General features: G+C 34.3%; 5 protein-coding genes, 2 long non-coding RNA genes, 1 other non-coding gene and 1 pseudogene across 14 annotated transcripts; 3 read left to right on the top strand and 6 right to left on the bottom strand.

The window, feature by feature from the left end:
• Positions 1-19,285: 19,285 nt before the first annotated feature.
• On the bottom strand, positions 19,286-20,105 carry LOC100915372 (annotated as a pseudogene).
• Positions 20,106-62,737: 42,632 nt separating this feature from the next.
• Positions 62,738-546,397, bottom strand: GPM6A (glycoprotein M6A). 2 transcript variants are annotated; one of them, XM_031943153.1, is made up of 7 exons: positions 286,345-287,265; positions 151,368-151,560; positions 117,470-117,626; positions 77,480-77,633; positions 70,237-70,313; positions 69,408-69,473; positions 62,738-64,891 (listed from the first exon to the last, which is right to left on the bottom strand). In XM_031943153.1, exons 1-7 carry the CDS (start codon positions 286,379-286,381, stop codon positions 64,739-64,741), a joined length of 837 nt encoding a protein of 278 aa, XP_031799013.1. In that variant the 5' UTR covers positions 286,382-287,265; the 3' UTR covers positions 62,738-64,738. The 2 variants fall into 2 exon arrangements, with proteins under 2 accessions (XP_031799013.1, XP_012407551.2); XM_012552097.3 differs by lacking the exon at positions 286,345-287,265 and adding an exon at positions 546,235-546,397 and having other exon boundaries at positions 64,277-64,891.
• On the bottom strand, positions 385,495-405,764 carry LOC116420008. 2 transcript variants are annotated; one of them, XR_004230340.1, is made up of 4 exons: positions 405,537-405,764; positions 388,362-388,469; positions 387,754-387,829; positions 385,497-386,578 (listed from the first exon to the last, which is right to left on the bottom strand). It is a non-coding gene; the product is annotated as an uncharacterized LOC116420008 (long non-coding RNA). The 2 variants fall into 2 exon arrangements; XR_004230339.1 differs by having other exon boundaries at positions 385,495-387,829.
• On the top strand, positions 497,109-498,605 carry LOC116420009. Its single transcript, XR_004230341.1, has 2 exons — positions 497,109-497,174; positions 497,613-498,605. It is a non-coding gene; the product is annotated as an uncharacterized LOC116420009 (long non-coding RNA).
• Positions 546,398-586,327: 39,930 nt separating the features above from the next.
• Positions 586,328-586,455, bottom strand: LOC111721323. The gene has a single exon (XR_002770583.1). It is a non-coding gene; the product is annotated as a U6atac minor spliceosomal RNA (small nuclear RNA).
• Positions 586,456-614,343: 27,888 nt separating this feature from the next.
• On the top strand, positions 614,344-732,176 carry WDR17 (WD repeat domain 17). 2 transcript variants are annotated; one of them, XR_004230404.1, is made up of 29 exons: positions 614,344-614,496; positions 645,973-646,101; positions 649,430-649,613; positions 657,982-658,212; positions 660,639-660,890; positions 663,810-663,932; positions 667,441-667,625; positions 673,768-673,936; positions 677,431-677,522; positions 680,257-680,339; positions 683,964-684,050; positions 687,311-687,475; positions 689,207-689,409; positions 690,634-690,783; positions 690,865-690,995; positions 691,350-691,475; positions 692,908-693,063; positions 694,970-695,034; positions 699,904-700,036; positions 701,313-701,404; positions 706,797-706,896; positions 707,557-707,696; positions 712,265-712,376; positions 720,240-720,381; positions 720,760-720,862; positions 721,957-722,058; positions 723,440-723,491; positions 727,922-728,020; positions 728,348-728,452. XR_004230404.1 is itself a non-coding variant. In XM_003773053.2 (29 exons), the coding sequence occupies exons 1-29, from the start codon at positions 614,416-614,418 to the stop codon at positions 731,121-731,123; spliced, it is 3,939 nt and encodes a 1,312-aa protein (XP_003773101.2). In that variant the 5' UTR covers positions 614,346-614,415; the 3' UTR covers positions 731,124-732,176. The 2 variants fall into 2 exon arrangements, 1 of the variants encoding a protein (XP_003773101.2); XM_003773053.2 differs by lacking the exon at positions 723,440-723,491 and adding an exon at positions 731,004-732,176 and having other exon boundaries at positions 614,346-614,496; positions 728,348-728,531.
• Positions 732,177-739,767: 7,591 nt separating this feature from the next.
• On the bottom strand, positions 739,768-773,636 carry SPATA4 (spermatogenesis associated 4). The gene is given in 7 exon segments (XM_003773052.4): positions 739,768-739,881; positions 739,883-739,983; positions 745,557-745,667; positions 769,381-769,601; positions 769,722-769,840; positions 770,737-770,866; positions 773,316-773,636. Coding segments are annotated over 7 exon segments (933 nt in total). The 5' UTR covers positions 773,510-773,636; the 3' UTR covers positions 739,768-739,824.
• Positions 773,637-796,588: 22,952 nt separating this feature from the next.
• ASB5 (ankyrin repeat and SOCS box containing 5) lies at positions 796,589-880,204 on the bottom strand. Of its 4 annotated transcripts, XM_003773051.4 has the most exons (8): positions 879,986-880,204; positions 863,651-863,931; positions 812,244-812,323; positions 808,910-809,017; positions 806,881-807,031; positions 806,588-806,722; positions 801,455-801,646; positions 796,589-796,731 (listed from the first exon to the last, which is right to left on the bottom strand). In XM_003773051.4, exons 2-8 carry the CDS (start codon positions 863,844-863,846, stop codon positions 796,604-796,606), a joined length of 990 nt encoding a protein of 329 aa, XP_003773099.1. In that variant the 5' UTR covers positions 863,847-863,931; positions 879,986-880,204; the 3' UTR covers positions 796,589-796,603. The 4 variants fall into 4 exon arrangements, with proteins under 4 accessions (XP_003773099.1, XP_023361611.1, XP_031797181.1 ...); XM_023505843.2 differs by lacking the exons at positions 863,651-863,931; positions 879,986-880,204 and adding an exon at positions 834,870-835,037; XM_031941321.1 differs by lacking the exons at positions 863,651-863,931; positions 879,986-880,204 and adding an exon at positions 826,692-826,950.
• Positions 880,205-905,404: 25,200 nt separating this feature from the next.
• SPCS3 (signal peptidase complex subunit 3) lies at positions 905,405-918,757 on the top strand. The gene is made up of 5 exons (XM_031943931.1): positions 905,405-905,688; positions 907,332-907,405; positions 910,773-910,849; positions 913,978-914,093; positions 915,170-918,757. Exons 1-5 carry the CDS (start codon positions 905,546-905,548, stop codon positions 915,300-915,302), a joined length of 543 nt encoding a protein of 180 aa, XP_031799791.1. The 5' UTR covers positions 905,405-905,545; the 3' UTR covers positions 915,303-918,757.
• The last annotated feature ends 234,676 nt before the right edge of the window (positions 918,758-1,153,433 follow it).

Here is a 1,153,433-nt window from a genome sequence, read left to right on the forward strand (position 1 = left end):
AGCCTAAAGGAAAATGGAACTACTAGAGTGGAAGAAAAGGTATGGATGAAAAAGATATTGCTGAGGTATAAATTACATTAGGTGACCTAATGGCTATGTAAAGTGAGTGAGAAAGAAGTTAAAGAGGAACCATTGTACAGGGGTGACTAGAAAGATGGTAGTGTCCTCAGTAATAAGAAGGAGATTTGGAAGAGGAATAAGTTTTGTGGGGAAAGATAGTACATTTCATCTGCAATGAAAATCCCAACCATCATGTTTATACCTCATATGCAAGCCATTCTACCTCACTTAAAATGAAAAGGTGGCATAATGTTGGGACTTTTGCTCATTGTCCACTGCAGTGGAATTTATCGTTGAAGTCACAAAATGATGAGTAGGAAGTAGAGAGTAAGATGGGGAGCAGGTGTTTATGATGAGAATTGTAAAATTTTTCCATTAATAACTGTATACTGTCTATATTAAATGCCCATATAAGTGGGGTGTCCTGGGTACACAGGGCATCATGAAGGCACCCAGATGAATAAATGGATGAGCGTTGGAAATAAATTTGATCTACAAAAATTTTGCCCTAGATAGTAGAATAAAGTATGAATGATAATCTGATATAACAGCTGCTAAGGCTGGCTGCTGGTACTATTATCCCAGTGATAATAGTACCTCTTTGATGGCCAATAGATCTTCAGAAATAACTTCAGAGAATAGTTTTAATGGGGTTGACAATAGTGATCTTGGAACATAATATGCAGTTAGTTAATATTAATATCCATCTCCACATAGTCCCAAAGTCCCATCTTAAGAATAAGAGGGGTTAAAAGAGACAATTGGACATTGATATAGTTCCATAGAACAGTCATTTACATATTAATAGAAATAATAATAAAAATCACTTATATAATAGCTAAAATTTATATAGTGATTTAAGGTTTTGAAATATATTCACCCACTTGGTCAAAGGCTTTGAAATACATTAAGCCACTTGGTACCCACAATTACCTAATAGGGTATCATAGATATCCCCATTTTATAGATGACTTGCCCATCATACAAGGTAAATAATAGATGCCAGATTCCAACCTGGGTTTCTTCCGATTTCAAGACTCTTTCCACTATACTCAGCTCTGTCCCAGAATCTAAAATATATTTTCTAAAATGCTTGTCTTGGAACAGAAAGGAGAGTGTGAACTCTCCATGCTGAGCTGGGTCACTGGGAAGAGAGCCAAGACTATAAAAGTGAAGATAATTGCTTCTTTAGGTTAACTTAAAGGACATCAAGAATTTTCTCTCACAGAAAATACCTTCTCCTTTCAATTTAAAATTATTTACATTGTTAAACTACATGTAATTCAATCAATTAGAAATTCACTTAGATTAATGCACAGCACTTTTAAAATGCAAAATTTCCTATAAAGGTTAAAGAAAGTGATCAGTCTCTCATATTTTATTATGAGTTATATTAATATATTTCTTTCCAAGAGTTTCCTTGACTAAATGATGGTTTTATGAAGGGATTACAGGATGTATTGATGCGATACTGTGACCTGGCTAGGATGTTCTTGTGGGGAGCTGAATTGTAAGAAGGCATCATGAAGGATAAGGTTCTTTGAGAGTTGGGATTTAAGGAGCTCCAAATAGAATAAGGGCAGCAGCAAAAACAACAATAACAAAAAGCAACAACAATGATAATTTTACCTATTTCCTCATTTCATCTAAGGACAGCCTTGGAAGTAATAGATTTCATTTCAATGTACATCTGAAAATAGAAATTGGATGAACACTCATCAGCAGCATTATAAAAGTGATTCTTATTCATACATGAGTTGTTTTAGCTGTTATGTGAGATTCTTCCAATGCCGAGAGCATATGCTTCTGTTTAGGCACCATGACTGAGAGTGATGACACAAATGACATGAGAATGCCATAATGAGATTATGAGAGATGCAGCAGAGTAGGATGGAGATGGGGGCAAGAGGAATAAAGTTTTAAAGTTTTTCATAAATGCTCTTAGAAAGCAAACATGCTATATTATAAGGATGAAATGTATTTTGGGAGATTATAAAAAGGGGCATAATACCTATGATACCTTATTAGGTAATTGTGGGTACCAATTGGGCTAATATATTTCAAACACTTTGCTAACCTTAAAGGACTATATAAAAATTTGTTATTATTAATTAAGTGGTTTTATTATTTCTATTAATGTATAAATTATAAAAAGATAAGGCAACTAGGTGATACAATGATAGAATGCCAGGCTTGGATGAAGGAAGACCTGAGTTTTCAGCCTCAGTCATTTGACTGTTTTTCTCAGTTTCCTCATCTGTAAAATGGACTGGAAGAGGAAATGGCAAACTACTTCAATTTCTTTGCCAAGAAAACCCTAAATGGGGTCACAAAATCAGACAGACCTGAAACAACTGAACAATAATAAATAAATTATGTAATCTGTCAATTTATAGAATACCGGGAAAATAGCAAACCTCTTGTGTAGACTGAGGCATTTGAAGCCCTATGTTGGGGTTGATGCTAGAGTTAGAAAATCCATGCTTAAGTATCTCCTCTAACATTTTGATATGATTCAACATTTACAAAACCCCTACTAACCACTTTCTTAGATGTGCAAAACCAAAAATTACATTTTCTTGAAAGTCTGGGGACTCAGGGTCACATAAGATAAATATCTGAAGACATATTTGAATTGAGGTTTTCTTGACTACACCCAAGTTCACTATAGAATTCACTGAAACACTTAGCTGCCTCCCAGTTCTTCACCTAGTTATTTATATTCTTCAGTTTAATTCAATACTAATATTTGTTCATTTCATCTCTTTCTTACTTTCCTAGTCCACTCCCCTAATCAATTTTCCTATTTGTTTGTTTTCTTGCTGAACCAGTGCAAAAAAATTTTGATTACTATTTTAATACGTACTCCAAGTTTCTCATGCTACTTTAAGAATAAGAGTTGTAGAATAATTGCTAGACTACATTTAACAAGATATTTTAAGAGATATTTTCCATTTAAAAAAGTGTAGGAGAGAGTGGGAGAAAGGTAGACAATCACTTTGGTATGATTTTAATTTTATTTCTGTTGAAAATTTATTTTCTTCTTTTTCTACATTTGGTTAGGTAATAGTTTATCAGGCATATAGCTCTTTGTTTTCTTCGTTCTTTAGTCTTTTTACTCTAAATTTTCCTTATTTCTTTAATTTTTATTATCCTACAATAACAAATTTGTCTTATTTTTAAAAAATATTTTAAATTATATGTTCAATTAATTGACCTTTCCATTTTCTATTTTCTTTATATGTTTTTAAATATAGAAAATTTTCTGAGGACTGTTTTAGTCATATTCCAAGTATTTTGGTATGTTGTCTCATTTTTACTATGCTTATCTTTAAGATAATTATTTCTATGATTCACTAACAAACTCATTGTTCAAGATATTTAAATCTATATAGTTTGCTCATTTTCTTTAGTAGTTTATATTTTTACATCTATAAAACATGTGTTTATTATTTCTGTCTTTTCACTTTTTTATGATTCCTTCATGACCTAGAATGCTCATTATATTTTCCTCAAAAATCCAATACTTTTTTCTATTTCTGTCAAGGATATTATATTACCATCCTTCTGTCACTCAGGCTTACACCTAAGGTTATCTTCAATTTTTCTCTCTCCCTCATCCCACATATCCAATCAACTGACAAATCTTGTCAACAACAAATCTACCTCAATAACATGTCTCAAATCCATACCTTTCTCTTTAAACATGTGTCTATTTGTTATCCCATTTAGATCCTCATCATTTTTCCCCAAGTGCCTTCCAACAGTCTCTTAATTTTTCTTCTTGCTTTATGTCTCTTCCCAGTCAAATATATCCATAACATAACTGTTAAAATAATTTTCCTAAAGTGTAACTATGACCATATTCTTTTCTTATTTAATAAACTTCAGAACATCCTTATAACCTTTAGGATCAATCACAAACTCCTTTCTGGGCTTAGAATGACTTTCCCAGCCTTGTGCTAGCTACTTTTTCAATTTGTTACTCATGATTACCCCCACAAACTTTTCTTTTTAATCAGGATTAAGTGACTTGCCCAGTCACACAAATAGGGTAAGGTGTTTAAGACTGAATTTGAACTCAAGTTCTCCTAACTCTAGGACCAGTACTCTATCCACTGTACTACCATCTTTCACTTTGTAGTCACTTTGTAGTAGAATGCTCTTCTTGCAGTTCCTCATGCATGACATCCCGTCCTCTAGTAGCTTTTCTATCAGTTGTCCCCCATTGCCAAAATGATCTCTTCTGTCTCTACTATTTGGAATCTCATTTTCATTCTGAACATTCTGAACAGCTGAAGTATCACCTTCTACAAGAAGCATTTTTTGACTACCTAGTTGTTAGTTCCCTTCTTTTGCTTTATATTTATTGTATCCATAGATGTATTTGTGTGTATATATACACCATATGTATGTACGTCTGTACATACAAATATACACACTCATATTGTCTCCTTAAATAGAATATATCCCTCTTGAAAGCAAGGACTATTTTATCTTTGTTTTTGAGACCCAAGAGTCTAACACAGTAACCATCATTACATAATTAACTACTTAATAAATGCTTCTTTACTAATCAGAGTAGAATAATTTATAAAGGAACCATTTTATGTATATGTATGTATATATATACAAATGTATGCATATGTATATTCTTTGTAATTCCAATGTAGAAGTTACATCAGTCAATCAATTATTTTTTTCTAACAAATGGTTCTGTATTTCACAATTCTATAGTTTTCTTCCTGTTTGTCCTTCTATTGGGTTATTATATCTCTAAGAGAAGAAGAATATTAGATTTTTTTCTGCTATTATTATATTACTGTCAAAGTAGTTTTGCATATTAAGAATTTAAACCCTATTTCATTTGGTGCATATAATTAATTTTACTTTGTCACTATCCCACCTGCTCCTAATTATAATGTAGTTTTCCCATTTGTCCCTCACTATTCAATTTTTATTTTTTCCTTATTTGAAATCACAATTGCAACTTTAGCTTTTTTAGATATACCTGATATATAATAAAATTAATTCAGTGCTCTCATTTTCGCTCTGTATGTAAGAATGTATTTATGTATGTTAAATATATTTCTTTTAAGCAGCAAATTGTTTGACTATTATTTTATCTATTCTTCCACTCCCATCCTTTCTAATGGAGGGAACTTAATTCATTCATAGTTAGTTTATAATTCTTAAAACTTAATTTTCTTTCACTAAATATATAAATTTGGACTAGACCTGTATTCATTATAAGATGTTGCCTTTCACAAGCATATAGACATACATATGTGGAGATATATGTGTGTGTATGTGTGTTTGACTCTCTGATCAATGCTGCCTGAGATTCCAACCAAAAACAAACATTCCAACAAAAAACAAAAATTTTCCTCCTAAAATATTAATTTCAAATAAATATTAAGTGTAAATATTCAGGATCTTGAATGAACAGAGAAAACTAGATATCGATTATTCAGAACCTAATCCCTGAAGTGCATTGGAAAGGAAGCAACAACATGCATTTCTTTAAAGTAGCAAATCTGCGTTATTTAAATCTTTACAGTTGATTACAGCAGAGTACAGTAGTACTCTCTGTATACTCCACTTCAGAGATATTACTTTTCTAGGCTTACAAAATATACCTCTTCTCCTGGCAATACTTAATGCTTATGCCTCCCTCTGTGATCTTCCTCCAAAATTCTATCCTTACATTTCCTCTCAGGACATAGAAGAAAGTAAAAGCATTTCATTCATCCATTTTTTCTCCTGAGTCTTGATTAGAATTTTTCTGGATAGTTTAGTCTTACCTTTTCATGAAAAATTATACCATTAAAAATATTGCTCTAATAAAATAATAGAATTTTCCCCTTAAAATTTAATTGATTTCCTCCCGCTGCTCCATTTTTTCTGTTATATTCTGTTCTATATTTTAGATTGAAACACTTGCTTTCTCAAGATTTCTCAGTTTTTTGTTTTTGTTTTTGTGTTTAAGAAAAAAAAAACTCCTCTGTGCCCCACAATCACAGCATAATTACATATAAGCACACATTTCACTCACTCTTCTGTTGTCATCTGAAAGGGCTCAACATACAAATTGATCCAAAAGAATGAAGTTAATTTTCTTACTTTTTTGGTACCCAGGCTGACATCTTGGACCTAGTCATAAACATGTAGACAAGTGTTTCTTTGAGACACTACTGAGGGAAAACTTTGGAAGTCATTATAATTGTCTCCTGGGTCCCCATTTTCACCTGTACAGTATTAAGCAGTTATAATGAACAAAGTAGTCTTTGGTTTTCTCCTAACTCCATACACATCTCTCTTCCATATTTACCAATTTACCCAGAAATTTTTGTCAAGTAGTGAGTTACCCCTGAAGCCAGTCTTTGATTTTTATCAAACAGTTGATCACTGTAGTCATTGACTATTGTTTTCTGTAGTCATTGACTATTGTTTTCTGTTTATAGTCTGACTTTGTTGTATATGCTCGATTTTATTTGTTTAAAAAAATTATCCTTAACATGGTAGGAGACTTGATCCCAAGGAGGAGGAGGAGGATGTGGGAGAGAGAAGAAAGAGGAGAAGGAGGAAGGAAAAAGAGGAAGAGGAAGAAATAAGAAGAAGAAAGAAAGAAAGAAGAAGAAAAAAAAAGAAGATAGAAAAGAAGAATAAGAACAAGAAGAAAGAAAAACAGAGAAGAAAGAAAGAAAGAAGGAAGAAGTAGAAGAAGGAAAGAAAGAAAGAGAAAGAAAGAAAGAAAGAAAGAAAGAAAGAAAGAAAGAAAGAAAGAAAGAAAGAAAGAAAGAAAGAAAGAAAGAAAAAGAAAGAAAGAAAGAAGAGGAAGAAGAATTGATTTTTATTGTGGCCTAATGTATAACCATCATTTCATAAGCTATTTGGTGACTTCATATTATAATACTATGAGTAAGTATTTGCAAAGACTTGTAAACAACAATTTGCTCTCTATATAGATCGTAAAAGATAAAGAAAAAATTCACTAAACTCAAAAAGATCCTTCAAATCAAGTCAACATATCTTTTCTCAGAGACTACTCTCAAAGATGGGAATAGGAGAATATAGTGTGAAATTGAAGCCTCAAACTTACATATTTTAAATCCATTTATGTGTGTGCTGAGGCAGTGAGGTTAAGTGATTTGCCCAGGGTCACACAGCTAGGAAGTATTAAGTTTTGAACTTAATTTTAAATTAAGATTTGAACTCAGGTACTCTTGACTTCAGAACTGGTGCTCTATCCACTGTGCCACCTAGCTGCCCCTTAAATTCTTTATTTGAGAAACGACACTGGGCTCTGAAAATAGCAAATTATAAAATGTATTTTTAAAATGAAGTTGATTATATTTCAGTGGGTAGGAATTAGCATTACTTATGATGGAGTCATGATCAAAATTAACACAGCCAGGAAAATCAAAGCAAAAAAAAATCATGGAATTAAAGTAATTTGATCCTGAGACATTTTAAATTATTTTATAATGAAAACTGAGCCATGGATATAAAAGCTACAGTTATTTCATAAAGAATTTAATTAATATAAATCAATAATCATAATGAAATCAAAAAGAAAAGATTAAAAATATTTCTTATTCAGCGAACACATAACTTACTTGCCAGGAGAAGTGATAATCAAAGGCAACACTAAGAACATAAACTAATTTAAAGAATTTTATGGCAAAGGATGATAGAAGGTTATGAGTAGTGTCACCTTTTAATACAGAGAAAATCAGTGGAGGGTAAAACCATTTTAATGAAAACTTGTTGAGACATTCAACTAAATAAAGTCATCCGGAGGACATTTAATGATATAAATGGAAAGAGGATAACAAAGAGAAGAAAAATGAAAAAATATGATTCTTGGTAGCTTTAATGATGTGCCAAAAAGCCACTTTCTACATTAAACTTTACTTGAATCTGTGCAATTGCTAATGCTTTCCTTTAGCAATTACATTGTTGGAATTTTTTACAACAATTCTGTATAATTCTATAATAAACCCACATATATATGGGTTGTGTGTACACTTGTATACTCACATATCAGAGTCATGGCTATTTGGCATATGATGCAAAGATATATGCATATGTTAGATATGCAATACAAGTATACATCATCTGCATGCCTTTATGTATGTATATACACGAAACACAGCAACACATGTTGGTACCTCACTGTTAGAATGTAAGCTATTTAAGCCATAGACTATTTCACCTTTGTCTTTGTATTCCCAGGGCTCAGCATCTGCCTGGCACATGTTAAGTATTTAATAAATGTTTATTCATTGATTTCAGTGTTTTCATCAAAGAAAGCAGAAACCATCATACATCATTTTTCCCTTTGACATCATAGGTACAAATTTCAATAAGGTGAAAATGACCCTAAAAAGATAAAGATAGAAAAATTAGCTCAATTTGATCAAATTCAGAGAGAGAAAAATCTATGCTGGAAGCAATGTCATTTTTAGGGAAGTTGAGGGATTAATTCACAAAGAATCTGGAGGAAGAATTTGAGGAAGAATGAAAACAATGACTAAACCTACTTATCATCTCTATAAGGTTCTAATAATAATAATGTATTCATGTATCAGCATCCTAGATAAGGGTATTAGCAAGAAACATCTTACCACAGACAACATTTTTAACATTGCCTAATTGCCTGAAAGATAGAGAAAACACAGACTATCACAGTGTTTACTGTTGGTTGACTACAAAATTGTTTTTGATACAGAAGAACAAAACACTGCTTTAAAAAACTCTCTTCAAAGTGACTATTCTTTTGTAATGTGTAATATCACTTATTATATGTAAGATGCCTTGAAAGATATAATAGAAAAAATCTTTTAAGATAACTCCTTTGATCATTAATAACAGGTGAGTCATAAAAAAGGGAGATGGATGTTCACTCCGGTTAGGGGACCAAACACTTATTAAGCACCTACAGTCTTACAGGTAAATGTGCTAAGTGCTTTAGTAATATTATATCATTTAATCCAATAATAATTCTGGACACAGGTACTATTATTATCCCCGTTTTATGGTTGAGGAAACCGAGGCAGACAAAGGTTTGTCAGACAGCTACTGCATCTGAGACTGGATTTGAAATCAGATCTTTTAGAGTCTAAGCTCAGCACTATATCCTATGGGCCACCTAACTAGCAGGGGAGCTCCAGTGCAGGTTCCAATTGGAAGAGGGATTCCTTATTGATAGTAAAGTACTAGCAATACTTCCATTTATAGATTACATCAAGCTAATTGCATTAAGTTCTGAAACCCTGCAGAGTTTTCTAGGAGAGATTAATATCCATTTAAAAGATTCAGGGCTAATAACATTTATATGCCAAGCACTGTGCTAAAGCACTTTACAATTATCATCTCATTTTGTCTTCACAACAGCCCTAGGAGGTAGGTTCTATTATTATCCCCATTTCATAGATGAGGAACCTGAAGTAAACAAAAGTTAAGTGATTTGTTCAGAGTCACATAGCTGTTAGTGTATGAGTCCACATTTGAATACATCTTCTTAAATGCTTCCTATAGTTTCTGTACAACATATAATATACTTGAACTAACATCTATTTTTTTAAATTACAGCTTTTTATTTTCAAAACATATGCAAGGATAATTTTTCAACATTGACCTCTGCAAAACCTTGTGTTCCAAATCTTCCCTACCTTCCTCCCACACTCTCCCCTAGATAGCAAGTAATCCATGTTAAACATGTTAAAATATATGTTAAATCCAATATGAGTTTACATTTTTATACATTTATCTTGCTGCACAAAAAAAATCAGATCAAAATGGAAAAAAAAAAATGAGACAGAAAACAAAATGCAAACAAATACCAAAAAGAGAAAATGCTATGTTGTGGTCCATACTCAGTTCCCACTGTCCTCTCTCTGAATGCAAATGGTTCTCTTCATCACAAGACCATTGGAACTGGCCTGAATCATCTCATTGTTGAAGAGGGCTACATCTATCAAAGTTGATCATCATATAATCCTGTTGTTGTCTTATACGATGATCTCCTGGTTCTGCTTACTTCACTTAGCATCAATGTAGGTCTCTCCAGGCCTCTCTGAAATCATGCTTCTAGCTTCCATTTTGATCAGTCAAGGAGTCCTCAGATCTTGAGACAAAGGATCCCATAGACTGAGGGATGAGGACAGATGACCAGGACAGAAGTAGGAAGAAATACATAGTAGCTTCTTAATTTCAAGTCATTTTTCCCCCCCTGGGAATTAGCTGTTTATAGTTCCTGAAGGAGGATAAATGCTATCTATACCTTCTACATTTCAGCACTCTGGGACAAAACCCTGATACCCTACCCTAGTTATATCCATGAAATTATATATGCATAGATTAGAGTAATTCTCCTAAATATATCCAGGTCTTTTAAATTTCAAATGAGGTAGAATTTGCTACAGAAAATATAGTAGTGTTAAATTGCATTTATGACAATAGCAAAAAACAATAAGGCAGATGTTTAAGATATATAAAAGAAAGAAGGGAAAATTCACAAAAGTAAAAGAACATTTACTTTTGATATAACTGTATTCAGCAAATCAATGTTTGTGATTTATATTTCACAGTGCCTAAGATAGCTATAATGAAGTGCATGAATTTTAATGATCCTACAACAGAGAAACAGTGACACCTTGTGGCCAAAGACTTATGTCTTTTAGATTTGAAAATTTTCAGTAATAAATAGTGACCAACATTCTTAAAATTACTGATCCCATTAAAAGTAGATTTAATAATCTTCATACTCCATCCATCACAGCATGGAAGTGGCTCTAAAGTCTAACAATCTATGCAAGAAGGGCAGGAATATTTCAGAATCTATGTTTTAATAGAGAGTGTTTTTAGATTAAAATATACTCCAGAACACCAGACTTCCATTATTTGCTTGCTTCATATGCCGGCCAAATGGTACTTGCTTTAAAACAAAAAGATCTTAGAATACTAGAGGCACTCTCACTTTATACATCAAAAGGGGATTCCCTCTCTAATTCCATTCAATGGAATAGTCTCATTATAACTTGCCCCTCTCTTCCCCCTTCAAATCAGTACTTCCATTGGGTTTGGAGTATCAGGAAGATCTTGTTGAGCATTCCATTTTCATTGGGATCATGTGTTTATCCTCTTCATTTCTCAAGGGCATCTGGGTAGAATTTTTTTTTATTTTGATTTTTTTATTTAAGTTTTTTATTTTCAAAACATATGCAAGGATAATTTTTCAACATTGATTTTTGAAAAACCTTTTGCTCCAATTTTCCTTCCCCTTTCCCCACACCCTCCCCTAGATGGCAAGTAATCTAATATATGTTAAACATGATGAAAATATATATAAATACAATATAATTTCCTGTTTCTTGCCACTACAAAAAGCTCTGTCACAAACATTTTTCCACATGTAGGTCCCTTTCCCTCCTTTAAGATCTATTTGGGATATAAGCCCAATAGAAACACTGCCGGGTCAAAGGTTATGCACAGTTTGATAATTTTTGGGCATAGTTCCAAATTACTCTCCAGAATGGTTGAATTCATTCACAATTCTACCAATACTATATTTTTGTCCCAGTTTTCCCATATTCTCTCCAACATTCATCATTGGCTTTTCCTGTCATCGTAGCCAATCTGAATCTCAGATGTCTTAATTTGCATTTCTCTGATCAATATTGATTTTGGGATCTTTTCATATGACTAGAAATGGTTTCAATTTCTATAGCTTGAGTTCTTATAAATTTGAGTTAATTCTCTATATATTTTAGAAATGAGGCCTTTATTAGAACCCCTAAATGTAAAAAATGTTTTCCTAGTTTATTGCTTCCCTTCTAATTTTGTCCACATTAGTTTTGTTTGTACAAACATTTTTAACTTAATATAATCAAAATTATCTACTTTGTATTCAATAATGATCTCCAGTTCTTCTTTGATCACAAATTCCTTCCTTCTCCACAGATTTGAAAGGTAAACAATCCTGTGGAATTCTAACTTGCTTATAATTATATTACTCTTAATGTCTAAATCATGAACCCATTTTGACCTTATCTTGGTATAAGGTGTTAGTTGAGGGTCAATGTTTAGCATCTGTCATACCAGTTTCCAATTTTCCAGTAGTTTTTAATCAAATAGTGAGTTCTTATCCCAAAAGCTGGGATTTGTCAAAATCTGGGTAAAATTTAAATTTTCTAATAAGTAGTTTCTAGAAAGTGAAATCATCTAGAGAAATGAAAGGAAATCAGTCAATCAATTGGTATTTAAATGCCAACTTTAAGCATTAAATATTTTCTACTCTGGTAAACCCTAGGGAATACAAGAAAAAATATCTAGTTATCTTATGCTGTCTCGTATTCTCAAAGGAAAATTAAATTCAATTTTAATTCTCTTTAATTTGACGATCATGCCCACCTGCATTTTTTATTTCCTTCACAGGCTAATTGTACAATATTTCAGAGTCTGATTCTTTTTGTACAGCAAAATAACGGTTTGGTCATGTATACTTATTGTGTATCTAATTTATATTTTAATATATTTAACATCTACTGGTCATCTTGCCATCTGGGGGAGGGAGTGGGGGAAAGAGGGGAAAAATTGGAACAAGAGGTTTGGCAATTGTCAATGCTGTAAAGTTACCCATACATGTAACCTGTAAATAAAAGGCTATTAAATAATAATAATAATAAATTTGACAATCAAAGATAATCCATTCAAAACCATGGAAGACTCAGTAAAAAGGTGGCATTAAAAAATAGTGAGTTAATCACAGAGCCAAAAAGAAGTTTTAAAAGAAAAATGTCAAGCTAGAGTTTTAAATTCTGGTATAACAGAATGCCAAGTTTAGGACTCTAAAATACTTGGATTAAATGCTTTAAAGCAGCCTGGGGAAAAAAAAAGTAAAGCTTTTGTGGAATTTCCATAGCAAAAGAGATTTTTGTAATACTGTGTTCCTTTAGGACACACAACTTATATAAATTTCTTTGAAAACTCTGAAATAGGGAAAATGGATCTTCTCTTTAATCAGAAATAAGAGAACGATTCTTCATAAAATCAATAGAATTAAAGCTGCTAAAGAAACCACTGGGGTTCTAAAGATCCTGAGTTGCTAAGGGAAAAGAAGAGAATGGCATGGAGAGCAATCTAGTCTTATTTTTTTTTCTCTCAAATGCTCTCCTTGCTGTTATTTATTCTCATCTGATTCTTTGTGGTCCTATTTGGGATTTTCTTGGCAAATATGGTGGAGTAGTTTGCCAATTCCTTCTCTAGCTCCTTTTACAGATAAGGAACTGAGGCAAACAGAGTTAAGTGAGTTGTCCAGGGTAAGGTCCTCTTGACTCCAGACTTAGAACTCTTTCCATTGAATGACCTAGCTTCCCTCCTACTAAGAGTACAAGATAGTTAAGTAAATCTTCAATTGTACTGCTGGGACAAAATATTAGTATTTTTGTTGATTTTTATCTCAATATTTCTTAGGGTTTGTTTTAGTTTTTTTCAAATAAGAATTTTTCTTTAAATTAATCTATCCCTCAAATTAAGCAAATAACTAAACTCTGAAAAAAAGCTTCAGTTTGAGAGCTTCAGCTTGTTCATTTCTAAAGTGAAAGAACTGGATCAGATAATGTCATGATCCAAGTTTATTCAATGTGGCTGATTCAAAAATGAAATAATATCTGAGGTGAGAGAGATGATCATCCTACTGTATTATTTTTTGATCTGACATTTTGTTTGAGACACTATAATTAAAGAATGACATTAACAAATTAGCATATAAAGGAGTGATATCAAATGCAAATAAAAACTGAAGATCTCATATTGACTTAGAAAACTTCAAACTAGCATTATCTATGTTGTATTGTATTTTTGTTAAACAATTCCCAATTATACTTTAATCTCCTCTGATCTAAAAAACCATATCTAGGAGACCAATGGGCCATATATGAACCATCTAAAGGAAGTGGAAAAATTTGGGAAGAGAGAAGTTTAAGGGGTTAATAATAATAATCTTTAAATATCTGATGGGTTCTTACATGGAAATGAGATAATAATTATTCTTTTTTGTCCAGAAAGCAGACCTAGGAATGATGACTGGAAGGGCAGGAGTGGGAGGAGCAGAACAAAACAAACAAACAAAAAACCCTTCTAATAATTAGGGTTGTCCAACAGAGAAATTAACCATTCAGGATTTTCAGAGTTCCCCCAATATCTTCAGTTGTGTTGAAGTGAAGACTGAACACTTGAGTGGGTTTTATATATAAAATCACTCTTAAGCTATTGACTGTAACAGACTAAGAGTCATTCCAACATGGAAATCTTGTTAATTATTCTGATTCCAAAATCTCCATCTCATGATTTATGAGACTTTTCCCAGAGTCATGCAGGAAGTGGCAAAACTGAAATCAAACCCAAATCTTCTAAAGCCAAGTCCAGTGGTCTCTCTACTGGGCCTTTAATCCAGGACAAACTATATTATATGCTAATGGAATGAAATTTCTGGCCTTTTAGTGATGACAATCTGCTACTAATGACAAATGTAATTAAAATAGAAGAAAATGAGATCTTTCACAGTTATGACTAGGAGAAGAATTCTTATAAGAGCTACATATATCATTTTTTTCACAGAATGATAGAATGGAAGGGAGCTTAGAGATAATCTATTCAAATTTTCTCATTGTACTGTAGATGTGATTTTACAGTTTACAAAGTTCTTTCCTCACAACAATCATGAATCAAATAACACATCATCTCCATTTTGACAAAGAGTAAACTGAAGCTCATTAATAGTGTGTAATTTAACCAAGGTCATATGGCTAATAAATAAGGGAAAAACAATTTAAAAACATGTCTTTTCTTTCTGAATCAAATGTTCTTTTTTTCATTTACTATGTTGTTTTTCTTTTCTTTTTATGGTAAGTTTATTTTTAATACACATTGTTTTATGAATCATGTTGGGAGAGAAAAGGGGAAAAACCATGGAAAAGATTAAAAAAAAAAAAAAACAGAAAAAAGAAGTGAACATAGCATGTGGTGATTTACATTGTCTCCTTAATTATTTTTCTGGATGCAGATAGTATTTTCTGTCCAAAGTCTACTGGGATTTATTTGGATCACTGAACCACTGAGAAGAACCAAATCTTCATAGTTGAATCATCACACATTCTTGATGTTATTGTGTACAATGTATTCCTGGTTCTGCTTGTTTCACTCAACATCAGTTCACATAAATCTTTCCAGGCCTTTCTGTAACCAGCTGCTTCATCATTTACATAGAACAATAATATTCTATTACCTTCATGTACTACAATTTTTTCAGTCATTCCCCACTTGATGGGCATCCACCCATTTTCTAATTCTTTGCTACCACAAAAAAGACGGCTACAAACATGTTTGCACATATGGGTCCTTTTCCCTCCTTTATGATTTCTTTGGCATAATAACCAGTAATGACACTAATGAGTCAAAGTCTTATAGCCCTTTGGGCATAGTCCCAGATTGTTCTCCAGAATGGTTGGATCATTTCACAACTCCACCAACAATGCATCAGTGTCCCAGTTTTCCCACAAATCCTTCAACATTTATCATTATCTTTTCCTATCATCTTAAGCTACACATATTCTTGCTGCTGCTACTGCTGCTGCTACTGCTGCTGCTGCTACTGCTACTATTACTTACACTGTCAATATGTTGGTTAGTTTGCTAAAATGCTTTTTTTTCTTGTTTCATTTTTTGTTCTATATGATAGTTTACTAGTCAGGTGACAGGAAAAGATATATTTGGAAATAAAACAAAATATCAATACAATAAAGTTTCAAAAATAATTAATGAACAAATTTAAGGAGTCATTTTGGGGCAGTCTTTTCATGGGCTTTAACATCTGCCATGCACATAGCTACAAGGACCCAATGGAGGCTTCCTGTTAGCATCATATAATAAAAAAAAATGTTTAAAATTATGTCATCAAACTAAAGTTCAAAATACAGTTTATGCAAAGATACCACTACTGACTGAGTTCTGAAGTAGGACAATGTCTTATCTAAATTTTGAACCTCTCCTAGAACCTACACTAATGTACAACTTAAGAGCAAACAAACAAAAAACATACTGTTGTAATAGAAAAATCTCTGATGAAGATCAAAAATCTAGGATTTGATTTGTAATTGCAATTACTTACTTAGTTACTCTGAACTTACTAAGTTACTCTGAACAAATTAACTTTGTTGAGCCTAAGTTTCTATAACTGTTAGTGGAAATAATCATACTATTTACCTTTCAAAGTTATAAAGGGGATGAAATAAATTATACAACAGGATATAAAACCTTATATACAAGCAAGCTATTAGAGACAGTTTATTTATACCCTTTCATCCTCTTTTATCTAGTCACTGATTAAAATTAGAAGGGATGTTGGGAATCATCTACCTTTTGTTTAATATATATGAAAAAAAAAGAAGCAGTGACCATAGAAGAAGTGAAAGAGGAAAAGGAAGAAGAGGAGAAAGAATAAAAAGCAAGAATAAGAGCAAGAGGAAGAAAAGAACAAGAAGAATGGGAAGACAAAAAGGAGAAGGAGGAACAGGAGGAAAAGATGAAGAAGAGAAAGAAAACAAAAGAAGTAGGAGGAGAAGAAAGAAGAAAAGAAAGTGAAAGAGGAGAAGGAAAAGGAGGAGGAGAATAAAGAGAAGAAATAGGAGGAAAAGGAAGAAGAGGAGGAGAAACAAGAGGAGGAGGAGGAAGAAGAAAAGCTCAGAGAATATGCGCATATACTCTGAGCTTTTCTTCTTCTTGTCAAAACTTGTTCTAGTACCAAAACTAGATCTCCTTTTCTGGCCTCTTAACCTCCATTTTCTTTCCATTTGAACAAGCTACAGTCATTTGTAAGTCTGGTGAAATTTAGGAATGCATAATTCTTGGTCAAACAAAAAGCAGCTAATTAACTCATGGAGTGAAGATGCCTAAAACTTTTAACATTATAGAATAATGATTTAATATAATGAAACTGTCAAATATGTGTCAAGTCTGAATAAAGTTTAAGGTCAGAATTCAACATTCTCATTGATCAGAATTGTTGAAATCTGATCCTGTTTCCACCAAACCTTACACAGTTTAGGTACCTAATATTCTAAACCCAGGTCAATTTCCTGGAATCCTTGTTTCCTAGAACCTGCTCCATAATATTATACCTTACTCTTCTTCCCAAACCCATTAGATTTCAATCTTATAGTTCAATTGCATCAAAGCCACTTGTCAATAACCCATGAAGAAGTGTTTCTTATTCTTTAAGAACAAATCCCAGTTGTTCATTTTGTTGTCAACTAGTCACAAGGTTTCTGAATCTTAAATTCCCACATATCTGTTATCACACAACAGACATGCCCCAATTACAGAGTTATTTGTGACCCAGATGTTTTATGATTTGTTTTTAGGAGACCAAATGGAACTGAAACTCCTTACAAAAGCATTAATTTAGGGTAAGCAAATTCCAGATGATTTTGAATATATGGACCATGAGTAATCTAGTTAAGGATAAACATAAAAGTTGGCAAAATGTCTTTGGTATTAAGGAGTTGCACTTAGTTGACTCAGCTGAATTTATCTTTATTTCCAATTATTCCAATAATTTCAATTATTATCTTCCAATTATTGATCAGGCTATCTTGACCTCTAACCTAACCTGACTGCATCAATGTACTATTCCACACTTCAAAACAATTTGGCAACTTTATTGCTCTTATATTTAGGTTAAACTTTCTAGCTCCAGGAATTTGATCTTGCTCTATCTGCCATCCATCCCTGGTCTAGTTTTCTCATGCCTTCAGCTCCAGATCTACTCTGACCCCAGTTCTAAGACAAGCTTTCAAAAACCCACTTAACTATAGAACAATCTTCACATTTCATTCCTGGTATTTTGAAGCCAATTCATCAAGTATCCTTCTGATTCTCTTTAATATTAGAGCTTCTTGGTTTAATTGCTCTAGAAGTAGTGTAATTGGCAGAGATAAAAATTAAAGACAAGTGTATTTTGGTATATTATCTTTCACCAAGTTTATCTGGAGTCTCATTTACAATGTTCTCCTTACCAAGTGGCATCCTTCCCCTATTAAAAGTACCATAATGTCTATCCATCTAACCAAACCCTGCTAAAGAGTAGTACTTTGGTTTTGATTTTACTATTTTAAATAGTCTCATTTTCACAGTAACTTTATTTCCTCCTTCCCCTTGAATTATTTAATAATATATGTAGCAATATCATTAGACCAGAACAAACTTGCATGCCCTCTTTCATGACATTTTCGTCTGGTTGTAAGTTTACATTTAATTATGGAAGCCATGATTCCTGCACAACTATATATTTGATGCTTTTCATCTTATTAAGAAGAGGTAAGAATGGGTCATTAATTTCCAAAAGTTTGTAATTATATTATGTTATATTCCTGCTTGTTGCAAACTGACAAGCTTATATTCTCCTGGTATATAATAGGTGCTGGTGGAAATGATTAATACCATAAACACCAAGAAATAATGAGACAGGTAGAAAGAGAAACCTAGACAGGATTCAAGACTGTAATTATAAAATTTTATTATGATTATGTCTTTCCACAGAGACTCTTAATCTTGATTATTCTGATATTTATGTGCAGGTTCTTAATTAAGGTGATTTTTCCCCTAGGATAGTGATATTTAAGGCTAAATTCTGCAAAAAGACATCCACACATATATCATTTGAGTGTTACTGATGAAAATACATGAGTCATTCAGGTCAAAAAGTGATTAAAAAGCAAATACACAATACAGTTATAATATATGCCACATAACTATAAAAATGTGAGGCAGAGTAAAATAGAATATAGAGAGCCAGCTTTGCAGACAGCAGTTAATCAACAAGTAGTTAATGAGAAGTTGCTAATATACTAAATACTAGGAGTTTACTAAAAAAAGAAAAAAATATATATCACTTTGCTAAAGAAATTCACAGGATTACAGGTTCAATCTCTGAAGTGGCCTTATGATTTTAGACAAGCCTTTTAATCTCAGAGTGAACTCAAGCAATTCTAAGAATGAAAGGTGCAAAGGTGACCAAATGTGCATTGGAGGGATTTCCTCATGGGAACCAAATTCACCTGTGCCATTGCTGTGCCACAGTTTCCTTTTATTTTCCTGCCTCAGTTTCCCTAAATTGTCCTCAGTGCCTTGAATTGTTCTGCCTCAATCCCTCAGGTTATACTTAGAGAACTTTCTTCCTTTCATCATACAGAACAAGCCATGCCTTTAAGAACAGTAGACCAGTCATCCTTAAAGAAAGGTTTGCCAGCCTCATCTCTAGCAATCATGCAGTTGTCCCAGTGTCCTGATATCAGCTCCTTTGTATCCAGACTGCATCATCATTCCTGTATCAGGGGAATAGGAGACCACACCTGCCACAGCAGTCACTGTTTGTGCAGTCATGTAAATTATCACAATATGAGTGTTTTAGGGACCTGGGGGCATACTTTCTGCTGTATCACAGATCCCAAAATAGGCTGTTCTGTAGATAATGTTACCCTGCACTGATACAAGCCACAAATTCCATCAGACTTGGTGATTTTCACAAAGCAGTTTCCCAGGCCTTTTTCTTTCTCAGTGCCAGATTTTCCAACATCACCTGACAACTAGGTTCTCGCAAAATCAAAAGGGGTAGACAAGCAGAGAGCAATGGCTCCAGCAGCACTACCAAAGGCAAGATCGCCAGCAAAATACCTCCAGAATTGTGTGCTTGTCTACTCCTCCCAAAAACATTTACTTATACTTATCCTTAAAGGCAAAATTAAAGGCCTGGGTTGGGAAATATTGATGACATTTGCTAAATTACCTTGCCAGAAGGAAAGCATTCCTAATCTTTGGGAATTTGGACTATACATCCATTATGCCCTTGTACTGCTCATCAGCAGCAATTCATTTACTTACATGCTGCACCTGTAGATCAGGGCCACCATAGTCTTGGAGATAGCAGCAGTGATGCAACCAGCCAAGAAGTCCTTTGTGAAGGAGATGGCCTTTTTCATCATGATTACAGAGAAGGAAAGTGGTGGAGTTGGAACAAGAAAGCTGTTAAGAGAGAACCAAAAGCTGGGGAACTCATTGCAGTCTGCACAGCCCTTTGCTACAGCTCCAACTGAAAGCTGAAGCTCAAATTTTTGAGAAACTTAATTTAAGTTCCCTCTCCTAAAATGTCATTTATTCCCTTGCAAATATTGCCCTGTTCCTCATTTTTATGTTTTATCTCACTCTTAGAAATATCAGTTTCTCCAGGTTATAGAGAAGATATTATTACTTCACTATAAGAATCTTTCTATGTCTCTGATTTTACAACTCATTACTGAGCTTTTCCCTCCCTTTGGTCAATTTTTCCCTCTTATTTATTTCAAAGTTTCTTCCTAGGTCCATGCCTTTCCATTCATTTGAGTATTAAATGCTTTTCCAGAGCTCTGGTTATCTTTTCCTGGAAGCAAGATGAATGGTCTCTCTCTCAGCCTTGAATTCCTACAGATAATATCCATTCTAAATTCCTTATCTTCCTTAACAGAATATCTCTCTTCATCCATAGGTTCATTCATTAGTGATACCTTTCCCACCACTGAAAAAAGATTTCTCCCTTATCCCCTCTTTTTTAGTTGCTATCTTTGACTATTCTTCTCTAATTTGTCTTCTTCCCAAGATGCTTCTGGAGATATTTTCGATTTGTTGTTAAACTTTGCCTTGAGTTGGCTATATCACATATTCTTCTCTTTTCTTCTTCATCTTCTCCCTTTTTATGTTCTCTCCCATTCTGTAATTTAATCCTCTCTCCCCATGAAAAAAAAATTACCATTGGGTCACCTATCAGAGAAGTATTAAGAGGTTTTATTTTTGACATTTCAATCCTGTTTCTGTACTTTTCCTTCTATTTAACGTCTAGTTTCATCTTTGTCTACCTTTGTATTTTTAGAAATTAATAGTCTCTCCATTGCTTTTTTGTTGCTATTTGCCCTTGTGTGCTGTATTTCTTATTCTTTCCTGTATGTCCATTTTATAGAGTCTTTGAGAAGCATATAATATTTTCTGGGGTAGTTATCTTCCTATGAATGTCTTAAATGGTTTTTTAATGGAAAACTTATTTTACTATTATTAGTTAGGCCAGATATACAGGATTATGCCATCTTAGGTTGCATTTTGAGTTTTGTTGCTTTTGAGTATTTTGAGTATTTTGTTCTTTCCTTCTTTTTATTATGAGTGCAGAATAGTTTTGTTGTATTTAAATCTTCTTTCCTTTATTTATGAATATTTTTCTCCTGATGACAGCAAAATTTTTCACTGGAATTGTTATAGCATAGGGTTGATAGAAGTGATCTATGGATTGTTTTGATTGGCACTTTGTTTTTTGTGTTCAGTTTGGATATTTTAGTGCATTCTAGTGTTCAGAGTTGTGTTTTATTTTGTTTTGTTTTGTTTGACTTGTAGTTGTCTTCTGAAAAAGCTATATTCCTTAATTTATTTCTTTGCATTCTGCCTTAGAGAGCACTATGTTTTTCTTGTGTGGAAAACGTGCTTTCTCTTTTTGCTTCTCTTCTTGCAGATTGTTTTTTATATCTGTATATTTACATTTTCACTCATCTTCTCTTTTTGTTTCTTTGGTGAAAAAAAAAAAGTGGTGGTCACTATTAGATTTAGTTTTTTGTCCTGCCCATTTGTTTCTGTTGTAAAGACTATAAATTCTTCTTTCACAATTTTTAATTCTTTTTTTGAAACATTCAGAAACAGATTTGATATTCAGAATTTACTGGGTGCTCTCCTTTATCATGCTGATTCATTTTCCTTTTTCTTACAATAGTTATCTATAAATGTATGAAGTCTTTTCCTTTATCTGGAGGCCACGTTTCATTGTGCTGTTAGTATTTTTCCCTGTCAGTTCACCTACTTATGCTCAAGGTTTTTGGATTTTTCTTCCTTTTGAGATCTTTGGTAATTTCAATCTTTTTTCCTCTTCCTTTCTGCTATTGCTCCTGCCTTTGTGCAAAGTAAGTCATTGGAGGAGAGTTAATCTGAATTAACCTATGTTTTACTTTGCCTGACCTTTAGCTATGTGAGTAGCCAGTCTGCGGAAGGAAGAAGTTAGCATTTGTACTAATCCAAATTTTTTATTTGGGGGAGGAGTTGAGGCAGCACTAATTCCATTTCCTCATCAAAATTTGTACCAATCAAATTGTCTTAGTCTTATGTTCTTGTTGTTCAGTTGATTCTGTCATGTCTTATTCTTTATGAATCCATTCGGAGTTTTCATGGCAAAAATACTGGAGTGATTTACCTTGTCCTTCTCCAGCTGATCTTACAAACAAGAAAATTGAGGCAAAACAGAGTTATTTGCCCAGAGTCGCATAGCTAGGAAGCTAGGAAGCTATGGCAAGATTTCAAATCAGTTCTTCCTGACTCTAGGCCTGGTACTTTATCCACTGAAACTACTTGCCCCCAAGTAATAATAGGTGATATTAAATAGTGCCTACAATGTACCAGCATTTTTACATCATATGAAGCATAATAGATTCTCTTTGAGCCCCACCTGCCCATTTGCAGATTCTGGATATGTCTTTGTTCAAGTGTCTCTTATAAACAACTTATTGTTGGATTCTAATTTCTAATCCATTCTGCTAATTATTTCCATTTTGTAAGTCAGTTTATCCCAATCACATTTATAGTTATGATTACTAACTGTACTTCCATTTCCCTTCATTCTATTTTCTATATTTTCATCCTTCTCTCCCTCATGATTGTAATCTTAGCTCATTTGCCTTTTGGAATATTATTTTTTTATTAAAGCTTTTTAATTACAAAATATATGCTTGGGTAATTTTTCAACATTGACCCTTACAAAACCTTCTGATTCAAAGTTTCCTCTCCTTCCCTCCACCCCCTCCCTTAAATGGTAGGTAGTCCAATACATGCTAAATATGTTAAAATATATATATAAATACACATATTTTTATTACATAAAATATATTTAAATATACATATTTATACAGTTATCTTGCTGCACAAGAAAAATCAGATCAAGAAGGAAAAAAAATTCTGAGAAAGAAAACAAAATGCAAGCAAACAACAACAGAAAGTGAAAATGTTATGTTATGATCCACACTCAATTTCCACAGTCCTCTCTCTGGATGTAGATGACTCTCTTCATCACTGAACAACTGGAACTGGTTTGAATCATCTCATTGTTGAAGAGACCCACGTCCATCAGAATTGATCATCTTATAGTCTTGTTGTTGCCGTGTATGATGATCTCCTAGTTCTGCTCATTTCACTTATTATCAGTTCATGTAAGTCTCTCCAGGCCTCTCTGAAATCATCCTGTTGGTCATTTCTTACAGAATAATAATATTCCATATTATGGATTACTATTTTCAAAGCCCTTTACTCCTTTAACATACAAGCTACCAGGGGGTGCAAAGATGACCAGAGAGTAGATAGATCTTTGAGCTCTTCCTGACTTCCCTCAGATCAGCACTCGATCAAGCCTCTTGGAGTGACAGAACCTACAAAAATATCAGGAGTGTAATAAATTTCCAGCAGAAGATATTTTGGAAGAACTTTAGAAAAGGTCTATTCCAATGGGGTGAAGGAGCAGAGGTAAATCCAGCCCAGCACAGGGAGAACCAGGGCAGCCAAAGGACAACAGTGTTGGCTACTCTTTCCTGGTTCAGAAGTCAGTGTATCAGCAGAATAGCTGTGTAACTTCCAATGCAACTTCAAAAGAAATATAGGGAGCTCCTGGACCCCAGCTTAACATGGGACTTGGCCACACCCACTCAGCACAGGACAGAAACCAGCAGAAATGGCTTCAGGGCAGTGTAAAGTTACTGTCACCTGCAGAGGAAACTTGAGACAACCTCCTCTTTTCCCTAAGAGCAAAACTAAACTTTTAAAAATTACCAAAAAAAGGGAGGGCAGAGCCAAGGTGATGGAGAGAATACACATTTCTATCTGACTTTGCCTCATGTCCCTCAAACTAATTAGCAAATCTAGCCTCTGAATTAATTCTGGACTGGCAGAGCCCATGAATATTGGGAGTGTAACAAATTGCCAGCATAAGATAATTGCAAAGATTTCCAAAACAGATCTGTTTCAAAGGCATGGAGGGAGGCAGGCAAAGTGAAAGCAGGCCAAGCACAGACTCCGAGTGCAGGCATTGCAGATCTGGGGAGGTGGGGGCTCCATGTGCCAGAGAATCTATGTCAAGGAATCTACAACAGTGTTGGTTACTCTGCCCTGGTTACAAGCCAGTCGATCAGCAGAGAAGTTATAAAACATCCAACACAAACACAAAAGATAAAGAGTGAACCCCAAAATGCTAGCACCTCACCGGACCTAGCCACATCCACCCAGCACTGGGAATGAATCCGCACTAACAGTGTAGCACTGACACTTATAAAGGAAGCTTGGACAACCTCCCTTCTCCTAAAAGCAGATCTCAACTTTTTTTTAAAAAAATGAGTAAAAAAGCAAAAAGAACTCTGATTATAGTTTTTATAATGAAAGAGAAAAACAATTTCAAACCTTGAGGTTTGAAGAAGACCGTCTCCAGATGAAGTCCCAAAGGATGATATAAATTGGTCCCCATCACACAAGGCTCTCTTAGAATAAATTTAAAAGTATCTTAAAAGAGAGCTAGAAGAAAAATGGAGAAAGGAAATGAAAACTTTGCAAGAGAGTTTGGAAAGGGCAACATAGAAACTATCTGAAGAAAATTCACTACAAAATAGACGGTAAAAATAGACTTAATGAAATAAAAAAAATTATGCTCATTAAAAGATAGATTTGGGATAATTTTAATTATTAATTTAAAAATATCATAATTAAAAAAGATCATAAATAGCTTTTATGTAAACTGAGAAGAACATACCTCAAACCCTGAATATACTAAAGGCAAATTGTCTCCAGATGAAGCTCCAAAGGATGATATGAATTGGTCTCTATCTCAAAAAAGTTCTCTTGGAAGAATTCACAAAGGATCTTAAAAGAGAGTTAAAATAAAAATGAAGAAAGGAAATGAGGAGAATTTAGAAGAAAACATATAGAACTTATCTGAAGAAAACTCCTTAAAAATTAAATTTCGAGAAATGGAAAAAACATACAAGTCCTTACAAAATAGATTTGACAAAATGCAGAGAAAAAACAACTCACTGAAAAATAGAATTTGTGAACAGGAAAAAAAACCCAATGAGCAAAACAATTCATTTACAAGTTCCAAAGGCAAAAGGAGGTTAAAAAAAAAGCTAACTGAAGAAAATAATTCACTGAAAAATAGAATTTAATAAATGGAAGCAAGTGACTCAATCAAACAAAACCCAAAAATGAAAAGAATAGAAAAAATGTAAAATACCTCATCCAAAAACCAACTGACCTGGAAAATAGATCCAGGAGAGACAATGTAAGAATTACTGGACTACCTGAAAACCATGATGCAAAAGATCCCAGGAACAAGGAAAACTTCTCTGATGTCCTAGAATCAAAGGGTTTTTAAACATGCATTGGAAGAATTCACTAATCATATCCTGTAAGAGACACCAAAATGACTCTAAGAAACATTGTAGCTAAATTTTAGAATTATCAGATCAAGGAGAAAGTGGCAAGCAGCCAGAAAGAAACAATTTAAATATGGAGGAGCCACAAACAGAATTACCCAGGACTTAGTAGCTTCCAATTTAAAGGATTAAAGGGCTTGGAATATGATATTACAAAAGGCAAAGGAACTTGGACTATGGACTGCAGCCAAGAATCAACTATCCAGCAAAATTAAACATTATCTTTTGGGGGAAGATGGACATTTAATGAAATGGGTGAATTTCATTAATTTTTGATGAAAAAAGATTAGAACTAAACAGAAAATGTGATCATCAAATATAAAACTCAAGAGAAGCATAAAAATATAAAAAAAAAGAAAGGAAAAATATGTTTTTATAAGATTAAAAAGTTTACATCCATATATTGAAACATGATATATTTAATTCTTGAGAATTGAACCTTTGTTAGAGTTATACTTAGAAGGTGTAGATATAATTTGACTTTATTGTGATTATATTAAAAACAGAAACTAGGGATGGAAAAGGGATTGTATTAGAAGAAGAAGAGGGAAGGGGAGGGAAAATTAACTAAATTGTACTACATGAAGAGCCAAAAAAAACCCTATTACATTTGAGGCAAACGAGGGAGGGACATGAACATAAATTTAATCTCATTAGATTTGGTTCAAAGAGAATATCAGACATAGTTAGTTTCATAGTGAAACATGTCTCACCCCATAGGGAAGTAGGAAGGGAAAGGAAAAGAAAAAGGGGAGGGGCCACAAATACGAAGGGCTGTTTGAGGGATATGGTAGTTAAAAGCAAAATACTGGAAAGGAGGGAAAGTGGTAAAAGAAAAAGAAAAGTATAACTTAGGAAAAAATAAGATGATGAGAAATAGAGAATTAGTCATTTTAACTGTGAATGTGAATGGGATGAATTCTCCCATAAAACAGAAGTGGATAGCAGACTGGCTTAAAAGCCAGAATTCTACAATATATTGTTTACAAGAAACACATTTAAAATAGAGGGATACATATGGAGTAAAGATTAGAAAAAAAAAAAAAGTTGGAGCAGAATCTATTATGCTTTAACTGAAGTTAAAAAAAAAAAAAAAGCAGGGGTAGAGATCCTGCTCTCAGATCAAGCAAAAGCAAAGATAGATCTGATTAAAAGAGATAAGGAAGGAAAATACATTTTGCTAAAGGGCACCATAGATAACGAAGTAAAATTCAAAACTAAACATGTGTACAAAGTTGTATAATATCCAAATTCCTAAAAGTTAAGAGAATTTTCAAGAAGTAGACAGCAAAACTGTACTAGTGAGGGATCTCAACATTACCGCATCAGAACTAGATAAATTAAACCACAAAATAAAAAGCAAGAAGTTAAGGAGAGAAATAGAATTTTAGAAAAATTAAATATCATAGATTTTGGAGGAAATTGAATGGGGACAGAAAGTAATATATGTTTTTCTTGTCAATACATAAATCCTACCCCAAAACTGACCATGTGTTAGGGGATAAAACCCTCAATATCAAATACAGAAAGGCAGAAATAGTATATGTATCTTTCTCAGATCATGATGCAATAAAAATTACAATAAAGGGCGTAGGAAAAATAGAACAAAAATTAATTGAAATCTAAATAACATAATCTAAAGAATGAGTGGGTAAACAAATCATAGAAACATTTGATAATTTCATCCAAGGGAATGGCAATAATTAGACAATATACCAAAATTCATGGTATGTAGCCAAAGCAGTGCTTAGGGGAAATTTTTATATCTCTAAATAGCTATATGAATAAAATAAAGAAGCTGAAGATCAATGAATTGGGCATGCAACTAAAAATCTAGAAAAAGAACAAATTAAACTGACCAATTAAATAACAGTTTTGAAATTCTGAATATAAAAGGGGAGATTAATAAAATTGAAACTAGGAAAGCTATTGCACTAATAAAACTAAGAGTTGGTTTGATAAAAAAACCAACAAAATAGTTAAACCTTTAGTTAATTTGATTAGAAAAAGGAAAGAAGAAAATCAAATTGTATCAAAGATGAAAAAGGTGAACTTTTCACCATTGAAGAGGAAATTAGAGCAAGAATTGGGAGCTATTTGCCTAACTATATGCCAATAAATCTGATAATCTAAGTGAAATGTATGAATATTTGCAAAAATATGGATTGCCCACATTAACAAAGGAAATAAATTACTTAAATAGTCCTCTTTTGTAAAAATAAATTGAACCAGCTATTAATCAACTCCCTAAGAAAAAATCTCCAGGACTAGGTGGAATTGCAAGTGAATTCTACCAAACATTTAAAGACAAAATAATTCCAAAAACTTGCAAACTATTAGGAAAAATTGGGAAAGAAGGTGTCCTACCAAATTACTTTTATGACTCAGATATAGTGCTGATATCTACAACATGTAGAGTCAAAACAGAAAAAGAAAGTTATATACCAATTTCTCCAATGAATATTGGTGCAAAAAATCTTAAATAAAATATTAGCAAAGCAATTACAGCAAGTCATCCCCAAGATAATACACCATAATCAAGTAGAATTTATATTAGGAATGCAGGGCTGGTTCAATATTAGGAAAACTATCAGCATAATTGACTATATTAGTAATTAAATAACAGAAATCATATGATTATCTCAATAGATGGAGAAAAAGGATTTGACAAATTCTAACACCCATTGTTACTAAAAACAATAGAGAGTATAGGACTAAATGGATTGTTCCTTAAGATGATCAGTACTATCTATTTAAAACCATCAGCCAGCATCATATGTAATGGGGATAAATTAGAACCAATACCAATAAGATAAGGAGAGAAACAAGGTTGCTCACTATCACTATTAGTATTCAATATTGTGTTAGAAATGTTAGTTTTAGCAATAAGAGAAGAAAAAAATTAGAATAGGTAATGAGGAAACTAAATTATCACTCTTTGCAGATGATAGGATGGTATACTTAGAGAATTCTAGAGAATCAACTAAAAAACTATTCAAAATAATTGACAACTTCAGCAAAGTTGCAGAATACAAAATAAATCCACTTAAATCACCAGTATTTCTATATGTAACCAACGAAGTCCAGCAGTAAGAGATGCAAAGTGAAATTCCATTTAAAACAGCTATAGACGATATAAAATGTTTGGGAGTCTACCTGCCAAGACAAAGTCAGAAACTATATGAAGACAATTCCAAAACAGTTTCTACACAAAGTCAGATGAAATCAATAGGAAAAATTTCAAGTACTCATGGGTAGGCTAAGCTAATATAATAAAAATGACAATCTATCTAAATTCATTATTATTCATTGCCTTACCAAACTACCAAGAAATTATTCTACAAAGCTAGAAAAAATAACAAAATTAATCTGGAAAAATAAAAGATAAAATGAAGGTGACCTAGCTATATCAGACCTAAAACTATAATATAAAGCAGTGGCCATCAAAACCATTTGATATTTTCTAAGAAATAGACTTATTGATTAGTAGAATAGATTAGGTTTACAAGACACAATAGTCAATGCATATAATAATCTACTGTTTAATAAACCCAAAGAGCTCAGCTTCTAGCATAAGAATTCACTATTTGACAAAAATTGCAGGGAAAATAAGAAATAAGTATGGCAGAAACTAGGTATTGACCAACACCTAAAATCTTATACCAAGATAAGATCAAAATAGCTTCATGATTTAGACATAAAGAGTGATGCTATGAGCAAATTAGAAGTACGAAGGATAGTCTACCCCTCAGATATATAGAGAAGGAAAGAATTTGTGGCCAAAGAAGAACCAGGATACATTATAGAATGCAAAATAGATAATATTGATTATATTATGTTAAGAATGTTTTTAACAAAATGAATATAGCGAAGAATAGAAGGGAAGCAGTAAACTGGGAAAAAAATTTTTGCATCCAAGGGTTCTGATGAAGGCCTCCTATTTAGAGGAATGAATGACTCATTTATAAGAATATAAACATTCTCCAGTTTGTAAATGATCAAAAGATATGAACAATTTCCAGATGGAGAAATTAAAAACCATTTCTAGTCATTTAAAAGTGCTCTAAATCACTGTTAATTAGAGAAATGCAAATTAAGACAACTCTGAGGTAACACTACACTATACCAACTCTCATAGTTAAGATGAAAGGAAAAGATAATGACAAATCTTAGAGGAGATGTGTGAAAACTGAGACACGATGCGTTTTTGGTGGAGTTGTGAATTGATCCAACCATTCTGAAGAGCAATTTGGAACTATGCCCAAAAGGCTATCAAAATGTACATACACTTTAATCTAGTGTTTCTGCTGGATTTATATGCCTAAGAGATCTTAAAGGAGGAAAAGGGATCCATGTGTGCAAAAATGTTTGTGGTAGTCATTTTTGTGGTAGCAAGAAACTGGAAACTGAGTGGATGCTCAAGAGTTGGAGAATGGCTGAATAAGTTATGGTTATTAATGTTATAGAATATTATTTTTCTGTAAAAATGATCAACAGGATGATTTCAGAGAGGCCTGGAGAGATTTATATGAGCTGATGCTAAGTGAAATGATCAGGACCAGGAGATCATTGTACACAGCAATAAGAAGATTATACAATTATCTGTTCTGATAGATAATAGCTCTTTTCAACAATTGAGATGATTCAGGCCAGTTCCAATGATCTTGTGGTGAAGAGAGCCATCTATACTCAAGAGAGAGGACTATGAGAACTGAGTGTGGGTCACAACATAACATTTTCACTCTTTTTGTTGTTGTTTGCTTGCACTTTATTTTTTCTCATTTTTTTTTCCTTTTTGATTTTATTTTTCTTGCACAGCAAAATTATTCTATAAATATATATGCATATTATACCAAGATATTGTATTAGATTTATTACTTACCATCTAGGGAATGGGGTGGGAGGAAGGAGGGGAATTGGAACACAAGATGTTGCAAAGGCTAATGTTGAAAAAATATCCATGCATATGCATACATTTTGGTATATATCCTAGTCCTTACCCAGGAAGGCCCTGTTCCTCTGCAGCTGTCAGTGCCATTACTCCTCTTAGCCCTAGGACTGTTACCAAATCCCCGATCTCCTGCCACAGCAAGTGCTAGTACCCCTGTCTACCTTGAGACTGCAAACATGGATTTGCTCCCTTGTGACTAGCCACCAATGTTCTCCACCCCAGAACTACCACACAGAACTGCTTATGCTTATTTAGCACTACTGCACAAAGTGCCCCTAAAGGATTCCCTATATTCCTTTTATGACATCCTTATCCTCACTGGACTGAGAGTTCCTGAACTGTTCAGCTTCTATTGCTTCTGCCTCCAAGATCCACCACTGGTGCTGTACACAGGTGTGTTTCAATTTTAACTCCCATCAATCTTCTAAATTGTCTTAGACTGGAAAAGTGTCTCACCTTGACCCTTTGTTGGATCTACTACTCCAAGATTACATTTGAGGCCTTATTTTAAAGTTCTTTGGAGAGGAATGTTAGGAGAGTTGAGCTGGATTGCTGCCCATCCTCCATTATCTTGGTTCCATCCCTCCCTTTGATTATTTAAATTATATATCAACATAGCATTTGGTCACTATTATTGGCCACTTTTGTTGTGTGGCTGGCCCATTCCTGTTTCCTCTGAGTTTTCAGGATTCAACCAATTAATTCTACAGAAAAATATAAACACCTACTATGTGTGAAATTTGTGCTAAGCACTGTGAATAAATACAAAGGCATACTTTCTGCCCTCAGGGAATTGTCACTGTTGGTAATATGTGTCTGCCTGCTCATACATACTTCATGTCTTTCTATTGCTTTTGGGATAATTTTAGATATTTCTGAAATGATGTTGTTCCTTGAATCACCTTCATATATAATTACAAAACATTTTTAAAAAGTTGAACCCTTTTAGAAGCAAGTAGCAGGAAGGGTAAGGATGAAACTAAACAATTTAGATTAAATTATTGCTTAGAGTCGCTTAATAGTAGATATCCTCCAAATCCCAGGAGGGAGAAACCTTCTCAAATTGAAGCCACAGCCATAAATGAATAGATATTATTCATATGTGGGAAGTGTGGCAATGACTAGAGATGACCCAGTCATATTTGCATTCATATTTGTCTTTGTAGCAAAACAATGACAATATTTATAAAATGTAAACAACCTTCATTTTGAGATGGAGATGCAGGTACCACTCATAAGGAATGAGCTAGCTGGTACAGAATGAGTTGTTTTGAGTTTTGAATTCCACTAGGTGTCAGCTTGTTACAATTTTCTGAAGTGAACCTATATTTATGCTTCATTGTTTTGCTCTGCAGCAGACTTTTCAGCCATTTTATACACCACAGTAAATGCAGCAAGAAACCTCATGATATTTGTTGAGATTTTTAAAAATGTGAGAGTTTATATAGCCTGTTGCTCAATACTTTGTAACTATATATTGTTTTTCTTCACTTTAGCCTATATTTTGTGAAACTCAGCTGTTGTCATGATAAAAGTAAGTAGCTTATTTTAAGACTATTTTATAAAAAATATTGCCATAGTTTCTGAATTATAATATAGGGGCAATTGCAATAAAGGAGATGTCAAAGATCAAAGTAAGTAATGAAAGGCAGACATGTGGCTTATAGAAAACAAACTAGAGAAAAATGTAAAAAACAAAAACAAAAAACTTTCCTGTAAACCTTGTTGAGTCACTAAGCTTACTTTCAACTTACTTCGATTCTGTTAACTACAGAATGAAGAACTCCCTCTTTCCTTTTCCCATTGTGTCTGCATTTCTCCCATTACCAAAGCCCTGTTGAAAGTCTTCATTTTTTTGCCTTATAAATAGAGGTAATATCCAATCTCCCAATGGAATGCAAGTGCCAAAGAAGAAAGGGACTTTGAAATTAAAGAACATTCATGATTAACCTGCCCAGTGATTTCCTTTTACACTCTTGATTTATCCTTCTTATCATTAAGGTGGTAATGGTATTCATTCTTTTCAGTCATATCTGATTCTTTATGGCCCCATTTGAGGTTTTCTTGGCAAAGATTCTGAGGTAGTAAACACTTCCTTCTCCAGCTCATTTTATAGATTAAGGAATTAAGACAAATAGGGTTAAAGGACTTTCCCAGGATCACACAACTATTGTCTAAGGTTGGATTTGAACTCAGGAAGATGAGTCTTTCTGACTCCAGGGCCTGCACTCTATCTACTATACCACATTTCTGACCCATTAAAGTGATACTTATTCTTTTTCCCATTTTCTAAAATTGTTTCTCTTCTTTCTACTGGGAAAGTGGAGATACAGGCAGATAAGTTTTTAATAAATTGGATTTCAAACTCTACTCAAAGTTCAAAATACTGTCTCTCAGTATCTGGAATTTATTTAGAAATTTTAGTTTGAGTAAATGAAAACATTTGAACGAAAATGAAAACAAGGAACCTTACAGTTTCTTTCCTTACATCTTGATAAAGTGAATCTTTCTTGAGGAGGAAAGAAATGAAATAAAAAAGTTATATATTGGGGAGCTAGGTGGAACAGTGGATAGAGCACCAGCCCTGAATTCAGGAGGACCTGAGTTCAAATTTGATCTCAGACACTTAACACTTCCTCACTGTGTGACCCTGAGCAAATCACTTAACTCCAATTGCCTCAGCAAAAAAAAAAAAAAAAAAAAAAAAAAAGGTATATGTTTAAAGCAACAGTTAAGCCACTTGCTTTTAAGTCTTATGTAACTCGAAAACCTCCCCCAACAATTATTGAATGCTTCTGAAAAGAACTGGAGAAAATAATGAAACTCACTACAAATCAATTTAACATAATTTCAGCTAGACCTTTGCTGCTATAGAGTAATCCATTTATACTACTGTAATTGATTCTCTGTTTTACTACAGCAGCATTTCCAAATCTGTCCATCCCTTAATGGAAAAGGCCCTGATATTGGGAAAAACCAAAGGTAAAAGGAAAAGAGGAAGGCAGTGAATGAGATGGATAGATAGTGCCATGGAAGAACTAAAGTACTTATTCAGTAACCTGCATGTTGATCTCCTTGACCCAAGTCTCCTCCAACTCCAGTCCATCTTTCATCTTTCTGTCAAAATGATCTTCCTAAACATTGGTTTGACCCTGTCACCCCCGACTTAGTGAATTTCTTGCCCTTCCTATCACTCTCAAGATCATATATAAAATCAAGTTTGGTGTTCAGATCCCTTTAAAACCTTGCTTTCCTTTTTTTTTTTTTTTTTTAACAAGTTTTATACCTTATAAACTGTAATGTACTATACAATTCATTAACACTAGCCTCCTGACCTCAATGCCTGGTAGATTTTTCCTTTCTCCTCATCTCTCTCTCCTGGATTTTCTGATTTTTTAAAAGTTCCAGCTAAAATCCTACCTTCTAGAAGAAGCATCTCTTGACTCCCCCTTAATTCTGTGCCTTCCCCAACACATGGTTGTTTGTATTTTGTATCCCCCATTAGAGCATGAGTTTAAGAATAGGGATTCTGTCTTGCCTTTCTTCATATTTCCAGTTCTTGGCACGGTGTCTGGAGCCTAGGGGTCACTTAATAAATGCTTGCCAACTAACTATCCTACCTGATGATTTCAACAACCTGCAAATGTTGAATTATCTCTCTGCAGATCAGTCAATCAATAAATATTTATTAAAGCAGGCCTACTCCTGACAAACTCCATGATAATTAGTGAAGATATAAAAAGAGGCAAAAGATCGTCCATATCCTAAAGAAGCGTACAACTTAATGGGGGATAATTTGCAAACATATACAGAGCAGTATATATACAAAGATAAATTAGAAATAACCAATAGATGGCACTGGAAATGAGAGAACTAGGGAAGACTTTCTGTAGGAGGCATCTAAATCATTTATTGATTTTTATCTTATCATTGAGTACAATGTGAAAGGCTGTTATCTATGCCTAGTTTCTGGCAAACTACTTTCCTGTTTTCCCAGCAATTTTTGGCAAGTGTTAAGTTCTTATTCCAGAAGCTTGGCTTTTGGGGTTGGTCAAGCACTTGATTGCTATGGTCATTTTCTATTGTGTATTGTGTATCTAATTTTATTTCACTGATACATCACACCATGTCTTAGGCAGTACCAGAGAATTTTAATGGTTACTACTTTGTAAAATAGTTGGAAATCTAATGCTGCTAGCCTTCCTTCCTTCACATTTTCCCTATAAATTCCTTTGATATTCTTTTTTGTTGATCGAGATAAATTTTAGTTTTTTTTTCTAGCTCTATAAAGTAATTCTTTAGTATTTTGATTGACATGACACTGAAATAAACAAATTAGCTTAAGTAGAATTGGCATTTTTATTGTATTGGTTCAGCTGACCCATGAGAAATTCATATTTTTCCAATTATTTAGATCTATCTTTATTCACATAAAAAGTATTTTGTAGGGTTTTATATTGTCTGCAGTTATTTTAAATGGAATTTCTCTTTATGTGTCTTCCTGCTGAGTTTTGTTGGTATTGTATAGAAATATTGGTGACTTTTGGGGGTTAATTTTATATTCTGCAACTTTACCAGAATTGTTAATTTTTTAGACTAGTTTTTTGTTTGATTCTCTTAAATAGATAATTTTATCATCTGCAAAATATAATAGCTTTGTTTCCTTATTGCCTATTTTTAGTCTTTCAATTTCTTTTTTTGTTGCAATGCTATACCTAGCATTCCTAGTATAATATTAAATAATAGTGGTGATAATAAACATCCTTGTCTCACTCCTAATCTTATTGGGAAGGCTTTACATTTATCTCCAGGACAGCTAATACTTGTTGTTGGATTTGATAGATGCTACTTATCTTTTCAAGAAAAGTTCCATTGGTTTTTGTGCTGTTTCTTCTTATCTTTAATAGAAACGGGTGTACAACATTATTTTGTCAAAGGCTTTTTCTGTAGCTATTAACATAATAATGGGTCTTTATTGATATGGTCAGTTATGCTGATCTAATATTGAACCAATCATATATTCCTAGTAGAAATTTCACCTAGTCAGCATATGATATTTGTGATTTATTGCTATAATCTTCTTGTTAACATTTTATCTAAATTTTGCATTAATATTCATTAAGGAAATTGGTCTTCAATTTTCTTTCTCTGTTTTTGCTCTCTTTTGTTTATATATCAAAACTATAAAAATCATTTTTAAAAGTTCATGGGATTCCCTTCTTAACTATAGTTTATTTAGTGTTTGGATTAATTGTTTCTTAAATGTTTAATAAAATTTACTTGTAAATCCAGCTGGTCCTGAGGATTTTTTTCTTAGGGAGTTTTTTGATGGCTTACTCAATTTCTTTTTCTAAATATGGTAAAATATTTTCTCCTGAAGTCTATCTAAGTTCATGTTTGTGGCTTCCATGACACTATATATCCATCTTGTCTTCAATTGTACTTTTCTCCTTTTGAATTTATTCCTTTCCAACATCAGGATCTTATTCATTTGTCCTGTCTTCTCATTATATGGCCAAAGTTTTTAAGCTTCAGCTTTAGTATTTAACCTTTCTGTGAGTAGCCTGAATTAATTTCTATTAAGTATTGACTGATTTGATCTTCTTGCTATCGAAAGGACTTTCAAAAATTTTCTTCCAAAACATAGTGTGAAAAAGTTGATTCTGCAGAACATAGCTTTTTTTTTTTTAATAGGCTAATTCTCACATGCATACATTGGTACTGGAAAAATCAGATCTTTAAATATATAAACCTTTGTTAGCATGGCAATATCTCTGGTTTTTATTGTTATCCAAATTAGTCATAACTTTCCTCCCTTCTTTTAATTTAATGAATGCTATCATGGCCTTCAGTGATCTTTGAGCTCAAGAATATAAAATTTGACACTACTTCCATTTCTTCTTCTATTTGCCAGGAGTGATGGGACCATTGTGATGAATAAAAAGATTCAAGGGACAGTTTCTGGGCAATTTTGTCATTTTATTAATAAGGCCAACATGTCATTAAGAGAAGGATGGTCATTTAACTATCTCTCTTAGACTAAGACAGTCATTCCTTGCCTTACCAAACTCCATGGCTTTGCCCCAAGGATTTCCCTGGCATGTTATATAATAAACACAGACCTTTCCCTCCTTAGGTATAACCCTTCTTTAAGATATAATGATTCAAGATAAAATGAATTAGCTATTTTGTTATAAATGACCCCTAGTGAACTGCAGATCAGCTAACACAGCCAATGTCTTTCATTATCTTTTTTTCATCTCTTATTGGTATAAAAAGTCTGACTTCATGAAAGTGAAGATAACAGAGTCCCAAAAGAGTTTTTTGTTTGTTTGTTTTCCCTCTCTGGGCTAACCAACAGGTTTTTTTATTTAGTCATACTTAAACGATTAACTCCTTATCTGTCTCCTGTAAACTAATAATACATATTTTCCTTTGACAATTATTTTGCTGCCTTAAATAAACATACCTTTATCTATACATGTACACACACACACACATATATACATTCATACACACACACACACATATATTATATATATAAATTCATACACACACACACACACACAACTTTTGCCAGGCTCGTTTTAGATGCTATCCATTTTCGTATCTATTCTGGCTTTCTAGAATAACTACCTTCTTCCCTTTTAATCAACTACTTGCTGCTATCATCTGACCTCATCCTTAGGAACCCAGTTTGATGAGTACTAACCCCTTATGGTACCCCAAGTTTCACTTTATTGCCATGAAAAGGTATAGATGGATGGGTTGTCATCTCCAGGGGAGAGAAGCCCACATTGATAAAAAAAAAGTACTGACTTGTTGAAGTATTCCATAGAAAATCACTCATACTATTCCTTATACTTCTTGGAATAAAAGAGTTATAAGACTTTATCAAATTTAGATTTTAACCAGTTGATATTTTGTGAATATATATATATATGTATGTATATATGTACGTGGTCATTAGTGAGGCATTATACAGTTTAAATAGAGAAAAGAAAAAGACACAGTATATGTATACCTACAAATTATCTTCCTATTGCTAGTGATTTGGCTGCTGTGAGGGACTGATCTGTCATTCACAGAAGGGAACAGATGGACTGAGAAAATTTCCATGTTCAGACAGCATTAAGGAAGAATGCAGAGAACGATCTCAGCTACCATTTAGTTCTCAATCTGCTTTCTGTTTATATTTGTGAATTTATTAAAATTTCTGGTTTCATTTTTGGACCCCAAAATTAATAACCCTAACAGTAACCCTAATGTAACCTTTATCTTTTCTTCTTAAAGGTTATTCCATGTCAAACAATTCTCATAGGGTAACAAACTATTTTCCTTTCTCTATTTTACTTAAACCATTTTTTGCCTTCTTTTAGATATTTCAAGTACTTTGAACTAACATTTTGGTGTGATATTTGTGAAAACCCATATTTTCATTATTACAGATAATGTAAGGAATAAATTAAAACAGATTTGCTTAGAATCAACCCAGTTTTCTGGTACTAGACTAATTGATCTCAAAAATACATTCTGTGTTCTCCTCCAGTTATTCTTTAAGCAAATATTTATTGTAGTTCCTATGCTAAATGTTATGTTATTGAACAATACATAATTGTTTGAGGGATCATAAAAAAGTAGATCAATGACTCAGGCTATGTTTATGTGGATGAAAGGACACCTATTATGTACAAAGAGCCATGATGTGAAATGTTGGTAAAAACATATAAAGACAAAACAGTCTTGCTCTCAAGGAGCTCACATTTTAATGGGGGATACAAACCATATGTGATCCATAGGTTAAATAGCAATTCAAATAACAGTTCATGTTTAATATCATTTCTACTGAAAAAATTGTCAAGTTCTGATGTTATCTTATGTTGACAAAGACTTTGGGGGACAAGAAGTATTTGTGTGTGCATGTGTGCGTGTGTGTTTCTTCAGTGCATTTGCAGTATTCACAAAAGCAATTCCAAGGCCACATTTCCACATGGGTTGTTTGCTATGATAATACCTGGGAACACTTGACTGGAAGCAGAACTGGTATTTGAAGGAGTATTCTGAAAAGTCACTGATGTATTTCAAGTCTTCTTCATGGTAGTGAGGAATTGTACTTGGAGTTAGATTATTTTGATCCATATATCATGGTAAAATTTCTTCTAATAGGATAAACCTTAGAAATAGAATATTACTTAATTTGGAGGGAATTGCAACAAATGAAAAGAAAAATGTTTTCATTAGAAATTATTCTGCCTTAATATACTAAGAGAACAAGAATTTGAATGAAATAAAAAGGAATTTCTAAAAATATAAAATATCTGAATTAGCAGAGCAAGAAATAGAGAATTTTAATGACAATTTCACAGGAAACAATTGAACAAAGCATAAATGAACTTCTAAAGAAAGAAGAATACAAGGTGAGATGAATTTACAACTGAATTCTGACAGGCCTTCAAAGAAAATTAATTCTAATCTCATATAAGTTATTTGCAAAAAAGTAATAAACAATCACACCAAATTCCTTCAAGATATTCTCTTGATACATAAGCCAGGGAGGATCAAGACAGAAATAAAACTATCTATCTATCTATCTATCTATCTATCTATTAGTAGATACAAATATTTTAAGTAAAATATTAGCAAAAAAGATAAAACAACACAATATAAATAATATATGCTACAATTAATACTAGGAATGGAAATATTCCAAATTCTTCAATATTTCAAAAAATGTAAATTTAACCCTATTAATGACAAAATAAAATCATGATTATATAAATAGATATAAAAGGGCTTTTGAAAAATATATTTATTTTGTATAAAATTCTAGAAAAACAGGAATAAATGGGCTTTTTCTTTTAAATGATAAGTAGTACATATCTACAACTAAGAGCTACTTGTTCCAGAAAAGTTGCCAACAAATTCAATTGTGAAACAAGAATTTCTGTTATCAATTGAATTTGGCATAATAGTAGCAATGCTGGCTATAGTAACAAGTGAAGAAAAATAAATTGAGGTAATAACCAAAAAGCAGAAACAAAATTATAGTTATTTACATGTGAGATGATGGTATTCTTTAGAAACCCTAGAGTTAACTAAAAATTTAATCGAAAAAGTATGTAATGAGCTATCACAAATTAAAATAAATCAACACAAATCATGGATATTTCTACATAATATCAACAAAACCCAGTAGAAAGAGATAAAATGAGAAATGTTCTTTAACATAACTATAGAATATATACAATTTTTCAAAGTCTGCTTAGGAAGAGAGGCACAAGAACTATTTATATAATAGTTTTTTAAAAATTACAAGCAATTGTTTACAGAAATAGACCTAAGTAATTTCAAAATATTAATTGCTTTTTTAGTAGGATAAACCAATGTAATAAAAATAACACTACTGAAATTAATTTACTTAATTCCACGCCAATTAAGCTACCAAAAGACTATTTTATAGAATCAGAAAAAATAAAATCCATGTCAGGAAAAAAAATATCAAGAATATCAAAGGAAGTATAATAAAAAGAAAGGGGAATGAAGAAGCCATAGTAGTGCCAAATCTCAAACAGTAAACTGTATTACAAAACAGTAATTATTAATTATTATAAACAATTTGGTACTTGTTTTAAAAAATTGATTAGTAGAGCATGTTATATACATAAAATACAGATGCAAATTTAATTAATACTATTACTTAATACTATTAATTAATACTATTGGAGAAACAAACAAACAAAAAAATAGCTCCTGGGGTAATCTTCCCAGAAGACAAAAACTTCTGGGAAAATTGGACAACAGTACGGAAGAAATTAGATTTAGACTAATGCTTCACACTTTATACCAAGTTAAACTCCAAAGGGATGCATGACCTAGATAGAAAATGTTTTATTATAAACAAGTTATCATAAACCAAGGACAAAACTGTCTTCATGTTAAGGTACACATGAGAGTTCATCACTAACCATGTGGGGATAGATCCACCTAGGAAAAAAATAGATAATTGTTTACATAAAATTAAGAAGTTTTTGCAATACAAAAACAATAAAACAAAATAAGAGGGAAATATCTGTGAAAAAAAATCTTTGCAACTAGTTTTTTTGATAAAGTTCTCATTTCCAAATATATAAGGAATTGATTTAAATTCATATGTATTAGAGCTCTTCAATCCCAGGTGGTAAATAATGTTAGTCTATGAAAGGATAGTTCTCAAGGAAAGGAAACATGCACTATCTATAGTCATTAAAAAATATAGTCCAAATCACCTATTATCTATTGTATTGGTCAGTATGACAGAAAAGCAAAATATTAAATCTTAGAAGAACCCTGGAAAAACAGACACTTTGATGTGTTATTGGTGAACTTGTGAATAATGGGTATAACCATTCTGTCTGCAATTTGAAATTATGCACAAAATGTTACTATGCAGCTTATACTCTTTGACCCAGATAAATTATTGCTAGGAATATACCCAGACATGATCAAAGAAAGCGGAGAAGGCTCTATATGTTCAAATACTTATTTGAACTTTTCTGTGTGTATAGTGGGAATTAAAGGGATGTTACCAATGGAGGAATGGATGAATAAGTTGGGGTATATGAATTGATAGACTATTATGTGTTAAAAGCAATAAGAATATAGATGTTTTCAAAAAGACAGGAAATATTTCTTTGAACCAATATAGAGAAAAGTAAGCAGAACTAGGAAACCAATATAAAAGTGAATAATTTTGAGGACTTTTATAAATTGATGAAGAATAAAATGAACAGAATCAATAAACAATTATACAATAACAACACTATAAAGCTCAACTATAGAAACTGTAAGACCTACAATTAATATAATAACCATGCATTATTCAAGTGGATGGATGAGAAGGCATTTTTATCTATGACAGAATTGATAAATTTGGGGTGCACAATGAAACATAAGTTTATTTTTTGTAAACAGTAAATGAGGGAATTTATTTTACTTAAATATGCATATTTGTTACAAGAAATTGTTTTTCATCTTTTTTTTCAATTTAGGACAAAAATTCCTTTTTAAAAGATTTGAATGGTGACACACTTGCAAAATATTATGTGTACTTTCAGATAAAACTCTGCTGTTAGTTTAACTCAATTGTTTGACTTTGTTACAAGAGACTTCTCACGAAGTTGGAATGATCTGCAAATTTTTGCAGTGTTTAAAAAAAGGCAATAAAATTTCTTTTAAAAAGAAGTAAAGGTTTTCTCTGATCTATACAAGAGAATGACAAATATATATTAAGAACACAACCCATTTTGGAGTTGGGAACATGAGGATATATTCAAAAAGAAGCATGAGTGCAAGGCTGCTTATGCTTCACTACAAATAAGTTCAGACATTGCTCCATACTGAAGTCTTAAGGGAAGTATTCATGTAGGGAGCAGAACTTGTGATATGGTTAAAAAATGGATATAATTTAGAAAAGTCAAGAAGAGGTTTGACACATTGCAGGAGAAAAGGCAAAGAGAAAAGAATACACATGTGTGTAGGAGCAGTGAGTAGTTGCCTGGAGGGGCAGTACTCATCTAGATGAGTAACACAAGGTCATTTGTTTCATATTCTGAAGGGCCTTGCATGCAACTCTAAGGAATTTGTATCTTCTTCTGTAGGAATTAAAGAAGTCTTGGAAATTCTTGAAGAAAAAAAAAACATGCTGTCTTGGTGTGCATGCATAATGGGTTACAAAGATAAGATTAAAAGCAAAGATATCTTGGTTTTCCAAATCTGACATTTGCATTGACAGAGTGCAAATATTCATATTGCATTGATCATGTGACCACATTGCTAATAAGACTACAGGAGGAAAAGGTATAAAGTAGAGAATGAGAATTATGCATATGAATCTGGCCATCATTTGTGAATCAAGTTTGGGCTCTCCAGCTCCTTGAAAAAAATCTATCCATAAATTACTTCTGTTTCTCTTCTTGTGTCTTCTTTAGAAACTGGCTAAACTTGCGCTTCCTACCTTAACATTTTTAAACTGATATTTCTAAAGTTACTCAATGATCTTTTTATTTCCAAATTTAATGACCTTTTCTTTAACCTCAAACTCATAGCCAGTAATTCCAAAGTGAAATAGAAATGGGGCTACTAAACTGTACCTCAGGATCCCTGCAGGCCATATATTGACTTAGATTTAACATGTTAAATTATTAATGTTTTGTTGAATTTTACTTATTTTGTTAAGCATTTCCCAGAAATATTTTAATTTATTTTAATAATACTCAGAAATGTTTTGAACTTCTTTGCTTTAGACCTCTCTTTAACCTATAAAACTGTTAACTACCTTCTCCTAGATCCTTTCTACACTCTGGGTTTTTGAGACATTGTTCTGCTTGTCTGATTGATCTTTCCTCAGTCTTTGATTATTATCATTAACATGGTCATTAATTGGTTGTAATACAAAGTCGTATCCTGGGTTTTTTTCTGTTTTTTCTCCATTTTTTATCTCATTCAGTAATCTTATTGAATATTCTATATTTAAGTACACATCTCTATGCAGACATCTTTGAGATCTTTTTATCCATCCCTAGCTTCTTTTCTGAACTGGAGTTCATTGACTATTTGATATTCCCATTTGAAGATTCTATAGCACTTCAAATTCATCCTGTCTAAAACAGAACTTGTTATCTTTCTCCCAACTTGTCCTTCTTCTCAATCTCCCTGTTTCTGTTTAGGATACCACCATCCTTTCAGTTATATGGGTTTACAATTACAAAGTCTTTCTTATCTCCTCACTCTAGTTCCATATATCCAGTCAATTGTTTTATTTCTAACTCCAAATCATCCCAGTTTTGAGTCAATCTACTTCAAACCATTCTCTACAAAGCTGTCAAACTGACTTTCTTAAAGTGAAATACCAATGATATTCCTCCCTACTTAATCAACTCCAGTGACTCTCCATTTCTTCTAAGATCCACTAACAATTCTTCTGGCATTTAAAGCTTTTCATAGCCTGGCCCCACTTAACTTTTCGGCCTTCTGATATTTATTATTCCCTTCTGCATAATCTGGGGTACAACCATATTGATGTACTTGTGGTTCTTTCCATATGGCTCTCACTCTGGCTGGTCCTTGGGCTTGGAATATATTGCATCCTCATTTTGCAATACTCAGTTTTCTTTCAAATGTAGTTCAATTGCCACATATTCTATGAGACATTTCTTGGCTGTAACAGCTACTGTTGTCTTTTCCTTCCAGACTGTTTTGGATATTCATGAAGGTACATATTATCTTTCCTATTTCCTATTTCCATAAATTCCTTGAGGTAAAGACCATTTCATTTTTTGTTTTGTGTCACTATTGCCTAGCACAGTACATGGACTATGGTATTAGTTAATAAATTAATAAAGTCTTGCTTGATTGCTTAAATTGTCTGTAGAACATTTTGGGAATATGTCAAGTAACTAGCTAGAAGAAATAAGAACAATTCTGTAAAGGGTACAGTTAATCTTAAAGCACATGTGAAAAAAGGAAAATGGAATACAACTCTGGAAAGACGAGATTTATTTTGGGCCATATGACAATGAATAAAGCTACTTTTAAAGAAAAATTGAAATTAGAAGCCATTAAAAAAAGATTAACTTATTTGGGAATTAAGAGATAAACTAGAAAAAATGCCTTGAGATAGGAATCACTAACTAACATTTTCAGGAAGTTCTTGTCAGGTTGGAAATAAAGTACAATAGAGAGCATTTTAGTATATTGCTCTTGAATTTTAAAAGTACTTCACAAGTATAATGCCAGTTCACTATTCCTCAGACTGTTGGAGGGCCGGACTATAATAAAAACAAAAACTTTGTTTTATGGGCCTTTAAATAAAGAAACTTCATAGCCCTGGGTGAGGGGGATAAACGTCCTAAACTGCCTCATCTGGCCCGGCCAGCCCATAGTTTGAGGACTCCTGATGAGATTCAGTGGATTATAATGCAATTAGTTAGCTGTGTGATATGGTAGCTAAATAAATTAACATAATCTTAGCTACATTTAAAGAGGAATGATGAAAGTGTAAGATGCTTATTCCAGTATACTTTGCTTTGGTTAGCTCACATCTGCAACATTTTGTTCTTGGGAAGGCTACAAATAATAACATCTAAGGGGAAGCAACCAGGATGAGTAATCTCCTCAACATCCTGTCTTTAGAGGATCTGGGGAAATTAGCCTGGAGGAAAGAAGATTGAGGGGATCTCAATTGTTGTCTTTCAGTATTTTAAAATACAGAAACCTGTAAATTTAGGTCGCAAAGCAATATATTTAGGCTCAATCTAAAGGAAAACATTATTAACAATTAGAATTACCCTGAAATTGAATGAGATGTCTTGAGAGAGGGTTTGTGATCTTCATTTTGTAGTACTTTACAAGGCTAGATAACCACTGATTGGGGTAATTATAGAAGGGATTTTTGGTCAAGCACTGATTAAACTAATTGATTTCTATAGACCCTTCTAGTATTTATGTTCTGTAGGTTGGAAAATATCAAGATTTAGAATATATAATTACAGTGTGTAATGAAACCAATTTGGTATACTTAATTGCTAAGTTTTATCTAATCATTTTTTTCCATGTTAATGTTGTTGGTTTTAAGTTGTAATGGAATGCAAAATATAGTCCACAGATTCTGGAATATATTCTGGAATATCTCTAGCATGTGCTAGGCCATGGTTAAGAAAGCAATCGTATATATGCATGTTTCAGTTCTTTGCAAGACAAAAAAACAGCCAGCAGGTCAATAGGTAAGTTCTGTGAACACCTATCCTCACCAGGTCTATAACAACTTCTCTTAAGTGGCTCTTTTCCCTGGGTGTATCTTTTATTTTTTTTTCCATTCACTTCATGCTATTCCTGTTGCCCACTTCCTGCTGTCACCCTTCTACTGCAGCTACGCTCCAGTCCCAATACTGCCATTTAGTTTACTTCATGATTGGTTATAAGGTTGTTCAGTCAGAAAGAGACAAGTACTGAACTTGAATTCTCCATTCATTAATTCCATCATTAATTCTATGAACCATTCAGCCTTATACAAATTTTTAATGCTGAACTTTTATTATATTATTAGATTCCAGATTATATTATTATAATCTAATGTACTGAACATTATGTTACCTTGGAGCTTTTTCACCATTTAAAAAGTAATACAGGTAGACATACATAAAAGTAGAGTAAATATTATATTCCCAAATAGACAGTTTCAATAACTGAGGTTATTGGGATGCCTTAGCAAAATGATGGTTTCAGTCTACAACTTGACTCCACCCCAGCAATGCTCTTCTACTTGGACCTTGCCAGAAATCCCTCATAGTAAGAAACATCTGTCATGCAATTAGAGGGTCTTTGAAGATAGTTATGATTTTTATTTCTTTTACCCAATCTTATGTGATTTTGATTTCTATATCTGTATATTATACCTTATTATATATAAAAGAACTTTGGTGTTCTATCAAATCAAATACTCTCAAGAAACAATAAACTTAAAAGCCTAATGGAATCTATTTTCTTTGTCTTATTCCATTGGGTGATAGTAGAGATGTATTACCCCCAAACCCATACTCTTCTACTGAGTCAAAATGACGTTTCTTTTTTCCTCACATCTGTATTCGATCTCTTCTCCTTTTGCTTAGAATGCATACCCTCCTCCCCTGTGCTTCAAGGAGCCTTTTAAGAGAGTTCAAACATCATTTTGTACATGAAACTTTTCCTGATCCCTTTTCTCCCAAATGTCCCCTTTTCTAAGCCCCTACTATTATTTGGTATTTGTTCTGTTCATATTTATGTATTTGTCTTCCCCATCGCCATCCTTTCCCCCTCTCCCCCACAAAATGTAACCTTTATGATGATGAGTTGTTTGATTCTGTCTGTCAGTCTAGGACCTAGCATAGTGCCTGCTACTGAATAAACTCTTCATGCTTATTGACTGATGGATTAGTTTGATCATTCTATAATTTCTGGGTAGTAGTGAGACACTGGAAGGTAGCAGAATGGATCTGCTGCCATTCCAGGAATAGGCCATTTATCCTGCATAAAGGTAAATTCCAACAACCCTATTACTGAACATGATGAATGCGGTGATCTGGGACATAGAGAAGGCTAGTACTCTAAAGGACCTTGAAATGACAATAGTGGGGAGAGATCAGATGAGGAAATACTCTCTTCTAAGACAGTGTACTCTGGAATTTTTTGTGTTAGTTCAGGGAGAGACTCTTTAATTCAGGGCAGTGTTTTTATGTGCAAAACTGTATTTCAATATAATTGGTTCCTTTTGTAACCTTATCTATTTTACTTTATACATTGGGAAACATTTTAAGAGCTCTGAAGAGTTTGCCAGACTGCCATATAACAGACTTCTAAAAGGATCAGTGTCACCACTGCCTCACACAATTCCTGGCACATCATAGGTGTCTAATAAATACTAGTCGATTGACTGTCACAAAGAAAAGTTAAGAATCCCTGCCTTAGCTTTTTAAGGTATTAAACACTTGTGTAACACGCCAGAATATGTTAGAGGCAGGCCTTGAATCCAACTTTCTTTTTTACTGTGAAAATAGCTATCTAAGATTTTAGAGATAGGCTCATCTCATTCATTCTTCCCTTTACAGGATGCTATCAGGTTCTCAGAAGATATGCCTTTGAATCATAAGCACTAGCTGCTCCTTTTAACCTGGAAAGTTGTTCAATAGTCACTTAATGACATATTATAGTTCTTGTCCAAGGGAAAGCCTAGTGAAGTCCTTAGGCTAACTAGTAATTTTTTGGCTATGGTGATACTTATGATTTCTACCAGATTTTTTGTTTTAAAATCTTCAAGTAGATTAGGGTTCCTTAGGGGTTAGGAGGACAGGAGAGGAAAGGATGTATCTGTATCTACTTTTCAGAAGGCAGCTATGCTTAACTGGGAGCAGGGTATATGGGAGAGAAAGAACATGTCTGAGAGTTTCTAGGTCCAAAGCTCATAGACCCAGTCTTTAATAGATAGTCTTGTAATTTCTATGGGGATTCTTCATTGGTCTGAGTAATGGAAGTTAAAGTGACTACATGTGACATTGCAACAAGATTTGATATGGTAAGACCACAAAGGTGAGCATTCCAAAGACATCAGATAATTCTGCAAGCTTTAATATGTATCTAATATCAGGATACCAGGAGATACCCTGTTTTCAGAGCTAAGGCCCAGCAAGCAGGCCAGGCCCTAAGATTGGTGTAATACAACCATTCTTTGTCCTCTGGATAATCTCAGCCACAACAAAATCCCAGATTGTTTCACACCAGCATCAGGTGGTCTCTGAGCTTGGACAAGCACTTGTGGTACCCATGTTCCAGTCATTAAGCTCTTTTATAAATCAAATTTGTCTCACTGTTGCTGTTATCTCTTATTGTCAAGAATGACAATATGTCACAACATAGCCATAGACATAACTATTGAGCTCATGCTGTCTCATGCCCTTTCCCACTAGATTCAGGGCTCCTTGCTTGCAAACCATTTTCCTCATTTTGAAATTAAACTTCTATGATTCCTGACTCTTCTGTCTTTAATCTGCTTTGTACAACTCAGGTCAGCTACAGATTAATGGTTGGTTCCTGTCCAATGGATGCTAAGTCTAGATCGAAATATATCCAATTTTCTGGATGGAGGAAGGGACATTTTTCTGAGCAATATGACCTGAAATCTAACTTTCTAGTGAAAAAGAGAGGCTTTCTTGGGGATAGTGCTAACTTGAGATGTTTTTTGTCTAATATCTCCATGTTTAAGAGTGAGCCTTATATTTGGCTTCTTTTTAAATATTCATTGGCCTTTTTTTCTGGTAATCATATCCTTTCTTGTAGCTGCACCTCTTTATGGTATTTGATTTGGCAGATGTATATTCACTCTTCCTCTTTCTTCTGTATTTTTGTTTCACAAGCCTCTTGATCTTAGTATGAAACTTCAGATATGTGTAATTTTATCAATATTCATTGGGTGAACTCAATGGGCCACAAGCTCATCAATCCTATTTTGAGGTTTGGTCCAAAAATTCATATCCATTTTAAAAGATTCCTTTCTTTATAACCTAGTAACTTCCCAATTTAGTCTTTCTCTGTGAAGCCTTCTATCTTCAAGTAATTGGTAGTAATTATGAAGACATCATCTGTGACCCTCTTAGTTCTTCATGTCTTTCCAAGTATTTCATAATCTTATAGTGATGCTGAACCCCCACTTTAATTATGAGAAGTGAGTAGAAGACAACAGTTTTACATTGTTTCTCCATAGGAATGCAGAACATTTGGTTACTACTATATGCAATATTCCAATGAGATTTGATGTCATGAGATCACTAAATAAACAAAGGATAGAAGTCTGAAGACATCACACTCCTCTGAAGTTTGTGGGATATATTTAAATTTGGGATTAAATACAAAGGAATTTTACTGTACAAAAAAAAAAGATTTATCTAGAAACAGCCCCACAATTGTTTACAAATTCTTTCGCAGAAAGTTTAGTTCCAAAAGGCAGATTTGAAAGAAAAAAACATCTGCCTAAGGCAGAACATTGAAAATGTCTTAAAAGGCAAAAATATTTCTGCTTTTTTAGGAGAATTAACCTTGAATATCATTACTAAGTAACTTTTCAGCCAAACAGTGAATTTACAGAAAGACTTAGAACAATTGTCTTTCTCTATAATTTTGGTAATATTTAGTGTCCATCTTTTCTTTTATGAATAAACTGTGAAAATGGCATATTACTAATATTTGCATTTGCCCCAATATCTACAAAAAGTGTTGTGATACAAAGCAGACTTTCATCATTGTAAATGTGTTTTGTTTGGTAAATATTTTGCAGGTCCTCCTTGCTAGATATTTATGTTTCAAGATTAAGGCCAAAGTATCTAAAGAAATGTTAAGTTGCAGAACTAGAAAGAACTTTGAAAGTTTGTTTGCTTGTTTTTGTTTTTGCTGAGTCAATAGGGGTTAAATGACTTGTCCCAGGTCACACAGTCAGGAAGTATTAAGTGACTGAGGTCAGATTTGAACTCTGGTCCTTCTGACTTCAGGGCTGATGCTCTATCCACTACACCAACTAGCTGCTCCACTTTGGTTAATACTTTTTTTCATTATTATTATTATAGCTTTTTATATACAAAACATGCATAGGTAATTTTTCAACATTGACCCTTGCAAAAACTTCTGTTTCAACTTTTCCCCTCCTTCCCTCCACCCCCTCCCTAGATGGCAGGTGCTCCCATACATGTTAAATATGTTAAAATATATGTAAAATACAATAAATGTATATATATTTATACAGTTATCTTGCTGTACAAGAAAGAACAGATTTAGAAAGAAGGTAAAAATACCTGAGAAGAAAAAACAAAAATGCAAGCACATAATAACAGAAAGAGTAGAAATCCTATGTTGTGCTTCATGCTCATTTCCCATAGTTCTTTTCTCTGGGTGTAGCTGGTTCTGTTCATTACAGATCAATTGGAACCGATTTGGATCCTCTCATTGTTGAAGAGAGCCAGGTCCATCAGAATTGAAAATCATTGTATTTTTGTTGAAGTATATAATGATCTCCTGGTTCTGCTCATTTCACTTAGCATCAATTCATGTAAATCTCTCCAAGCCTCTCTGTATTCATCCTGCTGATCATTTCTTATAGAACAATAATATTCCAGAACATTCATATACTGTAATTTATTAAGCCATTTTCCAATTGATGGGCATCCATTGAATTTCTAGTTTTTAGTCACTACGAAAAGGGTTGCCACAGACATTTTTGCACTTACACGTCCCTTTCCATTCTTTAAGATCTCTTTGGGATATAAGCCCAGTAGTAACACTGCTGGATCAAACGGTATGCACAGTTTGATAAATTTTTGAGCATAGTTCCAAATTGCTCTCCAGACTGGCTGGATTCATTCACAGCTCCACCAACAGTGTCCCAGTTTTCCCACATCCCCTCCTACATTCATCATCTTTTCCTGTCATCTTAATCAATCTCAGGGTGTGTAGTACTAGTTGACTTAATTTGCATTTCTCTGATCAATAATGATTTGGAACACCTTATCATATGACTAGAAATAATTTCAACTTCTTCATCTGAAAATTGTTCATATCCTTTGATCATTTATCAATTGGAGAAGGCCTGATTTCTTATAAATTAGAGTCAATTTTCAAAATATTCTGAAGATGAGGCCTTTATCAGAAACTTTAGCTGTAAAATTTTTTCCTAGTTTATTGCTTCCCTTCTAATCCTGTCCACATTAGTTTTGTTTGTATAAAAGCTTTTTAATTTAATATGATCAAAATTTTCTATTTTATGAACAATAATGATCTCTAGTTCTTCTTTGGTCACACCTTCCTTCCTCCTCCACAGGTCTGAGAGGTAAACTATCCTATATTCTTCTCATTTATTTGTAATCTCATTCTTTATGCCTAGATCATGAACCCATTTTGATCTTATCTTGGTGTATGGTGTTAAGTGTGGGTCAGTATCTAGTTTCTGCCATACTAATTTATGATTTTCCCAGCAGTTTTTATCAAATAATGAATTCTTACCCCAAAAGCTGGGATCTTTGGGTTTGTCAAACACTAGATTGCTATATTTATTGCTATATTTATTAACTATTTTGTCCTGTGAACCTAACCTATTCCACTGATCAACTAGTCTATTTCTTAGCCAATACCAAATGGTTTTGGTGACCTCTGCTTTGTAATATAGGTTTAGATCAAGTACAGCTAGGCCACCCTCATTTGATTTTTTTTTTTTTTCATTAGTTCCCTTGAAATACTTGACCTCTTATTCTTCCAGATTAATTTTGTTGTTATTTTTTCTAGGTCCTTAAAATAGTTTTTTGGGGAGTCTAATTGGTATAGCACTCAATAATAGATTTGTTTAGGTAGTATTGTCATCTTTATAATATTCACTCAACCTATCCAAGAACACTTAATATTTTTTTCCAATTATTTAAGTCTGACTTTATTTGTGTGGAAAGTTTTTTGTAGTTTTGCTCATATAATCACTGACTTTCCCTTGGCAGAGAGATTCCCAAATATTTTATACTATTGACAGTTATTTTAAATGGAATTTCTCTTTGTATCTCTCGCTATTGGATTTTGTTAGTAACGTATAAAAATGCTGATGATTTATGTGGATTTTTTTTTGCTAAAGTTTGCTAAACTTTGCTAAAGTTGTAGATTATTTCTAATAGTTTTTTAGTAGGATCTCTGGTGTTCTGTAGATATACCATCATATCATCTGCAAGGAGTGATAATTTGGTTTTCTCATTTCTTACGCCAATTCCTTTAATGTCTTTTCCATCTCTTATGGCCAAATCTAGCAATGAGATTATTTATTTCCCAATAACGTTTTGGTCTATTTTCCCCTGGCTTTTTACTGAATATAATTTTTATTCCAACGTGATCTGAAAAGGATACATTTACTATTTCTGCCTGTCTGCATTTGAATTTGAGGTCTTTATGTCCTAATATATGGTCAGTTTTTATATAAGTTCCATGAACTGCTGAGGAGAAAGTATACTTCCTTCTGTCTCCATTCAGTTTTCTCCAAAGATCTATCATACCTAACTTTTCTAGTATTCTATTTACCTTTTTAACTTCTTTCTTATTTATTTTGTGGTTGGATTTATTTAGTTCTGAGAGTGCAAGGTTGAGATCTCCCATTATTATAGTTTTACTGTCTATTTCTTCTTGAAGCTCTCTTAATTTCTCTTTTAAGAATTTAGGTGCTATACCACTTGGTGCATATATGTTTAAAATTGATATTGCTTCATTATCTATGCTCCCCTTTAGCAAGATATAGTGCCCTTTCTTGTCTCTTTTAATTAGATCGATTTTTGCTTTTGCTTGATCTGAGATCAGGATGGCTACCCCTGCTTTTTTGACTTCACATGAAACATAATAGATTCTGCTCCAGCCTTTACTTTTACTCTGTACTTTTATCCCCTCCCCAGTATTAAACTTATGAGCACCACTTGCCTCATGCAGCCCTCCTTCTTTAGAATCTCTCCATCCCCCTTAAGATGCCTCCCCTTTTCTTAAACCTTTCCCTTACTATTTCTGTATTCCCTTCTATTTAGCCTACTCCTTCCTTTTCACTTTTCCCCTCCCATTTTTCAATGAGATCTGAGAAGTTTCTATATAAACCAAATATGTCTAATTTTTTCTCTTTGATCCAAATCTGATGAGAGTAAGATTCCCCCTTCCCCCTCCCTTCAGTCCCTCAGATATAATAGGTTTCCTTTGCCTCTTCATGAGATGTCAAAACTAATTCCGAGGCTGAATTTCGTTAAAATAGATTGAGGGTAAAGGAGAGTTTAGGAACATGCATGTGTCCTCTCTGCCATCTTAGCTCCACCCAACTTTTATTTTTAATGGGATTTAAAACTGGAAGGGATTTTGAGAGCATTTGATCAAATCCTCTCACAGGGGAGACTAAAGTCTGTAAAAGTTAAGCATGTACTGAGGTTTATACAGGCATTAAGAAATAATTCCTCTGATTCTACAACGAGTGTTTGCTATTCTTAACCTTTTCTGCCTTTATACAGAATTAGAAATTAGAAGAAATGGTTCTGCCAACATGTTGTTCTGAGAACCTGGACAAATTATTGCTCTTCCATCAGTTTCCCTTTTTTTCATTTTATCAACTGAGGAGCGTTTAGAGTAGATGATCACTGGGTCCCCTTTGAATTCTTTAATTTTCTGATGAGATTTTTATTTATCTATTGTCTTTTAAATCTTAAGCCAGATGAGAATCTTTCCTGTTTCTGGAGATCTTTAAGAAACAAAATCCTACAGTTTTCATAAAAAATGCATTAAGTGTGTGACTGTATAGTCAACTCAATCCACCATTTGAATTAAATAGTCTTAAGTTACCATAGTTTAATAAATATTTGGAACACAGTGGGAGAAAACATGTGTGATCTTTGTGGCTAGATTTGAGATCATCTGGACTGTTTTTCTCTGTACAGCACATAAATCACTCCAAATAGGTTTATTTTTAGTTAGTTTATTATACTTGATGGAAATTAAATTAATCAGTAAGCTTCTTAACTTCAAACTGTTCCTAGCATCAGTGGTATCTGTCTAAAATTCAATTAACAACTCAAGATTTTGGGTAAAATCTGATCATTTAAGACCAAATCAGGGGAAAAAAAATTCATTATTACATCAAAAGATGTAGAGGGCTGGAATTCTGGAGAAGTATACTTGAAACAAGGATACTTACAACAAGATGTTACCTTAGTGGAATTGATGAGATGATGGTTCTTTAGTGTGTATATGTATACATAAACACACACACACACACACACACACACACTATATATATATATGCTATATATGTGCTGATGTAATGTTTTTCTAGTTCACACATACATAGTGTGCTGTAATGTTGTAATCATACCAAGGTATTTAAGGGCTGAGAAGGACTAGAAATGAGACATTCCATTTTTGACCATCCTCCTGATAGTTCTCCTTCCTCTTGCACTCCTCCACTAAGATCAAGACTGGTCCCAAGATCCTCCAGAAAGCTAACCCAAACATTACAAAGAGATCTGTAATTTCATTAGTGCAGTCATTCCAATAGAGATCATGATTTTCTTAGTAGATACTGTTATAAGTTGCTGTGGGGGCAAAAGTTATTACCATTATGCTAATCATTTAGTGATGAACTATGAATTTTAGGTAATCTTGTATTCAGATACCAGAAATACTCTGGACACATAGTCCAGAACAGCATATATTTGAATCTTTTCAGTATGGTATGACTTCTGGGTAAGAATCTGGGGTCGCTATTTCACAGTGAGTTACATAAGTAAGGCTTACGTGAAAGTCTTCATCAGTAATCCTAGAAATAGAAGCTTTCTAAATGCATCCAATGGAGCAAAGCACATGTGAATCCAATATTTGCAAGCTCTATGTATAAATACAGTGTATTGCTGTGCCCTTCAACATTGAATATTGTCATTTTTACCAATTTGCAGGTTTTGAAGGGAAACTTTAGGTTTGTTTTGATTCAATTTTCTCTTATTATTAGTGATTTGAACCATTCTTTCATGTGGTTGTAAATATTTTGAAATTCTTATAAGAACTGTTTGTTTTTTTTCCCTTTGACCACTTATCTGAAAGCTATTGACATATATTTAGTAATTATTGGTATATCTTGGATACTAAATTCTTATCAGAGAAATTTGATACAAAGATTTTTTTCATCCTTCAACCACTTTTTTTGGATTGTTAATTTTGTCTTTATAGCAGCTTTTCAGTTTTAAATAATCAAAATTATTTTATTTTCTCTTTTGTAATACTTTTATCTCTTGTTGAGTTAAAAATGCATTTTTTTCCTTCCTGAGTTATGATCCTTTTCCTCTTGCCCATGTTCTTTATTTCTGCTTTCTAGGAGTTTGGGCTTCACTAAACCCTGGTGGACAGAGTTTTCCACAGTTCCAATTATATATATCCAGTTATATAAATCATCCAAAAATAGCTTTCCTTCTACTTCTTAGCAGTTTGATACTTTTCTAAGTAAGTTATATCAACAAGAAAGAATAGTTTTATCTTCACTCTACTGATCCTTATGCCTTTAATTTCTTTTTCTTGCCTTGTTGCTGTTGTTAGCATTTGTCAAACTATTTATTTACTAACGATAATAAGAATAATGGGCATCCCTACTTTACTCCATTTCTTACTGAAAAAGGATATAGTGTACTTCCTCTGCATATGATATTTTCTTTTGGTTTTAGATAAATGCTTTTTTGTGATACTAAATTTTTGTGATATCAAAAAAGATATCTCCATATCAATGTTTTTAGCATATGAGAGAATGTTGCAGTTTGTTAAAGACCTTTTCTGAATTGATTGAGATGATCACATGGTTCTGAATGTTCTAATATTTAACATGATTAATTATGTTGATGATTGTTTTCCAAATGTTTAGCCAACCTCATATCCTTGGTATAAATTCAACTTGCTGATAATGATTTCTTGGATAAATCATGTAGTCTGCTTGACAGTATGTTGTTTAAAAAATATCAGTCAATGTTCAGTAATGATATTGGTCTTTAGTTTTTTTTCTCTGTTTTATCTTTCCCTGGTTTGGGTTTTGGGACTATATTGTCTCATAAAAGGATTATAGGAGGAGGGGCTTTCTCATTGTTTAAGAATAATTTGTGAATATGAGTAATAAAATTTAATAACATTTTTATCTCAATCTATTTGACCATGGGGGTTTTGTGTTTGGTAGTTCCTTTATAAACATATCTATTTTCTTTTCTAAGATTTGGTCTTCTGTCTCCTCCTTTGTGCTTATTTTAGGTTTGTTTATTTATTGGATTTCTAATCTTTTAAATTAGTTCATTAGTTATAAAGTCCAAGCTAGCTCCCTAGAGGCCTCAGGATCAGCTAGAGTCAGGATGAGCAAAAGTCCTTGGTCTTCAGGGGGGAGAAGTGAAGGAGATGGACAAAGCTGCCAAGAGTTTTGCCAAGGATCCCTCCTTGATTCTAGAGTCCATTATCTCCACACTTTTCTCCTCCTTGTCCTGCAGCCAAGTGCAGTTCTCTCCCTGACTCACTCCACCCCCTAATCCTTCCTACAATTATCTGCATACACCAAACATCTAGCCAGCACAGAATAATGAGAAGGGCCATTTTTTCCAAACATATTTTCGGTTGTCTGATCCAAGCACACCTTTTAACAATTTCAGTTCTTTACAATTAGTCTTCTTTTTTTCCTATTTTTGTTAAAATATATTTTGTAAGTATATGATTTTTCCTTTGAGGAATCACCCTAGAAATTTTGTAATGTTTCATCATTATCATTTTCTTTTGCATAGTAATCAATTGTTTCTACTATTTGCTCTTTGGCCCATCCATATTTTAGGAGTTCATTTTTTAAGTCTCCCTCTCAGTTTGTAGGGGTTTTTTTTTGCATTCCCTCAACCAGTTATTATATTTATTATATTATAGTCTATGATGAATCCTTTTCACATTTTTTCAATATCTTTGTGCTCTCCTTGCACATGGTCAGTTTTTTAAAATTCCTATGAGGTATAGAGAAATACATATATATATGTTCTTTTGCTGTTCCATTTAGAAGATGCTGAAAGTCTTTTCACTCTAATTTCTCCAGAAATTCGTTCAGTTCCATATTCTCCCTTTTGTTTATCTTTTATTTTTATATTATCTTTATCTGTATATTAGATCTATCCAAAACTGACAAATATTGAAGTCTCCTGTCACTATTATATTATTTTCTATATCTTTTTGAAGCTCAGTTATTTCCTTTGTGAATTTGGATGGCAAAATATATTGAATATTACAGTTAATTTCTGATACTGATTTACTATTTATGGTTCCTCTTAGCAAAATATAGTTTCTTTGTTCATCCCTTTTTATTTTTTGGATTTTTTTTATAGTCATGTGATATGATTGTAAGTCCTGATTTTTTGCATTCATTTGATGCATAGATTTTTTTTTTTCATCTCCCACCCACACACTAGTTTTATTTTATCTGGGTCTTTGGTTTTTTTAATGTGTTTCTTATAAACACCAAATTTTAGGGTTTTGTTTTCTAATCAATTCTGTTACTTTTTGTGTTTTATTGGATTGTTTGATAGTTGCATTTAAATTTATGAAAGTTAGGTTTATATTCTCTCTGCCTCTATTATTGGAAAGTTTTTTTCATATTATGATTTTTTTCTACTGTAACACTATTATGTTTCTTCATTTACTTTATTATAATATTTTTAAGTAGCTGTTTCCACTGACTTTCTTAGCCCACTTCTGATTCCTTCTTTTCACTTGTAACTCCTTTCCCTTAGAAATATGCCTTATTAGTTAATTCCTTTTTTTCTCTCCTGATTTTATGTAGTTAAATAGTTATTTCTCTTTTCCCCTTCTCAAGTCACAATTCTCCTTTTATTCTTCCCTTTCAACTAATCCCCTTCACTAATTTTAAATTTTTCATTCTTGTGTTCCTTTTAAAAGGGGAGTTTTCTCATTCTCTCCATTATACTCTTTTCTGCCTTCTCCACACTCTCAGTCTCTGATTTATGACCATTATATTTATCTGGATTCTTTTTTCTCTGTATTCTCTATGCAATGTTTGGTGGGAGAGGGAAAATTTCCAAGATAAATAGCTTTTCTCCTCTCTCTTTTTACTTTTTGTCACTTACTTATAGAGTTAACCCCAGGGATTCCTCTTTTCCATTGTGTCTCACTCCTAGAACAATAATTATTTCAGGAGTCAGAAAGGACACTGCCCCATGGTAGGACCTTGTCTGGTTACCATTCATTTCCCATTTGCCCCTAAATTTTCTCCTTTGGTCCATGCTTCTCCACTCCCCAGGTTCCAGGTCCAATTCCATTTCTCCTGATGTTAGATGAGGAGATTTTTCAAGGACCAAATTCCCCATACTGTGCCCAGTTCAAGGTCTCCATCTCCCTTAATAGACCATCTCTCTTTATTCAATAGGAGCATTCATCAGTGGAATCCCATTCAACTACCAAAAGGAGACCTCCTTTTATCTCCACTTCCCTTTCAATCTGTGTTCCTCTTCTTCACCCACTCTCCTTTAGACTTTTCTCTTTGTGAGAAGACACAGTTGCTAGTCCTCAAGTTGCTAGTTCAAACCCGAGTACGTCACACATTCTCTTTTTCCCTACTCTTCTGCCCCCTGTTTTATGCATTCTCCAATGCATGAATATGCATGGCACCCACCCACCTCCCCCCCAAAAAGAAAAAAGACAAAGAAAAACATTGATTCATCTGTAGACAAGTGTTTCGAGGTTCTATCCTATCCCTAGCTCTACCAGACTTTCATCTTAACCTCCATTTCTTTGTGTATATTAGAAAGACATTTCTTACTTTCAGCTATCACTGTCATTGTTGCTGTTGCTGGCCTTGCCTATTGCTTTTATTCTTTACCTTGCATTTTATTGTTTGGGGTATTTGAAAAGCAAATGATCTCTTCAATTCTGGTTTTCTTTCTAAAAGAAAGAAATGTTTCAAATATCTTGATATTATTGAATATTGAATATATATATATATATATATAGTTAAGAACAGATTTGCAGGTGGGTTACTCTGAACTACATTCTAAACTCCATTGCTTTCCAGAACACATATTTCATTCCCTCTTATGTTTTCTGGTGGATGCAGAATTGTCTTGTATTGTTCATATTTCCTTTCCTTTGTATTTGAAGATCGTTCTCTTAATAACTTACATAGATTGTTGTTTTTTAATTGAATTTTTACATTTTCTATTTTACATCACATAGGAACTGCTTATTTTGGTTCTGTGTTCTCAAATATCACAGGATACTGTTTCAAGTGTTGTATCATTTTCATTAATTTTGTAGTATTCATTGATGCCTGAATTTACTTACTGGATCTGGAGGTCATATCTCCTATTGTTAATGTATTTCTCTGTTTGTGTTCAAGGTCTTTGAGTTTTCTGTTTCCTGAGATCATTTGTAATTTCATTACTTCCATACACACTTTGATTTCCCCCTTATTTACTTTCTAACTCTGGTCTCTTTGACAGTGTTTTCATTAGGGGCTGGGTACCAAAGCATCACATCTGCTTCCAATCATAGTTCACTGGGCTAAATCTCTGGCCCAAGTAATTGTTGGGTGATCAGAATTAGTCTCAGCTAGATTCTGTGCTCTTTTCCATCAGGCTTAGTGGAGTTTTGTACCCTCTCACCCTCAAGTGTCCTGTCCCCTTAAGGACAATCACTTTAGCAGCAGTATGGATGGAATGGAGTGACTAGAGTCTTCAGGCATGGAGAAAAATTAGGAAGTTATTGCAATAATCTTGGCAAAAGGTGAAGAAGGCTTGAATTAAAGTGGTGTCTCAGAAGAGATTGAATGTGATAAATATTGAGGGTAGTGGGAAGTCCAGGATGATGATAAAGTTATGAATCTAAGAGAATGGAGACATGGGGCTGTCATCCACAAAAAGTCTAGAACAGGTAAGTTTGGGAACCAAGAAAAATAATTGTTATGAAGTTGTCTTCCTTGGCACCTGCAGTTCTGGTGCTATACAGTTATGGCTCCAGAAGCCTTTTTCTCCTAAAGGGCTTCTAGACTTCTGCAGTCTGTGGTGGGAGTGTCCACAGTACTGGACAGAGGGAGGGAGATTGCAGTGTGGGAGTAGGTTTTATTGGGGGCCTATATTCTGTTCTCGGATCTGCCGTCTTGCCCTGATAGCATGGAATGTAAAGGAAGGGTGCTGAAGGACCTCAGGGTCAGTGAATTCATGGGTTGTTTCAGGGTTTATTGCCCTTCATGGGATTCTGGCTTATCTTATCTTTGGCTCATATTTTTTTGTGAGGGTGGAGAAGGGGAGTATAGGGAAAGAACTTTGAGAGGTAGTGAGATTCAAAGAAAATGTCTCAATTTTCCATCTTGTTACACATACAATGCAGACAGAAGTCCACCAGTAAGTCCACCAGTAATATATTAAAAACTGAGTATTATGGTTTTTTCTTAGTTTTCATTCTTGATCTCTGTGCTACATTTTGATAATTGACCACTATCTTTTTCTGGACACTTCATGGGTTTTTGTGACATAATTCTCTCCTGATTCTCTTCCTACCTGACAACCAGTTTTTTAGTTTCTTTTGCTATCTCATTATTCATGTCACTGGAGATATTCCCCAAGACTGTGCCTTTTTTCTATGCTCATCCTCCATTATTTCCCATGTTGTTCTCATAAGTTCCCATGGTTTAATTATTTCAGTATTCTTTGATCTCCATGGGTTACCCACAAAGTCCTAATGTGGTTTTAAGCTTTTCCACATTACTGACAACTATAGGTTCGATAGTTCAAACCCAGGTCTAAAAGAGAACTTTTTAATTTTGGTCCCCAAACCTACTCTTCTAGACTTTTTGTTGGAGACACGGCTCTATTCTCTTAGATTCATAACCTCATCATTACCCTGGACTCCTCACTCTCCCTCAATATTTATCACATCTTTTCTCTTTTCTCACAGATATACATGACAGCTTCTCTACTCCCAATAATTGTTAGTTCCTGCCTATCCCTATTTTGTATTTATTATCTTTACCTTCAAGTAAATAAAATAAAAATTTAAGGACATCGAAGATATGATACCTTATGAGGACAGAGAAGGAAGGATAGGAAGGGAAGGAGGGAGGGAGACGAAGAAGAAAGAAAGGAAAAAATCATTGTCATGAATAATCAGAATGTTAATATATGAGAAAAATTTTCTAAGCCTGAGTTAGGCATTTTGGAAATCTGAATGATTATTTTAAAAGAGGCAGTCACTTTGTAAGTAAGTGTCTCATTACAAAATAACATTCCTTATTATTGTTAATATCCCTTCATTAAGAATATAAAACAGGGAATTGTTTTTATTCTAGGAGAATTAAATCCTTCTTGCTTGTGAATAGGAGAATAGAATGGATTTGAAAGTCTATATCATAATAAGTAATAGGTAAATTGCTTCACTTCCCCATTATCAATTTCAGGTAGGGATGCCTAGCATTTGCATATCTTTTGCTTACCAAGTCTTTTCTCCTTTTTTTCTTTTCCTATTCAAGACTTTCCTAGTGGTTTGGAAAACTCAATCAGTACATTTGGCAAAAGCCAAATTCCCCTATTCTCAGTCTTAGGTCTTTGTCCATAAAATGTTATATGATATATAATATATAATCGGATAGTAGAAGACAGATATCCAAATAATTAGATGCCATAATCTGAACATGAGGATATATAATATTGTAGGAATAGAGTCGATTATAACTTTATGCTTAAGTTTACAAAAGATATCTGAATGATTTAGAGAAAATATTTTGTTTTCATGAAATGATAGATGATATTATTTTAGAATTTTTAAAAGCCTTCTATAATAATCAAACCTACTTGTATTCTTTAATGCACCCATGATGAGTGTGGGTACCCCTAAAGCTGACCGCCACTTCTTTATGTGTGATACTTCTCATTGCCTGATACTTATCTGTGATTATTCCATTAATCTTCTCTCCTTGATATATCTCTTGTGCCTGAAACTTGCCTTTTATCCTTTAAATGTCCTCGATAAATTGCTGTACCATGTAGGCTTTCCATCATTTGTCTTAACTTCACTGATTGAGGCAATGATTATTCTGTCCTTCTGAAAGAACTTGCTTAAAATAACTGCTATGGATTTTCCTGAACCTAGTTTTTTGGCATCTTTGTCCTAAATAGGAATTACATTAAAATCCAATAGCAAAAAAAAAATGTGAAAACAAAACAAAACAAAAACTATTCAATCTTAGCCTCAAGTTTATGAATATTGTGGATTTTTTAAACTATAGTTAAGGTATATTGATAAGAGACATGCATACCTGTTGATAAAGATGCACGTACACATTTATAACTATTTCTTTCCCATATTTCTCTTCTTGGTCTAGGTAGTTAATGGGGATGGAATGGAAATACTTTTGAATTGGAGTTGAAAACCGTGATTGATCTATCTAGGCTACTTAGTAGCTGTGTTACATGTGTCAGATCACTTTGTTTTAATTTTCTTTGTCTTTGAAAGGAATGAGTTGAACTAAAAGTTCTGAGGTTCTTTATGACAATATATTTTATGATCATATTATTTCTGCTTTCAATCATGTGAAACTCTCAGGATAGTGCTGAATCACATAAAGGAAACTGAGGAACAATCTGAATCCTTATTCCTTATATCTTATGAAAATTGGGTTTTCCAGGAGACTAGCTGGTTATTTTGAAAATTTTAGGAAATGTGCTATGCCTTCCCAGGAATAGATGAACAGTATCTGAAAAGGAAGAAGAATTCATTTTTCCTTCTGAATTAAATTTTATGGTGCTAAATAAAAACAGAAAAAAATAGATAAGGAAAATATAGTAAATAGAATAATTCTGCTTTTCTGGCCTAAATTATCCAACCATATCACATCATTCTTTCTCTTTCTTGGCTTTTTTGTGTCATAGATACACTTACATACTTAGCATTGAGTTTCAGAGCATTGGTTCAGTCCTTCAGGAGTAAGGACCAAGTGCATATTGACCTCATTCCTTCTATAAAAAAAAATCGCACACTTGGAAAAGAGCAAAAACAAAAAACAGCAAGGACTAACAAATAAATACACAAAGTACACAAGTGTGTTTATTACGTTTTGCAAGCACTTTGTTCTACATTTCAAAAACGCCACCATCAAGCTGTTGGCACATTTATGTACAAAACAGATTAATTGTAATGCCTGCTACAAAGCATTCTTTGTGAAAATACAAACTAATACCAGAGAAAAGCCAAAAGCATCAACATCATTACATGAGTTTAAAAGACAGTTTTAAAAATTATCACAAACTGTTTAAGACACAGAACTGAAACACTACAACAGAGAATCAGAAGGAGGTTCATAATACTTTTTTTGTTGTTGTTGAAGAACTGTAATACTGCACATATCAGAAAATTGTTGATCCGGTAAGACAGCCTAAGTGTAAATAAAAAAATACCCCAAACCCAAATCCAAAACCAACCCCAAATCAATCAACTAATACTACGAAATGCAGGACCATGCCACAAATAACTAGAGTAATAGTCCCCCCACCCCCACCTATTATGAGATTTTAAAATTCACTGGTGATGCATGATTAGTTATTGTACAAAGATGTTTAGTCATGAACCTTTATTAGAAATGCACTTATACTGAGAGAATTTCACAATGGTTCAAGAAGTGCACAAAACTATCTAGGATTTTTGACACTGACAAAAATGTCAGGCTACATCAATTTAAAAGACACTTTACAGCATTCTTGTAGCATTAGAAATAGGCAAAATAAAAAATGAAAATGAACACCAAATTTGGTCCAGTAATACTGAGTGCTTTTTTTTTTCTTTTTTTCCAATCTTGATTACAGGTACTTCTTTGAAATGAATATGACTGATCTTTCGGTTGAAATTGATTTAAAATAAAACTCCAAATGTATTATATGTTTCCAAACAATTAGTTCCATAGTGACTTCTGACCTCACTTTAAACATACTACAGGTAAATTGATAGATGTCAGAAAACTGCAAGCAAAGCTATTACATTTATGGAAGCCTTTACAATATATCATATACAGTTTTACGTAACGTTCATAGAGGTGCAATCTATTAAAATTTTTAAAGCAGGTAAAAAGACTTCTGAGGGGTAAAAGTGCTGTATAGTTTTGATATATCACTCTTATAATGGTAGTTAAATCCTAACATAACACATTAATCACCCTTAATTCAGCTTAGCCATTGTTCAGATCACAAAAATTGTTATTTGGCAGCAAGCTATTTCCATTAACAATTGTCTACATACGCTGTCTTTAAAAGGTAATCATGGTGTCACATCCTTGAAAAAGGCAAGTGGCCATGCATTAGCATCATTGTCTACATGCTCACAACAGAAACAAGAAAAATCACCAATAAAACTTTGAGAGAAATATCCTTTAAATACATCAAGAAAAATACAATGTTAACAAAGATAAGAAGCACTTTTTTACCTACTGTTATAAATTTAGAAATTGCACCTTTAGTTGTTGAAAACATTATCGAGGGCCTGCAGTCAAGATGGTGATTGATCCATCTGGCAAGAGCTTCAGATTTCAAGGAAAGTCATCATTTTGTCATCTCTGTAATATTGTACGTATTGTACAACAATGGTCCCTTTGAAGTATACCTGTAGTTACTGAAATCAAAACTAAAAAGTATAAAAAAGCTATTTTTTTCTTTTCAAAAACATAGGAAACAATGCAAAAGGTGTTATGCATAACACATACAAAATGATTAAAAAAATCAAACAAATCTTCAAATTTGACAATATTAGTATATTTGATCTGACAGAACTAATTAGTTGGAGAGGATTCAGGAAAGGCTGGATAGGAGCTTTGTAGGAGAGAATACAATCACATAAAATTAACTAATTAGGAAAAGAAGTGCTTAACAAGAAAGACTTGGATGATTCACTAGTCACCCCACCTATCTTATTTTTGAGAAGCACTTTTGTTTTGTTGTTTTGCTTAGAAATGGTTTGGATGGCCTTTAGTTAAACAAGAAAGCATTCAAATGTTAGAAAGGAGGGAGATGGTGTGTTTTGTTTTGTTTTGTTTTTATGTGTAGGCATTAAGTCGTTCTTTAGAGCGGGTAGAGTGAATGTCATGAAGCTCTTGCTCCTCCTTTGATTTGATGTCCTCATACTTTTGCATTCGGCAGGCATCCTTCACGTAGGCCCAGTTGGCAGACAGAACCATAAGGTAGTGAACCTATCAAAGATAAAAATGATGTATTACCAAAAAAAATCCATCCAAGACATTGGATGAAAGTCAATCCAGACAAATAACATGATGCTGGGTAAAAGGAATTGATGCTCTACTGCTTCCACTGATGGGGAATCTTCATGGAAAAAAATGTTTTGTTTTGTTTTTTTGTCTGAGGCAATTGAGGTTAAGTGACTTGCCCAGGGTCATACAGCTAGGAAGTGTTAAGTGTCTATAGGGCAGATTTGAACTCAGGTCCTCCTGACTTCAGGGCTGGTGCTCTATCCACTTCACCACCTAGCTACCCCTAAAAAAAATTTTTCAACACTATGTTCTGTAATCCTTTTGTTCAATTTAGTTTAACAAACATTTACTAAGTGCAGATTATGTGCAAGGCATGCATATATATTCACATATACAAAACAGTTTAAATTTCAAGTTTCTTTAGGTTAAGAACAACAGAGCAACAGAGGAGAAGGGAGGGAATCAGTGAGAAGAAAACAAAATATAGTAAAAGAATAAAAATCATCTATTAAAAATGAGTAACCTTCTTGTTTTCCTAGCAAACATATCTCACCCTTCAGTCTTTTATCCTTAACCCCTTTTTCTTCTTTAAATCTAAAATGATCAAGATTTCCTGCCATAACAACCAGTTCAAAACTTGTAACTCCCTATTATTCACCTTTATAAGATTTATAAAGTAAATAAACTTTTATTCTTTGATTACATATTTTTATTCATATAACCATGTTTTAAATTTCTTCCATAAGGTACAGAATCTAGCACAGCATTAGACATTTAAGAAAGAGTTAATTCTACATATAGAATATATTATTCTATTCTATTCTATTAAAAATTTCTACCTTTATTGGTAAAGGCTATTTGTTTTTAACAGCTGGTATCTTGTAAGATAGTTTACCTCATTATGTGGCTTCTAATTACACTGAGGAATACAATACTTGGATATGGCTGCTAAGAATCAAAAAAAAAAAAAAAAAGCCAAAACATTAACAGACTTTTGTAGGAATATTATTTGGAGTTGGAAAATATCCCAACTTTCTAAAATAAGTAATACAATTGATGCTCATTCTTGTCACCTTTAATCCCACTAGCTAATATGTAAATTAGCATAGCTTCAAAGATACAGGGTCTGAAAGCCATTGGCAACTCTGAAAAGGAAAATATGATACAAAAAGCAATAATGTTTTTCAGCAAATCACATGAGGATGCTCATTGCTACCAGATGTACTGCCTTTGGGAAATGCGGTTAGAACTAATGAATAATTTTTTTGAACATTAAGTTTGGTGTTTGCCTTATTGGGGTTTTTTTTTTTTAACCAATCTGAAGGATTAATGGGAAGGAGAAGATTAATTTTAAATAAAAATTTTTACGCTATTTTCAAAAATTGGAGATGACAATTTTTATTTCAAGGAAGGAGAAAGAGTAAAAATAAGTAAAGTAATACTTAAATAATATAACTTTTTAATAGGATAAGATACTGAATTGGCAAAAGATGAAAACCACTAATTTCAATTTTGGTTTATTGATTTTTTGTACCCATAGTTTGTGACACTTACATTGAAATTATTCCAGAAAGTTACAGTGGCATTGATTTGATAAATGATTATCTTTCAGGGTCTTACAACTCTCTGCATATAGCAAGCTGCTAAAAAAGAACTGCTCTTTACTGAAAAAGTTGTTAGAGGAAATCTTGATATTGTCTACCATTTTATTTCTTTGCTTAAATAATGTCTATAGCTCAGTTCTAGATTTTGTTGGCTTTCCCTTTCATAGTGAAAGATTTTTTATTTAAGCAACTTAAATATTTTTAAATGGACTTTTGATTGTACAAAATGTGAAACAAAAAGTTCAAATTGGTCAGGTTCAGAAGTATTAATTTCCATTTTAATATCAATGACTTAGGATAGCTAGATGGCATAGTGACAATATTCTAGGTCTAGAGTCAAGATAACTCATCTTCTTGAGTTCAAACCTACTTTGCAGAGATAGAGGACCAGGCCCAGAATCAGGAAGCTCTGACTTCAAATCTACCTTTGCATGCATACTAGCTCTATAACCATGGGTAAGTCACTTACCCCACTTAAATGAATGCCTTCATTTCCTCATCTGTAAAATAGTTGGAGAAGGAAATAGCAAACTATTGCAAGACTTTGCTGAGAAAACCCCCAAAAGGGGTCACAAAGAGTCAGGCACAACAGAAACAACTAAACAAAAATATCACATTATTATTTTGAATTTGTTAGAATTTTCTAGTTTTAGCAGCTACCATAAGTGGCTTAAACACTTTCTATGCATTTTCATGGTCTTTGCTGCAGAATATTTCTTGGTGCATGGTGCATCAGATATAATTCAAGTTCTCAAGTCCCACTATGGCATTCCCTTCCCTTGTGTTTTTCATTCTCTGCTTTCTCTATTTAATTAGGATGCAATTTTTAAATGTCTTAGATTATTTACCTTCTCATTCCTTTCATTTATTTACTTTTTCCTCTGACTTCTCTTCAACAAATCTACTCAATCCATTTTTAAAGAAGGCTTTCTCTTTCCAATTTGTTTGCATGCCCTCACTGCCCAAAATACTGAATAGAAGAATATGTCCATGCATATGACCATGCTTGATACGCAGCAATTGTTATGTATTTTGTTTTGTATTATATGTGTATTTTAGAAAGCTACCATGTTGCTTTAAATTCATTTTCTTTTCAAGCATTTGACAGAATAGAAAAAAATCTGACTGCACCTTTGATATAGAATAAACTTCTATTTTGCCATCTGCTGCTTTGACTGGTTCCAACTCCAGGGAACAAAATGCCTCTCCCAGAATAAATTCATCATTTCTAATCTCACCACCAGGCTGCTAACTCAAACCTAGATTGAATCCACTTCCTCTCTCCCTTCTGATTGGAGACCTGGAACGTGAAATACCAAACTCCTTCCAGTGCCTTCCTTTATATAGGGCAGAAACTGGACTTTGCAATTGTTACTCGGCCTGCAAGGCCCCTAGTGCCTCCCACCCCTATCCATCCCCAGCTTTCCTGTATTATTTCCTTTCATTGGATTGTAAACTTCTTGAAACAGGCTTTCTTTTTATGAATTGTATCCCCAGTGCTTAGCACAGTGCCTGGCATATAATATGCACTTAATAAATGTTTATTGGATTAGATTGGATTGGAAATCAGGAAGGATGATTACAAACCATATGGAGAGAAAGACTAGAAAACATCTTGATCCTTCAGATGAAAGAGACAGTACTAAATATCAACTTTTCTTCCCCTCTTCTCCCTCCCATTCTTAAACAGCTTTCAAAACTCTCATATCACTTCCCTTTCATCACCAAACTGTCATGAAGTACTGAAATCTGTTGCCTTATTCTCCATACTCCCTCACTTCTCAACTCCATTCAACTTACCACCACCATTCTCTCAAAGATACTGATGATTATTAAATGTCCTTTTCTCAACGTTGATCCTTTTTGACTTCTCCACAATTTTGAAACCTTTGGCCACTTACTAGCTCTATGTACTTCCTTCTCCATTAGCCTTCATTCTTTCATGACTCTCCTACTATTTGAATTCTTATTTGCAGTTGACCTGCTGGCTTCTCATTCATTTCTCAGCTTCTAAGTGTGATTCTGTTATGACCTAGTTGTCTTCTCAACTGCTCCATGGAGTCCATTATCATCTTTATAGCAGTGATTCCTCAATTTATATTAGTTCTGCAGAAGCATCAGTTGAAAAATAGCTTTTCTTGGGTGTCGCAGGCACATTTTTAATGCTACATTTTGAAAAAAATGAACTCCTACTCCCTCTTCCCGGACTATGTAGCCACACATAGTGCTCTTTCAGTGTATTGTTTCCTTTGAGGGTATTACTATATCGCCCCCCGCACCCCCCCATCTTCCCCTTGCTTTGACTTCTAATAGCTTTCTACTTGATCTGCCTGTTTCCATTTTCTCCCTTACCCATTTCATCTTTCACATACCTGACCAAGTAATTTAAGGTACAGAAGATCTAACTATGTCATTTCTGCACTTAAAAATATTAAGCAAAATATATATATATATATATGTATACACACACACACACACACACACACACACACATACACACATATATATAAAATCCAAACATATTGCTCATCTCATGACATAGAGATAATGGTCAGTAAGATTTTTTTTCTTTTTCTTTTCTTTTTTATTTGAATAGGGAGGAGGGAAGAGGAAAAGAAGGCACATACTTTTGAAACACTTAAAAACTTATAGTTCATTGCTTTAATTATCTTGAAAATCTTTTTCCATGAAAAATAATATTTCAATCAATTATTAAATGCATTTTTATTTTAGTGTAGAAACTGACCATTTTATTGTTGTGATCAAGAAAAAAAAAAGAATTCCTCTCGTCTTCTTTGTTCAAAAGAACATGGTCACCTTTATGAATAAACTGAATCAGGAACTGACAAACAGTTTGAACCATGAATAATCATTCAAGAAGAATAAGGACTTACCATAGCAATGACTGCTGCTCCTGCTCCGGCAAGGGCCACGATAAACAAGTGGAATGTCATGTTCAGCTGCAAAGAGGTCCAAAGAAACATGAAACAAACAGCAGTAACATCAGAATTAGGAGAGCTCAACATAGCTGACAACTTTATTCATGAAGAATTTCACTTGGTGCTTCTCTGACTATACAAATGACCTAATGATACAGCCATCTGTATCACTTATTTTACTCTAAAAAGGCTATTATCTATTCTGGATACTTTAAATCCTCATAACTGTTTAACATTAGTTTACTAGCATTATAAAGATTAAGATAAGGGAATTAGTGATATTTATTATCATCATGGACTGCAATATTTTTTTACTGGTGATTTTATAGACTTGCTTTTTTACTCTTCTGTAACCATGGGTTTTTGCAAATTCACAAATAAATAGGGGAGGAGGAAGTATTGTTTTCCATGAGAAGAGCTATTTTCTCTTTCCTTCAAAATATCAATCTCAGCTACAAAAATACATCCTTTTATACCTCTTTTCAAGATATTACAGACCATGTACTGAAAATTTGAACCAAAATATCATGCATACTCAAGTTTGAAGGACTTTTGAACTCTCAACAAAACAGTAATAGTAGTCCAAAAAAAAAAAAAAAATGAAGATGAATCTCACATTCACCTATTGATAAAAAGGTAATTAACTTAAAATGCAGAAAGAGGCATTCTCAGAATGGGAGAGGATAATTATTACAATATTTTTAAAGCAACCAATACAATGAGTGTTAAAAAAACTTGACAAATCTTCAGCAAATAGCCTATTTTTAAAAATCTCTCCACATACCTCAGTAGATTCACACATCCTCAGGAAATTTTCAGACATGGTACAGATTTTCTTCTCCTCTCCAACTGTCACAATTCCTACAACACATGAAAAATGTGAGAAATACAATATGAAAATGCTAGTAGAAGAATAAAAGACTGTATTAACTTAGCTCAATCAGTAGTGACCCTAATTTTACAGATGCAATTTTTCCCCAAAATGTTATTTAGGTTATCAGAGTACAAGTTTTCATAGTGGATAAGTTTTGAATGGAAGATACAGGATCATTGGACCCTCAGGCAGTATTTTGTTTTTTTTTTTTTTTTTAAGTTCACCTGGGATTTGATTGAATCTAGGTATCAGGCTATTTGTATATTGGAAAGTAACTTGAGGCCATTGCAAGCACTTGGTTTATTAACATGATTACAAATTTATCATAATAGTTTCTGTCCCTGGGCTGCAGAAGTCAAGCTTCAGATTTGCTTGTCTGGTACAAAGCTTTTGCTAGAAAGTGTATAAGTCTGTTGCCTTAAGGAGCACTTAATCAGCATGTTGATAAGGAAAGCATTTGCTGCCTGGAAGGACAAGAAGATGGTTTTACTTCATTCAGCTTTGATAGTATCTCCTCTTTAAATCATTTCAGAAACCTGGTGAAAAAACATTATAGAATAGGCAGAGGTAGGGGTGACTTCTGACAATAAAGGACTCTAGTCCTGAATAGTTATAAAAATCCACATATGCATCAACCTTAACCTCTGGTCAAAATACTAAGTGATATTAGTTATCACTCAACTCAACCTGAATTCATGAGTCTCCTAACGTGTGCAAGGAAGGCACAAGACCTAGGCTTGAATATGCTTTTAATAGTTACCATTTAGTTCTTTACATGTTTGGATCCTTTTCCGAACTTACCTATTCTTGCCTGATACCTAGAATTTGTCTCCTTTACCCCTATCTCTTGGGTTCCTTAAATTCCTTCAAATCAAAGTCCATCTTACTCCTCATGATTCTACTAAGAGATGATCTCCAAGCTCTTATGTATTTGTTTGTGCATAGCTATTTCTATATTGTCTCTCTCACTAAAGTAGGAGCTTTCTGAGGAAAGAGACTGTGTTTTGGTGGCTTTTGCTTTTCTTTTTACCCCAGTGCTTAGCCTAGTGCCTGTCGCTATATGTTTTAAATAATTGATTTTTGGTAGGACTTGACTTGCCCTATTATCACACAGTTCTGTCAGACTGGTGTGCAGCAGCTCATGTTTGGGGAGTGAGTTAAAGTCTACTAAGTTCCTTCCTCTGAAGAGCAACATATATAATGCAGGAAGCTGTATTTGTTTTATGGTTGAAGAAAAAGAGGCTCCAAGGGTGACATGATTTGACCTTGGCCACAGAACTATGATTACTACGACCACTGCTTTCACTGCTGCCACTATGACTGCTACCACCATCACTGTATACTTAAACAGTGTTTTAAGAGCACCAAATCACTTTACATATGTTGTCTCATTTGAACATCACAACAATGCTGTGAAGTAAGTGCTGGTATTATTCCCACTTTACAGATAAGGAAACTGAGACTAAGAGGAGTTGAGTGACTTATTCCAGGGTCACACATCTAGTAACTTTCTCACTAACATTTTCATGTATATACAAAGCTCCAGACTTGCAATGCAGTCTTCCTTGATAAAAGCTACCTTTCTCTAATTCCTTAAAGAGCAGAATTGCCAAACTTATCAGCAGGCCATATGGAGAGAACCAGATTAAATTGTAATCAGGAAATGTTTAACAAAAAATAAAAATACAGCACAACATAAATAATGTTAATTTGAGGTTTTTTATATTAACATGCAGCCAGCTGGAATTTCTTTATATTTAAGCTTGATACTCCAACTCTATAGCATATATTGAAATAAATATCGTATCTTGACATACCACATACACTTACATATAACACCCAGAGTTAACACTCAATTTCTAAATTGGATAGAAAAATAATGAGAAAAAATAATGGCACAAATAATTTAAAACAGTATATAATGTAAATCTAACTCATCTTTGGCTTTGGAATGAATAATTTATTTTTTAACAGCAAACTTACCTTCCTAATTATGCTTTCATTATGTTGAATTAAAATAAATTTGTATTTTCTTCAGCACATATCAACTGGATAGTGAAGAAGGGAATGGTAAGGAGTGGAAGACATTTTAAAAAACATGCTGAGCAGCAGAGGGAATTCAAGCTGGAATTAAGAGTTTATTCCCCCAAAATGTATAGACCTTATGTGAAACATAAACAACTAAAATGGATATGGATAGAAAAATCTTCATGCATTTATATAGGGTTTTAAAGTGTATAAGTGCTTTCCTCAACATAGTCCTGTGAAATAAATATCAAAATTGCTAATGTTATATAATTGCACTGTGCTTTTTAAGCCCACTTTTCTCTGAAAAGACCCCATTTTTAAATATCAGGATTCTTTAAGGCAGTGAAGGTAACATAATGAATAGAGCACCTGGTGTGGACTCAACAAAGCCAGAATTCAAATCCATCCTTAAACACTTCCTGGTTGTGTGACTGACCCTAGGCAAAGCATTTAAACTCTTTCTGCTCTGTTTCCTCAACTATAAAATGGCAGTGATGATAGTACCTATTATGTTGTGAGAATAAAATGAGATATTTTAAGTGCCTGGCACATAGTAGGTACTATACAAATGTTTGCTGGTTGACTGATAACATATATGATCTTAGATAAGTCATATAACTAACTCCGGGAGCCTCACTATAAAATTAAAGAAGTCTATGATCTGTTCTTGGATGAGAAAGCCTGACGGGCTGCAGCCTCCATAGTTGGAGGAAATACAGAAGTGAAAGACCTAGAACTGACAGGGACCTTAGACATTTTCTAATCTAGTTTCTCATTTTACAGATAAGAAAATTAAGGCTTAGAATCTTTAAATGACTTGACAGAGGTCCCACAACATGTGGGTAGCAATACAAGGACATTAAAACATACTTTCTGAATCCAGGGTGTACGAATGTGTGGTGATACCCCCACACCTTCCCATTCACAGTCTGATTGGCTATTATATGTATATAGAACATAGAAGTAAACAGTGAATCTATAATAATTGAAAGTATCTTTATATCACCTCAAAGTTTCCAAAGCCCTATGTCTGACTCTACAGTAATCCTGTGAAGTGGATTTTCTCCTTCTTATTTTACATACAGTCAATCCTCAACATCTGACCTAAAGCATTTATTTGATTTTATTAGTAATCTCACTTTTATGTTCAGAACTACAAACATTTGTAGTGCACACGCTGTGCAAAAGCGAAAAAATGGGAGGTACAATGAGTGCAAGTTTAGGTGCTTCATTGGTCTTCTTCATCCTGTCATTGTAAAAAACTCCCAGTTAAATCATTTTAAATATTCTTATTGTTTGCCTTTAAAACTCAAGTTTTGCATTGTAATTATCTAAAATGTCTAAATACTTTTTTATTAAAAAGTCTAAATATGCAGCCAGTGATGTAATTTAGTGACAAAATAAAGTCATTTAATAAACTTTGTGCCACTATTGGCTATCAGCTGCAAGTTTGATGTTGATGAATTGAAAATTCATTACCTCTGCAAAAAAGGAAGAAAGTACAATGCATTCACATTGCCATTCAATACAGTGGGAAATGTTTTTATTTTTAGGGCTTTTATTTGCTATGTAATAATGATGGTACTGAGTTGTGAAAAGTGATGGTCTTTTTTAAAATTGAGTTTAGCACAAAAGGTTGTATAACCTAGGAAATTATTAGTGAGAAAAATGTTTTGCATGTGAGAAATTTTATTTGTATATTGTATTTAAGGTTATTTCATTTTTTACTGTGTTAGGAAATAGTGCATGCTATCAGAATTAATGTTTGGCAATAAAGAATTGTATGTAAAAAAAAGCTTTATCAATCTAGTGAAAGATTACAATTTTTGGTGGTTGTGGAAAGCTAATTCCTCTTTGCCATAGGTTTAATATATCAGCATTTACTTTTTTTTTTAAACTTTTGCACTGTTTTCTAAGGAAGTTATCCCCACAAAAGTTTAGAATTAACCGTATAAGAAAACTAAAGCTTGAGAAAAGTTAAAGTCAGTATCATGTAATTAGTAAGTAGTATTTACTTTAATTCTGACATTACTAGTATAACTACTTATTAAAGTAAGTCAGAAACAAAGTACGTACAGTAGTATCTCAGTTCTTGGCATTAATTGGTTCCAGAAAGCAGCCTAACTATCCCTCCTCCATCCAACTCCCCAAAGGAGTAAGTGGGGTATCTAGCTGCAGAGAAAAAAAGCCAGCTCAACCCAACCAGGTGCCTCTCTTCTCGACTTTCTAAAAGCCACCATGCTCCTTTATACTCTTCTCCCCACCTCATGCCATCCAAACTTTTCTGAGGTGGTCGACACCTGGATATAGAGGCTGAAGCTATGTTCCCACCCCCTCCACTGCCCAGGGCTCAAGGCTGCCAGGAGTGCTGGGTCCTCCATGGCTATAACTGACTATTTCCTTCACCTGAGCCCTGCTTCTGCTGTTTCTCCTCCTGCAAAGCACTACTAGCTGCTCCATCAAAAAAGTTTTTTCATCATAATGCAATGAATACTAAATTTGACAAGTTTCAAAGCATAAAGAAGTGCCAAGAAAACCACTATACCAGTTTAACAATTAAAATCCAGTTCTGCTTGTAACTTCAATTCCAAAGCTTTTCCTTCTACATCATACTGCATATCACACACTAAAGAATAAAGCACTGGAGAGTCAGGTTTAAGACCCAACTCAGCTATGTGACATGGGGCAAATCATTTCCTCTATGTAGACATCAAATTCCTTGTCACTCCATTCTGTATGTTTCTCTTTTCCTTCAGAAAGTGATTGACAATATTTAAGAATATAGAGTATGTTCTAAGGACTGAAATGTAGAAAGCTACTATTTATTTTGTTGTAAAAAAAGCTCTCACCCTCTTCCTTTTCCTCCTTCCTGCTCTCTCTTCCTTTCTATTTATCTTCATCCCTTCCTCTTCCCTCATTGAATGATTTCTTCCAAAACTTATTTCTAACAAGACCACCCAGAGCAGTTTTGTGTCATTCCCCTGCAGGTTACACTCTGGACTTCTACCACAGACCTCACCCCTATTGACCTCCCCCCAGACTCTCTTAACACTTTTCTTCGTGGATTGTCTTCCCCTATTAGAATTTAAGTTCCTTGAGAGCAGGGCCTCTATATTTATACTTGTATTTCCAGTGGTAAGCACAGTGCTTGGCACATAATAAGAGCTTAATAAATGATAGTCAACTGACTTTTGATTCAGAAGAATAAAATAGCTCTTTAGTAACAGGGAAAGTTCTACATTAAGATTGTACAGTATTTCTTGATAACTGGAACCACAAAGATAACTATTCATTGAACTTCTAATCATTATTAAATATCAAATGGCACATAAAGTAGAGAGCTATTTTCCATAAGTATCACTGAGGAAACTTTATGTGAGGTCCAGATAGAGGAGATGATCCAGATAATTCTAATTTGTGAATGATAATTCTTTTTGTATCAAATCCCAGAACATTATAGGGACCATTCAATTAGAACCATGACTAACTGAGAGAAATTACTTTTAACAGTTCATACAGGAAAAACCAGGTGAATAAAATAGTGACCACTGTCATATACTTGAAAAGCCAGTACAGTGAAGTATTATATATCACTAGATATACTTGGGAAAGGCACAGAAGACAGATGATGGCTTGGGCCCAGAACTGAATAGGAGCAAGAATAAGCTAGATTGCATTTTGGAAATTGTGTGGTAATTTTAATGACTCAAACTGCAATTTGGTGCAAATGCTTTTTCTGCACAGATGTTTTCCTAGTGATGAAGTAAGATTCAAGATCTTGGAACATCACAATCTTTTTAAGATACTTATAGCTGGAATTATCTTGTCTGATCCCTCATTTTATAAATAACAAAATGGAAGGCCCAAGTAGTTAAAGACTTTGCCCAAAATAAAACATTTTAGTAATAGGACTGGAATGAAAACCAAAAAAAGTATTCTTTTCATTATACTGCAGTTATTCTTCAAATATTTTAAATACGACTACTCATTTAATTTTGGACTCCTTCAGGTACCTTCTAAATGACTTGTGCTCTGGGAATCAGCTTAGCACATAAAGAACACTGGGGAGAATACTAGACTTGTTGTCAAGAGAACTGAGTTCTATTGGGTTCTAATCCTGCCTTCAATATATACTAATTGAATGATTATAAGTATACTTCTTAAACTTTCAGAACCTGTTTCTTTATCTTTAATATGAACATAATAACTTGTGTACCACCTTTCTCAAAGGGTTGTGAGTACAGGACTTGGAAAGCTTCAAGTACTATCCAAATGTGAGTTATTGGGTATTTCTTCACAGCTCAAAGATTTTATAAATTTTTGTAAAACTCTGGTAGGGGGTTTTCCTGAACTTGGGTAGACTTCTGTTGTCACGACAGGTTTGCATTTGCTTTGCCAGAATAGAGGAGAGCAAGCATTCCAGGGACATTAACTTCAAGAACCTAACACCATCATTATATGATGAAGCAATGGAAAATGATTTCATTTGGAGGGAGTCATTTTTTTAATAGGACACTTAAGCATATTCATTTTTCACTTTTAAAAGTGAAAAATGGGATGACAGAGAGAGAATAGAGGTAAGTGAAAAAGGAACATAAGAAAGGAAAGACTTAAAACTTGTACATCAAGATTCTTGACTTAGTAATTTGTTACTGTGAGATTAGAATCTATAGCTTCTTTTAAGGTTCAGCTCAAGTACCACTTCCTACAAGAACTGACCTTCCTCATTGGTAGCACTTTCTTACTCCCTAAGTTGTATTTACTTATAAATGTAGTATTTCTACTCCTGGGTTCTCCATCCTACCCCAAATGTAAATTCTTTGAGGCCAGGGTCTTTTTTGTTTTTATATCCTTAGCACCTAGCAGCTTCTGGCAAAGTTTTGTTGAATGTATGGAAACTGGCCCAAGTTTTATAGTATAAGACTCAAACTCATTCTAGCCAACTTTGAGTTCAGTTGCTCCATCAGTTTTAAAGGAGATGTAATGAAAGTTAAACTTAATGAATTTATCTGAGATAATCAAAGTACTAATAGTTTATAAGTGCTATTCTTTAAGTATTCCATACCACATTTTCTGACAACCCTTCAGACTGTCGCCAATCAATAGGAATCTACCATTTACTTACCAAACTGACGAAGGTCCAAGCAAAGATTTGTTCCTTCCATTAATGTGGTGTTTCGGCAGATGGTCCACATGTTAAAGTACATGTAAACAGGCAGAGAGGTAAACGCTGTGACTCCAAGCCAGGCCAACATGAAAACATATGTCAGCATAATGAACTGCAACACAAAATAAAAAGAAACCATAAATCCTAGAACTTAATTCAGTTATAAGAGCAACCTCCAAATGTTTCAACTCAAGTTTTTCTAAAGAACACATTTTCTCCAATGGGACTATTTGAACAAAGTATAAGAGGCTACCAGAAGGCAGACATAATAGAGGTCATAGGAATAAAGTTCTGGAATATTTGTGCCATCATTGGTTCTGACATTTAGGAAATGAGTAACTCCTCACTGGCGCCTCATTTAAACTCATGCCCCATTAACTTATTTGATAAATACTACCATCTATTTTCTGTCCCTTAACAAGTCATATTATGTTCAAGATCCTGAAAAATGGAAAGGCATAAAAAACTCAATAAATAAAAACTTTTGTCATTAAATTATGAGAAAATTATACTCAGTTAATTATGTAATATTTTATAGTATTTTAAAATGGGCTTTACACCACTTTAGTTTTTATGCTTTATTTCATTTTCCCCTCAAGACAGTCCTGTGAAATATGCATTACTGAATGATTATCCCCATTTTATAAATGAGCAAACCAACTCATAGAGATCCAGTAACTACCTAACCACAAGGGAAATCTCATCTGAAGAATGAAATAGTGAATCCTTGAGACTTAAATGGAATGTATATTCCTAAATCCACAGTGAGCCATAAGAAAAAAAATTTTAAGAATACTCATGAGAGCAGTTCGGTAGTCCAGTGAACAGAACTCTGCCCTGTAGTCAAGGGGATCTGAGTTTAAATTCTGGCCTCAGACATTTGAGGCATTGTATACACACACACACACACACACACACACACACACACACAAACACATAGATCTCTGTATTACTCTATGTTTCTATATCTATACATCCCGACTACATTTGTCTATGACAATGATTTGGCAACAGGGACCTTGCAGAAAGAGGGGTAATGTGACAATACCCATGCACAAGCCCATATACTGTCAGAATCCCACTATCTTGGATTTAGATCATAGAATGAACCTTTATGATCATCTAGTCCAAGTATCTCATTTCACAGATGAGGAAAATTAAAAGCAGACAAATTAAATGACTTGCCCAAAATCACATTATAAACCTAGAACTTCTGATTGCTTATCAGGGCAGATGATAATGCCGTAGATAAAGTGCTGGGCATGGAGTCTAGAGTACTTGTCCTCCTGAATTCAAATTCAGCTTCAAACACTTAGTAATTATGTGATTATTAATCCTATTTGCAGTATCTCCTCTATAAAATGAATGGAGAAGGAAATGGCAATCCACTCCAGTATCTTTGCCAAGAAAACCCCAAATGGGGTCATGAAGAGGCAGATATGTCTCAAATGACTGAACAAATTCTGATTCAAAATCTATTGCTCTTTCTGATTTGAGTTGATTCAGTGGAAATACATTGCCTTTTTTTTGCATATCTGGGTTTTATAAAACCTAATTTTGCCTATAATTTTACAATTTTCCCCTGCAAATAAAGAAACTAGAACTTAAAATAATACCTCAGAAATTTTGATATACATGAGTGATTTTCATAAAGTCTGGATCATCTACTTCTCTTTATCAGGTGATACTGATTGCCTGGTGAGACATGACATGACTAGAGATTACAAGTATTTTTTGATTAAAAATACATATTTTGAGAGTAAAAGTTTTTGCAAAATAAATTTTAAAACAATAACTGTAAGTTATGAAATTATAAGCAATCGTAAGATTTTCATGTATAATCTTGGAAGTCCAAACTGGGAATGGCTTTTAGTAAGAAGATACTTCTCTACTTCTAGGCAAAAAAAAAATATATCAAATTTATTTGGGGAACTATTCTGCAAATGGATTTTAACTGTATGGGAAAAAAATATTCCCTAAGTATGTTAGTGGCTTCAAAAATGCTGCCTTTCAAGTATAACAAATAGTATCAAAATGACATTAGAGAATGGCTGTGACGAAAATGGTAGTGAAAGTGACTAAGACAAAAAAAAATAAAGATATAAATGAAATGTAATTGCTTGAACTAAAGGAAATTTAATAAAATATATCCTAGGTAAAATGACCATCTTTGTACTTAATTACTTTTAAGAATATGCCCATACCTTTTGTTTTTTTTTTCTTTTCAAGGAATTTGGTAATTTGCTCTCTTATAGGTAACCTATGACTAGAAAGGACCTCAGATATTCTAGGACCCAATATTCTTGTTTTATATATGAGAAAACTGAAAAGGAGATAGGGGGAGAACTTAAGGTAGTTTTGCATTGTAACTATGAACAGATGCTCAAGTTATAAATTTTATGTTACGTATAAAAAAGTTAATATTTTAAAAAAATAAAAACTATTTTCCTGTTAATCATATGACTTTACTACCAACAATGACTCCATGTTTTAAAAGTGTAAAATAATGTGTAAGAGCTTCCTTAGCAACTAAGAAATAATGTTTTATTATTTACTAGGTCATTGTAAAAAGTAATGATTGTCTAATCTGCTACTTCAGTGTTACTACCTTTCTTTTAAGTTCAATTTTCAAGCTTATAATTTTTGAGGAAGCTATAAAATTTTGAACAGAATAAACATAATTTAGCACAAATTATGTCTTAATAACATAAGTCTTACATGTGTTTTTTTTTTCCCTACTGGATTTAGAATTTAGGATTGTAGACTTTTAAAGACAATAATGACCATATTTCAAAACCCTTCTTTTACAAATGAGTAAACTGAAAACTTTTTTCTAATCAAGGTAAAGTGACTTGTCAAAGATCATGCAGGGAATTGGTAAGAGATCCTGAATTAAAATTGAAGTCTTCTCTTCCTGTAGTCAATTTTTCTTAGGGTATGTATGGCAGGTGTGTGTGTGAATATATGTGTGTGTGTGTGTGTGTGTGTGTGTGTATGTAAGTATGTATGTATATTTATATACACTGGTATACAGTGAATAGAATTATGTGTCTTTATGATTACAGAAACTGACTGAATTTATGCAGCCATCTGGGATATGCCTTTATATGAAAGAACATTAGTGTGACAGAAAGTGTAGGTGTCTGCAGCTCATGCCTGGGTTAAGCAAAGCAGAACAGTGCTCCAGTTCTTTTTATGTGTAGACTGAACTAGAAACTTTCTTCTCCCTCATCCTGATTGTTCTTCATTCTTATTCTTGGAGTTCTTGCTGAAACTAGGAAATATGTGGGATAGAGATAAGAAAAATCAGAGCAAATATATTCCTAAGGAAAAGAATCATTCTAATTCTTACTTTAAGTTTTTAATGTCTACTTTCCCTTATACATTTATTATGATGAAGCTAATGTTTTCTGATAAGCTTTCTAAATTATAAAATACTCAAATACATTTGGTTTAGAAGTCCATTTTTACTTATACTTTTACTTTTACTAAACCATACCATTTAACAAAGGTATGAGAATTGTTAGTTAAGCTTTTCATATACATCTTATAGCAATATAAATAGGCTTCAAAATATGAAACATTTCCCCCAGAACATAAGTGTAATCTTTCTATAAATACCAGGCATTTTCTAAGAGATTTTGTGGAATACCTTAGTATAACTGAACAAACCATATGCCTATATTTCTTGAGCCTCCACATTTCTATGAAAAATATGCCAGGTTAAATCGCCAATATTCTCAATAAAATGGTTTCCTGTATTTTTAGAAATAACACTTATAAATTCCCTCTGATTCACTTTTTAAAAATCATTTTTCCTCATTGTAAAAATCCTTAGAGAGTATATTTGCCCCAAATAATCTTTTTGAAAAAATTTTCCCTTTTAATAATCTCGCTTGAGGGATTTAAAAGAGCAATTAAAAATGTTTTTGGCTCTATCTTGACAGGAATACTACACAAGGTTTGATATGTGCCTAAATCTTTAGAATAATAGTTATTAGAGTCCAGAGAAGAAAATCTGGCTTAGCTCAGTAGTGATGTCAGAGTTCTTAATGAAATTTTAGGGAAGTACAAAACTGGGAAAAAATCTTTACAGCCAGTGTTTCTGATAAAGGTCTCACTTCTAAAATATATATAAAGAATTGTGTCAAACTGATAAGAATACAAGTCATTCCCCAATTGATAAATGGTCAAAAGAATATGAACATACAGTTTTCAGATAATGAAATAAAAATGCTCTAAATCATTATTGATTGGACAAATGCAAATTAAAGCCATTCTGAGGTACCACCTCACATCTCTCAGATTGGCTAAGAAGACAGGAAAAGATAATGATAAATGTTGGAGGGGACGTGGGAAAACTGTGACACTAATGCATTGCTAATGGAATTGGGAAATGATCCAATCATTCTGGAGAGCTATCTGAAATTATACCCCAAAAGCTTTCAGACTGTACATACCCTTTGACCCAGCAGTGCCACTACTAGGTTTGTATCTTAGAAAATCATAAAGGAGAAAAAAAAAAAACCCATATTTGCAAAAATGTTTGTAGCAGCTCTTTTTGTGGTAGCAAAGAACTGGAAAATGAGTAGATGCTCATCAATCATGAAATGGCTAAATAAGTTGTGGAATATGAAGATAATGGAATATTATTTTTCTATAAAAATGATGAACAAGCTGATTTTAGAAAGGTTAACAAGAACTGATGTCAAGTGAAACAAGCAGAACCAAAATAGGAAAATAGCAAAAATGTGTGAAAGACTTGGTTCTTCTAAGTGGTTTCGTGATTCAAGGCAATTCCAATACACTTTGGACAGAAAAGCCATCAGCATACATTAAAAAGAACTATGGAGACTGAATATAAATCAACACATGCTGTGTTCACTTCTTTTTTCTGTGTTTATTCTCTCTCATGGTTTTTTCCTTCTCTTCTGATTTTTCTCTCCCAATATGATTCATAAAGCATATGGATATTTAACACATAATATGTGTTAAAATAAATTATTTTTTTAAAAACAATGAAATTTTAATGACGTAGCCACTATTGAGTCTAAAATATATGAAAAGAAATGAGTGTCTTAACTGATGTGATTAACTATTGAGTTCACTGAACAACATATGTTTTTAAAAAGAACTCCAAGTCATTTTTTCCATTTATTTTTGCTTTGCCTAATAAACTCTGTGGCTACACTGTTGATTGATGAATTCTTGGAAGCCATATTGTAAATAGGTAAATTGCCCAGTTTCAACTTAGTAGGTATTGAGAACAGAAGGAGAAGGGATTTAAAAAGCAATTCACTGCAGTTACTTACCAGCCACAAAGTAGTTAGTGAAAGGAGAAACAAATGGTCAGCTTAAACCTGAAAAGAAACTTCCTTCTCTTCCCAACATTGACTAAGATAATCACTCCAAAGGTGGCTCTAACTACTTACTGCCAGTACATCCCTGGGCTAGTCACTGAACTGTTGGCTTCCATTTCATATCTGTAAAACTGAGAGATAAGAATAGATGATCTCTAATGTTCCTTCTGTCTCCAAATTCCTTCACCTCTATAAGCTCAGCACAGCTAAAATAATCCACTCATTGCCAGATATTAACTAATGCTTCTCAGCAAAGCATTTGGGAAAATCTGTGCATATGGGATAAAGAGCTTGCTAATAATCTATTCTCCCATCCTGGGGTCACACAATGTGACTAATATAGCTTTTCAATGCCAATATTTCATCTTTGCTGTTACCACTGGTATGTACAATTAATTGACTCTAGGGGCATAGTTCCAAACGGCTTTCAACAGTAGTTGGCCCAATTTATATCTAGTTCTAAGCAAACCATTACTGTAGCTTCTTTCTACAACTTCTTCAACAACTGTCATTTTCCATTTTCATAATCTTGGCCAAATTGATGAATGTGATTTAGAAGCTCAGAGGTTTTTGTTTGTTTGTTTGTTTTTCTGATTATTAGTGATTTACAACAAGTGTTCTCATGTAGTTATAAATAGCTTACTTTACTTTTGAGAAGTGTCAGTTGATGAGTATGGATCACAACATAGCATTTTCACTCTTTTTGTTGTTTGCTTGCATTTTATTTCCTTTCTCAATTTGTTTCCCTTTTTGATTTGATTTCTCTTGTGCAGCAAGATAATTGTATAAATATGTATGCAAATATTGGATTTAACATATATTTTATCCTGTTTAATGTATATTGGATTACTTGTCATCTGGGGGAGATGGTGGGGGAGAAGGAGGGGAAAATTGGAACGCAAGATTCAAGGGTTAATGTTGAAAAATTATCCATACATATGTTTTGAAAATAAAAATCTTTAATTAAAAAAAAAGAAGTGTCAGTTGATATCTTTGACTATTTTTCTTATTGAGGAATATCTTGTTCTTTTCTATCAGTTTCCTATATATCTTGGACATCAGATCTTTATCAGAGAAATGGGTGAAATTATTTGTTTCCTTTATATTTTAACATCATTTACTGTATTTGTGGAAAAGCTGTTTAATCTTACATCATCAAAATTGTCCTTTTTGTCTCCTATGATCTTTTCTGTCCCATTCCTATTCTTCTAATTAGTTTGTGATTTTTTTATATTTAAGTTCATTTGGAGCTTTTTGTGAAGTGTGGATGGAGTGAAATGTTGGTCTGAACTCAGATTCTGCCAGTTTGATTTCCAAATTTCCTAGAAGTTTTTATTAAATAATTAGCCCTTTGCCCAATAGTGGGGATTTTGGGGTTTATGAAATACTGTGCTATTATGTCCATTTGCTTCTGGACCTCATGTTACTAATCTTTTCCAATGATCAATATTCTGCTGATAAAAATCAGTAACGAATAGTTTTAATGATTACTTCTTTGTAGTATAATTGACATCTAATACTAGGCTCTTTACCTTCCCATTTTAAAATTTAATTCACTGGGAGATACACTAAAGAATATATTCTATATAAGCAATTACATATTAGAATGTAGTTTGGTTTTGATTGGAGTCAGGAAGAACAAGTTCAAATCCTCCTGCCTCAAGCACTTATCAACTTTATGATTCTAAACAAGTCACATTATCTCTTTCCCATGGTTATAGAGAATAAAGTGAGTTAATATTTATAAATCATTTTGCAAGCCTTAACTTTGGCCATAATTTTCAAAGATTCTGATTTTTAAATTATATCTCCTTGTCCTATTTTCTAGGTCAGTTCTTTTATTTAATAATCTTTTTGATTTTGATATAATATTTGATGTTGTTTAGTCATGTTTGACTCTTCATGACATCATTTGAGGTTTTATGGCAAATATACTAGAGTAGTTTGGTATTTCCTTTTTCCAGTTCAATTTGCAAATAAGGTAGCTGAGGAGAACAGAGTTAAGTTACTTGTCAAGTATGTGAAGTCAGATTTGAACGTGGGGAAATGGGTTTTCCTGACTTCAGAAAGGTTTCTGTGTCCATTGTGCCACCTAACTTTTCCCTATTATATTTATTATTGTCTAATAGATGCATTAAATTCTTTTTTTCTATTCTACTTTTCGGGGACTACTTAAGTAAGTACTTATTCGGATATGATTTTTATCTTTTTGTTCTACACCCCTTCTAACACCTTCCTCCAGAGCCCTTATTTAATTTAAAGTTTCATTGTTATCACTTACTTTTCCCCGTCCCAGGTATTCTTATAGTCCTAGTTGCCAAGCCACTTTTCCCCCTGAGACTCAGCCATGGTTGTTGTTATTCTTTTCTTCCACATTTATTTCTTGGGGTCTTAACTCATAATTTTTCTTGACTCAAAATATTTCTTCATAGTAGAAAAATAATCATGTAGACACTTTAGGGATATCAGGCAGTAATTGACTATCTTAGTTATATATCTGACTTGATTGAAAATTAAAGAACCCTTGTATGATTTTTTTTTTCTAGGAAAAGAAATGGGACAAATTCTAGGAGAATGAGGTTGCTCAAGGCCTCTAGTCACTACTAAATTCTTTTGTTTCTACTTGATTTAGCTTATATTCCTTTGAGTGAAGTATACCCTATGTAAAGAAAAAAAATCTGCCCTTTATATAAAATTATTCTGTAATCATATTGGGTCTTGCACCTGATATATTTGCTTTTAGGCCAAATGTGATTTTATTTGGGTAAAATCAAGGGTTTCCAGTGAAGATCATAAATTTGTCAATTCAGAGCAGCATTCTGTATTGTAAAATATACTGTAATATATTATGAAACAATAATAATAATGTAATAAAAATTTTAAATATATTGTAAAACAATAAATCAATATGTAATTGCCTGTTATGTGTCAAGCATCATTTAGCAAGCTATTTACTGGAGATAAAAAGACAAACATAGGAACAATTCATGTCCTCAATTAGCTAACATTGGTGCAGAAAAAGTATTACAAAGATCAGATGTGGAAAATTAACTCTAACAGATGTGGTCATAATGGGAAGACAGTGCTCTAGTTCTGCCTCAGCCACTAACTGCCTAAGCAAGTCATGCTCCACACTTGACCTCAATTTCTTCCTCAATAAAATTTGGAGATTGGATCTCAAGGTCTCTAAAGGCTCTTCTAGTTTCTGAAACCTACAATTCTATGATTTGTATCATTCATTTCAACATTTGGGATTTAACATGAATTGTAATGACTTCTCAATATAAGGTCAAGTTAAAATCTCCTGTTTTTCATCTTCTACCCTTAACACTTCTTAACACCTCCTTTTAACCTTATGCAAACCCAAGAAAACTCCTCTTCCAGATGGTGCATAGATGTAAAGGACATGTATATGTCAAATAAATAAAGACTGCTATAAAGCCATACCTCTTCTTCAAGCTTAATGTCCTCATTTCTTTCAGCTGATTCTAGGCCTTCTGTCCTGGTCCCCCCACAAATTAATATTTAACAGCTTCTCAGCAGACTTTGTATGCCCAGAACTGAATCTCAAATTCCAGATGTGGTTCTGATCAGGCCAGAATATAGAAGAAATATCTTTTCCCCAATCTTGAAATTGCTAACTCTCAATGTAGTCGGTTGATCCCCCCACACACTTTTTTTGACTTCTACATAACAGTATAGGTGTGTGTGTGTTTGTGTGTGTGTGTATGTGTGTATTCTCATATGGTTTCTCTCTCTTTCACCCTCTCCCATTTTTCTCCCTCCCTCTCTTTTTCTCTTTTCTCCTTTCCTTTTTTCTATATAGTGACTACTTCCTTTTCTGTTCATACATGTCTTCTTATATTATTTAGTATTTCCATCCTTGGTTCAATATATATTTGTGTATACACATTTTAATAATTTAAAAAATGATTATTTCTTTGTCTCAAGTCCAACTTAATGGCCCAAACGCTCACAAAATAAAATGAATGTCAGAAGAACACTGAAAGAAAATATTCTTGAGCTTTTAAAAATATTAATCAATATGCTACTTGCAACATTCCATTTCTTAATTATTTGCTTTTTCCATAAGAGATGGTTTTCAAACACTTTATTTTTTCAAGGTACTGCTCCTTGAAGAATAAAATTTATCATTCAATTAACTGAAATTCAAAGTGAATTAAGGATAGGTTTTTGGAGTATCTTACCACTGCTTTTTGACAAGTCCAGGAAAAAGATGACTTGTGAAATTGAGCACTGCCTCTTTGAGTGGCCCCACATCTCTCTTCCTCCAATAGCTTTGCTACTCAAGTTAATTAATAGAACAGAATAATATATGACATGGTATGGCTATAAGAGAAAATTTTTTTAGCCATTTGTATTATGTTAAGATGAGATTGTTAGCCAAGGAAGGTACAAAAGCCTTTTTTATGAGATCTTGAGGCTAGTAACAATTAAGATTGTGACCATGAATTCCAGTTCTTATTTTTTTAAACAGGGTGAAAAAGCCCAGACTCAGAGTTTATGTTGATTGAGTGTTTTATTCCACACACACACAGTCTTTGCTACATGCAGTTTTTGTTGTTGTTGTTGTTTTGTTTGGGGGTTTTTTTGGATAGGATTAAGGAAACAAAGCCCCATATTGGGGACTTAATCAGTATAGGAAATTCCTGGAACAGGAACTGTATCTATCAATGTAGATCAGCAGCTCTCCTATAATTTCTAATCTTAGAATGCTGTTTGAGGAAACTGGAAAGGGAAGAATCTTGCTAATAATATCCAGAAAGGATGTGTCACAGGCAGTACATAAACCTAAGAGACTTCCAGAGATAGAGCCAAGATAGTGGAAAAGAACAAGTATTCAGCCAAGCTCTCCCAATACTCCCTTCCAAACAACACTAAAATAATACTTCAATGAAAAAGCAGAACCAGGAGAACATTGTACACGGTAACAGCAAGTTCATGTGATGAACAACTATGATAGACTTACTTCTTTTCAACAATGTGGTGATGTAAGACAATCTGGGATAAAAAATGCCATCTCTATCCAAAGGGAGAATGATGGAGACTGAATTAAAATTGAAGTATACGATTTTTAATTGCTTTTTTCCCTCTGGTTTTTCCCTTTTATTCTGATTTTTCTTTCACAACATGACTAATATGGAAATAAGTTTAAGATTTACCTGTAAAAGTTATTTCAGATTGTTTGCTGTCTTGGAGAGGGAAGGGGTAAGGGGGAAGGTAATTTGGAACTCAGTATTTTATAAAAATGATGTTGAAAACTCTTTTTACGTGTAATTGGAAAAATAAAATAATATTGAAATTTTTTAAAAATTAAGTAAAAATTAAGAAAAATTGGAACTAAATATCTTTTAAAAAATGAAGGGTGAAAACCATCTTTACTTTTAATTGGAAAAATAATATATCCTTAAAATAAAATTTAAAAAAAAATGACCTCAACTTGAACTCTGGAGTGTCAAAGTGAACAAAAAGTCAGGGTAAGAAATTCTTTTAGCTTAAAAAAGCTTAGGAGGTTGGAAGGAGAGCTCTGTGACATGGGGGTGGAAGCTGGCCTGGAATAACATGGATGAAATAGCAATTGTAGTATTAGATGGTTGCAACAGAACCAATAGCTACAGGAACTCTCAATCCAGAGATTATAAGAATACATCTGATCAGAAAGAGATTACAGGGGGGACCTCTGTGCTAGCACTGGATGTAGGATTGGACAGGTTTGCAACTCTATTACTTACATCCACTTCTGGGTCACCACATAAGGGCAGAGAGGATCATGCATGTACATGTGGAGGAGGATCAAGTGAGGGAGGTCCTTGTGGTGCATGTGTACCATATAATCATACATATGTAATAACTGTATAAATGTTTTTCAAAATGTTTTGACTCATGTATGTTGTGATAACAATCTGATCTGAGGAGAGCTTTCCAAGACAGGCTATGATTTTTGCCTTTGGGGGTACCAGGAAGAGAACCTTGACTAGATGCTTGTTTCTTCCCTGCTTCAAAGAAGGGGTATTTGGCTAGGTTTATATCCATTCTTCAATTTCTTGGAGGACATACTCAGAGAAAGGCAGAGAGGACAAAGATAAACTTTTGGATGGCTATCATAGAACTTTACATTCTGATGAAGGAAGACAGCACATGAAGGTGAATTAGAAGGAAGAAGGGCTTTGTAAATGTAATGGCTTGGCTAAAAATGTCTTAGAAGTGCTATTAAGACCTGGAATGAGCAAAACAAGGGCCAAACTGACCCATAAAAACCCATGGTAGCTCCAGAGAGAAGGCTTTTTGGTTAAGAGAGAGCAGAAACCCTGAGGACATTATTAAGCATAAGGAATTAGGGAAAGAGAATAAAACAGAAAAGCAATGATAATGCCTCTTCCCAGATTATAATGATTTTAGAAGCACTGAAAACTTCCCAAACTCCAGAAGTTACTCTGAAAAATAGCAGAAAAGCCTGAATCTTAGGAAAGAATATTTCCTACCATACTATGGGAACAGAGCTTAACTTTAACATAAAGTTTAAAATTAAGAAATAGGATTTAAAATGAGCAAAAGAACAACAAAACAGGAATCTGGCCATAAAAAGCTACTATGTTTACCATAGAGAAGATCAATCCACAAATTTAGAAGATGGTGATATCAAAGCAGCTACATGCAAAGGCTCAAAGAAAAAAAAAAAGGAAACCCAATGAAAACTCAACAAGAATTCCTGGAAAAGCTAAAAAAATAATTTTCAAAATTAAATAAGAGCAGTATAGTAAAAAAAAAATCAGGAAAAAGAAATGAGGGCAATGCAAAAAGATTTTGAAAAGGCTGCTGAAGAAAATAACATCTGAAAAAAACAGAATTGGCAAGATGGGGGCTGGGAGTACAAAAATTCACTGATAAAAATAACTCCTTAAAAACCAAAAGTGGCCAAATGGAAAAGGAGATACAAATGTTCACTAATGAAATTAATTCCTTAAAAAATAGAATTGGGCATTTGGAAGCAAATGACTTTATGAGATATCAAGAAAAATAAAACCATTTTTTAAAAATAAAAAAATAGAAGAAAATATAAAATCTCTTATTGGGGAAAAAATTGCTGTATGAAAAATAGATCAGAAACGACAATTTAAAAAGTATTGGATTATCTGAAAGACATGATCAAAGAAAGAACAAATGATCAAGAAATCATCAATAAAACTGAACCAATATCCAATAAGAAAGCAAAATAGAAATTGAAAGAATTCATCAATCACTTCCTTAAAGAGATTTTAAAATGAAATCCCATAAGGAATATGATAGCCAAATTCCAAAGTTCCCATAGTTTAAGGGAAAAAATAACTGCAGGTAGCTAAAAAGAAACAATTCAGATATCAGGGAGCTACACTCAAGATCATACAAGATTTAGCAGCTTCTACTTTAAAGTACTAAAGGGTTTGGAATATGATATTCAATAAATTAAAAGAACTAATATTGCAACCAAGAGTAACCAACCCAACAAAGCTAATTCACAATCCTTTAAGGGAAAAAAATCAATACTTAATGAAGTAAAGAACTTTCAAGTATTTAAGATGAAAAGACCAGAATTGAATAAAAAATTTAATTTTCATAAATGTGACTCAAAAGAAGCATAAAAAGATAAACATAAAAGAGAAGTCTTAGGGCACTGAATAATGTTAACCTATGTACATTTCTGTATGGGCAAATGATAGTTTTAAGTCCTAAGAAACTTATCATTCATAGGACAGAAGAATTTGAGAGAAATGCACAATTAGCAATAACTATTAATGTAAATAGGACAAACACATATAAATGGAAGCAGACAACAGAATGGATTAAAATCAGAATCCAACACTGTGTTTTTTACATGAAACATACTTCAAACAAAGAAGTACTCTAAGTTAAAATAAGGGGCTAAAGCAGAATCTATTAAACTTCAACTGCAGTAAAAAGGACTGGAGTCACAAATATAGTCTCAGAACAAAAACAATAATAAACCTAATTAAAAGAAAGAAGCTGGGAAACTATATCTTGTTACAAGGCATCTTAATCAGTGAAGTAATTCTGACAATAAATATATGCACCAAATGGTATAACAACCAAATTCTTAAAAGAAAATTTAAATAAGTTACATGAGGAAAGAGTAAATATCATACCAGGAGGGATTTTCCCTCCTAGAATTAGAGAAATCTAATTATAATTAGAAATAAGAACATTTAAGGAAATAAACACTATTTTAGAAAATTTAGATATGATAGACCTCTGGAAAATTTAATAGGAACAGAAATGAGTATATCTTTTTCCCAATGGCACCTTCACAGAAACTTATTAGGGTATTAAAAACTTCACAACCACATGCAGAAAAGCAAAATATTAAATATATATTTTTCAGTCCATAATAGAACAAAAATCATATTCGATGAGGAGAGTGGAAGCACTGACTAAAAATGTATCAGGAAATAATTGTAATTTTAATTAACAAGCAGATCAAGAAATAAGTTATAGAAACAAATAATAACTTCATTAAAAGGAATGGCAATCCTCAGCTCCTTCACCTGTAAAATGAGCTGGAGGAAATGGCAAACCACTCCAGTATCTTTGACAAGAAAACCCCAAATGGGGAGAGTTGGACATGTCTGAAAAATAACAACAGGCACTTAATAAATGCTAATTAATTGACTTCCCTTTAAATTCCTAGTCCCACAGGCACGAAATAAATTAAAACAAGCAAAGCCAACTGAAAACAAAGTGCATCTGATAATGTATACTACATTCTACCTCTTGTCATTTTCATCTCTGAGAATAAGTGATATTTCCTTATCAGTTCCCCAGGATTGAGATTCTTCATTATGCTATATGATAGTTAGATTATGTTTTATGGTCATGATCAATTATGTCTTTCTATTCCATTCAACAAAAGATTTTTATTAAGAATATATAATTTGCTAGGCACTATGCTATTTCTTGGGGAATTCAAAGACAAAAAAGATATTTATTATCCTTTCCCTCAAGTACCTTAAATTCCATCTGTGAGATATATAAACAGGTAAATACAAAAAATATATATTTATTTGTTTTTTGTGGTAGGGTGGTGGGGAGAGTCTGTATTTATTTCATTGGTTGAAGCTCTCCCTCTCATAGATAGGCATCTTTACACATTTTCTGGGATGCTCAGAGATTAAGAGATTTAGCTAGAATCTCAATGCCAGTATCTGTCAAAGGTTGTACTTGAATACAAATTCTCCTGGCTAGAAGTCAATACTGACCATGTCATAATGATTTTCAAGATACATGCAAAATAAATATGATATTATTTGAACTAGAAAAAGAAGAATAGCAACAAAGAGATAACATACTAAAATTTGTGGGATGCAGAAAAATCAGCACTTAAGGGAATATGTGTAACTCTAAATGTTTATATCAATTTTAGAAAAAAGAAATTACAGGTCAATGCATTGGGCTTACAACTAAACTAGAAAAAAAGAATAAAATCTCCCCAATTAAACATCAAAATAGAAATCTGAAAATCAGAGGAGAAGTTAATAAAGCTGAAAGTTTAAAAGCCATTGAATAATAAAATTAGGAGCTACTATTCAATCAAATCAAGACTATTAATAGGCATATAAAAATGCTCTAAATCATTATTCACTAGACTTACAAAAATGAAAATAACTGAGATACTACCTCATGTCTATCAGATTGACTAATACAAAGAAAATGATAAATGATGGAGGGGATATGGAAAAATTAAGTTGTGAACTGGTACATCCATTTTGTAGAATTGTACCCAAATTGCTATAAAACTGTGTATGTATGCTGATTTTAGAAAGATTTACAAGAACTGATGCTGAGCAAAACAAGCAGAATCAGGAATACATTGTATAAAGTAATAGCAAGATTATGCTATGATCAACTATGAAAGATTTAGTTCTCAGTAGTTGAATGATCCAAGGCATTCCTAATAAACTTTGGATAGAAAATGCCATCTGCATCTAGAAAGAATATAAATCAGCACATGCTATATATTCACTTTTTTCTGTTATTTTTTCTGTTGTGGTTTTTCTCTTTTTTGACTTTTCTCTCCCAACATGATTCATAAAAAAATGTACATTCAAAAAGTTAATATGCATGTAAAAAATAAAATACATATGTGGGGGAAAAAAAAGAAAAGCTTTATACTTACTAAGTTTATTTGGTTCCTCATTCTATACCAGTTCTACTACTAGCTACTACTAAGGAAGCTTCTGATAAATGCAGATTTTTCCCCCTATTAAAATGGGGAGGGTCTTTTCAAGGATGGTTCTATGGGAGGTAATATACACAAAAGATATAAAAAATATTTTTTCATAAACGAAACACCCAAAAGCTTCTCAAATGGCTAAAAAGTTTTTTCTCACAATTACTTCATATACTATCCTACTCTATTAACTAACTTGAGTGACACAGCTTGCAGAGAAAGGATGATAGGGGTTTACTTGAAAGGGTAAATGCTCAAATTTCACAAGTCCTCCCATTCTTGTATTTGATAAGTAGTTGTCAAGATCCTGGACAATTCACTTCATCTCTCTCATCTGTAAAATGAAGATAATAATAGCACCTACTTCCCATCAATGTTATGAAGAACAACTAAGAAACTATTTATAAAGCACTTTGCAGACCTCAAAGCACTATGTAAATATTAGCTGTTATTTTTGTCATTGTCATCGTCGCTGTCATCATCATCATCATCATCATCATCATCATCATCATCCCTTCAGAGAAAACTCTCCATTAAAAAAAAACACTGAGACAGCTAGAAAGCAGCTTGACAAAAATTATATTTGGACCATCATATACAATTTATTACAACAAGCTCAAAATTCAACCTAATATAAAGGAGTTACATAAAAAATGAGACAGAAAGAGAACAAAGTAAAATCTGATATTTAGTTGTGGCTAGAAGGAAAATTTTTATAAGAATGATTAATTATTGAAATTATACAAAAGCATGCTAAATTTCTGACTGTAAAAATCTGAATTCAGATTTTACTTCATGTTCGGCATATTGGTTAAGATAATATAAGATAAAAAAAATTAATGCTGGAGGTGCTATAGAAAGACAGATGTACTAATAAAATGTGAATAGACCTGTGAATTGGTCCAATCATTTTGTTAAACTGTTCGGAATTTTACTAAAAACATGATTAAAATCTGTCCTTTTGATAAATAGTTCCTACTTATAAAGTTTATAAGGAGACTATGAAAACAGAAAGGCCCATGTACACATGTATGTGTGATTGTATGTGTATTATAGCGCTTTTTGTGATAGCTGACAACTGAAAACAAAACCAGTGCCAAAGGTGATTAAGAGATGATTCAAAATTGTGATAAAAGAAGGTAACAAAATATTATTGTACTGAAAGAAGTAACAGATATTAAGAATTCAAAGGATAATGGGAAGATTAGATGAAGTCTTAGAGGGTAAAGTAAGCAAAGCCAGAAAAACTTACATATAAAGACTTTAGCAATATAAATGTAAAGAAAAATAACCAAATATTAAACTGTACATTGTAATCATAATAAACGAGGTTGGTTCTAGATAAAAGTTTTGAAAATTTACTTCTTCCCCTTATTTGAAAAAGATATGCCCTATATATGAGAAAATTTGTATATGATATTAGACATAACAGTTGATTAGTTTTGCTACATTATATTTCCATCACCATCCCTTTCTTTTTGTTTTAAATCACAAGAGATGATTCAGTGGGTCAAAAACAGAAGAAGAGGGCTTGAAAAGAAAGGTGATATAAATCAAAATATAGCAATAAAATGAAATTTTAGAATAAAAAGATTATCTAAATGTTTATTTAAAGTTAAGAAAAGTCAGGGACTCTTTAGTATATTTGTGTTCAATAGATTATGCACCTATTCTGTGCCTGGTAATGTGGTAGGTGCAGGATATAAAGATAAAATCAAACAGGTTCTTCCCTTAAGAGGTAGTACTTCATATGAGAGAGTTTGAAAATAATAAATTCAAGAAACTATTTTATAAGTACATTGATGATCTGAATGAAAGACAAATTTTCCATATCATGGGGTCCATAAAGGTAAAGTTACAGACCTGGAAGAAAATTAAATTAGGCTTGTAAAATTCAACAACTAAAATTAAGACAAAGTCCAATTGACTTCTTTGAATTCCTTGTTTTCTTGTCTATAAGTGGGCTGCATAAAGGCATACATACCAGTCATGGAAGTTCAAAATGTCAGAGTCCTCTTTCATTTTTTTCCATTTCCTTTATAGTTAAATGTAATTAGGGGAAAGGAATTCAAATTCATTAAGTGCCTACTATGGACCAGACATGCATTTAAGTCATTATCTCATATAATCTCACAGCAACTCTGTAAAACAGTATTTAACATTTATGGAAATTGAGGTAGGCAGCAACTAACTGGCTTGTCCAGGGTCACAGATTTAGTTATTATCTAAGAGAAGTTTAGTTGTCAATTTTCCCTTTGAAATATTGTTTACCTATGCCCAAAAGGCTTTCAAAATGTGCATACTCTTTGATCCAGCAGTGTTTCTATTGGGCCTATATCCCAAAGAGATCTTAAAGGAAGGAAAAGGACCCACATGTGCAAAAATGTTTGTGGTAGCCCTTTTTGAAGTGGCAAGAAACTGGAAACTGAATGGATGCCTGTCAGTTGGAGAATGGCTGTATAAGTTATGGTACATGAATATTATGGAATATTATTGTTCTATAAGAAATGATCAGCAGGATGATTTCAGAGAGGCCTGGAGAGACTTACATGTACTGATGCTAAGTGAAATGAGAAGAATCAGGAGATTATTATACATGACAACAAGATTATATGATGATCAATTCTGATAAACATGAATGAGACGATTCATATCAGTTCCAAAGATCTTATGATGAAGAGAGCCATCCCAGAGAGATGGACCCATCCTTCCAGAAGGAGTGGAAACTGTGTGGATCACAACACAGCATTTTTACTCTTTTTGTTGCTGTTTGTTTACATTTTATTTTCTATTTCATTTTTTCCTTTTTGATATGATTTTTCTTGTGCAACAAGGTATAAATATGTATGCATATATTAGCTGTAACATATATTTTTATCATGTTTAGCATATATTAGATTACTTGCCATCTAGGAGAGGAGGTAGAGGGTAGGGGGAGAAAAATTGGAAAGCAAGGTTTTGCAAGGGTTAATGTTGAAAAATTATCCATACATATGTCTTGAAAATAAAAACCTTTAAATTAGAAGAACATAGGATAGTTTACCTCTCAGATCTGTAAAAAGGAAGGAATTTGTGACTAAAGAACTAAAACTCATAACTGAACACCAAATAGATAATTTTAATTATATTAAGCTAAAAAGTTTGTGTATAAAAAAAACTAATGAAGACAAGATTAGAATGGGAGCAATAAATTGGGAAAACATTTTTACATTTACATGGGTTCTGATAAAGACTTTATTTCTAAAGCAGAGAATTGACTCAAATTTATAAAAATTAGCGCCATTCTCCAATTGACAAATGGTCAAAGGATATGAACGACAATTTTCAGATGAAGAAATTAAAACCATTTCTAGTCATATGAAAAGATACTCTAAAATCACTATTGATTGGAGAAATGCAAATTAAGACAACTCTGAAATACATTACCCACCTCTCAGATTGGCTAAGATAACAGGAAAATATAATGATGAATGTTGGAGAGGATGTAGGAAAACTGGGACACTCATATATTGCTGGTAGAATTGTGACTGGATCCAGCCATTCTGGAGAGCAATTTGGAACTATGCTCAAAAAGTTATCAAACTGCCAGTACCCTTTGATCCAGCAGTGTTTCTATTGGACCAATATCCCAAAGAGATCTTAAAGGAAGGAAAGGGACCCATATGTGCAAAATGTTTGTGGCAACTCTTTTTTGTAGTGGCAAGGAACTGGAAATCGGAGTAGATGCCCATGAGCTAGAGAATGGCTGAATAAATTATGGTATATGAATGATATGGAATATTATTGTTCTATAAGAAATAATCAATAGGAGGATTTCAGAGAGGCCTGGAGAGACTTACATGAATTGACACAAAGTGAAATGAGAAGAACCAGATCATTTTACAAGGCAACAAAAAGATTATACAATGATCAATTCTGATGGACATGGCTCTTTTCAACAATGAGAAGATTGAGACCAGTTTCAATGATCTTGTGATGAAGAGAGATATCTACAACCAGAGAGAACCAGAACTACGTGCATCTCAACATCACATTCTCATTATTTTGTTGTTATTCACTTGCATTTTGTGTTCTTATTCATTTTCTTTCCTTTTTGATCTGATTTTTGTTGTGCAGAAAGATAATTGTATAAATATGTTTACATATACAGAATTTAACATATTTTAACAAGTATAACATCTATGTTTATTGGATTGCTTGCTACCTAGGGGAGAAGGTGGGGGAAAAGGGGAAAATTTGGAACACAAGGATAAATAAGGGTCAATGTTGAAAAATTATCCTTGTATATGTTTTGAAAATAAAAAGCTTTAATAAAAAAATAAAATAAAGTATTAAAGTTAAACAAAAATTTTAAAAAGAAAAAGCTTTAATTTAAAAAATGAAACATTGTTCACATCCATCCTTTCCTTTTCAGTCCCACAATTAATTCAATAATTCCAACCCTCATTTTCTTCTGCATAGACTATGGCAAAAAACCTCCTCATTGGCCACTTCTGCCGTCAGCCTCCTCTTTTTATTCAGATTTTATGTTGCTGCCAAGGTAATCTTAGTAATTACTTCAGATATGAAGTCACCAAACAAATAACATCAGGAAAATACACCATAAATTCAAAGATAATCTTTTTATAACAGCCAGAAAAGCAGAAAAACATGATGTGTAAAATGTGGGCCAAGTCTAATGAAAGAAAATGCCAAGCCTAAAAGAGAAGCAGAGAAAGGCCTGGAATTGACTTATGTGAAGATCACAAATCAGCAAATGCAAAGCAGAAAAGCAATAAGACTGCTAAATACACCACTAAATACAATGGCTTAAATGGAGCATAGAAAAATAATCCAACTAATAAAGCACTAAAAAATTCTCAAGAATAATGATTTATATACATATATTATACACACACACAATTGGCAAGACTTGTGAGTCAGCTTAAAGAAATAAATGAAAAATTTGAAAAAAAATTTTATATGAATGTTCAAAAATATGAAATAGTTGGTCATCATCTTCCTTCTACACAATTTTCCATCTTTATCCCAGGCTCCCAGGCTTCAGATGTCATTGTTATTCTTGATTTTTCACATTCATTTACCACATCCAATCAGTTGATAACTCTTGTCAGTTCTATTTCCTACTCATATACCTACTCTACCTCCCACTATGCTAATTCAATCTATCACTATTATATAGTGATATAATGGCTTTCTAAATGATCTCTGGTACTTCCATCATCCTATTTTTCAATATATCCTTTATATCAAGCCAAAGTAGTCTTACTTATGTATACATTTGATTACTTATATTATGATATGCCTCTTCATATACTTCATCATCCAACTAAAACAGCCAGTTTACTTTTTCTCCAATCTTAGTGTTTTTTAAAAAGACTGGAAGACCTGTTTTCAAGTTCTATTCTAACTCATAATGGCAAGTCATTTAACTTTGCATAGTTCTAGGAAATTCTCTGAGACTATAAATTGCAGAGAAGGTTCAAACCTGCATTACTAGAGTTTTCTCAGGCAAGAGCTACCTACACCAATGAAATTATAGTTGTATCTCCTATCCTATCCTAATCTCTTTTACGTAAAAGACTTTAACTATGTTTATGAATCTCTTCCTCTTTCAAACTCACCTCAGGTACCTTCCAAAACCACCTCTTCTTTGAAATCTTCCATATCTTCCTAGGTACAAATGATCCCTTTTCCTTAAAGCCTCTAACACCAAATTGCATGATGACCTTTCCTGTGTACTTAATCATTTTCTAATGTTTTGGTTTTAGGAGTTTGTGTACATTTTTATCTCCCCACTAGACTATAAATCTATTTAGAGGCTAGATTATTTTTAACTTTTTATTCCCAGTGTCCAGCTCACAATAGGAATTTAAATATTTGTTGATTTTAATTGAAAGTATCTCATGCAGTGTCATGAATCCAAGGAATATAATTGCATTCTATTTTCTGAAACGTTTACCAAATCCTATTTTCTAAAACTTTGCCATGTTTTGAAATGTTTAGAAACAAGAACATATTGCCTATTCCTGCGCCTTTTATTATTCTATGAACAGCAATATACTTTAAAGGGAGACATTGAGTCTACAAGATTTTTCACTCACACACCTTTGAAATGAGCCCTGGAATTGGAATCAAAGGCATGAATTCAGACTTCCCTTTTCCTTCTTATTAAACATTTGTCCTTAAACAACTCATTTAACCCATGAGCTTCAATTTTCTCATGAGTAAAATGAGGATATGGTTCTAGATGACTTCTCTTATAATTTGAATATTATATAATTCTTTTGACTTATCCATTGCTAATTGATTGTACTTTAATCTGGAAAAAGCTCAAACCTTTTTGAGGAAAAAAAAGGGAAGGTGACTATTGGAAAAAGATTGCTTATAGCAATCTATTATTCATTGCTAGAAATATTTTCCTCTCTTAAAGCAATTACTTAAAAACATTCTCTTTTTTGTAAAAACCAAGTGAATGAGAAGGAAAAAGGAATACTAAAAACTGGTACTTCTGCTTGGTACATGCCAGCAAGTTTTTTTTTTTTAACTTGAGAGGAAAAAAAATTATTTTCCTGATAAGCAATTACATTGAGAGTTTGCATAGTCTTACAATGTTATAAAAGATAGTCTCCATTTATATTTATTTCTCAGGATATTAGATGCCACAAAGCATCCACTCAAGCTGCTGAAAGTAATTATTAATATAAGAGGAAAGCAACCATTATTTCTGCTCAATGAAACATTAATTTAGGTAAAATGCTACAACCCTACCATTATTAGATATTAGGGATTTCTTGGCATGTTTTTTTTTTCATCAAAATGAAGTTTGAATGAATAATAAAAGATAGTGCATAAAATTACAGGTAAGATTGATGACATTTTCACTGAAATATAAATCAATGGTAGCTTTTAAATATTAGCATTCTTTATGAGGCCATCAGCATACATTTACCACTACCTTCTGTGATTATGAATCTTTTCAAAGAACCAGAATACACATACATTTGAATCGGTAAGGCCACATATTTAATTGTCAAATACCATACTTTCAAAGTTATATTTTGATAGCTCTATGATTCTCTTGATTAAAATATTCCCATTGTATCTTTTCAGATCCAATTCACTTGTAATTCAAGATATCATCCTCATGATGTTACTGGTCTAAAAAATGAAGGCTTACTATCATCAACAACAACAATCTTTTTAAAATCTTATTTAATATTTTATTTTTCCCTCTTGTGTGTAAAAAATTTTTTTAATTCTTTTTTTTTCAAATTTTGAATTCTGAATTCTCTCCCCCGTGAATTCACCTATTGAGGAGGCAAATCATTTGACATCTGCTATACATGTGTAGTAATGCAAAACATTTCCACATAAGTCATTATGTAAAAGAAAACACACAAATACAAATAAAGGAAAGGAAAAAGTATCTTTGATCTATATTCCATTACTCCTTGGAGATGGACAGCACCTTTCATCATAAGACCTATGGTATTTGTCTTGGCTCATTGCATTGCTAATAGCTAATTTATTCACAGCAAATCTTCATATAGTATTGCTGTTGTTGTGTACAGTGTTCTACTGGTTCTGCTCATTTCATTTGCTAAAGTTCATGTAAGCCTTTTCATGTTTCTCAAAGAGCATTCTGTTCATCATTTCTTAAAGCACAATAGTATTTTATCATAATCATATGCAACAATTTGTTCAGCCAACTGTTCCCCAATTGATGTACATCTCCTCAATTTCCATTTCTTTGCCACCACTAAAAGAGCTGCTCTTGTACACATAGATCTTTTACTTTTTTTTTTTTTTTTTAATCTTTGGGATATTGATCTTGTAATGGTATTGCTTGATCAAAGAGTATATATACATATATAGTTCTAAATTGTTTTCAAAATGGCTTAATCAATACAATTCCACCAAAAGTATTCCAATTAGTATTCCAGTTTTTCTCATATCCCCTCAAACATCTGTCATTTTCCTTTTCTGTCATATTAGCCAATCTGACAACTACGAGGTAGTAACTGAGAGTTTTAATTCACATTCCTTTCAAGAGTAGTGATTTAGAGCTTTTTTTTTTTTTTTTTTTTTTTTTTTTTTACATGACCATAGATAGCTTTGATTACTTTGTCTGAAAACTCCCTGTTCATGTCCTTTGGCTAGCTATGAAATGAAGAATGGCTTTTATTTCTCTAAATTTGATTCCATCTTTATATTTTCAAGAAGTAAAATTTTTATCAGAGAAACTCATTGTAAAAAAAAAAAATACCAGAAAATTACCAACTATTTCTTTCCTTTCATCCTATTTTCCCCCTTTATCCTACTCTCTCTCCTTTTATCCTGTCCATTCTCAAAAGCGTTTTGCTTCTGATTTAAACTTACTCTTGCAAACTGTCCTCTCTTCTATCAGCTCTCCCCCACCCTTTCATTTATATGTTTCCTTCAGTAATTTCCTTTATGATAAGATAGATTTCTGCACCCGAGTACGTATATGATTCTGTCTTTGAGCCAATTCCTATAAAAGTAAGATTCATATGCTTCCCTCCCTACTGTCTCCATTTTCCCCTTCACTATAAAATATTTCACAACTCTTTCTCTTGGATTGTGCCTTTCCCTTTCCCCTTTTCCTAGTACATTTTTCTTTCTCATCCCTTAATTTTAAGATAATCATACAATTACATTCAATTCACACTTCTGCTTTCTATGAAAAATCATTTTAATTGCTTTAATTATAATAAGGTTTTTAGGAGTTATAAATATCATTTTTCCCATGTAGGAATATAGTTTTTTCATCAGGAATGCTTGAAAGTCCTCTAATTAAGTGAATATTCATTTTTGCCCTAAAAGATTACCCTCAGTTTTGTTAGGAAGGTGATTCTTATTTGCAATCTTAGCTTATTTGCTCTCCAGAATATCATATTCCTCTGATCTGAGTATTGTAGGTTTTGACTATAATATTTCTGGGAGTTTTCATTTTTGGAAATCTTTTAGGAGAGGTTCTGTGGATTCTTTGAAGATATATTTTACTCTCTACTTCCAGAGTATTAGGACAGTTTTTCTTCATAATTTCTTGAAAAACAATGTAGGCTCTTTTTGTGATGATGACTTTCAGGTAATCCAATAATTCTTAAGTTATCTCTCCTGGATCTGTTTTCCAGGTCAATGTTTTTCCAATGAGATATTTCACATTTTCCTCTATTTTTTTCATTCTTTTGATTTTGTTTGTTTGTTTCTTAATGTCTCATAGTCATTAGTTTCTACTTGTTCTATTCTAACTTTTAAGGAATTTTCTTCAGTGAACTTTTGTATCTCCTTTTTCATTTGTTCAATTCTACATTTTTAAGGAGTTCCTCTCTTCTTTTTTTCTCTTTGACCAATTCTGCTTTTCACTATTCATTGAATTCTTCTATTCATTGGATTTCTGTGCCTCTTTTACCATTTGGCCTATTCTGTTTCAAAAGGTGTTATTTTCTTCATTATCTTTTGGTGCCTCCTTTACCAAGCTATTGACTCTTTTTTCATGATTTTCTTGTATCACTCTCATTTATCTTCCCAATTTTTTCCTCTACCTTTCTTATTTGATTTTTAAAATCCTTTTTGAGAACTTCCAAGGCCTGAGAACAATTTCTTTTTCTTTTGAGACTTAGGATGCAGGAATTTTGATTTTATTGCCTTCTGAGTGTATGTTTTTATCTTCCTTTTCAGCTTATTCCTTGACTTTTAAATTTATACTAATATAGATATCTGCTTCCCAAGTGGAGAGAACACAAGCTTCAGGCTTTGTGTATAATTCTTTTCTCAGGTAATTCTGGGAGTTGTAAGTTTTTGGATTTTCTAAGGTGGTATGATTTTGGAGAGGTATTTTTATTACTCTTTTGTACTGCGCACCAGTCTGTGAGCAACCACAAGTACTCCTTTCTACTCTGGGACTGTGACCAGGGTCCCCAAAGCACTGTGGTCATAAGCTGTGCTGTACCAGTGCTCCTACTTGCATCCTGGGACTGCAACCCAGATCTACATATGAGGAAACCAACAGAGTTCTGTTCCTGATGCCACATAAATTTATTTCTGACTCGTTATCCAATTCCCTTATTGTCTTTGAGCTGAGAAATCTGGAAAGTGCCATTGCTGTCACTAGTTTAGTCTTAGCTGGTATGACCTGTGTTCCCTTTTCAATCTGGTACAACATACCTTTCCTGCTGATCTTCTAAGTTGTCTTGAGCTGGAAAATTGTTTTACTCTGTGTTTTTGTGGATTCTGCTGCTCTAGCATTTTAGAGTCATTATTTAAAGGTATTTGGAGGGGTTTGGGAGAGAGCTCAGGCAAGTCTCTATCTTTAATCTGCCATCTTGGCTCTGACTCCAATAATAACAATCTTAGGTTAATCTTCTTTATGGCTTTCCAGAAGACCTCCCTAAAAGATTAACCCACCATAGGGTTGATTAGGAAGCTTTCTTCCAGGTGTTAAAATATTTCCTTGTTACTAATATTGTATTCAGACTGTTGCTATATTATCCCTCACCTTCTTTAACCTTGATAATAAATGAACCTTACAATACTGAATCAAAAAGGAAGAACAATGTTAAAAATTAAGGAAATAACTAGATATCACTAGTAGTGTAATGTACTTTTAAAAAAAAATTAAACCAACAGACTCAAATTTTTTTAATTAATAGAAAAAAGGATAAGAAATCAAAGAGATGGCAAATGGCTGAAAATTATATTGTCATAGATAAGTTAATTTCAGTGTTAAAAAATAGAAACATATATAACATCTGAATTTTACATAAAATTTAAAATATATAATTCAAATCTTCATATTTCTATAAAAATAAATAGATGTTCCAGTCTTCTAATTTTAATTGCCTCAGTGAGACATCAGTAGGTTACTGGCAGGAGAATATTCACCAGTCATTTGACTCTGAGTTGGAGGCCATTTTCTGAGTTTGTTCATTACAAAAAGAAGTGAAATAGATGCAGACGTAAAGCAGAAGGAGGAAATGTCAAACACTTCCTACTTGAAAATGTAGGTTTAGCACTGTTTTATCCCAAGTGCGATTTACTGACATTAGTTTGTCAAGCCTCAAAAAGATATGGATTTTGTTGTTATTAATGTTGAAAGGTAAAAAAGAAAAAAATCAGTACAGACATGTTAGATGCAAATGTTCAAAAAAAATACACTCGCTTATTTGAAGTACTTTTAAGTGTCATGAAAAACAGTCAAAATTAGCAAGATGGATTTCTAAAACCTGTGTTTAGGTTTTTAAAAAAAAACAGTGCCCAAAGTGCCTGGAAAAAAATTAAAAAGTTTATTTTTCATTATATTATTCTAATTCTTTTCCTCACAAAAGAATCAGATTATTCTAATATGAAAGGAAGCATAAACAACAGAAGAATCATATAATATGTCATATTCTATAGATGGTAAGAAAATCAAATAGAATTTAAATTTAGATTTAAGTGAATTGAAATAATAGAAAGCACACACACACATCACTGCTTGTTTATATGGTAAAAATAAAACTAAGTGAATGTTATCTAGGGAACCAGTATACCATAAAATAATTTGTTAATATGATTCAAAAGTCAAATATGACTTTAAAACATTTGAGAAACTACCTCTTCCCTGAAAATAAGACTAAAATTATAAATAAAATATTCTACTACCTCTAAATATAGAAAGAATTCTAAAAAATTCTGAAAGTGTACTTATAAGCAACACATACTTGTGTATATGTGTACATACACATATAGATAGTAGATGTCATGATACAGTGAAAATGTCATATTTGGAGCTACAGGACCTACATTCAAATTCCATATCTAATTATTTACTCTACTGTCTGACTAAAGGTAAGTTATTTTTATTTCTCTGGGATTCAATTTTTTTCATCTATAAAACAAAATCATCTAGATGAACTCTAAAATTCTTCCCACCTCCAAATAATATGATCCAATATCACATTTTCATGATGGAAAATTTCTACCAGTTTAATATTTATAATTTTGCTTACTTCTTCCAAAGATAATAATTCTGAAGCATAACAGAATGGGAAAATCTTCTGTCATGCCTATATGGCAAAATGATATTAGAAAAAGTCCTTGATTCATGAATTAGAATTCTAATTCTGACACCGAGTATGTGACCATATTACTAAGTCATTTCATTTTTTTGACATCAATTTCCTCATCCACAGAACTTGTATGGTCCCAATAATATGTACCTTACTAGATGTTGGTAAACTTCTAAATACTATTTATATAAAACTTAGCTATTATTATTATTAAGAACAAGAGCAGGTTCTTCATGGTCATCCCCAAAACACAATGTTCATTCCCTTGGTATTATTTTTCATGACACTTCTCCAGCCTGGAATACTATACATTCAATCCTACCTCCCTCCTCCACCCCCAACCTTTTTTTGCCTATATATATACCATCCTGATAGCAAGAAATTGTGCTGGAACAAAACAGACCTTGGCAGCAGCCAATTTGCATTTTTCAAGGAAGTTTGATAAATGCACCTAGATAAATAGAAAACTGGGAATGAAGGAGGCAAAGGAAAGTCAGTGATAATGCTCTTAGTAAATTTAAGGAGGCAGTGAGGATTATCAACTAGAAAAATCTGGAAACTGAGCCCTGATGCAATCTCTGAGAACAATTAGCTTTTCGACAGCCATATCCTTTATGAACCATTTTAAGCTAGTAGTCATTGTTATTCTCTGACTTTATTATTTGAAATATAGTTAAGTCAGATTCTTACAATCCCATATTTGTACAACTGATTTTTTAAAAAACCCTAAACACAGGTTTTAGAAATCCATCTTGCTAATTTGATTGTTTTCTAATCTAAATTGATTTTTTTTCTCAAGTCCTGATTCTATCATCTTTATGTAAAAGTTCTCATTCCCAACTGTATCAAGTAATCTGGATACATTTCACAAAGTATATCTCGATACAAGTTACTGATAAAAATTGTGACCCCTGTTGGGCCAATACTGCACTGACTTGTGGTATGTCATTGTAAATGTTTCCTCTAGAATTTCCTTTTATCAACAACCTTCTTTCTGTTCAACCAACAATAGTTGATAAGAAAACAAGGGCATTTCTTAGCCGAGCAAATCATGATAGGGATAAATCCATGGAGAACTCACCTAAAGGACATCATAGATGTCTAATTGATTTGCACAAACCCAGAGGCCAGAATGAGAAGATGTAGAATGTTAAATTTTATACTCAAAATAAAAAAAGTCTTCTTAACAACTGGAGCCACCCAGAAAAAGAAGAAATTGCTTCATGACTAAGTTTTCTCATCACTAGGGATCTCCAGGTGGGATTTGGGTGACTACTGATGCAGCATCATAGAATACTTTTGTTGGAGTACAGGTTGGATTAAGATGATCCCTGGGGTTCTTCCCAAATTTGAGTCCTTGGAATTGTGATTCTCAAAGTACTGAAGCAATCTTGTTAAAACACAGGAGCTCAGATACTTAGTGCTAGCCTAGGGGCGGCCTGTGACATTAGAGGAAAATGCTAGAGTTCAAAAGACCTGGATTTAAATTCTACCGCAGAAGACATTTTTTTTAGTTTTATGATTTTTGACTATTTACCTTCTCTGAGCCTCCATTTCTCCATCTATCCATAGGAAAAACAACATTACTTATCTCACAGGGTTTCCATGAGCATCAAAAATGAGATGTTTCAGACTTTAAAGTATTATATAAATGTTAGATATTATTTTACTCTTGAAACAAGTTGTTTATATTCAAATAAATGTCATATTGTTAGTATTTTGTTTAGTATAAATAGACAAATAGCTTTTAGACCTGGAAGAGGTTTTAAGATCATTTAACCCAATCTTTTCATTTTTTTGCTAAAGAAAAAATTAAATGATTTAGAGGAGCAGGGAGAGTGAACCAGATCCTCCATCCCTGGACTTTGTATTCATTTTTATTTATTCTCTTTACTTTTATTCTGTATATGGATTTTACCCTCTTCCAGCATTCCCTCTTTTTTCCCCTTATTTTTGTAATGACTTGCAAAAAGCAAAACTTTATACTAGAAGAAATCCAACACTGCAGCTGCAGAGTTCAAGGCTGACACTAGGAATTCTGAGTTAGAAACATGAAGCAAATTATAATACAGATGCATTAGCTCCTATATTTGAAGATGGTACCTTAGAGATCATCTAGTCAAATCCCCTTAAAGTGATGCAGGAAACTGAGGCCCAGAGCAATGAATGATTTAACTTACCCAGAGTCACCCAGGTAAAAAAGAGAAAGTACGAGGTCTTAAATTTAGATCTCTGGCTTCATGTCCAGCTTTCCAGCATACTGCACTGCAACACTGAGAGTTTGGGGGAACTAATGATAGACAGTAAATACTATATGCTTAGATCACTTTTCTAATTCATGGTCAGCAAACTTTATACTTTTTCCCTGAATTCTTCCAAGGTGTTGGGAATGAATTTTGTGGCTAAAACCTATTTAGGTTTTGTTTGTTTTTGTTCTCATTTCAGTATTTGTACCAACTTGGTCTCACTGAGAACATGAGTATTGTGGGCAAGGGATCAAGTTGAAATCTGCTTTCGTACATTCTAAAAACCAGGATCCCATCGAAGATTGCTTGATGTAACTCAAGGCAAAGGCCTGCTGCTTTTCTTCATATAAGTGTGCAATTGAATTAATTGGGCTGTGTTAAGAGAAACAAGGATGAAAATAATAGTATGATTTTTTTTTAAAGATTGTTATTTTAGGGACAGCTGGGTAGCACAGCAGATAGAGTACCAGCCCTGAAGTCAGGAGGACCTGAGTTCAAATCTAATGTTAGATACTTAACACTTCCTAGTTGTGTGACCCTGGGCAAGTCACTTAACCCCAATTGTCTTAGCAAAAAAAAAAAAATTGTTATTTTACCAAGATGTTCAAAACTCAAAAATTGTTAATTCCTTTAGACCTAAGAAAATTAGCAGATCATAAGCAGTGATATTTTCACTGAGAAAACACATTTTCAAGCTACCATAAGTTTGTTTAGGAGCTACTGTTTATTTTTGTTTATTTGTTGTTGTTGCTTAAAACGGAAAAAGTCCTTTCTATGCTGCCTTCAGTCCTCAGCATTGAAAGATAAGCAAATTCATGTTTGTAGGAGGAAACAGAGGTTACAACTTAGACATTGTATTCCTAATGAGATGTGTACCTTTGGTATTAAAAAAGATGATTGAGTGACTATATAATGTGTTTAATACAATGTTATTCAGATATTTTGTGGTTCAACCTTGAACCCATCTAAAATGGAAAATCTTTGTGAATTACAGGTATGTATAGTAATTGGCTCTATGGAATCAGAGAATTGTGGAATGTTTTAAAGCCAGAAGGGACAGAGAGCTATCTAATGTAGTAAAATGACCATTTTATAGATGAGGAAATTGACCAAAGATGTGACTTGCTCAGTCAGTCTCCTCCAGTTCAATAATAGAAATGAATAAGTTCAAGGAAAAACTTGGAAACTATCTTTAAAAAATGACGGTTATCTTTTTTTTTGAAATTCTAGAAATTGTCACAGATCTCAAATCAGAAGTATTGTCAAGAAGAGTATTAAAAATAAACAGAAAGTATAATCATCTCTCCCTGTATACTCATAAATACTTATGCCTACAATAATCCTGCAGTTTGATAAATATACCCAAAATTGTGTCCCTATTCACCTAAAAAAGGGGAAGAAATAAAAGTTTCAGGCGGGACCCTGATCTGTATGACATTTTCTTCATCAGGGATTCTCTCATCAAGTTTTGGGGACAACAGAATACAACTCCCTTCTACCCCATGAGTAAATCCCTAACACCAAAGAAGTCCCTTCGCCTGAGCTTCTCCTTACAGTTGTTCTTTGCTCCCCTTCCCTCTTAAACCTCCCCTTCCCTCTTAGGGATGGGGATGGAAGGTGATGGAAAAGGACCATTTAACTTTATAGATTGGACTGAATGACTTTAAAAAATATCTTCTATATGTCCTTCTGAATGAGATAAGGGAAGCTTTCCCAAGAAGTCTATGAGACTAGGCCTAAGTCATGTGATCCCTAGTCCCAGAAATCTGCAGAGCAGGAAGATCAGGTCTTGGGCCCAGGTTGCAGGAAGTCCCATGATCTCTAGGCCTAGGGGTCTTTAAATGCTAAGACTCTGGGTCAGTGAGAGGAAATGAGGTGACCCACAGAAAGCAGACAGCATTGGTGACCCTTGGTCAGTGATGGTGACTTCCTTTCAGTCTATCCAATGAAAGGCTTGGGTCTTTTGCTATTTAACCAGCTATACTGCTTCCAGCTTGTCAGATCAATGAGCACATGTAGGGAGCTCAGATGTCTCCCAGGTGTGCTTGGGCCTCTCCCTGCAGGGACTAAATAAATGCTTTCTCTTTGTACTTGAAGGTGTCTCTGAATAGACATCAGATATTTGGGGAAGTGGCTTTAGCACAGGCCCACACATCCCTAAGCAAAAAATTGACTAACTTTCCTACTCAACTGAATTTTTCTTAATTTTAAGTTTAGTTTTCTCAAAAGGAACTGCAGAACCAATTTGAGAGCAAATAGTACAAAACTGTTTGCCCTAGATGATGAGGTCATGAACAGTGAGTGTCATTGATTGGCAGAGACAAATTGGAGCATTGATGAAATTATTCTTTGTGGCAGGCAGGGAGAAGGCTCTGATAGAGATCACTTCAGTCCATCAGCCCACCCTCTGGGGAGATCTTCCAGTTAGAAATCTTAGTTATATTAGGCATCTGAGGCCAACTTCCTGTGGGGGTCTTGGGCAGCCTCACCTTGCTATGTCCTGTCAGAAATCCCAGTCATGTCTCTGAGGCTCAGTTTTCCCTATAAATATATTAATGGCCCATGCCATGTTGGCTGCCTTCCTTGGGTTAGTCCACCAGCACATTCTCTCTTATGGTGTCTTTCTCCTTATCCCTCCCCCATGCCACGTGGTATCTCTCCTTACCCCACTAAGCTTTACAGCATCTCTCCTCTCAGATCTCACTTCTCTTTTAGGGTACTAAGTCCCTTTTACGATTTAGCCTACCAGCTAAGGGCATTCCCCAACCGTATGGTTGTTCCCTTTTTACTAGGCAATTGAGAATTCCACTAAGGAACTCATCTTTCCATTACTAATTATTAAAATCTCTTTTTATGCTCTCCCAACTCTATTTCATATTTACCATTCCTGGTGTCTATTATATGCCCTAATTTTGTTCATAACTTCTTATGCTAAATTTTACCAAAGAGAATGACCATTTTGTAATTCACATGGTCAACTCCAACATTTGGTGTTTCTCCTAAAGCATACCACCTGGTGCTATATCAGGCACAAAATTACTAACTATAATTCTGACACTAAAGACATGAATGTTTCAAGAAATGGTCAAGACAAAGTAACTGTGAAAAATAGAATAGTTGCAGATAATGAAGTATAAAGATTAAAGGAAGCTAGAATTCAGAGAAGACCAGGGGATAAGCATTTACTGAAGAACCTACTGTATGTCAGGCACCGAGTTAAGTACTTTTTAAAAATATTTCATTTGGTCCTCACAACAACCCAGAGAGAGCAGTGCTACTGGTGAGGTCTCCGTGTGTTGGACCAAGAGAAACTAAAGAATTGATCACTGAGGCAGGCAGGCAGAAGGCTCTGATAGAAACCATCCTTGGGGGAGGTGATCCAGTCTGAAATTCATATTAACATCAAACCCCTGAGACCCACCCTCACAGAGTCTGGAGCAGCCTCAGCTTGCCATGTCCTTTCCTCTGACACAATTGTGTTCCCAAGGTTAAATTTTTCCTATAAAATATACTTATGGGCCATCCCATGCCTGCTGCCTTCCTTTGGGTCACTCCACCACACCATGGCACTCTGCCTCAGGGTATCTTTCTCCTTACCTCTGCCCCCCCTCCATGGTACATGGTATCTCTCCTAACTCCACTATGTTACTCAACCCCATTTCTTTTTTTTTTTTAATTAGTTAAGTGTAATGCTTTTCTTTCTTTCTTTTTTTTAAATAGCCTTTTATTTACAGGTTATACGTATGGGTAACTTTACAGCATTAACAATTGCCAAACCTCTTGTTCCAATTTTTCACCTCTTACACCCCACCCCCTCCCCTAGATGGCAGGATGACCAGTAGATGTTAAATATATTAAAATATAAATTAGATACACAATAAGTATACATGACCAAACCATTATTTTGCTGTACAAAAAGAATCAGACTCTGAAATATTGTACAATTAGCTTGTGAAGGAAATCAAAAATGCAGCTCAACCCCATTTCTTTTCCTTACAGCTAATAACTCTTTTAGGGTTCAGAATTTAGCTTTCCAGCTAAGGATATGTCCCAATCTCATGGAGAATTCCCTTTCTACTGGGATAATTGTGAGCTCCACTGAGGAATTTGTCTTTCATATGCTCTCCCAACTCTATTTCATATTTACCATTCCCAGTGTCTATCCCTTCATTTTGTCTGTTAATCTAAATAAATCTACCTTAAGCCAAAAAGAATGGCCATTATGGATGCTTCACATGACTGAATCCCAACTTTTGTTGGCTACCATCCTCTGGTGTCTATATCACTCACATATATCACTCACATCATTACAATTATTCCCATTTTATAACTGAGGCAGACAGGTTAAATGCCTGGTGTTTGAAGTCAAAATTGAATTCAGGTCTTTTCAATAGCAGGCCCTATGTATGGAATATAATATTAATTTAAAACACTAAATATCTGACACTTTAAGGTAATATATTTGAAGGGGAAAAATAGATTTAAGGACAGTTTACTCCTGCTTCTTCCACCAATCCCCTGAATTCTCTAATCATGACTAGCTAGGAAAGAAAACCCTTTGTATCTCAGCAACCATAGTTTTAAATATCTAATTTTAATGCTAACCCCTTAGCACTGTTCTAGGAGAGTATTCTCAGGCTATTTTGAGTCCTTAGGTTTAAGAGGGAAGGGGAGGTTTAAAGAAAAATTAAAAGCCCAGAAGTAGACTGTAGAAGAAGATGGCCCAGAAGAGTAACAATGATTGCAATTATTTAATATTATGCTGGAGGAAATAGGTAACCAGCTGGAAGGAACAGGGAAGAGACCAAATTAGAAAGACTCCCTGAAATTTTTCTTTACAAAATGCCTGATCTCAGTTACAGAAAGGATAATGGAGCCCAGAAGTGGGCAGAAAGAAAAAAAAATAGCTGATGAACAATGCCTATTTTCTACACTATAACATGCAGAGGACAACTTATAGAACTTTCATACATATATCTTTCAAATGAACAACAATTTGAATTTAAAATTTAAAAGAAGGAAGGGACTGAATTCCCTATGGGAAACTGTAAAGATTCTTTATTGACAAGCAAATATTTTCCCCAAATAGGATCCTACTTTTAAAAAACAATATTCTACCAGTATTTTTGTATGATTATAAGTAACTGGGCACTACAGATTATGAAATTTTTAAACAAATACCAATCAATGAAGAAATGAAAAAACACATGGCAGATATGCTCAGGCTTCTACATATAATAAATAAAGAACTATAAAAACAAACCAAAGTAAAGGATATGATGTCATCTGATATCAGATATGATCAAAAAGGAATATGTGACAATTGTGTGGCAAGAGTAATGAAATAAGTAACTTGTCCTCTTCTCTGCTTATATCTTTGATGTGTCAAGAATAAGTAAAGAAAGTTATTAGCATATGAAGTGGATCTCCAGTAGAAAATTTATAAAAAGATATGTCTGAGTATATTTCAGGATAAGCAGTCAATGGCATAGGCAAGTTGTGCTCCATATTATTGGAAGGTACATCAACATTTTTGAAAATATGAATACATTTGAATATCTGAGTATTGAGTACATTTGTAGCAACCATGACATTTCATAAAATTAAAATATGTGGTTCTCACTTTTGGATCAAAATTCTCACCAAGACATAAGTCACAAGCCTCAACCTTTACTTTTCATTTACTTTTATTAATCAGCCACAGAAGATAATCCCAAAACAAAAATATTTCATGGCACATCAATGAAAAAATTAACAACTAAAATATTAACAGCATGTTTGCATTCTCTACTCTACACCTAAATAGTAAGAGTAGTTAAACTTCAGGATCACAAAGAGGGCATTCTATCATCTGGAAAATTTGCCTTCTGATGACTTCTTTGCCCAAGAAGTTTTGGGCACAAAACTCCCACAGAAGTTTTCCCTAAAGGAGCTTTTCCCATAGTCTTTTTATCACCATCTATTTGCATAGAGAAGAAGTATTAAAGTGATGGGAGTCAGGAAAAAAGAACAAGGATTTCCTATTGGAATATGTATTTTAAAAAATTAGAAAGAGGTGACTTTGGACCTTAAAACAGGCTAACAAAAGAATGATAAAAGAAGAGGGGGAAACTCAGAGAAAAGTAAATTATTTGTGAAGAGAAAAGAAAATATCCAGAAGGAAGACGCTGTTAATATTTCCAAAAGGTAGAGAGAAGACAAGAAAAATTAGCTCAGACAAAGAAAGCAAGAAAGGGATTGGGGGCAGTGAATTTGATTCTCTTTTAAAAAGAAGTTTTTCTAAGATATTGTATTCAAAGACAAATTATGAGACTTAAGGATACAAATCATAAAGTTACAAGAGTGATTTTGAAATCAATAGATAATAGCAGGGAGAATGTAATACATGAGGAATAATAAAAAATAATGAAGATTTCAAGATTAAGAAGTATTAAGTAGGAATAGAAGCAAAGGAATGGAATGTTAGTGATAGTGGGGATAATGCCAAACTCTCCTTTTTGTTCTGGTGGTATCAAAAGGAGAACGATCCTCTATAAGGAGGATGACCAGGGATATCATCATCTTTTGTTTGTATAAGCCAGGTTTTTAAAGCAAGAGAGTAAAATGAATAATCATTTACCCTCTTCAGCATGTAAAAGAATTTGCTCAGAAGAGAGCAAGAGTCCAAACAGCAGTGGAATAGGCAAAGAAAAAAGCAGTTTTCAGGACTGATATAAACTTTAACCAGTTCACTCAGGTTTACATGGTCAAGAATGCTGTGCAACTTTAATAGAGTCCATCCAATTTCCATAATCTAAAATAGGCCAATTCCTGAGAGTAATCTTGCTATCTGGTTCTAGAGTTTGTCTTCTACTAGGACACAACCTAACTCCCTAAATCCCACCCTTACTTCTCCTTGATGTAATATCTCCTGTCCTCTCTCCTAGAGGAGACAGCAATAATTTTAACGTCCCCTCACCTTACGGCCCTTCTGTTCTAACAATAAGTCAGTGATTCTAAGTCCTCTGGTTTGGAATTTGACCCTGGGACCTCCCACACCCAACCTAAGAATACTATTATTCTAATAACTATCTGATTCTAAAGTCTTCTGGCCTCAGGATAGTCCCACAAATCAAACTCCTGAGAAAATAGGGGGTAGACCACTCCTCAGTTCATTGCTGATTGTCAGATGGATGAACTGTTAATCAATGATAACCAACTTCCAGAGACCACTCCTTGGATCTACCTCTGGGCCATAAAGTTAGCAGATCTATAACATGAAAAACTAGATAAATGTGTCTCTTTGCTTATTTTTCTTTGCTGAAGTCTTTTGGAATTCAGACCGCTTCAATTGGCATTACAATTACAATAAACTTTGCCCCTTGACTAAAAAATGGGTTCAAATCTGAAAATTCTTTTAAGACACCTCACGATACCGGTTTGAGGGTCCTTTCTCAGTCTCAATCCTCTGGCCTTTAAAAACATCCCTTTCCTCATAGCCAAAATCATTTTTTATTTTGCTTGTAAGCCTTCTCAAGCCAATAAAGAGCTCTTGTGACTATAATACACCTGTTGTGAATACTCCACATTTAGAACCACTTTCCCACAATCTGTTACTTCTTCAATGGACCTACAGAAGAAGAGAACTGATCTGTATAAGGGGTGAAAATTTAGAAGATGGCAACGGGAGTATATGTCTTATATTTAAAATGAGTGAGATTCTCTCCCTGGAATTGAGAGACAAATGTCACAGGAGACAAAATGAACTGAAGAATTTGGGTCCACTTGAATGAAGAAAATAGAGGAAAAAAATGTTTATAAGTATTGAAATTGTAACATTGCCCTCAAATCTCCCTTTCTTCCTAATTGTATAAATATTTGCTTTGTTGACAGAAACCTTCAAATGACAAATTATATTGCTTAAGCAAGCATTTTCTAATTTTAAATTCTTCCAGCTCTTTACATCTTCTTATCTGGTTTCTTTTGGATGAAGAAGATCAAAATGTCCTGCACTTTTGGTTTCTGAATAGAATAATGGAAGGAAAAACAAAAGACTTGCCAAACACCTGAGAATGTTTAAATTTCTCTTGTAGGTGTCCACTTGAACTCCTATTTAAGATGCTAGTGGGAAGTAATGTTAGTAGGAAATAAGCAGTGATCAGATACTCACCATTCCAGTGCTTGAGCTCCCAGAATTGTAGCAAAGGTCCTAGAACAGTTGCCATATAATCTACCTCTGGCTTCATAGTCAAAGCCTTTCTAGATTGTTAAGTCTTATCATGGCTTTCAAGAAAATAGGGATGACTCCATAATAAGGCCTCAAAGTAGGATATTCCATGTTTATAGCAATATAAACCAATGTCTCATGACTCATGGATCTGTCTTAGCCTGTCCCCTACCATAATCCTTAAGGGAGTTCAAAATTTATTGTATGCAAGAACACACTTTGTTCCAAAATGTAACTGAGAAAAGATTTTTATAATCTTTTACTGTATGTGAAAATGCAGAATGTCAAGAGTTTCGCCAGCTTTGGGGGAATTGAAATACTATATTCATTTTACTCAAACTGACCCAGATTTAGACCTTTTGTATATTTGCCTTACATACTACAAAGGGAAACTTCTTGAATATATTTTTAAATATTCAGAGACTTTGGAAAATGTATTGCCTACTCTTTTAGCAAAATATCCTTAGGGTAAGAATATGGATGGCCTACTTTTTTATGCCAAGCACAATTTGCCCAAACTCTTACATCAGTTGAAATATTGTTCCTTCTCCTAGAGAGGACAAAAAAAAATTATTTAATTTTCTCTTGATTTTTAAAGAAAGAAAAATAATAGTATGATTTTTATTCCTTTAGTCATCGAATTTAATGATTTTTTTTACTTGCTAAGTAAGATTAGAAATGTGCCTGACTCTGAATTTTTTTCTAATAATATTGAAGATGTTACAGAAACAGTTTGCCACTAGTAAGTTGAGCAAACAGGCAGCTAAAAAGGCTTTAAATTTTAGTGGTAATATCAAATTAAGAAATAACTACTTAGAGTCAAACACATGCACATATATGGCAATGTGCCACATATATACAAAAAATAGATACTACTACTAATGCTGGGAGAATACTATAAAATTGTTGGATTCCAAATCTGTGACTTCTTAGAATGAAGAAAGAAAATGAAAACAATTTGGACAATCTCTTGTAACTAGTTTAGAATTACAGATCTCTTTTCAAAATAAAATATCTCATGAAACATAATGACACTGCTTGGTAGCAAATATTGAAGATAACTTTAATACTAATCTTTCATTCATCCCTCATACTCAGTTTCTAAAGGCACTTTATAATTTGCCCCTTAGGGATAAAAGATTGAACTTAAGAACAAAGCCAGAGATTGAATTTAGGGAAGAGCCTGTGGTGCTAGAAAGGGTCTGCATATTATAGTCAGATTTCCATGATCTCAAGGAGATGGAAAGGTTATGTGAGAGAAAAGGTTTAATATGAAGAGCAGTTTGTTTACAATGTAATAGTGGTTCTTGAGGGATAGAACCTATATAAGTAAGACTACAATAGATAATGATAGGAGGTAGTTGATTTTTTTGTTTATTTGTTTTAGTTTTTTGCTCACAACCTTCAATTCCATGACTTGAAAAGAAAAGGGAGCTTATTATTCACTTATTACTCAATAGGTTTTTATTAAGTATTAAGTAAACAAAAATAGGTCGGCTTCATATCCCTGCTCTAGTAATACTCACTGTATTACCACTACACTGGTGGGGTGGGGAGGAGACTGAATAGTTAGTTTGAGGTGGTTACTAGAATAGCATTTGGGTCATTGATGGTTATGGGGAGATGTCTCCAAATGATTCTTTCTAACCAGAATCCTATCTCCAGTAATGGCTGGATTATCACAGCAACTCATCCCTTCCTCACCCCTCTCACATTGGAAAGGAAGGACAAAAATAAATCTTTTAATACTTTGGTAAACACATTCAAACATTTGTGCATTTTAAAAGGGAATTATTTAAAAGTTTATGCAATTACATACCCAAGCACTCACACATCTGCCACAAGTGGTGATTTTGAAATCTCCATAGAGATCTTTGATGGCACCAGTTGTAAAAAATCCTTCCACCATCAGCAAAATTCCATACACAAAGAAGGCAGCTGCTACACCGTAGATCACATATTTGAAAATATCAATCCTATAAAGAAAAAAATCAGAAATATTTATCTTAATAACTCTTTAAATAAAAAGCTAAAAATCCAAAATTCTAATTTTTTGAGGATTCATTGTAATGAAAACCAATGAGATGCTTATGTTCTGAATTAGAAGACAGAAACAGGTCTAGATCATTTCAACCAATATTACTACATCCAGCTTGGTGTGAAACTTATATATTTTTTTTTAATAAGAAATTTAAGCCATATAGGAGAATGGGGACTTGAAAGACCCAAGAAGAGAGCAATTTTTACATTTTAGCAAAATTAGCTAATTTAGCCAGATTGGAATAATGAATCATTATATTCCATAATACCCATGTATATTGCAGAAAAACATTTAATTAACAGAAATACTATTTTATATGTAAATGATGATAGTTTCTAATAATATGCATCTGAATTTTGAATGGTTAATTGCATGTATAATGTTTTCTGTTATAATTTTGTATAGACATAAATATACATGTGTCTGTATGTGTATTTTGCACACTCACTATAGATCTATTAGAATAGTACTAAATATTCATAAAAATACTTTTGGTAATAAATGTAAATTGAATTCATGTATATGTAACATATAAGTAAATTTATGAATATCTTTTTTTTTCTACTTCAACACAAGCCAACTAGATTAGTCACTCGTCTTTATCTTTATACTAATATAAATCTACAAAATATAAGTATGTAAAATTCCTAGATGTGTGCATTAAATGAGGTAATAGATTACAGATAAAGATCCAGAGCTAGAAGTGACCTTAGAGATCACCATATTCAACCAACTCATTTTACAAATAAATAAACTGAGGCCCAAAGATGTTGTGACTTGTCTAGGATCATGAAGGGAACATTACAAGACATGTTCAAATTCAGACACTCTGATGTCTGGCCTAGTGCTTTTTCCACTGTACAATGCCATCTCCACCATCTAGCTTACTTGATTTAAAAAAAAAAAATTAATAGCTATTCAGTCCTTTAAAATGGAAGGTATTTTTTTTTTCCAGGCTCCATTTTCTTATATGGATTCCTACACAACATCTAAGCTAAACTTTGCTATAACATAACAATTTAGATCCATCTATCAGATACCAGTGATTCAGTCTACAAAGTTATAATTCATTCTCTTTCTTTCTGTCTCTAGACTATACACACACATATACATACATACACATGTGTATATATATATACCACACACAAATATATATTTGCAAATTCATATGTATACACAAAAAATAATATATACATTATGTACAGTACACATACATATAATGGAACTTGAACAATGCAACATACAACATCATATGAGCAACACTGCTTTCTTTAATTATGTGATCAATCTTTATTTCATTTGACAATCAAATAGCCTAAGACTAATTATGTTAAAATGGATGGATGAATTACAGGGTAAAGAGTTAGTGTCTGAAGTCTCATCAAGGAAGAAGTCAGGTTGAAGAAGTGATTCTACTATTAACAAATCAGGGTGAGGTGTCAAAAATGCTTAGCTCGGGGAGCCCAAAGAAACATTCCTCTTAAGGTGATCTGGCAGGATTCAGTCACCCAGGAAATAGTCAAAACTATAAATTGCAATGAATCAAGAATCATAGAAGCCAAAAACGGTTAAGACAGCTAAACAAAGAATAGACTCAATAATGTTGACAATCCTGGCTAGGTCTCATTCTTAAATAAGAAAGTCTGATCCAAGATTGAGTCTCACATACTAACACCCATAGAATTATATTGACACAATCATAAAGCAGTTATTGTCTGTCTACAACAGGGAAGAAAAATAGTAAATGCATGAATTACTGTTTTTATGCACCCTACAAAGCTTATTTTTAAAAATGTGACACTTCTCCATTAGGTCTTTGTTTCCATTCCATGTTATATATTTTAAAGCTGTTAGTATATTCACTATTAAGAACTAAGTGATTTGACCTGGAGCTAAATCACACTCAATTATCCCGTGTTCAGTGTTGATTACACCTCTTTTATATTGATTGCTGTTACTTTGCACTTTTATTTTCAAAATATTCATAAGTTTAAAAAATACTAGCAGAATGAAAAAAGTTCTGGAGGAGACTAGCATAATACTTCATTTCATCAGAGATCCAATAAATAAGTAACCTTTACAATAGTGTATATTTGTAATGTCCTATATTTAATTTCATAATACATAACTAAGCAGATAGCTTTAAAGTAATTAGGCAAGATTTTTAATTATTTTGTAAAAAGTTTTTTTATTTTCAAAATATATGCAAAGGTAATTTTCAACATTCATTGTTTTTTTTATTATAGCTTTTTTTTTTTACAAGATATATGCATAGGTATTTTTCAGCATTGACCCTTGCAAAACCTTCTGTTCCCAACTTTTCCCCTCTTTACCCCCACCTCCTCCCCTAAATGGCAGGTAGACCAATACATGTTAAATATGTTAAAGTATATGTTAAATACAATATATGTATACATATGCATACAGTTATTTTGCTGCATAAGAAAAATTGGACTTAGAAATAAGGTAAAAATAACCTGAGAAAGAAATCAAAAATGCAAAAGGACAAAAACAGAAGAAGTAGAAATGTTATGTTGTGGTTCATATTCATTTCCCATAGTTCTTTCCCTGGGTGTAGCTGGTTCTCTTCCTTATTGAATAAATGAAACTGATTTGGTTCATCTCATTGTTGAAGAGAGCCATGTCTATCAGAATTGATCATCATATAATATTGTTGTTGAAGTATATAATTATCTCCTGGTCCTGCCCATTTCACTCAGCATCAGTTCACGTAAGTCTCTCCAGGACTTTCTGAAATCATCCCGCTGGTCATTTCTTACAGAACAATAATATTCCATAACATTCATATACCACAACTTATTCAGCCATTCTCCAATTGATGGGCATCCATTCAATTCCCAGTTTCTAGCCACTACAAAGAAGGCTGCCACAAACATTCTTGCACATGTGGGTTCCTTTCCCTTCTTTAAGATCTTTTTGGGGTATAAGCCCAGTAGTAACACAGCTGCATCAAAGAGTATGTAAAGTTTGATAACTTTTTGAGCATAGTTCCAAATTGCTCTCCAGAATGGTTGGATTCATTCACAATCCCAACAACAAGGCATCAGTGTCCCAGTTTTCCCACATCCCTTCCAACATTCAGCATTATTTTTTCCTGTCATCCTAACCAATCTGAGAGTTGTCTTAATTTGCATTTCTCTGATTAATAATGACTTAGAGCATCTTTTCATATGGCTAGAAATAATTTCTATTTCTTCAACTGAAAATTGTCTTTCCTTATCCTTTGACCATTCATCAATTGGGGATTGGCTTGATTTCTTATAAATTAGAGTCACTTCTCTATATATTTTGGAACTGAGGCCTTTATCAGAACCTTTGACTGTAAAAATGTTTTCCCAGTTTATTGCTTCCCTTCTAATCTTGTCTAAATTAGTTTTGTTTGTACAAAAGCTTTTTAATTTGATATAATCAAAATTTTCTATTTTGTGATCAATAACGATTTCTAGTTCTTTGGTCACAAATTCCTTCCTCCTCCACAGGTCTGAGAGGTAAACTCCTATGTTCTTTTTAATTTATTTATAATCTCATTCTTTATGCCTAGAACCCATTTTGACCTTATCATGGTGTACAGTGTTTTGTGTGGGTCAATACCTAGTTTCTGCCATACTAATTTCCAATTTTCCCAGCAATTTTTGTCAAACAGTGAATTCTTATCCCAAAAGCTGCAGTCTTTGCGTCAAACACTAGATTATTAAAGTTATTGAATATTTTGTCCTGTGAATCTAACCTTTTCCACTGATCAACTAGGCTATTTCTTAGCCAATACCAAATGGTTTTGGTGACTGCTGCTTTATATTATAGTTTTAGATCTGGTATAGGTAGGCCACATTCATTTGATTTTTTTTCATTAGTTCCCTTGAAAGTCTTGACCTTTTGTTCTTCCAGATGAATTTTGTTGTTACTTTTTCTAGGTTATTAAAATAGTTTTTTGGGAGTCTGATTGGTATAGCACTAAATAAATAAATTGTCATCTTTCTTATATTCACACTACCTATCCAAGAGCACTTGATAGTTTTCCAACTCGTTAGATCAACATTTGTTCTTGCAAACTATTGTGTTTCAAAAATTTTTCACTCCTTTCTCCTCCCCACCCCCCACGCTTCCCTAGATGGCAAGTAATCCAATATGTGTTAATCGTGAAATTCTTCTGTACATATTTCCACAATTTTCCTGCTGCACAAGAAAAAACAAATCAAAAAGAACGATTGAAAGAAAAAAAATGCAAGCAAAAACAATAAAAAAGTGAAAATACTATATTGTGATCCATACTCAGTTCCTACAGTCTTCTCTCTGGGTGCAAATGGCTCTCTTCATCATAAGACCATTGGAACTAGAATGAATCACCCCGTAGTTAAAAAGATCATATAATCTTGATGTTGCTGTGTACAATAATCTCCTGGTTCTACTCACTTCACTTAGCATCGATTTATATAAGTCTCTCCAGGCTTCTCTGAATCTCATCCTGTTAATTATTTTTATAGAACAAGAATAGTCCATAACATTCATATACCATAACTTAATTAGTCATTCTCCAATTGATGGGCATGCACTCAGCTTCCAGTTCCATAGGCAAGATATTTTAAACTCAGCTGAAGATGGTTATGAATTCAAAAACAAGTTCTAATTCTTTCACTTAATATGTAAACTTTAACAAGTTTTATAAAAAACAGGAATACTTAGACTACCTACTTCATAAAGTTGTTGTGAATCAATAACTTTGTAAATCAAATGTGAGCTACGTTCCATCCCCTTCCTCCTAAGAGTAATCTTAGTTGGTCCCCCTTCCCCCAAAAAAGCACATATTTTGATCCAAGTGTACATCTTATCCTTGAAAAACAGACCCTTCACTTAAACTGGAGAAATCTTTAGGGTTAAAGTCACCAGAGTTGATCGTAGTAATTGGGAATGGAGTATTAACAGACCATTTTAAGCCTTAGAGAAACAAGAACAATCAACAATGTCATGTATATAAAATAAAATCATCTTAGACATTATAATTTAGACATTATAAGATATATTTTTATCTTTCCAATATGAAGATGATACAATGAGAAAAAATATATTTATATCTATATATCTATTTATCTCAGAAGTCAAAGGATATGTGTTCAAATTCTGCTTCTGACATATACTGCCTCTGTGACTTTGGGCAAATTACTTAGCCTCTGGGCCTCAGTTTTCTCATCTGTAAAATAAGGGGATGAGATAAGATGTTTTTAGAGGTTTCTTCCAGTTCTAGGTATGTATTCCTATGATATCTTAGATCATTCTTATCAGAGTCATCTTTCTATTTGTTGTAATGGATCTGCAAACCTTAATTCACATTCCACAGCTCAGTTTCCTAATGTGCAAAGATAAATTTGTGAGGCAGCTGAATGGGGAAAAATGTGAACTCTATGGCTATAGCAAAATACAGCTAACAAACCTAAAGACAGGTAAGCTAATGAACCAATAACAATCCTTTGGTAAATATAACCTATATGACAGTCCTGGACCATGAATTCAAGAGCCTGGAGAATCACACTGTCTCCCAAATCAACAGACTTTTCTTTAGGTCAGCACCCATAGACATCATCAAGGGGAGATATCATTGTGGAGATGCCTACTTGACCAATTGGCACCAACAAGATAAACACAAGAACCCTGTGAACAACAGCAGAGCAACAGCAACTTCCTCCCCAGAACACCAGTTCCGCTTTTGCCTAACCCTTGCTAAGAAGCAGCTGCTGTGGAGAAAAGATCAGCCATTCCCACCAACTGTTACCCCCAGGGAAGGCAAGCCAACCTAACTGAAGCATCCAAGTGTCCCAAAGGAAAGACAGGTAGCAGTATGTTCCAGACAGGTCAAACCACCACCATCACCAGCTTGAACACCATCTCCCCTTCATCTCTCACAGAGATGACCTAGGAATTAACCCAAGAATCTTAAGAAGAGCAATGCTTCCAAACCCTGTGGAGATGAATCCTGGCAACTGCTCCTGCAGGTTACTCTACTCAAGACTCCCCCAAACAAAGTTCTTATCACCAAAGTTCCTTCAACATCAGAAACTAGCATGATTTTATCAAGGGAAATAACATTAAAGAAGAATTCCTATCTGTTTTGCCTCTATACCCTAAGGACTATGTCACTTTTCCATCTAACTTGCCTCTCAAACTTTTCATGTGATATGTCCTCCTGTGGCATATAAACTCTTTGAAAGCAGGGAATCTTTTCATTTTTTTTTTGTTTGTATCATTAGCACTTAGAACAGTGTTTTGCATATAGCAAGTGTTTAATAAATGTTTTATTCATTCATTTACAGCTATATACATATGAAAGGGATGATGCTGTGGCAAATGGAGTACATTTTTTAGTGTGAACAATGTGAAAAGTAATTTGTTTTCTATGAATCTCTTAACAACTGATAGAATTTACAAAGTCTGTGGTCCTTCATTTCCAGGTTTTAGAATATCTAAAAAAATTGTTCCAAGTACAGTTAAACCTATTTGAGCTATTTTTAAATGGCTTTTTCTCCTTATTAAAATTGGTCGCAAATTTCTCTTACAATTACAATCTAATTTGCAAAATGTTTCATTTCCACTTACAAAGCTATTTTCTATTTCTCATAATTGATTATTCTGAATTGAATGGTTTCATAAATCAGAAGTATGTTTGTATGTATCCAAAGAGATGATACAAAACTAACTCTAATAATATATTTTATTTTTATTTTTGGCAGAGGCCACCAGTACCTTGAAACTCAAACATGCTGTGTTCTTGGCTGAGCAAAGAAGATTGTGATGGCAACAGCTATGTGAATTTCACTTGGAAGGAAAACTTGGTACATGACCTAGAATTTCCTTTTCACATAGATTATAGCTATTCTGCCCACATCACACATATTTTTGGTTGGAGGTGTGAGAAGAGAAAGAAAATAGATAAAAAAAATTTTTAAGTTTATATTTCTCATTCACCAGGAACCAAGCTGATGGGGATCATCAGTTAATCAATTATGATAATACTTGGGCTTTATGTGACTTTGACTTTTTTCTGTATGCATTCCAAGGCAGCAAACATATTATCTATGCTCAAACCACTTTGCTAGGCATTGGAGGACATATAAAGTTTAAATGAAATGTAATCCCAGCTTTCATGAAGTTTTTAATCTATGAACACAGAAAAATACAAGTCAGAATCAACATAGTAAGGAATGACTGAAAGGGTGAAGGGAAGAATAAAGGAAAACTTCATGAAGAAGGGGAAACAGGACCATAGATTTTGAACTGGAAGCAATCTTAGAGAGCATATAGCTTTTCTTCCTTTTTTTTTTTTTTAACAGATGAGGAACTGATGGTCAAAAAATTAACTGATGGTTAATTGACCTTTGAGGGTGGATGGCAGATTATGGAATGAATAGGAATTCAACAGACAGGAAGAGGGAAGGAGAAAATAACTGGTAAAGACAGGAAGGATAAAGCAAAGGGCATATTCAGAAAGTAGAGAATAGTTGAGTTTTACTCAAGTTTTGAGTATAAGGAAGGGAGAAGATATGAGGATAAAAATGGAATGAGAAAGAGCAGGGGAGACATCAAAAATATTTCAACAATCAAAATAGTAGAAAAAAGAATAGTCCCCTAATTTGGGGCAATGGTTTGTATTTTTATTCTTGCTATCTCATTCAAAATCAATATTATTCTGGCAATGGGATCATGGATTACCAATGAAGAGAATGGAGGAGGGAAGAACTCTCTTGGGAAGATATTACAATAGTCAGGCGGTGAAAGCCTATGTCTAAAACTCAGATGTTATTGTTTATACTACTTTCTTGAAAAAGATCACAACATGAGAGAGGTGATGTCATGAAATGTAAGTGAATTGGATATAAGTGAAAGAGAGCTGGACAACACCACCTGCCTTACTTTCCTCTTCTGAGCCATTTGGGTCCAGTGGTAACATATAGATCAGGATGACTGGAGATGGCTCTGCATGCAGTGGGAGACCTTGTCCTTGCAAGTCTAAAACTCAGGACTAGAAGCATAGATTAGGGATACATTTACAAAGCTGTGTGAGTTGAATTTGCAAATGAAATAGAAAAGGAAGAGAAAGTAAAAGCAGAGGTATAAAGGGCAGGAACTCTGTATGATTGATTTAATCCTACAACAAGGTGTTAACTCTGTGGAACTGATAAGACAATGGTTATCTAGTTTAGCATGTGAGTTCTCTATGATTAATTTAATCTTACAATAAATAATGTTTCCCTAGTGATGTAATGATATATAATGATATAATTTAGAGCAAGAGAAAGAGGCAGAAATGACTGAGGAAGAAGACGGGGGAAAATCTAGAATCTTTTGAGAACATATCCATGTTAAAATATTAATAAAACACTTGATATCCTAAAAGATGACGCTGTATATAAGGAGAAAAGAGGAGAGAATCTGGTTTTATCTTAATGTACTGGAGAGATTTATTTTGACTGTTTAAACCTAAATCCTGCCATCCTTTATTTGCCAAGAGCAATGGGACACAGTGTGAACCAGCAAGTTATTCATGCCAGTTAACATGTCTGAGTTGTTTAAACTAGCAAAGCCTATTTACCACGTCAAACATTTAGGGCAATGTGGTAGAATGACAATAAACTTTATAGTGTAGCAATTTACATAACATTTGTAACTGAAAAATGTATTGCTCTAAGAGAAGAACCAGATTGAAACAAAATATTGTCATAAAAAAAGATAATTCAATTGTCAAGAGGAAAAAAACCGTCTTTTGTTGTTCAGTTGTAAATTAAAAATTCCTCTAAGAAATCAGGGTTCTTTCCAGCTCCATTCAACCTGGGTAAGTTGGAGGCAGAGTTGGATGTTTCGCTGCAAGAGCAGAGGTTACTCATCCCCTCAGATAAGTTAAAAAAGAGGTGGTTGACATAAATGATCAATGTCCCTTCCATCTCCGAAATCAACAGTACTAGGAAGCACTAGGTTTCCACATTGTTGTTTCCTTTTTCCTAGAAAGTTCCATCTTTCTTCAGAACTTCAAATATTAAATGACTACCCTACAGACTCTAAACCATATCTTTCTTCAGTGTGAATCTCCTGGGACTACTGTACTGTTATATGGCCTGCTGTTTAGTATGAATTGTTCAGTCATTTCAGTTATATCCTATTCTTTGTGACATCATTTGGGGTTTTCTTGTCAAAGATATTGGAATGGTTTGTCATTTCCTTCTGTGACTCATTTTCTAAATGAGGAGACAAACAGGGATAAGTGACTTGCCAGGGCCACACATCTAGTAAGTGTCTGAGATCAGATCTGAACTCCACATGAGTCTTTCTGGCTCCATACCCAGCATTCCATACACTGAGCCATCTAGCAGTCTAGTATAAATATCTTCTCATATTTTCCATAATTCTTTAATGAAATAAGAAACAATTGCATTAACACATATACATAAATCACACACACACACAAACTACCCATTTAAGAAGAAAAAAGTTTAATAAAGTAAGTCATTTACTCAATCAACAAAGATTTATCAAGACTTCATCAAGTACTTAGCACTATAAATTCACTCTAAATGAACAATTTTGTGAATAGGTACCAAAAGTCTCTCCTGTTCCAGGCACTATTTATGCATCATTTATAGACAGTATGGGAGGATGTCTGGGGAAGAGGATGTGCTGAAGCTATTTCATTAAATTTTCTGTGTGAGCATTTATATGTCATTCGGCAAATGCTACAGGGCTTGATTTATGTTTTCTTGAGTTTGTTAAGAAAGTGATAGAAAAAATGATAATAATGCAGAATAAACTTACAAATGTGTCCTACAATACTTCTTCTTCCCCCCTCAATGTTAAACATTTACCAGTACTTGATTTGGGGGAAGGTAGAAGGGTGTAGGCATATAGATGGATTACTTTAATCACATAGCTAGGCCCCAGGTTAGAAGGGAAAAGAATAGTAAGTAAATTCTACCTGAAAAGGCGGGGGAAATGATCAAGGTGACATATGGCTGGTGGTAGAGAAGAGGGAGAAGGACAAAGGAGATAAACCATTTAGTGCAAAACTGCGATAATGAAGGTAGAAATGGATATGTGGGTATATTGGAAGAGAAGCATCCCAGAGAAATGAAATGGCTTCCTCTATTTATATACTTACTAGTCATTCATCCATCTATCTGTTCAACAAGTATTTATTTCAGGCAAGTTGCTTAGGTGCTTTTGGAAAAGTAGTCCAGCTCTCCGGACAATTAAGTTGCAAAAATAACTATAATATATATTATGATGTAATAATTCCCAAAGAAAAGTGTGACCAAAGTGTCGTGGGGGACTTGGGAAGTAAGATCACTTTTGCCAGGGAGGATGAGGGCACATTGATACTGAATATAGAAAATTGTTGAATTCAAATATAAACTGAAAAGAATAGCCACCTTATGTTTCTTCTACCCTAAAGTTTATTTCATTACAAATATGTATATATCTATATAAAAGGTATATACATGTATTTGTAAAATGGATACATACACACAAAATGAGATTTTATCAGTGTTTAAAAGTGCAAACATTTCTTCTTCTTTCAACCAGTAAATTTATCTTTCTCATTTCAGACTACTTTGGGAGCTGTCATGAATGAATGTCATGTAAAACCAGCCTACATGACATTCTGTTCATTTTTCCTGAAGATAAAACTGGAACCAACAATAATTAGATGCCTTGCTGAGAACCACATTAGGAAGCTGGTTCCAGAGCTGGTGTTTGAATTCTGCTAAACTCCTTGAAGAGAATAAAAATTTTAAAAATAATAGATGATGTAATTTAAAGGGGTAAAACCATAACCAGAAAGGCCATGGAATGACACTGTTTAGTGATTTCTCATTTTATATTTCAAACATGACAATTGAGCTAATACCTATCTAAGGTGAAGATATATCCATTAGTTACCATCCAATGAGCATCATTTATGTATATCATCGCACAAAGCATATTTGAGAATTAAAAATGGCAACTGTAGGTCCTCATTTACTTTTGCTTGGACTGCTTTACTGGCCTCCTGAAGATACTCTCTATTCCCAGGCTGTTCTCTCTCTAATCCATTCCTGCAAGCTGTTCTCCCTACCTGGAATATATATTTCTATCATGCACTGTCTCAGAATTTTTGTCTTTCCTGAAGTCTCAACTCAGTGAGGGAATTTTTCTGCTGTGATATGCCCCAAAGCTTCTGTATTCCTAAAAAGCTCCAATGTATTTTTCCATCCCGAGTACTAAAAAATGATAATACTAAGTTCTAACATAGCAAATTGGAGCATACAACAAAGTTTCTTTATGATGCTTGGGCCTGCTCATGAGCATTCTTACAATTCTAAAGGAAGTGATTTTTATCCAATTATCATACCTGGCTTTCAGTGAAGTACTTCTTCAAACACAGCACCTCTTTTTAATGTAGAAATGGCTGTGCTTGTTCACTGACTATTTCAAAGGAACTGCTGGAAAGTCTGCTGTAGCCTCTGAGGAGTGGACTTTATAAAAGCCTGCTGTCTAAGGACCAGTTTGGCCAATTTGAGAGAGCTCTTTACCATATGGCTGCAGGTTAAGAAGTCATTAGGCCACAGCCATTTTTACATGTCATCTACTAAATCTGCATGGGCACAGAAATCACAGATTGATGTATAATACAGGTATATTTGTTTCAAATTTTTAATTATGATTAAACAAAAACCATATGTCCTCTACTGCCTACAGCATCAGCACATTAAGCAACTGTTATTAATTATATGTCCAGACTGAAGTCAGAAGTGAGATTAAAGAGCAGCAAATCTAACTCATCCTGGATGCCCTACAGTTAGGTTATTCTAGTAAGGGGAATATAGTTCTTCAAGGGCCAATGAATTTGCCAATTATTATTCTTTGAGCTTGTTCGTCCATTCTTCCTGCTAATGGCCTATCACCTTGACCCAGTCTTGAGTTGGGATCAGGCCCCCCTAGCTTGTGACTAATCTCACTATCTCCCTGAACAGACACTTTAGGTGTGTGTTCTGGCTTGGTCTGGTGGAATGGCAAGGCTCTTAGAGTCAATGACTGTCTGGTACTACTCCCTCTCTATATTCCACTCTCTTGTACCAAGAACTTCTCAGGGAGGGAAATATTAAGTCCTTATCTAGCAGGCTCTACCTCCAGAGTGAGAGGTAAAGGTCATCATAATCACTACAGTTTTTATCTTCCAAATGATTATGATGGGCTTTTCAGGATTTTTTTTTGTTTGAATCTTTTACAAATGAGGAAATTGAGTCTCAGAAAAATTAAATGATTAGCTCACAGTCATCTATCATAACTAAGCATGCATGCACATACAAAAGTTAGAAATCAACTTTAAACATGTCTTTTGATTTTATTACAATGGCTCCCTCATTTTCAAGTACATTTTTCTTACTGTACTTCTCACAGTTAATAAAATCCTAAATGATAGTCTCTGAGTATAAAAGATAGTCTCCTAATACCAATAAGAAGAAAAGTCATGATAACTTTAGATGAGTTAGATTATCTCTTTAAAAATTATTATTACTAATTTTAAAATGACCTATTTCTCTTGGGGATCCTTGGCAAAGCAAATCATTGAAAGTACTCCAGGCAAGAATTACAGAATTCTTGAGTTCACAGATTTACACCTAGATAAGGTCTTTGGTATTTTAGATTGCTTTGTTTTGTTTTATTTTTTAAGAAATCTTGAGAGCAGGTAAAGAATTATAAAACATTTCTCTGTTATGTCTGTACTTCTGCTTTCTAACATCTGAGATCTAAGTGGGGATAGTAGCAATATTTTATGTTATTATAAAACTTTTTTTATTTTCTAGAGATATTTTTATGTGATACTATTTTGTATGCTATTAATCTTGGCCATGACTTTTCTTTTTTCTTAATTCTGGTGGTACCTTTGAGATTCTGTGATCATGATAATGCAAACTGTGAGCTATATCTCTGCATAAATCCCTGACAATTTTGTGGGAAATCTGGAAATGTCTGGAAAACAAAATACAATTTTTAAGAAATCAAAAGAAGTCAGCAAGATATCTGTACTGTAGAAAAAAGGTGAAATGATACAAGCACTCCCTGCTCTTTTTTACCTGTTTCAGATACAGTCCACTCTTGCGTCAGATATGATACCTAATTAGGAAGAGTGAAGTAAGTACTGGGTGATTCCTTGTTGAGCCTTAGTTTTTTCATCTGTAAAATGCTAATAATGACTCTTATAATAGCCAACATTTAATATAGAGATTTTCAGTTTGCCAAGTGTTTTACATAAATCATGACATCAGTAGCCCTCACAACAAGCCTGTGAGGCAGGGATGCTATCATTATCCCCATTTTACAATTGAGGAAAGTAAGGTTGAGAAAAGTCAAGGGAGTTTTTTAGGATCACACAATACATGCCTGACTTAAGTTTCAAATTCAGATATTACTGACTTCAAATTCAATACCTAGCAACTTCATTAATTTACCAGGTTCAGCAAGAGAAGCACGATGACATAAGAATAAATTTGCAGTGAATAAAATGTAGTCTCAAACATGTGGACAAGTCATGGAACTTCCCCAAATCTCAGTTTCCTCACCACTAGCAGAGTTTGGATTCAGAAAACCAGGATATAAATTTCTGCTTTGCTTCTTGTTACCTCTGTCATCTTGGCCAGATGTCTTTGCCACTCTGGGGCTGTCTGTCTAATGAGAGGTTAGGCTAGCTGAGCTCTTACCTTTACTTTCAGTTTTAAATGATAAAAAAATTAATGAAGACTGTTTGAAAAGAAGTGTTCTACAAATGCCAACTAATAAATACATTTTCTTTATTAAAATGTTTTACTAAAGACACATCAAAATATGCCTTAGGGCATAGTCACAAAAACAAACATAAGATTTAAATGGAAACCTACTGGCAAAATGAAAATTCCACCAACAGAAGACATCTTATGGGTAATCTTGGAAAGGAAATGTCAAAACAACTAGATTTTATTGATAGTAATATATATATATGTGTATGTACATATATATATATACACACACACACATACATAGTCACATACATATATGTGAAAAGGACATTTTTAGTTAGCTAATTCTATTCTATTTTAGCACAGCAAGATGGTTCTCATATTTTTTAAGCTGAGAATAATTCTTTGAAAATTCCCAATCTTTGTTTCCTTGAAGTTCACATATGAATAGACTCATCCTTAGGATGCCAGAAATTAAAGCAATAACTCAAGGCAAGTTGCTTTGGAGAAGACAGACCCTTTGTGTTAGGAGCTGAGTAGTAAGGGATAGGGAGGTGGAGGCAACCATTTAAGGAGAAGGAGGAATGGAAGGTGGTTTGAAATCTATTTCTCAAAAAGGCTAGAAGCTTTTAAATGTATATACATGCACACTCATTCATGTTCATGTTTTCTGTCTGTCTCTTTCTCTCTCTGACTTTCTCCCCTGTGTATATATGTATATGTTCTTAACATAGTGTCTGGTACACAGTAGACACTTAATGAGTGATTACTGATATTGTAAAATATGTATGCATGTATATACATATGTATATAGAAAAAATATGTGTGTGTATGTTTGTAAACATATATTTTGGTTTGAACAACTAATTGGCACAATGGATGCTGGGCCTGGAGTCAGGAATATGGATCTTCAGGAAGACAAGTCAAGGTCTTGAGGACTTCAACCAAGTCACATAATCCTGTTTGCTTCAGTTCCTCATTTGTAAAATGGCCTGGAAAAAGAAATGGCAATCTTTGCCTAGAAAACCCCAACTGGGATCCTGAAGAGTTGGACACGACTGAAAAATGACTCAACAACAAAATATTCATATATACAAATGGCCCTTAAAGCCATTCTCCTCTACTCTTAATCAGTCACCATTTTATCATAAATGAAAGACTGGCCCACTTAACTCCATCCTCCAAGCACATACACACACATCTCTCTACTTCCATACATACACACTTCTCAAGTTGCCATTTTGTCTATGCCCACATTTAAACCCCAGTGAAGACTGTAAGTTCCTATCTACTTCATGTTAGGAAATGTAAGCTGGTTTTCCTAGATAATTATTTAATATTAAAGAATTGGCTGGTAAAGAGCTGCCACATTATTGTTAATTTATCCTTTTTTTCCCATAAAATTGGAAGTAAAAAGCATGAATGAAAGATAATATCTCACATTTCTACAGTATTTCAGTTTGGAAATAATTTTCTCATAATAAACCATAAAGTAGTAGTATTCCTATTCTGCAGATGGTAAAACCCAACCTTTGAGAAATGTCAAGTGACTTGTTCTAGGTCATATATGTAATTAGTGACAGAACTCTACAATTAAGCTGACATTTATATAGCATTTTTTTCAGTGCATAGTTAGTCAGATAGTAAAATAGTATTTTATATTTTACAACTAAGCAAAGTAAAGCTAAGTTGGTTTCATAAAATGTTTCATGATTGGGAAAAAGCCCAGACCCAAATCCAAGTCTTTTGACTTGCTCCCTTGAGCTTTTTTCTACCTGATGAAAGAGAATTTTTGAAGGGGTTGGCAGATAAGCTAAAAATGCCCAGATAACGATATAACAGATTCATTTATGGTTGAAAATGTCATGGAAAAACTAGGTTGACTTTAAGAGTTAATATGATTATTTGGTACTCAATGGAGAGATGATTGAGATTTCATATTGGTCCATTACTTTTAGTAGTATAATGATATTTGATTTTAAAAGGGTAGGGAAAAGACAAAGGCTAGGATTTAGGTAAAGATTTTCTGGTAGAAGTTCTCTTTGCACTATGACTGTTAAAGATTTTCTAAGATGTTCTATTCCTTGCAAGATATTAGTAAGTTCTAGAATTTCTTCTTTTCTTTGACTATTGTCTTCTTGCTTTAAGTGCAATTAATCTTTGATTTATTTGAACTATTATGTTTAGAGTGTGTAATAATCACAGGGATATTTTCCCTTTCCCCTTCTCTGTCTATTTTGGCTAACTTGGGTATAAAACAAAACATGTCCTTCTTCTTCTCCCCTCCCATCAAAGTATATATATATATATATATTATATGTAATAAGAAATAATCATTTGGTTGTTGGCGTAATATTTCTCAAGTTTTAGAACCATTTTCAAATGATAATCTTTGTCTCAAAAGCCTTATGAAGTTTTCACATGTGTTGCTGCTTCACTCCAGGGCTGGAAATAATTTTTTATTTCATATTATGTAACTTGACTGTTAAAAAGATGGTGATGACTTGAAACTTTGCTATTTTCTCTCTCGCTGGCTTTTAAGTCACATCCTATGTTAACTTTTGAAACTTTCAGAAGTAAAACAGTTGCTAAGCAATGAAAATCCTTTTTAAATTCAAATTTTCCAAGAAAAGTAAGTTAGTAAATTTATTTGTATTACATAAGTCTCTAAGTAATATAGAACTTTAGGCATAGACTACTACTTCTGATTTTTTAAATTGAGAACTTTTACTGAAAATATTAGTACCAAAAATAATACCCCCAAAATTGGTATTTTGAAGCATGTTCAAAACATCCTTTAATTAAATGCTACTCAATATAGGTTCTATTTCCTCCATTATCTATATCTACAATAATGGAAAAATTAAGATACTTCCTTTCCTTTCATTATTATAGGAGTGAGACTGGGTTCTCTAAGGCCAGTGGAACATAGGTTGTGGTGAATTCTGCACAAGAAGGAAAGACTTGGATATGACTCATAAACCATCTAGATGATGGATCCCCAAGATCACAGATGCTTACCATCAAGGACATCTTTTAGGGGTCATATCAATTCATGATAACTGTTGACTATAGCATGGAAAAATGATATGGATTGATAGAACATCCATAAATGAAATCATAGATATCTGAACTACTGAATTATTATAGTAAGTAGCTCAGGAGTATGATTCATTATTGATAATAACAAAAGAAAAAATGAACTAAAGTTTCAAGAAAGGCTATTACTCAGGAAATTTTCATAAATATTAATTGAAGAAGAAAAAATGTGATGAATGTTTTGACATTAGCAGATTCCTTCCACTGAAAAAGTTTTTTCATAAAATTTTAAATCAACTCTAAAACAATAACTAAACCAGCTAGATGTCCCTGTATGGAAAATTCTGATCACATTCTAGTGAATTAAATATGTTAATAGTACAAATAAATATTTTTTTCTGAAATAAAAAGGTGGAGGAAGGGGGAGGCAAGAAACAGAATCAATCAGAGAAAATGCAGTGCATGTTATAGAAAACTCACTGGAAAGGGGATGTTGAGACATTGGAAGAACAGAAAGACATATATAAAATTTATCAATCTACCTTTCTTTTAAATTGAGTCGATAATAAATATTTGGAAAAATCATTTGAATTAACCCAACAAGTTCTCAAAAAAAAAAAAAAGATTGGATAAAAGTAGCTCAGGCAAAGTTTAGAGTCATCTGATAGACAAGGAATTCTGCAAGTGGCACAAATATTATATTACCCTGAACTCTGGCAATGTAGAATCCAAGAATATTGACTGTCAATTATCATATAAAAATTTAAATGTTAGTATCTTGTAATAAATATGAGGAAATTGAGGTCTAGGCACATGAAAGCACATGATTAAAGAAAGAACTTGGTGGAGAAAACCTCTTGCTTTCTTCCAAAATGTAAAGGGTATTCCCAAATTAAAAGGAAGATATGGAATGGAGAAAAATTAAAGGGGAAATGAAGTATAGGTACTTTAAAATAAATAACACTGAAGCATGAAACATGCAATGTGGTATGCATGAAAAACTAATAGATTTAGATTCAGAGGATTTGGATTAAAATCCAAGTAGCCAGTTTAGGATTAATGTGACTGTGAAAACCATAAGACACTTTCTGACTCAGTGTCCTCATCTGTAAAATCATATCTACAGATAGGTTCTAAAACCCCTGAACCTATTAAGAAGCTATTTTTAAAAATAAAAATACTGACAACCTGTTTTAACAAAGAATGTAAAAACTGATTGATTACTTTCTGAATAGTTGACAGTGTTCTAGCTATAATCACATATAACTGCAAGGAAAAAAGGAAAACTATTAAGGCCTTCAGGAAATAAGTCAGATAAATTAATTAGGGCAGAATTAATAGGCTTATTCAAAAATTTGTAAGAACTAAGTCTTAGAAATCTTATAAAGTTCCTAAGAATTATAAGAGTTAAAACACACACACATGCATACATACATACACTTTTAAGAAACAGCTTTTTGGTAGGAATTAAAGCCGGCATTGATTTAATTATTTTGTAGATATAAATAAAAGTGCAGGAAGAACTAGGATATTACAAGGTATAGATTTATAAAATTCCAGTGTAGACATAGGCATCTGTGGCTGCTGATTAAAAGCTTTCATTATGGACTGATCCAAAGAGTAGGAGCTGGAAAACACAAGAGGAACAATGTCCAGACACATTTTTGTACACAAAAATCACTATGGATAATGCTGAAAAACTCCGATGACAATGTTCTCTTTCACTACAAACAAATCTAATTGCAGAGCATTTGACTAAGGCACCTTTTGCACATAAGAGAAAATAAATGATGTTTACTATAAACTAACATCAGTGTATTTGTATAACCCATACCCCAAAGTCTATTGGTATAGGACTCTCTTCATTGGTAAGGATAAATATCCTGCCCTGCATGAAGAGAGGGTCAGAGTTGGCAAAACCAACAAAGAGCTTCAGTCTCTTCCAACTTCATATCTCTTCAGATCCCTTCTGTTTTAAGTGCTTCAGTTCCTTCTGATTTCCAATTGTGAGAGAGAATATGGAGGTCAACTTTATTCAGGTGGCTGAAAGAAAAGACTAGGAAGATAAGTGAGGAGCCAGCAGTCTCCATTATTTCCCTACCTCTAGCATGCTACTATAGGGACCTCAGAGAGTTTCCCTTTGAGTGAAATGTAGAAATCTTTCTTGGTAGATTAGAATTATCCCACTCCTAATGGGATAGCTCATTTATTCTGTATTGTATACTACAATTTCTCAATGCATACTTCCTAGATTTATGTTTTGTTATTACATTGCATAAATGAGTTTCTTTGCTATTTGTTATGTGTTCACATAATAAATATTTAGTGAGAAAGAGACCAGACTTTGGATATGGATCTTGGGTCCTGCTTCCATCACTTATAAATTAGAAGTTAGTTTGAACTTGAAACCTGCATCTCCTCAATTAATAATATTTAAGAGAAGAAATAGATACATCTGCCTGGTACTCCATTTCTCTTAGTAAAACAGAATGACCATCTCTAGCCTCAAATTTTTGTTTCTGTTGCTGGCAGAAATGAAAGTCTTCATTGGAGAAAGATAGGGGAAAACAAGGCTAGAGGTATATATTCTACCTTCCTTCAAACTATATCACAACCTGACACTATATGTGGGTGGTAACAGTTGCGACTCCCATGTGTTACAACACATTTGTTTCTTTGTTTTGTCCAGATCTGTGATTTTATTGGTAGTTTCAATAGTATTTATTTTAAACTACTTTCATTTATATGGAACTCCCTTAATTAATGAAGACCAGAAACCTTTAGGTATTGATCATTATTAGAAAACTGACTTACAGGATAAAGGCTAAGCTTGGGAAAATTCATATTTTCCTCTTTTATTCTCCATGCCATAGCTGACTCCTAAAGAAGAGAGGAGTTTTCAAATGGATATTATTTGTGGCTTAATTAAATGATTGGCTTTTTAATATGTAATACTTCAAGAATCATAGGAGGTAACACTAAAAGGAAGCTTAGAAGTCATCCATTTATTATAAAGAAACTGAAGCAAATGCCTCAATTCAGATAGCTAGGAACTATCTATCTAATAAAACTATAATTTAAACCAGTTCTTCTGCTTTCAGATTCAATGCTTTCCTGAAAATGGATTCATTATTTCATCAATGTGATGATTTCTTCCACAAATTAATTCAGAGTGCAATCCCTATATACCTGACAATATCGTCTCAATAAGTTATTACTGTTGATTACCCTCTAACCACTTCATACACAGTAGGAAAATGTCTTCCAAAGAATCTCTAAATTTAGGTGAGCCTTAGGTATTTAATGTAGTTTTTAAAAATAAATTGTTTTATACCTGTTTTCTCCTAATATAGATATAAGGAAAAGTTCTCTAAAACATGTTGGGGTAAAAGGGAAATGACATATGAATGTTTGGGTTAATGAGTAATCATGTTAAAGAGGAATTCATTAGCTAGTAAAAATGGGGAATAGCTGAAAAGAAATCTTAACAATTAGAACTGACCCCGATACATTGTTGGGGAACTATGAATACATCTAGCCATTCTAGAGAATGATTTGGAACTGTGCTCAAAAAGTTATTAAACTGTGCATACCCTTTGATCCAGCGGTGTTACTACTGGGCTTATAAACCAAAGAGATTTTAAAAAAGGAAAAGGGACCTGTATGTGCAAGAATGTTTGTGGCAGCCCTCTTTGTAGTGGCCAGAAACTGGAAACTGAGTGGATGCCCATCAATTGGAGAATGGCTGAATAAATTGTGATATATGAATATTATGGAATATCATTGTTCAATAAGAGATGACCAGCAGGATGATTTCAGAAAGGCCTGGAGAGACTTACATGAACTGATGCTGAGTGAAATGAACAGGACCAGGAGATCATTATATCCTTCAACAACGATACTGTATGATGATCAATTCTGATGGATGTGGCCATCTTCAACAATGAGATGAAACAAATCAGTTCCAATAGAGCAGTAATGAACTGAACCAGCTACACCCAGCGAAAGAACTCTGGGAGATGACTATGAACCACTACATAGAATTCCCAATCCCTCTATTTTTGTCCGCTGCATTTTTGATTTCCTTCACAGGCTAATTGTACACTATTTCAAAGTCTGATTCTTTTTGTACAGCAAAATAACTGTATGGACATGTATACACATATTGTATTTAACTTCTACTTTAACATATTTAACATGTATTGGTCAATCTGCCATCTAGGGGGAAGGGGTAGTAAGGAAGGAGGGGAAAAATTGGAACAAAAGGTTTTGCAATTATCAAGGCTGAAAAATTACCCATGCATATATCTTGTAAATAAAAAGCTATAATAAAAACAATTAGAATTGCCCCAAAGTAGAATGGACTATCTCAGGACACAGTGGTTTCCTCTTTAAATTTATGTCTTCAAATGAGCATTGAATGAATATTTATTTAGCCTCTGTAGAAAATACACTATGATGAGGGAGAGACTAGATTAGATGGCCTCTGACATCAATTCCAAGTTTGAAATTTTGTGATTCTCTAATAGACTATCATGTATCATCATTACAAATAACATTTTTTTACAAACCTTTAAGGTTTGCAAAGTCCATATGTATACACATGTATATATGTAAACATTACCAAAATCTAGGTAATACAGTGGCTAAAGTGTGGGAAAATTAGAGCCAGAAAGATCTTATTTGAAATCCTTCTTCACTTACTAGTCATATAAGCACAAATAAGTTACTTAACCTTTTTTGTGTCTGTTTCCTCACTTTAAAATTGGGATAGCAACTATATCACAGGGTTGTTGATGGAATGAGTTAATACAATGTAAAGTACTTTGTAAAGTCTTATATAAATGCTAGCTTTGTTGGAAAAACTAAAAGGAAAAAGGGACCACAGGATGAGATGGAGATATAATGACATGGAAATAATGAACATGTACTTGAACAGACTATGAGAGATAATGAAGAATAGAAGGATCTGGAATCCTATGGTTCATAGGGCCATGAAGAGTCAGACATAACTGAATAACAAATTATTGTTACCATTGTTACTGTTTTTATCATGATCCTAACAGTCCTGTAAAACAGGTACTATACATATTGTTATTCCCAGAGTTGTGAAGACAAATGAAATAGTTGTAAAGCACATAATATAGTGTCTGGTAGCAGTATGTAGGTATATACTAGTTTTTTGTTTGTTTGTTTATTTGTTTGTTTGAATTTCTTCACCTGAAAATTGACTTTTTTTATTGTAACTTTTTATTGAAAGAACATATGCCCTTCTGTTCCAACTTTTCTCCTCCCTCTCTTCACCCCCTCCCCCAGATGGCAAGCAGTCCTATACATGTTGAATATGTTTGTAAGTATATACTTAGCACATGCTTGTTTCTTTTCTCTTTTCCATTTGACAACTGAAGGCAAGATTTTGTGATTCTCAAGATCATACAAATAGTAGTGTTGGGTTTGAGATTTGAACTGGAAGTTCTCTAAGATTTTAAGTGTACTCCACAGACCTGCCGCACCCCGTTTATTAAAATATGAATATATCCCATTCCTCTGAAGTATGTATAAAATGCCTTTTAATACTGGATATTCCCAACTGTCCTATTTCAGACCAACTACTGCCTAATATAAATTATGGTAATGGAAATTGTGAGTTTCATTGTCAGAAATTTTTGTAAATAAAGACACAAAGCAGAATATACTGTGATCAATTAATTGGCCATCAAACTTTTAGTAACACCAAATATGTGGAAAGCCCTGTGTTAGGCCCAAAGGAGACAAAATAAAAAATTTCTTGCCCTCAAGGAACTCATATTGTATTCTATCAAGGGACAACATAAGTACCTATAAGTATAATTTAAAAAAGAAAAAAAAAATACATGCACAATAAATTAAAGATGATTGAGAAGGTTGTCCAGTAATGGGAGGGATTAGGAAAGAACTCCTGTGGGAAGTGGTGCTTCATCTCAGTTGTGAGGAATGCAGAGATTTATGAGAGATAAAGGGGAGGAGGGAGTCCCTTCCAGGAACTAGAGAGAGCTTTTTCAGAGGAAAAGGTCAGAATATGGAAGTTCCTTCTCTGATGAACATCAGCATATTCAATCTGACTACTCTGAGGAGTGAAAAAAAAAAAAAAGCAAGTTATCACGAGGCAGGAAAAGTGGGAATGCTGACATATAATTTTTGGTCAAAAGGAGGGGGGGGGGTGTTGCTAAACTTTTGTTTAGCATGTTTAGCATGAAAAATGAAGTGGAAAGGAATAGCCATTGGAATTTTAAAGATAAAATTCTTTTGAATTTGAAACTTCTAAACAAGCATTTCTGTTTCTTTTTCTATTGCAATGTATTAGTTGGTATGAAAGAGGTCAAAAGTTATCCTGACCCTTGAGTCCCTAAAGGCACTTTTTAAAAAGAATAGCCCATCCATTTTAAAATAAATTGTTATGCTGAACATTGGTGGCTCTGAAAACAGCTCATCTTTCCCAAGTGACCTGGAGCTGAAGAGACAACAAGAAAAAAAATTGAATTTCATCTTTGAAGTAAGAGTGATGATACAGTGTTGTTGATTACAATTCAGGCCTACTGCCTTATTCCTCCAGGTCAGACTAACGGTTCTAAATGGGATAGTTTCCGGTATGGTGTGCTCAAACAACTTACAAGAGTCCATTAAGCTGAGAAATTTATCAAGTAAATAAGGCCACAAATCATCAAAGATTAATCTTTTTACTTGGTGGAAAATCTAACCAAGAAACATTTATTTTTGTATTTCTAAGATGCAAGAAGCATTTAGAATGCTATCTAGTTTATCTCAGAAATAGCAGCCTTTTAACACATTTTAGTATAATCTGACTTCTCAATGTAATGGCCTCTTCACTCTCCACAAAGAAAAAAACTGGATTAGCACAATGGAATGAACATCTTTCTTTGCTAAGGCAAAATATTCAGAACCAGAAATTCAGAATAAACTGAAATAATCTGTGTGGATTTATTTATGTCTGACTGAGTACACAGCAGAGTGTTTCTTACTTGACCCAGATCTCAAGGTTCAATTCTCAGCTCTTCTCTCTATGTACTCTATTCCTTAGAGATCTCCTCGAGGAAAAGCATACAGTGACTTCTGTAACCAGATATGAGCATTGCTATGACTCTTGCTCTCTTGTGACTGCCTCAGGGATGTGGTTGGCTAAGCGAGTCTGTTAAAGTCTGTTAAAACATACTGTTAAGAAGTTGTTTGAGTGGTTTGATCCTTCAGTAGATGGGTAAACTTCACATCACTCTATGACCACAAGATACATACTTAATTTCATATTGATCAACCCATTCTCTAAGCTAAAATTCGATTTGTTTTCTTCTAAGGATTTAATATTCTGCAATATAATACACAACAACAAAGTCACAGAATTTGAGATAGCAAGGATCTTCAGGAGTCATTTAGTTCACTTGCTTGTCTCCCATTGTTTTGTACTTCTTACAACATGGGGGAATTCAATGATCAAGTGAAATAATATATATGAAGCACTTTGCCAGCCCTAAAGTAATATGTGTGCCTATGTGCATATGTATGTTTATACATATATATAGGGCAGCTAGATGTCACAGTAGATAGAGCACCAGCTCTGTAGTCAGGAAGATCTGAGTTCAAATCCAAACTTTTCCTATCTGTGTGATCCTGGCCAAATCACTTAATCCTGTTTGCCTCAGTTTCCTCATCTGTAAAATGAGCAAGAGAAGGAAACAGCAAACTACCCCAGTATCTTTGCTGAGAATATATTACAAATGAAGTTTTAAAGAGTCAGATAGGACTAAAATGACTGAACAATGGAAATACATTATATATATATATATATATATATATATATATATATATATATATTTGTCCTCAACTCTTCTCTCCCTCCCCACCCCAAACTGTTGACTTTTCATCATATATATTTTAAAGAGATAGTCACACACACCCTTCTCTCCTCTAAGACTGCTCCTCCAGATTATTCTCTCTTGCACAAGTCATTTTCCACTTCAGTCCAGTCAGCTGCCAAGTAACCTTTGTAAAAAAGAGTCCTCACCTCATGACCATGTGGTGAATAAATCCCTTCCCCCAAACACACAGTCAAACCACTCCAGTGCCTCCCTTTTAACTCCAAGAACATAACATCTTCTATTTGGAGTCTGTTGTCCTCCTTTTGTCCAGTCTTCTTCCACCACATAGGTACATTCTCTGTGATTCAGGGACATAGGCTTCCTTGCTGTTTCTTGAACAAGACCCTACTTCTCTCATCTCTGAGCATTTTCCCTATCATTCTCTCCTACCTGGAATTGTCTCTTTCCTCATTTTTCCCCTTCCTTGGCTTCCTTCAAATCCACTCTAAAATCTTACCTTTACAGGAAGCCTTTCTTATTGTTGAAACAATCAATCATGTCTAATTCTTCATGTTCCCATTTTTTTTTTTGGCAAAGATAATGGAGTAATTTACAATAGAAACTTTGACCCCAAAGGGCTATCAAACTGTGCATACTCTTTGATCCAGCAGTGCCAGTACTGTGTCTGTATGCCAAAGAGATCATAAAATAGGAAAATAGACCCACATGTGCAAAAATGTTCATGGCAGCCCTTTTTGTAATGGCAAGGAACTGGAAACTGAATGGATGCCCATCAGTTGGAGAATGGCTGAACAAATCGTGGTATATGAATATAAGGGAATATTATTGTTTTATAAGAAATCATGAAAAGGCTGATTTCATAAAAGCCCAGAAAGATTAAGATGAACTGACACTGAGTAAACTTAGCAGGACTAGGATAACTTTGTGCACAGTAATAGCAAGGTTGTGTGATGATCAACCATGATAGACTTACCTTTTCTCAGCAATACAGTGATCCAAGACGATTCCAATAGAAATGAGATGGAAAATGCCATCCACATCCACAGATAGAACTCTGGAAACTGAATGCTGATGAAAGCATTCTATTTTCACCTGTTTTGTTGTTGTTTATTCTTTCTCATGGTTATTCCCTTTGGTTTTGATTTTTCTTTCACAATAGCATACGGAAATATGTTAAAAATGATTGTACATATATAACCTATATCAGATTGTTTGATGTCTTGGGAAGGAGGGAAGAAAAGGGGGGAGAAAAAATCAACTCAAAATCTTACAAAAGAGAATGTTTAAAACTATCTATACAGGTAATTGGGAAAAAATAAAATATTATTATCAGAAAAAAAAGGCTCAGATCTAACTCACCCTATCTGCTCAATAAAGATATCTTTTAAAATATTTATGATTGATGAAATCAGCTAAGCAATGGGTCCAAGATAAAGGACATAGAGGAATTAAGAAGAATTTCTTATTTTAAAAAGTAGTAATTCAAAGAGCATATACCACTGATAATGGCCATCTCATTTTCTTTAAAAATTGTAAAACACCTATATAAATATATTTAAATAGATAGATAACATATCTCCTACTGTATTAAGAAGATTCTGGACATTCAGAAAGGGAATCTACCCTCCTGGAAGACTAAAAATGTTACCATAGCTTCCTTCACCCACACTTTCTTCTTTCCCTTCTCAGAGGAAAAGATGTCCTTAATTTTCATTTCCAAATATCAAAGCAACCCTAGGGATCATCTAGTCCATTTTATACACAAAAAGGAATTCTCATATTGAACCTAAATTTGATGAATTTTTAACTACCTACTGTCTTCTCAGGTAATTATCTTCCTATAATAAAATCTAAGTCTTTTCCAATGATGATTTAAATAAGGAAAAGGTAATATGTATAAAGTTTTTTTAAATGAAATTTTCTTTGTTTTTTATTTATGCCACATACTTTTCTTTCTTTTAACATGACTTTTCCAACTCAAATATAAAAAAATCACCCCCATAAGGATGTTTCAGAAATTAAAATTGATTTTAAAATCTGTTTTGTTTCTTGTTTACTCACAGGAATCACATATAAGTGATTTAATTATCAGCCAAGAGCAAATATATGAAATATTTCTATTTCCTGGTCCATTTGGACCACAAATGAACATGCTGAGTCAGGTTTTATGAATGTTATGACATCCATTTTAGAGATGATGAAATTGTCTCAGTGGTTTAGTTGTTCATGGTCACACAGCTAGTCACATGACTTATAAGCCTTATAAAATATACATGTGAATTATTATTAGGGATATCTCTCTTAAATCTCAAACTTCACTCTGATGTGTTTTGCAAAATTTCAAATCAAATAAATGGCTAAAACTTACTCTGTATTATCTCAAATGCAAATAATTTATTTTAATTTTTTATACAGACATGACAATGACAGATTGTACTCACCTTTCATAAAATGGAAAAACGATAGTCAAATATTTTAAAGTATTTTAGTATATATGATGCATAATGGAGGGTGATAAAAAGAAATGAGCCAGACCCAGTAGTTGTACTGCTGGAGTAAGGGGTAATGAAAAGAATACCAGATAGAGTTAGATTCCCTTGAATGATCCCAGTTTCTTTGTGACAACTGGGCAATTAATTTCACTTCTTGAGACTTGTTTTCCTCATTTGTACAATGATGGAGGACCTGACCTAAATAATCTCAAAAGTCCTTTTGGTCTAGAAAAGTGCTATTATTCCTGAATGAAAATCCCCAAGGAGGAAAAAGTATTGGCAAATTCATTATCCCACTGTTTTTACTTCTATTCATAAAACTGATTCCTTTCCATTAATTAGGTTATTTGGAGAAGGAGAAGGAAGATAAAGAGGAGGCAGCATTTATATAGTGTTATAAGTTTGCAAAATGCTTTCAATATATCATTTCATTATTTTGTTGGATTGTGTTTTGTTTTGTTATTACTAAAATAACATCAGGTGGGTATTAACTATGCCCATTTTCTAGAAGAGGGAACTGATTCTGATAAAGTTTAACACCCTTTCTCATTGCCACATCCCTAAGTGCTGGGGCAGGATGAAAACCATCTTCTCCCTGATTCAAAGTCTGATATTTTCTCCACTATGCTAACATAGACACTCATCAAGTAGAAAGGTCCATGTACCAAAAGTCTCAGTGCACTTTTCTTCCACTCATTTATGAAGATCTACTTCCTCTCTTTTAATAGTTTCCCTCTCCTCTGAAGTCCTATAGAAGCAAGAATTTGTAGAGTTAGCAAAGAAAAAAACTTCAATGCCTAGTTCTACTACTTAGTAATTTAACTACTCTAGGCTTCGGGTTCATGTATAAAATGGATATTATAATACTGGTCCCACTGAAAAAACTTTTTCTGAGCTTTAAAGGTATACATAAATATCTCTAGTACTATATAATAATTAAATATTATGACTAAATTTTCTTATATATAATTAAGAAATTTTAAATGTGTGTTTAAAATTAAAAATCAAACAAAATAGTCAACAGAAATCACTGAATAGTGCATTAAAGTGATTCACTGTAAATAAGCAAAATGATTCATAGTAAATAAGACATTTGGCTTCAATGCAACCAATAGATATACAGCAATTCAGAAATATTTTGATGCTTTCATGGTATTCAAGGAATGATACAGTTTATAATTTTAATATTCTGAGTTTAATTGTAAAAGAGACTGCAATTTAAATTTCAATTTATTTATGGAAATAGAGTGGACTCCATTCACCTTCATTTCATACATTCACAATTACAATTGATGACTTCTTTTCAAGGAATGAAGGGAAGGCCTCCAGCAAGTTAAAAAAAAAAAAATTCTATAGAGCAGGAATTCTTAACCTAGAATTCACAAAATTGATTTTTTCTCTTTTTAGAAAATATTTTGAAACTGTATTTCATTATTATGGGTTACTTTTGTTATTGTATGTATGTATTTTATGCATTTGATAACATTATTCAGAAAAGGGATCCATATTTTTCACCAGATTGCCAAAAAGGTTTAAAAACAAAAATGTTAAAAACTCCTGTTATTGAGGATTTGTGGTTGGGCACAATTAAGAATCACAAAGGACAAGAAGGCACAGAGGGATTTTGATCTGTATCTGTAAAGAAGGTGCCCATATTATGCACTCCCAAATATATCAAAGAGTTCTGGGACCTAAAAGGATCAACTTCTGCATTATTCATAAGGTTATAGCCCAAGGGCTGTAGGGTTCTTTAGGAAGCTCTTATTTAACTCCTCTCTTTTTATTTATTTTTAATTTATGGAATAAAACAAGCATTTCTAGGAAAAATACAGTAAAAAGATGATTGTACATAAAACTGCAAATCTGCTATGAATAACTTTCTATTTCTTTCAAATATATAACAAAATTATCATGTAAAATTTAAAATTTTTCTTTCCTTACCCTAGAGATGACTTACATATACAAAATATATAAAAATACACATATGCATATGTAAAATGTAAAATTATTATATTCTGTTTTTCATTTCTCTGGTTGCAGATAGGATAGTCAAAATAATTTATTTGTTCAAAATCTTTCTTAAAAAACATTGCTGTTACTAAATGAGACTGAATCCTATTATCAATTAGTCATTTTAAAGACTTTGGGTTGCTCAGTTGATAGAGCACCAGCCCTGAAGTCAAGAGGACCTGAATTCAAATTTGACCTCAGACACAGCATCTCTAGCTGGGTGACCCTGGGCAAGTCATTTGACCCCAATTGCCTCAGCAAATAAAAGAAAAAAAATAGACTGTGGGTAAGGAGGTCTGAAAGAAATGGGAAGTTCAAAACTTTTGAATAAAGAAATTAGTCATGATTATTTTATCATTCCTATCATAACATTAACATGCTCATCATCATATTTTGTAATTGTTTCCAAAGGGCATTGAAATCAAGGTAACAAGTGTATATTATGTTTCAGGCACTATGCTAAGGGCACATTTTTTGTTTATATAACATTATTTGTTTTAAGTGATTTGCTCAGGATCATACAGCTAAGAGGTGTTAAGAGTCTGAAACCAGATTTGAACACGGATCCTCCTGACTTCAGGGCTGGTGCTCTATCCTCTGCACCACCTAGATGTCCCTGTTTATATACATTTTTAAAAATAAATATAATATGTGACAAGCACTGTGCTAAGCAGTAAGTGATACAAATATAATAACAATAACAGCTAACATTTATATAGCATTTTAAGGCTCACAAAGTGCTTTACAAATATTATATCATTTTATTCCCACAATCACCATGGGAGGTTAGTATTATTATGCGCATTTTACACATGAAGAAACTCATATTGATAAATTTTAAATCACTTTCCCATGGTCCCAAAAAATATAAGCAGAAAGAAGGTCAGTTCCTGTCCTCAAGTTGCTTATAATCTAATGAAAGAAGACAAAAGAAAACTGAAATGGGGGAAGGCACACATCACCTGTAGTCTGCAGCTTTTGTATTACCTGTTAAATTAGCAGGCACTCATACAAGTGATGTTTATACTCATACTTGTAAAACATCACAATGAGACAACTGAGGAGGAACTGAGATGAAATGGCCCATTCCCTTTTCTTAATATGGATCTATCCCATTCCAAAAGTTATCAATAAAACTTGGCTCTGTCTTGATACCCTTGCTGATCTGCAGTGTGTTGCTGCTTTGACATATATTTAATCAATTTCTTTTGATTGTCTTTGTCCTGAGTTTTGCCTCATTAATCAGGGAAAATATCCAAACAATTTTCCTTTTAACAGTATATTACATCAGTCATTGCCCTAGGCAACATTTCTGCTTGTAAAAGGGAGAACACAGAACAAAAAAATTGTTTTGTAACATTTTTATCTAGTATAAGGGAGAGAGAACACAGAGGGGAAAAGAAAACAGGGGGGGGAAGATAGCAGGGAAAGAAGCAAAGTACAGGGAAAAGGGGACAGGAGGCAGGGGAGGAAAGTAAAAAAGGAAAAAAAATGGATGGGTAGGCTCATATTCAACATTTTAAAAAATACTTAGATATTTATCAAGTACTTACTAAGCAAAGCCTAGGTGTTGAAATGTAGCTATTAAAACTTATGAAAACATTCACTTGAGGTACATGTGAATATTTTAATGAATAACTGAAACTATAAAAACACCCATTTCCCAATTAAAATGAATACTACCAGTACAGAAGTTTTCACATTTATGTTTCTAAATTATTGTCTTACCAAATCACTGAAAGTCCCTGGAAAATAAATTTTAAAGGCAGACTATAATATTGTTTTAAAAACTGGTACATGTTTTCAAAAGAAATGAAGAAAATTGCACCAGCCAAACTCCATTGAGAATGATCCAATGTGTCCATCTACAGATGGCAATCTGATCTGTTTTCATTGTTTTCTCCTTCAAGATTTAATCCTTGAGGATTGCAACTAGGTGGCACAATGGATAGAGCACCAGCCCTGAAGTCAGGAGGACTTGAGTTCAACTCTGGTCTCAGACTCAATACTTCCTAGCTATGTGACCCTGGGCAAGTCACTTAACCCCAATTGCCTCAAGGGGGAAAAAAAGATTTTATCCTTAACTCTTCTCATCCTACCCCAGCTGGAACCCAAGCTCAATAGCAGGGCTCATAGGACCACAAATACTACATATATAAATTTCAAAAAAGGCCAGGGTCCAACCTTATACTTAAAAGTGCAAGGAAAATTTAGTTTTAGATTCAACAACACCTTTGATAGGTTTCCATTGGCTTTTCATCTTTCCATTTATGGCTTTTGTTTCAGGTTTGCACCAAGGAGGAACTAGATCAAGCAAACTTAAAAACCAAGAATATTGATTTAAGAGCAGTGGACATCAATAAGTTCCCAGAGACTAATAAAATAAATTGGAGCCTAATAAAATGATGGATTTTTCTTACTGTGATGACAAAAGTCTTGGCTGTGTAGTCAAGCTGGAAACATTATTCTAAACACTACAGCCTTGAATGACATCCATGACCACGTGTACAGAGCTCTGAGAAATGCTCGATTGAACACATTAACCTGGCTGTCATACTTCAGTGGCAGCAAAAATCATTCAAAGTAGCCTCACTCTTTCAGCCTATCTAAAGACCAATGCCTCTTTGACTCAACTAGTTATAATCACTAAATGCTTCAGCTAACTGCTTAAATTTGTTTTATTTTGTTTTTAATTATTCTTTGCCTTCATCCCCAAAAGGCCAAATCTTGAAAAGCAGACACTTTGGAATAATAACTTCACTAATATTAGTAAGCTCACTTTCACTAAGGAGACAAGATTCTCCCAAAAATCTGCATTTGATTTCTAATTCTTAGGAATCTTTATTACAAAGAGTTCAGGATTCTTACCAAAAAGTGCTAACTTTTGCAATCCTACTGCTGTAGTGGCATAGGAAAGCAAGTAGACTCATTCCTTTACAGATAGAAAGATATACCTTTTTAGGATTCTAATACATTTCACCTTTACTCTACAATCCAGACAGACTTATCTCCCATCTCTGTGCACCCTTTTCCACCATAACTGAAATACTCCCTCCTCTTGCTTGCCTCTTGGAATTTTCTTTAAAGCTCAATTCATTCACTTTTTCCTGATCCTCCCACATATCATGGCTGCCATTGTCCCCACCACCAAATTATTTTGTATAAATTTGGTATATGCTTGTTTATGTATATGTAATCATTTTTTGGCTGGGATGAAAACTTCAGTCTTATGTAGACCACTAGGTTTGTAATTAAGATTCAGCATTTAATTTTGACTTGACTTTGCTGCAGAGTTACCATATGACTGGCTAAATTCCTTAGCTGTTTAAGTATCTAAGTTTTTAGTGGCTATTTGATATACTGGAAACAATGTTGAACTTGGGAGTTAGGAAGTCTAATTTAAAAATTTAAGTTACTTTGGAAAAAAAGGGCTCCCTTAGTTTTGTCTCTTTCTCATCAGCATCTAACAATGTACCTAGCTATCATAGGAGATACTTAATAGGTAAATGTTTGTTAGTTGACAATGATAATTCCAGAAGAACATAAACTCCTTGAAGGCAAGAATCCCCTTCTGTTTTTGTATCCCTAGGCTAGTGTAGTGCCTTGGACATAATAGGAACTTAATATATACTTATTACATTGAATTCTTTCCATATAACTCACATTTATATTAAAGATTTGCAGAATTTCAGAGACCAGTTAGTCTACGCCATACCTAAAAAACAATTCTCTTTCATAACATCCCCCACAAAGGGTTACCCAGCCTTTGCTTAAATATCAATAGTAATGAAACATTCATCTAGAAGGAGTACATTCCATTTCTGTGTACCCTGTTAAGATTTTTTTCCTCCTACTAAACTAAAATCTGCTTCTCTGGATTTTGTGCTTTAGTTCTTTCCCTATAATTGTCCTGTGCTTTAGATAATGCAATCATTATTTATCCCCATTTTACAGACCAGTAAATAGGTTCAGAGAGTTTAAGTGACTCCTAGTGAGAGACAGAGTCAAGAGTTACATGAGAACTCCTGGCTCTTAAATCCCAAATCTGGCTCCTAAAAACTTAGGCACAAATCATTTAAGGGGTTTATTTAGAGTTACATGGCAACTCAGCAATAGAGCCACACTAAACTGTGACTACCAACCTAATATTTTACCATGAAACTCTGAAGTTCCCACATCAGTCAAAAGAATGAAAAAACCTAAGAAGTGAAGTCAGAAGAACACTAACTTTGAGATGAAGTGGAACTTTGGGTACAATTCATCAAGGAGGTCAAAACATAAGCTAATATGGGATGTGGTTCTTAGAAAACTTGATCCTTGTTGATTGAGGATAAAAATCAATCATTTCCTAGGGGATTAGCTACACAAATATAATATTTTCCTCTAATAATTTGATGTCATCACTTTAAACACAGAATTGTTATACATAACAGATTCTTCATACACTTAAACATTAGAGTAAACAATGATTGAAAAACAACACAACAGCAATAACAACAAAGTCACTTACATAGTAAAGACATCAATGGTATCCCCAGCAGATCTTCCCATCTCAAAATAGGTTTGCAGGATGTTGACAGTTCCCGAGAGGGCTTCATGGCCACAGCCACAGAAGAGGGCAACACCAGCATACAGCAAGATGGTAGCAATCAAGGAGGCATAGGGAATACCCCCCAAGCACTTAATGCAGCACTCAAAACACCCTGTAGAGAACCAAAGAGAAGGGAGAATTAGTCATCTAATTTAAGAATCAAATTGTAAATAGCTTCTTAGTAGGGAGGAAACATGGCATTTTCATTCATGTTCTCCAAGAAGTCTTCCCTGATTCCCTCAGCCCTAAATCAACAATGGAGTTGTTTTTTTTTTTAAACTTGGTATTTGCAGAATCCTCATGGTGTAAAGCAAATATTTTTGGTCGCTACACCCTTTGATTTTCAATAAATCTTGCTATATCCCTATTCATTATTAAGAGAAATACATTCCAGTATTCATCATGTATCTGAACATAAGAAATAAAATGTTAATTTCAATATAATAACATAATTATTTGCCAAATATCCTTTTGTACTCCCTTGACAAGTTTCTCTTATTTCTCAGAGGTATATTTACCCCATAATGAAGCCCCTGTTCTAGATGATGAGGTTTCAAAGTTGTTTCTTATTTTTAAACATGATCTGTTTACCCAAGTTGTAGATAAATTTAGCACAGTGACCAAATCTTCTCTTTCTTTCTGTATCCTCTATAATGAAGACCATTGGAATACATAATAGATGTTTAATAAATATTAATGACATTAGCTCTTGAAGCTGAATGTATTATCAGAGAAATGGAATGTATCATTAATTGCATTTTTTAAAATGAGATCTTCAAAGAAAGTATTAAAAAAGATCTTAGCTCTTTTTAAAAATTTCTTTCTGTTGATGTAAGTTACAGTCCATTTATACCTGTCCATTCTGTATGATTCTTAACTATATTCTCCAACAATCCACGACAAAGGCTCCCCCACAATGCTGAGGTTCCCTTAACTTTCTCTGAAAATTATGAGGATAGTAGTTGGGCAATCTTACTCTCTAACTTTTATCCTTCCCCCTTTCTCCACATGAGTACCTTCCTTCCTTCCTACCTGAACAAATTACCTAAGAATTGTGAATTTAAATTCTATTTTCCTAGTAAATATACGTTCATTCATAAATCTGAATACCTCTTTATCAAGCATATATTTTTATCTATGAAAAAATATCACTGAATCAGACAAAAGATGATTTCTTCAACTGTGGAAATCACACTACAAAATTCCTATAGCAAAATTATCTATTCCTACCTCCCATCTCCCCTTGTAAATCACAAATATGTAAAATGCTAATTGTAGAAAGGTTAAACAGTTGTATATCAGTTTCTATTATCTCACTTTATAGGCAGAGTAATGAAGAGATTTTCCAAGGCTACCCAGTCATTAAAGGTCATATTTAGGACCTGAAAACAAGTCTTCGGACTCTCAAGCTAGCTCTCTTTTCATTCCTTCATGCTACCTTTTTTTTTTTTTTTTGTCATATTCGACATTATTCCTAGATAGATACTAGTGAGCATTAGTGAGGTACGCTAATCAATACTTAGATTGTCAAATCTATAGCCCAAAGAACAATAGCAATAACAACAACAACAACAACAAAACAATAACTCTAGTTAAGAATATTTTTTTGTGGTATAGAATATTCAAAAACCAATAAAATTTGAATAGTAGGCAAAAACTCAGGGTTATTTCAAGTGTGAGTGGAAAATTTCTATTTGGGATATGGATCTTCAGATTTAATTAGAACTGCAACAAAGAGCTATTAAGTTCCTTAGTATTGTTTCATTTAAGTATGGGTATCCCAATTCTTCTGTTGTTGAATATTTTGAAATTTACCCAGATTTATCCTTGGACAACTAACATAAAACCAATCGCCAATTCCATATGTCATTGCTGTCTTTTGGGTCTAGAATATGCCCAATAAAACTTTTGATGTACACCAATTTTCTGATCTTAACTAAGTATAGAAAAAGAAAAGAAAGTTGAAACATTCATTTCAAACTTATTTCTAGCCTTTTGGTGTTGTGCACTAAATCATAATCATCCCAAGTTTGCTCTTTGATTGAGGAAGGTGTTAACAACACTCCCATCTGAGAAAGCTCTCTTCATATCTGTAATATTCCTGACAGGAGGACACAGAATTGTTGGCAGGCAGAGGAGCTGTCTACCATCCAAAAGTAAAGATCCGCCCTCCTAGAAGAGTAGCATCACCATAGCAACACAGCCCTTTTAAGCTTAGACCAGACCAAGAGCCCTTAAGGGACAAGACTTCAAGAGCTACACACATCCTCAGCTTAACCACCTCCATTCATGAGATAAAGATTTATCTAGGAATAGTATAATTTCAGATGAGAGAAAGCACAATCTGAGAAGTAACATGACAATCTATTTATAAATGAAATTTGCCTCAAAGATTTAAGCATAAGAACTCTGAATATTGGCATTCAAGGGAATCATATAGGACACTGAATAGGAGAAGAAAAAAAAAAAACAATGTGCAATATATACGAGAATTTTTCAAATAAGAATGTGACTTTGACAAGTACTGAATTCCAATGCTTTTAAATGTGATATATTCATCCTTATTTCTAGATTATAAGACAAATCTTAGAATTTAAAATTAAAATATTTGTGGCTTCTCATTTAACAAGCAATTTAATTCTACATAGAACTTATAACTATAAGCATTATTATTTCTGAAACATGCAAATTTATCAATCCGGTACCAACTGAAAACACTGTGTAAAGGACCTTTAGAGACTCAAAAACATGGGTTATTAATCTCTTTAAAAATTTTGCAGGAATTTAATTGGCAGTCTGTTGAAGCCTATGTACTCCTCGCATAATATTTTTAAACTCAGAAAATATAATGTATAGGGTTACAAACTAATTATACTGAAATACAGTTTTCTATCTATCTATCTATCTATACTTATCTATTCATTTTTAAAACCACAACCTGAACCAAGATTAAAAATGCTGGTTAAAATAATCACTAACCCTAACATATAAGTACCATTTAAATCAAATAATCATAATAGAGACAGTACTTAATCAAGATTCATTATGGACCTGATTTGATTTTTTTAATTCATTCTATTTTTGATTGAAAAAAATGCTAAGATATCTAAAATATTTTGGAAATTATATTGGTTAATCCTCAGTACTAGTATTTTATCCTAGAGATAGCTGCCTGAGTAATGCAAAGCAAAATGACATTGTAGATGACCCAAATAATATCTCAAAAGCCTCATCTTCCCTGAAGTATGGAATAATTTTCACAGTTTCCTGGCTATAGTCTTTTAAGTTTCCAATCAAAAGAAAATAACAAAGGGGAAAAAATAAAAAAATCTCTAATGAAAAGAAAATAAAAGAGACATGAAAGACATTCAAATTCTCTTTCCAGCAAGCTAAACTATTATACAAAAACTATGGGAGTTATGGATAGTTTGTAACACTAAATATTATCTATAAACACAAATGTTTCTGCAAGTCTATGGATTTAGCTGTGGATACACCTACCTAACACTAGTATAAATAAACTAAAGGGAATTTTCAAAGTCTACTGACCAAAATGTATGACTCAATAAGGACCCCAAAATCAACAGATTTCTATATTTCATTTTCATATACAATGAAGTAGGTGGACAACGAAATAAACAAAAGAATCACTATACACTTCAGCAATATAACCTATGAAATGAAAGAGTAAATTACAACACTAATCTAATCTAAGTCTTTGTCCAAAGGGTAAAAGAACACATGAACAAAGGGAACAGAGGAATTTAATTATTTAAACTTTCAAATGATTTTAAAAGATTTTTACCGTTTTCTTCCAAAGGCTATTTAAAAATTTAAGTCACCATAGGGAAGTAGAAAGAAGAGAGGTGGGGATTTTGTTGTAGTGGGGGTTTGAAGAGGGAACTGCCTTAAAAAAAAAACTGATTATTAAAAAAAAACCAAACAAACAAACAAACAAAAAAAACTTACAGCTCTGGATACAGAAATGAAAATAGGAAATTCCTGGCTTGACAATCAGTTCTAAGATTAGTTGGGTCGAAGCATCCTTCTAGGATACCATATGCAGGGAGTGTAGTGAGAAACACTTTGTCAAATTAAGTTTTTAAATTGTACATTTTTTCTCAATGCAAAATAAGGAAAACCTCTCTTCATGGTATCCAGTTTTGTTTTAAGTTTATGATATATAACAATAAAGGCTCAAAATCTCCAATAGTCAGTAACAAACAAAGAACAAATTTCCAAACTTTACCTAAAGCATCTGAATGCATTTTTTTTTAATATCTGACAAGCTATTCTTAAATTTATTTACACACACGTGTGTGTGTATAAGATATACTTATGAATCATGTACTTGCCATTAGTGGCAACTGAATTTAAATGTAGGTAAGTATAAAGTAATGTATTAATATTTAAAATAATGCAGACCATACTGTAAAATCATGGGCACTAAGAGGAAAACAAGGATCCAGGAAAGATATCTAGAAATTATTGTGAATTGTTCTCTTGAGTCATTGGCCCTCTGCAATCTGGGAGTGACAGCAGCCAACAAAATGCCTTTTTTATGAAGAGTACAAACAAATCTGAAATGATTGTTCTATTCCCACTTTTCATGAGGTCTATTAATAATCTATAAGGCAATCTTGTTACACACAAAGAAATGCTACACGCTGTCAAGTCACATGCTTTGGTGCTATTTCCTTCTCTGGGTTAACAATGGCAACCAACAGTTTTTTAAAATGTCATTTATGAGTGGTCTATGCGTCCACTGATTACTATATTGTAATAGTAATGTCATTTATTCATGTTTTCATATTTGAGGATAAAGATAGCTCAAGCTCTGCCAGATACTTACTAAGTGAGTAAAAATCATCTCTTTGGGCCTCTGGGACTCAACTCACCTCTACCTCGGCAACTTAACTTCTTGTCTCAGATTCCTTATTTATAAAATGGAGCTAGTAGTAGCATCTCTCTCACAGTGACAGAAAGTGTTTTTGCAACCCTCAAAGTACTACAAAAACTTTATGCATATAAATTATGTTACATATGTATATATATATTTACATAAATCACAGATGAATTATTATCTTTGTGTATTTCTATTCCAATCAAAGACCTTAAGCTCATTAGGAGCTAAATATAAGTGTTTCATTCATCTTTACATATTCTCCAGGATATGTCATCTTTCACCTTTGATTAATTCTATTGTTTAGATTATTCGTGAAAAAAAATTATCAAATTTTAATAAAATTGTACAAAACTTACTTCTTCAAAAACTCATTTTAGTGAAAAAATTATTCTATTTGGATATTATATTTGAAGATATAAACAAGTAGCTATGCTCTTAAAGGTTCTTTCTGCTTTCTACTTGCCCCAAAATATTTTATAACACAGAAAAAAGGGAAACATTTTTAAAATTACATGCAGGCTTATATGCCATTTTCTGCATGCCACAAATTACCCTCTGGCTTGACTGTCTGAACCTGTGCTTTTATAGGTATAAGGAATTTGGGTGAGAAAACCTTTTCCACCAGAGTAGAATGTTTTCCAGCTTGGAGAATTTCAGGAGTGGCCTGGAAGTTAATTGATTTATATCAGATTACACAGCCAGTATGTCAGAAGGTAGAATCTTGACTCATTTCTTATTGAATCTATAAACTAAAAGTGTTTTAAGATTTATATTCTATATTATACAGAATTTATATCCTAATATTCTACATTTTAATAATTAATAGTAATATTTTAATAATAATAGCAGATTTCAAGTTTATGTCTTAGCAGTAAAATTATAATTAGAACTAGAAAAAGATAATTTTTGTTTAAGAAAAGTCTATTTAAAATAAACAAACTGTAAAAGCCAAAAAAGATGTGTGATTCAACACTATAAATCTACAAGCATCTTCATTTTCTACAGGGCTGACTGACTGCCCTCCAAAATAATCTGGCATTTATAAGAGAATTTTGTCTTCAATTTCAATGGCAAACAGAAATGAAGGGAAGAAAAGCAAATGTAGTTTAACCACAAAAATACTGAAGGCAATTATTGAAACTTGCTGAAAAATGGATAATGGATAAAAATGGGTAATTCAAAGCAATATTCTGAAATATCACATCAGCAAAAATAAACAGGAACAAAATTCATTCATTCACTGCCTATATGGAAAGTTCATTTCAAAAGAAAACAGGAAAGGAAGGCAAGCCCATGTTCATTCTTCCAGTATTCCCACTGTGCCTTTCTTATTAGAGTGGACAAATAATAGGTGAGAAATATATATATAACAATACTTTTGTTACAGTTGATTGGGGGAGGCGATGACTGCAAATCCCTTTCAGTGCTATTGCAGTACTGTTAAGAAGCTTTAAGCTTTGATTAATGTTGATATAGATTCCCTTGGAACCTGGAAGACACTTTAAAATGGCAGCATTTCAAAGGAAAAAGGGGCTTCACATCTGTAAGCATTTATTTAATTTATAACTGAAGCCTTTGAGAATGCGAAAAAATATCTCTTTAACACATAGACAACAGAATTCTGTTTTTCTATAACCCCTCACCATGCTGTGCAGACAACAAAAGGCTAACCTCCCTCTTCCTCGGCCAACTTACTGGGTCAGCTACCAAAAGAGCAGAACTGCCGAGGGAGTTCAAAGCGTTTCTTGGATCCCTGTCAACTGGGAAAGGGAAATGTGGATCTCATTGTAGCAAAACATCAGTTTGCTCCTTAACTGCGTGTAGGTACCAGAGTCCTTAATTATTCATCGACTGGTGCCTAGTTATTCACAGTGATGCTGTTGTAGCCATGCCTGTGAAATGAAGATCCAGCTGCTTTTAAAAGCAGCCACCTTCATTAAGACTAATCTTTTCCAATCCCAGCATCCCCCAGGTCTTTCTGATAAGGTTCTTCCCAGTAGGGAAGAAGAAAAAAAGAGAGACAGAGAGATTGTAAGCACTTTCAAGCCAGTTCAGACTAAGCCTGAGCATCCACTATTCCAACGCCATCTTATTTCATATTCTTATCTTCCAATATATTTGAAAACACAGCTCTCACTATTGGTGTTCATTCCCTGTTTGTAATTCAAATACCTTAAGATATAAGGTATTTGTCTCATTACACAATTCGAGGGTCTTTGTAGATTTGATTAAGTGATGAATGTAATAGGAAGAAAAAATACAGGAGGAGAAAGAGTAAGGCAGGAGAAGTGAGGACAGAACTATCTCATATCTCTCTGTCCATAACTAGAAACATCTCTACACATACACAGGTGATATTATTCCATGATCAGAGAGCTGGCTTCCAAGTTATTCTTCTGACATTTTCTGGCTTGGACTACAGACCAAATAAAATAACACAGAGGTATAATCTCCATAGAGATAGCATATGTATGGCCCATGACCTCCTCATCTGAAATGTTTGATTATAGTCAAACATGAGAGGTATATAAGGGTAGGCCTCAGACTTAAATTTTATCAGGTGGATATGGAAATGTTTGGTTATTATGACACTTCCTTAGTATTTGCATTTTTTAGATCCATATGATGTAATTCTCCTGGCTGCCAACTCTCAAAGGCCCTGCTTAATATCTAATGCTGTTAGTTAGGATGAAAACATTGAAGACTGTGTTTTGTAGTACCACAGAAAAGTCATTGTTGTTTCATGAATCTCTCAGAGAAACGATATCAAAAGCTTTGTACATTTGGGGGAATTATTTTTAGCCAACACATCTGACAAAGAGAATGATGACTTCTCTGTTCGGCCTGTCATTTTCAAAACCAACTCCTACTTTATATGAGACTTGGACATCTAAGTGGAGGCTAAGAGCTTTGCAAATGTTTTAAATTAGTGGTAGAGGCCAGTTCTGTTTTCAAGTAGAAAAATAAAGAAAACAGTCTTTCCTGCCATTTTTTTTGGAAAAGTTCCTCAAATGATTAATCTCTTGGTATAAAAGTGTTAAGATAACATATATTCACAAACAAATTTCCAAGAGGTGGCAGACTGGCTTTTTGTTAGCAGTAAAATCAAAACTGGCTTGGAAAATCTGTGCCTTGTAATAAGGCATAATTGTTGGCAGGGAGGGTAGAAACAATGGTATGTTTAATTAGTATCTTGTGGTTTCAAAAATACTTTCCCACCAAACCACCCATTGAAGCAAATGAGTATAAGTATTTATTATACAATGAGGGGAATGAAACTTTGAAGTAGTAGTAACTTAGCCAGGACCATATAAAGAGTATATATTACCTGAGTAATATGAACAAAAATCATCTCACTCCAAAACTACAGCTCTTACCATTATAACACTCTGCCAGGTTAGGTCTATGGCAATTCTCTTTGGGACATGGCATAGTGTAAAATGCAAGATTTGAAATTAAGAGGATCTCAGTTCACATCCCAAGATTATGTGAGTTCTCAGAGAGGGAAAGGTACAGAATGTCTCTAAGTCTCAGTGCCCTTCTCTAAAAAGTAGCTATAATACTTGTTTTTATCTCCCAAAGTTACTGTTTCTATTCCCTAAGTGAAAATTGTTGGCTATGTGATAAACCAAAAAGGTTCCTGTGAACCTTCAAAAATTACACTTTCTTATTTGTGTAAAAGAATTCTAGCTATATTACACCTCAATTACCTGCATCAGCTAAATTACCTACCACAATAGAATGCAAAGGAAATGAAAGTACACGCAGTGTTCCATAGGAGACATAACAGAAATAGCCACTGCTTTTTAGAAGCTAAGACCTTCTAAAACATAAGGTCAAACTTTCAAAGGAAAGAATACAATATGGTAATCCACGTGATAATTTCCAAGAGAAAATAAATTGGGAGAAACCTAAGCAAAGGGAAGATCAACTAGTAGGAGACCTAGAAGAAATCACAAAGAGGATCAGGATCACAGATAAAAAAAAAAAAAAAATCATTTTATAGTTGAGGAGATACATGCAAGGAAATGGTAACGGATTTGCCCAAGATCCCACTGGCATTACCCAGCAGATACTAAAACATAGTATTCAAAACTTAGATCTCATGGCTCTGAATCCAGTAATCTCTGCATTACATCCTATGGTCTTTCCCCACAACTCTCGGGTCTTTGAAAGCTTGAGCCAAAGGTTAAAATTCTATTTCTTCTCCTCTCTCCCATCTTAACTCTCTCCTCACTGTTTCAAACCCATCCCAAAAGAATCTTTTGATTTTTGTCCTAAAACTAATGGAACTGGAATCAAACAAACTAGATTTGAATCCCTGCCACTTAACTTCTCTGAGCTTGAGGGTATCCATCTTCAAAATGGGTATGATATTTATACTTCCTGACTCAAAGGATTGCTGTCAGGAAAGCACAGTGCAAACTAAAAAAACAAAAAACAAAAAATAAATTATAAAACTGTGCTTTCCAAACTAGAATTAACGCTGGTTCTAAAGAAACACATTTAAAAAAAATGTATTTCCTCTAAAACATAGGGGAAAACGCCTACAATTCCAAGTCTTTCCTCGCACTTATTTGTGGTTCCCATATAAAACTTTCTCCTTACAACAATTCTCTGGAGTAGATAATACACACAGTACTTATGGGCTTAGAGAAAGAGCATTCCTGGAGTTGGTAGGCTGAATGTGTAAATCTCTTTTTCTCTAAGATCTATCTGATTCATCCTTCAGAGTGGCACCAATGGAAATTACCTCTTTTTTGGCAATAAAAACAAATAAGACTTCTGGACACCATAGGAAACTCCATACTTGTGGGCAATGCTTTAAGGAAAAACCAGACAGTGAAACATGTAAATAAAATTGACAGAGATCAATTAAGTCATCAGGCATGAAACACACAGGGAACCTTCCAATCAAGTATAAGTCAGGGCAATTGCTTTCAGTTTTTCTAAGTTATAAACTAGGTTTAGTTACTAAAATTTAATCTTGAACCAGTACAAAATTGTTATGAGTTCTCTGAAATGAAAGATCTATGTTTATTGTGTATGAGTTAAACTGCTGATTAAGAAACAGGTGCTGACTTTATGGGAACATGTTTTACAGTTGTATAATCTAAGAAGATAAATATCTGAGAACACTATACTCCACCTGCAAAGTAAAACTTCGAAGTTTACAAAGTATTTTCTTCATAATAACCCTAGAAGGCAGAAACTGAACATATGAAGAAAACATTAAGTCTTAGAGAAGTGAAGTTCTTCTCCCTATTCCACATGGCTCATAAATTAGACACTAGTTAATGTTCAACAATTGTACAGCATTCACTATCAGGCTGGAGGGATATCTAATATTCAATGTAATTGAATATTATTCAGAATATTGTTAAACATTGAAATTAAAGATTACCTGGTCTTGACCTTTTCATTGCCGAAATCAAAGGAAGCCTTGAACATGTATTCCATGGCATGTTGACATTTTCCACATACTTTGTTGATCACTGAACTAAGATGAGAACTCTTGGCTAGTAACTCTCAGACTACCAGTGCTAGTCCTCTAACTTTTTTACCTATTGAAAATGTCTATTTGCAGAAATGCTGACTTTTTTGTGATTGCTGTCATTATTGGCTTGAAATTTCAGTAAGGGAATCCTGTCAGGTTTTTTCCACTTACATGGCATACCTAATTTCATCCCAGAGAAAGCTGATGTCATACATTAGTTTATTTTTGTACATTAGATCAACATACACAATATACTTTGTGAAGTGTTAATTCCCCATAGAGGAACTGAGGCCAGATTACCCAAGTGAATCAATCTCCTTTCCCTTATAACATAAGCATTTTTATTTTATTATTATTATTTATAGCTTTTTATTCACAAAACATATACATGGGTAATTTTTCAACACTGACCCTTGCAAAAACTTTCTCCTCCTTCCTACCACCCTCTCCCCTAGATGTCAGGTACCATACATGTTAAATATAACATAAGCATCAAAGCTACAAAGTCAATTGCTATTCCATTAAGTTCATGTTTTAATGTATAAGTTTCTCAAGATATCAGAACAATTGATGAAAATGTTATAGATATGATTATTCCTAGATTTTTATCATTTTTAAAAGAAAATTTCATGTTATTCTTTAGAAAAGATGGAAGGATATGGATTAGATGGTAATTGACAATCAGATGGATTCAGATTTATATAGATGGGCAGACTCAAGGAGTATTTTTAAAGGCTCAATTTCACTGTGGTAGGAAGCCTGTTATATTGTTATCCTGAGCATTTGTGCTTTAACAGCTTCATTACTGAATTGGATATATACATAGATTTTATATTCATCAAATGTCTACAAGACCAGCCCTCTTTGTAGTGGCCAGAAACTGGAAACTGAGTGGATGTCCATCAATTGGAGAATGGCTGAATAAGTTGTAGTATATGAATGTTATGGAATATTATTATTCTATAAGAAATGACAGCAGGATGATTTCAGTGATACTGAGGGAAATGAGCAGGACCAGGAAATCATTATATACTTCAACACCAATATTATATGATGATCAATTCTGATGGACGTGGCCCTCTTCAGCAATGAGATGAACCCAAATCAGTTCCAATAGAGCAGTAATGAATTGAACCAGCTACACCCAGCAAAAGAACTCTAGGAAATGACTATGAACCACTACATAGAATTCCCAATCCCTCTATTTTTGTCCACCTGAATTTTTTATTTCCTTCATAGGCTAATTGTACACTATTTCAAAGTCCAATTCTTTTTGTACAGCAAAATAACTGTTTGGACATGTATACTTATATTGTATTTAATTTATATGTTAACATATTTTACATATATTGGTCAACCTGCCATTTGGAGGAGGGAGTAAGGGGAAGGAGAGGAAAAATTGGAACAAAAGGTTTTGCAATTGTCAATGCTGTAAAATCACTCATGCATATATACTGTAAATAAAAAGCTATCATAAAACAAACAAACAAAAACAAAAAACAAATGTCCACAAGACACAAAAGTTGAGAGAAATAGTTAACACATTGGATCACAAAGGAGTCAAAAGCATCTTGATAGCATAGGACAATAGTGTCAAAATCAAATAGATAACAAAGAGAGAGAGAAACAATCATACTTTGGAATCTTTCTAACAATTTGAACCTTCTAAAAGCATATTATGCATATATATATAATATGCATAATATACTTTTAGAAGATGACTGATCTTCTTCTCATAAGGATCTTCTAGAAGAAACTAGATGGCCCTCTGTTTGATGGGAAGTCCTTTCTTGTATGGGTTGGATTAGCAAGCCACTTGGATTTCTTCCTACTTCTCAAAAATCTGTGTCTCAATGAAGTAAAGCCAGTTTAAAGATACCTGATTGGTCTGCAATAGACTCAATAAATATTAATGAAGTAAGTATCAGTACTAAATCTGATCATGATTATTAACTATAGAAATGATGCTATAAACTCAAAATAGATTAAGACTTCCTGTTGATAAGGCTAACAATAGCAAAGAAGGATCTCAAAGAATATGGGGGTTCATTTTTATTGATCTAAATAAAAAAGGATGAAGCAGTGAAAAGGGGTGTGGACTAGTAAATCATTAGATTTGAGTTTATATATAGCTCTGCCCCTTAGTAGCTGTGTGATCTTAGTCAGGCACTGTTCATCTCACAGAATTCTTCCTGGATAGTGTTTGTAATTTTTGGAAGATTATATAATGTGAATCACTGTTATCATCTTTATCCCTTTAAAATTCTCTAGATTTAATAGCAACAGTCTTATTCATCCTTTAGTAATTCTAATGGTTTATCTTAGCATAGAAGCATTCATGAGTCTTCAAAAATTATATTGACCAAAGAGACACTGGCTAACATCTGCTAAGCTGGAAATACTTTGAATCCAAGCTTGGAAAATGTGCTTGCGTCAGCCTTTGTTCAAGGGCTAGTCTAGCTAAGTTCCAAAAGGCTCATTACTAGCAAGCTAGTTGCCGGATGATGAATTTTTTTGACCAAAGCAAATCATAAAGACCATTTTGTTGTTATTCAGTCATTTCAGTTGTGTTCAACATTTTGTGCCCCTATTTGAGATTTTCTTGGCAAAGAGACTAGAGCAGTTTCCCATTTCCTTCTCCAACTCTTTATACACTTGAGGAACCTGAGGTCAGGATTAAGTGACTTGCCCAGGGTCACAGAGCTAGTAAGTGTCTGAGGCTAGATTTGAATTCAGATTTTCTTGTTTCTAGGTTCAGCACTTTACTTACTATGCAATTTAGCTGCCTAAAGACTATTCAACAAGGATAGCACAGATCCTTTGAAAGACTAAAAAAATTCATATTTATCCCAATATTCAGAATTATTTAATCTTACTCAAAATCAATACATATTCTGACAGATGAGCTATTCTAAAAGCTCCAGAGATCTCAACCCAAATGGCCATTCACCTGCCCCTCCAATAAAGGAAAAAAAATTAGGCAGAATACTAAGGCTCTAATCATAATTGTAAACTGTCTAGAAGAGCTCTTGCAAAATATAAAAAGGCTGTATTCAAACAGCAAATATGAAGATTAGGGGATATGATCTATATGCACATATGTTTTCTACCAATTACTCCAGCTCCTAAGCCTGATAAACAGAGCAGGAATTACAAGAGGAAACTAGCTCAAAATTTGCAGATGACTGAGTCTTAGCCTGTGGGACCCTTCCCTGCAAAGCTGAAATGACATCCTTTGAGTGAATATTAATAATTATAATTTTTGTTGAGTGGTATGTATGCAACAGAAAACAAAAATGTTAGCCATTATACAACTCATTAAGTTGCACACATTAATAGCTAATTAAATAAAATGCAAACAAAGGTCATTAAGAGTGCATGCATTCTGAAAATCTTTTCTAAAAGTTCAGTAGAAAGCAGTTTCCTTTTTCAAAGTCCCAAAGTAATAGGCTCTCTTGGGCATAAAGGGATCAGAGGTCTCTTTCCTTTCTACTGTAATTTCTAATTTAGCTACCACCTGCTACCATATAGCAATGATGAATCAAATATTTAGAGCTTCACTTGCAGCCATGTTGGGAATATTGTCCAACCCACAAGTCTCCTCCCTTCATTTTAACCTATTACTTCTATAACCCAATGCATTTTGTTGGTAGAAGGTTCTAAGAGGAAATTCCTTCAGCCAATACAGACTGGTACTTGCTCTGCAGTCTAATATCTTAGATGTTAGTCACTTTAACCTAGAGTACTGAAAAAATTGCCTAGGATTATTATCAGGATGTATCAAATGTACCTCTTATTGGACATACTAAAATGAAAATTGACCCTGACACAATGTCTATCTTGTAGGGAAGATGAGATATATCTTTTTGTCTTTCTCTATCAATATTAATAGATAAGTACACACACACACACACACACACACATAAAAACAAGAAAAAAATAGAAATTGATTAAATGTATATAGTAGATGAAGGAAGCTAAGGATTTGAAAGAACTAGAGATGAGAAATACAATCATTCCAAAGATGTGGATAGGCTTGTACATAGACATGATGGAAGAATATCAATTCTGGGAACAAGAAGGTGAATTAAGTGAAATAAATTTGGAAAAAGCCTAAAGCTTGATCATGAAGAATTTTAGATATCAAGCTGAGAGAAATTATAATAGGGAGCCACTGAAGATTTTTGAGGAGAATGATACTATTACATTGATAACTTTGTAAGATTACTTTGGCAACTGCATGATGATTAGATTGCAAGAGAGCCTTAGGACAAAAGAATTAAAATTATTTTTAATAGCCAAAAAAATATCCCCTTGTGCTTTATAATTTTCAGAGCATAAGAAGCAATTCCTTTCAGAATATCAATCTATACTGTAATTATTGTATATTAGTTATATGATTTCCTTCTAGAGTGGCATTTAATGGAAAGTTACTTGTATTTTTTTTAAAAATGGCCAAACAGATTTGCAAAAGGACCATATTTACTTTCATATTTCTTACCACCCTCTTTTGATTTAAAAAAAAAAAAAGAAATAGCACCTTATCTTTTCCTATAAGAACCCATCTACAGCTTGAAACCTAGTTTCAAGATGGATACTCTAATGATATAAAAGTCATCCAGAATCCAAAAGAGGATTAAAAACATCAAAAGCTACTGACAAATCCCTGCATCTCCTGCTGGCCTCTTCACCTACTATCCTGCCTCTAACTCCCCAGCTTAACTCTCACTATTTCATTCTTTATCTCACACTTTGACTCCAACACAACTAAGACCAATATTTTAATTTTTAAAATCCTGAAAAACTAGTCAGTTTAAATAGTCTTAGACTCAAGGAATGACAGAGTTAGTAGGCACCTTAGAAAGCATGCAGTCTAACTCCAACACTTTACAAATGGTGAAAATACAGGAGAGAAATAAAGGGATTTGTCCAAAATCACCCTTGGACTAACCAGTGACAATGTCAGGACTTGAACCTATTTTTCTTGACTCTTAGCACAACAAAAGCAATCCTTTTTCCAACTATGCTAAATGGTAGCCATTTTTCCTTTCATCTTGACAAAGCACACCTACTCTCTAAATTGTTCTTATCCATGATATCTATATGAGTATAAGCTCTATGTGAATTAGGATAAATTTGGACTAATGATGGAATTCACTGTATAATAATTGAGTATATAAATGATTAATAAAGTATGGGACTGGAAAAAACCCTGTTTCACTTATGGCTATTTCTAAAGTTGATTTTGATTAGATATTTCCATTCTTTATATGAAACAGTCAGCAAGAACTTTTCTCAGAGAGGACCAGGCTACTTTGAGAATCTATTCTTTAATATAACAATTAAGTACCTGAAGGCTTTCATGGCTAATTCCTATGGGATTATTTACTCCTTAAAGATGGTAACTATGTCTTAATCATCTTTATATTACTCAACACCTGGTACAAAGAATCTTGATTGCAATAGTTTAGTGAATTCATTTATTTGTATACTTCTTGTGTACAAGAAGGCATATAACAAGGCAGCAAAATGAATTAAAAGCCAGACTTGGAATTAGGAAAACCAAAATTAAAAATCCATCTCTGATACTTAGGAGCTATGTGACACAAGGCAAGTCATTTACTCTCTGAGGGCATCTAACAACTCCCTGTTATTAATCTACTAAATTATAACTATATTGGGATTCACTTTGTTAGAAGAAATTAGAGGAAATCATAGTGGATTCACTTCACATACTTATGTTCTATGTTTGGTCCTCTAGGAATACAATAATAACTTTTTTTTTTTGGTACTTTCCTCAAAACAACCCTAATACATGTATATTGTATTGAAAGATTATTCCCATTTTGAATATAGGAATCAGAGAGGTTAAATCATCCATGATAAATCACAGAGTTGGCATTTAGGTTTCTTGACCCCATCTGCTGATCTTTTCATTACATGAAGCTACCTCTAAAAAGAACTCAAAGAAAAAAAATACAGCCTGTTACCAGCTAACAAGGAACTTGCAATCTAGTACCAATTAGCAATAAAAAGTCAAATGGATACACACACACACACACACACACACACACACACACTTTTTTTTTTTTTTTTTTTTTTTGTAAAGATTGGCCATCCACAAGAGGAGAATTTTTCCGATGATCATTTTGGGTCAGAAGACTACAGAAAGATGACAGCAGACAGCTTATTTCATTTCCATTTCTATTAAGAAGTACCACCAAGAAAGATATAAAATGACTCTTAGTAGAAATGGCACAACGCAGTATTAATGACTCAATGAGATAAAATAGCACTCAAAAAGAGTGGGGAATTATGGTAGTGCAAGAAGAAAGAATTTAGTCAACAGTCAAACAGTGTTTGAGTCCTGCCTGTTATACTTACTAACTAGGTGATTATGAACAACTCATTCAGCAATCTGAGCCTCAGTTTCCTTTTTGGTAAAAACAGGGTAATAATGCCTGTGGGACTACATTACAGGGTTGGGATAAGGATCAAAAAAGATCAGGAAACAGTGAGATGTTGCATTGAGTAGAATACTAGACCAGGAGTTAGGAAGAACGTAATGGCAAAGCCAGCCTTAGACACTTATTAGCTATGTGAACCTAGGCAAGTCACTTAACCTCTTGTCTCAATTTCCTCATGTATAAAATGGAAATAATAATACAATGTACTTCCTAGGATTGTTAAAATGATTAAATGAGATAATGCCTGTATAATGGTTTGCTAATTTTAGAGAACTATATAAACACTATTTTTATGATATATTCAAGCTTCTTAGCAAACTCTAAAGTGCTATATAAATGATATTATTAAAGCAGATTTTTAGTCAGGAAAAAATTAGTCCAGATGTCCTCTAAAGAATTTTCCAGTTCTGATATTGTTTGATCTATTATTAAAGCAAATCCTGTTCTGCTACATATTTCTATGAGAACATGGAAAAGTCACTACCGGGCTTCAGTGTCCTCAATTATAATAAATGAAATATATAATAAATAAAATTAGATGATTTTTAAATTTCCTTCGAACTCCAGATCCCATGACTCCATATGCTCCAATATATCCTAAAATATTATGGCTGTCTTATTCTCTAGCAGTTGTAACATTTCTTAAGAGTTTATTTTTATTTCATTATTCTATCTCCAATGCTTGCATTTTGCCCTGAAAATAGTTGCCTTATTTTCTAATAGCTGCCAGGTTGCTCTGGTAATCAAGAATTCAGGGATCATATCACTGACTTCTTTCCATTCTGAGCTATAATCCAACTTACTAAAGAGCATTTTCTGCTCTTTCTTAATGCTAGTACCTTCCCTCTGAGGTTATTTCAAATTTATACTATAGACAGACAGACAGACACAAAGATAAATAAACAAATATAAAGAGATATTGATATATTTATATCAATTTATCTATCTTGTATATACATAACTATTTGCATGTTGTATCTTTCACAAGAATGTAAGCTCTTTGAGGGAAGGAATAGTTTTTGTCTTCCTTTGTTTCCCTAGTACTTATCACAGTTCCTGTCACATAGTAAACTCAGGGAATAAGCTGGAGGAAGATTTGCAAATCTTGAAGAGAACATACAGATGGCTTGTCACTACTTGGCAAATGTTGATTTAGAAAATAAAGGCTGGACAATATCAAAAATGTTAATTTTAAGTTATATATTTAGGATTTTCCAGAGTTTAGCTTTCCATGTAAACAATCCCAATATCTGATTGTCTTTTAAAACAAGGTCTTCACTTATGGTTATGAAAATGCAGAGGAGATTGTTTTGTGATTATATTTGTTGCTTTCACATTTACAACACTAACTTTATTGCAATTTAAATGACCCAGATCATAATCTGAAAGGTAATAAAAACAAACTATATTCAGGAATCTCAGTAAGCAGGTAAATCTGTCAGCTGTCATGTTATAAATTCCATTGACCTAAGTCAGCCTTCTAAATAAATGTTGGGCCATTTGTTATCTTCAAAATCCTATTAAAATAGATGCTTCCCAGTTTACTAAAACATACATTATGTTCAAATTGCCTAATTCACTTTATCAACATGAAGAGCATAATTCAACCCAGTTAACAAAATGAATAATAGAGCAAGATACTATCTACTTTTTTGTTCATTTGTCAACTGCCCTGATTTTATTTCCACCGTTCTAGAGAAACAGTAGATATTTATGTGGGTACTAGAGCTCGGTGATGTACTGGTAATTATGGCATTCCTCAAAATAGAATGCTACTTAAAAGATCCAATATTCTAGTCACCAGAATGACTTCCTTTCTCTCTCTCTGAATCTCCTATTATAAGGCATACTCTGGAAAAAAATATTATTTATAATTTTAATATATCAAATGACATAGGGAAAAGCAGTATAAAATGAGGGAATAATAAAGTCAGGAAAACCTTAAGTCAAATCAAATGACCTAGTTGTGCCACCTACAAAAATTCTATATATTTTCATTAATATTTGATGTTATGTAATGAATTCTCATTGGTCTAAAATAAAGAACTTCAGTGGTATGTACTTTTAGAGCACTGTTGTGACTAGTTCTAAACCCAAAGCATTTGATAAGCTTTAGAATGATATATAATACTAATTAAAATTATCATTATTCTATAGAGAAACATATGAAAAGCATTGTTACAAATAATGTGGTTGTGCTTACCTTTATTAACATATTATTTTGTAATTAAAAATGAAAACAAACCCAAAGTTTAAAATAGTATAGGGGGATTGTTACATAAGTTTACAATATTCCTCGGTCTACCAATCAAGGAATCTGTCAAAAAAAAAAGTAAATGAGGTTAACCTGGTATAGATTATTCATACTGAACCCAAAATGGTACATAGTAATTTTTTTTTCTATGTGTTCATCAACTGTCCGAATATCTGCCTTATCCTGTTTTCCATGATTTTTGTAAATAACCAATGTGGTTTGGCACATATATTTCTGAATGTTTGATACCCAAAAATGTAGTTCAACTAAGCCAGGTAACAAACTTTTTCTAAAGGTAACTTTTCTAATAGGCTGCTCTATTAATATTTTCCCTCATATCCTGGTCTTCTAGTCCTTATTAACTTTATTTTATTATGTTCTATCCTTTCCAATAGAAGATGGATCTTTCAGTCATAATGATGAATGATAAATACAAATATTACTCACAAGTCATTGCTTGAAATCCAGAAAAGACATATATACTCAGAGTTTACAAAACTGGAAACAAAGCTAGATTTCATGGAAAGATTGGAATATACAGAAGTAACGTGCTATCGACGCTCTTATCGCCAATAGGGAAAGAAATCCATCTCAAGAAATAAACAGCTAATGATCTTTTCCTAATCTTATGTAAAGGAGAATTTCATTAATTTCTATTGGAGACACGGACCCAATTGTGGGGGAGTGAAGGGAAGTTATCCTTTTCAAATATCTGCTATATTAAGGGCTTTTACCATGGATTTCTGAAAAAAGGTCAGAGCATGTGGCAAATACTGAACTTTATTAGATGTCATTAGAAGGAAAACCTTTGTATGAGTGAAACCTAGTGTCTCAGAAGCGATTGACTCCTACTCCAAAGGTTTTATGTGATGACTCTTACAGATAAAGAGGAGTCCTTGATTTCTCTCTCAGAAGCTCTGCCAGCAGATAACAAGCTATGTTAGACACAACCAGCCTGGAAAAATTTCAAATATGGGCCCATGGAAGGATTGTGATTTTGTCATTGGAAGAACAGTGTTTTTATAGAGAATGAGATAAAACAAACAAAACAATGTAGCACTTTAGAGAATGTAGCAACTCATGAAACCACATCCCTATTAATCCTGACACTAGTAAAATTAAGTTCATTGACTAGGAAAGCAACAAGATAATTTACATGTAGCTTATTACCCATACTTGATGTATACCTCAATATATTCAGAATGCTCTCTTTATTGCACCACACACATATTTTTATTCCTACCACCATTTCTTTGCTCATAATCTCGCATTTCCCATTAATCTGTGTGTTCTAACACCATGATCAGTAAAAGAATCAACCCAAATTCTACAACTCCATAAAGATTTCTGATTACTGATTACATTTCTGATTACTCCAGTAGGAAGGTATCAGAGCCAGCTGTTACCATTGAACTGCTTGCCAGTTGTGTCTGAAAAATCACAGAAGAAAAGATGAGCAAACAATACCTTTATTTTATTTTTTGAAAGGTGGGAAAGAGATAGAGACTTCAAACCATAAGATAGTGAGCTTGCTTTCAAGTCTTTGCATAACTCTAAAATGTATTATTTTTTAAAATAGTTTCAGAACATTTTGAGAGAAAAGTGGTAACTAAAAGGCCATATAAGTGCCAATAAAATAGTTTTAATTATTCTCATTTCTTTTTTAATGACTATTGGATTGGTACATCAAGAGAATGATGAAGATATGTTATACGGGCATTTTAGCAAGGTACACAAAATTACCTCGTGGACAAGATGGAAAAATGAATGCCAAGTGACAGTACAAGTTAGTAACTTCAGAACTGGTGAAATGATCAGGTCCAAAGACTAGCATTCAGTGTTGAGAAGAAAGTATGTGCATCTTGAGATCTTTGACTTTTTTATTTTAATATGTTGAACAATGATTTGGATGAAAGCACAGGTGCAAGGCTTATCCAATTTGGAGATTGAAGGAGTGATTAACATTTTATATATATATATATATATATATATATATATATATATATATATATATATATATATATATGTAAAATCAAGATTAAATTGGATCCCCCAAAGATAGAATAAGCTGAATCTAATATGAAATTTAACAGAATCTAGAACTCTAAATATCAACTTTATTTTTTCAAAATTCCTATTTAAAAAAAAAAGAATCAAGTGTGGATAGTAATTGTGGATTGTAATTGCAGCTACCAGGAAGACTGAATCTGGAGCTTCCTTGAGATCAGAAATTCTGAGCAGTGGTGAATAGAATAGATGATGTTAAGAAATATAGTAATTTGATGGTAGGGTATTTTTTTAATCTTATAAACATAATTTAAAAGATAATTTAAAATAAATTAAGAAATAAGTAAAGTTTTTAATGTTTTATTGGGGCTATTAGTCATTTCTAGAAATATCACCCCTTTCACCCAATGAGACATTCCTGAATAGAAAGAAGGGTTAAGTAAAATCTACGAAATGGACTGACCACACCTATCAATATCTGCAACATTCTAAAGCTATAGTTTCTCATTGTTCTGTGGCAAGAAGGAAAGTATTTCCTTAGAAAATTGGCATTTTTCAGAGAAAAAAAGAAGATAGTATCCAGGTTTAAAATGCTAAAAATGGCAAAAATATGGAAAACAAGTTTTTAAGCTCATCATCATGCTCAATGAAGGGTAAATCCTGGCCAAAAAAAAACCCAAAAACAAAAAAAAACCAGTGAGGGCCAAAATTGAACAGTGAGGGCCAAAGAAGAATTTATCAAGATTAGTGGTTTAAGAGGTGACCTGCAATAGAATTGTGTTGTCAGCATGCCTTTTTAAGGGATATACTATTTGTCAATAAAACAAAAAAGCAAGTGAACAAAGTTAGATATCTATTTTTCCTAATTCTCAAAAAACGTACAATAAATTCAAAATAGGAAGTAAATTCATGTATTATTTAAAATAAAATGCTAAAATTATATCCCTTTGATGTGAAATGTCATTGACAGAATCCACTCATAGAGAAACATAATACTTAACTTTAAATTTTAATATTTTGATTAACCCTGTTCATTCTGTTTTTTTACCCAATCTTAATAAATAACCCTTCAGGGATGGATTAAGACTTTATATAAGAGTTTTAAAGTTAAACTTACAAGCTTTCCTAATCAGAGTCAAAATCTATTCCTAGAATCTATATTGTATTTACAGCACTAAAATGGTAAACATCTTAAAGGACTAAATTGTATTCTGTTTTGCTCTAGCAAAGAGCTATTACTGACAGATATATGAAGTCAGCCAACAACCAATTTTTAAATTTTATGCTCCCATGAATGCATTGAATATAAAAGGAGCAATGATTTTGTTGATTGAATTAGCAGGTGTTCTAGAAAAGCTGATGTGACCTAAAATCTCATCATCCCTGGCCACATGATGAACTTCTTTCAAGTAGCTGGACTAGATCCCTTATGACAAGCATATCATCATTGTTCATGTATCTAAACTTTACCATCTTTGTAGGCCTAGACAGAACAGGTAGTGTACTGGCATAGCTTCCAAAAATCAAAGGCAAAAGACTCATGATAATGAAACTCCAGAATAAGACTTTAGGGGAGCTGAGGGAAGTAGGGATAAATCATTGGCATAAGTCCTGGCTTCAGTGCCCAAATTTATAACCATAGACCAAAGATAAGGGCAATAGGAATTCATAAGCAAAAGATCCCAGTGGCATGTAGAATATTCACTTTAGAAATAAAAATTTTGTTATAGAATTGGGGGCAAGAGGATAGTGATTTCAACAGCCAGAATAAAATGAATAATAAAAAAAAAACAAATAAAAATAAAGAAAATACCAAAACTAATTATGAAGTTTTCGTGGAATAAATAGAAGTACATATAAGAATGATTATATATATATATATATATATATATCAGGAAATGACAAAATATTTACTTATGCTATAGTCTAGCTCCTGTTTGGAATGCTTTGAGTAAAATAAGGTAATAATTTGGATCCTTTCCAAGCTTGGGTTCCAAAGATAATAAAAAGGGATTTAGTATGTGTGTGACAGCTTGGGATAAATACAGCAAACTCGTCCATCTATTGTTGAATTTGTCCTACAAAGCACAGCTGGCTTTTTATTGAGCACCAAGGACATTCTACAAAGATATTCCAAAAAACAAGTAAAACAAATGAATTGAAGAGTCAGCTGAGACCAGTCAAGTTATTTTGAGCCTTTTGTAGGGCTAACAAGACAGAGCACCTGTGATCTCATAACCCAAAGAAATAAGGCCATGAAATCTAGGTAGCCTATTTTGCTGAAGTTATCCATGGATAGCTGGACCATTGATATGTGCTTATTTTATCTTTAGTACTGAAATACATGGGAAGCACACACTGCTTTTAGTAGCATCTCTTCTACTAACCATCTGGTCTTTTATTAATAATAAGCTTTACCTCACACTATCTTTACATTTCCCAGAGAGATTATGGCCACATACCAGGTGTTGACTTCCTCTACATAATCACTGGCAGGATTTTGGTCCAGCTTTTTCACACTGGTCTGAGAAATGCAGTTTTACCAGTGCAAGTATTCTGTTAATTTTCAATTTGATTCCACACAATTAATGCATTCCTGTTATGTGCAGAGCTCTATAGTAGGGAAAGTTGTGCTTAGAAAAAAGATAAATATACAACTGCTTATGTATGGTCATAACTTGAATGTAGGATCTAAAAAGAGTTGCTGAAAGTTGGTGAAATATCTTCAGATATCAAATATAAACACTTTCATTTTAAAGCTTTTTATTTTCAAAACATATGCATAGATAGTTTTCAGCATTCACCTTTGTAAAACCTTGTATTCCAAATCTTTTTCTCCCTTCTTTAACTCATCCTTCCCACATGGCAAGTAATCCAATATATGTTAAAACATGTGCAGTTCTTCTATACATATTTCCATAATTACTATGCTGCACAAGAAAAATCAGATCAAAAAGGGGGAAAATGAGAAAGAAAACAAAATGAAAGCAAACAAAAACAAAAAAGTGAAAAATACTATGTTGTAATCCATACTCAGTCCCCAGAGTCCACTCTCTGAGTGCATATGGCTCTCTCCATCACTAGACCATAGGAACTGATCAGAATCAGCTCACTGCTGAAAAGAGCCACGTCCATCAGAATTGGTCATCATATAATCTTGTTGCTGCTGTGTACAATGTTCTCTTGGTTGTACTGACTTCATTTAGCAGACTAAAATGTAACTGAGAAATGTTTAAAAAATAAATTAAAAAATACAATACACCATAGATAATTGTTAATTCATATATTTTAACATGTTTACTATATATTACATGCCATCTAGGAGAGGGGTTGGGGAAAGAGGGGAAAAATTTGGTCAATGTTGAAAAATTATCCATGTATATGTTTTAAAAAGAAAAAAGCTTTAATAAAAAAAGATAATTGTTAATTTATGTTTTAAGTCAATATGTTACCTTCAGGGATTCTATTTGAGTCTAACTATGTTACTCCTTGAGCTGGGAAAAAAATTGCAAACTATTTTAGGATCTCTACCAAGAAAACCCTAGATGGTGTCGCCATGAGTTGGACATGACAAAAATGATTCAACAATAAAAACAGTACTCTTTACCAAGTTTCTACTCTTACCTTTCTTTCACAGATATAAAATGAAAGTGAATAATCAAACATCTAAGTTTCGCATTAATCTTTTTTAAAAAAATAAATAAGAACATTGAGCCCAGAAACATTATGTGTAAGGTCACATGGCTGGTTAGACAATGGTAGAAATCAGACCAGGACTCCATATCTGTTGTCCTCCCCACCATTTCATGATTTATTTTCCTGTTTCTCTTGATGAATGTGATGATGCTGGCAAGAAAACAGACTGTTGAGTAAAAATGTTAGAAATAGATATCCCAATTATAAAAGGAAGCAACTACAAAATGAGATATTTAAATAATCTATTTAGCTAACAAATGAGTTCAATTATCTTTTTTTCTTATTTATCATATGGATTCAATATATATAAATTGAATGTTAATTTATTCATTAGAAAAAGCAATATAAGAACACTCTCAAGGTCTCTCCTAAGAACTTCAGAATTGATTGCTATGACATAGGAGACATTGGCAATAGTACCACTTAGTGTGACATGCCTTCATTGGAGAAGGTACCATGCTCTATGAGCAAAGAAGAATTAAATTAGTTTATAAGAAACATGAGACATGCAAAATTAGGAAGCCCACTCCAAATGTTCATAGGGATTATTTGTGCCCAACCTGTGGCAGAGCATTCCGAGCTCATATTGCTCTGATCAGACACAATAAACTTGACTCTAATAGTGATGTCATTTTGATTTTCTTTGAGAATAAAGAGCATTCCCCATCTAACTAATCATATTCCAATATGTAATAATATAGGTATCATGCTATAAATATATTCTTTTATTATATAAATATGGTGGTTGTCCTTCCTTCTCGAAGAGGACCAAAATGGCATGACTTTGTTAGAGTCAAGTTACAGTATGTCCAACAGTGGCTGTTCAGACCATAAAGCCCTGTTTCTCTAGTCTCCTGAGTAAAACAAATACTTTCCTTAAGTCACCCATCTTGACACCTATAAAATCTGTCTCTGTGAGACAATAAAAACCACAGTGCTCAAATATTAACACAATGTCTGATGTGTATAGTAGGTACTTGTTATAAGGTATCCTTAAAGTCTTTAAGCTATTAAGGCTATTACAGCTTTTTTTTTTTTTTTTTTTTTTTTGCTGAACTGATCAATGAGTGAATGAATGAAAAGTAAAGGTTTCAAACTAAGAACATGTATTACTTTTGTTAAGAAGCAAAACTCAATGAACTTCAATATCTCCCTTATATAAAACTGGATCAGAGTCAAAAACCCTGCCACTTCCTAGGTGTGTAGCTTTGAGCAAGATTCTGTTTGCTCATCTACAGAATGAAAAGTTTGAACCAAATGACTTCCAAGATGTTTTTGAACTCTAAACATAACCTTTTATGCCCAACACTAAATTTCAATAGTTCTTGATTATAAGAAGAGTTCTTTTCATTTTTCAATGTTTCTTAAAACTTTTCCTTCTTTAGCAAATAAATTCTTTCTAGAGCATACTTATATAATATTCCCTAATGTAACATGTTTAAAATCTATTATCAATATAAAATGGAAACAAGGGGAGAAAGAGTTTATTATAAATTTAAATAAATTTATATTTGCTGAACACCCATTCTGTGAATAGCATTAGCCTATGGTAAAACAGGATTTATATAATGCAAGCAAGAAGTGTCATACTATCTTTATGTGATTCACAGTATAATTACAAGGGGGAAAAAGACATGATCATAATCACACAGAAAAAGTGAGAAAACCAATTATGGTTATACATCAGTATTATTGTATAATTGGGGAATCTAGAGAACTGGCCATTCTAATTGTTATTATTAAATAGTTCTCTAGAGGTCCTTAAGATGGAGAAATGAATCAAAGCAACTGAATGAAAGCAGTTTGCCACATAGGAGAAAAAAAATAACATCATCTAGATGTGGAATATAAATGACAAACTTATTATCTAAAAGTTTCCTCTACAGTTATACCATAGTGGTTCTTTGCAGTTTAGAACTGATTTTGAATATTGCCAATAGATTATAAGCTCAATTAACCGTACTGATCTGGAATATTTTCAAGTGTCAAGATGCTCAGTGTCATGGCCAACTTAGCTAGATTTATAAAAATTCAAAACTATGGCAAGCAGTTATAACCATCAGATGATGGTCACTTGTGGGTGAAAAGGGAAACATCATCTCCTAAAATGAGAAAGTGTCAGGGGTCTATTCTGCAAGAAAGGAGAAGGGCAACCACACTAATACTTAATGAATTTAATTATTTAAATATAATCTATTGTTAGCAGAATGTAGCAAGTTAAAAATTCATAAGAGAAATTAACTTTTTTTTTTTCATTTTTAGCTGACAGAAAAAAAATCTGGGAAATCCTTGCCTCATAATATTTAAAAATCTAAATTTGTAAACAAGATAGGAACATGGAAAGAATTATCATGTTCTATATTACTTTAAACTTCTATAGGAAATGATGATGATCAGCCATTACAGTTTTCTTTTCATTCCCAATTTTCACTGCCAACTGCTTGTTTGAATAGGTCAAGTTTAAATTACTTTAATTGTTTTCATTGTTTTCTCATCTTTTCTCTTGTTTGGAGATGATTTTGGTCTTTTCCATAAGCAATTGATAGTAAGATCGAATACATATGGTTGATTGAAAAAGGGATCCTGTTTAAGTGAAATCCTATTCTCATTAACTTGTTTTAAAAGTAGATGCAATATATCCTGAACCCACAGGTCTACTCAATTCCCTACTTTGATGTTTTAGGGAGATTATATCAGATCAAAGGTTATTCATATAATTATAGTCACTCTGAGCCCCCAGTTAGAAAAATTCTTCAACATTTAGACAGAGGTTTGGCTCTCTGCTATACGTTTACATTTATATCTATCTCGAATTAATCTCTGGCCTCTTTGTAATTCAAGCAAAAGTTAATTAGAGATTACTAGAAACATTTGGGTAAAGAAGCAGCATAATATGTCATAGTATCTGTCAATAGGCACTGAAAGATGAAGCTTAATAAAGCAAACTTTTTCTTCCAACTTCAAAACTTGAGGAATTAAGTAAAACAGATAGTGTAACCCTAGTTTTCTGCTCTGAGACACTAAGGGGGCAAATGGCTTTCCTCAGTTCTACTTCCTCTTTCCCTTTTCATTGGCTCGCTGGTAATTTCCATTTAAACCAGGTATTCCCATTTTCTCTGGTTCCAGACACTAGAAGTCTCATATCAAACATTCTAAAAACTTTTATTCTGACCTCATCATCTGTTTTAGAAGAGACTCCCAGGGAGTGATCAAGTTTTTTCATACAGTCTGAACACTCTGACTTGTCAACATTACTCTAGGCCATCTAAAGACTTTTTATACCTAAACTAAAATGTTTGATTGTTTGAAGCTTATTTTCACTTGATATGCGGCACTTGATATGATATCTTATTACTTAAAGTAGGAAGTAGAGCAATCAATGGACTCCTTACACACAAAGCTCATCCTAACATTAAGTATCTTATACTTTTCTGACTACTTGGGGTAATCAATTTCACCATTTTAAAAATTATTATGATGATGATCTTGTTTAGTGCTCACCATGTCAGCTTCAGCAATAGAGATAGCACTTGATTAGGTACTATAATTCCTGGATCTCAGCTCTGCTACTTCCTATATATGTGAACTACTTTTCCTTTCAGAGTCTCATTTTCCTTATATCTAAAAACAAAGCCTTTGGACAAAATGATCTCTCATGTCAGATTGATGATTCTATGATCTTGATTATGCATCTTTGATCTTTCTACTAGGGGAGAGTTTTTGTTATATGTGGGCTAGAAGCCCTTAACCACATTCTTTTCTTAATTTTAAATGTTATTCTCTAAAAGCTTTTTCATGATCCATTCCTATGGCCAGATTTGCATTCAAGTAATGGAGTATCTACTGTAAATCAATGCTTATCTATCTTGACAAGTTCTTAATAAAATCAATTTTTTCATTTTCAATAATAAATGATGGCATCAATATTTTCCTGATAGTCTTTTCTTTTGCTTATCTTGAATTTAGGAAGACAAGATAAAGAATGCCCCATGATATAATGTAACTTTTTGTTTTGAGGAATATAATGAACTTAACTGGGAGGATCTCTTTATTTGCCTCTCTAAAGAGAACCTAAGGAGAAGCCTTTTATTTGGCTGCAACCTCATTCTGTTTTCTGATTTTATTTATAATGTTTGTATTGTAACAACTCCGTTCCATAAGTTCCACAAGTAGATCGATTCAATGATCACTGGACCTATATCAGATATTTGGAGAATCAATAATTAATATTTATGGAATAAAAACCCTATAAGATTTAGTGTTCTTTAGAGAACTCCTTTTTGCAATACTCTGAAAGCTCTGAAAGCCTCATTACAGAAGCAAAAATCACAGGAATATATTGAGGGAAATATACTTTTCTTTGTTTTATGGGTTTTTACAACCCAAAAAATGTATTACTAAGTCTATATATTGGTGAGAAATGTCTCCTTTTATAGTAAGTCTAGTTCTTGGACAATAAAAATCAGGGCCATACTTGAAGTCCTTCTTGCTTACTTAGGTAATCACTTCTAGAAAGCCTTAGGGGAGGGAGATCTTAGAGGCATCTGGACACTATGATAAGTCCTTGGAAAAGGATTTTGCAAAGGATTATTCTGTTTACATGCACAAATCTAATGTTCATCAAAATACTTGCTGTTAATTAAATGACAATAAAATGAATTAAGTATGGCTTATGAAATATGCATACAATTCATTTTTTAAAAACCCACAAATGTATCTGATACACTGCATTCCCCTACCAAAGAAATAAAGATAAATATGACATATAACTTATCTTTGTTCTTGTCTTTACCTGCACCTAAAAGAAGCCTATCTTTCAACCAGTTTTAAGTATTTAAAGGATCTGTGACTTAATAAAATGAAGCTAAAAAATCCTTGGGAGTGGAGACTTTCCTTTGGATTAACAGGATCACAGAGATTAAGGCAGAAATGACCTTAATGGTTAGAAGTCCAACCCTTTCATATTACAGATGAGGAAATTAAGTCGCAGATAAGGTGAGTATACTGCCCAGGGTCTCACAGTGTGTCTGCTGTTAGGATTTACCTATCCACTATACCAGTAAGGTCAAATTCAATTAGAAATGAAGATCACTAAGCCATACATAAGGATCCCAATGGACTGCATGTTACCTTATTTTAAACATATAATAACATCTGTTTTATTCTTTTTATTTATTTTTATATATTTTATATATTTTTCTAATTGCACTTTAATCTATTTGGAACACACCTGAGAAATGTTACAACATTCTATTGACCCCTCTACAAAGGATGCTTCCCTCCACCAATACAGAGTATAATTTCTCTATGAGTTAGTAAATGGTCCTCAAGAATTTTTGTGATTTTAAAAAATGGAAATGAAGATCACCAACTTTTCTGCAAGAAAGTCTCAGAGAAAGCTACTTGAGGTCACCCAAGAAGACAAATGATTTGTCAGGATGACAGATTAAATTAGAGTCAAAGGCAGGGCTTGAGTCCAGGTATTCTTGACATGATCAATGGCCTCTCTCCACAATGCCATTATGCATCGCATAAAAATTAAAAATGTGAACCTATATTAAGGGAATAATGTGCAAATTACATAGTTGATTATGGAGAAAATGTTTTGGAAAATTTAATTTCTACATTATAAAGGCTCGTCTTTTTTGTCACTATATTTGTATTATGCTATGCAGAAAGAGCTAAATCTTAAATGGTAACCCATTGAAATACAGTTAAATTTACCAGGTCAAAACTTTTCATCAAGTTAACTTCTCTAAATTATAGCCAATGGGCTTACTGAAATTTCTTTTCCCGTTATGCTACAGTTAAAAAAATGCATTTTAAAATGAGTTTTTACTTATTATTTAGTAGAAAATGAAACCACAATAAATATATAAACTATAATAACTATTTCCATAATAAAATGCACATTACTTTTATTGTAGTGGAGTTGTGATTCTCATTCAACCTACAGTCCTGAAAAAAAAAAAAAAAGAAACCCACTACTAACATTTTCCCAACAAAAGCTATTCCAACTATTAAAAAAAAAAAAAAAAAAAACTGTTTCCAAGTAGATTTATTTTTTGTACAGAAAGCCCATATTGCTATCCTTAATCAAATTGAAAGTTTTTGATGAATAACTATAATAAAATTGGTATAACAGAATGCTTTTTAATAGTGAAAATATATGTATATGTATATATATATATATAAATAGTATATATATTTCTCCTATTGAGGAGTTATTTTTCCTCTTAGTTCCTTTACTAATCTAATATTAATAAAAACATTTTCACTATTTTATGATATAGTTTGTGATAGGAAATATTGAACAATTTATTATTTGTAGGAGCTTTTCTAAGTCCTGAATTACAAGTAAATTAATTACAAAATAGAAAAAGGCATAAGATTTAGGAGAGAAAATTTAGCCAATAGTCAAAATCAAATTAAAAGCTAAATAATAAAGTCCAATAGAAGCTAATGTTGATTAGTATATTTAATGTAGTAGAGCTGAAGGGGACCAACATACATTCATTTTCATAGCAATGAACTCTATCAACATATTAAGGCCCATTCTTCACTATCATTTTTTCCCAAGACACTACTTATTTCCTGGTCAACAGAGAAATGAACATAATGTAAGAGGCACAAATTGATCAGACTGGTTAACAAAGCTTCTCTGAAAAGTCTGTGGTGGTCCTCTGTCAGGCTGAACTGGGACCCCAACCATCTTCCTCTACCTATTTAACGTGATCTTTGGATAGTCACAGGAAATTGTCCACTAAAGCAGGGATTCTTAAATATGTGTTTATTTAAAAAAAATTTTTTTTGATACTGCATTCCAATATAGTTTTTATTACAATCCTACGTATTTTATTTTAAGAATTTAAAAACATTATTTTGAGAAGAAGTCCATGGTTTTCACCATTACACAAAAAAAGTAGAAAAATCCTTGGACTAGAGCTTAGCAGAGCTGATAAAGCAGAAAGAGCATTGGATCAGGGGTCAGATGACCTGCCTATTTTCTACGTGCATGATCTTGGACAAGTCACTTGAGTTTTACAAGGTATCATTTTACACTGCAAAATGAAGAGTTTGGACACTCTCAGGTAATTATTAGCTCTAAATTCTGTGATCTAGATATAAATTAATATCAACTTAGTGTCTTGTTTGTGACCCAAATTTTTGTTTTTTTTTTCAGGACTGTGCAAAATTTTGCTAACAATTAAGGGTGGTAGTAGCAGCATTAAATACAAAGGAAAGATAGTATGGAATGACCATGTTTTTAAATCCAGAAAAGAGAAAGTATCATTATTATCCCTATTTTATAACTGAGGAAACTGAGGCAGACAGATAAGTGACTTGCTGAGATTCACATAGCTAATAAGAGTCTGAACTTAGATTTGAACTCAGGTTTTCCTGATTCCAGGCCCAGATCCATTTGCCATGCCATCTAGTTACCTAGAATGGCAAGTCACTCACTGCTACCCGAATAAAAGATAGCACACTATATTAAAGCAAGTTTCTCAAATTATATATCAATGCAAGAAAAGTCAGCAAATGCTAAGCACAATCACCTTTCACACCTATGATTGATGTGATCTTACTGCTAAGATTACCAAAAATAGTCATGAATCATCCTTTCTCGTTTCCTAGTAACTAATTTCATTTTCTGATCTCTTTTTTTCACTATTTTCTTTAAAGCAGGATTATGAAACCCATGCGTGGTTCAGTCACTATCCCACTCATTTTAAGCACCACAATTTAAAAGTTTTCTTTAATAGATGCTCAGGCCAACAACAACAATAACCAAAAACAAAAACAAAAACAAACAAACAAAAAACATGTACCTTAATAGTTTCATGACAGCTCTCATAAATTTTAGTAAATTAGTGTATGGAGACATTTGAATTATGTAATAGAAATGGCATCTGTGAAATGTTTAAGGGGGCCAAGCCTATAGACAATACAAGAAAGGCATTCATGAAAATTCTTTTTGTTTTCGCTTAATAAAATATTAGTTAGAAATTAAAATCACAACCAAACCTTAGAAGTTGTTTGCACTGGGGAAAAGCTTATGCTGATCCTTCAGAGCCAGTCAAAGCAATGAGTTTATTTTTATGATTACTTATGGCACTGAACTTGGATGAAAACATGACTTACACTCATTGGGACTATTTGTTTGCCCAGGGTCAGTTTCACCTTTCTGCAACCTATTCAACCTGTATATAGTAATCTTCCTAAGGCACAGTAATAGCTATATCACTGCTTTCTGCTCAGAAATCTTCAATAGCTCTCCAATGAATATGGAATAAATATAAATTCATTAATAATCTGACATTCAAAGATTTCCATTTCTACCTCTAGAATACCTCTTCTATTTTATTCTACATTATCCTTTTAAATATGCCTTATGTTTCAGACAAATTGCATCATCCTCTTCCCAAAACATATCTTTCAGCTGGGTATGGTTGCTCATATCTATAAGCCTTACTATCAAGGAAGCCAAACTGGGAAATTTTTTTAACTCAGGAGGTTTGAGTTGCAGTGATCTAAACTGTAAGAGTATCTACCCAAAGTCTGGAACCAATACAATTAGCTCCTGAGAAAGAATCTATCAGGCTGTCTGAGGAAGGTGATGGACTAGCCCACATCAGAAATGGAGCAGCTCAAAACTTTTGCACTGATCATAAGTGAGTGGCAACTAGACTGCCAGACTAGAGAAGAGAGGGAAACAGTTCTCAAAGCAAATTAAGAAGAAGGGGGGGGAAGCAATCATATTTTATGCATTCCTACTTCTGCTGATCTTTCTTCTCTGAGTGCCTTCCTCTACTTCTACTAATCCTCCATATCCAGTCATATCCTATTTGGTTTGGGTCAAATTCCACCCTCTTCCTGAAGCTTTTCCTACTTAACTAGAAGTATATTTTGTTCATAGTTAGACACTTGTACTCTGACTTATAATTATTTGGGTCCTTGCTAGTTCCTCTAAAAGCTCCTTGAGAGCAGAAAACTTATGAGATAGGATCTTATATCAGACTTTAAATTTAGTAGAAGCTCAATAAATATTTGTTGAATCAATGATCCATGTAAACTAGTAATGACTAGAAAACATACTGGGTTTACCATGGCTTGAACCTATCCTAGTGGAGAACCTTCTTTTTACAAAAATCAGTAGAGCATTAAACAATAATCTAATTGCTTTTTCTTTCTCATTGTAGGTTAGACAGTGTATATGGAGTAGAGAGGCACAGGGAGATATACAGTAGAAGCAAAGTACAGGAAATCCGTAATCAAAGTTTTAATAAAAACCTTTAGATGGGATTATCTGAAGTCTTTCACATTTTTTTTTTCTCTTTTGTAGGAGCCTGTAAATTAGGGACAGATATAGCGCGTGTACTTGTCATGAATTTCAGTAGTGTGGACATCTCTCAGATAAGGAGGTTCTGCCAGAGCAGATCAGCACTTTCTTTGAAGCCCATATGCTCAAAAACTTGCCTAGGATATCAAAAGATTAATTGTTCTGCACAGTGTCATACAGCCAATGAGTGTCAGAGTTAGGATTTGAATTTGGGTCTTTCTAGGTCCAGGGCTCACTTTCACTACTTGTCCATTCTAGGGAATATGTAACCTTCATGTACATGATAGCTTTGGGAACTGTTGTCATCTAAAATTCTGATATTACCTACGTTGGCAGGAGCTCTCCTCCAAGGAAGAGAGTATAAAGTTGGGAAAGAAAAAACTGAAACCATATCCTCTAAAGGGGGAGATGAAGGAACGGGGGATGTTTACCTAATAGGAGAGATCTTGGTGAGAGAGCTGGGTATGACAGCTGTCTTTTAATATTTAGAAGACTCTCTTGTGAAAAAAAAAAGATTAGACTTAATTTACTTGGCCAGAGAAGGAAGAATTAGGAAAGATGTGGGGGTGTTAAGAGAGGCGAATGCCAGTTTCATGTAACAGCACTCTATGAGTCAGACAAAGTAGGTAGTGTTGGAAAAGTAGCTTCCAACACATGAAAATAAATTTTAAAAGGGACATAGCCTAAAACTGATGATATCATAGCACAGCAGGTAGGATATTAAACTTAGGGCAATGAAGTTCTGGATTCATATACCACTTCAGACATGTACTGGGTATGTTATTGCCTAAATAATTGAATCACTCTGTGCCTCCATTTTCTCATTTATAATTGTGGAAATTAGACCTGATAACCTCAAAGATCCTTTTCAATTCTAAATCTATGACTTTATGGTTATGAAAAGTCAATTAACTTGATAAATTTATTTCAGACCTTAGCAGAAAGGGTTACTTTTCATCAAATCTGTGTTGATAAAATAAATTGAGGAATGAGTGTGAGCTTTCAGATGCAACCACTCCCTCCAACACTGTAGGATGCTACTGGTCCATGGTTTCTCAACCCATGTCTCTTGTCCATTTCTTTACACAATTTTTCTACTAAGTATCTAGCTAGACTATTGGGTGTGACAAAATTTCCTTTAAGCTGTTAAATAGCATTATCTTTTCATAGATACAAAAATTTTAAATAGAAATAGGTACATTTAAAGAGTCGTGGACTGATACCCTGTGCCCTCTTAACTTCTCTTAGAATCACAAGTTGAAATGAGCACCTGTTTTGTTTTGTTAACAAACACTGCCCCATAAAATGAATCATATCTGAACATAGCTCACAAGATGAAACACAACAGTAGTATACCATTTTTAATGAACAGCTAAAGAGATCCCCAATGTCCCTTATTAATCCATTCCATCCCTCGCTGCCAAAACATGTTCTTCCTTTAGCAATTTCAGTTCATTCTCTCCCGGGATGCAGGTTTCAGAACAGTTAATCACTTTGGTTTGTGTTATAATTCAGCATTCACTTGAGGACTATTATTACAATATTTTTCCATATAAGATAAACATTCTTCAGTCTTTTATCCTTTTTATAGCCTTAAGTTTTCAGTCCTTTAATTGGTTTTAGTGCTCATCTATAGAAAAAAATAAGTCATACCTAAATTCATAAACAATGTCTCAGAAATCTTAGTGTACTCTTGAACTTTAATAAAATGTATAAAACTTTGTTTTAGTAGCTCAAAACTGCTAAAACTTTCTGGGCACCCCAAATGGGGCACTATATATAGGTATATATGTATATACATAAACATGTATGTGTGTTTATAAATATATATATATATATACACCCACACATATATACAATTTTTATAATTGTATGCATACATACAAATATATGCATATAAGCACATGCCTGCAACCACACTTGCCCGAGTACATGATATACACATTTGTGGATTCCTGTATATAGATGTGTGTCTACATGCACATATAAATGCAAATATGCAGGCATAAATATGATGTATATGCTTTTATATATAAGATCATGATTATGATATATGTATCATAATGAAGATTATGTATAAGATCAAGATGAAAATTAAGTGAGTTAACTTATTCTTATGTATATAATATGCAAAATATCTTATTCTTCTGAGTTCTTCTTTCACAGAAGCCTCTGAATACCAGACTATACCAAGGACTCAATTTTTAGAATCTTTTTTCTTTAAAGTATGTCTTTTAAGGTAGGGAAAAAATATCTGTACCATTTCAGGTATTTACTGATTTTGCAATATCTAGTGTACTCCTCTTATCCAATCTGATCTCATCACATTTAATATTAACATAAAGGAGTTAGATATCCTAGAATTTTAGAGTATACAAACTAATGGAAGAACAGAAACTAAATTAGGCTTTACAAATTATGTGAATGCAATGCATCCATACTGAGTTTTTTAACATGCCCCTTTCAGACACCTTATGTTATCAGCACAAAATAAAGACATGTAAATTCAAGGCATACTGGAATAAGAATTAGATTGCTCAGAACATCAAGAAATATTCTCAATGACTCACTTCTGTCTCCCAGAAAGGAGGGGTGGGGAATAATCTAGCTTAAGGTGATTTTTTTTAAAGGAAAAGAAATCCAAGTAAAGTGAATAATATCAAAAAGATTGTGAAAATATATTTCTCAGGGATTATTTTTTAATAGGAAATATATGGTATTCATTTTTAAGTCCAGTAGTCTTGATGTCATTGAGGAAATCAATTATGAACACATTGTGAAAGATTAATGCAATCAAAAACACACATACACACATCCCTCTTTACACAAATACTCATGAAACAGACAAGGTAATACAATGAATAAAGGCAGGACTTTGAGGCAAGATTCAAATTCTGCCTCAAATACTATCCCTGTGATCCTGGACAAGTCACTTAACCTTATCTGTAAAATGTGAAGAGAAATAGTACTGACCTCCAGAGTTGTTGTGAACATCAATTGAATTAATATATGGAGCACTTTGCAAAACGTAAAACCCTATACAAAATACTTGCTGTTTTGTTATGTTGAAATTATTTTTTTAATCAGTCTAAGAGATGATGATACTTGTTTATCCTTATTACACAGCACAAAACAGAATAAAGCTAAAATAACTCAATATAGGGAAACTGAAAGACTTGCTCTCTTTTACTGAATGAGACCTTTTTAGTGTGATTTGATTTAAATTATCCTTAATTCTCCAAATGTCATATAAGCAAAGAATTGCAAAATTAATATTACAATTCTTTCCAAAATGTCAATAATTGGGGATTTTTTGTGCCTACCATAGAGGGTTGTTGAAAGCAAAATTCATTATAAAGAGGAAAGGAGCACATAAAGGCAAGTAGTACTTGCACCACTGATTTGGGGTTTTAAGAATCTCATTGAAGTTTATGTTTGAAAAAAACTATCTAAGAGATTTCATCATAGACAATCTTAGGCAAACAATATAATGACATTTAGCTGAATTTGACTTAGGAGTTTGTTTGTCCAGCCAATGATCGACGTCAGTCATAATTGACAACTATCTTTTTTTTCCCAGCCTCTTTCTCTTTTCACTAAATTTTGGCCAACAATACAACCACAGACTTTTCTTAAACAATATTGCTTGGCAGGATGAATACAGAGAGGCTTGGAGAGACTTACATGAACTGATGATAAGTGAAATGAGCAGAACCATGAGATCATTATATACCTCAACAATGATACTGTATGAGTATGTATTCTGATGGAAGTGGATTTCTTCAACAAAGAGACCTAATTCAGTTTCAATTGATCAATGATGTGCGACAGAAGCAGCTACACCCAAAGAAAGAACACTGGAAACTGAATGTAAACTGCTTTCATTTTTGTTTTTCTTCCTGGGTTATTTATACCTTTTGAATCCAATTCTCCCTGTGCAACAAGAGAAGTGTTCGGTTCTGCACACATATATTGTATCTAAGATATACTGTAACCTATTTAACATGTATAAAACTGCTTGCCATCTGGGGGAGGGGGTAGAGGGAGGGAGGGGAAAAACTGGAACAGAAGTGAGTGCAAGGGATAATGTAAAAAATTACCCTGGCATGGGTTCTGTCAATAAAAAGTTATTAAAAAAATTAAAAAAAGTTATATCAAAAATAAATAAATAAATAAATAAAACAATATTGCTTGGCGTTACAGATGATTAGGAAAAGGGAAGGAAGAAGAAGGAAATGGAATACTAGCTGATCCACTATCTTTCAAACTACAAATGCATTATTAGAACCACGTGATAACAGAAAGCTCTATCTTGCTTCATCCCATTGTACTCCGCAACCCTAACGCACAAGTATGTTCTTAAGTATATTTAATAGAAATAAACATAGTATCTTTACAAAAAAAAATTCTCAGATCTTGGGAAGGTAGTTATCATAGAAGCTGTCAAAATCCAATATCCAACATAACTTGTTGAGGGGGTCATGTTTTTTCAAAGAAAGTAGAGAATATCTGAAGTCAATTTGAAGTAAGAATTAAGGAAAACTACTTCTGTAAGCTAACAAGGTATTGAATAACAATTTTGTGTGTGTGCTTTTATCAGTTCTCTTGAGGGCCCAGGTATTCAGATGGGAACTTTTGAGTGTGAATCAAATTTTCCTTTTGCAGATACTTTTATGTCAAAGACTGCCTTCAGATCTTAAAAACTGTTATTCTAAATTATATAGTCTCTTCGCACAAGAAATGTTCTATTTTTAAAGTTGTCAACAACTTTTTTTCTTTTTTTGCCATCCAAACATTCCAGCTCTTATCTTCACTCGTCTGATCCTATTTCATAATACAAGATAACAAAACAGTGTTTAAACACTAAGGACTATAGCAATTATCAATCTATAATGCCCCAACCCTCTAGCTACCAAAATAGATAAATACAAGAAAGGGCTTCTTGAATCAATGATATATTCACATGCTCCATAATCCCAAACTAACAAATGTGTTGGTTTATTTCCTTTCCATGTTGCTAAGGAAAGGTTTTCAGGTTGTCAGCAGAACACTTGGAAAAGTATTATGAGCCAAATGAACTGTCCATGGAATAAAGCAAGCTGGCAACCACTCTGTGTTTTAATCATATGCTTGTCCAATAACTCATTTTCTTCAAAAGATAAATTTGTCAATGCCAGCTTGATACTTGAGATAATTTCATTTTTGCAATCTGTGTTTCCCCATCATTGGCTCTCATCTTAAACACCATTATGCCTCTGGCTACAAGTAATTTGATGATTCTTGGGTCATAATATTAAGCATGGCGTTTCTCTATTTTTAAAGCGTGGCTGATTTTAGAAAATGTATTAGTGATCATTGCAATATTAGTTTATTCACCGGCAGCTTCCATGCTGACAATTCAAGGCGAGAATGAGAATAAGCATGATTACATTAAAATTCATGCAGGGAGGATTACAAACAAACTTCCCTTTTCACAGTATTTTTATAAAGATAGTTCCAAAAACATTTTAAAAACAAACCTGAGTATTAAAATAAATACCATCATAGTCCATTTGTCCTGAATTTGACCTTTTTAAAGGTCAAAAAACAAATAACAAAACAAAAACCAAAAATCTCTAAAATAAGATGTAAGAAAATTTTAAATGATTTAACATGTTGACAATTTAACTAAGACAAAACAAACCTTGAATCCTAATCTCAAACATACTTTTATTCTTTCCTCCCCACACACCATCTGCTCTTGGTTTCAGAAATACAAAATTACAGGTGGAGTGGTTATCAGTTTTGCTTGTAAATACATTCATTTAAAAAATGCTTGTAGTCCATTTCTGGAGGTTTGTGGCCTGATCTTCTAGTGAGCCTTCAAAGCAAAGATGCAAAAATAAAATTATATTTTAGATTAAAATTGTGGATGATGAAATGTTTGAAGTGCACATATACTATACACATTTATTATACATAAATCTAAATAGGATAATATGAAGTTTGTCTAGGACGGTGACTACTTTTTTGCCTTTCTTTGTATCCATAGGGATTAATTTAGTAAGCTTTGTTCTCATAAAACATATACTTTTTTATACATATAACTGATTAAAATATAAGCATATTAATAGACTAGCTAATTAATAATTTAATTAACATGTCTGTTTTCTTCAGAATTAATAATCAAGCTCTCAGTAATGAACTGAATGGCAGTTCTTATTTATAATTTTGTCCAAAATATGTAAAAAAAAAAAAGAAAAATAATAATTATTTTAAAAAGTAACACATTGCTTTATGTGAAACAAACTAGAAACAATCTGTATGACCAATAATTGCAGAATAGCTAACTAATAAAATGCATAAAAATATTGAACTATTAGGATACCATGAAAAAATGGCAAATTAAAGATTACAAGACATGGAAAGAATTATATGAAACAAAGAGGAATCAGAACAAGCAGAACAATAGAATATAAATTACTATAATTAAGTAAAACAAGTCACTTCAAAGAATTTGCCCTAACTATCCCCAAGAGAAAAATCAAGTGGATGAAGAATGCCTATTGTCATAGGAACAGTTATAATAATGATATTAATAAATCTGTCTGAGGAAGATTGAAGCAAACCTTCCAATACATCTCCAGGTAGTAAAAAGATGCATTCAGAATCAGTCACTAAGATTACACTGGCCTCAAAAGTATCATAAAAAAGGGTTGTATCCATTTTGCAACAATGATGGCAGCAATGAAATTTCTCTCAGCGAGAACAATTTTTAAGGAAGCAAACTGATATTCTTCCCTTTTATCCCTCTAAACTGTGTTCACTTTCTGATCAAAGATAGACCATCAGAAACGATAAATAATGAAACTTGAATAATACTCTAGTATTCAGCTAGTAACTGGATGTGAGACCAGACCAAGAAGCAGAGTATCTTTAGAGCTGAAAAGGATTGAACAGGACATCTCATCAAATACCTTGATTTGGTAGATGAAGAAACTAAGATGTGGGGAGATGAAGTGATTTTCTCAAGGCCACAAAGTTATACGTGACAGGGCTAGGCTTCTGTGTTGGTCATTTCTTTCCTCCAAATCAATTCATTAGAAAGTACATAAATAAGTACCAGGTATTTAGCAATCCCAGGATTTATCCCTCCTCTTCCCCCCCCAAAAAAAGGCTTTTAAAAATTCCACCCAATTAGTCATAGAAGAACAGGATAGTAGCCTGGCTACATAGGACTTGTATTTATTCTGTATTTATTTGTATTTGTTCTTTATTGTATTTATTCTGTATTGGGACACTGGCCAGAGAATAAAGAGGAGTGAGGTATGTATATAAATTAATAAGGCTAAGCAAGGAAATGTGTAGATCAAGTGATTACATTTATTTTGCCTTAAAACTCAAATTTAAAGGAAGACTGGATTCAGGAATTTGCAAAAATCTAATAAATTAAATTCAGGTATTTCAAAGAACTTTTTAAGTGTGTTTATTGATTGACCCTTCAATTATTTAGCACACTGATCTCTTAACCATTTATCTTCCATGAAATCCTTGGTCACTCAAGAAATCAGTTTAATTATTTTCACAATAAAAAAACAAATGGATAAAGAGTATATAGGCCAAATGACCTACAATTGGGTTAGACAGTTGATTTGAGTTAATCCATCCATGAATATTGAACATATTTCTCCTTGAACTACTACTTCATATTTCCCAGATTCAAGCTTTTTACTTCCAAAATGATGGCATTTCTCAAACTGAATATTTCAAATAAAAGTAATCTCAATGATTCTTGTCTTTATAGAAAAAGAAGATGTATGCATAAATGGAAACAAATCTACAAATAAAATGTAGGGCATAAGTAGAGCTTTTTCTTCCTATCAAAAAGAATAAAAAACAAAATTCCTTTGGTAGTTTGATTTGGAAGAAAGAAATGACCAACACAGAAGCCCAGCCCTGTCACATATTACTTTGTGGCCTTGAGAAAATCACTTCACCTCCCCATATCTTAGTTTCTTCATCTACTAAATCAAGGTATTTGATGAGATGTCCTTTTCAATCCTTTTTGCCTCTAAAGATACTCTGCTCTTTGGTCTGGTCTCACATCCAGTTACTAGATGAATTCAGAGGCTTATCACCAGGAGTTTGGCCTCCAAATGATGAATTTATTTCTGCACATTTATTCACAATCTACTAAATTGTGAATGAGGAGCAATCTACATCAGGGAAGGGAACACTCACATTTATGAAATAATCCAATCTAAAAAAAGTGACAACATGAAAAGTATGTGAAAACTAATTTGTCGGCAATGGCATCATATTTTAAGTTGATATACTAAAAAGACACTGAATTTTGATAACTTTAGCACAAAATATGATCAAATATTAATTTATCCAATCAGAGACATCTTATTTTGATGGTTTTGTGGTCATTTCTGTGATCATTATGGCTTAAAAATTTTGAAATAGTAAAATTTAAAGGAGTTAGTTGTTTTCTCTATGTTACCAAACTTAGAAAAATGTCTGAAGGCCAAAAAGGGAGAAGGGGTATAAATAGCATTTAAATTAATTGTCCATTAATTTAATTGTGTTATCCATGGTTTCTGTAAAAATGTATCTATAGGCCTACTTCTTAATATATTTTTCTATCATCAATAAACTAAAGCATACTTCCTAAATAGGTTTTTAAAATATTAAAGTTCTAAAGATTCCATATTGAGATTGTTAAAAATCATGTCTATGTTCTTACATTTCAGTCAGAAATAGTATTTTTAAAATTCAGAGAGAATGCTATTCAATCTTTTAAAATACATTTTTTACTCATCTTGTTGCTTTCAAAAACTGTCAAAATGTAAAGGTCTTCCAAAAATAAGGTGAAAGGGGAATGCTATAAAGATGCTATGGAAAATGAATGTAACTCATTTTCTTACAGTTTGTTTAAAGGTTGCCAATAATTATATTCTAGAAAAAAAAACCTGTCAGAAGCTTAATGGGCCATCTTTGCTGGTTACTGGGGTATGAGTCTTCAGCAACCAGTAAGTTAATGAATTTTCCTGATTAATATGATCATGTTATAGAGACACACACTTACCATGTAAGAATTTTTCTCCCCAAATTCAATATACTATAACAAGTTATTAAAAATAGTAAAGCATTATTATTTTTCTTAGGGATGTGAATAAGAAGAAAAAATAGAGGAGGGGGAAGGGAGAGGGAAGAAGGGGAAGGGAGGGAAGAATGGAGGAATGGAGGAAGAGGGAGGAGGAAAAGGAGAAAGAGAGAGAGAGGGAAAAGGAGAAGAAGGAGAGGGAGGGAGGAAGGGAAGAAAGAAGAGTGAGAGAGAGGGGAGGAGGGAGGGAGAGAGAGAGAGAGAAAGAGAAAGAGAGAGACTATGAAGGGTATATATGTATATGTTTATTTATATATCTTTTTTTACATACACATGTATAATCTGTTCTTCTAAATCCATGAAATGATTAATTTTTTTATGGATGTGAAAAATGGATTAGTATTAGCCTATTATTTTTAAGGCAGGAATCATATTGTGATCGATCTGTAGTATGTTGCAAGGCCCCTCAAATAGGCTTTTTCAAACTTGGTAGGATCTTCCAAAACTAGCATCCTGCTTGGATAGCCTTTGTTCTTACCATGATGAGCCATTGGAATAAGAACTAATCTATAAGATGACAAAAAACAAAACTGACACCTTTCTTTATTGTAGGAGCTTATAAAGTGTTTACAACATAAGACCTGAATGAATTGCTGATCTTTTTGTGCTTTATTTGTTCTTTTGTTACTCGATAATTATATGGATATAGATCTATTCTTCAATCCAGGTTGAAACAGACACTGGAGAAAAAATCAGGGGCATTTACACCTGTAATTAAAATGAAAAATATAGTGATTTAAATTCTTCTTTAAAATGTATGTGATATTTAGGACAGGATCAATCTTCTGAATGCTGGAGATCCAATTTTTATAATCCCATATATATTTTAAGTTTCTATTCTAGATCTAATTTCATTAAATTTCTTAGTATTTAATATTGTTAAAGCTTATCTTCACCCTCTCTTCCCTTCTGTTCTCCTTCCTTTTCATATTTACTTAGCTATTTTGCAAGCCAAATTTTCGCTTTAAACTAAAATATTAAAACTGAAAAAAATACCAAATTAAAGGTATTGCTTTTACTTAAAGTAATTTTTACTTAAATTACTTTAAGGCAGTATAGGTTTGATGATTGCCTCTAACAATTTCAAAAGAGGGTGCTGAAGAAACAATTCATTTGTCTTTGGACAATTTAGGATCTGGGGGTAATTCATTGTAAACCTATTTAACTCATTATAGATAAAATACTATCAATTTATTTTAAAAAATGTATATAGCAAGGCAACAACAAATCTAGTTCCCTACTAGTTGAATAAACTGAATATGACTTTTATATTTACATTGAACTCTGATGCTTCAAAAATGAATGCAAAAAAGAGGACAAAAAAGAAGACAGTTAATAATGTAAATCAGTGGCACTTTCAAGGATTGTGGAGTTAATAGTCGTGATTTTTTAAAAATCTCTTTAGGACATGATAAAGAATCTCATTTTAGGACTTTTAGCTTGCATTTTTGTTGGCACAAGTGCTTCCATTAAAATAATACAATTATATTTTCTCAGAGACAGAAAATTTCTGTAGTTCTTACCTTTAGTTCAGTTAAAACCTTCCATAGCATCTCTGGCATATGTATTCAAGTATCAGAATACCAGCCTTGACAAAGCACTACTTTCTTTCAAAGTATACAAGGATCTCTCATTGTTTTATAAGTTTTCTTCATCTTGACCCAATAACCTACATCCCTGCAATTTCCCCAACTTGGTCCTATTAGTACCAAACAAATCTTAGTACTTTATTGTCCAACAGTTTTTCAGCTAATCAGAAATTGCTCCCATATTTATATTGTTCTATAAGATTTATTATCTGTAGGCTAAATTTTAATCTTTCTATGGCATGGTTTCCAGATTTTTCAATGTTCTTTAACACCTCTTGGATATATTCCAGTCCATCCTTGTCTCTTAAGACATGGTACACACTCATGAAATAATGTAAAGTGAAATGAGCAGAACCAAAAAAATACTGGATATGGTAATAACAATATTGTTAGAAAAATAACTGTGAATGACTAAGCTATTTTGAGCATTATAAATATTCAAATTAACTACAAAGGACCTATGAAAGAAGGTGCTATCCATCTCCAGAGAAAGAACTGATAAATAGAATTATGCATGGTATGGTTTTTCACACATACACACACACACACAAAATGTAAAGGAAGATAGCTTAAAACTTAAAATGTGACAAAAAATTCATTTTAAAAAGATATGGCACCAAGAAGGAATTCAATAATCCAATTTTGGTCTAATCTCTATAGAGTATTATGGGCCTGGTTCTTTCCTTGATCTGGATGTTATTGTTTTATTGCATTAATCTTTTTTAGTAAAAAATATCACAGCATTGGTACATGTTGAACTTGTCAACTGAAACATTGAGGTTTTTGTTGGCACAATGCATATTTGCACCATTGATATTTTTAGCTCAAGTACAAGACTTTATTCAGTAGAATAAAAGCTCCTTGAGAGTTTTTGTCTTGGTATAATCACTACTTTATGTATGGCCTTACACATAATATCAGGTGCTTAATAAAGATAGGATGGAACCAAATCTCTATTAAATTTTATCTTGTTACTTTGGAGGTCATCATTCAATGTCTTTGAAAATTTATTGAATTGAAATAGATGTATGCTTGTATCAACTAGCACTGTGCCATCTGCTAATCTGACAAGAATGTATAATTCTTTGGTTAAAATACTGAACAGGCTATTGTCAAGAACAGAGTACCATTACATGCCATCAACAAACTTCCTCCAGGTTAAAAGCAACCCATTAATCAGCTTTTAGAGAATATGGTAATTCATCTATCCTTGAATTTAACTCCATTGAACTTATGTTCAACCTGTTATTTGCACTGCTTATAACTTAGATAATTATACATCTTTTTTAATTGTATTTCTCCTTTACCACTCTCTTTCAACAACTGAACAATCATTTCATAAAATATCCCTTTCATTCTGAGTCTGTTGGGTCTAACATCCCTCAGAGTTCAAAAGGAGCCTGGAAGATAGCCAGCAAGATATCTCAAATGTCTTATACACTATTAACCTAGTAATCTCCATTTCAGCAACTTGACAAAGTTACGTGGGATATTCATTGAGACATGATGACTAAATATAGGCAGAATGTAGTATGGGAGAAGAGAAAGGGGAGAAATACTAGGAAAGACATGTATCCTTTTTCCTCCAGTAGGTAACCCACCTAATTTAAGACAGATCAATAGGGGGAAACAAAAATTTTCAAGAGTGGATAGTGATTCAATTCAACATGTATTTATGAATTTTCTATATTTAAATTGCTATATTAGGAGGAAGGGAAGATAAAAAAATATGTAAGTAAACTTGATGCCTACCTTCATAAACTTTAAAACTAGTAAAAGTGGTCATTTATATGAATATTTGAAAATGAGAGTATTTGTAACTAAGGGAATATATGTACTATGTATTCCCCCAACGCTTGATTCCAAGACTTTCTTTCTCTGAAATACAATGTCCTGGGGCAGCTAGGTGGTGTAGTAGATAGATCACCACCCCTGAAGTCAGGAGGACCTGAGTTTAAATCTGACCTCAGACATTTAACACTTCTTAGCTATGTGACCCTGGAGGCAAGTCACTTAATCCCAATTGCCTCAGAAAAAAGAAAAAGGGAAAAAAAGAAAGAAAGACAGTGTCCCTTCTCATATAAATATGTTGTTTTTGTCCCTAGCAATCTTCATGTTACTGATACTCAAAAATAATGAAGATAGGATTAGGATTTGGACCTGTAATTCACTTGATAAAGGGAACCTTCCAAATGAAGAAAATCCCTTTATATAAGTGCAGTTCAATACCTTTGTTTCAACTTGTAGTCTCTGAAAGCAATGTTTTCCCTGGGATGAACATTTTTTTAAAATGCTAGCTAGTGTTTATACAGCACTTTGTGGTTTACAAAGCATTTTATATGTTCTCTTACTTGATCTTTTGATAACTGTATTATAGTAAAATTTAACTAGTTTTCTTTGCAATCTTATATTTTTATTCATTTTAAGAAATCTGAGAAAGGGTCCATGGGCTTCACCAGGTTACCAAACATGAACATGTACACACTCGTACATACATGTTAAGAACCCTTGCCTTAGTTACTTGTTAGAGTCCAGGGCTTCTTAAACTTTTTCCCTTTGTGGTCCCAGTTAGCCCAAGAAATTTTTATGCAACTTCAGTTATATAAAAATATAAAACAGGTAATCAAATCAAACATTTATTGATAACAAATTATATTCATGACTTCTGAATTTAAGTTGAGAACTACAGTTTGTTAAGAACTTATCCCCAGTCACATCCTCAGGCTCTCAGAACCAAAACTCAGAGGGTTTCCACAACTTCAAGGCCGTCTCTCTCTTTATTCACTATAACATTGTCTTAAAATAGTTCATTATCTATACAATGCCTTAGAAGTTACAAAACAGTGCCCTCATAACAACCCTGTGAGATGGGTAATCCCAAGATTTCCAGATGAAGACTTTTCTTGAGTCATATAGTATTAGACCTAGTATTAATGCCTTTAGGTAGTAAAATGAATAGTTTTCAACTTGGAGTAAAGAAGACAAGTTCAAATCTTGCTTTAGCTACAACAACAATGAATCTAAGTTAGTTACTTAAATTCTTATAGTCTCAGTTTCCTCATGTATAAAATAGGACTATTAATAATGCCTACTTCACAAGGTTGTGGTAAGATATCAAATGAGATATCTGTAAAGTGCTTTCTTTGGGAACCTTAAAGCACTATGGCTATCATTATCATTTTCATCATTAACATCATCAACATATTCCTATTTACATCTCAACAATTAAACAATCTAATCAATTGCACACATTTAAGCTACATCAGATTGCTTGCTGTCTTGGGGAGGAGGGAGGTGAAGGAGAGAGGGAGAAAAATTTGGAACACAAAAGTTTTACAAAAATGAATGCTGAAAACTATATATTTATTTGGAAAAACAATGCTATTGAGAAAAAATAAATATGTCTAAATGCTGATTGAAGCAAAATGAATCTATCCAAGACTTTTGATATTACTTATGTATTAAAAAATAACTTTTAAATGAAATTATAGTTAGATTCTCTTCTTTTTCTCAGAGGAGCTAAAAATGAAGCCCTAATAGAAAACCATTTATTAAGCCTACTCCAAATTCTTAGGAGTTTTGAAGGCCTTTAGATATGTAAATAAAGTTGCAAGGGGAAAGCAGTTTTTTCACCATATCCTCCATGTTTCCCATCAACAGAATTCCATTTAATTGACTTGGACATAGCTGCTGTCACTACACACAAGAATAGCATACTCAGCAGTAAGTAATCATCAGGTAAGAGATTTGAGAGCAGTAGTTCCCTGAAAAGTAGAAATCATCTCCAGTTGCCCTGCTTTGTTTTTCTCTGGATCATACCATGAAAAACCAAAGTGTAACTGTCACCACGTTCTTTTATCATGATCTTACCTTGATTGGCTACAGAGAAATGCAAGAATAAGAAATTTCCATTTCTTGATTTATCAGATCTCAAGAAATGCTAGAGACAGGTATGACAAATTCTGACCTTAGCAAGCTATTTAACAAAGTTGTGTTCATAATACCCATGTGGACAGGATCTAGTAAGACAAAAATTTAAAGTCAAACCCATTATACTTCAATCCTCATCACAGATCAGACAAATCCATGTGTATTAGTAGACTGAATGGGTATAGTAGGAAGAAAAAACCATTGTTTGGTAGCCAAGCTTGTGATGATAAGATTTTCCATATTGAACTAGGTTGGTAATTATATGTACCAGAACTAAAAGCTGTTGTTATTTGAAAACTTTCCATCTGACGTGGTTATCTTCGACAAAGAGAAGATCTAATTCAGTTCCAGTTGATCAATGATGGATAGAATCAGCTACATCCAGAGAAGGAACACTGGGAAATGTTCTGTTTGCATTTTTTTTCTCCCCAGGTTATTTTTACCTTCCGAATCCAATTCTTCCTGTGTAACAAGAGAACTATACAGTTCTGCACACATATATTGTATCTAGGATATACTATCACATATTTAACATGTATAAGACTGCCTGCTATGTAGGGGAGGGGGTAGAGAGAGGGAAGGGAAAAATCAGAACAGAAGTGAGTGAAAGGGATAATGTTGTAAAAAATTACCCTGGCATGGGTTCTGTCAATAAAAAGTTATAATAAAAATAAAATTAAAAAAAGAAAACTTTCCATATTGATACAGCCAACTTCAACTCTGTCACTCAAGACCCCATGATAACTTTAAGTTCACTATGACATTACAAGAGAATTTTATTAAAGGACAATCTCTTAGATATTTTTAAATGTTTAGAGGGAGTGTCAACCTTTTTACATGATCCCCAAGGAATTCTTGTGCTAATTCTACTACAATGACACATCCTATTGGCAATGCTATAGAAGAGGAAGTTTGGAATATTAAGAGAATAGAGAAAGTGACAGGGAGTCTGGAAATCTTGGATGAAAATCTCTCTTCTGACTGTTATTAGCTATATTAGTTTGGGGCAACTACTTGATTTCTCCAGGTCTCAGTTTCCTTATATATAGAATAAAGTGTTAGACCAGATGACCCTTGAGGTTCTTTTCAGCTTTAAATCTTTGATTCCGTAATTCGTTTTTGAAACTCCTTTTTCTCCCTCTAGAAATTAAAATCTTCTAGCAATAGAATATTATCAGTACAGAAATTAGACACTCTCTAATTTCAAGAGTTAATTTTATAATCTAAGGCCTACTGAAGATTTAACTTGGTCTCTGGAGGGCAGTTTCTTTGATATATATATATATATATATATATATATATATATATATATATATATATATATATATTTGGTTTATAATTTGAATATCTTGGTGATCAAATACTGTTAGTCTTTCAACTTTTACAAATAAGCCATAAGCTGTGCCTATAGGACATCAAGAAAGCCAGTTAAGAAGAAAAGGAAAAAAGTAATGAATCAATCTGGTTGTTTATTCTGACAGATAAATTATTTAAACAATATTTTCCAACTGAATAAACTAGATTGTATCAAATAAACATAATACTAAACAATACCTCTGGGCTATGAATTCAACAAAGAGACAAATAAGTATACCTCCTCCCAAAACAGACCAGAAAGGCTTGTGTACCCATTTCTAATACCCACAAAAATATAAATTCTAAGACACCATATAAGATAAAAGAAACAATCAAACCAACCTCATACTGGTGGACATAAAAAAGAAGATAGACCAGTGTATTCTGGGTTGTCTCAGAAGAAATAGGATTCATTTATCATTTTTATAGCATGAATTGTTATTTCATATTGTGTCTACTTGACCACAGTTCATTCAATCTACTCTGTACAATGAAAGAAATTGATTATTTAATGCATAGATATTCAAACCTGAACATTAGGAAGATTACTCTGGCTGTCCTGTGAGGAATAGATTAAAAAAGAAGACGGCAGAGGCTCCAGTTATGAAGTTAAGTCTTCTAATAGTACAGATAACATATAACTAAGATTTAGACCTGAAAAGTTGAACAGGGTGTAGAAATAGTTACAATAGCATTAGAAAGGTAGGTAGGATCTAGGGTAGGTCTGAATCGTGGATTAAAGCATCACAAAATGTGCCCAGCCAGATAAGGGTTAATAGGTGAGGAATTAACAAAGTGACTTTGAGTAGGAGGACATAGGGGCAAAGATACTGAGACACTAGGAGGTCAGTTCAGTGGAATGCAGCAGAAGATAAACCAGAGAAAAACAGTCCTGGGGACGAAACATATCATCCAAAATAACAATTCTTTGGACTTAATTTTGGTTCTACCTGCACTGATGCACTACTGTCCTTTTATTCTTCCCTAATTTAATTGACTATCAATACTAAATAAACTGTCCTTCACCTTTTCTCAAATCCTCAATGCTTTGGCCAAATCAAGGCAAGTAGGTGGAATAGGGATAGAATCATGGAGTGGGACATGGAGTTACTAGTTGTGTGGCTCTAAGCAAGTCAGTTAAACTCTTTCTTAGTTTCCTCAACTATAAAATAGGGATGAAGAATCTAATTAACAGGCTTATTGGGAGGATCAAGTGAGGAAATATTTGTAAAGTGTTTAGCACATTGTCTGGAACACAGCAGTCACTCAACAAATGCTCATTTCCTTTCCCTTTCTCTTCCTTTAAATCGGAGTGGGGAATATCTGACCAGCAAAATTATTTTCTAAGGCAATCACAGGCAATGATGAACTATAAGCTAGATACAACAAAACATCCCCCCTTCTTGAGTTCTAGAAGTTGATATATTTGTTTGACTTGCAAATGATGTTATAAAAATCTAAATGGCCCTTGGCAGAAAGAAGGTTCCCCACCTTTGCTAAACCATCTCTGGGAAACACTACCAGGCCATGCATCATAAGCTTTCATATCTCTTCTATTCCATACCTTAAATCTCCCCTACATTATCACCTGTTTTGCTGAAGCCTTTGAGAAAGAAGTGATCCTTCTCTTTGGCCAGGTGAATTTTCCTCCTTGGATTCTTGTTCCTGTTTCTTTGATCTCCTCCCCAAGCTTGTTCTATGAATCAATGCTTTTCATTCTCATGTCTACTGGCTCCTTTCAAGTAAGACCTCCACCATCCTCAAAAACTCTCCTCTTTATCTTTCCATCTCCTCAAGGTTTTGACCCGTATTTCTTTTTCCTCTCACCATTAAGCTCCTTGAAAGAGTCTTCTGTTTTCAAGACTTTTTCTACACTTTCCACTGACTTCTCAACCTTTTACAATCACTGTTCTGACTTCATTACTCACAGATTATTCATAATGTTTTACCCCATAAATTGATAGACATTTACAAAATCCTCATCTTTTGTAACCATTCTGAGTATCTGACACTAATGATGACACCCTCTTTGTTGATAACCTCTCCTCCTTTGCCTTTCATTACACTTCATTCTCAAAGTACTTAGATACTCAGGGCCAGTTTTGGGAATGCCAGAAATTAACACAATCCCCAATGGAGATTTTTTCATTTTTGTGAAAAATCTACTGTTAATGTTGATATCAGTGAAACACATGCTTACACTGCAAAGTTATGAAAGTATATATAATTAAAATAGAAATATAGATGTTTTAAGCTAGGAAACTAATAAAAAATGTAAGTTAAATGAACTGAAAAATAAGTATTTTTCAAATGGGAAATTTGACTAGCAGGTAATTATGCTGATACCCAAATTAATAAACACTTAAAATATGTTTCTACTCACAAAATTTCTCACTCACTTCTTCATGGGGATGGGGATACACCATTGTCAAATATCATTACTTTTCCATGCCTCAGTCAATGGTCTTCATGAGTTATTGTGCTATCAAATCTGTCCCTAGATAATGAAGTCTGTTCAGACTTCTGCCAACTTTGTTCTACTGGTCCTCTCTGATGGCAGACAAACTACATTGTTGGGTCTATACTCAATGGCTTTTTTATCTGATAGAACTTGTCAAATCTGGCAGTCCAGTTTAACTTTAGAGTCATATGCAATTAAACTCTGATATTGGGGATATTAGAGTAAAACTTTAGTGAGGGATAATTATTTAACATACATACAAACACACACATGCATATACACATGTATACATATAAATATCATTTTATTTTATTCTGAATGCTTTTCAGAATAATAAACCTTTGTATCTCAGAAAAATATATCAACAAGTAGATAACATTTTCTTATTATGCTTTATATAAGATGGAAGCATAAGACCAAATTGAAATGTTCATTTTTCATAATACTGTGTTGACCTGGATATTAAACACTATCAAATACTTCATAAACATTAACAAGTGGTAACTAGTAACTATAGGGAAAAGTACAATAATTATACTGTGAAAAAATATGAAACAGGGTTTCATTTTGAATGGTAATACAACTGCTTTTTTCCCTCTGAAATTTCATAGAAACCACATAATTAAAGTCTCCTTAATGTACAACTCACAATTAACAGTATTAGGTGTAATTTATGGCTCTTTATGGCTCAAGAGGCAATATCAAATAAAATTTTAAAAATTCACTGTTATGGAGTTCTCAGGAAATGTTTCAGAATCAAGATCCAACTCCCAAAGAGTGGAGATTGTTACAGAAGAGACCTCTTTGTTAGATAAGACAACTGTAATGCATTTGGGAGTTACTACAATATCTGTTACATACTAGGTATTTAATACTTATTAGTTTATTAATTGACTACCCATATATTGAAAAGTTTCATTTGACAGGGAATAATCAATAAACTTGCATAGAAAAATGTTTGTAACAAATATTTATAAAGTAAATTAATTTAATATTCAGAAAGTAATCTAGGGCCTCCCTCACAAAAATGGAAAGACTAGACAGATCCCTGGACTCAGAGCTGAAGGAACCAAATCTTAGGTCTGTCACTTACCACTCTCATGACCTTACCAAGTCTCTGAGCCTTTGTTTCCTGGTATGTATAAAGAGGTCGGACTAAATGATGTCTAAGTTATGCTACAGATCCAAATGTAAAAAGCTATGGTCTTCATTTAGTCAGAATAGGAATCAACAGCTAGACAACACACAAAAAACATTAACAGGACTACTAAAGGATCAAGAAGAAACAATCATAGAGTACTGAGTAGGTCCTCTACTGAGAATGTATGACAAGTCATAAACAAGAATAAGAAAGAACAGGAAGGCACAAAAGATTTTGATTTACAAAAGTAAGAGGAGTACACAGGACAAAAATCATAGAATGGTACTTACAGGCAGAGTCATTTTAAAAATGTCTATACAAAAGTGACAAGAGGAAATTTGGCACATAGAGACAGTCTTAGCCTTAGGAAGAGGTGAGTTGAAGATCTCTTTCTTGACACAAATTATCTATGTCATCAAAATCAAGTCAATTAACTTTTTCATTGACTCAGGAAGCTCCAAAAGACTAAGTTGTAAAGCTGATGTGCCACTGGAATAGGAATATTCCTTACCAAGAAAATTTATAGCAAGAAGTCAAACGTTCAGATCTCATATACCTACACCCTTCTCCTATACACACACAAAAAGAAAGTAAGAAACTAGCCTGTATATTGTTTAGGGAAGTATGATTAGTGAAAAAAAGGAGGAAAAAAACATTTAAAATACACCAAAATGATAGAAAAATAGCCAGAAAATTTCTGAACAAAGAATTATCTGTACATAGAACAAGTGGCAATGTCATAAAGAATAATAACTAATTTGAACTAGTTCCTCAAAGGGTACAAAGAAAAAGCAAAATCTACTTAGGAAAAAATGGTAGTAAAGCTGAAAAAAAAGATGTCTTTTTAATAAGGCAAAACCATCATTGATTACAATCTGAAACAAAATAGGAAGAAATGTGAAGTCTTGTTATTTTATTGCAAGGGGTGGAAAAATTAATTAATTCTGTATTGTCTTTAATTTCTTAGCAAAATGAATAGTTAAAAATGATAAAAGAAAAAGAATATTACATTTTAGAAACCAAAACAGAGTAGTCTTCCCTTGAAGAATGAATGTTCAAATGCCTAGAAAGATTCAAATTTGTGGCCTCATCTACATCAGTTCTAGATAATTATGCCATTTTTTTCCCTAGACGTTTTGGTAATCTGGTGGGTTATTTTCTTTCTGATAATTTGTAATTGGACTGTTGCATAAAGTAGAGTATTACAATAAGTGATCCTTTGAGGCTCCTTCCAAAGGCATGTTTTCTAATATGATACATACAAAACATTATGAATGATAAGCTTAATTTTACATATATGAACATTATTTAAAAGATGTTTTGAAAACTGTAAATAAAGAGTATCTGTAAATCCAAAGATAGAGAAAATCATTCCAATACCATATAAAAAATACCTGGAGATGACCTGCCAAGGCTTAGCATTCCATCTAAAAATGTTTAGGAATGATAAAACCTCTTTTCGAAAAGTGCTTTCTTTAGATTGAAAATTGCAATAACCAAGAGTGTTTTTATTGTTATTCCCTGCATTAGTGTGCTACAAACATCCTGGCCCATCTCGATAAATATATGATGACTAATACCCTCTGCCAGACTCCAACAGGCCACAGCAGGGGCTGAAAAAAATCTTCAGCAAGCCCAGCCAGGTTGTTTAGTTTCTGTTCACATGATGCAGGCTGCTTCAGAATTAGAATTTTTTCTACAATACATTGAACTCTTGATCTGAGCAACTGAGACTTAAGCTAGGCAGGTATGTCTTTAAAGAAGAGCAAATAAAGGTCTCAGAGCTTCCTTTTTGTCTTTTGTATACTAAGGGATATCATGAAGTAAAGTATTCCTGACTCCCTTTGACAATGCATATTGGTCTGACAATGGAGGAAGGCATTATGTGAAAGAGAGACAGTAGTAATGCTGGTTAATTGAAAAAAAATAAATAAAAGTTTCATTTAAAAATTCACAGACTGAAAAATAATGAGGTACATCAAACAAAAATATTTTTCCCTAAAAAACTGTCTTAAAACACTGATAGCCCAGAAGAACTTGTGAATCAATAAAAACAAATTAAATTATTTTCATTGTGTTTTGGCATGATTTATTCTATTTTATCCTGTAGAAAATATTGTATTTTAAATTGAATAACATATGATATATATCAGTAGATTATATTAGATCAGTAGAATATTAAATTGAAGAATTGATTGTTGTTTAGTCATGTCCAACTTTTTTGGAGATTTATATTTGGAATTTTCTTGGCAAAGACATTTCCTTCTCTAGTTCCATACAGATGAGAAACTAAGACAAACAGAATTATTGCTTGGCTAGTTCTCACAGACAGGAATTGTCTGAGGCCAGATTTGAACTCAGGAAGAGATGAGGAACTATGATAAACAGAATTGTTACTTGGCTAGTTCTCACAGACAGGAATTGTCCGAGGCCAGATTTGAACTCAGGAAAACAAGTCTTCCTGATTTCAGCACTTTATCTACTACTTCATGTAGCTGTACTGAAAAATGCATCCATTATTTAGGAAAAAGTGAAGCCTTCTGACTTCTGATTCTGATAGAATTCTGTACATATATTTTATGCTTATAATATTAGGATGGAAGATAGTATATTTGATTCTGATGAGGATGAAATTGAGATATTGAGGAGGGTTAAAAATAACCCACTGAAATGGCTTTAATTTCAAGGGAAGTTTTATATATGCTTAGTGTCCATTTTCTCTACACTCAAAAGGCAATCAATTACTCTCCTTCATGGAGAAACTTTACGGAGAGACTGAGATTAAGTTGAAAACCAACTAATTTCAATATATATATTAGTAATGGTAATTTGAGATGGTTCACTCTAGATTTTGCTGGAATGTGATTATTGAATATTTAAATAATTTTGCCTAGAGGCCTTTCAGTAATGTTCAGTTCATGAAGTATGTCTAGAAAGTCCCAAAAGACTGGAGGAGGGATAAGGAGTATAAATGTAATTCTTGAGTCCAAAGATCTTATATAGTTTAGTTGGGAAATCAAAATAAGTAAATCTTTCCATGAGAAAATATAGAACAATTGTATTTTTAAAAATAAGTTTGCTCAATTCCAGAGAATCCAGAAGATCCAGAGATCCAGAGATCACAACAATCTGGAGTAGTTGAGATATTAACAAAGAAACAATAATATTCAGCTGAGTCTTGGTAAGGATCAGAAAGGAAAAGGAAAGGCAACCCAAGTAGAAGAAACATCATGAATAAAGCCCTGGGAGTGGGAATGGATCAAAGTATATTAATGAGGCAATGAATATAGCTTCACTGTACAAGAGGGATCAGAATGCACCTGCCTTACAGATTGTAAGCATAATCTGAAAAGAATATGTAAAAGGCTTTGTTAACCTTAAAGTTCTAAAAATATTTTTAAAAGGATTTGGAATTCTATTGGTTCCAAAAGATGAAGGTCTCTTTAACCAGCTGAAATGTGTAAGACTGAAATTTTTGAAAAATCTATGATAAAAAGAAAGGCATATAGCTAAGGTAGAAATACAAAAAAGGACGTTAAAAATTATATTTGTTTGACAGAGAAGCAAATAATTCTTTCCTCTCTTAAGTTCTCTTTTCTCTGAGAGCTCCATTTCTACTTCATCTTTCAAATCCTAAGATCTAGAACTAAAAGAGACTTTAGGATCATTTAATATGACATTTTACAGACTTTTCAAATGAAGAAACCAAGAGCCAGAGTCATTATATCAAATGGCTGAAGCAGATTCTACTTGACCTGTTCAATAAAAACTGAATAGACTAAAAGGAAAAGTCTAGATGTCTTGCTTTTTTAAAAAGCAGGCCAAAAAGCTAAGAAATTTAACTTTGAGAAATTTAACTATAAGATTTCACTATTTTCAATATGTCAGATGACTGAATTCAATTTCAAGGTGCTTTTATATAAAGTATCTCATTTGATCCCTTATGTACTCCATACTCCACCCAAAGGATGTGACCTCAAAGGCCATTTGTTTAATACCCTCATTTTACAAATGAGGAAGTCCAAGGAACTGCTGACTCTGAAGCTCAATTTCTCTCTGCTGTGCCATGACGACAATCACCTATTTTTTACCTGACAAAAATAGCTGCTCTTCATCTCAAATGCATGTATCACTGCATTTTAAAAAGAAATTAATAGCAGAAATAGAACAATAATTATCATCTTACTGAAAATCAACACCTAAAAAGTATGTAGTTCTTTGAGGTCTGCTGGAGCATCCTGCTCTTCATACCTCTTTGAAATAGGCATTATCTCCATTTTATAGATAAGGAAACTTGAACCTATGGGTAGCTTTGTGTTAGGAGTAGTGTAAACTGGACCTGGAGTCAGAGGAAATGAATTTGAATCCTGGGATGTTATCTGTGTTATACTGGACATCTTACTTGCCTTACTTCTGGACAAAATAGCCATTAAGATGGCCTTCATTTCTATATTTAAAATTATAATATTATGACCTGCTTAGGATCACAAATCTAATGGATGTAAATGCTTGAGGCAGAATTCAAATCCAGGTCATCTGGCTACAAGCCCGGCATTCTCCACCGTGCCAAGCGGCCCCAGAAGGCTTCATGGCATAGGATTTGATCACTTATCAAAAGTGACAAAATGAAAATGCTATTTCCCAATTCTCAACCAAGTACTTGGAAACATTCCTTAACAGATCTGTTTCTTAAAATTCAGATCACTCATCTAAAAATGCACAAGGCATTCTTGTAGGGGTATTTTTTTATATGGATATGGCAGCTAAAGTAATTTACATTAGGATAAAAGCCTTCCAAATTCAAGACACTAAGGGGCCTATGAAAACAGAGAAAGACAGGGAAGGACTAAAACAAGCAACTGCACAATTTACCAGAGACATGCTTCTAAAGTGACATCAAGGTATGCCTGTATTTTTTTTTTTTTTAATGCTGCCTTCCAATAAGATAACATAGCAATCAAGGAGGCAGTTCCTAGGTTGAGTTGGCCTTTATTAAGGTTAACAGAATAAACAGGGAAACTCACAGATAAATTGCAAATGCAAAATGAATATTGCCAAAAATTTCTTTGAGCTTCCATTTAATTTCCAGACTTATTACAAATCCATCTTAAAGTTTTCTTTTTCTCTGAAATAATGGAATCTTCTTAAAGCCATTGACCTCTTGAGCTCTGAAATGATGAATCCAGTGAAAAAGTGGTTTCTGTCCCTAGATTTTTGTTTTTTCATAAAAGATATGATGCTTTAAATAACAGCAATTTTAACAGCTAAATTCTATATCACCCCAAAATTTGATTTTTCAGATAATCAGCTCATTCAGATAACCAAAAGTTATTTACTTTTTTCATTAATGGCTTGTCAAATTCTATAGCAGATTCTGCATGGCTTGATTAAATTTAGTTTATCTAGGACATAAAATGTAATGATGTAGAATAATCCATAAATGCTTAATTGCCTGCTCCCTAGCAAGTAATGTGTAAATTGTCCACCCAATGTGTCCATCTGATCAAATCCTAAAAAGTCAATTCATAAAAATATAATCTTTTACAGAAATATGGAAGCTTCACTGGAAAAAGATATGGTTTCTTTTGCCTTCCACTTTAGCAAGGAATATTAATTCTCCTAAATTTAGCATACTTGCAAAAATAATAGGTGCTTTTCTCCAATTCTGACTTTTTAATTATAACTTTATTCTATGATCAATGTTATATTCAATGTATGCACATGTCTGCTTGCATCACACCTTCCCTTGATTCATAAATGTGTATATTTAGGTACACACACATTATATACATATATACACTTAGATATATGTCTACATATACAAACACAGATATGCAAACATGATTTGGCATTCTAGAAATATGATCTATATTTAGAATAACCTAAATCTGGACTGATATAGCACATATGTAACCTAAACCCCAAAACTAATTGATATGGAACTCTCTTTTCATTGATGGGGATCACTCTTCTATAGCTGTGTGAGGGGCCAAGTTAGAGAGAGCAGGAACGAGAAGAATTACATGTTCTTGAATCTCTGCAGCTATTAGGAGGCTTCTGGCCTCTAGTATCTCTTCAAAACCATGATTATTGTTATTCTACAAAGGGTATGTGACAGAAAGAAAACTGAGAAAGTCCATTGAAATGATATTGATAACTTAGAAGGAAGCAGCATCAATATTTCTGATTAAATACAAATACGCCTTGACAATTTAGACAATGGACAGATTATTTCCAGCTGAAAGTATCTGACAAGACTTCATAAAGAAAATAACCTCTGAGTTGATCCTTAAAGATTCACACACAGCCAAAGGGGGAGAGGAAGGAGTAGAAGCAAGCAGGCTTGGAACAGTTGTCCTCCAAAACACAATATCAAGTTTTAGGTTCCCAACATTTCCTTAGAGTACAGAACATTAAGCACACCCTCATTTTTTTTAATCCTACACTGACTTGGAAGGAAATCTTCTCCTAGTCCCAAGATTTAATTATGGTTAAGTTGTGAAAGTCCAAAACAATGAGAAATTTTCCAGTAAAACTTAACAATATCAACTTGCTTTGATTTAATAATGTTCAAAAAAATTCAGTCCTAAGAGGAAAAATAATTGATTCTATAGAGATAAAAAAAATTCATCTAACCTGTATTTAAGGGTTTCAGCAAATTGTATATGTATCTATCACTTCTGCCTTTGAACTAAAAAAGGAGTATAGGTAATTTAAGAGTATTTTGCAGGTTCTAAAATTGTCAATTTGACATTAGAAAGTGTTGGCTATAAGAACCTTAAGATGAAGAAGCAGTGACTGCATCAAGCATGAAGCCTACCTTACTTTTTATAGCTGTATGTAAAATGAAATGGTTGCCAAGGCAACCATTTCTGAAGATGAGTTTGTCAAAATTTGGTAGAAAAAATAGTGCTCAGTAGAAGCCTCAGGCTAAGGGAAGAATATTTGATATATGCAAATTTTAACCATGCTATTTTAATTAAAACAATCTCAATTTATACTAATCAGCAATGTTGGTCACTGCTCTCAACCTGAAATGGCCTTTATTTAAATTCAGTTTCTCTTGATCATAATCAATATGTCAGCAAAATGAATAGTTTCATCTCACTTTATTTTCCATTATTACTAAAGCATTTTATATCCATATAACTTCTTATATGTGTGATTCAACCAGTTTTCATTCACTCTTCACCCCAGTTTTAATCCTGAAATCTCTCTTTTCTTCTTAGCTCAGAAAAATAGATCTGACTTATCCTTATTCTATTCCCTTTAATGCTATCCCTCTTCCAAGCATCTACTCACCTAACTCAAGGGCTTCAGGATAGAAAATGGTTTGAAAGGTCAATACTTTCATGTTTCATAAAGAATGAAAACATATCACCAATTGTCATTCAGTGAACCTCAGCCTATTAAATACTCCAAATCAGTTTTCCTATAGTCACCTTTTTTTCCTCTTTGTCCACATAGCCAAACTGGTGCATTTGTGATCATCCTGTTCGTCTCATGATCTACCAATTCTGCATTATCCCTACTAACAGTAATATACTTATTGTCTTTTTTGTCCCTTTTTGGATTTTCCAATGTCTCAGTTCTACCTAATTACTTTGAATAAAATCAATCTTATCTTCTCTATATACTCAACAAATAAACTACTTTCCTGAAGATTTCTGTGATTTTAAAAAATTTTATGAAAATTAGAGAATTTATGAAAAAATCAAGAGCTGCAGATGGAACAGCTTTTGTTAAAACTCAGATTCAAAAGCTCCTTTTTATTTTTTGGCAGATGAAAACTGCACATGTTGTGTGGAGGTGACTCTCCGGTGGGGGACAGGAAAATGATTTCTCTATAAATGAGCACCACTTGTAACTTAGCCAAAAAAAATGTGTGCATGCACCATGAACTGATTACTTGTGCCAAAACTGGATACGCCTGACTACAGTTCAACAATAGAAACAATGACAAAAATCCCTCTACAAATTTACTGTCAAGACCTTTGAGCCAGAAATTAAACGTTTCAAAAATATATATGCTCCCATGGGAAACATACTTCATACTTCAACATTTATCTTTAAGGAAAAAAAACCAATAACTTGATTTTCTTTAAAAACATGTACACATATACTAGGCAGTGCCAAATTGAATATGCCCTATTGCATTCAATCTGAATGAGCTATAATCCACTCCTACTCAATAATAGAAAATTCAAAAGGAAGGCATACATTTCATATAATATAGTTTGTTATATAATGTACTAATGCATTACAGTCTATCATTTCATGTATTTATGTACATTTCATGTTACAAAGGTAAAAAAGGAAATTCTCAATTCATTCAATTAAAGAGATTCCCTGAAAACCACTCGAGGGGCCTGGAGCTCTAAATTCTAATCCTAATTGAGAGTGGTGTGTTTGCTGGAAGCCTTTCATATCCCTGGATATTCTGTTCAGCAGCAATGATGTCCCTTGCCATTTCACAAGGATAATACAAAATGAGATCCAAACGATTTATCAGTGGACTAAACTGAACTCTCAGCCTTACAATTGAATTTTAAAACCACAACTAAATTGAGAAAGTCAGAAAATCTGATAATGTTGTGCACATCTAGAAGAGCAGAGTATCTGCACTACTTGTATGTCCCAATTTTGAATTGCTTTTTGAATATCTTTTGTCCATTTTTCAGTGTAATGAGTTATGTAGCATTAGGTTCTCTCTTTGTAGCTCTACTGAATTCCTATAACAATTGTGTCATGTGTTTTGGTGGCCTTCCTTATATTCTGATTTTTTTAAAGCTATTTTTGTGCTCCAGAAAGTCTCCTGAACATAATGATAGCTCCTTGAGGTCAAGGATAATTCTTTATTTTTTTTTTCTATTCCCCATAGTGTTTCATGCATAGTAAGAAATTTAATAAATGCAATTTTGAATGGGCCTAGCTCTTGGCAGAGAAAAAAAATTCTTTCCCAATTTAAGACTGGTTTTTAGCGAAATAGAACAATGGTTAGAGCATCAGGACTAGAGTTAACAACACTTGAATGCAAATTCAGACTCATAGAGTCACTAGCTCTGTGACTCTGAGCACTTAACTAACCTCTTTCTGACTTGAGAAGGAAGTGACAAATCACTCCAGTCCCTTTGCCAGGAAGACCCCAAATAGAGTGAGGAAAGGTCAGACATAACTGAAACAAACAAGACTGAACAACAGCAATACAGCACAAAAAACACTGAGTCTGGAATACTGAAGACCTTCATTCAAATTCTAATTCCGACACTAATATCTGTGTGACTCTGGGCAAGTTATTTAACCTCTTTCTGACTTAGTTTCTTCAGCTGGAAAGTGGAGAAGATAATGTCATCTACCTAGCAGGATTGTTGGAAGAATAAAATAAATGAAGTACTTTGAAACCTTAAAGTGCTAGCTGCTATCATTATCATCTTCATTATCTTAATATTACACTAGCTCCTTTTAGGAAGGAAATGGCTTCCATGATGATATGTTGTGAGCAAGGAAGAAGGGCTGACTTCCTCTTTTCCATCTAAAGGAGAACATGGAAGACTTTGTTTTGATTTTCAGTAGTCCTGAATCATGAATTCAAATTAGATGCTGAATTCAAGGACAACTTAGAGGTTTCATGGGAAAGAAAAGCAGCAAGGTAAAAAGTATTTTACCTAAACATATTTATGCCCCAAGTAGATTATTTTTTTAATATCACATCCAATGAACAAATAAATCCTTTCCCCTTTTTTTTTCAGATTATCCCTAGATTATCTAGAACTAACCTGGTGTTAGATTGAGCAAACATTTAATAACCTGCTGAACTAAAGGCACTGTGTGCGACACTTGATGATTCAAGGATAAGAAAACATTTTAGTGAGTTTGTAAGACACATATACCAATAATTATAAAAATCCTTGGACTTGGAATGGACATTGATGATTAAAGGCATGAGAAAGGTAAAAAAGACTTCCATGAATGTATAAGTGACTTTCCTAAATGAAGAATATGATAGAAATTAAATAGACGTAGCTTTGCTTAATATTTAAAATCCTAAAGATCTAGGATCACAACCTGCCTATCTAAATTTGGGGACTATGATCAAATTACTCAATCTCACAATGTCTCAAGTCAGCCTCTTAAAAAGTCTTAAGTAGCAAATCAATTGTGAATTGGAATTAATGGACTGACCAAGTTTCAGTATTGGGAATTTCCAACAACATTCTGACTCAAAAATATTTTTAATACTAATTGAAATGAGCAGAACCAGAATATCATTGTACATGGAAACAGCAATATTATACAATGATCAATTCTGATGGATTTGGCTATTTCCAACAATGAGATGATTGAGGTCAGTTCCAATGATCTTGTGATGAAGAAAACCAGAGAGAGGCCTGCGGGAACTGAGTATGGATCACAACATAGCATTTTCACTCTTTTTGTTTTTGTTTGCTAGCATTTTGTTTTCTTTCTCATTTTTTTTTCCTTTTTTGATGATTTTTCTTGTGCAGTAAGATAATTGTATAAATATGTATACATATATTGGATTTAACATATATTTTAACATGTTTAACATATATTGGATTGCTTGTCACTAGGGGAGGGGGTGGGGAGAGAGAGGGGAAGATTTGGAGCACAAGGTTTTGCAGGGGTCAATGTTGAAAAATTATTCATGCATATGTTTTTGAAAATAAAAAGCTTTAATAAAAATATTTTTAAACTAGTAGACATGCCCTGAATTGGAAATATAAGTAAAAAAAATTTTTCTCTCTTAATTTCTTCCTCCATGGAACTTTCCATTTTTTCCAGGTATCTTCTATTTAACTTGTTATATTATTATCACTTTCTGGATAATCATAGATAAAATGAATAACCAGAATATGAAGTACTTCAAAGGGTTGTGTGTGTGTGTGTGTATGTGTGTGTGTGTGTTCCCAGTCAGAGTTTTAATGTCTTAAGCTCCAACTAGGAATCTTCTTCCTTATTTACTTCCTTCTTCAAACCTGTACCACCCTCAAAAAATATAATTCACAATAAGTGTTCATCCCAAGGTGGTGGCCATTGCCATTAAGATATAGTTCCTGAAACTCTCTCTTGGCTTATGTCACAAATATCACTTAAGAAAGCTCGATGTGGTCCTAATGTTTAGAGCTTAGAGAGACCTTTCCTAGATGGTATCAAATTTACATCTTAATTATGTTAGGGATACAGTAAGGATTTTATATGATTTTTTTTCTTCTCTCTGAAATTGGTACTGTACATAAAACTTGGGATTATTATCTGTAAATGGTAAATTTTATAAGGTACAAGGCCTCTTCAGAAGGTTTTAATATGAAACTCCATTGTATGCTAGTGTGGGGCTTTCAATTTAAATTTGTAAGAAGAAAAAGAAAATCTGAATGAAGTTAAAGAAAAATATCATGATGAATCCTCGGGGTGGGGGGAGGTCCTTTATCACAGGGAGAGCCAGGTTAAAAGAAGTCACCAAACAGCATTTTTCATAAATCATTCAAGGACACATTGGCTTACATTATACCTTGTAAAGGGGACTATTTCCACCAAGATTCTCCTGGGTATAAAAGAAAAAAAAATACATCCTGTGACTAGCTTCTATTTATTTTTATTCTTTATTTATTGAGAGATAGATAAAGCCTATGTTTAATTCACCTTTGACATCTTCAATCTTTCCAATGGGCTTTTTTTTATCTTCTTCCAAAGAATGATGATTTGTCCTTTCTTTCATGACTCTACAGATCATAAATTTTCTGGGTCCCTTACCTCTAGTTAATCTTTTTTACCTAGATCAGGAGTTCTTAATCTGAAGTCTGTGATCTTATCTATTACATACATTCTTCCTGATGGATCTACTACTCAGTTATAAGCTAAAAAGACATTTGGTCAAAGATAGTAAAAAGCTCTAGCAACTTAAAAAAAATGAAATTTATGTTTTATTTTAGAGATATTCAAGAGAGAATCATTATAATTGAGTAGGGGAACAATACGATCAGTCTGCTCTAAAGAAAAATTGCTTTGACAACAGTGTAGTATGGATGAGAGCAAGGAGAACATTAGGCACAGAGACCAATTGGGAGGTTGTTGGAATAATCTGGTCGATAAAATTGAATTAGGATAATAACTGCATGATGAGAAAGAAAAGGTAAGGTGAGATGAAAATGTCAAGATTTGGCAACTGTTAAGATATGTATAGCTAGGAAGACTGAGAAGTCACATAATGGTAAATAATGTCTTAATTTAAAAAATATATACTTTGTGTTGAATAATTGTCCATGTATATGTTTTGAAAAATAAAAAAGCTTTAATAAAGAAAAAAATTAAATTAAAAAAATTAATTATATACTTTGACCCAGCAGTGCCACTATTGGATCTGTATCTCAAGGAAATCATAAAGGAAGGAAAAGGACCCACAAGTGCAAAAATATTTGTAATAGCTCTTTTTGTGATAGCAAAGAATTGGAAAATGAGTAGATGCCCATCAACTGGAGAATGGCTAAACAAGTTGTGCTATATGAAGATAATGGAATATTATTGGTGTATAAAAAATGATGAACAAAATGATTTTTAAAAGTCTTGGAAAGATTTATACAAACTGATGCTGAGCAAAAGAAGCAGAACCAGGAATGCATGATTTTGTGATCCAAAGTAAGCCCAATAGTCTTTGGGGAAAAGTCTAGAAAAAGAACTATGGAGACTGAATGTATGCTATGCTCACTTCTTTTTGTCTCCCATGGATTTTCCATTTTGATCAGATTTTTCTCTCTCAATGATTCATAAAGCAATGTTTGTTAAAAATAAATGTTTATAAAAGAATATATATATGTGTGTATATGTAGTACCTTCACACATATAATGATGATGATTTCAGTAAAAATAGGGAAAGTTAAAAGAGGGGAAGGCTCAAAAGAGAATAAATTATTTAGATTTTCTTAAAAGTGGTAATACCAAATGTTACAATTTTTTCAAAATTCTCCCTTCTAAGATACCTTAAAAAAGGAGCTCTAAAGTCCTCAGAATTGTGTTGACCTATATAGGCTAATTTAAACCTAGAATTTCCATTCAAGGAAATCAGGTTTTCAATGGAAAAACTATGGGGATATTAGTGAATAAAACAGGTTGCTGAGGGAAAATGGTTCTGTGTAGAATGGGAAATATAGCAGTTTCAGACTGAAGATAACTCTGGGCTAAAAGTTGATTTTAACAGAAATAGAATGTGTTCAATCTAACTGCCAAGTTAAATTACTGTATATTTAACTAGGTTGAAAAGAGTGTTGGGGGCATGACCGGCACTCTAGAAGTGCCACTCAAAATCCTATACTTAATATGATTAATACTTGGAATATATGATTTATACAATGAACATAGGAGCCTAATACCAATGATGGCTACATCTCAGAAGTAAGGTAGAAGAAAATCAAGGCCATTGACAATTACTTAGAGCATGACTCAATAAACAGAAAATAAAACATAAGTCACATAACAATGGGGTCAAATTTCATTCTGTCTTTGTATATTTAATGCTTAGCATAGTGCCTTAACATAAATAGGAACAAAAAGGTATTATCTTAGGAAGATTCTGAAGATCACCTGGCAGGATAAGATACGGGACACTGAGGTCCTCAATGATAGACCTATTGCTGGCCGAGGACAAAAATTACCCAGAGTAAGATCTCACAGATGGAACAGCAAGTGCTCACCTTGGAAGTAGTCATCTTGAGGAATCATGAATCCAACTGAACATATCATTTCATCATATTTTATTACTGCCTTTTTTTTTGTCATTCTTCATGTATAGAAACAGAAATTTAATTTAAAACAAAGTAATTAAGATTAAAAATGATCTTCCACTTCTCTAAGTCTTCCTTCTTGAACTGGTTTAAATGCTACCTTCTGTCTCTCTTGCTGCTAAAGCCTTTTTCTTTACATAACCTTACACAAACTCTGTACCTATCTTACAAGTACTTATTCTTGAACTGATTAGAATGTAAACTTTTTTTAGGGCCAGGAGTTGCTTTAAATCTTTCTTTGAATCCCCAGTGTTTAGCACAATGCCTGATACATAGTAAATATTTAATAAATGATTGATTAATTGATTAATCCATTCTCAAAACACAAACTAGTATTCAAAAAAGAGAAGACATACTATAATGTAAAGAATCAGGAGTCCTGGGTATTCATTTGAGTAGCCATTCTAGCATTTTACAAGCTATGTACCATTGGCAAATGAGTGTCAATTACTTCATCAGTAAGACAGGGATGAGAATATTTGTGCTGCCTACCTTTCAGAATTGTGAGGAAAAAGTTGTAAATTTTAAAGTGCTAGAAAAAAATGTAAGTTTGTGTTATCCAGTGAGACAGGCCCTAATTATCTACCCCTTTGAATAGGTTGGAGAGATATAATGATTTTACTACTTTTTATCTAGCAGGGAAAAATATTGTCTTTCCATTTTTCTTTGAAATCAGCTTCCAAACAGCTTATCTATAATGAGATACAAAAATAAAATGAAAATTTCACCTACTGTTTATCATATAATAATTTATTATTTATCTGTGAAAGCTCATGCTGGGTAATCATTCTCAAAATAAACTTAGAAATTCACTAGGAAAAAAAATGACATTATAAAGTACCATATAGAGAGGGTACAACACATCACTGAGCTTCCTCCATCTGGTTCCTGATTGCTGCTGAGCAGAAGAAATAAGGCTATCTTGTAAGAAAGACCATGTAATTGTGAAGCTTTAGAACAACTCCTAACCTCATCTCTAGGATATTTTCAGTAGCCTTTGGAAAGTGAGATGCAAAAACCTTAAGTTCTAGGTCTATCAGAAATAAGCAAAATACCTCATTAAAAAAAAAAAAAAAATTATCCCCAAAGCTACCAGCTACTTTTGGAGAGCACAGCCCTTTCAAATAGATAGCTTGCTGAAGTGATTACCTTTGTGAAAGTTAGTTCCAACAACAAATTAATGATTGACTTTAATGACATCATATTTAATCTGCTCATGCTTCCATTTCCTTTACAGTTAAATCTAACCATCTTGGATTTCACCATTTCAAAGCAAAACTCTTAAGATTAGTGGAGCTTTAGCACATTTTTTTAATGTGCTTTAAATCATAGAGGGTAGTTTAAAGAGATGAAGTATTGGAAAACCATGACCAACAAATGCATTTGCATATGCACCCTCCTCTTAATTACTGATTAAGTGAAAAATAAGAGATGTTTTTAATTTGCAGCATCAAATACTATATTTTCATTCTTCAGGCAGAAAAAAAATAATTTAATAGCCGAAATATTTAAGATTAAAAGTGCTTTCCCACCTCACCTCTAAATCTTAAAGCCCTAGTTTCCTTCTTCAGCTGTTTCCAAAACTACCTTTGGTCCCTCTTGCTGCTAAAGTCTTCTCTATGGCACCTTCCACAAACTCTATATACATCTTACAAGGAAAGGCAAAATATAAAGGTTTTACTTTTCAGGTACACTTGCTTAATTCTTTCAATGCAACATGAATATCAATCAACACAGGATAATTCTAGCAATAAACAAATGACAACATTTTGACTGTCAGAACAATATTCCTTCATTTATTCAACAATGATGCATGAAGTACTTCCTTTGTGTAAAATACCATGTTGCATACTGGAAGACACAAAATGTAGCTAAGGCAGTAGAACTGTCTTTGTATGCATGATTGTAGGGTTTAATCTTTCAGGGACAAAAGGGTTTGTCTTCCAAAATGCTATAAAAAGTAGCCACTCCACCAATATGCTTGTTTTATGGATGGTAGCACTAGGCAAAAGACAGTGAGTGACACATTGTGAAAGATGACTGCTGGAGCAAACAAATATAGTATATTTTTGACTTGGAGAGACTTGCTAGAAGAAGTAGAGGTTGTCAGAAATTAGGACAAAAATTATAGCTAAGTCTATAAATGAAGATAATTGGCATAAAATGCATGACAATATTCAAAATATTGTTGGGACTGCAGCTCAGAAAAAAACATTTCTAGGAGACACCTGGAGAAATGAAAAAAAAAAAAAGAAGAAGAAGAAAAGATCATGATGAAAACTTCCGAATAAGAGATTTGTATTCAGTATAGAAAAGAAATCAAGGGCTTATTTTTTCAATGATTAATTCTGAATATGCAATGTTAACATTTTGTACTTAAATATTCACATATATATACATACAGTTGTAGTTGTTGTTAAGTTGCTTATCAGTTATATTTAAGTCTCCATGACCTTATTTGGGGTTTTCGTAGCAAGATTACTGTAGTGATTTCCCATTTCCTACTCCAGCTCCTTTTACAGATGAGAAAACTGAGGTAGAGAGACATTAGTGATTTGCCTAGAGTCACAAAGCTGGGAAATATCTGAGATCAGATTTGAATTTATGAAGTTGAGTCTTCCTCCTTCCAGGGACACTGCTCTATAACTGTTCCTCATATACAAAGAAAAAGATAATTCATTCACAAGATAGAAATTCATATTGGACTGCACAGTTCATTAAAAAAGCATTATTCTGCATGTTCTTTATTCTTTGAAGGGTACTTATACATTTCACTTTCCACGTTCTTTTAGTACTCAGATAAAATGAAGTCTTTGGTAAAAGTCTGTTTCTTAAGGATCCAAGATCTCTTCAATGTAGATACTATGTCTACTTGTACCATTTTCTTAACTTTTAATACCCAAACCTGTTTGCCAATTTTCTCATAATGTACCTTAAGAAAGACCAAGATCCAGCTTTTCTACTTTGACCCCAATATTTGCCTCTGGGCAAATCAAATCACCTCTCAGTGTGGGAGACAACTCTCTAAAACTATGTAGTGCAAAGAAAGAGAATTACCAGAATACATTTGTAATGTAAATATTCTCATATGGGAGTTCCCAATACTAAAGAAGGCACATGATTAGCTTTCTATCTTTTTATCCCTACATGTAAACTGAGGACTATGCATGAGAAGAAAAAGATAGCAATTATTACATGATTTTTAATCTTAATTTTTAAAATTAGATATACAAGAATCTATAGACAAAGGCAAATGAAGACAAGAGAGCAGAAGTGCAAAGAAGCATTTTTGAATTACTGGGGGCATTTAAATATTTTTTTTCTTTTGATAATTAAGGATTTACATTTTATTCATTCAATAAATATTTGCTAATTGTCTATCTAATTATCTATCTTGTGCAGAATGTTATCCCAGGAATCAGGGAAGATACAAATAAATAAAAGAAGCAGCACGGATATGGTCTTAGAACCTGAGTTTTATCCTGCAGCTGACATTTACTAGCAATGTGACCCTGGGGAAATTATTTAAATTTCACTTTCCTCATTTGTATAAGAAGGTTTGACAACATGGCCTCTAAAATCTCTTCTAATTCTAAATCTATCACTCTCTGATGAATAGGATCTCTGTCTTTGTGCAGGTTAGAATCTAAGAGGAGTAACTCAGGTAAACATTTGGCTATAAAATCAACAAATGATTATGCAATGGATACTTCAATTGGGCATCAGAAATTTTATTTGCATCTGTCCTCATCCAATATGACCATATGTAAAATATTGGGCCAGTAGTCCTGATCCCAGTTTATGCAGCTTAACTTACTGATTTCAAAACACCTTCAAGTTACAGCCCTTATTACAACACTATCAAATAATGGAAGCAACATAAACCATTCTCTCTGAAACAGCGGTAAGAGAAAAATTAACCCAAAGGCTCGATAAATAATTTATATTTTGAGCACAAAAAGCACTATTAGAATCATTCTCAGACATTTGTATCAAATATGGGGAATAGAGAAACATTTCTTTAAATCAAGTTGCATATTTGATTAAAAAGAGAATTGAACAACAATAGCATTCACTGTTGACAAAACATCTTTAACCAAAATGCAAAAAAATAGAGGGGTAGTGGAAATCTTATTCCTCAAGAAAATAATGATATACTATGGACACACTCTCATCATTAAAGAGCAATAAATACGCTACTAACATGATACAACATGGGATTAATTTTGAGGGCAAAGTAAGTGCAATTTTATGCCATGAGAGAATAAATGCAACTATAATTATTAGGTAGGAAACTTGATGTGGGGAGAAACTCTGATTGGATGATTCTCATTATTGTTAGCCCAGACTATTGTGGATGTAGAAGCAGTCTTCAGTTTCCATAGCAACCTGGGTACAGCTGGAATGGTTGCTGTAGCTATCAGCTGACAAAAAGGCTTCAGCATACAAAAACCCAAAGAACAAGGACTTTATCTTAAAGACAAATATGTTGCACTTTGAATCTGGTAAAATATATTAAACAACTTTATTAATCCCTTAAAGTAATGAATTTCAAAGCTCCTTTTTTGGATATGACAGAAAATCTAGCTCATTATTTTTTAATAATATGTCATATTAATAAGGACAAGAGAAAAATTTTCCTTCAATATGTGGGGAATCTAATGAAAGAATGAATCGTTAAGTGAGCTGAAATTCATTGTCTGGGCAAAATTATCCCAATAACTTGGCAATATTCACTAGTGATCATCAAAAAAAAAAGCTTGTGATGATATTAATTTCTTTATGCTCAAAAGACTTCTTTACTTCCAAATGGAAAATACCCTCCTTAGAGACAATAGCCCATTCAAGGAACATTTAGAAGTTTTTTGTTTGTTTGTTTGTTTGTTTTGTTATGTGCTTATGTTTCTTTTCTTCTGTGACTACCACTGTTAGTAACCACTAATAATGGATTACATATCAGATTTAGATCTGGAAGAAACCTTAGAATAATCTATTCAAATCCATTCTTTTTATGTATGAGGAAATTAAGACTCTGAGAAGTGAAATCACTTGCCTATGGTCACACAGGTGCTAAGGGACAAGAGTAGGATTTAAATCCAGGTTCTCAGATTATAAATCAGTGCTTCTCGTCCCCATACTGCATTTTGTTGAGAACAAAATGAACACTCTTCTATATCCCACTTTGTCTTTGTGGGCAAGGGTGAGGAAAGTTTATAATAAACATTATAAGCCTAAGAAGGGACCTAAAAGATTATTTAGTCAGAATCTCTTATATTATAGATAGGCCCAGAGAGACACTATCTAAAGATTTATCATTTGAAAAACCCTAATTTTGAGATGAAGAATTGGCTTTGCCTTTGGAACTGGTTGTCTTTAAGGTAGCTGCCAGCCCTTTCTCTGAACCCCTGCACTCTCTTGCCATTGAACCTAATCCCTCCAAAAAGTGTCATTTTAATACACATACAATTTCCAATGGGAAAGGAAAAGAAAAGCCTCATCCCCTTTCATTAATTTTCCCAGAATAAGTTCAAATATAAAGAAGTATCTTGTTCACTTCTTTTGCAAAAACAATTTAAAAAAGGGAAATGTCTTCAACTTTTTGAGTCTTCAACTTTTTGAGACTTTAAATCTTTTCACTTTTTTTTCACACTGGACAGAGCACTGGGTCTAAAGAAGAGCTGAATTGAAATTCAGCTTTAGATACTTATTAACTGTGCAACTCTGGACAAATCACTTAGCTTCTTTCTGAGTCAATTCCTCAACTCTAAAATGGGGATAAGAAAAGCTTTCTCCAGGGTATTATGAAGATCAAATGAAATATTTGTAAAATATTTAGTGTAGATACTAGTACACAGAGGGCATATTTAATACTAGCTATTATTATTATTTGGGGGGGGGGGCAAGGTGGTACACTAGGAGAGAGTTCTAGGCCTGGAGTAAGGAAGACTTAAGTTCAAATTTAATATCAGGTATTTACATGCTGTGTGATGCTGGACAAGTAACTTAAAACTGTTTGTCTCAGTTTCTTCCTCTGTAAAATGAGCTCTCTCTTTGCCAAGAAAACCATAAAACAAAGGGTCTCAAAAGATTGGATGTGACTGGAAAAAAAAGATTATTTTTACTATTAAAACTGAATTTCTAAATCTCATAAGCTATGAATTTCTTTTGGCAAAGTAAGCATTCTGTATGGTTCTTATCCAGAAAATTTTGGACAATTCACTATCCAACTAAGAAGAGTAAAACAAAGGGATTTGAATCATGAGTAAATGACATAACTATTCTAATCCCATTAAAGGACTTCTATATATAAGGGTAAAAACCCTATAATAGATTGGCAGTGAATGTTGGGAGTTTATCTTCAGGGAAATAGAGAATAAAAACGATGGTAATTACACTATATACATGACCAAAAGAAAAGGTTACACTATGATTATGACTTGCAAATAAGGTTGCTAAAGGGAAATGTCTCAGAGACTATCAGAGAAGTATTAATAAGGAGCACGTTATTTTAACTCAGTTAAAGTTCTTAACATTGAATGATTTTAATCCATAAAAGCACATGTTTTTAAAACTCCACTCCACATTGGGGAGGAGGGGAAGCAAACAAACACAAAAAAATCTTTCTATCACCAAGACAAGTCTTTCCAGCTTAGATTATCAGAGTATTATAGGTTTAGAGCTATAAGGGACCTTAGATCTCATAAAGTTTTTCACTTTGCAGAAAAAAAACTGAGATCCAGGAATATTAAGTGATTTGCCCAAAATCACAAAGGGAGTAAGTGGCAGAGCATCTATTTAAATTTGGATTTAACATGTACCACTCTATACCTCTTCTTCTCCACACCTCAAGAAACTTCAAAATAATGTACTCTAAAAACTCCCAATAAAAATAATTAAGTATGTAAATATGGATAATAGATTTATAGTTGAGGATGACCACAGAAATCATCTCATCCATTTCCATTTTACAAATGAGGTAACTGAGGCTCAGAAAAGTGACCCACACTATAAGCACCAAAGTTGGTATTTGAATTTGATTCTGTGACTTCAAATTCAGTGCTCTTTCCACTGTACCACACTTCCTGGAAGAATCTGCTAGCATTTTTTCTCCCATTAAAGTATTATTGACACCCTAATACCTCCAAAAAATGAAAAAAGCATTTTAACACAAGAGCATGGCAACATGAGCATTAACAACAGCAGAGGGTTCCAACTTTCAGAACAGGCTTCTGCCTCTCTTAATACATTTGGTATTCCTATAGGTTTCAAATGCTAATGTTTTATCGAATTGAAGAGAGTTTATCCCTCTGTCAGTTTTCCTGACAAGACTGAATGCTCTAATTTCATAGGTGTTTGACAGGGAGGGATCATATACAATCATAATGAAAACACTTTGACAATAAAAAAGCTGACGCTTCTCAGTCTGGTTTCTAATGGAGAGAAGGCTTATAAAACTCACTTGGGAGTGTCTTTGTGTCATTTCTAAATTGACTCCTGAGCCCCTGTAATATTTCAGTGGAGTTGGGGATCGTTTCTCAATTCAGGTAAAGCTGAAGTATTCACATCTCTAGTGGACCCTGGACAATATGTAGCAATTAGATATAAAAAGGGAGGTTTTGCTTTCCCTGCCCTCAGATCCTCCTCTAATTAACAAAGGAAAACAGCCTCTTCCAGCAGTGAGTGCCCATAAATATTTGTAGGATTGCATTAAAGAGACTATTTATTAACACAGGAATCATTCTCAGGCCAGTGGAATTATTTTTTAATTAGAGTTGAGCAATAAACTAAAATATGGCAAAAATCTTATGGAGGCGTTCTAAAGGAACAAGCTGTGTAAGTCTATTTCCATTATTTATTTTTGAAATGAGGCACTGTGAGACCCTTATAGGATATAAGGAATAGAATTCTTTATAGAATTGTAACATCTAAAATTCAAAGAGACTTCAGAAACCATAGAGACCAATTCATCCCAGAGGATAAATCCCCTTCTACAACATCCCTTGCAAGTGTCACCCATTTGCCTTCTACTACTGTCTGTTACAGACTTGGAGTCACTCCAGTCTCCTCAGAAACTAAAATGGTAGAAGCTTAGGTAAGGAGAGAGATGAAGCAGTGGTTTCCCAAGCAAAGGTTTCTTCAAAGTAGATAATAGAAACAGTATGACTGAGGGGAGGTCTCCACTGGAGGCACTTGAAAAGACCAGTCACTAACTGTGGATAGCACCCACTGCCCATGGCTATATTTAGGGAACAGAAGAAGTGAATACTTTCAGTATTAGAGAATATTTAGATTTAGACTTTAAATTCCTTGGAAGCAAGTGAGTGTCAAAGTAGATAGAGCCCTGAGTCTGGAGTTAAAAAGACACATCTTCCTACATTCAAATCTGGTCTCAGACACTATCTAGTGTGACCCTGAGAAAGTTTCTTATCCCTGTTTGCCTCAGTTTCCTCATCTGTAAAATGAGCCAGAGAAGGAAGCAAGCCATTCCAATATCTTTGCCAAGAAAACTCTAATGGGGTTACAGAGTCAGACATGACTGAAACAAATGAACAATAACAACAAAGGGATGGGTTTTTGATTTTACTTGAATCGCCTAGTACCTCCTAAGTACTTAATAAATACTTCTTCAGTGACTCAAAACATCAGGATATAGTGAAAAATATACCGGATTTGGAGTAATAAAACTTGGGCATAAATCATAATTTTTCCACTTAATAGACATATGATCTCAGGGGAGCCATTTTTACCTCTATGGGTCCCAGTGACTTCATCTGTAACACGAATGGATTGGACTAGATGGTTTCTAAAATCCTTTCCAGATCTAGATCTATTATCTTATGATGAATTAGAGAAGGCTTCATGGAGGAGGTGTTCCTTGAGCAGTCTTCTAACATTTCAAAAAGAAACAGAGGCAAGGAAAGTGTGCAGACCAGTTGTAAGAGTTGATTAACCATCACAAAGCACATTTCCAGGTTTCAGAGAGCCAGTTTGAAACTCTGGTACACATGTCTAACTAATTCTAGTTACTCAATTCATTTCAACAAAACCTGATTGAGTGTATACAAAGCATTATTCTGGGCACTAAGGTTACAAAGATAAGGGCAAGAAGCAAGACAATCCCTATCCTCAAGACCCTTATAATTTGCTAGAAGGATAAAATTTGAACACAAGTACAACATGAAGTAATTAAGTGATAAAGTGCAAAGGAAGGTCACTAGCATGTAAGATGTAAGGAAAAATCTTAGTTAAGGAAATTATGAAATTTGGGAGTTAGGAGGGAATTCAATGGCAAAAACCCATTATTTACTTTTAAAATCATAATGAATGGGGAAAAAATCCTGATAGGGACTTTGAGGTACTAAAAATATTTAATCTTATTTTGGGTGTGCTGAAATTTATTTCTTTGGATTTAAGTAGTTAAAAAGTAAGTTTGGTTTTGATGACATACAATGTTTCTAATAAAACAATTTAAAATGAAGTTACATAATGAAAATAGGTTTAAAGCAATGGAAATATTTTTAAAATTATTGTCTTTTGAGGCAATAAGAAGTTATTAGATATCACCACAGTATAGTCCAGGGGAATGAAACCAAGAACAGCAAAAGCAAGAGAAGATCAATGTAATTTTTAGTAGAGCAAATGAATTAGAAATCTTGAGGTAAATATAGAAATACTCAAAGCAATAATCTTATAACATTAAATTAAAGGGATACTTAAAAGGGTAAAAAGTAAATTATATAACATATTTATTATGGTGAAATATTAACACAAAACAACATAATGAAATTTAATAATTAAAAAAAACAGACAAAAGAGATTACATTTTTAAAAGTTTTGTTTTTTTTTGCAAAGATATTTGTTATCAGCCTACAGAAATCTTCCTTATATGAAATGGAGATTCAAGATGATCCAGAAAACAGTTCTGACTGTCCTCTTCTACAATAACTTGATCCCTGTGTTCAGTCAATTTATATGTAAATTTTATGGAAAATTGAAGTAATGTGCCTTTCTCATGTAAAAGGAAATTTATCATGTAACTTGGCTCCCAAACAGTGACTTAGCCAACCTTGATTAGAGGGAGAGGTCCAGATGGGGTAAAAGGAACTCTGACTTTGAAAGAGTGAGCTGTGCTGATTCATGAAGGCAAAATTGAAAACCATCCAGAAAAGTCAGGTGTAGACAGAATTTCTTAGCATCTGTAACTTATTCAACCTATAACCCATTCAATCTTTGACCTTGGATTCATGACAAGGGTCAGCATTTCATAAGAAGGAACTGTTTTAAAATAATTTATTCTGTGTTACTTGAAACGAGGTTTTGCTTCCTTCCAAGACATGAATTTCATCTTGTCATTCTTTTTTTCTTAACACATCTTTATATTCACCAATGAAAAATTCTATTCAATTTCCAACATGTCATTTTATTGAAATTCAAACAACATTTTTGCCTCATAGCTTTGGACCAAGTTACTTTATTTTCCCCTTAGTCATGTAGATTTCCTGCTTCTAGAATTTTTCTAAATTTTCAGGACAAAAAGGCTATGATAGAGGTCTTAACCTCTTAAGCTCAATGTTTCTTCTTCCCTATATTTTTTCCTCATAATTTATAAGTATTATCTATGTATTTACTACTGTTTCTCATGTTAAGGATTTTCATTTGATTAAGTAACTTTATTATTATTTTCAATTATTTATGTAATTTTCTCCTTTGAAAAGTTTTTGCATAAATTTCTATCTCTGTTAGCTAGAAAGATTAAAGGATTTTTTTTCTCGCATGGAATTGTAACAAGCAAAGTTATAATGGCTGTAACTTTCCTTTGGGGAACTTATGTGATTCAGGATTATCAACATGGAATGCTTGTGAAATGGAAGACACCAGAAAGTCTGTTTCTTCCTCATAGACTATTCCATTTGTGATGAGAGAATATTTTGTCTAATATGGAATCCACTTAAAAACCTTTCTTCTAGGGGATAGAAGCTAATCAGCTGTTAGAAGCTTATGATTTCCTGTTTTTGTTTCAAAAATTACTTTCTAAAGAGTCTACACACAACAGCTTATTAAGTGTTTCCTACACTACAAATGAATCAAAAAGACAGAGATTTCCTTGTTTATAAAAAGCATGTCCATAAACCAATAATCAGGAATATATTTGGTCCAACATTTTTTGTGCTTGTTGAAATAAACGGATTTGAAAATGCCAGTCTATAACTTGCAACAAAGCCTAGAATACATTAATATTAATAGAATTTTAAAAGATTTCTAAGCTTACATAAGTTTTACTAAAAAATTATCCAAGGTTTTTATAAGTCTACCATCAAAAATATCCACTTTCAAATCTGTCATCATGAAAGCATGGTTATATATACTTTTCCTAATGACAATTATTCAAATCTACAGGTTTTCCAGTGACTTATAAGAGAATCCAAACCAGATTCCAAAAGGAGTAGCACTATAATAATATAAAAAGTATTTGATTAAATAATCTAGTCTTCAAGATAACATTGTTTTGGGAAGTTGCATACTTCAGAGCAAAGAACACTGCTTCCTTCCAAACACTTTATACCTCAGTAAGACCTACCTAGAAAAAGGCAACCTTGTTTTGATAGTTAAACCCATTTCATTACTTGTTCATCTTTGGAAACTAATTACTTACTAAACCTTAATAGCAAGATCATAAAAGAAACCTCGACAATAGGTTGCATTTAGGGGGACAATTTCTCAAAGCTTGGTGAGTTCCAAACTTTAAAAAAATGCCATCTGGATGAGCAGGAGGAAGAGAGGCTCACGACTGAATGACAGAGCTGCTTCAAGGCAGCAAAGGCAGAAAGCTAAGTACTATGGCCTAATAGCCTAATGGCTGGTATTTTTATATTTTTCCCCCAGGGTCCCTTCCCACCCCTCACAATAAACAATAGTGAGGAAAGGGAGGAAGTTGAGATAGTTGAAATAGTAGGTGCTGAATAAATGCTTCTTGAATAACTGATCTGAAGTCAGTTGATGGAAACTTGACTCCCAACTCTACAAACTACTTACTTTGAAATTATGGACAAACCACTTCTCTGAAGGTAGCAGCTGGCTTATTTATAGAATGAGAATCAGACTGTAATATCTCTCAAGGTTCTTTGCAGCTGTAACATTCTGTAAGTATGTGACTACAAGGCTGCTCTCCACAACAAGAATATTGAAAACAAGAAATATAATAACAAGAACATACAGGAAAATCAAGAGGGGCCCAGTTGTGTCCAAGTGAAAGAGTTCACAGAGAAATGTTTAATGATATAATCAAGGTCAAGAAATCCTGAATATATCCACAAAAAATCAAATCCAAAAAAAAAAAATCCAGTTTCAATAGAACACCAACAAAAACATAACACTATTATATATCTCTTACCCATTTTATGCTAATATTTTTTCTCTTTATTCCTGATTATGGTCTAAAATACTAACTATCCAGTTTCACTCTTTTTTGACTTTTCAGAATTTATTTCCACTTTTATATCAATCATGACTAAAAGATGAATATAGCTGGTCATATAATAAAATCAAGGAAAAACAGATTAGAAAATCCATGTGTTGCACTGAGACTCACAAAATCTGTATTTTAACAAAGGGTCCATGAACTTAAAAAAAAACTATTTTGATAACTGTATGCCAATATATTTGGTTTTCTTTATAACACTATGTATTTTACTTTATGTATTTAGAAACATTCTGAAGACTCCACAAAATTCACTACTAAAAAAAAAAAAAAAAAAAAAAATGGTCAAAGAATCCTAACCTAGAAAGAGATTCCCATACTGGCTGAGTCACTATGGATTATAAGAAGGGCATGAACAAGGTATTGATTGGTGGGTTGCAGCTTCCTAGAACCTTTCCCTCTATGAACACTGGCCACCTACTTTATAAAGTATTTCACTGTGCCTAGTTATTAACATGTAATCTATTACAAATGGAGTCACCTTAAGGATTGGGATTTTCTTTGTCCTCCTTTGAATCCATAGGATTTAGTACAAAGTGAGAGGCACATAGTTAAAGTACTCAGTAAACTAATTCTGATTAATACAAATAATGAATCTCCCCAAAGTGGTTGCATCCATTCTAATTCTCATTATCTGAAGTTTTGATTACATAAAATAGGGTCACTGGTTCCAGCCCACTGGAAATATTCACTATGAATTCTAATACTGTGACTACCTCTCATTGAGATCTAGACAAAAAGCATTACTAATTGTCTCCTACAGGGAGTAACCACACTGATGAGATCATGGAGCCATTGAAATATAAAAGTTTCTTCTGGATCATTTCTTCATATTTTGCCATTTTTACTTGGAAATGACATTACAGGTCATCTAGTCCAATCACCTCTTTGTAAATGAAAAATATGGAAATTGAGACACAAAAAGATAAATTAATTGATAGAATAAGTTAAATGTCAAAACTGAGACACAAAAAGATAAATTAATTGATAGAATAAGTTAAATGTCAGAGACAGAACTGGATGCCAGACCTTGTGATTACAAGTTTTGTGTTCCTTCTATCACAGCAGTTGTCTGAACATTTTAGAAAATTTCTTCTTACCTTCAAGTTTAGGCTGTAAAATTGTACCCAGTTCTAGGTTTACCAATAGAAGAATATAAAGATATTTTAAGGTAATGCTATAAAATAATAGCTCTAAAAATAAGATCCACAATGAAAGAAATCAAGAAGATTGAGGCTGGAAAACAGTAATTTAGTAATAGCTAGTAAGTACATAGTAACAGTTTCTTATACATAGGACTAAGTGTTTGGAATATGTTATGGACATGGAGAAAGAATGCAAAAATAAAATTGAAGCTATATGAAGTAGAATTCCTTGTAAAATGAATGGGTTACAGGAGTAAAGATTCCAGAATCTCCTTAAAGGAATACGTTTCCAGTAAACTGTGTCCATATCCATATAAAACCATTCATTATTGAAGAATATATGAATAGTTTGGAATATCATTTATTTTAGGCAATCATTGTTTCCCAACATCCATCCTTATTGATAATAAGGAAAAATACTTTTTTAAAAATTAGAACTCAAGGGGCAGCTAGATAACACAGTGAATAGAGAAGCCCTGAAGTCAGGAGGATCTGAGTTCAAATCTAAGCTCAGACACTCAACCCTTCCTAGCTGTGTGACCCTGGGCAAGTCACTTAACCCCAAGTGCCTCAGCATATATATATATATATAAACTAAATTTGAGAGATGGAAAGGAATCCAGAAGCCATCTAACCCAATGCCTATATAGATTTAATCCCTACTATAATACAAACAACATGCTGTTATTTGGCCTCTTCACAAAGACTTCCAAGGGATTGAACTGAAAGCTATCATAAAACAACATGACTAAAGCCTCTTCTCTATTTTAATTTCATCAGAATAGGTCTCTTGCAATTATACACTAAACCCTGAGTGTATGTGTACCTAGATAATACTTGATATTAAACATTTCAATTCACATTTTAGTTAATTTAGCATTTCAAAATTTTGAGTCATTATTACCATTTCCAAACAATGATTCACCTCTGGGTTTTTCTTAAATGGTTTTGATAAAAGATTTAATTCACAAGAGTGCTTCCTGAGAACCTCCTTTAGCACAGTTTTGTGCTATTAGGATGGATCCAAAGGAAATTTGCAACTTGATTGTTATAACCTATTGACAATAGGCTTACAACATGATGAGAAAGATAGGAACACATGAAAATTAGACATGAAATCCAGTGATTCTAATGCTAACCATTTTTGTATTTTAAACATCATGAGCTGCTGGAGGATATAGCAGAGGACTACTACAGAAAATATTGCTAATAAAAGAATATATTTAAATTGCTCTTTACAATTTGTAAAGCACATAAAGGCATGCACATGTGTGCACAAAATACATGGCACACATGCCTATATACACATAGTGAACCAAAATCTTAAATGCTATTTTATGCTAGTAAAACTTTTTTTTTTTTTTTCTGAGACAATTAGAATTAAGTGACTTGCCCAGAGTCACACAGCTAGGAAGTGTTAAGTGTCTGAGGTCAGATTTGAACTTATGTTCTCCTGACTTCAGGGCTAGGGCTCTATCCACTGCGCCACCTAGTTGCCCCATATTAAAACTTAATAGCTTAAATAATTTATTTTAAATACTTAAAAACTTAAAAGCTTAAATAGCTTAAAATGATGAATAGCTTAAAAACTATACTAAGACTTCTGGATATTTTGTCCCAAATATATTCTATATTCTTTATATAGAGATATAAATATACAGACAATATGCTTTGCTTCTTACAACAACATGATGACATAATATAGGTGTTATCCTAATTCTACTGTTGAGGGAACAAAGCCAGAAAAGTTAAGTAACTTGCTTATGATCATATAGTTAGAATAGAAAGATTCCAACTCAGTTCTCTAGTAACTCAGCTTTTTTTAAACTTTACCACACTTCAGTCAGAAGAATAACTCATTCAATAAGAAAGGCTAGTTACCAGTAGGCTGACCTAGTAGCAAAGTATTAGACCAAAGTAAAACTTGTTCACAGAATTTATAATACTACTGTAAATCAAGAATTGAAAAGTATAATAACATTTATGAAAGCGTCTTCCCTTGGGCAAAAATGATGATTTAAATGCAGGGACCAGTGATTCATCATGGAAAGAAAAACCCCACCATCTCATCATTTTAAGTGACAAAAGGGACAATGTATAGTGAGTGTTAAGAATAAGGAAGCTACAATATGCCATCAGCAATGACCAATACATAATGATTAAAAGGCATAAAAGACTACCAAACTGAAGAGCCAAATTATGCAAGGTTATATAGACCACTGGGCTTACAGTCTAGAAGAACTGAATTCAAATCTTCCTTTAGACCCTTACTTTTATATGAACTTAGAAAGTTACTTAAACACTGCATGCCTCAATTTCCCCATCTAAAAAATGGGGATAATAATTGCCTCTCTCACAAGGTTGTCATGAGGTTCAAATGAGATAACACAGTAAAGTGCTTTAAAACTTTTAGTCCTATATAAATTCTGGTTATGTTTATTATTATTATTATTAAAAACTTGAGAGTGCTACACCCGGAATAGTGTAAAGCTTCCAGGATCTTACATAAGTTCTCTACTGCATTTACTGAAATATATAAAGGAGAATCAAGGAGAAGTTCTCGCATTAACGTGAACACAAATTCATTCAAGTATCACAACATCTGAATCTGTAGAACAAGATAATGGCCATGCACATATAAAATGATACAAAACAATAACAGACATGGGTATCAAGATAATTTTGTTCAATTATCTGTTCAATATTGAAAAGTGAAGTATAAAACAAGAAACTATAAGTCCAAACAAAAATACTTCTTATTGATGGCTTGTTGAAATAACAACATAGATGGTATGTTAACTGCATGGAGACTAAAATTTTAGAAATTTTTTCATTCCTAATAGCAACTTATAAAGGAGAGCCTAACCATCTTTATGGGAAAAACAAAGTTAATGAAAAAAATATATATTGTCCAAGCTAAAGTACATAGTTGAATATTGGTTTAATCCATCTAGTACAGAGCTTTAGAGTTCTCATCTTGTAATCACTAAATAAGTGTACCCTGACAAATAAACCTACTACTTATATGACTTTGGCAAGACACCAAGGTCTTGAGGCCTCAGTTTCCTGTAAAATGAAGCAGTTCTCCTAAATGGCTTCAAAATTTCTTAGCTCTAGACTTATAATACTGTTATATTTCTTTAATGTATTAAGAGGTAGTGGGAAAAGCAGATATACTCACACAATTTAGATGAGCCCTAGAAACAATGAGTTAAGTTCAGAATTAAATAGAATCCTATTAGGATAATTATTTCATGTTTTTGATGATTCTACATGTTTCATTTCTATAAAATTCGATCTCTCTAACATATTTTCTTGGTGATTCCAAGTTTTTACAAACTATGATGTTGGATGAATCAAAATTGTTAATTTCAAAGGCCAATGAAAGGACATGTGATAGATCGAAATAGGAAAAAAAAGATGTCTTACTTATAAAAAGTATCATTTAAAGACACTTTAATGGATGTGTATGATGGGGGAAAAAAGTAGGCCATATAATCAATCAACAAGCATTAATTAAGCACTTCATGTATCAAGTGCTGTGCTAAGCAATAATATAGAGAAGAAAAAACCTGGAGAATAGTGAGAAAAACAACAAACAGGTGGATACCTTAATGGGAAGGAAAATAAAAGAGAATTTATGAAAAGATTTATGATCATAATTGGTACAAAGAAATTGTTATTATCTGAATCAGCAGAGGGAGTACCTACCACCTAGAAAATAAAAATCCAATAAAATAAATTTTAAGCATTAAAAGTAATTGGAATGACTCAAGGGAGGAGGAAAAAAACTACATACAGAAAAGTGGCAGACAAATTGGGAAATAAGAAGTACACAAATGAGGCATATTAATTATTTCATATTTTGGTTTATTATAGATGTCTTTATTACCTAAAAATTTTAAAATATGAGCTTTTAAAAATTATTTTTTTCTTTGCAAGACAATTGGGGTTACATGACTTGCCCGGGGCCACACAACTAGTAAGTGTTAACTATCAGAGACTGAGTTTGAACTCAGGTACTTCTGAGTCCAGGGCCAGTGTTCTATCCACTATTCCTTTTAGCTGCCCTGAAATTATCTTTTTATTTGCTTCCATTTTAATTATGTCTATATAGCTACTCTAACTTATTGTCTAACAGAGTAAATATATAGGAAAGGTCCATTCAAAGCCAACAGCAGTTCTAACTTGAAACTTGCTTGGGGATAGAGCTATGGGGGTATCGGAATAGAAGGGATGATTGTGGCTTCCCTATCTCTGTTGCACAGCTGGGGCTTAGTGAGGAGAGACGAAACAGGAACAACCTTCTATCATTATACATTTAGAGATCAATTTCTTCATCCTTAGAGTCAGAACGAGAACTGATTAAAATTCTTATTAGATAAGTAATTATTCCTAATTTTTTCTCATTAAGAAATATCAAGTTTTATTTCCATGAAGCTTAGCAACTGAAACAAAGGGCTCACAAGATAATTCAGCACCTTGAAGCTTGTATGACAATTTTTTTGGTGATCATTTTCTTTGTATTGCTTTCATAGAAGAATATAGTCTTCCTTTTTATAGTTTTTATGTATTCATTTAGTAAAAGTAAAAACATATACACCTAGGTATATATACCACATTATTATTTCTAAATTCAGTTTTTATAATGATAATCACCTGATTTAAGACTATCACCATCTTCTTCTTCCGAATTTGACAAAATTTACATATCTCAGCAGTAATTTTTTTTTCCTAAGCAATATTCAAACAAGAAATATTTGTTGACTACCCACTTTATGTGATACAGTACATTGGGAATTAAGATGCATAAGATCTAGTACCTTCCTTTAAGAAACTTACTTTCTAAGTCTAGGAAGACTAAGACTTTCTAGACTTTCTAAGACTAAGTCTAAGAAAGGAGGTAATTTTTATAATCACATAGCAATAATACTAAGAATGTGGTAAGAACATGAACAAGTAAACTCTGACATCTACAACTGCCTACTGGACTTATCATGGATCATCATTGCTTGGACTCCATCAGAAAGACTGAACATTATTTTCGAAGACCTAAGTTTTTCCATCTTCACAGCCAATGAAGAGGCTGCTCTCACCCAAATGGTAGGGTATTGTAGAATGTCTCCTTACAGAAAGCAGGTCCTGGGTATTTCCCATGCAGGTACCTCCACATTAGGTGATCTGTATGACGTTCAAAGTTCTTTACAACTCGGATCTGTCCTCACTTTATCTTTCTCTCAAACTTTATAAATACCTTCCATCTATCCCATAATCCAAGGATACTGGACCAATGGTCTCCCTTTGTCTCCTCATACAAAACATTGTCTCTTGAGACATTTTCATGGGCTATCACTCATACATAGAATTCTCTTCTTCCTCATCTCTATCTTCTGGCTTCCCTGGTTTTCTTCAGGTCCAAGCTAAAAGCTAAAATTCTACCTTTTAGAAAAAGCTTTTCCACATCCTACTTATTACTAGATTACCTCCAGTTTATATTGTTTCTATCTTATTTATAAATATTTATATATAGTTGTTTGCAAGACATCTCCTTTTTAGATTATGAACTTCTTAAGAGCAACGACTGCCTTTTTGTTTTCCTTTCTTTTCACCTTTCTTTGCATCCTCACTACTTAGCACTGTATCACTCAATAGGATCACAGATTGTCTCTTTGGTGGTTTTTTATACCTTCAGACTCTCTCCTTTCCCATCCATTCTTTTCAAAACTAAAAATTAGCTTCTTAATACACAAATCTGACTTTATGATTCTCTTTCTCAAAAACCTTCAAAACTATCCACTAACTTTTAGAATGTAAAATTTTTTTAGATTGCTATGTAAGATCATCCAAAATCTTCTTCCAACTTCTTTTCCCATTTCTACTGTACATTATTCCTTTTCCATATTCTAATGCTTCACCATCACTTGATCTCTTCCCCAATCTCAATCTAGTCCTTTTCTAAACATTTGCTCAGGGCATCCCTTCATACTTAGAATTTATGCCCTTTATATAGCCATTTAATGAAATCTCCATCCACTCTTAAGTTTGGATGTCTTCTCACTAAGCAATGCCCAAGGGATCTATCCATTCTCAAAATTTGAATAGTACATTCTTTGGATTGCCATTATCTTTATCTATCCTATATCATATTTATCTCTCTGATCCCCTACTAGACTCTAACCTCCTCAAAAGCAAGATGTACTTTATATTTGTAATCCCAATATAGGTGCTTTACACACACACACACACACACAGAGAGATGCTTAATAAATGTTTGTCAATGAATTAGAAGGGATAGAAAGTAAAATATACATATTAGCAGCAAGCACATCTCTCCATCATTTGGAAATGCTAAGGATGTCCCAGAAATGAAGGGATGAACTTCAGGCATGGAAGACCAGAGGATCCTTTGTTTATAAAGAAATAAGTAGACTATTTTATTCCTTTATATTTGGATAGTATTTTGAAGCCAGCAATAAACGTGTGGAAAGATTATCCAAACATAAGAATTTTCAACACTGGCTTACATGTCAACTTGTATCTGGAAAAGATCTTTTTTACTCTAAAAGTTCAAATAAATTAGAGTTAAAAATAATTTTTAGAAGGTAAAAGAAAAATGTAAAAGAATGTTTTTAGACTATTTGCTGGCTTAAGCTAATGATCTCTTGGTGGCAAACACCTGCAAACAAAGCTATTCCTCAGTGCTGAAATTATTCACTTCAAGACCACTAAGGTTTTCTACAATATTATCAGCTGAAAGTAATTTGTTTCTCTTTCCTCTAAATTTTCAAATCCTTTATTATCTAGCCAGAAATGCTGAAAAATGTCCTCTACAAAATCATTGGTCATAAACCAGTTCTCAGATCTGATGATTTTTATTTTTAATTTTTATTTCCCTTCCTTGTCTTTGATGAAATGCTTGCTACCCTTTTTCCTCCATATCATCTCTTCTTTTGGCTTTCCTAAGAGAATACTACCATGGTTTTCCTTTTTCTCTCTCACTGTTTTCCCTATTTCTAAGGGTAGCTCCCCTTTCTGTTCTATAAATTGATAATTTCCATAGTTCTATTAAAGTTTTTATATATTCATAATGCTTCAACTATCACTTTTGTAAAAATGGTGAATAACTAAAACTTATTTTCTCCTAATTTCTGTCCAGGGCCATGCTTTCATGTACCTCTCCATCTACCAATTATACATTTCCACCTGGAATCTCAAATTAAACATTGTTTAAAAGGGTGGCAAGATTACTTTGGAATGACCAGATCTGAATTCACATTCTGGCTCTTCGCTGGACTATATTAAAAATTCCCAGGGTTTTGATTTTCTCATTTGTAAAATTGGGGTATTGAGCTAGATGAATACTTTTGTTCCATTTAGCCAAATCCTAAGTCTTATATTAAGTTCATCTTTCCCACAAAAGCAGATCTCTCCAGTCATCCAGGCTCAAAAGTTCAATCACCTTTGACTTGTATTTATCCTCAATATCCAAGGAGTTTTTCAATCTGGAAAGTCCTTCCTCTGTAATGTCTCTAACTTGGTGACTTCTACAGCCTCTTCTGTACTGTGTGTCTTATTATCTTACCTTTCTAACATCGCTGTAACCCCCACTAGTTTTAGTCTTCTTGGACCATTTCCACTTCCTCCTATTCATTTGAATTTCAAACCTCCCTCCTTCAATTACTATATGTATCACTGCCAGATTAATATTCCCCAAACACTCATCTAATCACAGTCTTCTCTTGATCAAAAACATTCAATAATTCTCCTGCTCTCCCAACTCCCATATGAAGACCAACTTCATATAAGGCTAACTATAATAAGGCTATAACTTCATATATAAGGCTACACATAATCTAACCCAAAGTACTGTCAGAATCCCAACTCTCATTAATCTCCTGTATATCACCATCTCTTCAGTCAAATTAGGAGTCTTCAAAACTGCTCCATAACCTTGACTTATTCACAGTTGCTCTTTGTTGGTTTTTTATTTTTGTTTTTTTTTTTTCTTTAAGGATTTCCCTTCTTATATTCAAGAGATGCTTGCTTCTAAAAATCTTACCCCTCTGTCAATTACAAGTTCAAATGCAACTTCCAATAGAAAGTCTTTCCTAAGTAGAAGTAGCTCTGCCTTCTCTGACTCCTATAACATTTTATTTGTATGAATATTTGTAATATTTATTTGTATTTATTGTGTTATTTGTAAATACATTGTATTGTATTATACAAATATTTCTATTTATTTGTATTGTTTTATTTGTATAACATTGTATTTGTATAACAATTTATTTGTATAGTCCTGCTTTGTATATCACACACTCTGCACCAAGTAAAGCCATGTCTCATTCCACTTATACTATTCTGGTGACATTTATCGCATATTACTTTGAATTCTAATTGATTTTGTCCAATTATTATATTCCCTCTACTAGGTAGTGCCTTTTTTACTAGTACTGACCATATTTTACATTAAAAAAACTACAATGGTACTTTACTCATAGTAGTAAATGAAATGTATTATACCAGACACCCCATACATGCCCTGAAAAGGCACAGCACTTGATCTTTACCACAAGGAGAAGCTGGATAATGTCAATGATGCATTTCAGGACTGTGAATTTATACATAACTGCAATGCAGTGCAGGCATCTTAATTAGCACTTTCCTTAAGAAGAATCCAAGGATAACTATTCATAAAGCTAAGTTAAACAATGAAAAGCCTGTAACATTTTTATATATTCACAATTTTTTCTAAAAATCATATAATTTGGCAAGTCTAGATTGGGAATTCAATGTCTTAAATCAAGACATCAATAGCCAGGAAAGATAAGGGAGAAAGAAGTGCTATTAATATAAAATGTTATTATCTAAATTGATAACTTGGAAAAATCAATGAAAAACAAACAGGAGGTTTTTACTTTTGTTATATATGTCCCAAAGCATTATCATAAGGTAGTGTAGGATATTTGAAAAAAATGAGCTAAAGAAAAAATCTGTGCATCTAATTTGAGCTATTATCCGGTATATTCTAACAAACAAACACACACACACACACACATACATATACAGCATTTATGACTAGGGGCACAGCCAAGATGGCGGAGTACAGACAGGTCTTTGACCTCTTCCTATCTTCCCCCAGAATCAACACAAGATCAAACATCTGAATGAGTTTTGGAATGGCAAAACCTATAAATATTTAGAGTGTAACAAATTTCCAGCAGAAGATATTTTGGAAGAACGTCAAGAAAGGTCTATCTCAATCAGGCAGGGATGGGGTAGACCTAGTGATTCCTTTTAATCAAAATAAAGCAGTATTGGCTACTCTGTCCTGGTTCAGAAGCCAGTGGATTAGCAGACTAACTATGAGATCTCCAGTGCCACTATAAAAGGCAAATAGTGAGTCCCTAACCCTAGTATAATAGGCAGGATTTGGCCATGCTCACCCAGCATAGGAAGGAAGCCAGAAACATGTCCCCAGGACAGAGTAAAGCCACTGCTGCCTGTAGAGGAAGCTTGGAACAATCTCCTCTTTGTCCTAAGAGCAGACCTCAGTCTTTAAAACTAAACAAAAAAGCAAAAAGATCCCTAATCATATATAGCTATTATGGAGACAGGGAAGGACAGGCCTCAAACCTTGAGAACACTAAAGGCAAAATGTCTCCAGATGAAGCTTCAAAGAATGGTATCAGTTGGTCTTCAACTCAAAAGGCTCTCTTGGAAGAATTCAAAAAAGGATCTTAAAGGACAGTTAGAAGGAAAATGAGGAAAGGACTTGAGAGCTTTGGAAAAGCAAACACAGAAATTTTCTAAAGAAAACCACTCCTTAAAAAAATAGATTTTGCAAAATAGAAAAAGAAAACAATTCCTTGAAAAACAGAATTGGCGAAATGGAGAACAACTCCCTAAAAAACAAAATTGATAAAATGGGAAAAAAAATCATACAAAACAATTCATTTAAAAGTTCAATTGGCCAAATGCAAAAAGAAGATACAAAAGTTAACTTAAGAACTAAGAAAATAATTCACTACAAGTTAGAATTGAACAAGTGGAAGTCAATGACTCAATGAGACATCAAGAATCAGTCAAACAAAATAAAAAAAAAAGAAAAAAGAAAAGAAAATGCTAAGTACCTCATCAGAAAAACAACTGACTCTCAAAATAGATCCAGAAGACACAATTTAAGAATTACTGGACTACCTGAAAACCACAATGAAAAAAGGAGCCTAGACATTTTTCAAAAAATCACCGAGGAAACTGTCATGATGTCCAAGAACTAGAGGGTAAAATATCCACCAACCACCTCTTGAAAGAGACCTCAAAATGAAAACTTCAAAGAATATTTTAGCTAAATTCCAGAATTATCAGATCAAGGAGAAAATAATGCAAGCATCCAGAAAGAAACAATTCAAATATTGAAGAGCCACAATCAGGATTACTAGGTCCTAGCAGCTTTAACTTTAAAGGATCAAAGGGCTTGCAGCCAAGAATCAACTCTCCTGAAAAATTAAATATTATCATTCAGGGAGAAAGATGGACATTCAATGAAATAGAGGATTTTCATTTATTTTTGACAAAAAGACCAGACCTGAACAGAAAATTTGATCCTGAAATACAGAACTCAAGAGGAGGAAAAAAGGAAAAGGGGAGAAAAAAACTATATTTTTAAAGGTTAAAATATTTATAACCCTATATGAGAAGATATGTTTAATTCTTGAAAACTGTATCTTTGTTAGGGTTATACTTAAAAGATGTAGATATAACTTGACTTTATTGTGATGATATAAAAAAGAAATTAGGGGTAGAAAAGGGATTTTTGTCAGAAAAAGAAAAGGAAAGGGGGGATAAAATGGGGTAAATTATACTATATGAAGAGGCAAAATGACCTATTACAAGTGAAGGAAAGAAGGGAGGAACATGAGTATTGTGTGAATCTTAATCTCATCAGATCTGACTCAAGAACAGAATATCAAATATATTTAGTTTCACAGAGAAACATGTTTCATTCTATAGGGAAGTAGGAGAGAGAAAGGGAAAAAGGGGGAAGCTAATATAAGGGAGAAAAGAAGTAGAAGGGGAAAGGGATAAGAAAGGGGTAAGGGACTATAAAAGGGGAGGGCAGATTGAGGGAGGTTATGATCAGAAGCTGGTGAGGAAGGAAAGGGGGAAAGGATAAAGAAAAGTAAAACTTGGAGAAAATAAGAAGGTTGGAAATAGAGTAGTAATTTTAACTATGAATGTGAATGGGATGATGAATTCTCCCATAAAACAGAAGTAGATAGCAGAATTCTACAATATGTTGTTTGTAAGAAACACATTTAAAGCAGAGTGATACATGCAGAGTAAAGGTGAAAGGCTGGAGCAGAATCTATTATGCGTCAACTGGGAAAACAAAAACAAAAACAAAAACAAAAAAAAAAAAGGAGGGGTAGGGTACCTGATCTCAGATCAAGCAAAAGCAAAAATCTAATTAAAAGAGATAAGGCAAAAAGATACATTTTGATAAAGGTTATCATTGATACTGAAGTAGTTTAGCATCCAAATTCCTAGCACTGGTGCAAGAAGAAATAGCAAAACTATACTAGTGGGGGAATCTCAGCCTTGATCTCTTAGAACCAGATAAATGAATCAAAAAAATAAACAAGAAAGAAGTTATGACAGTAAATAGAATTTTAGAAAAGTTAGGTATGCCCAAAGAGATTTTAAAGAAGGGAAAAAGACCTGTATATGCAAGAATGTTTGTGGCAGCCCTCTTTGTAGTGGCCAGAAACTGGAAATTGAGTGGATGCCCATCAATTGGAGAATGGCTGAATAAATTGTGGTACATGAATGTTATGGAATATTATTGTTCTCTAAGAAATGACCAGTAGGATGATTTCAGAAAGGCCTGGAGAGACCTACATGAACCGATGATGAGTGAAATGAGCAGGACCAGGAGATCATTATATACTTCAACAACAATACTATATGATGATCAATTCTGATGGACATGGCCCTCTTCAACAATGAGATGAACCAAATCAGTTCCAATAGGGCAGTAATGAATTGAACCAGCTACATCCAGCGAAAGAACTCTGGGAGATGACTATGAACCACTACATAGAATTCCCAATCCCTATATTTTTGGAGGAAATTTGATTTCCTTCACAGGCTAATTGTACACTATTTCAAAGTCCGAATCTTTTTGTACAGCAAAATAACTGTTTGGACATTTATACATATATTGTATTTAATTTATACTTTAACATATTTAACATCTATTGGTCAACCTGCCATCTGGGGGAAGGAGTGGGGGGAAAGAAGGGAAAAGTTGGGACAAAAGGTTTTGCAATTGTCAATTCTGAAAAATTATCCATGCATATATCTTGTAAATAAAAAGCTATAATAAAAAAAAAAAAAAAGAAAAGTTAGGTATGATAGACCTTTGGAGAAAATTAAATGGAGACAAAAAGGAATATACATTTTTCTCAGTGGTACATGGAACCAACACAAAAACTGACCATGTATTTGGTTATAAAGACATCAACATCAAATGCAGAAAGGCAGAGATAGTAAATGAATCTTTTTTTTAATCATGTGCAATAAAAATTTCATGTAATAAAGGGCCAGGGAAAAATAGACCAAAAATAATTGAACACTAAATAATCCAATCCTAAAGAATGAATGGTGAAACAACAAATCATAGACACAATTGATAATTTCATCCAAGAGAATGACAATAATGAGACAACATACCAAAATTTATGGGATGCAACCAAACAAGTTTTTAGGGGAGATTTTATAACTCTTGATGCTTACTTGAAAGAGAGAGAGAGAGAGAGAGAGAGAGAGAGAGAGAGAGAGAAAAGATCAATGAATTAGGCATGCAACTAAAAAAGCTAGAAAAAGAACAAACTAAAAACCCCAATTAAATACAAAATTTGAAATTCTGAGATTAATAAAATTTAAAGCAAGGAGATTATTAAACTAATAGATAAGAATTTTAATGAAAAAAACAATAAAATAAATAAATCTTTAGTTACTTTTATTAGAAAAAGGAAAGAAGAAAATAAAATTGTTAATATCAAAAATGAAAACGGTGAACTTTCCACCAATTAAGAGGAAATTAGAGCAATAATTAGGAGCTACTTTGCCCAACTGTATGCCAATAAATCTGATAATCTAAGTGAAATGGATTAAAAGGATATAGATTATAAAGGATAACAGAAGAGGAAATAAATTATTTAAATAGTCCCATTTTAGAAAATGAAATTGAACAAGCAAAATTTCTAGGGCCAGATGGATGTATAAGGAATTCTACCAAACATTTAAAGAACAATTAATTCCAATACAATGCAAAATTATTTGGAAATAAAAGGAAAGAATGAATCCTACCAAATTCCTTCAATGACACAGATATGATTCATAACTAAACTAGATAGCATCAAAACAGAGAAAGAAAATTATAGAACATTTTTCTTAATGAATATGGATGCAAAAATCTTAAATAAAATATTAGGAAAGAGATTACAGCAAGTTAACACCAGGATAATATACTATGACCAAGTAGGATTTATACCAGGAATACAGGGCTGGTTCAATATTAGAAAAACTATTAGCATAATTAACCATATCAATAAGCAAACTAACAGAAATCATAGGATTATCTCAATAGATGTAGAACACATGACTTCTGTTCCCTGTTGACTTTAGATAAAAGGGTTCATTCACTAGTCATACAATAATATCTAAGTAAATGCTATTTGGTGTGAAGGAAGTTAAGTTTTCTGAGATAATTGAGCACTGTTACATTAGGATAGAATCAGGTAATTGGTTAAAAGCTAACATAATTACTTTGAGACAAAAACTATTTAGGTAAGTTAAAAATATAATTCATTTCAGATACTCCCTCTCTGAGGAAAGCAGAGTGGCAGCCCTCACGACCCCAATCTGCTTCTTACCTGGAAGGAATCAAGGTTTCCATTGAAGAAAGATAAGCAGAGGACTCTAAAAATGCTTACTCTGAGCTACAGCTAAACAGAACCATACAGATATAACATAAATTAAAAGTATAATACGCAGGAAGTTAAGTGTATGGGAGATAGAAGGTTAAATTATAGGTGATATCACTAGCAACTAGGTGAACCCAGAAACACCTCTGAGAAACACTTAATAAATTGACCTTTAGGCTGTCTCTATTCCAAAAACTACATTACCATTCTATTGTAAGGAGGTTAAGAATTGAAAAACATGATTAAGCAAACAGAAAAATAATTACCTGTTTTGGATTTTCTTCATTGGCATTCCTTGTTCTGAACAATGTGAGATCATTAAAGGATTTTCTCTGTTTGCCCTAAAGAAAATGGTTTGTTGAACAAACACCTTAAAATAGTCATTCATGTGTATGTTCTTGTGATCAAGTAAGTTGAATAAAAACCAAATGCACCTGGAAATGATAGTATTTCTGATATACATTTGAGAAGGGTACTGAGATCATTTCACAAAAATAATGAGTAAACAAGTATTACTTCATAAACATTCCTCACTTGAAAATAATCCATTTAATTTGTTTAAACTTTTGCTTTAGTTAAAAGATGAGTAACATTTAATTAAGTGTGACAGTTTCCATAAATGGTCATCATTTGTAATTTCTTCACTTCAGTGATAATACTTGTTGCATGCTGTAGAAACATCATCAAATAATACTATTATCCTCTCTTGAGCCCAAACTCATTTTTTTTTAAAAAGATCCCTTGTAAACTGTGAGGACCATAGATTTAAAAATGGAACTGAGCTAAAAGACAACTGAGTCACTTTACAGATAAGGATACAGGCTGAAAGAAATGACTTGATCAGAGCCACATTCAGACCTTCCGGAGTCCAGGCCCATCACTCTATCCACTATTCCATCCTACCTCTCTTCTCTTTGAAAATAAAATTCCATCTAGGCCAGTATATATCCTTATTTGTTGTTAGAAGCATTTCAGTCAGAAGGATAGAAGAAGGAAGGAAAAATTCACTGGACAGACAGAATAGGATGATAGATTCAGGACTTGAGGAGAGATGCTTAAATTAATTTTGAATGATTCATATTTAATTTCAATATCTTTCTATTTATTAACTAGATCATGAATCATGAAAAACACAGAAAGTCTTCACTTCTTCTGACCACTCTAAGATCAGGTAAAGGGTTTAAAAATTTATAGCTCTGGGAATGCTGCTTCAAGGACTCATGATGTCTTAGTCAGCTTCATACAACAAAATAGAGTAGAGAACTAGACAGCATCTGGGAAATTTAAAGTTTGTACCTGATCAAATTGGTCAATTCAGGATGAAAACTAGAATTGAATGGAACCACTAAGCAACCTATGAAAACAAACTGCTACATCAAAGCTCCAAAATGATTAATGTTAAATTATATACTTTGATAAATTTCCATGGAAGGAATAACATTTTTGCATAATTCATTAAAGGTAAAAGCAATGGGGAGGCATTTGGTGATACAATGGCTAGAGTGCTGAAGCTGGAGTCATGAGTTCAAATGTGACCTCAGATACTTACTAGCTATCTGCCTCTGGGAAAGTTACTTAACCTTGTTTACCTCTGTTTCCTCATCTGAAAAAAAGAGCAAGAGAAGGATATTGCAAATCACTACAGTATTTTTACCAAGAAAACCCCAAATTGGGTCACAGAGTCAGGTACAATAGAAATATATGAACAAAAAACCACTAGATGGAAAACAATGTGATTTTGTAAACTTTTTGACTGAAAATGCTTTTTTATAATAAGAACAAATCAACAAAACTGATACTTTTTTCCTAAATTATTCCTTAAAATAAAGTTATGAAAAGGCATACAAATATCAACTGATGATGGAAAAACAAGTTTCATTATATTCTTAACCATGGTGGGATGAACTTCTACTCAACTCTTATGAGACCTACCTAGAAATCTTCTCTCATTTAATTCTCTTCATCAATACTGTTGGGGAGGAGGAAGGAAAAGAAGGGGCTATGTAATAACTAGGCACATAGGTTCATGGAATTTAAAGCTAGAAGGGACAACATTAGAGATCTAGCACAACCCTTTCATTTTATACTTAAGGAAATTGAGATTCAGGCAGAAGAAATTATTTGCCCAACTTTAGATACTGAGTTTCAGGGTCAATATTTGAACTCAAATCTTCTGATTCCAATATAATTTATTCTAACACAATTTAGTGTTTGAAACGAGGGCCTATGAGTGATCACTGGTTCTCATTTTTTATTACCTCACCCAGTTTGAATAAAGTAAACAATTCACCCATCATTTTCTCTTTTTCATATTTTCTACCCTATCACATTCTCTCTTCTTTCTATCTTTAGCTTCCATCTGATAGTAAAATAGGCCCATCTCACATTTCAATCTTCTCTTTGCTCCCTCTCTCCATCTCTCAGGATTCTTGTCCATTTTGTCAATACTAACTATCATTTCAAAATCTTTACAATCAGCATGGTCTCTCCTTTCTAGCTCTAATTCATGTTTCCAGATACCTGTTGGATATTTCCATTTTGATGTCCCTATAATGATGAAAGTTATATATTTTAAGACACTCCCTTTACATTATGTTCAAGACCATCACCATTCTGACTCCCTTATTTTTGTCTTCTACATCAGTCATTCTTCAAGGTTTTCCAAAGTTAAGACTCCTGAGTTATTTGATTTTTAGTTCCTTACTTCCCAAAATTCACTCAGTCAACAAATATTAATCATTTTTCTTCATTAATGATTTCCATGTCAATCCCTTTTCTTCTCAATTTTCACAATCAACTGTTCTGGTCAGCTCATTCCTAGAGTCCTACACCAGTCTTTAAACTTTTTATGACTTGTAAAGGGACTCTAAATCACTATTGATCAGAGACAAATTATGAGAAGTCTGAGATACTGTTATGCACTTCACAGATTGGCTAAGATGACAGGAAAAGATAATGACGAATATTGGAGGGAATGTGGGAAAACTGGGACACTTATACAGTGCTGGTGGAATTGTGAATGGATCCAGCCATTCTGGAGAGCAATTTGAAAATATGCTCAAAAAATTATCAAATTGTGCATATCTCTTGATGCAGCAGTGTTTCTACTGGGCTTATATTCCAAAGAGATCTTAAAGAAGGAAAAGGGACCCACATATGCAAAAATATTTGTGGCAGCCCTCTTTGTAGTGGCAAGAAATTGGAAACTGAGTGAATGCCCATCAGGTAGAGAATGGCTGAATAAATGATAATATATGAGTGTTATGAAATATTATTGTAATGTAAGAAACGACCAGCAGGATGATTTCAGAAAAGCCTGGAGAGACTTATATGAACTGACATTAAGTTCATTCAGGAGATCATTGTACATGGCAACAACAATATTATATGATGATCAATTCTGATGGACGTGAGTCTTTCCAACAAAGAGATGACTGAGGCCAGTTTCCATCATCTTATGATGAAGAGAGGCATTTACACCCAAAGAAAGAACTGAGCGTGGATCACAACATAACATTCTCATTCTTTTTGTTGTTTGCTTGCACTTTGTGTTCTTAATCATATTCTTTTCTTTATGATCTGATTTTTCTTGTGCAGCAAGATAATTGTATAACTATGTTTACATATATCGGATTCAACATATATTTTAACATGTATAACATATATTGGATTGCTTATCATCTAGGCAAGGGGTAGAGGGAAGGAGGGGAAAATTTGGAACACAAGGCTATGCAAAGGTCAATTTTGAAAAATTATCCATGCATATGTTTTGAAAATAAAAAGCTTTAATAAAAACAAACTAATTAATTTTTTCAAAATAAAAAATAAACTTTTTGTGACTAATTTCTCTTACTCCAGCTTCTCTTCTTCTATTTCATCATGTGCACAACCATTGATTTAATCTTTTTTGTAAAATCTTTAGCAAGTTAATTTCTTTTATTCTTCAGGACCTACAATATGAAGTCAAAATTGTCTAACCCAGCATATAAGGACTCACTCAATCAGTCTCAACCTGTGGATATGTTTAATATATAATGTATGTATAAACATATAAGATGTGATTTTTTTATGTAAAGCACCTACAATATATAAAATATCATATGAAATAAATACATGCCATACATAAATATATTCATTTTATATATACTAAATATATATGTATATATGTATGTGTTTAACCTACTGTCTTCCAGATATTCACAAACAGATCTACTGATGTCCAAAAATTATTTGAGAATCGTCCTCTTTGTTCGCAAGCTTGTTATTTCACTTACCAAGAATGCTCCTTTTACATCTGAAATTAAAGCATTAAAATCCCGATTTTGCTAAAACTAAGACCTTCTAAATTCACTTTTCTTAACTTCATTTTCTGCATCTGCAAAATGGGATAATAACACTAGAGTATTACTATGAAGGCCTCAAGCTTGCTAAACTCTAAAGAACTCTACAATTATAAGCAATTAATATTAGCTGAATTCTATTCATTCTTTAAAACCCAGCTTAAGTTCCACATCTCAAAAGAAGCTTTCCCCCAACCATAATTGTTCACCTTAATATATGTTCCTTCTTTGCTCTCATATAGCATTAATACCCTATGGTACATTTTTGGTCATTTAACATATACGGCTTTGCATTTTTCTCATTATTTATATCTATGTTTTATGCTCTATCTACAGCTTAAACTCTTTGAGGACAGGTTTGAAGCTTCATTAATTTGTGCTCCTGACAATATTTTGCTTCATTTCTTCTTCCACATAGGAAACAAATAATAATACCACAACCTTTAAATTGAATTTACTAAAAACATTTAGTGTCAGCTCTTCTGATCATTCTTTAAAAGTTCATGTATAAATCATACTCTTATTGATTACTTCATAGAATTAGCAAAATGTTAAGCTATGTTCCCAGGTTTTGGCTAATCAAGCATGAGCAAGAATGTTTGATACAAGATCAGAATCTGGGCATGACCAGCTACTCTTGGTCCCTTCACAAGCCCATAAGCTGCTCATTTTTCAACTTTCTTTCCCCCCAAAATCAGAATCAAATATTGCAGCATCTCTACAGATTCTCTGTAGCATTACTTACTCTATGAATCTCTATGGAACAAACCTTTTTAGAATTAATTGTGTCTGATTTGTCAAAAAGCTAGGCATGCATGTAGACATTTTAGTTTGTTAGATGACAGCTTTCAGAATGGAATTAGCCACTGTTCTATGATTCTGGGAGGGGGATGGTCTTCATATTATATATCTGAGCATTTCAGCTTTAGCAAGAAAACCTGAAAGTGACTCCCAAATAGTTGTTTGTGCCCATAAATGGACAATAGAAAAACAGGAAGAAGGAAGGAAGGAAGGAAGGAAGGAAGGAAGGAAGGAAGGAAGGAAGGAAGGAAGGAAGGAAGGAAGGAAGGAAGGAAGGGGAACGAAGGAAGGAAGGAACGAAGGAAGGAAGGAAGGAAGGAAGAAGGGAGAAAGGGAGGGGAAAAGGAAAGAAGGGAGGGAAGAAGGGAGGGAGACGGAGAGGAAGGGAGGAGGAAGGAAAAGAAAGAAGGGAGGGAGGGAAGGAGGGAGGAAGGGAGGGAGCTTGTTCAATCATTCCAATCAGCTTGTCCAATAAAAATGAGCTTGAATATCACTAGTGCCCAGCATCTACTTGTCTCTCAGGGACAATGTTGGTTCCCCCATCCTTCCTATGTTTGAATATCCATTTCCCAGTCATGATCTCCATCCAGTGCATCCTGGTTAAGCCTACTGAATCATAAGAACAAAATTATTTGTTTTAATTAAGAATGACCTTGGCTTTTAGACAAAGCTCCAGAATTCATGATTTCTATGAGATCATCTCATTGTATGATAGCTCTGTTCAGTCAATAAAAACAAGATCACCACTTGACATTACTAAAATACTTCAGAATTGATAGAGCATTATTCCATTTTATCCCACTTTAGACAATCAGAAATCATAACCTGGAAACTACTAAACATCAGTCAACACATTTTATTTCATGTTTAAGGATCAAGTCAAAGGAGAATACCCTTTCCAGAGGGAGAAAAGAAAAAAAAAAAATAAACAACTTTAGAACTCATTATTTAAATCATGAAATCTAAGCAGAAACATTTAGGTGTTACATAATGTGTTCATTTAAATTAATTGCTTTTCATAACATATTAAAGTTAACATTGTTCCCTTCCAACCTTTCTTCTTTCCCTTTTATTATGGGTCCCTAGGTTCCTTTCTCATTCTTAATTGTTTCCCTGTTATTTCCTTTTCCTCCACACCTTCCATATCATACTCACATACTCTTTTTCTCTCTCTTTATTTCTCTGTCTTTCTCTCTCTTCCACCCCCTTTCCCCTTTTTCTCCTCCCACTTCCCACCTTCCACTCCCCGCCCCCCAACTCCTCCAGTTTATCTTCAATCTCTTCTCTTCCTCCTCCCACTCTGTCCCCAGGCTCCTTTTGTTCTTTTGAAGATGTTCATTAACATGTGTTATGCATTAATGGGGGAAGGGAGGGAAGTCTAGGGAACAGACAACATAACTAGAAATGGAGATGTCTGAACTGATAAGGTAGAAAAGACTAGCAGAGGGAAGAGAGAGGGACAGCTCCTTCCCCTCTCCCCCCATGGTTAACACAGTCAAGGGGAGGGGGAGAGAAGAGAAATATATATTCAAAAAATTTCTTGACTTTGGTGAAGTCATCTCATTCTTAGTTAAAGAGACCAAAGTCCAAGGACAGAACTTGAGATGATAAAGCCTTCTTCTGGGTTTATGTCCCCATTTGTTACTTGTCCCCCATTGCCCAGTAATGCAAGTCCATTTTTTCCCCTTGCAAACATTTATTAAGCACCAGATTAGTGATAAGAATACAAACAAAGGATAAAATAAGATACCAGTAATTGTAAACATATAAAACACCTCCCCTTTCCAAATATTTCATAGCCAAATTAAAAGGAAGGTAAAAGCCAAGATAAAATCCGAGTTTAAAGAAGCAAATTGCTGCAAGCCTACTAAGCACATTAGACTAATGTCAAATTTGGCATCTAATCAATGTATCTAATCAATGTGATTTTCTTACAGCTCTACTCCTCTGATAACCACTTGAAAATGTCTTGATTTCCCCAAGTCATTTTGTGTAGGGGAAAGATACCAGGAGAAGAATAGAAGTTGGGGAGGAAGAATGGAAAAGAGAGAGAGTGAAAAAGAACAGAGAGGAGGCAGAAAATAAGAGAGGAGAGGAAAGGGAAAAGGGTAGGAAAGGGAAAAAAAGGGAAGAAAATTAGGAAAGGAAAGAAATGGGGGGGGAAAGGATGAAGGGTAAGAGAGAAAAAGAAGGACAAGAAAGAAGAAATGAAGAGAAAGAGAGGAAGAAAAAAATAGATGACAATAAATAGGGAAAAGGAGGGTGGTGATGGTTTTTACCATAACATACAGAATTACAATAGAGAATTAATGTACTTCTAAATAGATGTTTTCCTAGCATTTTCACAGCAAATAAATGTCATGATCACTCCTAATGGACCAAGGTTTTCTTCTCTTTCCAACAAAATTTAGGAATAGCAGCCTTTTATTTAGCAATTTTGCAAAAAAAAAAAAAAAAAAAAAAATCATTCTGCCAATCAGACTGCAAACATTATTTTACTCAAGTGTGAAGATCTAGTATAAACTATATAAATTACAAGCACAGTCTCATTATTCAATTCAACTTGAAAGTTTAAGATATTTATCAGTTTATTTAAATTCTTTCCTTTCTCTCACCAGGACCTATAGATTATTCAATCTGAATGGGATCAGGTGGAGACTTCTCAAAAAATCTATGAGGTCAGCTCCTAGGCTCTACAGGGCAGATGGTCAGGTCCTAGGTGTAAGCTTCAGGAAGTGACGTGATCCCCAGGAAGCAGACAACATTACTGACTATTGGTCCATAATGATTACTTCCTTTTCAGTCCATCCAATGAAAAGACTTGGATCTTTTGCTATTTAACCAGATTCACTATTTCCAGCTTGCTAGACCAGGCACGCACTGGGAGATGGGAGTTGAGAGGCTCTGGGTCTGCTCAGCTGTGCTTGGGCTTTGCAAGGACTGAATAAATACTTCCTCTTTGTATCTGAAGATGTCTCTGAGAAGTCAGTTTGGGTAAGGGGGTCTAGCACCCATCCCATACAAATCTATATATACTATATCTTTACATATATATATATATATATATAAAGATATACATCTTTTGAATTACATCATTATACAATTTCATGTCCTAATTTTTCCTCAAACATCCATAAGTGACATGTGAACTAAGATGTGAGCTATACAAAATTTACAATAACAACCTCTCTCTAGGAAAAGGCACCTGTGAATCACAGTTGCTAAAAAACAAAACAAAACAAAACAAAACACTGTCTATAAGAATGAGAAGCTGATCAGCAGCAAATCTTAAAATAAATCTATAATAATATCTGCCTCAGTTTTCTCATTTGCAAAATGGGGAAATAATAGTACCTACTTCTTAGGGTTGTTTTTAGAATATGAGGAGATGAATTTATATAGCTCTTAGTTCATTTCCAAGGACTATGTAAATATTGTTGTCATTATTATTTGATAATAGCCACCTTCCGTATCATGTTAACAGCAGTGGACCAACAAGGTTTCTTCATAGATACTGGAATATGGTATTTTCAAATAATGTGTTGTATTTTATTTTGTTTTGTTTTAGCAAAAAGAAGAATGTCTCCAAAAAATTTAAAAGGTCCACTTTCTGATGATTATGTTAAGTAAACTGAAAACAAAAAGAAGCAATATCCAAAGTTGTACAAATCTAGGCTCAATTCATAAGCAAAGATAAATGTAGTTGGATACAAATATATAGCTTTCATTTCCTTTTGGCAGTTGTTTTCTCTGATGGCAGTGGTAGTACCTTCTGTTCCTGAATAATTCTTGTCTCTTGGGTTGGTTTCCATGGCCTTAAAATTCATCACCCTGGTGGATAAATTTGTGTTGATGAGCTTCTCTACATCCAGCTAGCTTGGTTCTTGGATAATAGACAAACTCTGTTTGTCAAACCCTATTCAAAGACTTTATATTTGTAGAACCAATTAAAACCTACACTTTAGTGGTATCATCTTTAATGATCATGTCCAAGTCATGATAAAACATCAGAGTAAGAGAGAGGGAGTTAAAGAGACTGATTCCCATCCTTGCCGTCCAACATAAGGAAGAAAATAGAATATGTACATCTTATTTTTCATATTTTTGCCCATCCTATGTGATGAGCTGCCCCTTGATATAATAAAGAAAAAAATAGCCATTTAAATAAAAACAATCAACATAACAATCCAGTCTAACAGTATTTAATATTACACACTGAGAGTCAATCACTTCTTCAAAGAATGGAAGGAGGTGCATTTTCTCAACTGTTTTCTACATTCAAGTTCCTGATCGCTATAATAACATAGGGATCAGTTTCAAGGTTTTTGTTGTTTTTGTCCTGGATAATTACTTATTTGCTGTCAATTTTCCCATGCCTCACTGAATCCTTTACATTTGTTGTTCCTTACAAGGCAGTAATATCCCACTACATTCATACAGCAAACTTGTTTAGTTATTACCCAATCAATGGGCATTTATTTTCTTTACAATTCCTTGCTGTCACAAAAAGTACTGCTATAAATATTTGCATATACAAGGGATGTTTCTTACTATGGCCTCCTTGAGGTACTTTTTGCATTACAGTAAAATCTCTGGATAAAATTATATAGACAATTGAATCAAATTGTGTAGCATGATTCTGAGAATAGATTCATCTGTTTCTAAAAGTTTTAATTGTTGCTAGAATTGGGTGTGAAACATGGAGAGAAATTTTATGGGTTGCATTGGGAATAAGCCAAGAAACATTAAGTATTTCTTATAATATGTACATAAAGAAATGTCTCCTTCATTTGAAAAATCTACCTGGTAAAAAAAAAGTTATCAATATTTTCTGTACATAGTATTCATTTTAAAATGTTTATTAATACTTTGCTTGTCAATATTAAATATGATTGACTTTCCAGACCTCCAATCTCGACTATTTTGCCTATTTGATGAATGTGAGAAAGCTCTTTAGAAATATTTTAATTCATATCTCCCCCATAGGTATTAGATTTTAAGGGTCTCTCAGGTCTAGATCAATGATCCTATTATATGGATTATGATATGGGATGGGATGGAATATGTTCTTCATATGTTATCGATAGCTTGTTTCATAAGTTGCCCCCAAAAAAGTAATAACAATTTGGCCCATAATTGAACATGCAAAGGAGACCATTCTAGATTGCCTTCAAAAACTAGCAAACTCCTTTAATATCCAATGTATCCAATGAAAGCAAAGGCCCATCTTTTTGATACTAATATTCTGCAAATTCTGCAAATGTTTCTATTACCAAAAAAAATGAACTATTACAGCCTTTGAAGAATAAAAAAATGACTATCACTCAGAGGGCAGGAAAAAGACTTATAGTGGGTGTGAACGTGTAATATAAGATAAGAAGATGAACTTATGCCAATATGTGGTGAGAAATGAGAGGTTGACAGTCACACTAATGGAAAATTCACAAAGTTAAGAGAAAAAGAAGAAAGTCTTTGGCATACCTAATGGACCCTCTTCAGTGAACTTATGGAAGAACAGACATGACTGACAAAGGATAGGTAGACATAAATGGATTCTGTCTATAATTTTGAAAAATTTTTGAATTGATAAGATCAAAGATTCACTTGAGTATTCAGCTATAAATAGTTTGCATTTCATCTTCTAGAAAGTATTTCTTCCTATATTGTGTCTCTTTGCCTATTAAGGAATGGCTTTTTCCCAATACATCTAATAGAAGTTCATTTCTTTGTAAACTTTATGGATAAGATATATAGCAAATACCAGCACATTAGATGACATCCCTAAAGCTTGAGAGAAGTAATTTTAGATGGATAAAAGAAAGCAAAATACTGTCACATAAAAGAAACTGCCATAAATTTGTATTTGTTTAATTCATCACCATGAGAAGAACAGACTGAACATATGCTTAACTTCCTGGAAGATCAGGCTACAAAAGAAAAACTAGTAGAGTTTGGAGCATCTCCTTAACTCATGATGTTGGTTAGACCCTTCCAAACCACACATCCCTTAGGACATCTGTCAGAAACAGAAGAATAGCTTTCAGTGGACCACAAGTCTAACCAAGCAATTCCAGTGTTTATCTTTAAATAATCCTTGCCTTCATGGAATTCATAATTTAGTATAAAGAAATGCATCAATAGAGAAATCTTTTGTTTCTCTTTTTACAACAATTTCTTCTTTCTACTACTTCTCAAGACCCCTGATTTGGCTCTTGAACTGCTGTCTGTGCAAAAGCACAAAAGCAGATGCCAACATGTCTGCATGTACCATCTGTATATGTCACTTACCATTTGCTTCACAAAATGGCTCAGAAAGGGAAACATCTAAATAAAAATAAAGATTTATATAGCAACTGAAGTGACATTCTTTAGTAACCTTTGAATTCCTATCTCAGGATACCAAATTAATTATTGTTTCTATTGTCAACATCTAACATGGAATCCTGATCTTAATAGGAGCATACTGAAATGTACACATTTCAATTGGGTAGATTTTCTTGTTTACTACATTTGATCAGCTGATTAGAAACACATTAAAAACCTATGAGAAGAAAAAAACAGAATGCAAGTCTTGGAAATCTCTGTAAATTCTGCCATTAGCAATAGGAATTTTCTATTCACTCCTCTAGTTAACAGCTTTTGAGAACTACAGGTTTTCTATCCCTCTGTGCACATGTTTAATCAACCACTATGGTTGTCATGCCAACCAGTAAAGAGAATTCTGAGCTTATACTGGGCATTTCAATGCAGTGACCCAATTACTGTCTGTCAACATATTCACTGGGACAATAGAGAGTGTAACACGCTGCTGAGATTTAATCCAAGAGACTGAACTATAGAGATGTTTGAAATGAAATCTTAGTTAATTTTAAATGGCCAGAATGGTTTAGTTAGTTTCAACAGGATGCTCAAAAAAGCATTGGATTTATGATGTTAATTTTTATTAAAAGTAACAACAGGATGGAGAGATTAAAAAGCATTTTGTATTGTTACTTTTAATAAAAATTAACATCATAAATCCAATGTTTATTGGATTCCCTTAATTCAATAGTTTATTTAATTTTTTAAAAGCAAATGCAATGAGATAAACAAATGGTAAGGATGCTAAATGTTTTTGGAACCTGTGAAGATTTTCCTTGTTAAATGGAAATATATTCAGGAAAAGGGTTAAGTAGTACACTGGTAATCACAGGTGAAAATTAGATGCCACAAACCTTCACTATAAAAAATATGAGAAAATAGAAGTATGACCAAAATATTACAAATTAAAATTAATTCAAATTTGTGCCTCCCCAAAAGCATTTCCTATGCTCCATCCTGAAAAAAAATTCTTTCAAGTTTTTCAGAAACAAATGAGAAAATGACAGCACAAATATTTTCCCTTACCTGTTTATTCAGCCTTTTCATTTTTCACAGTGAAAATTGCCAGCAATTCCAGTGGCATTTGGTTTTTCAAAAATAATTTCATGCTTTTAGTCTTACAAAAGTGACAGAGATGAACATTTCCATATCTACATGGCAAAGAGAATCTAAGGTAAAGAGTGACATATAATGCATGAACACAAATAATGTTTTGTATATACCATAATATAATTACTATTGCTATAAGCAGTTCCATCTTCCAGATCAAAAATTATAGCTAGGTCTCTATAAAAGTATACTGCTTGTATATGGACATGTTGAATCAAAATATCCTCCACCTATTGCTAAAAAGTACTTTTAAGACTGACCACATAGTAGTCTAATGCCTCTATTCTATCTATGAGTAAACTGATAACCAGAGAAATAAATAAGGTCTGTAGCACAATGAGAAGGATTTTTGCAGTAGATATATATAGGGGAGAAAAGACAAAATTTGTCATTTCAGTTCAATTCAATAAATATTTTGTTAAGCAGCCACTGTGCTAGATGTATAGCTACAAGGAAAGAAAGAAAATCCTGCTCACAAAAAATTCTCTTCAAGAAATTCACTAGGATAAGCAACTGTTGTGGGTTACAAAATGATAAGGTATGAAGGAGTTATGATCTGAATTAGTAGAAATACCCAAAAGACAGATGTCAAGAGTAACATACTAGAGAGGATATCTTCAGAGATAATGGACCCCCTCTGCCTTAAGCTGTGGCAAAACTTATATTTCAAAGCTCAGTATCCATTATTTTTCCTTCTTTATTTTTAATTATTTTCCTTCTTTAACTTGAATACAAATTAATTTGAAGTCAAGCAATCAGTTGAAGATTGGCAAAGAAAGATATTTACCTTTTGCTTTTTATCCCATGAATAAACAGGGATTTGTGGTAAAGGATAAATCTGTTGTACAACCCAACAGTTTAAGTTTCTTCATGTTGGGGTAAAATATTCCAGTTTACATATTTAAATGTATACTTTTAATTTATAACTAGACCCATATGGTAGCTGAAGTCATTTTATAAATATACTAAGGTCATTATCAATTAATGTCCATTCAATGATGTTTTGTACAATATATGGGACTATATATACTATATATGCATTTATGTATATACACACATACACACACACCCTATGTCATATACTATATATTTGGGACTATGATATCATAAAAGAGATGTATAATTCCCTTTCTCTACTGCCTTGACATCTCAAAAAAGTCTCTAGTTTGATAGTATTCCATTATCTTCCTTCTTCACACTAGCCTCCATTTCCTTAATAACTATTACTTCCTACATTTTTGTCTAAAATCTGACTTCTTCATTTCCTAACCATACTACTAGAATTCTTGAAGGTGTGATGACTGCCAAATCGAATAGCTGTTGTTTTTTTCCTTATTATCTTTCATTTCTGTAATGTATTTGGCACCAGTTATAACTCGTTTTTTCATTCCCTTTATAACTCCAAAGTTTGCTGTGATCATTCCTTTATCTAATCTACTCTTCTCTTCTCATTCCTTTATTATGGATGCTCCCAAATATTTAGGCCTCAACTCCCTCACATTTTGTCTCACAGCTTAAAGATGACCTATGAGTACCTCTGACTCCTTACCTTTTCTCTGTTTCCAGATTTCCAACTTCCTGTCTGTAAGACACCCTTCTTTAAAAGTCCTTTTAGAAATTTAACTTGTCTAAGACTCAGTCTTAAGAAGACTGAGAAGAAGCATCATTTACTGGAAAGGCTTTCAGTTTTGAAGTCAAATTTGAATTCCAGTCCTATCATTTATTACTAGTATAATCATGGACAAATCACAGAAACTCTTTTGGTTTGTTTCTACATTTGACCTGAGGAATCTTTTCAGTTCTATTCTATGATCTTATGAATCTTTCCTCTTTCAAATCAAAACCCTCTAACACTTTTATTTCCATTATCACTTACAAGGCTCAGAATCACAGAAATCTCCTTGCAGTTAGACACTTTCATTTCTTCCACTGAAATGTCTCTCAGGTTTATCCTCTCTTCATTCCCAACTATTATCATCTCCTTCCAATATTCACCACACTTGTGATAGAACTAAAAATCAGTTATGTTGACTAATATCAAACTGTGGCATTATCACAGCTATCTAACCAGTAGGCACCATGGATAGGTGAGAAGAACACTAGCCTGGAGGATATCCAGCTTTTATAATCTCAGTTCTGATCCTATGATTGCATCAGTTATATGATCAATGACAGATCACTAGACAAAGCCAGGACTAGGCACTGATCAATTAGCCAGCACCCTAAAACATGACATGTTTGAGAGCACAATGAGGGATATATATATTAATTTTCCCCAAAATTCTCCTTTATTATAAACATAGCAAATATTACCATTAATTTTTCTATATAAAAGAGGATTACATATAAAACTGGAAAAGTCTATTATATAACAACATTGCCAGTTTGTCTTTACTCTCATCTGAAATCCTTCAACTTTGTTTTGAAAATTTCAATGATACTCTCTATTTATTTTTCCCTAAAGGATAGTTTCATCAAATGACTTTTTATTAACAACATAAATTATCTTCTCTATGATACCTGAATATATATTTCAGGAAAAGTCAAGTTGTGTGTACTATAGAGAAGTTCAACACCCCTGGTGGTTAAGAACCCACAAGCCATGGTTTTCCATCAGTGGGGAAAGAGTTTTCCACACTGACCTGGGCCACACAATTTTCCCCAGTTCCTTTCTAGGATCTGGAAGCAGTTTCTCAGTGTATAAGGTCTAAGTTTTGCTCTAGAGTCTTTAAAAATTATTTACTGAAGGACTAAGAATACCTAAACAGACAAATTGTAAGTACTTTCTAAGGGAATATGATTGTGATACTTTCTACCAAAAATACCTGTGAGATTAATGCTACCTCAGAGGGGTACCATATCAATGTCCATTAGCATGAATTAAAATTGTAGATACTTTGGTATAGTAGGCATGAAATTTTTTAGGATTATGAATGCCATCAGTTAAAAAAAGAACCAGGGATATCCTGAAAAATATGGATATCTGGTTCTACAAGTTAAAAGACTAATACCAGAGAGCTTAAGTGATAAGTTATAAAAGGCAAACTTTGCTAATATACATACATAAATACATATACATATATAAATATATATATATATATATAAATAATCAAGGATTAGTTTACAGTTTTCCAACTAAGATTCAATTCTGTAGATGGAAAATACAGAACAGAACTTTTATTCTAATATCCTTCAAATCAGTTTTTAAAATCTGTTCATTCAGTAGAAACAAATGTGTATCAGATAATAAAGTCCATTTTAAGAATGTGATGATTAGGGTCCAGGAAGGAAATGCCGATGGGAGCCTGTTTTATGTTTGGCATTTAGGGCAAAAATACACCTTGAAACAATATAACCCCAAAGTACAGGCCTACAGACAGCACTAACCAGGCACTGATCCTGAAAGTCTACTTTTGACATTTATAGCTAAAAATCTCTGCCAAATCAAGATGTGCCCTATGAAAATACAATAATTATTTTTGTGATGACACAAAAGAATCTAGCAGATCTCTAGTATGTAGGCAACCAATAACCCTGCTGTTTCAGGAACCTGTTGTGGCTATGTGGGATGTAAATGAAGAACTAAATCAAATCAAAAAGTCCCTGATAGCAAGAGCCCACAGTCTATTGAGAAAGTCTATATGCTAATAATTACATATTACCAAGGATAAATTGGGTAAATTAGAGATAGACAAAAGAAGAAAGGCACTAATATTAAGAGAAATCAGGAAAGACTTTTAACAGTGGAAATTTAGCTAGACCTTGAAAGAAGCCAAAATTTGGAGTTCAGATGAGATAACTCTAGACATTGGGGACAGGCTTTGAAAATGTCCCAAGTCAGGATAGAGAGCATATGGTGCAAAGAATCTCAAAGAAGCCACTTTCACTGGATCATAGAGTAAATGAAGGAGAATAAAGTGCAAGAAGACAGAAAGCAGATTATAAAGGGCTCTAAATCCTAAATGGAGGGTTTTAATATTGTATCCTGAATATAAAAGGGAGCCACTACAACTTATTGAATGGGGTAGGAAGGGCATGGTCAGACTTTTTTAGAGTGGATTTTTTGAACGTGGAATTGTTTTTTCTTAAAAGGGATAATGTTAGATTGGTAATCAGAGTCCAAGTCTAGTATATAAGAAATTTTAGTACTGTGGAACATATAGCAATATTAATGGAGCTATAGAATCTTATATAAAAATGCTTCTTCTGGGCCTGCTAGAAACATGTTTCTCCCCACCCAAATTAGTGAGATTAAAGTTTCCTTTTCCCCTTAATTGCCCCTACTGGACAATAAAAACAGGTACTTTCCTGATCTCAAATCACAAGTGGTAGCCTCTACATTTTAGAGCATAGGTTCCCACAAGACACATTGCAGACTGGGATAGGAAGGATGGGGATTAAATAGAACTATGGATACTTAAATGATACAATCATAAAACTTTAGAAATGGAAAAGATTTTCTAGAGACTGTCTATTCCAATCCCCTCATTCTACAAATGAAGAAACTGAGGCACAGAGAGGTTCTGAGACACCCCAAACCACCTGACAGGTAGAATTTGACAATCAGGATTTGACAATATCATCCAATCAGCAAATATTTCTTAAGTACCTACTAGGTGTCAGTCAACTCGGCTAGGTTTTGTAGTCACAAGTATAAGGAATGAAGTAATCTGTATCATATCCCCATTAAATTCATCATTGGGAAATCTCATTATCTTTAAAGATCTGATTAGCATAGTTATTCATAAATAATCAGTATCTTCTGTTCTCTTATTTGGAGAGTGGAGCCCTAAACTCTTTCTTTTAAGGAGGGACACAGGATTGACATTAACCCAGATATCCCACATTAAATTCAACTGTCCTTATGTTGTATTTCTTTGCCTTCTCCACCTTCTCTTGGACTGAGCACAGTGCCTGGCACATATATTTATTGACACAAGGCACACCAGTCTCAGAGGCTCCACAGGATGAGGAAGAATTTCCATCACCATGTTACCCAAAGCCATGATTAAGTAAAGTAGCCAAACACCAGTCTCAGTAAAAATGAATTAAAGAAAACAGCTGATACTTTGCATTAACTACATTATAATTTAATTGAGCTGCAAACTGCTAAGAACTTTTCTGTGTTCTTCTCCAGGATTGAGTAACTATAAAATTATGTACAATGTTTTGGTCTGGATATTCTTCTTAGAATTATGGAGAAGAAAAAGCATTAATCTTAAGAGTCCAAAAACATGAGCTAAAGTACCAGCCCCAAAATTTAATGACTGAGGGATCATGGAAACTCATTTAACTTCTTTCTATAAGCCTTGTTTTCCTCACCTATAAAATAGGGATAATGATGATAACCTCAGTGCTTGCACTTGGTTTTAATAATGAAAATTTATTGTAAACTGTAAAGCAATATCAAAAGGTAAGTTGCTATTTCATTTTCATCTATATATTCAATGGGTCTCAGAAATGGTCATCATTATCCTGTTTAGATATATAGCTCTACAGAGATAGAAATTATATAGATATATGTATGTGTTATACATGCACAGAACAATTGCCAAAGTAAATAAACATCTATTTTCAAAATTGAAAATTTGCAGAAAAGCTGCAACTTCATTAAAATTATCTTCAAAAAATTTCAGTAACACATAGAATGGTATGGATGATATGTACTTCTTTCTCCTTTCATCTGGTTTTGCATTATTAGGGTCATAAAATATAGTATCATAGATTAGGAGTTAGATGGGAGCTTAGAGACTATCATCTTATCCATCCTATGCATATTTTTTTTATTTATTTAATAGCCTTTTATTTACAGGTTATATGCATGGATAACTTTACAGCATTAACAATTGCCAAACCTCTTGTTCCAATTTTTCACCTCTTACCCCCCCACCCCCTCCCCTAGATGGCAGGATGACCAGTAGATGTTAAATACATTAAAATATAAATTAGATACACAATAAGTATACATGACCAAAACATTATCTTGCTATATAAAAAGAATCAGACTTTGAAATATTGTACAATTAGCTTGTGAAGGAAATCAAAAATGCAGGTGGGCATAAATACAGGGATTGGGAATTCAATGTAATGGTTTTTAGTTATCTCCCAAAGTTCTTTCTCTGGGCATAGTTGATTCAGTTCATTACTGCTCCATTGGAAATGATTTGGTTGATCTCGTTGCTGAGGATGGCCTGGTCCATCAGAATTGGTCATCACATAGTATTGTTGAAGTATATAATGATCTCCTGGTCCTGCTCATTTCACTCAGCATCAGTTCGTGTAAGTCTCTCTAGGCCTTTCTGAAATCATCCTGTTGGTCATTTCTTACAGAACAGTAATATTCCATAATATTCATATACCACAGTTTATTCAGCCATTCTCCAATTGATGGACATCCATTCAGTTTCCAGTTTCTAGCCACTACAAAAAGGGCTGCCACAAACATTCGTGCACATAGAGGTCCCTTTCCCTTCTTTAAAATCTCTTTGCATCCTATGCATATTACAAATAAAGATTGTTATTACCACTAAGGAACACGGATAAATTATAGATTTGCTTTTCTTCTCAAATAATTCCTTCTTTTTCCACTTAATCCAATCTAAATGAATTCTTTTACAAAGCAAAGAAGATAAATCTGTTTTGTACATGAAGGATTTTCCTTTGTGGTCTTATGTCCTCTGGAATATTCCTATGAATTGTTGAGATAATTTACTAGGGAAATTTAACAATAAAACCCTGAATCATGTCAAATATAAGTGTATATTTATATATAGTGTATATGTAGTGTGTGTGTGTGTGTGTGTGTGTATGTGAAGACAGATAAAGAATCCAATTGTTGCCTGGCTAACTCCCAGTGGCAATCTATATTTAAAATGGTGAAAGACAGGTGGAAATCCTTAGCAGACACTAGTTCTATACAAAGAGCGTCAGGGTTGCAAAGACCTGCTCTGTAATGAGTAAAATTGACAATCTTTTCAACCTTCTTATACTTTATCTGCTGGTGATTTCTTGGTGGCTGGATAAAATCCATTCACATCTTTTAGTCTGTGACAGCAAATCATAATTATCTCTGGACCCTTGCACTAACGACCCCAGCCAAAAAGACAACATTGTTCTGGCAGATGGTTCTTATTGTTCCCATCTCACACAGGGAATAATTGGCAGCCTCCAGGATAGTAAGTGTCAATCAATCCTAAAAACCAGCCCTTGAAGCTGAGCTCAAAGGAATAGTGAATTAGGGCAGTAGGGCATATGTGTTTAAGACCCACAAACCAAACAAGTGGAAATTTATATTTCTGGGGATGCTTCCAAGTTAACCTCACTTATAATCCTAGAAATAGAAGTGCAAACCTCCAAAGAGAAACTGTAATTAACCTAAAAGTCAGAGTTTATAACCAGAGCTCTTGAAAATGAAAGGTCTCATGATTTCTTCTAATAGAATAGAAACTCCTTAAGGGTAAGGTCTGTTTTGTTTTTGTCTTTCAATCTCCAGTGCCCAGTAAAAATGACTTGCACATTATAAATGCTTAATGAATGCTTCAAAAAATAAATAGAAAGAAGACTAGATTTGGTATCAGAATATCTAGACTCCCTTAGCAATAGATTAGTTCTGGGATCTGTAAAATGGAAATGCCTGAAAGTGATTTATAATTGATAATTTCTATATAAATATGAACTAGCATATCAATGTAATACACTTCTCTACTATCTTTTTTAGAGGAGCTACAATTAATTAATAATCACCATAAGCATTTAATTTTCTCATTTCCTTGTGATTATATATAAAGGTAATAAATTTTAAAGCTCAGTGTCAAAAGATTTCTAGTAACAGGGATTTCTTTTAATAAGGGTGATTCTGAGATTTTCCACCATTAGGAATATATGATCCAAAGAATGAGTAGCAAAGACAAATATTTATAGGCTTAACAGACTTTATACAAGGGCTTTATACTTGAGGTCTGTGAACGCAATTTAGGGAAATCCAATTTGGATGGAGGGAAAAATTAGTTTCATTTGCACTAAACTCCAGCCAAATTTTATTATTATTATAAGTTTTGCTGTACTGTCAAAGTGATCCATCACACAAAAATAATATTAAGAAGCCCTATTGTATTTCAATCCTCTTATTTTTACAAATGGACAAAGAGTTAAGTCACCTATCCAAGGTCACAGAACTAACAAGTGGTCACACTGGCATTCATACTCCTCTGGTTCTAAATGCATTTCTTCTCTTTCTATAACACCATCTTGCCTTTATTTCACAGGAATACACTGAACCACAATGAAAAGCATGTTACTGATTTGAAAATCATCACACTACTTGATTATCTGGGCAAAGCTGATAAAATGACAAAACATAAGTCTAAGTTCTCCAGGTAATACCATAGGCAGAAAAAGTACTCATTTGAAATTCAGGGGAAAAGTTCCATAGATGGGTAAAATATATAATCAGCCAACATTTCCCATGATGAAAATATCTGGCTCAGTGGTAAGATTCCTAAAATTGTCTAAGAGATAACTCCTAATTTTTCTACAGCATCTTCAATATTAATTAATTTTAAAATATTAATTATTTCCTCTATGCAAGGCATGATGTTGCATTGAATCCCTTTCCCCAAACAAAACACTAAAATAAAAATGGAATTACACAGATATATATCAGAAAGAGTCACAGTCCTATGTTTCATTTTTAACCTAACTAAAATCCATGTTGTACCGGTTTCCTCCCATTTCTACAAGGAAGATACTGAAATAACAGAATTTGTACGAGAAAAAATTTTGAGTGTCGTTTGAGAGACTGTTATAGTTGAAGCATTCATTTTCCGATTTCATACAATATGTGTGTATGTGTGTATAAATACATGAACCTTTAAAAAGCAGCAAGAAAGTCACCAATAATTCAGTAAAATGATCTGCTGCTCAACTGGTATGTTAATTCATTGTCCCTCAAGGACTACAAAAATACCAATAAAATTATCCCGATGCCCATAAAGCATAGCAATCTCATGCTAGACCAATAACCCAAGGCCAAGTTGGACAATGACAAATAATCTAGTCACCTTGGCTATATGACAGTTTTAGGATTGTTACTCAACCCCCCTCAAAAATAAAGCAGCTTTTTAGGCCCAATTAATCATTGAGTTGGCAGAAACTAGGCTTCTGTGACAGTGGGAATGTCGTTAGCAAGTTCCCAAAATGCAGAACTCTTCCAAACTCAAAAAGAAGGGAGATTACATATATATACACATATACACACACATACACACACACACACACACACACACACACACACACACTGAATAATGACACTTCAAAAGACCTCCTTCAATACCTCAAACATCAGTTTTATCATCATTTTGAGTACCTTCTCCACTGAGAGAAATCAAAAGCCCTTCACAACCTTCCTTGTGAAATAAGTCTCTATTCTTAATAAGGTCAGCTCTTGGAAACACAAACCCATACTTTCTTTTTTCCAGCTTGATAGCACCTGACAGAGTTTGTACTATAATCCCAAAGCCTTTAGAACCCTGAGAATTGTTGTATTAAATGCTGGGCTCATGATTTCATTGGTACAGAAGATTCCCAATGTAAAAATTCCTTCTGTTAAGGGCATACAGCAACTAATCTATAATTCATCCCTAAATCCATCCAGGGTTAGTGACTCCTCCATGATTTATTGTCTTAGAGAATTGCTTAGTACATGGAGAAGTTACATGTCACAGAGCCAGTAGGTATCTGAGGCAGAGCATTAAATATTATAGACCAATATTTCAAATACAGCTCCAATAAATAGTTTTCAAAATAACTTTCCAATATCCAAAAATTTATATTTCCTTCTTTGTGAAACAGGCATACCACTGTAATAAACGGAGGCCTCCAAAGAACTGTCAATGAGCATCCCACAGAGAGCAAGAGAAGGACACATAGTAGGTATAACATGTAACTGAAGAGGAATTCTGGAAAACAGTAGTAATAAAAAAATACCAAGGAATTGAATAATCTGAAGATAAGGTGCTATAGTCAAGTGTCAGAAAATTGGGATGGTACATGGTTAGGCAGAGTGCTCCAGTAGTACCTCACAATGTCAGGAGGAAGTAAAGAGGTCCTCAGCCTGGAGGCTGGTCCTTACATAGGGGAACTATTAGGAGAATATCAATGAGCAATGCACAGGATTGGCAGGCATGAATAGACTGGCAGACAGTCTTCCCAATCTATGAGAAACATTTCATCATTTTAGCGTGTTATGATTTAAAAGAGGAATCTGAGCTTCTCTATGCCTTGATATTCAGTAAACTAGCTTCAGGCCTAAAAATAAATAGAAAGATTGAATAAACAAACAAATAAATGTAATTTTAAAAACTAACAAATGTACTGAAACCTAAATTAAAAACTAGAAGGAAAGGTAGATTTAAAGATTGTTACACATGAGAAAACTTTTCTCATTGTCTCATATTCTCATAAACTCATTCTGAACCACACAAAAATAGCTAGTCTCTTTGTACTAGCCTTGCCTTCTATTGTTTTTCTGGGCTATTTCAAACTATTACATTCAAAAGTAGACAAGCAACAAGCTTTTCTTAAGCACTTGCTATTGGTCTGGTAAAATAACAAAAGAAATAATTCTTTTGGCTTCAGCTTATTATTGTCCAGAGCACACCTAGAGTCAGCAAGTTTCCACTATAAATTTAAACTATTTGTTTACTTGCAACATTAATGTCAGCATCCTATAAAACAGTTGTAAGAAATATTTTACCAATGTTATGGGAATTTATGATTCTTTTTATTATTTGGGATGCTAACATTTCTTCCACAAATTTTGGTAAACTAAAAGTCTTCATTCTGGTAATATTAATATCACTTAAACCAAAAATGTTACATGGAATGTTAAAATGTATATGAATCCTTAAACATTCCCTAAAACTGTAGGAAGAATCTCAACTGTCCCAGAAGCCTTGGCAACATATAAATCCTCTTCTTCAATCAGCCTATTTGTGAAACTACTAAAAGTAGTTTAATCTGTAACATGATTTAGTTCACCTATATATGTTATTTGATTAGATTTGTTTCCTTAAAGATATTTGAGATTCTTGAATCTATTTAACCAAATTCATTCAACTTTTCTGACATTGAAGAAAGCATGGGATTGTGGTTCTATCTTTTTACTTTTTATGGGTTAAGAAAAATTACAAGATTGCAATATATATTATGTATTATAACTTTTTATTTACAAAACATATGCATGGGTAATTTTTCAACACAGACCTTGCAAAACATTCTATTCCAAATTTTCCCTTCCTTATCCCTCTCCCTTAGCTGGCAAGTATTCCAATACATGTTAAAATATATGTTAAAGCCAATATATGTATACATATCCATACAGTTATCTTGCTGCACAAGAAAAATCAGTTCTAGAAAGAAAAAAAACCTGAGAAGGTAAACAAAAATGCAAACAAACATCAACAGAAAGCGTGAAAATGCTATATTATGTTCCATACTCAGTTCCCACAGTCTCTCCTGGGTGTAGTTGGCTCTCTTCATTACTAAAAAATTGGAACTGGTCTGAATTAATTCATTGTTAAAGAGAGCCACGTCCATCAGAATTGATCATCTTATAGTCTTGTTGTTGCCTTGTATAATGATCTCCTGGTTCTGCTCATTTCACTTAGCATCAGTTCATGTAAGTCTCTCCAAGCCTCTCTGAAATCACCCTGATGGTCATTTCTTATAGAACAATAATATTTCATAACATTCATATTCTGTTATGGGCCAGAACTCTGAACCTGAGACAAGGGCTTACAAGGTACTAAGTGGAATTGAGGAGACAATGGTTAAATCTAGTTTAGCATTGATTTAATCCTACAACAAATAATGGTTTCCTAGCGATATAATGATTGGTGTATACTCAGTGTGGGAAGCATATAAGCTAGGAGCCTTAACCAGGATTGACATTAGGAAAGAAGGCAAAGGACTGGTGACAGGAGCTGAAGCTCTCTGAATCAAGGGGAGAAATTCTATTCGATCTTCAATCTTCCTGGTGGCTGGCCTGGCCTCCTGCACTTCCCCCACTAAGACCAAGGCCAGACTGGAGAGCTGCCCAGAAAACTGCCCAGCCCCAGGAAGGCGATAATAAAGGATCTGGACTATAAGAAAGCTAACTGGGCCCCAGGAAAGGAGACAAGACTTTGAAAGAGATAATAAAGGATTTGGACTTTAACTGTACTGACTGTACTTGTGGTGATTACTGAACTGAAACGAAGGCTCCTTCCAAAGACCCCAAGGAAACCGAACAAAAGAACATTATATTTTGGAGAGAACATTACAATATACCATAATTTATTCAGCCATCTCCAACTGATGGGCATCCACTTGCTTTCCAGTTTCTAGCCACTACGAAAAGGGCTGCCACAAATATTTTTGCACATACAGGTCCCTTTCCCTTCTTTAAGATCTCTTTGGGATATAAGCCCAGTAGTAACACTGCTGGATCAAAGGATGCACAGTTTGATAACTTTTTGAGCATAGTTCCAAATTACTCTCCAGAATGGTTGGATCTGTTCACAGTTCCACCAACAATGCATCAGTGTCCCAGTTTTCCCGCATCTCCTCCAACATTCGTCTCTATCTTTTCCTGTCATCTTAGCCAATCTGAGAGGTGTGTAGTGGTATCTCAGAGTTGTCTTAACTTGCATTTCGCTGATCAATAATGATTTGGAGCATCTTTTCATATGACTACAAATAGTTTCAATTTCTTCATCTGAAAATTGTTCATATTCTTTGACCATTTTTCAATTGAAGAATGGCTTGATTTCTTATAAATTTGAGTCAATTCTTTATATATTTTGGAAATGAGACCTTTATCAGAACCTTTGAATGTAAAAATGTTTTCCCTGTTTATTGCTTCCCTTCTAATCTTGTCTGCATTAGTTTTGTTTGCTCAAAAACTTTTTAACTTAATATAATCACAATTATCTATTTTGTGATCAATAATGATCTCTAGTTCTTCTTTGGTCACAAATTCCTTCCTCCTCCACAGGTCTGAGAGTAAACTATCTTCTAATTTATTTATAATCTCATTCTTTATGTCTACATCATGAACTCATTTTGACCTTATCTTGGTGTATGGTGTTAAGTGTGGGCCAATACCTAGTTTCTGCCATACTAGTTTCCAATTTTCCCAGCAATTTTTGTCAAATAGTGTATTCTTATCCCAAAAGCCGGAGTCTTTGCGTTTCTCCAATACTAGATTGCTATAGTTATTGACTATTTTATCCTGTGAACTTAACCTATTCCACTGATCAACTAGTCTATTTCTTAGTTAATACCAAATGGTTTTGATGACCGCTGCTTTATAATATAATTTTAGAAGATAGCAATACATAAATGGATTCTTTTTCTGTCATTTTGTCATATTTTATTAGATAAACAAGTAAATGTAATTTCAAAAGCTAAAGAGGGTTTATGAATCTCCTAAAATGGCTTTAGGTTTTCTCTGAGGCTTGAACTTATGCTTGAGCATAATAATAAAACGTAGGCTTTTACTTCTATAATTTTTGCATTGTTAAATATGCATTTGGCAGCAGCTACTCACTACATGAACTCAGAGAGGAGATATTTCTCCCATAAGAATAAATCTACTAGTCAGCTTAACACCAAAGTTCAAGTCATTTCATTTATTTACCAGAATTATAATGGTAAAAACATGGTTTTATTCCACCAATAAATCAGGTGGAAGGGTAATGGGTTAAGGTGGCAGGAAAATATACTCATTTCAAGATTGCTGCTACTGAACCACTCAATTCAATTTTGAGTGAAAGAGTAAAATAAAACACTACAAAGCAGAGGCAGACTAACAGAAATCATTGTAAGCAAAAAAAAAAAAAAAAAAAAAAAATGAAGTCAGCCTGTATTGACTCCTGTACAGCTTAGTTTTATCCATACTCTTTTTTCCCACCATAATATTTTGTATTTCCATGTGAAACATGGAAAGACAGTTTTCAACATTCATTTTTTTAAGACTTTGTGGTCCAAATTCTTTCCCCTCCTTCCTTTACCTCTCCCCTCCCCAAAGTAGCAAGCAATCCGATAAAAGTTAAATATGTACAATCCTTTTAAACATATTTTCCTATTACCCATTTCTTTTTTACAGAATTCTCCTCACTAAGTTCTTAGAGCAAGTGAATATTAAATGCTTAGTTCTTTTTGTATCTCCAAGAGTGATTAGATTATCAAATATTTATTGATCAATAGAGAAGAATGCTTGAAGTAGGCTGGAAAACAAAGAATATTAGACATAATCCCCATCTTCATGGAGTTATGGATTATATAGGAAAGGTAGGCTATAAAATGTCTCAAAAATATTGGTGAAGCTTTGTTGCTAATAAACCTTAAAACTATAGTAAGACTTGCAGAGACCCAGCATATACGTAAAAAGATAAATACCAAAGAAATGTTAGTTAAATGACAAATTAGGGATATAAATATTTTACATCATCATCATCATCATCATCATCATCATCATCACCACCACCACCATTGCTTTTCAGTAATTAGTTCTGACGTTCAGAAGACAAAGAACAGAGGCCCAAAAGGTGTAAGGTAACCAGTGTTTTTGGACCAAGGTCACCAAAGTTAGAAGGTGCTAAAAAGGGAAGAAAAACAACTTAGCTCAGTACCTACTTGGTAAGAATAATTAAGTGATAAGACAACTATTCATCTCTAATCCCTGGCTACTTTCATTGCAACAGTCATCTGATAAATTAATGAAAATTATTTTAAAAATTTTAATTTACAATTATTGTATTCAAGAACAATAGGGGGAAAGTTCATAATGAAAACTTTCTACTCATAAGTGATTCTTTCTATAAAAGGCTGTTTTTAGAACATGTTTTTTTATGCTTTCATGCACAAACACATCTAGAGTAACTTGCCCACAGTGTCAAAAGTGGTAATTACCATCTCTGGAAATATGAATTGGATTACTAATTGTCTTCATTCTGTATCATGATTGTTGCTTTGTCTGTTATTTTTTAAAGAAGCAAACAATCTTCAATTCCTTTAAAAGCCACATTACAATACTACTTGATTATATTGGCTTAAAAAAAGAATACTAACAATCCACAGGTCAATAGAACAGCATACCAACTTCATCACTAGTCGACTGGCTGCAAATGGTATCATGTTTTAACACTAGAAGGATACTTTAAACTTTAGAAGTTATGAAATGAAAAGTTATTCTTCTAACACTTTTGCAATGAAAGAAATGGCTGTATAATAAACTCAACTGATAAGAATTAATGCTGAGTGTCACCATTCACAAATAGGGCTGAATGAATAAAGTAATCCAGACAGTTCTTTATCTCTGAGTGACTTCATCAAGTCTGCTCCATGCAGGATAAATCCATGATTGGCAAATTATTGCCTTCACTGATGTGGAAAATGAGACAAAGGAGAAAGGGCCAGATCTTTAATGAAAATCAGCTGGCTAGGGAGTCACAAATGAATTCAAATTTGAAAATTCAAATATGTAGGAGGTGCCTGCTGTGTCCAAAACATCATCCTAAGCACTGAGAAGGATAGAAGGTAAGATACAATCTTCATTCTTTGGGAATTGAATACAGTAATCTCAATTGTTCCCTTGTCTGTTTGAGAGCAAAATGGATCAAAAAAAGCACGAAAAAAGAAATCTCATTTTACCAAGGTATTTTAGAATGCAGAACAGAAACATGGTCTGACTGAATCAATATTTCTCCCCTTTCTCCCACACAAATATTGATCATGTTTCAAAAATATATTTGCTGTATTGATATTTTTTGGCAAATCATGGAAAAATGTTAAAATGTTAAAGCATGGGTAGATTTCTGAGTTACAGAAAAAAAAAAAAAAGATTGTTGAAACAATGGGATACTGAGTGATTGTGTTCCCAAGTGTTTAGGAAGGTACATTTGATAAAGACACCTATTCCTAATCAAAATTTACTAAACATGACCTGTATTCAACAGGCAAGCCCATATTATCCAAAACATGTCTTGATTTCATAGGTCTAAAATTAGGTAAATTTCAATTTCAAAATTTCTATCAAAGGTAAACTAGTTGCTTAGAAACTTATTAAAGTTCCAGATACACATATACATACAAAAATGCATTTTAAACCAAATCCCAAAGGATTCTTTCTATCCCTATTTATATTTAGTCATTTATTCTCGAATATAATTATTTTAAATAAACATTTTAAATAATTTTCCATAATCCTTCCATAGTCCTATTGACAATTAAACAGTTTGATTCCTTATTAACAACTCCGTCAGATTTCCACCTACTCTCAGGTCAATTCATCCTCACACTCCAAAAGTTTAAAAGGGAGAGGGGACAATGATAGGATAATTATCTCAAGTATCATGGATACATCAAAGAAAACAAATAATTCTCTAGTTTTAGAGACAAATGGTGGCACAAAATAGTGCTGAGCTCAAATCAGAAAGATTTGAATTCACAAATTCACATCCAGCTTCAGACATCTGGGCATCAGGGTATAATCCTAGGCAAGCCATTTTTCCTCTGCCTTAATTTCCCCAACTGCAAAGCGCATAAATAGCACCTACTTCTCAGGATGGTTGTGAAGATCAAGAGATAGTACCTGCAAAGAGCTTTACATAGTAGCTGGTATGTAGTAGGTGCTTAAGAAAGGCTTTGTTTTCTTCCATTCTTCTCCATATGGAAACAAAATGTATAGAATTATCAACTTTTTTTTTTAATAAGTAACCTTTTGCCTTAAACACTGATGAACCATAAAGTATATATCATAAAGAAAATATACCTTACTAGGCTTAAGTTTTAGCTTCATATAGTACAAACTTTATTGAACTCTTAATATGCAAATGTAAATTAATTTTCTAAAACTGACTTCCTTTCTGTAATCCCATATTGTAGTACACAATATATTACAGACTCTGTAGCTATTCTTTTCCATCAACTATGTATATGATTTATACTTTAATTCCCAAGAGTGTTTTGTGGCAACAGTTTAATTAGGTTTGTCCCACTTTATAATAATTGACCTTATAAAGCACTTTACAGCTTACAAATTGATGTCTCATCCTATCAGATTTAAAGGACATGCAGACTTAATAAATACCCCATTACACTTGCACCAGGCCTGGACAAAAGAAGCAATACAGACAATTCTTTTGTGTTACAAATATCAGAAACAGTGATTTTAGCATTCCTAAAATTGTTACCTGCAAGGAATTTTCTTTCCTAATGTAATTAGTTGTTGCTTTTATTTTTCTACAGAATAATTACAATCATATAAATTTATAATTTATGATTTTATAAGCCAATTGACCTAAAATTTTTGAGACCATCACCACCAACAAATGCAAATTAAGTCAGATATATGTGTAATCATAAACAAAAATCTAATCTCTTTGAGTTTAAAAATTCAAACTCTATAGGATTCCATTCATAGGACAGCAACATATGTAATTATGATGCTCCACTGTACTGTCATTGAGCAGCTGAAAGCTAGGACCTTTCATCTCTTGATGTCCACAACCTTTCTTTTTTTTATATATGTTAAAACATATGTTAAATCTAATATGTGGAAACATATTTATACAATTCTCTTGTTGCAAAAGAAAAATCAGATCAAAAAGCAAAGAAAATGAGTAAGAAAACAAAATGCGAGCAAACAACATAAAAAAGAATAAGAATATTATGTTGTGATCCACATTCAGTTCCCATAGTCCTCTCTCTGGATGCCAGAAAAGAGGATGTAGATGGCTCTCTTCATCACAAGATCATTGGAACTGGCATCAATCATCTCATTATTGAAAAGAGTCACATTCATCAGAATTGCTCATCGTATAATTTTCTTGTTGCTGTGTACAATGATCTCCTAATTCTGCTCTTTTCACTTTGCATCAGTTCATATCTTTCTAGACCTCTCTGAAATCATCCTGTTGATCATTTCTTATAGAACAATAATATTCCATAACATTCAGCCATACCATACCATACCATACTTATTCAGCCATTCTCCAACTGATGGGCATCCACTCAGTTTCCAGTTTCTTGCCACTATGTAAAGGGCTGCCACAAACAGGTTTTGCACAAGATCCACAACCTTTCCTACCAGAAAATGGGCGATTCAGGCCACTATGGAGGTTAACTAGCAATTTTCTAAGAGTTATTATCAGGCTACTTTTTTTAGGACTTCCTTAACCTTCATCCCATGAAAGTAATATGGAAAACTGGATTTTGAAAAGACATTAATCTATTATATTCTGTCATTTATGAAACATAAAAAACTTATGTCTGATTCCTTCTGCATGAAAGTTAAACAGAAGGGCAAGTCAACATGTGATTTTTCATACTTTTACTAGGGGCAAAATAATGTTTTCAAGAACTAATTTTTAAAAAATCCAGCATCAAGCAAAAAACATTAAGGGACCAACTAAGTTCTAAACATTATGTCAAGTTCTGATGACACAAAGAGAAAAGCCAAAGAGTAGGGAGGAGTGGGGCCTTGCTATTCAGTGAGAATGTTGAGGTAAAAGGAGTGGAGAGAACAAAGAAATGCATTCAAAACAGGTACTAAGTAGTTTCCTGGGGCTGAGGACACCAGTAGAAACATCAAGAAAGGTGAGAGAAGGTACTTGACCTTAACTTTTAAGGAAGTTCAGATTCTAGGAGGCAGAAATGAGGAAGGAGTGATACTTTTCCAGACATAGGCACACTGTAAGAAAACACAGTAATTGGACATAAAAAGATTAGATGACCAGTCTGAATGGAACAAGCAGGAAAGCAATGTACAATAAGCCTTGAAAATCTGACTAGACCCAAAATGTAAAGGACTTTAAATGCTACAGAAATTGAGGTTTTTATTTAAGAGAGAGTTAGTGAAGGTTCTTGAGTAGAGGTATGCTGTTAAACCTCTGCTTTAGGAATGCCATTGTCTTTACAAATGAATTGATTGCTACTTTCAGAATTTACTCTATGAAGAATTACCAATTTTTGTTCTTTGATAGACATGTGATCCAATTATCTCAAGATGAATAAGTTATAATGCAAAATAAAACCACAATATATGACAGATATAGGAAAATACTTATTTTGCAAACTTCGCTTTTAAGGAAGGGCAGATGGATTTTTATTATAGTATGTGTTCAACCACTTCCATTGTTATAATGTTGTACCAGTTTCCTTTGATTATTCTGCCTCAGTTTCCCTAACTTGTTCTGCCTCATTTCCCCTGGTTGTAAATCCCCCTTCTTGACTATTAGGACTGATATAACTTAGGACTGACTACTCTAACTATAAATGTTTAATTTCAGATAAGGGTGAGTTCAGACATCCCATCTCCTAAGTCCTCCTAAGTTATCTGAATTTATGGTCTTATGTCCTGTCAGAATCAAATTGATGGTCTCTGCCTGGAAATTCCCATGCACCATACTCTGCCTGGAAATTCCCATGCTCTGCCTTCAGACTATCTCTCTCTCTCAGAAACCCAAATAAAATATTAAAAACTCCCTAATCTCTATCTTGCCTCAGTTTCTCCAACATTACAATAAGAAAAATCAACTATAAAACCAGTTGCTAAATTCTGGTACTTTATTTAATACTTGTTAAAGAATTTTTTTAATTGATCAAGTAGTATGCCTCTCCTAGTAAGAATCAATACCATTTTTAAAGGGAAAAATGTTCACCTTTTTATTATTGCTAAAAAAAAATGGCTAAACCTGACAAAAAATTTGAACAATCAAGATTGACAGTGGAAATTCTAGAGAGGAATGATTAGAAGTCAATAAAAAAAATTTATCTCATTCTTCATGGCATCTGAGTATAGAGAAATATTGGACAGGAAGAGGAGAAGGAATCTATTTTTCCCCTTTATAACTCTCCAGATTTCTAAGCAATAAGAAGAGTTCCTTATCACCTTTCCCTTGAAAGCTCAAAATGTTTTATGAACTTCATCTTAATTACTCAACTTCGTTGGGTCACATGAACTCAAAATATCATTATTTCCTTTCTGATGTTTGAGGAAACTAGTTTCCAGGGAGGCTAAGTATCTTACACTCAATATCATTGGTGTGGAATTTCTTCTCTTTCCTAGGGTTTGACTCATTAAAGCAGTGTTAGCACAAGCAGGTACCTAAAAAGACCAATATACCCCCCCCCAAGCTTAGAAAACATGTATTACCTGAAAACCTAGAAACAGCTTCCTTACCTTCTATCCCACCCAGTTTTATTCTTCTAGAATTCTGTCCAGTGAAACCTAGATGTGCATTTTGGCCTAGGACAAAAACCTAATTTCCTCCTTAAAACCCAAGACAAAAAAGTCTTGTCCAATATTCCTCCTCTTTATTTTTTCTCAACCGGCAAGGAATGGGGCTTTGTTTCAGATTAGGTATTTAAGACAATGTTCACAACATGAATAGTGACCATAAGGGGGAAATCTGAATTGGGGTATTTTTCTGTTTGTTTTTCTTATAACAAGAACTAATCCACAGCTGGGCCACCTGTTATTATGGATGCTTTCCAATTGGATTTCTCAAGATAAGCCAAGTAGTCTGAGTCTATATTTGTCAGTATTAAAAGCAGCATAAGGACTAAAGATTTCATCAGTTCCAGGATGGATGGGATCTTGAAGATAATCTAGTCCAATCCTCTCATTTTACAGATGAGAAAACCGAGGGTCAGAGAGAAAGTCACATAGCTGGTATGTGGCAAAACCAAGATTCAAACTAAGGTCCCAAAAATTTAAGACTTGTGTTTTTTTTTTTTTGTTTTTTTTGTTTTTTTTTTTTTTTAACCATATCAGGATTTTGAGTTCAATTATATGGATTGAATTCAGATAGAAGTGATAGTTTACATGGAAGGTTCATGGATTTTTCCCATTGTCTTGCCTTCTTCTTCAAAAAAAAAAATCATCAATCATAGCTTTCTTCTTTCTAGAGACTAATATATTACTAGTTAAGGCCTTCTATTTTGAAGGTCCTCTGAAATGTTTACTCGAGTTACTAAACCACAATCTAGTGAATGCTTTTTCTAAGTTATTATTCTTTCAATGAGGTATTTAGAGAAAGCTTCAATTAACTTGGGTTAATGAAGAGTCTATTAACATGTTTTCAAAAGAAAGGATTTGAAGTGGTACAGAAGAGCAAAGGATGTGTAGCTAGAGCAAACAAGGTGAAATACAGATGCTGTTATTTATTCTCTATGGAGAAGTTTTTCTACCTCTCTGAGTCGCGGTTTCCTTATTTTGACATTTTAAAAGTTTGCCAGACACAGTTTGTGGGTAATTAATCATTTTAGAATATTATTCATAAAATGGCCAGTGATACTCTATCGAAAATCCCCTCAACGAACTCACTCAATTCGTGTATGCCCTTGAAAGGGTGATGTTCCAAAGGGTGGCAATTGATTCTGATTGGTTAACAAGTAATGAGAAAGAATGAATATTATAATGAATAGAGGATCTACTCTAATTAGGAGCTAGGGAAATGTGACTTTGATTAAATCTTTTACTTCCAAATCACCCTCAATCTTGGGGAAAATCTAGACAAAGGATCTATATCCCCCACTCAAGCCTGAATAGAACACAGTGGGTTAGGAGTTTCACCTAAATAAATCCCTTGTAAGATTGGGTGAGGTAGCAATACCTAGATTGAGAAAAATGTTATTGCTATCCATTATCATCAGTCCTGTGCTTCAGAAGCTGTCTTGAAATGGGGATTTTAGAAAAAGGGGAGAAAGTCTGCATCTTCCCCCCAAGATAATTGGTTATTGATAATCATTGCTCTTGTATCTTAGAAAATAAGAAAATAGACAGACAAGATAACACCTAAGATCTCTTACTGCTCTACATCTATGATTCTGAGTATTTCAATTTCAGTAAGACAATTACTCCTACATCCTGTTTAACTAAACAATTCTAGCTACAATAGTTTAAGAAGAATAGTGACAAAATGCACAAACAAAAATGGAAGAGACTTGAAGTTATTTAGTTAAAATTAATCTGAAGGACCTACAGGTTGTTGTTGGGTTGTTTTTTTTTTTTTTTTTTTTTTTTTTTATCCTAAATAAAAGATGATTTGTGGAAGGGATGGGACTTCCTTCAAATATATAAGGGGCTATCCTGTAGGATAGGGACTTAATTTATTCTATTTGTCTCCAGAGGTCAAAATAAACACCTGTACCAGCTAAAAAGCAGACTTTGGTTCAATCAATGTAAGTATAACTTTAGAAATAATCAAGTCCGTCCAAAAGCAAAATGGGCTACACTTTGGTTGGTAGTGAGTTCTTCATCATTTCAGATTAATAAGCAGCATGTAAATGACCATTTGTCAGAGATGCTGTAGGTGTAATCTTTGTTCAGGTATAAATTGGATTGGCTGAAGTCTTTCTCAATTCTACTATTCTATAATTTTATTAAGATATTATCTTCTGTTGACTATTATGGAATTCTAAGGTGAATGAAATTACAGATTTTTAAAAAGTTTTAAAACAGGTGCTATGAAAATATAAATGACAGGACTAAAAAATCACAGAAATTATGATAACTAGAATATAGAAAGTTGTGGGTAATAGCTTGCTCAATTTTTTTTTTAGAAAATTTACCTTATCGCCCCCACTAACAGGTGTCACGCAACTACATAGGATCAAAATAAGAAACTAAATTAATTTATTAAACTCTTAGAGACAATTGGACATTAAGTAATTTTAAATGCTGGTCACCAAAAAAAAGTCATAGAGGTCAGTATACTCTATACAGGTTTCTGTGAATCTAATAGAGCCCTAGACTCTTATCTATTCCAGACCTAAAACACTACTGCTAAAATACCCAATGAAGAAATCAGTGTTGACAGCATTTATCCAGGTAAAATTTGTCCACTTGGAACAAAACTGATATTCTCAGTTCCCTTTACATAGGTCACCAAGCTAGAAATTCGATGTAACCACCTGAGGCCATATTTGAACTAAGGTATTAACCAAGAAGTAAAAGGTTCCTAATCTCATTAACACTTCACCTTTAGTTGTGGTTTCAGGTAACATTTCCCCTGTAGGCCACTCATATCAGCACTTCCTTCTTTCAGAAGTTAAGCTAGGTAGATAATAGCTAACATTATCCAAATAGTAAATCCACATTCATTTTTCTATTGCTCTTTCTTTTACTTTCTATTACTCCAAAATTACTCAAGGAGATAGGCTATCAAAATGTGCCTAGAGAAAAGGTTGGGGGGTAGCAGCAAACATCTTGGATTATAGTTATTGGTAAATATTTACAAAGATCACAAAGTGAAAGTCAATAAATAATACATTAACAATTCTTTAAGGGTAATGACTGTTCAGGTAATCGGGTAATTTGGCATTCAACAGGTTAAACTAAACCTTGGTGGTTTCACAGTCAAGGATGATAAAATTTTCCAGGCAATAATTATGAAAGTACCTAGTTATTGCTTAGAGGCACCTCAAATATGAATAGAAAGATAAGCTGCATAATAATAAGCTCTGGAGAGATAAAGTATAAGGAAATTTCACTTGAGCCTGAAAATGAAAGACTCTAAATTCAGGTTCTTAGGGAATCCAAATAAAGTAATTATAATAACTGAAACAATTTTTTTTTTACGAAAGGAAAAAAAAAAAACTAATATAGCATTTGGGGGTCAAGAAATACATTTTTAGCTATTTTCTCAAATGCCTCCTCATCTATGAAGTCTTATTGGACTTCTCCACCAGTATTTCTCTTGTTCGTTGAATCTCAGTACACTTTACTTGATAAATTCTAATTAATTTATCTTATATATCATATTGACTTATGACCTATGTTTGTATCTCATCCTAAATGACTAAGCTTCATAAGAGCAAAATCCATACCTTGGCTTGAAGAATGAAAGCTCCCTGAAGACAGGGAATATCAAGGTAAACTCCTATGCTAAGCATAGAGCCTGAGACATAGTAGCTACTTCAATAAATGCCTATGAACTGGCTACATTTAATCATACCCCCAGTGCCTAGTACAGTGCTTTGTACCCAATGGACAATTAATAAATGTTTATTGACTTGAACAGCCATGAAATCTGTAGTTTGGAAGCAGATGACCATCATCATGTGTCATCTCTTTGTAAAAATGCCTTTCCTCTTTATTAATTATCAACTTCATATATTGAAAAAATACAACAGAAAAAATAGTTTCTCAGGATCCTAAAGGAAAATCTGAAATAAAAAAAAAGACATTTAAAATTATTTATTTTAAGGATAAGGGCTGAAAGTACAGGCTTCTATCATGGCTGCTAGCACATTGTACAGCTGCAAATATATGGTGAGGTAAACAGCAAGAAACACTTTTTTTTTCAATGCTTCCTGAGATTTTTAGGAATTAAAGAAATCGATACGCATTTAAAAGGGTCCTTTGGACCAGAGAATTCTAGAGATTCTCACAGTCATATTCAAAGACTGTGACAAAATGACAAGCTAAGAAGGTAAAAATCTGCATCTGTTTAGGGATATCATCATTGTAGCCATAGTCCCAGCTATCACCGTTGCTGCCATCATCATCATCATCATCATCATCATCATCATCACCATCGCATTTTTATAATGCTTTCAGATTTACAAAGCATTTTCAACACCTTACTTTAAAGCAGCATGCCCATCTAAAAGCAAGAAGCTTTTACCTTTACAATGTCTTAGACTTCTTTGTCAGTCTGGTGAAACCTATGGATTCCTTATTAAATTTATGTAACATACTACATAGAATTACAAGGAAACCAATTTTTTGGCATATACAATTATCAAAATATTACCAACAAAAGTCGAAAACCCTATATCAATAACCTTTTTATTTACCTAAGCGACTCAGAAATCTTACAAGATTACAACAGATTTTCAGAAACCCCTTCCAAGCTGAAGAATCATCAGGTTTCTAATTATCAACCTGCAACCCTCTCATGTGTATGTCTATCTCATACCTAAGATGCAGTAACCCTCTTTAGCAATCAACTCATGTAGGAAATTTGACACAGGTAGAGAAGAAATACACAGAAATGAGAAAGCTGAGAACAAATCTGTTTTTTTTTTTTTTTAAAACAATCCATAAATCTTGCCATTTTAATTGAACATACTTTTCAATTAAAGCAAACCTTTTTTTCAGGTTTAGCATATGTTTCTGATGGCAACTGTGCATTAAAAGGGGAAAAATGAAGATCCTAACACAGCATCTCCAACTGAAGAAAATCATACATGTTTTCCCGCATTCCCTGGGATAATGACAATGATTAATTACATCATCTGTCTTGTTTATTGGCCCTTCCCCATACTTACTCAGCTTTGCATAGCATACACTGGAAACCAACCTGTTCACTTTTTTTACTTGATACTTGTTGGAAATGTTTTCATAATTAAAAAGAAAAAAAGAAAACTAATATCTTAAAGCAAGCTGACTATCCAAACAACATCAACAGCAAGATAAAATCTCTTTGGCTCAGCTATCACATTCTCAATTTCTAAGGCAAATACCTCATCTTGAAAAATGTTTTCACTACAATCAACATAAAATCATAATATCTGATTCATTTTTAAAACACTAGAACACCACAGATGCTTGCCAGTTAAGATTGTCTAAGCTATGTGCTCTGACTTGTAAATTTAAAGCCCACTGATGTGGGTTAGTTAGTAGAATCTTGCAGTGGAAAAAATGTAATGGAGCCATATAACACCACATAATGTTCATGACTGTGTTGCTATCAATATGAGTGAAGTACCAGTACAGCCGACTATGAATAAAATGGGGAGAAGAACACATCCATCATTATGTTGTGTATATATATCTGAGACAGGTGATAGCAATGTTCTCTGGCTCTGACCTGTCTGAATCTATTTGACACAGCTAAAATCAAGTCCAGATAAGAAAGTCCAGAAAAGTGAAATGTGTTAGTAATAATGAGAAAGCATACATGCTGAGGATTTGCAAACAAGCAGAGATTTATGCTAAATCACCTGCTGCACTATCTCCAATATTATAACAACCTAGAATGGGTGAGGGGGAGGGAAAGATTTACATGCAATTTATATCCACTTTGATTACTAATCCTTAATTCCTTTTTCATTGCTGCCTTTCGATCCTGATTCTTTCCAGTGTCACCTGGGTTATTTGGTTCACAAGAATATTTTCTAAATCGTTACATAAGCCTGGTCGCAAGGAAAGACAGCACTGGAGGCGAAAGCTAGGGTTCCTTCCAGTCAAGCCACTTCACTCATAAAAAGATTCAAGGGTGGGTTATTTAAAATGAAAACTAGGTGTTATGTCTACAAAAGTATTACTTAGTAAAACATTATTTAAGAAAAGAAAGAAAACACGTCAATAGTTTGATCTCCCTTTTATAGAAGTTATATTTGTTAGGTTTTGCAGAAAAAAGCAGACATCACTTGGAAATTTACAACCCTTCATTCAATGGATGCCAAAGACAGAAAAGCTTCCACAGACAGAGAAGGGGGATTTAAAAAAAAAAAAAAAAGAAAAAGAAATAAAGAAAAGGAACAGGGAGAGAAGACAACCAACACAGGCGCAAGCATACATACACACACATATACACATCATACACACCAATACTCTAAATATACTATCAGTCTTTGTTCCACAGTCCTTCCTTTTCAAAAGATTAAAATAATGGTTACATTGTCAAGGTTCTAGTTGGGACTCGCAACAAATATTGAGAGAGGGGCTCCATCCTAGGTCACACCAGGGCTCACTTGACCCAGCTAGACAAGCGTGAAAAAACGAAATAAATGAAGGTTAACAAAGCTGGTCCAAAAACACATCTAATGCCCCTTAAATGCTGATCAGAATTCTTCCTAAACCAGGATTCTGCGCCTTTGCATACCTCTTATCCTAAATATTCACATATAATAATGACATTTGTACCAGGCATTAATACAAGTGGCGAGAAAGAAGAAAAAAAAAAATCTAGGAAGAACATCTGCCTTCGGAGAGATCATCATTAGCGTTACTGGCATGCCCCAAAAAGCAAACAAGGAAACTGCAAAATAGCCGCGTAGTAGCAAATAAACTGTTTTCAGCCCACTACCTTTTTGTGTCTGTCCTTCTTCCATATTCTCTTCCATGACTGCCTTTCTTCAGTATACTGTAGTGCAGGGATTTTAATCAGAAGCTTCAATTAGATGTTGGAGGAACTGTGGCTGTCCCCCTTTCGTTCCTCCTCTTTTCCTGGGAAGCTCCAAAAAGCAGTGGGTAAGGCAAGTCCTCAGAGCTTAGCTGAGGCTCCCTCACTCCCCTTGTTTGCTGGGAGACAGGCTGTCAAGTGTAATTTCATTCAAATTACTCTTCCGTGAAGATTATCAATTTTTCCTCTCAAAGCTGCCCCATTGTGCAGCACTGTAAGCAGGTATTCAAACAAATAGCCGCGGAATTTGGGGGGGGTATTGTGGGGGGAGGGAGGGGGCAGTATTTGGTGTCAGTCTCAGAAGCAGAGGCACTGGGATTCATAAGCCTCGCTTTGCATATAAAATGGGGGAAAGAAATTGAGGTTTGTATTGAAATCTGGGCTTTAAATTGGAACCAGGCTGCACTGAGAACAGATGGAGGGGTGTCCTAACATGAAGCAGACCACCAACCCATAATTCCCCCTCTTTGCTACCAAAATGGGAAAGCCCAAATGCCTGTGGTATTTTTATGCTGCAGTAGTTGTTTCTCACTCAGATACGTTACAAAAATGCTTTTTCATTTTCCTCTTCTCTAAGTATCTACTTAATTTGATTTAAAAGCTCCTGGAAAGGATGCAGTTACACTTATCTGAGGTCTGATCTTAAAAGGCTATTATTGAAAGGGTATTTGTAAACTCACACCTTGGCAGATTTAAAAATAAGCTGGGGCAAAATGTTTGAAGGAGATGACCATGTATCTTTAAGCTTCAAAGGGACAATGTTTAAAGCAATTATTTCACCGCAGTGGCAAGGGATTCCTAAATGTAAGGGGATAGGGAAACGCTGGAAACAAATCTTTTGGTGTCTTTTGGATTTCAGACTAGCTCGCTGGAATTACTTACTTCAAAAAGGAGTCTTTGGGAATTTTGGTTGTTGTTGTTGTTAAGGTGGTGGGGAAAGACAGGGCTGGAAAAATTCTGGCTAAGGCATAGGAGGGACAGCCACTTGTTCTAGGAATTCTGCAGTCTGATTTAGAATGCAAATCACAATGCTGCAGTCTGGCAATAAATTAGCATTTTTGAACCTCAGCCTGCTCAGAGGCAAAAGTTGCAATACTTCCCAAATGGTGCAGTAGGAAAATAGTAAAGCTTTTGATTATCTTAAGCTTTTCAGGGCAGCAACAAGAAAGAATCCCTTGACTGAAGACAACATACGTGCACACACGGACTAAAGCACCAAAATACCATGCATGAAATTTGTTTTTCTGGTTAAAATTGCCTTTTAAACAATGTGCTTCTAGAAAGATGCTTCCAGCATCCACTGATCTATATTACAGTATGTCTTTACATGCCTTACTTTCAAAAGGAGCCAGTCTACATGCTTCCCCCACCTTAAAAAAGAAAAAGACCCAGTTTAGAAACAAGTGGATGACATCATTGTCTCACCGAACAGTGGCTCAGCCATTATATGTGTGTTCACCTGTTTTCTCTTCTGCTTTGAAAATTTAACAAAAGGAATGATATCCAAAATCACATACACACACACACACACACACACACACACACCCCTTAGAAAATTCCTAGATTGGATTTGAGTTCTAGTTTAAAAACTCAAGAGGAAGGCTAAGTTTATTCAGGCCACAGATTTCTAAAGGTTCTTAAGTGCCCACACACAGGGGAGAGGGGTGGGGATCAAGAGAGGGAGAGAGGGAGGGGGTTATAGTTCAGGCAGTATAGATAACATATTATCACTTGTTTCCTGCTTCGTTTTCCATTCCCACTGCCACCATTTTCATCCATCCACTTTATCTATTGCTTGGACTAATAAAATAACCTCCAAGAGAGCTCTTTGATTTTAAAGTGCAGAGGACCTTAATGTTTTCTGTGTCATGGACTCCACTGGATAATATGGTAAAGCCTATGGACCCCTTCTCATAATAATGTTGGTATATGCCTAAGAGAAAATACAGAAACTTATAAAAAAAATCATTTATATTGAAATGCAGTTACCAAAAACAATTTTTAAAAAAGAATTTCATGGACTCAGCCTCTATGTCCCTCTCAAATGTTTAGACAATTAACTAATCTTGTGATGTACAGACTTGAACATAAAATATAGAAGTTTATTTCACTACTCAAAAACTCTTATCTTGTGTAACAAGTCTAAACTCCAAAGCCATTGTCAAGGACACTAAACACTCTGGTTCCAACCTATCTATCCAGATCTAATTATTTCCATTCTTTTCCACATACCAATTAATGTTTGCCACAAAATGAACCAACATATTCCCCACTTTCCTATCTTTGTGAATTTTTCCTCTTTCAATTAAATTTTATTTTTAATTATGAATTCAATTGACTTGCAGTGGTAGATGAAGTTCAGTCTCTACTTTTATCTACCAAGGACAAACACCAGCCTCTGTGAGTAAAGCTGGTCTGGAACTGATCAGTTAGAAGACTTCTTTATTCTTTTCTTCCTTCCATCTTTTCTTCTTTCCTTTCCTGCCTTCATCTTTCCTTTCTTCTTTCCTTTGTTTCTTCCATCCTTCCTCCCTTCCTCTTTTAAAAGCATTTTTTTTCTAAACCCTTCCCGAGAGGTTTACTGACTAGATCTTTTTTAAGGTTCGCACCTTAATCCAAAATCAATCTTATTCTAATTGGCCACCAAGAGATTCTAGGCCAAGCCCTAAGTGATCATTGTTTGAGGCCTGGTTGACTCAGATTTAATGTAAATAGCAGTGCCAGAAACCCTGAGCATCTTCCCCTCCCAGATTACTTATGAGTCCTCTTTATCTTATCTGCTCTACTGATACAACTTTTCTTGAACCATAGCAAATAGTGTTGAGGAATATTGCTTTGTTGGATAATTGAAAATCTGATACTGCTAGGTTCTACTTTTTTGATTCCAATGCTGAGGCTTCAAACATACATTAGGAATCAGAATGGCTTCAGACCACCTTGAGGTTATTGAAGCACTGTATGTCTGGATACCTCTGCCCCATCTCCCCTTGATGAATTCCATAGTGCAAACATATCAGAGCTCACATTAAGCCCCAGACCAGGATTCTAGCCATTATCTTATACAATTCTGGATGACACAGAGGAGCTTACTTGGAATTTTTCTTTGATTTTATTGATCCCTGCCTGCTTCACCTGCCACCCTTTTCCATCTTTACTGTGGATTGTTCTTAATGGAGCTGGGCTCAGCTGTATCTTTGTTGGAAGTCCTCTGTGCTTTTCTTATGATTCTCTTTATGCCTGGAATGGCTTCCAACCATATGGCCTTCTGAAACTTAACTGTTATGAACTACAAATTCCTTGGGGATAGATATCCAGCCTTATTTAGCATTGTGCCAATCTTCATTTGGCACCTACCAGAGTACCTTATTTGTAAAATGTACTTACCAGATAGTTGTTCAATTAAAAGGAACAAGAAAAATATGAGGAACTTAGCAACACTAAACAAGATGTATATGAAATGCATCTATTTATAGAAGTAGAGTCCAAAGATTTTTTTTCAGAAAAACTGTGACAGTGGTTGAAAAGGGGCAGAATTATGAATCAATGCAGAACTTTTAAATATTCAGAGATCTCACTAAGTGAACAAATGCAAAATGGTTTTGGAGGAACTTTCAAATACATACACAGAGAGACAGAGAGACAGAGAGAAAGAAGGCACTCATTCTCCCTTTCTCTAGCTTCTATTAAAGGGTAATTCCCAAAGGTATTTCCATACAACTACTAACCTACAATTCAACGCCTATGACTTCCTGTTACCCCTATGATCCCATATAGATCTGAGCCCAATGCCCCTTTATGGTCTTATTACACATTATTCTACATGCTTTACAATCTAGACAATATTATATTTTAATTATAATTATAGTTACAATAAACAATAATAGGATCTAGTATTTATATATTTCTTTAAGGTTTGCAAAATGATTTCCCTTTGTTTTCTTATTTGGTCCTTATAACTATTCTATTACCCTCATTTTATAGATCAAGAATTGCATGATTTATCCAAGATCTCACAGCTATTAAAAGTTGAGGTTAGTATTCAAACTCAGGTCTCCTTGACTCCAAGCAGAACACTACTTATCATACCACCAAAATGGTCTCCACATTATTCATCACAAGTACCAAGTCCTCTGGCATTTATGGATTTTCACTAATTATTCCCTCCATGTCTCAATACTTGTTCCTCATGTGACTCTTAGAACCTCAGTATTTTCTTCAAGACTCATCTCAAACACAACATGGTCAACCAACTGCTAATGTCTTCTCCATGATGGACACTTGAATCAGTTTATACTGGCTCCAAAGAGCTTATGGTTAAAATTTCAGAGTGAGAATTTCATCTTAGAAATTGGCAAACAGTACAAATCAGGACTCGATTTCTTATTTTGTTGATTATCTACCCTTAAACCTGCTAGAAAAAGTGATCCTTAGTGAAATTTAATTTTAATTTCAAGCATTGACACACATATATACAATAAAGGAGAGAGGAGAGAAAGCATGCATATATGTACATATATACTTGTATACATCTATATGTTTTTATTTGTATGTGGTTATATATACATATGTGTGTATGCTTAATTCTTCGAGAGTATAAGCTCCTCGAGGTCAAGGAATGTTTTAATTTTGTCTTTGTATTTCCACTGTCTAGCAAAGTGGCACATAATCAGGACTTAAGAAATGCTTGATGATTGATTAATCATCAGGAATCATGATTTGCTTAGTCCAATTTTCTCATCTATAAAAGGAAGAGGTGAGACTAAATATCCTTTAAGAACTCTTCAAGCTTTAAATGCTAGAATATAATAAACGTTTCCTTTTCAAAGGAATGACATGAAAAATACTGTCCAAAATATATAAGGTACTCCTTAAGAGACAGGACTAAAAATGTATCTGTGACCCTTGTGGTTATTAACAGGTATCTAAATCACTAACCTATTATCAATGAAACAAATCCTCAGTCTAGTACTCACTTTAGCCCTATGAACTTAAATCTTAAGAAATGGTGATAGATTTGTTGCCATCTAATGCATGAAAACATTTATTTGGAGCATTGTATTTAACTAAATCAACAACTACTTAGATTGTGCATATAAATAAAATGGAATATTGTTGTGTTGTAAAGTATGATGACCATGAGGAATTTAGAAACATTCAGAGAATGTTTATTTGAACTGATTTGGACAATATAAGCAGAAACTCAAAAATGAATACAACATGACTGTTGTCATACAAATGAAAAGAATGCTAAAAGACAGTTGGGAAATGAATTGCAGTGATTAGTTATGAGTAGCATGATAAAACATCTCCATCTTGGTGGAAGAAATACTGAATGATACATACAAAAAAAAATCATTTTGTAAACCAGTTTTGCTTAATTGTAAGTTTTCCTGTTATAAGGGAGATTTCAGTGTAAACAAGAGTAGTATACTGGGACAGTCTTTGGGGTAAATTACAGCATCTATATATCAATTTATATCTATGTGTAATACAAATATATATATATATATACATATGTGTATATATTATGGGAATATAAATGTTTCTATATATGTGCATATATACACTATAAAATAGCAAGTTGTCTTCTAAGACAATTCCAAGAATATAGATGGACTTGGTCAATTCCCAACCTCAGCTATAAAATGGGAATAATAATATCCCCATCTTGCAGTCATTGTGATACAAATGACATAATATATGTAAAGTACTTTATACATCTTTCTGTGCTCTCTAAATATGAGCTATCACCATCAAACAATAGGGTCATCCTAATGATAATCATAGTTCATATGCATACTTTACAAAGTTCTTCTTTCACAATAAAACAGAAAGAGTTACAATTCTTATACCCTTTTTAGAGATAGGAAAACTGATGCCCACTAAGGTCAAGTGACTTGCCTCGAATTGCATGGCATGAACTCAGGTGTTTTGGTTTCAATCCTTGCATCTTTTTTCTACTTTATCACCTGCCTCTACTACAATAAAATATGGATTCAACCAGGGGTGTGCTTATATATGTTTACCAACCAGTTTTCTAAAAAAGGAATACAAGAAACACTTTTAAATTTAATCTGCATCAGAGACATTTCTCCATCACTTTTAAAAGCCTAGTCAAACAACAAAATAACAAATGAAGCCTCGGTTTGCCAGTTTTCAAGATAAAAATGTTCAGATTAAAAATTTATCTGTTCCTCTAGCTGATTCAATCACATCCCCAAACATCCCTGGATTTAGTTTAATTAAGGACAAACTAAGCAGAAATTACTTCCTTTAAATGCCACTTAAATTTCTAAAGCTAAGGTCACTTAGATTAAAAAGAAAATACAGCCTTAAAATACACAATTTGTCAAAACTTTAGAAATTCCTTCATTCAAAATTATTTTAAAAGAAATATGTTTTCCTTGTAAGCCAAACTACAATTTTCCTGCTTTATAAGAGTTGACCTAACACTTCCATAAGGTATTTTTTCATATATTTTAATTAGTCTCTTCCATAGTAAGTAACGGGGCCAATTTTCCACATCTCTGCCCTATAATTATAATTTAGGAAAACATTTTTTGAGAACTCAGACATTTCTACAAATGTCAACATGATAATATTCAATCAACTGCATGGTACAATCTTCAAGGGTCTGATGATGTAGTTTGAGTAACATTTCCAAATATAACAACAAAAACAAAATGAAAAAGGCACTTATATTTCTTCTAGGTATAATCTCCCTCAAATCGGGAAATGTATCAACTATAGTGGGTGTTCCTGATAAGTCATGGCAGGCTTGTGACACCATTTGGGGGTTTTCTTGACAAAAATACTGGAGTAATTTGCCACTTCCTTCTCCTGCTCATTTTACAGTTAAGAAACTGAGACAAACAGGATTAAATGATTTGGCTAGGATCATACAACTAATTTAAAGCAGCATTTGAACTCAGGTCTTTTTTGTAAAAAAAAAAAATAGCTTTTTATTTTCAAAGTACATGCAGATATTTTTCAGCATCCACCCTTGCAAAACCTTTTGTTTCAAAATTTTCTCCCTCCTTTCTCCCCATCCTCTTCTCCTTGACAGCAAATAATCAAATATAGATTAAACATGTACAATTCTTCTAAATATATTCTACATTTATCATATTGCACAAGAAAGATCAGACCAAAAAGGAAAAAAATGAGAAAGAAAAAAAAAAACAAGCAAACAACAAAAAGGTAAAAATACTATGTTGTGATCCATATTTAGTTCCCACAGTCCTCTTTCTGCTTGCAAATAACTCTCTCTATCACCAGTTTATTGGAGTTGGTCTAAATCACCTCATTGTTGAAAAGAGTTGATTAGTACATTAGAGTTGATTGTCATATAATCTCGCTGTTGTGTACGATATTCTCTTGGTTCTACTTACTTTACTTAGCATCAGTTCCTGGAAGTCTCTCCAGGCCTTTCTGAAATCATCCTGCTGACCATTTCTTATAGAAAAATAATATTCCATAACATTCATATACCATAACTTACTCAGTCATTCCCCAACTAATGGGCACCCATGAAGTTTCTATGAACTTAAGTCTTCTTAACTCCAAGCCTGGCATTCTATCCACCAAACCATTTAACTGATCTCAATCAACCACGGGACACATAACTAAACAAGGTGGTCATAACAAATACTACTGACTATTATATAGGGCTGGAAACTCTAATATTGGAAATTTTACATTTTTTAATGATAAAAATAAATAGAAATGTGGGCAGTTTTCAAGGATTCTAGAACAATACAGAACTAAAAATAAACATTTTTTTTAATTGTCTAGGTACCTAGACTGGCTACCCCAAATAGACATGTAGAATTATAAATTAGAAGAAATAAAATGAGCCTCAGAGATTAACTAATCTAATTCACATTTGAGTAGGAATCCCTTTCATAACATGTCAAGAATTCAACTAAATTGAGCCCCAGTCCACTTAATAGGTATATTGCTGAAAGGGATTTGGGTGCAAAAATTGTAATAACTTGGCTATAGTCTAGGATTTTGTTGGCCAGTGAAATTCATCACCTTTCTTCTAGGACAATACCAACATCACTGCTTTCAAAGCATCCTGAGTTCCAAATTGGAACAGGAACTAAATTATTGGGAAGAGGGGGGGAACTACCTTAATTAGCTACGTGAACTTCGTGTCAGTCACTATGCTAAGTTCTGAAGCATTTTGCTAAGCTTTACTCCCTTAGGAACCTTTGAGTTAAATGCCTGTAACATCACTGATGAATTGCTCAAGGTTTTTTATGACTATTCTTTTGTTGGATGGAGGGCCAGATAAAAAGGAATATATTTTGTTTTGACAAGTCCTCCCAAACATATATAACATACCCACATAATTCATTCTTTTGGATCAGTTAAGCAACGCCCCCAATAGCAAGATTGCAACTCCTCAATGGCTGGTATGAGAAGGCACTTCACAAATGTTTACCACCTGACTGATAAGCCTCCATCTTTGAACTTCAAATTTGATAAAATAATCCCAATACTGTCTTTATATTTGAGCCAACTATGGTAAGGTCTCAGTGATAACGTTAGTTACATCATGATGCATATGGTCTTTTTGACTAACTTCTATCCAGACAAATCTTCCCAGGTAGAGAATATAGGAAAAGGGCAAAGAAGTCACGGAAAAGATCTAAGGGAGAGGGAGCCAATAGTAGGTGAAGAAAAATTTCATTTGGTTAGTCAGGTTTATAGGAGACACCTTCATTGAAGGATGGGAGAGATTTCAACAGAGAGAAATAGTCCCAATGAAAGAGATATATTGTCAAAGGATATGAACAGACAATGGTCAAAATATATGAATAGATAATTTTCAGATGATGAAATTTAAGCCATCTATAGTTATATGAAAAAATGCTCTAAATCACTATTGATTAGAAAAATGCAAATTAAAACAACTCTGAAGTACCACTTCACACTTATCATATTGGTTAAGATGACAAGAAAATATAATGATAAATGTTGGATGGATATGGGAAAACTGGGACACTAATGCATTGTTGGTAGAATTGTGAAATGATTCAACCATTCTAGAATCCAGAATTCTATCCAGAATCTGGAACTATGCCCAAAGGGTTATAGAATTGTGCATATCCTTTGACCCAGTAGTGCCATTTTTGGGTCTATCTCCCAAGGAAATCCTAAAGGAGGATCTTTTTGTGGTAACAAACAATTGGAAAATGAGTAGATGCCCATCAATTGGTGAATGTCTGAAGAAGCTGTGTTATATGAAGATAATGGATTATTACTGTTCTATAAAAAATGAACAAACTGATTTTAGAAAGGTCTGGAGAGACTTATGTGAACTGATATTGAATGAAACAAGGAGGACCAAGAATACATTGTACATAATAACAGCAAGAATATGCAATGATCAACTTTGAAAGACTTGGTTCTTCTCAGTGGTTCAGTGATCCAAAGAAATCCCAATAGACTTTGGACAGAAAATGCCATCTGCATCCAGAAAAAGAACTAAGGAGACTAATGCAAATCAACACATGCTACGATTACTTCTTTTTTCTATTTTTTAAATCTCTCCCATGGTTTTTCCCTTTTGTTCTGATTTTTCTCTCCCAATATTTCATTCAATACATTTAGTAGAAAAAATTAAAATTAATATAAATTAAAATAAAATAATTTTATAAAAAAGAGATAGTTTATTTCAGATGGAAGGGGTTCATAGACAAGAGAAGGAAAGATGAGAAAAGGATGAAGAGGAATCTTATTTGGCTAGAATGTGAAGTTCATAAATGGTAATACTATGATATATGGCTGGAAAGGGGGATTGGAATCGGATTATGCAAAGTATTGAGCACCAAGATTTTATTCAGCATAGATGAATATAATATTGTCCTCTCCACCTTTCCTCCAATTTTAGATATTTCCAAGAAAAGCCCCCAATGTGTGGATGAATAGTCCATGGACTATTTCTTGGGAAACATCAATAGGTATCACCCAGGATGGAAAGTCACGAAGAAGTTGTCCTTTGCATCACAGATTGGATTATTCGGGAAAATAACAGGGTAGTAAGGACTTACCAGCCCAATAACTCTTGAGGCATCATGGAGAACCCTATCATAAGTTAAGATTTTTATAGTACACTCTAATGTTCAAAATTAATGAGAGGCTGCTCAACTCTGAAACATGCTATAGAACAGATGGTTGGCGGGGTGGGGTGAAAAAAGCTACCCATACTGGAATTTAATAAAACACAGCTATTGTATGGGTACCTCTTCTCTGAACCCATCAGCTGCTCTGATTCCAGAGGACAGGCAGATCCTCTGATTAGTTAATCTTTATTTCAATAATTCAAGCAATCAGCAACGAGTTATTAAATACCTACTTTCTTCCAAACCCTAGGTGCTAGTGACACTAACTAATACAAAGCAGTTTGCATGATGCTAGAAGGACAAAGCATATTCACAAGTAGTACACATAGGCTCTATGCATAATACACAGTAATGGCAAGTGGGGGAAGGAAGAAGGAGATACTAACTGGAGAAATCAGCAAAGACCTCTAGAAAGTAAAACACTTGACCTGAGCCTTGAAGGGATTGAGAGCTCCAAAAGGAGAGTGAAGAGGGAAAGCTTCTTAGGCATGGGGCACTATCTGGTGAAAGGTCTAGAACCTGGAGATGGAATATCATGTATAGGACACAGCCCCAAAAGCCATTTTGCTGGAACATAAAATACCAGAGTCAGTGAATAAATAAGCATTACTATTAAGAGTTTACTTCATATCAGGCACCATAGTAAGCACTGGAGATGTAAAAAAAAAAAAAAAAAAAAAAAAGGGTAAAAACAATACTTGCAGGTAAGGAGCTTACATTATAATGGAGAGAAATAATGTAGAATTAATTAGGGGTAAATACAAGTATGTGTATAGTAAAGGGAAAGCAAGCTCCAAGAGGAAGACACTGGCAAATGGGGAGACCAATAATGATTTGCTATAGAAGACACGATTGAGAGACTCAGGAGTAGAAGGGAAAGGGGGTAGGTAGAGCATTTCATGCATGAGGGGCTGCCAATACAAAGTCATGGCATCAGGCAATGGGACAAGGAGCCCAAGGTCCAAGGCAATGTGCAGGATGCACCAAGTAAACCAAATGGAGCCAGTAATATCTGGTCAGTGAAACTGTATGTAGAAGGGAGTCTTATGTAAGAAGTCTGCAAAAGTAGAAAGGAAACAAATTAGAAAGAGTTTAAAATACCAAATGCAGGAAATTACATGTGTTTCTGGAATCTCTGGCACTCATCAAGCAGGGATGGGACATAATCGATATGTTCTTTAGAAAAATCAACTTGTTCATAACCTATATCAGATTGTTTGTTTCTTGGGAGGAGTGAGAAAAGAGGAGGGAGAAAATTTGGAGCTCAAAATCTTACAGATGAATGTTGAAAACTATTTTTACATGTAATTGGAAGTAATTAAATACTATTAAATTTTTTAAAAAAGAAAAGGAAAGGAAAATCATTTTGTCAGTTAAATGAAAGACAGATTAGAGTTGAGGGAGTCTTGAGGTAGGAGGTCAGATGTAATATTACTGTAATAGTTTAAACCATAAGTGATGAAGGCCTGAACTAGACAGTGGTTGTGAGTAAAAAGAATACAACTATTAGAGATGTCATATAGGAAGAAGATTTGGTCTTGGAATATATGGAGTAAATGATAATGAGCAGCAGAAGGGCATTTAGTTTTGCAAGCCTGGATGGCAAAAAGGAAAGCTAGGTCTTTGACAAATAAAGGGAAGTTGCAAAGAAGGGGTGAATTGTTTGAGGGGAGGAAGAAGAAAGTTACAAGTTCTGTTTTGGACATGTTTGGTTTGGGATGCATAAAGAACATCCTGTACAAGATGTTGAAATAGGGAGTTGGAGATATATGATTGTAACCCAAGTGAATGACTAAAGTAAGACAAACATCTGGGGATATAAATTTAAATCTGGGAATCATCAGCATAAGGATAATAATTGAACTCTTGGGAGTTGGTTGAGTCAACAAGTGAGAGTTTACAATGAAAAGAGAAGAGGGCCCAGGAGAGTCTAAGGGGGTAGGAAGAGTTAATGGGCATGACTAATGAAGATCCAGCAAAGAAAATTGAGAAACAACAGCCTGACAGGAGAGTCAAGACAGAATAATGTTACAAAAACCCTAGACATTAAGGGGTATTCGAAAAAAAGTGCTCAGTAATATCAAGTATTTCAGAGAGATTAAGAAGAATGAGGTGAGAGAAAAGGCCATTTAATTTGGTAATTAATAAATCAATTATAACTGAAGGGAGAAGATTCAGTTGAATAATAAGTTTGAAAACTAAACTATAGAGGAATGAAAAGAGAGATAGGGCACCACATATAGATGGATAAGGGAAGATAATATGTAATCCACTTGAATAGAAATTGGAGCCAGACTATGAAGAACTTTCTTTCCTTTTGTATTTTGTTCTTTTTAATAGTATTTTATTTTTCCAAATACTTGTAAAGATGAGTTTCAACATTTAGTTTTGTAAAATTTTGTGTTCTAAACTTTTCTCCCTTATTTCCTTACCTCCCCTAGGAAAAGAACACAGCAAGCAATATGATTAAGTTAAATACTGCAATCCTTTTAAACATATTTCCATATTTGTTATGTTGTGCAAGAAAAGTCCGACTAAAAGGGAAAAATTGGATGAGAAAGAAAACAAACATATTCTTTCTCTGGATGTGATTGTCATTTTCCATCCCAAGCCTTGGAAGTTCCTTAAATCACCGCACTGTTGAAAAGAGCCAAGTCCATTACAGTTGATCACCACGTAATCCATTCCCAACTGATGGGCATCCACTCCATTTGCAATACTTTGTCACCATAAAACGCCACTGCAAATATTTTTGCACATATGGTTCCTTTTCTCTTTTTTACTATTTCTTTGGGAGACAGAACCAGTAATGAGACTGCTAGATCAAAGGATATACAGCTTTATACCTCTTGAGATGTAGTTATGAAGGGCTTTCAATACCAATAAGAGGAGATTGTATTTTGTCTTAGAGGCAAACTTTTCCAACAGGAGAATAACATGACCTGTATTTTAGCAATGTCAATTTAGTTGCTTTGTGGAGCTGGACTGAAAAGATTGAAGGCAGAAAAACCAATTTGGAGGCTACTACAAAAGTCCAGGTGAAAAGGTCCTTGACTAGCAAGGTTGTAATACAGTTGTGGGAGATGTTGAGAAAAATGGGATCAACAGGACTTGGCAAGTGACTGGCTATAAGAGATAAAGAAATGAGTTGAAGATGGGAGCCAGAATAATGGCTTGGTAAAAACAAGGAAAATAGGGAGAAAATTAGATCTAGAGGAAATGTGGTAAGTTACATTTTGGGTATATTGGAGATACATTGTGTGAAAGCAAACGCTGCATTCATTACTTCAATTTATTGATTAAATATTTATTAAGAAACTAATGGGTGCAAAGCACAGTAAAATGGGCTAGAGAACATAGAATTAATGACAATCCCCATCTTTCAGATGCTTGCTCTTTGGTGGGGAATATTCAATATTTATACAAATTCCTCACTCAGTATCTCTTATTCTTTCTAGTCAGGTCTTATTTCCAAACTTTAATCTGATACTTTCCTTGTTTGCTCTGTTCCCTGAGGCCCAAGGAAGGAACAAAATATTGGTGACTGTCATACAGTGGCAAGCTTCCATAGATCAACTTGAATTTTTTCCTTCATTCAAAAAACCATATATTAAGTTTCTCTTCTGTCCTCAGCCTTAATGGCAAGGAGCAAGAAGAAAGGAGAGAGTTTAAAGAAAAAACAATTGGAGAAAAAGATAAAAAAGAGAGGGAATAAGACCCATCTCTAACAAGGATAACTGAAAACAAGGTGAATATCTACGAAGATGACAGGATCAAAGAATCATAGAATTTTCAATCTGGAAAAGAGTTATATGGCAATAAAGAAACAAAAGTAAAATCATGTAATACAGGAATCAGGAGACCTGGACATTAACCCCAGCTCTAGCATTAACATGTGTGACCTGGGGTAAGGCACTGAAGTTTCAGAGCTTTGCTTCTCATCTATAAAATAAGAAAGCTAGATTAAGCTATCACTAAAGTGCCCTTCAGCTTTTATAATTTAATTTAGAATATTTTATATTCTATAATTTATAATTTAGAATTTATATAATTTAGAATATAATATATAGTTTAGAATTTAGAATATAATTATAGATATAATTTAGAATTTAGAATATATTCTATTAGAATATCTATAATTTAGAATACTGGAGAGTATTCTATAGTAGGGTAATGTAGGATAGAGAAGCAACGTTATAGAGTGTGGTAGAAGGAATATTGGATTTAAGTTCAAATCCTGGGTCTGGTTTTACTAATCTCAGCAAGCCATTTCTTCAGGATACATAGGTACTACAGTGGATAGAGGGTCAGACCTGGAGCCAGGAAGACCTGAGTTCAAATCTGAACAGCACTGGATCCTGTGTCAGATCCTGTGCAAGTTGTTTAAACTAGTTGCCTTGATTTCCCTTTCTATAAAAGGGGGACAATAAAAGCACCTACCTCTCAGGGTTATTGTGAGGATTAAATGAGATAATTAAATGAGATAATAATCATAAAGTGTTTAGCTGGTTATTGGGCTTCATTCTCAAGGAAGACCAAAATGACATCATGATGTTAGAGTTCAGTTATAGTGTGTCCAACTGGGGTTGGTCTGACCAACACAAGCTCAGAATGCCCTACCCAGTTGGACACAAATCATCCCTGGGAACATTTGGGTGGACTCTCTAATTTAGCGCACCTCACATTTCTTTTGGGCTAATCCAATTCTATTTTGCTCGGAGAATACGGCATCTTCTCTGGTAAGGACACGCCAAGCTGGGTGGTCCTATACCAGTGTCTCCCAGGTGATACAATCAATCCTAACGTTCTTAAGAGAGAACTTGAGAGTGTCCTTGCACCCGTGAGCTCTTGCCCTCTGTGAGTTCTCCATAAAATAGTCTTTTTGGCAATTATTAATCTGGCATTCAGACAATGTGGCCAGCCCAATGGAGTTGTGCACTCTGCAGTAGAGTTGGAATGCTTGGCAGTTTAGTTCAAAAAAGGACTTTGGTGTCTGGTACCTTATCCTGCCAGGGGTGCTTCAGAATCTTCCTGAGACAATCAAATGTAATCAATTCAGTTTGCTGGCATGGCACTGGTAAGCTGTTCAGTTTTCACAGGCATGTAACAATAGGGTCAGCACAATGGCTCTGTAGTCAGTCTAATACCCCTGCTCTCCCACACTTTCCTTTAGAACCTCCCAAATAGTGATCTGCTTCTGGCAATGGTGGCCTGGTACATAGCAAATGTTTGATATCATCATCATTCTACTACTACTAACTAGTACCATTAGTACTACTATTACTACTACTAATACCACTACTACTACCCCCACTAGTACTACTATTATTGCCCCCCACTAATACTTATCACCACTAGTACTACTACTACTATTAGTACCACTACTACTACTATTACTAGTACCACTACTACTACCCCCGCTAGTACTATTATTACCCCCCACTAGTACCACTATTATTACCACCACTAGTACTACTACCACTACTAGTACCATTATCACCACCCCCACCACCACTACCACCACTCCTCTAAGCTTCCATGTCATCATCTGTAAAATGGGGATAATAATGTTTGCACTAAAATGCAGTCAACAGAGGGAAATGGGTTTAATTCCCTCCTCTGACAAATACCGACTATGCAATCCCAGGTAAATCACTTAAATTCTCAGCAATCCAGCGATTGGAAATTGGATTATAAATTTCATCCTGGTTTTTTTTTTTTTATCTCATTGGCAGAAGGGATTCCTTCTTAACTGGCCAAACTCCAGAGATTGAAGAAATCCTAGGTCAGGTCTAGATTTTCCCATTACTCCTCAAAATTTAATATAAATGTTGACATTACCTACTTTCTGTAACTTTTCAGAAATGCTTTAAAACTTTATACAAATGTAAATAATTGTTCTGTGTACATGAGAAGAAAATCAGAAAGGAGAGAAATAGTAAAAGGCATAAATATGGGAAGTCTATTTCTTTTTTATGATATTATGGGGGGAAGTTGAATTTTTTAAAATACACAAAAAAACATTGAAGTAGTTTTGGAAAGTTTCCTGAAGCTGCTTAGCAATGACAAGTGACATTTATGTACTACCTTATGATTACCTCATACATTCTATAATTTGATTTTTATAACCCTAACCCTGTAAAGTTAGGCAGATATGGGATTATTCCAATTGTAAAAAAAAAAAAAGTTGAAGCTCAGGAGAAAGCAGTTGCCACAGGATACTCAAATATTGGATGACCAAAACAAACAAACAAACAAACAAAGTAGTGGCTGTTGTTTAGTAGGTACTTAAGCAATCTTTATTGATTGATTATTAATTTGTTTTTGGCTCCAAGTTCAGCTCTTCTACAAAATACAATATTGTCTCTAAAGGTAAAAATTTGATTTTAGCCACCAAGTAGCCCTACCTTTTCATTCAGTCAGTCACAAATATAACTTCAAGAACAGGGAAGAAGTTGGAACAGGTTGTCAAGAATGAAACTGTGGCTCCCTAGTAATAGAGCTATTTCGTAATTCTTCAGGATTATCTGTGCTTAAGAACTCAGGAAGTTTGCACTACAAACTGATACAGAAAACTTTGCTAGTAACACACAAAACAGGAACATAAACAGTAAAATGAATGTCTCTAAGGGAAAGCTAAAAAATGAATAAAATGTAGGGTTACTAGGATCTGAACCCCAAATGAAGGATAAGCATGAAGTGTACATACTGATCCTGATCCCATTTTCTAACCCATGCAACAAGGGACACATGACTAACCAAAAAAAGCTACCCTGGTAATCATACCCTTCAGGGGAAGTTTTATACATGACAAGACTTAGCAACTGGTTGATATTGTGGATAGGATGCTAGACTTACAATCAGAAAATTCAAATCCCCCTTCAGATACACAGTAACTGTGTGATCCTGTGAAAATCACTTAATCTTAAATGAGTCTCAGTTTCCCCATCGATAAAATGGAAATAATAGCACCTATCATAAAAGGTTGTCATGTGAATAAAACTATTAATGTGATGACTTTTAATCAGGAGGTATTGTAACAAAACTCATGAACTCTTTTATGAAGGCATCTCACCTACTTATTTTCTCTCTCCCTTCTGTCAAAGAACTTTTGAACCTAAAGGATACAGATTATTTTAAAAATAGCAACCAGGTTGTCTGGAGTCTCCCTCCTTTTATCTATTGGTTTCTGGCAGCCTCAGAGGGAGAGAGGATAGTATCATCTTAGGTCAGTTCTTTGTAGCTGCTATTCTATCTGATACTACAAAACAATCATACCTCTAATCCATATGGTAATATCTTGAGAGGATATGGACATCTTTTTAAAAAATCTTTTTTTTTCAAAATTTCAATCATTGATAACATTCATATTTTTAAATTTTACAGATTTAAAATTACTTGCACATATAAGTCTCAAGGCAAGGTAATACAGAAGTGAGACTATATTTCAATGTCTCTTTGTGAAGCTAAATTTTCAATCTTCTGTTGAATTAATGACATTGGTTGGGAAGAATATTAAATCTTAGCCACACATTTTGTTCAGCACCTTTCAAATAAATTTTTAGTGAATTAGAGCTCTCAACTGAGTTTTCACTTGAGAAAGAAGAAGAGAGAGGAGATGAAGGAAGGAAGGTGAAGGAAGGAAGAGGAGAGGCAGAAGAAGCCGAAGCAGCAGCAGCAGCAGCAAATATTTTATTCCATGCCAAAGTAAAGGTTAACTTTTAAAATCTGCAATGTTGGATTAAATTCTGAACCTTGGTCATTTCTTCAGGTGAACAGAAAAGGAAACATTCACCAAAAAAAAGTCAATTATGACACATGGAGTTTTTTTGAGGAAATAAATCGATGAAGATAAATCAAACAGAAGCATAGTTCTAGGCTCTTCTGCTTTTACAAGATCAGCTGTCAGATCCCAAGACGCTTCATGTAGATTAAATTTTAACATTTTATTAAATTTAAATTTATTTTAAAATTTTACTTAATTATTAAATTAGTGTTTTAATATTTTAACTTTTCAGAGATAGAGATCCTAAAACCACCTTTACAATTTCTAAAAGCTATTTTAGAAAGTGTGGGTTTCAAGTCACAAGACCTAGATTCAAATCCTAATTCTACTTCTTACTACTCATGTGACCATGGGGGAATCACAGTTATTCTGGGTCTCAGTTTCCCCATTTGTGAAATGTGAAGGTTGAACTAGATGTATGTCTTAAGGTCTTTTTTTGCTTCAAATTCTATGAACTTTTGACAAACTGTGTTCTCTCCCAACCATCACTGCCTAAATTCATCTAAGGCAGTTGATAGCACAAAGTATAGAGTCAAAAGACTTGAATTCAAATCCAATCTCAAACACTTACTAGATGTGGGGCCCTGGGTAAGTCATTTAATTTCTGTTTGCCTCAATTTTTTCAACTGTGTAAAATAGTAGCATATAGTATATGTATATGTGTGCATTTCTATATTACTATTTATAGAGAGAAATTGATATAAATATATCTATCCTCCAGGGTTTTTATATGGATCAAATGAGATAATGTTTGTAAATAGGTCTTAGATTAGTGTTTGGTACATAGTAAGTACTATATAAATGCGTATTCCCTTCCCTACTCATCATTCACAAACATCTATAAATGCATGTTTCTAAAGCAATGAGACTAACCATTGCAATATGGGCTCTTGAAGCTTTTAGCCAATCTAGAACCAAATATTATCAATACACATAAGAGAAAACTAAAGCTCACAGACTTTCCCTGATCTCATCCTCCTGAGTCCTAGTCCAAAGCTGTAAGACAGCCTACATTTTCCTGACATTAGCTCTGTTTTGAAATAAAGAAATTTATCTCAAAAGGAAACCAAAATGTCTTGATATCATGAAACAATTATCTTTTCTTAGGGATGAATAATTTTTTTTCCTCAAGATTCCATTGTTATTCCTTGATAGGTTTCAAGTTAAAAATAACATACTTTTGTTGATAAGTGCCCTCTTACAAAGACATCTTACATCACAGTATATAAAAGTAGCATGTATACATAATATTGTATGTATAGTTAGACATCATATGTATGAACACTGGCCAACTTCCCCCCCCCCAAGCATTTGCTAAAAATCCTTGTATATAATATACTTCAGACAAATCATATACTTTTGAACCACTAGAATATACGTGAGATCAACATATTTGTAGGAAATCAATTCTGTCAATATTATAGCTATAGTCAGAAAGAGTCAATGGAATCATATTTGGTGTTAAAAGGAATGAAAGAGATCATCCAAGCTGATTCCTTTTCTCATTTTTCAGATAAGAAAACTGATGCTCAAAGTGGACTACATCCTCAATTAATGTTGGTTCCATCAATTTCTACTTCCTTCAAGGGAATGGTTTTACGAGCCCCTTTTCTTGAACAAGTTGTTCAGTTCATGCCTGGGTTTTTCGTTTGTATGTTTTGTTTTACTAGATTGGGCATATAGTTATATCCCAAACTGGGCTTATCATAGCTAGATTTGGAATACTTTACCTTCAATAGCTGCACTCATGGAAAGATAGCACATATAAGTAAAATATTTGCTTTACTGATAATTTGCATTCAAAAGTTTGTTTTCTTGACATTGATAAACATTTATTAAACATTTGCCATATGTCAGGCTACTGGGGTTACTAAAAAAAACCCAATAACCTGGTGATAAAGGAGTTCCCAATATTATCCCAAGAAAATATGCACAAAATTACATATGAAGATATATACAGAATAAACTAGAGATAATGTCATTATGAGGAATAAGGAATGGAAAGTTTTTTGTAGAAGCTGAGAATTTAGCTGAAACTTTAAAGCAGCCAGGGAAGCTATAAAGTTTAAATAAAGAAGGAGAAAATTATAGATACAAGGAAATTCTTATGGTTAGGAGATAGTATTTTGTGCAAGGAAAGCCTAGAGTCTGGTGTCATTGGATCAGAAAGTACAGAGAGGGAAATAAGGTATAAGAAGATTAAAAAGGCAGAATAAGGTCAGGTTATAAAGGGGTTTTAAAGGCTACACCGAGGATTTTATATCTGATCCTGGATATAATAAGCAATCATGGGAGTTTATTAAAATGCAGGTGAGATGGTCAGACTTAAACTTAAAGATTATTTCAAAAACTGAATGGAAAAAGGACTGAAGTATAGAGACTTAGGGCAAGGAGAACAAACAGAAAGTTATCTCAAAATTCCAAGGAAAAAGTGTAGAAGGGCCTGAAATAGAGTGGTTTAAGAATGAGTACAAGAGATAATTTGAAGGCAACAGATTAGATATGGTGAAAGAATGAGGGTTGAAAATGGTACTGAGGTTGCCTTGGTGAGTAGGATGGTGGTACTCTCCTTATTAAGAGAGAGCATAAGAAGCAGGGTGAGTTGTGGGTAAAGATAATGGATTCAGTTTTGGAGAGGTTGAGTTTAAATTGTCTATGATACATCCATTTAGAGATTTCTAAAAGGCAGTTGGAGATGTGGTTACTGGAAGTCCAAAGAGAATTAGGACTATATATATAAAGAGATCCAGAAAATTCTCAGTATCAAACTGATAACTGGATTTATGATAAATGATGAGGTTACCATGTCAAATTGATAATGGAAGGAAACTGGATGAAGATTCAGTGAAGAATGAGAAGGACCAGAAAGGTAAGAGAAGAACTACAGAACAAAAACAGTATGTCCTTTCAGTCCCAGAAGAATAGAGAATCAGCAAATTATCAAATTCCCTACTTTGTCTAGGCATTGATCACACAGCCACATAGCCTAAAAATGTTTCTCTGGGATCTCCATATTTATAGAACACTCCTAAGTATCCCACTACTTCTATCCAGAATGCAACAGTAACAAAAATCTATTTGGGGCTAAATTTTAATATTCCATATTCAGTGAGATAAAAGCACAATCTTTCTCCTCTGAACTCCCTTAAGACTCTTTCAGTCATTTACTACTCAGTTCAATTTAATCCAATAAATATATATTAATCACCTATGATGGACAACATATTGTTTTAAGTTTTGATGTTATATAAAGATGGAAAAATAACACAGTTACTGCCCTTAAGGAGTTAACAGTCTAGTAAATATATCATGCTAATAGTGTGCTATTTTCTGTTTTATCTCCCCAAGTAGAGGGAGGACCAGGGAACCATATATCTTCAATCTTATAATTTTATTGCTCTCTATTGCTAAGCTCAATACCTTTTATATAGTAGGTCAAGATTTGAAAAAAAAAGATTGTGGGTAGGTAGATCACTGGGGTAAATATAAGAAGTTAAATTCTAATAGGGATAAGTTTTTAAAACAGCTTTATAAGGACAAGATATAGGAGTTGTGGCTTACTAGTATTTCATCTAGAAGAAATCAGGTCTTTTAGTGAATTCAGCTAGCTATGTTATGGCCATCTTAGGAAGCTTTCAGGGAGGCACAGTGTCCTGGACTAGGGAGAAAATAGTTCTACTATATTGTCCTCAAGGCAGGCCAATTCTGGGGAACTGTGTTCAGGTACTATATTTTAGGAAGGAATATGATAAGCTAGAGAAGTTCCAGAAGAGGCTAACAAAGATAATGAAAGATCTAAAGTTCATGCCATAAAAGGAAATGAGAATTTTTAATTTAAAAGAACAATATATTTCAAGGGGAGAACATGATAACAGTCATCAAGATGTGAAAGATTTATCAATTAAAGAGAATTCTGCTTGGCCCAAGAGTGCAGAAGTAAGAACAATGGTTGGAAGTTGAACAAAAGTTAATGTCTAGTCAAGCTCCAACTATGTTCCAGGTATTATACTACAAGTACTTCATCTGAAGTATTTTGGAAGAAAATTGGAAGAAATTTGGAAGAAATTGGAAGAAACTTGTGAGAAATTCTTGTCCAGATACAGGTAGGAGTAAATTTTCTCTGAGATCCTTTTCAACTCAAGATTTTGTGTTCAACTTCGAAAGGTATCATGTAATATAAGTACAAATATTGAGTAATTTCATGCATTGTATAAATGTTGGAGCTAAATAATGATGGAATGGAATATTTGGTGTTAAGTACCATCTTAGACAATGTTATTACATTCCAGATTCTAATTATTCTCTAACAAAAATGTATTTTATCCAATAAGAATACCTTACATTTATGAAGTTTTAGCTTTTGTGAAATACTTTACATAAAATCCTTACATCAGAGGTTTTCAAATGTTATGAAAGATCCTAATAGATTTGTAGAAATTTCTCTCTTTTTCAGATTCACCATATCATCTAGAATTCGGGGGTCCTCAAAATTTTTAAATAGGGGGCCAGTTCACTGTCCCTCAGATTGTTGGAGGACCAGTAAAAACAAAAACTTTGTTTTGTGGGCCTTTAAATAAAGAAACTTCATAGCCCTGGGTGAGGGGGATAAACGTCCTCAGCTGCCGCATCTGGCCCGCGGACCATAGTTTGAGGACCCCTGAATTCTAGATGATTTATTATTTCAATACATTTAATTAGCTCTTGCTATTAAGCAACATGATAGATGTTGTGGATAGGGGTGGGAAGAAAAAAAAATTCCTGAACTCAAGAAACTTAAATTCTTTAACAGAAAAGTAGATAGAACAGAAATACAAAGTACCTTTTGGGGAAGAGATTACTCCAATTGGTGGCATCTGGACAAGCCTCCAGAAGAAGGATGCAACTGAGATAAAGACAGTATCAGAACTTTACTATCTGACACGACCCAATATGTTATCACCAGTTTCTCTTACAAGACATGGTTCACTATTTTAAAAAGAATATTCAAAGCTATATACAGGTCAAACAAATACTTTTTGTTTAATGTGGACAGGAAAAAGCAATGCACAATTATAAGCAAGCAAGGAGAGTCCAACAACTGAGTAGAAAGAATATTGAATTTGTAGGCTAAAAACCTGAATTCAAACATTGGCTTACTTACTAGATGTATGGTCTTGGATAAATCACAAAACTTTTCTCTATTTTAACTTCCTCAATTGTAAAATGAAGATGTTGTATTAAATGACCTTGAAAATCCCTTCTATCTCAACATCCAAGATGCTAGTCATGAGTAGTCTCCCAGGTGGTGCTTCTACAATAGATACACACTAGTATCAGGAGAATACATTTCTCTGGGGTTGCTCTTCATCAGTATTCCACTCCACAATTCATCTGCCTGAATGTGCCTTCTTCGTCAATCTGCCTGCAGTTCTTAGCAAGTCCCAGCAGATGGGGAAATCATCACTCCCCATCACTAGTTCTTGTCACAATTCCTCAGCTCTGTTGAACAATATCACTCAGCCTACACTTCTTCAGCAGATGGTATCAGTTCTGTTCTTTCATTTGGCATGGAGATCCATCCTCCATGTTTTTGGTGGGTTTTCTTTTCTTTTCTTTTCTTTTTTAACCTGAAATTCTGCTCAGCTACCAGTAGATGGCATTGATATATCCTTTTCCCTTGGGATAGATTTCTAAGGCAAACAATCCCATTGTGGGACAACAAAAATCGTTAGGGAGATTTTCCCTTATAGTAAGCTCCAATCTTCCTTTTTTGATAAATTTATTGTCCTGCTTCTGCCATTGAGGACCACACATAATTATCTTAATCTCTTTTCAAGATTTCTTCAAATACTTGAAGATAACTATAATGTCTTATCCTCTACTCAAAAGTCTTCTCATCTCTAGAGAAAACACTTAAGATTCTTCAACTGATTCACATATAAAATGATTTCAAGATTGTATATACCCTTAGAATACCCTCAGACACAGAGAGAGACAGAGACAGAGACAGACAAAACTCTGGAATGGTGCCTTTCTACTTAGAAAACTCAAAAAGCTTATTTCTGGGAGAATTTTATCTGCATGAGGGAAGTTCTTTGAAAATACAAATTGTGAAACATGTGAAGGCATTCTGGTTCCAATTAGCTATTGGTATACTGTACAGGAAACTGACCACAGAAGCATTCCAAAAAAATTTGGGCCCTTACTCAGAGTTCACTCTGCTATTGTAAATAGCAATTGTTGCTGTTTTGACCAGAAACCCTGAGGGGTTTTCTTTCACAGAATTTTTAACCTTTCTGATTATTTACTTGAAAAAAAGAAGCCATTTTTGGCCTCAGTTCTTTTTTTTTTTTTTACGTTAAACAATTTTTTTTTATTTAATAGCCTTTTATTTACAGGATATATGCATGGGTAACTTTACAGCATTAACAATTGCCAAACCTCTTGTTCCAATTTTTCACCTCTTACCCCCCCCACCCCCTCCCCTAAATGGCAGGATGACCAGTAGATGTTAAATATATTAAAATATAACTTAGATACACAATAAGTATACATGACCAAAACATTATTTTGCTGTACAAAAAGAATCAGACTCTGAATTATTGTACAATTAGCTTGTGAAGGAAATCAAAAATGCAGGTGTGCATAAATATAGGGATTGGGAATTCAATGTAATGGTTTTTAGTCATCTCCCAGAGTTCTTTTTCTGGGCATAGCTAGTTCAGTTCATTACTGCTCCATTAGAAATGATTTGGTTGATCTCGTTGCTGAGGATGGCCTGATCCATCAGAACTGGTCATCATCTAGTATTGTTGTTGAAGTATATAATGATCTCCTGGTCCTGCTCATTTCACTCAGCATCAGTTCGTGTAAGTCTCTCCAGGCCTTTCTGAAATCATCCTGTTGGTCATTTCTTACAGAACAGTAATATTCCATAATTTTCATATACCACAATTTATTCAGCCATTCTCCAACTGATGGACATCCATTCAGTTTCCAGTTTCTAGCCACTACAAAAAGGGCTGCCACAAACATTCGTGCACATACAGGTCCCTTTCCCTTCTTTATAATCTCTTTGGGATATAATCCCAGTAGTAACACTGCTGGATCAAAGGGTATGCACAGTTTGATAACTTTTTGAGCATAGTTCCAAACTACTCTCCAAAATGGTTGGATTCGTTCACAACTCCACCAACAATGCATCAATGTCCCAGTTTTCCCGCATCCCCTCCAACAATCATCATTATTTTTTCCTGTCATCTTAGCCAATCTGACAGGTGTGTAGTGGTATCTTAGAGTTGTCTTAATTTGCATTTCTCTGATTAATAATGACTTGGAGCATCTTTTCATATGACTAGAAATAGTTTCAATTTCTTCATCTGAGAATTGTCTGTTCATATCCTTTGACCATTTTTCAATTGGAGAATGGCTTGATTTTTTATAAATTAGAGTTAATTCTCTATATATTTTGGAAATGAGTTGGCCTCAGTTCTTACCTAGCTTTAATCATTGAGTAGACATTGCTACAATCAAACTGATACTTTTTAAAGACTTTAGTTTAAAAAGGTCAAGATCTACATGAACTAATGCAAAGTGAAATGAGCAGAACCAGGTGATACATTGTACATTGTACAACAAGATTATATGATGATTAATTCTTATGGGATGTGGCTCTTTTCAACAATGAGATGATACAGAAAAGTTCCAATGATCTTGTGATGATGAGAACCACGTACACCCTGAGAGTTGACTCTGGGAACTGTGTGTGGATCACAACATAGCATTTTCACTGTTTTTGTTGTTGTTTGCATTTTGTTTTCTTTCTCATTTTTTCCTGTTTGATTTGATTTTTCTTGTGCAGCAAGATAATTGTATAAATATGTATGCTTATATTGGATTTACATATATTTTACCGTATTTAACATATATTGGATTACTTGCCATCTAAGGGAGTGGTGGAGGAAGGGGAGGGAAAATTGGAACACAAAGTTTTGCAAAAGTTAATGTTGAAAAATTTTACATGCATATGTTTTGAAAATAAGAAACTTAAATTAAAAAATAAAAATAAATAAAAAAGTCAAGATCTTCCACTGCATTCTAATTGTCTTGTTCTATATCTTGCCACTAGATCCAGATGGCTCTGGAGGAAAACCGAACCCTGGTGTACAGCCCACCTTCACTTAAATCCTACTCACTTGCATGTCATGACATGACCTCCCTGATGTTTTGGTCCTCTTTCAGAATGAAGGACAAACAACAACACAATCTTCTTTACTGTAACATTATGATAGGGAATAAGCAATCCTGGACCTATGATCCCAAGGGTAAATGGAACTCCCAAGTGAAGAAACTTTCTCTACAAATGCAGATCTGCAAATTGTCAGAAATTTATAATTAAAGAGTATTTGCTTAGAACACTAAGATGTTAAGAAATTTAATTCAGAATCACCCAGTTAGCATGTCAGAAGAATACAAATGATGTGGGCAAGGAGACTAGATCTTTCACTCCCCTAAACTCCACTGCTCTTAGTCAAAAACTGACTATTTACAATTAAACTTAAGCTTTCTTTCACAAAAAAGATGATAAGGGTTCAAATAAACAAAATCATATAAACCTTGTACACTAAAGCAAAATAATCTGACTTCTTTATTTCTTGGTGCCAAAATTTTCTTATATTAGGAGCAGTATATCAGTTTTCCTTTTTCAAGGAAGTTTGATAAAATCTGTTTTTACATGACATTCTTTTCAGAAATGAGCTTTCCCCTTTTTGTTTTGTTTATAAGTATATTCTTTGAAAAGAAAAACATTTCAGCAAAACTAACATATTTGTTGTCACCTGAGTCTCCAACAAGACGAGAGAGATGAATCTTCTGGTTTCAAATGCAGGCTCAAGCTTGCTCATGAACATTATATAACATCGTACATTTTCATTTTATTGCTTTTTTTTGTTTGTTTTTGGATTGTTGTCACTGCTCATGGGCTTTTTTTTTTCATATGATCAAAGGAGACTGTGTATCAGAGAGGATACTGAATTAAACATCAAAGGATATTCATTACTTCCTAGATACACCATTAAATAATCTTAGCAAGTCACCTATATTTCTATTTACCTACCTATAAAACAGAACTGATAATTGCTACTCTTATAACTCCTCTCAGATTATACATGAGGATATAGACACTAAAGAATTTGAAAGTATAAGATGATAAACCAATACAATGTTGTCATTATTGCTACTACTAACATTATTGAGTAGGAAGTGGTGCTGATATAGCTCTTCTCTACTGCAACTCAAATTTATGAGCATGGTTCAAGGAAGGGGTAGTTGACCCATAGCAGTTGTCCTATAGTACAGAACTGATTTAAAAGGGCATTAAATTTGATCAATTGATGTAAAAAAGCTCTCTTCAAGTTCTTTCTCTCACCTCTCATGCAATCTCAATCTTAGTTTCTTCAAAATAAGAAAGTTGAACTATATTCTCTAATGTCATTTACAGACCTAATAATCTATGAAACTAAATATACTAAAACGAATCTGTATTTTTTGATTAATCAGTATCAGAACAATAAACAGATATTAAATGCTACAAAATATATCTGAGTCAAGCTGTATGAAAGACTAGGATAAGGAACTGGGCTTATTAACCATGTTATTTTTTTCCCCCATTTTTATAGAGAAGTCTCTTTACCAATACAGGTTAAGACCTGCTCTGCAATTTATAGTCTTAGAATGACTAGAGCACTGGGAGAAATGATTTTACATGGGTCATTCACTCCATATAAGCTGGAATTTCAATTTAAACATATGTCATACTGGCTCCTAAGTCAGTTTTCTATAAACTATGCCATATTATCTCAAATAAATTTTTATAAAGACAAATTAAGCTGAGTGGTAGTAAAGATGGGGGAAGGCATCAAAAGTAACAAAAGTCCCTGCCCTCCCCCCCCTAACGACCACTGCTAGAGAAACTGCCACTAGGTTCACACTTCTTTGGGAAGGGGAAAAAGAAAGGAAAAAAAGCCATCTGGGAGCTTCTTCCTTTAATTTTTCTTCCTAACTAGGGATTCAGCTTAATTGTCTCTACATGCTGAAAGAATTCAAATGTCAGACTCTTCTCAATTTTGGTGTCCAGGTTCTCCTATAGTAGTAATGGTCCTGGACTAGATCAACACCTCATTAAAAAAAAAAAATTAAACAACAAAAATGTGCACTTTCTTCAGGAATGCAAACTCTTACATGATCAAAATGGCTGTAGGGAATTTATTCCTTCGTATATCATTCAGAAATAACGATTGATTGTAAAATAAAAAAGATCTTGATACTTGAATCTTGAACTTAAGGTAAATGTTTATTGTCAGACATCAAAATAAAATCATTTTATGTAAATAATGTGTGGAGTATCTTTATGATGAGGCTTTTATTTTTACATTCTACTAAAATACAGTAGTGTTTAGAGGGAACCTACATATCAGATTTGATTGACAGGGGAACTAATCTGCTTTTAGCAATTCTTGCTTCAATCCAATATACATACATCTTTAACCTGGTTTAGCAACTCTGATCTCAGAACAGAAATGGCTTATGGCTATTATTTGGTATGGTGGATACCATGCTTCATAAAGTTAGCTAATCAAGACCATACTGAAATTTTCAAGTGCTTGTCAATTTTGAATGCAATGACTTTCATCCCAGGCTTCAAAGATAAAGCCTACTGTTATACTACTGGGTTCTTGAAATCCGGAGACATCAATGAACCCATTTGGGAACTTTTTATTTTCACAATCATTGAAATCAGGAAAGCATGGAAGGTTTTGGTCCTCAAATAAAAGTGATGGTATACTAGCTTGCTTTGGTGATTCAGCCTAATGTTTTTTCTTTCTCTGCAGAGTACTTTTGTTATTGAAAAACCAATCTAGAAGTCCATTTGTGGATTTTATTTTTGTTCATTAGGACTATTCTCTAATCGCACTGGGCTAAAAGGGTCTAATTAAAGTTGGTCAAATGAAGCTTCCTTAATTACTTTTTGAATAATACAGTTTTGGTACTCACATTTCCATAACCAAATCTGTTTATGGTCTAACTTGATTCATTTTTAATCTTTGAAAATCACTAAATCAAAAGTGAGTGTGTGTGTGTGATTTTACTGATGTCAATTCCCATAAATATCTTCTCTCTACCAAAGCAGATCAACAACAAAGCAATTTCATCTTCAATCACAGATTTGTAGTCTGGAGTACATTAATTTTTTAAATTAATAATTGTATTTCAGTGCTACTGATTTTCTATTTATTTTAATTTTTGCATTTAAAAATATTGTTTCAAGGCTGGGGCCATAAATTTCATAAGATTACCAAAATTTAGTTAGTGATACATAAAATGGTTAAGAACCCCTATCTTGGAGGATTGAGAGGTGGAGATTCAGAACTTAATTGAATTATCTATGATCTTATAGTCAAGTTATGTCAGAGGCAGGACTTAATCACTCTACCCACTTCATGATACTGCCTCTCAAATAAAGAATACAGACTAGAAAAGGGATGACAGACTGGGGAGAGCAACCATGCCTGAATGTTCTTATTTGTGAAGCAGAGGCAGAGAAACAACTTGGAACAGATGCACAAGGTGATTTTATTTGTTGCTTTTAGTTGTCCTGGGGAATAATTGTTACATTTTCACCATGAGCAAATATTATACCTCAGATTACAGCAAACACTACAGATTCAGGCTTGTTTTATTTTGTTGTTGATCATGTAGACTTTAAAAAGTGATGGAGAAAAAAATTAATAATGCAGACTAAATATAAAAGTATATCCCACCTAATGTTCCCCCTGGAGAATCAACCAAACATTTTAGCACACCCCTACAAGGTGTATTCCAGCAGTGGTTTCAGATTCAAATGAGAACAAGGTCACTAAGTGGAACATAAGGCCTCTTTGGGTCTCGTATTGATGTAGAAAATCTTATCTTAGCATTACCTAAGTTTTATTCTATTTTTATTTATTTTGTTAAATGTTTCACAATTGCATTTTTATCTTTTGAGCCACACCAGAGAATGTTTTAGGTCCTTTTCCAGTGTGTTTCAAGCCTATGAACTACACCATCCCCCCAGCACTGCCATGAGGATCAGCTAAGTTATCAAATGCTTCACAATCTTCCTTGTGTAATGGAAAGAAGAAGGACTGGGATGAGAAGTGAGATTCAGTTCTGGTTCTTGTCCTGATTGACTATGTGACCTTGGGCACATCACTAGAGGCTCAGTTTAATAATACTGTAAACTGGGGTGATTAGACTACTCTATGAGACATATAGATATTTATAATGAATAAGAAATCGCAATTTCAGTTTCTGGATTCCTTTAAAATTTTTTCTTCTGTGTTTACTTGTTCTATTAGTTGAGTCATTTCAGTTTTGTCCAACTATTCATGACCCTATTACAGGATTAAGTGACTCACCCAAGGTCACTCAGTAAATATCTGAGACCTGATATGAATTCAGGTCTTTCTGGCTCCAGGCTCAGTGATCTATCTAATAAGCCACCAACTTACCTCTAGCTTTGTTCAATACTTGATCAGAAACTCAGTTATACTTGCAATCTTAGACTTTAATTTTTCATTAAGTGTATCTTCACACTACATATTTGGATTTGTTAGAATTACAGCCATATCACAAATTCCATGATGTGTTATTTTCAGTATTTAGTTCTGTTGCTTTAAATTAAACATTTATTTCAACAAGTTAAATTCCTCCCTAAAGCCACATTTGAATAAGATGTGGCTAATGTAGATTTAACATGATAACTCAGTGGAAGTATACCTGCATATTAATGAGAAAAGGGAAATTACAAGGAGTGGAAATGCCATTTAATAATGGCCTTTCAGCTGAAAGCTCAATTTTACTAATTGTAGTTGAAGAAAATGTTTGGGGAAAATTGAGGTAGGCAACATTAACTCAAGCAGGAATTCACACATGGCTAATGCACTTTTTTTTTTTTTTAACTATGATGATTAATTTGCAATTGAATGATTTAAGTAAGTCCTTAATTTAAGGGAACTACACAATCTTCCTTGTATTTGCAAAAGACAAGAAATAAATGGCCTTCTCAGAAATATCCTGAAATGACACCAGAATCAGTGGTTTTTAATTTTAGTAAACATCAGAGAAAGCTGAAGTTCTCCCGACCTCTCAATGCCCCAGGAAATGCTTTAAGACTTAAAAGCTTCTCAACAGTTGCTCATTTTTATTGATTGAGGAGTTCCTCAGCAGGAGTTCCCTATGCCAATGAAATCATAAGTCTGACCACAAAGAAAAATCAATATAGGAAATATCATCCATTTATAAAGTAAGCAGATTAATAATGTACTCAATACTTCAAAGCCTCAGGACTGTATGATCAGATCATAAAAGCAATTCATGACTTCTCCTCCTATCCCCACATCACTGCTATCCCTAAGTCTCCAGTGCCTTGCTGAATGACCTTTAAAGAGGTTGGATAGTGATATCCCTAAAAAAAAAATCATCCGCCTAGAATGAATATCTATCTTTACACATTAGATTAGATTGGCTCTCAGGCCCTGGACAAACAATTCATTGCCAAGACTACATGCCTAGGCCAAATTTCAGAAGACTGAAAGAGTTTGCAATCTCCTGTGTTTAAGAATTTACAATTCCTTTCATGTTACAATGAGGTACTGGGATTGGACTTCATTTTAAATATAACCTTATCTCTTTATAAAATACAAATAAATGAATTCTATTTAATGAATAATAATAATAGCTAGGATCTAAATAATGTTTTAAGTTTGTAAAACAACTTGCAAATATTATGTCATTTATCTCATAATAACTACAGGAGATAGGTGCTGTTGTTATTCCTGTTTTGCAAAGGAGAAAACTGAAGCAGGTAGAGCTTATAGGATTCACCCAGGATCAATCAGTTAGTGTCTGAATTCAGGTCTTATTAACTTTAGGAATAACACTCTATTGATCCAGATGTAGGCCATCTCCCAACAACAGACAATATGTCTAAAATGAGATCTTCTATGAAAGGAAAAGACATATACATATAGACTGAAAAGAAACAAGAATTCTAAGTCATACTCCCCATTTATACAAGAGAAATATGAGAAATGTGTCCTATATCAGATTAATATACAGTAATAGTTTAGTTGTGTTCATATGTTTTTACTTATCAAATATGTTTCCTTGCTTTAAAATGCAATTGTCCTTAGTATGGTGGAAAAAACATTGCTTATGGACTCACAGACTGTTTTTTTTTCTTTTTGTTTTCCAAACTCTATTTCTAAGTCTATCTTCATGACCTTGGGCAAGACACATCTGCTACCTCCATTTTTTAATTCATAAAATGAAAAAGATGGGCTACATAGATTCTGAAACCCTGTTCAGGTTTCATCAAATTTTATATCTAGAATCTGAAGAGATCTTAGAAGGTACATAGTGCAACCATCTCATTAGCAATGAGGATAGTAGGTGCCACTGACCAGGAGGTTTTCAGAATATGAGAGGTTAAGGAAGATTAGGATTCACAAAATAATTAATTGATCAATAGAAACCTTGAGCAAACAAGGAATTGAGGGGCTAGGAAGGCACAGGTGGATTCAGCCAATCAGAAAGAATCTTGTGGTTTTAAGAAAAAACACAAACTTAAGATAATAGCCCATCCAGCCCAAACTAGTTGGGATCAATGACAGGATTTGACCAAATCACTACTGTGCCTGCTTAATAGGCTAATTGAATATTAAATAACACATCCCAGAGGAGGAGTTTTCCACCATTTTTGAACATGGGATGTATGACAAGCATGTTTTATACATATTAAGGGAAATATGTAGTCAACATATCAGAAAGATTGTAACCCTGTAAACAGACCAATCTGTTCTCTGAAGGGAGGGGCTACACCACACTAGCAAGTATAAAAGTTGCCCCACTTCTGTACTCAGAGCTCCCTCTTCCCAAAGAGGAGTGGGGCTACTTCTGGCCAGAAATTAAGAGGATTCCTTAAGATTGTTCTTTAATAAATTTTCCTCACTCTCTGATTTTCAGTGTCAAATGTGTCATTTCTAACAGAAGAAAAGTAGGGAAGAAAAAAAAGGAGGGAGGGAGGAAAGGAAGGAGGAAGAGAGAAACAGAGAGAAAAAGACTCTTGAATGGGAAAGAAAAGCAGTAAGATGATAGCACTCAAACACTTATTAGGTACCCACTATGTGCTGTTTACAGAGACAAAGTTAAGAAAATTAGATTTAAAGAAGCAAGCATTCTGTTGCAAGTACAGAGATAAATAACCACAAGGAAATCTGAGCTGGGAAATCTGAGTAGGGATCTAACAACTAGGAGATGAGAAGAAACTTATTCTATAAGTGGTACCTGAGCAAAGTAGCAAAGCAAGTTAAGGAATCAGAGAAGTAGAACTGGGAAGAAGATGCATTCTAGATAAGGAGGATCCACTGTGCAAAAGCACCAAAATAGGAAGCAGAAATAAAAATTCAGCAGCTTGTTCTCTACTCATTATTTTTTTTATCAAATGTTCTTATATTTAAGAGCATAATTTGATGAGGAATTCTAGCAGCCCATTTATTAACAACTATTAATTAAATCTCAGGTTTTTATCAAAACATGAGTGTAATTAAAAGGAATGGCCATTCTTTAATTACTAGTGATCTCTATAGAATTGCCCTATGCATGGATTAATTCACAGGAGATCAAGACAGCAACAGAGCAGTAAATGAACCTTACAAACCTCTAGGTTATATAAGAAGGCAGTAAGAGGCTCAGAACCAAATTTTAAGAAAAATATTGTTGAATGATCAGTTAAAATTTGGTTACAACTTTGGCTGGATAATCTTTACTTATTTTTAACTTGAATTCTTTAAGACTTTTTAAAAATAAAAATGTAAAGGACCTTCAAAATATTGTGCTCACAATTCTGTTTGGTTTATTTGTTTGTTTTACGTACCTCAAATTAAAACAAAACAAAGAGTTTAAGATGAAGAATTTAAAGAGAATAATAGAGATTAAATATTCATAACCATTCCGGAATTTTGTAGCAGGTGACTTATTTTTCAACTCAGCCCTGACTACTATAAGACTTAATCCCATTATTGAGCAATTGCTCAATAATGGAACTCCAGAGTAGGGAACACATAAAATTTAACTTCTAACACAAAGTTATGTTTCATTACACAGCTCCACAGCTTTTCATCAAAGCCAGTCAAATTGGTGACAACTTCTTAGTTCATTTACATTAGCAAAGCTTTGAGATTATCTGGATGGGCCATTGAGTTAGAGAATCATGAGGGGGCAGAGCCAAAATGGCAGAGAGGACATACATTTCTTTCTAACTCTTTCCCATGACCCTCAGACTAATTAGTAAATCCAACCTCTGAATTAGTTCTGAACTGGCAGAACCCACAGATATCGGGAGTGTAACAAATTACCAGCAGAAGATAATTTGAAGATCACCAGAAAAGGTCTGTTTCAACTGGGGATGGAGGGAGATGGGCCAAGTGCAATCAGACCAAGCACAATCAGCACAGACCTGGGGTGGTGGGGGCTCCACACATCAGAGAATCTATAGGGAGGAATCTACAACAGTTTGGCTACTCTGCCCTGGATGAAATCCAGTAGATCAGCAAAGAAGTTATAAAACATCTCCAAGACACCACAATCTGACAGGACCTGGCCACACCCACCCAGCATCAAAAGTAAGTTAGTACTGTTGCTTGTAGAGAAAGCCATTGTCACTTGTAGAAGAAGCTTGGATAACATCTCGTCTTAAAAGCAGATCTCAACTTTTTTTAAAAAACCGAGTAAAAGAAGCAAAAAGAACCCTGACCATAGATGGTTTTTATGGTGAAAGAGAAGAATAGATTTCAAATCCTAAAGGAACTAAAAGCAGATAGTCTCCAGATGAAGCTCCAAAGGGTGATACAAGTTGGTCCCCATCACACAAGGCTCTCTTAGAAGAAATTATAAAAAATCTTAAAAGAGAGTTAGAAATAAAATGGGGAAATGAGAATTTTGCAAGAGGGTTTAGAAAAGGAAATACAAATTATCTGAAGAAAATTCATTACAAAATAGACTTAGTGAAATGGGAAAAGCATATATCTCCTTAAAAAAACAGATTTGACAAAATGGAAATAGAAAACAACTCCCTGAAAAACAGAATTTGTGAAATGGAAAAAATAAAACAACCCCCTGAAAAACAGAATTAGTGAAACAGAAAAAAAAAACTCCATAAAAAACAGAATTTGTGACATGGAAAAAGAAAATAACTCCTTAAAAAAATGGAATTTGTGAAATGGACAAAAAAATCCATAGAACAAAATAACTCATTTAAAAATTTTGTATTTGTATACAAAAAGAAGTAAAAAAAAGTAAATGAAAATAATTCACTAAAAATCAGAACTGAAGAAATGGAAATGAATGACTTGATGAGTCATCAAGAATCAGTCAAACAAAACCAAAAAAATAGAAAAAAAAAAAAAAAAGTAAAATACCTACTGGGGAAAACAACCGGGCTGGAAAATAGATCTAGAAGAGACAATATAAGGATTACTGGACTTCCTGAAAACCATGATGAAAAAAAGAGGCTAGATATTATTTTTCAGGGAATTATCAAAGAGAACTGCCCTGATATCATAGAATAAGAAGGTAAAATAGCAATTGAAAGAATTCACCAAACACCTCCTGAAAGAGACCCCAAAATTGAAACTTAAGTAATATCGTGGCTAATTGCAGAACTATTGGACCGATAAAAAAATACTGCAAGAAGTCAGAAAAAAAACTATTAAAATGCTAAGGAGCTACAATAAGGATTACACAGGACCTAGTAGTTTCTACCTTATAGGATCCAAGGGCTGGAATCTGATATTTCAAAAGACAAAGGAATTTGGAATACAGCCAGGAATAACCTACCCCACTAAACTGAACATTTTCTTTTAGGGAAGAAGATGGACATTCAACAAAACAGTGAATTCCATTTATTTCTAATGAAAAGACCAGAGCTGAACAAAAAATTTGACCTCCAAATATATAACTCAAGAGAAGCATAAAAAGGTAAAAAGAAAAGAACTCTTGAAAACTGTATCTCTGTAATGGGTATACATAACTAGTTCATGTATAATTTGATTTTACTGTTATAACATAAAAAAGAATATAGAGATGGAAAGGGGATTATACCAGAAAAAGGGGGAAATAGAAATAAAATGAGGGAAATTACATCTCACAAAGAGGCAAAGAAAATCTATTATAATTGACAGAAAGAAGGGAAGGAGGTGAACATTGTGTGAATCTCACTCTCATCAGATTTGGCTTGAAAAGAGAATATTAAACAAATTTAGTTTCTCTGAGAAACTTCTCTCACCTTATAGGAAAGTGGGAAGGAAAAGGGGAAAAGGGAATGGATAGGCTAATAGAAGGGAAAATAGAAATAGTAGGAGAAAAGTATAAGAAAGAGGGAGGGACTTTAAAGGGGAGGGCTGCTTGAGGCAAGTGGTGCTCATAAGTAAAATACTGGGAAGGAGGGAAAGGGGAAAAGGAAAGAGAAAAGTATAATTTGGGGTAAATAAGATAGTAGGAAATACAGGATTAATAGTTATAACTGTGAATGTGAATGGGGTGAACTCTCCCATAAAAAGTGGAAATGGATAGTAGACTGGATTGAAAGCCAGAACCCTACAATATGTTGTTTACAAGAAATGCATTTAAAGCAGAGTTATATAAACAGAGTAAAGGTAAAAGGTGGAGCAGAATCTATTATGCTTCAGGTGAAGTAAAAAAAGCAGGGGTAACCATCCTGATCTCAAATTAGGCAAAAGCAAACACTGATCTAATTAAAAGAGATAAGGAAGGAAACTTTATTTTGCTAAAGGATATCATATATAATGAAGCAATATCAATACTAAACGTATAGGCACCAAATGGTATCTAAATTCCTAAATCAGAAGTTAAGAGAGCTGCAAAAAGAAATAAACAGACAAACTACAACAGTGGGAGATCTTAAACTTGCTCTCTCAGAACTAGATATATTGAACCACAAAATAAATAAGACATTAAGGAGGTAAATAAAATACTAGAAAAGTTAGGTATGATAGATCTTTGGAGAAAATTGAATGGAGACAGAAAGGAGTACACTTTCTTCTCAGCAGTTCATGGAACCCATACAAAAATTACCATATATTAGGACATAAAGACCTCAAAATCAAATTCAGAAAGACAGAAATAATAAATGCATTTTTTTCAGATCATGATGCAATATAAATTATAGTCAGTAAAAGGGCAGGGGAAAATAGACCAAAAAGCAATTGGAAACTAAATAATCTCATCCTGAAGAATGAATGCGTGAAACAACAAATCATAGACACAATTAATAATTTCATGGGCAACATACCAAAATTTGTGGAATTCAGCCAAAGTGGTAATAAGGGAAATTTTATATCTCTAGATGCTTACTTGCATAAAATAGAGAAAGAGAAGATCAATGAATTGGGCTTGCAACTAAAAAAGCTAGAAAAAGAACGAATTAAAGACCCCCAATGAAATACCACACTTGAAATTCTAAAAATAAAAGGAAAGATTAATAAATTTGAAAGTAAAGAAACTATTGAATTAATAAATAAAACTAAGAGATGGTTTTGTGGGAAAAAAACCCAACAAAATAGATAAACCTTTAATTGGATTAGAAAAAGGAGAGAAATCAAATTATTAGTCAGAATTAATTAGTCAAAAAGCAGAACTTTCCACCAATGAAAAGGAAATTAGAGCAATAATTAGGATTTATTTTGTCCAACTTTATGCCAATAAATATGATAACCTAAGAGAAATAGAGGAATACTTACAAAAATATACATTTCCCAGATTAACAGAAGAGGAAATAAATTACTTAAAAATCCCATTTTAGAAAAAGAAATAGAACAAGCTATTAATCAAATCCCTAAGATAAAATCCCCAGGGCCAGATGGATTTACATGTGAATTCTACCAAATATTTAAAGAACAATTAACTCCAATACTAAGTAAATTATTTGAAAAAATAGGTAAAAAAGGACTCCTACCAAACTCCCTTTATGACAAAGACATGGTAATGATACCTAAACCAAGTAGGATGAAAACAGAGCAAGAAAATTATAGACCGATTTCCCTAATGTATATTGATGCAAAAATCTTAAATAAAATATTAGCAAAGAAATTACAGAATATCATCCCCAAGATAATACACCATGACCAAGTAGGATTTATACCATGAATGCAGAGCTAGTTCAATATTAGAAAAACTATTAGCATAATTGACTATATTAATAACCATATTAATGAAAAACATATGATTATCTCAATAGATGCAGAAAAAGCATTTGATAAATCCAACATCCATTTCTATTAAAAACACTAGAGAATATAGGAATAAATGGACTTTTCCTTAAAATAGCCAGTATCATCTATTTAAAACCATCAGCAGGCATCATATGTAATGGGGATAAATTGGAACTATTCCCAGTTATATGAGAGGTGAAACAAGGCTGCCAACTATCACAATTACCATTTAATATTGTATTAGAAATGCTAGCTTTGTAAATAAAAGAAGAAAAAGAGATTAAAGGAATTAGAGTAAGTAATGAGGAAACCAAATTATCACTCTTTACAGATGATACGATGGTATACTTAAAGAACCTTAGAAAATCGACTAAAAAATTATTAGAAATAATTCAGAATTTTAGCAAAGTTGCAGGATACAAAATAAATCCACATAAATCATCAGCATTTTTATACATCACCACTAAAAATCCAACAGCAAGAGATACAAAGAGAAATTCCATTTAAAATAACTGTTGATAGGATAAAATATTTGGGAATCTATCTGCCAAGGGAAAGTCAGGAACTATATGAGCAAAACTACAAAACACTCTACACACAAATAGTCAGATCTAAACAACTAGAAAAATATTATGTGCTCTTGGATAGGTCAAGCATTAATATAATATAATATATTATAGTGGTGTAATAATAAAGATGGTGATACTATCTAAACTAATCTATTTATTTAGTGCTGTACTAATCACACTCCCAAGAAACTATTTTACTGATCTAGAAAAAATAACAACAAAATTCATCTGGAAGAACAAAAGGCCAAGAATTTCAAGGGAATTAATGAAAAAAAATGCAAATGTATTGACATGCTGTTTCAGTCTGTGATAAATATGTACACACACATATACACACACATATACATACACACATATAAACACACACATCTTTAAAAAAAAAAGAAAAGAAAAGTAGTTTAAACAGTGAAAAGTATCAAAGTGATTGGTTTTTATTTTTGGCCTTTCAACCAGTTGTTTTGCAGTATGGTAAACATGGCCACATTGTTGTAAATTTTGTTATTCACAGTACATAACTGAGAAGATCTTTTGGGTAGAAGATGAAACTACTGAATACAGAGTATTAAAACCAAACCATAAGGTTTCAAGTGTCCGGGGTATGTTGGCCTCGAGATGTAAAAGAGTTGCTTAAGACTGATATCCTAGGGAAAAATAAAACAAAGTAAAAAACTAAGGGGTCAGGAGATGAGTACCTACCAAGGCAATAGCAACATCAAGAGAGCACAAGGTGGTGGTGGTCTCAGTGTGTCTCTGTCACTGTGTCTCTGTGTATCACTGTCTTTCTCTTTCTCTCTCTCTCTCTGTCTCTTTCTGTGTCTCTGTCTGTTTCTCTCTGTCTCTGGGGGAGGGAGGGGAGTGTATCTTTCATGTCTATCTGACCCTGTTTCTGACATTCTATCATGGAACCTTGGCATAAAGTTACTATTATGTATTAAGATATTATAATGGAAAGAAGAAAGCTGGGCATACTTGGGCATTCTTTGGAATTTTTTGGAAATTTGGAGATTTCAGAATTTAGAGAAAACATAGCTTGAATTCAATATCCTAAAAACCTAGAGGTAAATTACATAATCCCAGGAGGTACACAACACTCTTAAAAATAAAATGCTTGAGTGAAAAATAGATTCCATTTCAATGAGAAGGAAAGGGGGCACTTTAAAGGCCATAGGGATGCATAGGGAGTTCATTAATCAGCTTAGATTTTAAGGAGATATAGAGAAGATGGAAGAAATTACAAGTAATAAGGAATATAAAAATGTGGCAAAGTTTCATAAATATAATATCAGGAATATTAAGTTCTGCAATGATTTCATGGTGGCTAAGGGACACCATCGAAAACAGAAAGAGATATAAGAGGGAAAGAGGATAAGCAGACACAGAGAAAACACAGCTCCATATGGATAAAATGGTTACAGCTGATGGAGCAAAGTCAGTATTGCTCAACATACATTCAACATACAAAGGTATAGTAACATTAGAAAGCTACAAATGTTGCATTGATTGAAAAAAATAGACTAGAATACAATTGAAGTATGTCAATACTTCAGTGAAGTTGACCTCAATTTCTGGCAAAAATCATATTAAAGAGACTGTGAAAAACTAGAAAAGGATCACAGAGTCAGCATGTCTTCATCAAGGGTGGATAATCCAGGCTAAGTATATTTTTATTTTTGGACAGTATTACTAGAGTGCTTGATCAGTGAAATGCTATTATCATATGGTTTACTAGCTTAATAAATATCTGACAAAACCTCTGATGCTATCCTTATGGACAAGAATATGAAGTGCTATCATAGTGAAGTAGATTAATATATGATTAAATAACTAAACCCCCCAAAAAAATCATTAATGACTGTCATTTTGGAAGGAATTATCCAATGGAGTATGCCAAAGACTCATCTATGTTTGGCAATAGGCTATTTACCATTTTTATCAATAGCTTGGTTGGAAGTATAGATAGATGACTGCTTATTAAATTTGCAATGACACAAAGAAAGGAAAAATAGCTAACTACTATAAAGCAAAGTGAGGATTAACAAAATTATGACCAAAGTTTTAATTCATCAAACCTAATAAATGAAATTTAACTGCAATTTGTTAAAAATAAGTGTAAAATCTTACACACAGATTCAAAGAATCAATGCCATAAGATTTGGAGTGGGGGGGAGAAATGACTGGAAAGTAATTCACCTGAAAAAAGATCTGGAGTTCACAGTGAACAAGGAAGCTGCCTTGAGGCACTGGAAGAGTTGTGATGTAGAAAAGACATTTGATTTTTGTTCTTTCTCCACAAAACAGAAACAGTGAGTGGAAGTTTAGAGAGACAGATTTCATTTTGATGCAGGAAAAAACTGTCATGTAAAAGTCAAATTAACTACTTTAGATGAAGTAGTTGCCCATAAATTAAAAGGCTGGATGACAAATTGTTAAAACTACTGTTGATGAGAGTTCCAGTCACATATGAATTTTAAAATGAATGGCTTCTAATTAAAATATAAAGAATAATAAAGTTGTTTTTTTTATATAAAATAGCACTTTAAGGTTCACAAACTTTTCATATGAATTCTATGTCTCCTTTAATCATCACAACAAACCTATGAGAAAAGTTCTGGTAGTATTATACTCTGCATCTACAAATCAGATGGGGAAAATGAGTTTCTTGGAAGTTAAGTGACTTACCTAAGATCATAGAGATAATTAGTTGAAAAGATAAAACTTGAACCCAGGTCTTTTGATTTCAAGTTCACAGCTTTTTCTACCTTATTACATCACCTAAAATTACCCCATTGATAAAATTATTCACCAGCACTAACAGACAACTCAAGGTAACAAATTTGACAGACCACTATTATTCAAGCATTTTATATATTTGAGTAGGTTGGCTTATGCCATATGAAGAATATACCTGCCTTAGACTAACAAGTTTCAAAAAACAGTATATAAGTACTTGTATGGAGAATTGTACAGATAGCCAAAAAGTACACTCTCTTCTTTGCTTGCCTGTGCACCTGTGCACACATGTGTACATATATACACTCAATATACTAATATAAAAACCAATTTTTTTTTCAAATTTAACTGCTCTGATCTATGTTTATAGAGTTTTGCTTAATTTTAAAAGACTAGTCTCTCTCTAGTTTGGAATTTAATGTCATCTTTCTATCATTCTAGCCTTCCACAAAATGTATAGAAAGAAATTCATATAGCCCCTCTAGCTGAAGACCATCAGGGATTTCAGGAATGAGATTAACTTCTGGAAATGTAGTTTTGCTCTAAGGTGTTTACCTTTATAAAATCTCAAAGCAGCTGCACAATAGATCTTCCTAAACGTAGGTCTAACCATGTCACATACCCCTTCCCAACAAATCCAATCACATAGAAAATTTCATTTGTTTTTTTTTAAAGTCATTTAGGACTTAGTGCCATTCCTATATACTTAATTTTACTCCTCCCTGCTATCTAGAAACATTGTTTTATTGTAGTTCCTCCCACATGACCATTCATTTCCCAACTCAGTGATTTTTCACTAGATGTTCTCTATACCTGGAATGCTTCCCACTTTGTTCCTCTTACTTTTCCTAGTTTCCTTCAAAAATCAGCTCAAATTTTACCTTCTTCTAAAACCCTTTCTTGGTCCTTTCTTATGCTCTCCTCTATTCCCTTCTCCCAAATAGGAGATTACTTCAAATTTGCACTGAATGAAGCTACTTTGAGTCCAGCAGGACTCAGTAATAGTTAATAGTTCTTAAGAAGATAATAGTTATGCTAAAGTCTGTAGAAAAACAACAATTAACTGGTAGAATACATATCCTTCCTGAGGACAAGATGAGTGTGTATACACACACACACACACACACACACACACACACACACACACCCTTCTTTAAGTCCCTCCAAGCATTTAGTGTCCTGCACACAGTTGATGAGTAATATCTTTTTGTGGAATGAGCTCAGACTGAAAATACTAAAAATTCCAAGTGTAAAAAAATAAATACTGGCCTTCCCTCAACTATGTACTGTTGTTCTTTTTTTAAAGTGCAAGTTGAGCTATACATAAGCTTATCTTGAAAAGACTTTAAAGCACTTCTCTAAGTCCTTAAAGTCCCCTCTTCATCTATCTATGCCTTCAGAAATCTACTGCCAAATTAAACAAGTATCCTAAAATTTAGTTACTCCACTTATCCCCTTCCTTATCACTCATTTGTGTTCAGAGCTTCCTGGCCATTAGCAGCCTGTTAAGTGACATATTACTATAGTTTCTCTATGTTGGTAGTTTTGAATATAATTCCTTCATTACTGTCAAAGGAGGTTGCTATCCTTGGTGCTAGAATATTTCATATTTATTATCACTCACTTTTTTCACTATTTACTCAAGAACAATCACAAATATATTACATATTTTATATCAATGCCAGAGATTCTTTGTTTGTCATAGTCTCTCATGAGACATATTTGATTTTAATGGACAAAACATAATGCATTGGACTAGAAAGAAACCCAATTACATTTAAATATAGATACTAATATAGTTGTAAAAAATAAGTTCATAAACCCTGTATTCAGAACCCCTGTTTTAGAACATGAACTAAAAATTATCTAAGACATTCCTAGCTCTTCCTATCCTACCTATTCCAATTATTCTCCTATTCCTAATTAAATTATAACTTCTTTATATGTGCCTGCTTCTGTAGTCTCCATTTTCCCAGATTTTCACTTTATAGTGTCAAGCATTCTCAGTTAAACTTGTCTGTGTAGGACTTAGAGTTGTACAGAAAAAGTCTAATGAATAAATAAAACTCGTGTGTTAGCCTATTATTGTGTAATGTACCTATTTATATTACTTTGATGACTTAGACTTATCTGAAAAAGCACATTAATTTTTGGTAATGTTACTGGCAATAAACTGTTTTAAAGTCTGACTTTGATAAGCTCTTGTAAAGTCTGATTGTGATATATCAATTACACAAAGACAGATGTCTACCATGAACAACAATTTAAACTATGTGCATTCAAATTACTGAGTAAAAATGAAAAATAGTATAGTGCAATATTTAGGTGATATCTACACTGAGAAACTAAAGTGGGAAATTATATCAATTAATCAGAAAGCATTCAAAAATTAACCATCAAATACATTGGACTTCATTAGTTGGATATGCCAGATGATTGCAGTATATTGGCCTGAATTAGCTATTGAATTATTTTGGTTCTTCATGTGACTTTGTTGATATAAACCCAGTCTTACTACTGACTTCTGAAAAACAATTCTAAATACTTGTTGATTTATTGAGTAACTCAGCTATCCATAGAAGAATGTCAAGATTTGAAATCAGATTTTCCTTAATAAAAATTTCAAACTCTTAAACAGATGTTTGGATGGCTCTTTAATTTAGTAATAAACACACACACATACACATATATACACACATTTAAAACTAACATGTACAAATTCTGGATTCTTTGCTATCCTTTACTAATCTCTTTTCTTTTTTTCAAAATTTATCTTATTTTCAATTCACAGACCAAAAGAAACATTTCTATGACTTCATCTCTTTCTAAAACTAGGGAGAAGGAAATAAAAATGTTTATAAAAATTATTATTTATCAGTCATGACTTAAGGATCTAATCATTATTTTTACTAATATTTAGCAATAGGCATATAAATATTTGGATTAAAATCCTCTATTATTTTATAGGAAAACATATTTTGCAATTGAGAGATATAACACAATTTTTATTTAAAGATTTTACAGGCTTCCGCACAAAGAAGCATTAACTACCATTTCCTATAGGGCAATTATTATTATCTAACTTCAAATATCATGAGCATTTCAGTGTAAAGTTGGGGAAAATGGGGAGATCCAGGATCTGTGATTTCATTGGCTTAATTCCTTTATCATAAGGAAATTCCCTTAATGGAAATCTGCAAATGTCCTGTAAGTCAAAGCCTTAAAGAATTGACTAATGCTTTGGGAATTTAGGTGGTTTGCTCAGGATCACACTGATTGTTTTGTCAGAAATAGAATTTATGTCTAAGTCTTTCTGATGCTAAGACTAATTCTCTACACAGCATATAATACATGCTTTCAAATATTTCTGTGCACAAATGAAAGGGAATCTGTAATTTTATTACTTTTGGCTTAAGTCAACAAACACAAATAAAATTGTATTGCAAAGCATTATATAGTATACAAAGCATGCATTGGTTTAAAGCATTGCAAAGCATTACGTAGCAAGCATTACATCATGAAATCATTATAAGACTTGTTAACTACTTGCTAGCTATGTTGTCAGTGTGAAATGGGTTTTCTTAAAAGTGCCATCCAACTCATATTTGGTGGAAATGTAACATTGATCTTATACCCAATGTTACAAGTATATGACTCAAATACATATATGTAAAATGCTTATCTACCCAATGTTGAACTTATAAATCAAAATTACCTTTATCTTACCATAATGAACATGTCTCTAGAAATAGTCTTCCATGACAACAAAATGTTCCGTATATAAAATAGTGTGATATACTGGATAGAGAGCTGGATATAGTATTAGAATAATTTCAGGTCAAATCCTTTTCTGTTAGTATTACCAGAGGAAATTACTATAACCTCCCAATGCCCAAAGAAATTCTCTACAACTATATACTGCAGAATAGTAGCTGATGTTATCTAGATACCACACTGGGAGTTTCCCACACTAAAGATCTAGGATATTAAAAACAACAACAACAACAACAACAACAACCTCAAAACAGCAAAATCTCCCAATAAGCAGGTGATTTGAAAGGCACCATTCTCTAAAAAGGGGAAATTTTGTGTACTCTTCAGATTTGCATTTCTGAAATTGTAGCTAGTTAGTATCTCCTATTTCACCTGATCCCTTAATTCTTCATTATCATTTTGTTCTTTAGTCACTTGAGCCCTGAGCATTACAAAGTTCTTCAACAAGAAGGAAATTTTGCTCCCAAAGTACTGTGTGAACTCACTTCTATTTGTTATTGTTGACACAGTCAAGTGGAGTATTGGAGACAGAGTCTTTGAGGAGTCTCAAAATGACAAATTAGTAGAAAAATTAGTGATATGTACATCACTCCCTATCTTATCCTTGTGGAAATTTAGTCTTTCTACCTGAGGTGATAATGAAGAGAGGGGATATTTCATAAATATATGGATGATGTATGATGGACAAGGCTATCAAAATTTCCTTCTTTTTTCTGCTACTACCCTTATCTTCATCCTACTCATTCTTTTTTAGGGACCTTTTCTAAAAGATTGTGGTTACCACTTATATGGCTATGTTTGTTCACTTTGGATTCCTGTCTTAGATTAGGTAATGATGAACGTGAGCCTGAGATCTGGTCCCCAATATTATCTCTTAGACCAGTTCTTCCCTGCATGAATAGCTTTTATTAAAATATCTAACAATTTTATAAGCTATTTTTTATAAGCTAATTTTTATAAGCTATTTTTATAAGCTGTTTACGATCCCCCATTACTTCCCTGTGACAATGCCTGATTACTGGTTCTTTGAACACCAAATCCAGAGACTTTTTTCCCCTTAATACATAAGCTAACTTGAAGCATCTAGCCTGATATCTACCTAATTAAATTATGCACAGATATTACATATTATCTTTCTCAGGTTACCATAACCTCCTTCTCTTTGCCCTTGGCCAATCCAAATGCCAGTTGGAAATATAAAAAGGGAAGTTTAGGGCAACAAAGGGCTACGTTATAATTATGCTGAAGCACACAGCTTGAGGAGACTGGAACACAGCTGAAAAGCAGGACACTGGTGATTTTTTTTCTAAAAATAGAGAGTCTTGCTACTAGATATGAGCCTATTATTATGCATGGGCCTGACACACTAATACAATCTCAAAGAATTTCACAAGAAAACATTCCCACTGTTATTATAGCGAGAAATTCATATATATATATATATATGCTAAAAGTGGGGGAAAGAGGAATACTGACTTCCCCCTAATTTCTATGAAGCACATTAATGATATGAGGGAAGAGAGAAGGATTCTTTCTCTTCCCAATTCCTTACAAGTGCTATCTACATTGATTTTTAAAATAGAATAATAATGGAACATTACTTCAACTTAGTTAAAAAAAAATAAACCAGGCTATTTTTCACACAGTTTTCCTTAGATTTTTTAATATATTAATATATAGTTGTAGTTTATCCAAAGTACTCCAAAAGTACTCCAATAGTCCCTTCCCCCTCAATTAGGTGATCACTTCCTCTTTATTTAAAAAAAATGCTGGGAGGGTAGATTGTCAAATTATTTATGGTTTTCCAGTTAGGATACATTTTTTAAAAATTAGAAGTTAAAATCCTAGATCAATGGAAAGTTGCTTTAGTTGATGACAAAAGGTGAGTTTAGGTCATGTAGGATATTACCTCCCAAATAGTCCAATATTAGAGGTGACAGTTGATTGGAAAGTCTCTATCTAAGCAGATAGAGCATCAAAACCACATGGAAAAGTCCATAGAGTGGTTAACAATTGCCATTTCAGAAGTTGGTAGAATAAGAGCTTTTGTTTAACTCAAAAAAGTTTGGTTCACATTAAAAATTAGAAGAAAAGAAAGAAAAAAGAAAATGTGAAGTCAAAGTTTATGAATGACAGCTTCAGAAACAGTTGCCTTAATACAAAAAAAGAGCTATAGTACCCAGTTGTAATTAGATACTAATTATAGCCTTTTCAACTTCTAAAGTGGAACACTCCCATGTTTCAATCTAACCAAACACCCATAAAGATTCTCAATAAAATCATAAAATAAGGCTACATTGTAGTAATAATTTAAATGTAAGATTTAATGAACTCAATTTTCACAAAGAATTATCACTGGGGTCTTGCTGAGGATCATTTCAAGACAATGTTAGTTCTTTTGGATCACAAAGGTTTGCTAAGTTAAAATTTTAAAGCCACTGAGTTCGACTAACTTGTCCAAAAAATTTGTTCTGGATCATTCTCCTTGTCATTCATTAGTAAACATTTAGGGGTATTCAAATACTAACATAAATTTTCCATCATTAGATGAGCTCATGGGTTTCACTCCATAGATTTTGAACAGTCTACCTTTTGAATAATGGATCTCAGAATCAAAATAAGTAAAAACCATGTCTATACAAACCTATATGACATACATTCAACATCCACATTGGAAAAATTTGTGACAAAAACAAAACAAAACATACAAACTTGTTTCCTGATACCTGATTAGGAGAAAACTGCAAATCCTTACATCTTGCCAAATCTGGGTCCTTCTAGTGAATTTTACTGAATCAACAACATATGAAAAGAATAAACTATGTAAATAAGGAGGTCTTATTCTCTCAATTTGTAACTCAATTTCTTAGATTTAAAAAATGGCAAAAATGAAATTTAAAGAAGAATATATTACAAAACAGGCCACATAATTTTGGGAAGCAGTCTCAGGAAATATCTCTTTCTCTAATAGTGTATACTTACAAACTTTTGAGCCAATCTTCAAATCTTTAAAAGAAAGTTTGAGAAAAAGAAGAAAAATGTCATGTTTCTAAGTAACTTTTTTCTATAAGGATATATGATAGCATGTACATTTTTTCACTCAGATAAAATGGAACCAAACTGAGAGGTTTCAATAGAAGCTGAAAATAATTGGAAACTCTCACTATTTTCTCAAAGGCCATATTGCCCTTAGCTTTAAGTCACATTCTAAAGCAGTTTATCTTTTCCTTCAGGACTAAATCAGGTTGGAAAGTATACCAAGACAAATGTTTTGATAGAAAAAATAGCCAGGCTTAAAAAGTGTTTTAATATAAAACTCAAAACACTACAAAGCTTTTTAAAAAAAAAACTGTGCTATTATAATTTCAAAAGGATTTCATTATTCCTTCTCTTACTTTTAAAATAAGTACCAAATATTATGAGGATCTAGAAGATTTATAAACTATTCTAACTGACATTTTGCAATAAGACTAAAGATATACTGCCTTCTATTAAAAAAGCAAGAATGCAATTACTAATGAAGGAAACAGTCTAATTTTCTTAAATGTGATTCAACAAGATAGCTCACAAATTCTGGATCACACTTATACAATCTACGATCTCATCAACTTGATCTTCATTCCCACAATGAAATTGAAACTCATTCCTGTCTATTATCTGAAGCAGCCATTGTTCATGGTAAGTTCATCAACCACCCAATGTGTTTAAGGCTTTAACTGCTTTCTCCTGATATTATAAGGATAACAATGGGGCTATCTGTTTATGTATTTATCTTTTGCCCTGATCATGGGACCAGCACATTTTTCTATCACACATTTCCCTCATGACATGTTTTACTTCTATTCTTTGAAGTTTATTATTTGCTACATATTTATTATTTGCTACATCGTTTGAAGTTTGTTTTTTGCTACACCCACCATATGCCTTTCTTTAGCCCTCTGTGTGAAATTCATTCGCAGTTCTTCAAAGACTGATGGATTTTCTGTCCTACAGTCATACGACATCATTAGTAGGATAATGGTAATAAAAGAGGGGGTCTCTGTTTCTGGGAGAAGTTTGGGGTCATTAAAGCAACTTGCAGATCTTACAGATAATTCAATCTGCTCTCCCACTTAATCCTGGGTCTCACTCATTATTTCATTTATATTATCAAATGGATGATTATGTAGATAGACAAATGTGCACATGCACAACTCTCTATGAATTATCACCTAATGTCAGGATTACTAGATAGACCCAGCTCTGGCAAAATATAAAAATTTACATCTTCCTCTAAATCAAGTACCATGAAGAAAGTTGTATGTTTTATTTTTGCCACAAACTTTTATGATGTGAGTGTCGAGTGTATATGGTATAGATTTGTATAGATCTGGTTTTTACTTATTTTGATTCTGTTTCTAAGCTATAGGTTATTCATTCAATGACATGTTAATCCAGGCAATCAACGTTCCTTATCTGACTGGTCTTTCCTAAGTAGTAGGTCAAGACCAAGACTCAAATAGTTAAGTATCTCTTCCAAAGATCTCTTCAGTAATGTTTTGGAATTTTATGCAATCATCAAATATTATCTACAATCATAGACATCTGGAGGAACTCCTCTTCCACAGAGAATCCCTCAAATAAAGTAGCAGTTATCATTAAGAATATTCCCCCTTTGTATTGTTCATCCAATGTTTATGATCAGACAATAGTTGGATTGAATTTATCTCTTATTATATCTTTAAAGAAGAATGATTTTAACGCATGGATGATAGACATCTTCTTAGGACATTATTAGGATGCTATGGAGCTACTGCTAGTAAAGAAGAGAGAAAGGAGGAGAAAGTATAAGCAAAACAAGTCACCTGGTATCCTTCTGTTTTAATTCATTCTTCTTGATAACTAAGGTCCAAGCAATTATTTCTCCTGCTGGAAAAACTTGGCACTCTGGATCTGAGTTCAAAGCAGGCTGTCTTAGTGACAGTTTTTCACATAATGGCTTAAATTCTTACTTAGTCATCAGCTCAAGGGGAAAGAATGGCTCTGTCAGTATACAGAGAAAACCAGATTTGTTCATCAGTCATCATGTAGCAGAAATGTTTAATTTGAAATCAAAAGACAGGGACTCCAACCCTAGCTCTGGCACATACTACCTCCATGACTGTTGGATTTTTCCTATCTGTATCTCAGTTTCCTTGTATGTAAAATAGAGGAATTACTAAATGATTCAAGATCCCTTTTAGCTATGGATTTATGATTGCAAATCTGACTAGACAGGAGAACACAAATAAAACCCTATCTTATTCTAGAAAAGCAAAGATCCCTCATAAAACATGACAAACCAGTCTCCAGTGAATCAGCTGCAACATGATATAGCAATTTAAGTTTTATAATAACACATTTTATTTAATAATACATATTTTTTAAAAATTTCTCCACAACAATGCTATAATATAATACAAATATTTTTTATCAATGTTTTTCCCACAAAAGGAAACTGAGGCCCCAAAACATACGTATTTATATACACACATATATGTATGTATATATATAATGGATACACAATGAATACTGCCAAAGGATAGAGACCTAAGGAATGTCTAAGTTGGGGTTTGAAATTAGGTCTTCTTCCTCCATATCTAATGCTTTCCCAGTATAATACCCTGCAAATGTCTTCAATTTCTGACAATAGATAATATACTTAACTCTATTATTCATTTCTCATATATTGGAGAATATAACTCCTTTAGAAATATAGGAGTCATTTAGATCCTCTGGAAATTTGCCTAATTGATTATTCTTTCTTCAATGCTTTGTATATGAGAATATTTGAATATTTTTCTAATTTTTAAGTTCTCTCTTTCAGTTAATACAATTCTATTTAGAAATTTACATATTTCAAGGAAAAGGAATTGATAGTGATATATTTTTTAAATCTGGGTATTTGAAGCTTGAATTCCCTTTCCCTTAACGTTTCCTTAAAATATGACTTGTGAGTGTGTGTGTATGTGTGTGTGTGTGTGTGTGTATGCGCGCAGAAGCTAAGAATTATTAAACAGAAATATCTAAAAGAAAAATATCTAAAAAGAAATATCTAAAAATGCATAGACTTCCTACTACTCCCTCCTAGTTTTTTAAGGAATTTGATATCAATCCCAACAAGAACATTAAACAAAAAGATAATAACATAAAGATTGCTATTCTAAAATGGATAAAGATGGCTATCCAAAACCAACTTAAAATTATAGGGAGCCTATAAAAAGCAAAGCCCAGAAGATAAACCTACTTGAAAATCTTATTTCCATGACAACAGAAGTACAGCATTAAAGGGCCAGTAGAGTACTGCAGAGCTTCAACAACATACATCAAGAGACTAATCCAAAATTCCCAAGAAAAGGAATTACCTTTCCTGAGCTTTAAATTCAAATTGCAGATGGCCAGAAGGAACCTTATAGGAACAGGCATTTAAGAAAGGCTTGTACATGTGAACAGTGTCCCCTCTAGGAACAGAAAAACCAAACCAAACACAAAAATGATAAATAAGGAATAAATCAGTACAGTGAATTGATATGTATAAATCAGCTTTAGCTTCTGCTATACATTTTATTTTTAAAATAACATACAATATTTATCACATTTTAATATATGTGGATAATATATAGATATAGATATAAATATATAGATATAGTAGATAGATAGGTGGATAGATGGATGGATGGACGGATGGATTTAAGAAAGAAAGGGAAATATCAACAGATCATTGCTAGCTGGGAAAAACAAACAAACAAACAAACATTGACCAAACCAGGCACATAAGTTATTATTAAGACATGTAAGGGCTCTATTACACAGAGTATTTCAGCACACACACACACATACATACACACATATATTCTCTCTCTCTCTCTCTCTCTCTCTCTCTCTCTCTCTCTCAGCAAATCTCAGAAGAAAGAGAACATCTCTTTTGTAGTGCTGCAATAAAAATGTGCTGCAAAAAAATTCTGGCAAATCTTAACTTAGTCTCTAAGGCAATAGCACCAAATTTAAATAATTCAAATAGAAAAGGGGGTCATTAATCTACACAGAAAGATTATCCATATTGACTTCTTAGTTTTAAGACCTAATGTTATCTTTATTTTATCGCATTTTTATTGATTTTGTTCAACATTTCCCAATTACATTTTAATTTAGTACTATTAGAAAGGGGCAGGCCATCTGTTTGACACCCCTGATCTAAGAAAGGACTAGCAATTGGTTCTGACAGTCTTTGAGAGGCAGCTTGATTTCTTCATTACCCATAAATATACCTTGGTCATCAATGTTCATCTAAACGCATTAATTTTAATTATGGGCAGAGAAAAGTAGAGTTGGAAATGAAAAAATCCTTTGGAGCTGACTTCTTAATTAGTGACTTGTATGTCTTTGAATAGAGGTGTGAATTCACAATGCTTACAACAAAATAATGAGATTGTTCATTTCAGGAGAAGTCATTTATCTTTGCAAATATATTCCCCAAGTAAACGATTTCTAAATAGTAACACGAACTAGAGACCCTACTGGAGATCAAATTCAAACTTTAGTGAAAATAAAACTATTTCCATGGCCAGTTATATAATCCCTTTAGGCTTCAAGCCAAGGGGTCTCAACATGGCTCAATTGTTGTAGTTTCTATTTTGATACTGTTATTAATTTTATGCATTTAAAAACAGTATCCTGAGGAATCTATAGGCTTCTCCAGACTGACAGATTGACAGACAAAAATAATTAAGAACCCCTATTTAACATAAGCTAAATTTCAAATCTAAAAATTTCTGCAAAGCTATCTATATCCATACCAGACAGGTATTCCTGTCTGAAGAAAAACAATAACAGCTAGCATTTATGTCATGCTTTAAGATTTGCAAAGATTTTTGCATATGTTATTTCATGTGATCTTCGCAAAAACCCTAAGATACAGGTACTATTATAATCACCATCCCTATTTTACAAAGGTAAATAAGTCACTCTCTGAAATACCTAGTTAGTGTTTAAGGCAAGATTTGAACTTGCATTTTCCTGATTCCAGTTCAAACTCCCTATCTCCTAGGATACCAATTTTCCTATTCATTAAGGGTTATGTGCAACAAATTAGAGAAAGATTTTCTAGGTAACTGTTATTTACTACAATCCAAGAGTATAGCAACAATAAACAGTTTTTTCTCTTGTTTGTCCAGAGGAGGAAAACCAGCAAAAAATCGAAAAACTGATCAACAAAAAAGTAATCAAAAAAGCAAGAAATAATTTTAGAAGAGTAATTTTGGTTTCTCCTACATGAACCGTCCCTGATTTAACATTATTTTTAAATGCTCATTGGTACTGTTATGTCTTTAAAATCAAATTCACTTCCCTATAACTTCTCTCCCTATGGAAAACTCTAGTAATATATCTAGGAAATTGGTTAAAACTAAATGGCACAGTAGCTTTATCTGATACCACATGCATCATCTCATACTTCTAATCTATCACCTATTTACCAAGAGAAAAAGAACCAAGTTAACATCTTCTGTCCTTTGGAATCAAAATCAATCATTGCATTTAATATGATTTCTGATATCTTCTTCTTCATTTTTATTTATCAAGACATTTTAGCAATATGTTGGCATGGAATATCTGCTAAATCTTAATAGCAGATTTAAATGTGTTTCATTTTATAAGACTACTAACCTCTCCAGCATAGGTCAACACCTCTCCTGAAAAGATTGTATGTTCAATTAGCATGGACTATTGATATCCTTCACAGATCCCAAGGATCCCCTTATTATAATGGAGATTTGGACCCAAATATAACCAGACACCTAAATCAATATCATTGGGAAAATGATAAGAGAATGGGAAAACTTCAATTTTCCATTTTATATGGAATCTTTAAGTACATTTTTTCTTGGAGTCTCTTCCAATATAAATCTTACAAAACAAAATGACCTCTTATTTCAGTGTTTTCTTACCAAACTGGTGGCAGTTTGTGAACACATTGAAATTTTTCCATGTTCTTGATTCTCAATACTTAATGATATTTAAATATAATCCTTTCAGTATAAGGTACAGTGAAGATATTTACCTTCTGTGTTCTAAATTCGAAACTTTTGTTGATTAGTGTGTGTGTGTGTTGTGTGTGTATATATATTTCTTCTTGCCTTTTCCCTCAATCTAGAGTGTTCTTGTATTTCTAAGATGAGAATTTATTTTATTCTTGCTAATTCCATTTATCACAATCAAGTGTCAATGTCTTTTTCATAATTAATATCACCATTGTCATTGTCAGACTTGTGATTTCATCAGTTGAAGCAACTTATCTGTGTAGAAATATAGGTTCATTGATTTTGTTGTTGTTGTTTAGTTAAATGTAACTCCTCACAACCTTGTGGACTATACATACCATGTATGGAATTTCTTGGCAAAAATACTGGAGTGTTTTACTATTTCATTCTCTAATGGATTAAGTACATAACAGTGGTTAAGTGACTTGCTCAGAGTCACACAGCTAATAAGTGTCAAGACTGAATTTGAACATTTCCTGACTCCAGGCCCAGCACTATATCCAATGAGCCATCTAACAGCCTTCTTGGCTCATTGACAGATCTAAGCAATACAAGGAGGTAGCATTGTATGCAATATATCCTCAACAAATAGATCTTAATTACATGAAGTAAGCATAATTCCCAACTGTAGATGACCCTGTCCTATATATTGTTCATGTATTTTATTTAAAAGGTTAATATTTTTAGCATTTTAATCAATGTTACCAACAAATAATTTGTTTATGAATAATCAAAGAATCATAAATAATTGAGAAGATGACTAGAACAGTGTTCTCCATGGTTGGTCCAATACAATATTCCTATGGATTCAAAAAAATTATTTTTGATTACCAAAAGTTTCTCACTAAGGCATATTGTGTGTGTATGTGATATGTATATATGGCAATTGGGGTGAGATGACTTGCCCGGGGTCATATAAATAGTGAATGTTTCAAGCCAGATTTGTACTTCCGTCTTCCTGATTCCAGAACTGGTGATTTATCACTGGGTTATCTAGCTGTCCAAAGCCTCTATATATTTTAATGTGACTTATTCTCCCCAAGTTCTGTTCCTGGTGTAGATAGCAGGTGTTAATTCTACCTATCACCTTAGAAATGTTAGATGATTATCTATAAAATAGAAATCTAATCTCTGAAGTCTTTTCCAGCTTTAGGTCAGTGAATCTAATATCTGCAATGTAGCTACTATACCATTCTGCCTATACACAGCAGACTTGAATAAAGGAATTGAATAAGTGAATTAATGAGCAATCCTTGTGACTTTCATGCTTAGTATTCATACAAATATCTATACTGATATATTGTTCATAAAATATTTTGAGAATGAATCTAAATATAACTCACTTGATCACCTCAAAATGACAGTAAAAGATAGAAATAAACATGCTAATTTATGTTAGGCTCCATTTGAAAATTATCAGTATCTGGGGAAATAAATTCATTTTTTAATGTTTCATTTTAATATATTCTTTGTGAAACAGAAATAAGCTCTTCCCACCCATTCCTCCAAAAGCACATGGCTATTGAGTAATATGTAAAGATGAGGAGGAAAAAACCCTGAAATCTTTGAATAAAATTCATCATGTGACTATAGCATTTTCTTTTTATCAGCACATGTTGAGTTAATATCACCACATTTGGAATAGAAGAAACCAAAAAGCAGAAGAATTAAAGCATTCCATATCAGATTTTCTAGTTCTATTTTAACTATTCTGCCAATTTATATGATTATTTTTCAATCTATTTGATTAAGGTCTAGACTATAAATGCAAATAGCCATTTGCATTTTAGATTTTGAAAATACCTACCTATGAAGGAACACCTTCATAGATTCAAACTAGAAAACAAATGTAAAACTTATTTTTTATAATCTCTATTCTAAGCTACAACTTCCTTGACTGGGCATTTTCCAATTTCTACCTAAAAATTGCCAATGATTGGGAATTTGTTTTCTACTGTTTTTTAAAAAATTTCTCATTCCATTTTTGGATAGTTGAAATAGTTAGCAATTTTTCTTTCAGTGAACCAAAATCTACTTCTTTGAAAATCAAATTTATTTTGGTCCTGGTTCAACTCTCTTTGGCCCTTTAATTCCCCGAAGAAAGATATTTGCTTCGTCCTTCATCACAAACTATTCTCTACACGAAATATGTCCAAGTCCTTCATTCTTCTAATTGAAGAATCATTCTGTCTGTCTTCCTTGAAATGCATTCCAGTTTATCAACAATGCTCTTAAAATATGGTACCAGGAACCTAACACAATTCTACAAGTGTAATCTAACCAAATTAGGAAAACCATTATCCCTCTTTTTCCAAATATTAAATTTAGTTTATTTTATTATTTCATCTATTTGAATTGTAACTCCATCTATTCACATTACATGACAGTTCCACCTTAGTAGATCATTTTTGTAAGATAGCTGAAAAAAAATCATTTGATGGCCAACCTTTTGACAATCAACTGTCTGCATACTTAATGAGGCTAGTCTTCCGAAAACCTTGTTACTTATTACACATTATTTTTTGTGTGTATATCATTGTTACCAGAATTTTAAAACAATCTTCAGCTCATTTTGGACCTAGGCTTTTTGATCCTTTTTATATTTCCATAGCAGTCTTTTATATACATATGTGTGGGTGTCCCACTCTCTCATTATTTCTGAATGTATTATTTTAAAATGTGAGCTCACTGAAGAACTCCCTGTCCAGACACTGGTATCATTAGGTGCCTCCCTTTTTTTCCCTTATCAGGATAATGTTAAACTTACTCAAATGTCTTAACAAAAGAACAAATCTCACTTAGCCATTAATTCATTCAACAATATACATTAAGTACCTATGATGTGCCAAACACTATGCTACGCTTTAAGTTTAGAAACACAAATACAATTGCTCATGCCCCAAGAAATCTATATTCTATTAGTCATTTGATAACATGATCCTATGCCCTTTCTTCCATGATTATGACAATTAAAATAAATTTATGAAGACTCTTTATTTCTTATCATTTCTATGTACTCTTGTACTATCTGATTATATTGTAAAAAAAAATACACAAATGCATAAGTAAGGGATGGCACTCTATGTTTCCTCAATTCAACAAGCATTTATAAGGTGACTATTGTGTGCAAGTTCAAATATTCTTGGTCATATATCAAAGAGATTAAGGCCAAAAAGAAGGTCAATCCATCATATATCTTAAATGAAGGTTCAACCAATGATAGACAGTCCAATCATGTCAATGAAATGTTAAGTGATCTAGAGAAAAGCAACCAAAACACCGGGTAGATTTCCTCTGGAAAGCCAGGGGAAGACAAAGACAAAAATCACACTTCATGAAGAACAGATTTGTTGTAGCACACCATCAAAAGAAGTATTTATGTTAATGAGATCACAGATAGGTCAAAGTGGCAGAAACACCTACAAGTCACTATACAATATTCACATAAACACAAATAAAACACTTTCTTCATTAAGGATCCTATAATCTAGTTGCAGAGGTAAAACTGGTTCAAAAACGAGTATGATATAAATAGAAGTTTCTAAATATACAAGAAAGGTGGCAAACCATTGTGAGAGATCTCTCAAAGGAAAGATTACAGAAAGCGTCATGGAGAAAGTATCATCTTCACCATGAAAGTACTTGAACATATAAAGGGCAAAAAAATGATATAATTATAGTTTTAAAAATAGGAGGCCAATGTAGAAAAAAGGAAGACATTGTGTGGAGTGGAGAAAATAGGCATGAAGTCTAAAGGATTTGGGTTCAAATATTCACCCAGATATTTACTCTTTGATTCTGGGAAAGACATTTAACTTTCCAATTTTGTTTCCACATAAGTAAAATGAAGAATGTGGTAGAAATACTCCTAAGGTGCTGCCCATGAACCAAACTAGCCTTTCGTGGAGTCTTAGTCCACAGAAAATTAAGCCTGCCTCTGTCTGTCTCTCTGTGACTATATGTTTGTCTGACTTTCTCTTCTTCCCTTTTATGTCTGTTTCTTGCCACTGTGCTTCCAACCCCTAGTTCAATTCCAATTGCTGGCTGGCATAAAGCCTATAGCTCAGTTTCCTGAATAGTTGTCAAAACACCAAGGGTATAATCTAGTGGTTTTAAAGAGCCTAGTGGGGAAAAAAGTGTTTTCTTGAGCAATTGTAGCACTATATAATTTTTAGTGACAGCTTGTTTTGCTGCTGTCTGGCCTTCTTGATGTCAAAAATAACTATCCCTAATGAAATGACTTTTCCAACATAAGCAATTTCCCATTAGTCTCTGAGGACCCTCTACTTAAAATTTGTATCTTCAGGCACTCATGAAATCTGAATTATTATGTCACATAGTCTCTAAATTACCTTTTGCCATTTGGTTTAAGCAAGACCTAAAACCAGTCAATTCTTCACAGTCAAGGATTTTTCCCCCAGTTTAACAATTTGAAATAAAAGACAGCAGTAAACAAATAAATACCTATTAAGCAATTACTGAGTTCAAGGAGTCTCCTAATGTTTTATTAAAAACTTCTCTGACAAGGAAATAAACATTCTACAGTGATGGGTTTGAGAACTTCCTCATATGGATATTGATTATGAAAATATTCAAGTAGTAGAGAGATGCTCCTAAAAAACTATTATCTTCACAGGTATAAAAAATAAAGACACAAGCATCTGGGCGGTGCAGTGGATAGAGCACTAGCCCTGAAGTCAGGAGGACCTGAGTTCATATCTGACCTCAGACACTTAACACTTCCTCACTATGTGACCCAGTCAAGTCACTTAACCCCAATTGCCTCAGCAAATAAATAAACAAATAAAGGTATCTGGTAAGTCACTACAACAGCAAAACTACTGAAAACTGGTTTTAGGAAGCTCACTAGGTTTAGGAGGTTCTTTTAATACTATGTAGCTATATGTAGGAATAATCTCTCTGGTGTTAGCTCACATGGGTTTATCCCAGAAAAGATGTGTCCTCTTTGTGTGTACATATTCACATGTATGTGTTATGTATGTGTTTGTGTGTACTTTCTTAGAAGAATGAAAAATCCTGGTAGAGTGCTCTTTTGGTCTGTGTTTGAGTGTCAGTACCCAGGAACAAAGGATAGAGCCTGAATAGATCAGACCACTAAATTATGTCAGATGAAGATGAATTAAGACTCAGACTAAATTAGATTACTTAAGTTAGTATATAAAAAGGCACCTCCTGCCATCATTTCCAAGGGACTATAGCAGCATAAAAGAAGCATATACTTACAAGCCAATTTATGAGGCTTTACAGTATAAAATTCTACCCCAAATCTGTATATATGTATGTGCATATGTATGTATAAATAGTTATATTAAATTAAATAATTAAGTGCTTGATTTTTAAGCAATTACTCTTTGACCAAATCTAATAGTTGGTAAGGATTATTAAAGTATTGGACATATAAAATATAATCATTTTAGTTTGTTTTATTCTCAATAAAGTGTTTCACTTTTAAAATCAGACAACCTCAAAAGTAGTAGATATGAAGAATTAGGCATTTTGAACAAAGTATCCCCTTGTAGGTATATTCAATCCCTGAATTCTTCTTGTCTTTCACTTCAATTAAATAATTGTATATTTGGTGCTCTACTATATGTAAGTCATTACTGGGTCCCAGGGACAAAAAACAAAACAAAGCAAACAAAAAACAAAACTGTCTCTAAAGAGCTTGCTTTCTACTTAGACATTCAATGAATAAATAAATAAATACAAGATAATTTAAGAGGGGCAGAGGACTACTTAGGTAGAAAAATATTTGTGTAAAGGTCTCCTCCATAGTGTCATCTGCAGATTCAATAAGCATGATTTCTATATCTTCCTCTAAGATAGATCATAATTAAATTTGTGAGGCACAACTAAAAGAAGTCACACTTCAGCAGATCCTTGAGTGAAGTTAAAGATGCTGAGAGGAAACATAGGGATTGTGTTCCAGGCTCTGGAGGTCAATGTTAGTGAAGCCCCACGATGCGAAGTGGAATACCAAGTTTGGGGAACACTCAATAGAGATTAGCATGAAAAAGATTATCATTTTAGATCCAGAGACCATTTAGTCCCAAATTCCTCATTTTGCAATGAAGATACTGAGACCTGGAGATGTTAAATGATTTTGTTAACAAAATCATTCAGCCAGTAAGCATAGAAGGGAGAATTTGAGAGAGAATCCTCAGTTCCAGAATCACTATTCTTTCCCCTGGATCATAAGATAGAACTTGAAAGTATTATCTCCCTAACAATGCATAGGTTAGGAAAAGATTCAAAAGTGTGGTCATTCACCATAATAGAAAATTGGAGGAACTATGAAGTATTCCTTTATCATCACATTATGTCTTAATCTTTTGCTTTTTACCTTACTCATATCCTGAAATTATTTGTAATTCTACCTTGAAAACCCCAAATATATTTAAAATTACTACTATTAAAAAAAAAAACCTTGATGTCCTAAAATATGACTTCAGAATATTAACTGAACAACTCTGCCCAATCTCCTTTTTCCCCAGTGACGATTCTGCTCTGCCTGCATAATTTGTAAGAAAATTCCATGTTCTTGTCTTCCAGGAAATATGAAAGAAATTTTGTTGTTTTTGTTCAGTTGTGTTCAACTCTTTGTGGCCATATTTTTTCTCAAACTCATTTTATAGAGAAGGAAACTGAGGCTTATAAGATTAAGTAACTTTCTCAGAGTCACACAGCTAGTTAAGTGGCTAAGGTTGAATTGGAACTCAGAAAGATGAGTCTTCATGATTCCAAGCCTATCGCTCCATCAACTGTACCACCTCACTGCCTCATGAAAGAGAAATAAAAAATGCTCAAACCTCAATGAAAATAAAGCATCTATAAGAAAATACACTAAATCTATATTTCACACTTTAGCTCCTTCTCAAAAGTAGATGAGACAGTTTAGGGTTTTTTTAGACAAATTTACCTAGAAATGTCATTCACAGAAAGATTCTGAGAGGATTGTAGAATGTTTGAGATGGAAGATATATTAAAAAATAATAGTGAATCAGATTGAGATAGCTTTATACAGCTTTACAAAATGCTTTTCTCATAAGTGCCTTACAAAGTGGATAGTGCAGATATAATTATTTTCACTTTACAAATAAGGGATTTAGATTGTGAGACATGATGGATCATAGATTTAAAACTAGAAGGGATTTTAGAGGCCCACAAGGCCAAACACCTCATTTTATAGATGATGAAACTCAGGACTAGAGGAGGTTAAAGGATTTGCCTAGTCAGACAGCAAGTAAGTCCGAGGCAGTTCAAATCCCAGATCCTCCTAGATCCAGATCTAATACTGTAGCTACACTACACTACCTCTGAGATGAAGTCAGTTGTTCAAGTTCACACATATAGTTAAGAGTCAGGATACAAATTCAAGTGTTTTAAATTAATGATTTTTTCCTCCCTTCTTTCTCTTCTCCCACCATGATATTGTTTAATGGGTAGAGCATTGGTCTTAAATTCAGGATAAAGTAGGTGAAAGCAGCTACCTCCTTTTTCTGTGATTGAACAATAATCTTTATTGTCTCATCTGTAAAATAGGGGAATTGAACTAGCACTTTTGAGGTGCCATCTCATGACCTCCTGTCTCTTTTCTAAATGACAATGTTTCCAATACCCATAAATTCTAGGTATTGGACCTTTACAGATGGATCATTCCATTCAGCCTTCTCTGTGTTTCTCTTTCCCCACCTAACCCTCGATTCTTTTTTAATTTTTGTAATCTATAGGAAAATGGCTTTTCCTCTTAATTTCATAGAAGAATAAAATACATGACAACCTATAACCCATTGCTTGCATTCAATCTGAGTCAATCAGGTCCCAAACAATGACCAAATGGGGCTTGACTTAGGACCTACCTATGAATCAAACTGATTTTGGTTTAAGGCCTGATCCTTTAGAAAGATATCTAGCCAGTAAACTCCAAGATATCTTGGGAGGGTTCGGAGGTGCAAAAAAGAAAAAAAAATGCTTTAAAGAGCATCTAGGTCAGCGCATGAGGGCCTTTCCCTCCCAGATTCATTTAATTAGATTTGGGAGAGACTAGGTGAAAGAGGAGATTATTTACCTAAATCACTGAATGGGTGTGGTCTCAATCACACTGAAACCTGTTGAAGATCTTGGCTTTAAAAGACCAAGGTCTCCCAATTCATCCAGGACCGTCTCTAGTCCTCTTGACTGACCACTGGACCTAGATGGCTCTGGAGGGGAAAGTGAGGAAGGTGACCTTACACAGTCCTCCCTCACTTAAGTTCAGTTTACTTGAATGTCATAGCATCACTTCTCTGATGTCATGGTCCTCTTTGAGAACAAAGATAAAACAACATTTTTGATGTCTGATAAAAGTTTTCAGTTATTTCATCTGATTCCCACATATTGTCCGTTGTTGTTATTATCTAGTCATTTACTCACGTGCAAGACTTTGCAACCTCATGTACCATATGATGTCCATGGAGTTTTCTTGGCAAAGATGTTTGGGTTAAGTGATTTGCCATTTCCTTCTCCATTGGATCACCTGCTGTCAGAACTTTCCACTTCTACATCTTGGGTAACTGTATAGTATAGCTCATAGTTTCATTGAACTACATAAACTTCTCCACCGCAACAAGGCAGTGATTCAGGAGGGGCATATATTTTCTAGTGAAGGTCATTTTTCACTAAATTGAAATGAATCTTTTGCCAAAACCGTGGAACCAAACATGCCAGATTTGCTGAACACAAGCAGCTTTTTTCTTAACCCTTCTTACCTGCTCCCCACTAAAGCAAGTCTAAGAAATAAATGAATAAGAAAGTAAAAACAAATTTAAAAATAATAAACAGGATTTTTCAGATCCTGGCACCAAAAAAGAAAGCAAATAAGATACTCACCCTTGCCAAATAGAGACAATAAAGTGAAGAAAATAAATCAGGAAATCCTTTTTACTCTTGACAAAGAATTAGTAATATTATAAGTGTACTATTATTGTCATTTTCCATTACAGGATAGAACCTGAGGAACTTTTTAATTGAAAAGGACAATACTTTAGGGACAAGAATTCTGCCAACTCTGGAAACTTACCTTTCAGGGGGTTTATTTTTATGTGATACTTACCTACCTACCATTGTACTATGGGGCATTACTTTAGTAATGTGATGCCAGTAGCAAAACAAAAAAGATTTAAGCAACATGATAACGCTAGTTTTTTTTTAATCTTCAAAAGACTGTAGATTTGAATATCATTATCATAACATGTTCATTAACATTTTGCTGTATTGTTGGGATGCATGAATTTGAAATCTTATAGTTCAGTCATTTCAGTCTTGTCTGACTCTTAGTGATCTCATTTGGGGTTTTCCTACAAAGATAATAGAGTGGCCATTTCCTTCTCCAGTTCATTTTACAAATGAGAAAAAAATGAGATAAAATAGAGTTAAAGTGATTTGCCCAGGTTCACATATCTAGTAAATGTCTCTGAAGTCAAGTTTGAACTTCGGAAGATAAGTCTTCCTGACTCCAGCCCAATACTCTATCCACTGTGCCACCTTGCTGCCCCAATTTGAAATGTAAACATTTGATTTCTTGTGAAGCATGCATACATTTATAAAAATCATTGCATTAAAGATATCCAAGGGATCTCAAACCTCTGATCAAATTCCAATAAAATGTAAATTCCTGTAGGAAAGTGACTTTCATTTTAAAATTTTATTTTATCTTCAGCACCAAGGTCAGTGCCTAGTATAAAATAGGAATTTAATAGATGCTTATAGAACAAATAAATGTACATCTGGAACAAATATCTTTTCTACAACATCTCCAACAAGGGGTCATTCAACTTCTTTAACAAACAAGCAATTTTTTACATCCCAAATCAATTCATTCCATGTTGGGACAGCAATAATTGTTAAGAATAGTTTAGATTTGTTTTAGTTCCCTCTTGTCTTGACATAAAGGCAAAAACAAATCACAGTCTATAATTTCCACTCATTAGCCTTAGTTTTCTGCCTCCTGGGGCCAAAGTACATCTGATTCATTTCCAAGATAATAGCTAAAGAGGATAAGTTCATAGCTGTGCAAAGGAGAAATAAGAATTCATTAAGTGATGATGAATGAGGGTGGAGGTGAGGAACTTCTAGATCCTCCTGTAAACACTAAACAGATGAAGGAGCAGCTCAGCAAGACAAATTTGGCTGGACAGGAGACAAGTCATCAAGAGGCAGAGCAGAGCATTTTGTTGAAGCAATTTCACCAGACTACAGCCAGAGTTCAAGTGCACTTGAGGTACTGATAAGTGTTATAACTAAATCAGGGCAAATGGTACCTTATTGTCAAGTACAGACCTCAACATTGGTTCTTCCCCAAAGAGTCCATGCGCCCTTGTCCAACCTAGGATTTCTTCCAGGAGTGTGTAACATAACCATTCCAAGCCTTGCTCTTACCCTGGCTGTTTTTTTTTTCTCCAATCTTAAAGGGAGTGAAGGTCTGACTGGTAAAAGCTTCCTTTTCTCCTGGCACAACTATATCATCTACAGCAACCACTTCATTCCTACAATCCCTATTTGCTCCAAAGTGTAATCTTACTTAATGACTTTTGCCTGGTTGAAATTCAACTATTCCTCAGAGACCATATATAATATTATAGTTTGTTCTTTATGGCATTAAACTAGTATAATGTTCCATACTGTTTTGAATAAAACCTTTCATTTGTTACATGCTGCCCAGAGTGTCTAGAAGTTAGTATTAATCTATTGGACTGTCCAGTTAAGTAGTTTTTTCCCAGTATTTCTAGGATGAAGCATGTGACCATTTGCCTAAGTTTGCTGTTTTAAGAGAAATGTTCTCCTGTTCTAGGACTAATGATCACTTTATCGATATAGAAAAGACTTTAAAGTACCAATCTACTCACTGTTTTCTCATAGATGGGGCAACTGAGGCCCAGACAGGTTACATGACTACCTGATCAAGTTCATACAGGCACCAAGCTGCAGCGATGGGCTTTGAACCTAGGCCTTCTGACACCAGATTCCGTACTACATTACATTGCTCTTCCACTAGTGATAGTGGACATTTTACCAAGTTTACCAATTGACTCATTATCCCCTTAATTTTCTAAATCAAAACATTCTTCCCTGATTGATGTTTACCTATAGATGTTGTTTCACCCTGTTAGAATATAAGCTTATATGAACAGATTGTAGTGCAAAGTAAGGATATACAGAAGAGAAAATGATTCCATAATATCAATATTGTAAAAATGAACAATTGTGAAAGACTCAAGAACTATGATTACCAAGTTCTATCATGTCTGCCTTCATCAAATTTCTCACAGATTTCTTCTTTGCTCTAATTGCCACTAACTGATGTCAGCTCTCATCACTTCACTCCTGAACTATTGTAACAGCCTTGGGGTTTGTCTCTTGCTGCAAGTCTTTCCCCGCTCTAGTTCATCTTCAAGACAGGGAGCAAATCAATGTTCTTAACTTCCAAATCTGATCACGTGGTCCCTCTATTAAACTAGACTTAGATGACTTAGGAAGAGACAATAAGGCTGACAACTTTGTGCAATTCTCCAATTCATGTTGCAATTCAAGATATCCCCAGTGAGATCATTGGTCCTCTTTGAAAATGAGGGATAAACAATAACAAATTAGTAGCTCCTTATTTAATCCAGGATTAAATTCAAAATTCTCTGCTGTCACCTGGTCTTTTCTAAATCTTCCAGTCTTCTTACTCCTCTTTTTCTAAAAATTAGGTGACAATAGACTACACACTTTTCTTCACACAAGACAAAACATATCCCAATTCTGGGCATTTTCATTAGCTATAAGTGAGCCTGGAGCTCTCTCAGCTCCACTTCATGGATCTGCTAAAATCTCCCCTTCAGCAAGGGGAGTTCTCCTTATCTTTGGGCCAGATGATCTTTAACTTACCTTGTACCTAACTTGTTTGTACCTAGTTGGGTTCATGCTCTCTCCTATTCAACCGTGAGTTTTTCAAAGATAAATCCTGCCTTTTGCCTTTCTTTGTAAACTCAGGGCTCAGCACAGTGCCAAACTTACAGTAATAGTCATAGTAATTAAATATAAGTACTTGTTGACTTGAACCAAATAACCAATCATTTCAGAGATAAAAAGAATGCTGCCGACCTCATGACAGGGAGATGATATACAGAACAATATACTTTTAAATGTGACCTACATGGGAATTCATTTTCCTTGACCATGATTAAGAAGAATTATTCATTCTTCTTCTCCCTCCATCTTTCCAGTGAGTTGAAGAGAGAAAAAAATGTGTGAAAATTGAAAAAATGTGTATGTTTTAAAAGTACCTAAAATCTTTGAAGACAGGGAATTCCTTTCCCTTTTAATTTATATCTCTAGCACTTAGCATAATTAATAAATGCCTTTCAATTCATTCATTCATATCAAAATAAGCACTAGAAAAAACCCATTGAGGAAATTCTTCTGTTTATGAGATTTTTGAGGGAGTATCATATCAATAGGAATAGGATAATCCTGAAGTAACAATCCTATTTGTGCTATTTATTAAGATGGGGAGTCAAAATGTCACTATATGTTCCTCCACCCCAATGAATGAAATATTAAATGAGACATAGGAATAAGCTTTAATACATATCAAGAGAAGGAAATGATAACATCAATGAAATCAATTAAATTTCAGAACCAATTGAATATCCACGAGGCCATATGGAGCTCACATTCTACAACTGAAGAGCTGGAAATACAAAATGAAGCAGTTGGTGCTCAGAATTCACTCAAAATTTTGGAAACTGTGAATGAAGGCAAAGGGATCTCCATTTATCATTTCTAAATTTCTGGCGTTTTTAGACAGCATATTCAATTTCTAATGTGTCCCTTATTTTAGTTTTCAGTGATTAAAGCACAGTCTACTTTAAAGTAGTGACATTAAATAATTCTAATGCATAGTTTTCTAAAATGTCAGTGTTTTATATAAAGCAAATTATACAACCCTCATCTTATGAGAAAGGTTTCTGAATATAAATTATGTTCTATGTTGTGAAAGTACAGCCATGAAGATGTCTGCTTTAAAAAACAATACTAGCACTATAAAATAAAAACAAGTAGCAAAAGGCACCATAATGCTAAAGGTTTAATAAATTTTACATTGGGGTATACACATACACATATTTGTTATACACATACACATATTTGTTTGTTTGTTTATTTATTATTGAACCAAAATTCATCTGAAATTTCCTTAGATTCTGAAAATAGGAAAAATAAATTCAATGAAAATTTTTTTGTTTAAAAAAATAAAGAAATCTCCTACCAAAAAAATACCCTTTAATTATTCAAACACTGAATTCCTTGTGGGATGATAAACAGTTGTTAGAAGAGAAACCCAATTTGATCCATTGGACCCAATTGGTCATTGTACACAAAATGCTAATTTTATATTTTGAACAGGATGAGGGTTATTGGCAAAAAAAAATATTTAAATAGCATATATTTATGTGGGAGTAAATTACAAAAATATTTTTAAATGACAAATTTGGGATTGAGTTGGACCTCAGCATATATCATAACATATGTTGCTACTATAAATAGAAACCCAAAGTAGATTAAATTAACAGGAGAAAGAGCACTTAGGGACAGTGATAAACCTATTCACAAAACCATCATTTACTTCTTTACCCTTTTACCATAAAATATCTATAGGAAAAAAGGGTTCTAGCCTTCCTTTCCATTAAAATAAAAACAGAAACAAAAACAAAAACAAAAACACTTGAGCCTGTAGCTGATGCCAAGGGGAATGTTGATTAAAAAATAAATAAGAAATATATATATATATATATATACACATGTGTACATGTGTGCATATATGTGTATACAATACATGTGTTGCACATATTTATATATGCATATTTTATATGTATATTCTATTCTATTTATATCATATTTATATGCATATATAGATATTACATACACGTATATAAACACACATAAGCAATAGTAGTGTATAAACTGTAATTTTTTTTTTGCTCTACTTATATTTATCTTATTCTCTTATTTATTTCACAATTTTGACCTAAGAGGATGCCCATAGCATGGAGACTCTAAACCTAGGCTCCTTCCATTAAGCACGAATGCAGAAAAATAGCAATATTTTTTCCCCAATTTGCTAAGGAAAAGCTAACATGTTTGATCCAAGATTTTCCAGATGGTATCTGAGAAAATGCAGTTGAGGCTCTGGGTGGTCTCCATAGAAATTTTCAGAGTATCCAAATTACATAGACAAGCCGCCACCCTCAGAAGGCTCTACAGTGGCATTAATCATGAGAATTTTTGCTGGGGCCACCCACATCTCCTAGGGCAGAGCAAGTACTTAAGTAGATTCAGCTCTGTACTGCCTTCAGTCCTATTGTCTCTGCTCAGATAGATCCATCCTTCTTACCAGTTATGGAGCAATGTATGAGAGAGGGCAACGAGGGCAGGCTAAGTCTCCAATAAGAATAGATGGTAAATCTGAGGTTTTTGTTGTTATTGAACTTAAAGTTGAATATATGGATCCAGGAACCTGAAAAACACCGTGAAGTCCAAAATCATTTCCAATAATACTTGGGGGAAGGAAATATAGTATCCAAGAGTTCTATGGATTTGTCCTCTGAGTCAATGTTCTATTGAATTCTATATAAACTAAAATTGGAATTTAAAATGAGAAATCTCCTTATTATATCTGATATGGCCTTTATGTGACTAGTCAAGATTCTTAACATGTAGTCAGTGAACTTTCCAGATAGATAGATAGACAGAATAGATAAATTATAGTTATAAAATACAGTAAAATATAATAAACAGATAGATATAAAAATAGATAATGATAATTATTTCAATAGTTGATTTTTTGTAACACTATATTATTTTATATATTGAAAAATATTTTTCTGAGAAGAGTTGCATAGACTTCATCAGACGGCCAAATGGGTCCAGACTTCACCCCTACCAGGAAAAAATGAAAGGTTAAGAATATCTGGACTAGATCTTTAACTTTTATTATTTTCAAGAGTAATTACTTTTAGCAGAGACAAAACCTATCTTCCAAAATGCTAAGGTCCCACAGAAGCTGGTTCTAAACTGTTTTCCCATTTGAAGCTCACAATACTTCACTCAACTCTACAATTTGCATATAATAGATTAGCTATTCATTGTTCTCATCAGTCCTTTTTAACCACAAAGAATTACTATAGACAATCTCCCTTGATCTCCCTCCCATCTCCTTCTCTTTCTCCCTCTGTCCCCTCCTCTTCTTTCCTCCCTCACAGCTTAGGTACGGTTGTCTCTATGAAATCAACCTTGATTGTTCCTGCTTAAAAGGGACATCTCCCTCTTCTAGTTTTCTCAAGGGTTTTGGTTCTTTTGCCATTCTTATATCCCTACTTTGTATGGCATTCACCTATAAATGCTATATTCTTTCTTCTCCAGGGGAAAGCCTATACTTTTCTTCAACTTTCTAATTTTAGTGCTTTGAACATAGTAGGCACTTATGAAAAATCTGTTCAATGGGAAAATGAATGCTAAATAACCTAGTATATATACTTCTCAGGAAAAGTTATAAATTTGTCTTTGAAGCTTCGGATATTATGTAGCTTAGTTCTGGCCTAGGGACCTAATCTTAAAGAAATACACTGGAGCCAGATGCCATTTTTCAGTAGAAAAAGCATATTAAGACCAACTGAAAATATAACCCCTCAAACTGAACCTGATTTGTATTATCTTGACCTACTGTTGTTCAGTGACATCAAGTGTATCATTCAAGGATTCAATAAATAGTTTTGAGCTCCTGAATCTATGACATTTAACTTCGGGCCAATATGATTTTTTTTTAATTTAAGAAATATTTTTTGCAGCCCTGAAGCTTTTTTTTTAACCTGTCTGTAAAGTTGAGATAAACAACCATCTGTCTGGAAGAGTTTAGGTGTAATATTGGCTGAACACAGGGGGTTAGACTGTGACCATCTGTCAAACTCATTTCCAGGCCTCTGATTCCCTATGTCATTTTTTACTCTCCTCTAATGCACAAGATGCTCTACAGAATATTAAGAGAACAGGGTTCCTACACTCAAGGAACTGGAGATAATGTGTCACTCTAAGAACCTCTGAGATTCTATATTACCAAATGCAAACAAGGAGAGAAATACCTTAGGCTGCTTCTCAGAAATTGTCATTTATTAGCACTGTGGCAATCACAGATTAAAGACTCCTTACCAGGGTTCTGCAGTGTTTCATTTTTGAGACTACAGACTCAGACCTTAATTGCCTATTGGTAAAAGACTAGCATTTGTAGAAAGAAACTACTCATAGTGGTTTCCCCTTTTCAATTTTGAAGCATTTTCCAAAATAAGGAGAAACCAAAAGAAGAAGCAATAATGCTCAATTTTAATGCATAAAAACTATGTGGGACATTTGAATTTTTCCTTTATTTGACTGAAAGAGAAATTTGTCCAGGGAAATGGGAAAAATAAATCTCTCATCAGCTGTGCAAATAAGATTGGAATATAGCAAAAAGTTAATTTGCTAGTGTGGACAGAGTTACCTCTATTTGCTGTCATTTAAACCATATCAATTCTGGTCTTCTTTGTCTTTGATTTTTAATGGACTTTATTTTTACCCCCGTGAAAAGTCCCTATTGCTATGTATAGATGCAGATAATCCACTCACTGACAAGGCTGAAGAAATTACTTTATTCTTACAGGAAACTCAGGAGAATGGAAAGAAAAATAGGGCAAGGTGGCCTGTCATAGGTTAGATTAATTTGATTACTATCTTGATATTTTGCTACAAAATAGCCTCTGCTTGTTGCAGGGAAGTGAGAGAACTACAAAAAAAAGTATTCCATCTGACAGCCTTGGTTTTTCCAACCTTACCTGGTTATTTTTACATAGCCAAAAAGTTGGATAAGTTCCAGAAAAATGTTAAGTAAATGTCTATTCATATTAGCCAAGTGTCAAAGAATCTAGGGACAATAAACAAGAATTATCAACTCTTAGGTTGGAAGAAACCTTAGAGGCTCCCTTGCAGAACCCCTACATAGGAATTCCCTATATAATATCTCTGGCATATGGTCATCCAAACTCCAAAGGGCTTAATTAGTACAATTCCACTTAAAGCAGAGGATGATGTGATTTTATACCTGCTCACACATAGATTTTTAAACCTTTTCAAAAATGTCTACCCCGTACTAAGTCAATACGAAATTTAATCTGTGTAAAAAATATACATGAGGTAAAAAAGGTTGAGAAATCATGTGTGATTGGGCTAAAACATGGAAATCTTTAAGTTTTCTTGTCAAGATTTTTCTCTAGTCAAGAAATGACTAGAAAGGTATACAATAGCACATGAAAGCAGCATCCTATCCTAGATCAAACCAAAACTTACACAGTATTCTCTTTTAGCACATATTTAAAAACAAACTAAAATTAAATGTCTATAGATTTGTCTGTAGTTTTATGTAACTCAAGCCAAAAGTGCTTTTTTTGTTACATGCAATTATGTAAATTATACAATATTGAATGATTTTTCCCACACACCACGTGTTAGATCCCATGCCTGAAAATTCAATTCCTCCCAAAGATAATTATTTAATTTTGGTTTTTTTTTTCTTTGAAGACTCCTCTATTTCAAATATACATAATAAGAGTTGTGGCTCCAGGTACTTACTCACAGGTAACTTCAAAACCCTGTGAGGCATTCAGCTTCTAATACCACTCTAATTTCTTGCTTCCCAACACTGCTCACCACAAAATCAGAAACATTTTAATTGTGAACCCAGAGAAGCACAGTGTGCTAATGAATAGAAAGTCAGTACATGAACTGATATTAAGTGAAATGTGCAGAACCAGGAGATCATTATACAGGGTAACAACAAGATTGTACAATGATCAGTTCTGATGGATGTGACTTTTTCCAACAATGAGATGACTGAGGACAATTCTAATGATCTTATGATGAAAAGAACCATCTACGCCCAGAGTGTGGGCCACTGAGTGTGGACCACAACATAGCATTTTCACTCTTTTTGTTGTTGTTTGCTTGCATTGCGCTTTCTTTCTCATTTTTCCCCTTTTGATCTGATTTTTCTTGTGCAGCAAGATAATTGTATAAATATATGTAAATATATCAGATTTAACATATTTTAACATGTTTAATATATATAGGATTACTTGCTCTCTAGGGGAGCAGGCGAGAGGAAGGAGGAGAAATTTTGGAACACAAGATTCTGTAAGGGTCAATGTTGAAAAATTATCAATGCATATGTTTTGAAAATAAAAAGCTTTAATAAAAAATTAGAATTTAGGATATCTCATGAACTAAAAAAAAAAATGGATAGAAAATCAGGAAGATTTGAGCTCTAATCCTATCACCAATTTATCCTGACAGCATGTGGCAATCTCTATGCTCTTCAAATATTTATAGACTACTTATTAATGTACACATACATATATATATAAACATGTGTGTATATATATATATATGTGTGTGTGTATACATACACACACACACACACACACATATATATATATATATATATTCCATTCACTGAAAAGTTACCCAATAACTACCATGGCCAAGAAGTTATAACAGTAGAAGGCTGGGGACTAGATCTTTTATTGCACTGGCATAGGGAAGTCCCAGATGAGGAGATTCCCTCTACCAAAGGAGATTGAAACTCTGAAAATATTTTTTGGAGAATTGTGAAAAATTAATTTTTTCCTACTAACATAACTTTATTCTACTCTTCTAGAAATTTTTGGTAAACGGTACAGAATTAAGACTTCTTCCAAGGAAGCTATTTGTTCAATGCTAAATCTACAAATGGGATGAAAAATGGAAATTTGGCATTATAAGAGGGATCTATATTAATATTTCTGATTTGACTAGGAAGGTACCTTGCATTAGTGAAGTCTCTTAGATCACAAATTCCTTTATACCAATATGGAAAGATTTTGAATATGGTCCTAGTGACAAATGGTTAGTCCAGCTAACTACTTTTAGCATATTGGCAAATAACTGGTGAATTTTTTAGCCATGAATAAATTTTAAAAATGTAAATGACCTTCCATTTTGTGAGTGTGCAGTGACAGAACATCAAAAGAGTGAGCAGAAATAGCTACACATCAGACATTAACTCATCTATAAACATTAACAGAACTATCAGTATGCCAAATACAAAATCCTTGTCCAATGTCAAATGAGTTGATATATTAATAGATAAGATGAATCATAATAATATCGACATCTCATCTAAAAAGGCACCAGAAAAATATAAGAAAATTGAAGCAAAAAAGAAATATGATTCACACGTTTTCTTTGGAGAGGTAAATAAAAGAATTAGTAAAGTTTGTTTCAAAGTGCACTGTAAGAGCAAATCAATACTAATAATAATAATAATAATAATAATAATAATAATGTCAGAATACTTAAGCCATCAAATCTTGAAGAACATATAATAAGCAGTATGAAATGATAATCATAATTATTGAAGCTAATGAGCCAACTTTCACTGCAGGGGAAGATATAGAAATTCTATGAAGGACTTAAGACCCTCCAAATCAAAATCAACATAAACTTTAACATTTGGGAATTTCAGCATAAAGACAGGAAAAGGGCTTCACATTCTAAAACATTGTTTTTGAAAATATGACAGACTTAAGAATTGAAGAACTCTAAATCCTTGAAAATGATAGACATAAACAGTCATAAAGAGCTAGACATAAAGAGATATAAAGAATCCATATGCCATAAATACAATGGAAATACTGGGAATAGAAAGCATTGGATATCACAAAAAAATTAAATTGGTTATACTGTAAGCAGGAAATTGTTGATTGCTACTTATTATTGATATACATTTCAGAATCAGTTAGAACTGTGCAGGGAAACCATCAAATTAATAAAGAAAAAATCAAAATCAATGCCAAAGTAGAATAGAAAAATGCTAAAACATAGTGGGTAGTTTATAAATGTTTTTTGATTGATGGACTGAAAACTATTCTAACCCAATACAAGCTATTGATTTTTGGGAAAAAGAAACTATGAAGATAGACTGCCCCATTTCCTTTGGAAGTTTAATCAATGTAAGGCATTTAACAGTGGGAAAGGCCTAAAGAGCCTAGAAACCACTTCCTCTACAAACTCTTTGTCAGTAAGAGACATAGAGCAGCTAAGGGCTCTGTGGGATGGATTAATTTGTGAAATCCTACAGTGGAAGATGGTGTCAATCAATCATCTGATTGTGAATAACATTAGCTCATAAAATTGCAAGTATGAGAAGAAAAAAATTTGTAGAAAGTTTCACATGAGTACAAATTAAGTATCATTATGAAAATTATTTGCTAGAGTCTGATTCTTTTTGTACAGCAAAATAACGGTTTGGACATGTATACTTATTTTGTATTTAATTTATACTTTAATATATTTAACATGTATTGGTCATCCTGCCATGTAGGGGAGGGAATGGGGGGAAGAAGAGGAAAAATTGGAACAAAAGGTTTGGCAATTGTCAATGCTGTAAAATTACCCATGCATATAACTTATAAATAAAAAAAGCTATTAAAATTTTTTTAAAAAAGAAAATTATTTGCTACTTGTTAAAAATAAAAAGAAACAAAGTTGAATAGTCTAATTAAGCAGTACCCAAAAGCTAATAAAAATAGTAGTGCAATATTTGAATTAAAAAAAAACTACTAAAGTTAAGAACTCCTGTATTCAACAACAATAAAAGGAAAACTATCTGGCAGAAATTAGGTTTAGGCTATCATCTCATACTGTCTATAGCAATAAGCTTCAAATGGATACATATGACCTAAAAATAAAAGTCACATTATTAAGTATCTTTCAGAACTATAATTATGAGATGAATTCTTAATAAAACAAGGGGTAGAAGTGGACAATTTTAAATATATAAAATTTAAAACTTTTTTTTCTCTGAATGCTACTAGAATTAAAAGAAAAACAGTACATTAGAAATAACCACATTTGTTATAAAGTACAAGATATAAGAGGAAATTGTAATAATAGCTAGCATTTATATATTGTTTTAACATTTGCAAAGTTTTACAAATATTACCTCATTTGATCCTTATTGATATGATTTGAAAAATTTCAGATAGTTTAAACAACTTGCCCAGCTTAGCACAATTAGTAGGGACTGAGGCAGTATTGAAACTCAAGTTTTTCCTAATAACAGATGCAACAGAAACCGTTCCTCAAGAGAATGATTTCAATCACTAATAGGAAAAATGTAAATCAAAACTGATATTTTCAGCATGCACAGACAAAGTAAAGATGACTAAAAAGGGAATTAATTAAATGTTTGAGAGGAGGTAGGAGAATAGGTGCACTAATGCATTCTAAGAGGAAGCATGTAATAATAATTTCAAATTATACTTCCAAATTCATTAAAATGGATATTCTCTAATGTAGCAATACCATTACTAAGTATGTATGCCAAAGAGATTTTTTAAAACATAGAGAACAGATACATAGGTACAAAAGATCCATAGCAGCATTTTTTCAGGGAGTGGGGGGTATCACCAAAGAGATGAAAAGCTTTTTGATAATGAATACCCATTACCTGGGAAATAGTTATACAAATTGTAGTATATGAATGTAAAAAAAAGGTACATAAAAAATGACAAATGAAGACATCAAAGAAATAAAGGAAAAGTTATATGAGCTGACTTAGGGCAAAATAAACAGAAACAAAATAAAATTTACCCAGTGACTAATGCAATCATGTGAAGGAAAGTCTTTGAAAGACTTCAGCATTTATCCGTCCAGTAATCAATTATGACTTGAAAATACTGATGATAAAATTGACCTCCCACATTTTGGCAGAGAGAAGATGGATGATAGGTGACAAATGAGACATATATTTTCCAACATAGTCTATATGTTAGATTTGTTTTTGCTTTAATTATCAATCAATAAAGGCCAAAAAAAGTAAAAATAAAATATGTACAGCATGTCCAAAAGTCTTAGTCCAGTAAAGGTTAGTCTACTTAGTGGTAAAATATTAAAATTGCACTAATACTTTTGAGAGATTTCATATAACAGAAGTCCATCATTTCATAGGTAATCCATACTTATGCTGTTCTCTCTGTGTTTGAATGTTCGGCAGTTAAGTTCATCATTAAAAAATTGAATGAACTAGATAGTACTAAATAAAGCAGCTATTATTGTTACTAAAAAGCATTCAAATAGAAATTTCAACATCAAGGTTCAAGACGGAGTATTGGGGGTAAAACAAGGAGAATTATTATTATATTATTACCATGCCTAGGGCAAGACAAATATTTAGATATCTGGATGACCCTACCATAAGTCAATATTGGTTTAAAAGAATATTTTTCTTTTTAAAATATGCTTTTCTGATTTCATTTGTCACCAAATTAAAAGGCAACTGGAAGATAATTCACCTGCAAAAAGGTTTCTTATTCTACAAGTCAGGTACATGATGGACTACAAACTGCCATTTCAATGTAGGATTACTTCAAGGACTAAATTTGTCTAAATTTTCTTTTTTATATCAAATTAAAATTAAGTTATTTTAATTGGCTTGCTAAATGTGGAAAGCAATATAGACCATATGAAGCTTATCTCAGTATTTATGGAGGAATCAGAGCTATCATCTTGGAACTTCCTTAAAAAGAGTCCATCTCTTTCTACAAATATCACACTGTGCATTCCTTCAGGCCAGGAATTTCCCAATGAAACCAATTAGGGAGGCAGTAGAAAAGTAGGGTTCACTTTTTAATCTTAGGCTTTGGTTCACAGTTCAGTACTGATGCTCTGGCCCAAAGGACAATCACAAAGAAGAAAGCTCTAAAGATATTTCTGTTTCTCTAAGTTCATTTGCATTATCGAAAGCACAATCAACAATGTTTTGCCAATAGGAAAATTCTCCGTATTGATCAATAAATTATATATCATTACATAAACACAACATAAATTATACAAATTTTGAAAATCAGCTATTATACCCAAGGCTATACTGTCAATATATATATTTGGATTTTTAAGACTAGCGCCTCCTCCCCCCCCCCCCCCCCCCCAGGACTGACTTAATTTTCCTCAAGTATAACACCTACAATCCTGGTAACAACTAGGTAATAGCTTTATAGTCTAAACATTTGGGCTTTTTAAAGGTTTGATTAGGAACATCAATCTGTACCCTTTAATATTTCTATTATGTTTTTTCCTATCAAAAAATAAATTCTTAAGCAAATGTATAAAAATGTAGAATGAATTATATAGCAGATTAGGAAATCAAAATCCAAGTTCAGAATTTATGTTTTTTTAACTAGCTTCACGATCTTTAGAAAATCTCTTTAGCAGGGAGGGGTTGTCTAACACATTTTCTTTTTTTTTTTTTAAGAAAAGAAAACAGAAAAGGAATACAAAACAAAATAAAAAGAACACCGTTGTGTGCCCAGTAGAACATCAGGGAGGATTCAAAATACATAACAACAAATTACCCTTTCAAGAAAGTATAAATACTATAAGAAATTATATTCATGAGTGTCCATCTTTTCTTTATTTCCTTGTAAATTGTTCTTTTATTCTCTTCTGTGCACCTTTTTTACTTTATTTCCCTCCTTTCATCCCCTCACCTCCTTTTAGCAGGTTGTTATAATTAAGAAAGGATATATTTATGTATATATATGTAGATATATATAGATACATCTTTCTAACTCTTTGCTTTGATTCTGCTCCTTAACTTACCTTATTATTTAATCTCCCCCCACCCATGAATCCCTCCCTTGTCTTCTTCCCATACCCTTTGTTTCCCCGTCCATTTATCCTTCTCCCCTTTATTTCTTTATAGATTTTAGAGAGTTCTATACCCGTCATGATATATATGTAGTGTTGCCCATTTAACCCATTCTTGATGTAAGTTTTTAGAACTATGAGCCCTTCTCCTCTGTGTCTATTCTTTCTCTGCACCTCATTTGTATAATATAATTATTATTTTTATCTTCTTTCTTTTAAGACCATTTTTCTTTTAAGCAACTTTATTGCTGACATCAGTCTTAAATATATGATATACATTTCCCATGTATATATGTATAAAAAACAATTGGTCCATGTGAAGTTCCTTGAAATTGATTTTTGATATTGGCTCTTACATGTTAAATTTTCTATTAAGTTTGTGTTTGGTTGGTAGAAATTCCTGAAAATCTGCAAGTTCATTGAATGTCCATTTTTTTCTCATTCAATATTATGGATAATTTTGCTAGATGTGATATTTTTGATCACAGGTCTAGTTCTTTTGATTGTCGGTAGATATGATTCCAGGACCTGTGATCTTTTATTGTGACTGCTAAGTCCTGTACAATTTTAATTGTTGCTCCAGTATTTTTGAATTGTGTTTTTCTTGTTTCTTGCAAATTTTTCTCTTTGATTTGGGAATTTCAAAATTTGACAGTAATATTCCTATGTGTTTTCCACAAATAATCTCATTGAATGGTGATCAGTGGAACTTTTTCTATTTCTACTTTGCTATCATGTTCTATCATTCCAGGACAATTTTCTTGGATTATTTTTTGCATTATTGTGTCAAGGTTCTTTTTTGGGTCACAACTTTCAGGTGGTCCAATTATTCTTATATTTCCTCTTCTTGATCTGTTCTCTATATCTGTTGTTTTCGTTATAAGATGTTTCACATTCTATTTTTTCATTCTTCATATTCTATTTTGTTATTTCTTGGTCTCTCATATTTTCACTGACTTCCCCTTACCCAATTCTAATTTTCAAAGAGTTATATTCGTCTTTGAGACTATGTCTCCTTTTCTAATTGGTTAACTTTTTTCATAATCTTCTTGCCTTTCTTGGATTGTTTTTACTTTTATTTTTAGTTCTTTTTTGAGTTCTTCTATAAATTATTTCTGAGTATGGAACTATTTAACATTACTCTTGGGAGTAGAAGTACTTTTGTTTTGTTTTTACTTCAGTATCCTTCTCTGAAGATGAATCCCAAACTTCCCTGTTCTTATGGTAAGTTCAACTATTGTTGAATTATTGAAAAGTTAACAGTTAATCTACTAATTAACTTTACAAAGAACAATGATTATTAGTATCACTTACTCATAGGCCATAGCCCAAGCAAAAAACAGATAGTGTATTATATCAATAAGGTAAATAATAAGTAGAAATTTCAGAATCCATTGATTGCTTCTTCCTCATCCTCATTTCCTTTTATTTATTCCAGTGTCTTTACAGTGATTTCTTTCCCTTCTTTTCCTTCCACAGACAATATTCTTTAATTGAAAGTTACCTTCTTTCTAGTCACTCAGTTATACCAACCTTTCCAACTGGTTTCCCTGCCTCAACTCTCTCCCCCTTCTCCAATCCAACTTATAAAGATGCTAAAGTCATTTTCCTAAAGCATAAATCTGACTATCAAGACAAGTCATTCCATTACTCAAATTCCAAAAGCCCCCTATTATCTCTAGTGGTTATTTAGTTAATAGTTTTTTTTCAGTCATGTCCTGTTTTTCATGCCCCATTGAGGGAGAGGAGTGAGGAATGGAAGAGAGGATGGGGAAGGTTCTTGGCAATGATACTGTAGTGATTTATCATTTCCTTCTCTTGCTTATTTTACATATGAGGAAACTGAGGCAAACAGGGTTAAGTGACTTGCCCAAGGTCACACAGGTAGTGTGAATGAATTTGAGCTCAGGTCTAGCTGACTCCAGACCTGAAGTACACATACACTGTGCTATCAAGCTGCCCATTACTTCTATAGCTAAATATAACCCTTTACAACTTGGCTCCAGTTTACTTTCCCAGGATTATGAAATATTACTATCTTTATGGTCTTGTCAAAGTGGTTCAATTCTTTTTTTTCAGTTTTATTTTATTTTATTTTCTTAACTTTTTATTGACAGAACATATGCCTGGGTGATTTTTTACAACATTATCTCTTGCACTCACTTCTATTCCGACTTTTCCCTTTCCTCCCTCCACTCCCTCCCCTAGATGCCAAGCAGTCTTATACATGTTAAATCTGTTATATTTATCCTAGATACAATATATGTGTGCAGAACTGAACAGTTCTCTTATTGCACAGGAAGAACTGGATTCAGAAGGTAAAAATAACCTGGGAAGAAAAACAAAAATGCAAACAGTTTACACTCATTTCCCAGTGTTCCTTCCCTGGGTGTAGCTGCTTCTGTCCATCATTGATCAATTAGAACTGAGTTAGATCTTCTCTTTGTCAAATACCAGAATACATCCCCATACAGTATCATTGTTGAAGTATATAATAATCTCCTGGTTCTGCTTATTTCATTTAGCATCAGTTCATGTAAGTCTCTCCAAGACTCTCTGAATTCACCCTGCTGGTCATTTCTTATAGAACAATAATATTCCAGAACATTCATATACCACAATTTACCCAATCATTCTCCAATTGATGGGCATTCATTCATTTTCCAGTTTGTAGCCACTACAAAAAGAGCTACCACAAACATTTTGGCACATACCGGTCCCTTTCCCTTCTTTAGTATCTCTTTGGGATATAAGCCCAGTAGTAGCACTGCTGGATCAAAGGATATGCATTTTTGGGGCATAATTCCAAACTGCTCTCCAGAATGGTTGGATTCGTTCACAACTCCACCAACAATGCATCAGTGTCCCAGTTTTCCCTCATCCCCTCCAAGAGTCATCATTATTTTTTCCTGTCATCTTAGCCAATCTGACAGGTGTCTTATTTGACATTTCTCTGATCAATAGTGATTTGGAGCACCCTTTCATATGAGTGGAAATGTTTGAATTTCATCATCTGAAAATTGCCTGTTCATATCCTTTGATCATTTATCAATTGGACAATGGTTTGATTTCTTATAAATTAAGAGTCAATTCTCTATATATTTTAGAAATGACGCCTATATCAGAACCTTTAACTGTAAAAATGTTTTCCCAGTTTGTTGCTTTCCTTCTAATTTTGTTTGCATTAGTTTTGTTTGTACAAAGGCTTTTTAATTTGATGTAATCAAATTTTCTATTTTGTGATCAATAATGATCTCTAGTTCTTCTTTGGTCACAAATTCCTTCCTCCTCCACAAGTCTGAGAGGTAAATTATCCTATGTTCCTCTAATTTATTTATAATCTCATTCTTTATGCCTAAATCATGGACCCATTTTGATCTTATCTTGGTATATGGTGTTAAGTGTGGGTCCATGCCTAATTTCTGCCATACTAATTTCCAGTTTACCCAGCAGTTTTTGTGAAATAATGAATTCTTATCCCCAAAGTTGGGATCTTTGGGTTTGTCAAACACTAGATTGCCATAGTTATTCACTATTTTGTGTTGTGAACCTAACCTGATCAACTAAACTATTTCTTAGCCAATACCAAATGGTTTTGGTGACTGCTGATTTATAATATAATTTTAGATCAGGTACAGCTAGGCCACCTTCATTTGATTTTTTTTCATTAGCTCCCTTGAAATTCTTGACTTTTTGTTCTTCCATATGAATTTTGTTGTTATTTTTTTCTAGGTCATTAAAATAGTTTCTTGAGAATCTGATTGGTAGAGCACTAAATAACTAGATTAGTTTAGGATGTATTATCATCTTTATTATATTCGCTCAGCCTATCCAAGAGCACTTAATATTTTTCCAATTGTTTAGATCTGACTTTGTGTGTAAAATATTTTGTAGTTTTGCTCATATAATTCTTGACTTTCCTTTGGTAGATAGATTCCCAAATATTTTATTCTATCGACAGTTATTTTGAATGGAATTTATCTTTGTATCTCTTGCTGTTGGATTTTGTTGGTGATGTATAAAAATGCTGAGGATTTGTGTGGATCCTTCAACTTTGCTAAAAGTGGTTCAATTCTTACTGTTCCTCACATAAGACACTCCACCTCCCTATCTACATATCTTTGCATGAGCTATGTTTAATACATGGAATGCACTCCCTCTCTCCACAGCTGTGTCTCTTAGAATCCTTACTTACCTTCAAATTTCAGTTAAAGCATCAACTTGCACCTGAGGCCATTTTTTTATCCTTCCATCAGCTAATGACTTTCTTTCCTATATTATTTTTGAACTTATGTTTTCATTTGATATATTCTTATTTATGTATAAGATGTTTTCCTGTTGGAATGCATGCTTTCTACAAGGAGGAAAATGTTTCATTCGGTCTTTGCATCCCAATTCCAGCAAAGTGCCTGGGAAATTAAATGTTTGTTGATTGAATATTGCAGGAAATGGGAGATAAGATTTATATTTTCCTATATTTATTAAAGATTTATTAAAGTATAGAGCTATTAAATTAAGTGTTTATAATTATATAGTAGGTGAGCCGAATTAAATTATTACTTAGATGTGACCTTCAATTTTATTTTTTGTCTTTGGTTCGGCAAAGACTCCTTTTCCTAAGGAGCCTCTTCCCATGTAATCATATATTTCCTTATACCTATAGCACTGTCAGCAAATATGTGATGAGTACATTTTTTAAGAACTTGTTGATGGTCTTAGAAAGTACCTTCCAATTATGGGAGGCATTCTATCAAGGGAATAGAATGCTTTTTCATGGTCTAATCTGCCAGTGACTTTTGGCCAGTCAAAACCCACTGGCCCAAAGTTTTAATGAAGTCTTAACTCTCAATCGCTTTAAAGACACCCTGCATAAGCATCTTTTTAGCTCCTGTCCTTTCCTGTGAAAAGTTCATCTCTAAATTGCTTGTTGCTGTCCAGTCATTTTCAATTATATCCAATTTTTCTTCATGACTCAATTTGAGGTTTTTTTTGGCAGAGACACTTGAGTAGTTTATCATTTTCTCCTCAAGCTCATTTTCCAAATGAGGAAGCTGAGGCAAACAGCATCAAAGGACGGGGTTAAGGTCACTGAAGCTAGATTTGACTCCAAAAAATGAGTCTTCCCAACTCCAACACTTTATCCATGTAACACCTAGATGTCTCTTATTTACTTAAATGTGGTAAAATTAAACTTTGTTCAGTTAATATACTTGCATATTTCTATTTATTCATTAGACTATGAGATCCTTGAGAATAGGGAATTTTTTTTGCTTTTCTTTGTATCCTCAGCACTTACCACAATGCCTAGTACATAGTAGACATTTAACAAATGTTAGTTAAATTAGAACCCTCCACATTAACCACCACATTATGACATTTAACAGCACAGAAAGGATCTTAGGTCCTTAGACTGCAAAGTATACCAATCCTATTAAATCAGTTCAGGTTTGGTGACAATCTTTAGGAGGGGTTCTTAATCTTTTTTTATGTGTCAAAGGCTCATTTAGTAGTCTAGTGTAACCTATAGAGCCCTTACGCATGAAATAAAAAATAAGATTAAAAGGAAACTAATTATACTGGAATATAGTTATCAAAATAAATATTTTTAAGATTCCATAGAATATTAAATATATATATATATACATATATATATGTATATATGTGTGTATATATATATATATATATATATATATATATATATATATCTGTCATCTCAAGAACAGCCTAAGTTCCTGAGTTTGATATTTTTTTTAGGCTATAACAATTCATGGAAATCACATTATGACCCAGAGGAGGTTTGATCTACAAAACTCAACAATGTACCCATATCAGTGAAATCAGACCTGCATCAGAGCAAGTCAATAATAATTTATTAAGCATGCGCTATGCACCAGACACTGTGTTGAGCACTGGTATGCTCTTAAGTTTGGAGTAAAGAAAGCTTGATCTAAGCCAATCACCTCCCTTATTTAAAAAAAAAAAAAAAAAAAAAAAAAAGGAAGTTGGCTCTAAGATCCCTTTTAATTCTAGTCAGCTGTGTGATTTTGAGCCACTCATTTTTATGTCTGTTTCCTCATCCATTTAATGAAGCCTCAGATAAAATTCAGTGATCCAAGGGAAAAAAAAAAGAAAGAAAATGGAGTGACATGAGATAAAAATAGAGCAGAGAAAAACAGTGAACATAGCAAAGAGAGTTCTTCTAAAGACTAACAGACATAAATGTCAATGATAGTGGGTGTCTCCAATGATTTCATTTCATCCTTGCATGAATAACCAAAGTAAATTACATCTGATAAGCATTTATCAAATGCCTTCAAATGTAATGGGCATTGGTGCTAAGCTCTGGGCAATACAAAGAAAGCTGGGGGGAAGGAAGAAGACAATAGTGCTCTCAAGGAGCTTTCAGTCTAATAGAGGAAACAACATATAATTATGCACAAACAGGATTATATACAAATTATGGTTAAATTGGAGATGATCAAATGCAGTAAGAGTTATGAGGACTTAGCTGATGCTGGAACTCCTGCTCCACAGGCTCATAACATCCATATTTGCTATCTATAGAGAATTATAGCCATAGATTTAGAAGGAAGCTCAAATGCCCAGTAATCCCGTCATTTTACAAAACATACAAGTTCCATTTTTATCCTCCAATCCAAATTTTGACTCTCTTCCCTTTCTGATCAATATATCTCTTCATGTATCAGATTTTCCACCTGCATCTTGAAACAAGTGCAAACCCCCAGTTTCCTGTTTCAGTGATGGAGTGTCCTCCATTTCTCCTCTTTTTGATAATAGAGTGGATATGATGCCAAATGATCTATTCCCAACAAGGAAAGGATTAGGAGATGTCCTCAGTTCCAGGATCTCTTATGACGTCCAAGTGAACAGATAACACTTTCTGTCTTTTTGAATGGGGACAAAAGAGATGAGGACAGAAAAAAAATTTCTCTTTCACCCACTTTCTCACCTAGCTCCTGTCAATTTAGGAAAGTTATCCAATAGGTCAGTGATTGGGGGAATAGCTTACCTTATAGGGCAGAATGATCTTGAGTCAATACTATAAACCACCAAGGAAAAAGATGGATATTTACTTATTTTTGCTGAAAGACCTTTCAACATAGACAAAGATTATATTCAATATATGAGTCTCTATAGAGGCTAGAGCTGAGAAGGATCATTTGATTAAATATTAGACCTAACTTGCACAGGTTACAGTTGTTAACTTCGGGTCCATCAACTTATTTTTTTTATATTGTGATAACTTTATTTTAATAGATTTGGTGTCCTTTGCAATCTGTGTGCATTTAAATCATTATTTTGAGGATGTATTTGTAGGCTTCGGATTGCCAAAAAGCTCCATGGCATAAAAAAGGTTAAGAACTCTTGGCTTAGAAATGACAATCAAGGTTCCTGGCGTTTTAGCCCTTGACCTCCCTTCTGTTGCTTTTCTAAGAGAAAGACTATATTGCCTCTCTATCTACTTCTACTCCCAAGCCTTGCCTCTGGAAAAGGCCCAAAAGCCTGACAACTTTGATACCTTTGTTCTCTTACTTGAGTGCTGTGAAGGGAGCAAGAGACTAGAGGTTCTGCTCACACCTTCTTCCCTCTCCATCTGGAGGCCTATGAAAACTCTAGGCCTCCTTCCTGGCTTTGCTTGCTGACCTGTAACTGAGCCAAGTAGCAGAAGGCTGGGTTGCCCTCTCTCTCACAACCGTTCCTTCTCCCTATGTTAGGGAGTTGAGAAGCCTGGTTTGAGTCCTGGCAGGGTGCAAAGAGAGGTTCTTCAGTGCCATCCTCTTCTAAGAAATAATTGTATGCCTTCTTTGTTTGGCATTGTTCTTAAGAATTGTATTTTTATTAAACAGAACTCATTATTAATAAATTTAATTTGTCATTTAGTTAAGAATTCCTCTATTGGTCCATTAACCATTTTCTGAATAATTCAATTTATACCCGATTAGCATGCTCCTCACTGAGCTAAAAATTTCCCTATAGCCTTACATTCTGGTAAGTGTCATTAAATATTTCTTTCTCTAAAGTAAAACTGGTGTCGTTTTATGAATTTTGCTTCATTGGCATGCTAAAAACAAAAGCTAAAAGGTCTCAGGAGTCCTGGTACCTCCACAAATTTAATAGATTCAACAGCTGGAACCTGAAGGAAATTCCTCCCATCAATTCAGCAGATTCCTCAAGGACTCAAACCCTTCAAAGGACTAAGTTATGTATTGATGGAGGGAAATACTTCAAGTCTTTCAAACTAGACAACAGCTCCATTCCTATCTGCTTCAAGCAAAACCTAACACACTTTCACATTTTGATCCATGAACTATTTCACAGATCAAATTTCCAACTTCATCATCAAACAATTATGTATCCAAGCTTTCCTACTCCCTATTTCAATTTCTCTTGCCAACAAGTTTTGATAAAGGATGATAATAAACACTATTATTTTAAGGTTTTCAAAGAGTTTCAGTTAGTCAATAAGCATTCATAAAGTACCTACTACATGCCTACTCTTCTGGGGATACAAAAAAAAAAAAAAGGTAGAGTCCCGGATCTTAAAGAGCTTCACATATGGCATCACATTTGACCCTCACAGCAATCTAATTGTATTATTCCAGTTTTATGAAGAAGACCCTGAGACCCAAGTGAGGCAGCCTATCCACTCTACCACCAACTTATCCCACTTCTCTATATAGAATCCCAATAGGGAAAATTCCTACATATCTTCTTTCCCTCAAAATATATGTTTTTTTCCCCTCAAAATCTCTCTTGTACCAATACTTTTCAATGACATTTCATCATGTTCCCTGACAATTCCATATTATTAAAATATCCCAATATTTCAATGCACTGTACTTTCTATTCTTTCAACTTTGTTCACCTATGTTTCCCTCAAGAGATGGGTACAGTCTCTTAAGGCTAAACTTTGTACTGTTAAAGGAGCCTTTGGTCAGATACATAATCTTCCTCTCTCCTTCAGGCTGGTAGCATCATTTTGCTACAGACTAACCCCTCTCATGCCATCCTCTACTTCACTTCTTTTTTTGTTTTTGCATCATGACTTGGAGGTCCTTCTGGTAATCTTCCTCTTGTTTGTCCTTCCTTTTTTCTCAAGGCCTTTAAATGAGACAGTTTCAGACATTGCCCTTTAGCGATTAGATTTCACAGAGTGCTTCACCCATAAAGCTTTTCTTCTCCAACTTCAGGTGCATTATTACTGATAGAAATACTTGTCCTTCTTGGTATCTCACTGTTCTTCTCAGTGCTTTTTTTGGTGTTTATTCTATTAGTGTTATAAATGCCTCCTTTATTATCCTCTTCCAGATAGTAGCACCATCTCCATCCCTTTGATTTTCATTTTACTCTTGCTTCTCTTAGGACAGCATTTCACACACACAATTGTGTGTCTGTAGGCTCACAGCATAGTCTCTTAAATTAGTGGCTCTTTTTCTAATGGCCATCTCACATGTAACAAATCTATCTCTAGGTTGTACAAAATCATTACTCCAAAACCCAACCAGTGGATTTTCTAGTGTCCCCTCCCCCCTTCTTTCCAAACACTTCTCAAATAAACAACAGGTTGTCTCATTATTAAGCTTTAATTAACATTCTTTCATGCCTGACACCTGCATCACTAAAAATACCTGACTAATCTCCAAGGATTTTGTAATTGCAGTTCCTACAATCCAATTCTTATTTGAAGTCTTGTTGACTTTTCCTTTGCAAAAGCTATTAACCATGAAAGATCCTTTAGTTCTATTTTCCTTCTTCTCAAAGAAGCTTTGCACCAGCATTGATTTACCTCATCTCACCTTCCTTTCCTCCCTCCTTAAGAGAATTAAGAGTTGCACAAATCAGTAATAGCAACCAATCTTCCCGCCTATGCTCTAAAGATTTTATATTTTTCCCTCTTCATGAGTTGCTCTAATCCCAGCTCTTTCACACCTTCCCTTCTCCCACATCTTCCAAGAGTGTGTGACTGGTACTCACCAAGGTGCTGACTATTAGCAGATAACAGTTCAGTGTTCTGCACTTTCTCAGGGTCCTGCTCTGTGCCTCGTTGCTGTTTTTCCATGTCCAGGCTGCTCTCAAGTTCCTCCATCACCTTACTCCATTCCATAACTTCACCCCCTCCTCTGTCTCCTCTTTTTCCCAATCTGTGATTTCTGGAAGAAGACCTTTAGCTCACAGCTCTTACTCGTATGCAGCAGCCATTTTGACTTTTTTACTCAGGAGTCCTCACAACATCCCTAAACCATAAGTCAAGGCCAGTATTCTTCTCGTTTGGGAGAAGTAATACTAAGGCACTGAAAGGTTAAGGTCACAGTTTCTCAGCAGTGGGAATAGAATTCCAGCTCATTCCACTGTAAAAACTGTCTTTGCTATTAAGAGCACTATACATTTCCTTCTGGATTTGTGTTATCACAGTGAATTTTAATTAATATCCTTGTCCTTAATACAAACTGTTTTGGCTCCCTAGGGTAAAGACTCTACCATGCTATTTAGGGGAACAAAGGGGTTAATGTAGAAACAATACTATAATTTATGTGACAAGTAAAAGGTGCAAAGGAGTTAACAACTGAAGCAGTGAATTAGCATGCAGACAGATGGTATAACCTTCCTGTGAAAATAAGATTCTAAAATTTACACTTCTGTGAAACAGGAATGTGATTAGCATCCTGCCCTCCAACATAACTTGTGAGGGCTGATTTCATTTTTTCCCTCTCTCTAGTTTTTGGAATATGTTTTATAATCAACCTGCATAGAAAAAGACAACTGATGATAAATGGCAGTATTCATTCATTTGACAGTTAGTCATATGATTTCTTTTGGATGGAAGAGGTATTTTTAGGAAGTAGTAAGAGGATATAAGGCAGCATTTTTCAGTTTTTAGCTTTTTATTTTGGAGTTGGGTTGTGGTTTTTTTTTTTGCTGGTGTTGATTTATTATACATATATTACATATATATAGATAGATAGATAGATCTGTGTGTATACATACATAGATATATATACACACAGAGAGAAAAAGAGAGAGAGTTTCACTTTATTCCTTATTATTAAGACAAGTAAATAAGCATGTATTTATGAGCTTGATAGGTAAGAAACAATCCTGTCTCTCAAAGAGATTGACTTTAGGTACAAACTAAAGCATGACATCACCATCTTCATGATGGCATTTTATTCTCCAATTGATTACTTGCTCAACAAGTCTCTTATCAATCAGAAAGACTTTTAAAAGAGAGAATGCAAAGCTACCAATATATAATATTTTGCTCTCAGATTTTTTAATGGATATTATGGACTATATCATTATTTCTGCCATACTTGAGAGCAAGTTAACACTGAGGTTTAATAAAGGCTACTTGATATCTTTTTAATAAGCTGTAATGATTACCTCAAGTAATTGGTTTTAAAAGATCTTAGAAAATAGACTCAGCACAGTGCCTTAAACAAAGTAGGCACTTAAAAAATATGTGCAGGTTGAATTGTATTTTTAAATTGTGGCCTTCTTGGGGAAGGGGTAAAAGAAAGGGTGGAAAGGTATAAAGTAAAAAGCACCACAGAGAACAAAAGAAAACCTACAAGGAAGCAAAGATGGACAGCTCTGACTACAATGTGTAGTATTTATTATATAAGCTTTCTTGAAATGGAAATCTGTTGCTTTACATTTTGAATCCCTTCTTACATTCTTCTGTGTATTTGGCAAGGTTTTTATTTTTATTTTTTTATTTAATTATTAAATAAATAATTTTTATTTAATTAAATTATTTAATTTATTAAGTTAAATTAAATAAATTATTAAATTAACTAAATTTAAATTTTAAAATAAGTTATAAGATAAGTGATATGTAGAAGATTTGAAGGATCATCTATTTTAACCAGTGGATATGACAACCTGTTTTCCAAATAGAATTTTAATGTCTGTTAAAATTTTGACCTTATTACAATGCTCATAGAATTGATTTTCTTAGAATGAATTACTATGTTTTGAAGAAAAAGAATGTCCCTGAGGGAACATGGTACAGTGTAAAGACTTTAAGGATTGACCTGAGTTCAAATACTGTCCTCAACATTTAACAGTGATGAACCCATGGACTAAGTCATTAATATCTATGAGCCTTAAGGTTTTGATTTGTAATATAAGGACAATATAATACCTGAGGTACCTTATGAGACCATTGTGAGAATTAATTCAAATATGTGAAAAGTGTTTTTTTAAATAAATAACAGCTATTACTATTTTTATCTATTTTGTCATATAGCAGGATATATGAAAATCATACCAGAAATTTTGTGTTAACAAAAATATGAATAAGCCATACTGAACAGTCATTTATTGGATTATTAGTTATTTAATAATTAACCAATCTTGTTTGAATTTTTTTCACTGACTCATTGCTGAACACATACTACATGCTAGGTGTTCCATTGACATAAGAATGAATAAGTCATCTAGTGTATCATTTGATAAATGGAGAAGTCATAAATGAAAAGTCATAAATATCTCATCTAATAGAAGAGGAAATCAAAGATCCCTGCTCTCTGAGAATTTGCAATCTAATAGGAGGAGGAGAAAAGCATGTAAATGACTTTACCACGTGGTAACCTGTGATAAGTGCTATAATAGAAGACCAAAATGGTTTGGGAGTTCACTTTCAGTCAGCCCTCTTTCTTTCAAAAAGAAAACAAGAGGAAGACATTTCAGCTGCTCTCTATCAAGAAACCTGTACTAAAAAGAATCTTAGCTTTTACTCTTGCTCATTACCCATTGGTATACAAAGTTTGGCTAATCATCATCAAGCCTCATTCCTGACCCACTCACAGTCACTATTTTTATTCTCTTTCAAATTCACAAGCCAAGAGTTCCCTTTAGCCCCTAATTTTACTAATACTGTCTATTGGACATCTCACTGTAAGGACTCTCACTCTGGATTTCCTGGCTACTCACTCCCTAATCTTTCAGGAACAAATAACTGGAAGAGCCCTCACAGCAGCTACCACTTTTCCTATCGGGTCACTTCAAGCATCCTGACTACCTTCCAAAATATACCAAGGACTTGTAACAGTCAAGAAAGTATTTCCTAAAATGCTCTGCAGAATTTCTTTTTGAGTCTATTGATAGCTTGGATTTCATCCCTTCAAAACTGTCTCTTCATATGCATGCAGAATTTCAATCTCTTGCTTCTCTTGACTGCCCCTCCTCCCCATACCATTCTGCTACAAGTGCAAAGTGAATAAGAAAAAAAAAAAAACAAAACAAAAAAAAAAAAAAACCCTGGGTCTCTCCCTAACTGTAGCATCCTAACACAAAGAATGCTTGGTTTAGGCAGTACCATTTTAGTTTGTCCTTGAAGGATAGACAGGATTAAGACTAAGAGGTAGGAGGGAAGAACACTCCAAGTAAAGGCCATTAATTCATAAGTAATGGGTGTTTTAGATGAAGCATTTTAACCTTGATAACTTCTACCTACACAAAAAACAATAATAGTAAATATTTTCCAGTGGATTATTTTAACCTCTAAGCCACCAAAAAAATAGAGAGAAGAAGCATGGTACAGGAGAGAATGCAAAAGAATCTGGGTTCAAGTCCTACATTTGATACTAGCCATGTAAGCTGAGGCAAATCATTTCACTTTCCTGGAATTCAATTTCTTTGTTAATTTGTCTTGATAAAATAAGATAATAATTGTAAAGTACATAACAATGTCTGGCACATAGAAAGTGCTACATAAATAAATGTCAATATGATAATGATTATGATTGTTATTAATTTTTTCCTCCAAGTTATCCTAAAGAATACTTTAAATCAATATGCTAAAATATCAGTTCTGATTACCTCCCCTGCCTTACAAATCCACATTGGCTCTCTATTTTTTCCTTCATAAAACATTAACTTCTAAAGAACTTGATAAGTTAATTAGGTGACACTATGGATAAAGTGTTGAACTTGGAGTCAAGAAGACCTGAATTCAAATTATGTCTTAGATATTTACTACTTGCATGACTCCGAGTCAGTTATTTAACCTCCATCTACTTCAGTTTCCTCATCTATAAAAAAAAAAAAAGGGCTTAATTCCAAGGTTATTGTGAAGATTGAATGAGATAATATATTTAAAACACTAGATAAATCATAGCTATAATGATGATGATGATGATGAATGCATACAAACCCAGTCTATAGAAAGTATTGCTTTAGTTTCCTAATATCTAATCCTTTCTCATTTTCTTAGTTAATGAATTTCAGGGTCAACATCTTTCCTGCTGAAGTCATTTATTATTATTTTGGGTTAGGCTTGTGATTTCCTCAGTGTAGAAAATTTCTAAAGAAGAAATTTCCTCTAGCAATGTAGATCTGCAATTTATAGCCTCGGAGAATAGCTTCAGGCATTAAAAGTGTAAGTGATTTGTCTAAGGTCAAACATCCCAAGATGCAGGCTTCCTTCTTCAAACAAATGATTCCACCTCCAGACTAGGCATTTTTATTTCTCCCCTACTGGCAATGCTCTTCCTTTCCTTCTTCACTTCCTGTATTCTTTGATTTTTTTCAAGTCCCAGTTAAAATCCCACCTTCCACAGAAGTGTTTTTTATGATCTCCCCCTCAATGTTAGTTCCTCTCTCAGATATTATTTCCAATGCGTTTAGTTTATAACTTGTTTGTGCAATGGTCATTTGCCTGTTGTCTCCTCCATGAGTATCTTGACAGCATAAATAATTTTTACTCTTTTTTTGTATTTCCAGTACTTAACACAATGCCTGGCACATAGTAGACATTTAATAAATTCTTTTTGACTAATAATAATCCTTCCTTTAATGTTTGCAAAAATATTTATATATACTATTCCATTTAGGTTTCATAGCCTGTAGTTGTTATTATCACATCCATTTTCCAGATGAAGAAACTCATCAATCTCCATTTCTTACTCTGCTATTCTCCAAAGAACTTTGAAGATATCAAGAAGGGAGATTGAATCTCTTCTCTGCCAAGTCTTGTCATTCCTCTTCATCAATTTCTTGCTTTTTTCCATAAAGCCCTTCCATGTATGACTTTTTCAATGCAAATCAGGCACAAGAAGAAATAGGTATGGGCTGGTACATCATAGTAGCTGCCAAAGTAGCTAACAAAAATGCAAAACATCTAAAAGCTTCAAAAATCATAGAAAAGTCATATTCACTATTTAAATTAAATATCATTTACATTCTTAATCACAGGAGACATGTTCTGCTCAACCACCTTCTATCAGTTTTCCATTTTCACCTTTTTTCCACACACACAAAAAAAATCATTCATATGATTCTGAATGCTATCTTTTCAGCACCATGGCAACCACATGCTCCCAGTCAAGCCTGCTATGTAATTTGAGAGATTTAACATTTCCACCTAAGACACACAGCTAAAAAAAGCTGAATAGTTATGTTCAAAAGCAAAAGTGAGAAAATGGAGGCAAAAAATGTGGATCAGAAATTTGTTATGCTTACTCCTGCTCCAAATAATACCACACTACATTCATTTTTCAGGCTTCATATTTTATGCTTCTCCAGACATACAAAGCTCATGTGTATTTCTCTACTACTACAATTCATCACATGCATATTTCTATGACTATTTTAATGTCTATAATAACTGAGTTGCTGCTTTCCTAATACATGAAAAGAAAAGTTTTATGCTATGATTTATTAATAGTCCTCTCTTTGGCATCAAGGGAGAATCAAGTGGGGCTCATGGGTAGGACAATTAAGTAATGAAGAGAGGGCAAGGAAGGAAGGAAGGAAAGGACGGAGGAAGGGTGGGAGATGAGGGAGGGAGGGAGGAAGGAAGGAAGGAAGGAAAGAAGGAAGGAAGGAAGGAAGGAAGGAAGGAAGGAAGGAAGGAAGGAAGGAAGGAAGGAAGGAAGGAAGGAAGGAGAAGAAGAGAGGAGGGGAGGAAATGGAGGGGAGGAAGAGAGGAGGGGAGGAAGAGAGGAAGGGAGGAAGGAAGGAAAGAAGGAAAGAAATAAGGAAAGAAGGAAGGAGAGAAAGGAAGGAAAGAAGGGAGGGAGGGAAGCTGGGGAAAAAAGAATAAGGAGAAGAGAAGAAATAAAAGAAAATATTTATTAAGTACCAACTATGTGCCAGGCACTGTGCTAAGTGGTTTATGAATATCTCATTTGATGAGAAGAGAGATTAAACTTATGATTTCTGCAGTGCAAGGAATTTCCAGATGAGGAATCATCCTTTATCAAAGCAAGTCAGTGCCTTCTCCACAATTGCGAGGCCAAGAATTGCCTAGAACAATGGAAGCTTAAATGTCTTTCCTACAGTCACCCAACTAGTAGTGTGAGAAGCTAGACTTGACTTCTACATATTCCTGGTTCTGAAATCCCTAGAATATACTACTTGTTTTGTGTTCACAAAGTAATCATTCACAATTATCAATAGTTAATTTTTTACCAATCGAGTTAGAAAATTCTATTGACTATTTGCTCCTTAGATTAAATACTATATAGGACACACCTCTAGAGTCATTATTGTACCTTGCACTGATGGTGACAAGAGGCTATTTTATTAATAATAATTATTATTTGCTGGGTTTTTCATTCAACACTATTCACTTAAATTATCCCTACCTCTTAGTTTTTATAATATTTAAAATTTAGTAACACCTCATAATTTAATAAACCAGTGAGGATAAAATTTAATTTACACTTTTGGAGTGTTAATAATTTTGTTGGTAAAGATGCACAAGGGGATAGGTATCACTATTACTGATGATAATGATGAGAACAATAAAAAATATCTTGAATTTACAAGATGCTAAATTTCAAATCAAATCAACAAAGTATTAATGCCAACTGGGTGTGTGGATCTGGATGCTTCAGTTTTTTTCTTGTTATTACATTTATTCTCACATTTTATTATAAAATGCATTTACATATTCAAAATGTATACCAGATTTTTCAGGCTATAAATTCCAAAAAAAAGATTTAGAACAAATATTACATATTTACAATTCTTCATTCACCACCAAGGCTAACAATGTCTCCCAGACATTGCATTAAACTTCTACAAACAGTGCTTTGTTAAAATTTTTCATTGGTTTCCCTTCACCTGTTTTCCCTTCCTCTTTTCTGCTTCTGCATGTGCTTTGCTAATATGTATGCACAGCATAAAGAGGACTAGATTTGAAGTCAGAAGACAAGGTCTCTGAATATATTGCTTGAACTTGGGGAAATTATTTCATCTCGGATGTTATAAGTTTTCTCATCTATACAATGAGGGTGTAGTCCAGTGATTCTTAATTTTTTTTCTGTTGTGGCTCCTTTTGGCAGGCTGATGAAGCCTATGGAACCTTTCTCAGAAAAATGTTTTTAAAGAAATAAAATAAAACACATAGAATTACAAAGGAGATCAAAGATCAGTGAAAAGGATGTAATTTTTTCCTCATCCAAGTTCACAGATCTCCTAAAATCTGTCCATAGATATCCTGTTCTCACATGACCTATCTCACCTAATTCTAAAATCCAAGACCTTTCTGGCCTAGTTTTTCCTGATTTTTTTTTTTTTATATCTTTAAGAGCTTTTACAATTCTAGCATTTCCACACATTTCTTACATTTCTACAAACTGAGGATTTCTTTCTACTGTTTCTACCCTTTCTCTGGGTGACATACTAACTGTGATCCTGAGCAAATCAACTGTTTGCCTCAGTTTCTTCAATTCTAAAAAGAGGATAATAATAATAGTACCTGTTGTGAAAATTGAATGAGATACTATTTGTTGTAAAACTCAAATGAGATGATATTTATATTGTTTTACAGGATCCCTGGCATGTAGTAGGTGCTTTATAAATGCTAATTCTTCTCCCTACTTTATTGTTGGGTAATTGGATTTTAAAGTCCTATTCTCTACAGAATTCATAAATATTATTATGTTGCTGTATCAGCTCCATGCCCTTATACAGGACAAGTACTATTTCTCTTCCCTATAATTTCAGGTTTGTTTTAGTTAACAGTTTATTAATAAGATACATTCATTCCCGGATTTATTCTGGTTCTTTCATTTCCTTTAGCTCTTTAAGGAGCTATAAATGCCCTTCCCCACCCTCGGGTTCATCATATTTTCCATAAATTATATTTACCACATAATACTGTTTTAGAAATCAATTAGGCTCACATAATAAATATACGACAAGTGAGCATCAGCAAATCACAATATATGAACAAAAGTGGTTTTTTTCTTACTGTAAATTATTTGTGAAACATGTAGTTTTCTCTTGACAAACAGTTGTCTATATTTTTTAGTTGAAAAGTAATGCCTTTGTCAATATTAAAGCAGCAAGAAAACCATGATTCACCATTTTTTATGACCCAGATCTGTGATTTCATCAGAATAGAGAAATCTAAGAGCAGAGACTTCCTACTCCCTCTAGCAAAGAAAATTAGCAGCTTTTATTTTAGGAAGTTACCCGGGTCACTGAGAGGTTAAATGACTTAACCCTTGTCATATAACTAGTATGTTGGAAGCAGGATTTGAATCAATTCTGAATCAACTCCTAGGCTGCTCTTCTAAAACTACTCTCATATAACTGTTACTAGTCACTTCTTCTATATGAAAAATCAAAATGTTAGGGAAAGAATTTCTATTTCTTACTAGGGTTGATGGGGGAAATGAATTAAAAAGTAGATGGATTTAAACCGTCTAATTGCATTTATTACGCAGCTACCATATACTAAGAATTGTACTGGATTCTGGGGATAGAAATACAAAGAATTAAATAATAGTCTTACTCAAGGAGATTGTATTGTGTCTTAATAGACAACATATGCATAAATATATACTGAATGAATGAACTTAACAGATGAAAAAATATAGATGTATAAGTACCTTTGTCAAATCAGTAAAAAGTAGTTAAATAAACAACAAAGAAAGCAGTAGAAAGTGGATCAACAAAGACTTCATGTAAAAATCAGTGCTGGAGTTACATTTTGAGGGAAGAGAGGACCTTGATGAGGAAGAAGTAAAGAAGGATTACATTTCGCACAAGGGAGATAATCAGTGCAAATGCATGAAAATAGGAGAAGTAGAGAGAGAAGGCCAGTTTGTCTGGGGCCAATTTGTGAAGGGCTTGAAAACCCTAAGAGGATAGTTTATATTTTACCCTTGAATCAATAGGAAGCTAACAGAATTGATTAAATATGGGGTCATATGGTAAGATCTGCACTTAAGAAATATGATTTTGGCAGCTAGATCCATAAAATGGCAGTTATACAGTAATCATTTATAATTACTGGTAATTAATATTTTATCATTTACTTGATTAAGCAAATGATTAAACTAGAGAACTACCTATTATATTATCGTTTATATTCAATGTTGTTTAGAACCCATACTATATTTGAGATGCTTCATGGTGCAAGGGTGGTGATGACAATGACAATATTAGGAGAATACAATCTTAGACTAGCATTGAGAAATTAAAAAGATTTTGAATATGAGATTGCTGATGTACTATATGGTTCTCATCCAAAAACTGGCTTAGCCAAGTTCAGAAGAGCCCATCCCTAGAGTAGCTGCAAGGCAATAAAATTTTCAACCAACTTTCAAAGACCCTCAATTAAGTCATACTCAAATAAAGATCTAAATATGAACAAGCAGAGAAAGCATCTCATGCCCACAAAATCATAGAGCTTTGAAGGATTCAAGTATATTTAAGCCTTCTTTGATATTTCTTTGAATTTTTTTTTCATTTTTAAACTTTTGGCATTTATTTCACATGATGATTCCTTTTTCATCATATTATTTTCACAATTCCCCCTTTTCCATTAAGGAAAATCCATTCTCTCCAAGAAGGCAACACTTTCCTATGAGTATTTCAACATAAACTTTTAGAATTTGAAGTTTAAGTGCCAATTTTGTTCATATTTTATTTTCTTAAAGTTGAAGCAAAAGAAAAAAGTCCATAAAATAAGTATGTTAATCATATCTAACACTTAAATCATGTGGGGCAAATATAAATGTGACCCTGGGCAAGTCATTTAACTCTACCTCAGTTTCCTCACTGGTCAAATAATAATAATAGCATGTACCTCTCAAGGTTGTTGTAAAGATAAAATGAGGTGATCTTTGTAAGGTGATTTGGAGACTTTAGAGTTCCATATAAATATTAGCTATTACTACTATTATGGTTATGACTATCACTATTATTCCTACTATAAAAACAGCTTACTAACTAATTAGGTTAATTAGTTCCTATCTAAAGATTAACTCCGAATGACAAGACCTTCAAATACATGAGTGCAAACCACACATAATAAATGTACAAAATAAGTTCCTATAGATATTACTTGTAGGAATTAAAATAGCATTCAGATAATGAATCAGATCTTCCTATAACTCCAAGAAAATATAGAAAAATTTCTACAATAATTTTTACAAAACCCCTATGAATTAATTACTACTACTACTAGCTAGCATGTTTACATACCTTTAGGTTTGCAAAGTACTTTACAAACATCACCTCAATTTTTCCTCAAACCACTCTGTGAAGTAGGTGAAATTATCCAAATTTACAATTGAAAAAACTGAGGTAGATGGAAGTTAAATGACTTGCTAGGTTCACACAGCTAGGAAGTATCTGAGATTGGAATTGAACTCAATTCTTCCTGACCCTGGTATACCACTGTACCACCAACTGCCACTACTATGAAGCACAGTAGAGAAAATTATTGTTTACTGTACAAAATAAATAGTTCTGAGTGGATGTAAGAAAAAAACTTAGTGAACCAATTTCTGTCAATAAGACTTTCAGGCATAAAACTTTGCCTGAGCGGGAAACAGAGCCTGCTATTACCTTCCTCCCCTCATTTGGGGAAAAAAGTGAGCTCTAACATCCAGTGTAGGGAGATTAAAAAAAAAAACAAGAGAGGGAGTAGAAAAGAGGTGGGGGGAGGAAAAAAACCATCAGGGAAAACAACAAAGTGGACACAAGTGAGTTGAGTTCATTTATCTGGCTCCTGCCAACTTCTTCAGTGAACAAGAGAACCACACAAGAAGAAAAGAGAATGTGCCTACTTTAAACTTAAGTCAACAGTTTCAATTTAGACTTAGGTTCATAGAATAATAGGGATAGGAACAAGCCTGCAACTTCCAATCAATAAAAACAATTCATTTCGATCAAAATAAGTACATAAGTAAATGAAAAATGAGGCTAGCATTTTTCCTGATTGTAGCTGACACTGAGTCACACAATTGGGAGCCAAGGGAACAATGCTGAGCAAAAAGCTTGAAAGAGTCTTTGAACCAATAGAAATACATTTGGTCATAGGTTATCTTTACATTTGGGGAGAAATCAAAGAGATTGTTGAACAGTATGGTAGAACCTTTGCTGAGTCCACAAGGAGCTTTGGCCATGTGTCTCGGACCCTTTCCTGTTCCTCAGTGAGCAAATTAAACTTGTGACCATGGTTCAGTCCAGAATGATCTGCATAATAAGAACAGTTAAGCTCTGTTTCAGCTTTCTCTCCATCCCCACAATGGGATCTTGAAAAATATTCTACCTAGGGCTCCTATCTGGGGTTCTTTTGAGAAGTTTAAAGAATAAAAAAGAAGGTATTTATTATATAATATGAATCTAGTATGGGGTAAATAGTTTATTCCTCTACACAAAGGAAATGCTAAACAGAAAAAGAAATCTCACAAATACACATTAACAGAATGAGATTCAATACCTGGTATAATTATAACTTCTAGGAAGATCATAGTTATCATCACAACATAACACAATCTGTGAAGTTGGTCATTAGGCATTCTGCATTTTATGTCAGCTTGGCACTGTAGGTTTGCTTCAAACTTAATCCTCTTCCAAACTTGACTGTCTTCTCTGGCTACATCTGTGCCAACAGCCATTTGTGCTGCTGGATTCAGGGCTTTCAAACCTCCCGATTCACAAAATCCTCAACATTTCCACCTCAAAAGTCATCTTCAGTCACCTACTCAGGAAAGAAAATATCAAGCAGAAAAGACAGCCAGGAACCCAGGAAGAAACACACCAAGTTGAGTTCATCTTGGTTGGTATCCAGAGTGGGGAATAAATATGCTACCCATTCTCTCATCTCCCTTTATGGGTTTCTAGAGTATCCTACCTGTGATACAGAAGAGTCACAGTTAGAAGAGAGATGAGAGGAAAGTGACTCCCTTTTGTACCTCCCCTTAGAAATCAGCACATCTATCACTGAACCCAATAAGAGGTTGTCCTTCTCAGTTTTGAGTTACACATAGTTGCAATTAAGCTTCAAAAATCCCACATGGTCCACTAGAAATGGGAGTGGCAACTTTGAGGATGGCCCTCAGTCATAGATCTCTACAAACAAGAAATTGATGTGCTATTTTATTATTTCTATTTATTGACTGATTTATGTAAATTATGAACTTTTATTTTATCAATAAGATATTAAATTGCTTTAAAGGTGTTATAGTCTTTAATTCCCCCATCATCTAGCCTTATCACTAGAAAGAAGCATGCTGTTAAGTCTTTAATAAAAAGAGATATTTCTTATCTAGTGGCAATTCAAATCAGATCTTAGAGTTGGAAGAATATCAAAAGTCATCTTGTCCAACCTATATCTGAAATAAAATTCCTGTGTAATAATAATAATCACCCAGAATTCAGGATAGGACAGTAAGACATTTTCTCTTCTATCAAGTCCAAGTCTGTCGCTTTGTAACTTCTCCTCTTGTTTCTTATTGGACCATAAGAAAAATCTAATCTTTTTTCTATAATATAGCCCTTTAAAGTTTTTTACCATGGATATCCAATCTGACCCATCCACTAACCCAAGCTGTTTTTTTTTTTCCCAAGCATCCTCTCAGACAGTTCTCAGATATGTTTTCCAGGAATATGATCCTTATATAGTATTCCAAAAAGCCAAATCTTTAAGATCTCACATAAAGATATGTTAAGAGGGTCTTAATGAGACCATTGGGCCCTAAAAGTTTAAAGGACCATCCTCCTCCTAATCTCCATCCCCCCCAAAATTTGAGAGGGTCATTAAGGGACATAGATTTTATCTCAAACCTCCTTTGGCAACAAAGAAACCAAACGAATTACCTACAAGCAAAGACAATTTCCCCCTCAGTCTCTTCTGGAGATTTACCAAAGTTTTACCTTTTTTGACTTCTGTTATCCTCTATGAGAGATGCAATATTTGTTCCCTATATCCATCATTAGTTGCCTAAAAAGACTGAAGACAATACTTTATGACTAAGGGGGGAGGAGAGAAATAGCATACTGCCTTATATTCAATAATATAATTCAACAAATATGAAAATTAATGTTTCCATGCCCCCAGTTCTTAACAAGGAAACCAAGGCAGATAATGACTGATTGTATGTTCTTCCCAAATTTGGAAACTGAAACTCAAATCATAATTCAGGAATCTCTAGAAATGAGTTAAAATGAAAATTCAGGGGTCCTCAAACTTTTAAAATAGGGGGCCAGTTCACTGTCCCTCAGACTGTTGGAGGGTCGGACTATAGTAAAAACAAAAACTTTGCTTTGTGGGCCTTTAAATAAAAAAACTTCATAGCCCTGGGTGAGGGGGATAATCGTCATCAGCTGCCGCATCTGGCCCACGGGCCGTAGTTTGAGGACCCCTAATATAGCCCATTAGATCATAGTTCTGGAATAGATCTCAGAGGACACCAATTCTGCAAAATCAGGAATTTCACTTTTCATATCAGGAGGAGAGGCCCAAGGACTCATTAGTAACTTACTCAAAGTCATCTTGGAAGCATCACATTTGCTTTTCCTTATTCTTTTTTAATTAGAAGTACTGTTAATAGGATGGAGACACTGAAAATTTTCATCTCTTACATCCCTCTCTGGAAAAAAAAAAGAATCATCAGTTATTTTTAAGTCTATTCGCGTTTTAAGCATTACCCAAGTGACAAAGACAAACAGACAAACTGACAGTCAGAGATAGAAGGGAAAAAAGGGAGATGAAGGAGAGAAGAGAAAAGAAAAAGAAAAAGGAGGAGGAGGGAGGGAGAGATTATTTCTGGGATGGTATGACCTGCCATGATATGCTATTACCAATTGTTAAAATCATTTGGTTTCCACAATGAGTTCTACCAGACAAACTTTGGAAACAACCCTATTTAAAATTCTAGTAGAAAACTCAGAAGTCCATGGAAGGGCATGAGTTGCCTCAGTAATATACTTTTGAAATTAAAAGCTCAAACAATTTGTTCAAAATCAGACTTCTTTTGAAAACATTCCTGTGAGGGAACTAAGATGTAGTTGTCGAAAATAAAGAAACAGCTGCTTTCCTTGAGTTTAAGAGTCACCAGAAGAAATAAGAATAAGCCCATATTTACTAGAGCATAACATATGAGGTTTCTTCATAGATTATGTAAGGGTATGAAAAGAAGTCAGAGATAGGGGTCTAAAGCATTGAGTCTGGAGGTTCTTGTATGGAAATGGTATAGAAAACCATGAATAAGAATCACCCAGACACTGATAAAATGGGATCTGATCCAAAGAAGGAGGTAATTGATCACATTGATGAGATCATGGATTCATGAAACCACTCAAGGTTAGAATAAAGTGAAGTAATGAAAGGTAGTTATACTTCACCAAGTTTTGAATGTTTCTTGTTTGGAATAGCAGAATTGATCAGGCATGTGGTCAATTTAGTTATAATGACTTTTTTTTCTATTACATTTCATTGCATAATGCCCTAAGGGAACTGGAACACTAAATTAAGTTTTCAGTGAAGTAGCACATAGAGAGTAAAAACCTACATCAATCAATCTGAGGAGTCAGAGGATTATGTTTTCAAAGATAAGAATCTTTGTTTTACAAAGACGAGAGTCCTGGCATTGCAAAGACTGGCTTTATCATGCTTTTTTTTTTTCAATTCTGATTTATAGTTTAACAGGTTTCTTTAAGAAGAAGTAAAGGACATATGGCCATTATTTGTTCAATATAATGGATTGATCATTCAAAATCTTATTTAATTTTCCTCTCTTTAGACCAAATTCATGTTGATTCTAATATATTTTAAATGAAAGATATAGTGCCTCTGGCTGTATTACACAAATTTGATGAGTAAGTCTAGGATGAAAATACATTATATGATGTTAATTTGGTGTGCTGATGCATGTGAAATATATAATGTTTTATAATTTTTATAAACAAAAATATCAGTAAAATCTACCTTTAAATGTTATCCAAATTCATGGGAAGAACATTATTTCTGAAGATTCTTTTTGCTATCACAATGCTTACAATCATAGCATGCCCCGTTATGTCTTCTTACTCTGATACCTATGGCCATAAAGACCATCCTTTCTCCTTATAGGAATGTCCCCCTTTTTCCCAAAATAGTCTTTAGTTTTCTCTAAAAGGCAACAAAGCAGTTTCTAGGTCTGTGCCTCCCTAAGGGCACAAAAAGTTTCACCTATATGGTCTCAGGTCTCTTCTAACTTGTTGGAATTTTGAAGAACACATGCTGACCAGATGTAATGGACATTGGGCATATACTAGGAGACTGATAAATGTTTGCTATTACCGGTCTCTGCATCCTAATTGTATATCCTTGCTACGTTTCAGTAAAGTAAATCTCATTTTGCAACTAAAATTCAGTAAATCACAAGTGACTTATTTCATCTCAACATTCAACTTGAACTAAAGAGAAGACTAGACTCATGTTCACTCCAACCCTTCCCCTTGCATATTAAAAGTGGTACCACAGCTAAACATTTTGTATCAGTATCTTCTGGAAGCCGCAGCTCATAAAAACTCAAGTAAATAACAAGTAAATTCTTCCCATACACAGAAAGGTTTGCTTTCCCACAGATTCCCACATCACCAGTGGAAGAAGGCACTCTATCAATATTTAAGTCCTACTATGTGCCAGGCACTGCCTGTACTAAATGCTGAGGATACAAAAAGAGGCAAAAGGGACCTTCTAGAGAGACAACATGTAAATAAGTAAATATTATATACACACACAAAGCAAGCTATATACAGTATAAATGTAATTAAAAGAACAGATGACACTGGAATTAAGAGGAGTTGGAGAAGGCTTTCTGTAGAAGGAGAGATTTTTAGCTAGAATTTTTAGAGATTTTTCTTTTAGTGGAGGGAGAGCTAAGTTTTCTAGTCCTACTTGAAAGTTCCTTCCACCCCTTCTTCCCCCACTTCCCCCACCCCCAACACTAATGACTGCTTCTTCAGCTGAATTGCTGATGTCTTTTACTTGACTGTCTCCTCCATCAGCTTTGCTGATGTTACCTGCTGGGCTTTTCCATTTTACTGCCATCTAATGGTTATTTGTTGAATTACGGCTGTTTTATTACTTTTCCCCACCGCTGGTTGGCTCAGCAAAGGAGGATCCCTTCCTAGGTCTGCTGTTATTTATTTTAGCATTAGAAAATTAACTTAACTATCCATCAAGCCCCTGGAAACTAGCACTGAGCCATTCAAATTACATGGTCTTTTATTCAAATCAGACCACAGAAGCAGAATGGAGCCAGTGACCTAAATTGATGTTCTCCATATAATTACATGATACCCTTTTTAATGTTCCAGTCCTTCTTCCATGAATCTGTGAACTTTAATTGACTTTCATGCAGATTTCTTCAATTATCTTCTAATTAGGAATATAACACATGCTACTTGTAAAACTTTGAAAATAACAGATTTGATCCAAAATGTTCTAAAGTCAAATTCTATATTCATTCCAGAAAGGATCACAAAAGGAACAGCCTTGGTCTAGGGCCAAGAACTTTGTTCAGAAGACCTAGCTTCAACTCCTAATTCTGATATCTCTTATCTGGTGACCTTGAACAAATCAATCACCTACTTTAGAATTCAATTTCTTCATCTATAAAATGATGAGTTTGAACTGTGATGTCTACAATTTTTTTTAATTGATAAATGCTAAGAGTAGTAAACATTAACTTTACATTGTCCTCTTCTCCTGAATCCCTAGTTTCCTTATGATTTCACCAATTAAACCCTCCCAAGTCTCAGCTTTGAATCTCTCCCACTAATCACCATCTTTGTTCTTATCTGTTATGGGCCAGAACTCTGAACTTGAAACAAAGGATTCTTATAAGGTACTAAGTCAGTGGAATTGATAGAGACAATAGTTATCTAATTTAGCATGGTTCAGTATGATTGATTTACTCCTACAAGGAGATGCTATGCGTCAGAACTTGAAACAAGGTACTAAGTGGAATTGAGGAGACAATGGTTAAATCTAGTTTAGCATTGATTTAATCCTACAACAAATAATAGTTTCCTAATGATATAATGATTGGTGTATACTCAGTGTGAAGCTTATAAGCAAGAAGCCTCAGCCAGGGAGATTCAGAGACAAGCAGACAAAAGGCTGGAGCACAAACTTTTGGACTCAGATAGATTCACAATTCTGCCTTTCCTACCTCAATCTCTCTTCTGGTCTCCTCAAATTGGAAATCCAGTGGATGTTTTAAATTAAACATACTCATATCTTTCCCCAAACCACAATACAATTCTCTCTATCCCTTAGTAGTCATTTTTGACTACTCATTATATCTCACCCTCCTACAGACAAGCTGGTATCAGGGACTGCTGATTATTTCACTTTTGCAACATGTCGAAACATGCCCCCTTCTCTTCTCTGATACTACCCCTACTGTGGGCTCTTATCATAGTACTATTGCAACACTCTGTTGGTGGGTCCATTGCCTCAAGTCTCTCTCCACTCCACACCATCCTTCATTCAGCCACCAAAGTGATTCTCTTAAAACTCAAGCCTGAATGTGTCACCTACTAGTTGATAAATTCCAGTAGCTCCCTATGGCCTCCAGGAGGAGCAATAAATGCTCTATCTGGCATTCAAAGCCCTTCATAACTTAGATCCCCTTCTACTTTGCTAGTCTCCTTCTCCCTGCCATATACTCGTTGACCCAGAGACACTGACCTCCTTTTCCATAAACAAGACATTCCACCTCTCATTTCCAGGGATTTTCTCTAGTTATCCTCCATGTTGGGAATGTTCTCCCTCCTCTGATCTGACTACTGACCTGCCTGGCTTTCTTTAAATCCCAACTAAAATTTAAACTTTTACAAGAAGCCTTCCCCAATACCTAGGAATTCCATTGATTTCCCTCTGTTAATTATTTCCTATTTATCTTGCTTACAACTTGTTTGTATATATTTCTTTGCATGGTTAAAGACTCCTGGCCAGGCACTTGATAAAAATTTATTGATTGATTGATTAAACATTTACAGAAAGGATTCTCCCCCAGAAACTTTTAGGAAAAAAAATCATTCAGAAAGAAATTTTCAGTATGTAATATGTACTGGTCTGAACTCATATTTTGGATAAAACTTATCAATTGCTAATAAACTTCTCTGATCAATAATACTTTTTTGTGCAACAGCATATCAGGTAGTCAATTATTTTTTAAATTACAAAATACTGATAGTTTCATAGGCATAAAATTGTCTTGACTTATGAAATATTTCAGAGAAAGACAAGCTCCTTACTTATGTCTACATAAGTACCCAGAATTCCTACTGAGTTTCCTGTTTTAAATTTCCCCATGGAAATTCTGTTGCATGAGTTACCTGCATATCTTAGCATAACTGAAGCCAAACAAATTTCAGAACTGCAGCATCAGGTCTTCTCTGCTAAAAGTCATTGAAAAATGGTAGTACTTCAATTAGAATTGCCTTTCTTTTGGCTAAAGGAAGTGATGACTGTATATTTTACCAGAACTGGAAAGTAATGCACTGCTACTTCATCACCTCATGAAGTCAAGTGATTATAATCAGTATGGGCAGAATTAATGATCCCAAGCCAAAATTATGCCAATTCTTTTAATCAGCTCTGGTATTTCAACATGTAGGAAGCTCCTTGTTTAAAACTATTACCAATCAATCAATATCTTCTGATATTGTAGATCAGTATCTTCTGTAAAGCCCTAAACTGTACAATCTACAATAAAAGAAACTGAGGCAGAACCCAAGCCAATAGCACTTCCCAAGCCAATAGTTAGCTTCCTATGGTTAAGCAAATACTAGATTAACGCTGTATTTATAAACAAATATAAAAGTAATAATCACTACCCCTATAGAATCAAACTCAACTAAATAATACTAATTGAAATAAAATAGGTCTAAATAAGACAGAAACCTCAGTCATTTTCCATACTTCTCTACAATTTAGAATCTTAGGGACATCTTGGACATGCTGAAAAATTAAAGGACTTTTCTAGAGTCACATAACCACTATGTGTCAGAGGAAGGGCTTAGATAGAGCTCTAGACAGGAAAAGCTGGAATCTGACTGGCTCTTACCAGTTCTGTGAATCTGAGCAAATCAATTTGCCTCAGTTTCCACATCTATAAAATGGAAATAATAAACCACCTAATAAATCAGGATTATGGTGAGGATGAAATGAGATGTTATAAAGCACTTCGAAAACCTTAAAGAGCTATATAAATACTAGCTATCTTTATTGTTGTTATTCTTGGTTTTTGAAGCTAGCTCTCTATTCATTATGGCACACTGTATTCCTCACCTATTTACCTTTTATTACCTTATTATTTACATCCAACAATGTGTATTTGAATCTGTATCTGGAAGTCTCAACCACCACCTCATACTTACCAGATGTTTGATGCTCTGATCAGGAAGTTCTGTAATACAAGAATGCCCTCTTATAAAAACTAGCATCTTCATCATAGAACCATAAAGTTATGAGAGATCCTAATGTTCATATATTCTAACTTCATTATTTGACAGATGAAGAAACTCAAGCCTATAGAAATCAACTGACTTCTTCAAAGTGATTCAGAAAGTAAATGGTAAACTCAAGATTCACACTGAGTTTTCTTGACTCCTCAATCTACATTTTTCCCTACCATACCAAGTTTACTGCTCCAGTCCTACTGCTCCTTTACTGCTCTCTAGCAATAAAGCTACTATTTGTTCAAAAGTTCAGGTTTTCTCCAATCTCTTTAGAGAAAGGAAACAAAATTCTTCTTCTTTTTTTTTTTAATGGATCAGCTCTTCTTTAGCTGAGACAGACCACAGAGAAAAGATCATTTAGAAAATGATTGTCAAATCTGCTCTTCATTTGGGGCCTCAAAGGTATGTTTTACATTTCTTTTCTATTTCCTTCTATTCTTTTGCCAATTCCTTTTGCTCCATCCAAGAAAATCTCTTTTTATTCTTCTTCATCCACTTTCCCTTATTCCCATCTGTATTTTTTGCTTGGTATCATCTGCCAAAATACCTCAAACTTCATCTCAGTACCTCTACTTTGCATAAACTTTCCTTGATTAATTGGAAATTGTGAATCTATACGGGAAGCTGTCCCTTGTCAACCTGGCAAAGTCTATGGATCCCTTCTCAAAATATTGTTTAAAATGCATAAAACAAAATGTATAGGATTGCAAAGGAATTAAACATACTAAGCACTGGGAATACAAAGAATGGTAAAGATCTACAAAAACATATATATATAGATAGATAGATAGATATATAGATATATCATACACACACACACACACACACACATATGAATACCTGTATGAACACATATGTAATATGAAGTGGAACATGAAGTGATATTAAAGGTATCTGAAGTGTTAATATGAAAAAAATAAATTAAAAAGCATAACATATTTTGTTTGTGGCATAAAGAAATTATGTTGGAGATATCCTTCACAGATAACAGAGATTTGCTATTTATTACATGAATAACACAGGGCTTCAAACAAATACAATTAGACAAAGCAGAGTCATACATGAATGAGCAATTTGCTTTAGGGAACACAACTTTTTAAAGGAGTGGAGGCAGGAAACTGGGATTGAAAAACATCAGGTGGGATCAAGAAAGGGCCAGGTATGGCTGACCAGGTCCCAAAATTGCCTAAAGATGTGCTAATCAAGCCAGTCTCAAAGAGGATGATCAGATTAAGGCCTCCGGTCATTGAAAGAAGGGAGGATGAATGACCAGAAGAGTTTCAGCTTCACATCATACACACATACATACATACATACATACATACACACAAATACTTTCTACCTTCAATGAACTCATATTTTAATAGGGAGACAATATACAACCATGTACATGGAAGATACATACAGGAAAAATTGGAAGAAATCTCAGAGGGCACTTATCTCAAAGAATTCTTGTGAGAATCAAAAAAGATAATGGGTATAAAGTATTTTGTAAATCTTAAAGCACTATGTAGCCATGATTATGGGATTCTATAATAAGCTATTATAGCCACGGCAAAATGACTATATAGTAAGGAACTATATGAACACAATTACAAAACACCTTCAACACAAATAAAGTCAGAGCTAAATAATTGGAAAAATATCAAGTGCTCATGGGTAGGCCGAGCTAATATAATAAAATGACAATTCCACCTAAATTGATTCACTTATTCAGTGTTGAAACAAACTGCCAAGAAATTATTTTACAGAGCTAGAAAAAATAATAATAAAGTTCATCTGGAAGAATAAAAGATCAAGAATTTCAAGGGAATTGATGGGGGGGAAATGCAAATAAAGGTAGCCTCGCTGTATCAGATCTAAAACTGTATTATAAAGCAGCAGTCATCAAAACCATTTGGCACTAAGAAATGGTGCAGTTGATCACTAGAATAGATTAGGTTCACACAAGACACAATAGTCAATGACTGTAGTAATCTAGTGTTTGATAAACTCAAAGATGCCAGCTTCTGGAATAAGAACTCACTATTTGACAAAAATTTCTGGGAAAATTGGAAAATAGCATGGCAGAAACTAGGCATTGACCAACATCTTAAATCCTATATCAAGATAAGATTGAAATGGGTTCATGACTTAGACATAAAGAGTAATACTATAAGCAAATTAGAAGAACAAAGGATAGTCTATTTCTCAGATCTACAGAAAAGAATGGAATTTATGGCCAAAGAAGAACTAGAGTACATTATGAAATGCAAAATGGATAATTTTGATTGTATTAAGTTAAAAAGGTTTTGTACAAACAAAACCAAGGCAAACAATATTAGAAGGGAAGCAAGAAGCTGGGGAAAATGCTTTTACATTCAAAGATTCTGACAAAGGCCTCATTTCTTTCTTTTTTTCCCCTGAGACAATTAAGGTTAAGTGACTTGCCCAGGGTCACACAGTTAGGAAGTGTTAAGTGTCTGAGGCTAGACTTGAACTTAGATCTTCCTGACTTCAGGGATGGTGCTCTATCCACTGCACCCACCTAGCTGCCCCAAAAGTCTCATTTCTAAAATATATAAAGAATTGACTCAAATTTATAAGAAAACAAGCCATTTTCCAATTGATAAATGGTCAAAGGATATGAACAATTTTCAGATGAAGAAATTAAAACTATTTCTAATCATATGAAAAAATGCATTAATTCACTATTGATCAGAGAAATGCAAATTAAGACATCTCTGAGGTACCACTACACACCTTTCAGATTGGATAAGATGTCAAGAAAAGATAATGATAAATGTTGGAAGGGATGTGGGAAAACTGGGGCACTAATAAATTGTTCAAGTTGTGAACTTCTCCAACTATTGTGGAGAGGAATTTGGAACTATAGCCTAAGGGCTGTCAAACTGTGCACACCCTTTGATCCAGCCGTGTTTCTATTGGAAACCTCTATCCCAAGGAGATCATAAAAAAGGACCTTCAGTGCAAAAAAGTTTGCAGCATCCCGTTTTGTAGTGGGAAAGAACTGGAAACTGAATGGATGCCCATCAGATGGAGAATGACTGAATAAGTTATGGTATATGAATGTTATGGAATATTACTGTTCTATAAGAAATGACCAGCAAGATGATTTCATAAAAGTCTGGAGAGACTTGCATGAACTGATGTTAAGTGAAATGAGTAGAACCAAGACAACATTGTACATAGCAACAACAATATTATGTAATGATCAATTCTGATGGACATGACTTTTCAACAATGAGGTGATTCAGACCAATTCCAATAGACATGATAGAGAGAGCCATCTATATTCAGAAAAAATAAAAAAAAACCATGGGGACTGATTGTAGATCACAACATAGTATTTTTACCTCTTTTGTTGTTGTTTACTTACTTTTTGTTTTCTTTTTCATTTTTTTTTCTTTTTTCATCTGATTATTCTTGTGCAGCATGATAATTGTGGAAATTATCCACATGTTTAACATATATTGGATTACTTGCCATCTAGGGAAGAGGGTGAAAGGAAAGGGGTAGAAAAAATTTGCAACACAAGATTTTGGAAGGGTAAATGTTAAAAATTATCTTCACATATATTTTTGGAAAAAAAAGCTATTTTAATTTTTTTTAATCAGGCATACAGATCTTTAATTTTTATATGGTAATAAAAGCTTGCTCTTCTCTCTTTTTGGAATTAGAAAAGATACTCAAGTTCTGAGGGTGGAATCATACATGGGAAACTGAAGAAGGAGGTTCCTGGTCTCTCCCCACTAACTCCAACAAACCATTTATAATTAGACAAGATACAAACAAGAGAGACTTTGTGAATGTAATATTATGTGAATTCTAAAACAGACAAAAATGTAATTTGAGCATGGGTTGATTCCTAAAAGCAAATAAGGACAATGTTCTACAATGTTCAGCCTTTTCTGGCAGCGTAAGTACTGCCAGTATCTCTGCCAATGTCTTTAATAGTATCATTCACTGGCTCAGATCATGACATCTTCGATGTAGGAGGGACCCTAGAGTTCCCTAGTCCAGGGCATACTTGAAGCTGGAATCCATCCCACAACACCCTCAGTGAGTAGGCATTCATTTTTCCCTTCATCAATTGCCAGCATGGGGAACAATCATTATAACAACTAACATATATGTAGTAGTATTTTGAAGTTTCCAAAACAGATGACAGATTTGAAACCCCTTTCTTCCAGGGAATTCATATGCATGTATATAACCCATGGAAGATGTAGGATAATCCCATGTAAACTGAAATAGACATTATCATAGTACAATTCTACAAATAACTTGGTGAAAACATTGTCATCTAGCTTAGAATAGCAAAAGATCAGTATTCAAATATTAATTATATTAATTAAAATTAGTTTATTAAAAGAATATTTGAGCCCATCAAAATTAATGTTTACCTGAATAATAAACATGACTGGGTTTGGATGCAACAAGTTCAAAAGTTGCCTCAGATATCTGCTGGCTATAAGACAACCTTTAAGAGCCTCAGTTTCCTCCTCTGGAAAATGGCAGAATTGATTTGCTGGTCTCTAAGTTTCTTTTAAGTTTTAATTCTATTTCAGGTGCCTATTTTAACTCAATTGTGACTACCCCATCTTATGCAATTCTTTTTTATGTTTATGTCCTCTAAATAATTTAGCACAGGGAATCAATGTAGGCAAAATACAGATTGTCTTTCTTGCTTTCTTGGTGCTAGAAGTATATATGTGGGTCAGACCAGTGGTTATAATATACCTACAATGTGATCAATCTATCTCTTTTTTTTTGTCATAAATTTTTAAGTTCCTTATATTATTATTTGTTCTGTGTTACAACCTGTTCACCACTGGGCTACAATACAAAAAAAAAACCTTCCTCAAAGTGCTTCTCTAATGCCTTGTCATGGGATGGAGTTCTCCACAGTCATATCAGCTGAGGATCAGTCTTGACAGGTTCTATAATGTTGATATGGCCCAGGAAACATAGTGGTCCTGTTTGTCAAGGACCAGCCTTTCTAAGTAGAGAAAGGATCGTTCCTCTTAATTAGGCTGGCCACTTAGTGATGAATTCTATAAAATAAAACATCAACAGCCCTACTCCCACATCCCTCAAAATGGCACTTGGTCTTGTGAAAAACCTTTTTGTTTTTTTAGTCACATGTCTGAAAGGTGGAAAAAGACCTAAGGGCGCTAAGAATCCCACCAAAGACTCCATAGGCTAAAAAGTTGATTTTAAGATTAATGCTTTGGTCAAAGGCTCTGTGCCTATTGTGAACACATAATGATTTACATAGTTTTGTGGCATAAAAATAACCATAGGGAAATCCTCTTGGTGAACCCTCTTCAAGGGGAAACAGATGCGCTGAAAAATGTTGGTATGCTCTTTGTGCTGGCCCTTGGGATTGAGTTTCAAGCTTTGTAAAGTAGAAATAAAAGTCTCATTGAAAATGAAAAGAAGCTGTTCCCCATTGTTACAGTTTTCCTATGAGGTTACTTTATATAGCCTTGTGTGCAGCTTTTACATCAAAGATCTTTATGGTTTCAAAGGCCAGGAAGTGGTCATGTTTTCTTTCAAAGTAAATCTTTTTCACTATCTTGTCAGGGAGAAGGGGGTAGGGGAGAGAAGGGGGATAGAGAGTAAGTTGTTTCCTTCTTCAACATTTCAGCTATTAAAAAAAAATAATCATATACAAAGATCTCAATCAGAAATCTTAACATTGTAACAAACACAAACTCTTTCCTTAAGTGATCCAAGAGAAATTTCCTGGGTCTATGACTTCTGAGTATTTTAATAATAATCACTTATACCTTTAGCATGTCAGGAAATTTCAGGTAATCAAGCTAGAAAAAAATATTAAGAAATAAAAAAGGGAATCTCATTCAAAATGTCTGCATCAAGCTGAAAAGATTCTTCTTTCTCAAACTTAGAAAAACAAAAGTGATTTAATTTTCAAATAAAATTTAAAATATGCTGCTTTTGAAAAAATACATGTAAAACTAGCTTTCTTTTTAAGGCAGTGAATGACATATACCCAGGATGGAAAAAAAAAGGAAACTTAAACATATGCCAGTGTTGTTCAAGAAGTTCCCCTTCACTGAGAATAAGACAAGCTCAGACAAAAGTTTTGATCGATCTGTCCCCTAACCCTAGAATGCCTTCCCTCATCATCTCCCCCGTTGAAATTTTTTACATCCTTCAAAGCTCCAGATGTTACCTTCCCCAGCAAGCCAGGAGTGATCTCTCACTCCTTAACTATCATAGTATCTTATTCATTTAATTTTATGATTTTCTTCATACATATTACTTCCCCTACTAAACTGTAAACTCTATGAAGAGCTTTTTCTTTTCCTCAGTTCCCAGGGAACTATCTAGACAGCTCATCTCTAGATAGCTCAAAGGAACTGAAATCTCACAAATATGGGTATCCCTTCCTGTGGTACAGATGCCAAATGATCTGCTTCCTTTCATCCTGTGTATTTCTTGTTCAGATTCTCCCATAGAGTCTCTAATGAAAACCTGCTCCACTTAGTCTAGGTCTTGTTCCAGGGGTGTGGAGAAGATCAAATGAGACAATGGATATAAAGTATTTTGCAACCCTTAAAATGTTTTATAAATTCCAGTTACCAGTCACCCGGCATGTGGTCCAGTGATATCTTCAGTCTCTGAGCCTTCTACTGCACCCTGGTAAGCTAAAGCAATGTTTCTGTAACAAGACAGGGATCTGCTAGTAAATGTTTAACAATCGGGCTCTCTAGGGGAAAATGTATGCACACATACACTTGGAATTTTAATCTGCATCATTAACACTTTCTTAAATTAGACAATCCATAAAATAAATTAAACCCTGATTTGTATCTATTGAGGATTTCTAAAGTATAAATGCTTCCACTGAAACTTTAACTGCTGAGGTGACTACTGATCCTAGATGCCCTGTCTTTTTAATTTTCTGAAGTCCAATGCAGCACAGAGCATAAACAGCCTTAGTTTGTATTACATAATTGGCCCATTTCAGGTCATACATTTCCTCAATATTGCCCCTTATTCTACTGCATACTCTTACTTACTACTATTCTTCAAGTCACAGAACTGAGGTATCCAAAGATCTATCTCCCTAGCAACAAACAGGAAGAACTTCTGTCTTTAAAAAAGTGGGCCTTTGATTTGTGCAAAAATGTTTATAGTATTTTGTGTGTGTGTGTGGTGGCAAAGAATTGGAAAATGAGTAGATGCTCAACAATTGGGGAATGGCTGAATAAGTTGTGGTATATGAAAGTAATGGAATATTATTGTTCTATTAAAAATGATGAACAAGATGATTTTAGAAAAGCCTGGAAAGATATACACAAACTGATGCTGAATGAAATAAGCAGAACCAGGAAAATATATTGTACAGAGTAACTTCAAGATTGTGCAGTGATCAACTTGGTTTTTCTCAGTAGTTCAGTGATCGAAGGAAATCCCAATAAACTTTGGATAGAAAATGCCATATGCCTCCAAAAAAGAACTATGGGGATTGAATATAAATCAACACCTGCTATGTTCACTTTTTTTGGTTTTTTTTCCCTCTCATCTTTTTTTCTCCCTTCTTTTCTAAGTTTTTTCTCCCAAAATGGGTCATAAAAATGTGCACTTAAAAAGTTAATATATATATATATATATGTATAATCAGAAAAAAAGAAAACAATCAATAAAAAGGGGGGAAAAGAAGGGACTCTGTATAAGGAATGTTCATAGGAATTACTAAAAACATATTTGTAGAATGAAGGAAGAGTGAGTGTTCAAACTACATTAAGAAATGAAGTGTCTTTGTACATTCAAACAGTGGTCACTCTTTAAACTATTTAGTAGCTAGTAGTCACTATGAAAGGCATCAAGGTGGCACAATAGATACAGCCCTGGGCTTGGAATCAGAAAGATTCATCTTCATGAATTCAAAGCCAGCCTTAGACACTTACTAGCATTGTGACCTGGGCAAATTGTCTCAGTTTCCTCTTCTGGAATTGTGAACTGGGGGGAAAATGGCAAACCACACCAGTATCCTTAACAAGAAAACCAAAAAAAAAAAAAGAGAGAGAGAGAGATCATGAAGAGTTGAACAGAACTGAAAAATAACAAGTCACTCTGAAATAGAGGGCATTAGAAGACACCTAGATGGCACAGTGGATAGAGCACTGGCCCTCGAGTCGTAAGGAAGGAAGGAAGGAAGGAAGGAAGGAAGGAAGGAAGGAAGGAAGGAAGGAAGGAAGGAAGGAAGGAAGGAGGGAAAAAGGGAAGGAGGGAGGAAGGAGGGAGGGAAAAAAGGAGGGAAAGGGTGAGAGAAGGAAGGCAAGAAGGAAAAGGCATTATATCTGGTTTTAACTTAGTACATTTGGAGAATAAGGACTCATCACAGTCACCTTTGAGCATTAGAATTATAGGGTTCATTTTAAGGAGAGAATCACAAAACCTGGAAGGAATTTATTTAACTTTGAATTCATCCTGTGCATAAACAGAAATTACTTTAAGTTCTCTGCAGTCAGAAGTCATTTGGCTTCCAACCCAAGAATGCAGTAGCCACTATGTATTGAAGTAGTTCCAATGGTTACAGCCCTAATCATTAGGCAGTGAATTCTTTCAACAAGTCCAATTCCAATCCATTGAAGTTTTACCCTAATTCTGCCTTTGTGAGCTAAATAGAACAAATTTTGTATTATAGATCTAGGGTAGGAAATGATCTCGAGGCCTTCTACTAGATAATAGAAGGTTCTGGTTTCAAATTCCAACTCTGCTACTAATTATATGTGTAATCTTGAGCGGGTCAATTTATTTATCTGGAACTCAATTTCCTAATCTAAAAAAAAAAAAAAAAAAAAAAAAGAATAGGACTAGATAAATTCAAAGGTCTCTCAGATATATGATAACCTTTCAAAATACACAGACAAGCATCATGGCTGTCTGATGACTTTTCTATGATAAAATGAATGTCTTTCAACTAGGCCTCATGTGACAAAGTGTACAATCCTTTCACCATTTGGTCAGCCTTCTCTGGACAACTCTAGCTTGTTCATGTCCTCTCTAACATGTGATGCCCAGAATGGAGCACAATACTCTAGATGTGGTCAGCCCAGGACAATGAGGTCTAGTGAACAGAGAGTTGATTGTGGAGTCAGGAAGACTTGGATCTGAGGTCTGAGCCCTGTGTCTGATGCATTTTTTCTGTGTCAACCCTCAATCAGTCATTTAAGCTCTCACAGGCTCCAAATAATTATAAAATTGTAAAATTAAAAAAAAAATAGTAATCTACACTGATGAAATTACAAGTCTACCCTTCTGCTTCTCCCTCCCCCAAAATAAACAAAAAAAACAAAAACACAAACCAAAAACAATGGATCAGCAAGCTACTTGGAAGGGAACATTTTTACATCTCTACTTTAGAAATGAATTTTTTTGGCTCCCCCCCACCCCTACCACTTTTAAGCAGACAGCCAGCAGCTGTCAAAAAATTGCTGAAACTGCTCCTGTTAGGAAGCACTTAGAAAATAACCAAGAAAATTGGCTTACTCATCTTAAAACCTATATAAGAACTAAGTCATGCATTTCCACATTGGTCTTTAAAAAACTGTTCTCCAAACTGTTTTGATTGCATATCCATATCAATGATAAATTTTTAAACATATATCTCCCCATATATGTACATTTGCTAATTTATAAATTATACATGTAACAACAACAATAATAATAGTAAGCATTTATATTGTGCTTTAAGGTTTGCAAAACGGTTTTCAAATATTATCTCATTTTGTCCTCACAACAACCCTGGAAGTTAAGTGTTATCATTATTCCCATTATATAGATATCTACATGTATTATTACTGTACCAAAGTTAAGAACAATATAAAATCTGAATAAAAATAAAAATTTTTAAAAGAAGTGAACGATGAAATAATATTTGATCCTAGAGTCAACAGGAGTTTATTGGGTAGTGGAAGGACATAGTCAGCCTGTGCTTTAGAAAATATCTTTTTGGCAACTCTATGGAAAATGGAGGAGGAAGGAGAAAAGTTTAAGACAGGCAGCCTAACGAGGAGCCTATTGTAACAGTCCAGGCAAGAATCGATGGTGGCAATGTGAAGAAAGAGACAGTTGTAAAAGATGTGGAGAGGGGAATTTGAGTGGGAGAGAATAAGCAGTTGAGCAGAAGCATGACACTCCTGTACTCAATAATCTCAAGTTGCTTCCTATCACTTCCAATATCAAATATAATTCTCTAGTGTTCAAAGCCCTTCATAACCTGTGAGCCTCCCCCACTGATCCCACCTCCTACACCTTTCCAGCTTTCTTATTCCTTACATTACCACCACCTCCATGTACTCACTGGCCCAATGACTCAATCCTCCTTACTGTTCCCCCAAAAGATGCTCTGTCCCCCATCTTTGAAATGTTGTTTCTCCTCCTCTCCTCTTCCTGGCTTCCCTGACTTCCTTCAAGTCCAACTAAAATTTCACCTTCTCTGGGAAGCCTTTCGAATTCCCCCTTAATTCTAGTGTCCTTCCTCTGATGATTATTTCCAATTTATCCAAAGAAGGGAACGAAAGAGCATTTATATAGCACCTACTATTTGCCAAGCACTTTACTGATTTCAAAAATATTCTCTCATTTGGTCTTCACAACAAACAGTGTGGTATCCCCATTGGATGACTGATAAACTGAGACAAAGATTAAATGACTTGCTGAGGGTCATACAGTTAATTAGTATCTGAACACATTTGAACTCAAGTTTTCCTAATTCCAGAGTCCATGTTTCATCTATTGTACTATCTAGTTAGTACTAGAAGGTGAGCATCCTTGAGGATGGAGACTACACTTTGGCCTTTCTCTGTATCCCCAGCACTTAAACTAGGTCTCAGCATACAGTAAGTGATTAATGAATGCTTATTGACTTCCTGACTAATGCATACTTTTTTCATTCATTCATTCATTCATTCCACAGACTCACTGGTGTTGAGAACATGTCTAGCATGAGATTTATATTAGGTGGTGGAAAAGAGATGAAAGCTATCTTTACATCCCCAAGGGGAGAAGAAGACTGACTGTTATTCCTTTCTCAGAAAAACAGTTAATGTGGGCTTTGATGTCGGGTAATTTAACTTGCCACTCTCCCTTCCCCCCACCTTCCCCATCCCGAGACTGAGAAACCAGTTGATAAAGAGGAAGAATAAGACTTCAGCAGTGACCTCTCTGAGTGATGAAAACGCAGAACAGCTTCAATAACTGTAAACATTTTCTAGCCCCATTAAGTCATCTTTCTCATTGTGCTTAACTGCATCACATTCAAAGCCTGAATCCGTGGCCGCAGCTGGACGCAGGCAACGTTCAAATTCAGGCAAAACTGCGCCTCTGTTGTGGACGACAAGCTCCGCCGGGGTGGGCGCGGAATGGCTGCTCGGGCTGATTGCTGATTGTGTAACGCTAGCCCTGATTCAATGGGAGAACCCGAAGGTCTGTTTGGGAACCGTTAGCAAAGAGCCCGACAAGGAAGATTACTCATCTCCATTGGGCTGACAGTTAAGCCAGTTCAGACCAAAGGATCTTACCTTGTCTATCATTCAAGTAGGTGGCAGCCTATCTTAGAAGAGATTTTTCACACCCAAATCTGCTTCCTCTTCTCCCATTATTTTTACAGCCGGTAACCATGGAGCTATCCTTGACTAAGCTGTCCTCCTCCTTACACAGCTCCTGTGTCTGCATGTCTGTGTACCAACGCCTCCACAATAGAGACTGTTCCCAGGCTCTCTGGAAAATTGGATTTTTGCCTTCCCTTCTTGCTTTTCACCTTAACTAACACCCTCTATAGGGATTTCTCTAAACCTCTAGGTCTCTGGACTCAAACCCAATTTAAATATTACCCATTTTGAAATTTGCAAACCAAAAGAAGGGAAAGGAACAAGCATTAATTTATGGATCTATTATATACTCTGCTTAGTGCTTTACAAATATTATGTTACTCCATCAAAAGGAAAAAAAAAAGTCTGAGAGGTAGGTGTTATTAGTATCCCCATTTTACAGCTGAAGAAACTGAGGCAAACAGAAGTTCAGTGACTTGCCTAGACTCCAAACATCTAGGGTACAAGACCCTATCTGAATGCAGATTTCCCTGACTCTAGATCCAGGACTCTGCACCTAGTTGCCTGTAGACAGAAATTGAAAGAGAAAATTTTTTTTTTTTTACATTTATTTTTTTAATAGCCTTTTATTTACAGGATATATGCATGGGTAACTTTACAGTATTAACAATTGCCAAACCTCTTGTTCCAATTTTTCACCTCTTACCCCCCCACCCTCCCCTATATGGCAGTATGACCAGTAGATGTTAAATATATTAAAATATAAATTAGATACAAATAAGTATAATGACAAAAGTTATTTTGTTTACAAAAAGAATCAGATTCGAAATATTGTAAATTAGCTTTGTGAAGGAAATCAAAATGCATAAAATATAGCGATTGGGAATTCAATGTAATGGTTTTAGTCATCTCCGGGAGTTCTTTTTCATAGCTGGTTCAGTTCATTACTGCTCCATTGGAAATGATTTGGTTGATCTGTTTGAGGATGGCCTGGTCCATCAGAACTGGTCATCATATAGTATTGTTGTTGAAGTATAATGATCTCCTGGTCCTGCTATTTCACTCAGCATCAGTTGTTAAGTCTCCCGGCCTTTCTGAAATCTCCTGTTGGTCTTTTACAGAACAAAATATTCCATGATATTCATATACCACAATTTATTCAGCCATTCTCCAACTGATGGACATCCAGTTTCCAGTTTTAACTACAAAAAGGGCTGCCACAAACATTTAATACCCTTTCCTTCTTTTATAACTTTTTGGGATATAATCCCAGTAAACCTGAATCAAAGGGTATGCACAGTTTGATAACTTTTTGAGCATGTTCCAAACTACTTCCAAAATGGTTGGATTGTTCACAACTCCACCAACAATGCATCAATGTCCCGTTTTCCCACATCCTCCAACAATCATCATTATTTTTTCCGTCATCTTAGCCAATCTGACAGGTGTGTAGTGGTATCTTAGAGTTGTCTTAATTTGCATTTCTTGATTAATAATGACTGGGAGCATCTTTTCATATGACTAGAAATAGTTTCAATTTCTTCATCTGAGAATTCTGTTCATATCCTTTGACCATTTTTCAATTGGAGAATGGCTTGATTTTTTATAAATTAGAGTTAATTTATATATTTTGGAAATGAGGCCTTTATCAGAACCTTTGACTGTAAAAAATATTTTCCCATTTATTGCTTCCTAATCTTGTCCATTGTTTTGTTTTAAAAACTTTTCAGTTTGGTATAATCGAAATTTTCATTTTGTGATCAGTAATGATCTCCTAGTTCTTCTTGGTCATAAAGACCTTCCCCTTCCACAGGTCTGAAAGAGGTAAACATCCGTGTTCCTCTAATTTATTAATAATTTCATTCTTTGCCTAGGTCTGAACCCATTTTGCCTTATCTTGGTGTTTGTTGTATGGATCAATGCCTGTTTCTGCCATATTAGTTTCCAATTTTCCCCAATTTTTATCAAACAAAAGTTCATCCCAAAAGCTGGGACTTTGGGTTTTCAAAGACTAGGTTGCTATATTTGTGACTGTTTATCCCTTGAACCAACCCATTCCACTGATCAACTAATCATTCCTTAGCCAATACCAAATAGTTTTGGTAACTGCTGCTCTATAATATAATTTTAGACGGCAGCTAAGCTACCTTCTTTATTTTTTTTTTAATTCCCTTAAATTTTGACCTTTTTTTCCAATAACGGTTTTTTCGGGCAAAAATAGTTTTTGGGACTCTGATTGGTAGGCAAAAAATAGATTAGTTTAGGTAATATTGTCATCTTTATTATTTTGCTCGCCCTATCCAAGAGCATTTAATATTTTTCCAGTTGGTTAGAAGACTTAATTTGTGTGAAAAGGGCTGTAATTTTGTCATAAAGTTTCTGATTTTTTGGCAGATAGATTCCAAATATTTTATAACAAGTTACTTTAAATGGAATTTCTTGTAACCTGATAAATTTTGTTAGTGAATATAAGAATGCTGATGACTTATTGGGTTTTTTTATAACCAGCAACTTTCAAAGTTGGGATTTTTCAATAACTTTAGTAGAATCTCTGGGGTTCTCTAAGTATACCATCATGTCATCGGCAAAGAGTGATAATTTGGTTTCCTCATTGCCTATTCTTATTCCTTTAATCTGAAAGAGAAAATTCAATACACACTCACAAGGATTGCTTTCTGCTGCAAAACATCTATTAATTTTGCAGTTACCTTGGGAGTAAGCAAAAGCTTAAGATGAAAGAGCTGTTAAGAGTAAAAGGAACAACATGGCTGTCTAGACTTAGAATCAGGAAGGTTTAGATTCATTTCTCATCTTCGAAGCTGAAAATGTGGTATGCTTGTGGGCAAGTTACAGACTCTGACCCTTCATTTTCTGATCTGTAGAATGGGGAGCTACACCTTTGGTTTCTACTCAGGTTGTTGCGACTCCCAAGGCTGGGAATGGACATAGGGTAGCTTGCAAAGTTTTAAAAGCACTGTGTACACATCAGTAATTATTATTATTATTATTGTCATCAGTATCATTATCATTGTCATTATTATTTTGGTAAGGCATCTGGAATTAAGTGACTTGTCCGGGATCATACAGCTAAAAAGTGTGAAGTGTTTGAGGCCACATTTGAACTCAAGTCCTTCTGACTCCTATCCACTAACTTCTGATTACTATCCACTGAGCCATCCAGCTGCCCCAATGTCATTGATGTCAGTGATTATTTAATATAGAAAATGTAAAGGATTTGGAAGATCTAAGCTACTGAGATCTGATCACAGATTTAGAAGTAGTGAGGCCTTCAAAAGCCATCTAATCCAATCTCCTCCTTTTTTATGGTAGAGGAAACAAAATAAATTAACAAAAGTTAAGTGATTAGTCCAATGTATGATGTGGATTTATTTTCAATTTGATTAGCTTCATCCTGGGAATCCTAAGGGAAAATTAGATATACATAGTGAATGAACTTCAGACCATTTTTTAAATTACATTTTCTTTTTTTGTGCTGAGGCCAAATTTTTGGCCTAAAACAATAAGAATCAGTGGGAAAATATGATGATACCAAGTTCACATATTTACTTTAAACATGGAAAACATTAAATAGTTTATTTTTAGCCCATTTAAATAGGAAGACCCTGTTTAAAACCAAAATATGTAATCCAAGGCAAAGTGCAGCAATTCTCAAAATGTGGTCTAGGACAGACCCTTTTAGGAGTCCATAAGGTCAAAACTCTTTTCAAATAATATTAAGACATTTTAACTTCTAAAATAGTAAATATCAATAAATATAACATGAAAGTTCTCTCTAATTATTTTATAAAATATATAAAGTGATCCTGAGATCAAAATGGTTGAAGAACCACTGGCATAATAAACAGGGTATGGGATGTGTTTAATCCCTGACTCCCACATTTATAGTTGTATGTACTTGGACAATTCATTTCACTTTTCTCAACTGCAGGAAAGAGGAAGGGGAAAAGAATTTATTAGGTACCTACTATGTGCCAGGCCCTCTGCTCTACAAATATTAACTCATTTGAACTTCAACTATAAAGTGAAGGTGTTGGGCTTCATGGCTCTATCTAAGATTAAATTCTATTAGTCTATATTTTAAACTGTATTACTGTTTGATTCATTTTACTGTTAATATTTATTAACATATATATATATATATATATAAATACATCAAAATATCTATTAAGAAACAACTAATGCAAGAAGCTAACAGGAATGCAGTAATGATTTTCCATGAATTTCCATGAATTTTGTCAATTGCAATAGGATTCATATCTTTTTGAAAAACAGTAATTTTTTGCATATCTTCTTGTATCTAAAGATAAGCATAATGCCATTATGTAATGCATAATCCATAAATAGCGCATTTTATAGGAGCTAAATTAAACTCAAAATGACAAACCTTGGTATGCATATAAATTCATTCACATCTAACTTTCCAGCATCCCCCCTAGCCATCCCCCACAAGTTAAAACCACTGATCTAATGTATAAAAGCAAGAAATAGCTTCTTCAAAGAAATAAGCTTTTGCATCTTGGGCAACTTGGTTTCCAATGGAAACAAAATGTCGAGTTCTGACTAAGTAAATGTATTAGTTCCTGGTTTCTGAGTCACAGGTTGGGACCTAATGGCAATGCACCTGAACTCTGGCTTATTAAATCTTTCCTTTATCTAGAAATCCGGAATTCGAGGAGTTGGTGTCATTCTGCCTTGAACAGAGTAAAGAAATGATAGAACTGTAGTGTTAACAACGAGGCAATAATCTGGTTCCATCACTTCTCCTTAAAAGACTTAGTCTAAGTATACTTTTTAAAAATGATAGTTGACTCATAGCTATCAATCCCAATTGCCAGGAGAATTGGTTATTCCCTTGGGAACAGTCAGTTGCATAATCCACAGAAAAAGCAGTGATTTGGACTGAGTATCTGAGTTCAAATTCTGATAGGATTTTTTGCTTGGGGGATGCTGGATGGATGACCACACTTTTCTCAACTATCAAATGAAGCAGCTGAACTACAGAAATTTGAAGTTCTCTCCTATCTTTAAATTGATGTTCCCATTGTGATTTTAGCATCTATACACATTTAGAAGAGGTTTGTGGTTAAAACCCATAATTATCTTAAAAAATCTACATTTTCTTTAGATCACTTTAAGATAGGTGTTCTTTACCTTTTTGGGGGGGGTCATAAATTCACTTGGCCATCTAGGGAAGCTTGTGGCCCCTTTCTCAAAATAATTATTTAAAATGCACAGCACTGAATACACGGTGCAGCTAGATTGAACAGTGGACAGTGTCAGGCTTGAAGTCAAAAAAGAGTTCAAATTCTGGCCTCAGACATTTATTAGCTATATGACTATGGACAAGTCACTTAATGCTATTTACCTTATTTCTTCATCCATAAAATGAGCTAGAGAACCATTCCAGTATCTTTGCCAAGAAACCGCTCCAGTACCTTTGCCAAGGAAACTCCAAATATGGTCATGGGGAGTCAAACACAACTAAACAACAATACGTGAGATTACAAAAGAAAATAATATATTTTGTACTATAGTCATCAAAAAAAATTTTTTTTTAGTTCACACAGCCAAAATTAATGAAGATTTCATTAGTCCCAACTTCCCCCCAATTTTTCTCTGATTCCCTGAGTTGGACTTGTTTGGGGAAGTGAGGGAGGCTAGAGTCAGATCCCTTTATAACTGGCACAGACCCAGTTTGAAGTTCCAGGGAGAAATGAAAGCTGAACAAAGAAGAGAAGAAAGCTAGTTGGAGAAGAGCATACCTACAGATAGGAGGAATGCTGCCTCCAGACACAGACAGATATGGTTATTGTGTTGATAAGTTCTAAAAAGAGAAGGATAGAAAGAAAGAGAGAGGAGGAAGAGGGGAAGGGGAGGAAGATGGAGAAGGAGAGAAAGATAGAGAGGAAGGAAAGAAAGATAGAGAGGAAGGAAAGAAAGATGGAGAGAAAAGGGAAAGAGAAGAGAAATGGGGAAGAAAGCAGAATTTCCTTTCTGACCTTTCTCAACTAAAGGTTCAGCCAAGTGGCTTCCTATAACCAGCCCTGTCTTTTTCTACTCCTATGCACTATTTCTTTTCTACCTTTCCTTACTCTTTTTTTTTAATCTAGCAGCATCTTATCTTCTTCTTTTTCTTCTCCTTCTCTTCTTCCTCCTCCTCCTCCTTCTCCTCCAAGGCCTTCTCCATAATAGCCATTGATTCATTAAATATTAGAACTTGAAAGAATCTTAATCCAATCTCTCAGGAAACAGAGGCCTAGAAGTCAAGCTCTCTTTTCTTCTAAATTTGAAGATTCAAAATCAGCATTGCATTATAAGGTTTATAATGTCCTTTTCTTCTGAAGGTTTATTCATTTTTTCCTCTTCCAACCCAAAGATTCCTCAGAGGGAGAAATCAGACACAAGGAGCTGAAGAAAAATCAGATGAACAAGATCTATGGTATGAACCTGGTTTGATTGACTAATTATAGTACATGTGGTGCTTATTGTGGTTGAATCTTCTCCGTGACCATTTTGTGATTTTCTTGGCAACTACATTGGAGTGAACTCAGGTCTTACTGACTCCAAGTTAGGCCCTCTATTCACTACACCACCTAGCTTCCCCTAATTACAGTACATGAACATACTCATGGGAATCACTGCTCTATTAAATAGACATCATTACTTTCTTCAATTTTTGGCTAGTGTCCTGACAGCAATAATTCTACAAAAAAGAATACGGGAAAATTGATTCTCTTCCACATCTTCCACAGTTTACGGCAGTAATATTATAAAGGAACTTTTTGGATGAGCCTATTCCTTCAGGATGCCCTATTCTGTGGAAGTAAGCATAAATATTATTTTATCTGCTGTCAATTTGATTACCCTTTCTTCAGATGGGACTTCCCAGCTTTTAGGTACATATATCAACTAGATGGCTAGGGAGGAAAGATGAGGATGGACTCTGAGCAAAAAGCTCAATGATATTAAGAATTCCTCGGGCAAGGTAATATAACAATAATATTTTGTGTACAGGGTACTCAATATAAAATTACCTGTCATACCCCAGAATTGCAGGGATCTCATATTAATATGTAATAACCAATAACAAAGAAGTAGAATTTCAAGGAATTATTAGTTTCTATTAGCAGCATTGCTATTTTCCCTTTTGAACCTCTATCCTCAATACTTTATTGGCTACTTCCATGTTTCAAAATTTTTAATTTTGGTCGTGAATTAGAGGTGGTATGAAGCAATCAATAGAACAAGAAATTTGGAAATCAAAAAGACTTGAGTTCATATTATGAATTCATCAGTTCATCCATATAGTTGTAATCATAGAACATTACCATCTCAAAAAAACAGGTTAATATTAACATTATCATGAGAGAAATAGAAATATGTAAAATAGGTATGTTTATCAATGATGACCTGGATTTGAGAAGCAGCATATCAAAAATACATTTGAGAAGAAGTGGGCCAATCTTGTACCGAGGACAGTGAAGGGATAAATAGACAACATGGGTGAGGGCCATATTCATATTGGAGATAGATGAAGAAGACGAGGGTTTCCATTGCTGGGTAGAAACTCAGAAGGGTTAAGGGGAAAACATGGATTGGAACAGTAGCACAGGATTATAAAAGTGATGGAGGGCTTGGCTCCACATCAGTAGGAGAACCAACACTCATTAAATTAAAGAGCTATCATAGTATTAAAATTCCTTTTTGAAAAAATGTAAACTACGGATAGATCCTAGTCTTTTCCACTAGATACTCCTAGAAATTATACTACAAAATGGACCATATTGGCTTAAAGGGAAGAGACTACAACTGGGCATAGTGTCACTGACAAAGGGCTTAGCATCAAACAAGTATGATCAAAAACAATGTAAAAGCAGACAGAGAATTATTCTTCTTTTCTATAATCACTTTAAATAGCAGAGTGATTACCTAAGGTCATAAACATTAATTGCATAAGAAACCTTAATGTAATTAGTAAAATGTGCAAAAAAAATCAATTATTTATTCTTATATATACTATTAAATGTCACTGAAAGAAGTCACAATCACCCACAGCTGTGCTGACAATAAACATAACAAATTTAGGCTATCTAATCTCAGCTAAATTCTTACTGCCACATGGCAATCTTTTTATTACTCCCTGATTGACTCTAGTGCATTCCCATAGTGGATATTCCAAACCTCTTCTTTCTCCTCAATAGCCTTTCATTTCTCCCTCTCAGCAAAATACCTTTTCTACTGTCTTTACTAAGGAAATTGACACCATCTGTCTTGAACTCCCTCTTTTCCTAGTTTGTTCTTTTTTATTGGTAGTTCTTAACCTTTTCTGTATTATTTGACAGTCAGAGGAAACCTAGAGATGCCTACTCAGAATAATGTTTTTAAGTGCCTACGTTTAAATACATTGATTTACAAAGGAAACTAATCATGTTGAAATACAATTGAAACTAATTATACTGAAATACAGTTATCAAAATATTTTTTATTACGAATACAAGATTGACAACCCTTGCTTATTATCATCCCCTATTCTTTCTAATCCCCAATTCTTTCCGAAGGAAAGAATAGCTCTTTTGTCTTTTGAAGACAAACACAAAGGGGTATGCTGGTAAATATTTAACAACTGGCTCTCCAAAAATATGTTCCTAAATAGAGTTCAATTGGCATTGGCAAAATTTTCTCTATCACTTTCTTAAATCTAGAGCATGAATAAAACAATAAATCAATCATTTATTTGTAACATTTGCCACTTTCAGAGATGTTAATGCTCACAATGGAAATGTAACCATCAGACTCCAGTTCATGGTAGTCATGTACAACCTCCAATGTGAATTTGACCTTATCCCCTTCTGTGTCCTTCAGGAGCTTGACCCTTCAAACATTCTCTCTTTTTCTCACTTGCAATACCTCTTTATTTATTGGCCTTTTTTTTTTTTTTGCTGCCAACAAACACATTCAAATTTCTCCCTTTCCCTCTCCCTGGTTCCACAATAAAACCATCACTTAATCTTTGTACCTCCTCAAGCTATCATTCTATTTCCCCCTCCTTTTTTTTACAACATTCCTTAAAAAGTTAACGATACTCATTTTTTCCACACCTTCACTCACATTTCAAACCCTTTCAGTATGATTTCTGACTTTCATATCAATGGCCACAATTGTAAAATACAACATTCTTCCATTTCGGCTTCCTTGATCTTTCCACAATTTTTGACTATAGCTATTAAGCATCCCTTTTGGGACACTTTCTCCTTCATTGGCTTTCTTTCCTGCCTAATCATTTCTTTCTTTTTTTTTTCTGAGACAATTGGGGTTAAATGACTTGCCCAGGGTCACACAGTTAGGAAGTGTTAAGTGTCTGAAGCCAAATTTGAAGCCAGGAGGACCTGACTGCTCTATCCACTGTGTCACCTAGCTGCCTCTGTCTAACCATTTTTGAGCTCCTTTGTGGGATTATCTTTCGATCCTCAACCTATAAATTTGTCCCCAAAAGCTCTGTACTGGATTATCCTTCCTTCTTTCAATAGACTCTCTATGGGTGACCTCACCAGCTCATCTAAATACACATGATTCCCAGATTTCTACATCTGTCCCTAAACTCTCTATTGACTGTCAAAAACTCAGCATAGACCTACCTATATGTCACACCTCATATGCAAATAAGGTCAAAATGGATACATGATTTGGGTGGAAAGGATACCATAAACAAATTAAAAGAACAAGAGATAATTTACCGATCAGATCTTTGGAGAAGAAAGGAATTTATAACCAAAGAAGCATTAGAGAACATTATGAAAGGTAAAATGGACATCTTTGATTACATTAAACTAAAAAGATTTTGCACAAACAAAACAAACAGAAACAAGATTAAAAGAGAAGTACAAAGCTGTAGAAAAAATCTTTACAGCCAGTATTTTTATAAAGGTCTCATTTCTAAAATATATAAAAAAACTATGTTGAATTTATAAGAATACAAGTTATTCCCCAATTGATAAATGGTCAAAGAACAGGAACAGATAATTTTCAGATGATGAAATTAAAGCCATCTATAGTCATATGAAAAAAATGCTCTAAATATAAATCTAAATATTGATTAGTGATATCTCACACCTCTCAGATTGGCTAAGATGACAGGAAATTATAATGATAAATATTGGAGGGGATATGGGAAAACTGGGTCACTAATGTATTGTTGATGGAGTTGTGAATTGATCCAACCATTCTGGAGAGCAATTTGTAACTATGCCCAAACGACTATAAAACTGTGCATACCTTTTGACCCAGCAGTGCCATTACTGGGTCTGTATCTCAAGGAAATCATAAAAGAGGGGAAAGGACTCACATGTGCAACAATGTTTGTTAGCAAAGAATTGGAAAATGAGTATATGCTCATCAATTGGGGAATGGATGAATAGTTATGGTATATAAAGGTAATGGAATATTATTGTTCTATAAAAAAAGATGAACAGGCTGATTTTAGAAAGGCCTGGAAAGATTTACATAAATTGAGACTGAATGAAAAAAGCAGAACTAGGAATACATTGTACACAATAACAGCAAGAATGTATGATGATCAACTGTGAAAGACCTGATTCTTCTCAGTGGTTCAGTGATTCAGAGCAATCCCAATAGACTTTGGACAGAAAATGCCATCAGCATCCAAAAAAAGAACTAAGGAGTCTGAATGTAAATCAACACATGCTATGTTCACTTCTTTTTTTCTGTTTTTTTAATCTCTCCCATGGTTTTTCCCTTTTGCTCTGATTTTTCTCTCCCAACATGATTTCAGAAATCACCTCTCTATTGAATTCTGCTGTTACAATAGGAAACCTTTCATGAAGCCTTTAGTCATCAATGCACTCCCTTTCCTCTAATTGTATTTACTCTTCTGTTTGCATCTTTTATTCTCTTTTCCCCCAACAGAATTAAGGCTTCCTTGGTTTTCATTTTGTCTTTGTAGTCCCAGTATCACATAGTTAGTGCTTAATAAACACTTTTGTTAAATTGAATTGATCTAGCTTAAATTAAATTTAGCAGTGATTAATACTAATTAAATGCAGAATGGAGCATTATTTTCCTTAAAATAATAACTTTTCCAATCAATATTTTTTGTATCAAGTATACATATTCAAAATCACTGCACTGTCCCGAGTTTTGTGCTCAATTTGAGATTTTAAAAATCCACTTTAATATTTAAATATGTGAAATTCTCATTAAGGTTTTTTCCTAATAGTTTGAAGAGTGGGAGTTTCTTGAATTTTGCTTGTGCTATTTCCTCTATTTTTTTCTCATTCTAAGCATCATCAAGGGTCTAATCCTCACAAAGAATAGATTAAGACTGGTATATCTAATAGTGAATTAAAGGATAATAATGTTCCTTTGTCTTGATGAAAGTAGTGGGGGTGAGAGGAATGGGGTTGCAATATTTCTGGATGAATTATATTACTATAAGCTATAAGTCATTACAAAATGAAAAAACAAACCCTCCAGCTGGCAGAGAAAAGAGTACTGGATTTAGATATGCAGGACCTGGGTCCAGCTCACAGTTCTGCTTTCTCTCTGTCTGACCTGGAAAAAGTCATGACTTCCATAAAATTAGGATTGCACCAGAAGTCCTTAACCTTTTTTATGTGTCATGTTCCCCTTTGGCAGTATGATGAAGTCAATAGATTTCTCCTCAGAATAATGTTTTAAAGCATGAAATACATAGGATTACCAAGGAAACAAAATATATTCCAAGTATAAGAACCCATGGACTAGATTATCTAGACTAAAGATCCAAGGTCTAGACTAGACTTAGAGGTCAAAGGCTTATATATAAAGATCCATCTTCCTTTTGGCATCTCTTTGAGTCGCTACTCAGTATTAGCTTTTTCTCACTCCTCATTCATTTTGACTTCTGTGCAGTTTTTGCCACTGTTGATCACTCTCTTCTCCATGACACTGTCTCCTCTCTAGCTTTTCATTATGCTGATTTTTCCCTGGCTTTCCTCTTTCCTATCTAACAACTCCTCAGTCTCCTTTGCGGGGTATTCATTTAAGCCATACCTGCTAATCACAGGTGGTGTCCTCCAAGGCTCTCTCCTGAGCTCTCTTTTCTTCTTCATCTATACTATTTCAATCAATAATATCATATACTCCCTTAGATTCAATTATCATATCTATACAAATTATTCTCAGATCTATTTAGCTAGCTCTAATTTCTCTCCTCACCTTCAGTTTCATTTCCAATTACCAACTGGACATCTCAAACTGGATGTCATATAGGTATCTTTAATTCAACATATCCAAAATTAAATTTAGTCTGTCCCCTCAAACTATCCCTTCTTTCTAATTTTCCTATTACTATTGAGTCTACCATCTTCCTCCCTCAACAGATTTTCAAATTAGGTGTCATTCTGGATTCCCCACTATCACTCACTCTCCATATCCAATCAGTTAGCAAGGTTTTTCATTTCTAAATTCACATATATACTTTAATCTTCCCTCTGATACTGATACTACCCTGATTCAGGCTATAATAACTTCACACATGGACTACTGTATTTAATTGTAATAGCATGTCAGCTGATCTCCCTCCTTCAAATTACTCCTTACACCAGGTTGTTCAACTATATCATTCCCTTATTAAATAAACTCCATTGCCTCCAAGATCATATAAAATCCTCTGCCTTTTAAAATCATTCTAAACTTAGCCCCTTTCTACATTTTCTATTCTTGGCACTAGACACTTCATCTCCAACTCTTGGCATTTATCTTGGTTCTCCTTCCCTTTTGCCTGGAATTTTCTCCCTCCTCTTTTTCACATCCTGGCTTCCCTAGTTTCCTTCTAGACTCAACTAAAATACCACCTTCAAGAAAAAAAAAGTCTTTCCCAGCGCTATTTAATAGTACCTTCCCTCTGAGATGATCTCTAATTTATCTTTCTATCTAATGTTTATACATAGTTCTCTGCATTTTTTCTCCCCAGTTGATTTTGAACTCCTTGAGAGACTGTTTTTGCTTTTTTTTTGAATGTCCAGTGAACAGTGCCCAGCACATACTAGCTTCCTAATAAATGATTTATTTATGGGGTCTTTTTGAAGGTCTCTTTTATAGATGCGATAAGTTCATGTTTCAATGGATCCAAGATCCCAAAAAGTCAGGTTCAAACCCAAGTATCGTTATTTTAAATATAATGTGGCTTGGAAACAGGAAATGAAATAAATATATATTTATCAAACAACATTAAATGAGCAGAGAAACAAAAAAGGTGTAAAAATGGAGCCTTGCTATGCATCAAAAATAAGAACATAGGATACCTTTTAATGAGGATTAGTGAAAATACAATGCAATTAATAAGACTTGATTTCTGTCCACACACATTATCCTAGTAAAGAAAGAAGCAATTAAAATCTTCTAGATAAAAAGATTGATTTTCATTCATTGCCTTAGAAAATAAATATAAAAAAGGATTTTAAAAAATCAAAAGATAACCCCAAATTTAAGGATAGGATTGTTGAAAGAGATCTGTTATGTAGGAGGAGTAGGTGGGTAAGAGGAGGGGGAGAAAACACTTTGAAAGAAGAAAAAAATAGGCAGCAAAGAATATCAAATAGCATAGAGAATTTCAACACAAAGAACATAAAAGCTTCCGAAGAAGAATACTATAGAGAGAGAAAGTAAAGCATGGTCGCTTTATAAATACCAAAGGGGGTATCTGTGACATATGCAAATTCTGTACTGAAATCTTGAACAATTAGACTGTGTTTTCACTAAGGAAATGGAAATGTAAACCTAAAGCAATCTGATGGACATTTAACTACTGCAGAAATGGTTATATCAGGCTTGAATATTAGGTAAAAGTCTCTCTTATCTTACACTGGAACAACAGGTTAAAATACCATATTACTCCCAATAAACTGCCCATAGTTTTCACAATATGACTTTAAAAAAAAATCAAATGTGACTCTTAATATGATCAGTGTGATTTTTAAGTGAAATTGTGGAGTCAGCCTTGGTATGACAGAATAAGCAATTACAAATACAATACTTGCTTCACAGGCTTGCTCTGAAGGTCAAATGAAATGATGTCTTTGAAGCTTTAAAATACTATATAAATTTCATTATGATTGTTGTTACATATCTCTATAGCTTTCATTTTCAAAAGGATTTGATTTTAAGGACAAAGCTATTGCAGATGGATATCCAATAGCTATACAGGAATGAATGCATAAATAAAGAAGTATTTTTTAAACATTTACTATGTGTCAAGCACTGTGCTAAAAACTGGGAATAAAAAAAAAAGCCCAAACATAATAAATGCAAATACTAAAAAAACTGACATTCTATTGAGAAGTTTGAATGGCAGAAAGGGAACCCCTATTCTGGGGAGATACAGGGAATGTGAATTATTCAATTGATATACTCCTTCCTTAAGCAATTTGATTTGATAAGTGTGCCCAGAACAAGAGGTGGTTGAAGTAGTCTGATTGGATGACTAGTTGGGATATGAAGGGGAAGCATAGTTTCAGCTGAGGGCTAGCTAAGTATAGTAGAATAGTTTAAATTCACTCAGTCTCACATTAAGAAGGCTGGGCCTCAGCACGGGAGTTCTAAATATTCTGAAGATGAGTGAACTAACTCTAGGGAAAAAGTAATATCTTTGAGTGAATTACTCTTATTTTCTTACCAGCATATTGACACTGAAAGCATTAAGGGAATTAGTATTTTTGTATTCCAGACAAAATAACAGTTGAAGGATAACAACATTCATGAACAAAAAAGGCAAGATTTAAACATCCTGCATATCCACTAATATCTTAATATCTTACCTTTACATAATGTTTTACAGAGACAATTCAGCTCAGGGCCAAGATTTCGAGTCTCATCTCGAACATATGTTGGCCATGAGAATACTGAAAATTCCCTTTACTTCTTTGTGCTTATTAGTATCAAATCCCAATAGAAATGGAGCCATTAATCTTACATAAGATTCCTATTGGCTTAATCAAAAATGTAATATTATCTGTTTTACTTAATTTCATTTATTTTGTTATACATTTCCCAATTACATTTTCAGTGGATTAGGTCCCACTTGGGAATGTTGTGAGACTATGGTTCAAGCATTTGACACCTCTTCTCGAGGCAATTCTCAAAGACTAAAAGTCACAGAGAAAAATGGTGACCTAAAAAGACAAAGGGAGGCTCATCATTAGGGAGTTCCCTATACCAATGAAACCACAGGCCCAGTGTCTATCCCTATTGTACTGATGTATCAAATGCCTCAGGTGAACAAAGTCTATTATGCCTTATCAGATCCACTTCATTTTACAATTATAGGAAAAATAGCACATTAAGTTTTGCAAAGGATTTCACATATATTAACTCATCTGACTCTCATAAGCAACCCTGGTACTTAGGAGCTATAATTATCCCTTTTTTATAAATGAGGAAACTAAAACTGAGATAAATTGGGTCAGACCAGTGTCTTTCAGCACTCAAACTCAAGTTTTCCTGATTCCATGTACTGACTCTGTGTCCACTAAGCATGTTCTTTTTATTTTTTTATTATAGCTTTTTATTGACAAAACATATACATGGGTAATTTTTCAACATTATCCCTTGCACTCACTTCTCTTCCAACTTTTCCCTTCCTTCCCTCCACCCCCTCCCCTAGATGGTAGGCAGTCTCATACATGTTAAACATGTTAAAGTATATCTTAAATACAATACATACATATATATATATATATATATATACATATCTGTATAGTTCTCTTGTTGAACAAGAAAAATCAGATTCAGAAAGGTAAAAATAACAGGAAGAAAAACAAAAATGCAAGTAATCCACATTCATTTCCCTGTGTTCCTTCTCTGGGTGTAGCTGCTTCTGTCTATCATTGAACAATTGGAATTGAATTGGATCTTCTTATTGTTGAAGAAATCCACTTCCATCAGAATACATCCTCATACAGCATTGTTGTTGAGGTATATAATGATCTCTTGGTTCTGCTCATTTCACTCAGCATCAGTTCATGTAGGTCTCGCCAATCCTCTCTGTATTCATTCTGCTGATCATTTCTTACAGAACAATAATATTCCATAACATTCATATACCACAATTTACCCAACCATTCTCCAACTGAGGGGCATCCATTCAATTTCCAGTTTCTAAACACTACAAACAGGGCTGCCACAAACATTCTGGCACATACAGGTCCCTTTCCCTTCTTTAGTATCTCCTTGGGATATAAGCCCAGAGTAACACTGCTGGACCAAAGGGTATGCACAGTTTGATAACTCTGTGAGCATAGTTCCAAATTGCTCTCCAGAATGATAAGATCCTATCACAACTCCACCAACATCCCCTCTAACATTCATCATTATCTTTTCCTGTCATCTTAGTCAATCTGACGGGTGTATAGTGGTATCTCAGAGTTGTCTTAATTTGTATTTCTCTGATCAATAATGATTTGGAGCACCTTTCATATGAGTAGAAATAGTTTCAATTTTATTATTTGAAAATTGTCTGTTCATATCCTTTGACCATTTATCAATTGGAGAATGCACTGAGCATGTTCTTAATAAGACTTGTTTCATTTGAATTTATCTGTCAAATCCATTCTCAAATAAATGAGAAAGAAATGTCATTGCCACCCTCTGATACAGTGCTGCATCACTCCTTAATTTCTCTTTTACTTGAAATCATATTTTTATGTATTTTGTTTGGTTAAATCAAAGTTCACCTGTGAAAGTAACATTGTATATTTCCCTTCTTTAAACAGCTTTTTAGGGGATGCAATCTGTCACTTCTGTCAACCAGCATGATATTTTAAACAAAAATGAATGCTATTCATCTGGAAGCCTAACTTCTCTATGTATTGATTCTTCAAAACTTCTATTTTTCTTTTTAGAACACTGAATTAGAGAGCTAAAAGGGTCTTTAGTTCATCCCTATGTCCCCAGAAGAAACTCATCTAAATCATCTCAGAAACTTGGGTTTTCATTCCATTCTTAAATACTCCCAGAAGGGGAAGAAACTCCACTACTTTCTGAAAATTACTAACATAAATTGTACTTGCTGCCATTTGGGTGACAGCCTCCTTTATTCTGAATTTAGATCAATCAGTCAGTAAGTCTATTATGTGCCAAACAATATATTAAGTTTGGGGGATTTAAACAAAAGCAAAAGACTGAGCTTACAATCTAATGGGAGAGATGACAAGTAATCAACTATGTACAAACAAGCTGTATATAGATTAAATTGGAATCACTCTCCAGGGGAAGATATTAGTTTAAGGGGGAATGGGAAAGGCTTCTTGCAGAAAGTAGAATTTTTAGGTGAAACTTGAAAGAATCCAGTTGGCAGAGATGAGGAGGAGGCATATTCCAGGCATAAAGAAAATGGTTAGGAGATAGAATGTCTGAATTGAGGAACAAGAAGGACACTGATGTCATTGGATTATAGAGTACTTCAGTGGTAGAGTGTAAGGTATCAGAATGCTGGAAAGATAGGAGGGAAAGTTTTTGAAATGCTTTGATCCTGGAGATGATAAGGAGCCTGGACTCATGATTTCAATGGTACAAGGAACTCCCAAGAAGATCCTTGGACAGAGACTCTGAACCTTAAAAGAAGTTATCTTCTGGGCCATGGCCATGGTCCCTGCTGGCAGCCTGGTAAAAACTATGGATTTATCCTTAGAATATGGGAAATATTTTTAAATTAATAGAATAAAACAAAGAATTTTCCTATGAAAAACAAGATATTAAACATCTGACCGGACAAATAATTAGTGCAATTTCCTAAAGTTGAACATAACAGTACAATAATACCTATACTCACTCAAGAGAATTGGTCATTGACATATCCTTCATAGATTGTATAGCACAGACATATGCACATGTATGTATATATCTGTGCATATACATAAAAGTGTTATATATGCTTATATACATGCTTATAGCCTAGTGATATTAAGAATTATTATGATATGGTGGAAAGAGTGCTAACTCTGGAGTCATTGGACCTGGGCTCAACTTCTTTACTATCCATGTGACAATCAAGGCAAATCACTTTCTCTCCCAGCAAGTCACTTTCCTCAACTATGCAATGAAGAGGTTGGATTAGATGGCCTTTTAGTCCCATTCTACTCTAAATCTAGAACACCCTGATACCACAAGGTCTTGCACAGTGAGCTACTTCTGACCAGTAGACTACCATACCAATTTCAGGAAGATCCAATTCACATTAGGGATCCAAAGTTTTTAAATGACAAAAATTTTTTCCTCAAGGCAATTATATTCTACTGGGATTGAAGATAAGGAGAAAAAAATAACCAGAGATATAGTATATACATGGAAAACAGAAAATAGAAAATAATGAATTGAGTGAATACTGATTTAGTGCTTCAGAAAAACTTAAGAAAAGCTCATTTTAAAGAATGATGGACTAGGATTCAATTTTAAATGAGAAAAGGTCTGTAAAATGAAGATGAAGGTGAAAGCATTTTAGACCTTTAGGGATGGCCCAAGCTAAGCCATGGAAACAAAAGATATGGAATTTAGGGGCAGCTAGATGGCACAGTGGATAGAGCATAGGCCTTGAAGTCAGGAGATCTGAGTTCAAATCTGGCCTCAGACACATAATACTTCCTAGCTGTGTGACCCTGGACAAGTCACTTAACCCCATTTGCCTCAGCAAAAAAAAAAAAAAAAAAGATATGGAATTTTGGGGAAAGAGAGGAGTTTCGTTTCACTTAAATGGAGACTAGAAAGTACCTCATCTTCCCTCTTGCCTCTTAAAATAAATAGTTTTCTTCAAAGGACTTATCTGATTCTTCCAGCTGCTGTTGCCTTTCAATGAAAAAAAAAACCTGTATTTATTTTATACTATACTTATATGAGCATATCAATGGTCCATAAAGATTTATTTAATATCTACTATGGGCCAGTATGTGGCCCACAGCCACAGGAAAACAGCAGGAAAACAAAGAGACAAAAGACAGTTCATGCTCTCAATAAACTTGGAATCTAATGGAGAAGACAATAAACAAATATGTACAAACAAGCTATATACAAGATAAATAGCAAATAGTTATCAGAGGAAAGGCACTGAAATTAAGAATAGTTGAGAAAGGCTTCCCATAAAAGATGAGCATTAGGTTTTAAAAAAAAAAATCTCGGGACTTAAAGAAAACCAGGTAAGACAGGAAGTGGAGATGAGGAGAGAGAGCATTCCAGAAATTGAAGACAGGCAAAGAATATATCTCCCCAATGTATATATAGTATATAATATATATATGTATGTATATATATATGTATATAAGTTCACTGAAAGCAGAAATTGTTACATTTTGTTTCATAGTAAGTGCTTAATCAATAAATATTTCTAGCTTTAACTGTTGTTTAGAATTAGAGTATACAAGGCCAAACTTCTAGATGAAGGAGATTGTATTTTTTTTTATGGTAAGAGAATGACAAGATGTTTCATCACTGTCAAAGCAATTCATCATGACCACCTGACCCACTCTGGCCTCTTTGATCAGACTCTGGTAGACCAACACTATTCAGATTTTTACCCTGGACAGCGACTCCAGTTCTAGTAATCCCTGACTACAGCATCAACATTTCCAGTGACAAAGATCTCATATTTGCTGAACTGATGGCTCCCTTGGTCAACTACATCCGCCCATCTTTATACCTTGCTTCCCTGTTCCTTGGTGGTGCATCCCTTTTAATAACTCTTAATACTAAGTAAACTTGGTCTTGTCCCCCCCCCCCCCACCATACAATGCTGACATGCTGCTTTCAAAGGCTTGGTCTAAACCACAATTCCCTCCGTAGCATTAAAAACCTCCTGAGGGAGTTAATCAGGAGATCCTTAATTCCCCTGACCATGTAGAGTCTGGGAAAGAAGGTTTTTTTTTTAAAAGGAAGAAGTTGCCATCTGGGGGAGGGGGTGGGGGGGGGTAAGAGGTGAAAAATTGGAACAGGAGGTTTGGCAGTTGTTAATGCTGTAAAATTACCCATGTATATATCATGTAAATAAAAGGCTATTAAATAAAAAAAAAATTTAAAAAAAAATAAATAAAAGGAAGAAGTTGGATTCCTTCCAAAGATAAAATTATGGGTCTCAGTCTAACTGCATCAGCAGTTCAAAATCTGCTTCCCCACACCTATCTTTGACTCACAAGGGACTTGTACTATTACCCAACTAAACTGTAGACAAATAGAGAAACCAACTAAAACTATTGCAGAGAACCAATGGGTGATGGAAAAAATAGTAGAGATGTAAACTAGAACATTTGAAAAGATGGCATTAAGTGACTACAGACTAACTGGGGAACATTTAGATAGACTTTGGATTTTGTTTCCTTATTTGCAAATATAAAAATAATTTCATAGGGTTATAGATTTAAAACTGGAAGGAATTTAAGGTCATCTAGTCTAATTCCCATAATTTTTCAGGTGAGAAAACTGAGACCCAGAGAGATTAAATCACTCACACAAAATCATACAGATAGCAGAAGAGTCAAGATTTTAAGGTAATACTTCTAATTCCAAATCCAGTGAGTGCTGTAGCCATTGTGCCACAAAGCTTACCAATTAATCAATCAATTAACCAAGCAAGGGGGTATAATATACTAAGTACATAATATATTAGGTAAATTCTGCTGACAAGGGGACAAAAGTAAAATATGTCCTTAAAAACTAACTGGGAAAGAAATCTGACTCCTCGGATTATTTACAAAAAAAAAAAAAAAAAAACACAAGATAATCACCAATAGAGCAAGGGATAGCCATTCACTAGAGAACAGAATTAATTAAGTAGGTACTCATTTTCTTAGTTATACAGATCGAGAAAGGCTGGATCATTCTAAATAATGGCCAAACGTTTTCTCCTAAAGGAAAACATGACAAGTCTATTATCATCATACCAGTCTGTTTAAGAATCTGAGCAAAATCTTGACTTCAAGAGTTTAATAAATGGTGATGTGTAGACCACAAAATTATGCAGTGGTGAACTTTCTGGACTTTATCCATAATCCTTCAACTCAAATTATCATTTTTAAAAATATGATTTAACACTGAAAGCAGCTTTTAAAATGCAATCTTCATAGTAGGTGCAAATCTCAAGCTCAGTGGTAGCCATATGTGCCAAGTTGCAAGTTTCCTTAAAAGAAATCAGAACGACTGGAGATTAAGACATTCTCTGAATAAATATACAACTTTAAAAATCTGTCACTGCTTTCATAAGTGTAATATGAGGCCGTGCTGGGTAACTGAGTTGACAGAAAAAGAGGGAGCAGCTGCAGAATTAGAAAACAGATTAAAAAAAGAGAACAATAAAGGGAATCAGTAAAGATAAGAGTTAAATGGACAAAAGAGGAGGGCAGAATATTTGAGGTGCAATTGAAAAAAATAGTTCTTAAAGATGGTCTCTTTATAGTCTTGAAAGTAATGATTATTTGGAAATATAGAAAGATACCAAAGTCAAATGCAAGGGTAAATATTATTTTATTTTATTTTATTTTAGACAAGCAATGAAGGTTAAGTTCATCTGCCCAAGCTAAGTGTAAGGCCAGATTTGAACTCAAGTCTTTATGTTTCCAGACCTAGTTCTCTATCTATTGTGCCACCCACCCTATAAATAATGCTAGTCAAAAAGCCTCTGGTAATAAATATCAGGCAAAGCATAAAACAGAAAGATATATGCTTACTCAAGAAATTTTCCAGTATGATAAGGAAGTTCTAGTACAGTTTTCATGTAGAGGAGGGACTTCCCATGGATAGTGACATGCTCTAGATTCTACTTGCAGCTGACATCTGTACACTGGTGACATGGTCAGATCAAGGAATGACAGACAGACAACACTGGCATTCTTACAGTGTTGAGAGGAAGTGAAGCCCACTTTGGGTGGACTTCACATGGCAAATTTATGTAGTCAAAGACGAGAATCACATAAGATGGAAAAGGATGAGCAAGTTGTGATCTGCATTGCTCAAATGAATGATTTGAGTATTTAGAGAATGTGTTAGGAACTGGGTATACAAACAGAATGAAACAGAGCTATTTGAAGCTTACATTCTATCAGGAGAGCAACATGGGAAATGCAACTATATAGAACAAATATAAAATGCATTTATTTACAATGTTTAGAGAGGTAGGGAAGGCAAAAGTAGTTGGAAAGAGATTAAGAAAAGGCATAGAAAGTGGCATTTGAATTATGTTGAAGGGAAAGAGTCTGTGGAGGAGAGAGTATTTTACAGGTAAAGGGAATGGAAGAGCAAAATAGGGAGCTACTAGTTTACTGAGTAGGTAAACAATATGGTTAGGTATGCACTTAAAGAAAATCCCTGTGGCAGCTTGATGGAAAATAGACTGGAAAGGAAAGAGATGGGATAAGGGGACCAATTGGAAAGACTTTGCAATAGTTCCAGGTCAGAGGAAATGAAAATATGAACTAAGGTTGTGGCTGTAATAATGCCACAAGTACCCATAACTACAGGGTCATTGCAAAGCCATGCTGAGAAAATGTTTTGAAAGCTTTAAAAGTACTAACACATGTCATTCACTGTTGCTGCTGCTTTCTTGTTATACCTTTCTTTGCTTATGCTGCTGCTCTCACCCGCTACAGCAGAATTAATTTGTCAGTTAAGCTACTATTAGCAGTCACCAATTCCATATTAAAAAAAAAAAATGTTGATTCAAGTGTACAAAGACAGCAGAAGCTCCTACTGAAATGAGCCAAACTGTTTAGCAGATTCAGCTCTGCAGCTTATCTATCCAAGCAGGGGTGCCTTTAATCTACTATCTGTTCTAGCCATGGAAGATGGAGTGGGAGTTGTGATTCAGCCATGTTTCCCTGTAATAATAACCAGTTCACAAAAGAAAGAGGAAAATAATTTGAAAAGATATTCCCCAACAGATTTCTGACAGGCCCCATTGGGAACAAAACAAACATAATACCCTACTATCCACAATTTAGAATTAATGAACTGTATTTTGGCATCTTCCTTAAAGGAAAAATAGCTCAGAAATTGATTGCACACATGTATGTTTCTGTAGCCTCTACTGGTCATCTCCTAACATACATATCATGCGAATGATCACCTGGTCAAGGTCCCTCCTCCTGTTTATCTCTGACCATTTATTTACCTATGAACCAATTCTGGTTATAGTTTATTAAGATTCAGATCATTCATCTATGAAAGAAGTAGGCTGATTAAGTTCTAAGACACTAAAATCATAATGATACACTTGAAGACCTTTACAGATTCCTTATTTTTCAAATATTTTCCTGGAATCTTTATGGCATAAATCTTATGTACATTGTAAAGGGCCAGAATTTTGGAGAAGTATACTTGAAACAAGGATACTTATAACAAGGTGCTAACTCAGTGGAATTGATGAAATTATGGTTCTCTAGTATACACATACTTGGTACTTAGCATGGTCATGTAATAGTTCTCTAGTTCACACATACTCAGAATACTGTAATGATGTAACTGTAATAGAGTATATAAACTGGGAACAAACTCAGCCAGAGACAGAGAAGACTTGACCAGTCTTCATCACTTCTCCACTAAGACCAAGGACTTGGGCTGGTCCCAAGATCCTCCAGAGAGCTAGTCTAGACACTATATTTTAATCCACCCAGGTGTGGGGGCTCTAGAAAGCAGGACATTACATTTGGATGTGCAGACTGCTAACTGGCTGGCTGACTGAGATTGCTTATACAGACTGGGAGACTGAAGGAGACAGGACAGCCACCACTAGGGTCTTTTTCTTTGATTTTGTTCTCGAGTCTATGTCTGAATCTGAGAGCTTGAGCTCCAGTCTCCAGTCCTCTGTCTTCTCTGTCTCTGAGTCTGTCTCCCTTCCAGATCTCTTAGCTCTTATATACTCAAAGTACATCATCATAGGTGTCAGCTTGTAGAACTATACTAATTACTATGTACACGTAAAATAGAGAATCATTATCTCAATTCCACTGAGTTAACATCTTGATTACTTGTTTCAAGTACACTTGGCCCTCTACAGGAAGCTAAGCCTTCCTAACTATAAGTTCAATACTCTATTCACTGTGCCAAAAAGTGGTCCCAAACAAAAATTCATAGCCAAGAAAAACAAATTCTTGCATTGACCAAAAATGAGTACCTTATTTCTCTGTCAGGATGTCAATGAATGTGTCGTTTCTGCTTCTAATCTTCTCACAGCCATCATTTGGAGAGGCAACTCCTGGAGAGAAGTTGTTAGCCATCCCCATCACCCTCCAAGCAACTGCCACACACAGAGTTGGCAAGCTAGCCTAGTTGAAGAACCAAGGCACTCTTAGGAAAGGACAGTATGTTTCAGAAAAGTTAGACCAACACCTTGGTTGGGCTTGACTATCTTCTTCCCTCAGACCTTGATGGTGACAGCCCAGTACCCAAGAGCTTTAGGAATAGCAACACATTTAGGGGCTAATGACCCTAAGACGTCAGCCTAGGAAACATCTCCAGTGGACATGCAGCTTAGCAATAAAAACCTAGAAAAGAAAATTCTCATTGACAAAGTCCTTAGCACTGTCAAATGCCTCAATATCAGAAACATAAGAGTTCATCAATGGGAATCAATGGGAATATACCTCCTTTGGTGAAGCATCATAAAATGATGGGATTTTTCATCTGATTTACAGCTGAAATTTTCCATATACATCATCTCCCTCACTAGAATGTAACTACTGGAAGAGTTGGGCTGCTTTACTTCTCTGTATGAATCCATTGTCTTAGCCCAGTGTTTCCACATCAGGGAGTACTTAGTAAATGTTTCATCATGCATTCATGTGGGTAGTGATAGAAATATATTCTTGATACTGAAAATCAAGTATTGAAGAAAATTTATTAAAGAGGAATCTTAAGGAATTGTCTTAACATTTCTGGCCAGAAGCTGACTCCACTGCTCTTCAGGGAGAGGGAGCCCTGATCATAGAAGCGGGAGAAGTTTTATAATTGTTAGTTTGACATAGTTCCTCACTTCAGAGAACAGATTGATCTGTTTCTTCGGGGTTACAATCTTTCTGAAATGCCCACAACATGTTTCCCCTAAATGTGTATAAACATATGGCCCCTTCCTCATCATATATCCCATGTTCAAAAAAATCAGAAAACTCCTCTTGGGGGTAAGGGGGGTTGAATTGAATGTTAAACAATATTCAATTAACCTATTAGGCAGGAGCAGTAGTGATTTGTCAAGTCAGGTCATTGACCCCAATTAGTTTGGGCTGGATCAACTATTATCTTAAATTTGTGTTTTTTTTCAAAACCACAAAACTCTTTCTGATTGGCTCAATCCACCTGTGCTTTCCTAGCTCTTCAACTTCTTGTTTGCTCAAGATTCTTAATTGTTCTGTGGAATCTTAGCCTTCCCTAACCTTTCACATTCTGAAAACCTCTTGGTCAGTGTGACTTCAAGGTGACACTACCTTGAAACTTGCAACACTCTGTGGAAATATAACTTTTCAGCATTTGTCACAGTACCATACCTTAACATCATCAAGAGTGTCTCCAGTCATCTTCACCTATATCTGGAGCAAGTGACTTTACTCAGTCCTCTATCACTTAAAGTTTAACCATCACTGTTTTTAAAACTCAACTTAGATGCCACCTTCTTTAGGAAGCCCTTTCTGAGCTTTCCGTTGGTTAGTATATTTTCCCTCTTCAATTTAGTTGCATTCTCCTTACCATTGAGGTTGCTAGGATGCATTAAATACTCAGGCATACCTTAGATTGATCCTGATCTTAGATATTTAGTGTGATGGGGTGGAGAAATGGAGGTTTCCTGCAGAACTGTCATTTAGCATCTTGGTAAGCTCTTAAGAAATATGGAGGACAATTATGTTTGGGGAGAAGCAGTGCAGGAGAAAGCCAGTTTAAAGAAAGCTTGACAAAATATCCAACTAAACAATAATCATTCTAAGTGAATTCAGAGATGAAAATGGAAGGGGGACTGCCAAAATGGAAAACATTTGCAAAAACTACTTCAACAAATTGTTCCCTCCATAATAAACAGGAGAACCACCACATTTTAATTTTAATATCACAGTTCTTAATTTATTTATTAAGAAATTAGAGGTGTCACAAATAAAGACAGAAAAAGCAGCTGGATTGGATTAGCTTCACAGAGATGAGATCCATGATATTAATAATAGTTTACACTTACATATTACATATAACACCTACTATATGCCAAGCACTGTGCTAAATGTTCTACAATTATCTCATTTTATTCTCTCAACAATTCTGGAAAATAAGGGCTATCATTATTTCCGTTTTACAGATAAGGTTATTGAGGCAGACAGGTTAAGTGACTTGCTCAGGAATACACTTCAATAAATGTCTGATGCTAGATTTGAACTTAGTCTTTGTGACTCCAGACTTAGCGCTCTATAAAATTTCTGAATTCTATGCTCTTCATCAGGGAAGCCTATTCATGAGATTCTGGGACTAGGACAAACTAGTAAAATAGCCAAAACATTAACAGTACTTGCCAACCTAGAAGATTAAGAGTAATAATGGGTACTAGTCTTGGTCAAAGAGATAACTAGGTCAACAGACCAAAAAAGTCAGGAAAAAAAACTCAGGAAGTCAAAAGTACCACCACAGGAGCTCAACAAATAAAAGGGATAAGTACTGAGAAGAAGCAGGGAAATATAGCCTCCATTTATGTATTAAAAGGTCCAAAGCCAAGGGTGGGAGATGAGAGCATTTAAAAATAGTAGATCAAAGATTTTTTAAAATACAGTCATTCCAGAATCCTCTGAGATTTGCTTTGTGTTTAAGATCAGCCTGAGGCATCCTCCCTCTACAGCAGGTGTCTCCCTAATTCACCCCCCTTTTCCCATCTAATTCAGCTGAAGAGAACACAGCTTGAGGCTTGATAATAGCACTCAGAGCTTATCTTTAGGTTTGAAAATGTTCTTCTTAATACATACATGCATTAAATATAGGGGGAAAAAAACAAGAAAGAATTGGAGTTAGTTAACTAAAGCTTATCTAAAAATTATTCTATGATTCTGTAAAAGCCAAGGACCAGACAATAAAGAAACAATTTTGAAATTATAGAAGGAGCTGAATTTGATATTAGACTGCACAATTCTTAGATTAAATAGGAGAAAAAACGACTGCAAATTACTCAAGATCTTCTAGTACATATTTTATTCAAACTATGCTGAATCTACGAACAATTCATAATGAATTTCAGAGGTCTTTCAAAAGAATATTTGTAATATAATATAGAATATATCCATGGCAAACTCTTTTCCAATCCCTCCAAGTAAATGCTCTTTTCAAGTGCAGATTACAGGCCTAAATGCTTAATTACCTATGGAAGCATTCTCTACCCTGCTAACAACCACAAGAGGTAGCTTGAGCAGCAAGGAAATGCTGAGACATGCAAGATCAGGCCTTCACTTTCTAATTCCTATGATAAAGGGGAAAATATCTTTGTGAAATTCAGTTTTCAGCAAAAATGAACCAATATATGTTTCACACTAAGTGGTATGTCAAGGGGCTTGGAGCCTTCCCAGCTGCTGGCTGTCTGGTTGCAGAGAAATCTTGATATTCAGAAACAAAATCATTGAAGCATGTATGAAATATGTAAACACCCTACTAAACTTTGCAATTGAAGTTACACCTGCAGATCAGTAGTTATCATCACTCCGAAGTTGCAGGCCCACTCAAAAGCAGTGGTAAGAAAATACTAACAATGTAAAATGCCACCATTATTAATAATATGATATATTTAACAATATTACCATAATACTGAAGAATCCCTTTTCTCTTAACAGCTAGGAAGAATTAACAAGGAAGAGAAAAATTAAATATATTCAAAATCTACAATATATTCAAAATTTATCATCTCCCATTTGAGATTAACATCAAGGAGAGAAATCTACATGGGTCCCCAAGCATCAATTACTGTCTTACAAATTTTATTCATAAAATTTTATAATGAATACAGAAAATAAGAGGATTAGAAATCTAAGAATCTCCAGATCCATTGTATTCAGTTCTTGACTATGTACTATGTGGAAGGGATGAGTATTATGTGTAATACAAAATAATGATGACTATTAAATATAGAGACAGGAAGCACCTAGGAGGCTCAGTGGACAGAGTGTGGGGCCTGGAAGGCTTGAGTCCAAATTAGGTCTCAGATTTATGTGTGACTCTGGGCGAGTCAAAGCAAACTGCTCCAGTTTTCCTTAATAGTCAAAGAGGAAGGACCAAAATAACTTCTCTGTGCTGGGATTAGAATGACAGTGTGATTAACTATGGCTGATCAGATCAATACCACTGTTAATAACAATTGGTTAGCATTCCCCAGAACTGATATCTTCCTTTCCTATGCATTCAGAGATAGTCCCTGACCTTAATCATTGATGTGCTAGCTCACATTCACCTTAGGTAAAAACCATTTTCCCCTGTTACTGATACCTTCCCACCCCCCCTTTTCTATTCAGCTCTATTATACCTTTCCCTAGCTTTGTGCTTCTTCTTAGAGAATTATAGATTAATTCTATTCGTCCTTAGGTCTGAAAAAGACCTTAATGACCATCTAATTCAGGGATTCTTAACCAGGCATCCTTTCCAGTGTCTCTAAATAGATTGCAGAATTTGGAAGGGAGAAGAAAAATCAACAAACAAAGAGCAATCTTATCTTTATTTTCACTAACTTTGCTTCTACATTTTATTCTTAGTATTGAAAAACTATTTGGAGAAGTCCATTGACTTTCCCAGACTGCCAAAAGGATTCATGCAATAAAACAAGGTTAAAAATTCTGAACCATCTCTTGAGGTTCAGTTTTCAGTTTTTTGTCATCTATAAAATGAGGGGTTTGGATTAAATTCTCTCAAAAGTATTGTGGATTTTTTTTTCAAAGGAAGCACAGTGAATAGAGTACTAGACTTGGAATTCAGGAAAACTGGGTTCATGTCTTAGCTATTTATTTGCTGTGTGCCACAAGGTACATTACTTACCTTCTTTCTGCCTTAGTTTTCTCATCTGCAAAATGAGAATAACTACACTTATGTCACAGGATTGTGTAAAGCACTTTACCAACTTAAAAAAAAAACTATAAAAATGCAAGTTATTATTTTTTAAATTATTATTATTATGATCATCATTAAAGACATTATCCTGAAATACACAAACAGTGGTAGCTCCATTCTTGTGATAAGCTTGTATATAAAAAGAGAAAATCCTCCCTCTGTTCTTAGTCTACAAATCACCACACGTTTATTTATGTCTTCCTGGGTATGGCATGCTGTGTTGGATGCTATTATTAATCTATAATCTGATAACCCTGAGCTAAAGACTCTCTCTGCTCCACTAAAACAAAACAAACAAAATCTTCTTTCTCCAGAAGCACTTGGGCCAAATGAGCAGTCTAGTTGGGAAAGGGGGAATTATTTCAGAAAGCAGATGTTGCCTCCCATGGTGCAGTGAGAGTTAAAGTAGAGACAGTTGGGATGTGATACGGGGATCAGCTGGGGACTGTGGGTGTCCTAAGACAGGCTCAGCCATGCAAACCACCTGCTCTCTTGTTCTATTTCATTATCTGCCACACAGGCAAAGGAAGCAGAGCAGAAATAAAGCATGTTGGGCTGTAAGCCATCATATTTTAATCTCTTTCCTTTGTAGGAGCATGTCTCTACTAAAGATTTTTTCTCTGAGGCTTACATGAATAGAGCACAAGCCATAGCTAGTCTTGTCAAACCAGGAAGAGTATTTCTCATAATCACTAGCAAATTTTATTTTTGCCTTTGTATCTCAAAAGCCACAAATAGCACAAAGCACAGAGTAGATGCTTAAGGTTAGTTGAATTTTAATTCAATGTCTGTCATCCAAAGTCCAACCTAACTAACTGAGAAGAAGCTCATTAGCAGGGAGTGGTCATCAGGTCAGGATTTTTTTTTTTCCTACAACTAATAGAAATTATCTACTAAAATATGAGAGAGAAACAATTTGCAATGCACTGCAGAAAATACAAACACCTATAAAATCATTAATTCATTTTTGTGTAACCTAGTTTACTTTTTTTTCTGTTAACAAACAAGAATTTTCCCTTCTGCCACTTTTATTAGAAAAAGGAAAGAAAAACAAAGTCCTTGTAACAAATATTCCCTGTCAAACAAAACAAATCCCAGCATTGATCATGTCTAAAACTACTTGTCACTCTACATTCTGAGTCCATCAACTCTCTGTGCAACTGGGAATAGCATGTTTCATCATCTGCTCTCTGGAATACTGATTGGTTATTGCATTGATCAGAATTCTTAAGTCTTTCAAGGTGATTTGTCTTTACAATGTTGTTATTGTATCAGTTCTGGTTCTGCTCACTTAACTCTCCATGACTATAAATCTTTCCAGATTTCTCTGGAATCATGCCTTTCATCTCATGACACAATATTATTCTATTACGTTTTAACACTATAATTTTTCAGATATTCCCAATAGATGGGTACTTTGTTTCTTTCTTTTAAAAATTTTTTGATTAATGGAATAAAACAAACATTTCCATAAGTATAATTTTTAAAAATATGATTGTACATGAAAGTGCAAATCTTTTCTGTACAACTTATTATTCCTTTTAAATATATAATAAAGTTATCATATAAATTTCTTTTCTTTTCCTTTTTTTTTCTTCTTTCCCTCTTCTACTATCCTAGCTACTATAAAGAATTTTGGATATATGGGTCTTTTTGTCTTTATTTGATATCTTTAGGATACAGGCTTAAGGATAATTTCAGAGAGGTATGGAGAGGGTTATGTGAATTGATGCTAACTGAATTGAGAAGAACCAGGACATCATTGTACATAGCAACAACAAGTTTATATGATGATCATAGCTCTTTCTCAACAATAAGGCCAGTTCCAATGATCTTATGATGAAGAGAGCCATTTGTACCCAGAGAGAGGACTATAGGGAATGAGTGTGGACTTACAGTATTTTCACTTTTTTGTTATTGTTAGCTTGCATTTTGTTTTCTTTCTCTTTTTTTTTTCCTTTTTGATCTGATAGTCCTTGTGCAGCACAATAATTATGTTAAAATGTATAGAAGAATTGCACATGTTTAACATATATTGAATTACTTGCCATTTAGAGGAAGAGGTGGGGAAAAAGGAGGGGAAAATTTTTGGAACACAAGTTTTGCATGGGTGAATGCTGAAAATTATCCATGCATATGTTTTAAAAATCAAAAGCTTTAATAAAAAAATTAAGATTTTAGAAATATAGAAATTGATTTAAAAAAAAAAAACAGGATACAAGTCTAGCAGTTGTATCACTGAGTCAAAGAGTATGCACAGTTTGATGAAATCATTAAATTTTGAAGTAAATATGGAAGTGGCCCAAACACTCGGGTTTGAATAAAAACCTACTTCTGATATCCTTAGGGAAGATTACAGGGAAGCAACTTAAAAACAAAGTTATTCATTTGATTTATTTTAATAGAGGAATTGGCTCCAAGGGTACAGTCTGATCCCCTTAATTCATTCTTTATCCACCTTTGCCTCTTAGAACTAAGATCTGTTGAGGTCCATTTCAAGTGCCTCCCCCTTCCTCCAAGTAACCTTTTTCTAATTCTCCCTGATGTTAATTCCCACCTCCTTGAAATTACTTTTGAAAAAATTGTGTTTGTATAATATATTTACTTGTCCTTGAACACATATTCTCCACATGTACAAACCAGTTAAGGTTCTTGAGACCAGGATCTGTCTCATTTTTGTATTTGTATTCTTATCACATGATATAACACCCAACATATAGTAGGTGTTTAATAAATACTACTTGACTAATTGATGGATAGCTATAATTATTCCTCATTTCTAGAATGAATACTTGCCAAATAATATTTTCCCTTTGTAATTCTTTAGCACTATTAGACTTCTGTGGGGATGGACTAGAATAACCTCTAACACTCCTTCCAGATTTTTATTTTTTACTGATAATAACAAATTATATGATGTCTTAAATTCTAACCAACACACACAGTAAATACTATAGATATTATTACTCTTATTTTGTAGATAAGAAAATTAAGATTCTGGGCATTAACTTATACAAGATGGCCTAAAAGTCTTAAAGTCATTAAAGTCCTTTATATACACAATCTTATCTAAAGTTCTCAATAACCACATTATATAGATACTCTAGATTACAAAAATATTGAGTCTCAGAGAAATTACTGATTTTGCCATGGTCACACAGCTAGGAATTCAAGCGACAGTCTTTGCAGGTTTGTTGTCTAGGGCTCTTTTTCTATACCACATGCATTTTTTCTCACAGCTATCAATTCATGGTGATGGACTGATTACATATGTACAGCAATTCTGAGTCACAAATGAGATAAATTTAGACTCTCAATATTCCCCAGTCCTTGATTATATCAACAAAGCTAAAATCTTAGTGCCCTTATCCTTCTACTAACCAAGAAGCCCAGAACCACCCACACAGAACAAATGATTACATAATGTTTCTCTTTGACCTTAACACCACAGCAAGCTTCCCAGAATACCAATTATTTTTCTTTTGTCTACTTTTAATAAACAAAAGTATGTCTCTAAATTTTCCTGAGATCACAGATCTAAAGGTAAAAAAATTGCCTAGAGAAAGGTCATTATTAATCAAAAAGTATTTAGTAAGTTCCTACTATGTACCAGGCACATTCTTAATAGTGCTTGATACATAATAGATATGTCTCTTAAAAGAATGAATGAATTAAGTGGTCTGTGAAATGATAACCATGGGTTATAACAAGTAAGATTCATCAACCATTTTAAATACATTCTTCTTGATAGAATGCTTAGCACAAGTGCTGAGAGATATGCTTCTCTATTTATAGCAAATGAAACAAAAGATGTCTCATTAAAAATACCCTAGAAAAATGATGCTGCATAGTCTGTACTAATAGGCAAATATTCAACAACTAGACAGGGACATGAGTTCAAATATATTCAAATTAATGAGTATTTTTTAAATTTTTAAGCTAAATTCTGAACTTACTCTTACCTTTGTTTTTCCTACTTTACAAGAGGAACTAGAGTATTGCACTAGTATCATTCATTCTACTTAAATAGAATGATGTTAGCTAATATTTTTATGGCATTTTACAAACATTTGTTCATTTTATCCTCATAACCCTGAGATAAAAGCTATTATGCTCATTTTACAGATGAGCAAAATGAGGCAGATAGATGTTAAAGTGATTTGCTCAGGGTCACATAGTGAAGAAGTATCTAAAATATTATCTTTCCTGACTCCAGGCCTACAGCTCCATTCATTCCACCACCTAACAGACTACTGAATGACAGGAAATCAAAGAAAATAAGACACATTAGCTGACTTCAAAGAGCTTATTCAAACAGGAACAATAAGATCCAACTTTAATATTCAAAGATCTTTATGAGTTTATCTTACCAGACTTATTGCACGTTGCTCCTTCTCAAACTCTTTATGAGCTAGCCCCAAGAGCCCATGTGCTCATTCATTCTTTAGTGCCTTTTCTCAAAGTTTCTCCCATATCTGGAATGTGCTCTTTTCCCCTCTTAGAATCCTTAGCTTTTTTCAGGGCTCAATTCAGCTCCTACCTTCCAAGGAAAACCATCATTTTATCTTTTATCTACACCAGTATGTGGTTGAATAGCTTTAATATGTATGAAAATGGAAACAAGATCAACTATCATGCTTTTGGTACTTTATTTAACTTGAAAAGTTAAATTTTTAAAACGTTTTTAACTTTTGCAAGACTAAAAATGGAAAGAGAACTGTAGAAGACTTTTTGTTCACAGGTGATTGTGCACTCAAAAGAGCCTCTGAGGATGAGATGCAGTGGACCATCTTTTAAAACACCAAGAAAACACAATTCTCTACGAGGCAGCACCGCATTATCCATGTATAGAACCACCATCAGTTATAGCAAATAGAGAAATTGTGAATGGCGTGGATAAGTTCGCTTATACACCTTGTAGTATACTTTCCAAAATTTATGAGATTGATGCACATATAGCCAGAGCTAGCTCAGTGGTGGGAAATTCCAAAGAAAAGTGTGGGAAGAAATAGATATTAGGCTGGCTACCAAACTGAAGGTCTACAGAATCATATGGTGACCTGTTGACACCTGCAGTCTACCAGTGCCGTGCCAGGAAAATGAATCACTTCATTTGAATTTTCTTAGGAAATTTCTGAAGCTCACTTGACAAGATAAGGTTCTGGATTCTGAGATTCTTTCTTGACTGAATTGCCAAGCAAGCAGATTCTACTGCAGAGATCACAATTTGGATAAGCTGGCCAAGTTGTTCAAATGCCAAATTTATATTTTCCTAAAAGACTAATTTATGTAAAACTCACACTAGATAGATGTCTACATGGACATCAAAGAAAACAAGAGAAGGATGCTCTCAGAGTCTTTCTAAAAGACTCTGAAATTGATTATGAACATGGGAGATACTGGCATAGAACGGCCCAGCATGGTGGGCTCACATCAAAAATGCTGTGTTCTATGAGTAAAGCAGAATTGCAGTAGCTCAAAGCAAACATGAGAGGTACAAATTTAGAGCCATCTTCACTCCAAAGACTATGCTCAGCTAGTGGTAAAACTTTCTGAGCTTACATTGCTCTGAGCAGTTACAATCAAACATACTGTACATTGACCCTGACATAGTGATGTCATTTTGGTTCTTTTCTAGAGCAAAAAAATAACTTTTTTTGTGTAAATGACACATCCCCAAGTAACTTGAGACCATAGTGTTGTTTGTCTTTTGTTGGTTCTGTCTTTATATCCCCATCATCTTATGTACATCCCAGTGTTTAAATATGGTAGATGCATAATAGATATTTGCTGAACTAAAGTGATATTGTACATTCTATGAATGCATATTGAAACCCCTTTTAAATTTGGTAAATGGTTTTTGAGAGGCTTTGACAAAAAAAAAAATCAATTATTTTGTAACCTAACAGTGGGTCTGCCCAGAATTGCCTGGGTTGCTTTTCAGCACTACTAAACAATGCCATCATTGGGTATTACATTCAGTCTTTCTAGCTTGCTAGGACCTACCAGAATTTGTGCACCATTGGCTTGGTCCTGGGGAACACAGGCTGGTCTCCACTATAGACACTGGAGGAAGACTTGATTGGATCTATCACTCAAACAGCAAACATTTATCAAATACTGACTATATGCAGGCCCTGTGCTAGGTTACACACATAACTGAGAATGTGGATAGAGCCATGCATTCAAATAAATCCAAATCAACAAGAATAAGAACATTTTGTCCCCGTCCTTCTTATTCTTTTTCTGGGGATACAAAGATAACAATCAAACAATCCTGTCTTCAAGGATCTTACATTCTATCAAGAAAAACATAAGCACATACAAGTTAATACAAAATATATATGAAGTAAAAAAAGGTAACTTGAGGTAGGGAGATATGAATAACTCAGGAAATCAGGATTGGAGATAGACCTTATAACTTCTCAGGGACTCAAAACTTCTCTGAGGCACATGGAGAACATTCTGCCCATTCTTCCTGTGCATAGACTGAAAAAGGAGATGTAATATCACATGTCAGGAAGAGCAAGAAAATTGTTTTTTTTTTTTATTAGATTACAGATTATGTGACGTGGATTTATTTGTAAAAAGTCTGAAAAGAAAGGATGGATTATTTTGCTATAGGGTTTAAATGCCAAGCAGAAAAATTGTTGTTTTTAAATCCAAGAATCAACAGGAAGCCATTGTATAGTATAGTATAGATTAGTGTAATAGCCTACTAATGAAGTCAACCCACCCCAGGTCTTTGCCCATTCCAATTCATTCTCTCTTCATGCACTAAAGTGGTTTTCTTAAAGTACAGGTTGGATAATGTCAGCCACTTACTCAATAAACTCAAGTAGTTCCCTGTTACTTCCAGGATCAAATACAAAATTCTCTTCTTTGACATTCAAAGATCTTCATAAACTAGTTCCCTCATACTCTCCAGTCTTCTTAAATATTACCCTCTAACGTGTACTTCTTGATCCAGTGACATGGGCTTCCTGGCTGTTTCATGAGCAACACTTCATTTAATCTCTTGCCTCTGGGTATTTTCTCTAGCTTCCCCCCTCTAGCTGGAATGATCCTCCTCTGCTCCAACTACTGATCTATGTGTGCTCCTTTTGAGTTCCAACTAACATCCCATCTTTTACTGAAAACCCCAACCTCTTTTAATTCTAGTGCCTCTAAGTGCTTCTAGTTTCCTCTATCAATTATTTCCTATTAAGAATTGCATATATTTAATATATATTAGATTACTTGCCATCTAGGGGAGGAGGTGGAGAGAAGGGAGGGAAAATTTTTTTTTTTTAGAACACAAGGTTTTGCAAGGGTGAGTGTTGAAAATTATCTATGCATATGTTTTGAAAATAAAAAGTTTAAAAAATTAAAAAATTTTTAAATTATTTCCATTTTTTCTGTATATAGCTTTCTTTGTATATAATATTTACATGTTGTCTTCCCCTCAGATTGTAAGCTTCTTGAGGATCGGGATTATCTTTCACCTCTTTCCCCGCCTCCCCTAGCACTTAGTACAGAGCCTGACACATAACAGACATTTAATAAATTTTTATTGATTGGGTTAAAGAGGAGGCATGATATGGAGAGATAAGTGCTTTAGGAATATTACTCTAACAATAGTCTAGACTAAGGAGGATTGGAGAGGAGAGGGATTTGAAACAAGGAGAACACATAAGCTACTGCACTTAATAGAGAAAAGAAGTAATAGAAAAACTGATTATGGATGGGGCCCTGTAGATTGGACACACACACACATAATATCATGTACCAAAGTATAATTTATGGTCTTATTGCTCTGAAAAGTGAAAAAAATTGCTAGTTCAATTCTATAATTCAAGTCTATATATTTCAAGTCTATAATATTTATGGGGAAGAAGATGGAAAAGAAAAAAAGGGAAAATATACGTGGACTCTTCCTCTTGCACATGTGTAGTCTGTCTACATCTGTTTCATGCACATTATATGCATACATACAATGCATATATGCATATATAATGCATATATTACACACCCATGTGTTGTGCTTTGTACTGATGGATAGATAGAGAGATATGAAAAGTGGTCATGAAATATTTACTTTTATTGAATCAGGCTCTGAGCCTCTTTTCCCCTTTGGGTCAAAGGAACCTGCCTTCTTTGGGAAACTCACCTCTAATCCAATCACATGATAAACATTTTCCCTTCTCAGTTTGCTTTGACACTGGCACAGCTTCTCCAGATGTGGGCTGACATGGTTAGGAAACACTGAAGAAATATTGTCTCCTTCCATTGTTTGGTAATCTTCTGAGTTCAGACATACATCCTCTAAAATTAGAGACTTCTTTCCCACCCTCTTTTCTTGAGATCCATTTCAACAGTTCTAAAATTTGAAATTAAAAACCCATCTCCACAGCTTAGTTAGTATCAAAGGCAAATTGCTTGCAAATGTGATTATTTTAAAGATAATTAAAACATTTGTACTCATATCATGGTAATAACAACAAACAAGTTGCACACAATGTGCATATGGGATTTGGTAAGATCTTAAACCTATGAAACCAGAAGTTCAAATAAAAAAAAAAAAAAGCAACTATCTGACTTAAATAAATTAGATTAGAGTATTTTTAATTGCATGCCATATCTTCTCATTTTTCTTCTAATTTGGTATTGATTTTGATCTATGCTTTAATAAGTCTTATAACTCAGTGCTCTAAGCAACTTTCTAGAACTATAAATAGCAAAGATAATGACTTGCATTGGTAAATAAAGTATCCTCATCCAGGAGTTCCCAAGAACAATGAAATCACAGGCCCAGTACCTATTCCTAACTAACAAGTCATGGTGTGACAGATATATACAGAGATTCATACATGACACACATCTGTAACTATGTAACTATGGAGAGATAGTCCATCTTACTTTTTATAATGCTATCCATTGCTCAGTAGGCTTACAGTATCCCAATGGTCTTCTTGAAGAAAGTTTTTTTATGACATAAAGATATGAAGTTTCTTTGTATCTAGAAGCCTTTGATCTTCCTCATTTCTTAATTCCAAATTGCAATTTCCAACATATTTTACACTATCCTTCTCTTTGCCTACATCTGAATTAAAATCACTGTATATTAATATTTATCTTGGCATAATTTACAGGGCCTTCAAGAGTTCTTCAAGGACTTTCTCTTCTTTTTCACTCTCTGTAAAAGATGTTGACACATAAGATGCAATTATCTCTATGGGAGTTAGTTTTTTTTTTTTCCTTCAAATTCTCATCATGAACATTGCAGTACAAGATGAACAAGTGTCTTATGAAATTGTTATAATTATGTTACTTGTTTTTCTTGAATCTGTGATAAAAACTAACTCCCTGATTTGCTTCATCATAAAAAATCCATAAATCATCATTCCATTAATGGGACTTTCCTTTATCTTCTAGTTATAAGTTATAAGAAGAATATTATATTATGTTGACTTGTGGGTCATTGGATAAGGCAACCACATTAGATAATATGAACAGTTATTATTTATATATACTCTAACAGCCATTGACCCTAAACAGCTTCTAATTTTTTTTTGCCTCGTTAATACACTGACTACAGAAGACAAATACAGGCAAATCAGACAATTTAAAATGTTATTTAGCAGTATATTTTCATTTTAGCTCTTCCATAACTAATTGGACAGCTTTATATTTAATGATACAATTGAAAACCAGATTTTCAATAAGATGAAGCTCTGGTCATTTATCTGGGTTGCCTGCTGACAAAATTTCTATATCCTTTTAGGGGAGAGTGTATTGCTCAGTGCAAGCATCTGGATCTGAAGGATTTCATTTAGTAGGCTAATAATATGTGCTTTGTATTATATTTGTACAATATTAATATATATCAAAGAAATGAGCATGAATCATAAGCTATACTTAACTAAAAATCATGAGGATTGGAGCACAAGCTTCTTTCAAGATGAGTAACATGAGATCTTTAATTTTCTCAGATATTTTCTCCCTTTCCTTCCTTCTCTCTCCACTATTTTCAAGATTAGGTCTTCCATTTTGTCCAGACTGGAAGGCAGAAACTACTCACTAGCCTAATCTCACTATTGATCAGTGTAGGAGCTTTTACTTGCTCCATTAATAAACTGAGATAACCTTAATTCCAAGGTAACTCAGATGATGCCAAACTAAACTAATACCAGATTGACATAAACCACTGCACATAGAACTTCTGTGCTGAAGAGATCTTCCAGGTTTAGCTTCCCCAGCTAGCTAAGTTTATAGACTTGTATTACCATCTCAGATGTTTTTAAATGTCTGTGGTCTTAGACTCCATGTCTCCTGTAGTTAAGCCAAAAAGAAAATGCCAACAATACTAGATAACATCAAGATTCCTAATACTCTAAAAAAGATGTCACTTGAAAATTAATTGGCAGATTATAGAAATTCAATAATGTAATTCATTTTTAATGTCTGACACAATATTTAAGATATGCAGTACATTAATTAGCAGTTCTAGAAATCTAAGTGTGAAAGTGAAGAATTGCTACCAAATGTGAGAAAGTCTTACTGCTTTTCACAGAATCCAACATGGAGAACTATAATAAGAAAGGTACAACATATGTTGGTTTGGGGATAAGGGAGACCACCTTGGTTTCATAGCCAAAAAGTGAAGTCTCTCATTTCAAAGAACAACCAAATCTCAAAGTTGAAAGAGGTGCCAAAGACTTTAAATCCATCTCAAACTTGATGAAAAATTCCTTGTACAATACACTTAACAAATATTAGTCCTGCTTTTACCTGAAAATTTGCATTGAGGAATTACTCATTACCTCTTTTAAGGCAACCCATCTCTAATTTTAATGTTTTTTTTTCTTTATGTCAAATCTAAATTTACCTCTCTGAATTTCTAATCATTGTCCTAAATATGCCCTCTGGGACATAAAAATTCAAATTCCTTTTTATTTAATTTTTGACTGACCGCAGCCTTCAAAATACTTGAAGACATGTCTCATATTCTTTTCCCTCTCTCCCCTCCCAAGCTTCTGTAATCTATATATAAACATTCCTATTTCCTTTAAGTAAGCTTCATATAGCATGATTCTCAAGATCTTTCACTTTCTTTTGCATGTTATCCATCAAATCAATTTTTTTCTCAAATATAGTACCCAGAAATAAACATGATATACCATATGTGGTTGGACCAAAGTACCATGGGGCCTAGATGCCTCTGAAGGAAAAAGGTGAGGCTGTTCATTTTGTACTGCCCTTTCTTATTTAACCCAACTGGGTGCATGCCATGGCATCACTTTTCTGATGTCATGGTCGTCTTTGAGAGCAAAGAACAAACAACAATCTCTGTGAGTTGAAACTGACCCACAACAAGTGTCGTTGTCGTCATCTCCTCCTCCTCCTCCTCTTCTTCTTCTTTTCTTCTTCTTGTTCTTCTTCCTCCTCTTCCTCTTCTTTTTCTTCTTCTTTTCTCTCTCCCCCTTTTCTCTTTCTTCCTCCCCCCCCCCTCTCTCTCTCTTCCTCTCTCTCTTTTCCTCCCTTCTCTCTCTCCTTCCCCTTCTCTCTATCTTGAAGTTCATGGGCTAGATTTCTTTCTTATATATTATGTCTTAAACCCAAATTACCTTGGTTCTCATTGATTTGACAATGAAAGGTAAAAGTAAAGTAAAGTCTCTTTCATTTCAAAGAACTACCAAATCTCAAAGTTGAAAGGGATTTCAAAGACTTCAAATTCATCTCATTCTTGAAGAGAAATTCCCTCTACAATACACCTAACACATATTAGGTCCTACTTTTACTTGAAGATCTCCACTGAAGAATAACTCATTACCTCTTTTAAGACAACCCATTCCAATTTTAGATATCATTAATTTTAATAAGTTTTTAAATGTCAAATCAAAATATACCTCTCTGAATTCAGTCTTTGTTTGCATTCAAATGTTTCAAATGATTCATTTGCTTCAATGAATTGCAACATTGCTTCAAATAAATGTAAACACTACTAATTTTATTCTGTTTTGGAGAGAGAGAGAGAGAGAAAGAAAGAGAGGGGTAAAGGGAGGGAAGAAGGAAGGGAGGGAGGGAGGGAGGGAAGAATGATTGGGAGATTAGATTTTTATTATAAAATGAGGCAGGTTACTTTTGATTCAATACTGTTTTTTGCCCCAAAGAACCATATGGTCTCCACTGTGGTAGATTTAATATGGTCAGACATCTCTTATTCCATATTTACCCCTTATATAGAAAGGGCTTCCAGGTAGATAAGCATTGAAAAGAGATGAGTCTTGGGTTTCTGCACAAAGACAGAGGACTAGAAGTATGTGAGACTAATTTGACCAATAGTTTGGGCTTTCCAACCCACTAGTTGTGTGACTTTGGCTAAGGCACTTCCCTTTTCTGCAACTACATGTCCTTAACTTAAATAATGTGGGTATGGCCTACAAGATTTTAAGTTCCAATCAGGCTAGTGGAGTGTTGGATATTCCTCATCTATTCTATTGCCTCTAAAGTGGTGACAAAGGACCTATACATAGGACAGGGGCTATATATATTCTTCTTTTCTTCTTTGTTGAACAAAGGTGGGGGGGGGACTTCTCATATTCTCCTTCTCCTCTTCTTTCCCTAAGATTAAGCAGAGATTCATTTACTTTTTTTTTCTCCATTCCTCTCCCTCACTGAAGCTAGGAAGTTCATATAGCCTCATGTCCAAGCAAAATTTTGTGGTATTTTATTGTTAAAATAAACCCATTCTATTTTCAAAAATAATTATAGGTCTTATTTTTTAGGATTGCTCTAAAAGATTATATTTTGAATCTATGGGAACCATTTTTAATACACAGTGTATACCAAAAATCTTAATACTTTTAAGTTCAAATAGCACAAAACTGTAGTTTTGAGACACCCTCTATTTGAAGATTCACTTTTGAGTAAGCAGTTTTTCAAATATTTTGGCTCATCATATATTAGATCTGTAGATTTATTAATGATCCCATAATTTTTCATACAATTTATGTACTGATAGTTTTCACTCTCTATCTTATTTCTTTAGGCTAAGCTTTACCAGCACTTTATATCCAAACTCTGAATATCAAAGGAATACTGATCCAAAACATATTTGTGGTAAAAGAGATCTGTAAACCATTTTCCCATCTTGTATTTGTAAATTATATTTCTGAACCAAAGTGTAAAACTTCTATTCTATGCTATTAAATCTCATTTTAATAGCTTCAACACAATGTTCTAGACTATCAAGATCTTTCTGGATCCTAACTATGTTTTACCATAGTTGGCTAGCCCTCCCAGTTCTCTGTCCATCTTGAATACTCTAAAGTAAGAAGAAAAATGGACACTACAAATCTATATATAGAATTCCCTGTTTGAGTCCAATATCAAAGTATATACTAAAAATCATCCTAGTTTTGAGGACTATACAAGGCATGATGAGAATTTAAAACTTTTAAAGAATATTTTTAACATTATATTTCTACATCTCAGGTTTGTGATGTTGCTTGAAGTTAAGGCCAAATATGTCTTTCTCAAAATAACCATGTTGATATATCTAAGCTGATAAACTGAAAGTCCAAAAATAATTTCTATATTTACCAGATCAACGTGATTTTACTTGCTTGGTAAAAGTGACTATTATTTATTCTGAGAACCCAGTTAAATATGCATAGACCAGGGTAAGCTGGTTTATATGAAATCTGCATTCATTCGGATTCCTTCTCATTTTTACCATGATATCAAATAAACAAAATCAGTGTGGAAGTACAAAAAAAAACACTATAAAGGAAGATGGAAACTACAAGGGAAATTTTCATTAAATTAGTTAAAGCCTAACATGGGAGCCTATCAAGACCACCTTAGGTCCTAACTCTATCATTTCTTCTCACAATGTGTCCATCAGAGAGGATAGATGGTGAGATGAAGAAAGCAGACCATAAATATGCCATAAATATGTAATGTTTTGCTCTAATTCAATGTCAAAATATATTCAATCTACTAACTGACTCAAAATATAAAGATAGCATAAGAGAGTGGATAGAATACTGTTTTTAGACTAGAAACATGCTTATAGATTGGCTAAGATGACAAGAAAAGATAATGACAAATGTTGGAGAAAATGTGTGAAAACTGGGACACTAATACATTGTTGGTTGAACTGTGAATGGATCCAGCCATTCTGAAGAGCAATTTGGAACTATGCTCAAAAAGTTATCAAACTGTGCATACCCTTTGACCCAGCAGTATTTCTATTGGGCCTATATCCCAAAGAAATCTTAAGGGAAGGAAAGGGACCCACATGTGCAAAAATGTTTGTGGCAGCCCTCTTTTCATAGTGTCAAGAAACTGGAAACTGAGTTCATGTCCATCAAGTTGGAGAATAACTGAATAAGTTATGGTATATAAATGTTATGGAATATTATTGTTCTATAAGAAACTATTCAGAGGATGGTTTTAGAGAGGCCTGGTGAGATTTACATGAACTGATGCTAAGTGAAATGAGCAGAACCAGGAGATCATTGTACAACAAGAAGATTATATGATGATCAATTCTGATGAACATGACTCTTCCAACAATGAGATGATTGATATCAGTTCCAATGATCCAATCCAATAACCAGAGACATCTACACCCAGAGAGAATTCTGTGGTAACTGGATGTAGATCACAACATAACACTCTTTTTGTTGTTGTTTGCTTGCATTTTGTTTTCTTACTCATTTACTTTCCTTTTTTATCTGATTTTTCTTGTGCAGCAAGAGAATTGTATAAATATGTTTATACATATTGCATTTAACATATATTTTAACATATATAACATATATTGGATTACTTGCCATATAGGGAAGGGGTTGGAGAGAAGGAAGAAAATCTGAAACAAAAGGCTATGAAAGGGTCAATGTTGAAAAATTATCCGTGCATATGTTTTGAAAATAAAAAAATAATAGAATAGAGACCTGGATTTAAATCTGTCCTTTTATCATAAGTGTTCTGTGAACATGGGCAAGTCATTTAATCCTTGAGGTCTCAAATTTTTCAATGAATAAAATTCAAATAATATGAGGACTTTCCTTATAGGGGAGTTTCAAGGATCCAGGAAATTAATTTTTATGACAATTAATTTTTATGACATGTTTTTCTGACCTTAATGCACCATTCAAATGTCAGTTATTGTTATCATTGTTATTAAAGTATAATTAGACGTCAGTGAAATAATGGAGAACTGAAGAACCTGGTGTGATGTGGTCCATGGAGTCATAAGGAATCAGACATGACTGAACAACAAAGAAATAACTGAAAACATGATTTTTTCTTCCTCAAAAAATAAAAATCTACATTTTTCTTTATTTTATATTTCCCTATAAATTTCATGTCCTTTAACTTTAACTAGAATTTTCCTTTATACTATTCATTTGAAATTTTCAGTGTTTTTTGGGGGAATTTTAACATAATACCAAAGACATGCAAAAAAAATTACAATTGAGTATAATCATCTCAATTAATGTCTGCTTATATAAGTTTCGAAAAAGTCTAAACATATACTAAAATGAATATTATTAAAGCACATATGGTAATATTCTTTTCTTGATTTTAAGAACATTGTTTTTGTTTAAACTTAACCATTTCAATGAAAATAAAGTGTAAGAAGAATTTTAGTTTTCTGCAAATGCCTTCGGCCACTCTTTCACGTGCAGTAGGACAATAAAAAGTCCATCCAGCTTAATTTGTTTTTATCCCATAGATAACTGAAAGCATTATTTATGCTTTTAGGCATGGTGGCACATCTTATAATCATTAAACTCTATCATGCCACATACATTAGTTGGCCATAAAAGACAAACCTCTTCTTGACACTACTTCTTAAAGTAAATTAATTCTGTTTATTAATCTACTCAAGAGAAGATATGAGGCTTAATCAATCACCCAAATAATAAAAATTTATTGATTGTTTTCTCTGTGCCAAATATTATGCTATATACATGCCCTTTATTCTCCCCCAATTAAAAAGAAAAACAAAGTTCCCTGAAGGTATTTGTGACTTGGCTGCAAAGACCTCTAATTCAACTAGACATTTATTAAACTCTAATGCTAGTTCTTCCCTCAAGGAACTTATATTCTATTAGAAGGAAGCAATTAAGCTTAAGAGAGAAAATAATTAAGTGTTAAAATGGATATAGAAAGATTATCTCTAGACTAGGACCTTTTCCCATTGCTTCTCATAGCAAACAATATTTTCCAACCAACTGAATAACTCCTTCCTATATTAACTTTACCCTTCTTATTTCTAGACCTCATTATGTATATCATACACTCCCCTCTCACTCTATCTAGGCCTCCTGATCCCAAAATCTTTATATTCTGACCACAGGCTCCCAGCCAATACCTTTTGAGTGCTTGTTTCTGATCCTTGGAAATCATAATTAACTTAAACATAAACATAACTTAATTTGACCTCTTTCCAGTCCTTTTCTAGACCTAACCCATTTCTTAATTAACTTCAATCAACAAGCAGTTTTGAATCACTTGCTATATTCCAGGAACTGTGCTAAAGTATTTGAGATGAGAATAAATTTGGGGGGGGGGGGGGGGAGGAGGGGATAGTCCCTGCTTCAATAAAGCTTCTATTCTAATAACAGAAGCCACACAGGAAAAAAAATTAAATCCCTGATACACACAAAGTAGATGAAAGGTAATTTGAGAGAGGCAGGCACTAGCAGACTAGGGACAGACTGGGAAAGGTCTCTTGCAGATGGTAGGATTTGAGCTGAAGCTTAAGGAAAGCCAGAGGAGGCAGGAGGCTGATGGGAGGAGAGAGAAAATATTTCAGGCATTTGGGAAGCCCAATGCAAAGATGCAGAAAATAAAGATGGCGTGTCATTTTGGGGAATAGCAAATAGTCTGGAGAAGCTGAATTTTAGCAGGAGGAAGAGAGTGGAGTATAAGATGAGGGAGGATGGGATCTGATCCTGTGGCTACCTTATAACAATAGCAATTATCTCATGATTTTATTGCAAAATTAAGAACTCACCAAATATTAACAAATATAAATCCTTCAGCATACAAGGAACAGAAAAGAAAGCTATTAATTAAACCAAATTTTAGTCAGCATAATTTTAAAATGAATATCAAGTTGAACAAAGTAGAAACAAAACTTTCATACTTTCCTGCATCTCCTTGTAATATTGTTTTGTTTTGAACATTTAAAAAAGAAAAGTGCTTTATTGTTCTTTCACATTACTATCGCTACTCCCCAACTCCTCCCCATTCCCCAAATACAAAACCTTCTCCTAGGATAAGTTTAGTCAAATAAAACAAATGGCTACAATTGGAAATATGTATCTCATTATGTATCTCTAATTCATTACCTCTGCCAAGAGGTCTACTACCTGGCTTCTTGGTGCAACAAGGGAAACAAGATTTACTTGAACTATGGCCCACAAAAGGGATTGTTCCTGCTTGTCCTTAGTTCTCCAAGAGGAGCATGACATCAGGGAAGGGATGCCATGACATGCAAGTGATTTGCTCTTAAGTGAGGGAGGACTGGGCAAGGTTGCCTGCCTCAGTTTTCCCTCCAGAAACATCTGGGTCCAATGGCAAGATGTAGATCAGGATGACTGTAGACAAAGGAGACATCACTTGAAATCAGCAGTGAAAAACTAAGTAGTAAGAGACTGATGAAAAACGGGAAAGACATTTCCAGTTGTATTGATGTGAGAATGTCTGCAGTTAGAGGCACTGCAGAAATAACATGAGACTGACCTGCTGAGATTGGAGGGGTCCTGTTAGGAAGTGATGAGCACCATATCCCCAGATATGCTTTTGCAGATTGGGTTCAGGAGGAGAGTTCAGGATTCATTCATTAGGTGGTAGCTAAGTGGCGCCACAGTGCACAGGGTCTGGCATCAAGAAGCCCAGTTCAACTCCAGTGTCAGACAGTCCTTGGACAAGCCCTTAACCTCTACCTGTAAAGTAGGGATAATAACAGTACCTACCTCACAGTGTTGTTGGGAAGATCAAGTGAGATAATATAAATAAAGCTGCCTAAACTAGATCTAAAAACTTTACAAATCAAAAAAGGATTTACAAAAATATAAACACTTTTTACACTCCCTTTAAGATCTTAATAAGATATTAGGGACAATTAGGTAACACAGTGAATGAAGACCTGTGTACAAATCTATTCATTTAACATTTACTAGCTGTCATTTGTCTCTGTTATTACATTTCCTTAACCTTTTTTGATTTCATTGACCAAGTTGGGGAGAATTAATTTATTAAGTCTTCTAGTCAATCCTCCAACCCCAACTCCTGTATGAGGAAATTTAAAGGACCCAGGAAGGCCTTTTCAATCAGACAATATTTCAATATATAAAACTCTACCATGGATACATTCATTTTAAATTTGGCAATGCTAATACGTTTAGATTAGTAAATGACTATTAGGCATTCACATTTTAAGAATTCTATTACAGTTAATTTCATCCCTGATATATAATGGCTAAAGGAAATTTCTAGACAAGTCACTTAATATCCTCTAAGACTATAAATTGCAGAAAAACTGCCAAACTGCATTAGTGGCTAGAAGAGCCACCTCCAGATGTTCTCTGCACCACAGGGTCCAGTTGTTATCCTCTTTCCTTCTTGAAGCTAGGAGAAATTCCCAGCTGGAAAAGGATAGAAATTTGATAAAGGGGGTAAAATACGTTTTTCTCCTTTTTTAACTCTCCTCTTACTTGGGACAGAATAATCCAGTTTCAGTAGTCTAGAGATGTGACAAATACCTGGTTATGTATTTGAAGGCTGCATTGATAAGTATATAGTGCTAAGAATGACAGAGGTTTTAATTCTGTTTAATGATTGTTCCCTAGTGAGTTTGGGATTATTTTTCCAATAAATGGAAATTTTTATTAGGGAAGTTGGTCAATTGGAACTCAACTAAAGGAGGAAATACACTATGGTGAGGAGACTTGTACCCTTTAAATATGGAGATTTTTTCAGGGGGTCATGTTACCCCATATGAGATCAAATATGCCATCAATATTTAATTCTTTATGAAAATATAAACAAGCACATCAATCTCAGCAATATGCTAATTTGCTTTTGTCTGTAATAAATAGTAAAATTATATATATATATATATATATATCTCAAAGAATTATTTTAAAATAAATTTCTTAATGATTTATTATGAGTAAATGTTTAATTTATATACCTATTTTATATACATGTCTGAAGTTAAGTAAAAATTTCTTGGGCATAAAGGGGTCATGAGTGGAAAAAGTTTAAGAAGCCCTGGAAAAGAGCAAGCATAGAGAAGACGTGATTTTTTTTTTATTTCATTGCAATAATTTTGAGTAGAGAATTCCCAGTCAAGAAATTACCTCTATCAATACAGATCATTGCTTTGGAAAGACACAAAATTTATCTATCTTATAGCCCATTTCAAAATGTTTATAGTGAAGAGACAAAAAAAAAAAAGCCTCATTTAGTTGAGTGGGACCACATAATTCAAAAGTTAAAATCAAATCTAAGGGATCAGTTGGATCGTTATAATAGTTAATCTCCAAACCAGACAGAATGAAAAGAGGTGTGAGAAGTAAAAGGTCAAGAGACCAGAATTCAAGTAGTAAAATGGTACTGATCTGAGCAAAAGTTTAAGGAACGTTGGCTTTGGAAATGAGAGAACATTGATCCAAAACTTACTCCTGATACTTCTTTTCTTTTTGAGTTTGGCCAAGCCCATCTAGGCTTCTGTTTCCTCATTTATAAAATGAAAGAATCCGATTAGATGCTTTCTTAAGTCTCTGGCAAATTTAGATCAGTGATCTTAAGTGATTACTCTACCTTTTACTAACCATATGACATTAAGTACATTTCCTCCATAGATATAATAGGGACCATATGGTCTTTAATATAACTGCTTGCTTGCTTTCTCCAACGAAAATAATTCAGTGCATCCTATAGAAATAACCTCAAAATGTTCCCCCTTCCCCAAGGTAATTGGGATTAAGTAACTTGTCCAGGGTCACAAAGTGTTAGTTGTCTGAGGCAGCATTTTAACTCGGATCTTCCTGACTTCAGAGGTGATATTCTTTCCACTATGCCATCTAGCTACCCCCTCAAAATGCTTTTAAATTTTATTGTTTCCAAGAACAATTTCTTTTTGAATCAATTATTGCTTTTATTCAATCAAATGATGGAAAAAATAATCTATTAAATACCAATTATCTATATGTGCCAAGCACTGAGTGCTGGGGATACAAATACATTGTATATACAAGCGTTTCTAAAAAGGAACTTTTATTTTAGTTGTAGAAATAAGGGGGTATACAGCATACTCCAAAAGTCTTAGTGCAGTTTTAAGTTTCAATAACTTCAAAAGTATAAATGTTACAAATTTACCCAAAACATCATATAAAAGTTTAATTATTTAAATTTGTCTTGTTTCTGTTTTGAATTCTCATTGCTGCATTTTTACTTTAACACAACAGAGCATCCTGTCATCAAATATTGTGAGTGTAAGTTTCTTAATGACATTTCCTTGGACTAACAAAGCCATGAAGGAGGTCATATTACTTTGCTAATTCAGTCACCTGACATTTTTATCGTGAGATCACTTCAAAACTATCTTGTAGGCATTAAAACTTTGTTATTTGGATGGTTAAGACGGGATTACAAATAAAATCCTTTCCACCACTGAGTGGTAGTTGATGAAAACTTTTATAAACTTTGAAAATTGATACAAGTAACATGTAACACAAGAAATATCAACATTCCAAAAAAAAAAAAAATCTTTCAAATGTTATCCTTTTACAACTTTGTAGCATTAGCTTAAAATTGCACTAAGAGTTTTTGAGACGTGTGTGTGTGTGTGTGTGTGTGTGTGTACTACCTACTATGAGCCAGGTATGGTTCTAAGCCCTAGGGATATAAAAAGAAGCAGACAGTCTCTGCTCTCAAGGAATTCCCAATCTAAAGGAGAGGAGGAGATAACAAGCAAATAAATATGCATGAGCTACTTATCAGAATAAAGAGAAAATAAAGGAGGGAAGACCCTAAAACTGCTTCCCTGACTCTCCTTCAGTTCACAGCTCAGCATCTGGGAAACCCCCAAGGCTATATGTCACCTATAAAAGATCTGTTTATGATGACGATTTTTGCTAAATTTTCTTCAGGACTAAGCCCACTATGAAGTACTCTTTCCTTCCCTCATAGTGCCTTCCTTCTAATAGCGTCATTCTTCTTAACTCTAGCTAACACTGGTCAGTCTAACCTGACAGACAGTGGCTTTCTCCCACCTCAAGGAGTATTTCCTTTCTCCGGGTTAATTTCAAATTCCCTGAGGAATTTGTCTTTTTTCTTAGCCTAACTATATGCTCTCCCAATTCTATTTCACATTTAACATTCCTGGTGTCTATTTATCCCTTCATTTTGTCTATAATCTTTTCCCCTAAATAAATCTACTTTTTGCCAAAGAGAATTTGTCATGTTTATTTCAAACTAGGTTTTGCTATCCCAGCCACAACATAAAGATAGAGATATACACAAAAGCAATTTAAGATTTTCAAAACTTTAAATGAATGAGCTCATATAAACATTAATTCTGAAACTGGCATGAGAAAGAAAATATGAAATTGTCATTTCATCAGTAATACCCAAACCCCATTCCAATAATAACATGTCTCAGAGGGAACTACTATTCTTCTATCACTCAGGTTTATGATCTCAGAGTCCTCCACAACATCTGAATCCCCCTCCTTCCTATTCTAAAACCCTAGTTTTGTCTTTCCTTATCTCTGCAGCATTTCACAAGGAGCTGCTACACTAATCCAAACCACCTTTTCCTCTTTCTGAATTTATCAAAGTAATCTCCTTATTGGTCCCCTTGTTTAAAATCTTTGTCCTCACAAAATTCACCCTCCATACACTAGCCAATCAATAAACATTTATTAAGTATCTACTATATGACAAATACTGTGCTAAATTGATATTCTCATATCTAGTATGTCATCATGAAACTCATAGCTTAAAAAAAACAGGCCAGTGTCTCTGTTTTCTCTAGGATTATATATATATATATATATATATATATATATATATATATATATATATATATATATATATACACACACACACACACACACACACACACCCTATGCTCTGCTCAAACTGGCCCAGGGATGTTTCTCATGTTCATTTCATCTCTTAGCTTCCAGACTTTGTGCCCACTGGCTTTGCCTCAAGCCTAGAGTGCTTTCCTTCCTGACCTTCTTTCTTAGAAGTCTTAACTCGCTCCAAAACTCATTTCAAAGTGTCGCCTATTACATGAAAGTTTTCCTACTCTCTCTGGTTATTAGTAGCTTTTGTTTGTGTCCTCCTTTCTTTCCCCCAATTATTAGTTTGTATTTAGGTCCTATTTATCCTGAATTTATTTGCCTGCTTATTTTTTATTTAGTTATTTATTTTACTGAGGCAATTGGGGATTAAGTGACATTGCCCAGAATTACACAGCTAGGAAGTGTTAAGTGTCTGAGACCAGATTTGAACTCGGGTCCTTCTGACTTCAGGTTGCCTACTTATTTAGATCATAGACCTTAGAGGCCATCAAGTCCAATCCTCTCATTTCATAGATGAAAGATGTGACTCAGAGAAATTAAATGGCTCACATGTAATAAGGGTCTCAAGCAAAATTGGAATTCAGGTTCTCCTAAATGCCTAGGACTCTGGACATTAAACTACACAATAATGCTACTCTCACATCCTCACCCCTCTGCTCCACAAGTTCCTAAAGTGCAAGGACTATTCTAATTCTTGTTATTGTAATTCAACACCAAGACTAGTACCTGGGATATAGAATGCTTTAATTAATGCTTTAAAATTTAATTGAACTAGGTGGCACAGTGGATAGAATATCAGCACTGGAGTCAGGACAACCTGAATTCAAATCTAGCTTCAGACATTCAACACTTGTTAGTTTTATTTAAAAAATAAGTAAAATAAATAAAAATAAAGAATAAAATAAAATTTGAGTTAAATTAAAATATATCTCAACCCTCAGGAAGTAAATAAGTCTTTTTTAGATGATGTTAGTAAATTGCCTCCTTCAGAATAGGCAGTAATACCTGGCATCTTGCACATAGAAGACACACACAGTTGAATAAATGAATGAATTTAAGGAGATTCTGTTTCTCCTCTCCACATTATAACTTGATGTTTGATTTTTATTTTCTATAAGTAAAAGAAAGCAAAAGCATAGAATTATTCATTATAATGAGCTTGAACACACAGATGACTGGGGGCTGGTTTGTTTTTAGAAGCTCCATCCGTGTACAAATGTTGCCCAGCATGGGATCTGTATGGGAGCCCAACCCACGGCTCTCACACATTCTGATCAGATTTAGAATCCACAGGGAATTATGGGGCAGGGATAAGCATGTCGGAACAAACATACCTAACATTCTCAATCATTTCTCTGCCAGAAAAAAATCAGCATACTGAAAACAAGGCAAGCTTATGTAGAGAAGACCTCATTTCTAAAGTTAAAATTCTGTGGTTTTGGAATTGTGAGAGATGTAACTTCTATATTTCTTTTGCAGGAAATAATGCATCCAAATGTTCCCTCTAACTGGTATGTTATTGTTCTTGCCCTCTTCAACTCTTCATGAACCCATTTGGGGTTTTCTTGGCAAAGATTTTGGAGTTGTTTGCCATTTTCTTCTCCAGTTCATTTTCTAGGTGAAGAAATGAAATAAATAGAGCTAAGTGATCTTTGCCCAGGATCACACTATAAGTATTTGAGGTCATATTTGAACTCAGGAAGATAGATGTCTTCCTCATTCTACCTATTGTGCCACTTAGCTGTCCATTTAATTGGTATAGATACATTTAATAGTTGTGCTTTGTTTGATGAATTATATTTGTCCCAAGTAAGCAGAGGATATAAAATGCAAATTTAATAGTGTCTTTACTAGTTAAAGACAGGCAGATTTTCTCCAATCTGAATGACAATTATATAATTCACTTATTTTAAAACTATGATGGTTAACATAAAACCTGTCACATTTGTCTATTAATTACTACATCAGTACAGCAGATGGAAATGTTCAGCAAAAATTTCATTGGAGGGATTGTGTAAAAATCTACTAAGGAAAGGGAATTATATCTTGGACCCACAAATTAAGGCTATATTGACTTTAAATAGGAATTACAAGGAAAAAATTTATTTATCACAATTTGACAGTCATCTGGTGGTACTCTCTACTGGTTAGATAGCATCTGGAGGATGATGTTCATTGCCGAGTGCCATATTTTAGGAAGGATCCTGAGAATCTGAAGAATGTCAAGAACAAGATGATCAAGACAGTCATGGGCTTAACATCCATGTGATATGAAGTCCAATTAGAGAGACTAGGAATGTTTAGCATGGAGAAGAGAAAACTCAAGGCAAAAATGTACTTAAAAGATACTTAAAAGCTGTAATTTGGAAGAGGTATTAAATTAGTATTATATTTAGCCTCAAAAAAAAAAATCAGAGCCATAGTTAGAAATTGTAAAGAGGCAAATGTGGATGTTCCCTCACATTTCTAATAGCTTCCTAAGAGTGGGAAGGACCACCTTAGGAGGCAACAGGTTCCTCCTCACTGAAATTTTAATTCAAAGGTGGGATGGCCAATTATCAGGTATATTATAGCATAGATTCTTTTTGAGAAACAGGCTAAAATCTGAAATTATAGTATTCAAAAAGGTACTTTGTCATGGAAATTATAATTTTTGTGCTTAAAGAACTCACAAATTCATTTTGGGTTTAGATATGTAATTCATATCAACTGAGCAAACTTAAGCAGTTTGGCAGGCACACACATTATCCCACAAGCAAAAACAGCATTGCTGGGCCAAATTCCAAATCAGGTAGATGATTTTAAAGATTGAGTTATACATTCAAAGTGAAATCTAGGACAGGTAACAGAAATTTAAGAAATGCCAAACTGGTTTAGCCCCATGATGCTATACTTTCCAGTCTATCATATTGGTAATATTCTGGCTAGCCCTGAAAAGATCTCTTTAACTTCCATGTATTCATTTTTCCATCTGCTAAATTAAAAACATGTATTAATGGAATAGCTTTAGAATGGGAGGAGCTCTGAAAGCATTATGTTCCTTAAAAATATACGTCTTTCCATAACAATATATTAATATTATTTCAGCATTTGCAGAGATGGCATAGAAATAATTAATTTGTGATACCACTTGAAAGGCAAATCCAATAGAAGTCAGCAGTAAATCTTTGCTACTAGGGAACATAGAGGACAATACTGTTATGTTTTTGTGAAGAGTTGTGTAAAGATAAAAAAATTTCTTCTTGGGTTGTTGTCAAAGCTATTTTCTAAGTCAAAAATGTAAATGAGCCCATTTTAATTAAGAATATTATTACTCTTGGCTAATTAGTAATAAGATAGTTAATATATAATTATGGTATAATGTTTCTACAGTTGGGAATAATTGACATGTGTGCAGAAAACAATTGCTCAATTCAGAAAAAACAATAGAAAGTAACATAACGACATAATTATATGTATTAATATATATATTAATATTTGAAAATTTTCTGATGAGAAAAAAAAGAATGAGAAAGGATAGTGTAGTGAAGGGTGAGGGAATGGGGAACATTCTTAATAATCATAATCTAGGTAATCTTAATCCTACGTATTCTACTAATTAGTTATATAATCATGAACGGGGCATTTATTTTTCTTAGGTATCTATATTATCTATATTAGGTATTTTAGGTATTATCTATAAAATGAGAGGAAACATTTCTGCTCTAATGTTTTATGGCTCTCATGTTTCAATTCAATGCACCATTCATTTATTAAATCCCTACAGTGTGCAAAGCATTGTGCTTGATGTAGCAGTTATAAACAAATGGATTTTTAAGAGAATGCATATGATGCAGACTTTGAAGGGTTATATAAATGTTAGCTGTGGAGGTTTTATAAATTATTATTTTCAAAGAATAAATGCCTAAATGTAGCTCATTGGTTGAATATGTAGTTCAAGACAAACTAGTGATCAACACTTCTAAAAATGATAGATGAAACCATCACAGTAATATATTCATATGTTTAGAAAAAAGGCTTATTACCTGATATCTCAAAAATATTAATAAATGTACCTTGTATCATGTAAATATATCACTTGTGACATGCCATCATTGTTTAAAAATTTCCGTATCACAGTTTTTAACATCAAAACATGTTAGAGAATAATCCTCATTTCAATAAAATGAAAGATTAAATATGATGAGCAAATGTATTACTTCAGGATGGGTGGTAATAAAGTGCCAAAGAACAAGCTGCAAGCTGTTGGTGACTTAAGATACTCAAAGAATTAATTTTATGCTGGCATATACTGTAATTAGAAATGGCTCTGTGCATCATGATTAAACCAGTAACTATGGTAACCAAGGCAAGAAAGCATGAGTGCTAAATAAGATGGCCTGAATAAGCCAATGATACGCTTTTATTAATCTGTTTATTTTTAAAATCTTTGTCATAAAGGATTTAGCTATAAAATGCATTTTAATTACTACTTTTTGATCCTTGTCATTCATTTGAAATTTAATAAATCCCACCATTTGTTTTTTTTAAAGGAGATAGATTTTCATTTTAATTAAAAATCATAAGGTTTTCAGAGATCATTTTATCCAGCCTCCTTGTTTTATGGATAAGAAAGTGAGATCTAGAGAGGTTAGATAAGTACTCCAGGGTCAAACAGATAATAACTCTCATTTATATAATGAGTTAAGCTTTGCAAAGCATGTTATACAAATTAAGTCATTTAATGCCCATTTTACTGATGGGAAGGCACTTCTCCAAAGACAGTGTCTGATGGGGGACCTTGCTGGGCAGGTACTAATATCATTCCCACTTAGTTACCAAAACTGAGGCTTAGAGAGTTAAATAACATCCCCCAGAGTCACACAGGAATACTATGTATTCAATGCAGTATTTGAACTCTGTTCCTTTTGTCTTGAAGTCTATAGTCTATCTATACTCTCTCAGGTAGCAAAAAAAATCCAACTGGGATTTTAATGTAGATGTTCTGGCTCCAAATCCAGTGAGTCTTTACATTAGCCATGCCTTTCAAAATTTAAGGGGTAATATCAATCAACAAATCTATGACTGCCTTTTAGTTTTTCTAGTTATTTCTGGAAAATGGCAAGTTCAGTATTTGAAATAAGAATTTTAAACATACAGAAGCATTTATGGCTTTACTGTCATGCATTTACATAAATGTCACTCATCTTAATAATGGGAGACAAAAGTTACAAATTAGAAAGAAACACATCTGAACAGGAAAAAAAAAAAAAAACGGAAAACCAACCAATTGGTCTTTCCAGATGGCCAATTTCCACACCTATTGTAATAACACAAAACTGTACTAATAAAAAGAAGCTTACATTTATATCATTCTTTTGAAATAAAGGTAAAACCCATAAAGTAATCTTCCATATTTAGTTCTTAATAGTTAAGCATTGATTAGAATAGCTGCTCATTTTGTCCTTGAAACTAAGCAAAGAAGGGAGCATGATAATAATAATAGATTAAATTTATATAATTTTTAAAGTTTGCAAAGTGATTTATAGTCATTATTTCATTTGAGCTTTTTAATAACCTCATCAAGTAGGTTCTACAGATTTTATTGTCCTCTTCCTACTTTCTACAAATGAAGAAAATGAGTTATAGAAAAGAAAAAATTAAGTGATTCCCCTAATAAATGTGAGAGACAGGATTTGGACCAAAATGTTTCTGATTCCATGTACTAAATAATTCTTTCTACCAGGACACTGTATCTTGTTGGTGTGGACCCCAAATTGAACATCAGAAATGATTAAAGGTTTCATACCTTTTGACCCAGAAATGCCATTACTGGGTCTGTATCTCAAAGAAATATTAAAGGGGAGAAAAGGACCCACATGTGCAAAAATATTTGTATCATATACAAATCATTGTATCATTTGTATCTTTTTGTGGTAGCAAAGAATTGGAAAGAGTAGATGCCCATCAATTTGGGAATAGCTGAATAAATTGTAGTATATGAAGATAATGTAATATTACTGTTCTATAAAAAGTGATGAACAAGCTGATTTTAGAAAGGCCTGGAAAGATTTACATGAACTGATACTGAGCAAAACAAGCAGAACTAGGAATACACTATACACAGTAACAGCAAGAATGTATGATGATCAACTATGAAAGACTTGGTTCTTCTCAGCATTTCAATGATCCAAGGTAATCCCAACAAACTGGACATAAAATGCCCTCTGCATCCAGTAAAAGAACTAAGGAGACCGAATGTAAATCAATACATGCTATGTTCACTTCTTTTTTTCTGGTTTTTTTTTTCATCTTTCCCATGGTTTTTCCCTTTTGTTCTGATTTTTCTCTCCCACATAATTCATAAAGCAATATGTATTTTTTTTTAAATAAATGAAGTTACTAGAGAAAAACAAAAAAAAAAAGAAATTATTAAAGGTTAGGGAAGCAAGGAAAAACTTAAGTAATTTCCTTGATTTGGGTTATAAAAGAAAAGACTGGACTTTCAGACAGCAATCAAATACATGCTGAGCTATACTGTACGTGATCAAAGAGCAGGTACTTGTTATCAATGAGATCAGGATGCCAGGAAGTAAAAAAAAAAAAAAAAAAAATAGGTTTGAGTTACCAAAAAAATAAATAAATAATTAAATATTAAGAAAAACTTCCTGAATCTACAGGTTGCTTGACATTGGAATTGTGACCAGAATAGTTATCAAGCCTTCCTCAAAGGTGGAACCAAGATTGTGGAATAAAGGCAAGAACTTGCTTAGCCTCCCCCCCAAACTGCTCTAAATTCTTTTATGTTTTTTGTAACTCATTAGAACTTTCTCATTATTATGGGAGTTTGAAGGAATATATATAGACAGAGGGCACAGGTAGGAATTTATTATAAAGGGCTAATTTTTTTAAATGATGAAATTAAGGGGTGAGACAGGAACGTACTGGGAGAAAGGGAAAAGAAGAAATGGTTTAAATTATTTGCCATAAAAAAGAGGCAAGAAAAAGTTTTTGCAGTGGAGAGGAAGAGGGGGAACGGAGAGAGAGTAAGTGAATCTTACCCTCATCAGAAGTGGTTCAAAGGGGAAATAACATACACACTCAATACAGGAATAGAAATCTATATACTCTACAGGAAAACAGGATGGAATATAGGAAAGGGGGGAGGTTTATATAAGAGAGGGCATATTGGAGGAATGAGAACCACAATACTTTTGAGAAGATACTGGGTGAAAGGAGAGAGAGAGTAGAATAAATGGGGGAAAATACAATTAGCAATAGTAATTGTAAAAAGAGCAGCTTTAAGGGCAGCTAGGTGTCACAGTGAGTACCAGCCCTGAAGTCAGGAGAACCTAAATTCAATCTAGTCTCAGACACTTAATACTTCCTAGCTGTGAGACCCTGGGCAAGTCACTTAACCCCAATTGCCTCAGAAAAAAAGAAAAAAAAAGCAGCTCTAAGCTCATTTTCCTTCTGAATGAATCTGACTAAATATTAAAAGATTTATGCTTCCTATATCAGCATCAGTTTCTCTAAATCTTTTCAAATCTACAGCATTTTCTGTTGGATGAAATAAATGAAGGTTGTCCAGTATCCAATATTTACTTGTTACCCTAAGTCCTTATGGAGTAGTAAGGTATGCTGTTATCCACAAGTGTGACCTTAGCTAGAGTTGGAGATTTCCCAGAGTAAAATCTGAGTAGGAACAATAAGCCAAAGATAGAATGTCTTTTTTTGAAGCAGCCCCAAGATCAGTACTGATTCATGTGAGCCAAATTTTGGGAAGCCTTGATCTATGTGTTACTTTTGTTAAAATAATCTATACTATAATCTAAATTGTTACTATAAATTGAAATGTAAATAATAAATCTATTTTATTCTGTGGTTATCTGGAATATTTCAGCTTGAAAATAAACATAAAAATTCAAAAATATTGTGAGATTCAAATGAGGATATATATGTGTGTATATATGCATATGTAATGTTTTTGAATAAAAGTCCTGTGTCTATAATAACAAAAAATTATAAAAAGAATTGTTAAGCAAGTTTCTCTGAAAAGCCCTCATTTCTCAAACATAGAAGGAACTGAGTCAAATTTATAAAAAATAAGAGCCATGCCCCAAATGATAAATGATCAAAAGATATGATCTATGCCCAAAGAGCTATAAAGTCATGCGTACTCTTTGACCCAAAAATACCACTGTTAGGCATAAATACCAAAAGAGATCTATACACACACACACACACACACACACACACACACACACACATACATATAGGGCAATTTAACAGCTCTTCAATGAATCTCCTGTAGGGAATAGATAAGATAAAGAACTTATAGGAATGTATGAATTCTTTTTCTGTATTTTATTTTCCTGTGTTTCCCCTATGACCTGTATAATATGTTCAGGCTCATATCTACTTGAGCCTTGGCCATCTAGAAACATATTTACTTAACCTGAGCTGATGACATTTATTAGTATTTGATATTTATCGATATTTAGTCAATTAGCTGGACCATTATCTGCTTGATTAAGCCTGAAGGCCTGACTTTCTGTTTCCCTGAAATCAGAAGATTTCAGGGAAACAGAAACCTTCCATTACAATCTCCCCAAATAGCAACAACCAATTAGATGCCTCCCCCTCCCCTTCTCAATGCTCTCTTACTTGTGATGTAATTTCTTGTATAAAAGCTACATATAAAAGATACATATCTTTACTACTTCTTTAGTCCTCCTACCGTGAGCTTTCTCTTTCTTATCTTGCGATGGGATGCCTCATCCTCGGGAGGTTTTCAATAAACAACTTTTCTGCCTCCTACTGAGTGATCTCTGAGTAATCATTTTGGGTAAGGGTCTTCTACATCCCTCACACTCCTATATGAGAATTTTTCTAATGTCTCCAATTGTTTGTTTTAATCCCATCGTGAATTTGAAAGTATTTTTCATTTACTTATGTAACCCCTCTCCCAAAGCTCATTGGTATGAGATTGTCTTCTTCTGGGTAGAGATCGTCTGTGTGAGGTGTGAGGGGGAATTGGTGAGCACTAGAGATCTTTAGTCTCTTTGAATCTTCTTTGAGGTTTCTTCAAACTTCAAATTATTTTGGGCCCTGCAGCCATGCTTCTAGTTTTCAATATCAAGTAGGAAGATGGAAGAGTCAAGCCGACTTCAGGTTACAGAAGGGAAAAACTCTGGAAGAAGTCATTAAGTAAGGAGATGGCTTTCTCTGTTTGGGAACTTTCCCTTTTAGGTGACACTTTCTTAGTTGAATTACCTTGCAGCCAATACTCTATATTCTCTAATATATATTCTCATATGTATACCTTCTCTGATTTCTGTTTTACTACTAATCTAAATAAATGAATTTTCTCTGATAATTGCTATGTGCATTTTTTGTGGAATATGGTAATAAAGGGATTTAGCCTTGGATATAAAGTTTGCTGTCCTCTTTCCCCCAATAATGAAACAGCAATCAGAAATAGATTGAATCTGAAACTCACCTCTCCTAGACTGATAATACTTGGAATAGATAGATATGATTCTAGACCAGTTACCCATCTCTCTAAGGACATTGGAATGGCTTATGAACTCAACTTCCTGATTCTCCTCTTGGCAGGAAGAGTTGGGGAAGAAGAGGCTAGAGATATCTATTCTAACTCCTTTTAAGACACACAATGACTCAACCAGACTACTTACATGTGGAGATTGGAAGATTAACTTTGCAATATGTGGGGGCCTCTCTACATTTACCTTTATACAGATTATTTCCTGCTATGGGCCAGAACTCTGAACTTGAAACAAAGGATTCTTACAAGGTACTAAGTCGGTGGAATTGATAGAGACAATAGTTATCTAATTTAGCATGGTTCAGTATGATTGATTTAATCCTACAAGGAGATGTTATGCAGTACAGGGTACTAAATGGAATTGAGAAGACAATGATTAAATCTAGTTTAGCACTGAATTAATCCTACAACAAATAATGGTTTCCTAGAGATATAATGATTGGTTTATACTCAGTGTGGGGCATATAAGCTAGGAGCCTCAGTCAGGATTCAGTCAGGGAGATTCAGAAGCTAGAGAAGGCAGGAGGGAGTTCAAGGAAAGAGAGAAGCCTCCAGAAAAACTAGCGGAGCCCCAAGTGAAGGAGACAAGACTTTGAAGGAGACAATAAAGGATTTGGATTTTAACACCTGGATGCACTTGTGGTGATTAATGAACTGAAATGAAGGCTGCCTCCAGAGACCTCAAGAAAACTTCAACAAAGAACATTACATTTTAAAGAGAATATTACAATTTCTCTCCAAAAGAATGTAAACTATTCTAGGGCAGGGACTGATTCATTTTTGTCTTTTTACTTCTAGCATCTGACACTTAATAAAAGGTTTTTGAATTAAATTAAATTGGTAAAACTCTCCCATAAAGTGAAAAAGAATGACAAAATGAATTATAAAAAGTAATTCAGGGGAAGATTCTAAGATGGAGGAGTAGGTTGGTAAATTTCAAGTTCTCCTGATTTCTCCCACAAATAAAATAAATTTGCTCCTCAGGGAGAATACAGACTGGTGAAAAATCAAGATTTGTGACAGAACAGGAGTCCTGAAGGTACAACCAGAGAAAATCTGAAAAAAGAGCCCAGGCCAGGATTAACCAGTGCAAAGTGCAAATACCTCCATGCTAGTTCTGAAGGAAAACAAAAGGGAGCCCCTGGAGCTAGCTAGGTCTGGCAAAAGGTCTTTAAAGCCTCAGCAAGAACCTCAGAAACTTTCACCATCTGGACCGCCTGAGGAACTGAGAGTTTGAGTCAGGGAAGGGTAAGTGAAGCTCTGCTAATTGGGAATGCCAAGCCCAGCTATACTGTAAAACCCAGCCCTGGGTGAGAAGAAACCAACACACTGGGAATGCAGAGGCAGTAGGGCAGGGATGCTGCTGGCTGCGGGCACTTGCAGGAAGGGAGAGCTTTTTGTTTAAGATTTTTAGTCAGAGGAGAGAGCTGAGTAAAGTCAGAGCCACCATGCTCCCAACCTAAGTTTAGAGGAACTAATTTTTTTCAAATGAATTAGCAAAGAAGAAAGAATCCCACTATAGAAACATATTATGGGAACAGGGAAGACCGACTTTAATCTTCAGAGGACACTTAAGTAAAAAAAACCTTCTACTTCAAAAAGAAATGTGAAATGTCTTCCTGCCCAGAGAGAATTTATAGAAGAACTCAAAAAAGATTTCAAAAATCAAATGAGAGACACTGACGAAAAACTAAAACTTAAACTCAAACCATCCAAGAAAAATAAGAAGATTATTGGGGGGAGTTAATTAACTAGAAAGTAGATAGAGAGTCTCAAAGATGAAAATAATTCTTTTAAAATTAGAATTGAGCAAGAGGAAGCTAGTGAAGCTATAAAAGACCAAGAAATGACAAAATAAATTATAAAGAATGAGAAAATAGAACAGAATGTGAAATATCTCATTAGAAAAACAACAGATCTGGTGAACAGATCAAAAGAAAAAATATAAGAATAACTGGACTGCCTGAAAGTTGTGACTAAAAAAAAGGACCTTGACACAATAATGCAAGAAATAATCAAAAAAAAAAAAAAACTGTCCTGGAAGACATGAGGGAAAAATAGAAATAAAAAAAAAAAATCCACCAATCACCACCTCAATGAGATCCTTTGTGGAAAATATACAGGAATATTATTTCCAAATTTCAAAACCCCCAAATCAAACAGAAAATTTTGTAAGAAATAAGGAAAAAAATCAAATACTTTGGAGCTATAAATACAATTGTACAAGATTTATCAGCAGCCACAATAAAAGACTGCGGGTCCTGGAATCTTATCTACCAACAATCAAAAGAAGTAGGCCTGTAACCAAAAATAGCATATCCAGAAAAATTATCTATAATATTGAATGAGAAAAAATGGACAATCAATGAACTTTCAGATTTATAGGACTTTCTATCAACCAAACTTAGTAGAAAATTTAACAATAGAAAATTTAACTAGAAGAGTCAATATCAAAGATCAAGTTCAAGGAATTCAACATAGACAAATTGTTTAATTTTTTTTTACATGGGAATCGTATAACTTAGGCTTAAGACTAACATCAACAATAGGACAGGTTGCAGGATAAATACAGAGAGGCTTGGAAAGACTTACATGAACTGATGCTGAGTAAAATGAGCAGAACCAGGAGATCATTATGCACTTAAACAACAATACTGTATGAAGATGTATTCTGATGGAAGTGGATCTCTTCAACAATGTGAAGATACAATTCAGTTCCAATTGATCAATGATAGACAGAAGCAGCTACACCTAGAGAAGGAACACTGAGAAATGAGTGTAAACTGTTTGTGTTTTTGTTTTTCTTCCCAGGTTATTTTTACCTTCTGAATTCAATTCTTCCTGTGCAACAAGAGCACTGTTCAGTTCTGCACATATATATATTGTATCTAGGATAAACTATAACATATTTAACATGTATAAGACTGCCTGCCATCTAGGGGAGGAGGTAGAGGGAGGAAAGGGAAAAGTTGAAACAGAAGTGAGTGCAAGGGATAATGTTGTAAAAAAAAAAAAAAAAATTACCCATGCATATGTTCTGACAATAAAAAGTTATAATAATAAAAAAAAAATTTTTAAGAATTTAAAAAAAACAATAGGGCAGGTCAAAAGAAAGATCAGGGCAGAGTTAAGGTAAAAATAGTAATTATGTCAAACAAATGAGGTACAGAGGAAGAATAAACATAGAGGCATTAGAGGGGGGAGGAGAGCTCATAGTTCTGAAAGCCTACTCACATCCATAATGGGCTAATAGGCAACACTACATACATACAATAAAGGATATAATACCCTCAAAAATCTATAAAGAAACAATTGGGGGCAGCTAGGTGGTGTAATGGTTAGAGCATGAGCCCTGATGTCAGGAGGACCTGAATTCAAATCTGGCTTCACACACTTAACACCTTCTAGTGACCCTGGGCAAGTCACTTAACCCCAATTGCTTCAGCAAAAAAAAAAAAAAAAAAAGGAAAGGAAAGAGGAAAGAAAGAGGAAAGAGGAAAGAGGAAAGAGGAAAGAGGAAAGAGGAAAGAGGAAAGAGGAAAGGAAAGGAAGAGAAAAAAAGAAATAATGGGGGAGGGATAGATGGACAGGGAAGCAAGGGATGAGGGAAAAAGATAAGGGAGGGATACAAAGATGTGGGGGAAGTTAATTAATAGCAAGGCAAATTAGGAGCAGAATTAAAGAAAAGGGTCAGCAGGGTTAGGAAAGATATGTGTGTGTATATATATATATGTGTGTGTGTGTGTGTGTGTGTGTGTGTGTGTATCCTTTCTTAACTATAGCCTGCTTGGGAGTGGTACAGGGATGAATGGGGGGAAAAAAGAATAAAGTAAAAAATGTGAGCAACAGAGAACAAAAGAACATACAAAGAACTAAAGAAAAGATAGACACTCATGAATATAATTTCTTCTACTAACACAGATACAAGCATTAGTTGTTATATATTTTGAATCCTCCCTGATGTTCTGCTGAGCATATGACTATGTCCTCTTTTGTTTTGTTTCATTTTGTTTTGTTTTTCTTTTTTTTAATTGTTTCTTTAAATAAAATGAATTTGAAAAAATAAATAGAAGGTAATCCAGCAATTGGCTGTGTATATATAAAACATACCAAGCATAAAGACACATGTGCTTCAGGTGAAAACAAGATAAGCAGAAGGCCATAGCATTACAGCCTAAGGAAGAAGTTTTGGAAGACAAGGGCTGTTTCATTTTTTTTCCCTTTTGAATCCATAGAGCCTAGCACAATACATTGCACAAAACAAGAACTTAACTGGATGATCTGGTTTAATGCCTTCATGTTACAGGTAAGAAAATAGAGGTGCAATGAGGTAAATGACAGGGATTTGCCCATAAGCACATAGGTGACAATGTCAAAATTTGAATGTAAGCCCAAATGCTTCAGTTTCAAATCCAACACTCCCTTCTGCTACATAATTCTGAATCACATGGTTTCAGGTAAGACAACTATAAAAATAAATACCATCAAGACAAACAGGTAAACTATACTTCAAGGTACCACAGATATTTAAAACAGTATCAATATTAAATATATACAACAAATGGCACAGAAAAAAGCTAAATGAAATGCAAAAAAGAACTTGAGAAGATAACTAAAGACAACTTCATAAATATAATAAGCATGAAGAAAATTACAGATCTTAATATAATGTTGGAAAAAGCCTCATTTGATAAAACTATGGCTACTATTTGCCCACTGAACAAATAGTTCCTACTGAGTGTCCCATAGGTTTATATGCTTAAAACTTAATATATCCAAAATAGAAGTTGCTGTCTTTTCTACAAAACCTACTCTTTTTCTATATATTCCCTATTTCTGTGTATCATTATATATTGAAGAATGGACCTTAAATGATAACATCCAAATTAACTAGTTGCTTAAAAGAATCATAGAAACAAATAAATTCTTAACCCTGAAAGGAAAGTTGAGGACTCATAGGGACAAATGTGTTTATGTTATTAACCCTAGGAATGAAACCTAGTTACTGTTCAGGATGTAAGCCTGTGTAAACCACCAGATGGCACTTGGACCTTTTTTTTTTATCAGCTCACTTCAAACTAGGCACACACAGAAAGTACTTAGAATATCCAGAATCTCTCTAACTTATTTTTTTCCCTAGTGCTCTTTGGGCTTGATGCTCGGCTCAAGGATATGGGTTTTCTCCAAATTTCATAATTCCCTTTCCCATTCATGCCCCACCAACTTCTATGGATCAGTTTTATTTCCTTCCTAAAGGATTAACATAATTGGCAAATGAGCTAACATACAGTCACTAAAATGAAAGTGAAGTTTCACAGTAACTTCCTAAGTGATAGAGTACCAGCCACTGATAAAGTTGAATTTTCAACTCCTCCTGCTATTTCTGCTTCAGGTTCCTTTGCTCTTTAAGGCGAAAGAGAGACAGCTGTATTTACAGGACTTGGTAGAGAAGCATTTTCAAGAACTTCAGCCACAGTGAGAAAGGCAAATTGTCTCATCATGCTCTAATCTAGTAATTCTCAAACTTTTGTTCTCAGTATCCTTTTATACTACTAAAAATTATTGAGGATCTGTCCAAATAATTTTTATTCATGTGGGTTATATTTATAGATGTTTGCCACATTAGAATTAAAAACCAAGTTTGAATTTGTAGATCCTCTGAAAGTTTCAGAGACCCCCAGGATTCTCTGGATCTCACTTTGAGAACCACTACTCTAACCCACCTCTACCTCTCTTGTCTCATAGAAATTTCAATTAACTCCTAGCCAAATGCCAGGAGAATCTGTCACTCGGATCTGAGCCCTAGGAAACTGTCTGTTACTTTAGCAGGCTGACAGTAGGCATACCCAGTTGGTACTATCCTTTGGGAAATGCACACAAATCAATGTTCTTTTCCAATTTTCATCCCAATGAGGGGTTGACTTGACTGGAAGCCTGAGAAGGGCCACACAGTCAGCACTTCCATGGCCCCAAGTTCCCCTCTGCCAGGCAACCCATATGTTCAGATGCTTGCCTCTTCTTCTCACTGTCACAGCTGAACCTGGAAATGCCAGTCAGCAAAAAAACCAATAAATGTCAGAAAGTCCGAGTATGAATTCCACAAAACACTCCATGTGCCTTCTGAAAGGTCCTGAGAAATCATGCGATCAATTGTGATTCTGACCACTGTTTATTATGGTATCACTTCCCCACAGGGACTCTTCAGCTCCATGTTTTCATCCTGATGGTAGTGAAATGGAGGTAGGGTCTGGATCAGTGACATCATTGATATAATGAGTAAAACACCAGAGGAGTAATCAACCAATGTAGATCAAACCATTTCTGCACTTTCAGATGTGTATGGGGCACCAGAGGTAAATTGCCCAGAGTCACATAGCCAGAATGGCTCAGAGATACAGGCTTCAAAGACAGCTTTCTGTCCCCTCTCCTAGCCGCCTCTTATGAGATAGTGAAATAACATAAAAATAAATGGGATGCAATTAAAACAATACTTAGAGGAGAATATATCAATGAAATATATTAACAGAAGGGAAAAAGATGAATAATGAAGTACTGGATTTAAAAACTAGAAAATTAACAAATTAATTACACTAAAATATGCACAAAAGACAATTTGAAATCAAAGGAAAAACAAAGTTGAAAACAAAAAAATTAAGTGAGTTGTTTGGGGAAGGAGATTTTAAAAAGAAAAAATATTAACTAATTTAATTAAAAGAGAGAATAGAAATCAAATAAGCAAAATTCAAGTGAGAATGATGGTATAACAATGAATGGGGGGGGAAGACAATTATTAGAAGTTAAAAAACCCAAATATATGATAATGTAAAGAAAACATATAGCTAGCTACAAAAACACAAAATGTCTAATTTGATAAAATATGAGAGATCCTAAACTTTTGATCTCAGAAAGAGAAAGTTAAAGTTGTCAATGAATGCCAAAAGGAAAAATAAGGACTCCAAACCGTCAATTTTTACAAAACAAAATATAAGAAAAATATTATAAGAAAAAAACTATTGTGTCCAATTTTTCTGATGAAACTCTAATATACAAAACCAAGAGCAAAGTAATAAATCTGTAAGACTTAAAAGTCATTCTCCAATAGATACTTAAAAGATATAAACAAAATTTTCTAAAGAGATGTAATCCATTAACATTAATAAAAAAACTCAAAATCACTAATATTAAGAGAAATGAAAATTAAAACAATTTTGAGGTATCACCCTGATGAGTTTGGTTAAAAATGAAAAAAAGTTATTGTTGTAAGGGCTATGAATAGACCAGGGTATTAATTGATTACTGGTGTTGCTATAAATAGAAGCAACCAAACTTGAAAACAATTTGGAATTTATACCTTTCAAACATCTAAAAATGTTTCAAACATCTCAAAATGTCCATTAGATATCTCAAATTTAGTACATCCAAAATAGATGCCCCCCTGATTCTACTTTCTCTATTACTATAGAGTCCAACACTATTCTATTCCCTCCTGGTACAGGATTTATGTGTCTATGTGTCATCCTCAACTCCTCACTAGGTTGTACGCTTCATATCCAATCTATTGTCAAGGTCCTTTACAACGTTTCTCAAATACCTGCTTCCTTCTCTCCTCTGACACCACTATCACTCTAGTGTTGGCCCTCATCATTTCATAACTGGATCATTGTAATATCCTGGTGCTGGATCTGCCTGCCGCAGGTCTTTCCCCACTGCAATTTAGCTTCTATTTAGCTACCAAAATGATTTTTCTAAAGTACAAGTATAATTGTGACACTCTCCTACTCAAACTCCAGTGACTCTCTATCACCTCTAATAACAAAAACAAAATCTTCTGGTCTTCTTGAAAAAGACACCCCATCTCTCAACTATGGGCATTTTCTCTGGTTGTCCCCATTTCTGCCTATTCCTTTCCTTGACTTCCTTTAAGTTCCAATTAAAACCCCATCATCTGCAAGAAATCTTTCCCAACTCTTTCTAATTACAGTGCCTTCCCTCAGTTAATGTTTTCTATTAATCCTATATATATCATGGGTGTCCATATTTGTTCATTTTATTTCTCTCCTATTCAATTAGCTCCTTGATTTAGCTTCTTTTTATGTCCCTAGCCCTTAGCATAGTGTCTGGTGATTAGAGTGAATACTTGTAATACCAAAAATCTGGTGAAAAATTAAATACTTAACAAATGGGGGAGGATAAACAAATTATGATATAAGAATTAATAGATTATCACTGCATAATAAGGAGCATTGAACATGAAGGATTCAAAGAAATGTGAGAAGTCACACAAATTAATAATAGCTAATTAGCTTTTATATAACACTCTAAGATTTGCAAGCCCTTTACAAATGTTATCTCATTTTATCCTTATGAAAACTCTGAGAGGTAGGTGTAATTATTAGCCCCATCTCACAGATAAGGAAACTGAGGCAAATAGGAAGTAAGTGATTTGTCCAGGGTTTCACACAGGTAGTATTTAAAGTTGGTTGTAAATCTAAGTCTTCCTGCTTTAGATGCAATGCACTACTTAGCAGAAGCAAAAGAATAATATATATAACAAACATGAATACAATATTAAAAGACAAGAACTCAAGTCAAATACAATGGACAATGTTGTTTATTAATTATTAGAATTATATCATCCAGGGCAGCTAAGTGGTGCAGTGAATAGAGCACCAGCCCTGAAGTCAGGAGGACCTGAGTTCAAAGGTTATGTCAGACACTTAACATGTCCTAGCTGTATGACCCTGGGCAAGTCACTTAACCCCAATTGCCTCAGCAAAAAAAAAAAAAAAGAATTATATCATTCAATCTTCCTTTTTGTTAACAAAAAGTCATCTATATAATGCAAAGTTACATGATCTAAATATGGTATTCATTATAGTAAATGATTAAGTTATACTATGTATGTATTATTAATCCTTGATAAATCAATATCAAGGACTTGAATAGAAAGTAGCCTTTTTGGGGGGAATGAAAGGTGCTTTGGATGGAGAAGTATTATTAACATGTGACATATTTCAAAACAAAAGGTTTCCTTTTTTATTGCACTAATTGTGGTATGATAAAGAATAGAATTTGCATGAAATATAAATTTCTCTTCTAATTTCTAAAGTGTAGGGAATTACCCGCAACCACACTCTTTGAAGTATGAACTCTTCAAGAAGTTACTTTAAAAAAAAGAAGTAAAGGCCTTATTCCAATTTAGCTTCCTGAGACAGAAGCAGAACAAACTTTGAATTCAGCACTGAGTTTAAATCATAAATCTTGACTTATTTGAGTGTCCTGACACCTGCCCAATGCAGCATCAGATGCATGGCTGGACTACTGACTTCTGTGACCCCATGAAAATTTTTAACAACAATCACCTGAAGCTCCAATTGTAAATCAATCACACTATTTGGAACTAGGTGGGGATCTTACATGCCATCGAATTCAATCATTCTTTTTTTCTTGGCTAACAAAACAGATTGAAATAGGTAAAGTGAGTTTCTCATGGGTACACAGATATCAGCAGAGCCAGATATGAAACCTTATCCTCTGACTTCAAATTCAATGTTCTTCATAGAGAGGATGCTTTTCTCTGAAAAAAAGAAAAAAAAATTCCCTAATTTTCCAACATGTTGGATCACTGTACAATTACCTAAATGATATGAGTTACTCTCCCAATAACAAGGCAATCTTTTATTTGTTGACAATATTTTTGTTCCCTATTTGGTTAAAGCAGTAATTATATTATCTTGCTGTCATATTTCCATTTACCACTAGAGGGAAAACTTTTACTGAAACAAAGCAACATTCAAAAGTGGCATTTTATTTTTAAAACCCTTAGTTTATGAAGATGGTAAATTAATGTTTCAGTATGTTCACCTATTACTCTCCAAATTCTTAAAGTAACAGACAGAATTTTTTAATGAAATATAACATTTTACCTGAATACATTAACATCAGTTTTAATAACTTTTCCCAAATACTATATATATATATATATATTGCAAAGAAGTTCTAGTCTGTCATCTCTTTTGATCCCCACAATTTTGTAAGTAGCTAAGGCAGATACTCTTCTACCTCTAGATGATAAAACAAAAGCATAGAATAGTAAAATGAATTAATTAGCAGAACTGAGATTTTGCTTCAGGTTTCCTAAATCATAGTCCGGAGCTCTCTGCATTTAAACTATTTTTTTCAGGAAGAAAACAATAACATATAGTAAGTTTATTATCATACAAAGCATAAGAATGTATGTAAATAGTAGTAGAAGAAGACTAAAAGCCTGTTTCCTGCTTCCTGATATTTTTTACCATTATACTCTGAAAAGTTAAGACATGTTGCTTTCTATATACTATACGATCTATTGTGTGTGTGTGTGTGTGTGTATACATATCTTAAAAGTACACTAAAATATTTAAGATTCTCTCCATAAGTGTAATATATATATATATATATACATATACATATATACATGCATGCACATTTGTATATTTCTACACATAGATGTGTGTCCATACATAGTTAAAATTATTAAAGCAATAATATGGCTTAGCTTCTCATGAAATTATATTGGCCATCCTCATTGAAAATTAAAGAAAAAAATTAAAATCATAAAACATCCTTCTCTGAATGTACTGTCACGTACCTTATATAATGATAATAGCTAACCTTTACACAGTCCTTTAAGGTTTGCCAAAAACTTTACATATATTATCTTATTTGATATAGCATAAGATGCACATTTGTGAAATAATAAAATTCTTGAAGTTTATCTTTTGTATTTCCCTCAGTGTCAAACATAGCCCAGTGCACATTGTGAGCACGTAAGTATGTTTATTCAATGAATGAATCATTGTTTGTGGTTTTGTGAAGTACGGAAAAAGCAGGTGGTAGATAGTGATGATAAAAGAAAATAATAATGGAGTTCTTAACATGGATTTGTGAATAGATTTCTGGGGGCCTGTGAACTTGGATGGGAAAAATTACAATTATTTTCATTAACCTGTAATTGAAACTTAACCTGTCCTTTAACTATTTAAAACCATTTTGAGAAGAGGTCAAAGGGATCTATGGAAAAGGGAAAGGGGAATGATTAAAAGGTTAAGAATCATTGCATTATATCTGGCATATGCCCTAATCCTTCTGATCACTATACTTTTGCTGATGTTGATGCTTTTGCCACAACCTTATCTCTCCTGCTCCTCACCCCCATGATTGAATTCTTAACTTTAAAAACTCTTAAATCATGCCTCTGACACTAACTAGCTGAGGAACCTTGACCAAGGTACTCTGCCTCTGAGAGTCTGAGTTTTATCTTTTGTAAAATGAGAAATATAATATATCTCTGTCAAACCCCCCGGGGTGAGGGTCATATGGAAAAGTGTTTGCGAAGTATGTCAGTTATTGCCATTATTTTTCCCTTATCTAACATAACATAACATTTTTCTTACACCTCTCTTATCGGCTATTCTTTTGTATTAGTGGTTTGTGTCAGATTTTCCTACTGTACATTTTAAAATTCAAGGAATGGGAATATTACAATAGACATAAATGCATGCAACTCTGCATACAATAACTCATTTGAAGATAGGCACTTAATAAATATTGATTGATTGATTGTTGCCACAGCACTTCAGTCCCCTGAAAAAGTCTATATAAGTGCATACCTCGTTGCAGAGAGAAGGAAGAAGAAAGAAGAAGCTGACTGGGCATGGGCTTATCCCATTCGGGCTGAATCTCATTTAAAACCTCATTTCCAATAATATGGTAGAAACTAGGCATTGAGCAATATCTAATACCCAATTGACCAATATCTAATACTTTATCCAAGATAAAGTCAAAATGGTTCATGATTTAGACACAAAGTGTGATAGATACTATAAACAAATTATGCGTCATATATGGAGATGGGAGGAATTTATGGCCAAAGAAGAATAGAACATTATTAAGTGCAAAATTGATCATTTTGATTATAGTAAATTAAAAAGGTTTTGCACAAGCAAAACCAATGCATCCAAGATTAGAAGGGAAGCAGAAACCTGTGGAAAAATTTTTTACAGCCACTGTTTCTTTTTTTTTTTTTTAATAGCTTTTTATTTACAAGTTATATACATGGGTAATTTTACAGCATTGGCAATTGCAAAAACTTTTGTTCCAATTTTTCCCCTCCTTTACCCCACCCCCTCCCTCAAATGGCAGGTTAACCAATACATGTTAAATATGTTAAAGTATAAATTAAATATAAGTATACATGTCCTAACAGTTATTTTGCTGTTTGAAAAGAATCGGACTCCAAAATATTGTACAGTTAGCCTGTGAAGGAAATCAAAAATGCAGGTGGACAAAAAGAGAGGGATTGGGAATTCTATGTAGTGGTTCATAGTCACCTCCCAGAGTTCTTTTGCTGGGTGTAACTGGTTCAATTCATTACTGCTCTATTGGAACTGATTTGGTTCATCTCATTGCTGAAGATGGCCACGTCCATCAGAATTGATCATCATATAGTATTGTTGTTGAAGTATATAATGATTTTCTGGTCCTGCTCATTTCACTCAGCATCAGTTCATGTAAGTCTCTCCAGTTTCTCTGAAATCATCCTGCTGACCATTTCTTACCAAACAATAATATTCCATAATATTCATATACCACAATTGATTCAGCCATTCTCCAATTGATGGGCATCCACTCAGTTTCCAGTTTCTGGCCACCACAAAGAGGGCTGCCACAAACATTCTTGCACATACAGATCCCTTTCCCTTCTTTAGTATCTCTTTGGGGTATAAGCCCAGTAGTAACACTGCTGGATCAAAGAGGGGTAAGCACAGTTTGATAACTTTTTGAGCATAGTTCCAAATTGCTCTCCAGAATACAACCACTGTTTCTAATAAAGGCCTCATCGCTAAATTATGTAGAGAATTGATTCAAATTCCAAATAAGTGATAAAAAGATATGAACAGATAATTTTCAGATGTATAAATTAAAGCCATTTCTTGGTCATATGAAAAAACGTTCTAAATCACTATTGAGAAGAGAAATGCAAATTGAAACAATTCTGAGGTACTATTTCACACCTCTCAGATTGACTAAAATGACAAGAAAAGATAATGATGTGGAAAATTGGGATGCTTATGCATTGTTTGTGAAGTTGTGAAATGATTCAACCATTCTGCAAAGCAATTTGGAACTATGCTATGAAAATGCCCATATCCTTTGATTCAGCAGTATCTCTACTGGGTCTGTATCCCAAAAGAGAGCATAAAAAAGGAAAAGGATCCACAAGTGCAAAAATGTTTATAGCAGCCTTTGTTGTAGTGGTAAACAATTGGAAACTGAATGAATGCCCATCAGTTGGATAATGGCTGAGTAAGTTATGGTTTATGAATATAATGGAATTTAGCTGTCTTGTAAGAAATGATGAGCAGGCTGATTTCAGAAAAATCTGGAAAGACATGAACTGATGCTAAGTGAAGTGAGCAGAATTAACTGTACACAGTAAGAACAAGATTGTGTGATGATCAACTATGATGAACTTTGCTTTTTTCAACCATGTGGTGATTCAGGGCAATACTAATAGACTTGTGATGGAAAGTGCATCTTCATCAAGAGAGAGACTATAGAAACTTAATGTGGATCAAAGAATAGTATTTTCACCTTTTGTTGTTGTTTGCTTGTTTTTTTCCCCTTTCTTATGTTTTTTTCTCATTTCATCAGATTTTTCTTGCACAGCATGATAAATACAGAAATATGTTTAGAAGAATAGTACATGTTTAACCTATATCTTGGGAAAGAGGGAGGGAGGGAGGGAGGAAAGGAGAGAGGAAGAAAATTTTCAGACTTAAGGTTTTGCGAACGTAAATGTTGAAAACTATCTTTGCACATATTTGGAAAAATAAAATACTATTGAAAAGGAAAAAAAAATAAGCCTCATTTCCACAATAAGGTTGTTAGGAGCCAATAGAGTATTTCTGATCAGAAAGGAAATGTGGTGGGGGGTACAAAGAGAAACATCTCCCTGAAATCTTTACAATAATACTTTCTTGAGTCCTAAAATAAGTATTGGTTTCATTGAAGAATTTCATTTGCACTTCACCTTAAAAATTTCCTACTATTTAACTAATGCCTGAAGATGACAATAGGAAGTAAAAATTAACCATAAAAATAAAGTATAATGTGACTTTGGTGGCACATGGTTTTCAAATTTAATACTGTAGTTCTGAACCTTCTGCTCTGGTCCTCCAGAATTAAAAATAAATGGTAGTAATATTTAAAAATTGAAGTTTTTAGCATTTCACTTTTTTGCCCTTAAAATTTTAAATCTAATCCAGTCGGGGGAATAATCGAAACATATATTATTAGTAATACATGATCTTTTGAAAATGGAATTTCAAAGAGTCTATACAATCAAAGGTGGATGATAGAAATGTATATAATGTTTTATAGATATTTGATATATGCAATAATGCCCCAAACTCACCAGTGACTTTTGTAGTAGTGTTTTCTATTACATCTGAAAACATTGCAGTAATATGCTTAATTTAGTTTATAATATAATGATTTTATATTGTATATATAATAATAATTAGTCAATAATATAATGATCCAAGACAATTCCAAAAGGCTCATGCTGGAAAATGCTATCCATAACCATAGAAAAACATGATGGAGCCTAAATACAGATTGAAGAGTACCATTTTCATTTTGTTTTTATTTTTTCTTTTTGTTCTATTTTTTCTTTTACAACATAATTAATGTGGAAATATGTTTGTGTAACCTATATCAGATTTCTTGCTGTCTTGGGGAGAGAAAAGAGAAGAGAGGAAGGGAGAAAAAACTTGGAATTCAAAATCTTCCAAAAAAGAAAAAAACAAACCAACAAACGAATGTTGAAATTGTCTTTACATGTAATTGAGAAAAAAATAAGTTATTATCAATTTTTTAAAGAAGAAAATGCTAAAGTTAATTATATTTTTTCCTTTCTCAATTCCATAGCTAGAGTGGTAATAATGCCTTCTATTTCTAAATTGAGTAATGGGGCAACATTTCCAAATTACTTATTTTTTGAAGCCAATTGCTTCATTTTACAGGATCAGAAAGTACTTGTTTTTGGTCACAAAGCTACTAAGGCATTGAGATATTACTAAATCCTTAGTCTTTGGACCCTTCATTGCTCTTTGCTCAATACTTGCTACATTTAGTTATGTAGACTTCATACCTCATGCCAAAATATTCACCAGTTACATCTGGAAAACATTTTATGTTATGAAAATAATGGATATTTTCTACCTTATCTAAAAGTAAAATGATTTATGATTATGCACTCAATGTTGTGCCTAGTACTGTATACCTTTTCTTATCAGAAGAGATAGCAGTCATTGATATTTTTTTCGAACACAGCAGTTGCAAAGATAGCTAGGATGTGGGCTTACTGTTTGTTGCTGATATATGCAGAACATTTGCATATGCTAGAGTTTTGGACTAAAGAGTAAAATTCATCTTTGTAAAGTTGCATTGACCGACTACACAGAATCTGTCTCATACTTCACATTTAATACATTCCATAAATGGGTGATCCTGCAAAAATTTAATTTAAAATTATTTTCATTAGATTGTTTAAATGATATCCCAAAAATTGGACAAATATTTATAAGAATGTACTCAACGGGTTCATGAAATTCTTCCAATTAATTCTAAATACCTTTGGAAGAAAGGAAGAAGAAATCCCTAGGAAAATTACCATGTACATCTGACACTGAATAAGAAATCCATTTATAAAGAAGAACATCTTTCCATGAACATCTTAAAGGCACACTAATATTAATATTTTTTTTAAAAACCTTGTTACACAAAACTAAGTTAAATGAACTCGTTTGCATAGTCAACTTCTGACATTCCATTTTGATAAAAAAACTTTCAAAGAATGTTGTCCCATAAACAAACCCATGCTCCCTCCATAACTTAATGCCATGGTTAAAATGAAGTCTATGCAACCTTATTTATTCTTGTTGGCATACAGAAAATAACTTGTAAAAATAATTAAGGCAAAGAAAAGCCAAGCTTAATAATCAAGAGGAATTATATGTGATATTTGTAGGGTTCCACTACAATGAATACCTGGGAACCACCTAAGTGGCAGAAAATGGGACACTATGTATTCAGCCCCAGAGGATTAGCTTTAGCATTCAATAAAATAGCAAGCTTGCAACCCCCAGGATCAGGGAAATCCACAAGATTTAAATAAAGGAATTTCAAAAAGTCTTATGGCTTCATAACACTTTAATCCTTTCTATTTTTAACATTAATGCATTCCAAGAAAAAAAGTCTCAGAAAAGCTATTTTTCATAACTTCACTTTAAGTAATAAACTCTAAAGAACCTAGAACAGGCTGGTGCAATTAACAACTTGTCAGTTTCTGTTGATCAATTTTATTAGATTATTACAAAATTTTAATCTGCCAAAAAGATAATATAAGAACATACTAGTACATTTTATTTAATTTTAAGTAAATTCTATTGCAAAATATTATTTCTTCAGCTAGCAAGTTTTTTTTTTTAATTAGATTTTTATACTTGAAATTGTTGTGGCATGCTTTTTATTTTGGAAAAAAAATCATTCCTTTATAATACTTTAGGCTTCTGAAGTGATTGACAGCAATAATATGGTAATCATTACAAAAATGACCTAATCATAAAAATCAAGTATGCTAATTTCTGAGCCATTAAAATTTTACCTTAAATATATTCACATCTAAAATTATATCATGTAAAGAAACTATCACTGTTAACATGAAACATACTATTTTCTTTTCCATTAAAAGAAAAAGTGTTCCTTCATTGGTAGCCCAGAAAAATTAGAGGACTCTGTAAGGTTTCTATTGCAATAAAGGCTGAGCTTGTTCTGAAATTGTGATAGGACTGGAAATGTTTCACTATGGGTTTCATTGATTTGACCAACATCTCTTAAATAGTGCTCTGTGCAGAGCCCTGGGCTAGGATACAACATTTAGACAAGACACTGCACCTGTCCTCCATGAAATTCATAGTAATATACAAACCATTCTCTATATTCGCAATCTGCAAATAGAAGTCTGAAGAGACTGGAGGGGACCTTACAGATGATTCTGTTCAACCCTCTTGTTTCATAGATGAAGAAATTGAGGTCCATATAGCTCAGGTTACTTGAACAAGTAGTAGTAGTAGTAGTTCTGTAGCAGCTGTTTAGCCTTTGTTTTTAAAGAGGACCATGGCGTGCAAGTGAGTTGGATTTAAGTGAGGATGGGCTGTGTAAAGTCATATCCTCAGTCTCTACTCCAGAGCCATCTGGGTCCAGTAGAGATTGTTTCTGTTTTGGCCAGAAACCCTGAGAGTCTCTCTCTCAGACTGGAATTTGTGTGTGTGTGTGACTATAGGTGACTATACAGATACAGAGGTATGAAGATTATCCTTTGCCTCATTTCTTTCTTACCTAGGTAATCACTGACTGGGTGTTGCCTCCGTCAAAATTGTACTAATGTGTATAAAAGAGAAAGTACCAATGATGAGATTTAAAAATAGGCCCACTAATTCCAAATTCAATGTTTTCTTCACAGTTCCCTAGAGACTTAAGAATGTTTAGAGGGAAAAGAGGAGAAAGTGGTGGAGATAAATGGAAAACATGTGAGAAAGAAGAGACAATTGCTGAAAAATCATCCTGAAAGAAACTATAACTAAGGCTATTAAATTCTATGTCAAATGCTATGTGATTTTTTTAATGAAGCAAGAAAAGGGGAAGGAATGAATCCTTCAGAATTTTCTTCACCTTCAATCAAATATACAAACCATGGGAAAAATGATATCCTCAAATGTTACATTAATAACAACCCTCTTACTAACCTCTATTATAAGCAAATTCTCATCTACAGTAAAAACTTTTCCTGTGGATTTCAGCAAGGAAGGATATGATTGAAAAGGTCACCCATTGAATTTTTTTGCTGACTACAGTAATGATTAACATGAGGATGAGATAAAAATTCATGCCAATACTAATTATTCTGGAAATTAGAGTTTGCTATATATCAAGAGGGTCACCATGATCCTTGATTTTATTTGAGGGGAACAGATACTGCCCCCATTCCAGGGTTGTGAGATGTAATGCAACTCTACCCCACTTATAGCACTAAACACACATTTTAATTAAATATTAATATTAATTTAACATTAAATTTTTAAAGGGAAAAGGACAAAGATTAACATTATTCACTGATTATCTAATCTGTTTATGTCTAATATCTAATATGTTTGCAGTATTATATAAATACCTGAAATATAATAGTGCAGCAACAACTTCACTAGGTCAGCAAGTAAAGTCAACAGGCTTAAGTACCTAATACATTCCAGCTCATCAGCTAGGTGACCCTAAAGTCAGGAAGATTCATCTGCCTGAGTTCAAATCCCTGCGCACATCACTCAAGTCACTTAAACCTATTTATCCCAGGTTCATCATCTATAAAATAAACTGGAGAAGGAAATGGCAAATGACTCCAGTATTTTTGCCAAGAAAACCCCAAAAGGGATCATAAAGAGTCCAACATTTATGAAATGACTCAACAACAATAAATGTACCCCTCAACCATTAACTAGATAAATGACTTTAGGCAAGTAGTTAAATGCCTTGGAAGCTCTATTCTTCACTTATAAAAGGAGAAAATAGCATTGGTTCTAGAGACAAAGGACCTGGTTTCATATCCTGACTGGTGCTTACCTAAATAAACTCAGGTAAGTCACAATTCTTTGGGCCTCAACGTCCTCATCTGTAAAATAAAGAGAAGCTGAACAGCTTCTGAGCTCCCTTCCAGCTCTGGACCTTTTTTTCTAGCTGATAACTAGGCTTCTTTCATCTCAAACAATCTGTGATTGGCAGTATCCATCAAGTTACCCTACACACAAGAAACTCTTAAGAGCAATCCTTTTTGCAGTCCAGTGAAAAGAGAAAACAAATTAATGGAAAAACTATCTCCTGGAGGGATGAGAAGCCTCATACAGTGAAAGCAGTGGGCATTTTCAAAGGCTACAATTCGATTCTCTTGTTTAGGATGTCAACAAGTAGATAAACATCAATCTGGACCAGGCTGTCTTCGGATCTCTAAAGTTCCCAGAATTCTACCTCATTTGCAGCTGAAAGGGCTATAAATACATTGTGTTGGAACCAGCTCTCAGTCATGACAATTTTCCACAAAGAAGTATTCTAAGCGAATGATCATTTTGTGCAATAGATGGGGGAAAATGGTTTGGGAAATAGCTTTTTCAAAAACCTAAATTATATCCATTTTAAGATGGGAAGCACAAAGGTTTGAGAGAAGCCCACAATAGGCACAGCCAATTGCTTATACCCACATATTTGGAAGGAATTTCACCCCTGTTTTCATTCCCTGTTACTATTCTCTCATTATTTCTTAGCTCTTCCCTGCCTCCAAAGTTATCACATCACAGCTGCCTATATCTGATACTGGCTGACACCTGCCAGTTTACAATGAAATGGGAGATCTAGTCTCATCAGGAGGGTATTGAGAACACAGTTCTCAGGTACAAATTCAGCTGTTATTCAAATCTTTTTCTTTATTCATTATATAGACAAAGAACTACCAAGAAGTGGATGAGTTTATCCAATCATCTTTCCTCACACTCAACCCCACTATCATTATAAATGACTTCTTATCCAGTGCCATTCATGCCAGTGGACACAAAAGTGAATCTAGCCAATTCCCTAGGGGCTTTTCTCTGTCTGGTTACATTCTGTGGTATCAGTACAGTACTCCACTTTCTCCAAGGGGTCATTTATATTCCAGCAAAAGAGAAGATGGGGGATGGTTCTAGATTCTAGTTATCTAATTATGAAATATGCTACCTGACATATCTGGCATACCAGAAATATTCTGCCAGGAATCAAGACCACACCTTTCTTTTTATTCCTCTCTTTTTACTATTAGGAGACACCCTATTTTCCAGAGTTAAGGCTCATCAAGAAGGCATGTTTTGAGTTTAGCTAACAACAATCCTTCACATTCACTCTCTGGAGGAATACTCCAGCAGCTAAATCACAGAATTGATAGTTCCTGAGCTTTAGCAAGCACCAACAGACCCATACATAAAAAATATATAAAATCAAGGTTTAGCTCCACTGCCTCAGGTCTCTGACACATATGTCTCATTTCTCTCCCCTAACAGAATTAAGAAAGCTTTTTGCTTTTAACCTCTGTGAGTTCTTTAGATTGTTGTTTAGGTTGTTTTATTTGTTTATTTGGTTGGTTGGGTTTGTGTCATTGTTTTGGTTTTTTGGGTACTTAAAAGTGGTTGCAAAATCTCTGTGACTCTGCCCATTTGTTACCAAAATTAATCCTTCTGACAAAGAAAGACGGTGACCTTAAGATTCAGAATGAAAAATGGCCAATTTGGGTATTTGCCATGTTGGATTGTGCATAATTGTTCCAAAAGCTTTTAGTTTGGTTTTGTTTTCTGATAGTAGGAGAAAGAAAAAAATAGATATTCATTAATTGAAAAAGTAATCACTTTTTAAAAAAATACAATGAAGATAAGGTTTTATCCAACTCCTGAATTTTTCTTGTAAGGGCAAGCTATAAAAACACTATCCTTTTCAAGTTGTTTGGATTGTCGTAGGAATGCTCTCTGGACATATGTACCTACAAACTACAGGTCATTTGCTTATGAGCTCCCCCGGCTAAATCACTGAAATAAACCAAGGAATAGACAATTAGACATCTTTAAATGACTAGGATACAGTTCAGTCACTAAAATGATTTTCCTAAAACAGGCTGAATCTGTCACTGACTTACTTAATAAACACCAATGGCTCTCTATTGCCTCCAAGAGCAATACAAAATGCTTTGGCATTCAAAATCCTTCATAACCTAGTCCCCTACTACATTTCCCGTGTTCTCGTATCTTATTCTAGAGAAATCTAACATGTATTCCTCAATTTAGTGACTGTTTCCTGGCTATTCCATGAACAATATATTTACTCTTTCCATTCCCACTACTGATCTCCACGGCTTCCTGTAAGTTCTAACTAAAAATCCATCTTTTGTTAAAAGCCTTCCTCAGATCTTCCTACTTCTAGTCCTTTCTCTCTACTAATATTTCTTATTTCTTCCATTTATCCTATTAAGCCTTGCTTAATATGTATTTGTTTGTGTGGTGTTTCCTCCATTAGATTGTAAATTCCTTGAGGGCAGAGACTGCCTTTGATTTCTTTTGTATCTACAATCTTAGCACAGTGCCAGACACATAGTAGAAACTTAATAAATGTTGGTCAATGTTAAAATACCAATACGATACTTTTATAAAGGAAAACCTATACTTATTTCTTTATTTTCTAGAGAGTGCTCGAAAAGGAGAACAAAAAAGGATAGGTTATGCAGAGAGACATTTGTCATTCATTCTTGCTAAAGAAGAATCCATATCCCTTATCTCCTCTAGCTTAGAGCTGTGGATGATACTCCTATAATAGGAGGAGTCTGGAATTGAGGATGTTTAGTCTAAACAAGAGAAGGAAGACTTAGAATAGAGATAGTTGTCTTTATGCATTTAAAGGGATTCCATCCAGAAGAGGAATTCAGTTATATGATCTCGTAGATACTTTCAGCTCTGAGATTCTGTGATTAGATTTGCTCTGTTTGAACCCAAAAGGAAGAACTAAAAGCACTGGATGGAAGTAAACAGAAAAAGCTCTGCTAAGAAATAACTTCCTAACAACTAGAGCTGTCCAGCTTTATCACAGAATGTAGTGAGTTTCTCCATTACTTCATCTTAGTCTGGATGACCCTGTGTCAGATATGTTATAGAGGGAAGACTGATATGGACTAGATGGCTTCTGGAATGCCTTCCAAATGAGATTTTGTGATTCTGAAGAAAAGACATTGTGAAAAATTAATATTTTTCTCTTATACTTAATTAATATCATATTGAGACCAAGATTTTTCCCATTTTCTACTTTATCCAAAAATTAAGTTGTATGAGAAATAGATCTTAGAGATTTACTCTGGTTAAGATCTTAACAAACAATAAAAGAAATTCTAAGTTTGAGATAATAGGTATATTCCTGCTCATTGTGTTTGTGCATACCTGTCTGGGAAATGTGGTTCTCTCTTTTGTCTTAACAAGTCATATGGAAATTGATGTCTCTATTAACCAAGATTTGGATGGTGAAGGTCCTAGACTCTCATTTTAATCTATCTTACCTCTTATTGGACTATCAAATAAGAATTGATTGCCACTCAGGAACAACTACTCTTTGAAAGGTATATGAACTGTGAGACCCCAGCCATAATCGTCTTTGAAAGAGACAATCAAATGACCATCTTTTTTATTTATAACAACCTGACCTTATAAATAAAATTATAAATTGTCCAAAAACTATGTCTTTTGAATTTTTTTTAATAACCATAACATGAAAAAATCCATTCCTTAGAAAATTTCAATGTGGTTGGCTCATCAAAAAAGCCAATGTGCTCCCATCAAGAAAGGTAGCCATAAAAAGACAATCTTTAAACCTGTTGATTGAGGGTAACAGCAAACAGCCTAGACTGGGAGGCTAACAGAAAGTTTCTACTGCATAACAATACCAAGCAGTAAATTTAGTCTATTTCCATCACAATAACAATAACAACAACAACAACAACAATTCACTTTTCTCACAACCTCAAGAGATAGCCAGATTAACTGGTTTTACTTTGCTAGTGTGGAAACAGATTCAAAGAGGTTAATTGACTTGCTAATAAATATTTGGAACAGGAATAAATCTTAGAGCCAAAAGCCAAGGTTTTGACCTAATCAAGTAACCTGTACAGAAGTTAATGAACTACCAGAAGAGAGCAATGATATAAAATTACTAGAGAACTATTACTAACTATAAAAGGACATAAAAAGTATTGAAATAAATCAGATTAAAACAGGACAAGTTGGTAATAACTAAAATAACAAACTCAAAAGAGGTAAGTAGGATAATGCTGACTGCCAAGTAGGATTTTTTATATGCATTAATTGTCTGTTAAAAAAAATCTGAAAACCCAGATTTATAAGTAATAGATATAAATATGTGACCAAGAATATTTTCCGATAAATGGGGGACAAAAGGACATTTGGAAACAAATGTTTTCAAAATAAGAATTATAAACTATCTACTAGCACATACAAACGTTCCAAATCATTAATAATAAAAGAAACATAAATCAAAACAACTCTGAGGTTTTAACTCATAGCTATCAGATTGTCAAAGATGATAAAGAGTCCATGTTGGCAGAAATGTGGGAAGAAAGGCACACACACACACACACTATTGGTGGAATTGTGAATTGGTTCAATAATTCTGGAAAGCAATTTGGAATTTTTTGAGAAAATTTAGTATTCTAATCATATTTATTGACTCAGAGACCCCAATACTGAGCATATACACCAAAAAAGGCAAAAACAAAAAGAACACTTCCATGTATACAAAAATATTAAGCCCTAGTTTTTTAGTGGTAGAAATTCAAGCCAATTAGAATCTTACCACTCTGAAGAATAGGATTTTTTAAATGCTGTGTCTGATAGATAAAAGTTACATTTTAAAAACTCTTAAATATTCCATTTTTGATGAAAAAGGAAATACTGAAGTGAAAAATATCATATGAAAAGTCTACTGAATGTGTTTACTGTTGAATAGAGTAATTTGTGCAAATTATATCTTAAGGAAACCTTTTCATATTTGTGGTGAAAAATTGTTTACCTAAAAATGTTGTCAAGTTTAAAAGCAGAAAATTTAGCAATTGAAAAATAAAAGTTAAAATGTAATTTTGTCTCCCCAGAACAATATTTGTTATTTTCTCCCTCAACTCGGGTAAAAAAAAAAAATGATTTAAGTTTTTTCACCCTTGTATTTTGTGTAGACCCAAATTAGCAAGGAACATACTGGAAGTATGGCCATCTTTCAGAAAAGTTAAGAAAAATTGTATTGAAGAGAAGAGATTCTATTTATTGATATCATATTACCTGCTTAGTAAATCCACTAATTTAGATTTAAAACTAGAGGGCTCTTAGAGATTATTCAATTTAACTTCCTCATAGTTATACATGAGGAAACAGACCTAAGGAGAGAAAATGAAGTACACAGGCTCACAAATACATTGAAATTAAAGAATTGAGATTTGAACCTGGGTCCTTTGTAATACTATGATGCTGTATGTGTTTCTACCAAATATACCTTATTATTATAATATATCCCAAAGACTACAGTAAATCACCATCTACAAGTGAAGTTAGGCCACAAAAATATCAATAGCAATGATATAAGATAAAGGAAATGTGATAAGAACTATTTATGTAGGAAAAACTCTGGAGATTTAAATGAACTCTAAGTCATTAATGTCACATGATAGCCAAAAACAAACAGAAAATTAATAAGATTTTAGACTCCATTCATATAACATAGCATACTCTGGTCAGACTTCATCTATTAAATCTACATTCAGTTCTGGGCACCATGATTTTGGAAGGATAATGACAATATCCTTGGCATTGGAGAGCGCAACCAGCAAGATGAAGGTACTCCAAATTATGCTATAGAGGAGTGGGATGAAATAACTATGAAATAGACAAGCTACTGAACTCTAAGCATCTTAAGTGTTGATATACAGAAGAAAAAAAATAGATTTATTCTGCTTGACTGAACCACTGAATGGAAGCTGGAGAGGTCTAAGTTGCATATGCTTGGTTAGATAAAGCATTAGGAGGAATTCCTAAAGCAACTGCTATTTGATTATGGGGTATGCATAAAACTCAGGAAAGAAAAAAAAATTAAATCATAAGCAGTTATAGAATGTAAGGGTCCATGCAAATTTAGCATTTGCAAAAGAATAATTGGAAGGAAGGATAACAAAGAAGGTTCTTAGAGAAAAGATTAAATTATCATGATTTTTTTCAGTAGCCAAATTTATGTGATAAAACTTGAAAATTTACACAAATAAAGAACTTGCAATCATTTTATCACAAATATATGAAAAGGTTTCCTTATTGGTTTCAATATAAGTGGAAAAATATTTAAGGAAGCAAACTGGCACTTATTAAATACCTACCATATATCAGGTACTATATGAAGCATTACAAATGTTATCTCATTAAATCCTCACAACAATCCTGGGAGGCAGATATCATTATTATCCCCATTTTACAATTGAAGAAAATCAGGCAGATAGAGGTTAAATGATATGCTCAAAGTTGTACATCAAAGAAATGTCTGAGGTCATTTTTTGACCCCAAATTTTCTATTTACTGCCTTAGGGAATTTTCTTATGTAGGAATGTCCTACCACTGGAATACACACACACACTGGACACTGGGGACATTATATGCCCCAGAAGAAATTAAAGAGGAAAAGAACCTACATGTAATAAATATTCATAATAGCTCTTTTTGTTCTAGCAAAGAATTGGAAATTAAGGGGATGTTCATTAATTGGAGAATGGCTAAACAAATTATGGTAGATTAAGGTAATGGAGCATTATTGTGCCTTAAGAAATGACAAAAGGCAAGGTTTCAGAAAAAAAACTGGAAAGACTTTTATGAACTGATCAGAAATAAATGAGCAAAACAAGAAAAATAATTTATATAGGAACTTCAACACTGCAAAAAAAAACAAAACAATTTCAAAAAGTGTAAGGTTACTGATAAATGCAATTATCAATCATGGTTTCTAAGGCTTGATAATGAAACATGTTTGCTTCTATCAAAGAGAGAAGTAGTTGATTTGAAGATCAGGTTGATATTTACTTTCACATATGGCCACTGTACTTATTTCTTCTGCTGTTACAAGGGAAGGTGGTTTTGTTTTTAGTTGGGGTTAGAGGTCAGATTTAGGTGAGAAAGAAGGACAAGGACTGGAATACCAAAGATAAAAAAGAAAAAAAAAATCTAACAATCTCTAAGGTGGGGGTGAAGAGGAGAAAAAAAAAAAAGGAAAAAGAATAAATTTACATGATAACTTTAATATATACATTAAAAAATAGTAAGTTGGGGAAAAAACACTAGATCTTTTATGTACATTATATTATGGTATAGAAATACTTGTTTTATTCAATAAATTAATTTTTTTAAAAGAAAACAAGGCTTATACACTATAGAATTTAGACTAAGACTACTATTGACTGTAATTTTTTAAAAAAGCATTTGTGAATGCTAAGGAGGAGCATAATTGTAGCAATTTCTAAAATGCACAGAAAAGAGAGAAGTCCAGAGACAGAGTCAAGCAAAGCAGCTTTAAAACTAACAATCTGAATTTGTCACATCACTTTCTTTTAAAAAAAAGAAAATTTAATTTTTAAAAAATTACATATAATAGAGATTTCATATTTTCATGTACATTCCTCGTTTTCTGTTATTCTGTTTCTGGAACTGATCATGTTTGATGATGTTTGTTAATTACACTTGAAAACAAAACAAAATTATAAATAAAAAAAATTAATTGTAGAATGTCCTGCATCTGTAGGTAATGAGATACTTCATTGGAGGTGTTAGAGAAACAGCTGAATGACTATTTGTCAAGACATTATAGAGAGGCCTAATCATTTAGGTGTGTATTGGATTAAATGATTCCTGAGACCCCTGACAACTATAAGCCCTTTTGATTTTATTATTTTCTTAATACTCACTCATTTTTAAAAATTGTTAGAAGATACTGATATACAAAGTTCATTTTCATTCCAAGTCCTTCCTCTACCTCCCCCAAATCCCCTAGGTTTCAGTCTCACCCCAAGTAAAGCAGGTGCCTTAAAAGCAGATCTGTTCCTTATTCATCTACCTATCGCTGAAATAGACATCATAAGAAAACTGACTCAATTTCTGAGCTAAGGGGTAGCATGATGCATGGGCAATAATATAAAATCATTTATTCTGCACCAATGGAAAATTTAGAAATATCACAATTTTCTGATGAAACTATTTCTCTTATTATGCTGTCAGCAATTCTTTCCTAAGAGGGAGAGGAAGTTGCAATGTTCCAGACTCCAGATTCCAGACTAAAATTAAAACTTGTCATAATACATCTGATAAATAATAATGCAAACCATCAGCAGAAGGAGATGGGAAAGTGATAAGGAGATAAGAAATCTCACTAACTAGATATTTATGAGAATTTATATGTAACTAAGAAAGAGTAAATAGATAGCATGTTTATAATTCAATTCTATAATTGAAACCTTGGGCTAAAAATACATAGTCTTAAAAAAAATAGTTCATCAATCACCATTTAAGCCCAAGCATCTTAAAGCTTGTTCTAAGGCGGAAATCACAGGACCCCTTTACAGGCAAGGGAAATGAGGCTGAGAAAGTTCAAATTATTTGCCAAGAATTTCCTGGACTGGATTTGAATTCAGTTTCTTGATTCCAGGTCCAGGCTTCTATCCACTGCACCATTTTGATTGGGATATATGTCAATTATAATTTTTATCATAGAGTATCAGCTTCAAAAATGAACAATTATTCTACTGAATTTTAAAATCTTAAATTGATTTGCCATCTTATTGAACTGGAAGCAATCTATTAAAAGTTTGCAAACTCTTTGCATAAGCACAGAACTTTGCAGAGAAAATTTCCTCTTCATATTTTACCATATACTTTAGAAAAGATTAATACTTAATGTTTGTTATAGAACTACAGAATCCCAAGGTTAGAAAGGATCTTAAATATCTGGGTCAAATTGTAGCCTATTTGAATTTCCTTTTAAGTAACTTCTGCTTAAAGATTTCAAATGAGAGGGAATTCAACAGCTTCACACTCTATTTTATTCCATACCTCTAATTGTTCAGAGTTTTTTATGCTGATCTTCCACCTTTTAATCCTGGTTCTTTCCTTCCAGGACTATTCCTTCTCCCACATAATAGCCCTTCAAATATTTGAAGAAAGCTAATGTTCCCTTACAATTACTCCAGATTGGCCATTCTAATTCCTTCCATTCTTACACTTAGAGGCCAAGTAGTATAATAGAAAGAATGTTGGAGTTGGAATTGAAAAAATGAATTCACTCCCCCAGCCCTGAGACTTTGCTTGGACTAAATATACATATACATACATATATATATATATATATATATATATATATACACACACACACACACATATATATATATATATACACACACATATATATATACACACACACACATATATATATACACACACATATATATATATATATACACACATATATATACACACACACACACATATATATATATATATATATAAAACCACCACCACCATTTATCCTGCAGGAATGCTGTAAGGAAAGACTTTTGTTGAGCTATAAACTGTAAGTTATTCTTTTTATGACTTTTTTTTCCTCCAGAAAACCTGTAGCTTTGGCCTTTGTGCACTGTGATGTCATGAAACCATATTTTTGGTTATATTCATGTCTTGAATGATACCATTCAGCTTCAAAGTGCTTTATCACTTGTAGCCATTCAAAAGAATTCAATTCAGCAGCCTTTGGGAACTCATTCTTCATTCCCAGGGCAATCACAAGGGATTATTCTGAATTAGGTTACAGATTTGTAAACCACAATATTAGTAGTGAAATGTTTAGGCCTCTGGCATCCGTGGAGAATTTCAAAGCAAAGTTTACTCTGAGCCTCAACATTCCTTTTCAGTGAGACCAAAGAGCAATATGACCTTGAACTGTGCTCTGAATGTAAAAGGCACTTGAAAAAACTGGATTTAGAAGAAAAAGATTTCAAAGATAAGGCTTTCTGGAGAACATCTTACCTATCCTCCTTAAGTATAAATTTCAGATCCATTAAACTCGGCTTGGATTTTATCTTCAAGGGAACTATAGTTATTGTGCCATTCTGTGCACAGCCATGAAGCCTGTATTTTGTTAAGTGAAGACATTTCTTGGTTAGAAAAATTTTCACCTTTTCAAGCTGAGTATTAATGAGCTTCTCCTGCTCAGAAAGGGAGATGTTCTGAAGCCCCAGAGAAGTCTAGAGCCCCTCTCTACTTATCTTCCTTTTTGTTTTCCTACTATACTTGTTCCTTTTTCCACTATTTGTGGCGTCTTATGGCTCACCTGGCCCTTGTTCCACAAATGACATCATTCAAACCAATTCCTGGCTCTCCATTGGCTGAGATGTAAAAGACCCTAATTCTGGATTGGTTTCCCATGATTTCTGGTTTGCCCCCTCCACCTGGGATCCTTAAAAAAAGAAAAGGCTGCTTCACTTCTAACTAGAGCAGATTCTAGCTCTGGTGTAAGGGAGACTACTTTGTGGAGCTCCCATTCTTCCTATTTCTCTTGGGGACTGGCGGGTGGGCTTTTACCCAATGTCTTCTACTGAGCCTAAATCTGATTCTAGTGCTCATGCAGCCGAGCCAGGAAGCCAGAGTGTACTGGCACCTGTGGGGAATATTGTGCTTGTCAGTCCTACCAGTAACAAAGATCTGGCTACCTCTGCTTCACTGAAGAAAGAAAACCCTCAACTCCAGCCAATGGATGAAGCTCCCGAGGGGAACCTTCCAATTTTTCAGCGAGCTTCGCCTTCCCAGGTTACAATTATTCCAAGTTTGACCTCCATTGCCAAAAATGTTGTAGTCAGTACACAAATTCGGGATTTGACTATGGCTTTCCAGAGTGAGCTGCATATGACTAAATCAAAGTTTGCCACAGACACTGAAACAGCATCAGATTTGGCCAAATTTGATCAGATGATCTTGGACAGTACAGATGAGTTGCAGCAATCTGAAGAAAGGGATGACCATTACCTGCCTATGACAGATGATGAGCTGGCTGAGATTGCTGAGATTCAGTCATCAGGGGAATGGGAAATACCATCCCTCCAACAGCAAAGAAAAAAACGACGTTACTTTGTTCGTCTAGGATCCCTGCCTCCCAACCTCCAACAGCAGGCCATTGAGTACTCCATGGTGAAACTGGAGCAACTCAAGCAGAATGTCCTCGAGACTCACCTGCAGCTTTCTCAGATCATCAGCTTAATTAATAATGTTAAACAGACTGGTACTCCATGGTGTGAGAGTCAAGAGAAACTTGACCAAATATGGGTTCACTGGAATCAATTATTTCCTACAAATAATAAGCAAGATGTTGCAAAGATGGAGTCCCGTACTCTCCTCCTATTTATGAAGCTCCTCTACAAGCTTTTGAACATCATCTTACTGCTCTTGTCTAGCACACGAGGCCTTTACGATGACATTCAGAGAAAGATAAGGCAGAGTCTTCACTATATAAGAGAGTATGAAGCTACCCTTATTAACGTGAATTCCTTTCAGGATCTTTCTTGCAAGTTCATAAACCTAATCCAGGAGGAGAGCAACAGGGTTCTAGCATTCCTAGACCAATTACAAGACAATCTGGCTGAGGACAAACCTCTCACTTGGATCATGGGACCCTTTGTTCCATCCAACCAAGGTTCCCAAAAGGCTGAGAGAACTTCTGAGAAGGTTTCAGAAGACTAGAATTGTCCTGGTTCAAAGGATCAGAGAGGTTAGCATATAATACTTTTACATATATTCTCATTTATTCCTCACAACATCCCAAAGAGCTATATCCTATTATTATCCCCTCTCCAGAACCACAAGAGGAAATTAAAACTGAGAAGTTACACAGGGTCATACAGGTAAACACCTGAAGGTAGTTTTGGGGATCCTCACAATATTCCAATAAGGTTAATAATATTACTGTCTTTTACAGATGAGATTGGGAGATAAAATTATTTAAGAGGTCATATCTAATTAATGTCTAAGGCATAGTTTAGACTTTAAGGAGATTCCTGACTCCAAATCTAGAATTTGATGCTTCTTGGCTATGTGATCTTACACTTTACTCCAAATTACCATTTCATGAAGGACACTTACTGGAAAGTGAATGTTTTGATCTTTAAAGACTACTTCTAGGCTAATTTGTTTTTACTTTCTCTCCTAGATTTCCGGAAGCCAGGTGTCCAGAATTCCTTATGTGTTGGTCTTTTTCCAGATGCCCTAAGACCCAGGAGAAACAAGCAATTAAGTAACTGAGCTGCCTCTAGTGAACTAGGGTATTGGGGGACAAACAACCAAGACCATCTCTCTAGCATGTCCCATAGTAATCATGTTTTGTTTCATTGGGCCTGTTAAGAAGATGTAATTCATATCATTGTAATCCATCCAGGATGTTAGTAATAAGTAAGCCATCCAATATCCTTGAATTAGTTTTTTGTTTATGTTTCTCCTCAATGGAACAAGATAACTTTTGTTTTCTGTCAAATTTTAACTGCAGCTTAAAAATTATTAAAAAAAAAAAAACAATGAAATATTCTTATGTCTTACCATTAAAATTGGACTTTTAAGCTGGGGGAAGGGACAGGAAGGAAACTCCTTCCAAACACTACCACTTACTGGTCTTCACTGAAAGTAGGAGAAAGAAAATTGTCCTGGAGGTGAATAGGAAAAACTCTCCCTCTTTCCAGAACCCTTGCATTATCCCCAGATGAATCCGGGTTAGGTTATTAGGTCACTACTTGGATTCAAATTAGAAGCACCTGAAATGAGATGAAAAGATCAAGAATATATGCCCTGTCTTTAGGAAAATAAAGTAGTTCTGGTTATTTACTTTCCAAAAACACAAAGAAAGCTATTACTAAATAGGACTATTATTTATTAATGGAAAAAAAAAACTCAAGATTGGTGGGACTGCTGAATCCCAAAGCCTATTTTATTTTTTTCTTAACTGAGAAATTAGGCCCAATTCCTTTGAAACTCCCACTTCTTTTGATTACAGTGAGAGTCAGTTCTTGAGGAACTGATTACCTTGTTCACAATGTGGAAATCATATAGCCAGCTTTATATGTTAGCTCTCATGCTAACACATCCTGAGTTAATGCTCTCAGTATAAACTAGGCTGAGAAGGTCAATGATTGGCTGCATCAGCTAGAAAGAACTAAGACAAAAAGCAACAATACATGTGTCAGCTGTAAGTTGGGAGGTTCCTGATGGTGAGGGAAGGAAGGGAGAGGGACCGGATATAGTGACTGGTGAACTATTGGTGATCCTCCTAACTGTTTTAACTCTTATGATCATTACTTTAAAGCTTTCCCCTCTATTCACCCCACAGCTATGATGACCCCCCCAATTTCTTTAACTATGTTTAGAGAAGATTTTTCATATTTCCAGGTTCTTAAACATCTAGCTAGTGCACTTTGGGTAGTGGGAAGTAAAAGGCCAATATCAGAGATTCTTAATAGAATCTACCAGTGAAATAGGCTATCAAAAGTGGTAACAAGAAGAGAGTTGCATCAAAGAATATACCTGGAAATAATGACGTTTCCTTTCTAGAAAGCACTTTATTATCAGGTAGTTAAGAGGATATGGTAGACAAAGCTCTGGACCTGTAATCAGGAAGACCAAAGTTCAAATGTGACCTCAAATACTAGTTGTGTAATCTTGGATAAATTATTTAACTTTGGTCTGCCTCAATCTTCAATTATAAAACGGGGCTTACAATAATGGCACCTTCCTTCCAGGATTGTTTTGAGGATCAATTTGATATTTATAAATTGCTTACATGGTACCTAGCACATACATAGTAGGCACTATGTAATACTAATTAGTATTATTATCATCATTATTTTCAGGCACTTAATCTTACAGCAGTGAGGTAGACTATATAATAAATCAACGATCCCTGAATTCTTTAGAATCCCATGAATTCATGGGTATTCTTTACCTTCAAGATAGATTGAACTTCCTGGTTTTAGTACCTGGTTTTCATGAGTTGCTTGTGAGCAAAATACTTATTACTCGTGGGCCAATGATGAGTCTCTCCTAACAAATAGAATGGTCCTTTGATGACAAACACAATTTGTTACAAGATGCTTGAATTCTTCCTAGGATTTTCCAGACCTTGTCTTCCACTGGTCTTTAGAAACCAGGGGTCACCTGCACCGCACATACAGTAAGGCACTGAAATAGATCTTGAGTGTAAAAACTTAACACATTAAGGACATTTAAATTCACTAGTGTAGAAACTCCCTCCACTGACAGATTGCAACTCATCTCTAACTTAGAGACCCGGAGGTAAAGAAATTTATCCAAAAACTGCTAGAAAACATTGAAAGAAAGATTCAAATGGATCATCCAGACTAAAAATCCAGAATTCTGTTCATTAAACTATATATCCACTCATCACACAAAATATTAAAAATGAGATTAGATTATATACATTTTCAGTACTAGCATTTTATTAGTAAATGACAATATCGCATAGTCCTCAAAGTCATACTTAAATCACATCCACTGATGGCTTGTAGTAAGAGCTTAATTTTTGATAATAGTAGCATATATATTCCGATTTAAGGTTTCAAAGACCTTTGCCTATTTTATCTCATTTGATCAATAATCCTCTGAAGTAGATGCTATTATCCCCATTTTACAGTTGAGGAAAGAGAGTCGGATAGTAGGTAAGAGACTTGCTCTTCTCTCCATTAACAGCTTGTATATGTATAATTCTTAATCTCTCAAAAGAGAGAATGTTCTCAATGTTCTCATGTCCATTACATCAAAGAAATAATAGATCTAAAATATTCTCCCTATGCACTCAACTCCCAGGCCTCTATCCCCACCCTCACCTCAATGAAACACACACATACACTCCCCTTTGTTATGAAAGAAGATTGGAGAATCAATTATTCAACATGAGCAGAGCTGAGTTGCCATAGATACCATAGTTGGATTATTTTTTTTAAAAATTAAACATAATAGAATATTTGGCACTCCAACCCAAATCAAGTTTACCCTTTCTTCCAGATTGACAGGGAACTTCAGGATCTTACTGGACATGTCTGAACTATATCTGGCCTCCTTTGCTGGATTGTTATCCGTATCTCGCCTCCAACTGTGAATGTTTCCTAAGGTTCTGTCCTAACCTTTTTTTTCTTTTCCCCTCAGCTGGTGATCTTGCTAGCTCTGGAAGGACTAATTCACCTCTAAGTAAATGATTCCCATAGCTACATATAAAACTCTGATCCTTGATCAGCAACTTTTTGCAGTTTATGTCAAACTAGATTTTCTAGAGTCATGTAAAGTATCATGTTCACAACTGAACTTATTGTATTCACTTAAAAAAAACCCCAACCCTCTTTTGAACTTCCCTATTCTGTCAACTATCCTTCTATACATCTGGATTCTCAACCTCTGAGACATCCTTCTTACACTACTTTATTACACATAAAGTAAGACTTTCCGGTTGATTATTCCTTCATCCACCACCATTTTTCTCATCTGTTCCCTTCTTTCTACTTACATGATTGTCTCTCTAGTTCAGGCCTTCATCATCTCTTGCCTGATGCAATTGCCTCTTACAATAACCTCCTAAGTGGTCTCTCTGCTTCAAGTCCTTCTCATTTCAGTTCATCTTCCACAAAGCTGCCAAAGTGATTTTTCAAAAATAAAAATATATCCATGTCACTCCCTTGCTTGAGAAATTCCAGTGTCTCCCTACTACCTTTACACTAAAATAAAAAGTCCTCTGGAACTTTAAAGACTGTCACCCCTGGCTCCCATCTACTTTCCAATTTTATTATGTTTAAGTCCTCAGAATGTAGTCTATAGTCCAGCCAAAATAGCCTTTTCACAGTCCCTCACACAGGATACTCCATATTGCTGGCATTCCCTGCCTTTCCAAAGGCTATTCTTCCTCCTTGGAATACTCTGCCTCAACACATTTTGGGTATGGCTGAATTCCTAAGGAGGTGAAAAACAAGTTTCATACAAATCTCAAAACAAACATCACCTTCTACATGAAACCTTTCTCTGATATTTCCAGTCATTACTACCATTACTAAAATCGCCTTGCATATACTTTGTATTATACATATATATATATATATATATATATATATATATATATATACATATATATGTACAATAAAAGAGAAAGGAGATATGCACACACACATATGTATGTATAATGTTTACCTCAATAATGAAAATAGCATCATATAGCCCTTAAAAACTTGCAAAAAAGCTTTACAAATATCTCATTTGGTCTTCACAATCCTGGGAGGTAGGTGCTGCTATTATCCCCATTTTACAGATGAGAAAATTAGGGCATTCAGTGGGCAAGTGACTCATTCAAAGGTCACAGAACTAATAAGTCGGTAAATCTGGATTTGAACTCGTGTTCCTGATTCTAGATCTAGCACTCTGTCCACTGTGCCAATTAGCTTTCTCTAATATTGATCAAAAGTATCTACATTGCCTGGTAGGTCCTTAATAAGTGCTTGCTGATTGACTGAATCTTTAAACATGAACCTCAGTTTTCATTATATATTCCAATAAGTTTCTATATACCTCATTTGATTATTTTAAAAACTAGGAAGCATTCTGATTGTATGAATACAAACAATTGCTATTACAAAAAAATCCCATTGTCATTATTATTAGAAATTGACTCAAATCTATACTAGTCTCCCTGTGACCTGAATTATGAGTTGCTTTTTAAAATAAATGCCCAATATCAGCTTATTTATCATTTCAAACATTCTCATAAATTAGCTGTATAATATGGGGGAAATCTATCTGAGTTTTTCAGGGAATTTGGAATCTAGATAAATGGGTGTTTAGTGACGAGTGAAATTCTTACTCTTTAAAGGTGTGGGGAGGGGAGGAAATTATAAAACATTCACACCACCAAAAAATGTATAAAATCATGTTATAAATACAAATACATTAAGGCATAATTATTTACAAAATCTTTATTAGCTCAAACAAAATGGCAAAATAAATGCAAACTGAATAAGATAACTTCATCTTTTAGATTAGCAGTTGTAAATATCATTTTTCTTTATGATACATCAGGTGCACACAAATTATTTTACTATATCTCTAAGGAAGAGGGCATTGTTATCTATCTTGTAATCTGTGAACATTTCCTTGTTAAAAAAAAAAACAGATTCAAATTCTTAGAATAAGAAAGAAAAAGAGAAAGGAAAGAAGGAAGGAGGGAAGGAAGGAAGGAAGGAAGGAAGGAAGGAAGGAAGGAAGGAAGGAAGGAAGGAAGGAAGGAAGGAAGGAAGGAAGGAAGGAAGGAGAAGGCAAGGACAGAAGGACGGAAGGAAGGAAGGAAGAAAGAAAGGAAGGAAGGAAGAAGGGAAGGAAGGAAGGAAGGAAGAAGGAGGGAGGGAGAAAAAAGAAAGAAAATTCAAAATGAATGAATTTTGAATCAAATTCTGCCTCTGATACTAGCCATGTAACCATGGATGAGCCCTTAAAGCCAACCTCTGTTTCCTTATCTGTTTTGTTCAACTATTTCCATTGTATTAAACTCTTTGTGATCCTATTTTGGTGTTTTCTTGGCAAAGACACTGGTATGATTTTCCATTCACTTCTCCAATTCATTTTAAGAAATTGAAACAAATGGCTAAGTGATTTGCCGAGGGTCACACAGCTTCTAAGAATCTGAGGCTGCATTTGAACTCATGAAAATAAGCCTTTCTAACTTCAGGCACAATACTCTATCTGCTGAGCCATGTAGCTATAAATTTGGATTAATAATGCCTACAATAGCTCCTTAGGACTGTTGTAAGGTTTGAATAAGATATATAAAGTGCATCACAATCCTTAAAGTTTTATATTAATGTCAATTGTAATATTATTATAAGTAATTTCATAAAAAAATACCGAATAAACTGGGCTTATATCCCAAAGAGATCTTAAAGAAGGGAAAGGGACCTATATGTGCAAGAATGTTTGTGGCAGCCCTCTTTGTAGTGGCCAGAAATGGAAACTGAGTGGATTAATTCCCTTAATTGGAGAATGGCTGAATAAATTGTAGTATGTGAATATTATGGAATATTATTATTCTGTAATAAAGGACCAGCAGGCCTTCAGAAAGACCTGGAGAGACTTACATGAACTGATGCTGAGTGAAATGAGCAGGACCAGGAGATCATTATATACTTCAACAACAATACTATATGATGATCAATTCTGATGGACGTAGCCCTCTTCAACAATGAGATGAACCAAATCAGTTCCAATAAAGCAGTAATGAATTGAACCAACTATACCCAGTGAAAAAACTCTGGGAGATGACTATGAACCACTACATAGAATTCCCAATCCCTCTATTTTTGTCCGCCTTCATTTTTGATTTCCTTCACAGGCTAATTGTACACTATTTCAAGTCTGATTCTTTTTGTACAGCAAAATAACTGTTTGGACATGTATACATATATTGCCTTTAACTTATACTTTAACATATTTAACATGTAATGGTCATCCTGCCATCTGGGGGAGGAGGAAGGAGGGGAAAAACTGGAATAAAAGATTTTGCAATTGTCAATGCTATAAAATTACCAATGCATATATTTTGTAAATAAAAAGCTATAATAAAAAGAAAAATATGTAAAAAAAATAAAAAATAGCAATAAGCAAATGTTAATTATCCATAGTTGGAATTCATTTGACAGCCTATCAATCTGGAAGCAGAGAGATAGAGGCTTATCGTCTTTTGGAAGTCTTAGATGTTGTATTCAACATCCACCAACCCAAATCACTATTTTCACCAAAGGAATCACACATCGTTCAGATGAAATATCAATACTTGATTAGGTGCACACATACACACACACACACACACACACACACACACACACACACACACACACACCCCAAGTGAAAAAGACCTTAGAATCATCTAGTCTGATACTTGGAAGTTACAAATATAGAAACTGATGCCCAATAAGGTCAGATGATTTGCCCAGAATCACCCTTAGTGACTTTAAACAAGTATTTTTGGCCAGCAAGAAACAGAAGTAAATGAACTCTGTGCTGGTTAGCTGTTAACCAGAAAACACAAGCAGCCCATTATGTGTCTGCTTTGAGGCCAATTCAATACAGGTCTTCACATCTTCCTGTGCCCTGAAATACAAACATATTGAAATACTCCATTGTGTCCTTTCTAGCCTTTTTCCCCCAACCATCAAAGAAAAGATTTCCCTACAGAAAGAACTGGCAAATTCTGTGGAAATAAAATCACTTTTTTTTGGCCAGTGTATATTGCCATTTTTCAGTAAACAAGATTGTTTTTCACTGGGGGAGAAAAGCCCTAAAAAAAAAAATTCTGTGTCAGGGTTGGATTAAGGAAAAAAAGCACCAAACTGGAGCTTTCCAACAGTGAAGGAAACTGAAGGTTGAAGGTCGCTCTCTGGTTGCTGTGACACAGAGACTGTCTTGCAGCCAAATACTGTACAGTGTTCAAAGTCACAATGAGCGCTTGGAGAGGGAAAGAGGCTGGAGGTGGGGAAGATGAGGCAGGGGACAAAAGACTTAAAAGGGGACCAAGTAAATGAAGAAAAAATAAAGGACCACAAAGTAATAAAAACCACTTAGACTGTAAAGCAGTGATTGTTTTTCTCTTCATTTATGCAGCAATTATGGAATCCCTACAATAATAATAATCCCTTTACATATTTTAACTTAATAAGCTTGATAAGCTTATTAAAGTTTCCATCTACACTATGATTTTTGGGACATCCTGCAGAGTACCATCATATTTTTTAAAACTCTTATCTTTCAACATTGTCAGGAGATAAAATAGAAGGAAAGAAGAGAAGCTTTTTTCAAGCAGCTACTCTATGCCATCCACAATGCTAAGCACTTTACAAAAGTCATCTTCTTTGATCCTCACAACAAGATTGTAAGGTAGGTGGTGGTTACCCCCATCAAGGTAACTGAAGTTAAATGACTTTGCCAGGATAATAACAACTTGTCATTTTCAACTCAAATCTTTCTGACTCTAGGCCCAGTACTCCCTAGCTGCCTAATAATAGGCATTATTATTTCCATTTTATAGATCATACTATCAAAGGAATCATAGGATCACAGCTATATTACTGGAAGAAACCACAGAGACCATCTAGTTGTACTCCCTCATTTTACAGATGAGGAAACTGAGATCCAAGGAAAAGAGAGAGAGAAAAAAAGGAAGGAAACAGAAAGAAAAACAAAGAGAGAAAGAGGAAGGGAACGAAGGAAGGAAGGAGGGAAGGAAGGAAGGAAGGAAGGAAGGAAGGAAGGAAGGATGGAAGGAGGGAAGGAAGGAAGGAAGGAGGGAAGGAAGGAAGGAAGGAGGGAGGGAAGGAGGGAAGGATGGAGGGAAAGAAGGAAGGAGGGAAGGAAGGAGGGAAGGAGGGAAGGAAGGAGGGAAGGAAGGAAGGAAGGAGGGAAGGAAGGAGGGAAGGAAGGAAGGAAGGAAGGAAGAGAGGGAAGGAAGGAAGGAAGGAAGGAAGGAAGAGAGGGAAGGAAGGAAGGAAGGAAGAGAGGGAAGGGAAGGAAGGAAGGAAAGGAAAGGGAAAAGGAAAGGGGAAAGGAACAGGGAAAGGAAGAAAGGAAAGGGAACGGAAGGTTATATTTTTCTCAAAGCCCCAAACACTATCCCCAAGGCTAACCAAGAAATAGGAGCTGTACCATTGAAAAACTAGATTATATTTGTTTGGGTTTTTTTGTCCCACTCTATTCAAGTTAGACAGGACTTTCTCAACACCAGCAGTTGTATCACCTGATATGGCTTACTGTGAGGGACAGTGAGGGCAATAAGCCAAGTGCTGGGGTTGGGAGGAGGAGGTTATTCTGCCACTGATCAGCAGGCAAAATCTCTCCAGGGACTCTGTCAAAGTGACAGCACAAAACAGTCTCAGTGAGGGAACAAGAGCATGCTGATCTCAGCAGGGGTCGGAACCCCAGAAGCCAGTATCTTCAGAGCATCAGTCACATCAAGAGGATTTTCCTCAATGGGATATGTCTAGCAGAAGAACCAAGGGAGGTGGGATGGAGGGGCACCACAGATTGATATGTTTTACAGTAATCTGAGGGATTCTAAACTCATGATGTCTCCTGGATAATCCACCAGAGGCCCTCTTGCGTTTGTTCCCTGAGCCCAAAGGGTGAATGAAGGGGCCTTCTGCTAGGATTATTCAAGACACTACCAGGTTCATTCTGTGGACATTTTCACCTACTGAATTCATGATCCCAATCCAGTTCCCTCTACCAACATCAATATAAACTACTGTTTTCCAACAATAAACACATTTAAACTTGATCCAACCAAATACAACAATAAGAATTAAGAGCATTTTTAGAGACATAAGATGGGAAGAATATTGGATTTGAAACTGTGAAGCTTTGAGTTCAAATCTTACCTCAGATACTAATTAACTGTGTGTTCTGAACTACTCTGTTCCTGAGACAACTCTCTAAAACAATCTGTGATTTACAGAACAAGGGATATGATCAGATTTCAGGGGATATAGAAATAAGCATGAGAAAAAAATTCATCTTTGTTTTCTCTAAGCGCTGATGGAAGTTTAGTATTTACTTTAATTATTTTATGACATTAATTTCAAGAAGGGTATCCATAGGCTTCACTAAAATGAAGGTAATTTTTAGCAAGGTATTTTTCTAATTTGAATACTGCTGGCAGATGTACCTTAACTGTTCAGAATATTAAAAGCAAATCTGTCTTAAAGACCAGTTTAAGAAGTGATTTCTCTTTGTGTGTGTGTGTGTATGTGTGTGTCTGTCTCTCCTTCCTCTCTGTCTCTCGGTCTCTCTCCCCCTCCCTCCTAATGTGGATCTGTGATCTCATCATTCTATATGTGAATTTCCTCCATCAGAGGATGATGTCTACAATTTTAAATTTAAGAGTTGACCTGTAACCCTTAACCTTGATCACAAACTAATATCTATAAGAGGCAGTATTTGAACCCAGTTCATCTTGGCTCCAAAGCTCCCAGATGACTCCATTTATGTAGGCATTCAAACATAGCACAGAATAAGTATAATGAGCAGAGTTTTTGGTTTGTTTTGGGTTTTGCCATAGTACTATTAACTCCAGGTGGCACAAATACCTATAGTACTTACTGGGCCCATTTTAGGAAGAGTATAGACAAGTAAGGGCATTTAGATGACATAGTGGATAGAGTACTAAGCCTAGAATTAGGTGTTCAAACCCAACCTTCAACACTTACAATCTGTGTGACCCTAGGCAAGTCACTTAATCCTGTTTACTTCTCAACTGTAAAATGAACTAGAGAAAGAAATAGCAAATTATTCCAGTATTTTTTTTCAAGAAAACTCCAAATAGGGTCATGAAGAGTCAGACACAACTGAAAATGACTAAACAACAAAATGGCCAAGCAGGTATTCACAACACTCCAAACACTGGGCTAATGTGTGATCAATACCTTTTCACAGATATATGAATCAAAAGTTAGAAGGGATCTCAGGGGCCTTCTAATCTAACTTCCTCATTTTATAGATGAGCAAACTCTGGTTTAGGGAGGTTAAATTATTTGCCCAAACTTACACAGGAAAACAGGATTTGAACTCTGATCCTCTTAATCTGAAAGAGAACAGGTTCCTTCCAGTGTACTAAATTCTTTCACTCAGACTAGAGTCACATGCATCATTTCAACCCCATCACAGGGTTGTTGTGTCACTTCAGTCATGTTTGACTCTTGGTGATCCCATTTGGGGGTTTTTCTGGCAAAGATACTAGAGTGGTTTGGCATTTCCTTTTTGAGCTCATTTTACAGATTGAGGAAATGCAGACAAATAGGGTTAAGGACTTGTCCAGGGTCACACAGAGTGTGTCTGAGGCCTGATTAGAATTCAGAAAAAGAATCTTCCTAGCTCCAAGCCTGACCTTCTATCCACTGCACCACTTAGTTGCCCTTCATAGTACAAAGTTAATTGAAAAAGTTTCACTATTCTCATCTCATAAAAAGGCCATTGAGTATAAAAAAGAAGCAGTAAATACAAATTTTTTTAAATCAAATTCAGCTGCTACTATCATTACTCCCTGGAATTCCAGTTTTAAAGGATTACTCTGCTGGCAAGAGAGTTACAAATAAAACTAATTTCAAGTGTATACAAATATAAATATTCACATCTGTGCTGCCTCAAAACTGGATTATGTACTCTAGAAAACATAATAATTTGAGTATTATTTTAAGTCTTGTCAATATTTTTTAAAGAAGCCCATAAGTGGGTGATTGAAGAGATCCCAAATCTACCGGTGGGGAAGCTGGCCCTAATTACAAACAATTCCACTCTTGTCCAGCATAGATGTTGGCTTTGTCCCCTTTCATTTACTCTGAGAGAACAAAGATTATAATTGATTCCTAGCTCTGTATAGTTTACTGCTGGATAGAATATTCTACCTGATGCTGCCATAACTTAAAAGGTAATTTTGATCCATATTTACATTTTTTAAGAAACATGGCAATTTACTGGTTTAGTCCACATACCCCCTGGATCCCATTAACTACAAAGCTGGTAGTGTGAAAATGAGATGCTTTCAGTACAGTGGACTTCTTCAGTATCCCCTTTGTTCTCCTAAAGGGAAGATGCTTCCCTATTTTCACACAAGCCCTTTTCCTTAACTGGATTAGTAATCAGTTGCTACCAGAATCTAGTTCATCAACTCAAAAACTGAAATTTAATTTCAATCATTCCCATACCATCCTCAACTCCCATACAAAAAAAAAAAAAAAAGAAAAAATAGCATTCTACAAAATTATTATTTTAATAACATTATTTTAAGCTATGATATCAAAGTGTTATTAAATTTATTGGCTCATTTTATAAGAATTTATCAAGTGCCTACTCTGTGCCAGGCACTGTAGAATATCTGTCAAGCAGCTTATATTCTTCTTAAAACCTTTTTCTTAAAATCTTAGAACATTTTTCCAGGGAAGTTATAAATTTAAGTATATAAATCAATTTAACTGGGGAAAGGTAGAATTGTTAAAGATACTAACAAAACAGGATGGAATGGGTGGGACAAAGATAACAAATGAAAGAAACAAGGTGGAACCACTCCATTCCTACTTGGTTCTTGAGAGACAGCCTAACTTTCTGAGAAACATTCAAGAGCCATATATAGGGTGTCCCACAAATCTTTGTATAATTTTATGTTATATATATTTTATGTTAAGACTTTTGGAATATCCCATATAACTGTTTCACTTAATGAAAAGAACACTTTCTTTTCTCTGTCATTCTAGAATATCTAGTACCCAATGGTTCTTAGGCTCCCAGAACAAGAACAGGAATGGTAAATTATAATCAGTGAAAGGAAATAAGCCTTTATATAGTGCCTACTATATTCCAGACACTGTGCTAAACCCTTTAAAAATATCATCTCATTTGATCCTCAAAACAACCCTGTGAGGTAGGTACTGTTATTGTCATCTTCAAGGAACGGGAATTCAAGCATACAGAGATTAAGTAGCTTGTGCAGGGTCTTTCTAACCCCAGACCCACTTCACCACTTGGCTGCTTCTACCAACAAAGGAGTGTTTCAACAAGAGTTGCTACTGTAGTAGAAATAACCTCAACCCTGGCTGAGCCAACTACTATATAACTGTCCATCTTTACAGAGCTAGCCTTATATACATATAGCCACAATTTTACAACAGGTCAAATATGGGTGTCTTATTTAGTAGGTATTATGGAAGGTACTGGTGACATATGCTAATGATTAAGAAAATGTTTGGGGCTGAAGAGTGAGTAATCACTCTCAGAAAAATAGGAATAGGTCAGAATTGGGATCTAAGCCAACACAAACCAAAGTCAGATCCAGCACCTGATTTTCCTTGCAGTACCCAAATCCAAGGGTTTGAGATGAATGGGAAACCAGGGAGGTCATTAATAGATCAGGAGGAAGGAAACAAAAAGTATTGGCAAACATTTATTGTTTAGTTAACTCAACCTATCTTCCCAAAGAATAGCCACTGTACACATTCCTCACTCTTGTACTGATGTGTGTGTGAGGAGGGAAGCGGGATGTGGAGAGAAGGGTCATGAGCCAGACACATCTTACCTCTTCCTGACTCAGCTCTGCCAGTAAGACTATAGACTAAGAACAGAGAAATCAGGAGAGGCTGCCCTGGAATTTGCAGTTTCTTTGACAGAGGAAATGAACTCTGCTGGAAGAGCTACTGAAAATTTAAGACCAAGTTTCTGGATGCTTGGATGGCATCTTTGTTTCAAACAAGATATAACTACAACCATTCTGGGATTTTTCACAGAGAAGAAACTTATTTCTAGCCTATTTCAACAAGTTCCACAAACTGATAATAATCTTAAGGTGGTAACAAGCGGTTCTTGTTTGTGATTTTGTAATAAGTGCTTAAATTCCCATTAAGCAATATACCCTCTAGCCAAAAATTTGTCAATCTGGATTGATATGACACAGTACCTGATAGATAGCCAGGAGGACAGGAAGAAGCCAAACCAGAAAGGATATGGCAAGTCAAGATCAAATACCATAAAATAATCTAAACTGACTTTTCCAAAATTATCAGGATCAAGCTTGATCCCAACAAAGAGATGTAAAAAGACATATTCCTGCTCCTTTGCAGAGTTGGAGATGATTCACAAGTGAGAAATACTGACTATAAATGCCACTTTCTTTCAGTGTTTTGACTGGTTTTGCTAAATCTTCTTCTAAAGATGATACTAACAGCCAGAGATACCCTTCTCTCAGATTATGACCCATTCTAAGATGAACAGGACTGGTGGTTACAATGTGAAAGTTGCATTTTCCTGGCCTGCAGATTGAGGGTAGAACTGATAAGAGGACTGAGGCCCCCAAGTTATGATAAAGACATCTCTATTACTATATTTGAAAATCAATTTATCAGGGGACAAGAATACTATATAGAAGGTGGAATGTAAGTTATGTGAAGTCAAGGAATGCTTCACTTTTATGTTTGTATCCCCTAGGGCTTGATATACAATAATTGCTTGTTGATTTATTCACTGATGGGCACAAGACCTCAATATACTATATTGCTCAGAGTTTAGTTGTGATTAGCAGGCATTCTACTGAGAGAAATCTGACATGGAATGAGTTTCTATATCTGAAGAAGGGTCTCCCATCCATCAGGGTTTCTTAACCTTTTGAGGGGGTCAGTACCCTTTCTACTTAAGCCTATGGATACTTTCTTAGAATAGTTTTTTTTTTAATTATGCCAAGGATTGCAAAGGAAGCCAATAGTTATCAAAATATATTTTTTTAAGTTTACATACCCTCAGATTAAGAAGCCTTACCTTAGAGGAAAGTATATTGTAAGAAAAGTTAAAGGTGATCAGCACAGTCTTCAAAGGATAGTTCTGGGGTTTCTGGATCTCAGGAATCCCTTCCCTGACTTCAATTAATGTTATTTGAGAGACAATGTGGTATAACAGAGATTTGCTAGATTTGCTATCAAGAAGAGCTTTGATCAAATCCTATCACATATATTTCCTACTTATGAAATCTTGAATAATTCACCTAACTTCTTAGTCTTAGTTTCCTCATCTGTAAAATGGGGATAATAAAAACACTTATTTCACAAAGTTGTTATAAGGATCAAATAAAATAATATATATATAAAGCTCTATGAAAGAATTAGCTACCATTCTTATTATTTTGCTCTCCTTGAACTTAGCTCATAGAATCTAGACTTAATTCCCAATCACTGACAGTAATGATTGCAATGATGGTGATGTCCCTTACTTTTTACAAAGCACATTGTATAAATCAATTGCCATCCAAAACTCAGGGAAGATCCCCAACCTGGATTAAAATGCAATTGGGAAATGCTTAACAAAATAAAGGGAAATTTAATACAACATAATGTTGATTAATAATGTTAATAATAATGTTTTGTGGTTTTCTAAATTAAATAGGGGGCTTTCCCTTTTCTATTTGAGTTCGACAACACTGAATAGATTATATCAATTGAGATTAACCAGAACTTAATGAGGAACATAATTATAAGTGAGGAAGCTGAAGCTCAAAGATGTTAAATGATTTACCCTAGATCACAGTGGCCCAGACAGAAGTTTTATATATGCTTTCTGTCTCCCAGTCATAGACACTCTAACCACTGATTCCCTTCTTCATAGAGGAGAATTTATTGTGTGTTTGTTTATGTATTTATTACTTTACTGCAGATGGTTTTGAAAGTGAAGGGAGAAACAAAATGAATGAGAAAGGATAGAAAGTTGCCTAGTTCTAACTTGCTCAGACAAGCTTGAATTTCTCTAGAGAAGAAAACCATTTTGGGAATGAAAGTGAAATGAGGGTAAGGAGGGGACTTTATTGGCCGCTAGAGCCTTCTCTAAGGGCACAGAAGTGGGTTATATGAAACTAGTTAGAAAACTGAAAGAAAAAATTCCATCATATTAAAAAGTTACTACTATAAGAGATCTCTTAGAAGACACACATCATTTCTTCATAGATAAAGCAGAGCCCTTTCTTTATAAAGGGAGTAATTAAATGTCTTAATTCCTAGGAAAATTTCCCTGTGATGGTTTTTTGCCAGAGCACTGCAGAGTCCAAAATCTGTGCCTCAGCAGAAGAAGAGACAGAAGAAACCAAGAAGGGAAGGTATGAAAGCCCTAAAAGAATGGATGCTGGAATATTAAACTAAATAATTAAATATTAAAAGTCATTCTTGATTATGGATCTTTTAAATATAGTTCATAGTTTGTAATAATATTACCTTTTAAATCAAATACAAATTCCTCTCTTGGGAATAGAAAACCAATGACTATCTTTTTCTAAGCTACTTTTCCAGTTTTATTATCTCCTTTATGCATTCTATAGTCCAGCCAAACTGACTTACTTTGCTACTTTACTATAACATTCCTTCTCCCATCTTCCTACCTTTACAGGTAATGCTTGGGCTTGGATGCACTTCCTCCTTATCTTTCATTCTTAAAATTTTATGTGCCTAGATTAGAGCCAAGGAACTGAATTTCATTAGAAGTATTACAAGAAATAGACACACACGTGTAGGCATATACAAGCTGTTCCCCTTTGATAAAACATAAGCTTTTAAAGGGCAGGGACTGTTTCATTTTTGTCTTTAATATCTCCAAAAACTAACATAGATTCTGAATGCTTGCAGATTAATGCTAAGGAATGAATAGTCTAGGTGTCAGTCATACCCAGAAAATGATGGCTAACTGAGGTATATAATTATCACATTATTACAAGCCTGAAAGAAATGGGGAAACTAAAAGTGATCTATTAGCAAGAAAATCAAGGGAATATAACTATCCCTTTGCAACAACAACAAAAAATTAATATGGCTTTTGATGTGGGAAAAGACTGGAGAAGCAGAAGAAGCTTCATTTTTACATAAAGAAGCATGAAATCACTAATGGTAAGACCAATATACCTATGCTTTTCAAAAGTCAATGAACACATTGGGTTTTTTTACAGTCTTTTCTGAAAATTAATATTTGTGCTGATGACCCAGAATCATAAGGGAAAGGTTAAGTTCTCTGCATTCTATAAGGCAGAAACAAGCATAATTTGATAGAAAAATTTCTATAAAAATATACAAAATCAGGTTTTATTCTGATTGTTTTGAAGAGAAAATCAAAGAAGTAGGTGGTAGTTGAAAAGTGGCAGTTTTCTGAATGTAAGAGGAAACTTCCTAGCAATTTAACATGCCTAAAAATGAAATGGACTTTTCTGATACATAGTGAATGGAACCATCCTTGCAGAACTACATGCAAGATTGAAATATCATTGAAGATACTGCAAAAGCAATTCCTCTCTAGGAACAACTTGAAACAGATGGCTGTGGGAGCCCTTTCTAACTCTCAGATTCCAGAGGTTCATTTATTTGAAAAAGTGAGTAATGTGCAATATCTCATATTCCTTAATGATTATAAATAAATGAGGCATTAAAGTTCTATGCATAAATTTAAATATTGGAAAGAATTTGGCTCAAAACTATAGAATTGTTTCTCCACTTTAAAATTCACTAATGTGATTTTAACATGGGAAAAAAATCACTAAAACAATATTTTGTCCTTTGAATATGGGATTAATTATCAGATCAAAATACTGTACTTTAAAAGAGCCTGAACAATTTATCACAAAAAGGAGCTGCTTCATTGCAAAATGATTGGCACCATAAGAGAGCACACTAAAATGAGATATAAAATGTAACTATAATTCACTGAAATTAGTTTTCCAGTGTTAGTAATGGGAATTAATTTCATAAAGACATCCAGATTATTGACAACCTTAAATATTATTTAAAGATCTATAGAGACTGCTCCTGGCAATTGAGACAAAAAATTTTAATAGACATGACCAACCAAGAAGAAATCAATATTGCCTTATTGCATCTCTTTCCTCAATCAAAAAACTAGAGATGAAAAGTTTAGTCCCAGAAATATTTTAGCATTTCCATGACTGGTGAAATCAAACTCTAAGTAAACTAGTTCTATCTAGATTGACAGTACATGTTAAAAGAGGATCAACATGATTCAAGTTGTTATCATTCAATAAACCTTTTGGATTGGACATAGCATGGTAGAATAGCAAGGGTATGCCTTGTAGTCAGAAGAACCCAGATTCACAGTCCCCCACTGGCTGCAGTCTATTATTCAAAAATAGGAAGCCATCTACTTTTTTAATTTATTCAGACAACTCTCCAATACACTACATTTCAGATAAAATGCTAATCTACATTGATAGCAGATGTTTCCATACCATTAGATGCCCACAGTAATGAAATCAATTGCCTGGGCCAAAACAAAACCTTATAAGAAATCTCCATGTTAAATGGCAAACAATTTTTCAGCAAGCTCAAAGACTCAGGAAAGTCTTATAAAATCTATTGGCCTTCCACTTCTTTCTGCTTTTTTTGTTACTAAATGCTACTCATCTTCCAAACTATGACTTCAATCCCTCAATCCCTCAGTTCTCTCCCAGACCATCTTTTCTGCACTAGCCACTCTCTCTTTTTTTTTTCCTCATCTTGACCCCTTACTGAACCAATTCACTTCTACACAATCCTCTTCTTCTGAGTTTTCAGGCCCCTTTATCATTCTGCCAAATGTTCCCTGCCAAGCCTCAGTCCTAGATCACTCCCACCCATCACTCCTAAGCACAAGTTGCTGAACAAAGGCAGAGAAAAATCACAGAAATAGTCCACTACAAACTTATGCTATGCAACCTCAACAGCACTCTCACTGCTGCTAGACACTCCTACTATATCTTACTTATTAACTCACTCTCCCACCCTTTACAATAACTCTTCCAAACCTTATCATTTCTCCTCAAATTTCCCATGACTCTCCTCCCTCCACCCTCTCAGCAAAGAACCTTGCTTCATATTTTACAGGAAACACTAAGAACACTCCTCATGAGCTCCCTCTTCTCCTCTCTTCCTCATCTAATTTCACTCAATAAATATGCTTTCTACCACTATATACTTTTTTGCTGGTGTTCCACAAAATGAGATAACCTTACTCTTTATCAAGCCTAATCCCAATCCTGCTCAAGCGAGCTCCTTCTGTCCCATCTCCTCCAACGGATTTCCATTTCTTTAGCTTATTTTTACTCTCTACTCATTTCCTACTTCCTACAAACATGCTCATGTCTCCCCTATTCTCAAAAAGCCCTCATTTGATCCTTTTATCTTTGCAATCATCTGAAATCACTTCTGCCCTTTATGTTTAAATTATTTGAAAAGCCTTTCTATAATAAATGCTTCCACTGTCCTTTTCTTCCCATTTTCTTCTTAACCCCTTATAATCTGGCTTCTAATATTCCACCAAAACTGTTCCCTCCAAAGGTACCAGTGACTTTAATTGCCAGATCCAATGTCCTTTTTATCAATCCTTGTTCTCCTCAACTTCTCTACAATCTTTATCACTGTTAATCATTCTCACCCCCTTAATAACTTTCTTCTCTTTAGGTTTTTATGACACCACTTCTGATTCTCTTCTTACTTAACTGTCCACTTCTCAGTTTTCTTTGCTGGATCCTCATCAACTGACATATAGACATACATATATATGTATATACACCCACACATACAATCACCAAGTGATCAGTTCTAACTTACCATCTTTCTCCTGGCCTCCTATCTTAATCTCCAATTTTTGGACGTCTTGAACTGGATGACTGGTAGAAATCTTAAACTCAGCATGATCAAAGCTCATTTCCCCCTTAGCCCTCTCCCCCTCCCACCCTCCCTATTACTGTAGAACCCAACATCATCCTCACAGTCTCTAAGACTCACAACCTAAGTGTCATTTGAGACTGCTCACTCTCTCTCAGCCCTCAATATTCAATCTGTTACCAATGTCTGTCCCCTTTTCATCATCTTTTTACATACTCCCTTCTCTACTCTGACACTGACACCACCTTCATCATTGTATGTGTGGATTATTGCAATAACCTGCTACAAGGTCTGCTAGTTTCAAGCCTCTCTCCCTTCCATGCTCTAATCAGCCTCCCAAGGGATTTTTCTACACAGCAGGTCTGTTCATACTATCTTCCCATCCCCTATTCTATAAACTCCCAGTAGTTCTCTATCATCTCCAAGACCAATTACAAAATCTTCTGATTTTTAAAATCCCTCATAATCTACCCCTCCTTCCACCTTGCCAATCTTTTTACACTTTACTTCCTACCACTGATGCAGTTACATTGTCCATCTGGCTATTTCATGAACAAGACAACTGTCTCTCCACTATAGGCATTTTCTCTAGCTATCCCCCATGCCTGGAAGGCTGGCTCATCTCTGATTACTGACTTTGTTGGCTTCCTTGAAGTCCCAAGTAAAATCCTATATTATACAAGAAGTCTTCCCAACTACTTTACATTCTAGTGCCCTCCCTCTTTTATCCCCTATTTATTCTACATATAACCTACTTGTACAAATTTATTTGCCTGTTGTCTCCCTCATCAGATTGTGAAATCCTTGAGGGGAGGACTATCTTTTGCCTCTCTCTCTTTTTTTTTTTTTTAAATCCCCAGTGATTAGCAAAGAACCTGGTACATACCTGGCAGTTAATACATGTTTACTGACTGAATACTGATTAACACCCTAAAGAGTGGTCAGCAATCATTGATCATTGCCTAATGTTCTACTCTGTGCAACAAGTGTGGAAAATACAGCTGTAGCTCCTTTACATTCTACAATGAAAACAATTAAGAGATGTATTGGTCTGATTAGTTCTCTAAAATATTTTCGGTTCCAATGCTAAAGCTCCAGACTTTGTTTTGTTCTTTATAATTTATTTTGTAATAATAATATTAACAATATTATTGTTATATATATATTATATGTATAATATAAATATAAATTAATATATATAGTAATATAATATATAATCATGTTATATTATTGTTATTATTATGGTTTTTATAATTTATTTTAAAGATCACATTTAGCCTCTTCAGGATGTAAGTTTTGGAAGGCTTTTGGCCAAAATCAACAGCAGTTGATTTTGATGATTCTTAGGAATTTACACAAAACATAATCGGGTAGATAGGATGTTTCATTATTCATATTTTCCCAGAGAAGATAGCCAAAGCCCATATCTGTAGAGAGAATCATCCTTCCACCAAAAGAATTGCTATGTTGATAAGAGTCCACTAATGTAAGATCTTCTGATGAGTAAAGCAGTCCACTAATGTAAGATCTTCTGATGAGTAAAGCACACTTTATGGTTTCTGACAGATCTTTGAGTTTTAACTGTGATTAGGGGATCTTCTCTCATTCTCCCTAGAAACTATACAATAATTTTTGCAAATTCACTAAAGCAAATCTTATAATTATTGTTCTTTCTCCTATGATATCTTCCTACTGAGTTTATCTTAGTGGACAACTGGAATGTATAGACCTTTGAATACTTAGCCCAAGTTTGTTGAGTTGAGTTTACATTGACCTTTCTTTGAATTTCCAAAAGCTAAGTTAGGTGGCAAATTCCAGGGGGAAAAACCAAAGTAATATTGATAAGTTTTATAATTAATATGGAGGCAAAAAGTAAAAAGTCATTTGGATTATAGGTTCATATATTTGAAGATGGGAAGGGCCTTGGATGATACCAAGTCCAATGAGCTCATTTTACAAATGAGAAAGCTGAGGAATGCACTTTACAATACAAGTTGATTTATTTTTTAAAAAAAAAAGTTCACTAGGTCAAAGAACTGTGTGATAATCGGAACATAAAACTGCCTTCAAAACAGACCACGGAGCTTGTACAACCTAAACAACAAAAAGCCTTTTGTAAGACTCACATTTCACATATGTAGTTCAGATCATAAAACCTACCCATATAATCTGCACAAACATTGTCATTTTTAGTAGGAGATGTGCTTTGGGGAAAAACAGATGTCCCTAGTAGTAAGGGATCTAGAATGTTACCATATGTCACAGCAAGTTAGTCACATAAAATGACAAGATGTTAGAATTGAAAGAGACCTTAGAAATCATATAGTACAATTTCCTCACTTTAGAAATAAGCAAACTGAACCCAGAGATGGATTTTATCCAAAGACACATATCTAGTTAGTAGAAGAGATACAATATCAGAAGCCAGGTGTCCTGCCAGTGAAATCAATGAGGATGAGTTTAAAGAACTGATACAAGATGGGAGAGGGAGATAATTTTTCCTTTCCCCTCTAAAGCCTCTGTATGTTATATTAAATCCTATATTCAGTGTTGCATGAAACTTACCAGTCCAATCTATCAAGCCTCAAGCCGTTAAAATATTCAGTATAAAATATTTTTCTTAGTACAGGTAATTAAACTGATTTAATTAGTACTGAACCTAATACATCAAAAGCATGAAGTAAATCTAGCCTTCACTTAAAATAGAAATATTTAAAGCTGACTAAATTTTTCGGAGTAATATCTAATCTTTATCCCTTTATGATACCATTCACTTTAAAAAAACATTTAGTCATTTAGATGAAATAAGTGAACTTTCAAGAGAAACATTTGGTTTTAGAGTTTCAACTGACTCAGGTCAATAAGAAATTAATTTTGGATCAAATAATTATTGAAAAAAATTTGTTAAGACTTCTAGAACTAGATCAGTTCTTATAAGCTTCATGACTAGATGCTGAATACTTGGAAAGCGTGGTATTTTCCCTGAAAAAAAATAAGAAAATAATTGATTTTCAAGAGTTGAACATCACAGGAACATCTCCATCCCAGACCACACATTCACTCTGGAGCATTTGCTCAGATTCAGAACTTAGGCTATGACATTTTTTTTTAATTTAAAATTTAAAAATATTTATTTGCTTATTACTCTTTGTAATAAATCAGAAAACATTACAAAAACATTACAAAATAGCTTTCCATCCGATTTAAAGCAGGTGACATCATAGAATCAATAGACCAGTGAAGCAAGTTCCAATGCTACCACATCTGGGTCATTTTGGACACTTTGAACCTTAGTTTCTGCATATATAAGAGAGATTGAACTAAATGACTTCCAAAAAGCCTCCTAACTCTTCCTATGACCCTGATAGAATGATATTGGGGGATTTTGCCAATCTATTATGAACAGTCAGGTAAGATACTTTAGGAGAGAGCAGAGAAGAGGAAGAAGAGAAGGGTGGGCCCAGAAAGTTATATTTTTGGTTGATAGTAGAAAAAAAAAATTTTGATTGCTGTTTATCTTTAATCACTTAAAAATAGCATTGACTCTAAATACAAAACTTTAAAAATTATACCAAGTATGTGTTGACATCATAGTACACTGTTTTATTCTCACAGTGGTTCTTAACCCTTTTTGAATTGTGAATAGTTTACTGATATCTGTGAATCACTTCTTGAAACAATGTTTTTAAATTCATAAAATAAAATGCATAGGATTACAAAGAAAACGATATTGAAATAGTTATCAAAATGTGTTTTAAAAATAACAAGTTAGTGAACCCCCGGTTAAAAAACACTTGCTTTATAGAATTAGCATATATCAAGAGAAAAAAAGAATTGTGCATAATTGAATTTCAATCAATTACATCCAATTTTAAGTGCCTAATTTTGATTATTTAAAAGGTCATATGATATTTGATTAGAAAGGAATACTGCATTGTAACAGCTGAGGAAAGGAAATAATTCAAAGAAACTTGGGATAATTCCTGTGAAATGATAATGAGTGAAAAGAGTAGAACTGGGAAAACATTTCTGTGATTACAGTAACAACGCTGTAAAGAAATGAATAAGGACAAGTCCTGGCGATATCACCAATATAAGAAACCTGAGCAAAGAAACTCATATATCCATGTTAAGTCAGTGCTTTCTCTACAACTTGTCACAGAAAACAGCCTAGAGCACTAAGAGATTAAATGATTTGCCCAGAGTCATAAAATGGTATATGTCACATTCTATTAGAGGGAGATTACATTTATAGAAATTTCCAGCCTCAAATCAGATGGAAAGGTCCCACTGTCCTAAAGCAGATGGCACTGCCTTTTCTTTAATATCATTTCTACTAATGGAACCTTATCAGTTTCTGATGTTGAGCCATTTGACAGTCCCAAGAACTTTGGTGGCAAAAGTTTTTCAGTCTTCAGCAGTTGTGGCTGCATGTCCATCAGGGTTGCTTCCCAGGATGAATACTTTGAGAGCAGATTGGGCTTGATTTAGGACTAGTGGTCTGAGGAAAAGGATCTTTCAAAGGTCTTGGGTTCAGAGTCCTGCATTATCTCAATCCAGTTCTTAGGGGAAGTGGTAAGTGAGGCGATAGTGGGTAGTGGTTTGACTTGCCTGACACATGCTACTCCCACCTCTCCTTGCTGCTTCAGTTGGATGATTTGCCTACCCTACGAATACAATTTATTGCCATGTGGTGGGGATGACTGGATCCATGCATGCAACCTTTGTTTCCTTCTTCACCTCTGCCTGTTGTCTTCCCTAGCTACTTTTCAGTCCTAACTAAAAATCTCACCTTCTATGGGAAAACTTTCTCAATTCCTCTCAATTCTACAATCTTTTTGAGAGCTAAGAGAGACTTCCAGGGGAGGACCCAAGATGGCAGAGTGAAATCAGGGAGGTGCTCCAGTCCTCACAGTTCCCCTCAAATATCACATGAAACCAAGCCTCTGAACAGAGTCTGATGGAATGAAAACACTCTCTAAAGAAAGATCAGTCTCACTGGGGTGCAAAGTGTGTTCAGCCTAGCTCAGACAGAGCTTAACTAGTGAGAGGGTCTAAATAACATCAAATCAGCAACTATGATTCTCAATCCTGGCTCAGTAGAGCAGCAAATCAGTGGGGCACCTTCTAGTCCCATCTCAGAAGCCAAAATCTGGGATTTCAGGTTGTTTCCTGAAAAGAACAGGCAAAGCTACCCCCTGAAAACACAAGGGGTTCCTGTGCTCAAAGCCAAGGCTCAGAGATGCACAGAGTTGGGGACAATGTCCCCTTTGCCCCAGAAGCAGAGTTCAACCATAAAAATTAAAAAAAAAAAAAAAAAAAGGAAAAAAAATAAGCAAGAAATAGAAAAAAAAAAAACTTTAACTATAAAAAGCTACTATAGTGACAGGGAAGACCAAAACACCAACTCAGACAAGGATAAACTGTCTACAAAGGAAATCTCAAAGAGTGATATGAATTGGTCTCAAGCTCAAACAGGCTTCTTGGAAGTGCTTGTAAAAGTCTTTAAAAGACAAATGAAAGAGGTAGAAGAAAAAATGAGAAAAGAAATGAGAGGTATGCAAGTGAGAGTCAACAGCTTGAAAAAGAAAGGCAGTTCCTTAAAAAAGTCCAATTGGCCAAATGCAAACAAAACAAAAAAATACCTATGGAAGAAAACAATATCTCCAAAAATAGAATGAACAAAATTGAAACTGAACTGAACTGAAGAAAATCACACATTAAAAACCAGAATGGGGCAAATGGAGGCTAATCTAGGAGACAGCAAGAATCAGTCAAACAAACTAAAAAGTGTGACAGCATAACACACTATGACCAAGTAAGAATTATACCAGGGATGCAGGGTTGGTTCAATATCAGGAAAACTATTACTATAATCAACCACACCAATAACAAAACCAACAGAAATTATATGATAATCTCAATAGATGCAGAAAAAGCTTTTGACAAAATACACCAGAACTCATTCCTATTAAAAACACTAGAGACAGGCAGCTAGGTGGCACAATGGATAGAGTACCAGCCCTGAAGTCAGGAGGACCTGAGTTTAAATCTGGTTTCAGACACTTAATACTTCCTAGCTGTATGACCCTAGGCAAGTCTCTTAATCCCAATTGCCTCAGAAAAAAAGAAAAAGAAAAAGAAAAAAACACTAGAGAACATAAAGATAAAGGGAGATTTCCTTAAAATAATTAGTAACATAGCAATATCTATCTAAAACAATGAACAAGCATTATCGGTAATTGAGAGAAGCTGGATGCATTCCCAATTAGATTAGGGGTAAAACAAGGATGCCCATTATTACTACTATTATTCAACATTGTATTAGAAATATTGGCTTTGGCAAAAAGAAAAAGAAATTAAAGGAATTAGAAAAGGCAATGAGGAAATAAAAAAAAAATCACTCTGCACATGTTATGATGATATACTTAGAAAATCATCCAAAAACCTACTTGGCATAGATCTACATATCATAACTCATACCAAAATAAGGTCAAATAAGGTCAAAATGGGTATATGATTTGGGCATAAAGGTGATAATATACGCAAATTAGGAGAGCTAGGAATAATTTGTCTCTCAGATCTTTGAAGAAGGGAAGAATTTATCACCAAAGAAGAATTAGAGAACAACATGAAAAGAAAAATAGACAATTTTGACTTGACTACATTAAATTTAAAAAGTTTTTCACAAACAAAACCAACAGAAACGAGATTAAAAAGGGAAGTACAGAGCTGGGGAAAAAATCTTAACAGGCAGTGTTTCTGATAAAGGTCTCATTTCTAAAATATATAAGGAACTTTGTCAAATTTATAAGAATACAAATCATTCCCCAATTGATAAATGATCAAAACACATAAACAGACGATTTTCAGATTATGAAATTAAAGGCATCTATAGTCATATGAAAAAATGCTCTAAATCATTATTGATTAGAGAAATGCAAATTTAAACTTTGAGATACCATCTCACACCTCTCAGATTGGCTAAAATGACAGGAAAAGATAATGATAAATGTTGGAGGGGATGTGGAAAAACTGGGATGCTAATGCATTATTGTTAGAATTGTCAAATCATCCATCCATTCTGGAGAGCAATTTGGAACTATGCCCAAAGAGTTATAACAACTGTGTTTACCCCTTGATCCAGCAGTGTTACTACAGGGTTTGTATCCCAAGGAAATCATAAAGGAGGAGAAAGGATCCACATGTGCAAAAATGTTTGGTCTTCTCGTGGTAGCAAAGGATTAGAAAATGAGTAGTTGTCCATCAACTGGGGAGTGGCTGAACAAGTTGTGGTATATGAAATTAATGTGATATGATGATTCTATAAAAACGATGAACAAGCTGATTTTAGAAAGGTCTGGAAATATTTATGTGAACTGATGCTGAGCAAAACAAGCAGAATCAAAAACACATTGTACACAATAACAGCAAGAATGTGCAATGGTCAATTATGAAAGATTTGGTTCTTCTCAGTAGTTCAATGATTCAAAACAATCCCAATAAATTTTGGACAGAAAATACCATCTGCATCCAGAAAAAGAACAATGGAGATTAAATGTAAATCAACACATGCTATATTCAGTTCTTTTTTTCTCTCCCATGATTTTTCCCTTTTGCTCTGATTTTTCTCTCCCAACATGATTCATAAAGCAACGTGTTTTTAAAATAAATACTTTTTTTAAAAATTCTACCACCTTCTCTCTACTGATTATTATCTATTTATCCCACCTATACTTTTTCAATATAATGATTTCCATGTTGTGTCCTCTATTAGATTGTGATCTTCTTGAAGGTAGAGACTGCCTTTTTTGTCTTTTTTTTATCCCTCGCACTTAATACAGAGCCTGGTACATAAAGAGTGCTTAATAAATGTTTATTTACTGCCCTACTCCACATCATAAATTTCTTTTCTAAGTACTGATTACACATGCCAACTCTCCACTCCCCCAATATTAAGAGAATTGAAGCTCTGAAAAGTGTAATCATTTATCCAAGATCATACAACTATATCATGGTAGAAAAGACCCTAACTACGGCTAGTGTTGTTTCTGCTATATGGCATTGCTTTTCCTATTAGGTTAAATAGACTTTCACAGTAGAGTCAATCAGAGCTATGAGAAATACATAAAAGAAATTCACTAAATAAATCCCTGGTTTGACACATTAACCAGATCTGAGTTTTATGTTTTTTTAGAAAAGATAAAAACTTTAAATGAATCCAAAGTTTTGTGCAGATTTGATTGAGATCAAAAGATGTGACTTCTTTAAAAATCTGAATTATACCTCACTGTGAAAATTCCAGGAAATATAATTCGGTTTCCAAATGATAATATAAGTAGGGAGAAAAGTCAAAAACACATGATTAAGAGACAGAAAGCCTCTTTAAATTTTGAAATGTGTAGTCAGCACTAGAACCTAATACAATACCGAATGTATTCCAAAGAAACTAGTGAAATTGGGCAAACATCCTCTGATTAAAATAGTGTTGATGAAATGAAAAATCAGTTCATAAGCTATACTTTGACTTAAGTATTTCAATAATGCTTTGAGTAAGTGATTGGGCATTATATCTAATTGTCGTACCCATCAGATGGTTAACAGTTAAGTTTGAAGATTCAATAACCTAAGTAATGCTATACAGCAATTTGGCAGTTGACCATCTTCAAATGAAAAGATCATGTACATCAATGCATTAGTACCAGAAAGAATTCTTAATTATAAAAAGCTGGGAGTAAGGAAAAGGGGATAGTTCGAATGGATAGCAAGCTATTCTTTTACCAAAAAAAATAGGCAGATATAGCATATTTTTATGCAATAGAAGAAAACATTTCTTTGACTAAATTCTATAGACTTTATAAACTAACCTTTCCTCCAAATATCAGCTTTTCTCCTATATTTTTTCTATTTTATCCTATGTTGTCACTGAGTCATTTTTCAGTTATGCCCAACCTTTTGTGACTCCATTTGGAGTTTTCTTGGCAAAGATCATATTTTGCTATTTCCTTCTCCGGTTAATTTTCCAGATGAGGAAAGTGAGGTAAATAGAGTTAAGTACTTGTCCAAACTAATCCAACTAATTAAGTATCTGAGGCTAGATTTGAACTCAGTAAGATGAGTCTTCCTGAAGATATGGCTTCAACACATAATTGCTGCTTCTCCAAATTACCCACTCAAAATCTAAAGGCACTTGATTGAAAATCTGGAACACAACAGGGTATTCATACTACTATCACTACAACTTTCTGAATTTTTTTCTAAATGTACGCATTTCAAAATAAAATTTGGCATGTCATACAGGCAAAGATATCTGGAAAGTGATTTAAGTGTAGTTCATATCCAAGTCCAAAAAGGCTTGGGCCTTATTCCAGCTGTCATGGATTCCTAGCCATAATGAAAATGGAAAGAAAAAAGGAAATTTGGAAACTAAATAGATATCACTTTAATGTATTATTTTCTATTATTTTTTCTTTACAAATGCAGTAATTATTGAAGGAAAATCTGGACATTTTTTCCTTCCTATCATGTCACTGTTAATGTTAAACCTCTTCTCTCCTAGCTGAATAGTTGTTATCCTGTTAAAGGAGACACCACCTCCAGTCTGCACCAATAATATTCCTCTTTTCTCTTTCAGCTCACTTTCTCGAAATGGCCCTGGTTGAGAATAAGTTAAATCAAGTCAACAAGTACAGTTAAGTGCTTATCATGTACAAGGAACTGTGCAAAGCAGAAGCAAAATAAAGTAAAACAAATCCCTAAAGCACTGACAGCTATCTAGAATAGGCAAGTTTGGGAAATTAACTTCACATTTGGCAAGAGCCCAAGATAAAAGTCTCTGGAAGAAATAAGGCAGAACTTGTATAGCAAATAACAATAAGCAGCTGAGAATTTTTTTAAAGGAATGCCTACTGTTTGGTGACTAGTCTGTATACCCAAAAGAAAAGATTTGGCTAGTCATATCTAGCAAATTCCTCCTTTTCACAAGAAAATCAGGAATAGGAGATGGTAGTATTGGAAGAGACAAATAAAAAATAAATGTAAACTTATGTGGAAAGAAATAAGCCAGATTTTGAGAACAATATGCACAGTGACTATAATGCAAATGAAAACTGGAAGCTAAACTCTGAGCAACTGAAAAGTTATTGAAGGTGAATGAAACATACCTTTCACCTGGCTCAGTTAGGGGAGGGAAGTATTGGAAGGAGTATACTGGACAGGGTATTGTATAAAATGTCAGTTGTTTTCTTTTTATCATAAGGAAAGGTTCCATCTGGAGAAGGAGAAGCAAAACCCACAAGCATAGAAAGAAATTTGTAGAGCAGTGGGCATCTGATCAAAACTGGGAATGATTAATTCAATTTGTCAAAAGGGCAAAATGAAAGACTTTTGAGCTTTACTTTCCTATATTCAAAAAGACTTTGGCTATAAAATGTTAATATTGTTTTAAACAGTTAATATTGTTTTAACCAAGCATTAAATCATTTGATCTTGTTGGAGGGAGGCCAGATTCAGTCCAGCACCAGCTCAGGTTGGGACAAAATGAGACACTCATAGTCACTGAACAGTTTACAAAAGGAAGTTTACTTAGCCCTAACAGAAAATATGTGCAACAAGAATAAATGAGCACTTAGCTAATAGTTTGAGTAGGACAGATTACATTGAATTATATCATCTTTAATAATCTATCCTACCCATGTGGACAAGACTTTTCTATGCACCTGGTTAATCAAGCTGCCAAGAAGCTTCCAGACCTAAGTGGAGCAAAGCTGGGGCACTCTTTTCCTCTCAGGACAATCAAATCCCCGTTTTGTTACCTTTCGCTGAAAACCTAGCCTCACTCATGAGTTGGAAGGTTGGAGGGAAGAAATTCAGGTAGATAGTGATCCTACTACTGAACTTATTAAGTCCAGAATTTCCTGAAATGCTATAAACTCACCAGAATTTCAAATATTTTTATTTTGAAACTTAATGAGGTTGTACTGTTTTAATTTTACAATGAAATCAAATTTCTCTTAAATATGTTAACAGATATAGAGGTTTCAAAGATAAAGACATTTTCTAGTCCTTAATTTCTTAACCTGTGGTTTGTAACCCCATAGAGATCTCATAACTTAAAATTGAGGTTGTGAAATTGTTATTTATTATCAATAAACGTCTGATTTGTATACCTATTTTATATAACAATATACCCTGAATCACATAAAATTTTCTTAGGCAAAAAGGGGTCACAAGTAGAAAAAGTTTAAGAAGCTCAGTTCTAGTTCATTTTCAAGCATGGAAAAAAAATAAGTGAAAGGAGTGCTTTTCAGAGAAACATGGGAAAGCTTATATGAAATGATGCAGAGTAAAGTGAGAATTAGAACAATTTATAGAATGACAGGATGGTAAAGACAACCAACTTTGGAAGACTTGGGACTTCTGAATCCTTCGGAATTCTGACCAACCACAATTCTAAAGGACTCATAATAAAACATGCTACCTCTCTATGGATAAAAAAGATGATGGACTCAGAATGCCAATGTAGGAATTTGTTTTGCTTGACTATATTCATGTTCGTGACAAAGTTTTGTTTTTTCTTGTTTTCTTAATAGTGGGCAGGAAAGAGGGGCAGGGAGAAAGGAAAAGCATATTTTTATTATTTGAAAAACTGTTAATTAAAAAAAGAACACATTTACTTTGTTTTTAATTGTTGTTTTTTAAATTTAGTAACACTTTTGAACCATTACTTGTGTTTGCACAGGTTCAGTTTGTTCTAATACAAAACATTCTGATACTACTTTCCATTCAATTCCCATTACTTTTCTTTGGAAGTAAGCAACTTGTGTGAAGTTACCTAATAAACGGATTCATAATTTTAATTAAAATTTTGAAAACTAATTGCCCATCCCTGGTGACAAATAAAGCATAATTATATGTTATAATTTTTATACAGTAGAGAAAAGTTAGAAAGAAAATGGTAAATTTGAGGTATCTCTTTCCCTGACAAATTTGGGGATAGTATGAAGGAAGTAGCTAGGTTAGATGGCACGGTGTTCCCCACCTTGAATCAGGAAGATTAATCTTCTTGAGTTCAAATCTGACCTAAGACACTAGCTATATGACCTGGCATAAATCAGTTCTGCCTCAGTTTCCTATCTTTAAAATGTGCTGCAAAGGAAATGGCAACCACTCTGGTATCTTTGCCAAGAAAACCCCAAAAGAGATCAACAAAGAGTTGGATAAAACTGAATAACAACAAAACAGCATATGATGGAAAAATAAAATTCTGATGATGTTACACTTTTAAAGTAGTTTTTAAAAAGCAACAGACAGCAACATTGATTACTTAATGATGCCACCAAAACATTTGTGGTATTTAATAATTAATATGCCCTGGACTCTTAATTACCTTTCTTGTATATGTTTTTCTGGTTCATACTTCAATAAAGTAAAGAAAGCATCGCTAAGAATCTGAAAAATTTATTTTCAAATTAGTGGGTAGAACATTTATTGCAAAATATGCCAGACCACTTTATTAGCAATTACAGAGAAATGAAATGGACCCAATCACTCAAAGCACAGGAAACTTTATACTTATAGACTGATTCCATTCATTTTCAATATATGGTCTCTAAACTCAGAAACTATTAAACAAAACAGAATTTGAAAGCTGACAGCAAATATTCCTTTGATCTATTCAGAATTTTAATTCATTAATTTTTCCATGATCTTCTTGTGCATTTTAATAAAATTTTTTGGCAGTTTTAATATGCCTAAAATAGGGGTGGAAAGGGAAATACTATTGTACATTGCATTGCTTTTATAAACTCAAGTGAATTTTTAAAATACAGAAATCACAGAGCTAAAAGGAGCCTTAAATATTCTCTAGTCAAATCCTGTCATTTAATTGATGAGAAAACTGAATTGCTAAATAATTTGCTCAAGTTTACAATATAGGACCCAAATTAATATCTCTTAATTTCCAATCTGGTGATTTTTTTTTCCCCTCTGTACTAGGACTTCCCAAAAGTTTGTGACTACTTTTTAATGACAAAAACATGCTATGGCCCCAAAACAATAGCATATGTGCTATAAGTATCCATTGATTAAATCATGACAAAAAAACTATTTTGAATTCAGTAATTCATTTCTCATCTAACTGTACTACTTTGAGGCTTCTCTGATTTTTCCATCATGATTCATGAAGCTCATTACTGAGAAGAACTCATAATGTTGTGGGATTCCCATCAGCCATGGAAACTTACTTCATAAACACCTCCTGGTCCCTCTGATTAGAAAAAGAAAGATGGTTTTGAACCATTGAAGGAAGATCAGCTCAAAACATCTCACTTCTCACCTGGTTACAGTTCTCTACCATGCCTTTTCCCTAGTTCCTCCTTCTTCCTTGACCCTCTCAACCTTTTCAGCTTCTAGCCCCATTAGGTTGTAAGCGTCTTGAAGAGAAAAACTATCTTTTTTCATGTACCAGTGTCTCGCATATATTGTTGGGCTTGTCCATGAGGTTTCCTTGGATACTAGAGTACTCTGGCATTTCTTTCTCCACTGTATCCTCATTTTACAGATGAGAAATTGAGACAAATAGAGATTAAGTAATTTACCGAAGGTCCCACAGTTAGTAAATATCTGAGGCAGATGTGACCTCAAATCTTCCTGACTCCAGACCCAATGCCCTATTCAGCTTATCATCTAGCTTCAGTTACGCTACCTGGCATTTAATAAAATGTTTATTGACTGACAATAACACTTTTGAATGTTCATAACAGCAGCTATACACATTGGAAAAAATAATACATATATGTGTAAAACATTTGTTTAGCCTATGTAAAGTATTTTGATCTATCTATGGATTTGCTCCTAGAACCACTTGGATCTGAATTTCTTATACACTATATCCAAGAAAGATTATCTTGATCATTCCACTTTTACAAATAAAATGAAGTTTTGGCAAATGCCCAAATTACCTAAGTAGGTGTCACTTATGTGGAAAATGCAGGGATCTCTTTCTGAGAAACAGGTCCCCACTATTTTCCATATGGGTGATACCACTTGAATTGATCTGGCAATGCACCCAACTATCATTCTACATAGTTCATTGTTAGACAGCTGTTCATCACAAATTTTTTCTTTTCAACTTCCATCCCATACTCCCAATTCTGAACCCATCCCTATCCCCTGTCCTGCCAAGGACACTTATCTAACTTTCAAGTGATAGCCCTGTTTGAAAATAGCTTTTATGCTCTCACTAAATCTTCTGATCTATAGAATAAAACCCCATGGTTCCTTCAACTACTTCTCATATGGCATGGTTTCCTGGGGATCTTGAAAACCCCTTTCAATAACTCCATGGCTCTCCAGAGGTGAATAGTTAACAGTTTGTGACCAAGCATACACCCCACCATGCTGATTCTCCTTTTTAAGATATTTTACTTAGCTGATAAAGCCACTTTCATAAAATATGAATTCTTTTCATAATCATTCTAATTAGTAACATAATTGACCATTGAAAACAAATCCTTGAAGATTAAAAAATGGACCAGCCAATAAATAATCAAAATAAAAAAGAAACAAGTGGGTTAGTTTAAGTTTTTTTTTTATTCCCGGTACCTAGTATATGTTTCTTTTACACTTAACAATTTAAATGTTTATTGACACCTACACACTGGGCATCATCCTCTGAGACCCTAAGTTCTGTTAGGGAAGTGTCTATCTTATCTTACTCAGAACACAGGACACCACACATATCATGCCACAGTTTAGGTATCATAACTGAGAATCTTCATTCCCTCTCCATCCTCCTAGAACCAAGATGGATGAGAGCTATGTTGTCTGACCCAATTAGAATATGAAATACTTGAGGGCGGTCACTGCCCTACTTTCTTACATCTGTATTCCCAAATCTTTACATGGTGCCTGGAACATATAAAGTGCTGAAAATTTTTTTTCAGTTTTTTCATTCATTGATTCATCCATTCTCTCAGTAGAATTGAAACACACCTACTATAGGCTAGACAGATAATACTAAAAAGATGGGTTTAAAATCTTTCATCCCTCTCTCTTTTGTAGACTATATATCTATTCTTCCATCAAGTTCTATCAATCAAGGTAACAAGGCAAGGCAACAATCATTTACTAAATGCTTATTATGTTCAAGGGACTAGCCTGAGTAATAGAGATACAAATACAAATAAATAGAAAGACAACCTCTGCAAGGAGCTTACATTCTAATGGAGAAAAAAACACACAAGGAGATAAGAAGTACAATGGACTATGAGGTAGCGGGGTAGGTACCTTTGTGGGGTACAGAAGAGTTAAAGCAAATCTGGGAGGGGAAAGATGGATGCCCTGAGCCCCTCTCCAAAATAGAATCCCCAGAAGGAACTCACCAAGGGAAAATGGTGGCCAAGGATGAGAAGGCTCAGGTGCCCAGACTGAAAAGTCAGCTCAAGTGAAAAGGTGGTTGAACCCTGTTTATCTCTCATATTTATCTTTTCCTCTTATGTCACTGCCATGAAATTTAGTGCAACCTATCACTGTCCATCCTGTTTCTAGACTATTTCAATAAAATACCAATTTCTCTATTTCTCAATTTCTAAGCTTAGCATTGCTGCTACACTAATCTAGCTAAAATATCCTTCATCTTATCACTTATTTGCTCAAGAATTTACAGTGACTTAATATTATTTGTATTTAATCTCATCCAAAGTCTTCTGCCTGGCACTGAAAGCCTTCTACAATCTTGCTCCACTTATCTCCATTCCTCCACAACTCTGCTCCTACTTATGGGATCTCTATCTGGACCAGCCTCTTACTGACCATTTTAAAATTCACTTCCTATCTACTTAACTCCTTCAAATACTTTCCCTGATAACATTCAACTTCCCCATTCCTAATCATTCATAGCAACTACTATCTATAATATATTTTGGCACTTCAGAATATTTAAGTCTTCTCTGTATACATATTTTTAGTACTTAATTATATCCAATTTAATACTTCATTCTCTTCTCAGATTTTATTTTAACTCTTTAGACTATTTCTAATTGTGTTCAACTTTTCATGATCTCATTTGGGTTGTTTTTTCTTTTCCCTAAAGTGTCTGCTTTTTTCTTCTCCAGCTCATTTTACAAATGAAGAACTAAGGCCAACAGGGTTAAGTAATCAGACCGGAATCACACAGCTAATAAGTGTCTGAGACCAGATTTGAACTCAGGAAAATGAATCTGCCTGAGTTCAGGCCTAGCAACTCTATCTATTGCCCCATCTAGCCTGCTACTCCATAAATGTATTATACATTTTGCAGTCTTATTGACTCTTCAGGACTCCATTTGGTGTTTTCTTGGCAGAGATACTGGAGAAGTTTGACATTTCTTTCTCCTGCTCATTTTATAAATGAAGAACAGGGTTAAGCAACTTGTCCAGAGTCACACAGTCAGTACAAATCTTAGGTTGAATTTAAACTCAGGTCTTCCTGATTCCACACAAGGCACTCCATGCCTTCTGTGCTACCTAGCTGCCTGGTACCTCACACTTACTTTGTCTTTAGTTTTTAGACATTTTGTATTTACTTTTCTAGATACATATTGTTTCCCTATTTTTCCAACCTAAAAGAATATATGTTCCTTGAAATCAAAGACTCTTTCATTTTTGTCTTTATATCCCCAGGTTCTATCAGAATGCGCAGCACATAGGAGGCATTTAATATTTTCAAATTTAATTCAAATCAGTTGGATAGCATTAAAGTTGTAAACTCCATGAGAGTAAGAACCATGTCTTATATATTTTCCATGTTGCCATAATGCTAAACAAGATATAAGTAATGTAGCAGACGCTTAATAAATATTTGTTGGGTTGAATTAAAAGTAAAATAAAGACAAATATATTTTGCTATTATTTTATTCTGCATTCATAGCAGATCCAAGCATATACATCTCCTAGCAAGACTGACTTAGTAATTACACAATGAAATACTGCAAAAAACCCACATAGGTACCTCTCTTAAGTAGTTAAAAAACAGAACAAAATACTCAGTTCTTGGCTGAACTCTGAATCACCATACCTCAGGACACATCTGTCACATAAAGGAAAGTCCATTAGGTTAATTGTGGTTAAATGAATAAAACTCAGTGGTAGTACTAATGAGCACTACTTTGAATGCTCCTTAATTCAGTTAGATCTAAGGAAACAATTATCCATGATCTATACACTTAGTCTGACAAACACTTGGGTTGATTTTTTTTCCTCCTTACATAGAATCTTCTTCCTTTATTTCAATTTGTCTTTCCCTTTGTAATTAATAAATAAGCATTATTTATTTCTTTGTAGAAGATAAATTGATGTTATAATCCATAAACATTTCTTTGGAGATAGATGAGCTTACAGGTTGTTGGATTAAACTGGACCTGGTGAAAGACCTTCTACTTCTTCCACAAACAAATCAGCTGCTGACCACGCAAAGGAATACCATGAGTAGATAAAGACCTTGAAGAGTCTTTCTTAGCATGGCTAAAAACAAGCTTAAACACACACACACATACATTTACTAATTTCCTGTTACACTCTAGGATCAAATACAAAATCCTCAGTTAGACATTTAAAACCCTTCATTCCTTCATCCCATTCATTCTCTGTTGTAGTAGCATCCTGGAAATGATGAAGGCCAGGACACTCAAAATCTTGCCACTGGATCCAGGTGGCTCTGGAGGAGACAAAGAGGCTGGTGACCTTGTCTAGCCTTCTCTCACTTAAATCCAATTCACCTGCATGTCATGACCTTATCTCCCTGATGTCATGGTGTTCTTTGAGAAGGAAGGACAAACAGCAACTACAGGACACATTTTAGTGGCCACTTTTTTTTTTACTTTTTTAAATTGATTTTCCTTCCTCATTGTTACATCACTATTTTTTTCATTCCCTACTCCAGAATCATACCCTTCCTTTCAGCAAAGAAAAACTACCAAGTAAAAACAGCTGATTTGGTAACAAATGCAAGGCTTCACCTACATAATCTGCATCCTTTTACTGAGAAAAAGGAGATATGTTTTATTACCTGTTCTCTAGAACCACTAAGAACTCCTCATTTGTTTAGAGTTCATGATCTTTTCATTTACATTATTCTTTCAATTCTGTTTATTTCATTCTGCATCTGCTCAGATAAATCTCACATTTCTCTGAATTTTTTATTCATCATCTTCTTCACCTGAAGAAGTTTAATGTATAGAGAAAGTTGTTTATAGCCTAGCAAGACTTGGGTTCAAGTTTCACCACAGACCCATACTAGCTATATGATTTTAGAGGCAAGATACTTAATCTCTCAGTGCCCTAAAAAATCCTGTAAGACTACACATTTCAAATAATATGCCAACCTATACTGCTGGACAGGATCTTCTCACCCATATATTAATGAGATCACAGGTCTAGTCTCCATCCCATCATTTTTAATGCATAATACGTTGTTTTATATTCCATAGCTTGTCCAATCATTAACTAATCAAATGACAATAGTCTTCTAGTTTTAAAGCTAAAAGGGACTTTACAAGACATTGAATCCAAATTCTCATTTTACAGATGAGGAAGCTGAAGCAGAGAAGGAGTGATTTTCCCTAGATCCCACAGCTAAAAGTGTCTGAATGAGGAGATAAACCCAAGACTTTTGGATTCCAAGTTCTGTGCCCTAACAGGACAAAAAAGTGCTGCTATGAGTATTTTTGTACATTTTGGAGGTTTGTTTTGGTTCTTGACTTCTTTGAAACATATGCAGAGCAGTAGGATTGCTGGGTCAATAGTTGTAAATAATCTTATATGATTTCAAGTTGTCCAAAATAGTTGAATCTATCCTTGGCTCTACCAATGTATTAGCATTATCCTTATTTATTTTAATTTTACGTTAAGGTAAAAGTTTTACCCTTAGTCTAATAATAAGGGGGTTTTACTATGAAATTATATATTTTCATCTCCAGAAATAATATGTATGAGCAATGTTCTGTCAATATTTCTCTTCTGAATATTTGATGTGATTTTTTTTTCCTCTTTAAAAACTAACATCTCCAAAACAACAAATCCAGGGAAATATGCCAACATATAGGACAATAGTCTACCAGATAGCAAGTCTTTCTTTACCCAAGCCCACAGCATGTCCAACAATAGAAAGCTGATCAGGAGTTATATTGTCTATTAGCAAAGGACAAAATTGAAATAATGAGACTAAAGTTTGTATGTAAACTAGCTGCTGTGCACTCCACCAATCTAACTTTGGAAAGCTACCTGGGAAAACTTAGGAAACTTGCAAGGAAGGATCATGAAGATATAAATGCTGTTAATCTAATAAAAAAGTCATCTTAGTATAAAAATTTGTCATTTTTCATTTTCATTACAATTAGTAATATCTTAGTGATAATGCACCTAATAGGAGGGAACATTAATTAGCTTGAAGTATCAGTGCTGGTTGTTTAATATCCTAAAATTAAATTAATTGAATGTAAAGTGTATTGAGGGCATAATTCCCCTACTTGAATTCCACAGCAATAAATACTTGAAATTATATCTCTCAGTTCCATGAGGTAGAATATTTACCCGTAGTATATCCACATTTCATTTTTAACTGGATCTTTTGGCCCAGATTTGTTATTTCACTGGTATACAGAACTCTTCATGAAGACTTTGCCTTCACTGATGCCAGTCTGCAATGCTTCTGAAACTTAGTCATCTGCAACATTGAAAATCAAACATCTTACCCCCGACAACAAAAAAAGTATGTGTCAAAGTCTCACTATTACATTATTGTGTCTATCCTGGTAAACTAAAGTGCCCAGTTAGTGCAATTAAGTCTGTGTATGTTTTCTCTGACATCAATTCACCAGGACTGTTCCAGATTTCATCCTCACCTTTTAGCTACACAGTTCTTTCAGATTCAGTTCTATTGGGAGTCCCCATGTCTGCCAGAAGTTAGCCAGCACTGAACGGAAAGGGAAGTTCTGCCCTCTCCCAGAAGAGTGTTCAGAAGGAAGGAAGGAAGACAAAAACTAATGCTTTAGAGTGAATCAGAAGTAACCATTATCCAGCTGAAAAGGGAAAAATAAAGTAGAGATGAGGGAAAGGAATCCTAAGAGAGGCTGCCAGATACCTGAGGTGCCAAATGAGAAATACTGAGAACAGGTATTACTGGCTACAGTTTGTTGGGAAAGAAATCTAGAGAAGGGAGAAGTTGGATGCTTGGATCTAGGCAAAATGGTAGGGTAGATCTCTGCTTTCCTCCTTCTCTCTGTGTCCATCTGTCTATTTTTTTCTCCCTGACACTCACTTCCTCCTTCCTACATATGTAATCCTTATTTATAATTCCACAAATACCTATTAATGAATCAACAAGCATTTATAAACCATAAAGAAGTGTCATGCATCAGAGGCACAAAGACAAAAAAAAAAAAGAATAGCTCCTGCTCTCATAAAGCTTCTATTAAATAAGTAGTAAGTTTGAGGCACTGCCTACATGATAGAAATATTAAAAAAAAAATGAAAAGACCATGCTCTTATACATTATACTTCTCACTGAGCTTTGCATTAAGTCACTCTTATACCATCAATCTTTCACTCAACTTCCATTTGCTCTGCTTTTCCTGGTGCCTTACTGGAACCACTGATGATCTTTTTTGCCTTCATTCTTCGTCACCCCCACCAAGTTCCATGCTCCTTTCAGTTCTTTCTTGTACTGACTGAGATAAAATATAATCACCTGGCAGTAAAATTCTATCTGCTCCATGCATTCTACTATGCTGACAAGGCAGTACATCATTTGATGGCAAACTATTTTTCAATGTCCTGAAAGTAAAGTACATCAAAATGCTGGACCTTTGCCCAGAAACTAACTCAGAATCTCTATGACAAGGACCTACTGTGCACTGCCATTGGGTACATAAATGTTAACTATTAATATTATTATTTTTAATTAGTAGATAAAATGGATAGAGTACTGATTCTAAAGTCAGGAAGGATTGGATTTAAATCTTGCCTCAGCAGTAAAAAGCAGATTCATGAATCTAGAGCTAAAGACATTTACCATCTGTGTAAGCTAGGGCAAGTCGCTTCAAGATGGGTTGGATTCAAATCTTGCTTCAGTAGTAGTAGAAAGGCAGATTCATGAATCTAGAGCTAAAGACATTTACTATCTGTGAGAACTAGGGCAAGTCACTTAATTTCTCCCCTTCTCAGTTTTCTCTTCTGTAAAATGGGGAGAATAGTAAGAAATCCTTCACAGGATTCATGCGAGAGTCACATGAAATACTGGACTAAAGTACTTTGCAAATCTTAAAAACAACACAAAAACATCAGCTGTTATTTTATTATTGTTGTTGTTGACTCTGTTATCTCAAGATTACAAATGAGGAGAACCTTCTTTGATATGGGCAACAACATCACTACAAAATTCCTTCTCAATTCGAATTCTGGGATTCTTAAATATTGAAGTCCTTTCTTTCTGAGATTATCTTTAATTTAGCTTGTCTATATCCTATTTATTCATAGTTGGTTGCATATTGCCTTCCCCCTTAGACTGTTCTTGAGAGAAGAGACTGTTTTTGCTCTTCTTTGTATCCCCAACACTCAGTAAGGTGCCTGACACATAGTAGGTGGTAAATAAATATTTGTTGACTTGATTGTAGACATCTAAATCGAAGGGGCAAAAATGTTGTGTTATATTCCCCAGTTTATTTATATAGATTCCTTAAGTCAATGTTTCACATTTTTCTATTAGAAGAGCATAAAAATATCCAGTATTGAATCACTATTCCTTCATCTCCCATAATCCAGAAAAAGTAAATTTATATTTACTCTAATCTGAATAATGCTTAAATCCAGTTTTAAAAACCTATAATTTTTGTTAGCTTTCTATTTTATGCAAATTTTCAGATCACATAATTGCAAAACTCAATGGCCATAAAGTCCAAATGACATCTACAAAAGAACATTTATTTCCCCATGAAATGATATCTGAACAGGCTCCTCTTCTCCCCCCTGCCTTCCCCCTACATAGTTGTTTGTTTGTTTTCATTTGTGTTGAATCTTAATAAGTAGTCCTGATCCCAAAATGAATCTAGTGTGCCATCATTAGTTTTAGTCCCTGCATAAATTCCAATAGGAAGCCAGATGAAAATTTACCCTTCTGAGATAAACTGGAAAGGCTAAACAGGGGCCTTTAAGTTAAGGAGGAAACACCCATGTGTAATGTATTGGTTTTAAAGTCAAATGACAAAGCCCTAAGGAAGCAGAGGCTATCCAGAGCATAATAAATCTTGCAAAACCAGCAAAGTGACATTTTTCAAGGACAAGACAGGTAAAACATATGAGCATTGGCTTATTTGAGGTTAAACAGAAAGAATAAAGGTAGGAGGAAGATGGTTTCTTTCCGTGTGATACACAGAAAGGAGCTCAGAAGCACTTATATTGAAATAATTCTGAATTGTCTGATTTTCTATTTATCTCTGGCATTATTTCTGTTAGTGAAATATATTCAAGTTTGGCATTAAATGTTTTAGGGCTTGGCTTTTCTTTGATGGTCCTTTTGAAATTTCAGTAAAGCAGTTGCACCATGTTGAGCCATATTTCTATGTCCCCTTAGTATCTGAAACTAAGCTGACCTCAAAATCAAACTGCTTGAAACAAAAGAAGAGAATTAACATGCTTCACAGTGCCCCAAAAAAATTCAGCTAAGATGCTGGTGCCAAGCTAATTCTGTGCTTAGAGTTAAATTCATTTAATTTAGCTTCGTTTTCCTTTTCAAACCCTTCCCCTTCCCCCAATTGCCTAAAATAGAGCTTTGTACAACAGAAAAAGGGGGTCAAATGTAAATAAGAATTGCCTCTAATACATAAGTTAAAGCCAGTAAATTAAGTTACTTTAAAAAAAAATTATTTGAGGGTGTTTTTTTAAGTGGGTCTTATGCTAAGGAATATAATAAATTAATTCACATTTGTTCTGCTATTAAATAAGCAGAATTCCTAATGGAAAGTAATTAAGTACAAATAGCATTTGAGAAGTTATCAGTTACTGAGGGGAAAAAAGGAAAAACTTGAACTAGGTTGCCACAAAATATTTCATTTGTTTTGACTGACTGATATTTTACTAAATCTGTGGAGGGGTTGAACTGAATGTCTTAAAACTCTAAATTGATGGTCCAAGAATATCAAAGCTATATAAAGAAGTTCAACTGTTGTTGGTCTTTTGTTCTCAGAGGGCCATGATAGTAGGAGGTCATGACATGCAAGTGAGTTGAATTTAAGTGAAGGTGAGCTTTGCAAAATCATTAGCCTCAGTCTCCTCCATAGCCATCTGGATCCAGTGACAAGATAAAGATCAGGTCAATTGGAGATGGCCCTGGATGCTAGCTAAGATCTTGACCTTGACAGAGATAAAAGTAAAGGTAAAAAAAAAAATCCATTCAGTGATTAAGGCTAGATAAGAAAGAAATGAGACACAAAAACAGACTCAAAAAACAAAATATCCAAACAGAGAAGACATGACCCTCAGATTTCTGATCAAAGCAGAAATAATTTGTAAATACATTCACTCTGTGCCTATCAGGATCCAAACAATGACCAAATGGACTTGACCTGGGATCTATGTTGGCCAGTCAATGAGAGGCAGAGTGATTTGGGTTTAAAGAATGGTCCTTAAGAAAGAAGTCTTAAAAAAAATCAAAAAAAAGTGGCCTAGCTGTACCAGATCTAAAATTATATTATAAAGCAGTGGTCACCAAAACTATTTGGTATTGTCTAAGAAACTGATTAGTTGATCAGTGGAATAGGTTAGGTTCAAAGGACAAAACAGTCAATAACCTTGATATTCTAGTATTTGACAAACCCAAAGACCCCAGCTTTTGGGATAAGAACTCACTGTTTGATAAAAACTGCTGGGAAAAGTGGAAACTAGTATGGCAGAAACTAGGCATTGACCCGCATTTAACACTGTACACCAAGATAAGGTCAAAATAAATTAGAGGAAAACAGGATAGTTTACCTCTCAGACCTGTAGAAGAGGAAGGAATTTATGACCAAAGAAGAACTAGAGATCATTACTGATCACAAAATAGAAAATTTTGATTATATCAAATTTTTGTACAAACAAAACTAATACAGACAAGATTAGAAGGGAAGCAATAAACTGGGAAAACATTTTTGCAGTCAAAGGTTCTGATAAAGGCCTCATTTCCAAAATATATAGAGAATTGACTCTAATTTATAAAAAATCAAGCCATTCTCCAATTGATAAATGGTCAAAGGATATGAACAGACAATTCTCAGATGAAGAAATTGAAACTATAGCCATATGAAAAGATGCTCCAAGTCATTATTAATCAGAGAAATGCAAATTAAGACAACTCTGAGATATCACTACACACTTGTCAGACTGGCTAGAATGACAGGGAAAAATAATGCGGAATGTTGGAGGGGATATGGAAAAACAGGGACACTAATACATTGTTGGTGGAATTGTGAATACATTCAGCCATTCTGGAGAGCAATTTGGAACTATGCTCAAAAAGTTATCAAACTGTGCATACCCTTTGACCCAGCAGTGTTACTACTGGGCTTATATCCCAAAGTGATCTTAAAGAAGGGAAAGGGACCTGTATGTGCAAGACTGTTTGTAGCAGCCCTCTTTGTAGTGGCCAAAACTGGAAACTGAGTGGATGCCCCTCAATTGTAGAATGGCTGAATAAATTGTGGTATATGAATGTTATGGACTATTATTGTTCGGTAAGAAATGACCAACAGGATGATTTCATAAAGGGCTGGAGAGACTTACACGAACTGATGCTGAGTGAAATGAGCAGGGTCAGGAGATCATTATATACTTCAACAACAATACTATATGATGATCAATTCTGATGGACATGGCCATCTTCAGCAATAAGATGAACCAAATCAGTCCTAATGGAGCAGTAATGAACTGAACCAGCTACACCCAGCCAAAGACCTCTGGGAGATGACTAAGAACCATTACATCGAATTCCCAATCCCTATATTTTTGCCCTCCTGCATTTTTTATTTCCTTCACAGGCTAACTGTACAATATTCTGGAGTCCGATTCTTTTTGTACAGCAAAATAACGGTTTGGACATGTATACTTATTTTGTATTTAATTTATACTCTAATATATTGAGCATGTATTGGTCATCCTGCCATCTGGGGGAAGGGATGGGAAGAAGGAAAGGAAAAATTGGAACAAAAGGTTTGGCAATTGTCAATGCTGTAAAATTACCCATGCATATAACATGTAAATGAAAAGCTATTAAAAAAAAAAGAAAGAAAGAAAGAAAGAAAGAAAGAAAAGAAAGAAGTCTTTCTTATCTTGGAATATTTCAGCAATCCAAAAAAAAATGGTATTTTCTTTTTAGCAGAAGGAAATAATATGAGGAGGGAGTGAAGGAAAGAAGATGGTAAGGGAGAGAGGGAAGGAGTTGTATTGCCCAACTAACCAGTTCATTTGGTACAGAAGTTCCAATGTGATTGCTCTGTAGAAATATCAGCCTGCAATAGATCTTTATCTATTTATCTGCCTGGTCACTTAGATTCTATCATTTAGAGTTACCACGTGCTCTTTTTATGTATAAACATCTATCTTTGCTACACATTTTCTATTTGCCATGTGTTTTTATTCCCTTTCCCAGTCTGGATATTGAGTGATAGATTTAGAATTTGGAAGTTCACATCTCATATTTTACGTGAAGAGCTGAGGCCCAAAGAGGCAAGGATTGGTCTTTGCTCAATGTCACACAGTAATTAAGTAGCAGAGCCAGCAATTGAACTTGGGTCCTCTGATTCCAATCAGTCCCTGATCTTTCCACTAAACTATCATCTACTCTCCTAACTAAAGGAGACAGATCAGCAAAGTAGCAGCTAAGTAGGCTCAATTTGCCCATTAGAATTACCCTGATCCATCTTAATCAAGAGGCCTGTCTCCTCATCTTCTTCTTGCTTTACCCCCACTTCCCTCCCCTCCAAAAAAAAAAAAAAAAAAAAAAACTTCAAAAACACTTTTTGTTGAATTTGGCAAGTTTCACAAACCTCAACTCATTCTGGGGTTTAGTCTTCCTGGCACTAGTCTCAAGATTCCATGCCATGCTTTTGTATTCTTCCTTGGCTCCATGCCCCTACTCCCATCTAAAACTCACTTCACCTATTTCACAGTTTTGTGGAGGGCCTGTGTATAAAATACATGATTACTCTTTTAGTCACAATGTTCCATTAACCCTAACACCCCCATTTCTCCACCAGGCAACAGAGACAAAGAATTTGCTCCACTTGTGCTTCAGAGACAAGGCAAACAGGATTGGACAGCCATATTGGTCTCAGTAATGCTGACTTCCTTTAAAAGATCAATTTCATTTGTAACACCGCCAGTTTAAGATGGCTTCCTGCTTACTGACATTGATTGTCCATGAAAGGTTTTTTGTACTCCCTGTATGGTTCTCTCTTAATGCAATCAACTCGGCTTTTCCCTATTTGCTTGTAGCACTGTCTTTTCTCTTAGTGGAAATCTTTCTAAATGTAACAAAGCACCCTACCTTATTTTTTTGCTGACTTAGAGGTTTTGAAAGGTCCTTTGAAAGAAAGAGATGGCAAGTGAAAAAGTGTTTTTATGGTATTGTAGTACTTAAAAAGTAACACACTTACTGGCTCCTAATAACAGCTGCTATAAATCTAGGCTCATTCATTCAGCTGCTTTATCAAGTAGCCTTGATTCAAATTCACACCCTATCTCGTTCCTCAAAACTAGCTGAGTGGATCTGGGCAAATCACTTAATTCTCAGCCTTTTTCATCACCTGTAAAATGGAACTGATATTGGTACCTAATTTACATGTTGTTGTGATGACTAGTTGAACTAACATATGTAAAATAATTTGCAAACCACTAAAAACCATATAAATGGTAGCTATGTTTACTATTATTCCTGCTCTAATTCTACCCATTCTATTACTGCTGCCTCTGCTCCAAGGCCATGCATGTGTTTCATTCTTGTTTTCTTATATCAGCCATTGCCAAGCAGGCTCCCACTCATTTTAGGTTTAGGGCAAAGGAGTTGGGGTGGGAGGGAGGCATGGCCTTCAACTGGTTCTAACTTCACTGCTAATGCTTTTGGGACAGGAGAATTCTGTGTGGCAAACAAAAGAACAAGTGCAGGACACACATAGTGATGACACTTCGAGGCATCCAGAAGTGACAGGAACTACACTCAGGACGATCATGCTGACTTCAGTTGTTAAATTTCATTTCTCTTCTTCCACTACCCCAGGATAATAGGACCAATGGCCATTTGTCCTAGGATCTCCAGAAGTATAGCAGCGAAGGGGATCGGTGGATAGAGCACCAGTCTAGAGTCAGGAAGACTCTGGAAGCTGTGTGAGCCTGGACAAACCACTTAACCGTCTTTGTCTCAATTTCCTCATCTGGAAAATAAGCTGGAGAAAGAAATGACAAACTACTATCATTGCCAAGAAAACTCCATATGGGATCAAGTCGACACAATCGAAAATGACTGAACTAGAGAAGTTGCTAAAGGATGTTCATTAAAATGTATAAAGATGGACAAAAGGTAATAATAATGGCACAACATTATATATAATACACACACATATATATAATGTGCTATTATTATTACTTATATATGTGTATATATATGTATATATAAGCCTTGCAAAGTGCTTTATTTATTTTCTCTTGTTTGATCCTCACAATGACTCTCTTTTGATCTCCTTTTTACATATGAGGAAACTGAGCCTGGAAGAGGTTAAGTGCCTTGTCCAGGATCACACATCTATTGAGGGTCTGAAGCAAAATTCAGACTTAGATGTTCATAATTCCCAATTCTGTCTGTATACACCATGCCCCCAACTGCCTAACATTTAACCTCATCCATTGGTAAAGCTCTACCACCTGCTTCCAGTTACTTGAAAAGAAGACATTCTAGCTATTCAAGACCATCTTGAGTGAAGTCAGTAGAAGAGTTGGATAAGGAGAATCTTCCCTGTCCTCCAACATTCCTGAAGTTCCTATGATTGATGATAATCATCAAAGGGTCAGCTAATCTTGGAATAACAACCACTGAAAACCACTGCTGTTGGTGCTGATTGACAGTTCTGTCAGTCAATTGCCCTGGTGCGTTCTATAACCATTTCTGGGGCCCCATTAATACCAAATCCCTGCATACTGACCTGATTCTCAATCCTGTGATTCTCAATCCTGTGCACATTACTTGTAGTGGTACCAGTTAAATGAGGACATTTATTGTGATGAACCTACATTGCCCCAATTCTCGCAGTACTCACAATTCGTATACACCACATTCAATTAACAAATATTTTTGGTTTGCTTTTCAGAGACCTTTTCCTTCTACTCCTATGACTAACAAGAGTGAATCCTGCCAAAATTTACAAGATGTGTGTCCCACTGTAGCAGAGGAAAAGCCTCCAAGAAGTCTGTTGTGTTTAAAGGACTCTGCGTTTCTCAGATAAGATGTAGTGATGATGGCGTTGGACAAGAAGCCAGGAGACCTGGATTCAAGTCTCATCACTTGGACCCGAAACCTGGCTGCTATAAACTCCGGAAATTCTGGACGGGTTAAGCCAAATACTTTTCCCTATGCAACTCCCTCCTTTTCCCGGCTCTTCTTTCCCCCCACCCTCCCACCCCTCTCCCACCCCCAACACACAGACATTTTCTCTTGGACACCACCTTCTCCTTCTAGGTTCAAATAATTTTTTCTCTTTCTCTTTTCCCCATTCAGGCAATGAAAACGGGACTCAAACTATAGCGGGGCGACATCCCCAGCAGTCACCAGAGTAAGATATGGAACATAGCTTCTTCCACCATTTGAAATTTCCAAAGTTTGTAGAAATAGATCTGCTTCCCCTTGACTCACATTGCAAACCTTCAGGTCCACGGTGCTCCAGTTGGACTGGGACCAGAAATGCCCTCTGCCCTCCCCCTCTCCCCCCAACACCGTCAAACATACAAGTTGACTTCCCATAAACTATAAGTTTGATGGAGTTTCCATCAGACTTCTCCTTTATATTAGCTGGGCTATGAAAGTCTTTTCCGGCTAGGTAAAAAAAGGGAACTGGATCCCAGTTCTCTTTCTGATCCCAAGGGATCTTCTGGATCTCGCCTTTTGGCCCCCTCGCCAGCTACCTACCCACCATAAAACCGATCCGCCAGGTGTATCCTCCCACCCTCCCCTTCACACAGCTTGAGCCGCTCACTCTGTGCATTGCTCCATCCAACGGGGACCCCTTTATTATCTGACTGCTCTAGTCTCCCATGAACGAGGCGAGAGCCTTTGGAAAGGAGAGGGGCGTTGGCGCCTCCAGACCACCCCAACAACCCTGCCTCTCTACTCCCGCACCGGTGCTTCCCATCGTCGCAGGGAAAGACCCAGAGGGAAGCAACGAGTGGGCGGCGGCCAAGCAGGACTCGGTCAAGAAGGAGGCTCCGTTTTCTCTCCTCCGGCCCCAGGATCCCCCAATTCCCAAGGCGATCGATTCCAGGAACGCCGCCGTGCTCCGGGGACAATGAGCCCCGGAAGCCCCCACTCACCCATGGCTCGAAGTCTTTCTGTCCTTCCCTCCTTGGGCTCTGAAGCATGTGATTGTCAGGCTGCAGCGGCGGACTGAAGTTTGTGAGAGGCCAGCTGCTCTCCCCTCCCCAGGAACACAAGCTCTCGGGTTTGCTACTGACCCTCACACCCCTCTCCCCTCCCAGTGGAGATTTCCCTCTGGCGTCAGTCAACTAAAGGCGGGCACACAAAACCCCTCCTCCTTTTGCACCTGCCTTGCTTCACTAGAGTAACCCCCCGCCCCGTAATTCCTCTTTCCTCCCCCGTGCACTCCTCCCCCCCCCCCCCCCCGCTAGCTCCCCCCTACCCACCTAATTTCTCCCCTATGCTAGTCCCTCTAAATCCAGACTCGCTACACTCATACACATTCCTTCTCTCTCATACACCAGGAAATCAATGTAACCAACTAAGAAAGTTTTCACCCAGTTGTGGCTGAGATGTCAGGAAAAAATCATGGATCAACTAGTCTGAGTGTGGTGGCTTCAGAGCTGTGGCATTTGGGAATACTGTTCCCATTTGGACTTGAGGCCCTTCCCCCTATTTCTTTTTTCCTATAGAATTTCAGATTTGGAAGGGATTTCTTAGGCTACCCAATTCACCGCAAAACTACAAAAGTGACATGCAGAACTGATTCTCCAGTCAGAGAACTTGGTTTCCAAGCTCTGTTACCCAGGTGATCCTGGGTAAATCATTGGGCCTCAGTTTCCTCATCTGTAAGGTGAGGGGACTGGACTCCAATACCTCCGAAAACACTTCCACTTCTAGATATGTAAAACCATAAAGGGTAAGTGGTCATCCAGCCTTTGGGTGATGGGTGAGAATGAACTGCCTCTGGATCAGACATGTCCCATTTAATGTGCCCTATTAATATTTTTATTCATTATAAGTAACAATTAGCAAAAAACTTTCCTGGTGATGCCTTGAACTAAAGTGCTCTAAATTTGTGATTATTAGAGTAATCCAATAGATTTGGATCTCTGGATCCAATGATTTGGATTTGGAGCAAGGGAAAACAAGTAGAACTGGCATCTGGTGGACAGTCCTGTTTCCCTAATCTCTGAGAGAGTTAACATTTGGTTTTCTTGACAATTCTTAATGGAAAGCTAAAACTCACAGATACTCCCCTCAATTGACATCTTGTTTGGAAGCATAATGCACTCTGGTGATGGACTTAGAAAAACAATTTCCATTGTCAGTCAGCAGCAGAACTAGGACATCAGTCCTTCGGATGATAAAATATTAGGATTAAAACACATCTTAAAAATTATCTGGTCCAATTTCCTCCCTTCATAAAAGAAAATATGGAAGTCCATGCTTCCAATATATTCAAGAGCAGGGCTGCACAGAACAGTGAGTAATTGGGAAATTCAATATTAGATAAGAACTGCACAAAAAGGGTGTTCATTGTAACGGGTAGTAAAAATGCATGTGCAAAATATGTAATGTTTCATAGTATGTACACAATTAAAAGAATATGGGGATAGATAGCATGACAATCGAAAGATTCATTCTGGACATAAAAAATCTAGGTTCAAATCCTACCTTAATGAGTATGAGAAAGTGACCAAGTCACTTAAAATTTTTATTTTATTTTCAACTCTAAGTGATGTCCTTCCCCCTCCCTCATTGAGAAAACAAGATTAAATGAAATCTATTAAAAACAGATTTAGTCAAACAAAATTAATTCACACATCAGGCGTGTCATGTGTGTGTGTGTGTGTGTGTGTGTGTGTGTACGTGTGTGTGTACTTCAATTTCTTTCACTTCTCTATCTAGAGATGGGTAGAATGTTTCATCATATCTCTAGAATTGTGGTTGGTCATTACATTGATCAGAGATCCTAAATCTTTCAAACTTATCTGTCTTTAACAATATTTTTATTGCAAAATTGTTCTTCTGTATGTACTCACTTCATTTTGCATCAGTTCATACATGTCTTCAAAGTTCCTTTGAAGTTATCTCCTTTATCATTTCTTACAGTTTTGAATGAGACTATATATGATAAAGTTGTAATTTATGAATATGATGGAATAAGGTATTATTCCATCACATTCATATATTACAACTTGTTCAGTCATTCTCTAATTGAAATGCATCCTCTTAGTTTCCAAATCTTTGCTATCACAAAAAAAAAATGCTATAAATATTTTTGTGCACATGGATTCTATTCATATTTTCATATTTCATTGATCTCTTTGAGATATAAAACCAGTGATAGATGTTATTTGTTCTTCCTTCTCAAAGAGGACTATAATATCAGAGAGGTGATACCATGACAGGGAAGGGTATTGAATTTAAGTGAGGAAGTCACCAGCCTCACTTTTTCCTCCAGAGCCTACTGGGTCCAATGCAAGATATGGATCAAAAGCACTGAAGATAGCCCTGGATGCCATGGAAGATCTTGGTCTTTTTAAGCTAAGTCTTTAACTGGTCCTGGTTTGATTGAAACAATGCTTAATTAGTTGATTAAGGCTAGGTAAGAAATGGGACAGAGAATGGTTTCTTTCACCTAGGCAAAAAAACAACAACAACAACAACTAGTAATTGGTAACACTGGATCAAAGGGAATACACAGTTTAATAGATTTGGGGGCATAGTTCCAAATTACTCTCCAGAATGTGTAGACTAGTTCACAGTCCCACCAACAGTACATTAATAATTTATCTGTTTTCCCCACAAACCTTCTTTTTTTTGTCCTTTATAAAGTTTGCAAGATCTTAAAAGGCTATATAAATATTAATTAAAATTAAATGAGGTAATATATATATTACCTCATTTCTGCAAATCTTAAAATGCTACATAAATGTATAATGTGTGAGGTGATTTCTCAGAATTGCTTTATTTTTATTTTTCACCTTTCTAATTATTAGAACATTTTTATGTCTTCTAAAAAACTGCCTATCCATATTCTTTGACTATCAATTGGAGGATGGTTCTTGTTCTAATAAAATTGAATCACTTTTCTATATATCTTTGAAATTAGAACTTTATCATAGAAACTTGCTGCAAACATATTTTCCCGATTTCCTAGTTCTCTTCTAATTTTAGAGAAAAGTTTCTGTAAAACCTTTTTAAATTTCATCATAATCAAAATTACCCATTTTATCTCTCATGAACCTCTTTTCCTCTGTGTTTTTCTCTCTCTGTCTCTGAATCTATGTGTGTCTCTCTGTCTCTCTGTCTCTGTCTCTCAGTCTCTGTCTCTCTGTGTCTCTGTCTTTCATTTGGTCATAAATTCTTTTCTATCTGTAGATTTGATATGTGTTCCCCTCCCCAATGCTCCTCTAATTCTCTTATGATTTTACCCTTTATGTCTAAAAATGCAGCTATTTAGAATTTAATTATACCTGATGGTGTGAGATGTTGATCTACATCTAATTTCTGTCAGATTGCTATCCAATTTTCCCAAGAATTCTTTGAATAGTGAATTCTTGCCTTCATAACTAGGTTAATCAAACATTAGAGTACTGTGCTCCCTTGCTTTTGTATATGGCTTCACCAGGTCACTTCTCCTCCTTACTTTCTCTTTATCTATAAAATAAAGATAACCTCTTTATTTGGCATAACCTCTGAGCAATGACCTCTAAGGTCCCATTTCTAAAACTGTGATCTATTTTGGAGTCAGGAGAGACCTGGGTTTTAATTTTTCCACTTATACTTACTATCCATATAACCATGGGAAAGTCATCTATTCTTCCTGACTCTCAGTTTCTTCATCTGTACAGTTTTTTGTTTGTTTTTTTTTTTTTATAAAAATACCTGCAATAAAGGCAACTAGATGGCACAGTGGATAGAGCACCAGCCCTGAAGTCAGGAGGATCTGAGTGAAAATCTGGTCTCATACACTTAACACTTCCTGGTTGTGTGACCCTAGGCAAGTTACAACCCCAATTGTCTCAGGAAAAAAAAAAACCCTGCAATAACTCCCTCGTAGAGTTATTGTGAGAATCAAATGAATTAACATATGTTGTTGTTTGTCATCCTTACTTTTCAAAGAGGACTAATAACATCACAGGATGAAATCTTGTTTCATGCATGAATTGGTTTTAAGCAAAGCAGAGTTACACAAAGTTGTCAGACTCACCTTCTCTTTTAAAATCATCCAAATCCAGTGGCAAAAAGTTAGAACACCTGGCAATGACCTGGGATGCAATGGATGACCTTGATGTTCGATGCTTAAGTGCTCCACAGTGTCTACTTTACTTGCCTTCAAGGCCATTGGAATAAATTATTCTCTTTCACCCATTCTGCCTGGGGAAAATCTTCACATGCTTGGGATAGACGAAGATCTAATAGTAAATCAGTGTCAGCCTTGACCACAACCTGCATCTATAAGGTGGTAAGATATTGTCAAAAGAGGATGGAATTTACAGTCAGAAGAGCTGAACTTTAATTTCAGTTTCACTCTTAATTTACTATCTTCAGATCCCTTTGGCCACTTCTTTATTCTTCATTTTCAATTTTACCAACTCTAAAGGTTGCAAAACTTTAAAAGGGCTATATAAATACTAACTTAATTAAACGAAGTAATACATATTAAAGTACTCTGCAAATCTTATAGTGTTATATGAATCTATAATATATGATAGCAACAGTATAAAATCATATTTAAAGAAGCCTTCATTACATAATGGAAAAGTATACTTAGGGAAAGTTTGCTTTAAAAAATCTGTCACATAGATTAAAAAAGGAATATACTACTGAAGGGAAGAAGGATGCAATGATTCCAAGTTTTATGTAAACTAGCACAAGATGGCAATAAACTATTTAAAAATGTATACTTAAAGAAAATAACTTTATGATAAAAATAATTCAGTATCCTATTATGACCTCTTTTTCACAGAAACCATGAATACTGAACATTTCAATGAACCTTTCAGAACTCTATCACAGTATTAGAGATTAAGTTGACATAATTGGTCAATGATAATTTATTAAATATTTAGTAAATGCTAAGCTTTCTCCTAGGTGCTATGACTAGTAAAAAGAATAAGGTTCCCACCCCTCAAAGAGCTTGTACTCTAAGGAATGAAGACAACAAATAAAAGGAAGCTGAAAAGGAGGAGTGAAGGGGTATCCTGGGGAAGAAAGTCTGAAGAATCAGAAGCAGAGTTTATGGAAGGAGAATGAATGGTGGATGACCTGAGCCCTTCTTCATAATGGAAGAATAATGGAAGAACTACCCTATAGTTTATGAGGCCCCAGAAGCAGAAGGGTTTTGCAGAGTAAGAAGGCAACTGGAACTGAGGAAACTCCCAGGATAAAGAGGCAACTCTGGATGAATAATAGTCAAGAGAGTCAGAAACAGAGACAGGTGAGAATTTCATATTATGATATTAGCAAAATAGTCAACTCATCAAAGTTTCAACAAAAATGATCAATAAATTGTCTAATAAGGGTCCTCAAACTACAGCTGCGGGCCAGATGCGGCAGCTGAGGATGTTTATCCCCCTCACTTAGGGCTATGAAGTTTCTTTATTTAAAGGCCCACAAAACAAAGTTTTTGTTTTTACTATAGTCCGGCCCTCCAATGGTCTGAGGGATAGTGAACTAGCCCCCTATTTAAAAAGTTTGAGGACCCCTGGCTAAATGATAAAAACTTTTGAACTCTTTGTCCATTCTTCAAAATTGAAATTTAATTCCTATTAGTGTACATTAAATAATATATTTTGTTATTGTTGTTTGGGCATGTCTAACTCTTTGGAACTCCATGGACCAAAAATATTGGAGTGGTTTGCCAATTCTTCTCTGGTGGATTAAGGGAAACAGATAACTTGCCCAGGGTTATACAGCTTGTAAGTGTCTAAGGTCACATTTGAACTCAGGTCTTGACTCCAGGCTTACCACTTTATCCACTGATGCATTTAGAATATTAGAAATTTAGAAAAAAATTAACTATTGATGAATATTCATGTATGAGTTTCTATTATGATGTAGACTTGTGAATTATAACATGCTTGTGGAGAATGGTCAATCTGAACACCAATTATAACCTTTATTTATAGATGTGAGATAAGTACATAGAAGTGATTTCATTTCTGAATGACCTTGAATATGCAATGCAAAAAATATTTTATATTATCATCCATTAATCAAAATCTCATTATTCATGAGTTGGTTAGAGAAACAAGAGCAAAGTTTATGTCTGCCAGAAGCCCAGAATGGTATGAAGAACATAAAAGGAATACCAAATACTTGTATAAGCACAAAGCTTGCAATAGAAAAGTTAGATTTTTAAATACCCTAAAAAGAGAAAAGGAGTAAGAAAAGAAATGGGAGGGAAATAAAAAAAGTTTTTTGGAAAAGAGTATTGAGAAAATTGAGAGAGAGAAAGAGAAAGAAAGAGAGAAAGAGACAAAGAGAAAGAAAGAGAGAGAGAGAAAGAGAGAGAGAGAGAGAGAGAGAGAGGGAGAGAGAATAAACAAGGAATAATGTCAAGAAAGATAAACACAGAAAGTACATTATATGTAAAGCCACCATAGACAAAGAAAAAATAATATCATTAAGTGGGTTGTGTGTGTGTGTGTAAAATCTAATTTCTTAAATGCAAACCTAGGCCAAATGCAAGAATATATTAATAGTGACAACACAATAATAGTGGGAGATTTTAATATTTCTCTCTCAGAACTAGATGAATCCAACAGAAAGATAAAGATATAGAACTGTGTAAATTATTAGAAAATTAAAATTTATTTACATACATGGGAATAGTAAATGATATATTTTTCTAACGCCCCAATCATGTGCTAAAGCATAAAGAAAAAATGTGAAAATGAAGAAATAATAAACTATTTTTTTTTTTTTTTTTGCTGAGACACTGAGGGTTAAGTGACTTGCCCAGAATCACATAGCTAGGAAGTGTTAAGTGTCTGAGACCAGATTTGGATTCAGGTCTTCTTGACTTCAGGGCTGGTACTCTATCCACTGTGCCACTTAGCTGCCCCAACACATTTTCAATATCCCATAAGACAGAAAAAAAGAAGCAGATAGTGGATACTTAATCTTGAAACAAAGAAGATTTGTATCTAAATTTTAAATAAAATACAATCTGAGCTCCTCTATCTATCTAATATCTCCTTTAGGCAGCCTCTTAAGTCATTTCTTTATCCATGTCATGCCAACTATAGGAACCATTGCCTGCTACAGACTCTGTCCTAACTTCTCTGCTCCCTCTATGCAATTTATAAAACTTTTTTTTTATTACTATCAAAGGAACAATCAGCTTCCTAGGTTTGATATTGGTATCATCTTCAGCTTTTTATCCCTTACACTATATATCCAATCTGTTACCAAATCTTATCATTTTGACTTACACAGCATCTCTCTTAAATGTTCCCTTCTCTCCACTCATATCACAATCTAGTTCAGGCCCTCCTTATTATAATATATTATTATTATTATTATTATTATTCCACCAGGATTATTAATTGGCTTGTCGGTCCCAACTCTCCCCACTGGAATTTATCTTCTACTGAAGGGATTTTTATTAGAGTATAGACTTGATTACATCACACACACTCCCTTCAATGATCTCCAGTAGTTCTCTATTACCTTCAAAATCAACTGCAAATTGCTTTGTTTGATGCTCTTCATCATTTTGTCCCTCCCTACATTTCCAGTTTTCTTAATTCTATTCCATTCATGACAGGGAAAGATAATGCAGAATGTTGGAGGGGATGCAGGAAAACAGGGACACTGATGCATTGTTGGTAGAATTGTGAATACATCCAGCCATTCTGGAGAGCAATCTGGAATTATACTCAAAAAGTTGTCAAACTGTGCATACCCTTTGATCCAGCAGTGTTACTACTGAGCTCATACTCCAAGAAATACTAAAGAAGGGAAAGGGACCTATATGTGCCAAAATGTTTGTGGCAGTCCTATTTGTAGTGGCTAGAAACTGGAAAGTGAATGGATGCCCATCAATTGGAGAATGGTTGAGTAAATTTTGGTATATGAGTGTTATGGAATATTATTGTTCTGTAAGAAATGACAAGCAGGATGAATACAGAGAGGATTGGTGAGACTTACATGAAGTGATGTTAAGTGAAATGAGCAAAACCAGGAGATATACTTCAACAAAGATACTGTATGAGGATGTATTCTGATGGAAGTGGATTTCTTCGACAAAGAGATCTAACTCAGTTTCAATTGATCAAGGATGGACAGAAGCAGCTACTCCTAATGAAAGAACACTGGGAAATGAATGTAAACTGTTTGCATTTTTGTTTTTCTTCCCGGGTTATTTATACCTTCTGAATCCAATTCTCCCTGTGCAAAAAGAGAACTGTTCAGTTCTGCACACATATATTGTATCTAGGATATACTGCAACATATTTAACATGTTTAGAACTGCTTGCCATCTGAGGGAGGGGGTGGAGGGAAGAAGAGGAAAAATCAGAAGAGAAGTGAGTGCAAGGGATAATGTTGTAAAAAAATTACCCTGGCATGGATTCTGTCAATAAAATGTTATTTAAAAAAATTATATTCCATTCATTTTACATTCCAGCAATACTGAATGTCTTGCAATTCATTCATCATGACATTCCATCTCCTGTCTCTAGTTTTGGTGCTACCTGACCTCCTTCACACACACACACACACACACACACACACACACACCCCTGGAGTTGCCCCCTCACCTTCACCTCTTAGTTTGCCTGACATACTTTAAGACTCAGACCACCACTCATCTAAGCCCTTCTCTGGTTCCTCTGACCACTAAAGCCTCCTTTGCTTAGAGAGTTTTTCATCCACTCTGTACTTAGTTTTGAGAGCAAAGACTATCTTTTTTGCCTTTTGTTGTATCCCCAGTGCTTAGCAAAATGGCTAACACATAGTAGATGCCTAATCAATATGTAAAATGAATGATTAAAACTTCTACTACAAAGATTACTCTCAAAAATTGAGAAAGAAGAAATTTTACCAAACTCTATTTAAGAGATCAATATGGTCTTAATATCAAAACCAGGGAAGCAAAAGATTTTAAAGGAAAAAATATTATATCAATCTCACCAATGAATATTGATGTAAAAATTGTAAATCCAGTACAAATTCATGTAGCAATATATCCATAAAATTCATTATAATCAAGTTGAATTAGTTGAGGGAAACAATTAACATCAAGAAAACAATTAGCCTAATAATCATATGAACAAAGTCAGTGTGACTCATTAGGAAAAAATCACCAGTAGGGCAGCTAGATGGTGCAGCAGATAGAGCAATGACTCTGGAGTTAGGAGGATCTGAGTTCAAATTTGACCTCAGACTCTTAATGGTTACTAGCTGTATAATCTTGGCCATGTCATTTAACCCCAATTGTGTCTCAAAAAAAAAAAAAAAAAAAAAAAAAAAAAAAAAAAGAAAAGGAAAAATCACTGTCTCTGTAGTCAGGAAACATGGTCCAAATCTCATCTTTGATATTACCTGAGTGATCTTAAGAAAGTCAGTTAGCCACCTTGGACCTCCATTTCCTCATATATAAATGAAGGGGTTAGATTAAATAACCTCACAGTTTCCTTCCAGGTTTACACTTATGTTTCTACAATTCAAAAATGGCTTTTTAAAAAACCTGTGGCATAAGAATGTATTTGAATATTATTATGCAAGAAGAAATTACACATATAAGAAATTTAGGGAAACATAAGAAGGTATGCAGAACTGTTGAAGAATGAAATAAATACACACATAAAATAACACTTTACTAAATTATTCTAATTCTGTAAATAAAATGATCACTAAAGAAAGAGAACTAGGAGCAAATGAAAAACCAATGGACAATCCAGAGAAGAGAAAATAATGCATCTTCCTTTTTAAGGCAAAAAAGTAAGGGAATAATGGTACAAAATATTGCATATATTGTGAAATTAGTAGATGATGTGGCATTTTTTTATTGTTTTTCTTTGTTACAACAGAAAGTTCAATGTGGAACATAATCATGAGAGTTTTCCCATAAATTATTGTGAAATTAAAACAAAAAGCAATTTAAAAACTATTTTTAAAAAGTCTTGATTATCTTGCTTAGTATCTATTTTCACAAAGGTATATCATAGCTACACTGGTTAATCACTACAAGAGCTATTTGCTGATAGGTCAGATAAAGAATAGAAATAGAAAATTATAAAATTTATAATTTTCTGAAATTCAGGGTCAGAAATCTAGTCCTGATATAAGGTCTGAATTATAGCATGACTTGAGTAGTTTTCCAATGACTAAAAACTTCACTAAGTGATTGAAGAAAGATACAGAGTAGAGTGTCCCAAAAGTCTTAGTACAGTTTAAAGCTTTAGTAACATAAGCCATAAGAAACTATTTGTTTGGACTTGGGGTACTCCGTACAATGTCATGGAGGAAAAAAACTATATGAGGAAACTGAAAATTTACTTTCAAATACTAACTCTGCTGTGCCCTGTGATCTATTTCCTGTGTGACCTTTAAAAAACCATTTAATCGCTATTTCTCAATTTCCTAGTCTGTAAAATTAGGTGATTGGACTAGATAATTTTTAAGGTTCCTTTAGTCTCAAAATTCTACCATTTTATGAATCAAATCTCATCAATGAATATATATTAAAAAAAAAAACTACAGGGTTACATGCTGCCAGAGTATTTTCTTGACTGTTGTTACTGTTCAATCATTTCAGTCTTGTCCAACTTTTCATGACTCCATCCAGGGTTTTCCTGGCAAAGATAATAGAGTGGATAAGAGATATAATGAATTTTAAAAATTATAAAAGCTAGTGGAGCTATTTCCTTCTCCAGCTTATTTTCTAGATGAGGAAAGTGAGGCAAATAGGGTCTTGTCTAGAGTCATTCAACTAGTAAGTGTCTAATGCCAGTTTTGAAGATGACTGTTCCTGATTTCCAGGCCAGGTGTTCTATTCACTGCTCCACTTAGTTGCCCATTTACTTGGTTACATTCAAAGATCTAGAAGAGAAATAGCAAGCACAACTAGTTCCTTCCATATTTCCTCTCCTGCCATAGAAAATTTTTGCAGTAAATTAAGATAATTCTGAGGTACCACTACAGATCTCAGAGTGGCTAAGATGTCAGGAAAAGATAATGATGAATGTTGGAGGGATGTGGGAAAACTGGGACACTGATACACTGTGATGGAGTTGTGAACAGATCCAACCATTCTGGAGACCAATTTGGAACTGTGCTCAAAAAGGTATCAAACTGTGTATACCCTTTGATCAAGCAGTGTTACTATTGGGCCTATCCCAAAGAGATTTTAAAGGAAGGAAAGGAACCTACATGTGGAAAAATGTTTGTAGCAGCCCTCTTTGTAGTGGCTAGAAATTGGAAACTGAGTGGATGCCCCTTATTTGGAGAATGGCTGAATAAGTTATGGTGTGTGAATGTTATAGGATATTATTGTTCTGTAAGAAACGACAAACAGGATGATTTTTAAGAGGCGTAGAGAGAATTACATGAACAGATGCTAAGTGAAAAGAGCAGAACCAGGAGATAGAGAGATTTGGAGAAGGAAAAAGAGGGTGGAGTGAGAAAAATAGAGTGACTCCTGTCCAGATTCGTGTTGTGATCTCTCCCATTTCATGTGGCCAGTCCATTCACATCCACAAAGAATAAAGATCAAGGACTTTTGCTTATCCTGACTCCAGCTGATTCTAAAGTATCCTGGGTGCTAACGTGGTCATCACATATATGTATACATATATTGGATTTAACATATTTAACATATATTGGATTACTTGCCATCTAAGAGAGGGGGTGGGGGAAGGAGAGGAATGCATGTGTTTTAAAAATAAAAAGCTTTAATAACTCCCCCTCCCCCCCAAAAAATGTTTGCAGTGATAGGTTGATAGGTGTTTAATAACTGACTTTCCAAAATAATACATAGGACACATTTTTAAGTCTCATCTACATTATTAACATTTTTCCATAACTATTTTCGATCTAAACAATCTATAAAACAATAAATCAAGCCCTGCTTTTTGGTGTTTGACTGTTTTTGAGATGTGAATGTTCACATTATAAATTCAACAGTTCATGACTAATATGGAAATATGTTTTACATAACTACAAGTGTATACCTTTTATCAAATCATTTATTTGCCTTCTCAAGTGAGAGGGAAAAGAATTAGAGGGAAAGAATTTAGGGCTCAAAATTTTTAGAAAAAAATTTAAAATTATTTTTACATGTAATTGGGGAAAATAAGGTATGAATTTTAAAAAATTAACAGTTTACTCTTAAAAGACAATTCAAGCTAATTTCAGTATACCCCTGAACCTTGGTCAGAATTATTTATTGCTAACATCACAGGGCCCTGTAAATTTCCTCTGATCTGAGACCAAAGTATAGCCTTCATATTTCCATATGAATATATATCACACCATTCAAATAGCTTTTTTAAAAAGCAACAAATCAAATCCACAAACATCAAATGATTATTCCATATATGTAGGATATACACAAGTATGTGAAGTTCCTCAATTACTCAACTAGTAAAAAAAATAAAAATATTTGGATTCTCCTGGCATGTGCGATGAAAGACAGACAAGAGCTATAAGACTTGGTCCCTGCTATCAAGGACACTGAAATTTAGTTAGAAAGGCAAAATTAGTACCATAACACACATGAAAAAAAATAAATGCTAGAGGACTATAAGAAGGTTTTAAAATTTTGTCTTAGTTTTTACAAGTACATTCTTTTTTTTTTCTTTTCCCTTTATTAAAGTTTTTCATCTTCATAGATAACCCTCAACACTCATCCCTGCAAAGCCTCTTATTCCAAAACTTCCTCCCTCCCTTCTCCCCATCTCCTCCCCCCAGAGACAAACCTAAGAGGTGCAGTTCCTCTCCACACACTTTCACAATCATCATGCTGCACAAGAAAAATCAAATCAAAAAGGAAAAACTTGAGAAAGAAAACAAAATACAAGCAAACTACAAAAAAAGTAAAAATACTATTATGTATACATTCTTATAAGCATTGAATAATAATGTTTTATTGGTTATTTTTATTTTAGTTTCTATTAGTCCATATCTGCCTGCATTTCTCTGGAAGACCTTTTAGTAACTTTTTAATTTTTAAAAATAATTTTCAATTACTTATTTTCTTTCCCTTCTATCTCCCAACCACATTGGAAAAAAAGATGAAAACAAAACAAAACAAAATCCTTGTAATAAAAATGCATTGTCTAGTCTACCACCTTTTCAGTCTTACACTTTACTCATCTCTATATACTCTGTGATCATTGAGCTCCTTACTGTTCCTTGCTCTAGATTCCTGCTCCTGACTCTAGGTGTTTTCATTAGCTATTCTCCATGTCTAGAACTCTCTTCCTCCTCATCTCTACCTCCTTGACTCCCCAGCTTCCTTTAAATCTTACCTAAAATCCCATCATCAATAAAATGCCTTTCATGGTCCCTCTAAAAGTTAGAGCCTTTCCTTCTGAAGTTTCCCAGAATGTATCTTGTTTGATCCTGGTTATTTGCATCTTCTCCCCCCCCCCCACCCCATCCCCCATTAGATTGTAAATTCCTCAAAGAAAGGAACCATTTTTGCCTTTATTTGTATCCACATCCCTTTGCACAGTGTCTGGCACATATGGCAGTTATTTAACAAATGCTTGTTGACTTCATTGACTACATCCAAAAATGTGTCTCTTTCCCACAATACAGGATAGATTGCAGGGTAAACAGACTGAGAAGAGAAGAGAGAGCAATGGATGGAGGAGCAGCAGAAGCAAAGAAATGGAACAATGCTCATGGTAAAGCTTGGACTACGGCCCAGTGATATCTTTCCTTGGGGAGGGAAATTTAGAGAATTCTGACAGTACTTGTGATTTTCAAAGGAAGAAGACCTTACAGTGGATGTTCCTATGGTAAAACCATTGTGGTTTCCTCCCAGGCATTAGTGATTTGCAATCCAGAGTGTTCTGAAAAAGAAGCAAAGGAACTGGGGCTCTTTCACCACTCACCTGTGCAGCCAGAATTATGAGATTAAGGACTGGGGCTCTCTGTTTGCTGTATTGAAGAATGTAATGTTAAATCAGAGAAAAAAATATGTATCTCCATGCCTTCTAAAAAATATCAGTATTTAAATATGGATTTCTACTGGTAAGAAAACAACCCTTGAGTATTTAGTGATTTCATCATTCACATCCTCTAATAGGGCAATTATAAACCATACAAACCAGTGCGTCCATCTGTGTAAAACTGAGAACTACAGAAGGTTGGAGTTTTTGTTTTGTTTAGGGGGGTTTTTTTGGCTCTTAAAAACATCAGAACACTGGAATTAATATAACAAAAGTATATCAAAAACATGTATATGCCAAACAATACACAGAAAACTGCCACAAGCATTGTATTATGCTGGTTAAGCTAAAGACTAATATATTCATCAAAGATGTGTAGTTATATGTTCCATAATCAAAAATGAGTCTCAGGAGAGTAGCAAGAGGATCCCTTATTTCTCCCTAAAGCACAATAACTCCTCTGGAGACACATAAGTGCAAGACCCAGATTTCCAATGAGGAAAACAGTTTTCCAACATCTGCCATTCTTGGAACAATTTCAGCCAGCTGTGCTTTGCAGGATGGAGTGTCCTGTGGGTTTGACATTTTTCTACTACCAAGGGATTTGTAGCCTTCTCAGTTGGATAATATCAACAAAAATTAACAGTTGATTTAATAGAACTCTCATTATTTTATTAATTTTATCAGATTCCTTGTGAAATCTTCAGAGCAGGGCCAAAATGTTTATTTTCTACTCCTTCCACATTTCCCTCACCATAAAAGTCCCTAAGCGGGAAACATAAGTGGAATGCAATGGAAAATAATAATGAGGCTCCATGAATTCTTCAAAATAAATGGTTTAAAGACCAAGACTGAATATATGATTGAAATGAATGTTGTCCCTTTTGTTCTGCTACTGCTTTTTCAACTATTATGTTTTGCCACAGTAGAAATGGTTTCTACATGGTATAGATTATCCCATAGGTTCCACTCTTGTTTGGGGACTTCTAAAATAATCACAGGAATTAAAATATCTCCCTCACAGTGATGCTGGAAGCACTCCTGTCTCTTTCCTAGGGAATCAGGGAAGCAACTATCAAAAATTTAAATAATCCAGGCCAGCTAGCCTAGGGAAATGCAAGGATAATTTGGGAGAGAATTAGGTGTTCCTCCAAAGACCCAGAAAGAATTTTTGACACAAATAAGAGTACAGCGGCCAGGTCCTACGGGAGAGAGGAAGCAAATGATTATAGCACTAGTGTGAGACCCAAAAGGAAAGTGTATTCTTATTCCTGTGAAACAAGGAGTGAATTTTTAAAAAGATGTTTATTAAGTGTTTACTATGCGTCAGGCATCATGTCAAACACTGGGGTCAACCAGTATAAATAGTAAGACAATCTTTTCCTTTAAGGAGCTTGCAAACATAGGGGAAATAATGAATGTAAATTAGATGATCTCTTACTAATCAAGAATGCAAAGCACTGATACCCTTTGATCCAGTAGTGCTTATATCTTATTTACTGGGCTTATATCCCAAAGAAATCTTAAAGGAGGGTAAGGGACCCACATGTGCAAAAATGTTTGTGGCAGCCCTCATTGTAGTGGCAAGAAACTGGAAACTGAGTGGATATCCATCAGCTGGAGAATGGCTGAAAAAGTTATGGTATATGAATGTTATAGAATATGATTGTTCTATAAGAAATGACCAGCAGGATGATTTCAGTTCATGACTTACATGAACAGATGCTGAGTGAAATGAGCAGAACCAGGAGATCATTGTATATGGCAATAACAAGATTATATGATAATCAATTCTGATGGACATGGATCTTGTCAGCAATGAGATGAATGAGGCCAGTTCCAATGATCTTGTGATGAAGAGAGCCATCTACACCTAGAGTGAGTACTGTGGGAACTGAGTGGATCGCAACCTTACATTTTCGTTCTTTTTGTTATTGTTTGCTTGCATTTTTTTTTTCTCTTTTTTATTTGATTTTTCTTGTACAGCAAGGTAATTGTATAAATATGTATGCATATATTGGATTTAACATACAATTTTTCCATGCTTAATATATATTGGATTACCAGATTATAACGGTGGAGCCAAGATGGTGGAGATGGCACATGGTTCTCTTTGACCTTCTCTACAATCTTCACAATAATAATGAACTCCAGCCTCTAAATTAGTTCTGAACTGGAAGAACCCACAAATATTGGGAGTGCAACAAATTATCAGCAGAAGATAATTTTGAAGATCACCAGAAAAGAAATTTAATTGGAAATGGGAAGGAAGCAGCCAAGCACAAGCAGCTGTGTACAAACACCAGTGCAGACAGTACAGAGCCCTGAGGAAGAGCAGTGTCAGTGTGGTGGTGCAGACCCCATGTGGCAGAGAATCTACGGGGAGAAAAGAGACCAGAAAAGGTCTGTTTAAATTGGAAACAAAAGGGAGGCAGCCTAACACAAACAGCTGACCACAAAAACCAGCTTAGACAGTTTGGGAGTCCCGGGGCATTGCTGACTCCATGTGGCAAAGAATCTACGTGGAGGAATCTACAGGAATCTATACCAGCGTTGGCTACTCTGCCCTGGTTGCAAGCCAGTAGATCAGCAGAGAAGTTATAAAACATCCCATACAAATATAAAAGATCAATAGTAACCCCCAAACTCCAGAATATCACAGGACCTGGCTATGCCCATCCAGCAACAGAAGAGAATCAATACTGATCCCAGCATAGCTGCAGCCACTTGGAAAACCTCTCCCACCCTAAAGGTAGACCTTAACTTTAAAAAAAAAAATTATTAAAAAGGTAAAGAGGACTCTAACAATAGACAGCTTCTATGGTGAAAGAGAGGAACATATTCCATTACATTCAAGTACTAAAACTTGTTTAGTTATTTCTTGATTAATAGACTCTCTCTCTCTTTCCCTAGCTAGCTTCTCTCCCTTTCTCCTCTTTTCTCTCTCTATTTACAGAGAGGGGGGGAGAGAGAAAGAGAGATTGTCCTCCCTGTCTTTTACTTTTGGGGGATGAATGCTTAACCTTGGGATCTCCAGAAGAAAGGGAAATGACATTTTAGTTACTTTTTAAATATAATTTTAAGTTAGTTTATGCTACTAGGAATCTCATCATACAGCAAGATTACTTTAGCTTCAGTCCTTACACCTCAGCAGTATTCTTGATACTCTCTACTCCTATAAGTGGAGGGTAGCTCAATAGCTTCTCCAAAAACCTCAAAGGAAGATACCCAGATCAGCCATTTCTTTATTTCCTAACTAACTATGCTCCTTTGTATTTCTCCATCCTGGGTGCCTTCTCCCCTTCCCCAACCCCAAATTTTAAGGTTTTTTTGTATATTACCTTCCCTCATTAAATTGTAAGCTTTTTGAGGGCAGAAACTATCTTTTTTATATTTGTATGCCAGTACTTAGCTCAGAACCTAAAACATAGTAGATGCTTAAGAAATGTTTGTTGACTGAATTGCAGAATGCTTGGACTAAATCCTAGCTCCACAAATGGCATATTAATATGTCTGTTTTTCTGCAACCTTGACTAAATTGACTGTTTTTATATTTTGCTTCTTTGACAGTTTGCTGAGTCCAAGGGCAAAGGACTATGGGTTTCAATGTCCATTTGTGAAAAGGTTGTTAGCCGAGCCACCAACCCTGGTAAAAACTCCAACTTTTTCTGACACTTTGGCTCACTGAAGGGTGCTAGCTGTCATTACAAGATCCTGGCCAATGAATTCAATTGAAGTTTTATGGTTCAATAACACACATGAGGTCACATAATTGAATGTGAGGGTCATGGAATTATAATTTATATCAGTAAATGTTTGATTTCTCAGGTGAAAGGGGGTCATGAAAAAGTTTAAAAAGCCCTGGTCCAGTCTATATTTCCTTTTGTTTTACATAAGTATGGTGATAAAGGTGAAATCTACAGACAAAGTGGGTTGTAAACAAGAAAATGGTGAAATAATATAAATCCATGTTTCATCTTTTTTACAGGGTAGATCAAACACCCCACTTTTCTTTGAGTTAGACTCACTCTAACTTCCCCTCACACCAAAGATCTATGTTCTCAAGATAGACCACTATCACTTAGTATTCTAAGAATAAACCAATTGAGAAGAAATATACGCTCCCTATTCACCATGGCTCTAGAGTCCTAATTCCTATGTATTTTCTATACACACAACTATCCAGCACAAGGTAATGAAGGCACCAATATTTATATAATGCGACACTCACAACTAAACTTTTACATCTTAAATATAACCATTTGACAAAAAGCGAAAATAAATAATAGAGCAGATACCAACATATTAAAAAGCAAATACATAAATAAGGTATGTCACAATATACACATAAACCCAGATCAAACTCTCCCAATACCTTCAATAGTATGCTGAAGAAGAGACACACAGGTATAGGAACCTAACAAGGAAGCACATGAGGGAGTAAAATAGGGTAATTAACAACTCTAGACTATATCCATTCATGAAAAGGCTGTTAGCAGAGCCATCAACCCTGGTAAAAAACTTCAACTTTTTCTGACACTATGGCTCACTGAAGGGTGCTAGTTGTCACTACAAGATCCTGGCCAATGAAACCAATTTTCTCTTGGTCAATCAAGAGTCAGTCAACGAAGCCTCTTGTAAACTGAGTGCTTCAGACTGCCATAGCTCCAGAGGAGCAGGTTTTTTTAGCCCCACCTGCTGTGTCTTCATCTTACATTCTTTAACAATTAATATGTCCATTTCTTTACACAAAAACAGCTTTTCTATTTCTCTCATCACAAACACTTTAACTTAGCTTAAAGGGATGGCATCTGCTTAAGAATTGTTTTATTAGGTGATGAAATATTCAGGCCACACATCCATTTTCAGCTCTTTGTGGTATATACAGTGTGACATGCTAGTCTAAATCTGATTTTTTACAAATTGCTCTACATTTTCCCCAGCAGTTCTTATTCTCATGGGAACTTTGGGATATAGTGGTAGGCGTCAGGATGGTGTCTACTACAGTGTCAAAGAAGGATAGCTTCCCAAAATAATTTATGTTCTCAATTAAAACCAAAACTTGGTAATTAAGTTGGATTATTTCTGATTCTTCCTTTACTAGGATGTTCCATTGATCTATTCTTTTGTTTTGTAACCAGCACTAACTAGTTTGGATTACTTCTACTTTACAATATAGTTTAAGGTCTAGAAATTCTGCTTTTGCTTAAATAAATTTCAGGGTACAAGATTTACATTTTTTTGTTAAACTTTAAAAAAAATCTTAACTTTTGGGAAAAAAAGTTTTTCTAACATTAGACTGTAGCTCAGGCTCTCTGGAATTAAACTCAGACTTTGAAACTAAATTATTTCATATTGTAACATTAAGTAATTTGGCTTCTCTGTAATATAATAATAGCTAACATTTATATGTCAATTACAATATTTCTAGCACCCTGCTAAGCATTTTACAATTATTATTTCATTTGATTCTCCCAACAACCTTAAGAGATAAGTGCTATTAAAATTTTCCCCATTTTATAGATAATAAAAGACTGTTAAGTGAATCAAGTAGAACCAAAAGAACATTGCACTCAGCAACAATAAGATTGTGTGAAGATCAACTGTGATGGACTTGGCTCTCTTCAAGAATAAGGTGATTCAGACCAATTCCATGATGAAGAGAACTACCTGTATCCAGAAAGAGGACTATGAGGACTGAATGTGGATCATAACATAGTATTTTCACCTTTGTGCTATTGTTTGCTTACTTGCTTTTTCTTTCTCATTTTTTCCTTTACAATCTGATTTTTCTTGTGCAGCATGATTAATTTAGAAATATGTTTAGGACAATTGCACATATCTAACCTATATTAGATTACTTGCCATTTAAGGGAGGAGGAACAGAGAGAAAGAGGAAGATTTTGCAAGTATGAATGTTGAAAACTATTTTGCATATATTTTGAAAAACAAAAAGCTATTATTATTTTTCTGAAAAAGGAAATTTAAGCTAACATAGATTAAGTAACTTGCCCAAGGTCACACAGTTAGCAAATGTCTTACTGACTCCAGACCCAAAACTCTTCACTGTACCATTTAACTGCTCAAGTATATTTATTTGATCTATAAGGAAGCTAGATTCTCCAAGGCCTCTTCTAGTTCTAAATCCTTTAACTATCTAGACCAAGAAAAAATATATATTTAACAAATATGTTCTTTCTGTAATTCTGTGTGGTGGTATATTGATTTTTAGTAAATTATAAGAGAAATTAAATAATGAAATTAAATTTAAATGAGAGTAAAGTTCTATATAACAATAAATTACATCACTTTTACAAACAGTAAACTACATGCAGTGGTATGTCCTGACTACTAAGTAAGAATACTGATTTTGAGAGAAAAAACAATCCACATGTGCAAAAATGTTTGTAGCAGCTCTTTTTTGTGGTGGAAAAGAATTGGAAATTAAGAGGATGCTCATCAATTGGGGAATGGCTCAATAAGTTGTGGTATTTGAATGAATGGAATACCATTGTGCTGTTAAAAATGATGAGCAGAATGATTTCAGAAAAACTTGGACTTACATGAGCTGATGCTGAATGAAGTGAGTAGAACCAGGAGAATATTATATTGCATTATCAGCAAGATTATGTGATAATCAAGCATGACAGATTTAGCTCTTCTCAGCAATACAATGATTCAAGGCAATTCCAATAGGACTTGAGATGGAAAATGCCATCCACATTCAGAGGAAGCACTATAGAGACTATATGCAGATCAAAACATACTATTGTCACCTTTTTGTTTGTTGTGGTTTTTCTTTCATAATGTGAGTAATATGGAAATAGGTTTAAAATAATTGTATACATACACACATATATACATATGTACATGTGTGTGTATATATACACACATACATATACATATGTATGTATATGTATGTGTGTGTGTGTATATATATATATATATATATATATATATATATAAAGAAAGATGCTCAAAATAAACAACAATAACATATTTTTAGTTTGACATCAGGAAAAGTCATTCAGAGATTTTACTCCTTTTCTCACAGGCAGATATTTCAAGCTGGACCTTACACTGATAATTATGATATTTCAAATTACATAATTCATATTACATAATGTCAGCTTAATTCTAAACTAATATAAATAAAAATAATCAAATCTACAGAAAGTAATAGTTTTAGTGAACACTTCTTTCTCCAGATTTTTAAACCAGAAACATACCCTGCAATTTTCCTTCAATGCAGCTGAATCACATCTAATTTTTTATTGTAAATAGACACATTTCAATTGGCAATATAATTTAAGTGACAAAGATACTTGTTACTAGACTCTATGCTGAATAGTTAACCTCAGTTCAGCTAGCTAAGGTAATGAATGTGATGGACATTTGAATGATTCTAATGTGCTGTAGTTCTGGCTCCTACAGCACAGATAAGAATCCTACCCACCTCTAATCTAACTACAGCATTTATTAATAGCATACAAATGACCACAGAAATGTTTATTCACATAAAAGATCTATAGAAATGTGATGTCTCTCATCATTTTTAGGTGCTGGTCTTGGTATGATTGGAAATGGGAAGGATGAAACAATATGCATAACTGGGAGCCAGGAAATTCATTTTTAGCAAATCATAGCCAGGCTAGGAGTGATTTTTGGTTGTTAGGGCTGTGAAGACAAAAGGAGCCTTTTATAAATGTAATCAGAAGCCATGTCTTTGAATCTGCCAGCCATAAAGAGATCAGATAAGATAAATACAGGAGTGGATGGGAACTCCATTGGAAATAGAAGCTGTCCTCATGAATTGGTCTGTTATCCTAGCTGCTTTGTTTACTGCTCTTCCTTGGGCAAAAGGTCTTGATCAAATCAGTGCATTTGCTAGAAATTGCCCAATAGTGGAACTACTTCTCTGTAAGAATTTCTAAGGGATGCCAAGGACCAAGCTTGTAATTTATAAAAAGTATGAAGTCAACCACTTAGAGAAAAAAAAATTCTCCTTCACTTACCATTCTTGATCTAAGAACAGTTAAAGGCATATCTTGACTGACTTCTAGCTATTTGGTCCACATGAATTAAAATCCCAAATAAGGTAAAATATCAAAAAAATTCCTGCACAGTATTCAAAATGTTTTCCTTTTGTTGTAATTGATGTTTCCACGGGTGAATGGCATGATGCTGGCTACTGGAGAACTGTGTTTTCTTGGTGTTAATTGTCAGGTCTTAATTATCACTTATTTCTATTTCTTTCATGGCCCTTGAAACAAAATTTTCACATTTGCCTGTTCTGTCAGGGAAGTCTATATGCACTTGAAGTAGACATTTCCCTAATTCATCAATGGATCTGAGGAAACCTTGCTTACCTTTAGCCTAGTTTAACCTGTCTATAGAAAACTTTTAACAGCATATGAAACACTGGGCAAGCTACAACTTCTTGGACGCACAGATGAGGTTTGGGTGGGCAAGTGGGCATCAAAGATAGAAGAGTAGCTCTGAAAAGGGCTCAGTAGCTATTAATGCCAGAGACATTAGCCTTCCCTGAACACCCTTAGATCACAATCCTCTGTAAATTGAGTTGAAGAAAGAAATGGCAAACTAATCTAGTTTCTTTGCTGAGAAAACCCCAAATTAGGTCAAGAAGAGTCAAACAAAACTGAAAAATGACTCAATAACAATAACAATGGGAATAATAATATCTGTAGTAACTATTCCATAAAGTTTTGGAGAGGATCAAATCAGATATTCTATGCAAAATATAAGTCAACTTCAACAATGCATATGAATATCAATTATTATTAACAAAACATAAAGACCGGCTGCCAGAAAGTAGACAGAAACTCTTCACTACGTCCTTGTTTAACTTACTTGCTTTTTGGAAAACTCAGACAGCCTTTAACTTGATATAGAACCCAGCTGCTCATCATTTTTATTTTTATTATATTTCATTGATCTGTAAGTGCCTTGGGGCATCATTTCAAAGTCTAGAGATGTAGCATTTCATTAGAAATGGAGGTGTTCTGTTTATCTCTTCCTTGCAACGTAGTGAACAATTGCATTGATTGAATAACTGTTCATCTATGAAAACAGCACTTGCACAAAAGACTGTTTATATAGTGTTGCTAATCAATTATAAATACTTAAGCATGAGATAACAGTTTCATGAGCTGTAACCCTAGAAAGGGGACATTTTCATTTAACAATTATTCATCTTTAAATGTTTTATTGATTTTTAAATGTCCTAGATAGTTGGATAGTCTAATTAATGGAAATTTCTTTTTTCTAGTTCATAAATAAAGTTCCATGAAAAAAAAAATGAAGTCTAAGAAAGTTCTAGAGGATATAATGGTCCTAAAGTGGGGTAGAAAAGTTCAAATTAAGGCATCAGATGTTAGCTATGTGATGGGGGGAACATCTGGAAAAGCTGTTGATGTGTGGGAATAGGGGGGAGAGATCCCCTCTGCTCAGAGATGCAGGTCCAATGCGAAAGAATTTGTGAACCCTGAAACCTGTGGCACAAAGGAAATTTATTATTCACTAAGAAGAAGTTCTCAGTGGGCAAATTCCTAATGAAGAATTTGGCAAAGGTGTGTTTGACAGACCTCTGTTTTATGAGCAAAATGTTGGCCTGGGGCTGGAAGCTAATCAATAAAGGACCATCAGACAGAGATCTCCAACTGAATAAAATCATTTTGAAGGCTTTTTCCCAGAGTCTGGGAATTACTTGAAGGGGATACAGGCCATCCCCAAAAGATTCAATGAAGGGTGATTTGACCAAGATCTCCAATTGAATGATGCTGCTTAACTTGGAGGGGTTTGGGAGTATCTGCCTCCCCTCCCCCACAAAAGTTACATCATTTTTTCCCAAAAAGATCTCAGTTTACATCAAAGTCACTTAACTTCTTTCTGTCTCCTCCTCACATATAAAATAAGGATAATAATAAATTCTCGAAAGGTTGCTGTGAGGATCAAATGAGATAATAATTGTAAAGCATTTATCATAGTGTCTGGCACAGAGTAAGCATGATATAAATGTTGCTGTTGTTCAATCAAGTCTGACTCTTCAAAATCCCATTTGGAGTTTTCTTTGCAAAGATATTGGAGTGGTTTGCCATTTCCTTCTCCACCTCATTTTGTAAATGAGGAAACTGAAGTAAACAGGATTAAGTGTGTTGGCCAGGATCACACAATTAGCTAATGTTTGAGGCCAGATTTGAACTCAGGAAAAGGAGTCTTCCCTATTCCAGGCCCAGCACTTTCTCCATTTCAATCTGTAACTGCCCATATAAATGACTTTGACCCATCAGGAAAATACTAGAGGTACATCTATTCAATCTAAGCCATGAGGGAAAGTAGATACATATTAGGAATTTGGGGAAAGATAAAGAGGAGAAAGGGAGTTTAATAAGACCGTACTTCAGTGAAAAGAGTAGGGAAAAGTAATCACTTACAAATTAAAATTTGTACTGGTGAGTAAAAAAGTTTAATATTTCATTGCTGAGTCATCCAATCTCAATTTGCATTACAGTGGAACAATGTGGTTTTAATATTGTTAATCTATGTCACAGCATAATAGCAAAAGCAGATTTAAAAAAAAAAAACTAAGTTCAAGTTTAAATAGCTTGAAAAAGTCTCATGAATTTTTGTGATTTTGCTATTTTAAAACTTGACATAAAATGGAAAATTAAGACACATACAAAAAAAAAAAAAAAAACTTGACCCAGATATCAAAATCTCAAAGGTCAGATTTATGCTAGAACATTACAAATACATAATGAGACTTCCAGGAAATTTAATTGTATTGATTAAACATTCCTATAGGAGAAAAAGAGTTAGGAAGAAAAGGATGACTTAGAGATCGATACAATGGAAGTTCCTTATTCTTAGCAACAAATCATATCTAAAATATTATATTACTTTTTTTCCTTTCTGCCAATTCATTTTTGGATATTCCTTCTTTCACACATGCTCTCTTCCTCATTGTTATCTATTTAGTTACCCTGATAGCAGAAGAAACAACCAAATAGACAGTAAAGTGAAATTGGCAAGATAGTATCCAATCATTGACATCATAATCAGGAAAACCTATATTTAAATCCTCCTTCAGACATTTATCAGCTATATTCAAATCTTCATAGACCTTAATTCCCTCATCAATAAAAGAAAGGGGTTAGACTCAATGACGTCTAATGTTCATTTTTCTCTAAATCCATGATCCTAGAGACTTGTAAGTACAGGAAAGCTGAGTGGGTGGGAAAACTGACTCCTGTGGCTTTCTCATGTAGAAGAAAGTGAAATTGGGGTAGGTAAGCTCTAAAGCTCTAAAAAGCTTTAACATCTTATGATCATGCAAGGTGATCTTCAAAGAGATATATTTTCAGACACAAGTCCAGGATTCTTGGAATGGGTTCCTTTTAGAGGTGGTTTTGACAAAATAGTGATCTGTAGTCAATAGAATTATCATTTTAAAATCAATTATGTAATATTAGATAATTGTGCTTTGTTGCTAAAAAACAACTATCATATATATGCTTTAGGTTAATGCCTTTATTTTTTTAAACATTTGGTGCTGTTCTGTTGTTTCTGCTTTGCAGTTCTGTTAATACAGCACTTAAAACTTTGACCTAAAACAAGACAAGACTCTTACAGCCTCATTCCAGTTGGAGTTCCAGTGATAATGAAGTTAATGTTGTACAAATTAGAATAAAGTGAAGTTTGCCCTCTTCCCTTTTTCCTAAGATGAGGGAATTTTGAGTCCAAGTTGCCTAATTGATACCATATTGAAGCATCTTAGTTCATGTCTATTCCAATTTAGTTTAGAGTCCAAAAACAAAGAACTGCACAATAATGGACAAACCTCTCTTCCCCTAAGCAGCTAAGTAGTACAATGGATTAGAGTATCATGTCAAGAGTCAAGAAAAACTCAGTTCAAATCCAGCCTCAGATACTAAGTAGTGGTGTGACCCTAAGTAAGTCACTTAATCCTGTTTGCCTCATTTTCCTCTGAAAAATGAGCTGGAGAAATAAATGGCAAATTCCTCCAGTGTCTTTGTCAAGAAAACCCTAAAATGAGATTATGAAGAATAAGACATAGCTGATGGGACTGAAAAACAACTCTGTCCCTTACCCTTTGCTCAAACAATTCTTGGACAATCACATTATTATTTTTTCTAGCATCCTTTCTGAATTAAAAAGCAGGCTTAAATTGTCATAAAAGATCACAAGTATAGGATCCAAATTTAACCTGATGACATTGTAAAGAGAAGCTGAGGTGTATAATTTCATTGTAGTATGCTACTCTCTGCTGCCCTCAGGCTGTAATGCTGATAAAATGTCTATAAATGGGCACTTTATCTAGGTCACAACCCACAAAGACAAAACAAAAATTACATTGAGGAAATCCCACCCCATTCTTGGTTCTTGGTTTCTAGAACCATCTGTACATACCTTAAGACTAGGAAATATTAAACAAAAAGAGATGGACTATGAAGAAAATCAGTGAATTAAAAAAAAAATATTGAGGTTATATTGAGAGTTTTGGAAAAGAAGCCATAAGAAAACAATGCTTTTTTATATACTTCAACAACAATACTATATGATGACCAGTTCTGATGGACCTGGCCATCCTCAGAAATGAGATCAACCAAATCATTTCCAATGGAGCAGTAATGAACTGAATCAGCTACCCCCAGAGAAAGAACTCTGGGAGATGACTAAAAACCATTACATTGAATTCCCAGTCCCTATATTTATGCCCACCTGCATTTTTGATTTCCTTCACAAGCTAATTGTACAATATTTCAGAGTCTGATTCTTTTTGTACAGCAAAATAACGGTTTGGTCATGTATACTTATTGTGTATCTAATTTATATTTTAATGTATTTAACATCTACTGGTTATCCTGCCATCTGGGGGAGGGGGTGGGGGGTAAGAGGTGAAAAATTGGAACAAGAGGTTTGGCAATTGTTAATGCTGTAAAGTTACCCATGCGTATAACTTGTAAATAAAAGGCTATTAAATTAAAAAAAAAAGATTTAATTAATATAGAATGTTACAATGCGACTTACTTAAGTCTTCTGAAAGTAATACTAATGATGAATATTCTTTTGACTATAATTTGAATTAGTATTTAAAGAACTGACAAGGATTCTGTGCTGAATTCCTTGCTCACAGAGGAACTGGTTGATACAATCAAGAGAAATGGACTAAGGTTGTATGAATAAATGAACATTAATGTCATGCAAGCTAGTAAATGTTAAAGACACAATTAAACCTGGGAGTCCCACCATCAAATCCATTAGTTTGTCTTACTAGCAGGTAAGGGTGAAGTGAAAAAGCACCCCAAATGGGACCGTGAGAAACAATCTTGAATCTTTGTAGTAAGAAGTTTATTACTAGTTCTTCACGTCCTAATGAAGATGGTATTTTTACACCTCCAGATGTGCTGTCCTGAAAAACCTAAGACCTTGACAACTTAATAAACTTGAAGAAATACTGTCTTATTGCTATCTGGGAATGACACCCTTAAAGAGCTAACTTTTACCTCCTGTTTAGAATAGAAATTCCTTTTATTATGACAAATGTATCAAGAAACATATTGATGTCTCTCTCTTCTTTCTATAAATATGTGGCCCTGAGACCACTCATTACTGACCCCTCCCATCTTGGTGTTGGGGGATCAGTCTTGGCCAGTAATAAACGCTCTTAAAACTTCATTATTTTGGCTGCCCTGTGTTTTCTCTCACCTGGGTACTTCAAGGGCAATACAGGGGCATCTAGGTGACTCATTAGGTACAATACTGGTCTGGGACCAGCAAAATTCATCTTCCTGAGTTCAAATCTGTTCTCAAATACTTACTAACTCCGTGACCCTGGGCAAGTCATTTAACCCTGTTTGCCTCAGTTTCCTCATATGTAAAATGAGCCACAGACATAGCAAACCACTCTAGGTTCTTTGCCAAGAAAATCCCAAATAGGGTCATGAAGAGTCAGACATGACTTAAATGACTGAACAATAACAACAAAGTTAATATTATTTCTATTTTAGGCTTCCTTAATATGTTTTATTTTTTGCTCCTCTTGCCAACTCCATTCTTCTGCAACTGCATCTCTCAAATTGGGGGAATTTCATTACATCTCTGCAACAGACAACTTTCTTTCATAACCATGGTAACAGTTCCCTGCATTTCTTTAGCTAAGCATCAATTCCCTGATTTCTGTTGCCCAGTTTCTTCCTACGTCTGTACCTCTTGTTATGTTCTTCTCTACTATGTCTGTATTCAACTGTTGCTACCTGGCTCCTTCCTAAAATGAGTGACCTAGAGTAGGAATATGGCATTATGGAAAAAGGTACAGTGTTTGGGATCAGAGGATTACAAAAGAAATTATATTGAAATAGAGTTATCAAGATATTCTGTAAGAGGCAGCTAGAGGGTACAGAACAGTGGATACCATCAGCCTAGAAGTCTGGAGGACCTCAGTTCAAATCCAGCCTTAAACAGTTAATATGCCTTGGGGAGTCACTTAACCCCAACTATCTCACCAAAAAAATATATATTTTTGTAAAAAATAAGTTCACAGACACCTTGAAAATCAAGGTAGATTTCAAGGTGTCTACTTTAGGGGAAGGTCAGTAGACCCAAGAGTAAGACCCATTGAATCTAAAGTTACCAAAAAAAAAACAAAAAACAAAAAGATTGAGGTTCATTGGTAATGATTAGACTGCTGGTTAACTAGAGGGTGGTACAGAGCATGTGTTGACTAAAAGGATGCTAATTAAGACGTTGGATGTTATTAAATGTAGTCATTTAGTTGAAATTCAGCAAGGTATAGTTGAAATAACAGTAGAATAAGACTCATGGGACAGGTTTCAAATCTGTCTTTGGATACATGTTTTCTTTGTGATTTTGCCCATGTCACAACCTCTCTGGGCTTCAGCTTCTTCATCTGTAAAATGGAGGTAGGGTGAGGAGGATAGAAATCGATGATGTCTAAGATCCTATCAGTTCAGGATCCTGAAATTCTGCTGGGATTTCCTATTACTATAATCCTACTTTGGAGAGATTTTGGGAACTGAATTTATACTTTTGAAAACAACCCACTGCTATAATGCCTAGTAGTTCAATGACTTTGCAAACAGACTATCAAGCATTGGACATTTATTAAATGCCTCTATGTGCCAGGCTGTGTGCTAAAAAGTACTCCATAGACTGAAGGAAATATATTGTTTCCCCCTTTACTACCTATTTTTGCAGAAAGCTTACTGCTGGCTATCTAGAAGATAACTAAATTTCCTTTAAAGTTTCAATGGATTCATCGGCATGGTTATCTCTTCTTTTTTTTTGAGCCTAAATTTTAAAAAGATTTTTATTTTCAAAACATAGGGGGCAGCTACCCTGAAGTCAGGAGGACCTGAGTTCAAATATGATCTCAGATACTTAACACTCCCTAGTTGTGTGACCCTGGACAAGTCACTTAACCCCAATTGCCTCAGGAAAACAAACAAATAAACAACATATGCATAGATAATTTTCAACATTCATCCTTGCAAAATCTTATGTTCCAAATTTTTTTCTCCCTCTCTTCCTTCTACTCCCACCCCTAGACAGCAAATAATCCAATATATGTTAAACATGTGCAATTCTTCTATACATATTTCCATAATTATCATTCTGCACAAGAAAAATCAGATCAAAAAGGAAAAAAATGAGAAAAAAACAAAAAGCAAGCAAGCAACAACAAAAAAGTGAAAATGCTATGTTGTGATACACACTCAATCCCCACAGTCCTCTCTTTGGGTGTAGAAGGCTCTCTTCGTCATAAGACCATTGGAATTGCTTGAATCACCTCGATGTTGAAAAGAGCCACGTCCATCAAAACTGATCATTATGTAATCTTGCTGTTGCCATGTACAATTTCTCCTGGTTCTACTCACTTCACTGAGCATCAGTCCGTGTAAGTCTCTCCAGGCCTTTCTGAAATCATCCTATGGCTATCTCTTCTAGTGAAGTAGACTAGAATGTCAAATCTATGACCTATAGCCCATAACACTTCTGAACTCAGATTAAAATGCAGTTTCTATTTGCTCTTAATATATTGATGTGTTCATAAAAATATATAAATATGTGTGTTTGCCTAAGTCAACATGCAGCTGCCAGGATCCTTGTGTAAGTTTTAATGGCACATTTCTATTTGAGTTTTATATCAGTGATACAGATCACAACCAACCCATGTTTTCTTTCTTTTTGATGTCTTTCCATAAATCTTCTGCAGATGATATATCTGATGTTCTAGAAGTCTTCCTTTAATGCTTTTAATTAATTTTTTTTTTTGGCTGGGGCAATTAGGGTTTAGTGACTTGCCCAGGGTCACACAGCTAGGAAGTATTAAGTGTCTGAGGCCAGATTTGAACTCAGATCCTTCTGGCTGTCCTCGCTTTTAATATTTTTTAAAATCAATATAATACTCAGTATACTAAGTGATCTTACTGTGCCTATTGTCTCTGGTAAGGTGCTGTATTTCACTTAAACTCACCATATGTATTTTCACTGATATTTTGGAATTGATATCAACAATGACTTCATCAAATACTTTAGAACATTTCTATGAGATGATATTGTTTCAGGGAACTGTTCAGTTCTGCACACGTATTGTATCTAGTATACTGTGCCATATTTAACATGTATAGGACTGCTTGCCATCTGGGGGAGGGGATTGAGGGAGGGAGAGAGGGGAAAAATCAGAACAGAAGTGAATACAAGGGATAATGTTGTAAAAAAAATTACCCAGGTATGGGTTCTGTCAATAAAAAGTTACAATTATTTTTAAAAAGATTATATTGTTTCCTATAGTACAAAATTCTATATAAGGAGTATTTATTTGGGATTCTACTAGAGCAACAACTAGGAATTTCAACACCTAGAGAAAATTCAGTTGATAGTGAAGGAGAAAATTTTGCATCTGAACATTCTCATGCATGATCAAGGAAGACTGGAGAATAGTGATATTTCAAGTTAAAGAGATTGAGGAAATGGAAGATGTCCAAGAGTGAAGGATTTATTTACAGTAGAGAATAATTTTTAATCCAGGTCCTGAGCAGCTGAGACATAAGAGTGATTTGGAAGTCCAAAGATAGAAAGAACAAGGATCTGGACAGGCTGGAAACTGAGAAATAATTGGTGATTCGTGATGGTAGAGAGTAAGTCCTCTTGGCTCTATGGAAGAGAAGCCAGCCTTGGAAAGGGTGCCAAGAAATATGCAGTCTCCAGGGGAAAATTAGGATTTGCTGAGAAAGAGGATGAGAATAGAAGGGAATTTCTTAACAATAGAATAGGATTCTAAGTGAAAATAGTAGTAAGACAAAGCAAAAAAAAATAAGGGACTGGGGGGGGGGGGGGGGGGGCGGGGGGGTGGGGAAAAAAGGGGGGGGGGGGGGGGGGGGGGGGGGGGGGGCCAGGGCTGTGCTTGATAAGAATAAGAGTGGGGGGAAGGTAACAAGGAGAAGGAATTTTTGCAAAGATAGAAAGCAGTTTTGAATCCTAAGAATTAGAACAGCAAGAGATGAGAATTTGTTAGTCATCAGTAAATGGGGATAATTCACCTCTGGGTCTAATTAGAATGATCTTTCCTCCCAAGGAAGCTGGTGCCTCTCAAGATCCTGATACCGAAGTAGATGGAGCACCTTCATTTCTAGGTAATAGAAATAATGGTGCTGTTAGACCTCTTCTTTTCATGAAACATATCAATTTATCATAAATATCAACAAACATTTATTGAATGCTTCCTCTGTACAGTATTTGGTGTTGGGGATGATAAGAGAGAGATATAAAACAGTTCTGGCCCTGAAGGATTTAATTTATTCTGGAATGTGAGTAATAAGTATGGGGTTAAGCTGCAGAGCTGGCTTTATCACTAATTCCCAGCTGATCTTGTACTGAAACCTGGGGTCCCACATAATATGCATCCCTAATCAGGCAGGATTGTTGAAGGTTGTCCACCCTGGTGAGAAGTCAGGCAGTGAAAGGGGAAAAAAAGAAATTTCAACCATAATTTCCTTAGGAAAGGGGTTCAAGCATCCCAGGATTGGAAAGGGGGAGTAGTTCTTTCAAGTAGTTTGTAATCTCCTGGGAGGAAGAAATGTTTCCATCCCCAATTGTCAAAACCTAGGAAAAATCCTCAATCGACTCATGCTCTGGTCTGATCCAAGAAGATCTAGTTAGGAGGACCAAGATTATAGCATCTTTTACCCAATCACAAGAGATGGGTTCTGAGGATGGTGCTATCTAAGTGCTTTCTAAAGAGGTTTGAAGTCAGAGGAAACTCATAGAAAAATGAAATTTGTCATTTTTTCTGCTACTAGAAGAAACATAAATTTAAAAGGAAATGCATATGGCAATCCTTTTTTATTTTTAATATAATTCTTGGCTATTCCCACCAGAGGTCAGCCTTACCACAGGAATGAATCCAATCAAGTCAGCTAGTGAAGAGGAGTTTATTTACAAAGGTAAAACATGAGGGCTAAATTGTGACTTGAAACTGAATCGTTTATTTTTTGTCCTTTTATCTTCTCTATTAATTTTGGTGACTAATTAGATTTCCCTAAATTTTCTTAGCTGTTTTTTTAGCAGTCAACTGCATCTATAACCACATGCCATTTACCTTTCTCATTAATTCTCCTTTGTAGGCAAGGAAAATCCTTAAATGTCCACCCAACCTGAGCAGAACCTGATAATTCTTGACTTTGCTTCTATTTGGAAATGAAATTGCTACTGTGTATTTCCTTTAAAATATTCTATGTTCACTAGGGGGGCGGGGGGGAGCATAGCAGAAAGATTATAAATTTAGAGCCACAGGGGACTTTAAAAACCATCTAGTATGACCCATTGGTTTTATAGATGAGAGTAACTGAGGCCAGAAGAGGTTAAGACCATACAGGTAGTAAGTGACATAGGTAAGATCTGAACTCTGCTCTTCTATCTCCCAAACCAATGCTCCTTTTTCTATCCCATTTATTAATGCTTCTCATTTATTAAAAGGGACTTTGATACATTTGTTTTACTATGATTACAGATCTAGATTCATAAAATTATAGAATTTTCGAGCTACAAAGGACTGTGAAATAATGTAACCAAATTTTATTATTTGGAAGATGAGAAAATAGACTGCAGCTCATAAAACCTAACAGATTCTTAAGGTTTGTTAAGGTATTTTAGGATACATAACCTTTTAGTAGTAGAGTGAGGACTAAGATTCCAGTCTTCGAATTCCTACTTATGGTGTCTGTTCAAGTATTATCATTAAAAGATAAATAGTGTCTAACACTATTCTGAAACATGGTGCTAGCTAAGAGACATTGTCTACACTCTGCCAAAGTTTTTGTGTCAAAAGAGCTAACATTAGCACTCAGGAGTGGGGCCAATGAACTTAAAAAAATTTCTTTTGATAAATATTGCAATATAATTGGTTTCTTTTAGAATCTGATGTATTTTATTCTATGCATTTAAAAACATGTTGAGATGTTTGAGATAGGTTTCATCAGTTTGTCAAATAGGTCCTTGAAACAAAAGTGGTTAAGAATTCCTTCTCTAAAGAGATGTTGCTAAAATAAATGCATATTTTACTGGGACACTGATATACTGTTGGTGGAATTGTGAATGCACCCAACCATTCTGAAGAGAAATTTGGAACTATGCTCAAAAAGTTATGAAACTGTGCATACCCTTTGATCCAGCAGAGTTACTTATATATATAGTGGGCTTATATCCCAAAGAGATCTTAAAGAAGGGAAAGGGATGTATGTGCAAGAATGTTTTTGGCAGCCCTCTTTGTAGTGGCCAGAAACTGGAAACTGAGTGGATGCCCATCAATTGGAGAATGGCTGAATAAATTGTGGTATATGAATGTTATAGAATATTATTGTTCTTTAAGAAGTGACCAGCAGGATGATTTCAGAAAGGCTTGGAGAGACTTAAATGAACTGATGCTGAGTAAAATAAGCAGGACCAGGAGATCATTATATACTTCAACAACAATATTATATGATGATCAATTCTGATGGATGTGCTCTCCTCAACAATGAGATGAACCCAATCAGTTCCAATTGTTCAATAATGAAGAGAACCAGCTACATCCAGTGAAAGAACTCTGGGAAATGAGTGTGAACCACTACATAGCATTTTTATTCCTTCTGTTTTTCTCTGCTTGCATTTTTGTTTTCCGTCTCAGTTATTTTTACCTTATTACTAAATCTCATTTTTCTTGTGCAGCAAGATAACTGTATAAATATGTATACATATATTGTATTTAACATATACTTTAACATATTTAATATGTATTGGTCTACCTGCCATCTAGGGAAGGGCGTGGGGGAAAAGTTGGAACAGAAGATTTTGCAAGGGTCAGTGCTGAAAAATTACCCATGCATATGTCTTTTAAATAAAAAGCTATAATAAAAAAGAGAAAAAATAAATGCACTTTTTTATAGCACTTACTACTTTCACATAAAGTTTAAGAATTGGGGCTAGAGTCATTCTTTGCAGATGACATGATGGTATAGTTAGGGAATCCTAGAGAATGAACTAAAAAACAACTTGAAATAATGCTAGCAAAGTTGCAGTATATAAAATAAACCTACATAAGGCATTTCTATGTATTATTAACAAAACCCAGCAGCAAGAGATAGAAAGAGAAATTCCAATTAAAATACCTATAGACAATATAAATATTTGGAAGTCTACCGGCCAAGACAAATCCAGGAATTATATAATTACAATTACAAAACATTTTTCATGAAAATAAATTTCAATCTAGAAATTTGGATTTCTAGTGTTCATAAGTTAGGTCAAGCTAATGTAATAAAAATGATAATTGTATCTAAATTATTCAGTGTCATCTCTATCAAACTACCAAAAATTATTTTATAGAGGAAAAAAAAAACAAAATTCTTCTAGAAGAACAAAAAGTCAAGAATATCATGGAAAGTAAAAAAGAAAAAGAAAAAGAAAAGGGCCTAGCCATAAAGATCTAAAACTATATTATAAATCAGCAGTCATCAAAATTAGTTGGTTCCAGCTAAAAAACAAAGTGGTGGATAAGAGAAATAAGTTAGGTACACAAAACACAATATGGTATATATAGTCATATAACTATAGTAATCAGCAATTTAATAAACCTAAAGACTTCAGCTTCTGGGATAAAAACTCACTATTTTATTAGAAAAAAACTGCTGGGAAAAGTGGAAAATATTATGGCAAAAATTAGACATTGACCAATATCTCACACTGAATAGCAAGATAAGATAAAAATGGGTAATAAAGGGTGATACCATAAGCAAATTGAGAGAGCAAGGAATAGTTTATCTGTCAGATTTATGTGAAAGGGAAGAATTTATAACCAAAAAGGAGATAGAGAATGTTATGAAATACAAAAATGGATAATTTTGATTACATTAAATTAAAAAGGGTTTGCACAAAGACAATACAACCAAGATTAGAAAGGAAGAACTAAGTCAAATTTATAGGAATATAAGTCATTCTTCAAATGATAAATGGTTAAAAGATATGAACAGACAATTTTCAGATGAAGAAATTAATCATCTATACACAGCTCAGTTGTCTGAGCATTTAAAAATACTCTGTGATCATTATAGATTAGAGAAATGTACATTAAAACATCTCTGAGACCACCTCATACTTATCACATTGATCAATATGGCAATCTTCCTGAGTTCAAATCTGACCACAGATACTTGCTAACAATGTGACCCTGGGCAAGTCACTTAATCCTGTTTGCTTCAGTTTCCTCATCTGTCAAATGAGCTGGAAAAGAAAATGGCAAACTACTCCACTCTCTTTGCCAAGAAAACCCCAAATAGGATCACAAAGAGTTGAATATGAGTGAAAAAGAAATCTGAAATGCAGGCCATATGCTATTGTCCTTTACACTTACTTAGTGTCCTAATTAGTGTCCACATTTTTATAACATAGTTTTAGATCTGGTATGGCTAGGCCCCTTCCTTTGTCCATGTCCAATCAGTATCCACAGTATTCCGTGTGTTAAAAGCCTATAATTTTAAGAAAACTCCAAATGAACTATATCTCTGGGCCTGGGAATTATTTCTGCAATATATGCTTGATCTGCTTTTTACTTGGAGATCCTTGTCTCTTGCTCAAGGTCACACAGTAAGTGGCTAAGGTCAGATTTGAACTCAGAAAGACTCATTTTCCTGACTTCAGACATGGCTCCCTGTCTACTGTGCCATCTAGCTGCCCACATGCTAGTTACCAAAAAAGAAAATGGGAATGGCTTATATTCCTGCTGTGACAGAACTACTACCAGGGGAAGAAATTCAGGTATTCCATGGATTACCCTTCCAACAGGAGAGCTGGAGTTTATTTCTACACACAAGAATTTGAGTTTTGAAATAGATTATTTCTCTCATTATTTATTCTGAGATGAGACTATAATTCCTGGATTATGTATCCAGAGATTGCTTATTTATTTGCTAATTATTTTAATTCTGATGAAATGTTTTACTTTTAAAATATTTGTTCCTTGTCTGGCCTGCAGAACTTAGACTTCCTTGAAGGTTCCTAGTATCTGTTCAAGAGGGTTTAGATTATTCTTCTTGACTTCAAAGGACAGAACAGATGGAAGTCATAAAGAAGGAAATCTCAGCTTGATGTCAGGTAAAAGTTTCAAGCAATGAGAGCTCTCTAAAAATGGAATTGTTGCCTTGAGAGGTGGTATGATTTCCACTCGTTGTAGGTCTTCAGGCAAAAGTTGAACAAACTCTTGTCAGTTATATTATATCTGAGATATATAATACCCCAGTACATAGCACAATTAAAAAAGCATTCAAGAATATTTTTGTAATAAGAAAAAAATTAATAATTTTAACAAATATATTTTTTTAAAAATTATTCACAGTGCCCCCAGAGAGATCTCACCTAAGTTCTATAAAACTGGGAAAAAAAAAAAAAAAAAAAACCTGACTTTGGAATACAGAGACAGATAAAGAGAGTATAATATTCTTATAATTGCTTTAGAGCTAGTGAATCCTTAGTCTCTAACCTGCACCAGTGTGCTATTTTAAGCTGTTTTAAATGCTAATTCAAGCCTCCAATTCCTTGGGCTTATCTCTTACCCAATCAACTCACTTGTGTAAGCTTTTTAAAAGGTACAAATTAATTCCATTGAAAGTACACGTGAATGCCAAGTAACAGTTTCCTGAAAGCTTTTTACACTATAGAAATCATTTGATTTCTCTATAATTATATTTTATATATATATATATATTTCTGTTTATTAAAGAAACATTAAAATGCACATCCCATAAATGAAATTAGGATTCAGTCATAAGATGGTCTGTTTGCTGAATGATAAGCTGAGGTCTGTTACAGACGCCAAGATTTATAACATGAAAAATGAAAATCTTCATTGTGTTTAGCTTTTTGAGAACTTTCCATTTGACAAAGGTTAGTGTGTCTAATATAAACCTACAGTTAAAAGCTATTTTTCCACAGTCTTAAGTCTATTACTTTCTCTAATCTTTTCCCCCTTCATGTAAGGGTGTTTTTTTTGGTATATGTATTTATGCTTACATTATATTTGATATAAATAAATCATCATTTGTATAAAAAGGTACCTCTCAGTACCTAGATGGTGCAGTGGATAGAGTGCTGGCCCTGAAGTCAGGAACATTTGAGTTAAAATCCGGCCTCAGACATTTAATGCCTCCTAGCTATGTGACCTTGGGCGAGTCACTTAACCACAATTGCCTTAGCAAAAAAATAAAAATAAATAAATAAAAAGGTGACTTTCATCCTTAAATTGACATGAATTCTTAGGTCCTTTAATTATGAAGGCCGGTATGGTTTTTACTCCTCAGGAGGCATTAAGAAGACCTGCTTCAGTCACTTTACTAGTGTCTGAAATACTAGACTCTAGGCAGGTCACTAATTTTCTATCTTTTGCATTTTATAAATAAGAATAATAATAACATCTACCTGCTATAAGGAGAAAATGAGATATTTGGGGTTTTTTGTTTTCTATTTTTTAATTTTTAATTTTTTAAGCTTTTATTTTCAAAATATATGCATATGCAACATTTACCATTGCAAAATATTCTGTTCCAAATTTTCCCCACTCCTTCCCCTAGATGGCAAGTAATCCAATATATGTTAAACATTTGTATTTGAGATGATATTTGTAAAGCACTTTTACACATCCTAAAACACTATATAAATTCTAGCAATGAAGAAGAAAAAGAGTTTGTATCAGCTCTAGAACAGAACAGCTGAGTGATCTTGGGCAAGTTGAACTGCCTTTGGCTTCATTTCCCTCATATATAAAATAGAGGGATTGAATTAGGTGGTCTCTGAATCCCTTACAACTCTAGAGATACAATTCCATAAAATAAAAAATTCAAAAATGTTCCATTCTATTAATTCACTTGATATGCTATCATTTCTTGTAGGTAGACAACTTGTTTAATTTAGCTATCCATATGTCTTTTAAGGATTTTGTTTTTCTTTTTTTTTTTTTTAATGGAAGGGGAGGTGAAAGGGAAAGAAAATATATTGATTAAAAATATGTCAGTATTAAGCTGTGAATTATTGTTAATTGAAAAAATGAATTAAAAAAGAGAAAAGGTGAAATAATATCCAGATCAACTCCTTTAGCTACTTAATCATTAGCTTGCAGACTTTTTTCAGTGGTTAGATATTGTCCTTTCTTGAAATATTTACAAATAAGATTCTGATTGAATCAGTGTGATTCTTTCTCCTCTGCCTTTTGGAGCAGGAGAGATTTTCCGCATAAAGCTGCATAGAAACTCATAGACATCCTGACTCAATTTTATCATTGGAGGGAAAACATCTTTTAGCACTTCATTTTTGGGCATAATGGAATGCATCAATTTTTTTTTTTTTTTGCTCTTGAATCCCTTGGCCTTTACTGAGCTAAAGGCAATTGTGATCTCTGGACCTTACTTCATCCTCCCAGCTCTGTAGCATAATGAGTTCCCTTTCTCTGCAGTCAAAATATCCTTCCCTGCAGCTTAGTGAGAGAGAAAAATGTGAGCAAGATATAGCTGGACCAACCAAACAAACCATTTGGATTCAAAAACAAGAAGAGATTCACATGAAATAGAGTCAAAAGAAAAACAAGCATATTTTTGAAAAAAAAATTAATGGTTTAAGCAGATTTATGATTTGAAGTTTTATCTAAGTTATACTTCTACAAATTAGACTTAAAGATTAACCTTCCTAGCCCAGGAGGTACAACCAAGAAGGAAGAGAAATATGAGAGGAAAGTAATAGTATTAAAAGGAAGACATGCTAAGGTGAGGTGAAGAGATTTAAATAGTAAATATTAGTAAGGATGAAGTGGATTTGACATAATCTTCTTAGTGAAATGACCTACAGGAAAAACTAACAAGCACATGTAAAAGAGTAATTAGGTGCCAATTAATTTTACATCTGAATATTTTTGTGTTGTTTTCTATACTTTATTCTAGGATTATTTACAAGAAAATATGACTATAGGTAGTTTTGATTACTTCAAGTGAAAACTGCCTACTCCTATCCTTTGACCACTTATCAGTTGGAAAATAGCTTTAATTTTTTTTATACATTTAACTCAGTTTTCTATATATTTGAGAAATGAGATCTTTATCAGAGAAACTTGCTATGATGAATTTTGATGTTATTTCATTATCAACAAATGGTACCTTTTAGCATAATGTAGTTTCCCTGATTATGCCTTTTAATTAGGTTTATTTTTTCTTCTGCGTCTGTCATGATTGCTAAGGCTTATTAGATTCTGTTCTAGCTCTTTGTTTTAACTCTATGAGTATGTTTTAATTTCAAGTGTATCTTTTGGAAACAGCATATTATTGGGTTCTGATTTCTAATTCATTCTACTATCTGGTTCCTTTTTAAGAGTGTATACCATTCTAATTCACAGTTGTGATTATTACCTATATGTTTTAATTCCATTTTCTTCTGTTTTTTTTTTCTTTTTTCTTCTTTTATCTTACCTTTCTTCAAAAGTCTATTATGGAGGAAAAACAAAACATGGTTGGATGCGACAGAGCAGTTGGTAGTGACTTAACTTTTTTTGTATTATAAAGGGTACTAGTTCCTCTTCCATCTTAATCAAGGGGAATGCTAACATTTTCTCTTTTTATACAACATCCTCATTTTATTTATTAAAGCATTTTTCAACCTGAATTGTCATTGCATTTCCCCTCCTTCCCTAATCCTCCTTATTCCCCTATTGGGTTTGATGTAACCCTAACACTAACCCTAATCCTAACCCTAAACCTAACCATAAACCTAACCCAAAATCGCACCTCCCAACTCTAACCTTAACCCTAATTCTAACCCTAACCCTAACAGTAAAACCTAAACCTAACCCTGTGTTCAGGGCTGTGTGTAAATGTGTGTGTGTGTGTGTGTGTTTAATTATATTTCAGGTAACATGAGATTCATTTAATGCACATTTAATCTCTACCTCCATATTTGTATGTATGCAGTTATGTATGTGTATACACACATTTCCCTTATGTGTGTATGCACATATATATATATATACATATATATAATTATACATATAAACTATGAGAAAGAGCAAGTTCTACATCATTCTTCCCTCTTCTATAATATTTATACATTATTTCTTTTACCACTTATGACTCCTTAAAACCCTCAGAAAAGAATCAAGCCATTCCTTGGACCTCTGTTTTTCTTATTTAATTCTCTTAATACCCTTTGAAGATATTAATGTTCTGAATGGACACTTGTTTCTTTTCCTTCTATTTTTATGATTCTATTATCATTCAATTCCTTTCAATTGTTCATTTTTCATTCTAAATTGCTCTGGACTCTTGCATTTGTATTTCAAAGTACTTTCCTAGGTTAGTCTTTTTTTTTTTTTATCAGAGATTCTCAAAAGCCATATATTCCATTAAATAACCAATTTTTGTCTTATAGGATTATATTTGATTTTGCATTCTAAGGTATTTTTGGTTCTAAGTCTCTAACTTCTGCCTTTTGAAATATTAAATTCTAGGTTCTCCTCTGGTTTTAAGCGGAAACTTCCAAGTCTTCTTGTGATTCTGATTGTATTTCCTTAGTACTCAAACAATTTCTTTCTGGAAGTTTGTAGTCTTTTCCTTTAACATGAAAGTTCCAGATTTTGATTATGAGATTACTGGAATTTTTACTTTTGCAATTCTTTTCAAGAAGTAAGTGGTTTGGGGCAGCTAGGTGGTACAGTGGATAGAGCACTAGCCCTCAAGTCAGGAGGACCTGAGTTCAAATCTAGCCTCAGACAATACTTCCTAGCTATATGATCCTGGGCAAGTCACTTAACCCCAATTGCCACAGGATAGGGGGGGAGAAGAAGAAGTAATTGTTTGACTCTGAGAGAAATAAGAAGTTTTCCTTTAAGATTTCCTGAAATATAATGTCTAGGGTCTAATATTTCTTATTGTCTCATAGTTTTCATGAATTACTTATTCATGAGTAAGGTTTCCTATTTCTTCTTCCTAGTTTTTATTCTTCTAATTCTTTTCTCAGGAGCTTTTATCTCAGTTTTTATCTTTATTTCTTCTAAGTATTTATATAGAGTTTATAGAAAAGTCATTTTTCCTTTGAGTCTTTCCTTATAATTCTTAAGGATTTGGATATACAATAATGGTTATATTTATGGGCATTATTTCTAATTTACTCATCTCTTGAACTTTAGTTCTTTAATTGGGGTTTTGTACCAGGGTCAGGATTCTCCTATAGCTATACTTTTGGATAGGACGATATTTCCTGTTTGATATTGTGCTGGGGCCCCTCATTCTTGCACTATCCTCTATTTTCTAGGGTTCTGTACTGTGGCATCTCAAGAAGTGTTATAGATCTTGGGGAATCTGAACTGTTCTGATCTAGGTACTATAGCACCATACTGAGTCCCAACTTGGGGTTTTCTGATTAATTTTTTTCAGGGGAATCATCCACTTTTGCTACCCTTAACACAGAGCCTTGCACACTTCATATGATCATTTATGTTTAAACAGGAAGGTTTTGGTTCTACCCTAGCTGGGGAAGAACCCCTTTCTCTATGGGCTTCAGATTATTTTTTTCAGTTCTTTATTTGTTGAAGTTTCTTGTTAAATTTCTTTATCATAATTTAATATAAGCATCAAAGTGTTTTTTTTTTTTTTTCCTGCCGTAGGTATGTGGGAGTTATATGACCTGCTTCCTATTCAGAAGGCCATCTTGACTTGAAATCATTTACTACCCTTATTAATGCTATTAGAAGTAGATGCTACTTCCTTGCCACACAAATCAAATGATCATATAATGCTTAATTGTGTAGCATTATGGTTCTATGAATTATACTAAAAAAATTATATTGTGTTCAAGATAAGTTTCAAAATTTTGGTAAGAGAAGTAGGAAGAGGTAACATTTGAAAAGTTGTCTATATAATGACATTCTCTTGGTTTTATCCATTTCACTTTTTATTATTTCATTCAAGTCTATCTATGGTTTTCTAAGATCAAGTTCATCATTTCCTATAGCAGAATAATATTCTATCACACTTATATACCACAACTTATCTGCTTCAGATCCTGCCTTCCTCTCAAACACCAGTTAAACACTTGAATAGTAAGTCCTTGATGGAACATATTGATTTAGAAAACCATAATTAACACTGCACATGTTTTGTTAAGTATTTCCTAAATTTTAATCTGATTGTGGTTGCATTTGGGATGATTGTAGGTGATAGTCACAGGATATTTGATTCCTCTGACATACACAATGAAATGCGAGTTTTTGATGTTAGCTATATTTCAAAGCAAGAGAAACATAAAATCTCCACAAATATTATGAGTTTTGTAATGAAAATCTTTTTAGTTTTGTAATGAAAATATAAAGGGAGTGAGGTGAATTGGGAAGTAAAGATCATAGCATAGTTTCTATAAGGGATTCTATAAGGGCCTTCAGAGGCTGTTAAATCCAACACTAATTTTGTAGATGAGGAATATCCTCAAGATTAAAGAAAAAAGTAAGTAACTGAAGTAGAATTTTAATTCAGGTCTCCTGCCTCTCAATCTGAGGTACTTTTGTAATATATTATACTGTTACTTGGTCCTAAATGATGCAACCAACTTCAAGAGCAAATAAATACACAATCTATCAGATCAAAGTAGCAGCTACCCCCTTCTGCTTCCAAAATCTCCAAGTCTAGTCTATGGCAGTTCATATTTCAACAAATTAACAGACATTTTTGACCAGATGGATTTGTCCTGGGAGTAGAAAAACAGAGAAAATTCCTGAGAGACTTTATTTTATAATCATCACCAAACATTGCCAAAGTAGTTTTGAAGGTGTATTATAAAAACCAGTCAGTAACTTCTAGCTTTGGGTGTTCTAGGATTCTTTATTGCTTTATTTAGAGGAAATGTGGCAAATTCCTTTTAATCAAGCAAAATAATAGATAAACTGATTTTAAAAAACCTATTTTTCATTCCTCCCCCTCTCAAACTTCAGTCTTGTCTTCATGTGTCAAAGTCCTCTGAGATTTTTGCAGCTTATTGCTTCATATGAGACTCCCTTTCATAGCAACAACATCTTACTTTGTTTGCCTAACAGAATGATATTAAGCATTTTCTCTGAAGCCAACAATTTGCACTTTTCCCCCAGCCTTGCTGAAGCATTAGCATAATCACAAAAATTTATGATAAATGTTCTTTGGCTGTTCTTTCTATGAATTTGATCATTGTAAAAAATCTATACTATGAAAATATGCATGTACCCATTTCTTTTTCCTTTTGGTAATTTTTTTTTCTCTAAGGTTAAATTTTAATATTGATATTAGAAGTAAAATGTATGTTTGAAAAAGAAATGTTCTGTAAATCAATTTTTTACTAAAGAGGAATAAGATTAGAAAACAGGTAGATAAATCAGTGTATTAGAATGTTCTGACCTAATAAAATGCAGTAATGAGAGGCAGGATAGTTTAGGGGATAGGGAAACAACCTCAGCATCATGAAGATTTGAGATCAAGTCTTGTCTCTAACGTACACAATCCCTTCAAATCTTATTAGATGGTCTTCATGAGTTGTTATAAAAATAAAAAAACAAACTTCAGCTAATGGCTAATCTATTGATGATGAGAATTTCCACAATTAGTTTGACTGATCCTTGGACAATATTGGACCCATATGGGTGCCCTTTCTAGCTTGGCAGAACCAACCAAAGCTTGTGTGACCTTCAATTCAATTCAACAAACATTAATTAAGCAGCTACTGAGTGCTGAAAGCACTATTTAGGTCAAATATTAAATGAAATACAAAATTTGGACATATGATTTTCAAGAGTTTAGTCTATATGTATCTATTTTCCAAATGCTTACTAACATAACTTCAAAGGACCCATGATGAAAAACACTACCCATCTCCAGAGAGAGAGAACTGAGTGTAGATGGAAGCACACTTTTTTCTCTTTCTATATTTTTCTTGATTTTAGGTGTGTTTTATTTTTGCTAATATGTTTAGCATGACTTCATATGAATTAAATTAAATTAAAACTTTTAAAAATGTAATTCGGTAATATTTAACAAAATAATAAAAATATATTTTTAAAATAATGTACATGTTTTCAATCCCTGATAGAATAATGCCTTGAGCATAGAGATTTGTCTTTATTTCCCCTATACCTTATATCATTCCGGGAACATAGTAGTTGCTTTAAAATTCTCATTGGAAAACTGATTTTTCCCCTTTTAATCAGAGGTGAGTGAGGGATGAGTAAGTGGGTACCACAACATGTCCCTAGAGAGACACTTAGGTGTTGTCATGGCAATTGAAAGGTTCATCCAAGCATAAACTGGGAGCACAGCCACAGAATGGATGCTTCATAACAAAGTCAGTCCCTACTGAATTGCATCTGTTGTACTTACTCTGGTGTACTTACAGTACAATATGGTCAGGGAAAAGGATGGGTAAACTTGTTCTAATTGCTCTGAATTCTGGGAGACTGGCTGGAAGAGAATATGCTTAACATGCAAACACACAGAAGCATCACCTCCATGACCTAACCAGACTATTTTCTATTTTTGAAAGCCCCAAGGGAGAGAATTTGACTTATTTATTTTCACAATATCCAGGGGAGTCATTTAGGATAAACATTATTATTATATTTATGTTTTCCTTAGTAAATAAGGAGAAACACAGAAAGACAGAAACACAGAGAGAGAGAGAGACAGAAAGAGAGATAGACGGAGGGAGGGAGGGTGGGAAAGGGAGGGAAAAACAAAGGGAGGGAGGGAGAGAGAGAGGGACAGAGATCTATTTTTTAGATGTAGCTAGTGGGAAAAATTTGTTTTGTTTGATTATGTAAGTTTGTAACAGGGGATTTGTTGTTTTAAATGGGGTTGGGGAAAGATCCAAAAAGTTGATTTCTATTGATTGAAAAAAAATCAATAAAACAAACCCAAGCATTTACTGAGCACTTACCATGTCCCTGGCATTGTGCTAAATGCTAGGGATATAAATACAAGGAAAAAGAAAGATAGTTTCTGCCCTCAAAGTGTTTACAATCTAGGAGAAGGTACTCATTGGCAAAGTCTGAGCTTCTCTGAGCCCCTACTCACAATGGAAATTCAGGAAGAAACTCGTTATACAGAAGAGAAACCTTAGGATCAGAGAGGGAAGGCAGCTGAAATGTGACAAAGTCTGCACAGTGAAACCTGGCTGATCTGGGTTCCTCCTCAAAGAAGAAGATGCTTATGTTTTAGCAAATTTAAAAAGTTAGGGACTTTTCAAGATGAAAGCGAAAATGAGTGGTGCCCTTAAAGCTGAATTTCCTGTTCCCCATATGATTTTTAGTAAATGATATACACTCTCTGAATAAATCAGTAGCAATAGAGTAATGAGTGGGTATCTAAAAACATTCTTTGCCAGACTTTAAAAAAATAACATTTTGAAGATCATGGCTCTTATTCATATTTAATGTTATGTATATGGATTATATTATTAGGATAGTAAAGTGAAAAAGTAATAAATAATTCTATAATAATAATAGGGGGTAATTATATTTCATATATACATACACACATTATTTTGTGTATGTATGTATTTATGCATATTTATGGAATTTACAACCCTGTGACTTAGACACTACCGGCATGATTATCCAAATTTTATGTATTGTGAATGTCTTCTAGTCATATAGTTAATGTCAATTGTAATATATGAATCCAGGTATTCCTGATTCCAAATTCCTCTATGGCTAGCTGGCAAAGTAGCATGAGTCAGCTTTGGAACTTGCTGAGCTCGAATCTCGCTTCAAATATTTCCTTACCTTGGATACTTGAACCTGGACAAGTCACTTTACCTCTACCTGCCTCATTTTTCTCAATGATAAAATGGAGATAATAGTACCTACCTCTCACGGTTGTTGTGAGGATCAAATGAAATAGTCCCTCCCACATAATAGGCATTTACTAAATACCTTTCCTTTCTTTAAATTAAAAAAAAAATCCATAACCTCTCTAAATTTCAAAAGATCATACCTACATCTGTGGAATAAATAATTCTGTAAATGTAATTTTAGTGACTATTACACATGTGGTTCTGATCATATCTCTTGCTTTCATAAAAGCTAATATCTAGAGCTTTTAAGAGAAAATGACAAATAAATGACTTTTCATGCTATGTTAATTTGCATCTGAATAAATGACCAGTTCAATTTGCCTCTGGCTGTCTTAAAAATTATTTGGGATCATCCCATGACAACTGTGATTTATCCAAATAGAGTTCATTGTCAGTTCAACAGTGCCCAGATAGTATTAAGCTGTAATATTTACTTGATTTGAATATACAGATGCCAGCTTTATATATGGAATAATAATACCAACTATCTTTAAATTTTACAGAATCATTATTATTCTAGAACTGACAAGGTCCCTAAAGTATTTCTCATCTTATTTCTTCATTGTACAGATGAAGAACCTGAGGTTCAGAGAGATTGGGATACGCCAAAAGTTATATGGTAACAACCCTAAAACCCAATTTTCTGAAATCCAAGGGTTGTGACCTTTCAAACAATAAAATTATTTTAATGACCTGCTGACCCATAATCGTTCTTTGCTAAGAGTCCATAATATTATTTTCTGAATTATTTTATAGGGAATAACTTCTAAGCTCAACTTTGATGCCTCAGAAACTCAGAGTTTGAAGGGACTTCAGAGGTAGAGGGAATTATCCAGAGATAATTGCTAAATCATCAAACCTCAGGAACGGGCAAACAATATAAACCAAAGGTTAATTAACTGTTTTGTTGATTGCTTACACTTTAAAAAAATGATGAATAAAATGTTATTAATGAAGATTAAACTTAAAAGTGTGCCATATTTATGTTTATGTATCTGTATATATATATATATATATACATATGTGTAAATCATATGTGTAAATATGACACACTTTTAAGTATGTGTATATATATATATATGTATACACTATACACACACTTATACATACATATATACACATGCAATTATACATACATACTTATACACATATTTGGAGAGTCTGTTGTTAAACATTTACTAGCAAATTGCTTTAAATCAGAAACCATCTAGTCTAACTCACACATAAACAACTACCTTACTCTCAACACATACAAATTATATTCTCTCCTTGAAGATTTCCAGAGAAGGGCCTGAGATGTTAAGTGACTTGCTAAAGGTCTTACAATCAGTAGGATCAGAGATCTTCATAACTCCAAGTCTGGTTCTCTATCCAATATGCATTGCTGTGTCTCCCTGTTGCACACAACAATTTCAAATAAAATAAATCAATACAGAAATATAAAGAAAAACTAAATGTACAAATTAGATGGCCAACTTCTAGAGATCAAGCAACATTTATCGAAGCCAAATTTTGGTCTTGATTTCTAAGTATAACACTTTTTTCAGATAAAATGCTTCTACTTCATGGGAAAACAAAAAAGTTATTTTCCAAAATTGTTTCAACACAACTTCAAGGTCAGGAAAAGCACCAAATCTAGAGTAACTAAAACCAACTTCACAAGAAGACAGAGCCATGAGAGAAGTAAAAGCTTTTCTTATGAAATAACGATTGATAGCCTTCACAAATCCAGGTCACACCACTGTGTAGGTACATGAAGGATCTGGCTGTGAAGGCTACTTCCTATTATAGTTATAATTTTAACATGGTCTAAATTACCCCTCAGCCCTAAACCTTGTTCATATGCCACATTAGGGGAAGATACTTCTTTTTTTTTCAGTCACAAGATAAATGAACAAATTCAAAAGTCCAATGTTTTACATATGCAAGGATGTAGAGTGCTTGGGGGAAAGATTTCCATTTTGACAAGAACTTGGGGGAGGGAGTGGAGAATAGGCTTAAATTACCATCTTTAAACCATCTAGCAAAATAAATTAGAATAAGATATCACCTGAGTATAAAAGGTCACATCATTTTTTAAAACGTAAGAAAATGGATAATTATAGCAAAACAGAGGACTTTTTTTTTAACCAAAGTATGATGGAGATTGCAAAAGATAAAATAAGACAGTTAAATTTCTGAAATTAAAAATTTTTGCTTGAAATTATCTAGGAAAAGAAAGGTAACAGTTGGTTGACCAATTAGTATCACAAAAAAATAAATAAATAAGACTAGTAAACAACTCATAAATAACATCTGATCTCTAAGATATATGATTTATTACTATATAAAACTCTTATAAAATAGTTTTATTTTATTACATATGTTGTAATATGTAAACATTCACATACTATTTTTTAACTTATGAATTTTTTATTATACATGACTGAGTAAACCAAGAGAAATTATTCCTAAATAGATAAAAAAGTCAAAGAATATAAGGAAGTAATTCTCAGAAGAAAAATTATAAATGATTAACAATTCTTAAAAGAATTATAGACTATTAATGACATGAAAGTGATAATATATCATGTAATATTTCAATCCATTCTCCTGATTCTATCCTGATGAGTAAGCAGAGCACCAAAATTGAAAAGATCCCAACTTTACAAAGTAAGTGTTCAAAGGATAAAAATCTTGAATCTGAATCACAAATTATAAGAAAAATACAGATAAGGGACTCTGAAACTTCATTTCACATTATACCCAGCAAATTGAAAAAGATGTCAAACAATAGAAATAGCATTTGAGAGTATGAAAAAAGACCAGGATGCTGAGGGAATTATGCAATTGTCCAAACATTCTGGGGAGTTGTTTGAAATTGTGTGGATTGTTTTAATTGCCTAAGAATTCCTTGTCTTTTGTCTCAGAAATACAACTGTTAGAGAAACAACTTGAAGTCAAAGACAGAAATAAAGGTCCCAGAGGGAATACTATTTTTATAGCAGTGTTGTTGGTTTTGGTTATTGTTTGGTAGTAGTTTTTGTTGTTTGTTTCTTTTTTGTAGTAGCAAGGAACTGGCAACAAAGTGGGTACTTTTAAATTGAGAAATGGTCAGAGTGTGGTATGGCAATGAAATGAGATATTCTTGTACCACAAGAAAACACAAGTTTTAAAAAATTCAGGAAACATAGAATTAGATGAACTGATGTTGAACGAAATTAGCAAAGTCAGCAAAACAAAACATACCATTAACTAAAATAATGTAAAGACAAATAAAATGAAATCAAACCTTGTATCTATACTGGAGAAGCTTAGCCCTAGAGAAAAAAATGAAAAAAAAAAACCTCCTTTTGTTGAAAAGGTGGAATATTATGGTTCTGGGGGGTGCTATGAGACAGTCAATGTGTTGGGTGATTTTGGTGAACTGTTTTTTGTTTTTCATCTTTCTAAATCTGGAAAAGTTATGCATTCTACTAAGTGCTTTACAACTATTATCTCATTTTATAACAACAACAATAATAGTAGCTAACATTTATATAGTGCTTATTGTGTCAAACACTTTGCAATTATTATCTTATTTAATACTCACAATTACCCTAAAATGTAGGTGCTATTATTATCCTTGTTTTGCTCAGGTAGAAACTGAGATAGAGGTTAAATAACTTGCCCAGAATTAAATAGCTAAAAGGCTAGATTTTAACTCAGGTCTTCCTAGTATCACCCAATACATCGAGTGTCTCATAGGACCCAAGAACCATAGTATTCCACTTTTCAACAAAAGGTATATATTCTATTCATTGTACCAACCAGGTGCTCCCAAAATGAAAGCAAATTTCATCACTAATTTTAAAAAATACTATTAATTGTAAGGTCAGCTAGGTAGTATAGTGGGTAGAGTACCAGGCTTAGAGTCAAAATGACTCATCTTTAGGAATTCAGATATGATCTCAGGCACTTACTAGCTGTGTTACTTATTCTAAGTGAGTCACTTAACCCAGTCTGCCTCAGTTTCCTCACCTATAAAATGAGCCAGATACGGAAATGGTAAACCACTTTTATATCTTTGCCAAATTTCTTTTTCCAGCCTTTCCTTCTTCCTTCTTCCTTCTTTGGGGTCACACGCAACTGAACAACATTAATTATGAAGTAATTATAAACCTTTGACTATAATCTTAGAAAATTCTGGTCTCTAATCATCTAAAAACATACAAGTATACATGCATTATGCAGTGCTTTAATCCTTCTTGTTTATTCTGTCTTGATTAGTAGGCAAGGCACTGACACTGAAAAGAACTCAACTTCCTTAAGTGTTTAAGGACAAAAATGCCATCTATTTAAATCTCTTGTAACATATAAAAAAATAAGTGACAGTAAAACAAGGTGGGAAATGGGAAAGCTGCCTGCACAAATGAACGGAATATGAAAATTTCAGAGCTTCCTACAGCATGCTTATGATATTTAGCCTTGCAAGATTTTTGAATAGTTTAAAAATAGATGACTCAAAATTTTCTCTTTTTAAAGTAAGTTTACATTACATTAGATCTGTATTTATATACAAAATTGATCAAAAATATGTTAAGGAACATGAAGTAAGAGTTCAATCATAAAGGGGAAAAGGGAGGGGGAATATTCATCCATAATTAAACTAAACACTTGAATGGACTTCAACTGATAACAAAAAACAAGACAAAACCCAGTAACAACCCAACAATAACAACTGCCTTGAAAAGATATGAATTGGGGGACAGCTAGGTGGTGAAGTGGTTAGAGCACCAGCCCTGAAGTCAATAGGATCTTTGAGTTCAAATCTGGTCTCAGATACTTAACACTTCCTACCTGTGTGACTCTGGGCAAATCACTAACCCCCAATTGCCTCAGCAAAAAAAAAAAAAAAAAGAAAGAAAGAAAAAGAAAAGATGTGATTTGAAAGCTATAGGTCTGTAGAGGACTGAAGATTAAAGCAGTAAATTTCTTCTCCTTTCTCTTAATTAATTAATTGTAGTCCTCCCAAACCACTAAAGAAAGTGCTCATGTGAAGCAAATCAGTTAGACCAGCATTTTCAACTAGAAGAGAACATTCATAGTGATTAATTCCTTTTCAGAAGAGCTGCCAGTCCCAGATGCCAAAGGGAGGTTGCCAACCCCTGTACTAAGCTTTATGCATTTACTTTAAAATAGGTACATTTGTAAAAAAACAAATTTTTTTAAAATCTAATTTCCTTTGTCCATCTCATAATTCCAAAGTATCTATGGGTCAGCTAGAAGGGAATTCTTAATCTCCTTTGTGTCATCTTTGGTAATCTGGTAAAATCTCAGAAACGTGTTTGAATGGATAAAATAAAATATAAAAGATTATCCAAAATACAAACTACATAATTATAAATAAATATGCAATTTTTCTCATTCATATTAATGGACTGAAATCTATCTATGGACTCTTGGGAATCCCTATACCTCAAGTTAAGATCCATTGAGCTACAATCTGTTGACTGCCTGACCTGGGTTAGTTGCCATCTATGTGTAAAGCTTTATTTATTTGAACTAGATCAAAAAGGGGACCGAGGCAAAGGATATGAACAGATAATCAAGAAGAAATCAAAGTCATTTCTAGTCATGTGAAAAAAAAATGCTCTAAATCACTATTGATTAGAAAAATTAAGACAACCCTGGGGTACCACTTCACACTTCTCTGATTGGCTAAGATGACAGGAAAAGATAATGATAAATGTTGGAGGAGGAGATGTGGGAAAACTGGAACACTAATTCATTGTTGGTGGAGTTCTGAAATGATCCAACCACTCTGGAGAGCAATTTGAAACTATGCCCAAATGGCTATCAAATTATGCATCCTCTTTGATCCATCATTGTCCCTCCTAGATCTGTATTCCAAAGAAATAAAAAAAAAAAAAAGGGAAAAGCACTCACATGTACAAAAATGTTTGTAGTGCCACTTTTGAAGTGGCAAGGAACTGGAAATTGAATGGATGCCCATCAGTTGGAGAATGGCTGAATAAGTTAAGGTTTATGAATATAAGGGAATACTATTGTTCTTTAAGAAATGATAAGCAGAAAAAAAAAAAGAAATGATGAGCAGGCTGATTTCAGGAAAACCTGGAAAGCTTTACATGAACTGATACTAAATGAAATGAGTAGAACCAAGAGAATATTGTACATAACAATACAGGAAAGACTTTGCTTAGTCCAAATGTCAAGAATTAATGGTTGCCCAGATATCATCTATCCTTTTGAGAGTTGCTGACATTTTGTTCCTTTAAGAGATGAAATTATCAAAGGCGGGATGATCAGATCCCAGAGTTAGGAATTAGGTAGTATAATTATGTGGATATCCAATTTTATTGATTTATTTTATCTAAATCAGCAACAGAAGAATGGGAATCAGCAGGGTAAAATGGAAAAAGCACTTAAGTAGATAGTAGTGATTAGTTTCATTACAAACTAATTTGATTATCATGAACAGTTTCCTTCATTTATAAAAAAGAAAATGTAGAAGTGGACTTGATCGTGTACACTTATGGCCCCTGCTGCTGGGAAGCTGAGGTTAAAAGTTTGCTTCAACTCAGATCTGTATTGTAGTAGGGCTGGAATTTAACTAACTATAATATTCCTTGAAATTTTCATTTTGGATTGTCTTTTAGGAAGTGATTTTTTTCCATACCTATTTTGCCCTCTGATTCTAGGATATCAAGATAATTTCCCTTGAAGATTCCTTGAAAGATGTTGTACAGGTCTTTTTTTTGAACATGGCCTTCAGGTAGTCCAAAAAATTTTAAATTATCTCTTTTGGATCTATTTTCCAGGTCTGTTGTTTGTCCAAAAAAGTAATTTTACATTTTCTTCTGTTTTCATGCTTTTTATTTTGTTTCCTTATTGATCTCATTGATTAATTAGGTTCCATTTGCCTAATTCTACTTTTTATTTATTTAATTGTTTGCTTTCTTCATTAAAGCTTTTTATTTTTCAAAACATATGTGTGGAAAATTATTCACTATTAGCCCTTGCAAAATCTTGTGTTCCAATCCCCCCCTCCCTTCCCCTAGATTGCAGGTAGTTCAATATATGTTAAAGATGGTAGAAATATGTTAAATTCAATATATACATACATATTTATATAATTATCTTGCCACACAAGAAAAATCAAATCAAACCAGAAAAAAAAGAGAAACAAAATAAAATGCAAGCAAACAACAACAAAAAGAATGAAAATGCTATGTTGTAATTCACACTCAGTTACCACAGTCCTCTGGGTATAGATGATTCTCTTCATCACAAGATCAATGGAACTGGTCTGAATCATCTCATTATTGAAGAGAGCCCACATTCATCAGGCAATTTCTACTTTTTAAAGGAATTGTTTCTTTAGTCAATTTTTGTCCTTCATTTTCCAAGCTTTTGATTCTCTCCAGCATATCTCTCATTTCTTTTCTCAGTTTTTTTTTCTACCTCTCTAATTTGACTTTTAAAATCCCTTTTGAATTCTTCCAAGAAAGCTTTTTGATCTTGAGACCAATTTATCTTCCTTTTGAGATTTCACATAGAGGCATTTTGTCTTTCTCAGTAGGTATTTTAATCTTCCTTGTCACCATATATGATCAAGGTTCTTTCTTTCTTTCTTTTTTCTCCTTCCCTCTTTCTCTCTTCTTTCTTCCTTCCTTCCTTTTTTCTCTTTTTCTTCCTTCCTTCCTTTCTTTCTTCCTTCCTTCCTCCTTTCTTCTATTTTGTGGCTTTTAAAGTTGAGCTCTGCTTCTGGGGTATTGTCCCAAGCTTCTTGAGTTAGATTACTGGCTTTGAGCACTGGGGCCTCAGGTATTTGGTGATTTGTTCACTCTGCCAGAGTAGCCTGACCTAATTATAGTTATTGTTGGCTGGTTTGGTATTTTGCTCTCTGCGTTGGGGCTAGAGGGTCTTCTGTGCCACTGTCCTGTTAAGCTAGGACCAAGGGGTCTCAATTGTTAATCTTGTGTTTGTGACTAGGACCCTCCAGCTGCCTTGTCTGGACACCATCTTCAGTGGGCTGAATTCTCCTATTACCATAGTGAAACTGACCTTTTTTGAAATCCTTCCAAGTTATTTTTTTTTATTTGTAATGTCAATTCTAAAATTTTTGAGAATATTAATATATTCTCTCTTTTCAAAATAGTATTTTATTTTTCCAAATACATGCAAAGATAGTTTGCAATATTTACCTTTGCAAAACCTTGTGTTCCAATTTTTTCTTCCTCTCTCCCTCCTACCCCCTACCCAAGTTAGCAAACAATCCTATATAGCTTAAACATGAGCAATTCTTCTAAACATATTTCCATATTCATCATGCTCCACAAGAAAAATCTGATCAAAATGTTCCAAGCTATCTTAAACTGGAAAATTGTTTCATTCTCTCTCCCTATATCTTCTATCACTCCGAAATCTATTCAGAGGCTTGATTTAAAGTTGATTCTGAGGGAAACTGGGGAGAGCTCAGTCAACTTCCTGGCTTGTGACATCGACTCCATCCCTCCCTGGAAGAGCCACTTCTTATATACTATGACTCTGTCTATAGTACTGCAGACACTTTATTGAATTTGGTACCTTAAATCTACTCATCACTTCTACTTTATATTATAATATTAATTTACATTTGTAAATTTACAAATTTATATTCATTTAAATCGTGCCTATACAGTCTGATAGTTTTCCCTATTTTTTTCTATTTAAATCTGAATTTTGCAATCTGAACTACAGACAGCTTCATGTCTTGTTTTACTTATTTGTATAGTACTTCTCCATCTTTGGCTGCAAAGTATACAGTAAGTGTGATTTCTGTATCGACCATCTGGCGATGTCCATCTAGAGAATTGTCTTTTGGGTTGTTGAGGAAGAATGTTTGCTTTGACCAGCAATTTATCTTGACAAAACTCTATTAGTCTCTGCCCTGCTTCATTTTATACTCCAAGGCCAAAGTTGCCTGTTATTTTAATTAATTCTTTATTTCCCTTTTTAGAATTTCAATCTCCTATTGATTGAATAGGCAATGTGTGTGTGCCTATGTGCTTGTGCATGTGTATATTGTGTATGTGTATGTGTGTGTATTATTTCTAGAAAATGTAGATTTTCATAGAAGTGATCAACCCTGACCTCTTTGGCATCAATAGTTGGAGCACAGACTTATATTGCTGTGATGTTATGCTTTTAAGAACCTTTTACTATATCACTTTTGTAATTATATTCTGATTTTCTGACCCTTCTATTGACTAGGAGGGTTACTGCTTTTTTGTAAGGGATTATTGCCCACCAAAATAAAGTCACCTGAAATAAATTTACTTATTCCCATTCATTTAAGTTCACCAACACCCAAAATGTTGATGCTTAATTTTCTTATGTCCTGTTTTGTAATATTCTTCTCTAAAGTGTAATGTTCTCTGGGAGTAGGTTTCTTGGGAGGGGGCTTCTGGGAGCAGCCTTCATTTTAGTTCAATAATCACCCCAAATACAGCCAGGAGTTAAAGTCCAAATCCTTTATTGTTTCCTTCAAAGTCTTATCTCCTTTACTTGGGGCTCAGCTAGTTTTCCTTAGAGGCCTTCTATAGCCTTGGTTCCAAGAGCTTAATCCTCCTTCTCTGGCTTCTGAATCTCCTCAATTGAATCCTGGATGAGGCTCCGAGAACTTCTAGTGGGTTTGTCCTTTCTGGCCCTGACAGCGCCTCCTAATATGTTCCACACTGAGTATACAGCAATCATTATATCACTAGGAAACCATTATTTGTTGTAGGATTAAATCAATGCTAAACTAGATTTAACCATTGTCTCCTCAATTCCACTTACTTGGCATCTCCCACTTTCTTTTGTTTTTAGAACATAGGTAGTCATGACCGCCCTGACTTCTCAAGGAGGTGAGAACCCCCAAAACGAGGTGATCATGCCTTCCCTGATATCTAAGGAAGGGAAATGAAAATACCAAAGGAAATGGGAAGTCAAATCAGATTAGTGGGTTTCTGGAGGGGCTCACTTGCAACAGGAATACATAAATCCATCAATATGGGAGCTATTACACATAATTACATAAATTACATAAGCACATAGTAATATAACACAGGATAATAGTAATGTAACAACACGAATCAACATGAGAAATTATACATGTGCATAAATCCTAGAAATAGTCCAAAACCAATCTATTGTCCATTAGTTCATGTGCCAGGAATCCAATAATTCCTGCAAGTTTTGAAGTCCTACAATACTCTCATCTTGTGTTAGGGAATCCAATGATTCCTGCTGGTTTTCAAGTCCTGCAACAGTCTCATTATCAGCTATGCTCTTTCAGTGTCAGATGTTTCTTAGATCTTCTCCTTTGTTTTGAGGTTTTTCTCTTTTTTCTGTCTCTTTCTGATGGACAAGGCGAATATGGCTTGTTGGCACCCATCTGATTCCTTCTCCATCTGTAGAAATACAAGCAAACCCTCTCTCCCAAGCACTTAACCTATCTAGTCCCTTCTATTTACCACTTTCTAAATCTCTCCTCATCATCTGGAAATTACCTTGGAGCTGCTTATTATATTGGAGCTGCTTGAACTGGACACTTGTCCTTCTGTTGGGTTGAAAAGCCTGTATTCTCTCCAATTGTAATCCCTTTTTGCCATCTGATTGCTTTTCTGCTGATTGATCACATCAGAGTCTTGAACTTCTAAAGATTCTCTGGTTGTAAATTTAGCTGCCATCACGCCCCACCTGTTTTTTGTTTGAGGTCTTGGACTGGGTTCTGCCTCTCATTTCCCTGGGTCAATCCACATTCTGAGGCCCTGTGGAAGCCCCTGTGGCATTTTGGACATAGAGTTTTAAGTCTTCTCTCACCCTGTCTTCTCACTCTATATCTTTGCCTACACTGAGCTCTCAGATGTTTCTCTAGAAGTCCCTTGCCAAAAGGGACCCTGTCTTCCCATGTTCATCATAAGTCTGGGTATACTAAGCATTTGTGCCCACTGTGGCACAGCGTCTTATGATCTCCTCTAAAGGAGCATCTTTGTGTAGTCCCCATATAATTTTTCTGCAAATCTCATTAGCATTTTCTTTAGCCAGATGTCTGGTAATTATTTCTGTAGCTGCATTTTCTCCAATGGTTCTTATGACAGCTGTTTGCAAACATCCCACAAAATCCACAAAGGGTTCATTGGGACCTTGCTCTATTTTTGTGAAAGCTTTACCTTCTTCTTTCCCTGGGAGGGAAGCCCAAGCTTTTATTGCAGCAGTAACAGTTTGTTCATACACTCCTATTGGGTAATTAATCTGTGCTGAATTCTTTGCATACTGACCTTCACCTGCTAGTTGGTCAAAGGTGATTGGAGTATTAACTCCAGTTTGCCTATTTTGTTGGGCTTGTACCCTACAAAATTCACTATATTCCAAAAGCCACAACAATTTTTTTCCAGATTCTAAACATGTCCTTGCTATGGATTTCCAATCACCAGGGGTTAGGATTTCATAAGCCAAATTATCTGGAAGCATCTTAACATAAGATGAGGTAGCCCCATAAAGAGTGCAACCCTTTTTCAAATCCTTAATTTTTTCCAGATCAAAAGGAGTATATCTTCTCCTTTTTTGACCTGAAGAGTCAAGCTCTTCAATCACAGGATATGCATTTATTTTTAAATCAGATACATCCTGTCCTTCTCTCTTAACCTTAACCAATGCCTTTTGTAATCTTGTCATAGGCTGCTTCATAAGTGGTGCTGATTGTGTTTCTGCCTCTCCCCCTCCTCCTCCCTCCAACCATGAAGGGTTAATGGAGGGAAGTAGGTCAGGGGATAAGGAATGACCTAATTTCTCCTGCTGTGAAGCACCACACTTAAAAGTGTACTTAACTCCATTCTTATCTGATTCTTCATCCTTTTCACCTAGTTTATTTAGATTCTCCCCCTCCTGCTCTTTTTTCTTTCCTTTTTCTAACACTTATACAATTTCTTAAAGCCAGTTGTATTAAATTGTATGTATAAAGTATATCTTTGGACATTGAGTCAGGTCCATTTTCATTGTAGAATTGACATAATTGCTCTCCTACTAATTTCCACTTGTCTAGATCCAATTCTTTTTCCATAGAGAACCAAGGAGATGTGTACTGTAAAGTTTCTAAAAGTTCAGTGATCTGCTCCCAAATTATAATTAAACCTTGGCTTTTCGTAAGTCTGACACATTTTCCTTGAATTGGAAAAGAAGGCTGTTTTCTAAACATCTGTCCCATTTTAGATGAAATATTACTTTAGCCCTTAACAAAGTTTCCTTGTCTATTTTTGTATTCACCCTAATTTCTGGGTCACAGATGAAGGTTCTTGATCCCACATTCTGGTACCAAAATGTAATATTCTTCTCTAAAGTGTAATGTTCTCTGGGAGTAGGTTTCTTGGGGGGCTTCTGGGAGCAGCTTTCATTTTAATTCAGTAATCACTCTAAATGCAGCCAGGAGTTAAAGTCCAAATCCTTTATTGTTTCCTTCAAAGTCTTATCTCCTTCATTTGGGGCTTGGCTAGTTTTTCTTAGAGACCTTCTATAGTCTTGGTTCTGAGAACTTAATCTGCCTTCTCTGGCTTCTGAATCTCCTCAACTGAATCCTGGATGAGGCTCCGAGAACTTCTAGTGGGTTTGTCCTTTCTGGCCCTGACAGTGCCTCCTAATATGTTCCACACTGAGTATACAGCAATCATTATATCACTAGGAAACCATTATTTGTTGTAGGATTAAATCAATGCTAAACTAGATTTAACCACTGTCTCCTCAATTCTACTTACTTAGAACCTTGTTTCAAGTTCTGGTCCAAGTTCTGTTTGAACACAGGCAGCTTACTGTGGTTCATAGGTTTTATATGCCAGGTTCATATACAATGTTGATCTTTACAGCATCCAACTTTCATCATCAGACAAATCCACAGCCAAACTTCTTTAGATTTTGGCCTAGCTGTTTTGTTCTTTCTGTAGCTATTTGTAGTTACCCTAGACTTCCCCAATAAAATGTTGGACACCTTCTGACCTGAGGGACTCATGGTGTCATATTTTTAATAATTTAAATGCTTTCCATGGGTTTTTCTTGGCAAAGAGTAATTTCCTTTCCATTTCCTTTTCACCTTTGGAAGAACTCTCCACTATGACCTGCCTATCTTGAGTAATCACGCACAGCAAAACTCATAGTTTCATTGAGTTATGCAAACTCCTCTACCATGACAAGGCAGTGATCCAGGAGGGGAAATAGATATGCACATATATTGCATACACATATTATGCAATGAGAAAGAGACAGATAGACACATGGACAGAAATAGAGAAAAATAGAGAGTAAAATCATGGATTAAGTCCTATATCTGAAATGAAAAGACACAGGTTCACATTTTACCTCCAAATGTTAATAGTAAAATGAGCATGGATGTATAACTTTCTCTCTCTTATTCTAAGCTTCCTCATTTGTCAAATGAGGATCATAGTACCTCTAGTATTCACCTCAAAGGGCTGCCATGAAATTCAAATAAGGTAATGTAAGTAACAAAACTTAATGTGTTATAAAAATGTCAACTATTATTATTCAGAGATATCTTAGTAATTAAGACCTACAAGTCTTTTCTATCTTATTCAGATAAATGCTTTCATCTTCTAGCTCATTTTATCAAACTTTTGACAGAATTATTTTTCATTTCAGGCAAAGAAAAGTGTATCATTCCCCCTTTCCTTCCTCCCTCCCCCATACCCGACCAACTATCATAAAAATTATCCTTATTTTTTAAGTTTCAGAGAGCTGGTCTTTGTAGCTTTGATGGTATAATGGTATTAGCCAATTTTTTTAATTGCTTAAAAATACTGAGAATTTTGATACGTACAGTCAATCTAAAATGAATTTTTTGGAATATGTTTATGTAACATTTTAAATACCTTGATTATTTACATTAAGGAAGACATAAAACAAGAAAGATTATATTTATAAAATGGATAACTAATGTTAAGAGGAAAGGAATACAAATAGAAGAAAAATTTTCTTTAGATGGATCACATTGCACTGATTGTATCAAGGTTCACAGTTCTACAAGGCCATCTTAGTAATTGCCAAAGGAAAAACCAGCATGAGTAGGATGAACAATCTATTGAGTCAGTCATGCTTTATGAGGTTCAACCACAAGGAGCTATCCTATCCAGAGGGACACAGATTTCCTATGTATCTCTATGTTCCTTGTATCTCTCAGTAGATTCATAGTGACAAGTTTGCCGGCACAAATTAAAGTTTCAGTCTTATCTGGCTTATGGTGATGATAGTTGAAAGACCCCTAAATCCTTGATTTGAGCAAACCCTTGATAGCAGAGATTATCATCATTTGGGAAAAACATGAATTTTAATAGGTACTCCCTGAGACAAGTAGCATTGATTATCTTGACCTTTTAATGTTTATTAGAAGTTTTGTTATTTTTAAGTGGATTTTTATTATAGTTTCACCCCTAGTTAAGATTCCTGTTTGAATTCCCAGAAGAGTTCTTTGAATTGATAAAACCATCATAACTCCATAATTACTGCATTAACAAGAAAGCCAGGTTATAATGTTTACTCCAAAAGTTATTTTTCCTCTATAAGAGACCCGTCTCATGCTGTAATTCCCTGCTAAACTTTTTTTTTAAAGGTATTTATCCCTCCTTATGATGCTGAGGATTCATTAGGAACTTACTGTGCCTTAATGAGGTCTTCCTCCTGGTTAATTATGAGTTCCACTAAGGAACTTGGCTCTCCTCTTTCCCCTTGTTAACCACTAACTCCCTTTTGGAACTTAGCTTGTTAGTCAATGGCATAATAAAATCTTTGCCTCTTGATTTGGAGAAGATCTAAGTGTACAAATTCTTTTGAGATAACTTATGACACTGGCTTGAGACTCCAATACATTTTGGGGGATGAACATTTTGATGTAAACTATAAGAGGAGAGTCTGAAACCCCAATACACTTTGGTGGCAAACCTCAACAATGTTTTAAAGGAGGGAATCGCAAAGGGATCTTTATTGCATTAGGGTACACAGTTCTTTGTATATTCACCTGAAAAGATCACAGTGGCAGCAAATAGGGAATAGATCAATCATACTTTAATAAGGTACAGAGAATATAGTGTCAGATGGCCTGGGAGAATGAAGTGAGAAAGGAATTCAAACATATATATGAAACAGATTCAGATGGGGAGTGAATGAAGTGAACTGTGAATGAAAGAGAAGTGAGAGTGATGTGGTTAGTGGCAGTGCAGAGAGTTGTGGGAATCCTCTCTAGTCAAGGCAGGTCTAAAGTGAAAGAATTCACATACCTGAAAAGTCTGAATGACAAAAGGGAAGTTTATTGTTAGCTGAGAAGCCAGCTTTGCTAGGAAGGCAGACTTCTGAGTGTCAAGAGATTTGGGCAGAGAAATAACAAAAGGTTATCACTGAGAAGAGAGCAAGAGTCCTGGTAGGCAGCTGTGCCAAGAAGAGAGCTTCATTGGCAAAGCATAATTCCTACTTTGGACTTCTACAAAGATTTAGAGTTTAAAATAGTCTTTTTATAAGTATTATGAGACTGGGGTTTCTATTGAATGAGATTCCTTCAATGTTGTCACTGCCCCCAGGCCTAGATTTCTAGTTGAGACAACTTAAATTTAAGCTTATCAGGCCTCTGTTTTATGGCCAAATCCTGGCCTGGAGGCTGGGGGCAGTTTGAGCTGATTATCAGACCCAAATCTCCAATTGAATAAGCTACTAGGAGTGGTCCTGGACTAATTTTCAACTACTAGAGGGTAAGTTAGTCCCCACCAAGATAAAAAAATGAAACCACTTATCTTGATTCACTGAGGCAAGCCTGTCCCAGAGGAGAGTTTTTCAGAGTTTTTTCCCATTGTTCCCCAAAAGCCAAGGGAGACATAATTTACTTCAAGAGGGGCACCTAGTGTCACTTACATATCAGATTTGGACAGCATAGCTGAGAAGTAATGGGAGGAATGTTTACAGAAAAGGGTTTTGGAATTCCTTTTTTACAGGGTGCTAGTAGGGAAATGGTCTAAGTTTTATCTACCATCTCAAAGGCACCATACCCTTACATCTAAGTGTTTTGTCCACAGCAATATAATGTTTAATCACATATTTTATAAGGTATGTTAGGGTTTAGGGATTAGATTTTTTTTTTTTTAATTATATTTGTTTCTAAAAAAATTTTACTTTTTGATTTGGATACTTTGGATTTTGGATAATTTACTTTTTATCCAATGCAGTTTTCATTTATGATTTCTGGAAATATAGTTCTGAAAAAAAAAAAAAAAAAAACAGGCTTTAAATAAAAATGTCATTGTGATTCAGATGAAGGACTTTAAAGCCAAATTACCCTGGCTTTCACTGAGTGGCCAATAATAGCCCTACTCCAAGCTTTTATTGTTCATTGTTTAGGTTTTGATAGCTTAGAATGAGTATAAATAGCAATAACTCTTTGTTCTGGACAGAAATTCTGAGCATTTCCCCTCTCTGATAGAGACTTTTTTGACAGTAAACTAGACCATCTTTCACCTCAATTTTTACCTAGCCCTTAGTCATGGAACAGGCATTAACTCAGACAACCTGAGACCTAGAAAAACCTTAATTTAGAGAGGCTAGTATTACTCAATGCCTCTTGAGCCATTTCTAGTCCTCTTTTCTTTTATGGATCTCTCTGGAAGAAAAACTTTGCCTCACATCCAGTTCAAGCACAAGTATTAACTTCAGCTTTATGATGTCATTGTTCTTTAAGATTGAAGGATGAATATCAAGTATGACTGATTACTTGCCTAAAGCAATTTGTTGATGGACTCTTGTGAAAAAGACTTTGAGAGAATTAAATGTGGAAGCCATCATGAATTTTTGAATGACTACTTGTAGGCCTCAGAGCTATAGACTTGTAAAGGAAGCTACAACTCTACACTCAACACTTCTAGCACTTTCCACCTTAGAGAGTTCTTGGAGTAGACTCCCCTAACTGAAATCTTCTCTCTTTGTTTGAAATTAGTTATTTTATCTTTTCTTTTCTTTTTTTTTCTTTTTTCTTTTTTCTTTTTCTTTTTTTTTTTGCTGAGGCAATCAATTGGGGTTAACTGACTTGCCCATAGTCACACAGCTGGGAAGTGTTAAGTGTCTGAGACCAGATTTAAATTTAGGTCCTCCTGATTCAGGGCTGGTGCTCTATCCATTGCACCACCTAATTGCCCCTGAGTTGCTTTATCTTACATCTTTATTATTTTTTATTCTTTGACCAGTTCTAATCAATATAACTTCCCCCAACTTCTGTTTGACAGAGTCCAAATATGATGTTTCTACTATGATTACTGGTGAGAACATAAGTATGTATTAGTTTTTTGTGTTGCCTGTATTCAACTAAAAATACTTCTTAAGTGATCTGTCTTAATGGGATCTCATGTCAAGCTCTCTGTGGACTAATTTTCTCTGGAGCTGCTTTGTAAGACAACATTGGTTGTAATCTTTCATCTGTAATGCTGGAGAAATTGAGGCAAGACAGAGATTAGATTTTTGATATTTTAATAGTGGAGAATTTGGACTAGCCAAAACTAGGTAGCTGAATGGGACTTTTGTCTCAAAGCATTCAGCAGTGAGCAATTAAAATTCCAGAGACTTTTATAGAGCTCCAGCTATCAGGAAAGCAAAGGCAAGAAGGAGCAGAACACTGGGTAAATCATAATTTCAGGAAGGATCATAACTTAGTCCTGACAGATTAGGGGTCAAGAAGGTTGGGAGCAAAAGACAGAGTCGAGGGTAAAATATAGTGAGCAATACCCAGGCATTTGAGATAAGCTATCTGAAGTTTTACGACTCTTTGGAATGTGAGAGTGGTCAGAGTTTGGAGGCCCCAATTCTCTTAGTCCCAATGAGGCAAGGAAGAGGGCGGCCACAACAATTCCACTCAGGGCATGATAATTCAGGAAAACTGAGGCATTACACATCATACATACATACATATATACCCATCCTTGGATTAGGGTGTAAGCCTGGACTCCCCCAGACAATGGGAGAAAAGGTCAGGGGTGGAGTGGGGACTTTTGATTAAAGTCTATATAATCTTGTGGTTAGCTGTTGGGAGTTGCTCTTTCTTGTTGAGAGTGTAAATCCCTTTTTGCTTTTTTACCTTGAATGTCTCTGATTTTAAATTTGGGTAAGGATCATTGTCCCATACAGTACTGATTAAATATCTCTAATTATTGGTAACAGAATCTGTCTCTCTGTCTCTCTGTCTCTCTGTCTCGGCTGTCTCGGCTGTCTCTGTGTCTCTCTCTCACATTCTCTCACTCTCTTGCTCTCTTGATCTTACTCATAAGTAACCCTGCTTTGCTAGGTATACAAATCCAAGCCACTTTCATACATAACCTTCCCAGTGTCTGTTCTAAAATATTAATTTTTTTCATTCTGGGATTGGTATGCTGGGTTACATATATAAAGTAAATACAAGGAACTAGGGGAAGAGTGGGAAGATCCAGAAGGATCGGGGCCTAGAGGTAATTATGCCTGGGGTGAGCTTTTAAGAAAACAGGGGAGGAAGGCTAAGAGAGAAGATGAAATATCATTTGTAATTTAGTTTCCTCACCTGTAAAATGAAGGTAATAATAGCACCTGCTTCACAGTATTGAAATAATTAAAGAAGCATATCCCATAGCATCATGGCTTGGGTCTAGATGGGTAGGATCTGTCAATACAAGAAATTGGACAAAGATAATCATATTCTAAATTCCTGAAATGTATGAACATTTTAAGGGGTGGTAAAAAAGAAGTTTAAAAAAAAAAAAGTCAATTAATTAGCTTTACCAACTGTAGTAATTGAACTTGTGATACCAATAACTCACATTTGTATAGTGCTTTAAAGTATGCAAAACACTGTTCTTACAACAACTTGTGACATGTGTTGTGCAAATATCATCTCCATTCTATTGATGAGAAAACATAGGATCAGATATTAAGTGACTTAATTATGATCGTCCAGCTAATAGATATATGAAATGGGTTTTGAACCTAGATCTCCTTACTCTAGGTCTAGACTACTATCTACTAAATGTCTATGCATCTTTTAATTGAGTTATGTAATGGGCTGAGGTTTGAGTTAATGCACTGAGGTCCCAAGTACATGAGGCTATTGGACTACTCTATTAATATACATGATTGGATAAAGAATGGTCCCTGTCCACTCTCTGTGCAAGTCCTGATGTGTTGTATAGGAAATGACGGTTTTGGTGGGTGGAGACAGAGAGAGACAGGAGGAGAAGCTGGGAGAGATTGACCTTGGTGCATAGTCCTAGCTGCTGGTCGTGTGGCTGCGGGTCTAGCTAGCTTCTTGACTCAGATGCACACATTGCTATCACCGATTCTCTTCCACCTCCGATCCTTCTTCACTGAGAATAAATACTGACGATTTTCCCCTAACCTGAACTCCTGACTCCTGCTGATTTAAAAATACACGGTCTTCACAGAGTTAGTGAGTTGAATGAGCTGAATAAGCAAAGGGAGAAGCAATTATTTAAAAAATTGAAATTCATTGTATCTTTTTCCTATATAATAAGAAACTTTTTGAGGGCTTGAAAATGTTTCATTTTTGTCTTTATATCCTCAATCTGTGACTCATAGTTGGTAATTGAAGTATGTTGATTGAATGAAGTAAGAAGGAAGAGGGGGAAAGAAAAAGGAAAGCTTAAGAGAATTGTCAAATTGAAAACCTATGTGCCACTTTATTTTGTATTATTTTAATAAAGCTTAGTCAATTTATTCCGTATTAATGTTCAGGTTACTCTGTATTTGTTGTCTTCATTATGTGAGTATGAGCTTCTTTAAACCTGTAATTTGTTGTCTATTGTGAAATTTGAAAATTGATACTCAATAATTGAGAACTGTAGTTTTACTAAAATACAGACATGATTGTATAGGCCTGATTAGTCAAATTTGTAAGAGTTTACCTTTCTTATCCTTATGGGACAATACGTGTAACCATAAAAATTCTAATCTGTGAACTTTTGCTGACCATGGGGAAAGATGAGTCAATCTGGAGAGAATGTGTTTGCCTATCATAACTTTCCAGGGAATTTGAGTAAATGTGATGATAGGATGTGTGCCTACCATAAGACTTTCCAAAGGATGTTAGTCAAGGGATGTTGGTCCACCTGGTGAGGAATTGATATAAGCCATAGCAACCAAAAAAGAGAGAAATGCATCTGTATAGGCATTGTGTAAATGCTATAACAGAGCTGCTCTATCAGATGGATCCTTGACTATGGAGGTGTCTTAGATCCACTATATTGGTATTTGCTAGGTATACTAAAAAGGGACCATGCTCAGATATTTGTGTCTGAGTTTCTTTTTATCACAGATTTTTAATATGAGAGGAGGGAAAAAATAAAAGGAGATTAAAATGGGGAAAAGACTAGGAGAAAGAAAGCAAAAGTATAGAGGGAAGGAAAGAGAAGAAGGCAAAAAAGATCCAGTCAACCAAGCAATATTTATTAAACTCCTATATACCAAATACTGTGCTAAGCACTGGGGAAATAGGAAGGTTAAAGACAGGCTTCTTGCTCTCAAGTAGCTCAAGATCAAAGAGGAAAAAATGGCAAAGAATATTGGAGGTGGAAGGAGAAGAAATACATGAAATAAGATGGAAAGAAAAAAGGAAAAGGAGAGGAAAGTGGAGAGGGATTGAGGGGGAAAGGACAGAAAAAGGAAAGAGAAAAGAAGACAAGGAAGGATAGGAAGAGGGTGCCTAAAAGAAGGAAAGAGAAGAGAGGTGACAAAAGAAGGGGACATGAGGGAAAAGATAAAAAGAAGAGGAAGAAAAGGAAAAGAGGATTAGGGAATTAAAGATGTGAGGAAGAGGGAGGGAGGAAATTACCAGGAGAGGAAAGGAAAAGGAATGGAGAAGGAAGGAAAGAACAAGAAAGAAAAAAAGGGATGAAGAAAAGGGAAGGATAGACTTAGAGAAAATAAGGAGAGTGGAAAGGGAAAGAAGGAAGAACAGAAGACAGAATAAAAGGAGAAAACGATGGAAGGAAAAGGTGAGGAAAAGGGAGAGGGGAAAGGAAAGATCAAGAAAGGAGGAGGGGAAGGCAGTTAGAGCAGAAAAGGAGGGATGGGCAAGGAGGAAGAAAGTGAAGGAAAAAGGAGGATGTACAAGAGAAAAAACGGCCGGGGACGGGAAGGAGAGAAGGAAAAAGTGAGAGAGGTACAGAGGAGAGAAGGAAAGGAGGGGAAAAAGTGAGAGAGGTACAGAGGAGAGAAGGAAAGGAGGGGAAGGGAAGAAGAAAAGAAAAGGTGAGGGAACAAAAAGGGAGGAAAAGGAGAGCGCGTATAAGGACAAGGAAGAAACAGCGGAACCCAGAGGCGCAAAGACGTGGACTCTGCTCCTACCTACTTCCAACCACACCTCCATGTGCTTCTCCCTCCGCTCCCCCCTTCTTCCCCCACCCCCTGCCCGCTCTGAACCCGCCCAGATTTCCGCAGCCAGGAGCTCCCTATTCCCTGTTGCCAGGTAACCACCACTCTCCCTCAGGGTCTCCAAGGATGCCTGGTTGTTCCCGCCTCTCCTTGAGGGAAGAATCCAATCAGACGCCGGAGTTTCTATCACGTGGCCTTCTGGTAGCTTTCCATCTTAAGGTCTTCTTCCCCTCCTTCAGGGCCACGCCCATCCCATCCCAGATCCCCGCCCAAGGGGGGGACCGGGCGCCCTAGAGGGTGGGGGCCGGGCGGGGCCAAGGCGGGGCCATGCTCTCCCTCAGTCTCCGTTCCTGGCTTTCAGCACCTGCCGCTGTCCGGTACCGCCGCTGCCGCCGGCCCTTCCAGCAGGTAGGGAAGCGGGACTGTCCCGGTCCTGCTGGTCCGGGAGAAGGTTTGGGAGCGGAGTCAGTCGGGGTCGGGACACGAGGGCTGGGGAGCCGGCCTTGAGGATGGACCGGAGATACCTGAGAGGTGCAAGTGTAAGCGAAGTGCTGGGAATGGCAGGTGCTGATGTTGGACAAAACTCCCCCCGGGCTTTTTTGGGGGGTGGGAAGGGGTGGGGCACACCTTGGTCTCCATCCCTGTGCTATTTTACTCGATCACCTGCCAGGAGAGCTTCAGAGGCCCTGCCCCGAGCCGGCCTTAGTCCTTCTGGTACCATATCTAGAAAGCATTAACCGGGAGGTTTTAGCATCGAGACTGCGTTTTAGCTGCCTTGATTAAGGTTGAGGGAGATCCACCTATCCTCTCTTCTCTCTCCCACAGCCGACTCCTGGTCTGTGTCCCCCAGGGCATTTTGCACCCGCTGGGAGCTCGGGGCATGGTTTATTTTAGCCTTTCTTTAGGGCAGCGCAGAACGAGATTGTTGCGACTGTGTAAAAGAAACAATAACGGTTGTTGACTGAACAAGTCAATGAGCATTTAAGTGTTTACTGTTTTTCTGTTACTGATGGAAATACAGAGGAAGGCAAAACAAAAACAAAAGCAAGGAGTACTCCATCTGAAAGGGGAAGAAGACAATATGCAGATAACTATAAACAAGCAAGATACTTTCAGAAAATATAGAAAAAATAAGAAATAAGAGAAGACACTAAAAACTTTCATAGAACAACTGTTTCTTAATCTCCCTAAATCACAAATCTTATGTCATCTTCCTTCTTCTAACATTCAAAAATTTTAATTTTTTTTTAAATTAAAAGGATTAAGGAGAATTAAAAAAAAAAAAAGGTTTCTTGGAGAATACGGAATTTTAGCAGAGATTTGAAGAAAGCCAGGGAAGCTTGGAGGCCGGGATTTGTGGTGTATTCCAAGGCGAGGGAGACGACTAGGGAAAATGCGTAGAATCTTGGGACTACTATTTTGTTCGAGGAACAGCCCCCCCCCCCCCCCCCCCCCCCCCCCCCGGCTGTTCTCTCGATCTCGAGTCTCCGGATCGAAGAATAGGTGGGCCGGGAGTAAGATACGAGAAGATTGGAAAGATGGGAAAGGCTTGGAATATGAAAGACTTTCAAAGACGAACAAGCTTTTTACATTAGATCCTGAAGGCAATAGGGAACCATTGAAGTTTTTTTAATGTTAGAAGAAGGAAGATGACATAATAAGATTTGTGATTTAGGGAGATTAAGAAACAGTTGTTTTATGAAAGTTTTTAGATTTTTAACTTCATTCTATGGTTTTTTCAAATGTTGTAGCTGTTGATTTCTTGAGTACAGAATGTCATCTTTATTAGCTACATTATGAGTTACTTTTGTTGTTGTTGAAGCAATTTGGGTTAAGTGACTTGCCTGGGGTCACACAGCTAGGCAGTATTAAGTGTCTGAGGCCGGATTTGAACTCGTCCTCCTGACTTTCAGGACCACTGTGCCATCTAGCTGCCCCTATGAGTTACTTTTATATAGGAAAGTCTCTTTGAAGTTAGTAGAAGGAAGCATTGGAGCAATGAAGGTGGCCTTCACTCACAGGATGACACTGCAGTGTATAATAAAAACATCATTATATGAAATTAATATAGACATGTATAATTAATACAGTGTGTAAAATTATATGATGAAAACATCTTTTTTGCTTTTCTGTATTATTTACAGATGCTTTGTGACAGAGGCATTTAGTAAACAAAACAAAAAACTAAACAGTGTCTTTTCTCTTCCATCTTTGAACCATGTCAAGTAAACACAGGTTTTTCTTTATTTATTAGAAAATTTTATAAATGTGTTATTCTTTCCTAGAAAAATAAACTTGCTATAAACTCCCATACATTTAACTATAATCTCTATGCAAATAAGTCTGAAGTCTACATCTGCTGCCTCTTCTAGTCTCTTTCTTGAGTTTCAATTCCATAACACAGGCTGCCTAAACCTTCCCCCTCTTTCATATTTCCTTATTTCTATCAAAGGCATTGCTATTCTTCCAGTGTCTCATGTTCACAATCTCAACACAGTATAATTTCCTTCACCTCATCAGTTACTAAATCTTCTTATTTCTATCTTTACATCTCTTTTATAGACCTCTCTCATTCTTAGGGATCCCTAATCTCCTTTCCTCTAGATTATTGCAGTAGCCTCCTTATTGTCTTCCCCACTCAAGCCTTTTACCATGTCAATCATTTTCATATACTTCATTCCCATATTCAATCAATTCCAGTGGCTGCTTGTTGATTGCCTCTCCAATAAAATATGAACAACTCTGTTTAGCTTTTAAAATCCTATACCCACCCTGGATTCAGTTGATTTTCCCAACTTCATTGGACATAATTCCCCATTCCACAATCTGTTATCTATCCAAATTGACTTCTGTTCTTCTTATCTACATCTCCAATTGAAATACCTTTACAATGGCATCTCCCATATTTGGATTATACTTCTCTGTGCCTCACAGTTCCTGTTTTCCTTTAAGATAAAGCTCAAGTACCAGGAATTTAGAAATCTTGTCTTCATGAATTCAAATTTATCTTTAGAAACTTGTAAGCTATGTGACCCTGGACAAGTCCCTTAATCCTATTTGAATCAGTTCCTAATCCGGAAAAGGAAATGGCAAAACCACTTTAGTATCTTTGCCAAGAAAATTTCAAAATAGGGTCATAAAGAGTTGGACATAGTTGAACAACAACAAAACTGCTTTGTGCATATATACATATATATTTGTTGCTTTTAATGCTTCTAATCGACTCCATTAAGGGGAAGCTAGGTGTCTCAGTGGATCTCTGGGCTTGAATTCAGGAAGATCTGAGTTCAAATGTAGCCTCAGACACTCAGGAACAATGTGTTTACTTTAATCCACTGGAGAAGGATATGACAAACCACTTCAGTATCTTTGCCAAGAAAATCCTATGGATGCATTGTCCAAGGGATGATGAAGAGATGGACATAGCTGAATGACTGAATAACACAACAGTCTCGTCCATTATAATGTAAATTCATTGAAAGTATGATCATTCCATTGTTTAAACTTGTATTTTCAATGCTTAGAAAATAGATAATAAATGCTTATTGATTTGAGTAAAGGATGGTTTTCTATATCGGGAAAGAGGAATGTTGCATAAGAGAATTTAAATGAGGGGAGGGAGGAAGAGAGAAGGTTTCCTGGCTGCAGGCAGGTAGGGGAATGTTTACTATACTTCCAGTTCTTTAATTGCTGGGTAATACTTTAGAGCAACCCTCCAGCACTAGTTGGCTAGATGCCCAGTTCAGGGCCTAGCACATTTTCTCCCTACTAAACCTGTGATTTTTTTGGTGTAGTGACTTTTAATAAGTTGCTTTCTCTCTCAATGAAGATAGCACAAAATAAATATTTAACAAATATGTGCTGGATTAACATGAAGCAAAAGTGATAAAATGAAGAAAAAAAAAAAAACTGAGGCAACTTCATTATTACAAAGGAAAAAAAAATAGCATTATACTAAGAATTGACCAAAATGGGAGGATGAGGCTATTGTGACAAACTTACTATTTAGTATTGTGATGACCGTGTATTTTAAAATCAGCTGGAGTCAGGAATTCAGGTTAAGGGAAAATCTTCAATTTTTATTCTCAGTAGAGGTGAAGAAGGATCGCAGGTAAAGGGGGATTGGAGGTGAAGGGGGGATCTTTCTGCTCCTCTCTCCGCCCCTCTGCCTCCACCCACCAAAATCGTCATTTCCTATACAACACATCAGGACTTGCACAAAGAGTGGGCCCGGGACATTCTTTCTCCAATACTATTGGAGTATGGTCCAATTACTATTTAGCCTCACATGCTTGGGACCTCAGTGCATCAGCTCGAGCTTCAGCCCATTACATAGTATTATGAATCATTTTCTTGGTTGCTGACATTTATATAGCCATCACAGGTATTATTGGCATCATACTTTTACAGATGAGAAAACTGAGGCATAAAAAGTTATTTGTCTAGAGTCATAATAAATGTCAAATGTGGGATTTGGATCTATATCTATATTCTTCTTGACTCCAAATCCAATGCTACTTTCTTTGCCTAAAATTTAATAACTGTAATAAAAATAAATTTACAAGGACATATACCCAGGCTGCAACAAATATATAATGAGTCTATTCTTAAACATATCAATATTTTTATTCCTATTGTTATTGTGTGTGTGTGTGTGTGTGTGTGTGTTTTTGACTTGTTCTCCCTATCTTGCCCAGGTTGGATGGTTGACATGCAATCCAATTAACATTTATTAAATACCTACTATATTCCAGATACTCTGCTAAGTACTGGGAATATGATGAATAAAAAGAAAAATAATCCCTACCTTAAAAGATTTTATAATTTAAAGTTGGAGACATAAAAAAGGAGACAGAACAACAAATGGAGAGCATGGGGCACCAGAGAGTACTTATTATGGGGACACTTTGGGATATTAGGCTATATATCTTGTTGGTACTGAAACTAGATTGGTAGCAGTTGCAAAGTGCAGTGAGCTGAAAGTCCAGTTTTTGCCCTATAAAAGGAAGGCCTTGGGAGAAGCTCAGTACTCTACCCTACAGCTCTCCAATCAGAGGGGAGAGAACGCTGAGGGAGATAATACCAATCAAGGTTCAAGTTAGCTGCTTGGTGTGAGCAAATCTTGGGAAGGGAATCTTGTTCTGTAGGGCTGAATCCAGGAAGGGTAGCAGATATAAAGTAGAGTGATGGCCTAAACAGTAAGGAAGTTTTGAATTGAATTTTCAACCCTAACTAGTTTGCTTCTCCTTAGGCAGCCTGGTGGTTCTGGTGACCCACTATATTGGTACTAGATTTACAATCCACTTAGCCTACTTCAGCTGAAAACTCCTGAGCTCAAGTGATCCACTCACCTCGAGTTCCCCCCATTGCCAGACACTATAGATGTAAGGACATCATTCAGGACTCTTTATAACTATTTTGCTTTTGGATCAGGTGATAGTGTTTAAAACCCTTTCTCTGCATACTCCTCCAGAAAAAGTCATGTGAGATCATGTGAGATTCTGTCCCATTTTACATATATGTAATTAGAATAACGATGACAGCATATTTTGTCTAAGCTGATTATCTGGATCAGATGGCTTTTTGGGGTCTCTTCCAGCTACAGGTTACACGAGTACATTCAACATGTAAATAATGAATTAAGCAACCTTGACATTTTAATTTCATATCAAGATATGTATGAAATTTTTTTGCCAGTCTAATTGACTTGTTTAGAAATTGCTATTCAGAAATAATTTTAGGTCATTGCTTCAAGAATTTGTGGGAAATACTATTTAAACTTGAAATATATGGGAGAGTAAATACCTGTTGCAAAATGCTTGCACAGAGTGAAAATTACATGTATTTGTGAATTTCTAAAATTATAGTGTATTATAATGGTCGATTATTTGTGTTGGCCTTTTACTCTGTACAATTTTAAGTTCTTACAGAGAAATTATGAACACTGTGGATACATTTGTAGAAAATACTTATTTTCCATTCCTTATATTTGTATTAATACTTTAATTTTTTTATTCACATTTATTTTAAACAAAACCTTTCATCTTAGTCTCGATTTGGTAGAGTGGAAATGAAATTGGACTGGGACACAGAACACTTAGGATCAGGTTATAGTTTAGTTATTTTTAAACTGTAATTTCCTTTCAGTTCGATATACTGTACGCCAGCTATTTGCCCAGTATCCCTGCATAATAACAAAGCTGAAAATAACACTTGAATTTGAAACATTTCACAGAATTACATTTTACCATTAAATGGACCACAATAACATTTATTTTTACAAAGGAAGCAAGAACCTCCTATGTTGAAGTACTTAAATCTCCTACCTACATCTTTGAATTAAATTGAAATCCAAAACCTGAAGTTATAGCAACAGTTAATTAAAAGGAACCATATTGTTTTGTATTCTGAGAAGCTTGACTTCAGGTTGATGAACTTTTTCCAGGCCTCAACAATTTGCAAAGATGATTTTTTGGATCAGGGAAAACAATCAAGCTGCTCTGATGGAGAGAGTATTCATGTAGATGGAATCATAGATTCATGAAATCATGAAATTCAGGAATTTAACAGTTTAAATTTAGTCCAAGAAGCATTTAGTGATTCTAATGTTGATACTGTTTCTTCAGGATTTCAGAAGAGTGATTTCATTTATATGAGCAGCACTGGAAATTAAAATTCTTCTATATCTTCATAGAAAGTTTTGTGAATTGAGACTGAAATAAAACCACCAATGACCATAATTCTAGCATCACACCTTTTCTAAGCATGGGAGGACTGGTCCTTAGATAACAGGCATAGTAGGCCATGAAACCCGTACCCCAAAACATTCCAGCTTGGGAGAGTTTTTGTCAAGACTTCTATTCTTCTAGTGTAGGGCCCACCATGGAGTGGGGGGGGGGGGACTTTTGAGTAGGAAATTATCAAATGTTATAAAATCCAACTGTAACCTGACTTTAAATATTCTTTTGGTCTTTGTTTTTCTGTAGTTAATGCTCCCACCCAAAAAAAAATTTCTATTATGATTGTGTTTTTGAATCAATTTCTTCTGATTATGTACCCTTTTGGATTTCTCCTATCTTCATGTCATGGATCTTAGTATGTATTTAGGAAAAGAGAATTAATAAAAAATATTTTTCAACAAATGGTGATAAATGATTCAAAGTATTAGAAATTAGTTATTTCTTTCTTACTAATTTTCATTCTTCCTTTGTATTGTTACAGCAATAGGCTATTTTGACTACTGTATAGTAAAGTAGTATAGTAAAAAAAAGTAGTAGCTTTTAAAAAAAATCATATTGGTCTTTGTGTGTGTGTGTGTGTGTGTGTGTCTCTGTGTCTCTCTGTCTCTGTCTCTGTCTCTATCTCTCTATATATATTGTTCCTACCAGTTCTAAGATTATCATGCAATATTATGGTTTGTCATGGAATATTTCAGCTGTACCACTTACATATATATATATATATATATATATATATATATATATATATATATAAATTACAGAAGTAAGAAATGGTAAATATTTTGAACAGTCAAGGATAATATTCTAGGAAGTTCTGCAAATATATCACTGATTAGAAATCTCCTTTGCAGAAGTCAGTTTTGTAACATAATTTATGATGTATTAAACTAAAGAGATTCATTTTTAGCCATCTATGAAAGTATTCTGTAGAGGTTTGTGTTTAGATGATCAAATGTGAAGGAAAAGAAAGGATTGCCTAGGAAATGAATTAGAGGTATGGGAAACTATTTTCTAATAGTAGGGACACTTTACATGATTTTATATAGTTTTCAATTTAATAAAATATCATTGTAAAATGTGCTATTTTTATCCTATTGTTAATTTCATTTTTAAAGTCCTCAATTATTTAGAATTAATTACAAAGCCTGAACAATGAAACTCAAGACAAATTTTCTTTTTACTTATTTTGAATTATATCAACTTGGAACAGATCTTGACGCTAGAACAATTGTTAGTATCCTTCATGCCATGTTTTCTGCAACCTAAATTAGAGAATTAATGGATAATTAATAGAAAAGATGCCATAATATAGTGAATTATATATTTGTAATTGGGGTTTTGTTTTTCTTTTTCTCTTTTAAATTAGGGGTGATGATATCAGGGAAAGAACTTGTAAATTATAAATTATAAAATAATATAAAACATCTAAAAGAAAATGAGAGCAATGGTGGATTCATGGACATGTAGATTTAGTCTCAAGTCTTGCAGGTTTTAGCTGTGTGACTCTGAACTAGTTATTTAACTTTTCAGTGCCTCAAGCTACTCTAAAAATTGCACAGCAGAATATGATCTTCAGTGGTGGAGGAAGTTTTCTTATAGAGATTTTTCTATACTGTTGAAGTCACAAGTCAGTTTGCTTTTACTCTAAAGTATTTTTCCTTCACAAAGCTCCATTATGTTGTTTCATCACGGAGTAGTTGTGTCTTTGAGCTCTTTAAGGCACTGTTGGTAAAGCAAGATAGGAAAGCTCTAAATGTGGGCCCCACAAGGGATTTTGTGTATGTTACTGGAGGTTTAGTCTACTTCTTCCTTCCCCTTCATTGTATTCCTTTTTCTTCCTCCATTTCTTCCCTGCAGCTTACTTTGAGTCATAGGGCTGAAAGGAGCCTTAGAAATCATCTAATCCGAACAGACAACAATTTAACTAGGAAGTTAAGTAAGTGTGTGTTGACATGGAGATGATCAAGAGCCTGGGATGGAGCTGGCACTATTGGGGAGCAATGGGAAGCAACCCTGCTCTCCCTCTAGGGCTTAAATAACTGAACTGGAGGTCCTGTGGGAGCCCAACTTTGGAGGTAGTGAGGCCACACTTGTGTGAAAGAAGGGAGCCTCTGGGATCCATTCCAGGGCTTAGTTAAGGCAACTTTACTGAGCATTGGGCTGGTGTACATAGAAATCGGAATTTAAATCTGGTTGGCTCTTTTGTAATCCTTTCATTATAAAAATGAAGAGATGGAGGACAAGAAACTTGCCCACAGAGAAGCTCAGAGGTAGAGCCACAATTAAATGTCAGGATGCCTGACTGGTGGAGGACTCTCTTCAGTACAAAAATACCATAATGACACCCCAGGGCAAGCCACAATTAATGCTCAAAAGTGTCTGAAACCAAATAATGTCACCTCACACTGTTCCTGTACAAAGAGGAATACTTTGTGTACCAACTGTGTTTGATTATTCTCAAAATTCAAAAATTCTAAATTATAAAATGTGAATCGGAGGATTTATCTAACATGATAATAGGTCAATGGTACAATATCTTTTGAATGTACATACATTCCCCTATCTTCTAATGTCAAAAATTAATTTATTGAAACAGTAATGATGACTGTGGTAGATTGTTTCTAGATTTCAAAGGAACTGAAATTTCTAAAACTTATCTCCCACAAATTCAAACTATACTAATGGAATCACAGATCCAGAAAAAGGATTAGGTAGCTTTGGGATTCTGCTTAGATAGCAGCATTACCTTAATTTCTTAATGTTTGTTACTTTTTACTTTTCCCAAGCTTTCCATTGTAAATATTTGACAGGCTATTTTATTTCAGTGCTTATGATATATGCGCAATAGCCACCTCCCAAAAAAACCCCAATTGATGCTCTTAAGTGCATATGTAGTAAATAACAAATTAATCTTATTCCTGTTGCGTGCCAATTTGAAATCTCAGATTAGATTACAAATGGAAGCAAAGCTTGTCATTATATTCTAGTTCCTGTTTGGTAAAATCTTACCAGTTATGTTGGTATGAATTTGAGTCTGTTAAATAAAAATCAATGAATAATTAACACTAGAGTATAGGATGCATTTAGGGCTGGAAGAAGCATTCATTTTACATGTAAGAAACGTATGGCCTACATAAGTTAAGTAACCTAACTGAAGTTCAGCAGCTAGTTATAGCCAAGTGAGGCCTATATGCCCAGATCTCCCAGGTGCCAGGTCAGGTACTTTTAAATGCACCATGATGACTTTCCTATATAGCTGCACTTACACTACTGTCATACCATAATCAATCTATATACTGTATATACCTGCATAATTTCCATACTTAAGTTGTTAACATGGGGGGGGGGAGGGGGAAGGAACAGGAAATAAGACTAGGTACATTCCTCTGAAGTGTTCCTACTGTAAGCCTGTAACAATATGAAACTGGTGGACCACTGGCATACATACAAATGTGTCCCTTTAAAATGGTATGTAATCTTATTTTTTAAAAAAGGACTATACCTGAATTTTTCAGATAAGTTTGCAATTTACAGGAATTATATAATAAATCCATTGGTAAAGTAATTTTTAAGAGACCTACAAATGTATGTATGACTTAGTCAGATTGGGACTGAGGCTGGGTAGAGTGGTAGTTCCCTTTTCAAATCATATAATTGCTGAAAATTTGTCTGTAATTTTGTGTTTATGTATGTATGTATATCAAAAAATATTGTGTCATGGACTTACCATTTTAGAGATGCTTTACCTTAACTTGAGATTAACTTGATTAATTATCTTATAAAACTTATTTTCATAATTTCTCCTTTGCCCAACCTATTCTAACAAAATAGGTAACGAAACACAATCCAACCTAAAAATTTAAGAGTTGCTAGGATTTAAAGAGACCCTGTGGCATATTCATTTCTAATTCAAATAAATCCTTAGCTTTTAATTTATCTGTTTTATGAACTAAAATTGTTTTATATATTATCTTTTAAAATTGGGAATAACTATATGCAATTCCACCAAACAGCAGTTTTTTTTCTTTTTATTATTGTTAAAAAAAAACTTTCAAAATAGTAAAAAAAAAAAAAAAATCAATAAATTTATCATTTCTTACAACTTATCCAGCAACTCTGAGAATATAAAGTAATGGCAAATCAAAACAATTTTTCTAAATGGCTTTTCCTTTTGTATCAGATTATTTTCATGTAGTCAGGATCAGCCTGTGTTGCAAATATGAATTTATATATATGTATCCCACAGATTTTTAATAACATCTCCTGCGGGGTACATTTTTTGGGAAAGCTAATTAAGTTTGTGGAATAGCCAACCAACAAAGATCAAATGTCATTAGATCCCCTAATATTGGATGTTTAGGTCACTAGAGAAAGCTACAGGAAGGATATGGAACAGAAAAACCTCCTTCTCCGCTTTGCCTCCTAGATGCTTCCTCTATATCTTTGTCTTTTACAAACTAAAAATTCCTTTAAGCCTCAACTCAAGTGCCTCTACTTACATAAAACCTAGTCTTATCATTGTAGCTGGCTAGTATCTTTTCTCTTCCCTTCTAAAACTACTTTGTCTATATAGAGTATACCTACTTCTCTATGTATGTGTTGTTTGTTTCAAGCAGAAGAATAATTTTGCTGACAAGAAGAAGAATATCCAATATATGCTACTTTTAAAAATAATACCAGGCACAGTGTGGAGAGGAAGGGAATAGCATTTATAGAGTGTCTTCTATATACCATGCACTGCTAAATGTTTTACTTATATTATCTCATTTGATTTATTAGTAGATTTAATATTTTATAAAGAAATTATACTGATTTTTACTTTAAAGTTTCTATTAACTAATATAATGATTGAAGAACTTGTATTAACTGAGATATAAATTATTTAGTTTGATCAAATATTGATGCCCTAAAGTGAATCAAATATAGCTGAAGGATTCAATTTATAAACTGTGATGACCACATTAGCACCCTGGATACTTTAAAATCAGTGGGAGACAGAATAAGCAAAAGTCCTTGATCTACCTTGCTAGTCCTACTCCACCCTTTTTTCCCTCCTCCAGATCTCTCTATAGGCCAACAGATGGAGCCAGCACAGAATGGTGAGGTGGGCCATTTTCCAAGCAAATACTAATAGAATATTGTCCAATTGGTAATTAGCCTTAAGTGCACGGTTATCCAAGTGCATCTGCTCAGAGATTCAGCCCTTTACAATAAACCTAGTAAATTACTCCTATTTTGTTATGATTGAACAATCTTCTGTCCTAGGCCACTCATGGTACACATGGCTAAGGTGAGAGTCAGGTTAAAATGAGTAAAAGACTATTGTTATAATGGGGGAATAATATTGCATTTAGTATCTTACAGGAAAGCCCTGTTTGTTATCATGGAAACAAATTCAATTAGCTATGTATATCTGAACCCATATTCCTCCCTGACTTGATCTGTGAACTCATTTTGGATGGCATAAAAATCTTTTAGTAAAGGATAAACCTTAATTCAAGAAATATTTAGTAAGGATCTAATTATGTGCAAAGTACAATAGATAACAGTGCTGGAAATACAGAAACAAAAATGAAGAATCATACCCATTGTCCTAAGTCATAAAAGACCTAACTTATTTGTAGTTATTGGAAACAGCTATATTTTCAAATTATTACAAACATCAATGTAGATAGAGAACCACTGCTTTTGGGAGTGTATTCCAAGGAAGTAGTGGACACTAATGCATTTATACAATTGTGTACATGCCACTTATGGGAAATTATGCCAGAAATGGAAAATGAGCAAGCTTTACTGAAATCAGAAGCAGGGGGAAAGAGAGAGGTCAGAAGCATTCACCTTATAGCACAGAGTCCTGGGAAGTGGAAAGGAGGAAAAGTGTGATTGGGACAAAACAGCAGCTCACATAACATAAGAAGGACACCTGTGACTGTTAGCATATAAACAAAAGGGGAAGAATTATTTATGTCTCAGTGAAATCAATTTCTCATCTCTATAGTTGGAAGAGATGGACAATAAGTATGTTGGAATACATCTCCTCCTCTGAGAGTGGGATTGTGGGAGGTGTAACTTATGAATCTCCCGGACTTGTGAACTCTAATGTGTGCGCTCATGTGTGAACTCTCCAAGGTATAAACGTAAGCATTGTTTCTATCAATTCCAGTGAGTTAACATTTTGTAAGGATTCTAACAAAAGGCTACTTTGTATTTTTTAAAATCTTTTTTCCCTAATGTAATATTGCCTTGTCTCTTAAAAAAAATGTGTTCAGCTACTTTTAGATAATTTTCTTGGGGTTTTTTTGTGAAAAGAAAGGAGGAAAAAATAATTATTTATAAAATAATTTCAGAATAGTAATTTGCAAATTCAGAATTTGTAAAATAATATCAGAATTTTACGTATATTTTGTTGTATATGATATTTATCAAATTGAATATATGTGTTCATATATGTATATATTTATTCCAAAGATATGGATTATACCAGAAATGACATATCTAAGTATAATTTGGTAAATTTCTAGAAAACTTAGTATATTCTAATATGATAAATGGTATTCTAAAACTAGCTGACAATTATGTCTCAAAGGTTCATTCTCCAAATTAGAATTATCCTTACCAGTTCTAAATGCAGATATGGAAGATAATTACTTAAGATGGCACTTCTATCTCTTTTGGTAGTAAAGAGATTAATTTATGTTTATTTGTTAATATTTATATTTATAATTAGGTTCAGATATACTCATGAGTTTACTAAAATTATAATAACAGTATTAGTTCATGATCACTAGTGTGACAGGGTAGGCACAAAGGGACTAAGATTAAGAAGTCAGGATAGAAAGGTATATTGGACACCACAGGGTTTTGAGTAAGAGATTACATTAAGAACTTCATTTATTATAGAAAGATGAATTTTGAGTCTACTATGAATGCAGAGTATAGGGTCAAAATGTAAAGCACTAAGCCAAACTGAAGGGAACAAATCAGACATAGAATCTAAATAGGCAAACCACGATCCACACATAGAAACCCATACAATGAGAAGTCAGTGGCAAAAAGTGTCATTATAACTCATATTAATAAGATACTTAAAGATGTCTAAGGACATTTTTTACTAACAATATTTTGAATCCCCATTTTACATATGAAGAGAATGAGGTTCAGAAAAACTTGCCTAGGATCACACAGCTAGTAAATGAAAGATTTGACTAAAATTCAAATCTTTTGATTCTTAGTCCCAATCTTGAATGTTAAGAACAAAAACAACCCAAAAATCAATAACATGAAAAGCCCAAAGTCTCACTGCTACTCCACACAGTGATGTAAATGTACGTACAGAAATCAAATCAAGCTCCAGAAAATAGCAGAAAAGGATCCAAATCTGTTTAGATGAGTAGGTTCATTCAACAGAGTGACTGACTCCAGAGTGATATTAAACTCCCTTCTTAATGGAAGTTGGTAAAGACTGTCAGGTTCAGGATGTTTCACAGAATGAGAGTTAAGGTTATTACAAGTGCTTGAATCTAATGAATGTGGAGCATCAGCCAAGACTTAGGCATTTTAGAACGTTCTCCAACTGCTAAAACTTAGAGCTTAATATTTTAGACCAGACTTATTATTTCATTTGTATGTGTAGCAACTCTTAAAGAATTTCTTCTCCTAATGCCTTCTTTACAATATGCATCAAATGTCACCTAACAAAACAATGAGGGGTGGCAGAAGGGAAACTGAGTGATTGGATAACGTGTCTTAAAACCTATTTAAAAACCCATCCAAGCCAAATAACTCCAGAAGCATTTCTAAACTAGAAATTGGGAAGAAGAAAAGAAAGAGGTGAAAAATGGATTTATCTCTCTTCTAGTGATTTACTTTCATCAATGGTGACATAGGAACCACTATTTTTTAATTGTAACAGCTCATTCCCTGATGTACTATTATATGAGAAAAGTAATGCAATTTTTAGAAATGAAGTCAGGAAGAGCAGTAGAAGAAATTCATGGTAGAGTCAACAAAAACTGAAAGCATTGGGGTAGAAAATTTGAAGATATCTAATCAGAGAAAATAGTAAATAATTGGAGAAAAATACAATTGGTATTGTATTGTCCTTCCCCTAACTCCCACACTACACATGAGATCAAGAAGGTTTCTGTAATGTCCAATTTACATTTGCTTTTTTATCTCCATATGATTTTCCATGAGGATGATGAAAACAGAAGAATAGAACAATGAACAATTTACAAAAGATTTTTTTAGGAGTTTTTTGCAGTTAGGTGGAGCAGTGGAGAGAATGTTGGACCTGACATCAACAAAACAGAATTCAAATTAGATCTCAGATACATGCTAGCTATGTGATCATGTTGTTTTTCTCAGTGTGTTCTCATTTGTAAATAGGGATAATAATAGTACCTTCCTTCCAAGGTTGTTATGAAGATCAAATGAGATAATTGTAAAGTGTTAGCAGAGTGCTTAGCACATGGTAAGGGCTGTATAAATAGTGGCTATTGTCATTTTTCTTATTCATAGTCACATAATTAACTAGCAGATATAGAGCTCCCATTGAAGTTTTTTTTTTTTTAATCATAAGCAAGTTTTTTAATCAGTAGAGCAAAATAAAGGCTTAAAGACTGGCAACAAAGTGTTATATAAGATTCTTTGAGAAACTGGAATAACATTTTTTTCTATGTTCTCAGTATCAACATCAAATGAAATATAAAACAAGGGGATGTATGCTCTGTATACATGTTTGCCATTATCATGGAGTCTGCTTTGTATGGAGTCCCAATAGAAAAAGTTTTCCCTATGTTCCTGTCTACAGGTGATACAGGATTAACTACATCAAATTCTAGAATAATGCAGGGCTCCTTAAAAAGATGAATCCATCACTTTTAAAGGAGGTGGTTCTAAAAATGTATATAAGAAAAACAAAATGGAAGAAAGTCTGCTACCTGGGTTGACTTACCTGGGGTGTGAACTCAGTCCAACTATGGAAGTTCATCTAGAATAGAATAGCAGTAAGAAAAGAGGCTGGAGTGATTTTGATAAACTGCACAGTACTTTCAACAATCCAACAATATTCTCTGAAACAAAGCCTCATTTTTTTCATGCCAATATTTATCTCATAATGCTATATGACTATGTCTTAAAATACTAAAATCGTCAAATAATCCAGATTAGTGATGAGTGATGAAAGAAGCATAATCAGCATGAATAAGTGACAATATATTATCAAGAACAACTTATGTGGAAGAAGTATCATAAAAGATATTTTTCTGGGACAGAATAATTAATTGTAAAAGGAGGTAGATTGGTAATGTAATAAGGATGAGAGGAGAGAAAACAGATTCTGAATGCCATAGTGAGACTCATAAAATGTAAAAGAAATTTAGAGGAAAACCTCCAAAGCAATGGGAAATTTTCAATAGAGGATTAATGGCAGGATGTGAACCAGAGTCCCCCAAATCCCAACAAGACATGGATGGGCTAAAATCTGTACCACTGAAGCAAATAACACACTGATGAGATCTTTAGGTTCACTGGAATAGTGAAGTAAATTGTTTTCTACCACAAATGGAGGAACATGTTTGTTCCTTGAGATCTCTGGTTCTCACTCAATCAAATTAGGTAAGAAGTTTGACAACATAGAACAGAAGTTGAATTTGCTGGTTGCTTAGGACTAATGGACATTAGTCCATTAATGGACATTAACATTCCCATTAGTGGCTTGTTTCATTTGCTAATTAATTGTTCATGGTAACTAGTAGGATGCCCTTGTGTGTGTAATTCCTCTGCCTCCAGTAAGTATAGGCACTATGGTATATTTTCACTTTCTAAATTTGTGTACATATGTGTCCCCTAGTACCTAACACAATGTTTGGAATTTAGTAGGTGTTTCACAAAATGCTAGTTTACTTGATTGATTTAATTTTCTCCATGACAGTTGATTTGTGATTATTGTAATTTCCTTTTAATCTCTCTCTTTTTTTTTAATATTTGTAGTTTTATCTTTATTTTTAATGTATGGATTAATGCTTTACCCTCAGTTGAATGAAAGATTTAGAATCTAAAGGAGAATTTTTAAAATGTGTATTTATGTCCAAAGATTTAAGGTCACCTGTATGTAAATGTAAATTACAGCTAATTTCACAAACTTTGGCAAAACTGGCAAATAGTTCATGAAAGAATCTTTAAAGAGAGCATTACGGAACAAGTAGTCTTGATATTAATTTTCATTATGTTTCTCATTTGATAAGATAACAAACCAAACATTTGATAAACAAATTAATAAATATAATTAAATTTAAATTACCTATCTCCCCCCTTTTTAAAAAGATAGTTTAAAGCAAAATAACTTGCAACTTTCACAAGTATTTTAGATTTGATAAGTTATAACTTTTAAAATTAAATACATTTTTATAATTTCAAAACCCAAGATCAAGACATACATCTTCAGCTCTAATAAACTATCACTAGGTGGTGATCTTTTTAACTTTTTAATAGTCAGACCTGTAAGTTCACCCTGTGGAAGACAGATTTAATAATTGTGATCATTAACTTTATGCAAAATCAGTATCAATTTTTAGAAAAATTTACCCTTTATGATCAAGACAAAAGCTATTTTATTCATAATAACAATCAGATTTTATTAGAAAAGTTATCTTTTAAAGCAACATTTCAAAGAAAACAGAAGTCTACAGGTAGCCACATATTTATATTGCTCCAAATTCCTCAATGTTAATAGTTTATAAGTAGACAGTGGCATTTTACTTTAACATACACTTTATTTTGAAGTCTTCTAACTAATAACTCTACTAATCTTTTACTTATACTTGTTTTTAATTTGAGGGTCTAAGCAGATTTACAACTAAGCAGGTGAAGATATTTTTAAAGCTAATTTTCAACAATTGCTGACCATTAGAGTTAAATACATAAGTTTAGCTCTTCATGCTACCCTGGCTTCCTGGTTTTAGCTATGTTAAAAAAATTCAAGAGACATAGTTTTTGGGTAATTCAATAATTTTTTAAGAATAAAGCTAACATGGTACTTATAAAAGAAGTCAGTGGCACTCTCAAGTTCAAAGACCACTCTTGGCAATAGGCTCACAATTTATGTACTCTTAGAAGAGTAGGTGTTCCTAGGATAGCAATTAATTCTGATTGGTTAACAGTGAGAGAATGAATATTACAATAAGAAGTGGGCTCACTCCATTGAGGGACTGAGTGACATCAGGTCACTCTTAGACAAAAAAATCTCTCTACACCCAGACCACCCCTAGTCTTGGTGAATATAGACAAAGAATCTATATCCCCCACCCAAGCCTGAGCTAAAGACAATGGACTGGGAATTTCATCTTAAATTAGATGCCTGATCTTGTTGGATGGAATAGCAATATCCAGAATGAGGGGAATGTTAATTCTATTTTCAGTTAGCTCTGTCCTTGAGAGATTAGATGAGGAAATAGGGTAGGGGGAAAAAAAAAAACTTGGGTCTCCCCAATTTAATATTTGGCTATTAACGTGATTAGTTCTTTTTTTTTTTTTTTTAAAGGGGAAGAAGATAGTTTTTCTCCACTCTTCTTTCTTACCGAAATACTTTCTGTCCAGTCAGTGCAAATAGGAACCAGAAATATGGGTACCTTATTCAATTAATATTTCTTCTCCCATTCACTCTTCTTCCCTTCCTATCTGTTGCATAAATTAAATAAATCTAGGCTATTTTCCAAACAATAAAATTAGTTTGTAGGGAGACTGAGAGGTTTTATACTTATATAATTTATATGCTTATATAAGTGCAATTAAAAATAAGGGTCTTTGGGGGAGAAATGTAGATAGATATGCATAATAAAGGCTGGAATAAGGACTTTACCAATTTTACCTAGCTTAATTTGCATGCTAACCAAAGATCTTGAGATTAAAGCTCCCTACAGAGATCCTGCTTCCACACAGCAAATTTTGTTGCTATGTTTTTCCTTTGGGCAACAGAAGAGAAAACAGTTTTTTTATAGTCCCAGTCTCAGTGTGTAGAGAAAACTGATGGGGGTAAACCCTGAAACTATGTCCCCTTTAAAAAGAAGTCAGTGGCACTCTCAAAGAGGGGTCTCAGGCTCTCCCCTGGGAAAAGCATACCTTTCCCAGACAATGCCCTCCCCAAGGTAAATGGTCTCATTCAGTTGGAGATCTTGGGCTGATACCTATTGAGTGGCTCTAAACTCCAAGATAGGTAATCTCTTTTCAACTGGAAATCTAGGCCTGGGGCATTGAAGCCCAAGCCTCAGAGGGCTAATAAAAGACAACTCTGAACCCCAAATCTTTGCAGAAGTCTGAAATAGGATTATGCTTGCTAAGGAAGCTTCTCTGCCAGCACTTTTGCCCATTCAGGGCCCAACACACTGTGAAGATATTCTCATGTTAACCTTTGCCATTTTCCTAACAGGACCTTGCCCCTAAGAAGTCTGTCTTCCTAGCAAAGCTGGCTTCTCAGTGCCAATAAAATTCCCTTTTGCTATAGTTTTTCGGGTTTGCGACCTCTTTTGCATTGGACCTGTGATGACCAGAGGGCATTCCCCATCCCAATTCTTGCACTTCTTCAGTACCACTAGCCTCATCATTTGCACCTCATCAACACCATCCAGGGAAAGCTAGCAAATCCCCAAAATGAGATACTTCAAAGAGAGGGTATTAGACAGCACTTTTCTCCAATTTTTCTTAAAGCCTTTGGTGGGTAGCTCCAGGATTCACTGTCAGTCTTCTTTGCCCTTACCCCAGTTCCAGGGACTATTGGGATAGTCAGAATTGTTGTTGCCATGTGTTTCCTTTAGTACAGGGCCTCAGTACTTCTGCCATCCTCATGGAGTCATTCAGTTCCCTAGAACAGGGAAAAGAGAGAGTCATATCAACACAAACATAGATGCCCAAATAAGATGTATTTTTAAAAATAGTCTTTATGGAAGCTGAGGCCTCTAGGGCCTCATGAAACAGGGATGTTATAGCTTCTGAGATCTGGGCCTTGAGTGTACTTCCTTTAGTTGCTTAGGTGGGCTAGATATTAGTTCAACTAATAGGGTGTAGTAATTTTGCATGGATTTAGGAACTTAAAGGGACAACTAACTCAGCATAGTGGATAGAGTGTCAGACCTGGAGTTAGGAGACCCAGGTTCAAATTTCCCCTTAGTCACTAGTTGTGTGACATTGGGCAAGTCACTTACTGCTGTTTGCTTCAGTTTCCTCATCTCTAAAGTTAGCTGGAGAAGGAGATGACAAATCACTTTAATATCTTTGCCAAGAAAATTCCAAATTGTGTCACGAAGAGTCAAACATAAGCCAAAAGACTGAACAGCAATAACAAAGCATATTCAATAGCTGTGGTGGTAAAGATTAATTCCTGAATTTGTGAAGGGTACTTGGAGCAGAGAAATAGTTTTCTTGGAAAAAATAGAATGAGACTGTCAACTGCCACAAAGTATAACATGTGCTAGGGATTGTGGGAGTTTTAAGTGCCAGTGATAGTGTATAAGAGAGAGTTAGGAAGAATGTCTGAAGGTGCTTAGGATTGTTGCTGGGATTTTTGTGAATCTTAACTTGAATGACCATGTGAAAACTAAATAGTGCTAGGGTATATAGATTCACACACTCTCCCAATGCATCATTCCCTGAGAGATTGTGAGAGCTTCTGGCTGCCTCACAGCAACATAAATTGAGAAGCAATAATGAAAGAACAGTTTAGATCTTGCGTGTCTGAATGGTACCTTTTTAAGTCCCCACTCATGGAGGAAAAAGTGCCCAAAGGATGCAATGCAATATTGAACTTGGGATTTGAGTGACATCAGTTCCAATATAATGATTGTCAGTATATACGAGATGATATGTAACAGCAGGGGCCTGTGTCCAAACATGGCTGTAGTTAAGTTTGCAGGTGAAGATGATGAAGCTTGTCTGTGGAATTAAAGAGAGAGAGAAGACAATTTCTTTTATCTATCTCAAAATAACATTTAATAATAATATCTAACATTTATGTGCTTATATAGTGCCAATCACTGTTCTGAGTACTTATAAATTACTATTTCATTTGAGAACACCCCTGGGAGGTAGGTGCTATTATTACCCCCCATTTTAAAGATGAAGAAACTAAGTCTGAAAGGATTAAGTGATTTGCCCAGAGTCTCAGCTAGTGTCTGAGGCCAAATTTTAATTTAGGTCTTGCTGACTTTAGGTCAAGGTGTTTTATCCATTGAGCCTCTTAGTTGCTCTTCTGTTCATAGAAAAGTATATGCAAAATGTATAGAAAACAGTAAGAAATTTGGGAGGAGACTACTTATTATGAGGTCCTCAGTAACTGGGTGCAATTGGCAGAAAGGAACTGGAGCTTTGATAGAATTGCTCTCTGGGGCAGGTAGGAAAGAGCACTAATAGAAATCAATTTAGTCTTTTGGTCCCACCCTCTTTGGGGTTCCCCTTCTGAAGGTTGCCCCATCTTGCTATGTCCAGTCAGAAATTGAATTATGTTAAGCCTCTGAAGTTAAATTTCCCTTATAAATCTGTCCATGTTTCATACCATCTTTGCTGAATCTCTCTTGGGTTTATAGCCCACTATGGCACACTGCCTTGTGGTATCTTTCTCTTCCTCCCACCCCCATGCCATTTGGTGTCTGTCCTCTCAATCCCCTATCATGGGGACCATAAGTCACCTTGTGGTGACTTTCTCCTTTTTACAGCTAACTAACTCTTTTAGAGTCCTAAATCTCTTATTATTTAGCTTGCCAGTATAATACTAGGGAAAGTGAAGAAAGTAGAGACAGGTTTAATTTTAAAGTGGAGAGTTTAATGATAAGCTAGCTTATTGAATAAGACTATGGTCCAAAACACATGGTGGCAAACAATTTGTGAAGTGAACTTCTATAGGAAACTAGCAAAGAAAGCAGGTGATAACAGAAGCAAAAAGAATGCAGTTAGGTACTTTCCTTATTTATCACCAGGCAGCTGTTATACAAGAAAAATGTTTTTCACAGCTTGAAGCAATAAGAAGATGCATACAATGGTGGGAATGGGTTTAGGATACAAACAATGGTGGAAATGACCCTTTCCAGGGTCAAGTCATTTCAGAGAACAATAATATTATTATTATTATTATTATTATTTCTGCTGAGGCAATTGGGGTTAAATGACTTGCCCAGGGTCATACAGCTAGAAAGAACTAAGTGTCTGAGACCAGATTTGAACTCAGGCAGGTCCTCCTGACTTCAGGGCTGGTGCTCTATCCATTGCGCCACCTAGCTGCCCCCAATGATCTTATTTTGGAAAACATATTGCAGGTATGATGAACCAAACCTGCAGAAAAACAGGAATGGGAAGAGGCAATCTTTTGATTATCTCTTTTTGTCATTTTGATTTATGATATGAGAAGGCCAAGTTTGGATTCTCATGAGAAATCAACAGGGGTCTTTTTTTAAGTTTAACACAAGCATGCTAACACCTCATGGGGTTGGTCTTTCCTTTCTCCTGGTAAATTATGAGTTCCACTAGGAAACTTATCTTTTCCATCATTAATTGTTAAAACCCTTTTCTTTGCTAACTATATGCTCTCCCAGCTCTATTTCATATTTACCATACCTACTGCTTATTATATCTCTTTGTTTTGTCTGTTACCTCTTCTCCTAAATAAATTTACCTTTTGCTAAAGATAATGGTTATTGTGACTTCTTTACATTACCCAGCTCCAACATTTAGTGTCTACAGTGATCATTTGGGTGATTAGAAATTGCTCTCCTAGATCACACACGACATTTGTTCTCCTAAACCATCACATCACTAAGACCTGGGCTTGTAGGAACGTAAAAAGAAATAGTATTTTAAATCTTACATCTTTGGGAAGACATTTAATGAAGTACTTGTTTCTTTGTTTTTCAGTGTACCAGTTATCAGGAAATGAATGCAACTTGGATTAGAAAACTGGGAAATATTAATAAAATGAAACTAATTTAATTCCAAATCTTTGGGACATAGTCTCTTTAAACTTTCTAAGGTAATTTGTAAAGAAGTCTATTGTTAGTATCTTAGCTAATGGCAACCACAAATAGCTTAGCCATCTTTTCTGGCAAATTTCACTTGAACAGTTTATAAGGAGCCTAGTTTGGAAGAGCCCTGTGGCATACTTTGATCATTCCGTTGGTAGGAGAATATTCTCCCCACGCTTTACTCCAGCCTCTTGCCAATTTTATGGGTGGAGGTTCCTCCTGTAACGGAATTTTAGATTGCTTATTTGGCTCTTTATAATAACTCTTCAATTGTCCATTAGTTGAGAGTATATTTTCATCTAGATTATTTCTGGCAATTTTGAAACTATCAGTTGTAGTACTTTTTTATTTTGTACTTATTTAATTGTAGGCTTTCAGTTTTTCATTTATTATTCTTTTGACTTATATTCTAATTTAAAACATTTTAGAGGAAATATCTTCTACCACTGAATCTCATATAACATAGTTTAGACAGATTTTTGTTTAGTTTAAAGCTCTTTTGGACATTGTCCTTACTTCAGGTGCTGAATTTTCTTAATGCTGAATTTACAATTGCCTTAATTAAATTAGGAGTATTCTATGGCTTGGATGATTTACAGAGCAAGATGATTGGTATAAAGGATAAGAAAGGATAAGACACATTTATGTTTTCCTGTGATTATTATTTTTTTGCACACAGCTGTTTTCTCTGTGCCATAGATACGAATATTTTTGTGCAGAAGCATTCTAAAAGTAATAAAAAGATAGTTTTATTTGTTAGCAGAGACTAATAATGAAGTAATTTATAGTATGAAACTTATAATATATTTATGTTTAGGCTACAGAGACTTCAGCCTTGAGATTTGCAAATGAAATTTTAGTGCTTGTTTTATTATGCCATAGTTCTCTTTTATTGTCCTGACTCAGTTTCCCTAATTATCCTGACTCAGTCTCCCTAAATTGTCCTGCCTTGGTTTCTAATTGTTCTGCTCAATCTTGCAAAACTATCCCTCCCTCTTAATCATCAGAATATTTGAAAAGGATAAAAGATCTAATATTTTAGAATATCAGAATGCCTCTCCCCATCCTAAGTTATCAGAATATCAGATACCTATCAAGATGCCTTTCCCCATCTCTGGGGTGCCATTTCTTCCATGTTGAATATAACCATATAGTAAATATATAAAATGCATATTATTGAGAAAGAGAGCAAGAACAAGAGTTTAGGTAAAATTTTAAAAAGAGGAAAAGAAAAAAAAAGAAAATAGCATCTCTTTAAAGGGATGCAGTTGCCAAGCTACTGACATCGTTGATTTGTGTATGCCCTGACAATACTCAATCTCTTTCTGTAGCAAATCTGCATTATTCAGTGGAAAAGTCAGTATTTAGTTCTTTCCTTTCCAGTGAAGTGATTTGTAGCTGCTGTAAAAAGGAACTGCATTTTTTGAATTAGCAAAGCTTTGGATTAGCAAAGCATGGAAATACTTAGGTAATACCCTTCCAAATGACACTTATTCCAAGGTAGGGATAATGTAGGCATGTACAATATTTATTCTGTGTGTGTGTGTGTGTGTGTGTGCTATATAGTTCAGCCATATATGGATATATATAAGGCAAGTTGTTGTTAGAGTTTCATGTTTATTAATATATTTTTGGTATATAATCTAAAATAGATATATATGGTATATAATCTAAAATATATATCTATATTGTATATATATATTTATATATTATTTGTTATTTATATATCTATATATCTATTATGTATCTATAGATATCTATATACATATAGATATCTATAGATAGAATTTATTTATATATCATATATAAATTCTGTTCTCTCATTCTGTTCCCACATTATTTTGATCTTTTCAGACAGCTCTCTATACTTTGAAATTTTTTCATTCCAAGTAGCTTGGGATTATTTGGTATTTGGGATGGCAATATCTATTTACAAATATTGTTAACATTTTAAAAATCAATATTGTGTGCCAGATGATTCTAGGTTACAGCTGTCTGTGTTATTGGTCTAGTTCTAGCTGAAGATAGAAAAGGACTCCCTGTAATCCTGTTCTCATATATTAAGTAACCTTTGATGTATATAATAGTCTGATGTATATAATAGTTTGATTCTTTTCTTGAATTGTAATAGTTTCATTAATTCTATCCAAAGGTAAACAACATTTTGGCAACATCCAATAAATATAGTGGTGAATACTTGTTACCACTCTTTACAATCATTCAGTGAAGTGATGTCTACTTCTTTCAAAAGTATTTACTACAGGCTTTTCACATTATCATGACTATCATCATCATTAGCAGCAGCAGCAGCAGCAGCATCTCATTCTCTTTATTTTCCATCTATTCTTCTTACTTCTTGATATAGCCTCAGGGAAATCATCTTGGATACAACTTCCTTCTTATTTATTGATTTTTTATTTTTAATAGTATTTTTCCAAATACATGCAAATATAGTTTTCAACATTCATCTTTGCAGAACCTTGTGTTCCATTTTTTTCTCCCTCTCTTCCTTCCCCAAGTCCCATGTAGGTTAAACAGTGTAATTCTCCTAAATATATTTCCAAATTCATCATGCTGCACCAGAAAAATCAGATCAAAAGGGAAAAAAACACAAGAAAGAAAAAAAAAAACCAAGCTAAAAAATAACAACAAAAAGGTGAAAATACTATGCTATGATCCAGTCAGTCACCATAGTTCTCTCTTTGGATGTGGATGGCATTTTCCAAGTCTATTGGCACAAGTTTATTGCAATTGCCTTGAATCACTTCATTGTTAAAAAGAACCAAGTCCATCACAGTTGTAATGATGCTACACGATACATTCCATTCCCTCATGATTGATTTTGTTTTATGCTGAGATTTCTATATTTTGAGAGATTTTGTTCCACAAAGTTTTAAGATTATGAATATTTTGTATGGTAACATCTATTTAAAATTTCTTAAGCTTTTATAAATAATTGTGTGGTCTAGATAATTATAAACAATACTCTGGTCTATGTTTTTGTTGTTTTACAAACCCTTTTCATCAATAGTACAATATTTAAAAAAAAAACATTGTATAGAGGTTATTTGCTTTAAATTTGTTCTGCCTGTTGAACACTGATTTTGGAATGTCAGTGAGTCACTTAACATAATCAACCACAGGGTTATTTAATATATTACTTCTTTTAGATTTATTCATTTGGTGTTTAAAATACCTACCATGGGGGACAGGTATAGTACTGGCTCTGGAGTCAGGAGGACCTGAGTGCAAATCCAGTTTCATAGAATTAACACTATCTGGGTAATCCTGAACAAATCAATTAATCCCAGTTGCTTCACTAAAGTAAAATACCTACTGTGATAAATTTAAATTTTGCCCCAAAAGATCCAAATTGAAATGCATATTATTTAAGTATAGCTATAAAATAGAAAGTCTTATTTTACCTATAATTAAAGACAAGTAAATATAAAATAATGAATAAATAATATAGCAGTAACACGTGATTTCTGTTATCTGCAAGACTTCATATTTTAAAAAAGATTTCACATTAAGTTTCTTTATTTTACAATTAAAAATACATAACAGTTTATATAATGAGTTATAAACTAGAAGTTGTATAACAAAAACAATGGCTATATATAAACTTAATTTTAATGTTGAACTTTTTTGTTTGAACAAAAGTTTTGAATATTTGGCTCAATGCCAAACAGATTATCTTAAATCTGGTTCTACATTGAGTTTATTTTTATATTTTGATTTCAAAGAAAAATAAACTGCAAATACTGCACACAAACACATATGGTGAGAAGTGGCAGGAGAATTTTACAAGCTCTCTTGCTTATAGATAAGAGAGATTCTTTTAAAAAAAAATTTGCCACCTGATAAATTGACAAAAATGAATATGTAATACTTTTCTATTGTAGAATATATAGTGTATAATCAAGGATATTAGAGTCCATTTGCATATAGTGCTTCGTTTTAAACAATGTTTATATATAAACTAACCTTTGTAATGAAAGAATCTCTTCTGACATCTGACTTCCTTTTTTTTTAATTTTGTAATTTTTTTGTCTAGTTATGTGTAAAAACAATCTTTAACAATTATTTTTAAGACTTTGAGTTCTAGATTCATTCCCTTCCTCCATCCCTAGCCCCCATTGAGAATGCAAGCAACTCAATAAAATTATACATATGTTTTCATGCAAAACATTTACATAATAATCATGTTGTGAAAGAAAACATAGGTGACACCCCCCCCCCAAAAAATGTAGTGGTTTCCTTCCATAATCTACATTGATCACTAAGGCTAGGCTCCTTAAAGACAATCATCTTAATTTTTTTTTTTTCTGAGGCAATTGGTGTTAAGTAAAATTAATTAAGGTCATATAGCTAGGAAGTGTTTTAAGTGTCTGAGGCCAGATTTGAACTCAGGTAGGTCCTCCTGATTTCAGGGCAATATTTTAAAATTTAATTTGAGATGAGTGATCTTATTTTGAATTGCCATCATAATAATCCAGTATCCATAAACAAATCAACATAATTTATCCATTAATCTTGATGCTTCTTTGTTAACATATTGTTGATTAAAGTTATGTATATTTACTTCTGTGGGACTTTTTTTTTTTTTTTTTTTTTTTGCTGAGGCAATTGGGATTAAGTGACTTGCCCGAGGGTCGCACAGCTAGGAAGTATCAAGTGTCTGAGGCTAGATTTAGAACTCAGATCCTCCTGACTTCAGGGCTGCCCTACCTTGATCTCTTTCAAGAAAGACACTTCAAGCATAAAACTTTTAAAGAGAATTAGCTGTGGCCAAATATATAAAAAGACTCACCAACATGCTAAAATCAAAATTCAATAGGAAAAACAAATTTAAAGTAAATATTTGCTACATAATACCAGTTTTAATGTACTCTTTTTAAAAGATATTATGGGGGGGCAGATAGGTGGTGCAGTGGATAGAGCCCTGAAGTCAGGAGGATCTGAGTTCTAAATCTGGCCTCAGACACTTGATACTTCCTAGCTGTGCGACCCTGGGCAAGTCACTTAACCCCAATTGCCTCAGCAAAAAAAAAAAAAAAAGAAGGAAAGAAAGAGATCAAGTTAATGATATTTTCGTTATCTGTTTATTCAGTGTGACTTAAAGATTAAAACTAAAACATTCCGTTTCTATTTTTATTTAATGTATTTTATGATTTTTTTTACACATCGAATCCAGTGGGCATTTTAATATTATTAGAGAAAATTTCCATGAGCACGAAGATGCTGTTTTAATGTGTTTTTAATGGAGCTTTATAGATTGATGTGATCTGCATCAAGTGATCATTAAGATGTTTAGTTTGACTTCCTCAGTTTGGAAGCCATACTTTTATTTGAGGGGTAATGGATTTAAAATTAGTCAAAACCATAATGGGCCAAATATATTTTCCCTGAAAATGCTGCGTTTTATATTAACTGTTATTGACATTATTGAGTTGTGACATTTTAAATAGAGAAGAATTTTTTATATGGACATAAATGATTAATAAAGAACCCTGGTTTTTCATAGGCTGTTCTAGTGAAGTGAAAAGTCTGTCATATTGGAAAGACTTTGAAATTATGTCTTCTTTTTGCTTTTGGTGAGGTAATAACTTAAGTATGAGTCTTATCATCAGTGGACTAGCCATTTAAAAATGAATTTTTTGACCATAGTAATCCTTGAAACAAATAAAAATACAAAATGTCTTTTAATTTTCTATATCCTATTTCACTTTAGCAGTGACAGTGTCAGGGGGGTAAAATGAAAAGTAAGGGAGTCAAGAATCATATAGATTTTGGAATTGCTTAACATTAACTTTGTTGTTTGGTTAGTGACCAAATTGTAAGTATATTGATGAAGGAAATTAATTACATAAATTTTAATATTATCGTTATAAATAAATAACAAAAAGAATGAAGTTATTGCTTAATGAAAGGATGGCTCATAGATTCTCCTTCAAAAAAAACCCAACAGATAAAAAAGTTTACAAAGCCAATTTATTCTTCATCTTAAAGCAACATGAAATATCATATCATGTAGTGTTCATAATAAACATTTACAAAGAATCTCCACCATGGCTATAACTTCACATCATAAAAAGTATGAGGAAGTAGAAAAATTCTATGAAAACCTTGATAAGGCCTTTTGAAAATCTTGATAATACCTGTATATTTTATTACATTATGACTTAAGTGCAAAGGTGAACATATGGAGGAAAAGTGAAAAAAAGTTGAAGAAATTGTTTATAAGTAAAAGTGAATGAGGCTAAATGCTTACACTGAAACCTTCTACATAAGTATGATGAAAACTTTTTTCTTTTTGAGATCAGAATTAGGAGGTTCCAGACATGATAAGCACTAGATAATATAAAAGAAATTAAAATAATTCTATTTTAGCCTGCAGGACTTACTACATATGAAGTAGATTTTAAAACAAATATTTTATAAATACAAATAATAACTTTGAAACGAACTTATTAGAGTGGATCAATCAATACTAAAGTAAAAGAATGAAATAAAATAAACTAGGATGTACAGTTGAAACAACTCCAACCAGACCTATTAAAAAAAAAAAAACTTTCCATAGAATGGAAAAATGGATAAAATAATGCATATCAACACCCAATTATTACCATTTCCTATGACAATTTGATGTAAAATAAATATCATAAAGAAAAAACCTAAGAAAGGTTTGAAACCACATTAACCATCAATCATTGAAGCCCCTTGCCAAATTGACCTATACAGTAACCAAAGGCAATGCTTAGATTATGACTCATTTCCAGAATCTTCCAAAAGTTGATAATGAGAATATTATTAGCAATGTCATCTCACAAAGCATTGAGAAGTAGTGTAAAAAATACTAGTTTATAGAAAGTTTGAAAGGTGCATGATAAGCATGAGTAAACTGAAAACTTTTATTGATGAATATTTGTGTGAGAGAAATGGAGTGAATAATATCAATTCTCATCTTTCTGCAAATGATTCTCAGATTTATTTACTTATTTGACCTCTGGTTTCCTGTCAACTATATACTAGATATATTAAAGTGGCAAACTCATCAAGTCAAAACATCCACACACACACCCCCCACCCATTCTCCCTTCTTCACAACATCCCTGTTACTGTTGAAGATACTATACCATCTTTCCAATCATTCAGTCTTGCAACCTTGATGTCATCCTCAGTGGCTTACTCATATTTACTCCATATATCCAACCTGTTGCCAAATCTTATTATTTCTATCTTCACAAAATTCTTTGTGTTGTATATATATCCTTTTTATGCACAAAATTAACATCCTTCTTTGGCCTTCATTGCCTCACACCTGCAGTATTAATTAATGAATAGCTTTCTGGTTGGTCTTCCCAAGGCTCTCTCTATTCAAGTCCATCTTCTATGAGTTAACAAAGTAATCTTCCTAAGCACAATTCTAACTATGCCACCCCCATTTCCAGTTAATACCTTCCAGTGCCCCCTTTTACTTACAGGATCAAATATAAATCCATTTGCTTTTTAAAACCCTTTATAACCTGGCCTTCCTACTTTTCTAGCCTTTTTACACTCTCCTCTCCTCCATGTACTATAAGATCCAATGACAATACATTTTTTGATTCTGTATCTTTTCACTGTTTAACCCTGTGCATTGAATATTTTCCCTTTTCTCCTCTACCTTTTAGCTTTTTTTGTTTTTTCCAGACTTGACTCAAATCAGATCATTTGCAAAAGGTTTTTGCCAGTCTTTTCCTACCACCCTGCTCCCCCACAATTTAGCTATTAGTGCCTTCTCTCTGAGATTAACCATTTACATTGCTTACGTATTTGTGTGTAAATGTGTATGTATATATATATATATATATATATATATTTATATTATCTACATACACATATGTGTATATAAACTAAATCAAGGTTATTTTATTTTGTTTTGACTTTAATTTTGAGAAATGTAGTTTGGCATGGTGGATAAAGTGACGTCAGAGTTAGGAAGACTAGGAAGACTTGGTTAATCATGCCTCGCCTCTGACACATTTTGGCTTTGTGAACCAGAGCAATTTACTTAACCTCTCAGTACTCCAGGCAGTTCTTTATAATATAATTTGTAATGCTGATGTCATATGAATTGGTAGAGAGAGTTCTCTTACTTGGAGTTCTCTATACCAATATAATCATAGAACCAGTCTATAAAAAAGTATACACTGGGATATTGTGATAAATATTTAATAAAAATCAATATTAAGCACTTTATAAATATAGGACTCTATTCTCCAATTATTCTGAAGAAATAAATATTCAACTGAGACAATGATCAGACAAGGTCTCCTAAACATCAAAGTAAGTCAAATTTGTAAAAGATGAAAATATAACTATCTTTTGATATGAAGGTACTGACATTGAAGCTGAGAAAATTTATTTGATTCAGTATTATAAAATATAGAAATAGAATTAAGTAGGCAATTCTCCCATTATCCCAAAGGAACACATTATAGAGTCATCAGAGGAAATGTGAGAGGCAACTAGATGGTACCCTGAAGTCAGGAGGAACTGAGTTCCAATCCAGCCTCAAATACATAATCCTTTCTATCTGTGTGACCCTGGGTAAGTCACTTAACCCCATTTGCCTTGCCAAAATAAAAATGTCATGGATGGAAAGAAACATCTTCATCCAGAGAGAGAACTGGACATTGAATATAGATCAAATCATGGTATTTTAACCTTATTTTGTTGTTAATTATTTGCTTGTTTTTTTTCCCTCTCATATTTGTTTTTACTTTTACTTTTTGACCTGATTTTTCTTACACAGCATGATGAATATGGAAATAGGCTTAGAAGAATTGCACATATTTAATCTATATTGGATTGCTTGCTATCTATATGAGGGAGTGCAGGGAGGGAGGAAGGGAAAAAAGTTTGGAACATGAGTTTTTGCAAAAGTGAATGTTGAAAACCATCTTTGCATGTATTTGGTAAAATAAAAAGCTATTAAAATAGGGGAAAAAGAATATGTGAAAGTAGATTTTTCTAGGGCTCCTGTGTATGTTTATAACCTCTCTGGCTATTATAGCACAATGGAATACTTTATCACTGTTTTGTTGAATGATGGAAATGATTCTGGTATTTCTTCACTCCTCTCTCTCTTCTAGTTAATGATGTCCCAAGTCAAGCAAGTGGGTCTGTTGGCTGCTGGGTGTCAGCCTTGGAACAAAGATGTCTGTGCAGCCAGCGGAGACAGATTTGCTTACTGTGCCACTCTGGCCATCTACATTTATCAGGTAAAACTAATACTTATTAGTAATCCAACACTTCATGGAAATTGTTATGTTATGGGTTTGTATTTTAATTTTAATTATTATTAAATTTATTAATAGAGAATTATAGAAATATGGTAATAAGATTTTTACAAAATAGTATTTGACTTATAAAAAGATTCCTTTAAAGATTTAAATATATTATATATGTAAATATTTAAGTGCTGTGCATTTATATTATGTGAAATTTTTATATATATTTAATAGATTAATTTAAATTTTTAATAATTTATTATATGTAAATATTGTATTATTTATGATATTTATATTATAGATATTTATATCCCCAAAGATATATATCTATATCTATAGATACACACACACACACACACACACATACACGCACGCGCGCGCGCGCAGCCAGAAAGAATAAATATACATTCCATTTTACTTATATACTTCTATAATTGTTGTTTTTCAGTTGTTTCAGTCATGTCTGATTTTTTCTGCTTCCATTTGGGTTTTTTGTTTTTTTTTTTGACAAAGATACTATATTGGTTTACCATTTCCTTTTGCAGCTCATTTTACAGAAGAGGAACTGAGGCAAACAGGGTTAAGTGACTTGCCCAGTGTCAATTAGTCATGTGAGATCAGATTGAATTCAGATCTTTCTGACTCCAAGCCTCTATCCACCAAACCATTTAAATGCCTTTGGTAAAATGATTAGGGAACAATTTTTCATGTCTTTCAACTTGTTGTCTGTGGCCTATGTTTCAAGCAGCATTTAATATAAGAAAATTCCAATATAAGAAAAGAATTCTGATAGACTTTTTGAGTTCAGTATACTGTAAGGGGAGTTGACCTATCTGAAGTTCGTGAAACTAATAAAGATAAACCAAATGTTGAATACAAACACTCAAGTATATACTTCAGTTTTAGTTCTAAAAAAATCTAGTTTCATTATTGTTGTATTCCTCAGCTCTTAGTAGATAGTCACTTTTGAATTTAGCTAAGATGGTCCCCAGACAATCAGTGTATATAGTTTGTCAATGAGATGTTCTTTGGAGTATTTTCCAGAGTTTGCTGTTCATAGCATGGACTTGGCATAGACTTTGAGAATACAGGGCCAATGCCATGTACACTATAGTGAAACCAAAGATTTATGAACTATTAGCAAAAACTAAATTATTGTGTAGTCATTACCTGCACAAAAAGATTTTTTAAGTTAAAAGTTTGAATAGTTTAACTTTCTGATTGTTAGTGATTTATTATTACTTTTCAGTAAATGTCATTGCAAATGTTTTTTTTACCAGATAAGTAATATTCATTTTAGAAATATTAGAATATTATACATTTTGATATGAAACCTAGTGAAAAGATTGAAACATGTTCTATTATTGGCACTTTAAAAATATGTAGTTTTTTAAAAAATAGATCATCTAGAACAGACTTCTTTAACTCTTTCTACTCATGATACATTTTTGCCTAAGAAATTTTTATATGATTCCCAGGTATATAGTTATATAAAATATGTGTACAAATCAAACATTTACTGATAATAAATCATAATTTCACAACCCCCACATTTAGTTATGAGACCTTTTATGGAGCCGTGAACCACAGTTTAAGAAGCTAGGATCTATAAAACTTATTATATTATATTACAATATATTAAAATAATTTTTAAAACAACCTATAAGAAAATTTTGTGTCCATAAAACATCGAAATAAACTCAAAATTAGTAAACTCAAGAATTTAATATACATAAAAATAGAAGTTAGTTTAGTTACAGAGCCTCGCCCTAAAGCCTTATTTAAATAAAATGCATGCTAATGGAAAATGTGTACTTTTAAAAATTGAAATAAAAGATAAATAAGCCAAACTGGTAGATCTGTTAATTTTAAATGTAATAATTCATGTGAATGTTTATAATACTATGAAGTATTATAAACATGCAAGACATTATTATCCCTTTCAGTATTAAATATTCATTCAAGTGTTTAGTCTGTCACTAAAACTTAATTACAGTGGTGAAATTTTCCTTTCAATAATTAGCCAATTTTCCTACTGATACATTAATTGCATCTTATTTCAGTGTAATGAACTCCTGATGAGGAATTTCCCTTTACCAAAACAGATTAGCAATTGTTCTGTAGTGTTAAGGTGTAAAAGAATTTCTGGGAGTCCTCAGTAGTTAAGTGACTTGCTCAGAGTCACTGAATCATTGTGAGTCAGAACTAGATTAATTAAAACATGCATACATGTATATGTATGTGTGCATACACATGTATATGTGAGTGAAATACATGTATATTTTATGTCTATATCTCCCATGTACACATACATATATGTACATATTTGTGTGTATTTATGTACATTTATATTTAGGTCTTGAACTTAGGAATCTCTGATTCCAAGGCTAAGTCTATATCCACAATCCCTCTCTATCATTAGGTTTAAATCACATTTTTAATTAAAAAAATTTTAATTAATTTAAATTAATTAATTTTAAATTTAAATTAAAATTTTTTAAAATTTTAAAATTTTAAAATCACAAAATTATGTAAGAAAAAAATTGAGAAAAATGTCCTTTCATTCCAATTTAGAGATAATATCAAAATGAAATATCAAAAAGATATCAGGGTATTACAAAAGGGATTCTTTCAAACAATTTAATCATTAAATCATGTGAATAGTTTATACTTCAGTCTTTTTCTGCTGAAATGATGAAAGTAGCTAAAGAACACAATTATATCATAGGCAGTTCTATTGTACAGGAGGGCTCTAGAATTATATAATTTATGCATATGCTAAATATCTACAAAGATGTAATGGTTTGCCTGGAGACATGGTGGGTTTATCCCTTATTTAGCATTTTGTTGTAAAATCATTCTTTTTTTATATATGAGTGGGACCCCCTGGCTTGTGAAATTCTATGAAGTTAGATATATTTTTCTCAAATAAATGGTATAGGAATCTTCCATTTATTTTGTTTCTAAAGATTGATTAAAAAAGAATGATTGATTGATATCTAAGCATTAGCTTAGAATCAGTCAAGCTTTGAAAAATTTGAGTTCAAGGTAGATTATTTCATAAAATACATTTATCATCTTTCTCAAAAAAGAGGCAGTTTTCACATACTCAGTATCTTTGCAAGTATGTTTCAAAGTTAAAATAAAAATATTTGAAATCCCTAATTCTTACTCTCAGTTCTTTTACAGCAAATGTCAAGGTTAGTTTCTTTGTACATTTAAATCTGTGGTTTTTATCAAGCTTTTTAGTTAACAGTCTATAAACTTAAATGATATATTAATGTATTTGTTTTGTGTGTATCCTTTTTTTTTTTTTTAGCTGGATCATCAGTACAATGAATTCAAATTGCATGCAATTATGTCTGAACATAAAAAGACAATCACTGCAATTTCTTGGTGTCCCCACAACCCTGACATCTTTGTGAGTGGCAGTGCAGACCACATAGTGATCATTTGGAATGTGGCTGAACAAAAAGTTGTTGCAAAACTTGACAATATAAAAGGTATTTTTACAATAGGAGTTTACTTATTCAATGAATATTATTTTTCCTTTGACAAATACTAATGAACTTTAAGCCTTGAAGTATCAAACATAATTTTGTGGAAAATTATGTCTAGTATTAGTGCTTACCTCTTTCATATCACATTGCATTTATGTTATGTAATAATTCTCTTACTTTCTTCTTAACATAAGAACAGTAAGGCACACAAAGTATTCATGCTCATGTGAGAAAGCAAGAATTTGTTTTTCTTTCTCCTGCATTCAGACATTCTACTGATACTGAAAGTGGTAGAGTCAAAGAATCATCAATATTACCTAATTCTGAAGTTAAGTTGAAAATTACAGGCTACAAACTTTCAAACCTTCCTTGGGTTTTCTTGCTTTCCTGTTTAAACTAGTTCAAAAGAGTTTAGAATCTGTTCTTTTTCTTTCTGTCCTAAAAATGCTTAACTGGGTGGTGAATAAATGAGAACTATTAGAAAACAACAAAATAAAAGGATAAATTACTTTTTTTTCTAATTACACTTTTATCTTACACTGAAGACATTGTGGAATGAAATTGACGTTGGTTTCCTGAAAACTATCTAAAATATGCAAAAATTGTAATATCTAATACCCAGACATCAAAACGATGACAAAAAAGTCAAGCTTCCCTACCATATGCATATTCATAGCAATTCAACAGACCATTATTAGGAGCTTAATTTGGCCTGGACCTGTCTATAATGAACATTCACAGTGCCGGGAGGAAGGCCATCTAGTTGAACCCAAACTTGAATAATAATTTTCTCTGTACCTAACAAGTAATCTTCCAATCTTTGCTTGAAGAACCTGAGTGAGAAAGAACCATCTTCTAAATCAGTCTATTTCACGTTTGTATTACTATGAAACCACCTTTTTGATAATAGTAACTTTATAGTGTATGGTTTCTAGCAAAATACATGGTAAACAGGCTATGATACGTTATTAATGAAGTACTGTTAATAAGAAGCAGAGTAATAATGTCTTCAGATAGATGTATAATCAGATCCTTCCATGTAGCAAGACCAAGAAATATACCTATATTTATATGTATACATATATGTGTGTATATATGTATGTATGCATATACATATATGATAGACTGCCTATTCCATAATATCCATGCAAGGTCAAGAGAACTAGAAGATGGGCCCCAGCATGTTGGATATACCTTCCTGTATAGAATATATGAAGAAACATGGATAAGAGTTACACAGGATAAAAAAGATAAGAATTTCTTGCAATCTACTCTGTTGGAGGTGATGCTGATCTTGATGAATCCTAGAATTATTGTAGTATTTAAGTATCAAATCATTATTTCCTTCTGTGCAGTTACAATGCATTGCTTCTATTTCTTCTCTCTGAGGTCAAGCAGGGAAAGGATATTTCCTCTTCTACATGTTATGCCTTCAGATACTGGAAGATAGCTATCTCAAAGGGGCAAGGTGGCAGAGTAGGAGCAAGAGTTCACCTTTATTCTCTCAAATATCCCAACAAAAAACTTTAAAATAATGCTTCAGATCATATGCTGGAGCTGCAAAACCAATAAACGATAAGGAAAAACAATTTTCTAGCACAAGACAACTTGGGAGGTAGGCAAAAAAGGTCTGTTTCATTAGGGTGATAGATGTCCTGTAGTACAAGTGCAGGAGACTGTATCAGTAGCTTTAATAGCTTCAGGTGATCTCATTCCATAGACAGGAAAGAGATCTGACAATTGGTCATAAAGAGATTATAGAGGACTCTTTGCTGATGCTGGGTTCAGGACCCTGTTGCATTGCTTATATGCAGTTGGGATTGCAATCTCAGGGCTAAGAGAATCACTGGTACTTGCAACTGAAGGGGAATAGTGGCCCTGCCCAGAGAGGTCAGGGTGGAAAAGAGTATTTGTGGTCACTTATAAGGTATTCAGTCCTAAGGCAGAAAGGAGCATGAGCATTTGTGACTGTAGACTACCTGGTTATAGTTCCAGGACCAAAAGGAGCAATAGCTTTTGTGGTCACAGGGATGCATGAGTCTTCATCATAATTCCAGGGTGGTGGTTCTAAAGGGAGTAGGAATCTTCATCTCAATTTCAAGGCAGAATGGAGCTCTAGTGATAGTAACTACAGGAGAGCAGAGGACCTGATCACTATTCCAAGGACAAGAAGAATTCTAGTACATGTAATTACATGAGAACAAGTTCCCTTCCTGGGCAAAGGACAAAGGGTACAGGCCAGGAGAGGTGTGCCACACTTCTACTTAGATTGTGACACCAGGGAACAAAAACCTATAGGCCTTAGAACAGTGTTTAAAAACAGCAACATGAAAAACCTGAAGCTTGGGATAATGCTCTCTCCACCCCAAAAATAGAGACCAACTTTAACATAAAGTTAAAAGTCAAGAAATAGACTGTGAAATGAGTAAAAAACAAACAAAAAGGAACCCGACTATAAAAATTACGGTGGTAACAGGGAAGATCAAGAAACAAATTAAAAAGAACATGTAAAATGATGTCAAAATAGCTACAAGCAAAACCTCCCAGGAAAAAAAATGTGATCTAGACACAAGCCCACCAAGAACTCTTGGAAGAGCTCCAAAAGAATAAGAAAAAATCAGTTAAGAGGGAAAATTGGGAAATGAGGAATGCAAAAAATTATGAAAAGAATATTAAAAACTTGGTAAAAAGAGGCACAAAAATACGGGGGGGGGGACCTTAAAAACCAAAATTGACTAATGGCAAAAAGGACACCAAAATGCATTGAAGAGAAAACTCATTAAAATGCAGGATTACTCAAATGGAAAAAGGAGGACAAAAATTCACCAAAGAAAAGAACTCCTTAAAATGTAGAATTGGTCAAGTAGAAAAAAGATACAAAAGCTCACAGAAGAAAAAAATTAGAATTGTCTAAGTGGAAGCTAATGATTACATGAAACATTAAGAAACAATAAAACAAAATCAAAGTAATGAAAAATATGAGAAAAATTTTAAATACTTCATTGGAGAAATACCTGACCTGCACAATGGATCAAGGAGAGATATTTTTTTAATGTAAAAAAATTCTCAAAAACAACTTTCAGAAACAATTTTTAACATTCATTTTTAAAAAATGTTGAGTTCTAAATTCTCTTTCTTCCTTCCTTTCTTTGTCTTGAGAAGGCAAGCAATTTGATATGCTTCATATATATGGTTATGCAAAACACATTTCCATATCAGTCATGTTGTAAAAAAAATAAACAAAACCAAAACACAGGAAAAATAAAGTTAAAAAAAAAGTTTGCTTCAATCATATTCAGACTCCATTAATTCTTTATGTGAAGGTGGATAGCATTTTTCATCATAAGTCATTTGGAATTGTCTTATATCGTATTGCTGAGTTCTTTAATGCTGATGATTGTATTTTGCTATTACTATGTATGTTTTTCTTGGTTTTGCTCACTTCACTTTTTATCACTTTATTTAGGTTATTCCAGTTTTTTCCTGAAAGTATCCTCTTTGTCACATCCTATAGCAAAGTAGCATTTTGTCACAGCCATGTACCACAGCTTGTTCAGCCATTCCCCTATTGATATTGTCAAATGCTTTTAAAGAGGACAAACATGGAAACAATCAGCTAACTTAGTAATAGTAAATTCTTCAACTTGGAAAGATTACAAGCCAAAACTGAAGTGCAGAGAATGTTAGTGTATGATTTTTTTTGTTTGCAGATGATTATGTACTCAATGCAGTCTCCCAAGCTGAAATGCAACAAAGTATAGATCAATTCTCTGCTGCTTGTGCTAATTTTGGCTAACAGTTAACTCCAAGAAAATATAGGTCATCCTCCATCAGCCAGCACCATACCATCCATATGTGGAAACATCAGTTGCAGTAAATGGTATAATTTTGAATGCTATGGATAAGTTTACTTACCTTGGCAGTATACTTCCAGGGATGTCCACATTGATAATGAGATTGACATATATATTACCAGAGCTAACTCAGTGTTTGGAAGACTGAAGAAAAGTGTGGGAGAGGAAAGGTATTACAATGACTACCAAACCTGAGGGTCTATAGAGCCAATATGCCGATCTCATTGTTGTATGCTTATGAAATCTGGACAGTATCCCAGCACTGTGCCAGGGAACTGAATTGCTTCCATTTGAGTTGTCTTAGGAAGATTTTGAAGATGATTTGGCAGGATAAGACACTAGACACTGAGGTCCTTTCTCAAACTAAACTGCCAACCATTCCAACTTTAAAGCAGACAAAACAGAACCATTTCTGAAGCCCGATTGGGGCCAAACATTTACCACCTTGCTTCATAGTAACCAGTTGAGATGAAGCACGTCGTTAGAACGTTGTTGGACACCGTGTTGAATTACCCCCCCATCGGTTGTGAAGAACTGTGCTACATTCAGGCTACCCATTGAACTCAGTATATATATTTTTTTCCTTCCTGCCTTTTTGTCTGGCGGGCTACCATTCTTGTTGCTCTTCTGTGTAATGAAGTTTAAATGCTTGTTTGGAAAACTTTATTTAACAGTTTAGAAGGCCATACTGTTCAAATGCCAGATATTACACTTGCCAAAAAAATTATTTTGTGGAGAACTCACACAGGGCAAATTCTCACAAGATGGTCAGAAAAAGCAATACAAGACACTCTCAAAGTGCCTCCTAAGAACTTTAGAATCAATTGTATGACTGGGGAGACCCTGACACGGGATTGCCCAGTATGGCATTCCCTCCTCAGAGAATGTGATGAGTAAAGCAGAATTGAATTAGCTCAAAAGAAACATGAGATGAGCAAAATTAGGGAATCTATACCAAATGTTTAGTTAGTAGAAACTAAGTATAGATCAACATCTCATATTATTTACCAAAATAAAGCAAAAATGAACACATGATTTAGAGAAACGGGGTGATATAAGCAAATTAGGAAGGCATGGGAAATTTTATCTGTCAGATCTATGAATAAGAGAAAAAATTATGATCAAATAAGTGACTTACATTTTTATATGCCATATAAAACAGATAATTTTGTTTATATTAAATTTAAAAGGCTTTACACAAAAGCAATGTAGCAATTTTCCTTCATAGTCTTCATTGAAAGTGTAGTCAAATTTATAAGTATATGTATCATTCCCCATTTGATAAATTGTAAAAGTATGTGAACAGATAGTTTTCAGAAGAAGAAACCAAAATTATTTATAGTCATATAAAAATGTTCTAAATCACTATTGATTAGAGAAATGAAAACTACAACAACTTGGAGATGTAACTTCACAACCTATCAGATTGACATGACATGTTCGAGGCAATCTGGAAAAATAGGGACTCTAATATACTGTTAGTGGGAGTTGTGAACTGATCAAACGATTCTAGAAAGAAATTTGGAACTATATTTAAAGAGCTATAAAACTATGAAAATCCTTTGGCCCAGCAATGCCATTATTAGGTCTATCTTCCAAAGAAATCAAAGAAAAAAATATGTGAATTTTTATCTACAGAAATATTTATATCAAGTTTTTTTTTTTTTTTTTTTCTTGTGGTGGCAAAAAAATTTGGAAATCAAGAGGATGCCTATCAAATGGGGAATGGCTAAACAGGTTGTGGAATGTGATTGTAATAGATTCTACTGTGCTAGAAGAAATGATGAGAAGGATTTTCCTTTCCAGGAAAAACCTGGAAAGACTTACATTAATTGAATCAAAATGAAGTGAGCAGAATTAGGAGAAGACTATACACAGAGACAGCAAAGTTGTATGATCACCACCTGGAGATGAAGTAGCTATTTTCAGCAATGCAATGATCAAAGACAGTTCAAAAAGACATATGATAAAAAATTTCATACACTTTCAATGAAAAAACTAATGGAATTTGAATGCAGATCAAAGAATACTTTTAAAACTTCCTTTGATTTTTCTTATTTTGTTTTTTTTTTTTTTTTGAGAGGGGTCTGCATTTTCTTTGCATCATGGCTAATATGGAAATGCTTTGCATGACTGTACATATATAACCTATATCAAATTGCTTGCCTTCTCAAGCAGGGAGAAAAAGGAAGGAGAAAGGGAAAGAATTTAGAAATCAAAATTTTGGAAAAAATCAATGTTAAAATTTTTTTACATGTAATTGAGAAAAAAAAATAAAAGTGAAGGTTTTTGTTTTTTTAAGATAGCTATCTTGTCCTTTCTATGGCTTCTGTTTTCCAGAGTGAAAATCCTCAGTTCTGCCAAGTGAACCTATCAGAGGATCATCGTAAGGCTTTTAACATATTACTTTACTTCCACTGTATGCTCTCTAATTTATCAAGGTCCTTTCAAAAATATAGCTTTGAAAACCAAATCAAAACTCAGTATGTTGTGTAAAGAATGATACAAAGAAAATAAAAGCTTTTTAATTATATATTAGTACTGCATGCAACTTATGAGCATGGTTAACATAACATATTGTTGCTTTATAATAAATTTGCTTTGGACTAAAATCAACAGATCATTTTTAGGCATATTCCTCCTTGCAATTATGAAGTTGTCCAAGTCTCATCTTTATAGTTATCATTATAAATTTATCCCCATATTCTGGCCTGTTAAGATCTTTATGCGTCCTAAAATATAATAATATCTGTAATAATACTGTTACAATGCAATATAGTATATTACTTTTTACTGTTAACATGCATATTTAATCAATATACCATTTATTTCTTTAAATCATTGCTGAATTATTAAATGGTTCAAGGCCAAGGATATACACAAGGGACATTTCGCTAAAAACTTCCTATCAATCCAACTATTAATTATTCATTCATCCAGTTCTTGAAAATCTACCAAACAGCATACTCTATCACATATGTCTCTCCATTTCTTCCACAGTAATAGCACTGAGTTTACATTCTAAATTAATTACAAGTATAGGATTCTTCTGATTTACTAATATAATAATCCTGTCAAAAATGACTTAGTTTATGTAAAGTAACTTAAAAATCTTGAGGCACTACGTAGACATTAGCTCATTCATAAATCACACCCCTGTGATCTTGTTTCTTTCAAGAATAGTCTTTCTGTTTTTCTTCTTGCCTTACCCATCTTGCTCACCCCATACTTTTGATTTTGATCTTTCCAATTTGTCTTGCCATATTTTGTAAATGATGATTTGTAAAATGTTCTGCAATATCGTAATATTAGGTCAGATCTAGAGACTTAATGAGGCACTTACAAATCAGGATAACAATCAGGATAACTTCTGAGGCTGGAAGATCTAGAAAGAGTTTAAAACTTCCAAGGCATAGTGACTAGCCTAGGAAAGACACAATTGTTTAGAACTCATACTCAAGTAGAAATGGATACTTGTGGCTACATATTAACTTAGAAAACCACAAAATTAACATTACCTGTTTTATTAAAATTTTTATTTATTTTATTAAACATTTCCCAATTATGTTTTAATCTGGTTGGGCACTCTGGAGTTTTGTTTGATACCTCCTGGTTTAAAAGCAAATGGAGAGTAGAGAGTTAAGGGAAGTATATCGGGCCTGCCAGGAATAGTGGAGTAGGTGATACTCTGGAGATGAAAGGGAAGTTGTTTCTTCTGCCAAGAAATAATAGGGGAAGATGCAGAAATTTTGTAAATTGAAGGAAGGGAAGTGAAAGAGTTTCCATTAAATAGGCTTGAATTTCATAGTAAAGTGGTAGAATTAGTAACCTGTTTTGAATATGAAGAATGGAAAAATACAGACACTAGGAGGAAAAGAAGAAATTATTGTCATGGAGAACGTGCCAAGTAATAAGCTGAATAAAACAATTGCCAGGCAAATGAAAGCAGTGAGGGCTAATCTGTCTAGGATGAATATAATAAAATTGAAGAGGATCAAAAGGGGATTCTGGGTATGGTGTTGTGCATAGCCCTGGAATACAAACCCTTTTGGTCCCTATTTAGATGGCAGGCAAAAATGAGGCCAGAATAGATATGAACTGGGATAATAAAGGGGAATTTATAGGATCATGAAAAATATCCCAGAGGTGATACAATAAAGTTCTAAATGATGTTAAAACTTAAGATCTGGGGGTTTATGTGGCTGAAGAAAAGTAGATAAAAAGATCGCAAGATCTATGAAGATATACTCTACACATGGACTCATCTCTATCTTTATGCAACCAAAATTTGAATGTACCATGTTTCTAATCTCTAAATTTGATTTACTTTTTGGTTAATCAGATGACGGGCTTCAAATATTAAAGGTTAAAACTACACTAAGATTTTTGGGAAATATCGTATTCTGTTTTTAAAAATTAACTTTCAAGAACAAATTAAAAATATTTCTTGGTATGTTTACATAAATGGACTGTTTATCTTTTATTCCAGTTTCTCTCTTTTTAAAAATATGTTCCAGGAATTCCTGCTTCTGTTAGCTGGTGCTGGAATGCTGGAGATACTGTGGCATTTGTTTCTCACAGAGGCCCACTGAATATTTGGACTATTTCAGGACCAGATATGGGTGTGAATGTACACAAAGAAGCCCATGGCTTCTTGTCTGATATTTGTCTCTTTAGATGGCATCCCCAAAAACAAGGAAAAGTTGTATTTGGACATTCTGATGGAAGCCTTTCAATTTTTCAGCCAGGTAAGCATTTAAATAATCTAAGAACTATGCATCTTGGAACTTATATTTAATTAATATGACGGATCAGTAGAGTAATAGAAAGTAGAGTAGAAACGGGTGTTTCTCCTGGCCTCTTTTTAAAGTTCTACTAAACATAATATTCTCCTCTCTCTTGATGATGTCCTTGGAGATGCTATGTGCTATGATGCTAATAGCTCTTCTTTATAATCAAGAACAGACTTCACTAATATTAAATTAAAAACCTTGAAGTTTAGTGTTCTATTGTTATATTTAATCCCCTTTGTTTTTTCTCTTTATATTTTTGGCTATATGGTTACAACTTTAAGCTTGGGCAGGTTAACATGAATGTGAAAGAACCAAGAGATCATTTTCTTTTTTGCCTACTGGACTTCATCCTACTCCTATTTTGTTTCATACCTATTCCAGTATGTCTAACTAATTATGCAGTGAAGAGCTCGTTAATCTGCCAGCAGAAGCAACATTATGATTTTTACTGTGCTTCCTAGGAATATTCCTAGTTACACAGCATTTTGTCCCTCATTTCATGCACAAGAAATCCTGTGATGAGTGATTGACACATGTCATAGTGAGAAGCAGAAATTCTGCTGCTTGTCATACTACCAGTTTATTTATTCACTTAACACATATTTAATCAGTACCGGCTATGTGTGAGGCAATGTGGAGGGTACAAGGGTATAAGATCCCATCCCAACAAATGATGTTTTGAAGAGAAAGCTAATGAGTTTCATTTACTATACATATGTATAATAAGTACATATGTTCAATATTATACAAAAAATTTGGTTTACTGTTCAGACATTTTCTTATTTTTTGAATATTATTGTTGGTATAGTTATAATAGTATTGAACTTTGAATCAGAAGGCAGCTTTGAATTTTGGTTTTGACATTTTCGAGCTATGTGACTAGAGTACATTATTTCACATTTCTGAGTCTGTTTCTTCATGTGAAGAAATAAATTTCTAATTTTTTTTCTAATTTCTTCATGTGCACTCTATAAATGTATAACTATTAACTGACTTCCATTCACAGATCCATTTGATATGTATATGTATAGTTGTCTTCAGTTAAGCCTTAGATTTTTTTCTAAATCCTAAGAGTAATAGGATGATAGTCTAGATTAGCATCTTTGGTACAGAATTTGAGTGAGGACAGTGGAGGCAGAAACAAAACTGTTTAGCAGCAGTGTTATCTCAACAGTTTGCTACTAGAAAAGAAATAGAGTGGTTAATCAGTAGATTGGATTAGGTACACAATGTAAAAAAGCTACTTAATTTGACAGAAACTTCAGGGGAAACTGCAAAGTAGTCTGGCTTTACTAGGCACAGAACATCTCACGTGAATACCCAAGATAATGGCTATGATTTAGACACATGAGGTGATATAAGGAGGAATATTAGAAAAAGATATTTGTCAGATTTATTAATAAAGGAAGAGTTCATGACAAATGAGATAAAGGGGATCACAAGAAGTAAAGGACAAATTCAATCATGGATTTTGTCATTATGCCTGTGGATTCTTTTTCTTTTTCATTTATGCAAGAATATTCAGCAAAGTCTCTTTTTAAAGTTTTATTGATATATTTTATTTTTACATTACAAACATTTATAGATTGCGCCCACTCCATGGGAAATCTCATTAGTAAAACTAATAATCTATTAATCTCATCTGAAAATGCCTGCAGTATTCTGTCTATATACCTCCCTCTTATTTTTTAAAGTCACCTGAAACCTCTTTTCTCTCCTGCATGCTCCCTAACCTTATTGAAAAAGAAAAGAAAAACAAATTTCTCATAACAAAATATGCATATATATATATAAATACATTTCCTCAGTACCTATGTACATATATTTCATTCTGCATCTTAAACCACCTCTCTGTCATGGATAGCATGTTTCATCATCAGTCCTCTGGAAACATGAATAGTCATTATATTGTTCATACAAATTTCAAAGTGGTTTTGTTTTTTACAATGTTGTCATCATATAAATTATTTTAAGATACAAAAGTTTTTTGGAAAACTGCAAAACTATTTGTCAGTTAAGAGGATTTCACATTAATCTAGGTAATTATTTTTCTTTGTTATCTCTTCTACTTATAAACTGCAGAGTGGAGACAGTTTGGCTTTTTCACCCTTTTCATTTCTGCAGTAACATAGAGAAAAGACTTTCAATGGGTCCACAAAATGCTTGCCAAACATAATACATATATTCACAATCTTAATATATTTACAATAATAAATTATTTTCCTTTATATAACCATTACTTTTGTAAGTACACTCATCTTCATGATTCTGTTCACAAATGATTCATGGAGTACAGAGAACAGTAATCTGATGCACTATAAATTATAAATGGCTGATTTTGTAAATAATTTCCCTTTTTTTTTTTTTTTTTTTTTTTTTAGGTTCTAAGAATCAGAAACATGTTCTGAGACCTGAATCTCTTGAAGGGACCGATGAAGAGGATCCTGTTACAGATCTGGAATGGGACCCATTGTCTACTGACTATCTCCTTGTGGCAAATTTGCTTAATGGCATTCGCCTTGTAGATTCTGAATCACTTTCTTGTATCACAACATTTAATTTTCCCACTGCAGCAGTATCAGTCCAGTGCTTAGCCTGGGTTCCTACTGCCCCTGGGATGTTTATAACAGGAGGTAAGTGTTATTGAGGAGTTTCTATTGAAGTCATTGCATTCTGGGAAGAAAAATCTTATTTCAGCTTTTCTTTTGATTAATTCTGTACATGTCTTAAAACTTTTTAAAATCTGTACTCCTAAGATCTTCCTGAGCCAATATATAAATCTGAAAAGGAAATAGAAAATGATTGTTAGGAATTTGAATTTTTATATCATGATATTTAGACAAAAGTGAGAGTAGAACCATTTAAATTTTCTGTGTTTCATTTGAATTTCATCTTCATAGCAAAGTAAAATTGGGACTATACATGTTTCTGATGTCCATTCCCATGGACATATTATCTTTAATTATCAAGTATATACGTGTGTGACTTTGCTGCCAGAGTAGTTTGATCAAAATTAGGTCTTGAAAGAATGAATATAGTCAGTAAGTAGATAAGGGTTACAGGGGTGGGGATTTTATTAGTTTCATTAGTAAATTGGTCAGCTATGATCTAGGCCTGAAAATAGGCCCGGATAAGATGATAAGGGTAGGTTAGTTAATACTCAGAAGTTTGGGGGTTTTGATGGAACAGAGCTTATATTCTTCTGGCATAGCCTTTAGGAATCTCAGATAATCTGTATGACATGACAGGGCATTAGAATAGAACTTTGGTTAAGATTTTAATATTTAAAACATTTTTCTGTCTTTATGTGTTTTTAAAGAAGATGCCATATACTTTGAGCTATTTTAAGAAATAATACTACTTCTTTAAACTCTTCATTATATCAACTTGATGACAATTTTAGGCATTTTTGAGACAACTAGATACCCATGGATAGGTTGTTATGTTTAGGTTTTGAGCTTGAACCTCCATCCTTATTTTCACTGGTGATATGACCAACATTTTCTAATATTTATTAACTTGATATATCAAAGATAATATGCATAATCCCTTTATGAATTATTCTTATGTCTGAAATAGAAAATATGACTTTATCTTTTCTTTGTTTTATTATTTTTAAAATTTGTTTTTGGTTAGTTTGTAGTTTTTTTTTAATCCTTCTTTAATAGTTTTTCTGCTTTTGTGCATTTCACATGGCTAACATGAGGAGAAATGTCTGTGAGTGGAGAGTCATTTACTCTGTCAAAGATGGTAGGAAACAAGACCTTAGAAGAGAAGAGAGGTCACTTTGGTAGCAAGAAAGAGGATTTAGAGGAATGATAGGCAGAGGAGATGGAGATCAAATGTTTTCCTTCCTTCTCTATTTGCCATGTGTACTAAGACCAAGAGATTATGTCTCATCCATCTCTGTAGATTAAAAATAGAAATAATAGAAAAGGAGGTTTTTCTCTCTGCCTAGTTTTCTATTTCTGAGTGAAACTATTCTGGAAGTAAGAAATAGATGGGAAAATGGTCAGATTAAAATTATTTTTACAGTAGATTTAAAAAATTTAGTAAACTTGGGGCTACAAACAGTAATTAATATGAGATTTGTATAGTGATTGAAAGAGTATTTTTGAGCTACAGATGATAGGGGGGAAAACTAAAAGAAGGTAAATGTTACTTTTGAAAACTTTAGCTTACTTTAAAAGTATATGTATAAATAAATGAATAAAAAGCACTTAATAATAATAACAATAGATAACATTTAAATAGTGCTTGTTATGTGTCAGACACTGTGTCAAGTATTTTACAAATATGATCTCATTTGATCTTCACAACAATCCATGCTATTATTTCCATTTTACAGATGAGGAAACTGAGGCAAATAGATTTAAGTGACATCTTTAGGGTTACAGAGCTAGTGTCTGAGGCCAGATTTGATCTGAGGTCTTCCTGAATTGAAACTCTGTCTACTGAACCACTTAGCTACTCCACTATATTAGGTTGTTTGTCCTTAGTTTTCAAAGAGAACCTTTAGTCCTTAGTTTTCATCAGGGATGTGATGCCATGATATGCAAGTGGACTGGAGGGCTGTGCAAGGTCATTTGCCTCTCTTTCCCTTTCAGAGCCATCTGGGTTCGGTGGCAAGATGTAGATCAAGATGACTGGAGAGGGTCCTGTATGCAATGGGAGAACTTGACCTTTTTAAGCTAAGGTCTTTAACAGGTCTCATTTTAACTGAGGCCACACCCATTCAAGAAATTAAACATAGATAGCAATTGAGGCAAATAATCTCCTCTTTAACTTAAGCTCTGTGTCAAATCTTGGAGATAGATATGCAAAATCAAAGATAACTCCTGTCTTCAAGACTGACATCTATTATCATCTAGGGAAACAATACACATAGGGGAATAATGGATAGGTGGGGCATTATGTTGCAGAAAGTTACAGAGACAGTAAATGGAGCCATAGGGGAGTAATTTGCCAACCCTCCTTTCAGGAAAAGATGCATACTTGATTTTGATCATGATTCTGAACTGGAAAGTGTATTGAGGTAATCAGACAAAATTTCCAGAGATCAAAGGACTGAACTCCAGTGCATTTTCTTTTTCTCTGGATGAGAAAATGGTCAATGAATAGGAAGTAGAGTAAAATATGACTAAGGAGGCCAAATGAAAGACTTAGAGACCTCAGGGCAAAACCAGGAAGTAAAATGATCTGACACCTATAGAGAATGGTCTCTAGGGCATGAATGGGCAGGAAAGTAAAGGCAGCTGTTGAGGTTGTGGAACAGATGGCCAGGAAATTGGGAGTGAATTTACACACACAAACACAAACACACACACACAATTTGTCATGTACATATAATCTGATAGATATATATAAAGAGAGAAAGAGAAAGAGCGCTATAGTGATGTGAGTATATTATTTTATTACATTGTAATGTAATTACAACAAAATACACTAAAATCCTTCTGTTATAGTTTCAAAATTGTTTCATTATATTTTATATGTAGGCAATCCAATTTCAAGAATGGGCTTTATTAAAGTAATTTTTTTGTTCCTATTAGATTACCAAGTTGGGGTACTAAGAGTTTGGAATGTTTCAAGGTCAACACCTATTGAGAACTTTAAATTGAAGGAAACAGGATTTCATGTTTTACATGTACTTAATTCTCCCCCAAAGAAAAAATGTGAGTAAAAATACATTACTTGAAAAAAAATTTCTTGTTAATATAAAATATAATAGCTGTTAATAAATATCACAGATTTATGAAATGTCTTGGGTTGGAGTGAGTAACACATATTCGAGCAATGACTACATAGTTAGAAAATTCAGATTTCAGTCCTGGTTCTATCATTTGTCTCCCCTTCCCCACCATGTGAATTTGGACAAGTTATTTATTCTCTCTGGGCTTAATTACCTTGATCTTGTAATCCCTGATGTCTGATAATGAGCCTTTAGTAAATGCTTATTAAAGCATTAAGAAGCCACCCTTTTGAGTCTTCTATAGTCCTCAAGTCAACATTACACATTTTAAGACACTTGGGAAAGGAAGAAGCAGAATTAAAATAGTAAGATTTTTCTTTTTATGTGACTCAAAAGAAGAAAGTGGCTTGAAAGTAGGTGATGTTATAATATATAGTGAATGTCTTTTCACAGACGGTCCCCCATTCCTGAAATGTACTTCTTCCTCACTTTTGTTTTTTTAGAATCCGTAGCTTCCCTCATAATTCGGATCAGATACCACTTCCTTCTAAAGCCTTTCCTACTCCCTCTCAACTGCTATGTGTGTATGCACATACACACCCACAAATTACTCTATTTTGTGCCTACATATGCAGATCGACATACTTAGTTTGTAGTGTTCACATTACAAATACTCATAAGTATTTACATATTTGTTTCTGTATATATTTATATGTGTATGTATCATCTTCCCCTAAAAAAAATGTAAGCTTCTTGAGTGCAAGGTACTATCTTGCTTCTGTATTTGTATTCCTTAGTCAGTTAGTCAATATGCATATATTAAATACCTACTATGTGCTAGGCATAGTGTTAAATGCTGGGAAGATGAAAAAAGGCAAAAGACAATCCTTGCCTTAAAGTCTAAACAGTCTAATGTGAATAATTCCTTAAATCTAGTATACTCTAAGGCATATATTAATCATGCAATATATGCTCCAATTGATAAATTAATGTTATAATTTTAGAGTTCAATAGAGTTGTTTCAGATGAGATATTCAAAAGAATACTTGTATCTTGAGAAGATTACAATGGACAGAAAGTAATTACCAAAAGAAAAAAAGAAAAATATTAATATGGGACCTGATTGTGGTATAAAGGCATTTTATAGAAGTAGAGGCTGGAGAGATGAGGATTCTTTAAAGAATAAATGAATGGAGAAGGCCTAAAGAAAGATTTTAAATGGGTGCTTCTATTAAGAAATCAGTCAACTAGTATGTATTAAGAGCCTATTATGTACCATGCACTAGGGCCAAAAGTAGTACCTACTCTCAAGGAACTCAGTCTAATGAGAGAGGCAATATGTAAACACCTATGTATAGATAGAAATAGAATTAATTGGAGATAGATAGTCTTAAAGGGAAGGCATTCAGATTAAGCATGACTAGGGAAGGTCTCTGGAAGAAGTTGGGGCTTTAGTTGAGATGTGAAGAAAATCAGGAAAGCTAGCAGGTAAAATTGAGGAGGGAGAGTGTTTATATATAGGATATAGCAAGTAAAAACACTTAAAGATAGTATAGGGAATGCCATTTATGAGGAGCAGCCAGTAGGTCAGTGTCATTGAAATGAAGAATATATGGAGGGGGGAGTAAGATATTAAGAAGACTGGGAAACTAGGAAGGGACTAGGTTATAAAGAGCTATGAAATCTAATTTCATATTTGATCCTGGCAGAATAAGGTAATCACTAGAATTGATTGAATATGATACAGTGATAGAATCAGATGTAATTTTAGGAAGATCAATTTGATGGCTGAGGGGAGGATAGATTAAGAGTAGGAAGGAAGATCAACCTGCATGCTATTGTACTAGTCCAGTTATAAGGTGATGAAGACCTGTATCATATCTTCTGACATTATTAAAGGAAAAGAGGGGGCATTTATAGGTTTGAGACATCTATTAGGCAGTTAGTAATGTCATATATGAAGAGGTCAGAATAGAAGTGAAGTCTAAATAAGTAAATCTAAGTGTCATCTGCATAGAAATGATAGTTGAAATGATGAGAGTTGATGTGATCATTATGGAAATAATATATGGATTGAACTAGATAGCCACTGAGGTCACTTAAATTTCTGAATTTTTTTATTCAGTGCTTATAGTACTTATTTCAAAGAATTGTTATTGCAGTCAAAGTAGAATATGCATAATGTAATTTGCATACTATAAAGTATTGCCCTAAGTGCTAAGAACACAGGGACAAAAATGAATGGCTTTCCTAATCCAAGTCTACAATTCTAATCTAAAACACTGTGCTGCCACATGTGGCAGCTAGAACTTGAATCTGAACTTCTTAATTCCTATAAAGTCTAGTACTTTTGCTACAAAGTCTCAAAATAATGAGTGTAGTTAGGGCCTAAAATAAATTATCTGGTACATTAACATTTCCATGTATCTGATGTGATCATATGTCCCATGATTAAGTTTGGCAATAAAGATAGAGCAATCTACAGGTGGAAAGTCATGGAGGCCTTCTTGAAATAGATGGATTATTCTATGAGAAGCTGTTCTACTCCCCCATTGTCATTCTAGTCACATCCCAATATCAGTTATATTGCAAATATGAATTTGAAGTTTAAGACCCATTTCAAAGCCTTAGATCTTATGTCACCTTTCTGATTGTTAAAAAAAAAAGGTATTAAAAATTTCTAGAATATTATATGTAAATGTATATATTTTATATGTAACATTGGAGGTCAAATAGAATGGAGCATGGAAAAATGCATTGGATTGGGAGTCGAGAAGAGTTCATTTCTCAATTCTGCTCATAGCTAGCACTGGATCTAGTCGATTCATTTTTCTTACTTGTTTTCACAGTTAACAAAAAACCTGGACTTGATTTACTTTATCTGCAAATATGTGAGAAGTGAACCAGATAATCTACATGATCCCTTCTACTTCTTAAATTCTAAGACTTTAAAATAACTGAAGCTCTCTCTATAATGGATAATAGGGAAGATTATAATATTGTGGCTTTATTCAGAGAAAAGTTTTACATTTAACATTATATCCTTTTTTGTTTTAAGTCAGGCCCCTGGAATGGGACGAACTATACTTCTCTAATGAAATTTTAATTGAATTTTTATTGCTCTGAATGATATATATTTCTGTTTTATAAGACTATATCGTGTGTGTGTGTGTGTGTGTGTGTTTAACCAGGAGATCAGGCTTATGTATATGTATAATATACACATTTTCCCCATATAAGTATTGTCTCAAAAATAATACTTTATTTGTACAGAAAATTTGGGCAGAATATTGGCTTCATTCACAAAATTAAATTATGTTCAATAAATAATTGAACATCTTTATTCTAATCATGCATTGATTAGTATATGAGAAGTATGCTTATTAGTTTTAGCGTAGTGGCTGGCATATAATAGATGGTTAATTAAATATTTGTTGACAGCTTGACCAGTACTTCAATATGATTTGCATTTTTTTGTTTAAATTAAACAGTTTCAGCTCATTCTCCAGCCAAAAATCATTATACATCCTCAACTAGTGAAGCTGTTCCTCCCCCAACTTTGACACAGAATCAAGCCTTTTCTCTTCCTCCGGGCCATGCCGTCTGCTGTTTTATGGATGGTGGAGTTGGAATTTATGATATGGGAGCCAAGAAATGGGATTTTCTTAGGGATTTGGTATGTCTACTATCATATTCCAAATTATATGACTTACTAGCTTTTTTACATTATACCATCTTGGATAGTGGTTAGAAGGCAAGATTTGGAATCAAGAAAACCTAGGTTGAAGTCATCACTCACAGCATGATCATGGATTAATCACTTAATTTCTCAGTGCCCCAGGCAACTAAGACTGTAAGAAGAGTTGCCAATGTACATTGGTGGGGGAAATTTCAACAGTGGGGGTTCTGTTCTATGAATGGAATCAGAGATCTGGACCAAAATCCCCACCATTGATAACCACAAAGGTGATGGTGCTGAATGATGTCATAATACAAATAATAAAGTTTTTTTTAAATTGTGGGTTAACTTCTCTTCCCCCCCTTCTACCCTAGCTTTACTACTGCTTCTCCCCTTGTGCCAAGCAGAAGCATCTTTGAGCAGGAGGCATAAGAGAAGACATAACATTAAACATTGTTAATAATTTATAACATTAAATGGCTATAGCAGAAACGATCTGGTTCAAGAAGGACTTCTGGACCCACTATACAGTTCCTGCCATGTCATTGGCTAACTGGCTAGCCAAGGTTGTATAAGACAGACAGGATGGAAAACATCTTCTTCCATGGGAACATAAATCCTTCCATAGTTGACTTGGATTCTTAGGCAGCTTCCTGGGCTGGGAGTTCTGATTTGAAATTCTTCTAGATACAGACATTTCATTATAGTGAGTCAAGAAGGAAAGAGATACTCTTTTTACATGATTTTCAGAGGAACCACAAATACACACAACTCACATATTTCCTAGAATTCCAAGGCTTAGTTTAATACTAAGACTGAAGTAGCATAGTAAGCTTATGATTTCTCAGTAGAAAGTATTTTATATTGCATTGTTTTCTTATTATTCTGTATATCTCTTTGCCTTTCAATTCTGAGAAATAAACAAAACATTATACACCAATTCATGATTAGTAAATTTAAGTGTGTGCCTGTTTGCAGTCAGCCAGCTAGCACCATTATTATGACAAGATCACATGACAAGTTAACAAAGAAGTGGAAGTTTCCCTGCTGAGTGAGGACTGAAAGTTAAGTATTTACTAGAAAAAACCCATATTCCACTGTTTAGACAGTTTGCACTGGGGATAGGGTGATAAAGACAGAGGGCTAGACACCAGAGAGCAATGGACTTGAAGGACAGGTCTCTGATTTGTATAGAACTATTGAAAATGGGGCTATTCTTCAGCATCTCAACCTAAATAAGCATACATTTAACCACAGTGATCATGGATAGCTACCCCCGAGAGGTCCTATACTGCTAGTCCCTGCTCTCCCTCTTTTCACAAGATGCCTCACAATCAAGGTGTGTGTGGATTTGAGGATCATAACATAACATATAGCTTTTCTTATTCTTCCAGCATAAAGTCATTGTAGTGTACCTTTTAAGGGAAAAGGCAAATATGAAGTGAGAGGACATGTTTCATTTCAAGATTAGAAGCAATGCTTTGATCATTACTTGCTACAGTTAGCTTTCAGTTAACTAAAAAGCTTCAGAAATAGAAGAGATATAGAGATAGAAATGGCTTCATAATATTTACATATATTAAATTATTCTAGAATATTAATGTTTTGTATTTTTACAAAATTTATATTTTGCATATGTGTTGGTCATATTGTGATTGTCATATATATTACATATGTTTCGGAATGAAAAGAATCTTCTTTGTAACTCAGCAACAAAGCTCAAAGTAGAGCATATATTCAGATTTTCATTGGGAAGGCAGTAATGTGGAAATAACTAAAGCATTGAATTAAATGACGACTTTAAACTTTGGATCTGTCACTGACTAGCTTTACTTAACCAGTTTTGGTTCAAGTTTACTCAAGAAAGTGAATTGGACTAAATCATTTCATTGTTCTCTTGTAAAAGTAAAAATTCTATTATTCTAATCATCATTATGAAGGATACTATTAATAGAATGAATTTTGCAAAGAATATTACATATCACTTCTCCTCTTTCTATTTCAAAGCTTGCCTTGCTTGTATTGGGCTCTTCAAGTCTTTATGAAAATAGTGCCTCTTATGGTATACATCTTACCTACAAAAACCATTTGTTATAAGACGGTTTGAGTTGATAACAAAAGGCACCTTTTAAAGGGGTTTATTGATTTCTACTGCTTAGGAGGAATATTTTAGTTATAAGATAAATACTTTAGAATTATATTTAGTTGTGTCACTAGTTTTTCTTTTTATAAAAATAATTTCTGATTTAATTTCTTTCAATTTCCTAAACTTCTCCCAACATCCCATCCCTCCCCTCTCCCAGAGAGCTATCCCACATAACAAAGAATATTTTTATTTAGTATTTTATTTTCCATCAATTACAGGTAGAAACAGTTTTTCACATTTGTTTTTAAAATTCTGAGTACCAAAGTCTTTTTCTTCCTCCCTTCCTACCCTACCCCTCACATTGAGAAAGCAATGTGTATATATGTGTAGTCATACAGAGATTTCCATAATTGTCATGTTATAAAAGAAAATATAGACCAGGAAAAAAAACTCAAGAAAAATAAAGTAAGTTTAAAAAGAAGTATGCTTCAATCTGTAACTAACTACCATCAATTCTTTGTCTGGGAATGTATAGCATTTTTCAGCATTAAGTCCTTCAGAATTGTCTTGGATTATTGTATTACTGAGAATAGCAAAGCCAGTTACAGCTGATCATCTTAAAATAATATTGCTTTTACTTTGTACATGGTACATTTCACTTTGCATTAGAGCTCATGTATGTTCAGGTTTTTCTGAGAGTATCTTTTTCATTATTTTTTATAGTAACAAAGTATAATTTAGTATAAAAGAGTTTAAAGAGTACACAATGTGCCTGTTGGAATCCAGCTCCAATGAATACTGAGAGTGTGAATTGGTATGAATATCCACAAGTCAGGTGGAAAATTTGATTTGTATAACATTGCATTTTGTCATTTTCTAACCTAGGAAAAGTTACCTTTATGTTAGTTTATAACTTTGTCTTCCCCTAACTAACTAGAATTTTCCAAAGCTAGCATTTCTAATACAATATTAAATAGTAACAGTGATAGTGGGCAACCTTGTTTCACTCCTGATCTTATTGGGAATGTTTGCAGTTTGTCCCCATTATATATGATGCTTACTGCTGGTTTTAAATAGATATTACTGATTATTTTAAGGAAAAGTCCATTTATTCCTATACTCTCAAGTGTTTTTAATAGGAATGGATGTTGGATTTTATCAAATGCTTTTTCTGCATCTATTGAGATGATCATATGGTTTTTGTTACTTTGGTTATTAATATGGCCAATTATACTGATAAAGTTTTCCTAATATTGAACCAGCCCTGCATTCCTGGTATAAATCCTACTTGATTGTGGTGTATTATCCTGGAGATGATTTTCTGTAGTCTTTTTGCTAATATTTTATTTAAGATTTTAGCATCAATATTCATTAGGGAGATTGGTCTATAATTTTCTTTCTCTGTTTTCAACCTACCTGGTTTAGGTATCAGTACCATGTCTGTGTCATAAAAGGAATTTGGTAGGACTCCTTCATTGCCTATTTTTTCAAATAGTTTATAAAGCATTAGGACTAATTGTTCTTTGAATGACTAAATATAATTTTCAAGATGGCCAGGTTCATTTACCCATTCTTTAAGGAAATCTCATATTACCTCAGATCAGAGCCAATTTCTGGAGTTTATTTTCATCTCTCAGGTAAATATTTGCCTTTTTGCCACATAGTGAGCCAGCCAACCAGTGTATCTGGTTTTCAAAGTAAATGTCCTATAAGTTACCTTTCCTGATTTTTTCTGGCGATAGGTCTTCTTTTCCCCAAATTACTGTGTATTCTTTAAGAATATATAAATTTATATGTGTGTGTGTGTGTGTGTGTGTGTGTGTGTATACTTTTTCCCTCCTATGTGTATAGGTCCATGTGGTTTCCTTCAATCAGTAAGGTTGAGAAGGGCTGCTTAATTTTGTCCATGAATACCCATAATCTAGCATAATACCAGGAATGTACTATTTGTTGATTGAAACTGTAAATTTACATTTATAATTTTTAAAAATCATATAAAAATACAATTGCTTTGATGAAAAGAACACTTGAAGACTGATGTGAAACAAAGAAATACCATAGAATTGTAAACCATTAAAATTAAAAAGGAACCTCAAAGATTATCCAGTCTAAATACTCTATTTTGCAAATAAGAAAATAAAGGTCCAGACAAATTTTGGTGATTCAACAAAGGTCAAAAAACTCAGGTATAGAATAAAATCCAGTGTTTTTGCTATTATGTTATGCTTTCAGAAAAAAAAAATTCTGAAATCTCCCTTGTGAATCTACTCCAATTTTCAAATGAAACTTAGTTTTGTTGACTTATGTGTTTTTCATAAAATTACATAAAATTAAATTTAAGTCTTAGTTTAATTTAAGGGTCTGACTTCTATCAAGTTATACTTAGATCATTAGTAGCAGTTTTCTCAATAGACTTCTTGGAGTAAAACTTTGTTTCCCCCTTCCTCAGTCTTTCTTGCTGTCTTACCACCTTTTTCCTTTTATGGTCATCCTTCCCATTAAAAACAGCATGCAGACACTGGCATAGAAAGTAATTCAGAAACATATTCTTCTGCAAAAGGTAAATGATTGTTAGTAGGTTTACAAATGAATACAAACCAGGAATAGGAGAAATTTTGGCTCAACAGGAGGGCAAGGCATTTGCAGTTAGGTCATTCTATTCTTATCTTCTTCCCTCCATAGAGAATTCCCCAATAACAGAGACTCACATCACCTTCATACCTTTAAGAAATCCCTTGGCAGTTTCAACTGAGAAAAAGACTGTTTAGAAAAAGGTCGTTTCAATGACTGTTCTTGGTTATTATCTAGATGCCAGCCCGGAGAGAGTCATAATACTATCTTCTTCAAATTCGTTTTACATTAAACATCTCATTAAGTCAAGGTACAACTTTAAAGATTTTTGTGGTCTCTTGAAGGATAGGAGCCAGGGACAAAGCATAAAAGTAACACAAAAACCAGATCATACTTAAATATTTCCTAGAAATACCATTGGAACTTTATATTGGTAGGGATCATATACTTCTCATATCAAATCATTGAAGCATTGTTCCTAATACATACACGTCAAACAATTATCCTATATTTGTACAATTTTCATGTACACTTGATTTATTATAATTAAGAATACACAAGAATCCATTAAAAGTGAGCTGTTGTAGTACAGATAACTCTCTAGCAGATTCAACCTTAATATGAATCCTTTTGGTAAGAATAATAATAACAACAGCTAGCATTTATTTAACACTTTAAGACTCTAAATTATTTTATATCTCACTTCATCCTCTCAGTTTGTGAGGAAGGTGCTATTGTTATTCTCAGTTTATAGATAAGGGAGGGAAGCAGAAAGAGATCAAGCCACTTGCCCAGTATAACATAGATAGTAAGTACCTTAAGTAGAATTTGAACCCAGAGCTTCCTGATTCCAGGAAAGCATTCTATCTTTAGATAAGTAAGGAGTAAGGAACTAACTGAATGCAGATTTGGTTGTTGCTATTTGATTTAAAGGGTAAAAATAGAATTACAATAGCAAAAATGGCATGAAAATATATATATTTTTTATCTAATAATAAGATGGTAGATAAATGATCAAGCTTTTTTAGCAACTATATTTTAGTCTAGCAAATATATTTCTCCTTTAAGGCATTTTGTTTCATTTGTATCTTTGCTCTTTAATGTTAAAAAGTTGACTTTATGGGAACTTGATAGTAAATGTCTCCACCAATTGGAAAATTATATTATTGCAAGTATTTGCAGTTAATAACCAACATTTGTATAATTTTGAGGCATTTCTGTTCAATGAAATCTAGAACTGTGTGATATGTGAAATTATGTATCAGTTCAGTGCTGAGCCAGTAATTCTTCCAGCATCATATCTTTTTTTTGTTGTTGTTTATGTACTTATTTTGATACAGTCTTTCTAGAAGACTCTAGTAGAAATGTTGGCTTGCTCGGTTTCAAAGTTGGCTTGTAAATTATACATTTTTTTATGTAACATTTTTAATGAATATGCTTGTCTTACATATTGTATGTTTCATTTTTTTGTTTGCCTTGTAGGGACATGTGGAAACTATCTTTGACTGCAAATTTAAACCCGATAATCCTAATCTTTTAGCAACAGCTTCATTTGATGGAACTATAAAAGTCTGGGATGTAAATACACTAACAGCAGTCTACACCTCTCCTGGGAATGAAGGGGTTATTTATTCTGTTTCTTGGGCTCCAGGTGAGGATTATTTTCTTGACATTTTAATAAACTATATACATTTTGTTCCAAATATTTTGCTATTTGGATTATTTTCTTTCTGTTATAAAATCACTTGGTTTGTTGTAAATTATTCTTAAAAAACCTTCTGGAAGCACAGGACTCATAGTTATTTTATTAATATGCAAAAAGAGGATTCATTTTTGAGTCTCTGACAAATGGCAGGATTAAAAAGAAGGGTCACTGATAATCAGGAGGAGCTTATGTATGGCTCTCACATATGACCTTATGAAGTTTCTCAGTTTTACAAATGTGTCCTCAAGAAGGCATATGGAAATCAATCAGCTATCTAAATAAACCTAATTAAAAATATAATATGGAACCTTTTAAAGAAATACTATGATCAGTGTTTCAGTAAAGTGCTTTTTTGTAAAAAAAAAAAAAATCAATTAAAAAAATCTAGATTTTCCTGTATTAAGTTTTACTGTAAATTTGTGTTATGACAAAGTATAGTAGTGGAGAGAGTACTGGTCTTGGAGTCAGGAAAACCTGAGTTTAAATTCTACCTCACATACTTACTAGTTGAGTGACCCTGAGCAAATTACTTATCTTTAAAATCAGGCTTGATCTCCTTGAAGTCCTGTTAAGCTCTCAATCTATGTTTCTTAATTTTTTTTTTTTTTTTTTGAACTCAGGTGCTCCTGACTTCAGGGTTGATAATCTACCCACTGCACCACTTAGCTGCCCCAATCTATGTTTCTTTGACCTTTAATTTTATACTTAAGGAAAGGAGAATTTTCAAGTTATATAAATAATTATATTTTTTATTGCTTTTATGTATCTCTGGATTCACTTTCTTTAGTAGAAGATGATGAAATCCATAAAATAATAAACTTATTAAATGCCAATTCTGAACCAGGTTCTCTGCTCATCCTGGGGATGCAAAGAAAGAATGACAGAGACTTTGCTTTTCAGGATGGCCATGGATCAAGGGTTGGATGCCCATATAATTTCCCCTTCCCATTTGAAAGTGATAATATCATTGAGGGAAAGGGGAGGTGTAAAAAGATTAAGTAAATATGATGGTTGATTAGAATGAAAAAATCTTTCCATAAAAAGACCAAAAGCATTTCTCTATATTCAAGAAATAAAATTTTTAACAGAGAAACACTGGGACCTTTTCCAATGAGATCAGAATGAAGCAATAATAGTAGTAATATTTGTGCTATATTTTGATAATGTGCTAGAAGAACTGGCTATAGCAATAATACAAGAAAAAAATAAGAGAATAAGCAGGGGGAGGTAATGGGTTACTTTCCAAACCATACAGAAGCAATATCAATTTTTTTTTAATTGAGGTAATAGATTCATGAAAGCAAAATACAAAATAAAATCACCCAAATCATCAGCATTTCCATATGTAAACAAAAGAAAATTAGAGGAAGAAAAATTCAATTTTAAATAACAACAATCAACATAAGTATATATGCATATATACATATATACATATATATAAATACATATATAAATATAAATATATATATACATATAAATACACTTTTTTCTTCTTTTCTTTAGGAAGACCTAAATTATTTGCAAAGAGATTCAGTGCTCATAGCTAGGCTAAAGGTATATAGTAAAATAAAAATACTATCCAAATTATTCTACAGGTTTAATATTAAACCAGTCAAATTGGGATTACTTTGTGGAATTAAACAAAATAGTAGCAAAATTGATATGGAATAAAAAAATAGATGTATAGAGGAGTAGACTATATTAGATAACTGAGTTTTAAGAGCAAATAACAGCTGCTTAATTTTCTATTAGTTCAAAATTCCAAAGCCTTGGACATAAACTCTCTATTGAAACAAACTGGAAAAACTAGAAGTCAGTTCTAAAAATGAGAGGATGAAGGAAAGATATCTTTCACGGAGATAGTTCAAAAATTCATTAGCAGAATGAAACAGAAAATTTTTTGAAAATAAAAATAGGCAATATCTATTATACAAAACTAAATCCCCCCCCAAACAAACAACAACCCCCCCCAACAAAACAACCAATGCTTTGTGCATATGAAATCAGTGCAACATATACTAGAATAGAAGACAAAGACTGAGAAACATGGTTGTATTAAATAGATAAAATCTAATCAGGCACTGTCCTAAGTCCTGGAGATACAAAAAAATGAAAAGGCCATAACAAGCCCTGTTCATAAGGAATCTGCAGTCTAATGTTGAACCCAAGGTATAAATAACTAGGTATGTATAAGATATGACTAGAGGAAAAGGTCATCTGAAGGGGGAGATTGTTGGCTACTGGAGGGACCAGGCAAGATTGGAAGAAGGGGGGGGTTTGAGTTGAACCTTGAAGGAATCCAGAGGAACTATGAGGGAAAGGTGAAGAGAGAGTAATCTAGAGGAAATTAACATGAATCTATAAGACCAATAAATTAATGAATTAACAAATATTAAGTGCTTATTACTGTGTGCCAGGTAACATGGTGGGGAGGGAAGGGGGGGAGAAGGGGGAGAAGAGCCAAAGGTAAAATAGTCCTTGCCCTCAAAGAGGAACTATCTATAGGTATTTAATATTTTTCTAAAAGACAGGGGGTCAAAGGAAATATTTTTTTCAAAGAAGAGATGAAAACTATCAACAAACACTTGAAAAATTGTTTAAAATCCTTAAGTCTCGTGATTACAAATTAAAATAACTCTGAAATATCACCTCACAAAAAAGACAGAAAAATATTTCACTGAAGGAGTTGTCAAAAAAGGGAAACATTAATTCCCTGCGGATGGAGCTATGAGTTAATTCAGTCAGTCTGAAAAATAATTTGACATTTCTGAAAAAAGTTACTAAATTGTTCATACCAGAGCTGGAGATCCCATTACTGAATATATTCCAATGAGGATGATGACCATAAAAGACCTAAATATTAAAAGCACCATCTCTGATGAAAATAGGAAATCCAAAAATATGCCCAATGATTGGGGAAAATGGCTGAACAAATTGTGATATTTGCACATAATATTATTGCAGTACAAAGATTAATTCAGAGAAACATAGGTAAAGTTGAATGAAATGATGCAGAGAGCACAAAATAAAAGCAACAACATATGTAATGACTACAACAATATAAATAATACTAAAAAGAGATCCAATTCAGGTCAATTACAATAGTGTTGGTACCATATTAGTAAAGTTAAAGGACACAATTTATGTTATGTTATGTAACTTTATGTTAACCATCAGTAAACTACAAAAGTGGAAAGTGATTAAATTATCACAATTATACTTGAGTTGTTTTATTTAATTTTTTGGGGAAATGTACTTTTAGAAAACAAAATCTGTACTGCTTTAGCACAAAATGGTTCAATAAAAAGAAGAAAGCCAAAGACTTAGTTATACTTCAGTGACTAAGGAAAATACCTGCTGTCTTGCTAATGTAAAAAACAGAAACAAACACCCATGTTTATAAAACTCTGAAATATCTATATGTGATATTATTTCATAAGGTAATTTAAATTGTATTGCTGGAGCAACTTCCCGAAATGGTGGTTTTATTTGGGATTTTGAAAGAAGGAAAATAATAACCCGATTCAATGAGGTAAGATTTATTTGTTGTTATTTAAATTTTTAAAAATGGGTGGTTACAAAAAAATTAAAAGAAAATGTGTCTTTACTCATCTTGCATATATTGTATATTTGGGTAGATAATGACCAGAAAACATGTTTTCCTCTACATTATCCAAGCATTATAGAAAAGTAGATAATATTATTAATTTTAAAAATGAATTCTGAAAATTCCAGTGTTTCCGTAAGATTTAGATTATTCTTAAGCTCCTAAAATTACATGTGATACTTACCATCCCCTAACAAAAGTAGTCATATAAAACAAGGTATAGTGAAAAGAATCACTATAGCATTTTTATGGATTCAAGCTTCTTACTCATGATTCTGTTATGACCAACTAATATACTTATTATGAAAAATTTTCTATTTTACCTGAGCATCAGGAGACAGATAATGGGTCTATCATTAACTTACTTAGTAACCTTGAGTCAGTATCCTTAAGTTTCCTTATTTATAAAATGGAAGAGTTGCATACAATTTATTCTATCTGGATTCCACTTTCTTCTTTGTTTGTTTAATGTAATGGAGTTGGAATAGATGATTCTTTATAATAATCTTCAGGATTAGTATCTTCAGGATCTGTATTTATCTTCAGGAACTGTATTTATAGACCACTTAGATTATTCAACCTGAAATGTCCACTATCATTTAATTATGTAAATTTAATTTCAGCTTATTATCATTAAAGTGTCTTCATTTTGAAATTTTCAAATAAAATCAAATTTGAAGGCCGAATACTATTTATGAAATAAATAACTATTAGATGTAATCCCAAGTAGCAAGTTGACTGAGGCTGACAGATCTCATGAGCTCAGGAGTTCTGAGCTGCACTGGGCAATGCCAGTCAGCTGTGTGCACTGTATTATGTCAGTATGATAAGCTACTGGGAGCCAATGAGAAAGGCAAAGCTTTAAAGACAAAGCAGCCCAAGTTAAATATAAAGTGGATCTAAACTCATGCTATTTAGAGCAAGATCAGGTTTGTAAGCTTTATCTTTCCTAATTTACCTGAAATCAAGAGACCCAGTCATAAAAATAGGAAGAGGGAGAGGAGGAAAAGAAGAAAGGAAGGGAAGGAGGGAGGAAGAGTGAGAGTGCTTAATCAATGTTTGTTGAATTGAATTGTTTTATGAATAAAAATCTTTTCAATTTTGCCACATGTATCTTAACACTCATTAGAGATAGGGGTTGGAACTTTGACTTCCTCAGTGTTAGAAACTTCTAGATGAGGAAAGTACTGTTGAGGTCAGGAACCAAATGGTGAGGTCTACATTTGGGGTACCTAAATGAAATTAGGGTTTAGTTAAGGTCTAGTGGCAGGTTTGGGGTACAGGGAGTCAAACAGAGTTCCCCTGCAACCCCCTTAGATTCGGCGCAAGGATATGGCTGTATATGAGGTCTAGTAGCGGCGTGGAATTCCCAATAAAAGCATTTATTGGCCCAGAGAGCTAGATTAATAAAAGAGGTTTATTATTGAGTTTAGAAGTAGGAGATAGGTGAAGGTAGAGATAAGGAGGGCACTGGACAGAGGGTCCATTGGACAGAGGGTCCTCACATGGCGACCATGTTTGGAATCTCTGCCAAGAGGGGTTCCCAGTGTGGTCCTTTTAAGTCTGAGACTTAGCTCGAGGGGCTTTGGGGTGTAGCCCCAAAGTTGGCTCAGATCCGGGTGGGGCTGGGACAGGTCCGGACCTTCTATTGGAATTCAAAGGGACCAGGATTTGAGTCAAAGGGTAATTTACATTAGCTAGGGGGGTTGGGAATCAAAGATTGGAATCTTTCCCGCATCAGTACCACTACCATTGCAAGTCTCACCTTCTTTGCAGTTTATACTCTTAGAGAATCTCTTGTAGCAGTGAACTGAGCACTTGTAGTGTTTGGGCAGCTAGTTTGTTTCTGAAGTAGATCTTGAATCCTTGTACTCCTATATCCAGGACCAGCTCTTTTTCTACTCTGTCATCCTGCTGCTTTCTGTAGGTTTGGCATATGGTTTGTATTATTTTTTGACTGGATCATATGTTTCCATAAATGTTTAGAACTCCTTGTTAGAAACTTTCCTCTGCCAAAGCATATCAGCTATTTTTTATGCAACTGATATTCTTAGAGAGTTGACTGAAAAATTAAGAGATGAAGTATCATGCCCAAGTCAAATACCCAATATTAAGAAGTGAGACTTAATTCCACCTTCTTGACTCTCAAACTTAATTCTCTAAGCAACAAACCATGCTGCCTTTCTAAATAACCAATCAATCTAAAGAAAATAAAGGCTTATATTGTTCACTATATATTAGAAGTGTATCTTCAGTTTTTCATTATTGCTAAGGATGCCTTGACTCTATAATTCATCCACATTTGAATAGTAACTAGCTGCTTCCCAATCCCATCCTTCTGACTCGATATTTGTCCAGATTGCCCATTCATTCATCTCATATTCATCCTTGCTATCTCTGACCATTGAAATCTGTCATTTCCTTCAAGGGCCAACTCGAGGATTACTTCTTATTTATGATGTCTTTCCCATTCTATTCAGCTGAAAGTGACCAATTCCTCTTCAAATTTTTTTAGTACTTTTCAATTCTAGAAATATAAGGAATGACATGTGATTAATATAGAATTCTTAGTAGAAAAAAAAGTTTCCCCAGAGGAATAAATAAGAGAAAAAAAGGGGTGAATTATTTTTTATTGATAGGTATTTTACGTTTTTTGAAGCATGGAAAAAATGGAATATTCTGCATTGCCTGGAGTCATAAAGATTCCAGAAGAATAGCCACATGCAGTGCTGATGGATTCTGGTGAGTGCTGTGTTTAAAAATGTCTCTCTTTATGATATAGAGATTTGATAGTAGCATAATATTAGAGTAGGTAGTAAGAACAATGAACTGACTATTTTAGCCATTTAAACTTCTTGGGCCTCAGTTTCTTCATATATAAAATGAGGTAGTTGAATTAAATTATATCAAAGGTAAAAATCTTTTTAAAAAAGAGTCTCTGATTCTGTTATGTTTCTTGTATTAGGGAGCAAAAATGTTGTTAAAGTCATTACTTGGGCAGTACTATCACTAAAAATGTAATATTAGTATCTAATAATATAGAATGCATGATACCCACATATCCACATATATGTATTTAGTGATGATATAAAATTAAGTTTCTTTCTAAATATGCAAAATGAACTGATATGTAAACAATGTTAGATATTAAATTGATAAGGGAACATTAGTGTATCTATATTGAAAAATGAAAACGAAAACCAAATATAGAATTTATCTTTAAGAATCTTCAGAAGGTTTTCATGACACTTCTAGGGGATATATTATCTCGATTTTACCCAAGAAGAAATAATAACACCAGAGTTAATGGAGTACTTTTATAATTTACAAAATTGCCCTCATTTATTTAGTCATCATTACCCTGTTCATGTGGCTGATATAGACACAGATGATGGTAGGCACCAAAAATTGGGATTTGGTCATGCGAAGAATACACAATAGCCTTTCTCTTTGACAAAAGGTAGATTTATTTAGGGGAATAGGTTACAGGCAAAAATGAAGGGATACAGTATACACCTCAGCAGGCAGGATCCTGGCAGCTACTGCTTTGGTCATTCTGCAAAGAAATGAGTAAATAGAAACCTATTATATGAGTAGATCTTGGTGGGGGGCTGAGGCAGTTTGAGCTGATCAGACTAGGATCTACCAAATGAAATTGTTTTGAAGGCTTTTTCAGCCTGAATTTGAATGGAGATCCAGCTATCAATGGAGGTGATTTGCCTTAGAAATGGCCCAGCCTGGAGAATATGCTCTCATAAGAGTATCTGGAGCCTGGGGAGATAGTGGGGGATGGGGGGTCAGGAATCAAAGGGGACAGAATTTCAGAGTGTTAATTCACACCCCCATCAAGAGCAGACTCATGTAAGTGTGGATGCTGCTGCTGCTGCTGCTGCTGCTGCTGCTCCTACTACTAATGGTAGCACCTGATTGCCCTGCCACCATCATTGTTTGGGTCAATACATTCTATAATGTATCCTGTCTAGTTTGCTCCATCAAAAGAAAGTTTCTAGTTGAAAACAAAACAAAATACAAACTCCAAGGGGAAAATAGCTTTAGGTCATTGTTTACAAACAAACATGATCTTTTGGCAACCTCAACATTAGCACTAGTAAAATTAGCTGAGATATTTTAAAACAGTTTGGCTTTTGTATATATTTGTATCTTTCTTACATTTCTCCAACCAATTCTGATATACTTAACTCACAGGGTTGTTAGGAACATTATGTGATAATATTTGTAAGATGTTTTATAATCCTTAAAATAATCTAAATGTTACCTACTCTCCTACTTTAGCCGTAGTGGTGGTGGTGATGATGGTGGTGGTAGTGATAGTAGTAGTCAGTAGTAGTGATGAAGTTTAAAAGCCTTCAAATTCCGGGTAGTGATAAGGTTAGTGGCAATAAGAGAGCTGTTAAAATCCCCTTTAATCAGCTACAAGTTTAAAAGTGAAATAATTCACTTATTCCTGGATTATTAATTGCAAAATGAATTATTAATTCTTGAATAGAAATCAGTTTGCTAAGAGATTCACTTCTATAGTGGCAAAGACTTATTGGGGAAATGGAATTTGGTGATGAGAATGAAATGCATCCTCATCGGGCAAAAGGGTCCTCCTAGCAAGTTGCTTGGGCCTCTTTTGGAAGAAGCTTAGCTGAAGGAAGCTGTTATATAGGCATATCCTGGTGGAGGTGGAGGGGGAGGGGGAAGGGGGTTGGGACAGTTTGAGCTGTTTGACCAGGATTTCTCAGTTGAATGAGAATTTAGAATTTCTATGGGAATTGATTTACCCTTGAATAGTATTGCTTCTCTTATCTTGGGAGGATGGACCCTATCTCTAGACTCCTTGGAGACAGGGAGATCTTGATCTCTGAGATCAGAAAAGGGGACACAATCTCTAAAAGTAATAATCTTAAAGGGAACACAGTTTCAGTAAAGGGAACAGTTTCCCTCCTGCTTCAGTAGTAGTTGTAGGTTTAGTCATCATATGCGACATAAATAGCCATTGAACATTGGTTATGGAACAATATCCAGAAATCCTTACCAAGAAATTCACAAACTTAAAAAAAATTAAAATAAAGATTTTTTTGAGATTTTTTTCTCCCTAGCTCAATGGAATTCTTGAGTACAGTGGCTACCATGATCAAATTCCCTAGGTAGGTGGTAACCCTTTCTTCCCTGAGGCTTACCATATTGATGCCAGTCCAAGAAATCTACTTACTTCCTTCTTCTTAGTTCTGGGGCAAATACTGTATTTAGTAAATATATGCATAATTTACAAACAATCTCTACTTGACAGTTTATCAGTGGAAATGGCTCCAAGAGATCAACTCAGAAGCCTGAATTTATGATGATCTGGTCTACAAAACACTTTGTTGCCATAAACTATTCTTAAAACTTATTCCTCTAAGTTTATAGAATTTATACTACTCTAAAATGGGGGTTAAAATATTTTAAGCTTCAATTTTGCTAAGAATCTGAACTGACCAAAGTACAAAACAAAGTAGATCAAGCTAACAACAAACTAAGAGAAACTTGATTTTTTTTCTTTTTTTTTTACAAAGTAAAAAGGTTTTGTGTTGTGGGGGAGGGGAAGAACAGGAAAACTGTCCTGTTTTGCTGTTTAAGAAAGCACAAAAAGTATTTTGGATGGGAATAGGAGGGAGTCAAAAATGTGTAGATATATCAGTAGGTATGTTTGAATTGTAGCCAATTACTTTGTTTTATTACCAAAGTAAGTAATTTTGTAGATACAATTGTTACTCTATGAAAAACTTACTCTGCTAATTTTTAAAACAGTAAATTTAATACATAAATGTTTACATTGAATACATATATAAAAGCCTATAAAAAGCAGTCATGGCATAATGGATGCAGAATGGATATAGATAAGTGTCAGAAAGATCTGGGTTGAAGTCCTGCCTCAAATATATATTGATTGATTCTGGATCCAGGAAACCTTTTAGAGAGAATGTAAAAATATAGACCTTCATTTTTAGAGAAAGTTTTCTCACTGGGAGTTCCTTATTTTAATGAATTCATGAGTCTTACCCTAAATAAATAAATAAACTTACTTATTTAAATGATATCCAAGTAGAAATGTTAGATAGGAAATGAATTTGCTAAAACAAAATGTACTACCTTTAAGTTGTCAAATTATTATGCAATATAAATAAGGACATAATTATTATTTATTATTTTAGAGCATCATTAAATTAAATTTAGAGCATCTGGTACTTTGAAGAGAAAGTATCTGTCCCATGGAACTTACATTTTATACTTTAATTATATAAAATCTGATTTTGACCCATGGATTAATATATTCTGGATGTTGCTTTTTTCCTATTACAATATTGTAATTAATTTCAGCATTATTCGAACAATTGATGGAAACATTCTCCACAAATACAAACATCCTGCTGCAGTTTTTGGTTGTGATTGGAGCCAAAACAACAAGTAAGTGCAATTTTCTTTTATGAAATGAACAGTGACTTTCAAGATATTTTATGTGTTCCAGTCATCAAACTCAATGGCTGTAATATTAAAAAACGACAACAACAACTTTAAAGCCAATAGTTATCATTTTTTTATATCAGATATTGCCCTTAGAAGTGAGATCCTTAAAAAAAAGACAGTATGTAATGATTTGTAGCATTGCATGAGAAAACTCTGTGAAGAAAGTTATGATGGGAAAAGGAGATGAGCTAGTTACATTGCCAGTTAGGATGGTCTCAGTATTTGTACTGATACTTAGACAGTGTTCTGAGACCCAGAAGAAAGCCTCCAGCATGTTCACTTGGCCCCTCTGTGGAAGATCCATAAGAAAATATGGACAAGTAACATGTAGGGTGAGAAGATAGGGTGGAGTTATGATTTGCACTGGGGACACAGGAAGGCCCATGATGCTCAGATCAGTTTTAATGTCAGGTTCTCTATGCCAAGTCATAAGAGTAAGACTCTAGCTCTTCCTTTGTTACATACTCTAGTATGGATGGGCTCTTAACATTCTGAATTTCGATGTCCTTATTTACAGCATGAGGATAAGAAGTCCTGCTCTATCTACCTAACAAGATGATTTCTGTATAATAATAATTATAATTAGAACACATTTTAGAGAATTTTATAGATGTCAGAACACTTTCAAATATATTATTTTATTTGATCTTCATAGTAATATAGGAAGTAAATTCATAGTAAAGTAAGGACTAGACTTATTTCTACTGAACCTAGGTCCAAAGATTTTCTTCTTAGATAATTGTAATATAATGTTTGTAAAAATGTTTTGAACATTATTATGTTTTCATATAATATAAATAATGGGAAAGAATTATCTTATTATTTTAAAATCCTGCTTTCTTGATGATTAAAGAAGACAAAATTTTCAAGTCTTCTGCAAATAGGATTCACTTTAATGACTGTGAAGCTGTAATCCATAAAAGGAAGTAAAGCCCATTTATTTATGGCCCTACCAACATTATCCTGTCCCTTCTGGCATCTATGCAGGAAATTAGGCATTGCACAAGTTGCTGTTTGTTCTACATTTATGAACTTTTCCTATCCTACCCTATCATAATCAGGGACTGTATTGCTGCTGCAATGTGTGGTAATCTGAGGCATCTAAAATGCAAAACATAGGTGGAAGTTTTTGTTTTTTTTTTCTTAATGAAAGGATATTCTTGTTTGAGAGGAAGCACTGATCAAATAACCAATGCAAAACAGGTGAATCCAAGTCCAACTATGAATAAATGTTATTTATGGGGAAACTACAGGAGATACAGAATTATACTAAGGATACTTGGTTCAGATATGGTCCCTGAGCTCAGTGTACTTACAAACTATTCATAATACATTTAGCATTTTTCTTCAGATTTTAATAGGAAATTTCTCATGGTTTTTCATTGGACTTATCAGAGATAGAAATACTGGAAATATATTAAATACTCTGATAATTCACCTTACAGTGGAATGAATTCTGGGTCAAATTATGTGTTTCAGGCTTTACATATAGTAGGCACATAATAAATGATGGTTAAATTGAATTAAATATGCACTAATTATATAGCATACCTTTTTAAGAATATAGTATGGAATAATCTATAATATATATAGTAGCCATTCTTGAGGGTCAAGATAAAGTCAGGGTTAAACTATCTGATTCTTAATACCTTATTTTATATTTGGCGACTAAATGCTTAAACTTAAGTGGTTTACTAAGGAGTTTAACTTCTTAGCTTGTATTTGCCAAATCAGGCAGTTGCAGGATTGAAAATATCATTCTCTTGACATTCATCTAATACTGAGTACCCTCAATTTTTTCCCAAATATCAAAAGGATCTGAGACAAACCTCAGAGCTCCAATATAATGCTGATGACAGAGGCAAAGAGAAAAAGGGCCTTGTCCTGCAGAGTCTTTTTCTTCTTTCCTGAGTCTGGCCTTCCCAGGGTTTTTCCAGCTAACCAGCTTTTCTAGATTTCTCAAACCACATGATTTTTCCATAGAATTATGGGGTCTTGCTCCACATAGCAAAAGTGTGCATAAATGTGGTCTTCCCCAAATGTGTTAACACAATTCCATATTAGTTTGAATTCTTCCCAAGCCTGGGCCCTTAAGAAGACTTCTTTGCTGTGGATAGCAAACAGCTAAGCAAAGGGCATGAAGAAAGAGAGATGGGTCTTTGGAGTTCAGAAAGCTGCAGGACCTGGAAACAGATGAATAATTTGCTAAAGCAAGCCAAGGCCTTGTTACTTCTTGCCTCCTTCCTTTATCCCCTCCAACTTCTTGAATGGCTTACCACCCTGTTTAGGTCTCATACATTTGATTATTTATTCCTGGGATGCCCAGCCCTCATTGCATTAGTGTCAAATAGAGGAAGTATTGGATAGAATGTTGAACTAGAGGAAGGAATACTTGAGTTAAATGTGGCCTCAGACATGCTATGCAATCCTGGGCAAGTAATTTAAATCTACCTGCCTCAGTTTCCTCATCTGTAAAGTAGGGATAATATTAATACCTACCTCTCAGGGTTGCAATTATAAAATAAGTTTATCTATAGATGCTAACTTGCACAAGCTTTATGAGAACTTTTAGTAATAAAGAAGGAACTGTGAACTTGCCAGGCTAGGAAACTTTGCAGGAAGCTGATATTTCAGAGTAACTGAGTTTATATCTATCATAAGATATACTTATGTGAAAAAAGAATATAAACAAATGGATTCCTTTTGTGTTCACTCAACAAATCAGAACCTTCTTTGTGTAATGAAATATGCTAGGCACTAATGTGGTTCCTAGCATATATTAGGCACCTATAGGTATTTGTTGATTGACTGAATGTGTATATGTACATTTGCATGTCTGGATATGTATGTTTTCTATATTTATGTGTACATGCCAAAAAGACCATAAGAAATCATAGAAAGGCAGAGCATGTACATAAAAATGTTACAATAACTATTTAGAAATGTCAAACCTTTTATAATTTCTTAATAGTGTTTGTAAAATTACCTTTAAGACTTCATTCACTTATCCCATTAACAATTAGTTTTTAAGGTGTTATGATCATGGCATTTCATTCTTCAAAGTTTTTCAATAGCTCTCATTATTTATAAAGTCCAAACCCCCCTCCATATTTAGGAATTAAAGCTCCTTTCTATTTTTGAGTTTGTATTAACAAAACCAGAAACTCCCAGTTCTGATGATCATGTTGATAATATTGCAGAGACATGATAGCTACTGGCTGTGAAGACAAAAATGTCCGTGTTTATTACTTAGCCACCAGCTCTGATCAACCACTGAAAGTGTTTACTGGACATACTGCAAAGGTGTTTCATGTAAGATGGTCTCCCCTGAGAGAAGGAATACTTTGTAGTGGTTCTGATGATGGGTATGTATTCTTGGATTCTAAATGCCTGATTCTTATTCTAAGTGTCTATGTCTAAATTCTAATTCCTAGAATCTAAATTTGATGAAATTAGACACATTAATTTCAGCATAGCATAGATTTAAAAAAATTAAATGATAGCCCTGAAATCGGGAGGACCTGAGTTCAAATCTGAACTCAGACACTTAACACTTCCTAGCTGTGTGACCCTGGGTAAGTCACTTAACCCAAATTGCTTCAGGAAAAAAAAATTAAGTGGCTTGCCCTGGGTCACAGAGCTGTCTGAGATTAAACTTGAACTCAGATCTTCCCAACTTCAGGCCCAGTGTCCTAGTTACTGAGCCATCTAACTGCCTCTATACTTTGATTAGTTTTATATGTATGTATATACATATATGTGTATGTGTCTGCATAGACATATATGTACATATGTATGTGTGTATTACGACCCAGCCTATTCAACAATAAAATTCTTTTAAAGCAATCTATTGACTTATTTAAAGCAGAAATAATATTTAACAATTTTGAGATTTGACTAGCATATTGCCCAATTGAATGATACTTATAATTATAATTGTGAAATTTTATCAGGTAGTAAGTAATATTGCCCCCAAAGGGAGATTTGTGTTGGTAAGAATGAATGACTGTGAGATTTTCTAGGTTTCTATATTTAACTATTACATCTTATGGTCCTCAAATGTATGCAATGGGGCATGCACAGTCAACCTTAAGGTCAGAGACATCTGTTACTATTGTTCCTTCAAAAACATTGAGTAAATGTATCATATATCTAAGTCTGAAAAAGATCTTAGAAGTCTTTTAGTCCTTCACTCCAAACCTATCCCCATCTATTTACAACAGGTATAAATATTTTGAAAGTAATAAGTGAATGCATAAATTATTTCAAATTGTTCATTACATGCAAAGCACTGTGCTAAATATCAGAGATACAAACAGATGATTGATACATAAACATCTGATAAATCTACAAATTAAATTTGTATATTTAAATTTAATATATTTTTAATCAGAGGGCTAATTTTTATGGTGATAGTTAAAACTTTATTTGAATTAATAGTAGTTCTATAGTGGCCAAGATAATATTGGTGCACACAGAAAGCCACAGAAATAAATAAGATATAATAATATTTTTGTCCAAAAGCAAATTGATTTACTGTTTCCTGAATATTAAAATTTTTTTTCCAGGTATTAATTTCTATTGTAGAAATGGTCAGGGATTTTATTTTATTTATATTTTATTATTGTCATTTTAAAACTATGCAAATGGCATTTTAAGAGAAACTCAGCAAACTAGCTATGTTTTCTCTTTGATTATAGTGAACATTTATATTTATATGAACATTTACTTTTTCAAAAAATTACTTTTTTGTATAAGCAACATACCACTAAAATTTTGGTATGCTTTTAAGAATTATAAAACAAAACTATAAAAACTACATTGGCTAAATTCTTTGTTAAGAGAACTAAATTATCAATAATTTTAAGACCACTTAATATTTCCATTATTATCTTGAAATGGGCTATAAACTGAAAAGTCATATATGTTTAGTGGTGTTATTAGTCTAGTTAAATTTCATTTTCATGTGCTGTGAAATAAGAGGTTATTTTAATGTATTCTAAAAACAAAAAAAGATTATTGAGTGATTGTTATATTTTTAGGATAATTTAATTTTTTAGCTAAGTTATAACTTGTTATATTTATCCTCTTTTCAGTACTGTTCGTATATGGGATTATACACAAGATACTTGTATAAATACACTTACTGGACATACTGCACCTGTGAGGGGATTAATGTGGAACACTGAAATCCCTTATCTGCTAATATCAGGCAGTTGGGATAGTACTATTAGGGTGTGGGATACGCGAGAAGGAATCTGTTTGGATACAGTATACGACCATGGTGCAGATGTATATGGTAACTATTGATTTTTACCTTTAAAATTCCTAGTTCTTGCATTTTATGATTATCCATTTATTTGTTTAATTAATAATATTTGACTAAAATATTGAACTATCTCATATTAGGAACAGGAAACTAGATCACTAACCATATCCAAATCAATGGCCCTAAATTCTTTCTGGGAGAATTCAGTGGGTATATTGGGGTTCTAAGAATATCTGCTTTGAGAAACCTAGCCCATGATGATTTGATTGCTAGGCATTTGATTGAAGTAATGGGGAAAAGAAAGGGTAAGCCTCCTTCAGTTTCTCCAAATTTAGAATTAATGCTCTTCAATTACATATTCATCTCACAGATCTTAACTTGCTTTCGACCATTACTTGATACAATCATATACATTTTGTAATCATTTAATAAATCATGCTAAACCATCCAGTTGACACATTTTTATCTAGAGTGGTAATATTCATTTCCCTTTAAAAATAGCTTTATAATTTTGAAAATCATGTCTTACATTTCTTTATTTACACAAAACCCTTTAGTTTCAATCATATTGTAGTGGGTTCCCCCCTTCCCCCAGAAATAAAGCAGAGAAAAATATTGAGATTCTTTCAATGAATTAGTTTGTATTTGGGCCTTATAGAAGAATAGTCCCTTGAATAATTTTTGGTAGTGCTGTATTTGTTTATGGCTCTTAGGTAATCAAGAACTCAGCTAGAGAAAAGTGAGAAATAGGAATAATTATTCTGATTGCAGCCACCAGTGAAGGATTTGGGTGAGCTATATAGAGCAACTGCCTCCCTAGTTGAATGATTCTCTTAGTAACTTTCTGGACAGCTAGAAAATGTATGTTGCTATGACAGTGCTAATATGAATATAAACCTGAATTGCAACATTCCATTCTGCAAATCTTCCTAACTTATAAATAAATAGCCATTCCCAACAACCAAGGATGGTTTTGCAAAAACAGGACAAAAAGCATTTACTATGCCAAGAGAAAAATACTGACTTTTGTCCACAAATATAAACATCCTTCTATTCTTGCTTATTGGAATACAGACATTAGACAATTCTGTGCAGTATGTAAGAAAAATGAATTTAGGACTATTTCTGAATTCAGTCCTTAATTATTCATAGTATTTTTACATCAAGTTTAATTTTGTTAGATTTATACATAAAATGTAAATTTTATGATATATTGTTGCTTTAGATTAAATAGTTTTAAATCTTTCCATTTAGGGTTAACGTGCCATCCAAGTCGTCCCTTTACTATGGCATCTTGCTCCCGGGATTCCACAGTGAGACTCTGGTCATTAATAGCTTTAATCACTCCTCTACAAATAAACATCCTAGCAGATAGATCTTGGGAACAAATCATTGGGAACACTGGTACTGAACTTATACAAATTTTATATTCTCTTAGCTTATATTTTGCAAGGGTTTTTCTTACTCATTGAGTTTCTACTCCAGATCGTGCTATGGAATCAGGTGCACCACCTCTCTTGTGTGGGAAAGTATCAAGAGATATTAAACAAGAAGTAGAAAAACTAACAAGTAATCTTCGAGGGAAAAAACTCAAATGGTTTTCAGAATGCTTATCAGTGAGTATTGTATAACTTTAGTATGAACTTTTTGCTACAGTTAGCAACCATGGACCTTTTTTTTTCCTTTTTGTTTTATATTTATTGAGTAGTAGAGAATAATGGAATGAGTTCAGCACTGAGAATCAGGAGACCTCATTTTAAATTTGTAGACAAATCACATTAAGTTCTTTAAGCATCAATTTCTTAAGGAGTCATATAAATCATATTACTTGTATTATATACCTCCTAGGAGTCCTATGGGAAATTCTTTGTAAACTTTTTTGGACGATATAAATGAGAATTATGATTGGTGGTATTTTTAAAAACCCTTAAATTCACTAGTGTATATCTGATGTATATTTTCACCTCTAGCCACCAGGAGGCAGCAAAAATTTATGGGACCTAGTTGCAGTAATACAAGGACAAGATGATAGCTTACTTCCCCAGGACTACTCCAAAGGAATTATGCATATGAAACATCTGGTTAGATTTAAAACTGTAAGTAAAGCAAACAAACAAGTCTGCTGCTCTGCATGACACTGGCTGGAGTTGGGGGAAAACTCTTCATAGGCAGGCATAAAAAGAAAAAAGTTGCTAAGATTTGTTCATGTTCTCTTGAGCCATTCTCTAGACTCAGAAATGTTATAAACACTGCAGTGAGTGAGTTAATATTCACTCATCTTCTATTTGGTACATCATTATATTCTACATCTTTCATCAGTGATGTAGGTCCATGAGCAATTATCTAGCTCATCTAGCTCACATCTAAGTAGCATTTCCCTCTACAATGTTTCCAACAAATTTCTTTGAAAGTTTTTCAATGATGGAAGACTCGCTGCTTCTCTAAGTAGAGCATTATTACGTTTGGAAAACTCTGTTAGGAAGTCTTCCCTATAACATCTCTTTTTGGAACTCTATGCTTCCTTCCCCTATTGTAGCCTAAGATTGCATTAGCTATTTGGGGCATCATGTGGCATTGCTGATTATCTGTGAAAGGAAAAAATGAAGTAAGTAAAGCACAGACTAATCTATCCTCATAAATAAGTTTTCTGTAGTACTGTTCCTGAAGCCTTTAATATAAGAAAATACCCTGAATTCCTTTAGCCTCATAGTTCATTAAATAATTATAAAGTTGCTACATTAACCTCACATTTTAGCATTAAAGTCCTTTTCAGGGGTTTGGCTTCTTTTGGGCATATTAAAATTCTAGGTTGAAACTTACTTATTGGGGTTTGCTTGTACCTGGCCTGAACTTAACCACCACCATAATAACTTAGCCACACATCTCTGGATACACCTAATTTTGAGTCCCCAAAACAGGGATGTTGTGTTTGTGTACAATGGAAATATATCATTACTTAAAATTGTTATTTAGAGTTTAAGGTCAATAAACAAGATATGTTATATGATTTTTAAAGTTGCTTAGTGATTCAGAGAAGGGAAAAATGGTCTACAAAGACAGAATCCTTAAACTGGTGATTCATCTCATAAATACAGTGGTATTAGTCACAACAAAGACTGGATGAGGAAATTGTTGGCTCATTACAAACCACTTTGGGATGGATAACTCAAAATATATTGGCTATTTAGAGTGGGTGAATAATTTTTGCATTTGAAAGACAAAATACTTTTCATCTTTTGATCCAAAAAGTATAATTTAGCCCCTTGCTTTTGTAACTGCAATTTTATTTTGTACCTAGGTATTATTAAAATTTTCATCTTTTTCCCTCTGTCCCCAGAAAATCTTAATTCTACTTTTTCTTAACTTTTGAGATAGTGTCAGTAACAGCTTTAATTCATAGATATTTAAAAATAGACTTCATACTTCCATTAGTTAAAGCTTGTTTGGTTGGGGGTTTTGTCCTTCTTGTATTTTTATTATTTTCTATTTGTAATCACAGAATTCACTAAATAATTTCCTTTTTTCCAGTCCAAAGCTCAAGAACTAACAAAGGTCAAGATGTCCAAGTTTGGAGGTGGTATTGGTACACCTAGTAAGGATGAACGCCTGAAGGAAGCTGCTGAGATACACTTGAGAATAGGGCACATTCAAAGATACTGTGAGCTTATGGTTGAACTTGGAGAGGTAAGATGCCTCAAAGCAAGTAAGACAACTGAGAGCTTTATAAATTGCATTTACTAAACTTATATAGTAATTTCAGATTAAAAATCATATGAAAACATACATATCTGTACAAAGAGAGTACAAGTTTGGAAGTAGAATTAATTAAATTGCTTAAATACTTTGTCACACACATACACACACACACACACACACACACACACAGAGTGGTCTGTTTCTACCATTTCATATCTAACATTATAATACTTTTGGAAGAAGTTAATGCAGAGCTAAGACAAAACATATGGGTAGTTAGAGGATGATTATCTCTAGATGATCACTTCTTTTCTCTCGTCTCCTAGAGAATTATATTTATTATATAAGAAATATTTGAAATTTAGAGGTATCATTCTTTGGTGGGATTCAATACAAAAGCTAACTTTTCTTATTTGTTCTGGAGGGAAGTAGTTCCAGGGTAATACTAACAGCTGAACTTCAAATAACAAGATAAAGCATTTCTGCCAAAAAGTATCAATTGAAAGGTTCTCAGAAATTAAACTATCATAATTCTGATGCTATAGAACAAACTTAAAAACTTTTTGTGATGGTCATGTTCACAGTTTATCATTATGATAAATGGTTTTTGTTGTGTGTGTTTTTTTTAACTGAAAGTTCCAAAGTATTATACATTTATATATATGCGCGCGTACACGCACGCACACACACACACACACATTCATATACTTACATACACAGAGATGTGTAAGATTTTTAAATTTATTTTATCTCTGTCAATCTCAAAGTTGAACAATGATTTCTTATTTTAAATTAGTATAGTGAAAACTTTTAAGAAAATACTAAATTTAGAAAAGCATCCAGTTTAGCTATAATCCTAACAAATTACTCCCCAACTTTAGTGTTTGAAAGTATCTGAGCAATTAAGTCTTAGGTACCTAGGTTATTATGAGGATCACTTTTTTTGTATAAAAGTAATTCCGTGTCAAGGAGGAAATAGAAAAAAATGATAGAAAATAAAGTTTTCACCAGATATAATTTATCTAATTTAGAATCACAATTATTTTATCTTTTTTTTTTTTTTTTTTTTTGGTAAGGCAATTGAGGTTAAGTGACTTGCCCAGGGTTACATAGCTAGTAAATGTTAAGTGTCTGAGGCTGGATTTGATCCACTGCATCATTTAGCTTCCCCAATTCACATTTTAAATGGCTACCTTATCTAGGCATCTACTGAAAGATCCCATTTTTCTGCTTGACATTTGGGTTAAGTACATCATGAGATCCAAAAGCTTCAAAATCCTAGGTATTTTTGTCCTTAGTCCTTTAAAAATAATTGTGCACACTCACATACTTAGCATTTTTTTCTTTGTTCTGAATAGTTTAAAGAAAGGTAAATTCTTCTCATTTAATAGCTAGCAAACATATTCTTAGGAAACGCTTCAAAAGTTTGTAATGCAAAAGAAAAATAAATCCTAGTGCATGATTTTCTTAATTTTTTCCACATTTATATTTATCTAGTTAAGGACTTAAAACCTTAAAGCAAAGCACTTGACAATTCTATCTCATTTTATTCTCACAACTCTGAGAATAGTGCTATAATTATATTCATTTTGAAGGTGAAAAAAACTGCAGCAGATAGAGATTAGGATACTTGCCTAGATCACACAGCTAGTAAGAATATGATAAAACTCATGTTTTCTTTACTTCTATATTAATATTTGTTTGTTTCACTGTTAACAGACCATTCAAAGAAAAAAGGAAACTTTTCTATACATAAAATGAAACAGAGGCATAAAAAATATCTTTGAATTAATGCTTTGAAAATTTCTATTGCTTTGGAAAGTGAAAAAATACTTAATTTAAGAGTGAAATGTGACTGTAATCAGTATAGTCATGATGTGTTTTTCTGTTCTAGTGGGACAAAGCATTATCAGTTGCACCAGGGGTCTCAATGAAATATTGGAAGAAGTTAATGCAGAGGTAAGACAAAATGTATGGGTAGTTAGCATATGGTCATTTCTAGATTATCATTTCTTTTCTCTCCTATCTTCAAAAGAATTATATCTATTATATGACAGATATTTGAAATTTAGATGTATCATTCTCTGATGGAGTTCAGGATAAAAGCTAACTTTTCTTATTTGTTTTGGAGGGAAGTAACTGCATTTTAAACTTGTAGGGTAACATTGTTTTTTAGATAGATATTAATCTTCCCAATAGTGAGGACAACAGTTAACTTTTAATCTTAAACTTCTTATCTTGCCTTTCTTACCACATTTACTACACAAAAAGCAATCATGTAGTAAGCAAACATTTATCAGAGAAAAAAGATAGTTGAGAAAAACCATATCTATTAGTTTAAATAATAAAATGTGTAAGGGGGGTAGGCAACTTGGAAACAAAATGAAATTTTAACTCAACTAGGGAGAGAATCATTTCATGTAAATCAATTCTTAGTGGTCTCTGGATGGCTTCTCTATTCCTGAAGTTTTTCATTCAATCAGCAATCATTTCCCTCTACTCATATGCCGAATCAAATCACAGAATTAGGGGACCACTAAGTCTGTATAGAGGTACAGCTACATTCATATATTAAGAAAGCTGCAAATGAAAAACTAAAAATGATGGATTTTGAATTTTCTTTCAGGTTTGATTACTATGATCATTCTATTTTTACAACTTCCTATTTTAACAAATGATTTACCCTCACTAGGACTCAGGTTTGTCATTTGTAAAAGGAGGGAATCTTAGAATCATGGATTTGAAAGCTGGAAGGTATTTTAAAGACTATTTAGTGTAACTCCTCCATTTTATACATTAAGAAACTCAGATTTGTAGAGATTAAGTGACTTATCTTGAGTCATACAGCCATTGCCAGTAGTGGGATTTGAATCCATTCCCCATGATTCCAAGTATCCTATCTATCCACTTTTAAAAATATTTCAAAAGTGATGCTTTGAACCCAGTTCCCCTGCCTCCAACTTTAGACCTATTTCACTGCCACAACTTCCAAGAAACTTCCCATGACCTTCCCAAAAGCAATGATTTTTTTTTTCCTGTTCTGGGTGGTTATTATGAATAATAGCTACTTGGGTTTACATCTTATTCTCCACTCCAATTAGCCTGCATCCCTAAGCTAAACTTCATATTTTCCCCCAAACTCAATGTAATATATTACATAGGAATTTAATGAATGCTGATTTTATTGAACTCCTGAAAGAAGGAGCTTTAAGATCTAGCACTTTCCTTTTTCTTGCTATTATTGCTATTATTTGGTTCTTGACTTTGTCATCAGTCCTCAGCAGATTCTCCAGTAGTTGTGAAGGAGCAAAAGAGGAGGCAAAACTTAACTTGGGTGCAGTGCTAAGGAGGCTATGGCTTTATGGAATATTTTTTGTGTCATATGGAGATTTGGATTGGCCATCTTCTCTTTCCGCACTGATAAAGGACTCAATCAAAAGTAGGATTTCTCCATAGATAAGTGCAGTTAAAATTATTTTCTATTCAGTGAACTTGCATTTATTCCCTCCTTCCCCCACATCCTGTCTTGAGAATGGCTGGCACAATTAATAGCTCTTCCAACAGTACATTAATGTGCTGTTTTCCTACTGACCCTCTAACATCAGTCATTTATGTTTCTGTCAACTTTATATGGTTTATATATGGTAGAATCTCAAAGTTGCTTTTATTTACATTTATCTATTAGCAATTAAAATATTTTTGTAATATGGCTATAGCTAAGTTGGATTTCTTCCCTTGAGAACTGCCTATTCATAATTTTTGACCACTTAGCAATGAGAGAGTGGCTCTTTTTGTCATAAATCTGAATAATTCTTTATATAATTTGAAAATGAGATGTTCATCAGAGAAACATGCTGCAGAAGTTTTTTTTTTTCTCTTCTGAATTAACAACTCATTAATCTTATCTGCATTGTTTTTGTTGGTACAAAACTTTTTACATTGTATGTAACCAAAATCATGTATTTTATCTGTTGTGAATTCTTTCTATTACTTGTTTGGTCATGAACTCTTCCCCAGCCATAGATGCAAAAAGTAATTTCTTTTTTGTTCTTCTAATTAGTTTATTATGTGACTTTTTATAGCTAGATCAGGAATATGAAAAAGTCAAGGTAGCAATTATATTCTACCTTGATTAGATATAGATAATTATATCTATTATAATTATCTATTAATTATAGATAGTTAAGATAATAACAAATAAGTTATTAAGATTATGAATTAATTAAAATAATTACAATTATCTCATTTATTAAGATAATAACAAAACCTGACTAGATTAAAAGAGATAAAAAGGAAAACTACATTTTGCTCAAAAGTTCTCAAAAGTGATGAATTAATGCCAATATTTGACATATCCACTAAATGGCATTGCATATAAATATTTAAAGGAAAAACTAAATGAGTTACAGAGTGAAACAGACAGTAAAAACTATAATAGTGAGGGACCTCAATATACTTCTTTTTGAGCTAGACCAAATTGAAAATTAAAAAGAAATTAAGAGATCTGAATAAAATTTTAGAAAATCTAGATATGGTAGTTCTCTGGCAATTACTAGATAGGAATAGAAAAAACTATACATGTTTTTTATCTGCACATGGCATCTTTATAAAAATTTATTATGTATTAAAGTATAAAAACTCTATAAATGCAGAAGAGCAGAAAAATAGCTAAAACTTACTGGCCATAAAGCAATAAAATAACATTCAACATAGGACCATTGAAGAAAGGATTAAAAATTAATTTGAGAAAACTAGCTATAGGACTTGTGGGTCAGAGAACAAATCAGAGAGAGGATACAGAATTTCATTAACATAACAACAGCAAGGAGATAACATATCAAAAAATTTGGGGGATACAACCAAAATGTATATCATGAAACACTTTTTATCATCAAAAGAGAAAAAACAGATTAACAAATTGCTTATGCAACTAAAAAACTAGAAAATCAGTGTATTTTAAAAATAGATTAAAAACAAAAAGAAATCTTGAAAATCAAAGAAAAGATTAATAAAAATTTCAAAATAGAATTTAAAAAATAGAGGTAGCAACTTTTTAAAAAAGGATAAGTTAGATAAGCCATAAGGTAAGTTGATATTTTTCAAAGATGGATAAAGTTTTAAGGATAAATCAAAGAATATAATTTTAGGACATAAATTTAACTTTTTTCATTTTCAATATGGTTATATAATTACATATAACTAACATTTTCAAAACTGGAGAGGAACTTCAGATGATTCTGCTCAAACCATTCCCAGAGCTCAGTGTTTTCTTTCCTGGAGCCAGCCCAGGAAATTGAACCTTATTTAAACTTCTCTGAGGTTTAAATTCTATGTCCAAATAAGCCAAGTACCCAAACTGTAAGATTATTTATATAGTTTAACTAATTGGATTACAAAATTTGATCAATGTATACAGCTGTGACCACTACTTAAAAATTGGTACAAAGGTTTCTTGGGCAGCTAGTTATTAGGACCTCATTGATCCATCATTTATCCTTGTGGAATTGAGGAAGTGAGAGAAAAGTGAAGTCCAAAGAACTACCCCAGGGATCATCACTTGTTCTTGGGTTCATTTTGAAAATAAATACCCACTCTATAAACTCCCCCTCCCCAAATTATCTCTGGTATTCAGTCTTCCTGTCTCTTTTCTTCATAGAATATAATAGAATATATTGATGCAATAAAAGGATTTTCATGAAACCAATTCCCTTCCCATGCTAGAATCCAGTGTCCTAACAAGATTTTTAAGGATAGTAATAAATCTATTTAGTGAGACTTGTAACCTTTGTTCACCACCCTTATTTATGAATTGTAGTTACACACCTCTAAGGCACAAGTAAGGAATAATTTTTTCTACCATGGGTCGTTGATCTGCAAAAAATTTTTAGGCCTCCTCCAAATTTTTTTTTTTTAAAAAGTAAAGACTAGACACAAAATCTTTAGTTGTTGGTTGCCATGGCAATGAAAAGATTACTACCCACTTCACTATTACCATACTTGACATAACTGTGATGAAGGCTATAAGGAACAGAAGCTCTTATTTACAGTTGAATGCTGCTGCCACAGGCTTGTTTTAAGTAAAATCCCTAAGATTACAGTGTCTCGGGGTCTTCAGTCCTTAGCTACAAAACTGAACAACTCACTTATCTCCAGTGAACTGAAGGACAAGTTAGTGGAGGGCATTTTCATTATAGGACAGCTTTTTTCTTTCATCAATAAGAAACATTTAAAGTATTTATCATTCCTCTTTTGTGTCTTAGGCATAACTAGGGGAAAGTGAGCTATCATTTGGAGTTTTCATTCCATTTTCTAAATGGCCTAGATGTTAGTTCAAGAATATCACTATGCTGTTGATTTGTATGATTTTTGGGGGGGAGGTTATAGAGTGGGTATTTTTTTCAAAATGAAACCAAGACATTGATTACTCAGCTGAGACCATATTTCTCACGTGAATATAATTTTGATGGGGACAAAAGGGAAGAAGTTTCCAGAATAAAGTTTTTTCTTTAAATTCCTATTCAAAAAGTTCAGAAACCTCATGTGGGCATCCAAATATATCTTAGTTGACCTGTGAATCTCTCTTCTACAGAAAAAGTGAGTGTGTTTTAATGTAAGAACATGGGGAAATTTCCATTCTGACAATTCCTTGAGTGAGCATGATCACACACTTTGTCTGACCCTCAATTTCTTTCTCTGTGAAATAGGGATAATAATACCAACAAAACTTGTTAGTGCCACATGAGATAATGTATGCAAAATTATTTTGGAGCCCTTGGGGCTTTATATTATTGTTAAAGTTTTGTAACTGGAATATTTGTTTTTTATCAGGAGAGCAGAGCAATTAATCCTGGAAGTAAATGATGATGTCATTCCATATTGCATAGCTACTGGGGATGTGAAAAAGCTACTTAATTTTTTTACTTCAAGAGGTCAACTTAAAGAAGCCCTACTTATTGCACAGGTATGACAAAAAACTAATATAACTTTCTTACAATATGATAGAGTTTGTGATTATTTTAGGAAGTAGAAAACTGGATTTTAAAAAATTACAAGTATGTATATATACAACATAAATATGTTATATGTGTGTGTGTGATATATCTGCACATATTTATTATACCCACATAGAGTTTTTGGAATAAACTTTTTTAAAAATAATCATTTCCTTAAAATTGTTTCTGCTGGTAAAATATAGGCTTATTAATGTTTTTGCTACCGATAACTTTTGAAAGATAACTTCTCTCCTTTCTGAGAAGCATCATGGCATGAGAGTAGAGAGGCAGCCATAAAATCAGGATGATCTAGTTCAAGTTCAGTCTTTTTTTTTTTTTTTTACAGTAATAGCAATGTTGTTTTAAGAACAGTTTTGAGCAAATAAGTCATTTTGACTAAATACCCAAATTAACTATAAAGGACATATGAAAAAAAATGCTATCTACATCAAGAGAAAAAAACCTGATAAATAGAAGAAAGTATATTATGTAAACATATATACTTGTGTGTGTCTAATGATAGCCAACTCTAGGGCAGGCCAAGGGCTGTGGGGAAAAGAAGAAAAAATTATATAATAATTTTGTTGTATATTTGAAAGGAATTACATGATCTGTATAGTATATTTGCAGTTCTATGTCCAATTATCTTTTTATTGTATTATGTTATAGAAATGCTTACTTTATTCCATAAATTAAAAATAAAAATTTTTAAAGGAAATAATAAGTTAAAATTTACCAGTCTCTTGCCTGATTTATTGAATAGAATTTGCCCTGTATACACATTTGAGGGTTTATCTATTTTTTTTTTTTTTTGCTAAGGCAATTGGGGTTAAATGACTTGCCCAGGGTCACACAGCTAGGACGTGTTGAGTATCTGATGCAAGATTTGAACTCCGGTCCTCTTGCAAGTCCAGTCTTTTATGAATTAAATGAATATATATGCAATATGAATTAAATGAATCTGAATAAGAGATTTAAACTGACAGTGCCTCAAAGTACCTCTAAGCCTATATAGAAAGGTTACTGATAAGTTGTGGACCTATGCAGTAAATGGTTTTTACTGTCAGTGACATAACAGATCTGGTCTCCAAAAAACTCTCTATATATCCTAATAGAATTCCACATTGTTGAATGTGTTTCAAATAAGTTGTTACATACTAATGTATTACATTTTATATTACTTAATTCTAAAATGAAATTGTCTGAAAACTGAAAACAGTTTTACCAGTGTTAATTTAATTCTAGGCTGCTTGTGAGGGAAATATACAGATTCCACAAGTATCTATACATAATGAATCTTCATATTCTGATGCAAATAACATGGATGATTACAATGAGTGAGTAATACACACATATATATATATATATATACACATATGTAGTATTAGTTGTTGTTGTTGCCATTTGTTATTTCCTGGTTCTGGCCTTCACTCTGTTACTCATACAGAGAAGGGGGATGACTTGTACAATCCATTATAATTTTCTCTTTCATTTAGGCCTTTTGCAAAAACCTATAAGGGAAAAGGAATGAAACAGTCTATACACATCTCTAAGCTGCTTTTTGGAAAGCTAAAGATAATGAGGAAAGAAGGAAGTAGGGAATTTGAAAAATATATGAAGGACTTGGGATTAAAAAGGAAGTAATTGTAGTTTTAAAAATTGGGATTCTGCCATTTCATTGTAAAAATGGAAATTTTAGTTATAAAATGGGAATCCAAATAGGGTTTTTCAACTCTGACATCCAATAGCCCACCCTATTCCTTTTTCTCTCCATTCTATCATCATTGCTACCACCATTGCTACTACTCATAGGATAACAGAACTTGAGTATGAAGGTACCTCCAGTCTAACCCATTCATTTTACATATAAGCAAACTGAGACCTGGGGAGATTGACATTGCTGAAGCAATAAGTATCCTGCAGATGTAGGGGTGTGCTAGATCCACTTCCTCAGGGATGTATTTTGAAATTTTTAGTGTAAGCATTTATATTGTGGAAATCTGCAACACTATTAACTATTATTAGGATTTGATTTATTGTTTTGTTATTTTGTCTAGTCTTAAATTGGTGGAAAATGATAACAATACAAAGTTAACTTAAAAATATATACTTTTGGAGAGCCATTAAGTAGCCCACCACTGAAACATGAACATTCATCACTTGCTCTATTTACTTGGTCTGGATTCTCTAAGTATTATGAATCTTGAATTAGAGAGTCATCTAACCTTTTGTATTTTGTAGTTGAGGAAATTGTGATGCCTTGGCCAACATCACCCCGGGAATACATTCTGCCTTTCCGCTCTTAACAATTAGGTTTTTGTGGCTATAATTACTCAGATTTCCTAGGAGAGTCCTAATTTCAATCATTGTGACCAATAACAAATCCATCCTATGTTAGGGCTTCATAAAGTTTAAATCAACCTCATATTTGGGAACATGGTACAATCCCCAAACAAACTGCTCCTATGTAACCTTATCAATTTCAAGGAAATGTGATTGTGTTTTTTAGAAATGCGTTTTTCTTTAGATGCTGACCTGATGGTTCCCAAATATTTTATAGTTGAAAAACAAAACTTTTTTTTTAAACAAAACTTCAGCAGAGCCTTTGTCTTACAATCTTTTAAGAATAAATAGATGCTTATTATGAATATGTTATAAATATGAATCAAATGACATAGACTTGATTAAAAAAAGAAAGAAAAGATCCCTGTTTTAAGTACTTCTTTGCCTTGCTTTAAAAAAAGAACTCTGAGAAAGGGACCTCCCTCTCATCTTTTTTATGCTGCCTGCTCATTCAAGATGCACAGAATCTAATATGAAAAGAAGCATTTATTTCCAAAACTTGTGTGGGAAGATTCCTGGATGAAATCTTTCAAGGAAGAAATATATTAGGGGAAGTTAGGAATTGCCAGAAAAGGTGCTGAGGTCCAGAACACTTGGCTCTGGGCTTACAGAATTGGTTCAGTCTTTGTTATGACCCCTCAAATCACATTACTTTGCTTTTTCTAACTCTGAATGGCTTTTAGGAAATCTCGAAATACATCTCAAAAAATAACTTATGCCCGTGTCTCTCATGTGGGGAAATGGGTCATAGATGCCATATAAACAGAATAACAGTTTTTATTCTGTTCCACAGAAAATGGAAAAACAAAATTAAGCATTTTGCTCATTAATAGTCAATAAGATGCTTCTTCTCTTTTTATTGTTTTATCTATCTTTCCCTGAGAGCTGAAGAAGGGCATTTCTTGGCATTGGGCCTTGGCCCAATAGTTGAAACTTCCTATGGAAAGGAAATGAATCTGAGGTTGTTATGGAGGTAATTCCCTTATGTTGTATCATTTCAGAAATACATTCAGGTTTTGAGTTTCCTAGCATTAGACCTAGAAAACCATCAATTAATATCTACATTGAATTATATTTTTATTTCTTTTGTTAGAGATTTCTCAATTACATTATCATCTGATTAGAGAGTCATGTTAGCTGCATGGGGCCTGCAGACTGTGGATTTGACATCTTTTGATGTGAACTCATAAGATCTGGGTTTGAAGTCTAACTCTCCTATTTTGCTGCTTATGGGACAGGACCTTGAGAATGGTGTCTAACCTCTTGAGGCTTAAATTTTATCTGTAAAATGAAGCACTAGACTAGATACTTTTTAATATCTCTTCTCTTTTTCCTTTTATGGGCTTTGTGATCAAGCCTTATTCTTGCTAGAATTTGTGGCAAAAGAACATTGACAGAAGATAAAAATATCTGAATCTAAGAAAACTTTCCTTGCATATCCATTCCTTAGTTATCTTAAAGGACTCCATAGGAATTGTTATATTTTAATGAACCAAAAAGCAAAAGTTTCAGTGGCTCTTTATTGCCTTTAAAATAAAATACAAAATTTTCTCTTTGGTATTAAAAACCCTTCATGATCTGACTTCATTCTGTCTTCATGAGGAAATTGAAGCAGACATGGTAAAGTGACTTGTCCAGGGTCACACAGCTAGTGTCAGAAGATAGATTTAAATTCTGGAAGAACTCATCTTCCTGACTCTAGGCTGGCACTCTACTTACTGTGCCACCCAAATGCCAGGGCTATGCCAGAAATTCTGGAACCCTATCAGGTAGGAATAAAAAAGAGCTAAAATATAACATATGGGAAGAAATAAGACTTGGAAGTCAGAGCACGGATCATGTTTTATGTTTTATGTTTCTGATGAGGTCTAGATTTTGGGGTTCCCGGTCAGGGAACCAAAATGATGAGCTTAGGGTTCCTGATGGTCAGGGAGTTAAATGATGAGGTTGGTGGCAGGTTTGGGGTTCAGGGAACCAAATGAAGAGGTTTGGCTCCCCTAAATCACTTTAGGGTTTGGCACAGGGTTGGGAGTTGTGGGAACCCTCTTCTTGTGGTACAGAGGTCCTTCATAAAGGAATTTAAGAACCTGACAAGACAGACTGATAAAAAGAAATTTATTATAGGCATTGGTTAAGTCAGCCTTTGCTATGCATGAATAGAAAGGCTGAATTCCTTAGTGGCAAGGTACCAGCAGAGAAGTAAAGTCTTGTTAGGGAAATAGATGAGGGAGATAGAGGGTAATGCTGAAAGAAAATATTATTTCAGCAGGCAGAGATTTCTTTGGCATAGCATGGCATGTTAGGTCCTCTGCCAAAGACTGAGTTTAAAATTGGCTCTTTTTATAATAGAAGGTGTTTCTTCAATTCAATAGGGTTGGAATTCTCCAGCTCCGGACTCAACCAGCCCCACCTAGATAACAGAATGAAGCTGTTTGTCCTCGGGCAGGGTTTTTTACAGAGGCCAAGATTCAAGGAGATTTTCTCCTTGAAGGAATTTTAGAGAGTTTTGGGGCTCCCTCGTCATTTCTATTTGTATCCCAATTACTTCACATAGTAAGTGCTTATTGCTGATTTATTTAGTCATTGTCTATTCCTCAGTGTCTACCATAGTACTCTGCACACAGTAAATATTTAATATTTATTGTTGAATGAAGAACAAGATTTAAGATTAAAATGTTTGCAAAGTAATTATATGTCCCAGTTAATGGTGGGGTTTTATAGATGTCATGCAGCAGGAAGCCCTGCTTCTCTGGATTTCCAGCAATTAGGATTTTACCTCAGCATAAGCTCCTAAAATGGGGGTATGGGTGGAATTTTTGTACCTGGGGCAAATAGCACAAGCATGAACATCACTGAATACAAGTTTAATTGGGAAGGAGTAGAGATAGAAACTCCAGAATAAGCATGTTCTTAGGATACCATCCCTATGAAAAAAAAGACCAGATTACTATTTAGTACCTTAACACTTACTTATGAGTCATAATTAATTGTTTCTTCATAGCTATATATATGTCTCTGTGTTTATATATCTACTATATCTAGTTATATCTATATTTACCTACATAGATATAGATATTTAAGGTTGGTTACTGGAACCTGAGAGATAAGTTTTAGAGAAAACATATAGATGTTTTGGGTAGGGACCTGAAAAAAAGCTTGAAGACAACTTCCCCAAACCCTCTGAACATTTAAGAATTTAGTCTAATTTCTTGATTTTTACAAAGAAAGAAAGTGAATCCCCAGAGAAGGGAAGTTACTTATTCAAGGTTTATTACTTATTATTACAAGAGATTCATGAAACTCTTGTTGAAATTGAGGTTGAATTGAGATAGTCATATGAAACTCAAATTTCATAGACTGCACTTGTTAGAAACTAGAAGCAACTTTGTCCAGCTCCTTCATTTTATAGAAAAGTAAAGAAAGACCTAGAGTTTGTTTCATGGCAGCAATTTGAACCTAGTTTTCATGAGTCCCAGGCCAGTACTCTTTTTGCCAAATTGTTGAAATTTGGCTTTCCTTGAAGGCAGAAGGACACTAACCCTCCAAAGCAGTGACTCCTGATTTCCTGACTAAAGCAGTGAAGCAAGGAAGGAGCCCCTTAGTCCTTGTAGGAACAGCCTAACCTCCTGCTTTCCACAACTTCAATCCCTCTTTTTCCTCCAAAAAGTTAGGAAATTGCTGGGGGGAGGTAAAGATTTAAAGATAAAGTCTCAGGAAGGGATAGGGGAATCAGAAGTATTTTCAGGAAGCCATGGCTCTCTATTTTATCTGTGGAAATAATTCTAGGATCCTTGAAATGCTCTACTCTGCCCTTTGCAGGATGGTCCTGGTCAATAAAATGAAGGAATCTCCAAAACAATAAAGAAAATTACTTTTGCTTTCCCTTTGATTATTTGATTACCAACTCTACATCTATCCTATATCCTCCCCTTATCCATCAACTTCTTCCTTGGTAGGAATATTTTAGAGGCAATAATAAGAACACTTATTAATGGCCCCTAAAATTTCTGCACTCTAGGACAAATTCCCTGACTCATGATCCATCTTGAGTACTGTTCTGCTTACAGAAACCTACTTAATCGTCTACCTGCTCATATTGCATACATTTTGGTACAGAGGAAAAAATCACTGAACTTCAAGTCAGGAAGCTAAGTTTGAGTCCATCCTCTGGTACTCAACCATGTGGAGGGACCTCAAACAAGTCCCTTCATTTATGTAAGTTTCAGTTGTTTTATCTAGCTTGTGGGGAAACTCTTCTGTCCACCTTAAAGTGTTATATTGCCTATTTTTAGCTATCCAAAGATTATTTTTAATGACCTATGAGAATGGAAGATGGCTTATTTCTGTGCTTGTGTTAAAGTATTTATGGTTTTTGTTTTTCTCCAGTCTCTTACAGACAGTCAGTAAAGAACTAGCAGAATGGTATTTCCAAGATGGCCGAGCAGTGTTGGCAGCATGTTGTTATCTGGCTATAGATAATATTGAGGTACAACATTTGTGCATTTCTTTATATAAATTAAAGGCCAGTAGCTCTTTTTGATATAAAATGTAATAGTGCTCAGGAAAAATGTTGTTTTAAATTTATTTTATATAGAAAGGAACTATTTAGTACATTATACTTAAGTTCACATTTGAATAATCCTCACTGCTTGATTTATGAAAATATGAACTTTTTCAATTAATTTATCAAATTAAAATAAAAATTATCTTAACTGAATAACAATTTTTCTTGATATTTAAACTATTAATATGAAATTAATTTTTGAGCTATTTGAACTTTTGGTATCAAATAGTACATAAAAATAAACTATTCCTAATAATTCCTAATAAAAAGTTAACAATAAACATATTTTGAGAGGGCCTGTTATTAATTATAAAAATAACAATACCAGTAGTACCTTAGAGTAATCTGCCTCTGACACTAAAATCTGTGGCTATATACTTTCCTTAGTTCCCTTTTTTCAATCTGTTTCTTTAAAGAATGTAGCTGATCTCATTTAGTTTATAAGGACTATATGACCCCCTGGTTTAATGAGATTGACATTTTTGTGAATATAACTTGTACAAAAGGTGGCAGGGAAGGGTGAAAAATGAACTTGGTTGGCATCTATGTTACACTGAAGATAATATTTTCTTACTGAACCAGCTTGCTATGGCATACCTGATTCGTGGAAATGAACTTGAATTGGCTGTCAGTGTGGGCACTGTCTTAGGAGAGAAGGCAGCACCAGCAACCCATTATGCCTTACAATTACTAGCAAGAAAGTGCATGACAATTACAACATGGTAAGGATTTCTAAATTTCAAGAATTTTCATCAAATCTTGTCAAGTATTTCTTTAAAAAAAATAATAATTGTTAGGTGCTTTGGATAATAAATACGTGGAAGAATCTGGGTTCCTTTCTTCACACACACAAAAAAAGAATATGTGAAAGAATTGACCAAAAATCAGAATGAAATAAAAGTAAGATGATCAGAATGAGCTATGATGTTAAAATAATGAGAACTTCTTGGTGTACATTATATTATAATCAAGCAGCTCCATTCTCTAATAGCAACAAATATCAAGAGCACCACTCTATCTTGAATCAGATCTCCTAGAGTTATTCTACTTAAAAGCTACCATCTTTCAGAGGACCAGTAGCATGTGAGGTTGTCCCATAATCAATCTTTATTAACACCCATCTGACAATACAGTCATTGAATGTTAGTTGTCCCTTGAGATTATAATAGTTATTTAGTGGCCACAGCCTATCCCAAGCACAGAAACAAACCAATTTATATTAGTTACCTCTCAGTAATTATTCCTTTAGGTAGCAGTTATTCCAAATTAAAAGTAAACATATCTCCTGAAAAAAAGAAAAATATTGTTAGCCAAAAAATTGGTAGAAGTGATATTAAAAATGAAAGATCTATAAAGCTAAGCCAAATGTATCAAAAATATTAACTCTTCCTTTTCATAGGTACCCCAAAATTCTACTTCCATTTCTCTCATATTTTGTACCCTTCCCTTTACTCATATGGGTACCACCCAGCTTGAGACTCTCCTCTCTTCTTACCTAGATTATTCCAATAGTTTATTTGCTTTTTGTGTTTTCCCTTTCCACTATATACTACATGTAACTGTGAAAAGACAGGGTTGCTTATGCTAGTCTTCTACTCAGGAAACTCCAGTATTATTACCCCATGATCTAATACAAATTTCTTTGGCTTTTAGAGTTATTTGGAACCTTGTCCCACCTACTTTTTTGGGGGGTGGGAGGGAAGGGGAGGCAATTGGAGGTAAGTGACTTGGACAGGGTCATAACAGCTTGTAAGTGCCAAAAGCCAGGTTTGAATTAGGTCTTATTGACTCCAAGTCTGATACTCTATTCACTATACCACACAGCTGTCTCCCCACTCTCAATATTTTTAGCTTACTTATATATTACTTTACTTTCTCCTAATCTCTGCCTCTTAGAATTCCTCATATTCATCAATATTCATCTCAAACTCCCTTGTATGTGTATTGATCCATCCAAATGCTAATACCTTGCCAGTAAAATGATATTAAGATTTTGTATAATATGTAAATTTTGTTTCCCTGATAGGATAGAAGCTCCTTGAGGGCAACAACTGTTTTATTTTGTCTTTATATCCTCAGTACCTGAAATGTAAAGGTACTTAATATAGATGCTCATGGATTAATTGAGTCTCAAAAATCCCTTCTAATTCTCCAGTTGTATTTTATGTCACAGTAATGTATATATATTTTCTGAGAAGAGTTGAAAATAGAAGCATTTATTTAGAATCAGAGTAATTTCCATTGAGCAACTATAATCTTTGTAGCTTCTGAAAGAGGCTAGATGATGAAAATATACTTTTAGATTAGTCTTCACATAATAGAATATAAGAATATAAGTTTAATCATTATTAATAAATAAAAGTATGTGTTTTTTTCCATTTAGGGTTTAAAATGAAAAATTTGATTCCTCTGGGTATTCATTGCTATTTTAACATCTCCCTTTTAGCTTTCCATTTCTTGGATACAGGTATTTTATAATTTTATAAAGCTGCCATTTAACATTGAAAAACACAGTTTTACATTATTGAAAGAAATTCATGAATTATTATTTTTCTTACTATACCAAACTGCAAAGTAATGAGGCTGTTTCCAGTGTCACACATGAAAACAAATCCTATTACTTCATAGCCAAACCTTGTCTAATAAATTACTTTGAATTATATATAATTAAAAAAAAATACCCAGTATATTCTGAGAATAAAAATTAGGTGTTTTAATTCTTTGTGTAGTCTTTAATAGATCAGTAGTAATTTATCATTGGTATATATATATATATATATATATGAAATTATCTTAAAGTAAGTCAGTTTAAAACTTAAAGTACAATTATAAGCCTTATAAACCTCACCTTAAGAAATAATTATAAGTAAATTTCATTGTGCCAGTGGCTTTACAAGCTTGGGTAGGAGAGTAGGAGGAGAGAATCTGCAAGCCTAAGACATTTAATATAAATTCCAATTTCCCCTTTAACTCTAAATAATACAGATCATTTATAAAATAATATACCTTAAATGAGTTTAGTTAAAATATACAAAATACCTTAAATGAGTTTAGTAAAACTTATTTCGCTAATAAGTTCTTCGTTTCAGTGGGAAATTTACAAAAAAGTACAATTTCTCTTTCATTAAACTCATGTGTTGCCCATAAAAATCTTCTTAAATTATTGTAATGATTATGGTAACAACAGGTCAACAAGCAATGTGGGAAAAATTTGAATCCCAACATATCATATCCCACTGAAAAAGCTTCAAGTATGGGCTTAACAACAGGCAATGTGGCTGGTATCTGAAGAATATCATCCCCAGTGTTGGAGAAGCTCATCACTAGACTAGCTACAGGGTGATAACTTTGTCAATAAAGGCCATCCAACTATACTAGCTAGTGGTAACTTTGTCAATAAGAGCAATAAGTTCTGAGTATGCTAGTGGAGCCAAAGCTCTAGCAAGTCCTGCTGAGCTTGAGCTGAAAAGCTTCAAGTAAGGAAGAATTTGAACTATTCAAGGACCAACTTAACCACTGACTATCAGTGTAGAATGGCTTAACCCAAAAGTTTTTCCCCAAGGGGATTATATGTTTTTCCACATTAACTCAAGAAGATCTTCTACTAAACCATGGATACAGTTATAATCTGCATCTATGGAAAGAGTACCCACACTGGTAATCACAAATCTAATTAAGTATTTGAAGTTTCAAAGTAAAGAATGATACTATTTTATTAGTTTAGAATGAAGATTCTTAGCTGGAGTCTGGGAATAGATTTTAGGGGTTCTGTGAATTTCAAAAAAAATTGAACAACCATATTTCAATTTAATTTTTTCCTTAGTAATCCTTGATGAGGTTTAGGTTTTTGGGGTTCACTTTTTCAGGGAACCAAATGATGAGGTCTAGATTTAGGGAACCAAAATGAGATTAGGGTTTCTGGTGTCAGGGAGTTAAATAATGTCTAGTATCAGGTTTGGGGTTCAGGGAACCAAATAGAGAGGTTTGACTCCCCTACATCCTCTTGGGATTTGGCACAAGGATAGGAAGTTTGGGGGAACCCCCTTCTGGTGGTACAGAGATTCTCTATAAAGGAATTTACAAACCCAAAAACCTAGATTGATAAAAGAGGTTTATTATTGGCATTGGGAAGTCAGCCTAAGTAAAGTTTCAAGTAGAGAAATCCTAATAGAGAGGCGTAAAATCTTGTTAGGGAAATAGGTGAGGATAAAGAGAGGGTAGTACTGGAAGAGAATATTATTCCAGTGGACAGAGGTTTCCTTGTCATAGCATGACATGGCATGGCATGGCATGTTAGGATCTCTGCAAAGAAATGAGTTTTTAATTGCTGTTTTTATAAGGAAGTCTTTGGTTGCATTCCAAGGCCTGCTCCCCCTCCTGATGAAGCTGGTGGGTGGAATTGGAATTGAATAGAAAATTTTCAATTGAATAGGGTTGGTATCTCCAGCCCCACCCAGACACCACAGTGAAGCTGCTTGTCCTCAGGTGGGGGTCCCTTCAGACACAGGGTTTGAGAATCTCTTCTTCGGGGAGTTTTAGAGAGTTTCGGGTTCCTTCTTCAATCCTAAGCATTTTATTTAATTCATTTGAAAACATTATTTTGAGCAGGGTTAATCCACAGGCTTCATTCACTTTCTGTCAAAAGTGTCTATGACACAAAAGGGTTAAGAATTCCTGGTTTGAAATACTGTAAGATTCTGTTGTTTATAGATACAATGTTTTATTAATATAAAATTATAATTTCACAATATTAATAATTTCATATACCATAACATTGAACAGTCTTCAAACTACCTCTTTCATAGGACATTATTATTCAAATAGTTTTGAGCTTTAAAAGTTTCCTTTTCTTCATTTACTATTAAGTCTGCATATCAAATAATAAACAAAATAGGAACCAGGAAGAGAAGGAAAAGCAAAGAACCAGAAAAAAAAAATTATCTTTGTATAAATTTGTATTCAACTTATTATGTTAATTATGCACATTTCTAAAACTATTATATCCTTTCTTTAATAGCTGAAAACTTTCACATTGTGACTTACGAGGTTGCATTTTAAAAAGTCTATTTAAAATTGTAAATCTCTCAAACTAGTTTTGTATTTTAATCTACTAATAAATTTATGTATCTAATTTTGATGATGATGCTCTAAGATTCAATGTAAAATTACTGTTTTTATGTAAACAGATATGCAAGAAATATTAAAAATGTTACAATTTTGAAAATTTTAGAAACATTATATTCAGATTTTCCTGAATAACTCCCCCCCCCCCCTTTTGTCATTTGAATAGGGATTTGGCAACAGACCTTCTCTTGAGGATACCTAATAATGAGCTACACTTAGTAAAAATTTGTGCTTTCTACTCAGGATGTACTGAAGAGATAAATGACCTACATGAGAAGGTATGTTTTCTTGTTGAGTTGTTTCAGTCATATCCCATTCTCTGTGACCCTATTTGGGTAATTCTTAGCAAAGATACTAGAGTGGTTTGCCATTTCCTTCTTCAGCTCATTTTACATATGAGGAACTGAGGCAAATAGGGTTAAATGATATGCACAGGGTTGTGTGGGACAGCATTCCTTACCCAAATTAAAATCAGAGACTCTCGAGGTAAAAAGCAAAAAAGGATTTATTATGATCTCTTGAGAAAGGGCAACTTCCAACAGACAAGGTGTCAGTAGAGGAGTGCAAAGCGCAGATTTAAAAACACAAGATTATATAAACCCTAACCAGAAGCTCCCACCCTGTCTTTTCATCTTTTTTTCCCATTAGCTGGGGAGTTCTAATTTACACAGAGCTCAGAAACAAAAACTACTAGTCAATATCACACTTTTTACTGTATTAGGTACTTAAATGCTAATGAAACGTTGGTGGGGAGTGGAAACAAGAGGGGAATGTGTAAGTTTATCTAAGATAATTGTTCAGTAATCTGCAGATTGAATACCTGCAGCTTTTAGCTATAACTCAACTTGTTATTGCAAAGTCTCTAGTCACAATTAAGGCATAGGCCAAGGCCATATTCTTGTGAGAGGTCTTCACTCAGTTTATCCCATTCAGAGTCACACAGCTAGTAAATGTCTGATATCAAATTTGAACTCAGGTCCTCCTGACTCCTGGCCTGGAATTCTATCCACTGTGCCACCTAGCTGCCCTATGAGAAGATAAACTAATGAGAATAAATATTTTTGGATGGACACAGAGGCTGCTATGTTTTAATTTCTCTTTGTACTTAAGAAACTTTAGCATATAAAGAAATAAATCAGTGATCCTAATCTGATGAGAATATTTTTCTTTTAATTATATTGACAATTAGAAGTAGAACAAGAGCTTATATAACATAATAGGTAGATAACTGGCTTCAAGACAGGAAAAGTTTGGTTTAACTTCTGCCTAATACCCACTGGCTATCTGGGGGTGTCTCTTACCGTTTAGTGTCCCTATGCTACTCTCTAAGCCAATTAATTGCTGAATAAGTTGCCCATTTGTATTGGTAAAGGAAGTTTCCATACTGGGATTTCCTTATGCCATTGAAATTATACATCCTTATAGATACATCTTCAGTTCTTTAACTGAATAAGCCTTCATGCACATGTCAGGCAGGGCTCACACCTATTCTATTTAGGGAGATCTGATATGGGGCTAAAATTTGCTTCCCTCCTTGTTTGAGGTCTATTCTCAGCTGCCCAGAATAAGCACTACTACACCACCTCAATACTTTTAGTGGATGCATATGCTCAGTGCTTATTCCAGCTGTGTACAGACTAAGCCATCCAAACTTCTCCAACAAAGTTCTTATTCATGCCCTCTCTGAAATCCACAAAAATGCCAAGCTTTCTCTAGGTCTTTGAATATTACCTGTGTACCAGCTTTGTAGGTGGGCTGTTTAGAGACTATCATTAATCCTCATTTCAACATACGACTGAAATCATTTCTGGAAGTACAAATCTTGTAAGCCACTTCTTGGTGCATATGAACAGAGATAATATGCATTCCAGGTATTTCTATCAAGTGTGTCTTCATTACTTTCTGGCAAACTGTTCTGTAAGAGCTTATAGTGTTTTATATATTAGTGTTTTATTAAATGAGTTTTTGTTTCAGGGAGAAACTTGGAATCATTGAGAGCACTATGGAATTTTCCAAGTTTAATCTAACCATTTTACTTATTCGTTTCTGGATCAAGATCATTGACCATCTGCATTGTCTGCCCCAAATGTACATATTGAAGGGATAGCTGTATATGGGCTGCTCATCCAGCTTTATATTAGATAGTATGGACCAGTAGTATCAAAATCAAATAGGAATAGATCCCTATGGCATATTGGCTTAACCAACTATAAATTAATATTATTTGTATTGTAATATATTTTTATTTATTTTGTGGAATATTTCCCAATTGCATTTTAAATTTGCTTCAGATTATATTTGGAGCAGTGAGTTTGACTGGTCTGGACAATGGACATTTTTCCTCCTTGCATTTCCAGATGGATCACTTCTATGCCATACTAAATTGTTGGAATATGACTTTTTGTCATATAAGGCTTCTATAGTACAACGTTTAAAATATTTGAAATCATCCTTGTAGCAGAAGGAATACTGCATTTGGAAGCAGAAAAATAGTGTTTAGTTTCTAGCTCTTCCACTTATCTATCTTTGTTTCCTCAATTGTGAAATGAAATGGTTAGATTATGTGACACTTAAGATTCAGTTTTTAATCTATAATCCTTTGCTTATTCCAACTCTATTTCTATAATCCTATGTCTATCTTAGTCTTCTGTTTCTTGTAGCTATCCTCATCATTTCTTCGATCCCTCAAATGACTTTAAGTCCTTTTTCCATCTTGATAATCTCCCTCTCTTACCATCCCCTCTCTTACCATCTTTGGTTCCCAGCATCCATCCTAAAATATTCATCATATCTAAATATGTTACAGTTGTGATCTAACTAGCAAGTAGTACAGTGAAAATTAACATCTTTTTCCTGAATTAGTGCTAATGCTGCCAAAGATCATGTTAGTTTTTTTTTTTTACTGAGTTATATTAAGCTTTTTTTACTGAGTTACATTAAGCTTATAGTCCATTAAAATAATCAGATATTATTCATATGAATTATATAGTATAGGCACATCTCCCACAAACTGTGATTTCACTGGAGCAAGAAACTTCTGGTAAGGAAATCTTTGTCAACCAATATAGGTGAGGAACTATTCTTCAGCTTTTAGACAAGAGTTATTTCTTTATTGATGCAATTTGCTTTTTAAAAATAGTACAGGAGGGGAGAATTCTGGGAAAGAGGCAGAGTTAGGTTGATAAATTTCAAGCTCTTCAGATTTCCCCCACAAACAGAACAAATTTGTGCCTTAGGACATAGACTGGTGAAAAATCAAGACTTAGGACAGAACTGAGCTCTTCCTGGAACAGCCCAAGAAGATCCAAAGACAGATGCTAGGCTGGGGATTAGCCAATGTGAAGTGCAAGTATCTACAGATGCTTAGCTCCCCAGAAATTCCAAGTGGGAATATCTGGGGCTAGCTGGGTTTGGGTGGAGACTCCGTGGGAACCACAAACAATTTCACTCTCCAGACTGTGTGCCTACTGGGGATCTGGATCTGGGAAGAGTGAGGAGCCTTAATTGATTAGGAACACCAGCCCAATGCAAAAACCCTGCCCTGGATTAGAAGAAACCAGCACACTACAGAGGCAAGGAGGGAGGGATGCTGCTGCTGGCTGAGGTCACTTGCAGGGAGAGGAGCTTTTGGTTTGGGGTTCCAGGTCAGAAGGGAGAGCTGAAGTGAAGCGTGAAGGCAGAAATACTATCCCCCACCCAACAGTTAGAGGTGTTTACACTAATACTTCTCATTTTAAAAAAAAAATGAACTAGTAAAGAAGAAAGAACCCAACCATAGAAACTTATTATGGGAATAGGTTACAGTCTTCAGAGGACACTGAAGTAAAAAAAAACAAAAACAAAAACAAAAACCTTCTTCTACCCCAAAGAGTTACATTAAATGGCTCCCTTTCCCAAAGAGAATTTATAGAAGTCAAAAAAGAATTTAAAAATCAAATGTGAAACATTGAGGAAAAACTAAAATAAGTAAATAAATAATGAAAACTATCCAGGAAAAACAAGAAGAATTTTTTTTTTAATTAACCAACTAGGAAAGGATATACAGAGTCTAAAAGACAAAAATAACTCTTTGAAAATTAGAATTAGGCAAGGGGAAGCCAGTAAAACTATAAAAGACAAAAAAATAACAAAACAGATTATAAAGAATGAAAAAAATATAACAGAATGTGAAACATAAGAAAAACAACAGATCTGGAGAACAGATCAAGAAGAAAAAATATAAGAATAATCAGACTACCTGAAAGCTGTTACCAAAAAAAGAATCTTGACATAATAATACAAGAAATAATCCAAGAAAATTGAACATAAGGGGGAAATAGAAAAAGAAAAAAAAATCTCATCACTTCATCAAAGAAATCCTTATTAGAAAACACATAGGAATTTTATTACCAAATTTTGAAACCCCCAGATTAAAAAGAAAAATTTTCGACAAGAAAAAATCAATTCAAATGTGCTGGAGCTATAACTGTAAGGGACTTATCAGGAGCCATAATAAAAGACCATAGGTCCTGGAATCATATATACTGGCAATTAATAGGGCTGTGTCTAAAAATATATCTCCCAAAATTATTCATAATGTTGAATTTAAAAATGGACATTCAACAAAGCTGCAGATTGGAATTTAACATGAACAAATTGTTTCTTACATGGAAATGTATACCATGTTTAAAGTTGACATCAGCAATTGGGTAGCTCAAAAGGAAGATTGGGTCAAAGTTAAGGTAAAAATAGTAATTATCTTATACAAATGAAGTGCAGAGGAAAAATAGACACACAGGCATGGGCTGGGCTCATAGTTCTAAAAACCTACTCACATCGGGAATGGGTAAATAGGTGTGTGTGTGTGTGTGTGTGTGTGTGTGTATATATATATATATATATATATATATATATATATATATGCAATGAAGGGTATAAAAGAAATAAGGGGGGAGAGATGGGGGAAAGGGGAAGCAAAGGGTAGGGGAAGAAGACAAAGGAAGGATCCATGAGTGTGGGGAGGTTAAATAATAGCAAGGTAAGTTGGAGGAATAGAATTAAAGCAGAGAGTTATCAGAGATAAAAAAGGTATGTGGGGGGCAGGGAGCTGTGTGTGTATATGTATATATCTCCATAAGTATACATCCATATATCCTTGCTTAACTATAATCTGCTTGAGAAAAGTGAATGAATGGATGAAAAGGGAATAAAAGAATAAAGTAAAAATACTGTGCAGCAGAGAACAACAACAAATAATCTACAAGGAAATAAAAGATGGACACTTTTGAATATAATTTCTTCTACCATAATATATATCCTTTCTTGAACTGGTAATTTATTGTTATATATTTTGAATATATAAATAAATATATAAATAAAATATAAAAATATATTTTGATGTCCTACGGAGCACATGACAATGTTTTGTTTTGTTTTCCTTTTTTTTTAATTTTGTTTTTTAATAAAATTTTAAAAAATAGTACACAATACTCAGACATATTGCTGAGATTACTTTGGAGATCTTATCAAGTATATAGTGATAGTTGGAATTGTACCACAAATCTAGCAAAATGAAATTTAATAGAGATTAGTATGAAGTTCTATATTTGGGTTCAAAATTAATTCTACAAGTATAATATAGGGAAACCATGGGGAGATGACAGTTGGCATGAAACAGATATAGAGGAGTTAGGGTGAAATGGCAACCATATGTAGAAGTATAATCATTTGTCTTTGTAAGACCATATCTGGAATATGGTATTCACAGTTAACTTCTCATATCAGGTATAACATTGATGAGTTGTAGTATGAATAGAGAAGAGTGATTAGGATAGTGAGAGAATTGATAATCTGAAGGAATTGAGGATATTTAAGTTGGAAAAGATTAAATTATTAGTAATATCGCTAAAATAAAATATTTAAGAAATTGATATGTGAAAGAAAGTTCAGGATTATCATTATTATTATTATTACTTAGCCTTAATACATAATTAGAACAAATAAACAGAAGTCACAAATTAAAATTTTTGGATACATATAAGGAAGCAAACTGTTACAAATTAGTCCAAGAGTGGAGTGGATTACCTTAGAGTGCTAAGATCCTATTTACTGGCTGTGTTCAAGAAGCAATGTATGACTATTTTAGGAAAATGTTGTAGAAAGGGTGATTCAGGTATGGACTGTTGAATTGTTTGATCACTGAGGACCTGTCTGGTTTGAGATTTCATGATTCTAGTTCCCTCTCCCAGTTTGTGTCAGTCCCAAAGTTGATAAGAAATTTACTTAGAGACAGAAGTATCCAACTTAATCTCAGTTATAGATAAAATTATTGAACAGAAAAGGGCTAAGAGCTGGTTCATATAACTGATATCAGAATCACAGAATTTCATAATTTAAAGGTTTATTGGTATGGATTAGAAAAGATCTCAATCTAATAATCCCATTTACCCTATCTCTGACAAATTGGAAAATTCAAATTCTACTTGAATGCATCCAGTGATGAGGAATTGATCAACTCAGAAAGAAGCTGAAAGCACTTTTACACAGTTCTTTTTGTTAGTTTGTCCTTGCTATTCAGTCATCATTTACCCTCTGCAACAAATTCTCACTTACTTCTTGCTTCTTCTCTTTGGGCCCAAGCAAAACAAATCCTCTCATGTAACAGCTTTGCAAATCATAGAAAACAGCTATCTCATTCAAGTCTTCTTTTCTCCAGAACAAACATTGCCAATTCCTTCTGCCAAATCTTGGTCTCTATTTGCCAAAATGTCTCTATTTGCCTTGCTGGCCTGATCTAGACTCATTTCATCTGATAAATGTCTATTCTAAAATACCACATTCAGAACTAATTTCAGTCCTCCAGATATATTCTGACCCAGGCAGACTACAAGAAGATGATCTCCCCCCTCCCTCCCCATCCTTGTTGCTAATCCTCCAATTTTGAAATCTAAGATTGCATTATCTGTTTAGATTCTTGTGACCTATTCTTAATATTGCTACAATACATTAAAAATCCAGATATTTTTATGGAAGCCATGCCTTCCCAAAACTATTACTAGTGAAGATTTTAAAATTTCTCTTAATTTTATTAATTCCATTTTATTAGATCCAACCCACAAGCTTGTTGAAGCATACTTGTATTTCAATTCTGTCTTCCAATGTGTTAATGCCTGCCTTCATTTTTTAACATTCTATTATTTTATTTTTTTCCTAGTCACATGTAAAATAATTTTTAACATTTGTTTGTAAAACTTTTGAGGACCAGATTTTCTCTCTCTCCCTCCCTTCCATAGCTCCTTTTTAAAATTGTGATTGCCTTTGCCCTTCTTCAAGTCATTAATAAAAACATTTTTATTTTTAAAATGGGACTAAGGATATCATATTTAGAGATCACCCTCCAAGTTGACTTTATTGATAATTCCAGATCTGGTCTTTATTTCTCAATCCTTTTCAATCATTTCAATAAGTATTATAGTCATTCACCAGGCAATTATGAGACTGGAAACTAGAACTCAGGAAAGAACTGAAGACTGAATATGTAGTGTGGGAATTATATGTAAAGGCATAATTGCTAATGAAATTGGGAATAAGAAGAGAGCAAGGCCCCAGCAGATTCTTTTGATACACAAAATGAGTGAGAATGTAGATGACACTTTTAGAAAAAAGGACTGAGAAAGACTAATCATATAAAAAGAAAACCAACACAGAGCAGTGCCTGACAAACCCAGAAAGACTAGAATATCTACAGTAGTCAACAAAGTTGAACATTGTCAAGAGATGAAGAAATAGGAGAACTGAGAAAAATATGTTTAGCTTAAAGATTTAGCAATAAAGAAGTTATTTTAAAGAGAACTTTTTCAGTTCAACAGTCACAATGAAAGGCAGATCTCAAGAGGTTGAAAAATGAACTGGAGATAAGGGAGTGGGAATGATGACCATAAACCACTTTTTCTTGGGCTGTCACTCTGAGAGGGAGAAAATATATCAGATATAGCTTGAAGGATGTCAGAATGATAGAACCAAGTGAAGGCAATTGTCAAAGAAAGCAATGAAACTTTACTTTTCTTTGTATATCTCTCTACAACTGTAATTTTAGTTGTTTTCCCCTAAATTCTTTATTAACATGTCTAGAATTATTTCTTCTTTTAACAATTCTTTTCTAGTGTAATCTACCCACAATAGAAGAATGTGCAGGATTAGCAGAGACTGCCCTTGCAGATGGAAATATACTTGAAACTATAAAGTATTACTTGTTAAGTAAAGAACCTGAAAAAGCCCTTCCTATTGGTATTCAGTTCATCAAACGTGAGTTTTTACATGGCATATTTACATGCAATCTCTTTTCATTCATTTTTGCAGTCAGTCTTAAAATTAAAGACCAGCTCATGTATTAAGACAAAGAAATCCATCGTTTTAAAATTTAAAAAGAAAATTCAGCAGAAGACTTGGACTCAATTTGATGAGTTGCTTTTTCTTTCCTTTAGTTCTGCTTAGGACTTAGTATCTCAGAGGCAACTCTGAGTGAGTATGCCTTATGTAGATGTTCATGATCTACTTTAGTGATCTAAGAAGCAGTACTTCTACTGAAATTGATTTATAAAGAGAAGGGCAATGTTTTTATATGTAGTTTATAGTTTGGCAGGTAATTCTTTAATTGCAATATATTTTCTTTCTTTAAATCAGAACAAATGAGCCATTCAGACTGGACTGTGGATACAGTGTATCCAGTTCTTGACCTTCTGAGTTATATCCGCACTGAAAGACTAATGCTACATAAATGTAGTGAGTGAGTACATTTTTCTTTCAGATACTGAAATTGAATTTCCTTTCTAAAGATATTACTTGTTACCATTTGTATTAAGCCATTCTTAGTTTGAGATGGTTTCTTTCTTGATGAATGAGCATCTGGTTCATTAAAATTGTCCCATGGGGGTGGAGATGGAAGGGGCAAAAGGGTAAAAGTAATATAGAATTTAGTAAAATTACAGTGGAATCAATTTGAAGTGAAATATCATTTAGAGCAGAGGTGTCAAACTTCAAGCCCACATGCTTGGATTACTCTGGTGTCAGCACCAGAGATAATTGGAAAATGTTTATCAAATGAAATAAAAATACATTACAACAAAGATGATAATGTTAATTTATGGATTTTTTAGGTCACTATGCAGCAACAGGAATTCATTTCTATTTCAGTTTGACATCACTGGTGTAGAGGATCCCACATAATAATAGGGATGCATAAATCTACACATGGCTCAAGCAGAATTAGTTCTAAACTTTTAGCCAGTGTTGAGAACTGGTAACATGGACTTCAAAGCTTCAGTGAGCTTCTTGTTGGTAGAGGCCATTTTCTGCATTTCTTTTTAACCCCAGCACTTAGCACAGTGCCTGGCATCCAGGAAGTTTAATGAATGCTTGTTGACTTGATGTGACCATGTAGAAAACCACTAGAGATAATCCTATTTTAATTTCCTTATAGAAATGGTTAGGATGGCTTTAAGAAGCCTAAGTAGTGTCAGGGAAAATGGGCAAGGAAACCTCCTTGTAGGTCTCTACCAAATATAAGAACAGTGTAGTTCAATGTTATTTCTAGAAATGCCCACAGTACCCTACCTTGTCCCTGGTATGCATAAGAAAAGTGGGGTGGTGTAAAGTAAGTCGATAGTGAGAATTTCCATTTAAGATATTAAATTTGAAAACATTTATGGGATAATTATCATTCAGCTACAAATCTTCAACAATTCAAATTGTAGCTTTCACTGAAATTTTAATCATGCTTAGTAATATGTCTTTAGATGTATGTAGATTCTATTATATGAACATTAGAATAATGTTTTAGTCCCCAGATAACTTATTGCATTTAAATGTGTTTTCTTTTAGACTCCGAAATGAGTTGCTGATATTATGTGGTTACATTGGTGCTTTGTTAGCAATCAGAAGACAATATCAGAGCATCGTGCCAGCCCTTTATGAGTACACAAGGTACTTGGAAAAGCAATTTGTTTTTCAAAATAGGGAATTGAAGTCATTCTTTTCCCTTGCTCCCTTATTTGACTAAAACCAATAAAAATTACTCAGTGGGGAGAGCAAGAGGAATACTCTTCTTATTCCAGGGTTACCATGCTAAATGGACTGTCCTTGAAAATGATTAACTCTGGATAGATCAGTGAGTGCTTAGTAGTGCCAGTTTTCCCGTTAGTTCTACAGGATGGGAAAGACATAACTCCTTGCTGATATAGATAAAAGACATATATAAAGTGTTCAGGGAGGAGGACTGCTCATTCTTGTGCTTTGGTGTCCACATCTTACTTGAGGCTCCCAAAAAGGGCTAAACCATATTGAGGGTCATCAACAGGCCTCAAATCCATTGGTGAGCTATGAGGATCTTCCCCCAAAGCATTTATGAATACTTTTCCTTAAGGAATGGGAGGATGAGAACAATTTACTTCAATGGTCATAAAGGCAGGTGAAGCAAGTTCTATTATGGGTTCCAAATTATTTGGTCACACCAGATCATTTTGATTTTTGTCCTGCCTCTGGACTTTGATGACTCTGGAACAACTCTGTCTCACTTAAAGCAAATTCATGTACAATCTAAGACATGATCCCAGGATTTCAGTGGTGTATTTTGAAAACAAAAAACTAATATATAATCATAGGAGTAGAAGGGATGGAGATGGTCTTCTCCCCAGAAGTGACTGTTAATCATGCTGAGATATCTTAGCTTGAAAATTAATAGATATCTATTAAAAATGAATTCAAACATTAGCTATATTAGTAAGGCAAAATTTTAGTTAAATTTCTGACTATGTTACTTAGGGTTAAAACTAGTAATTGAGAAAACCCAATATGTTATACAACTGATTTGTATGATGTAAACATACACGGTCATATGGGGGTCATATTTAACCTTTCTAATCTATATCAAATTGTAAGGAATTTCATTTCAGGAAGCATGAAAGCAAACTTTCACCAATATATTTACCTTTTTCAAATTTTATCTGAAATCCCTAGGTTCCTTTTCCTTTTATTCTCAAATACCTGTTGAGTTTCTGGTAGCTGGTTCCATGGAAAACATGCTAAAATTTTTTCTTTTTAGAGATTTTAATAAAAATTCATGTGCTTATAGACATAAAGTTGATAGGCATCCTAAGAATTCATTTCATTCACCCTCCCTCATTTTATGAATAAAGGCACTGAAGACACAGAAAGATTACAAGACAGCTTTCCTAAGGTCATACAGACAGTGGCAGAGCAGGAAGATTACCTCTGGAAGGTTATGCCAACAGAGAACAAAATGGCAAGTTCTAAGGGAAAGGCTTCAGGAGGGATCTAGTGATAGATTGTATGTTTATCTTCCTAGGACCAGTCTAGATGACTTTCGAGAGGAGCATCACCAGAAGGATGGCTACAAGGTGACATATTTTTGACCACAGCAGCTCAATTGCTTTACCAAGTCAGAAAGGTTGCAATCTGCATCAGTAGAGGGACTTTTTACACTGATGAAATCACAGATTCTTGATACACTGAAAGAGGAAATTGTATGGAAATTGTTTACTCAGGTCTTTGAAACAATCAATCCCTAAGACCCCTATTTCCACTGTCTTGTCCACTTCCACAGTAGGCCATGTTGGTTTTGCTATTTCACAGTGTCATAAAAGTGGGTTTAGGGGTTGATTCATACTAGCATACTAGTGTTTCCAATCAATTGAAATTTTATCACTCTTCTAACCTTTAGATTCCTACATTTTTTTCTGAAACAATACTGTCATAATTCTCACATAATATTTACAACTTTATGATCATTTTAGCTTCCTATTTTGGTATAAAGGGTGTATCCCCACGGTGAGAATTTTCTGGCAAGCAATAAGAGGTGGCATCAATCTGACAAAGTATTGGGGAAATCATAAAGAAATTCATTGTCCAAGTGGCAGGAAGACTTACTGGAGGGCAGACAGAAAAGATGAGAGAAATAAAAGAGCGATGTGACCACCAAAAACCTGACATTTTAGGCTAGTTATGAGTAGAAACTACAGACATGTAGGTCTGGATTCAATTTAAGGGAAAATACCTTATTAGACCTGTCCTGGGAAATGATTGGACTGTCTTATGTGGCTTTTAAGTGAAGCCAGAAAAACTTTTTTCTCGTGAATGTTGTAGAGAGGATTTCTGTGCAGTTATAGGTTGGAGTAGATGGTCTTTGGAATCCCAACTATGAATTTACATGTTTGTAATACTTAATCTACGCCTTCCCAGACTACATTAGACTTAAATGTACTTGATTTTTCACTCTTTCCCCTTTTGTTCATATTACTATTGCATTGAATGTTGTTTTAATGTTTTTTTTTCTCACGTAAAACATTTTTGCTTTCTTAATTTTCAGTCTTTTCCCTATGAGACCTAACTTACTGTCAACTTTATTTATACATAACATTTTCCAATTTCACATAAATGAAATAGATTAAGCACTATGATTGAGAAAGATCAATTTTCAAGTTTTTTAGAATTGTAAAAAGAACCCAGACACAATCTAGTTCAGCCCCCTAAATTTTCAAAAGAGTACAATAAGGCCCAAAGAAATGATGATCCCAAAATCAGGCAGAGTTGCATTTTTATTTTCAAATGCATCTGCAAAAGTGTTAGGTTATATACTATGATTCAAAGGTAACTAACGCATAAGCAGAAAAGATTACAATAAACCAAACTAAGTTTCTTCTACTTAGAACTCTCTCAAAATGGGGGTTGCAATTGCAATTTCATTGAAAAATAACAAATAGCAAGAGCAATGACAACCCTGGAAAACTCTGAAAAATAAAGTCAAAAGATCTGGCTTTTGGTAGTATCTTGGTTACCATCAACAAATCATGTAACGTCTCAGAGCTTCAAGCTTCTCTATCAGTGAAATGATGGGGTTGAACCTGATAAGATTCCTTTTTGTTCTGAAATGTAATTTTTCATCTTCATGCTTATAATATTTCCTATTTTAAACTTAAATACAAAATAAGAAAAAATAACATTGCTATGTTTACAGAAGAACATGAGGGTTCAAAATATGAAATAATTTCCATTTCAAGAAAGCCTATATAATAAATACTACACATTGTACTCAGAACTGTCCATCTTTTCTCTGCTTCCTTGTAGGTTTTCTTTCGTTCTCTGCTGTGCACTTTTTATTCTTTTTTTCCTCTTCCCTCCCCCCCAAAGAAGATAATTAAGCATGGATACATATACATATATACACCCATATAAGCATAAATATGTATATATTATATATACACACATATTGCTCTCTGTTTCTCTTAAAGTAGATAGCATTTTTCTTCATAAGTCCAAGTCTCCATATTTTCCAACTGCACCAATAACATTTTCAGACTTTTTCTGATGTCTTCATTTTTTTACATCATAGTTGTTTCCCAATATAATCTTCCCCCCCCAAAAAAAGGGGCAAACTGAACATTTTTCTTGTAACAAAGTAAAACCAACAGCATGACTTCCTCTGGCAAGCTATGTGTGTAGTCTCCTCTACTGAGATAAGGGAAATATTTTTCATCTTCTAGTCTCCAGAACTAAGAGTAATCATTGAAACTAATTTGAGTACAGCTACCTTTCATTTTTTTTTGTGTGTGTTATTGAAGTCAGTGTATAGGATTCTCCTAATTTTGCTTACTATTCTCATCTGTGATTCTAAATTGATACTTAAGTTTCAGATTTCAATTGACCATATATTTTTATTTTACACATTTTAATACTTCTTCCATGAACAATAAAAACAGGAAATAAAAGTCTTTTCTGCTTGCTTTCTTATTCCATTTGGAAGCACTTCAGCCTGTCTTTACCTTCTTTTTCTCTGTAAGTTAAACACTCCTACCAGTGTTTTTATTAGTATTGACTGATATGTTCATTTAATGCTTCCTACATTTTTCTGTTATAAAGAAAAAGCTTAAGATTTGAATAATATGTTATTTTAAATGGCATTTGCTATTACGGTACATTAATTTTTTATTATCATATATTCTGGGAGGCAATATACATTGTATATAGAATGCTGGTAAAGATCTAACAAGAGCTTCTCCAAAACCAAGGTATATGCATGATATATATATTTTTAAAATAGCTTATTTACTTAAAAATATAGTTTTCAACATTGACCTTTGCAAAACCTTGTGTTGCAAATTTTTCTCCCTTCTCCCATCCTCTTTCCTAGATAGCAAGCAATCCAATATATATTAAAAATGTATAATTCTTCTATACATATTTCTACAATTACCATACAGAACAAGAAAAATCAGATCAAAAAAGGGAAAAATGAGAAAAAAACCCAAACAAGCAAATAACAAAAAGGTGAAAAAACTATGTTGTGATCCAAATTCAGTCCCCATAGTCTTCCCTCTGGATGCAGATGGCTCTCTTCATCACAAGTCTATTGGTACTGGCCTGAATCACCTCATTGTTTAAACGATCCACATCTATCAGAATTATCACATGATCTTATCAGAATTATCACATAATCTTCTTGTTGCTATGTACAATGTTCTTGATTCCACTCACTTCACTTAACATCAGCTCATGTAAGTCTCTGCAAACCTCTCTGAAAGTAGCCTGCTCACTGTTTCTTATAGAGTAATAATTTTCCATAAAATTTATATATCATAACTTATTATGTCATTCCCCAAATAACGAACATCCACTCAATTTCCTGTTCCTTGGCACTACAAAAAGAGTTGCTACAAACATTTTTGCACATGTGGCTCCTTTTCCCTTTTTAATTATCTCTTTGGGATATAGGATGGATCAAAGGGTATGCACAGTTTCATAGCCCTTGTATAGTATATGATATACTTTTAATTTTCATCTGCACTATTAAGACTTTTTCTCCATCACTTAAGTCTAGACAATCAACAAAACAATATATCAAGCTTTGGTTTGTAACATTTGCTGATTTCTGAATTGTTAGATAGATGAAATGATGGTCCAGGCCAAGAACTCACCAATCAGGGGGAGGGGACCATAGAATGGACATATTTTCAGGGCCAATTTTCTCAGTAAAATAAAAAGTAAACTTTGGGGGAAAGAGATGTGGTAGGTTTGAGAAGGAAAGAGCAGGTTTTGAATAGCCTCTGTGAAAAATACAATTATCAGCAAGGAATAAATTCCTTTGCTGCAGATAGGGCCCATTGAGGTTGGATAACTTAAATTTGTGTCATATAACCAGCTAGCCAAGTTGTATGAGATTTCAGCTGCATCCAGCAATATGTAAATAGGAGTGGAGAAGGTAGATGGGAGGTAGGTGGAGTTATCCAGGGCAGAGTTCTGGCAAGAGATGAGTGGTGAGAAGATGAGGGGCAAGAGGTTCAAAAGCAAAATACCTGTGGAGATGAAATGGCTACCTCTTTGTTTGAGATTAGAGGAGAAAAATTAGTCTGAACAAGAATGATGACCTTAGAAATTATTGGGGGTGGAGAAATTGAAAGTTTCAGTAAAAGTTGTTGGTGTGAAGAATAGAGTTGGGACAGATAGAAGGATAAAAGTTTATTGTCAGAAAGAGGATTTCAAAGTTTCTAAATAGGGAAACCAAATATTTGTGGTTAATGGTGAAATCTAATATTTGACCATTCCTTTTTCTAGTTGATGTGGAGTGTCATGTTATTAACATGTCATTGGGATCTATCACCTTTATAATCACGGACCGAATCTCTGGGACCTTTAATTTTCTCTTTTGTAAAATAACAATCATTAACTCCTGGCAGGGGATGGGGAGGGAGGTTGTGAAGATCAAGTGAATATGTAAAGCATTTTGCAAACCATCAAGTGATATGGAAACATCAATTATTTTCCTCTATTTCAGCCAGCTTTTGAAACGGAGGGATGTGTTAGTGCCTTTGAGAATTGAACAACTTTCTGAAGAACTGGATGCCTGGAGAGCTTGCCTACATTCAGCCAACAAGTGAGTATAATGTAGAAAATGAAATGCAGAAAGGAAAATGGCATCTTATTTTCAGAAAATAAATCCTTAATAAAATATTAAATAGCTGAATCATTATTTGTTGGCAGGATGAATAAATCTTAAATTACTTAACAATATTCTGAATTACATTAACCACATAATCTTTTGTTGTTTTTTTATAGGTGTTAATTTTTCTATTAATCAGTATGAAATAGATAATTTTCCTCATTTATGTGTGTTAGAATAGGTGATTTTTCAGGTCCCCTTACATCATTAACATTTTATGATTCCATAGCCATTAAAAACTAACATATATTGTATACACAGATCAACAGAAGAACCTCCACATACCCCTCCTTCTGACTCCCAAAGAATGATTTATGCAAGTTTGCTAAAGAAAATGAAGGAAGAACCACTCATAGGTATCACTGGGCCAGACTCTGTCACTGGATCAAATCTTCCAAGTCATTCAGATATCCACATTTCTTGTTTGACAGGATTAAAGATTCAGGTATATCCTTATATTATGCAAATAGGTATTAAAAATAAGCTTATCTAATTTAAAAATATGTTCTTAAGCATATGATTGTCAAAAATGTATACTAGTAAAATGTAGGATCCAGCAGAGATCTATATTTTAGCAATTTCCAATGTTTGATTTAAATCTTTTTTCTTTCCTAAAGCACAATGCCAATGATTATTTTATAGAAATACTTTCAGTAATATGTACAATTATTATAATTTACAGGTAGGTATTTTGAAACTAGTTCTCAAATAATTTAGCATTATAATTTGGGAGATCAAACCAAATGATAAACAGAACTGGGGTGCATACAAATATATATGTATATATACACATACATACATACGTACATACATATATATATATGGAAAATATGTTTGAATTGATCATCTTTCCTTACAAGTCCACAAACAGCAATATACTAAAAAAAAAAAAAGTTGACCCTTATGTGTTCTTGGCAGGATAGCACATTCCCCTTAGAATATCAGCCATGAATATTTTCAGGAATCAAAAATGGAAGGGCTAACTAGGAGGGAATTGGGGAGTGCCCAAAGAAATGACACCAGTATCTAAAAGAATAGTCATCACTGGTAAGACCAGAATACTTGAAATGGCACACATCTCATGTCTCAAGGACATTTGGTAGAACTCAAATATGTATAAGTCAGTATAAGTAGTATGGCTATTTTACTTAAAATTTGTCTTCATTAGAATTTTTACCTGATGATGGCCACTTCCTAGGCATCTATCCCCTGTGGTATTCAATTCTTTGCCCCCACAGTTATTAAGGAATTTTCATTGAAGATCAAAAAACTTTCAAACCCAAGAAATGAGTTCCTAAAGATAAACTATGTGGCCAGTAGACAAAGTATTTTAAAAAGGAAGGAGGATCTTCACACCTTTTGAATTAAAACACACAAAACACAATCAATTGAACTTTATAAATAAGTGGGTTCTGACATGCTAAGATTTTCACAAGGTACTACTACTATAGTATTTCTAAAGTCTTACAGGAAGATCTCATAGTACTATATGAATTTAATTAATGAAAACTGATAGCACTTTGTTTTATTTTCTAATACCCAAAATATTCAATTATATGAAATTAATTCAGTTTCTACCTTTGGGCATGATAAAGTGCTGGGCCTGGAGTTAGAAAGACAAGACTCAAATTAAAGTCAAATGAGTTCAAATATGGCCTCAGATACTTACTGTATGATGCTGGGCAAGTCACTTAATCCCCTTTGCTGGCAGATTTCTCATCTGAAAAATGAGCTAGAGAAGGAAATGGCAAACTACTCCAGTATCTTTATCAAGCAAACCCTAAATGGTATCATGAAGAATTGTATATGATTGAAACAACTGAACAAAATCAATCTAATCTACTCTATTGAATCTAGTTTAATCAAAAGAGTATATTATTCTTTATAAGAGGGCTATGAGTATAAATATATTTTAATATATGAATAATCCTATTAAGGCTGTTAAACATTCATGTGCTTTCATTTTTTCTCAGTGAATGGGGAAATTTTCACTAAATAGATTAGTTTAGGGAGTATTGTCATCTTTATTATATTCGCTCAGCCTATCCAAGAGCACTTAATATTTTTCCAATTATTTAAGTCTGACTTTATTTGTGTGGAAAGTTTTTTGTAATTTTGCTCATATAATTCCTGACTTTCCCTTGACAGATAAATTCCCAAATATTTTATGCTGTCGACAGTTATTTTGAATGGAATTTTTCTTTGTATCTCTTGCTGTTGGATTTTGTTGGTGATGTATAAAAATGCTGAGGATTTATGGGGATTTATTTTGTATCCTACAACTTTGCTAAAGTTATTATTTCTAATAGCTTTTTAGTAGAGTCTCTGGGGTTCTCTAAGTATACCATCATATCATCTGCAAAGAGTGATAGTTTGGTTTCCTCATTGCCTACTCTAATTCCTTTAATCTATTTCTTGACTCTTATTGCAGAGGCTAGTGTTTCTAATACAATATTGCATAATAATGGTTATAGTGGGCAACCTTGCTTCACTCCAAATCTTACTGGGAAAGGTTCCAGTTTTTCAAATGGGGAAATTTTCATTTGTATACATACACATTATCACTGGGCATACTTTCTTTTAAAACTAGGTAAACTATACTATATCTTCAAAATAAAGATTCTTTTTTTCTTTTAAATTTTAAAAACTATACTATATCTTCAAAATAAAGATTCTTTTTTTTAGTGATATCACTAATATTTATATAAGGATTTGGATTATAAAAATGAAAACTAATTTTCCATTTTATAATCTAAGATATGTATATATGTCTGTAGTCACTAGTAGTAATTCTTTATGTATTTTCATTTCCTTTGATATTTATATTAACTTTGAGAGTGATTATTTTCTAGATGTTTAAAACAAATTTCTTAATTATAAACTTTTTTTTATTTCTCCCATTACTTTTGTATCATAGGGTCCTGTCTTTTTCCTTGAAGATGGAAAATCAGCAGTTTCACTGAATGATGCTTTGATGTGGGCAAAGGTGAATCCATTCTCCCCCTTAGGGACAGGAATACGACTTAATCCATTCTGAAAGAAGATTTCTCCTTACTAAATTGCATGGGGGGTAGGGAGGGAGGAGTTCCTGCAGGTTAATATTACCATAACCTCAAATGCTGAAGGACAGAAAAATAGCAGTTGATTTTTATCCTGAGTGGCAAATGTATTTGAATTGTGCAATTTACACACATAAGGAAAGGAAAATGAAAAATTGATGAAAATGAAACATTCAAGTTATTTAAAGAAAAATTATCACATTCTTTATTTAACTGATAACTTTCCAACTTGGTTGGAAAGAAAAGTTAATATTCTTTTTATAAGGCAGTCAAAATATTTAAATTATGAAAGACTATATGCAAAGAATGAAAATCCTTTGCACCTAAGAACAATACCAAAATACCAAGTAGTTAAAACATTGACATTTATGTTTCAAATACATAAAAAGGCTAAATAAGCATTAAGTTCTGACATTCTATAGTGGATTTTAAACTACATGACTATCTACATTTTTGGTTTGTAAAATGTGTAATTGTCCCTTTTTATCTTTGGTTCATATTTAATAAAATATTTCTCTTAGAAATTAGATGTGTAAATAAATGTGTTCATAGTTCAATCAATTCCATTTTTAAGGTCACATGAAAAGTTCATCTATCTAATCACATACACTCAAATGTATTTTGATATTGACAAAATAAACTGATCAAAATTATAAAATTCAAGTAGGTATCTGAGAATTTATAGAATCTGTGACTCAACTGTTCACTTTTCACCTAGATAACTTGAAATTCCATGGACACAGCATAATTTTATTTTGATTAACATTTAAAATGTATATAATGAATCTGTCCCTAGTGTGATCTTACCTAACAATTTTGAAACAATGTGGAAGAAATTCTTATAAGGAAACTACACATTTATTCAAAACAATTGGAATACACTATGTAAATTTAACTTTTTGCTCTTTTGAATACACAGACAATATTTTAATTAGATCAGGTTTCTCTATATTTAGCTATAGATAAGGTTTTTAAGTTAACACAAATAGGACAGATATTCTGGTTTTGATTCTTAGCCAATTATTTAGGAATAATGACACAAAATGTTCTACTTAAGAGGATGGGAACATAGACTGTACCTAGAATATTTTTTACTCCTTTAAACTGCTTCCAAAGTCCCTTTATACCTTTTTTGAGTAGCCTGATGGCACGGAGAACAAACACTTTAACTATTCTTATTGACGATTTCTACTGCCTCAAAAAGGGGGTTTCAATTTTATTCCTGTTCCTATTGATATGTATGAATGTACACAAATAAAATTTTCACTCTACTAAAGTTTAAAGCTTTCTTCAACTATTGTTTACCAAGCGGAGAAAAGCTTGATAACTATGTAAATATTAAAAGTCCTATGCCTTGGAAAATAAAGCAAGTGTCCACTGTCATTCTTATTTTTTTAAGCCAATGACAGTTTATCCTCAGTTACTGCTTAATCATTAAACCTTTCAAATACTATGATATTGTAGATTAAATTGTAAACATTAAATATTACTCTTTAGTAAAAATGCAAATTATGGATAAATTAAACAACATTTTGAACAAAGGAAACAGTCATAAACAGTATTTATTGGGGAAAAAAAATTAAACCTGAAAGGATCAATTCAACTTCCATTGTTATTCTTAAAATATTTTGTGATATTCTCTAAACATAAATGGTAAATTAATATAATGTACTATGACCATTAATTTTTTTGAGAATTGTAAATATGCCACTTAACCGAATCAATCTGGGGACATTACTATATAGAAGACATTAGTATAGAAGGCAATTCAAATTTAATTTCTCTTTAAAATCAATTCATTAAATATTTTATTATTCAGTTTTGAATATTAGAAAACCAAATAATTAAAAGTATACTTTATTTAATAGCATTGTTATGTAACAATGTGAACATGATGGTGTTGCTAGCTTTAAAAGGTTTCTACTGTACCATGTATAAAAAAATTAAATTATATTGCTGTAACTGATGCTATGTTAATTTTGGCATTTGCAGTTATACTGCTTTTTTTTAATGTAACTTTTTGTCATTCACAATTAATGGAATATAGTATCTCCAACAACTCTACATCGTCCTTTTTTTTCCCACTCAATCACCACTGTCACTCAGATAATCATCTCTTGCCTAGACTACTATCATACTCTCCTAATTGTTTTCCAATCTCTCCCCTCTTCAATGCACACTCCATCAAAATAGCAAGATAGAGACTCCTCAGTCCCATTTTGTCTTTCTTTGCTTAAATGCCTTCAATGGCTCTCTGCTGCTTATGGGATAATATGCAAACTCTTAGTCTGGCATTTAGGATCCCCTCACAATCTGGTTAGTTCTCTCTTCCTTTCCAGACATATTTCATACTACTTTCCCTTGAAAACTCTGAATAGCTACTACTAATAATAGTTAGGATTTATGAAGTATTTCAAAGTTTACAAATATTTCAAATATTGAGGCAGGTATGAATATCCCCATTTTTACAGAGGAGAAAACTGAGGTAAACCTAAGTTAAATGACTTGGGTCTGTCTAACTCTTAGTCTGGTTATCTATCCACTGTTCTGCCTGGCTGTTACTAGGCAAGATCAAAGAGCCAAACTGAACTCCCATCTGTTCTCCAAACACAAGATGCAGCCTTCATGAATTTACATAGACCAACTTGGTGCCAAAATGCACTCTCTTGGTCTCTGCTTCTCAGAATCCTTGTCTTTAAGGTGACTTAGGCATCATTGTCTTTGTGTAGCCTGATCTAATTTCTGTTCTTAGTAGTCCTTCCTTTGTTAATGATCATTGTGCTTATGCTTATAGGTGTTCATCTTTCTGATTCCTGGTAGAATGAAAGATCCTTGAGGACAGAGACTGTTGGTTTTACCTGTGACTCAAGTAAAAAAAAAAACAGTATATTGTCCAAAGATGAGTTAAATGCTAAAGGGAGGTATTAATTCAATCTACCAATGGTACCACATCTGTATGTTCATGTCAAAGATGTCTATAGTAGTAACCATCAGATTACCTGGTGGGTATCACGGTTCTATAGGCTTATGGCCTCCTTTACAAACCCAACGGTCAAGAAAAGTGATATCAACTATTCTTCTACAAGTATAATGACCGTAATGTTCCAAAAAGGAATTTTAATTGGACCATGGGAGAGGTCACACAAAAGTACATGAGGTGTTAATAGGTTCTTTGAGTCTTCCCAAAGCAAAAGTATATCTCTCTTTTTTGGAATTTTGCCCATTCTGCTAAATGTCGATTGAGGGTAATTAATGCTTCTTTTCCAGCAATAATTTATATACCTTCATGAACCAAGAATAGCTGATAATAATGTTAACATTTACATAACACTTTTAAGGTTTGCTAAATGCTTCCCAAATACTTTTTCATTCAATCCTTACAACAATGTTTAGTGATGGATGCTAATATCCCCATTTTTATAAATGATAAAGCTGGAACAAACAGTTTGGGGAAATATTTAGTAAGGTACCTCAATTGTACTGAAGTTTATTTCCATTCTGAATGATAGACACACAACTATCTGAGATGGCCAAGGGCATATGTACTAAGAATGTCACTCCTGTCCTTTCATCCCAGGTGAAGCTATACTTAAGTACATTCCTAGAAAAGACTGTTGTTTTACCCCTCATTTAACTTAATTACTATTTTTGGTCAATATAAAACCCACCAGGAAGTTGATAATATATCCCTGAAAAAAATCAAGAGCTGCTCCTCTGTACCTATAAAAAGGACTTCACAAGTCATTCTGTGAATCTGGTGCCTAGGAGGGGTAGGGAAGTAGTTATATCATTGAAGTGTATATTAAGATCATAAATTTTTATAAGAAAATCTAAGGACCTAAATGGAGGAATTTGTTTAACTATGTGAATGAGTATCAAAAGTAGTAAAACTAGAATCGATACTGTTGTCAGATTATTTTAACAACTACCTAGGATGCTAGGATGAAGAATCAGATGATTTGGAGTTGCAGATAACAAACCTGGTATGAAAACATCACATTATACAGAGGAACCACAGCTTCCAGATCTCTTTCTCTCCTTTCCTCTCCTCTTCTCTCTTTTTTATCTTCTCTATATACATATAGACACATACATACATACATATATATGTATGTACATAGATATATATGTATATACACATATTTTATATGTGTGCATGTGTGTGTATTTGTGATAAAGGAAGGAAAATTAACAGGGCGAAAGATAATCTACACCTGGATCTCTCAACAAGAAGCTGCTTACTGAAGAAAAAATGACAGGAATTTTACAGACAAATTAGCCCCTCTGTCATAAAGGTTGTGACAAAGAAAAGAAAGTTGGCATAGTGTGATAAAAAGTTTGAAATTAAGGAAATCCTATTTCAAAAGGTGCAAATTTCAAAATTTCAAAGAGAAAATTAGCCTAAGAAGGATGTAAAACTCTCAGTAACAAAATTCTCAACACAGAAGCAAAAATAATTTCAATTAAGAGGAGAAAAGAGAGATGCTGAAAGAGACTGATGTACACAAGGTGCTCTAACACTATGCAAGGTGCATATGTAAAAACAAGATGTTTGTAATTACAAACTCAGTTAAAAATAAATATGTAATAGATAAAAGCAAGAGCAAGTAACAGGATGAATGCACAATGGTGACTTGCCCTCTATGGAGTATCAAATTCTAAGTTGGGAATAACCTGAAGTTAGCAATGATTGATAAGAGTAACAAAAGGGATTTTTAAAAAGTTACATATCCAGGGGAATCTAGACGGTAGAGTGGATAGAGCACCAGCCCTGAAGTCAGAGGACCTGAATTCAAATCTGGCCTCGGACACTTAATACTTCCATAATGTACCCGGGCAAGTCATTTAACCTCAATTATCTCAACAAAACAAAACAAAAAGTTACATATCTCCCCACCCCCATCAAAGTGATGGTGACTCTTCTACTCATAGTATAAAGATAGGGATAATGAGTAAGAGAAAAGTCAGAAAATTTTGCTTTTGTTTTCTCTCCCCAAAAGAATAACTTATAGACTACCATATTTAGTACAAAAATTGTTAGCAGGAATTTGAAACCCCAAATAAGGAGATGATCAGACTGAATCTAGTTATCCTCAAAGAGTTCACATATATGAACATGATAAATGCAAAAAAATCATATTTGATTCATTCATACCAGTAGTAGGATGTTACATTTTCAAGAATATACTTTTAGAGGGATATTGCCAAGATCGGAGAGTAATCAATGGGACTTGGCCAAGTTCTCCCAAATTCTCCAAACAACTATAATACTTCAAATCAAATAGGAGAGGAAAAGAGTTAAGTAAAGAGGGAGAAATGGGAATGGGGGATTGGTATATGTGGGAGAAATAAGCAAAACAGAGTTTTGAGGAGGGACAAGTAAAAAGAAAGAGAGAGAGAGACTACTAAAATTCATCAAGAAGAGAGAGAACAACAAATTCCATTTAAAATTAACTGTGGATGATATAAAATACTTGGGAGTCTACTTGCCAAGACAAATCCAGGAATTATATAAATACATTTACAAAACACTTTTCACACAAATAAAATTTTCATCTAAACAATTTGAGAAATAGTAATTCTTTTCAAGTAGGCTGAGGCAATATAATAAAATGACAATTCCACCTAAATTAATTTGTGTTTCAGTGCTGCACCAAACTACTAAAAATTATAGAGCTAACAAAAATAACAAAAAACAAAAAGTAAAATAACAAAAATAAATAAAATTCACATGGAATAACAAAATGTCAATATGTCAAGAGAATCAGTTTTTAAAATGGGAAGGAAGGTAGCCTATCAGTACCAATTTTCAAACTCTATTAGAAAGTGACAACCAATAAAACAATCTCATACTGGCTGAGAAATAGAGTGGTGGATGAGTGGAACAGATTAGGCATATAATGCACAGTAGTAAATGACCTTCATAATCTAGTGTTTGATAAAAACTAAGATCCAAGCTTTTGGGATAAGAACTTACTATTTGTTGTAAAAATTAGAACATAGTTTGGCATGCATAGACTAATTTCTTACAACATTTACCAAGATAAGGTCACCTTTTAGACTTAAAAGATCATATGGAAGCAAATTAGGGGAACATAGAATATTTTACTTGTTAGCTCTATGAATAAGGGAAAAATTTAGGACAAACTGAATATGTGAGGGCATTATGGGAAATAAAATGGATGATTTTGATTAAATTTTAAAAGATTTGATATAAATAAACTCAATACATCCAAGATTAGAAGGAAATCAGAAAACTGGTTGGGAGGGAGGAGAAATATACAGTAAGTTTCTCTGATAAAAAGTCTAATTTCTCAAATATGTAAGAAACTGAGCCAAATTTAATTTACTTCTGTTTATAAAACGTGAGTTATTCCCCAATTGATAGTCAATAATATGTAAGCCAGTATTCCAAAGAAAACAAAAGCTATGGAGTCATATGAAAAAATGCACTAAATTATCAATGATTAGAGAAAAACAATTTAAAACAACTCTGAGATACTCACACCTTACAGATTAGCTAATATGACAGAAGAGAAAAATGACAAATGCTGGCAGGCATGTGGAAAAATTGGGATAGTAACACACTGTTAGTGAAATTGTGAACTGATCCAGTCATTCTGGAGAACAGTTTGGAATTATACCCAATGAGCTATAAAATTATGCACACCCTTTGACCCAATTAAGACCACTACTTGATCTATATCCTAAAGAAATTTTGTTAAAAGGAAAAAGACCTATGTGTTCAAAAATATTTATAGTTCACTTTGTAGTAGCAAAAAATTGGAAATTGAGGGAATGTACATTAATTGGGGAATGGCTAAACAAGTTGTGATGGAATACTAATGTTAAGAAATGATGAATAGCAGTTCTTAAGAAAAATCTAAAAAGACTTAGATAAACTATGCAAAGAGAAGTGAGCAGAACCAGAAGGAAGGTGTACATAACAGCAATAATATTGTATGATGATCAACTACGAATGTCCAGGGGTCCTCAAACTAAGGCCTGTGGGCCAGATGCGGCAGCTGAAGACAATTATCCCCCTCACCCAGGGCTATGAAGTTTCTTTATTTAAAGGCTCACAAAACAAAGTTTTTGTTTTTACTATAGTCCGGTCCTCCAACAGTCTGAGGGACAGTGAACTGGCCCCCTATTTTAAAAAGTTTGAGGACCCCTGATTCTAACTTATTCCTTCCATACTATGATCAAACACAATTTTGAAGGGATGCTAATGAAAAATATCTACCTCCAGGGGAAAAAACTGATGGAATCTGAATGCAGACTGAAGGATAATTTTTTTTCTTTTTTTTTTGGGGGGGGAGCAGGGGAGCGAGAGAATTTGATCTGTTTTCTTTTGCAACATGGATAATATTGAAATGTTTTGCATGTCTGCACATATATTGTTCATTTCAATTTGTTTGCCTTCAAGATGATTTCAGAATTTAAGATTACAAGAACTGATGCTAAGTGAAGTGAGTAGAGCCAAGAGAACATTGTATACAGCAACAAGATGATTATGGGATGATCAGTTGATGGATGTGGCTCTCTTCAACAGTGAGGTGATTCAGACCAATTCCAATACATTGTGATGGAAAGTACCATCTGCATCCAAAGACAAGATTGTAGGGACTGAATGTGGATCAAAGCATAGTATTTTTCACTTTGTCATTTGCTTGCTTTTTGTTTTCTTTCTCAATTTTTTCCCTTTTTAATCTGATTTTTCTTGCACATCAGGATAAATATGGAAATATATATAGAAGAATTACACATGTTTAATATATATTGAATTACTTGCTGTTTGTGGGAGGGAGTAGAGGGGAGAAAAAAAGTTTTAAATACAAGGTTTTGCAAGGGTGAATGTTGAAAACTATCTTTGCATATATTTTGAAAATAAAAAGCTATTTTTAAAAACTTGTTTGTTTTCTCAGGGAGGAGTTAGGAAGAGGAGGGAAGAAGAGTATTTGGAACTCAACATGTTTTAAAAATTAATGTTAAAATTTGTTTTATATGTAATTGGGAAAAAATAAAATGTTTTTAAAGAAAAAAAAAATTTCCAGGCCCCAACAGGATCATGAAAGAATTTTCATCTAGGACAGTTGCTTACTCATCTGAAGGTAAAGGAGTGAATATCAATTGACCTCAGAAACTGAATCCCTTAGATAGAACTACATGTGGTCTAAAAAGCTTTGTAGGGACTGGAATTCTTTTTAAGAAAAGCAATTTTCTTTCTTGCTTTTGGATTGGGGAAAAGACATTACGAACATCTAGATAGGTAGTTGCTAAGTACCAAGTAAGCAATAATCTCTTAAACTTTGAATTTTGGAGTACTATCATGATTTTCACCCATAAAGATGGAATTGTAAAAAAAAAAAATCACCATTGAGTAGAGAAAGAGATCAAAGAAAAGGGGGAAAGACTTATATGTACAAAAATATAGTAGCTTTTGTTGTGATAGCAAAAAACTGGAAATTGAGGGGATGCTTATCATTGAGGAATGGCTGAATAAGTTGTTGCATATGATTGTGATGGAGTATTACTGCAGTATAAGAGATGATGAGGGGGACTCAAATACCCAGCTAATTTAAATAACTTTCATTTTTAGTAAAATAAAGAAGTACGTTCTTTAACCTGCAAACACCATTTATTTTGCACATTGCTTCAACATATCTGTCTGGGCCATCAGGTTCTCTTTGGTGTGGTATCAGTTTTTCCAAACCTGACAAATTCTAATTCAAGGTCTCTTTTCCAGATTTTTGATATGTTCAACACCGATTCCAAATGCCTCTTTATCTGCTTGTTTCACATGAATTTCTCTAACCTGGGTTTCAATGTCACTCTCTGGGAAATTTAAAAAACAAAACAACAAAAACCAAAAGTCAAATAACTGCCACAAATCTTTACTAATAATTAATGTCTAAATATAAAAGAATCATTTACTTTTTTATTATATTTCAAGGTTTCCAAAGTGATCACCTCACAATATTCCTATGGGATTAGGTAGCATATTATCATCCCCATTTAATTTGAAGAAAGGCTCAGAATATTGATGTAACTTTGGCCATAATCTTAAAGCCAATAAATGCTGGAGTCAGGATTCCCCAGATCTCCTGAGAGCAAATGCAGTTTTTTTTTTCTTTTACACCAAAACAAATTACAGATTTTATTTGTCAAAACATTTTACAATATCCAACTTTGATGAATTATATACATATAAATAATACTGTTAGAGGAAAAAACCTAAAAGTATTGCCTTTAAAACATTAAAAAAAAATAAAAGTTTTGGGTATAAAAATGAAGACCTTGGAGTCACAAGTAATATTTTCATCATTTCTATCAATCAAAGTCCAGAGATTCAGGAGAAATTATTTTTTTGTAAATAATTGGTTTAAAAAAGTGTTTGTCGAGGTGGTTCCGGGATGCTGGAGCAATGACCGATCTAGAAAATGTATCAGACTAAATCCAGGGGGGAAAAAAGTCCCGGTGAATCTTTTGTTCAGTCCAGCTCAACATAGGGAGTCGGAAGATCTGGGGCAGTGGGGACGTTCTGTAAGTGGAAGAGCGGCACCCAAGAAGAGGCTGGCATCGGAGCAAGAGGAAGTACCAGCCACATCCCAATATTCAGGCACTTCAGTAGGGACCGGCACCCCCTGGCAGCTTTGACATCCACTGTTAGCACCAAGCTGCATATCCCAGGAATGAGAAGAAGCCCAATGTACAACAGGGGCATTCCCAAGGAGCGAAGTCCTGAGCACTGTCCTGAGAAAGTGGGAAGTTCAGCAGCCAGCAGCCACAGCAGCTGAGGTGTGGCTTAAATCTCACGGTCTCACTTTCAACATCTAGCTCAATGTGCAGAAGGATAAGCAGGGCAAGAATCCCAAACCAAAAAGGAGCTTGCAGTTTTGCTTCTCTGAGCCAATAGAGCTCTCTTTCTAGCTGGCTAAAAAAGGGGTGAACTCCAGCACATTCTAGTCTTCCTCAAACCACAATTCAGGTGAGGAACTGACAAAATTCAGACCAGGATAGCCAGCAATCAAATTCTGTTCTGAATCAATGACTACATTGAAGGCTTATAGGTCCCCAGCCTGTTCCTGATATCTTGAAATAATACAGTACTCAAGGAAAGCATCAAAAGATCTTTCCTCCTGATGTACTCCAGGACCCAGACCTAACATCAGATTTGTAGTCAGGAAGCAAGTTGAAAGAATGGGCAAACCTACAAAGAAAAAACCCCACTATAATGAAATATTAGGGTATCAGGGATGTTCAAAACACAAACAGAGAATGACTCCAAAATATCTACAAGCGTTGTTTCAGAGAAAAACAGAGGTTGGGTTCAAACTCAAATTAAAATTTGTAGGAAAGATGAGGTAAGGATTTTGTGGGCCTATTTTAAATGTTATAAAAATTTTTTAATGGAATGAAAATGTTTGAGGGGAAAAAAAGAAATGAGAGTTATGAAATAAAGAAGTACAAAACATTGCCCAAGAAACTCTCTGCAAATTCAAAGGATTCAATATAGTCAATGACTATGTGAGATAACAGAAATATTAAAACAAAGCCAAAAGACTAAAAGAGAAAATAGAAGAAAAAATGAAGTATATCATAGCAAAATCAACTAACTTGGAAAATAGATTAAGAAGAAAAAAATTTAAGAATCATTGGACTATTATAAAAAAAAAACCCTAGACATTAAGAGCAGTTAGGTGGCACAGTGGATAGAATGATCAAGCCGAGTGAGGAAGAGCTGAGTTCAAATACAATCTAAGTAGCTTACTAAATGTGTGACCTAAGTAAGTCACTGCATCTTATCTCCATTTCCTCATCAGCAAAGTGAATTGGAGAAGAAAATGGCAAGCCACTTCACTGTCTTTACTAAAAAATCAGACATGATTGAAATGAATGATTGATGACAAGAATGAGAACACATTCAAGACATCTTAAAATTGCCTACATCTCAGAACTAGAGAGCAAATTACAAATAGAAAGAATTCACTGGTTATTTTCTAAGTGGTCACCTTCTAAATTGTTCCCCATCAATCCACTGATTGTTCCCAAAATGAAAACTCCCAGGAACATCATAACCAAATTTCAGAGCTTTTAGGTTAAAGAAAAAGAAAAAATGATCTGGTCTCAGACACTTAACACTTCCTAGCTGTGTAACCTTCAGCAAGTCACTTTAACCCCAATTGCCTCAGCAGAAAGAAAGAAAGGAAGGAAGGAAGGAAAGAAGGAAGGAAGTAAAAAATGACAAGCAGATAGAATTCAAATACCAAAGGAACCACAATCAAGGTCATGTATGTAGCCATCCCCAGTAGAAGAGGAAAACCTAGAATACTGGAAAATTGGTGGAATTTCTCCATGGAGAATATGGATATGGGATGGCGAGAATAATTATTCCAGTAAAACTGAGTATAATTCTATAGGGTAAAAATGGACCTGCTGTCTGCTTCCTGAGAGAAGTGATGGACTCAAAGCACAGATTGAAGCAACCTGGACAATGCAAAGGGTATTCCTCAGTGTTTTGTATTTAAATTTCTGTTGTTTAATATTGTAATCTATAACTTGAATAAAGACTGTGATTTATTAGAGTTGTAAATGATATAAAGCTTGAAGGGGTTGCTAACACAACAAACAACAGAACACAGAACGTCAGAAAATATTATGTTGAGCTTAAAATGCACTGAATTAAATAAGATGATATTCAATAGGGCTAAACGTAAAGTCTTACACATAGGTTCAAAAAATCAACTTCACAGGGGTCAGAGGGTGAATACATTGCTACTGAAAAAGTTGTGAAGCTTTTAATATACTACAAGCTCCATATGAGTCAACAGTTTGATATGGCAATCAAAAAAATAGTCTTAGATGTACTAATAGAGGCTTAGTTATCCATGAATATAAAAAAAGTCTCATTGTGCTCTGCCTTGTTCAGTCATATATGGAGTACTGTACTTGATTTTGAGGATGCCTCATTTTAAGAAGGATGATATAACCTGGGTAGTAAAGAGAGGAGAACAACAAGGAAGAGGGAGGACTATTTCATGCCATCTGAGAATGTATTGAAGGAAGTAGAAATACATGGAAGAGTGATTAGGCTTAGTTTTGAAGGACAGAAATAGAAACAGTAAGTTGAGGTTGAAAAGAGACAAACTTAACCTTGGTTGTAAAGAAAAACAATTCTTAACAATTGGAGAAATCGAGAAATGAAAAGTATTGTCTTGAGAAAGTAGGTTCTTTCTCACTGAAGATCATCAAGGACAGACTGGCTGAGTTATATGATAGAGGGGATTCTTTTTCATATGTTCATTAATCTGTATACTTATGTCCCTTCTACCTCTTAGATACTGGGATTCTAAGTGTATAAGTTAATTATGCTAGTTGATCACAGCCTGGTCAAAACACTGTTTATATTATATTTAAATTTTAAGAGCAAAAAAACTGGCTGTTACTCACCTGTTAAATCAAGCCATATCTAAAAATTAGTAATCTTCTATTTTGATGTACCTGCTTGATATTTGGCTTGGCTATTTTGGGGTACTTCTCCAAAAAGCAACAGTGCTACAAATATGTACATCTTAAAGCTTAGCAAATGTGGGTGGTTTGGTTTTGGGATCTGTACAAGTCTCTATAGTGTGCCTGTAGATTTAAAAATGCTGAGATATGGCAAGTAAGAAATTTATATTGTCATGCTCTATTGTTTTCCTAGTCTCTCAGAATTAGGCAAACAATCAAAAGCACTTAAGAAAAAAAATAAGATGGGACACAGCTAAAAAAATTGAAAATGAAATCAAAAGTAAAGGTTCTATACAATGTATCCTGGACTTCTTGTTAAATTTGTATAGGTTTATTATCTTAGCTAAAGGATTGGTAAGCCTACTTTTTTATATGTGTCAAATAAAACTAAAAAAATCACAAAAGGCAGAAATTCCTGAAACATTATATCAAGGCCCCCTTTAAACTATTACCTTTAAGCTGAAATTAATTATTAAGGAGTACACTCTATTCATTTATCGCAAACAGAAGAAATTTAGTGTTGTCCACCAAATAAAAATGAGATTTAAAAGCATCTTTGGTGGCCTACAACATGTGTAATGACCTATTTCCATCTTTACCAAAGCCACCTCCCCCACATACACACCCCACTTCCATTTTCACCAGCTTCTGTCAATTAGCTTAAAGAAGACATATCTCTGAGGGAGGAATGAAAGATAAAAACAATAATATTTCTTCTTTGAACAACTCTTATCTTACCTTTCCACTTCATCCCCACCTAATGCTTACCATATATTCCTAATTATCACTTTGGGCTTTGGGGTAAGAGAAAACTTTAGTTTTCTAAACTAAAGGGGAGAAGAAAATCAAGCAGGTGGTATGGATGATGTACATGGAGGAAAGGGGGTGGGGAAGGAACTGTCCAGAACAATTAAAGAGTCAGAGACAAATAGGATTAAACTGCCTGTTACAAAGAAGGCTCTTACTCCAAAGTTTAAAACACTTGTTTGAAGGAATCATATCCAGGAACATCTCCAGAAACACATGTTCTCTGGGAAGCTCTTTTCCACCCCCAAATATTTACCCCACATTCCCCCCAAAAGGTTTATAGTTTCTACCCTCCCTTTTCCTCCTCCAGATCCAGGCATCTACTTGAGGAAAGAGAAAGGGAAAGAGAAATCCCATACTTCTTATAACCTTTCCCACTACTCCCCTTGAACACCCTACAGATTGTGGCAATCTGAGTCACTGGTGTCTTCAACATCCTTGGATCTTATCTCCATTCTTTATTTCAGCACAAATAAGCCACACAGTATCACCAGAGCCTTTTCTCCATTCTTCATCTAGGCCACCCCATTTGGTCAGTAGCTCCTGTCCAGGTCACAGGAGCTACCAGCAGTGACTTGGATCTACTGGAAGATGAGGGAGCTTCCTTGGGACTCAAGAGACTGTGTGGTTAGAAGATAAGTCAAAAAAAGTCAAGTAGTAGTAAGCTCAAGGGACATTTACCTAGGTTAGAAGTATCAAACAGGGTGCCTAAGTGGCATTGCAAACCAAAATGTTTTAATTCAGTCAGAACCAAATTAAAATGCAATTGGGAAATAGTTAACAAAAATACAACATAGATAATGTTAATGTGATTTTCTAAATCAATGTGCCCAGAGGGATCCTTATATACCTTCTATTTGATACCATTGACGTAGATCATACTCTCCTATATGAGGTAGTCTATCAGACAACATTGCAATCCTATCTTTTAAATAAATGACAGCTTAGTAACCAAATTGATATACATTTTTGAGGAAAAAAATCTAGACTGTACATTATTATGGTAAAATTTAAAAAAATAAATTGAGTGAACTAAGGAAAGGTAAAATTAAAAGGTGGTATTTTATCAGAAAAGTAAAATAAAAGTTTACCTAGTACAGGAACAACTTTTTCCTTTATCAAGGCATTTTTTGTGAGATTGCTATCCTTTTCCACATCACCAAGACAAAGTTCTCCCAATGTTGGTTTGACATCATACCATGCTATATAAATGACAAAAACAGATGTTTAAAAAGTATGTTAAAATAAGCATCTATGACCAATAATAGAGTTTAGATTTATTTTTTCTTATCATTACTACCAAACACATAAATATTAGTTAAGAATTTCTACCTACTTCATTTCACCCTCCACCAAATTTCACAGTATTTACCTTTACTCATATGTCTTAAAGAGATTATGTGCATAATTGTGTTAATGATTGGGAAAGCCTAATATTTCCCACAACCCTTATTCTATATCATGTAAATGTCACCAAATAAAATGGAAAACAAAATTTATATCTTTCACTACAAACCACATTTAAAACTGTTAAGGATGTATTTTCTATATTATTATATATATATATATTATAATATATTAATATAACATAATAATATTATATATATTATATTAATAACAAAAGAGTAGTGGACCAATCAATCAATAAGTATTTGTTAAATACTTATATATCAGTCACCATATGCCAGCCTCTGAGGATCCATAAATGAAATTGAAATGAGGAGCTCAAGGAGCTTGCCTTCTAATGGAGACATTTACATTTCTAATAATTCATAGAAATACAACTAAAATACTCAGGACAACATAGTGTCCCTATCATTAGTTTCCTTACATTTCCTGTCTGCCTAAAAAGTCTTCCTTTTCTTCACTCTCTTGATTGGGGAAAAAAGAAGTGTGGAAGTCTGCCTATGATGATTTTCACTCATCAAAAATTTCCAAATGCAGGCCTTTCCAACAAAATCTTTAATTCTCCAAACTATAATTACAGTAATTATTTTGGCTAGTGCCAAAGATTTTTAGTAGAATACATCTAGGAATAGGAATGTAAGGCAAGAGAACAATCTCCAGCAACAAATTGTGGTTTTTAGGTTCTATTTATAGTAATTCTTTTGCTAAAAGGAAGATGAGTATAGGGGGAAAATAAATAAAGCTAAATGAGTACATGAGAGTTTTTTTTTTCAGATATTTAAAGGATTTTCATATAGAAGATACAGTAGGCATTCATTTGTTCATTCACATATCCACTCCACAAACTAACCTATATTGTCCAATCTTACCTCACATTATTATATGCATATGTTTTATGTTCCAATCAAAGTACACAAATCTCCCCTTATTATTTTTCCCTCTCCTATTGCCATACCTTTATTCATTTCAACTACTATGGAATGTAATTTCCTCTCCCATTTGTTAAGGTTCCTCCCTTTTTCCCCATCAATTCAAGACACTAGTCAATGTACTCCTCCCCCTCTCTCTTTCCACACACATCCTAAAACAAAAACAATTTATCTCCTCATATTTCTTTATAGTTCATTACTTAGGTCTTTCCTTAGCATTTCTCTTATTCCTCCCTCATATTTCATAGTAGTTATTTGCATAGCTTTCTTTTTCCCAATAGATTATAAATTTCTCAAGAACAGAGCTATGTTGTACAGTTACCTCGCACCTCAAGGGTTAGGGGCATAGCACCCCCATGATTTAGAAAGCCCATATAAAATTTTTGGCCCTCCCTTTGTGCCAACGAAGTCTGAACTTACTCTTTGTGTATATAGCACTTTATTGTAAAATTTGGGTTGATATTATGCAACACTATACACGTATTTTATAGATTTTTGAATTTCCAAACTTTTTTCTGTGTTTCTGCTGCCCTTCCTGTGTTATATGTAGTTTCTTCAAAACTCCCCCCAAATTCCCTTTTAATTTCTTATGCTGACCTTTGATATACTGAAATCAAGATGGAAAAAGTCACAATGTAGAAAGGATAACTGTAGTTCTCACTTTCAAACATATTATTTTCTACACAATAGGTACTTTAAGTGTTTGTTGAATTGAAAAAAAAAGGTTTCTACTATACATAGGATACTATGATAGGCACTGGAGGAGACATAAAATAAATACGACACAAACCCCTCCCTTACAGAGTTTCTGTTGCCTCACAAATTAAGAACCAAAATCAACTGATGTAATTTCATAGGATCACAGGTTTTAGAACTGGAAAAGATCTTCCATTTTACAGATGAGACCGAGGCTGCAAGAAAGCTTTTTGCTCTAGATCACACTGGTTATTAAATAGGAAATCTTGGATTCAAACAGATGTCTGCTCAACAAAGAAAGAACTTTTTCACAACTAGTTTTTCAACAACATAAAGGAATGCCTACAGAGGGACTATACTTCCTTTCATTGGAGAACTTTAAGTAGATGATGGGTAGCCACTTGTTAAGAGATTTTGTAGAAAGGTTTATTTCATTAAGGTGCAGTAGGTGGCATGAAGCAACTGACTTGCTAAATATTAGCTGATTTTCAGCTTCATAACACTTGACTTTATTATTACACAATCACTAACTCATTTTGACAGGGTTCTAATATATTAGTTGGATTTGAAAGCAAAGGAAGTTATTACATGAATTAATCCACTTAGCAACACCCAAGTATATGGAAAGGAATGTAGTTTATGAGGTACAAAGAAAATGCTACTTTGGAGTAAATGTTTAATGAGTCTGGTAAGATAGGTTACCCATGTTAGGGGCAATGATATGGTTTTTTGCCAGCAAAATAAAGTGAGAAAGAACAGAACTGATTATAATTCATCGATATTGTGTACATATATTTAATATTTCATATTAAATATATATATATATAGTACCATGTATAGAAAGCTGGCCCCTAAGCCACAAAGACCTGAAAATGAGTCAGGGCACTAATACTGTCTAGGTGACTCCGAGCAAATCATCTTACCCACCAATCCTCTAGGCACCTCTCATTTCCTCTTTACTTCTGACTCACAGCATTTCTATCTTTTTTCAAGATTCATATCAAATGTCTCTTCCTGTCTTTCCTGCTTTTTCAATTGAAGCTTTCTTACTCTTGAATTTTTTTTTTTTTTTTAGTATTTGAAAGGCTGCCTGGCAGAATGAGCAGAGAGTTGACTTCTGAGTTAGAACAACGGGGTCCAAAGTCCATATTTTGGCTCTGTGATCCTGAATAAAATGCCTTCAATTTCTCTGCACCCCAAAAGTTTCTCTAAGAATCAAGGCTACAACTGATCTATATTGGCAAAAGAAGATTTCTTAACAGGAATTTTCTACACAAATGAAATCATAGGTTGGGATTAAAACAAAACCTTAGTATTTACTTATGTAAATATATACTATATATCCCTAGTGAAAAATAAACAGTCCTGTGTGGACTGGTTTGTTTTTATCATTAATTATATCCTTGGTACTCAACTCAATGCTTTGAACACAGTTTATTTATTTATTTATTTATTTTTGGATGAGGCATTTTCACAAGCACAGGGAAGTCCTTGTTCCAGAGTAGGCAGCTAATAAGTGTTTGTTAAATTAAATTGGCAAGTATGGGAAAGAGATTGCTTAGCAATGATAGGAGATGATGTGAGAGGTGTCTAGAAGTAGCAATATGGAGCAATGAGTCCACCTTTGCCTGATCTTGTACCAATGTATTATAAGTTTCTTCAATAATGCCCTCTCCCCCTAATTTTCAATCTCTTTCTTATTCACTGGCTCCTTCCCTTCTTTTTAAAAAAATACCTTCAAATCTTCCCAACTTTTAAAACTTACATTTGGATTCCAGGTAAAATGGCTGCTTGAATAGCAGGAAACCTGTTCTGCTGCCACTCTAGCAAAACCCTGAAGTTTGCACTAAACCAAATAATGATGAAGAAACTCCACAAAAATCCATAGTAATGGATTTCCTTAACCCCAAAACTAAACAAGAGGCCAGGCAGAAGCCAAAATACAATAGAAAAGAAGGCTGCCAACAAAGCTAGAAGACTAGAGATACATGTAGCCTGCACTGTGTCCAAGTGGAGGGCTCAGCCAAAAAAGCCCTAGTGAATAGACCCTGAAATTGCTGGCAAGCTTCATTGGGCAGTCTCCAAAAGCAATGTACAACATAATAATTATCACTTAGGACATTCCAGACCTCTGGATCCTGAGATCCCTCTCATTTTGTGGTGAGATGTAAAACAGGACCCCAAATGACAGCAGTCTGACCTCTAAAATCCAAGGGAACCAAATCCTGGGAGATGGAGATTAGAAAAGAAACTCAGTGAACCAAAAATAAGATTAAGCAGACCCAAATATGCCAACCAAAAGTACAGCAGAAGGCAGAACCTAGCTCTGACAAAATGACTAAATTCAGATACTTAAGCTGGAAACATGAGTAAACTTTTTTTTTTTTTTTTTTAGAAAATAACTACTATAAAAAATTATTGCAAATCTAAAGACTTGCATCCCTCTCCCAAATAGGATAAAGTGACTCCTTAACAACTACAAGCTACAAACTAAAAGGAAAAACTGAACTTTCAACAAGGAGCAGATGAATACTTAGAAGAAATCAAGAGCTAAAAAATGAAGTAAAAACTTAAAAATTTTTTCTGTAAAAGTTTTAATTTTCAAAACACTTGCATAGTTTTCAACATTCACCCATGCAAAACCTTGTATTCCAATTTTTTCTCCTTCCCTTAGTAAAAGTTTAAAAACGAGTTTAAAAAAAGAAACTGATAAACTTTATCCAACTAATGGAGGTTCTGAAACCAGAAGAAAACAATCAAAAAACAATGATACCATGAATAAGAGGGAAATGTTAGAATAAAATCAAATGATTATTAAAAAAAAAAGAAAATGCAAAATACTATTTTTAAAAAATCAAAGATCACTTAAGAATCACTAGACTTTCTAGATATCATGATTTTTAAAAGTCCACTCTCTATATTTCAAGAAATCATAAACAAAAACTACTGGGTTTACTGGAATCATAAAGAAAAGGGAAGAATTTACCCCCAAAAAAACAAAACAGACTCCTAAAAGGAGCTTCCCTGTTATGGGCCAGAACTCTGTATTTGAAATAAGGATTCTTACAAGATGTTAAGTAAGTGGAATTTATAAGACAATGGTTATCTAGTTTAACATGGTAATGAATAATTCTTTAATCTAATACGTGAACTTAGTACTTAATATAGTTCCACAAGATTGACACCTGTTCTACAAGATTCACACTTATGATGATATAATTAAAATAGAGCATATAAAGTTGGACAAACTCAACCAGAGTCAGACTCGGAGAAAACAGAGGACTAGAAGCAGGAGCTCAAGCTCTAGGAACCAAGGAGATAGATTCATTCCATCTTCAGTCAGGCTCCTGGTAGCTCTCCTGGGGGACAGAGAGGCTCGGAGCCAGAGGATTAGAGTGGGAGCTCAAGCTCTTGGAGCCAAGGACATTTATTCCATCTTCATCAGCCTCATGGTGGCTGGTCTGTCCTCCTGCTCCCCCTACTGAGACCAAGGCCTGTCTGAAGGGCCTCAAGAAAGCTAACTGGGCCCCAGGCAAGGAGACAATAAAGAATTTGGACTTTGGACTTTAACCCTTGGCTATGTGGTGATTACTCTACTGAAAAGAAGGCTGCTCCAAGACCTCCAGGAAACCAACAAGAACACTACACTTCCCCCATCACCACCACCAAAATAAAAAAATCCTCAGAAATGTCTTAAAGAAAATCCAGAGTTAAAAACAACAACAAAAAACTAGAAAGCAGAAGTTTAAGTGCAAAGGATCACAGGCAGAATCAATCAGTCAACAAATATTTATTAAGCACCTACTATTTATGAGGCACTGGACTATTTAAAAAGGCAAAAATCAATTCCTGCTCTCAAGGAGTCTAATGGGGAAGACATCTAAATGTGCAAATAAGATACAGATAGGATAAATTGGGAGGTAATTCAGAGAGAAGGCATTAAAATTAGGAAGACTGGAAAAGTCTTATTATAAGAGGGACTTTAGCTGAGACTTGAAGGTAGTCAGAGAAGGTATGAGGTAGAGATTTGGAAGAAGAATATTTAAGGCAAGGAGGAGAGCCTTGATTGGAAATCCATAGCAAAGACATCTTTAGAACCCAGACAAAAATTGTTGTGGCTTTTGGAGTATCATGAATTATGTAGGATTTAAGCCAGACACCATAGGCACACAGGAGCTAATGTACAAGTCACTTTTGACAATTAGCTAGTGAAGGTAAGTATGCAGAGAATTTAGCACAGATTAATTGCCCCATAACAGCTTATGAACAGATTGCCACTGCTGCAACAAAAGCTTGGGGTTCCCTCCCCAGACAAAAAGATCAAGGGGAAGCCTTCACAAAAATAGAGCAAGGTCCCAATGAATCCTTTGCAGATTTTTTGGGACATTTCCAAACAGCTGTCACAAAAACTATTTTTTTAAATAATAATAATAACTTTTTATTGACAGAACCCATGCCTGGGTAATTTTTTACAACATTATCCCTTGCACTCACTTCTGTTCCGACTTTTCCCCTCCCTCCCTCCACCCCCTCTCCCAGATGGCAAGCAGTCCTATACATGTTAAATATGTCACAATATATCCTAGATACAATATATGTGTCGCAAAAACTATTGGAGAAAATGCAGCTACAAAAATTATGATAAGACAACTGGCTAAAGAAAATGCTAATGAGATTTGCAGAAGAATTATATGGGGACTACACAAAGATGCTCCTTTAGAGGAGATCATAAGATGCTGTGCCACAGTGGGCACAAATGCTTATTATACCCAGACTATGATGAACATGGGAAGACAGGGTCCCTCGTGGCAAGGGACTTCTAGAGAAAATTGTCGATGTTTTCAGTGTGGAAAAATAGGTCATCTTGGAGCTCAGTGTAGGCAAAGATATAGAGTGAGAAAACAGGCTGAGAGAAGACCTAAAATCCCATGTCTAAAATGCAACTGAGGCTTCCACTGGGTTTCAGAATGTAGATTGACCCAGGGAAATGAGAGGCAGGGCCCAGCTCCAAGATATCATACAAAAGACAGGTGGGGCATTATGGCAGCTGAGTTTACACCCAGACAGTCTTTAGAAGGTTAGGACTCTGATGTGATCTATAAGCCAAAAGTAATTACATGGCAGAAAGGGATTACATGATCAACCAGCAGAAAGCAATCAGATAATAGAAAGGGATTACAATTGGGGAGAATACAGGCTTTTTAAACCAACAGAGTAGTGTCCAGTGCAAACAGCTACAATGTAATTGCCAGATGATGAGGAGAGATTCAGAAAGTGGTATATAGAAGGGATTAGATAGGTTAACTGCCTGGGAGAAAGGGTTTGCTTGTATTCCTACAGATGGAGAAGGAAACAGATGGAGAAGGAAACAGATGGGTGGCAACACGTACCTAGAGAGAGACAGAAAAGGAGAAAAACCTCAAAACAAAGGAAAAGATGTAAGAAACATCTGACACTGAAAGAGCATGGTTGATAATAAGACTGTTGCAGGACTTGAAAACCATCAGGAATCACTGGATTCCTTAACACAAGAGGAGACTTGCAGGACTTCAAAACTTGCAGGAATTATTGGATTCCTGGCACATGAACTGATGGACAATGGATTCCTTTTGGACTGTTTCTAGGACTTGTGGACATGTATAATTCCTCATGTTGATTCATGTTATTTGTTATATCACTACGCTTATGTAATTTATGTAATTATGTGTAATACCTCCCATATTGATGGATTTATGTATACCTTTTTCAAGTGAGCCCCTTCAGGAACCCACTAATCTGATTTGATTTCCCATTTCCTTTTTTTTTTTTTTTTTAATTTAATAGCCTTTTATTTACAGGTTATATGCGTGTTGGTGTTTTCATCTTCCTTCATTAGAAGTCAGGGTGGGTGTGACCACCTCCTTTTTATGGTGTTTTGACTCCTTTTTGAGCAGTCAGGGAAAGCATGATCACCTTCTTTTTGGGGGTTTTTACCTCCTTGAGAAGTCAGGGAGGTCATGACCACCTATGAAAGCAGGAGATATTATGGGCCAGAACTTGAAACAAGGTGCTAAGTCACTGGAATTGATAGAAACAATGCTTATGTACTTAGTTCACACCTTTAGAGTTCATACCTTTAAAAGAGTTCACACATTAAGAGTTCACACCTTTAGAGAGCATATATAAGCTAGGAGCCTCAACTAGGATTGACTTTGGGAGATTCACAAGTCAGAAACCCACAAGCCCACTCTCTAGGAGGCAGAGTCAGATTCCATTCCAACTTCCACCTTTGTGCTGGCTGAAGATTCGGAAGGACTAGAGGTTGAAGAGGTTGAAGTCCAGAGGCAAAGGACTAGCAGCAAGAGCTCTCGGAACCAAGGAACGAGATAGGCTTTTAAGAAAGCTAACCAGGCTATTTGAAGGAGACAATAAAGGATCTGAACTTTTAGCTCCTGGCTGCATTTGAAGTGATTATTACTTTGAACTGAAACTAAAGCTGCCTCCAGAAGCCCCGCAAGAAACTTGTCCTCAGAGAATGATTACATTTTAGAGAAGAGAACACTAGAGTTAATAATAGGAAAGTTGGGAAGAGGGAAGGATATACAAGGAAATATTTTTAAGTGCTAATCCCTACAATATTGCTATTAGTATACAATGTTCACCTGCTTTGGCTTACTTCATTTTGCATCAGTTCATGTAAATTATCTCAAGTTTTTCTGAAAACATCCTGCTCTTCATTTCTTACACTGCAATAATATTCCATTTACAATCACATACCACAACTTGTTAAGCAATTCCCCAACTGATGGGCATCCCCTCATTTTTCAATTCTATATCACAACAAAAAGACCAGTTATCAATATTTTTGTACATACAGACCCTTTTCCTTTTTCAAAAAAAATCTTTTTGGAATATAAACTTAGTAGTGGGATTGCTGAATCAAAGGGCATGCATAATTTTATAGCCCTTTGGACACAGCTCCAAATTACTCTCCATAATGGGTGAAATCAGTTTACAGTGGTACCCTAATTTTCCCCCATTCTCTTCAAAATTTGTTATTTTCATTTTCTGTCATATTAGTCAAACTGATAGGTATGGGATAGCACCTCATAGTTGCTTAAACTTGCATTTCTCCAAGCAATAGAGATTTAGAGCATTTTATATAAGTATAGATAACTTTGAATTCTTTGCTGAAAACTGCCTTTTCATATGTTTAAGGGGAAATATGATGAGTTCAATTTAAGACAATTTTAAAATGTTTACTAGATATCCAGTTCTACATGTCAAATAAACATTTGGAGATCTGAACCAGAGGTTGGGAAAGAGTAGAGCTAGACAAGTAGATTTAAGAATTGTCTACATAAAGATGATCACTGAAATTATGGGAGCTAAAAAACTATATGGAAACAAGAGGATACAGAACAAAGCCTTTGAGAATCCCCAATGTTAGTGGGCAATAGATGAAGTTCCAGCAAAGAGGAGTGTTTGGACAGATAAGAAAACCAGGACAGAGTGATCTCATGAAAAAGTAGAGAGAAGAAGAATACTAAGGAGAAGCAGATATTGTCAAAGACTGTAAAGAAGTAAAAAAAAAAATGGGAGATGAGAAAAAAGTTATATTTAGCAATTTAAAAATTATGAGTAACTTTGGAAAGAGTAATTTTATTTGAATGATGAAGTAAGAAGTCAGACTGTGATAAAAGTCAAAGAAAAAGTGGAAAAACCTATCGTGTAGAAAGCCTTTTCAAGGAGAATAACCACAAAAGAGAAGAAGAGAGAGGGGAAGGATGAGAGTTAAATCAACAAATGGATAAGTGAATTGTATGGATAGGGAAGACATAGACATCTTTGTAGGCAGTATGTAAACAGCCAGAATAACAGGGAACAATAAAAGAGTAGTGAGAATAGAAATGATAATGAGCAATATGATGGAGAAGATGAAATGAGATGAAATCAATTTGAGTGGTATGAAATGAGGAACAGGGGAGAAGAGGGCAAATGGCCTCAACTTTTTCAGTGAAATATGAAGCAAGGTTCTCACTTGAGAAAGTGGGAGGAAGGGAAAACTTTAAGAATTTGAGAAGCAAAATGTTGTGAAAATGCAACTGGCTGGAGTGAGTGTCCCATTTAGCAAGGACTAAAAGATTCCCTTTTTAAAATGAGTGCCCAGCTGCAATTATACAATATAAAATTATAGTAGACCCAGTCAGCATGATTTTTAAATTTTTGTCCAGTTTATTCAAAAGCACATGAATGCTGCAAAAGCAACAAATGGTGGGAGTAGTCCAAGGATGAGTTTTGGAAGGACAAGATTTTCAATAGGATAAAGAGATAACAATGCTTGAGAAGAAAATACTATAGAATTGAACTAGTTTACCAAGAAGTCAAGACAGGGAAAAGAAGAATACGGCCAGAGCAAGAGTGATAGCCTGGTAAAGAGCTGTGGGATTACAGTGAGGATGAGAACAGAGTTTGGAGTTGCAAAGCAGAAAGAGAGGTGGAAAGACGCTAATAAATGATCATAGTAAGCCAGCATTTGATAAACTCAAAAGAGCCAAATTTTAGGGGCAAGAACTCACTATTTGACAAAAATTGCTGGGAAAACTGGAAAGCAGTCTGGCCAAAACCAGACAACTGGCATATACCAACACCTTACAACCTCACAATCTTATACCCAAGATAAAATCAAAATGGTTAAGTGTAAGTTTATGTATCAATATACATAAAAAGAAAATACTACAAGTTAGGGGAGCACAGAGAAATATAAGTCAGATCCATGAAACAAATGAGACAGAGAGGATTGTGGAAAACAAAATGGAGATTTTGATTAGAGGAAGTTAATTAAAAAGCTTTTGCATAAAAAAAAAAAACAAAACAAATACAATCAAAATTAGAAGGAAAACACCAAACTGGGGGAATATATTTACAACAGGCCTCTTTTCTCAAATATATATGATGTGTATAATGATCTTCTGGTTCCCCTCATTTCACTTAGCTTCAGTTAATGTCTCTCCAAGCCTCTCTGTATTCATTCTGCAATTGAGCCAAATTTATAAAAATATGTCATTCCTTAATTTTAAAATGATCAAAGATTTTCAGAAAAAGAAATCAAATCTATGAAAAAAGTCACATAAAAATGCTCTAAAATCACTTTTAATTAGAGAAAAAAAACAAATTATAACAACTTGTAGATACTACCCTATACTTCTCAGATGAGTTAATGTAACAGAAAAAGAAATTTACAAATGCTGTTGGGGATAGGGAAAAACTGGAACATTGATGCCCTGTTGGTAGAGTTGTGAATTAGTCTGACCATTCTGTAGAACAATTTGGAATTACACCCAAAAGGCTATAAAATTGTGCACACCCATGTCCTTTGACCCAGAGATACCATTAATAGCTCTGTATCCAAAGAAATCAAAGAAAAGAGAAACTATTTGTGCAAAAATATTTATAGCCCACATGCACACACACAAAAATATTTATAGTGACTTTTTGTGATGGTGAAGAATTTGAAATTCAATGGAAACTCATCAATTACGGAATGAAGTTGTGGTATATGGTTGTGATGTAATACTATTGTGCTATAAGAAACAATGAGGAAGATGGTTTTAGAAAAACCTGAGAAGATTTACATGAATTGATGCAAAGTGAAGTTAACAGAAGCAGCAGAACACTGTATTCAGTAACAGCAAAATTATAAGGATCATCAACTATAAAAAATTTAATTATTCTTATCAAGACTAATAAAAGACAATTTCAATTTCCATGATGAAAAATACTATCTCTATAGAGAGAACTGATGAACTCTGAGTACAGATTGAAGTATGCTTTTTTTTACTTTCTTGATATTCTTTGTATTGGGCTGTGTGTATGTTTTGCAACATGGCTAATACATAAATATGTTTTGCATGACTTCATATGTTGACATATTGCTTTGCCTTTTCAAGAGGTGATGGAAGGACAGGAGGGAGAGAACTTGGAACTCAACATTTTTAAAAAAATGAACGTTAAAAATTTTTAAATGTCACTGGAAGTGTTTAAAAAAAAACCAAAATGTATTTTTTAAAAGGTGAGAGAATGTTCAGGGATCTGTAGACAATAGATTCTTTATTGGGTAATGAATATGGACTGGATGATCCTCAAAGGAGAGGTTACTTAATAATGGTGATTAAGGAAGAACCTGGAAGTGACAAAAGGAAACAAGCAATGATCTAATAACTCCCTCACCTCCACCAAGATGTTGAAGGATATAAGTGAAAATACAACTAGTGCTGGAAAGGATGGCCAGGAAAGTTGTATAATTACGAGGAATATAAGTCTCAGTAAATACTAGAAGACAGAACAAGAAAAGAAGTGGTCTAGGATAAAATCCAGCTTGTTATTTATGGAGCAAGAATTTCAGAGAGCAGAGAGAAAAGGTTGGGTAACTTTATAGTGGGAGTTTAATTAAAATGGGATATGGGGTTTAGTTAGAGGAAATGTCAATAAGGGATGTCAGTGGGAAATGGAGAATGAGGTTTTGAACGATGTCAACTAGGGGTTCAGTACCAAAAGAATGGGATAGATATGATAGAGTGGAAACATGTTTATCATTAATGAATAAGTTTAAGTAGGTTATTAATTTTCCACATAGGTTTGGCCTGGACAGAGTTGTCCTAGGGCACCAGGAAGCTGTGTATGGCTAAAAAATTCAATGGGTGTTGTGAATAGAGGGTGTCCATGAGGTGGCAAGGAAGCCTGTAAAGCTGTAGGTGGCTAGAAAGGAGATCTATCAAGAATGTGATGACAGAATTCTGTTAAGTCACTTATGGAGTTGTACTCACTACATTACACTATCACATAAAACTCAGAATCTTATATTTAAAATGAGACAAGATCTTGGAATACAACGTTCCAGAAAGCAAAATATATAAACTTAAAATCAAGAATGACTTACCCTAAAAACAAGTTCTATGGGAAAATTCTACAGAGAATAAAAATAGATCTTTATGGAAGAGAATTTTTAAGAATTTTTGACAAAAACATCAGAATTTAGTAGGAACTTTGAAATACAAACACAAAAATCCAGAAAAAAAAAAATTTGGGGCAACTGGAAGGATTTATATAACACTAACATTCTAATGGGGACGAAGAAGCAAATATTCCTTTAAACCTTAAATCTTTCAAAGCAAACTTAAAGAGTTATATATAATAGAAATTCTGTAGGTAGACTAGTTCAGTTATGACCAAGGATAACATATGCAGCAAAGTTAATTACAGTCCTGAATGAAAAAATGGCCAAAACCCCATAATTTAAGGAAAATTCAATATATGACACCCAAGATAAATATAAGTTAAACATTAAAGACCAATTATAAGGGATGAACAAGATCAAATTGGTTATTTCATATATGTAAAAGTATGAGCAATATTCTTATGATTGTTATATGATGGGGGTAATTCTAAAAAAATAAAACTGTAGGGAGAGAAAAAAAGCAGTAATTATCTCATAAAAATGAGGCAAAATGATAATAGAGAAGCTAGCCGAGGAGAAGACAGATTGTACTGAAACCTTATTCTCATCAAAAATGTGTTAAAGAGGGAACAACATATATATATATATATATATATATAAAATTTTTCTAAATTCAGAAAGAAATAAGATGATAAGGGCATAGGATGGAGCAGAGAATAAGGGAGGAGGATTCTTAGAGGAATAGGGGGGCAAAGTAGTGGATAGAAACAAAGCAGAGAAGTGAGTAAATACAGTAAGAAAAGCAAAGAAAAATAGGAAGGAGGAAAAAAACAATAATTATAGCTTAGAATGTCAATGGAATGAATTTACCCATAAAATGGAAATTGATAGCACATTAAAAATTTGAATTCAATAACATATTGCTTTCGGAAATAATTTAAAAAATTAGACATACACACAAAGATAAAATAAAGGGCAGGAGTAGAATTTAGTATGTAATCATGTCTTCATATAAAAATTAAAAGTTAATAAAAGATTTAATCAAAAATGAAAAATAAAGAAACTACATTATGTGTAAGCAATATTATTCAATGTTATTTTAGACCAATAAAACACCTAGGCAGCATAAAATATCTGAGCATATAACTGTCAAAACAGACACAGAAATTATATGAACAAGATTTACATAAAACACTTTTTATACAAATATGCTCAGTTGTAAATAATTTAAATAATATTTATTTTTATGGGTAGGTAAAGCCAATATAATTTTAATGATAATTTTGCCTAACTCTTCTATTAATTTAATATCCCAATTAAATTATTTTTAAAATGTACTGAATTAGAAAAAAAATTAACAAAGTTCATTTGGAAAAACAAAAAGTCAGAACTTCAAAGAAGCTAGGGAGAAAAGATGTAAAGGAAGTAGATTCAGTAGTATCAGACCTAAAACTATATTATAAAGTAAGAGCAAAGCTGAAGTATAAAAATGAATAATTTTGATTACTTTAAATTAAAACTTTCTTGTATGAAAAAGTCTGTATCCAAGAACAAAAGGAATGCAGAAAAATTTGGGAAAAAACTTTCATAGATAATCTCTCAGATAGGAAATGATGAGCTGGCTGATTAAAACAAACAAACATGGAAAGACTTGGACATATGAAGGAAGATATCTTGATATTCACCTTCTTATATATATTTGTAGGAATGTGTGTGTATGTGTGTTTGTGTGTGAGAGAGAGAAAAAAACAAAAGAAAACCAACAAGGAAGGAAAGAAAAGCTGGGTAGCTTTGAAAACATTATGTGGTTCAGGTTTTCTTGAAAAGGGAATTTATATAGTTTGCTATATTACATGAAAGCTTTTTTTTTTCTTTTCTTATTTTGTATTTGTTTAAAATTAAAAATATATATATATCCTCAGTCTCCCCCCCTAAAAAACTTTCTTACTATATAGGAGAGGAGGATAAGAAAAGGAGTGGAAGTTATAACAAGAATGGCAAATTAGGAGAGATGGTGATTAGAAGCAAAACACAATTGAAGAGGGGTAGGTGAAGCAAAAGAGAGGAAAAAATAACAGAGAAAATTGGTTGGAGGGAAATATACAAGTAGTAATCATAACTGTGAATATGAATGGGATGAACTTATCCATACAACAGAAGTATATAATAGAATAGATTAAAACCCAGAATCCTATAATACAATGTTTACAAGAAACATATCTGAAGCAGAGAGACAAACACACAAAGTATAGGCAAGGGGAGAGAGAAGCATCTATTATGCTTCAACTGAAATAGAAAAAGGAATAGAAATCATGATCTCAGTAAAAATAGAGCTAATTTAAAAAGATAAGCAAGGAAATTACATCTTGCTAAAAGGTACCATAGTTAGTGAAGCAATATTAAGATTAGAAATTAAATGACTTATAGGGGAAAACAAACAGTTAAACTATACTACTAGTGGGGGACTTCAGATTTGCCCTCTAAGAATTAGATAAATCTAACAAAAAAATAAAAAGAAAGAAGTTAAGCAGATAAATAGAATTTTAGGAAAATTAAATATGACAGGCTTCTGGAGATAACTCAATGGGAATAGAAAGAATTAAGCCTTTTTCTCAGTGGTATTTAGCATCTCCCCCAAAATTGATCATGTATTAAGGCATTAAAACCCAATAACCAAATAAAGAAAGGCAGAAATATTAAATGCATCCTTTTAGAATTTAATGCTATCCACACTCTAGAGAAAAAATTGGAGCAATCTAAATACAAAAAGAACTGGAAGAGTCTAAATATGAAAGTCTAAATATAATTGAAACGTATTATTTTCACTTTGTTTTTTTCCATAGCTTTTTTTTTCTTTTGGACTGTTTCTTCCTTCACAATTTTACTTATTTGAAAATGTTTAACATATAAAATGATTACACATATAAAACCTACATCAAATTGCTTACGTCATAAAGAAGGAAGAGAGAAAATATGAAACTCATTTTTTAAAAAAAAAATGAATGTTACAATTTATATTTACATGTAATTAAAAAATAAAATATTTAAAAAGGAGTCATAAAAATAGATTGAAAGTTAATTGGAGGTCAAATAATCTAATCTTAAAATTAAATTAAAAAAGAAATCAAAGAAATAATCAATAATTTTATTAGAGAATAATAACAATGAGAAAATATACCAAAATTTGTGGGATATATTCAAAGCAGTAATTAGGGAAAGATTTACATCTCCAAATATTTACATCAATAAAACAGAAAAACACATGAATGAATTGGGGATATACTTTTAAAAAAAACTAGAAAGAGAAAAAATTTTAAATTCTCAAACACAACACTAGAAATTCTGAAGATCAAAAATGAAATTTAAAGCTAGAAAATAACTGAACTAATAGTAAATAAAACTGGGAATGGTTTTGTCTTGGGGGCGTAACATAAACCACTGGCTAATTTAATTTTAAAAAAGAAAGAAGAAAACCAAACTACTATTATAAAAAATGAAAAGGGAAATTTCATTCAACACCAATAAAGAAGAAATTAAAGCAATTATTGGAGTTATTTTGCTCAATTATATATTAGTAAAAATTAAAATCTAAGTGAATTGCAGGAATATCTCCAAAAATATAAATCGCCCAAATTAATAGAAGTAGAAATAGAATATTTGAATAACCCAATATTAGATAAAGAAATTGAACAAGTCATCAATGAGCTCCCTAAGGAAAAAATCCCCAGAACCAGACAGATCTAAAAGTGAATACTATTAAACATTTAGGGAATAATTAATTCTAATACATGTATACTATTATGAAAAAATAGGTAAAGAAGGAATCCTATCAAATTTCTTGTCTGACATAAATGTAGTTTTAATACCTAAACCTTAATACAAAAAAAAATTGAGAAACTATAAACTAGTAATTATCAATGCAATTTTTTTTAATTCTAGCAAGAATATTATAACAACATATCAAAAAGATCATATACTAGGACCAAGTGAGATATATAGCAGGCATGCAGGGTAGGTTTAATATTAAGAAATCTATAAGCATAATTGTCCATATCAGTGGCAAAATCACCAAAGATTTATTGTCTCAATAAATGCAGAAAAAATTTTTTAACAGGATATAACACATATTCTTATTAAAAACTCCAGAAAGTACAGGAATAAATGAAGCCTTATGAGGGGTGAAGGAAATATATCATTATCATCACTATTATTCAGTATTATACTAGAAATGCTAGCTAGAGCAATAACAAAAAGAAATTGAAGCAATTAGAATAGGCAATGAGAAAAATCTACTCTGTAAATAATATCAGTGTTCTTGGAGAATGCCAGAGAATGAGCTAAAAAACTAGATGAAATAATTAACTTCAGCAAAGTTATAGTCCAGCAGCAAGAAACAGAAAGATAAACTCCATGTAAAATACCTGTACACAACATAAAATCCTTGAGAGTCTACCTGCCAACACAAACCCCGGAACAGAATTAAAAGACAGTTTTCACACAAATAAAATCAAATCTGAAAGATTGAAAAATATTGGTTACCCAAGCCAATAATAATAAAAGTCACAATTCTACCTAATTTAATATACTTATTCAGTGCTATACCAATCTGCCAAAAAAAAAAGAAATCTTATGAGAGCTGGAAAAAGTAATAAGAAAATTCATCTGGAAGAACAAAAGATCAAAAGTATCAAAGAAAATAATGGGGGGAAAAAGTGTGAAACAAGATGGCCTAGCTGTAACCAGATTTCAAACTGTATTACAAAGTGATAATTGTCAAAACAATCTAGTACTGGCTGAGAAATAAGAGTGATAGATCAGTGGAATAAATCATGTACACAATATGCAAGTAGAAAACCACAATCTTGTGTTTGATAAACACAAAGATCCAGAATTTTGGGAAAAAAACTTACTACTTGGAAAAAAAAAAAATGTTGGGAAAACTGGAAAGCAATTTGGCAAAAACAAAAACAAAAACAAAAACAAAAACAAAAACAAAAACAAAAAAAACCAGCTAACCAAGATAAGGTCAAAATGAGTAGATGATTTAGACATAAAGGGTGATGATACCATTAGCAAATTTGGGCAGCATGGCATAGTTTACTTCCCACATCTACGAATAAAGGAAGAACTAATTAACAAACAAGAAATAGTGAGCATTATGAAATATAAAATGGATAATTTTGATTATATTTAATTATAAATTTTTGTGCAAACAAAATCAATGCCACCAAGATTTGAAGGAAAGCAGAAAACTGAATAAAATTTTACAATTTTCTCTGATAAAGACCTCATCTCTCAAATATATATATAGAATTGAGTTAAATTTATAACACAAACCATTCCCCAAATGATAAATGGTCAATGATATAAACAGGTAATTTTCAGATGAAATAATCAAATCTATCTATAGTGGTATTTTTTTTAAAGCTCAAAAGCACTATTGATTAGAAAAATGAAAATTAAAACAATTCCAAACCACCTCACATCTATCAGTTTGGCTAATATGACACAAAAGAAAAAAGACAAATATTGGAAGGGATGTGGGAAAACTGGGACATTAATGCATCATTGGTGAAGCTGTGAACTAGTCTAACAATTCTGGAAAGCAATTTGGAAGTCTGCCCAAAGAGTGATAAAATTGTGCATAACATTTGACCCAGCTAACACCATTACTGGATGTACTAAGTGCAAAGGAGAAGACTCATACTTCTGGTGTGAGGGCTGCTGAGATTTTTTCAGAGCTGCTTTCCACCTTTAGTGTCAATCTACCACCCAACTTTCATCTGTAACATACTCAGCAGCCACACCCCAGTAAATCATTTAGGCTGATGGGCCAAATCTGGTTGAAGGTAACTGACAGGTCTCAAACCCAGCAGTGAATTAGAGAGATATTAGAGTCATATGAAGACTGCCCCTAGTTAAATGGGCAGATGCAAACAATTTGTTCCAATAGGCCATGAAGGCAATGGAAGCATGAGCTGTGGAGACTTCACGGTTTGCTTAGACATTAAAAATGAAAGTCCATCAATTGTATTCTGAGCCACAGCTAGTCATCTTGACTTCTGCTTGCCACTGGGACTCTGATGACTCTGGAAGAGAGAATGAGGCTGATGATCTTGCATAAAACTAACTCACTTAAATCCAATTTATGTGAGCCAAAAGATTTTACCAATGCTATTTTACCATTATTCCCTATTTCAAAATCCCAATAAGGCAAGGAAAGTGATGAAGCAGTGGGTGCAGATACACCAGGAGCTATAATCACACCCCTCTAAACAGATGGCCCAGGCCATGAGGTTACCTTCTCACTGAAAGTAGCAGTAGGATTTGAAAGCTCTCAGGGACCTGAGCAGTATCTTTTAAGGACCACACTGCTTAACTTTTAGAGTGATGGAGGCTAAAAAAGGTACCCTAATTTTTTTTTTTCTTTCACCAAACCTGGCCTGTTTATCATGGTAGGTGGGGATATACCCTGCAGTCAAAACACAAAAAATGCACAAAAACTTTTGTAAGATATAATTCCACTTACTATTGGTACATGGAAAGTGCACATGCTTTTATGGACAATAAGAATTCCAGTAGTCCTGAAAGATGAGTAGCTCTTCTTGCAAGAGAACTCAGCAGGAATTGCCTCCAAATAGAAGTCTTGAGTAAAACAAGGCTGGCAAATGAAGGCCAGTTTATCAATGTCAGAACTAGAAGCACATTCTTCTGGAGTGACTAAAATATCACCATGAAGCTGGCAGAGGTTTTGCATCAAAACTAATCTAGTTATTAAGCCTATATGCCTCTAAAAAGGAAGGAATAACAAGCTCATAACAATGAGATTGTCACTTGCAAGAAAGCACTATACCACCCTTATTGTGTTTTATGCTTCTACCATAATAAATCCTGATAAAGTCAAAGAAAAATTTTAGGAAGACTTGGAGACCCATCAGTGTGCTGAAAAAGATCAAGCTTGTAATTCTGAATGACTTTATCACCAGAGTACACATAGACTATCAGACATGACAGGGAGTTGTTGGAGGAAATGGAGTGGGGAAACAGCAGCTATGGCCACTTATTATTGAAGATTTATATGTCTAATGATCTCTTATCTCCCATACCGTCTTCTATTTACCTAAATGCCATAAAATTTTGTGGATGCATATCTAATGTCATTGTAAAAAGGAAAAAACAGGGTAATGAAGGCAATGTACAGTACAGAATGCTGGAATGATCATAGACATACATCCAAGCTAAGCATTCACATTTAACAAAAGCAGCAGCCCCAAAACAAGATAATTACTATAAAACTTAATGTCAAGAGATTACAGTGTTAACTTGGAGGAAAAGTTGAGCCAACACATATTTCCCAGCAGTGAATGGTAAGTTTTCAGATATTTGGTATACAGCACTATATTGACTCACGTGGGCCAGAAACTCACAAACATCAAGATGTTTGTTGAAATGTTGAGAATGTTGTTGGAAATGTTGAAAAAATTCAGAAGCTGCTAAACAAAAAACAATAATTTTACATGATTTATCAATAGGGTAGTCTGTCCATCTTTAAGAAGGTAGTGTTTAACTCCATCAAAACTAGATTCTTGGCTCAGTAAGAAGGCCTATGAAGTTTGTTTTATACTAATAGCAACAATCCAAAGTGCTTTTATAATGTTCAAAATGCATTTACAGTCAAAGACCTAATGCCATTTATAGTCAAAGATCTATAGTGCATCTCAACCACTCAGTAGATGGAGCCAGATTGATTGGTGATAAGAATATGATCCTGGAGAGATGGACTGACCATCTCTATCATTATGACCATCAATCTATGCTGAAGCCATTGACTTTTTACCTCAAGTTAAAATCAATCTCTCTCTAGCCTCTTTCTCCAACTGAAGAATAGGTTTTGAATGCCATTAGACCCTCTTGTGTGACAAAGTGCCTAGTACTGATTCTATTGCAGCTAAGATTTACAAGGTACAGATCCACTGCTCATATAAAAACTAACAATTCTTCTAGGTTTCATGAAAAGAGAAGGTTATCCCCTAAGAGTTTAAAGATGCCGCCATTGTTCATCTGTAGAAAATGGAACTAGTCTTGTGAAAAACCAAAGGAACTGGGGGAAGGAGAGTCTCTGTCTTTCTCTCTCAGTCACTGATGGCAAGATTTTGGCCAGAGTTCTTTCAGGTTACCTGGAAGATGGTAAACTACTTGAGCATGGGTGAGGCTAAAGAAAGAGCAGAGGAACAGTTGATAACAGTGTTTGCAAACTACCTGACAATTCCAGAACAAATCCCAGGAGCAGAACAGAGGTCTATACACATCTGATCAAGGGCTTTGATACTGTCAATTGTGAGGATTTGTGAAAGGTCATGACAAAATTTGGTTGCCCACATTAGTTCATCAGTATCGTATGTCTGTTTTTTAATGGCATGCTTGCAAATTCTGGAAAAGAGATGATACTCTTAACATATTTAACATGTATTGGACTACCTGCCAGCTAGGGGAGGGGGTGGGAGGAAAGAGGGGAAAATTTGTAATAAAAGGTTATGCAAGGGTCGATGTTGGAAAAATTACCCATGCATATGCTTTATAAATAAAAAGCTTTAATAATAAATATATAGGTAGGCAGATAGATAAACAAACAAAGAGATGATGCTCTAAATTTCCCAGTCATCGGTGGATGTTTTTAGCAATGTTTGCAAATACCTTTAACAAGAATGAAAATGGCATCAACATCAGCTATTGCACTGATGGTAAGTTATTTAATTTATAAAGACTACAAGTCAAAATTAAAGGAGGGAGGAGAATAGGTGTGTGACTTTGCAGTTGATTGCACATTTGATGCAGCCTCTGAGGCTGAGATGCAGCAGAATATGCATTGGTTTTCTGCTTCTTGTGATAATTTTGGCCTGACAACACCAAAAAATTGAAGTTCTCCACCATCCAGCACCATAGCATACATACATGGAACTACTGGTTATAACAAATGGAGAAACTGTGAATGCTGTGGATAAGTTCATTTACCTTAACAGTATAATTTCCAAGAATATACACAAGACAATGAGATTGATCACACATAGCCCGAGCTAGCTCAGTGTTTGGGAGGCTCCAAAGAAAAATGAGGGAGAGGAGATATTACATGGCCTACCAAACTGAGGTCTTTGGACCATTGTGCTGATCTCATTGTCATATGCCTATGAAACTTGGACAATATATTAGTGGCATGGCAGGAAACTGAATCACTTCCATTTAAGATGTCTTAGAAAGATTCTGAAATTTACCTGGCAAAATAAAGTATTAGACACTGAAGTTCTTTGCTGAGTTGAAAGGCTAAGCATTCAAACTCTATTACACAGAATGATGGGCTGGCCATGTTCAAATGTCAAACATATGTTTGGCAAAAAAGACTATTTTATGGGGAACTTATATGAGGCAAGCATTCACAGAAGAAGAGGAATACAAGGGCACTGTCAAGAGGTCTGGAATAGATTGTGAGACACTGGAAACATTGGCATGGGACCATCCATCATGATGTGCCTGCATCAAAAAAGGAATTGTACTTCATGTGCAAAGCAGAATTGTAGTATCTCAAAAAAAAAAAAAAAGATGAGATATGCAAATGTAGAGCCAGCCATCTTCACTCCAAATGTTCATATAGACTTGTGTGCTTGACTTGAGGTAGAGTTTTCCAACTGTTATCAACCATAGTTGGATATAGTTAAACTTTGCCCCCAACATAACGATGTAATTTTGGTCCAATCCCAGAGAGATCAAAAAAAGAAAGGGGAGGTGGGGTGGGATGGGAGTGGGAGGGGTAGAAGGAGGGAGGGGAATTCGAGGAGAAGAACCCATATGTATAAATGTATTTACAATAGCTTTTTTGGTAGTGGCAAAGAATTGGAAATTGAGGGATGCCCATTAACTGGGGGAATGACAATAATTTAAGGCTTATGATTGTGATGGAATACTGTTATAACATAAGGAATGATGAGCAACACGTTTTCAGAAAAACCTGAAAAGCCTTATATAACTTAATGCAAAGTGAAGTGAACAGAACTAGGAGAACAGTATATACAACAACAGGAATACTATAAGATGATAAGCTCTAAATGATTTAGTTATTCCTAGCAATATGAAGATCCAAGACAATTCTGAAGGTGGAATCTAGATGCAGATTGAAGTATTGTTTTTTTATTTCCCTATATTTTTCTTGTTTTTTTTTTTTTGTTTGTGGTTTTTTCACAACATGACTAATATGGAAATATATTTTGTATGACTGTATATGTATAATATATCAAATTGCTTGCCTTTTCAATGAGGGGAGAAATTAAGGGAGAGAGGGTAAAGAATTTGGAATGCAAAACTGTAAAAGATGAAGTTTCCAAATTGTTTTTATATGTAATTGAAAAAATAAAATTTAAATTTTTTAAAAGCTCAAAATATTTCACTGATTTTTTAATTAATTTTTATTAATCAAAGAAGGAAGAAGTTGTTGGTAAAGTTGTAAAGATGAGAAAATATCTATGTCAATACGGAGCTTTTGTAGCAATGAACAATTTGGAATCATTAAAATAATTACTCGAAGCTATAATATTGAAAATCATACTGTATAGTTGAAGGAATAATATATGATAAATTTGAGGATAAAGAAATTGCCACTCACATTTGATAACACAAAATACTATGATAATTAGATAATTAGTAACTTGACTAAAATTTTACTAACAAATAGAAGGATAGTTAAAATGGTGCAAAGTCAAAGGAGCAAAAAAGGAAATATCACCACATCCTAGTGATGTGGGAATTATGAAAGAGAAATTTCATTTCTTTCTGCTTAATTCAGGTCCAACCTTCATCTCACCTTTTAGGAGACCAGGTAGTTTCTTAGGATGGTTCCCTTTTTCAGGATATAAGATCCAAAAAGGAAAAAGAAAAAAAATATTTTCAAGAGAAACTTACTTGGATGAAGTTTCCTACTGAGTTTTCTTTGTAACATTTGTAATAGACACAGAAAGTTTATTTTAAGTTGATGATTGAGCACATTGGGATTACTCAATAATTCAGATAACCTAATGTTATTCTTGATAAACTTCGAAGCTGTTGTTTTGAGCACCAGTGGCAAATTGATCTGGTAGTTACAATCTGTGAAGTTCACATAGCTGTCTTGGATATTTTTAATTCTGAAAACAAACAAAATAAAAATCCAGCTGTTAACACAAAATCTTGGAAATAAAAAATTACATAAGCCTTAAAAGGTTTCTTTTAAAGCTGAAAAATATAAATAATAACTCTTAACTCACTGTTGTTTTGTCAATAACGTGTAGATATCTTGTATCAATATTTCTGGTACTCCAGGTATACTGTGAAGTGTCCCATGAATTAATTCTTTGGGTATTTTGAAATGTTTTTTTGAAAAAAACTAATAATAATTAAAAAAAAATCTGTTAGCTGAGTCAGTTTTGATAGTAAAAAGTTCTACATTACATTCTCATTTTTTTTTTCTATTGACTTAGATGTCTCCTACATTTATATCTTTCAATTAATCTACTTCCTTACATCTAAAAAGCAAACATAATTCAATGGAATAAAATATATGAGATTATATTATTTGGTCCTCAAAACAATTCTGGAAGGAGGGTGCTATCATAATCCCCATTTTGCAGATGAGGAAATTAAGACAAAGTTACTTGACCAGGGTGGTCACAGAGCCTGAGGCTGAATTTGACCTTAGGTCTTCCTGATTCCATGCCCAGGAGTCTTATGTCCTACACCACCTAGCAGTCATTATATATCATAGTCATACATGGTTAGGGAAGAATAAATATCTAAGTAAACTTATAGACAAACTATATAAATAATTATATACATATAGTATTAACTCTAGAGCAGAATTAGGGTTTGTGACATTTAAAAGAATTTTTTTTTGATGATGGCCTCATAATATTATTCTCATAATAGTTAGTCTCATAATAATTCTCATTCAATAATTCAATTCAATTCTCATTCAATAATTCAATAATTCAAATTCTCATAATAATTAGTCTCATAATATTATTTTGTAGATTCTACTGATTCCAAAAGAGAACTAGATACATGGATGGCTCTCTGCAACTCATCATCATAGCCATGGGGAAAAAAAAAGCAAAACATTTGCTCTCTTGGGAGTTTGTTAAAAGTATCATTTTCCAATATGGAGGTCAGCCATTGGGGAATTTCAATGTCAAATAGGGAATACACAATTTAAGGCATTTAAAAAAAAAAATCAGAATTGAGGTATATGTTATTTTCTTAAAATCACATATGGTTAATACTTACCTTTTCTAGCTGTGCCCAATTAGCCAATTTGGATTTTATAGAATTTCCATTCTCAAAAGTAATCAGTTTAAGATCCCTTGGATAATAGATACTGAATATTTCTGCAAGCAGGAAGCCATTTGAAAAGTCCCTGACCAGTAACAAGGAGATTAAACAGAATGTTTTATTTTAGTCCGCCATTATATTATATTAACAATTTAGATTATAAACTCTAACACAGATGGAACCCTACCTAATATAAATTTTTCATATTCCTCGGGGCCTAGCACAATCCTTAACAAATGCTGGTTGATCTAAATTGAATTGAATTGTGTAATTCAAATATTCAGCATGGACTAGAAATAATTGAAGAGTTATAAAATCTAAAGTGAAAAATTCTTCAAAATGCTTTGGTTTTGAGATAGTTTGGTACATTAAGAATGAAAAAAAGAGGTAGTTCTAAATGCAAAAGGTTGATTCAAAGATTCAAATTCTCTTACCATAGCTTTGTGACCTTGAGGAAATCATTCAACCATTCCCAGATTCAATTTCCTTATCTATATCTAAAAATGGGAGTTGGACATGATGATTTATAAGTTTTTCTTAGGGATCTATTAATCTATTAATATTTTTTGAACTAAATTTTATCAATTTAGGATCTAGGGTAGACTATATGTTTATAGGATACCCTCTACAATATTTGAATGTGTCATTATTTCTAAATGCATGTTGGTTGATATTTGTTACCTGTGCCTTATCAAAAAAAGCTAAAAGGGTTCTAAAAATCAATACTGATCACAAAGAACCTTGAGTTTTGTTGCTAGACAAACCTAGGTTCAAAAAAAAGCAACAAGTCAAAAGTGGAATGTGAGATGTATATTGTGTTCCCAACTCCCATTTCTTCTTTGTTTTGTTCACTAGCAGAAAAGAGGAATGGAAGTGGGTGAACCTAAATTTAATAAGTCTCCTTTAGGAAGGGATTTCATTTTAATATATTTAACGTCTACTGGTCATGCTACAATCTGGGGGAGAGGGTGGGGGGTAAGAGGTGAAAAATTGGACAAGAGGTTTGGCAATTGTTAACGCTGTAAAGTTACCCATACATATAGCTTGTAAATAAAAGGCTACTAAATTAAAAAAAAAAAAAAAAAAAAGGAAGGGATTTCATTGGGTTAAAAAAGTTGGGGAAGTGGGTTTGGGATGAAGTTAGCAACAAGAGGAAACCTAAACAAATTTCAGGAATAATACAGTTACAAATATTTATGTAGCTGCTCAAAGGTTTCCAAAGCATTTTGTATATAAGTACTATTTCAGTGGATGCTCACATTTTCAGGCAAACTATTATCGTCCCCACTTTACAGATGATAAATCTAACAAGGAAGGGGACATAATTATAACTCAGTTCTTACCCTAAAGACAACTATACTCTGGGTTTCTCACGGAAAGCCCAGAAAGTACAGGAGCTAAGATCAATGAACTCACAAACAGATGACTAGTTTAAATCCCGTTCTGCCACGCCCTTAACCTGTTGGCTCCTCGGACTGGTCATTTTACAATTGTGGCGTCAGTTTCCCCAGAATGTAAGCAAGCCTTGAAAGGAGGTTTCATTTTTGTCTTTACAAGAGCTGAGTATAAAATTATTCGGTTATCGCAAAAAATAGGGCCTTCCACCCTCGATACTTCCTAATAGAGGTAGCTAGAGGACCCTGGGCCTCTGAGGTGTCTCGCACGAAACGTAAATGCAGGGCGGGGTGATAAGAGGAGGAGGAGGAAGGGGAGGCGGCGCGGGCGGGGACTGAGGGGTTGGAAAGGTGGGGGTGGGGGGATGCGAGGGTGGGGGGGGGGGGTGAGGTAGGGGTGGGAGTGGAGGGGAGGATGGGGGTGAGGGCGGGGCGGGGGGCAGGATGCGGGGGGGGGGGGAGTGAGGGTGGGGTGGGAGGGGAGGGAGGAGAGGTGAGGGGGGGCGAGGATGGAGGGTGGGGGCGGGGTGGGAATGAGGGGTGGGGTGGGGGGGAGGATGAGGGCGGGGCGGGGGGCGAGGGGGGGGGGCGGGGTGGGAGTGAGGGTAGGGGTGGGAGTGGAGGGCGAGGATGAGGGTGAGGGCGGGGGCGAGGATGCGAGGGTGGGGGCGGGGGTGGAGAGTGAGGGTAGGGGTGGGAGTGGAGGGTGAGGGCGGGGGCGGAGAGTGAGGGTAGGGGTGGGAGTGGAGGGCGAGGGTGAGGGTGAGGGTGAGGGTGAGGGGCGAGGGCGAGGATGAGGGTGGGGATGGGGGGCGAGGGTGGGGGTGGGCGTGGAGAGCCGGGGAGAGCACCGGCGCTAAGGACGAAGGGGCGAAGATAAGAGTGGGATAGCTCAGACCCGGCGTTACATCCTAAGGTGACCGAGGCTGAAAGAAGCGCGACAGCGCAGGGCAGACAGGGTGGGGATGAGAGGGGACCAGAGCGGGGGGTGGGGAAGGGAAGAAGAGGGGGGGGGGGGCGGTCAGGGAGATAATTGGCTGTGGGAGCAAGAGCTGGTTGGTGCGGCGCAGTCCTGGGGGCGGGGCGGCTTGAGAGGCGCGCCGGAGACTAGCGGGGGCGGTGCCGCGTGGGTCCACACACCTGTTAATGTTTTTAGGGTAATAAGTGAGCTCCATGCTTAAAAGCCAGCGCAGTACGGCCCGGGGCAGGTGGGACTTCTTCGGGGGACACCAGTATGGCAAAATGGGCTTTCGCCGCTTTGTGGAAGCAGGTATAGAGACAGCTGGCGGCCGTGTCCGTGGCGCCCTGCCCGCCAGCTGGCCTGAGGCGGCCATGGTCTGGAGTCCTCCGCCTTAGGTCTGGAGTCCTCCGCCTTGGTAACGGCTTCTTCTGGTACTGTGCGGGAGACGGCGTAGCCGCACCCGCGCTCGCCCCCTAGCGGCCACGTCCGCCGGAAGGGGGAGTGCTTCTTAGAAACACCTTGGGCCATTCTAGAGGCTTGGGCAGCCCCGCCCATTTGGGAAGGCTGGAGAAAATGACGTCTTCGTCCGTCCATTGTGTTAGAGCCGCCCCTGAGCTGCTTGAGCTCAGTTTCCTCATCTATAAAAGAAATGGTTGGGGGGGAGGGGAGGTTCTAAAGCGCCTGCCAAATTCATCTCTAGACCCCAAAAATCTTCCCTTAGCCTTTTCATGGGAATGCTCCCCCGGGAATGGGAATCGCCAGTTCCTCTGGCTTCCTGCCCGTTTCTGTCTGGGTATTTGTCGCGCTCTAGGTTTTGATGAAGCTATAGAGATCAAATAATCCATCCTTGGGGGAGGGTTTGGAAAGAACTAGCACCTTTGCCTCCAATGCGGACAGCACCCTTTAAAGGGGCTGTTCATCCATCTGTGGGGGCCGCTTGATTTACCTCTCTCTCGCCTGTTGCTCCAAGAAGCTCTGGGGCGCTTATTGGCCACACCCGAGTCAACTGTTTTGGTGAGACTGGGCTGAACCGTTGTAAGCCTCAAACCTCTGGGTGAATTGGAAGGGTAGGGAAACAAATGCCCCTAGCCTATGAAAACTTTCCCTGGTAGAATGGGTGGGTGAAGACGGCACCTTGGAGGCCTAGAGTTTAGGCTTCAGAAGATGCTGAGGTCCTCCACAAGCTTGTCACTGTGATGGGGGAAAGATTCCAATCTTTGATTCCCAACCCCCCCCCCCCCAGCTAATGTAAATTACCCTTTGACTCAGCCCCACCTGGATCTGAGCCAACTTTGGGGCTACACCCCAAAGCCCCTCGAGCTAAGTCTCCTATTACAAAAGGGTCACGCTGGGAACCCCTCTTTGCAGAGATTCCAAACATGGTCGCCATGTGAGGACCCTCTGTCCACTGGACCCTCTGTCCACTGGACCCTCTGTCCACTGGACCCTCTGTCCACTGGACCCTCTGTCCACTGGACCCTCTGTCCACTGCCCTCCTTATCTCTACCTTCACCTATCTCCTACTTCTAAACTCAATAATAAACCTCTTTTATTAATCTAGCTCTCTGGGCCAATAAATGCTTTTATTGGGAATTCCGCGCCGCTACTAGACCTCATATACCGCCGTATCCTTGCGCCGAATCCAAGGGGGTTGCAGGGGAACTCTGTTTGACTCCCTGTACCCCAAACCTGCCACTAGACCTTAACTGAACCCTAATTTCATTTAGGTACCCCAAATGTAGACCTCAACATGTGGTCTACACCTCAACATTTGGTTCCCTGACCGGGAATCGAACCCGGGCCGCGGTGGTGAGAGCGCCGAATCCTAACCACCCTAATTTCATTTAGGTACCCCCAAATCTAGACATTTGGTACACCTCAACAACTGGACTTTGATGATTCCACAAGAGAGTGTGAGGCTCATGACCTGTGCAATTTTACCTCACTTAAGTCTGATTCACTTACAAATTAAGATATTTCCCATGGACACACTAATACATTGTTGGAGTTGTGAACTGATCTAACCATTCTGGAGAGCAATTTGGAACTGTGCTCAAAGGGCTATCAAAATGTGCCCTTTGATCCAGAAATATTTCTATAGGACTGTGGGGAATAGATAAGGTGAAGAACTTACAGGAATGTATGAATTCTTTTTCTGTATTTTATTATTTCTGTGTTTCCCCTATGACCTGTATAATATGTGCAGGCTCATATCTACTTGAGCCTTGACCAGCTAGAAAACATATTTACTTAACCTGAGCTGAGAACATTTATGGATATTTAGTCTATTAGCTGGACCACTGTCTGCTTGATTAAGCCTAAAGGCCTGACTTTGTTTCCTTGAAATCAGGAGATTTCGGGGAAACAGAAACTTCCATTCCAATCTCCCCAAATAGCAACAACCAATTAGATGCCTCCCCCTCCCCTTCTCAGTGCTCTCTTGTGATGTAATTTCTTGTATAAAAGCTATGTATCTTTACTACTTCTTTAGCCCTCCTACCATGAGCTTTCTCTTTCTTATCTCTCGATGGGATGGCTCATCCTCCGGAGGTTTTTTCAATAAACAACTTTTCTGCCTTCTACTGTGTGACCTCTGAATAATCATATTGGGTAAGGGTCTTCTACATCTTTCACAGGATATCCAAAGAGATCTTAAAGGTGGGAAAGAGACTCATATTGCAAAAATGTTTGTGGCAGCCCTTTTTGTAGTGGCAAGAAACTGGAAACTGAGTGGATGCCCATCAGTTGGAAAGTGGGTGAATAAGTTATGGTATATGCATATTATGGAATATTATTGTTCTATATGAAATGATCAACAGGTTACTATCAGAGAGGTCTGGAGAGACTTACATGAACTGATGCCAGGTGAAATGAGCAGAACCAGAAGATCATTATATCATGATCAATTCTGATGGACACAGCTCTCCTCAATGATGAGATGAGTCAGGTTATTTCAATGATCTTGTGATGAAGAGAGGCATCTACACTCAGTTCTCTGAGAACTGAGTGTGGATCACGATATAACATTTTCACTCTTTTTGTTGTTTGCTTGCATTTTATTTTCTTTCTCATTTTTTTCCTTTTTGATCTGATTTTTGTTGTGCAGCAAAATAATTGTATAAATATGTATGCATCTATTGGATTTAACATAATTTTTTTTTTTACCATGTTTAACATTTCCCGATTGCTTTGCCATCTAGGGGAGGAGTGGGGGGAAAAGAGAGGGAAAAATTGGAATACAAGGTTTTGCAGGGATTGTTGTTGAAAAATCCATGCATATGTTTTGGGGAAAAAAAAAAAAGATACTGCTCATGGTGTCACTTGACCTCCTCAATAAAGGACAAACAGCAACTCTGGTATTTAACTTTATTTAATTCTGCCTGATTGCCTGTAGTAACTGGGGATCCTGCACTCTCCCTATCTCCTGCCTTGTCTTGATCACTCTGCCCCTGCATTTTATCTGGATTTTGGTAGTTCAAGTATGTGATGTTCCAAAGTAAATCTATATATAAATACTCTTTGTCTTGGATTCTGATGAGTGAAACTTTTAAAGTTTGCTCATTTTCCCCACCCATATTTAATAATTGATGTTTCTGTGACCTAAAGTCTGCAAAACATTTCTGATATAATTTCTTTTTCAAAGCACTACTCAGCTGTCTTTTAATGAGACCTTTCCTCAATTCTCAATCCCCACTCCTTTTTGAAATTAATTTGTATAGATTTGGTACTTAGGCATCCCTGTGTAGGGATAAAGTCTGAGAGCAATAAGATCTGGTTTCTAATCCTGCCTCTGACATACTGACAGTAGGCTCCCTAATAAGTCATTTAATCCCTATCCACTCTTAAGTAATTCTCTAAATCTATTTATGTTGCAGAAACTACCCTACAGTGGTAGAGGAAGTTTGCTCACACATTATGCCAATGAAATCACCTGTCCAAGTCAAGTCAGCAAGCCTTTATTCATAGCCTACTATATGCCAGGTACACTATTAAGCACTGGGGATACCAATAAAACCAAAAAAATTTACACCAGAGCTCACAGTGTAGTGTGCCAATATAGCATGCCAACCAAATATATACAAGATTATAAAGGGAAAGGACTGGTCAGGAAATATTACTTGAATAAGGGATTTTAACTGGCACCCCTCCCCCCCAAAAAAAAGACATTGAAGCCAAGAGGTAGAAGTGAGAGAAGAAAAATCCATGATTGGGGTACAACTAGTGAAAATGCCAAGAGTTGGAATTTCTTGGCAAAGGATCACTAATTAAATGGGGTAACAGAGAAGGAATAAGCTGTTAAAAAACAAACATTAGAGGCCATGTCTATGAAAGTCATTAAAAGCCAAATAGAGAATTCTGTATTGGGTCCTGAAGGTAATAAGAGATTGGATGGAGTTTATTGAATGAGGTGGGGAGGAAATGTTGGGGAGTCAGAGAGGAGAAGTGATGACATGGTCAGATCTGTGCTTTAAGATCAGTTTGACAACCAAATAGAAAACAGATTGTAGTTGGGGAGAGACCAATCAAAAGGCTATTGTAATAGTCCAAGTTTGACATGATGAAAGTTTAAACCAATGTGGTGACAGTATCATGGGAAAGAAAGGGCCATATGCTAGAGATGTTACAAAGGTAGAAAAACCTGACAATTAATAGGATTTGGAGAGATGACATGTAGACTGTAAATCTGGGTGACTAGAAATATAGCAGTACTTGCAGCAGTTACAGGGGGTTGGGAGGTTAAGAGGGTTATGTCAGGAGAGGAATAATGAATTCAGTTTTAGACACATTATATTTAAGATAGACATATCTCTAATATCTCTTGGGATAAAGCCTTGGATTCACTCTCTGGTTTGTCTCACACCTGCTTGATCTCACTAGTGCAGATCTCTCAGGATATAGCTATTTTGTGGAGAACATGTTCCCTTTATTCACCAGTATAACAGTTAGGGTTGTCATAACCAGTATGACAGTTATACTTGTCAAGCTCCAATCAATATTCTTCAATTTATGCAAACACACCCTCTCAAAATGATAACATTAGACCTTAAACATAGCAATTTATTTAACAAAAAGAAGTAATAATAGCATTATAAATATATAAAGCAGATACAAGAATTTGAATATCTCAATCCACAGATAAATCTAGTCATATATCAGAAAAGCATTCAGTTTCTGTAGGAAAGACAAAGTATATAGTTATAGAAACCTGCCAAGGAAGCATGTGAGGAAAATCCATGTCTTCAGGCTAATCCATAAACTTTGATGACCCCTTTTTGTCTCAGGAACTGTCCTTAAATATTCCTTGATAAACAGCTTTTGTGTTGAAAACTATGCTGCTTGTTACTACTGGGCTTATATCCCAAAGAGATCATAAAGAAGGGAAAGGGCCCTGTATGTGCACGAATGTTTGTGGCAGCCCTTTTTGTAGTGGCTAGAAACTGGAAACTGAGTGGATGCCCATCAGTTGGAGAATGGCTGAATAAATTGTGGTATATGAATATTATGGAATATTATTGTTCTGTAAGAAATGACCAACAGGATGATTTCAGAAAGGCCTGGAGAGACTTACACGAACTGATGCTGAGTGAAACGAGCAGGGCCAAGAGATCATTATATACTTCAACAACAATACTATATGATGACCAGTTCTGATGGACCTGGCCATCCTCAGCAATGAGATCAACCAAATCATTTCCAATGGAGCAGTGATGAACTGAACCAGCTACGCCCAGAGAAAGAACTCTGGGTGATGATTAAAAACCATTACATTGAATTCCCAATCCCTATATTTATGCCCACCTGCATTTTTGATTTCCTTCACAAGCCAATTAATTGTACAATATTTCAGAGTCTTATTCTTTTTGTACAGCAAAATAACGGTTTGGTCATGTCTACTTATTGTGTATCTAACTTATATTTTAATATATTTAACATCTACTGGTCATCCTGCTATCTGGGGGAGGGGGGAGGGGATAAGAGGTAAAAAATTGGAACAAGAAGTTTGGCAATTGTTAATGCTGTAAAGTTACCCATACATATAACCTGTAAATAAAAGGCTATTAAATAAAAGAAAAGAAAAGAAAACTATGCTGCTTCTATTAAAGAGAATTGATCTAAACTGTGTTTGACTAAGATGTCATTGGGTGAAGCTTAGTTGGTTATACTGGTAGACTTCTGATTTCTCTTCCAGGCTATTTCTCTGCTTAGGTAAACAATTTTCTCAGCAACTCCAACTTCCAGATTTAACAGATGACTGGTTTAATTAGTATTATACTTTTTAAAAAAACATTTTTTAATTTAACAAATTTTCATTATTACCCACCCATGACAACAAAGACTAAAACCTTTGGGACAAATATGAATGGTCAAGCAAAACAAATTCTTGAATTAATCATGTGCAAAAACATATCTCATTTAGCATCATGAATCTATTTCTTCTGTCAGGATGTAGATCGTGTTTTTCATAATTATTCCTCCAGAATCATTATATCTGATTGATTACAATACATTAATCATAGTTTTGGAGGTTTTTCAAAGTTGTTCAGCCTTTCAGTGTTGTTACAATATAAATAGTTTTGCTCAGTTCCTTTTGCATCAATTCAAATACATTTGTCATAAAGATTAGAAGCATTACCCTTCCCAAGATCTAGGGTTCAGAATCCTGGGTTGTCTGAGGGGAGATGACAGTGGAGATGGTGGTAGTGGGCTGCCTTTCTCTCCCCTAGTACTTTATAGCTTCATGTAGGTTGCTTGCCTTCCTTAAGGGATCTGTGAATTGGTTGGCAATTAGTGCTGGCAGACCCTTTGTCCTCCAGAGCTGCTTCCTCGGATGATGGCTATGAAGAACAAGCGTTAGCAGGACCAAGAATCTTAGTCTGGAGCCATGGGGATATTGACTTAGAAAATCACAAATTAACATTTATGTTGTATTTTTATTTATTTTGTTAAAACACTTCTTTAATATTTTAATCTAGTTCAGGCCTGACTTGGTAGCTTTGGGAACAAAGCTCCAGAAGCTTGTAATTCTCAAGTTTGCCACTTCTGTGGAGGGTCCTGTCACTCCCAGGGCTCTTGTGATGGTCAGTCAGCAGTGGTTGCTGGTAAAGGAATGTGAATAGACCCGTCTACGATGATTTTTCCCTCAGCAGTGGCTGCAGTTGAGTTCAGGCTCCTAGGTTCTCTCTTTGTCAAAAACAAGGGGAGATGGTAGTCCATGGGATGATAGTAGTTTGACTTGCCAGACATATTCGCATCCCCTGGGGTGCCTTTCTGCTTCAAAGATTATAGTCATTTAATCAGTGCTTATTTATAGATTGATAATCTTGTTCCAATTATTTTTTCTTTCAAAAACAATTCTTTAGTACTTTAATATCATTTGGTTTATTTGACATTTATTTCTTATGTGCTGAATAAATATCTAATTAAAAATACAAAATTCTAATCTTAAATTTTAGCTTTATAATGTAATATTTCACTTTGCATTTTAAATGAATTTCCAGTAAAGCTAGATGAAGTTTTTCTATGATGTGAATAAATTGGAAAACTAAAAAAAATTTAAATAAAGCAATACTAGTTTTAAGAAAGTTTGGGAGTAGTGTTTCTTAGTAAACCTGTATATAATATGTAAACAAATAAGAAAAAGGTAAATAAAAAGAAAATGATTTGTGTGATTTTCTTCACAGGATAATCTGAGTATCATAAATATTTTCCATTTTCTCTTCATACTTGTCAGTACTCAACTTAAATAAGCAAGAAAATGACCTGTTTTATTTGTATTAATAGTTGTGATGCTACATAAAAAAATATTCTATTTATGTTACTATTTGTATCCTATTTACAGACAGAAAAATAAGTACTCTTAAATCATGTTGAATTACCTTTCTCAGGAATATGCAGGCATTATTTTAGGTTTACATGTAAATATATGTGTAAAGCCAAAAAAAAGCATCCTGAAAGTATAATATAATCATACTTAAAATGTACTGAATTAGAAATATTTCTGAAAAAAATTCCGAAATTTTTCTAGAAAGAAAATTGGCTTCATTTTGCAGCCTATAAAATAGAATTCAGCAATAATTTGAAGGTTTCTAAGGATTATCCAAATGGGCCCTGTGCCATTAGCAAGGAAGAGTATATGCATGCATTCTTTGTCTTAATGAATATTGATATAAGATACCAATTTGAAGGTTTTTCTTCTTAAAAAACGAGTGACTGTAAAACAGCTTTGAAAAATGCAATTTTTCAAACTGGAGTTTGTGCTTTCTCTTAAAGCACATGGTGTTTTAGACTGATAACTTACAAGTACTAAAAATTAGTCTCATGAGCAGCTTCAGTAGCAGAGAAAACAAGAGTTACATTTGCACCTAATCAACTATCCCATAACTGCCTCACCATGGGAAGAGGTAGACTAGGGGACAGATTAATTGAACAACTAGCCACTTTCCTTGTTGGATGGCTGTAGCAGAGCAAATAGGCTTCTCCCATCCATGGAGGTAAGAGATGGAAGCATCACTTGAAAGTTTTCTATTATTTAAATTTATTAAGGACCAGACATTGTGCTAAGTACAAAGGATACAAGTAAGCAAGACAGTTTCTGCTCTTGAGAATTTCTTTATAAGGAGAGATCACATAAAAGGGAGCTGGAAAGGGACAGGGCAGCATGGTGTGGAAGACTGGGTCCTGGCAAGATAAGATATGAAAGTTCCACTCTCAGAACCCAGTGTCTTGGGTAAAGGGCAAAGTCCAAGTTTGGAGGTGGGGAAGGGAGATGGGAATGCTGGCTGAAATGGAGATACCAAATAGTGGAGATGGCCAGGAAGTCCATCTTCCCAAATGCACACCTACTGGAACAGTTCAAGCTACAAGAAGCTTATTTTAAGGACCTATAACTTTGGATAAGTGGATACTCTTGTCTCTCAGGCTGATCACAATTTTTCTCTGTGGTAGAGGACAACCTTCCACAGTTGTAATGACATAAAAATTTCATAATTGTGACTAATACATACTTTCTCATTTTGGGATAATGCAGCCGAACTTAGATCTATTGGCATAGGTTTCAGGAAGATGATTGAAGAGTAGGATTTTAGAAGTGAGTTTATCTGTGTCTACTATTTAACCCAGCCATGCTACTACTGGGTTTATATTACAAGGAAATCATAAAGAAGGGGAAAGGCCCCACATGGGCAAAAATGTTTGTAGCAATTCTTTTTATAGTAGCAAAAAACTGGAAAATAAGTAGATGCCCATCAATTGGGGAATGGATGAAAAAATTGTGGTATCTAAAAATAATGGAATATTATTGTTCTTTTAAAAATGAATAAGCTAATTTTAGAACTGGAAAAAATTTACACAAACTGATGCTGAGTGAAACAAGGAGAACCAGAAATACATTGTCCACAATAACAGCAAGAATATTCGATGATCAATTATGAAAACCTTAGTTTTTTTCAGTGATTCAGTGCTCCAAAGTAATCCCTATAGACTTTGGACAGAAAATGTCATCTGCATCCAGAAAAATAACTATGGAGACTGAATGTAAATCAACACATGCTATGTTCACTTTTTTCTGGTTGGGTTTTTTTTTCCTCTCCCATGGTTTTTCCCTTTTGCTCTGATTTTTCCCTCCCAAGATGATTCATAAAACAGTGTGCATTAAAAATAAATAAATTTTAAAAATATAAAAAAGGAACAAAAAAGTAAGCTTATAAACATAACTGCCTACATGCTTCACTGGACCAACTACCCTTTCCTCCATCTCCCAATGTTAGTACTTCAATGGTATTCATGTATATGGAAGTCTATTCATGTCTTCCCATCCTGTATTATTATTGTCTGGATCCTCATAAATTCTCTAAAGGATATCAGGCTCAATTATTTAAACATAAATTACTTTTAAAAATGAGTAGTACAAGTATAGTACCACTTTCTAGGCTAGCTCAGTCATCCGTATTACAGTTCCCAGAAGTATGTTATAAGTTTCTCTCCCTCCCCACTTCTCTCTCTTTATTCCCCTCATCTAAGATTAACTTTGGTGTGGGAAGATGGATACACCTAAAAAATTTATTCAATAAGGCAAAGGAATAAGTAGCATTGGCAAAAGTAAGAATAATAAAAATATCATAGTATATCCATAAATCTGAGGCAAGTGTTTGCCCACACACAAACTAGCATGGGGGGCCATGAGTGGGTATATCCATACACCTGGGCAACATAACTCAGGACTTGACAGTGTTGATGCCCTTTGTTCCTTCAGAAGTCATCTGTTCCTCAGAAAATTGCTTCTCTGCTCTATTTCTGATCCTTACCACTCTTTTTGGGCAAAGCTACCCCTATTTTTGAGCCAGGGAAGCCGTGACAGCTCTTTTAGCTCACAAAGATCTGAGAAGGTGTCAAGCTATTGTAATGACAAGCAGTTCTCTTAAGCCAAAAAACTGTCAAGTTCCTCTGATCTGTAAATGGAAGGGGATTTGGCTCTGTCTAATCAGTTCTCTGCCTCTTCTCCCTTGCAAAGAACCAGTCTCTGTAAAATAGATGCAAAGAGCCTATTTACCATAGTTTCTACTTCTGGCACCAGAGAGGACAATAGAAGGCAGCACAAGCATCAGTCCCCCTTGGGGGATGATAAAGGTTACCATCATTCAACCTGGTGATGATGCCAGAAAGCAAAGAGCATGAACAGTTCTGTATAACACAGTAGGATTCAGCTCTCAAGGCCCTTTCAGCAGCTGCTCCACCCAACATACAAAGAAATGCCTCTCTTCTGATTAGTATCCCAGAAAATCAACTGAAGCATCCTATCTTCTATCAGCCTCCTGTCTCTGACTCCTTGTGGATCCCTGATACACTCATTTTACCCTTTGCTTCTTTTGCCTAACTTTTCCTATAGTGGACAGTGGACAGTGACTCATCTGTGCCTTACTAGGTAAAACAAAACAACAAAAAAAAAAACAATTGTAAGACATAAAATCAGCAGTCCTTAAAAATTTTTTCCATACTCCCTACAGTTATTTGATTTACATTTTTGTGAATTATAACTTTTAAAACTCTAAAAATATTCACAAGTAAATGTATTGATAGACCACAATGCCTTGTATCCATCATTAATCATCACTATCATCATCATCATCAGTACTTAATGCTTTAAGATTTACAAAATGCTTTGCAAACATCTCATTTTATCCTCACAGCATTTCTGAGAAGTAAGAAACTTTCCTTATTCATTATCCTGCCTTCAAATAAATCCCTTCCATTAATCTGAAAAACAATTCTCTAAACAGTCTGTCCCTCCTTAAAATTCTGAGATATCATTTTTTAATAAGTTGCTTTTTATTAGTTTTCCTGGTTTGAGGGAAATCTGATTGGAAGAGAGGCATTGTTTTGCATTTTGGTTGGAACAAGTACTGGAAATATTATACAAGTGTTCTTTTTTCTATCCTTCAGGGTAAGTCATCAAGTAGTTTACCAATAAAAGGGTCAGTACCCTACAATATATTCTGATACCAGTAGCAACTTTATTAAAATAACAAAAAGAATGTAATTTATTTAAATATTTTATATTAACATGTGTTTTCCTGTTATCCTCATTTTCTAGATAGTGAAAAATTGTAGAGTTTCATGTTTCTTTTAACTTAGCAAATGAAGCAGCTACTGTGTGAGAAATACTGAATTTATATATAGTGGGTGAGGGTGGAGCAAATTATAAAGTCAAAGCCCAAAAGAATCTTAAAGGGAGATTAAGGGGATGCCATTATGTTTGCATAATATGAAACAAGGTCAATATGATCAGAGCAAAAAAATGAACCAAAGTGCCCTAAGAAGATTTTTTATTTGGGTGTAAGAAATGGGTAGAGAATCAGGGAAAGCCTCATTGAGTCCAGCTGAGTTGGATCTTGAAAAATAAAGGATTTTAGAAGGCATGTGAGAATTAAAACTTAAAGACAAAGTAACATAAAGAAAAATTTTTCCTGGGATAAATTTGGTGGTGACTCTCAACCCACATCCATTTCATATGTTTATATACTAATATAAAATCAAACTACAAATGATTCTCTACTCCTGAAGCTTAAAAAGCACAGAGATCTGTGGTTAGGGCTTCACAGATTAATGTCCACTCTTGTAGGTGCTGCTCTAAGGCCAGCACCCTCTTCTTTGAGGGTAAATGCTGTGATAAATTAAATGTTTGGCAAGTTAAGGAACAAAAGAGATTGACCTTGCCACCAGGTACCATCTGCCTTGCTTGCAGGTTGCTGACAGAGCCCACACAAACACTGAATGAAAATTTTGAGGGAAATAGCTTCTGGGTAATTAATAGTCTATTATGACTAGCAAATAATAAATTGAAGGCATGGTTCTCTCCTAACCAAAGATGGCTTGGGGGCTACTCCATTGCCCCCCAGTGGTTAATTATCATTGGAAAAGGATTATCCTGACAGTTGGAAATCAACTTATTGGTTGATAAAGAATTAAGTATTATAATGAAAAGTAGGTTTATTCTTATGAAGAGATGGGGGAAAAGAGAAGCTGATTGATCAAGTCACACTGCAGGGGGGGGTAGAGGAAGGGAATGGGAATCTACTGTACCCCACTACTTATATAGTTAAACAACGGACCAGGATTCATCTTGATTAGATTCTCTTTACTCTTAAATCAAAAATAAGCTCTCCCAGTTCAGTGGGGTCTTTCCCCAAGATTGAGGAAAATATTAACTCTACTCATCATCAGCTTTGTTCTTCAAATGCTGCCTTGTCTTTTTTTTTCCCCTTTTTATTTTTTTATTTGAAAAAAGCAGTAAGAAAAAAAGGAAAACAGAATAAAGCAAAACAAAAAAGAACATTTTGTGCTCAGTAGAACATCAGGGAGGATTCAAAATATATAACAACAAATTACCAGATCAAGAAAGTATAAATATTAGTAGAAATTATATTCATGAATGACCATTTTTTCTTTACTTCCCTGTAAATTGTTTTTGGTTCTCTGCTGCTCACCTTATTTATTCTTTTTTCCACCCTTTTGTTCCCCCCACCTCCCCCATTCCCAAGCAAGCTACATTTGAGAAAAAGTGTTGGTGTTTCTTTTCCCAAAACACAGCCAGGTGATAAAAGTTCAGATCTTTTATTGTTTCCTTCAATATAGCCCGGTTAGCTCAAGGTCTATCTCTCTGCTTGATTCTAAGAGATCTTGCAGTTTTGTCCTTTATCGCCTCCAGCTCAACTCCGACTGAGGCGAGTAGGCTTCTGTATCTCCCAGAGTGCTCTGTCTCCAACCCCAGTCAATGTTCCAGAGAAAAACTCTCTCGAGTGGCTCACTGGAACTATATTTATGCTACTTCTCTGAGAGTGGGATTGTGGGATATCTCCCAGCATGCTCTCTGAAATCTCCCAAACATGTGAACTCCATTGAGTACTTAGATACTTATGAACTCTGTAAAGGTGTGAACACAAGAATCGTTTCTATCAGTTGTACTTAGTACCTTGTTTCAAGTTCTGGCCCAAAATATCTCTTTCTAAGATCAAATCAATCATATTAACCATGCTAAATTAGATAATTATTGCCTCTATCAACTCCAATGGCTTAACAGTTTGTAATGATTCCAGCAAAAAAGTATATTTATGTGCACATATATAGATATATAGATAACATATACATATACTCACACCCACTCCACATACACACACACACACACACATACCCCTTTCCTATCCTCCCAGGTATCCTCCCCCAGTTGCCTTGTCTTTAAAAGAGGAAATAAAAAGGGGGGGAAACCTGGATCCCCTCCAACATTAATAATTGGTTATTAATAATCATTTCTCTCATAGCGGGGAAGCAAATATCAGTAGTTTATTTTTGGACTGTGTTTGGAATCTTCTGGGTTGTCTCCACTCACTATTTCCTAAAATGTAAGCAGGATAGATCCTAGATTTTCTTTGGACTGAATTCCCACCACATGTTCTCCATATGGGCCAGCATCTGATCCAGGGCCTCTGCCATGCTGACCTCAGCTGGCCTGGTCACAGGCCACACACAGGTACACACAGTGTACATTAATGTCCTCAGGAAGGGAGTTCTGTCTCAGATCTCCGCCCTCTATAATGTGGCACATATGAAAGAGAATTTAAATAGATCTTAGGAAGGATATTGGACTCCTTCCCAGGTGACACAAACTCTTCCTGATTAGCTTCACCCAAGAAGAATAGAAGACAAGCATTGGCAAGGTTGGTAGCCTCATACAACAGATTTGGGGCCTATTCTACAACACCAAGATCAGTAACAGGTGTAGAGATAGGCAGGATGATTGTACTTTGTTCTCTGTAGGCTCACTGTGAGCTGCCAGGTACTACCTGCCTTTCTTACAGGCAAGGCAGGGTTGTTGTAAGGGGATCTGGTATAATGAACTATTCCAGCTTCTTTCATCTCCATCACTAAAGAAGTATCTTTCGCTCCCTGATATGGTATGGTGTTAACTACATGAGATGATTCAGGTAACTCTAAGGGTTTCCATTGGACCTATTCATAGTAAGGTGCCAAGAAGCTGCTGAACGGGCCCACACAAATACTGATTCCATCGCATCCCTTCTGTCTATGGACTGCCTTCCATAGCTTCCCTGTTATGGGCCAGAACTCTGTACTCGAAACAAGGATTCTTACAAGGGGCTAACCAAGTAGAATTGATAAGACAGTGGTCATCTATTTTAGCATGATGATTAATAGTTCTCTAGTTCAATATGATTGATTTAATCTTACAACAAATAATGGTTCCCTAGTGATATGATTGGTTTATACTCAGTGTAGAGCATATAAGCTGGGACAAACTCAGCCAGACAGATTCATTTCATCTCCCACCTTTGTGGTGGCTGGAGGCTAGAGCACAAGCTCTCAGAGTGAGACAGACTTCAAGACAGAGACCATCGTGGTGGGCTTCCTGCCTCCCCCATAGAAACCAAGACACATTCCAGAAGACCTCAAGAAAACTAGCCGAAGCCCCAGGCAAGGAAACTAGACTTTGAAGGAGATAATAAAGAATTTGGACTTCAACACCTGGCTATTCTTGTGGTGATTACTCTGCAGAAATGAAGGCTGGTCCTGAAACCTTCAGAAAACCAACCAGAACATTACATTTCCCCTTAATGATTCTGGGACAGAAACATTGGGGGACACTTCAGATTTCAGTGAAGTTTACAGAAAACTCCATTGTCCATCTTGTAGGTTGGGGGGACTGTGACTCCTCCCCAACATTCCTAATAAGGTCCTGGGCATTAGCAGAGACCTGAAACACTGATAAAATTATATTATTCCCTGTGGTAAACAAGGAGGGGTACTGATGGGATCATCTCAGTTTTCAGTGGAACTTTTGTTCTCAATTAAGTAGGCCATGTGTTCAAATGGACTTTTAACTACAATCCACCCCAGGTGGAGGTTTCTGGAAACTCCACCTTTTCTATATGCAAATTTTTAAGGTATAGCCCACCATGAAGTACTCCTGCCTCATGGCATCTTTTTCCTTATTATAGCTAATTTTTTAGGATGCTAAATCCATTTTAGGATTAGTTTGATAGTCAATGGTGTAATCCCATTTCCCCCTAAACCCCCCTTTTGAAGTTGGTCTGCTAATTCTCTTATGAATTTAGTCTGCCAGTCAGTCAATGGCATATTCCTACCTTTCTGGTGATGTCTTCCCTTTAATGGCATTTTCCTCCTGGTTAATTGTAAGTTCTACTAGGGAACTTGTCTTTCCCTTTGTTAACTGCTAAAACCCCTTTTCCTCGATAAAGACTATTGTGCATTTTAGCCTGCTCTTAGCAGCATAATTAAAATTTTGCTCCTTGATTTGGAAGCCACCTAAGCGTAAAAATTCTTTTGAGATGACTTATAGCGTTCCCTGATAACTTTAATATACTTTTGGGGTTTTACCCTGTACCCTATCATTTGGTGGCTAACTCCATCATCCTGGTGCTGTGAGATGAGAAAAATCTACACTTTGTAACCTCAACATTTTGGTGGCCCCTATAGGGAACCTCAGCATTCCCAGTGTGTATTTGCACTGACAGCAGAACTTGCTCAAAGCACAACTGCCTTGACAGGCTGCTCAGATTTCACCATTTGGTTGGGGGGGAGCCTATGACTAGGCCTATAGCTATAGCTAAAGTCTGAAGCCATTCTGGCTGAGCTCCACCTAGAAGTGCAGTATATAGTAATAGTCATATTGTTTTAAGAACAATTTTGAGTAAGTTATTTTGGCTATTATAAGTATCCAATTTAATTACAGAGGACATATGAAGGAAGATAATATCTGCTTCAGAGAAAGAACTGATAAATGGAAGTATGTATAGAATAGTAAAATAATATGTATACATGTATACATATATTTATATATATGTGTGTGTGTGTGTGTGTGTGTCTAATTGCCCCAGAGACAATTGGACATAACTTAGAGTGGACCTTGGAAGGACCAAATAAATCTAATCTCTTAAAACCATTTTTTGGGTAACTTCACCCTCTCCTTTACAGATAGCCCTTAGCTGCTTCCTGGGTTAGAATTACCATTTCAACCATCTAATAAGGGATAAAGAGTATACCCCTTATGAAGGTCCCAATGGCTTGGTTAAAGGAGATCCTGAAAATTCCCTCAAGTTATGGAAAAAGTTACAGCCATCTTGAGAGCAGTAAGAAGATTTGAGTGAAGCTGTCTAGCAATCTGGGGAGTTCCTCAATCCCTGGCGCAGTTCTGCTCTTTTTCAGTCTCGGGGCTCCCATCTTAGCAGGAAGTGGAACAGCTGGGTCAGAGACTATATATTGGGGCCCCTCATCTGCATTAGAAGAAAACCCTTCACCCGTGCAGCTACCAGCTTCACTAGTTGCCTCTCAGCTTTTTTATACTTTGCTTTTTTTGTTTTCTTTTTAATTTGTAGAATAAAACAAACGTTTCCATAATAAACTAATTTTTAAAAACTTGTACATGAAACTGCAAATCTAGTATGTACAACTTGCTATTCCTTATAAATATATAATGAAGTTATCATATAAATTTTTTTTCCCATCTTCATTGCCCTCCCATCCCCAAAATGGCTACTATTAGACACACACACACATATATATATATATTTATATATACATATATAAATATATATGTACATGTATACATATTATTTTACTATTCTATACATACTTCCATTTATCAATTTTTTCTCTGAAGCAGATATTATCTTCCTTCATATGTCCTCTGTAATTAGATTGGATACTTATAATAGCCAAAATAACTTACTCAAAATTGCTCTTAAAACAATATGACTATTACTATATACTTGGTTCTGCTCATGTTACTGTTTTTATCTTATACGAGTCTATCTGATTTTCTTAAAACATTGATCTCATCATTTCTTAAACTACAGTAATATTCCATCATTCTCATAAACAAAGTGTCATTATTCAATTGATGGGCATTCCTGCAATTTCCAATTCTTTGTCATCACAAAGAGAGCTGCTATAAATATTTTAGAACATATCGGTTCATTTTCTTTTTCTCTAATTGTCTTTGGAAATAAATCTGGTAATGATATTTCTGAGTCAAAGGAAATATGCCGTTTAAGAACTTTTTCAGAATAATTGCAGATTGCTTCCCAAAATGGTTGGATTAGTTTACAGTTCCACCAATAATGAATTAATATTTCGAATCTTTGCAGGTTCTCTGAAATCCAAGAATTGTCTCTAATTGTTAAATGCACTGGCTCAGTTTATTTTCAGATTGACTGAGTTGGTAGTCCATTTATATTACACAGTCAGCAACAACCATAGAATGCTGACCTTGGCATTTTTACACCTTTCAAGCAATCACCTCCAATCAGATTTGTGGCCCATATCACTGAGAGGGCAGGAATCTGATGACTGGAAGCAAGTTAGTGTTTGGCCTTCTAATCAGACCACCATCATCCATATTTACAGGGTTATTCTGCCAATGTCAACTATGTATGGTGCTTCTCCTCTCATCCCAACTTGCCAAAACAGTGTTCTAAGGTTGGGTTCAAAGTCAGATAAGTAGTCTTATTACTTTTAAAAGGAATTTTGGTGAAGAGATCCATACTTTACCAAGTAATTCATTGAATAACTAAATATTTAGAAATAATAGCACCAAAATTCATTTATCACTAAAGATCTCCCTAAAATATGGAAGCAAATTCTTACTGCAAATCATCTTTAATAATGGAAATGAAATTAATGAGCTCAACAGAGTATCATAAAATAAGATGCTATTATTTGTCAAAAGGTTGCCTTCTACTCATTGGTTTGGTAGATAGGTTAATAAAAGTAATGGGGCAGAGAGAAATAGAGAATGCATGAAAATGAGTGAAATAAGATTGGAAAAGTATTTTGGTATTAGACTGGGAGCAGCAGGAGATTCTGAAATGCCAGGCTACTAAGTTTGTTATTTTACCTTATTAGTAATGGGACAATCACTGAAGATTTCTTAGCACTTGAGTGACATGGTCAGATTTATGCATTAGATAAATAATGCTGGCACCCATATAAATAATGAATTAGAGACGTGAGAGACTGGAGGCTGGAAGAGCAGTTAGGAAGGAGGCTATTAGTTAGGTGATGATGAGTGCCAGAATAATGATGCTGACAGACAGTGTATGAGAAGAGAAGATATTTTCTTTTTGAAGAATAATACTCAAAATAAGGTAAAAAATACAAAACATGCTAAAATTTGAAATACCACTCTAGAAACCATATTTCTTTGACACCAGCTGCATGGGAGAAAGGCAGCAGCTGGGTGGCACAGTGGATAGAACACTGGGCCTGGGAGTCAGGAAGACTTCCTTAGTTCAAATCTGCCCCCAGACATGTATTAGCTGTGTGACCCTGAGCAAGTCATTTAATCTTGTTTACCTTACTTTCCTCATCTATAAAATGAGAAAGACAAACCAATGCATTATCTTTGCCAAGAAAACCCCAAATGGGATAGTGAAGAGTCGGACAGGAGTCACAAATGACTAAAACAACAACCATAGGAGAAATGGGAAATGTGCCATTCATCATTTACTTTTTAAATTCCAGGTTTAGTTTCACTGCCTATTTGAAAATAAATGTGAATAGAATTCTCATGAAAAAAATGAATTCAATGAGGCAGCTGGGTGGCCCAGTAGATAGAGCACCAGCCCTGAAATCAGGAGGACCTGAGTTCAAATCTGGTCTTGGACACGTAACACTTTCCTGGCTGTGTGACCCTGGGCAAGTCACAATTGCCTTAGCAAAAAAAAAAAAAAAAAAAATTCAATGATCACATTTAATTTAAAATGAAATATTAACACATTACCTTCCATATTAACGTAGATTTAGGTCTGGAAGGGACCATTAAGTCAAAGAATTCAACTTCCTTACTTTATACATAATGAAAATCAAGGCTTGAAGATGCCAGAAATTTAATTCCCAGGTCTTCTATTTACTACCTGTCACTTTTTTTTTCTCATTGGCAAAAGGAAAGCATTGGATTAGATGACCTTTGAGATCAGTTCTTTGAACCTATAACTTACCTGGGTCATACAAACAATGAATTTATAACCAACATATGAACTCAGGTCCTCTGAAACCAGATCCAATGTTCTTGTCCTGGAGCTCTGCTACTTTAGGACTAACACTGCTTTGCCCAAGTAGATGAAATAGATTCACAGTGCCTTGAAACAGCAAATTTTCTTCTTTTTTCCCCTCAACTGTATATTATTTTTCTAAATACATGTAATGTAGAGAGCCACAGACAGTGGGGAACTCTCAGTGAGGTGTAAGATCCTTCAACCCACAGGGAATCTGCTGACAATGTCTAGTTCCCCTCTCATCTCCCCTTAGGGGCATCTCGGCCTTCCTGAGAAGTCAGCATGACAACCTGTGTTCTACTTGAAGAAGTGATACTTGCAGCAAAGAGGCATTTTCATAATAATAGAAGGGTGCTTATAGTTAGCACATGTTCTGTGTCTGTGGTGATGTAATCTTACTATTATATAGTTGGCACATGCTCAGTGTGCTATGGTGGTACTATTGTACTAAGGTATTTAAGGCCGAGAGAACTTGAAATAAAGACTCCATATTTGACCATCCATGTAAGTACCTGCCTTATCATTCCTTCTTTAAGAACAAGGACTCTAGCTGGTTCTGAGATCCTCCAGAGACCTAGTCTGGAAAGTACATTTTGGCACCCCAACATGGGGCTGTAGAAAGCACACTGAAGTGTAAAGATAATTTTCAACATTCATTTTTGTAAGACTTTGTATTCCATGAATTTTTTCTCCTTTTCTCCTTTTCCTCACCCTTCCCTAAAACATAAATCTGATATGTTTTATATATATATATATAATACTTTTTAATATATTTCCATATTTGTCTCATGTTGTACAAGAAAAATCAAACCAAAAGGGGAAAAAAACAACGAGAAACTCAAAACAGACAAACAAACAAAAGGTGAAAACACTAAGCTTCTATCCACATTTAATCTCCATAGTTTTCTCTCAGGATGAAAATGGCATTTTCCATTCCAAATCTATTGGAATTGTCTTGGATCACCACATTGCTGAAAAGAGTCTGTCATAGTTGATTATCATACAATCTTGAAACAGCAAATTTTCAATAAATACTTGTTGATTAAATGAAATGAATATATTAAAAGAATAAACCCTATGTAATAAGGATATTTTCAGGTCTCTACCCATTTAGCATTTAATGTACAGTAAAGATACTCAAATTTGTTTATATATAATTACTTATAGTTGGAAAATCTGTATAATGCTAAATATCCTCAATAAAGTTTGAAAATTTTTTAAAAATATGTTGTGGTTTTGGTTATGTACATGGTAATTTTAGCTTTTCAAGAACATAAGAATCCAGAAGAATCCCAGAAAAAAAGAAATTAAAAACAAAAGCCCTTTGAGCTACTGAAATTTATCACAAAATCTACACTAAAGTTTATTACAAACTTTACTTTTAGGAAAAATTCCCTTCAAGCCCTGATTCACACTTTATTTCCTTTAATTGACACATAATTCTAACTCTTTATTTACCAACCCCAAAACAGATTAGAAGGCTCAGCAGGCATACTGGCAGCTGCAAGAATTAATCATTGACACACTGATAGTAAGAAAGAAAAACCATAAAATGTAGACAAGAAAATGTAGAGAGTTAGTAGCTTACAGCCATTTCATAATTTCATGATCCCCACACATTCTGTTATGGGATCCCATATGGGGCAGCAAACCACAGTAAAAAGCTGGGACACATAGAGCTGGAAGGGAGACCAGAAACCATCGAGTCACATTCCCCTTTATTTTTATAGATGAGGAAATCAAGGATGGAAGCTTAAATGATTTGCCCAGGGTCACCCAACCAGACAGGCAGGACTTTAATTCATCTTCCTAATATTGTGCCTTTCACACGTATCCTGAGTGTGTACGTCACTCCTGCTCATGATATGTGGACTTTTTGTGGCAAACTATGCTCAAGATTTGGGGATCATATTCTGTTGCTATTTTTCTTACATGCCTTTGCTTTGAATTAACCATATGCTCCAGCTAACCAGTAAAAACAAATACAGTGGAACAGATGAGTGAACTATGATTTCTAATGGTTACATATTCACTGAGCTTTGTACCAAGGGTAAATTTTTGGAGGACCCTTACCACCTCTCTCGCTATGTGAGGAAGTGTCTAAAGTGCTGCAAAGGATGGTTGACACCACCCCCTATAACCTACATCAGTGGTTCTCAAAGTATGGTTCAGAGCAGTCTGGGAATCTATGAAATCCTTTCAGATAGTCTACAAATTCATAATTAGTTTTTATTTTTAATGTGATCAATATCTATAACTATAACCCACATAAACAAAAACTCTTTGGACAGATCCTCAATCGTTTTTAATAGGATAAAGATATTGAGAACAAAAGTTTGGGGACCACTGGCCTACATTCTTACCATTTAAAAAATCTAACAGCTGAAGGTCTTTAAGAATACTATGTATGGGATAAAGAGATCTTGGAGGCCATTGATTTATAGTTAGAGACAAAGTGCGAAATGCTGAGTGTCTTTGTAACTTACTTAGCTTTTTTAAACTAAATTGCTGACCATTTGATAGTTCACAAAATTACTGATAGTATTTCTCGGGTGCTTTGTTAGCTGGAAAAATCTGAAATATCCACTTGGAGCTGACCGAATGTCCTTATTATAATAAAAAGATTATTATTTATTAAAACACATATGAAATCAATAATACAAAATTTTGAAAAAAATCAGAATTTATTAAGAATATTTTACATTTCACTCAAATATACTTACAACTTCAAGGGATGAATACAGTCATATTTACCCTTGCAGGCACCATTGGTATAGAAATAACCCCTCATATTCATAATTCCCCTCTCTCCCATCTCTATACCATTCATTCATTTATTGTGTATAAACATAACAAACACTACATTTTATTGTAAACAACAACAAAACACCATTAATGAGATTTGGATACAGTGTTGCAGATTTTGATGTCACTTTAGCTTATTAAAATAGTATTCTACTAGTATTTCTTTTTAAAACTAAGTAATTTTTCACCAGTTTCTTCTTAAAAAGTGTATCTTGCATTTTATTCAGTGCTGGATTGAATCCTCTGGAGACCGAGGAGTGTACCTTATGGCTTCTTAATTAATTTCACTAAGTGTCAGTCCTACCTGTTTGGCTTACTACCTCTGCTTCACAATTCCTGACTCTGTTTCTGGGTTCTTAAACTGATGTGTGTAAACAATGAGAAGAAATCTCTGATACTGCAGTCTGTCCCTCAGAAGGAAGAAATGTGACAGGTGAATGACAGGCCTGGAGATCCTAGCAGGTAACTCAACGGGCCAAGATAGTACGTCCACCCTGAATAAACAACACCTATTGTTTTATTTCTTTAACAAAAAAAAAAGCACTACAGGGAATTTCTTTTAATACAGTATAACTCAGATGCAAGATCTCTATTCCTTCCAAATTATGAGTCACAGTCTACAGTTATACAAAAACAAAGTGCAATAAACAGTTTCAGTAGATACAACTAAGCCACTAATTGGACATCTGAAGAAATATAGATTACATTTCACAATGTAATATAAATTGAATAGTTTTAATAAGCATTTGCATTTCTATTTCTGTTTGAAGATTAGATTACATGAATGGTAGAGGGTCTTTTTTTGTCCTATATAAACAAAAGTATTCTCTGGACTAGCTAATGAAATCTAGACCATATGGTGCCTCAATACATAAGATACAAAGAACAGTTAACATCAACCAAAATAATTCAACATCCAATTAGTAGATATTAAGCTATAGCTATCTACACATCTTTCCTGAGGGTTCTCACACTCTATTTTACCGTATCCCCAGGATATTTGGATAGGAAACATACAGCATTCTAGAGAACAAACAGCAACATTTTCTTTTTGAGTCATCAAGGGTGAGTTTACTGCTTTATCGGTATTGTAGGAAGTCTTTCAGGAGCTTTGGAAGCTGGAGCTGGGGAACAAGATGTAGTCTTGCTCTTCCTATGCAGTTGCGGATACACAGCCGGCAAAGTTGGCACAGAGAGCTTGGGGTAGCTATAAATAAAGTAGAAAAGGTTTTTGTCAACCAAGACCCATGTAGATTTTTCTGTGCTTCAACATTTTATCAAGCCCTTCAACCAAACATTACTCAACAGATGATATGCTCTATATCGTACATTTTATTGACGGGAGTTCAGATTTCTGGATAAAAATTGCCTCTTCAAGCTGAAATACAAGTGGGGGTTACACTCCTAATTTTCTGGCTTCTGAAAGGCAAGATTAGGAGATAATTTTACTCTTCAAACTGAGGATAGTATGTAAGTTTTTTTTTTTTTTTTTTAAAGGACTGTGTTTAGGCCAAAGGGGAAATTTAATCAAAAATTGTGTTTTTCCAAACTGTTCAGAGAAGCAGTGATTAGAAATGAAATTTACTGTAACATCTATATGTAAGCTTGAAAAGGGGAACATGTATTGTTACATTAAAAAAAAAAAAAAAACAGTACTAATAACTCCATTTTGTCCTTTATCCACCATTTTGTGAAGTTATGTTTCAGCTGTTTTAAGTCACTTGATTTTGGAGAAGTCATAAGATGATTCTGAATCCCACGATCTCTCTACTTAAGGAATGTTACAAAACGACCCCTTTTCCCTCTCGTATCAGTGTCTCCCATTTTTTTTTTTTACCAACAAGAAATCTCAATCTCTTATAGCCCTGTTTTCCTGTCCCTCAAAATTGTTTATTAACTGTGTAGAAACCAGTGGTTATTGATCTTGTCTACTGAGAACCTTGGTCCTGGTTTGTTTCTACAAGCATATGTATTGCTATGTATCTCTCCCCACCCCATCTTTCCCTCCCCTCCCCCCCTTTGGTCTTGATTTACTCAGTGTCTAGTATTAGGATGAGCACATTTTGGAGTTGAGGGTAGATCTGGACCTGTGATTTTGCTGGAATGGGAAAATCCCTGTATGTAAATTCTTTCCAGTAATACAAATTATCTAAACTTATACGCAACTTTATTCATTCATAATTTATAGTCTCAAGAAAATTATTAGCAAAACAGAGCACTTGAAGCACATCTTGATCGTAGGTCTTCTTGGCTATTACTTTTGGTCTCTCATTTTGCATACAGTAGATATTTAATAAGTGCCTGTTGAATTAAAGCAATACAAGTTTCCAGAAACTACTAAGCAAAGACTAAAACAGAATTACATGATATCCATTTCCAAAGTTCACAAACTGAATTAAGGACAGCTGAGTAGTGTAGCTGATAGAGCATCAGGACTGGACTCAGTATAGGTCTGAGTTCACATCCAGCCTCATTTGTGTAACCCTGGGCACATCACTTAACTCATTTGTCTCAATTTTCACATCTGTAAAATGGGGATAATAATAACACTTACCCCCCCAAGGGTGGTTGTGAGGATAATTAAATAATAATTATAAAATACTTAGCACAGTGAGTGGTACATAATAAACATTATTATTATTATTAAATGGAAAGAATATGATCAAGTAGTATAAAGGGGAAAAAATCAGCACTAGGAGTACAATATCCACATTGATTATAAGTATTTTTAAAGGATACATGAGAGAAAGTATAAGTAGAGATTAGTATGATATCACAGATTTGCATATTTAGAGCTAGAAAGGTCTTTAGTGATCAACTATTCTACCCTCATCAGACTGTCAGTCTTTTAAGAGCAAGGACTATCTTTTACTTTTTTTTTTTTTTTTAATTATTCCCAGCCAGTGCTTAGCACAATGCCTGGCCCATAGTAGATGCTCAGTATATGTTTAGTGACTCTTATATTTATAGATGAAGAAAGTGATCCCAGAAGCAAAGATATTTGCCCAAGATCAGATAGTTAGCATTATTGATATATTCATAATAAAAGCAAAGAATATTAAAATCTTTGTTGAGTTAAAGAATCAGAAAATCAATCAAGGCATCATTACAGACACAGTTTGAATCAAGATGTTTATCTGTTTTCTCAGAAAAATAACTCACATATTTCTTAGAAATTGTTCTTTAGAAAATAATACAGACTTCTAAAGTTCTTATATTTATGACAGAAAACAGTACTTATATTTCAACAGGATCATTTATTTACTACTGTACTTAATATTTAAAATAAAACAGAAGCCATATTTTGTCCTCTTCCTCAAAATTATTTCCTTTCTTTCTCTGATTCACAACATATTAAGTCAATTTACATTTTAATGGCATTTAGTTATATACATGGGCATTTATTTTGCTTTTTTGTGTTTGTTTTTTTAATTGCATAGCATTGTTGAAAGAGTTCTCCAATAGAGGTTGGAGGTGGGTGAGGTAGACAGAACATTATAACCCTGGTTCTACCTCAATCAGACTTTGGGATTCAATCTCCTTATATGCAAAATGAGAGGGATGGAGAGTATAGTTTCCATGGTCACTTCCAATTCTAAAATTCTTAGAATCTTGTGTTATTTTTGTGAATCATGTAATTCAACAAGTGAAAGGATTAAGAAGAAAGATGGAGTGAGTTCAAAATGAATTCCATGTTGGATTTATGAGGAGTTAAAAAAAATCATAGAATCCCAAGATGTTAAAGTTAGAAAGGACTCCAGCAACCATTTGATCCAACCCTCACCTCACTAAAAATCCCCCCACTAATGACATTAGCAAATGGTCATCTACTCTTTGCTTGGACTCTTGAATGAGGACAAATCCATAACCTCTTCTGCTTTGAGGTTGCTCCAATTATTAGGAAGCTAGACATATAGCCCACAACTGCCATTCTGAATCTTCTGTCCTTTGTGAGCAAGAAAAACAAGTTAATTCCTCATTCACTCGACAGCCTTTCCAATACCTGAAGACAGTTTTTCATGTCTCCCTTTAGTCAGGCCAAACAACCAATGATCACAAAGCTTTTCATTATCCCAGTTCACTCTGTTCTGGATACTTTCCAGATAATTAGGGTTCTTTCTCCTAAAATGTGGTGTCCAGAGCTGAATGTGATATGCCAAATATATTTAGGATCACTTAGAGAACAAATGAAGTCCCTTAACTGATTGTCTATATTCATGCAAAACAACAACAAACAACAATAATGAAATATATAAAATGACAATATACCCCATATTTATTAGGCCAAGTCCTATGTTCAAGAAAAGAATATTAACTTGTAAAAAAGTTTTGCAAAAGAAATCTTTTTGTTAAATCAGATGTCTCAATTTTTTATTTGTCAAACATAATCACTAAATAGAGACAATGACAACAATGTAATCTACCTTTCACAAGGAATAGAATCTGAGGAAATTAGTTAGAAAAATTCAGCTTAAAAAAGCCAGATTTCCTAAATAATAATTGCAAAATTGTCTGTAAAGAAAGGCTGTGGAAGAGATTTCCTTGCAAATCCTTAAAAAAGGATATACTTTTCTTAGTCTGTCTATGAAGGTTTTGGTGAAGTTTTTCTAGGGGAACAAATTAGATGACTCAATCTATGGAATCAGAGTATCCTTAAGTATTTAAAGACCATGGAGGCCAACTAAGCTAATCTTCAATTTGATGACTGACAACTGAAGAAGGTGTTGAAAAAATGGTCCAAGGGTCATCAGTCTCTGATCCAATAAGTGGCCAAAGTCTGTTGATAACACCTTCATAATATCTCTTAAAAACTCCCCCTTCCCTCTGACACTGCTACTCTGCTGGTGTGCAGGCCCTCATCCCTTTACCCCGGGACTATTGCAGTATCCTGCTGGTGAGTATTCCTTCCTACATCAAGTCTCTCCCCAATCCAATTCATCCTCTATTTAGCCAATAAAATAATTTTCCCAAAATGCAAATTCGATGATGTCAATGCTCTATTTAATAAATTCCAGCGGTTCCTTATTGCCTTGAAGATCAAATGCAGAATATTCCATTTGGCATTTAAAGCACTTCATAACCTAGTCTTCTACCTTGTCTATCTTGTTATACCTTACTCCAGGCTACATATGCTTCATTTCAGTGACTTTGGCCTCCTGTCTTTTCCATGAGCACAGCACCTCATCTCATGGCTCCAGGCATTTTCTCAGGTTCTCTCATGTCTGGGAACATGTGGGGAGCCTCATCTCTGCTGTCTGGCTTCCCTTAAGTCTCAACTTAAATCTCATCTTCCCAACCCCTCTTAATTCCAATATCTTCCTTCTGTTAATTATTTCTGTTTATCTTGTATAGAGCTTGTTTGTACATATTAGTTTCTATGTCATTTCTTCCACTAGACTGTAAAAGCTCCCCGAAAGCAGGAATTGTCTTCTGCTTCTTTTTATACTTTGCACAGTGGCTGGAACATTGTGATCACTTAATAAATATTTGATTAATTGATGATTGTGGCAAAGGAATTTTTCATGTTTTGGGTATGTTTTCCATTGCATTCAGTGCCATTTCCAATCTTCCTATCTATATCTTGCCATTTAACCCAGATGGCTTTGGAGGGGAAGGTGAGTCAGGTGACCTTGCACTGTGTCCCTCACTTAAATCCAATTCATTTGCATATCATGGCACCACACTACTGATGTCTTGGTACTTTTCAAGAACGAAGGACAAACAACAACAACAAACAACAACAATCTGTTCAACTTCTCCACTGGAACAATATTTCAGTATTATAATTTTCTATGAATTTAAAAACTGCAAAATATATCACATTTATTCAGTTTTCCTACTTGAAATTTATAAATATATGAATAAGTCATGGACTTAAAAATTGCAAATATTTTCAGGAGTATACATATAAAAACCTTTCTCCCCCTTACCTTCCTGCTGTAGCAACATCCTCTCAACCAAGCTTCTAGGAGTAGCTACATCCACAGGCCGCTGAAACTCTGTATTTTTAGCATTGATATCAGCCCCAAATTCAAGCAGAATACCCACAATCTCTAAGCTGGACTGTTGAGCAGCAGCATGTAATGGAGTATCCCAATACTTGCCTTTTTGAACATCAGCACCTATATATATGGAAAGGAAAGGATGGAGAAAAGACTATTAAAATCCTAAAAGCTCTTAACTTTTATATTTGTAACATAACCAACCCTAGGTCTAAGCAAATCATTCTCTATGGAAGTTATGAATGGTTCACATAATTTCAGGAGTTCAGTATTATGACCTTAAGTAGTTTTGTAAAAAACATCCCTTTTATTTCCTCTCCTACTAATAATCAATCAGTTGACAAATATTTATCAAACATTTATGGGATAAAGCTTTGGAGATATAAAGAAAGAGCAGAAACAGTCTCTACTCTCAAAGAGTTTATTGGGGAGACTACAGGAATATGTTTGTATTTATACATTTCTACATGCATGTATACGTATCTGCATATACATATCCACAGACATACAAAACACACACACACACACATATATATACATAAAAATGTATATATGTGGATAGCCCTCCCACATACACACATATCTCTTTGTTTAATTTCTTCACTGGAATAGCACTGCAGCATTATATTTTTCTATTAATTTGAAAACAAAAATATATTGCATCAAATCAACCAGCCTAGGAGTGATAGGGACTAGTATCTAGGGACTTGGAAAAGGCTTTCTTATGGAGGTAATACAGTAACTGAAACTTGAAAGAAGCCAGAGATTCTAGAGAATTAGGAGGGGAAAACACTGAAGGCACAACAGGCAGCTAAATAAAGGAATTTCTATTTTATCCTAAGGATAGTAGAGAGTCACTAGAGTTTATTGAATAGGGAGGATAAAATCCCTTTGACACATGTGTGGAGGATGGATGAAAATTCACTCAGAAGTCTTTTGTAATTAACCAAAGCAACAGATGATGAAAACTTGAGGCAGGATGGTGGCTCTGTGAATGAAGAGAAGGGGACATATGTGAAAGGGGACATTTGTTCTAAAGAAAAAATTACAAAGTTTGGCAACAGATTGGCTATGTGAAGTGAGTGATAAGCTGAGGATGACATCATGGTGGAAAACCTGGGGGGAATGGGAAGATAGTAGTGCTCTCAACAGGAATAAGGAAGTTCTGAAACAGGGTGGGTTTTGGAGAGAAAGATAATGGAATTTATTTTAGATATCTCAAGTCTGAGATGCCTAGGACATTCAATTTGAACTGTTCAACAAGTGAGGCAACTGGAGGCTCAGGAGAGTAGGGCTAAATGAACAGATTTGAGAATAATCTGCATAAAGTTGATAACAAAACCTGTGAGAGCTAATGAGATCACCTTTCATATAATATAGTGTAGAAGTTCTTAATCTGGAGTCCATGGATAGATTTCAGGAGATCTATGAACTTGGATGGAGAAAAAATATATATCCTAATTTTCAGAATCCTTTAGCTAAAATTTCACATTTCCTTTATCAATGTAGGGAACAAAACCTTCTGAGTCCATAGGTTTCACTAGACTGTTAAAATAAGTCATGACTTCTCCTTCCAAAAAAAAGGTTAAGAATTCTTAGTATGGAGGAAAAAGAGAAGAAAGTTCAGGACAGATCCTAGATCTTAATTTATAAAGGCGAAGGTCATCCACTGTATATGAGGGCCATTGTCAATCATATTGACTTTTGTCTTGCCACTGGGACTTTAATGACTCTGGAAGAAGTTCTGCCTTACTTAAATTCAATTTATACACAAGTCAAGACATCATGCTCATGATGTCATTGATTTTCTTTGAGAATGAACACAGTTAATGGACGTTCTATGGATGAAGATCTAGTAAAAAAGATTGAGAAAGAACATTTATATATGTTGAGACAGAAGAGTCACAAAAAACCCATCTGGATGAAGAGGCTAATAATATCAGGTACTGCATAGAGAGGGTAGAATGAGGGGAAAAACCCTTGGATTTAGCAATTAAGAAATCACTGGTGAACTTTGAAGAGAGCAGCTTCTGTTGAATGATGGTGTTGGAAACCATACTGCAAAAGTGGAGCTTCAGGGCTAAAAAGCTTTTTCCAAGAAAGTTGACTAAAAGAGGGAGAAGAGACATAGGAAAATAGCTTTCTGGGATAGTACATTTTAGTGAGGGATTTTTAAAGATGGAAGCAACTTGTGCACAGAAGTGTACTAAACTGGGAGCTGTGGAATGCAAAACAGTCTTAATGATTTTTCCACCTCCTTAGCACAATGCTCTGAATGAATAGGTGCTGAATTGATATTTGCTTGTTGATCTGCCTTGAATTGACTCCCACTATTCATTTACAATACAGATAATTTTTTTAAGTCACAAAGAATGAGAATTTTAGAAAAAAAAAGTCTTTCCTATTATTGTATTATTGTCTTGTTTAAGCTGATAAAGCATAGATTTAAAAAAAATACTTTGAAAAACTTATCTTCATATGTGGAAAAGCAAACTCTACATCAAAAATAAAGGATATAGAAAAGTCAAGTGACAAAAACATTTAAGAGGCAGACTTGAATTTTTTAAATCTCTAATGTGTGATTTGAAGGGGTATAACTGCATACCAACAAAGGGAGTAACTAATGAGTGAAATCAGAGCTCCATGAAAGTATTTCATGGATACTGATCCCCTGTAAATGCTCAGGAAGGTAGAATCCAAAATGAGATCTCTTTCAAATATTGGGCCACAGGTGAATCATAAATCCTATTCTAGTTGGAAACTGGGAAGCCTTTATTCTACTTATCATCCTGTGTTTTTGGGCAACTGACTTCACTTCTTTAGCCTTTTCCCCCCTTTGATCTGCAAAATGCAGATGCCAACAGTTCCTTCCCCATTCTGCCTCATACGGTTATCCTAAATATCTAATTAGGTAGTATATATGAAATTACTTTGAAATTTAAAGTGCTACAGGCAACCAGGATAGCTTTGAAAATTGCATGTTAAACTTACTGTAGACTTAAAAGCCAGTTGTATGTAATATAAATATGCAACTTTACCTTCTTCTTCTGTTCTATGTTGTATATGGAAATGCTTGTTTTATTTGGTGTCTATTAAATTCAGGAAAGACAAAAAGGAAAAAGAAAAGAATCGGGGAGGTGGTGGGAGGAGGGAAGGACAATGATTTTTGTTTCATTTCTTGGAGATCTTTCTAATAGTTATAAGTCTTGGGTAAATCTGCCATACCAAAGAGGCCTTAATACTCACTGGCCAACAAGGGTGTGTAAAGATGTTATTATTTCAAAAGTAGAGCTGGGGGAAATTTTTTTTTAAATAGCATTTTAATGCTATTTCTGAATACATGCAAGAGATAGTTGTCAATATTAACCTTTGCAAAACCTTATGTTCACAAGTTTTCTCCCTCTCCCCTCCTCCCCAAGCAATCTGATATAGGTTAAACAAGTGTAATTCTTTTAAACATTTAGGAAATTTTTTTTATGGAAAGTTAATACATATATTCATTGTTACTTTACAATTTCATGAACAATAGTCTATTATATTGCATTGGGAATTATTTTAATTTTCATATTGAATTTATCATAAATGAATTCACTTTTTATTACATTAAAGTATAACCACATTATTGTTCCAAAAATAATTTTTCAGCTTTTGAAATGGCTTCTCAAAAATAACCTTTGGTATTTTTAAAAAAAAGTTTCTGAATATCTAAATAAAATTACTCTGCATATATATTTAACTTTTCAAATTTTACTATTTACATTTTCTTTAAGAGGCTATCTTTCTATTATGTTTGTGTATTATGCATGTATGTATATATATGCATATGTATATGTATAAGACTCAGGCAAGACCTCTTTTTTTATAAGTGTATGTGTATATAAATGTATATACATATATAAAGATATACACACATATATATGTATATTTAAGCTCCAAGGCAAGGTCTTTTTAGGGCAGTATGAACCTATCAGTTTGGCTGGAATGGAGAATTTGTAGAAGGAAATAATTGGAGATAAGGTTATTTAAGCAATGGGTAATTGTCCCCAAAGATCTTGTATTTGGCTTTGGTTGGAATTTAATCTGACAGAGGCAGCTTTGGCCCAGTTGTACTCAGTTTTTTTTTTTTTAATTTTTTTATTTAATAGCCTTTTATTTACAGGATATATGCATGGGTAACTTTACAGCATTAACAATTGCCAAACCTCTTGTTCCAATTTTTTACCTCTTACCCCCCCCACCCCCTCCCCTAGATGGCAGGATGACCAGTAGATGTTAAATATATTAAAATATAAATTAGATACACAATAAGTATACATGACCAAAATGTTATTTTGCTGTACAAAAAGAATCAGACTCTGAAATATTGAGTTGTACTCAATGTTAAGCAATTATTTTATATCATTTCCCAAGAAGCCATAACCAGGAAAGAGAGGGCTATCTCCCAAATCAATTTTTAACTGTTGATTCCATTTTGGATTGAGTAAGAGAAGAATTATGTTTCAAGCCTTGATATAAGACTCAAGAAGAACAGGAATCTGACAGGTCAATTGAACACTGACATGCACAGTAAAAATATTTTCACTAAAAAGTTTCTATTAAAATAAAGTATTAGGTGGGGCAATACACAGAGGGCTGGTCCTAGAGTCAAAAAGACCAGACTTCAAATCTGACCTCAGACACTTACTAGCTGTGAGACCCTAGGTTAGTCACTTAACCTCTGCCTGCATAAAACTGGAGAAGAAAATGTTGAAATACTCCAGTATCTTCATCAAGAAATGCCATGGATAGCTGGTCTACAAGGTCAAGACACAACTGAACAAGTGAACAATAAAAAGAAATCTCAAAAGCAATAGATACATGGAAAAATTGCTGCCTGCCAAAATGTATATTTTTTAAGGAAAGGTAATACATATATTCATTGTTACATTATAACTTCATATAATGGAAATAATGGAAAGCACCTTGATATAGAAATACAGAATATATAAATATATACACATGAACATATATGCAAATACAAATATATCTATCTTTCTACATACACATATAAAAACAATTTACCTGCATAAAGAAGTTTTTGGATACAATGGTATTGCTGTGCCATACAAGCCACATACAGAGGGGTTCCCAGGTGAGGAATGTCTTGGTCAACATCTATACCCCAGGATATCAGAGCTTCTAGACATTCACAATGACCTGCCAATAGAAAAGATGGAAGAGTTTATTCTCCTGAAGAATGTACCTTCATTGTCCACCTCCCTTTTCGTGGAGCCAAAAATGGACTGTACTGTTTGAACTGGTCTGTCTTACTTCTTCCCATTGGACTACATACATCTAGGATCCTGATGGCATACCTCTGCTGGCTGCCTCGTGCGTAGGTGAGGGAAGGCATGATTCTAGCTGAGCTTTGGCACCGTACTCCAACAGAAGCTCGACACAACTGGCACTTCCTCGGGAGCATGCATTGAATAATGGAGTCACACCATCAATTGTAGTTGCATTCACCTACAAATCAGAGAAAGCTAAGAATAGGACTGAGAAAAGAAAATATGATAAAAACTTAAATGTGAAAAAAAGTTCAGATGGAATGAAGTCCTTTTTAGAAACCAGAACTAGCAGGGGTCAATTTTCCAGTAATAAATGCTTTATTGAAGTAGACACCATTTAAAATTCCTATTGTTTTCTCTTTTGTTTCTCATCAATTACCAGTAATGATTCTGGTAGGGCATGAGACTGAACACTCTTTCCATCTTCAATATGTTCCCTCTTTTTGTGGATTTAAACATCTAAAAATGTATTTTAGAGATAGACATGTAGAGGTCAATTTTAAGGTTAATTTTTGCAATAACTGAGAATGAGTGACAGAATCATGTGAATATAAATATTTCTGAGTCAAACAGAGAAAGTAATTGGTTAAGAAAAGTGAAAATAGATGACTGCTTAAAATGTGATAAAAAAAAAATGGGATGATCAGTGCCAGATTAGAAAAGCTAAATTGAGGAAGGAGGAATTCATCTATCCAGAAAGAAGTCTGGGAATTCAACTCAATCCAATCTGTAGTGACAAGGGCCAACCATATGCAAGGTGTTGGGCTGTGTGCAACAGGGATAGAAAAAAAAATGGGTTAAGACTTGGTTTCTGTCTTCAAGAAGGTTATAGTATGGGAAAGCATTAAAGAAATACAAATATGTCTAAAATACAAAGCAGAATATGGCCAATCTTGCTGAGATTTTTTTTTCTTTTGACTGCTTCTGTGATTTCATTGAAAAAAATTCCTTTTACCAAAGCAGAGCAGAACCACTCAGTCAATCAATAAGACCTCTATTAAGTGCCTATTATATGCCAGGTTATGTGCTAAGAAGCTGGGGATTCAAAAACAGGCAGTCCTTGCCCTCCAAAAGCTTAAACTCTCCAATTTATTTTAAGAGAATTATCTGGCTGCACTGAAAGCTTAAGCTCCTTGTCCAGGCTCATAACAAGGTGTATAGTTATACAAGGGAAATGTTAGTAGGGAAAGGCAAAGTTGGAGGAGGAAGAAGTTCTATCAGGTTAGGAGTTTCAGTGAATATTTCATGGAGGAAATAATAACAACAGAATGAACTCCAACAATAAGCAGCTAACCCATGCTTAACATATATTGGACTACTTGCCATCTAGAGGAGGGTATGGGGGAAGGGAGAGAAAATTGGAACACAAAGTTTTGCAAGGGCTAATATTAAAGAATTGTCCATGCATATATTTAAAAAAATAAAAAGCTTTAATAAAAAATAGCAGCTAACATATGGTGCCTATTATGTGCTGGGTACTGTGCTGATTTACACTTTATTATCTCATTTGATCCTCACAACAACCCCAGGAGGGCAAATGTTTTGTCTCCATTTGCAGATGAGACAGAGGTTAAATGATTTACTTAGGATCACTCACTAAGAAGTGCTTGAGCTGGATTTGAAGTCAGTTCTTCTTAATGCTAGGCCCAGCACTCTATCCACTACACCACTGGCCTTGGAGGTGGAACTGAATGCTAAGTAGGTTTTTGAAAGGTAGAGAAATAAGATTAAGTTATTCTAGGGAGAAAAAACAGCATAATGAAAAGAACTACAGTAGAAAAAAGCACAGGGAGCAGCCAGCAGTCTAGTTGGAATAGAATAGAAAAACAGAATAGAGAGAATAGAAAAGAAAAGAGGAATTACTGGTGAAAGTTAATGAGGGAGTCAGAATGTGGAGAGCCTTGAGGAATTTTCACTCAGTTCATGAAGCAAACAGAAACCACTGATTTTGAAAAGGGCTATAATCAGAGCTGAACATGAAGAGGAATCTAGCAGGAGCCACAGAAAATGACTTAAGAATGGAGGGCTACAGGATGTTTTCAAAAAGTCTACTTACGTTGGCGCCGGCTTCAAGAAGAGTCCTGGCACATGCGACATGATCTCCCAGACAGGCTTCATGCAGTGGAGTGACATGGTCGATGGTCACTGTGTTGACATTGTATCCCTAGATGTGATACAAAGAACTTTCAAAGATGAGATGGAAAAAATTTAGCCCAAGCCAAGGCAGTTGAGAAAATCTTTGTTAAAGAGATCTGAGACTTCTAAGATTTCAGCAGCAGGGATTATTTTGTTGGGAAGAAATGTTTCATGTAACATTTAGGCTAAGTTGAGACAGTGCACATAGTAGGTGCTAAATGTTTATGTCCCCCACCCCCACCCACATCAGAATGAGCTATATGACAACTTGATACCTATTGTGATAGCACTTTTCAGACCAAGGCTTGGTTTGAATCCAGCTATGATCCTGATACTTTGGGGAAAAAAATACCATGGATATGTTCTCTGTTCCTTTAACTGAATCTAACAGAATGTGATGGTGCTGTTAAGTATCCTCTAAGGATTTGCTAAAAATCAGAAATATTTAATTCTGTAGAAGTGAGGTGCTTGAGAAATGCCCTTCAACTGTAAATGTATTTTATATTGTCTTTAAATGCAACATAAGATAATCTTAATAAAACTTGACATTTTAAAAAATGTGTTTGGGGATCTTTGGGCTTCTATAATTTTTTCTTTCTTTTTCTTGCCCTACGGGGTGAGGAGAGAGTGCTTCCTGGTGATTGTTTCTTGCTTAAGCAGGGGCTATAATATATAATAATGGTGCTCCAGGCAATCCAGGGTAGGAACAAATCTCATATGTGTAGTCCATTTCTTTTTCAATTACAATAAAAGCAAAATAACTGAAGCATTCTTTAGCTCTAGTTATAAGCAAACTTTATTCAGAGTAACTGTAGAATTAGTGACCTATTCTTAGACTGCCCAAAGCATGAAGTTTTCCCATGTTTAGAGATAAGGACCTTAGGAATCACCTAAGCCAACCCCATCATTTTATAGGTGGATAAAGAGCTGATGCTGCTGAAATTAATGGTTCACTTAGCTAATTACTGGCTGAATCAGGACTAGAAAGAACCTAGCTTTACTACTTTATTTGGTCTCCTCATACCACAATGGTAGGATGGCATAGTGGGAGGACTATTGGACTTGAAAGCTGAGTGGCCATTTATTAGTTATGATGGAGGAAGGAAAGACATCAAGCTCTTTACAACTCAGAATTGTCATCTGTTAAATGTCATTAATAATGTATGCAACTAACCTATCTTACAGATGGATATGAGGAAAATGTTTGTAAAACTTATATCAGGTAAACCTGTATTACTATTAATAATAACAGCTAATATCTATATAGCATTTTAAAGTTTGCAGAGCACTTGACTTCTACTATCCCACTTAATACATATTATTAACTTTATAACTCACTGGTAAGCATATTGCCTTTGATGATACTATAACTTTAACATATTCCCATAGATGACACTATATTAAAAGTCTGTTTAGGAGTTTGATCAGATTTCTATTAGACTTGAGCCATTCTTTTACTACCATCTTCCCAATCACCCAAAATCAAAATGTTGGTATCATCCTCAACTTTTTATACTCCCACTACCATATGCAATCTTGTCAAAGTCTATCAGTTTTATTTTTAAAATCTCTCTTGGACATGTAGCCCCTAAACCCACTTCTCTGACACGGTCTCCACCTTGAGCCTTCATCACCCCATGGACTACTGCAACCAGCAGATTGGTTTCCCTGCTCTGGTCCATACTCCAAAGTAATTGTCCTAAATGTGGGTCTGACCATGTCACCACACCTTCTCAAGAAATTCCAGTGGCTCCTATCAAACTCCATGATCAAATATAAATTACTCTGTTTAGCATTTTAAGCCCTTCATCACGTTCCCATACTCCTTTCACCCTTGTATTTTTCCAGTTTCTTATACTTCACATTCCCTCCCTCCCTATTCTCTCTTTGCTGCTGTTCTAACAAGACCATTTCTTGACTAGATGGTTTCTTTGGCTGTCATCCATTTGTAGAATATTATTCCTTTTCATCTCTGCCTCCTGATTTTCCTGGCTTCCTACAGTCCCAGAAAAAGGGAGTTTTACAGGAGGCCTTTCCGGTTTCCCCTTAATTCTGGTGCCTTCCTTTTATGGATTATTCCAATATCATTCACTATATATTGCTTGCTTGTACATAATTATTTGCATGCTGTCTTTACATTTAAACTGTAAGCTCCTCAAGATCAGGGTCTGTCTTAGATTTTTGTTTTTGTTGTTGTTTCTTTTTGTTATTTTAATCCCCAGAACTCTGTACTGTGCCTCATACATAGTAGGCACTTAACAAATATTGGTTGATTGATTGAAGCACTGTATATGTGTGCTACTATCTACTTTATGGCTGAAGCAGATGGAGATGTCTATATTAGAAAACAGAGGCTGAAGAAGTTAAACAACAGAGTTTGGGCTAAATATCCTTCATTCTTTCAACCAATCCGCTAAAATATGATAAGGAATCCTTTTGATATCCTGATTTAATTTTTGTTGGAATATTGTAGTTTATCAATAAATGTATTTATTAAAATATGACACCCAGAACTCTTACTAAAGTATTCCAGATTCAGTCTTACCATTAGTCAATAATAATAATAATTAGCAATAATTATAATAATATGTAATATTTATAATAATAATAGTTTTTTAAGATCATTTTAAGGTTGGCAAAGCACTTAATTATCTCATTTGATCCTTACAACAATCCCAGAAGGAAACTAAGGCTTAGAGTGGTTTTGCCCAAAGAGGAAAAGAATTGAAGGAAAGAGAAGAACAAAACTTTTGTTTTTAAATATAAACAAGGACTACCAAGTTATGTCATGAATTAAACTTATTTTTCCTGGCCCTAGAGAGCACAACTAAGGCTGTTGGAGGAAGTTACAGAAGTAGATTTTAGCTCAACAGAATAAAAATCTTCCTAATAATCAGAGCTCCCCAAAATCTGTTTAAAGATCAAAGTTCATCATTTCAGGAGTTAATCATTTAAGCACTTATGAGTTTTCTTACAGGTAGGGGTTAGACTAGATCAATCATTCAATACTTTTTAATTATCTATTAAGTTCCAGGTACTGTGTTAAGTGCCAGGGATACAAAAAGGAACAAATGTCAGACCTTGCCCTCAAGGAGCTTACACTTTAATGGAGGAGCTTACCCTGTAGCTCCTTCAGATCATCAGAAGCCATGATTCTGAATGTTCTGAACAGCCTAGCACGTAAATAATACTCAACAAAGTACTTCATCATATGGAAATAGGAATAGTTTTAAAGGATTCATGTCATCTCTTACCTGTGACAGTAAAGTCTTCAAAGCAAGTAGACGGCCTTGACTTGCTGCTTCATGGAGGGGTGATCGATCTGCCCAAGAACCTACCAAAAAAAAAAAAAAAAAACCACCAGTAAACAAAAATTCATGAGTAAAATTTTAATCCCTGTTAATAATTCTCTGTTATCCTTAAGGAGAGACAGATTTAGAAGGCAATAAAGTGCCCAAAATATCTTTGCTTATCTTGGAGAATCCTGGATTAAATTATTCCAAACTCTGCTATAACTTTCTAGATATGTTCCCAAATTGAAAAGGATCTGTTAGCATCAGACCTGTTCTGCTTTCTCTAGGGACAAGTCTTACAACCATAGTAACCATCACCTGAACATTATCAGTGTGCTGATTTTGCTGAAGAATTTCTTGATTGTTAAAAATTAGTGATTTACATTAGAAAAAAGCATTTCTCTACAATAATTGAGACAGGTTGAAAATAAAGGAGCAGGTCAACAGAACAGATTAGATAGAATAAAAAGAATCAGAAACAATGAAACTCAATAATCCAATATTCAATAAGTCTTACCATATAGATTATGTAGGGGGAAATTTTCACTATTTGATAACAACTGCTGGGAAAAGCGATTAGTCTGGCAGAAATTAGCTTATAGAACAACATTTTATGACATATTCTACATTAAATTCAAAATGGAAATATGACCAGAACATTGAAGATTATACCATTAAAAAATGAGAAGCAGCATGTAATATATTTTTCACATTTGAGGGCAAGAGAAAAAATTTTAACCAAACAAGATTCAAAGATTAAAGAAGTTACAAAATGTAAAACAAACAGCTTCTTTTGCAAGAACAAAATTAATGCAACTAAAGTAAGAAGGGACATCAATTTCTATTAAATGTCTCGAAAGGATCTGATATCCAAGATATATAAATAACTAATAGAAATACAGTAAGACCAAAACCCATTCACCAATTAAGCTCCTTTCAAAGGAAAGGAACAGATATTTCTTAAAACAAAATTATAAATTATTAATAATCTGATGAAAGAATACTTCAAAGCACTAATGATAAAAGAAATGCGAGTTAAAATTTTAATTCCTCAAATTATACACAGCAAATTGTCAGGTGACAAAATATGGTAATAATCAATTTTGGAAGAGCTGTAGAAAGATAGGTATACTACTACTCCAGTCACTCTGAGTAGCAAATAATAATCATGGAAGAGAAAGAATTCTATTGCTAGGCATGTACCTCAAAGAGATCAATGATAAAAACAAAGGCCTCAAACACACTAAAATGCTTAGAATTGCACTTTTGTTGTAGCAAAGAACTGGAAACAAATTAAATGTCTATGGACATGGACATGGACAAGAGTTGTACAAGATGAAGATATGTGACGTCTTATCCACAGCAAAGGAAAGAACCCATATCGGTGAGATGATTTATACATTGAAATAGTAAAACAAAGCATTTATATCTAATAGCCTCACTGTTTTACACTCTGATGTTAATTCACCCTGTTCTTTTGGTGCCATAAAGAGTAGGCATCTTTATGGAATTTCTGACTAGTTTAAACCTGATTTAAGCAGAAAATCACTCAGCTTGCAAGCCACTACAGATTAAAAAAAAAAAAGATTCAGAAAACACAGTTTACAAGAGAATCATAAATTTATAGCTGAAAGGGGTTTTGATTCTATTTAGTCCAATACCCTTTACTTTAAAGCTAAGGAATAGAGATATGGAGAAAACACTTTTGTAGGCTTCACACTGTCAGTAGCAGCCTGTCCCTGAGAAAATTGCCCTGTGAGACTCTTCTATTGGCCCTAAAAAGACTGACACAGGCCTCTCTGCCCATTTGGTATGTGGCTTTCAAAAAGCAGGATTATCAGAGGTTTTTTTTTTTTTGTCCTAATATATTTCTATTAATCGTTTATATATCTTGGATACCAGATCCTTTCAGAGACATTTAATAAATACAAAGATTTTCCCACCATTTGACTTCCCTTCTTATTTTAGTTGCATTAATTTTGTTCTTGCAAAAGCTTTTCAATGTCATGTAATTGAAATTGTCTCTTTTACATTTTGTAATTGTCTCTATATCTTATTTGTTTAAAAGAAGAAGTAAAATCCTCTTCTTTCTTTAGTATTAAATCTTTAGGACAGGGATTCTTAACATGGAGTCCACAGACTCATGACGAGATTCTAGAGGGCCCATGAACTTAGGCCAGAAAAAAAATTATATCATTCTATTCTTTTTCTTCTTTATCTTTTTTTTAAGATAATAGCTTTTTATTTTTGGCAAATACGTGCAATTGATAGTTTTCAACATTCACCTTTGCAAAATCTTATGTCTCAAATTTTTCTCCTTTCCTTCCTCCCCACAAGTAATCCAATATAAGTTAAACAACATCTTTATTTTCATTAACTTAGCATTTTCTTTAATTATTTAAAAACAATATCCTTATAAGAAGTCCATGGGCCTCTTTTTACAAATTGTAAAAAAGGATTCATGATGTAGAAGGGGTCAAGAATCCCTGCTTTCAAAGGTTTCTTCCTAACAGACTTAAGTAAGCTCTATGAGAAACAATTTCAGGGATACCTAATACAGATTTTTTTTCTTAAAATTATATCATCTTGGTATTAACAAACTGCTTCCTAGATTGGGATACTACGCAGCAAAAGAAACAAGAAAATCTAGTGTATCGCCAGAACTAAACTTTTCCATACAGAAAGTGACATTTTAATTTTTACTCGTTTCATGGCTTGAAACATGTATTTCCCACCATTTCCTTCTTATTAGCAATCGCTTAACTTAACTGCTTAAGTAATAGCAGCAGCTGTAGGATAGAGCTTGGATAAAACCAAGCTGACACCTATTTGAAGGAAGATTTTTATTTTTATCCTTAAAAGGTCATTGTACACCAGATAGTAATAGGAAGCATGCCAGCAGCTGGTTCCCTTCCTAAAGGAGGCTCCAGCAAAGAGTGATTGACCCTGTTGTTACGACTCCTTGAGTAACAGCAGATTTTGGCAACGCTTGTCCACTTGAATTATCTCCAAGAGTGTTTTAAATTTATGATATTAATGGTGGGGATAGTTAGAAATTCTTTTTCTGAAGAAAATCGGGACTTTTTGTATCAACAGACCCTGTGACATTTGTGATGTAGAATCTGGAAATGGTGTATTTGAAACAATGTCTCTTAGATTTTTCTTTGTTTTTGAAATACTGGATCAGAAACATAAAGCTGCAGTTAGCAATAGTAATTGTAAAAAGAATTTCAAAACAAGTTTCTCTGATAAGATCTCATTTTTCAAACATAGAGGGAACTGAGTTAAATTTATAAAAAATAAGAGCCACGCCCAATTGATAAATGATCAAAAGATATGTGTCCAAAGGGCTACAAATTCATGTCTATCCTTTGACCTGACCACATCAGTAGTAAGCAAGAATACCAAAACAGATTTTTTTAAAAAGGAAAAATAACTTCTACGGATAAAAATATTCATAGCATCTCTCTTAGGGGGAAAAAAAATTAGAAATTGAGGGAATGCCCATCAATTGGGGAATAGCTCAGGATTATTGTTGTATAGGAAATGATGAGCAGGATGAGACAAACAATTTGAAAAGTCCTTCATGATTCAAGCAAAGTGAAATGTACTTTATACAACATAATAGTGATGTTCTGGGATAACCAGCTATAAGACTGTGTTATTCTCAGTAGTACAACCATCCACAATTACTCTTAAGGACTTAAGATGAAAAATCCTATCCATACCCGGAGAAGGAATTGATTGTCTCTGAATATAGATTGAAGCTTTCTCTCTCTCTCTCTTTTAAACTTAATTTTTCTTGAGGGTTTTTATTTTCATTAGGGTGGTAGATTTTTGTTTTCTTTCACAACTTGAATTTTACAGAAATGTTTTGTACAACATCACAAGTGCTTTCTTAATTGTGGTTGGGGATAAGATTAGAATTCAAAAATTTTAAAAACAATTGTAAAAAAAGAAATTTTTCATGTAACGGGGAAATTACTAAATAAATAAATAAAATAAAAAAATAAAAAAAAAGAAACATCAGGCTGAGTGAGCTTTTTTTTCTATAGAAAGTTAGTCTTGTATAATGGATAAAGTGATGGGACTTAGGAGTCAGGAAACCTGTCAAATCCTATGTGAGATACTTTATAGCTATGTAACCCTGAACGTGTCACTTAACTTCTATGGGACTCAATTTCCACATTTGTAAAATGAAGGGAATTGGCAGTGGTGACGTCTGAAACCCTCTGCAACTCTAAATGTATGATCATATAGAAACTAGTTATTTCTCTGTAGCTTAAAAAAATTAAGACAACTTTCCAAAATCTCCCAATTCTGATGTGAATCGCCTCCATCAAAACTCTGTGGACCTGAGCTACTACTGAAGAACAATTTTCACAGTCATTTCAAAGTCTGATGAGAACAGTAGGATTCCATGGAACATTATTTGGGAAATGATAGTATAATAGAAAGACTCTGAGGTCTTAGAGTTATATGTCTGTTTCCCAGGTGATAGGGGCTTATCACCCAATTTAAAAGTAAGGGATTTATTTTATCTTTTCTTCTTTGTGCTCCCTACCTTAGACAGTTATTCTGACAAAAATGTTCTATAGAAAATAAAGGTGAGCAGTGAGTTACTGTTCTGTGGAATAGGAGGCGTCTCAGATTAAGTCAATTTGTTTACTTGGTTATTACCTAGATATGGGCCAAAATAAAAACTGAGGGGTAAGCAGTTCAGTAATTGCACTGAATTCCTTTGGGTTTCTCTTAGTATTTCATTTTCTTATTTCACTTCTCCTAAAGTAAAACCCTTTATTTCAAAATAGTAATTTTCAGGAGGGCCAGAAATCATCTGTTTTGTTCCAGGACAGGGATTGAAGTTTATACAAGAAATTGGAAACATGGAGAGTAATGGTCTGAAAGACATATCTAGGGATGTGCTGCCACTGGCTTTCATAGGCTTAGGATGACATCTGATTGTTAAATTTTCAATGTGAGCATTTGTACCTCAGAAATCAGCAAATGCAACAAGACCTTGATCTACTGTTTTGTTAATTGTCTAGACTTAAGTGATGGAGAAAATGTTAATAATGCAAATGAAACTTAAAAGTATGTTGTCTGTACCAGCATACCAGTCGTGTGTGTGTGTGTGTGTGTGCATGTGTGTAAAACTCACAGGTGTAAAGTCACAGATCTCAAATGATCACAGAATTCAAATGATAACTTGAATGACAACTTGAATTATCTTCCAAAGAAGACTGTGGTGAAGATAATATAGTTTTAAAACTTTTTTTGGGGGGCAGGGAGGAAGTGTCAATGGATACAGCACAAATAGGAGAAAGCATAAAAAAAGTTCCTCGTTAGCCATTAATTAGCCAAGGAATGGAATTCATGAGAAATCACCCAGTTGCAGTGTTCTGGTTAATCAAAAGTTACTGTTATAGTTTTTGTGGGGTTCAGTGCTTTCTTTTCAATGCAAAATTCTTGTCAGGTAGCAAGAATATCAGTAAATATTTCATGACTGATGGGATTTTTTTAGACTTACATATTAAAGTGGAAAATTATAGCAATATTAAAAATATTTTTTAAAAAATAACCATTGTGATGCAAGTTTCATTTTGAGAACTGCCATGGTTAATTTTCAGTCTCCATAGAAAAATGGTTTTTAAAAAGTAAAGGAATCTGGTAAATAAAAAATGATTCATAAGCACCTGGATCTTGTGTATGCAATTTGATTGCAATGAGAAAATTTCAAATGATACATTAATTATCCTTTTTTTGAGAGTGTTTCTCTTATTAAAAAAATTAAGGCTCAGAAAGTGGCACATCAGTTTTCATCAAAAAAAATAAAGCCTATTTATGATGGAAATTACATTAAACTGCGGAATAATATATTGATGCTAAGTCTCTGAAAATTTGTTTGCATGGCATTTGAGCACTGAAAAAAATTGTTACTTAACTTGCCAGGGCCACATAACCAAAGTTATGTGTAAGATGGGTCTCAAACAGAGCTTGTTGGCCAATGCTGTGTTCCTTATTCCATGCTGCCTCTAGTGAATCCCTGGCAAAACTACCAAGTCCATTCACAAAATAGTCATTAAGTGCTTCCTATATAAAAAACTCTGCTTAATAAGTAATAACTTAAATAATTAATTCTAAAATATTTCTCTTAATGAAAAATGCATATTGTAATTATGGCATTTGTTAGGACTGATTTTTTTTATGTTGTCAAAATTGAATCAATTTAATTATCTCTAGACTAGAACTAAAAGATAGTGTACAGCATCATTCTATTCCATTCATATTACTTACTCTTCCATTGTCCCTACCCATTATGGCAGCTAACCAGTTATAGCCCTACAAAAGGATAAAGAGAAGTACTAGAAGAAATGGTGATTTCTCCAAATATTCCTTCAGGGACCATTATGAAGATCTGAAAATGACAATAGGTCTAGCCATGTTATTTGTAGGGATTTCAGTCAAAAACATTGGGTTTGACTTTTCCACAATATCAGTGTGGTCTATAGGCACAAGAATAGAAATTAAAAGAAGGAAGAGATGGGCTTATAGAAGAATTATTAAAAAGGACAGAAGAAAGTATTTTATTTCACTCTTCACTCTACTCCCATTTTTTCACATGTTGCCTGCTTACAACTTGATTTGGATTCTCTGTCTCTAAAATTTCAAATATCTCCATGAGTCCATGATGTTATATTTGGTATCATATCTGGGAGCAGTGCTTTCCATTGTCAAGAATGGATAAAGAATTGGATATAGCAATAACAATCACAAAAAAAACATGTTGAACTCGATGGGCAGAAGGGCACATTTCCATAAACCTGAAGTGACATTTTATAAGGACTTGTAGAGAATGGGAGGATCCCATAAGGAGGCTAGTCAAACTAGCATCAGTTGCAAAGCCCATAATTCTGTTGTTCTGTGTTCTAGAGAACTCTCAATACTCTACAGGTAACTCACTGGATAGGTAACAAGGTGATGACCTAAGTTCAAATGTGGCCTCAAGACACTTTCTAGGCTGAGTGACTCTGGGCAAATCACTTAATCTCTTTATGTCTAAGTTTCTTCAATTGTAAAATAGAGATAATAATAGCAAGATTATGTAAGGACCAAATGAGATAATATATGCTTATTGTTCTCTTCTCCCCTATGACTTCCCTATATTCTCAGATATAGATGATACATTCCCAAGGACATACTGAGTTGGTGGAAGAAAAGAAAGGAGGGATCTGAAAGATATAAATAACAAAACAGCATATATTGACCACTTAAAGTATTTTCAGCACTCAAGTAAATGAAATTAATTACACAAAGTCAGCAAGTAATTTTTGAACCTATTTAGGCTACTCTAAATATTATTTAACATTAGAACAAAGCTATATAAATCTAATAGGCAAATAAATTATATTATCTATTTGTACACACATACACAAAATCACTGAAAAAACCCAACATTTTTCTATTTGTTTCCAACTCTGTTTGCAATACTCAAATATTGCTTCCCCCATATATACTTCCCAGGCATCCATTAGGAAAAAAAAATGCCTGTCATTAACATGTGAGAATCAAATGATGTTCTATCTTATTCCAAGTTCTATTTTGTATCTTGTCCCTCCCTTCTCCCCTCCAAGAATACGTAAACGTAGCAGCTATTGGGTTCTGTTCAACTACTACAGCACTAAATCTGTTACTACTTTCAATTCTAATAAGCTTCATGCTTATTATTAGATTTGTCCAAGACCATATACCAGATAGATGCACTATAAACATGTAAAATAATCAATTTCAAAGTTCCATTTTCCCTTGACCAGGTGAAGATGACTAGATTCTGCTCTCTAAGCATAATATCAAAGTTTCCAAAGGAACAGTCTTCCCTGTACCTCCTCTTTCTCCAATTTAACTTGATAACAGAAAACTAAATTTTATCCATTTAGGGTAAACGACTCAAAATGGAGTAATTTTAACAAATAACGGCTGTTTTCAAAATGCTAATCGAGCCCCTACTGTTCTGGTCTCTCTTGAAACTACATAGGAGGTAATTCTGACTATATTTAGAAACAACACTGGTTCCAAGCCATCTGGTATATAATTTAACAGGGAACGGCACTCTGCACTGTTCTGTAAACATTACCTTTCTAGAATAAAAACATCCACATGAATAGAAATAATTTTTACCAGGGTCCAGGCCATACCTAAATCTCCATCTCCCCACGGCACTTCAAGCCAGCCACTATTTAGGTAAAGCCGACTCATACTCTATGAAAATAAAAATCTCTTGTTGTTGCTAGCCAGTTTTCGTCATCCTATTAAGGAGACAGGCACTCAATTTAATATGACCTTTTACCTCAAACAGTTGCTTGGAAAGAAAAAAAAAACCTCTGAATGAATACACATTTGAAAACATACTGATCATCTTCCTTTTTTCTTATTTATAAATTATTCCTGATGAGAAATAGTTTTACAGAGTAATTCTATATCCACAGTTACTGTGAAAACTGGATTCTCTTTTTATTCACTTTATTCACAACTTGGTTCCTCCCATAAAGCAAGGTGGAGAAAAATGTCGGGTTCATCCAAGGGAGGGCAATCATTTCTTACTCATGCCTAAAATCTGTCACAAACATTTGGTTCTTGTTTTCTCATAGGAAAAGGGATAATACTTGTCTCACTGAGGGCTTTAGAGGGATTTGTGCATCCAGGGTGGATGGCCACTCATCAGATATATATGTGGCAGCTAGGTGGTAGAATACAGTATTGGAACTGAAGCCCAGGTTCAAATCTTCCCTCAGATACTTACTAGCTATAGAACACTGGGCAAGTCAATTAACCTTTGATAACCTCAATTTTTTTCAGAGATGATAATAGTTATGAGGATCAAATAAGACCTACATATAAATATCTATATGTATGTATTTATTATATATACACATACAAAAATACTGTAAGTACCAAACTGTACATTAAAAAAATGCATATAAATTAATACATATATACAAAGTACTCTAGGTACCAAAACTTAAAGTACTACATAAAAGTTAGCTAATTATTATGTTGTGATGAGAATTCCTTCCTGCATATGACTTAGATTTGATGGACACGAAAGTCCTTTCCTATTCTAGAATTCTGGGATATGATTGAAAGAATACTTTTCAAAATCAAGATTTCAATCAGCTTCACATTCTCACAGAGCTAGAACATTTCTCATTCTGAATAAATTGGCCTAATTGTTTTGAACACAGTGCCCCTGGATGACAGGCTGGTTCTTTCTTCGTCCAGATTATTGGCTTTCTTCCATAGATAGACTATGTCCTCTCTACCTCTTTGCCTCTACCAATTGCCACACACAGAATGGGCAAGCCAGTCCAGCTGAAGGAGAGATAGGAGCCAGCAAGGATCAGACAAGTCAAACCATTTCCATAAAATCCTGGAGAGCTTGAGTCCAAGAGTCTTAGAAATAGCAATGCTTCTAGATCAATGCCATCAACCATAATCCTGGAAAATACACAGGCAATGGCAGTGTGGGAGCTACAGCCACAACTACTGAAGACCCAGTAAAGAAAGTAAGTTCTTCACACCAAAAACCTGGCACTGGCAAAAATTCAACATCAGAAACTCGAGATTATTTTATCAGTGGAAATGACACTAACAAAAAGTATCAACCTTTACTTTATAATTACACCTTTGTCAATTCATTAATGTTTGGGTTGAAAGTTTTGCACAAGTTGTGTTCAAAAAGACCAGAGGTAGAACATCAATTTGTGGAACTCTATTAGGGAACTGTCTAGATAAACAATTTGTTCAAGGTCACACCATGGGAAAGCTTCAGAAGCTGAATCTGAATGTAGGTCTTACTAAACTGAAAACTTTCTATCATGTCATGTTGCTGCTAAAAAAAAATCATATTGATCAGAAGAAATCTATCACCTCTAATGGAAATGAGTACTTGTAATACTGGCCCATTACCAAAAGAGGGTGGGGCATGATTGTTTAACATTTATACAGCAGAATCACAGAATCATTCCAGTTGGCTGTTTTTTTTCAGTTCGCTGCAAACCTCAAACTACCTAGTTTCAAAGCCTAGATCCCAGTTTTACTTGAGGCAGATTTAGGAGTTTAATTATGTTCGTAACTGTCCCTGAAGTTCCAGATTTCAGACTCTCCCTAAGTACTAAAAACCCTACAGATAAGTAATATTTAATATCTGTGCTCTCATTTCATTTTCCCAAAATTCACTTTGCTTTATATGTTCATCCTGAATCTACCTTGGAGTGGTAAGAACTGAGTCAGCATCCTTAAGGAATTGGGGTGATTGAGTGGGGCTCACCTCTGCCCACTATTTTTGCTGTTGAAACACAGGAGCGCGCGCGCGCGCACACACACACACACACACACACACACACACACACTTTGTTTCCTTTCAGAGGCAAATTGATTCAAATGTGAATCCATGGATAGGAGAAATGTCATTGGGATTTTTATAGATTTGAAAGGAGTTTCAACTTATTATCATTAACTGTTTTTTTGACCTTTCATTTACCATTCTTACTTCTCTAATTAAAAGGTATTGCCCTTAAAATGAGAACAAATGGCAAATAATAGTTTGCTGTTTCATCTAAAAGAAAATAAAGTAAGAAAGTGTGATTTCCCACAGGAATATTCAAGACAAAGGGAACAGTATCTGTAAACACCCTCATCAGAAAGCAGTATGAAATCTGAGAGAAATTGGCAAACATTAAATTCTCCGTTATGGAGAGCTGAGACACATAGTTAAGTTCAGCTTTCATTTTAACCAAAATATCAGATTCACCCCCTACAAACCTTTGTTTACATAAAGAAAAATACAGAAATGCATTTCCTCTTGCTTTGTTTTACAGTTTTTGATAGAGATGAATTTGGACAGGAAAAATTGTTATTTCTATGTATCAGTGATTCTCAAAATGTGTTCTGTGGATTCTCTAGGGGGATTCAAACATCCTTTCAAGGGGACTAGAAGTTCAAAATTATCTTCCAAATAATACTAAGACATTATGTGACTATTAAAATACTATTCCTTTTTCCAATTACATACCACTGAGGCCAAATTTTTTTCATAAACTTCAACCAAAAAAAATTAAAAATATCCAAATCAAACCAATCATTATTATCTTTCTCTTCAAATCTTCTCTGACAATGATATATTCATTGTCAACAACAATCATTATCCTAAGACAACATCCGAGGTCAAAAATCAGGAATCTTAAATAGCAAAATGTTAGGTATACATTGTTAAATTTTTACAGACATCCCCTCTAAACTCTCTAGGACAGGGATTCTTAATTTTTTGTGTGTGTGTCTTGGACCACTCTGTCAGTCTGAAGAAATTTATGGACTCTTCATTATAATAATGCTTTTAAATAATTGAATTTAAATAAATTGTTAAATTTCTATTAGAGATTACTGGAAAATATACACCTAGCATTTTCTTCCACTCAAGCTCATAAGCCCTTTTGAAGGACAGAGGAAATTCAGTTTTGTTAGCTCACTTTACAATTCTGGAGAAATTGATCAATTTGCTCAAGATCCTCAGCTAGTGAGAAGCAGAGGTAGGACTGGTACCCGGGTTTTCTCATCCCTTAGGCAGTGGTCTTTCCATCAAGCCAAACTATCCTTCTGCAATTGTGACCATCCAAGGCTAAATCTTTATCTTCAATCTCTTTGTGTCTCCTTTGTCCAGCCCATTCCTTACTTCCCTGACAACGATAGTGGGAAAATACCACCAGATTGGCCTTCCTTTTGATTGTGTTACTTCCCTAATCAATGACTCATGGTTCCCCAACCTTAAAATCAAGATTTGCCATACTATGGATCCCACTCATTCTCTATATGTAGCTACCTCCCTCCCTCTGTCTCCCTCTGTTCCTCTCCGTCTCTCTCTGTCTATCTCTGTCTGTCTATCTCTCTCTCTCTTTCTCTCACACCCACCCACCCACCCACCCACCCACACAGAGCTTGTGCTTTCCACACCTTTCTTTGTTCATAGTGGTTCCTCTACCTGGAATATTCCTTTAACTTGTTAAAATCCAAACATTCTTCAATAATGTGCTCAAATGATCCCTTCTCTGAAGCATTTCTGAATTTCTCAGAACCTTCACAGATCAGCTAGGTGGTGAAAGTGAATAAAGCACTATCTATTAAGAAGACCAGAGTTCAAATCCAATCTCAAATACTTACTACCTCTATGGCCCTGAGCAAACCACATAACCTTCATTTGCCTCAGTTTTCTCAGCTATAAAATGGGGATATAAACACAGAGTTGTTATGAAGTTCTGATGAGATAATATTTGTAAATACAGTAAATGCTTGCTCCTTCTCCCCAATAACTTCTTTTATTTATTTTTTGGTAACTATCCATATCTCTCTACATATAAATATCTAGTCTGTATCTATCTATAGATCTCTCTCTCTCGCTCTATCTTCTATCTTTCTATATCTACAGATCTTTGTTTTCTACTAGACTGTGAGCTCAAGGGAAAGGATTCCAATACTTTTTAAAGTTATCTCCCACTATCTGTGCCCTGAATTGCTCACTATCTATTTGTAGAATAAATGTAGAAAAGTAGTAGTTAAATCGACCAGTTCCTAAAAGGTAATGAACAAATGACTGTGTTTTGTAGAATCTCAATACACTTTTCTACAACTTGATGTCATGTATATATTGACATTTGCACAATAATAATGGGATCTATTTGTCAATCTTTTCCAACAAATGGGTATCTGACCTCAGTGACATTGTTTTATTATTACTTTAGTTAATTTTATTATCATAAGTAATGAAAAATCTTTTTTGAATACAAAATATAATTGTTCTCCAAAAATTATGGAGCAGTAATTTCCAGTATGCTTCTCTTGTCCATTTGCCCAGAAGAAAGGCTAAATGAACAATAACAAAAAATTATTTCCTTTACACTATCCCTATTTGTAATCTAACAGGACACCTTCTCCTCCTCCTAGAATCTGACTCATCTCTTTCTTCACTATTGCTTAATTATTTTATTTTTTCCCCATGGAAAATTACATAAACTATTCCTGTGATTTGCTTGTGTCTAATTGCTGAGCTAAATGCCTCTATTTTTTCCTTTTGCTTTCTTTGAATTGTAAATGGCTTCCCTAGTTAGTTTACTTGATTTCTTCCTTCTGTAATCATTAAAGTAGGAGTAAGGAAATGGAAGAGAAAAACAAACAATAACAAAAAATTCCCCATAATCCTGCTTTATCAGATTTTATCAGCTTTACCAGAAAGCTGCCCATTGAGTGATTCATTGAGAGAGAACCCTACATCAATTAAAACAGGGCATCTTTTACAACCTCAATGAAGTGAACCTGTCTTGTCTTTCCCAACCAATATTAAAAAACACGTCCTAAGTGCCCAGATAAGAGTGATGTTATTCAGAAAGGAGGGGCTAGGCCTAGCCCCTCATATGCACTAGCATTGTGATTCCGGGCAAGCACTTAACCTTTATAGCATCTGTGTAGCAAGCAACATTCTAAGTCTAGAATTTGAGAGAAATTAATGGTTTGTATGAGTGCAGAGAGTTATGTATTCAGAATTCCCTAGGCAAATCATATGTCCAGAATCCACAAAGGTAGATGTTGTTTAAAAAACAACAAAAATAGAGTTGTTCTATAATCCCTCATAACAATCAAATATAAAATTGTCAGGTGGCATTTCAAACTTTTGTATAATTCTTGTTGAATTTGTTTGAATAGTTTACCATTTCCCAGTTAGGCCTTTTTCAAACATTTCATTGTTTTCTCCTGAAATAGATAACATTCCATAATGGTCTTTGTTTTTTGAAAATAATAGCAGTCTAACTGAAATTCTATTTCCCGAATTTGCTCAGCAGCCTTTATTCATCCTATACATCTATATCTATTTATATATTATAGGTATATATTTCTGTTTAGAACTCTCCATCTGTACAGAGTAGGAAAGCAACTGTAGAAATATTGATGCTTTAGATTATTCTCTTCCTTCCGGGATCTAAATTATACTGATCCCCTTTGGGTGGCCCATATTGCTGCGCTTGCAAACCTTAGGAGGGGAGACTTTGCTCTCCTTGCCCCCGGTTCATGCTCACCCAGAGACAAAAAGGTGAACAGCTGGAATATATTGAGTTTGCCACAACAATCAATAATATGCATCCCTACCGAGTGGAGGGTCAGTCAGCTGATGCATCTTCCGGGTTAGGAGTGCAAGACAAGCAAAACCAACTCAAACCAAACCATCTTGCCTCCCTGCCCGGAGCCTACGCTTCTCTTCCTAGCCTGCATTCTGGAAAGCATCCCCAGCATAGAAAGAGCGTTTTTGCCAAATCGAGGGGACTTGGTCAGGGCCCCAGGAGATGGTGAACGATCTGCTCTACTAACCTTGACTGGTCAGAAGACCCCAGCTAGCCTTTCGCTTGGAGGGGCACTGCTCCCCGCTCTCTAGCCTCCTTTTGAGGAGCATCTGCTGAGCGCCGCTCCCGCACCCCGGGGGCTGGATGTTTGCGGACATTCCGGGGCTCCTGGTCCTTGCAGCTGTGCTCGGGGAGCATCGGGGTACGTGCTCCTGGGCGCAAGGAGCCCGGGCTGCGGGATACCGAGGGCCCGTATTGCCGTCCCCTGCCCTCCCCTCCCGGTATGTTGGTTTCACCAAAGAGCCTTTACCCACGCAAAGGCCGCGGCACGAAAAGCGGTCCGCGACCACTTCGGGGCGGGCCAGTGGGTGCGAGAAGGGGGATGGGCAGCAAGCGTTGCACCAGCATCAGCTATTTTTAAAAGCAGGGACTCAGCTGAGCCTCGGCGGGACAAGGGTTGAACCACTGATACCAGAAGGATTTTCTTGGGGGGAGGGGAAAGGAAAAAGGGAAAGAAGAACACAGAAAAAAAGAGAACCGGTCCCTAAGTAAGGAACAACGGGGGTCAAATCTTGCCTATGATGGGCATTAGCTAAAGACAACTGTGGGCAAACCACTCACCCACCTCCTCACTATCCAAGGTGCTATACCAACCTTTTCAGGCACATATCCTTCTCAGCGCCATCAAGAGACCCGGGGGGAGACATTGTGTCATCTAGGGGCCGGGTGACCCTGGCCACGGCAGTTACTCTGAGTGACCTAGGGCAAACTGCCCGCCTTTCTCAGTGTCCCAGGTGTACTGTTACTTTGGGCAAGACACTCATCGACATCCAGGTGACCCGGCCAAGTCAGTTACTCAGTGACCCAAGACAAGCTACTTATCTTTTTGTATCCTAGATGCTGTGTGATTGCCCCCCTTAATGCTGTTGGGACCCGTGGGGAAGCTATTTACTCTCTCTGTCTCGGGCAGCTGGGCGAATTACCCTTTCTGTGCCATGTAGGTTGTATGTGTGATCCTGGACAAATAGTAACTTCTCAGTGCTTCCGTTACAACCTTCAAAAGAGTCTCAACTGCGTACAAAGAGGTTTCCTCTACTCCAATGAAATCACAGCTCTGCAGCAGAAGTAATGGGGGTTTGGAAGGTAGGAGAAAGTATTGGATGGCTTGGTAGGGGGGCACGAAAAATCTCAGCCTGGGAAAGAAAGGAACTATTTTTACTGCCCTTCCTCATATTCACCAAACAAGTACACTCCATAGGTGAGGTCAGCTGGCTGGCTCTAGTTGTCAACCAGTAAGAACCTTATTTTAGAACTGATTCCAGTCCAAATTCACAGCCTTCTTACCGATGTTTTAGTGGGTCATGGGGATCCAGGTTCTATACCAGAGATAAAAATTACAGAATGAACACATGTTTCAATTATGTGCCACATATGTGGGGCAGTTATTTTGGGAGGTCATTTCAACACCTTGAAGAAGATAGAAATCAATTTAGTTGTAGCTTGCCATAGAGTTTTTAAAAGCCAGGAAAAAATCTTAACAGCGACAGGGGAAACCTTTGAGACACATGTGACTGCTACTACTTGCTGGTATGTAAAGCTTGAACCAGATACGGTCCCTGAGTCAAGAACTGTGACTGATCCTCGACATTACACCCTGGATTAACTGGGCTGGTGATCTTATTACAATGGTGACTTATTTGGGATGTGTTTTGATGGAAAAAGGATAGAGGAGGGGGGGAGGGCTTGGCAGAGCTCTAATATATTCTGTTATCTATTATTATTAATAATACTCTGAAAACTCTACCGACCCTCTGGTGGTTTATGTTGATCAAAACAAGGGTTTGAGATTGGTGCTTTCTAGTACCAAGTTGGAAAAAATAAAATAACCTTTGGGGAATAAAACTCTCCTTTACTTTTTTATTTTTATTTTTGACGTAGTGGTAGATCAAAACCTGTGATTCCATAAGTATGAGGAAATCCTAGTGTGAAAACTCCTACTGATACAGACTGGCAACTAATAAACAATTTTAGAGAGTTTCCTAGGAAGGTTGAGAGCCTAAATGATTTATTTAGGGTTGCACAGCTGGAAAATTGGGGCAAAACTTGAATTCCTCTTTACTCCAAGACTTTGAGTCCATTACATATAGGATAATAACTTAAAATTGAAAAGAAATTTAAAAATCATCAGGTTTTCAAACTCCTATGTCTTACAGATAAGGAAAGTGAGACTAAGGGGAGTGAAGCAATTTAATCTGAAGCATACAACAACTATGTGTCTAAGGCAAGATTTGAACTCCTCTTCCTGAATGCAAATTCAACACTCTGTTATGATACATATATACTTACTTCACATTCCTTCTTTTCTTTGGTAATGGTAAGTATTCTCCCTCAATTCAAATCAATTCCATTAGATTTGTTGATTCAATTTGACCGAAATTTATTATATTTCATTGATAAAGTTTATTTCTCTGGTTCATCAAAAGAACTATGCAATGTTCCCCAAGGATGTGAGTTCATCCTAAATTGCCAAAGAAAGGTCTCTGAACCACAGTTGTCACACATATTTAAAATGGGGGCCACAAGACCATAATAAGGATCCCTTCAGGCACATAGAAAACCATGTATTAATGTTGTCTGTACTTTGTCATAATTTTTTACTTATTTTGTTAAACATTTTCCATTTATATTTTAATCTGGTTCAGGTTGCTCTGGGCAGTGTTGTAGGTCATGGGTTTGACACCTTTGCTCTGGACTATATTTGTACTAGCAATATCTCATGATAAAATATATCTTTTTACTATGGAAAGGCCTAATTTACTGTTTCTCTCTGGAGAGGGCCAACTTTATCCAAGGCAAAAGTGGTTGGCTCAGATTTTGTTAAATCTATTAGGATCTCCACAGAGTGAAATGGAACATAAAAGGGTAATGTTCCTGTCTAGATGAAACATCATGGTCTATTGGAAGGTATAATTTTTGCCAGCCTGAATGATGGGCTGCACTGTTCAGGTCTCTTCCCTCTTCTTTTCTGGACCCCTCTCCCTCTTTAGTTCTTCAAAGTTGCTAGTCCCCCAGGGATCTCCCAATCTATTCAGGTTCTTTTTTAGTTTGGAAGAAAACTACATCTTCCAGAGGCCATCCAACCTGTTGTGACTACAAGTAGAAAACCACAGCTCGGTATAAAGAGCACCTATATTTGCCTTTTTCTATTGATTATAATTTTCACAATCAGAAGTTCTAGCTCAAATTCACAAGTGGGAACAAGGTATCTATCTAGAAAAATGATATATTAAATATTAATCAGTCTTTTAAAATTTTTATAATAACAACCTGGAATTTTGTGACACTTCTTTTCATTTTTATTGAAAAATTCAGCATCCTCCTCATGTTGGGACCAATTATTTTTCCCTGAATAATTCCTGCCAATAATTTTGGCACTTGGGAGCGTGAAAAAATTCTAGTGAGTTATTCTCTTATTTTATTTGGCTAAAAAACTAAACAGATGAGCATTAGAAAGAGGCCTTTTCTTTTAAAGGTACCTCACACCAACCCCTAAATTGTAGGAAACTGCTTTGATGATAGATCTAGTATAATCATATGTGAATAGGTGTACACATGCATAAATATACATGCTAAAAAACAGAATATATTTCAAAATCCTTTCAGAGACAAAATAAAACTTCACACAGGATTTAATTTAATTTATCAAACCTTTCAGAAAGTTCTGTACCAGAAATTATTTTTAAAACAGTTAAAACAGAACAGTTTTAAAACAGTTCTCCAACAGAGAAGAGATCAAAGAATAGAAACAAACAATTCTTAAAAGAATTGTAAAGTATAAACAGTCATATGAAAAATTGTTCCAATCATTTATAAGAGAAATGCAAATCACAACAGCTCTGTGGTTTCATGATACACTCAACAAATTGGGAAACATGAAAACAGATGGGAATTGTCATTATTGGAAGGGAGTGGCATGCTGATACACTGTTAGTAGAACGGTGAATTGGTCCAACTATTCCAGAAAGCATTTTAGAATTATACAAATAAAATGACTAAAATGTCCATGCTCTTTGACCCAGAGAGCTAATTGTTAGGATTATACTTAGAGGTCAAACAAAAAAGAAAGGTTTCACATAAACCAAATTATTTGTATTAGCAAAGAATTGGAAACAAAGCACATGATCATTGATTGGAGTGAAATAAATGGTGATAAATGAATGCAATGAAACACTACATTGTGGTGAGAAGCAGTGAATGTGATTGAATGCTGAGAAGTCATGTAAAGGAAATAAAGTGGTACCAGGAAAACAATATACCTAATGTCTACAATATAAAATGAATGAATGATGAAACAAATGAAACTCAGTTTTGTGTAATTTATCATCATCAATCTTGGCCCTGAAGAAGAAAAGGAGTAAAACCACCTCCTTCCCTTCTTTACAGAGGTGTGAAGTATGATATGAGTGTGGGACTTTTCATCAACATCAGACTTAATAACTGTGCTATGGAATTGGTTCCCCCCACCCTGGCTCCCTCTTTTTTTTTTATTCTATTTTTTACAAAGGATAACTCTATGGGGAAGGTAAGTCTACCTTTAGACATTTTAGAGATGTCAAAACAAAAGATATCAAAATAAAGCAATCATTTCCAGTCATTTTTCAGTTATGACTGACTTGCTGTTACTCCATTTGGGATTTTCTTGGCAAGGATACTAGAGTACTTTGCCATTCCTTCTTCAGTTCATTTTATAAATGAGGCAAACAGGTTTAAGTGATTCTGTCTAGAGTCACGTAGTTAATAAGTATCTGAGGCTGTATTTGAACTCAGGAAGGGAAATGTTGCTAATTTTAAATGCAACACTTAATCCATACTATCACAGAGGGAAGAAAAAAGGAAATTGACCAAAATCACTATAAAATTTGGGGAATGGGTTAACAGAAATGATTAATAAATCTATTAGAACTATAAACTAGGAAACTGGTTAATAGAAAACAAGTAGTAAAGAAATTTATATGTGTCCAGTGGAAAAGTATAACTGATATAACAGAGGTCTGAAGGACTGGTGTATTGAGGTCAGAATTGATTATTATTCTTTCATAAATGTGCTAGAAGAATATTTGAGTGGTGAGATAGATGAGTGTGCAGATGCCACTAAGTTTTGTCCAGTAATGACTTGTCAAGGTAATAGGGATAAATTTCAGAACAACCACCTTTCTGCAAGTGGGTAGAAAAGTGGCAGGTAAATTTTAGTGGAGACAAATGCAAGATAATGCTTTCATAAAAAGATAACCCAAATTAGAGTTTATGAAGTGAGATAATATGACATGGAAAAGTTATGATTTAGGAATCTGGGTAAAATAAATTGAAAATATCAGACTAATGGGCTTTTTTGGTTACAAATGATAAGGATTGGATCAGTGATTTCATTAGTATAGAAACCTCTGATGAGGAGGGTCCTGCACTTATGCAATTCAGCATCTTCCTGGCAACTTGTAGACTAGAAAAATGCTTAGAGAGATTATAAATTCCCGTCTAGGATCACACAATGAATACATGTTCAAACCTAGATGTTCCTGGTTCTGAGCTACCTCTGTCTAATGCTCTTGACTGACTCCCCAAAAAGGCTGACAAAATTTTGGGTTTCATCAGTAAAGTTCATGAGATCATAAAATCATCACTCTAGACTTGGAAGGAAACTCAGACATTCTAGTTTTTTACTGATTGAGAAAACTGAGGGTCAGGTTTTGGTTGAGTGACTTACTTATGATTACATTGATAGTAGATAAGATTTGTCATATTGATCAATAAAATTTGTCTAATCATTTTAGAGAAAATTTATAGTAAGAACTTCAAGGTTTGGTGCAGTCACATTATAGGAATTACTTTGTTTTCTTTTTTAAAAATAACTTTACATAACTTTCAGGAAAACAAAGCTTTGCTTCTTCAGAAATTACATCATTTTTGCAGGGATGACTGAGAAGGCTGTTGACAATGAAACTAAGGATTATGGATTTAGATGGAAGAAACTTTTAGAGATCATCTTACCCAAATCTTTGGTTTCTATAGATGTGGAAACTGAGGCTGAAGGAGATAGAAAGGCTTGCTCAGTCACACAGATCTTAAGTAGTCATCACACTTTGTATAAAAGTAAATACTCCTTTAATAGTCAATAAGTGGCTTATTTGAAGATAAAACAGAATTAGAGTAAGATTTAAGTCTAAAAAATGTGAGAGAATCCTATTTTACCTGATGATTCCAAATTTTTATTCTGATGTGATAGCATATAGGAGAAGCCATTATTCAGTTGGTGCAGGGCTGTTTGGGGGTTTAGAAAATAGCCACATGCACTAAGAGTTAAGGGACCTCTTTGAGGTGGTCTATCTTTCCATCTTTCAGTGAAACATGGCTACCTGAATCAGTTGACTAGATAGTGATAATGGTAGAGGGTGGGTGAGGTCTAGGGTCAGATTTAACTCTGCACTTACTAGCACCTTGACTGGGGAAAGCAGACAGTAATTATTATCCAACAATTAACTCTTGCCTCAAAGTCATTTACTTCTTATATAAAGGTTGCCTAGAAACCTACAGTAACATTTCATGGTCCATGACCTAGCTCTTATTTGTCCTTGATTTTGTTCACAAATATTTGGTAAGTAGCAAGTACAAATAATATGATCGTAATTATTTTAATTATATACTTGTATGACAGCTATAGTGAAATAGAATAGTAGGGCCATAGTTTAAGAGGCTGGAAGAAATTTTAAAGGTTATTCAGTTCAACCTCTTCATATGACAGATAAAGAAAGCTGAAGCTCAATGTTCAAGTTCACACAGGTAGTTAAGTAGGAGACCCCAGGTCCTCTGATTCCAGTATCAAACCTCATTCCACTGCACTACTCTATAAAAGATTAACTTCTTAGTTTGCACTCTTGGAGTTGGAAGTCACAATAATATTATAAAACTGATTCATAAAATCTTTAGGTGATTTTGTACTTTAAATTTAAACCTAAAGCTTTTGAAATCTAAAAGGAAATATATTCAAGTTTAAGGCAACTGTTATTATGCAAATGGTACCCAATGTATTCTTATTTTAAATTCTGTTACCCCCAAAATTAAATAAATAATATGACCATTGCAGATGAGAAATCTGTGTCCTACCCATGGTGAGCAAAATAGATGGTCATGCCGGCTGTCAGGAAAAAAAAAATCTGATTTGCTTTTAAATGCCAGATGGTTTCTTTTATACATAAAAAGGTATTATAGTCTTTAAAGTTAAAAATATATAATGACACAAGGACTTTAGGAAGACAGAATATATTGCTGTAAGACAGAAGAATTGAACAACCATATTTTTAGATGTTTCAAACAATTCTGAACAAAATAAATTGATAATATAAATGGCATGAATAATCTTATCAGGATTAGAAAAGTATTAAAATTTTGAAATGTTCTTTCTTAAAATTAAAGATTTCTTGATTAATGAACTCTGTGTACTTTATTTTTAATTTAATTAATCAACCATATTTTAATTAATTAATTAAGGATTTAATTCATCATATTTAAAGCTAGAAGGGACTGCCCAGATCCAGAAGATCACCCACCCCTCATTTTACAGCCTGAGAACTAAGGACCGAAGAAACTTTGATTTGCTCAAAAGTCACAAAGATAGTAAACAGAAGAATTGGGGTTCAAACATTAAATCAATTTCTGGGGGTTCTCATAAATTTATATAGGGTTATATTTCTCAGCTGTGAAATGTCATTATAAATTGCTGCCTAAGTAGCCCGTGAACACATTTTTGAGACAAGGACTGGACAAGACTTCATGAGACCAATTTAGAAATTGCTATTGCAAACTAGAGTGTAAGTGTATGTAAGTAAGTACTTACTATGTAAGTAGAGCGGCAGTTTTTGTTAAGTTCCCCCAATTTCCTTGCCTCAAAACTTCTTAGTATCAGTCAACTAACCAGAATTTATTAAACATGTGTTATGTGATAGGCTCTGGGAATACAAATGTAAAAATGAAACAGTTTCTCCCTTCAAGGAGCTTATGTTCTATTACATTCTCTCCTCCTTCCTTAGTGTGCCTGAGGAAGTCTCATAATTCTAGCCTGATCTTTTTAACTTGCGTGTATACTTGATACCCTATACTCCCAGCTGCTCCCATCTTCCCTTTAATCTCTCTCTTTTCAATGACTCTTTCCTACCTGAATACAAACATTCAGGTCTTCCCTTGATCCTTGTATTCCATCCAGTTACCATCCCATTATCTTCCTGCTCCCCAGACTGCTTGAGTTGCCCATACTTGATGCCCCCATTTCCTTACCCCCAGTCACCCTCTCTCCTCAGCATCTTGCAGTATAGATTCCACTACCAGTGCACTGAAATTTCTCTCTCAAATGTCACCAATGACTTCATAACTGCCCAATCCATTCATTGGCCTTTATTCTGTCCTCATATTTTGGCCTCTCTACATCTATTGAAACTCTTGAGCATTTGCTCTCCTGGTTACTCTCTGCTCCTTAGTCTTTCTAGACATCAATTCTCCTTCTTTCCTACCTCTAACTGATCCTTTTTGTCTCCTTCAATAGATCTTTATCCTTTTCCTGAATATTTATGATAACTATTACCCCAAATTCAGTCCTGACCATCTCTATACTTTCTATTTTGGCAATTTCATGTACTCTCAATGCCTCAACTATTACATTTACAAACCATTATTTTTTAATCCTGACCAGTTCCTTTCCAGACAGTGCCTTGCGTTCCTGGATTGTATTCTCTCTCCACATCTACCTCTTAGTATCTCATTTCCTTCAAGACTCAAAAGCTACCTTCTATATTAAAACCTTTCCTTATTTCACAATTGCTAATGCTCTCTCCAAAAAATAACCTTGTTTCATTTTGTATAAACATTCATGTTGCCTTCCCTGATAGAATGGAAACTCCACAATGACATGAAAATTCTCTTTACTGATTAAACCGCACATCTAGTTTCTACTGTCCACCCAGACTCCCTTGTTCAAAATTTTGTCATCTCAACTACTATTTCTTGCACATTCTAAACCATTTTTTTTTGGCAATTACCCCAATCTGCCTACTTTCATTACCAGCCCCTACTCCTATGTTCAGGAAAAGCCATCATTACCTTCTGCCTTAATAATTTCAATATGGAACATCTTTCTGCTTTTACTTTCTATTTTCCCCAAAGTTTCTTTTATCCTGCTATGGCACTGATTTCCCACAGACTGATCCTTTTCCTCCCTTGATTTCTTCCATTAACAATCCTTTCTTATAGCTTTCCTCTTCCTTTGATATTACCCCTGCTTGTATGTATATATATTTGTGTGTGTGTGTGTGTGTGTGTGTGTGTGTGTGTGTGTCCTCACCATGTGTTGGGAGTGGGATTGAGGAAGAACAATCCATGCCTTATTATGTGGTGGAAAGTGTGCTCTAGGAATCTAGATGTGCTAATCCATCTATGCCATAAATTAGCTTGCTTAGTTTGGTCAAATTTACTTTTTATGGAACTCTATTCTTTTTGCTGACTGGGTTATATTACTTTAGAAAGTTATTAACGTGAGGTCCATAATTTTCTCAGTCTTATTTTTTATTTTAAAAATGAATGCTTTTAATATCATTTTTTCATGAAATTTGTTAACATATATTTTCTTTTTTTAAATTAAAGCTTTTTATTTACAAAACATATGCATGGGTAATTTTTTAACATTGACCCCTGCAAAACCTTCTGTTCCAAATTTTCCCTGCCTTCTCCCATCCCCTAGATGGAAGGTAGTCCAATACATGTTAAATATGCTAAAATATATGTTAAATCCAATATATGTATATGTATTTATACAGTTATCTTGCTGAACAAGAAAAATTGAATCAAGAAGGAAAAGAAAACCTGAGAAAGAAAATAAAATGCAAGCAAACAATAACAGAAAGAGTGAAAATTCTATGTTGTGGTCCACACTTATTTCCCACAGTCCTCTCTCTGGGTGTAGATGGCTCTCTTCATCAGTGAACAATTGGAACTGGTTTGAATAATCTCCTTGTTGAAGAGAGCCATATCCATCAGAATTGATCATTGTATAATCTTGTTCTGCTCATTTCACTTAGCATCAGTTCATGCAAGTTTCTCCAGGCCTCTCTGAAATCATCCTGTTGCTTGTTTCTTACAGAACAATAATGTTCCATAATATTCATATACCATAATTTATTTAGCCATTCACCAATTGATGGGCATCCACTCAGTTTCCAATTTCTAGCTACTACAAAAAGGGCTGCCACAAACAATTTTGCACATGTGGGTGCCGTTCCCTTCTTTAAATTCTCTTTGATATAAGCCCAGTAGAAACACTGCTGGATCAAAAGGTATGCACAGTTTGGAAATTTTTTGAGTATAGTTCCAAATTGCTTTCCAGAATGGCTGGATCCATTCACATCTGTATACTGTCCCAGTTTTCCCATATCTCCCTCCAACATTCTGTATTATCTTTCCCTGTCATTCTGGCCAATCTGACAGGTGTATAGTGGTATCTCAGAGTTGTCTTAATTTGCATTTCTCTGATCAATAGTGATTCAGAGCAGCTTTTCATACGACTAGAAATAGTTTCAATTTCTTCATCTGAAAATTGTCTGTTCATATCCTTTGACCATTTATCGAGAGGAGAATACTTGAATTCTTATAAATTTGAATCAATTCTCTATATATTTTAGAAATGAGGCCTTTATCAGAACTTTTAAATGTAAAAATGTTTTCTCTGTTTATTGTATCCCTTCTAATCTTGTCTGCATTAGTTTTGTTTGTACAAAATCTTTTTAACTTAATATATCAAAATTATCTATTTTGTGATCAATAATGATCTCTAGTTCTTCTTTGATCACAAATTCCTTCCTCTTCCACAGATCTGAAGTAAACTATCCTATGTTTTTCTAATTTATTTATAATATAATTCTTTATGTCTAGATCATGAACCCATTTTGACCTTATCTTGGTAAACCATTTTATGTGTAGGGCAATACCTAGTTTCTTCCATATTAGTTTCCAGTTTTCCCAGCAGTTTTTGTCAAATAGTGAATTCTTATTCCAAAAGCTGGTGTCTTTGGGTTTGTCAAACACTAGATTACTATAGTCATTGGAGGTACATGATTTAAAAAAAAAAAATGGCATCCATGTCCAGAGAGAGAACTATTGGAGACTGAAATGTGGATCAAGGCATTGTGTTTTTTACTTTTTTTTTTTTTTTTGGTGATTATTTTTATTTTTTGCAAGGCAATTGGGATTAAGTGACTTGTCCAGGATCATACAGCTAGAAAGTGATTAAGTATCTGAGGTCAAATTTGAAGTCAGGCCCTTCTAACTTCAGGGCTGGTATTCTATTCACTATGCCATAAAGCTGCCCCATTTGGTTTGTTTGTTTTCTTTCTTATTGTTTTTCCCTTTTGGTGTGATTTTTCTTGTACAAATTGATAAATATGGAAATACATTTAAAAGGATTGCACATATTTAACCTATATAAGATTGCTTGTTGTCTTGGGAAGGGAGAGGTAAGGGAGAAAGGGATTTTTATTTGGAACACAAAGTCTTACAAAAATGAATATTGAAAAAATATCTTTATATGCATTTAAAAATTAAAATACTATTTAAAATGAATTAATCAAAAATACCTTGATAGCTATATCCTAATATGACTTGTTTCCTTTGTAGTCCTATGTATTTTATTTTATTCATTTAAAAATTTTATTCTGTAAAGAGATTCTCAGACTTAACCAGACTGCCAAAGACATCTATGACACAGAAACGGTTAATATCTATTCCTGAATTAGATGATCTCTAAAATACCTTATTTTTTCTTTTTCTCTGGATGTATGTATACACATATATTTTTATAATTATAAATATGCATATAATTAGAAAAGTGTATATACTACATACATTTCTTTTATAAATCCTTCTCACTGTCCCAATTTGGAGGGGAAAAAAAAACTTCGTAGCTAGAATAGGCAAAAAAAAAAAAACTAGCAAAATTCCTAATAAATTCCTACAATGGCCATGTCTAAAAATGACTATCTTCTGCATTTTAAGTCCATAACTTCTCTAACAGGAGGTATCTTGATTCATGTTCAATCCTCCAGATGGCTAGTTTATGATTTCATCAGAGTGCTAAAGTATTTCAAAATATGTTTTCTCGATAATGTTGTTGTCATTGTATAAACTGTTTCCTTCACCTTATTTTGAATAAGATCATAGAGTCTGTGGTATACTCTCCCATCATTATTTATAGAGTCTAGAAGAAAGTAAACTCATGGTTAGAGAGTGAATATGGCAAAAGGGTTATTTGTAATTCCTAGTTGAAGGAAATCTTTTTTCCCAATTTCTCCCAAAATGTGGTAGAGCTTTTTATTGTGTTCTTGCAGTTCTAAAAGCTGCCTTTCCTAGGAGTATATAGTTAGTCATTGGTGCTGATATGGATATTGCCACCATCACTGCTGTTCCTGGATTATACTAAGACACTGACAAAATGTCCTTAAAGAGGATGTCCCAAGGTAGGAAGAAGAGAAATGATCTATTCATTTCACCAATTTATTCTCTCCCAGGGATTGGCTGCCATTGCACTCACCTTGACATTGGCCTGAAAGGGTTTCTCTCTGTTCCCAACTAGTTTTTTATTTTAAAGGTCTATGGGAGCATGGTCGAGTTCATTTGTTAATTCACTTCACCCAAATCCTATACTTCCTTCTTCAAAACTGATCAAGGATTTTTTCATTCCTAATTAAAATGCTTTTAATATATGAATTGATTGATTCAAAAGAGATCTTCTATGGTCTTCTTCCAACCTACTTTATACTTCTGGTTGATTGACTCAGTAGAGAAGTTGTATCCTCTGTAATAATTATGGTAGAAATATGAACTATCTCTCTTAGAATTGGATCATAGTGATTTAAAGAAGCTTAAAAAAATCTTACATTTTTAAAGTGTAGAAATTCAATTGTTTTTTAGTCATTTCCCACTTTTGCAATGGTATTTAAGAATTTTTTGGGCAAAGATACTGAAGTGGTTTGTCATTTTCTTCTTCAGCTTATTTTTCATATGAGGAAGCTGAGGCAAACATTAAACAACTTGGTCAGGGTCACACAACTAGTAAATATCCGAGACTGGATTTGAACTCAGGAAAATGATTCTTTCTAAATCTTAGCTATCTACTGCACCACCTACCTCTCCCCAAAGTGTGGGAAATGAGACCCAAAGTAGCTAAGTGACTTCAGATTATAGTCACTTAGCTACTCCAGAGTATAATAAGTAGCAGAATTAACTATTCAAAATAAAACTTTTTCATTTTGTCCAAAAACCTGGATTTTTAATACCCAATTTTACAGTTATTTCAATCAGAATATAGCTAGTTTTGATGAGAACATTATAATAATCATGAAAATAATAATATGTAAAGAAAGGAAATAAACTAAGGTCACTTTCTATTATTCACATATAAATAAATATTAGGAAGTAACAAAGCCAGAGGTACAGAAGGAAATAAGAAATACAGAATTAGTCTGAGTAATTAACATTTGGCTAGTATCTATGGCGCCTTTCTCTCTCTTCCAATTCCTTTTTCTCCCTTGCCCTTGTCACAGACACACATCCATCCATCTCTACCAAGTACTCAACATGACAATTAAAAGAAGGTCACGGTTTCATACCTAGGATAAAGGACTTGTGTGTTCTTTCCAAAGACAACAGCTGCTAGGAAAAAATTCAGCTCACACTATGAACAAGGACTTAATGTAATAATAATCTTCCATAGAAGACAGCCCCTCCCTTGGGCCCCAGACACAAATAGTTTTTATCACTACTGTCTGTGGGCTTGGACAGTAGGCAGCAGGTGATGAGATTGTTTTGAATGTTGACATTTTTCTTGGAGGTTTGGGCAAAATGATCACTGAAACCTGGTCCTGTTATAATGAAAATATTGACAGGAACTCATTGTGAGAGCAAAATCTCATAGGAAGTGAGAGACTTCTTGTCTGTGAGTGCAACTCAGACTTTGTCCATGAGAACATCAATAGACTTCATTAGCAAAACTACTGGTTTTCCCACAGATGACTTGACACAATCTGACAGTTTCCAGGCAGTATTTCATCAAACGGAGGGTTTGAAACACATTTGGCTACTGTTCTATGGGTCAGTTCCTCAATTACCCCTTAAGAGTTCTTGTTTTCCCTTTTAGAGAATCATAGAATCTCAGAGTTGGAACGGACTGCTGAGTCACCTAATCAAGCCCATTTTTCAGAAGAAATAACTTTTACAATACAGTAATGTCCTGTGATAGAAAACTTTCTACTTCTTGACACACTATTGTATGCTTAAACAATTTCAGTTATTATAATAATAGCAACACCCCCTTTAAAAGTGAGATAAGATAATCAATAGGATAAGCTTTATTAGTTAAGAATACTTCTTGGCTGAATTAATCGTAACAGAGTGAATAGGGCTTGTTTGTCTCTTTGAATGAATAAAAGCCATTGGTAAACTGAGAATTGAGAAATTTGTAAATAAAGGAGAAGCTGTCTCATAATCAGGTAGATATTCCAAGAGTCTGAAAGTGAAGAGGAAGGAGCAGGGACATTCAGAGTTGAGCCAAGGACCAGTAGCCCAGGGCAACCAGCAAAAGGACAAATAGAAGATAGGACCAGAATATAACAGAGATATTGAAGAAGGGTATCATCTCTACAATCTTCTCAGAGCATAAAACCTGGGCTAATGTCAATGTTGTACCTACCTACTTAAGGTCGTGGGAAGTCCTAAGTAAAGGTCTTCTTTTCTCTTAACTTCCTCTCCTGGTTCATGCTGATCAACTATAATTTAAATCTGCTGTTTTATTAATCCAACATTCCTTGTAATCTGAATTTTACCTCAGATGAAAAGCATTCAAAGCTTAATTAGACTTGGATAAAAATTTAAAAAAATATTTATTGTATTTGTTATTTGTATTTTTGTATAAAAATGGGCCTGAATGTTGGGACTTTTCTTGATTAGGGTCTAAATTTAATAAATAAGTTCATAAATTTTCATTTGAAATAAACTCCTAAAACCACAAAGAAAGGAACCACATGGATCTTAAAGGGCCATTATATTGCTCCTCAACAAAGGGCTAATTATTTGCACTGGTCGTTGCATACAGAACACAAAGGACTTTCCCCAAAACAACTTTGTGAGGTGCATAGTTCAAGCAATTGTGTTCAAAACTTTATAGTTGAGAAAATGAGAGGAGAAATTAGGTGAGTTGTCCATAGTAAAATAGATAGTAAATGGTCTGGCTAACTCCCATCTGACTATAAAGCCACGATTTAAGTGTCCTGACTAAATCCATTGTTCTTTTCAACATATCATAAAGCCTTTTAGAAAGTTTTTTTCTTTTATAAAACTCAAATCTTCTTCTTTACAGAATCCTTTATAATTCCTATTTCATCGTCTTGGGTGAGAACTTATTAAATTCTCTCTTGTACAGAATAGATATACTCTTTGTACAGCCTGATCTCTAGTTTTCTTACCATCCTTGGTCACCATCTTCTAGATGTTTTTCAGCTTGTCAATATCCTTCCTATACAGTGTGATTCCCAGTTGAGCTCTGACAGAAAAAGAGTGCAGTGAAATTATCACTTCACCCACCTTTTTTGGATGATATTTTTTAGTATAGTCTATGATTTCAGTAGCTTTTTTGTCTATAATATTAGATAATGTCTATTAATATTGTCTATAATATTATAATATCCCTAAGATGTCCATCCAAATGCATATTGAATGTACTGCTGCAATTGTACTTTTATTCAGCTCATATTTTTCCTTGTCTATGATAGACTCAATTTTATCATTCTAATAACCCAGACAAAAAGTAAATGAAACTAATTAGGAATGATTTGTTTTTAACTGAACTTGTGCTGACTCAGTGATTTAATTGCTAATATCCTACCTTTTCAATAGTGTGTTTTATGATTTTGTCAGAAATCAAAGTCAAGCTTACTCTCTAGTTGTTTAAAGAAATCACCTATTTCTTCCCTTTTGAAAATTAAGACAAAATTTGCCCTTTTCAAGTTCTATAGCACCTCTCCCATTCTCTGGAAAAAGGGCAAATTTTGTTTCACTTTTCTTGTGTTTCAGTTCCAACTTGGCCATTTTGGATCTATATTGTATTTTCTTTGGCATAATGAATAAAAGGATGAATGAATGAGGGATAAAGAGTAGAGATTAGACTGCTAATTTCATTGGCACAGAGCTCTGAGATAAGTTTAGCACCTTCTTTGCAATTATAGTCTTAGAGAGTTGCTTAGAACACTGAGAAAATAAGTGATTTTCCTAGGGATACAGAAACAATTATGTGTCAGAGGTAAGACTTGCAGTTGAATTAACTATCCACACTAAGCTATGTGGGATCATGACATTTATTATAAAGCAAGACAGTCCGTTTCCTCAAGAAATTTACAATTAACAATAAGTTAATAACTAATGATAAGTCACAAGAAAGGTGAGTAAGAATAAATGGGGGATTGTCAAGTCTTTTCTGGAAATAATAGTAGTACTGGTTTGATTAGCAGACATTGTCCCAGAAAAGAAGGCCCAGAACTGAGTGTATTAACTTCCTTTTCCTCTACAGGAATGTCTAATACAGATGGCACTTTTCTATTTTTGGGAAGAGGAGAAGTGGTATGGCAGCTAGAAGGATGCCTGGAATGGATAGAGGAAACAGAAGCAAAATAGAAATATTTTATTCAGCTTCTTGGATTTGCTTTTTTAATTCATAGTTCCATTTGTTGATTTCAAGTGAAAATATTCCTAACTGGTAAGAAGGCTTAATCAATGAACAAGAATTTACTGAGCACATTCTAGGAGCCAAATTCTGTTCTAAGCAACATGAGGCTTACCGAAAAAGGTATGATGTCAACCCTGTCCTTAAGTAACTTACAAGCTAGTTGACTAGTGATGATGAATCCCCTAGTGATAAGTTTATCACTTTGGAGGATGAGGAGGAAATGATAATGACATAGTTAAAGCTAAGCAGCACAGGGGATAGCAAATGGTGACAAAATGATTCTAAATTGTTGCTCTTGGAAGTTCACTGGTGAGGGCTTGAGCCAATGGCAGTAGACAGTGATTCCTTATCCCTAAAATCCTGAGGAAGACATTGTAGTTTAGTTCTGGGGTCTTGTCTCATCAGTGGGAGTGGAAGTTAGGATAACTCTCAGAATCCACATGGACTTACCTGTGTGACTTTAAGCATATAATGTAATCAACAAATATTCCATTAAGTATCTGCAATGTTCTAGGCAATATGCTATATGCAAGACATGGAAGAACAAATAATGAAACAATCCCTACTAGGAAAAGGGCTTATATTCAAATGAGAGGAGGGGGAGGAAGTAATAAGCACAATGTACAAGTGTAAAGTAAATAAATACAAATATATACAAAATAGTTAAATATAAAGTAGTTTGGGAGGGTGGATACTAAAGGTTTCAAGAAAAAAGGGGGGGGTACACCCTGAAGCTACACCTTGAAGGAAAAGAGAGATTCTGTGAAACAGAAGAGAGGAGACAATAACTTCTAGGCTTGAGGAGTGGCCACTACAAAAGGCCAGAAATGGGAGAGGAAGTATTTTGTGAGAGGAATAGAGAGAAAGCCAGTTTGGCTGAAAATTGAAAGGAGGGAAGGAAGAAGAGAGAGAGAGAGAGAGAGAGGAAGGAAGGAAGGGAAGGAAGGAAGGAAGGAAGGAAGGAAGGAAGGAAGGAAGGAAGGAAGGAAGGAAGGAAGGAAGGAAGAGAGAAAAGGAGGAAGAAACGGAGGAGGTAAGGAGAGAAGAAGGTAAGGAGAGAGGGAAGAAGGGAGGGAAGGAGGGAGGAAGGAAGGAAAGAGAAAAGAAAGAAGTATTTATTAAATATTTCCTGTGTGCCAGGCACTGTGCTAAGTACTTTACAAATATCTCATTTGATCTTCATCACAAGCCTGGGAGATAGATCATCATCCCCCTTTTACAAATAAGGAAAGTGAAGCAGACAGAAGTCAAGTGAGTTGTATAGGGTCATACAACTAGTAAAGTAGGTGGCTAGATTTGTGCTCAGGTTGTTCTAATTCTAGACTCAGTGCTCAATTCACCGCCCCATTTTAAAAAGATTTTCAGGGAAGGAATGAATAATGCATAACATTGGAAAGATAAGATTGGGACCATGCTATGAGAAGTTTCTATTTGAGTCTAGCAACAACGGGAAGTTACTGAATTTTACTGAGCAGGAGAGTGACAGCTTTATCAGAGAGAGAAAGAGAGAGAGAGAGAGAGAGAGAGAGAGAGAGAGAGAGAGAGAGAGAGAGAGAGAGAGAGAGCAGAGACAGAGAAAGACCCAGAGTGGGGGAGGGAGGGAAAAAGAGGGAGAGGGAGAGAGGAAACTGAATGCAGAGATCAGGCATACTATTTTCACTTTTTTCCCCCTTCCTCATGGTTTTTCCTTTTTTGTTTATATTTTTTTCACAACTTGACTAATATGGAAAATGTTTAAAATGATTGTGCCTGTATAACGTATATCAGATTGCTTGCTGTCTTCAGGAGGGAGAAAAATTTGGAACTCAATCTTATGGAAATGCATATTGCATTAATTTAAGCCTGAGATAAAATTCCAGCTAATCAGTTTGGATATTGGTAAAAGCAGTTATCATTACTTTCAGATGACTCTGAGATTTGTACCATGTGGATCCTGAACAAAAATTTCCAAATACTCTTAGAAGTTGTTTTTCTTGAGTATACCAACAAATACTGATGGTGGTTATGATTCTATTATATGGGAAATTTTGGTGTGTTTCTATTTTCTATTGACTATATAACTTTTTGAAATGGAGTATACAATTATGATTTTTAAATGCACTAAAGTTTATGACCTGTCTATTAATTTTGAACTGGCTGAAGATGATATGAATATTAAAAATCATATTCACTTAAAGCAAGAAGCTGTGCATTGAATTTATTGCAAGAGTCACTGAAGGTTTTTGAGGGGGTGGGTAACATGATGAAAGTAACCCTTAAGGAAGTTAACTTTGGCAAGGTAGATTGCAGCAAGAAGAAATCACTAGCTAAGGAGTCATTGCATTTATCTAAGGATTAAGTAAAATTTCAACTAATCCATATCAGTATAATCATATATTACTAATTTCAAGAATTGATTCTGAGATTTGCATCTCACTGGTACTGAACATTTCTGAGCATCTTTAGATGATGTTTTTCTTTTCTATTTTGAAAAAAAAAATTAGAAGTAACTTTTAAAGTGGGTATTCTATTAGAAATTTATGGTGTGGTTCTATTTTATATTTGCTACAAAAGCGTTAAAATGGTATATGTAATGATGGCTTTAAAATGAATTATTTTACAACATAACTAGTGATTTTGAGTTGAAGATGAATAACTAGTTCATATAGAACAAGAAGTCATAAATAGGTATCCTAACTTTAAATCTTATAATTACATAATAACATGCAGAAGCATCAATATTTGTGATTTATAAAATCCATTTCAGGTTCAGAGATTGACAATCAGGATAATGAAGAACCTGATTAATGTGCCCTGTAAAAATTGGTTGAAGAAGCTGGGCTTCTTTAGCCTGAAGAATTGGAGGTCAGGGCAATGTAATGAGCCATAATATGTGTGTATTTATACATATACACAATATATCCTATAAATAAGTAAATGTGTATATGAATTTGTAGGTATATATATATGCATGTGTGCATATGTATGTGTATAAATTAATATATGAGCATACATGAGAGATATTGCAGACTGCAATAAAGTAAATATCACAATAAAGCAAGTCACACAATTTTTTTTCAGTACACATTAAAAATTATGTTTATACTATACTAAAATCTATTAACTGAGCAATAGTATTATATCTATATACATATCTTATTTTAAAAATTCTTTATTGCTAAAAAGTGCTAACCATCATCTGAGCCTTTATTGAGTTATAATCTTTTTGCTGGTGGAGGGTCTTGTTATTGCTTGATGTTGATGGCTGCTGACTGATAAAGGTGGTAGTTTGATATCTCTGGCAATTTCTTAAAATAAAGCAACAATCAAGTTTACCATATTTATTGACTCTTCCTTTCACTTGAACACTTAAGAAGCCATTGTAGGATTATTCAACATTTATTGATGAAGTTTTAAGTCATATGTGGGAGCAGTTCATGGTGCCCCAAAACAATTACAATAGTGACATTAAAGATCACAGATCACCCATGACAGCCATAATAATAAAGAAAAAGTTTAAAATACTGTTAAAAATTACCAAAATGTGATACAGAGACATGATGTGAGCACATGTTGTTGGAAAGGCGACTTGTTTAATATAGGGTCACCATAAACTTTTCATAGGTTAAAAAACACAATAGTTGCAAAGTGCAGTTAGATGAAGTACTAGAAAACAAGGTGTGCCTATATATAATTTGGGACATAAACTTATATACGTGTGTGTGTGTGTGTGTGTGTGTGTGTATAGAGTTGTCCTAAAGTGGAACATACTTTTATTGGAGTCTCCCTTATTAACTTTTCAAGTTAAGGTAGACAATCATTTGTTAGAATTATTGCTGAAGGAGTTTTTGTGTTCTGTTATGGGTTGCATTAGAAATATAGCCCCTGAGGTCCCTTCTACCTCTGAGGGTCTATGATCATGTAATGTTTAGACAGTATTGTTTTTCTATCTTTAATTGTTCTTAGTAAAAAATAAATCATTTTCAGTATCATTCATCATCCATGAACATTGCTCTTGTTATTTAGTCATTTTTTAGTCATTTCTGACTCTTTGTGATTCTATCTAAGGTTTTCTTGGCAAAAATTTTGGAGTGATTTATCATTTCCTTCTCTAGCTCATTTTACAGAGGACAAAACTGGCAAACAGGGTTAAGTGGCTTGCCCAGGGTCACACAGTAAGTTGCTGAGGCTAAATCTGCACACAGAAAGAGGAACCTTTGATTTCAAGCCTGACACTCTATCTACTGCTTCATCTAGTGGCCTTCTTGAACATTATTATTAAATTTTCAGAGTCCATGCCACTATGATAGGGTACAACTCATGAAGAACACCCAAGCATAAGACAAATTCCATTTTTTCTACTTCATTTTGAACCTAAAACTACAAATTTTAATTCACATCTTTACTCCAAAGAGAAGCAAAATTGGTAGGCCTAACTAAACACAGAGGTCTACATAACAGTTCCACAGAATCCACTTTAAATTGGTATTCCATTCTAACTGATTAATATCTAACTATTTGATTTTTTTAATGGCAAAATTCTTTATTTGCTCTTCATTTCCCCCCTGAGTTTTAATCCTAATAAAGGAAAAGCACATTTGAAACATAAAAATTCTTTTAAGTTCATAGAAAAATGGATGTTATGGATTCAAAGAATTACATTTACATGAAATTATTCTTTTTTGGCCTGCATTCATTGTTTCTTCAAAGAAACAAAGGATTCCTCTTATCCAGGTAAAATTGAATGTATTTCATTTAAGTTTTCTAATTTAGACCTTACATTGCTTTTTTAAATAAAGCTTTTTATTTTCAAAACATATTCCTGATAATTTGACAACATTGACCCTTGCATAGCCTTGTGTTTCAGATTTTTCTCCTCCTTCCCTTTACCCCTCTCAGATGGAAAGCAATTCAATATATGTTAAACATGTTAAAATATATGTTGAATCCAAAATGTATAAACATATTTATACAATTCTCTTGCAGCACAAGAGAAATCATATTTAAAAAGAAAGTAAATGAGTAAAAAAACAAAATAAGCATTTGATTTTGCATGAAGAATACAGGAGTAAGGTACATGGCAGAGAATGTATTGCTATTCTAGTTCCAGATGGTATAGAAACAAAATTCCCAAGGACAAGACAATGACAAGCAAGGTAAGAAAGGTGAGAAAATAGGCAATTATTATTTTATGACATTAAGAAGACAAAATTCCAGTTATAGAAAATGTGGGGTCAGCCAAGCCTGGATCTGTGTATAACCATGCCAAGTCATTTCTATATGAAATATCATAGGATCAGTTAGTGCTGGAAGGAATTTTAGAGATCAGCTAGTACAACCTCCTCATTTTACAAATGCCAGAATACTGAGGTTCATAAAGGGAAGAGCACTAGCACAAGGTCAGATAGCTAGTAAGTAGTAAATGTTAAAGCTTCTGGCAGATTACCACCAGAAAACCTGTTTACTCTACATAGTCTTAACTATGGATGACCTTGGGAGATGGGGCATTTCTATTGAAATAAAATGTGGGTCGCTATTGGGGGAAATAGGGCAAAGAGAGGGACATGAGAAAAATGGAAAGTTGTAAGAGAAGTCAAAGAATCAGCAAATTCAAGAATAAGAGTAGAAGATTGAGAAAAGCTAGATAGTAGTATAGGAAAAGAGAAGAATGGGAGTAATTGAGAGCTTCATTTTTACTATTTTACATGATCTCTTGAAATCTGGCTTGGGAAGAGAGGTCATAGTAACAGATTTAGAACTGAAAGGGACTTTTGAGATTATTGAGTCTAATATCCTCATTTTATAGATGAAGAAAATCAAGATACACAGATATGACATGATTTTCTCAGGCTCACATAGCTAATGAGTATTTAATTTGAGTTTGGAAGCGAGTTTATCCTTATTTCAAGTCCCATATTGTATCCACTCTATTCTACTGAATATTCCCCAGTCCTTTTTGACTGGGGATAGAGAATGAATTTCTCCAAGATGTTAGTATATTATACTTTGTCTTCTGAAGTTTGAATAGAGGCAAAAACATGGGGGCTAAAGGTGGGAATCAGGATTTAGGCCCTGCCTCTCTATGCTGTAGCCATTAAATGAAATATCATGAAATCTTTGGTCAGCTTGAATCAGTAACAGGAGTGTAGAGGACCTCTATCCTGGGAGAAAAGGCTCTCTATGTGAAAGTCAGATGATTCCAGGGAACGCTTAATGTTTCTGAGACTGTTGGCTAGTTCAGTTTCAAAGAGGGTGATACATCAACATACATAGTGAGCAAAGTTCTTTAAGTAATAAGCTAGGGATCTGTGCTCTCTTGATTTCCATTATCAGAGGTAAAATCTAAATTTAGGTTAGCACTAATCTAATGGTCTTTTCTCAGTGTTCATCCTTATTGACTTCTCTTTGATACTGGTGACCAGCAGTGATCTCCAATTTATTTTTTTCTTATTGGGATTTCATAACAATATACATTTTCAGGTTCTTTTTCTCACTCATCTGATCATTTCTTCTGTCTCCTTTGTTGATCATCATGCATATCCGATTCCTTAAATGTGAGTGTTTAGGATTGTGTCTTGGGCTCTTTTCTCTAATCTCTACAATCTGATTCATGATCTTCCAGATGTTTTCTTATCATCTCCATGTTGATGACTCTGCAGAGCTTCTTATACAGCTCATCTTTCTCCTCATCTCCATTCCTTTATCACCAATTTCCTATTTGACATACACTACCTAAATATCATCAGTTCTTTAGGTATCTCAAACTCAACAGGTTGAAAACAGAATTTATTATCTTTTCCCAAATACCCATCCCTCTTCCTAATTTCCAATTTTCTTTTGAAGGTATGACTATATGGTTTTCTAGGTTCATACCCCAGGGGTATGATCTTTGACATTTTACACTCCCTCACATCCCTAATGCCAAATCTTTTCAATCCTATTTCCATATTGTCAGTCAAATCCATCCCCTTCTCTAGCCCCAGAGTATTTATCCTCTAAGCCATTATCAAAATGACATTTCTAAAATACAAAGTACAGAGAATTTATATCATGTCTCTAAGAAAAGTTTAAGTGAGTGATTCCTTCTTTGGCATTTAAATTTTTTTCTTATCTGGCTCCAGCCCATCTTTCTAAACTAATTTCACATTGCTTCCCCACACAGATTTTTCTATATTCTAGTTACACTACCTACTTGAGGTCCCCCTTCCCCATATACACATTTGATTTCTCACTTCCCTATTTTTACCCAAGCTCTTGCCTCTTATTCCTAGAATGGTCTTCCCTCCCACCTCATTTAAAGTGCCATTTCCTACATGAAGCCTTTCCTGACTTACTTCCCATCTCTTGAGCACTCCCTTTTAGTGTTTATATGTAATTTGTACTTATTAATATATGTGTATGTTGTTTTCACAAAGTAGAAGGTGGGTTCCTGGAAAGCAAAAGCTTTTCTTTTTCTGGTAGTATCAAAACAACATAGGTGTTTCTTGAATAGATTTGTGAAAACAAACTGATAGCTCAGATGATTAGAGTAGGAGAGACTTTAAAAGCCATCAAATCAACTCCCTCATTTTACAGATGATGAAACTGAGGCACAGAGAAGCTAAATCATTTTTCTGGATTCACACAGAATCACTCACACTGTGAGCATCTAAGAAAGAATTTAAAGTGAAGTCTGACACTAAGTCCAGCATGTCATCTGGTTGATTAATTGATCAAGAGCTGCATATATAGGTTAAAGAGCTAAAACTAGGTTTTTGTTGTTGTTGGGTTATGTGTGGGTTTTTTTTTTTTTGATATGTGTCTGGGAAACATAAACCATACTCAGGACATGTGGATGAAAGTCATCTCAGTGTAGGAAGAAGATAAAGGACTTGAGTACACCATAGTACCACCATCTAAATTTTAGTTCCCATTAGGAAAAGATTCTGTCTACCTATCTATCTATTAGTTCTGTATAAGTGTGCCTTACTTTAAGCAAATACCATATGTGTAAATTCAGATTCACAAATTAGATTAATTAGGGCTAATGATTTGTTTTGAAAAAAAAAACATATTTACTACCTTTGCCAAAATGCTTAACTTAGTATACATGCTTCTTATGGATTTGCAATCATCCTGGGGCTTTCTGAGTGAAGCTGGAAACCCTCTACACTTCCAGCTTCTGACTCCAGAGCCTTGCAGAATCATTTGTCTATCTGGTAATGCTAAAAGGTAACTAGACTGCTTGCCTCCCCTGGGGGTTGACTTTGATGGGAGCACCGTTTCCTATTGGTCTTGGGTTTAGGGTTGCCTTTTTCTGCAATTCTGAGTTGGAAAAAGCCACTTTTTTTGTTGGATTTCTGTATCATTTCAATCTGGTGTGAATTTTAGGTTTTTATGAGACTAGGTTTTTGGAAGCTGGACTTCCTTCTTACATTCATGTAGCCATTTTGGCCAGAAGTCTCAATATATGTTCTTTGATGCAGCTTGTTAATTTTTTACCTTCTTGTTTTAGCTCTTATTGTTCCACTTGCCTGGATGTTTTTAAATCCTTAAGGACCCTATGAAAACCCACCTTTTCCCTATGAAGTTTGTCCTGACAACTCTAGCGTATATCTTCCCTTTCTGACTGCTATCAGCACTCCTCCCTTTTTTTGTCACATTATATAATGTAATTATATTAATTTCAACATTTTATTGTGTACAGTCTTAACAATGGTTCCTAACTTTCATGTATAATTCTTTAATGTATGTAAAAATATCTTCTTTTAAAATTCCATGAGAATAGGAAACATGCCAATTTCTTTTATATCCCCTAAAGGTCCCAGTCCATTGATAGGGTACGTGGTACTCTCTTTTGCTATACCATCCTCTGTGCCCTATTCCCTTATGTGTGGTTATATGCTCCCCCCCAAGTTTTTATCGTAGGACATTTTCTCTTTTCTCTCTACATTCTCACTTCATGATCACATTACTCCCACCCTACATTAGTTCAATAAATAATTTCAATGAAGAGAGTTCTCAGAACCCTACCTTCAGCTCTAATCCCTCTCTTTAATTCTAGTCCCACATCTCCAATCATATATCCCAAAGGAATCTCATGTCCAAAACAGAATTATCCTCTCTTTTTCTAATTTCCCTAATGCTAAGGGCACTAACACAATTGGTTTCTTTCTTTCTTTCTTTTTTTGGCTTTATAGTCCTAGATTCTTGAAGAATTTTCTGGGACCTAGGGCCCAGAAAGAGATTAAGTGAAATTCCATGATCACCTAGCCAATAAGTGTGAACTCAAGTTTTCTTTACTACAAAGACAATTTTCTGTCTTCTATACCTCTTTTCACCTCTCTTATATGTAATTAAAGAGTCAGTTCTGATCTGCTTTGATAGAAGTTCCTCTTTAGACATGTCCTTGTATAAGTGAAATCCCAGGTGTGACTGAAAAACAAACCAATTCCCAGTACTAACACACAATACCTGGCATATAATAGGCTTTTGGTAAATGAAGTGAATACTTGCTGAATGACATTAAATTCTCTCTCCTCTCTCCTCTCTCTCTCTCTCTCTCTCTCTCTCTCTCTCTCTCTCTCTCTCTCTCTCCCCTCTCTCTCAGCCTCTGCCTCTCCCTCTGCCTCTCCTTCTCCCTCCACCACTCTGTTTTCTACATTATTTTTCTCCTACCCTGTTTCTCAATATTCCTCCTTCTGTCTCTTTTCTCTCCCTCTCTCATCTTCTCTTTTCCTCATCTTTTCTTCTCTATTTCCTTATTTCTTTTTTCCTCATATCTCACTCCCTTCCTTCCCTATGGCACTCTCTGCCTTCTTGCATATCTGTCTCTCTCCTCCATCCTCCTTGTCTCTTTCTCTTTGTGTCCTGCTACTCCCTCTCTCTGTCTCTCTCTTCCCATATAGAATACATATATAATAAACACACACACACAGAGTGAATTTAATAAAGTTGAAGGAACCTGATTAATGGTGTCAAAAAAGGGAGGGGGAAAGGGAAAATTGTCATCTCTAACAATTTACTATCATCTAGAAGAAACAGTAAAAATTGGAAGCAGGACAACAACATCCAGTTCCCATGTTTGTTACTGGGGTTTGTTTTTTTTCCCATGACTGGAAAGCAGTTGATGCACAGGAAAACTGTGAACATTTTCTGTGAAAATAGAGCCTTAAGGAACACTAGACAATTCTGTTGAAATATTTTTTCATGCTAAATTGACATAATATTTCATAAAAATTCATAAATATGGAGACAAATTTTGTTTTTCTGGTAATGGAATTCTTTAGCAATAAAACTGGCCTAATACTATGGAAATAATGCTGACTCTGGAATTAGAGTACCTAGATTCAATTCCATTTCTAATGCTTACTATCTATATGATCCTGGGAAAGTTTCTTAAGTTTCCTAGGTCTCAGTTTTGTAATTCGTAAAATGGAAGAGTCAGACTAGGTTACCTCTAAGTTCCCTTTCCAATTCTAAATCTATAATAGCATGAAATAAATCTCCTTATAAAAATTGGAAGAAAGGCTTTAAAAAAGAAAGAAAAGAGATAAAAAGGAGAAAAATAAAGGAATAAGAATAGATAATAAATCAGAGTAAAGAAACATAAGTACATAAGTGTAAGAAAATAAATATGTATCTAGGGGGTGCAACTTCCATTCTGAAGTAAGGAAAGTGATACTGATTTCTTTTCCCTCTCTCCCCACCCCCAAATCACTAGCTACCACAAGTTACTTTGACATTCTCAGACCAAAACAACAGTTGTCAAGACATTTCTCAACTTGATCCTTCCTTCCCAGATTCCTTCCTTAATTTAAAATGCTGTGACTGTCTCAGCCAACAAATGTTTCTGGAGCTGCTAGGGAGGAAAGTGTATAATTTTAAATAAATTAAACATTTTTCCCATTTGATCACACCATTATTAAGGTATCAAGTCTATTCAGATTAATATTTCTATTGATGTATACTAGTAGCCTTCTCCTAAGTCCAGAAGATACATTTAAAAATAAACATGTCTCACACTTCTTTGATGTTTTTCTATCTTTAGATAATGAAAAGGGACAAAGAGGAGGAGTCTCCATACCCGCTTGCTTTCTAAAGTAACTTTTCATTATAGCAGTACTGACAAGTCTTCCTAGCCAAGCTAAGCTCACACACAAATCAACACCTACTAGATCTTCAGAAACAGCACGAACCAAGTTGCTGTTTAGAAATAGAGAACATTGAACGACATTGCTGCTGCTGTTGGCATCTGCTGCTATAAATTCAGATCAGTGTTGCTGTTTTTAAACCTTGGCTGGGTTTTCATGATAGGGAAAAAATACTAAATCTGCTTTCATATGATATCTCCCCTTCTTCTTCATTTTCTCCCCCATCTTCCACACTCTTTCCCCCAGCCCCAGCCTTTCCCTGCCTCAGCCTAACTCTCTGATGGCTATTCATGGACGTGAAAACCTACCTTTCATTGTGAATTATCTTTATTTTTTTTTAAGTTGAGAGATCTTTACTGCATCACACTCTAGTTAGAAGTATACAGACCTGGCCAAAGCTATGACAAAATTAATAGTAAAATTCTAAAAAAGTTAGGTGATACAGTGGATAGAGGGTCAAGAGTCAGGAAGACTCCTTTTCCTGAATTCAAATCTGACCTCAAACACTTCCTAACTTTGGGAGCCTGGGCAAGTCACTTAACATTTACCTCAGTTTCCTCATATGTAAAATGAGTTGGAGAAAGAAATGGAAACTTCAGTTTCTTTGCTAAGAAAATCCCAAATGGGGCCATGAAGAGTTGGATATAATACTAACTACAATAGTAACAACAACAAAAACAAGGTGCAATTCCATTTCTAATGCTTACTATTTATATGATCCTGGAAAAGTTTCTTTTTATGTTAAACATGGTAGAAATATATGTTAAATCTAATATATGCATACATATTTATATAATTATTATGCTGCACAAGAAAAATAAAATGAAACCAGTTAAAAAAAAAAGGAAAATAAAATGCAAGCAAGCAACAACAAAAAGAGTGAAAATGTTATGTTGAAAACCCACAGTCCTCTCTCTGGATGTAGATGGCTCTTTCATCACTCAATAATTGGAATTGGTTTGAATCATCTCATTGTTGAAGAGAGCCATGTCCATCAGAATTGATTGTTGTCTAGTCTTGTTCTTGCCGTGTATAATGATCTCCTGGTTCTGCTCATTTCACTTAGCATCATTTCATGTAAGTCTCTCCAGGCCTTTCTGAAATCATCCTGCTAGTCATTTCTTACAGGACAATAATATTCCATAACATTCACATACCATAATTTACTCAGCTATTTTCCAATTGATGAACATCCACTCAGTTTCCAGTTTGTAGCCACTACAAAGAGGGCTGCCACAAACATTTTTGCACATGTGGGTCCCTTTCCCTCCTTTAAGATCTCTTTGGGGTATAAGCCCAGTAGAAACACTGCTGGATCAAAGGCTATGCACAATTTGATAACTTTCTGAGCATAGTTCCAAAATGTTCTCCAGAATGGCTGGATCCGTTCACAGTTCCACCAACAATATATCAGTGTCCCAGTTTTCCCACATCCCCTCCAATATTCATCATTATCTTTTCCTGTTATCTTAGCCAATCTGAGAGGTGTATAGTGGTATCTCGTAATTGTCTTAATTTGCATTTCTCTGATCAATAGTGATTTAGAGCAGCTTTTCATCTGACTAGAAATAGTTTCAATTTCTTCATATAAAAATTATCTGTTCATATCCTTTGACCGTCAATTGGAGAATGGCTTGAATTCTTATAAATTTGAGTCAATTCTCTCTATATTTTAGAAATGAGGTCTTTATCAGAACCTTTGAATGTAAAAATGTTTTCCCAATTTATTGCTCTGGCAAAGTTTCTTAAGTTCCGTAGTCTCAGTTTTGTAATATGTAAAATGGGGGAATTTTGAAGGACTTAAAATTCTGATAAATGCAATAATAATCAGCCATGATCCCAGGGAATTACAATAGCGTAATGAAGCATAATACACATCTTGGAACAGAGAAGTGATTAAATATGCAGAACGAAACATACATTTTAACCTTCATCAGTGTGAGAATGTGTTTTAATTGACTATGTATATTTGTTACAAGACTTTCCCCCCTTTTTTATGACTACAGAGAAAAAATATTTATAATAAAAAAAAATGCCAATAGCAAATTTGACAGGAGCACAGGTCTTTTTCAGTTGAGAGAGTCTATCTTCAACATCATTTATGGATAATTTATTATAATTTTCTGAGGAGAGATACTGAGAGGTAATATAACCTAGAAGGAGGAGAGGTCATGGTAAACTGTGACTTGTCAGGAGAAAATAGAACTTGACCTAGTAGGTGCTTAATAAATGCTGGCTGATTGACTGACTGAGATGAGTAGAGATCAGAAGGAAGGACATTCCAGATAGAGAGAAAACTGGAAGAAAGAGGAATGTGTATATTGTGTCTGGAGTTGGAAAGATAGAGATAATGAACAGAAATACTTTGTTGAATTTTTAGTATTTTTACTAAGTTTGTATTTTTAAGAGTGAAACAAAGTTTGTAAAAGTGAGGCTTTATTGTGCAACAAAAATTTTTTTTAAATTTTATCTTGAGCCAAATTGTGGTAAACCTTGAAGGTCAAGATTCGGAATATAGATTCCATTCTGTAAGTAATAGAGAGAGATGTGGATTTCTGAGTAGCCTATAGCATGCATGCACAAAGTTTTACTTTAGTAAGACTATCTTTCAATATATGTGGAAGGAATTAGAAAAGTGAAAGAATGGAGGCAGAAAAACCAGTGAGAAGCTTAATTCTGAAGTGAGTAATAAAGGATGGGATTAGCAGTAGGAAACAGTGGTAAGCAATAGGAATGATAAGGGAGATGAAAGAATTGATGAGTAGGACTTGATTCCATAATCATGAAGAAGAGAGAGGAAAGTCAAGTAGAACTATACATTTTGGGGCTTAGATGACTGAAAATGATTATATCATTGGTGCAAATAGGACAATATGGAGAGGAAACTGGTTTGGAAGAGAAAGCTGATGAGCAGAGTCATAATTAGCATGTTTTATAGCTAATGCAAGCTTTACAATGATTTTTCTGGGGGGCAAGGGGCACAAGAAGCTGAAATCAAGTTTTTAAAAATAAATTCAGTAAGGCTATGTGTGTACAAGGATAGAGCTCCAATATCCACTGTGATAATAGGAAGAAAGAGACTTGGAATATAGCAGACAGGAGGAAAGGTGAAATCTATTTAACAATTTCTTCTTCATTCTCCTCTTCCTCCTCTCTCCTCCTCCTCCTCTTCCTGCTCTTCCTCCTCCTCCTTCTTCCTCTTCCTCTTCCTCCTTCTTCTTTTTTCTTCCTCCTTCTCCTTTTTTCTTCTTCCTCCTTCTTCCTCTACTTCCTTCCTCTCCTCCTTCTCCTTCTTCTCCATTGTTGCTATACTTTTGATATCAGTGCTGCTGACATTTTTTAAATTTTGGGACCTTGAGGTAAAGATTCGATTATCTTAACTAGTCATACTCTTGCTGAAGAGTTGAGTTTGAGAAGACTATAGGACATTCAAGTAGATTTGTTCAGTCTGGTAAACACTGAAAAAATTCAGCTCAGGAGAGAGAGATTGATATTGGAGAGATAGATTTGAAAACCACCAATCCATAAATTACCTGATAAGCATTTATTAAGCACTTACTACATATGTGGCACTTATATAAGAGGTACTGTAAGATGATGGATAGAGAACAGGCCTCAGCAACAGGAAGATCTGGCTTCAAGTCTCTCTTCTAACACTTTAAATTGGCCAGTTACATCATTTTTCATCAGGGCCCTAGGTAACTCTCTAAGACCATAAATTGCAGAGCAGATACTGATTTGCATTGCTATGGAGAGTTTCCCCAATAAATGTTAATTGTACTATTGAAATCACAGGTTCATTAAAAAAAAAAAGTGATAGGCCCTGGGAACACAAATATGAAAGTGTGATAAAAGCATATCTGTCCTCAAGAATTTAACATTCCAGGGACCATAAAAAGAGATGGCATCTGGTTCTTTTTACTCTCTGTATTTAGTTAATATGCTAATTTTAAAAGGGATTTTAAGTTTGAATCACTTTCAGGACTTTAAATATAATTAAAGTGAGTTCCCCAAAGTACTTTCTCTTCTATTTGTTCCCACTGATGCCTGCAGTTCTTTTAATCATGGAAAGCACCATTTATTCTGCAATCAGAAATAAGTCAACAAGCATTTATAAATTTTTTTTTGTTTTGTGAAAGGCTAAGGATACAAAGAATAGCAAAAATAATATCTGCCCTTAAGAGAGTACAGTCTAATGGAAATAAAGACACAGTGGTTCTGAGAGAGAATAATAAATCTACATTATAGTTTTAAAGCCCAATGTTGACACTTTCTTGAGAATAAATTTTGATCAGGGTGAAGAGAGAAGAGAAGAAGAGGGTACAAAAGGTGTCTGATAAAGAGAAAAGGTGGGAATAAAATAGAAAGTAAGAAAGGAAACAGAAGGGCAAGGCTGGAAGACAAATAACCACAGACAAATAACATCACAATTTTGCCTAGAGGTAGCTTTGTCCACTGACTTTCTACAGAGCCTGGATTATCACTGAAACAACATTTCTCCTGATGGCAGGAATTTCTTGTCAAGGTGTCATTAGTATGATAAAAGCAGAGAATGTAGATTCTTTATGTATTTGTCCGGTGACTGTACAAAGGCCTCAGGATAGGGCACAATTCAAATATTAGTGCTCTGAAGGGCAGGAAGGTACATAACACCTTACTTTGGTCCTTCACCAGTTAGGGATAAAGTTGAAAGCTGCTTAGAATTCCTGGGTAGCTATCTAATTTTCCAGCTGCTATTCTCAAAAGTTAATGACAACTTTAACAATGTTAAGAATAGACTTTTGATTTGTAGAGGCGAGGAGTCCAGGAAATATTCCAGGAGAGAACAAAGAAAGGGCTACTCATTATATAGGAAAGGAGGGGGAAGGCAAGGGTTTTTTTTTTTATAATGGTAGAGAAATGAAGACTTTTTTTCCTTCCAAAAGTGAAATTCAGTGAAATAACAAATGGATTCTGAGGGAATCAATTTGGGAACTGTAGAATCGTTTCCTCACACTCTTTTCATCATATCTTGGTCCATACACTGATTGGAAAGAGCCTAGGAAATCATCAGAGAATAAAAGTTGTCACTTGCTTCGCACCTGTTCCAGGATTCCATTTGTCCCCCCAAGAGGGTACATCCAATCGGAGATGGGTATCTGACAAAAATTAATGATTTCATTTATTTCATACCAAAGTGCTACTGTGTTACTGTGCTCATGAAAAAGGACAGCCAGAATGTCATCAACAGCATGTACTGTGTTTACGAAAGAAACGAATACATGTGGTGACATGCAATGACATCTCAGATTTCAGGGAATTTGGCATGTCCACTTCAGAAATGATAGGGGAATGGTTTGGCTAGCTTTGAAAGTCAGAATGAGAAACCTAATTCATAAAGGAATGAAGGTGATAATCTTCCCCCAGGAAGATGGGAAACAATGGGATTATACCGAAATAATTAAGACTGATTAGGTTATTAAAAAGATGAGAACAAAGTATTAAAGATTGAAGATAGTCTTTTTTTTTATTTTAAGGGATAGAAAAATAAAGGAGAGGAAGAGAGAGAGACAGATAGACAGACAAAGAAAGAGAGAGAGACAGTCAGACAGGGAGAGAGAGAGAGAGAGAGAATGAGAATCATACAGAGTGAAAACCATTGTAATTTGCTAAAAATGACTCCTCATTAACAATAAAACAAACAGATTATGAGGTTTAGGATTGGGTCACATTATTGTAAATTAATATGAAATTAAAACCCTATTTTATGGTTTCCTTTGGGTAGAAAGTGTTACTTAGCATAAATGGAAAAATAGAAGAATGGAAGGAAAAGTTAATGTAGAACTGGAAAGGATCATAGATATAGAATTGGAATGGACCCTCTAGTCCAAATCCTCTCATTTTACAGGTTAGGAAACTGAGGCCCAGGGAGGGTAAATGACTTATCCAACACCATGTATAATTACGAATGTCAGAGGCAGAATCTGATTTGAACTTAGCTCTAATTATAGAGGCATTATCAGATGATGTGAAATGTGTTGATTAAGAAGGAAATTAAGAAGGTAACATTTATTAAGTATCTCCTATGTGCCATACACTATGCATTATAAATATAATCCCATTTGATTCTCACAATACCCCTGGAATAGGTGCTATTATGAACTCCATTTTACAGAGAAGGAAACTGAGGCAAACAGAGACTAAGTAACTTGCCCACTATTACATAGCAACTAAGAGTCTGAATCCAGATTTGAATTGAGGTCTTCTTGACTCATGCATAATTCTCTATCTATTGTGCCACCTGGCAGCCACCAATTAAGAGGATTTTTTAAGAGAGCATAATCCTAAAAGATTAAATTAAACTTTTCTATCTTATGATCTGTGGGGTATGAATAAAGAAGAGGGAAGACAATTTTTATATCAGCTAGTGTTTTTATCTATCATCTGTAATTTAATTTCATAGCATCAATGTATCTGAGAGGTCATTTAAGCCATCCCCCAGCTTCAAACAGAATCTTATTAAGTCATCCCAGAGCAATGAGAAACTGTTCTATTTTTAAGGACCTCCAGAGGTCTCTCTTGCAACTTATTTCAACAGAAAGAAATTCTTTGTTTCTTACCAGTCTTTCTTCACTGAAATATAAGATACAAGGTGTGGCACTCAAACTAATACCATAGTTTAAAAAATAAACACATAAAAGTAGTCTCATTACTTTAATCATACTGAATATCTAGCTGAAAAATCCAGTCATTTGTCAGCTTTTATTCAAATATCTAGACTTTAAAAAACAAACTGCTGTTTTCCTGGTGTCTGATGTCATGTAGACAAAGTATTCAAATAGGTGACTGATTTTTCCTTCTTTTCATTTAGCTAGGTGATATACCACACAATAGTCTCTGATAGGACTCTAGTCCTCTCCTTCAGGGAGTCATTCAGGGAAATGGAAATTATTCCCTCATTAAATTTTGTGAAAGAATATGCCAAGATATTCTTAGAAAGAAAAGATTTGCCTCAGCAACAGAAAACCTTTTGATTTTTTGTAATATCTACCAAAACAGGGGGCAGCTAAGTGACACAGTGGATAGAGTACTAGGCTTGGAGTCAGGAAGACTCGAGGTCACATTTGACCTCAGACACTAGCTGTGTGACCCTGTCACTTAATTCTGTCTGCCTCATTTTCTTCATCTGTAAAATGAGGTGGAGAAGGGAATGCCAAGTCACTCTGTTTCTACCAAGAAATCTCAGAAAAGAGGTTACAATGAGTTAGACACTAAAATGACTGAATATCAACAAATCAAAACCTACTTTCTGTGCAACAAATTCATTGTCTCCTTTTCAGTGATTAAATGCATCATTACTGCCAACTTTATACTCTGTATAGTAGCATAACCCAAACTTTACTTAGAGTTCTCCCTCTTGCATTTGATTTCCCACACAAGTGTTTCTTGATATAACCTACATATAAAAATAGACTCTGCTGCTCAATGACAAAAGTACAATAGATGTTAAGAATAGCATTCTCTTTCTCTTGACTTAAGTCCTTGTGAATACAGACTTACACATGTAAACCCCACTGTGCCTTCATGTGAATGCCAGTTTTCAGTCTGAACTTTGCTGATTTATAGTTATTCAGTTTTTGAATAATTATGCTTCTAAAACCAGATATTAGTATAATAGACTGTGACATCACTATAGGGGCTATCACATAAACTCTTTGTATAGATCAATTGGACTGATGACTTATAAATGCGTAATTATGTGACATCTATTAAAATTGATTATTGATACTATTTATTTACACTTAGTCAAAGAGTCCAACTTTCCTTTTAGGAATATGAAGGCCTGTTTCCACCCAGACATAAAGTCTAATTATTTACAAGATTGCATAACTTGCCATCTATTTTATGCAAATTGAATAGCAAACCACCACTAAAAAAAAGGAAAGAAGAAAAGCAAGACAGCAAAGAAAGAAAGAGAAAGAAAAAAAAGGAAAGAAAGAGAGAAAAGGAAGGAAAGAAAGAACTTGATATGAGACCTATTTTCATTTTTTTGGTAGTTTTATTCATTCTTACAGGAAAACATTCTTACAAACATGAAAATAATCAACCTTTCTAGCTACACTCCCAAGTTCAGTAACTTTGTATATGTTTCAGTGTCACTTGAATTAATTTGACTTAGAATATGATTAAAGGAGAAATCCAAGATTCACTATTTAGGTAAAGGGAGTTTGAATATTTCTGTCAGCATTAAACTTATAGTTAAGACAAAGGAATTCTGGAATTGCCATGAATTCTGGAATCTGGAACTGCTTTCCTTTTATTTGGTAGTTTTATTCTTCAGTTTGTTCTTGCAGGAAAACATTCTTACAAATTTGACAAATAATCAGCCTTTCTAGATACACTAGAGTAGATCTGTAACTTTTTACCTGCTTCAGTGTCAGTTGAATTAACTTGACTTAGAATATGATTAAAGGAGAAATCCAAGATTCACTAGGTAAGAGGGGTTTGAATATTTCTGTCAGCACTGAATTTAGGCAAAAGAATTGTGGAATTGCTTTTATTCTTCAATATATTCTTACAGGAAAACTTTCTTACAAATTTGACAAATAACCAGCCTCTCTAGCTACACTTCCAGGTTCAGTAACTTTGTATCTGCTTCAGTGTCAGTTGAATTAACTTGACTTAGAATATGAGGAAAGGAGAAATCCAAGGTAAAAGAGGTTTGAACATTTCTGTCAGCATTAAACATATGGTTAGGCAAAAGAAAAAGCTTAGTCTCTTTTGATGTTAAAAGGAAAATGTTACAATTTGTTGCATTGTTGTTGTTACACCTCCACCAAATCTATCTTGGCATGAATTCCCCCCTCCCTCTTAGCAGGGATACTTATTAGAGGGGTTTATGTAACAAACTTAAACCTTTCCTTTGTGAAACAATCCAGCAGTGAGCTCGCAAACATTTCCCTTAATAATCACAAGTGCGGCCTTGAAGCCGGCCCACAAAGGAGCCGTGGGAAGAGCAAAGAGGCCCAGGAATGAAGCTGGAGTCAAAGCCGGCTTGCTAGCAATCAGAGCCCCCTCTCGAAGCCTTACCTTGCCCTTGGGTCACGCCATAGAACTCGGCGGCGATCCTGGCCGCCTCCTTGCGGTTTCCTTTCACAATGTAGAAGTGACTGAGGATGGCGAGGCTGATTTTCACAAAGAGTTTGAAGCAGAAAAGTGAAAGGATTGTGAAGTAGACATTGGACAGCTGCTGGGCAAAAGGACGGCTTTCCTCTTCCATAGACATGGCTGCTGGAGATTGTGTGTTAGGACTGAGATCCAAGTCCCAAATGTGCCTGGCTTTGGATGCCCTCGGCCCCTAGCAGCTGATCCTGAGGAAAGAGGATATCAGATGGTCATGATGTGGCTGCTCAAAATATTTATACTGTCCATAAAAGTTCACTGTGCCCTCCTATTGGCCTAACACTACTACACAGATGCTGACTTATCACATGCTTTATTTCTAGAACTCTTGGCTTTCCAGTCTCAATTTTAAAAAAATCCATCCCAGGCCTCTATAAATTTATCTCTCTCTTTTTTTTAATTACATGTACAAAACATAGTGGGAAGGGCAGTAGTCTGGGACTCAGGACACCTAGATTGTTGATAGATGAATTTGGTTTATTTCTAGAACTCTTGGCTTTCCAGTCTCAATTAAAAAAAAATCCATCCCAGCCCTCTATAAATTTGTATTTTTTTTTAATTCCATGTACAAAACAGTGTGATGGACAGTAGTCTAGGAGTCAGGACACCTAGACTGTTGATAGATGAATTTGGATGTCATTTCCCTCCTTAGACTCCATTTTCCTGAGCTGTAAATTGCAGAGGATGCTTGAATGAGAAAAAGAAATCACCCCCTCCCCCCCATTAACTGAAATATAGTATTTCCTTCTATTACAAATTAAAAACAAACATATTATCTGAGAATCCATTGGTTTTTTACCAGACTGCCAAAGGGGTACACAATATCAAAAATGACTGAGAATTCCTGTTCTCATCTAACATTTTTACTTAAAGGATGAAGGATGTCAGGTTTATCAAGAAGAAATAACTTACCCACAGTGACAAATATAGAAAATGGCAGTCAGGATTGGAACATAGGTCCTTTGACTATCGCTATTTCTATTTAAGTCATGGTTTTAATGGGACCAGTGAAATACCTTTGGACTAAATCATCAACTACCAATAGTCAGTATGACACTGACCACAATGATTCTTCATCAGTCTGACTCTTGGTATTTGACTGCTGTCAGAGATAACATATTTGACCTACAAATATCCAAATTTGGATGCCTCATAAATGATGTTAACATTTATGTTCCAGAGAATTAAGAACTTAGTAATATGATGTAATGTTTGTTTATTTATTTATATTTTTGTATGTTTGGAATGTTTTTAAGTAAAATCAAAAGTGTTTTGTTTGGATTTTCAAAAAAGAAAAATTTGACCAAAAATAGAGACACATTTTAAGCCTATAGTATGTGACACTACTTTTATGGATTTATTTTATAAATGAAATGAAAGTGGCTTCCTAATGGATACTATTTATAGCTAACAAGAGTAATAAGAATAAAATATTGAGTAAAATAATGTTAAATGGCAGCTCCTATTATTTAAGCTAAAAAACAATATGTGACTAAATCCAGACTGACATTTTACTCATGTGGAATTTTTGGAATAATGTGTTGGGGTTTGAAACATGCCTCTCTTCCTCTTAGATGCTTTAAAACAGTAGATTCTCAGAGCAGCAGTTAGGAACACCGGGGATCTGACACTTAATGTTATAGCTTTGAAATTTATATCCAGGGGCAAAAAGTATCTTTTAGCATGATAGGATAGGATTAAGTTAATCTAAGGATGACTTTGCTTCCAGCCTTACTTTTGTATTACAGAAAAGGGTTAGAAATTTCATAGCTAAGACAAAGTTTGCAAACAAAATATCTACTCTTTTCCCAAGACCCCAATTTATTTTCAGGGACTGAATTCAGGTAAGAAGGTCAATATCACAAAAATAATATGATGAGGAAGCATTTATATGGTTCTTTAAGGTTTACAAAGAATGGTCTTTCCAATAACCAATCCTGTTATGGCAGATAGCATAAATATTATAATCTTGATTGTATAAATGAGGAAGAAGAGTAGTGAAATGATTTACCCATAGACAAGGAGAATGGAGTTATTACTGATTTTGGTATCACTATGAGAGAGAAAATTAGAATTGATGGATCATTGGTCTGACAAAAGGTGAGATTATTTATATTTTTATGAAGATGGAGATTGAAGATGGAAGCTAGAATCTACCTAGATTCTATGAACTTGTTTAAAAACTCTCACTATATTTTAATATAATCAGTTTTCTTTGTGATCCTTTGTATTTTATTTTGTGTACCTAAAGACATTATTCTGAGAAGGGGTTCAGACTGTCAAAGGGGTCACCCTCTGCTTACATACATAGGGAATGTGATGATTAGCTCCAATTAGCTTCTTGATGGGCATGATGATATTTGATTCCAAATTTCCAGAAAGCTCAGAATGCTCTGAGTCACTATGCTTACCAGTTCACTGATGTACATGTAGAAATAATTCTTTCCTTAGTCATATTCCTGGTGTCTAAGGTTTCAACTCTTCTGCTTTTCCAGTAAATGTTATTAAAAATAATCATTTCCACATTAGTCAGTTTAGATTCTTCCATATTAGAAATATTTGTTTTTCCAAGACATTTGATAGTTTTATAGTAACTTAAAAACTCTATTGATTTTTTGGGGAGGTCAAGAAATTTCATTTTCCTGGGATTCAACTTCAAGCTATAGAGATTCACCTTTAGTCTTTTCCTTGATTGCCATCTCTATATCTGTTCTCAGTGTACCTTCTCTCTTTATATGCTTTTCATTACTTTCAGTTTCATGAATCATCAAATAAAAATTGAAGCTTCCTGGAATAACTCATAGTAAATAACTCATTTTTAGTTGGCTTTTCAGCTTGCGGATTATATTCAATATTCAACAAAATATTCAACAAACCATATGAGTATAAATATGTTAATTATTATTGATAATAATTCTTGATAATTGATAATAAGTCTCAAAGAGGGTTAGTAATTTGGAAAAGGTCATAAATCTAGTAGGGATTAAGGACAGTTAGGTCTTCTCATTCTGGATTCCACATACGTCCCATGTTACTTATGGATGTAAAGAGAAGCAAGATAAAGTGAATCAAGTGCTTAAACTCAAGAAACTTGGGTTCAAATTCTACCTTTAATATTTAGCTGTGTGACGATAGGAAAGTCATTTAACTTCTCTGAACTTCACTTAGCTGCTTCATCTATAAAATGAACAGAATATATCAGAGAGAGGGATAAGAGCCCTCAGCAGTCAGATAGCCCTACTTCCTGATTTTGCAAATGAGGAAACTAAGACATAGCAAGGATAATTGACTTGTTCAACGTTATAAAGGTAATGTGTGTCAGAGAAAAAATATATATATGTCTGTGGTATCTATCAGTCAGTTCAATTTACTCTCTAGATTGTTTTCCCATAGGGAAAAATTTCTTACCTTGAGTCATGAATCCCTTGTCAGTATCATAATTTCAGAAGTGGCATCAGTCACGATTATTTTACTCTAAATTGGATTTATTATTCAAATGATTTCCTTACCACTTTGTGGTAGTCTTATGCCTCACTTTCTAGCTCCTCCTTCTATGCTGTCTTCTCCTATCAAAATGTTTGGTCTATGAAGACAGGGATTTTCTTGCTTGCTTATATTTATAACTCCAGTATTTAGTACTTAATAAAAGTTCACTTTATCTACCTATCTACCCTTCTATCCATTTATCCATCTATCTATCTCTATCTATCTATCAATCTATCTGTCTATCTGTCTATCTATGTGTAATACATACTTCATAGTGTGGCTGTGAGGGTAGAAGGAGATAGTGTATGTTAGGCTTTGTTAACCTTGAAGTAGTTATCTAAATCCAAATGGTGTTGGTACCAAAATATTGTCCCTCTCATAGAGAGTAGTGAGAATAATTATTGAATAAGTAAATAAAAGTTTCATTAACAACCCTTTCTTATTCCCAATGTCATTCCTTTTAGCTTTAATCAAATAAAAACTTAACAATGCAAAGAAATACAAGAAAATAATATAATGAGAAAGACAAAAGATCTCTGCAAAAAAAAACAAATTAGAGATATCAAAGGAAGATTTCATGCAAAAATAGGAGTGGTAAAAGACAAAAAAATGATAGGTATTTAACAGAAATAGAAACAATTAAGAAGAGGCAGCAGGAATATACAGAAGAATTATAAAGAAAGACCTTAACATCACTGAAAATCACGATGCTGTGGTGACTGACCTAGAGCCAGACATACTGGAGAATGAGGTCAAGTGAGCCTTATGAAACATTTCTAACAATTGCTAGTGGAGGTGACAGAATTTCAACTGAGCTATTTAAAATCCTAAAAGATGACGCTGTTAAAGTGCTGCACTCAAGCATGCCAACAAATTTGGAAAACTCAACAATGGCCATTGGATTGGAAAAGATCAGTTTACTTCCCAATCCTAAAGAAGGGCAATGCCAAAGAATGTTCAAATTAAAGAATTTTTGCACTCATTTCACATGCCAGCAAAGTTATGTTTAAGATTCTGCAAGCTAGGGTTCAGCAATATGTGAACTGAGAAGTAATAGAAGAATGGCTTGTTTTTAAGAGGCAGAGGAACAAGAGACCAAATTGCTAACATTCACTGGATGAAGCAAGGGAGTTCCAGAAAAACATCTCCTTCTGCCTCATTGACTACATGAAAGCCTTGGTTTGCATTACCATAAAATGTGGCAAATCTTCAAAGATATGGGAACATTAGATCATCTTAGTTGTCTCCTGAGGAACCTGAATCTAGGACAAGAAGCAATAGTTAGAACCTAACATAGAACAACTGATTGGTTTGAGATTTGAAAAGGAATACTACAAGCTAGTATATTTTCATCTTACCTTTAACTTACATGCAGAGTCCATCATGTGAAGTGCCAAGCTAGATGAATCAAAAGCTAAAATTAAAGTTAATGAGAAAATTATGAACAGTTATGCAAATGATGCCAGAAAGTGAAGAAGAATTAAGAAGCCATTTGATAAAGGTAAAAGAGGAGAGTATAAACTCTGACTTGAAATTTAACATCAAAAATAGTAAGATCTTGGCAACATCACTTCCTGGCAAATGGAGAAGTGGAAGAGGTGTCAGATTTCATATTATTGGGTTAAAAGATTACTGTAGACAGTGTCTGTAGCCATGAAATTAAATGACACTCGAAGGAAAGCTATGGCAAATCTGGAAAGCATACTAAAAACCAAAGACTACCTTTCCAACAAAAGTTTGTATTATCAAAGCTATGGTTTTTCCAGTAGTAATGTATGTCTATGAGAGTTAGACCATAAAAAACAAAATGAGTACCACAGAATTTTCACCTGTACATTGTGGTGCTAGATAAGACTTTTGAAAGTCCTTTGGAACATAAAGAGATTAAATCAGTCAACACTTGAAATTAATTATTCACAGGAAAGTCAAATACTGAAAGGTAAAGCTTATTCTGGTCACATAATGAAAAGACAGGACTAATTGGAAAAGTTTGGAAAAGATTGGAAACGATTGAAGGCAAAAAGAAAAAGGTATGATGGAAGATGAGATAGATTTTATTATTGAAATAATGAAAATGAGCTTGGACAGACTTTGGGAGATAGTGAACGATAGAGGGACCTGGCATGCTAAGGCCTATCAAGTCCCAAAATGTCAGATATTACTGAATAGCAACAACAAGAAAAACAAGAAGCCAGTATATAACCAAAGGATTCATGAAATGCAACAAACCCTGAATTATGAATTCAGAAAACCAGGAGGCTGTATGAGTATAAATTTAGAGCAGGAAGGGACTTTAGAGGTCTTATGAGGGATAATTCCCTTTTCTTTTTAAACAGAAACGGGTCCAGAAAAGTTAGTGATTTGACTCAGAGCCACACAACTAGTAAGCTATCTGAGGTAGGATTCAAATCTAAGGTTTTCTGACTTTAAGACCAGCTCTTTATCTACTTCAGCACAGAGTTTATTGTAATCAAGAAGGACTCTGTTGAAGAGTGCTAATTATTTGTGCTGATTAAAAATTTCATAGGGAAGGAAGAGAAGCAAATTTAAATTGATGAATGATATAGAGAAGAAATGACTAGAGAGGAAGAAGATTACTATATAATTTAGAAAAGGCTATTAAAGAAATAAAGAATAAAAACAGTGTCAGATGCTTCAGAGATAATAAGGAGGGTGTGGATGGAGAGTCACTCAATGTGGGCAGCAAGAGGTCATTAATACCCTATAAGAGAACAGTTTCAATAGCATGATAAAAATGGAATCATATTCTAGGGGGTTAAGTGGTAGGATGAATGTGAAATGGTAAGAGAAAAAGAAACTTCCTTCATCCCATACAAGCTTCACCCCATATCCCCTTGTGTTTGGCATAAATAAATTCCTTATTTAAAAACATTGGCCATGACTTGTATCAGAAATAAAGAAGGCAACTTGGATAAAAAACAAACGAACTCAAAAAGTGATAGGTACAGTGGAAAGAGCACTAGCTCTGGAGCTGGAGGCCTGTCTTTCAATTATTCCTCAGTCACTTTCTGTGCCTCATTTGTAAAATGGTGGTGGATGATGAGAAACATGGAGACAGAAGATTCTTAATGTTTCTATCAACTCTAAATCAAGGACACTAGTATGCAAACATCTGTAATTGATGGTATATTTTAGTGATGGGAATTATTAAAGTTATTGAATAAGAAATGTTCTCCCTAGATCCTGACTCCATTATTTGGCTTAACTAGCAAAATTTGCCAAATTGAGCTTGAATTTTGCCCCCAGGTTCTGCATGAGTCTCAATGAAAGACATCTGAGGCTATGTATTTCCCAGTTAAGTATTTGAGGAAATGATGTAACTCCATTCATGTTGATTATTTTATATTTTGTATATGCTGTACATTTTGAGTTTGCCAAGGAGATGTAGAAGTTTCCTAGCTTTCTCTTTTTTCAATCTTCAGAGAATTGAGCTGGACTCTAGAAGGCTGGATTTTGACTTACAAGGAAGAAAGGAATAAGCATTTATATCTAACACCTACTATCTTCTAGATATTGTGAAAACACTTTACAAACACGATCTCCCTTGGTCCCCATAATAACTCTAGAGATAGGTGCTATTATTCATTATAGCTGAGGAAACTGAGGCAGATATAGTAAATGTCTGAGGTTGGATTTGAACTCAGGTCTTCCTGATTTCAAGCTGAGCACTAACTCTATCCACTGCTCCATCTAACTACCTCATCAGCAAGACACTTCCTATCATTATAATGGAAGGAGCTGAACTGGAGTCCTGATGAAGAGTAGGAGGATACTACCCAATAATTATAAGTACTGAGCACTCTATACTTCTTTAAAAAACTTATTCTATCCTCCCAACAACCCTGGGAAGAAAAAAACTTCTGGTGACCCTGCTGGAAATGCACAGAGAATTCAGGAGCTCTAGCCACTTCTCAGTTGTGTCCCTGCTTTCTCCTTTGTCCTTTCCTGGGTTATTTCGCCTCCAGTGTTTTTTGCCTGGGAAATGCCCAGCTGGAAGGACTGTGTACAAGGTAGCTTGGGTGCTCAAAGGGGGGAAATACATGAATTACATAATACAAAGTATTGAGCTGTTTGTAACTGACATGCAACAGACAAATGGATTAAATGGCACTAAAGTTTCTAGAAGAGGAATCTTAATTTTCCCTTGAGAAATCCAATCAGTAGATTTTTCCTTCCTATTCACTTCTAGAGAATGAACATTCTTTTACTGAGAGGGGAAAACAGAATTTTCTAAAGGTGAAATCACACCTAGTAATTATAGGTTTGCCTAAAGAATCCTGCCTAGAAATCATTCCTCCAATCTCTACAATTATTTCCTCCCCAGTCCCTCGGGATATAGAAGCCCAACCCCAGTTTTGATAATCTCTTGGCCTTTTTTAATTGTTTTTTGCATTCTTTAACTCCATTCTAAACTTCTGTCTTTGGTGACATAGCTTGCTAACATCCTTTTTAAAATCTGTTGATGAATCCCCAATGTAACCACATAGGTCTTTCTGAATAGTTGCTATTTTTCTTTCTCACTGAAATCATTTGTACTGCTTTAAATTAAGTATAGTCAGGGACAGAGACTGCCTTCTGTCTTATCTAAACTTTCCATCTCCCACAACAGCAAAGAACTCTGCACAAATCGATATTTAACAAATGTTTTTGAATCAAATTGAAATGTAGCATGTTAGAAATGTTACTTTCTAGAGATTTCCTTGGCACAGTGTGGGAAACCTCCATTTTTACAATATGCAGAAAAAATACAAAGTATTTTCAGTAGAGATTTGAATTTTCTTGTGGAAAGGCAAAGTATCTCTTCATTGCCTGACAAAAGAGCTAAAGACTTCATCTAAGTTTCTTAGATGCTTAGATGAGCATATAGTATGCTCAGTACAGTGCCATGTACCCTCTGGGTATTTAGCAAATGTTTGTTATGAATGATTGGCTAGCCACACATCTGATGCACACTAAGAAGTTTCATTTGCACATAAATCTCTGAGGTTCCACAGAGGTTGATAATAATTCCAGGGGGAAAAACACAAAAAACTTTGCTTCATCTGAGCAGTTCTGAAATCTGCCCAATTGGTGTTTGGATTCTATACTAGCTAGTCATTTGTTATAAAGATCTGTTATCAAAATAATACAAATTAAATCCACTTAGGTCGAATAGTTAGTTCATTATTTGTTGAGAATTTTCCCCCACAACTTCACCTGAAGTCACTTCTGATCCATCCCATTTGCCTTTAAGTTTGGGGATTCTTATTAAGTTTTCAAGTATTCTTTTAAAGATTGCCACACTTATAGAAATTCAAGTTTCCAGGGACTGGTAATTGACAGTCAAGATTTTCTGTTTAAGGTAAAATAGCACCCATAAACTTCTGATAGAGGGAAGGAGTAAAACATAACATTCTGAGAAATATAGCTTGAAATTCACAGGGTAGGGAATGTGGTGTAGTATAGGAAAAAGAGCCCCTCATATATGAAGTGAAGACCTGAATAATAACTTTTATTCCACCATTAAGTATTTTGGGGCAAAAATCATATATTTCATCTGAGCCTTGGTTCCCTAATATTGAAATTGCAGAAGATAATATTCTTTGTCTATATTAGAATTGCTGGCAGGATCAAATGTGAAAGCATTTTGCAAATTGTAAAGTACCATATGGACAACTAGATTCTGCAGTGGTTAGCGTAGATAGTGGCTCAGAGTCAGAAAGATCTGATTTCAAATCCTGCCTCATACCCAATACCTGAGTGATCCTGGGCAAGTCATTTAACCCTGTTTGCACTAGTTTTCTCATCTGTAAAATATGCTGAAGAAGAAAATAGGAAACTAAGAAAACCCCACTTGGGATTGTGAAGAGTTGAACATAACTGAAATAACTGAACAACAACAATAACAATATTCTCCCTTGAATACATATCTTCTCATTGGGTTATGAGGTCCTTGAAACTAGGAACTCACTGTCTTTTGCCTTTCTATGTATCTACATTGCTCAACACATTGTAGTCACTTAATAAATGTTTATTGGTTATTTGTTAACATCATCACAAAGAACAGTGAACAACCAATTGTAGGGAATACATGGGAGAGAAATATATGAGAAAAATATGTGTCCAGAAAGAAAGGAGTAGAGGGATATACATAGAAATAATATATAAAGAATATATATGGAAGGGCACATATGAAGGGATCATGTGTGGTCAGAGTATTTGTATGGAGGGGCAACTTTTCAGGCCTACTATAAGTGATATTATTTTTAGGCTGCTCTGGCCAGACTTGCTCCCTACTACATTTCTGCTGGATTCATGGTCTCCGTTGTATACTCCTTTGTTGGATCATTGCTCTACTCTCTGCTGCTTGGCTGGACATTGCTCCAACTAAACATGAGGTCTGTGTTGGGAATTGTCAGGCCCAGCCCCTATGGAGCATGGCTATAGATTTTCTCTCTATTTCCAGCTTCTACCTTCAATTGAATCCTTTGGCTATAGTCTCTCCTTTTTCATGAGAAGAGTAGGCTTTACAAGGCTCTTTTAGTTCAAAAGCCAGACTTAATTTAAAAAAATTGTTCTTTTAGAAAAGCAGCTAGCTTTATGCCTCTAATATAGAACCAACAACCCTGGGGGAGGAAAGGAGAGAAACTCTTTTCACTTTTGTTTTCATTTTTAGAGTGGTCTATCTATTCCTTTCTAGAGTCTTGACTAGAAAATGATTAAATCCCTTCTCCCAAACAATATCACCCACTTGTATCCTTCTAACTAATTGATGCCCTCAGGTTTAATCTTTTCTTTTCCTGGTTACTGGGCTTTGGATCTCCATGAGCAACTCACTGGAGGATCATGATGAACATTCCTTCTAATTCCTATTTTTAGTTATACCTGGTAATTATTTATGTAAAGCTATTCACTCAATAACTGCCAAATAGTTTGAGGTTCCCCAATTTTTCTAACTCCAAACCATTTATACACTCAATCTCTTTTGCAATAAAGGGATAGGAAAAAGTCAGCTAGACAAAATCTAAGCCCAGGAAGTAAGTTCAATCATTTCTGTTATCGGTCTAACCATATTTCTGTCCATTCATAAATGCATAAAGCCAGTTAAAGCCTAAAGTAGTTTTAAACACATCTTTTCAGAAATAATGTGGCTTCTCCCATGAAAAATGTCTTGGGAGGATATAGAAGCCTTTCTTTAATATTAACTATTTGACATTTTTGACATTTTTACATTTTCCTAACTGTTTATAGACAAGTTGAAATTTCAATTCACCTCAATTTCTATAAGAACTTATACTAAGTGATTACATACTTTCAGTTAAATTACCTGAAAGAACTCAATAACTAATGGAGTTTTGTTTCAAAAGATACTAACTGGAATCTTCTATCCAAGGACTTCAGTATTGGAGTGGTTCTCCTTTTCCCTCAAGAAACACAGTGTTGTGGAAATCTTTATAATTGTTTGGTGCCTGAATTCTCTAGAGTTCTCAAACTTGGGGTTATCAAGAAGTTCGGGAAATCTTTGTTCTCTAGGTAAAAGGCTAGATTCTGTGAACATATTGTCTATGTATTTATTTCTAAATTCCTCTCACTTTTTACAAAAAAATCTGGGGTTCACAAGCATTATGCATTGAAGAGGGCACATACAATTGACTTTACCCTGACAACTGACACTTATGTGGTAGGCAGCCATAGTCTCTAGGGATCAGTTAGAAGTGTTTCCTGTGTAAACTTTCCATGGGCATATATGCTTCTCAGATATATAACTATTATACACTATACTATATATTATACATTATATTAAGTAGATATATACATACATATATGCTTTTTATTAACTAGTACATTTTATCTACCATATACTATACTATACATTTTATCTACTATATATTATACTATACTATGTACTATACATTATATTAGAGATATATAAACATATATGCTTTTTATAATATACCTTATTATATCTACTATATAATAGACTATATTATGTACTATACTATCCTATGCAGCATAATATCACCAGTTTTTGAGGAAATTCACCATAGCATCATTAGCTTTTGAGGGAATTAATCCTATTTAGCATGGGTTCTTATTCCCCCTTATAATTGTTAAAGCATGGTAATTGGGTTGCAGTTGTAACAACAATTAAGGAGGCAGTTAAATTTGGAGAACAGGAAGATAAAAACTGTGCAAATAACCTTAATGAGGACAGTACTCCTATCCCACTATGAGTCATTCTCTTTACTATTTGGTGTTTTGATTCGGTTTTAGGGCAAGGAAGAAATTCAAAGTTACCCCTGGCCACTAGAACTCCTGAACACTGGGCTATATCAACAAAGGATCATCTGCTTTAGATGAGAGTTAGAGGTCTTATACAAAGTACCTTTATGCTCAGTTATGTATGGCCAGTGATGTCATTGCTCTCAACAGTCTTATAATTTGAGCAGGAGTCTAGCATCACTGGGTATTTCTCTTTGATCTTGATTAGCTTGGTACTTTCTGTCCAAAGCTAATAGAGGCTTTTATACTGTTTCCAAGAGCATGAAAAGCCAGCAAAAGCCAGTCTTGAAAATAATCCGCCTTTAAACATTACATGATAATTCAATGGCTATCTCTAAAGAGAATATGCCCTTACATGTTACACCAAGCCAATCCGAGAATATAATTTAACTCATCCAAGCCCAGAGTCATAGCCAAGAGGTTACCAAATTATAATAAATCATGCCAGAAATGGATCAATAGTTGCTGTCTTAAGAGTGAGAAATGGCTTATACAGAGCAGATAAAGAGAAAAATAATAATGGCAATATTAACAATAATAATAATGTTGATAATAGCTAGTATTTATATACTATTTTCTTTGCAAAGTCCTTTACATATGTTATCTGATTTGATTCATGCAACACTCTTGTGAGATAGGTGATATCACTATCCCCATTTTACAGATGAGAAAATTGAGGCTGAGAGAGATTAAATGACTTGGCTAAGGTAACTTGCCTATTAAATGTCTGAGACTGGACTTAAATTCAGGTCTTGAATTCTTGAGCTTGAGTTCTTGCACTCTAACCACCTCACCTTAAGGTTATTCCAAGGATGCCAAGTTGGGTGGGGGATGCTAAATTAAGACACAACAACAAGGACAGGGAGCCATGGATATGTCAAATCAGGAAACAGGTAGTCTGTTGAAAACAAGTTGCATAGGCTTCTGTTGCTTATATTAGCCAGATCTTTGAGACCATACAGCCCCAAAACACTAGTAAAAACAGGTCAAACCTGGGCTCTTTGATCAATGTTTAGCTCAGTCCAATCCACCATAGTAGCAAAAGTGTTTTAGAAAGTGGGTAAGTGAGCCATCTGAGACCTTTCTGTGGCAGAATAGTGAAGGTTTGAGGATGTGGTATGCATGAATGACTTTCCCTTTACATCTGTATTTGTGTTGTATTCCCCCATGATGTTTGTAAACTTGCCGGAAATTTTGTGCATCTGACTGTATTATGAACTTGCCTGAGGTCTTAGCAGATTAAAAGAAAAACCACAGGGCTTAGAGGAGAAAGTGTCTCTGTCACAACTATTTAGAGCTGATTCCTTGACATTATTTTATCAGTCCTTCTATATTCCTGGGTCTTGAAAATGGTACTAATGAGGACCCTGCTTTCATCCAGCTCAGTTAGCCTTATAATAAGAAAAAAATTACCTCTGCAGCCCACAGTGCACCCATAAGACCTGTCAACCATCTCATTGACCTATGCTTTTGACTACAAAGAAAGCAGGACAATTTCAGAATTCATGTGGCTTTAATAACAACCTATCATTGATACTTCAAATGTTAAGGCCAATTGCCTCATTTTTGTCTATAAAAATATCTATAGATCATAGTTTCAAGCTGGAGGGGATTTTAGATCATCTGGTCCAAGTTTCTTATTTTACAAAAGAGGAAACTCAGATCCAAGAGAGACTTGTTAAAGCCACATAAATGCTAAGTATCAAATCCTGAGATCTAAGCTTTTTTTCCTACTATATTATCTCCCCTTTCCTTCTACCCCATCTTCCTTATGCCTGAACTGGACCTGTTCGAAAGAAACTCAAGTAAATATATTTTATTTGTTGTTTAGTTGTTTTTCAGTCATATTCAACTCCTCATGATGCCAATATCTTGGCAAAGATACTAAAGTGTTCTCCAGCTCATTTTACAGATGAAGAACTGAGGCAAACAGGCTAAGTGACTTGTCCAAGCTCATGTAGCTAATAAGTGTTTGAGATCAGATCTGAACTCAGGAAGATGAGCTTTCCTGATTCCCAACCCAGTACTCTATCCACTATACCACTTGGCTACCCCAAATATATTTTACAACTCAATAAAAATATAAAGTTCTCTAGAATTTTAAATGAGAGAATATGTAGAGTCTTCTGCAAACCTTAATATGCCATACAAAAAGCAACTAGGGTGTCCTTCAGATAAAGTGTAGGATGAAGAGTCAGGAGAACCTGATTCAAATTCTGATTCAGACACTTTATTAATTATGTGATTCTAGACAAATTATTTAAATCTCTTTCCTCAGTTTTCCCATTTGGAAAACAAGGATAATAAAAATTTTGTCTCCCAATATTGTAGAAATGAGTTGATATTTGTAAATCATTATATAAATGTTAGTTATTATTACTAAAAGTAAATTTTTATTGCAATTATCTCATCACTCAAAGGACATTCTACCATCACAGATGAAGGTAGAGAATCAAATGGTCTGCTGGCTATTATGGAGAATAAAGTTCAGAGGGCCTTGCCATTTGATTGTTTTTTCTTTCACCCCTTGAGAAATGAAAAATGCTTGGAGTACAACTTATGTGATTATTCCTAAACATGGCAGACTAGTTCATAAGAATAGAATCTGTGAATGATCCTGTTTAGAATTCTAAGATTATGGTTTCCTTGACAACCATAGGCACTGTTTTATAGTTTTGTCGTTCTACACCTACTTTTAACTACTATTATGGGCTTGAGAATGTACAGATTTATATCTCTAAAATATTTTTACATGAATATCTATTGATAGATGTAATATTTAATATTGGTAAGAATTATTATTTATTATTATGTTACTATTATTATAGGCTACTTCTTTTACCAAGAGAATAAAACAGCAAATTTATATTCCTCCTTGAAGGTCACTAACTTCCAAGTGACCTGAGGGAAGAATGGTAGAGATTGTATAGTCCACTACCTAGGGACTGTCCATGAGGTAACTTCTTTGGGCCTCAGTTTTTTCATCTGTAAAATGAGCTGGAGGACACTGTAAAGTTACTTCCAGTTCTTGATCTATGATTCTGTGTTATGGCTACATATATCTCATGATGCATAACATATCTCTATAAGGAGGAATAAACAGACAGGTGCCTTGTAGATAGATCAGATTTGCAGATATTCACTTTTCATCCAGATTCAGGAAAGGGAAAAATTTAGAGGAATTTTTTTCAATGCCCAAAGAATTCTTGCTTCTTTTTTTTGGTTGCATTTTAACTGATAAGGACTTGTTAAAAGATACAAATATATCTAAGCAGATCTTACTGTATGAATCTTTTATTCATACTTTGTAAGGGCAATATATTAGGGCAGGGATATTTTTGAGCTTTAGGGTATTTGATATATTTTGTCCCAGGGACCTGAGCTTATAATTTAGTGTGTGGATGGAATAATATATGTATATGTCATTATATTACATGACACATGGATATTATATTATGTATGTATATATTGTATTAGTCTGATATCATGTTTTACATGTTTACATATTATACAAATGTATATATAAATATAAATTATATCAATAAATATATTTATATATATTATTATCTCATTTGATCCTCACACCAACCCAATGAAGAAGGTGCTATTACTATCTCCAATTACAAAAGAGGAAACTAAGACTGATTGAATTACTTGTCCTTGATCAAACTTTTTGTAAATTTCTGAGGAAGGATTTGAAGCTTCCTGACTCTGAGTCCAATATTCTTTTCACTAAACCACACTACCTTTCTGGATTGTGTGATCCTGGACAAGTCAATAAACTTTCTCAGCTATAGTAAAATGGGGATATTGATACTGTTTACTTCATAGGGCTGTTGTCAAGGATAAAGGGAGATAATATGTGTTGAGTGCTTTGTAAACCTTAGAGGACTATGTAAATGCTAGCTACTACTATTTCTTCTCCTAACAGAATTAAACAAATAATTATGATACAAAGTAAAATGTCAAACAGGTATTTAAAAAAAGAGTTCAAAAGGAAGAACTCTGCTTCTGACTGCTGTTATTGAGAAAAGCTCTTGTTTCTTTATTCAAACAACTCAGTAATTACTGAATATAAAACCTTCAACTCACATTATCCATAAGTGAAAATAAAGTCATTCCAAAGCCATCTCCCAATCAATGAATCCTAAGGTCATAGACAGCATCCTAGGGGCATATCAGACTCCCTCTGCTGTTCAAAAATATATCCCCAATACTGCACTTTGAATCCTTGATAGCTCACTTGCAAAAATTCAGAAGAATCAATAAGCATTCACCTTCTTGATAGCAATAAATGGACCCCATTTGTTCTATTTAATTTTAACTTCTTGAGTATTTTTTCCCAGTGACAAATATCTTGAAACATCTAATTTGCATTCACAGAGCTGAAGATGAAATCACTAAAGCATTAGCAGACCAAGGAAAATGGCCAGCTCTAGCATCTTGGAGTCCCAGAAATAGACTGAATCTTACCCTATGATGATTGTAGCTCAATGTGGTAGGGAGCAACATTCTGGGCTAATGGACAGGTGGCCCCTCCTCCCAACTTCAGATCTCTGCATTTGATATGGCAAGAGAAGCAGCAGCAAGACCTGACTTTGATCTTCCTTTCCTCTGATCCTGGGCCAGACGTCAGTCTCTGGCCCTAGGACAGGTGCAGATGAGAGAGGGCTTGAATGGAGATAATCAGCCTCAGTGCCACCTTCAAGGCCTACAGTGTACTTTGACTGTGACCTAACAGTGGGTATTATGCACATCTTGGGCTCAAATAAACCTATTGGCCTAAGCTTGATACTTCAGGGGTGCTTGCCAATTGGTTTATATGCTTTTTAATGCATAATATCTCAATAATGAGAGGGTTTGATTTTTATTTTTCAGGATTTTTATTTTCTTCAGTTCTTATGGATTTGGTAATCCTCCTCCACTTGACAGGTGAAATCCACATATAGGATCTGCCTGCCCAGGGAAAATGTATTATTATTCAGCCAAAATATCATTTTCTAAAAGTAATTTTAACCATCTACATGGCACATGGCAAAGCAAAAATGGATACACTTGTCTTCCTGCCCAGCCTAGCTCATCAGTATTTTCATTGAGTACCTCTTTATGTACTCTGCTTCTGATTTATTAACAACAATCCACAATGAATTTAGTAAGTTTAGTCATTCTGAAGTATGGAAATTTCTCTTAAGGGATTGTATGTCACAAGTAGCAAGAAGGAAGGAGTCTAGATACTTTGTATTTATTAGGTACACTCTAAAGAACTCAGGGTACTATCTAAATATTATGCAATGGGCAGCAATCATTAATCTCCTGAGGTAGGAAGGGCATTTTTTAAAAAATAAATGACACTATTAATTGCTTTGCCTTTGCTTTAGTCTTAGGATAGAATTTCAAGCTAGCCAATGATGCTTATAGTAAATGATTTTCTCTACATATGGGAAATGGGAGAAAATTACTTAGAATTGTATGCATGAAATAAAGAATTAAAAAGTAAAATATTGTGGAACAATGCATAGAAAACCTTGAGCAACAAGTTAAATATTGTTAATTTTTGGATTTATGGTTCTTATAATTTCAGTGTAACTGACAAGTATTTTTTAATATAGAAAGGGGCAAATAGGTCATTTGGTTAATGATTAAGTAATCATCTTGTAGGTTGTGAATAATAAATCAATAAAATATCACCTTAAGCATTTTTGTGGTATATAATCAAAAAAGTTTTCTTAATTTTTTAGAAATCATTCTTCTATCAGGTACATAATGATGATAAATTCTACCAGATATTTCTCTGCTGGAAGGCAATAAAAGACACCTTGATACTTTGACAAATTTTGGATCACAATGTTGTGAATATATAATGGAGCATATCCATGCTTAAACATTCTGAGTAAACCTTATCTATTTCTCTTATAAACAGGTCACATGGGGTCTATGCAATGTGCTAGGAACCTTGTTCTATTTTTTTCAGTATTAATGAGGATATGTAGCTTGAACATATAGGCTAAGGACAGATTATCTAGCAAGAGATGATAACCTTTATTTTTTATGCTAGTTATATATATATATATATATATATATATATATATATGGTGAATTTTTTATACTACATTTCTTTTATTCAGTAAATATAGTTTAATTAATTCTATATCTGTGATGTGTCATAGCCTACTCATTTCTATTATCAATCAAACAAGAAACATTTTTTTAAGCACCTGCTATGTGAAGTTACTATGCTAGGAACTGGAGAGACAAAGAACAAAATGAAACAGTACTTGTCCTGAAGGAACTTACATTCTATCATAGGGGGGAAAAGTATCTATTATAATACTTATTCCTGCTTTAAAAAAAAAACACACACACACTAGCAAACATAATAAATGGATCTTTCCTTAAATAGTACTTATTTAAAACCAAGAGTAACTAAAAGGAAAATTATAAACCAGAGACATTTTTAATAAAATCTGGGGTAAATTAATGATATCTATTATTATCAATATCATGCGATATACTGTAAATGCCAGACATAATAATAAGACAAGAAATAGAAATAGAAGGAATAAGCATAGCTAAAGATGAAAAATCATGTATTTTGATGATATGATGATTTAGAGAATTGTAGTCAATTAAAATGACAGAAACAACAACCAACAAAGTTGCAAGATATGAAATAAAGTGAAATAAATAACCAGCATTTCTATGTATTTTCAACAAAATTCAGCAAGAAGAGAAAAAAAATGGAAATTCCATTTACAATAACTATAAGATACATAAGACACTTAGGAGTCTATTTGCCAATAAATACACCAGAACCATATGAATGCAGCTACAAAGTGTTCATTATATAAAGACAACCTAAATAATTGAAGAAATATTAATTGCTCATGGGTAGACTGAATCAATATAACAAAATGATCATCTAAATTAGTTAATTTCAGTGTTGTACCAATTATACTGTCCAGGCATTTTTTTAAAAACTCAAATAATAAAATTATTGTTGGCACAAAAGATCAAGTATCTTAAAGGAAATAATGAAAAAAGTGGAAAGGAAGGGAATCTTCAGTATAAGATCTCAAATTATTCTATTAAAAATAATTATCAACAACAATTTGGTTAAGAAATAGAGAGGTCTAACAGTGGAACAAATTAGGTACGGTATAGTATATAGAAGTAAATGAGCATAAGGGTCTAGTGCTGGATAAACCCAAATATCTACATTATTAGGGTAAAAACTATTTGATAAAAACTGTTGAGAAAATCAAAAAGTTATTTTATATAAACTAAATATAGACTAATGTCCTATAATGTATGAAATAAGCTTCAAGTGGGTATGCCTAATGCCAATTAAGTTGGCAAAACTGCCAAAAATGGAAAATTTAAAACTCTAGAGAAGCTGTGGGAAAACAGGTACATTAACACACTTTTGAATCTCTGATTGATCTAATCATTCTGGAAAGTAATTTGGAATTATGTCCCCCAAATTATTCAATTTATATACCCTTTGACCTAGTTAAAACAATTCAAGGTTTATCCCAAAAGAGATCAAAGAAAGAGGAGAAGGACACAAATTATGATAGTATTGAATGCTAGGGGGATTGTTCATCAGTTTGGGGGATAATGACTAAATTATGCTAGATAAATATGATGGAATTTTATTGTACATGAAAAAATGATGAAGGGATTATTCAAGAGAAATTTGGGAAGACTTGAATGAACTCATGAAAAATAAAATAAGAACTAAGAGAATGATGTATATAATAACATTGTAAAAATAATTTTGAAAGACTTAAAAACTCTGATCAATATAAAAATCAACCATGATTCATATATATACACATACATAAACATACACAGATATACATATTACTCCCCCCCATATATCTATATCTATATCTATATCTATATCTATATATATATATGATGGCTATTACAGGAAATTACCTTGTTTGACCATGTGTATTTGTTTAAAAGGGATTTTTCTTTGCATTATTGTTGTTCAGTAATTTCAGGATTACTTAGGAAGATTAATGTTCCTGATTTCAGCCCTAACACTCTGTCCAGTGTGTCACCTAGCTGCCCTATGCCTTCATTACAAAGAAGCTGTTAAATGGTAATGAAAAGATTGGGCCTGCCATCAGGAAGACTTGAATTCAAAATCTTGCATCAGAGACTTCTTAGATGTATGATCCTGGGCAAGTCACTTAATCTTAGCCTTCCTTAATTTCCTCAACTTTAAAAAGGGGATCATAATAATACCTACTCACAAAGTCATTTTGAGTTTCAAATGAGGTGATGTCAATAAAGTTCAGTGCCTGTCACATAGTAGGTGCTTAATAAATGCTTATTCCCTTCCTATTTTCAATAAAGGAGAGGGAGTTGGGAGTGAAAGAAGGTAGATTTTAATTATTTAAAAAAATAAAATTTAATTTAAAAAAACAAAGAAAATATATATTTTGTTATGAAGGCTCTGTTTAGTTAGTAAATTTTGGTCTCTGTTTTTTACTTTTGAACTACAATTTGTACTTTTCAGTATTTTCTCCAATGGTCATTTTTGTGTTGAGGTTATCTACCATTAAAATACATATAGATATAGTGAAAAATATAGGTGATATAAAAACAAATCAATAGAAATTTATTTTGATTTACATGTCTTAATTTGGAGGGTTGTATTGAGTTTTTCATAAAATCTTTCTTCTTTATCTAGTAATAGTTACCAGTGTATGTGCTGTATAAATAATTTTCATGGTGATCTTTTTTGCAAATATTTATCATGAGTATTTCAATAGGAAATAACCAAATGCTCCATGACATGTTATGTCTTGTTAGTTTTGGTTGTTCAACAAAAATAATTCCACCAGCTCTCTTATTTGCTTCTCTAGGGAAAAAACTGTAAACCGTTCATTTAGCTTCAACTACTTAAATAGTAGTAGATGGAAGGACATCCAAAAATATATTATAAACTTCACTAGATTCATGATCTCATCAATATGGGCATTTCCTTCACTGGTACAGATCATCATCCATCCATGTGTAATGATAAAAGATTGTTCAAGAAAGCCCCAGGCCTTAGAGGATATTTAATAAGCCTGCTTGGTCCCAATCCACATGAAAACTTAGTGAGACTGCTTCTGAGAAAGACAGATCTTTGCACCTTCATTTAAAAAAGTACAAATATATTTTATACTTGTATCACCTTCCTTGGTGATACATTTTTAAAAATGTCTTTTAATTGATTATTGGAAATCAGCGTGTATGTAAAAAAGTTTGAGCAGAAGCTCATACTCTTCCTTGTCACCAAGGCAAGAATTTCTTTTTTTTAAATACTATTTTTCTCCCAAATATATGCCAATGTAATTTTCAACATTCACCTTTGAAAAATCTTGAGTTCCAAATTTTTCTCCCTTTCCCCCTCCTCAAGATATCAAGCAATCTGATATAGGTTAAACATGTGCAATTCTTCTATTTCCACATTTATTATACTACACAAGGAAAATCAGATCAAAAGGAAAAAACACAAGAAAGAAAAAGAAACAACCAAACAAACAACAACAAAAGGTGAAAATACTATTCTTTGATCCGCATTCAGTCTTCATTGTTCTCTCTCTTCTTGTGATTGGCCCTTTCGGTTACAAGTCTATTGGAATTAAAGCAATAATTTCTGTGAGCTTCAAAGAGGAGAATCCTATCACACCCACTTGGATGACCTGTATCTATGAATACAGGGCACTCCTCTATCTTCTGTTCCTTATGTTTATAATTTTCTTATTGTAAATGATTAAGTACATGGAAGAGACCAGGTGAGATCTTAATGGTCAGGGGAGCCTTCTGAGGTGTTGCACTGAAGTTGCTTCTGCTCTCCTTAACAGCTGTATCCAATGAGGACCCATCCCTTGGGAGCAACTTGCTTGATCCAGACAAGCAAGGAGCCAGCCAGCTGAGCAAGGGAGTGAAAAATCCACTGGCTATATTGCACCAGCAGTGAACTTGGTGGGGAGTACACAAAAGGAAAAATGGACTTACAGGTCCAAGAAAGTAACTCTCTCCAGGTTAGAAGTAGGGAATGTTCTTCTCTTTAACTGAGTGGCTGTGCAGAGGGGAGAATAGAGAGGTGTGTGTGTGTGTGTGTGTGTGTGTGTGTGTGTTGTATGTGCTGTTCTTTTGTGTTTGCTATACCTTCTCAGTATCTCTCTGTAAAAGCTAATTGATGTTAATTGGTTAAATGATATTGGAGAGCATATTGGATAAGACCTGTGATCAATAGCATTGCCCCTAGAATTCTGAATGTAAAAATAATAACAGTTCTCTGGGGGTCTGATCTGTTAATTAGAGTGAGTTGGGACAGTGAGCCCAGATCCTGTGTAGCTCATACTTTCTCAGTCTTGGGATTCTTGTTTATGCCTTCCCATAGGTTCTCTCCAGAAGATCTGGCCAACAGGCTGGATGTTCTGGGCTTTTTAGAGTATTTTGAAGATAAAAGTTCAACATTAGGGGGAACCCATCTTTTATGCTTCATTTTTCTCATGTGCCTTCTTTTTCTTTTTTTCTTTTTTTTTTTCTTTTTTTATTTTTATTATAGCTTTTTATTTGCAAGATATATGCATGGGTAATTTTTCAGCATTGACAATTGCAAAACCTTTTGTTCCAACTTTTCCCCTCCTTCCCCCCACCCCTTTCCCCCAGTTGGCAAGTTGATCAATACATGTTAAATATGTTAAAGTATAAGTTAAGTACAATATATGTATATATGTCCATACAGTTATTTTGCTGTACAAAAAGAATCGGACTTTGAAATAGTGTACAATTAGCCGGTGAAAGAAATCAAAAATGCAGGCGGACAAAAATAGAGGGATTGGGAATTCTATGTAATGGTTCATACTCATTTCCCAGAATTCTTTCACTGGGTGTAGCTGGTTCAATTCATTACTGCTCTATTGGAACTGATTTGGTTAATTTCATTGTTGAAGAGGGCCACATTTATCAGAATTGATCATCATATAGTATTTTTTTTTTATTTAATAGCCTTTTATTTACAGGATATATACATGGGTAACTTTACAGCATTAACAATTGCCAAACCTCTTGTTCCAATTCCCCACCTCCTACCCCCCCCACCCCCTCCCCCAGATGGCAGGACGACCAGCAGATGTTAAATATATTAAAATATAAATTAGATACACATTAAATATACCTGACCAAAACGTTATTTTGCTGTAGAAAAAGAATCAGACTCTGAAATATTGTACAATTAGCTTCTGAAGGAAATCAAAAATGCAGGTGTGCATAAATATAGGGATTGGGAATTTAATGTAATGGTTTTTAGTCATCTCCCAGAGTTCTTTTTCTGGGCATAGCTAGTTCAGTTCATTACTGCTCCATTAGAAATGATTTGGTTGATCTCGTTGCTGAGAAGGGCCTGATCCATCAGAACTGGTCATCATATAGTATTGTTGTTGAAGTATATAATGATCTCCTGGTCCTGCTCATTTCACTCAGCATCAGTTCATGTAAGTCTCTCCAGGCCTTTCTGAAATTATCCTGTTGGTCATTTCTTACAGAACAGTAATATTCCATAATTTTCATATACCACAATTTATTCAACCATTCTCCAACTGATGGACATCCATTCAGTTTCCAGTTTTTAGCCACTACAAAAAGGGCTGCCACAAACATTCGTGATGTGCCTTCTTTTTCATTCATACATATCCCTTCCACTTGTTTGAAGATCATCATTGGGGATATGTTGCAGATTATTTGGACTGCTGTACATCTTTCCATTGTCTTTTGATTCACTTGTAATGTAAATTCTTCAGAGACTGTTATGCTTCACAACCATGTAATACTAATGGAAATCATTGATGTTAAAAAAGATGGGTTTCTCTTTTGGGAAGTAGCTTGAGATTGTTGACTTCCTAGATGAATTCTCCACTGCAATCTAACCTGTTGCTTAGCTCTGATTCCATTCCATGGCCAGATTATTGTCTCTATGCAATGTCTAGCCAAAGCATATGCATTCTCCAGAGAAGGTGAAACCCTCTAATACTTTTGGATAATAGAGTAATAGTTAGAAGAAACCATAGAGACAATCTAGTCCAATGCCCTCCTTTTACAAATGAGGAAAAAATGGTTTGCTCAGTGTTACATAGCTAGTGATTATCAACGACAAGATTTGAACACTAGTTCTCTTATTTCACATCTGGTGCTCCTTCCACTGCACCAAGTTTCCTTTAGCACCAGCAGTCGGATGATTACACCCAGTTCCAGAATACTATTAAGCCACTCAATACCAACTATTCTACCAATCAGGGTTTTAAAAAATGGTTGAAAAATGGACATTCCCCACTTGATAATGTGTAAGTGAGATGAATTGTTCATTGAGAAGTAATCTGACAGAGAGAATTGAAATGATTGAGAAACTGTGAGGAAATGTTAATGATGAGATGGCTCAGGTGTAAAACAACTATTCCAATGGTATTTATGATGCATGTAGGAATATCTCATCATGAGGCTCCCTGTTTATTTTTTTATCATGCTAGAACTAAAATTTTTGCCATCTATTAGATCAAAATATATGATCAAATATAAATATAGTATTTTGAGAGTCAAATATAAATGTAATGAAGACTATTAGGAGAGACATAGCAAGAATACTGGATTTTGAGTTAAAGGATGTGGATTCAAATTCTTATGCTGCTACTTGCTGTTTTTGTGACTTTGAGCAAGTCACTTATCCCTGTTTCTTATCTGCAAAATGAAGGAGGGAGTTGGCTAGATGAATTCTAAAATCCCTTCTAGTTTGGCATATATGGTCCTTTTTACACTCATATTCAACCTTCTCAATGTAATTAACCCCTCTATTATTCAGATATTTCAGTTGCGTTCAATTCTTTGTGACCCCATTTGGTTTTTTGGGATTGTTATTTTTGGCAAAGATACTAGAATAGTTTGCCATTTCCTTTTCCAGCTCATTTTATGGATGAAGAAACTAAGGCAAACAGGGTAAAGACACTTGTCCAGAGTCCCACAACCAGAGTCACATTGGTACAGGTCAAAGGCAGAATTGAATTTGGTCTTTCTGACTTTAGCACTTACTATGCAATGTTAATTTTCAGTCTCAGGGTAGCAAAATTCCATTTGCTTAGGACTTTAGAAAATGATAAAGCCAGACCCCCACTTAGGTGAGTGCAAGGAGAGGCAATTTGCTCAGGCATTTGAAATGGATCTATTGTTCATTTAATAAGAAATAATAAGAATTTGATCTTGGAATCGGGAGACTGAGTTTTAATTCTGACTATGACATTTTCTAACTGTGTGGATCATAGCAAGTTATTTTAATCTCTTGGAAACTCAGTTTCCTTATCTGTACAATAGATAATAGTTTCACTACCTATCTCACAGGATTGTTATAAAGGAAGCATGTTCTAGACCTTGAAGTGCTATATAAGTGTGAAGAACCATTACTGTTGTTTAATAGCAATAACTAAGCTAACTACAGATATAACCATGACAAAACCTGAAGATGATGAATATTTTATAATAGTTGCATTGTATATGTCATAGTCATGTCAACTCTGCTGTAGTCACTCAAAGTGAAACCTTTTTTTGTCGACTGACAAGTAATGACAGTAAACAAAGGGTGCTATCATTGTTTTGTTTTGGAAGATTCTGTCACAAATGCCAACTCTAGCTTGTCTGGGAGATATTGTGTTTTTCCTAGCATACTTTGTGAGAAATCCTCCCCCCTCCAGATTTATTTTGTGACTTATATTGTAACTAGTTTCCTCGTAGACAATTGTAAAAAGTAAATGAAAGCTTTAGATATGCCAGTATTTATGTTAAGTATGGATAGATTGATTAACAGATGTAGTGTTCTTCTTCTTTTCTATAATATATGATGGTTCTCTGGGAGCAGGTTTCTTGGGGAGGTTCTCTGGAGGCAGCCTTCGTTTCAGTTCCAGGTAATAATCACCTCAAATACAGCCAGGGATTTAAGTACAGTCTTTTATTGTCTCTTCCAAAATAGCCTGGTTAGTTTTCTTAGAGGCTTATCTTCCTCCTTGATTCCAAGAGCTCTTGCAGCTTGTCTTTTAGCTCTTCCAGCTTCTGCCTCTAGCTCAACTCCAACTCTGTGGCTTCTTAATCTCCAACTGACATTCCCCTCTCATTCTTTTCAACTGAACTCTCCTGACTGAGCTCAGTTGTTTTTATGCTCTTTTAGAGGTGTAAAATCAAAGGTTGACTCCTCCTCTGACAGTGGGATTATGGGAGGTGTGAATTTCGATATCTCATACTGAACCCTGAAATCTCTCAAATGTGTGAACTAATGTGTGAACTCTCTAAGGTGTTAACTTAAGCATTGTTTCTATCAATTCCATTGTGTTATCACCTTGTTTCAAGTTCTGGCTCATAACAAACAGACTGCTACCCAAAGATCTGCAGGCTCAGGGTCTACTTATATGAATTGGCTTGGAAAGGAAAAAAAGAGGAAACTTCTAAAACAACCAAATCAGGCAGCAGAATAATTTGATGTAGATTATCAGATTGCCTAAAACAATTAGAAATGGATATTTTAATTGACCTTTGAAACCTTTCAATGTCATTGTTCTTACCTGTATTTGAGAAGAGAGGTGAGAGTTTGTGTCAGTTGAGTCAAATCACAGCTGCCACTTGGGCCAACACTCTCTTCAGAGTCCAGTAGAGATTGCTTGGCACTCTGAGTATAGGAACAGAGCATTATGGACTCCTGGCCTTCTGTGCATCCCCTACAGTCCAGGGAATCAGTCCTTGTAGCTATGTGATACACCAATTGTTTCTTCAGCTAAGCTATAGATCTGGAATCAGAAACACCCAAGTTCAAATTTTACCTCAGACATTTATTAGTGATATCACCCTGCAATAATCATCCAATCCCTATCTGCCTCAGTTTCCTTACCTAGAGATAATAATAGTACCTAATTTTCAGAATTCTTGTGGGAATCAAATGGGATAATCATTATAAAGTGCTTAGCATTGTGCCTGACACATAGTAAACACTATATAACTTTTAGCTATTATTATTACATTTATCCTCCTCTCTTAGCAAAACCCTTGAAAAATTCCTGTACAATCTCTACTTTCTCTTTCCTAAATCTCTTCTAAACCCTCTGCAATCATCCGAGTAAAACTGGCTTCTTCACAGTTATCAAGGATCCTTTTGGTATTTTGTTAATAGATTTTGTCAATATTTTTAGTTTCTATATTTTTCAGATTTCCCCCTGTAACTGTCTTATCTCAGAGAATCATCCCTTTTAACAAAGTTGAGTTTTTTCTTTTTTGTTTTTTGGAAAGAAAAAGAGAAAGAGAAAAAATTCTGCAAAACAGATTAAAATTGATATACATAATGTTTTATATCTGTTGGCCCCTTCCTCCAAAAAAACCTGGGGAGAGGTATGTTTTCATATCCCTTCTTCAGGGCCATTCTTGTTCTTTGTAATTTTGCAAATGTAAATTTGCATTTTTTATTATTTTTTGCATCTGATTTTTTTTCATTTATGTTATGTATTGTTATATTATTGTGATGGTTGTTTTATCAGCTCTGCTTATTTCACTTTCCATCAGTTCAAGTACATTTTTCTGTGGTTCTTGGTATTCATCAAGTTGCTCATTTATTACAGCACAGTAATATGAATAATCTTTTGACTATCAAATCTAATGGTCTTTTTTAAAGTTTCATCTTTCTTGACCTTTCTGCAGCATTTGACATTGTTGGGCAATTTCTCCTTTTAGTTACTCATTCCTCTTTGGATTCTCATAAATCTGTTCTCTTATTTCTTCACACTCCTCCACCCCCCCCCCCCAATGTGATCACTCTTTCTTTGATCTTTTTAACTGGATATTCATCCATGTCCTATCCATTAATTGTGAGGGTCCCCCAAGGTTCAGTCCTGGGTCCTTTTCTATGTATTCTCTTATTTGTGATCTCATTAGCTCCCATGGACCTAATAATCATTTCTATGATTAACAGATTTATTTATCTAGATCAAATCTTTCTCTTGAGCTCCAATCCTATATCACCAATTAACTACCTATTGGGTGTTTCAAACTAGATAGCCCATAAACATTTTAAACTACATGCACAAAACTGAACATACTCATTATTTTCCCACCTAAACCTTTTCTGGGAACTATGGGGCACAATGAGTCAGGAAGATCTAAGTTCAAATCCAGCCTCAGACACTTCCTAAATGTGTGACCCTAGGCAAGTCATTTAACTTTTGTGAAGACTGCATATTTTAAAATCAGCCGGAGTCAGAGTCAGGAATTCAGGTTAGGGGAAAATCGTCAATCTTTATTCTCAGTGAAGAAAGATCGGAGGTGGAAGAGAATGGGCAATAGCAAGGTGTGCAGCTGAGTCAAGAAGCTAGCTAGACCAGCAGCCACACAACCAGCAGCTATGAGCATAGAACCCAGGCTCAATCTCTTCCCGCCTCTCTTCCTGTCTCTCTGCCTCCACCCACCAAAATCGTCCTTTCCTATACAACACATCAGGACTTACACAGAGAGTGGGCGGGGGCCATTCTTTATCCAAGCATGTATATTACTAGAGTATAGTCCAATTACTATTTAGCCTCACCTGCTTGGGACTCAGTGCATCAACTCAAGCCTCAGCCCATTACAAACTTTTGTCTGCCTAAGTTTCCTCCATTGCAAAATGGGGATAATAGCACCATCCTCCTTACAGGGTTGTGAGAAAATATTTGTAAATCACTTAGCACAGCACTTGGCATATAGTAGGTTGAACAGAAATGCTTATTCCTTGCCTCCCAAACTTTTTTCTTCCTATTGAGGGAAACACTGTTCCTCCAGTCAGTCCTTCCAAAGTTGGAATCTTAGAGTCCATTGGGACTCTTTTCATTCACCCTGTATATACAATTAATTGCCAAATCTTTTAACTTCATTCTTCACAGTCTCTTAGATAATTTCCCTTTCCACTCATTACCAGTCTAGTTCAAGTTCTTATTACCTCTCTTCTGGACTATTGCAATAATCTACTTACTGGACTTTCCTCAGATCTCTTCCCTGCTCCAATCTATTTTGCACATGGCTACCAAAATGATTTTCCTAAACTACAGATTTGATGATGTCACACACACACCTTTTTACCAAATTCAAATGACTTCCTATTATCTCTAAAGTAAAATATAAATTTTACTTGTCCCTTTTTTATATTTTTAGTCCTTTCACATATTGCTCATTATTACATATTCTACTTACTAACAATTCATCTATAAATTGTTACTTACATGGGGCTCTGAGAAGTTAAGGTATATACTAAAATTATACAATTAGGTTATATCACAGACAGGATTTGAACCCAGACTCTTGGGCCTCTTTTTATTTATTATGTCATGCTGACTTTCTAAGCAGCAACTTCTATAAATATTTTTAAACACTATTATTAACACCTCCCATGCCCCACAAAAAAACCCACCTTCACAGATGGAGAAAATTTCTACATAGGAAATATCATACATTGATGGATTTGCAAATCTATACTGAGATCCCTTGGTCTTTTTTAGCTCCTGATTCTACTTTCTGGCAGAGCATAATTTAGTCAGTCAGTCAATAAACATCTCTTAGTACTATTCTGAAAAATTAAAGTGTATGTGTGTGGGTAGAGATAGAAGTTGTTGCTTGGCATAAATACTAATAGGAAATCATACTCTTTAAAATTTAGTTTTACAACATTTTTAAGATAATTTTTTTTTTACAATTAAACTAGAGTGACATTGATTGGAAGCATTACTTTCTGCTTTTCCCCCTATCTTCTTCCTCTCCCTCACATCCCAAAACTCCAAATTTTCTGAACCAGTTATCTTTATGAAGCTTTTGAGCTACTATCTCAGGCCATCGAGAAAACAAATGTTTGTTTCCTACCTAATTGATCTGAAGCTAGGTAAGACCTGAGTCTGAATTCTATTTTGGATGCTTATTAGATGTGTAATCGTGGTCAAGGCTCAGTTTCTTCATCTGGAAAATAAAGAAGGTGAATTTCTAGTTCTAAATATATGATTCTATATTAAAGTTGAAAGAAGGTCATTCTAAGCACCAGGGACCTAAATTTCTAGAATTTTAGATTGTGTCTAAATTATACTGAACTTTAAAAACCTAAGAGAAGTTTACATTTTGTACTAAAATAAGGCATCATTGGAGCTCATGAAGTATGAGTTTGAGATTATTAGGCCTAAACTTTAAGAAAGTCACTTCTGTAGCTTTGTGGAGTACGGAATGAGTAGAGACCGGAAGCAGGGAGGCCATCACAGTAGGCTATGTAAGAGCTGATGAGGGCCTGAACTAAGGCTTGAATCTTTGTAATTTACTTCTTGTTCATTCAGAAGAGAAAATATAATTTCAAATATTTGTTTGCATCCAACTATTTAAGTTTTAGACTCTTCTTCCATATTTCCCTGGAAGTGTTCATATGTGTACTTTTTGCTTTGTAGATACTCATTCCTCACTGTCATTTACATTTAATTACTTAATGCTTTGCTTTGGATAACATCTCCTTTCTTTCTGAAGTTCTTGAAAAAGAAGGCATCTGTGGAGTTGAAAATTATAAATTACTTCTTGTGGAATATTTTTATATCTAGAAAAAACAATTCCACTACATTTAAAGGAATTATAAAATACAACTTTTATTCTGGGCACCTTTTCATGGGTTGATTGAAATAACTTTGGAGGAGCTTTGGGGCTCATTAACAGGATTCATTCCTTAGTGATTCCCTCCGCTAAATTTGTTCTGTCATACTGGAGGTAATCTGAAGGGCCTTTGACAGCATACTTGCCAACTTCATTGAGGTATGGAGTCTCTAGAAGCCCATAATAGAAATCTACTGAAGGGTGATAGGATAAACAAAGTAATCTTGTAAGTGGTAATATCCAAGACATGAGAATTACAGGATGGTCTGATAATAGGAGATTAACTTAGTACATTATAATAGTTTTTTATTTTTCCAAATACATAGATAGCTTTCAACATTTATTTTTGTAAAACTCTGTATTCCAAATTTTTTTCCCTCTCCCCTCTTCCCTCTCCAAGACAGCAATCTAAGTTTAATATGTACAATTATTTTAAATAAAGTTAGTGCATTGTAAAAAAACAAGGATTGTCCTACTAAAAAAAATATCATTCATAACTTGTATTTAGATAATAGTCCTAATCATTTTGAGAACTTAATAAATATTATGTTGAATTATAAAGATCATAGAGAGAAATGGAATGAAATAATTCCATAAGAGTTCACAAAATCAGTTGGAAGAGTTAGAGGAAGAAGGCAAGATAAATCATAGTCCTGTCCAAGTATTCTATCTATCAGTATAATAACCTTTCCTTAGTTATTTTCATATGGGCTGTCTGGACTCTTAACAAGAGAAAGTCATAAGATTTGATTCATGGATTCTGCCTATTCATGGATTAAACTCTAGTTCTTTTCATGTCTGGAGTAAAAATAGGCTCATGATAAAACCATGAAAGCAGATTTGTGGTATAACAATTACAATCTGGAATCATGCCCACACAGAACTTCCAGTACAATTTTTCTTTTTTTAAAAATTTCTTCCATGAGGGATTATCCACATGGGAAACTGAATAGCAGGAAGTAGTCTTATCATTCAGAACTGAGCTTTTGCATATTCTTCTGAAATCATTAGTTAAAAGTTTGTAGATCAGACATTTCAAGGAAAGGTTAGAAAAAAGTAAAATATGTTTGCTCTTCCCCCTGAATATAAGAAATAATAATAGGGTTTGCAGTTACTTTGCAATTTTTCCTTTTTAGTATCTTCAGCAAATATATTATTGTATCCAGGCTTTCTGGCAGCTACAAATTTGTTTCCTCTTTACAATCCAATCTATACAGCTCTAGAAAATGGTAGCTGGTGCATTAAAGAAAACACTTGACTATGATAATAACTTCTTAAATGTTTCCAAAGATCTGTAATTTCATCACTTTGGGCACTTCTTCTATCAATACTGATCACAATCCTTCTACTCCTTTATAATGATTTCTTACAGAACAGGAAACTGAAAATGAAATGGTGTTTATACAAATCATTGATAGAATTATAATTCCAACAATAAAATCTTACATCTCCTCTATGCAAAAAAGAAAAGCCCATATCTGGTGAAACTGTAAAACATAAAAATGAGCTAGGAGAAGAATAGATTGTGAATTATGCAGAAGCCAAGACCCCCAAAGCTTTTCTTGGATACTTTGAAAAAGATGTGATTTTTCCAGTGCAAGATCAAAACAATTTACCCTCTTTCATCTTTTGGAATTCTTATCCATATTTTCCCATAAATTCTCTGAGGGGGATCTGCCCTGTACATTGAAGTGTACTTCATCATCTGTTCTCCAAAATTTGTGATTGCATTTAATCTGAGTTATCTTGTTCTTTTAGCTTTTTGGGGGCGTACCATTCCATTTGTTTTCTCTGATTCTGCTGGTGCATCTTCTCCTCAGGTTATTCACATACTTTATCATATCTTTTCTGCCAGTTCTTACACCTTCCTATATGTCCATTAGATGAGTCCCTTTCTACTTAGTCAGATTGACAATTTCTTCTGGTTCTCCCTCTTTTCTTATTGTGTGTTGTTATATGTTGACACAAGTGGACCTTATAGAAATATCACAAACAAAACATTTTGATTATTTGTTCTAAGTTGCATCTTCTTTTGATACCTCATTTTGATGTGGAGGTGATCTTGGGTTTTCCAAGGTTTTGACATAGAAGAGTAAACTCTGGCAAGGCAGACTAAGCTGCAAAGAATTGCATGTCTTATCATGTAGGGACCAGCCTACAAGATTGGGAATAATTGTCATCAGGTGATGTAATTAGTTTTGCAGTGACTGCAACTCTTGAAGACTGTCTATGAAATCCTGAATATAGGGCAAATAGGTTGTATAGGCAATCAAGTATGAAAGATTTGAATTTAGGAAGACTTGAGTTCCAGTCCTACCTCAGACACTTTTTAGCTGTGTGATTCTGGGCAAGTCACTTAATCAGTTCCAGTTTCATTTTCTTCGATATTTTCCCTTTTATTTCCAATATCCCCTCCCCCCAAAAAAAAGTATGATAATAGCACTTTCCTCATAGGGTTGTTATGAGGATCAAATGAGAAAATTTATGTAAATCATTTTGTGAACTTTAAAGCACTATATAAATTCTAGCTTTTATAAAAAGAGGAAGGACCCAAAGTAATGGAATTGTAGATACTTTTAGTATTGAAGTACCGGAGAGTTTTTTTTTTAAAGGTTGTATTAAAATTCTTTGATTTTTATATTCTATTTATTTCTCTTATGTCCCCTTCTTTCAATGAAATTTCCCTCCCAACATGAAAAAACTAGGCAAAACTGAGAGAACAATTGCTTCTAACAATGGGTACAACATTCAACACCCAAGAGAAAGGAAGTATCTTTTCTCATCTGCAGGTCATTGCGATTAATTTTGGCTTAGATGCTGTTTAATATTGCCTTCATTAGCATTATTATATTGTTTTCCTTATTTTACTACATCAATTAATGTCTTTCCATGTTTTTCTTGTAATTTCTTACAGCACAATAATAATGCATTGTATCCATATCTACAATTTGTCCAGCCATTTCTAAATTGGTATTTATTTTCCCCACTACCACAATAGAGATGCTATGAACATTTTCATTGCTTTGGGAATTTTATTTCTATCTTTGACTTTGTTGGTCAGTAGTAGGGCATAGGCATAAAGAATATGATGACTTTGTCCTTATAATTTGCCTAGAAAATTTTGAATCAACCCTCATTAAATGAGTGCCTATCTACATGTCCATTACCATATGATACTCTAAGGACTAAGAAAGAGTAGAAGGCATAGTACCTTCTTTAAGAGTTAAGAGATTAATCAGGAAAACAAAATCTAAACATACATAATGACAGTAAACAAAATAAAGTATAAAATCATGTACTTATGTACTGTATGACTTTGGAAAAAAGATAAAACATTGATAATTGGGGTAGCTAGAGAGGAAGGAAACCTTAAATAGAAGATTCAAAGAAGAATAAGATTTCAATATGCAAAGTGCAAGGGGGGAAAGTTTTTGTTTTTGTTTTTAATGGCAACAATATGATTGAAAGCATGGAAGTAGAAATTAATATGTTAATTTCCTTCTGGGAGAGCCAGGAAAAATAAATTGATAGGTTGTGGGCAGCATATGATGGAATTTGAATAAACAATCCAAATAGTTTAGATTGGAGATAGAAAAAAATGACATAGAAACAAATGACAATTTCATCTAAGAGAAAGACAATAATGAACCAACATACCAAAATTTATGAGACGCAGCCAAAACAGTTCTTAGGAGAAATTTTATATCTCTAGATGCTTACTTGGATAAAATAAAGAGAAGATCAATGAATTGGGCATGCAACTAAAAAAGCTAGAAAAAGAACAAATTATCCCCCCATTAGATATCAAATTTGAAATTCTGAAAATGAAAGATTAATAAAATTGAAAGAAAACTATTGAACTAATAAGCAAAACTAAGAGATGATTTTATGAAAAAACCAATAAAATAGATAAACTTTTACTTAATTTGATTTAAAAAGTAAAAGAAAATCAAATTGCCAGTATCAAAAATGAAAAAGATAAATTTACCAACAATGAAGAAAAAATTAGAGAAACAATTACCTAACTCTGTGCCAATAAATAATGAATGCTTACAAAAAACATAATTTCTCAGATTAACAAAGGAGAAAATAAATTACTTAGTCCCATTTTAGAAAAAGAAATTATACAAGCTATTATTGAACTCCCTAAGAAAAAATCTCCAGAGTCAGATGGATTTACAAGTGAATTCTGCCAAACATTTAAAGAACCATAATTCTAATATATGCAAAGTAGTTACAAAAATAGGGAAAGGAGTCCTCCTGCTAAACTATGGGATTCTATGGAGAAGGGGGTACTGAGGCCACCTTGACCTTTGGTGCACAATAAGTTTTCTGCCACATTGCAGAAATGCCCTTGTTGAGCAAGGAGTAATGATTTGTGATCATGGGAACGATTGTGAGCAGGAGGGTTACAGCCTGTGGCTTCGTGAGCAGGGGTGCCTTAACAAGGCCTCTCGCTTGTAAGCAAGTTGGTGAATTGGGTCTCCTTCCATTGGCAAATGCCATGTATACACAAAGCCCACAAACTACTTCTTTGAATGGTGATTGGGGATTGTCTACTGTTGGTGTGCTGATCACACTTGCAAAAATGTATATCAACAAAGCTGTACCGCATAATAAACTGGAGCTCTTTTCACACTCTATGAGTCTCTCCTCATTTATCTTGCCCCTGAGATCAAAAGGCTCATACATATGCTTTGAGCTCTTAAAGACTGCTGCAACATCCTCCCAAATTCCTTTTATGTCACATATTTGATGTTAATACCTAAATCAGGTAGGGAGTCAAAACAGAGAAAGAAAATTATAGACCAATTTCCCTAATAATATTGATCTAAAAATCTTAAATAAAATGTTAGCAAAGAGACTACAGCAAGTTATTACCAGGATAATACACTATGACCAAATAAGATTTATACTAGAAATAGAGGGTTGGTTTGATATTAGGAAAACTATTAGCATAATTGACTATATCAATAACCAAACTAAAAGAAATCATGATTATCAAATGCAGAAAAAGAACTTGACAAAATCCAACATCCATTCCTATTAAATACACTAGAGACCATAGGAATAAATGGAGCTTTCCTTTAAATGATCAGTAGCATCTATCTAAAATCATCAGCAAGCATCATATGTAATGGGGATAAATTAGAAGCATTTCTCATAAGATCAGAGTGAAACGATTGGCTATTATCACTATTACTATTCAATATTGTATTAGAAATACTATCTTTAGCAATAAGAGAAGATAAAAATTAAAGTAGGTAATTAGGTAATGAGGAAATAAAATGATCACTCTGCAGATGATATGATGGCATGCTTAAAGAATCCTGGTGATTCAACTAAAAAACTACTAGAAACAGTTAATGTTAACAAAGTTTCAGGATACAAAATAAATCCACATAAATCATCAGCATTTCTATATATTACCAACAAAGTCCAACAATAAGAGATACAAAGAGAAATTACACTATAGATTTTATAAAATATTTGGGAGTCTACCTGCTAAGACAAATTCAGGAGCTATATGAACACAATTATAAAACACTTTCCACACAAATAAAGTTAGATCTAAACAACTGGAAGAATATCAAGTGCTCATGGACAGGCTGAGCTAATGTAATAAAAATGACAATTCTACCTAAATTAATTTATTTATTCAGTGCCATACCAATCAAACTGCCAAGAGCTAGAAAAAAATAGTAACAGCTTATCTGGAAGAACAAAAGGTCAAGAATTTTAAGGAAGTTAATTTTAAAAATTTTAAAGTTAATTTTAAAAATACAAATGAAGCTGGCTTAGCTGTACTAGACCTAAAACCATATTATAAAGCAGCAATCATCTTGGAAAAGGTATTCCAGGTAAAAAAAAAAACTTGAAAAAAGGTAGAGAATGTTTTGGGCCTAATAGCTGGCCTAATAAAACGGAGAAGTCATACATGGTAACATGGAGATAAAAAAGAGAAAACACTAGAAAAGTTATTTGGGGAATGCATTTTTAAAAAGAATTTTAAAGAAAATACCAACTTAACAAGGCTGGACTAATGTGAAGTCATTGAAATGTTACAAAGAGAAGACTGATGTGATAAAACCAGTATTTTAGCCAAATTAATCTGGCAGCAGTGTGCAGGAGACATTGGAGGGAGGTTCCCTAGAACCAAGAGAATCATTTAAATAGTGGGTGAATGACAGAGAGAAAAAGAGAATGGTGACTAAGTTGGACAAGTCCTTTTGTAATTTTTTTCCTTAGAGCCAGGAAGATCTGTCTTTCCCTTCTTACCTTTGTCTCCCAGAATCCCAAGTTTTCTTCAAGAAAGTTTATATTCCTATGTCACATTCTAAAAGCTCATTTCACCACTTCTACCCTCATATTCATACCTGCTGATGCACTCCCTCCCCAAATCATTTTATATTCTTTTTGCATATGTAACAAAGCCATTGATGTAGGAAATCAATACCCTTGCACCGAATGAGGGGCAGAGTTAGCAAGAGCTCCAGGCTTTCTGGGTTTCAGTGGCTTCTGTTTGCCAGTTTCAGGAAAGATGGATGAAGACAGACTCCAGATGGCTGAAAGGAGAATAAGACTCGGGAAAGAAACTGACAGGAGAGGAGCTGACAGTCTCCATCATGTCCAGATTACCAGCCTGCTACACTAAAGATTTAGGGAAGTTTCTCTTTGGTGAGAACTGGGCCTCTCCCTCCAGGTTGTGGTGAGTCACCTTGATCCCAATGGGAGAACTCCTTCACTCTGTATTGTCTGCTGTGTATCCTCTGGTGTATACCTGATTTCTGTTTTGCTTTCTGGATTTCTCTGCTACCTGCTATTATTGTTCATTTTGAACTGGTATTTGGTGGGAAAGGAGTAGGCTTTGAATACAAAACTGAAGGCCTCCATTACTCTCAAAGAAACAGTGATCAGAAGTTTAGCTGGAATCTGAAAATCACAACTCTAGACTAATAATATATTAAAGAGTAAATAAATATAATTCTAGCCTGGTATCTCCTCTCTCTAAGAAGAATAGTCTTCTGTTTCCCCTCCAGTTAAGAAGGAGAGTTTCCTTTGGAGAAGGGTGGGGAAAGAAGTGGTTGGAGATATCTATTCTGCTTGTCTTTGACTATACAATACACCCCCATGCTACATGGGATGGGACACTCCTCACTACATATACATGTTTATATATGTAGATGTTTTCTCCCCCATTTAAATATAAATTCCCATTTTATTTTTTCTTTTTGTCCCCAGCTTTAGGGCAGTGCCTTCATAGGTTTGGGGGCTTGAAGAGGAGGAGATTTGGAACAGCTGCTGTGGAATCAAGAAGTTAAAAATAATAATAGATGAATAAAAGTATTGCTAAGCAGCAGCAAAAGCTTGGCTTAAGTTAAACAACCACAGATTTTGTGATAGGCCAGATCTTCACTGTTTGTCATTTTCTCTAACAAAACTGCCCAAGAAGAGGAGGTGGAGAAAAAGCTTATGATAGGAATTGTTCAGGTTTGAGAATTAATAGCCCGATTTTTTGGAATGGCTTTCTGGGAGGGATAAGAAAGAGAGAATATAAGAGAAAATTTAGGTGATTTAAAACACAAAAAGCATGAATAAAAATTTATTTAGAAAAACAACATGACAAATACCAAACACTTTCTAAAATTCTACTGTTTAGAAGTCAGGCTTTGATTTACCTTAGGCAATTAACTTAAACTCTCTGTGATTCAATTTTTTTCATTTGTAATTGGTGGATGATGATAATATTTGTTCTACTTATTTCACCAAATAGTAAAGAGACCTCTGTGCAAATCTTAAAGCACAGAATAGATGTGTGATATTACATAAGACTTTTAAAACTTAAGACTTCCACATTAAAATGCAAGAAGGGCCCAGATCATTCTTATTATTACATGCAACTAAAAAAGACCTTCCACTGAAATCTTCCTCCCATCATGCCTTATTGGCATGGATAGAGGAGACACTGGCTTCTTAAAGGCTCTGCCAATGGAACACAGTTTCTGGCAGATCCTATTAAACTGGCAAGGCTTTTTAAGTGTAGCTTCCTAACAGTAGACTGCATGTCTATTGCTTCAGAATCCATCCAAGAATGGGGAGTTTATCAATAGATGGTCACACTAAGATGATGAATATTTCAGCCAGAACAGCTTGTGAAGACAATGTACTAAGTTTTAGAGTTTGTGCAATCTGCTTGAGTGAAGGAAGCACCCACATTAATGGAATAATGGCTCCTTCAAAACCTATAGAAGAAGCTAGGCACATGTCCCTTGGAGTTAATCTATCATGACATCTTGGATAGCTTACTATTGCAGATGGATGATGAGATGCACTCAGAAATGAGTAAAGCAAGGAGTGCTAGCAGGATTTCATTTGGAATATTCTACAGTGATTTACTTTCTGAGTTCAGTTATTAATCATCTCTCAACAGGTGACTCTTAAATCTATATAACCAACCTTAATCACTTTCCTGAACTCAAGCTCAGTATTGCCTTCTGCCTGTTGGACATCTTTACATGAATGAATGCCCTACAAGGCATTTAAAATGCAACCTATCCAAAATGGAACTCAGTACTCTTTGAATACATCCATCTTTCAAACTGCCACATTTCAATCCATGGTACTACCATCCTTCCAGTTGGCAGGTTCATAACCTTGAGTTGTCTTGGATTTCCCTTCTCTTTCAGGCCCTGTGATCAATCAGTTGACAGTCTTATTAGTTCTACCTTCACAACATCTCTGTACCCTTTTCCTCCACTCATCATCGCTTGCTTGGAGGATTACAATAGCTTATTGTTAAATTTCTTTGCCTGTAGTTTCTTCCTTATTGAACATATTCTCTATGCAGCAGCCAAAATCATATCCCTTTTTTATTTTTTATTTAATAGCCTTTTATTTACAGGATATGTTTTTTATTTAATTATATTTTTTATTAATATATTAAATATATTTTTAATTATATTTTTTATTTAATAGCCTTTTATTTACAGGATATATGCATGGGTAACTTTACAGCATTAACAATTGCCAAACCTCTTGTTCCAATTTTTTACCTCTTACCTCCCCACCCCCTCCCCCAGATGACAATAATATAAATTATATAAATATAAATTAGATACACAATAAGTATACATGACCAAACCGTTACAAAATCATATTCCTAAAATGCTGTTCTGGTTGTGTCAGTCTTCCTTTTTCCACTTAAAAATCTTCCATGGCTCCTTATTGCCTGTGTGATAAAACCTAAAATTCTTAACCTTATATTTAAAGCCCTTCCCCGAATCTCTGTTACTTTTCTAGTCTTATTTGATATCACTCTTCTTCATGTACTCTCAATTCTAGTACAAATAACTTGCAGAAAATACTTCATTCCCTCTTCTCAGAATTTCTATCTTTCTTTAAATAATCTCAGGTCCTTCAAAAGGTTTTTCCACAAGCCCTCCAGTTATGAGAACTTCTTGGAATTACTTTGTAAAATCACATATTCTTTACATTTACTTACTTGTTTATATGTTGATAACCTCTCAATATAATGCCAGTAATATTTTCTTTTTACTTATGTATCTCAAGGATCTAGCATCAGGCTTTGTATCTAATAGGCACTTTAAATTGTTGAATTAAGTGAATATTCTCAATCTCTTTGCTGCTATATAAAAAGCACATTTCTTTAACACCAATATTCTATATGTGATAGTATATGGCTAATCAAACCTGAAACATCCATTATCTAGGAACAATCAATATTGCAGAGCAAGTCAGGTTGATAAGGAAAGGGGAATGGAAAGATGCTGAGCGGCTAATTAAGGTAATTAGGGTGCAGCCTATTTCCAGTGAATACTTGTTCAAAAGAAGCACCCTAAAAACCAACAATGTATGTATGATTAGGAAAGAAAGTAACAAGAATGAGTGCTAACAGATGGACTACCTATGGATTGTGTTGGCGTCCGCAATATAGTAAAACAGTCTGGGGAAGGCAGCTAGCACATTTTTTGCACAAATACACGAATACGTATATGTGTGTACAGACACACACACATACACACACGTACATACATATATACACACACACTCCGCGTAAGAATTGGAGGTGAAGAGGAAGGGCAGTGACAGCAAGGGCAGGGTGATAGTATCACTTTAGTAAGTCCTTTCACCCCTATAAAAGCCTCATCTCTACAAGGATGGGGAACCTCGCTCAGGCTCCTTCTTCCAGCTGATGTTTTGATATATAAGAATAAGAATTGGGAACTTAGAGGCTGTGAATTTAAACATTTGCATACAATAGAAAGGAGAACCACAACGTAAGCTCCTTGAGGAGAAGAACTAGTTAATTATTATTTTCGTTTTATTTTCATATTCCCAGCCCTGTGGTAGTCCCTGGCACAAAGTCAATGCCTGAGACACTCCATACGTATTTGTTGAATTAAATTGGGACCCAGGGAATTAAATTCGAACCCCTGGCCAGGGTCTCTCAAAGGGCGCAGATGGACACGTCCGAGATCGCGCTAGGTCAGCACATGCATAGTTTTTGTCCAGGTTTCCGTGGGATCGGCGTGTGTTTTACAAAATCCCCTCCATTCTTAAACACTGCCCGGGAATTAATGGGATTTAAACTGCAAGAGAAGCCAGTCCTTAACAAGGAAGGAAGCAAATACGCAGAGTAGGGCTTAGGCGAAGCCGCCTGAACCCCGGGGGAACGGAGCGCGAGGACGCAAGCCCATCCCTCTCGGACCTGCCATTGCTTAGCTCCTCCCTTGATCTGGTGGGGGGGGAAATGAGAAAAGAGGATGGGGCGGGGCCGACGGAGAAATATGGGCGGAGCGTAGGCGCGGGGCGGGGCCGCAGCAATGGGCGGGTCCGGGTGACGAAAGCGGCAGTGCGCGACCAGCGCTCCTCCCATCCTCCTTCAGGCTCGCGCTTGGATTGGCTACGGGTCACCCAGACTGCGGCGAGAGGGGCAGGTGGACCGGGTTTGGGGACCTTGCCCGCCTTTCCTCCGCGTGGCTTCCGCCGGCTTCGGGGCCCCACCCCGCCCGTCCGTGCGCGCGCGGGAAGGGGCGGGGCGGAGCAGGGGCGGCGGTAAGATCGCGCCCGCCCCTCTCGCCGAGCCGCGCCCCTGGGAGGCGAGGAGGTGGGGGAAGTGCGGAGGTGGGCCGGGGTTTCAGCGGCGGCGGTGGCGCGCTCGCTCCCGGGAGGAGCGCGCGCGCGCCCTGGGCGGCGGGGAGAGAAGCAAGCCGGGCCGGAGCCGAGCCGGGTGTGTGTGGTGGTGCGTGTGGCGTGTGGCGCGAGTGGGAGCGTGTGTGAGGGAGGGCGGGCGGCGGGAAGCGAGTGCGAGGGGCCGAGCCGAGTCAAGCCGCCGCGATGAACACGGTTCTGTCGCGGGCGAACTCCCTCTTCGCCTTCTCGCTGAGCGTGATGGCGGCGCTGACCTTCGGCTGCTTCATCACCACCGCCTTCAAAGACAGAAGCGTCCCGGTCCGGCTGCACGTCTCCCGAATCATGCTGTGAGTGCGGGACGGGGCGGGGGTGCGGGGCTGCGTCTGTCTGAGAGTGTGTGTGTGTGGGGGGTCTCCCCTCCTGCCCTGCCGCGGGCTGGGGCTCGGCTGCACTGCTAGCTTTCCCCGCTACCCCGGGGCTGGCCTCCTCCTTCCTCCCCCACACCTCCCTCCTTCCCGGAGTGTTGGGAAAACTACCAAAAAAAAAAAAATCCCCTCCTGCGTGCAGACCCAGCCCGGGCCAAGTTCTTCAGCTCGCTTTCCCGGTTCCCCTAATTCAGGTCAGGGACTGCAGCCCTCCTTCCTGCTCCTTCACTTCCCTCCACCCCCGCGCGGGCCAATGAGGGAGCCCCACACCAGCCAACTCGGGCTCTGCCGAGGCGCCTGCCCCTTCCCCACCGCTCCTGGCACATCTGCAGTGTGCCCGCCAGAGTGTGGCTCCTGTTCGCGCTCCTCCCCGGCTTATTTTTGATTTCGTGTATCGGGGATTTCATGCCTCTCTTCCCTGGAACTTTTCCCCCTCTATCCAGGCAAGCTTGATATTGTTATTCTTTTTGTTCGCCGAGATCTTGGTAGTTTTCCCAACACTCTCTACGACGCTTAAATGTTTGAATTAGGCTTGTTTCTGTAATACCCATAGTTTAAACCTCTCCCTCCTTTTTTCATTTTTTCTTTAAAATTTTTTACTTGTTAATAGTTCAGAGGCGCACCTGGTGAGGTTTTTGGAAATTAGCACTCTTTTATTTAAGCTTGTGTGGAGATTTTCGGATGGAGAGTCTGAGCAAATTCTGAAATGTTCCCAACGAAATGGAAGTCGTGTTTTCAGTTGCCTGTTGTCTAAAAAAAAATCTTTTCTTTTAAAAACCATCCTCTGTTCTATTATTTCTTCTTTGATAAATGCAATATTCTTTCCTTTTCATCGCCTTTGTACTTAGTCAAGACAGATTTCCTGTTGCTCTCTGCATTAACTTCGGACCTTTCCTGTCAGATGTTTAACTCTGACAGCTCCTCTAAATCACTCTTCTTCTGCCACCTCCCCCGTATCCCCATTGGTTTGGTTTATTCTGATGCCCTTAGCCATTGGCTAATTTATTTTTATTTTTTTACATCTCCTTCGATGAAAGCGCTTTTTACCCAATTATAAAATTATCTTAATTTCTAAGTCTCCAAAAAAATTTTTCAGGAACTATTAAAGCATATAAAGGTAGCTGATAACCTACCCCAGTAGGTACAATTTATCCTATTTCCTTTTTTTTAGGGTGAATCTAATTAATGTCCATCCTTTTAGATGTTAAGTGTATCTTTGTTTACCCATATAGCCCCAATTTTTAGGTGATATGGCTACCTTTTTTTTTTTTCAGTTGATTCTAATTATTGTCCATCTTTTTATTAGATTTTTAGTGTATTTTTATTTGTCAATGTAGTCCTAAATTTAAGTTGATAGGTTTACCTATTTATATATATACCATAGAACTGGTCAAGAGATGCTCACAAATGTTTGGAATAAGCTGCTTTGTGTTGCCTTTATATGTATATATATGTGTGTGTGTGTGTGTGTGACAAAGGTATTCAACTTTTCTCTGAGGAATTATAGATAGAAATTCTATTACTTATTGTGGTTGAAGGATTATAAAACCTATGTTTATTTTCAGAAAAAATGTAGAAGACTTCACTGGACCTAGAGAACGAAGTGATCTGGGATTCATTACTTTTGATGTGACTGCTGATATCCTTTAGGAAAATGATTTTTTAAAAATACACATAAATTTTAGTGACTTCATATTTGTCTTAAGCTGAATTATGACATTCAAAAATATTCCATGGAAAAACAACAAAGCAAATCTCTGATAAGTGCTTTAGAAGACCTGAATTATAGTTATGAATTTGTCTCCAATTTCTATGTTGTTTTAAAAAATTTAATCTCTGTGCTCTAATTTTCTTATTAGTAAAATAAGATTAATTGTACCTGCTTCTTTTTACATCAATAGTATTTGCTTGTGGTGGTGCATTTTTTTTTTTAATTCAAGGGGGGGAAAATGTGAAGATGCCTGTAATTATTTAGAAGAAACTTAAATCTATTCCATCAAAAAGGAGATTTTGAAACCCTAAAACTTTCATTTAGAAAGAACAAAATTGGGATAAAAGAGAAGAATCATTAATACACAAACTGTTTAGAAAGTGCATTTTATATCCCTTCATTTAGAAGCAGTTAGTATTGTTACAGTAGCATAGCTATAGTATCTAGCAGTAAAATAGCTTGCTTATTTAATTTTAGTTTACATGCTTGCTTTGTCAATTCAGTATACAAATAATTGATCACTTAATGATCTCAGTCAACAGTTAACTGTCTTTTTATAGAATATGTTATTTTATAATTATAACAGAATTATTTAAAATTGCAGAATTCATTTAATGGCTTAGCTGTGTCCTCCAGTTTTCTGACTTCTGTCTGCCATACTTTCCTGACAGATGAAACGGCCTTCCTCCATCCCATTTATTGGACCAGTCTTGGTTTGGAAGTATATAAATCACTTTTAGGCCTGGTCTCATCTATTTTATTGAGATAGCCCCCTTTACTGCCTAGAATCCTCCAAACTACAAATGGGTTTTGGAATTTGGATCAATCATATTTTTTTACATCAGGTATTTACAGGGGGTCTGTAAATTAAAGACTTTTTTTTTTTTTTTGGATAATTGTATTTCAGTATAATTGGTTTCCTTTTTAATTCATTTTAATTTGTAATTTTCTTTTGTATAAAGAGATTCATGGGCTTCACTAGATTGCCAAAGGAATTTTATGTCACAGGAAAGGATAAGAACTCTTCTTTGAGTGGATTTAAACCAAAGATACTCTCTTTTACCCCAGGGCTAGAATCTTAAAAGTAGTCTGGATTCAGCAATAAATTGAAACTTTAGTCTATGGACAGCTACTGTGAAAGTAGAGCTTACATTGAAAAGATGGGGGGGAAGTACACTTATAAACTAACCTGTTTTCAAGTCTCTGGTCATCTTTAACTTAGCACTGCTGAGAATGGATTGAGGCTAAACTCAAGAGTTTTCATATTAAAAGTAGATTATCCTAGCTAATTAATTTACATATTTTTGTGTTAGCTCTTTAACCCTTAGTTCTTTCAGATATTTCTGTCTAATTGGTAGCTGGTGGTGTATGTATTTGTCAGCTTACTAAAAAAAGTCTGTATATTACAAAGTTTTGTAAATGATGTATATCATTTGCATACAAATATAATAGATAAAAAATTATTTGATTTCAAAAGAAGCACTGGTCTTTCCATTCTTGTGAGATTTTTATTTTTTGTGGATTAATTAGGTGGTCCTAAATCTTGTATTTTACCAGAGTGGCCTATGGGTTTAAAATTTTGAAGAAACATTGATCTAGTTAGTTGAAAATAACATAGTTGGTGACATATTTGATCTTATTATTTCAGTCAGTCAATTATTAAACATTAAGTGATTACAATGTTTCAGGTACTATGCTAAGTGCTAGAAGTATTTGAAATTTATTTGAAATATTTTGCTCAGTTTAAAATGTCACAGTAGATTATACAGTGATTGTTTTTAGAAAAGGAATAGGATCCACATTACACAGAGTGCATGCAGTAGGAACTTTTCATTCATTTTTTTTTCTTTTTGCACTGGGCATGCAATATAAACATAGTCATAGGTAATTATACCTATGATGAGACTACCTTTAATAATATAGGTAGGCATCTGCTCTCCAATATAGTGTGAGTGTTTCTTGAGCACCAACCATTGTATCCTAGAGTTACATAATCAGTGTGTATCACAGGCAGGATGTGAACCCAGATCTCCCTGTTTCAGTCTGGCTTTTTTCCCTCAGACAATGCTGCTTCTTACTTTAACTATAACTATGAATTTGATTTCATGGAAAAGTAGATTTTGAATCTTTGATCAATTTTGGTAAACAGAACTGGAAGAGACTAGGCAAGTCCCTCGTTTTATACAAGAGGAAAGCAAGGCCAGAGAGGAAACTGCTTTACTTATGATCACCTAGCACAGGACTTCTTTAACTTTTTCCATTTGTGATCCCTATTGTCCTGAGAAATTTTTATGTGACTCCAGATATATAGATATGTAAAAAAGGTAAATGAAACATTTACTGATAAGAAAACATAATTTTGTGACCCTCACATTCAGTTAAGAGGCCTTATATGGAGTTGTGAACTCACAGTTTAAGAAGCTGGGACTTGGTACGATGATACTACTTTGTTCACTAAATAAATGATATCTCATTTATATATTTTAAAGATTTGTGAAGCCCTTTCCACATACTATCAATTGATTCTTACAACAACTTTGTGAGATCAGTATTGATATTTTAAAAAAATTAGTAAACTGATTGTTATTTGTCTATTAAAGTAAAGTTTACTTTCAGTGTAAAGTTTAAACCAAATAGCATCAATTTGGTATGTGATTTCAGGCAAGTAACTTAAAATTATGGATCTCATTTTTCTTCTTTGTAATAATAACTTAGATACTCTTTATGGTGCCTAAAAATTCTGTGATTCTATGCTTATCTTTCCCTCCTTTGGTAGTGGTTATTAAAGGGAAAATGGCATTGATTAATCTAAAAAAAAGTCTTTTTGGCATTTATCAGGTTTTTTTTCCTCTTTTGCGCCAGATTTAACTGTTTAGCTTTTTTTTTTTTTTTTTTTTTTTTTTTTTCCCCTGTAGACAAAAGAGATTAGTTTGTGTGCTAAGAGACAATATGTTATACTAGAAAGTACAAAATTTGGGTTTCAGGGCATAAATCTAATCCATTTTGCTATCTACTAGCCAAGTAATCTGAAGTAAATCATTTAATCTCTGGACCTCATATTCTTCTTTGTAAAAGGAAGGGTTGGACTTTGATGATTTCCTTTGCCCATTTCAGCTTTAAATCGTTCCTCTAATCTTTTGATAGACCTATTAACAGAAGGAGAAATAATTGAAGAAGGTCATTCTTATGTCAGAAGTCTACTCTTATACTTAGAAATCTACTTTGAACAACTAAGCGTTAACAATTAAAGTTGTATGCCATTTTATGTTTTTGTTCCTTAATTTTCTTTTTCCACATCTAGAGAATATATTTGACTGGAATGTAAAACAATTATTTCTATACTTATCAGCAGAATATTCAACAAAAAATAACGTAAGTATATTATATATTTAGAAGTGTGTATTAGCTTTACAAACTATTTAAAATTAACATTGAATTTTTTTATTTTTGGGGGGGGGGTAAGGTAAGACTTGTATGATTTGTAGCCTGGTAAAAATTTAAAGTTATTTCTACTATATGGGTAACGATCTTAAAGAGAGATGTCTTTAATGATATAGTGATGCTCTAGGCTTTCTTTCCACTTCCCTTCTCAACCACGCCTTTGGGATTTGGGATCACACTAACAAGTGCTCTCTATGTTTAAGATTTGTAAAGCCCTGTCTTTATACATATTATCTCCTTTGATTCTCAACTCTGAAGTAAGTATATGAACAAAGATTTAGGTTAGACCACTCATTTTTCAGGTATACTTGGAAGGGATCTGGCATCTATGTTATCTGTGCTTGTTTGGAATGTGTCAGAAACCTCACTGAAAATGTTATTTCAGATGTTTGATTATATATCAGATTTTTTGCAAAATGTTAGGTGGTTGATATTCTAAAGGTCTCAAATATCGTGTATCCATGATTTTCCATATTTATATGATTTGGAGGCTTATAAGTATTTTTATTAAATTGAATATTTAGAATAAATGGTTATTATCAGTATTTTCCATCCAATAAACAAAAGTATCACAATTTGGGTGTCTAAAAAATATGTAGTGAGGCACCTTTAATCATCTTAGAGGGAAAGATAGGCATAACTGAGAAAGTATAGGTAATAAATCATAAATTCATAACTCCTATTGGATTATGCTTTAGTTTTCTGACTTTTATGTCATTATTTTATATTATACATAGCTTACTATTAATAAGTTTTTGATAATTATGGTTGTATATTTGTAGTTGTGTTAAAATGGATAGTATTAAAATTATCTTACTTAAAGTATCTATTTATTGGTTCTCCTTGTAATGTACCCATTAGGCCAAATGCCTACTTTGACTAATATATACATATTGGTAGGTGACACAAGGGATAGAGTTGGAGTCTAGAAAACCTTAGTTCTAACCTTGCCTCAGACACCAGCTGTGTGACCCTCTGCCAAGTCATTTATCCTCTCATCCTGTTTTCTCATGTAACACGAGGATAATCTACTACACAGGATTGTTAAAATGATCAAGTGAAATGATATTTGAAAAGCACTTTGATATCCATGAAGTTCTATATTAAATATTAACTCTTATTATTAATATGCTTAAATGTATGTTTAATTTAGTAAACATGCCAGGGAATAAGTTTATTCTTTCTAAGATTGCCCAGATCAAGGCCCTTTGTGCAATAATGTCACGAAGAGCTCATTTTTTAAAAAATAGACATTATATCAGCCTCTTCCATAAAAACACAAAACCTTGCTGGTAATATTCATTAGCTGACTGCTCAGTTTTGACATTTATAGCATCATTCCAATGAAACTAACACCCACCTAGCATAATGTTTCACTCGATACTGGATTTTTATGAAACCAATTAAAAAATCTACTCTAAGAGTTCTAAAGGATCACAGCATGGTTTATGAAGAGATTAATAAAATTAATGGTTCTCTTTTTGAATTATTTAGAAAGTATAAATTATTTCTTTTGTGTCTAGATTACCATATTATAAAATTTGATTTTGTTACAGTACCTTGAGGAACAGTGGTGAGGACGGAATTGATTATTACATGTGGTATGAACTATTCCTTTACAGTGGCAGCAGTTTTATCAGATTGGCATATTTTGCATCTATCCCACATTACAGTTTGGTTGGTTGCTTTAAGATGATCCCTTAAAACTTAAAGCATTCAAAACAAAGCAGTTCTTAAAATAGATTTGAGAGCTAAAGGGTAAACACCAGCAGAATAATTTTAGTAAGTTCAGTAATTCACCTGGATTTTCTTCCTCCACAATTTTTGAGAAATATTCCAGTTTAATTTTTCCCAGGATAACTAATAGATTTGTTGGTTTGCTGTCAAGCCAAGACTGTTGCTTTGGGAAATTTAAAATTTTCATGATAATTGTAAGTTTAGATTTTGTAATAAATTCACCAAGACTTAGAGCTAGAAGAGACAAAGCATTTAGTTTTGCTCTGTTATTTTACAGTAGGGGAAACTGAGTCCCAAAGAGATTACATTTCTTTTCCAAGATGTTTCATGTATTATTAAAGGGCAAAGCTAAATTCAGAGAAGATTTTCTCATTGCAAATATTTGTTTCTATAAGAGTTTTATAGTCTCAGGACACACTAGAAAAGAATATACAAGTTGGGATTTTCTGGTAGAATGCTACACACTTAGTAACTGAATGAATGGAAGAGAGTAATGAAAAGTCCTATATTTTCAGAATAAATAAAATATCATTGAAACTTTTTGCTCTTTTCATTTCTTGAACATTGGGGCTCATTTTTCTTTTGACAAAGAAAATAATATTGTGTGAAAATTAAACATCACTACTGCACAATCATCTGTATTTTGGAAATAGTGATTTTTTTTTTTTATATGCAAACCAATTAAGAGCTGACCTTAGTAAAGTTCATGTGAGAAGTATGGTGTAGTAATTTTAGGGTATAAAAATGAATTTTTTTAAAACTGATTTTTTTCAGGGCATCCCTATTAATCCAGCATCTGTATGATATTGGAAAATTCTGTCGAGCAGGAGTGGCTGAAGTTGCCAGATAATTATAAATCCGCAGGACACTATTTGGGACCCTATAACAGTGTTTGGGGTGTTGGCAGGGCACCCTTGATTATCCATTGTCACCTCCAAGAATGGCCACCCTGAGAATGGTCCTAGGAAAGTTTGACAATATTAGTGACAGATAATCCAACTGAGGAACTGTTCCCTGAAACATTCTAGGTTGTGCTGACTCATTAAAACCACCTAGTGTCTCAGTGGTAATGTCATTGACCAGTTCTTTTTGAAAGAGCTAGGATTTTCCTGTGAGAGCCTTGGAGATGGTTCTTCACATTTATACTTGTTTTTCATTTGTTAATGTTAATATTGTAGAGATTTCTGTAAAATATGGCTGATTTATATAAGTTATATTGCATATTTACTAATCTGTCTCCTTTGGATCAATGCTACTTTTAATATGCACTGACCAGATGTTATGTTAGAAGAATTGTCTAATTAATTCTCGTTTCAATGTAGGCTCTGAACCAGGTTGTCCTTTGGGACAAGATCATTCTGAGAGGCGATAATCCGAAGCTGCTGCTGAAAGATATGAAATCAAAATATTTTTTCTTTGACGATGGAAATGGTCTCAAGTGAGCAACTCATGCCATATTAAGTGTTTAACTGTGTTTTGGTAAAGATGAGAGGGAAAGAGAAGCAAGAGGGAAACAAAAAAATATCATAGCATTGAATAGGAGGAAAATGGTGAGACAGGAAACAATATTCTTGCAGATTTTAACTTGCAGACTGTAGGAAAAGAGCTTTTTAGAGGAAATGGCTGGTGAATGGGATGAAGCATTGGGCTATTCTTTATTTGGAGTGAGATTTCATTATCAAACTTGGGCTCTGCTGCTGATTATTTGTGTATCCTTGGGCAAATCAGCGAGCTTCTCTGGGACTTTAGTTTCTTTATCTTTAAAATGAGGAGTTGGGCTAGGTGAATTCTGAGGTTCCTTCCAACTCTGCAGCTTTGATCCTCTGAGCCTTTTGATCAATAGATTGAGTATTCTAAGTATAGTGTACCATATACTCTGAGTAGTAGCAATGGAAACAGGGAGTCTGTTCTCCATGTTTTTTCTGGAGGTGTCCCTTTTGTTTTCAAGTGGGTAGGAAATGCAGGAACTTATGTCAGGATTACAGTCAACACACAGTAGTAGAACCTATGGTTGAAAACTTGGGAAATTGCTGGTAGCTCAAGAGCTTCCTTTGCACAGTCATAGAATGTTAGAACTGGAAGGGCCATTAACTTCACGTCATCCTTCCTAACTGACTGGAGAGTACTGTGGGCCGATGAGGTTTAGTAACTTGATCAAGACCACAAAGCTAGGACTAGATCTTCTGATTCATAGTAGTATTCTTTCCACCATATGATACTGCTACTTATTTCAGCTTTGATTGGTGCTGCTATGAGTGTATTGAATGATTAAATCACCAGTGATTACTTGTGAATTGTTGCTAACCTAATTCTTCCTCTTGATACTTAAAGTGGAAAAAGAAAATGGCAAAGATGAACTTAGTAGTAGTAGTAGTAGTAGTAGTAGTAGTAGTAGTAGTAGTAGTAGTAGTGTAGTAGTAGCAGTACAAATAAAATTATTTAGATCACAATGTTTTTAGTGATGAAACTACAAATATTTCTGCTGACCATTGATTATCATTTGTCTTTTTACAGGGGAAACAGGAATGTCACTTTAACCCTCTCTTGGAATGTTGTACCAAATGCTGGAATTCTACCTCTTGTGACAGGATCAGGACATGTCTCTATTCCATTCCCAGATACATATGAAATAACAAAGAGTTATTAAATTATTATTCTGAATTTGAACAACATATTTTTATACTTAATGAATTTTATCTCATTTGCCCCATCCTTTTCCTGCTCCCTCTTCTTTTGTCCTGAAAGCAAGAGACACTTGCTTTTGGTTGTAACTTTTACAAAAAATTAGGTTTCTTTTGGTTTTTGTTTTTTTACAAGAGCCAACATTGAAAAACATAACTGAAAGGAAAGGTAAATGGGTGACAGAATTTTTTTTTAAATTGGCCACCTCAATGAAGTATTACCTTTCTTATTAATAAAAGTTGAAAAGCCCTCAAATAGTCTTGATTTGTAAAATATCTATTTGAAGTATTCTCTGCATTTCCATTATTCTTATGGAATATAAAGTGAAGAGCATGAAGGGTAGTTAAAACTTCCAGGTGCCTGTAGAGTCATAAGAACTCTGTATTATATGCCTTCCATTCATGCAAATAAGCATTTGATGTGATTCAGATGTAGACATCCTCTTTTATCTTTTCTGAGTATGTCTGATAACTGGCAAAATACTGTCATATATTGTTACATAATAGAAGTCTGGTTTACAAAATAGCTGAAAGTGACTAATTGTTACTTAGGAATGCCCATATTTCTTTTCTTTTTTTTTTTTTTTTCACATACAGGTAACTAGCAATTTTCTCCACTTAAAGGCTAAATACCTCTTTATATCCTGTAAACCAGTCTGTAACAAAACTTTTTAAAGCCTCTTAAGTGAACCAATGTGTGTCTTTTAAGTTTTTTTTTTTTTTTTTTTGACCTTTCCTTCCTGTGATATCTTTATATAACTTCTTTGCATTGTCACCAAGAGTTGAAGATTTCAGCATGGTTTGCCCCCCCTTTATAACAAGTCTATCCTGGTGAGCATGCCTTGTGTCATTGAAGGGGGATTATTTAAAAGCTTCCACCAGTCTACACTTTGATACTAATGGTATGAAAATAGAACCAGCTTGACACAGCTTACAGGCCAGTCTACAGAGCCATATCTGGTCATCATGTTTGTTACTTTTTAATGCCTTGTGCTCTGCTACCTGAAATAATATCATCTGTGTGAGGGGGAAGGAGTGACTGTAGAACCTTGTCCTGAGTACCTGTTCATGAAATTTATTTATAGACATCTTAAACATTTTTATTTTGTGGAAATTGAAAGTTAGAAGGGACCTCATAGTTACAAACCAATTCTTTTGCATGCTCAGTTATAAACAGACTACAGTTGGCCATAGTTAGCATTAGCATACACCTTCATTTAGAGCAGATCAAACAGGGATACAGCAGGTAACATATTTGCAATTAACATTAAACTTTTATATAAATTGGCCTTAAAAGTGGAAAATAGGAAACCAGAGATAAACTTTACCCTCGAGTACGTTTAATATGGTAATTGCATAACTGGCAACAATCAAATGGCTAATTATTTTATTAAGAATTATTCATATTGCCTAACAAAATTATATTTCACACTTTTTTATAAATGCAAATTTAGTGAGTTGCTATTATAATTATAACCCATTTATAAATCCTAGTCTTGGACTTATTGACAGATTTCATCTGGATTGAATTTCATTTCTCAAGATTCAAGGGAAGGAAAATAAGATAAATTTTTCAGATAGGGGTTCCTTTTAGCACAAGGGAAACTGCTTAAGAAAACAGCCTATGGAATGAGGAGGAACACTAATATTTGGAAAGATAACCTTTGATCTGGCTTTTCCTTGTCCAAACAAAGTAATTTTCTCTACAGATTCCCCCAGGCCTTGCAAATTTAAATCCCTTTAGCTAATATGGACTGACAACCAACTTGGAAATTTGGAGCCTCGACAGGCACTGAAACTACAGTAATTGAGCTTAAACAATAAGGGCATAGCTTGATCTTGTGAAGAAAACAATGGTGTACAACAAATCTACTCTTTAGCCAATAACTTATTTGAGCTGTTAGATAGTGGCTAAAGTTAAAGCATAATTGATTATAAGACCTCTATTTGCATTGAGTGAATTTAATAGAGACGAAAATTATGATTAATCTGATGTTATTTGTTGAATTGATGTGTTAATTAGGAACAAAATATAGTATCACCCCATTTAACCTAGATAATCTTACCATAGAGCAGTTTGGTTTACCTATTAGTCCATTTTGTGTGAATTTGCTCAGGGTAAGGATATTCCAGTTTCTGAATAAGGGGTTTGTATATTCAGTTACAATTCGGAGGCTTCATGATCCTCCATAAGACACTAAATCAACTTGTGTCAAAATTATTTTTGAAAGAGGTTTCATAAAAAAGTAGAAACAAACTTGTTACTGGCTTAAGTAGAAATGCATGCAAAGTACACAAATATTCAGAAATGCATGAGAAAAAAAATTTTAAAAAGTTTAAAAAGTCCTGAAAAAACTGGGCAATTGGAAGCCACCCAGTAAATTAATCTTAGTTTAAAAAAAAGGCTGATGAAAAAAACTAAGGCTTCAGACTGCCTACATTTTGGTTAACAGTAGGTTAAAAGTTAAATCCATATTTTCCTTTGATCAAAATTGCAGTTTCTGTAGTGGCAGTGTTGGGTTAAAATACAGAATAGAAGTTTTTGAGAAATAAGTTGAGTAAATTTTCATCTAACTCTAAAATTGCATCCTCCAATAACAAACATTTTCCTCCTACCACTTGTAGGACTACCCATTCTGCAGACAGGCCTAAATTAGGTTTCTTTAGTTGATGGCCCTTAAGAGTTAGAATTATCATAGTAATTAAGTGACTCCACAGAAAATTGCAATCAGGTACATTTAGATGCAAATCTTGAGTCAAAAAAGTGGAGGCTGTACAGCTTTTTGTTTGGAAATTCTAGGTTACATATGATGCAGCTTGATTGAGGGTTCCAGTCCCTGGTGTGGGTGCTAGTTAATCAGGTTGTTACTGTGTGTGTAGTTTGAAATGAAGTGAAATTCTTGGTGTTGTGAAAAGCCATAAGCTGTGAACTTTGGTAATGTTGGTAGTAACCAGATTTATGCCCATACCTTTCTAATACTTTCCTTGCTTTAGCAGAGACTGTTTACATGATGACATGAAGCAATTTTTGTTGTGACTGCCAATGGCTTAGAGAAAACTGTTTAAAAAAAAAAGTTGCATATTTTTAATGCAGTTTGGGCAATTGTTTACTTACTACATAAAGATTTCATGAGGAAAACAAATAATGGAAGTACTAAAGACATAATGAGGATTTTCTTAATTGCAATAAGTATTCAGCGTTTTTATTAATAAAATAAATTTGGTTTATAAGTAAATGATGCATCTTAAAAGAATTTTGGGAGTCTTGCTTTTTGTGTGAAACTGTTAATGTAAAAATAAATGAGACACCAAGAGTAGACATAATTTATTAAGTGAAATAATGTATTTATTATTAAAGGTAAGATGCCTAAAATCACTACATCATATTTAAAATAAAAATAATGCCTTGTGTGCCTACTATGCCCAATCCATAGGACTTGTTATAGAAGAATCGTCTCCTGCAGTTTTACAAAACTCTACATCTGACTACTTCCCAATCCCAAATACCTTGCATTTTGCCTTAATTGCATTGGGGGCGAAATGTAGGTGGTTTATTATATTGAGCAGCTGTGATTATGTGCTTCCAGTTCTCTGTTGCAACTATTGGACATTTGTGGGATAAGGCCATTTAAATTAATGTGTAATCTGGATTATTCCAAAGGTAATATTTGACATTATTAATCAGAAGTTTCCACATAGAATAATACTCACATATACCCATTTACACATATGTATGTATGTTATCCTTTGACTTGTATATGTAAACTGGAAAAAGATCTCTTCAGTTGGTCATATTATTTCATATCAGCTTTATCTTTTTTAGTTTCCATTTCATTCTGTCTACTTCACTGGCTTTCTAAAGCTGATTTTCTTAATTTCACCAGAATGGAAATGATTATTTGCAGAGTACTTTTTTCCGATTAAAAAAAATTTATACACACATACACACCTCCAGATGAAATGCCTAATTTATTAATATAGATCAGCATTTTCTTTACAGAGCTTCCCATGATACTGAGAAGTTAAGGAATTTCCTAATTTCACAATCAGTAATGTCAAGAGTTAAGACTTGAACTCAACTATTCTGAGCATAGCCAATTCTCCATTATGCCAATATTGACTATTTTAATTTGTAGTAATAACTGTTTATTCAAATAGTCACTTGGCTAATGCATCTTAGAGGACATAGTCTCTCTTATTTCACCTTGGACCTATGTAAAGAACATGTGAATTCTCCCTTTTTACTCGGGCATTTCCTTTGATTCTTCTAACCAGCTCCCACAATCCTCTGCCTTCTGGAGCAGAACTACTACTTATCAGGTCTTTCTAACTGGGCACTACAATGAACTGTGAAATGACTATTGAATTCTTCCCAGGTGGGAGAAAGAAACCATTACCCTTGGGTTAAACACACACAACATTACTGCCTACCTCATCTAGTCCTTGGGATGGAAGTACTTTGTAAATCTTAAGTCCCTTATAAATGTGAGTCATCAGCACATCTGAACAAACTAAATTAGCTATACCTCACTTTCCTATTTAAAGGATCAAGAGATTGTTTATTCTATTGTGCCTATGGACTGTTCAAGCATTGGAAGTATGTGTGCCCACGTGAAAAAAATTTCCCATGTTTTATAGTGCCCTTCAGTCCATTAATTGTGTACAGTCTTTGGACAAATCTCTCAATCTCAGTTTCCTCCTGTAGAATGGGGCTAATATTTGTACTTCTTACTTCACAGGATGATTGTTAAGAATCAAGTGAGAAAATACATAAAGTATTTTGTAATTAAATATTTGTACCAAGAAAAGTATTGGGAATAAGTTTGAAATGAGGTTCAGATTGTTATGTTAATTTAATGTTTTTTATTAGTTTTTTTTTTTTTTTTTTTTTTTTTTAAGGAGACTTAAAATGGAATTTCCATTGGGGAATTTCCCTGAAATAATAAATCATCCTTCTGCTGATTCATGGTTTTCTTTACTATGAAAAATTACATTGGAATATTTTATATTTTGGTGAAAAATGTCTGAGTTGATAAAAGATACCTACTTTTTAACTTACAGAAATTAAAAAATATACTTAGTACAAATTAAAAATACAGAGGGAATAGGGAAATTGCTGGCTATTGAATAGTTTGTATTTAAGATCTGATATAGGAAAATAGAAGATCTTATTTCCTGCTAAGTTCGTTTTATTTTAAATAATCAGCCAATCCTTCCAAAGGAATTTTCTAAATTTTGAGTTGTACCATAAAGGTACAAAATTTGAACAAAATTAATCTAGGACGAGCACTTCTAGCTAACACTGACTGATGAAGTATGATTCATGACAGTTAAATAGAATTAGAAAGGTCAAACAAGTCTATATTACAAGCCTAAAAGATGGTTATGGAATTAGGAGTATTTTGTTGGAAAAGTCAGTTCTAATTTATTTGAAAAAGCAAATTGTGTGTAACTGATTTGGTAATGTTTAATTTGTTAATTTGTATAAACAAGATGTAAACATAGGAGATGGATGATAAAAGAAAATTGATCTATTTAGAATCCATTCCAGTAGTGATAATCTAGCAAAACAATGAATGATGTAAAAAGTCCAGAATCAACTCCTATACTTTTAAATCAAGCTATTATAAATTTAATTATTAAATGAACAAATGCTGTCTATGTGCAATTCTTACTAAAGTTCCTTTTTTATTTACTTTTAGGCAGGGAAAATACACATAATTGGGCTAATTTATGTCATGAATTATACTTGAATTTATAATAATAGATTTTTTAAAATTGGGTATGCTTTCTAATTAAAGTCTACAGTAGATGGTACATTCAGTCTACAATACAATAGACAATATATTCAGTCCAATCTGCAAAGAACTGGAGTTCTTAGGAGCCAGGATGCAGCTCTGACCTTAAAGTTTTTTGTGGTAGAGGTATTTGACTGTTCTAGAACCTAGAATATAGAATTGAGGGGAAAAGGAATCCCTGCAAAATCTTTCTAGAGTTCTTGATTTTTTTCAACTATAAAAATAATTAGACTTATTAATTAAATGCTTGCTAAGTACAAGAAACCATGCATGATTTGGTTGGGTTTATGGAGGAGAAAAATGACAATCCCTGCTTTCAAGAAGTTTCTTGTAGGGAGATGACACATGTAAACAATCAACATAACTGAGTAAAAAAATGAGAGATTTAATTGGAGGGGAGGAGGGATCATATGGTTGGGTGTAAATCAAAGAAACTTAACAGTACATGGAAATGAGTGAGGAGGAAAACGGCACTGAAGACAGCTTGTATAGAAGCAAGAGAGGACAAGAAGTTGAAAACCAGCAGATGGAAGCTTCTTTACCTTAACTTTTCATCATCATCTGTTCTTAGCTCCTACATATTTATACACATACACACATATTTAGCACATGCTCCACTCCAGGAATTCTCACTGAAATCATTGTAGAGATAATAAATACTTGGTCTCCATCCAGTTCCTACTCTGAACAGACCAGGTAGAAACCACTAATCATATAGTGGTGTTTAACTGAGACAATAGCAAGGTAAGTTACTGGGAAAAGTTAGACCATGGGATCTTTGTCAATTGTCTAGATTACAAACTTCTGTAGATTGACATTGAGGAATTGAGTCTATGGGCTTTTTCACTGAGCAAATTTCCAGAAAACTCGTTTCCAGGAGAGAAGGTTTAGGCTACCAGCCTGTCTACCTACTTGGTTGGCCAAGTCTGCTAGGATCTTCAGGATGTTTTTGCTGTCCAGCCATTTCAGTTATTTATGTGACCTCTTTAGGGTTTTTTTTTTTTTTTTTTTTTTTTTGACAAAGATGCAGTAGTTGTAGTTCCTTCTCCAACTCATTTTACAGATGAGGAACTGAGCCAAACAAGATTAAGTGACTAGCTTGGGATTACACAGCTGTTAAGTATCTAAGACTGATTTTGAACTCGCCAACAGGAGGGTTTCTGATTCCAAACTCTGTTCTCTATCCATTACACCACCTAGCTGCCTCTCTTGTGAAATGTTACCACTCACAAGGAATGAGGTCACCCAAATCTGTCTCAAAACTAGTCAATACATTTTCCATTCTGTTATAAGTCTACTGTAGTCCTGCCCTTGGTTGGAATGCAGAAGAGTCACAGGTAACATGACATCCTTCTCAACAGAAAGTCCCTAGCTTTTACTTGGCTGAGGAGGGTATTGTGTATTCATCTCCTTGTCACCATACAATACAAATACAGTACAATAAAAATACAATACTCCTCGGTGAACCCCCTTTCCCCCGCTTTCAAATCTCATCAGGTCTTCATTTCCAAGTTCACACAGCTCTCCCCATCTGTATTAATAAGCATTATTGGGCTCTACAAATTGTCTTGAGGCTCCAATAACTCAGGAAATCACTAGAAACACACTAAGGGGTGGACTAAAAACTGACAATAGGCTAAGTTCCATGTGTCTTGCAAATAAATAAAAAGGACCACATAAAATTTGGATAGGAGTACACTTGTAAACTTCAATATGCCATTGATTATAATCACAGCAGTGATACTGACATTTTTTTTCCTTCCCAACTCTGTTACTACTAAAGAGTGATAAAGCCAGACTGAAAAATGTTTCTTTCTTGCCAACAGGAAACATATGGCATGTATTAGCTAGTGGACTTATTTTGCCTCATTCTCTTTTTTTTACAAGCAAGAGGGCACACCAAGAAGCCAGACCTCATTATTTCCAGCTTTACCCTGTATTTCTTGCCTGTGTTAGAGAGAGTAATAATAATTTGGATGGAATCAGAGCATTGGCTATCAGAGGGGAAAATGAACATTGCTTTACTTTTCATTTATTAAATATTTGTTGAATTGGAGACATTGGGGAATTCATATTAGTGGGTAGTCATAGAAAACTAGTTTAGAGTTGGAAGGCATCTTGGAGACCATTCAGCTCCAAACCCTTGTTTTGACCATGTGGAAACAGATTGAGGGAAGTGCCTTGCTCATGTTGCTACTAAACAAGGATCGAACCCAGGTCCTCTGTACATGATGCTTCTGAATGCCTTTTGACTGAAACATAGTTTATGAAACATAAAATGTGGCTGGGTAATTATGTTAAAGCCAGAATAAAGGCCTGGAATGTCAGACTAGGAATTTGTATATTATTCAACAAACAGTTGGAAACCATAGAAAATTGATGTACACAAAAGTGATATTAATTAAGGATGGATTTATAGAAGCTAGACACTAGTTCGGTAGACCAATTAAGTTATAATAATAGCTGATTATATATTCCATTTTTAAAGTTTGCAAAGAATTTGACATGTCTAACTTCTTTGAAATCTCTTAATAACTTCATAAAGTAGGGACTCCATTTTTACAGATGAGGAAACAGACTCATTAGAGGTGTAGCTTGCCCAAGGACACACTGCTAATGTCTCTAAGGCAGGATGAGAACCATAAAGGCATCTGGATGTGGTAGAGTGCTCATTTTAGAGCCAGAAAAATCTGAGTACAAATCCTACTGTAAACTGCTAGTTGTGTGATTTGAGATAAATTACTTAAGCTTCCTCCACCTCAGTTTTCTTATCTGTAAATAATAGCACCTATACCACAAAAGTTCCTATAAGGATCAAATGAGATAATACAAGTGAAGTATTTTGCAAACTTTAAAGCTGTAGTTGTGTTCACTATCTTAATAATATTCCTGATCTCCAGCATAGGACTCATTCTGGAGATAAGTGGAATGGAGACTCAACTTGGTCACTGATTGAATGTAGAAGAAGATTCAAGGGAGAAGAATGACTTCTAATTTTGGAGTTCCTGTCCCTGGAATTAAAGTAGGGGTTGGATAATAATTCACATTTAGTGAATCAATGTAAGGGACTTGGTCTTCATCCCCTCTTCTGAACAGACTAGGTAGCAACTATGTGAGCAGGTACAATGAGTATTCTTACCTCCACTGTACATATACTTCTGGCATTGTCCCTTTCTGATGCTCCCTTGTGTCATGATAAATTAGCTGTGTCAAATGCTGTGTTAGTATAGCACAAACTTTGGCAGGTCCTACTGAGCTGGAAAGACTTAGTGCTACATGATAGATTGTGTGTCATCTGAGAAATCAGCTTGATAAATTCAGAGGGGCTCATTATGAACTCCACTGTTGGGTGGTGGATTTTTGATCAAAGCAACTCAATGACCATCTATTAAAGCAGAGAAGGGTAATGGTTTTCATAGGTGGAGGAAATGTCCCTACTGGTGAAATTATGGATCCTTGAAGTAAAGCAATGTTTTAGAGATGAGAAAACCATAGTTCAGGGAGTCAAAGTAACTTATTCCTGGGTAGAATTACTAGCCATAGAAATGGAGTAATTGAGAGTTGTGACAATTGTTAAGAATGAAGATGATGGATTCATAAGGATCGTGAATTCAAAACAGAAAGGGATCTTAGACATCATAAGCTGGAGGACACATCAGGAACCATTCAGCCTAACATCTCACTTTTTCCTAAGAGGAACTTGGGTCTCTGGAAAATGAATGTCTTGTCAAAGGTCATATGCTGAATTTCAGAGGTAGTATTTAAATCTAGATCCCTTGTCCAGACCCAGTGGTCTGTAATATATTGCTTTCCATTTTTACGGATGAGGAAATTGAGATCTAGAGAGGTGAAATAATTTTCCTGAGATTATGCAAGGAACAAAGGAAGTGGCAGAGAAGAATTTGAATTCAGATTTTTTTGAACCTGGTATTACAGTATAATCTTCACTCTGACTCCAACCGACCCACAAATCTGGGACTGAAGTTTAGGGAAGAAACCTTGGAAATATTCACATATTGGTTGTTTTCTAAGCCCCTGAAGACTATCCATATGACTTCTTGGTTGCAAAAGAGTTCTGTTGGGGGTGAGAAGTGGGAAAAAGATTCAGTAGAAACTGACAGGATATTAAAGAACCCTGATAGAACATCTTTAAAAAATAATTCAGACATGTTAACCTTTTCAGTGTCTCAAGCAGAATTCAAGATTTACATTGAAATTCACTTATTCTCAGCAGAATCTTCTCAAACCAGGAAATGCTGAAAATAGTCTCCTCTGTAGAAGGAATGAGGATGTCTCTGTAATTCAGGGTTCATTTGATGTGTGTAAACACTAAGATGCGGTGAACTGTTAATTTCTGGAACTCATATTATGTGCCAAATTCGTGCACAGAGTTAAAATGACATTTTGTACTGACACAGTTTTCCAGCTGACTGCCTATTACCTCAAAACCTCCCTCAGGAAGTGGCGTTTCTTCACTCTGCAACCCAACCATTTTTAGTGTTTACTTTCAACCTAATACAGATGTTTATCTTCCTCTGGGAGATATGCCTTGTAAGGATAGTTAGCATCATTATATGATTAGCATATTTTCTTTCTACAATAAAAGCTGCCTTATTTAGCATTTGATCAACATGAAATCTTTATTAACCAGCACTTGCCTACTTATCAGTGTGATAATAACGCTTATCTGATGCATAGAAAATACTTAAATGCTTGTCTGTCTTTCTAGAATCAATTGACAAACATCACTTGAGAACCCAGCAGAATTCATGGTCAGGGTTACAAAGGGTATTTGAAAAGTTTACAATCTATCAGAGAGAAGATCAAAGAAAGATTGAATAACATTCATTATGCTTTTATTTCTATCATTTTTCATCCCAACAAGAGGGACATGACTGGCCAATCTTGATACAAGCATGGCCATCAGGTTATAATGTGAAAAGTAGGTAGAAGGAAATCTTGCTTGTACCTTCAGAGGTTTTCTACCAACCTAAATATGTCTGCATTACCAAAGCTTTAAGAGAAGGTGATGTGGGAAAGGTGAAGGCAGGGATGAGGCAGACCCACAGAGCCTAGCCATTGGTTCCCCACAATGATTCTGCAGTACATGCTTGCTAACTCTATTATATTTTTCAAGGAGAACCAGCAACTTACCCAGCCCCAGATCTTGAACAATGAAAGAATGATTGACAATGACAACAAGGGTAGTTCTCTCTTTTTTTATTTTTTTATTTAATAGCTTTTTATTGACAGAACCTGTTCCTGGGTAATTTTTTACAACATTATCCCTTGTGTTCCAATCACTTGTGTTCCAATTTTTCCCCTCCCTCCCTCAACCCCCTCCCCCAGATGGCAAGCAGTCCTATACATGTTAAATATGTCACAATATATCCTAGATACAATATATGTGTGCAGAACCAAACAGTTCTCTTGTTGAACAGGGAGAATTGGATTCAGAAGGTATAAATAGCCCAAGAAGAGAAACAAAAATGCAAGCAGTTTACATTCATTTCCCAGTGTTTTTTCTTTGGGTAACAAGGGTAGTTCTCAATCCAACTGAATCTAAGCTCATTGAATATTATCTCATCCTTCCCTAAAAAATAATAGGAAGAGAATCAAAAAGCACTTTTTCCCATCCATATCCAAGGAGACAAATAATGAACACTTTTCTGACTACCAAAGGAATATATTTCTAATTAATATATCTTAAGCTAGTCTAGAAGAAAATTATTTCTTTGGAATGTTTTCTGAGCTCATAAGTGCTTTCTGTTCTCTGGACTAATAGAATTGCAGATTTAGAGCTGTCAGGGAACTCAGAGTCATATATAGTCTGGACACTGTTCATTTTACAGATTTTTACAGAAATTGAGGTCCAGAGAGGTAAAATAATTTACTTGAGTTTAATGCAGGTAATATGTAGCAGGTTCTTTATTTAATATTTCTTTCACTGTACTCTGGAAGGAAGTCAGTCATTTTCTTGTAGTCATTCCTTTAAGTCTTTTTTATTTTTTGAGGAAATCAAGTGATGAAATAGAACTCTGGACCTGGAGTGAGGAAGACCTGAGTTCAAATTTGGCCTCAGATATTAACTAGCCTTGTAACCCTGCACATGTCACTAAATCTTTGTTGCCTAAGACTCTAAGATGGGGAAAATAATAAAAACTTCCTCTCAATGTTGTTCACCTCAAGTGAGATGACATATAAAATATTTAGTACAGTGATTGCTTAATAAATGCTTATACCCATTCTCTTTTTCTTTCTCTTGTATCAGTTACAAATATCACTTCAGAAATTATCTCTAGGAGTCTGAAAAATTGCTATGATTTTGACTGTTGTCTGTAGTTGGAATGGTGAAATGAAGGAAGGTAGGTCAAGAAATATAATAATAACAATAGTATATAATATTTGTAGAGCACCTACTATGTTCTAGGCATTGTATTAAGCGTTTTATGAATATTATTTTGGTTGTTGCCCACTGCAACTCTGGGAGGAAGGTGCTATTAATTATCTCCCGAAAACTGAGACAAACAACAGTTAAATAACTTTCCCAGGTTCACACAGCTTAAATATCTGAGTTGAAATTTGAATTCAACTCTTTAGTTTCAACTCTTTAGAGTTAAAATCTCATAGTGATCATCTAGGAAAGCAATTCTTATAAAGAAGGGACCAGCCATCCTTACCAGCAATCAAAGAAATGTCAAACAAATGGTGGACAAGACAGACTATTTGCAGTTGAAAGATAGGAAGCAGTATGAGGTAGGGAAATCAAATCAAGCCACCATCACCATCACCACCACTACCTTGACCATCATCTTCCTTCAGACCCAGGTAAAAATAAATAGGTGAGGACCTTGAATCCTAGAGCCTATGGAAAAGCAATTGATCTAGTATAGTACACAAACCCATCATCCTGGGAAATGGCTCCTGTGGAGATACAGCCTAGAAATTGTCCCTCCAAGGTGCTGTAGCCACAACTACAGAAGATCCAGAGAAGTCCTTGGCATTATCAAATGGTTCAATGTAGAGAGTTGAAACTCTGAAAAGGTGTATTTGAATCTAAGATAAAAGAGCACTTAAGGCTAATTACCTGTTTGATGTGAGGTAATGGTTCTATATACATATATTTAGATGAGATAGTGATGTGATGGCTCTCCTCACCATTGGTGCTTGCTGAATGTGCGGTGATGAGGTAACCATAGGCAAGGATTGGAAGGCTGAGGGAGAGAGGTCAGAGTTGCTCTGCTGCAGGATGAGGAGGAAAGAGACTTTAGGCTCTGGACTCCAGAGTCCAGGATTCATCTTAAGTAAGCTGAGTAACAGCTTGCCTGCTTTCTTTACTTCTCTTCTTAAAGACCAAGGACTTTGATTGATTCTGACTATCCTAAGGCCCTCCAGAGCCTGGACATTATAGTTCAATACCAGAAACAGATAGGATTTTGTCAGTGAAAAGAAGCAGCATTATCATTTGCTTTGTTGATGCCCTCTGAAAACCATGGGACTTTTCCATCTGACTTGCTGATTGAAACATTTCATATCTGTCATGTCTCACATACAGCATTCATTAGAATGGGATCTCCTCGAGAGTAGAGCTTGTGTTTGCTATTTGTAAAGCTTTTTTCATTTATAAATTCATTCATCTAGGTAAGGCCATCTGAATCAATATCTGGATATGTCATTAGAAAATAAAAGCTTCAGAGATCAAGGCCCAGTAATGGGTCAGTATTCAGGTAAGTGGTACTCCAGTCCTGGAGATCAAGTTGAGGTAATAGGTTAGAAAGTATTAGATATCTTTGAAATCGAGATGGCATCTGCCTCAAGCAAGATATTTATTATTTGCTTCCTACTCAAAGAAGCAGCAATCTCAAGGTAAAGTCAATCTAAACTAGAGCCTATAAGTGGGGTGAAGTGAGTCATATTAGAAAAATAATAAATTAGGGGATTATAGAGTCTGTTTGAGACAGTAAGGACTGTAGAATACTTACTCTACAGTAAGTAAGGCTACTTACTGATCTGAGTGAAACTGTGCTCTTACCAACTAATTTCCTCTTATATTCATTTGTTCAACTTATCTTAAGAATATTGCTACACTACCCAGAGAATAATCCTTTATCCTTGGATGAGGGAATTGGTTTTGTGCAGGTGGATACCTTGCCAACATATAGCTCAGTGTTGTCAAACCCTGAGGGTTGCCTATGGACTTAGAAAACCACAAAATAATATTACTGATATTTATTTTGTAAAACATTTCTCAATTACATTTTAATCTGGTTTGGGGGCCACTCAAGGGAGTTTTACCAATATAGAAAGGCTGTATGTAAGTTTGACACCTTGGATTTAGAGATATATTTGATTGAACTTTAATTCTTGTCTTCTTTCTTCTTCCTTCTTCTTTCTTCTTTCTCCTTTTGTCTCTCTTTCTTCCCCCATTCTCCCTCCTTATAGATGGCCAGAATTCTGGAGAAGTATACTTGAAACAAGGATACTTACAACAAGGTGTTAACTCAGTGGAATTGATGAGATGATGGTTCTGTAGTTTACATATACTTAATGCTTAGCATGGCAATGTAATGGTTCTCTAGTTCACACATATTCAGTATGCTGTAATGATGCAATTGTAATAGGGTATTTAAGGGCTGAGAGGACTAGAAATGAGACAATTCATCTTTGACCATCCTTCTGGTGGCTGTCCTGCCTCCTGCGCTTCTCCATTAAGATCAAGACTGGGTCAGATTGTGACAGACACAGACTGTGAAGGAGACAATAAAGACTTTAGACTCTATTCCTGTCTATCCTCGTGATGACTATCCTACCAAGGCCCCTCCGGAGGACAAATGTGAGTTATCAACTACCTAGTATTCTATCACAGGGAAAGGTACTTGAAAGTTGTGTTGTAGAAAGAAAAACTAATGATGATAGAACATTCTAGCTAGCCAAAAGGTTGGGAATTATTGTCCTGGATGATATGAACTCAGCGTTATAGCCATTTATATAAACCTTCTGTGTCTTGGGAAAACTGGCTGTCTGCCCAGCATTAATCCAAGTAGAACAGTAATGGCCATTGTGTGGGCTATGAGTTGCTCAGTTGTTTAAGACTTAGATGCAGAAATTCACAGCTGTCAGCACCCACCTACAACAGATGTTGTTCCTATTCATTTCTGTCAGATTCATGTTTCCCTATCTTACCCTGTTACAGTCAGGCAAGGGAGATTTAACTCTATGAGGGGCATGCAATTTCTGTAGAAGCAGTGAATGATTAGAGGAGATGGAGCAGCAAGATACAATAGAAGGTTCAAATCTCTCATATCACTTAATATTCATATAACCTCTGCTAAGTCACTTAAGCAGCAGTGTTTGTTAAACACTGATAAGTTAGGAGGTATTAGAGAATCAGAATACAAAGACAAAAATGAAACAGTTCTTGTCCTCTTGAAGCTTGTGGTATGTTGGTAGACAACATACATACACATAGAAATAAACACAAAACATAAGCAACATTAAGGTAAGATCATTTTGGCAGAGTAGAGAGGGCAAGGCAATAGCAGCTAGCAGGAGTGTTTTGAAGAAAACGAGATTGGAAGAGAGAGAATTGAGGAAGGAGTGGATTTCAGGCATGTTCAAAAGGCATTAAGATGAGAGATAAAATATTCTGTGTACCATGTAGATCAGTTTGGTGCTAAATCAAAGAGTTTGTGAAATGTAGTATTGTATAGTAACTCTAAAAGGTAGGCTGGAGTCATATAGAGAAGGGCTTTAAATATCATTCTTTAGTTCATTCTTGGGGCAGTAAATATAACCTTGGTATTTGTTTAAGACCAGATTGGATTTGGTTCAACACTTAAAGAAAGAACAAAATGAGATGCTAATGAGAGTCCAAATGAAGAGTGATGAGTCCTAAATGAGGGTAGTAACCTTGAATCAGGAGGTAGGGATGGATGTGAGAGATATTATAGAAGTAAAACTGATGAAACTTGGATTGTGGGGAATTGAATATATAAAACTTGGATTATATTATAATTGGATATGTGAGATAAGAAAGAACAAAAAGTTGAGGATGATTCTGAGGTTGGAAACTTGGCTAACTGGCAGGATGGTGATGCTCTCAAATGGAAATAGGGAAATTAGAAGGAGAAATATGCTTGGTGGGGAAATATAATTAGTTTTGTTTTGGACATGACTCATTTGATACAACTATAGGCATCTAGTTGGAAATGTTCCAAATGAAATTAATGATATAAGAATGGAATTTGGAAGACATAGCTGGATTTATAGAATATGGCAGTTAGAGATAAACAAACCTAGATCTGACCATGCTACATACCTGATCCAGCCACCTACTTGGCCATCTTGCCATCTGAACCCAATTCACAGATGTCTTCTCTTTTCACCTCTTGCTCTGGGCATGGTATTTAAATCAATACCACCATTGTTTTTGGAAAGGTCACATCAATCAACTTTACAATGAATTAACTCACAATCCTTGTGCCTGGTCTCCTCAAAACAAAATTCCATTCCCTGGTCAACACTCCCTTAAATGTGTTATCTTCCCTATTAGAATACCATAGATTCCTTGAGGGCAAGGACTATTCCATTTTATTTTTGTCTCCCTAGCATTTGGCACAATGCTTGGTAGAAAGTAAGCACCTAATAAAGGTTTATTGACTAGCAGACTGGTTTGTGTAAATGGGAAATTTACCAGTTCTACAGGAGCTTTGGTAGCAAACAATTGGAGCCTTCTTTTCTCTTTTCCTTTATCTCTAAGATTCTGATAGAAGCAGCATGCTTGTGACTGAGGCTATTTTCCTCTCTGGGAAATCCTTCTCCAGAGAGGCTAACTCGCCTGGGGAAGGGGTCCTCAAACTTTTAAAATAGGGGGCCACTTCACTGTCCCTCAGACTCAGAGGGCTGGACCATAGTAAAAACAAAAATTTTGTCTTGTGGGCCTTTAAATAAAGAAACTTCATGGCCCTGGGTGAGGGGGATAATCATCCTCAGCTGCCGCATCTGGCCCCGCGGGCCTTAGTTTGAGGACCCCTGAAATTTGTGATGATCAGTTGTAAGACAGCATGAAGAGAGGGAATGGTGGAGGGTGAGTGCCACATTGTATGTTGTTCCAGGGGCATTCTGAGTAACTTGGAACTATAATCATGCTACATGTGCTACTTATAAGCAGTCTTAGAGTAAGAAAGATGTTGGTGTTCTGAGAGGTATTGGGATTTGGTGCTTTCTTCCTGTTTCACAGATCAATTGTCCTATATTCCTAATTTTGGTTAACAAGTGGAAGTTTGGGTCTAGTAGCCTAGGGCAGCTGAGAGAAGAAGTAACTTTATTACAAAGAGCAGAGTCCAGTTAGAGAATTTCTTTTAAGCAAACCAGAATAGAGAAGATGGGTGGGTCAAAGGCTAACATAGGCCTTCCAGGGTCTGGAACCAACAGTGGTTGCCAAATTAGAAGAAGTAGTCTGAGGGAGAGAAGAGATTTTTGGAGCACAAATATTGAAAAGTCTTCTTTATCCAGGAAACCTAGAAATGAAAGGACTTTCAAAGTCTCTGTCCAAAGTGAGACAAGCAATTAACTGTAAGTTCCTTATAGCCTAATAAATCTAGGAATGTGTGATGTGTGTATCTGCGTGCAGGTGCGTGCTTTTATTAAGCACTTACTAGATACAAGGCACTGTGCTAGTGGTAGCATTGGAAAGAAGCCAGCAATCTATCAAAGGTCTAGATTTTCTTAATGTGAAGCTTAGGGTTGGGGAAATAGATTTTTAGTGGGGCTCCCACCTTAGCAGCCTGTTCAATCTATCAGTTAAAAACCCAGAGTCTCATCTAACATTCAGTCCAAACAAGCTTGTTCCTTAAAGGATAAGAACTGGAAGATTCAACTGGGAGTAAAAGGAGGGAGAACAAATAAAGTAGGTATGACCTACTTCCCTGTGCATTTTCATCTGGGAAGATGACCACTTGTTTAGGTGTTCACATATTTAGCTCTTCCCTTCTTAAATCCAATGAGATCATAATAGTAAAGCAGTTTTTGTTGTTTGTCCTTCATTCTCCAAAAAGACCCTGATATCAGGGAGGAGAATGCCATGACATGCCAATGGGTTAGAGTTAAATGAGGGAGAGCTGTGCAAGGTTACCTACCTCATTTTCCCCTTCAGAGCAATCTGGGTCCAGTAGCCAAATATATATCAAGACTGATGGAGATGGCCCTGGATGAATGTAAATCGCTTAGCAGTAAAATAATAATAAAGCGCTTAGCAAAATGCCTGGTACATAGTAAATGCTCTAGAAATGTTAGCTGTTGTTATAATTATTATAGTTATTACTGTAACCTTTCTCTCGGTTTCCCTTGAAAACTTGTAAAATTCTTACCAGAAAGGGAGCATGTCATTTTCTAGGAGAGAGTCAATGGGGAAAGGAAAATAGAGTCTTTTTCAGCAGGTAAGTCTAGGGTGGTGGCAATAGGGACCAACAGGTGAGGCAGAGAGACAAATGCCTCAACTTTGAAACTTGGAATCCAGGTTGGAAATTACAGAGGACACAATTTCTTTCAGTATTTAATGAAAATCTGGACAAGAATCTCTTCTTGATAATTATTGTCGAGCTACAAAAATATCTATATTTTTCCAAAAATGAAGGAAAAAAGCATTTATGGAATGAATGAATGAATGTTTTTAAAATACATTTTTAAAATTTGTTCCCAGGTTGTAGTTCCTTCCATGCAACCAAATCAGGTTACCTTCTGATTTGAAAAAATAATCCAAAGCACTGTAAAGCATCAGGCACAATACAATTCTCAATGGACAGAATTCTAGATTTTAGAGATTGTTTAACACTGACAGAGCAGGCCAAGGATACAGATTCCCTGAACACTGTCCAGATTATCTATTGTTAATACATTTCAGACTTACTGCCCTTAAAATTTATTTTACTCTGCAGAATTTTTAAAAAACTTAACATATTTGCTGTCACAAATTTGTAAAACAATGAGATGTTGGGCTTTTAAGAAAACATTGTTTAAAAAAAAAAAAAAAGACTCCTTTGCTGTAATGTGGACAGTGGGCTCTCTCTGGTGGAATATATGAAGAATGCAGTAGTAGTGTGTGTATTCTAAAGCATGAAAACAGCATTTAGTTGGCAGTGATTTTTAATGGGGAAATAAACATTTTCAGGGCGTCTATTATGTGCCAGGCATTTTGTGAAGTATTCTCTATAAATATCTCATCTGATCTTCATAATAATTCTATAAAATAAATATAGGTAAATTCTATAAGATAAATAATTCTACAAGATAAATTTATCTATAAGATAAATAAATTATTACCCTCATACGACAAACAGAGGTTAAATGTCTTGCTCAGGATCCCACACCTAGTAATAGGATTTGAAGCAACTTGGGTCTTCTTGACTCTGGATCTACTGTCCCATCAGCTGCATCTAAAAGATGAGGAGAAAAAAAAATTAACGAGATCAGCATGTATGGCAGTCAGCCCATACAGCGTCGGCCTTGTACAGGTGTTTTGAGACACAAGATTGCAAGTTTTGGGATGTGAGAGTGCTGCTGTGACTGCAGTGGGAGCTCAGGTCACTAAAGAAGAAGAGCACATTTTAAGTTATCAAAGGCTCACAGACTCTAGTGATGTCAAAATATCACTGAAAGTGACAAGGCCCCTGCTTAGATGGGAATGAATGAAAAATAAATTTTGTTAGGCACTGGGTTAAGGACTGGGATTAAAATGCAAAAAAGCAAGACAGTTCCTGCTCTCAAAAAAGCTTAGATTATAATAGGAGAATTCCACTCATATGGGGCAGGGGGAGAGAGGGAGTTATCAAAAAGGGTTTGGGGGACAGGAAGGCAGGAGAGGATAGTGGTAAGAGTAAAAGAACAAATCACATACTGCAGAGCTAGAAGGAATCTTGGTGAAAGATCAAGTGTAAGCCTCTTGTTCTAAACACACTGTCACAAGACTTGGTTATCTGGAAAAGCCAGTTAAATATTAAGTGAATAAGTTAAGGAAATAGAAAGGTCTTCAGTCACACACATATTCATACAACTTATTCAAAGCTGCTTTAACTTAAAAGACAGCCTGTGTGTATTAGTGATTTAGAGCTGGAAAAAACCTTAAAAATCTAGTTTACTGCCCATCACCTTCATTTTACAAAACAGGAAACTGAGATTCAAAGACGTCATAACTTACCTAAGATAACAAAGTAGCAGAGCCAAAAGTCAAAGATCTTCTGAGAGATAGCTAGAGGCATTGAGGTGGCACAATAGGTAGAATACAGGGTCTGGAGCCAGAAAGACCTGAATTAAAATTCAGCAACTGACATTTAATAGCTATGTGATCTCGAGCAAGTGATTTAAGCTCTATTTGCCTCAGTTTTCTCAACTACAAAATGGATATAATAAAACTGCCTACCTCCTAAGGTTATTGAGAGACTCAAATGAAATATTAATTGTAAAGCACTTAGCACAGTGCCTGGCACATAGTAGGTGCTTAATATTTCTTTCTTCCCCCTCTTCTCTCCTTTTCTTCCTTCCTTCCTTCCTTTCTCCCTCTCTTCCTTTTGGAAGAGGCCTTTCCCCATCCCTATCACTATTAATGCATTCATTTTTTTTGGATTTCCTTCATCTACTCTGTATATGCCTTGATCATTTAAAAAATCATTTAAAAATTTTTTTTATCATAACTTTTTATTTACAAGATTTACAAGATATATGCATGGGTAATTTTTCATCATTGACCCTTGCAAAACCTTCTGTCCCAACTTTTCCCCTCCTTCCCCTCCCTCCCCTAGATGGCAGGTAGACCAATACATATTGAATATGTTACAGTATATGTTAAACACAATGTATGTATACATATCCATACAGTTATTTTGCTATACAAGAAAAATAGGATTTAGAAAGAAGCTAAACAATAACCTGAAAAGGAAATAAAAAAATGCAAGTGGACAAAAACAGAAAGAATGGAAATGCTATATTGTAGTTCACACTCATTTCCCATAGTTCTTTTGCTGAGTGTAGCTAGTTCTCTTCATTATTGAACAAATGGAACTGATTTGGTTCATCTCATTGTTGAAGAGAGACATATTCTTCAGAACTGATCATCATATAGTATTGTTATTGAAGTGTATAATGATCTCCTATTTCTGCTCATCTCACTCAGTATCAGTTTATGTAAGTCTCTTCAGGCCTTTCTGAAATCATCCTGCTGGTCATTTCTTAGAACAATAATATTCCATAACATTGGTATACCACAACTTACTCAGCCATTCTTCAATTGATGGGCATCCATTCGATTTCTAGTTTCTAGCCACTTCAAAATTTTTGCACATACAAGTCCCTTTCCCTTCTTGTATGTTTTTTGGTATGTTGTCTCGTTGTTGTCATTCTCTTGGGTGAAATTATTAATTGTGTCTATGATTTGCTGTTTCACCCATTCATTTTTTAGGATGAGATTATTTAGTTTCCAATTACTTTTTGGTCTATTTACCCCTAGCTTTTTATTGAATCTAATTTTTATTGCATCATGACCTGAAAAGAATGCATTTACTATTTATACCTTTCTGCATTTAATTTTGAGGTCTTTATGTCCTAATATATGGTCAATTTTTGTATAGGTTCCATGAACTGCTGAGAAGAAATTGTACTCCTTTCTGTCTCCATTCAGTTTTTCTCCAAAGATCTATCATACCTAACTTTTTTTAATATTCCATTTACCTCTTTAACTTCTTTCTTATTTGTTTTATGGTTTGCTTTATCTAATTCTGAGAGTGCAAGATTGAGATCTCCCACTATTATAGTTTTGCTGTCTATTTCTTCTTGCAACTCTCAACTTCTGCTTTAGGAAGTTAGATGCTATACCACTTGGTGTATATATGTTTAGTATTGATATTGCTTCATTGTACATGCTACCCTTTAGCAGGATATAGTTTCCTTCCTTATTTCTTTTAATTAGATCAATTTTTGCTTTTGCTTGATCTGAGATAAGGATGGCTACCCCTGCTTTTTTTTTTTTTTTTACTTCACCTTAAGCATACTAGATCCTGCTCCAGCCTTTTATTTTTATTCTATATGTATCACCCTGCTTTAATTGTGTTTTCGGTAAACAACATATTGTAGGATTCTGGGTTTTGATCCAGTCTGCTATCTGCCTCCTCTTTATGGGAGAGTTCATCCCATGCTCATTTATAGTTAAAACTACTAATTCTGTATTTCCTGCCATTTTATTATCCCCAGATTATGCTTTTCTTTTTTCCCCTTTTTACCCTTCTCCCCAGTTGCCTCATGCAACTCTCCCTCTTTAGAATCCCTCCCACCCCCTTTGATTCCCTCCCCCTTTCTTATACCTTTCCCTTATTTTTTTTTCTGTATTCCCTTCCACTCTTTTCCTTTTCCCTCTTCCTCTCCCACTTTTTAATGAGGTGAGAGAAATTTCTCTGTAAACCAAATATATCTGATGTTTTCTCTTTGAGCCAAATCTGATGAGAGTAAGATTCACACAATATTCCTCTCCCTCCCTTAATTCCCTCAGATATGATAGGTTTCCTTTGCCTGTTCGTGAGATGTAATTTCCCTCTTTTTACCTCTCCCTTTCCTTTTTTCTTCTATAATCCTCTTTCCACTTCTAATTCCCTTTTAAAAAACATTGTAATAGTAAAAATAGCACATACATGTGCTCTTTATGTATGCCCGTAACAGAAATATAGTTTTCAATAGTTCTTTTTATCTTTTTATGATTCTCTTGAGTCCTACATTTGTAGGTCAAATTTTTTGTTTAGTTCGGTTTTTTTTCATTAGAAATAAATGGAATTCACCTGTTTCATCGAATGTCCATCTTCTTCCCTGGAAGAAAATGCTCATCTTAGTTGGGTAGTTTATTCTTGACTACATTCCAAATTCTTTTGCCTTTTGGAATATCAGATTCCAGGCCCTTTGATTCTTTAATGTGGAATCTCCTAGATCCTGAGTGATCTTTATTGTGGCTCCTTGGTATTTGAATTGTTTTTTTTTTTTTTTTTTTTTTTCCCGGTTGTAACATTTTTTCCTTAGTCTGATAGTTCTGAAATTTAGCCACAATATTCCTTTGAGTTTTTATTTGGGGATCTCTTTCAGAAAGAGTTTGAATAATTCTTTCAATACCTATTTTACCTTCTGATTCTATGACATCTGGGCAGTTATCTTTGATGATTTCCTGAAAAATAGTGTCTAGGTTCTTTTTTTTCATCACAGTTTTCAGGGAGCCCAATAATCCTTAGATTGTCTCTCCTAGATCTATTTTCCAGGTCTGTTGTTTTTCCAAGTAGATATTTAATATTTTCTCTGTTTTTTTTTTTTTCATTTTTTGGTTTTGCTTGACTGATTCTTGATGTCTCAACGAATCATTCATTTCTATTTGTTCAGTTCTGTCATTAACCTTTTTTACTTCTTTTTGCATATGTCCAATTGAGTTTCTAAAATTTTTAATGAGTTATTTTCTTTTTCAAATTCACAAATCCTACTTTTCTGGGAGTTCTTTATCTTTTCCAATTCCCAATTCCCAAATTTTGTTTCCCTGGGAGTTCTTTACCTTTTCCAATTCATATTTCAGGAAGTTGTTTTCTTTCTTTTTCTACTTTATCAAATTTTTCTTTTAATGAGTTATATGCCTTTTCCATATTCTCTTGCAGAGCTTCTCTTTCATTTCCTCATTTTTCTTCTAATTCTAAGATCTTTTATAATTTCTTCTAGGAGAGCCTTGTGTAATGGGGATCAGGTTATATCCCCCTTTGGGATTTTGTCTGGAGACTGTCTATTAGTCTTCTCAGGGTTGGAAATCTGTTCTCTTTTTGTATAGAAGCTATCTATAGTTAGAGCTCGCTTTGCTTTTTTACTCATTTTTTAAAGCCCTTGAGGTCTGCCTTCAAGGCAAGGAGGTTCCCAGCTTCCTCTACAGAACAGGGAGAGATGGACAGTGGCTGTCCTGTGAACAGGCTGAAAGAGCTGCCAAGATACACAAGTATGACTGCCCTGGGAAGAGCCCCATGCGGCAGAAGTGCAACTGCCCTGGGAAGAGGGCCCTCGCAGCTATACTGTGGTCATGTTGAGTCACTCCTGGTGCTGGGTGTGGCCAGGCCCTGTTAAACTCTGGTGTTTTGGGGGTATACACTATCTTTTGCATTGGTGTAACTTCTCTGCTGATCTACCGCTTTGCAACCAAAGCAGAGCAGCCAATCTGTGGTAGAGTCCTCCCTGCAAATTCTCACCCATGGAGATCACCCCCCACCCCGGTTCACTCAGTGTGCTAGCCTCCGTGTTCTGCCTTTCTGCCTGCATTGGCCTCCTCTGCCCTATCAGGACAAACCTTTTCTGGCAATGTTCCAGATTATGTTCTGCTGGTAAATTGTTTTACTCCCAATATTCATGGATTCTACCAGTCAAGCACTATTTCAGAGACTGAATTTGGTAATCAGTAGTGAAGGTAGAAGGGGAGCTCAGATGAAGGGTGTGTCCTCTCTGCCATCTTGGCTCTGCCCCCCCCCCATCATTTACATGTTATTTCTATACCCCTGCATTATATTGTGAACTCCTTGAAAAGGGAATATACTTTTTTGCCTATCTTTTTCTTCCCAGTGCTAATTATAATGTAGGGATGTGCTGGACCCAATTCTAAACAACTGAGAAAAATAGTTAAATTTCTGTTGCGAGTGGCATCTATCCCTCAGAAATCATCATTTGCTAAAAATCATAGATTGCTTTATTGTTTTATGGATAATCTAGATCTAAGAAAGTATTAATAATGTAGATTAAATTATATTAATATAGATTAAATTATGGACACATATGTATTTTCTTTTCTTCTGGAGATCTGAGATCTTAAACATTTGCCAGTAGACCCTTCCATTGCTCCATAAACATTGCTTGAATTCAGCAGGAGAATAGTAGAAGGTTCAGAAAATGAGGTTATCACCAGTTTGAAGACCTGTTGATCACAGGCTAACAACAACAACAATAGTATTTATATAGTACTTTAATATTTGCAAAGTGCATTACCTTATTTAAGTTTCACAACTCCCTGGCTCATTGTAAGCACTTAGAGATAAGTGAAAATAAGATAATTTGAGAGGAGAGAACACACTAAGAAAAGACACTAGCCTGGGATATATGTATATAAAGGTCTGTGAATTTGGATGGGGAATACATTTCATTGTAATGCTATGTACTCTGTTTTATGCATTTAGAAACATTGTTTTGAGGTGTCCATAGGATTTACCAGACAAAGGATTACATGACATAAATAAATTAAGAACTTCCTTCCCTAGGGAAAATCAGGAAAAGCTTTCTGCCAGGAGGTAGAAGCTACTTAAAGTCTTGGGAAAAACCAAGAATTCTAACAGGTAGAAGGAATGAGGAAGTGCATTCTAGAATGGAGATGGGAGAGACAATATCACTTTTGGAAAAGATAGTGTAGATCAGCTTGGCTGGAACATAGAATGTGAAATGGATCAAAATGAAAAAAAAAAAAAACAACAAAAAAATAAAACTAATGGGAAACAGGCCAGAACCACATTGGGAAGAGCTGTCAACCAAACTAAGGAATCTATATTTTATTGTGCAAGTAACAAGGAAACTGTGAAAATTCTCAAGCAAGAAAGGAATCTGATGAAAACTATGCTCTGGAGAAATTATTCTGGTGGTTTTTGTAGAAGATAGATTGAAGAAAGAAGAGAGGGAAATTCAGGAAGTGAATTAGGAGACTATTGCAGTAGAAAAATGGGTATTATTATCATAGTCTGATAGAACAGAATAAATTATAAGAAATTTTCCATTAACAGATCTTCTGGGTTTTGTATTACATAATAAACATCTGTCTCCTTGTTTCAGTGGATTCATTAGTTTATCAAGCATATATTATGCATAGACCTACAAAGATACAAAGTTTAGATAAGACACGGTCCCTTAATTCAAGGTGCTTAAAGCCCTGATCATTTATTTCCCCTTTAGTCCATAGGTAGCATGGGGCAGTAGTTAGAGGACTGGTCTTAACATCTTTAAGAACTGACTTCAACTTCCATGTCTGAAGTATATAGCAAATTACTTAACTTTTGAATGTCCCAAGCAACAAATTAAGAGTACAGAACACCAAGAAATTTCTGAATTACTGATCTTCATTGATAGAGGGAGTTTGGATAATTGTGAGCTCTTTGTACTTTACAGGTTCTGCCAAAAATAAATATACTTACCACCATTACAACAACAACACTCCAAACAAACTCTTTGACAGTATCAGCTAATCCTTTCATAAAGTGTTCTCTTTAACAAGGATTGTTGGAATTCTTTATGGAAAAATATCCAAGTAGGAACTCCTAGGAGCACTATGATATCCATTGATAACTCCAGTTAGATTGAACAGGAATTCTGAATTCCTTTAACCTTTAAAAGGTTTATATCTCAGAGCAGAAACCTTCATCTTTGCATTCCTTAATAATGTGTACTGAACCTATCATACAACTTTGCAGGAATGAGCCGATGGATTTAAGGAACATGTGTTTTTGATCATCCCATTGATCACTGATCAAAGATCAACATTGGCCCTAGTGTAAGCCTTCTAGAAAATGGCAAAAGTACCAATTATTTCTATTGGAGGTAAGGGGCAGAGGAAAGTTTGGAATGCTACCTGATCAGTATAGCAGTAACTGAAAGCAAGAGGGAGAATTTTTAGAACAATGTCCTGTTTTGGTATTTGAACAAATGCTGACTGGCTTAGGAAGAAATACCTGTCCTGAAGTCTTTAGTGGACTCAAAGATGGGGTGTTTTGTGGATGATTTGTTCCCTGACTAATTCTAAAGTGATTTACAGATGAAAGGGCAGTACAAGACAAGCCATTTATAGATAACAAGGACAATCTAAAGGAAGCAAAAGGAATAGGTTTTTTTTCCTTTTCAGGCACCTGAATTGAAGACCATTTGGGCAATGAATCTGGTTTTATGGTTTCTGGCAGCTTTAGGAAAAAAAAAAAAAGAAACATGCTGGGAGAAGATAGCTACAAAAGCATCAGGAATAAATTTCAAAGTGATACATGGAAATACATCGTTCCAGAGAAATAGAATTCAGGGATAGAATTTCTGGTAACAAACCAATAAATAATTGGAGGAGGCATTGTACAGGGAGAAAAAAAGCAAAAGCAACCCCCCCAAAAAAAACCCGATCCCCCACAAAACTACAGGTTCTATATTTAAAGGACACAGATTTAAATCTCCATTCTGATATTTACTCTTTATGTGAGTTGGGGCAAGTCAGTTAACTTCCCAGGTTTTCAGTTTCTTCATTTGTAAAATTAGGGGATTGTTCTAGGTCTTTGAGGCCCTTTCTATCTCTGTCTCTCACACCCACACACTCTGAGTATGAAATAGACTTTAAATATAGTAGGAGATGAAGAAGAGAACATTGGGGTTTGGAATAGTCAGATACTCTGGAAGGAATGGAGCTTGATTTGGAACTTGAAAGGAAGATAGGATTTATATAAGTGAAGAAGAAGGTGAGGAGGGGACATTGTAGAGAATACACAAAAAAGGAGATGGTAATGAATATGGTATGTGTGTTCTGGCTAGATCCATACCTGGAACAACTCTTCAGTTGAAATCCTTAACTTCAGAGTCCTTCTCTTCCCTTTAGATGCAATTCAGGCTGCATCTTTTGTATGAAACCTTTCCTGATTATCCCAACTGATAAAGATATTGCTTCCAAAATGCTTTGTATATATTTGTGTTTATTCTCTTTGTATTTTTGCTTTTTATATACTGTCCTATAAGATAGTACAGTTTTAAGTTATTGAAGCTCACGAATAATTTCGCTGAAAAAAGAATGAATAAGTGATAGATAACTGCATTGAATTATACTAATTCCTCAAATTAAACTTGATTACATTTTGTTAGAAAAGAAAGACTCATTACTTTTGTAAGGGTCATTCTTGAGTAAGTTGTCTGCATAAAACCAAGGTACAGATTGTTAGTATAAATATCAAAATAACAGTAAAATTGAAAGAGAATAAAAATGAGGAGAAAAAGCAGCAATATATAATTGAAATAACTCAATCCTAACCTAGTCAAATAAGTTCTCAATGATGAAAAATGGGAGACAGTAGAAAAAGATTATAATGGTTCTATCAAAAATCTAATATATATATGTATATATATATATATATATATATATTAATAATAATAGCAGATAGAACAAAAGCCCCTTGGGAAAAGGCTTCATGTCAGTTTCTTGTCAAGTGGAATGATATGGAAGTCAAAGCTTCTATCATATAGGATGAAGACATTTACTCATTTGTAAAAGCTTAAGGGAAAAGATTATGAAAGATTATCCAAGTTGGTTCACCACTTAAAACAGAGAAAAGCCAAAGAGGGAGTCTAAAGAAAGTTTGTCAAGAAGATCCAATTAAGGAAAATAATCCTAAATGCAGATGAAAATGGAAGAGAACAATAAAGAAATGACACTAAGGAGAAACAGAGGAAAAGCAACTAGATAGAGCAATTAATCAATAAACATTTATAAAGTATCTTACTATTTGTCAAGCATTTGTTTCAGGGTTCTGCCCCATCTACAAAAATAATTTCAGGTTTCTTTAGGGGCTCAAAGGAAATGATTGAAAAAAGAAATTGATCAGATTGCTCTGTCTCTATTACTTTTTACATTTGAGGACAATTGCTCTCAAAAAGAGTCATTTTGTGATAAAATAACTGCTCTACTTGGGAGGAAAGAAATGGTAGTGTGTTGGGAAGAGTACTAGTTTTGGAGTCAGAGAGAATGAGGGTAAATACTCCTTGTTAACTACATGTGTGATTTTGGGCAGTTAACTTTCTTGGGCTTTGGTTTTAGTCATAAAGTGTATGTGTGTGTGTGTGTGTGTGAAAAGAAAGTCTCTGAGATCCCTCCCAGATATAGAAAGGACTGTCCAATGTCATTGACAAAGCTTTTTAGCCCTGTCCTTGTCTTTTAAATGAATATAATTTATTTATCTTAACTAGATTTGTTGAAGTATATTCTTTGGGAACCAACAGAGGTCTTTAGAAAGCTAGAGACGAGACAGGACACTCAGATCTGTGTTTTAAACTAGATCTCTACTAGCTAGTTGAAGTGTATAGCCAAAGATCAAAATACCAGCTACTTGAGAGGGGGTCGAGGTGGAAATGACAAGATTCAGAGGCCTTGACTGTGGCACCAGATTATTATAATTTTTAGACAGATAAAGATCTCATTTCTGAAGACATCAATGTTTCCATTTTCTACTTCCCCAGGATTCTAGAGAAGGGATTGGCTAGATGCAATGGTGAGTGTAGAATTGGAAAATAAAACAAACAAACAAACAAAGGCTAAGAATCAGTTATCCATAGGAACTGAGTGGTTGGTATAAATCTATACATCTGGACTGAGCTCAACATTATTCATTTTGACAATAGGCAGAAAGTTTCTCAGCAATTTAAAGGTGAAAGGCAGGTAGCAAAAATATAATAAGTTATCTGAGTGGGAAACAAATAACCAAAGTATCCCAAGGAGTTTTCTTTATCTCTAGAAAGGTTTTTTTTTTCCCGTTGTGAAAGGGAATGGTTTTGAGGATATTGATAGAAGAAGACAATAGAGGTTCTACTCAAAAAAAGATTACAAATTTACTTTGGATTTTTCATATGAATGTTGACTTAAACGAGGGGAAAATTTCGTCATTAAAGATAAAAATTGTCAATTTACTAATAGTCTTAGATTGATATACATATTCTATAGCAAATATTATCAATTCATTTGCATTCACAAAAGGATGGCACTTACAGTTAGAAAAATTCTAAATAACAAATGTATGTGATGAAAGTATGTGATGGATGTGATTTATATAAACCAGATATTGTGATGGCTTACAGCTATAATAAAATTTTTGACACCACTATAGATTTCAAATGCTTAAAAAAGAGTATATTTTTGCCTTCAAAGAGTTTATATTCTACAAGTAGACAAAGAAATATCTGTGGTTGAAGTGACACAATTGTGAAAGATTTATTAGATATGGAAAAAAAATCTCAGGCTTTATCAATAGCAGTAAAAAGTGATTCCAAAGACAGCTACTGACCTACACACACACACACACACACACACACACACACACACATGCTTACTTTCTTAACTACCTAATTTTTATAAGAATCATTCACATAATCCTTCCCCTTCACATCATCATTGTCATGATGGTATGAGTAGAGATTAGGCAGACTTTTGCGAGTATCATTCTAAGTGCAAGTACTTACTATGGTAAGATACATACTTAGTTTCACAAACATGATTGAAAGACAAAAAGAACATAAGATTATATTGTCTTTATTGCTGGTTATTTTAAAAAAAAATTGGTTTGGGAGAGCAAAATATTGCCTTAAAGGCTCTCATGCAATAAAATGTCTCTTCTTACCCATATATCACAATTATCTAAGGTTCCTTGAACAATATAACAGATAACCTTATTTTATGACCCTTTGAGCAGGGAGAAGCACAAGCTAGAGAAATGTATATATTCACTCGAGGTATCAGTTATGGTCATAGAGGAGATTCAGCTCAGAGTTCAATTTAATGGGGTATTTTTTTTATGGAAGATAAAGATCTCCATATTGCAAACACTATGATGATTGCATTAGACCCAGGAAAATCATCAAGTATTCTGGAAGGAAACCATAATCAGTCAAGAATTAGACCTAACTATGCATGGAGGAAAATCAAATTAAATGAATACTTTGACTTGCTTGGAGGAAATGAAGCAAGCCAAGACTTGTCTTCCAGAAGCTTCACCAACAGAAAGAACTTGATGCCTGAAGAGTGGTTGGTATTCTCTTCCTTCCCCAGTTGCCTTGCCACCTTGCATATAACCTCTTAATCATCTTTTGTTCTTGGTACATGGAGTCTCATCACAACACTTGATTCTATTTTTAGCTTTGGCTCTGGCTTCAGGAGGTTTGGCCACTCTGATCCCAAGGTCACCAAAAAGGATGGAGTACAGAACCAACTACTTTTGGTTTTCTGACAGCAAAGTAAGGGAAGAAGGGAAGCAGGAGAGAAGAGCTTTATATTTATATTTATATATAAATATAAATATTTATATTTATGATTTTTCAAACACAGCAAGATTTATTCTCTGGATCTTTTCATCTAGGCCCTGCCAGCTTGCTCCCCTCCCCTCTTTTTACTACCCGTTGGATGCCACCCTTGGCATATCATTCTTTCAGAGAGGCTTCAGTTGGCTACGGCTGTGGTCACTGGTATTTTGCTTTTGGTTGGCACAAGCAGAGTGCCTCTGTGAATGGTCAGGGCCCCAAGGTGACCTCTACTAATCTATGCTAGCCCAGGGACAGGGGAAAGAGTTCTGACTGTCTCTGAATTAATTTTGTACTGGGAAAGACTTTCTTAGAAACTTGATGACTCTTTTACACATTTCTCTGTTGTACAATCTCCCTCATTTCCAAGCTCATGTGTAACAGATTATTTTGTTATTTTAGACATAAATCATCTCTCTTCCCTTTCCCTGCCCCCTCCATTTTCCTGCCACAATCTCCACCACCAATCTAGGTCTGAAGTATGAATAAGAACCCCAGTGGTAAAGGAGGTAATGTTTGTCCCTCACCTCCCCCAAAGATACCATACACTGAAGCCAAAACCTTGTGTTTGTTCTTTGCTTAACAACAGGATATGAATTATACGGTACTTGGTAAAGTCCCATGGGTTTTCTCAGTGGAGTGACAGCACTTTCTTCATAGTAGCCGTACCTGGATCTGATCTCTGTCACCTGTCCATTACTTTGATATATGGCACCATCGACATATTAGCAAACATCCTGTTTTCCTGAGTTAAGGTCCAAAAAGTAGTCTGTGCCCTGAGCTCTGAATAACAACAATCTTTTGTGCTCACTCTCTGGATAATCTCACCCCCTGGCAAAATCAAAATCACATAATTATTGTATTGTTTTGATTAGTACCAGGTGTTCTCCGAGTTTAGACTAATCCCAGGCAAAATTGGACAGATACCCATGTTCCATGAAGTCTTGCTAGGAATCAAACTTGTTTCTATTATCCCTCATTGTCAGGACTACTGATCACTGAGCAGCCATTAGTGTAAGTATTATGATCTCCCCTCACTAAAGTGGGTCTCTCCCCACTAGTTTGAAAGTTAGTTCTTTCACTTTGAAATTAAATTTCTGTTTGACTCCTGACTCTCCTGTCTCTAGCCTTCTCTGGCCACCTACAGTTTAGAGGCAGTTTACATCCAATTGATAGTACCCAGATAGAGGGCACATAGATTGTCCCTGAAGCTGTTGAGTATTGCTTGCTCCCAGGTTTGGGAATATGACTGACCCAGCCTCTAGTCTCCAGCCTATTTCATTCAGAGGCCTTGGACTATCTTATACTTCTAACTCCGGAAATTGGGAACCAGTGGCCAAATGTATCCAAGGCTTCTGCCACGGGAAGGAATCTTTCCTCTCTGAGTGGTAATTGCCTGGATTTTGGCAAAATTATATTGAATTCTGTATGTTTTTTCATGTATTGCAGATTTTAATAATGTAATAAACTTTTAATATAAAGTAAAAAAGGGAGAATGTCTATTATTGTTAGAAAATTATTGTTAATTATTTCAATATATTACTTATATATATTTCAATTTTAATTAAAATTAATACTGATTATGTCTATTGCTTAATTATGAAACATAGATGAACAGCCTCTACAGCTTGTCTATATTTATACATATGTGTGTGCCTACTCCTTCGATGGATACATACATGTTTATAGAAATGAACAATGAACTAGGTCCAGAATTAAACAGAGAAGTGATTGGATTGCCTTTGAAAAAGTGCAAAGCATTTGGTGAATAGAGTTTTGGCTCTGGAGGAACTGAGTTCAAATCTGTCTTTAGATACTTGACATCTATTACCTGTGTGACCCTGGACAAGTCAGTTACCTCCAATTGCCTCATTAAGAAAAGAAAAGAAAACAAAAGAAAAATTGCATTTAAAAAAAATGAACCAAGTGTCTCCCAGAAACAAAAAGACCATCTTTTCAGTACTGTCTACTGGTATTTTTGCATAGCTGTGAATCATAGAACAATATAGTCTTCCTAGAATTAAAGAGGAATATTACATGAAGAGAAATTGAGTAGATATGATGTTTGTAAACATACTGTAAAATATAACAAAAAAGGAAACTTAAGAAAGAAACAGAGTAAAAGATTAAAAAAAATCACAAAGAAAGTTGGACTGATCAGTTACCCTCATGATGTCAGAAGAATAAGAAAAAGGCCCTACATTATACTGGGTGATGAACTTATGGAGGCACATAGTACTATAGGCTGGGCATACCTGCATAAGTTGTGAGCTATAAAACAGAGAGAGCACCAAAACTGAAGTCAGAAAGTCCCAAGTTCAAATCCAGCTTCAGAAACGATTAGCCATATATGTCAATTAATCTCTACTTCCTCAGTTTCCTCATTTATAAAATGGGATAATAATGGTAACAGCTTTCCAGGGTAGTTATGAAGATCAAATGAGATAGTTTTAAGGTGTTTAGCACAGTGCTTGGCATGTGGTAGATACTATATAAGGTGTCATGTTGGAAGGAGCATCCTCATTGATAAGATCACAAATTCATTTGGGTATTTATGTTTCCAAAATGAAAGATTCTTTACCAAATAGTTTTTCTTTTCTTTGGATTCATGGGAGTATTTTTTATAAAATTCAACTTTATAGTTTCAGTTTGATACTTTAACTTTTAAAAAAGAAATGGTCCACTTATTCATACTTTGTTAGTAAAGCAAGCCTTGGCAAGAAGGATTTCACTGGGCAAGGAATGTAAACATAAAGTTGTTTACTGGTTTTTCAAGTAATACTTGACCTGAAAGATCATCTGATTCATTCCTCTGTTTTTCAGAAAAGGATCCTGAGAAAGTTTTTTTCAAGATTATGCAAGATTTTTAATTCAATTCAATGAACATTTATTGAGGACCTACTTTGAACTTTCTAAAAATGGAGGGATCTAGGGGTACAATGCTTTCAAGGGGTTTTCATTTTACCTGCATTTATGTTGTTTTTCCTCTTGAGGGCAGGGATTGCATTTTATTTATTAGAATGCTTGATTCTTAACAAATACTTGTTGATTGACTTTACTTACATGATGACATGGACTTACAGAAAAATATAATGGTCAGATGTGATAATTCACAGAGATATTTATTTTAAAAGTTTCTGCTAAATTCTAAGAAGCCCTAGCTCCAAAAGGGGACTTGTAGTCCAATCACAGCTTGCAAAGATTATGACAGCATTTATTGCCTGAGAAGAAAAAAACTTGCAAGCTGGAGTAGTGAGAGACAAAGTTCTTTGTTGGGAGAACTGAGTGGAATGGGAGAAGGGGGAATAAAAAAAAAAAAAACAGTGAAGTTTTTATGCATATTTCAGGTATTCATGGCCAAATAAGGAATTAAGGAAGAAACACAATAGATTGGGATGTCAGGAAAGTGGGGTTTAGGGAGAACCTGAACATGAATCAGAAAACAGATTGGTTGCTGCATTTTAGAGAGGTCAAACACCAAGGTATCTATTACTATTTAGATAAGTTAACCAAGATGTCTGCTTCTCTTTCTGAGCTGGTCAGGACTGGTTTCAGCAGTTTAGGCATCTCTCAGTTCAGCTATTGTTTACTTGCAAAATATCACTTGTATATCATGCATCCCTTGGTTTCCCAGAAGTCTTTCTGATTGGCTGGTTGTGCTACTCCATTGCCTGGTTCCCTTGTGAAAAGGAGAAGTTCTAGCATATTTATTCAGCTGGTACATTCATTAAAAATCTTGTGTTCACATGACAAAGAAGATTCAGACATTCTGTTCTAGGAAAATGTGAGGAGGCAGGGAAGAGTTTTAGTTAGGGGGATTAAAAAAAGCTTCATGGAGGAAAAGTTACACAAGGTGAGTCTTGAAGAAAGAAAAGACTTCTGGCAGGTAAAGGGAAGGAATTCCAGGTCATGGGTGATGACTTACACAAAACCCAGAGTTAGAAGATTGAGTAACAATATACAAGGGCAAACTGCCTCAGGTTTGAAATATCCTATAATTTAACACCCATTAAAAATGAAAGGTCATGAATCCCCAACAATTTTTCACTTTTTCAAGTCAGGGGGTTTAGTCCAAGAGGAAAGACCATTAAATAGCATAATGAATGCAGTGACAAGAAAAGATTCCTCCTAAGTACACATGGTATAAACTTTCTGGTAGGATACTGTAATACCAGAGGGAGGGTGGAACATATTCATAATGTATATGACCAGAGAACACATATGAACGGCAAACATATGGGGAATATGAGCTAGGAAATATTTAGAAGGGTAACCTGTGTGAATGGGATGAATATGTATAGGACAAAATATGGAAAACACACAAAAAAAGACATGTAGTACATGCATAGCCTTGGCAATTTATGCTTCTGATGAAGCAGAAAAAAGATTTCTGTCTTGTCATTTGGAGGAAAAGGAAGGGGGAAGAAAAGATAATCTCAGCTTCTTGCCTTTGTATTCATTTGTGATGACATTGCTCTTTCATAGGCATCTGCTCTCCAGTAGATACTGTATTTCCACTCTGTCAAATTGTTTCTTAGGTAACTAACTATCCTTATGGTAGCTAAGTTGCTCTCTGCTACCATCTTCTGGGCTTCAGGTTCCCAGGACTATGCATGTTCCTATCTGCTAGACTTTGTTCCTAAACTGCAGTGATTTATCATTTAATCATTTAGTCATTTAATCATATGCAGTGATTAAAGAGCCTATTCTTAATAAAGCAGGTTAGTGCCCTTTTAGTGCAGCTGAGGCTATGAACCATAATACCTAGCCAGGGAACTAGCAAAATTCTAGCAGAATGCCTCAGGCTAACAAGATTATTTGGTGCACATTTTGAGATCTTTAGTCTCAAACTATTTATCTTATTATATTTCAGCTTTTATTTAATTCTTTTTGGCATGCAAATAAACCTGGATAAAGTGGGGAGGGTCCACATTATTATGTATGATAATCAGCAATTTATCTCCTGACTTTTGCATTATATTTTGGTTATAGTAGAAAACTTCACTGATCTCTCTAATTAGAATTATGGATTTAGAACTTTAGGCTCTTATTAACTATTTTGGTCTCATCATTTTATATATGAGGCAATTGAATCGCAGGAAGGTTAAGTGATCTTTCTAAACATAAACTTTGTAAGTGGCAGAATTAGATCTGGAACCTAGTGTCTTTCTTTTTGCATCTTTCATCCACTACTTATTACTTCACCCCACCCTCCTTTCAGGGTCCCTTGACCTCTACCTCAAAATGAATCTTTAGATTTCATTCATTTTGTATAGTACAAAATTCTTTTAATATCTTCATCACATTAAGAGTACTTTCACAATCAACAGTTCTTGTTGAAGATTTAGTTCCACCTTTGAGCAAGAATTCTTCAATAATGGCTAGTAATTGGCAAGATATAAAACGATAAGACTTGTATTGGTACCTTACACAATTGTACATTGGTTCCTTGAATCATGGTGCCTGGATGTATGATAGAGCCTTCATTTGGGAAAATAAGATTTCATTTGGAGAAATAACAATTGTAGCCTAGACTTTGGCAAAGAAAAAGGAGGAAAAGGCAATGTAGTTTGTTAATGTGGATGTTACTAATACAGAAAGTTTTTGCTAAACAATTTTGAGGCTACAGTTGAAATATTGAACTAGAAATGTAGCCTAGACATTTCCTCCTCACCTCCACCTCTCTCTCCCCACCCTCGAAAAAAAAATTCCAATGGATTCATTCAAAGGTAGTGTATGTAATCTTATTTTGATTCTAAACTACTTTTAAATATTCTTTATTGATCCTGGACAAGACTCCACAAATAGAACAAAAATCCTACTCAACTCCGAAACCCCCTGCTACCTCATTCAGCTTCAGCACAAGATGTTTCTGGTAATCAAAATTTTGAGAATATGGTTTGACTCCTTCCTGTCCACCATCTTCTCTACCAATAGCCTAGGCAGAAACAACATATTAAATAGCAAAATATTTAATTAGAGTACATTAGCCAAATAAATAACAAGGAAAAATGAAGGAGGAGTTGTTCCTTAGTTCCCCCTACAGAAAATGGTTCAATTTCCCAGACTCTCATGTCAAGTTCCTGAGGCTTTCAAGTAATTGCACTAGTTAATTCCTGCTCAATTCTGTTCTACTCTTTTCCCACAGCTATGTTTTTTTCTCTTTCTGAAGTTGTCTTTGACTGATGTTTTGCTAAACTGATACTGCCTTCAGTTTCTCTCCTTAAAAAAAAAGAAAGGTTTAGTGATGCCTTTTGTATTTTACACTAATCACTTCTAAACATTATCTTCCCTCAGCCCATAAACTTTCCCTATTTACTACTCCCCCTCCAAACCCTCAAACCAACAACTTCCCCTCCCCCCCCAATTATAAACGCAACCAATGGGGCCAAAATGGTGGAGGATTGATTATACCACTTTTGTTAATCTTGCTTGCCTTATCTGGCTGTAACTCAAGTGGCAGTCAAGATCTCTTCTTTTGGGGCTGCTAGATGGTGTAGTGGATAGCGTGCTGCCACTGAAGTCAGGAGGACCCAAGTTCAAATCTGACCTTAGACACTTAACACTTCCTAGCTGTGTGATCCTGGGCAAGTCACTTAATCCCAATGATGGAAAGAAGAGAAACAACAAAAATAACCAAACTTAGAGAAAAGAGGGGAAAAAATATAACTTTGTGAAGAAAAATAGAAAGCTAATTCTTATAACTTTAAATATGAATGAATTAAACAATCCATTGAAATGAGAAAGAGTGGGGGCAGTTAAGTGGCTCAGTGGATAAGAGTACTATCCTTGAAGTTAGGGGGACCTGAGTTCTAATCTGATCTCAGACACTTAACACTTTCTAGTTGTGTGACCCTGGCAAGTCACTGAACCCCAATTGCCTCAGCAAAAAAATAAAATCTTTTCTTTTGACTGTCCCTCTTTGAAAAAAAAAGTACCTCAGTACTAATACTAAGCTGGGCAAAGGTAAGTGAATTCTATTCAGATCTTATCATGCCCCTGGCAACTGGCAACAGACCATTCAAATTAGTTTACCCTTTTAAAAAAATCTTAAGGAAGCATTTGGAAAGACCAGAGCAGAGAGGCAGAGTTGGATGTCCCTTGTTTTTTGTTCGGTTTACACAGCTGAGATTCTAGTCCCCTCTCATGATCTTGGCTGCAGTCCCAATGCAGGCCCCCTTTACATGTTACAAAATATCACTATTAGGCATGTCTAGACAGATGAAATATTATTATGCCATTTTCAAAATGAGGCAGCTTTGAATCCTGACTCTGCTACTAGCCAGGTAACCTTGAGTCATTAAACATCTCTGGGGCTGTGTTTCCTAATCTGTTAAGTGAGAAGAATAGTACTTTGAGAGAAATTATTTTTTCATTAATAAGCAATTGTTTCCTTTAATAACCAATTATTAGTCTAGTTTTCCCCCCTCTTTTGCTTTCTCATTTAAACAATAGTCCTTTTAGGTCAAACAGTCTCTGAAGAATAGGGCTGACAAGCTTGGTCTAATTTCTATCTTGGGTGGGATTCCACCAAACTGGGAGAACTTATTTCTGATAAAAGGGTAAAGAGAATCTAACTCAGGCGAATTTTGGCACATTGTTCAATTTAAGTTGTCTGGTAGGAGATGGATTACTTTGTTCAAATAGCTGGAGGCAGCTGGAGGCAGCTGAGCCTTATCAAGACATGTTTTCAACAAGGGTAGCTGAAAGCTTTCAGTCCAGCTCCTCTACCTCACCCTCATGGATCATTCATCAATCAGTGTAGAACTCAATCTGTTGTAAACAGTTTTCCCAAGTTATTTAAGCATTCAATGATCCCTAAGGTGAGTTTTGGTTATTGAGAGAAATCACACTACCAATTTATTGATTATTTGCTAGCCTAATTTATAAATTGATTATTAATTACCTGGAAACACTGTCTCTTCAATTTTCATTTGCCTCAACTTGTACTTCCTACATCCCATGAACCTTTGTTATAACAAAAGTATTTGTAAATAATGAAGAATTATACAAATCTGAGTTATCAGTCAGAACTATCACTCCCACCAAAGGTCTCAGTTTATTTTTGAATTCTAAATTTCCTTTTGGTGGTACTTCATTAAAAGATTAAATCTATTCATAACATTAAAGATAAATTATAATCTATCCATTCTCTTATATATAGATTATAATCTATCCTCTGCCATGTCTCTTTCCTCCTTTAAAGTCTATTTTTAAAAAAAGATAAAGTGATAAAAATGTTCACATCTCATAATTGATATTCCCAAGAATAGGTCCATGTCACTATTTTACATTTATAAGTTATATCTGTCTTGGGTCTGCCCCCCCTTTCTGAAGAGACCTGACAGACCAGAATGACAGGAAACTATATCTAGATTCTGAAGGGAGTTAATCTATTCTGTTTTGGAACTTTGTTCTGTCTAACCCAACCCTAAGGTAGCCTTCTGCTGCCCTTTAGAGACAAGTGAGTAGTGAAGAAGATAAAGAGTTTTAAGTCTGGAGTCAGGAAGACCTGAGTTCAAATTCTGCTTCTTCACATACTAGCTGTATGACTCTAGATGAACCATTCTCTGCCTCAGTTTCCTCAATTATAAAATGTGAATTATAATAGCCCAAAGTTGGCTCAGATCCGGGTGGGGCTGGGACAGGTCTGGATCTTCTATTGGAATTCAAAGGGACCAGGATTTGTGAGTCAAAGGGTAATTTACATTAGCTAGGGGGGTTGGGAATCAAAGATTGGAATCTTTCCCGCATCAAAACAACAAACAGCAAACTGTTATTTAAAGCCCTTCATAACCTTATATTTTCCTACTTTTTTCAGTCTTTTCAAACCTTACTTCCCTAAGATACTTTGCAGTCCTGTGATACTGGTTTCCAAGTTGTTCCCAACACATGCCGCTACATCTCCTTTTGACAAGGGGAAGCCCAGAACTCTCTTTCTCTCTCTTTGACTTTGGGGGGAATGCTAAGTTCTCCCCTATGACACCCTCCCCAGGAAATCAAGATAGAGTGGTTTCATTCTGTTATCTAGGTGGAACTGGTTGAGTCCAGGATCACTCCTACTTAGTCACTCCTACTTAGTGAGCTGGAGATTTCTATCTAATTCTATTGAGTTGGAAATTAGCCCAGAGATACTCATTCAATTCCAAGATTTTCTATTCTGATTCCAATTCAAACTGCTCCCAGCCCCCATCAAGAGCTTCTAGCCAAGGTTTCTATCATAAAAAGAGGTAACTTGGGGCTCATTCCCTGCAGAGTATCTAACATGCCATGGCAAGGAACCTCTCTCTCCTTGGCATAAGCTGCAACCTCTGCCCGCTGAAATGATATTCTCTTTCAGCATAACCCTCTCTTTATCTCTCTCACCTATTTCCCTAACAAGACTTTATTCACCTTTTTGTCGGGATTTTTCTGCTAGAGGATTCCTCTGTTAGAAACACATACACTCTCTCTCTCTGCCAGGACTCATCCACTAGAAACTTTAGTTCTCTGTCGGGACCTGCCACCAAGGAAGTCAGCCAGCAAAAGCTGACCTCTCAGTTTCAATAATAAACTTCTTTTTGCCAGTTTAACTTTTTGGGTTCATAAATTCATTTACAAGGGACCTAAATCACCAGAAGGGGTTAATCTCCCTGCCCTGCTCTGAACCTCATCATTTGGGGACACAATCCAGAGCCTCTTCACTTTCTTTATTTAATTTTCACAGTTTGCACCCAAGTTCTACAACTCTCCCTCCTTAGCTCTTCCTCCTACCTTCTCTGGCTACTGTTAAATCTTAGCTAAACTCTCACCTTCTACAAAAAGTCTTTCCCAGTTCTCCTGGGACTGAGATATTTAATGTCTTCTCTCTGAGATTATTCCCAATTTAATTTATCTATATGTAATTTGTACATACTTGTTTGTACAGCAACTTCCTCATTAGACTGGGAACTCCTTGAGAGTAGGGACTAGTTTTTGTTTTTCTTCCTTTTCTTTGTATTTCCTCTGCTTAGCAGATTATCCAGAATATAATAGGAACCAATAAATGCTTGCTTAGTCCAATCATTTGACCAGTTTTACATCCATATAATTGTACTATCATCTAATATTTATTTCTTCCTTTCACCCTCCCTTCCTCCCTCTTTTCCTCCCTTCTTCTTTCTTTCCATCCCTCTATACCCCCCTCCCTCCCTTCTTTCCTCTCTCCCCTTCCTTTCTCTCTTCCTTCCCTCCTCTTTCCCTCCCTTCCTCCCTCCCTCCCTTCCTTTCTTCCTCCCTTCCTTTATCCTTCCCTTACCCCTCTCTCCTTCCCTTCCTCCCTCCTTCCCTCCTTTTCTCCTTTCCTTCCTTCCAACCTTACTCCCTCCCTCCCTTTCTTCCTTCCTTTTTCCCTCCTTCCCTCTCTCCATTTCTCTATCTTTTCCTCCTCCCTTTTCTCCTTCCCTCCTTCCCTTCCTCCTTCCTTAATTCTCTCTCCCTCCTTCCCTCCTTCTCTCTTGCTCTTCTCATTCCATTTCTCCCTTCCTTCTTGCCTGGCTTACTTCCTGCCTTCCTCTCCTTCCTGCTTGCCTTCCTCCCTTCCTTTCTTCCTCCCTCCTTCCCTCCTTCTCTCTCTCCTCTCCCTCCCTCTTTTCTTTCCTCCCTCTTTCTTTCTTCTTCCCTCCCTCCCTCCTTCTTCCCTTCTTTCTGAAGTGAACTGTGAAAGTTGTCTAAAAAAATGGAGACAGTGTTTTAAAAATTGAGTTAACGTCAGCTGTGCCTCAGGGCCAGGTTTCTTTAGAGATCACATGGTTTACAAGGAGTGGGATTATGAACCTTTTTCTTTGCGAGACAAAATTGGAGCCACCTTGGCATTAAAATTCCCATATAAGGTAATTTAGTAATCCTAAAGATATGATTGAGTTGAATGTTTTTCCTCATTTATGACTTAAATTGTGAGGTCATTTGTCCTGACTAATCAGGGGAAAGATTCAGCCTATAGGGAGTGTTAGCCCTGGCTCCTATATAATTCTCATCTATAAATTGTGTCCTGCCTCTCCTTGCCTAACAGTTTATTGGGAGGCAGATGCCCTTTCTTGAGAGATTGTAATAAAATTTGTTTCTGCTTTTACCTTGAGAAATCTCCTTGATTTAGTTGAGCTGGTGGTCTTGTTCCACACAGTTTGGGGGTGGGGGGGGTTGTCTGGGATCATGTGACCTATTGAGTGGGCAGGATCTCAAACATTAGCAGGGTGTTGCTCTGCCTTGCTTTAGGCAGCCTTCAAACTTCTGAGACCTTCCCTGCTCTTCAAGGTAAAGTGACCCCAAAGGGAGAGATTCAAGGCAAAATTAAAATAGCAAATTCAGAATATTAGGGATTAGATGACAGTCAGTCAGTTAGGCAACTTTCATGCATGGGTTGCCAAAGGATAAGTAACCCTTGAGTCAACCCTTAAGTTGAAGATTTACAGACTCTGGAGGCACTCCAGACTGGAGAGGTGCTCTGAGCAGGATAGGTCTTTGGGTGATTTGGAGGCTGGGAATGACCCCCTGAATTGGGTATGAGAGACTGGAATCTAAGCGTACTTGGATCCTAAAAAGTCTCATCAAATATTCAAAATGGGATGGCCCAGCCAAAGCCCCCCTCCATGGAAAAGATAGTTCCTTGGGAAGGGGAAAAAGTAAAATGATTAAATATTGTTGCTCTGTATGGGAAGGATGCTCCCAGGGCTAATTGAGTATGTCCGATTTTTGTGTGGGTCTATGTAATTTCTGTGTGTGAGTCTGCTTTGCATTCTGTGCTCTGTGTTAAAAGTTAGCAAGCTAAGTGAGAGTTAAATAGTTAGCCTGTTGCTGGTTTAGAAAAGATCAGGGTTAAGTTGGAAAGATAAGATCTTTAACTAATATATATATATATATATATATATATATATATATATATATATATATATATATATATAAAGGTTGGTAAGAAAGCTTAAGTATGTATGAATGAGAAGAGCATAGACTGAAAGGGATTAGAAAATTTGAGAACTTTTGGGAAAAAAGCAGGGTGCTATCACTTAAAAAAATGAATGAAATGAAAAATAACATTTCTGTGGACCCTGAATTGGCCAATTTGAGTCTGCAGAAATAGTTAAATTACAGTACTGTTAAAAATATTTTATCAGATTCTGGGGTTTTGAGAATAAGTTTTAAGTTGCTTGGCACTATCAGCTAAATTGAGTTGGTCTATTATGTTTTTAAGTAGGTCTAATTTACATAATTAAAAAGTTTCTGAGGGAAATTGCCAAAGAGAAAAAAAAAAAAAACAAATTGCTCTTTCTGGGTTTTTCCAAGCTTTTCAGGTTTGTGGAATCTATCTTGGCTAAGGAGGTATTGCTGGCTGACCTGAATTCTTCTAGGGTTAGTTAGCATTAGTGCCCCCACATCTTTGACATGGGAGTCCTCTCCAGCATTTTTGGTGTAGAGGATGAGATAGCCACTGGGCCAGAGACTTGTAGCTGGACACCTGTGTCCAAATTTCTCTGATACTCTTCCCCCAGGGTCTCAAAGTCTGCCAGTTTCTTAAAACCCTGTGGTCAGACTTGAAAGGGCAGTTTTCTGCTACCTTAAGTTTTGGGGCTGTGTGTGTGTTTAAATTTGAATTCTGATTCTGAAACTGTAGGGGATAATTACTATTAACTCGTTCATTCTAAAAATGTGAACTTTGTGGTATAATTGTAGTATAAATTTTTAACTTAAATCAAATACCAATCTAAATTTCTAGTGACAATACTTCATATTACTTATGAAATAATATTGCATATTATTTTCATTTCATATTATTCATATTCATATATACTTATGAAGTATCATATACTTATGAAGTACTTCTTATGAAGTACATTACTTATGAAGTAATATCTGATAATATTGTGATATGAAGTATTTTATTATAATACTGTAATATGAAATATTGTTACTAGAAATTTAGATTGGTATTTGATTTAAGTTTAAAAATTTGGTTTTCTGGTTTCCTAAAGAGGTCACATTTGTATCTCCTAATTAGATGAACTATATTAAAGCTGCTATGGTGCTTGCAAAATTGTATACTGGGTAATTCGTAAAAATTGTATGAGCTGTGCTTTAACATTTTGTTGGCCCAGCTGGATATGTGGTCTAAATTTTGTGAAATTTCATCCAAAGCTATTTAGAATATTAATTTTTTTCCCTTTAACAAAGAAAAAAAGCAAGAAAATTTGCAGAACAAATTGTATCTGAAAGGTGTGTAACATGTTTAAAGATAAATAAGAAGATATTGAGGAGGTGTGCCCTGGAAAGAGAGGGAGCCTAGCTCCAGAATATTTAGGTTGGGTTTTAATGAAATGACATCAGTGGGAAAACTGAGATTTAGGAAGATGGGTGGAAACTTTCCCTTGAGCCCTGCTACTTTAAGAAAGGTTAGTGGAATAACATTGGAACAAATTGTACCTAAGTATGGATTGGTAGAGATTATTGATTCTGATAGAGGAATATATTTTACTTTTAAGTTTTTATAAGAAATAATGGGAAGGACTGCAAATTAAGTGGCAATTCTATATACCTGGGCATCTGTTCTCATCTGGGAGAGTGGAAAGAATGAATCAAGATTCTTAAGAAACTGATTACTAAATTGATGTTAGAGACTAAATTGCCTTGGACCAATGTTTGCTTATTACTTTATTAAAGAATTAGAACTATCTTCAGAAATGACCTGGGATTTTCCTTCTATGAGATTGATTTGTTTTATTTGGGAGGAGAAAGGGCATAATGTCTGAGCTAGCTTTCTGGAGGTCCTCCGGAAAGGCCTTAGTCTCAGCAGGATAGACACCATGAGAATGGACAAGAATAGAGTTTTTATTGTCTCTTACACAGTCTGTGTCTGTCATAGTCTAACCCAGTCTCTTCCAGCAGTCTGACAGTCTCAACCAATCTCCCCTTGAGTTTGACTTTGTCCCCAGTTTAAATACCCTATTACAATCACATCATTACAATATACTAAGTATAAGCCAATCTAGAGTGATTATATTATTATATCATGCTAGATATATGTGAACTAGAGAACCATTATCTCATCAATTCCACTGAATTCACACCTTGTTTCAAGTATACTTCTCCAAAGTTCCACCCTCTCCATCTCCCACTTTCTTTTGTTTTACAACACAGGTGGTTATGCCCTCCCTGACTTCTCATGAAGGGAGGTGAAAATACCAAAGGAGGTGCCTAAGTCCTCTCTGACTTCTCAGAAAGGTGAGAACACCAAATCAGATATTGTTAGCAGGTTTCCTCTGGACTGAAGGATTTTACTTGAAACAGGTATACATAAATCCATCAGCATAAATCCATTACATAAGCACATAGTAATATAACACAGGCTAGTAGTGATGTAACAAACAACATGAATCAACATAGTAATATAACAAACAATATGAATATACAAGTCCATAAGTCTTAGAAGGAGGATATATAAATAACAATCACATATACACCTCCTTTAGCAGCCAAGAGATAATCCAAAACCAATCAATAGATTGTCCATTACTTCACATGTCAGGGAATCCAATGATTCCTGCAAGTTTTGAAGTTCTACAACAGTCTCATCATGTGTCAGGGAATCCAATGATTCCACCTAGTTTTAAAGTCCTGCAACAGTCTCATTAACAATTTTTGATGTTCACTGTCATGCTTTTTCAGTGGTGGGCACAGTCAGAGACAGAACCAACCAATATTTCTTGGGTCTTCTCCTTCGTTTCAAGGGTCTGCTCCGTCTCTCTGCAATGGACAAGGTGAATACAGCTCATTGACACCCATCTGATTCCTTCTCCACCTATAGAGATACAAGCAAACCCTTTCCCCCAAACAGTTAACCTGTCTTGTCCCTTCCATTCACCTCTTTCTGAATCTCTCCACGTTATCTGGTGATTATCTAAAGATAGGGGAGCTGCTCACACTGGACACTGCCCTTCTGGTGGGTTATAAACCTGTCTGCCAGAGCCAGTGCATCTTTGTCAAAAATCAAAAAAATTAATAGTATATAGAGCTAAATTTAAAAGTTCTCTAGGGTTATTTCTTTTGTTTTTGGAAGAGAGAATCTTGATGTCTCTGTTTCTCTTCTCTACTATTGCCTGCCCTTGAGGATTAACGGGTATGCCAATGATGTGTAAAATCTGATATTGTGCACAAAAGTGTGTAAAATGTTTAGAAGTATATGCAGGCCCATTATCTGTTTTTATTGTTTGTGGCACACCCATAATTGCAAAAGCTTGTATAAGAAATTCAGTGCCACTTGGGCTGTCTCTTTTGCTGCTGGTATTGCAAAAGTAAATCCTGAAAAGGTGTCTATTACAACATGGATAAAAGACAGATGACCAACAGATTTATAATGGGTCACATCCATTTGCCAAATTTCATTGGGTCTCAAACCACGAGGGTTCTTTCCTGGAGGCAGTGTAGGAGTGTGAAACAGAAGGCAAGCTCTACAGGCTTTTACTGTGCTCCTAACTTCCTCTTTTCTTATCCCAAATTGTAAATATAAAGCTTGAGCAGCCTGATGATATTTAGAATGAGATTCTTGGGCTGCCTGAAATAAAGGAGTATTGGCCAACATGGTTAGAAGGCTATCTGCCTTTGAATTTCCACAAAGATAGGACCTGGAAGTCCACTGTGTGAGTGGACATGCAAAATATAAATCTTGCCTGGATGCTTTCTCACTTGCTCTTGAAGTTCCTTAAAAAGCTGATATATATTAGAAGCTACAAATTTTATTTGGGCTGTGGCAATTGTACCACACCTACTGAATAGACTGAATCAGATATTATATTTACATCTCCTGGATAATAAGTAAGAGCTAGAATGATTGCATACAATTCATTCTGCTGAGTGGACTGAAAAGGAGTTTTGGCTACTCTCTTTATAGTTAAGTCATGAGAGTATACATACTGCACAAATGTTATGTTTGGATGCATCTGTAAAGATTGTTGGTCCTTTAAGAGAAACCACATTGGATAAAGCCAGTTCAACCTCTCTCAAAGCCTCTTGAGCTTCTTTTGTAAGCTGGAGGGATGAGTCTAAAGCAGTGTCTCCCCTTAAAATGTCATATAACAGTTATAATTGATAGGTAGTTAAGCCTAACACTGGATACATTCATTGGCTATCTTCTATCAATTTCTTTAAAAATAGAGAAGTTGAACGCCTTAAATGACTTTCACTTTGGGATTGAAACTTCCATATAAAGTACTTTAGTAATCCTAAAGATGTGGTTGAGTTAGAAGTTTTTCCTCATTTATGACTTAGAATGTGAGGTCCTTTGTCCTTATTAATCAGGGCAAAAATCCAGCCTATAGGGAGTGTTAACCCAGACCTGTCCTTGTCTGTTTACTGTGTCCCACCTCTTCTTGCCTAACTGTTTGTTGGGAGGAAGATTCCTTTTCTTGGGAGATCGTAATAAAATTCTTTTCTGCTTTTATCTTGAGAAATCTCCTTGATTTATTTGAGCCAGTGGTCTTTGTCCCATACACTTCCTTCCTTCCTTCCTTGCTTCCTTCCTTCCTCTCTTCCTCCCTCCTCCCTCCCTTCCTTCCTTCTCTCCCTTCCCTCCCTCCCTCCTTTTCTCCTTCCCTTCCTTCTTTCCTCCCTTCCTTCCCTCCCTCCCTTCCTCCTTTTCCTCTCACTCTCCCTCCCTTTTCTCCCTCCCTCCTTCCTTCCCTCCCTTCTTCCCTTCCTTCTTTCCTCCTTCCCTTCCCTCCCTCCCTTCCTCCCTTTCCTCTCACTCTCCCTCCTTTTTCTCCCTCCCTCCCTCCCTCCTTCCTTCCTTCTTTCTTATTTCTAACATCCAACTTTTTGTTTACCTATCCATCATCTGCATGTCTATTTACTTATTTTCTTATCTCCACCTTCATAAGAATAATGTGATGTAGTTCTTCAAATTTTCTTAAAATTTAGGTAAATTATATCCACAATATTCTTTTTATCTATTAATTTAGTAATCGTGTCAAAAATGAAGTTTGTCTGGCTTTGACTAGCTCTTAATAGAGAAATTATGGTCCCCTATAATCACTGATTATCTTTCTGGGTGTTTCCCATTTATTTCTTTAATTATCTGTTTTTGAATTTTCTAAGAAATTACAACCAAGCTTATAAGCCCATCGTTTTCAACCTCTGTTTTATCCTGTTTAGGTAAATTGGAACAATTGTCTTCCACTCCTATTTTCAATTGACTTTCAAACACAATAGCTCAACAATTATGTCTGGTCAGTTCTTTCTTTTACTCAAACATGTTGTTCAATCATATGTGGGTACTTGAATTCATTTAGGGGTAGGTGGTATTTTCTGCTCCCCTTAGGATATCAACTTTCTGAAAGCTATTTTTGTTTTTTCCTTTATAATACAATAATTTACTTTGTATGGATTTTACTTTTTTTTTTGCTAGTGTTAGCAAACAGTAGTGGAAGATATTCTCTTTGAGGGGAGGGAATAATTTCAATTTTGTCTTTATTTTTAGCTTCTAGCACAAAGTTTGACATATATAGCAGGCACTTCATTAATGTTGGTGAATAAAAGTGACAAGATTTAATGTGTTATCATTCCTATGTAATATAAAAAATCTTAAGTAAAAGAAATGAATATCTAAATGTAGATTAAATAAGACTCTTAAAAAGACAGAAAAGATATCTGGAGAGTACAAGTTCTTGTTTTAGTATCCTGGAAATGATATTATATGGTATCTACCTATTTTACCTTGACTCTAACTTTTTTTGATTTATTATTCTTTCACCATTGCCTATATAACCAGCTGCAGCCAGGAGGTACAATGGTTAGATTTCTGGGCCTGGAGTCAAGAAGATGAGTTCAACTCCAGCCTCAGATTCTAGTTATGTGATCTCAGACAAGTCACCTAACCTGTTTTTGCCTCAGTTTTTTTTAAACTATAAAATGGGAATAATAATAGCACTTACCTCCCAGGATTGAAGGAAGAAAAAAATGAGATAATATATTTTAAGTACTTAGCACAATGCTTGACATGTAGTTGTCCAATCATTTTTCAGTTCCAATTTAGGTTTTCTTGGCATAGACATTTCCTTCTTCAGCTCATTTTATAAATGGGAGACTGAGGCAAACTAAATGGCTTGCCCAGGGACACACAGAGCTAGTAAGAATCTTTTGGACTCTGAGCCTGGCACTCTGTCCACTGTGTCACCTAGCTTCTCCTAGTATATGGTAAGTACTTAATACATGATTTTTTATTCTTTTGTTCTATGGCTTCCCCACCATCCAGAATCAGTACAAGGCTCAAAGTAATTTTTAGCAAGAAGCTCAGGCTCTTACAATATCTGGCAAAGCACCACTGCAGAAGGGAAAAAATGGAGTCAAACATTTACTAATTCACAGGCAACTTAAAAAAATTAGAAAAACATTTTTTCCACCACTAGATGGTGTTATTGAGTGGCAAATAAACTTTGATAAAGCTTTTACTGGAGGAATTTGCTTAGAGAATGTAATATGCTATTTGCTTTTCCCTTGAATATTGGCACAAAAGGAAGAAATTGTAGTATTTTTAATCAGGTTGGAAGTCAGGTGATGACAGTTTGTATCCTCTTGGAAAATTGACTATCATAACACTTCATATTTCTATTGGACTAGAATCAGTTATCATGTTTTACTTAACTATAACTTTAGTGGTATAAATTTGAATACCTGGATCACTGATGGAATTTTATTATTTGTACTAATCAGGACCTGAGGGTACAGCAGGCCAGAGGTCACATCTTCAGCTTCTTAAAAGCAGTGAAATTCTGCTTGATCCTTAGCCTTTTGGTAGTAAAATTTGCAAATATTCTCCTTACTCCAAAGAATAATAGGTTATTTTGTATAGTAGTAGAAGAAATGTTAGACTGGAGACAGGAATTCTATCTGTGGCCATTTTGTAGGCCTCTAATGTTTCAGCAAGTCTTTCTCTTCTTTGGGAGTCATCTTCCTCAATGATAAAATCAGATTTGGATGAAATGGTCTTCGAGGGTCCTAGTTCTATAATTACATGTGTGTGGGATGCATCAATACTACAAAGAAAATGATTCTCTATCATATAACATATATCATTTCTGTTTTGCAAACAGTTTAATTATATAACAGAAAAAGTGATATGAAACAAGTCCCTTTTTTTAGTCTGGAAAGAACATCTGCATTTAAGACAGAGAAACAGAGACAGAAAGACAGAAGGGCACATAAAGAAAGAGAGTGTGTGTTTAATTTTGTGATAATAGACTCCTTTCAAGGATCATGCTGTCACTTTCAGATGCCACGAGGCATTGGAAACATCACTGCTAAAAAACAATAAACATGATGTATTTCAATCAATGAATGAAGACTATAGTATGTGACTAATTACAGGGATTCTAGGGTGGAACTATGCTGGCATAATAATGAACCTTAGAGTTCTGTCACTTCCCATGGAAAACTTATTCTCTCATGGACTTATTTAGTTGCTGGGAGTTTTAATGAACAACCCTTGCAATGCTGAGAAATTGTAATATCCCAGATGGAAGTTACATTGCCAGTTATCTAGTCTAATCCCCTCAAAGAAGTTGTTACTTGCTTTTGGTTGCGCCATATGTTAATACCAGAATGGAGTTTTTGCTTATTGTTCAATCATTTCAGTTGTGTCTGACTCTTTGTGACCCCATTTGGGGTCTTCTTGGCAAAGACATTGGAACGGTTTGCCTTCTCCAGCTCATTTTACAGACGATGAAACTGAAGTAAACAGAGTTTAAGTGATTTGTCTAATAAATGTCGGAGGCCAGATTTGAATTCAGGAAGATCTCTTTGACAGAGGTTTACTGTGCCACCTATCTGCCTCTACTAAAATGGAGACTAGTTTATAAAAGTCCTTGAGTTTAGAGAATACTTTATTCCCTATAGAGATCAGCACAAATATTTTTTGGAATAACACTGCTAGAAGGAAAAAATGAAAGAATGAAGTAAGGAAAAGAAAGAGGGAAGTAGGGAAAGAAAAGAGAATGAAAAGGTAAGGAGATAAAAACAGGAGAGAAAAGGAGGAGAGGGAAGGAAAAGAAGGATATAAAAGAGAAGGAAATACAGTTTGTAATAATAAAGGTAACATTTGCACAGTGTCAGACATTGTGTAAAAGCTTTACAATTATCATTTCATTTGATCCTGCAACAATTCTGGGAGGTAGATACTATTATTACCCCCATTTTACAGATGAGGAAACTGAGGCAATCAGAAATTAAGTGACTTGTCCAGGGTCACAAAGATGATAAAAGTCTAAGGTCAAATTTGGGCTCATATCTTCCTGACTTCCTGCTGTTCTATCCACTGAGCCATCTTGACATCCAGTTCAATTCAGTGGACTGTTCAGTGCTAGACAGCAGACATTTACTAAGCATACACTATGTGCAGAGAATAGATCATAAAGTTACGATACTAACTAGTCTTAAATCCATTTTAGTCCACCTTACACGTTAGTTAAAAAAAAAAAAAACCCATTAATTCACTACCCAAACTTGAGCTACTTTTTACTAGATGTTCCAGTGTGTAGGTAAGGAAGACGTTGGCCTACATGTCTTCCATCTATACCCCCTATATTCAATCAGAGTTATATTCCTTGAAATTAAATTCTTATTTTCAATTCTGTTCTTAATTCTAAGAATTTCTGTTGACTCAATTTTAAGACTTGGGCTTGGAGCAAATGATGTCACTGATTGTACTATTTTGGAGGTAAAATCAATTGCATGGAGCTGTCCAAATGACAATCTTGTTCCTTGTCAGTCTTACTGATAACAGTTATTGGATAGCAGTTCAGTTGTTTTTCAGTTATGTCTTGCCCCCATTTGGGTTTTTATTTTTTAAAAAAGATAGTAGAGTGGCTTGTCATTTCCTTCAACTCATTTTACAGATGAGGAAATTGAAGCTAATATAAGTTAAGTGACTTGCTTAGGGCCACTCAGCTAATAAATACTTGAGGCCAGATTTTTGAACTTAGGAAGATTTTTCTTCTCGATAACTCCAAGCCTAGCACTCTATCACTGCACCACCTCATTGCTGTATTGATAAGAGACAATACTGGGGATATTCAGGTTGATTTTCAAAAACCTTCTGATTATCCAGAAGTCAACAGGGAGATGGAAGAAAATCACAAGTCATTTTGTCTTTTCAGATTCCTACTTCTGGGGGTCCCTTTGACCTAATTTAGCCATAGCATCCTACTGAAATTTACATTGCTTCTCATCCTGCCCTATTAAACACCTTTCCTCTCTATCTATATCCTCTTTGTTATAGTCAGTGGATAGTAGAATGAACAGTTAAATTCATTTCCTCCCTTTCTTCATTTCATTCATGGCTCCAGCAGATGTCACTCGTCCTCTTCAGAAGACTCTCTACAGCTATCCACTCTGCTGTATCTCTCTGAATAGATATCACCTTCAGTCGTGTCAAAGTGCAGCATGTTTATTGAATTGTAACAATAATAATCCTCCCCATTAACCTATCAGGAACTTGAAATATTTTGAAGTTCAATCTGGATGAATTTTTATTTTCTCATTTAATTAAAATAAAATCTATTTCAGTTTCCAATATGTATTGGTACCAAATGAATGAGAGCACAAATAGACATGTGAGGAATATGAATCTGGTTGCAGGACAAAAACATTCCTACTGATGTGAAAGTAGGAGGATGTGTCACTGTTTGATGTGAGTCAGTATGGGGTTATGATTTCATAGCATAATCAAGAACAAGGAAATGTCATGCTGTTTGTGGGATATGTATGTTATGTATTCCAGAGAGGAAGGAAGGTATAATGCCCTTTAATAACCACCCCTCCTTCCATTTTTTGAATAAATACATTAATATGAAATTGGAAAATGGGACATATATATATATATATATATATATATATTCACCCCACAATTTCACTTTAGAACTTTAACTTAGAAAGAGAATGCATTTTAAAAGTATTTACTATGTGCCAGGATCTATGCTTAGAATACTAATACAAGCAAAAAGAAAGACAGAATCTGGTCTCAGAGACATTTCTAATGGGGAGAAATGGGAGCTGGAACTAAAGTGGAGTCACTGGTTGAGCTGATTTTGAAGTGAAAAGGACTGGTATAGGCACTTCCTCAAAGGGAGATTCCAAACTACTAGGGCCAATGAAAAATAATTTCATTCTTATTGTCCCTCTTCTATCTCTTGATGCATGTTTATTTATTTATGTCATTGATGATTTCTCTATGACTAATACCTCTCTTTCTTTAGAACTCTATCTTATAGCAAATAAGTATAATCAAGCAAAACAAATCACCACATTGATCATGTTGTAATTATACACACACACACACATACACACATACACTTACATATAATTCTGCACCTGCAATTCACTGTCTTTTTGAGAGGCACGATACAGATTTTTAGGAAATCTGCAAAAGTCATGATTAAATGATCATTGAACTGATTAGGAAGCTGAAGTCTTTCAATATGGTTTTCATTTACATTATTGTGGTTATTGCTTAAGTTCTCATAATTTTTCTTATGTAACTCTGTATTGATTTATACAAGTCTTAAATTTCTTAGAACATCTGATATTTGGCACTTCTTACTGCACAATAATTTTCAGTTCCATTCAATTTGTTCAGCCACCTACTTTACTTGCAGTTCTCTGGTCCCCGATATTTTCATTTATATACTTTGTCTTTAGACTCCTTGAAAGTCATGTCTCTGGGTCTATAAATCTGTAGTTTAGTGACCTCTAGAATTTGAATTGTTTTCAGAACATTTGGACAAATATACAGCTCCACTATAAGTGTGTTCATTTTCCTAAAGCTCATCTAACATTTTTTTGTCTTTTGTCATCTTTGCCCATTTGAAAAGGTCTCATTTGAAACCATCTCATCTAGACTTTATCCCAACTCTGTGAAGTAGGTATTATTATTGTCTCCATTTTAGAGATGGAGAAACTGAAGCTGAGAGATTGAGTGGTCATATAGCTAGTTTGAGGCAGAATTTAAAATCAGATCTTTCTAATTTCAAATCCAGCACTCCCTGTACCATATCATTTAGCTTATTTTTTAATGGAAAATTAGCTTTATTTTTCTGGAGAGATTTTTTTTTTTGGTAGGAAGGAGTGCCTCTTCAAAAGAAAATAAAGTAGCACTTTCTAAAAGTATGTATTTGCTTTTAAGTGTAATCTATCTTTTAATGTAATGATCTTCAAGATAACATGTGCTTAAGAAAACTACTACTTATTATTGCTTAGCCAATTTTTGATTTTTTTAAAAATAGGAATGTTGACAATTTCCAATGTCCCACATTCTCCTACTTACTGCATGTATGCTCAAGTGGTTTTACTTTGATGGATCTGTGAACTCATGGGTTTGTGGGTATTTCCCCCCATTGATACAGAAAGCAATTCTCCAGTCTTTTATTAATTTTTAATTTTATATATAAATCATAAATACCATAGAATTTTAGTGCTGGAATGGATCTTAGAGGTCAATTATACCAGATTCATGGTCTTTAAGGGGAGGGTTGATGACTATTTATTTGTTGGGTCTTTGATAATGAAAAGTTTTTTGTTTATTTTGGTTTTGGTTAGTGGTCACTGTTTTCCTTTCAGCTCTGAAGTTCTAAGTTCCGTGATTTTTGTTATTAATTGAACCCTATCATTTTATTGATGAGGCAATCAAGACTGAGAGAGCTGAAGGTACTTGCCTTGGGCCATACAGATAATAGAGAGGCAAAAACAGAATACAAACCATATTTGTATCTCTTTTAGGAAATTGTGATTTTGTGTGGCTTCTTTCCTCATTGCTATAAATTGCAACCGTTTTATACCTTTGAAAAATGTCTTTGAGACTTATTGTATCAAAAATAAACAAACAAACATCACCTTCTCATTTCTAGAGACTAACATCTCCATGCTTCTTTAGGCTAATCCTTAAGTAAAAGATACATCTTTTATGATTTGGTCCATTTTCAAAGCTTTTCCAACTTGGTATAGGATTTGTCAAAGTTTCTGGACATAGTATTAGGGATGTTAGGGTTACTTCTGTACCATAATAAGGATTTGGAGGAGTGAGTTATTAAATGATGCATTTGTAGTTTAGAATGTATATGAATAGAAATTTTTATGTCAGAAATAGCTAAGTGTTGTCTTCTCTGATATATTGGGCTAGATGATGTCTCATTGTATAAACTGGTTCATGAGTTACTTTTAAGAAATTAAAATCCCTGAAAAGTACCTTGATAATTTTTCTGATCCTGGAGTAGTGAATCATCCAACCTGTGCGCTGTTTGATGCTGGCAAAATCATTTGGTCTGGCTCTGTCAAGGCAATTGCAGGAGATAATGAACTGAAAACTTGGTACAATGAACTCCCTCTGCTTGATTTCTATAAGCGAATAATTTTGTGTGGCTCACAAATGATATTATAAATATACAAATGGCCCTTGACAGACAAAAGGTTCCTCATCTCTGATCTAGTCCATACCCACTGGACCATAATAACTCTTGAGAATCAGTTTCCTCTTCTTTAAATGAAGAAGTTTAAATTAGGGAGATGATGAAGGTGGTGCAGTAGAAACAATAGACGTTCTGAAATATAGAATCTGGGTTCAAAATCTGAGCCTGCTATTTACTCTCTGGTAGAGATAAAATTAGAAGTTTGGACCAAATGAATGGATGAAAAAGCATTTATTAAATGCTTACAATGTGATTTCCATCTCATTTTACTATTCTACAGCGTAACAATACATGAGGGAGCTGGATAATCCTTCTTTTTCTCTTTCCCTTTCTTACCCCTACATTTCTGTTTCAGAAAGTATCCTATCCTATCAGAAAAAAAACTTCCATGACTTTTTATGATTTTTGCTCAAATCTTTTGAGGCAAGTACCTCTGCTTCATTTCCCCAAGGCCAGACCACTTAAATCTGCTCCTCAAGGTTCTAAAAATGGGTTTGGAGTATTTTTCTCTAATATTTTTGGCTAGAATCTCTACCAATTGTGTTTTTGCACTAATAGGTAGCAGAGACTAGTATCCCAGTTGTTTTTAACTACTTAACTCCAGGTAGCTTTTACAAAGGGAAATTTATTTTAAAATTAAGCAATAACACAGGTACAAAATTTCTTTCTAATGACTCCCTATTCCATCTCAGTCTCTAGGGAGAGCGGGCTCAGACTTAGCTCTGTTTCTGCATATTGTTGATCCCACCAACTTTATGTCCAAATGTAGCATCTCTTTTGAAAAAGCAGTTGCTGGTCTGGTCCGTAAGGTCACTCTTTGCTCCTTGGGGCATTGGTTCTGGGTTGGACCTGAATGCTGGGATTCCAGGATTTCTGGAAATTTGCTCTCTTGACCTTTCAAAACTTGAGGAATACATGGTGAGATAACAGAACTGAAGCCCATTGACCCATGAGATTACCCACTGACCTCAGAGAGGAGAAGGGCCCAAGGCTTCTCCCCTTAAACAATTGTCTCTTGCTGGATGCTGTTAAAGGAGTAAGAGTGAGCAATCAATGAACAAAAGACCAAAGTCAAGTAAAGGTTTTTAGAAGGTTTTCTTAGTTCTACTTTTGCAACTATGATTTATCAAAAGACTGGTTCATCATGTGAGTAAGTTTGGAACAAGTAACAGACTATGAGTTTCAATAAATCTTCAAAAGAATTCCACTATCTGTTATTGTCACTCTTCTGGAAATAGACTCTTCAGGCATTGCCACAAAGGGAATTTTCATCAGGTAAGCATGCTGATGTATTCTCCAAATATTGTAGACTTCATTGGGCTTTTTGCCCTCGGTATTATGTGACATATTACTGAAGTTAGGACTGTTTGTTCAACATTGCTTAAATTTTGAAAAATTGGATCTTGGTCAACAATATGTGCATTTATAGCCATTTTTCTTTAAATGACTTTAGGTCTTTAAAGATGTTTTTCAAACAATAATAACGGCTTATACTTTTATAGATAACTTTTCAAGTAATTTTTTCCTTGGAGATATTGAAATGCATAACAAACTAAATTGAGAGCTAGAACTAAGGTCTTATTCAGCCATAAAATATGATTTTGAGCCCCACATCATCTCATTCTTGGATTTTTGTAATATCTTTCTAGCTTATTTCTTTTATAGCCTTTCTGTTCCCACAGCCTAATGCTTATTGTCCCATATAGATAGGGCTAGGTACAAGACTTGTGATTTTATTAATATAGGGAACTCCCAAATGAAGAAAATGTCTGCTAATGCAGGTCAGCATCTTTTCTGCTACTCCTGGGTTTATGGTATTGCCTAAACCACTAAAAGGGTAAATGATTTTCTCAGGAGCCTGGTGCTAGCATGTGTCACAAACTCAAGTTTTCTTGGTTCCCAATTATACCACATTGCCTCTCTTACATTAACCCTTTTGAATGATCAGTTTCACTTTGCCTATCCCTTGCTTAAAATGTGATCAAGGATCAAAGACTTCAGTCTAACATTTAAAACCTTAAAACTAGCCCCAAATTATTTATCTAAATTCATTTCTCACTACTGTCTATCATTTGTCTTTTTTTCTTTCTTCTTTCCATCTCCCTTGTTTGTGATCTCCACCATCTCAGTGACTCGACTTGTGTTATGTATGTGGCTTAGAATTCCTTCTACCTCTTTTCCCCACCAAACAAATCCCTATATATCTTTCAAGGTCCTGCTAAAGGGATTCCCATTATGAATCCTTCCTTGTGTCACTGTAGTACCCATGATCTATTTCTTGATTTGTAGCTCATAATTTCTTTTTTGTGTATATCAAATTCACATAGATATTTGTTTTTATATTGCATTAGAATTTTTCTTTAGGTATTCAGTTAAACTTAGCAATATCTATTCTATATTCTATATATTCTATTCTATTATACTTAATGAGCATAATATGACATAGTGGATAGAGCATTAGATTTGGAGTCAGGTAGACCTAAATTCAAATCCCACTCCAGACTCTTGCTGTGACCCTGGGCAAGTCAGCTAATTCTTTTGGACCTCAGTTTCCTCATATGCTAAAATAAGGAATTTGGCCTTCATAACTTTTAGAATACTTTACGCATCTTTATAGATCCTATTATGGTAGGAAAGTAGCCTTGGGCTCTCATTAGCTGTCTCAGTTTCTTCTTCTATAAAATGGGAATAATATTAGCACAAGGCTTATTGTGAGGATAAAATGAGATGATATTTAAAGCATTTTGCCCCCTTTAAAGCACTATACAAATGCTAAATATTACTATTATCAACCTCTCTGAACTTTAGTTTCTTCATCTTTGAGTTGAGAATGTGGTGTGGTACAGATATGGTAGGTCACTCTTAGGACCATGAAAATCTGGTTTCAAATATCTTCTCTTTATTAGCATATAATGGTAAAATATTTGACCTCAGTGCCCCCCCCAACTTTCTAAGCTCCTAAATTATAGAACACTTGTAGATCTGAATTATTAGAGAGAGTTTTTGCAACAAGAATTCCTTAGGGATCCATTGAAATAAGAGGTTCAGACAAAAGGTGTAGATAACAGTTCCTGGAGCACATTTCACAGCATTGTTATAAGGCACAAATGAGACAGTGGAGGGAAAGATTTTTTTTTGCAAACTTTAACATGCTTTGTAGTTATTATTATCATTATTATATATACCCAAAATACTTTGGACCATATTCCCCACCCTGCTTTCCCTTTTGGCTCATGTATTTCCTCTCATGAGGACCTATTGTTGATATGTAAACACTATTCTATTAAGCCTTTTGGTGACCTTTTTATGCTATAATTTCTAGTCCTCTTGTCTTCCTGGTTACCTGCTCTAAATATGTTCTACCTTGTCAGTAATTTTTCCTGTAGTCCCAAGAATTGAACAGAACACTCCAGATGAGATGGTCTCATTCCTCTGGCTCTGGACATTGTGATTCTAATATTACTGCCTATGATCACACTTGGTCAGGTCACCTCTGTGGGACTCTATACCCTCATCTGCAAAATAAAAGGGGGAATTTGGTCGTCTTTGAGGTCTGTTCCAACTTTAAATCTATGATCATATATTTTGGGACTACCTTGTCACATAGTTAACTCTATACTTAGATTGTAATCTTCTGAAAACCCAAGGTCCCTTTCAAGTGGCTTTGAATAATTGTTAAAAATGAGATATCTCAGCTTTGAATCTCCCCTATTTTATAGCACAGGGCTCTACACATATTTTAAGGATACATAATTTTATCGGCCTGCATATTGCTTCTTGGCTAGGCATATCATAGACATCCTGACCCTTAAAATTATAGAACCTTAGAAATTATCCATCCATTTCCCTGACTTTTCAGATTAAAAAAAAAACTCGTTCTTGGGAATGTGAAGGGACTTGTTCAAAGTCAAAAGTTGTAAGTGGCAGAGCTAGGCTTAGAATCCAGGGATTCTGTTGCCTAACCACAAACTTCATGAACTGAAAAAAAAATTGAGTATCAGTTATCTTTCTGGTAATGAGTCTGTCTGAATTTAGTTTGGTGAAACCTCTGAGTATTAGATAAGAATCTTTCCAATTTGGGAGTAGATTCAGAAATTCCACCTCCAAGCTGATAGAAGTCCAGAAACCTTACTCAAGTCCACACAGAGTTAATGAGTATCCAACTCAAGATTCAAACTTTCATTTTCCTGTTTCCAATCCAGCACTATACTATTTATTTGCCAACCTCAAATTTTCTGGATTTATATTGGTGGCAATTTCATTCCTTAAAATTTGAGGAGGTGATAAGTGGAATTTCTAGACCTGATTCTTACCAATAAGGAAATGATTTCTGAAATAAAAATGGTAGGGACATTGTGAGGAAGTCATTACCCTTAGAATCCTTGATAGGTAAGGTTGGAATAATAATAACAGGAGTAGGAATAAGTATTTGTACGGTGCTTTAAGATTTGCAGAGCTCTTTACATATATTATCTTATTTGATCCTTATAATAATCATGGGAGATAGGTGCTATTATCTTCTTCATTTTATAGAGAAAGAAACTGAGGGAAAAAGAGGTGAAGCGACTTGTCTGGAGTGATCCAGCTAGTAAGTATCTGAGTAATCCAGCTGATTTGAACTCAGCTCTTCCTGACTCCAAGTCCAACATTCTATGCACTCTGCTATATCGTCTCCAAGTATGCTTTTATATGCACTTAGATATTAAAGAGCACATTTCAGCATTCAGAGAAAGATTAGGATGATTAAAATTATATAGGGTAATAAGTCCAATTGAAAGGAGATGCTCAACAACAAAATTATGATGATATAGATATAAATGATTCTTGTGAGGAAGAAAAGAGGGAACTTATGAAATTGATGTGGATGCAGAGAGAACTCATTTGCCAACAAGTATTTGTGGAAGAAAGGACAGGTAGCTAAGCATCAGTGCACAAGAATAGGATTATTGGAGCTTTGTTGAATTTTAAAAATAATAAAAGGGACCTCTTGATTATATTTTGAGGCAAGAAGAAAGAAAAACATAGGATTACTGGTCAGGAAGATGGCACAATTATAATGAAGAGACTACAGAAATATGAATCTTTTCTTCTGTTTTTAATTGAGGAAAATATATTTGGATTGGAAGATGTGATTACTGTTGAAAGATGAAGCTGATGTTGGTGATCTCTGAAAAAAAACATAGAAAAAGAGAGAGGTGCCACAAATCTGGAGATGGGCAAATGTTTCCCAGATTTTATATTAAGGGAAAAGGGTCCAATATTCAAACTATAGATATGTGAACCTGACTTTTATTTTTGGAAAAATTCTAGCTTATACAACTAAAGAGATAGTTTATGAGTAATTAAAACAGTGATATGAAATTGGTCAAAACCAAATTAACTTTGTATTTTTGGTTGTGGTAGACTGGTAGATCAAAGGAACACTAGTTATAATATAGGTGCACTTCAAGAAAGCATTTGACAAAGTATCTCACTATATCCATGTTTATAAGGTGTGAAAATGTATTAAATGATAGTACAGTTTGGTGGATTTGAAGCTTGTTAATTAACCAGAGTCGAAAAGCAGAGTGCTTACCTGGAGCTAGGTCTTTTATAGAGTGCCACATCAGCCCCTGACCTAGTTGTGTTCACCATTTTTGCCAATGACTTGGATTAGGGAATTGATTAATCAATAAACTCTACTATGACCAGGCATTGGGAGTTTCAAAGACATGACATTCTTTTCAAATTGGATGACACAAAACTGGGAGGAGTAACTAATACAAAATCAGGATCCATAGAGAGAGATCACAACAGGATAAAAAAGTGGTTCAAATGAAACTTGATATGAATACATATAAAATACTAATTCAGGTTCAAATAATCAGTGGTACCTTTATAAAATGGAGAGAAATAGAAATACAATACTTAATGTAACAAAGATCTTGGGATTTTAATAGATGCAATTTTAGTATAAGTGTGATAGAACTGTAAAAACAAGTTAACATAACATGTATTATAAGAGATATAATGAGTAGAACCTATCATAGTGGCTTGAAAACAACTCTTAATACTTTAATTGAAATGCTTTATTGAACTTAGTCTTAATTAGATCACATCTAGAATAAGGTGTTCAATTTTGGTCATTATAGTTGAGGGTGGCAAAATGACATGAATCTAAGAGAAGACTGGCAGGCATACTAGAAACTATCTGTTGAAGGAATTGGGAATGTTTAGCTGAAAAAGATAACTTAGGCATGATAATTATCTTCTATTTAACTAGTTGTTATGTAGATGAGGTATTGACCTCAGAGACTAGTCCTAGGAAGGATGGGTAGAAGTTACAGAAAGATTTAACCTGATGGAAGGAAAACAACAACAACAACAACAACACAACTTCCACTATGTGGAGCTATCCAAAAGTGGAATGGACTATCTCTGTAGGTGATGAATTTCCCATCACTAGATGACTTCAAGGGGGTATTTATTATAGAGGGATTTCTGCTCAGAGATGGTTTGAATCAAATGACTTCTGAGCTGGCCTCCAACTCTGAGAATCTGTGAATTCATGTTTATGTGACTTGGATTTTACTCAATGAATAGATCTTTTGAGATTAATAAATCGGCTTGCATTTATTATATGGTTACCAAACTGTGCTAAATTCTGTGGAGTTAAAGAAACTCTCTAGTTTCTACTCTTAAGGAATTCAGTGAAATAGGGAAGAAGATAGGCAAGCAATTAGGTACGCATATGCTATATGTAGAATAAACTGGAGTTAATTATCAGAAGATGTGCTAATAGTTGCATTTTAGTTTTTAAATCAAGCCCCTCCTATTTTTGTTATTTATAGGAGAAAGATTCCCTTAGATGTGGACATTGAAAACCTGAATTTGAGTCTCAGCTGCAAATGTGAATTGCTTTGTGATATCAGGCAAGACAATTAACCTCTCTGAGACCTAGACCCTTTGCTTTTAAAATGGAGCTCATTGTACTGAAGCTACTAATCTCCCAGGATTCTGGTGAGGAAAATGCTTTGTAAACCTTAAGGTATGCTTATTGCTATATGCAAACTATTATAATGTGGAAGATCCTATCATGGTACCATTTGTGGAGACCTCTGAGCATTTTAATGTGGCCTTATCAGCCCTTAGAGCTATGGTTAACTTTTAGTTAATATACTGAGGCCATCATTACCATCATTATCGAATATGATACACATGAAATGTCTCACCGTGCTGCCAGGAGTGTACATAAAGTGAATCAAAGAGACTTGATTTTTAACAGGCACTGCTATAGCAATAGGAACAAAAGTCTAACCTCACTTTACCCCAGCTCTCTTAGATGGGAAAAAGAAAATGGGTCTTGGTTAGATTTTCCTTCTTAATTGTCTGGAATTCTTTAAAAGATAAAATTTTGTACTTGCACATTAGTCATTCATGAATAATAATAATTAAAGAGACTGTACTGTGACTTGAATGAAGCCAAAGTAAAGAGCATTAAGTCCCTCAAGCATATTTCTCACTTTATGTGACCAGTAGATATTTTAAATTGTAGCTTTTTTTCCCATCAGTGTTTTTCATTCTTGAGAACAAGGGAAATGCTGCAGGATGAGATGGTGAGAAAAGTTAGAGGAAACAATAGTAATGAGTCACAATGAAGGTCTGGGCTTCAGAGATTCCCATGCTAATAAGTCTGCTTGCAAAGGAAGACGCAAAATAAGATGTGAGCCAAATCCAAAGGGTGTTTAAAAATATTATAGTAGCCAGAAAAAAGCTCAATTTTTTTAAAGCAAATTCACCACCCAGCACATTATATATTGCATGATTTCCTTGAATTATAGCTGTGTGAAAATGATTTTGTCTCAGATTGGATTCACTGGCTGCTTCCTTTTCTAGGAGGTCTCACAATTCCTTTTCCTCTTTTTCAAGAGTAGAGGCACCTTTCAGGGTTCCTACCCACTATAACATTCATCTTCACATTTGTAGTACACTACATCTAGCACAAACTACAGGGAGCATCGATACACATTTTTGTTTGCTTTTGTCCCCCCTTTCCCTCATACATTTCTGATAAGGGAGGCAGGGGATGCTTTAGAACAATGTAACATGAGTTTATGCTGACAAATAGCTTTTCTTCACTGGGGCAGACCTAATGGTACCCTCATGTTTACCAATGTTCTAGATGGTCAGAATTCTGAAATGATATTTTTTCCTGAGGTATTTGGGGTTAAGTGACTTGTAACTTGCCCAGGGTCACACAGCTAGGAAGTGTTAAGTGTCTGAGGCCAAATCTTAACTCAGGTCCTTCTGACTTTAGGGTGGAGCTCTATCCACTGCACCATTTAGTTGCCCCATGAATGGACTCTTTTGGGAATGATGGGAAAATTTTTTAGCTCCAAAATGAAAATGTACCTCCTCTTAAAGAAACTGGACCTTCCCCTCCTGCTACTAACCTCTCCTTTCCACATAAGGATCTTTTTTTTTAATAAAGAAATGAACATTACATATTTTTCTAACACGCATTGTCAACTAAAGAAATTAAGATTCTAGATGTTTTTTAAAAATAGTGATCTTTTTAGTTCTAATGATGGTTTTTCTTTGGGTCAGATCTTGATTTTATTGGAGTAGTCAACTTTTGATGAGGAAAATTCTTTCTATCAATGCAGAATGGGAACTACATTACAATCTATAATTTTAGACGGTTAATTAGAGAATTGAGCCCTCAAGTGCTTTGCCCATAACCTTTATACATCAGAGGTAAGATTTGAACCAAAGGCTTTTCAGTTCCCAGGCCACTTTTATATATGGTGTCATGGAGATGATTGAATTCAGTTTTCTTATCTGCAAAATGTTGCTAATAATATTTTCATGTTAATCTTTTTACTATTTCATCCATCTAACAGAATAATAGTGAAAAAAGTTATTTTTTATCTTAATTTTAAAATTGATATCTTTTGTTTTTATATCACAGATGTAATAACTTTAATAAGTTCTCATACCTTTTTTCCCCCCAATACTAGGCAATAGTATAGATAACAAATCTAAAGATGCTGGACTAGTCTTTCTCCTCCTCCCACTCCCCACAACTAATTCCATGTGACAATAAGAATAAGGATAATGGATGAATAAGGATAATGACAATAAGAATAAGGATAAAGATGGCTCAATAGATATAGTGTTGGATGTGGAATCAGGAAACTCATCTTGTTGGACCTTGAGCAAGTCATTTAATGCTGTTTGCCTCAGCTTCCAAATTTGTAAAAACGATTTGGAGAAGGAAATGGCAAACCACTCCAATATCTACCAAGAAAACCCCAAATGAGGTCATGAAGAGTCAGGCATGACTAAAAAACAACTGCATAACATAGTGCTTTAAGGTTTACAAAGGACTTTCTTTACTATTATTCTATTAGATGGATGAAATAGTGAAAAGATTATTAGCAACATTTTGTAGATAAGAAAATTGAACTTTGGCAAACTTAGGAGGACAGGAACATAGATTTAGAGTTGATAGTGACTTTAGAAGCCATTTAGTCCAACTCTTTTATTTTATAGATGAGGAAATTGAATCCCAAAGAGCTGAGGTCAGTCATACAGGAAGTATATAGTAAAGATTCAAACTCAGGTGCTCCAACCCCAAGTTCAGTATTTGTTCCATTGTGCCAGAGCTAGAAAGTATATTTCTTTTTTATTGTTTTCTTTGTTTTTCTATTTATACATGTACATTAATTTTTTAAAATACACATTTCTTTATGAATCACATTGGGAAAGAAAAATCAGAACAGAAGGGAAAAACCATGAGAGGAAAAAAAAACAGAAGAAAAAGGGGAAAAAAATGAATATAGCGTATGTTGGTTTACATTAATTCTCCATAGTTCTCTCTCTGGATGCAGATGGCATTTATAAACTATATTTCTAATCTGCAAATGCTGAAGCACCAGTGGGCATTGCAGAACCCACAGATCATTGAGTGATGTCCCCTTTTGCCACTTGCTAAGTAATGTGAGGTTGGAGACATTTAGCTGAGGTTTGGGCATTCCAAAATTGGGCACTGCTCTGAAATTCCTAGTCTGGTTTAGGTGTGACCTAGATACTCTTAGACATTTTGTCAACTTTGTCAATATTTTTTGAGTCATGTTAAGCCCACCAAATGTCTTCTGGTGAAATAGGAAATACTTATCATTTATACTGTAAGTAGAATTATACCTGATTCTTTGAAGCATAGTTTTTCCTTAATGGGATTCTATGTGTGATGTACTTGCTGGTAACAAAAGAAAGAAAAATAATACTGAGATGGGACCATGCCATCCATTGGAGTGAGCATTGGTCTTATGGTCATAAAGGATCAGTTGAGACTACTGGCTGTGACACTGTGGATAGAGAGCAGGACTAGAAGCCAGAAAGATTTGAGTTCAAATCTAGCCTTAGGCATTCACTATCTGTGTGACTTTGGGCAAATTACTTCATTTATGTCTGTTTCAGTTTCCTCCTCTATAGAATGAGAATAATAATAATAATAATACCTACTCCATAGAAACGTGAGGATCAATGAGATAATATATGTAAAGAACTTTGTAGCCCTTAAAATGCTATATAAGTGATGTTGATGATTACAATCCTATGACTTTGAGTAAGTTTTAAAACTTCTCTGGGAGAGAGGGGAAAGCTGGATTAGATGATTCTTAAGTTTCCTTTAAACTGTATGGATCCTATGAATCTAAGGAATTGCTTGGATGAATCAGGAATTTGGATACCTTGGAGCTCCTTCTGTGACATTCCAACTAATGTAGTAAAAAGCATAACTGGTTTAGAGTTAGGAGAACTGAGATTATCCTTTTTTAAAAATTAATCATTGAGAAGAAAATAAGCTTCTCCTGTTTCCGGCTCATCTTGGAAATCTGGATGTTCATGAATCTTGCTAGCTCTGATTTTGGACAAAGCCATTTATCAGTTTGAAGTCTCAGGTTCCTCATCTGGAAATAGGAATACAATCATTTTTATTACCTACCTTGCAAGGGTATTGTGAGAAAAGCAACGTAAACAGAGTTGCTTTTGTCATGATGATGTTGATGAAGATGAAATAAATTAAAGGCAAGACTGCTTATTGACTATAATGGTAACTAATTTGACAGATCAAAGGAATGCTACAGATAACTGCTTCTGGGCAATGAGCAATTTTTGGTTCCTGTATTAGGAACCTTGTCTGATAGGAAAATCAATTAGTGATCTCACCAATTCAGGATTTCCCTTCAATGTTATATTCTAAACCTATGTATATCTGCTTCCCAAAGGGCAAATTTGTTTCTTGTGTTCTCCTAAAAATTTACTCCTGGAAGTCCCCCTATTTAGTGGAGACTTTCTTTGCTTTCTCTCAATATCAAGAGGGTGTCAGGTCATGCCATTCACTTGACATCCCTTGCTTTTGCCACGGGCCCAAGCCATCTTCTTTGATTTCTTCCTTTATTTTTGTTTTCTGTGTGAGTTCCTCACTGGTTTGACATTGCAGTCTACCCATACCTACCATGCTTCTTTCCATTAGCTCCTGTGGGATGATCATCTTTAGTTCTTCAAAAGCAGTGATTCTGAAACTTGCAGACACACAGCCACACCACTAAAGTGTTGATATTGACAAGATGGACTTTTGCTCTGATAGGAAGCTTGGAGTCAATAAAAGGGCTTTGTAATTTCCCCAAAGCAATACTGCCTATTCTCTTGTTCTTTTCCAATTCTAGGTGCAGCTCATTGATCATCTGTATTGTTTGTTCTCCATAAACACATTGTGTACTGTAGGGAAGCCTACAAAAGGGACCATACTTTATATGATTTTAACAAGCAGATCACAACATCTCTATTGTGATCATTGTGACCTTCTTAAAAAATGATCTTAGTAAATACAGCTTCACCATATGATCTATTTTGCTATGTTTTCCTTGGATGAATAGACATCATTAAGTTACAATATAAAGGTATAGTTCAGTCATTTTACAGGATCATATAATTTTAGAATTAGAAGAAAATCTGTCCCTGACCAGGACATCATAATATACTTTAACAACAATACTATATGATGATCAATTCTGATGGATGTGGCCATCTCCAGCAATGAGATGAACCAAATCAGTTCCAATAGAGCAGTAATGAATTGAACCAGCTTTACCAAGTGAACGAACTCTGGGAGATGACTATGAACTATTACATAGAATTCCCAATTCCTATATTTTTGTCCGCTTGCATTTTTGATTTCCTTCACAGGATTATAGTACACTATTTCAAAGTCCCATTCCTTTTGTACAGCAAAATAACTGTTAGGACATGTATACTTATATTGTATTTAATTTATACTTTAACATATTTAACATGTATTGGTCAACCTGCCATCGGGGGAAGGGGATGGGGGGAAGGAGGGAAAAAATTGGAACAAAAGGCTTGGCAATTGTCAATGCTGTAAAATTACCCATGCATATAACTTGTAAATAAAAAGCTATAATAAAAAAAGAAAGAAAATCTGTCCCTGAAAAAGAATCTCCACTTTGCTAATACTGGACAATAAAATGTCTATCCTCTGCTTAAGAATTCTAAGGAGGGCAATTCACCTATTCCTAACTCTTTGGATAATCATTATTTTCCCCTTTTAACTGGAATTGTTTTCCTTTGTGATCCTAACTCATTTCTGAATTTCCAATTCCTTTTGGTCCAACTTCTCTTATTTAGTAAAATTACTTTGTGTAATTTTAGTCCATAGAATCATATCTATCCTTTCTCTGAACCCTTTAAATGGCCTTTCCCCAATTCTAGGGGTGATTTTAAGATCACATCTAACTTACTTTTCATTTATCAAAAACTCTAGAAGAAAGTTGTTACTTCTCAGGATTTTCATCATTTTCAGGGCAATTCTGTCATATTAGTAAGAATCATATGCATTACTGAATTTTCTTTTGTTTATTCCTTTACCTATGTAACATCCTTCAATACCTGCTTAATTAATACTCCCTGTTGAACAGAGAACAAGGAATAGTAGTTCCTTCCTTCCCCCAAATAAATACAAAAAAAGGTTACAAATGAAGTTGATAGAAATAGAAAATCTTGACCTTTTTATCAGTTTGTATTTTTATCTTGTTTTCTCTGAGAAATATAACAAGATCAATTTACTAATCCATAAAGTAAAAATTCTGATTCTGAACAAACAAGAAATATATTTTTATTTCACTTTGACATATCATCAGCAGCAGCAACAAAGCATCAGCAAAATCCATTTGAGGATTTGGGTGGCAGCATACTATAAAAGAACAAAGACTTTGGAGTCAGAGGATTCCCAACTGGTTTCTTCCATTTAATAGTCATGTTACTTTAGGCAAGTTATTTCTGGTTTATATATTTCAATTTCTTCATCTGTAAAATGAGGTAATTGAACTGGAGGGTTGCTGACATACTTTCTAGCTCTAAATCAATGATCATATCATCTCTTATGTCCAATAATATGTAGTATGATCCTGAAAATCAATTAAAAAATCCAGTTAGTTATTCCATAAAATAAATTCAAGTGGATAATATGCATAGATTTAAATTTTTTTCTTCCAAGTCACATTTGAGAATACCGTTGCTTTTTTTTATATTTTGCTGCTAGACAGTTTCCAAATATCTCCAAATTCTTCCATCTCCCACACCTTCCCCAGTGAAAAGTTAAATTGTTTATCTAGTAATTGCAACTGGATATAGTAGATTATTAGGGCTGTGGCCAGCATTTTCCCTTAGGGTATGTATCACAATGCTAACTCTTTGGCACAGGCAATCAAGGCTACTGCTTTCACAAACCACATTCTTTTTCTTGGAATTTTTTTTTTCAGTTCAGGAATCTTATTTGATTTATGTTTTCTTGGATCACAAAATGATTACTTCATATCTGAGAGTTCTCACTGAATCAAGTCAACCCAAAATTCCCAATGGATTTGCTTTAGATTTGAAAGATGTGCAAAATAAATACTTCTCCCACTAAAGTCCTCTTGCATGCTTCATTTTGTTAAAGACATGATCCTCCTTTCTTGATGGCTATGCAAAGGCAAACACAAATCAGGATACATCTGATCAAAGCAGAAAGGCTGTGAGAACAGCATGGTAACCAATGGATATCTTTTGTTTAAAACCTTCATAGCTAAGGTCAGAGAAACTTTTTGTCACACTAGGTGGTGAATTTTTCCAGGCTCAGAAATACAGTAAGAGGTTTTCTCCATGGTAGTGAAGTGCTAAAATCTTAATTGTCAGAGGGATGAAATCATAGATCTTTGACATAATGAAACAATGAACACTATGCATACTCATAGGTGTCTCACTTGTATCTATATAGGGGCTACATGGTTTGGCCAGTTTGAACTATGGAGTCAATTTATTGTTTGGGTTAACTAAATTGAAATGACTTGTGGAGGTATACATGCACCAGGCAATTCCAATGTTTCCAAATAAGCTTAGTATAAGAAAAATAAAGGAGAACATTTGTCATTGGGAGAATCAGGAAAGATTTTGAGAAGCAAAGAAAAACATGGGATGCATTCTAGACACAGAGGACAGGCTTATGCAAAGGTATAGAGGCAAAAGAACAGTGGTCAAGTTCAAGAAAAAAGATAGAGTTGGATAAGTTAGGAGTCAACTTGTGGAGACTTTTAGATAATCTAAGTTTTACATATATGCATATATATGTATATATACATAAAACATATATTTAAACATATGGATGATTTTATTGGATAACTCACAGTACAATATAGGAAAAACTTTTAAAATGGCATTTTATTTTTCCCTAATTCCATGTCAAGACAATTTTTAGCATTCAGTTTTATAAGGTTTTGAGTTACAAATTTTTCTCCCTTCCTCCTAGTAGGCAACTTGAAATAAGTTTTACATATGCTATTATGTAAAACATATTTATAAAATAATCACAATTGTGAAAGAAGATACAGATTAAAAGGAAAAAAAGTCATGAAGAAGAATAAAGTTAGTAAAACAAAAAAAGTATAGTTCAATCTGCACTCAGTCCATAAATTCTTTATTTGGATGCTGATAGCATTTTCCTTTGTGAGTCCTTTGCAGTTGTCTTGGGTTTTTGTGTTGCTGAGAAGAGCTGAGTCATTAATAATTGATTATTTTATAATGTTTCTGACACTATCTACTATGTTTTCCTGGTTCTGCTTATTTCACTTTGCATCAGTTTGTATAAGTCTTTCCAGGCTTTTCTGAAATCTGTCTGCTCATGATTTCTTTTTGCACAATAGTATTCCATTATATTTGCATATTACAACTTGTTCAACCATTCCCCAGTTAATGGACATCCCCTCAATTTGTGATATTTTGATCCCATGAAAAGAGCTGCTATAAATATTTTTGTACATTTTCCTTTTTTATGATCTCTTTAGGATATAATCCTAATAGTGGTATTGCTGGATCAATATGTATGTAGAGTTTGGTTGCCCTTTTGCTCATTCTCCAGAATTGTTGAATCAGTTCACTGCTCCACCAACAATGCATTAGTGTCCTAATTATCCCCACATCCTTTACAATATTTATCATTTTTCTTTTTTGTCATATTAGCCCAAATGATAGCTGTAAGTTGGTACCTTAGAGTTGTTTTAATTTGCATTTCTCTCATCAAAAGTGATTTTTATCACTTCTTCAAGTCACTATACATAGCTTTTGATTTCTTCATCTGAAAACTCTCTGCTCATACCCTTTGACCATTTATAAATTAGGTAATGGCTTGTATAGTTCATGGAACTTTTTAATGGAAACATTTGTTTATGATTAAAATTTCTTCATTTGGAACTTAATAAAAACCAAATGAAATGAATCTTTCCACATATATAGGAGAATGAACTTGAATCTGCAGATCTTTGTTCAGTATAAGATGTGTTTCTTTTTTAAGTGAATACTAATTTCAATTGTACCTTTCAAAATTATCCTTCTTTATTTGTAGTTCTTTCTGGCCTTCCTTTTGTTCTCTTCTTTGTGTTTTTATAAAAAATGTCTCTCAATGGCTCTCAACAAGCATTTCAATATACAAGTTCCCTCCCACTCTAGTCCATGCCCAATCCAGATGCCAAGTTCTTAAAGGGTAGGTCTTCTCATACCTCCACTTCTCTATTCCCTATACTCTTAACCAGCAAATTACAATGTCTCTTCTTTGCTAATTATAACTTGGATCCTTCCTGTGTTTTCAGTCTTGTGTGCCTTCTTATATCCATATGCTTTGTGATGTAGTGATACAAGCTTTCTTGCTTTCCTTTTGAACTAGATACTTCTCCAACTTTGGGAATTTTCATCAACTGTTCCCATGCATGAAATTCCCACCTCCTCCTTTTCATCTCCTGTTGTTCTTGGCTCCCTTCAAATTTCAGCTAAAATTCTTCATTCTGTAAGAAAGTTTTCCCAGTCATTCTTAGTATCATTACTAAGCCTATGGAGAAATCTCCAATTCATCCTGTATGTAACCTATTTGAAGATAATTATCTCCCCAGTTATAATGTGAGCTCTTTAAAAGCAGAGGATTATTTTGGCCTTATTCTTTTAACTCCAGTGCTTAGAATAGTGCCTTGTACATATCAGAAACTTAATAAATACTTATTGACTTAACTTGAGTAACTACCTTTCTTCTACTTTCAAAATGAACAATAATGGTTCCAATCTCTTTTTCCAGACAGACTTCATATTTTTCATGCCTTTTTAAACTAAACTGATACAATTGGTCTTCTCAAATGAGATAGTATTTATAAAGTGCTTAGCATCATGTTTCATATACGGTAGGTATCTTATTAGTGCTTTTTCCTTCCCCCCTTTTCTGTACACAATATCCCATCTCCTACCTCTGTTTTCCCTAACTGTCCCCCATGCCTAGAATGTTCTTTCTCCTCTTTTTTGTCTCTTGGAATTTCTAGATTCTTTCAACACTCAGCTTGGATACCACCTCTTACATGAATCTTCCTTTAGTCCCTATTCCTCAGTATATTATGGTCTCCCCACCTTCCAAGACTACTTAGATTTTATTTGTTTCGATTTGTATTTATTTATTCCTGTATGTGTTGTTTTTCCTCAAAAAGATCTCAGTTCCTTTAGGGCAGAGACACAATACTTTGTACATGGTAGGAATTTCATAATTGCTTGTTGAAGGAATGAATCTTTGAATAAATAAATGAAAATAAATGGTCACCAAATTCTATAAGTTGAGCAAAGGGCACTTTCCCTCAGGATAAGCCACATCCTTTTAGGTGAATCACTGCTCAGTTGAAATGGCTTCTTGGAAGAAGCAAAGTTGCCTTTGAGATCTAAGACATACTGAAAATTGCTAATGCCCCTTTATTGGAAAGATCTTAATGATCAGATTATATTGTGTTTAGTTGTTTGTGAAATCCTCTAATGCTGATTTTTTTTTAAAGCCTCAAATCAGATTCAATTAGATTCTTTAATCCTTTTTAGTAGTATTTGGTTCACTTCCTCCCCCCCAACCCCCCTCACATTCATGTAAAAAGAATGCCCTGTTATTGTTTGGTAATCTTTGACCCAATTGGGACAGACTGTGTGCCCCAAGAGTGATGTGTTTTTTGTTTTTGCTATGCTGCATGTATAAACTTATTTATAGTTGCTTCCGTTTTAAAAGAGAACTTTCAATCTTTTTAATCTCCCATGGGATTTGGCAACTCTGAAATATTTACTATATATTTATATAATCTCTTTTTTATGTTGGCAGAGAAATACTAATGTCATAAATTTATATGAGGTATATGGGGAAAACCTTACAAATCTGATTTGTCAAGATCTGCTTGCTATACTCCAACGATGTTATAATAGATAAGCTTCTGTAAATGCTAACACCTTTGCATTTATATTGGTAACCTCATTATAGTTTGTTTTTAAGGCTGAAGAAGAGATGATGGGGTTATATATGGGTTACGATGGCCTATAAGCCAAACTCTGGGTTCATACAAATGATTTTAATCTTGGGAATTTCTCACACATTTTGCTCTGTGCCTCTACCCTCTTGTAGGTGTAGAGAATTTGGCTTTTATGTAAACTTTTATGGACTCTCAACCCATAGGAAAGAACTCAGGGTAATAAAACATCAAACATAGGATAGGTTTTTTTTTTTTAAACACCTTAAGCCCCACAAAGGACTCACATATGAGCACAAAAATACTCGTTTACCAGACTTTTCTGGTGTGTCTCTATCTTCTCCTACTACTTATACTATATTCTAAACTTATAGTACCACTCTAGGTGGGACACCCCTAAAGATGAATGAATCTGAGTTTGCTAGAGTGTCAATCAACCTTTCTGTCCAATGAATTTCCACTTCCCAGGAACATATTCAATCCTCTAGGCTTATTGTATTCACTGGCACATGATGTTTCTAGAGGCAGCTAGGTAGTACAGAACCCTGGACCTGTCAGGGAGTCAGAAAGACCAGTGTCCAAATCTAGCTTTAGACACCTTCTAGCTCTGTAATTTAATTTCTGTCTGCTTCCTCATTTATAAAATGGAGATTAATAATAGCATCTTCCTCCCTGAGTTGTTCAAAGAATAAACTGAGATAATGTTTGTAAAGCACTTTACAATTCTTAAATTGCCATGTAAATGATAGTCATTATTATTATCAAACAAGTTTTATCCAAGCCCAGTTCACATGCCTTAGTCACTCACTCCCAGGGGTCCTCAAACTACGGCCCACAGGCCAGATGTGGCAGCTGAGGAAGTTTATCCCCTTCACCCAGGGCTATGAAATTTCTTTATTTAAAGGCCCACAAAACAAAGTTTTTGTTTTTACTATAGTCTGGTCCTCCAACAGTCTGAAGGACAGTGAACTGGCCCCCTATTTAAAAAGTTTGAGGAACCCCTGCAGTGTTTTAGCCTTTTGAGTTCTGTTGTATCTTAAAAGGACAGACTTTCATGCTCTGTTTCAGAAACTAAACTCTTTGAGTTCCCTAGTCATTGTTTTCCCCCTTTTCATGACAAAAGATCACAGGAACATAGGTATGAGAGCTGAAATTTACTTTTTAGTCACTTCATCTATCCTTTCTCTCATCTTAAAAAAAACAAATCAGTAGGCTGAGGTCCAAGGAAATGATTTGCCTAAAAATCATATAGCTGGCAAGTAAGAGAACCAACATTCCAACTCAATTTTCTCATTCTAAATTCAGTCTTCTTCTCACTATGGCATATTATTGTCTACCATACTCATTCACCTGGTGCTCATGAAGCTTTGGTAGTTCCCTCTTGCTTCATTTTAAAATTCAAACTTGTACTTGGCATTCAAAACCCTCCATACCTTTCTAGGATGATTGCATGCTAATCTTTTCATTTAATCATAGTACTTCAGAGTTGAAAGAAATCTCAGCCCGGGCAGTAGGGAGGGAAGAAATAAACATTTATATAGCACCTACTAAGTGACAAATGCTGTGCTAAATACTTTTCATTAATATCTCATTTGATTCTTATTAGAACACTACTAGGTAGATGCTTATCATTATCTCCATATTACAATTAAAGAAATGGAAGTAGACAGAAGTTGAATGCCTTGCCTAAATTCAAAGCTAGTAAATATTTGAGACTAGATTTGAACTATTGATTTTATACCTAGCACTCTATGCAGTATATGACTGGCTGCCCTCTAGCCCATTTCATACTGGGATTAACGTTCCCAGCAAGTTATTATACTGAATTTACTTGAGATCTTTAATGAGGAGGAATCTCCCACCCCTTGAGTCAGCCCATTCCGCTTCTGATGTCTCTAATTGTTAGGACATTTTGATTGTTATGTTTATTTCCTAACATTAAGTTTAAATTATCTTCTGTGCAACTTCTATTCTTTTTTCTTAGTTCTATCCTCTGGAGCCAAATATAAGTTTGATTTTCATTTCTCTATGCCCCAGCCAAATTATTACTTTATACCACATGATCCAGTGCTATTTTCTCTTGGTTCCAAGCTCTTGAACTTGAATTTCCCTGTAGGCAGAAAATTTTCCCCTCCTCTCTACTTTTTAAAGTAAGAATTCTTTAAAGACCAATTGAATTGTTGTCTTTTCCAAGTTCTCCTCAATTTCTATGTTGATGACAAACATCCTTTATAGCTGTTTGTTTTTCACCTCTCTAATGCTCTTTTCATATAAGTGAATTACATGGTATATACTTATATAAGTATAATATATTTATCTTTTTTATGTACCATTTCTGCCTTCCTTCTCAATAGACTATAAGCTCTTTGAGGGGAAGACCTATAATCTCTTCCTCCCTTATGAAAAAGAGCAATTGATCATAGTTATGGGAAATATATTTCATTTTTTGTGCTTGCTGCGTTTCATAAAAACAAAATTAGATGTAAAAAGAGAATATTGAATTTTAAAGAATTCTAAAATGATTTATAATTATATAATTTTAAAGAATTATAGGATGACCCTAGATAAATCACTCAACCTTTCTCTTAAGTGCTCTAGACCAGGACTCCTTAAACTTTTCGCACTTGTGACCCCTTTTTGCCTGAGAAATTTTTGTGTGAGTGCAATATATAAAATAAATACAAAAATGAAATATTTACTGATAATAAATCATAATTTTGTGACCCTCACATTCAGTTACAGGATCTCATATAGGGGTTGCAAACTACCATTTAAAAAGCTAGGCACTAAATAACTCTTCAAAACTCTATGTTGTAAAGGAGAGAAGAAGGCCCAGCACTGAACCTTGGGGTATACTCACAGTTGTAGAGTATAATTTTAATGACTATCCAGCAAAGGAGACTGAGAAAGAGAGGTCAGACAGGTAGAAGAAGAACCAAGAGAGAGAAGTGTCACAAAAACTTAGAAAGGAAAGAGTAACCAAGAGAGTGATCAACAATACAAAATTCTTTATATATTGAGAAGGAGAATGAGAAAAGATGTGGCAATTAAGAAATCATTAGTTAGTGTGGAGAGAGCAGTTTTGGTGTTAGAAATGAGATAAGTAGCTATATTGCAAAGGGTGAAGAAAAGAGTGGAAAAACTATGTTTTTGTAGGTGAAAAGAAGTTCACAGAGGATGATTTTAGGATTTTTTTTTCCTACAGCATATATGAGGTTAGGTCCTATTATGAAAGAATAGAGAAAGGGGTGGTAAGCTTAAGGAGATAAAGGAAGGTTTGGAACAGCCATTCTGGGGAGTGAGATAGAGAATCAGGAAAAAGAAACAGGATCATTTTGCTGCAGTGAGGGCTAACTGAGATTAGATAGCAGAAAATTGTATCAATCAGAATAATTCAGTAACACTTAAGAAGAATAGTAAGGGTAACACAGTGTTGAGATTTGGCAAGGTATAAGTGAAGATAAGGGACAAGGGATTTGAGGGCCTTAGAGAGAACCCTTCTGGGGAAAGGAGAAGGATCCAGAATATGCCCCAACAGAGGAAACAGAATACTATGCTTTATCATATCAAAAGTCATGGGATAATCCAGGCTCAGAAAAAAAATATGAAATAGGTCATAGCAAAGTTGGGTCAGTATGAAGTAGACTGAGCAAAACACATTGTGAGGGGAGCCTTAGGGATGTGAATTTTTCTTTTGTCTCCACTTTGCCCAGGATAGTATTTTCTTGTAGTGGAACTATGTATACTTGACATGGCCAAATTTAATTCCATCAATGTCCTCAAGGGCCTCGAAAACCCCTTTTCTAAGGTTAATTCCAGCCCATTTATCCTAAACATTAAACTGTGGCTCGAGGTCACTTTAACTAAATATAAAGGATATTGTACCTTAACCCTAACATAGTGAATAATTAATCATAGGAGGAACACAGTTCAGACCAAAGAAGCTGCTTATTCCAGTTCCATCTTTGTTCAAGTTTTAGGTTTTGTGTAAAAAGGAGAAATAACATTGTGCAAAAAGGAGAATAAAGAAATTCTCTTGGGACACCACTCAAAATAATGCTGGAGGCAAGTCACAAGCTCAGGCAAGGATATGAATGTGAAAAGTCAGATCTGAACCCTTTGAATGGAACTGGATTAGACCTGAGAAGAATGAGCATGGGGTATGTTAGTCAAAGTTGGAAGATTGCGTTGGGCCTTTGTTCAATAAAGATAGAGTACTGGGGCCAGAATCAAGAACATGTGGGTTCAAATTTTACTTCTGACACTTATTTGTGTGACCCTACACAATCAATCAATTCATAAAGTATTTATTAACCAGGCACTGTTTAAATCCTGGGGCTACAAGGTCAATAACAAAATATGTCTACTTGTTAGAAACTACACATACACACACATTATATATATGTATACACACACACATATATACATATACATATACATATATATATATATACACATTCATATATATGCCAGACTTGACCATCACAACTTAGGTTCCTCCTATTTTCCCAGTCTTCTTAGATCTTATTTCTTGCCAATATACTCTGATCCAGTCATATGGCCTTCTTGTCATTCTCATACACAAGACATGCCATTTCTCTACCTGGAGCATTTTTTCTGGCTGTCTCCTATGCCTAGAATACTCTTCCTCATCTTAAAAGCCTCAACTAAAATCTCATATTTTACAGGAAGCCTTTCCTAACCCCTCTCAATTCTAGTGACTTCCCCCTTTTAACTATTTCCTGTTTTCTTTCTATATAGTTTGTTTGCACATATCTATTTGCTTGTCTACCCCTTTTAGATTATAAGCTCCTTGAAGGCAGGGTCTGGTTCTTGCCTTTTTTTTTTTTTTTTTTTTTTTTTTTGTATTCCCTAGAGTTTAGCACAGGGTCTGGCACATAGCAGACATTTAAGAAATGTTTATTGTTTCACTGACAAAATATACACAAAATAATTTGGAAGGAAGGACACTAATTGTTGAGGGGAATCAGGAAAGACTTCATATAACAGATAGTGCTTAGGCTGTATTTAAAACAAGAGAGGGATTTCAGAGGATGATGACCAATCTGAAGGTGTGGAGAGAGAGGAGATAATAACTCATTTATGAGCTCCAGAGAGAAGGTTGACTTAATGGATTTCAGAGTTTCAGGAAGTGGAATAATGTCTGACAAGTCTGGAAAGACAGTTTGAGGTCAGTTGCAGAGGGCTTGAAAAGCTTAACAGATGAGTTTATATTTTATCCTTGAGACAACAGGTAGCCATTAGAATTGATTGAGTAGGAGAGTGATACGGTCAAATCTGTACTTATGGAAATTACTTTGGCAGCAATATAAAGGATGAACTAGAATGAAGACCATCCTAAAGCAAAGGGAACAATTTGGAGACTCTTGAAATAATCTAGTTGGTGATGGCTATCTGACTTAAGGTTGAAACTGTGGAGTGGAGAGAAGCTAAATCATTTAACCATTTAATTTCTTGGTTTTCTTATTTATAAATGTGGGACTTGCTTGATGGCTCCTAAGGACTCTTCCATTTTTATCTGTAAGCTTATTTATATGATGTTACATCATAGATTAGGGTATGACTTCAGATCATGGCGATTCTTATGAATAAAGGTGTTTTGAATAGATTTTTCTTGCTACAGGGGAGGAACAGGAGTTATGTCCTAATTAATGGAATTAAATTAAACTCAATAAAACTGAATGCTAGTGGCATAGAATTTTGGGAATTCTGTTAAAGACCAGCCCTATGAGCTATGGGGAATGACATGCTGGAACAGTGAAAAGATATTAAATCACACATTAAGAGACCTAGGTATTAGATTGTTACTAATTCACTAGATAATATTTAGTGAAACATTTTGCCTTTTTTAAGCCTTAGCTTTCTCAATTGCAATTATTATTACAATTATTTGAGCTCTGAGGTCCACCCTATCTAATAATCACAGGATTATTTTGTGGAAAGCTCTTGCTAGAAGTATTCTAGTGATGCGAGTATTTTGTTGATGTTGTTATTTTGTAAAAACGGAATAGATTACTGAGTAGATTATTGAACTCAGAGTGAGAAGATCTGGGTTGACTTCTTATCATTAACATTTGGTCAAGCCATTTATCCTTGATGTGCATTAGGCTTACCTACTAAGTTCTACATTGCTAATGATCTGCATTGGTCAAGTATTTCTTCCCTGCAAGTTCTCCATGCTGAAAACATCATAGATTCTTTCAATTTTGGTGTATTTATTATTGTAAAATGGATTATTCTAAGTGTATTATTACTACAATCTGGAATAACTTAAATGATTTTATTGAAACAGCATTTTTCTGCTGCTAGAAACCTTAGAAGAAGAAAATCTTGAATGATCATTCATTTTTAAAATGATAATTAAGCCATAGATAAGTAGTAGAAGAGAAATGGAATTTTTCCAGTGGGTAGCATCAGGGTCTTAATCATCAGTGAATATATTCAGTATTTTACTTCTCAAGTGGTATGAGTAAGAAATTATAAGTTCATGGTCAATATAGACCCAGCTGGACCATTAGCATTAAGATAGACATTCATCTTGGAAAGAAATATTTTGAAATGGTTAAGACTGCTTTCCTTAATCTTTTGGTCACCCTGGGAGACAAAAGGAGAGACCTGAAACAGAATTGACTACACTTGTCTTATCCTTCCCGAGACACAAGTGATAATTAGAAGAGGAAGCTAATGATGTCTGAGGAAAGAGCGGGAATTAACTGAAATAGCTTAATAGACCATCTGTGTCTTTCCCCCCCTCAAACAAATCTTCTAAAATTTAGAAGTTTAGTAGCTGACACTTACATTTCAAGGTAATAAGTGCTGTGCTTAATTTTATACCCACATCAATGGCAAAGCCTATTTTCAATTTGCCTACTGACAAAATGGTTTTAGTTCTCCCATAGGAAAAAGAAAAAGATTGAGTACTGAGAAGAGTGAACTAGTAGAAAAAACAATGATATGAGTGCTAGGAAACATGAGCTGCAGGTTCATCTTTGCTCCTAACCAAATATGTGATCTGGGAAAAATCACTTGGGTGTTTTATGACTCAGTTTTCCAAACATAATATCACATTTACATTTGGAAAGGTCTTTGGCAGCCATTTTAATCCATTTTTCTAATTTTAAAGAGTAGGAAAGTGAAGCTGAGTGACCTCCCCTAAGAAGATTTGGACCCAGGTTCTGTGATTTTGCTTTCCTTTGTACTATGCTGACTTGGTAAATCAATGAATTGCTTGGATATGAAGATGTTTACAATTCTTTGGAAGATGAGTACTATACATATTGAAGAGTTCACCAAAAAAAATTTATAGTATCTCACCTTTTAATCAATTCTCAAACATAATAATATATATTTTTTATCAACTTCCTTCCAAAATCTCTGTAAGGAATCATTACTTCTATATTACAGATAAGAACCTTGAAATTATAAGAGGTTATGTTATTTATTTACTCATAATCATAAATGTAGTATCAGGGGCCAGATTTGAACTTAGTCCTCATGATTACAAATTTATAGTGCTACTCAATAATATTGTTCACTAGCATTTTATTTATTTTTTTTTCCTAAACATAGATTTAGAATCAGAAGGGACCTTATGGGCTTCCTGTCCAACTCCTCTCGTCTTGTTGATGAGATATAAAGAATCAACAAGTCAAATCATATTAATGTCAAACAAGTCAAATCAGCATTGATGAAGTCCTTATAATCAGGGGTCCTCAAACTTTTTAAATAGGGGGCCAGTTCACTGTCCCTCAGACTGTTGGAGGGCCGGATTATAGTAAAAACAAAAACTTTGTTTTGTGGGCCTTTAAATAAAGAAACTACATAGCCCTGGGTGAGGGGGATAAACATCCTCAGCTGCTGCATATGGTCCGTGGGCCATAGTTTGAGGACCCCTGTTGGGAATACAAATAATCCAGAAAGAGAGACCCTGTCCTTAATGAGCTTACTTTTTTCTTTTTCCCTCAATAGTATTTTATTTTTCCAATCGGATGTAAAGATAATTTTCAACTTTCAACTTTTGTAAGATTTTGTGTTATAATTTTTTTCCCCTCTCTTATTGTGATGACTACGTATTTTAAAATCAGCAGAGTCAGGAATTCAGGTTAAGGGAAAATCCTCGATCTTTATTCTTTGTGGAGGTGAAGGGGGATGGCAATAGGAATGTGAGCAGCCGCTACATGAACCCGGTCAGCAGTCTCTCTGCCTCTCTCTCCACCTCCCTCTCTCCACCCACCCAAATTGTCTCTATGTCATTTCCTATACAATACATCAAAACTTGCATCAAGAGTGGGCCGGGGCCATTCTTTCTTCAAGCATATATTAATAGAGTATGGTCCAATTACTATTTAGCCTCACGTGCTTGGGACCTCAGTGCATCAACTTGAACTTTAGCCCATTACATCTTATCTTTCTCCTCTCCAAGACAGCAAGCAATCTGATATTGGTTATCCATGTGCAAACATTTTAAACACATTTCCATATTTGTTATTTTGTGAAAGAAAAATCAAAACAAAAAGGAAAGATCTCTAGAAAGAAAAAACAAACAAAAAAGGTGAAAATAATATGCTTTGATCCTTATTCAACAACCATATTCTCTTTCAGGATATGGATGGCATTTCCTATCCCAAGTCAGAATTATCTTGAATCACCATATTGCTGAGAAGAGTTAACTCTATCATAGTTGATAATCACATAATCTTGCTGTTACTGTGTACAATGTTTTCTTGGTTCTGTTCCCTTTACTCAGCATCCATATGTAGGTCTTTTCAGGCTTTTCTAGAATCACACTGCTCATCATTTCTTATAGAACAATAACATTCCATTATATTCATATATACCATAACTTATTTAGCCATTCTCAAGTTGATGGGCATCCATTCAATGTCTAATTCCTTGATACCACAAAAAGAGCTGCAACAAATATTTTTTGCACATGTGGGTCCTTTTCCTCTTTTATGATCTCTTTGGAATACAGATCCAGTGGTGGTACTGTTAGATCCAAAGGATATGCACAGTCTTATAGCCCATTGGACATAGTACCGAATTGCTCTTCAGAATAGTGGGATCAGTTCACAGCTCCACCAACAATGCATTTTTCCCATATCTCTTCCAACATTCATCTTTTCCTCTCTTAGCTAATCTGATAGGTGTGAGGTGGTACCTTAGAGTTGTTTTAATTTGCATTTCTCTAATCAATAGTGATTTAGCTCATTTTTATATGACTATAGATGACTTTAAATTTTTTATCTAAAGATTATTTGTTCATATTTCTTGACCATTTATCAATTGGGGAATGACATATTCTTATAAACTTGACTCAGTTTTTTATATGTTTTAGAAATGAGGCCTTTGTCATAAACACTACCTGTAAAAATTATTTCACAGATTTCTGCTTCCCTTCTAATCTTGGCTGCATTGATTCTGTTTATGCAAAACATTTTTAATTTAATGTAGTCAAAATTATCCATTTTCATTTCGTAATATTCTTTAGTTCTTCTTTGGTTAATTAAATTCCTTTTTCTCTCCAAAGCTCTGATAGAAAAACTATCCCTTGCTCTCTAATTTGCTTATAATATCATCATTTATGTCTAAATCATGAACCCATTTCATTCTTGGTATAATGTGTGAGATGTTAGTCTATTACCAAAGTCATTGACTACTGTCTTGTGTACCTAACTTATTCCATTGATCTACCACTCTATTTTTTGGCCAGTCCCAAATGATTTTGAGGATTGCCATTTTGTAATGTAGTTTTAAGGTCTGGTACTGATAGAAAAGCAGTACTTAAAATTTTTATTTTTCATTAATTCCCTGATATTCTTGATCTTCTTGTTCTTCCACATGAATTTTGTTATTTTTTTCTAGCTCTCTTATGTAATTTTTTTGGCAGTTTAATTGTTATGGTACTGAATAAGTAGATTAATTTAGGTAGAATTGTCATTTTTATTATTTTAGTTTGGCCTACCTATAAGCAACTGATATTTTTCCAATTATTTAAATCTGTCTTTATTTGTAAATGAGCTTACTTCTAATGGGTTTATAAGAATGTAAAAGGAAGCTAAAAAGGAGGAAGGGGAATAAAGACATTTGGTATTGAGGTAAGTTAGAAAAACAAAAGTACTGTTTGCAGATAGAGATGATCTATGTCCTTCTTAAATGGAGGTTCTGAGAGGAACTATTCAATCAGAGGGAGAGGCTGAAAGGGTGAAAATGATTTCTTGTGGGTGTATTTTAGGGCTAAAAGTGAATTTTTAGGATGAAGAGGTTTCTGGGTAATGATAGTTAAAGATGAGAGAGCAGCCTGGAGAGGAGTAAGATGTCCATCCTCTAAATACTGTATTTCAAAAACCCGGGGATTACAGAATCATAAACTTAGATTTGAAAGAAACCTTAGAGTTTATCTAGTTGAACACTTATTTTATAGTTGGAGCTTGGATAAGAAGCCCACTCACTAAATTTTTCAATAACCTGTGTGGTTGAAGGCAATGATAATCACTTCATAAGTATGGGCAAACATACAGGCAGATGAAGCACCTTGCCCATGGGAGAGCTAACCATAATATTTCCAACATAAATGATCATTTATAAAATTTATTCTCTTCCTTTATTGCTTATGTGCGTACACAATATAATAAGCCCCATTTTCATTCAATGTGATGCCCTATATATACTATCTATGCAAAAAGCTCCCAAATAGCTTCAAGGTTAAGGAAAAACAGAGAAGCCACTTTGGATTGTGATGACTAGGACATTATGATTCCTCCATTCATCCCTTTGCAAATGAAAAATGGAACAATAAACAGAATTAAATTGACATCTATCTATAAGGAAGTCTGATAGGGACTCTAATAATAGCATGTATTTACATAATACTCATCTTTTTCTTCTTTTATTTTTATAACTTTTTATTGACAGAACCCATGCCTGGGTAAATTTTTTACAACATTATCCCTTGCACTCACTTCTGTTCCAACTTTTCCCCTCCCTCCCTTCACCCTCTCCCCCAGATGGCAAGCAGTCCTATACATGTTGAATATGTCACCGTATAGCCTAGATACAATATATGTGTGCAGAACCAAACAGTTTTCTTGTTGCACAGGAAGAATTGGTTCAGAAGGTAAAAAATAACCTGGGAAGAAACACAAAAATGCAAACAGTTTACATTCATTTCCCAGTGTTCTTTCTTTGGGTGTAGCTGCTTCTGTCCATCCTTGATCAATTCAAACTGAGTTAGATCTCTATGTCGAAGAAATCCAGTTCCATCAGAATACGTCATATAGTATCATTGTTGAGGTGTATAATGATCTCCTGATTCTGCTCATTTCACTTAGCATCAGTTCATATAAGTCTCTCCAAGACTCTCTGTATTCATCCTGCTGGTCATTTCTTACAGAACAGTAATATTCCATAACATTCATATACCACAGTTTACCCAACCATTCTCCAATTGATGGGCATCCATTCATTTTCCAGTTTCTAACCACTACAAAAAGGGCTGCCACAAAAATTTTGGCACATACAGCTTCCTTTCCCTTCTTTAGTATCTCTTTGGGATATATGCCCAGTAGAAACACTGCTGGATCAAAGGGTATGCACAGTTTGATAACTTTTTGAGCATAGTTCCAAATTGCTCTCCAGAATGGTTGGATGTATTCACAATTCCACCAACAATGTATCAGTGTCCCAGTTTTCCCACATCCCCTCCAACTTTCTGCATTATCTTTCCCTGTCATTCTAGCCAGTCTGACAGGTGTGTAGTGGTATCTCAGAGTTGTCTTAATTTACATTTCTCTGATCAATAGTGATTTGGAACACCTTTTCATATGACTAGAAATAGTTTCCATTTCTTCATCTGGAAATTGTCTGTTCATAACCTTTGATCATTTTTCAATTGGAGAATGGTTTGATTTCTTATAAATTAGAGTCAATTTTCTATATATTTTGGAAATGAGGCCTTTATCAGAACCTTTGACTAAAAATGTTTTCCCAGTTTATTGTTTTCGTTCTAATCTTGTCTGCTAATGCAGTTTTGTTTGTACAAAAACTTTTCAATTTGATATAATCAAAATTTTCTATTTTGTAATCAATAATGATCTCTAGTTCTTCTTTGGTCATCTTTTTCTTCTAACTAACCTATTTTATCAATATAAGGAGGTCTTAGAGAAGTTTCTTTTATAGCCCATAGGATCATAGATTTAGAGCTAAAAGAGATCACAGAGGTCATTGATTCTGGAGTCCCTTATCTTAGAGATAATAAAGGAAAGTGAACCTAAGAGAAGTTATAATGACTTGCTTGGAATCATACAGATAGTAAGCTGGAGCTGGTATTTGGGCACAGATCTTGACTTTAAGTTCTTAGTGCTTCTAGCATTACAATTTATAAAATGCTTTCCTTATAGCTCTGAGATGACAGACCTCTTGTTTGTGTTCATTGTTACTTTTACTATTCTTTACTAACATCAGCCTCATTTTATATGTGAATGAATTGAATCCCAGAAATGATTTGCCAGTGTACCACCAGAACATGGGAGGGAATAAATGAAAGGAAAAGGACTTATTAAGCACTTACTATGTACACAGCATTGTGCTCATGTTAGGAATACAAATAGAGAAAGCTGCTCACAAGGTGTTCATATTCTAATTGAGGAATATAACACAAAAAAAGGGCAAATAGAAAAATTTAGAAGTTTTTAGGATGCAGCAGCACATCAGATGGCAAGGGCCAGTGGTTCTTTGGTTATGTCAGTAGGTTAGATAGTAATGTTGGAAGGTCTGAAGACCAGAAGCAAGGCAGATGGTAAGATCTAGTGGTCTTCAGTTTCACTGAAGGGAATAGAGTTAGTGGCATCTCATCCTAGACATGAGAATGGTTAAGCAGCCTGCATAGGTTCTAGCCCTGAGGGCAGAAATAGAAAAAAGAGTAATGCAAGGAGGGCAGGGCAGTGCTTCAATGAAGCAGAATGGTTAAGAGATAGGTAGACTTGAAAGTAAGAGCCTGGGTTCTCCCAACTGACTGGTATAAGCTGTGTGGCCATAAGCAAGTTACTCAGACTCAGTTTCTATAAATTGGAGCTAGAAGTACTGATATTACCAGACTTGACAGACAGTTGGGCATGATAGATAGAGAATCTCTCAGAGTTAGGAAGATCTGGTTTTAAGTTGTACTTTTGACATACAGTGTGAGCAATTAAGTGGTGCAGTGGATAGAACATTGGACTTAGAATAAGGAAGACTCATTCATGAGTTCAAATCCTTCTTAGTTACTAGTTATGTGATCCTATTCAATTCACTTAACCATGTTTGCTTCAATTCCTCATCTGTAAAATGAGGTGGAAAAGGAAATTGCAAACCAGTTCATCATTTATCTCTGTCAAAAAAAATCCCAAATATGGTCACAAAGTATGGAATACACTGAAAAATGACTGAATGACAACTGACATTTGCTATCTGTGTGGTTATGGAAAAATCACTTAATTTTTCCATGTCCCAGACAATTTTCTATTACTAAAAGATACATATGATTTTCTGATTTATATCCTTTCAGAGGGTTTCTACAATTAATTATTTTTACATTAATGAAATCACAGGTCTAGATTCTGTCTTTCCTTGACACACAAAAAAACAAACAAAAAACAAACCTGAAAAACTATTTAAAGTGTTGTTATGAGTAAAATGCCTTGCAATCCTTAAAAAATGAAAAAAAAAACTATGCAAGTGCTATTATTTATTATTATTATTAAACTTCATGCCTTAGAATCACATAGTATAATTAATTGGATGCTTTGTCCTTGAATATGAACCTGTTCTTAAAGTGCTCCAGACAATAGTCTGCGATAAGGAAATACACAACACCACTGCTTGGTGTACTATCTGATTTCCTATTAATAGAAATGAATGTAACTGGTATTTTTAGAGAGCATATAAACAATTGTTTCTTGTCTTTGAAAGGTTAAAGGGTTGGAAATGAAAAAACCTCAGGAGTTGCTGTGAGGTTTATATGAATACATCTATGTCTACCCTGGCTCTCCACTGTCCTTTCTAAAGTCAGTGGTTAGACAGGGCAATGTCTATGGGGGAAAGAAAGAAGGTCCACAGTTCTAGAGAAGCAGAGTGGATTTGACCACACCATACATTTCATAGAATTATATTATTTAAAGCAAGAAGGGGCCCTTTGAGAATGTCTAGTCCAGGAGTTTTCAGACTTTTTGGTCTCAGGATCCCTTTAAAATCTTAAAAATTATTAGGTTCCCTAAAAAGCTTTTGATTATGTGGCCTATATTTATCAATATTTACTGTATTAGAAATTAAAATATAAATTTAAAATGTATATTTATTAATTCACTAAAAATAACAGTAACAACTCAATTAGAGGTTAACATAAATAACTTTTCTAAAAAGTGTTTTTTTTGTTGTTATTGAGATAATTGAAGTTAAGTGATTTGTTTAAGGTCACACAGTTGGTAAGTATCTGCATTTGAACTGAGATTTTTCTCACTCCAAGGCTGGTGTTTTATCCATTAACACCTAGCTGCCCCTAAATAATTACTTCAAATTAAAAACTTTATAGTTTGTCAAGAAAAAAACAATTTAGTTAAAAGATTGGTAATGTTTTTCATACACACACGTAGCACAAATATCTTCAATGTCTGGTTTAATGGGAGACAATTGGATTCTTATAACTTTAGCATATAATATGTTGTAATTTGTTATTTTGGTTGGCATATAGGAAGAAAATCTGGCTCATACAGGTAGGTAGATAGAAAAGGGAGGAATATTTTAATAGACAAATAATGCCTTAGTATTATCATAAAAATAGTCTTGATCTTGAGGACCTCCCCAGGGATCTATACACCACACATTGAGAATTATTGACTACTGTTTTAGTCTACTCCCTCTCATTTTTTAGATGAGAAAAGTAAGGCCAGAAATAGCAAACAATTTATATATGTTTACACAAGTAGCAGAGTTGGGCTTTGAATCCAGTTCTTCTGATGCCAAATCCAGTGTTTTTCTCCTTATATCACTTTAAGTAAAACAAACCTCCATTTATTGTGAGCTGATGAAAAACAATGAGTAGAGCAAATGCATAGTCTATAAGCTTCTCCTTATGAACTTATTATGGTCATAATACCATTCATGTGTGTGATCCTGGACAAGCCATTTCACTCCAATTGCCTTGCAAAAAAAATAACAATCATAATACTGTCAGATAGACAATGGAAAGAATTAGTTCACTCCTTATAGAGTGAACCTGTTTTAATGGTTGATACAGATTGCAAGGCAGTTAGATGGTGTCATTGTGCATAGAGTGATGGATCTGGAGTCAGGAAGGCTTATTTTCCTGGGTCCAACTCTGGTCCCAGACTAGCTGTGTGACTGTGACCCTGAACCTGTTTGCCTCAGTTTCCTCATGTGTAAAATGACTTGGAGAGGGAAATGGCAAACTACTTTATTATCTTTGCCAAGAAAACCCCAAATGGAATCATGATTAGTTGGAAATTATTGAAATGACTGAACAACAGCAGATTGTAAAATGGTATTTTGGAAGTTTAAAAATATAGTCAATAACTTCAATTTTATTCTATCTACTTAACATTTGTTTGGGGAATGGTATTAACAAAATAATTAATTTATTTTGATTAGTTAATCCTAATCCAGTCTAAGATATCTTTTGCTATCTTCTGTTTAACAATGGAATTTTCTGAATCGGTACTTTAAGCTCATTTGTGTAGGGAACCCCAAGTGACAAAACTTCTTCTGTAAATTGAGGTCTATATTCAATCTGCAACACTGTGACCCCTATTCATGTTGCTTAATATCTCAGTTTCCTCCCCTGTAGAATATCATTGATAATACCATCTACTTTCTGGGTGGTTGTAAGAATAAATGAGATATGGGGCAGCTAGGTGGTGCAGTAGATAAAGCACCAACCCTGAAGTCAGGAGGACCTGAATTCAAATCTGGCTTCAGACACTTAACATTTCCTAACTGTGTGACTCTGGGCAAGTCACTCAACCCCAATTGCCTTAGCCAAAAAAAGAATAAATGAGATAATATTTGTAAAGTGTTTTGCAAACCTTAATGCTACATAAATGATGGATCAGAATAATATTTTCAAAAGAAACCATTAGATTGTGAGCTCCTTGAGGGCAGGAATTATCTTTTGCTTCTTTTTGTATTCCCATCACTTAGCCCAATTCTTGATACATAGTAGGTGCTTAATAAATGTTAATTGATAGTTTTTTTTTTGGGGGGGGGCAATGAAAGGTTAATTGACTTGTTCAGGGTCAATGGATCCTAGCTCTGCCACTTACAACCCATATGACCTTAGGCAATTTGTTTAATACCTCCTGATCATAGTCTCCTCATGTGTAAAATGAGGAGTATATGTCAGTGGCAGGACTTCAACTCTGATTTTTCTGCCTCAGAACTCCATGCTATATCTATTATGTCACACAGCCTCTTTTTAGTTAAGGATTTAGCTCCATGATAATAATTAAAATGTATATCATTAATTTTATTATTTCATTTGACCTGCACAGCAACATCATGTAGTAGTTTCCAAAATATGTTATAATCTCAATTGCATATGAAGAAATTGAGATTCAGAGATAAATAATTTCATAGGACCATAGATCTAGAATTTAAATAGATCTTGGAAAGCATCTATTTGAATTCTTTATTTGCCCATAGCTTATAAATGTCAAAAGCAGGATGTAAACCTAGCTATTTTTTTTTACTTCTAAGCACTCTACTTGTTTCCTATACCTTGATGCCTTATTGAAAGAGCTTCCTAAAAACCTTTTAAATTAAATATTTCTCAAGCCTAAATCCAGTCTGTTAGCCATTATGATGTAAGCAGCATGACAAAGTCTATATTGGTATACCTATTTCACTGAATTCAATTTAAAAAGAACAAATTGAACAAGAGTAAGGGGATTTTTATCGCTTATTTGCAATCTAATTCACTTGAATGATTTTTTAAACCCTTTTAAACGAGGTATGCTGTGTATATACAGCTGACTTGACTGAAAAAAATGACTAAACAACACATGTGCTTCCATACTACCAAACTTTTAAGTTTGGGCCCACTCTTCCCATAGACCTGTGTGTCTTGATGAGAGAGTATATCTCAAATCTCTGGGGGGAATGTTTTTTTTTTCCTTTGATTATTCTTACTACACTATTTTAGTAATTGATCTTTTCTAAAAGACAGTTGAAGTCTGGCTGATTGATGTTAATGAGATACATTCTGATGAAAGCTTATGGATGCTAGCATGTAGCACCTAGAGAATCCAGAGGATGTAGAATTCAATTATCCCAAATCAGTCCACTAGTATGATTGCGAGTTAAGGAAATAGTCCAAAATCCATATGCAATAAGCAGAAATGTAGTAGTAGTTACCATTTAGATAACCATTAAAAATTTCCAAATATTACCTGCATTCCTTTAAATGTAGAATTATACCTCTAAAGCTGGAAGGGATCCCAAATATAATCTATCTAATTTCCTTTTTTTTTTTTTTTTTTTTTTTTTTTTTATAAGGAGACTATGACCAGGAGGTATTAAACAAATTGTCTAAGGTCATTTAAGGTAAGTGGCAGAGCCAGGATCCAATTTCAGGTTGAAATTTTTTTTCATAGTACCAAATTACTTCTGGGTCTCAGTTTCCTAAAACGAGGATGTTAAAGTGTATCTCTACGGTCCCATCTAAGTTTCACTCTATTATAACAATAATTTTTAGCATTTATATAGCACTTTAACATTTGCAAAACACTTTACAAATGTTATTTCATTTTATTCTCCCAATTACCCTGAGATGTAAGTGCTATTCTTATCTCCATTTTAAAGATAAAGAAACTGAGGTAGAGAGAGATTGTGACTTGCCCAGGCTTACATACCAAAGTTCTTTCTTACTCCAGGTCTGGTGTTCTTTCCATAGTACCACCTCAGTTTCCTCATTTTGTGATCCTATTATCGCTATGATCTTATGACTTTGCTCTTACCAACCTAATTGTGAAGTAGGTACTATAAATATCAACCTTCTGAATTTTGTAAGTGAAGAAATGGGCTTAGGAGTTAAATTAATCCATGACTTTTCATTCTAAGTCCAGCATTCTTTTCACATTTCAGATTTTCCACTTTTAAGTGTTCTTGGGTTTTATAGGCAACTGAGAGAAAAGCACAAATGAAAGCTAATTTAGATAGGTAGTATATAGGTAGTAGACATCACTTTTGCTGGACAGAGAGTAAAAATTGCCCTGGATTCCCTGCCAGGTTAGAACCCTACCTCTATCCAGGTTGGAGCCCTAACCTAAGCTGAATCATCTAGTCACTTTTCCTCCCTGGTACTCAGTTTACTTATCTATAAAATAATGAAATTGGATTAGACCAGAGATGTCAAAACTCCCTACCTGATCAGATTAAAATGTAATTGAGAAATATATAGCAAAATAAAGAAGAATGTAATTTAATAGAGATAATGTTAATTTGTTGTTTTCTAAGTCAAAATACTATGTAGGGGCAATGATCTGTTTCCATTTGAGTATTTTGCCATTGGACTAAATGATCTCTAAAGTTCCTTTCAGTTCTAATTCTTAAAAATACACACACTCATCTGCAAAGATTTTGTAATGATTAAAAAACCCCACCAAATTATGCAAAAGTAGTCTTGCCAACTACCTTACACAATTATTTTGTGATGCTAGGACAAAAGAAGTTATGCTTCTGGAAGATACACTCTACTTTTTTGCTTTTGTGTTTATATATCCAAGACTTAGTACAGTACCTAGCATGGTGGAGGTTCACCATTTGGCATATAATCCATCCTTCCCTTAGTACTGTTAAAAAGAATAACCCATGACCATTTCCTCCAGAAAAATTTCTTTGACTTCAGAGCACTTCCTTAATCTGGAAAGTGCTAAGAATAATTGGACACATAAAAATCTCAGGTACATTGACACCCACAGCAGATATCCTAGTACAAACCAGCTTTTGTGGTTGGACTTTTAAAGTCAGTCTTTAGGAGAAATAATGCTATTTTAGCTGTGTTTTACCATGTCAGGCAAAGACACTGAGTATCAAGACAATGGCTTGGCTTTCAGTGATCACAGTTGATGAAGATTTGTTGATTTCAAGTATTCTCAGAGTTCTGTCAACAATTCTTTTCTATTAGGAAGATGACATTCAAAGCTAGTTCTGGGATTCCAGATTTAATATCGTCTTGAAAACAACCCCTTTAAGGTTTATGGGTGAGGCATTGAGTAAAATATCTAAGTGATGATAAAAGTCAATTGTTTCTATTGAATGTCCTTAGTTTGTTTGGAAACCAACAAAGCTCATTGGAAGGATTTGCCAGAAAATAGGATTGTCTAGACTGAAGGCTTTTTAGTGTTTCATCAGTAATGGACATCTGATTTGTAAATAATTGACACATGAAAGAATACTTCTCCCTTTAAGATATCTCCAAAATACACCAAGAAATCTTAACTGCCCAGCCTGATGGTTTTGTAGAAAGAAACTTGGATTTCTCTCTGAATTTAAAATCTCTTTCTAGTTACTATCCATGGACTTTGGGTAAACCTCTCAATTGCTGGGTTTTCTTAAATGGGGAGATTTGAATAAATGACTTTTCAACTCCCTTTCAGTTTTTAATACATGATTCTATGTCTCAGAGGTTTCAAAATTAAAGCCCTGTCAGAGTTAAAATTCATCTTAACCCTAATATGGAAAGTATAAAGCATTTCCAGTGCTGGACTTATTTTTTAGCAAAACCTTGGTGGTGGGCTTGCATATTTTTCTTGAGGTGGATGGACTAAAAGCCTATCAGGAAAGAGTTTGATTGCTCATTAGGATGAACTTTGAAACATTTTGATTGGTCTATGTTACCTGAGGAGGCCAGGTAATATTTTTCTTTGGGGACTTTTTAAAGTAAGGAAAATATATTTTGGAAAAATCATATGTGCTTTTCTTAGACTAAGGGCCTAGACTTGATGATCTTAAAATTTCTTTCAGACCTAGGAAATAAGATACAAGAAACATGTATTATTTTAGGCTGAATAAATAGAAAAAGGAAAAGCATGAGGGTTACTGTCTACTAAAATTTTATATGTGTTGGTATAAATTTCTTTTCCCTAAGTTAATTTTTACAAAATTAAATAATGTATTACTTTCTTGATCTAAGTCTACTCAGAGTTTTACTACTTTTAAAAAAATTTACTGATGAGGTGCAAATGATGAAGCTAGTGGTCGAGAATTGGGGTGGGGAAATCCCCTCTGGTCAGTGTAGGTCCAATGTGAAAGAATTTGCAAACCCCCAAAAATCTGTATGGCAAAAGAGATTTATTGTTGGCACTAGAATCCAGGTTTGCTAGAAAGACAGACTTCTCAGTGGATAAGGTCCTGTCAGAGAAATAACAAAGGTTAACACTGAGAAGAGAATATCTTCACAGTGGGCAAGAAGAGAACTTCTTGGCAAAGCATAATCCTGTTTTAGACTTCTGCAAAGATTTGGGGTTCAGAGTTGCCTTTTATTAGCTGTCTGAGGCTTGGGCTTGCATTCAAAATTGAATGGGATTCCTTCAATGTTGTCATTGCCCGGGGTTAGATCTCTTAAAGAAAAGTGATCACTTACCTTAGAAGTTTGAGTTACTGGGAGTGGTCTCAGACTAATCTTCAACTCAATGAGGGTGTGACCACATCTCTGACTAGATCTCCAGCTGAATGAGACCACTTAACTGCCCTAAAGGGTGGATCTCTATCAGATGGGAGTTTCAGGATTCACCCCCATCACTACCTTTTTATTGACATCATTAAATATCAAGGTACATGTTTAGCTTGCAAAAAGTTTTCTATTACTGCATCCTTTGTAAAAGATGGTGGCTTCTAAATTACAATCATCTCCCTGGAAGTCTCTTTGCTTATGCTTATTATGAGCATGATAAGTATTCCATATGGAACACAAACCATCCCGACCCCCATATTTTGAAGGGCAGATAGTTTACTTTTCATTCCTCTCCCAGGGTTATCTCACACCTTTAAGGAAATTTGGAAGGGTTTAGTTTCTCAATACATGTATTTATCAGCTCCCACTGATGGTGTTCTCTCAAAGATAAGAAGTGATCTTGGTATCCCAGTTCCATTAGTCCCTAAGAAATTAGTTTTTAACCCAAGAATATTAACTTCAGAAGCCATAATCACAAAAATAAAACTTATTCCCCTAATTCATGGGAGGCATAATCCACCTTCTTCTTTATATCACTTTAATCTTTGGGGAGAAGAAGGGAGTTAGGTTTAGAGTTTATCTCTTTTTTTCCATAGAACACAGTCTCATTTCCAAGTTTAAAGCTCTCTTAAGGGTTTGAATCCTAGGCACCTTGGTTTCTCTGGGCTTCCTTTCCAGGCTGGCTATAATCCCACCTGGAATTCTGGTTCCAAGATTGCCATAGCTAGAACTTCTGGGTCCCATAGGAATTGCTTTTGGCACCTGAACAAAAAACACAGAAAAGAAACAAATATCACCCCCATCCCTCCAACTCCCAGGGCATTTCTTGGAGTCAGATTAAAAGAGAGGGAACAGGTAAAAAATCTTTCTGTCCGATATCACCAATTCCGTCCATGGTATCCATGTTGAAAAAAATACAGTACAAAAAAAAAAAGAAATAATTTAGTCTCAGCAGTGTTATAGACCCAAGCAGCCAATCAAAGGACGTTATCGTCCTTTGGTAGAAGACATATAGAGGGCTCCATGTTAGACAAACTGGGCAGGCCCAGGGAAACCTTGGCATAAATTCATGTGTTTTGTTGACTTCTGTGCTTAGAATCACATTGTACATATTTCATTATAATGCTGAAACTATTTTTCCAATGACCAGAAGACTGCACTTCATTGATTTCCAGGAATCAGAGTTTGACCCTCTTGTTTAAACTTATAAAAATATTTTTTTCTCCACTACTATAATAGTTAATACAAGTCCTTGATTCATTGAGTGGGTTTATTTTCTAAAATCAATTTATCTAATTTTGATGCATATTCCAAGCACTAAAAGTGTTAGTTCATAATATACTTTGAACAACAAGAGAAAAATACAGACACAAAATTATGATTTGATATTTAAAGCCACCCAGAGATAGAGACTAGTATAGTGAACAAGTACTGGCTCTGAAATTAGGAGTTGTATTCAAATCTGTACTCTTCTGACACTGACTAGTTGTGTGACCTTAGACAAGATATATTATCTCCTTAGATTCCTGATTTCTCATCAATAAGATGAAAGATTTTAACTAGAGGATCTCTCAAGATTCTTCCAGAACTAAATTAATATTTTACTGATTATTTTATCTGATCTCAAAAGTGATTGAAATTCAGGATTTGGAGATGGGTTAAGGAAATTCTTTCTTGAACTAGGGAGGAATCAATACCTTCAACCTCTTTATGTACATGATTTCTAAAGTCTTTGATACTGAATGTCAGCCTCAGTCGAAGCCGAATAATATTTATCAAATGATTATGTATATAAAATGCCGAATTAGACAATCCATTATGAACATGAATGATAAATAGCATTGGAAAATGTAAAACAGAGTCAGCATTTCATATTGCCAACTGCATACACCAGAATTCTCATTTCTTCTGAGTGCTCCCTTAACCACTTAAATCGCTTAAAATTAATTACTTAAAAGTTTAGTTATCTACTTTTTCTTTTTTTGTGTGTGATAGTCAAGAAATAAAGTAGATTCCCATCATTTAAGGAATGACTAAACAGTTGATAGTAAAAGAATAAGATGATCACTACACTATAGAAAATGATCACTATGAAGAATTCAAGAAGCATGGGAATCAACCTATCAATAAAGAATTATTAAGTGTTTATCATGTGTCAGGGCCTATTAACTCTGTGCTAGGTGCTGAAGATGCAAAAAGAAACAAAAAGTACTTCCTCTCAAGGAGCTTACAGTCTAGTGAAAGAAGATTTATCCCAACTGATAAAGAGTGAAATAAGCAGAACCAGGGAAAAACAATGTTCCCAATAATAGCAACAATGTAAATGAAAAGAATGTCATTGCCACCAAAAAGCCCTGAGAATTCTGAAATCAAAATGATCAAGAAGTTTGGACCCAGAGATGAGTCAAGAAAATGGACTCGCTTTCTCTCTTTCTCTCTGGCTATGGAATACTACATATAAAATCAAACTTGGTTGCAGGTGTGTTTTGGTAAATTATTTTTCTTCTTTTATTAATCTATTGTTACAGTCAATTAAAAGTAATGCAGCAAAGAATTATTAGATCTATTATATACAAAAAATGTACTCTTAGAGAGTTGTTCAAGGCATTGAAATATTAAATAACTTGCTCAGGATTTCATTCCTGTTGTATTGTTGAGGAAACTGTGACTGAAAGACATCATTAATAGGCTTAAAAGCACACATTATCAGAACCTATTCACTATATTACAGTGCTTTTCAGTTCTATTTAGCTAGTTAAAAATTGGCTAAGCCTTGAGTATACATAGATAAACAAATTCTTATCTTAATTATTTAAATTAAAAATTATCCTGGGAAAAACAAATTCATAGCAACATATACAGGTGGTGTTATATTTGGAAGTAAAGGTTATGTAAAAACAAAATATATCAATTAAAAAAAAAACAGGTGTTCTGCCTGCCATTTGCCTTTTTGTTTTCAATTTGGGTGCTTTTCTCCCAATTTCTGTTCTCATTTTCACTTACCGTATTGGTTCTCTTTGCATATAACTATGTAGTTACCCTTATAGTTATCTGCATCCCCTATTTTCTCCTTTAGTTATCTATCCTGTTTTTATCATTCATTTTCTCCTCACTTGCAAATATGCCATTCTGCTCAGATTTCTGGTATTATGAACACTAAAATTGAACATACTGTTGCTTGGTTTGCCAGCCAGCACTTTTAAAAAGTGGCAAGCTGTCTTCCACTTGGATTCCTTCATTCAGTATAGAACCATCTGGGACAGACTCTGTGGGAGAGAGGCATTTAGAGACCCAGTGAAGGCTCAACAAAGAGACCCTTGCATTGTATAAGAAGTCACTCTGAGAGATGAGGACTAATTCCATTTCAATCCCCATGAACCTTTGATTTTCTTTACAGTATCGGCAGGAGACTGCTGATGGAAATCTATTCATATGCTGCACCCTCCATATCACCCAACTTTTTCCCTTTGAAGACTGAAAATCTTATATCTGCTTTCTTTGTGTCAGTTCAAATCGACTTTGCACTGTAGAAATGTCACATAAGTGGAAATCGAATGGCTAACAGTGTTCTGTGTGCCAACATGTTGGCAGCTGAATTAGCTTGGCCTGAAGTGAATAAAATATCTTATGGAAATTTTTCTCACAAATATGGTTTAAAAGGTTCCATGGATTTATTGATGGTTTAGAGATGATTAGATTAGATTGATATCTTTACATGAGTCTTCAGAAAATGTGAAGTAAGATATTTTTAAATGAGGTGATTGTGCTTTATGAAATATTTGTGTTGTGTCATTCTATAATCATTTGAAGTCAGAAATATTTAACCTTGGAAATAAGGTGGCCTAATTTCTTCTATCATTGTTTTTTGAGCCAAAAATTGAGGAAAACCAAGTCTTGACATTCATGTAAAATTGAAGGCACAAATACAAAACATATTTATTATTTGAAGGTTTAAACAAAAATTTAGTCTAGAGCTATGATTTCATTAGTAGAAAGAACTTCAGTGAAGAAACACTCTGCCCATGCAAACTGACAGCCATTTTGCAATTTAGAATCTTACAACGCAGCAGAGATTGAGTGATTTGTTCAGAATCACACAGTGTGTCAAAGGTAGGATGAGAGCCAAGACTTTGTGACTCTGAGGCTGGCTCTATATTCATGGTATCGTGCTATCTGTCATTGATTTTTGTTAATTTCAATGAATACTGACTTGGGAATAGGGGGATTTGAAAGCTGTCTTCCCACATCTGAAGGTTGACCCTGAGGGGCTAGATTTGTTCCACATGGCCCCACATGGTAGGATTGGGGTAAAGTTTAAAGTTGAAAAAAAGCCAGTTAATTTGTAGCCAAAGAACTAGAAAACATTATGAAATGCAAGATGGATAATTTTGATTATATTAAATTAAAAAGTTTTTGTACAAACATCCAACATTTTGTACAAATAGATAGCCAAGATTAGAAGGGAAGCAGAAAACTGGGGAAAAAATTTTATATCCAAGGGCTCTGATAAAGGCCTCATTTCTAAAATATATAGCGAATTAATTGACTAAAATTTGTAAGAAATCATGTCATTCTCCAATTGATAAGTGGTCAAAGTATATGAACAAACAATTTTCAGATGAAGAAATTAAAATCATTTCTGGTCATATGAAAAATGTTCTACATCACTGTTGTACTCTGAGGTACTACTACATATGTCTCAGATTGCCTAAGATGACAGGAAAAAATAATGATAAACATTGGAGGGAATGTGGGAAAATTAGAATACTAATGCATTGTATGTAGAGTTATGAACTGATTCAATCATTCTGGAGATCAGTTTGGAACTATGCACAAAAAGTAATCAAACTGTATATACCCTTTGACCCAGCAATGTTTCTACTGGGCTTATATCCCAAAGAGATCATAAAAAAGGGAAAAGAACCCATATATGCAAATATGTTTGTAGCAATCATTTTTGTAGTGGCAAAGAACTGGAAATCGAGTGGATGCCCATCATTTGGAGAATGGCTGAATAAGATAGGGTATATGAATGTTATAGAAAATTATTGTTCCATAAGAAATGATCAGCAAGATGATTTCAGTAAGGCCTGAAGAGACTTACATGAACTAATGCTAAATGAAGTTAGCAGAACAAAGAAAATATTGTATACAGTAACAATAAGATTATGTGCTTATCAACTCTGATGAACTTGGTTCTTGTCAACATGTTGTGATTCAAATCAGTTCCAATAGATGTGATGGAAAGAGCCATCTGCATCCATAAAGAGGACCATGCGAACTGAAAGTGGATTACAACATAGTATTTTCACCTTTTTTTTTTTGGTTGTTGTTTACTAGCTTTTTTTCTCTCTCTTTTTTTCCTTTTTGATATGATTTTTCTTGTGAAGTATGACAAATATGGAAATATGTTTAGAAGAATTGCACATGTTTAACCCATTTTGGATTATTTGCTATCTAGAGGATGGGGTGGGGCGGGAGGGAAAAATTTGGAATACAAGGTTTTTGTAGGGTCAGTGTTAAAAACTATCTTTATATGTATTTTGAAAATAAAAAACTATTATTTAAAAAAAGGAAAAGAATCTAGTTTAGGATTGATGTCAATTGACAATTAGAGAGATCCAAAACTGTAATGAGCTGTCTTGAGATGGGATAGGTGTCCTCACTCAGGAGGTCCTCAAACAGAGGCCTGACAACCACTTGTTGGGTATGTAACAATGTGGATTCATTTATGTGTTAATTGAACTAGCTAGTTATTAATGTTCTTCCAAATTTCAAATTCTGAGATTTTGAGACTATTTGATGTCTTCTCATGGAATAGAGATAGATGGTTTTTCTTTTTTAAAAAAATGTTTTATTGTAGCTTTTTATTTACAAAACATATGCATGCGTAATTTTTTAATATTGACCCTTGCAAAACCTGTTCTAAGCAAACCATAACAGAAAGGGTGGAAATGCTACATTGTGGTCCACACTCATTTCCCATAGTTCTCTCTCTGAATGTAGCTGACTTTCTTCATTATTAAAAAATTGGAACTAGTTTGAATCATCTCTTTGTTGAAGAGAGCCTCATCTATCAGAATTGATCATCATATAATTTTGCTGTTGCCATGTATAATGATCTTCTGGTTCTGTTCATTTCACTTAGCATCAACTCATGTAAGTCTCTCCAGGCCTCTCTGAAATCATCCTGTTAGTCATTTCTTACAGCACAATAATATTCCATAACATTTAGATACCACAATTTATTCAGCCATTCTCCAATTGATGGGCATCCACTCAGTTTCCAGTTTCTAGTCACTACAAAGAGGGCTGCCACAAACATTTGTATACATGCAGGTCCCTTTCCCTTCTTTAGTATCTCTTTGGGATATAAGCACAGTAGAAACACTGCTGCATCAAAGGGTATGCACAGTTTGATAACTTTTGAGCATAGTTCCAAATTGCTCTCCAGAATGGTTGGATGTATTCACAATTCCACCAACAATGTATTAGTGTCCCTGTTTTCCCACATCCCCTCCAACATTCTGTATTATCTTTCCCTGTCATTCTAGCCAGTCTGACAGGTGTGTAGTAGGTATCTCAGAGTTGTCTTAATTTGCATTTCTCTGATCAATAGTGATTTGGAGCACCTTTTCATATGACTAGAAATATTTTCCATTTCTTCATCAGAAAATTGTCTGTTCATAACCTTTGACCATTTTTTCAATTGGAGAATGGCTTGATTTCTTATAAATTAGAGTCAATTCTCTATATAATTTGGAAATGAAACCTTTATCAGAGCTTTTGAATGTAAAAGTATTTTCCCAGTTTATTGCTTCCCTTCTAATCTTGTTTGCATTAGTTTTGTTTGTCAAAAAAATTTTAACTTAATATAATCAAATTGATCTATTTTGTGATCAATACTGATCTCTAGTTCTTTGGTCACAAATTCCTTCCTCCTCCACAGGTCTGAGAGGTAAACTATTTTATGTTCTTCTAATTTATTTATAATCTCATTCTTTATGTCTAGATCATGAACCCATTTTGACCTTATTTTGGTATACTGTGTTAAGTGTGGGTCAATACCTAGTTTCTGCCGTACTAGTTTCCAATTTTCCCAGCAGTTTGTGTCAAACTGTGAATTCTTATCCCAAAAGCTGGGGTCTTTGGGTTTGTCAAACACTAGATTGCTATAGTTATTGACTATTTTGTCCTATGAACCTAACCTATTACATTGATCAATTAGTCTATTTCTTAGCCATTACCAAATAGTTTTGATGACTGCTGCTTTACAATACAGTTTTAGATCTGGTACAGCTAGGCCACCTTCATTTGATTTTTTTTTCATTAGTTCCCTTGAAATTCTTGACTTTTTGTTCTTCCAGAAGAATTTTGTTGTTATTTTTTTCTAGGTCAGTAAAAATAGTTTTTTGAGAGTCTGATTGGTATAGCACTAAATAAATAGATTAATTTAGGTAGTATTGTTATCTTTATTATATTCACTCAACCTATATAAGAACACTTAATATTTTCCCAATTGTTTAGATCTGACTTTATTTGTGTGGAATGTATTTTGTGGTTTGCTCATATAGTTCCTGACTTATCCTTGGCAAATAGATTCCCAAATATTTTATGCTATCAACAGTTATTTTAAATGGCATTTCTCTTTGTAATTCTTGCTTTGGATTTTGTTAGTGATATATAAGAATGCTGATGATTGATATGGATTTATTTTGTATCCTGCAACATTGCTAAAATTGTGCTATTTCTAATAGCTCTTTGGAAATTCTCTGGGGTTCTCTAAGTATACCATCATATCATCTGCAAAGAGTGATAATTTGGTTTCCTCATTATCTACTCTAATTCCTTTAATCTCTTATTGCCAAAACTAACATTTTAAATACAATATTGAATAGTAATGGTGATAGTGGGCAATTTTCACTCCTGATCTTATTGGGAATGGTTCCAGTTTATCCCCATTACAAATGATGCTTACTGATGGTTTTAGATAGGTGCTTCTGACTATATTAAAGAAAAGTCCATTTATTTTATAGTGTTTTTTAATAGGAATGGGTATTGGATTTTATTAAATGCTTTTTCTGCATCTATTGAGATGATCATATGGTTTTTGTTAATTTGATTATTGATATAGTCAATTATGCTAATAGTTTCCCTAATATTGAAACAGCCCCAAATTTCTGGTATAAATCCTTTTTGGTTATGGTGTATTATCCTGGGGATGATTTTCTGTAATCTCTTTGCTAATATTTTATTTAAGATTTTTGCATTAATATTCATTAGGGACATTGGTTTATAATTTTCTTGCTCTGTTTTCAATCTGCCTGGTTTAGGTATTTAGGTATCAATACCATGTCTGTGTTGTAAAAGGAATTTGATAGGAATCCTTCATTCCCTATTTTTTCCCCCAATAGTTTATATAGTATTGGAGTTAATTGTTTAAATGTTTAGTAGAATTCACATGTAAATCCATCTGGTCCTGGGGATTTTTTTTTAGGGAGTTGACTAATAGCTTGTCCTATTTCTTTTTCTAAAATGGGACTATTTAAACTATTTACTTCCTCCTCTGTTAATCTGGGCAAACTATATTTTTGAAAGTATTCCTCCATTACACTTAGGTTATTGAATTTTTTGGCATAAAGTTTGGCAAAGTAACTCCTGATCATTTCTCTAATTTCCTCTTCATTAGTAGAAAGTTCTTCCTTTTCATTTTTAAGACTAACAATTTGATTTTCCTCTTTCCTTTTTGTAATCAAATTTACCAAAAGTTTATCTAATTTGTTGATTTTTTCATAAAACCAACTCTTAGTTTTAATTATTAATTCAACAATTTCTTTACTTTCACTTTTATTAATCTCTCCTTTTATTTTTAGAATTTCAAATTTAGTATTGGGGGTTTTTAATTTGTTCTTTTCCTAGCTTTTTTATTTGCAAGCCCAATTCATTGATCTTCTCTTTCTCTATTTTATGCAAGTAAGCTTCGAGAGACATAAAATTTTTCTTTATTACTGCTTTGGCTACATCCCACAAATTTTGATATGCTGTCTCATTATTGTCATTCTCTTGGATGAAATTATTAATTGTGTCTATGATTTGCTGTTTCACCCATTCATTCTTTAGGATGAGATGATTTGGTTTCTAATTATCTTTTGGTCTATTTTCCCCTAGCTTTTTATTGAATTTGTTTTTATTGCATCATGATCTGAAAAGAATACATTTTTTATTTCTGCTTTTCTGCATTTGATTATGAGGTCTTTATGTCCTAATATATGGTCAGTTTTTGTATAGGTTCCATAAACTGTTGAGAAGAAAGTGTACTCCTTTCTATCTCCATTCAATTTTCTCCAAAGATCTATCATACCTAACTTTTCTAGTATTCTATTTACCTCTTTAGCTTTTTATTTGTTTGTGGTTTGATTTATCTAGTTCTGAGAGTACAAGATTGAGATCTTCCACTATTATAGTTTTGCTGTCTATTTCTTCTTGCAGCTCTCTTAACTTCTCCTTTAGGAATTTAAATGTTATATCACTTGGTGTATATATGTTTAGTATTGCTATTGCTTCATTATCTACAGTACCCTTTAGCAAGCTATAGTTTCCTTCCTTATTTCTTTTAATTAGATCAACTTTTGCTTTTGCTTGATATGAGATCAGGATGGCTACTCCTACTTTTTTGACTTCACCTGAAGCATAATAGATTCTACTTCAACATTTTACTTTTACTCTGTAGGTATCACCCTGCTTTAAATGTGTTTTCTGTAAACAACATATTGTAGGATTCTGGTTTTTAATCTAGCCTGCTATTTGCCTCCACTTTATAGGAGAGTTCACTCCATTCACATTTTCATGGTTAACACTACTAAATCTGTATTTCTTGCCATTCTATTGTCGCCAAATTATGCTTTTCTCTTTCCTTTTCCCCATACTACCCCCTCCCCCAGTATTTAGATTATGGGCACCATTTGCCTCAATCAGCCCTCCCCCTTTCTTATACCTTTCCCCTACTATTTCTGTATTCCCTTCTATTTAGCCTACCCCTTCCCTTTTTGCTTTTCCCCTCCCACTTTTCAGTAAGGAGAAAAGTTTCTCTGTAAACCAAAATGTCTAATATTTTCTCTTTGAGACAAATCTGATGATAGTAAGATTCACACGATGTTCATCCCTCTCCAATCTTTCCCTCAAATACAATATGTTACTTTTGCCTTTTCATGACATGCAATTTCCCTCTTTTTAACTCCCTTTTTCTGGTACAATCCCCTTTTCACCTTGTTTCTTTTTTTTATATTATAACAGTAAAATCAAATTATACATGCACTCTCTATGTATATGCATAACAGAAATATAGTTCTCAAGAGTTCTTTTTACCTTTTTATGTTTCTCTTGAGTTCTATATTTGGAGGTCAAATTTTTTGTTTAACTCTAGTATTTTCATCAGAAATAAATGGAATTCACCTGTTTCATTGAATGCCCAACTTCTTTTCTGGAAGAAAATGCTCAGATTAGCAAGGTAACTTATTCTTGGCTGCATTCCAAGTTTCTTTGCCTTTTGGAATATCAGATTCCAGGCCTTTCCAATCCTTTAATGAGGATGCTGCCTGATCCTGAATAATCCTTATTGTGGCTCCTTGGTATTTGAATTGTTTTTTTCTGGCTGCTTGTAGTATGGTTTTTTTTTTTTTTTTTTTTTTTTTTTTGGTCTGATACTTCTGGAATTTAGCCACAATATTCTTTGGAGTTTTAATTTTAGGATCTCTTTCAGCAGGTGTTTGATGAATTCTTTTAATGGCTATTTTACGTTCTGATTCTATGATATCTGGGCAAGTCTCTTTGATGATTTCCTGAAAAATAGTGTCTAGGTTCTTTTTTTAATCATGATTTTCAGTGAGTTCAATAATCCTTAGATTATCTCTCCTAGGTCTATTTTCGAAGTCTGTTGTTTGCCCAGATCTGTTTTTCCCAGGTATTTAATAGTTTTTTTTTCTATTTTTTCATTTTTTTGTTTTTGCTTGACTGATTCTTGATGTCTCCTCCAGTCATTCATTTCCATTTGTTCAATTCTGATTTTAATGAATCATTTTCCTCATTTAGTTTTTTTAATTTCTTTTTGTATTTGTCCAATTCAGTTTTTAAATGAGATGTTTTGTTCTATGAATTTTTTTCCCATTTCACCAAATTTTTTAAGGAGTTATTTTCTTTTTCCAATTCACAAATTCTGTTTTCCTGGGAGTTCTTTACCTTTTTCAGTTCACAAATCTGTTTTTCAGGGAGTTGTTTTCTTTTTCCACTCTATCTTTTAGTGAGTTATATCCTTATCCAGACCCTCTTGCAAAGTTTTTCTTTTTTTTTTCATTCTTCTTCTTCTAGCTGTCTTTTAAAATCCTTTTAAATTTCTTCCAGGAGTGCTTTGTGTGGTGGGGATCAGGTCATATCACCCTTTGGGGCTTCATCTGGAGATGATCTGCTTTTAGTCTCTTCAGGGGTTGAAATCTGTTCTCTTTCACCATAGAAGGTATCTATAGTTACAGCTTGCTTTGACTTTTTACTCATTTAAAAAAGTTAGGATCTTCTTTTAGGGCAAGGATGTTCTAAGCTTTCTTTATAGATCAGGAAGTGGATGGTTGTGACCAGGTCCTGTGAGACTCTGGTATTTTGAGGTACTCTCTTTAACTTTTGCATGTGTGTTGGATGTTTTATAACTTCTTTGTTGATCTACTGGATCTACTGGCTTGCAACCAGGGCAGAGTAGCCAACATTATGGTAGAGTCCTTCTCATAGATTTTCCATAGCATGGAGACTACACTCCACCCCCATCTGCTCAGCATGAGCTGGCTTCTGTGCTCTACCTCCCTCTCTGCACCTAGCCTCTTCCTGTGCCCGCAATTATCAAAACAGACCTTTTCTGGTGATCTTTGAAATTATCTTCTACTGGTAATATGCTGCCCTCTCAATATTCATGAATTCTGTCAGTCTAGCACTATTTCAGAGACTGAATTTCATAATTTATGTGAGGGTAGTAAGAGAGCTCAGAAAGAATGTGTGTCCTCTCTGCCATCTTGGCTCTGCCTTCTGATTTTTCTTGTAATTCATGTAAATGAATAAGATCTTTGACAGAACAATGACAGTCATGAAATTCAAATAAACTTAAGGTTAGTGAGCAAGTGATAAACATTTTGGGACAAAGCATCTTTAAAATGATCTACTGACACATGCAAAGATAGCAGTCTCTCTGAATGAAAGAGAAAACCTACTGGCGAAAAGAAGGATCTCTAAAAATATATATTGAAGTAAGTAATTGGAGGCCCTAAAGTATGTTTTTATGTTGAACCCACAAATGCCAGAGTGAATTTCTTTTCTTTCCTTTTTTTGGGGGGGAAGGGGGAGATGATAACAAATCAGTTACAGAAGACCTTTGTAATTTCTTTTCCAAAAATCTTCCCCATAATGGAAATAATATACCAGAGAAACTGATCTATAAGAAATCAATGGTGGGAGAAAATTAGGAAATGAAGGAAAGAACATAGGAACAGAGAAGAGAGAGAATGATAAATTTTGATAAATTTGTCCATTGGGTTCCTGTACTTCAAATTTGTGTGGAGTATCTGTCACTTAGATTGTGATAGACACAAACTGAAGACGAAACTTGGATCTCACTGGAATGTTTTATTGAATTTGTTCTAAATGTAACTGAACGGAATTGACTTTTTGTTGGTGAACAAAAAAGTATTGAAGTACATTATGCTGGCAAAGTGGACATCAGGGAATGGCTTTGTAATCCAATCATACACAGAAATCATGCCAATAGTCCAGTCTCTTCTAAAATTTGACCTGTTTGAAAAGGGTTCAAAAAATTCCTAGCTTCTAACATATCAAACCTCCAGGTAGAAGGATCATATTTAGTACCATTATACTTTGAGTGGTCTAGCAAGTTGTGAAAGTGACAGGAAGATCAAGAATGCATCACACATTGGAAACCTCAGAGACTATTTAAGAAACTCATGATCTGACCAATTCTACTTTTACCAATATCTATGGTAGGAAAACAAGTCTATTTCCTGAAGTTTGATTTTCTTTGGCAGATTAAGGAAAGCTGTGTAAATGATGTTAGGAAGTATGAGGGAGATAACTAGGTCTATAAAGCCTGCCTCCACACAGCATGGGTTTTTCTGATGAGCACTAGTCTTCCCAGACATAACTCAAAAGTCTTTTGGGGCTTTTGATGAAAGCATATGGCTAGAGTAAATAGTAGAGACTTAGTACAGGACTCCTGTTGTAGAAGCAAACTGATATTAATGATTTGCTGAACATGATAATCTGTAGACTACTGAATACATATGTCAGCATTTGCAAGAGGTAGTAAATGTGACGGAATAGCTAGGTGAAGTAGTGGGCAGAGCTCTGGGCCTGGAGTTAAAAAGACTCATCTTGGGTTCAAATCTGGACTTAGATGCTTCTAATTGTGTGACTCTGAGCAAGGCACTCAATCCTGTTTGCCTCAGTTTCCTCATCTGTAAACTGAGCTGGAGAGGAAAATGGCAAACCATTACAGTATCTTTACTGAGAAAACCCCAAATGGCATCATGAAGAATTGGACAGGATTGAAAAGTGATTAAACAACAGCATTAAACAAGGATAAGTAACAATTTATTGCTGATGTTTTTAAGAGTGATTTCCAATTAAGATGCATAATTATAATATATTTAGCTAATTTGTTTTTTTCAGTTATGTTGAATGCTAATGGAATGATAATTAATAATTAATAAACTATCTTTGATCCTGAAATAATCCACTGGACATTGAATAAATGATACCCTTCCACGTCAGTAAGGGAACTTAATTCAGGTTTACAGTTAAATATCAAACAAATGGTCTCAGGTCCCCTTTTGACCTTCCCTTCTTTGTGTGGTCAACTACAGTATATTAAACACTCATAATGCAACAAAGTTAGTATATTTTTAATGGAGACAACCCACCTCATAAAAGCAGAGATTGTAAATAAACAAAATTTAAGTAGAACAGAAAATGCCCAAAGGTAATGATGACATCTTGGCAGTGATGAGCCAGAAGGGGAGAGGGAATAACTTCACTAGGCAATACTCAATCCAGAAGAAGAAAATCAATTTGCTAGTATCAAAAATGGAACGGGTGAATTTAACACCAATGAAGAGGAAATTAAAGCAATAATTAGGAGCTATTTTGTCCAACTGTATGGCAGCAAATCTGATAATCTAAGTGAAATGGATGAATACTCACAAAAATATAGATTGCTCAGATTAACAGAGGAGGAAATAAAATTATTAAAATAGTCTTAAATAGAAAAAGAAATTGAATGTTATTAATGAACTCCCTAAGAAACAGTCATATCCAGGCAATCAACGATTTTTTTTTCAGATAGATCACTCCTTTAAATGGGTCAATGAGCCTGACAAAGGCCCTGCCACTGGGCCATTATTAATGTGATTCTTGCTTGTCTGTTCTCTTTGGGAAGAACAGATGTTCCCCATAGTTTTCTTGCTCGGTGAAACTTCTGCCTCCTGTGGTCTTTCAGTTCCTCTTTCTAGCTAAGAAAAAATGTACTTCCCATCAGTCTCCTTGTTAATAAGGGGGCTATATAAGGAATTTAGTATATTTGAAGGAATAAAATGAAATAAACCTGGTATTGCAAGTATAATGGACCTATAGTGATAAGGCATCTTGTTGGCACAGTGGATAGTATGATGGACTTGAAATCAGGAAGACTGGAATTCAAATGCAACCTCAGACACTCACTAGCTGTGTGACCCTGAGCAAGTTATTTAACCCTGTTTATGTCAATTTTTTCATCTGCAATATGAGCTGAGTGGGATGGCAAACCACTCCAATATCTCTGCTAGCTTTCCCCTCCTCTGGAGCTCATAAATGACTTTTTATCTCCTCTCTTCATGCCTTCAGACTAGTCATCATCCTATGAAATCCCTTTCTTATTTTAAAATGCAGCCCAACCACTATCTCCTGCATGAAGTCTTTCCGGATTCCCCTTAACCATTAGTGTCCTTCCTTCCAAATTATTTTGTGTATATTTTGTCAGTGAATCAATAAACATTTCTTAAATGTCTGCTATATGCCAGACACTGTGCTAAGCTCTAGGGAATACAAAAAAAGAGGCGAGAGCCAGTCCCTGCCTCCAAGGAGTTTATAATCTAAACGGAGGTGGACAACAAGCAAACAGATACGTGCAAACAAACTATATATAGAGAAAATAGATGGGGGGAGGGAAACACTGGATTTGAAGTTAGGTAACCTGGCTTTCATTTCTGACATTGTCTTTTTTTTTTCTGTATGATCTTGAATAAGAAATTTTTTTACCTGTTTCAGTTTTGCTGTTATTTAGTCATTTTTCATTCTTGTCCAACTCTTTGTGACTCCATTTGGTATTTCTTTGGCAGAGACATTGGAATAGTTTGCCATTTCCTTCTCCAGCTCATTTTACAGATGAGGAAACTGAGGTAGATAACGTGCAGTGACTTGCCCAGGATCACACAGCTTGAATTCAAGATCAGGTCTTATATTATACCAGGTCAGATACTCTATGCATTATGGCACCACCTCATGGCTCACTAGTGTTATTAGCTGTGTAATATAATTTAGGGAGTTGGACTAGATTAACTTTAAGGTTCCTTCTAACTCTAAATCCATGATCCCATGAAATCTGAAAATAAATACAAAGCCCTTTGAAATGCAGTGGTAGGTGGCAGGTAGATCTGAATTTGGACTTGCATTCAGATAACTATGTGATCCTGTGACATTTATACTCAGATTTCTTTCTTCCTTTGCAAAATGGAGATAATAATATCTGTAGAATCTTCTTTAAATGGTTGTTGTAAAGTTCAAATAAAATCATGGATATATAGCTATCTGCAAACATGTCAGATATTACAATGAAGAATAACTCTACTCCAAGCTTTGCAGCTAGGTGGTGCCAAAGTACACAGTCAGAAGATTTCTTCCTTAGTTCAAATCTGACTTTAGACATGTGGGCAAGTCACTTAACCCTGTTTGCCTCAGTTTTCTTATCTGTGAAATGTACTGGATAAGGAAATGGCAAACTACTCCAATATCTTTGCCAAAGAACCGCCCCCCCCAAAACTAAAAAAACAGATTGTGTTACAGAGTCATATATGACTGAAAAAACAACTGAATAAGTCTAGTAGTATCTTATTGTCATTATTTTATGCAACGCCAATAGTTTAGAATTGAGAGTGAGGAGAGCCTTTTGAAATTGTGCTATTATGTATTATTTTTCAAAGGGCAAGTATGGGCACTTGATTTGATTTTCCTTCCTGACAATTTGGTATATATAAGCACTTAGCCCACAAGGATCTGTTCTTTTACTTAAGAAATTATCAAATTCTTAGGAGCACTTGAAAAGAGTTTTTAATTGGGAGTGATCTTCAAGTCCATTGTGAATCATTTAAAGTTACATGAAGTACTGAAGACATCTTGACTCCCTAGCACAAGTCACAGAGTTGGCGCCACTGGGATTAAGTGATGCTTCCCCCCCAAAAGGGGTTTCATGAAATGTTTTCCATTGCTGGGTCTTTCTCTTGGGTATGTTAGGACTTTCTGTTCAAGAACAAGGTAAGCCACATGTTTTCATGAGATCATGTTCTGAGTATCAAAACAATATTCACAAATAATGAGTTGGTTGCAAAGTATTTTTGGACAATGAGTACCTTATTAAAAATTGCTAATGGCATTTTAGGAAAAAAAGAGTTTGTTCAAGATAAACTTTCAAAAATCAAAGTGCATTCCTTTTACAATAATTGAGCCTACATGAGTCAGGATGTGTAAAATGTTCTTAGGATGGTGTCTTACTGATCAAGACTGTTATTTTAATGTCTGCTTTCAACTAATGTGCTGTTTTTATACTGCCAAGATTTCAATTAAAGACTAGTCTTCATTTCTTTAGAAAAATATCAGGAATCTGTGATTAAATAGTGTGAAATCAAACAAGGTAGCCTTACTTAAATTTTTTAAAAGTCTTCATTTTATTATTTCACTTTGTAAAAATTCTACTTCAAAATATTATTTAATCCAAAGAACAAAGAATACATGAAAGGAACCTGAGATTGAAGTCTTCAATCATGGCAATGGAGAAGGCTCTAACTTTAACGACAGTGAGATTGGGAGAATAGATAGAGAAGCCTCTGATGCTTAAGAAGTACATGTGGAAGGTGGGGGAAGAGAGATAAGATGTCAGGGAAATAGACTGGGGAAATTACTTTAAAAGTAAGGGAGATAATGTAGAATCTCTTTCACACATACAGGTCAGATGAGTGTTTGAAGATGTAATAACTTAAGTTGGTTTTATAAATGTGAGAAGGAAGGAGAAAAGAAAAATCAATTCCATCTATCTGGTGGAAACTCAAAAATCAGGTGGTTCTCAGCTTTAGAACCAGAAGGAAACTCAGAGACCATAAAATCCAACAATTTCATTTTATAGATGACCTAGGGAGATTCAGGGACACGTGGAAGAATGTATGTTCTGATTATCTGCTTTCAATCTAATATTTTTTCCTCTGTACTACCCTGCCTCATAACTTTAGGGCTATAGTCATTAAATTAACACCCAATGCTCTAAATTTTCTTAGACTTCTTAAAAATGAAGATGAATTTGACTTTGTAGCAATATATCCATTAGCCTAAGGAATTCCAACCACCTGCTATTTTGATAGCTTTCTCTTAAGATTCAGTTCTTTCTCAGGGACCTCATCAATCCAAGGAACATATGGTTTGTATGAAGAGATTTGGGGTTCAGTGATAAATTGGAGAGTTGGTTTCCTAGAAACTCATTCTTGTTATTCAGACAATTGGCTAATTGGTTTAACAGAGGTTTGCCAAAGAACAGAGAAGTCCTGAAGGATAGGACCAGATTTCATCATGTGGAAGGCAAGAATGAGGGGGAAAAAAACACTTTCTTAATTAAAAAATAATGTGCAGCAGACCCAGAGAAAATAGCAGTACACACATTATTTATTTGCCTTATATTGATTGCATATTGGTGCAGAGGTTATTTGGAAAGCTGCAGGGAATTCTAATATCATAGATGAGAGAAGTGAGACCTTGATTGATTTGCTTAGGGTCAAACAAGTTAGGAGAGAAATGTAAGACTAGAACCCAGGCCTTCTCTTTCCCAGCTCCAAATTCTTTTACTGCACTATTCTGCCTTTCCTAAGTTTGTCAGGCAAGAGCAAAGTCAACTTTGAAGGAAGAGGCAATTCTTTTTTCATCAGTATGCTAAAATTTGCCTTATCCAGGTAACCATAGACTATGAGTAGTTCTGCTGAATTTGTGGTCATAAAGTGAGAAGTTTAAACTGAAGTTTATTGAAATCAATTCCCCTACACCCCTGGAGGGATTATTAGTGATTTTTGAAAGGTGATTCATTTCTCAAGTGGAATCCCAAGTGAAACATTATTCGCTCTCTATGACTGCAAAAATCTCTTTGGAAAAAACATTACCTTCTTTGTGAGCTGGGGGTAGTTTTTACATCATGATTTTTTTTTCATGAAGAGTTGACAAATATCTGCCTTTAAGTAAATGGTTCTTAATCTCCTGCTTCTATAATGTCTTAATTTAATCTGTTCCTAATAAACCATGACTAGGAAAGTAAACACCTTCTAATGCTTGCTTAGACAGTTTAATAAGTGGAATTGAGGTGCTCTGAGATCTTGCCCTGAGTGATTACCAGTGGTATTTCTTGTTTCCTAGAAACCAAGTGGTAGGTTCTATTAGACATTTCCTGCTATTCTTTCAGTTGTAAATACTATTCTTATAAATTGAAAAGACCTGTGTAGAAAGATATGTATGTGATTTCCCCTTCTCAAGACATAGATCTCAGGTTGAAGTCACAATGAAATGCTGTTTTTCTTCAAATTAAAAAATAATGGTATGGGAGGGGGAGACATCTGGCTAAGTCGTAGGATTATGGGATCTCAGGATCATAGATTTAGAGCTGAAAAGTAATGATACTTTATCTTTGATACTTATGATACTTAATAATGTAATGATACTTAATCTTAATAGATTAAGATCTAGAGGCAGTCACAGAAGCCTTCTAATCTGCCCCCCACCTTCATTTCACATATGGAGAAACTGAGGCACAATAAAGTTTCAGATCCTTTTACTTTTTCCACATTGGTTCCTTTTCAATTTGCTTATGATCATTAGGGGAAGATCATATTTTTCAAGAATTTTCCTGAGGTGACACATAATTATTCTGTGATTCCTGAGCCTGGTTGTTTGTCTTAGCTCTCCATCAAAAGAATAGCTATTTCTGTTTTAGGAACTCCATGACTGAGGAGACTGAGCTATTTACGTAGTTTCACAACTGATACTGAATTTTAGCTTTGTATTTTAGCTGATTACTGAATTTTAGCTTTGTATTTTAGGCCACAGGGAAAGCAGAAATGGCCACCTACTTGGAAGATAAGTGAAGATAGCACAGGTCTTTTGGCTTTTGGGGGCTTCCTTGAAATGTAACATTTCTGTTGTATCAAGGGTTGATTCAACCCTGAGGTCAGGTACATGAATCTTAATGCCCCTTATACCCACAGCCTATCTTAATCTTTTAGATTCTGGGTCCTAGCTTCCATTATTTTCTGTAATAACAATGAAAAGGAGCAGAAACAGGAGAACAAAGTAAGCTATGACATCAGTATCACAAATTTGAAGATTTGCAAACCATCGAAGAAATGATCACAGCCAGAACAATGAATATAATAACAACCCTGCAAAAAACATTTTTTTAATAAGAACTATAGTCAATGTAATGTCCACTCATGATTACAGAAGACTGTTAATGAAACATTCTATGTGAAGGAAAGGTGATGGAGTTAAGGTAGAGAGTGCACAGAATGAGGCATAAACAAACAGTCTGTCATTGAGGGAATTTGTTTTATTTGAGTTAGAGAGGAGAGAAATGAGTTTCCCTTGATTGATTTTTTAAAAAATGGAGAGGCAAGACATACTACAAATATAAATGTATGCAAAGAATTTAACCATATTATTAGATTTAGCTGTTTTACTTTGTTGTAAGAGATCTCTCATGAAGTGACAGATCTGTAAATGTAAACCCAACAGTTCATATAAAACAAAAGTAAACCATAGTGTCAAATGGAAAAGTAGAGACATAAGATTGCTTCTGTTGGAAATTTTGGGATGAGAATTTAATGTACTTTAATTCTAATCTTTAAGCTAATATTCTAGGAAACAGACATGGTCAAGTAAACTCGATGGCTGAAGGTAGCTGTGAAGTTTTTACTTTGAGAACTTGAATGGGTATTTATACCCTGGGCAAAAATGCTTCTTTTTAAGAACAAGGTCCTCCAACTTGTACTTATGATGAATGAAATTTTAAAAAATAAAAATATAATTTATATAATATTTTTCTCTTTCTTGGACCAACTGTGGCACATACTTGATCCTGCCAAGAACTTGCTTTTCAAATGCATTCCTAGGGCCAAATATGGCGGAATATTGCTTTGTGTTATGCTGCTCTGCTCAGCCAAGGGAGGGATAAGGAAAAAGAATAAGCATTTATTAAGTACTTTCTATGTGCAGTTAGGTAGCAAAATTGACAATAAATTGCCCAGCCTACAGTAAGGAAGACTTGTCTTCTGAGTTAAGTGACTCTTACTTAACTCTTCCTGCATCATTTTCCACATTTATAAAATGAACTGGAGAAGGAAATGGCAAACCACTTCAGTTTCTTTGCCAAGAAAACCTCATATAGGATCATGAATGGGGTCATGAGTTGGACATGACTGAAAAGACTAAACAGAAACAACAAACATGTGTCAGGCTTTGTTCTAAGTGCTTTATAAATATATCATTTGAGCTTCAAAATAACCATGGAATGCAGATTCTAGTAGTATCCCCATTTTATAATTGTGAAAATTGAGGTAAGATTCAGAGGGTGCATTTGAACTTAGATCTCATGCTTGAACTCAGGCTTCATGCTCAGCACTTCATCTATTGCACCACCTAGTTAGTGGAAGAGATTGTTTGAAAATAGGGCTTCTTGAAAATGGCTACTTCACAATAGTACAGTAGTATGCTCTAAAGTGCTAAAGAAATGTGACCTTAAATAATGTTAATAATTTTTTGGATTATACTTCTCACTTCATTGATAAAGAGTATAGGTGTAATTGTTATCAATCAAATTTCACATGTGCTTTCTTAATGAGGAGGGAAAAAGAGAATCTGGAATTCAAAATTTTAAAAAACAAATGTAAAAAATTGTTTTACATGTAAATGTAGAAATTAAGAAAAATGAAAAAAATATTGTCAATCAGCTAATATTTATTAAGCAAGTAAAATACAGGTTGACATATAACACTTGAAGCTAATTTTTTGCATATTATTTTATTTGATTTTCACAATAACTCTGTGAGAGGTATAAGTACTTTACAAATGAGGAAACTGGGTCTGAGGGAGGTGAAGTTACTTGTCCTGGGCCATACAACTAGTGTGTGAAATGATTTGAGCTGAGTTTACCCTGACTCAATCCAGTGCTCAATCTACTCTGCTAAACTATTAAAACTATTTATAATAGCAGCTCTTCACTCAGAGCAAGAAACTGGAAATTGAGGGGATGCTCATCAATTGAGGAATGGCTAAATAAATTGTATGTGATTATAATAGAATATTATTGTTCCGTGGAAAATAATGAGCAGGATGCTTTCAGAATAAACCTAGAAAATCCCCCATGAACTCAAAGTGAAATTTATTGTATGCAAAGTATGTATACAAAGATGATCAGCTGTAAATGACTTTACTATTCTCAGCTGTACAATGATCCATGACTGCTCTGAAGGACTTATGATGAAAACTCCTATCCATACCCAAAAAAGGAACTGAGTGTTTCTGAATATAGATTGAAATATTTTCTCTCTCTCTCTCTCTCTCTCTCTCTCTTTCTTTCTCTCTCTTTCTCCCCATTTCTCCCTCTCTCTTTCCTGATTTTTTTAGGGTATTTTTTTTTCACAACATGACATTTATGGAAGTGTTTTACATAATTTCACAAGTGGTTTCTTAATGGGGACATGGAGGTAGGGACAGATAAAGAATCTGGAACTCAAAAATGTTAAAAAAAACATGTAAAATTGATTTAAATGTATCTGGGGAAATATTAAATAAATACAATTTTATATATATATATATACTCTGCTACTTAATTATCTTTATTACCTGGTAACTATTGCAATTTGTATCTATGCTGGAGATACAAATGCAAAAGTCACAGAGTGTTTGTATTTAATGAGCTTACATTCTGTTAGGGAGACCCTAGGGTATGGATATTGTTTGTATAAGGGAACTTATCATATTAACATATCTTTACCAGAAGACAAACTTTGATGAAGTAACTTTCCCTACTCTTGCTATTCAGTGCCCCTTCACAGCTCTCCCTTTAACCTAGGCTTACCTTCTGTGACTCAGTCTTATCCCTAAATCAAACTAACTCTACCCATAAATAGTGCCCTTCATTGAAAACTGTACCAGGCATGTTCTCTGTATCTAGACCTCCTTCAAACCATTGTCATGGAAAGAAAAAAATATTTTTCCACTTCTCCCTTTCCTCCATTATCCTGCCTCCTTCCTTACTCTTCCCACTGTTTGCTTTGGTTCTTCCAAAATACACAGTACTGATCTGATGCATGGAAGCTATATCATTTCTATATGTTTCATTTCAATCTACCATAGCCACAGAAGATTCTCAAAAATATGGCAACAGTAGTATCAAATAAATAATCAGGTTGTGCCAAATATTTAATGGTTGATGTACAGAGAACCTCTCTTCTAGAATTTTCCTGGGGAGGTGGGAAAAGGTATATCTTGCTCTTAATCAGCTAGCTATTGATCAGAAATTGTTTAGCCACTGAATTAGTGATCTTAAATGTATCAGAAAAATACATAAATTAACTTTTTAATATTAGTAAGCAAGAAGATTTATCTCTTCTGAACTTAGAGTGGGAAAAGGTACTTTAATGACATCTTTGAATTGACATTTTAAAAAGTGACTCATGATAAACTCATTTGCTGTTTTAAAGTATGATTTTTTCTTTGTATACTATAAATACTATATCACACCATATCACACTACATCATACCATACCGTACTATATCATACCATATCTTACCAAACTATATTTGTTGTCGTTGTTTGTCCTTTGTGTTCAAAGAGGAACAAAATTACATCACAATGTCAGGGTCAAGGTACACTGTGTTTGTGGCTGCTTATGAGCTTGGACGGCTGTACCACAGATCAGGCACAAATAGCACTTTTGAACATTTGGGATAGGGATGTTTCCAAATTTTCCCATCTCACATTTCTTTTGCCCTACTATGATTCTGCTTTGCTCATAGAACATAGTACCTTCTTTCATGTGTGCAAGTTATTCTGGGTAGACTTGTGTCAATGTCTCAAATGTCTCAGAATAGATTCCAAATTTCTTCAGAAGTACCTTGAGAGAGTCCTTGAATTGCTTCTTCTGACCTCCATGTGAGCATCTCCCTTGCGTGAATTTTCCATAAAATAGGTAAAATAGCTTAAGTAAATGTATGTTTAGCACTCAGACTATATGGTCAGTCCATTGGAGTTATACTCTCTGCAACTGAATTTGACCTGACAGTTCAGCTCAAGAGAAGACCTCAATGTCTGGAACTTTATCTTGTCAGATGAGCTTCAGAATCTTTTTAAGGAGAATTCAAATGGGAGTAATTCAATTTTCTTGATATAGTGACATACTAAGGTTTATGAAGCTCTTTGAAATTCTTATATGTAAGAAAGTATAATAAAGATGGATTCATTGTTACCTATTCATCATAATTTCTTTTTATCTCAATAGTATTTTTCCAATTACATTCACCTTTATAAAATTTTGAGTTCCAAATTTTTCTCCCTACCTTCCTTATTTCCTTTCTCCCTAATCAGCAAGCAATCTGATATAAGTTATACATATATAATCATTTAAAACATTTTCCATATTAGTCATGTTGTGAAAGAAAATCAGAATAAAAGGGGAAAATCATGAGAAAAAAGCAAACAAATAAAAAAGTGAAAGTGGTATGCTTCAATTTGCATTCAGTCTTCACAGTTCTTTTTCTGGATGCGAGTGGCCTTTTCCATTCAGTCTACTGGAATTAGTTTTATCCTTCTTTCTTATAGATGGGTCATAGAAGCTTAAATCTAGGCTTGAAAGGGATTTTGGCATCCATCTAAGCCTAAATCCTTTAACTGATAGAAGACATTGAAAGCTAATAGTTATATGACCTGCCCCCAAAACCTAGCAGTTATGTGACTTGTCCAATGTCACACAGATAGAAATTGACAGAGACAGGATTTGAATTAAAATAATTGGAGCTGTGTAAAATACACACGTGTGTGTGTGTGTGTGTGTGTGTGTGTGTGTATGTGTGTGTATGTGTGTGTGTGAACAGGAAGGTAGTATAGAAAAGTAGATTTTGATCTTAATAAGTCCAGATTGATTTAACACAATGCATAGGCAGCTAGATGACACAGTGAATAGAGCACTGGACTTGGACTCAGGGAAACTTATCTTTGTGACCTCAAATCCAGCCTTGGACCTTTCCTAGCTGTGTGACCCTGGCCAAAGCACTTAACCTTTTCTGCCTAAATTTCCTCTCTGTAAAATGAGCTGGAGAAGGAAATGACAAACCATTCTTATATCTTTGCCAGGAAAATTCCAAAATGGGGTCACAAAGAGTTAGACTCACTGAACAAAAAACAAAATAAAACAGGTAACAGGACACCAACATACCCAACCTGATTTTATTCCATCTGATTTTATTCCTTGGTATCTTGCTTTCAAGGCATGCGGACACTAAAAATTTAATACTAAAAGCATTAACATTTATATAATGCTTTAAGGTTTACAAAATACTTTTTCTTAACTTACCTTATTTGATCACGACAACAATCTTGTGGATTAGATTACAAAGTGATTTTCATTTGGGGGATGAAGAAACTGAGACAGAGATTTTCAATGATTTTCTCAGAATTACATGGTTAGAAAATGTCTATGGCAGTATTTGAACTCAAACCTAGTGCTCTAACTTACTACTGGCTCACTCTCTTGGTTCTAATCTTGCCTGGAATGCTTTTGAGATGTTATCTTGAGGGTTAGACTTGATGGCATCTAAGGTCCCTCCTTGACTGTTAAAGGGCTGAATATAATAAGGTGACAAAGGGTTGAAGATGACCATTGTTCCATATTTTATAAACTGTCCTTTAGGAAATGTGGCAGGCCTTTAGATGGGGGAAAGATTCTAATAAGTAATTCTGGTCCTGAAGGATAATATAAATAAAGGAAGGTATGGTACTTTATCATACAATGAACTATTTTATTTAAATGTGAAACAGTTTTAGCAAAGACACATTATGACACTAACCCTGACTATATAAACACATTTATTTTTCCCAAACACATGTTGTGAGTTATAAACATTCCCCAGCCCAAACTCTGGTTGATTATTATCAAGCAGGAGACTTGCTGATTGCTTTAAAGGAATTAAGGGCAAAGGAAAGAACATTGGAATTGAAATAAGTTGCTCTCCATAAAAAAGATTAAGTGATTCTGGAAGTCCCTTCTAGTTTTCAATCTGTAATCCTATGGTTGTGTTATTTAAAAAAAAATACACAAAACTATATATATATATATATATATATATATATATATATATATATATATATGTGGGTGTTTGTTTCCAAATGCAAATCTATCCTAAGATGATATATAATTCTACAAAAATAACATATTTCCATAGTCCATAAAGGTTTAGAGTATGGTTTCTACACAATCTTCCAACATTACACATTTCCCCCCTCCATGAACACAATCATCTAGCTAAATTGTCCTTCTTACTGGTTTTTTAAATATATTGTTTCATCTTTTACATCTGTGCCTAGAACACCTCACTTCTTCATACTTATTTCTCAGAATCTGTAGTTCCCTCAAGGCTCAAATTCGACTTCCTATATAAGAATTTTTCCTTATCTCCCACCTACTAGTGCTTATCTTCTCAAGTCATCCTATAGTTACTTTTATATACATATCTTTGAACATATTGTTTCCCCTTACAGCTAGACTGTAAACCTTTTTATATTTCCTGTGCTTAGCACAAAGCCTGGCACATAATAGGAGTTGTAAAATGCTTATTGATGAATTGACTTAGATTTGGAGGTTTAAGGGTTATCATCTCCACTTTGTGATAAAACATAAGCTTATAAGAGTACAATAATTTAACTGTTGTCTTACAGTTTTTAAGTGGTGGTTTAAGATCCCAGTGAAGTTCTTTTAACTTCCAATTATGACCATTCTTTTCATAATACTGCTATTTTTTGTCTTTTGATTGACCTGGAGCTGTGCTGCTCTGACCAGACCATTGCTTTGTGATTTTAGACCCTTGTGAGAAGATGTGATAGGTAGGACACTTTTGAGAGCAGGATGGAAAGATAATAAAGACAGAAGCTATATGGAATTATAGAGATAATGTGAGCAGAAAGAAATTCTAACTTTTGACTTGTTTTTTTCTAAGGGTCTTCAGTGTGTGTATGTGATGTTTCTGTTTTCACATGTTTGACTTCTACCCCAATTAGTATTATTTCTTGGATCTAAGCACCATAGAACCCACCAGTCAGGGCTAAGCCTGTGGTCACAATGGTGGTAAACAATAAAGCTGGATTCAAGTCATCTGTCTCTTATTCAGTGGCTTTGGTGTCTTCGGCCATGATGCTAATTAGTTTCAGTTCATCAGGTATAATGCTTCTGACTCCAAGTCTAGTGTTCTTGCTACTTCTGCCTCTCATGCTCTTTTTTTTCTTTCTAGAATTAGACTGCAAGTGTTTTGAGGGAAGATACCATATCATTTATCTTTTTCTGGGGCAAACCCTATTTGTTTTAAATTGTATAGGTGTCCCACAAATTCTATTAAATACATTTATCTTTTCAAAACTTGAACCAAAACAAGTAATGATATTCAAAGAAGTTTGGGAAATGTATATTAAATTTTTGTATCTTATTGTTTATATATTTGCAGTTGATGCAGTCTGTCATGCCCTTCTTCAACCCGTAACTCCTTAGATGATATGTCAGTCTTCTCTTTTTTCTGTTTCTCTCTCTCTCTCTCTCTCTCTGTGTGTGTGTGTGTGTGGTCTGTCTGTCTCTGTCTTTCTTGTTCATTTTAACATACCTTTAACATCAGCAGATTTAGATTCCCTAAGTAGGACCACTGCTATATTCTAAATCAGGGGTTCTCAAACTATGGCCCGCGGACCAGATATGGCGGCTAAGAACGATTATCCCCCTCACCCTAAAATTTTCTCAGTGTTCGCTGAGGCAGTTGCTGGCACAGTAGATTAAGCATTGGGCCTGGAATATGGAAGAACTGAATTCAAATTAGCCCTCAGACATTTGTCAGCTGTGTGATGCCGAGTAAGTAGTCTCCTTTTGCTTTAGTTTTCTCAACTGTACAATGAAGATTATAATAACACTTACCTTGCAGATTTTTACAAGTATCAATGAAATGAGATTTGTAAAAGCACTTAGTGCAGTCACTGTAAGAGTAGGTGTTATGTAAATCCTTAATTCCTCCCCCTCCACCCTCCACTGATTGAGAAGGACTAATGACACATTCTAAACTCTTTGGATCCTATAGATTATGTGTTCTCCCTACTAGCCACTAGAGATACTTAGCCCATTTTGTGTGATTCTCATTCACACAAAACAAGTCACTCACAATAATGATATCATTAGATTTTAAACATAACCTAACAATAAGGCAAAATCAATAATGATCAATAGATCATAAATGATGCATGAATCTAGTTCACATCCTCACAGTGTTCTTAGTGTCTAGTAAGAAAAGCAAGGACACACTCACAGAAACTTGAAGGAACATGAATGAAGAAAATTCTTGTATTTAGTTTATCACAACTCTAGACCAGAGGTGTTGATGTCATTGACCCATCGAAGAATATTTGCATCACACAAAATTATTTCTCTGCTAACTGCTCTCCTCTTGATCCTTATTGCTCTCTGCCAAGAACATTATTCTGTGCTTTTAAATTGATGAAGCACTAATGAGTTCTTTTCTATCTAAATCACCCTTAAAAGGATGCTGAGAAAGTGTACTTTTGTACTGGCTAACTATTCCTATTAAGCTAAAGATCTTCAAATCCCCATAGATGTCTTTCTTCCTGGATATTACAACAATATGGTGCATTTTATACTATTCCTATGTTCAAAAAGAGCTGTATATATGTTATTTCATTTGAACTTTATAAAAACATTGGGAGATAGGCACTATCACCTCCACTTTACAGATGAAAAAGGGGAGGCTAAGAAAATTTAAGTGATTTGCCAAGGATTAGGAAGAATCTATGGTATGATTTCAATTCATTCTCCCTGGCTCCAAGTCCAGTCCTCTATATATCTACTGTACCAAACTCAGCCAGCTTTTTCTTCAACAAGATTCTATATCATTCAATTGATTGCCAATCAGTTCAATAGTAAATCATCTGCAAAGCTTATTATTCTCCATTCTCCTTTTGCCTCTGAAACCAGAGAGGGCAGTAAGGAGCAACAAACAGCTTTGAGAGGCTTCACATTTCTCATATTGTAGATAGCACAAGAGGGTAATTCGTCAGTTTAATGAGTGGTAGACTTTTTTGAGCCAATTTCTCTCATTTCACATGCCAGAAAAGTTTTGCTTAAGGTTTTGCAAGCTAAACTTCAGTGGTATGTGAAATGAGAATTATCAGAAGAGCAGGATGGTTTTCAAAGAGGCAGAGGCACTCTGGATCAAATTGTCAACATTTTTTGAGTTATGGAAAAAGCAAGGGAGTAAAAAAAAAAATCTCCTTCTGTTTCATTGACTATACTAAAGAAATCCTTTGCATGTATCACAATAAAATATGGCAAGTCTTCAAAGAGTTGGAATACCAGATCATCTTCGATGGTTCTGAGAAAACTGTATTCAGAACAAGAAGAAATGACTAGCCAATGTTTATTTGTCCACTGCTCTCCTTTTGACAGTTACTTCACTACTCAGGTAGTTTCTTCTCTACTGTCTTAATTTATGCTCTTAATTTATACCTTAATTAAAATTAGAAGGATGCTCTTTATTATGCTCTTAAGAGCTCTTAATTTATACCTCTTAATACTTAAAAACAAACAGTTTCATGCAAGTGAGCTTGTTAATTCTCAAACAGAACCTCTCAGTAGTCTATGCCTCTGAAAATTGTTTCTTCACACTTACATTTTAAGACTTTAAAAAAAAAGTAAATAAAATTCTCTATAGTCTGTTAAAACAAGACCTGGAACTAACTGTGGCTTAGGTCATGAGCTTCTTATTGAAAAATTCAGACTTAAATAAAAGAAAGTAGAAGAAAAACATTAGACTATATATGTATAACAAATAACATCCCTTATGAATAAAAAGTGGAGGTGATGAATAGATCTGGTAGAATAGGAGACAGCAACAAAATACATTCCGAAGAAAAAGAAGAGCAAGAAAGCAAAAATAACTGTCTGAGGCTTTACAAATAGCTGAGGAAAGAAGGATAGTAAAAGGTAAAGGAGAAAGGGAAAAATATATTCAAATGAATACAGAATTACAGAGAATATCAAGGAAAAACAAGGAGATTTTCTTACATGAGCAATGCAAAGAAATAGAAGAAAACAATAGAATTGGTAGGACAAAACTTTTCTTCAAGAAAATTAGAGATATCAAGGGAAAGTTATGCCAAAAAATGAGCATAATACAAGTAAGAAATAGTAGAGATTTAACAGAAATGAAAGAAATCAAGAAGGGGTGGCAAGAAAACACAAAAGAACTATACAAGAAAGATATGGAATTTCAGATGATGATATTAAAATATTCTTCTCAATATGCTAGCAAATTTGAAAAACAACTGAATTAGAAAAGATCAGTTTACATCTCAATCCTAAAAGAAGGACAATGCTAAGGAATGTTCAAATTACTAAAAAAATTTTCTCATTTCATATGCCAGAAAAGTGTTCCTTAAGATTTTGCAAGCTAAGCTTTAGTGGTATATGAACTGAGAATTACCAGAAAAGCAGGCTGTTTTTCAGAGAGGCAGAGGAACTATGGACCAAATTGGCAATATTTTGGGGATTATGGTAAAAACAGGGGAGTTTCAGAAAAAATAATCTCCTCTTGGTTCATTGACTACTCTAAAACTTTTGTGTGAATCACAACTAAATGTAGCAAGTCCTCAAAGAGATGGAAATACCAGATCATCTTAGTAGGTTCTGAGAAAACTGCATGCAGACCAAGAGGAAACAATTAGAATTGAATGTGGAACAACTGAATGGTTTAAGATTGGAAAATATACAAGATTGTATATTATCGCTTTATTTATTTAACATATAAACAGAGTACATCATGCAAAATGCCAGGCTGGATCAAAAAAATAGCATTAATGTTTATGGGAGAAAAAGCAACAATTTCAGACATGCAGATGATATCATTCTGATGGCAGAAAGTAAAGAAGAATTAAGAAGCCTCTTGATTAGGATGAAATGGAAGAGTGGCAAATTTGACTTGAAGCTTAACAACCAAAAAAAACCCTGAAATCTTGACATATGACTGCAGCAATGAAATTAAAAGACACTTGTCATTTGGAAGGAAAATTATGGTAAATCTGGACATCATACTACAAAGCAGAGATATTACCTCATAGGTAAAAGTACATATAGTCAAAGGTATGCTTTTCCCAGTTGCAATGCATGGCTGAAATTTGGATTATAAGGAAAGCTGGGTGATTCAGATTGATACTGTTGAATTGTAATGATGAAGAAAACTTTTGAGATTCCCTCTGAAAGCAAGGACATCAAATCAGCCAATATTTAAAGAAAGAAATTAATTCAGGGTATTTACTGGAAGAACAAATACTGAAGCCAAAGTTTAAATATTTTGAACACATAGTGAGAAGATGGTACTTATTAGAAAAGACCCTAAAGATGGGAAACATTGAAGGCAAAAGAAATAGCAGAGGATGAAATGAAGAGATAGTACTGTTGAAACAAGATACATGAACTTGGGCTGACTCTGAGATAGAGTGTGGGGTAGAAGGGTCTGGCATGTTTTGGTCCATGGAGGTATTTTTAGATCATTTTCTACCTCTTTGGAAAACAGATGCACATAAAGTTTTATCAGTTTTTAAGGATGCAGGGGAAGGGATTAAGCCTTTGCTAAACACTAAATGCCTAGCACAAAGTGCTATTGCAAATGATATTCAACAAAGATAGATTGAGGCACATTTTTTTTCTTGAGGAACATGATATTTTATTACTAGCAGCAGTACCACTTACCAATAGAATGGGTCAGCAACTTGTCTCAATTTACCCAAAGACATTCCTAGAAGGGGACTCAGCTCTTTTTTATATGATTAGAGCAAAGAACAGAACAGGGTAAGTGGGAAAATAATAAGACTGGTTATAGGGTTGGGGATATCCTGGGGTTGAGAACAACATGATTGGTTACATAGTTAGGGTATGAGGGAAATTATGATTGTTTGTTAGTTGGGAATGAAGGGCCAGCAAAAATTTCTTCCTTCTTTCTCATAATTAAAAAAATATCCATTGTTTGATTCCACCTGCAAGATTAAAGATAGTGAAGCAGATTTCTTTTAACAGTAAGCCAGGTATCCTTGAAGAACAGCTTGGTGGTTTATGGATACTTGATCATACTCCCTGGCGTTCACTTGCATTTCTCAAGGATAATAGATTTTCTTGAAACAAGAATAGAATACTGAATAACAAGAAAAGTAGATTTCTAAAATTAACTCATTAAAAGCCATTACAAATTTCAGCTCATTTGATCTTCATAACAACTCCTGCTTTACATTTCAGGAAACTGAGGCAAACAGGGGCTAAGTGACTTGTTCAGAGTCATACAGCCAATAAGTATCAGATGCCAGTTTTGAAATTCAGATCTTCTTGATTTTAGGCCTAATTCTTTATCCATTGTGTCACCTACCCTCCAAACTGTAAACACTTATGAAAGGCTCATTCTTCCCAGATTTTTTATTATTATTTTTACCCCATGCAAGAGTATTTTCCCTACCTATTTCAGCAACCAAATTGCTTGTCTCCTAAAAAGATATTAGTTTATATGATGGTTCTAGGTCAAGTCACACAAGCATCATGGAAGAGTAGAAAGAAATCTTTTTACTCTGCTATGCGACTTGTGGTTTTGGCTTCAGAAAAACCTGTGGCAAAGTCTAACCTTTTGCATATTCATCTAACTTCTCAGTGAGTCCAGGCAACTCTCCAAGATTACAGGTTACTGAAAAGTTTCTGATTTGCATCAGTGTGAGAATTTCTAAAAGCAGGAGCTCCCAGCATAGATTTTGAAATATGAACAGTAATAGAACTGTAGAACAGTAGAACAGAATAGAACAGTAACAGAAACACCCCATCCCTATTCCTACCACCAAAAAAAAAAAAAAAAAAAAAAAAAGACAAGTAAAGTTTCATATGTTGCTAGAGGGATTCAGAGACTGTGAGCCTGAAGGGTTTCAATTTACCACTATTCCACAGGATGCACAAATATCTTTTTTTTTTTCAGGCTATTGAATATTTTTTTTATTTAATAGCCTTTTATTTACAAGTTATATGTATGGGTAACTTTACAGCATTAACAATTGCCAAACATCTTGTTCCAATTTTTCATCTCTTATCCCCCCCCCACCCCCTCCCCCAGATGGCAGGATGACCAGTAGATGTTAAATATACTAAAATATAAATTAGATACACAATAAGTATACATGACCAAAACGTTATTTTGCTGTACAAAAAGAATCAGACTCTGAAATATTGTACAATTAGCTTGTGAAGGAAATCAAAAATACAGGTGGCCGTAAATATAGGGACTGGGAATTTAATGTAATGGTTTTTAGTCATCACCCAGTGTTCTTTCTCTGGGCATAGCTGGTTCAGTTTATTATTGCTCCATTGGAAATGATTTGGTTGATCTCATTGCTGAGGATGGCCAGGTCCATCAGAACTGGTCATCATATAGTATTGTTGTTGAAGTATATAATGATCTCCTGGTCCTGCTCATTTCACTCAGCATCAGTTCATGTAAGTCTCTCCAGGCCTTTCTGAAATCATCCTGTTGGTCATTTCTTACAGAACAGTAATATTCCATAATATTCATATACCACAATTTATTCAGCCATTCTCCAACAGATGGGCATCCACTCAGTTTCCATTTTCTAGCCACTACAAAGAGGGCGATGCACAAACATCTTGAGTCAGTCATTCTTTGCTGTCCTACTTGTCTTTTTCCCTCTGTAACTTTCCTGCTTTCTTGATTACTTATAAAGGATATCAAATCATAGCTAGACTCCATGTATATACTCTCCAAATCTAGATTTCTGTGACAGACAATCCCACAAAGGAGGTAGGGCAAAAAGAAATGACTATGTTATGACATTTCTCTGATGATCCCTTTTTGGTTCCTGTACTTTCTGCATTTTCCCTTGTTGTTTATTGGTCCATCCTTGTGGTTACTTTAAACTGGCTTTGCTAACAGGATGCTGATTTTGTTGTGTCTCCTCTCTCTCTTGTAACTCTTAATGATGTTAATTCTGATAGACTTTGTGACCACAGTGGGCAATTAAATCCAGAGCTGAATCAATAAACCAAATAACTGCAAGCTTATATTAAGAGCTTACTATATTTCAGACACTGGTAAGCACTGAAGATTCATAGAAAGTGCAAACATCACTCCTGTCCTCAAAGACTTTAAATTCTAATGGGGGAGATAATAAAATATAGATCAGTAGTCTCAAATCACTGAAACCCCCCAGAGGTCCTTGAGACCCTTTTAGGGGGTCTTTGAGGACAAACTCATCATAATAATACCAAGATGTTATTACTTTTTTAAACTACTTCCTTTTCCAACTATATATCTGTGTGAGGCTGGATTTTTCTTCATACATTTATTTAAATGAATACAGTATTCCAACAGTTTAAATTCAGAAGCAAATATAAGAGTCCATCTGTCTTCTATTAAGTCAGACATTAAAGAGATTTGCAAAAATATGTAAAACAATGCCACTCATTAATTTTTTGAAAATTTAGTTATATTTCATGAATCCTTTATAAGAATATAGAATGATTTTATTTTTGCTATTTTAAATGAATTGCTATTTTAATAATTTATGTTTTAATTTCTAAAATGATCGATAGGAATAGCTATAACCCACACAAACAAAAGCTCTTTGGGGTTTTGAGTCATTTTTGAGAGTATAGCAGGGACTTGAAACTAAAAAGTTTAAGAACTATTGCTGGAGATACATAGATACTTATAAGAGGCATACAGAATAAAAGGAATTTTTTTTTTTATTTAATAGCCTTTTATTTACAGGATATATGCATGGGTAACTTTACAGCATTAACAATTGCCAAACCTCTTGTTCCAATTTTTTACCTCTTACCTCTACCCCCCCCCTAGATGGCAGGATGATCAGTAGATATTAAATATATTAAAATATAAATTAGATACACAATAAGTATACATGACCAAAACGTTATTTTGCTGTACAAAAAGAATCAGACTCTGAAATATTGTACAATTAGCTTGTGAAGGAAATCAAAAATGCAGGTGTGCATAAATATAGGGATTGGGAATTCAATGTAATGGTTTTTAGTCATCTCCCAGAGTTCTTTTTCTGGGCATAGGTGGTTCAGTTCATTACTGCTCCATTGGAAATGATTTGGTTGATCTTGTTGCTGAGGATGGCCTGGTCCATCAGAACTGGTCATCATCTAGTATTGTTGTTGAAGTATATAATGATCTCCTGGTCCTGCTCATTTTACTCAGCATCAGTTCATGTAAGTCTCTCCAGGGCTTTCTGAAATCATCCTGTTGGTCATTTCTTACAGAACAATAATATTCCATAATATTCATATACCACAATTTATTCAGCCACTCTCCAACTGATGGACATCCATTCAGTTTCCAGTTTTTAGCCACTACAAAAAGGGCTGCCACAAACAGAATAAAAGGAAATTAACCTTATGGAGAAAGGCATAGCTAGGGGACTGGGAAAGGCATCCTGCAAATGATGATGGTTTTCATCCTATATATGGCAAATAGAACACAGAATTTCTTTTTGAACTTTAGTAACTGGGTGAGGATACTAATAAAGAGCCAACTCCATAAAACAATAGCTCATTTAAACAATAGTTCATTTTTCTCATTCCTGATAAATCAAATGTTTATCTCCCTTAGTCTCTCCTTTATTTACATTTGATAAAAATCTGTATTGCATAGGCTCTATTTATAGCCTCCAAAATCCTGACATAGTTAATTTCAAACAGTCAAATAATTCCATTTAGAATCCTGACAACCACCAGTGGACTGATCCACACCAATCTCCATGCATTCCTTTCGTGAACAAAAACACATTCTTGTTTCATGTACATTTCATGGCTGACTGGTAAGAAAATCTTGGTTCTTTCAAATTGTTCCTGATAACTGCAAGAAACTTCCTTGGTTTCTCCTCTTGAAAGAAACCTAGAAACTTTTTTGTTATTTTTATAGATTCTTTAAGAGCTTTAGGCAGTGAACAGCACTCATTAAAATTAATTATTTGCTCATAATTGGGTAGGCAGCAATGCAATGGCCTTTGGGTAACAGAGAGAAACTTACTTCAATATGGTTATTATGCCGTAAGGAATTAAAGAAAAATTGATAGCCAACATCACATTTGTCTCATTGATACCCTTTTAAGAATATTCAACAGGAATGAATTCCTGAGGAAGGCAAGAGATGTGGCAAGTTTTTAAGTAAAAATGCTGGTGGCAAAAATATCAACTCTAGAAGAATCTAAAGATAAAGATCTTTGGTGAATATTTTCAACTATGAAATTCTGTATGCAGAAAACCTAATGAACTATTAGGAATGAGCCATTTCAAAAAGGATATATTTAGATAAGTTGCCGTAATTTAGTTCCCCCTGGTCCTCCCATCCCCTACCCCCTACCCCGACCTCTTGAGTATGCAAACTTGGCTAGAAATCTCTCAGAGACCAGCTCCCTTATGATATTTCTGGCATTTCCTGTTTCTGGTCAGGATGGAAATATTCTGAGCATGCTCTTTCTCAGGGCATTTTAGTCCTTCTACTTTCACTACCTTTAAGATCCAGGATAGAAAGAAAAAAGAAGGAAAGAGGAAAAACCATTCTCATACTCCCATGCTGGCTATTTGCAAACTCTCATTTTAGTTTGCTCTAAGGAACTTAGAGACTTTGGAGATAGATCTTATCCCATTGACAAGTGTAGAGGACCACAGATAATGGGGGAACTTTGGGTAGGCATGGTCCTTAACAGACATGGGCATAATTATGATTTGATAGATTGCTTGAATTAGGAGGGAGGAAGACATGAATGTCAGTGGAGCTAAACATGCTTTTGAAGATTGAAGATCTTTAGCATTCATAGCTGTTTGTGGAAGTACTAAAGGAAAGTAGGAGATGCTTTACAATTGTCACTGAAAACCTTGAGCAAAACTTTACCAGACTGTGGGCTGCTTTTCATGACTACCCACAATCACATCTATTTGAATAGAAACTTTAATACTCATATGGTTGATGTTTGTTTTTTTTTCAGGGAGGTATTACCCACTTTAAAGAGAAACAATAAAAGAAAACACATTTGGAGTCTCAAAGGTTCCATCCCCTCCAGCTCAGATTCCTGTTGTATCAATAGATAGACATAATTGGACCATAAACTCTAAGCTTCTGTGTCAAGGGATGGGAGCTACAATAAATCACATTTCTATGGTATTTTGTAGTTCATTTACTGCACAAAACATTTGTTTGCTAGTTTTATGATATTTGGTTTGCAAATGGGGAAGCTGAGGCTTAGAAAATTTAAGTAATTTGCCCCAAATTCATACAAAATGTTGAAAAGTTAGGATTGGAACTCAGGACTTTTCAGTTCAAGGCAAATGCTTTTCTTATTGTATTCCACTCTCTGATAGGGATTTCTAATTAATGGATTCTATTCCCATAAACAACAGCACTAGCTTCAAATTGTGCTCTCTAACAGAGGAAGGCAAACTAGGAGGATATTAATTAATAAAGGTTTATTAAGCACCTGGTGTGTGCCAGGCACTTGGATAAATATTGGAAATGCAAAGAAAGGCAAAAGGTAGTCCCAGATTTCAGTGAGCTCATGGTCTAAACAACACTTAAGTACTCATGTACAAAGAAAATACAGACAGTATAAATTGGAGAAAACCAATGGAGAGATGGTCTTGGAGTTAGGTGGGATCAGGAAAGGCTTCTCATAAACAGGAGTGGGGAATGTTTGGCCTACAGGCTGTATAAAGCTCATGAAATCATTTGCCAAGGCAACCACAGATTATGATGAGCTAAGTACCACAACTTCTAACTACTTGAGTTCTATAAGTTGATAATTTTATATGATCCACAGATGATCTTCTAAATATCCAAATAGCTTAGCAGAAAAAGGTTGCCGACCCTGTTGTACAAGATAGAATTTTCTCTGGGACTTCAGAACCCAGAGAAGCCAGGCTATAGAGATGAGTATTTCAGATATGGGGAACGCTGGAGAAAATACTTGAAGCTTGGAGATGGAATGTCTTGTGTGTAGAAAGGAGGTTGGTTTCACTGGATCATAGAATTTATAGAGTATACTCAAATGTCCTAAGTCTAGGAAGATAGATTGGAACTAGGTTATAAATAGCATTAAATGAAAAATGGAAAATTTTATATTTGATCCCAAAGGTGAGAGAGTCACTGGAGTTTATTGAATATGAGAGATGACATTGTCAGACCTGTACTTTAGGAAGAGTAATTTGACAGTTGAATGGGGTTGGAATAGAGTGGGGAGGGACTTTGAGAGATAAATGAGCAGGCTGGTATGATAGGTTCAGGTATGAGAGTGGCTGTAGAGCTAGAGAAGATAAGGGGCATACAGAAGATATTATGAAGGTAAAATTGGCAGGCCTTTATAAGAGACTGGATATATGGGGGATGAGAGAGAGAGGGGAATAGAGGGAAAGAGAAAGGGAGAGGGAGAGAAAGAAGAAGAGGAAGAGGGAAGGGAAAGGAGAGAGATAAAGGGATGGAAGAGTCAAGGTTGATGCCTAGATGGTAAGCCTGGATGACTAGTGTCCTTACTAGTAGTAGGAAAGTTCAGAAGAGGAGGTTTTGAGGGAAAGATGAGGTAAATATTGGAAATGTTGAGCTTGAGATGTTTAATAGGCACTTGTAGATACAAGTCTGGAGATTGAGACAGATTAGAAATGGATAAGTGAATCTGAGAATCAAATACATAGTGATGATAATTGAAATCTTTAGAACTGATGAAATCACAAAATAAAAAAGCAGATAGCAAGAGGGAGAAGAAGGCCCAAGATAGAGCCCTAAAGGACGTCCAATTTTAGCAGCCATGACCTATTCAAAGATGCAGTTTGGAGACTGAACAATGGCCCAATAGGTAGCAAAAAAACCAAAATGGAGTAGTGTCATGGAAACCTAGATAGAAGATGGTATCAAGGAGAAGAGAATGATTTATTGCATTAAATATTGCAGAGAAGACAAGAAGGATCAGTATTGATTAAAAAAAAACAGATTTGGTTATTAAATAGTAATATGTTTAATGTGATTATACATGTTTCACTTGATTATCAGATTGCTATCTTGGAGAGAAGGGAGGGAGAAGTTTGGAATTCAAAATCTTACAGAGATGAATGTTGAAAACTATTTTTACATGTAATTGGAAAAAAATAAAATACTATTAAGTGGGGGGAAAGATTTCATTGTTTAGAGATCTTTACTAATTTTGATCAGAACAATTTTGACTGAATTATGAGGGCAGATGCTAGATTGTAGGGTGATAAAAGAGAGTTCAAGGGGAAAAAAAGTAGAGGCATCTATTGTAGAGAGACTTCTCAAGAAGTTTAGTTACAAGAAAAAGAAGAAATATGAGTTGAAAACTAATAAAGATGAACTTTGAGCAATTTTTGAGGAAGGTGGCATGGGTTCATTTGTAGGTAATAGGGAAGTAGCTTACAGACTAGAAAAGACTGGGGCTGCTAGATGGCACAGTGGATAGAGCACTGGCCTTCAAGCCAGGGAGACTTGCCCAGTCTCAGCACTTAAAAGTTGTGTTACCTTAACCTTGATTGTTTCCCCCTGACTCTTTCCCTCCCAAAGAGAAAAGACTGAGGATAAGTGAGAGGATAGGAATGATGGAGGGGAAAATCCACAGAAGAAGTCAGAATGGAAAAAAATTAGTGTGTGTGTGTATATATATATATATATACACACACACACAATTAGTTTTTTTTCCATATATATATATATATATATATATATGAGAGAGAGAGAGAGAGAGAGAGAGAGAGAGATTTTTCTTGATAAGAAGGGCCATTTCATCTTGTGAAAAAAGAATGAAGATGGAGATAATGGCAGAAGGAATTTGGGTTAGGTGAAGTAAGGAGAAGAGAAGAGAGCAAATAACCTCAATTTTTTTTCCATAAAAATTATAATTTCCCAGTTAGTTTTTAAAACAAATAAACAAAGGGAAAGGAAAGGTTAGTGAGAATCAGAGAAGGATAGAAGGAAGGCAATGGTCTATCAGGACCTATGATGACTAGTCTTTTCTCTTGTTAAAAATACATCCCATTATGCTTGAAGTTTTCTAGTAAATTTCTTGTTTTAGACACAGATAAACAATTATGACATTGCATTATGAGAGAGATGACTACTTTCTTAAATGACATGTTAGTGGATTTCCGTCTATGATTATCCTTCCAATCAATCAATAATTAAGCAAGCATTTTAAAAATCTTTGATTATATGTGATGAATCCCTTGGGGGTGCTAAGAAAACAAAAAATAAACCACCTTATAAAATATGTATAAATGCATAAAATAAAACCTAGGATTATAAAGGAATCTATTTATATTGAAATATAATGATCAAAATATTTTTAAAAAGCCCCCAAGATTAAGCTCTGGCTTTGACCACAGGCCTCATAATGGACTGCATGCCTATTGTCTTAAGACCAGCTTAGTTAAATTCAGAAAAATAGAGTGACTCCCAGAGTAATGAATTTTTAAATTTTTCTTTTAAATGGTATTTTCCCAATTATGTACAAAGACAATTTTAACATTCACACACACACATACACACATACATATAATGTTTGTTTTTTTGTTCGCATATATATAATGTACATATGTGTCTATATACATACATATATGGTTTTAAATTCCAAATCTTTTCCCTCCTTCCTCTCCTCTTTAATACAGTAAGAAATTTGATTTAGATTATATGTGTGCAGTCATGTAAAACATTTCCATATTAGTCATTCTATGAAAGAAGAAATGGAACAAAAGGAAAAAAATACACAAAAAGTGAAAATAGTATGCTGCAATCTGTATTCAGATTTTATCAGTTCTTTCTCTGAATGTGCATAGCATTTTCCATCATGGGTCTTTTGGAAAGACTTGGATCATTGTATTGCTGAGAAGTCTAACCCTAAATATTTCGCAGTTGATCCTTGCACAATGTTGCTATTACTACATAAAATATATTCCTGGTTTTACTCACTTCACTTAGCATCAGTTCATGTGAGTTTTTCCAGGCTTTTCTTAAATCTGCCTGCTCATCATTTCTTATAGAACAATAATACCCCATTATATTTATGTATCCCATCTTGTTCAGTCATTTCCCCAGTTGATGGACATTCCCTCCATTTCCAATTCTGGCAATTAATTTTTTTTTAGCCAAAACAAATTTCAAAGAGTCAGAGTCAGAGGATGTGGATTCAGATCCCACCTTGGACCTTTATTACATGTAATGTTAGATGAGACACTTATTGTAACTCCCTAGAGCTTTGTTTTCTTATCTGTAAAATGAGAGGGATGGACCATATGACCTCTGAGGTCATTTCCAATTCCAGATCTATAATCTCTTTTGGTCAATCACAATTCAATTTATATGCCAGTTTCTTTATGAAGCCGTTACTGTTCTTCCTGTCCACTGGTATTCTCTCTCCAAATCTTCTGCCCCATTAAGATGTATTTATTTATTTATATGAATTACCTGATACTGGAAATAGACAGCTGACCTGAGTGCTGAAGAAGTGGATAATAGTGGCTATGTGACCCTATTCAAGTCATTTTACCTCTCAATGCCCTAGATATTTCTCTAAGGTGATAGGCTATAGAGAAGATGTGGAAATTCCTTTGATCAATGGAATCAGAGATGCTATTCCCATCCCATGTTTTATATTTACATTTCTATTGTTGAATGTATCTATATTATATGATTAGTCTTATATATGCATCCATATATATGTTAATATATAATCTCCTGTGATTACCTTGAGGGCAGAGACTATCTCATTAATTCCTTTTTTTTTCTTTCTTTCTTTTTTTCTCCCTGAGGCAACTGGGGTTAAGTGACTTGCCCAGAGTAAGTGTCTAAGGTCAAATTTGAACTCAGGTTCTCCTGACTCCTGACTCCTGACTCAGGACTGATGCTCTATCAACTGTGCCACTTTTCTGCCCCCATTAAATCCTTTATATTTTCAGTACCTAGAATGCTACTTAGCACATGATAGATGCTTAATAAATACTCATTGACTGAGGAATTTTGATCTACATTAATAGAGGGAATAATCCATGATGGAAGAAATTATATATCTTTGAAGTCTATCTCAACATCAAAGAGATATTGCCTCTTCCTTCTCTCCCTCATCAAGGGATTATATATCTTTATCTCTATAATTGTTTCTCCCAAGCAGAATGTAAACTTTGTGGGGGCATTTATCCCCTTTTATCTTGGTAGTTCCAGGGCCTTGTACATATAATATTAGGCCCGATAAATGCTTTCAAAATTTGCATTGTATTTACATTCATCATAGAAAGTACTTTTTTTTATTTTTAAGAAAAGACATCAGGGCTACAATCTGATGGAATATTTGAAAACATGATTTAGATCCAACTTAGAAAATTGAGCTTTAGGACTAATGGTTTTTATCACTGTATTTCAAGAACATTTCACTTTCCACACCTATCTTCTAGAACAGATTCAATCATGAAGAACAGTAGGGGAGTAAAACAACAAGCATTCTATACAGATACTGCTAGGGTCTTTGTTATGAGCCAGGTTGGGAAAGAAGTATGACTGCTTTTATCAGACGGAGCTCAATGAAAACTAGGACTTGCATCAAAGTCTGCAACTCTAGTCTCTGTGGTTTTGAACAGGTCTCCTCTCTCTAATATTATATATAAATAAGCTACCTTAATTGGGGCTCTATTTCTGAAATATCCTTTGTGGAGCTATGTTTATGAAAAGTGCTTGTGATTGCTGTTATGCTTGTGATAAAAAAAAGCAAAACAATGAGTAGTGTGGTCTGATTTGCACAAAGACCTCAACATTAGAATTTGATGTGACCAAAGTTGTGTGAAATGTACATCTTTGCTGTATGGGGGAAGCATGGAACAAAAAGTTCGTACTGCAACCTGAGAGACCATTTTGAATTTAATATGTGTTTTGAAGAAAACTGAGAAAGCCAATGAATAAATCTCTGTGATACAGAGATACTTAGGGCTGATCTTATGAATAAATGACACCAGCAGAACTTAAGAGGATGGAGTCTGTGCTTGAAAATCTTCCCACCTCCATTGCTCAGTTCACCTGTGACAAGTGGATTCAGTTCCCACCATTATTCACACTTTTGCTTTAATGTGTTTCAGGCTTCCATTAAAAAAAAGGCCTGCTCTCTAGTAGCCATGTCTTTATGTCCCCAAAACTCAATTCAGTGTATTATACACATATGGAGCATCATAAAAGCTAATGTAGTTTTAAGCTTTAACAACTTATGAAATATAAAAATATAAACTTACCAAAACATCATTTTAAAATCCAATTGTTAAAATTTTTAAGGCATTTTGCAAATTTTGAATAATAAATTAATTTTTTTTCTCTCTCTGATTAAAGATGGTAAATATTGAAGAAAAAGCCAATTGCATTCTCTAATTAACTGAAACTAGGTCCACAATATTAGATGTTTTTTCCCGTGGGTCATATCAAAATTGTTGCATATATATCAAAATTGCATTCTATAGATGAGCTTAAGGATAGGATTATAAATGCAATCCTTTTTAGTCACTGAGCAGCTGATGAAAGTTTTTACAAAGTTTGGAAATTGACAGAAGCAATGTATAGCAAGGGATAATGATTATGTTGATTTTTTTAAAAAGAGCATATCAATATTAATTTTTCAAATATATATACACATATATATGCTTACATATATGTGTGTATGTGTATATATATGTACACATATACACTAGCATTTATACTTTAGAAATTATTAGAACTTAAAGCTGCCCTTGGTCTTTTTGGGATAGCTTGAAAATACCTACAATAAGGAGATGGAAGTGTCTTGTGTGAAGAACAGCAAGGATCTCTGGGGAAACTTGGGACAAAATGAGAACACATGATGTCTATATAGAATCACCCACCAATAGGAAAGAGGAAGGTGACAAAAAATTTTGTCTAAGGTTGTTTTTGTGTATAATAAAGCAATATCATCTGATCATTTCCATTTGAAAAAAACCCAGCATAAAATATCAGACATATTTATATAGAATTAATTACACCATTTACATTTGGCTATCACTATTTATACAGTTTATACAATAGTTGTAATTCTGATTTCTTTTCACATACATGTTGCTATACACATAAGTGTCTTGTTCCTATTTGTGAATTCAGATGGATAAAAATGACTAACACTGAATTCAATAACTTGTACAATGGCTCCTGGATATTAATATCCGCCTGACTTTTGTAATTTTCTATTAATGAGTCAATCATCCAAGTAAATGCTCTAACCAGCAGTTATTTGCCCCTTTTTTTGGAGAGGGTATACCAATTCTTTAGCATCAAAATTTATTTTTAATGCTTTATATTGGGTTACAGTGAAAAAAAGTTAGACTTGTATCAGAGGACTTAGTTCATAATTCTGATCCATATTACTTTTGCATCCTTGTGTAACTCATTTAATCTTTTTCTGATTCATTTTCCTTAACTATAAAATGAGAAGGATAATACTAATTAGGAAAAGTGCCTTATAAATGTTAAAGACATCTACAGAAGTAAGTTATTTTTCTCAAGTACTCTGTGATAGAACTCAAGTTCTGGTAGGTTCTACTGAGCTGAAAAGGCTTTGGCTATGGGATCATATGAGGACAAGGCTAATGCACTACAGAAAAGTTCATTCATCACTAGAAAACTCACCAGCTGGTGATGGATATTTTGGATCAAAGCAATTGAAGATGTATGCAAACAAAGGAAGTCCTTCATTTGGATAAATGAAGGAAATATCCAAAATGTTCAAGTCCAAGGTAGAATTTTGAAAAGTATGGGAAAAATCAAGAAGGAAAGTGGTAATTCTGAGAGTGAAATTCTGGCTGGAGAAGAGGAGGGAAGACAAGGATTTCCCAAGAAGGCCAGGGAGGATGGAAGAAGACAGTTTCAGGCTTGAGGTGCAGAAATAACAGGAGAGAGAGACAAGATAGAATTGGTAGTCCAGTTTGGCTAGAATGTAGCATGTTTGAAAGTTAGCAGTGTGAAACGAGAATAGAAAGATAAATTGTGGCCAAACTGAAGAAGACATTGAATACTAGATATAGGAGTTTGAACTTTATTCAATAAGCAATAAGGAATGTAAGAGTCAGAGTTCAAATCCAAATTCTGTCAGTTATTACTTGTGTGATTTTAGAAAAATAATTTATGTGGCTCTTTTCAACAATGAGGTAAATACCTTATTGGAGGAGTCCAATTCCAATAGACTTGTGATGGAGAGAGCCATCTGAATCCAGAACAAGGATTGTTAGGACTGAATGTGAATCATAAGATAGTTTTTTTCACCTTTTTGTTATTTATTTTTTTTCTCATTTTTTCCTTTTTGATTTAATATTTTGTGTAGCATGATAAATGTTAAAATATTTATAGAAGAATTGTACATGTTTAACATACACTAGATTATTTAGAAGAATTGTACATGTTTAACATACACTAGATTATTTGCTGTCTAGGGGAGAGGGTGAGGGAAGGGAGGGAGAAAAATTTGGAACAGAAGATTTTGCAATATATTTTGAAAATAAAAAGCTATTATTTTTTAAAAAGTCACAACTTCTAGTCCTCTGTTTCATCATCCATAAAATGATTCTGAATCAATGATCCTATAGTAATTTGATGAATAAAGGAGTGATTCAGTTAGATCTCTACCTAAGGAAGATTGGTCTGAAGTAAGATGAAGGTTGAATAAAAAAGGGTAGACAGTGTAGGTAGAAAAACCCTATCGGAATAGTCAAGGCATTTAAATATAGTATAGTAAGGGCTTCGAAGAGAGAACTTTTTGTTTGCTCTCTCTTTGTGCAACATGAACTTGTAATGGTTAGATCCCTTTAAGACCACCAAACAGGTCAAACTAGGAATCCCCAAACTCTTGCTAGGAGGAGGAAGTCATGGATGAGCAGATCTGCTTTTGAGGGCCTGCCAGAAGGTATGTGCTGGACCTGTCTCTCCATGTGTGTCTGGATTAACTTCTCCCCAAGACAATTCCCTAGTCTCCATATGTTTGGGTGATGAATGGTCTTTGCTCAGAGAAAGCTTATTCTTCATTCCCATTTCCAGGAATTGCTGAGTGTCCTGGTCATTTTAGAAGAAGCTTCATGTAGTATATCCCTGCATGCTCTCTGGCCGTCTTTGATCTTATCAGGCCCTGTATTTCATGCTTCCTTCTGAACAACCCTGGCTTTGAAAGAACCCCCAAATGCTGCTGTGACCAAGTACTTCTGTGGGATCCCAAATCACATATGTGGAAAATGAGTAAAGAAATATTTCAACCACAAGCAGGTTTTTAAACTCCTTGGCTGCCTTTTAAAGAAAGCCAGACAGCTGGTGGAATATTTCTGTACTGTTCTCAATTAACTTTTCCTTGTCCCTCTCTGCAGGAATCGAATGAGCTATCTCCATCCAACTGTGCAGTTACTGGAGCAGGCATGAGACTACACAAATAAGAGCCACAGATTTGGGGTGTTTCTTCTCATGTTTCTCAGACTGGACACAGGACCTGACTCATTCCAATTAATAGGCTTAAGCCTCCTGAGAGAATCGTTTACACTTCTAAATGTGTGCCCCTGATTCCCACTGATTTCTATTTTAATGATGAGTACTGTATTTTAAAAGATTGCTCTCCATGTTTGCAGCACACACGTGTGTGTACACCTGCATGCATGTTTGTATGTATGTTGTAGTTATTCCTAGTTTTGCTCATTTTGGTTTTCTTGAAGAACAGAAAATAAATGCTTTTGTAGAAAGCAGGTATGAGCCCAACTCTCAGTTAGAAGCAGAGTTTGGTCCAAGTTATGACTTAGGTTAACCTTTTAAAAATAACAACAAATAGAGAAGCAGCATGGGAGTAGTGGATAGATGGTTGATTCTGGAGTCAGGAAAAACTGGATTTGAATCTTACAGTTGAAACATTCTGTCTGTGTGACCCAGAGCATGCATCATAACCTTTCAATGTCCAAAGTAATCCTTTAAGGTTATAGGTTGCAAAATAGCTGCATTGGTAGAAGGAATTTCCTCACTATAACTGATGAAACCTGAGATCCCAGCCAATTAATAGACAAATAAGTGTTCCACTTCTGAATGTTCATCATATGTTCTAACAAAATGGTTATTCAAAAAGCATCAATTCAAAACTGTCTCCAAAGCTGGTTACATGCTGTTTTCAAAATCTTTGATGATGACATAAACTGTCTTTTGTTTTATCTGATTATCAAGTCCAGTGGATGGGTGATTTAATTAATATGGAAATCATTTCCTTGATCCCCAGAAACTCATAATTTCTGCAAAATCAGATTAGCTGTGAACTCACACTTCCTTACTACCTGTTGTCCCTGAGATTCCCTGAGTCCTCCAAATTGGAAAAGGTGGATCTTGGACATTGGTGAGGTTCTTCCCAATCTTCCACCATTTAAGGATTGCATTCAGGGAATTCATTTCATGATTTCTGACCTGGATGATCTTTTGGATTTATGGTCTTCAGAAACACATCATTCTGTAAGAAGAATTAAACTTTTAACTTATATCTTTTCTGATAATTTCTGCCCCTGGATTATGTTTTAAGTAAAACTGGTACCTTCTTTAACTCCCCCTGCCTCTTCATCTTTCTTTTTTCTGTGTGGTCATCCCTCTTTAGAGTATATGCTCCTTGGGGGCAGGGACTGTCTTATGTTTTTCTTTGAACCCCCAATGCTTACCACAGTGCCTGAGGTATATGAGTTTTGATTGACGCTGACTCTGATAGTAGATTATTTTAAATATTCTTAATGAAAACATATTTTTATCTTTTTAAATTTCTGACAAGGATCAAGTACATTGCATTGGTGATTTAATTAAAGGTGGACATTACCTATGTTGATCCGGATTATAGACCCTTTAAAATCTGAGTATGCACTTTCATGGGTTTCTTTGACTAAAAAAATCATCACACAATGGTCACTGCATTTGGCATTTAACTGGATTGGGCTTAGGCTGCTAGTACAGAATACTTTCCACCTAGAAGAGGTCCAATATGCTTTGACCTGCTAGTATTTGTGTCCCATTGGCATGGCTTTCAAGAATCTATGATCAACTTCAAGCCATGATAAAGTATAAAAACACAATTCTAGTAGAAACTATTAGATTGCATCTCCTGGAATACATAATCATGTATTCAAAGGACATTCTTAAAAGGACTTCATTTTTGAGAACACATTCTATGCTTAAGAAACAATTGTTTAATCCAATTCAATAAACATTATTTGAATGTTGATGTTCAAGGAAGGCATAGTGCTATATGATGAAGGGATATAGGAGATACAAACATACTAAGACGTAAGTTCTTTAGGCCTGGGGTTTTCCACATTTATCTTTGTATATTCAGAAATTAACATAGTGTCAGTTCCATAGTCAGAACTTAACAAATGGTTGTTGATTGATTTATTAGTGACAGAGTTAACACCGGAACCCATGTGTCCTAGTGTTCAGTCAAGCATTCTTTCCATGACTGTGGAAATATGTCTATTTTGGATGAATCATCTTGAAGTTTTAGATAGGATAATGAGCAATTTTTTGGTATGCTTATATGTAGTAATATTTTAAAGTAGTAGTTCTCAAAATATTGGATCTCAAGACCCCTTTATATTTTAAAAATATTGTGGATCCTCGATAATCTTTTGTTTATATGAGCTTTATCTCTGATTATTTCCTGCATTAGAAATTAAAACATCAGGGCAGCTAGATGACACAGTGAATAGAGCATCAGTCCTGGAGTTAAGAGGATCTGAGTTTAAATTTGGCCTCAAACACTTAATACTTACTCACTCTGTGACCCTGGGCAAATCACTTAATCCCAATTGCCTTACTCCCCAAAAGAAAAGAAATTAAAATATCTTAATATTATTTTAGGGGCAGCTATATGGCATAGCAGATAGAATGCTGGCCTGAAGTCAAGAAGACTCATCTGATCTCAGAAACTTACTGGCTGTGTGACCCTGAGCAAATCACTTAACCCTATTTACCTCAATTTCCTCATTTGTAAAATGACCTGGAGAAGGGCAAACCACTCCATTGTCTTTGCCAGGAAGATCCCAAATAGGGTAGATAAGCTACAGACATGACTGAAATGACTGAACAACAATGTCATTATGAAAATAATTTTGATTTTGAAATATCCTGAAAGTATCTTAGGAATCTCCAGAGGTTCTTGGATCACTCTTTGAGCATTGATAATTTAAAGAAATTAAACATCACTCCTAAAGGAAACCATGGAGAATCTGGGAGACAGGTGAAGGAAGACAAATTATATTTTTGTTTTGCCTCTTTGAAATAATTAAAGAAAAAAATACCCTCATGATTTTTATTAGGTCTATTGAGAGACTATAGTCTTTTGATACTTAGAGACTAAGACTGTAGTTTGTTTAGTTGATAGAGTCCTGAAGATGGTGTCAGGAAAACATGAATTCAAATTCTATTCAAGTCCTACCTATACGACCCTGGGAAAATCAATTCCTTTGAGCTTTTTCTGCAAAATGAGAGGGTTGGAATTAATGGCTTCTAGGATTCTTTGATCCTATGACCAAAACAGAGAATATATAAACTAGGAAAGATCATGCTCTGATCTCATTCAGTCAGTGAGGAAAATAAAGTTGGGACTAATGAATCACAGAAAGGAACTTTAGAGGTCATCTATTCTAACCCACATCTATTCAGAAGTTTCCTCTATAACATTCCCACAGCAGTCAAATGACCTCCTCCCTTGAAGATTTCCAGCAGAGGGAAATTCACTGCATCCTATCTCCACCCCAGGAAGTTCATTACAAGTATTTAGACAGCTTTAATTGATAAAGGGAGTATTTCCTTAAATTAAGTTGAAATTTGCCTCTTAATAACTTCTGTCCATTGGTCCTAGTTCTTCCCTCTGGGGAAAAGGAAAACAAATTTATTCCCTTTTACACATGGCAAGTCTTCAGATTGTTAAAGACAGCTCTGATCCGCTATCTGCTCTACTTCTAGGTCTTCTTATTCATAGGCTAAACATTACTAATTCCTTCAAATATGGAATGATTTTGAGTCCCTTCACCAATCTGATTAGCATCCTCTGGACATACTTTCAGCCTATCAATGTACTTTCTAAACACAGTACTGAGGACTAAGTGTACTGGTAAAGATGTGGTCTGATTAGGACAGAATAAAGTGAGACCAAATTTTTTTCTAGAATGAAAAATATTCTCTATGAGAGATTTGTAAAACTAATAATGATAGCTATTTTTTACATGGCACTTTAAGATTTGCAAAGCTCTTTACCAATATTATCTCATTTTAGGCTTCATAGCAACTCTGGGATATGTTATTTCCCCCATTTTACAGATGAGGAAACTTATGCCCAGGGTCACAAAGTATTGGAGGATATTTTAAAAATGCACATCTTCATATCTTCATGACTTCATCAACTCTAGCACTCAGCCATTGTACCAACTTGTCATCAGTTATGGAGCTTATAAAGAAGGCTAATAGAAGATTATAACCAGTAATGGTTTCTAAAACTGGGGGAAGCAGAGTAGGTAAGAAATGAGTTTGCAGAAAACTTGGTTTGAGCCAATAAAACTGAAAGAAGAAGAAACAAAAAGATTAAAAATGGACAAGATTTGTCAGTATTTGTATAATAAATTATTTTCTTTATCAATGACAGTGGGACAACCACATTTGGACTCTGCTATCTTAGTTCCTGTGTGTTATATGAGGAAACAAAAGTGAAATTAAAAAATAGAATTAATAATGGAATAAAATAGAATAATATAAAAAGTAAATAAGAAGATTGGTAGGAAAGCTTAATCAGACCAAGTATGCAGATAGAATCTATTTTGGAGGGGACATAATTTTCTGACAATGGAGGTATAAATTCTCAAGACCTTTAAAAGAAGGGAACTTCGGCAATGATTAGAAAAACCACATATTGTGATATTACTCAAAAATGATTATTAATGATAGAAATAATAATGATATTGAAGTCAGGAAAACTACTGACCCATATCCCTATCATATTCCTGTTTTCTCCTATAAACTTTTAATGATATGTCTGTATAAAAATGAAGATTATTCCTGGTGAAAATATAAGGTTAATGGGCAAGCTTTCACAAGTGATATTCTACAGTAGACTACATGAGTTTGCAGAAAATTTGGTGTGAGAGCCAATAAAGTCAGATCATTCTAAGTACATTTCGAGAAAAAACTGGAAGGAGAAACAAAAAGATTAAAAATGGAAAACATTTGTTAGAATTTTTATAACAAACTATTTTCTTTATCAGTGAGAGTGAAACAATTACATTTGAACTCTGCTATCTTAGTTTCTGTGTGCTGTATGAGGAAACAGAAATGAAATTTAAAAAATAGAACTAATACTAGAACAGAGATGGAGATGCAGCCTTAAATATGTCTCTCTGACAAAACAATTCCAATATACAAGATTACTTGAGAGATGTGAGAACACAAAAGGATTTGTCCAGTCTTCCTCTGATTGCCAGTATCAAGCAAGGGATCAAATATCAAATGTATACTCTCAAGGTATTTGTCATGGAGGAAGTTCTATCTTATAGATAATCAAGGATCATAAATTTGGAGCTGGTAGGAAACTTAAAGTACAGGGATCACAATAGCCGAGTCAAGATTTAAAACCAGCATCACTGGCTCTGAATCTAGTAATCTTTACACATTGCTTATTCAAGAATTCAAGATGCTCTAGTTAGCAGATGACATATTGATTATATTTAGATCCAGAAATATTATAGAGTCTCCTAAGACTCAAAACCACTGGAAAGATTCTAGCCTGACAAAGAACATAGGAAAAATCAAATTAATGTTTGCAGCCTATTAGACTGATCCATCAAAGTAGTGAAATTCAGAACTGAATAGAAAGAAAAGAACCTATTGGATTGCTTCTGAGTCTTTCAGCTCTTTGAAATTGCAAACAAAAATTCTTCTTCTTCTCTTTTGTCATCTTCTTATGTTCTTTCCCTTCATCCCTCCCTCTGTTTCTCCTTCCATCCTTTCGTTCCTTCCTTCCTATTTCCAACATCCAACTTTTTGTCCTTTCCTCCTCCTTATCTTCCTCCTTCTCTTTTTTCTTCTTCTACCAATATTCTTATAGTGAAGTTTTATAGTTGTGACTAATTACCTACCCTAAAGATCATGAAGGTGATTCAAAGGGAAATGTAGAAGTTTCTACATTCTGTGGTGGGAGCAAATAGGCTGAAAATCATTACGGTGACTCATGAACAATAAATGGCATAAAACATTATATATAAGATATATGATCAGAAAAGAATGTCTTATTCTTCTAGCTAGGGAAGCTATGTAGTGTAGTGAATAGCCCACTAGACTTGAAGTCAGAAAAACTCATCTTCATAAGTTTAAATTCAGTCTCAGACACTTACTAGCTATGTGAACCTAGGCAAGTCACGAATTTGTTTCTCCTCTCTAAGTTGGAGAAGGAAATAGCAGAACCTCATCTACGAATGAGGATGTAAAATTATGTATGGCAACTCATACATGAACAAGAATACTCTTATGACTGCTGCTAAAGAGATATTGACCTTTGCCTGAAAACCTTTCAAATCAAGAGAGATACTGCCTTGGAATGAGGTATTTCATTCCAATTTTGGATAGCCACAATTGTTAATGAAATTCACTTGCTTTTTGCCTATATATACCTCTTTGAAGCTCTTGCAGTTGTCCTAATCTTGTATTTTTAGAGGCAGAACAGGTCTAATCCATCTTCCTTGTGATTGAAGACAGCTTTTTTTGTCTTATCTCTCCAAATTTCCATTCCCCATGCTTAATCCTTGGTCTTTATTAGTTCCAAAGCACTTAAAATCACCTCCATGGTTGTTTTTCCTTTTTCCTTCAGTTCAAAACTTTTTTTTCTTTTTCTTGAGACACACAATAGGAATTTGGATAAAACACTGGACTAATAGCTAGGAAGCTCTGGGTTCAAATTCTGTTTCAGACACTTGCCAGTTGTGTAACCATGGGCAAACTATGAAATCTCTCTGTTCCTCAGTTTCCCCATCAGTAAATTGAAGGAATTATCAATGGCTTTTTTTCCAGTTCTAAATCTATCAAGTCATTTTATTGCTCCTTTTCCAGTATACATTTTTTCCCACAAAATAAAAAGGAGGATTTCATGAGATAGAGGTTATATGTGCTTGTAATGAATAGCTACCAGATATGTAGAAATGTAAACATAAAATATATGAGGTAGAAGAGAACAAAACAAGATTTCTGAATTGCGATTGGTCAAAATATAGAGTGCATTGGGAAGAGTGAAAAGTCATTGAACTTCAATGGAACTCAGTATCTTCATCTGTAAAATGAGATTGAATTACATGACTTCTGTGGTCATTTCTACCTCTCTGAATCCCAAGATTCTGTTTTCGTAGAGGAGACAGTTGGTACTCTTTTGCCAACCACTGATCCTGGGATAAATAGCATGAGCTTCTCTTGTAGATAATACTGAAAGGATTTTAAAAGCTATTATAAGCAAAACAAGTTTCCTTAAAGTTGTGGTTTTGCCTATGAAATTTTCTGTGAATCTCTTCTGCCGGCCTCTGCTCAAGTGTCTTCATGGTGCTGCTTCTTGTTTGTAGTTCCTTAGGGCAAGCGTTCTTAACCTGAAATCGATGAACCACCAAAAATTTTGTGGGTAGCTTTCTGGGGGTGGTAGTGATCTTATGAACTTGCATGGGAATACATACATCTTATTTTTGCAAACCATTAATTTTCTTTGTAATGCAATATATTTTATTTTATACATTCAAAAACATTTTGAGGAGGGATCCGTAGGCTTTACCAGACTACCAAGGGGATCCATGACAAAAAAGAAAAAGGTTTAAGATCTATTCTAGAATAATTAAAGCATCTGAAGGCACATTTTTTTGGTTCATTTTTGGACAATGTCCTGTGCAAACTTTATTTTCTTTGGTTCAATTACATTTTTCCTTTGTTAATTTTTCCTTCTTTTAAAATTCTACTTTAGTTACATTTCATTTGCTTATGTGACACCATCAATTCAGAAGGTGATAGTATAATAGATCTAGGATTTGCAGGGACTACAGAAGTCATTTAGTTCAATGATCTCATTTTATAAATAGGAAAATTGAGGCTCAGAGAGATTTGAATCATAGTCATGCTGAAGATGTTCCTCATGACATTGGCTGATGTCTTTAGAAAGCTCTTTCTTCATGATTCCCCATCTTTTTTAGTTGAGGTAAATTGGCCAGAAGTAGAGAAAGTCAACATAGACTAGACTCATCTCCAAATGAAAAGTATACCACAACTGCAGTCAAACAACAATCCATCAAAATGAAAGAAAAATGTACAACATGATTACTTTTATTGGATTTTTAGTACAAAGAGAAAACTCATGTGAACCCTTCTTGACTTCTCAAGGATTTTTCCTTACTTTTCTCCTCAGTCATGTTTTTTGTCTCAGGCTCAACTGTCTTGTGTTGAAAGATCTCTTTTACATTATTTTTGGCTAACCCAGAACAAAGAATTGAGCTGAAAAATATTATGAGAGCACCTCTCCTTCTAATATTTCCAGGCCAATTTAGTGTTCTCCAGAGGTTTGGATGATTCAGATAAGCTTCAGAAAAACACTCAATGTTTTAGATTACCATCCAAATGAAATCCCAGATCTAAGACTGTGGAGGTTTTCTTATTATCACTAGCACGAGTAAGTGTACACTATGAATCTGACAGTAGAATAGAATCAGTTAGCTGCTACTCATATATGGAAGAATATTTTTTATTTTAAAATAATATTACTATACCCTCCCCTAAAATTCCCCTCTATTCAAAAAAAATTTCTTTTATATAGGAGCTCACTTTAAGCTAGAGACATGATATACTATCTTTATGCTCTTTGGGCATTGGTAGAATCTTGTTTTTATGGTAGCTATTTGGTTATTTCCTAACAAAAAAAGGCATAGACCCAGTATTTTTAAAAATTTTGGGACAGAATTCTGGGAACAACAAAATGAGCTGTTAAGAGTAGCACTTAAAATGAAAGGCATCCTGTTGTCTATTTTAGTGAATCCTGACTCTTTTTTTGAAAGTAGTTATAGTTATAGAAGATACTTCTTTATGATGAAAGATCTCAGGAATCCTTTGACGAAAGTGATAGTTAATAGTATCATTACTGAATATTACAATCCATATTTTATTGATGTTGTTGAGTTGTATCAGTGATATCCAACTCTTTGTGTAACCATTTGGGATTTTCTTGGCAAAGAACTGAAATAGTTTGCCATGTCCATCAGCTCATTTTAACAGATGTGACAACTGAAGCAAATAATATTGGGTCACATAGCTAGTAAGTAAGGTCAGATTTGAGTGCAGTGCTCTATCCACTGAGCCATCTAGCACAGTCCATATGCATTGTCTATAGTAGGTAGTGATTCAGAAGAATGGAACTAGATGTGGACTCAAACTTTGAATTAGAAAATTAAAGTGGACTAAAACACTGTAGCAAGAATTCAAAATGTCCCAAATTCCTTGCAGTGGTTCCTTAGCCAGTGGTTTTCAGTATTGGAGTCATACAGTAGATATTATTAGATTTTAATAGCAGTGGAAGACAAAGAAAAATTAATCTGCCCAGCTGGGTTTTACCAGTTTAAAAGTGTCCCAAGGTGTCTCATGGTTACATCAGGACTTCCAATTTCTATCTTCCATGTCCCCTCCCTCATGATTCCCCTTGGAGATCATATAATCACTAATGATAAAGTCTTTTTTATCATTAGAAACTTGAATGATGTTTTCAAACTTTCAAAATCCTTTGCTTCACATACATAGTCAGTTAGTCAACTAGTATTTATTTATGTGCCAGGTACTGTGCTAAGTGTGGAGAAGGAAATGGCAAAGTGCCTCAATATCTCTGCCAAGAAAATCCCCAACGAGGTCCTGAAGAATTGGATGTGACTGAAAAATGACTAACTAGCAACAACTGTTCTAAGTGAGGAATGGGGATCAAAGAAAGGCAAACAACAATGTCCACTTTTATTGAACTTATATCTATTGATTGAGGTGAGATGACAAGCAAACAACTCTGTCCAAATAATCTCTATCTATCTATCTATCTATCTATTTATCTAATAAATTAGAGATAATTTTCAGGAGAAGTTTCAGTAATCAAAATGTGTATGCCTTTGGGCAGAGATATCAGAGGTTAAGACTTGTTTGGGAGTCGCAGAACTACTAAGTGTCTGAGATCAGAGTTAAATCAGTTTTTCCTGACTCTAGATCTGACATTCTATCTACCGCTCCACTTAGCATCCCATGCAATATTTGATTAGAATTTTGAATTTGCTGGAGTTGGTTCTAATCAGAGATGACACAGTGGAAAAGTTCTCCAGATCTGGACATAGCACAATAAAAGTATTTGTTTTCCTGGTGACACCAATAACTTTCTTAATGTACTCTCAATCCTATCTATTTACCCATGTCAGCAAATGGGATACAAATGTGCAAGTTATAGAAGATCCTTCTTTACGATGGAAGATCTCAGAAATCCTTTGAAAGAAGTAATAGTTAATAGTATCTTTACTGAATATTATAATCCATATTTTCCTAAATTTGCCTTTCCTAGACCTATTAGCCATTCAAAATTGGAAAGGGACGTACCCTTTCATTTTCTTATCTTTGTTACCCTTTAGCTTCTGTAGATAGAGTCATTAAAAGCTTGAAAACTATATAATTTCATCAAGTGAATTTATAAAATTGAGAAAACTAGGGTCCTTTCATCAATCACCTTTTCAAAACATTAATATGTATATGCCTTACTGTATTGACATATATTTCGGTATGTGTACTTTTCTTGTTAATCTATTTCCAATTTTTTATAAGTGATGATAATCCACTAAATTAAAAAAATGAACTCACTGGGTATCTTCCCACCTATTGCTTGAGGAGCTCTAGTAATTTTTTAAAAACTGGAATTTTCTTAAGATCAGCTTCATTAAACACACACTTATTGACCACCTATTCCATGAACAGATACTACAAATATGTGTATTTGGTTGGCTCAAGAGGTAGAATAATATGAAAATAATTGGAAAACCAGTATGGAAAGAAAGCTGGAGCTAAATTATGTAGGACTTAAAATCAGTCAATCATTAAGTGCCTATTGTGTGCCAGACAACTAAACTATGTACTGATGGCAAATAGAGGAGTTTGTATTTTATTTCATTTTATTTTAGAGGCAATAAGGTGTTATTGATGCCTGCTGCACCACACACTGTCTTTATTTGACTTTTAGGGGCTATGAATCTATTCTACAGGAAAAGAGAAAAATGAGATTCTGTGGAGTATGTGAGTGAATCGGGGCTAAAATTTGCAAACATCCTTCTTTGCTCCCTTGTGTGATTCTTTGTAATCCAAAATTTCTTCTCAGCCTGTACTTGGGGGCCTGGTTTGGATGGAAGTCGCATATAAAATGAAATGCTTCCAACATCTACAGAAGGAAGTAACTCTACCTCCAGAGAAAGGTCATTGGTAGGGCAGGTCTTGCTTCTTCTGGCTCCTCTTTTCCTGTTCTGGAGTTCATTTGGAATTGCTACCAAGGACTTACCCTTTATAGACATCAAATGTTGAAATGTAAGTGATCACATGTTGATTAGCAGCTCTTTCCTTGATGAAGCACACAAGTGTCATGTAAACCTAAGTGAACTCTGCTCATGATGGATGAGAGTGGACATTCCTCTGAGCAATCCTTCAGCCAAGACCGCAATGCTTTGGCTTCTAGTTGTTCATGGAAACTTTTAATTGACTTGTCTTCTAATCTTTGCCAATTACAACTTTGGAGAAGGGTTCTGGAAATGGGGTAGAAACTGTTTCACTTATTTCTGATGCTGATATTAAACTAGGTTGTATCTTGCCATTGCTTTTTACACATCTATTTTAATTGGGAGCCTTGTGGGCAAGATATCTTTGAAGAGACTGTTATAAGATGTGAAAAATCTAAAATAAAGCAGGTTTTGAAGTGTATCCATAGTTGTTCAAAGGGTTTGCTTCAAGGACTAAAGCCTATACAGTGTTTTATTTTGGAACCAGATCACAAGATTACATGATATCCCACCTCTTTTTTGATTTACAGGCTTCATTTTATTTCTAACTCTAAAATGAAGAAGTTATGGGTATAAAATTTTTAAAGAGGTGGACTAGCATGAATCAGGGTCCTTAAATTTCTGGGAAAAAAGAAAATAAAAACATCTGGTGGTAGTCTGGTCAATGGACCTTTTAAAACTCCAAATTAAAATAGTTGTATAAATCATGAGTATCTATATTTTTTAAAAAAAGTTTTATCTCCAAATTGCAGTAAATTGCATTCTCTATCACTCCCTCTCCCTCTCTTTCACTCTCCTTCCCTTCCTCGCTCCATTTTTCTCTCTCCCTTCCTTCTTCCTTCCATCTTTGTCTCTCTCTGTGTCTTCCTCTCTCTGTCTTTCTGTCTCTTTGAAAGATATTTGCATTTAAGGAAAAATCAATAAGATACAATAGCATGAAGCTTAATAGCTGTACAACCTCAAACAAATGTTGATGACTAAGACTGTGGGAGATATTGAAAGGAGTACAGAAAAGAATGAGACATTCCTCTCTGTTCTCAGAGTGCTTACAATCTATTGGAAAGTAAGAAATATGAGCATAGGCAAGAATAATAAAAATATAGTATGAAAGTACATAAGAGAAGTAAAGTGCTGTACTTAGTTCCTATTCTTTTATAATTATTTTTTTCCTATTCTCTTTGATATATTCCACCTCCCATCCAAACTCACCTATTAATCTTCTGCATAGCCCATCCACCCTTCCAACTCCAAATGTTAGTGTTCGCTTCTTCAAATGATCTTTGTATTATAATTATCTGTGCATTTGTTGTATCTCCCTCATAGAATATAAGTTCTTTGGGGGCAGGGACATTTTTGTATTTATATTCATAGTGCCTAATGTCTTTTGCATAGTAAACTCTTAAAATATAGTGATTGAATTGAGTTGCATTTAACTGAACTAAATTTCATTGCAGGAGATAGGATAGTACTGCAAGTCACATGCCAAAACCACAAAGATGGTAAGAGAGATATTGATAGATGTTCTAGAGAGGATGGAGTGAATATAGTATAAGCAGAATTGTTGACTACAGTAAGCCAATACTTAGGACATTGTATGTAGTTCAATATGGCATTGGCATAGGATGTGTGAATAAAACTAATGAAGGTAGGGCTAAAAAAGTAGGTTGCGAAAATTCCTGTGAGATCTTAATATTTCATACTTCAATGAGATGGAAATTTTCCTGCTATAAAAAGATGGTAAACCCTCTATAACTCAGGATAAATTCTTTGAAAGTTGTGGAGGCTGAGAGTTATTATGATCCACTTGAATATGGGTGATAAGTCTCTTGTAATTAATTACCTTGACTGGTCCTTGAAAAACTGATATACAATTTATTACTAAAAGTTTTGTTTATTTGTTTTTTAGCTTTTTTGTCTCTGTTAGAACTTGAGCTCCACTGGCTTAATTACTGATTACCCTGGGTCATTTTCATTATATGATGGGACCATGCTATGATGAATCCAGTAGATGTGAACTTCTTGAGGATAAGGATTTTAGCCGAGTGCCTTATAGACAGTAGGCTCTTAATAAATGTTTGTAGATTTGAAAATTGAATGGTAAAAGTATAAAAGGACTTTTGTAGAGAATGACTTTGAAAACTAAGAAAAAATCAGTTTGCCAGAAAAGTTTATCATTCACTTTGATAGGCAAATGAGCTTATTAAAAATCAGGTTGATTTTTTTTTAGCCATTTGTGGAAAATGGAAGCAATTTTTGTCTCTCATGGTCTAAACAGAAGAACCTTAAGAGTTTTGGACAATTTGGAAAAGATAAAGAGAACAGGATAATCTAGATAGATGCTTTAATAGACATTTACTTTAAATTTCATTTACTAGTCAATACTGTAATTCAGTAGGCATTGGGGGATTAATATAGTGGTCAATGGTACTTTCGGGGTTGAGATAAAAGGGAAGAGAAGGAAAAATGAATGGATTGTATATACAATGCATAGAAAAGATGAGGCAAAAGAGCAAGGTCTTGCAATATAGTGGACTATTTGAAAGAAAAAAATCCTTTCTTAAAAAAGAGGTGGAGGATGGCTTGAGTTAGTATAATACAGGATCCTACCTTATTTTTGTGTGGTTAAGTATTAATTTTGAGAAATGATTAATATTAGTGAAATAGCTAGAGAGATCTAACTAGCTAGATCAACTATTTATTAAAAACCTTCTATGATCCAGGCATCATGCTAGGTATTAGAGAAATCAATACAAAAAAAGTAATATAATCCCTTCCCCCAAGGAAGAAGAGAGAAAGCAGAACTAGAAAGGAAGTAGCATGTATCTCCTATACTGGTTTGGAAATTATAGGTGGAAAAGTAATAAGGAGGTTACTTTCCAGACAAGGCAAATTGAAAAATTCATATAGCAGACATTAGCATGCCAGGGACAGAGTCCAAGGTCCAGTGGAGGTTATGGGATAGTGATGAAGATGATGGCTGGAGAGCAGTTAGTGTTTTTTAAATAGTGGCTAGGAAATAAGGAATATGTATCATGTGGATCAGTTCTCTGGAGGATCTTGGTACCAGCCTGAGTACTTGATCTTAGAAGAGGAGTGAAGAGGCAGGACTCATATGGATTATCAAAATGGAGTCTGTTTATTTCAAATTCTCTCAGCCTTATATACCCTAATACCTTACATAAAATATATCACACTGCACATGCACTAACTATATACTGTGCATGCGGGTCCTCGAAGACAGCTTGCTATTGTGTGTAAATGTCTCTTTGCCTCTTGGTATCACTGTTTTAATTACAACACAGATTGTCATGCCCTTCTCAGGACTTTTTGGGTACAACACGACTTCTCTGGAAAGTTGAGAGCCCTTAGGGGAGATGGGGAGCCAAAGCAGACCTAATCAGCAAGTTCCCTCTGGGTCGAAGGGTCTTATACCTTACGCAGAGTTCCCTCACTATCTGTGCTTCTCTACAGTAATATATATTCCTTTTCAATCAATCGATTAACTGGCTCATGAAGGTTTGTGGAATATTGCCTAGAGTGGTCTAGTAGCTTTTGAAATTCTTGTTGCTATTTGTAAGAAGATGAAAGAAACACACTTGTTTTCTGTTGGAAAAGAGCTAGTCCATAAGAGTATTCAGCTAGGAAACAGGGTAGATATGAATATTTTATATTAAAATATGAATTTATTTGCAGGTAAGGAAAAATAATTACTAAAAGTAAGTGAAATATAACTTTGAATGTAACTATAACAAGAGTTTTAAAATCTCAACCTAAGAACATATCATCATCGGGGTGGGCCTGATATCATCACCCAATTAGTCCTGTTTCAATGTTGAAATATAATGAAAAACTTGTATTTGAATAATTAACAAAAAGAGGTTTACTTAGTCCTAACATAGCAAGGATATGCACTATGGATGCAATAGTATATATAACTTTCTGCCTTAATTTTCTCCTTTTCTTGCCCAATGTTTCCATATGGAATCATGGCTATTCTGTAGGGCAGAGCAAATAGTATTTGAAACAGAAATTTACATTCTAAATATCTATAATAACAAAGGAAAAAGAATAAAGTGAAATTGTAGCTAAAGAGAATAAATTTTAATGTATGGTGCAAATGAATAGAAAATTGCTAACATAAAATAAGTTGGCAAAATAAAGAACAAGTGAACTGATAAATGAAAAATCCATGTTTGGAAAGACTGATACTTTTGATAAACAATTAGCAAACTTAATGAAATTTAGATGAGAAAAGCAAAAGCAAAATTTGAGGAGTGAGGAAAGGAATTAATAATGAATGCAAAAGAAATGAAAAAAATTGACTAGTATTATTACAAAATGTTATATCAATAAAGATGGGGAAATAAAATATATATATTTATTAAACTATAGTCTTCCAAAATTGAAACAAAATGCAATGAAATACAAAACATAATTGATAAAAATAATTCATAGTTTTTAAGCATTGCAGAGTAGAGAAATGGAAAAAAATTTACTGATTAAAATGTGTGATTTAAAAAAAAAACAAGATTGAATACTAAGAATTACTGACAAATTAGCATGGTATTAGCATGGTGATTTAAAAAAAAACAAGATTGAATACTAAGAATTACTGACAAATTAGCATTTGAGAGTTTTCAACTAAAAACAAGGATAAAGCTGAATTGTTCATTCTCATTATTATTATTTTACTTTGTATTAAAATTGCTAATTATTGCAATAAAAGAGAAATGAAAGGAATCAATAATTCAATGAAGAGGTTAGATATATCAATTTCAGATGATATCATGTATTGAGAAAATCCAAGGACAAAAATTGATCAAAATAAAAATGCAAAAACATAAATCCATACAAATAATTGATGTAAATATTTCTGCTGAAAACTGATGTTCAAAGATTATAAGAAACTGACACAAATGTGAAGAGCCAGTGTCATTGAGTACATGGTTAAAGGAAATAAACAGATACTTATAGAAGAAATATAAATCAGTAATCAATTAAAATGTTTACATTCTCATAAAATCAAAGAAATTTAAAGCTATTAATGTAAACCAAGCAGGGTGAGTCTAATTTCTTTCATATCATTTACTTTCCAGTAGTAAAACACTACTATCATGTCCTAGCCCTTCTCAATCCTTTCTTCCATCCCCAATTTTTCTGTGCTCCATGTACAAGGTTCCTAGTTTCTTCAATGGATTTTCATAAATCATTAACAAGAAACTCTTATTTGGTTTTAATCTGAATTCTCTCTATTTTATCTATTTTAATATCCATAATAAAATGTAGGATTGAACACAATCCTCCAGATGCTGAATGATTAAAGCACAGTATAGTGGAATGCTTTCCCCTGTCTTGGACATGAGACCTTTCTTAATTCAGTTTAAGTCACATTATCTTTTTGGTTGTTAGGTTATGCTAATGATGCATATTGGCTTTGTGGTCCAGTAAAATTATCCATTTATTTATCTATCTCCCTTTCTATTTTTAATTAATTACTCAATTTAGATGAATTGGTGTCTAGCCACATTTACTAGTTTGTTCTTGGGAAACTTATTAGAATTGACCCTGTAGGACTTTACCTTTTTCTCCCTTTAAATATTGCCTTATTTAATTTAACCTAATGTTCTAGATTATCAAGAGTTGTTTTTTTTTTTTTTTTGTTTTTTGTTTTTTTCATTTTGACTGTTATCCATGAATTAGGTATTTCTTCCAGCCTTATGTCTTCTGAAAATTTGGTAGAGCTGCCATCATGACTTTATTAAAAAACACTGATATAATTGGTAAACTACATATGAGCAAACTCAACTCCATTAGGCACTCTATTTACTATAGATCTCTTTCCAAGTTCCTATGACTGCTTTCTGGCCATTTAATCAATTCTGAATTCACCTAAATGGACTGTTGTTTAGCACACATCTCTCCATCTTATCCATCAAATTCTATTGTAAAATCTAGCTTAAGAAGTATGCCCTGAAGAAGGCTGGTCAATATATATATTAGACAGAGTTAACAAGGAGAAAGCTTATGCTGCACTATTAGAGTTAGAGACTTCAAAAGGTCCAGAAAGACATTGGTCAAAATAAATTTAATCAGACACATATACATAGTCTTCACTTGGAGAGAAGACTTCATAGTTTGCAGCCCATATTTCTCCTAAAAAATCTTTTGCTCTCATACAAGAGGAAAAAACAATGGTCCAGGGATATTAAATAGAGGCAGTTTCAGAGCAACAGAAACCTTTTACATTCTTATAAATTAATAAGGATCCTAAAGAGTTTTTGCTTATATGGACACTTTCTGAAAAAGCCTTGGAGAACCTAGGGTTCCATGATAACTACCAGGCATTGGATTAGAATACTAATGTAGGTGGGCAGCTAGATGGTACAGTGGATAGAGTACTAGCCCTGAACAGAAGACATGAGTTCAAATTTGTCCTCAAACACTTAACGCTTCTTAGCTGTGTGACCCTAGGCAAGTTACTTAACTCAAATTGCCTCAGCAAAATAAAAAAAAAATTAAAAAAAGAATACTAATGTAGGGAAAAAATTACATCCACATTCTTTAAATAAAATTCATCATGCACATACACATATACACATACATACAACTTATGCTTATATATATTTACATCTTTCATTAAATTTTATCATGCACACACACATAACTTATGTTTATATTTAACCATGGATTATATTTAGTTTTACCAAATGACAAAAAGGACTCAATATAACAGGCTAATGATTTATCATTTGGCACAAAATGTCTAAAGCTCAAGTGACTTTTGTTTTCAAGAGGGAAAAGAAATCAAGCAACCTAAGGAATCTAAGAGCCTTTTATGAATATTTATAGTAGGCCAGGTAGATTTCTTTCTATATTTCAATTTGTAAAGTTTTAACTGGTATTTTCTCTTTCAATTTTGATCATACTTGAGGTGTCTTACTTGATAACTAACAGGTACAAATAAAGAAGTGAATCGGAGTGTTTTTTTCTCTAGAAACTAGAAGGAGATGCATGTATGCATGCAGATAACTAACTGGGTCTCTACTGGGATGAGAGCTTCTGCCTAATCCTATTTGGTAGAAAGCAACATGTCCATTTTTTCCTGTTATTGAAGTCACCACTGATTTTCAAAATTGTATTCAAGAAATATTCTCCAATCAGCTCCTCCCCACATATAGACATGACTCATTCAAAGAGACCCTAGTGAAACAGAGGTTAACAATAAAACAAAAAATCGCTCTCAAACAAGCTCAGAAAAAGTTAGTGATAGTGTGGGCCTTTTGCACCCTCATTGGTTACTTTTCTTTTTCAAAGCTGGGATTGCAGGTTCACAGACAATGAAATAAAAAGGAACTTCTATAGTTTCCTGATAAAAGTCAAAGTCTTATGTCAAAGTGAACTATCGAGGAGGTTCAAACATAGAACTAAGAAAAAAGAGAGGTAAAAAATATTGCCATCACATGGTTCTCTTCAGCAATGAGAGGATCCAAGTCAGTTCCAATTGATCTATAATGAACAGAACCAGCTAACCCAGAAAAAGAACACTGGGAAATGAGTATGAACCACAACATAGCATTTCCCCTCTTTCTGTTATTGTTTGATTGCATTTTTGTTTTTTCTTCTCAGGTTATTTTTATCTTCTTTCTAAATCCGATCTTTCTTGTACAGCAAGAGAACTGTATAAATATGTATACATATATTGTATTTAACATATACTTTATATTTAACATGTATGGGACTACCTGCCATCTAGAAGAGGGGGTGGAGGGAAGGAGGGGCAAAGTTGAAACAGAAATTTTTGCAAGGGTCAATGTTGAAAAGTTACCCATATACATGTTTCGTATATAAAAAGCTATAATAAAAAGAGAAAAAAACCCAAAATAATTAAAAAATATTGCCATCTTTACCAAATGAGATATTAGCAATTACACAAAAAATGTCACTGAAGTAATAGTTATGAACTAGGATTAATTAAAAATTGAATGTTAGATTTTTCTATGATCCCTTACCATACCTATTAGATTAGATTACCAAATCTTTGTGAATTTATACCACCTAATATAGTCAATGATATTTCTGTTCTTTGAATGATTTTCAAAAATCATAGTGGAGTAGGGGAGATGGAGTAAAGGAGTGGATAAGGATTTAATTTATGACTTTATTAGTATAAAGAACTCTTGATAAAGAAACTCTCTACCAATGTTCATTAGCCCCCACTTCTCCATATTTAATCTTATGGTTAAATCAGAGGTTAAATAAATGTTTTATGTAGAATCACCCAGTTGATATTGTTGAAAGAAAGATTTTTTTGGGGGGGCTATTTTTATTTATTTATTTAAATTTAGTATTTTTTTCCAATTACATTTAAAAATAGTTTTCAACATTTGTTTTTTTTTTAAATTGAGTTCCAAAGGGCATAGAAGCAAGATGGTAGAGAGGAGACACATCTTTTTTCTGAGCTCCCATCATGCCTCTCAAATTAAAAGCAAATCCAACCGCTAAATTGGTTTTGGAGTGACAGAACCTACAAATATTTGGAGTGTAATAAATTGTCAGCAGAAGATAAAAAAGATCTCCAGAAAAGGTCTGTTTCAATCAGATATGGAGAGAGGTGGGCCAAGTGCAGGCAGGCTGAGCACAGGTGCCAAATGCAGGAGGGCTGATCACAGGTGCCAAGCATAGGTGGCCAAGTACAGGCATGCAGTGTAGGCAGTACATGGTCCCAGTGTGGTATGGGCTCTGCTAACTGGAGAGTCTACCGGGAGGAATCTATAGCAGTGTTGGCTACTCTGTCCTGGTTCAAGTCAGTAGATCAGCAGATTAGGAGATCCACACAAATACAAAAGGCAAATAGTGAGTCCCTAAACCCCAGAATTCATGGGACCTGGCCATGCCCACCAAGCACTGGAAGTTAGTCAGCATTGACCCAGTACAGCCACTGTAACCTTTAGTGGAAGCTTGGACAATCTCCCCTTTGCCCTAAAAGCCGATCTCAATCTTTCAAAAAAAAAAAAAGTTTAAAAGAAGCAAAAAGAACTCTGACCATAGAAAGCTTTTATGGAGAAAGAGAAGAAGAGATTTCAAATCTGGAGGACACTAAAAGCAGATTGTCTACAGATGAAGCCCCAAAGGTGACATGAATTTTTCCCTATCTTATAAGGCTCTCTTGGAAGAATTCAAAAAGGATCTTAAAAAAGAGTTATGGGGCAGTTAGGTGGCACAGTGAATAGAGCACCAGCCCTGAGGTCAGGAGGACCTGAGTTCAAATCTGGTCTCAGACACTTGACACTTCCTAGCTGTATGACCCTGGGTAAGTCACTTAACCCCAATTGCCTCAGCAGAGAGACAGGGGTGGGGAGATAAAATTAGAATAAAAATGGAGAAAAGAAATGAAAACTTTGCAAGAGGGTTTGGAAAAGGAAACAGAAATTATCTAAAGAAAACTCCTAACAAAATAGATTTGGTGAAATGGGAAAAGCATATAACTCCTTACAAAATAGATCTGACAAAATGGAAAAAAGAGAACAGAATTTGTGAAATGGAAAAATAATACAATTCCTTAAAAAATAGAATTGGTGAAATGAAAAGAAAATCCATAAAACAAAACAGCTCATTTAAAAATTCAATTAGCCAAATACAAAAAGAACCAAAAAAGGTAACTGAAGAAAATAATTCACTAAAAGTTAGAGTTGAAAAAATGGAAATGAATGGCTCAATGAGACATCAAGAATCAATCAAGCAAACTAAAAATGTGAAAAAAATTAGAAGAAAATGTAAAATATCTCCTTGGAAAAGCAACTGACCTGGAAAATAGATCTAGAAGAGACAATCTAAGAATTATTGGACTTCCTGAAAACAATAATGAAAAAAAGAGCCTATCTTTCAGGAAATCATCAAGGAAAACTGCTTTGATGTCCTAGAATCAGAAGGTCAAATATACATTGAAAGAATTCACTGATTACCAAAATGAAAACTCCAAGGAATATCGTAGCTAAATTTCAGACCAATTATTGGACCAAGGAAAAAATATTTCTTTCTTTTTTTTTTTTTTTGATATATTAGTTAGTCTTGCTTAATTGTTTATCCTTTAAAAAAAATAATTATAACTTTTTATTGACAGAACCCACACCTGGGTACTTTTTTACAACATTATCCCTTGTACTCACTTCTGTTCCGACTTTTCCCCTCCCTCCCTCCACCTCCTTCCCCAAATGGCAAGTAGTCCTATACATGTTAAATATGTCACAATATATTCTAAGTACAATTATATGTGTGCAGAACTGAACAGTTCTCTTGTTGCACAGGAAGAATTGGATTCAGAAGGTAAAAATAATCTGGGAATAAAAACAAAAATGCAAACAATTTACATTCATTTCCCAGTGTTCTTTCTTTGGGTGTAGCTGCTTCTATCCATCATTGATCAATTGAAACTGAGTTAGATCTTCTCTTTGTCGAAGAAATCCACTTCCATCAGAATACATCTTCATACAGTATTGTTGTTGAGGTATATAATGATCTCCTGGTTCTGTTCATTTCACTTAGCATCAGTTCATGTAAGTCTCTCCAAGCCTCTCTGTATTCATCCTGCTGGTCATTTCTTATAGAACAATCATAAGGAAAAAATATTTCAAGCAGCCAGAAAGAAACAATTCAAATACTGAGGAGCCACAATCAGGATTACCTAGAATCTAACAGCTTCTACCTTAAAAGAATCAAAAGGGCTGGAATCTGATATTTCCCAAAAGGCAAAGGAACTTGAAATGTAACCAAAAATAAACTATCCAGTTAAATTGAGCATTATCTTTCAGGGAGGAAGATGGACATTCAATGATATAGGTGAATTTTATTAATTTCTGATGAAAAGACCAGAGCTGAACAAAAAATTTGATCTCCAAATACAGAAGTCAAGAAAAAGCATAAAAAAGGTAAAGGAGGAAATAATTCCTGAGAACTATTTCTCTGTTATGGGTATACTTAGAGAGTGTATGTATAACTTGATTTTACTGTGATAATGTAAAAAAGAAACTAGAGGTAGAAAACAGATTGTACTGGAAAAAGAGGAAATGGAGGTAAAATAAGGGAAATTATATCTCATGAAGAGGCAAAGAAGACCTATTATAATTGAAGGAAAGAAGGGAGGAAGGTGAACACTGTGTGTATCTTACTCTTATCAGATTTGGTTAAAAAATATTAGACATATTTGGTTTCACAGAGAAACTTGTCTCACCTTATAAAGTGGGAAGGGAAAGGAAAGGGGGAGGCTAATAGAAGGCAAAACAGAAGTAGGTGGGGGAAAGATATAAGAAAGAGGGAGAGGCTATAAAGGGGGAGGGCTGCTTGAGAAAAGTGGTGATCTGCAAAATACTGTGGAGGAGGGAAAGGGGGAAAGAAAAAAGAAAAGCATAATTTAGGGTAAATAAGATACAGAATTAGTCACTTTAACTGTGAATATGAATGGGATGAACTCTCCCATAAAACAGAAGCAGATAGTAGACTGGATTAAAAGCCAAAGTCCTACAATATGTTATTTACAAGAAATACACTTAAAGCTAAAGTAAAAGTAAAAGACTGGAACAGAATCTATTATGCTTCAGGTGAAATAAAAAAAGCAGGGCTAGTGATCCTGATCTCAGATCAAGCAAAAGCAAAAATAGATCTAATTAAAAGAAATAAGGAAGCAAACTATATCTAGTTGCTAAAGGATATCATGGATAATGAAATAATATCAATACTAAACATATATGCATCCAAGTGGTATAGCTTTTAAATTCCTAAAAGAGAAGTCAAGAGAGCTGCTGCAAAAAGAAATAGACAGCAAAACTATGTTAGTGGGGGATCTCAACCTTGCTCTCTCAGAAATAGATAAATCAAACCACAAAATAAATAAGAAACAAGTTAAGGAGGTAAATAGAATTTAGAATAGTTAGGTATGAGAGATCTTTGGAGAAAATTGAATGGAAACACAAAGGAGTACACTTTTTTCTCAGTGGTTATGGTACCTATACAAATCTCAAAATCAAATGCAGAAAGGCAGAAATAGTATATTCATTTTTTCAGATCATGATGCAATAAAAACTACATTCAATAAAAGGCCAAGGGAGAATAGACCAAAAATTAATTGGAAACTAAATAATCTCATCCTAAAGAATGAATGGGTGAAACAATAAATAATAGACATAATTAATGATTTCATCCAAGAGAATGACAATAATGAGACAACATACCCAAATTTGTGGGATGCAACCAAAGTGATGATTAGGAGAATTTTTATATATCTAAATGCTTTCTTATATAAAATAGAAAAAGAGAAGATCAATGAATTGGGCTTGCACCTAAAAAAGCTAGAAAAAGAACAAATTTTAAAAACCCCAATTAAATGCCAAATTTGAAATTCTAAAAATAAAAGGGGAGATTAATAAAATGAAAGTAAGAAAACTATTGAATTAATGAATAAAACCAAGAGTTAGTTTTATGAAAAACCCAACAAAATAGATAAACCTTTAGTTAATTTAAGTAGAAAAAGGAAAAAAGAATATCAAATTGTTAGTTTCAAAAATGAAAAGGGAGAACCTTCCATCAATGAAGAGGAAATTAGAGCAATAATTAGGAATTATTTTGCCTAAGTATATGTCAATAAATTTGATAATCTAAGGGAAATGGAGGAATACCTAGAAAAATGTAGATTGCTCAGGTTAACAGAAGAGGAAATAAATTACTTAAATAGTCCTATTTTAGAAAAAAAAGGAAAAAACTTTTAATCAACTCCCTAAAAAAAAATCTCTAGGGCCAGTTGGATTTACATGTGAATTCTACCACATTTAAAGAATAACTAATTCCACTACTATGCAAACTATTTGAAAAAACACAGAAAAAAGGAATCCTACCAAATTCCTTTTATGACACAGATAAGGTGCTGATATTTAAACTAGGTAGGGAGAAAACAGAGAAAGAAAATGATAGATTAATTTCCCTAATGAATATTGATGCAAAAATTCTAAATAAAATGTTAGCAAGGAGATTACATAATGTTATCCCCAGGATAATACATCACAACCAAGTAGGATTTATACCAGGAATGCAGGGCTGGTTCAAAATTAGGAAAACTAGTAGCATAATTGACTATATTAATAACCAAACTAATAAAAATCATATGATTATCTCAATAGATGCAGAAAAAGCATTTGATAAAACCTAATATCCATTCCTTTTAAAAACACTAGAGAGTATAGGAATAAATGGACTTTTTCTTAAAATGATCAGTAGTATTTATTTAAAGCCATCAGCAAGCATTATATGTAATGGGGACAAATTAAAACCATTCTCAATAAGATCAAAGGTGAAACAAGATTACCCACTATCACCAATACTATTCAATATTGTATTAGAAATGTTAGCTTTGCCAATAAGAGAAGAAAAAAAGATGAAAGGAATTAGAGTAGGTAATGAGGAAACCAAATTTTTACTCTTTGCAGATGATATGATGGTGCACTTAGAGATCTCTAGAGAATCAACTAAAAAACTACTAGAAATAGTTCAACAAATCCACATATTGTCAGCTTTTTTATATATTACCACCAAGTCCAGCAGCAAGAGATATAAAGAGAAATTCCATTTAAAATAACTGTCAATAGGGAATCTATCTGCCAAGGAAAAGTCAGGAACTATATGAGCACAACTACAAAACCCTTTTCATCCAAATGAAGTCAGAGCTAATCAATTGGGAAAATATCAAATGCTCATGGGTAGGCTGAGCAAATATAATAAAAATGACAATACTGCCTAAGTTAATTTATTCAATGCTATATCAGTCATACCTCCCCATACCAAACTCCCAAGAAATTATTTTACAGATCTAGAAAAAAATAATAAAATTTATCTGAAAGAAAAAAAGGTCAAGAATTTTGAGGGAATTGATGAAAAAAAAATACCAATAAAGGTGGCTTAGCTGTACCAGATCTAAAATTATATTATAAAGCAGTGGTCATCAAAATCATTTGGTAATGGCTAAGAAATAGAATAACTGATCAGTGGAATAGATTAGGTTCACAGGACAAAATAGTCAATGACTATAATAATCTAGTGTTTGACAAATCCAAAGACTCCCGATTTTGAGATAAGAATTCACTATTTGATAAAAACTGCTGGGAAAATTGGAAACTGATATGGCAAGAACTAGGCATTGACCCACAGCTAATACCATATACCAAGATAAAGTCAAAATGGGTTCATGATTTAGACATAAAGAGTTATAAACAAATTAGAAGAACATAGGATAGTTTACCTTGCAGATCTGTGGAGAAGGAAGGAATTTTTGACCAAAGAAGAATTGAAGGTCATTATTGAATACCAAATATATAATTTTGATTATATTACATGAAAAGGCTTTTGTACAAACAAAATTAATGCAGATAAGATTAGAAGGGAAGCAATAAACTGGGAAAACATTTTTACATTCAAAAATTCTGATAAAGGTCTCATTTCTAAAATATAAAATATAAATTCTTTTTAAGAATTCAAGCCATTCTTCAATTAATAAATGGCCAAAGGATATGAATAGACAATTTTCATATGAAGAGATTGAAATCATTTCTAGTCATGAAAAGGTGCTCTAAATCACTATTGATCAGAGAAATGAAAATTAAGACAACTTTGAGATTCCACTACACACCTCTCAAGTTGGCTAAGATTACAGGAAAAGATAATAATGAATGTTGGAGGGGATGTGGAAAAACTGGGACACTAATACATTGTTGGTGCAATTGTGAACAGATCCAACCATTGTGGAGAGCAATTTGGAACTATGCTCAAAAGGTTTTCAAACTGGGAATGCCCTTTGATCGATCCAGCAGTGTTTCTACTAAGCATATATATCAAAGATATCTTAAAGGAGGGAAAGGGACCCACATGTGCAATAATGTTTATGGCAGTCCTTTTTGAGGGCAAGAAACTGGAAACTGAGTGGATGCCCATTAGTTTGAGAATGGCTGAATAAGTTGTATTATAAATGTTATGGAATGTTATTGTTCTATAATAAATTATCAGCAAGATGATTTCAGAGAGGCCTGGAGAGACTTACATGAAATGATGCTAAGTGAAATGAGCAGAACTAGGAGATCATTGTACATAGTAACAGCAAAATTATATGATAATCAATTCTGATGGATGGGGTTATTTCAACAATGGGATGATTCAGGGCAGTTCCAATGATCTTGTGATGATGAGAGCTATATACATCCAAAGAGAGGGCTGTGGGAACTGAATGTGGATCATAACATAGCATTTTTACTTCTTTTGTGGTTGTTTGTTTGCATTTTATTTCTTTCTTATTTTTTTCCTTTTGATCTGATTTTTGTTTTGCAGCAAGATAATTGTATAAATATGTAAGCTTATATTGGATATATATATATATATATATGTTTACCATGTTTAACATATATTGGATTACTTGCCATCTAGGAGAGGAGGTGAAGGGAAGGAGGGAAATTGGAACACAAGGTTTTGCAAGAGTCAATGGTGAAAAATTATCTTTGCATATATTTTGAAAATAAAGAGTTTCAATACAAAAAGTAAAATTGAGTTCTAAATTCTCTTCTTCCCTCCTGCCTTACCCCTTTCATTGAGAAAGCAAGGTGTTTAATATATGTTATAGATGTATAGTCATGAAAAATATATTTCCATATTAGTCATATTGTAAAAGAAAACAAGGGATCCCAGCAGTGTTACTACTGGGATTATATCCCAAAGAGATTATAAAGAAGGGAAAGGGACCTGTATGTGCACGAATGTTTGTGGCAGCCCTTTTGTAGTGGCTAGAAACTGGAAACTGAATGGATGTCCATCAGTTGAGAATGGCTGAATAAATGTGTATATGTAAAATTATGGAAATTACTGTTCTGTAAGAAATGACCAACAGGATGATTTCAGAAAGGCTTGAGAGACTTACACGAACTGGATGCTGAGTGAAATGAGCAGGACCAGGAGATCATTATATACTTCTAACAATACTAGATGATGACCAGTTCTGATGGATCAGGCCATCCTCAGCAAAGAGATCAACCAAATCATTTCTAATGGAGCAGTAATGAACTGATAGCTATGCTCCAGAAAAATAACTCTGGGAGATGACTAAAACCATTACATTAAATTCTAATCCCTATATTTATGCACACATGCATTTTGATTTCTTCACATAGCATAATTGTACAATAATTCAGAGTCTGATTCTTTTTGTACAGCAAAATAATGTTTTGGTCATGTATACTTATTGTGTATCTAAGTTATATTTTAATATATTTAAAATCTACTGGTCATCCTGGCATCTAGGGAGGGGTGGGGGGGTAAGAGGTGAAAAATTGAACAAGAGGTTTGGCAATTGTTAATGCTGAAAGTTACCCATGTATAAACTTTTAAATAAAAGGCTATTAAATAAAAAAAAAAAAAAAAGAAAACAAGGGATCATCTCTCTTGTCCTGATCTATATCTTGTGACTTTACAAAATGAGATATTAACAATTATATTAAAATGTCACTGAAATAATATCTATGAACTAGAATTAATTAACAATTGAATGTTATTCCTAGAAAGCTCTGGATAAGAGAGTAAGGTTGATGACTTTGCACAATCTCCACTTACTTAAATTTAATTCACTTACAAGTCATGATATCATCTTCCTGACATCATGATGCTTTTTAAGAATGAAGGACAAACAATGGTTTGTGAGTAATAGTGGCTTTCCAACTGGAGACCCAACTGGCCAGTCTAATATGTAGTCAGATAATATTTATTTAATTTATTATTTATTAAATATTTACTATTAACTAGAAAATGTGCTAAGTGCTGAATATACAAATACAAGCAAAAAGTATGGCCATCCCTGCCTTCAAGGAGCTTACATTCTCATGGAGGGAGACAACAAATAAAAGGAAACTGAAAAGAAAAGGGAAGATGTAAGATCCTTAGGGAAGTATGTGTTTAGAGCAAGCTGAATAAGTTTAAAGAATTAAAAGTGCAGTCAGGAGGAAAATGAAGCTTAGCTATGTTAGGGCTCTTTCCTAAATGGAAGGTGGCAGAAACAAGTCACCAATGGAAGAATGTGGCCAGAATGGTAGAGATGTTTGAGGATGAGAAGGTCCTAGGCACTGAGGGAAATATCTGTGAAAAGAAAGTTGGGACATGAAAGTAAAGGCTAAAGAGTCACAACTGAATAGCTGAGAGGAAAATGTCTAATATTTCTATAAACCAACAAACATTTATTAAATACTTCTTGTGTGCTAGCAACTATGCCAAGTACTGGGGATACATATATAAGCAGAAAGACATTCCTTGATCTCAAGGACAACACATCAAAGGAACCTGATAGGGAGGGAGATCAATCAATAAACATTTATTAAGTACCTACTATGTGCTAGGAATTAGTGTGCTAAACTGGTATTTATGTGGACATTGTGAAGAAAGTCTCAAGAGACAAGAGTAGGGTTCTAACAAATAGCTCTATGATAAAGTAATATATAAATGAGCCAGAGAAATTCATACAAAGTGTTTTGTGAAATTCAGGGGGAGAGATGATAGCATTACTTAACAGAAGAGATTATTCAAAAATTCAGGGAGGAGGGTAAGTGATTTAAATTGACTTTTGAAGGATGGGTGGAAGGCGTATCTATCAGTCATTAGGGACCAGAAAGCAAAGGAGTAGAGTAATTTGAATGGATAGAACAACATGGGAGAAATGAATTATAAAATAATGTTGGAATGGTAGGGTGATATCAAATATAGAGGGCCTTGAATGACAGGATAAAGAGCTTGGAGATTACTTATTAGCTAACAGTGAGCTCTGAAAAATTTTGAATAGAGGGAATGACACGACCAGATTAAATACATAACTAACATTAGTCTGGTTAGTTGATTTTGAATGATAAATTGGAACTAGAGGAACCAGGGATGGAAGAAAGATTTTATTCATTGAAATTCTTGGAAATTTAATTAACATGAAAAAATTTGCTTAAACAATACCTTTGAGGTGATATTAATTCAACCTTTGTATATTATTGGAAAAATATAGTGTTGAATAGTTTGCCTTTTATTCCAATCCTTGGAGAGTCCTAGAGCAATGGCAAAGATAGGAAAGTCTCAATTTTATTTATGCTGTCATGTTGATGGATTAGTTTTCCTTATACGTGGGTTATGTGCCAAAGGATGCCTTTTGATTCTAATTCCAAGGAAAACAGTAGAATTTTAAGTGATGAAAGTCCTAAAGATGTTGTTGTTTCTGGCCATTTGTTGAGATTAAAGGGCACTACTATCTAAAGCATAACAAAGTGTTAAAATCAACTTCACAGGCCTGTTGACTCATTTGCTTCAGAGGCCTGTGGAATGGGAAGGTATTAGCCATTGCCTCCATCAAATGTCATGATTCTTAAGACAATGTTTGTCTTTGTCCAATGAGTTGACAGAATTTGGGGTAACTCAAGTATTTTTTTTTATTTATTTAATAGCTTTTTATTTACAGGTTATATGTATGGGTAACTTTACAGCATTAACAATTGCCAAACTCTTGTTCCAATTTTTCACCTCTTACCCCCTTCCCCCTCCCCAAGATGGCAGGATGATCAGTAGATATTAAATATATTAAAATATAGATTAGATACACAATAAGTATACATGACCAAACTGTTATTTTGCTGTACAAAAAGAATCAGACTCTGAAATATTGTACAATTAGCTTGTGAAGGAAATCAAAAATGCAGGTGGGCAAAAATATAGGGATTGGGAATTCAATGTAATGGTTTTTAGTCATCTCCCAGAGTTCTTTCTCTGGGCATAGCTGGTTCAGTTCATTACTGCTCCCTTGGAAATGATTTGGTTGATCTCATTGCTGAGGATGGCCAGGTCCATCAGAACTGGTCATCATATAGTATTGTTGTTGAAGTATATAATGATCTCTTGGCCCTGCTTGTTTCACTCAGCATCAGTTCATGTAAGTCTCTCCAGACCTTTCTGAAATCATCCTGTTGGTCATTTTTTTGCAGAACAATAATATTCCATAATATTCATATACCACAATTTATTCAGCCATTCTCCAACTGATGGGCATCCACTCAGTTTCCAGTTTCTGGCCACTACAAAGAGGGCTGACACAAACATTTGTGCACATACAGGTCCCTTTCCCTTCTTTATGATCTCTTTGGGATATAAGCCCAGTGGTAACTCAAGTATTGAAAACTGTGTAGGCTTTCATGATGGTAGCCTTTAGATATTGATACTTCCGTATATGGAAATATTAGTTATTGCTAACATTCTATAGCCCCTTTTCTATCCTATTTAGTCATGTCAAAAATCTGTATTGTATTTGATGGAGTTGTTTAGGACTATGATTTTATGTTTATGGGGAACTGTCAGTAGGAAAATTCTCTTGATCAATATAGACTTGCCAATGAAGAAAGGTGGCAGGGAGTAGCAGATAGAGGGCCAGCCCTGGAGTCAGGAACACAAATCTTCCTGACTTCAAATATGGCCTTAGGCATTTACTAATTGTGTCACCTAAGCTTGTCTCAGTTTCATTATCTGTAAAATGAGAGAAGGAAATGGAAAACCACTCCAATATCTTCACCAAAAAACTCCATATAGAAACCTGAAGAGGGAAACACAACTAAAGCAATTGAACAACAAATAGAGAGACAGCATGGAGTAGTGGACAGGGCCACTATATGTGGAGCTGTCTGTTCAGAATGAGATGTTTGACTTTGAGCAAATCAGTTAACCTGGGTCATAGCTTTTACATATGTAAAATGAAGGGATTTTACTTGATGATCTTCAGGATTCCTTCTAGGTCTAAATCTGTATCCTGTGAACTTACCTGAAACTTAGAAAGCTTTGCCTGGGATACTCTTTTGAGCATTTAGGAGACTTGTCCTGAGTGATGAAATTAATAAATGTGAGATGAACTAGAACTTGTACTCAGGTCTTCCTAACTTTGAGGTTAGCTTTCTCTTTGCTATACCACATTTTGTTGTTGTTCAATCCATCATTTCAGTTGTGTCTGACTATTTCTGACCCTATTTGAAGTTTTCTTGGAAGACACTAGAATGGTTTGCTGTTTCCTTCTTCAGCTCATTTTATAGATAAGGAAACAGAGGCAAACAGGGTTAAGTGACGTGCCAGGGTCACACAATGAAGTGCCTGAGGCCAGAGATGTTTCAGGTCTTCCAGTGTTTGCACCTTCACCACTTCCTTCCTAGACTATTTTAGTTGTTGCCTGACTGGTCTCTATTTTTTCCTGTGTTTCCCCTCTGTAATACATCTATACAACTTTCTATATCACTGCCCCTATTACATGGCTCTAACCCCATCATTCTGCCATTTAATAACCTTCATTGCATCTCCTTCCCTATAGAACAAAATTTAGATGCAGGTGGTTCTCTCCATCACAAGACCATTGGAACTGGCCTGAATCACCTTGCTGTTGAAAAGAACCATGTCTATCAGAAAATATAATATAGTTATAAATAACAAAACATGTAAATTTATAAGAAAATGTATAACATTTTCATACACAGGATAGATATTAATATATAAAATTACATACATATGTAGGAAAATAAATTTGAGTAAATAATATAAATAAACAGTATTAGGGCAGGTGGGTGGAATATTATGAACAGAGTGCTGGGCCTGGAATCAGAAAGACTCATCTTCCTGAGTTTAAATCTGGCCTCAAATACTTATTAGCTGTGTGACCCTAAGAAAGTCACTTAAATGTATTTGCTTCAGTTTCTTTACCTGTAAAATGAGCTGGAGAAGGAAATGACAAATCACTAGTATTTTTACCAAGAAAACCCCAAAAAGGGTTATGAAGATTCAAGTTGGAAGCAACTGAAAAAAATAAGGGCAAATGATGTAGATAAACAAATAGATAATATAAAAAATAACCTCCTCAAGAGTGAGATCTGCATTTGTTTTCCCAGTACAGAAAAAGCTCTGATTTTCCGGTTTTTCTTGGTCAATAGAGGCAGTTTATTCCTTTACTTGCCTTTTCTGTCTTATTTTCCCCTACTTTCTGTTCTATCCCTTTTCTGGAAATTAAGTACTCCCATTTTCCCCCTTTCTCATCCCATCTGTAATTTTGCTTCAGACAGGGAACTCTACTTACTTAAATGCTTCTTGTTACTGACTAATCTTTTGGGGTGAAAAATCAACCTGATCCTTGGGAAACAGGACCTTTTCCTTCCCCATAAAACTTTGATTCCAGAGCAGACAGAGCCCCAACTGTCCTGATGCTAAGCTTCCCAAAGTATGGAATTGTGTACCACTGAGAGCAAGGTATAACCATGTTTCTGGTCATAAATGCAGTCTTTAGTAAGAATATAGTGAAATCTTCTCGCTGTGGCCTGAAGCCCACATGCTTGAAGTTCTCTGATTATATTTCTTCCTTTTATCTTTTCCAGTTCTGATTCTCATTTCCCCCCCCCCCCCTTCTTCTTGCACCCACGAGTATCTTGAATTAAACCACATGAATTTAACTTTAGGATTTTTTCTTAAATACGCCCCCTCAAAAGCTTCTATTGGTTTCAGCACAACTCCTCTAATTCTTTGGTGAATTTCCTTTTGTCTCAGTAACAGAACTTGATAATATTATACCTATTTGGACAACCTGTCGCAGAACTAAATCATTATACAAGTGTAAGTATAAGGAAAAAGGGGCTGATTGGAAAGAAAAAGGAAGTGAGAGGATAAATAATCATAACAATATTTCTTGGGCTTCTTAAATCAGTTGACTCATGTTCAGGAAGGATTATTTGCCTTCTTGATGCAGTGATCTTCTTTGCAATTCCAAAAGAAGTGTGGTGGTGGTGAAAATGACTGGATTTCTGTACTCATCATGATCTGTTAGCACAGATTTTTGGCTGCTGAGATGTTGCATGGTCTTTTAACTTCAAGAACAGTTCAGTCCACCTGTGAGCCTTTGGAACTATTTAAGTGGCTGTTAACTGCTGGGTGATGATTCATGCCACCTGTTGCTCATGAAGGAATTGCAATCTGTAGAGTTGTTTATTTTGACTTGGAGAAAATCCTCTACCTCTGTCTGGATTGAGTATCACTTTACAAGATTTATATCTAAACATTAGTTGGCTTGTTTGGAGACCTTCAGGCACAATTTTATCTCTTGCTATCTGGAGACAAAGTCCCCATAGAAAAAGGTAACTTGAGTACTTGATAGATATTGAGCCACATCCTCAAATGACCCTTAAAAGTTTCAGAGAAATATACCCAAGTTTCTCTGTCTAGGGAATACCATTAAAAGTGATATAGTTTTAAATGATCAGTTCTGTATTGTGATTGAACATAATTGAGAAGAACTCTGGGTATGATTTAATGAATCTCTCATTTCTGTACTTTAATCACAGTAAAAAATGCATCTATTAATGATCATGTTTCTGTTGTTGAGTTTAGGATCATGGATTTAATGATTTGTAAGCAGTTTCTAAAAGTATGATTGTATTGAATATATACTTCATGAGGAAAATAATAACCCCCCTTCCCACAACAGCTGACTTTGTAAGGGCAAGTAGGTAGCACAGTGGAAAGAGTATGCAGCCTGGAATCAGGAAGACAAATTCAAATTCAACCTATGAAACTTACTAGCTAAGAGACCCTAGACAAGTCACCTAACCCTATTTCCTTTAGTTTCCTTATTTATAAAATGAGCTAGAGAAGGAAATGGCAAACCACTCTAGTATTTTTGCCAAGAAAACCTCAAATGACGCCCCGAAATATCAAATAAGACAAATAACTGAACAAAATGTGCCAAAATGTGGTGGTATAAGTGCTTTATAATTATTATCTCATTTGATCCTCATAACAACCTTGAGAAATCAGTGTTGTTATTCCCATTTTATAGACGGGGAAACTAAGGCACAGTGAGAATATGTAACTTGCTTAGGGTCACACACTAAATATCTCACGTCATATTTGAATTCAAATCTTCTTGATTTCAAACCTGGATGCTCTCTTCATTGTACTACCTAGGTGTCCCATTGGGAAAGAACAATCTATTTGAATTACTTCAAAGTAAAAGAATATTTCATCTCATCCTGGCATCTTACATTAAAACTTACTTTAATGTTTGTTTTTGATACGTTGTAAGGTTTTCCTGTACACTAAGAGGATGATGGGAGGAAGGAACATTGAATACAGGAGCATGTGGTTCATGGCAAGGAAGAGCTTTGAGTTCGAAGTAATGGATTTTGTATTTGATGCTGAAATTTATTGAACAGCGTGTGGCATAGACACGTGCTTTAGGAAGATCAATCTGATGGCTCATAGGGGGATGATTTGAAAGATAGAGACATGAGGCAGGAAAACTACCAATAGAATACTGGAACAATCTAGATAGGAGATGATACGTGTTTGAATCAAAGGAGGAAGGGGTATGGAAATGGAAGGATGGAAGATGTCATGAAGGTAGAATCAACAGGACTTGACAACTCACTGGATATGGGGATGTAGGGAAAAAGGTTGTTGAAACCTAGGTTTCATATTTGGATGACTGAGAGAATGGTGGTGTTCTTGACAGTAATGGAAAAATTAGGGAGGAGAAAGAACTGATGAATAAAAATATGTATAGGATCATTTTACACACACACACACACACACACACACACACACACATTTGTGTCTAATAGTAACTAAAAAACAGGAATTTACATGATAACTTTATTTATATTTAAAAGGAAAAGCAAGTTGCACATAATAGATTTGCAGCATTATATTGAATCATCTTTATTTACACTATGTTATGGAAATGCTTATTTTGCTCCATAAATTGAAATTAAAAAGAGAAGATTTGGGGGAGATAATGAATGTAGTTTTGAACATGCTGAGTTTTAAGATGTCTATGAGGCATCCAGTTGGATATATTTAATAGACAGTTGAAGATGAGAGAATAGAGGGGAGGAGAAAGGTTAGGAATGGATAAAAAGATCTGGAATTCATTAGCATAGGGAATTTAATCATGAGAGCTGATAAGTTCACTAAAGAAGTATGATAGAGGTAGAAGATATCAGGCCTAGGACAGAGCCTTGAGAAGACACCCACAATTAGTAGGTATAGATGAAGAACTAGTTGAAGATCCAGCAAAGGAAATACAAAGAAATGTTCTGGTAGTTAAGAGGAGAAGTAGGAGATTATCTCAAAAATTGAGAAAGAAGAAAGAATCAAGGACAAGAGAACATTTAGGAGAGAATGAGAGGAAAGCAAACAATGATGCTAAGGAAAGTCTTACAGATGGATTTAGGTTTTCATATCTGCAAAAACAGATTAACTTGAAGTGTTCTTACTAGTTCTTCTATGACACATGTCACCAGAGATCATGTATATTTGATAAATGAGAACATCTAGAAGATGAACAATAGAACAATAGAAAAGCCATAATATCAATTTTGTCTCTTGCTTTAATTTTCATTTGTTCATGGTGAGATTTATTCTAGACTTCTCTCATTTTCAGTAATAAAACTTGAGAGTTAGAGGAGTTCTCAGAAATCATTTTGTTCAATATAAAAAAGGATCTCTCTGTAACACATTCTATGGAAGATGTTTTAAAGTTGTTTTTCAAGATTTATGTATTTCTGACTTCCTTTAAAGGATGGTGGCCTGTGAAATTTTGAGATACAGACAAAGATCATTTGTTCTAAAAATAGTTGTAAAAAGGTTGTGCAAACTATAAATTTCTTAATGAGGTGATTAGGAAGTGTTGTATAAACACCGAGAAGAGTTAAAATAAGAAGGCTGAGAATCACAGTCAGTATAGAGAATACAGGCATTTCCTAAGATTTACACTGAATCCTTTCTATTTCTAAATCTATGAAATCCATGATTCTGTGAAGGTGAGATGTTTGTATTTCTACTATAGCTGAGGGCCTTCTAAATATATTCTATGTGTAGGCTTATGTGTTTCCTGAAAGGGAAAGTGAAGAGCCTCTCCACATGTTAGGTTATTGGGAAGAGTCAATTGTTCCTTTAAAAAAAAAAGTGGAACACATATTCAATGGGAGAAAAAGCAACTGTAGTAGCCTAGAAAAAAAACTTGACCTTTGTCAGGAGATTGCAAGGTGAGATGAAAAGAGAAGGAGAAGGGAGGATAAGTGTATACTTGGACTAAAAAAATTTAGTTTTTCTCTGAAGAGGAGCTAGATGCTTTAAGAAAGAACCAATTACTTTTTCCACAAAGAATGATAAAGTAGAAACCCATTAGATGTCAGGTGAGAGGTCATCTGTAAGGATAGGAGGAAGAAGAGAAATCCAAAATGTTGGTGACTTTCTGTTCATGGATAACAGTAATAGAGAAGTCTGTTATTTTGATTGTATAGTTAATAGAAAACCTTATAAGATTTGTCAAAATGGATGACTAATGTCTATTTCTGGTCATTCATAGCTGCATACATTTTAGTTCCAGAAGGAACCTCAAAAGTATTGTCAAAAACAACAAAATTTAGGGGCAGTTAGATGGCAAAATAGATAGAGCACTGGCCCTGAAGTCAGGAAGATCGGAGTTCAAATCTGATCTCAGACACTTAATACTTCCTCTCTAGGGGCAAGTCATTTAACCCAAATTGTTCCAGCAAAAAAAAAACAAAAACAAAAACAAAGTTTTGGACAAGAAACTGAAGTCTAGAACAGTATTAGTTGTTTTTTCTTGATTGCTACTCATTGAAGGTAAGAGCTCCAGAACAGGAAAACGGTTGGAGAATGAATAGTACTCTGAGATGATTTAAGAAGATGGTCTCTGAGAATAGGATTTGAATTTCTGGAACATAGTTTAAAATATTAAAAAAAAAAACTTCTGGTCAAGGATAAAATATATTTAAGGAAATCTTATATCTTTTGCATTAATTTATTTCTCTAGGGACAGTTTCTTACATCTATTTAACAGATTTTCAAAAAAAATAATAAAGGATGGAAAACACCAATTTATTGACTAAGAAAAATGAATGAAAATAGACACAGACATTGAGTAGTTTCATGATGACTCATAGAAGACCAAAAGGAAAAGAATTGAGTAAGAACCATGACCTTACATGTTTATAGACAAATAGACAATGTTTGGTCAAGAAGAAAATTAACTAGAGATCCTAAAACAATAATATAAATTTAAACTCATAGGAATTCTTGAGACTTCATGTCTTGTTATTTTATGATTCAAATATAATTAGCTGAGTGTTACTTGTTCAAAAGAAATGGGGTAGGAAGAAAAGGTGGAGGAATAGCAGTATATCTTCATTCATGAGAAAAAAATATCAGAACCACAGAAGAAAAACAGGGTGAAAAATTTTTGGATGAAGATCTTTAAAGGGACAAATAAAAATGAAACTGCAGCCCACGTGGACAGAATGAAGAAACAGAGGAGAAAGTTGAAAAACATCATGTTTGGTACAGATGGATTTTGTTGATCCCAAAATTTACTTGTGCATCTGTGAACTGAGAGTGAGTCACGTTATTGTCTTCTTTTTCCTTTTAGGCAAGATGAGATTGCATTTTATCTTGTCATATTTCATTGGAAAGCCCAACAAAATAAAAACTCTATTTTACATCTATTATACTCTTAAAATTTCTGTAGATTTTCAGATGCAATTTCTCCATTTCATGATTGGTATTGATTCTTAGGACATATCACTCACATGTACATGTTAGGTCTTTGTTCACTAATAAGCAAATTAGATTTTTCTTTTCCAAATACTTTTCTCTCCCTAACTCCCTTTTTCTTCCTCTCTCCTTTCTCTCTCTTCCTCCCTCTTTCCTTCTTTTCCTTCTTTCCTTCCTCCCTTCCTTCTTCCCTTCCTTCTTTCTTTTCTTCCATCCTTCTTCCCTTCTTCCCTCCCTCCCTTCATCCCTTACTCTCTTCCTCCTTCTTTCCCTCCCTTCTTCCCTCCCTTCCTTCCTTCCTTCTTTCATTCCTTTCTTCCTTCTTCCCTTCCTCCTTTCCTCTCTTCTTCCCTTCTTCCTTCTCTTTCTTCCTCCCTCCCTCCCTTCCTTGATCCCTTATTCTCTCCCTCTCTCCCTTCCTTTCTTCCTTCATCTCTTTCTTCTTCCCATTCTTCCTTTATCCCTTCGTTCCTTCCTCCCTTCTTCCCTTCCTTCCTTTCTTCCTCCTTTTATCCCTCCCTCCCTTCCTTCATCCTTCTTTCCCTTTCTTCCTTCCTTCATCCCTTCCTTCTTTTCTCCCTCCCTTCCTTTTCCCTCCCTCCTGCTCTCCCTTCTTTTTTTCTCCCTCCTTTTTTCCTTCTTTCTTCTTTTTCCTTCCTTCATCCCTTTCTTCTTTCCTCCCTCCCTTCCTTTTTCCTCCCTTCTTTTGTTCCTCCCTCCTTTTTTCCTTCTTTCTTCTTTTTCCTTCCTTTTCCCCTCTTTCCCTCCCTCTCTAGATCCTTCCTGACTTCTTTCCATTTTGAAATATTAACCATTGTTAATTATCACACTACCCTCATTTCAGATGGAATTTAAAACATAAAATATATCTTCCTAAAGCTTTTCAATATCTTAATAGATCTGTGATTTCATCAATGTGGCTACTTCCTCCAGTGGTACAGATTATATTCCATGTAGACCTGCCCACTCATTACAACTCTTGCCCATGTTCTTTGGTTAGTTCATAGGGGGTTTATTGTATTGTGCAGAAAATGCTGACTGGAGTCAGAGAATCTACGTTGAAAGCCCACCTCAAATTTTTACCACTTGTGTAACCTTGCCCAAATCATTTCATCTCCTTAAACCTTGAGGTTTAGACCAATTGGTCCAGAGGTCCTTTCTAATTCTAGATCTGTGATCCAACAAATGTGCTGGAGGTCTATACTCTTAGCGTTCTGTGGATACCAATAAAGCCCATTGTTCACTCAGAACTGGCTCATCTTTTCCATATACTCAAGTCCTTGTATCTCTCTGATGATGTTCTTTAAACCATTTTTTCCATGTAATTCCTTATCGGTGACATATTTCAGTTTGCTCCTACCCCTATGCACTTTTGTTTCCCTAAAGTTGACCTACAACTTTCTTTCATCAAAGACTATAGGATTCTATGACTTTTAGGGGGATAACTTTGATATTAAAAAAGATGGCTCTTGTTTTGGGGAGTAATGTAGTATCATTAAAAAACTGTACAATTTCCCAAAAGCGATCCAGCCCAGTCTCCTTTATCTGCTTGATTCTGGGCCCAGGTTGTTGTCCTTTTTTTGGTTTCCTTTCAAAGATATATGGACTAAGGTTGCTTATATTCCCAAGATAATTTCAGCATTTACCAGTCTGGGTAATTGAAGAACTAGACAGGCCATTTTAATGTAGCCAGCTTCATCAAGGATCTATGGAAAGAAGGCTGGGCTGTGATGATTACATTTTATGACAGACTGCATTGGTAGTGGTATGTAATATGGTATTTCTAAGGATAAAAGGTCGGAGAGTACTCCATTTATCAGGCCTGTTGCCACATCTAGTGAAATGTGTGCTTTCTCCTATTCTTCAATCCTGAATACTTCAGGTTTCTGGTTACTTTGTGTTTTGACTGTGGCCACAGCAGAGAATTTCAGCCTGGGAAGACTGCCAAGGACCCACATACTGCTTCGTACAACATACAGTATGCTATTTTGGTTACCCCTGGCCCACATATTTTCAAGGATGTGAGAGTGATAATCTTTGGCTTTAGAGGTCACATATTACATTCATCTTGCCTGCTAGCTTCATAAAGTTTTGAAGACTCCTTTAAAGAAAGAATGTCCATTAGCAAGGTATCCATCATGAATATGTTCCAGCCAGGAAGTTTTTTAAACATTCCCCAAAACTGTAAAAAAAAAAAAATGATAAAATCACCATATGCAAGCAATCTGTAACAGTTTAGCTTCATGCCTGTGGGACGTGGTATTCATTGCCACACTTTAAGGAAATGTTTTCTGAATTTCAATCAAGGACACTATTATAGTATTCAATTATAAATAAAGAAAACAAGTTATCTGTGATCTTTTACACTATGGATAACATGAATTAGATGGAAAAATATCATTAGTCTTATAGAATGAAAGATAATCAAAACATGCATTTAGAGAGAGGAAACATAGAATTGTGAATGTAGTGTTGGATTTGGAATCAGAGAAACCTGAGTCTGAATCCTCTCCCAGGCATTTACTAGTGATGCTATTTAACTTCTTTGGATCTCTCACCATATGAGTGGCCCGCTTCCTTTTCTGGTTGTATATCTCTTTAATATAATTTTTTATTCTGCCTCTGCCACATAATTCCTGATTATTAATATATTGCGCTTGTTCATATCCACACATATGCTTCTATCTTCTATCTTTTTACTGTTACATAAAAGTTTGACCCTGAATGGAAAAAGGGACTTGCCATTGACTTTTGGGTAGCTAGTAGTGGATGCAGATGTCCATCATTTTAGGGATGGGGAGCAAAAAAAAAAAAAAAAAAAAAAAAAAAAAAAAAAAAAGGAAACCTAGAAGGTCAACAACTTGGATACTGTGATTACTCTGTTAAAAGTTATGGTGACCAAGTGTGAATGTCCACCCCCAGGATGCATGTATGCTAAGTCTTAATAAGAAACTGGACATTTCCTGATCCTCAGCTAATTATTTGCTGTGGCAGAGTTAGGATTGCTTCCTGAGTCCTTGTTTCTCATTCCACAGGTAATTTGGAAAATAACCTCATTTCATAGTTTAGACCCCAACATTTTAAGTCGTGTTTTGTGACTCCATAGATGTCTCATAATGGAATGTAGGGATCACAAAATTATGATTTATTATCAGGAAATTTTTTATATATGAATCTATTTTATATACCTGGGTATCACACAAAAACTTTTTGGGTGAAAAGGAATCACAAATGGAAAACATTTTTTAAAAACCCTGTACTATATTTTCCCACTTCCCTCCCTCATTGATAAGACTTTTCTCTAGTGAGATGTTAACTCTTTATCTAAAACTTTATATTTTTTGGTAAGTCATTTGGGATTAATTGAGTTGTCTTAGAGCCACACGCCAATAAGTATAAAGTGTCAGAGACTGGATTGGAACTTGGGTTCTCCTGACTCTGGGGCCTGTATTTTATTCACTTTACCACCTAGTTGCTCTAAAACTTTATATACATTTGAATTCTGTATAATTTGTGAACTGGTATCATTCAGAATAAGCTTTTTGCTACATATCTGAGTCACTAGCATGCTTTTGGGGAGAGAAAGTGAATAAATATTTATGTAGCACTTACTGTGTGCCTAGCACTGTGCTAAATGTTTCAGAAATATTATATCACTTTATCTTTACAAAACCCTAGGAGATAGGTATTATATTCATTCCTTTTTTACAGTTAATGAAAATAGAGCAGACATGTTAACTGACTTATCCAAGGTCACATAGCTAGTAAATATCTGAGACTGATTTTGAACTCATGCCTTCTTAACTCCAGACCCAGCACCTTATCCATCTACCTTGTGTCTCACCTGGGGTCACTGAAGGGGAGCAATTACACCTGTGTTGTTTTCCACTGGCATCTGTTCTCCTCCTATGGCTGCCATCTTTGCATAGCAGTATTCTTTTTGGGGAGCAGCTCCTACCCCTTTTTCTGTTGGAATACATGAGAGAACTGTTGGAATACACAAGAGCCACGTGACAGTGGCTGCTGGAGATCCAAACCAGACCTGCAGAATGCATCTCCTCTTGTGAGAAGATGATACAATGAGACTAAGAGGCAGTTGCTGTTCTCTGACCTCTCTCCTGAGAGGCCATTGCGTTATCTGATAGCTCTCCTTTTCCCTCTGCCTCTAATTTATCTTGTTCCTAGTCTGGAACATCTGTATCAGCAAAGGCTGCCTTGCACCTCCTTCAGGTGTGATGATCCACAGCTGTGGAGCCTCTTGGAGAATTGATCTGTCTCTTAACATTTTTCCTTTGCACTGTTACTAAGAGAATAATAATGAAATGAAGGCTATTCTATTGAAGATAAGTGTTTTACAGCATAGGTCCAAGAGGGAAATAATACTGCCTCAAAATATACCCATTTTCTCAGGAATTTGGTATGGTGGAGTCAGAGGACTTGAATTCAGATCCTACCTGTAATGCTTATTACATGAGTGACCTTGGTCATATGACTGGTTTTCCATGTCCTCATCTGTAAAATAAAAACATTGGACTAGATGTCTGCTGAAATTCATTCTAGCTCCAGCTTTAAACCTGGGATGCTGGAAAATGTTAATTCAAAAGGTTTCTTTGGCTGTATATCTCAGAATTCCCTTCCCTAGACTTCTCATGCAGTCTTGTATTCCTTCTTCTTAGAGTGACTACCCTTGGAAGTCTAACCCATATCAAGTTCAGACTCCTAGGATGATAAGATAAAAACTTGCCAAGTCTGCCCTGAGGAAATAGTCTGACCTTCTTCAAAAAAACAAATAAACAAAGAACTCACAAAACATTTTTTTGAGTAATTAGTAGGAGTTTCATATGGTGTCAATCCAGATCCAAAGGCATAGGGTACCAGTCTGTTCTCGCTTTCACTGCCCAGTATATTGGTGATGGTTCATTACCCCAGTGGAATTTGGGGAGGCTGGAAACTAAAAGAAAATGCTAATCAAATGGCATAAAAGTTGGCTCATGACCTTGTCAGAGCTGGTTCTTAACCATCTAAGGTTCTCAATACAAATATTTTCCAAATGCTTTTAATTTGCTCCTGGCAAAAAAAAATAATTCTTACTTCAGGCCTTTATTACTGGTATTATCAGGGGTTGGAAGTAGCATATTAAAAATAGGTGATTTCTAGTGTGTTATTTTTTTTTGCTTAGTTCAGTTGGGGCCACAAAAATCTCTGCAAGATAAAAGTGCATAAGGCCACTTATTTAGAACAGCTAGTAGAAAGGGATTTTTATGTTTATCCCTTCTTCACTGTAACCATGAATATAATCATGGAAGGAGAATACTTTTTGGGGTTAACATGTGGACAATTTCAGTCCAAACCTTGTAGGGAAATAATATTTGGTCTTTTACTGTGACAGATGGATTAATAAGTAAATTTTTTGGAAACAAGATATATTTTTTTCAAACATGTATTCTCGAGGAGGCACACAGATATTTTTTTCTAGGGAATCAGCTTAGTTCATGCTATAACTTTGTTTAGGTATTTTTTCCTGACATTTTAGAGTGATGCTACCTAATGGGGTCCCAGTTCTTAGAATGCTGTGCATGCTCCAATGATTTAAGCCCATTGGCCATTTCCCTCACTTCATTTTAAATACACTTTAAAAAAAAATGAGAGCTGCCTGATGCACAAAATGCACCCTAACTCTGGAGTTAGATAACCTGAATTTAAATCTTTCTTCTTATGTTTACTATTTGTGGGAATTAGGGCAAATCACAAATTCTCGAGCTTTCAATATCTTTTATCTTCATAATGAAAGAGGATTAGAATAAATAACACTAGAGTAGAGGAGTAGGAAAGATAATATTTAAAAAAATATTTTATTCTTTCCAATTTCATGTAGATTTTTTAATATTTTAAAAAATTGAAGTATAAATTCTCTTTTTCACCTTTTCTCTCTTCATTGAGAAGACAAACTATTTGATATAGGTTAGACATATATAGTCATGTAAAACATTTTCATAGAAGTCATGTTGCAGAAGAAAATGCAGACAAAAGAAAAACACTCATGAAAGATAAAGTTTTAAAAATATGCTTTAATATGCAGTCAGGCTACATCAATTCTTTTTCTGGAGGCAGATAGCATTTGTCATCATTAGTCCTTTGGAATTGTCTTAGATCATAATATTCTTAACCAATAGGATTAATTTTTACCTTGTCAAGTTATGAAAATGTGAAAAATCAACAAGAACAAGCCCTGAGATGGACCACATGTTTGTTGGATGAGGACCAAACAAGCAAATAAATAAATACATAAAATAGGATTGGAGGGTGCTGATAAAAGTTTAAGAAGTGACTCGGGGAAAAAACATACTCACAATACACTTTTAATCTTAATATACACTGTTAATGTTTTTATCATCAATTTCTTAAATCCAGATAATCAAATCAAGTCCTGGTTTGAAGCATTTGCTGATTTCTGAGTTGTACATGCTCATACTAAAAATTTAATAATAAAGTTTTTTGAGCCTGCTTGAACTGGCTCTAGCACATCCCTGGATAGAAATCAGATCTTTGATTTTAGAGGTGCAAGGAATTTCTAGTGAGGAGACCCTTCACCAAGGTGAGTACCTGATCTGCAACAGAGTCTTAAAGAATTTCCTGGGCAGCTTAGAAAGTTACATTTGATTTTGTTCTATATTTAAGAGGAAAAGAATGCTAGTTTTAAAAACTGGTAAAAGAGATGTTTTCAGGGAAACATCAGAAGATATTTTATGAAATGATTCAGATTGAAATAAGCAGAACCAATATAATTTACATAACAACATTGTTATTGTAATGACAAGTAACTTTGAAAATTTTGATCAATGTAATGATCGATCACGATTCCAGAGAACTAATGACAAAACATGTTGTTCACTTCCTGATAGAGAGGTGATGGATTCAAGATACAGAATAAGGTATGTTGGATGTGGCCAACATACAAATTTATTTCATTTGATTATGCATATTTGTTACAAGGGTTTTATTTTTTATTTTTTTGTTTGGTTGTGGGAGAAAATATAAATTCTTGTTGATTGAAAACAAAGTAAAATAAACAGTTAAAAAAGAACAGCAAGATGCATTAAACAAAAAGAAAAAAAAAAGAGATTGTTTAGAATAGGTGCTGGAAACTCAACATAAGCATGTGTAAGATAGATCCCATTTTCACCAAATCAGCTATTTGGACTATTCAAACTATTTTCTTTATTACAAATGGTAGCATTGTAATCATTCTACTCTACAACCTATGAGTGCATTGTATATACACTTTTCTTTCTTCACTGAATAGAATGAATGTTGGCTAAAGATTAGATTTTAGAAGCACTCATTTCTTTTTATTACTTCTACTGTGCAGTGCTGGGGAATTTTCTGATTGGACCATGACTTATATGTAAGATATCTTATCCCAAACACCATAAGATAGTTGTGATCTGACTAGGTTTGAACAATTAAGGTGAAAAACCCCTGATTTTTATGCTTTGCTCCTGGTGGGTAACTAACATGGGAACTGTGTTCTTTTTGATATTGTCCCAATCCTAATAATTTTTAAAGTTCCACTTATATGTCCTGATATTTTGTATAAAATACATTGGGAATTTAGGAAGAGAAATTTTTGCATTCATGGAATATGTGAGTTTAATTCATTTGGCTTCCAAAATAGCATTTATGTTGTTCTTAATAGTTCTAATTATTTAGTAAACTGACATTGCACTTTCTTGTCTCGTGTTCCTTTTTTATTCCTCCATTGCACATCCATAATGATACAATGTCATAATCACTTTGAAAAGCTCATGTCTAAAAATGCAGTACTTGCTTATTCAAAACATTTGTATATGTTAACAGTACACAGTGTGTAATGATTTAAAAATTCCTTCTTACCCACTGGGTGGTCCCATTTTAAATTCATATTTGGAAACATATAATTATTCATTATTTGAGACTTTGACTTACTGAAAGGATTTCACAATATTTCTGTATTCTTTAGATAAGCTCTTCATCCATCTCTCTGTGTTCTCATGAATGCGGCAGTTTGGTGCTTTGTCACTTCATTATGGTAACACATTTATACCATAAATGAAACAAACTTGCTGATAATACGTTTTTAAAAAAAATTTTAATAAAAGAAAATCTAAACTAAGAGGACCTAATTTCTCACAATAAGTAATTCCCTTTTAATCCATATGGTATTTAATGAAGCACCATAACTCTAGCACACTAGTCTAATGAAATCAACTTAAGTCCAGTCAACCAATGTTTTTATTCATTGACTACTACATATCTCAGCTTGTACTAGGAACAAAAAAATTTGCATTCATGGATTATGTGCTTTGTTTTATTTTGTTTTTTGAGTAAGTCCAAGGAAATGGATGACATAATTTCCATACTTTAATCATTCATGATCAAAGAGCTACTTTTCACAGTAAAAACCCATTAGTTGAAAACTTATTATCTGAGTAACTATTCTCATATTTCCCTGAAGTTCAGTCTATATTTCCTATCTTATTCTTACTCTTAGAACTCTTATTAGTTCTTTCTGAGTATGTCTACTAATACTCAATGTTCTTCATGGCCTTGTCCCTTTCCATTCCTTCTGTGCCATGTTTTATTGGGAAATGGCTTTTTCTAGGATCACTTAGCTCAGTTGTTCCTTTTTATTTAGAGGAATTTATATGTTTTTCAAACTGCATTAAATATATAAAAACCTAAACATATGCTTAGTCTGTACCTGTGATTTAATAGGTATAGGAACTTCTCCAGTGAGAACATCCCCTCTACCAATGCAGATTGACATCTGATTTACAACTTATAGCTTGGAACATTGACATGCTGGACATGAACCTAAATTATTTCCTATATGAGCCCACCCCTCAATTTACTCTGCCAGGTTGCTCAAATGTATTTGAGAGTTAGGAAGATCTGGGCTCATAAATAGCCTCCGGCACATCTTGGCTATGTGTCTATGGGCATATTTCTTAACTTCTCAGTTGCATTATATATCTGTGTGTATATGTGTGTGTGTGTTTATATATATAGATATATATATAGACAAAAAATGGCAGAAATTGGGAGATTTATAATTTAGTATGTGCTTGCATCACAATGTATCTGTAATAGATGCTATAGATGGAAAGTGTTGAAAAATAAGACAATGTTGAAACAATGAAAAAATGTTGAGACAATGAATTAAACAGCAGAAAATAGAGACTTTATGGCATTGATAAAACTGCATAATCTTTTCATCCAGAATCACAATTCTCAGAGTTGCCAGGATTCAGCCAATGCAGTTTATGTTTCTGTTTAGTTGCTTGTTAATCACTTCATTTGTGTTATATGGGAAGTAGATTGAGATTTAGAACTGCTAGAATATATTTCTGGGGTTTACTGTTTTGAATATATATCATTTTAAGTAGCAGTGGCAAGCTTACCATCAGTTCTTACAAAATTGAATTACACTTTTAAGAATATATCCTATTATCTACCTTTGCTTTTATCTTCTGTACATATTGCATTAAAATTTCAGTTGATCAGTGAGTTCCTTAGGCATCAGCATCAGTCTCTTTAGGCAACTGCAATTTCTTTTTTTTTAATATCTGATTTCTTTTTATTAAATTTTTAAAAATTATAACCTTTTACATATAAAACATATGCATGGGCAATTTTTCAACATTGATCCTCGCAAAAATTTTTGTTTCAACTTTCCCCCTCCCTTCCCTCCATGCCCTTCTCTAGATGGCAGGTAGTCCCTAGATAAACATGTTAAAGTATATGTTAAATACAATATATGTATATATATTTATACAGTTATCTTGGGCAACTGCAATTTCTTGACCTGATCCAAGTTTTTTTTTTGTATCTTTGAATTCTGATTCTTAACTTTCTTCTGTCTTAACCTTCTCTGTCACCTTCTTTCTGTAAAAGTGAGATCTCTATCCCGTGTATTAACTTTAAAATTTAAGGTTCATATCAAGCTATGCCTTGTATCTCTTTCCCTTTTATGTCATAGAAAATAGTTAGGGTAATAAAAATATCTCAAAGTTTCCATCATTTCCTCCCTATTTGTGAATATGCCATTTGGGATAGAAGCTTCTTTCCAAAAGGAAAATTCTCTGATGTTTCTGAAGTATGAAATTATAATTGAGGCAAGTTGAGAATTATTATTAACTCTACTTTAGGAAGAGAGACAATTCCTATAGTTATATGAGTAAAAGCAATCATCTTTAACTGATATATCAGTGCCTCTATACCAGGTTTGTGATCTTCTCCAAACTTCTCTCTTTCCCATCCAGGTTGTGTGTAATAAGTATAATATTATTTTTGTCTGTGTTCCTGTTCATGTTTTCTTGAATGCTATCTGCTCTGCTTTCTCACTCTGGTGCCTTGATGATTTCTTATAATTATATCTATTCGTTCAGAAATTGCAAAGTTTCCTTAATGATCCCAGTTTTCCCATTTAAGCAAATATTCATGTTTTTTAATACCAATACTTTGACAGTTTTGCTGTACAACATTGAGGAATGGAATGCCAGACTCCAAATAATTTAATGTGAGCTGCACTTAGTGAGTCTCAGATTAGCTAAGATGACAAGAAAAGATAATGATAAATGTTGGAGGGGATATGGGAAAACTGGGACATTAATGCCCTGTTGGTGGAGTTATGAACTGATCCAACCATTCTGAAGAACAATTTGCAACTATTCCCAAAGGGCTATAAAATTGTGCATGTTCTTTGATCAGTAGTGCCACTACTGGATATGTATCCCCCGAAAAAATTGTAAAAGAGAGGAAAGGACCCATATATGCAAAAATGTTTGTAGCAGTTCTTTTTGTGGTAGCAAAAAAAAAGGAAAATGAGTAGATGTTCTTGAGTAGGGAAACAGCTGATTAAGATATGGTATATGAAAATTATGTTCTGAATTCTAAAACTTCTAAATTTATTCTATAAAAATAATGAACAAACTGATTATAGAAAGGCCTGGAAAGTTTTTGAACTGATGCTGAGTGAAACAAGCAGAATCAGGAAAACATTTGTGCATAGCAACAGCAAGTTTATTCTTAGTGGTTCAATGATCCAAGGCAAACCCAATAAACTTTGGTTGGAAAACACCATCCATAAAGAGAACTATAGACACTGAATGTAAATCAATATATGCTATGTTCACTTTTTTCCTTTTTGTTATGCTTTTTTTGTTTTCTATTGTGGTTTTCCCTTGTTCTGATTTTTTCTCTCCATATGATTCATAAGGAAAAATATAAAAAAGTGAATATACATGTATTAATCCCCCAATGTTGTTTTTATAGGTAATTGGAAAAAAATAAAAATTAAAAGAAAAAAAAGAAAACAATGTTGATGTACAAGATAATTGTGAGCCAGCTATGCACTCAGAGAGAAACATTGAAGGACAAACAGCAAAAAATTTCATCAAATACATGCATGATTGGAAGAAAAGATTGGCTAGTTATGTGGAGAAGGGAAAGATTGATAGGATCCTTTACTGATATATATGTATTATTTCAGGCACAAGTCAACAAGACTTTTGGCATACAAGATGGACTCCCATTAGTGAATTTATGGTAGTACATGAACCAAAATTACACAGGATAAGCAGACATACATGGGTTATCTACATTGCTAGAGGGTAGTCTCATATTCTATATGAGTTTCATTCTATCAGGTCTTCTTGATATTTGTGAGGTAAATATTGATCAGAATTTTTATTTTACATTGCATCTAAACCATTCTTTGTGCAATTGTAAGGCAACATTGATTTTTTTTTTTTTTTTTGGTATCTAGTTTGGGTCATTCAAATAAACAATTTTCTCTCTCTTTAGAAGAAAATCCTTTTGATTAACATGTTAAGAATTCAGACAAATCTATTTTTATCATTACTTGTTATCATTACTTATTATTTTTTATCATCACTCCATCCATGGTTAGGAACCTATGTTTCCTATCTTTTAAGCCATGGCTCAGAAATCAAAATCATATTTTCTAAGACAATATCTTATTAACCAGCTTTTTATTTTCCAAATCTGGATTTCTCTTCGGAGATCCTGACTTCAATCACTAGCAATGATGAAAACACCAGCTGTGTTCCTTAGATCATCAGCTTCTTATGCAAGTCTTTGTAATCTCTAGCTATGTTTTCTAGATCTTTCCTGCAATATAATTTATCCTGACATGAATTACTAGTACATGTCTTGAACAGATTTTGCAGATGGGCAATGAATCAGGCTCCATATTGAACAAGATTCTTCTGTGGTATCTAGCTTAGTAGGTACGTGTAGACAATTTTCTTTCTTCTTGTGCTACATCATCTTTCAGAAACACCATTTTTCTTCCAATGGTGTTGTATGACTACAGATCATGGAAAACCACACTGACCAAAGGATTAAAGTTGCTGTTCTTTCAAAAGCCAGTTGTCTTGGAAAAGCTTAAGTCGCTTGTAGCATATTACCCACAAACGTTACATAGGAAAAATAACATAAAAAATATCATCAAAAAATGCATGATCAAAAAAGGAGGTAGTTTGGTCAGGTAGTGAGAGTAAATGATAACAGAGAATGATTTGCTGTGTTCTTACCTATTAAGTCTCAAGAGCTAGAGAAAGATTCCCCAAGTCCTAGATATTTTCCAGAGGGATTGTATAAAATATGGTGAAAAATTGTATACAATTAGAGGGATTGCATGGATTTTTATCTATATTAGGGGAAAATTGTATCCACTTTGTTCATATCACAGATCTTTAAATGATTATTACACATAAATATCTCCAGTTTAATTGAAGACTCTTCAGATGTGAGTAGTGTTATAGGGCATATCTTGATCAATTTTCTGTCACCTCCTGGCTGTATATTCTGGAAGACACCATACTTCTCAGGGTGGGACAACTAGAACTTTATCCCTGGATACTGAAATATAAAGGCCGCTGAAGGCACTTGAAGTGCTATAGTCATGTAGGAAAAACTGAAATTGGCACTGAAAAAAGTCCTCTGTAGATTATCTGGGGGAGAACATAAATCCTAAGTGCATTGGATAAGAAGCTGTGAATGGCTTTCCATCTATGTAGAGGGAGTATACACACTAATGAATTTAAAGGTCTACTGAAATCTCAAAATATTTAATATTTACAAATATCAAGTATTTAATATCTAAAACTGGATTTCATAGCTAAAATTCTAGAGACTATCCTAAAGGAATTCAGAGAAGTGAGAAGGTCATTAGGAACTGATATAAATAAAGGATGCCATGTGCTAGATCTTGAAGAATATATTAGTCTAAGATAGTGGGAGTGCAGTAGGAAAGGCATGCCATGGGTGAGAAGAACATACACAAGAAAAGAAATGGTTGAATACTCAACTTGCCAAGTGAGATCCCCTAAGTCATCTCGTCAACAGTTTGTTTTGTTTAAGTAACCTAAACCTATTTGATTTTAATGAATGGTGACTACCATTTTTCCCCATTGTGTGTCTAATTTATTGACATGTAGGACACTATGAAGGAAAATCATATTCTTTCTCTTTTTAAAAATAATTTATTATTTTTTATTTTACAAGTAGAACTTGTCTTATGTATTTCTTAGAAAATATGTATTTCTTCTACTACCCTTTGTCCTGTTTGGATATTTTTTTAAAAAATAAATCTTTCAATAAATAGGTACATGGTCTTGCAAAACAAATTCTTACATTAGCCGTGTTCAAAAAATATGTTTTTCTTCATTTTAGTTCATCATTCCTCTGACAGGAGAGGAGTGAAATGTTTAACCTTCATACTTTTGACTCATAGTTTGTTATTGTGTTGATCAGAGTTATAAATTTCAAAGTTTATTTTCTCCATAATTTCTATTTTCTATCTCTCTGTCTCTTACTCTGTCTTTCTCTGGCTCCTTTAACCAGTACCAAATTATTTTAACAGCATTATTTTATAGTATAGTTGGAGGTCTCGTATTGATGGTTTCCCTTCCTTTCCACTTTTTTCATTATTGCCATTGAGAATCTTGATCGTTTGTTCTACCATAACTATTTTGTTATTATTTTTCCTATCTCTACAGAATATTGAGCATGACACTAAATATATTAATTAAAACATTTTTATTCTATTGGTTCAACTTACCCATAAGCAATTTTCCTTTAATTATTTCGGTCTGTCTGTATTTCTGCAAAGAATATTTTAAAGTTAGATTCACATTGGTTATCTCAGCAGATATAATCCAAATATTTTAGGATACAAATATCTTTCTTCTTCCATATGTATACATATATTTGCATATGTATATGTATTAATACACTTGTGATAAAAACAAGTCAATATACATACATGCATATTTTTAATCTATGTGTACACAGATATAGAAGATAAAAACACAAATGCCAATGGTTTTTGGCGATGTATACACTAGTTATTTCTATTATTTTTTTAGTTCATTCCCTAGCATTCTCTAAGTATACTATTTCTGCAAAGTGCAGTAATTCTGCTTCATTTTTATCTTTGTCTTCAATTTATTTCTCTTGTAGTTATAGATAACATTTCCAGTGCTTTGTTTAATAATAGTGATGATAATGTGTTGGAATCTTTACAAATTGTTAAGTCATTAGAGTTGATAGAGACAATAATTATCTAATTTAGCATGGTTCAGTATGATTAATCTGATCCTACGAGATGTTATGGGTACTTGAAACAAGGTACTAAGTATAACTGATAGACAATAATGCTTGTGTTCATACCTTTAGAGAACTCTTATAAGCAAGAAGTATTTAAGTACTCATTGGAGTTCACACATTTGGCAGATTTCAGGATTTAGTATGAGATATCTGAATTCACACCTCCCTTGAGGCTCATAGGGCCAGAGAGCACTCTGGGAGATATCCCACAATCCCACTCTAGGAGAAGCAGCATAAATAGAGCTTCAGTGAGCCACTCGAGAGGTTTTACTTCGGAACATTGACTGGGATCTGAGAGGAGCACCCTGGGAGGAAGCCCACAAGCCCTCTCTCTGAGGCAAGAGAGATTCATTGCATCTTCCACCTTGGTGCTGGCTGGAGGCTGAAGAAAGCAGAGGCAGAAGCAAGGGACAAAGCTGCAAGAGTTCTTAGAACCAAGGAGAGAAAGAGAGGCCTCTGAGCTAACCGGGCCCAAGGAAAGAGACAAGACTTGGAAGGAGAAAATAAACATTTGCATTTTATTAGCTGGCTGCATTTTGGGTGATTATTTACTTGTAACTGAAACTAAGGCTGCCTCCAGAAAACTTCCCAAGAAACCTTGCTCCCAGAGAGAACCATCTTATTATTATTTTAAAGAACAAGAACACCACAATAATGGATATCCTTGCTTGACCTGTGATCTTATTCAAAAGGCTTCTAAATTTTCTCCATTACATATAATGTTTGCTCTTGGATTTAGATAAATGCAATTTTCTATATTAAAGGAAAGCCCATTTGTTACTATGATTTTTAGAGTTTTTAATAGAAATAGATATTGATCTTGTCAAAAATCTTTCTAGCATCTATTGATGTAGTCATATGACTTTTATTATTTATTTTATTATGATTGCTTATTATATTTATATTCTTCAATATGTTGAAAATGTATTCTTGCTGAATGATAAGAATATATTGTTTTTAGTATTCTATTGTACCTATTTGTTAATATTTAATTTAAAATTTTGGCATTCATATTTATTAGAGTGTGGATATTTTTCTTCTCTGCTTTAGTGTTTCTCTAATTTAAGGTATTAAGACTATATTTTCATATAAAGAGATTATAAGGGTGTCTTTTTTATTATTACAAATAGTTTATATAATTTGGGAATTAATCATTCTTTGAATATTTCATCTATGAATCCATCATAGATGGATACTGATAATGGATCAAAATAAACTTGCCGTGTTTATTTATGGCTTTTCCATCCTCCCTCCTATTACATTATTTAAATATTGGTTTTTACTACTTATGTTAATCTATATATCTTATGCTTTTATAAGTATTAATCTATTTTCTTGCCTACATATTCTTCCAATATTTGAGTTTGTTTTGCTTGTGGTTATTATCTTATTCTGTCCTTTCTTTAAATCTTTCTGTACTTTTTCCTTTTTTCCTTAGAACCATCTGTTCTAAGGTGTCAATTTTTCTTGACACTCTTTCTTACTAGCTTTTCCATTCTTTATATCTTGTTTTGTTTCACTTATGTACTTCCGCAGCTTGTGGCCAATTTGTTTTTCTTCTCTGAGGCTCTATCTAGATTTTTATCCTCTTTATGGTTTACCCCCTGGGTATCTCATAAACCAAGGTATTTACACAAGGTAATGGGAGTGTTTTTTTTTTTCCTCATCAGGGAGCCTTGGATTGAACTACAATTGAATGAGGAGGGCTGGGTTTGGGCTGGAGCTAAGTGCATTGTCCCAGAGTAGACTGTTCTTCAAGGGATTTGTGGGCTGCTTTGTCTGGAGAATCCTTCTTGTGATAAAGCTCTGAAAACCTTTTCTTTTACAGACTCTGCCTGGGATCCTTTCCCCTGCTGCTGGCTTCAGTGTCTGCTTCCGTGCTGCACTCCTGACACAGATTTCGGGGACTTTTTAGGCTGGATTTTGCCTTTGGGTCTTTCCTGACTGTGCCTCATGGTGCCAATGTGTGCCCTGAGTAGAATACTGGGAGGCATTCTCTTTGCTAGGCTAGGATTTAATTTTGGTTTTGTTCACATTGGGTTAACCTCAGACTCTTTTTCCAGGAGTGTTGAGCTAGACCCTTGAGAATGCTAGTTTCCAAGCTCACTGTCTTTCAGGCTCTACTCAGGCAGGTTGCCATAAGCTTGAGGGAGACCCAAGCTGGACCAGAATGTACAAAAGCTACCATCCAGAAACCAACATTCAAACATATATATGTGTATGACAGCTATATCTATCATCTACATAATAATTAGAAAGATAATTATATATTTGATATATACACATAATAAGATATTTATGTTCAATGTATATATGTGTGCCATCCTTCTATCATCTATCAATCTATTTATTATCTATCACAAATGTGAGTTTTCTTTACTTTTCTAATCCTTGAGAAATGATGAAGAGAGGCCATGTGGAGTAATGGATAGAGAGTCAGACTCCGAGTAAGGAAGAGTTCAGATGAAGTCTCACTTCTGCTTCCTTTTGGCTATGGACCCCTGGGTAAGGCTCTTAATTTATCAGTGTCCCAAGATTAAAAGATTATAAAGTGAAGAGAAGGTAATGGTGGGAGTTTTCTATGGCCATGATAGGTACCACTTTAGTCCCTGTGCCTTAGATTTGAAAATGAATGCCCTCTTTTCTTCTGTTTTTACTTCAATTCAACAAATTTCTACAATGCCCAGTGTGCTAGAGTTACAAAAATGAAAACACTGTATAATCCTAGATCTCAAGGTGAGTGGAAAAGTGAGAGTCCAGAAGAAGGATAAGATTCTGAAAATCAAAGGGCATCAAATCTTTGCAAGCACAGTCTGACCCCCGCAGAGCCAGAAATAGAGAAGTAGGATGTTTTATTTATGAAATACCAAATAAAGAATCATTTTTCCTTCTTATTTCAACATTTCTTCTGCTTTAGAAAAACATAGTACATGCTACTGCAAAATTGCTTTTATATTTTTTCAGAGTACAATTCCATCAGTTGGCATTTTTCCATGAACTGGAATACAAAGATTCAAATTGGTTCTTTGGAGCCCAGACTTCACTAGCTCATTTCTGCTACCTGTCATTAGGTGCTATACCACCTACTGGTACTAACTGTGGATTCTCAGTTTGACTTTTATCTCAGTCTTTATTAGCATAAATGTGAAACATTTGAAAAATATTACAAGAAGACCATATGTCTTAAATTCTGGATAACTGTGAAAACTGCCATTTTTGGCAGTCACACCTACCATTTGGAAACAATCCTATGACTGTTTTTTTCCCTATTTGCTTTGATTAAAAGGGAAGGTTTGTCTCTTCACAGTTAGAGGAAACTTTGTTAGAATTTTTTTTTAATGTTAGCTATATAAATGTTGTTTAAACACAAATTATAACCTCCTCCCACCAGGAGGAATGAAAACTTTGTTAATTGGAAATTAAGACAATTTGCTAAAATAATGATCCTTTCCCGTATCCATCTGCAATTTTTAATAGCAGATTCATTTATAAGGAGACTATGTGATTAGCAAAGGTATTGTTTTCATTGTAAAGCTACCCCTGATGTTTTCATGAAATGTTTTTAAGGGCATTTTCAAGTTGCATCTTCATAGCCTATCAGAGAATTAAAATTTATAACTAATTGTGTCTTAGGATTCCTATCTGAATCTCTGTGGAAAATTTTAGTTCCTTTCTTTCCCTTCTACTACTTCAAAGCAATGAAGTGACCTTTAGTATTTTTTTCAAAACTGAGAAGGAAAAAAAAAATGTATCCAGGTGGGAGCTGGTGGGAGGGATAAATCTGCTGTCAGCACCTCATAAGAAGAAAATCTCACAAATGAAATGAATTACTGAGGATGGTAGAATTAGGAACTGAGAGGAACAAATTTTCTCTTTCATATATGAGTGGAGTAGTTCTCTGTATTTGGAATGATAGCTAATGTGTTCTAACAAATAATAGAAACTTTTGCTAACCTGGATAGGAATCTTGGGATATCTGCATATGGATAGAATTACCTTTCTTATAATAATGTCTCTGAAATTTAGGTAGTAAGTTTCAGGATTGAGAGTTACACTAGCTTCCTCATGACATGGAAGAGATTAATAATCTCAAAGATTATTAATGAAAAGAAAGCTCAGTAAACAGCAAAGTCTTTGAGAATCAGCTCAAAAGATGGACTATTTGTCTCTTCCCTCAAGACCAAAATAACAAAAGTTTAAAAAGTTTCATCATCAGGCAGTGGATCACCAGATTTTTTTAAACCACAACTTCTCAAGAATTACTTATTAAAATAGGAGGAATTATGGTCTATTCCGGCAAAGGAATAACCACATAGTAGAAAAAAATGGATTGTGAAGGAAATCAATTTTCTATCCCCTGAGTCCATGTGTCAATATTTATTTTGTCTATATTTTGTATATGCACATATAAGTTCCTTGAGGGCAGGATCATTTCATTTTTATCTTTGTATTTCCACTGTCTAGCATAGTATCTATACATTGTAGCTGCTGAATAAATGATTGTTGTTTGTTCACTTGAAGTATGTGCTTATGAATGTTTTATCTGAGTACATTTTAAGGGGATTTCAACAGAAGAAAATAGTAGTTATAGAGCTAGATAAAGATGAGTTATTAGAAGGAATTATATAATAAATAATATTTTCAAATAATTATAGAATACTTGGTGTGTTAATATGTGGACATAGAATATTTCTATATTCAACTATTCTGATAGACCTGTGATCTCATTGTAAAAAATTTACTACAAGGCCTGCCACATAGTAAGTGTTATGTAAATGCTAGTTATTATCATCTATCATTTTTAATAATTAACATAAAAATGTTTTCCAATGTTATTGAGCATTCATTCATGCCTATCCATCCTGGTCAACTCTTATCTGTAATTTTTTATAGAAATATCATCTGTAAGTTTTTTTTTTTGATGGATCAGTATGTGTCTGAGATATTAAGCACAACAGTTCAGTTTGTGATAATTGTCATTTTCTAGTACAATTTTTTGGTTGAGTTCTCCTGGGCATTTTGAGCTACACATTTGTAGTATGGGGATTTGTCATTTGTCAGTTCATGAAGCACGGAGAGATTCTGTTGTATAATTCTACCCTCTAGATCATATCTTGCTAGGTATTTGGTAGATTTAAATTTTTATGTCTACAAAATTTCTACCAATTTCTTGTATAACATATATTATCACAAAGTACGGATCCCTTAAGACAATTCTGTAACTTCTTATGTCAAGGACTTGTTATTATAATTTCTTATTTCTTTCTCTTCCTCCTCTTATTTTTCCTTCCCTTTCTTCAAAATGTATTTCAACATAGAAGGAATTTTTTTTGCAAATACATATAGAGTGTAAATGGGTTCAGGATACAGCTGAATTCCAATTCAGTTTTCTGGAATGGGAAAGTGTCAAGACTTTTAATGTGACAAAGAACTGAAAGGTTAAACTAGAATTATGTTAGGAAGTAATTGAACTGCATATACTTTTTGACCCAGAAATAACACAAAAAGGTCCATACCAGGGATGTGCTGGAACCAGCTCGTACCAGCGAGAGAGAGAGGGAGAGAGAGAGAGAGAGAGAGAGAGACAAAGACAGAGAGAGACAGAGAAAGCCAATGTTAAATTTTCGAGGTGAATATTTATACCTCAGAAATCCTCAGATACTACAAATCAGAGCTACGTATATTGTGTTGTTCATTGTCTAGACTTAAGAAGGTAATGAATAAAATGTTAATAAGCCATTATTAATATTTAAATGTTAAATGTAAATTTAAATGTAAAAGTGTATTGTGCATACATTTCTTCTCTAGAGAGCTGGCTATTAAACATGTACAAGTGTACTGCTCCAAGAAAAATAAAGGCAAAGACACACACACACACACACACACACACACACACACACTCATGCACACTCACATGTTTCTTGTTCATTGGGAGCAAAATTAGGGGGTTATTAATTGGGAAATGGTTGATATTGATATTTTCTTTATTATAATTTTTTTCTAGTTATATAGGAACATTCATTTTTAAAAACGTATTTCCTTATGAATTATGTTGGAAGAGAAAAATCAGAACAAAAGGGAAAACCATGAGAAAAAAACTGAAAAAAAAAAGAAAAGAGTGAACACAACATATGTTGATTTACATTCAGTCTCCATATTTCCCTCTCTGTATTCAGATAACATTTTCCATCAAAAAAAATTTATTGGGATTGCTTTGGATCATTAAGGAAATCCCAAGATTTTCAAAGTTGTTCAATGCATAATCTTCTTGTAACTGTGCACAATATATTCCTGGTTCTGCTTGTTTCGCTCAGCATTTGTATGTGTAAATCTTTCTAGGCCTTTCTGAAATCTGCTTGTTTATCATTTTTATATAACAATATTTCATTACTTTCATATACCATAACTTATTCATCCATTCCCCAGTTGATGGACATCTGCTCATTTTCCAATTTTTTGCCACTACAAAAAGAGTTGCTACAATCATTTTTGCCCACATGGGTCCTTTTCCCTCCTTTATGATTTCCTTGAGATACAGACCCAATAGTGACACTACTAGATCAAAGGCTATGCACAGTTTTATAACTTTGGGGTATAGTCCAGAATGGCTAAATCAATTCCACCAACAGTGCATTAGTGTCCCAGTTTTCCCATATCCTTTCCAACATTTATCATGATTTTTTCCTGTAATCTTAGCCAATCTAAGATGTAGGAGATAGTACTTTAGAGTTGTTTTAATTTGCATTTTTTCTAATCAATAGTTATTTAGAGCATTTTTTTTCTTATAACTATAGATAGCTTTAATTTCTTCATCTGAAAATTGTCTGTTCATGTCCTTTGACAATTCATGTCATTCTGACAGTCCCCCTGTCAGAATACATTTGAACTGATGTTTTAGTGTTCCTTGTCACCATAGTAGCTTTTTATGGTTAAGGTTCTTTTCTGAATCTTTCTCATTTTCTCTCTTTCTCTTTCTTCCCTTCCCCCATTTTGTGACTTTTATGATCAAGCTCTGTTTCTGGGGGTATAGAAGGGGCTGTACCAAATTTCTTGTGCATCTGTGAGCCTTGACTTACAGCACAGGGGCTCTTTGTGTTTTGTGTCTTGTTCACATCAATGGGTAACTCTACTTGCTCTCTTCAGGAAACAGCCTCATTTCCAGGGTGACAATTTACCTTCTTGGCTGGAACTAGAAGCTGTTTCATTGGTCTGCCCTATTACTGAACCAGGACCAAGGTTGTTACTTGCTGATCTGCTGTGATTAAGACCCTCATTGGCTTTCCTGGACACCATGTAAGCAGGGCTTAGAATGTCTTTCACCCCAGTAAGACTGACCTTTCTTGAAGTCCTTCCAATCTATCTTGAGCTGGATGGTAGTTTCATTCCATCAAACTCTGTTTAGAAGCTTGGTTTCATGTGGTTTTTAAGGGAAAATGGAAATGGTGGAGTACCTTCCTGGCTTCACTCCAGCATCTTTGCTCTGCCCCCTTATGTTGATATTTGTTGAGGAAATTGATATTTTCTTTCTTTGTTTTTGCTCCCCTAGTTTGATAGTATATATTTCTTTACCTATTTTTTTCAAATAGTTTATATGGGATTAATCGTTCCTTAAAATATTTGGGAAAATTCACTTGCATATCCATTTAATTCTGAAGAGTTTTCCTTAAGGAGCTCATTGATGTCTTGTTCACTTTCTTTTTCTAAAATAGCATTATTAAAGTATTATATTTCCACTTTTGTTAATCTGAGAAGTTTATATCTTTGTGACTATTCATCCATTTTACTTAGACTGGCATATAATTTGGCAAAACAATTCCAGGTAATTGATTTGATTTCATCTTCATTTGCCCTTTTCATTTTAGATATTAGTAATGTTATTTTTCTTTTTTTTAAATTAAATTAACCAATAGTTAATTTTATTTGTATTCTACTTCATTGTTTTTTCCATAAAACCAATTCTTTCTATTATTTATTATTTTTTAGTTTTATTTTTTCTTTTAATTCTATCAGTCTCTCTTTGACATTTTCAGATTTCTGTTCTGATGTTTAATTGGGTACTTTTAATTTGTTCTTTTTCTAGGTTTTTTTTTTTTAATGGTGATGATTGTTGTATGCCCAATTTATTTCTGTCTCTATCTGCCTGTCTCTACCTCTGTCTTTATCTCTCTCTGTTTCTGTCTTTTTCTCTATCTCTGTCTTTCTTTCTTATTCCCCCTTTAAAGTTTGTTTTGCTTCTGACCACCACTGTCTTTATCTTATCCTCCTTTTATCACCCTCTCCTTTCTTTTATCCCCTTCCCTTTTACTTTCCTGTCTAATGAGGTAGATTTAGATATCCAATTGTGCATGTACATGTATTTTTCCCTCTTTGAACCCATTTAGATATAAGCTTTGAGAATTCCCCACCTCACACCATTACTTTACACTGTAAAAGCTTATTCTTGTATACCTCTTTTATGTGAAATAATTTTTTCCATTCTTCCTCTCCCTTACCCCTTTTTCCCTTGAGCTCTGACCCAAAACTGGGTATAGGAAATGGATGTCACACAATATGTGTTCCTGTGACCAGCTAGAACAGGGATTCCCTAAAATCTGTTTTTGACAAGTTGCCACATCCCTTTACCCTCTTTGGTTTGAGAGTTCCCCAAGCTGCTGCTGCTTTTGTTGCTACCACTTACACCCACATTGATATTTCATTTGTTGGGGCTCTGGGTCAGCTACCCCTCCCATGTCACAAATCTTTCTGACCTAAATTGTCTCTGGTTGGAAGAATGTCTCAATATGACCTTTCATTGGCTCTGCCATAGATTTTTGATTTGAGGAGTTATTTTAAAGTTATTTGGAGGGGAATATTGGGCGAGCTCAACTGAATGCTTGCTCTACTCTATAATCTTTGTTCTGTTCCTGAAAGTCCTAATGTTTCCTTTTAAATTAAACTTTCTTTTACTATGGCTGGTATCCTTGCAAGTAGCTATATTGGTGCAGAGTAGAAATTTCCTGAAGTTTTCCAAACATTGGGTATCTGTCAATATTCTTTACCATTCAAACATAGCTCAGATCTTCATTTCATTCCATTCTTTGCTTTGTTATATTCATTTAGTCAGTCAGTCAACAAGCATTTAAGTGTTCATTGTTATGCCAGGCACTGTGACAAATTATCTGAGAGACTCAAGAGCTCATATCTCCCATTATCCTGCCACAATCTTCTTTTGAAGTACAAAAGTTGAAAAGATTTTCCCTGTCTGCTGAAGAAGAAAACATAAAGTGTTTACTATCATTTTTTTGTTTTCTTACCATATTCCCCTGGAACTTCTCTTAGACTACTTATCATAAATTAAACATTTGTAACACAGGAGATGTAGCCATTGTGTACAATTATGCTTTTTCTTTCTCCCCTCCCCCAGTCTCATTTATGGCATCAAACATAGATAGATTGTGGAAAAATGTACTCACTCATTTACATGAGTGCTCAGAGGGCTAGAAAATGAAGCATCTAAATGTAATTTGGGCTTTAGGAAATTAATAATGTTAAAAAGAAAATTTTCATGTAATTTGTTGGAAAGAGATGATGTCCCTGATAACACTATTTCTCATTTATTATAACAATATCATACAATCATGGTATCCTACCTATCCCCACAGAGGTTAATGAAGTCTATTAATCTACTGTGCTGAGAAGGGAGGTGAAACTTAAAGCTTGGTGATCTAAGTAGGAGGAAAACATTTTAATATCTTTATAAATGAAATTTAGATAGAGAGCACTAAACGGAATGTCCTAAAAGTCTTAGTGTAGTTTTAGGAACTTAAAAGTGCACTTAGATTTTTGAAACACTATATTTAACCTGAGTGGGGAAGAGTTCCTTCCTTGCTATCTTCTGTAGGTTTCAGGAGGTAGAGTTGAAAAGGTGATGATCAGTAGCTCTAAAAAGTATTGCTTTCATATTAAGAACTTATAGTCTATTAAGGTGAACAGTAAGTGGTCAATAAGGACCAATCAAGAGTCAGTGGCAGGTGAGCATCAGCTGAAAAGCTACATAACTGTTACCGTGGAAGGCTTTAAGACTTTATATAGATATGGTTCTAGTTTGTAGAATCCAGAGGATAGTAAAGGGACTGTATCCAGAAAAGAGTGGCCAGGTTAAATCAAGGATGAAAATCATTTGGATAGGACAATGCAAAGAGGATATATAAGTATGGAATAGATTACCAGTCATGGATACTCCAAGATCAATCCAGGAATCAGCATTGCTAAATAAGACAAAACTGAAAACAGAAAGATAAAAATTTAAGGTTGTATGATAAGCTTAGATAATTAACATAGGGACAAATGATAACACTGGAAGGAACTTAATGATAATTATGAAATCTGGTGTAAAACCTAAAGGGCACACAGGTGGGATTTTAATCATTAATATCAATTGAAAATAGGGCCTTCAGAAAAGAAAATGGATTTGAGAAATGAGAAGTTAATTAAGAAGATTCTCTCCAATTTTGAAGGTCTTAAGAGCTCTAATCAATGTAGTGACAAACTCTGATTACAGAGGACCAATAATAATTTGTGTAATTTCATTCTTGGCAGAGAGGTTATGAACCTGAGATGTAGAATGAGACCTGGGTAGTTGAACATGGTGGAGATAGGTATTTGTTTTGTTTGACTTTGCATATTTGTTATAAAAATTCTTCTTTTCTTCTTTAAATTTTGGGGGTAGGAAGATGATAAAATAAATGCTTATTAATTGAAAATAATAAATTAAATTTTTAAAAAAGATGCTCTCTAAGAATGAGATTTAAATGTCTGGAGAATTGCTTCAATATGGAATGATGTTCTCTAACCAGAATAGTATGCAGTAATCCTCATGAAGAATAGTAACCTATGCATTTGTGAATCTGAGAATTTGAACAAGTGGGTTTTAAACAACAATAACAACTAAAAAATTGCTCACGTTTACATGATGCTTATCATATACTTTTTCATTTCATCTCCCACAACAACCTTGTTTAAATCTTTCTTTAAAAAACTTGAGAAATTGAAGCATAAAGACAGGGAATAGCACTTTTATTTGATCTAGAATTGATATTTAATTATTACTTAACACGAATCATTGGAAGGTCATTAGAAATGTCCATTGGTTCTTTGTACTGGGCATGAATTAGATATGCAAAATCCAGTGGCTGGATCTAATGTCACAGTCTCATCATTTACTCTCCTTCCAGGGACATGTCATCTAGTTACACAAAATATAAAATAAACTATTGTAGATATTGAGGACAAAAATAATCAATTAATCATCCACAAAGATTCATTAAATATATACAATTGTGTTAAGCAGCAGGCAAATCTAGATATGAAACATTTTCTGTCCTCAAAGAGATTATATTTAATTGGGGGGGGGGGAGGTTACAATATGCATCAGGGTAATGCAATGGACAGAGCAATGGACTAGGAGTCATGAAGACCTGTTTGACTCCTGCCTCAGACATTGGCTTTGTTACCTTTGGTCAAATAGAGAGGTCAAACCTCTCTATGCCTAGGATTTCTCATTTGTAGAAAGAGAGAACTGGAATTGATCTTGTGTTCACAGATAAATAAATAAATATACATATAATATAAATGTTCTGGTCCCACTATTTCAAGAACATATCTGTAATAATTCTTCCTCAGTATTCTCAGGTATCCTGTGAGATTTTAGTGGAGTCTCTTTTCTCTGCTAACTACTCCAGCTTCAATGGACTGTATTATCCTCATTTGATAAGGGGCTAATGACTAGTACTACAATACCATTTAACTACTTATTACCATGTCCAACAAGATATTTATTTCACAGATATGAGAAGAACAAAGGTAAAAACATCTTTTCCAATATTTGAAGGTTATATTTCCCCTCAATATAATCTCAGTCTTAGGGTATGTATATGTAATGTACTGGTTACCAAACCTAGCTTGAATTTGGATTTCTATATTCTTGTTGCTGTTGTTCTGACCAAGGTAGGAGACTCTATTCTTCGCACCAAGAAAAGAAAGAGCGAAATGTCCAAGGAGGGCTTGTTTCTCTGTGTTCATATTGCCTCCACAGGAAAAGGCCCATTGCCCTTTCCTTTACAACTCTTTCTTGAATGGGCTTTGTCATACCAACAGAGTAGCACCAAAGACAGTTAATTAGGTGAAGAGAAATGTGAAGGGAAAAGCTGACTTAAAACTGTTTGAAGATATTTTGGTTATGTAGCCAATTGAAAAAGGCTTCCCTCAACCACATATACAGTCAGTTGGAATCAATTATAGAACATCTTCACATGTTCCACTGTTTTTCCAAAATATTTCTCTTATAATAAAAGAAGCACCAACTTGATTTCTTCCATGTGAGGGTATCTGCTTCCTACTATTCTCCAAGATAGAAGAGGGAGGAAGGGTTCAAAATTGGACACAAGACCCTCATTTGACTCAGTTTTCTATTTGAGAAATGATATCTTTGTCAGAGAAACTTGCTGTAATTCCCTCCCCCCAACATGCACACACACACACACACACACACACACACACCCTGTTTCCTGCTTACCTTGTAATCTTGGCTGCATTAATTTTGTTTGTACAAAAACTTTAGGTTAATATAATAAAATTATCTACATCTCATAATTCTTTATATCTTTTATTTGATTTAAAATTTCTCCCTTATCCATAAATCATTCAGATCATTTGAGATAAAATTAGAATACATTGGAGGAAGAATACACAATAATCTTAAGAGCAAGTGAAAAGGTAACAAACTCTTGGGACAAGAACTCACTATTTGACAAAAATTCTTGGAAAACTGGAAAATAATTTGGCAGAAATTATATATATGTAGGCAAATTTCTCACATTATATAACAAGAAAAGGTGAAAATGGGTGAAAATTTTAGAAATAATGGGTCATATCAGAAGCCATTTTGGAGAGGTATGGAAAATTTTACTTGTCGGATATTGAATAATTCAAATGACTAATCTATTTTATTAATTTCATTAAACTATTATTAATCGTCATATTAATCTTTATTGTGGTACCCATGTAAGACTTTATATTTATCATTGTTAATTTTTTAAAAATTCAGCTCCATGTTCTACTTTTTCAGGAGCTATTCTTTTAATCACTGAATTTTGGATGAAGAAATGAAAGATACTGTCATTTTTTGGGGAATCTATGCTATACCCATTTATTTATTGCTTGGGGCCTCTGATATGTTAGCTAACTAGCAGAGGTACAGGTGATTTTTCTCTCCTCTGATTATGTACAGAAGAATTATCTTAGACTTTTTTGTGTCCTCTTTTGCTCTCCAATTCGCCCTGATCTCCAATATCTGGTAATTTAATCAATGAGATTTGAATTGGTTTTTGTGCTGGATAACTTTGTAAAATTGCTAATGAGAAGTGTTTTTTTAGGGGGGGGGGAGAATGATGTTATATTGAGTAAGCCTCAAGAGAAAATAAATAAATTTAACTTACATTGAAAATATCAGTGATGAAATAACTTTCCCTATAGCTAACAATAGGTGCCAGCTTGGTCATTGTTTGGGTTCTGATGACTCCGGGTAAATGTTCATAGTAATTAGTTTTGTTTTAGCTAGAAACCCTAAAAATCTTCCCCTCCCAGATTTAATTTTTTGACTAGGTAAAAGATATCATTCTTTGCTTCATTTCTTATTTTGTCTTAATCATAAATTACCTCAGACTAACTGAGACCTGGGAAAGACATTAACTTAAAAAGTCCAAGGTCTCTCACTGCATCCAGTACCATTTCCAGTTGTTCTGCTCTGCTCTACATTTTGTGTCTCTGGAGGAGAATGAGGCTAGTGATTTTGCAAAACCCTCTCTCACTTAAGTCACCTTCCTGATGTCCTGGTCTTCTTTGAGAATAAGGAACAAACAACAGTAGGTATGTTATGGACTTAAATCTTTTTCCCCCTAGCTGCCTTCTTTTGGCTCTCTACTGCCTATCAACATCCTTTCTACACTTTAATGCCAAGAATTGAACACAATATTCCAAATGTTTTGGAATAATGCATGGTGCAGCAAGATCATAAACTCCTTATTACCAGAAGTTATTTTTCTCATAATGGAGTCCAAGATCAATCACATATATATTCTACATGTCTTATTTGCTCATATGAAATGTATAGTCCTCTTAAAAACCCAATTGTTTGTCAAGTTGCTGTCACATTCTTCCCCCTACCCCTCCTGTACTTGAGAAATCATTTTTTGAATCCATGTAAGAATTTATATTGATCACTATCAAATTTCATTTTTTTTGGATTCAGTTCAATATTCTAGTTTGTCAAGAGTTACTTACTAAATTTTGGGATGAAGAAGTAAGGATATTCTCATTATCAGAGAATCTATACTATACTCATTTACTTACTGCTTGAGAGCTCTGATAAGCCAAATAGGCTAACTGATTAAAAGGCATTTTCCATCATGGTTCATAGATTTCATATTGTACTGACTTGGTCCTTTATTCTTCAATATACATTTTATGACATGTAATGGATTAGAAATATGTGTTTTTGTTTCATTCACTTACTATACTACAAAAAAACCTTGGGAGACAGTATGGGATAATGGAAAGATTGCTGAACTTGGAGTGAGGAAATATCTGGGCATGAATCTCAACCTTGAAAAGAGAGGAGACAGGACATAATAGATAAAATTCTAGATTTAAGTCAGGAAGACCTGAGTTCAAGTCCAATACTTGCTAGCTGTATGACCCACATCAAGTCACTTAAAACAAGAGCTAACATTTATAAAATACTTCAGCCTAGTATTGTGCAAAACAATTTAAAATTATTTCATTTGATTCTCATAACACTCCTTGGACATAGTTGCTATTACTATTCAAGTTTTACAGATGAGGAAATTGAGATTGAGTGACTTGTTCAAGGTCACATAGTATCTGTACATAGTTCAAGGTCACAGGTATCTGAGGCTAGTTTTGAATTCAGGTGAATGGTAAGTTATTCCAGATATGGCACTCTAAACCACTTCATTGCTTCTTATTTAACTTCTGTGTCTCTTGAACAATTGTCTGGGTTTAAAAATATATTTAGAAATTGTTTAAAGCTGGTTTGGTGGAAATAATTTCCACATTGAGAAGTCCTCATTTGATGAAATCAGAGATCCTTCCTATATTCACCAAAAATTTATCCTGAATATGGGCCACACTCAGATTTCAAACCCAACCAATGTAACATTAGTAACCTCTATTCAAGTCAATATAACAAATATGAATTATTTTGAAGCTTTTTTCATCTTGCAAAGTATGTTACATCCTTAATGACTACAAAGAGAACAGGTTCTTTTTTTTCTCCCTAAAATTATAAATCTGGGCTGTGATTGTATGCGGTTCCTTTCCCTTCTGTGATACTTTTTTCAGATCTTGAATTAGAATACCAAATTATTTTTTATGTTTACTCTGAAGGACCTCACTTAAGATGTCTCATTCCATCAGCTCTAATTCAGTAACTGAAATGTGTACTATGTGGAAATGATGGGGTCTTTCAGAGCAGCCCCTATTTTTCTAAGTGTTTTTATGCAGGTAGGCAAAAATGAGAACTAGGGGATGTTTTAGATTCATATTTTCTATTGTGCCAGAGTCTCATTTTATTCCAAATGATTTCTACTTATTCTTCCTTCTTACAAGAAAAATAAGGCATATTTTTCCTTTTCTGCAATTTCATTGTGATATATAATTTCATGGATGCATAAAACTTTATTTCTTGGAATATCTTCAATGTTTTAGCCCATCCATAGTATTTCATGTTTGTTTCATTTCAGTAACCTTGTGTCTTGAAGTTCTAGACTTCTATATTCCTCTGATATCCTTATCCTATTCCCATTTTTGTTATCATAATTTATCATATATACATTTAGATCTAAAAGAAACCTTAGACATGATTGAGTCCAACTTCTCATTTTACAGATGAGAAAACTGAGACATAGAGAAGTTAAGTGACAACTAAGATTACTTTGTTGCAGAATCAGGATTCAAGCTCATGGTTTTAAATTCAGTATACTACCCCTAATATCTTATGTGAATATCTTATCCTTTCTACTAGACTGACTTTCTTATATATTCCTTGGGAGTAGAGAATATGCAACTTTTTTGTGTGTTTTTCCTGGGCTACAAATAGGACAGTGCAATGCATCTACTAGTTTCTTAGTAATTGTCAAATTGTCAAGAAAATTAACACTATTCTCTGCTGCTTTATTTTTCTGGAACCAGAGGACATTTCATTTGAAAACTGGATTACATTTCAGAATATGATTTCAAGTTTTTGTAACTTTCCCAAATGTATTTTTATTTATTTCATTAAATATTTTTCAATCAAATGTTAAAATATATTTGTGAAATGAGGCTTTTATCAAAGACACTTGCTATAAATTTCTCCTCCTCCCTCTTGCTTTCCTTGTAATCTTGGCTACATATTTTTTATGCAAAAATTATTTAGGTTAATGTAATAAAAATTATTTACATCCCATTGTTCTTTCTTTCTCTTGTTTGGTTTACAATTTTTCCTTTATCCATAAATATGACAGGTAAAATTTTCCATGTCTCCTTAATTTGCTTATGATATCACTCATTATGTCTAAATTGTACACCCTTTTAACTTTATCTTGGTATACAGTGTGAGATGTTGGTTGGTTAGTTTCTGCCAAATTGCTTTCCAGCTTTTCCAGTAATTTTTTGGTCAAATAGTGAATTTTTATACCAAGAATTTGTAATCTTCTCTCTTCCTCTGAGATTATTCTATACCCCTTTCCCAATATATTCTAATTTTATCTGAATTCAAACAATTCTAGATATTAATCTATCTTAGTGGCACTCTGTACTATGCTAGAATACAAAGCAGAGGTATAGGTGATCTTCAGCCTCTTCTAATATGGAAGCTTCTTTAACTCAGGAATTATCTTAGACTTTTTTTGTAACTTCTTTTGCTCTTCAACCCATCCTGATTCCTAATAGGCTCTAATCAATAAGAATTTATTCTTTTGGTGCTGTATTAGTTTGTAAAATTTCAAGTAAGCTATGTGCTTTGGTTTTTAGTTGTTATTGATGATTATTTAATATTGAGAAAAGGCTAAAGAGATAATAAATTTAACTCACATTGAAAAAGCAATGATGAAATAATGTTTCCTATCACAACTTATGTACTGCTATATAGGATCATGGACTTAGAGCTGGGACTGACCTCAGAGTTTATTTTGTTCAGTCACTTCAATTGTAGATAGAGAAATGGTTTCAAATTGGTTAAGTGACTGCCCCAAATCTGCATAGGTAATAAAAGAATAGAGTTGAAATTATCTAAATCCATGTTCTCTGACTCCAAATCTGGCATTCCAGTGGCACATTTCCATATTGTATAACATGAAATTTAAAAAAAAAAGGATTTGCTATATTGAGTTGTTTAAAAAAAAACATGTTTAAAGGAGACATGTCCAAAGACTCTTTACATTTTTTAAAAGAAGTCATGCTAACTTGCACTTTTAAAAAGTTTGTTAAATGGCTAGTGTCATGATTTTAAACAAGCAAAACCAGTCAGTTACTTAAGAGTAAGTTGTTCTGATCTCACTGCCAAGCCAGACATGAAGATGTGCCATAAGGCAGTGCCTACCACAGATGTTGATTTTGCAGATCAAATATATCACTTTGTTAACCTGAAACTATCACATAAATGTTAACTTTCTTCTTCTGATTATTAATGTGCCATTAGCTGGTAGCAGCAAATGGCTTCCACGAAAATCTAATTATGTAATGTTCCTCATTTAGGAAATAGCTCTTTAGGCTCCGCAGAATCTTGGTGATTCATAAATGTTGTTTCAGAAATTCATATTAATCTCAGGGAGTGATGTGATTTGTCATGTTATTCCTCCTCCCTTTTCTCTCTCACCCTATACCCCCCAACTAAGTATGTTTACATTACAAGTTGGTTATTTAGTTGTCCATCTTTATTTTAGACAGAAGAAAAGACCGAGGTTGTAAATGTGAAAAATCATGTTAAGTTGAGATAGGCCTGGGCTAAACTTCATCATCTTGTTTACGTAAGATTATGAAGCCATGTGCTTGCCTAGCTTTTGGACTAATTGCAACCACATGGCATCAAATGTGGTCAAATCAAACCCAGATTCCATTGAGTTTTCCTGTTAACATTCCCTACCTCACTAAACAGTAACGTCCTCAACACATGTGTTTCTACTTTATATCCTGAAGAAAGGGAAAGGGTTCAAGATGATGTCTATAAAGGTGTGTCCACCATATTTCCAAATGTATATTATTTTAAAATGTGGTTTAAAAAATAGAGCCTATCTTTATTACTCATCTATATTAATTTTCCAGGATTCAATTTTGAGGTGCTAAAATTTTTGAAAAATGAACATTAGTTATTTAATCACTGCCCTACAGAAGCCAGTAGTCCTGACCCTTCTAATACCTTTGCTTTATATTTTCCCACCAAATGAGCTTGATCTCTATGATTGAGTTTTTAACCACTTTGGCTCTCGATTCTTTTCTCTATAAAGGGGCAGATTTAGTCTCGTTAACTTTGGAACTCTTTCCAGCTTTTAATCTCTGTGATACTCTGATAAGTATTTGCTACAATTACTCTGTTTCAGAAGAACATGGACAATTGGAATTTTTCAAAATGAGTCATTTAGAATGTCTACAACAGTTCTGGTTAAAATCACATCAGACTTCAAAATGGATTACTTTTTTTTCCTCTCCATATTTACATCAGGAAGATTGCATATAGAGAAAGAGAAAGATAGAAATATATACATAACTTCTCCTCTCTTACCACACACAAAGTAATCCATTGGACTCCAATGGACCAATAGATTATTTTCTTTATTCATGGAAATCCTCAGTGGATTCATTCTCTTTCTCTGTCTCTATCTCTCTCTATATATTCTCCATCTCTTTCTCCCTCTTCTCATCTTCCCCTCCTTCATTCCTCACCCCCTTCATCCCTCTCTTCTACAATCATTGGGAAGCAATTTTTATAAAAGCTGTTCCCCTCCCCCAATATCTTACTGACTTTTCAAAGCATGGCTGAGAATAAGACTTGATGGGGGGAAAGGACAGTATTTTTTCCCCAGTTGTAATTTGTTTTGCCAGATGCTATGGTAGGTAAATGAATATACCTTTAGTTGATCACACCTGCCAACGCAAACTATCTGATGGCCATTTCTCACCATATTTATTTTATCTGAAATTGAGATCATAAATGATTGAAACCCAGCCAAAAAGCCAATCAAGCTAATCATAACACCAGACCTTTAACAATTAAAGTCCTCTATTGTAGAGAAGCTCATATTTGGCTGATGAATTGATTTGAATCTATTTTCATGCTTTATTTGCATCATGTCTTTGGTTATGACTATCTTGACAGAAATAAATGACTTCATTATATAAGGTGGTCATTAAATAACTACCTAGATACCAATAAACAGCAGAACATAGAAACCAAAGATGTTTGACTTTGCTTAGATCAGTGCACAATGGCCCTTCATTGTTCCAAGTGCTTACTAGACTTTAATTACCTTCTTTATCTAAACAACAGAAATTACAGGACAGTCAGTTTTAAAACTATTTAAAATACCGAGTGGTTGGTTCCTCTGAAAAGTTTTCAGATTATATGAATATGTTCTTATCTTCCTATCTCCTTGTTTCTTCTTCATTTTGAGGTGACTCCTGCTTTTGGAATAAGGTCAAACAAATTTCTTTGCATATCTATTTACTTGGAGGATATCAGATTATTTTTTTTTTGTTTTACAGCTTTTTAATATATGACATATAGATATAAGACAGTTTTCTGGTTGGTCACATATAAATAAAAAAGGCAAGGAATATAGTCAGGCAGGTGAAGGACTGGTGCCTAAGCCCATTGGGCATGGTTTTATGACTGTACATTTTTCCTTCCATTCATTTTTCAGGGGAGAAAAAAAAGAATTTCATAGTTAATGAACTGGGGAACCTAAAGTATAAAAAAATCTTTTTACAGTTTGATGGGAGAGTAGCCTTTAAAATGGACACTAAATGTAGTCTGAACATTAGAAATTAAGTAGGGAATTGAATGAATTTTTTGAGTCTAACCTAGACAGAGGTTCTTGAAAGAATTTTTGTCTTTAGAAGCCAGGAGATAACGATAAAAGATAAATTTATATATGAAGGTAATAGCTGAAGGATCGTTTTTCTCTGTTCTAAAGAGGTTGATTCCTATCTTGAAGAATCTTCTTCTGGAGGGAAAAATCTGCTGAAAAACAAATCCCTCTTTATGTATTCAACAAAAATTTCTATATTCTAAGAATTGAGAGTAATATGACTTTTGCATTTCTAAAGAAAATGTCTTTAGCTTAAGCTAAAAGAACAGAATTTCATTGTTCATATCTGTGAAATAAGTGTGGATAGATAAATCCCTAAACTTCCTTCCAACTCCAATAATCCATCCATTAATTAATTTTTCACTTTAAGTGAAATGGCATAGCATTGGTTTCTTAGGGCAACATCAGTGGATAAACCAATTTCAATACAGTGTACCCCATCTTAGTTCAAGAAATATTTATTAACTTGAGTGTAGCAATTGACAGAATAATTTAGTCCCAGTAAACCTGTAGGCTTAAGAAATAGATTGAGTAATCTAAAAGACTTCAATTTCAGAATTTTTACCAGTCACTTAGTCTTGTCATTTGCACTGTTTCTATACCTTCCAAATCACATTTGTCATCTGACTTACTAATGTAGCCTAATGATCCCTGGCCCTTTCATTCTCCCCTTTACCTCTCCTTTAGACCTCTCAGGTCTTTCTACCAACCCAAGAGCTGAATTTTATATGTCTGGGTATGTGTGCGTTGTCTCCTCCAAGTAGAGTTTATGTTCTTTGAGAGGAGGGGTCCCCAGCTTTTTCTATTTGTATCATCAGCTCTTAGCACAGTGTTTGGCACATGATAAACATATGATAAATATTTCTTTAATCATTAATTCACAAATACATGAATGGAAACATCAAATTTGTGGTTAACTTGAAGTTGGAAAGGATAGCTGATAAAATGGATGACAGAATTAATATCTAAAGATTGAATCTATAAGAATAATCAATCAAATCTAACAAGATAAAATTGAACATTGATAAATGAAACATTTTGTATTTTTGTTTAGAAGAAAATCATCTTTGTTGGTGAAGAATTAGCATCAATTCATCTGAAAATTTCTTTTTATCTGTGCTTCTGATTCTCTGGATTTTACCATCATGTCTATCTGCCTTTTCTCCCTGTAATTTCTCTCTGCCTTTGCAATCCCCTTCTCTCATTGATGAGTTCTTCCATTTTGAGGTAGGACCCCAGGCCAGTCATTCTTCATTCCTCTCCTGATTCTGCTTTGACTCTCTGGGTGAAAATTTCTTTATTTTTGCTTATATTTATATCTCTATCACATAACACAGTGCCTGCATATTGTAAGCACTTAATAGATCCTTGTCGATTGACTACGTGATTTATTGGAAAAAATCTGAATGTTTTAGTGGACTGCAAAATCATTATGAGACAAACATAAAAAGAAAACTAATGTGAACTTAGACTGCATTAAGTGAACTTTATTATCAAGAAAGAAGAAAGCTTCAGATCTACTATACTTTGCCTTAGATCACATATAGAATATTGGATATAATTCTGGACAATGTGATTTAGGAGGGATTTTCAGTGATTCAATACTTAGAATGCTTTCTATGTAGTAGGTTCTTAATAAATGCTTATTATATTTGAGTGGCTTGGAATGTGTCCAGAGAATAGTCCACATAGTAAGGATTCTTAAAGTAAAGCTGTAGAAGAGAAGATAAAAAGAATTGGGAATTTTTAGTCAGAGGAGAAAACAAAGAGGAGACTTGATCTCAATGTTTAAGATTCTTGGCATGTGTAAGAAGTATTCAATTTGTTTTTCTCTCACTCCCCTGACCTCCTGCCTCTAGAGAGCAGAGTTGGTTGCAATGGGTAAGGATTCTAGAGAGTCAGATTTATTTTTCATATATAGAAAAAAATTCTAAAAACTAGCTATCCAAAAGTAGAAAGTAGGTTACCTTGGAAAGGAGCAAGTTCTTCTTCACTAGAGATCTTCAGATAGAGATTGAATGAATACTTGTCAGAGCTACTGCAGACAGTGTTTCTATTTAGGCATAGTTTGGACTTGATCAGAGGATCTTAACTTAAGGTGTACAGACTCCCAAAATCTATGTATGTGGGTGGGAAAATGCATCTTTCTTTTCATTAACTTCTAACTGAAATGTAGCAGTTTCTTTAATTATGAATTAAAAAAATATTATTTTGTAAAGGGGTCCATAGGCTTCATCAGATTGCCAATGGGGTCTATGACAGAAAAAGGGTTAAGAACTCTTGAACTGGATGGTTTCCAGTGTCTCTTCTAATTCTAAGATTCTAAAATATCTAACTGGCATGAGAGCAGTGGGAAATGGCTGAATTTCCAGGATACATAAATTCAGAGAATAAATTCTCATTGGGAAAATGTTTTTCTTAAATTATATTATCAATTTCTTCTTTTTTTAATTTATTTTTATTAACAGGTATTTATTTTCTCTTCTTTATATTTCTTCCTCCCTACTGGGAAAAAGAAAACAGTAAAACCAAAATTTTTATAACAAATATGCATAGACAAACAAAAAAACTGCTATATTGGTCATGTAAAAAAGAAAAAGTCTCATTTTATACTTTGAATACATTGCTTCTTTATCAATAAATAGACATCATGCATTATCATTCATCTGGAATCATAGTTGTGAATTGCATTGATCAGAATAAGTCCTTCAAAGTTGTTTTTCTTTACAGTATTGTTATATAATTTGTTCTTGACTGCTCACTTCACTCTGTATCAGTTCATATAAGTCTTTCTAAGTTTATGTGAAATGGTTCTCTTAATAATTTCATAGTAAAGTAATATTGTTATTCTAATATAATACAATCTGTTCCTCCATTTCTTAAAATGATGATACTCTTTAATTTTTAGTTTTTTCACACTGCAGAAAGAATAACTAAAAATATTTTTCCACATAGAGACCCTTTTCATCTTTCTTTGATCTTTTTTTGGGGGAAGTATAGGGACAGCAGTAGCATTGCCAGGTGAAAGGATATATACAGTTTGGTAATATTTGGGACATAGTTTCAAATTACTTTTTTTAGAAAGACCAAACAATTCATAGCTGTACTAACTATGTATCAATGTAACTTCTCATACAGCCATCATCTATCATTTTCTCTTTTGAAATTTTAACCAATTTACCAGTCTAATCAGTATAAAGTTTAACTCTGGAGCTGCTTTAGCTTGCATTTTTGTAATTATTAGTGATTTGGAACTTTTTTAAAATCATGGTTGTTCAAGATTACTTAATCACTATTTAGTGATTATCAACTGTGATGGACTTGGCTCTTTTCAACAAAGAGATGATTCAAGACAATTCCAATAGATTTGTGATGGAAGGAGCCATCTGCATCCAGAGAGAGGACGATGGAGACTGAATGTGGATCAAAGCACAGTATTTTCACCTTTTTTTATTTGTGTTATTTGTGTGTAATTTTTTTTCTTTCTCATTTTCCCCCTCTTTTGATCTGATTTTCTCACTCAGCATGATGAATATGGAAATATGGAAATATTGCACATGTTTAACCTATATTGGGTTGCTTGCTGTTTAGGGAGGGAGAAAAATTTGGACCACAAGATTTTGCAAAATGTTATATTTTGAATGAATGAATGTTGAAAACTATCTTTGCATGTATTTGGAAAAATAAAAAAGCTATTATAAAAAATCATGGTTGTTGATAACTTGATTTGCTTCTGAGCAAAAGTCTGTTTATAACCTTTGAACATATCTACATTACACATACTATAAACAGTTTGGATTTATACAAGTAATTCAAAATTAATTTAATATTGAGAAAAGAAAGAGATCAAGTTATAACCACATTATTTACTTTTGATTATATCAGATTTATGCTTTAAATACCATGTTTATATATAGTTGTACAAATCTACCTCATTAAGACTGTAAGCTCCCTGAGGGAGGGAACAATTTTTAAAAATTTCTTTATGTTCCCCAGCAGTTAGCCCAGAGCCTGACACATAGTAAATGTGACTGCTTAGTAAATGTTTGTTTGTTGACAATAACAACAAAATCATATCATTATAATAACAGCAATTAACTTTTGATAAGAATAACACCTATTTTTACTTAAAAAGTAGAAAACAGGAATAAAAACTGTTCTTAATATGATAAGCAATATCTATCTAAAATCAAGAACTGGCATTACATATAATGACAATAAACACAAGGCTTTTCCATTAAGTTTAGGTGAAAAGCAAATATGTTCATTACTACTTTTATTAGGATAGTTTTAGAAATGCTAGACAAGAAAAAGGGACAAGAGGACTAAGAATAGGCAAAAAGGAAACAAAAATATTGCTTGTTGTAGACTATATGATAGTTATAGAATCCTAGTGTAAACAAATTAATTGAAATAGTACATTAAGCAAATCTGCAGTATATAAATTAAATCCACATAAAACATCATCATTTCTATATATTAACAACTAAATATATCAGGATGCTATAGAATGAGGAATTACATCTAAAACAATGACACAATGTATAAAATCCTTGGGAATTTATTTACCGTGATATGTAGGAACTATATAAATATTTGTACAAGACATTCTTCATGCTAATATAGATGTCTAAATAATTGGAAGAATATTAATGACTCATGGTAAACCTAGCCAACATAAAAATGATAGCACTACCTAAATTAATTTATTATTAAATGCCATAGAAATTAAACTATCAAATTATTTCCCTGAAGTTGTGTGTTCGAAACATGCCTTTTAATTTGTGAGTCCTTAGGAGATAGAGAAGCAACAAAATGCCCTGGTATTTTTGTGACCATGTGTTGCAAGTTGAGATCTGTTTAAAATGCATACATGCTGCTGAGATTGTCCTCAGTTTTGATGAACTGAAGTCATGTGGTTTTTCCCTTATTAAATCAAAGAGACTTTGCTTAATCCTGCCATCCTATCAAGTTATCATCCTATATCTCTTATACTTTTCACAGCTCAACTTTAAGGGATGCTTATTTACATTTGTTATATCTATTTATTTACCTCCCATTCACTTCTCAACCTCTGGTAATCTTGTTTCCAATATATCACTCAACTGAAACTGCTTCCAGATTGTCTATGTTCTGGGCAAGTGTTAAATCACAGGCTCATAGGATTATGTTTTTCTCTCTAGAATGTACATTAGATATCAATGAGTTCATTTATACTCATTTTACACATGAGCAAACCAAGCCACAGAAGTTGACTGACTTGACTAGGGTAATACAGCTAGTAAATATTTAATATGGAATTTAAACTAATTTTTTTTTCATTCCAAGTCAGTTACCCTTCTACTATACCCTATTGCTTCTCTTTCTAATTTTCTCTTTTCAGGACACCTCTTGTAACAATGCTTTTGGACTTGATTTCTCTGCAACTTTTGACATGTCTACTTTCTATCCTCCCCTATGACTCTTACTTTGGATTCCATGAAAGTGTTTTCCTCTACCTTTTGATAGTTTCTTTTTAATCTCTTATCTTGAATCATTATCATCCTCCTCTAACTCTTCAAGCATAGCTACTCCCTTTCCCCCAATGTTCTCTCCCTATCTTCTTTTTTTTCCTTTTACACTTTCTTGATAACATAGAGCTCTTGGATTCAATTATCATCTTTATACAGATGATTAACAAATCTCTATATTCAGCTTTCATTTCTCTCCTGTATTTCAGATGTATAGTAACAAATGCTCATTGTAATGCTACAACTGGATGCCTTATGGACATCATAGACTCAACATGCCTAAAACAGAAATTTGTTGTCCAAATCCACTTCTCTTCTAAATTATTTTTGGCAAGTATGCTGTCATCCTTCCAATTGTCTGTGTGTTTGAAATATTAGAGTCTTTCTTGTATTATGAGTTTCCTTTACTCTCCAGAGCCAGTCAATTGCCAAGTCATCAATTCTATCTCCGTAATATCTCTTGTAATCTATCCCCTTCATTCCTCTTACATAGCCTCTACCCTTGTTCAGTCTTTCATCAGATCTAAATTGTACTATTTCAATAGCCCTTTAATTGGTTTCCCTACTTCCTCCTCCCTTTTTTGACACCCCACACAGTTGCATAAATAACATTAAAACATAGTTCAGAATCAAGCATGTGCTTGTAATTGTTTAGCAACTGTTTCACCAGAAAAAAAAATGTGCATATGACACAGTTTTAAGTTAAAACTCATTATTAATATTTTCTTCATCACTTTTTAAAAATAAAATAAACAAAACAGCTGATGAAACCCTGAACTGTAACATTTGCTAATTTCTGAGGTGTAAATACACTGAAAATTTAAAAAAATTGGCTCTTATGGACTAGTAGGAACTGGCTGCAGCATTCCCCTGGATGGGATGATGTCTGTCATATAGTCCCTTTTTACTGCTATCTCTTATACTTCCAGCCTTTTTGATATAATAGGTAATTTATTGTATACTTGAGGATCTTCTATGATGAAAACCCCAGTCTGTGGAAGTTCCAGAGCCAGCTGGGGATGGGCTACCAATATTTAGTGTTTTACAGGTTGCAAAACAATTTGTTTAATAATAACTTTATTAGCTTCTAAGCATATAACAAGATGCAGGATGTAGAGAGCTATTCACAGAGTTAGAAAGGTCTGGGTCCAGGGTCTACTTTCACACATACTGGCTGAATGATTATGGACAAATCCTCTAATGCTTCAATATTCTTTGACAACTCTGAGAGATCAATAGAAGACCTATCCATTGGTGTTGGTAGAGGTTTTTCTGATATCAATGAAAACACAAATACTGATTTTGGGGGGGGGAAAGATTATTTTCATTTTACTGATGAGAAAACTGAGGCTCAAAGAAGTTTGGAACAGGGGGCTACAATCTGACTCTATGTCTAAAATGACATCTATTATATTTGTTACTGCCTTTCGTATTCTCACCATTGGGAAAGGGTGACTTTTTTTTTTCTATCACACCTACCACAGAAATAATGGCCCAGTTAGCAGCAGCATTTGTGACCTCTAAGGACAATGAGATCTCTATCCATGACCACATAAGATTATCACACAAGGGTTCAAGGTAGTTTCCCCTGTGACCTTAGTGATTACGCACATCCTGGTGCATTTGTGTTAATTGCAAAGAAGATCCTGCTGGACTTTGACTAGGGAGGTGCAAATTCATCATGTTTCAGAGGAAATAATTTTGCAAGGTGCTTCATAAAAGTCACTTGTGTTCTCTGACTTCCAACTTAATCACCAGTGAGGAGGCAAGCAGGAAACCTCACAAAAATAATACAAGGAAATCTTTTCACCAACACCCATCCCCAAAGTCTCAGTGCTCTGATCATTGTTTTGCTCTGCTAGGTGGACACTGCTCACATAGGAAGTGATGAACTTAAACAAGATCTTAGAAAAGACTAAGTAGCAATTTTATCTCCATGACACAAGTCAGTTAAGAGCTGCCAACTCAACCTTAATTAAAATGTAATGGTTTTAAAATGTGTTTATATGATAGGTTCACTCTATCTCACCACCCACACATGCATAAATAAACATGTGCATAATTCTCTATTATATGTAGCATAACCATGTTTTCCCATAAAAAATAAGCACTACAGAAAAGACTTGCCTGCTCCTGACAGTGGCAATAATTTTGGCTTGATGTAGCCAACATCCATGGATCATTGGTTGAGTTTCCACAATTAGTCTCTTTTTCCCTTCATTGAAACAAAACACTGACATTTTTCTAACACCATATTTATTTTCTATTTCATTTGAGCAGGGTTCTGAAATGAATGACTCTTGGGTAGGTACCCCAAAAATACTTTAGTTTGAAGAAATAAAGCCCTATTTAAACCCCCTTAAATTCAAAGGACATAAATCATGTATGGGAGTATTTATTTAGATGGGCAGCTTTACGTGATGGATATGTGTGGGAGGGTGGGGAGGGTGGGGACAGGATATCCTATTCATCTTACATTGTACATGCTTTCCTAATCACTAAAGTAGTGAAGACTGTTCACTGTCATCACAGTGACACTTGGGAACCTAGAAACTGAATCCACCCTTTCATTAGGTTCAACATAAAAAGGATAATGAAAACAGACACTTGTGATTTCTGCCCAGAGATTAGGAACAGAAAACAATGATGGGAAATGGAATACTGGCATCCCTTTCAGGTTAGAATACTGCCACAAGACACAAAGGAACCTTGGTGTTATAGGTACTTTGGAAGAAAACCTAGCCTAAGAAGACTGAAGAATAGATTGCAGTAGAACTGGGTCATTCTTTTCAGCATCTCTTACTGTTCCTTCTTCTGGGTTCTGGCAGAATGTATAAGCACTATGTGCAGACTTACATCTATATGTATATGTGTGTATGTGTATATGTGTACATATGTATGTGTGTGTAACACATATATGTATTGGGGTTGGGGGGACTCTTTCAGTAAGAAGTGCAGTGACCATTCATGCGTCCTATTTCATTGCTCATTTTTCATGGGAGTTTTGACTTTGTTTGAACTGTCCTTCTTTATGTGATCTGGTGTCTCTCTCCCACTCCCATCCCCAATCTTGAGAATTCAGCGTATTGGAAACTGACTAATGTGAACATCTATGAGCTTAATATTTTGCAACTCAGAACTTCTGAGTTTAAAGCAATCCATCAGTTTTTCCAAATACCAGACATAACAGACATGCACCACAATGTCTAATTGAGGGTACAGATTTTGATACACATTCCCCTTTCCTGGATCTTATAATAAAATATCCTCCTCTCCCTACTGCTCCCCATTCACCATGACGTGGAAAGCACCTTGGATTTGGAGTCAGAGGACCTAGCTTTGAATCCTAGTTTTACCACACTTCTTAAATTCATGGCCATTGTCAAGTGCATGGTCTATGGGCTTCAGTTTCCTCATTTGAAAAATGGGAAGAATGGATCCTATGATGATTAAAGTGTCTTCCTATTTTAATTCTAAAATCTGACGATCCTGAATCTTTTTAGCAATGAAACAGAATGCATCAGCTCAAGATTTAGAGAAAGAATGATGTCTTATTCATTCATTTTACATCTGTGGTTTAGCTAGGTTTTGATTTTTACAAAGCATTCTGTGTTTAATCATCATGAGTCCTAAAGTAACACATTTCTGTTTATCTTCCTCAGCTCTTTAAGTAGTCCAAAATAAATTATTTCAAAAATTTCAAAACTGCTTCCTGATTCTTCTATCTCACCATTTTCCTATAATGTACAGGTAATTTTATGCCTGTGAAAAAGCATTGCTTATAAGTAGTTAGCAAAAACCCATTGTTAGTGATGTCAATGCTTAAATCCATTTAGAAACAGAAATTGCAACCAGAAGTTATTTTAATACTTCCAGGAACAAAAAAAAATAATGCTTCATGAAGAAATAAAAAACTCAGAGTGAAAACTCTGACAAGGTTCTTTTTAGTTTCTTGATTTTCAATTACCTAATGTAGGTGTGGCAATCTAAAAGAAGCCATCATCTTAGGCATGGCCTCTGAAAATTGAAGAGAGAATTTTTATAGAGTTAAACTGACAGAGCTTGGAAATTGAATTGTACATTGTAGCATAAAGAAGAAGAGAGTAAGAATAATATTCTATGAGAGGATTAATGATATCTCAGAGTTTGACAGCCTTGGAAGTCCATCCCTCCCTCATTCTATAAATGATAAAACATCAGAGCAGTTTAGTGATTACACCAAAGTTACTCAATCAATAAGGATTCAAGAGCCAGGGTTCAAATGAGATTCTTCCAAAGTCCAATGATTTTTGTTTTTGTTTTTCATGCTATACTGAGGAATGGGTGGGCAAAAGAAAGATATTTTATAACATAGTCAAAAGAAGGAGTAGAGAGACAACTAGATAGTGGAGTGGATAAAGCACTGGCTCTGAAGTCAAAAGGATCTGAGTTCAAATCCAGTTTCTGATACTCAACACTTTTCTAGCTGTGTGATCCTAGGCAAGTCACTTAATCCTAATTATTTCACACATAGAAAGAAAGAAAAAAAAAGAAAGAGAATTCATTCCATTTAGTTTAACCACCTCATTTTAGAGATGAAGAAATTTAAGACTATTGTTGGTCAATTTATTCATGGGTACACAAGCAATATGTGGCAGAGTTGAAATTCAAATTTAGATTCTTTGATTATAAATCCACCACATTTCCCACTGTATTATTTTACATCCTGTTTATATTATGGTCCTATAGTTTCCAACACACCCTCCTTACAACAGTCCTATGAGTTATATAATGCAAATATTATTATCCTTACTTTGCAGATGAGAAAGCTGAGGCTTAAAAGCTTATATTATTTTTCTAAGGTAATTTAATTCAAAGATCCATGTCGACATTGGTGTGAGTTGCTGATGTTTAGCTATGTCGGACTCTTTGTAACCCAATTTATGGTTTTCTTCACAAAAATAGAGGAGTATTTTGCTATTTCCTTCTTTGGTTTATTTTATAGATGAGAAATTGGGGCAAACAAGGTTAAGTGACTTGCTCAGGGTCACACATCTGATAAGTGTTTGAACTCATGAAGATAAATTTTTCTGACTTCTAGAAACCTATGAGGGCATATTTACAACCCTTCTTAATAGTCTTAGAAAATGATTTCTGGAGGACCAGGAGATCATTATATACTTCAACAACAATACTATATGATGATCAAGTCTGATGGACCTGGCCATCTTCAGCAACGAGATGAACCAAATCAGTTGTAATGGGGCAGTAATGAACTGAACCAGCTACACCCAGCGAAAGAACTCTGGGAGATAACTAAGAACCATTACATTGAATTCCCAATCTCTATATTTTTGCCCGCCTGCATTTTTTATTTCCTTCATAGGCTAATTGTACAATATTTCAGAGTCCGATTGGTTTTGTGCAGCAAAATAACGGTTTGGACATGTATATTTATTTTGTATTTAATTTATACTTTAATATATTTAACATGTATTGGTCATCCTGCCATCTAGGGGAGGGGGTGGAGGGAAGGAGGGGAAAAATTGGAACAAAAGATTGGCAATTGTCAATGCTGTAAAATTACCCATGCATATAGCTTGTAAATAAAAAGCTATTAAAAATTAAAAAAAAAAAAAGAAAATGATTTCTGGGACAAATATACTTATCCCATAATGACCAACCTTATTAGTTTTCATTATCATTGAGAGCTGAAATGGATCTTAGAAATCATTGTTACTGTCCTTCCAAATTAGTTTTTTTTGTTCCTTATTCATAATACTCCATTTCCCATTCACTTCTATGCCTTTGTATTATTCATCTTCATGCCTGGAATATACTTTTCCTCATTTATACCTCACTAAGTCTTCCTTCAAGACCTAGCTAAAATGTTAGCTTCTACATGAAAGCTGTCCTGATCTTCTCAAATACTAGTTCTCTCCTTATCTAACAATTATATATTTATTTTTATAATTTATTAACATTTATTTTATTTATGATTATTCTATATGTACTTATAGAAATGATATTGCTAGCATATAAGGTCATTGAGAGGAAAAATATTTTATTCTTTATACTTATATTTCTAGTACATAGAAGTATCTGAACAAATACTTATTGATAAATTGATACCATGAGATACTCCCATTTCAGAGATTAAATAGCAATCTGGCACTCAGAATATTTATTGTATGTTACTTTAGTAGTGAAACTAAATGAATGAAATTTTAGTCAATTATTGTAGGTCCAGGAAAATACCTCGCATATTTGACTGACTTGTTTAATATAAGTTTCTGAGAGATTGGTTAGCTGTTGTTTTCTAATATTAAAGGAAATATGATTCTGGGACTATATTTTCACTTACAGTGCCAGCATGTCCATAATGCACTATCAATATGCCTTTTTCTGATGATGAATTAACAATTGCTGGAGGGACAGTAAGCCAGCATAATGGCTCACACCTGAGAATCAGGTCTCCCAAAAGATAGTTTTAAAGAATTAATACTCCCAAACTGAACTCAATTGAAATAAAGGACAAAAGGTAGACTGGGTTGATTTATAATAGTCAAAGCCTTTGTCTTTCCCTAGGATCTTTATTTATGAAAGATGATTATTCAACTATATTAAAAGATCCATTTGTGAGCTAAGCCTTCTAGTTGCTTAGACTCAATTTTCTTACCATGAAGGAGGTCAGATTTGTGTTTTTGTTAACATGGTAAAACTATCAGATATCTGTCTTACCCATCATGATACCTAATAATTATTTTCCAATATACATGTCTATTATCATTTAATGACAATGAAACCATATATTACAGATATATTTTTTTGAAACAGACTAAAAAGGAAACTGGATCATCCATTTTTCTGACCTTGATCTTCTGTAGTTTAGTATTCAATTTCTCCCTGATTTTCCTTTGGATTGAAAGGTTAAAATTTTTCTCTGGAATAATAATTTGAAATTTGCTGGAAATAGATATCTTTAAAAAAAATGTTAGGTTTTCTTTGATCCCTCTGAAGGTCAACACCCTGTTGCCTTGAGGTACATATATTCCCTTGCATTCTCTTTCTTTTCTTTTTCTTTCTTTTTTTGTGAAGAAATTGGTATTAAGTGACCTGCCTAGGATCATGCAGCTAGTAAAGTATTAAGTGTCAGAGGCTGAATTTGAACTCGGGTCCTCCTGAAAAATTCAGGGCTGGTACTCTATCCACCTCACCATCTAGCTGTCCCCATTCTCTTTCTTTTGATCATGTTATACAATGTCTTTCTTTTGCCTTTCTTAATATATTCTCAGTATTTATATATTCCCTAATGGTATCCCATATGTTGTGATATGGGAGCCACCTGTTAGTGGCTGCTGGAAGTCTAACTCAGACCTGTAGAATGGATCTCTTCCTGTGAGAGAATGATGGTGATACAAGGAGATTGAGAGGCAGTTGCGTTCTCTGACCTCTCTCCTCTTCCCTCTTGCCTCCAATTTATCTCATTCCCAGTCTGCAACACCTGTGTCAGTAAAGGCTGCCCTGCAACTCCTTCAGATGTTATGATTTATAGCTGTGGAGAATTGACCTGTCACCTAGGCATGGTCCTTAACAATAAATGTAGTGCCCAGACTAGCTTTCTGGAGGATTTCTGTTCAGGCCTTGGTCTTAGGTGGAGAAGTGATGAAGGAAGGAGAGCCACCAGGAAGATGGTCAAGGATGGAGTCTGGAGTCTGGGTCTGAGATCAAGCTTGAGCTTGAGTTCTTGTCTCCAGTCCTCTCAGTCCTCAGTCTGATTATATCATTAAATCACACTAAATATATGTAAACTAGAGAATCATTATCTCATGAATCACACTGAGTAAACACCTTGCTGTAATTATCCTTGCTTCAAGTAAACTTTTCCCAGAGTTTCTCACTATCTGTAGTCCTCTACACCATAGAACGTGAACTCTTAAAAACCAGAATCAGAAAATGACTAGTATCTCTCCCTTTCAAAAGGCAAATATAATGATGATAGTATGTTTCTATAACCCCATTTTCTTATAGATAATTCAATATATCTTTAAAGAAAAATACTGGTCTATCAGTAATTGTCAGAAGTGGGATTTGAATCCATTTCTCCTGACTCAAGATATATTTTTTCTTCATGATATAACTTGTTCTCTCTACATTTGAAGAGAGGCAAATTTAAAAAATTGACACCACATTATAGCAGTAGCACTACTTTGTTTTTTAGGTTAGCAGGAGAAAGGTCTTAAAACAATATTTTCAGGAGAGTAAAAGAATCATTCAAAGCATGGTGCTGTACTCGTGGGAGCAGACACATGTGAGGTACCACATGGGGCAGGTGGCTACATGTGGAGGTGTTGAATGATAATAATTCATATTAGTTGCCCTACATCAGAAAATGAGAAAAGGGCTTCATAAATACTATATTATTCACATTTATAGTAAATATATATTGTAGCATTATATTTATTATTTATATATTATATATATATTATATATTATTTATATATTTATATATATTTATATTTATATATAATTATATTAATCTATATTACAGTATTTATAGTATAGTATTTATGATGGCATTTTTGCATTTTTTGAGGTAGTGCAATCATTATATTGCTATTTCTTAGATGAAAGAACTAGATGTCATTGAGCTAAGATTTGAACTTAGGTATCCTGACTAAAGTCCTAACATTATTACAATGCTTCTAATAATTTTTGTAGTTGTAACAGTTCAGTTTGTATAGAATGCATGAAAGAGAATAGTATTGGATAAAAGATCCTTTTGTAAGGATACCATAGATCCAGAAGTTTAACACACCAAAGATTTTTGGGGAGAGTTTTTTGGGGGCACTCAGAGATATGGAGCTGAATGATTTTTTTACATTCAGAGTACTTTCTGGCAATGCTTCATATCCAGAAATTTTGGGCTGATGTTCTGGTAGTATATGTATGTTCAGTTTAGCTATCAGGGGCCCAATAATCATACACTAACTCCCTTCACTCCCTCATTTCAAGGATCTCACACTTGGAAGATATCCCCAAAACTAGAACAATTGAAAACCTTTGCTCACTGACCTTGTAGGGCAGAAATCTCTATCACTTGATCATTTCTCATACTGTTGCAGGCAGATGCCTATGGGTTCCTCCCCTCCATTTTATGATTGACAATCAATATAACTGACATGATAATCCTTTTCTTCTCTCTCATCCCTTATACTCTCATCCTTATCCATGAAAACCTATTACCCAAAACTATTTACTCTCCATAGTCCAGACTCATAAATCCCAAATTCTAACCATAATCTTCAACCCTCTATTCTTTTTCTTTGCTTTAGTTCCTTTAAACTAAGGATTCTTATTCTGAGGTCCACAGACTTTTTTATATTGATAATTGAATAATTGATTTTCTTTATAGTCTATATTTCATTTTATACATTTAAAACCATTATTCTGAGAAAGAGTCTATGGGCTTTACTGGATTACTAATGGGGTTCATGACTGCGAAAAAGTTAAAGAACTTTTGTCCTAAGTCTACACATAATGGCAATGTACCACTCAGAAGAACTGAGTTTAAATTTCACTTTTTAAATTTATTAGCTGTGACTTGGGCTAAGTCACATGAGTTTTTGTTACTTTGTTTTGTGACTTTTAGTTCTCATTCTGTTCATGAGAATAAATATGATAATACTATTAATTTCTGAAAGCAATTGTGATGAAAGAACTTTGAAAGTTAGCAAATGCATGTATATGTACTGTTATATAGGTATGCATATACTGCATATTTTTATAATATGTTATATATATAAACATATATACATATATATGAATATATAATATATATTAGGATATTTTACATATCCTAAATATATTCTCTAAATAGATTATTTATTTATATGTGTATGTATATAGCTGCTGGATCTCAAAGCATTTTAATCATAATTGTTTTCTAAAGTAAATAGAACATATACATATACATAAATACACATATACCTACATACAGTCCATGACAATTGTTTGGCTTTTAAAGTCTTTTATAATCTTCCCCTTCCTACCTTTGCAGTCTTCTTGCACCTTTCTATACTGCAATTCCTCTGGTCCAGTGACACTGACCCCCTTGCTATTCCTTGAACCCCTTCCTATGATAGGTTGGTTTTTCCCAGAATCTCCATTTTAAGAAAAGTGCTTGGGTAAGACATGTCTTTGTTCTTTTCTGGGTTCTAAGCATGGTTCTCTAGACTTTCTCTTTCATTCCTACTACACGGATATGTTTTCTCTGCCTCTACCCTCTCCATTTTGAACTTCTCTTTAAGTTCCTCAAGGTCAGAAGTTATTTTATTTTATTTTACTTTTTATTTATGGAGCAAAAGAATTATTTCCATAACAGAGCAATAAAAAGATGATTGTACATGAAACTGCAAATATATTGTATACAGCTTGCTATTCTTTTTTAAATATATAATAACTATTTACATTTCTTTTTTCCTTTTTCCTTCTTCCTGATGCCTTAGAGTAACTACAATTAGACTTCCAAATCATTCCCTATACACTTCTATTTATCAGTTCTTTTTTTAAAATATTATTTGTACTTAATTTGTGTATTTATAATACCCAAACATCTTACTTTTTTACTTGTATTTGTTTCTTCAGTGCTTAAAATAGTGCTTAGCACAATCACTTAATAAATGCTTCTGGCCTTGACTTGACTAGATATCTGAGGTTGGATTTGATCTGAGATCTTCCTGACTCTAAGTCTAGCACTCTCTTCATTGTTCCAAGCTTCCACTTCATGGTTTGTTGCTCATATGGCATAAATCATTTGCTCTCATATCATAGCTGTTGGCTCACAGTTTAAGAAATTAGATAGAACATTGGTAGCCAGTAGATTCAACAGATATATCAATTACTAAGGGATTTTTAAGTAATCATTTGTTGAGAGTAAGCCTAAGATCTTTTTAAAAATATTATTTTTGTTCAGTTGTTTCAATTATGACTGACTTTTCATGATTCTATTTGGAGTTTTCTTGGCAAAGATACTAGAGTAGTTTGCCATTTCTTTCTCCTACTCATTTTACAGATGAGGTAACTGAAGCAAAATGGGATTGTGACTTGCCCAGGATCACATTGAATGTCTCAAGTTAGTTTGGAACTCAGGAAGATAAATCTCCTTGATTTCAAGCCTAATATTTTATCCATTATGTCATCTAGGTGCCCCCCCCCTCTTTATATTATTTACTTAATAAATATAAACTAATGTTAAATATAGACCTAATGTTAAAGCAAAGTTGTTGCTCCCAAAGAGCTTCATTTCCTTTATTATCATCAGTCAGAAAACCCTTAAAACCATCCAAACCTCGAAGCTCTCTGTACTGTGCAAGTTCATACTTCATTTTCTTGATACCACATTCTGTGTTGTAGGGTGTAAAAATGAAATGTAGGCTTTGGAATGATGACAGAGGTAACTATCCAGTCTGTTTCAAAAACCCTTAATCCTTTCCTTGTGCTTTTCGATGTATTTTAGATAATAAATGTGTCCTAGCTGTCACCATTCAGCAAGTTGGTTTATAGATGTGTTCCATTAAGTGTCACCATAAAGTTTGCCATGTGCTGCCAGAAAAAAAGAAAATGGTGGATTGGTAGGAAGGATTTAATTTGTTTCTTGGCAAAGGGAATCTAAATTCAGCACTTTCAGGCATACATTGACTTTATGTTTTAATCCACTAATGAAACCATAGCTTAATACCATTCAATCTTGCTGAATAATAATGCAAATTAGAATTGTGGACATCCAAGTACTGTATTGGCATTAATAGTAGAATAAGTAGTAGAAGGAGCCTTGGAATTGGATTCAGTAGATTTAAGTATGAATTTTGGCTTCAACACATTTGAGATCATTTGTACTCATTACTCTGGGCATCTTTCAGAGAACCAGAAGACCTGAACTGATAGGAGTCTCCTTGTCCTAGAGTTTCCAATTAATCAATCAATCAGAATTATTTTGTATCTACTATATGCTAGACACAAGGGCATAGCCAACAAGGTGTGTGTGTGTGTGTGTGTGTGTGTGTGTGTGTGTGTGTCATAAATATAGGATGAATAAGTGCAAATATATATGAAATAGGTAAATATAAAATAGTTGGGAGGAAAAGAAGCAACCTTGAATGAATCAGCAAAGGAGACTTTTGGAATGGAAAACCATTCCTTATTCTTATGGTTTCCTTGTAGTTTTCTTTATTTGGACCTTTTCCTTTTGCCTGAGAAGCAAATCCTTAAGAGGAATCAGGTTGTAAACTGAATCTGTAGAATGGAAGTAAAATACTTTATTGGCGCAGACACATAAATTAGTCAGTTCAAATATTTTTGCTGAGTAGAATCATTAAGGGGGAAAAAAAATCTTAATCTTTTTTCTGTACGTTATTACATCCTGAAACAATTATGCCCTTAAAGCTTTAATAGTTTAATACTACACTAACACTTTTAGAAAACCTAGTGTTTTTTGGAGAAATTAAGATTTAGGTAATGACTATGAATGATAAAGAATACTATAGTATTACAGACATTACAGACATTTCAGATAGTATATATATATATATATATATATATATATATATATATATACATATATATGCTTAAAGGGAAGCTGGGAGGGATCCTCATTAAAGTTTACTTTCCTTCCACTCCCTTCTTGAGTTCCTCCTTTGTCAAGGCTATAAAATCTGTCAAGTTATTGGATTTCATGGGTTTACAACAAGGATGACCCCAGCAGGTTTCCCCATTGTTTGATCCTTCATTCATTTGCTCATGGCTGTCAAACAACTAATAGGTGGAGGTCTGATGGGCTGGTACTTCCTGTTCACTTCCAGATGTAGTAAGGAATGCTCCTTGACTTCCTGATCTCTTGGGATTTGAAGGGTCCTCCACAAGTGCCAAAATTTCCTTGCGACATTGGTTATCATAAGTAATGGAGAAGCGTGGATCTTTAAAAAAAAATGACTTCCATTTATAAATTTAAAAGTCACAATGTTCCTGCTAGGTTAAAAAAAAAGTTCAAGGAAAAAAAAATAAAGACCCGGAAAAGACCTTTGTAATAGAACAATAGACTCACTATAATCTCAGCAATGGTATGATATGGATTATGGTCTTGTGAACAAGACAAGAAGTGTCAGTAGTGAGTTCAGGAAGTAGGACAAATGAGCCACACTGATCTGTAAAAAGGATAAAAATAATATAAATAGGATCTATAAATAAATGTCACTGGAATACATCTTGGAGATGGAATTACACATACAGGTGTATGAACAAATTTTCATATTTGGAATTAGTGCCATATTCCTCATTTTGAAAAGAGTGAGAATGTTATTCTTATTCTTCTGTTTTCATATCACCTTCATTTTCAAAGACACTGTTGTTTTTCAAAGGGTTTTTATTTATACTTGCTGATTTTGTTCAAGGTCAGCAGCTGCTTTGACACATTAACTCCCCTGGAAATTAGAAGAACGTTGTTTCAAATTACACTCAGAAAATGCTCTGACAAAGTAAACCTTCAGACCTGTGGTGATTTCAACACCCACTAAAATCAGTTTTATCCCTTCTTTTGCTTAGGGGAAAGAAAAAAAAAAGGTTAAAAGAGAAATTGTCTCCAGTGTTTTTGTTGGTTTCTTTAGTCTAAAAAAAACCTCTCCCAAACAAAACAAAAGCTCAAATCAAAAACATTTGGAGACCAACAGACATATTGATGCTATTTGGCACAAAAATGCTTGGACTGCAGTCCATGGGGGGGAAGAGTGAAATTTTAAAATCTAAGGTGTCTCCCCCCAATATATGCAACTTCCTTTATCAGGAATGCAGAGATAGATTAAAGAGATGGTAACAAAGAAAGTTCAAGTCTGACCTTAGACACTTACTAGTCCAGGTTTGACCCTGGGAATAAGTTTTTTAACTCTGTTTTCCTCAATTCCTCATCTGTAGAATCAAGTGGAGAAGGAAATGTTAAACCACTCCCAGTATCTCTGCCAAGAAAACCCTAAATGGGGTAACAAAGAGTCAGACATGACTGAATTGACTCAAGAACAACAGAGCAACAACAAGAACAACAAAGAAAAGGATTATGTTTAACTCACTTTCAAATGTTTCATTTGAGTGGAGTCTATATTTTGATCAGAGAAAGCTGGTTTTATATACTATAATGAATCTGTAATTCCTAATTACTAAATTTATATACATTTCTGTGGATCGATACTTCATGTTTCTGTACAATAGAATTTTTGACACTGTCCTACTAATTATTTTATCAATTTTTAAAATTTTAAATAAAGCGGCTTATTTAGGATCTCTGATAGAGCCTAAAGATCCTAGAGATTTGCACATATGAGAAATGAATGACCATCTCCCTTGTTATCAACCCAACAAGTAGACATATAGCATTTTGCAGGGATCTGACATGTGTATATGTACATATATAAAATGTATTGCTTATTCTTCATCAAAAGTAAAGTAGACTACCTCTTCTCTATCATTTTAAAGTCCAGAGGCTTGTTTTTGCTGCAGATTATCATTACCGATATCATCCTTACCACCATTACTGCCACCATCATTACCATCATCATTACTAAGAGAAAAAGAATCTAAGCAAGATGTAAATGTCATAAGAGGGATCCATCTGTTCACCCAGACCTAACTATTATAGGCCTTTCATCTTCAGAAAATTCATCTTTCCAGGAGTCCAGCTTTTTGGAACACTAAACAATAACAGATATTAGTGTCTTCAGGTTTTAAGTCTATATTTTAACCTTTCTTGTTTCCTCACTAAGGCTAAGGATTGTCAAAAGCCTCCATGTAATTCAGAATTAAAAAATCCTAATGGCTTTCTGAATAATGACCATTTGACAAATTGTATCAGCTTAGGCATTACCTTTTCAACAACCTTCTTATCAAATCAAGGTATAAGAAAAAAGTTCATGACTAAACAAAAGGTCAGAGAGGATTATATGCGATAAGAGAATCATTTTGATAATATAAAATTTAAAAAAGATTTGACACAAGCAAATCCAATAAAGTTAAGATTAAAAGAGTAAACAATTTAACTGGGAAAAATTCTTGATTGTAAGTTTCTTTGATAGAGATTTCATTTCTATGATGTGTAAGAAACATGTGGCCAATGAATAAACCAGCATTTTTCAAATCCTTATGGTATGCCAGGCATTGTGCACATAAGAACTCAAAGAAAAAAGTGAAACAGTCCCTGGCAATAAAAAGTTGACAATCTATCACACTGGATTTTACAGAGGGTAACCACAGAGAGTAGTCACATTTCAGGTTATGGGGTATAGATTGGGCCTGTAAAGTCCCTTGTAACACTGATTCTATGATGTTTTCTGGGCTACAATCACTTAGTAATAGCTAACTATTACTAGAACCCATAGATCAAAAATCCCAGAAGACATCTTGTTCCCCCTCTCCCCAATCCCAGTGCCTCTTGGAATGTTTTCCTCAATGATAATTCCAACATTTACTTCAGTACTATTTTTTTCTTGGGTAATTCATTATATTTAGTATCACTCCACTATTTCTAAGGAGCTCTCTCTGTTTTATTTACTTATCACATTTTTATTTTTTCTAGTTTGCAAAAGTTATATTTTTAACTTAAAACTGTATTAAAATCATTTATTTTATACTACTGTATCTATATTTATCACTATAGTGACTTCTCCCCTCTCTCTCCAGCCAATCACCTCACCTCCACATACACATATCCTCCAGTTTAGTAAGAAAAACACTTCTCCCCCCTCAGTATTTTATTTCTCCAAATACATATAAAGATAATTTTTAACATTCATTTTTGTAAGACTTTATGTTCCAAATTTTCTTTCTTTCTCTCTTCCTTCCCCCTCTAATGTGCAACTTTTAAAAACATATTTCCATATTTGTCATGTTGTAAAAGAAAAATCAGACCAAAAAGGGGGAAAAAAACTGCAAGAAAGAAACAACAAACAAGCAAAAGATGAAAACAGTATACTTTGATCCATATTTGGTCTCCATAGTTCTATCTCTGGATAAGGATGACATTTTCCATCCCAAATATACAATGAAAAACATTTAAGTAAAGCCAATGGATATCGTGACTGAGCCTCAAAGAAAATATTACATCCCACATCTATAATCCCTTATCTCTCTATTGGGAAGGAGAGGTGTTTCATTATCAATTTTTAATGACTCTTGATTGGTGATTTCCAATAATCAGAATTTGACTCTTAAATAATTCACATTTTTGTCATTGTGTAAATTCTGGTTTTTCATATTTTGTCTTGCATTGGTTTGTTGAGTTCTTTCCAAATTTCTCTGAATTTTTCATAGTTGTCATTTCTTTTGGCATAATAAGATTTTATTACATTCATATAAGTTCAATTTTTTCAACCATTCTCTAATCAAAGAGTACCCATTTTGATTTCAATTTTTTTGATATCACAGAAAGTACTACAATGAATATTCTGGCATACATGGGGCCTCCCCTTTACCCCTGCTTTTTACCTCTTTGGGATTTTTGCCAAATAATGGTATTTCAGGATTAAACAGAATGAACAGTTATAGGCAAATTTCTCATATAATTCTAAAATATTTTCCAGGATGTTTGTAATTCTTCATAGTTATCACCAAAAGTGCATTAATATGTCTCCCTCTCCCCCCAAACCTCTCCAATATTTAGTATTATTTTTATTTTTAATCATCCTTGCCCCATTGATGGATATGATATGAAACCTTAAAGTTGTTTTAATTGGCAGTTTTATTATCAGTGATTTGGACTAATCTTTTATATTTTTATTGATACTTTCCATGTTGATACTTTGATACTTTCTTTTAAAAACAGTATCTTTTGACTGTGTCTCTTTTCACCACCCCCCCCTTTCCCTTTCACCATTGCTCCAGGGATGATTCTTAGGAACTTAGGAACAAAATTGTAGGATCTGGGCAACTAAAGTCATTGTTAATGACAATATTATTCCAACATCATGTAGTTCCATAATAATCTGGCTCATTTAAATGCCTAATTTGTGCCATTTTGGTGAGGATTTAGTTTTAAGTGATTAAAAAATGATTTTAATGTTGCGTCTTTGAAATGATATAGCATATCCTGAGACCACTTACCAAGACTAATGCTAATACTTAATGTTGGAATAGAGACCATAAACACAGAGCTCCAAGAAGGTTTTAAATTTAGCTCTCTTAGATTTGCAAACTCTCCCAGACACTTGACCTATAAACCTGATTGTGCAAATAGAAATCTTTATCACGTTTAAGTTGCCTATTAAGCTATTTTTATATGTACAATGTAGGGGCTAAATTTAATAAGGGTCAGACACAAAGAGAATGAAAGTGGGAACCTACTCTGAGGCAGTTCCCTTTGGGCTGTATCCTGCCATCATTTGCCATGTGGAACTCCCACGGAAATCAATGCGAGTTTAAAATAAATATCAATGGCAGGATATGGTCCAAAATTATTAATGAAAAACCTTAAGTTGACAGGTTAATTGTTTTCCAATATTATTGGCTTTAGACTGTGACTACATGACAGAAACCCAACATTTTGTCAGAAAATAAACTGGTTAACACCACTGTGCATTGATTATGGTACTAAAATGATATTTGAATAGGTTTATAGAACCTAAAGAACTTTTTTTTTTAGTAAATATGATTTATCTTACTGAGTTATTTTTTTTCTTTAATCTGTGATTAATTTTATTACTATTACTACAAAGACTGATTGATAAGTATTCCTTTCCCTTCCCTTCTCTCTCTTTTCCTCTTCCCGCCCCTCCCCCCTTTTATTTTTTAAGATTGTTTATTAGAAGAACAGTCAAGTTAAGCAATTTACTTCAAGGCATTCAGTAGTTAGAAGTAGAACTGGGATTTCAGAGCAATTTTTATAATTACATTGTCTCGTTAGACCAGTATATAGAATATGCAGCTCTGTTTATCACTTACTGGGCCCAATTCCACTTCTCAATAGGGATCTGTATTGTAATGGCTCCAAATGACATGTCATCTCTTTGTTTTGGTGGGGAGCATGTATAAATGATTAATGAAGTGTTCTGCTGTAATGGCATATGTCAGTCAATCACCGGAGAATAAATATTTAGTAATTAGTTCCTATATGCTAGGCACTGTACTAAGTACTGTGGATACTGAAAAAGGTAAAAGACTATCAAGGAGCTTATAATCTAATGGGGTGACAACATAACTATGTATAAACAAAAGCTTTGTCTTAGGACTCCCACCTGTGTGCTTCTTCCCTGAAGAGTGCTGACATTCTGGATGTGCTTCTAGGAGACCCCAGAGGAGAGAAAGCACATCCTCCTTATCTCAGCATCTACCATGCAGGAAAAAGTATATTTCCCCATCACTTCACCTAACTTGGAGATTAATTCTTTCTTTGAGTTTAATCACCATTTTAACCCTTTCCCAGAATGTACCTTCCCTTACAGGTGGATATGTACCTAAGTAGAGCAATTGCTTCCTTGTTGCCTGCGTTAGGGACCAGGATGTTAGGAATACATCATGATGGGAACATGTAAAAATTTTTAGTTCTTTTCATTCTATTTCTATTTTCTGTTCATATGTGTAAGATATGGGATAGTCAGCTTGTCTGATTTTTCCTGTCAGATTTGCCTGACAGGAAACTCTGGTATCAATGGTGATGTCAATACAAGTTGGCTCCAAAGGATTTTTAAATTTCTTTGCTTGCCTCATCACTACTCCTAGATTTGCCATATATATTGAAATTTTCAGTGAAATCTCTGGAATTTTTATTCTACAAGGGATTTGAGATCTACAGCTAAAGGTTGGATAATTCAATTGTTTTTCTTTAAATGAGGAAATTGAGTTCTATAGAAGTTAAATACTCAAGATTACACATTTAGCTAGTGAGAGACATACTACCTAGGTCTCTTGATTTTCAATCTGTTGTTCTTCTTGCTTAATAATGTTAGTTTATTCTTCTCCAGAACAGATCTCCAGAAAATACAAATGAATTGCCCAAAGTCACTGCTGTTATCCCATGAATTTGCTGAAGCCTGTTCACAAATTGAGAAAGTATGCATCTTAGCTGAATGAAACACTTTCTAGTTTCTTGAAAGAAAAGTAAGAGAAGGAAGCTAGCTATATGTACTTTAAGACATTCTGAAGAATCTATTTCCAACAAAAGTTTCTCTTCAAATTGTAAATCCATGACTTTAATATACTACTTATCTTACTGCATGAAAGAATTAGTTGTTGTAGGACACCTATCAGTTTTTACTGTAGGCACATAACATCCAGGAATCTAGAAAATACATGGGCAGTTAAGTGGCACTGTGGAAAGAGTTCTGAAATCAGAAAGATTTATTTTCATGAGTTCAAATCTGGCCTCCGACACTTATTAACTATGAGATCCTAGTCAAAACCCTGTTTTGACTGAGGTAACCCTGTTCACTTCATACATACATAGTGATCAGATTCATCATTCCCTATCCCATGAATAAGAATTGCCAAATTAAAAGGATCACTGCAGTGACTTTGTGACATAGATTCATCCTTGCTATACCCTTTCATGACCACCATGCTACTCAAGTTTTCTCTAAAGGTATATATAACACACAAAGTATCTAGACGACATAAAGGATAAAGCACTGGATTTAAAGATGGGAAGTCCTGACTTCAAATGTGGCCTTATACTAGCTGTAGCATCCTGGACAAATCACTTAACTCTGTGTACCTCAGTTTTCTCATCTGTAAAACAAACTGGAGAAGAAAATAGCAAACCACTCCAGTATCTTTGCCAAGAAAACACCAGAATGGTTTAGAGTCTACCAAAACAACTGAATAACAAACTACTGGAGAAAGTCACCCAGGAATAATAGATTCCCTTAAGATA

Source organism: Sarcophilus harrisii, chromosome 6, assembly GCF_902635505.1.
Source record: "Sarcophilus harrisii chromosome 6, mSarHar1.11, whole genome shotgun sequence".
Taxonomy (NCBI): Eukaryota; Metazoa; Chordata; class Mammalia; order Dasyuromorphia; family Dasyuridae; genus Sarcophilus; species Sarcophilus harrisii.

What these genes read in the sequence shown, in the direction of transcription:
- GPM6A (XM_031943153.1), bottom strand. Translation starts at nt 286,381, where the DNA reads ATGGAAGAGAATATGGAAGAAGGACAGACACAAAAAG. An exon ending in ACCATTGATGTCTTTACTAT is followed by an intron (nt 117,627 to 151,367) that starts GTAAGTGACTTT and finishes TTTTCTTTATAG; the next exon opens with GATTGATATTTTCAAATATG. An exon ending in GGATGTGTGAATCTACTGAG is followed by an intron (nt 69,474 to 70,236) that starts GTATGTGGAGAG and finishes ACCTCTTTGCAG; the next exon opens with CTGAACATGACATTCCACTT.
- WDR17 (XM_003773053.2), top strand. Translation starts at nt 614,416, where the DNA reads ATGCTCTCCCTCAGTCTCCGTTCCTGGCTTTCAGCACCTGCCGCTGTC. An exon ending in TTATGGTTGAACTTGGAGAG is followed by an intron (nt 693,064 to 694,969) that starts GTAAGATGCCTC and finishes TTTCTGTTCTAG; the next exon opens with TGGGACAAAGCATTATCAGT. An exon ending in AAGCCCTACTTATTGCACAG is followed by an intron (nt 700,037 to 701,312) that starts GTATGACAAAAA and finishes ATTTAATTCTAG; the next exon opens with GCTGCTTGTGAGGGAAATAT.
- ASB5 (XM_003773051.4), bottom strand. Translation starts at nt 863,846, where the DNA reads ATGTCTATGGAAGAGGAAAGCCGTCCTTTTGCCCAGCAGCTGTCCAAT. An exon ending in TTCTTGAAGCCGGCGCCAAC is followed by an intron (nt 807,032 to 808,909) that starts GTAAGTAGACTT and finishes TCTGATTTGTAG; the next exon opens with GTGAATGCAACTACAATTGA. An exon ending in CCAAAAACTTCTTTATGCAG is followed by an intron (nt 801,647 to 806,587) that starts GTAAATTGTTTT and finishes CCATATATATAG; the next exon opens with GTGCTGATGTTCAAAAAGGC.
- SPCS3 (XM_031943931.1), top strand. Translation starts at nt 905,546, where the DNA reads ATGAACACGGTTCTGTCGCGGGCGAACTCCCTCTTCGCCTTCTCGCTG. An exon ending in TACTTTTGATGTGACTGCTG is followed by an intron (nt 907,406 to 910,772) that starts ATATCCTTTAGG and finishes TTCTTTTTCCAC; the next exon opens with ATCTAGAGAATATATTTGAC. An exon ending in GACGATGGAAATGGTCTCAA is followed by an intron (nt 914,094 to 915,169) that starts GTGAGCAACTCA and finishes GTCTTTTTACAG; the next exon opens with GGGAAACAGGAATGTCACTT.